Here is a 1,153,433-nt window from a genome sequence, read left to right on the forward strand (position 1 = left end):
TTCTTTTTCTGTGTGTTTAAAAGAAAACAAAAATTGTCAGCACAAATCCCATCTACAAAGACTCTGGAGGGTCCTGTGGAACAACAGCTGATGATGAACGTCAGTATTCCTCGTGGAGCACGGGCTTTTGGAATAAGCCCTTTCCTGAATACTGATGACCATACGCACATTAGCTGAGCTAGCTGTTATTATTACAAATTAGATGTGACTGAATTTCCATTACATATTCTCATTCCATCACGTAATTCAACCACTGGGTGGATTTTAATTATTGAACCAAGAAATGAATAATTGGAAAGGAAGACACCTAAGAAGAAATACCAATCCTTCTGCATTGTCTGACTAGTGAGGAACTATGAATTGTTTTGTGTTTTGTTTTTTTCCTTTTGATAGCTAAAAAGAAATATTCGTACAGCTACAGGATCTAGGGAAAAAGCAAGAAAACAGAGGAATGAAATACTCTGGATTGAGGGCCCATAGTAAATGTCCCATGGACCCCACGTTTCCTATAGTTGAATTCTAACTCCTATTATATGTAGTTTCAGTGCTCAATTATCCTGGTATACAGTTCTTCCTCTCCTCTAAGAGTATCTGATTTTTTTTCTTAATATATGATTTAAACAGCCTGTTTCATACGTTACTCTACATTGCCTCATCGTTTCTGAAGTTGGATATAAACTATAAATAATAAATGGTGAACTTGGCCTCAGTTTTGACTGACCTCGTGAGACTTTAAATGGGAGTCATAGAGACCCACAAATGTACATTTCAGTTATTTTGGCGCTGAGGAATAGTGGCCACAGTTCATAAATAAAGTAACAGAAATGATTCTATCTTGCACGGACTGCCAGGGAAGACAACAGGCAGATGTTCCCGTTGGCTCACGCTGGTCAGTAAGCTGGAGAAATCAGTGCGCTGTGCATCCCCAAGAGGCAGAAGCACAGACCGGCCTGTTAACACAGTGACAGTTCCAGCTGCACATCCAAGGACAGTCCTCACACTACTCTGTGGGAAAGACTGTGGTTTGCTTGCTGGTTTTTGCAGCTACCTTGCATCAATAAGAGTCATCTTCAGGGGTACTGAAGTGTCTCTCCTCAATTTATCAGAGTGCAAGACTCTCATAACTTCATAAACTGTGATATGAGCAAACTCAACTAAGCTATTTTGCTTGTGCTGTTGGAAGAGGGGAACCAGGACAAAGTAACTGGCCTGCATGCACAACGTGCTGGTAAGAGGATTTGAACCCATTTCTACACAGTCCTAATGGAGGTTTCCCTTTATTCAATGAAAGCAACTATTTCAAGGTGAAGACATGATTAATTTGTTTGATGTAACTAAGTAGTTGTAAACTGAGCATGGGTGCTGGAGACACAGTGGTGGACAACAGAGAAAAAATCCTCTGCTTTCACAAAGCTTATTGGTCCAGAGGGGAAGTAGACATTACGTTATATAATGTGTATGATGATAAGAGATACTTCAGATCCAGTACACGATGCTATGGAGGCACCCAATGATACCTAATCCAGTTGATCAACAAAGGTCTCCTGAAAGAAGTGGTGTTTAAGAGGAGACTGACAGACAAAGAGGTGTTATCCAATCAGGGAGGGAGAGGGGAAGGAGACTGTGTGGAATGCCTGAGAGGAGACAAAGCAAAACAGGAAGTCCTTATGGCTGGTTGGTGAGTGTTCCAGGGTGGGCAATAGCTAAACCAAGGATTTTCAAAGTAATCCTAGAGACAGTGGGAAAGGGAGGAAAACGGACTGTCCATGGGTAGGATTTGAGAGGCAGAGAGAGCCTTAGCATTAGCTAAACACCGTAGAGCATACATGGTTCAGCTTAGAGTCCCTCACCTCATCTTATCTAATAAGGTTAATAATACACATATTTATTTTCCTATAAGTAGGTCGGAGGAAAAAGAAGCCAGTGCTCTCCTTCAATTTATGTCAATATATGTCAATTAAATAGCTGCTGTATTCAATAACATATAACACCTTAGACTAGGTGTTAAATATTGAATATTCAACAAGCAAGTAAATCTGTAATGAGTGTCTGCTTACTCATTAAATTCTTAGAGTTGTGGTAATTGTAGGTCCTCTCCTACAGTAATCTGATGGGAAGATAGGACAAAACAAAATGAAACAACTGGGCCTGTCTACACACACATATTATGCAGACTGTTTAATGTTTCAATAAACAACCAAGTTGGTATCAGGATTATATCCACGGATAGGAAAATTTTTGGTTTATGTTGTTGTTGTTTTTTTAAAAATTCAGAACAAATTCCAATTTTATGCTACCCAATTACTTTTTGCTTAAAAATATGAGTGCATATCATCTGCCGGGCATTATTCCAGGGATACAGACTGAGGACACTGTTCCTAGCATCTGAGGAGCTTACAAACCAGTGGGAGCTATAGACATAGGAACAAATACATTATCGTTAGATGGGCTATAGAAAAGGAGCTAAAGTGATGTGGGCAACTTTGTAAACCCACTTAATTTGTGTTCTCACATTGCAAAAATGAGAGGAATGCTTTCTTGCACTTTTTTCTACTGACACAATTTGAAATAAAATGGTTGAAATCCAATTCATTCCTGTTTTCTTCTAAAATTTTCTAAACAGAACAAGATGTCTAATAAAATTATAAAAGTGATCAACCATTTCCTGTTTGGGGGATCTAATCTTTTGTTAGTCAATAAAGGAATAGATAGCACATTGTGCTCCAAAAATGAAACTATTTTAATTACAAGGAGACATATTCAGTGTGATTAGACAGTTTTCTACCAGCACAGATGAAAGAAAATAGCTAATGGACAAGGCCCTGGAAAACTTTGTAAGAATGTCCAGTTTACTTTCTTTTCTTTAAATAACTTACTTTTAAAAGTATTTGTATAGGTTTCTTCTTACGTGCTATACACCAGTTTTTATATCTCAACATAAAAAGTTTTCTGGTTGTATTTGAAACATGAAAAGGTATCCTAAGTCTACCATTCAAAAATGATTTCATTGATGTACTCATTCAACAAATACTGTGTGACTAATTGTGCCAGACTGAGGAGACGAAGTCTTTCTCTTAAGGAGTTTATAGCCTGGAAAATCTGAATGGAATAATTAATGGTGGTAGAAATGGTGGTTATTTTGCTTGGCCATTCTCACTACTACCTTTAATAAAAAAAAAACTTAAGGTTATATTTTATAAATATTTTCAAATATCCCTTTCATTTTCCTATTGGTATTGTATGAAAACATTTTTTTCTGAGTATCTTTCATTTAGTGTTTTGCCACAATGGCTCACATTGTGACTTATCAAAGAGATGTAATGCCAAGGTTCACCCTAGTTAATTCCTTATGTTTAAAAAAAAAAGAAAGAAGAAAGAGAGGGAGGGAAGAAGGGAGGGAGGGAAGCAAGGAGGGAAGAAAAGAAGGGAGGGAGGCAGGCAGGAAGGAAGGAAGGAAGGGTGGAAGGAAGGAAGGAAATGTTAATGAGCATAGCTACCTATGAAATTCCTTATAAATAATGTATAATAAGAAAAGGAAAAAAGCAAAAAGTTTTAGTAGCAGCAATTTAGGAGCACAGAAAGAAGGAAAAGTGAAATATAGATAGAATTGTACAACAAATCAGAATTATTTTTAACCAAAATCAGGAAAACAGAAGATTAATAATCCATCAATGTATTCTAAGGAACACCCTCAATTACATAAACTAAGGATTGAGAAAAACTTAAATTGGATATGCTATCAGAGGAAGTAACATTGCAATTCCTTAATTCAGCATTAAATAAAATCTCTGCCACCCAATGACCTTGTTAAGTCTACCTAGACTAGAACTATGTTTTGCTGAGAAATAGAGCAATTAAATAAATGGTTGCAAAGGAATATGTAATGTCTGATTTCATACGTCATTTACTGCTTAATAACAAAACAAATCAATCAAGGGAAGAAAATGTTCAAATCTATTGAATTTGAGGTTTTAGACTTTTTTGCTTCTCTAATTTTGAAATTTCAGCATGAGGAATCAGAATTTTTCACTACATTTCTCTCTTCTTCAGCCGCTGCAAGTTTATTGAAATCATTGCATTACATATGTAAAATTTAAAATGCAGATTGTTTTACTTTGTAGGTTTTCTTTAATGGTGATTGCACAGGTAGAAAGTGCTATGAATAAGAATTCACACCTGCATACAAGTAGGCATTCTTAAATACTGGACATCATTTAAGTATGCACTCTCATACTGTAGGATCAGTGAGTTAAAAGAGGAACTTGACCATTTAGAATTTCCATCACCTTGCATGTATTGATCACCCAGAGTTTGAGCATGAGTAGTTTTAATAATATCACAACCTCAGTCAGTATCACAACTCACAGCAGCTCCAGACTCGTCTTTAGCTTTCATTTGGAGCCTACTATCTATCACCCAGTTCAAAGCTTATTGGGTAGCTTTAACCAAGATTCAGTAAAGTCTCTTCTTACTTGCATAAATTTAAAGAATAATTGTTTCAAAGCATAAAATGCAAGAAAATTATAAATCAAAGCACTGAATACTAGAGTTTTGTGGGAGGAGTTTCATCAGATCACACACTCACATTTCCCAAGGAGACTAGTGGGGGTGCAATGTAGAGATCACTGTGTGTTCACCAAACTCCATTGTTTTTTCTTTCTAGACACACAGCTTTAGTACATTTCCCAGAGTCTCTTACTGGGGTCATGTGACTGAGTTCTGGCTAATGGAAATTATGCATACCACTTGTTGGGCTGGCCCCTAAATATCATTTTGCCCAAGCCTCCAGTTTCTATCTTTTCCTTTAACCATCAGATGCACAGAATTAGGAAAAGACAGATTTAGGGAACGGAAGAGAATCTCTGAAGGCGTTTTTCCCTCTCTTCCTCCCACTGACTTGCATTGGACTGTGACTTGAGTCCTATATTGTATTACACCCCTAAGTTTTGGAGTTGTTTATCACAGCAGCCATTAATACACGATGAATATTATAGCTGGTAACAGGAAATGGTGGGTAGGAGAATGAGAAAGCAAATATCCTTGCTTTATAGTTTGCCACTAATGCCATATTACTCTGTGTGGTATGAATACGACAACAGCAAAACTGCATGATGTAAGTGCAGGACATAACAAAAGGTTACCAAACCAATATGTTAAGGTTCAAAGTTGAGTATCGTGCTATCATTCAAATCTTCTTCAGAAAAGTTGTGCATATCTTGCCCTAAACATGTAGCTCCTAGCTGGCCCTTGGGAAACAATTGTTCATGTCTTCCACTCAACATTTCCCCCTTGGTTATCTAGACTTCATTATCCTGCATTCCTTTTCCAAGATGTTAAAATTGTTTTGTTTTTCATAAGTTGTTGATAACCATGTCTTTGAAATTAATGAATTTGCAAGGGGAGGAAGAGTGAATCAATTATTTCAGCATAGAAAAAGAAACCAGCTTTAAAAAATTATAATTTTGTTATCGTTAAAAATAAACATTTCCTTCTGATTCTTTTCCTACCAGATACTGCAATCTGTTACAATGCCATGGTACTCAAAACCAGAATAGGGTAATGCCACAATAGACAGATTGATGGATTGAAATAGTAGATCCAGGAGTATATTCCAGTATATATAAATATCACTCTTTTGTATACTATGTTTTTATATATATGTGGATACATTTCTGAGCCTCCTATTTGAGTGAACATCTGCTCCCTATATTGTGTTCTATTTCCCTTTCTTTTCTGTATTCTTTTTTTAAATTCCATAGTGTGAGAGCAAAGCCTCCAAAATGGCTCCCAATATCTCCCACCTCCTAGTAGTTCATACCCTGTGTAGTCTCCTCCCACTTTGTAGCAGGGTTGTGAGTAGTAGAACCCAGCAGAAGTAATGGTATGTCTGTCATTAGATTATAAGGCTGTGGTTTCCATCTAAGGCACTCATACTCTATCTTGAATCACTCGCTCTAGGGAAAGCAAGCTATCATGTGAGAGGACGCCAGCTGAGAGTCAGCTGCCAACAACCCTGTGAGTGAGCCTAGAAGTGGACCTTTCCACAGTTGAGCTTTCAGATGACTGCAGTTCAAATGACAACTGAGCCTGAACCACCCAGCTATGCCACTCCGAGAGTCCTAAATCTCAGAAAGCATGTGAGATAATAAATGTTTGTTGTTTTAAGCCGCTCTGCTAAGTTTTGGGGTAATTTGTTACATAATAGATAATTAAAATACATAGCATATAAATAAAAGCAATATGGATCAATGATTAGTAAATGAGATGGCTTGACAGGTTTTGACACTTCTATTTCATCTTAATTGTTTTCCTCAAAATTAATTCCTTTTAAAAGGAATTAAGGTAAAATAAGTTAAAAGTGGTTACTAACAGGACATTGGAAAAAGTAACAATTAGCTTTGGGAACTAAAGTGTAACCACAGCATTATTTTCTGTTTTATTAAAATCATTAAACAGTATTACAGTATTTGTTTCTATTAAAAAACATGATATTGGACTCTTAGGGAAAAAAAGCTACTTCAAATTAGTCTGAAAACTATCATTTCTTTCTAGTAACGTGTAATAATATAATAATTGCTTAGTAGAAGTTCCTAAGAGAATGACAGATTTTAAGATACATTTAAGCATAATATTATAAACAAATTCTTTTGCAGTACTTGAAGATAGTTCTTTTTTTTTCTTGTGAACACCCTCCTTTCTATTGTTAAGATTGTTTGTAATCTCTGCCATTATTCTTGGTATAAAAATTAAACTTCAATAGAGTACCTGTGTGAATTCTAACAATTTCTGAATTAGTGAAGCCCCAAGTAATGAAGGTTTATTATGTATAAGGGAACTGGAAAGGCTAAAATCTCAAATTATGAGTCAAAGCAATAATTCCAAGCAGCGCATGACCTTGGCAGAATCACACCACCAGTGTTCTCTGTGCTTTACTGAGTTTGGAATCCAGCTTTCGGTAACAAAGTGTTTCAATCTTGGCCATAATGGTAATTTCATTTACTCATTCATTTTCCCTCAACTAGAATGACTAAGGACAATTGATTTTCCTTAGTAGAAAAAGAATGAAAATGGATCTCCACTTTATAGCATTAAAAAAATAAAATCCTAGATGAATCAAGGAGGTACATATGAAAGGCAAAACTTGAAGAATTTTAGATGCAAATGTAGAGATTATTTTTATGACCCTGAAAGAATTTCTTCATCAAAACACAAAAATTGCCAATCACAAAGGATTAGAAAATTTGACTACATCGTGAACTCTGTCTTTCTCAAATATTATATTACTAAAAATATTTTTTGGGGAAAGCAATGTGATTTAAGAAGCTTCATTATTTTTGCTAATTTGGTACATTCCTTTGAAATACAATATCAGATGTGGCTCCAAAATCAATTTTTTGTATGTGTGGTTCTTGGTTTTAATGGCTGTCATAGGCTTATTTTTCTCATTCACATTTTTCTTATATTCTGACTTTTCTCAATTAATTTCTTTTTGTATTGTAGTATCTTTGTAAGTTACATCAGAACTAATAGAGTAGGATAATAAATAAATAAATAGAACAAACCCTTAGATTCAGTTTATAATCCCAACAAATAAGCAGTTGTAACTCAAGCCTTCAAAAAATTATGAAAATATGATAATAAACAATGGATAATTTATGGAGACTTTATGCAATAATGAATGCAACAATGGGTTAATCTTCTCCAACTAACTCAGTGCTGGAATATCTGAACATCCTACAATCTAAGAGACAGAATAGCTAATCTATCAGTGAGAGATAATATTTTCTACTCATCTAAGGATTCAATTTGTCAAATTATTTTATTAATTTCTATCCGATTGTGTCTTATATCGCATTTGCTCAGTTGGAAGAATAACTTACTCAGACTTCACCTGAGCTTCCTATAAGCTTTTTCAGAACACAAAGGAGGATGAGGAACTAGCTTTTGTTCTTCGCAATTCAAGTTCGTTATACGATGCCAAAGTTACAAAAGCTTTCATCAACAATTACTGACTACTTTCATTGTCGTCCCCAAGTGGGAGTTCTGAAAGACTGTTTTGAAATTCATTCAAGTAACAGATGAGAAAGCACAGTGCAACCTTCTGTACTAAACAAAGAAATAAGAGAAAAATATTCACTTCTATCAAAGGTGGGAGCCATAGAGCACCAAGGCAAACAAAACAGGCACAAGCCAGAAAGCCTGCCGGAAGCCAGGGAAGGAAGATCAAAATCAGGTTCTTTAGAGGTGAACGGTATAAAGAAAATACAGTGTTATTTGCAACAGAGTTTTTCTGAAAGGAAAACACACCTGAATAGACTATTATCCAGATACTTTTTCACTCACTGAGTTCCAGACAGTGGTTTAATTTATAAGGCTTCCAAGAGTAGCATGTACAACACTGAGCAGAAGAGTTCACAAAAATGTTCTGCCACTGTCACATTCAGGCCAACCCAAATCATCCACAGTCAATAAATTCCTAAAACCTAATTTATTGAAAAAGCATGAGTGCCTCAGATTTTTCCCATAAAAAAATATGGATGAGTTGGATTATGGATGAAGGTATACAAGACAAATTCCAAAGATTGCTTAATAATCAGTTATTGCCGTTAATTAATGTCATTTTAGCAGTTGAGAAAATCTAGCCCACGCCCACATCATTCTAGGCTTATTCATACCTCTCAGAGGCCTAAGTATTTTATATCAATATCACTCTATTACCAAAGCATAAAATAATTTACTTCTTTGACACCAAAAAAGTGAAATGTCTAATTAGAGAATGTATTCAAGATTTATGATGACACCTGACAGATAATATAAGAACTTCCTAAATTTAATGCACTATTATAAGTTGTACCAATTGATCATATTAGTGTAAATGTCACAGTAAGAGTCTGAACACCTGAATGTCATATTACTTTGGGTGAGGATAACATAATTGGTAAATAGGGTTCCCACGGTAATCATTATGGCAGTTCACAAATTCCAGGCTATTTCTCTTTCTCAATACATGGCAGAGTTGTTTTTCCCTGTATGCTTGGAATTAGGTGTGGCAAGTAATTTCTCCAGCTAGAGAAAGTGAAAGCTCAAAGAGCCGATGTCTCCTTCACCACATCCATTTTCCCTCTGGCTCTGTGACTGACAATATTTAAGATGGCAGTTGCTTGGTCAGTTAGGATCTCCCGAGGGTTTATTAAAAGGTAGACCCTTACTTCCAACCTTCAGTAGAAATATAGCATACGCAAGAAATAAGTAAAATATGTGCTTTCAGTCACTGAGATTTGGGGGTTTGTCACTGTGTTACAATTTAGCCTATTCTGTCACAATCCCATATACAAAAGTATACAAGACTAGATCTTTGGACATCATCATCAAGAATGAAATACAGCCAGGTTTTCAGCCTCAAATTGGTTTTGTTTTATCAAAAGAACCACCAGGAGTTGCTAGGAGAAAGATATCCCAAATTGTGTCAATTTACATGAATATGATAAAGACGTGGCTGGTAAAGTAGGGAGCTAGATGGTGCATATTATAATACACAATAGCTGGAAGAATGGCAGCCATGTCAGGCAGCCTATCGTGCATTCTTTTCCCTTTATTATAGCAAATGAATAGGAAAAATACAAGGAGGTTATTTGATAAAAATAATTTATTCTCATTACATTGCGGCTCTGATATATATCTTTCTGACCAGAAATGAGCCAGGGCAGCATATTGGGAGTCGTTTTATTTATTTTTAAAATTTAAATTATATTGTAGATATCACAGATTTATTTCAAGTTTATTATTACTTTAATTTTATGAGGAAAGGAATCTTTTTGATCTTGTTTAAAGCTATGTCCTCAGTACTTAGAATAGTGAGTAAAGTAGACCCAAAATATTTTTTGAGTGAATGAATCTATATTTTTGTTAGAAGTTTTCATCAACTGCAAGGTCAATGTTAGTTAACAGTCTCACGTGGCTCTTGCAAAACCCCAATACCATGTTAGACTGTAATAATTGAAGTATCAGATCTAGGACATGAAGAATATAATTCATTCTACTCTTCTTAGCTTACTGGAGTGTAATGTTAATTTAATTATAGTACCACATAGCAAGACAGACAGTAATAAATTCTATTGCAGTGTTTCCCTAACTCTTTTTTACACCATGGTGACCTCAGAAAATAATATTTGTAGGACACAAGTGGGTAAAAAAAAAAAAGCCTTGCTGGGCCATTCTTATGGCTGAGGGACTAAAATGCTGTCAAGAACTAAAATGTTTCTCTTAGAGAATCCTTTATTTCTAACATGAAATAAGAAACAACAGAGAGAGACTTTTTTTAACTCTAAAAAACTGCTGCAGTACACAGGAGAGAATATAAAACCGAATGTGGTGCTTTCTCTCACATACACACCAGGCCATGACACTCACAGAAAATGATAATAATTTGACTCACTTATAACAAACTGTTTGCAAAGCTCTGTTGTGTCAGGAGAAAAACAACTGGGATGGAAAGAGGGGACTGAAAGCTACAGTATTAATAATTATCCTACTCACAATTAATTTAGGACCTCCAATGTCAGATACTTTGCATATATTGAACTAATTAATCCATTTAACAACCAACCACATGGCATGGGTGTTATTTCTTCTACTTTTTCATTAAGGAAACTGGGGCTTAGAGACATTTAATGTTATATCTGGATCCATGTAAGTGGTATGGCAGAGCCAGGTTTTGAATCTAGAACTGAGCCCCAATCCCTTGTTCTTTTCTCTGTGAACAGGAAGACATGAAGGGCATATGTGTACACCGGTATAACTATCTTCAAATGTTAAAGGACCCTTATATGGTAGAGAGAGTGGAAATTTCTGGTGCTCCAAGAGGTCAGTCTAGTACCTATAAGTGGAATTGTGAAGGAAGACAGACTTTATTTTTGAATAAGGAAGAAATGATTATCTCACGAAGGCAGAATTTCCTACCCCAGATGGTATTTAGCAAGTGATTCCTCCTTGGGGAATTTTAGAAGAGGCTCCTGCTTGGATGATCTCTATTTACTTCCAACTTCAAGAGGATGATGTTAAGGTATATAAAAAACATGAGAAGAGTCTGTTAGAAATACTGTTTCCCTTACACAAATTTTTTAGAAGGGATTTGTGTTTTATACTAACTACATGTGGATGAAGAGCCCATTTCCAAGAGAGAAGGTTTAATAGTTCTCCAAAGAGTTTACAAATGCCTTCCTTAGAAGATTGCCCTGTTATTTTGGAGCTTTCAGGATCTGGTCAGAAATTCATTCATTCTGAAAAATCAAAATACAGTCTCAAACGTCCCCCAGCAGCAGGACTGGAATAGAACAAAGAGGATTTATTACTTTCCTTAATTCTTTCCAAAGAAGTGAATGGACATCAATTAACAAGAAATCTTTGAATCCAATGTTGTCCTACTTTGAGGAATGGCAGAAGTAATTCTTAATGTGATCTCGTTGGTGTATGCATGTCTAAGAGAAAACACTGTAGTTATTTTCAGATTTTCTCCTCTGGTTTACTGCTTTTTTTAGGGGGAATGAGATCCCTTTTATTTTCCCACCATTTCTTTCATAAACACACTTGCCTTCTCTGCTTTAGATGAGCAACTACTCATATAAATCAAGCATTCCCCAAGAATATTTTTGTCCTTGAGAGAGCACATGAGGACTAAAATAAAGCATGTGCCACTGACCAGTATAGAGAAATTGTAGAGCTAGGCAGTATTCCTGCTGCTGTATGCCACCATTATTTGCTTGGCCTCTGACCCTTATCTTTCTTCTCTTCACTTCCTTTCAGCAAGGCCAGTTGATGCCCCATTGAACCTCCAGTTTTATGAGGAGTCGGAGATAATTCTGGAACTGTAGCTCTTACTTCCTTGATTCTTCATTACCCAAACCAAAGGTTATTCAGAGATAAACCTAAACCATCCAAGGGAAGGAAATTCTAGATAGGGATGTGATCTTTTTATCACTTGCAAATGATCCCCCTTTTTCATGGCTAAAGGTATCTTTCGTTATAAGGAAGGAAGAGTGATTGAAGGCAGAAGGAAAGTCTAGTGGATCTGGAGTCCAGGTAATTTTATCATTAATAGCATTAATTATTTGTTAAATGAAGGTGAGCACATAAATATAAAAAAAAATTGTGGAAAGATGTCTACCTGGATAAAACATTTACATAATTTATCTCCCGTCCTATCCTTCCTAATATTTTTTAAAAGCCAGATACATAGATGATCAATAAAGGCTTGTTGAATGAAAAAAATGATATAGTATGATTGTGAGATAATGATGGTATAGATCATTGTAATTTCATAATCTTTGATATCCATATTTTGAGACAGCTGCTTGGTAGGTGAAACCATCTTAAAACTGACATCCTTTCAGTTCAGTAGATCCATTGGTAAAGACCTAAGACAGACTCAACATATACCTAATTTTGCTTCATAGGAATAGGGCCAGTGATAATTTCTTCTCTGATGAGCACAGAAAATAACATAATGTTTAAGGACATCTATTCGGGATTCAGACTGTTGGATTCCAGTTCCATTATTTACCAGCTTTATCACATTGAACAAGTTTTTTTATCTAGTTTCCCTCATCTATCAAATGGGGATAACTCATAGGACTATTGGGAGGATTAAATGGGATAAATCTTGCAAAGTACTTAGCATAGTACCTGACACATAGTAAGTATTAAATGAATATTAACCATTATTATTGCCATTAATATATCAGTCTATAAAATAAAAGGAAATATATACAGAGGGAAGTATAACACTAATAAATATAAAGGTAATTTGGTTGCCTTTTCTATCTCTGAACTAAACGGTTTGTTTGTTTTTTGAGATTTTTAGATGACTATATCTTATTTTTTTCTATTTGTATATGCTTCAATACTTAAAGGAAAATATATTATGAATACTATAACTCTACAGAAATACATACAAAATGGTTCATTGCTTTGTAAAATATCATCAAGTTGAAGACTATTAAATTTTTTTCTCCCTCAAAGTAATTTTTAGAAAGTGCAGTCACTATCTTTTATTCAGTACTAGAACCTCTGTTCTGAAGTCTGGAGACATGAAGCCATTGAAGTTTGTAAATGGATTGACAAGTGCTTCTAAGAAGCATGGGCAGAGATCAGAATATTATCCTGGAAGGTAAAGAAGAACACTATGTAGATAGAGTTGAAAATCTCTTTGTATTGAGCTGACGGTTCAGTACCTTAACACTAACAGTCTTCTACACACTAAAGTAATTCAAATTCAAGACAATCCCTGATGAATTAGCTCAATTAGCATGATGTGGGCTGAAGAGCAAGGGTATATACGTTCTCATCGAGAGAGCGCTGTCATTTTTTATTAGTTTTCAGACTCCTCAGTTAGATTTCTATGGGGGTGTTTTCTTTCTGTTTTTTTTTTTTTTTTTTTTAAACAACGTTTAAATTTAACTTCTTGTTCAACTTCCTTGCTACTTGTTTTTGTCTAGCATGATTTTTATGCCTTCAGGTGCATCTGCATTATTTATGGATCCATATGATTTTCTTCCTACATCTCCATGCTGTGTTTTAAGTGAAAACTTATAAAGGAATATTAAATAGGCTAAGAACAAAACCAAGGGATATACAATATAGTTATGTATGTGTACTGATAATGCCAACCATCAAGTATTACTGGACTCAGCTGAAAAAAAGAAATATAAGATATTCTGTAACTGCCTTCACCAGTTGCTCATTTTGTATCACCCCCAGGCAATATTATTTCCTACAAGACATCATTCAGCAATATAACGTTTTCTTGCCTCTCATCTCCCTAGCCCCCTGCTCCAAATATCAGGTAATTTTCCTAAATCATAATACTTTTTGTTAGCAGTATGGGGAACAGGACTAAATGAGTGTTGAATCATCTATTATGCCAGTGGATAAATTGCAAAGTGCCATTTCTCCAAATCAAATGCATTTGCAAATCAAACCCTGCAGTAGCAGCAAAAAGGCAGACATTGCTAGACGCATATTTTACATTCATTTTAAGTCACAAATCTTTCGAGTGCCTTTTAAGTCCACAGATACAATTATATATTTCTTTCCATGCTGTTCATAGAGAGTAGAAGAATTCGCCACACTTGCACTATTCTATCGGAACAATTCATATCCTTAACAGGCCTTTCTCAAAGACACATCTCGCCCTTAAACTTCTCCAAAAGCCATAAAACACATGCATTTTTCTGTGATGGCGAGACAGCTTTAGTCTAAAATACTCAACTTTGCATTTTCATCTTCAGAATCTCTTTGTAGGTAGTAAGCCCCTTTCTTGGTGTTCAGGTAAGCAAAAAAATGGAAATGGTGTTTCACGTCTAACTTGATCTTATGTATCTTTATAGTACCCAACACCTGTTTCTTTCTTCTATCCTCACAGTTGGCCATACAATTTTTGTGTTAAAAATTATACCTCATCCATCACAGTGTTAGAGATCAGAAAAAGTGCCTATCAGGGCTGTTGTGAAAGAAACCATCTGCTGACTTTCAATTGGCTTCGAAGACGGTGCAAATGAATACATTTTACTAGCTTGTAGCATGAAGTAAGTAAGACCTCCTGGCATTAAGTCAGCTATAACAAACAATAAGTGATTCTTTTTCCTCTAAGACCTAAACCTACTCCTATATTTCTAGTAGAATCTTTTATTTCTTTTTCTTTGGCAATGAAAGAAAACATGCTTTCCTGTAAAATGACCTCTAAAACAACTATACGGTAATGTGGTTAGAGTGGTGTGTTTGGAGTCTGAAAATCAGGAAGGTCTTGCTGTGTAATCTTTAACAATTATCTTATTCTCTTGATGTCCTATGAGTTGATCTCTCTTTCTATAAAATATACACTACCTTTTATCTACTACAGTAAGAATAGAAGAAAATCTTTGAGACTTATCAGCATAGTGTTTCTTCGTATAAGAACTATTTTCCTTTTTTTTTAAGGATCGGATCACAAGTTTATTTACTTTCAGATATCAGCTGTGTCATGGCTTCCTTTTTCAGTCCCTGCATATCCATGATTTCAGTTACTGACATCTTTCCATAGTATTTTTTGTCACCATATGAAAAAAAAGAATAGTTCCTGAAGAGCCACTGAAGGCCTTTATGTTGTTCTTTAATGTAATATCTCTCTTAAACAGTTTATTTGAATTTCTTTTTTAAATCGTTCATATTGGAAAGCATACTTTCTAAACTCTCCTCCAGTGATGATAAAATGGACTAGAGTTGATAAATGTTCCTATGTACAGATTTGCAAAACACTTATTGATCCACTGTGCTTTCATGTTAAAGAAAGAATTCAAACAGCTCTAAAAGAAGATCACTTCGGCTCCGGGGCTGAGAAACCCAGCCAGCTGCTGGGTAGTTGTGATATCAGAAGGACATCAAAACCTTCCCTCTGTGGATGACCGATTACATGCCCACGCTGGGACATCAACGTGAGGTGATGATCAGCGTGGGATTGATAGAACTCTGCAGGTCCTACGGGTCAGTCTGGCTAAAGTGTAACTTATTCTCACAGAAAGGCTGTCACAAGCCCCATAGGTCTGTGGCTTTACACTGTGGTCAGTGAGGCGTGCTTTTATTCCTCCAGAGGCAGACAAGAAGAGAAGAGAACTAAAAGTTGAGTGTATGCTGATCTCCCAGCTGCATCCTGATATATATTATATTATATATATATATAAATTATATATAAATAAATATATATATAAAATACAGTATTAAATATATATATTTAATATTATATATATATATATATATTTAATACTATGATGGGAATGAGTGACTCTGGACTATTGACAAAGACTAGTTTTGGCTTTTGACAACTGAGGCTCTCTGGTTAGATCCCATGAACCTCCACTTCAATCAGTAGAGATCAAAATGCTTCTGCAAATTCTCTGCATAGATTCAGTTTAAATCTGTCCAGATAAGGACCTCTGGATTTTATTTTCAAAGAAAGCACCAGAATGTAAAAGGTGATTATCAAGGGCTTTCTTTTCATAAGCTGCCTGCCAGGTATAGAAGCGTGGGATGAGCAGACACGGGCAGGAAAGTGGCTTGCTTCTGGGGCCATGGCCCCATTTTCCAAGATTTCTCAGCCTTTATGTTCCAGTTGTTTCATGGGCCATGAGGGTTGAGCTGGAAGCAGGTTTGGGCACATAAGTAATGTTGGGGAGCAGGATTTTTAGGTGGAATAAAGGGTGTTGTGGCTACTGAGGCAAATCCTCTTCCCTAGCAGAAAATTGCACATGTGAAAAATGTTGCTTTCTTCTCTTTTCAAGTCTTTAATGAAATTGCTTGTGGATTGACTGCAGGAGTTTCTTTGTTGTTGTTTTTGTTTTGTTTCTACAATTTTTGACCTTTAAAGCTCAGAGCTGGCCTCATCTGTTCAGCACTAAGAGATTATTCCCATTGTGGGGTGTGTGTGTGTGTGTGTGTGTGTGTAAAATGTTTTGCAACGAATGTATACCGTAGTTGACAGAAGTAATAGTCTCATTTTACATTTGTGTTAAGTCGCTTAATACTAACAATAAATGCAAAACAGGTGCTGAAAAAAGCCTAAAGCAATTAGAGCAGGGATGACACATCAATAGTTGTTATAATGACTTAACAATTAAGGGTTAGCTGAGCATCTTGTTGACCTCAGGAGACTGCTCAGCATCACCACCTTGCAAAAGTGCAACAATTAAGCTCCTTGCTTTGCTAGGTCCTTGTCCAGAACTGAAAACGCCCTTTGAATTCATGTCTCCTCATTCCCAGCCTGCTCATTTTACCAAATGACATGGTTATGTGACTCCGGTAAGTTTTGACTTGCCTTCTGTTAAGAGGTTTACTTTTATTTTCTATTAAACGCCCTTTGTTCCCAGCTGAAGGCATCAATGTATTTACACATTTTTGTAAATTATGCTCAAATCACATAGGTCTTTATTTCATGAAGTTATGTAGACTGTATCTACTGGAACCTTTTTTATCCTCAGCACTGAAATACTATTTTGGGAGAAATTAACAAAACAGACTCAAAATTAATTAAAAAATTCTTTCAAAGACTCAAGATGCCAAACTAATTTTTACCGATACCAATTTTTGGAAGAGAAGTTAAATTTTACTACTTCTTCCAAAAGCTAAAATTCCAGTTCACTTCTATTCTCTCCTTCCCACCTCTTAAAACGTTTGTCTTGGATATGATTTCAGTTCCACGTGTACTATTCCTGCTTTCATTTAAAGGTTATAATTACGTCTTTTGTTTGTTCCGATTGCAATTCATTCCTGGCACTGGATAAGAGCTAAGATTTTGCTTCTGCTGGTTCGTCCCATAATAAAAATGAAAGTAACAGTAGAATGATTACTAGCTTTTCTACTGTGAATTATAATACACATGACAAAACAAATTCACCTTAATATAAAATGGGACGTAGAATTTTATTTCATCAGTCACCTGTCAAACTAACCCACTTATAAATACTAAAATAATTTTTAATCTTTGCATTGTTTCTTTCCATTTTCATTCTCAAAAGTCATATCAAATTTCAAAAGACACACTCTTTCTTGGGTTTCTGTAAACTTTCACTTTAAAAAAAGCAATTAACAGGCTATGTGAAAGTATTGCTTCATTTCTCCCAGCCTAGTTTTTTAAGGTCAGAGTTACCACTCAATTCCGTATGTTTTACAACCAAGTGCTGGGAAAAATACCCTTCTTTCTGGTTACTCTAATATAATATCAAGTCATTTTCTTTATTATGGAGTACATTAGTCATTAGAAAAAATAAAACTGACCTCATAATTTTAGGCTTAACACAAGATTAGGTGTAGAGTAAATATCTAAAAAAATCCTTGGCCATCTGAAATATAACAAAAATCTTCTTAGATGAATCTTATTTATTACTAACTCCTCTGTAATTAGGCAACTCAGACCTAAAATCTGAGAAGATTTTAAGGTTATAAAATGGATCAGGAAATGGGAATAAAAGCCAGCTTTCAGACTCTTTGTTCTGTGCTTCATTAACCAGATGCAAAAGGGGGGATAGTCTTTATCTTCTAACAGACATGGTCTCTCCATTCAGCTTTTTTGGGATGGATCCGACAGACTTCACAGTTCTCTGCTTACTATGGAAGGCCCTTTGCAATATGACCTTTTCTCACTTATTTGAACTGATTTACTCATAAATGCCTCTACTTCCATCAAACTTTCTATGGCACACTGTGCTTATTCTTGCGTCTTTGCTTAGGCTCCGCCCTTTGCCCCACATAATGGGGTCTGAAATTCTGCTTCCCACTTGCAGCTTTCCTTCCTTGAGAGTTCACCTAGCATCAATCGCTCACTCCTCTGAACTCTGAAACTTATATCTGTACTATTTTATATTTTAATTTGTTTGTATATGATTTTACATTACATGCTCCTTATGAACCATATTTTATACTTTTATATCCACGACCAGCAGCACAAACCCAATGTTTGACCCTTCAATTAAATAAGGGTCAATGACCCTTATTTAATTGAAGGGTCAAACATTGTCAATGGACTCCTTTTGTTCCTCTGTCCATCACCCCAGTTCTGGGGATTTGAACTGGAGACTAAGGGCTATGGACTGAATGTTTGTCTCCGCCTGCCCTCAAATTCACATGTTGAAGCCTCAGTCCCCAATGTTGATGGTATTTGAAGGTGGGACCTTCAAATGGAAGGTAAATGGGTCATGAGGATTGAGCCCTCATGAATGGGATTAGTGCTCTTGTGAAAAATACAAGAGAGATGAGGTTTCTCTCCACCAGGTGAGGACACAGCACGAAGGTGGCTGTCTATAAATCAGGAAGAGGGCTCCCACCAGGAGCCTGACCACACTGGCACTCTGACCTCAGACTTCCCGCCTCCAGAAGTATGAGAAATAAATATCTGTTGTATAAGCCATCCCATCCATGGTATTTTTGCTATAGCAGCTCAAACTGACTAAGATACTAAGCAAATGAATCAGAGTACTGTCAGAGAACCAAAAACAGGCGGTTTAATAGAAATGATTTAACTGTTTACAAATGGGGAACTATTTACAAAGGTGTTGGAAGAGTGAAAAGGGCAAATAGCAAATGGTGAAGTCAGATATTAGTAATAACAAGAAGTTGCCAGCACCTCCGGGGCTAAAGAGACAAAAGGAGAAGGTGGTTTCACCAGCGTTTAGGAGCTGGGGCCACCAAGGGTAAGGCTGCCCTGGGGAACGTGGGACCCTGGAGGAGACATGACCACTGCCAGAAATACTGACCAAAGTAAGAAAAGAACGAGGGGCATACTCTGGCTTCTTCCCATCTCGCACGCTGCAAACTCCTTCCAGTGACTCTTACTGGCCAAACTAACCGAAGCCAATTGGCAAAAAGCCTGGGCAATGTGTTCTGCAGAAACCAACCCGCTGTGGTATAAAACAGAGGAGGGCAAGCAGATCAAAGGGATCTAAGAGCAAATAGACAATGGTAATACATTGATAGGCCACAACTGAACAAATTTAAAGCTGTTGGTGTGGTGAAACTACAAACAGCTCAAATAGCTCACAAGTAACTTGTTTCCAAAATCTTTCCTAAGACTACAATTTCTGAACGATCACAATTTACTATTAGGTTGGTGTAAAAGTAATTGCGGTTTTTGCAATTATTTTAACCTTTCAAACCGCAATTACTTTTGCACCAACCTAATATTTTAGACTTCTTACATCATAATTTATAATTCCTTTGATTTTATTATAAATTATGAAAGAAATGCCAAGTCTTCTTTTGATCTTTGGCCTGCTTTAAAAGGATTTCAACTATTCTGGCATCTGTCACCTCTGGAAAAGTAAATTGTAAAATGTATCTCCTAGCTTAACCTAGTCCTCTAAATGCTAGCTGCTCTCCCACTTACATATATTTAATACATTTTCCATCTGTTCTCATACCGAAAACTAATCTCATTCTTTTCTTAGCAGCAGACACATTTTCATTCGAAAGTAATGGGAATCCAACTCAAACTAGCTTAAGCAAAGTAAGAAATGTATTGGCTTAATATAATTGGGAAACCTAAATCTTGTATTTCAGCTGGATCCAGGAGTTTAAATGAGATCACTTAAATTTTGTCTGTCTGTCTGTCTGTCTCTCTCTGACAGCCTTCATGTGTGACATGCATAGAGTTCCAGGAAGAACTCCCATTGGTCTGCTTGGATCACATGCCCACCTAGAAAACCATTCGCTAAGGCTAAGTCTATGGTGGATTCTGATTGGCCAGACCTAGGTCAGAAAGTACCACTTGAAGTGGGGTTGAGGGTATGATCTTCCTTTCCCAAATCACATTACAGTTTGAGGAGGAGGTGTTTCCAAAGATAGGGATACTGACAAGATAAAAACATACATTCACTATACTCTACCTTTCTCCTACTACCAATTTCTTTAAAAATTTTTGGTTTTGCTGTTATAGATTTGCTATTATAATCATGAAAGTCATAAACCACTTGCTCCTTATCTTTTGCCTCCAGACCCAATCAATCATCAAATTCTATCACTTCTTCCTTGAAAATAATTCTATTATCTGTCATTTGCTTTTATTTTCACTGCCAGTACCTTATTTAGACCATATTCTCTCAACTGAGGCATATTGACAAAGTGGGGTTGATGATTCTTGTTGTACTGTGTTCTTCTGCACATTGTAGTATATTTACTGCACCCCTGGTCTCTACCCAATGGATCCCAGAAGCACTCACTATGTGTAAGAACCAAAAATGCCTATAGACATTGCAAATGTCTCCTGGGGGACAAAATAGCCTGTGGTTGAGAATTTTTGATTTAAACATTAGTTACATTACACTTGGACTATTGTGATAGTCTTTTAACTAGTGTTTCTACTCCCATTATGTATCCTTTTACTTTTGTTTCCATACAGTATTGCCACAATAGTATTATTAAAGCACCATATTAATTATAAAAATCCTTTAATAAAATTTCTGCCAGGTTTTCTTTACTGCCTACTAAATAATGACCAGATTCTTAATCTGACATCTACATGAAAACCCATAACCTGTTTCTACTCAGCTAAACATAAGGGAATGTTCTCCACTCGAACTAGACTACCTATTCTTCCCTGGCTTTGCTTGTATTTACCAAGCTGTTGGTTCTGCTGCTTTGTAGGCCATTAGTGTCATCTCTCGACTCAACCTATCAAACTCAAATGGCTATGCATCCTCTAAGGCCTACTTCCAGTGCCACCTTCCCTTCTTCTCTAAGAAGTTTTCCTTCTGTCTTCCTCCTCTGTCCCCAATATATCCCTATCCTTATCTGCTCTCATCTTTTACACGCTCTTATTACACTTGGCTCTTATCACCCATCTGACTCATAGCACATACATCTTACAATGTTATTGCTTATGTTGTTACTATCTTATCATTCCTACTGGAGGAAAGAGATTGAATATATGATGCTATCTTTGGCATCACCACTTAGATGTGTCTTCGGGTAAGTTATGCAGTTCCCTGTGGTTGTTCCCTGATCAGTTTAATGGAGATAGTCATGCCCTCCCTGCCTATCTCACTTGTTTTTTGAGACTAAAGTAAATAAGATGAATTCATCTCATAGAGATCCTACAAAGGAGAGCTCTTATTTGAATCCTTATAATATTCACTGTTACTTGCTATATAGATGGTCAGTATGCATTTAGGAATGGGTAGAGAAGTGAGAACAGAATCTGTACTCTGGAGAAGAATTATTTGTGGATGTGACTGGCATAGAGACCAACCCAGTATTTTGTACTTTCCCTTAGATATTAAGTTGATCACCATAATTATAAGGGTGGTAGAAAAAATGAAGCAGTCATGGGAATGTAAAATGGTACAGCCACATTGGAAAACAGACTGGTAGTTTCTCAAATAGTTAAGCAGAGATTTACCATAGGACCCAGGTATATACCCAAGAGCAATGAAATCATGTCAATACAAAACTCGTACATGAATGTTTAGAGAAGTATTATTCATCTTGGCCAAAATGTGGAAACAACCCAAATGCCTATCAGCTGATGAATGGGTAAACAAAATGTGGTATATCCTTTCAACAGAATATTTTTCTGCCATGGAAGGGGATGAAGCTCTGATACATACAACAGCATAGATAAACCTTGAAAACATTATGCCAAGTGAGAGAAGACAGTCACAATAGATCTCATGTTATATCATTCCATCTATGTAGAATGGCCTGAATAGCTAAATCCATATAGACAGAAAATAGGTTGGTGGTTGTTTAGGGCTAGGAAAGGGGAAAGACAGGGGACAAAGGAATGATAGGTAAAGGGTATGGTGTGTCTTGTTGAGGTGATAAAAATATTCCAAAAAAAAAAATTTCTACAGTTGACTGTGGTGATGTTTGCACATTAAATGTAAATATACTAAAAAACCCCACTCAGTTGTATATTTTAAATGGATGAGATGTATGGTGTATGGATTCTATTTCAATAAAGCTGTTATTAAAAAACATCAACAACAAACAAACAAAAAAACCCCTCTAAAACCAACCATCCAAAAAAGAAGGGTTCACAATCTACCAATGTCTGCCTGTTCAACTTCCTTGAATTAAAACAGGTAAGATAATCAAAGATTAAATGTTAAGCCTAGGATTGTGTTATGTGTGTCTTTGGTGTTAATCCTTTGTTTGCTCCCAATTCATTCTTATTCTCCTGGCAGAAATTGTGTTTTGCTTCTCTGCATCTGCCTTCTTATCTGATGCTGAACTTAGTGACTCATGGATCCATAGACTGCTATTAACTTGCCAATACTAATTCTCCATTTTTAACTTAGCTGTGTCAAGTTGTCAAAACAGGAAGTTTTACTATAAACAGTTATAGTTTGGAAACTATAGGAAACACTTGAATGGCATCCATTTTTGCTAATGCATTTAAGTTGTGGCTGAACAGTTAGTTATATAAAAGAAAGTTTTGCAGACCGTGACCTTTTGTTGTTGTCAGAGGTGTCTTGTCTTCTTGGCACTCTGAGACACATGCTAAGACCACAATGCATTGCTGAAGGGTTTTCATTTCTCTGTGTAATGCAGAGATTGTTCTATAGAAATGTAATTTCATTTTTTCTGCTCTGTTTCCTCTTTTAAGTATAACAAGAATTGTGAGCCTCCCAACCCTTTCCTGGAGGGTGGATGTTTTAACCTACAAGAGTCAATTATGCAGTTTGGCCTTACTACCTCTCTTGCAAATATCCTCTCTGAGTTCTCTGACATTCTGGGTTTCTGCCATGATGGCCTGTATTCCTGAGCACATCCAGTGACCCGATGCTTCTTTTTTCCGGTGCCAGAGAGAATGGGAACGCTCCTTTACTTTTCTTCTTGTTCCTTCGACCTTTTATCCTCTCCATAGGAAAATATCAGATGACATGGCATATTTAATATTTATTGAAACACAGTAATAGCAATAACTGAAAAATTAATATTAACATTTATTGAACACTTTGCTATTCATCATTCACTATGCTGGGTGCTTTAATGAATCTCAACAACTCTGTGAATATGTACTAATATTGTGCCTGTTTTATAGGTGACTCAACAAGTTTTTAAGAGGTGAAGCCGCTTGCCAGAGGTGACACGGTTAGTTAATAGTAGAGCTAGGATTTTAACCTAGGTAGTCTCACCAATGCTTTTAACCACTGCCAAGATTCAAGTTCTAAGGCGTTTGGAATTTTCTTTGTACCTTTGAAGGAAATGACCATATGAAGCAGGCTTTCACAACGTGAGTATCCACATGCTAGACAGTTTCTGTTTGTCCTCTAGACCTTCTCTCCATTTCTTCACTCTGCTTTGGGTATCCAGAAATTGACCTTGGCTCTCTTACCCTTTGGCCCCCAGGGGAGCATTAGCAGGGGACTGGAGGGAGGAAGGGGACAGTGGTCAGCTCCCTTCTGCCTTATCACCGCTCACTGGCTCAGTCCCACTACTCCAGGTGTCAAGCTCCTGTCAAATAGCTCTCTCCACTCAGCACTCTCTGTCTCCGGGGTCTGGTGACTATTCCTTCCTTTCACTTAGGGGTGGTAACACCTGCTGTACCATCGCCAGCACTAATCCCTTACGGTTTCTCTACACCCTGCCCACACCTTTGCAAATAGATCCTTTACAAAACAAACTCTCTTTGAATTTCCCTGTTATGAGTATGTCACTTGTTTCCTGCTAGGACCCTAACCGATCCAGTCTCTCTAGGCGTTTCCCCATGCCTGACCTGGTTCTACCTTCAGTTCCCACTCCACCTCACGTGGCCCTTGGGTGAACTCAGCTCCCTTCCACAGAAGGAGAATGTTCAACTCTGGCTCTTTCCTGAATCCTGCAGTGTCAACAAGTAGGCTTTGGGAGGGCAGTGGGCCTTGGGAGCAGGGGAGGTCCACAAGGTCCTCCAGTTCCAGTTCAGTCTCACCACCGGAGAAGTCTCGGGGCCTGCTGGTGCCTTATTAACTAATTACACCTTTCAACGACATACAGTAATTATTTTCTTAGAGACAACATGGCTTAACCTAATCTGAAGAAAAATAGTTCTTATTATCAGGACTGTGATCCAGACCTGCAGAAACAGTGGGTCTTCATTATTATGCCTAAAATCATCAAATTCAGATTCTTTTCTACTCTGCTTGGGGCTGAGAACAGAAACATGAACAGAAGCCTATAAGAGCTTTTAGTAACTCCCTGGAGAATGCTACCAACTGTGATAGAATTATTTTGATTCAGTGTTTGGAGATGGGGATATAGAGAGATGCTCACCAGCTCTTCCTCATTCATAAGTAAATTGAGATAAGCAATTTTGCTTCTTTGGAAATGTCTTTCTGCTTCACCTCCCTCCCCGTCCCTCAAATTCTGAACATAAGAGTAAATATAGAGTCCTAGGGAAGACCTTCGGAGATGTACCTAATTCAGTTTTTGGAGGATCAATAGATCTTCTTGAAGGAAGTTACAAGTATTGGCCTGAGATTTCTAGGTGGACGGAACAGTTTGTGCAAAGGCACAGAGGCAGGAAAAAGCATAAGAAATTTGAGGAACTGAACGCAGGACTGCATGATTCCCAGGGTTTATGCAGTTCAAACATCGTCAGATACCAAGGATGAGGGATCAGATATGGTGTCAGTCAGGCCACATGGGTTGTGTACAGCTGATATCTGTTCCGGTTCGTTAGTGCCCTTGTATAGGGTGACCAAACATCCCAGTTGCCCAGGACTGTCTCACTTTCAGCACTATAGGTCCTATATTCCAGGAAATCCTTTAGTTCCAAACAAACTGGGACAGGTGGTTACCCTATGCTGCTACAAAAGTTGTTAAATATTTTTGACATCACCCCTGCATTAATATATATGCACACACATACAGTGTATTCCGTATAGGTATTTGTGTCTTGGGGTCCTTGCTTTATAAGGATATGTCATTATTAGTACTCTCGCTCTTTTAGTTTGAGCAGGAGTTCTAACTCGATTACTGTTTTGTCATGTATCATCTAAGATGACCTCCTCTCCCCTTGACAGTCTAAAGTATTTTCCATACATGTCGTCTCTGAGGCATCCTGAACTTTCCTTTCCGGCTATCAGAATAAGTTTTCCTCAAGGATCTTTGAAGAACTCTCTTCTGAGTTTTCTGTTTAGAGGAAATTGTTTTTGAGCCTCAGAAGATGGCTGGCTGTATTAAAAGAAGCACTGGAATGTTTGAAGGCTGTTCCAGAAATTGTGAGTTCATTTTAGTTTTAATTTTAGCCTGTGAATTACGTATTTAATATAGACTAATTTGCAAGAATAGCTGATATCCCAGCTGACTTCTGTGGCAGGCAGAAGTGTTCTTCCGATCTGCTGTTCTCTGAGGCAAACAGCTGTGCTTTGAATCTGCTCAGCAGGCAGCTGCTAAGTGCTGTAGCCCTGACTGAACACTGTTCTGTTTCACTGCCACACCTGGAAACCCCGAATGTCGCTGGACGAGCCAAACTAGGGGATGCATACCACAGAAGAGTCTGTAATCGCTCTTTTCTATGTATACCTGAAATCATTTACAGACATCTGTAAATGATTTGCTGAACTATGAACGTCTCTGTTGAGTCAGAGGTATGAGATATGCCTGCTTCATGTAAAGACATATTCATGTTTGGAAAATTTTTTCTTTGTGATAGGCCAAAACATTCCTTTCTAAATCTATGAGGATTGGTAATTATCTTGCAGTGTCATCATCATCATCATCATCATTATTTTCATTTTGCTGGAAAATCAGCTTTGGAAACACAGCAGGATGAGCAACTTCCCAGGTTCATGTCCCAAGGAAAGTCTTTCACGCTCCACTCCCATCCCCAGAGTTGCATTTTCTATGCCTTAACTTTTGCCAAATCCATGCCAATAGCAAAAAGATAGGTTCCCTTTGCTCTGGCTCATTCTGCCTGCTAGGCATTAATTAGTTAATTCAACAAATATTTATTGAGCCCCTCGCATGTGTCAGACACTGGTGATGAGATCCCACCTCTGTTGTCTGATTGTTGGCGCAGTTTCAGACCAGCTTAGAAGGGATATTAGAGTAGGTACTGGTCAACCCTCACTACATATTTGTAAGTTTATCACAGTTTTCCAGTAGTTTGAGGAGAAGACTTATACAGTGTTTAGGATCATGAAGGAATCAGCTACTTTCTTTCCATGGAGCTGTATGCTTTGGAGGTTTGAAAGGGGTTTGGCAACCCTGTGGAATCCTGTGGTCATACTCTCTCAAGGCTGTCTTTTTTCTTTCATTACCACTGACTTTTACATATCTGTGGTTATGTCTTTCTGCCGTTCACTGTCTCAATATGAGCTCCTGGAGAGTGGGCTGTGATATATTAATTGTAGTATTCCCAACATTTGGTTTAGTATCAGGTGTAAGTGCCCAAAATTGATTGATAAATGATTTCATGAAGGAACGGTTCCAGAGAAGTAAGTGACTTGGTCAAGGTAAAAATTAGGGGCAGATCTAAGACCCAGATTTAGATTCCCTGCCTGGTAGAATCCAGTACTCTTTTCTATTTTATTATTTGTATTGAGCTTAGAAACTGAATACTCAGATAAGGCTGAGCTAGGGTGACAGCTTTCTCTGAAAGATATTGGAGGCGGGGGATAGAATGGGGGGTAAGGGGGTTGGAGGAGCAGGTAATAGATATAAAGTGAAAAAAAAAGCCACAACAAAAGGATGTATTTTAAACTATGAAGATTCCAGTTTAGAGACTAGGCTTGATGGTACCTAAGTTTCATCTCTTAAGAAATAGATACCTGGTTTCTCCTATATGCTAGATATTAGAGATAATTATATTGCTTTTAATTTTCTCATCATTTTCAGTAATTTCCAAGATGAGATATTTGATAAACTGTGACTTTCTATTAATTATCCATTAAGTAATTCTTTTTCTCTCCCCTTCTAATGAAAGCCTCTGATGCACGTTCTTGGGGTACTAACACTACCCCGTTTCCCCGAAAATAAGATCTACACGGACAATCAGCTCTAATGCATCTTTTGGAGCAAAAATTAATATAAGACCCGGTCTCATTTTACTATACTATAAGACCGGGTCAATATAATATAATATAATATAATATAATATAATATAATATAATATAATATAATATAGTATAATATAATATAATACCGGGTCTTATATTAATTTTTGCTCTGAAAGGCTCATTAGAGCTGATTGTCCAGCTAGGTCTTATTTTCGGGGAAATATGGTATTTGGAGCACAGCTGAAAATCCCTGATGTCATCCACTCAATCAGTCACTGATCAAGAAACTGAGACCCAGAGGTCACTGACAAAGAATGTGGGAAACAGAGCTCAAGAAGACCCTGGATTTGGTCACCAGCTAAGTTCTCTTTCTGTAAATCTTAAGATACTCCTTAAAGATAGTTACTGGGCAATTTCTGGATGCACCTCTTTAATAAGTAATTAAGACCACTTAAGCCCAGTAATGAGAAAACCCATAGGGTGAGAGGCCTGAGTCAGACTGGCAGACAGGCCCAGACAGACCAGCTGAATCACCGTGAATTATTTCCTTCTCATAAGGAAAGCAACTGACAAATCGAAGACTTAAGGGTGTGGTCAAATAAAATTTAAAAACAAATGCCTGGTATAATCTGGGAAAGAAGTAGGAAGAATTTTGAAAAAAGTCAATGTTCTAAATTTTTCTGATGAGAAATTTGGGAGAGGAGTCTTGTTATTCTGATGAAAAATTTCCTGTTTTGATGCCATTTTTATAGAAAAAAGGGTAAAATTGTAAAATTCTTAATAGAGGTTGTCTTGGGGGGAAGAATTATAAGGCAACTTTTGTTTATTATTTTTAATTTTTATGAATTCTTTTTTAATTAGTAAAATGATAAAATGCCTGAAAATGATAGCTTTATCTAATTTTTAATTTTACTTGAGACATTTTAAAAGTAATTAAAAGTTTATAAGCATTGTATTTAAGCAAACACTCCTTTGAGCATGTATTATGAGCATATAAACTCAGTATAGTGTGTGAAGGGGAGCTGTCAAAAACTGTGATGCATAAAAGAGGCATAAATATTGTGCTATGTAGGGAAGAATGTATGAATGTGCTATGTAAGAGTGTATGTAGGGAAGGAGTGGCAATGGACTTAGTGATGGCATCACACAAAAGGTGACGTTGGAGTAAATACTTGAAGCCTAAGGAGAATTTCCTCGAGAAGCAAACATGGAAGAGAGAACAGCATGAACTCCATGAAAATGAGATAGCACACAGTCCTTTTGGGACAGGATAATAGATTTGTGTGAATGAAGCACATTCATTCTCTTGAATGAAGAAAGGAGTGTTTGATGTAAAGAGCTTTGACTGTTAAGCTAAAAAGCTTGGTTGTTCTGTAAGTATTAGGAGGCCATACGAAGCTTTGTGATGAAGGAAGTGATGCAATTTTATTTACATGATTGAACGTGTAAAAAAAATTATATACTGGTTTGTAATAATTCCTCCTCCCCCACTTATTAACATTTTGTGACCATCTTTTCCATATCAATAAATAGAAATAAATATTGTTTTTAATTGTAATAGGTGTTTTAGAACCATGATTTACTTAACCAAATCCTATCGATGGATGTTTAAATTAGTTCAAATATTTAGATTTATAAATAACACTACTACAAGCACCATTTTAAATACACCTTTGTTTTCTGGTCTAATTATTTCTTTTGCACTCCTTTTTGAAAGTGTACTTTTTGCCAGTTCTTTATAAGGTTTCTAGTTTTTCTTTTATGTTTCAGAAATTTCTTCCCCTACTCCAACATTTTAATAATGTTCCTTTTTATTAATGTTTAATGTTGGATATTTTAATTTTATCTGTATAAATCTTCAAATCATATTAAATTTATTTTGGAACACAACATGTGTGGGGAATCTAACTTAATTAAAAAATAGTTTTCCAGCTATCTTGCTGATTATTAGAAAATTTGTTCTTCCAAAAAAAATCACTATAACTGATAAATGAATTCAGTAAAGGAGCAGAATACAAAATGAATATTCAGAAATTGGTTGTGTTTTTATACACCAATAATGAACTATCAGAAAGAGAAATTAAGAAAACAATACCATTTAGAATTACATCAAAAAAATACTTAGGAATAGTTTAACCAAGGAGAGGGAAATTGAAGAAGATACAAATAAGTGGAAGCATATACTGTGCTTATGGATAGAAGAATTAACATTGTTAAAATGTCCATGCTACCCAAAACAATTTACAGATTCTATGCCATTCCTATCAAAATTCCAATGGCATTTTTAATAGAACTAGAAAAACTAATCGTAAAATTTATGGAATCACAAAAGACCCCAAATAGCCAAAGCCATCTTGAGAAAGAAGAACAAAATCGGAGGTATCATACTACATGATATCAAATTATTCTGCAAGGCTTTACTAATCAAAACAGTACAGTACTGGCATGAAAATAGACACATAGATCAATGGAACAGAACAGAGAGCCCAGAAATAAACCCATGCTTACATGGTCAATGATCTATGACAAAGGAGGCATGAATAGACTATGAGGTAAAGACAGTCTCTTCAATAAATGGTGTTGGTAAAACTGGGCAGATAACATGCAAAAAATGAAACTAGACCACTTTCTTACACCATATACAAGAATAAATTTAAAATGGATTAAAGACTTAAATCATAAAACTCCTAGAAGACAACATAGGCAGTAAACTCTCTGACATTGCTCTCAGTAAAAATTTTTTTGGATATGTCTCCTCGGACAAGGGAAACAAAACAAGAAGTAAACAAATGAGACTGGATCAAACTAAAAAGTTTTGCAGAGCAAAGGAAACCATCAACAAAACAAAACAACAACCTACTGAATGGGAGAAGATATTCACCAATGATACTTTTGATAAGGGGTTAACATACAAAATATGTAAGTAACTCATACAACTTAACACCAAAAAGACAAACAATCCAATTAAAAAATGGGCAGAGGACCTGAATTGACATCAAAGAGGACATACAAATGACCAATAGATATATGAAAAGATGCTCAACATCACAAATCATCAGAGAAATGCAAATTAAAACCACAATGAGATATCACCTTACACCTGTCAGAACGGTACCGTCAATAAATTAACAAACAAGTGTTGGTGAGGATGTGGAGAAAAGGGAACCTTCGTGCACTGTTGGTGGGATTGCAAATTGGTGGGGAAAAATATGGAGGTTTATAAAAAAATTAAAAATAGAATTACTACATGACCCAGCAATTCCACTTCTGGCTATTTATCCAAAGAAGTCCAAAACACTAATTCGAAAAGATATACGCAGCCCTATGTTCATTGCAGCATTATTTGCAATAGCCAGGATATGAAAGCAATCTAAAAGGCCATTGATAGACGAATGGATCAAGAAGAGGTGGTATATATATAAAATGGAATATTATTTGGCCATAAAAAAGAATGAAATCTTACCATTTCTGACAAGATGTATGAACCTAGAGGGTATTTGCTGAGTGAAATAAGTCAAGACAGAGAAAGACAAATATCATATGATTTCACTTATATGTGGCATCTAAAAAACAAAAAAAATGAACAAAGAAAACAGAAACAAACTCATAGATCAGAGAACAAACTGATCGTTGACAGATATGAGGGGGGTTGGGTGGTTGGGTGAAAAAGATTAAGAGATTAAGATGTACAAATTGCCAATTATAAAACAGTCACAGGATGTAAAGTACAGCATAGGAATATAATCAATAATATTATAATAATTATGTATGGTGTCAGGTAGACTCATGGAGGAGGATCACTTTATAAGTTATATAAATGCCTAATTACTATTCTGAACAGCTGAAACTAATGTCATATTGAATGTCAACTGTAATTGAAAAATAAAAAAAAATAAAAATAATAAAAATAATAAAGAATCTGGTCTTAGAATACTTTTAAAATTACATACTAAATTCTCATATCAGTTTTAATATTAAATTGGACTTAATTTTTGTATGTAGTATTTATTGCATCCATCTACTCTGCATGCAGTACCCCAATGCTTTGATTTTTTGTAGCTTTACAATAGACAATACACAATAGGAAAATCTTCCCTATTCTAGCTAGTTGTAGGTAATGTCTTATATGTGCTATAATAATTCCCCTTTGTAAGTCTCAACTTTTAATAAAAATCATCACAATTAACAGCCTTTAAATGTGATTCTCTCAGGAATTTTGAGATTCAAGATGCCCATCTTTAAAGCAGGTGGTGCCAAAAGAAGGGAGCTACACATAGATTCAAAAGTGGGCAATCAAGTAAAGTGTGCAACATTTTGAGAAATTGAAGAAGACATTATTTTTACTTTGAAGGAAAGAGTGAATCCTGATGACTGTGAACATTGAAGACCCAAAGTTTATATATGTCATGTATCTTATCAATATATAAAATATGTGTGTTTATTTTTAATAAAGTGGTATCATGATATATTTACAATTTTATATTCTACTTCCTAAAAACTTAACATTATTTTAGAGGCATTCTCTCTAAAGATATATTTTTATCCTTTATAAACTTTCCTTTTATTGGTTGCATACTATTTCATCTGGTGGATGTCACAAGATATCACGATGCTTTGTAAAGTCGCAAGAGAATACTACATATTACCAACATTTCATAGAGGTCAACTACAGAGGAATAATTTGGAAGTATTAGAATAGTAGAAGGTGTCAGAAAAAAGATATTACTTTCTGTGCCTAGAAAATAGAGTGTTTGACTGAAATGGTTCGCTGATTCACCTGGCCTTTTGTAGAGTCCCTCTGGAGAATGATGTGTTTAAGTAGCTCTTACTAACTTATAGGTTCACCCTAATTACTTACCTTCTATACCTTGTGAGTATCAGCATGTTGTAAGTACTGCTTGATTCTTATTTTCCCTCTACTTCAGAAATTTTGGTGTTTCATTCAATTGTTAGGAATGGCCCAACACATATGACTCAGGAGACTAGGAGACATTTTCATCTTTATATCAATGTATATTTAAAACATTTAACTGTATGATTCTTGATGAAAGCATTATATTAAAAAAGTTGTCTCCATTCTCTAAAATGTCATTTTTCATCTTTTTTTTTTTTTTTAAGTTGGAAAGGATTTAAAAAATTAACATTACCACAGTATCGACAGGCTAAGTGGTCTGCATGATCTAGGATAAGAACACAGGTCTTCTGGCTTCTACTTGAATGATTCTTTTCTGTCAAATTCCCCTTTTGGGTAGTAAATCATCCTTGCATTCTTTGCATAAACCCCACGTATGTATGAACAGAAGGATGGATTTTATATGCTAATATTTCATTTATGATTTTTTATTTATGATATTTACAAGTAACATTGGCCTACATTTTTATTTGTGTTATGTTTTTCTAGCTTTTGTCTCAAAATTGACTACCAAGGTTTTCATATTTTTCTACACTCTAGGTTTAATGTGGTGAAGAAATGATCTGTTCTTTATTTGGTAGACTTGCCTTAGAAACATCCTAGCCCTTGGTATACTTTTAGGGATGTTTTGGTTTTATCGTTTACATTCTCGTATTGTTTTTGCTGTGTTAAAGTTTTCATCTGGTTTTGAGTTAGTTTTTTTCCCTCCTTACAAATCATAGATGTGATCTAGATCTGTAGATTATTGGAGTAATATTATACTTTAGCTTCTCTTATAATTAAAAAATAAATCTTGTCTATATGCGAGGCATGCTACATTCTAATTTCTAATGCTGTTTATTTTGTGTCTTTTATTTTCTTGTCAAAAGTTCGCTTATTTTTATTGGTCTTTCCAAAGTATTAGCAATTCTTCTGATTGCTGTATTAGCTTATTTTTATTAGTTTTATTAGTTTCTCTGCTTATTGAGTTTGGTGCTCCTCTCACGGTGTTAGTTTTCTTCAAGTGATTACAATTATTGTTTGAATCCCTGTTTGCCTACCTGTAGAGATTATGCTGTTTTTGTCAATAATGATTGCTGGGGAGAGGTGAAACGTTGCTGGAGAGAGGCAGCCACATATCCTTGGTGTGGGCCACTTATCTTTCCCATCGGTAACCACCTGGGGCCCAGTCCTGCTTCAAAAAAGTTTTAAATAACCCTCTCCATGCTTCCTATCCATTTAAAATTATTCTAAATCTTTCTGTCACTCTTGAGTGATTTTATACCCCCGGTTGCCTTCCAGAGCACAGTTTTCACATACTTCAAATTTTGAGTGAAGAAAGACAACCCTGATGCTCCCTGATGGTGGGGTGCCTAGTTTGGTACCTTAGTGTATATAAATATGTAGTATTTACATACAGAAGAATTTGGATAGCTAAACATCGTTTTAGAAATCTATGTTTCTACAAGAGTAAAAGGGCCCCAAATGCTGTGTATCAGTCACATTCTACCTCATTGCCTGAGACTGAATCATCGTCTGAAGCCAAACCAGTCACAGTTTTCCCATAGTAGCCACCGGTATCTGAGAAACCCAAACAGATGTGGGAGGCTAAATACATATTGCTTCCTTTTGTCTCATATCCTGTATCTCCTTTCTTGTTTGGAATTTATTTTCAGGCCCAGGGACATGAGTACATGCTAGTTTTCAATATTAAATGCTCATATCCACTTCATACTATGATTTTAGAGAATGACTTTAAATGCTTGAATGTATTTTGATGAATTACTTGTATTCATGTATCTAGATCATTAGGACAAAAAAAGATAACACACTATTAACTTGCATGGTTTATTTTAACCTTGAGGCTTCTCTCTTACCTTGTGAGCAAGACAGCCTTCCTTCCTCTGAGTCTCCTTAACTTAAATATTGAATATATTCTGAGGTTATCTTATTCTCACTACCTGTCACTGAGTGCTGAGCTCAAACACTGCCTATTTTAAGCTCTATTTTAATTTAAATCTGCAAGTAATTATTACCTCCTTCAATTTGAAATGCATATTTCTTTAAGTGCAAAAATCAAACTGAAGTGAATCAGCTTACATATAAATATAAACAACTTTAGAGTAAAGGAAATCTAAATTAACCAATCTTGTATGAGCTGTCACCTCAACATATTACACATATATTTAAGGCTGCAAACTTCCTTCTATAACCTAAGAACTAAAAATACTACCTGTGCACTTGGGGGTAAATTGTAACTGTCATAAGAACCATAATTTTGAACTTGATATTTGTGAGCATAAATCTCAGCTCTGTTTCCGCCATAACTTATACAGAAAAAATGTTTTGGAGGCTTCTTTGCATATTGTAATGATAACATTTGGCCTGACTCTGAGCCGTGCAATTTTTTTCAGTTATAGCTGTGTATGACAATGTCCGCTGACATAGGACACCAACTAGATGTAGCTGCCCTTCAGCATAAGCATTGTCTTACTGCAGTCTACACACACAGAGAAAGACAGACTGCATGGTCATTGCTGCATGAGAATTTCCTAGGTGAAAGAAATAAAGAAAGAAAAGGAATAACATCTTGGAGATCTTTGTGAACTATTTGTATAAAAATAGTATTTATCTTGAGAACAGATATGAGCATAAACAGTGATGGGTTGTTTTGTTTGGAGAATTGAGAGCATCTAGCTATGGCCCTAGAAAAGGAGTTCAATCTCTCAGAACACTGTGTCCTGACCTGTGAAGTGAAGGCAATGATACCTTTCCAGGTTTTTGTCAAGACTGATATCATATAGGTATGATGCTTGGCACACACTCGTGCATACCACATGTAGGTACTTCATAAAAAATGGTTAGTATTATTGAAGAAACTGAATCAAAACAGGAGAATAATGATTACAAAAGGAGTATAAGCCAAGTCTGGGCTGATCCCGAATGCGTGTTATAATAGACAATGCTCTAAAGAATGATTTTTAGGCAAAAATCACTTTATAAATATAACTGAGGAGGGAGAGAAGATGAATATTTATCTGAGCAATCACTTTGTGTTAAGCACTAAGTATATTTGCTCTCTACTGCTGCAAAACAAAGTACCACAAAACTCAGTGGCTTAAAACACACTCATTACCTCACAGTTTCTATGGGCTAGGAATCTGGGACAGCTTAGGTGGACCCTCTGCTTCAGGGTCTCTTACAGGCTGCAATCAAGGTGTAGGCCTGGGCTGGGGTTTCATCTGAAGACTCAACTAGGGAAGGATTTACTCCCAAGCTCACATGGTGGAAGAATTCAATTTCTTGTGGGTTGCTGGACTGGGGACCTCAGTTCCCAGTGGCTGTTGGCTGGGACTACCTTCAATTCCTTGCCACCTGGGCCTATCCCATATGGCAGCTTGCTTCCTAAACACATGCAAACCAACGAGGCAGTAGAGAAAGTCTGCTAGCAAGACAGAAGTCTTAGTTTTATGTAACCTAATCATAGGACTGACATCTATCACCTTTGTTGTACTTTATTGGTTAGAAGCAACTCACAGGTCCCAGCTATACTCAAGGGGAAAAGATTGCACAAGTTATGAATATCAGGAAGTGGGGATCCTTCGAGACCATCTTGGAGTCGGCCTACCATAGTAGCTAATATGGAAATAATAGAAATTATAATTATAGCAAAAATTAACATAGCACTATGTTTCATACACTTCTCTAAGCATTTATGTTTGCTATTCATTAACTTTCCCAACAATCTTATGAAGTAGAAGTTATTATTAACCCTGTTTTCCTAATGAGGACACTGAAGCACAGAATGGTTAAGTGATTTGCCTAAGGTTACACAGCTAGTAAGTGGTTGAGCTGGGGTTTGAACCTTGACATTCTAATTCCAGTGTCCTTATTCTTAACCATCATTCTACATTGCATATACTCTATAGTTTTATAACATGAAAATTATAGTTAGTAATTTATTGATAATATGGTAGATTTTAGTCTATTTCTTATTTTCTGTATTTAAAGGAGTTGTCCATTAGTAACCTGACATCAAATCAAACTGTTCTGAGTAGGTGCAATAATGTTTGTACAGCTTTGTCTGTGTTGGTTTCCTTCCCTTGTATTGGTAGCCAAGATGGGCACAGCAGAATTAGGGTAGCATTCCAGAGGGTAGTCTTTGAATGATTCAAGATTTAACTATGTTTCCATATTATTAGCTTTCTGAGGACCAAAAATGCTCAGAAGTATTTGCTGGGAACAGAAAAATATCCCTAAGATCCTAAGATGACATTAGAATTTTTGCTTTCAGAGTGGCACCCAAATAGTATTTGAATAAATCATTGGCTCTGGGTGAATGGATTTCAGTAACAGAGTTGAGCTGCATTTGTTTAGAGATAGATTGCTTTCGTCCCTATTAAAGCTTAGTTATAATCCTCTGAGTAGTATGATAAATTTGATGTACTTAAATTGACCTCTGCATACTATAAAGAGTCCCCTTAGTTTTCTTCCTGGTCTACTCACTTCTGTTACCTTAAGGCCTTCTGTTACCTTTCATGATTTTTGCTGTACAATTCTCTCCCTTACTAAATAAAATAGGATGCAGATATCTGCATGACTCCAATAGAGCATCTCTTCCTACTCAATTAAAAGTATGTGTGTCTATACAGAAGGGCATGGCAAAGTTATGATCCGCGTCGTCTAAATTGTACTGTTTCTTCCTGTAGGATACATGATTACTAGAATACAGCCGTTGCAATAATACTTTTCTATTTCCAGGTAATATGAATATCCACTGTACTTTTTCAAATGTATGGATAAGTTAGAATTGAATATACGTGACCAAAGATTCTACATATATATATATATATATATATATGAGGATATTGGTCATGAAGAAGAAAAACGAATTCATTAATTATTCTTGTTAAAGGCTTTAACAACTCTAGACCATTAATGACCATTAATAAGTAAAACAATGTACATTATACTCAAAATTTATACTCAGATATTTTATATAGCATACTACATACTTTTTGGGATGATGTTATGGACTCGATTGCGTCCCTCTAAAATTCATATGTTGAAGCCCCAATCCCCAAATTTGGAGATAGGGCCTTTAAGGAAATAATTAAGGTGAACTGAGGTCATCAGGCTGGGACCTTAATCCAATACGACTGGTGTCCTTATAAGAAGAGGAAGAGGCAACAGATTTCTCTCCAAAGGCACTCAGAGGAAAGGCCATGTGAGGGCATAGCAAGAAGGTGTTTGTCTGCAAAGCAGGAAGAGAGGTCTCACTTGAAACCACCCTGCTTGCACTTTGATCTTGGACCTGTAGGCTCTGGAACTGTGAGAAAATAAAATTTTGTTGTTTAAGCCCCCCAGCCTGTGATATTCTGTTATGGCAGCCCTTAACAGACTAATACAGATGTCTATCCAGTTAAACTCCCCATCACCTACAGCCTGTCCTCAGTGCCCCTTTCCTTCCAGCAAATGAGATCCTGACTAGGTCGGTAGCATGTGAGCCATGTAACGCTGCCCACTGAGCACAGCCATGTCCCAGCTGTTCTCGCTTGATCCACGCTTGTCCAACAGATTCACTCTTGTGGGAATTTGAAACAGGGACTCAGAAACTCTTACTAGTTTCAACAAGATGCCTTAACAGAGAAAGTATTCGAGGCCTGGGTTGTGGTGACCTTGTGCATACTGACCTAGAGAATCTAGGTTTCTTGGGAGAAAGAAAAGAATAAGGCAGATAGGCAGATGTGCAGAGAGAAGAAATGAGAATCTGAGAGAGTGGTCTCAGAGAGATAGAAGGGGCCACCTTGGCTATGGACTTTCTAGTTTTGCTTTTCAGTCAGTTGAGAGACCCTGCTCAAGCTTTGCACTTGGGTTCCATGAAATACCTCTGATTTGTTATAAAAATTCCTCTTTACTTCAGCTATCTCCAGGCAGCTTCTGTTTCTTGCAACCTAAGGATTTCTTAACAAGACATATGGAAACACGTATAATTAAGGCCTAAAGCATGAATTAAGTAGAACTCCCATAATAAACACAAAGTTAATTCATGAATTTGCTAAGCATCCTCCCTTGCTGTGGAAATAATGGGAATTTTATTCTTTTTTTTTGGGGGGGGGGGAATTTTATTCTTAACCCATGGCAGTTATAGGTCTCTGTTTAGTTCAGTTATTTTGATTTCTCGTTCATATTCTACATTATAAGATTTTCTGAGGAAGAGCCTGTCTATGACCTCTAACAAGGATAGGAAGAACATATTCCATTCATTCAGTTTTGAAATTATATTGAATATGTATGTTGGTGAAGTTCTGGACTGAATCTTGGGCAAACAAATTTGAATTAGACTGTATTTCTATCTTAAACATTTCATGTTAACTGGAGATAGACACAAAGCACCCAGGTATGGCCATGCAGAGTGTTCAATATCTAACTCCTACAGGCCCATTCATGACTATGAACAGTGCTCCCCGGGGTATGTAATACACACCATTCATAACCACATGTGGAGCTCTAAAACAGCTAAACGTTAGGCTATGTGAGTACTGCTATAAAATGTCTGAACAAGTCATGTGGGGCATAATTAATTCTGCCTGGGAAGGGAAGAAGAAAAGGAGGTCAGGGAAGGCTACTCTGGGGATGAGACATTTATCTGGTATTCAGATACCAGATAAACGGAGGATAAGGACATTACTAGTGCAGGGAATAACAACAATAAAGGCACAGTGGCATCCCCCCAAAAAAATGCATGGAGGTAATAGTGGAGTAAGGACTTTTGAAAATCGGCTTGTCCATAAAAGAAGTAAGAACATTGATAAAAAAAACTGCCATCAACTTTTTCGGGACTCTTGAAATTAATTAAAAGTTTGTAATAATCCAAGGAGTGTTTATTCAAGAAAAAATGACAGAATCTTAAATAAAAAGCAAGGTTTGTGACATCTTAACTTGCCCTAACCCTATCTCTATCTCCAAGGTCTGACATAGACTTGAAAACCAACAGCTTCACAAGTATGGTAGCTGTGAAAACCGCAACCTAGCAACCACTGGAGGGGAGAGAACAGCTTTGGAGCTCCCCCAAAGCCCCATCCTCAAAGAATTGTCACTACTTGGCTTGTCTGGCAGCTCAACAAAGAGCTCCATTCTCAAGGCTTGTTTTTATTTGATCTGACTCAGGGCTCTCTCTGTACGACAAGGCAACTATAGCTCACAGGCTAAAAAGCACTCAATAGAAACTGTCCCTGAGGAAGTCCAGATGTTGGTCTTACTATACAAATACCTTAAATCACTTGTTATAAATATGTTCAAAGAATATCCTTCATTTAGGATATCACAAATTATCATGAGAAACAAAATAGGTCAAATAAATTGATAAAATGAGTTTAAACATTTCCGTATTGCAGGATATGTCAGTACTTTTCTTATGCTGATAAATATAAGGATTATCCAACAGTGGTGTATGATAGGAATTTTCCAAACTCTTTTGACTGTAGAAACAAAATGTCAGAAAACACAGCTTATGTGAACAGTGATGATTCTTTACGCATAGATTAGGAAAGATAGGCCTAGACTATAATCTCCTGTAAGAGGGTAATTACTAAGGTATAAACACTGTCTTATCTAATCTGCATGTTGCTGGTACAATGTCCTGTGCATCCTACGTGCTCTGTGATTATTTACTGAAGGAATAAATATGAGAAGAAAAGTTAAAGGGAAAGAAACAAATGAGAGGAGTGGTAATAGCCACCAATCAGGATAAAGATTCCTGCCTACCAGCATCTCTTCTCCTTATCATTTTGGTTATTCCCACATCCCTGCACATGTGTTATTTGCCACACCCTTCCCACTCCAAGATCCAACCTGATCTTATCCCAACCCAGGGCTCAAAAAAGGACTTCCACGTTCATCATCACCCTTCACTATTTCTTGTCTTTTGCTGGTCCTTAAAGTCCAGATGAATTTGAAGGTTCTATTTAACTCTTAGCCAGGACCTGATGCAGTGACATCTCATTTCAGGTTTCCAGTACTTTGCCAATTCCTGGAATATCACCCCTAAGATGCTTGTTCCCCTCTACTTCTCTTCTCTCTGTGGTACATCAGATAAGAAGGAATTATTGTGATTGGGCAACTCAAGGTGTACCACAGAAAAACCTGTCTCAGCCTAATTTGGATAGATATTTCCAAGTAAGTTCCCTGGGTTATTCTGATATAGATAATATAATTTTCAAACACTTGTCCAATTGACCGTTGAACAATGTGGGGATTAAGGGCACCGACTTCCCATGCAATTGAAAATCCGTGTATAATTTTGACTCCACGGAAACTTTTCTAATAGCCTACTGTTGACCAAAAGACTTACTGATAACATATACAATCGATTAGCACATATTTTGTATGCTATATATGTTGTGTACTGTATTCTTACAATAAAGGAAACTAGAGAAAAGCAATGTTATTAAGAAAATCATAAGGAAGAGAAAATACATTTACTGAAAAAAATCTGCGTATAAGTGGACCTGTGTGGTTCAGAGCCATGTTGCTCAAGGGTCAACTGTACTTCCAAGCCAGGTTTCTTTGCTGCATCTCGTGACTCACCTCTACTCTGCACCCATCTTCCTTCCTCCTCTCTCCCATGCAGCAAAGGGCTAATAGAACAAGGGAGGGAACCTATTTTTTATATAAAATATTAATATGGGTAGGATGAGACTCAGTAATGGAAGACATCCTAGATAGACAAGGGCACCCACCCTAGTTCTAGAAACAATGCAATATTATCTGCTGAAGACTTCACCCAAGTGTAATCGCTGTCAAGGGGAGAGTGCTGAGGTTTTATAGACTGCAGTGAAAATAAAAGTTTAAGAAACAACACTTAAAAAGAAAAAATAAAGCCTTTGAAAGTTCAATAGTGGTGATGTAAATTAATCTTATGTAAATGTAGAAACTCACTAGGAGTTCTTTAGAGCTCTCTCATAAATGTGCATTTAAGCAACAATAGTCAATTTCGCAGGAAACATTTCCATAGCATATTTTGATGTGGACCTTTTCAAGAAAGCAATCAAAAATGTTTGTTCTGATAATGAACAATCAGACTGCAACTTGAAGACACTAGCAACTGAAAGGAAGCAGCTTGACCAAATATGAAGAAGGTAAAGAGAATTCCAATTGTTTGCTGTCACTGCCAGAGTATCTGGAACATTTTAAGAGCACTGTCAGGAGAGCTATTCTTGACTTTTAATTCAAGTTCTGAACATGTGCCCCTATCTTTTGGGCTACTTAATAGAAGCCTTGAAGGTCTAGATAGCTTTTAGAATAAGGTCACTAAAGAAGAGTGAAAACTGGTCACTGGATGATAGGCAGGGCAGCCAGCCCCTCCTATTAGTTAGTCGTGGCTACTGGCTGCTATTTGTTTGCTCTTCTGAGAAACAGGACAAAACTTATAAACTGCAGGAGCTAAAAAATACACCTCATAGAAAAATAAAGCATACAGAACATCTCAAAACTCAGTGCTAGGGAACGTGCCAAAAATATTGAGGCAACAATCACAACACAGTGAAGAGAGTAAGCAAGCACTGGGTAGGAAGGGTGGGGACAAAATAAAATAAAGCACGTCTGGGGAAAGAAGACAGGATGGCTAAAGAAAGACACAATGATCATGAATATGAATATGGACACATGCATATGCAATTTCTATTTCTGCAGTAAACATCAGTAAGGAGTGTATCACATCTGAAGGATGTGATGCTGCCAATGTCCATCATATTTGAATTTAAGATGATAACTATGCCCTCCTAAGCCTGTCTCCTTATATCTGCATAGGATTTTGGACTTGAAGGACTTACATTTGATTACCATAGGGTTGTTAGATTCAAAATGTTTACATTTCTTTTCTCAACACCAAATGAAACAACACAATTTATACCTTGTTTCTGCTAAGTCCCAAACTGTGAAGGGTCTAAGCTTTACTCTTCTTGAAAGACAACAAGTTAACCTGCCCCAGGTTTGTATACATGTGTATATACTGACAGAAGGATGCAAGACTCCTGGGTCAGAGAAAAAGACCATTCGTTATAGCAGAAACGTAGCCAGAGCAGCATTACCTATTGGTTCCCACGTGTCAGTCTCCACATGGTGATGTGACGAGGGTTAGATGCTATTTGTGCATGCACTGAGACTATATTACAGGAGAGGAATCCCCAAATTAGGAGACTCTAAAGGGAGCTGCTGGGACATCTTCTCATTCCTCCTCTCTGGGTGGAAAAGCCGATGTCGCTAGTGAGATCCATCTCTAAATCTCTCCAAATGATTACACTACCTATAGCTTCCAGGTTTTTCATTGTTTAAACTTGTCCTTCAGTCAAAAGGCTCAGGTCATGCAAGAATGCAAGAAATCCATGGGGAGTTATCTCCCAACAGTTTCAATCTCTTCAATTTAATTTTTACCTTTTTAGAAAAGTTGTCTTTTTCTTAACTTCTATCATTTTGGACAAATTCTTCTCTTTACATTTCTAGGTTTTCATATTTCTATTATACAGGAAAGTCTTCACCTCAAGACTGATTCCTTTTTGTGCTCTCCTTTGATTTCATTTTTACTTAATATTAAACATTATATGGGTTATGTATGATGTCATAGAAAAATTCAACCAGTATAAAAATATATAAAATCTCCTTCAAAATCCTATTGTCCAATGATATCTGGGTACATAAATCCATATATGGAGAGTATTTTATGTTAATAAGGTCATTAACTGCAGTTTTGAAATCTGTCTTTATGTCATTGTTTTCATGTTAATACATATTCATATCTGTAACTACAGTGTGCTTTTAATGCCTGAATTTAGCTTGCCATTGATTGATACAACACACTTTTTAAATGATAGTCAGAGCCAACCATGGAAGGGAAAGTTGGCCCCAGAAATTGCTTCTTCAGTTTAAAACTATTTTCTATTAGGTTGGTGCAAAAGTAATTGCAGTTTAAAAGGTTAAGAATAATTGCAAAAACGGCAATTACTTTTGCACCAACCTAATAATTATAGGTTATCTACCCTTCTTTAAGAGTGTGTTCAAACCAAGGCTCTTCTATAAAAACAATTTCTCCCAGGCCAACACAGGAGATCCTTCCTCTTTGTCAGGCTTAAACTAAGGATCTAAATTTCGCCAGGACTTTCCCTGCATCTCTCATCTTTGCTCCTCATGATGCAACATGGCTGCTCACAGCGCATGGTAACGTTTAACGGATCCTCCTGGCATATAACACAAACCCTTCCCTACATTGCTTCTGCATTTCTCTTAAGTCAGTAGGCAGCTAAGCTTCATCTCTCAAGGGCAGAACATTGTGCTTTGTGCATCATCTTTCTACCACTCACACCAGGCTTTATAATATGATTTATATAAGAGATACATCAACAGTGTTAGTGGTCTGAAGTGCTAATTGCCTTTCGTCTCTCTCTTTAACACTCTATAATATACTTGTTTCTTTAAACAATTGACTTTTCTTGCATATGACATTAAAACCCCAAAGTTTTCTCAAGTAACCCTTGAAGTTTCAGAGAACAAAGCGGTGAGGATAGAAACAAAGGAGTTCCACCCCATCTTAATTATAACACTTGCTACATATTGAATGTATTCCCCCAGAATTAATGTGTTGAAAACCTACTCCCCAGTGTGATGCTATTTTGAGGTGGGGTCTTTGGTACGTGATTGGGTCATGAGGGCAGAGCCCTTGTGCATGTATGGATGCCCTTATAAAAGAGGCCTAAGAGAGCTTCCCTGCCTCTTCCACCATGTGAGGTTACAGTGAGAAGATGCCATTTACGAGGAAGCTGGTTCCCCTCACTAGACACCAAATCCACAGCACTTTGATAATGGACTTTCCAGCCTCCAGAACTATGAAAAACAAGTTTCTGTGTCTATAGGTGTGCCAGTTCACGGTATTTTGTTACAGCAGCCTGAATGGAGTAAGACACCTTTCATTTTTAAGGTCTCATTACAAGTTGGATTCCCAGGAAAGCAGACTCTGAGATGAAGTTTAGTGGGTCGGATATTAATTAAGGAATGTTTTTAGTATCAATACATAAGAAAGGGAGAAGAGGAAGGAGAATCGGGTGGATGGAGAAGCAAGCTGTGATGCTGACCTAATGAGAGCTTCATTCAATCCCATTAAAAGCTCTGGAACTAGAATGGCGCTACAGGGTTATCCTGAGTTGTGTCAAGGTGGTTGGGCCTTTCTACCCCCTCATTGAACTATCATTAGATATGGGCTGTCCTGGGAACAGGTGTGACCTTGGGTAAGGCTCTCTTTCCAGCCTAGAAGGAGCAGTCCACTGAAGGCTGACAGCACTCCCAGAAGCTAAAGTTTCTTCACTGGTTGCCAGGGATCTGGGAAGTGCATCATGGGATCCACCACAGCTCCTTGAGAATTAGTTCTTTCAATACTTTGTCTGGAAACAATTCTATGCAGAGCTCCTTTTAAAGATCTTTTTTTTTTCTTTTCTTCTGACTAAACTTCAATCTATTTTTAGTTCCCAAGTCTACTATCACCCTTTATTCTCTTCTTTCATACTTAAAATGTGCACATAAAATGTCTTTAATCTTGCTTGATTTCTTTTCTTCTCTTATCAGTCTTGAATCTGTGGACAGAATTAACTCTTGGATGTTATCTTTTGATATTTTACTCCAGTATTTACCAGTATTTTATTTTGTTTCACTCCAGTATTTTATTTTGTTTTTTCTAGCCTGTAGTTGATGAATATCCTAGCAGTTGGGAATATTTATTTCACTCTTTAAAATCTTTGGCTTTGTGCTTTCTGTTGAGAGATTTCTATATATCATACTTTAATAGATTCCCTCGTTTTCTGACACATTGAAAGGACAGAGCCTCACTCCTTTAGATTATTTCTTTTATGTTTTCGATTTCTTTCAGTCCTGACAGGAATTGTCTTGTTTTTCATTGCTGAAACTCCCATTTCAGAAAGTTTAATAAAGAAATGAAATAGAATCCCCCACTCGAATATAGTATTTTGGGATTCAGACAAGTCTGAACCCATAGATTGGTCTACAGAAAGTTTATCTGCATGAAGTGAGATAGAGGCATTTTGCCCTGTGCCTTCTGGAAGGGGAGGAAAGGAATAAAGGGGATGGCAAGATTTGTGTCTTTGATTTGATACAGAAACCCACCCATGGATGAATCTTATAGAGAGGGGCTCCAAAGGGAAGCTAAGAGAGCTGTCATCACGAGAGGGCCACTGGAACCCAGGGCTACCAATGGCCCTGCTCTGGAGCGAAGGTGACAAATGTAAGCTAGTGGGAAGCAGGGACTCTCTCTGCTTCAAGAAACTCACTCCATCTCCTGGAGGACAACACAAGGTTGATTCAGCAGTTTGAAGATTTGCTTGAAGATTTGCCAGGCAACAGGAGGCCGCAACATTGGCATGGAAGCCTGGTGGCCAACTGGTGGTGAAGAACTCTTCACAGTAGAATATGTGATTTCAAGTTGTTCACTGTGTGCTTTCTATATGCCTCGCCTCTCTCCCTTCCAGTGACCCTTAGATCCATTGTCTTTACAAATACTTGATGAGTGAGGCTATTATTTATTTTACATTTCTTTGGTGGATATCAAGGAAGTAAGGGGTATATTGTACTTCTAGGTCATTGTAGTGCAGAATGGGCAATGCCTGAGAGCAGGAGCCAGAAACCAGAGCTGACCTTGACAACATAAGGCCCAAGGGAAACCACTGATGTACTGGGGAGGGATTGAATATCCACTGGGCATGAATGAGGGACCAAAATGATTATGTTTAAATTTCAAGGGGTAGGAGACCCTAGATGACTTCTGGGTTACACAGAAATCCCACTGTTGCTTTACATTCTGCTGGCAACTCTGTTGACCACACTTATGGGCTGAATTATGTCCTCCTAAAATTCATATGTTGAAGTCCTAACCCCCAGGGCCTCAGAATGACGTTATTTGGAAACAGGGTCATTGCAGATGAAATTGGTTAAATTAGGATTTGGTCATCCTGGAGTAGGGTGGTCCCCCAATCCAGTATGACTGGTTTCCTTATAAAAAGAGGAGATATGGACATACACACAGGGGGCATACACACAGGGAAAATGCCACATAAAGAGACACAGAGAGAAGCCAAGAAGAGAGGCCTGGAACAGATCCTTCCTTTGTCGCCCTCAGAAGGAACCAACCCTGTCGACACCTGGATCTCAGACTTCTAGCCTCCACAACTGTGACACAATACATTTCCATTGTTTAAGCCACTTGGTTTGTGGTCCTTTGTTAGGACAGCCCTAGCAAACTAATACAGTCACCTCACACTTTATCTTTTCATAATTGGTGTTATAATTTAAAAAAAAAAAGTTTAAAAAGTGTATCTTACGCTTCATAGTCTTCTCTCACCATTTTTCTACACATAAGTTCTATTTAAGTCGCCTTACCAGAAGTTTTGCTTTCTCCATGATTGTATGACATGGTTACAGCTCCTAGATTTCCTATGAACTTCCCCTTTTCTTTCCCACTGTCACTCCTTAGTCTCCACCTTTTTATTTTATCTAGTATTCTTATTTCTATCTTATAATTTACATCTTGTGGCATTCCTTTCTCCTCTTGATTAGTTTCAGCCACTGCAGACCTAGGATTCTTATTTTCTTTTTTTCTCTACAACTTCTCCAAATGTTTCCACCTCATGTCATTCCTCTTCTAGCAGTTGCAAAGCTATTTCTTTTGAAGCAAATATGTTTTGATTACTTTTCTTGGGTAAATATAGTGCTTCTTCATCCTTACCTATTTTATTTCTTTTCACCCTTCCACAACCTAAAGTCCAATTTAAAAATTGTAAATAGTTTACAAATCTTCTGGAAATCCCTTCTTAGAGCCTTCTTTCCTTGGACCCTTTTAATTTTCATTCTCACCATTGACTGTAACATAGTTATGCCTGAGTCCCTCCATCTACCTTTCCCCTTCCCTCTTTAATGACAAATTCTTCAGTATTTTGCATAGAGATATCTTCTTTTTGATCAAAGTTTCTCACAAATATATTCTTCCACTATTTTCCCCAATGAACCTAGTACAAACAAATAGGCAAACCCCAGTAAAACTGCATGTCTTTTGGGGGCAATCTCAGAGTTGTTTCCATTTTTCGCTTTTCACTGAATGTATAATGCTAATACAGACTGACTGTCAAGGAAGTCACACTGATGAGCCATAAATGCCACATAGAAAAAACAAAATATTTAGAGTGTATTCTTTTTCATTATGGTGCAATGACGTTAAAATAATACTACTAAGTTCATCCCCTAAATATTTACTTCAAGAGAAGCTCATGATGGCCTTTTTTCATCTTGAAGAATATTGAAACCACAGTAAAAAGAATAGCTTTAAAAACTTTTTAAAAAATTTTAGAGCTTATGTTTTATTTTAATGATCTTAAACGTTTTATGAAAATATTGCAGGCATCACAGTAAAAACCAAAAGCCTTAGGAGGCTATTAATAATTTAGTGTCTCGAGCTCATGTGGGAATGTTAATTCCACTTAAACCAAAGAAGAGTTAATTATGATTCACGATTAAGACCTTGTAACTGTGGAGATGCGGAAGTATGAATATATGCTGTCATATTCAGAGTAAGAATCAAATCCAAATAAATCAACTGAATAGACTGTGAATACGAGTCTCTGATGAATTTCCCTTGAAGGTCTTACTTTAAAAGTTAAACTCAGATGTAGACATTTCAAAAAAGTGGAATGTTGTTCAAATCTGCTTCTGAGATTATCTTGTTAGGTCTGTAATAGCTGTTTTAACTATCTTAGAGTTGAGCTAGTTAAACAAACAGTAAATTGAGTTTGCAGTTTTTTAAAGACGTGATTATGTCATTTCAGAGGCTTTTGACAGAGAGAAATGATAGAATTTTTTTTTTTTTTTTTTTTAGAAGCATGAGAGGAGGTGGTCTGGAGAGGTAGAAGCTAAGGCTTTGGGGTTGCCTTGGGGATGGGGTTCTTGTGGGAGGAGGAGGTTGTTTATTTGTTATACCCCACGTGTCTCTGGGATTAGAGACAGCGGAGGTGTCTCCCTTGATTTTCATTGCTATTTTTGCATAACTTCCACAGTCTTGTTTAAAATCATAGTTCATAGAAATTCATGTCTTTTGACTCTACCAGCCCCTCTTCTTTCTCATTATTGTGACCTCCCCATTACTCTTCACTCATTTATTAATGAGTTCTCCATTGGTGTAAAGTGATCTTCTCACCCCAATTCCTGGGACTATATATAAATATGTGACTCACTTCATACCTTGGCCCCAATTTTCTTGACTTCCTTTCTCCAATGACTTTCTCCTCTACTTTACCTCTACCCACTCCATGATCACATCCTGGAGCTGAAAATACCCAACGGTTCTCTACTTCTGAGTCACAAATCTGACATCCGTTTTGATTAAAGCCTCTTATCTTTCCAGATTTCTAGTTAAATTATTTGTACTATGACTATACTTCAAACTCATGTGGGCATCAGCTCTGTTGCCAGCTCTGGTTTCTCTCTGCTCATTCCCCTATTTTATATTTAATTTCTTTCATAGCTAATGTGGATTCTCTGATCCATCATTTCAGTGTATCTCTTTCTAAGATTCCAAAGTACCCCATACTTCTGTCTTTGTCATGTTCATCAGAGAAAACTTCAACCCTGGATGTCCATTTTCTCTGTTTTTATTCCCAGGTAGTTGAATAATGGTTGGAGAAAATCGTACAGTGGGGTGGATATTAACCACCACAAATTCATGTTTGGACAACTTCAATTGGTCTTTCAACATTATCTGGAAATCTATCAGCACTATTCTGATTAATTTGTTCATCCATTCCTTGCAATGACTATTTCAGACCAGTATTCTTCTCAAACTTCCAATTCTTGAATCCCCATCTCTTTTCTCATGCTCTGGGGTAACCTTAGCTTGTACTTTATAAAGAAAACAGAAACCATCAGAAGGAATGTTCTCAACTTCCTTCTCTCTTTCCTCCTTGCTAAGGTCAGTCCTTATACATGTGGTCAGGATCCCATCTTCTGCTGATTCAGAAAAACTATGTTTTCTGCAATCCATTCTCCCCTTTGTATCTTCAACGTTTCTTTCTTTAATCGATGTTCAACACTGAGGTATGTTTGTTTCATCCATTTAGATTTTTTATGAACCTCACCCAGTTTCACTTCTCTCTCCAGTTCTCATCTTTCCTTTACAGACAACTACTGGAAAGATTTGTTGTCTACAAATGCTCCATTTTTTCACCCCCTGACTCCTTAATCAACACACTTTGAAGTAATTTCTGTTATTTTGTAAAGGTGACTCTTTACCATCAAAAGTAACTTCATATCACTAACCCAGCAGACATATTTTAGTTCTCTGTGAGACCTGGCTTCTAGGAAGCCACTCTTCTGATTTTCCTTTTATTTATCTTCTTTGTCTCCCTTGCCTATCTTCCTCCCCAAAGCATCACTCCACATTCTCTTCCTAGGGAATCTCATCCGTTCTTATGTCTTCACCACTTATATTCCAATTCCACATCTTTATTCCATATCTCTCACCTATAGGATAAATATGCAACTTCCCAACCAATATATATATCTGATATCTCCAAAGCAGCTCAGATTCAACATTTCTAAGCTAAACACATTTCTTTGACCACCACACCAAGCCTAGTGGCATTGGGTTTTTCCTCTCTCAGTGAATATCATCACTCTCCATCCATTTATAGAAAGAAGCTCAAAATGAAGAGCTCATGCTTGACACCTCCATCCCCTTTATCATCTGTAACCCAATTTATGATGAGGTCTGTTAATTTCATGTCTATTATCATCCATCTCTACTGCCACCATCCTAAATGTAAGCTATCATTATCTCCCTCCTAAGCTATTTTGACAGCTCCCTAACAGTTTCCCGACGTCTACTTTTACTCCTGTCTAATCTCTTAGCCAAGTTACAGAAAATGTGATCTTTTAAAAACACACATTTATTGTTATTACTTTCCCACTAAGTATCCTCCAATGGCTCTCTACTGCTTTAAGGAAAAATCATTAACATGATCAAAATCATTAACATGATTGTTAAAGCCCTAATGGCATCTGGCACCTCTTCAGGCTCATCTCTATCACTTGTCCTCTTAGGCCCTCTGCTCCAGCCACAGTGACTTTTCTTCAGCTCCTCAGATTCACCACAATCCTCTACCTCAGGGCCTTTGCATGTCTATTTCTTGTTTCTTGTATAGTCTTCCCCCTAGAATGAGGCTCGTCCTCATTCTAGCCTCCATCACCAATAACTCATTGTTGTGGAAAATGTCTGAGAATAACCCTTTTATAGACTTGAAGGCTTTCATTCTCTACTACTGTGTTTCCCCAAAAATAAGACCTAGCCAGACAATCAGTTCTAATGTGTCTTTTGGAGCAAAAATTAATATAAGCCCGGGTATATAAAGACCCTGTCTTATAGTAAAATAAGACCGGGTCCTATATTAATTTTTGCTCCAAAAGACTCATTAGAGCTGATTGTCTGGCTAGGTCTTATTTTGGGGGAAACATGGTATAAAAAATGTTTTCTTCTTATGAAAAACAGATGGCACCCAAAGTGTCCATTGTCCACTGCTCTTCAGCAAGTTATATACCGAGATCTGGATTTCCTTCCGCAGAAGAGAAAATGTAATCCTGGCAGAATGTCTTGCTCAGAGACATTCTTCTGTTTCTGTACTTGTTTTGTTTTGTTTAGAGTTTATACTATCTTGCCTTTATAAGAGAAGGTAATAACAGAATCAAATGTCTTTTCCATGCCTCCCTTTGTACAATAGTCCACCAGCACTGCAGAGGTGCAGGACTTTGCAGTGATATCCAGAATCTTAAAAATGTTGGAAGAATCCCACCTTCAGATAGAGAGCTGAAGGCAGTGAGAGTAATGTTATTTTTGTTTGAGAGGGTATAAAGGGATAGCAAAACCCTTTTCACTGTTTTCTCTTTCTTAGGGCCTTGATATTTCTATCACCTTTTATTTAAAAAAAAAAAAAAAAAAAAAAAAAAAACATACCTAAACTGGTAGCCCTAAAAACAATTTCCTACTCATCTTCTGGCACTCAGGTAAAAGGGTATCTTAAAATTTTTTTCTTTGAAAAAAACCTTTCCTGAGTCTGTAGACTAGATCAGGTGCTCCATTAAATGCTTTCAAAGCATGTCTTAGTTTTACTTTTTATTAGGTTGGTGCAAAAGTAAAGTAATTGCAGTTTAAAAGGTTAAAAATAATTGCAAAACCCGCAATTTTTTGCACCAACCTAATAGTTATCCCGCTTGTAGCTATGAAATTGTGAGATTATTTGATTGATATCTGACGTCTCCATCAGCATGTTAGCTCCAAGAGGGCAGGAACTACAACTGCATGGCTCACCGCTGTACTTCCAGAAGCCTGAACAGTGTTGGCTTATTCTGGTTTTCTTGATAAATATTGGTTGAATGAATGAGTGAATGAATGTAAAAGTGGAAAGCGTCTTTTGTTCATTATTTATCTGTCCAGTTAGTAGTCTTAGAAATGTAGAATCATAATCTGAAAATCCTATTCTAATTTCTAGATAATAGCTGATTTATACTTAAATATTTTTTTATTCAAATTTTGGGGAAATCTTCCCAAAGAGAGAGAAAAATGTCATTAAAAAGGAGATCATTTCTTTGTGGCTATAAAGCATAATTATTAAAAGTTGTTCTTTATCCTTGATTCCCTTTATGTGATGTCTATGAGAAAAGCTGAGCTCTTTGCATATGTGAACGTGTGTGTGTATCTGTGTGTGTGTGTCTGTGTGTGTGTGTGTGTTTCATGCAGTCCTTTCCCGAGTCCAGCTGTAATACTGCCTGGGCTTGGTTCCTATGCTCGCTGTTCGCAAAACCTGTTGTTCTATGTCTTTTTTGTTTGTTTGTTTTTTCTCTTCTTGTGACACACATCCCCTGTATTTATAATGACTCACTTTCTCCTAGGTGCTGCTATTGCTTCCCAGAGGGTCATGGTTATTGCCACATGGCCGGATTTTGTGCTCCTAATGCTCCTTCTGTGGCTCTGTCTCCGCTCTTTGCATGACAAATGCCTGCTCAGCTGGCCTCCCCTGACAAAGTGGGCTGCCTTAAGCATGACAGCAGGACTCCTGAACAGGCTGCATTCCAGACTGCTGCTGACAATCTTGCCCTTCCATCTGCTTTACGGAGGACAAGTGCAAATGTAAACCTGACCTTGAATTCTTGAGTGGCATTTTGGGAGTAAACAAAATGATGAGGTGTTTTTGCAGTAAATTAACTCCCACCAATGCCACTCAGTGCACGCACGCTAACAGGCAATTTGTTTAATGAGCTTTTACATCATCCAGTCCAGCTTTGCACCTTTACCCCATTTATGCAGCACCCTGCACCCCATCTACATTGTGAAGACTTCACTTTGGCTAGTTTTAAACGGTGCCTTACGATCTGTTTCTGCCCATTATTCCATTATTCCCGGCTCTTTTCCTTTTTTTTTTTTTTTTTAAAATCTCACTTTAGCCCCTGAACTTGACACACCTGTGTTTGTTATTCTTGCATTAACAACTTGGATTCCCTTGTTTGGAGATTCTTTCTCTTGTTTGTGCTGCTTTCACCTGTGCTGGGTAATTCATTTCCTCAGTGACCTGCTTGGCTGTTGGAACCTCCTCTGCTGTACAGACTCCACTGACTGCTGACGCCACACAATCCCATCGACCAGGAGGATCCAGACAACGGTTGGGTCAAATCTGTCATATTATTTTCCCCAAGAAATTTGAAACAAAACTTTCCTGGGGGTTGATGTAGTTTGGGATGAATAAGTTTTGAGAACGAGTAAATTTGGGATGTTTGCTGTACAGTGAAAGACTTGGATCGATCATGTTATTTTTTAGAACAAGAAGTCCAATATTTCAAAGTAGAAAGTGCACAAACATTGTCATGCGGGGTGTCAGGCGGGGTCTCCGCTCCCGCTCCCCACATAAAAACGCAGGACATGGTGAGGCCAAAAAGGAACACCCATGGAGCCATAGGTAGGGGAGTCACATCTCTATACTCTCGCTGGCGGCTGGGTTGGAGACACAGGAAACAGGAGCAACACAATTCTCAACCCTCACTGTGCCGCTTGCAGACTCAGCCACCATCTTCTTGCTAGCTCCCCCTTTTTCTGCTAGCCCAGCCACGGCAGTTATATTCATGGCCAATGGCTCACTGGTTACAGCTGACGGCCAACTAGCCACAGCTGATGGCCATTTACTACCTGAGCCAGCACCTTTCTATGTGAGGCCGAGAGCCTGGAAACTGCTTTTTGGGGCTCTGTCCCCACAAACATTTACATGAAAACGTTAATTTTTAGAGAGATATTTTGTTGGTTATTTAAGTAGATTGGTAACACTGTATTTATATGACTGTGGGTGCTTGAACACTTATCTGAGACCTAGATGTTGAAGGTCCCAATGGAAGTAACCTCACCTACTATGACCTATTTGTTGCTGCTTCTGACCTGGTATAATTGCTACCCCTTTTCCCCTACTCCTGTTTAGATTAAGGTGTGTGAAGTGACAACTAGTCCCTTTATTTCATCCCTTAATACATCCTTCTCCCCACTTTCCTCCTCAACTACCATTCCTGTTATCATTAGGGTCTTCCGAAGTAGAGGTTGTTTTGTAACAAGCAGAATCTATACTTGATTGAGGCTATTTTGTTACACTGTAATATGTAAAATGTTCTCATGATTGTCCTAAAATGCCCTAATTCTCGTTTTAGGCTTAATAAGTAATCAGACTTGAGCTCCTCACTGTTTCAGCCAAGACATTAATCTCATGAATTGTTTGTCAAATTGCTCAGTTGCAGCCAGGTGAGACCAGGCTACTACTTTTCTTTCTCTGCTATAGGATTTTTAATTTATCATGTGAAATTAAGGAAGTACTCACTAAAAATATTAACCACGGAGCATTTAAATTTTACTGTGAACTACTACCACTTACAAATGCGTGGTGATAGATTTTCACAAAATTATAGATTACAATTAGTCCCCTCACCTTTAAATTCAGGGACAGTTTAGTTGTGCAAAACAAGGTGGCAGCTATCCAGAAGTCTTCGCCCATGGTCCTCTAGATGTAATTAACATTCAACTCTACCTTGAAACATCTTTTTGATTGTGTAACCATGAACATTTTGTGGCATTTTGTTTGAATTCAATGAGGTGAGAGCTACAGAAAAACCGCGACATTTTTACTCTTTAATAAATTCAGAAACTGCATATTTCGGGCTCCTCTGGTGAACTAATTAAATATTCAGTTATTTTAAAACTGGATCGTTGAAGGGAAAGTTGTGATTAAATAGTGCTTTCACTATAAGAGACACTCCAAAACTTCAGAGTAGAACATACTATGTAGGAGGACGTGTAACAAGCAGTCTCTCACCTTCGGGTTTCTGAGTTTCTCCAGATGTCTCCTGTGCTCTTTTTTCCCCCCTGGTAATTATATTCATGTTTGGGAAAAGATGATCTGGTGACGAAGATCTAGAGATTTAATCAGCACGATGACACTGTCAGAGTGGAGACTTTGCGGACGAGACTTCTAATCTGACTCTTCAAGATGGTGCTGTGTGATCTCTGTGGACAGCTTCCTTTCTCAAGGCTCTCGTTTACATCGGGGCAGTGACTCGTGAGAAGAAACAGAAAGAAACCTGGTAACCTATTAGACTAGACTAGTGACTTTTCTACACAAAGAATCTATGAAGAAAGTACTTGTATACAGAAATACTTAGAAGTTTCTCATTCTATATAGTATCATAGACCTGTATTATTTTCTCCAGGTAATTCATTAAAGAATGTGTGTGTGTGTGTGTGTGTGTGTGTGTGTGTGTGTGTTTCCATTAATTGGGTTTAAAATGCATAACTTGAGGCAACAGGATGCTAAGTGTATCCCCAATTAATGTATTTATTGAGTACGCTTATTTATGAAGTATGTAGACTCAAGGAAAACCTGTATTTTATTTCATTTCCTTCTCCAAACATATCGGCTCTTACCTAAGAATGTACTTTGACAACAATAATGACTTGGATTTTAGGGTATTTATTCTATGTCAGCCTCTGGACTGTTTCAAATCCTTGTCCCATTTCATCCGGACAAGCTCCTAAAACCCGTTTTACAACTGAGCTAACATGTTTGGCCTCATGAGAGTTCTCAGTGACTACTTTAATGAGGAGGAAGAGTTGTGAGCTTGACTTAGTACTCTGAACCCCAAGCTGGCACGAGCTAAAAGAAACTGGAGTGCTGTGCAACTGTAGTCCTAATCAGCCTAGCCTGAAGGGGTGATGTAGGTAAGGTCTTCCAATGGGAGGAACTCTGAGCTGCAGCAATTGGCTATCTATTAAGTCTGGAAAGGAAAATGGCTTTATGTAAGGTTTTACACATGTCACGATCGATGGATAATGGTTGGCTGATGTTGGGTTCCTGATACTCAGGGGTTTACTGAAGTCTTAGGCCCGGTATCCCACACAACTTTGCTTCTGACCGAGGACTCACGTGATGGTTAATTAACAAAGGCAATGGTCTCATGCTCAGTTATTTGTTGCTCTTTCCATGCTCCACATCATCCAGAAGTAGCTGGCTTTATTGAAAGGTCTATTGAGGGTTTACTGATGATGCCAGATAGGATATGGCATCTTGCAGGGTGCTCTCTGCAGCCCTTCAACTATATACTCTTGGACCAATTCATGGAGCTTTTCCCAGTTAGAATACATGGATCTTGGACCCAATGGAGAGAAATAATCACACCCAATGACCAATTCAACATTTTTGCTTCTCTTCCTATGACCCTGGGTGCTATTGGTTAGAGCCTTAAGTACTGAAACGATGAATGTGTCTGCTAGTAAACAAACTGGTTCAGCTGAATCATGAGAACAATTTTTAGAAACTGAGACTACCACCTGACCATGTTGATGTCCTGATGCCATTTGAATTGAAGGCTTTGGTGTTGACTGCTCCCGAGTATCAAAGTGAAAGTGGGCTGCTGCTATGACACTGAGGTGGTGTTCTGGGGTACTTCCTTCTTTTGCTACAGACAGAGGAAACATTGAATGGAGAGCTACTGCAATTCCATATGGGCAAGACCCCCAAGGACCCAGATCCCTCAGCAATAAAGATTTCGGGGACCTTACCAGGAAAAGAACCCTGAACAACAGGAGGAAGTAAAATTTTAGCTATGGCCTAATGACCAATTGTAGGTATAACAACATGGATTTTCTTCCTACATGTATTTCGTTGTGTGCTGTGAAACATACACATGTGTAACATCTCTTGCTCTCTGCCTCTCACTCTCTGAACTCAGAACGTGATAGTTTTGGGTTAGACAGCTGCTTACATGTTTCCTTTTTCCTTCCTCTCCTTTTTAATACTGCAGGGGTGGAGCTATTCATGTTGCAATTTGTCATTAGTTTCTGGATGCTGGGATGGGATTGTGATAGAACTCGAGGCTTAATGTCATTTAGAGAGCCTGAATTCAAGTTGGTGGGAGAACTGAACTGATGTCTTTCTTTGGGGAGAGGGTTTATAAATGTTTGACTATATAAAGGTAGTTGCATTTTGTTTGGTAAGAATTTGGGGGGGAACTTAATTAGAGGAAAAAGAATCCAGGCAAAGTTGGGCAGACAAACCAGTGAACTGGAGTAAACGTTTGCTCCTTTTTGGCTTCCCCGCATTTAAACCTGCTTTCTACTTTGGAGGAAATCCCTCACTGTCTAAATCTCTATGGGAGGCTGAGTCCTGCCTTCGGCTAAAGATGAAGAGCATCCGTTACTCCCTCTCTGCCCTCTGCAGGCACAGGACCTTGGCTTGCCCCATCAGATGCTCCCAGTGGAGAATTAGACTCTTAAGTGAAACAGAGATCTTCAATTCACCTCACAATGGCTAAGCACAGAGCGGATGAAGGCAGCATCCAGTTAAAAAATTCCTTTGCTGCTTAAAATTTCCAGTGTAATTCTTGCAGCCAAGAACACTGGCTGCTAGAGAGAGCTATGATTACCTCATCTTCAGCTGAGGGGGCCATTGAAAAGTTGTATTACGTGGCCTATCGTCACACAGTAAATATCAGAGCGGAAATCTGAACCCAGATCTGCTTGATGCCAAGCTTGTATCCTGAGACACGACTCTTGTTAGTTAGAGGACATATTACAAAGACTAGCGTAGTACAGTTTTTAGAGAATTACTTCGTTGATTAAGGACGCAAAAGATTCATGTGGTAGGTTGCCACCAATCATTGCTAGGAAAAATCCTGTCCTGTTGATAAACTGAAGATGTCAATGCCATTGCTTGCAACACACAACCATCACGGTAGTTTCTTGCTGGTAATGGTTCATCATTGTCTTTCTGATGAGTCTGGATTGGGTGGTGCTTCCTACCACTCCTCTGCTTCCCAGCGACCTGCCTCTTTCCCATGCATTCTGCTTTTACCTCATTTCCTCTAAAATGAGCTCCCTGTGTTGATTCCCACCGCAGACTTTTTCTTCTCCGAGGGAAATTTTAGGCAATTATTTTCTTCAAAAGATAGAATCCTGCTCTTTTATGAGGGGCTTTTCCAATCCAAAGGACTGGAAAAATTGGTCTGTGATGAAGCCTGACATTTGAAAGCCTCCTGAGAAGATGTCTCATGGTTACCCCTGGGGAGATGTTTCATTATCTGGCAGCTCTTTTCATCACAGACATTAAGTTGAAATTTCTCTTTCCTGAATTTCACCCCAATTTATTCCTTCTATTCAGCTCAGTAATGACTCTGACTGTTGTTTACACTCTGTGGACACTTTCAATGATAATCACGTCTTCTCTTAGTTGCTACTCAGCAGAGCTGAGCATTTTAGAATTCTTTAATCATTTCTTTTCATATGTCAGTCTCTTTGCTCTTGGAGTCAGGTTTGTGCTCTCCTCTTATCTTCCTTCAGTTTTAGCCCAATTGGAAGTATGATTAGCATATGGATTTTTTCTGCTCTGGTAAGGATTTTAGAAGTGTTTACAAAAAGAAGCTAGTAGGATTTTAGAAAACCTAAGGTCTAACCCACCAAATTCCACTATTGCATGGACCAATATCCTTCTTCAAAATCCCTTTTATAGTAAGTTTGATTCTGATAATGGGAATTTAATTGCAAGACTTTGATACAAAATTCAGATGGACTTTGTATTTTGTGCAGCTCTTTCCCTTAGGCTGTAAATCTCAAATGATAACCTAGAATCATAGTTCTCAGTTATCTTATTGTGCTCCACTTCAGGCAATGTTGCTTATCTTAAAATTGATTGTAGAATGCTTTAAATGTATCTGCAGTGGCTTATTGCTTCTTTAATAACCATCACTCTTCTGTAACAGGTATCTCTCTTGCCAGAGATAGGGTTTGTGATCCTGAAATGCCAATCGCCTCCGGGATCTAATGTTAATTTTTGCAGCTGTCGTGTTATCCAGCAGTGTCCTTTGTTTTGCTTTAAGGCAGTGGTACAGGAGTATTTATCAAGTATTACACAGTTTAACTGCCTATAAAGATTGGGCTCAGGATATTTACTTACTGGATTGGTAAAAATTGGCAGTTGAGGTAATAGTCTTCCCTTTACAATGGCTGGTACAGCTGGCATATTCCCTTCCAGGATGGAAAATATCAGTGAGCTTATACTTATCCTATGTCTCTTTTAAGAGAAATTCGAAGTAGTGAATAAAAAATGGAAGCCTGCTTAGTGTTGACAGAGTGATTGCCACCTAGTTATTTAACATTTGATAAGAATTTGAATCCGGCTTTATCAAGAACATTTGCCTGAGTAAACTTGATCCTTCACTGGTTTGCTTTTTTATCACCATAGTGGAACAGAATGACCGGCTTTGCATTGTATTTCCAAAAGGCTGTGCACAGTTTTCTCAGGACTTTCCTTGGGAAGAAACTTAACCTGCCTCTCTCTATCCCTCTACTCTACCATTAGAGCTCAGGTCCTAAGAAGTACAGAAGGGAAAGGCCTGTGACTAAATTCCTGAGGAACTCCCTAAGGCATGTGTTCTCAGTCTTTATGCTGTTGTGACACTGATGGATAGCCGTTAAATGTCCAATGTTTTCCCATATCAGAATCAAAAGTATCCTCAATTCTCAGAACTAACTGTAACTGTACCCTAGTCTCATGCTATTGAAAAAGCGTGAGAAATACCAGAGTACGGGTGAGAATGATGTTATTTTAGGAAAAAATTCAGATGCCTTCAAATCAATGAAAAATTTGGAAACTTTGGAGCTTTATCTGTTATTAATAAATTAATTACAACACATCTAGTAACTGATCAAGACACAAATAGACCCAACAAGGAGTTGAGAACTGCTGCCTTTCCTTTGTTCCCTTAGCAGGATTTCACTGGTGAAACAGCATTCTTTTATCAGCTGGCGGGGCCAGAGAGTAATACTTAGGAAAAGGAGAGAGACATGTTTTCCACTCCCAAGGACTTGTAATTCCTAGTTCCTCCCTATACTGAAGATAACTGGATATTTTTATTTTATAAAAGTTAAAGAGTTCCCAAGTACTCAATATCATCTTTTCTTTATCTTATTCTTTGAGAAATCCCCAGTCATCTACTAAAAACAATATTAAATGAGAGTAAGATTACTATGAAGAATGGTTTTCCTTTCAACATTATATCTGGCTGTAGTTTTGTAATCCGATAAGCAGATTTTCAGCCTGCTGGCAAGGTTTACAGTGTATTTGACTAGCCTTTCTGTGAATTCGATTATTTAAACAGCTTCATAGGAGAAAGCTTTGCCTTGAAGCTTTAGTATAGGTTTTTAAGAACTTGTATGATGAGTGTCTACCATTCACTCACTCAGTAAATGTTGGATGAATGAATGAATTGAAAACTGATAGAATTAATACATTGCCAGTCACTTATAATATCTACGACTGCCCTATAATTCATCATCTCATTTTTGTATGGTGTGTAGACAAAATTACCTTGTTGACTCTAACATTGATTATCAATGTTTACCCTTATCCCAATCATCCAAACAAGGGAAAATATATTCCATGTTCTCCAGATTAAATTCTTATAGCTTACCACAGTTCCCATTTTTACTTTATTTTTATTATAATATCACAGAATTTTCCTTCTGTAAGGGACTTCAGAGTACAGTACAATTTTGGTCATTTACCCCTGGTTACATAGCTAATTAGTAGCCAAGTTTAACTTCAATAAAATTAGGCTGGGTGACCTTAGGAATTAAAAACAAAAACAGCTTTGTTACATGTATGGTAAGCCTGGTTCTTCTTGTGCTGACTTAGAAGAATAAATGCAGTTAGTCAAATGCCTTAAAGAAGTTTAAGATAACTAACTCACATCAAGTAAAAACAGTGAGTATTAGGGATTACCACACCCATTGCATTTGCTTATTTTCCATCTGTGTGATTCAGCAGAATGAGCAAAATGGAGTAAAGCTTGTGGGTCAAGAACAGCCAGTAAACCTTCTGCAGTTACTTCTGAAGCCTTTAATGATTGTGTTGTAGCCCAATGTCTACCTTGGACTGGCCTCCTTCCTCAGTTTTATGCATTTCTTGTTGTTTAAATCGTTTTAGAAATCTGTGTCACTGCCTTGGAAAGCTTTCAAATCACTGATTCTGCTTACAACATACATACATGGCTTCCGTGTTTCTTCCTCTCCCTGAGCGCCTGGTGCCCCAGGGCTCCCCTGGAAAGTGTTATTATTCATTCCAGTAACAATGAAGATGGGACCTTTCTGCCTTAGTTTTACTGAGGTCTAAGCCAATAAAGTTAATATCTCCATCAAGGGATTCAATACAGTCGTGTGTCACTTAATGACCAGGATACGTTCTGAGAAATGCTTTGTTAAGTGACTTTGCCCTTTTGAGAACATCATAGAGGCACATACACAAACCTAGTAGGTGGTATGGCCTACTACACACTTAGGCTGTATGGTATAGCCTGCTGCTCCCACGGGACAAGCGTGTACAGCGCGTTACTGTACAAAACAACACAAGATTAAATCAAGCACAGAGAACATGATGAGCTCAAGAGACATGGTAAACACAAGATGGAGGAGGCTGCTGCCAGCATAGAAAACATACTGTTTTACAGCAAACTTTTTTTTAATAAGTAGAAAGAATGCACTCTAAAATAATGATAAAAAGTATTGTATAGTACAGATGGTCAACAAACATATAGAAAGATGCTCAACACCAGCAAACATCAGGGAAATGCAAATTCACAATGAGATATAACCTCACATCTGTCAGAATGGCTATCATCAATAAATCAACAAACAAGTGTTGGTGAGGATACGGAGAAAGGGAACCCTTGTGCCGTGGTGATGGTATTGAAAATTGGTGCAGCCACTACGGAAAACAGTACAGAGGTTCCTCAAAAAATTAAAAATAGAACTACCATGTGACTCAGCAATCCCACTTCTAGGTATTTATCTGAAGAAATCCAAAACACTGATTCGAAAAGATATATGCAGCCCTATGTTCACTGCAGCATTATTTACAATAGCCAAGATAAGGAAGCAACCTAAGTGTCTAACAATAGATAAATGGATAAAGAAGAGGTGGTACATATATACAGTGGAATATTACTCAGCTATAAAAAGGAATGAAATCTTGCCATTAGAGACAATATGGGCCAATCTAGAGGGTATTATGCTAAGTGAAATAAGTCGGACAGAGAAAGACAAACACCATATGATTTCACTTACATGCAGAATCTAAAAACAATCAATAAACAGACAAACTCATACAGAGAACAAATAGATGGTTGCTAGATGGGTGGGTGGTTGGAGGGTAGGTAAAAAGGTGAAAGGATTAAGATGTACAAATGGATAGTTACAGTTACGAGGATGTAAAGTACAGCATAGGCAATATAGTCAATAATATTGTAATAACTATGTATGGTCTCAGGTGGGTGTCAGGTGTCAGACTTATGAGGGTGATTACTTTGCAAGTTATATCAATTTCTAAGTTATATCAATTTCTATGTACTATGTTGTACACCTGAAACTAATATAATATTGTATGTCAACAGTAATTGAAAATATAAGATGAATAAAAAAATGTATAATGAATACATAAACCAGTAACATAGTTTATTGTCATTATCAAGTATGTACTGTACATAACTGGATGTGCTATACTTTTATACAGCTGGCAGTGCAGTAGGTTGTTTACACCAGCATCACCGCAAACATGTAAGTAATGCATTTGCCCTACAACCTTGTGAATTTTTCAGCTCCATTATAATCTTAATGGGACCATTCTCATATATGTAGTCCGTCATTGACTGAAACAACATTATCAGGCACATGACTGTATAACGTATCTATATTTACCACTTCCATCAATAAACAGAAACACCACCTATAATTGGTATACTTATCAGCTTGCATTGGATCTTTTTTTCTTTTCTCAGATTCCTTTCTCTAACGATTGACAATCCCCAGGGAATACCATTAATACCATTACCATATACTTTTAGAAAGGGGTAAAAACATCAGCAGGAGCTGGGAGAAGAGGAGGGGAGTGTCCCCGTGATCTGTGCTGCTTCCAATGGGGGAAATACACAAAGGAGAGTTAAAGATTGCTAGAGACTCATTGTACACAAGGATCTGTGCTCTTCTCTGGAGGCTTTTTTTGTTTGTTTTTTTTTGGTCCTCTGCCTAATGGTCTGTTTTGATTGTGCCTCATTTTCTTTTTCCTGGAGCAGCAATTATAAAACAACTCACCACCTCCATCAAAATTTCCAGTGAAATTTCTTATGCTTTAGAGTGTGAGCTTCCATTTATATTTCTTGTCTCCCTCTCTCAGTCTCTCTCATTCTCTTTCTTTCTCTCTGCTCTTCAGTTTCAAGGTTGAGTTATGGAAAATATTGAAAGTCGCACTGGGAAGTAGGCATTATTCCATCCATCCATCCATCCATCCATCCATCCATCCATCCATCCATCCATCCATCCAACAAAAACAAAAGCATCTAATATATGCACGCTTTAGATAAACTGACTTTGGTCTCCACAAATTCCTGGAATAGCATTTAGAAGCATTACATTTGTTTGTTTTTTATTTGTTTGTTTTGGCTTGGTTGGTTGGTTTGATTATAAACCAGATGATTTATTGTCTCCTTATTTTTGCTGGGGCTGCAATCTAGCTTGTCAGGAACAAGCCCTGTAGAAAATAGCTTCATTTCATAGCAGCCTTTTCCCAATTTCATTTGTCTCAGAATGCAGTAAAATTGCACAAACACAGCTCATCCCACATTCTGAAAATGGGACACATTTATCAGGTACGTCTGTTGGCATTATTACCACACTTCGATAGAAGAATTAGACCTGGTCCAATGCAAAACCAAGAAAGTAAATTAGCAATAAAAACTTAATGTCTTTTTCACTATTTTGTTTTATTGCTGAATTCCCTGACAGCAGCCTCCTTCCAAAATCCTCATTCATCAAGAAAACACAATTCTATTGGCAATCTACATAAAGCAAACTACAAAATAGCAGTTTCAATATTGTGGGAGGCATTTACTAATTCAATTGTTTTGTAAGTTCTACTTTTATTTTTAATTAAGTGTATGCAATCGAATATCGAAACAGAGGAGAAGACTATATTTCCTTTTTAAAGCGCCTTCTTATAAGATTCTTACTTACAGTCTCTAAATTAAGCTGGTTATTATTATGTTATTTTGATACCCTGATTTGATGAATAAAGACTTTAGGGCTATTTTCAAGCAGTGAATAGCCTAGATATTATAATCTGGCCATAACAATACACAAACAATTTTATTTTTGATAAAGCTTCATGCTCAAACTTAAAAATAGCAAATAGAACCACATAGCCTGCATAATTTTAAAGAACTTCCCAATAAGAGATTCTAAATACTGAAACCTAAATCCCCTTTGTGAACTCTGAAAGCATAAGAATTATTTTGAGCTAAGGCATTTGAGTACCTAAAATCCTTTATTTGCCTAAAAGCAGAGCCTCCCACAAGAACTCCACCTCTGGAAGAATTTTAATCTTTTCCTGGAGACAGAAGTCGGAACCACACCCGAACAGACATAGTCACAAACCATTATATCTCTCATCTATTCTCCTAAGGGCCCGTTTATGTTTCTTAAAGTCACTTGTTTTTCAGTAAACATTTTCTTCCCTGCTTCCCTTCTAAGAAGTCATTTATTCTTTCAGAAGTACCCCTCTCCATCCCCTATTTAGGTGGTACATAAGCCCCAAATTCTGACTGCCTCTTTGAATCACTTTCTTTAGGAACTCCTATGTATAAGTAAATAATTAAATCTGTTTTCTTTTTTCTCTCTTGCGTAACTGTCTTTCATCAGTTTAATTCACAGTTCCCCAAAACTCAACCTAAGAAGGTAGAGGAAAAGTTTTCTTTTTTTCCCTCCCCAACAATCCCTAAATGTTGGCTATGAGTTGTCTTAATATTTTGTCTTACCCATGAATCTTTTGTTAGTGTCTTTAAGAAGAAGATGACCACATATTCCAGTTTCCCCAGTTCTGTTTTTCATTTGTTTTTCCTCTGTAATTATTAATAACAACTAATTTCATTCTCAAAAATTATCTGGTTTGTACAATAAATTATATGGTCATCCTATCTAAAGAACACTTTGCTGAATTGTAAGCTGCTAGAGGGCAGACTTTCATTAAATGTAACACGTTTCATTTACATTTTGTTGCAAGTTACATGGCAATATTTTGTTCATTATCATATTTTATCACTACCACAATCCTTTGAGGAAGATTTGCCCAGTTAGAGATTTAGCAACACCAAAAGATATATGAAAAGAAGCTCAACTTCATTAGCTACAAGGGAAACACAAATCAAAACCACATTATCGACAAGACAAGAAATAATAAGTGTTGGAGAGGTTGTGCAGAAAAAGGAACTCTTATACACTGCCGGTGGGAATGTAAATTGGTATAACCACTATGGAAAACAGTATAAAGTTGCCTCAAAAACTTAAAAATAGAACTGCCATATGACTAAGCAATCCTTCTTCTGGGTATCCACCCCAAAAATCTGAAAACATTTATTCATAAAGCTATAACTACCCCTATGTTCATTCATGGCAGCCATGATATCCAAAGTGTCCTTCATTGGATTATTGGATAAAGAAGATGTGGTACATATAAACAATGGAGTTATCACTCAGCCATATGAAAAGAAGAAATACTGCCACTTTCGACAACAGGGATCCTAGAGTCTATTATGGTACGTGACTAAGTCAGATGGAAAAGGACAAGAACCATATGATTTCACTCACATGTGGGATGTAAAACAAAGAGCCAAAAATGAACAAACAAACAAACAAACAAAAAAATCTCACACAGACAACAGAACAGTATGGTGGTTACCAGAGGAGAACAGGGTAAAGGGAGACCCACGTGGGTCAAATACATGGTGACGGAAGGAGACTAAACTTTGGGTGGTGAGCACACAATGCAATACACAGATGGTGTATTATAAAATTATACACTTGAAACTCATATAATCTTATGAAACAATGTTACCCCAATACATTTAATTAAAAGAAAAAAGATTTAGCCTGCTTCAAATGGGAGAGAAGGGCTGTAGCTAAGGCAAGAATATGTTTTAGAAAACGAAAAAGACTATTTTTCCTAGCTATTTATACCTTTTGGTCTAATATGAAGCCTCACTGTTGTACGTATTCAACAAACATTTATCGAATTAAATTTTGAGAGAGCAGTGAGTTCTCAGAGAAAAGGACCAAACTGCTGACATTACCTGAAACAGTTTTTCCTAGTTAGGGATAAGAGACATAAAGAATGATGAACAATAATGAATGCCAACTATAATATTATATATATATATATATATATATATATATATATATATATATGTATACACTTACGAGAAGCGGAGTACAGCATTAGGAATAGAGACAGTGGAAATGTGATGGCTCTGTGCGATGTCAGAGGGGTAGTGGATGGGGGGAGGGGGGTTCACACAGTGTGAGGGATGTAAATGATAAACGTCTAAGTATTAAAAAAAAAAAAAGAATGATGTGAAGGAGCATTGAGGGTTTGGCTGTTCTAACATTTCTCTTTAACCCAGCAAGAAAGATGCTCTGACTTCCTCAAGTCACCAAAAAGATTACACTGATCCAAGGTTCTAACGTTTTTTTTTTGGCGGAAGTTTACTCAGGATTGATAGAAGTAGAGGAGAATTAAAAAAGAAATGAGAAGAGAAGAATAATTTCTTGAAGAGCCTTGCTGATGGCTTAGCATCGCAGCCAGTGGCTCGGCTCTGGTAGCACAGAGCACAAAGTGTGTTGCTGGTCTCCATGTGGACACATTCATCAGCATCTTAAGAAGCTGCCACCCTAGCTGCAGCTCATTTTTTCCTGTGGCTTGTCTCCTTGGCCATTTTAAACCATCACTGCCTCGACCCCACAGGCGCTGTTCTGGCAGCCAACTGATGTCTGAGGAATGTAGAAATAAGGCCATTAGCTCTCCTCCAGTTAAGTCTATTCCTGTCATTCACAAGAAGAGAAACTCACTCCCTGTCCTTGCTCAAGCAGAGGCTTTTATTATCCAGATGAATCGCCCCAGAGATAGTTTTATTTTAAACATTGCAGTGACTGCATAGTTACTTAATACTTCTTGGAGCACCCATTCTTTATAACTCCTTGTCTTCCTGCGGAAAGCGGGCTAGGAGGATGTGTGTGTACCAGTATCTGACCCTCACCATTTGCTAGCGGGTACATATTAATGAGAAGTGGCTCTTTGCTTCAAGAACAGCTTTTCTTTTGTGAGATTATTTCTTTGACAACTCAGTCTCTCTGACACTTCCCTACCGCTTCCTCTAGGACATTACAAAATTTATCTTAAGGAAAATAAAGCATGGCTGTTTCTCTTTCTCTCTCTCAACCTCACTCCTGCTGCTTCACAATCTCCTTTAGTCCCTTCTTTACTAGAGGAGCGGTGTTTAGGACTTCAATTCCTTGGTTCTGAGTAGTTTTAACAAGAACTGAATGTCCTGAAGATAGAAGTTTATCCTTTGGATTTGAGATGCAAGTCTCAATTTTGGCCCTAAGAAGAGTTTTTGTATCTATTTTTTCTCCCCACAAAACCTGAACCCATGTGGATTATTGGCACAAGATCACATTATAAATTCCTTAAAAAACAATTTGCTGGGTGATAGGAATTTGAATAGCAAGCATCAGTAGAGCGAAATGCCTTTCACATACACTTTCTTTCATGTACCCGTGTACACGAACACACTTAAAAAAACCCCAGAAAAATATTTGGATAAAAAATAAGTAATTTGGAGGATGTACTCTCTGTGCCCTTAGGGGCTGAAATGTAAGTAAACTATATATATTTATAAATATATATAAATATATATAAATGTAACTATATATATATGTATGTGTGTGTGTGTATATATATATATATATATATATATATATATATATATATTTATCCAATTAACTTTTATTTTGAAGACAGAGGATGAGGGAGAAATAACCTTTCAAAAAATGTTAGTATTTATTTTCAATGAAAAGGTTACAAATTCTGAGAGAACCACACTTCCAACATGGTAGAAATACTAAACTTTTCTTTACTTTCTGCAACAATTTCTAATGAAGTTACTGAACTGAGTTGTATATGGTGAGATACCGTTCCACTTAAAAGACTTTTAATTAAACTTGCAGCATTTTTCAAAGACTAGAGGAACCATAGCCCAGTTTGCACTATGTATTTGAAATGAGCTTAGCCAGGTATCTGCCACCAAAAAGTATTGTTGGTTTTCTTAAGACAGAAACTTGTTCTGGGTTAGGAGGGCTGATACACTGAAAAACAATGTTACGTAAATTATTTAATTACACTATGCCTTCCTTTGGTTTTTCATACGATTCTACACTAGCATGAAGTTCTCTAACAGCTGAGAGGAAGGAACAATAATAATTAAATTATTCATGTGAAGCTCCATGCCAGGCACTTAATGGTAGGGGCCTTGACCTATTCATTATCCTTTAATTGAGAAATGTCAGTGATTAAAAAGGTGTTTACTGATACCATTATACTGTCTGTTCTGGGTCTTCCAGCTCTGTGATTCGGATTTTAAAAGTTTTAAGAAAGGAACTTTCTTCTGGCCATAAATATTTATTGAACTAAGTTACATTCACTTGGATTTTGAGTGAGTTGGGGTTTTGTCATTTGCAGTACGTGGCTTCTAAATATAACAAATGGTTCCTAAACACATTCGACAACAACAAGACTATCTTTAAAAGGATATTTTCAAAATGGTGGAACTCACTATCGATCTAAGCCAAAGTGTGCATCCCTGGCCATTAGGATCAAGCATCCCCTAGAAACTTGTTAGAAATGTAAATTCTTGGGTCCCATCCCAGATTGAATGAATCAGAAACTGTGGTGTGGGAAGATGAGGGTGGCCCAGAGTTTTAATTATCTGTGTTTTAACTATCCCTCCAGGTGCGTAAATGCTAATGTTTAATAACCACTGGCCTAAGAAAAGCTAGAAGAGTTTTGAAACAGTATGTTCTTGGGTGTATTTCTCTCAATGTCAGTTGAGCTTTGGATTACAACGGACAACATTCTTTCAGACATCAGCAGTCCATATATGTGAGCAGGTTGACCATGTTAGAGAATTATCTTGGATTTACTAGTGGTAAGACATTCAGAATGGGGCAGAAAGCAATTTAGTCTCGCTTCTTATTGTAGAATTATCTGTATTTAGCAGCCTTACCCAGAAATTCGGATTTAATAGGCCTACTAATCTTCATGAACCCCTAGAAGAAACTGCCACAGAGAGAACTCACATCAGTGCATTTAGAGAGTCTCAAAAGCTAAGCGATGAACTAGGACAGAACAGAATGCAGAAGTAAGAATATTGAAAGATGTTCAATTTGGAGTCTTAGTGCAAAGTAAATGCAAAATCTTTGCTTGGTGGCTGTTTTTTCAACCCCCTGAGGGCTGAACCCATTAAGAATCACAAAGTGCACAATATTTGCTTTAGGATTCATCATCCAGAACTATGCACGCAGCTTTAGTGGATGACTTCTTTTCTTCAAAGTACCCTGGAAATCTCATTAAGAGGCATTAATCCTGAATTCAGTTTGGTGTTCTTACTTTAATAAGCTTGTGGGAAAACCAACAAAAACACACAAGTACAGAGAAGAGCAAACAGAATTAAGGGGTTACACAAAAAGGCCCCCGAGGAATGGTTGTTCACTCTTTTGAAGTCACACAATACATCTCATATTTGGTTTTGCTGTGGACCAATGACCCTCTAGTGAGGTATAAAGTACCATGGAGAGTGGACAGGGCCTCTAGAACTAAGCATCAGAAGACCTGAATTCTGCTGTTGACTTGTTGTATGACCTTGATCTGGCAAACCCCTTTACCCTGAATCCTTCAGTTTCTTCACAAGGATAGTAATACTATCTATCTCAGAGGTAGTTATAAGGATGGGATGAGGTAAATGTAAAATTGCTTTGAAAAACACAAGTAATAATGCAAATAGAATGTACGTTTGTCTGTTTATCATCTATCTATCTATCTATCTATCTATCTATCTATCTATCTATCTATCTATCTATCTATCATCTATCTATCTCCCTTACTATTGAGAATTAACATATTGCAAATCGTAAGGATATACAACTTTTAGCTTGAAAACGTATAAAGTGACTTAGTTGATTTCAAATAAATTTTTGAAATTGTGAAAAAACATTTAAATTAGAATTGTCTTAATTCAGCAAAAAGATTTAGGTGGGTATAAGAACTCTTATTAAAAAGGTTCCATGAAGCAATTTGTAAGAATCATGTGAATGCAATAGACAATCATCAACTATAAGTGCTTTTCATCTGGTACTGTTTGAAGGGAGGAGTTAGCTTAGCTGATTTCTTGTAGACAATTTTTAAAGTAAAGGCGATTTTAACTTTCCCTGGAGGAACTGTGAAGTTCACAGGCAGGTGGATTTTAGATAGAGCAAACACATACTTTGCTATCCAAAGTAGGACACTTTTAAGAGTAAAAAGTGACACTATTAATAATTAATTACACAGGACAGCAGTCATAAACCACGACTGTCCCTGGTAAACCAGGACCTGTCACTTATTTATAAACACCCTTCCCCAACGTGAGTAATACGTCAGAATAAAATCATCCACAAGTTTCTGAAATGTCCTGAGGCCTTTCTGTACTGAGGTGGTCACTTCACATCACTACTGTACTGAGCAAATGTGGGCAGTGGCAGACTGTGGAAACCCTGGCGTGTGGTGGCTATTGTGTGGTGAGCTGAAGGGGGAACCTCAAGCAGGAGGGACAGAAGAAATGCTCCCAGGTTTCTCTGAAGTGAAGTATCAGATACGTGCCTGAGCTGGTTTTCTAACTGAGAAGCTATAGTACCAGACATACCAGCCTGGTGGGTCAAGTGTAGAGACGAGTAGCTGTGAATAAAAGCTTCAGGCCAATGTCAAGTCTACCAAATAAAGTTGCAAACAGCTCCCAGTTCTGCAAGCAAAGGCCTCAGACATAAATCAAAGAACAATCTTCCAATGTCGGCAGTGTGGGAAAGACTGGCCACTTGTCACGCTTCAGCATTCTCGCCACAGTTTCACACGTGGAAAATAATTACAGTTAGTGGTGTCATCTGAGAGTTATGATGGCCAGGGTAGAACTTGTCGATGAGGTGAATGGAGAGGATTATGTGCACCCACGTCCAGAGACACAGTTTACCTCTCGCCATTTATATTTACTCCCAGAAGCAGAGGGAATCCCTAAAAAATATTTTCCCTTTGAGGTGTTCCTTCTCAGCATTTATATAAAAATGCCTTATTTCCTTATCTCCAGCACTTCTTTATGAAAGTGTATTACAGCCTTACATTCCTGCCAGGGTAAGAAGCCTGAAGACATTTTACGAAAGGGTTTGCCATGGATTAATCAAGGTTCACAGTAATCACATATTATTAGGATGGTTCTAAATTCTGACTAATATAACCTGGCAGCATTTGAAGGCCAGGGGAACTGCCCACGCCTGGGAAAGATTCTGTGACACGTAAGATGGGAGGTCAAAAGCAGGAGGTGTGTCATAGTGTTGCCCTCAATTCTGTTCCAGTTCTCAGCTGTGTGACGTCCCCGGCAAGGAATGTCAGACACTGGTGGGGTTGGACTTCCATTACTGGTCGGTCGGCTTCGTAATCAAAGTGTCATTGGTTCTTTCGATGCATCTGACACAAACTTTATAGTAGTGCCGCACTTTCCTTTATGCTACATATTTCCTTATGGAGACAGTTATAAAAGAATTGAAATAGAAGTTTTTCATGTGAGGGCAGGAAGCACAACATAGATATGTATATGTCCTTTATTTATTTTTTGGATTTTTAAAAAAACCATATAATTGTCTCTAAAGGAAGTGGTGTCAAGTGTTGGCATTGGTTTTATGTTTTGCAAGAACATGAACAGAAAGGGCCTAACAGTCTCTTTCATTGACTGTAAATCCATCTTCATTAGGTGTTATGCATTTATTGTATAAAGTTCTATGTTATCAATTCATAAAATAATCCTGCAACTTGCATTATTCACTGAGCCCTCTGACATAATGAATACATTTAAAAACACTCATGTGATCATAATGGTATTTTTAACTAAATAGCACTAGACATAGAAGCCGAAACATTGTTATTGTCGTGGTACTAATCCAGAACAAAGTATAAATTGCACAATTCGTTCACAACTGTTTGCAGCACAGTCTTTTCTCATTTTAAAAAATCAGCTATTTTCTGGGGCGACCAGTTAGCTCAGTTGGTTAGAATGTGGTGCTGGTAGCACCAGGGTTGCCAGTTCAATCCCCGCATGGGCCACTGTGAGCTGTGACCTTCTTTAAAAAAAAAAAAAAAAAATAGCTATTTTCTAACTTCTGGCAAACCCTGTCTTCTTATGGAGAAGTAGCAATTTCTGAAGTCAGACTAACTTTATGATATTTTTTCCTCCTATCCTGATAAGAGGGTTGGTCAATTTCTAAATCATGTTATTTCCAGAAAAGAGAATCTTTCTGAAAATCCTTCAGTCCTCTTTGCCAAATAAATACACCAACTTACGTAATTTCCTTGTTTGCAAAATGGTGATAGTGCTATTTCATGAAAGTCGGGTCGCAGCTTTCCGCGGTATGGGATTTGCCTCCTGAAATGTGCTTATTGGCAGTATCTTGCCCTTCTGCTTACGGGTAGATTCTCTAGGCTTCATTGTATTGTCTTTAGATGGTTCCCCTTTGCACACATTTAGCAACTGCTTTTCAGTTTCAAGTTTCAATTGGCTTTGATGTCTCAGGCTTCTCTGAAGTACTTTTGTTTGATTTTAATTTGTTATATTATATCCTTTTACTCAAAGGTGAGGTTAGATCCAAAAGACAAGCTCCTCTGAAGTCAGGAAGCCAATCTTTGTTGTCCCTGGGTGTTACATTAAAATGACGCTGTATTCAGGCTTTCTCAGAGGACAGTGCCAAACATGCTATGGCTAGCTGCCCAGGATTACGGCATCCTAACATATTGCAAATCCTGGCTTTCCAGGGTGCAGAACCCAAGGTGGGCTCTTTGGTGAGGGTATAAATAGCAGTCAACTGTTTAATGACAAATAGTGAATTTTTATAGGCTCATCTAATTCTAAAACGAGATTGCTCCCTGAACACTTGAGATAAAGCTTCACTCACCCTCTGAAATTGTTCCACATGCAGGTTAATTTCTCACTATTGATTTTCTCCACTATGCATCTTAAAAGCTTCAAAATCTCTTGACCTACACACACAAAAAATCTCTGACTGTCAGTTTAAAAAGAATAGTTTTTCAAAAGAATGCTTCAAAATCAGTCAAGATAACAAAGTAGCTCTTCCTCAACTATTAGCAGGGCAGTTCAACCAGACATTTTGATTAGATTTTGAAGAGAGCACAGAATCATGAACATTTACAAGAAGAGGTTTCATATATTAAAGCTTCTGAGTGTGAATGGGACCCTTGTAAGGCATCCCCAGAATTCTCATCTAGTGACTGAAATTTTCAAGTTAATCAGAGTAATAACCACAACCACCCTGGGAAACAGAGTGGGGCACCACAGAACAGGAGAAAAAACACTGGACTAGGGTCAGAAGACCCATCTGCCCTGCCAGAAATTATGACTGCTCTCTCTGAGCTTTTACTATTCATCTGTGAAAACAAAGGTATTGGATTCTAAGAGTCTTTCCAGTTCTAAAATTCAGTGTTTCTATATTCAAGATGATGTATAACTTTTTATTAACAGGAAAACCAAATTAAAACAATGAAAGCAAAATAAAAAACTGTCTACTTGAAAGAATTTGAGAAATGTATAGTAAGTATGATTCTTTCCTCTAGAGACCCCGCTTGTATATTTCTCTCCTATTCCCATTATTATTGAAAAGTGAAAAATTCCTTTAAGGATTAAATGTTTCTTTTAGTTTTTTAATCACTCCTTTCTTCACCCTTGAAATATGGTCCCATTTACAGAAAATGATGTCAGAAGCACTTTACTAATGGTAATTCCTTCTGTGCGCTTCCAAGTAAAACAAAAACATCATTAATATCAACAATATAAAACAAAAAAATCCGAAACCAAACAAATAAAACCACTTCTATGTCCCGAGGATTGATCAAACAGAATTGAAGTGAACCAAGACATTTTCACACGTCACTTGGAGTGTAGATTTATTTGGGTTTAAGAATCTCCTTAAACAAATTACATCAACCTCACTCCATTCTCTTCCTTAATAAAAATTATGACTGGACAAACATCAGACTTTTAAAATTCTAAAAATAATAGAAAAGTAAAAATAGATTTCCTACGGAAATCCCCCTCCTAAACCCTACACGGTTTTGCTGCTTCTGTGAAATCTTTCTCTTTGGAGTCACTTAGTAGCATAGTATTTTGTTCTTAAACTGGATTCATACAAGGGCACTGAATTAGAACTTCATCTGATTGATGGAGCATGAACTTTTAGGAACAATAAGTTACTTCTGCTCTAAAAGGAAAATGGCAGATGCAAGAATAGAAACACTGGAAGTCCATTTCATGGTTAATTTAAGTCTTACATTACATAGCACACCCTCATTTAAAAATAAAACAAGAAAACAGAATGGTATGAGCACTCTAAAATCATCTGCAGCACTTTTAAGGGTTAAACCTGCTTCACCCATTCTTAGAGAATGGCACCAAAGAGTACAGCTCACCCCTTCAGCGTGGCTAGGTCTACGCCTGCGGTATCCTCAGGTTGTCAGAGCAGTCATGCACTCTATTTCCACCCCCCTCCCACCCAAATGCTAGGATCCATTCATAGCTACTCACTACTGCAGGATTTGACCTGAGAAATGCTAGGATTTATTAACTCAGCAGTTGTTTTGAAAAGTCCCTAAGTAGTCTCTGCCCTTGGCCAGCAAGGGAACTGCTAGTCTCAAGTTCTCAGAAGCAGCTGGTGAGGTTCTCAGCCAAGTTCTTCAGATGCAGGAAGTTCTTCGAGACAACCTACTTTGACGTGGCATTTACAGATCTGTAAACCAGGCTTCCTGGATCGAGGAAATGTTATTCCTGACTCCTTTGACCCAGACGCTGACGAAAAGTTAACTTTTATAATCTGTAGGTAATCACACTTTCCTTTCTTCTTCTTTGTTTCTAGGAGCTGGCATGGTGGTTAAATTTTTCTAAAACAGTCATATTAATATGTTCAAAAATCCACTGCTGAGTCTCAGATAGAGGGTCACATCTGGCCATGAAAATCTTCTTCTCTGCAGGGTTGCAGTCCATGCAGCTGTTGCTCACAAGATGGAATAAGGTTCTGTCCTGGAGAGATCAGAAAGAAACGACTGACATAATATATGGTGAATGGTTAGAACCCCAGATATACAGAGGAAGTAAAGGATCCCTGCTAATTCTTCAGTGTAACCCACAGTGTGAAAAATAGACCATGTCCCAAATCAAACAATAGTGGGCTGAGTTGCACACGGAACCGCGTTTACTGGGATTCACTGGTGCTACGGAGGGCCTCTGAGCGGGTTCAGTCAGGAACAAAGAATTCATTCATTCATTGAGTTGTGTTTTTAAAAAGCAATCCATTCATTTCCTAGTCTGTGGCAGGCATTTTGCTATATGCTTGAGTTTTGAAGATAATAAACACGTGAGGTTGCTTGTCAAGTAGTTAATAATCTAGCTAGATTTGGGGAGAGGTATGTACATAAAAACAGTAATTTTGTCCATAAACAACAACAACATACACGACCAACCAGAAGAGGCATAATTTTCCCTATCCTGTACTGAGCCTGTCATGGGAAGGGGAAACACAAAAGAAACAGGAACCAAACAAGCTAGGTGCTCAGTTGCCCTAATCGGAAGAGGAATATCGGGCAGGGAATAAGTGACGCACAGGCAATATCTCCAAATACAAACTCAAATAAATTTGTTAGCCCTTGAAGTTTAATCTCTTCTCAACCCCTTTATTACAGGTCTTCCTGTGGTGCAATTCTCATGGCTGTCTGCAAAATGGAGGAGGCAGTGGTTTTTTTTTTATTTGGTTGTTTGTTTTACAGTTGCTAATACATGATAACAAGATAACAGCCCTGTGAAGGAAAGGTACTATCAGGGCACAAAGTGTAAGTGCTGAGGAAGCCCACTAGCTCAATAGGCTTTATTAACACAAACCCCTTTTTATTGCGCAAACGTGGAAAAGGAAGTTAACGCTAAGAGAGAATAGTCTTTCTTAACAAGTAATAAAACTTTGTCTCTTACAATGTCGATGCTAAAAAAAAAAAAAAAAAAAAGTGCCAGTAACGTGGAAAAACTTCCCCACATCACTGCTTCAATTTTAGGATCAAATAATGTTTCATTATTTACCTTAGGAAAGGTTTAGCAGTTCTGATTATTTAACTGAGGAATATTAGACTTACAATGCTTTTAGAATTTCTCAATCACCCTGTGTAAACATTTCTGGATTGCTCCTGGATGCTATGACTCCACCAACGAATATTTAATGTCTTTTCAGGACCCGGATGTTTGCAAAGTGAGGCACTGGGTGAAGGAAGGAAGAATAAAAAAGGGAGAAAGGCAGCTGCCTGCAGTTTAGTTTTTATGTTTCTCTTTTCAGTGTAAACACAGAGCTATGCCTGAATACAAAGGCTCCCTTTTCTGTTTTCTTTAACATTTCCTGAGTGTATCGTGGATTTTACTTTCCTTACACTGTGGCCACCTTCCCATTTTCTTCACCCCCAGCTTCACTCACTTGGCTGCTGTTTGACCGCAGTAGAAGCTCTGAGTAACTCTCTCCTTCTCTGGGTGGAGGGAGCACATTCTACCAGGGAGGAGAGTACCCTGCAGCTCACCGCACATCCTTCTCTCTTGGGCTCCATTCTTGCTGTCACAGATCCCTTTGCACAGCCACCACGGCTCCTTGGGCAGCAGTATCCCTCGCCCCCTTGCTCGAATCTTTCTCAGCATTGCTCTCGCTCAGTCTCCTACCCCCAACTGCTACCAGGTGAGCTGCGTGGGCCTAATGTATTTAGCCCAGTTTTTCACACAGCATTCTTAAGCTGTCAAATTCATAAAAATTCAACCTGACCTGCTAAATCCTAATTCACTCTGTTCCAGGTACGTGTACTTCTTTTCCCCCTTAACTATCTGTATTTCTTCCTATTGTTGCCTTTATCAATAGCTCAAGTGAGGACCTCCATATGTTCACAGTTTCTCCCTCAAAGCACATATTCCCATGAAAGCTAAAAAAACAAACCAAAAAAAAAAACAAAAATAAAACACCCAAAAACAAAAAACATAAACCAAACAAATGAGTAGAGCATGTTTCTATTCTCTTTCCTTCATCAGCTTGCATACCTCAGAGTGGATGCAAAAGCCAAACCAGATTTTCTGAACATTTAATTTTTCCGAACCTTATTTTCTGAACCACAAGGTGAGAATATTTTTCCAAATCTCAAATGGAACTCATGCTCCAAAAAACACAGGTATACTCATGGGGACGACCAGGAAGGATATGCAAACCCAGCACTACCCTGAAAAATCCAGAATGTGTTTTCTGTTATTGGGCTTCATGTTCTCATAAAAGTTGAAAAGTTGAATTCCCTAAATCTATGTCTGAGAAGTTTCATCAGTAAAATGAGGAATTGGATAAGATCAATCTCTAAGGCCTCTCCCACCCACAAAATTGAATGCATATTTTATTCCAAAGTTCACTTAAGACAGACAAATGACAGGACATTAAACTAGAAATTATCAACATATGCAGTGGACCAACAGATGGATTGTTTCCTGGTTACAGGCTGAGCTCTGCTCACCCTTGTCTTTGGAGTATCCAGTTGGTCCTAGAGATGAAGCTTCTGGAAGCATCTTCAGCTTTTTCCAGAGCACGCAGTTTCCACTTTTGACCTTGGGGGGCGGGGGCTACATAATTGCCATCTTTATGTTTCTATTCAGCTAAGCTTTGGATTACTAAGTGTCTTTACTGATGCTTTTCCCAGCTGAAATTAAGTCAGTGGCTCGAGTAATTGTTCGTGAATATGGTCTCTTGTTCTAAGACAGCTCTTTCCCCATCTATCCTTCAACTCCTGGGTCATAACAAGAAGTGACTGTAACAGAGCTGAATACCGCGTTTTCGTTGTAATAGACTTCTGAGTGCTTTGGCAAGTCTGCTGTTCCATAACAATACTCCTTAAAGGGTGCTTTTAACTGGACTGTTCTTTGTTCAGGCCTGAGGGAAGGCATAACATATGCTCTGGCTGTTCAAAATGTAACTGCAACACACTGCATCTCCTGTACTCCTCCCATCTTCTTCGACTGTTTCCTCCCTTGTTTTTTTTTCTGTTTTTGCCTAAGAAATTAGAAGTCCTTGAGCAGGAAATGAAAAAAATTCAGATTCAGGTTTGTGGAACTGGCCTTCATAATCAGATCAGGTCAAGTGACATGTTCTGTGCTGGCCAATCAGTCCATGTTGTGAAAAGCATGGGTGGGACTTTTCAAGTAGCTCACTGAAAAGGACACCTCTTTCAAGCAGGCCTGCAGTTTGATTGGCATCTGTGTGACACTTTGTGGCATTCACAGACGGCATTCAATTTTATTAGATTTCAGACTTCGGTAGGGTCCCAATTTTGAAAGAATGAGTATGTTGTAGAAAACATTCCACACTCTGTTCAGGGTAATAAAAGAACCAAACACCACAGGTGAAAAGACAATAAAATAGGTGGGTGAGTTCATAATGTATAGGAAGATGATTCTGAGACTAAAACTCCCACACTGGAAGGGGAGGCAATCTAGTGCTGAGTAAAGGGATGGGATTTTGTGCCACAAGGTATTTGGATCAAATTCCAGCCATGCCCTGTATTTGTTGTGTGACCTTGACCAGTTATTTAATTCTCCAAATCTTAGCTTCCTCATCTGTAAAATATAGACATAATATCTGCCTCACAAGTTTGTTGTGAGGATACGAGTTAATATGTGGAAAATCTCTGGCACAATGTCCTATACATAGTAAGTAACTAAGTTATAGTGATTCCACTACCCCTTTCTTTTCATTTATTTTTAGTCAGGAAACATCCCCAACTCTAAAAATCAGAATGCACTAACCATCTGGTTTGAGATGAGCTATTCAAGACCAAATTGCATTTTCTGAAATCCTGGCAAAATAGAATTTGCAAAAATTAGCACCTGACTCAACCAGTTATTCAATTTGATACACCAGTACCTTCTGTGTTAAGCAAAAGGGTTTGTGGAACAAAGGTCATTGATGGCTCTGGAATGAGCTCTTCTGTGTAATTTGTCTGGGGTTTGTGTAAGAGTTTAGCTCTTCTGCCTAAAATACAACATTATTCAGGTCAGTTGAGTTCAACAAACATTTATTAAGTGCTTTTTATTTTCTGGTATGCATTAGGAGATAGGCATAGAAAGATAGATGCATCCTCTGACCCAAGAAGTTGGGGAGACAAATAGGTAAACAAGAAATGTTTGAAGCAAAAAGTGTCAGTGAGATTGTAGATAGGGGGAGGGGGTGATAGGAAGAATTAGGGTATTTCAGATATACTGTGTTTCCCCGAAAATAAGACCTAGCCAGACAATCAGCTCTAATGCGTCTTTTGGAGCAAAAATTAATATAAGACCCGGTCTTATTTTATTATAAGTAAAATAAGACCGGGTCTTATATAAAATAAGACCGGGTCTTATATAATATAATATAATACAATACAATATAATATAGTATAATATAATATCGGGTTGTCTGGCTAGATCTTATTTTTGGGGAAACGGGGTAGAAGAACATGTGAAAAGAGAGAGAGGAAATAACATGTACATGTATACATTTAGTTTATTCAACAAAAAATTGATTTGGAACCTACAATTTATCAGGCATTGTTTTAGGTGGTTAGAATATATCAGTGAACTTAGTAAGACACAAAAAGAAAAAAAAAAGAAAAAAATCCCTGCCTTCTAGAGCTTGCATATTAGAGGGAGAGATGAAGGGTGGAGCTGTGGAGCATGGACAACAAATGATGAGAGTAAGAGGTAAAATATATAACCAGAGTGCGAATTTAAATAGGAAGGCAAAGGTAAACCTTATTGAGAAGGTGACATTTAGATAGTCTTGAAGAAAGTGAGAGAATTAGCCATGTAACTATATATGGCAAGAGGATTCCGGACAGAAGGAATGGCCAGTGCAAAGGCCCGAAGTAGGGATGCACGGTGGTGGGTGGGAGAAACAGCAAGGAGGCCAGGGTAAAGGAGAGTAGAAGGAGACAGTGTTACAGATAATGGAGGGCTGGATCACGTGCAGGTCATTTAGTATGACCTGCTGGAGCACAAGGAGCAAGGTGAACTGCAGACAACGATATGAAGAGACTGGGGTACAATGCTAAGGCTTGATTTTTCATGCAAGTGTTGGGAGGTGGTCACTGGAGAATTTAAAACTGGAGCCACAGGACTATGTTTTGCATGGATCGGGATAGTGCAGAGAGGATGATGGAGTGCGGGAGGGAAGGCATTGGACTATAGCCAAGATTGCTATTACAATCATCCAGATTTACGCTGAAGCAAAGCAATGGGGGATGAGTTGGGGGTGATCCAAAAAATGATCAGAGACATTTGAGAAGTAAATATATAGGGCATTCTGATGAATGGGATGTGGGGATTAAGGTAGAAGAAAGAAAATGGAGGACTGGAGAAAACACAGTGTTGAGACAAGGAATGCAGAAAAAGGAACAGGATTGGGGGTAGGGATGATAATGATTTCTGTTTGAGGTATAATGAGTTGGAGACATTGGTGGAACATCCAGGTTTCAATGCCCAGTAAACAGCTGGAGATAGACTGGACCTCAGGATATTTCCTCTGCGTAAAGTGGGGAGAATTGAGTTACTGCCTCTTATGGACTATTTATTTATTTCTGTGTAACACATTGAAAGAGAATGATTTTGTGAGTGAGGACTCCTTCATGGCCAATGTCTTTTGTGTCTAATATGGATATGACAGAAAAGGTTTGGAATTATGAGACTAATTTTTAATCCTAGTTTTATCTGGGACAATAAGTGATTTAAGTTTTCCATCTGCAAAATGAATGGGGTGGAGAGGAGAGTGTGATGAGATCAAGGATAAAAATATCTGCCTTCCCACATCTTAGTGTTGTGGAGAAGAACAAGGTTGATATATGAACGTCGTTCAAGTTCTGGGAGAAAGACAAATTAGGTAGGTTTTTTCTGCCTATTTTTATAGTTGTCATCTGGGAGAACGCAAATAACCCCTTGATAGGCGTAACAGGGACAAAGCAGTCTTACCATCTATCCTTTTCCATTTTTTCTTTGACAGGCAGAATTCCTCCCAGGAGGAGAAAATTGGTCTTCTTGCATCAGTGGCTAATTCGGCCAATCAGAAATAATGCTTGTTAATGCCCTGACAGAATCCCTTGGTGTGTGCGCTGAGGCAGTGCCAGCTCCAGCAGGCCTTCAGCGCCTCCTCGCACGGGCTTTTCTGGGCTACAGGGAAGTGATGTGCGTGAGGGTGTCCTCAATTCTCCTCAGAGCAGCCAGAATCATTTGAAAAATGTATTCTGATTTGTTAGATTTGTCCTGCTTCTTAAACCATTCAAAGATTTCCCAGTTTTTGAGCTAAATTCTTAGCCAGGCCACCAAGCTTTTATATAGTCTTGCTCCTCCCCCGGACCGATGTCTGGCCTTACAGTTCATCATTTTCCCCTCACACTCATACTTTTCAACTGGATTCTCTCTGTTCTTCCAAGAAAACCAAGATCTTACCTACCCCAGGGCCTTTTCACAAGCTGATCTCTATAGCTGGATTTCTTTCTCATCTTTTAGGTCTCCATTGTAAAGGTATTTTGTCAGATAAGGCTTGCCTACCTCTCTGACCTGGGTAGAGCTCAGTGTTTTTTGGTCTCATATTGTCCTGTACACTTTATTTATTTAATTATTTTGGTCTGCTTCCCCCACTAGACTGAAAGTTTCAAGAGTAGAGAAAACCCATCTATTCTGTTGCTTATTTCCATCAGTCCATAGCTTTTTATTTCCCCTCAGTAAACCTTTCAGGAGTCATGTGAACATAATAATATTATCATGTGAACATAATAATAGAAATATTGTTCTGTTCTGGGCATGACATCCCTCTCTAGGACTACCTGGAATATGTTAGGAGTGAGTGTCCAGTAGATTGAGGTAGATCCAAATTAAGTCATACGAAGAGCAGTGGCAGGAAATTGGGCCATTTAATTAGAAGAGAAAAGATCAGGCAAACATTGTTCAAATATTTGGGAACTGTCTTGAGCAAAATGGATTAAATTGAATCTATGTGGTACCAAAAGTCAGGCAAGAGCTTCCTGATCTTGGAACTGTCCAGCAATGAGTGGGTGGAACTGGGATAGCGTGATTGCCTCTGTATGACCGCAAGTCCAGGATTTTGTGGTGGGGCTTCATACCGTGTTTCCCTGAAAATAAGATCTAGCTGGACCATCAGCTCTAATGTGTCTTTTGGAGCAAAAATTAATGTAAGACCCAGTTTTATTTTACTACAATATAAGACCGGGTGTAATGTAATGTAATATAATATAATATAATATAATATAATATAATATAATATAATATAATATAATACCAGGTCTTACATTAATGTTTGCTCTAAAAGATGCATTATAGATGATTGTCCGGGTAGGTCTTATTTTCGGGGAGACAGGGTATATCAGAACGAAAGCTGAACTGCATGCCTTTTAATTAAAGTCTTTGTATACACTTTCCTCATTTTTGGTCCTAAATCAATAGATAACCAGAATGACTTAAAAATAACAACCTTGTGGCTTTCCATCTGGCATCTTTGTGGACCAGCAGGATTTTACCAGCACAAAGGCCAAAGTCTTGGCATATATCGGAAGTTACAATAAATATCCCATTGCAAGGCACATGCCAAGAATTCTACCTACTCACTGTTTGAGTTAATGTGACTGTGGCACGGATACCAGCTTAGCCTGAAAGGTACCTTCTTATCTGTATTTCTGGTTTGATGTCATTTTTAAGCCCTTTCTTATGGAAGTTAAACTATAAGAACACCCCAGAGACCAACTAAGAAAAGTAATGTAAACTTTTCACTTTTGGTCTTTGGGGATACATGGTTCTGAGAAAAGAGATGTGTTAAGTTTTATCCAGCACAGCTTGGGGTTCAGGAAGGAGGGGATCATATCAATAATTGAACCCAGGGGTTCTTTAAGCCATTTAAAAAGTGCTCATTTGGGAACTTCTGCATATTAGATATTAAGCAGACCATTTAGAAATTAAAAAACAAAACAAAAAACACGTTCCTGCCCTCATGTATTTAATATTTATAAGGAGAGACAGATGGGAACCAAAAAATGGTAGAGGAATATAAGCAGAGCGGAAAACTCCAGCTATTATAAAGCAGGAGGGAGAAGTAGGGTAAAGAAAGAAGGTAAAAATTAGAGCTGGGAAATGATTCTCCATCGGAACATTTTTGGAGGTTTCAAAAAATACCAATACTCAGGTCTCACCTTCTTGAGAGCCTTAGTCAGTCTGTCCTTTTGCCAATAGCACATTGCCTTAAGAAATGCACTTTTACATACCTTGGTACCTGGTGTTTTTTATACTGTTTGATACGTGTTCTTTTTCTTCTTTAACATTTTCTTGGCTATTCTAGGCTCTTTCATTTCCATATAAATTTCAGAAGCATTTTATCAGTTTCCACAAATAAACCTGCTGGAATTTGACTGGTTTTACATTAAGGGTATATACCCTTGTGGGACATGATATCTTCACAGTGGGTTTTATTATCCTTGAACAGGATAGATTCCTCTGTATTTTTTAAAATTCCTCTTTAGTGATGCTTTATAGTTTTCTGTGTAAAGTAAAGGTCTTGCACATCGGTTATGAAATTTATTCCTAGTTATTTGATGCTTTTCATGGTGGTTAAATGGAATCATTCTTGAATTTCATTCTGTTTTTTGTTGCTAGTATATAGAAAATTGATTTTCTTATGTTTATCTTGTATCCAGGACTGTGCTAAATGTACTTATAAATTTTCATAGTTTAGATGTGTAATCTTTTGGATTTTTAATATACCCACTATATCATTTGTGAATAGAGTGTTTTAGTTCTTCCTTTCCAACTCTTATACATTTTAATTTCTTTATCTTGCCTGATTGTTCTCGATAGGCTATCCTGTACAATGATGAACAAAAGTGATGATAGCAAACATCATATTTTATCCCAAGTCTCTAAAGGAAAGCTTTAACATTTCACCACTAAAAGTGACAGCTATTGTGGGTTTTTGGATAGCTCTTATTAGATTAAGTTAATTTATTTCTATAGTTTATCTTCTGTATGGCTAAGACTATTTAGTCAAATGGTAAAAACTTGAGAATTCATAAATAGACCCATGGATATAAGGCCCCTTGATTATAACTTCTTGCAAGTGGGAAAAAAATGGTCTTTTTAAATTAATGGTGATTGATCAATTGGATATAAATATGAGAAAGAATCAACCATTTCTTATATTGTACACATATTAATAAAAATATTTCATGGAATTATATACCAAAATGTAGACAATTAAACAATAAAGCTTCCAAAGATGACTTAGAAGTCTACCTTTGTGACTTTGGTGTGGGCAAAGACTTCCTAAGAGGGACACACAAAACACAAATCATATAGAATAGCTTTTCATCAAGCTACTCCACAAGACAGAAAAGGCAAGTCACTGACCAGAATAAGATATTTATAATACATATATTCAACAAAGCACTTCTCTCTCTCTGTCTCTGTCTCTCAGTCTCTCTCTGTCTCTCTGTCTCTCTCTCTCTCTCTGTCTCTCTCTGTCTCTCTCTCCATATATATATATATGGAAAATAGTATATTTTCCAAATATCTCCCCAAAATAGTAAGAAAAAGCCAGATAGCCCATGTTAAAGATGATCAAAAGACTTAACAGGTCTTTCAAAAAGGCAATATCCAAAACAGCTAACAAATGTGTGCTATCACTCTACAACCACAGAATGAAAAGAGGACAAAAAGAAACTGACAATGTCAAGTGTTGACAAGGATTGTGGAGCAACTAGACTCTCATATGTAATATCTGTACTTGGCCCATATAGCTCTTCAGGCCTCACCATTTCAGTGCATACTGGTCCAATTTCCTGCAGTTGGCCAGGGTACCTGTCTTCCTAAGGGCTTTCTCTGGTGTCAACAATAGTTCTGTCTGTAAGAGCAGCAGCCCATGGGTGTCAGAGAATACACTCTGCTCCTCTCAGGAGTAATTCTAACCAGAGTCCAATTGGAGTGGTGTGTAAATATCCCAAATCCCTTGCTTTCTGATGTGTGCTCTATAGAATTTCCAGAGATCGTTAGCAGGCTTGAGCTCTAGTTCCTAGATAATATACCCCTTATTGATGCCCATCCTTTCCCATTTCATTTCCTCACTTCCTACCGAGATTTTTTGGGGCCATCTCCCAAATAAACCAATTGTTCTCAATTCTCATTTCAGGGTATACATCTGGGGAAACCCAATAAAAATGTTTACTTAAAAGAAAATGACAGGGGCCAGCCTGGTGGCTCAGGCGGTTGGAGCTCCACGCTCCTAACTCTGAAGGCTGCCTGTTCGATTCCCACATGGGCCAGTGGGCTCTCAACCACAAGGTTGCCAGTTTAACTCCTCGAGTCCCGTAAGGGATGGTGGGCTGCACCCCTTGTAACTAGCAACGGCAACTAGACCTGGAGCTGAGCTGCGCCCTCCACAACTAAGACTGAAAGGAGAACAACTTGACTTGGAAAAAAAGTCCTGGACGTACACACTGTTCCCCAATAAAGTCCTGTTCCCCTTCCTCAATAAAATCTTTTTTTTTTTTAAAAAAGGAAAAGGACATAAGAGATAGCTCTGAATGTGTGTGTGTGTGTGTGTGTGTGTGTGTGTCCATAGCCAGAGTCTACATTACTTAGGATAGATTGCTGTAGTGATGTGGTGTATCACCACGACTAGGAATATAAAAAGTGCGTGTGTCACCCACGCGGATGTAAATGTAATCATGTGGTCAGAAACTGTGCTAGAAATTTTACATGGTTAATCTCACTTAATTATCCTCCTATTATGTTGATGAGGAAGGTGAAAATCATAGATGCAAAATAACTTATTCAAAAGCACATGCCAGTGTTAGGGTGAATCAGGATGTGTTAGGCCTGACAGACAACCATTACGTTGACCAGATTGTGAAGGGTCAGGCTAAGAATTGGGAGGCGGAAGCATTTCACTTTCTATTCAGTGGCCAACCAAGTAAAGTTGTAAAATACAATAATGCAATGATCAGGTTTTGTAGAAACTCCCTCTGACTTCAGGATGGAAGAAGGGTTAGAGGGGGGAAGGACGGAGGCAGGGCGACTCTTTAGGTAGCTATTGTAATAATTCAGGAGTAAGGTGGGAAGGGCTACAACCAAGGCGGGGGCTATAGAAATGGTAAAGAGTGGATGGATTTTTGAGGTATTGGCTAGGGGAGGGGACTGACAAGTCTTAGTGACCAATTAGATGTAGGGGTTGAAAAAGAGGGAAGACAGCTTCTTGTGTTGGAGGTTGGCTGGTGATTTAAATATTTTCACCCAGGTCGCTTCAATTCATTGTTCTTATAACAGGGGTCCCCCTGGTGGTAAAAGAAAACCGAGCATGGGATTCCTTATCCTGGGTACCTGCTATTGGGGACGGACTCACTTGTGCAACTGAACAGAGGTATAAGACCATAGCATAGGGATTCCTTCTTTTTTTGTGGTGTCAAAGACCCATATCTAAAAATAACTGAAAGTCATGGGATAGAGGTGGGGCAAGGGAAATGGTGAAGATGGTCAAAAGGGACAAACCTCCAGTTATGAGATGAATAAATTCTGGGGATGTAACATATGTCATGGTGATTATAGTTCATGGTACTCTTTTGTATACTTGAAAATTGCTGAGAATAAATCTTAAAAGTTCTTATCACACAATAAAACTGTAACTAGGTGAGGCAATAGATGTGTGGCAATCACACATCTATACTTATTGTGGCAATCATTTTGCAACATATACATTATATCAAATCATTGTTACACACCTTAAACACATACAATGTTGTATGTCAATTATATCTCAATAAAGCTGGAAAAAAACTTCCTGAATAAACAACAATAACTGAGAGTTGATGGCTGAGGATAGGTCAGGAAGTGGGGCCTAATGACAATCTTCACCCATTCAAGCAAGGTAGCTTCTGGCCACCTTCCATCTCCAAGAAATCTCCACCAAGTCAGAGGGTGGTTGGCTGCTATCTGTGGTGCTGAATCCAACAGGCATGGGGAACTCTCCCAATATTGATCCGATTTCTTAAGAAATGGCAGAGAAAAGAGTAGAGACTCTAAAGCCAGATGCATCTGAGCTTGAATGTTGGCTCTGCCACAAATCTGCTAGTATCAGTTCCTTCTGTGAATTACACCTGACAGCACCTAAGTTGTGAGGTTTGAGGGGATGTGTGTAAAGCACTAGCCCAGATGCCGCCTTAGCAGTTGGAGGCGATGATGATGATTACCTTAGGAGCTTAGGAGATGACCCACTAGGTCCTCTAAGCAATTAGTAGGGTCTTCAGGATCCTGTTGATTCATGAATATGTTAATAAAAGGGGGCGGGGGCTCCAAGGCCGACTCAAAATATTGCTCAACTACGTATCTGGAAGCCCCCAGAACGAAGTAGTGCATCTAAACAGACAAGGGGGCACCCCAGAGAGGCTTCTCTCTTTGTTCTTTCTCTCTTAATGCCGTGGGAACAGTCTTTGAAATAGACGAGGGAGGAATTTTCCAAAACAGGTATATTTGAATAAGCCTGAGTCATCGACTAAGATGAGATATTTCAGAAACTTTCCATTTTGAGCTTTTGGCATGTTCCTGATTATGTATAAATACCTTGCTTGTTATATAAATACACAGTGAATATAACCTTTTGCTAAGCCATGCAGGGCCGACAGCTACAAAAAGATCTGAGAAAAGAGCCACAGCACGATTACATCTAGTGGTTCCCTTTCATAGGTCCCTGAGGATCCTGCAAAGGTTTAAAGTGTTAAAGCTGTAAGTTACCTTTTGAAATCACCACAGCCGTTTTTTTTTTTTTCTTCTCCCCAGGAGCTCTGTGTGCACATATATTAGTTGGTCACATCCATCTGTAAGCTTTTGTAGGCTGACTAATGAAAACAGCCGTGTTTTCTGGGCTTAACTGCGCCTTATTGAGTGTTCAGTCTCTCATGCTATAAATGTACAGTAATGAGAAATGGTCTGTTCGTTAGGGACCACCAGCATAGTAGGCAAATGGAAAAGCAGGGATTTCATTGATGTGCCCAGAAAGGAACTTCTTAAAGGTCAGACTATAACCATAAAAAACACAACAAAACAACTTCCTTTTTGCACCACACACAGACTGAGACATATTGGGTACCAAACGGATTTGAGGAGATTAATCGACCTATTTCATAAGGAAACCGGCGAGGTTTCCCTATTGCAGTGACCTCCTATATTATATCCGGTGCCATCTTCTTCCTAGCTGTTTTTTATTTTAAATTGTTTTGTAGAAGGACAGAACGAGTGACATTTCACAATTTTTTTCCTGGACATATAACCACAATCTGCCGGATGTGGGGGGAGGGGGGTATAATGCTGTGAGTATAATTTTAGGTGCCCCCCTCTAAGGGTATCAGCACCAGTGGGCCCCTCCCATATTGATTCTCTGTAGATTCTTCCCTTTAACTTTCTGTAATTTCAGGGACACTGACTTTACTTCAGCCACAGGATAGGCAAAGCTCATGATTAAAATGATGGGTATGACATTTTCCTCACAGTCTGGGATAAAGCTGAATTATGCCAAAGTGTAAAAAGGCAAACAGCCCACCAATTTCACTCCTAGGTATCTGTCCGGAGAAATCCAAAACTCTAATTTGAAAAAATGTATGCACCCCTATGTTTATTGCAGCGCTATTCACAATAGCCAAGACATGGAAACAACCGAAATGCCCATCGGTAGACAACTGGATTAAGAAACTGTGGTACATTTATACAATGGAGTATTACTTGGCCATAAAGAAGAAAGAAATCTTACCATTTGCAGCGATATGGATGGACCTAGAGAACATTATGTTAAGTGAAATAAGTCACAGGGAGAAAGACAAATACCATATGATCTCACTTATATGTGGCATCTAAAGAATAGAGTACATGAACAGGCTAATCAGGAACAGTCTCAGAGATGCAGAGGAAACACTGCGAGTTGCTAGGTGGGAGGGGGTGGGGATGAGGGAGAAGGTGAGGGGTTAGAAAGCACAATCGGTAACCACAAGATCGCCACCAGGACACGCAAGTCAGTCTGGGGAATATAATCAATAATGTTGTCAAGATTTTGTAGGGAATCCGATGGACACTTGTCTTATTAGGGAGACCACTTCATGGACAGTGTAGATGCCTGACCACTGCACTGTACACCTGAAGCTGAAGCTGAAGAATAATGAATGTCAACTACAATTTCATATATATATATGTATATATATGTGTATATGTGTGTGTGTATATATATATATATATATATATATATATATATATATATTTACAAGAAGCGGAGTACAGCATTAGGAATAGAGACAGTGGAAATGTAACGGCTGTGTGCGATGTCAGAGGGGTAGTGGATGGGGGGAGGGGGGTTGTCACCGTGTGAGGGATATAAATGATAAACGTCTAACTATTACATTGTTTTGTACACCTGAAACTAATCAAAAAAAAAAAAAAAAAAAGCAAACAGAGGGCATCTTCTCTCTGGCTGAGAAGGCCCCGAGCAGTTCTACGAACCTGAGGGGCACAACGGAGCCTATGAAGTACTTGCTAATCGGCAGCCAATTAAAAACCAAAAAACTTCAAAAAAGAAGAAAAAAAAAGAAAGAAAAAAAACAACACAGCTGTATAGTATCCTAAAAAGTTAACACAAGACAACCTAATGAAAATATTTAAAAATAAAAATTTAATTGCTCTTCACCAAGCCAATAAAATGTGGTTGTATATTTGTTTTTGAACTATTTTTCCCCTATCTTTAAATGTTAACTTTATCATTCTTAAAACTTTTAAATTACCCAAATAAGTCTTCCTTTGCTATACTTGGGCAGGATTTTGGCCAAATTACAAATGGGTCACTTTCTATATAAGTGTTGCAACAATTACCGTGTTCTCCTGAAAATAAGACCTAGCCGGACAATCAGCTCTAATGCATCTTTTGGAGCAAAAATTAATATAAGACCCGGACTTATTTTGCTATAAGTCTTTACTATAAGACCATCTTTGCTGGTGGTCTCCAAGTGTATGAATCAAATGTGTATACATATGTCCACATAACAATTTACATCAAACAGTGTGTTTTAAAAGAAAACGTTGAGTTAGAAAATCTTGAGCCCAGCGGTGTGAGAATACCCGCAGTGAGCTGACTCTTACCTTCCGGTATCCCCAGAGCTGGTTTCCCTTCATGCCATGGCAGTCATAGAGAGTGACTGGGCTGTTGTGTGAGATTGCATCAAAGCAGAATTTTCGGGTGTGCAGCGGCTCACCAGGTCGAATATCTTCTCTCCATCCAAAAGTAAAGAGCTAACAAAGTGAATAGCAGAAAAGCTGCAGTGAGTTTAACTTGGAGAGATCCGAGAGCAGAGAGAGTTCTGCCTTTTAGCAATTTCAATGTGTTTTGTGATTTATAAGAAAGAACCATGTGTCAGCATAATAAAGGTGCTGAAAAAAGCATGTATCATAAAGTGCTTATAGCAGTGACAGCTGCACCTTTGGCCCAGGGTGCCAAAAATGCAAACAAGTTTCCAGTTAAGTACAAAATAACAGAGAGTAGTATGAAGGGTGGAGGGAGCAAAAAGGGAAAGTGGGAAGAAGAAACTCTTCAATGAAGCTCTTCACATTCTTCATTTAGATAAAATGTTACTGGATCAAATGCTACACAGTTAGCCTAAGTGAGCAGATGAGCTGAAAAAAGACCAGGAATTCAGCTGGATTGAAGCTAGCACCTTGAAAAATTTGATTTAAATAAAAGCTAAGCTTGATGAAGTAAAGAACAGGCAAATTAATTGCCTGGGGTTGGTAAGAGTAACTCTGCATGGCAATGTAAAAAATTTGGACTGTAACTCACAGTGAGAGATACAGTTTACACACACACACACACACACACACACACACACACACACACACACAAACTTCCTCTCTCTAAATTGAAACAAGTTTCATGAACTGATATTTATCCTTACTGCATTTAATAGACTCTGATATTCCATCCAAACTTTCCCTATTTTAGTCTAGTCTATCCTATCCATCCCATTCTATTATTTAAAAAATGCTATATATGATGCTCTAAATTGTACAATGTATTAAATTAAACACACACACACACACACACACACACACACACACACACACACACTCCTGCAAAGGAAGGGTATTTTCTTGAGTTTGACCTGGACAACCACTGGAGAGGTGCAATAGGAAAAATCCTTAAGTAGGAAAATAAACTAGATGAACCCTATGATTGCTTCCAATTCTAAAATTTCAGTAAGGTCATATAATTCTTACTATAGGATTTAGGGCACGTCTGTCTGTGTGAAGTCAAACTGAACTGCAAAATAAAGAGGTGTCAAGGAGCCCCTGTTGATACAAAAGCAAACACAATGCTGAACTGTATATAGATAATATACTCCGCCCCTCTACTGACCAGGCCCTCAGTATATTTCAGTTTTTAAGTACTACACAGGAAAGAAAATGTAGAGGACATGGTAAAATTCCAGGGATGGCTAAAAAAACACAAAACAAATAAATAAACAAACAAACAAAACAACCAAAAAAAAAAAAAACCCAACAACAACGAAACCAAAAATAATTAAATGGTGGGGAAACTGCAGAAAACTTGAAAGAACTGGGGTAAATGATCTAAAACAATAAGAAAGAAACGATCTAAATCAAATATATGAAAGTTGATTGAGTAATGGCCAGTGACTATATTCTGTTTCCCCAGAAGACAGGTCAAAAGAGAATGCTTTAAATAGAAGGACAAGAGATTTTAGGTTAGGTCAGTTATGAAGAACTGTGTAATCTCTTTTCCTAGCTTTTTTTTTTTTTTTTTTTAAATATGATTGGCCTGAAACATTTTTAGATTCATTCAAATCCTGGGCAGGGTAGTAACTTCTCACAGAAAAATGTTTATTCAACACATCTGATTTTGATCACTCCCTTCAATGCAGAACTCACTGAAATACCATGCTCCTGTTATCTTATAACTCTATCGTGCCCATGTCCCTCATCTTTTTTTCCATCTCTTCAACAGAGGTGATGCTCGGAGTTCTCCCTTGGTTCCACTGTCCTTGTACCTTCTCTAGTTGGTCTTTAACATGTTCAGTTCAACTCTTGACAATATACTGATAACTCATCATCCTTGTTCTGTCTAACTCTATGTAGGATTTCGCAACTGCATGTCCCATGGTCATCTCATATTCAACATACTCTAAATTCAATTGATTTTCTTACCTTCTAAGCCTGTTTCTACTATTTTTAGTCGATGTTCAGATCATTCAACTTGTCAACGTGGGTGTGTCTTTAATTCTTTTGTCTCCCTCACTCTCTTCATCTAATCAATTACCAAGTCTTGCCATTTTTGTCTTTTAAATATTGCTGGAAGTATTCCCTTCCTTTCTATTTCCACTACCATTGCTCGTAACATTTCTTCTCTGGACTACTAAAATGACCTCCTACTTAGTTTTTTCCCCACCTTCCTTTTTAAATTCCTTCCACTCTCTCCCTCCTCAGTATCCAGAGAAGTGTGTCTGAAATGCCTATTTGACTATGTTATCTCTCAACCTAAAAATCCCCCAATATTTTCACGTAACCCTTAGAGAATAAAATTCAAATTCCTTAACATATAATGAACCCTCCACAATCTTGCCTTTGCCATTTCTTCCCCAGCTGTGTGTCTTCCCTTGAGCTTAGGTTCCAGCAACAAGAAAACAGCTGCAGTCCCTTGCACTAATCAGGCTTTTCCCTTCTGTGACTTTGCTCATGGGTGTCCCCCTGGTTGGAAGGTCAACACTCACCAGCCAACCCAGTGAGTGCTCATCTTTCTTTAAGATTCAGTTCAGCTTTCCATTCACCCAGGCGGCCTTCCTCTTTGAACCCTTTACTTTTCCCCATGCCTTAATTTATTTCATCATGATTGTCCATTTACATTTCTGTATCTCTCGTGAGACAGTGAGATATTTAATGGCAGGAATCATATTTTTTTTAATCTTTGTGTTTCCAGCACCCAGAACAGTTCAGAATAAATGGCCAATAAAATTTCTACCAAATAAATGAACACTTGCCATCATTATATTAACAGAAAGTGTATTGAGATAACTGTCAAATGAATAAATTAGTCTTTTTAGTCCCTCAAATGAATTTGTGCTGTTTGTTCCTAATTACAACAATATCAACCATAATTATTATTTTTAAAACTTTCAACTTCAGTGATTCTAGGCTTAGTTACCTATTACTGGAAAAGAAATGTCCTGGCCTATAAGCTTGCCATTAGCACTGACTAAATCTTTATTTTATTCAAATATCAAATTTCCTTGGTACTATAAACAGTCCAACCAATGCAGAAACCAGTGGCCTTTACTGGTTTATCTATTTCTCTTTGTCTCTCTCTCTCTTTTTGTTTTTTATGCAGTAAGTCCTCACTTAATGCCATCGATAGGTTCTGTGACTTTAAGGAAAATGACATATAATGAAAGCAATTTTACCCTAGGCTAATTGACATAAACAAGAGTGAATTTTCTACAGCATCTCATCAATGTTATAATAAAACAACATTATTCGAGGACCTGCTGTTCTCTTACAAGGCCAGAGCTGAAAGGGACTGTAATTATTACCTAGCACATCTCTCATTATATGGTTGAGGAAAATCAGGCCTGCAGAGGTTAAATGGCAGAGGTTAGAGACAGTTTTTCTTACTTACTACTTTTTTATATTTTATTTAACTAACTTTTTAATAAATGGATCTCTTAGGTCCAAAAGAACACCTGTGCTATAGCAAACGTATGCAAATTTGTATCTTGGACAGATTTATTTATGCATTGTCACAATTGTATCTCAGGACAGCCTTAGGTGACTTTTATTTCTTGTTTCTAGGTTTGTTGTTATAGTACAACAATCATTCTTAGATTTGTGGACTGATTGTTAGCCTGTAGTCTTCAGTGTTTTATTTATTTATTTATTTATTTATTTATTTATTTATTTATTTATTTATTTATTCATTCATTCATTTATTTATTTATTATTATTAATCATCATCATCATCACCACCTGGTTATCACTTTCCTGCATCCCACGTGACGCATCTTTGGATTATATCAATGTTTATTCTTCTGCATCTACCATTAGCTAAAATTTTTCTCTCTTACATTTTTGAAATGCTTTCTGTTGCCATTTATCTTATCCTAATGGCCATGTCAAACCAATCAAGCATTGAGTGTTTCATTCATTAGGCACACTGTTGTGTGTGAAATCTTGTCAAAGCAGAAGCAAGCAGACATATGAAAGCATTGTCCTGTTTGCTTTGGGCGACGTTATTATGACATGCAGAGTTTGTCTCCTACCCCTGGGCTGTTCCTTACTGACAGAAGAATTTAGATTTCACTCAGGATTACTGGATGATAACTTGAATTTTTTCAACCTCAAATCACTCAGTTTTGGAATAAATTGATGTTAATTTCTCTATTTCCTTCTTTTAAGTTATACATCTAAACATAGATTCAGAATGATACGTAACTCATACTTTTTTGCTTTCATATTATCGCGATACAGTAGCCTGCATCTGTACTGTATTGTATGAATAAGCTCACTGGACTTGGTATTGCAAACGGACTTCTTATCTTAATCTTGCTACCTTGACTTGAGATGGAAAATATTTTTCTCTCTGTGGGTAGTGATATTTGATTTCACCGTTACATGGTTGGCAGAAATCTGAGATGGTGCACGTTCCTTCTTCCTATTTGCACCCATCAGTGTGCTCTATCCTGAGAGTGAGATTGTGTGTCCCAGAATCTGTCCTTTCACTACATGCAGTGACCTGCTTCTACCTCTTCACACATCTCCTCTCCAGGTCTCAGAAAGGGAACATTTGTCTGCTTCCTCAGGCAGTGCTTCCTCCCCAGGATGAGATCAGAGCCTGCTGCCTGGCCAAACAGCCACAGAGTGCTCCTCCTCTCCTCTCCTCTCCTCCCCTCCTTTTCCCTCCCCTCCCCTCCTCTCCCCTTCCCTCCGCTCTTTTCAACTCTCCTCCCCTTCCCTCTGCTCTCCTCTCCCTGGGACTCATAATGGTGGCTAGGGAGTATTCTTCCCAGACCTACAGTCTTACTACGGTCTAATTTTAGTTTTCTTTCTTGGTCCCTAAAGGAAACTGAAAGCCAGCACACAATGCTATAGTGATATCACACAGCTAAATAGATGGCTCTGGAAAGATGAATCACACTCTTGCTTCCTTCATAGAAGCTAAATTAGTCATCACTGGTGTTCTGTAACAAAAGACATTTTTTTTTTATAAAGGTGCTTCAATGGACTCTCATTTATTTCCCATATAACTATTGTGTTTATTCATTTGTGTTTTATTTTTGCCATTTTTATTTTAAAAGGGATCATTTCAACCCTAACAAGTGCCCCTTTGGTGCTCTTTGAATGCTTTCAAATCAAAAAGAATATCTATAATTTTCTTGTCGTAATATACTTCCTTTCTTATTCAGGAATTTAATCTAAATGTGGACGAATGAGTGCCAGTTCTTGTAAGTTACTGAGTAATATATTGAACGAAGCTTACAGCTAATTACTAGAAAACAAAGCAGCTTACAATGTTTTAACCTCCAAGTCAATACATTTATGGTGATGCATATTTCAAATATGATTCATTTTTCACCTCCCATCAACCTGTTTAATCTTCTGTAGCTCTGTTTTCAGAGTCTCTAGAGATTGGAAATCTTTAACGAGATTTATTAACTGGTCTCTTTAGTTCCTCTTAGGTAGTTGTCTGCTTGTCTAGTACTGCCCTCTGCTGACTATTTCTTGAATTACATGCCATAGATTTTTGCAGTTGTAGCCTGGGGGGTGGGGTGTGTGGGGGAAATGAACCAACAATTTTTAAAGTGTATATGCCATATAGTTGGTTTTATATATATCTATATAAATATATATACACGTATATATATATATACATATTTACACACACACATACATATTTTCAGTTGTCTAAATCTGCAGTCCAGAGCATATTTCATTCTAGAACATTCCAGAGGATAGAAATATTAAACTTGATTCAGGCATTCAGGTATGCATATTTCATATCAACCAGCTGGCTAGGTGCGTTTTCTGATTTGGCTGAATAGAGGTGGTCGAGAGGAATTTAGCCCTACAGACAAAGATGTTCCTTATAGTATGCTCTTTTTCTTTCTCTTTTTGAAAATATCCTTGTCCTCTCTAGATGCCAGTCTTCCTGATAGGCCTCTGAAGCCTTCTCTCTTGCTCTCAGGCTGAAGTCAGAATTGCTTCTTGGAGGTAACAGGCCAACACTATTTCTCACATCCCTGGTAACATCCCTTGGTGCTCATAGAAAGAGGTAGGAAGAGGAGGCAAGTCAGTTTTTACTGACATTTCATTCCTATCAGTAAATCTTGGAGTTGCAGTCTTCTTTAAAGCCCATCTGATAAGCGTGCACACACTGCAGGATGTAGTCCAGTGAACGATAAACAGTATTTGGTGTTTGGCAGCTGCTTTGGGCCTGACAGAGGTTTCTAATTTGGTATTAGTATACAGCGCTCTGTGGGAAGGAATTCTGAGAAGGCAGAAAGTACATTTACTCCGCACCTACTACATGGGCAAGATGTAATATCACAGGCATTACTTCTTCTCATAATAACCCTGTTTGTGAAATGGATACGACTATCCCTTTTAAAGATGGAGGAACTATGGCCTAGAAAGATTTAACAACTTCACTAGGATACACATGTTAAACTGGCTGAAATCCAGGTTGGCCTGATTGCAAGGCCCACGGTCCTCCTAGAACACCGCTAGTCTGTTGGGGGAGAGTATAAGGATCAGATTACCAGCAAGGTGGGGGGGGGGGGGCGGTGTTGGTTCCGCGATTGCGTTGGGAATTTGGCTCACTGCTGCTTTCCTAAATGTAGCTGCTCTCCACTGTGATGCAGGCTGGAGGCAGGAGAGGAAGGAACAGGTGTGAGGGACGTGCCACCATGCTGACTCTTCGCACACCTGAACACTGGAATATCCTAGGCTGGGGACAGTGGGTCTTTACTAGTTTAATAAATAAGATAGATGCCCGAGGAATATAGCGAACAGAACAGAACTAATGCCTTACTGGAAACTGCTTGTCTACTACTTGGTTTCCATAAGAGAGGCATTAAGGAGCATTCTGGGGAACAGAAAACACAGGCATCCGGATGTACTATCCTGAATTTGGAATATGTCCTTTTGCAGAGGGAGAGAGGGATGTAGGATGGGGGAAAAGGGGTTCAACGGTATCTGTAAATTTTATTTAAAAAAACCAATATATGGCAATAGCTGTAGGTAGTTGTTAAATTTGCATGACATGTACACAAGTGCCTGCTACACTATTTTTTATAGTTTCCTATTTGAAATATTTTATAATTAAAAATTAAAACACGGAAACAGGGCAAACTTGGTTCTACCCACTATCTCTTGTCTCTTACAGGTGACACAGTGTGAGGAAAGCCCTTACAAGGACTATCTAGTTTCAAAGCGGGTCAGGAATCACACCTCACTTCATAAATTGAGCTGCACTGAAATGTTTTTAAATCAAAAACAAGAAATTATTTTAACGTAGCCCATGAAATCCATGTTGGGGTATGATTCGCTCAAAGTTATCCTTCATGTGTAAGATTACAAACTACTACAACAACAAGAAATGTATGTAAAGTATTCAGCCAGAGGGGAAAAATAAGATTAGATAAAGTCACACAAACTTCTAGAATAAACAAAGAGTTTTTCATTAGAACCACGGAATTTAGTTGGAGGAGTTCCACAGCACTCTACAGGCTTTACATGGTTTGAAAACCATCATTCTGGGAAAGGAAATATAAGCTTAGGGTCACAATCACCATTCCTATTATCCTTTCTGTTATGGAAAGCACACTTTTATACATTATCTCAATGATCACAACTGCTCTGAGAAGAAACAGAAACAAAGAAGTTAAGTGCTTCACTTAACTGCAGAGCTGGTTGGTGACAGAAGCAGGACCTCACCGCAGGTCCCACATATCCCGTCTGACATTTGTTCCCACTGTGTCCCTCACACCTGCCTCAGCCCCCCAAACTCCCATGACTTCTGGGAGCTGACATACCTGTTCATGAGACCACGTCCTTTCAGAACCATCCTTGACGCAGATGTCCAGCCTTAGCTCGGTTCCTGTGGCTCCGTGCTTGCTGTCCACACAGAGATTGGCTGCCACATTTCGAATCTGTGGAAAGAAGAAAGGATGAGCTTGACGCTGTTTTTTATTTTACCCCTAGCTTCTGACAATGCTAGTACAGATTCTGTAGTTGTTTTTTTTTACATTACATGGTTATTGAACGTTGCCTTAAGTCCATGTGGAATTTATGGAGGAAAAAAACGACGAAGTAAATATAACATGGTTTGGTCTACGTGTAAAAGAACATGAGATGGCTGAACAGGGAAACTGCAGCCACAAAGGAATGAGTGAAATGCAACATTGGGAGCAGCATCAAGTTCATGACTTTTGTAAAACGGGAGATTTTTTTCCCTTTTCAGATAGTTCTTCACTTGGAATTAGTTACGGTCTTGCTGAAAAGCTTCTTCTGCCATTACCACATCTCTCCTGGGACAGAGATCTAACACAAGGCAGGTGATACAGGTGAAGTGTGCGAGGGGACTTTGTGAATCACCAAGTACTGCATGGCTCTGCACAGGATATGGGGACCTTATGGTTTAGTTTGTCTGGACGGTCTTGGTTTACGCCTGGATGATAAATTAAAAAGGTCACCCTGGAGTATTCGTAACATAGAAAAGTCAGCACTATTGGTGCAATACAATACCAAATCAAGATTCTCTGCGTAAACTCTGAACTTCGAAAAGTTGCAGAACGAGAAAAAAAATGACTGGTAATTTTTTTTTTTTTTACGATTATTATATTAACACTGATACAAGGAACTAAATAGTTAGGGGTGGGGAAAGGGTGGACTATGAAGAGTATCAACGGCAGAAACAGCAGCAGAAAGTTTGGACATAGGCGTGTCCCTTTGTTGAATCTCCCCCCCACCCCAATATCTCACCAATTCTCCTGCTAGCATCAGATCCCGTAGTAGAGCTGGATGTTGTTTATAGTTTGTTACTTAGGTGTATATGCTTAGATAAGCCCAATTGTCTCATCCTTTTTTTATGGCTTTATATAGCCCTGGATTATAAGAGTCCTTTTAGGTGCTGGTAAGAATAGATACAAGAACAGGATATACTCAGCTGCTCATTTCAGTCAAGGTTCTGTGGCCCAGAATGAGGGTCTGACCTGAGCTCATCCTCCTGGGGGTGGGGCAGTGAGGCGGAGAGAAGATGGTTAGGAAGTACACTGGGTAGCAGGACAGTGATGCTGGATGAGACGGGAGTGGAGGGAGCTAGCTCCCATTTCATTCACTTTAGGAGTAGAGGGTGACATGACATCACTCAGGAGGGAATCAACGTGGTGGGTACCAGTTTCCTTATTGAGGGAATTTGGCAACAGCTTGAGTTCATCTTGCACCATTAAACCTCTACTTTCAGGGTCTCTGACCCTGATGACAGGGAATGAAATAATGTAGGATACAGGGCAACAGTTCTTAACCTAGTTTGCCTTATAGACCTCTCCGAGAATCCAAGGCAAGCTGTGAACACTTTTTCAAAAACAAATGAAATGTAAGTAAATACATACTAGCACTTTTGCTTTCATTTTCCTAGAATGCATAGTTTGAACCCTGAATTAGGGAAAACGCTTGCCTCTCACCCACCCTTTGCAAACTAATTGCATTTCCCCTCAGTAGAGTGGGGGAAATCATGAACTTGGCTGGTGTTGAAGTGCCCTGGTTCACTCTCACTTTTTTTTTTTTTTTTTTTTTTTACCTTTTCTCCGCTTTCTTTAAACAAATACTAGGGAGGAACTTTACTATGGAATTTGGGGAGCCAACCTTCAAATGTGCCTTTTGTAAAATCAGTGCCTTGATGTGTGAAACAGTTTCTTTTGGTGAAACAGAAATACCTAGAAGGTCAAAAGTTTCATTTTGCTATCGCTGTCTTGAGCCTGGCACTTTCTGTAAAGCTCCTATTTGATCTCCTTATCTGAGTGCAGAGTGTTGATTTCTAAAGCTGTCTTTAACCTGAGAGCTGCCTGCAAGAACTCAGAGCAGGACTGTCTTTTCACTCGTGGGCCATTTAACTCACAGACACACTCTTCTTAGAGAATCAGTATCAGTATATGCCAAAGACCTCTTCAGGGCACTTTTGTTCCCTCTACTTGAGACTAGGAGCTCTGAATTACATTTAGGAAAAAAGCAGCTGCTTATAGGTTTATGGCTGCTTGGCCACAGAGAGCGACGTTTGTTCTCCTTTGTCAGCTGGCGTGGCGCTCACTCACCAGAGAGGCTCTGCTCTTGGAAAAGGAGGATGTGGGGAATAAAAGAACATACACAAGCCAGGGACACCGAGGGGCAAGTCTGCCAGATCTGCCTGTGATTCACACCAAAGCTTAGCAGAGAGCCTTGTTTTGTTTCTAAATGCTCGGAGTTTCGAAAGGGCTCTGGCAGGAATGGAGGAGACCCTATTTTTTAAACTCTTGAATTTTCTAAATTCTCACTCAAATGATATCTGGGTAGATCATGGGCTAAGCTGCTTTGGAAGCCAAATTTCAAGTTTCAAAGGCATAACTGTCTACATCTGTGTAAATTCCAGCAAACAATGGTGCCAGAGAGGAAATGCTGACAGTTCAAGAGCGGATAGAGCCTTGGATACAAGATTAATATCAGGCCATTCTCACATGCTTCTCGCTCCCTTTTCTATTTATTCCCACCTCTTCAGCACATATTCATATGCGCTCCTCTTGCTCACAAACACAACTCCATCATAATAAACAGGTAACTAAGATTCCAACAGAATATTTACTTACTCATTCGAATAAAGTTTAAAAAATATAGACAAGAAAATTTATAAATGATTTATTGTTTTTCAGCATGGGCTCAGTCTCTGGCCGTAGGTAGCAGAACCATTCACATACGTACACACACTCCAAATCTTGTACGTGGAATGCTGACTAGATCTATGACAGAACAGATCATTTTCATGCCTTATTCCTTTGATGCCCCAGCTTTAGGGTTTGACATCATTAAAACTGTCAAAGAATCCTGAGAGACACTGAACATGATGAGGAAGTAAGGTGGTGCTTGATGGGAAATGGGAGGGAAGAAGGAAAATAGGGGAAAAGGGAAGCAGGACGTGTGACAGGATTACAGAGATAATCTCCTTTTGGGTGAGGATTAGGAAAAGGTCTTGGAAGAGAGGAAAGGATTTCTTAGGTATGCAAGAGAAGTCAGGCTCAGTTTGAACGTTTTTTTCTTTCCTCACACACAGGTTTTACAAAAGGTACAAGAGGAGTGTGGTATAAAGGCCAAGGTGGCCAGTTGGTGTAGGGTAGGTAATTTAATGGGTTGTTAGGGAGACAAGCCTCAGTTTAACAAATGTGAGAGCATTGTTTGCTAACTCCCTCCATAGCCTTGGGGTCTTTTAAGTAAGAAGTAGTGGATCCATGATTAATTTAATAAATATTTATTAAGTGTCTCCTATGTCCCAGGCACTATGCTACATCCTGGGTATACAGTGAAAAATAAAAGAAGAATCGGTTCCCGTTTGGTCTAATGAGGACATTAGCGAACATACTTGATACTCCCAATTATTTCTGTCCATGAATCTTTAATGTGGCAAATGGAATCAAGATGCTCCCCTTTTACGGACTGTAGTTGATTTTAGAATGTAAATTCACATGCAGAGCTAGAAAGAAAGAAGACCCAAGTGTCATACGGAGAGAGAACTGAATAGAGACCAAGCAGGTCTGGATTCTGCTCATCAGGCACAAGCAAATTTCCCTTACATCTTAGCCATGCACTCCTTTCCAAGCTTAGCATATCTATTTATTAAAAAGTCAATATTTGAGGAGTGCTTCTGAATGAAAGGCACTTTGAGATGCCCTGATGGAGATTCAAAGACAAAGGAAAAACAGCCTCTGCTCTCAAGGAGCCCACAGTCTGACTGGGGAGACATCACTCAGAAGGCATTTCGTTAGATTACTAAACACTAAGTGAGGACTGAAGAGGAAATGATCAATTCTGAGCCAGACAGCTTGGAACACTTTGGAGAGCGGGTGACTTTGAAATGGGCTCTGGAGGACGAGTAGAATTGAATCTCGGGAGTGAAATGACAGAAGGACATGGTAGCCTTAGGAATCAGAAATGGACATAAATATGGAGATTTGAGAGGAGAAAGCCCTTTTTAGAGAATGGCTCACACTTGGTATGGCTTAGCATGAGGTTTGTAAAATGAGGACAATCATGCCTCAGAGGGTAGTTGTGAAGATTAAACTGATATATATATACAAAGCGCTTGCACAGTGTCTGGTACACTTTAGGTGGTCAGTCAATGTTAGCTACTATTTATTTGTTTACTTTTTCAGCTGAATCGACGATAATGGTCAATGGGGTAATGTCACTGTCAGATTAAATTTCTATTATACTACGAGATGTCCCATTGGCCCTTCAAATACAAAGAGACCACCACTGAGCAAGCCATGGCCTATCACTCCCGACCTATTTTTCTGTTGTGGATCACTTGTTAACCTTGATAGTGTCATAAGCAGCCTCCCAAGAACTCAGTCTGGCAAGTTGAGTGTCACCCTGGATACACCCATACTTCACCCCCATTGCTGTCCCAATCAATTAGCTGCCTCTGTTGATTCTAGACGTTAATACTGAATGTTCCATTCCTTTCCTCTCCTTTTCAGTCTCACAGGACTTCAACATCTCCTCATGGGCTTTAAAAAAATTTGTAGTAAAATATACGTAATATGATTTTTTCCATTTTTAAGTGTAAAAGTCAATGGCATTAAGGACATTCAACATTCTGCATAGCCATCACCACCATCTATTTCCATCACCCCAAATGGCAACTCTGTAACCAGTAAGCAATAACTTCCCCATTTCCCCCACTCCTGGTAACTTCTAGTCTACTGACTCTATGAATTTGTCTCGATACCTCAGATAAGTGGACCATGTTTGTCCTCTGTATCATTTATTTCACTTAGCATAATGTTTTCAAGGTTTATCTATATTGTACCATAAACCAGAGCTTCATTCCTTTTTAAGGTTGACTAATTCATTGCATGCAATATCTGTGTCACCTCTGCCTATATCTATCAATCGTATTTTGTTTATCCATTCATCCATCGATGGACACTTGGGTTGTTTCCACCTTTTGGCTATTGTGAATAATGATGCTGTGAGCATTGACATATATGAGTATATCTATTTGCATACTTGTTTTCAGTTCTCTCGGGTATTTAAGTACGAGTGGAATTGCTGGGTCATATGGTAATTCTATGTTTATCTTTTTGAGGAACTCCCATAATATTTTCCATAGTGACTATACCATGTTACACTCCCATCAGCAACGCACAGTAGTTCTAATTTTTCACGCCCTTGCATTGGCTTATTTTTTATTTTTAATAATACTCATCCTAGTGGATGTGAAGTGGTATCTCATCATGGTTTTGATTTACATTTCCCTAATGACTAATGATGTTGAACGCCTTTTCATGTATTTATTCGGCATTTGTATGTGTTCTATGGGAAAACTTCTATCGAGTTCTTTCCCCATTTTGAATTAAGGTATTTGATTTTTTGTTGTTGCTGAGTTGTAGGAATTCTTTATGTATTCTGGATATTAATCCCTTATCCGATCTTTGGTTTGCAAATATTCTCTCCTAATTTGTAGGTTGCCTTTTCACTCTGTTGATATTGTCTTGATGCACAAAAGTTTTCATTTTTAATCAAGTTCAATTTATCTGCATTTTCTTTTGTTGTCTATTTTTGGTGTCATATTAAGAAGCCATTGCCAAATCCAATGCCATGAAGATTTCCCCCTATGTTTTATTTTAAGAATTTTATAATTTTGGCCCATGTCTTTGATCCATTTTGAGTTAAAATTTATATATGGTATAAAATAAAGTTCCAACCTCATTCTTTTGCATGTGGATGTATTAGTTTGCTAGGGCTGCCATAATAAAATACCACAAATTAGGTGGCTTAAACAACAGAAACTTACTGTTTTGCAGTTCTAGTAGCTGAAATTCTGATATCGAGGTGTTGCCACAGTTAATTCCTTCTAAGGGCTGTGAGGGAGAATATGATTGTTACATGCCTTTCTCCTAGTTTCCAGTGGTTTGTGGCAACCTTTGGCATTTTTTTTTTGACTTGTAGATATATCACCCCAATTTCTGCCTTCACGTTCACAAAGCATTTTCCTTGTATATAAGTCTATGTCCAAATTTCCTCTTGTTTTTAAGGACACCAGTCATATTGGATTAGGGGCCTGCTCTACTCCAGTAATACCTCATCTTAACTAATTACATCCACTCCCTTTCCAAATAAGGTTACATTTTGAGGTACTGGGGATTAGGACTTCAACATATGAATTCTAGGGGGGGCATAATTCAACCCATTAACAGTGGATAGCCAGAACTTTCGAAGCACCATTTGTTGAATCATTTGTCCTTTCCCCATTGAGGGTTTCTTTTTGGGCTCTCTAATGTATTCCAGTGGTCTATGCGTCTGTCCTCATGTCAGTACTGCACTTTTCCCTTGAGCTTTATTGAGATATTGACATATATATGTGTAAATTTGAAGTGTACAACGTGATGATTTGATACACATATGTATTGTGAAATGATTATCCTAATAAGGGTAGTTAACACCTCCATATCGTCACATAATTACACATAATTATTGTTTTTTTGTGGTGATAACATCTAAGATTTACTGCCTTAATAGCTTTCAAGTATATAATACAGTACTGTTAATTATAGTTACCATGCTGTACATTAGCGCTCTAGAACTTATTTTATAGCTGGAAGTTTGGATCCTATGATTACCATCTCCCTGATAATGATCATTCTATTCTTTATTTCTATGAATTCAGCTTTTCTAGATTCCACACATAAGTGAGAGCATATAGTATTTGTCTGTCTCTGTCTGACTTATTATACTCAGCATCATGCCCTCAAGGCCCCTACATATTTTTGCAAAAGGCAAGATTTCCTTCTTTTTTTTAATGGCTGAATAGTAGTATTCTATTGTGTGTATATACCACATTTTCTTTATCCTATCATCCATCAGTGGATACTCAGATTGTTTTCCTATCTTAGTTATTGTGAATAATGCTGCAGTGAACATGGGGGTGCAGATATTTTTTTGAGATAATGATTCATTTCCTTTGGATATGTACCCAGAAGTGGGATTGCTTAATCATATCTGTATCACACTTTTTGGATTACTGTAGCTTTGTGTTAAGTTTTGAATTCAGGAAGTGTGAGTTCTCCAACTTTGGTCTTTTTCAAGATTGTTTTGGCTATTCAGGGGTCCTTCAGATTGCATAGGAATTTTAGAATGAGTTTTTCTATTGCTGCAAAAATGCCTTTGGAGTTTTGACAGAAATTGCATTGAGTCTATAGCTCTTTGGATAGTATTGACACAGTATTCTTGGGTAATTAACACTAGTGTCTTCAAATCCATGAACGGGGATGTCTTTCCATCTACCTAAATCTTTTAAAATTTCCTTCAGCAGTGTTTTGTAGTTTTTGATGTACAGCTCTTTTCTGTTATTGGTTAAATTTATTTTTATATTTACTTATTTTTGGTTGAGAAGTATAATATGAGGTTCGACAATTAAGTTCATGAACTCATCCTAGAAAAAGTGCTACATACGTCACTACTGAATATCACTATGGTCACCTTCCAAATCCTCCCCTCGGTAAGCTATAAACTGACACCAATGCCTAGTCCATCCTTCAAAGCAATTTTGGAATTCTCTTTCTGGAATGGCCATCAGAGCTGTTGTTGTATTACCCCTGATGTCCTGAATGTCATCAAAATGTCTTCCTTTCAATTTTCTTTATCTTTAGGGAAAGAAAGAAGTCACTGGGGGCCAGATCAGGTGAGTAGGGAGGGTGTTCCAATACAGTGATTTGTTTACTGGCTAAAAACCCTCACAGACAGTGCTGTGTGAGCTGGTGCATTGTCGTGATGCAAGAGCCATGAATTATTAGCAAAAAGTTCAGGTCATCTTACTTTTTCACACTTCCAAATAGTAAACTTGGTTAACTGTTTGTCCAGTTGGTACAAATTCATAATGAATAATCCCTCTGATATCAGAAAAAGGTTAGCAATATCGCTGCAACAAGTTCATGAACTTAATTGTCACACCTCGTGCATATAAGAACATAGATGCTGGAATTAGATTGCCTAGGTGTAGAGTTTGATTTTACCAGTTACTAGCTGTTTGACTTAGTTAGGCAAGTTACTTAACTTCTTTTTGTCTTAGAATTGTTTTCTTTTGTAAAATGAAGATAATAATACTTGCCTGATAAATTTGATGTGAGAATTAAATGAGATTATACATGTAAGGTGATTAGAGTCTGGCCCACATGAAGTACTCAATAAATGTTAGCTTTATAGCAGTACTAGTCGTGGTAGTATAGGAATGCAGTGAGAATTGAGACTGGGGAGGTAGATTGTGACCTTTTGGGAAGGGTCTTAAATATCAAGATAAAGAATTTAGAACTTGTTCTGTTGGTAGAGGGAATTATTAGAATTATTGAGAAGAAAACTTATTTTAGACAATAACTTCTGTTGTTAATAGGAAAGATGGATTGAGAGTTATGCAATTGTAAGTATGGGTACCAGTTCTAATTGAAAATCAGAACTTGAACTATGGTAGTGGTAGTGATAGAATATACCAAAGAATGTATTTTTTCAAAGGGAGACACATATTCCACGTGCATCTTTCAGATAGCACTTACAGGACTTGACAACAATTTGCATGTGGATAAATGAAGAAGACATGCTGAGTTTTAGGTGTCTTTGTGACATCCATAAATAGACATCCAGAAGTCTGAAGTATGGAAAAGAAGTCAGGGTAAGAAATGCAGATTTGGAAATTGTCTGCTGTGCCAATTATTAATATATTGCCTCTCAACTCCAAATCTTTCCCTTTTGCCTTGCTTTGTGATACTCAGGATGGACCTTGTAGATGTTTTTTCCTTGCTAACAGCTGCAATTTTAGACATTACCAATAGAGGGCGCCAGAAGGACACTGGAAAGGCAGAGAAAGAGGAAGGGTCTTTCCTTCTTTTGTGTGGGTGCTGGTTTTCCACGTGATAGTCAGCAAATGGGCGAACGGTGTCAAAGTAGCTCTCACCTAGTGGCCCTCACAGGGTAGCAGCCGCTGCTGTGTCCTGCGAGTTTCTTCACCACCAGCAGGCTGCATGTTTATAGGAGCCACATCATAGCAAATGAGGCCTGAATCTCCACCTTGGTGGGGAAGGTGGGGGTGGGCTCTTCTAAATTTCTAAGTTCCTGCCTTGCTCACATTCCCTCAGCCATAAAGGTGGTTACTGCTTGCTGAAGTTGCTGCTTCCGTACTCTTTAGAGTCCTTTTTAACCCTTTTACTAGTTAATAATTTTCTTTACATTAAAATTTCTCTCTTCAAATTATTGAGGTGATTTCTGTCTCCTGACGGGACCCTGATTGATGTGACCACACATGAGGAATAACTGAAGTCAAAGAAGGATATGCTATCACACAAGCAAAGAATATGAAGAAGATTGAGGATGGAATTCTGGGGAATGCTTTCTTTGAGAACTGGGCGAAGAAAGTAGCTAAGGAAAAAGAAAGGCAGAGTAAGAGGTAAATCAGAAAGAAGACAGAGAGAAGAATTTCAAGGATTGTATGTAGGTGTGTAAGGGGTCAACAGTGTTATATTCTACAGAGTGGCCAAGCAGGAGGAGGGCTGGAAGAGGCTGTTGGATCTGGTGGTTATGGAGTCACTGGTGGCTTTTTCAAGGACAATTTCTGTGGTGTAGTGAATGAAGGCAGAAGACAGAATGCCAAGGGGACTGAGGGACATTGGGGGTGAAACTTAGAGTCAGCAAATGGAAGCTTCCCTTTCAAGAAGCTTGACAGTGATGGGAAAAATAGGTACAGGGGAAAAGCAGAATGAAAGAGAAACAAAATTTTGGGGATGGGGATATTTGATGACACATTTATATGTAAGCCCCGCCCTACTTCATATAAGATTCAAAAATTTTGTTGAAGTGCTTTTACAAATTAAAAACAGTATATAAATACAAAACACTAAAACTGCTTTCATTTATCTCTCTTCCCCCTTTTTTACACACTTATTCTCTAATTTTAAAATGAAGGCTAACGTCTTTTTCTTGTACGAAGCATTAAGTTAAAAGGGGCCATACACACTGATTTGCCTGTTTTCTTAAAAAAATTATTTACTAGGACATGGAAACAACCAAAATGCCCATCGGTAGATGACTGGATTAAGAAACTGTGGTACACTTATACAATGGAGTATTACGCAGCCATAAAGAAGAAAGAAATCTTACCATTTGCAACAACATGGATGGACCTAGAGAACATTATGTTAAGCGAAATAAGTCAGACAGAGAAAGATAAGTACCACATGATCTCACTTATTTGCGGATTCTAAAGAAAAGAATAAGTGAATGAACTAATCAGAAACAGTTTTGGAGACAAAGAGGAAAAACTGAGGGTTGCTAGATGGGCGGGAGGGGTGGGTGGTGGGGGGGAGGGTGAGGGGATTGGAGGGCAGTTGGTGACCACAGGATGGCCACGGGTTTGAAAATTAATCTGGGGAACATAATTTGGTGGTTACCAGAGGGTAAGGGGGTTGGGAGGTGGGGGATGAGGGTGAGGGGGATCAAATGTATGGTGATGGAAGGGGAGCTGACTCTGGGTGGTGAACACACAGTGTGATTTATGGATGATGTGATACAGAATTGCACACCTGAAATCTATGTAATTTTACTAACAGTTGTCACCCCAATAAATTAAAAAATAAAATAAAATAAAAAAAAATTATTTAATTTTTCAGCTACAGTTGACACTCAATATTATTTTATATTAGTTTCAGATGTGCGCGTAGTGGTCAGACATTTATACAATGTAAGCAGTGATCCCCCAATTAGTCTAGTACACCCCTGGCACTATACATAGTTGTTGCAATGTGATTGACTGTTGCTTTCATTATCTTTACAGGACATTTCACTTTTTAAGGTGCTGCCTTATGGCCATCACACCATCTTTGTTGAACAGATCCATTCCATCTCTAATTGCTCCATGCTAGTGGTGCCCATGGCTACTGGTGGAGCCCAACTACTGCCTTTCCTTGAAATGATGCCCATAGAAATTTTCTTCCTATCTTATGCACATTTTCCTCTTCTGAATTTACCATAAGTGTAATTGCTTTGGCATCTTTCTTTTGCGTTGGGATTTACTACAACTTCTCATTTCAGAAGCCTGGCTTACATTATGCAAAAAAAAAAAAGAAAAAAAAAGAAAAAAAAAAGACAATTCGGATTTATGTGTGTTCTACTCCAAAATAGTCTTTTTCTAAAACTATGTCCTGCTACTTGAAGTTAGGCATTGTTTGAGTATTGTTTATGGAACACATCCTGCATCAGAATAAAAATTTTAAATTATCGATTATTTGCCAAAAACAATTTGATTTTCACAAACAGATGCACAGGAAGATTTGTGTAAATAAGCCGCCGTCTAATTGGGGTTAAGGTAAGCAACTGTTCTCTGATAGAAGAAAAAGAAATGAGAATACTTATTTCATACGAAACTGGGTGCTTTCACAACCATTATTTCACTTCTTAATTTGCAATATCGCCATGTTGTATGTATTCATTCACATTTGCAACTGGGGCTCTAGGAAAAGAAATAGTTTGTCCAAGATCATACAACCAAGAGATGGCAGAAAGGATATGTACCCATATCTCTGAGTCCTAGACCTTTGCTTTCTTCACCCTATTATGGTAATGTTTATAATTAATTCACCAGAAAAGTGCAATTTTGAGTGTTAAATCTGTGCCAAACGCTTTACTGAGATCAAAGGCATATATGGAGATTAAAGTCGGCTATGAATCCTTGGGTTCAGAGAAGAGGTGATCCTAGTCTAAAATTGGGTTGAACTATGATCTAGATAGAGAGGGTGAAGCAGGGTTAAAAATAAAACCACTTTAACGCCCAGAGAGCTTTGGGAAAGCCCGTGGCCAAACCAAGGGATGGAGAAGTGATGATCAAGTCATTGAGGTCCAAGACTGAAAGGGAATACCCTGTTTCCCCAAAAATAAAACCTAGCTGGACAATCAGCTCTAATGCATCTTTGAAGGAAGATTTTACAGTGAGAGTTCAAGAATATCTGCAGGGAAACTTGTCAAAAGATATTTGAAAGTCAGGAGAGGCATTTTAAGTCAGGAGTTAATACGTGTTTTCTAGTATTCTGTGGAAAGAAGGAATCTAAAGGAAGAGCTGTTGCCATTCTACTAATAATCCTAATTACACCTGCGTCGGGAGGATCAAGAGCAGGGAATGCTGCTTTGAAGGCAAATGCAAACCACCGGAGAAGCTGGCTTGTGGGCTCTGGAGGCAGCATGGCCCCGTTTCAGCTGCAAATTGTGGGAAGAAACCCCAGAGAGAACTGGAAGCCAGAAATGGTTGGTCATCACACCTCTTGCACCGTCACTCAGAAAATGGCATGGCGCCATCTGCTCAGATTGAGCCACATTGTGCTGGGCAAACAATGCATCTTTTACCTAATGTCTTGACATCTAAAATTCCTGTCATTTTTCTCCCGGAGTCCTGCTTTATGAATGCAAGCACTTCTCCTGATGGTTAGATTCACCTAGGAATTGCCAATAAATCTAAGATTTGCTCCAGTTCCAGTATAATCATGAAAAGTCACTTTCAACATTATCCTCGAAGCCAAGGTCAATAGCCCTAGGCATTAAAGATAAAGCAACTTTTTAGTATACTTGAAAAAACTACTCATACAACACAGTGTCTAGATGAAATAATTCTTCCTTTGAGTTCAGGCCAGGCCATTGAAATGTGGGAAGGTTTAAAAGCTTGTCTAATGTAGAGATGTTAAGCTCTTGTGTAAAGTTCAGGACCGTTAATTAATGAAGATCTGCGATCAAAATCACAGGGTTGATTCTGAGAAGGATGTGATCTTTTGACCCTGGACAGCATTGCAGCAAAATCCCTGAGACACATGAAAATTTATGGGCTTTTAAACTTCTCCAGAGAAGTGGTTTCTCTTGAACCCATTCTTGAGTTTAATAGCCATCCCGCTAAGGAAGGTCAGCAAATTGTCCTTATTTTCAAGTAAGGTAATTCAGGGTCTGAGTTCTTAATTGTAAATTTCATCACTGTAAAGCATAGTCAGCACATTAAAAAGAGGTGAATTGGTTTTTTTAAGGGGAAAAAAGTGGAAATGTCAACTTACATTTGGGACACTAAACTATAACGTAACATTTATAAAATATTTCATGGTCTAACTACTTCCCTGAAATAGTTCACTGTGGGCCTTAGGTTATGAAGCCACATTATTTCCATTTTGCAGTGGACAAAACAGACTAGTGGTAAAAAAGATTTCCACCCCCCCTTCTTACCTCTAGCCACAAAAATCAAAACAAATGGGGAACAGAAATAGTGAGTTTTGAAGGCCTAGCCTTACAACCCCGAGTCACACGGACTAGCACACCATCACTGTGTCTTGTAGCAAGGGGAATTCATGCAAAACAAATGAGGTAAACGGATTAATATTTCCTATAAAAAAGCAAATATATTCTTTCCAAACCAATGACAACAGAAATTCTATTCTGGGGTACCCTTGTATGCAAAATTAGTGAAGTAATCGCAAAATGCTTGAATGCTCTCTGGTCAGCTTTCTGAACAATAATCTCACATCTACGTCTAAGCATTTTACATAATTCCCTCCTCTGAAATTTCTTAACTGTGAATGACAAGCTCAATGGGCGGATAATTCTGAGGATGATCTGGTTGGAGTTTGGGAAGATTGTGATATGAATGGTAGATGGCAAAAGCCAAGAATTATCCTTTCTCTGGGAAAGAATAAGACTTTACGTCTCTTCGATGATAGAGCAGAACAGGACAAAAACCAAAACAAAGCAGGACGAAAGAGGTCTTAAAGAAAGTTGACATTAGTCTAGTTCTAGCTTAGTGAATGAGGGTACATGGTTAAACAGCCAATCCAGGCAAGTTCAAGTGAAAATTTGGCAGGTCCACCTTAGTGTCAGGTGACTTTGGGAGGCCAAAGGCTGGGTTTTGTTTCTGGCAGGGTCCTGTGGGCTTACCTCAAGTCACTGAGTCTTTCTTGGGGAGAAGCTGTGACTTAATCATTTCTGTAACTCCAGTACCTGGCGTAGTTTTTGGTATATAATGTATTTGTCAGCTAGGCCTGACAAGCAAAATACCCAGTAGACTGGGTGGCCTAAACAGCAGAAATTTATTTCTCAGTTCTGGAAGCTAGAAGTCCAAAATCAAGGTGCCAGCAGGTTTGGTTTCCTCTGTGACTCTCCTTGACTTGAAGATGGCACCTTCATCCCTGCATCCCCACATGGCCTTTTCTCCCTGCCTGCATGTACCTGGTGCCTCTTCCTTTTATTATAAGGACTCCAGTCCTATTAGGGTTCAACCTTTATGACCTCATTCAACTTTGCCTCCTTAAAGGCTTTATCTCCAAATTGTTGAAGGGTTAGGGCTTCAGTGTATGAATTTTGGGGAACATAATCCAGTCTATAACTATGGCACTTACTCAATAATTGCCTTTAAGTAAAGAAAAAGGTTCACCATTTTTCTAGTTACTCTGTTGCTGAATGAGAGAGGTCACAATGACAGCTATTTATTATTATTCTTGCAATTGATCTTAGGGTTTTACAAAGAAGCTTCACCAAACGTTGAATTTTTCAAATGATTTAGAAAGAATGTATCGCTACGCGGTTTTGTTGGATGTGTTTAATATCCACTATCTGTTACAACATCCATACCAGGCTTATGCAGGAGATTGCTAGAGTCTCAAAGCCACTTGCTTACGTTCATCTCTCAAATCCCTCACCCAAATCCTGACTCATCTCCTCTTATTGCTGGAATTAGATCATGGGCAAAGCTCTAGCAATGACTTTCTGAGTCACAGGTGGCCCTACACCTGCATGTGATACTTGCCTGGTTTAATATTGTGAGCCCGGTCTTAACTTTTTTCATTCCAGGTTGTCAGTATCATTTCATGTATGTGATTTTTAACTTCTTTTGGGTCACAGACTTCTTTTTGAAAATATGATGAAAGTTATGGACTCTCCCGAAAAATGTTCCTATATTGTACAGATGCAAAGTATTCTTGCTTTATATATCCGGTGGCTCATAAAGACTGTTTCGTGTGTTAATTATACATGTAGCTTTCTCTCCCTCTCCTCCAACACACAGACACATGGGAGCTGAGAATTTGCTCTTTGGAATATAGGATGTACCCATGGGCACGGGCAGACCAGAAAGTGGTTGTAGCTCTTGCTTAAAAAACAACAACTGAGAGATGTCGCATGCAAAAACAGTTCTTCTCTTGAACCTCTGCCTCTTGTATGATTTAGTAATGTGTTGCTTCCTCCATCCATTTGTAATGCAAATCAGGATGTCTGCATCAGTAAATAATAATCAACATTTTATGCAAACTGCCTGTGTCAGGCCCTATGCTCAGTGTTTTTTATGGATTATTTCATTTAATCTTCACAACAACTCTATGAGGTAGGTACTATCATATTCTTATTTTGCAATGAGAAAATCAAAGTGTATGAGTTTCCTGTAGCTGCTGTGACAAATTCCCACAAGCCTCGTGGCTTGAAACAAATGAAATGTATTTTCTCACAGTTTTGGAGGCCAGATGTCCAAAATCAAGGTGTTGGCTGGGCTGTGCTCCCTTTAAAGGCTTTAAGGGAGATTTTATTCCTTGCTTCTTCCAGCTTCTGGTGGATGTTGTCATTGTTTGGCTTTTGGCTACTCACTCCAATCTCTCACATGGCCTTCTCCTCATCTTTATCGGTCTCTTCTCTGTGTCTCTCTTATGAAGACACTTGTCATTGGATTTAGGATCCACCTAGTTAATCCAGGATGATCTCATCTTGAGGTTCTTAATTCCATCAGCAAAGACCCTTTTCCCAAATAAAGTCTCATTCACAGGCTCTGGGCATTAGGATATGGACATATTTCTTTTTGGCCGGCCATCATTCAACGTGCTACATGAGGTATATATAGGTTATATCAATAGTAAGTCAGTGGTGAACCTGGAATCCCAACATTTATGTTAGGGCCTTAAACGCCTGTGAAAACCTCACATTCGGTAACTGTAGACTTCAGAGCCTCCTCTTGGCTTATTCTCAGTCAGAGGGACAATGGTACTGGGTGCTAACTGCCCACTTGCTGAGAGGTCAGGGCCCAGTTCGGTATTAGTCTCAGTTCCAGAGGAACTATGAAACTTGACTCATACGAAAAAATAAAGAGGCTGAGTCCAGGACAATAGGGCCAAATATCGCTTCAGGTGTAGAGTGCCGACCTCTAGTGTCCCTCCTTGCATTCTAGGGTGAGATGCTCCATGGAAATCAAACCATGGGGACAGAAGAGAACGGGCTTGGGGGAGCCTTGGAAGCCTGCTGAGCTGTAGCTGGGACCTGCTTGGGCAGAAAGGCAGTGTTCCTATGGAAATATTTGGCTAAAATAGTATGCATGCTGAAAGAAATGAAAGAAGACATAAATAAATGGAAAGACATCCATGCTCATAGATTGGAAGACAATACTGTTAAGATATTAATACTATTTAAAGCAATCTATAGATTCAGTGCAATTCTTATAAAAGTCTCAATAATATTTTTTGGCAAAAATAAAGAAATCATTCTTAAATTCATATGGAATCTCAAGAGATCTGGAATAGCGAACACAATCTTGAAAAAACAAACAAACAAAAAAAGCAACACCGCTGGAGGAACACATCAGAACACATTTTCTGATTTCAAAACATACTATAATGGTACAGTAATCCAAACAGTTGGTCATAAAGACAGACATGGACCAATGGAATAGAATAGAGAGCACAGAAATCAACCCTCCCATATATGGTCAAATGATTTTCCACAAAGGTGGCAAGATCACTCATTGGGAGAAAAGAATCTTTTCGACAAATTGTTTTGGGAAAACTGGATGTCCATATGCAAAAGAATGAAATTAGACTTTTATCTTGCACCCAAACACAAAGCTTAACTCCAAATGGATCAAAGACCTGAATGTAAGACCTAAAACGACATGACACTTAGAAGAAAATATAGGAGAAAAGCTTCATGGCATTGGATTTGACAATGATTCTTGGATATGAAACTGAAAGCACAGGCAACAAAAGAAAAAAAATGATAAATCGGACTTCAATAAAATGAAAATCTTTTGTGTATCAAAGGAAACTATTGAGTGTAAAGTTACATAACGGGAGATAACATTTGCAAACCACATATCCCATAAAGGGGTTAATGTTCAGAATATATAGAGAGCTCCTAAAACTCCACAACAAAACAGCAAACAACCTAATTAAAAAATGGGTCAGAGATTTGAATAGACATTTCTCCAAAGAAGATACACAAATGGCCCATACGCACATGGAATGATGCTCACCATCACTTATCATTGGGGAAATGTTAATCAAAACCATATTGAGATACCCCTTTATGTCCGTTAGGATTATAATAAAACAAAACAGAAAACAACAAGTCTTGGTGAGGATGTAGAGAAATTGGTCGTTGTAAGCAGCAAACATTTTATTTTTATTTTCCCCTCTCTAATCCTGCTTTATGTGAAATTAACTACCTTCAAATACATCCTATCTTCTTTAAAAACTAAGATTGTGCATTGCTGGTGGGAATATAAAATGGTGTCGCTGCTGTAGAAAACAGTATGGCAGTGCCTAAAAACATTAACCAGAGTTATCATATCATTTAGCAGTCCCACTTTTGGGTATAGAAACAAAATAATTGATAGCAAAGACTTGAACAAATATTTGCATACCCATGTTCATAGCAACATTAGTCACTATAGCCAAAAATGTGGAAACAACCCAAATATCCATTAATGGATGAATGGATAAACCAAATGTGGTGTATATGTATAACAGAATATTATTCAGCCTTAAAATGGGATGAAATTCTGATACATGCTACAACATGGATGAACCTTGAAGACATGCTAAGTGAAATAAGCCAGCCCCCAAAGGACAAACATTGTATGATTCTACCTATATGAGGTACCTGGAACAGTTAAACTTGTAGAAACAGAAAATAGAATAGAGGTTACCAGAGGCTCGGGGGAGAGGGGAAAGGGGCCTCTACTGAATGGGTACAGAGTTTGGTCTTGGGGTGATGAATAGTTCTGGAAATGAACGTTGGTGACAGATATACAACAATGTGAGTATACTTAATGCCACTGAACTGTACACTTAAAAAGGGTTAAAAAGGTAAATTTTATGTTATGTTTTACCATAATTTAAAAAAATACAGTGATTATTTGATGGTGATTGGGGCAATTGCTTTTGCTTTCTGTAAATCCATGAAAGAGAAAAAGCTAAGTGGGTTTGGAGGGGACTGGCAGGTCATATAAGGAAGGACCTAATGTCTTTGTTTTTGGGTAGATATTAGAAAAGACATCTCCATAGAGCTTATGAGTGAATAAAATGTTCTCAATGTATTTAGAACTTATTATATCTCACATCAACAATGTATTTCATGCCATTTTACACATAAGGAAAAAGGGTTACAAAGATATACAGCATTACATGTTTTTCTATGATGGTACCTAAAATTGTTTTCGGAGAGACAATTGTCTGGAAATTCCCCCAAAGGACTGGGATTACTTCTCGGTGCAGGGATGGAAGTGAAGACCAGGTGCAAGTGGTTGTTGCAAGGGGCAAACATTTTATTTTTATTTTCCCCTCTCTAATCCTGCTTGATGTGAAATTAACTACCTTCAAATACATACTATCTTGTTTAAAAACTAAGATTGTTTTCTTTAATGTACAGCTCAAGTAGTCACAGCCAATCTTTCCAGTTGTATCACGAGTGTTTTGTAAGCAAGCTGGGCAGCTCAAAGGGTTCCTAAACGCATAGAAAATACTCCAATCAGCTAAAAAAGTCAAAGTCTGCTTTTAAATTTGTAAGCAATTTTATAATACATTTGGAGAGGGAGAGCTAGAAAGAGAGAGAAGAAAGGAGGATTTGAAAAATGGGAGACTCGTGAATTCCTCTGCTCAATGTAACCCAAGTGTAGGCTAGATACGGACTTGAACTCTTCAACCCCCATCATTTGCTCCTTCAGAATGTCGTGATTGAGTCTGACACTATTACAAGAAAGCATGTTGAAAACGTGTTGAAAACATGAAATATTCTATAAAGTTTACGAATCACAGTATGATTTCAAACGTTAATTTTATTTTACTGGTGAGACAGGAGAAAGTCCTCTAGACAACTAATAACCAGTGCTCCAACATTGAGAGAGAGAGAGAGAGAGAGAGAGAGAGAGAGAGAGAGAGAGAGAGAGAGAGAGAGAGAGAGAGAGAGAGAGAGAGAGATATTCAGGCAGTCAAAGAGGCACCATCTGCAGATATATTATATAGTATTATGTTATTCCACACCAGTTCTAGGATAGAGCTAATAAATATCCTAAATATAAAATCTGAGTAAAATATTGCACTTTTGAGGCATTATGCCATTCAAACATGATAGAATGTGATGATGTGTTTCAATACTCGTATAGTGATTTTAGCTTGAGGGTACCAGTAAAATGAAAATGCTGATGCTGTGCCTTAAACATTACCAAAATGTATGCTTGTGCTTTCTCTTTTCCTATTGTTATGTTCCCACATACTTTCAAAGGCAATGGATTTGAAAAAAGTATTTATTATGAACATTTCTATGCACAAAACACCCACCTTTGAAAACCATCAGCATTTTGTCATACTTTGTTCATCTATTCACGTCCCAGTCTCCTTTTCTTGCTGGAGAATTTTAAAGCAAACCCCCCACACACATCATGTCATTACTAAATAGTTTAGTAAGCATCTCTGAGAGAGAGAGAGAGAGAGAGAGAGAGAGAGAGAGAGAGAGAGAAGAGGAAATGAAACATTTTTTTTTCACATATTCACAAATCAGCAATATTACTTAGTATCATCTAATATGTAGCCCATATTCAAATGCCTTTGATTGTCTAAAAATGTTTCTTTTCAGTTAGTTCATTCTATTCAGAATCCAAACAAGTTTCATTTCATTGTGTTTGGTTGTTCAACTCCATAGAGCTTTGTGAATCTCTTGTAATCTAGAATAATTCCCCTTCTCCTCTTTCTGCCATGCATTTATTGAAGAAATTATGTCCTTAAATTCTAGATTTGGCTTGAGATGTTCTTTAATTTTTTTCCTTCTACTCCCTCAATTTACTGTGGACTGAAGCTAGACTTAAAGGTTTGATTAAATTTAGATTCAGTTTTTGTTGTTGTTGCCTTTTATTTTTTTCAAGATAATTTCAGGATGGTTCTGGGTTTTCCAGCTAGTCTAAAATGCCTTCACATTGTATCATATCAGAATGTCTGTATGACTCACTTTTAATGATGCTAAAACTGATTAGTGGGTTCAAGTGACAGTATAGATTGGTAATTTTATTGTTTTTCATCCCTATTTCATCTAATCATTTTACTACACAATGATGACCATTGCCTGAATCTGTTATTGCATTAGGGGTTGCAAAATGTTGATCTTTCTAATTCTACCTTTCTGTTTGAATTTATTACCTGAGAACCCGTGTAAAAAACTTTCAAGCACTAGGACTCTTTGGACACCCCGAAACATATATTATACAGAAAAGCAAGAAAAATGCTTGTTTTCCTTTAAAAGTCAGTTTTCAGAGTAATGATTTGGTGTCCTAACAATGGCCAGGGGTGTGCAGTGGTTTTTATTTTGTTTCTCTTTCTATATCCTCCCTGCCTTTTAAAGCATCATTATGCATTTACAGTGTTTGTATATTTAGTACCTTTTAATTAATTAGGTCATTTTTTTTGATGTTCATATTGTCCCATCTATGGCAAGTGGGAACCTCTTCTACCTGACTTCTGTGTCCTTTTGATATAACCCCAATCAGCCTCTGAAGCTTCTTTTTTTTCCTTTCTAGAGGAACACAGTGCCATTTTTTCAATATTTCCTGTCCCACAAGTGAAATCATCCATTTCTTCAAGGATCCTTAGTTCCATTTAGAGGAGAATCCTATTTAGAGACCACAATTGAGAATTAGATGTGCTCATGGAGATTGGATTGAAATTGTTTCTAGGCCTTTTCCTTGGATACAGCTAGAAAATTTGCATTTTTAGAAAGTGAGAAAAAAATTGAGTTTACACTGACATTTCCATTTGGAATTTAAGATTATAGAGTGTTTATTTTGTTGATTTTATATTTGGATCTCTTTTTATATATGCTGCAAACTATGCTTCTTTATAATGTTAACGTACTTTTTAATGTGTATACTTGAAAAGAAGGTACAATGAAAAAATGTTTCAGAGTTAAATAGATCTATTAGATCTACATTAGTGATGACATGGTTCAGACCGGTATATAGATCCTTATTAATTTTGGTCCATCTGTTATGTTTTGAACTGAGAGAGGTGTGTTAAGCGTTCCTATTATTGGTGTGTTTCTGTTGGTTTCTCCTGGAATTTCCAGCAGTTTCTACCTTATGAGTGTTGTTTTCCTATAGCTTGCAGTCTTTGGTCATTATAATTTCATTTTTGACTTTTTAAAAAAACTTTTTAGCTTTAAAAACAAAAGCCATTGTAGCTTGTTTCATATTAAAATCTCAACCCGTTTCCTTATTAATTTTAATTTGCCTAGTATATATCAGTACTTATTCTTTAATCCTTAATGTTTCTGTATCATTTTCATTCAGGTATGTCTCATGTACAGACGAGTTAGATTTGCTTAATTGGTCAATCTGAATTTTTTTTCTTTTAGATTGCTTTATATGTTTGACCTCAGCTCTGACATACCAATTTACTATGTATTTACTGCATCTAGAAAGTCATTCCCTATATGATCTGTTTTTTTCTCTGTAATCTTTGGTATTTAGTACGGTTGATATGTTTGTTCGACTGGTTACCTTTACACTAATATTGTATATAATATCTGAAGGTTCCCCCCCTTTTTTTTAAATGATGCTTAACTCTATTCTTCTCTAAGCAATATTGGTTAATTATAATCTTTTCCCTTTTTCTTCCCTCTCCTCCAGTGTCTAAATATAGGTGATATTTTTTTAATCCTAGTAAATGCCCATGGGACAATCAGTGAACTTATTCTGCTTTCCACTTTCTTTCTCTGTTTGTGAGTTGTATTATTTCTATACTGTCAGAGCACATAACATTTGCCTATTCTTTTATCTTTATAGCCAGTCTCTACCAGACCTCAGGCCATATTTCTCTAAACATTCTTGGTTTTCTGAGGCTCATTCTCTAGTAAGTATCTCAGAAAATCTCTTGAGAAAAGTAATCACTGAATTCTTAAATGTTTATATGTTTTTTGATGGCTTTCATACTTGCAGCATAGTTGGGATAGATATAAAATCTTTGGCTAATATTTTATTTTCTAGAGCATCTTTACAATCTGTTTCTACTGTCTTCTGGTACAAATATGCTTCAAAGTCTGACTCAGGTTTTTTTTTTTTTTTGCTTAGATGCATAAAATTGTTTTTCTTTATTTAAAAAATACAACTGTTTTACTAGAAATGTTTCAGTGTTGATGGTTCTCAGTTAAATTTTTTCAGATACAGCTCTTTAATATGCAGGTTCAAATCTTATTTGTGACTGTTGTCTGAATATAGTTTTACATATTTGTTGTCTTTCATTTTTGGGGGGACATTATTCTTTGGGAATTTATGTTAAATATCCTTTAAATCTCTGTTATTCCAATTCTTTGGTATAGTCCTTTTATCCCTTTTCTTTATTTCTGCTTTATTAATTTCACTATTCTTCCTTCTAGCCTCAGTTTCTCTTATTGTGCCTTCCATGTCTCCGTTTGCTTCTTTGTTCCTTTTAATTTAGCTTTTATTTCTGAAATAGTTTTTCTTTCTCTTCTTCTCTTTTCTTTCCATTTCTGAGTTTTTAGCTCTTTTTTTTCATATCATCATATTTCAAATCATTCTAGCCATCCCCTTTCTGAGTGAGCTGTTCTAATTCTGATTTATGATTCTTTACAACTTGGACTGTTTTAAAGATTCTTTAAGCTCATTTTCAAATTTCATGTTGCAGTTTTCATCTTCTTTGTGGTCACATTTGTACTGTTTTCATTATCTGTTGGAACTATTTGGTTCATTTTTATTATTATCCTTGTCGTATCTCTGTATGTGGTTTTACTGTGCTCCATTTTTATTTTTTATATATAAATTAAATAGTTTTCTTGGATGACTAGAGGAAAGTTCCTTGATACAGGTCTCTTCTCTGTTGTTCTGTGACGTATTAAAAAATATGGCCTCTTTATATAGCACTTCTCTGTCTCTCAGGGCTATGACTGATTTATAAAAGCTTCCTGCCTCTAACTCTGTGTGGTCTAGAGTTCTAAGGGTCTTTCTTTCCAAAGCCTTATTATTATCTTCAAATATGTTTGTTGTTCGGACTTTCTGGCCTCTATCTCAGACACCTCCTTCTCTGGTATTAGAAGCTTTTGTCTCCCTGGAATCTGCAGTGTTTCCTTTTGGATCCAACTATCAGCAGGTTTTTTCTTTTCTCCTTATTTTAGTGGAGGTGGGGGAAGGGAAAGGGAAAGAATGAGCCTCTGTCTTCCAAAGGAGTATTTTGGAGTGTTTCTGAGATACAAGCAGACTAAGCCTGCTTCAGCATAAATTCCCATGGCCTCGACCTATCTTTCTTTGTACTTATCCTCCACTTGAAGCCAGAGAGGAAGTCTTTGTATTTCACTGGTAATGTTCAGATTTGATTGCTTTAGTTCCTGTTCTGAAAAGGACTGGCTCCTGTTGGGGGTGAATATTTGTTAATTTCTGCATTGCGCCTTATAGAACTGTCAGCACTCTCCTTTTTCTTTTCTACTAACTCCTCATTTTTGCTGATCCCACATAAGACCTGCTGCTGTCAGCTGTTTGGGTTACATTGACCCATATTCTGGAGTTCTCAGGGATATCCATGTGGCGTGTTTTTGCTTTTGCTTTCCTATGTGTGTTACCTGGTTTTTAATGATTAAACAAAACCATTGCCACTGCCATGTTTTTAGCATTGGAAATCCCAGTGTATTTTTAAGCAAGAATATTCTAGAAAATTAAATTTTTATGTCTGGCATCACATCTTCTGTTTTTTTCATTATTTCCCAATAGAATGGCAGTATATGAATGTTAGGATCCAGAATAAAACTATTTGCTGCCAACCTGTATGCAATTCTGGCAAAAAAGCACAGGCAAAGAGCTTGATGTGTGTAATTGGTTCTGGGTGACTTGGGTCTGGGTGACTGAGAAAAACTCATTTGTCTTTCCTGTTTTAGAGACTGGTCAGGAAATTAAGGTCCTCCTGAGGTTTCCTTGCTACGTTAGTTTCTCTTTGTAATGGACCTAAAGGACACACCATCTTATTTAAAAATTGACCAACTCAAAGGTGTTATGTTGGCAGCAGACGCTCAACAGAAAGAGCTATGCATGTTGCCAGGGATATAAATGATAAATGTCTAACGATTACATTGTTCTGTACACCAGACACGAAGAAGAAGGAGAAGGAGAAGGAGAAGGAGAGGAGAAGGAGAAGGAGAAGGAGAAGGAGAAGGAGAAGGAGAAGGAGAAGGAGAAGAAGAAGAAGAAGAAGAAGAAACAAAACAAACAAAAAAACATTTTCACAAACTCCTGGATGTAAACTGTTCTACAAGAGGTCTTTCTTGGGCTCTTCGAAAGTGAACAAACAATGCAATACATAGATGATTATGAAATTGTACACTTGAAACCTATATAATTTTATTAACCAACATTACCCCAATAAATTTAATGAAAATGGAAAAAAAAAGGGAAAGACTGAAGGCCAGAGCTGGTTTAGCCAAATACCACTGGGTTATGGATTAGACAAAAACAGAATTTTAGAAATCTAAAATTAATACAGGCCAAAGTTAATTCCTGTATCTCTTAACACTGATAGGGAGGAATCTAATCAAGTACATAAAGAGATAATTGTGAGAAAATAAAATGTAGAAAAAAAATTTAGACATGGAGGCTCCAGGGGAGCACCTGGGTAGTCACTTGTTACCTCCCAAACCAAGACAGAGACAATTGCTTCCAGTTGCTCACAGAATGCAAGACTGACTGATGACCTTTAGGTTGCCAAAAACTTATTTCCTGTGAGTGTAAGGGACTGCTTACCTTTATTTACGCAGTGGAGTCACTGTACTTCCCAGAGTCTGGAACAGGGCCAGCCAAGACTTACTGCTAACAGAACAGCTCAGCACATTGCAAGGACACTTAAGGAATACTGGCTCTTGTTTTTAACTATTGTCTGCCCTTTAACAATTAAAACCAAATTCCAAGCTGAATAATGCATACTGGGATCAGTCTGGCTCACTTAGAATTGACTCTCAGTATTTTCTCACTTTTCTTCCAGGACCCAAGAATCTTTCAGACAAGAATTCTTGTCCTCCACAAACCTGTGGGTGGTCACTGGATTTGTAATGCAGTTTAGGGCAGTTGCCACAGCAAAGACAACTCTTAGCTCTCACAGAAGCAAGATGGGAACTGTTAAAGAATTGGTAAGGTAGAGGTATTCCTATGTCCATTACTGAAAAAATTATATTGAATTTTTTCCATCAATGACAACTCTCTGAAGCTGCAGATTGGAGATATGCTATGATAATTGAGGGATCCTCTAATTTTGTATCATTCTTGGAAGTAGAAAGGTACCAATTGCTATTGAAAATAAATTAAATATTAAGATGAATTCAGGATTAGGCTAATATACACTTAAAACTTCATTTACTTCTGTCACGTGAACCCAAAAGTGTATATACTTATGTGTGTAAACATATTTCAATATGAATACATATATGTTAAGGAAGAAAGAAATAAATAGAAAGAAAGAACAGAAAGTTTTGTTTGGCATATTTATATAAGAGAAGAAAAAAAAATCTGTTAGCTCTGAAACACCTTTGATTTCATTATGATTGGGCTCAAACTGCATGTTGAGAAGATGTCCCATGTGCTCAGCTGGGAATACGGAAGTAAAATTATGTTTATCATAAGACACTTATCTCAACTGTTAAAAACTCAGAAAGCATATAGTAAAATCTGAAAGGAAAATGTGATTTTTTTTTTAATGTGATCTTAAACGTTTTTCTCAACCTCGTTGTTGAGTTCCAGAGAGATGTATTACCATAGTGTATGGGCATTGCCTCTCCCAGAGAAAATAAATGACAAATCAAATCAATTCTAATACACTCAGAGAATGACAAATCATCTCTTAATGACTGCTTAATTTAAAGATCTGGTTTAGATATATAGTAGCAGTAGAATGGTAGGGACGGTCCCTACACAGTTGCCAGTGGGGTAGCAGGAAAATTTCACTTTGTAGCTTCCCCAGTTGCAAGACGAGATGGCAGGGGAAGGTGGGAAAGCTGGCCATGGCTCTCCCAAGACAATGTGACAGAAGCTCATTTGTTGTGCAGAAAACGCTGGCTTTTCCCTCTGTTTCTGTGTTACACAGAAACAGCACTTATACAGAATTTGTTTGAAAGAGACAACTTCACATATTCAGATGGTCTTTCGAATAGCCTACCTCCCAGTGTTGAACTTTCCTTCATGTAAACCGATACAGGGAAGTTTGCAAAGCCTGTGTACTGTGAGTACATTAGAAGAAATAAGAAGAAAGGAAGCAAATTAATAGAAGTCAAGAGAAGCCCAAAGCAGAGGAAGAGACGTGGAATTATTTAGGGCGCCTGTCTTTGTGAATGCTCCATAATTCAGGGTGACATTAATTTTGAGGAAGAAATTTAAAGAGCAGCTGAAGTAGTTTGGCATTGAGATGAATTTTTAAAATAAAGATTTTAAAAAAAGTTTTGCACAATCGCAAGATGACAAATGGAGGGGTCAAGATTGGCACATTGAGGACAGTAAGCAGACACTTCTTAAAAGAATTTATGATGCTGGTTGGAAAAGACACATTTGTCTATTTTACGTCTTTTGTTTGCTCTTACATGTGAAATTTGGGATTCTGCAGAACTCTTCTTTTTGGACGGTAAAGGAGTACTATAAATGACTAGCAAATTCATGAATTCTAAGGGGGGGGATAGGGTAAAAAGGAGAAAAATAATATTATATAGGAGACTCTGTTTCTTTCAAGATACACATTTATTTGTATCTTGACACAAAATAGACATTCCATGTGTGTATGATTTAAGAAGAGTTCTCCAATTTAAACCTGTTTTTACCCTACAGAACATAGGATTGTGGAAAAGTACACTGAATAGCACTTAGGCATGTCTGACTTATTACATGGCTCAAAATTCTATTTATTCTCTCTGGGCTCCATATCTTGCCACTCTATCTACGCCCCCTGTGCACAAGAGGAAGGAATGACTTCTGGAGTGTCTTTCTCTATCAGATGTGACTTTAATGGCTTCTTGCCTTTTAAATAGGGATCTGGAAGAGAGAGTTTGGCAACCGCCAGAACAGAAAATTCTCACTTTTAGAGTTTCTCCTTTTTCTCCTGAGGATGTCAGAAGAGAGTATTTCATATCTTGTTTGACTATGGACCATAGATCTGACAGTCCATCAGAATTGGTTACCCAAGATGCATTATTCAAACTGTCTTCCTGGCCAAACTTTCCAATGAGATGGAGTTTGTGGTATAGAGACTCTTTCCCCATGTGGTAAAGAGGAGTGAAAGCTCAGCATGCTCACTCTTTGGAGGCGTGTGGGCACAGCAATGGATGGTGAGGGGAACAACAGGGAGCTAGGATCCTCCACTTACTCATTCATTCAACAAATATTTACTGAGCACCTACTATATGCCAAACACTTTTTTCAGCTGCTGAAGAACAGAAGTAACTCCACAAATTAACAAAACCTCTGTCACGGAGCTTGCTTTCTAGTGACGGAGATAGATGAGAAACACAATAAAGAAACACATTACATAGCTTGTTATATAGTGATGGATGCTGAGGAGAAAAACAAAGCAGGGAAGGGGGACTGGGAGTGTGTAAGTAGGAGAGTGAGTGTGTTTGTGAATTGTTGCACACAAGAGATAGGAGGACCACAGAAGGCCTTACTAAGGATGATTTTTTTTTTTTTTTTTTTTTTTTTGAGTAAGGATCTGAAGGAAATGAGAGAAGGAGCCATAGAATTTCTGGGGCTGGAGGATTCTAAGTAGAAGGAACAGCAACTGCAGCCTGAGGGAGGATTGTGCCTGGCCAGTTTAAGAAACAGGAAATGAGACCAACGTGCCTAGAGAAGAGTAAGCCAAGGGGTGAATAGTAAGAGGTGACGTTGAAGGGGACGCAACAGGACTCAGATCATTTAGGGTATAGATAAGGACTCTGTTTTTACTATTGAAAGACTTTAAATGGAGGAGGGGCCTCATCTTCCATTTTAAGTGGATTATGTTGAGAATAAACTGAATGGGGGAAAGGCGGAGCAGAGAGATAAGTTAGGAGACAAGTACAATAATGCAGCTGAATCTGTCAGGGAAATGAGTAGCAGTTTATAGGCTGTTTAAGGTCTGCAACATATTCTTTACAAACTGGGTTCCACCTACCAGAGCCAAAAATTGCCTAAGCACTTTGCTTACCCAGAATCAGGCTGGCATAGAAAAGCAGGTGGAAAATTGTTTCAAGTACAAGTGTATAGAACAGTGAGTTACTCTGCTTTTTGGCACAAGTCTCCCATAAAGGATTCTTATGCTTATGTTCCTGGACGTTTGTGGTTCCTTCTTATAACTGCTTTAAACACACACACACACACACACACACACACACACACACACACACACACAGAGTCTGCATTTCCCCTTTCAATTTCTTACTAAAATAGCAATTGACATTTATTTAGGATCTTTGCCCATTCTAACAATTCAAGTTTATAGGAAATTAAACAGGCCTCTCATATGCTAGGTCGTATCTTGGAACAGAAAAGGGATTAGTAAAACTGGTGAAATCTGAATATAATCTGTAGTTTAGGTAATAATATTTTCCCAATGTTAATTACTTAGTTCAAAGGTGCTATAGTTACTGTGGCAAACATTCTATATCAACATTAGAAGTGGGGTGAAGGGTATACGTGACCTTTCTGCATTATCTTTGCAAATTTTCTGTACATTTAAAACTATTCCAAAGTGAAAATTTATTTTAAAAAGCCTTCTCAAAGTTAAAAATAAAAGCACAAGAATGAAAACTTTGAAAGAATTTTTTTTTGGAAAGAAAATGGTCCCCAGATATATTCTGCACATTTAGTAATTTGTGTCCACTATTAAGAAGTAAGTTGTTATTACTCCATATACAGAAGGTGCCAAAAAACTGTACACACATTTTAAGAAAGGAAAAAACTTTATTAAAATTGTAATACTCAATATATACTGACAACAAAGTCACGTTGGACTTCTGCAATGACAAGAAGTGCTCAAAGTGGATGCCATCAGCGTAATTTTAATATAGTTTTTTTTCTTTCTTAAAATGTGTAGGCATTTTTTTGGCACCCTCTGTATAAATAGTGAATAGCCTTTCTTTTTCATCATTTAATTTAGATCAAACTGCATTTCAAACACTTCACCGGCCTCCTGAATTACATGCATTGCATTCATTCTCAGGGATCTACTATGTCTGGGAAGTAGATATTTTTCAAAACAATTCACCTGTCCAAACTCTTGTCACTTGTTGATTTCCTTTCTTTCTGCCTTCCTCCAGTCTGTGTTTTCATTCTTACTCCGCACCACACCTCCACGGAACAAGTGCACTGGCCCTTGGCTCGCATCCCCATTTTCTTCTTTCCCTAAACCTAAATATGACCTTTCTTTGCTGTTCTGAAACATTGAGGGAAGAAATTTGTCATCATATTAAAAAAAAAAGTCTGATCTTCTCAATGTCTCATTAATTTTTTATCCCTTTCCCCCAACCTACTACCCCTCTGAAGCTGAATAATACTGAATGTCAACTATAATTTAACATATATATAGTCACAGGATGTGGAGCACAGCATAGGGAATAGAGTCAATGGAATTGTAACAGTTATATCAATGTCTGATTATTTAGACCAGGAATGACGAGTGTAAATGTTCCTACGGGTCAGGCAAGCCACATAAAAGATGTGAGGCAGTCAAGAGTCAAACACTCTGGAAGAGCCTACCTGGCCCTAACATGGTTCTTATTTAGATTATTTCTGGGAAGTTGTGTCTTTTCTAGAACCTCAATGAAACTCAAGTCTGTTTCCAAGCAAGGTGCTCTGTAAATACTGGTTAGAGTTTAGTCAAGTAATGTGGGAAAACGTGGCTAGTTGCAATTTGAAGTAGTAACCAGGTAGACATAAAAATCTGTGTTTCCACATAAGGTGGAGGAAATATTAATGAGATTTTAATCCAGCTGAGAATCATACGATGATACTGTGAAGTCCTAAAGAGTATTTCTTAGTTACTAAGGCAAGACTTCATTTAAATCATCATACAAAGATAGCAGACATAACCTTAATCAAAAAAGCTCTAGAAGGGAACTCACCTACCTGCTTATTGGGTAACAAATTCCTATGTCTTGTAATGCATTAGATTAAGAAAGTTCCTTCTGGAGTGTGCTTTAAATTCCCACTGCTGTAAATTAAGTCCATGGTGGAGAGCTAAAACTATTACCAGTAGACTACTATTATTAATATTCCAGGGAAGCTTTAACGAAATGTTTAAGATGTAAAGGGTTAGACCAAATTACTGACTTAAGAAGCCGGTATCAGGACCACGTGCACGTCCAAAAACCATTTGGATTTGGTGATGGCCTTGACTGTCTCCTTCAGGCCTGGGGTATCTGGCACAGATCAAGAAGGCCGTCTTTTTTGGATCTGCTCAGTAAAACGAGCAGTGCACATGGAACTTGCTGAACACGTTTTCTACAGGAGCTGGGACAGCTTACCCAAGAACGCTGCCTCCGTACCCTGACCTCTCCTACCACGTCCTGGAGTCACCTGTTTTCAGAGCTCTGCCAAGCCACAGACACTAACCAGACAAAGGCATGCCCTCCCCTACACCACAAAACCAAGGATGATGGTGACGAAGGTCCTTCACAATGTGAAACAGGCAACACCTGGCTTCGGAAAGCCCTGAGAACTGGGATGGCACCAGCATCCCGCCCAGCCTGCATGCCGCCCCTCGATAGCCTCCTGCTAAACGCAGATTAGATCGCTAGGATGCATCCACCCTATCCAATTTCAGTCCTTGCTTTAGCACAGTCTTTTCTACACAGAAAAGGCTGTAGTAACAGGATGGAATGGAACTAAACCAGCACAATAATCCTTTTTATGTCAAACGATGGATATTTAAATTTGGGAATGGGGGGCTATTCAGCTCTTCCCACTTTAGATCATGAAGTAAAATTATAAAGAAGCCGTTAGAGGGGGAACAGGTTAGTGCTTATGTAGGGAACTGATGTGGCTCCTATGTGTGCCACACTTCTGGGTATTATGGAAATGCATTTCCTCATCATTCTGCATAGCACACCCTGGTTAGGACAATGCCAAGTCCCTCTGTCCCCTTGTCCTTGCATATACAAACAGCAAGAAGGCTGCATGGAGGACACAGGGATTTTATCATGGACCTCAGGTCACCCGTATTTACCCAGTAGCATGACAGGTATTTTTCCTTCTCTTTAAGCTCTTACAGAAATTTCACTGAATCTCAAATAAAAAATATTTTCCAGCTATATTTAAAAAATCCATTTGGGGAGACAACAGTGGCCGGGAGTTCTGGGTGGGGCTACCAAAGCTGAGGGCTGAATGCTCACTCCTAGCAATTTCTAAAAAGCGGTTGAACATTCTCAATGTAGCCGAGAAGACTTAAGCTCATTTGCCTTGCCTGCTGGGTAAAGAAGTGGAAGGGTTTAGCAGTCTCTCCCACCTCCTGAAGCGGGGAGACATGGCCACACTCAAGTAAGAGCAGGGTTCATGCAACCTCTTCTCACCTCTCCCCAGGCAGCAGGTGGTGGCTCCACTGGAGGGTAGTACTTAGGCACGTCCCAGGCCACCGCAGCCATGAACCATTTGAAGTCCTTGCACTTGAGCTGTTTGCGTAACTCCTTCTGGGCAGAGATGTCCCCCGTGGAGAGGTGCCTGTACTCTGGGCGTCGCTGGTAAATATACTCGGCAAATTCATCCATCCAGGTCTCAGCCACCCGCTTCAGGTTCTGTGTCGCAGGAAAAAACAAGGTCATTTATTGGTCTATGCATTAAAAGGGTGATTTTAGTTGTACTAGAAATGGAAAAAAGGAAACAAAACCAGACAATCTCATGCAGCTCTGGTTGGTGGCTTATCAACTGTGCGAGTTTTCATAACTGCAAGGGGTGCGATATGATTAGCCCAAGGCTTTGCATGCATTTCTGCTTCTGCATGGGGGTCAGTTGCCAATTAGAGAATTAATTTATCAGAGCCAGTAAAAATTCAGTTTATAATTATATCAACTTTCTCATCTCTCCTGATTCATGATTATACATTCTTTATTGTTCACATAGAACTAAAAGAGTTGAAACTGGAGATAATGAAGTTCATCTTAGGTATCAAATTGCTTAAATCATTTCAAGAAACAGTTAGATATCTTGGAAAGAATGAGGATAAACAAGTTGATATTCTTTTTTCCCAATTATAGAGAGAACGCAGTGTTGCTATTAGGTTGGTGCAAAAGTAGTTGTGGTTCTTGCAATTATTTTTAACCTTTTAAACCGCAATTACTTTTGCACCAACCTAATAAATTCAAGACTTTGTATTTTAATGATACTTTATATGTGTGACATGGATACCAAATAGAATGTAGTTATTTTCTGCACAATGAAGCACGGTGAAGAGAAGCACCAAGTAGTCAGTCTTCTCTGCAGATGTTTCCATGGGGTGACAGAAGTGGAAGGTTGATGGTAGAGAAATAAGCACACTCCTTAGGGGCAGGAGAGTGTGTGGATTCAAGGTAGGAAGATCAGCCCTTTTGTCAGGGTAGAGATTGAGCAAGTAATTTATTCATTTTAGGCCTCAGATTCCTCACTGGAAGAAAGTACACACAGTAATCAGTACCTACATCATGGGAGTGGCGAAGTATTAAATAAAGTAACACCTGTCGAGTGCTTACGGTAGTACCTGGCACACAGTAGGTACTATAAATATTAGAGCTATTATTACTAGGAAGAACGCAGCATTGGAAATCGGAGAGCCTGGGGGTTGGGCTTGGCCACAGATGAACTGAATTGTCCTATGGTCTTTGAGAAGGGCTTCAGCTGAGGTGGGATGTTCTCTGACATCCCTTCAAGCTCTACGATGCTAAGTGGTACAGAGAGAGCTACTGCATTGTCTAAAAGATAGCAGTTCTGGTGCTCCCAGCTTGCAGCATAGTTTCATAGGCTGGTGTCCTGGACGTAGGCTCTGGTTCTCTTTGGTTTGTGTTCAAATTCCTCATTTTAAGTGGCCCAGTTGGTGTGAACATTGACCCTTTTTAGTTTCTCATTTGCATTTAGAAGATAAAATGAGCAGAATGGCTAGGAACGTTAAGAAGGTCCAGACATAATTTATCAGAGCCAGTAAAAACTAGTGATAGCTAGGAAAATTACTTTATCTTAAAAATTGCTACGGAATCCTAATTAAGGCCTGGGAGGTCTGAGGAATATCTTATTCCTACTGGGATTGGACATCTTTCTTGTTCTGTCCCACCACCTCCACCTCCAGCATCCCCTGATGGGCCTCTCCCCCATCTAACCTCCCCCCACCCAACGGATTCCGTGGTTAGTTATGGTTGATGGTGGGCACGAAGTAGGACTCCATGACAGTAGCAAGTTGCAGAAGAGAGACAGTACCACAAAGACTACTCTGCTTTCTTGGTGGCCTCTGTGTTTCTTTCTAAGATTCCTCACACTGAGCGTACAAGAATTATTCTCTGAGAAATTATTTTTTGCCATTGTTGTGTGGCCTAACATCTATCAGCATTGCCTTGCCTATAACACTTCCCACTCCTCCGTGACGATGAGAGTCAACGCTGTTTTGTAATATTCTAGCCCTTGCCACAGAATCTGAACTGCCTGGTTTGGGGAAAGAAAAGGAAAGATATAATGTTTTGGGGTTCCTGGCCTGTGATGTCACCAGGTGTGACAATTAAGTTTGCGAACTCATCCTAGAAAAAGTGCTACATTCCTCATTGCTGAATATCACTATGGTCACCTTTGAAGTCCTCCCCTTGGGAAGCGATGCACCGATGCCAGTGCCTAGTCCACCCTTCAAAGCACTTTGGACCTTCGTTTTTGAATCATAAATGAAATAAAAACTGTTATTCTGAGCACCTTCTATATATAAGACATTGAAAGTGTCCTCTATTTTTATGTCACCTTTCTGTGGTTTGTTGTGGATTATAACATGTTCCCCTATTCAACCCAAACTGGTACTGATCTCTCCTTTCTCTGTGTTGCCCAAATATTTATTAACACACTTAACACATTCAGTTTTCTACCAGAAGTCTTTGGAATTCAAGTCTTGTGTCCTCTGCCCTATCCAACACTAAATCTCTCCTTAATTCTAATAATCATCAGGTCTTTGAATTGATATTTTACGAGGAACATTAAATCACATTTCTACTTCAGTTTCAGAAGAACAGATTTCCAGCTCTGACTGATCATCTTTATTGTGCAGCATGAGGAAAATAGATGGCTCCATTATACCTGCTGGTTCATGAAACGGCATAAATCTATCCACTAATTATCTTTTTTTTTTTTTTGCCAGTAACATTTTAGATCCTACCATTTGATTATTTTAAAAATACCATCCTTACTCAGTTTCTCAGCATATTATTTGGGAGTCGATTGTTTCTTGGGCTACGAGGTGGTCCCAGCCCTGTGTATTATCTGGGTCAGCTCACCTCAGTAGTGTGTTTCCATTTCTTTGTGCAGGGTGTGATCATGACATGTGCACTGGCATGGCCCCAGGCCCCATGCGGTGCTTGTGTCAATATTAAGCTATTGTATTATGGTGGATTTAGTAATAGATTTCTCTTTCTTCAGATACCTTTTGTTTCCCCCTAGTGCTTCCCCCCTAGATACTGCTGACAGCAAAGCCAATCTTACACAGAAACAGTTTCTTATTTGTCACAGTCACTCCTCCAACGAGGAATCGCATCACTATCCCCTGACTTTAAAAATTCTGCTGTGATTTAAATGCATTTCTTTGCTCCTCTTTGAAGCTTAAGAGGACTTTAGTAGCTCCGGAGTCCCACCCCAAAGCCTTCTTATCATTGATACTGTGATAACGTCATCATGGATGCAACTCCAAAGAGAATCTGTTTAGGAGAGTCCCCACCTCACTGCCATTATTCAGCCTAGCATTACTCTGATCTGAAGGCTTCTTTGAAGTCACTGGGAAGCCTTGGCATAAGGAGAGGATGGCTAACCCAGTACTAAAAAGAGAGGCTCCTCTGACAATTTCCTCTCTTCTTCTTCAAGGCTGTGTGAGCTGTGTTTATAAGGGATCACCTGTTCTTGGCTGTTTTGATATAATTTAATTATATCTCTATTATATGTTTTGGATGTTTATGGTAGTGTTTCTGATAGTAGTTAATGTAGCCAAATTATTTAACCACACATCTTAAAAAATGCACATAAGCCTAATTTTAAAAACAGCTTTTTGAGGAATAATGCTACACAATAAACTGCTCATATTTAAAGTGTACAGTTAGGTAGATTTTGACACATGTATGTATTAGTGAAACCATCACCAAAATTAAAATAATCAACATATCCATCAGCCGTGTGCCTCTTTGACATCCCTTTCCACATCTCTTCTTTGGCACTTCTACGAACCTCAGGCAACCACTGATGTATTTTTTTTTTTTAATTTTTTTTTTATTAAGATTTTATTTTTTGGAGGAGTTTTAGGTTCACAGCAAAACTGAAGGGCAGGTATAGAGATTTTCCATCTACTCTTTGCCCTCACATATGCAGTCTCCCCCAGTATCAACATTTCCCACCAGAGCAGTGCCTTTGTTACAATTTATGAATCTACTTTAACATCATAATCACCCAAAGTTCACAGTTTACATTACGGTGAACTCTAGGTGTTGTATACTGATTTACTTTTTGTTACTATAATTCAGTTTGCACTTTCTAGAATTTGATATAAATAGAATCATAGAATATGTGCTCTTTTTGTCTGGCTTTTTTCACTCAGCGTAATCATTTTGAGGTTTATCCATGGACTTCCATGTATTCCTTTTTATTGTATTCCATACTATGGATATACCACAATTTATTGATCCATTTACCTCTTGATGGACATTTGGGTTGTTCCTAGTTAGGGGCTATTACGAATAAAACTGCTATGAACAGTCTCGTACAAGTCTTTGTACAGACATTTACTTTCATTTATTTGGATATACATCTCGAAATGGAGTGCTGGGTCAAATGCTAGCTAGGTAGTATAACTTTTAGTGAAACTGCTAAACTATTTTCCTAAGTGGTTGTATCATTTTACATTCCTGTTAACAGTGTATGAATATTCCAGCTATATTACAACCTGTCTCTCCAACACACAGCATGGTCAATCTTTTTCAGTTTTGCCATTTTTGCCATTATAAAAGTGTGTGGTGGTATCGTATGGCTTTAATTTACATGTTTCTAATAATTAATTATGTTAAGCAGCTTTTCACGTAATTATTTATTATATATCTATCTTCTTTAGTGAAGTATCTGTTTAAAAGTATTTTGCCCATTTAAAAAGGTATTATTGAATTTTAAGAATTCTTTATATATTCTGGATACAAGTCCTTTGTCAGAAGTGTGATTTGTAAATATTTTTTCCCAGTTCATGTCTTATCTTTTTATCCTCTTCACAATACTCATCGAAGAGCAGGAGGTCTTACTTTTGATGGAGTTCAATTTATCAGTTTTTTTCTCCAGGGGTAAGTGCTAATGGTGTCATATTTAAGAAGTCTTTGCCTAACCTCACAGTTTTTCTTCATGTTTTTGCCCTAGAAATGTTTGACCATATGCAAGAATTATTTCTGGACTCTTTATTCTCTTCCCTGATCCATTTGTTGCCAACATCTACGTACTATTTTGATTATTATAACTTTTTAATGTTTTGAAATCAAGTAATGTAAGTCCTCCAACTTTGTTCTTTATCAAAGTTGTTTTGGCTCTTCTAGGTCCTCTGCATTTCTAGATAAATTTTAAAAACAGTTTACTTAATTTTTTATTGTAGTAAAATATATACTAGCATAAAATTTGCCTTTTAACCACTTGTAAATGTACAGTTCAGTGGCGTTAAGAACATTCGCATACTCCCCACAACACAGTTCAGATTTCAGTTACTATGGCGTATTAACTGTGAGCAATTGCGTAAAGAACAAATGTTGCTGTTAGCTCTTTGGGCCACAAATCACTGTGTCGGTAACAGCTGCATAGCATGATCAATGACCAAGCCCATCACTGCTTTCAGTCTGTGGGTGATGGGTCATTGCACATCTGTTCTTCAGTTCACACTCAGGCAGCAAAGCACAGTTGTATTGCAACCTTGTTTCCCATAGATAAATCCACATGACATTTTACAGAAATGGATAACTGAAAAGAGAGAATTGACCAACAAAGATGGAAGAGCAGCAAAAAAACGATAAGTGATAATGCCGGAAGTGAAATTCAAATAGAATTTCTAGAAGAAATAACTGACCATGGAAATGTCAACATCGCAGGCATCTGAGAGACTGTAGATATGCAACCAGGGAACTTAGTGAGGGCACATTTATTGATGGAAACAAGGAACGTGCTTGTGATAAAGAGGAGGAAGATGGCTCCCTACACTGAAACTCCAGATGCATTAGACAATAACCCCCATGCCTCCTTCCCTCAGTCCCTAGCAACCCCATTCTACTTTCTGTCTGTATGAATTTGACGGTTCTAGATATCTCATATAAGTGGAATCATACAGTATTTGTCCTTTTGAACTGGCTTATTTCACTGAGTATAATGTCTTTAAGGTTCATCCATTTTGAACCATGTGTCAGTATTTCCTTTCTTTTTAAGGCTGAATAATACTTTAATTATATATATGTATATATATATATACACTCACACACACACACACACACATATATATATACACACATACACACACACACATATATATACACACACACATCTATATACACACCACATTTTGCTTATCCATTTAACTGTCAGGCAACACTTGGGTTGCTTCTAACATTTTGACTACTATTATAAACATGTGTGTACAACTATCTGTTTGAGTCTCTGTTTTCAATTATTTTTTGCATATACCCAGAAGTGAAATTTCTGTATTTTTAATTTTTTGAGGAACATCCATACTGTTTTCCATAGTGGCTGCATCGTTCAACACATCCACTATGCACAAGGGCTTCAATTTCTCTGTCCTTTCCAATATTCATCATTTTTTTTTAAATAGCCATTTTAATGGGTGTAAAGTGGCACTTCACGGTGGCTTTAGTTCGCATTCCCTGATGATTCATGAGATTGAGAATCTTTTCATGTGCTTATCGCCCATTTGTATATCTTCTTTGGAGACAAGTCTATTCAAGTCCTTTGGTGCATTTTAAAATCAGGTTCTTTCTTTCTTCCCTTCCCTCCCTCCCTCCCTCCCTCCCTCCCTCCCTCCCTCTCTCTCTCTCCTCCTCTCTCTCTCTCTCTCTCTCTCTCTTTCTTTCTTTTTTTACTTGTAGGAGTTCTTTAAATATTCTGGATATTAACCCCTTATCAGATATATGATTTGCAAATACTTTCTCCCGTTCTGTGAGTTGCCTTTTCACTCTGTTGATACCTGTTGATAGTATCCTTTGATGCACAAGCTCGTCTAATTTTTAAGCTTCAAATGGGCCACCTAAGGTAATCATGTCTCTTAAGATAAAATTAGGCAGAAGGTTGCTGCTGGAGGACTATTAAACGGAAACAGCTGTAGTACTTATCCATTGATACATTACAAATTACTCCACAATGGAGTGGCTTAAAACAATACTAAACATTTTTTTTTCAATCTTTCACAGTTTTTGTGTGTTGGCAATTTAGGAGTGATTTAGCTGGATAATCTGGTTTGTATTTCTCATGAGATTCAGTCAGATTTTGGCTGAGGATACAGTCATCTGAAGCCTTGAATGGGGATGAAAGATCTCCCAAGGTGGCTCACTCACATGTCTGGCAATTGGGGTTTGCTATTGTCAGGAGGACTCAGTCCTCCCCATATTGGCCTCTCTACAGGGCTGCTTGAGTGTCATTATGAACATGACACGCAGTGGTCAGCTTCCCCTAAAGCAAGCCATCTGAGAGATAAGGGTGGAGGCTGCAATACCTTTGTGACCTAGCCCAGCAGCAAAAATTAGGATGATAGGCCAAACTGAAAATATGCTTTCCGTTTTTTGTCTTGTTTTATTTTTTTCATCCTTAAGACTATATTTGGCTGGGAGTGAGGATGTGAAAATGATGGAATTCTCTTCAATGATTGGTTTCCTGAAATTCTGAGAAAGAGGAGGTGACCAGAAGCTGCTGGAATTGTTAAAGGCAATCCAATCTAAACAGAGGTCTCCTGTGTTCAAGTGAGGATGTATGGCCCACAAGTACGTAGGAGATCCTGTCTGAGTCTCTCCAGGACTCAGAGAAGTTCTGGCGCTTTGAGAATGGAAGCACTGGTTTCTCCAGAGACAGCTCCAGGAGCTATAATTAAAGGCTCTTAGTGTGAATGGTGCTGGCGGTGGTGGGGTTTCCCCAGTGGCTTCACAGGCACAAGCAGAAAAAGCAAATCATGGGTTGTGCAGAGTGGGTGCTGCAGCTGACTAATGGGTATGTGAGCACATGGGAGGAAGCTTTTTGTGGATGTCTGGAGATACCTGGGCGTGTATTTCTGGCAATCCAGCCAATGGTGGATCAGCTATCACAACTTGCGTCTAAGAGACAGTATGGTCTTATTTGTAGATTATGATTAATACATTTTTTTGTTTTTATAAATTACAACCAGCATTTTCTAACCTTCAGCCAAAGAGCATATCAATTTCTTTGTTCCCTCACAAGAACTTCAAGCATTCAAACAAACTGTGGTTGAACTAAATGGTGTTACACCACTTATCCCATTAGTTATTAATAGACCCAGTTTTATTTTCCCTCCTTTCAAAACAGGCAAAAACAAAAATCCATATTTTTTAATAGCTCAGGCAAGATCCTCAGGTTGAAATTACACCTGTTCAAAGTTTAGGCAATCTGGGAAAACTTATTTTTATAAATTCTTTTCAGAATTAGAGCAAAAGCATCTAAACACCCCAGAGGTGCCATTTGTTTTTTTTGACCATTTCCCGGTTTACAGAGTATCAATATCAAGTGGAACTGTTTTCTCTACCTTAAAGAACATCAAAAAGGAGCTATACTTGGGCTGAGTTGAAAATTGAACTCTTGCTAGGAACTAATAAAGTATTAGAAACAAGGGTGACTAGAATGGAAACGAAATAGCAGAGGCCTGGAGCACAGTGTCACTGTGCATTTACACATCTAATGGTAATACTGTGAATTCTCCAAAATGAGTCCCTCCTATCCAGGGGCTTCTGTGGCTTCATCATCCAATTGGGGTCCTGAAAGGCAGAGTTATAAAAGTGACCAGCACTCCTTCCTCTTGGAAGAGTTGAGTGTATGGTTATTGAGATTATGGCATGCTGAAATATTTTAATTTGCTTAAGTATCAGCAGCTTAATTTTGTAGCAGAAGGACCCTATTTTGCCTAAGCAAGCTTTCTCCTTTCCCAGGCTCCAGTGGGGTTGTGAGTGCTGGAAAATGCTCACTTCTAAAGGGGATAATGATAAAAACACAATTAAAATTCCCGATAGCCCACAGATAGAGCTCACCCCATAGTCTGTTGCCCAAAAGTGCTTTGAAAAAAGAAAGCTATACAAATGCTAAATAACACCATAAAGTGCCAAGGGGCTTTAGGTAGGGAAAAGGTAACCAAAAGCAGACTGGAAAAAGTACCCTAGGAAAGGAAAAATAAATCCCATTTTAATTTCATTAAGGATGGCAAAGTGAAAATAATGATTAATCATGGCAGCGAATAATAATCATGTAAATAAGTAGGATCATTATGTAAATATTATATTTACTCTAAAATCTTCCAACAGGCTTAACAAAAAAACTAATGTGAATTGTTGGTCCTCACTAGATAGAGGAGTGTTGAATACTATTTCCCTAATTTGGGAATTGCCTAACTCAATTACAGGCTCTGTTGTGCACACTAGAAAGCATCACATAATTGATTCGCAAGTCATAGCTGAGCTGGAACTTGGGAAAGCACTGTGGAATATTTGAAACAATTAAATTGAGCAAAAGGCTTTAATGTTGGGAAGAAGATAGCATCTGTGGGATTTTTGGGGAAAAAGAGCAAATAAATAGGAGGAAGCCAAACTGAAAGTTAGTTTTGAGAAGTTTTATGGGAAATTGCTGAGTTTTAAAGTGATGCTGTTGTCTTAACCTCACATATTTTTTTCCATGCTACTTCCAAATGGCAAGAGACTGTACTTGTCGGTGATATTATGTCTGGTATGAAAATTCTGTGCTTTACCTCCATATTGTTTAAAAATTGAAAACACAATGTGTGATGCTGTTATTTGTTAAAGACACAGATAAAACGTATATGGATACATATTTTAAAAAATTCTGATACCACTGGGTTAGAAATTAAGGGAGCAACTGGAAAGGAGCAAGCAGTGGGAAATTAATTTGGGTTTTGTGTTTTTTCATCTCTTCTCTCAAGGCCCTTGGTAGAGAGAATAGTTTTCCTTTGCTTTATTTTCCTCATATGCAAGAGAGACACAAAATGCCCAGTGTTCAAAAAAGGGACACGACTGAAGGGTGAGTATGAGTGCTCTGCCAGTGCTGTGTACCGAAACTCATCTCCAGTGTGGGGAATGTCCTTGGGAGAGGTGACATGCTATTACAAAGGGATGACTTTATCTAATAAGAAAAGCCCCATGTCATTGGCTTAGGATGTGTAGCATGCCCTGTGCATTTCTACCTGGCACATAGTAGGTGCCTGATAAATATCTTTTGAAGAATTTCTCCAGCCTGAGCCTTTGTTGAGGTTAGAGATGACCTTTACCTTCATCACATGCACTGGACTCATCGTATCTTAATGATTTATTAAATCATTATTGTCACATAATAAACATGATTGATTTTTAGGGAGGCTCTCATGAAGAATAAGAAAATATTATTAATGGGAGATGCTTGAATTTCTTAAATAAAAAGTTCCATCCAAATGGAAGATATTATATTTTAAAATACGGCCAAGAAGGAAGAGAAACACACACTTGACTGTAATATGTGAACCCTCTTTAGTTCTTGCCACAAATACTGGATAGCCTTATTGCCCTTGTAGGGGTTCAGCACAGGTCTCCCCAAGTGTGCCACTGTGGCATGTGAATTATTTTGAACTGAAGACAGTCGAGACACTGCAGTCTCAGAAGAAATTTTCCTCTCCCTTAAAGAATTTAAATTAGGGGCCTTGTCCATGATAAGAGTTATTACCAGAAACAGCTTTTTGTAACCTATGTATAGCAAACTTTTAATTACTGAATATCTGCTCTTCTTATCATCCTGCAATGATCTTCCTCCCTGTGAAGGCCCAAAGTGATCCTTAGCTCAGAATACTATATATACCTCATTTTCCCTTTCTGTCTCTGAACCTCTCATGATGTGGGGTTTCTGACTCTCACGTATGTGGGGTTTCTTACAGGCATATGCAATTAAATTCGGTTAATTTCTCTTGTTAATCATTGCCATGTAGATTTAATTATTAGTCCAGCCAAAAGAACCTTGAGGGTAGAGGAAAGTTTCTTCCTCCCCCAACAATACACTTTTGGTTATATTGTATGGAAGAATTAGAAATAGTTATTGTTTTCAGAGGAATTGCACCTGCACAAAAAGCCTAGCCATTTATGCTGGCTGAGTCTTTTGGGAAGAATCCATCATTTCCTGCTTTTTGGGAGAAAGCCCATGATAGGCTGCTATGTCCCTGAACTCAATGATAGTTTCAAATAAAGCATCTGAACTCTATAGTTTTAAGAGCAGTAGAAAGATGTGCTGGCTGCTATTGATGGCTAAGGTTGTTACTACAGCTCTTATTTGCCGGGCAGTTTTATAGGAGTAAACTGATTTACAGTCATCAGGGGAGAAAGGTCAATTTGTAGGATGTAGATTTTCCATTCATCACCATACTTGACAGTCTTGTTGGTGATTTTATTTTCCAATATCAAACTAGTCATTTTGGTCTTGTTAATGGTTTTCCTCAACCGATAGATTTTTTCTGACATAAAAAAGGGAGAGCTGTGTATCTCAGATATTGTGTTCTGTTTCTTTCAGCTACTTCAGACCGGGATAGCTGACACTATGGTGAACAGTGAGTAAGCACTCATTGATTACCGTGGGGTCGGCTGGTTTGACACTGAAATGCCCCTCTTCCCCTACTGCCTCCTCCCTTCCACACCTTCTTCCACACCCACCTATTCCAAGATTCTGAGATGAGCCATGGAGTCAGTAGGGCTGGATGCCCCCAGGGATATGACACTGGAAGAAAGGCACCTTGGTAAATATGTTAAGAAGTAATTTCACAGCTTATGGAGGCAAAGCAGCCATTCGCCCTTGGACCTCAGATTTAGCCTTCATGCCCATGAAGTATAATAACCATAGGAAATCTTCAAAGGTCACTGCCTTCTGCTAAGAAATGCTAAGTAAATAAATAAAATCAAAACCATTGGTAACTTGTATATAGCTTATAGTATAGCCTATAGGATCACTAAATATAATCTGTTACTACAGAACATATATCATGATACCTAGTAAACAATGCTATATGTTGTCTACGAGATATACTTCCTCTTCTGTTAAATCATAATCCCAATGATAACATTATAATCTACATAAAATAGTTTCTAAATAAATAAACTGTATAAGAGACAGATCTAATTCCATGGTGAGTTTATTTTTATTTAACCCTTCTCTCAAGCTCACGATGTTCAGATTGTTATATACAGATCGCTGGACTGTGTCTACTTTACTGTCATAGTTGGGGCCATTTGTTATGAGAAGTTAAGGTTTGTGTTTATCTTGTTCATCATTTATATTTCTGGGGCCTCGTACAGTGGCTTGATAAATGTTTTCTTCAGAAATGAAAATTAATTGGCAAATAAAATCTGTCAAAATCTGTTTTTGGTGGGCTTTCGGAATTTTAGACAGGAAGTCTGTGTGTGTCTCCCAGATCTGGCTCTCCCTGAACCCATGGAAACCCGTTACTTAGAAGCCACCTCATCTAAAACCAAGCTCAGCAACTTCCCCTTTCCCTTTCCTCACGTCCCTATTTTTGTTTTGATACTATTTTCTCAGACAATGGGATGAAATCCTCATAGTCACATTTGACCTCTTCCTCCTTGCGCAGTGTGGCAAATCAATAAAAAATAGTTTAAGAAATTTTCTTTACAAATGCTTCTTGCATTCAAAATGTTACTATCATTAGTCTTTCTCCCTTTTAGTATTTACTTGTTGGTTGATCTTTCCACTTTAGTCTTCTGTTTCAATCCTGGCACTTGCTATTCAAAAACCATGAGTACCTTGCTACAGTCTGTAGAAAAAGGTATACGCGCCTGGTCTACATACAGGGTCCTCCAGAATCGGCCTCCAAAGCCCAATCCTAGTTTAACTCCAGAGGTCTCAAACACAATCTTTTGTTACTCTCTGTGCCTGCTGCTTCCTACCTGGAACTTTGCTCATGCTGGAGCCCTGGCCATGACTGCCTCAGCTGCACCTGTTTATTCTAAGCCTTCCCATAAGGGCAGGAAGGTTCAGCCTTGGACAGACAGTCCTCGGTTCCCAATCCCAGCTCTACTCACTTGACACTTCACCTCTATCCCCTTTAATGTGAGTTACATTTTCAAGTATTATAGGCCATCCTGTGTAACTGGATTCTTATGGGGTTTGGTTTCTTTGGTTTTATAGCTCTTATCCTGAAACTTGGATAGTGGTTGCCATAAAACACATACAATTTTAAAAAAGAAAATGTTATCAATACTAAGGCAGTGGCAAAACACAGAAGGATACAATCCCCCGATTTATATTCTCTGTTGTCCCTTACAGACTTAGGGTGAGGGCTGGTTCCAGCTTTGTCTCCTGTGTAGTCCTCCCCTTAGGGGTAGGGAGGGCAGCTGTGCCCCACTAACAGTCTGCAAGGCTGTCCTCTGCTCATGAGACCCTCCTGGGAAACTCCCACGGGCCAGGTGGTTCCCATGGGAACTGCTGATGTGCTACATTCACTGGTGTGGTTAGCTGCGGTGTGACTGCTCTGCTCTTCTGTCATGTGCCTGCTGTTAGAACAACTGTCTGAGGTCCAAAGTCTTTGACTGTCCCCAAACAATGGCATTCACAGGGGAGACTGTGAGGTGCCAGCAATTGCTGCTGCTTTGGCTCATGTCACAACCTGTGGGAATGAAGGGTCTCCTGGGAGAGTCTTCTACCCATCTGTCACTCAGCCACCTCTGGCTGTGCAAAGTGTCACTCAGCAAAAGACACAGTACATCTTTTGCTGAGTAGCTGCTCATTCTTCTGTGACAAAGGACAGTCAGTTCCTTCCAAAAAAGGGATGAATGTCACTGCAGGCCAGGGAACTTTCTGGTCTCCCTACAACTCTAGAGATGAGCACCCTTTCTCGGAGGGACTGTTTGTTCCTGGTGATAAGATACCGCAGCTGTGCCCAGTGCTGACATTGAACCCTGAGCCAACTCAGTAAAATACCTAGTTTTATTTATGATAAGTGAATACTGTTAATTCCCAGAAGAAGCTGAATTGTAAGGCACTGTGTCTCAGATTTTTTACATTCTGTGGGAATTGACATAAAGATGCTAATATTTATTTTTGCCAAATAGGGAATTAATTTTGGGCAAAAATATGCTATTTTATATTGTCATAAATTGAAAAAAGTCTATAATCACTGCATTAAAAATATGTTATTAAATTGGATAGATTTAGCTTTGTGATTCTTATTTTTCTCAGTTCACTGAGGCTGGGTGAAAGCTGGGCTAGGAAGTGGCTCTGCTCACTGGTTATGAGTTTGGAAACCACTATTCTGTGAACTTTGTTCTTTTAATTGAGGTATCATTGAAGGTCCGCTTTTAATTCAACAGCTATGGTTTCCTTCCCCACCCCTTCCCTCTATCTATCCATATCTTTATAATATTAGTTTGGTGCAAAAGTAATTGTGGTTTAAAAAGTTAAAAACAACTGCAAAAACCGCAATTACTTTTGCACCAACCTAATACATTTGGACCAGTATTTATTGTCTTGTATTGTCCTCTAACGGTTTCATGTGTGATATCTTCACTCTTCCAATAAGACTGTTACTTCTAGGTAAATAGAAGGTACTGAATAACTAATTATTTTAATTTATTTCTAGAACACACTGGTATCTTGTTAAAAGGGCTGAAGGCTGTTCACGTGTGTGTATTTGCATGTTTTTGAATTGTGCTGGAATCCTCAATTTACATAGGTACATAAATGAAACGTGCACATTTTTGAAGAATTGAATGAGCTTTGTAAAATATGAAAACGAACCCTTCAAGTCAAGTCTCCATCTTTGCCTCCATCTCCTAGTGAGGCTGGAAAGATGAACTACCTATTTAGTAGACATGGCCCTGCATTTGAAGTGTCTTTAAAGTCTCTCATCATTTTTGATGATTTAATAATAAGGTATAGTATAGCTGGTAGTTGAGATTCTCCCACAAAATATCAGAATTGTTTTTCATTGTCATATACATTTTTATTTAAAAAATCATAAAATGTTCCATAGAGTGATAGTTGAGCTTCAATATTTATGACTTTCTGATTGCTTTAGCCATTTAGGAAAAAAAAAAGAGTTCTGAAGTAAAATTCAAGTGGAAAAGATTAAAAATCTGAATTATGGACTTTTTTTCATTTGAATGAATACTCACTTTTTGCTGGAAATTTTATGTGCCAGCCATAGTTTCCCTACATTTGACAGTTCTTAAAAAAATACTTAATTTCTTTCTCTAACATATATGAACAGTTTTATTATTTGAAAATAAACCCTTTTGGATCAGCACAACTTTTCCCCCCAAGCTTTATTCTACTTTTAACTACAAACCAAGAACACACACCATCCATCTTGCAAATGAATGATTCAGTTTGGGGCACAGGCTGGAGAACATATGAGTGAGTGAAAGGGATAAGTGACAGAACATTATTATCTTTGGGATATTTTTAACTGCTATGATTTATGATACCCACATGGCGGATTTGTGATACGTACTCAAAGCTCTTCAATCATTTACCTTTTTTGTGAATTCTTGTTGTTTTCCTGAATGAGTTCTCAGATTCATGTGTATTAAGTCTTCTGACTAACTCAAATCATATTTCCTTACCCAAGATGCAGTTCTTTAACTGCTTTATAATTTTGTAATTGGCTTCTTTTTTTCAAATAGTATATTTCTACAGCTACTTAATAGAGTATGTTTTTAAAGTCTGATTAATATTTTGAGAAGGGAATATGACTTTTTCCCTTTAAGTAGTACGCAATGTAACTTCTTTATTAACTCAAACTGGTATAAAAGAGATTATGGGTGCAGATAAAGAAAAATTAACTTTGTTGACAAATAATCTCAGAAAGGGAATAAAAGAAAGAAACCTATATCCTCCCAAAACACTCACCATAAGTAAGAAATTTATTATGTCATTAAAATGTTTAAGTTTTAGTAAGACCTTAAACCTATATACAGCATTGCCTGTCATAGTTTTTCCAGATTAATTCTTTCAACAAATATTTGTTGAGTATGTACCAAGCCTTGTTCTAGGTGCTGGGAGTATAGTACAGTAGTCCCCCTTATCTGTGGGGGTATGTGTTCTAAGACCCCCAGTTGATGCCTGAAATAATTGACGGCACCGAACCCTATATATACTTTGTTTTTCCTATACATACAGACACTTGATGGATTCTCTTTGGCATATCCGAATTACCAACATCACTTACTCTTGCACTTTGGGGCCATTATTAAGTAAACTAATGGCTACTTGAACACAAGCATTGTGATACCATGACAGTCGATCTGATAACCAAGACAGCTACTAAGTGACTAACCCAGGGTAGGGTGGTGAGGGTGGTGGAGGTGGGATGTGGGTGGAGGGTAGGGTTAGCATATAAGTGTGGACAAACTGGACAAACAAATGATTCACGTCCCCAGTGGCACAGAACAAGACAGCACAAGATTTTATCATGCTACTCAGAATGGCACACAATTTAAAACTTATGAATTGTTCATTGCTGGAATTTTCCATTTAATATTTTCAAACCATGGTTGACTGTGGGTAACTGAAACTTTGGAAAGTGAAACCCTGAATAAGGGGAGACTACTGTAGAATATAGCACAAAGAAAAAGCTCTGCCCTTGTGGAATTGATATTCTAATGAGTCCTGATAAACTAGTTTATATTTTAAGAAAGCTTGTTATGTGAGCTTATTGAGCTTTATATAAAAGACTCAAATAGTTATATATTGTAGACTAACTAGAAAGAGAACCAAAATGAGTAATTTAGGATTCGATTCCTAGTTTAGCGTTGTGCAAAGAAATGTGGTAAAACACCCTTTTTGTAGATTTGGCACCTGAGCAGTAGCAGGTACATATTGTGGTGAATAAAACTAATTCAGCTATGAAGAAAGTAACATGGCAGACAGAAATGATCAGGATTGTTTTAAGAAAGTATTGCGACTATGTCCTCCCAAACATGTATAAAAACATTCTAAAAGGCAGAAGAGAAAATCATCCTTGCATTTGATCTAAGAAAAAGGATTTATTTGAAACAATGTCTGCAAAAAAAATCTTGGACTTGGCCCAATTTTGGAGTTTTGAGGCTGGGGTAAAACTTTAGGCAGAGCTGGTCCTAGTTACAAATGAGAAGAAGGCAGAGTTTGGGCATCCACCTTCCCCTGTCTTCTATTTACCCCTTTCTCTATCTGACTTTGGGAGATCCTATCATATTCCATGTGGGAGGAAAGTACTGGACTTTCATTCCATAAGACCTGGGCCTCAACTCCTTATCTGCTGTTTATTCTTCTTGTGAGCAGGAACAAGTCACCTTGCTAAGCCTCAGTTTTCTTATTTACAAAATAAAGATAACAATACCAACCTCAGAAGGTAATGATGCCGATTAAACAGAATATATGAGGCAGTGCTTTGAAACAAGTACTAACAAGAATTAGCATAATAGTTAATACTTCCTTAAAGAATGGCAATAAAACTCTGAGAAACACAGAAAGAAACTTGCTACGTGCTAAAGCCTGCCAAATGGAATGGCAAGTGGGGAAGTTTTTATTCAGTTAGGTGTTTCTCTCAGACTGTGCCTTAAATTATACCATGCGTGAGGCTGTGTACTCTGCTACAGAAAGCCGTATCAAGCCCAACTATTCTGATCCCCAGTTACTCACTCTTGCCAGGCTGGTCCCAGATGGAACTTTATAAGGGACGTACTTCCTGTAGATATGACCAACTCTAGAACATGGGACATCGAACATTTCTCCTCCACACATCCAAACCTAAAGAGAGGAAATTTAAAAGGATGACAAAAAAGAACAGAAAATTTCATACAAAAAAGGAATTACTAGCAAGACTCAAAAAAAAAATCTTAATATCTCTTAAAGTTTCTAAATCAATAATTTCTATTTATTATAAATGGCTATCCAAGAAGAAAACCACATTTAAAAAAATCTAGATTCATAAAAGTATAGAACCGAAATACTAGGTTAATAAAATTGAATTTCCACAGACTATACGTTGGCATTATTTTTTATTTTAGTAGAATTTTTCCACAGCTACTACATTTAACTGAAACTTAATGCTCAGATATCTTATTTATATAGATATTTATTTTGATAGTCTTGTGAAATCCTTTGAAGAGTAACATTGGAATTTAAGCATCAATTTAAAAACTTAAAATATAAAAAATGGAATTTCTAAAATAGATGAATAAATTAAAAATCACAGATATATCCATACTTGAAGTTACATCTACATTCTTAAGTTTTCAGTAAAGCTCATTTGAAAAATCATTGTGGCAATTCTAATTGCCCCCACCCTTGATTTTTTTCTTATGTAGAGAAAATAATTGGTTAGTGATATGGATAAAAGAAATATTACACTAGAGTTATGCGTTAAAATGCTATACTTACAAAAACAAAAATCAATTGGTCATATTTTTTATCATGACTACCCCTTTAGATACACACTTAATCATGGTTTTATATAAGAGACTATTTACTCTAAAAGGATGAATTACCAAAACAAAAATTCAGGCTTCATATAGGCCAGATTTGTAGCTATTTTTATTACAAAAAAGATTAAAAGAGATACTACAATGGTTAGTTTTATATCAACTTGCCTGCACCATAGTGCCCAGATATTGGTCAAACATTATTCTGAATGTTTCTATAAGCATGTTTTTTTGAATGATGTTAACATTTAAATGGGTGGACTTTTCAGTAAAGCAGATAACACTCCATAATGGGAATGAACGTAATCAATTGAAGGCCTTAAAAGAACAAAGAATGACCTCCCCTAAGCAAGAAGGAATTCTACCAGCTGACTTTGGATTAAACTGCAGCTCTTCCCTGGGTCTTCAACCTGCCGGCCTACCTTACAGATTTTGGATTTACCAAGTCTTCTCAATTGTGTGAGCTGATTCAGTAAAACAAATCTTTCTCTTTTTGTATTTGCATATCCTACTGGCTCTGTTTCTCTGGAGAACCCTGACTAATACAAATACACAGTTTGTTTTAAAGTATAATATTAACAGAAAGAAAATGTTTATGTCTTAATTAACATTTGCTTCCAACTTCTTTCAGTAAGAGGAATGACACCCCATGTAATGCTGGTGGACAAATAGTGATTAGAGTGAATGGAAGTCCAAGGGGGAAAACAATTCACTTATTAAAACAATACTCACTTGTTCTAAATGAGTTCAGGACTACTCAAGGTATCAATTTCAACTTGATGGGATATTTATTAATGTTTTGGATCAAGACATCAGAAGTATGCGTGGGTGATACAAAGCTGGTAAGTGCAGTGAACAGTGAACATTCTAAACCATAGTACCCGCATCTAGAAAGATCTCGAGAGGCTGGAACTATATGAGATTAAATATAAAAAGGGTAAATACAAGGACTTGTCTCAGATCTAAAAGAATCAACTCTTCCAGAGAGGATGGGGTGGAAAAAGACTGAGTAACATAAAGCACACATCACCGGCAGAAGATTGACAATTTAGGGAGTAACGGGCCTTTTCTACCTGCCTGAAGCCTTATGCTAATTTCTGAGTAAATGCTTTATATTGTTTTCTACAGAGAATCACCAAAGTGGGAAAGGGACGCAAACTGTGTTTTAGGAGAAACAATGAAAAGAACTGCAGGTGGGTCATCTTAATAACATAAAACTCATAGATACCCTTTTCAAATATTTGAAGAACCTAATATTTGGAAGAGATGTTCTGTAGAACCTCAAGGAGATAGAGAGGATTAATAGGACAGAGCTATGAAGAGATTTCAGCTCGGGGGAAGGAAGAACTTTTTAATAGACAGAATGATTAAAGATGATTCAAGAGACTTCCTGCATCACTGTTGCTGAAATCTGTAGACAGTGACACTTTGGAGACAAGCACATAACTCTGGATGGACAGTTGACCTAGCTAATATTTCAAAGTAATTCTAATAACAAGAGTTAGCATTTATGAATGCTTACTATGTCCTTTTTCATTTCATGTGCACAACTCAATGGCAGACTGTACTTCTTCCCCAATAACACAGGTAAGAAATTGGCAGTCGAGTGGCTGAGTAACTTGCCCGAGGCCACATAACTGGCCACATCCAGAATAGAGATTTGAATCCTAGTAGTCTGACTCCTGTGCTCACCATTTTAATCAATGTGCCATTACAGTCAGCATACTTTGTCTGTAGTGGTCCACTTTAAAGCCACTCTACATCAGGCTTTACAAGTCATATGGTCTCTCCTGCACCTTTCCATAAGGAAATGGTGTGGCTGTATGTCACTAAAACATTACAAACACAGGCAGTGGACCATAGTTTGCTGGCCCCTATTCTTCAAGGTACCAAGTCCTTTCCATATTGAAAATCAGTGATTTTTAAGACAATATATGTGGGAGATTGTGTTTTCCAAAATTGGACGCCACAATATTTCCCATTGCCTATGTGCCTCGATTATGTGATCTTTGTACCCCACCATTGAGAGGTGGGTTTACATTCCTTCTGCTTGAATTCAGGTGGGCTTGTGGCTTCTTATACCAGGTGAGTACAAAACTCAGCAAACTCAGCAAAAGTGACTGAGTCTAGGTCATGAAAGGCAACGTAGCTTGCAACAACTGTCCTCCGGGACACTTGTTTTTGTAATTCTGAGTTGCCATGTAAGAAATCTAATTCCTTGAGGCGACCCACTGTGAGAAAGTCCGGGCCACAGGAGAGGCCATGTGTAGATGTTTGGGTCAATAATCTCAGTTGTTTGAATCCACAGGCAGAAATAATTGCCAGACATGTAAATGGAGATTTCTCTGAATGATTCCAGCTCCTAGCTGTTGAGTCACACCCAACTGAGACCCCATATGTCATTAAGCAGAAATGAGTCATCCCCTTTGTGGCTTCTCTAAATTTAGGACGTATGCAACCTATGAGCGTAATAGAATGGTTGTTTTATATTGCTAAGTTTTTCGGTGCTTTGTTACACAGTAATCATTTGGAACTACATATTTCCAAATCCATGATAAAAGTGAACTCCTAACACAGATAACCCAAACTGATGGATCACCCACCAATTTCATCTTATCTTATTGTGGGAGATATGGTTCTAGGACTCACCAATTTCCATGCTCAATTCTTGGGTTATAATTTATAGTAACCTTCCTGCCAGGTTATAATTTCCAGCTCCTTTGTACTTAGAGGGGGCTATATTTCTTGCCAGTAGAAGGTGAGCAGAAGTGAAGTGCATCACCTCTGGGCCAAAGTAATTAAGAGTGGACTTCCTTTGCTACCTTCTTCATGATTTCTTTCTTCCCTCAGCGCCTGACCGATTGCAGAAGATCCAGAGGAGGAGTCTGACACCCTGTAAGATGGTGGCCTCACTAAATAAATGGGGGGCCTGGGTCCCTGAAAAACCAGATGGAGTAGAGCACGCTCCTCTCCCAACCTGGGTCAAATTGTGACAGGAGCCATAGAGGAACTCTACTGATGTTATTAAGGTTTTGGGATTGTGACAGCAGTTGATCCTCTTTCATAATCTTTTTTTTCCTTTAAAAAACAATACCGTGGAGGTAATTATTTGAGAGATAATTTTCATTTATTATCTCTGCATTTTAAAGAAGTAAAACTTGAAATAATTCAACAACAGATGAAATGGTAGGCAATGGGAGGGCAGAGAATGTTAGATAGTCCTGTGTACAATCACATGTCAGTGCTGATTGGTCAAAGGTGAGCAAGTGTCGAGGCAAAGAAGCCTTCTTATCGCCTGCAGCTGAAGGACAGTGATTTGTTGATACAGGCATTTATTTTTCATGAAAAAGGTGACCATATTACGTTCCTTAGTTGGTGGAGGTGGCCAGTCTCTCCTGCAGGACTAGGGGATGGTGACAAATAAGGGCAAGGTATAGGGTCAAAGCCTGGGGCAATAACTTACATTTTCTGGTCTTAATCTATTTTTTTCCCCCCGGTTTATGTTGTCTGCTAGAATATTTAGAAAGTAGGCAGAAGTGGACTAAATATGTCTCATGAGAGATTTCCCCAGGGTGAGGATTGCCACAATGGAAAGTTAAATAAATCATCATTGCTTTCCTTTCTAAGATTTGACAAAATGACCTAACAGACACACAGAAATTTTAACTAATTCTTTTCAGAGGTTCACTCTAATACAGGCTTGAAGATCTCGGCATCAGTTTTCTATTGGTGTGTAACTAATTACCACAAACTTAATAGCTTTAAACAACACTCATTTATGATCTCATGGTTCTGTGGGTCAAAAGTTTATGCGAGATTAGCTGGATTCTCTGCCTAGAGCTCAGAGGCTAAAGCCTGGGTGGTGGCTGGGCTGCGCTCTTTTCTGGAGCCGCTGGGGAAAAAAATCTCCTTCTGGGCTCACTTAGATTGTTGGCAGAATTTAGTCCCTTGCAGTTGTAGGACTGGGGACCCCAACCCCCATTTTCTTGCTGGCTGATGACCAGACACTTAGAGCCCATTCTTAGCTCCTTGCGCTCTGAACTCTTTGCCTTAGCAATGATTAACCTCCCTCACATAGAATCCTTATTTACGCTTCAAATCTCTATGATTTTGTTACCAGCCAGAGAAAACTCTTTGCTTTTAAATGGCTCATGTGATTATGGTAGGCCCACCAGGATCACCACCCTATCTTAAAGAGGTACTAGTAACCTAATCATATTTGCTTAAAGAGGTACTAGTAACCTAATCATATTTGCTAAATCTCTTTTGCCCTGTAATGTAACATAATCATGGTAGTTAACCAAGGAGGAGGGTCATCTTAGAATTTTGCCTACCACCATCTCCAATGAATCAAAATTCATGTTTTCTATTCATAACCTACTCCTAATTCTTAAAATTATTCCCATCGGAAATTTTTCTTTATAGCCAAAGTCAAATTCAGGAACCTATGTCCAGATTTTTTAATGGTAAATTCAATTTTAATTCAAGAACTATGGAGTCCTAGGGTTTGTTTCTCTAAATTGCCACTGGGATCGCTTACAAACATAAATCTGACTATAGCATGCCCTGATTTAAAATCCTTCAGTGGTTTTCTCTATTGCTGTTAGGGTAAAGCTACAACTCCTCCCCAAAGTTTCCAAGGCCTTGTATTATCTGGCCTTTGCTTATGTGTCTGTCAATCACCGTCTCCTGTCCTAACCAACCCCCTCCACCCCCACCACCCCAGGCTATTTCTAATTTGTTAGGAAACACCAAATTTCCCTCCTCAGGGCTTGCTGCTATAAATTGTTCTCTCTAAAAGGAAATTCTCACCTCCCTCTTTCCCCCTTCCCTTCTTTCCTTTTTCCTATTTAATTTCTAGATTTCAGCTTCCCCATCATAACTGAGCCCCTAATTTTGCGTAGGACTCCTGTGTTATACTCCCTTCCCATTCCATGACTCTCACATAATTCATTAATTGAGTTAACAAATATGTAGTGAGCGCTTACTATATGCTAGGCACTGTTCACCATGATGGAGCTCTAACGTGCGAGCAATTTAAAGTTCTGAGCACATGGAGTTTTCTGTCAAGTGGAGACAGTACTTACGACAACTGTAATTAAGTGACTTACATGTGTGTTTGTGTAATGATTTTTTAAAAACTTTTTAAAAATTTATTTTAAGTGTGTTTTTCCAGAATCCATCTGCTCCAAGTAGTTGTTTCCATCTAGTTGTGGGGGGCACAGCTCACACTGGCCCATGCGGGGATTGAACCAGCAACCCTAGTGTTACAAGCATCATGCTCTGACCAACTGATCTCACCGGCCACCCTTGTAATGATTTGCTCAGGGTTTATCTCCCCTCACTAGGCTATAATTTCCATGACTATTTTATTCATTATTGTATTTCCAGCTACTTTTTAAGGGTTTAGCACATAATAGATATTCAATAAATGTTTGTTGAGCAGTTGAGTATGATCACCTCCTATTTCAATTATACTTATATTCCCACTTAGGTAAGGGTCCTATGGACTTTCTGATTTAGTGTTGCTTCTTAGAACCTCAGGACCAACTTGCTTTCACCATACCAGCACACCAAGTTAACGGTCCCTAATCATAGATTGTTCTTGTTTCTATACCACGGATATGACCACGCATGTCTATTTTTTTCAGTTTTCTAATGCCTATTTCAGTAGATGCATCCATATACTGACACACTAGAGAGGTATTTAGGTAACAGCATTCTTTAGGAAAGCACAATTGTTGTGGCATTTATCAAAGCCTATATTTTTTCTGAAAGATGTGGTTTATATTTTTAAAAGACATTTCCTTGTTAGTGTGATGTGATGATATTCTGAAAAAAAAAAAGAACTCTATGGCATTGCCATACTTAAGTATCCAATTCTTGGAGAAATGTTTTAGATTCACAAATAATGCATCTTCTTTTAACAATGTAAATATTTTAAAGCAACATTACTTTACCCATGAGTGAGCACAGAGCATTTTTTTCTTAATGTAGTTCAAATTGACTAAATAATTGAATGTTTGCCTTATTTTTTTTAAATCACTTTCAATATCAGCCGCAAATTAGAATTTAGACATAGAGAATGTGAAATTGAATGGAATCATATAATTATACCAGTCACACAGAATATGAAATTACTTTTAGTAAGAAATTGATTGTCAGGAGGATAATAAGGAAACACTACTATTAGGTATAAGATGAAGCGCAAAATACTGTATGGAAACGGTGATCTAAATGCTCTAAAAATATTTATTAATGCATTCAGTTCCAAAACCTGCTGCTTATCTCCTACTTATTTCCCTCTCCCTCCTTCTGCTCGAGCTATTCTGGCTTTTTTTCTATGCCTCCAACATGCCAGATATCCTCCCACTTTAGGGCGTTTGTACTGGCTGTGTCCTCCATGTGGGATTCTCTTCCAGACACATAGCTAACTCCCTCATCTCTTTCAAGTCTTAGCACCTAGTCCTTTTGCCCCAAACACACTCTCATCCTGCATTCCCAGTCCTCATTACCCTCCTTTGAAAAACTTCTCAACACAAGACAATCAACCACTTTACCATCTACTAGAAATTAAGATATTAATTGTTAACGTACAAGTCTTTGGTATGTATTAGGTTAGTGCAAAAGTAACTGTGGTTTAAAAGGTTAAAAATTGCAAAAACCACAAGAGCTTTTGCACCAACCTAATAGATATTGAAAAGGGCCATGTGGGTTATTAAGCTCCTTTTCTGGGCTAGATGTAATGAAAGCTGCACCTTTTGGCCTGACTTGATCTAAAAAGGTAACAATGTGAAGTTATACCCACACACCATGGCTTTGCTTTATTCTCAGAAACTTGGGTTTTCAGATTATTCTTTGAGATCAGGAGGAAAAAAGAAAAGTTTATTTTGACCTTTCCTGACTCCCTTTTCTATTTGTTGATCGGCACATAATAAAAGCAGAAATTGGGAAATGTATCAGCAGTTTTTAATGAGGATATGGTAGTTTCTAGTCTCAGGGCAAAGCTCTCTTTTCTTGAGCCATCTGCTTAGGATTTTTTCAAAGTAAGAAATGCTCTGTTATGTCAGTATAAAAAAAAATCATGCCCAAACTATTTTGCTGTTAATGAGCTTCAAGAGGTCTGGGTGAGGATAGCAGGGCTTCAGAGGGGACATTGTTCAGGCGTTAGCTACTCTTAAGATGCAGTGCTTATATTTGCAGCAACACTAAGCAGTCTTAACAACACTGATCTTAAAACAGTGATTAGAGTGAAGATGGGAACAGAAAACCCGATATATCACTTACTGGTTTATTCAAAACATTAAGTCTTGGAGAGGAAAGAATGGATTTGAACATTTTAAGAGTACCTCTTTAGGTAAAATATTATGGTTAAGGACATAATCCCTTATTTCCCTTAATTCATTCTTCCATAGCTTAGAAGCTACGTTAGAGGCAAAGCGTTTGCGTTTTTACCATTATTTCCATATGTCTCCAGATTTTGTGTCTAATTGCCTACATTTCTGGATTCCCCGTCTGCTAAAAATAAATACAAGTTCTTTAAAAACTTTAAAAAATTGGCTTTCTGTATTGGAACCACCACTTCCTTTATTTTAGGGAAATATCCAAACATGGGATTCTCCTTTGCCCCTGAGTTGGGCTGTCAATCATACCACCTCCTTAATGGCATGGGTGGAAACACGACTCAGGCTAGGCTACTGGGAGTCTTTCCTTGAGGTTTCATCAAATTGGAATTACCTCTTTGGTGGTGAAGCAGAAAATGAAAGCCTGAGAGCTTCGGTAGCCAGACTGAGGGGTAGAAGGAGAGTTTGTCAGAGGAATAAAGCTGAGAGAGGCAGGGGTGAGACATTCAGAGAAAAGGCCCTGTTTCCAAGCCTTCCAGAGGCTCATTCTCCTCCTTCACTTTTTCAGTTCTTTACAGCAGTATCCTGTCATATTTCCCTCCCCATCCTGTCATATTTCTCTAAGTTAGACAGAATTGGGTTTCTGTCTTCTATTAAGCCAAAGAATCCACATTAAAAAAAAACAACAACTCTCTTTTGAACAGCGAAGGTTTGAGTGTCTAGGAATGCCAAGGGTATACTTTGAAACAAGCACATCAGTCCAAAGCTGCTCAGATGAATAGCATTATAACAAAAACTTTAAAGAAGCAAAGGGTTTTCTAATCTTCAGCTGGTAGGCAATTAATTCTTCTAGCAATATTCCTTACGAAAAATTTCATTAAAAAAATGTGCGTGCTCTTAAAGGTTTGTAATGGCATTTACATGTCATTTTTTTTGTCTAGAGAAGTTGATATACTTCGTGATATGGAACAATGGGAAGGAATTGGACCAGGGTTTGAACTGGGCAGGGTTACTATTCTTTTCTGATCTCATTTTCATCTTCTGTAAAGTTGTAGTGATGTGTCCCCTTCATAAAGAGGTTGTAAAGACTAAGTTAAGTAATACACATAGCACCCTTATATGTGTAATCGGTGCTTAAGAATGGTGGTCAGATGATCTAGTCTTTCTTCTGGTATGACGGCGGCTCCATGGGACGGTTGCTGTGTTTCGACATATTGAGCTCTATGAGAGGGGTTAGGACATCTGACAACATGCGAGTTTGTGGACGTGTGTGTGTGAAGGGGGACGGGAGGCATTGTATTTTCACAGGTTGGGGAGAAGGAGGGAGTTATGTTGGCCATGTGTGTTGTAGGTTGTTGACCTTGATGTAGAGTATAAAAAGCAGTGCTGATACCTCCACAGTGAATGTGTGTATACACTCTGAGGCTTTCTACAATATTATCATTGGGATGTGGATGGAGGCTTGAGAATTGTAGGGAGAGTTTTTGGTTACTTTCTATACAAACATTTTTTGAGATGGGGTGGGGGCAAGCTGACTTGCTTTATATAGATTTATACACCAGAAGCATTAGAATGATTATAGAATATTTCATTTTTCTTGTTAGGAAAACATGACAAATATAAAAATTTGGAAAAAATCTCAATATTAGAAAAATATTTCAATAGGAAGTCAAATTGACCTTAACACAGGTATTGAATGTTGTGTAAATTTTTATATCTCGCTCCCTTTACAACTATCTATAAATGCTAAAATAAAATTAAACAGGGAATTAGGAAAATGTCGTCAGACATAAAGGAAGCAACAACTGGGAGGAATTCAGACTTGCCGCTAGGCTTATATTTAATGGACATAAAATTTAACTTGAAAATGCTCTGTTACACCTGAGGTACCTTTTGTTGGGTAATTGAAATGAATCTCAGACTGGCTGGTGAGACATTTAGCAGCTGTTTCTGTTTATCTTTGAGTTTCTGAATGAGTTTAATGTCATTTTAATATTTTCTTTGGAAGATCAATTCTGGGTATGTTGAATTAAAATGGTTATTTTATGTCACCTAGACTAAATATTGTAGGCAAAAAAACCCCATAGGAATAACTCCAGCTATTTCTTTGTGTAGCTGAAAGTATATAGTGTGCCATAAAAAGGCTTCTGTCACATTTTAGATATAAAATGCAACTACACTTTGAAGTACTTTGCAGGCTCAAAAGTAAGGAGAGGTTTCTAATATAGCTGTCTCATAAAAGCAACGAGAAGGCATATACAATATTTTAGAACCATCCTTGCCATAAAAAGGATTTCTAATGAGCACAGTTTATAAGGCTGAATTTATTTCGAACAAAACCCTTTGTACAAAGCATCATCATGATAGTTTAGAGAGAGATGGCTCAAGGGAAATAGAGGATACTTGTAAAATGAGATTGAGTTGTACCCTTCTAGGGAGGCAAATCGACTATGTTAGAGTATAAATTAAACACCCGATGAGGTTTTTGTATTTTCAGATAACTATGGAGAAAGTAGAAAATGGTTATTAATTAAAACTTGTTATTCTATTTATCTGTTTTGCCTATGAACTAGAAGCACTTTGTCTAGCAACCCCCACCCCAAATTTCATGTTACCACTTTCATTGTGATTGTGTTAAATTATGAGTATGCTTAAGGAGAATTATCTTCTTTATGAGTTTTCATGTGCTCGTGTCTTTTCATGTGTCCCTCAGTAGCATTATAATCATTCTTTATGAGGTCTAGGACATTTCTTAAATTTATTCCTAGCTGTTTTTTCCCCCTATTATTGTAAATGGTATTTTCCTTTGGGATTGTTATTTGTATATATAAAGGCTATTGCTTTCTATATATTTATACACACACACACACACACACACTTTACTCAGGCAATTTACTGAATTTCTTATCATTTATAGTAGTTTTTCAATTGGTTCCCCTGAATTGCTCAGGTAGGTATACGGTGATAATCTTTTTGCAATTATTGAAAAATGTCCTCCTCTTTCCAACTTTTCCATATCTTATATTACCTCTTGTCTAAACTGAATTGCCTACTATGCCCAGAATAATATTAAGTAATAATTTAATGGAATATTTCTTGAGTTTTCTCAATAGCTAGCTGATGGCTTTTGAGTGAGAGATATCCATTACACAAATATATATTAACATTTTAATCATGCCAAGTATTAAGTATTTTATTTGAAAGTGAATTGCAAAGTTTATCAAATGCCTTTATATTACCTATGGAGATGACTATAACTTTTTAAATTTACTATGAGGGTGAATTATGTTAATGTGTTATGTTACATGTCTCAATATTAAAACATATTCATGAAAGCTACACTTTTTTTGGTGTATTAATCTTTGAGTAGTTATTCTATTGTGTAACCTTTTATTATTTTTTAATGTATTTATAAGTAAAATATGTCTGTATTTAAAAAAAATCTTCTTGTGGTCAGAATTTGCTATTAATACTATGCTAGATTTAAACCTGATTTGAAAGATTTCCTTCTTTTCTGATATTACAGTTTTTGTAAAACTTTACAGTACGTCTTCTTTAAAGGTTTGCCAGAAACTGATCGGGGTTGATACTCTATTCTTTTGGGGGGGACAGCTTTTTGACAATTTTCTCTATTTCTTGTATGGTCATTGAGCAGCATGGTAGGCAGTATTCTGAGATGTCCCCCAAATTCGCATACCGTGGGGTACATGGCCGTGTACAATCTCTTCCCTTTGAATGTGGGAGAGGCTGAATATGATAGATTTCACATCTGTGATTAGGTGACATTATGTGACAAAGATGAAGGGATTTTGCAAATATAATTATGGTCTCAACTTAGTTGGATTTGAGTTATTCAAAAGGGAGACTATCCTGTAAAGGTCTAACTTAACAGGTGAGGTCTAACAAAGGTACCTGGCCCTTCCTGAAAGATGAGATATGAAGATTTGAAGGGTGAGAGAAATTCTGGTCTTGAAGAAGTAAGCTGCCATGTTGTGTGAGTGCCATGGAGAGGACCTCAGAATGGCTTTAGTTGCTGAAAGTGATCTCCAGACTACAGCCAGCAAGACAATGCAGGGTTCAGTCCCACGTCCACAAAGAAATGGGTTGTGTCAACAACCCGAGGCAACTTGGAAGCAGATCTTTCCCTGGTTGAGCTTCCAGGTAAGGACAGAGCTGCCTGAACATTTGATTTCGGCCCTATGAAATCCTTCTCAGAGGCCATGTTGAAAGACGCTAGACTTCTGACTCAGAGACTGTGTGAAAGTTTTGTGTTGTTTTAAGGCACTAAGTTTGTGGTAATATGTTATGTAACAGTAGAAAATGAATAGAGTCAGTTTAGATTTTTTTCTTTTTGGAGGTCAGTTTTATTATTTATATTTTGTTAAAAATCATCAATTTCACTTATAATCTTTAGTTGCGTAGAATTGAGCAGAGTAATTAATCTCTTATGATTATTTAATGTTTCTCTAAAAAATTCCTGTTTTTTTTCCCCTGTTATTGATTTGAATTTGTGTATTTGTGTTGTTTTAAATGGTAAGTCTACCATTTTTCTTATTAATTAATGTCTCCATATTTATTTATATCTCATTAATTATTTATTTTTGGTGGTAAAGAACCAGCTCTTACACTATCAGTTTTTGGTTTTCTAAATCATTAATTTCTATTTTTGTATTTATTAATCTTTTATCCTATTCCCTTAGGTTTATTTATTTTTCATTTGAAAACTGGATTTGGATGTTTAATTTGATTATTTTTATTCATTCTTTTTTGTTGATATAAAAACTTGAGAATCTACATTTAAAAAATTATTTAAGTATAGTTGGTATACAATCTCATACTGGTTACATTAGTTTCAAGTATACAATATAGTGATTTGATATTTTATACTTTACTGTACGATCATCACCCCACTAATTCTAGTAATCATTTGTCACCACGTAAACTTATCACAACATTATTGACTATATTCCCTTCCCCTTTTCAAGCATCCCCATCTGAATCTTCTTCTAAACACTGCTTTTGCTGTATATCTTAGGTTTCAATATATGTTATTTTAATTTTAATTTTCTTACTTGGGAACACTAACGAGTTCCTTACTTTCCATATCTTTTTACTCTATTACTTTTTAACTTTCTTCATGATAATTTCATTTTGTTCCTTTTTCTCAACCATATCCTCTATGTCCCTATATAGTTTTAGAATATCCCTTCTCCTTTGTGTTACTTTCAATATGACCATCATTAGTGATGGTTGTCTGTTTCTTTTCATTATATCCTCACTGCTGCTGCTTCTTTTTCATCCCTTTGTCTTGTCTTTTGATGTTTTGCCTAATCTCATGAAGTTTAGCATTTAATATTGTTTTATTGAGAGTCAATGACCTCATTAACATTTTCAAGAAATTTTATAAGCACGTACAGCAACATGATTTTGGTGACTTTTTTTTTTCCTGGTCCTTTCTTTTTTTTTCCTTCTGTATATTTTTATAGGCTACTTCATTTAAAAAAAATACTATTATTCACCTTTGAATAGGGTGATTTCTTCTTACCAATTGCAGTAGGTATTCTTTTATAACACAAAATTTGTGTGTGAGTGAATTAGTTTAGCCTTTATTTGTCTGCATCCATTTGGAATTGGCTGCTACAAGAGCTGCTCATAATATTGAGTATCTCTCCTCCGTTCTGCCTGGCTAACAGCTTGCTTCCGGCAGATATGGCTGATATGTCTAATATCTCTTTCAGAACTGTACCCAATCTCCCACTTGCTGCTTCTCTTGTGTGCCAAATTCAATCCAGGGAAGCTCTGGCAATCAGCAATCACACCTATTGCTATTGTTTCAAGCAAATGTTTGTTGGTTCCCATCCCACCTTAGGATGTGCCAATTACTTTGGAAAATGGAAAGCTGCTGACTTCAAAAGTGATTTGTAGCTGTGATTATTACATCTTCCCATGTCTCTGCTGTGACATCATTGCCTTTATTGCATACCATCACTTTCTTTATACACTTTCTTTTCACACTGAGGGTAAGATAGCTGATAATTTGTCAAGGATAAAGTTAGGTTTTCTTTGTTCCTGTTTCTTGTTTTCCTTTTTTGTTTGGAATGATCTCTAAGAGTAGATCTTTCTTTTCCATTTTAAAAGTGTGACTATATTGTAATTGTTTAACATTCAATTGTCCAACTGTAAGTATACTTAAAAATATTTTGATGGCCATGTACCATTTAGGAAACTTTAATTTTGTGGGCTTATTAATGTTTTAAAATTAAATTTATTGGGGGTAACTGGTTAATAATATTATATAAGTTTCAGGTGTATAATTTTACAGTATATCATCTGTGTATTCCATTGTGTGCTCATTAATTTAAATTTTCGAAGCACAAATAAATAAAATCCATGTTTGTTCTTGAGAAGATCCAAAATGAAGTTAAGCTTTAGAATATATGGTTTACTAAGCTATGACAATCTCAAATTGATGGCTATTTTCTTGTTTGATTAAGAACTGAATTTTCTATACTTAGTGATTAGTTCCTATTGTGTATATTCAATTCTTATTGAATAATCAGTGTATTTTCAAGACAGTAAGCATTACATTTTACATTAAATCATAAAAAGAGTTGAAAGCCTAATATTTAATAAAATCAGACAGAAAGACACTGCATTTCCTTTTTAAAGTGGTTTCAGAGAGTGACAGCAACCACTTTTTCACCAATGGCATAAAGTCTCCTATTTTTCCAGCTAGGAGAAATTAGGCTAATGGTTTTGAGAGCAAACTCGAATTCTAATTGTTGCTTTGATATTAACTAAGTAAAAGCCTGACTTTGCAATTATAAAATAGAAATTATATTTTTACCTTGCATTAGTGTTGAATGAGATAAGAAATTGAATTCAATGACCTATAAGAGCTAACTCATTATTTTTTCTTGTTAAGGGACCAAATAATAGTTATTACCACCAGAGGAAGAATAGAATAGCCAGAACTTTGGGATGCAGGTAGCTTCATGTAAAGATTTTATAAGTCATAAAAGGATAAAAAAATAAACAGATGCTGTCTATTAAAATCTCAGGCATATTTTAGTCCCTTTAAGATGTGTACGCTTATTTGTGTGTGGCTAGGTTATAACTTGAAATATTCATTTTGTTGTGCTCAACGTGTTTTCCATCTTCTATTTTTACTCCAGGAGCATTTTCTTCCCCACTCACATCACAGTAAAAGAAAAGATTCAAAGAAATCCCAGAGGCTTATTTTAGGACTGATTTTTTTTTCCCCTCACTTCAGAGACTACACAAGATTGGACCTGGGGGAAGGCAAACGTTGTAACAACTAAAAAGCAAGAGAGGGAAATGGTTTGGTACCGTTCCCCTTATCTCTTCCCAGAGTGGAATGACACTGGTCATTCAAATCCTGAGTACCTGGAAGGTTCCCTGGACACAGGTCAATGATTGGGGCACATGGGTAAGGATGAGGACCGCAGGGAGAGCCTTACCCTAGACCTGACCTGAACAAGTGGGAATTTGCCTCCTCACAAAGGTAGCAGTGCACCCACCTCTGAGATCTGCCTGTCTCTCATTACACTGCAAGTTTTTGACAGCAAGGACTGAATCACGGCTCAATCAATTTAATATTAGTATTAAAACATACGAAAGATGGGGCATGCTCTATTCCTTCTGTAAACATATTGAATGGTGTTCATATTAGGGTGAATCCATTCCAAATACAGGCTACGTTAAATATACCTGGAATCTTTGGCTCCCAATAGTTCAGTTACACGCTGGCTTCAAAGGCAGTGCATTTCTTCCCAAATGTGATTATACTGGTTTTAAAAGATTGCAATTATGTAATTTAATTAAATACCACTTAAAATGATGAAAAGAGAAAGAATTATTGTTCATGTCAAAACTAATTCCAGGAATTTTAAAAGACTGAGTTGTTGTTAAAAAAATTGCTGTCAAATTAGATGTAGATGAAGTAACAAGAAAAGATTGGATAAAATCCTAAAAAAATCAGAATGATTATATTACTGCATTAAGATAACTTCAAAGTATCTTTAGGTTCTCATTCTAACTTAAAAAGATCCAAAACTGGAACCCATAGAGAATGAAGTGTGGGCGTAGTTTATGCACCTCTACTTTTACTCTAGTCAGTGGACCCATGTGCAGAAGGAAAAGCTTTGGTCTCTCTTGCATTAGAAAACTGGTGAAGAAAAGTACATTTATATGTTTTACTTTAGAGGAAATTCTTAATGTAGATTTTCCCCCCTTTAATTGATGGGCGAAATACTCATCTCAATTATACCTAATCCTACGGGCTTCTTTTGCCTTTTTTCAGCAGAGTCTAGCTCGCACGGTACAGGGACTCATGCTGAAGGTTTCTGATTAATATTTGCAAAAGGATAAACAATTTCTCAGGAACAGAACAAAGTCTGACTGGTTATTTAAAATCTCTGCAATAAATAGGTACACAAAGGAAATATGACTTCCCATCTTCTGGGAAGGAAAGGAAGACAGTAGCTCAGGTGGTTGGCAGGGTAGATTCAGACAGTTAGGTAAGGCAGGTAATTGATGGAAAGTTTCATGGTTTATGATTCAGTCTGTTCATTTGATTTATGTGGTAATTGGGGGCAACTGTGAACTTTTAGGAGGAGAAAACAAAGCAACTCGGGTAACAAATGAATAAAATGTGGAGATAAGCTGAAAGAGGAAAAAGAAAAGAGGAAAGGAGGCTGGCAAAATAGCTATCATATATATCCAGAATATGGAAATAAAATATATTCCAGACAATACTGAGGATGAGTAACTGCAGCAAATTAATTCTCAGGCTGCGACTGGAGAGTAAGCTCCTCTATAGCGAGAATCTTCTCACATTTACCTTTAAATCTCAAGGGCTTAGCCCAGACTTGTCACATTGTAGTCAATAAATAAATGTCTGTGGAATGAATGAATGACAGATAAGGACCGAGAGATGGTGAGATGTAAGTTAAAGCTTCCTTAGATGTCTGAATCTTTAGCTCAATATATGGGAAGCACAAAGACACAAAACAAAGGTGATTGTGCAGTGTACTATAATCCATTTAAGAGTGGTTTTTGAAATAGGCTGTAAGGGGCTCCTACGTTTGATGGATTCACGCTAGGACATATGGTCCCCAAACTCATTTCACCTGGAGCTTCAAATGTTTCTGTGCAGCTTGGGTTAGTAATCAAGAGCTTTTCCTGGACTACAAATGGCCCAAGAAATATTGGATCAATGTGGGACTATGTTGATAAGTTTGGGCTCGAAAAGGCAGCCCAAACCAAAGTTAGTGCTCTTCTACCTGGAGCTAAACTTTATCTCCTGAGTCAGAATTGTGTGGAATAGAGTCAGTCAGTTGCTGGGCTTCATTCTAAACCTTGTGGTGCTTAATTAAAGCGTATTGCTCACTTTTATTTTCTCAGAAGGACAGATCTTTTGAAAAGGCTAACATTTGGACTTTTATCTTTGGGCAATGGATGTAAAAATGCACTTTGGAAAATCACACTCATTAATATTAATTTCAGTAACTTAAATGGTAAACAACATTTAAAGATATGGGTTATTTCTTTTATGCCACACTGTGCAGTCTGTCTTGGTTTCCTCTTTTTTTCCAGGTGCAAATCCAAATCGAGGACCTGGAACAATGCCTGGCATAAATTAGATGCTCAATAAAAGCTTGTTGAATGGCTGACTAAATTCTGCTTTCTCCACCCCAGCAGTTGGCTGACCTAGCAACATTTGAAGGACAGCTGGATAATTCTGGGCCACATAGGAGTTCAGATTCATATTAACACGTATTAAAGACTGGGCACAGAGCAGACAGATCATTTCTCTAGAGACATCCTTTCCTCAACTGACTTCTGAAAATTACACTGTGTTGGTTTTTATGTTAGGGCATGAAATCTACTCATGTAATGAGACATTAGCCAAAGGAAGGAAAGATATTTACAGATAAAAAGAATTGAGGACAAACATTACCAAACCAAAACATTGTTTAACTAAACATTGTTTAACTAACTTAGCCAAACATTGTTTGACTAAAAACCAAGCCCTAAACATAAAGCAGAGTTTTCTGGAAATATTTTCATTCAGTGATGGACTCTTGCCATTAACTTTAGTGAAACGATTCTTTGATTGACAAGTAAACAGCTAGCAAAGATGCCTGATAACGACCATAGACAGAAATCTTTTGAATTAGAGCATTTAAGCCCTAGACTTAAAACAATTTCTATATCATGGTGTGAAATAGACTAGTGAATTCTCAGTTATCCACACATATTTCCCAAACCTTAAGTGCCGACCAGTGCATATCTTACAGTGCTTTACATTGCAAACTTAATCACAATTTATGGAATATGTCGAAAAATACAGACATTTGACTTTTCTCTTTTATTTTCAATGGTATTATTTAATACCATTTAACTGAGATATGTGTGTACAATTCTTTTAATTCTTTTCACACAGAGAGAATTCTTGCCTCAATGCAAATTCTACCAAAGCCTGTTTAAGTTTGTCCCCCTCTTGTTACAAATACTAATAGGGAGGGACAGGAACCCCAAGGTCATCACACAATAGCGAGAAGAATGAAGGGATATATCAGAAATGGGACCCTGTAAGACATAACTGTCACCAAAGAATCTGTCATTCCAACCAAACAACCTAGGGCAATTTAGTCCTGAACTTCCAGTGCTGTTGCCATGGTTTCTAGACAAAGCTGACAGGTCTGCATTCCAATTATATCCTTCAGAATGACAGATAAGGAAAAAATTGGAAATGGGGCAATAAAATCTCAGGTCATGCAGAAGAGATGTGATACATATGAGTGACAGAGAAGTGAGAGATGTAAGTTTACGTTGGTCTAAAGAAATACTTTTGTGATTTAGAATGCAAATGTATATTCTGCAAACTCGCCAGACATTCAATAGCAATTTTATCCATCATCTAGTTCATTACTCAAAACCAGGCTTCTTCTGCTTAGTCGAAATTTTTTGAAATAATATTTTAAATTTAAAGAATTCATGAATTAAGAGAGTTGAGGAAAACAATCTCTTAAACTGTACAAGTAAAAAGTATCCCTTGAATGCTGATGATAGTACAAATATAGCAATGCCATTTTTATCTTTAATCTAAAGATAAAATAAAAATGTTTATCTTTAAAGGTAAAATAAAAATAAAATTGCTGCAGTCAAATGCAATATTTTGTTCTTCCAATTGAAGGTATTTCTGTAAACTTTGCACCCAGCTTTGGGTAATATCTGGCAATCAGTGGTATTTTGCCAGGGTCAGCGGAGAGTTTGCTACTTTGCTATTAGACTACCGTGCTTCCCCGAAAATAAGACCTCGCCAGACCATCAGCTCTAATGCGTCTTTTGGAGCAAAAATTAATGTAAGACCTGGTCTTATATTATACTAAAATAAAACTGGGTCTTATATTAATTTTTGCTCCAAAGACGCATTAGAGCTGATGGTCCAGCTAGGTTTTATTTTTGGGGAAACGGTATAATGAAGATACCTGCCTCTGTGCAATGAGAACAGCCATTAGGTAGAGATCAGTGAACTCTAGAATGCTGCTGGTAGATATGATTTGGGTGTCAGAGAATTTCATGTTTCTGCTTCTCTGCAATTAAGTAGAAATGGAGTGTTTTAGTCCCTAAGGGATAAACTGATGGCTGTCAGAGGGGAGGGTGGTTGGAGGGCTGGGTGGAAAAGGTGAAGAGATTAAGAAGTACCAATTGGTAGTTACAAAATACTCACGGGGATGTAAAGCACAGCATAGGGAATATAGTCTATAATGTTGTAATAACTGTGTACAGTGTCAGATGGGTAATAGACTTATCGGGGGGACCACTTCATAAATTACATAAGTATCTAACCACGATACTCTACACCTGAAACTAATACAAAATAATATTGAATATCAACTGTAATCGGAAAAAGACTTAAACACTTTTAAATCTAAAATCTTTTAAACTTTAAGTCTTAGTTTTTTCATATGTAAAATGGAATAATACCTCTTAGAGTTGTGATTTTAAATTACATAAAGCATATAAAGCACTTAGCTCAGCATCTGGCTCCTACCACTAGGTAAATGCAGTAGATGCTATTTTTATCATTATTACTTCTATTATTATTACTTTTTGCCATATATAATGTGACAAGTGTGCAGCTATAACAATAGGGACCCAAAAGACATTGGTAAATTCAAGGATTTTAAACCACGTATTTATAAAAAGGTTAAGAAAAAAAAAGTACCTCAGATGTGATATTAGATGTGTTTGAATGAGGGTGGAAAAAAAACACTAATTTAATAAATGGTATTTCAAGGATTACTGCCAGCATAGTGAGATGGAAAATTCTAGATGTCCTGAAGCCTGCAATCATGCCTCCTGAGTATCTCTTTGGGAATATTTATTTTATAATCCTCTGAGGATAACATACCATTTCTGTAACACATTGGCTATAGCTATTACAGTTCTATAAAAATCAGTTTTTATCATTTTCTTTTTATACATCAATTCAAAAAGTTTAGCTGGATTCTTAAGTTTGACTTTCATTATTCAGGATACATTTCCCCCCCCCTCAGCAACAATTGTTTTGATTTCATAATGGAAGCAATTAGGAAAAGCTGATATATTCAGTAAGAGATTTCTATATAATAAATCTTCAAGAATCAGTCTGTCTTCTATATAAGTAGTGACAATGATAAAGTAAAAAAAGAAAATAGATTTTTTTAAAAACAGCTTGGAGGTTTGGAGTACAATATTTTGTATTCCAGTTTATTTTGATTTTCTTATATGATCTTCACATGTTGTGGTAAACTTTTTTCATTTATAAATCCTGAAATTTCAGATTCTATTGTATACATACATATGATAAAGTACATAATTTTACTGCGTATTTACAGTCAAAGCAAGTAGAGACCTGGGGAATTTCAGATAAAAATGTTAAAATTTATGCTTATTTTGCAATTATATTAAAACTGCTTTAATTTGTCATTTATATTTTAAAATTACTCTTCTGTTATTGAAAATTTGGGATAACTGGTTATGTGAACTACCATTTCTAGAACAAATACAAAGGGAAAAAGCTCCTCTAAATTTGATTTCTTTCATCTAATTCTTCTATGCATATGTTTTAAGTGCTTCAGAAGGATCACACTTGTCAGTGGAGTAGTAGGTCTTGCTAGCACAGCAAGTTTCCTACTTGTAAAAGGGATTTTGAATTATTTCTTTTATGCATTTCTTTCATGGCATGGCTACGTCTCTCTGAAACATCAGAAGGAAGTAGCTTCTCTCATCCAAAAGCTGACTTTGGAGGTTGATATGTCTATTTTTGCTACCTCACAACACAGGTCACAAAATAAAATGATGACATTCTATCAGAATCATCAAAATTATGTAGACATAGTATGAAGAGGGTCTTGGTGGCTTACCTTAAAAGAGATTTCGTACTGTTCTCCTCCCCAGATTTCTAAACCTGGATCATAGCCACCTAACTCCCAAAACCATTTTCGGTCCACAGCAAAGAGACCTCCAGCCATAACAGGAGACCTGTGAAATAAATAAAATAATCTTTGAAGGACTGTGAACATCAGGGGCAATGACATTTTGATTGGGGGGAATAAAAAAGCAAATTCAAGATATTTTCAGTGGTCAACTGCATGGAGCTTTTTAGCTCCGGTTTTCTGTAACGGATGTAAGGTGATCATTGGGTCTCTAACTGCTCTTGGAGTCTCATGAGCTTTCAACTTTGCAGTTCAGGTTCTAATGCCACTAATGCCCTGTGGAGTCACATTTGCTACATATGTTTACCCTTAGAGAGAAATACATAACTATCAGTGACTGATGTATTGAGAAATAGCACTCAATTTTATGGCTTGTCCTCAAAGTGAAAGGGATCTTATTCTATCATATAAAAGTCTAGAAAACACTACTGTACACAATATCTTTGATTGAATCTCTCCGTACATATTCACCAAGCATTTACCATTTGTAGGTCATGTCCGTTTTATAGACTAGGGACAGTTAGAATACAATAACCTGAAATGTTGTGCATTTGGCCCAGAAGCATTTATTGTAGAATTTCAATTACTTTATGTAAATGGAATCTCACAAACATAATATTGAGTGAGCAAAGCCAGAGACAGAAGAGTATGTACATCTCTCTTGTTCAACACTATGCTTCTGAGATTTGTTCATATTGTGGCACATAGTTGTAGAAGGTTCATTCTCATAGCTGTATGGTATGCAACTGGGTAAATATCACAGTTTATTCATTGTACCATTGATGGGTTTTGAATAGTTTCCAGTTTGGAGCTAATAAGAATAGTGCTATCAAGAGTATTTTAGAACATGTTTTTTGATGAATCTGTGCACATATTTATATTGGTTATATGCCTGGAAGCAAAATTTCTGGCCTATAGAGAGGGAATATGTTCACTTTACATACTTATAATTTTCTGGCCTTCTCTTACTGGCTCCTGTAATTGGTAATAACTAAGACACTTTCCCTGTACTCTTTTTATTTTGTTGCACAAAACTTTGTGTAAATAATAAAAAAATATAAAAGACAAAAAAAAAAGAATACAATAACCAACGAGAACTAGTTATATGATTAACATACCAAAGTTGGAATTTAAACTAGGTCTTTTCACTTTAATTATATTATTCTTTTTAGGCTTTCTCTGCCTTTCTAAGAAACATTCCTTTGAGTTAAATGGTAATTCTTAAATATTTCACTTCTGCTAGGATACATTCTAGTCATCTTACTCTGTAATGGGATAATTTACGAGACGTGATCAAACAACACGGTTGATGTTTAAATAAAAAAAATTATTACAGTAAAAGACACATTGCCATTCATATCCTTGAAAATACTCCCCCTCGTTTTGAACACACTTATCCCACCGTTCTTGCCACTTTTTGAAGCAGTTCTGCAAGTCCTCTTTCGTGAGTGTCTTTAGTTGCACTGTCCTGGCTGCCTCCATGTCCTGGATCATTTTGACTTTGGGGAAGAGCCAGAAGTTGCACTGTGCCAGATCTGGTGAATAAGGTGGATGAGGACACACCGTAATGTTTTTATTTGTCAGAAATTGCCATACCAGAAGTGATGTGTGACACGGAGTATTGTCATGATGGAGGATGAAGTAAAGATAATCACGAAAGAGGACTTCCAGAACAGGACTTCCAGCAAGTGGCAAGGATGACTGGGCAAGTGTGTTTGAAGTGAGGAGGAGTATGTTGAGGGGGATTAATGGCAATGTGTCTTTTACTGTAATAAATTTTTTAAAATTTAAACATTCGCTGTATTTTTTGATCACCTCGAATAATCATTTTGCTGTTCAAAGGTAAATCCTGTTTGTTTTTGTTTTGTTTTTGTTTTTGTTTTCAGTGCTCACTATGTGCTGGGCCCTTGGCTAAGAGCTTTACCCTGGTCCCTTAATTAATAATCCTCGGAGCAGTGCTATGAATATTATCATCCTTACGTACTGCTTGAAGAAAAAGGCAGAGAGAGGTTAGTAACAGAGCCCAAGGTCGGAGCTAAGTGTGGGGTGGAGCCCAGGTGCTTTGATTTCAAAGCCTGTGAGCTCTTTACCACACTGCTTCTCTTTCAATGTTTTGGGGTGAAGAGAGACAACTACATAAATGTGGATATAAAACAATTAGAGAACACCTTTATGCAGATAAAGCAAATCTGTAAAGACACACAATGTGAGCATAATTTTTGTGACAGTTCTGAAAAGTGTTTTGAAACAAAGGATATTTATGAGGAAGAGTACAAGGCATGAAATGTTGAAGATACACATTTAAAAAATGTGTAAACATGTATGACACATCAATTTACAGACCAACTGAAGTCTTGGTCATGGTAAATTTTTATAAGGTATTTGAGCAAGATAAACATGAACTTGTTTTAAGTGTATTATATGTTCCAAAGACTTCACATGTTAAGATGGCACTGGCCTAATTACTTCAGTTTAAAAATATTTTTACTCTATGCAGATGGAAAGATTACAAGGCAGGAAAAGGGATTTATTTTCTCCCTTGGGAAATGAGCAGGATTCAAAAAAGTAATGTCAAGAATGTCATGCAATTTTTTATTTTGTTTGAAATAAAAATCCTAAAACCAGATGTACCTTACTTTATCCCTCTCTCCAGCAGCCTAATCTTTTCCCATTTTTCACACACTGGATTTCAGAGTGGAATTACAACTGTAGCTGGAACAAATTAGGACCATAGCATGTATTGGGTACAGCTCCCAGGGAACAAGTTACCACAGTGTAACCTTTGCTTCTGTAGGGTTTGGGCATTAAGTGGCCAGAAATGCTCAATCCTGTTTAATCTGAACCACAAGTAAAAAGAGCTTCACTTGTATACATATAGTCTCATTTGATTGTGTAAAATGTAAGACCAAAGTGCATCAAAATTTACACTGTGCAGAATGAATCTCAAAACTAGAATTAGAATGATCATAGATAGAGAATTAATACAGATACTGGGCAAGAGAAAGTCCTATATTGATTTTTTTTTATTGTAAGTAATTTGTTGGAAACACAGTATCTTGTTTTCTTAATGAGTTTCTAGAAAACAAACCATATAGTATATTTTAGGTTAATTTTAGACAAAACAAAATAAATTCAAATGGATCTTCTTTGCTTTCACTGATGTTTTCATTAAGACCCAGATAAATTAGCGTTTCCTATCTTGATTAGTGTGAATGACTGGTAAGAAACAAACCTTTGATTTAATTATGTATTTATTCTTATTTGTTCATTAATCTTTTAAGCAGCTTAATTGAGGTATAGTTGACATAGAATGAATTGCATATAAAGTGTACAGTTTGATAAGTTTTGACTTATGTATGTATACCCCTGGGCAGCCATCACCATATTCAGGAAAATGAACATATTCCTCTTTCCCCCAAGTTTCCTCATTGTAATCCTTCCCTCTTAACCCTCTCTTTGTTCCCTTTCTCTAGGCAACCACTGACCTGCTTTCTGTCATTATAGATGAGTTTGTATTTTCTAGAATGTGTTTAATAAATGGAATCATACAGTATGTACTCTTTTTTGGGTCTGGCTTCTTATATTCGGCACCATTGAGATTCACTGATGTTGTAGCATGTATTAATTAATAGTTCATTCTTATTGTTGCTGAGTAGTACTCTATGTGCATGAACATACCACACTTTGATTATCCATTCACCTACTGATGAACATTCATGTTATTTCCAGTTTTGGACTATTACAAATAAAGCTGTTATTAATTTTGTGTACTAATCTTTGTGTGGACATATGCTTTAATTTCTCCTGAGGAAACGCCCCGGAATGGAATGACTAGATCATATATGTTTAACCTTTTAAGTAACTGCCAAACTGTTTTCCAAAGTGTTTGTATCATTTTATATGCCCACCAGCAGTGTTTGAGTTCCAGTTGCTCCATATACTCACGAATAATTGCTATGGACAGTCTTTTGAAGTTTAGTATTATAATAGAAGTATAATGATATCTTCTTATGGTTGTATTTTGCATTTCCATAATGATTAATGCTGTTGAACATATTTGTGTCATTTTTCTTTTTTTTCCTTAGTCAGCCTGGCTGGAGATTTATCAATTTTATTAATCTGTTTAAAAAACTACCTTTTGGTTTCATTGATTTTATCTATTGGTTTTCTGTTGTATATTTCATTGATTTCTCTTTGGTCTGTATTATTTTAATTCATCTACTTACCTCGAATTTAATTTACTCTTCTTTTTCTAGTTACTTAAGGTGGAAGCTGAGATTATTGATGTGATACTTTTCTTTTTTTCTAATATAGGTATTTAGTACTATAAATCTCCCCTAAGCACTGCTTTAGCAGAATCTCACACACAAAAAATGGTATGTAGTATTCTCAGTTTCATTATGTTCAAAATAATTCTGAATTTCTCTCTTATTCTTGACCTATGGGTTATACAGAAGTGTATAATTTAGATTCCAAATATTTAGGGATGTTTTCGAGCTCTTTCTGTTATCGATTCTCATTTAATTCTATTGTGGTCAGAGAACATACTTTGTATGACTTGAATCCTTTTATAATTCACTTTTTAATGGCTCAGAATATGGTCTATCTTGGTAAATGTTCCATGAATATTAGAAAAGAATGTATTTTATTGCTGTTAAGTGAGTTGTCTATAAATATTTATTAGGTAAAGTTGGTTGATAGTGTTCAAGTTTTCTATACTCTTACTGATTTTCTGTCTCCTTGTTCTATCAATTACTGAGAGAGGGATATTGAAATCTATGACTGTAATTCTGGATTTATTTCTTCTTGTTGATCTATCAATTTTTTGCTTCATGTATTTTGTAGCTCTGTTAATAGGTACATAAATGTTTAGGATTTTTATTTGTTGTTGATGAACTGACCTCATTATCATTATGACTTTTTCTCATCTTTGGTAATATTCTTTTCTGGCATCTATTTTGTCTTGATATTAATATAGCCACTTTCACTTTCTTTAGATTTGTATTATCTAAATCTAGTATTTATAACTTTCTATATCTTTTTACTTTAGTTTTTAAACTATATGTATCTATATTTAAAGTGGTTTTCTTCTAGGCACCATAAAGTTGCATCTTGCTTTTTTACAAGCTCTGCTTTTGGGTTATTTGGAACACTTACTTTCAATATGGTTATTCATATGGCTAGGTTTAAATCTATCATCTTCTTTGTTGTCTATTTGTCCCATTCATTGTTTCGTTTTCCCTCTTTTTCTGTCTTCTTTTTGATTAACTAAATATTTTTCATGATTCCATTTAGTATCCTTTTTTTTGGCTTAACAGAAACTCCTTTTTTTGTTTTTCAGTGGTTGCTGTAGAGTTTATATCACACATCTTTATTTTTATCAGCTTACCTTCCAGTGATATTATACCACTGCCATGTATAAGAAATTTCTGATGTATGCATTCATTTCTCTTCCCCCAACATTTGTACTTTGCTGTCATACATTTTACTTTTGCATACATTATAAAAACATCATTATTTTTAAGTAGTCAATTATCTTTTTAAAAGACTTAAATAATTACATTTCATATATATGTAATTTTAGTATGCACACCATTTCTCTTTTCTTAATTCTTTTGTTTAGATCCAGATTTCCATCTAGTATTATTCTCCTTCTGCCTAAAGAACTTTCTTTACTATTTCTTGTAGTAGGAGTGCACCAGTGATCAGGTCTTCCATCTTTGCATATCTGAAAACATGATTTTTCATCTATACTTCTTAAAGATACTTTTGTTGCCTATTATTAAGTTAATAGCCTTTTCCTTCTTTCAATCCTCTAAAAATTTTGCCCCCTCTCTTCTCACTTGCATTGTTTCCCATGAAATATGTGTTGTGATTTTTATCTTTGCTTTTCTGTACATGAGTCTTTTTTCCTCTGGCTGCTTTTAAGATCCCTATATCATTTTGAATTTTATTGTGACATGACTTGGTATAGTTTCCTTGATATAGTTTCTTCTGCTTGGGCTTATTTGAGTTTTTTGGATCTGTAGGTACAGTTTTCATGAAATTGAACATTATTTTGACCATTATTTCTTCCAAGTCTTTCTGTCCCTACTTTTCTTGCATATCCTCCAGACACTCCAATTATACATTTTGTTCATTTTTAAAAATTCACTTTTTGTGTTTCATTTTGGATAGTTTCTATTGCTGTATCTTCAATTTCACTAATCTTATGTTTTGTAATATCTGATGAACTGATAATTCCATCTGATGGATTTTCATCTCATTATATTTTCACATTTAGGATTTTTATTTTGGTCATTTTTATATCTTACACGTCTACTTAACTTTCTGAACATATAGAATACTGTTATAATTAAAGTTTTAATGTTCTTGGCTGTTCATTCTTTTTTTTTATTTTTTAAATTTATTGGGGTGACAATTGTTAGTAAAATTACATAGATTTCAGGTGTGCAATTCTGCATCACATCATCTATAAATTACATTGCATGTTCACCACCCAGAGCCAGCTCTCCCTCCACCACCATATAGCTGATCCCCCTTACCCTCATCTCCCACCCCCCAACCCCCTTACCCTCTGGCAACCACTAAATTACGTTCCCCAGATTAATTTTCAAACCCCGTGGCCATCCTGTGGTCACCGACTGCCCTCCAATCCCCTCACCCTCACCCTCACCCCCCACCCCTCCCACCCATCTAGCAACCCTCAGTTTTTCCTCTTTGTCTTCAAAACTGTTTCTGATTAGTTCATTCACTTATTCTTTTCTTTAGATTCCGCAAATAAGTAAGATCATATGGTAGTTCATTCTTAGTTCTTAGTTTCAATTGATTGAATTAGCTACTTCTCTAGGCCATATATTGGTACTTCTTTGCATACTTGGCAATTTTTTCATTGGATTCTAGAACTTTTATATTTTTGGGTACTGGATATTTTAACATTCCTTTAAATAATTTTGAGCTCTGTTCTGGGATGCAGTTACATTACTTAGAAATAGTTTGACATTTTTGGTTTTGCTCTTAAGTTTTATTAGGGAGGACTGAAGCAGTGCTCAATCTGTTCACTACCCTTAAAATAAGATCCTTCTGTGTCTTCTACTCAATGTCTTGCAAATCATCGTGATTTTCAGTCTGAATGGTGGGAACAGATACTACTCTTAGTCTTGTATGCACTGTGTATACTGTTACTTCTAATTCTCTGGAGTGCTTCTTTTCCTAATCTTGGATAGTTTCTTTACACATGTGCTTTTATCAGTGCTTTGCTGAACACTCAAGGGGTACCCTCTGCAGAACTCTGGAGCTCTCTCTGTGTAGCTCTCTTCTTGTGGTGCTCTGCCTTTGAGATTCTAGCTGCCCGATTCTCCCAGACTCTCAGGTCCATATCGACTCAGGCTGGGCCACACCTGGGTTCCCCTTCCTAATACTACAACCTGGAAACTCTGTCAAGTCAGTAAGCTGGTGTGATTGTAGGCCTTACCTTATTATTTGCCACCTCTCAGGATCAATGTCCTTCATTGCCAGATGTTGAGTGTCTTGAAAACCACTGTTTCATGTATACAGAGGGTACCAAAAAAAATGCATCCACATTTTAAGAAAGGAAAAAAACTGTATTAAAATTATGCTGATGGTAACCACTTTGAGCACCTCTTGTAATTGCACAAGTCAAACATGACTTGTATTCGTCTTTTGTTATCTGTATATATCGAATATTACAATTTTAGTATAGTTTTTTCCTTTCTTAAAATGTGCATACATTTTTTTTGGCATCCTGTGTGTGTATATAAATACATCTGCATAAATATATATATATTTATCTGCATTATATATATATATTTGTTTGTTTGTTTTTCTTTCTTTTTCCCCCCTAGGTGGCAGGGTAAATCTGGCCCATACTATTCTCTCTTGTTTGGATATGGAAGTCCACAGATTTATCCATTAATTTTTATTTTAACATGTTTAAAAATATTTAATTACTTTTAATAGATAACACAGTCACATGTTTATAAAAAATTCCTGCTCCTCTCTTTATCCCTTGCCACCCTATTTCTCTCATCACACACAACCATTATTATGTCTTAGGCCTTCTAGAGATATTTTATGCACATACAAACAAATACAAATATAGCTTCCTTTTCTTCCTTCTCTGTACAAATGATTGTATGCTACATACAGTGTTCTTTACCTAATTTAAAAAAATTTACCTTATTTTTAAAAACTACCTATATTAGTGATCACACCATGTTGAAAAGAGCTTTTGTGTTCTATTTTTTTTAACATTCGCCCATTATTCCATTATGCATATCTATCTATCTATCTATCTATCTATCTATCTATCTATCTATCTATTATCTATCTATCTATCTATCTATCTATCTATCTATCTATCTATCTATCTATCTATTTATCTATCTGGCCGAACTTTAAATTATTTGCAATGTTTTGCTATTTCAAAATCCGTATAATAAATAACTTTGTACAGACATCATTTCCGCATGTATGCAGGTATACCTTTAGAATAAATTCCTAGAATTTGCCGTCCTGGTTTGTTGTAAGGAATAAATGTGTAAAAATTGATTTACTTTTCCACTTCTGGAAGTTAAAAGTTCATTGAAAATTGTGTCTTAACCTGAAGTTTTAGTTCATGTTTCATACCAGTCCAAGCGCAATGATTTAGGGCCAGATAAAATACGAGGAGAGTTAGATAAAAGTAGCAATACTACTGAGAATTTACAGATTATCCCAAAATATTAGTATGCTTCAGTCCACAGATAAGAATTTCCAAGGACATGTCATTATTAGGACAATATTTGGAGAGGAATTATTGAAAAGTTTCACAGGGTAAATGATTTTAAAAAGTGGAAAGAAAGGAGAGTCAAGGAGGGATTTGGGGCTAAGAAAGATGGTGTACCAAGGCCCTGAGTTGGGAAGGAGAACAGTAACAAGAAATGGAAGAAGGCCAGTCCTGTTGAAGCCAGAGCATAAGGGGAAGATGCTTGCAAAGTGCCCAGTGTCATGCCTATACAGAGTGGGTGCTAAAACTTCCTACTGGTACAGGAACTAGGAAATGTCAGTGTAACATAATAAATTATTGATAAATTAATCACGATTTGTTCTTTCCCTTTGATGGCCACCACCCTTCTCATTTCAAGCACAAAGCAAGCTGGGACATCAGTCTCAGTGATTTTTGTGGCTTGGCAAAAAGCTGCTGAAAGGCTAATGGATGCCACTGCTTTTATTTTTAAGGGTGCCTAAGCAGCCTGAAGAGATCATGTAAGATATCCCAGAGAGGGAACAGAGAGAAGAGAAGGTAGACTCCCCAACTAGAAGTTCTCGAATCCTGGAGTGATGGAGGTCCCCACCCTGAACTGTGGAGGTACCCTTGATAGCAAGATCTCGTGTGTAACACACAGGGAGGCTATACCCAACGCACTGGGACTCTTGGTCTTGACAAATTTTATTTTGCACGAAATTGGCAGAATTGCTGGATTTGAATCACCCAAGTGGCTTGGGCAGTAGGAGTCTTGGTGGCAACCACTGTGAATTGACAGCTATGATAAACAGCTTTGATAATTTGGCCTGAGTAAGATTCTAGAACCATTCCCCTCCCTGAGAAGAGGGAATTGCCATGAGAAGAGAGACTAAATTTCATACTACTTTGGTGAAGGGAACTCAGAGTTGGATTTAATTGGCTCCGAGGAAAATGTAATATTGTGAAATATCATGCACGACTGAGTTTATGGATGGAAATTCCTAATCCACCCTACAAATATGCTTTAACTACTGTGCAATGCTGCAACGAAGTCAAGAGAAGAAAGATGACTGTATTCCTCATATATTAAAGGCAAAGATGCTAATGGCAACATTATTTTCTCCTTAGAGGAAAAGAAGAACAACAATTTATTATTTACAGCATGTTCTTCTGCTTTCTGTTTTTCATTTCAAATATATTACTGATTACTTGACACTCCCTCCACTGTTCCCATTTTCCACAATGTCATTTGTTTATCTTCACATTCCTTTTCTCCCCCCAAAATATTCTTGCTGGTTCTGTTCCCCTGAGAGTGGTTAACACACTGTGGGCATATTTACTGCTGGCTCTGTGTCCATGAAAATTTCCACATATTAATGTACTTTATAAGTATTGCTCATAAGATCACAAATCAGGTTTTGAGTTTTGCTATTAAAAAACACCTGTCATCCTTGGGATACCTTGTAAAATTAACATAACCATGAAGCAACATGTTCCTATGCAAGATTCTTTATTCTTCAGGCCATAGAAATATAATTTCTCTAATACTTAATGGAAATCAATTTTCTATTTTATATTAAGTCTATTGTACAGGGTAATAAATATGCTTTCCTTTGTACTTATGGTAGACTAGTTTACTTTTCTACATTAATTTTTATATTCTAAACTTTGCTGACTTTAAATTCATGAGGCTATAATGTACAAGTGTACTAGAACCATTCTTTATTTGGCACCAGTGAAACACTCTTCATGTTCTCATTTGCAAATGCATTTTTCAAAGGGTGTAGTTGGTTGTCTTTGCTAAACAAAGATGTAGTTCTTAATGCTTGTAGTCTCACCCTGTGATTCCCACAACATTCTAAGGAGCTGCTGATCTTTCTAATATTCTCTGTTTCACATAAGGTTTAAAAAAAAAAACTTTCTCCATATTTTTGCCACTTTCTCACATTTTTAGACAAAAAGTGTTATTTCAAATTTTAATATATCTCATGTTCCTTGGGAGTTATAATATTAAAAAAATAATGCTGAAAGATAAATATACATAAAAATTTTATTTTTAAAATTTACTAACAATTAAAGCTTTGGTCTAGAAATCTAAAGGAAACTTCAATCTGGCCTCTTAGAAAATAATTTGGCTCTCAATTTCCATTCATTTTAGTGGTACAGAGAGAAATTTGGATATGTGGATTGCAATGTAAATTTGATCAGAAATGAAATGGCACAATTTCCCTCAGGACTCAATTAACCCAAGTCAATCAACATAGAGGTTAGCCACATAATTTTCAATTAAGTAACTGGAAATTTTCAGTTAGCCCATGACTGAACAATTACAGATAAAACATAATTATTTTCAACTAGAATTCAATTGTTGATTAAAATGATATTGCACATTAAAACATAGTTTTTTCCCTAACAATTTTGTTCTTTAAGTATTAAATCATGACTTAATTAGAATTTTGAAAAGAGCGGCTAAATAACTACTGATCTAAATGACACTTGTACCTTTTATCTTTAAAAATCACTTTATTTTTGCTATAATTTCCTTACTTTTTATTGTGTAATGAGAACTATAGAGATGAAAGAGGAATGTTACCCTTCTGTGATGCAAGGAGGCGGTCCCTTTTGGGGCCGAGAATGAAGGAGGTTCTGGGTTGGGAGAAAGCAGTCCTCTTTGGAAGGCCAAGATACAGAAGTGGAGGGACATTTTGATTCTAATCATAGAAAGCTATGCTTTCTCCTGACTCATCCACCTTGGGACTATGGATGTCTAATGGGAGAAATGGCTCTGGTAATGTGTAAATTGAGAAAACTTGTATCAGCAAAAGGGTCTTAGCACCCAGACCTATGCCTAGAGCTAGCAGAGCAGAGGAAGCCTCAGAGGCTTCCTCTCTCTGATCTCTGCTGTCTGAGGAAGTCCTACTGGACAAGTCACTGGGATCTATGCTTTAGCATCATTGTACTTCTTATGTCTTCTACTAGGCTACATCGGATTGTTGAACTTCTTCTTCTTCTTTTTTTTTTTTAAACAGTAGCAAGAGGCGGCAGCAGCAGGGAAGAAAGCAACAGAGATTTTTATGCTTTTCTTTCTGAGAGAAAATAGTTACTTGGACTGGTATCCTAGGAATGAGGGCTTTTTTGACTTACCAAGTAGAAGATAGACTCTAAAAGTAACACAGTGAATAAAATGAGGATCTCAGACTTGTTGAGTGGAAATATAAAATGGCATGTGGCCTTATGCTAGACTGTAACAATAATGGTCCCAGTGAGTCATAGCTTCCTACACCCATGCGCTTGTGTGGTACACTCCTACATTGACTTCCTTGCTCACATGACTTGATTTGGCTAATATCAACAAATGTGGTGCAAGCAGAGACCTGGTCCACTGACCCTTGCACTCTCTCCTCCGCCTTCTAGAAGCCTGCTACCATGTGAAGAAGCCTGCGCTAGCCTGTTGGAGGCACATGGTCCACCTGACAATTGGCACCAACCATTAGACACGTAAGTGAGACTATCGTAGATCATCTGGCTCCCACCAGGTGACTACTGCCACATGGGTGACCCCAAGCATAGGGTGTCCAACAGTCTTGTTTTGCTTGAGATTGACAAGTTTCTGGGGAGGGTGGATACTCAGTGCAAAAACTGGAAAGTCCCAAGCAAACCACAACGAGTTGTTCATCCCACGTAGGTGAGAACCATTCAGTGAAGATTAATCTAAATTTCTGATGCTCAGAATTGTGAGCCAACAAAATGCGTGCTGTTTTAAGCCACTAAATTCTGCAACGGTGTGTTAGGCGCCCACAGACAGCTGATAAGAGATCTCATTTTGAATTCCAACCTCTTGAAGAGGAAGTTTCAGCAATTCCATTATGCTCCTGGTAAGTGATAATAATCCTTGATAGAGACAGGATTTTAGGTAAGTTTCCTAAATTCTAAGGTTTGTCTGAGATAGGTTTATTTATTTTTTAGGATTATTTTAAAAAGATATCTCCACTAACACCTTAGGGTATATTGCAATGCAGAACTGGGTTTCAGAGCTGCTCAGAATAAAAGTGAAATCCTTTCCTTTAAAAAAAAAAAAGATCTTTCTGTTTTTCTAGCTTTATAAATGCAAATGTGAATGTTTAGAAAAGCATGGATAGGAAAAAAATGAGGGCTAGGTAAGCAGGTGGCCGAATTATGACTTTTCAGCTTTTTGGACACAATGAGGAGGAAAATAAAATTATAAATCACAGCACTAATTTTGTACTATTTTGTGCTATGATTTATACATTTGTTTTTAATTATAAACATAAACACATATAATATTGTATAATAGCTTGAAAGGTTCTATAACACTGAATGTGCTTTTTGCTGCTTACTTCATATTTAGCGTGGTAGCTTCCCCCTGCGAAAGGATATAAAACGTCAATGGTGGAAGAAATCTTGTGGATGTCAGTACAAATTATATGGGGGCATTAAACCAGACTATCGCCATAAAAATAGTGTGATGGCCTTGGTTTGATGTTCAATTAAGTTGGTGGTTCTGAAGTTTCTAAGAATACTGCTGCCTTCATAACTTCAGTGGTTGGCACTGATCTGACATGAGATGAAATAAAAAACTCTGGATGTCAAAAGCCTACATCAACAACTGTCTTAGTGGGTACAGGAGTAGAATGGATAAAACATACTAAATATTCTTCCAGGCTTATATTTTAGGCCACTCTTCTGTGGCCTAAAATTGTGTGTGTGTGTGTGTGTGTGTGTGTGTGTGTGTGTGTGTGTGTGTGTGTGTGTGTGTGTGTGTAGTTATGTATGTACAAGGGAGGACCTCCCAAGAATGGAGACCAGATTGATTGCTTCCAAAATACTTTTCCTCACCCCTACAATGAGTGGATAGATGGATTCACCACATGGATAGAGCCAATATTTCCTGGCAATCCTGCTTTTTCAATAGGTGATTGCTAAACAACATATTGGGAACACCCATACCCTACTCCTCAAAATGCAGAATACACCTAGACTCCCTCAGGGAAATCTCCTCAAAGGTGTCTGAGGACATAGAAAGTGTAAAAATGATGGCTCATTTTCTTAAGTCACTTCCTGTCCATTTCTCTCTTTGAGCAGTGTGAGGGATTGAAGTCTTGTCTCCAAGTATAGTTTTGGGTTTCTTTTTACATTCCAAAAATATGCCCCCAGTAGAATTATCCTGAAATTGCTATTGGATTTATTCATTCCTAAGTTCCAAATGGCCACAGATTTTAATGGCTTCATATTACACAACAGGATAATGAATGATCATGGCAATTGTTTCATTTATTAATCCTCTCTATATATGATCTAAACAGTATAAATTCCCCCTGCCTGAAGGGACACATGAGGTCACCTTAACACTAGGAATTAGATTATAGTTGTCTTTCTAAAAGTCTTTGGGTCCATCTGCCTTCAGTTTTTTGCCCACTAGATTTTTTCCCCAGTTCTCTGGGAGTCCCTGGGAATGTCAGCTGTGTCCTTAGAAGCAAGTCTGCGTATGCTTTTCTACTCTAGCCCGTTAAGACACCTGGCTATCGTGCCTGTCGCCAGCCGCCTCCATGAGAAAGCTGCTTCACTAGCCATGGTCGCGCTCTGCTGGTGCTTCCCTTAAATGAGCCTACCTGGGCAAGGTTACCCTGGGACCTTTGCCTTGTGCCATGTATCCTATTCTGTGCTTGAGCTCCAAAGCCTCGCTGCTCATGCTCAAAATTTCAGAATCTTTCACCAACAAAACTCTTTCTGTTTCTGAAATTAACCTTGCTCTCCATAAGCGGCCACCAACCAGTGTCTCAGGCCAGACAGGGGACAGATGCCAATCCATCACCTTGAGATGTTCTTTATTCCCTTTTTGCTCCTCGCTGCTTCCCAAACTCTTCTGCTAGGGTCTGAATGTTTGTATGCCCCACTCACAAAATTCATGTTGAAACCTACCCCTTAAGGTGATGGTGTTAGGAGGTGGGGCCCTTGGGAGGTGGCCTGAGAAAGCTCCCTTGCCCCCTCTACCATTTGAGGACACAGCAAGAAATCAGCAGTCTGCAACCCGGAAGAGTGTCTGTACCAGAATGTCACCATGCTAGCACCCTGGTCTGGGCCTTCCAGCTCCAGAACTGTGAGAAATAAAATTCTGTTGTTTCGAAGCCACTCAGTCTGTGGCATTTTGTCATAGCAGCCTACAGACGAAGACATCTTCCTTCCTTCTTTAGCTTAAAAAAATCTGTCGGCCCCTCACCTATTATACCACCAGCCCACCGGGACAGTCAGTCTCTGAATCGTTTGGGATCAGTAAAGGTACCTTGCTTCTAAGATCAGATTTCATAACATTATCAGGGTGGAGACTCCAAAGCTCTCCTGTTTCCCACATTATTTATCTTTCACCATGACATCCATCCCTTCCTGAAATCCATATTTTGACATGGAAGTATCCTCAGATCCTTACACAAGGTCCCTCGCCTAAATCCCTTGTCTCATTGCTGGTCTAGTCTGTCAGGCTCCCTGTTCCCTTATGTTCTGCCATCCACCCCCGGAATGATCCTCCCTCATTGTTCTCCCCTTCCCTCCTCCTGGCTCTTATCACTTCTGTCAACACTGACATCAAAAGGAACACAGTAATACTGCAAAATGGCAGAGCCAATCACTTATTTCATTAGTAATGGAGACTATTCAGAGCTAAAAAATCCCAACTGCGGAGGAGGGAGCCTTTCCTCTTGGATACAAATGTAGTTTTTCATTCAAGGGATAAATGTTAGTTATTAAAATCTAAGCCTGGATGAAATGGCAGGAAAGCTTGTTTTATACTTCATTTATTTAATAAATGTTTGTCAATTTCTCTTTATGAAAACATTACTCCCATATCTTAGTAAGGAATGCAGAATGTGCCTTTTCTCTTTGGCACTGATTGCAACCCAAAGGTAATTTTTGTCTTATTTCCTAGCAGTTTACATTAATCTAGAATTGACTGTAAGAGGCAGGGATTTTTAATACCTCTTATCAAAACTTTACCTTTTAATAAATTCACACTGTACACCCACTCCCTGCTCAATGACCTTAATTCCTTGAAAGCAAAACAGCAAAAGAAAACGGACTGAGGAAAAGAGGTGTTAAGCAAAGACTGTAACTACAACTTACAAAAAATCCAGATAAAAGAACCATCTTCTATTTCCTTTCAGGTCAAACTTATCCACAATGAGTCATCTAACTATACATGGCAGGCGAGAAAAAAGGAACACGCTTGCTGGGCTCTGTATCTGTTTCTAGCTCTGTCTCTCTCACATTCTACAGCAGTTTTCAAACAGGCTGACAAATTCTTAGACCCTCTGCCATTTGAGAGGTGGAGTCTATGTGCCTGACCTTGAATCTGGATGGGATTATGACTACTCCGATCCACAGAGTATGGCAGAATCGACACCCTGTGGCTTCCAAGGTGGTTTGTGAGAGACCACGTGGCTTTTATGTTGTTCATGGGAACATTTGATCTTGGATCTCTGAGCTTCCACATGAGAATCCAACCAACACTGCAGCCACCAGGGTAGGAGGAAGCACAGGTCACAAAGAGAAGCCACGTGGACATGCTTTGATCCCTTTCTTGCTTAAGCAAGTTTGAAATGTCCTTTGGTCTTGACAAATACTGTCTTCCCTAACTTCCCAGGTGATTTTTTTTTGGGGGGGTGGGGTGGGGGTGAGGGTGGGGGGTAGATCTTTAAAAAAATGCTCAATTTTTCAAATTAATAGTTTTTCAAAATAAGGAAAAATAAATTAATCCTTGGCACTGAACCTATGCCACATTAACTACTGCTCTGTACCAAGCCACTCTGAAACTGAGTGATGTCAAGCATACAACATTTGGGACATACTTATACTACAATGTTATTTGATGCTTATCTGAAATTTGAATTTAACCAAGCATTCTGTTTTGTATCTGGCAATCCTAGGATACAGAAAGATTCTGTCTTACAGATGTCAATACCAGGAAAGGAATTTGATTGGCTTTGCTTGGAGCAAGGATCTACACTTGGCATAGAATGAGATGAAATACAACCCACCTCTGTGGGTAGATTCAGGTTTATTACCAGAATCAGGAGGTATGGAAAAACTTTACCACAATCTATTATATACTCTCTAGTGTTTTACTCTTACCTTGAAAACAGGAAGAATAAAGGCACTTAGAACTGTGGGCTCTGGTAGCTTTTGGACTTACTGGCTAAATCCTTCATACTTCGAGAGGCTGAACATGATTATTTGTAATGTATTTTGTAGCATCCATTTCACAAGCTGTTGTCTTAGCCAGTTCAGACTGCTTTAATTAAGTACTACAGACAGAGTGGTTTATAAGCAACAGAAAATTATTTCTCATGTTACTGGAGGCTGGGAAATCTGAGATTATGGTGCCAGCATGTTTACGCTCTAGTAAGGACTTTCTTCTTGGTTGCAGACTGCCTCCCTCTAATTTCATCCTGACATGGCAGAAAGCAGGATAAAGAGCTCTCTGGGGACTGTTTTATAAGGGCACTTATCCCACTCACGAGGGCTCCATTCTCATGACTCAAATACCTCCCAAAGACACCACTTCCTAATGCCATCATATTAGGGGTTAATATTTCAACATACCCATTTTGGGGAGACATAATCATTCAGTCCATGTTGAGATTTGCTAGTTGTCTTTCATCAGCTACGTAACAACAGATGGCCAAGGAGTAAGTTGAAATAGTCCACTCCTTTGCCGTTCAGTGTAACAAACAATTATTGAGAACCTATGGTAAGGTGCTGAATGCAGGATCCAAGAATGAACAATAGCCATTCTGTCCCTGTGGTGCTTAGGGTTAGTGGGGAAGACAGACAGAATCAGCACACTGTGGTGTGGGAAGTGTATACAGCACTTTATGGTATCATCAGAGGGTTAAGGCCCTTAATGTGGGTGTGACAGTGAGATGGGCAGGGTTTAGCTAGGAAAGGGAAGAAGTGCACTGCAGGCAGGGAAAGAGAACAGACAAAAGTACATGGAGGAGAATAGCATGATGCATTCCTAGTGGGGTTTGGAGAGTGTGGTATCTGAGATATATGATGCTGTGTGCAAAGACAAGCATTTAGTTAGAGCTGGAGAATCGAGGGCAAGGCAAACTCTTATGGTGGGTGAGGGGAGAGAAGGTGGCAGGGACCAACATGCTAGGGTCTTGTGAACCACATTATGGAGCATGAATTTACTTTGGAACTTTCCATTCTTATTCTTTGCTGGGTCATGGAAACTGATGAAAGCTGTTTGTATTCTTTCTCTGAATAAATGCACATTCGCTCAAAATTCTGCATAAAGATTCAAGAGGGAATTACAGATATTTCTGGAAGGTCAAACCAGGGAGACTTATGAATCCCAGATTAATAATCTTATTAAATAACTGGGTACCGACAAAGAATGTTAACCAGAACAGTAATGCATTCAGGTTTCATTCAGGTTTTTGATAGAGCACTCTGATGGCAATGTAGAGACTAGATTTGAAGGTGACAACACTGAAGTGGAAACCAAGTTGGGGGTGACAGCTGTCCGGGTGAGAGATGATGAAGCACTTGTGCTAATGCTGTGGAAACAGTGATGGATGCAATCAATTTTTAAGAGGTAAAATTGGTAGGACTTAATGATTGGATTGCAATGGTGAGCAGGGGTGGGATGGGCCAACATCCAGTTATCACTAAAAGAGGAAGTGCAGGTTTAGAAGAAACATCAAAGATCAAGCTAACATTACAGTTTTGGATCAAGAAGTAAGATCTGACTACAAAGAAGTGAAGCTTGACTCTTAAACAGGCTCTGACAGCAACCAGGGAAAATAAGTTCTGAATGTTCTTCTTGTCGTCACTTAACTCTGGAATAATCTTCCGAGGCTAAACATGTGCAATTCTTTTTATGACTTATTTGGATGGCTATTTCTCTATTTTTTTTTTATCTTTAAGGAGTCACTACATTGTAGTCAATCTTTGCCTAATAAGGGCAAAGATATTTACAGTGAGGTTCAAGCACTTATTTAGAAATCACCCTTAAAGTGAATAATGCTTAAAATGATTGAGATGAACAGAAGTCAATTAGAATAAATTCTTACTAATATGTACTAATTGAAGGGAAGGTCAACCAAAATTCATTAAAAATCAGAAGTATGGGATACTATTTTCAGTCACATTTTTATCCTAAAAATAATCTGAAGGAAAAAAGTATATATTTTTTTCATCTATCACATAATTGCTTCCTATTTCTGCTCGGCAAATTTGCATGGAGGATACATGCAATCAAAACTCGACTTCCTAGGACCACTACCGACAAACGCCAATGTTGCTATGGCAGAAACAAAACACAGACTATCTCTATATCTTTTTGTTTAGAAAATATTGAATTTTATTAGCCACTTCTAACTTGCCATTGAGACACAACTGTATCACTTGCTTTGAGGTACAATTTTGAGCATCACTTTCCAAGTTTTAAATGCACAATATCATAGACACACATGCTGTCACACACACACAAATTGAGAGACACCAGAGACAGTAGATCCTACTGTTCCCTCTGCTGGGATAGGGACTATGAAAGTGAAGGCTGGAATGTACATATGTAAAGCCTACAACATGTCCTTCACTGATAAAATATGGAACAAGAAGGAAGGAAGGTGAATCAGCATAACCATGTCTAGAGAACCTCTGTGCCAGGTCCATGTCCTGTTTGGGAAGATGGAGACATAGGATGACGGGCTCCAGGAGGGTCCATAAACCTGTTCCTATATGGGCATGTCCATCACTGCCAGTGGAGTTTTGTGAAATAGGTAATTGCATGTTCAACTTATTGACAGGCCAGTTGGAATGTTCAGGAACCTGAGGGATACCAGATAAAGGTAATCATCTCCAGAGGAAGGGACAAAAGCTGGAAGTCAGAGAGATGAGTAGAAGAGATGTTTTAGCTGTAGTTATGGTCTGGTACAAGATACATAACTAGCTGTAGTTATGGTCTGGTACAATTAAGAATGAGGGTATGTAGGGAGGAACTCCACGGAGAGAGGCAAAAGTAATCTCTTCCTCCACTTTTTTTGGGGTATTTGTAGCTGTAGCATTCTAACTCTGAGAGCCAGCAAGTGAAACACTCTGGGCCTAAACAAAAAAATGTTTTAAAATTATTAGTAAGAATATTCAAATTCTTATAAAGTGTATCCTCAATTGTTCTTACGGCTTTTGCAATTTGATTTAATGGGCCCAGAGATTACCATACTTGTTCACGTGGAATTTATTCCCTGATCCTTTCTGAGTATTTTCTTGTTTTAATTTTGGGCACATTTCTCTATTAAGCCTAAGATGAGTTTATCATGTACCTATAATCAAGTTAAAGATTTATTGTCAGTAAACCAGTTATTTTAGTCATAGGCTGGTCTGAGTTGTTTAATTATCTCCACAACTAGAGCAGGACTTCATTGATTCTATAGCTCACACTGTCCTGTGACCTATTCTGCTACACATAAAATTTTGGGGGGAACAAACTTTTCATTTTGTATCAAACAACTGCCTATAAAACTATCCTCATAAAAGCTTTCAAAGAGTGAATGCATACAGGCCTAGGGCCAAATGAAGGGATATTACCTGAAATAGTCTAGTGCTATAAAATATACAAGGAATGGGTTCTTTGCCCTGATATAATAAAAATACTAAGAAGTTTTAAATCCTCCTATAACAAAAGCATGTACAATTATAGCAGTTATGGGACAATATTGATATTGGTCCAAGTAGTAGGGACCCCCTTTGATTGCTAGGGCTTTTATGTCCCTTAAATTTACCTGTGGTTCCCAGAGGAGAGGGACTCAGGCCATTGGGATTTGTCTTTTTAGACACCTGATTACGATGACGGGAAGATCACGTGGACCAGCATAATTCAGAACAGATACCAGAGTGTGGACTGAGGGATTACAGAAGGGAATTAGGAAATAAAAGAAGGTATGAGTAATCCACTTGGCTTCCTGAGTGGTCCACCTCTTGTCTATCTGGATGAGTCTGTCCAGAACCTAGGAGGGGATGACTAATACACTATGAAAATATTGATTGTGTATGGGTTGAATGCTCCATAACTCGGGCAGAGAGTAGTCAGCTTCACGGAACCGTACAGAATGAGAATGGAGGAGGACATTTAGAAAAGTCACAGCTCAGTGCGTGTTTTATATTCCATGAGTGAAAGGTGGTAGATTGATATTAGTTGGCATCTAAACAGATACACATGACAGAGTTTTTGCTCACATACAATTGAAACTTCGATACCACGGGCCATAACTTTGAACTCTGTTGAGACAGCATGGTAAGGAGCAAGCATAGAGTAATGGTTATGAGCATGGACTTGAGAGTCAGATTGCATGGGTTCAAAGCCTTTCTAGGTAACTCACGTCAGGCGAGTTAATTACTATCTCTGAATCAGTTTCCTTATCTGAAAAATGAGGCTGACATCAATACATATGTGAGAATGAGAGTTCATGTAAAGCTTGCAGAATTGTGCTTGCTGCACAATACGCTCTCAGTGAATACTGGCTATTGTTACAGGTTAACAGTTTGTGGGATAGGAGGATAGGTAAAATTTTCAGACCTCAGCGAACTAGCTCATGTGAAATAAATAATTTTTGTTTCTACTTAAATTCAAAAGCAGAATTTGGAGAATTCTGTAACTTTATATTTCTTCCTGAGGGGAGTGCTTTTCATAGATTTTTATTCATTTTAAGGAAGTGGCCACCACTGGATTAATCAAACTAGGCATAGCTGGTCTGTACTTAAAGTTCACCGACAGCCTTGCTTTGACTGACAGCGCCTCCTTCCTCACAGACGACCTGGGGCTCTTCCTCATGCCCAGAGCAACACTGCAATGATGGGCTTAAGCCGGTGGGATGTGGTCCTAAGCTCTAGCAATTTGTTTCAGTTACTTTTGTTTCTTACTGAAATGCTCACATTCTTCTTTCTGTTTTGGCATAAATTCATTAATCAGTTCAAGATGATTCAAAGCATTATATGAGGTCGGACAATTAGGTTCATGAACTTATCCTAGAAAAAGTGCTACATACCTCATTATTGAATATCACTATGGTCACCTTTGAAATACTCCCCTTGGGAAACTATACACTGAATGCCAGTGCCTAGTAAAATCTGTCAAAGCAATTTTGGAACTCTTTTTCAGGAATGGCCATCAGAGCTGTAGTCATATTACCCTTGATGTCCTGAATGTCATCCAAATATCTTCCTTTCAATATTTCCATTATCTTCAGGTAAAGAAAGAAGTCATTAGGGGCCAGATGAGGTGAGCAGGGAGGGTGTTCCAATACAGTGATTTGTCTACTGGCTAAAAACTCCCTCACAGACAGTGCTGTGTGAGCTGGTACATTGTTGTAATGCAAGAGCCATGAATTGTTGGCAAATAGTTCAGGTCGTCTAACTTTTCACTCAGTCTTTTCAGCACTTCCAAATAGTAAACTTGGCTAACTGTTTGTCCAGTTGGTAAAATTCATAATGAATAATCGCTCTGATATAAAAAAACATTAGCAACATTGTTACAACAAGTTCACTAACTTAATTGTCAGACCTCATATATGCTTACCATAGAAGGTGCATATTAAATTACAGGATAGTTCTTTAGATCAGTGTAGTTGCACTTAGCATATTTTCTGTGATGAGATAAATACCTAGCCTCACATTCTTCCAAGAACTCCAGCTCATTTTAGGAGATTTAATTCTATTCCATTCCATGTTGCTCCACTCCATTCTATTTCACTCATTCAGGAAACACTAAATTCATAGCACACCACAAAGGGTGAAGGTAATTAAAAGATAATCAAGGTGAGGTCTCTTCTCAAGAGAACTTTATAATGTAGTTTCAGATTTGGAATTTGCGTAGCAAATAGAAATTTTGAGAAGTGCATAAAGTAGGTATTTCAAGTCAGCGCATCAGTGGTCTTTACAATCGTAATGAAACAGTCCACATGATTTCAGTTCTTGAAGCCGCTGGCTCCCCAGGGGATCTCCTATTTCTGCTGCAACATGCATTCCCCCATCCCTACAAGTGGTCTGAAACAGCTCATAGCTGCTTTTCCTTGGCAAAATTCTCTTTAGCTGAAGGCAGTTGCTTTGTACAGAGAAGCCTGAGGAGTTATACCCTCTCCCCTGGGCTACACTCATGGTGGCCACTCATAGGCTGACATCGGATGGAAAAGCCCAACCCCCTTTCCTTCGGTGTGTGATTTATGCTCCAGACCCCTTGAGATCAGGCCCCACCCTTCTTGGATCTTTCTCTTTCCCTAGCCCTTTTCTCTATTCACTTGTAGGTCTTTCCTGAGGCAACTCCTGCTAGAAATGAAATGCACCCAAAATCCCTGTCTCAAGCTCCGCTTCCAGGAAACTCCCCTTAAATCAGTTTTCTTATTGTTTAGTTTAGGGATTTATGATAGGAGGCATTTATTTATAGTCACCATATTCAACTTCTTAAAGATTTTGTATTTTAAACTTGTGGCCAGAAATTATTTCCACTCAGAGAAAATTCATCCCTCCCCTTAAATGAAACCAATTTTCTCATCCACATCTTCTCATTTTTAAGACAGCTCTATGCCTTTTGGCATAGGATACCGTCAGATACACCAAAGAAATCAGTGGGCTCCATTTGGAGTCAGGTGCAGTATTTAATGTCCACACTGCCACGGAAATGCACAAAGTATGCCTACAAATTAACAAGTTGTCATGTAGCATGGCAACTGGATAGGTTATGATGTCCTAGAGATAATGGCCAGAGTAAAATTTAGAAGAAAGAGCTGTGTTTCTCAAGTTCACTTGCTCAGTGCCCTCAAGTCACAGGATTAAAAAAAAAGAACTCAGTATTTTGGATTTGTGTAATGCTCCATGGATGGTCAAGGCTTCTTCCTTGATCAGATTTCACCTGATGCTGTGATCAGTGAAGAAGTACAAAGTGTTGTTCTCATGCAGTACCTGGACCCACAAGTACCCAGCGCTGGGTACTTCAGCTAGAAGTTTCAGAGACAGGACTTGATGCAGGCTACCTGATTCCCAGCTTGGCGCTCTTTTTATATTCCATCAGTGAAACAGTGAGCCAAAAATCACACTTCCATCTTCCCTAGTAGTTCCTAGAATTGGAAGAGCTACCAAAGACCCACGGATGCATAGTGTTGAAGTAATATGTATGCACCTTAAAAGCAGGATTTCTGTTATAAAAAAGCATTTGACTGCCTAGATTCTCTCTTCTTGGGTCATTTTTATATGATATATTCATAGCTTTTTTTTTTTTATCTCCCTAAATGTTACAATCTTTTCTTCTCCCTAGCTTGCAAAGATGCTGAGATGAAGTGTCAAAAGGATCTCCCAAACGCTGTGACCTGCTTGGGGCGGCTTCTCTATTTCCACTGGGTGGTATTAGCTCTAAGAACCTGTGATTATTGTGCAATGTTGCTACGGAATTTCCCAGATTTGAATCATTTCTCTATTTATACATCCCTTCAAGGATTGTAAATTACAGGTACCAGGTCACCACTGGCTTCTAACTATTCACTTTGGGCTATAAATAGAACAGAAAACTGCCTGTAGCTCATTCTATTCACTGCTGTGTTCTGATAACATATATACAAAAAAGAGTCCCCAAATCCTTCCCTGGCCTTTGTAATATGACAGTTGTCAGACAACCCTGTGGGGGATTAAATGTACAGAGTATATGTGGAAGAAAGGGCACTATCCTTAATTCCCTAGGTACTCCAATTTCTAGGAAGTATTTGTTATCCTTAATTATGTGTTTCAGAAGTTATTTACTCTGTTATCACTCCAATTGTATGGTTCAGATAACCATACTCTGAGGGTCTTGTTACCTCCCTGTGTGGTCATAATGTTCTCTGTCCGCTGGAGCTGAAAAAGAGAAAGCTATTTATTTTGCTGGATGTCAGGGTCCACAGGTACACCTGTCTGTGCTGCAAAGATAGGGAAATTTGGCCACGTGATGGGGCCTGAGAGAGTCTAGAGAATTAAATCTTTGCTGACAGGCCTTAGTCATTAAGGGGATGAGGTGCTCAGAGGACACCCTACTCGCTTCTGTCCCTATCACACTTTACTGGTGAGGTGGGCTGGGAATTATATGGACAAATCAACAAAATCACAGAAGGAATGTTTAACTTAATGGCTGTTTAGGAAGGTCATTTCTTTTTCCTCATTCTGCTCACTGCTGCCGTGTTCCTGATGGCCTAATGCATAAGACAGGCTCTTCTCTTTGGTCTGGAGATCATCAGCCCTCTGCTATTTTCTAACTGTCTTCTGAGATATACCACCTCTGTACTCTAGAACTCATGAAGCCCAGGCATTCAACAAATGTTTACTTTGCTCCTACTAAGCTGTGTCAGAGACTGTGCCCTGTACTACAGGTGGTCACTCTCTTCTGTAACATGGGAGGCAGACATGCTCATTATAGGATATCTGTGAGGAGGGTGATGTTAGATCCCATTTGCCCTGCACAGTCCTGGTTTATGGCTATTGCCAACACTGGTTAGTAATAGCATCCACTTGTACTCTTAAGAGTGTCTTTAGTTGGACAATGAATTAAGGCATGTCAAATTAACTATACTGAGAAGATTCTGGAAATTCCATTTCTTCCAGAGAGCTATCTCAGACCCTTAAAGACAGGATGAGAGGGCCTTTCTGCATATTTCCATGAAGCTTGGAAACACGTCTGCTATTTGTCACAGCATTTGCTATTCCACTATAACCTGTAAGCTCCTTGAGGACAAGATGGACTGGGGGGTAGTAAGTAATAATACTGAGGAGTTTGGACTTTGTCAAGTAAGAACAATAATAACTCATTGATCAAACACCTAATCATATGTCAGTCACTAGGTTAAATTCTTTGACTGCTTTATCGCACTTTGTCCTCACAATTCCCCTAGGAGTTAGATACAGCCATTGTCCTCATTGACCACATGAGAAGACCCAGGCTACAGAGAGTTTACTGATATGATTGATGTCCCATGGCTAAATGTGGATTCAAACCAAGAGAATTTGACACCAAAGCCTAACATATTCTCTTCTTCCTTCTCTCTCCCTTTTTCTTCCTCTTTTTATCAGACATATAAATGCACACACACCATCCCAGAGTCAATGAGGAAACACTGAGGGGCTTAAAGCTGGAAAAAGACATGATCAGACTTCTATTTTAGGAAGACTACCTTGGTGGGAGTTTGGGAATGGACGTTTGGAGTTGGATACGGATCAGGGGCGCCCTGCTAGGATACTGGAACTGGCAGGAGGCTGTTCCAGGCATTCAGGTGGGAAGGATGTGAACCTGATCCAAGGCTGAAGCCATGGAGATTTTGCAGAGAGAATGGATCCAAGAGATTCTGGGGACATAAAATCAACAGAATTTGAAAGGGAGACTGAAAAGGTTGGTTTCACTTTCAAGCCTGTATCTTTGGAAGTCAGGTGATGTAATTTCCTAAAACTGGGAATCAGGTTTATAAACAGGTTAGATGAGGAGTTGAGTTTGGGGCCAGTTTGGGTTGAGTTGTCTGTGCAGTATCCATATAGATCGACTAAATAGGTTGTAAAATAGGCAGGACTGAGTCTCAAGAAAAAGACCTGGGATAGTGGTATAGATATAGGACTCAACAGCATGAAATCAGATGAAATGGTCCAGGATAGAGATAGAGAAAAGAGAACAGGATTCAGGACGTAAGAGTGTGTTGTAGAGGCTGCCATGACGGGGTCTAAGGAGAGAAGAGAGAGGCAGGAGGAAAATCAGGGTAAAATCATGTTACAAAAAACAAAGGAGGAGAGAGATCAATAAGGAGAGGATGAGTAAAGATAAAAGGTGGGAAGAAACCAATATAATCTAGCTTCCAAACATGGGAAAAATACAATCTGGTACTTATAAAGGTGGGCTAATGTATGTCTCACAGAATAATTAAACAGGTTTTCATGAGTATATTTGAAAATATTACAAAGCTAAATTGGTAGTTAAAGGCATCGGAATCGTAGTTGCTGTTCAGCTCACAGATCAAGTCTAATAGTATCTGACGACTAACATGTACCTTAATTTCAACCTAGTAGACCCATTGATTTAAAGTTTTTGCCTTTGGGAGGCAGAAAGACTTTGGCCAAAACTTCTGCAAATGTCATCCAAACTGGACGCCACTTTTGACTCTACTGAGTGAGATTTTGAATATTATCAGGAATATAGCTTGGCAGTGCTGTGCATCGGGGCTTTCCGAGCAAATAGCGTTTATCTTGGTGTCATAACCCCAGTTCATCTGGATGAAATAGTGCAGTGTTGGCATTTTCATGGAATGGGTCACTAGATCCAGATGAAGAAAAACTGAAGTTATTGTGCCCTCATGTACCAGTCCTTTTTCTATGACAGCAGTTTTGTCCTTGTCCTTGATATAAATATTTGAAACACTCAAGTCTAATGAATTTTCTGCTCTGCCTGGATATGTGCCCTTGGCAGCCCATGGCAAACTTGAAAAAATATTGTAAAGGTTATCAAAGGTTAATAGTTTCTCAATTTTCTTATTTGTAGGAAGATAACAAAACTCAAATCCTTTCAGGCAAGGAGATCCAATAATGTCACTATAATTACAACGGTGATACTATATGGGTATTGTCCCACTGATAATTTGCCTTTATATAACAGTTTTTAAAAAAATTTTTGTTGATACTAATCTCCTTCCAAAATTATTTGAAAAATTTTTAAATAAGGGGCAAAAATACAAATAGAGTTAAAGTAGAAATAGAACATCAAAGGAAAAAAGGAAATAAATATTTCATAAACCCAATCAAATTTATGTGATATGCCTTAACATCACATGTAGCTTTGAGATTTCTAATAGATTAAAATAAACTTTCTATTGAATATGTGAAAATATTAATATTTTCTCATTAGCCCTAAAAGTAAATAGATGACTTGGATGTATTTCACAGCTGAAAATGAAGTAGAGATATCACGATTTTTCTAAAGGAAATAGAACACTGTAATAGAAACAGAATGGACCCAAACAAAAGTTATATACATCGTACGTCACCTTCTAAATATGGACAGAGCATTCATATTTAATTTCACAAATTATTCTACTATTTCTCAAGTGGTTCTATTCCTTCCTTCTTCGTTTCTCCAACCCTGTAAGCCATTCCTTAGCTTATTAAGCGAGCTCCATTCTACTTGTTTATGATTCTGGCTGTTACGGTTTGAATGTTTGTGTCCCAACCCCCAAATTCGTACGTTGAAATCCTAACCTCTAAAAGAGGATGGCATTAGGGAGGGTTAAGTCATGAGGCTGAAACGTCATGAATGGGATTGGTACCTTATAGAAGAGGCTCCACAGCGATCCCCGCCCTTCCACTGTCCTCTGTGAGGACACAGAGAGGTGTTCTGGCTCTCACCAGAAGGCGACCATGTTGGCACCTTGACCTTGGACTTTCCAGCCTCCAGAACTGTGAGAATACATTTTCTACTGTTTCTAGGCTACCCAGTCTGTGGTGTTTTGTTACAGTAGACCGAACTGATTAAGACACTGGCTAAGAGAGGGCAGAGAGTATTGACAGAATAATATGGCTGGATCACTGTGTGTTTTTAGGGAGTGGGTAAGAGAGAGGCAAAGTGATAGAGTCAGAGAAGGAGTATTTCTAAGCCGGGAAGAGAGAGCTGGTTGATGGGATTGAAAAAAAGTTCAAAATCCATGGCACACATGCCACCAGGCTAACTCTTCCACGTAATCTTCACCTTGTCTCTCTTCTGACATAATTTGAACATGACATTGATCTCACCATGGTACTCATGGTTGGCTTACTCAAGGACTTACGAACTGTAACTAGAACCATCTAGTAAGTGAAAGTCACTGTTGAGTAGATGCTTTGAAATGAGCTTGAGCAACAGAAAACAGACACAAATAAACAAAAGCCAAGCCATGCGGTACCCTCATAGGGTGAAACTTGTCAAGAGTTCTAGGAACAGGTGAGTTTAGGCCTGTGCTACAGATGAGACATAAAGTATATTTCTCATCAGCTTCTCCTTAAATTTCATCTAACTCAGTGCATTTTAGTAAATTCTAGAATGTTTTCCCTGCTGAACGAAGTTTATAAATATTAGTGTATATGTCCTATCAATCATTTTGAAAAACACAGTCTCCATTTTTCATGGCAAAAGAAAATAACACTGAAGGTTTCTCTTCTACAAACTAAACCAAGCAATGCCTTAAGCTATACACAATTTTTCCTGACATCAATATTGCTGATGGGTAGAGTGACATTTCTATATGAAGAGGCCACATAGGGTTCTGTATTTTATTAAGCACTGCACTTATTAAGCAAAAACAGTCAAAATTATCAGTGAAAGATTATTTCCAAGTTGGTAAGTAACTTTTGCTAAATAACAGTGCAAAATTTCCATGCAGACTGCATGAATGGCAGAGTACAACATCAGTGATTCAAGCCTCTTAATATGATTTGATTTTAACTGCTATATTTTAATAACAATTATAGGCATCATTTATATATCTCCTTTCCTCACAAATATAATTTAGGAAAATCTTCCCTTACTTCATTTATAAACACTACAATAAAATAGAATTTGTTTCCTACGTAATATTTATTAGTTTTTCTAGTTACCATGGTACCTTTCTATAGAACATCTGGTTGTTTAATAAATACATTATGATATATTTCTACATGACATTTCCTTTTAAAACAAAGAACAAGTGTTCTAAATCACTGAGGCAGACTTTTTTTTTTTTGGTAAAAGGTTGGGGAAATTTAAACTAAGTAAATGTGCTTTTTTATTGTGAAATAAAGATTGACAAGGTCCAATTGTTGATCACTAATGGGTTTCATCATGATATATTTGAAAGCAATTAGATGCTAGTTTTTTGTCATTATTCTTTTACTAGATTTTCTTAAACACAAAAGCTGTCAAATTTCACAGCTCTTGAACAAGATTAAATACTAATGCTATATTACTTAGTATAATATGCTGCAGTTCATAAGCATCTGAGAAAGAAGTGGTCGCTGGCCTCAAATTGGTTACAACCTCACAAGCGAATAAGATACTGTGTACAAACAGAAATTTGTACAGAATCTATACAGAAGTGTCTAACACAACGTACATGCCATAAAGGACAGAATGAGCTCTATAATATTTAAACCCGGTCTATTTCAAATAGACCGGGTTTGTTATTATTCAAGATAATAACAAATTTTCATTATCTTTATTATTATGATTTTATCCATTCATGACATTCAATGACAATAAAAATAACTAACATTTATTAAATTATTCAAGCCTCAGGTACTGTTCTCATTGCCTTACATGCTTTATTTCATTTAATTCTCATAACAGCCCCAGGAGGAAAACAAAGCACAGAGTGCTTTTATAGGAAGGACTGGCAACCACATGCAGACCCGATCTGTTTTTGGAACCTCTGTTCTTAAGAGCTCTGCTACCCAAAGAAGACAAACCTAAAGTCATCACTGAAAGACCACCTACACAGATGCCCAACTCATTAAATTGTATACAGAAAATATGAGTTTTTTGCGTATCAATTATTCTTCAATAAAGCTGTTATAAAAACATTTTTTAAAAAGTAAAAAAAAATAATAATAAGAAGAAGAAGATGAAGGGTCACCTCGTCAGACTTGTTTAGATGTTTCGTTTTCATGTACCATTTTCTGAGGGGCTCAACAGTTATTTTAAGGCTAAAGCACCCAGGGGTTCCTTGATCTTACATTTGTCTGATAGAAAAGTGTTTCGATAACTTGGATAATTCAAGTACTTATGTGACTCCTTTTCTACCTCAAATATTCAGATTAGTTGTCAACACAACCCCAAACTCCTTCTACATTGTCTTAAACAGGCCATGAAGATGTTGCTTCTGTTAAGCCTATGTCACCATGTCTCCTGATTTCTCTCCTTGCATGTTACTTCAACTTTTTTTTTTTTATAGAAAAAAAATATATCATTAAACGCTACAAGTATTTCTTTCTCCTGCCATGTTGCGATGTGAAATAGCAGCAGGCAAAAAGTAGTTCCATAGATTGGTCTCTGCTGTCTCTTTAACCTTTATAGTCAGATCAGCCCAGTAGCTCAGCATAATTTATGTGTGGCTCAGGGGTGTATGAGAAACTAATTGGCTTACTGTAAGTGGACAAGATCTGGATAGCAAACTAAAAATAACAATAGCGAAGGTATTAGTACTGCTTCTTTTTGGAGCTCTGCATCATCGACGAATGTGTTGACCAGCTTTACCATGAAACATCTTTATTGAAGTATACGAAGAAAATACAGTTCAGGCTGCAGCACTGCCATTCACTATTGTTGGAGGATGTTAACTGAAAAAATTCTACACCGTCTTCTTCTGGATAGATTGCTGTCTATTGCTACACTGACTTTCCCTCTGCCACAGTTGCCCCAGATCAAATACTATCGGAATGGCTGTTGGAACCTAAGGGAAAGTAGAGAATAATGCCTTTATTGGTAAGCTTACTTTTTTATGCTGAAGGATGTGAAAGTAAATTACAGGGACCTTCCCATTTTATTCCTGAATATCTAGGTGTGCATTTTTGAAAAGGAAAAAAAAAATTCCTACCAAGTTAAAAAATAGCATTGCTATTCCTAAAAAAATTAGTAATAATTCCTTAATAGAATCTAATACTCTGTCCATATTCAAATACCAGTTATAATATCCTCTGAGTATTTCTCACCACATCATATGAGGAAACACATGTTATCTGACGGTCTTCACAAGATGTTTGACCTCTATATTGCAGAAGTGACAATGTGATCCCTTAATTGTAGTTATGTTCCCCTCTTATGATCAGAAGGGCAGCTGTGTAATGTTACTTTGGCACCATATGAACGACCAGTTTTCTATCAATCATTCACCTGATAGCTGAACACCAAATGAAAATCCTTGCTTGAATCAATACTTTCATTAAGGGTTTTCAAAAGGACTTTCTAAAGAGGACCCAGTCAATGCTTTCATCCACTGTCAATTAGTTGATTACAGTACCTTTCTCACTGGTCTTCCATGTTCTTCCCCACCCCTGCAATTTATTGTCCACATGGCAGCCAGAGGACCTCCCAGAATGTCAGTCAGATCATGTCACTTTTCTGTTCAAATCCTCCAGGGGCCTCTCGTGTCACTCACAGAAAGCCCACAGCCCTTACCCTGGTCTACAAGGTTCTTTATGTCATGGATGCCAGCTCACTCTCTGATTCCATCCGCACCCACCTCCCTTTGCTCCTCACTTCCTCTGCCCTAGCCACACTGGCCTCTATGTTGTTTGTAATCCAAACTTGTTCCAGCCAAAGTTCTCTTTTGAAATTGTTCTGCTCTCTGTTATTTGCATGGCTTGCTTCATCACTTCAGGTTTCTTCTCAAATGATATCATGTGAGAGAAAACTTCCTGACCACCCAATTGCAAATAGCTCCCCAACCCTTCCACCTATAGTCTCTATTTCCTTATTTTGCTCTCTGTCTCCTCAGAGCACTTACATCTTTGGCATGCTTTATTTACTTCTCTGGATGGCTCCCTACTGGAGTGTGAGCTCTGTGAGGGGGCAGACATGTTGCCTATTTTACATTTTCCTGTGTCCCCAGCTCTCAGCATAATGCCAAAGTTGGCATGCAATAAGTAGTTGCTGAATGAAGAAAAAGCCTGAAGAGTCAGTGAAAGTAGCCCTTTAAAATTGAGAAGAGTTGTTTCTTTTTCAGAGGAGTCACCTGGCCAAAAAGAATGTCACCTCTTTTTTCATCATGCTTTTTGCTGAGCCATTGGAAGATGTATTTTGGGAAATCCTATCTATATAATGCCCATAAAGTGCAACCCAAAGGATACTTCTCAAGGACACAGACTCTTGTCCCAGCTAGGGACTCTTCAGGAGGGAGCAGAAATTAAATGAATTCCATTCTTTCTATAGTTTCAAAGAATTGCCTGCAGAGTAATCAGGGACAATAGGTCACCAGTGATTAGCTTCCAGGTCCACTCAACCCAGCACTACCAAGGGCAAGGGAAACACAATGACTTCCTCAAAGTTAAGGTTTGCCTTATTAGGGATTATTTTTATACTTCTTAATAGGCTCATGAATAGAACTTAAATTCAGAGAATTGCTTTTACCCCATTCACTAAAGAATCACTGGATATTAAAAACCCTCTCTAAAAGCCTAGAAAACTATATTCCTAAACTCATACCTCCTTCCAAAAATTCAGGTCACTCTTCGGTATTGCAATTACATGACCTCAACAAAATTGTCTCAAAAAGAAAAGCAATGGGCTTTTACATAGTTTTTGGATAGTCTGAAAATGCCCATTCTCCCTTTAAGCTCTGTTACTCTGTCCCTTTTCTTCGGATAAATCCTTTCAAATTCCGATGCCTTCTATATACAAATATAGATAGATACACACAGATAGGTAGATAGATATAAAAACAGTAGCCTTTTCTCCAGTATCCCTCCAACATGTCCCACAGTGATCCTAATTTAAACAGATGGGGGACTTACCCTTTGGTAAGTGAATGAGACATATGGCTAATGATGTGGCTTGTGTTTGGCTGAAAAGCTGGGGATGAGACTATTTCCCTTTGATCAGACCATCAGTAATACTCTTATAGACAGTCCCCTCTTGTCTCCTTTAGACACACACTGACCCAATCCAGGCTTCAGGGGAAAGGGAATAAAAGGTAATTATAATATTTCATTTACTTCCCGCCTACGGGGATTAACATGGAAGTCCAATGCAATTACATGGTGACAGTGATGGAGACTGAAGCCAATGGGAACTGCCTGTCTCTGCTACATAAAGCAGGTCATCCAGTTACCTCCGGACAGCAATTTCCAGAAAATCCTGTAATTAGGTTGTGAAATGGTGGCAAATAAGATGAACCGAAGAGGCAGATGTGTGGCCCAAAGTAATTTGGTTTCTACGAAAATGTGCTGCAATCCACATCCTTCCTATTTATTAAAGCCCTATAATATACCATGTTATGCTATTATGGAGGGTAATGGGGAGTCAGGCACTTAACTGTAAGGAAATTAGATTCCCCTTTCCCTGCACCAGAGGCACAGTGACATTTTCTTGTAAAAGCTGTGAAAGTGGTTTCTCAAAAATAGACTCGACAAAAAAACACTGGACTCCACTTCACCATAAAGAATAAAAGAGCGAAAAGCTGATGAGGTCGGACACTTTATTGTCCCTCTGCAGTACCAGCTCTTAATTTGAAGCTGTTGTAAAGCCAGACAGGTAGAGGAGGAAAAACCATAGTCAGTGAACCTTCATGTTTTAGCAGTCTACAAAGAGAAAGAGATTGTTTTCCTATTGCTAGGAAGTGAACAACAGCAAATAAAAATGGTCCTGCCTTGCAATTATGGTCGTGACTTCTGGTGTTTGCTTGAATTCGCATTGTCTTTTCTTACCTCCTTTTAAGGCATGAATACAGAAGGAAAATTAAAAAAGGGAGAAGACTGGAAAATAAGCAACTATATAAATAATATGACATTTTGAATATTTTGAGAGTTTGTGAGGATGTCCGGTCTTTGTGTTAGGTTATACTAAAACAACTGGGTCCTTTGTTTTACCCTATTTTTATTTCCCATTTTGTCTGATCTATCTGGTGCTTTCAAGCTGGGTCCGATTTCAGATGTAAGTTGGTCTCATCACTCACCGAGTAAAGTAACTATGTCGGGAATCATCAAGTGGTCAGAAGAAGGATAAAGCGTAATCACTTATTTAAGAATCAGCGGGAAGGACAGAATACATTGATTAGACATTGACAATAAGTGAGGATAACATGCGACGAATGAAGCAGTTTTTGGTAAATGAAGCCAAGTACAGTGTTGTTTTAGAAATGATAGCTCTCAAATAGAGATTGAGAGAGATCAACTGTCCTTGGCAAGTGCCACCCAGAGATTCCTGCAGCGTCATTGGGAAGGGAATGCTTATCTGGACCTAGTCCCCACCAGACACCCAGACTGAAAACAAACTGACGCATCATAATTGCACAGCAGACAGTGGGAAGTTTGCTGCAAATCAAGAGCCAGGCCTCTCAAGGAAGAGAGCATTTTAGCAAGAACAAAGAAGCTTAATCACTCAAGCTGCAGAACACAGCATGAGACAGTGGCCTCAGGAAAGCAGAGATGCACGAAAATGAAATGGTACAGGTGGAAATTCAGGGAAGCTGGTAGAAACGACATTAATATGACTAGTGATACAATGCAGTCTTTTAAAAAGCAAATACCCCAGGGCTGAAAACCCTTGAGAGAAATTTATGATTACGTTCAGAGACTCTAGGAAGTTGTCTAAGATCAGATGGTAGGACTGAGAAACCAGAAGTGCCAATGAGATTTCATGACCTAGACTCCAGTTAGGACCAGGGACAGGTTACGGTTTCTTAAACTACAGTCATTTTTACAGTCTTTTCACAACTTTTGTCATACCCCTTATTATTTGAACTATTTATTATTTACTTATTCTTTTCATTAAATTTTAAACTTTAACTGAGCTTCATTCTAAGCAAAAATACCTTAAAATTACTATATTTTGTCTAACACGAATTTAAAAAATACAAAATATTAAAAATAACAAGTGAATATCTCTACCACTTAGACAATCTGAAGCTCTACCAGTGATACTCAAATCACCATTTGGAAAACCAGTCTCTGTGTGCGTTTTTCGTTTTTTTTTTTTTTTTTTTTTGAAAATTTGTAGAATCTTAGGTGGCTTTCCATTTGCATAATTATGCCCTCTTTAGATTGGCTCTTTTGCTTTTTGTTCACTTTTGTTCAAAATAAAACATAGTTTTGCTCAGATTGAGGGCATGGTTTCTTTGCAATCAATCTCTAGAAGAGAGCACAGTAAGACATCAATCTCCTTTGGCATAAAGGCAGACTAGGTTTGCTGAGGCACCTTTCCCATGTTAATTTAAGAAATATTATTTTACCACCTACTGTTGTAAGCTCTGTACTGGTGTTCTGAAAGATATAAATGGAAAACACAAAAGGAGCAGTTCCCATTCTCCAGGAACTTACAATCTCATTTTGGCTGCTCAGAGAGGCAATAAAACTAACTATAATTCAATACCAAAAAGATGGACAAGAAAGTGAAAAAGCAACAATGAGGAGAGAGAAGCTAATTCCAACTGGGAAGGTCTAGGAAATTTTCATAAGGGAAGAAGAAATTTAGTTTGGACTTGATCACTGGGGAGGTGGTTATAAGTGGTTATGGAATGGGAAGAGATAGCCTAGTTGAAAGGAGCAACTTGGGGGATCGGAAAATTTAGGGTATTCCGATGTGATGAGTATAGAATATAGAAGCAGTCTCTGTTAGGAGAGTACACAGTAAGTCATAATGATGTATTTAGAGGATACGTAAGGCTCCCCACGTCTTCTACTCTAATCACACTGCTGATTGAAATTTATTCATTTCAATATTTTGGGGTTCTATCCACTTAATAAAGAAATTTTTTATATTCACAATATTTATAATTATATTCTTGTGGGAGATACAAAGATGCAGAAAGTATTTTCTGTGTTTGAAGAGCTTAAAATTCATTCAGAGATACTCAGAGGAAACTTAGACAATCCAAGGGCCAGTTGACTGTGAAGATGAGTTTTCACAGGACGTTAGGTTAGGGTACCGGCTCAAGTGGATGGGAAGGCATCGTGGGAGCTGGGGAGACTTGTTCTTGGCTTAAAGAAAGGTAGGACCAGGAAATGCATTGAGGAAGAGGCAAAACTGTCTTACTCAAATATTCTGGGAATGTAAAAAATTCTGGGAAAAATGCGTATGGTATGCTTGAGTAAGAGAGTTTGACTTAAATATAAGTGAAGTGCATATATTTGGAAAGGAAAATTTGGCCCAGATTATGTAGGTTTTTAAATACTTGGCTAGCAATTCTGGCAAATACATTGTAAGAAGTCATTGGAATTTATTGAAAAAAGAATAAAACAAAAACATGAAAACATAGAGCTGGAGAGTATATTAGAGGATATTGAATCTTCTCCCCTCATTTTATGAAGAGGTTAAATTACTTTGCCACTGCTATATAGGACATTTAGCAGAGTTTGCTTGGGAAAACAGGTTTCCATAAATCAAAAAACATAAAAATTATATTAGGAATATGAATCTGTCATAAATTCTTTCTCATAATGTCCTTTCACAATACAAACAGATTATCTCAGTGGCAGAATGCAATAAGCTATTAGCACTATTTAGTTTATTTCTTTAGTTAGTCACCTTGTAAGGTCCTAATATTGGGCAATTAAGTGAGTGGTTGGGGGATAGTTAAAGCCTCCAAATACAAGTTGCTATCCTGGGAGATCAGATATTTACGACCACGTCAGATGTATCAAGATTTTCAGGAATTGGCAGGAGAGGCCTGGATACTCAGGAAGATTAGGAAATTCAAAAGAGGAGGTAGGGGTGAAATCCTACAGACAATTTTGCCATACTGTGTGGTGACAATATGGTTGTGGGATCAACCAGACTGGATTTTAATCCCTGGTTTATCACTTCCAAAATGTATAGCGATAGATACATTGACTTTTTTTCAAAGTCTACTGAGATTTCCCTTCAGTAAACTGGGAATGATTATGCCTAGCACAGGATCCCCTAGGGTGGCAGACAGAGTCTAAGGCTCCTATGCTTCTTGCTCCTGGTATTCACACCCTGTGTGATCCCCTACCCTTGAGTGAGGCAGGATCAGTGTTAGTCTTCTCAGGCAGCGGTAAAAAATGCCATAGACTGGGTGGCTTAAACAGTAGACATTAACTTCTCACAGTTCTGAAGGCTGGGAAGTCCAAGACCAAGGTGCTGGCAGATTTAGGTTCTGGTAAGGGCTCTCTTCCTGGCTTGTAGATAACCGCCTTCTCACGGTGTCCTCACAGGGCAGAGAGAGACTTTGGTTTCTCTTCCTCTTCTTATACGGATCCTAATGTTATCATGAAGGCTTCACCCTCACGACCTCATCTAAATTTAATTACTTCCCAAAGGCTCCACCTCCAAATACCACAGGATTGGGGGGTTAGGACTTCAACATATGCATTTTGGGGGGACATGAACAGTGCATAACACTTAGTAACTTGTTTCTGTTTTTTTCCTAATAAAGTACATATCAGTCTTTAATATCCCACCTAAACAAAAATTTCCTTGGGTCACCCCCTTTTTTCAGAGTAAAGGGGTCTTGAAACCCCAAACTTAGGAAACCACTGTAGTTTACCCTTAGCCCTATATGATCAGTTTCTGGCCCTGAGCTCATAAAGCACCAGTGTGATGGAATTACCCCAAGCTGCTATATCAGGCCTGGCTGCAATCGGCTTTCTGTCCGTTGTAGCCCAGGGAGCTGATTTGTGGTGACCTGTTGGACTTGGAGCTTTTAGCTTGTTTTCTTCTTCTTTTCCCCCCATTTTATTTTTTCCCTTCACTATTGTTTTCTTTGTCTCATTTATTTTCTTTTTTATTATTTTTTTCTGTTTTTCTTTAAAATTTTTAGTTAGTATTTTTAGTTAGTATTGTTAGTACAGTTAGTATATTTAGTCAGCGTAGTTAGTATAGTTATGGTTTATTAGCACAGCTGGAGAGCATAGTTAGTATCAGTGAGAGTAGTTAGCGAGTCACCATGTTATGTGACTTTACAGACATCCTTGTTGACCAGGAGCCCCACGGTGGCCATTACGAGCTCCAGGGAACCATCGGCAAGGGCATCTTTGCCAAGGTAGTGTTGGGCGAGCACATTCTCATGGAGACAAAGGTGGCTGTGAAAATCATCCACCAAGAGGTCTTCTACAGAACACACAGATCTCTCCGGCATGAAGTCCACTGCATGGCGGACTTGCACCATCCTAACATCGTCCAACTATTCCACGTGATCAGCACTGCAGAATCCCTCTTCCTAGTCATGGAGCTCGTGCCCGGAGGGTACATACTGGACTACCTTCATGACCACGGCCTCATGTTGGAGGACAAGGCCCGTGGTATCTTCCGGCAGCTGGTGTCAGCAGTGTACTACTGCCACGAGAAGGGCACTGCTCACAGGGACCTGAAGCCACAAAATATGCTGTTAGATCCTTAGGTGAACGCTAAACTTGCAGACTTTGGACTTGGCGCATCCTTCAATGTCCATCAATTCAGCACGTTTTGTGGCAGTCCCATGTATGCAGCCCCAGAACTGTTCCTGGGCCAAACATATGATGGTCATGCTGCGGACGTTGGGAGCCTGGGAGTGCTGCTGTACGAGATGCTCATGAACACTGTCCCTTTCAAGGCAAAGAACCGGGGAGAGCTGCAGCAGAAGGTAGTCAGAAGGCAGTATGTGGTGCCATCTTATCTATCCATTGACGTGGAAAACTTCCTCAAAAAAACTGCTAACCCTCAACCCTGAGCAGAGAGAAAATCTGAAGGACATCATGCCAGATCCTTGGCTAAACATGGGCCAAGAGGAAGAACTGACGCCTTATGTTGAGCCACCCAGTGGTGTCATAGATCCCTGGGTAATAGAAGAGATGGTGAATCTGGGCTTTCATTGGGAAGACATCCAGGACACATCGTCAGACAAAACATACAATAACATCATGCCACATACTGCATCTACACACACAAAAACCTGCTAGGTGCAATATTTATCTACAAAAACCAAAATTCCAGTATTGCACCATCAAGGGAAAGCCCTTCCATCCTCCTGAGTTCCAGAGCCACAGTTCCTCCCCAGCCCAGGAGGTTCAATCCGAGTAGTCCAGGCAGAGCAGCAGCCTATGGACCACGAGCCAGAGCAGAAGGCCCAAGAGTATGCAGGTCCTACAGCCATCCTGGAGTATAGCACCAGCACTTCTGAGTCCAGGACCACAACCACCCCATCCAGCATGGGATCCAAGACCACCACTCCTGAGCCCACCCGGGGGTCCAGAAATGCCACTCCAGAGCCCTCCACTCCCAAGCACAGCTCGGGCTCCAGGACCGCCACTCCCAAATACAGCCAGGCAGGGATCCAGGACCGCCACTCCTGAGCTCTCCACTCCCACGCACAGACCAGGCTCCAGGACTGCCATTCCTGAGCACAGACCAGGATCCAGGACCGCCACTCCCAAGCTCAGCCCTGGTTCCAGCACACCATCCTTAGCCAAGCCTCACATTGTCACCCTGGGGACTCTCTTGCCAGCCACAGCACCACCAGCAGCAGTGGAAACCCAGAAGAAATCAAGCAAGGCCGGCAGTAGGTGGCTAGGAGGTGCTTGAACTTTTTAAAGCTCTTCTGTTTGCCGCCCAAGAAGGGGTAAATCCCCTTTAGATTTTGGATGGCAAAGGCAGGGCTAGAACAAGATTCTGGGGAAGTCAAGCCCAGCTCCCTGCAATTTAGAGGCTGAACTCGATGAAGCTGAAGTCCAGGGAGTCCGACCATGTGGTAGGGGAGATCGGCTAGAGGCTGGATGCAAACTGTAGGTGGCAGCAGTACAAGAAATACACATGGTGTGTGCAACGAGCCGTGGGCGAGAGGACTTGGTCCAGCGGACAATGGAGGTGTGCAAAGTGCCATGGCGTTCTCTGCATGGGATTCACATCCAGGGTATCCGGTATCGCCATGGCATCTGGCATTGCCATAGTCTTCAGAAGCACCTCCTTGGAGGACGGCCTGGAGCTCCCTGGGAGACAAGACAAGGGACTACTGTCGCTGCAGGTCCACCGCTTCGGCTCCCAACTGTATGAAACTTCTGAAACTGGACTGTTTTTCCTGGGCCTCTTCTTCCCTCCCTGCTCTGTGGGGAGGGGATGGTTCTTATTAAAGTACTTCGTTTTCCAAACTTTTGTATAAATGTCTTGCTTCAAAAAGATGTATTGGGGACTCTTGTTTTTCATCCTCTAGTTTGAGTAGTGCGTAGTGATGCAATACTTGGACTTAATTGGCACAACTCTGCACTTTTGCATGTTGTACCCTCTTGGTCTTCTGTTCCTTTGAATCCTCAGCTCCCTTGTCCATTTCTCCTTTGTGACAGGATGGTGTCGCTTGCTCACATAGCACACAGGCTGCCTTCTTCCTGTGGATGCTCAAAATCAGTGACTTGTTTCTAAGAGAATACACAATTATGTGTACGCGATTACATGATTATGTTATGTAAGATAAGAACACCCATCTCGCTGGAATTTCTCTCCTGCTGGTATTGAAGAAGCAAGTGGCTAGGTTGGGGATTCCCAAGTGCCAAGAACTATGGGTGGACTTCAGCCAACATTCAGCAAAAACTGAAGCCCTCAGTACTGCCACAGCAAGGAACGGAATTATTCCAAAAACCCAAGTGAGCTTGCAAGTGGGTACTTTTCTAGCTGAGCCTCAGATAAGACAGCAACTTCGACCTATACCTTGATTACAGCCTTGTGAGATCATATTCAGGGAACCAGTGAAGCTATGTTTGGACTCCTGACCCAGAGAAACTATGAGATAATAAGTGTGTGTTGTTTTAAGCTGCTAAGTTTGTGGAAATACTGTTACATAGGAATAGATAAATATTGCACCTAGCAGAGTCCTTAACCTAAAGTAATGCTCAATAAGTGCTAACTTCCTCTTGTTACCCTTGTATATTTACAGTGACTCTTGAACAATGTACAGGTTAGGGGCACCAACTCCTCAAGCAGTTGAAAATTGTGTACCACTTAGTTGGCCTTCTGCACATGCAGATTTCCAACCTCGGATTGAAAACACAGCTGACCCTTGAACAACATGGGTTTGAACTGCGTAGGTCCACCTATATCTGAGTATAAGCATACATGGCTGTCTTCTCACTGTGCCCTCAAATGGCAGAGAGCAGAAAGCAAGAGCAAGCTCTCTCTCTCTTCTTATAAGGGCACTTAATCCCATTGACTCACAAGGACTTCACCATCATGATCTAATGACCTCCAAAGGCTCCATCTCCTAATACCCTAACATTAGTGATTAGGATTTCTACATTTGAATTTTGGGAGGACACAACATAAAATCCACAACAGTTACTTTAACTAATATGTTCTATATATGTAGCTTCAAGACAAGTCCTCAATCAGAAGGCAACGCCTAAGCACCTCCAAGATGGAAAACCTTGAAGTCGCCACACCCACCAGAGTTTGGACTAGCATTGTCCATGAACCTGAACATTGTTCAGATTGACTGTGATCTTGCTTTTGGCATCCTTCCCCTTGGAGATCTAAGTCCTCTTTGCCCCCTTGCTACCTGTTGAGTGCTGGCTAACCAGGCAGAATACCCAGAATCATGTCATCTGAACACTGTCTAGCGTTAAATATCAGGGTGACTTAGAACATATGATGCTGTGAACCCGACAGTTCTCCCCAAAGGGACCACATAAGTCCCTTTGGATACCAACGTGGGTGGGTGTGAATCACACCAGAGTGTGCTTTGCTCCTTCGAAAACTCAACTCAAACAGTTGGGCCCCCAACATGTGACTGATCCTGTAACTCAGTCATTGCCCAACTTCTTTTCATTTTCCCTGCATCCCCAACCATCTCACTGCTGTGGATCCAGTGTGCCTTGTGGCCACGCCTGTCCAAAGCAGGATAAATATGTGATCCTGGCCTCAAAGGAGGTTCAATTAGCCAACTGAAACACCCATCTTTATTTGTGAGTAATTGTGACACTACATTGTATGCATTGTAAGATTTTAAGAAAAATTATCACTACCCTATAGATTCTGGATTCCTTTGTTAATGACAAACAATACTTCTCCTGCTTTAGACTGGATGCTACAGAAGGTCTTTATGTTGACTTGAGTTCAACCCAAAGTTTCTGAGCCTCTAATTCAATCATATTTACCTGAGGTCAATTGTTATTGTCTCTTCTTGAAAACAATGCTAAAGGGCCGATAATCTTAAATATTCCTTAAACTACCCAAGATTTCAAGGCTAACTCACAGTTAGGTGACGTGAAGGCTCAGGGCACTTTTAGCCTCTGTCTGACACTCTATTCCTGTGAGCAGGAACTCCTACCCTTTATATAATTCTTTTCACCTTCTAAGCTTTAAGGAACTCCTTTTTTCATCAATCAAAATCCCCAAACACAAACGTATCAAGTAAGGTTAACCCAGTTTTTCTTCTGAAGGATGCTCTCACATAGTATGAAGAAGAAAAGCTTTCAGAGGCAGCACCTTTCCAGCGAGGAGTTAAATGACGTGTTTGCCAAACCCTGAAAGTTTCTAAACAACCTGAATTAGTATAAGGCTCCCTTCTTCCTCAACACATTTCAACCCATAACTGTATGCTGCACCTATTGTATTTTCTTTTTAAATTCAATGATTCCTTGTCAGTAATATAAATTAATGGCTTTAGTTTATATTAATGACAAGTCTCTGCTAATCAGCTCTAGATTTTGTATCCAGAGAAATTATTGTTTTACTATATTAAACCACAGCAACACAGAAAGTATCTTTTATTTGGGGGGACAAATATTACATATTATAAATATATCTGCCTTGTTCAATACATTTACTTTGTTAATGTTTCCTTAAAGTAAATTGTATACTATTCATATTGAATATATTTTAAGATAAATGGAAACCATTCATTTGTTCTTTCACCTATCTATTCTCTCATTCACTCATTCAACATTTTTTTTGAACTAGGAACTCTTGGGGCTACACAGTGAATAAGACAGAGTCTTTCTACAGAACTAATATTCAGTCTATTTAATTTTTTTCCTCCCATTTTAAAGGAGAATCTCTTACCTTGTTTCATTATTTTCTGAGGTGTACCTTCAATTGGGATTCTAAGAGCTACTTTCTTGTTCCATGTCCCTAGAATAAATGTAAGTCCTTCTCCAGGGTTTCTGCCCCTCAGCCCTCATCAAGTTTTCTTGGAAGAACAGTTTTATTTTCAAAAAGAGGACTGTAGTGAAAGAACTAAAATCTTGTCTTGCAGGTCAATAGTAAGATGACCACTACGAGCAGAGGGGACTGAAGCTCTTTGTGGCTTTCCTATTAGTCTCACTTTCTAGTGATTCCTCCTGTTAGTTGCTTTCAGGAGAGATGGCACCCAGCAATATGTCTTGGCAATGAATTCCCATTAGCTGTGGCTTCTGGAGCAGACTTTTCATGACCATTCCAATGCTGACGTTTCTCATTGGCAAATGCTCTCAATGGCACCTGGTAAAAGGAAAACCCCACGTCTGCTCCCGTCAGTGATGGCAACTGCTCTCAGTCTTTTGATAGCTTCTGCTGGTAGCAAACCATAGTGAGGGATTTCTACCAGCTGTTCCTATTGGCAGCTGGAGAAGAAGCCTTATTCTCTATTACTTCCAGGGGCTCTTATCTATCAGAAAGGACCAGACAAGTTCTCAGAATGGGCTATGCTCAATCTTCTGGATGACAGGCTTGAGAAAGTAACCCTTACAGTGTGCATTAGATGGTGTTACACTCTCCAACTAACTCTGTCCACTCCCTTGGTTGTGTCAAACTCCTTCATGACTCAAGATGAGTTCTAATACTTGCTAAGGGGACACAAGAAACCAGCAAAAAAATCCCTCTTCCCAGCAGTGTCTGAATCCAGGTACCTGGAACATTTCCCAATTCTGTTTATTCATTCACTTAATATTTTTCTTGAGTGTCTATTCTAAGAACCATTGGGGCTATAATAATATATTACCATAACAGTAAAATAACTCTCTTATAAAGTTTTCTAAGAGTGAAATATTCATGTATTATATTAAATATACTAATAGCCAAACAAAAATATAATTATAACTTGTAGTAAATGCAATATAAGGGAAGGGAAACACAGGGTGTTATGAAAGAAGGCAATGAGGGGTAGGGGGTTGAGGTAAGGCTGCCCTGGTGAAGTGACATTTAAAACAGATCTGAAAGGCCTGCAGACAAATCTGTTTTTAGGAACTGGCGCAATGCAAGAGGACTAGGTGTTCAGGGTCGTGTATACCAGACACAGGGCATGAGTGTTGAGATGACTTAACAATATCTCAAGAGAAGCCAAAAGGCTGTTGGATAGATCAACCTAATCCAAAGAAATCTAGTACAAAACAGAAATTTGGACTAAACTACAAATGTGGGATGTCATCTTTATATACGTGATAATTAAAGCCACTAGACATGCATAATAAAATTGCCTAAGGGGACAGTGAGGTGTCAGCAGATAGAGGGCCTCTCAAACTGAGCCTTAGTAGCTCTCACACTTAATGGCTGGTGAAGAAAGCTGGAAAATGTGCAAACCAAACCCAATTCTAATTTCCCTAAACGTACATTCTCCCTGGAAGCTTAAGAGATCTCCCGTGCTTTGTTGGGGAATTGATTTCCACAGATGTCCTCATATCTTTACAAAAAGTGAGGGAATATGAAATGCTATTTGTGTGAACATCAAGTTAATGTCCACCTACTTCATTAAACTGACAATTCAGTGAGGGCAATGTCTCCTTTGCTCACTAATTACTAATCCTTAGTATAGTGCCTGGTCCATATAGGAACTCAGTAAATATTTGCTGAAAAAGATCCATGCATCACAACCCCGAGAAACACTATAGCAATTCAAAGAGTTGAAGTGGGGTGAAGTGCCTCAGCAAAGGGAGGTACTTGGAATAATCACAATAATAGATACACACACATGCACACACACATACGCACACAGCAAATTAATCTTCTGTTCACAAGAAGTTGAACACCTGCAAAGTTTCTCATTGGTTCGTATATCTTTACTGTGTCTACCTGGGCTGGGAGAAATATTAAAATATGAATATTTCATCTTAAGAGAGCTCAATCATGGAATAGATGGTATTGCTAGATCCACAGAGGAAAAAGAAAGGCAAAACACACATCTGAGGCCAAGACAGTTGGCAAGAACTAAAATAAGCTTGACAGATTTATCTCAAATAAATTCCTCCAGAGAGATGCAACACCATGTTTACCCTTGAAATGACAAACCTCTGAGATAAAAATTTGCTTTCGGTTGCTATAGGTCAAGTGGCTGCTGTAAAGTTACAGGCAAAAGAACATGTAATCCCTTTGTTATTGCCTTTCCATGCTAATGAGTAAAAAGGTGATTGTGACTTATACTTGAGGAAATTTTTTCAGTGTGTAGTTATCAGAAACCTAAGCTAGGAGCAATATGAGAAGAGAGCGAGAGAGAAAGCAAAAAAAGGAACCAAAGAAGGAAAGAAGGAAGGAAAGAAGGAAAGAAAGAAGGAAGGAAGGAAAGAAAGAAGGAAAGAAGGAATTCAAAATACTGTAAAACTGAGAAAATATTACTATGATCATCATACTAAGGCAATGGTTATATAAGCAGCATTAAACACTTAAAAACTGATATAGTCAGAATTATATTTGTAATTGGATTTATCAGAAATATTGATTCAAATTTCTGATTTATCAATTATTGAATCCCCACAGTGTGCATGGCACTATAGGCAACTGCATTACGTGTTACTGACCTGTCAATTAGCAATGATGATAGTAATAATTTTAACTATTTCACTATAAATAAAAGATTCATTGCAGAGGTCCACTTATGCTACCAGATGAGTAATTTCACATGCTATCTGTTATTAAAGAAACAAACTGAAATCTACTATATGGGATAGCCTCATTTTTCTTTTCCATATGACAGAAAAATCCATTGCTGTTATTACTGAATAATACTCTTTGAGGCTTAAATTGACAGTTGTCCTAATTATTTTATGGGTTTCAGAATGTGAGCATTTATCCTGGAAATTATATAACAGAGGACAGATAATACACTGATTACGTTCCTAATCTCTGTTTGTTGTTCAGAACTCAAAAAATATTTTTCCATAGAATAACCATAATATGATCAGATTTGAGGTTGTTGAAACAGCACTATTATATTTTCTGACGTTCACATTCCCGTTGAAGTTTTAAGGTTTGTGTTAAGTAGGCTTCTGGGAACACGTTGACTATTTATAGTATTTTATTCTCTAGGAAAATGCATTCCAAATTTCAACTGGAGATGGCAAGAACACACTGTCTCCAGGGAGCAGCTCCTCCGCTATTGGTACCAGGGGCCCGGGCTCAGTTGGGAGGGACGTGAGGTAAGTTTGACCATTTATAACTGATAATCTTTAGATGCACAGCAGAAAAATACCCTTTGGGGAAATTACTCTCCAAGTTTTCTGTTTGAGGAAACAGAGAACCCTTTCCCCCTGGGAAACAGGGACTTTACACTTAGACTCTTACAGGGTCAGCAGCCTCATAACGGCTCCCAATGGTCCCTGACTCTTGGCAGCCATGTTGTTGTGTGATGCCTCCGCCGGAGTGATACCTGGATTCAGTCAATGGCTTAATGACTAGAATGTGGTAGAGGTAATGGAATGTCCCTTCTGAGTTTAGGTAAAAATAAAATTGTGGCATTTCTTTAGTGTACTTAGAAGTAAATCTGTAACTGTGGCCTACAGGACATTAAAAATAATAGCTTTGCTTTCTTTTTAAGAAAATTACTTGTAAAATTATAAAAGACAGACTTTCCACTACGGAAAACCTGAAAAATATAAAAACAAACAAAATACCAATTATTTGCAACCTCACCCTCCAAAGATACTTGTTTTTAACAACTTTGAGTATTTCTTTCTAATCTCTTTTCCTAGGTGCTTATTTTTTTGTTAAATTTGTCAAGAAATAATACCATGAATAACTTAAGATCATGTTAAAGACTGAATTTTCCATGAAAAAAATATTTCCATATTATTTTAAATTCTTAAAGGACATAAGAGATATACTCTGTTCCATCATTTAAACATATGAGTATCGTAATTTACTTATTTACCTATTTGTGAACATTTAGACCGTTCCAAAATTTTTACTCTTATAAACATATTTGTTCATAAATCTCTGTGCACATTTTTCATTAGGATAGAACCTGTATTGCTGAGCCAAAGAGTATGACCGTTTTGAAAACTTTTAGCACAAGTTTCCAAATTACTTTCTAGAATTATCAAAATATTCCACAAATTTACATTCCTACAGGTAATATATGACCTTGCCTGTCTCCCTTGCACGGAAAATTAACATAAAAACAAACCCTTTGCTAATTTGATGGTCAAAAAACCCTCATTGTTTTCACAAGTCATTTTTTAATAGGTTAGAGGTTCATTTCAGTCCCCTGAATGTCTCAATTAATGAGGTTTTATTGTAGCTACAAATAATAAGAGGCAGAAACATCAAACTAAAAGCTCGTGAAATTGTTAGCCACTACATTATTATCACTCAATGATTTCTGAAGGCAGAATGTAATCATATATTACTGCTAACAGTGTTCCTATTCAAAGCCAACATCAGAGAGGGTAACTTTGTCTCATTTTGTAAATCCCAAATTACAGCTTTTATCTGGAAACCCACTTCCTCCCCAGGCCTTCCCACCCTCAGTCCAACATACTTTTAAGTGTGGTAGGGAAGCTAGCTACATGAGAATAGCACGAAAATGAAGTGCTCCTGGAATCTACTTGAGATCTATTGGATTAATATCTAGGGCCCAGGAATTGGATTTATTTTTTTTACACAATTCTTACATGCATGTGAATAAAGTGAATTTTGTTTTTATTTTATCTTTGCTTCAAACTTTACTTTCTATGAATGAGGACATTACCTTTTGGTTTTGCTTTCATGCAAAACATAACTCTTCCCACAGGTTAATAAGTCTCTGGTGAATCCAATATAAACGGGCAAAAAGGAGATGCCTATGAAATGCTTACATAATTGACCTGTGGTAGCTAAGCGAGAACATCTCCACTTTTGGCATCTTTTTAATTTAAATAATTTGGTAAATTAACTTCTCATTGAAAACAAGGTCAGTTCTCATATATTTACACCCACGTAGCCACCGTGTTGCCTGAACAAAGAAAAGAGAACTTTTCATTTTAGATATTTTCAGGAAACAGATTTAGGATAACCTAGGAAAAGTTATTTTTAACTCAAAACCCTTACAGAACTAGATATATCACTATAATCCAGGTCAGAGACTCAAACACACACTAGCTTTGGAAGAAGATTGGAGTTTGAGTTCTAGGACTACAGCTTGCTAGCCGTAGGTGAGCAATAAGTGAAGGTCACTGAGCCTGACTTGACTTTTTCTTCTCTGAAATGGGGACATTAACAGCTGTCACACAACTTTACAAGCTTGTTGTGAGATCAGCTAAGATAATATCGGTATGATTTTGAGTCTCAGCCGCTCCAATGTCCAGCTAAGCTGCTGGCTTTCCCAGTCTTCCCACCGTGGAAATCATGACTATACCTGGCGGAAGGTCAAGTTGTACGTGGCTCAATGCGCCCAGTATGAATGAAGCAGATCTTATTTTGTAGCATTTAAGCCATCTCTTTTCTGTTGTATGTCTCTTCCAAATTCAGGCTCACAACCATTATATTTAAGTGGCTATTAAATTGCATCACTAGGAGGTACTTCAAGGAGATTATCATTTCTTTTGTGATGTATTCCACAATTTGTATTACTTTGGAGGTTTTGAAAAGCCAGGCTGCTGTCATTGTGGTTTCTTTGTTTTAACTCTCCAGAGAAAGCCAAATGACTGCAATTTTCACAACACCAGGTCATAGTAGAGAGCACTGGATTGAGTAAACCTGACTTTCACAAGAAAGGAAAAGTAAACATTTTATGGCTCTCAGCAGTCATGCTTTTCTTTCTTGTAGCACAGGAGGCTGTCAGCTGTCATGTTGAAAACAGAGTAAATGGACAACGAAGCTACACTTTGCAGGGTTTGTACATGTTCATTAGGGGTCGTTCATGGAAGGTCTTACAGCAGCTGTTACCCAAGCTACTTTCAAGTACCACAGCAGTGGGCTGGGATCCTGCAATTGCAGAAAAGGGTACTGTTGGAAAGAGACAGAAGGGAAGTGAGGAGAGTGGGAATTGAGACAAGGCAGACATTTTGGCGTACAATCAAGAACCTCCACTTATAATGGCATTTTTTTTCCCCTGGACCTTAACCTGCCCTTGGAGTGAAAAAACTAATAAAGTGAAAATGAAATGCCCTTGAGGGGACTGGGGGTGGAGGAGAGGGGTGTCAGCCACAGTGGACCTTTGACAAGGATTTCAGTCATTTATATTTGAACCCATTCCCAGAGGGTGAGTTTGCCTTTCACTGCTGGGAACAGTTGTCAGGCGACAAATAATAGAGACAAAGAGAGAGTGTATTTTCCGAGTCAAAGAGCGAGCCTGGCAGGAGTTGTTATTCTCTGTCCATTTGTTCCTGCTGCCAAAAAGCTGGTATTGCCCATTTATGGGACATTAGAGCTGTTCTTCCCTACAGCTCACTTTGGTTACAGTAAAATGATTCAGAAGTCTTTTATTTTTTTTCCCTTTTTTGGTCGGGAAGACTTTATAACCCTGTATTTCCCCCGGTGACTAATTCATGTAATTCCACTGTCATGAAAAAAATTACATAAAGGAAAACCTCTTACATCCCTCCACCCCCCCCAAGCTCCCTGATCTTAGTCACAGGAAAGATTTCTGCTTGCTGAATATAATCAATTATTCATGGACTAAAGGCCTCAGTCGTCTCTTAGAAATTAAATTTATCTTCAAAGAGCCGATTATGACATCATATTATTATACATTGTAAACTGGGATTTCCTAGCATTTACATCAAGACTCTACAAGTAGAATCAAATATGTAATGTGATTCACTCATAGCATGTGGGCTTAAAACTGAAGAGAATATGATCTCTCTTTATTTGGGTAGAAGCTCTTGTATCCTCTCAGGAGCACTCTAGGAACGTGGAGGATGAGTCTGTTCAAGTCATCTAGGGTTATAAAAGGAAGTCCCAGATTATAGTTTTAGTCGTGCCAATGGTCAGATGCTGCTTTCCACATTTTCGGGATTTCTGGAGAATGTCTAAGGTGGCACAATTAAAAATGATGGATCCTAATTATGGTGACTTTAATCCATTTTAGATTAAGTAGAGTTTATAGTTCCCAGATTAAGCATAGTTTAGAAAACTCTAAACATCTAAGCAAACTTTGAGATCATTTGTTTTAGAAACAGAAATACTACATTAAGAAGGTCTCTGCTCTTTGTGAACTCTGACTTCGGGTGAGTCACATAATCATTAGGACCGGTCCTCATATTGGTAATATGGGGATACCCAAGCCTGGTCCAACTCACAGAGATGTTATCACAGACACTTAAAGCAATAAAGGGCCTATACTGTGCTGGCATGTGGTGGGGGCTCATGAATGGTAGGTGTCATTTATTATCTAAAAGTGCTTCTAACGTGTAATTCCACTGTCATTACTAATGATCCTATGAAACTTAAGACACTAGAGAATTAGACAAATCGTACAGGATAATGGTTAAGGGATCATACTTTGGTCCTGTACTGCCTGGAAGTCATTTAGTAGGTGCATAACCTTGAGCTAGACATTTGACTTCCTTGTCATTCCCTTTGTTCATCAGTTGAAAGGGATTAACAGTAGCACTCATCCACAGAGTTACTGTGAGGATTAACTGAACTGATACCTGGAGAACTCTTGAAACCTTGTCTGGCATGGGGTAAATCCTAGGTCAATCTTTGTTATTATTATTACCATTATTGTTATTATTTTTCTATTTAATGAAGCAGTCTCTGCATAATTAAGTCTCTGCATAATTAAGGTAGCATATTTTTGAGGATCACATTCTAGTGCAAGAAAGCTAGGTCCATGGTTCATTTAAAAAATTCATTCAAGATGTGTTTGGGTTCTCCAGGAAGCAGATTCTGGCGGCATGTGTTTTTTAGGAAGTGTCCTTGGAATCAAACCTAGAGAAGGGAGGTGAAGGAAGCAGAATTGAATAAGTAGAGAGAGAATTGGTGCCTGGATGCCTGAAAGACAGCTGACCCCACGGGGAACATGGTGACGGGCATAAATGGCCACGCCTATACTCAGTCATTGGATGTGGGCCACTCTGGGAAGTGCACGGCTTGAGCAAGGGTGTTGAGGCAATCTCTGAAGGGAGGAAAGCTGAGGGTCATCCACCTACAGTTGTCTTAGCAGTTGGAGTAACAAGTCTTTCCTTGAAGGGGGATCTGGAAAGACTTCTTACATGTCGTTGTCTATTACAGAAATATTTATTTGCCAGGACTGAGACAGTTATATTCGTACTATTTTAAAACATCTGTATTTCTATGTAGTTTGCAATTCTGTACAAGTGATACTACTGCATTTATTGATATATTAAATCTATCTAAGTTTCTAGAGGGTAAGTTTTGTTGTGATTCATCTTCACCTTCCGAGTACCTAAAATAGTGCTCACTGCATAGTAGTTGCTCAATAAATGTTACAGTATAAATAAGCAAGGGAATGGATAAATGGTGAAGAGCAGAGAAACGACTGGTGGAACACAGAAGAGAATGGTAGGTTGTCTTAGCTTATATGAGAACTACTGCATGATGTAGGACAATTGGGGGTGCTGGTGGTAAATGTTCATCAGCCTTGATGCCTGAGCATAATGGCTTAAAATGGGTTCAACTGATGGATTTAAAAATAAGCTTGAAGAAGAACTTGAACTCAGTGTTTAGAGACTTTCCATATGATGAACATCTATCAGATTAATAATAAAGAAATGCCTTAAAATAGTCAATAAAGTTTTGGGGATAAAATATATTATTAACCATACTTTTACTCCTTCAGAAATAGGAACATTGTGGAAGATAAACAGAAATATTTGCTGTGATGCTTTTACATTTATTTTAGAGGTTGTATGTATAGCTCACTTATTGAGGATATGTTCATTTTTAGTGCGGAGAATATTAAAAAATCTGAAAATATTGTGAAGCATTTACCTCCAACTCTGGTACTTGAATTAGATTCATACCTAGAAAAGCTAAGACAACTAGTCTTCAGAAATTTGTCAGTATTTTGTATCTTTTGTTTAAATCATCTTGAAAATTGCAAATATTCATATAAAAAAATCTTTGTTTTTCAGATCTGAACCAAAAGGATCTTGTGCTACATATCAAGAACTTATCCTTTCTAATTTAAAAAAGGAAAGAGTAACTTTTATCTGGTTAGAAGATTTATATTTTATGATGTTTAGACCATTTTCTCTTTGCCTTAGTGGTGACTCAACAGTTTGAAACTGGTATTGTATTTTCGGGACTAGTTAAGCATGCTAAAACTTCCATTGATACATCAATTACATCTCCTATAAGGACTGGAGGTATACACATTTGCAGTCTAGAAACAACATGAACAATGATAAAAATCTTTCAGAACACAACATCTTCAAAAAATTGTACTGACATAGTTTTTAGAAAACAATTTTAAATAATATCTCAGACACTACACACACACACACACACACACACACACACCTCACTACCTTGTATGCTCCTATGACTCTACAATGGCTTACAGTTTGATCAAGACTCTTAAGAACATAAGAGAATTTTTATTTAAAGTATCCAGGTTCTTAGAAGGTCATAGTGATTATCAGACACCAAAGGCATAGTATTTTAGGATTCTATACTGTCACTGGCATTACATAAACTTAATATTATCTAAGATATAGATTAGCAACTTCAGGTAGTTCCTGATTCTTCAGTATTTATATCCTCCATGAAATATGAGGAACAATCACTCTGGCCGTGACTACGCTATACCCACTATCTTCAGCTCCATCCATGACCTTGGCTCCCTACTGAAGGGTGTGTGTTGCAGACTTTCCACCTCAGTGTGTTCACACCTTTTTATCAAAGCAAAGGATGAACTTTTATCTGCAATATTCTCATTATTAAGAACACTGTCATTATAACAATCTGCAATGCCTACTTCCAAATAAAAAAGCTAGTTACTCTTTTTCTAGCATGTATAATGGAACAAATTCTAAATTAGTTAAGCTTTCCCCCTGTATTGACAGATTCTCTAGTTGGATAATCTAATGTGACATTCTCCCCCCTACGCTCCCCCCAATTGATTTATTCCCTCTGGTGATGGGTTAATGTGATATCTATAAATTCCTCTAAATCCCAAATTTAATGATTACTTTTTATTATAATTAGGCTGGCAAAGAGTAATTTTCAAAAGTATAAATGCTTCTATTAGGGTCTTGGTATCTATAGAAGTCATTTATATATATCAGAGGAAAGCACTGTAAGTGGAGAGGAGTAAAATGTGAGAAAAAGTAAGAAATTTCCAAACAGTTGTGTCTATTTTCTGCATTTGAAACTGCCTCACTTCCCAGAAAATTGCACTTTTAAAAAATTGTATTTTATGCTCCTTACAAACCAGGGACTCTGGCTTTAAACAAAAGAAACCACTCTGTCTAACTTGAACAAAGAAGGAATTTTGTCAGAAGGACCTCAGGTGGCTCACAGAATTGTCCAAGTGTAGAAAACAGTAGGAAACATGAGAGTGAAATCGTGACCAAGACCCAGCTCTCCCACAGGAACAGTCTGCGAAGGACAGCTCCCCCCTCATGGACACCCCCAGGGACACACATGCTGGCCTCTGCCCACGTGGACACCTGATGCCATGTTGAGGATGTCTGACTCCACCCCCAGTGCTGCTGCCACTGTGAATAATCTTTATCTGTCCCTGAGTGCATAATCCATTCTTTCAAGATTCAAAATCCATGACTGACCTCAACTGGATCACAAGTCTGGGGAGTGGGAGGGGAGGAGGCAGACCTGAGGACTTGCTTCCCCTGTTCTGACTGGCCCCCTACTCCCCACTTTGAGGTTTCCAAATATAGGAAGTGTGCTTCCATGTTGCGCAAACATACACTGACAGATGTCTACTAGATGGAATCCCTATTTTGGAGCCATCCCTTTGAAAAGTGGATGCAGCAATAAAGTGCAGATGCACTGAGATACACTACCCTTGCACTCAGTTCTGGTGTCCACACTGGTTCTCAGAATTCGTTTAAAACTATAGGATCAAGAAATGAAACAGAATAGAGAACCCAGAAATAAAGCCATGCCTATATGGTCATTTAATCTACGACAATGGAAACAAGCATTTACATTGGGGTAAAGACAGTCTATTTAATAAATGGTGCTGGGAAACGTGGACAGACTCATGCAAAAAATGAAGCTGGGCCTCCTTACACCATATACAATACACCATATACACCACATACAAAATGGATTAAAGACTTAAATGTAAGATCTGAAACCATAAAACTCCTAGAAGAAAATATAGGAAGAAAATTTGCAGACACCACCCTTAGTAATATTATTACTGATATATCCCCTCAGGCAAGGGAAGTAAGAGAAAAAACAAACATATGGGATTATATCAAACTAAAAATTTTTTCACAGCTAAGGAAACCATCAATAAAACAAAAAGGCATCCTACTGAATGGGAGAAGATATTTGTCAATGATACATCTGATAAGGGGTTAATATCCAAAATTTATTAAAAACTCATTCAACTCAACACCAAAAAACAAACAACCCAATTAAAAAGTGGGCAGAGGACATGAAGAGACATTTCTCTAAAGAGGACATACAGATGGCAAACAGACATATGAAAAAATGCTTAACCTCACTAATCATTAGAGAAATGCAAATAAAAACTACAATGAGATACCATCTCTCTCCGGTCAGAATGGCTATCATCAGTAAATCAACAAACAACAAGTGCTGGAGAGGATGTGGAGAAAAGGGAACACCTGTGCACTGTTGGTGGGATTGCAGATTGGTGCAGCCACTATGGAAATCAGTATGGAGGTATCTCAAAAAACTGGAAATGCAACTACCTTATGACCCAGCAATTCCACTCTTAGGTATCTATCCAGCAAAATCCAAAACACTAATTCAAAAAAAAATTTATGCACCCCTATGTTTATTGCAGCACTGTTCATAATAGCTAAGACATGGAAACAAAAGAAATGTCCATTAGTGGATGACTGGATTAAGAAACTGTGGTACATTTATACAATGGAGTATTACGCAGCCATGAAGAAGAATGAAATCTTACTATTTGCAACGATGTGGACGGACCTAGAGAACATTATGCTAAGTAAAACAAGTCATATGGGGAAAGACAAATACCATATGATTTCACTTATATGTGCAATATAAAGAATGGAATAAATGAACAGGCTAATCAGAAACAGTTTCAGAGATATAAAGAAAAAACTGAGGGTTGCTAGATGGGATGGGGGTGGGGATGGGGGAGAGGGTGAGGGGATTAGAAAACGTAATCGTTAACCACAAGATGGCCACGGGGATACAATGGACAATTTGGGGAGTGTGATCACTAATGTAAAGATTTTGTAGGGTATCTGATGGATACTTGTTTTATTGGGGAGACTGCTTCATGGACGGTATAGGTGCCTGATCGCTATGGTGTGCACCTGAAACTGAAGCTGAATAGTGATGGGTGTCGACTGTGGTTTTCTATATCTATATCTATATCTATATCTATATCTATATCTATATCTACACATGGGATGTGGAGTGCAACTCAGGGAATGGGGTCAGTGGAATTGTGGTGGCTATGTGCAATGTCAGAGGGGTGGTAGATTGGGGAGAGGGGTTGTCACTTTGTGAGGGGTGTAAATGTCAAATTATTACATTGTTTTGTACACCTGAAACTAATAATAAAAAAAAAAAGGAGGGAAAGGTGAAGCTGAATAAGAGGTTCAAATCTCCAGGTATAAAACAAATAAGTCATAGGGATGCAATGTACAGCATGGGGAAATTGGTCAATAATATCATGATAGCATGGTACGGTGTCAGATGGGTGCTGGACTTACCATGGTGATCACTTCTTTAGGTGTGTAAATGTTGAATAACTATGGTGTACACCTGAAACTAATGTAGTACTGTATGTTACCTATATTTTAATAAAAATCTTTTATAAAAAAACAAAACAAAACAAAACTACAGGATTAAGAAGAGTGTTGAAAATGATAATAATTATAGATGGTGAAATCATCAGAGATTCTTGTTATTTTGAGTTAGTAAACCCCATGAAGATAGTTTTTAGCAATTGAGGATTGATTGTTCAATCAGTGAATTGTTTTTGCCTCATTTATTTTCCTCTGGCTGTCATCAATCCAGCAATTTTGCACTTAGAATTATCTTCATCATAGGGAGTTGGATTAGAACAGGAAGAAGAGTTAAATTCCACGATGAGTAAATGTTGCACCTTTTTATTGGCAGTACGAGTGAGCAAAAACATTGGTTCCAAGTTGAAAATATTTTCTGTTTCTTTCATTTTCCTTTTCTCAACTTATAGATTTACCACCCAGCAGATATTTGTGAAATGCCTTCTCAATGTATGTAAGGAAATATCCTTTGAGGTATTTTTCTTTTCCATCTAGCTACCCTTATTGTTGTATTGTTCATTTGTTTTCCTTCTCGTTCAAAGCATTTTTCTCACTTTGGTACTTTGGGTAAAATAGTATAGATTATCCAAGTCACAAATGACCTATAGGTAAAGCACCAATTTATGACTGGCTGTATATATTCAAGGCATTGAGTTTGCCATCATGGGGATAGAAAGATGATAAAATCTGATCCTGGACTATAAATATGATGATTCTATAAAGGGAACTGAAACAATTCTTTATAATAAACTCTGGACATAAACAAGAATTAGAGAGGTAGGGGCCCCAAACCTACCTACCTCATAATTCCACATACAGTTGGTCAGGCTGTACTCCTTGTCATTATTTTGCATATTGCCTTTGACGCATGTGCTCATTAATTGAGGCTGACATAAAATTTTATACTCTTCCTATGAAAATCAAATGTATAATAGATTAGAGGGTTTTTCCCTGTTTTGATCTTGGTCAAAGTCTTTTTCATAAGGGTAACTTTCCTAAGTAAAGTAATCAAGGCACATGATTTGATAATTGATGCACAGGGAAGTGTTTTAATGAATCATTGAAGCACTTGGCTCAGGTGTGAGTCTCCCAGGGACAGAATACAGAATCACTGCTTAGCAATTAGACCACCGATGTTTCTACCCAGTTGACCATAATTAAAATAATTTTATTCTTGGTTTGATATTGGGAATTAAAACTCACACCTCAGTTACCTGGGAAAAGGTTTTCAAGGCAAATGGCACGAGACATGAAAGTTTAAAAATGCCAACCTGCATTCTTCTTCTGAATACAGAATTCCTCAATCATTCATGTCTGATTAAAGTTGCATTTGACTAATTGATAATGACTTTTCAATTAGGTGAAAGCATATTTTATTTAGAAATGACATTTATTTACATTGATTTTTCTCCTCTTCAAGAGGTCTGGGTTTCTGTATCCAATTTGATCTAACTGCCAAACCTCATAGGAAGTCTTTTCAAGGGTAACTGACAGTCATTCCCGAAACACAGGCTGATATCATCAGGCTTTGGAGAAAGGCGCTACATAAAACTGCAGTGTTATTTTGAGGAATACACAGGAAACTCCCCCAGTACCCAGAAGGATATCTATGAAGACCTTTAAGGAGGCGTGAACAAGGGAAATGAAAGCTGACAGGCTCTGAGATCAGGCTCTTTTCTGGTTGTAATGTTCACATGTAAGGGAACATATATCACAAGTATTATCCATTGTGATGATTTCTCCTAGAAGTCATGAAGGGCCATGCTGAATGAAACGGGCAGATGAATGAGCTGGGGCAGCCTCCTACTATCTACCTGGTAGGGATTGGAATAGAGATCCTCTCTGGTTCTTTTGGGAGCTTGAGGAAGTAGATACAGCTGCTTCTGCCATTGGTCCTGCCAGGCAGGAGAGGTGATCCCGTTTCCCTGATGGAACAGTGGCCCCAATTGCCAAGGCACTCTCATCAGGTAGAATTGACCTTCATCAGCTGAGCTTTTGTGAATCAATAGGGCCTTCAGGGGTCCCTAGGTTTCGAGGGAACGAACTGGACATCTTGTCGGCTATATTTTTAGAACAGCAACCATGGGCATGAGCTTATGCAGGGGAGTAATGGTGCGTCCTGTCTATCTGACTTCTAACACAACTCTTGCCTCTGTCTTACTTTTTCCATTTCCAGAGCCACAGTCACAATTTGTCTCATTATTTACATTATTCACCACTTGACCAATCTAAGTGCATCGAGTTTCTTTCAACTCAACTATCCTGGACTCTATCTATACCCTGCTGGCTGAGTTATTTTCCTAACAACACAGATAGGATCATTACTGCTCAATAATATCCCATACTTTTATTTAAACAATAAAACACCGACTTTTTTAAGATTAGAGACAAACATACCCTATATGGATGCTACACGACATTTTTGGTTTTAACATTGACAACAACTCCCATGGAGCCAACACTCCAATCAAACTAGGTCCTTTGTCTTGGCCTGGACCTGCCACCATGGCTCTGCTCCTGATATTGCCTGTAGCTGGAACGGCTTCATCTTTCTCCTCCACCTTTCCACAAATATCCTAGTCCTCCAAATCAAACACCAACAACCCCCAGCTGGAGATTTCTAGCACCAGCTTATATAAAGTAGTTATTATCACAGATTATTTTGTGAGTAATCAATGCTTCACCCACTTGCTCACTGTACTATAAATTCCTTCACCAAGAGAAAAGCTTTTCATTGCATGAAGATGAAATACAGCATGGACAGTACATTGGTCAGTGTGAACTTGGTTAGGGTACAATCAGGAAACTGCTTTAGATGGGGAAACTCTCCCATCACTGCCTTCAAACACTTCTTGTCAGATTACCCTTCCCTGCCTCTTGGTGATATCTTGAGCAGGTCCCAGATCTTTAGCTAGATGAATTCAGCCAGAAGATCAGTTTCTTTTTCGGGTATTAAACAAATCTCATTCAATTGGAAGTAAAAACTTTTAATTTTTCATCCAACTCAAAGCTTCTTGCTCAACACAGGTCTCACTTGTGGTTCTGGAATAAGCCAAGAAGGTAGAGAGTGGGGTCTTTTCTTTTCATTCCTTTTGTTTCACCTTCTCTCTTCACTTTTCTTCTGGCTCCTCCGGGGCTGGAGAAGGAGGGATCAGAGGAAAGGGACCAGTGATTATTTCACTTAGCTGGTACTTTTTGTAGCTCTTCCTTGGTTGTTGCGTTTCTTTTGTCATGGTAAGTACCCGCTCTCCATCGTGTGGTGTGTGTGTGTGTGTGTGTATAGGGGAGGTTACCCACTAGGGCAGGGGTGCTTTTCTGACACCACTGATATATTCTCTGGCTGGCTGATCACTTGGGACTACCTCCCTTAACTCTTATTGTAGAAATGCAACCCGTCTCTTTCTTTCCTTGTCAGGCAGTTCTCCTGGATAGAGTGCTGCAAAGAAATCGCAGGCCTGGTTTTCTACCCACTTGGCCAATGAGGAATCTTCCTATTCTTGTCCTGAAAAATGGCAAAGGTAGCAAAAATACAGGCTTCTTCCTCAGATGCCCATCCCTATCTTGCTGTCGTGGGCTGCTCCCGCCATCCTCCAGCTTTTAGACTACTTGACAAAAGAGCAGACACTGGTCTGTACACTCTTCTCCAGCTGCACACTCCTAGGCCATGTGGTGCTCTCTTGGAAACTCTTATTGACAATCCAGAGGTGACTCAGAATGGGCAGATGCTTTTCTGTGACCCAGCAGGCTAAACAGAGAGTAAGATGCCTCTGTTTTTGTAATCCAGTTCCTCAGTGCCTTCAAGGGCTTTTTTTTTGGGGGGGGGTGTCTTTCATCTTAAATTCGGAATTGGGAAAGCAGACTCCTTCCCTCTCTCATAGCTGTTTAGCATCTCTCTGTAGAAAGAGTAAGTTCTTGCTACCTGTTGATAATAAAAAAGTCTCCAGTTTTGAGGCTTTAACCATAACTCCAAGGAAAAGTCCTTTGTAACATTCTGTTACTGTAGAATAGGATTAGTATTAGTTCTTCTTGAGGAGAGAGAATGATGACCTAAAGTCACGCTAGTTATAAATGATTGGTACCTGGTTGACTCAATCTTTCTGACTAATCTTAATAGGGCTCAAATGTGAGAAAATGAGGGGTCTGCAAAGATCAGGGAAGCAGGGGATGAAAGCCAGGGGGAAGAGGGCTGCCCAAAATGATCCTCAGTTTACGAAGGCAGATTTCATCTCCTCTGGTTTCCTTAGTGCACGCTACCTGGGCCAGTGCTGGTAACCAGAACAGATGCCTTCTCTAGTTTGTCTTCAATGTAAGGGCTCTCTGGAATCCACTGAGAGCAAATCTTCAGAAGGACAAATGGTTATCATTTCTCCCTTAAATTATAGTTTTCCCACAAACTGTCGATCTAAGGGTTCTAGAATATTAGGAAGAGAAAATATTGGGCAATTTAATTTAAAATTTTGACATTCTGAGGAACTTATATAAGCTGAGTGTTAGATATCCAGCTTAGGACCTGGTCCTGTGGCCACGCATACAGGTATTTATTATTGTGTCAACCCAGAAGAGCACTCCTGCCCAGTGGGTAACGTTCCCTACACACGCACACACACACACCACCCCCACACACATACACACACTTGCCCTGTGGTTCTGTGGGGCTGCCAATCCCAGCTTCTTTAACACTGGCAATGATTGGGGCACGGATTGCTGGGATCCAGGCTGAGACAAGTCAAATCTTTTGTAAGGCAGTGAGACAGGCACTACCTGCGGCCATGGTTCTTTCCTATCCAGCAACCTGGGAAGATGAAGCCACCAGGTGGGAGAAGCACACACCAGAAAGAGAAGTGAGTCCAAATGGTTTTCAAGGTTCACATCCAGCTGTTACAGAAGCGAGGCCCTTGCCCTTTCTGCAATGGGGTTATGTCAGCCCACGACATCCCCTTTTTTCGTAGGCAGGCCTGAATTGGGTTTTGGTCACTTGAAACGGAAGGGTCCTAAACCAAACACCCAGGATGCTGAGTTGGTTAGAAGGTGGCTTTGGGTGCAACCCATTTTCCTGGTTTTGAGCAATGTATTTTGCCTTCTGATTCTCCTGTTTGCTTTTTAGAATATTTGTTGAAAAGCATTTCCCATGAATGAAAAGAGCTTGGAGTTAGAAGTTCTGTGTGTAGATTCTGCTTCAAAATCTTGGTGACCAGGTGACTTTGAACAAGACACTGAAATACCTGTTTCCTCACATGTACAGTGGATGTTATAATACTTAAGGAGGCTTCCCACAGAATTGTTACTAAGATCAAATAGAAATTATATGTGAAATTACTTTGTAAATTGCTAATGTCAGGAATCATTATTAATAATAGCAACAGTGTTTTCAATACTATTTTGAAGTAAAATTATGGCATTTCATTTGGTAGTATCTGAAAAAAACATTTTGATGTCTTGGAGAAAATACCTAGAGAAACATACATATCTTATCTATACTTCCTGATATGCTAAGAAAGATTCAGTTGGCTAATTAAGCATCCAGGTTCCAGAAGGTAAAAGTTTCCTTTAGACATACATATTTTTAATATGAATTGGTTTAAATGAAAAAAAAATTAACATCAAATGCATAGTTCAGTGTTACCATATTAAAGGAATGGGAGTTTTCATGGAGGAGGAGAAAAGTGAACCTATACTGAAGTAACAGACATTTGATGAGGAGAGGCATAGGCTGGGTTCTTCGTAGAACACTTGGGGTTTCATGGCCAGGATATTGTTGGTTGTTTAGTAGAGAGGGAATGAAGGAAATAGGATGTGAGAGGTGAATAAGGAAGAGGAAGAGCCTCCTGAATATCTTGGTTAAGGGCTGGTCTTATCTTCTCTCCTTGAAGAGATCTAATAAGAGATGGTTTCTATGGAAACAAGGCCCCAGATAACCACTCACGTAGCCTTGGGAGCAGAACTGGTAGGATGGATGGATGTCAAGAACAGGTATTTCTCTAACCCTGGGCCTGAGTTATACACCTGCTGACGACTGGCCCAAAGGACTGGCCCCAGGTAAGTTCAGCTCAGCAAATGTAGCCTCTTTGGTGAGATAGTTTTGTGCGTGTACAGTCACACATCTTTGCAGCGCAGAGGAAATGGTGGTCATTTAAGATTTATCGCAGACACAGACCATTAAATCAGGGTTTGCTACTGGTAGAGATAATAAAAAAAATGTCAAACTACAAAGCCTTTAGTATCTTCAAAAGCATTAGGATGGTCCAATTTAAAATATTTTAGCATACTAGAAATACAGTGAATGCATACTGGTGGAACTACATTCTATGTTATTTAAAATACCAGTTAAGCTTTGTTGAAGACCTAGGAGTAACTTGCCACAATTCCCACACACAGTTTTCTCTGAAACAGGCAGATTTTAGCTTTACTGATTTTTATATTGCAGATAAATAATTATGTGTCTGAGAGTCACCCCACTGCGTGGAGAGCGGTGTCAGACAGACCTAAATGTGAAGTTGTTTTGCCACTTAATCGTGTGACCTTGAGCAAGTTCCCTAACTTCCAGGAGCTTTCATTTTCACATCAGTTAAATGAAGATACTAATTATTAGCTGGAGAATTGTGCACGGGTTAAAGTCAATGAAAGGAAAACATCTAGGGCAGTAAGTGGTAGTTAGAGGAGGCTCAATAAATGACAGAAGCCATTATTGTAATTATGATTAGTAATTTTTTGACCTTTGACTGGGGTTGTGGTTGTGGGTCCTCAAGTTTGGGAGACTGGATACACGGAACACCTTCTCTGATATGCGTATCATCCCTCAGAGGTGAACAGTTACTTGAAAGACAACTTCACAAGTCATTTAGACTATTTTTGTGCTCAAATTTGCACCTCAATTAAACAGCTTTAGGAAGTCAGCAACCGTCAAGGTCAATACTTTGTGTTTTACCAAGGAACAGCCCAAGGTCTAGAGAAGTAAAGTACGTTTCCAAGATTACAAATTGAGCAAGTGGCCAACCTGGGCTCTGGCATACTTAAAGCCTGGGATGACTCCCCTCGGCCCTTCACAACTGGTCAGAGCCCTGTACTCCACTCCTATCCATTTCCTGTCAGTGCTTTTACACAGTTTCTTTCCCATGGAAGTCATTTGTTTCCTTTCTTTCCCCGACGCTCTCCCACCATCTTTCTCTTTTTGCATTGATGGTTCAAAGTGTAGCCCAGGCCCCAACCACTCCAATTTTCTCTGCCTCAGTCCTTCTTGGCAGATTAATTCAGAGCAATCTGGGCAAGAATCCACCGTAGGATGAATTGCAGGTGTTTGTTTATGTCTGTCTTCATCAGCAGACAAGGAGAGAGAGAGAGACTGAGAGAGTGAGAGTGAGAGTGAGAGTGAGAGAGAGAGAGAGAGAGAGAGAGAGAGAGAGAACACAGACATGGCTTCCTTTATCTCTTATTGCTCTGGGTTCTAGATCAAAATGAATTAACTATAGCCTCCAGGCCTGCCCAGCAACTGCCTATATACTTATTATGGCAAATCAATGAACACAGGCCTTTTAATTCCCACTTTCATTTTCTACCTTTAGTGCTAGCCATTTATCTCCACACAACTCCCTAAAGTGCCCTTGAGAATCTCGGGAATCCATCTTTTTTCTGTCTCCACGTTCTTGCAGGAGAACTCCGCTAGACGTGAACTCAGAAAGATTTTGCCACTACATCAACTCATGTATAAATAATGACAATAGGATTGCTGCTTGATGATTTTACAATCAAGGCTTGTTTCATCTTTCTTTAATTTTGGACACTTTGGACATTTTTCCTGCAGCTATTTGACTTGTTTTGCCGTGTGCATTACCTATAAGAGTCAAACCCTCTGCAAAAACAAAGATTTTGACCTTTTGTCAATGCTTTCTTTTACACTAACTTACCTTTCCTTCCAGCAGGTGGTGGTATAATACAAACAATGGCCTGAGCAAACTCTTAGGCTCACTTAAGTATCACAGCAACAGGAGTCCCATTCTAGGTTAGATTTCTACAATAATTCTAAAATTGAAAGATAGGTCTTTCTAAAGATTTGATCTATCGGTCGTCTTTTCACTGCCTATCATTCGCATAGATTTCCTCAGGTAGGAAAATTTAGCCCTGGTTATGTAGGTATTCCTTTATACCTGGCACTTGAAAATATAAAACAAAAGAGGATCTTTAGGAAAATTCTCTTTAACTATTTTAGTATATGCATTAGTCTTAATAAATTTTTTGTTGCTATATTTAATTCACTACATTATGTTAGTTAAAGTATTTGGCTTATTGATGTGACCTCAGTTGGAAAGAAGTCGTCTTTCTGTGGAATTTATTTGAATGTATATACGTTCTAGATAACCTAAGTATAACATTAATAAATATGTATTTTCATTGGAGCATGTGTCTTTCAAAAAGTTATTTCAGCAGCACAGAATTTCAGTATATTTTATAGACTCAGAACAGTTACAGAATTAGATTTCTTTATTTTATCAGATTTTGTTTAGTTATCTATGACTTCTAGGGAATTTATAAAATTGGAAAAAAATATTAATCAAACCAAGATGAATAATATGTCAGAGGAGCCAAGAAATAGTTCTCCGATTGTGCCTAGTTACATTTTTGGATACCAAGAAGCAAAGATTAGAAACACATCAGCAAGTCAGAAATCTATTACTTAAAGGATATATCTGAAAGGATATAAATGATATTATTTATCATTCTCTGAAAAGACAAAGAGCAGAAAATTGCTCAGTTGTGATTTACAAACAGTTACTATTTATGGTATTCCAATTCACTTGTGTATAAATATGCACTTAAACATCTTCAGTGTATTTTCTCATTCTGGAGGCAAGAAAAATCCCTCCGTTGTGGATCCAGTCCCTGTGTCCCCTTTACTATCTAATAAATATTTTAACATCTATTTCCATTGTGCTGGACAGAAAGTAGGCAACAAACACCAGAGCCTGAGTAGAAATGAGGTCCCCAGGGATGAATGGAAGGACAGATCTAGCACAGGGTATCCCTGCAAATACTGACTCCTCACGCATTTCTTCATACAGTGAATACTTATTTCGTGCCTATTATCAGCAGTCACAATATGAAATGGGAAGGACACAGCCAGCCAGACAAGCAGACCCACTCCCTGTGGACATTCTTGTGGACCGAGCACTGTTTCTCTCTCTCTTCCCTGTTTGCTGCTTGTAATACGGCATTTAGATGGAAGGTGAATGTCTTACATTCTTATCTTGTAACTTTTCTCTCATGGGTTCCATCTCATACACGTGCAGAGGGAGGACAATGTGAAGATACACAGGAGAACACCACGTGAAGACAGAGGATTAGAGGGCCTCGTGTACAAGGCAAGGAACACAGGAGTCACAGAAGCTGGGGGAGGGGCTTGGCCCAACATAAGGCAGCTTCTTAGAATCAGTGGGTGGTTTGGTGTGGTTAGCTACACTGAGGGTATGAGATTAGGCCTCCCAGGTCCCCATAGCCTGCATATTTGTGGAGGAGAATCAGACGGTCTTGCACGTCTTAGGGGAGGACAAATCATAGGTAGATGGGAGTTAAAATCTAGAAGACCAGACAGGGATCAGGCTAGGGTGAAAGGACCTATCTCTGAGATTTGGACGGACCAAAGCTGTGGGTTAAGTTACAGCAAGAAACTGGGTCTCCAGGACGAGTACTTAGCAAAAACCTTAGAACTTAGAGTTGAGTCAGAGGGAGGGTGGCGATACCATCCCAAGAGGCCAGACAGAGACATGACAACTGCGGACCCTATAGCAAGGGGTCTAGTGAGAACACAGCCTCTTATTAAAGATCTGCTATATTCACTTCAAATCCAGTGAAAGCTAGCTGAGAAAGATAAAACGTCAGGTGACCCCTCTCCCTTATCATGACTCTCCCTAGTATCAAAAGGCCATCCTAGAGAGGAAGAAGACTGGAAGACATTTGAGCTGAGCAACTTGGAAAGGAAAACCGTCTTGATACGAAATTTGATTTTTGAATAGACTAACTTTGAATTGAGAACTGACTAAGAATTTACCTGTACGAGACCGAGTTCTGGATCAAAAGGAATTTAACTTGACGAGATCAAGGGCTCACTGCTGTCTAGTGTGACCTTGGACCCAGGAAAGAGGGTCTATGATCTGATCAACTTTGGATGTTCCCCGGCCCACAGGATGTGCAGGTCTTGGGGCTAAAGTGATGTGCCCCCTGAAGACTGCACACCTCTTGTAAACTGGCTCCTTGAGTTTGCATGAGTCCCCCCACGAATGATTCTGAGCCTGCTCCTAAGGCCTTCGGCATTCTCTTCTCTCATTCTCTCTTTCCTGGGGCTGGGGCTGAGGAGTGACCACAGGACAGCTATTTTTATGGATAGAGTAGGATATGTGGATTTCAGTGTCCACCTGCAGATGCCCACAGGCTGTTGAGGTGCCGACAGAACACGTGGGAAGAGACAGGGGCTCCAGGGGCTGACGTACTGCTGCACGCTGCCATCACAAGCTGTGGAACTTTCAGGAGAATTTCTACGTGCCAACCTGGCCTTCTAGGTTGATTTGAAAGGTAGATTTATGAAGGTAGGAGGATAGAATAAAATTCGCTAGTTTGCCAATTTGATTTATAACTTCTAAATGTTTAGACATAACCCACCTGGGCCTCCGTGTGCACTTTTGCCCTGGGCCCTGCACTTGTTGGAAGCAGCCCTGCTGCTCTCATGGAAACAGTACCCAGGGGCTCCGCTGGGTTCAGTTAGGAAGGAGGTTACATTTACGTGCAGTTGAGTCGTGACTATAGGTTTGAAGCCTGTAATGCATGGTAGAATTATTGTCTGTCAGATTTCTATTACTATAAAAACTAAAAATTTAACTTTTGGAGCAGTGCTAAGCAAAGGAAAAATACTTAGCAAGCGCGCTTTCTGTTTTAACTTTTTTATTTTTTGCCTTTGTACCTTTTTTCTCTTTTTTGTTAGTTTCAGGTGTACAAAGCAACTTAATAGCTAGACATTTACAACGCTCACAAAGCGATAACCCCCCTTCCTAGCTACTATCCTTCTGACATTGTAAATACTTTTACAATTCCATTGACTCTATTCTCTCTGCTGTACGCCACATCCCATGACTATATATATATTTAATTATAGTTCACATTCAATACCATGCTACTTCAGCTTCAGGTGTACACTGCAGTGGTCAGGCATCTACACCGTCCATGAAGTGATCCCCCTGATAAGTCCAGTACCCATCTGACACCCTACATAATCTTTACAACATTACTGATTATATTCCCCATACTGTATTTCATTCCCCATGACTATTTGGTGACTACTAATTTGTACTTTCTAATCCTTTCACCTTCCACTTTAACTTTTGAATGGGAAGGATAGGTTGTGGGAAATCCTGCCCGCTCCCACAGTGGCATTCTGTAAGCACAGACCCCAGTTTGATCGTGGTAGTCACAGCCTTTCCTCCCATGGTTGGCCTCTATTTACATGCTGTTCATACCTGCTTCCTCTTTTCTGGCTTATGATGCAATTCTTTCTTCCTTTCTCTCATGTATACTTCTAACGTCCTTCTTTACTCAATTTGTCCCTCTGGAAGCCCTGGGTAAGTGTTCTTCCCAGTCCAGTGCAGCTGGGAAAACTGTGGCTGTGTGAAGCTCCTGCCCTCTGGCCCTGCTCTGCGGATTCCATAAGCAGGATCTGGGCCCAGTTCACTCTCTTTGCTTTCCATTCTAGTTCCTACCGAAGGAAGAACAAGTCAAAATGTAGGAGGAAGACAATAAACATTTTGGTGTTGCCACAGAGTTCCATAACTAGAGAAGGTTGGAGTGAGAAGGTGCCACTGAGGTCACTTTTGGGTCAGAGGCTGCAGCCTGGAGACCCTGGGTCTCCACCGTTCAGCCAGCATGAGGCTGTCCATCCTGACAGATGGTCTGGGCCTTTGCCTTCCAGTGAATCAGGCCAAGTAATCTCCCTCCTTCAAGGGTTTATTTTGTCCAATTTTCACTGGCACTCTAAGAAACAAAAACAGACATTCTTAACATATTTCCAGATGGCTCTACCTCAAGAAATATTATATACATATATATACATATATATATACACATACATATATACACATATATATACATATACATATATATACATATATATATACACATACATATATATACACATACATATATATATATATATATTTCCTGCCATTAGACATAACCATTGCTTGATTATTTTTTTGAGGGAGGAAATTAGGGTCCTGTCTAAAATCAGCACCTCTGTGAATGTGGCCTCACTGTAGGTATTGTTCCTGGACCATGATGAATGGGATTAGTACCCTTATGAAAAAGGGACCATAGAGCTCCCTCACCCCTTCTGCCAGGTTGAGGACACAGCAAGAAGACAGCTCTCCATGAACCAAGACGTGCGCTCCCACCAGGCACCAAATCTGCCAGCACCACCTTGACCTTGGACTTCCTAGTCTCCACAACTGTGAGCACTAAATTTCTGTTGTTTATAAACCACCCAGTATATGGTATTTTGTTATAGCAGCCTGAACAGACTGAGGCATTCACCTACTTCCCTACGTGATCTGAAATGAGGCTCACCCATCTCAGAAGACATCAGCATAGACGCAATGCGAGGCTTTATCGCTTTCTCACTTCTAGTATTCATATGGGCGCACTTTCTTTAAAAAAATAATTTGAAGCAATTTACAAACAAAATTTACACAGTCGTGTGTCACTCAAAGACAGGGATATGTTCTGAGAGATGTGTCATTAGATGACTTTGTCCTTGTGTGAACTTCATAGAGGGCACTTCCACAAACTTAGATGGGATCGCCTCCTACACACACATAGGCGATATGGGATAGCCCATTGCTTTTAGGCTAAAACCTGTACAGCATGTTACTATACTGAATACTGTAGGCAATTGTAACACAATGATGCTAAGTATTTGTGTATCTAAATAGGAAACTGTATAGTAAAAATACATAAACCAGTAGTATAGTTGCTTATTGTCATTATGCAGTATTCTGTGCTGTGCATAACTGTATGTGCTATCTTTTTATATGATTAGCAGTGTTGTAGGTTTGTTTACACCAGCGTCACCACAAACATGTGAGTAATGTATTGTACTACACTCCAGTTGCTATGACGTCACTAAGCGGTAAGAATTTTTCAGCTCCATTATAATTTTATGGGACCATTATACACATGGCCCATCATCAACCAAAATGTTGTTATGTGGTACATGACTGTATATATACCACCATATATATAACAATAATGCAATAACCATCATCATAATTATAATTATTATAATAACTTTAAATACTAATATAATAATAATGATAATATATCAATCTCTGTGGCAGAGAAGTTCAGGATTAGACCCTTTCAGTGGCTTACTGTCCAGCCCTTTGAGTTCAGTTATAAACCTTTCTGTCCTCTGATTCTTTGCTCAAGTCCAGTACCATCTCAGCACCATCAGACCACTGCCAGCTGACTCCTGGATACAAACTCTAGTTGTCGTCATTTCTTCTAATATAAACGTTCAAGTCTTCATTGGAACACCCTATGTAAGGTTTAGTTTTCTTACCTGGACTTTCAGATCTGTACATGTTCTCCAGGCTTGTTTATGCTTATCTACCCTCCATGTCTAAACCATAATCTCCAACAGGCCCACTGGCCAATCGCAGTCCTGCCCTCATGCATAGCCTTTTGGGAAAGTCCCTCACAGCCCACTTCTCCCATTGGGTTCTCGTTGGTATCTGGAATCTATATAGATAATCCTAGATTCTTATAGCATCTTGGTGTTTGTTAGAAATGGACAAAACTGAAAGATCAATATCATTATCTTATTAAGAACTAGCCTTTTTGTTAAAGATGTTATCTCCTGAATTATGGTTTTAAATGTTTCTAGTTGTCATTCATAATGTAAATGATTCCAGGAATGCCTTCTGCTGCCAGATAGTTTTTCCTAAAAAACAATCCCTTTATCATCTCTCTTCCTTCTACATGCAGAATAGAGGCCTTCTGAAGTTTGGTCTCAACCACAATTTACTTTTTCTTCTTTATATTCTACCACTCCCCTTCAAGAATTTCGGCTGCATTTAAACTTGTCTGTGGTGAAAACTTACAAGTACTGTGCTTTGCAAATCCTGTGCCATAGCATTTTCCTTGGCTAGTATCCTTTTCTGAAAAACTGTCACCTCTTTTTCAAATAGAAAATGGTTGTGAAACCATTTCCTCTCATGAACTTATTTATTTTATCTAATCAATAAATATTTATTGAGTGCCTGTTACATGCAGGTAGTAGGAACCAGTGGTGCTATGCTGAATAAATTGAATAAAACAGTCCTTCCTGACCTCATGAAGTTTCCATTCTAATATCCCTGTTAGCAATGATTAGAGGGAAAATACAAAAGTTGTTGACTTGAGAAGGGAAATAAAGAAAATAGCAGAGCTGGAGCAGGTATTTTAGCAATGAACCTGAGGTAAGAAAACAAAGCTGAAGACATCCAGGCCTTGGGTCTATATTCCTCTCACCTGGGAGGGAAGGTGAACATTGGGTGAATGGCAGAAGGTTCTGTTAAATTCTGCCATGCTCCAGTATGATGCTATCATAGGTCGAGTAAATGTTGCTGAATCTTGGGTACTCGGAAGGGAAGCTGTGACAATGTTTACATGGGGTCACGGACATTTCCTCCTTAGCTAAATGCCAGCATAACTGATGAAAGAAGGCTGGGGAACTAAAAAGAGGAATCCGGATACAGTGTGATTATATAATAGAGCACAGAACCTCAAACAAACAGTCCAGACAAGGATTAGTGCTAGGTAGACTCATGTCATATCGCAGGGGTAGGGGAGGGACATAGCAAATAGTCATTGCACGTAAGAGAGAGAGATGGATGCAGAACACCTGTTTGGGAACTATAGCACAGTGGTTAATGGTGGAAAGAACAGATAAACTGACAACAAAAAGTTATCAATCCAAGTGTGTGAACTCCACAATTCTTCAATACATAGGAAGCCATTGCTAAGTCTGAAGTGATGCAGATTTATTGACAACTGTTGGATGGAACTGGAGGTCTAGAGGTGATTGGCTGATGTTGCCCAGGGTTGCCTGGGATGAAGAATTCAGTCTCTAGCCTGGCTATAGAGGAGCTAACTAACCTGGCAGTAGTGAAGCAAGACCAGGGATGAGAGTCGGAAGTCCAAAGTTCAGGAAGAGATGTCACCAAAGAAACAAAGATGGGGCTAGTTAGAACAAAATCATGGTAAGGGTGTTGTGGAGCTCCACTGGGACCACGGTCCTGAGTGGTGGGTAAACAGGGATAAAAGTCTGTCTCAGGATGGAAGACTACGTTTTACTTCCTTTCAAAATAACATAACATACCAGGTCTCCTGTGACGGAGTAACCCAGCAAAAACAAGAGGTTCAAAACACCAAACACATAGTCAGAAATCAGAAAGAGCATACCTAAAAGCCAAGACAACGTCAGGAACCCAGAGATATCAAGAGAGCAGGACAAAGGAAAGAAGAGCAGGGTGGCACCAGCAGAATAAGGGCAGTGCCCGTTAATTCAGAAATTAATTTTGCTGACATTATTCTTTAATGCTAAAAGAGGAGAAAGCAACAGGGATCATTTTTTTTTTTTTCCAGGCAAAGATCAATCCTACTGGCCAAGAAAGAAAAACAGTCATTTCTGGGGAGCAGCTTGCTTCTGACAAGGGAAAAGTATTCTCACAACCCCTTGGTGAAAATATTTTATCGGATAATAATTCCTTCAGATATTGAGGACTAGGGCAGTCAATGAGCCTGGTGAGCCAGAATTGGGGAGGAGTCTTCAAAGGAGAGAGATGGGTAACTAACAAGTTTGCTTTGGAACGTCTCTGTTTGCGTTGCAGTGTTTGAAAAAATCTTCCGTGTGGTTTCATTTGGGGCTTTTGAGGAAGGTTGATTTTATTCAATGTTTTGATTAGTTTTTAAGACCCTCAAGTCATTTCTGTTGTTCTCGCCCTCTGTAGATTAGGACACCAGTTAGAAATTTGACAGTATTTTTCTCTAAACAATTTGTCCTTTTGCAGTTGTCAAATATTGAATTAGATCTTGTTATAAACAGACGAGAAGCTGGCATTGTTGACATTTTCCTTCATTAGGAAGAAACTGAAAGCTGACATTTTCAACCTATCAGCTCTACTCATAAAAATACAGTATGGAGAATGAGGCAATCTGTTTCCTTTCTTGCTCTCACGTATTACAGACTCACTAATGAAACATTAATTGATAAAATGACTTCACTTAATAAGTGCCTAAGTTTTTCTTCAAAAGGGAGGAAAACTATTGATTGACTCTAGGATTTAAAGTCTCAATGAATGAAAGAAGGCATTGATTTGAATTTAATGAGATTATTGATTAAACCTAAGATTTGAAATCTGAATGAGTAAATAAATGAAGATGTTTATTTGATTCCTGATTCTTGCCTCTTATTAGTTAGTTGTTTTCTTTGGTTCTCACTTTATTTGCAAAACTGGAAAAATAACTATAGCTACTTTGCCCATGCCAAAGGATTATTACAAGGGATCAACTAGATAATGTAGTGAAGTGCTTTACATACTGTGAAGGGCTAGACAAATGTTGTGGAGCATACTACATAGCTTTAATGAAAAGGTTATTTGGTTAGATTAATTGGGGGGGACTTCTGGAATAATTTGAAGTTTAGGCAAGATCTGTGTTTGAGATTTTGGTGAGCTAAAGTCCTATTTCACTCCCTGGAATGCAACCCTAGACTAAATTGATGAATATACATATTTTGTAACCTAATCACCTCGAAAGTTTGAAACTATACTTTCAAAACCTTACTTGTAGAAAATTATCGGGTTGGAGGTTGAGATCAAGGCAGTTAATACTATAGAAGTTTTTTTGCATCAATTTGATTTTTTGAGGAAAAGAGGGCAAAGTTGGGAAGCAATTGCTTGAAGATCACAGTAAAATTTGTGAGAATGATGTAGCTTGAGAAGTAGAGTATGAACAAAATTCTCCTACCCTACCAACCTGATACTCCAGGCTTTAGAGATGGCCCAATAGGGGACAGCGAAGAAAGGGGAAGATGAGCAATACCTGATTCAATTCAGAGGTGAAAGGTAGAAGACCTCTAAAATTGCCCTTCTTTCTTTACATCCTACACTAAATTCATACGTAGTTTGATCAGTCTCGTTTTCCATGGGGAGTCAGTTTTATTCCTTGCTAATACTAATTAAATTCAGGATGACCAATATTAGGTGAAAACCCACATAGAAAAAGTTTTGAGTAAAGAGGCTATCTTTACTTTCAAATTCTGCTTAATCTAAGGTACAGCTCAGTCCCCACTGGAATTTATCCAAGTGGGATGTTAAAAGTTTGAATGTCAATTAATGCAATCAATAAGGTACTGACCAAAACTGGTCATTCATTCTAGGCATGAAGTCACTTGACCCTCAATCTGTTGTTCTCTTGTTTGCATAAATAAGGTGAAGCTTCTGTGCCTACCAAGGAGAAAGAGCCCTTCTTCCTACAAGCTAATTAGCCCAAGTCTGGGTTGATGGTCTTCTGAGCAGGGGAGCAGCTAGACCTCAGCCCCACTCACACCCTTCCCCCATGCACCCTTGTGCGAGCACTTTCTATCTGTATGAGGCAACCTTGGAATGACTTTGGTTGAACATGGAACATGTCTTGAGACAAGACTTGCTGCAAGAATTGATGAAGTGATACTTTGTGACATTTATTTACCAGTATTGCTACTGTGTTTTGCGACATTTATTTACCAGTATTGCTACTGTGTTTGGGGAGGAATTGTATTCTCTGAAAATACCTTTTTTTAAATTTGAACATGATTATTCTTTAAGTACCAGAAAATGTATCTCCTCTGAGTAGAAAGGGAGGTGGAGATTTCCCTGGAATAGTGGAATCCTTAGGTTAGGGTTCTTATTTCAGTTTCCTATATAAACTTTGAAAAATTGCTGAACCTCTTTGAGCCTCAATGACCTCATCTGTAAAACGTCAGACAGTTTTATTTATGTCATAGACTTAAGACAAAGATTAAATGAGTTAGCAAGGTATGTCAGTTTCCTAGCCCTGCCCTGACTCACAGGAGTAGACACTTAACAACTCTTAATTTTCTCCCCACAACCATGGTGGGGAAGAAGGAACGCAGCTCAGAATGGTGAGACAGCAACCCCAGATTCTGTAGGAACTGTTAAATTTATTAATTGTGTCACTTAGACTCTATGGTATGGATTTCCTCTGTAAAAACGAGAGGTCGAATTATCTCTAAAGTTTCTTCTAGATTGGTAAATGATTATGATTATTTGCACATATTTTTTCTGATTCAATTCAATTCTAACCTTAAATTTAGCACAACATTATAGTTGTTACTCAAGAGGCACGGACTTTCCCATGGCGTTGGCCATCGATATTGTCTCACACTCCTGTATAGAAAAAAGAGTCAGCAAGTTCCCAGGATCTCTCAGCTGTCTGTCCCTTGGAAGAACAAAGGAAGACACTATCAGTATATCTTTAGAAAGCGTTCTGTTTCCATGTAACAGTGACACAACTCTCTGTAACACAGAGGTCGAATTTTATCCATTTTGGCATGGGCTATGCTTCATATTTCTGGATTGCAGAATCACCCACAGGATTCTACATTTTGCTCTGAGACTCTCAGGGGATATTTGGTATTTGAAGTGCCAACCGTTACGTGCCTCGCAACAGGTCATGGCCATTGTTATCCAAGTCCTGGGATTTTTCTGGGCTCAGTAACTGGCATAGATGAGAAGTCACTTAATTCGAACTGATGTATCTGTGGAAAAAGGGGTTTCTGGGAAAATAAATTGATATTTGTAGCCTGTGAGGTTTTTCCCTCCAAGTACAGATATCCTTGTTTTAAAAATTTTGGAAATTGTTGGTATATATATAGGTGGAAAATAGAGAATGTCAGTCCTTGCTAATGATTACATACAAGAATTCTACCCGTGGTGATTAAAACTCTAAGTTTTGGAAGCCTTGGAGGAATTGTGGAGATCTATCTGAGGAAGGCTGACAGAGGCAAAGTAATGTCTCTATAATTCAAAGACAAGATATGGGGTGAATTCTGAAAAAATACAGTGAACCTGCAAAACTGAATGGACTGCTAATTGACTGGGAGTACTTAGCAAAAGGCAGCATGCTCTCTAGGAACCAGTGCAAATTCCCTAGCAATTAACTTTATTTTTATGGTTGAGAGACTCATATATCAGGGCCTGCATACCTGATATATAGTAGATGGACTATATTACACTATCCTTGTGAACAAACTGGGGAAACACAAATGAGCCTGTAGTAGTCAAGTGAATTTACATTTATCGAACAGTTATACCAACGAGCATCATCTTTCACAAGATTCTGGAGGAGCAGGAAGACGTGAAATAGACTTGGAAAAGGAAAAAGTTTCTTTTTGTTTCCCTCTAGGAAGGGATAGGTATGGTAGCTATTTTCAAATGTTTTAACAGTCTATCATCCAAGAGGAATTAGACATCCCTGGTGCCTCAAGCAGGACAATTTGGGGTTAAGGAGACAAATTTTTCTTAATACAAGGGAAAAGGTTTCTATTAATTAGTCTAATGGAATGAAAGATCTTTCGAGGTAGCAAATATTATTTCCCCAACAAGTTTAAGAAGAGGTTGGTCATCTGCTTTAGATATTGTCTACTGGTTGCTTGCATTAAAGGGAAGGTGGGCAAAGTAGTTTCTTCCGGTCCTTTCTACACTTGTAGATGCTGAGATAATGTTGGAGAAGTAAGTTAGTGGTCACAACACAAATGAACAAACATCTTTCCCTTTGTATCACAACTAAAGGAGCATATTATGTTTTGTCACACAGAACGGGCTTACATTCCTAAGTGCCTTGCATGAAAAATAAACCAGCAATGAGGAAACCTAAAAGTCACAAATAACAAGAATTTTCTAAAACCATTGTGATATAAGCCATCAGAAAAGGAGAATTTTTTTTTTTAAAGACAAGAACATTTCTCAAATATATCCAATCCAATCAGAACTGTGTCTGCCATATGATAATTAGAACTATGAATATTGCATTTTCTCTCATATTCCAACAGAAGTTTGTCTGAAAACTAGAGCACGGTGCAAATATAAGTAAATCTTTTCTTGGTGTTTAAAATTATCTATGAGCTTTCCTTTTTCCTCCTAATTAGATTGTTGAAGGTTTTGATTTCCAGTTTAGGAAGTTAGTAGATTTTGAACTCTTTTAATGAACTCTTTTAAGAAGTACAGTTTATATCATGACCCAGGATCATATATGCATTATAAATAAAATAAAATATTTGAGAAATAATACTTAAACATTAGCATAATATTCTAAAATTTTCCATTCAATTCATTAAAAATTAACTCCTGTTCATGCCCCACTAATTTCACATGCTTTGCAGGTTGAAACACACTACTGTAGTCAATAGTCACTGAAAAATCCAAATAATGGCAGAATAAATGAGAGAATTCAGGTCCTGTCACTTAGGACAATGTTTCCATATATAGTGCATGAAAAGTCTTGGGGTTTGCAATATATTTATACAGTACTCTTTAGTTTCTCTCTTTTAATATTTTCAGCCTCCTCCCCGTCTTCCCATACCCCTTGAGGCAGCCACTTGAAACATTAAATACTATGAGAGAGATATATAGATAGACTACATTTGTTCTGTATATCTTAACGTTTTACATCTAGAGAAGTAAGTTTTAGCCTAGAGCATATCTGTTTATGAGCACATTCAGGTGACTTCCGATAATGGAATTGCTGATACACTGCTCATAGCTGTCTGGGTAACCATTCTTTTATTATCAGGAAGGCAGATGCAGTTTTTAAGATTAAAGTGGACACCTCCTAGAAGCTACATTTATTACAAAAGGCTGAAGTGTCCACATTCATAGGAATCAAAGGGACTTAAAGCAGAAAAGCCGTAGAATTCAACAGACGAATGCAATTTTGGACAGGATAGCAACCACCTCAGTAGGTGACAGGAACGAGAGGTAATTTAATTCTGAAAAGTACCAACTCTGTCCCCTCTGGGGTTAAGCCAGGTGCCCTCTATTGTGATAGCTACAGCTTGGGTCTACCCGATAAAAATTCCAACCATCAGCACAGGGACACAGAATACTTTGATAAATTTCACCATTTGAGATTCCCTTGGTCGTGTTTTGAACCCATTTCTGCAGAAAAAAAGGAGCTCCGGAGCTCCACTCTGCTACTGCGGTGGAAGTAAAGTCCACTCAGAAGGGCATTATAACCAGTCACTATTACAGTATTTGAAAAGCCATCAAGGATAAATTTTAACCCTTAAAACATGACAACCTTGAAAACTAACAACTGGAGTGTGGCTATTCCACTGTCACCTGCCATCTAATGACAGTTCTGCCATGTTTAAAGGTATCACCCCCTCCCCACCATCCAACCCCCAACCTGGCTTTAAATCCCTCATGAGCCCCTTTGCCGGGAAGTCTGAAGAGTATCTCAGCTGGGCCCGCTTCCAGTGCTTACTAGAAACTCCTCCATTTCCATCACTAAAATTTGTCTAATAGTTTTGAATATCTTTGAAATACTGGCCAAAGGATTTGGAAGAGTAACAAAGTGACTTCGTTATTTCTTCTCGAAAACTCTCTAGCAATTTGAGAGTCTGAAGAGGCCTACCTTCAGAAATTCTGAACACGTAATGAGTGTACTTCATATTACAAAACAAACAAAACAATGATTTCTCTCCCTTTTTATCAGGCTAATGTCTTCTGACATCCCCTTCGCTTTCCCAAGAGTTTATCTTTATTGAGACTAGAACTGGAGAAAACATTTTCCTGACGTTTATCCGACGCTTACTGTAATTTAAAGTGCTAGTGTCGCCGAAGTGGTTTCGTACCTGAGAGCTTCTCTACTGCAAACTTTTACAGCCCATGTTATTAATGAAAAGACAATATTGATTGTAACACATTTTAAACAGACTCTTAGAGGGTTGCAAAGCCTCAATCACAGACATGTTTCCCGCACTAAGAAAAATATGTAAAGGTTTAAAATTATAAACATTTTAATGAGATCAGAAGAGCATATAGTATAGGGAATAGATAAAAGCATGCCTTGGGCAATCTCTGGGCTACCTTTTGGAAAAAGTTCAGGTGTTTAGCACTGCTTGTAATTTTTCTACAGTTTTGAGGTCTGGCCTTTCTCCGATACCTTGCATATTGTTGCCACCTGTTTTATCCCATTTTGTTGGAGATAACGTTTCTCACGGGTCCCCAGTTGACACCCTGGAATGAGTTACCTGCCCTCTGTCCCTTGGCCCCTCCCTCAGCTGCTACTCACTCAAAAGGGTCGCTGGGATCTGCCCTCTGGAGCTCTGGAGGGATGGGGATTCTTTTGTAGTACATTTCCCAGTCGAAGGCGCCTCGCATGGCATCCCCAGCTTGTGCCTCATACCCAAAGTGATTGTGGTCAATGACATCGATCATGGGGCACACGATGGTTCTGTGGTTTAGTGCAATTTGGTCTGAAAAATGAAAGCACAAAATAGGAAATGACATGCCTGCCTAGGTCATCTATCATCTTTCAGCAAAGAGAAGCCTACAGAGCCCTCCTAATGCATAACGCATGCAGCCTGGTTCCCTGTTGCCATCAGAGCACTTTGGGGAATCTCCGTTTGAATGCTGGCCTTAATGTGATGGGACAGTGATTAGGTACAATTAGTTTGTTGCATTTTCTTTTAGGAAAGTTATGTCCCAGAGAGACTTGCAGAAGTCCATTTAGCTCTACCTCTGTCACAATGTTGCTCTGACCTGTCCCCAATCTGTCATTCTACACAGTGCATCCAACATGCGTGGAGTATAAACAGTACCGCGTTCCTTCAAGCATACAGCTAGAGCCTGCTGAGAAAATATTGGCCTGCTTTCTGGAGGTTCAAAATGTAAATATTTAACTTCATGGCATTTTTAGCATCTAATCTTATAATGGCCATAATGGCTGTTGCCCCCTAAATGCTGACAGATCATACATAGAATTCTTGGCTCTTAGGCTCATCAGAGATTTTTGCCAAGTCCTATTTTGCTACTGTTCTTTGATACAGACTCTGTTTACCAAAGCTATACATTTTTATCTTCTCCTACCATATCTAAAACTATACTAGGGGGCCTGATACTACTTCTACTATGCTTGCTACTATTAATTTCTTGAGCAATTATTAAGTGATTTCAACTCATGCTATTTCTAATCCTCCTAGCAACCCTGTAAGGTGGCTATTATTATCATTCACAATTTACATATGAGGAAACTATGCTCAGAGAAGTTAAATAACTTGTCAGAGGTCACTCATCTTTTGAGAGCACGAACTAGGATGCACCTTCTGTTGAACGGTCCAACCCTAAAATCTGTGGTCTTTCCTGTTCACCACGGTGCTTCTCGTATGGCAGAAAGGTGTTACCTTCTTCAGTTTTAGCTCCTTCCTTCCTTTTTCATGTAGATATTATTATCATGTCATGTTAACAGCCCATTCAGGGAACTGGCATTTGCATAATTTGCTCACCGAGAATAGCTGCCTGTGAAGCTATTCTTCCCAAGAATATGCATTTAATCAAGATTTATTATAACAAACTAATATTGTCTCACAGGCAGAACTTTAAGTATGACTATTTGCTTTCTGGTTATTTGGAAGACCGGATGCGGCACATGGAAAAGAATACATTTAAATATCCTTGAAAAACCCCCATATTGTTTAGAAATAATGAGGTTTGGTTATTTCAGTATAATTATTTTGATGACACTGATAGGCAGGGTGTAGAAACCATAGAATCCTGTGGAAGGTCTTCCCTCCAGATCTATATGCCCCCTTCTTCCTTCCTTCCTTCCTTCCTTCCTTCCTTCCTTCCTTCCTTCCTTCCTTCCTTCCTTTCTTCCTTCCTTCTTGCTTTCTTGCTTTTCTTTCTCTCTTTCTCTCTTTCTCTCTCTCTCTCTCTCTCTTTCTCTCTCAATTCAAATTCAACAACTATTTATTGAGTAGAAACTATATGCCTGTCACTTTCTAGGTTTGGGGGATACTGCAATGACTAAAACCACAAAAATCCTTGTCTTTAGGTATGAAACAAAGATAATCAACATACATAGTAAGTAACTAAATTATATGTATGGTAGAAGGTGATAAATGTGATAGAAAGAAAGTAAAACAGGGTATGGGGAATGTGGACTACTGGCTGTGGAAAGGGTTGGAGTTTTAGATAATATGGCCCAGAGAGCCTGGGGGTCTCCTTACTCTTATTTCAGCTAATTAGTAGACAGACCCCAGCACTATTTCAAGTTAATCCGCAGTAAGAGCTCTATGAGCATCCATTTTCATCTGCGCATGCTTTATCTAAATGGTGTTTCCCCATAGATGTCTTTGAGGGAGAAAATCATCATTGCCGTGTCCAAAATATTTCTTCTATCACCTCTGCAGGTATTTTTGTGTTAAGGTTTCAGTGACTTTCTTCAATCAAATATAGAATCAGGTTGATTTACAAGTTTCTTGACCAACAAGGAGTCCCAAGGTGACCCAAAGAGAATAAGTCTGTTAAACTGTCAACTTTCCCTTCAAATTTCCTTTCGGCTCTTATCCAGCTGTACTAGCTTAGAATGAAAGCAGCATGACTAATTTTTCATCTAAGGTTTATGCCTACTTTTCAATTTCCAGGGATCAAACAAACAGACTCTTAATGGGAAATTGAAATTCAGGTATAATCCCAAGGTGAAAAATGAATGAAGAATCAGTGTGACTCCACCTATTTTTTCATTTTGGATGATGTGTCAAGGCACTGATAGAGGAAAATAAAAAAAGACAGTGATCCTGAGCTTGAATCATTTCTTATCCATCAGGCCTACAGGAAATGAAATGCTTTAATGAAAAAAGTAGGTTTCTTTCTCTCTCTCTTTTTTTTTTTTCTTGTTAGATAATATGAAAAATCACAGGCTCGGTAATTGGCATTTAGGGATTGCTTTGGTTCATAAATAAATTAGGCCTTTTGCTGACTTCCTTGAGTATTCAACACCGTATAGGTCAAATTCAGTTTGAGGGAATCTCTCTGCTGCAGATGAAACTCTAAATTGCTATGTCCTTGGACAAGGTACTTTTAATTAAAAGCTCAGAGGAGTCTTTGGCTGTAGGAGCACTGAAATATTCCTGCTGATGAGGATGGCTGGGCATTCGTCTGGACAGGAGTGTGTAGATAGGGGCGTTAGTTGCTGGCCGTTTCCTGTTCTTAATCCTATAGAGCTTCAGTTGATTTTCCTACCACATCTTTTACTAATGGCTCTTGGCTGGTTCTAGCTGAGATCCTACACAGTCGCCAACAGCCAATCTTTCTTTCTGAGGCAGCTATTGTGAAGACAGTTGTTACTGGCGTTAGCTCCAAGACCAGGGACATATTTACAATAAAAGTTGAATTAATGAAACCTGGAAAAATAGGCAGGAGTACAATATGTGCCCACCAGGAGTTTTTAGAAACATTTTTTCCCCCCAGGCTTACAATTTGTTCCTTACCCACTACTGGATTTTATATCTGACTTCACTGTGAAATTAAAAAAAAAGTTAAGCTCAAATTGAGCCACACATTTGTTCTCTACCTTGAACGACTTCCAATTTGTTCCTGTTTCTAACAGTTCAAGTGTAATGTGACAGAGTCTTTGTCCCTCCTCTAGCCTTATTGTAAGCACTCAAGGCATATCGTCTGGATAGCAATTCTGAGTGTTTGAGGGGGTTCTACTTAAATATGGGGTGTTATATATTTAGGGACATGGGCTGGTGCCTGCAGTGAAAAGGAGAACTGGTATTACAAATCCTACAAAATGTCAGGGCGCTTACAATTCAACCGTGTTCTGGGGCTGAATAATTTTCTTTCATCATCTCTTAATAATCCTGTAATAATTGTTAAACTGTGTGGGGTGTGCTATGTATGTGTGTGTGTGTGTGTGTGTGTGTGTGTGTGTGTGTTTTAATCTTACTGTAGGTATAGGTAGTATTTTTGAATACTTTTTTTCTTTCAGTGTTTACCCAGTGAATACAACCGCAAAAAGGATAACGTCTAAGGTAAATGAAAGCTTTTTAAACTTTAAGTTAGATTGCAGTTGGTATTATCTAAAATGTCAATTTTAATGCAGTTTTCTAGTTACCTGTTTGTCTTCAGCAGTGGTTAAGGTAGAATTCAAGGCTCCCACTGTAAAAATTGTAGAAAGCGTCTCTAGCCTTTGCGGATGGCAAACTAAACCACACACTCCCTAGGAAAGAGGACAGTCTCCCCAGGTGCACCTGGTTCCCAGGAGACCTCCATGAAGTTGTGTACTCACTAAGGAGGGGGGGCAGCCAGTTCACATTGACCTCGCAGTGGGAGTCCAGGAATGTCAGGACTTCTCCTCTCGCCATCGATGCCCCCAGGAGTCGGGTCCGGATGAGCCCTTCCCTCTTCTTGGTGCGAACAATCCTTACTTTGGAAAATCGGGCCATGTATTCCTCTAACTTATCCTTCAAGTGTTCTAGGAAGGGAGTAGAGAATGCACAGAAAGAACACAAAACATTAGGTGCAGTACAGTGACTCATGGGAGCTTCTGTAGAGACGGTTTGTGAATGATGAATCGGAGCTTGCCTCCATTTTTCTCCTCTCTTCATCTCCAGGGGAGATGCTAAGAAGATTTTATGCCTGGAGGGTTTTCGGCTTTACACTTTCCAAAACGCTGCCTACCCTGCACATACTGTCCTTTGTTTGAACACTGTAGAAGACACTGACACAACAGAGCTTTCCCACACTGTCACTGTTGGCCAGCGGCCACAATGCTGAGTCCTGGCCCGCACTTGCCAAGAAGGCTACACTGCCCCCCACGTTCCTGCTGGGCAAAGTCACATGAACATTCCAGCAGATGGGCTCTTTGTAATAAGAGGGCTTTCCAGCAAGCCTTCACTTAGTATTCTCTGTATTGAAAATAATGTATGTAAAACCACAAGAAAGAAACATCTCTTTCAAATTAACAAGAACTAAACAACTTTTTATTCCCTTACAAGGTAATAGTGAACTGGTAAGTGAGTTCTGCATCTGGCTTCTGATTTGAAGTGAAAAATTGCTGACTTGCTGTTAAAATTAGATATGGAAAGGGGAAGGCAGATGAGATACTACACAGTCAGTCATTTTGAACTGAGTAATTTATGATTAGAAACGAACAATTTGGGAATTTTTTTTTTTCCTAATCAAAAAAAAAACACAAAAACAACAGTGGGAACAAGATCAAATCAGATAACTTATTTATAGAATAAAATATTTCCTGATAAAAAGGCACCAACCTTTCAATTTTGTGTGTGTGCCAAATAAGTGTATTTGATGGCTTTCTGTGGGACATATACTCATATAATCAACATCTTCTGCTTTCATTCCTCTGTATCTAAGACATTAGGAGGGCTTTACTGGAGTTTCTAACAAGTACAGTCTAATATTTATAGAAACAGAATCTTAGTGCAGTCTGTTCTGTAGTTTTTATTTTCAAACTTTCTCTGCACATCTGCAATGTAGGCAATATTATTATTATCTCTGCCTATGATCTGTAGCAACAGGGATTCCTATCAGGAGCTATGATTCCCTTCCCTGCTTCTCAGTTTAAGAAGCTGTTAGAATTACTCTGCATTTGGAGTTTGTACATAAGGGTCTGGTTCTTGTTCTTATTGCTTCTTCTATTATTATTAGCTTAGTGTTTTAAAAAAAAAATCTCAATTTCCCTTTCTTTTCTCAAGTACCCCATAACGATGTTTTACAAATGGGTCAAATGAAAAAAAAATTCGCTTTCTCATTATCAGTATAAAAGAATACTGGTGGGATCTTTCATAGGAGTGTTTTAGCTCCAAATATGTTTCCCTCTATTTTGTTGTTCCTGTAATGAACAGGGATAGGGGAGATCAGACAATAGGAAGCGAAGATGACAGGATTTGGAGTCAGAACAGGACTGTGTGGAAGGTCTGCGACAGTGAAATATATGAGTAGGTCATGCCAAATCTCTAAGCCTGGATTTCTTTACCTATAAAATATAGAGAGTTTGGGTGGTTCTTTTTCCCTCTTAGAATGTGATAGAGGGTCAAGCTTTGGTTAGAGACTTGACAGTTCTCATTCAAGAAACATGTATTAAGTCAGTAATTGGAGACGCTAAGTCACTTATTTTATGAAGAGAAAACAACATTTCTACCATGAGACATGCCTTTGAAACCTAAACCTTAAAAATAATGAGTTTTTTATTTCTCGATGAGATTTTGAATAAATATTGCCTTGCAAATTTAAAGAAAAAAGGTTCAGACCAGCAATAAACACACACACACACACATGACTTTATAGCAGTATTGCAGAATCTCAACCACCAGGGTGAATCCACCTTGTCTCTCTCTGCTTTGAAACAAGTGTGCTGTGCAGGGGGTCTGCCTCCTGCCCCCTCCCCTTGGCTCGCATCTTCCCTGCTTTCTTCTGTGCAGGCTGCAAAGAAAGACTCCAAAGGACTATGCAGCACTGCACCATCTGTGAATAAGACTGCAGATTTACTATCTTGTCAGGGAAATAAAGCAGAGACCCCCATCCAGCTGCTCAAGCAAAGGCAATGACTAAGCGATGTGATCAATACCAGAGCTCTACACGTGCCAGTCTTGACAGGCCTGTGTTCTGTCAGGACCTCCCACAGTAATCAACATTTAAGAAATCTTTATAATCTCATTACTGTGATTTATTCAGGCACTGAAATCCCTCTGCATCAGTAATGTACAAACAAGTGTCTTTCTATAAGTTTATTTGCAAATCGGTTGTTTGGACCACAGAACATACTGCCGCATGAAAACAGTGTCGTGACAGTTCTTGGGGACTGAAAATAGATCAGGAACATTTGTTAAGCCCTCTAAATTAGTGCTCCCTGTCCCCTCCGCCCCCCCTCCCCCTACCCCCGGCCTTATTTAAACTTCATTGCTCTTTGTTTCAAAGGTACGACTAAGAGTACCATCTCATCAGTCTGGGCACATTGCTTCTTCCTCCCAGACCCCTAAGGACAAACGGGGCCTCTCTTGGGAGAGGAGAGGGGTAATTCTCCACAGCTGCGTACGAAGTGGCCGTTGATGACAGTCCCTTCCCAGGTATTCTACATTGAAAATCCAACGGCTGTTGATCACCTGAGAGCAGCGGTCCCAACTTTGGATTTAGATTTCCACACTTTTCAGTTTGTAGGATAGTTTCTGGAACTCAGAGGGGACTGTCTCCACCTGTTCCATTCCTTCTATGCACATTTTCTGATTCGGTGTATTTTTGTTTTATCAAAGCCCATTGGCATGTATTAATAGGATTGCAGGGTACGAATTCACAAAGCACAAGGAAAAGTTTGACCTCAAACCGAGTCCACTAAATGTTCAGATCAATTCCTCTAGTTGGAACTTGGTAGTAATAATAATTAGGCTGCTTTGCCTCAGAATAATGACCTAGCTGACTGCCCTTTTGAGGGGTCCATTCTCTTCTAGTAGTTCAATTGTAACATCTAATTACCCATAACTCACAGTGAAGACAGGTATCATCAGTCTAATTAGCAAACTAGACTCTCATACAAGGGAGTTACTGGGGAGGGTGGAGATGGCTTTCATTTAAACCATTTTGCATTTCTTTTGTATGAACAATTTTTAGATGCATTTTCTAAAAGAGTAAAATGATTTTAAACCTTATTTTATACTACTTTAACTCAAGCACAGTGTCTTTGAAGATCCCTTTTGAACTCATTTAATTTTAAAAAAATAACAAGAGAATTTGTGGTATTTTTATAAAACAGATTTCTTTAGTGACTATGAGACATTTGTGGAACCATTAAAATTTTTTAATGGTTTGTGGCCATACACTACTGGTGGATACATCACTGTTAAAATCCACTGGGGGGTACTCTGATGACCCCCAACTAAGGGAATATAACTTCAAACATGTCAGTTTTTGCCAGGGTTTCTTGTAACACTGTGAGGCAGTAAGGACATGGTAAGTTGTACTGACTAGTTGTACTCTAGTGAAATTTTGGTGCCTTGCTACTATGAATATTAAATTTAGCAGTTTTCTGAATGTATTTTCCTCTTTTTCTAGAGTTTTCCTTGATGCTCCATAAGTTATATGGAAAATGTCATTCATTAGTATAGTTAGTGTTTAGGGTAGCAACTAAAAAAATCACTATCAATGATTTGCACGGTCAAGAGTCAAGAATATGATTTCCAGACCTGTTGCTGACTGGCTGCGTGTCTTTGGGTGAGTCACTTCACACCAGTCAACCTCATTTTCCTCAGCTATAAGGTAAAGGAAATGTGACTGGTTGATCATACATATTCCTTCTAGTTCGTGATTCTATGACTTGTCTTGTGAGGTTTTACTTATAGAGTCCTAGTCCTATCTAGTACTTAGTTTTTCCTAAAGAGTATTCATTCTAATGGTTGGTATTTTGGTGTTTCTTTGGGCTGTTTCTCAATTTTGAAAGCAAAAGTCAAGCTAAAACATCTCACAGGCTTAGCCAAAAAGCAAACTCCAGGGTATTTTCTTTGGTCAATACAGCATCTGTCTAATCTCCTGTAGTTCACAGGCTATAAGACTGTCATTGATGTCAAAGTGATGATTTTGAAGCACTGCAAGTTCATCAAATATTTAAGTCTGTTCAATGAGTTATGCCTATTATGTCAGAAAAATATAGTGACCGAGTTTAGATCACTTTCTAGTCTACCTTTGATGAACTGTTTCCCAGGGGACAACTTAGTGACCATTAGTATGAGAGAGTATGGCTACAATGTCTCAAATGGAGGGTCCACCAAAGGCCAGGCAAGCAGGTACCCCAGCTCAGCAGCTGGAATTGAGGCCTAGTAACTTGTGGATCAGTTCTTTATATCTCCTTGGAATTCCCTAATCTACATTTTAAGGGGAGGTTACCAGGAGACACTATTGATCTGGTGATAGAGATTTCTATATTTAAGTACATATCTATGGAGATGAAATTTCTTTGATATTTACACTGTGATAGTGGCAGAATTGTAGTAGAATATGACATACAGAATTTGTGCTAGTTATTATAGGTGATGCCTAATTATGAGTTCTGAAATACAATGGATTATCAAAACACAGAAACATACATATCTTAAACTTTTCTGGTTAATCCCTATCCAACAAGAAAATATTATTAAGTGCAACTCAGAGTATGCTGGAAAAGTTGAGATTTTATCAGAGAGACAAGAAGTACTCCAAAACTAGAGAATATAAAATATTCTTCCATTTCTTGATCTACTTGGCGTATGTCATGTACATATTTTAACCCAAAGTGGTGAGGTTAAGGATAACTGTCTACATAGCAGGGCTGGTAAAGACTTTTCCTATATTTTTTTACACAGGGGAATACACAGATTGTAAGTCTCCAGTTGAACTCCAGAAAATTGTCAATTTCTTTATGTCCTGGTTGGCCACACTAAATCTGTCCCTTTTGATAGACATTTCCTATCATCTCCAGAGCACAAAAATTCAACGAAGAAAGCAAAAGAATTTCTGAAACCATATTCAATTCCTTTTATGATCTCAACTGGTTTTCTATTTCTTAAAATCCTGTATTTTATTCTTTTAATATGCAAGGCATCTAAAGCTATTTGGGAAATAGCTTAAATAAGTAATTTAAATAAATAGACACAATGTATTACAGCTAATATAAAAAATGAAAAGATATCACTCTTTTGCAACCCTTAATGAACTAATGGATCAAGCCATCAAGGGCTGCTAACATCACAAAAGGAGCAAGCATCATTCTATTATGTGTCTCCTGTTGAAAGAACTCATCATTGCTTATAAAGTATTCTTGCCCAAAGCGCTGAATCTGAATTTGATCATGCTTTTAGATCTAACTACCCATTTAAAGGAAGTAAAGGATTGAAGAATATGTTAAATGGCACATCAGGGAGATAATCAGCAAAATCCAGACTACAGTCAGGTCCCTTGGACAAATGGATTGATTTCTTTAACAAATAAATCAGAAGGAAAATGGAAAGAAATGGAAAGAGAATCCTAAAGATTAAAAGACACTTAAGAAATGTATTCGGGCGGCTGGATGGCTCAGTTGGTTAGAGTGAGAGCTCTCAACAACAAGGTTGCTGGTTCAATTCCTGTACGGGATGATGGGCTGTGTCCCCTGCAACTAAGATTGAAAATGGTGACTGGACTTGGAGCTGAGCTGCGCCCCCCACAACTTGATTGAAAGACAACAACTTGGAGTTGATGGGCCCTGGAAAAACACACTGTTCCCAAATATCCCCCCAAAAAAAAATTAAAAAAAAAAAGAAATGTATCAACCAGTAACAATGAGAGTACCTCATATAGATACTGGTACAAATATATAATTAAGAAAGAAAAAGGCAGCCTCTGAGATTTGGGAACTGGTCTGACGTTGACTGGGAGGCCATCTCTGGGAGTCCATCTTGTTCTCCTGTTGGGTGTAACCATTTCACAGGTCATCAGCATTCGACAAGGTCACTCTGAGACCATGATCAAGTGAGACAAAACAAGATCACTGTGAAACCCAAAACATACCATACCAAATATTCTCACTACAACTGAGTGACTGCTACTTTTACCAATTCTATTTTTATTCAGTTATGGAAAGGATTTGAGATATTTTTCCCCCCATGAGATTCCTTGACTTCATACAATCATGGCAGGAAAGGATTGGACACCATTCTTCATGGATCTTTTGCATTTATGCATGTTTTGTGAATGACTACCATTTGTTCCAGATTATCTTTTCAAAGATGTTTATACAGTGAACAGATGTGGAAAACAAAGATCATATCTCTCTCAGGAACAAAAGGCAGGTTTATTTATAAACTTCAAAAGGTAGACTCTGTATGCTTGCTGCCCATTATAAAAGATTTGAATTCAATAAGTTCAAGATTCCTTCCCTATAATACACCCCCTTGCTCATGCAGGCACCCATCTGGGCACATCAGCATTGTCCCCAGGAGACTTGGGGGCAAGGGAAACTAACACAGGGATTCTGATCTTCATGCTGCTTGCTGTGCTGTGAGTACTGAAGTTGATTGTCTCAGACCCAGGAATCTCATGTTGCAACAGTGCAAAAACTTCATTTTTTTAAAATGATTTTTTTTTTTCACTTTTCTTTCTCCTTGATTCAAACTGGCATTGTCTGTCCTACTAGCACCATGACTCTCTTGCTTCTTTTCTTTCCTTATCCTTCCATCTTTGCACATACTGCTTGACCATGCCCTTAATCATTAAGTCCTTAGGACATCTACCCATTTGGGTAGATTCTGGTCAGCGTCAGTCTTAAGAACAAAGTCTCAGGTCTGTTGCCCACAGAAACAGAGTTTCCCTGTTTCTTGACCTCAGTTGTGTTTCAGCTCCAGACCCATGAAGGCAGAACAACCTCACCAGCTGCATCTCCTTGAAACCAGACAGAACGACGCCATGACATCAGGGCCTGATGCAATGATCAACTGCTTCCTACCTTAACGCCAACCAATCAGCAGAGCCCAGGACCCCAACTCCCTTCGCTACCATGACTAATGATGTTTCCCCTCTATAACCTATCCCCTAGAGGCCATTGGGGAGCCAGGTCTTTGAAGGCTTTCTCACCTGTGTCTCTAGGCTTGGTGTCATTTCCTTAAATAAACTCTTACTTTCTTTGCTACAAACCCCTGTTCACATCATGTTTGGCTTTGATGTGCACAGGCAAATGATCCCCCTTTAGTTTTATAACAATGTCTTCTGCTTGCATCCATTAAACACTGCTGGAAAACTTGCTAACTTGCAAGTAGAGTAAAATCTCAGATTTTTAACATTTCTTTACAGAGAGGGGGGAAAAGTAACTGGTGAAGGACTCCTAAAAACTCCAAGGCAGTTTTGTCATTCTTCTGACCAGGGCATGGAGAGAAATCGAGGAGGAGCAGGTGCTGGTAATTAGAGATGCCAGACAATCCAATTCCTACCCCCAGCAGCCTAGATCTGGCTCAACTGAGCTCCACTTCATCACTTACTTATTTCTCCTTATTTTCTTCCCCAGTTAAATCTTTTTAGTACCTGAAAATATCTCTGTCAGCACACAAACATTCCATAGAGAGAAACAGTGAGCTATGCTTCCCTGGTGAATTCTGATAATGTTCTGTGATCAGCTCTTAGAACCACATTTGCCCTCATAGGAAATAGGGATGTGATAGATTTCAGGGTGGAGCTTTCTCTTGGCAAGTCAGGAAAGCCTGCAGATGCCTTGGGGTTGATGGGAAGCAGAGTTTGTCATCTCAAACATGCCTTTCAGAACAGTGATTATTTTAAGCCGGTTATTGTTAAGAAACAAAAGATTCAGAAAGAGCCTTTGACCCTCCCCCCTTATCTGCCTATTGGAATTCAGATGGAAAAATCTGTGTAAAGAAAGGAAGCTATCACCTTAGCATCATAATGTGAGCCAAGTGCAACAGGGAGAAAGCCAGCAACATCTGTTTTTAGAGTCCCCTCTGGGTCCCACTGTTTGTGGGTGACCCAGCAAGCATCTGTTTGCCAAATGTTTGCTCCTCCTCATGTACGTATGAATTGTCCAGTTTCCTTTAGGAGGCCCGGACTTCTGCATCTCTCTCCTTAGCTCAAGATGGTTCATTAAACTTATCTGCCCAATTTGTCCTCGGGTGCCATATTTTTAGGGAGCCCTCGTAGGTACATACATAATAAATTTGGTTATTCTCTCCTGTTAATCTGTCTCATGTCAATTTCATTATTAGTCCAGCTAGAAAAGTTAGAAGGGTAGAAAGAAAGTTATTTTTTCCTCCTCCACAGGGTCCCATCTCATTCTCTGACTCCATTCCATCATTTGAACAATTGAATAATGCATTTTTCAGAATAGATTTAAATGTATAATATGTTCAGATTAACACAAAAGATACAAAATGCCACAGCACCTTCTCATTTACCCAAAGCATGGTCCCCTTATGGAGTAGTAAACAGCCATAGGCTAGTGCCTAGCGTCACTCAGGGAAAGCTGCCTTCTCCCTGTTTAGCATTGTAAGTGAGTTTGAAGTCTCATATATCAACGTTTCTTTGTATGACACCTTATGAATAAAGGCCCAAAAAGTGAAAAAAATATATGTGCCACTATACATAAAAGAATTAAAACTTTTCCAGAAAAAAGCACAATGTGTAAGAGGAAGGGAGGGAAGGAGGGAGGGAGGGAGAGAGAGAGAGATATCCATAGTTAAAATATTTATTATCTTTTGTATTTATAGTATATATATTCTTAGCATGGATTTTGCTAGAGGACAAATAACAGATCACTTCATACAAAATATTCTGGCATTTTGGTAATAGCCTAAAAACTGCCTACACAAACGTATACGTATACTGTACAAATGCCTACACAAATGCAGCATATCTGTGATGAAACTGTTATTGTAGTTCATTTATGGCAAATTTTATTTGTACATTCTTTACTTGTTTCCATGTTGAGGTGATAATATATATTGATATTTAGTTATAACATAAATATTTGAATTCTGCTTTTCCTTTTGCATAGCATTTTCTTAAGAACTATTTAAAAATTGATTTTTTCCGATGTTCAAATATTTCTCAAATAATTTTATTTAGATTATATGATATTTTTGAAGCATTTTATAATTTTCAAGTCATAATTAAAGGACATCTGTGAATGAATAAAAGTAATCTGAATTTATAGTTTGTAATTATTCTGTTTACAGGAAACTAGAATGAGAGCTTTATATTTTCTCTAAGTCAGGCAATATAAAATTTACTGTAATTCAGAAAGTTTTTCTTTATATAATTTCTCCTTATGCTGTAATTTCTACCTCAATGAAGAAAAAAGATGTAAATGAAAACTGGGTAAAACTCAGAGGTCTTTTCTATGAAATGCTGTTGCTGAGTACTTTGCACTCACCAGAAATAGATCCATTTTAATACAATGGCAATATCTCTGTTTGTTAATACTTCAGTATTTTTATTGGATTTTAAACATTCTGTGTATTGCAAGGAATAGGCCATATAGTTTACAAGTTTCCAATTGCACCAGGTACATGATAATTCAGTCCAAATATTCAAATGCAAAATGCTTACCATCAGCATTACAAAAATAATTGGTTCAGCATTATATACTATTTTACCCTGAAAATATTTGAGAATTTTTCCAAAGATAGTGTTAGGTTTTAATCTATAAATATTAGAAAGTAGCTTAATTATAGAAAAAGCATTACCTATAATGCAGATAATACATTTAAATAAAAAACCCTATACAAAGAACATTTGAATCATCAGTGTTGACACAAGAGAACAAATCTCTAAGTTCACCTACATCACCTCTTCCTTTCTCCCATTCAGTTTTCTAAAAGTTGTGGTAAAATGCACATACCATAAAAATTACCATCTTAATTATTTTTCATTGTACGGTTCACTAGTGTTAATTATATTCATATTGTTATGCAATGAATCTCCAAAACTTTTTGATCTTGCAAATTGAAACTCTATACCCATTAAACAATAACTTCCCATTTTCCCTTCCCCTAGCCTGTAGAAACCACCATTCTACTTTTATTTCTATGAGTTGGACTACTTTAGGTACCTTATCTAGGTGAAATCACATAGTATTTGTCTTTTTATGAATGGCTTATTTTACTCAGCATAATGTTTTCAAGGATCACCCGTGTCATGGTATGTGTTAGAATTTCTTTGCTTTTTAGGGCTGAATAATATATTCCATTGCGCATATATATCACGTTTTGTTTATCCATGTTTCTTCCAACGAGCATTTGGGTTGTTTCTGTCTTTTGGCTATTGTGAATAATGTTGCTATGAATAAAGGTGCACAAATATCCCTTTGAGAACCTACTTTCAATTCTTTTGAATATATTTTTTGATATGATATGTATGTGTATGTGTGTGTGTATATATATATATATATATATATATATCCAGAAACGGAATTGCTAGGTCACATGGTAGTTCTATTTTTAATTGTTTATGAACCTCCATACTGTTTTCCACAGTGGCTGCACCATTTTGCATTCCCATCAACAGTGTGTAAGGGTTTTAAAGTCCTTGTGATTCTTTGTGTAAATGTATATTTAAACAAGTCACATTTTGGTTGAATGTAGAAGAAAACTCTAGGAAAGGTCTTGGGAACTAAAATGTCTTGAGAACTACAAAACAATTTTCCCTCAAGTGACTCTTCTTAATCTACTAAATACCACATATTCTATAAAGGAAGAAAAGTCTGAGTACTGACAATGATAAATACTTTCAATACAGAACACAGCAGCTTTCAAAGTAAGAAAATAGCACAGACACCAAAGTTTCAGAACTAAAATTGTTGAGGAAAAGCCACCAGAAGTTGTTTCATTTTCCTCCCTCCAATACAGACTAATCAAGAATACGTTATTTGAAAACATCCTAGCTTCCAGGCTAAATACATCTTGTGATTATAGAGTTAACCAACATCTGATTTACGTCTATCTGTGCATCTCCTGTCTACAAGCCTGGCCTCCTCTGACCTTAGGTGTGTGGCCTGTAGGGCACATAGCGTGACCAGCAGGCTTCTGCCCTGTCTTAGCCTGCCTTCTTCATTAGCAATGCTATCAGGGAGCTAAATGGCGCTTTGTAATTAATTATCTTAGTTAACGAATCCCCCCATTTTCCCCAATATATCTTTTAAATATCTTCTCTCACTCTTCCAAGAAAACCCATTCCTTACCTTTCAGAGTGGTTCCCTTCATCTCAAGGGTGTCAAAAATGAACACTGTATAAGACAATTTGTCTTGCCATGTGAGAGGCAACTTCTTTAAAAAATAAGTTTAACAAAGAAAAAAAAATCAAAAGAACCAGTATGTGAATGAGTTTACCCTCTGAAGTCCTTAAAGGTAAAAGTCCCATGCATCATATTTCACAGTTCTCTAGCTACTTCAATAACTTCTTAGTGTATTTTGCTGAACACCAGCTTATGTGATTTTTAAACTGATTGCTTTCGTATTCTAATATTAATGTTACTGTTACATATTGATTTTTTTTTTGTACCTGCACACACATTCATAACTTGGATAAGTAGCCTTTTGTGAGCTGGTTTGACTCCTAATGACCCTCTCTACAAATTGGGACAAAGAGCGAATTTTTCCCATAAAAATAATTCATAATTTTCTGTAGCTTGTTTTCCTAAGACAAAATCAAGATGAGAAATGAAAACTCTGGGCCTAACAATTATGAGGTAATGTGAGCCACATCAACAATATTATGAAAAATGTGCGGTCACAGCCTCCCAGTGAACCCAAATGCAGCATGTATCAAGTCAGCAAGTTACATGGAACCCACCTCTGAATTTACAGGATTCATAAATTCTTTTATACAATTAAAAAAAAAACACAACAATACTCAATGTGATAAAAAATCAAAGCTGGGATGCCTGAAAAAGAGAGAAATGGGTTTTTACCAGGAGAAAAAGCATAAAATTCGGGTAGAACAAAACCCAAAAATAAATACAAATAAACTCTAAAATGCCATACACCAGCACAGATATCAAAGGGGAGCAATTACTTCCCTGCCCTTTTGAAAGCACTTTCAATTCTGCATTTCTTTTCAGCTGGGAAAAAAAAAAACAAAAAAAAACCTTAGTGTAAATCACACATACTTGCTAAAAGCCATTTTGCTTTTCTTCCGGTTCTTCAAAAGTATTGACTGGAATGACTGGGTGGGACTGTTACATGGGTAGAGTTATAGGGACTGTAATCTCAAATTAGCATGTGTGTGAGTGATTGAATAATGTCACCGATAACTGCCAAAACAGCCAGAGAGACCTTTGGGGTTTGACAACTTCACAATAAATAAAGACAAATGGTAAAGAATTCCTCTAAATGGTTAGTGTGAGAAAAATGCTGTGTCAAAATTTCAATTTAGATGAGACCAGAACGAAATTAAATGTCTGGGAATTGGTCCTGTTCCCAAGGCTACGTAAACTCCCAGGTCCTAACAGTATTGTTGTACAGCTATATAGAAGGAGGCAGGTAGGAAATGGGCTGTCTGCCTTTGTTGAGGAAAATTGACCTGCTAAAGGTGTATCCTCTCAAGGAATTGCCCCATTTCTTGATAATGCTATTAAAGAATAGAAAGGAAAGGGACCATGTAAGATATTGTCTTGGTTTAATATGTAAAAAGAAAATATTAAGAGGACTAAAAATGTGTCTCATATTTTTGAATGAAAAGAACCAACAGAATAAGCAGTAAAATATGACGAAGTAATATATCGACATAATCATAATGATTATGTCTACATTTATTGAGTGCTTATAATATCTATTCTAAGATATATTTGCGTATTCATTTATTAGGTGCTCATTTTACCGGTGAGAAAAATGACGCTCATTTACAAATGAGAAAAATGTGGGTCAGAAAGGTTAAAAAATTTGCATAAGATCATACCATATAAGAGCACCTGGAATATTATAAGTACTCAATAAGTGTCAGGGATTATATGTCAGGAAGAAAAAAAAAGCTTGAACCTAAATGTATTTATCAAGAATCTTTTAAGTAAAAGGGAATTTAATATAAGGAATTAGGTGCTTATAGTAATAATACATAATTATTATAGACCTGAAACATTTAGGAAAGTGGAAAGAAGGGGAAAAAATCATTAAGTATTATCTCCAAGTTAATAAGCCAGAGAAAGATAAACACTGCGTAGTATCACTTATATGTGGAATCTAAAAACAAGTCCGATTTCTAGAAACAGATTAAAAAAGTGGTTGCCAGCATCTGGGGTGTGGAGGAAGCAGGGAGAGGTTGATAAAAGGGTACAAACTTTCAGCTATAAGATGAATAAGGTCTGACGATCTCACATATAACATGACTACAGTTGATAACACTATACTGTATAATTGAAATTTGATAAGAGAGTGGTATTTAAATGTTCTCACCCAACCATGCCCCCCACCAAAGGGCAAATATGTGAGGTGACAGATGTGTTAATTCACTTTATGGAGGGAATCCTTTCACAATGTATAAACATATCAAAACATCACGTTGTACACTTTAAATACCTTACAATTCTATGTCAATCATACTTCAATAAAACTGAAAAAAAGGTCAATCACTGCTCATATTTTCCTTTCTTTAACTTTTGTGCTTATATTTAGATCCTGGTTCATTTTAAATTTAACTTTGAAATTCTCCAGGTTATTTTCTTAAAGTATTATTTTAAATGTGCCATAATTTTTCCATATGGCTGATTTAGGTTGTTTACATGCTTACAGTTATTACTATTATAAATAACATATAATGAATATTTTGGTGAATAAGTGTTCTCCAAATCTATAATTTTCCTTAGGAGACATTCCAAGAGCTAAAACTAGTGTATCATAAGAGTGTTAGCCTGTTTAACTGAAAAGACTGTATAAATGAGTCTCCTTAGAAGAGACTGAGAATGCTGTCTTCACCCGCTATGGAAGACAAAGAATTTTGAGCGGGCAAGGGGACTTTAACGGCCATACAATCCATTCTCCTCTGTATTGAAAGAGAACTGAGGCCACCTCCCACACCACCAAATTGCCAAACCACTGGCACGTCTCTTCCTGTGCTCTCCCTTCTCTCCTGAAAACAGACTGAACTACGTGTGCACTCATATAAGGCTACCTTTTCATTTGTGCGCTTCCTTCCCTCTTTTCTCATCTACTCAATAACTGGCTCCTATAGGTAACCCATCTCTTCCCTGTATCCTCATTTTAGTCTTGCTACTGAGTCATTCTCTCTTCAAGCAAACACATTACAGTATCCCGTTTCTTAAGAGGCAAACTTTCTTTGACTCACTCCCTCCTCCAGGTTCTGTCCTGTTTATCTACTTCATTTCTTTTTTTCAGCAGGATTTTGTGAAGGAGTTGTTGGACTTGCAGTCTGCAGTTCATCTCCTCCCATTCTCTCTTGCATCCATGCCTTTAATTCATTCATTCAAGATGGCCTTAGGGATCTATACAAATAACATTGTACTAGACACCATGATCATTTACCCATGGAAACAGGCAGGAATTTTGTTTCAGAGGGATTCCTCTGCCAAGATTCAACTCTTGTTTAGACTGAGAGTAAAGGGATATGATTTGAAAACTAAATGTAGAGCTAGAGTAGGAAAGGACAAAGGGAGTTATTACTAAGGAAATGATTTTTAAGTTCACTGACAGAGAAGAGAAAATGAGTTCCGAGGCATACAGGTCTAATTGTGAGCACAAAGTACTGTTGTGGTCACCTGCAGGGTTAATTTTGACTAAGATTCATACTTTGCCAATATATCCAGGAAGGCAGGGGTCATAAATAAAGATATAGGTCCTGGAAAATGTCTAAAGTGGTGAAAACCCCTTGCTTGAGTAATTGAAAGCTAAACTGGACAGAGCACTATGAAATATAATTTGGCTCTCTTCTCCAGGGAATAGAGAAAATGATCTAATAGGTCTTTTCCATCTCTGCTTCCTGTGACCTCTGGCTGTTAACATCACTTTAACTCGTTATGTCAAAATGAATTGCCTATTTACCACTGAACTCTAGAAAGCATTTTTTTCTCCCTAGGTAAGACAACCACCTAGCATTTGCGAGGTTGTACGCATGAAATGAACATGCACTTCATTTCAACTTAATCAATGTGCCAAGGAGTCACTTTAAAATGGTATTACTATTTCCAGGAAATGTAGCTCACTTGCTGGGCACACGGCTCCCCTTCACTGTCAAGCCAGAGCTCTCCCAAATTTTAGAAGAAATTCCCAAGAGAATGTAAAATATATTTGCAAAATAAGAAGCAAAATGAAGTGATATAGGCTTTAAATTGCCAATAACCTCCATAGCAGAGTCATTTATTAGTACTGGAATCTGTGCAGGCTGGTTTTTTCTATGACAGTAAAAACTGAAAAACACTGATGTAGGATGACTGCATTTATATTCTACAGTATTGCATAAATTTCTCTTTCTTGGGCTGGCAGAAGGAATAGAAATTATTTATATATTTTACCAAGAAATAGTGTCTTTGGAGAGTATACAAGTTCTGACAATTAAGTTCGCGAACTCATCCTAGAAAAAGTGCTACATACCTCATTGCTGAATATCATTATGGTCACCTTCAAAGTATTCCCTTTTGGGAAGCTATGCACCGATGTCAACTCCTAGTCAAACCCGTCAAAGCAGTTTTGGAACTCTTTTTCTGGAATGGCCTTCAGAGCTGTCATCGTATTACCCTTGATGTCCAGAATGTTATCAAAATGTCTTCCTTTCAATATTTCCTTTATCTTCAGGTAAATAAAGAAGCCATTGGAGACCAGATCAGGTGAATAGGGAGGGTGTTCCAATACAGTTATTTGTTTACTGCCTAAAAAATCCCTCACAGACAGTGCCATGTGGTACATTCTCCTTGATGCAAGAGCCATGAATTGTTGGCGAAAAGTTCAGGTCGTCTTTTTCATGCAGCCCTTTCAGCACTTCCCAATAGTAAACTTGGTTAACTGTTTGTCCAGTTGGTACAAATTAATAATGAATAATCCCCCTCTGATATGAAAGAAGTTAGCAACATCGTTGCAACAAGTTCGCGAACTTAATTGTCTGACCTCGTATGTACGTATGTATGTATATATATTTTGTACATATATACACCTATATTAATATATATGGCTATATTTACACACACACACACACACACATTGATACATACATGCATACATGTATATATCACTTCCATCACTAAGAATAAATGAAAGGTGTTTCATTTGTAATTTACAAAAAAAAAATCATTATTTCCTGCACAGGCTTGATTAAATGAGGCAATAAATCATATGTCTAAAACATGCCAAGTATCTGCCAAAGCAAAAGTTGGCTCAGAAAGTGACAAGAAGAGAATTGTGGAGCAGTAGGCGTTTTATAGTCTGTCACTGACGTGACAAGTAATGATAAAAGGCAGCATTATGTCTTCTCTACTGCTAGTCCAGCCACACATTTCCTACTGTAATTCTTTTGTTTGGCCCTCTTCATCTTCATTTAAATGGGCTGCATATCCTTGACCTGCAACAAACATATATATTTTCCCTGCTAATGATGTGTCTCCCATGGTCCCAGGATTATTCTCACACCCGATGAAATTCATCTATGGAGGCCATAATCAGTCAGTGTGCTGCAAAAGGAACTGGACATGACGTTGATTTTTTCCTACTCTCTGTGGACAGCCAAACCCTGCATTGCTAGTATTTTACTAAGGCTTCACTCCCAGGAGAGATTTGTTTTCCTCCATTACTTTATTAAATCATTTAGCTTGTAAATCCTGCCTGTCTTTAAAAATCCGTGTTAGACCAAATCCCTGTTTTTGAATCTGAGACTATGCTCTCTACTTATTTCATTAAGATGAGATTAAACAAATTAAAATCTATTAAAAATTAATCAATAAAACTAAAAATTAACAAGTTTAGGTCTTTTCTGGAAATGCAGTGGCTCTCTTTGAACAAATCATGAACAAATAAAATATAATGCAAAAGTGGTGACAGGAAGTAATATAATGAATGTTGGGAAACAGGGTATAGGCTCCAGAGCTTTGTAGATTACAAACTCAGCAGGGATTATAATAAATTTTCAGATAGAAAGGTAATACCTCAAAATAGGGCTCATTTATTCACGGTATTCAGTATAGACAGTATAAAGGTTCTTCAGAAAGGAAGGACCCTGGACCTTGAATTGGGTAAGATTTATATAGATGAAGAGAAGAAACGGAAAGTGAAGTCTTAGGAATGAAGTAACAAAGAGGGAGGAAACTAGCAGTCCTGAATTGGTGCCTTATTGTAAAAGCAAAACAAAACAAAATCCCAAACAACTGATCAACAGTCAACCAAACAACAACATCTGCTTGGGTAGACCCTTACAGAATAAATGCTACACTTTAATAAAACAAAACAAACGAAAAAAAAACTAAGCTATGCAATTATGTGAATCCAAAGAAAACCAAAAACACGAAAACAAGCTGTGACGTCCATATTCTCTTCTTTTCCTTAGTGACTACAGTTTCGAATGCTTTCATTTTCATATTTTTTGGGGGGGGGGGCTAGGTAATACATGCACAGGTAAAGTATTTAATACAAAATGGTATATATTGAAAATTAAATCCCACCTCATACCGGTAGTACTCCATTTTTTTCCTTCCCAAAAATAACCCTTATTACTAGTTTCTTATCTATATTTCTAGGATATTTTAGGGATTTAGAATTATATATATATATATATATATATATATATATATATATATATATATGTGTGTATGTGTGTGTGTGTGTATTTTATGTATATTAGAAACTTATTTTTATATATCAGTATACTATATATAAATAAATTTATATGTAATTCATTTTATCAATTAAAAAATTCATTTATATATTATAACAAATGATACATATTATTTATCTACATAGTATAAAAATTCATTTATATATAATTCTATGTGCCTAAAATACCATTTATATACATATATAAATAAATTTCTACCATTATATAAATAAATTTCTACCATAATCTTTTAAAACCTAAGGGGATTTCTTTTGAAAATCTGGCATTATATTACACTACTAGTCATAGAAATACCCTTCATTTATTTATGCTCATTATATAAATAAATTTCTACCATAATCTTTTAAAACCTAAGGGGATTTCTTTTGAAAATCTGGCATTATATTACACTACTAGTCATAGAAATACCCTTCATTTATTTATGCTCATTTTGTACTAAGAAATACTTTCTATATTTTATTTTATTTTATTTTATTTTATTGACTATATGGTTCTTGTGAATTCTCACGAAATCTAACAAAAATCATCATTAAAAGAATCATGAAATGTCTTAAATGGTCTAATATCGTCAAGCTGTCCTGGGAGAGACACCATTAAAAAACCAAACCAGTCCATAGCTCCTGGAACTGTGTGCTATCTAGGCTCTGTGATCTTGGGACCAAAATCACACGGACAGGAACTTGTCATGGTTTCTAACCAAAATCAACTCTCTGTACAATGTCAAGGGTAGATACCAGTATAGCAGAATCCAAGGTGCCTTTTTATTTCTTTAAGTACAGAAGTAAATCGGAATGGGGAGAAAACAGGCAAGTCATGAAGTACTGAATTCAAATATATGTTCATGTTACATAAAATAACATATTTAGAAAGATATCTAGAAGTTAATAAAGGTGTTTTTTTTTCTGACAATGAGTTTAGAATAAACTTTAGGGTTACATTTAGGTACTAACTCTTTCTTTTCTTTTTTTGTTTTGACAAGAAACAAAGACTACTTAACCTAGTTCAAGCAAAAGATATCGTTCATGGAACCCCAAAGCAGGGAGGGTAGCTGGGCTGCCCTAACATTTATCTTTATTTTAAAGATTAGGAAACTAGGGATTATAGAAAATAAACAACTGGTCCAAGGTTTTAGGACTCTAGTTCATGTCAAATTCTGTATCTGTTCATTACACTGAGGCAGAATAAAACAATCAAAGGACAAAATATTGAAAGTAAATTTCCTTATTGTTTAAAACACTGTCCTTGGCTAAAGAGCATTGTATTTCTCCAACATACAATGAGCAGCACTTCTTAGATTCCTGCATTTTAATATAATGTCTCAAAGGGAATACAAAAGCAATTCTTTATCTTCTCTCTGCTCCACTTACCTCTGTTTAAAAACTGTTCTTGCCATATGGTATTTGTTGGTTTAGAATAATTGGTGACTGGCTTACTATATATATATATATTTGGTGGTTTACAGGTCTGTTACTCCTAACTAGTCTATGAGTACTTAGTATAACACCTGGTAATTGGAGTAAAATTAAACAGCAATTGCCCTTTCTACTTACGAGAGGCAAATCTTTTTTTTGTTGTTGTTGCTAGTTTAAAAAGCAATGATTTGTATTTCTAGTAGGTTCCTTGATAATTGGGCATTAGTTTTAAAAGTAGTCTATGGTGAGATTGTGGTAGGCACTGAATGCCAGGTTAAATAAGGAATTTGTCTAGTAGATATTAAGGAATCCGCAATGAGTTTTAAGCAACAGGCTACTTGTAGTATTACAAATAAAAGGTGATGAGAACTTAAATTATGATGGCAAGCATTTTGAAGGAAAAAACAAATGTAGTGAATCAGACAATTTTTGCAATTGCAACAAAAAGAATGAAATACCTAGAAATAAACTTAACAGAGGATGTAAGGAATCTATATACTGAAAACTATAAGACATTATTAAAAAAAATGAAAAAGACACAAATAAATGGAAAGATATTCTGTGTTCATGGATTAGAAGAATCAACATAGTTAAAATAGCCATATTACCCAAAGCAATATACAGATTTAAGGCAATCCCCATCAAAATCCAAACTGTGTTTTTTAAAGAAATAGAACAAAAAAATCATCAGATTTGTACGGAATCACAAATGACTGAGAATAGCCAAAGCAATCCTGAGAAAAAATAACAAGACTGGAGGTACAACACTCCCTGACTTCAATTTATACTACAAAGCGACAATAATCAAAACAGCATGGTATTGGCAGAAAAACAGACACACAGACCAATGTAGTAGAACTCAAAACCCAGAAATAAACTCACATAAATATGGACAGATAATTTTCGACAAAGGAGCCACAAACAAAGGAGCCACAATACAAGGGAGAAAAGGAAGACTCTTCAATACATGGTGCTGAGAAAATTGGAAAGCCACATGCAAAAGAATGAAACTAGACTGTCTGCTACCATATAACAAAATTAACTCAAAATGGATCAAAGACCTAAATTTAAGACCTGAAACAATAAATTGCATAGAAGAAAGCAATAGGTACTAAACTAGTGGAATGTGGGTTCAGAGAGGATTTTATGAATTTGACCTCAAAGGCAAGGGAAGCAAAAATAAATGAATGGGACTATATCAAACTATAAAGCTTCTGTACAGCAAAAGAAACCATCAACAAAACAATGAGGCAACCAACAGAATGGGAGAAGATATTTGCAAACAACGTATCTGGTAAGGGGCTAGTATTCGATATATATAAAGAACTTAAACAACTCAACAACAACAACAAAAACAAACAATCCAATTGAAAAATGGGCAGAGGACCTGAACAGACACATCTCCTAAGACGAAGACATACAAACGGCTAACAGATATACGAAAAGATACTCAACTTCACTAGCTATTAGGGAAATGCAAATCAAAACCACAATGAGATATCACCTCACACCTGTTAGAATGGCTATTATCAATAAGACAAATAATAAAAAGAGTTGGAGAGGCTGTGGAGAAAAAGGAACCCTCATAAACTGTTAGTGGGAATGTAAATTGGTATAGCCACTATGGAAAAAAGTATGGAGGCTCCTCTTAAAATTAAGAATAGAATTACCATAGAACCCAGCAATCCCTCAGCTGGGTATCTACCCATAATATCTGAAAACATTTATTTGTAAAGATATACGTACCCCTATGTTCATTGCAGCATTATGCACGGTGGCCAAAAGATGGAGAAAACGAATGTCCTTTGATAGATGATTAGATAAAGAAGATGTGGTACATATATACAATGGGATATTACTCAGCCTTAAGAAAACATGAAAAGCTGCCATTTGTGACAGCATGGATGGATATTGAGATTATCATGCTAAGTGAAACAAGTCAGACAGAAAAAGTTGAGAACCATATGATTTCACCCATGTGTAATATAAACTAAAAGCAACAGATGAACAAGATTAACAAACAGAAACACATAGATACAGTCAGCAGTGGTTATCAGAGGGTACGGGGCGGGGAGGAGGTAAAGGGGGTCAAACACATGGTGTCAGAAGGAGATTTAACTTTGGGTGGAGAATACACAATGCAACATATAGATGATATATTATAGAATTGTACACTTGAAACCTCTGTAATTTCACTAACCAATGTCACCCCAATAAATTTAATAATTTTTTTAAAAGAAAAAAAAATCATCATTTTTAGTAAAGATGAACAAGAAACTTGTCTATAATCATATAACTAGAAAGAGAACTGGGATTTTACTCCCATTTTCTTATCTAGGTATGTCAGAGTTAAATTGAAGAGTCTGAGATTGAAGAGTCCCCTTCTAGAATAAGGTCCTCATCCTTATTCTAAGGACTGACAATAGCTCCGTTCAGAGAAGAGTGCTCATTTCACTGCTGTAAGCTTGTGGTATCCTTCTGCACATGTCTGAGGCCAGGCCGGTCATTGTCTGGTATCAAAACAACTTGTACTTGTCAATTCCACTATGTTTCTCATTAATGTATAATATGTGGTTGCTGAACAATATTCATATACCCAAATATATTATATCTACCCTCTCTCCATCCCTCACCTACTTAATGCATGTATTTACCTGTTTTCTCCTACTCTTGAAAACTTCTCTTCCTTAGTCTTTCAATTGTACCCCCGTAGCCACTGCTCTGACATAAATACTTCTCTATCTTAACTTTATGAGAAACCTTTCTCTCCTCTTTCTTCCAGAAGAAACAACTTAAAATCACCCTTAAAGACTTCCTCTGAAGAAACCACTCACATATTTCACATTCCATATTTTTGGGGACCAAGAGGGGAGCACCCTGAGTGCTGGTTTCAGGTGGTCATTCTTCCAGTCGTATCTTCGATCAGGTTTCTACAACAGAATACCATTGATTGCGTGGCTTACACCACAGGAGTTTATTTCTCACAGTTCAGGAGGCTGAGCAGTTCAAGATCAAGGTCCTAGCCAATTCTGTTTGTGGTGAGGCTCTCTTCTTGGCTTGCAGACAGCCACCTTCTTGCTGTGTCGTCACATGATAGAGAGCTCTGGTCTCTCTTCCTCTTCTTATAAGGACACTAATCCCATAATGCTAGTCCCACACTTACAAACTAATATATACCTAATTACCTCCCAAAGGTCCAAATACCATCACATGGGAGTTTGGTCTTGAACATATGAATTTTGGGAGGATACAAACATTCAGTCATAATCAGTCATCAATTAAACCAACCCAAACAACTCATTGGCCATTGATACTTCGCTATACTACGCTCTATCTTTCTCTATCACTGTTATTTATCAGTTTACGGGTTACTCCCTCTTCTCAACTGAGAATATCGAGACCAGAATGATTTTAAAATCTGCATGGATCATTCATCTTACAAATTTGTCTTCCTGACTTCAGTAACACTGACTTTCATTATATTTCGGTCACCTATTCTCAGGACCACATCTTGTGTCTTGCCCTCACCTCACCCTAAATTACTCCATTACACAAGAATAATAATTCTAGTGTCTGAATCTCAGACCATAGTTTTCTATCATCTGTTTCTTGACCTTCTGCTTTTATCCCATTGTGTTCTCAATTATCTTTCAACACAACACAAATTTCTCCTGGTACTTACTCCTTTTCTATCCTGCATGAGTTTCATGGTTCAACACCCGAACCAGCGTCGTCAATCCCCTTGACCCCACATTTTCTCTACCTACTTCACCAGACTTTATCTCTGGATCATACTACTGTGTTTTGTCATTCCTAAACCCAGGTGGCAGAGTTCATGCTGAAGAAAATGTAATATCCGTGCTTGTGGGCACCACAACAAACTGCCTTCCTTCGATCTCAGCTGGGCCCTCAGAACCCAAAGTCAGACCTCTCTTGTTGGTGAGCTCCTTCTCTAATTTCCTTTGACAAATAACCTTCATTTGTCTCCTCAAGCTTTAATTCAGTTACTACTGTTCACTCTACCAGTCAAAGACTTTGACTCCTACTTTTCATGGAAGCTTAAAATTGATTTCAGCTTCTCAGTGGACTGTGAACTCCTTGAGGTCAGGAACTATGTTTTGTTTATTTTTATATCCTTAGCACCGTGCTTGGTATATGTTAGACACTCAATAAGTATTGAATGAATACATTTCCCTTTTCCCTGTGCACAAACTCATTGCCCTCTACACCCAAACTTATCTAGTCTCAGAGGATGCGTTTTTCTGTCTCCCGGGACCAACCTATTAGCCTATGCCTTCGACCTCCTCTCTTGTTGGCTTCTAGGAATCTTTTTCCATTAGTTAATACCTGTCTCTTAGGTATTCAAATTCTTCCTCTGTTGGCTCTTTCTTCATAGCTATAAATATTTTCAAGTCTGTAATACTAGAAAAGTAATAAAAATATTCCTTTAAAATCTGAATTTCTCTCTAGCTAATATAAAATGTTCTACTTCCCATCATTTCTAAAATATTGAAAGTATGATTCTTACTCCTTAAAGCACTGTGATCTGGCTTCAGCCGATACTTTGCTTGGAAACTATTACAGTGATCTCCAGTTGTCAAAGGAAGCATGCAATTTCAAGTTCTTGCCTCACTGAACTTTACCACTTCTTGTAAAACTTTTTGCTTGGCTTTTACGATTCTATGTTTTAAATCACTTCTCAGTTTCCAGACAGCCTCCTCTTCTGCTCTTCATCCTATAAATAGGTCTCCCGAGAGACCTATCCTTTGTCCTCTCTTCTCGCTCATCTCCCTGGTGATTCCAGCTTACCGCAAACTATAGCTACTGATTTAAGACTATGTATTTATTACATCACACTGCCCGTGAAGTAAGGTACAAATAGTAGGGAGTTTTGCTTTAAAGCAAAGACCAAATGGCCAGTAGTTTTGAGATCTATTTCAGGGTTTCTTAGTGTTTTTGGCATCTTGTGCTTGACAAGCCTTCGTTATCGGGGCCTGTTGTGAATGTTTAGCAAATCACTGGCCTTGGCTCACTAGATGCCAGTAGTACCCCCCGAGTTGTAAGAGCCAAAATTGTCTCCAGACGTTGCACATGTCTGCTGTAGGGCAAAATTACCCCTTGTTAAAAACCACTGATCTGTCTGAAAGTAGCTAATAATAATGAGAAAAAGAGGAACGATTAGTTAATTGTATTGTTAGGTTCCAGAAATGAGCTCTAATCTTAAACTAATCTGAGCATGTTGGGAATGAGATCATTATGTCTTGAAATTTGCACGTCTCTTTACCCTTACCACTCCCATTGACTTTACTGCTTAGCAGGGTAATTTGGCAAAGTTCCCTGGAAATGAATTGTTCTCCCTCATTGTTCTGTTCTTTTCTTTCCCTGGAATATTGGATGAACAGCACTCGCAGTGGTGGGAAATCTTAACAGCAGCCTGGAGTAGATAGATGGTCCTTGTGGAGGGAGAGGTGGGCATTGCTGATAGCTAACTGATCGTGAAAGAAGGAGAAAAAGAAAACTTTGCAGGGGAACAATTCAAACTGTTCCTAATTCACTTTTTGATAAATTACCGAAACTTGCAATGGCCTGGTCTCTTTACGCACATGAATTCAGCTCATATGAAGACAGAAATTACGCCAGTTAAATTTTGAAACTTCACTACTTTTCATTTATATCTTTTTAGATGACATGCAAGTTTAAGTCTTTCCCATATTAACAGACTGCAAATCCCATAAGAATATTCCCTTCTAGATCACTTTGGCCAAAGGATCTCTCTCTACCCGCTTTTAAGTTGCTTCTTGGTGAATCGGTCATTGAAAGTCGGGACATGGCTGTGACAGTTTTGGAAAGAACTGATGTCTTTATAAAAACCTGAGCACATGTAGACTGAAGAATTTGCTCATTTGGTTTGAGTAGACCAAAACAAAATAAAATGTAAAATGAGAAGCAAATATATACCTCAGCCAAATATTTATTACATTAAAAAAGCTTATAAATTAGATACAAGAAAATCCTTTCCCTTTCATGACATACTTAAGTAGATTTACCTGTTCCTAAAATAGAAGGGCAGAAAAACATTGTACTCATTAGACCACAAAGCGAATGGTGACAATTATATCCTACTTGAAATTTGACCAAAACTTCACATTTTGTAAACCTCTACGTAGAGCGCTGTAGATACAACCAAAAAGGACATACACGTTCTGGAGAAATTCTTTGAGCTTCCCACTTGTAAAGCATTTGTTTTCTGAGGTTTCCTAAAATAGCTCAGTTGTCATGACTGGCAGATAGCCAGCTGATTGGAAAGAATTAGAGTTCAGTTCCCGCCTCTGGTCCCCTCAACTCAGGAATGTCTCTAGTTTGCCCTATGTTGGAATCATTGTTTTTTTTTCTTCCTAGAGCATTCAGGGCACACAATTCTCCCCTTTCCATTCAACTATGAAACTGTTAACTGCGCAACAGTGGAACAAGGTTCCCCTTAAATGATTCTGACATTCTTCAGAAGCAAGACCATTGATCACCTTTAATCTTAATGGATTGGAACTAATTTCTGAAGACCTAAAGTTTCCTCAACTGGAAAGGAAATAAATTATAAGACACACCAACAAAAACCCACATACAGTAAACATAAGCTACAGAGACTAAAAGTCATGTCTTAACCAAACAGATGATCAGTGATGATTAATGCCTTCTGCACAAATCTCTCTCTGGAAAACTGTTTAGAAATTCTTTTTATGTAGCACTCACATGAATTCAACCTTAAAAAGACACCCTCTTTCCCATCACTCTAGGTTCCCTACTTTATTTTTCGTATTAATTCTTATGACCATCGGACATTATTCTGTAACTTCTTTACTTTCTATAAACTTTTAATTTTTTTTAACTTCTCAACTTTTTGTAATAACACGTAAACTGTAAACACATTGTACAGCTGTACAAAATATTTTTCTTTATATCCTTATTCTATAAGTTCTTTGCTATTTTTAAATGTATTATTATTATTTTTTTACTTTAAAAATGTTTTTTTGTTGTTGTTGAAAACTAATACACAAACACACACATTGGTCTAGGCAAGATCAGGATAATCATTATCACTGTCTGCCCCCTCCACGTCTTGTCCCAACGGAAGGTTTTCAGGGGCAGTAACACGCATGGACCTGCCGTCTCCTACAATAATACTGCCTTCTTCTGGAATTCCTCACAAAGGATCTGCCTGAGGCCCTTCTTGAGGAGGTGTCACTCTTTTCAGAAATATGTCCACGGTGGTTTGCTTGGTTTGTTTCTGTTTATCATCATAGATCTGCTTATACACAGATAATGCACCATGAGCATTTCTTTGCATTAATGAAAAGTTTTTGGTATTGGAGTCCATGTTTCAAATTTTTTAAGGAGCCTGTTGAGGTCTGCAAATGCTTCTGCTAAATCCTTTGGTGAATTTTCTCGGGGTTCTTTTTCTTTTTCTTCTCCTCCAATTTCCTTTTCTCTTGCTTCTTCCTTAGCTAAGTGTTTCTGTTCCAGTTCCAACTACTCCTCATTAGTCAACTCCTGAGGAACCACTTCTAGGAGCTCCTCAATGCCATTCTCATCCACACCAAGGTTCAAGTTGGTTGCCATCTCAACCACACACTTGTTGATTACTTCAACCTTCTCCTCCTTGGAAAATCCTTTGAAGTCATGGACAAACCTTTTGAGTGTCTTCTTCCAGATGCCATTCATACACTCCTTGGTGACATTACCCCAAGTCCAAGCAAGATTCTGGATGCAGTCACAGAAGTAAATCCCTCCAGAATTGCATCAGTGTCTTCTCAGTGTCTTCCCCAGTTGCATCAATAGCCTGGGCAAAGGTCCTCCTCAGGGAGGAGGCCTTAAAAGCTGCTATAACTCCTTGACCTGTTGGTTGGATCAAAGAGGTGATGTTTGGAGGGAGAAACACCACTACGATATAGGGATGAAGATCACCCATAAAAGGAGGATGTCCAGGAGAATTACCAACAATAAACAAAATCTTGAAAGGTATGTTATTCTCCAAACAGTACTTCTCCATTTCACTGGTACAGCAATTTAGGAGGGAATCTTAGAGGAGGTGGGTCACCCATGACTTCTTATTGCTCCTGTAGGACACTGGCGGTGTGTGCTTACTGATATGCTTGAAGGCCCTGCATTCTCACTGTGCCAGATCACAAAGGGTTTCCATGTATAGCCTGAAACATTGCCCCCAAGCAAGACTGTTACCCTGTCCTTAAAACCCTTAAACCTTGGGACAGCCGGATGGTTCAGTTGGTTAGAGCACGAGCTCTGAACAACAGGGTTGCAGGTTAGATTCCCACATAGGCCAGCGAGCTGTGCCCTCCATAACTAGATTGAAGACAACGAGCTGCCGCTGAGCTTCTGGAGGGGTGGCCAGATGGCTCAGTTGGTTAGAGTGCGAGCTCTCAACAACAAGGTTGCTGGTTCAACTCTTGTACAGAATCATGGGCTGCGCCCCCTGCAACTAAAGATTGAAAATGGCGACTGGACTTGGAGATGAGCTGCACCCCCACAACTAAATTGAAGGACTTGGAGCTGATGGGCCCTGGAGAAACACACTGTTCCCCAAGATTCCCCAATACAAAATTAAAAAAATAAAATAAAATAAAAAGACTTAAAACCTGGCATTGACTTGGTCTCTTTATGGATGATAGTCTTTTCAGGCATCCATTTCCAGAATACAGAGGTTTCATCTATATTGAATATTTGGTCTGGCAAGTAATTTTCCTCCACAGTCAGCTTATTTAGAGTTTCCAAAAATTCTTCAACTGCCTGCACATCAGCACTTTCAGACTCACCACTCACTTTCACAATATGTAATGGATAAAAATTCTTGAATGGTTTAAACCACCCAGATCTAGCCGTAAATTTAACATCTAGTCTGGTCCAGGCTTTTCTTTCAACATCGCAAGCACACTTTTTGCTTTGGCCATGATCTTCATATCTTCATGGTGCTGAGAAGGATATGCTTCTGTGTCTGGTCTTCCATCCAGGTCATTAGAAACTTCTCCATGTCTGGTATAGGCACTTCTTGAGTCTTTTTTAGTCTAGTAGATCCTTTAATAGCTTCTATCATTTTTCTCTTGCTCTTCAAGAACATAGCTGTGGTGGAGTGGGATATGCCTGACTGGAGAGCAATAACCATCAGTGGTTTTCCACCTTCATAGTACGTAGTCACCTTAATTTCATTTCCCGGTCAGTCACTCAATGTGGCCTCTTAATGGCACATTTGCAGTGGATTTTGTACACTTAGAGGCCATGACAAATCAACCAACAAGAGATTAAATCAAGCACAAGAGAAAATGATGCAATTAAGAGATGGCAGTAAACATGAGATGTATGACGCTGCTGCCAGCATAACATAGCATACTGTATTAAAGCAAACTTCTTTTTTTATAAATAGAAAGAGTACACTCTAAAATAACGATAAAAAGTACAGTATAGTAATGCATCAACCAGTAACATGGTCATTTATTATTATCAAGTATTTTGTACTGTACATAACTGTATGTGCTATACTTTTATATGACTGGCAGTACGGTAGGTTTGTTTACACCAGCATCACCACAAACATGAGTAACACATTGTGCTACGACACTAGGATTGCTATGGTGTCACTAGGCAATAGGAAATTTTCAGCTCCATTATAACCTTATGGGACCACCATCATATATACAGTCCATCATCGATCCATACGTCATTCTGTTGTGGATGACTATAATCAGAAATTGTAACAATATTTGTACGGTTTAATAAGTCAGTGATGAAAACAAATAAAAGGTGGGAAAACCTTATTATTTTTTTACTTGATGACCAAATATATACAACTTCAGCAAGTATAATTATACAACTATAATTATACCTAAGCTCTGCATGTTTCTCAGAGCGACTCAGCCAAGTACTTGCATGATAAGACAACTGACATTAAGGGCTGCCCTTAACTTTGTTTTAGTTTGGCTTGATGAAGTCATGGCTTTTTCATAAAAAAGTAGATGATATTTAAATTCACACACCTAAGAAGATATACAACTATGTTTTCCAAAGTATAACTGTACCATGTTGCAGGCCAAGTTCCTCTTTGTTGAAGGTCAGTGTTACCATTAATGCATTGCTAAGCACAAACATGGCGATCATTCTATGGTGCAACATTGCACAAGACAGGAGTCCTCCATGATCTCCACAGAGTGCCTGGATCTGCACCATATTCCGTCAGTCCACAGAATGTCTACCTGGGAACTAAGGATCCCTTCCTCCTTAAATCTAGGATTTCTTGGCCTTAAAACCAACACTTCAGGATGGACAGACGCTAGGGTGAATCCCCCCTCCCGCTCCAACAAGTTGCACTGTCTGGTGTTCACACCTTGTGCTACCTCCTCCCTCTGAATGTAGGCACAACCTGTGACTCACTCCTAACCCATAGACTATGGCAAAGGTGACGGACTGTCACCTGCATGATTAGGTTGCTTTACATGAGACCTCATCTTAGAAGAGTTGAGAGAGAGATACTCCTAGCTGCTTTGAAAATGTAACAACCATGTTGAGGATGCCCATATAGTCAATAAAATACTAACTATGTACAGTGATAGATGGTTACTAGATTTATTGTGGTGATCACCTTGTAAGGTATATAAATGTCTAATCACTCTGTTACACACCTAAAACTAATATATCAATCATAATTTAAAAATAAAGTAATAAATAAATTAAATTTACTTAATTTAGCCTGGCTCATCTCTTGACTGCTGACATGTGAGACCCTGAGCATAGGACCTAGCCAAACAGTGCCCTGATTTTTGCTCCATGGAAACTGTGACATAATCATTGTATGTTGTTTTCAGCTGCTCAGTGTATGGCAATTCATTATGCAGCCAGAGAAACTAACAAAAGATTTTTAAAATACTAAGTTAAAGACCTAAGTTTTTTTTTAATTTCAGAGATGGGGAATTATCCTGGTATTTTCACTACTCTGCTCCTGCTGTGTATTGAGGAAAAAGACACTCTGTACCGTGAAATAACCTGAGATTGGCTCATGTATGCCAAAAATAGGAACAGCAGCAGCTGTTGCCTGAGGCCTGGTAGTTTTTCTAATACTTACAGCTTAAAAGACAAGTGTCCAACGTTGTGCTGCATTGACTAGCTAAATAGGGTGAAACAGAAATTACTTGTTAGGTCCCAGTTAACATTCATTATGCAGACCTTTTTTTTTTTTTTTTGACCATCTGTTTTCTGCAGTTTGGCTCTCTATATGTTGTTGACAGGAATTTGACAGATTGATCTGAGAAAACCATTATGTTTGGTCAAGGGATATTTATAAGATGTTGTGGACTTGAGTGGACAGTAAGACAAATAAACGGACAACAGAGGAATAAAGAAGAAATGCAAGGCTAGAGGGATTTTATAGATTACTTATTGCCAAGGTGCCTGCAAATTCATTTGTGCTCTGTTGCACTTGTTTCTCATTATTTCCTCTGCTGCGTTTGGCTTTTACTAGATGAGTGATCCAAACTGTGAACCACTACTAGCGGTCGGACAGATTTAGGTTTATTTCCTTGCTGTCCCATCACTCTCCCTTTGAAGTTCTGTTTTCTCCTGTTATACATTGCATATATTTGCTATGCATGTTTATCATAGTGGATTGGGCTATAAATGGAAGGGAACGTTATGAAATCACAAGTCAAAGAGAAGTAAAAATAAAAATGTCTCCCTCCTCCCCCCAATATCTGGGAATACACTGCGTGGTCTTTATGGGCATGGGCAAATTGTATGCAAATATGTGATTCATCATAGTTATTTATCCCATTTTTCGAATTGCTCAAGGATTAGAAAATCAGAGAATGATTTGGGGAGTTTATAATAGTGTCTAAAACAATATTTAGACTTTTTTACAAACACGCCCTCTAGTTGTTCTCCCCTCTCGCCCCCCCATTATCTGTTTGACCTTAGATAGGGACATCACTACTGTAGGTCTGGTCTCAGTCTCATAATCTGTAAAGGCACTGGAAACCTACTGCTGTGAAGACGAATTGTGGTTCCGTTGTGATCATAATGCATAGCTCATAATTTTAGGTAGTTTGACACTAAAAGGAGAAAACAGATTCTCCACTGTGTCTGACCCACGGTAGGTGTTCAGTAAATTCATATAATAATTCCTTTCCTTTCCATTTATCTTGCTTTCTAGTGTAGTTTTCTATCTACTATTTCATAGGGAAGCAGTGAAAACTAGACATTATTTGAAAATAAGTTGGGACTTCCTAAGAAGGAAGGGAGATTTTTCTCACAAGTGAATAGTTACATTTAATATATCTGTTTACAAAGGGGCCTCTTTCTCAGTATTATAATGCATAATTACAACATTCAGACAATGATACCCACACAGGTCATTCCTGGACTGTGCCTTACACTGAATTCAGGTGGCCTTTGAATACACACATATGCCTTTATATCTTAGGTGGTGGCAATGACAGGATTGTTTATTGCTTTCCATTGTCCTGTTATTTATTGTCACAACAATAATAAGCATAGAGCCACTTTGTAATTATGTAGCAGAAGAGTGTAGGAAAAGGCACTGCATGAATACAAATTGGATTTCTCATATAAATTGTTTCCAACAGTAAGTGGCATTGGCCATTGATACATTCATTTTATTGCATTCTGAGTGCAGTACTGATTGTTAGTATCTAGACATCACTTATTTAATAGATACATCCTTTCTGTATTATGAGTCATTTACACAATTTTAACAAACTGCCAAGCACATTCAAATGTGCATTGAAAGATAGGTGGCCCAATGACACCTACCACATAACACAGAATTATTTATTCCACCTGCCATAAGAGTTATAGGAAGACAGAATAATAAAATGTAGTTCTTGTAATCTAGGGACATATGATTTAAGTCTGGAGGTGGAATAAGCCACATGTAGCCACAATGTGTTCATGATAAACAAGGGCTGAATTGCTGGTTGAGACTGTAAATTCTGTTTATGTTTAGAGGAGGTGAATTCATGGTTAAATAGAGCTGGAGTAACTGTTTCACAGAGAAGCAGAATTCTAAAGAATGTTTTTTTTTGTAAGCAGAATAAAGTGCCAATGTGCACAACATTTCTGAATGTGCCTTTTGACATTGCCATGGCATATCTAAATTCCTGGCAATTGGTAGCAGTGTAAGAATCTAGCAGCAATATAAAAATTTAGCGGGAAGGCAAATACGACCACACAAATTGGACAACTTCAATGTACTGCAGGAGAGTAAAAGTGAGCTGTTCCCTTCCATGCTGCTAGCTGCAAAGGAATGAAGTTGCTAGGCATACTTCCTTCGCTCACCACCAAGCTTAGTGCAGGTCTAGTTCAAAGTTTCAGAGACTGCCTTTCAGACACTATTCTCTGTAAAATGGCATCCCCCTTTTCTGCCCTACCACTTGATCAAGCCCTTGGCCTTGGTACTTCTTGTCTACCATATACTATTTCAGTGTTCTCCTAAGCCCTAATCATCACGACACACACACACACACACACACACACACACTTACATTATTGTCTATTTCCCCTACTGGGATATGAGGACACACATTTTTGTTTTCTTCACTGCTATTAAATACCCAGAGCCTAGAAGAGCACCTAGGACATAGTAAGTGCTCAGGAAGTATTTGTTTAGCGAATGAATAGAGCATGACATTAAGAATCACTGTATCAAACTGCAGAAAGGTCCTGTGCAAGAACGTGGTGATTTGTACATACTGACAACCCCTTTGTTCATGCTCTTTCACCTTGTAACATTGGGGAAGTCTGAACTTGCATAAGTGCCAGGCATACACAGTGTGTTGCCCGGACACTGCTAGCGTGATTATTGACAGGAGGGGGAGTTTCTGCCCATCTGGCCATGTAGATGGACCCAAATCATATTCAGGGTTTCGAGTCATGGCAGGGGGAAATATGGCAGGTTGTATATGACTGAAGTGAGATCTCTGGGCTCATTGCTACCTCATTCAAATATCCCTTTCTCATTAATCGAGACTAGGCAACCAATCAAGCGAAAAATCACATAGTTCTCTAACTGCGGCTGCCAGCACTGTGAAAAGGCAAAGTGTATTTTTTATTTTTTGAATGGTTACAATAGACAGACTCATAGCCCATCATGGGTTAAAGCTGCTGAAAAGCCCATCTGTAAAGAGCTACAATTACTAAGATTTACTGACAGCAATTGTGACAATAGAGAACGATTTTCTTAAAGCTAATTCAAACAATCTTTGGAGTGGTCATTTGTAGCAGCAAATAGTTTGCTGCTGCGGAAGATTTAAAGAGATTTTGTCTTTCCCCATGGTGGAGCTAAACCAAGCACATATTGAAGCTTATTTGGGAAAGGAAATGTGGGAGACACATATCTTATTAAAAGGCATTCAGTTCTCTGTTCTCAAACTAATGTGCCAGGCCATTACTTCCCTACATAATGAGAGAAACATCAGTGCATAATTAGGCGTCACCTATGACAGCACGAGCTGTTAATCAAACAATAATTTTAAGGGTTGTCAAGGAAGGATGGTTCAGGTTTATTCCTAGATAGTTTTTTAAAGTAGTACAAGCTGCTAGGTAGTGAAGCTCTGAAAAAAGAAACATCAAACCTGAAATAGCAGACTTTTTTCTTTTTAACTGAAATAAGATGCCTATTCATCCTTAGAGGTTGTCATTTCTATTCGGAATTGCCTTCAAGATTTTCTTTTGGGCTTCTCATTGCTGAAAGTATTTTAGTCTAATGAAAAAAGAAGTGAAGTGAGGAAGTTTGTTTTCGGTTAAATCTGGGTAACAATTTGGACAGGTACATTTCATCGTGTTATGTTTATCTCTCCCCTATCACAACCCTCATGCAGATTAATTGCATTGAAGTCATTGTTATACAATATTAAGATAGCTTGCAGATGGAAAAATTGTAATCAGCCTGTTAATTCAGTTTAAAAGCACATGAGTTTTGGCTAGTTTAATTATTCTGCAACTTACTGGCTTGAAATTATGAACACATACTGTAGCATGGAGACTTTTCCTTAGCTTTTCTAGATGCTTTAAAATTTTTATTCATATGTCACTGTGGATGGTTACAATATCTATTTCACCCATACCAACGAAGCACCACTCCCATGCAACCTCAGAACCTATCCTTTTAGTTCTCTGTCTCATTGTCTGTAAGAGCAGACCGTTACAGCTCAATTGAATTTTGAAGTCTCTCTGTGTTTGAAAGAAGCTCAGCTGGTCAGCTTGATATGGCCACTGAGATATCTGGGCTCCACAAATCCATCAGCTCCTTGGGCTGTGTACAACGGAGCTACAATACAGCTCACACCAGAGGACAGTTGGCTTCTTCCCCCAGTACAACTCTATTCCCCCAGGATGGCTAATGATCAATAGTCATATCTTCAAAGAATATGCCATTTGTCAGTAGGAAGACAGCTAAGGGGAGACTTGGGAGTACTAAATGGAGAAAAATAAGTTTTATTTCCATCAGGGAAGAGACTGGTAGGCAGTTCAGCCGACAAAACAAGAGAGGCTGAACTCAAAGTGCGTTGGGTAGGGAGGTTGGCGTGCACTGCTTTATAGTGACAACGGACCTGCTACAGGCACTGACCATAGCACCTTAAAAGCCACCTAGAAGTTGATTGCAGTCTGCAAACTGGCCATAAAGTGAAATGAAAGGATCACCATTTAAGGTATTTTTCAATGAAGGCAGATCTATGAAGGATGGGGTTTTGAAGAGGGAGTAAATATGAATTTCCAGCACGGTATGGATCTTAGCCCTTTAATTCAGATGACGAAAATTAAAGTTAAAATAAAACTCAATGAAAATGAAAACAATATCATGTCTGAATGACAGCTGTGATGGCCACAGGCGTGACATCCAGATCCGTCCATTTTCACACACACAAAAACTTCTAGGTAATTAATTTTATCATGTGATATAATGCTGTAATATTTGTGGGTTGACATGTGAGACTTCCCATCTCTCTTAGGACCACCGGATACAGCCGACATCAGATGAGGACATTTACCAAAGACTGAAACTGATCAGTTTAATAGAAAATGCCATGAAATGTGTATCTCAAACATTCCATGTCGCTGTATACAGACATTTGGCATTCTTGATTGATTTGTCTTTCTAAACATTTTTAAATCTTGGGAAGGATAGAAGAAACCAGCAATAGTAGCTGCCTTCAGAGAAGGCAACTGAGGGATTGAGAGACAGCAGAGGGAAAGAATCTTATTTTCACCATGTAAACCTTTGTACCTTTTGAAATTTGATTCATGGGCATGTATTATTTGTTCATGTGTATGTTTTAAAAACATATTTTCAAATTTCTATATATTCAAATATTGAAATTATATATTTAAAATAGGTAATTTATCACTGGTCACTACTTAATATTACTTCCTCTCTCAGGCCTGCATCTTTGCGATACACTTGCTTCTCTTGCCCCTAATAAATTCTAGCACCTAACATAAGGGTGAAATTATGTACTTCTAAAGACCCATTTTATCCACTATAGCCCTCTCTTATTTCTCCCTTATTTTTAACCCACCTTGCTTCAATCAATAGGTCACTTTAAAAAGAGACTCTTTTTACCTTTGTAATCTCTCATGAGAAATAGTGACAGGGGCAAACACTCATAGATACACTTTTATGCATAAACAGGTAATGACAGGCATATATTAAATATTGAATTTCCTTTTGAGAAAAGAATGATTTAGCCTCCTTAAGAAAGTCAGATAAAGGGGCGGCCGGATGGCTCAGTTGGTTAGAGCGAGAGCTCGCAACAGCAAGGTTGCCGGTTCAATTCTTGCATGGGATGGTGGGCTGCGCTCCCTGCAACTAAGATTGAAAACGGCGACTACACTTGGAGCTGAGCTGCGCCTTCCACAACTAGATTGAAAAATGATGTGGAGCTGACGGGCCCTAGAAAAACACACTGTTCCCCAATATTCCCAAAAATAATAATAAAAAACAATGTGGGAGTATGTTTTTTTTAAGTCAGATGAGAACTAATGTGGGACTGTGAATGACTCAGGGGAGAATCTAATGGGAAACGGATTGCAACCAGGCACCCCTGGAACTTTGCTGAAAAACCTCTTATGGCTACTTTATCTTTTTCATAGGACAGATGTTATCAACTCAATAGGTCTGTATAAAAGAGAAGAGTAAGTCCTTATGCTATAAGCACAGACACTTGAGATTGGGCTACATTATTTGTAGGATCTATTTCCTGCTCCTTCCCACTTTCCTTTATCCTCCTAACATTGTAAAAGAAAAAGAAAAAAAGAAAAACTATTTTCAGGAGGCTCAAAATCTGGGACTGGGTATACTTATCCCAATTTTCGTGGGTTAAAATTAGCCTTCGTACTAGTCCACTGGTTAAATTGTCACCAGGAAGAGTATAATACAGAAGGAAGCAAAAAAGCAATCTTCCAACTGTGGAAATTGAGGGAAAGTGTGTGTTTAATGAGAAAGAACAGCGGTACTTACCCATTATTGTGATTTCAGAGAAAAAAAGTACAGTGATGAGGCACAATGACTCTTTGAAGAGCTTGTTATGCATGAACTGGAAAAATGTCACAAGCATTTCCATGGACAGAGCCCAAGATCCAGGGTAATTGGCAGTTACAAATTAGTGGTGATCAGTTAAAGTATGCCTTACTGATGAGAAGCTATCTCATTTCAAACATCTCAAATCACTTGCATCACTCTTGAAACATAATCACCATCGCTATTCTGACTGGAGTTGCCATATCAGTCTTAGACCTCTCTGCACACCCATCCTAACAGTTGCGGATCTGCTGTTCACCCTCTGTCTCAATAAGACTTGAATTAGATACTAAATATAAAAGATGTCAGATGAGTGGGTTTAAAGAGATGATCAAATAAATGTAGAATTTTTCAGAGAACTAGAATTATTTGTCAATTTCTAGTTACCTAGGGGAAGAAATTCCTTACGGTGTTTTAATCTTTAATTTCTGTCCTCATTTGCGCTTCGTTAAAAGAGATTTGGGATTCCAGCATACAAGGTCAATATAAAGTTCTATTTTATTTTTATATATTAGCCGAAAAGATTGGAAAATAAGATAATGAAATTCTGTTTACAATAGCCTTGATACATCTGATGCTTAGGGATAAATTTAGTAAGAGATATGCATAACCTATACACTGAAAACTATAAAACACTGCTCAGAAAAACTAAAGAGGACTTAAATAAATGGAAAGGAACACTATATCCAAGGATTGTTAAGAATCAGTTATCCCCCAATTGATCTATAGATTCGATACAATCCCAATTAAAACCCTAATAGGCTTTAAAAAATAGAATGGGTGTTAGATTCCCACTACTACTGTAATAACTTACCACAAGCTTAATGGCTTAAATCAACAGTTTCTTATCTTATAGTTCTAGAGGCCAACCATTTGAAATGAGTCTAATAGGGTTAAAATCAGGGTGTTGTCAGGGTTAGTTCCTTCTAGAAGTGCCAGGGGGTATCCTGCTCCTTGCTTCACTGAACCACCTTCTGTTGGCTCCCAGATTTCCTTGATTTGTGGCCACATCGCTCCAGTCTCTGTCCCATGGCATATTACTTTTTCCTCTTCTGCAGTCAAATCTCCCTCTGCCTGCCTCTTATAAAAACACTTGTGATTATAATTATGGCCCACTTGGATAATCCATGATAATCTCCCCACTCAAGATCCCTAACTTAATCACATCTGCAAAGTCTCTTTTGCTATATAAAGTAACATTCCCAGGTTCCAGGGATTAGACGTGAAATACCTTCGAGGGCCATAATTCAGCCTATCATGGAAAATATAAACTCATTCTAAAATGTATATAGAAATGCAAAGAATCTAAAACAGAAAAGACAGTCTTGAGAAAGAAGAACCAAATTGGAGGATTTGTGCTACCCGGTCTCAAGACATACTACTATAAAGCTCCAGTAGTCAAGTCGGTGGTTTCGGGATAAGGATAGATGAAAGGATAGGCCAAAGAAACTACTGGGAAATAATACTTTCCCAAATTTCTCAGTGCTCCTGTATAAAGGCTTAGCTTCCTGAGCCATATTTGCTATAAAGTTAGAGAATGTTTGTTTTCAATTCTCCTAGAAACATTTTTACATACCATAAGAATTTGATCTGTCGCTTAAAGACAAAACAAAACAACGACCTTATCACCCCAAAAGCCAAATTTACATTCCTAGGCACCTAGATTAGCTCCAGGTAGGAGACTAGAGCATTATATTCCCAGGTATTTATATTTTAAATAATCCACATTTCTGCAAAAGTGGGGCTGAATTTTCTGATTTCATATAAATAAAAAGTGATTCTTTTTCAAAAAAAGAGGTCAAACTCCATCTCCTCATCTCTCAGCCTTTAGAATATTGATGATCAAACTTTAGTGTATTTAGGATTTACTCAGAGATTTATAAACTATAGAAATTCATACACAGTAGGTTCAGGAAGGGCCCAGAAATCTATCTTTTTAACAAACACTCCAAGAGTTCCTGAGGCAGGTAGGTCTAAGGGCCACTCTTTGATGAATATGGCCACAGAAAAATATAGATTCCCCAGAGAAGAGAACTATTCAAAGTACTTGGTGAAAGAGACAGGCAGTGATTAGAAGTCACCACAGAGGAAAACAAAGTCTTCCATGGAAGAATTAGCAATATGAGGAAAATCCAGTGGGACACAGAAAAGGCTTCAAAATGTACTAACATATTTCTAATACTAGTCTTACTGTTAAGACTCCCGATGAGGAGGACCTAGGGTCACTATCACAAGTTCATTGTTTTATCAGCTTTTCTGAGCTCCATTTAAAAAGTAGTTGCCATTTTATAAATACCATTAAGTGATTTCTTACTAATGACGAGAACTCTACTATTCTCTCTCTCTCTCTCTCTCTATCTATCTATCTATCTATCTATCTATATCTATCAATCATCTATCTATCTGTATTTTCTTATTTAATCCCCACAAAAGGGGTATATAATGTTTTACCTTCATTTTTTTAGATGAGGAAACTAAATAAATGGCAGAGCCACCACAATTTGAACTCAGGCTGTTTGACTCCATCTCCTGTGTTCTTAAACCCTGGTCCACATGACTACATATGACAATATTTACAGGAATAGTTGTATAAATAGAAATCTGGATGTATTAGATCTTAAGTGATTATTAGAAATAGATTTCTGTTATGCAGACTGAGCCTAACCAATAGGTAGTACCTTTTTTTTATGCAAAAATGAAGTGCATTTGGTAAGTGGTCTAATTTAGAGGTGCTCAGGGGACATTTAGTGAAGAAAATGGGTCAGAAGGCAACAAAGGTAACCTGAGGCTGTGTTGTAAATGGAGATGTTTGCACTCCATTTGGGGGGAGGGAGCGGTATTGGGAATTCTCGAATTTGTGACATAATACAAGGTTTGGGAAGACTAACTTGACCATGCTCGCTAATATAGGGTGGAATGCAAATGATCTGAAATTAGAGGTGAGGTGATCACTTTTGAGGAAAATACATCATTTTGGGAGAGAAATAATAAACTCAGATATTAGTAGGGTATACTGAAATTCTCAAAACCTTAGAGAAGATCTATTTCCTGTGGCCTTTATAGAAGCTTTTTCGCTTTGGTTTCAAATTACTGAACTTCGCAATTATGAAAACCATTTATTGTTGTTGTTTTCACTAGGCTATCATGGGCCAGTTTTTCACTTAGGTAAACAGAGTTCACGTCAGGTGATTATGCTATGAATTTGAAGAAATTTAGTATGTTTGGAAATAAATTGTGCACAATTTCGCAATTCAACTAATCTTTCAGGCCATGTTAATTTCTTTTGGAAATGTACATATCTGAGTTTTCAAAACTGCCTCTTTCTATGAATATATGAGCTTTTCCCTTTGGTCTGATATTATAGCTACGCTTTGCAGAACTTTATTGAAAATACAACAATGTCAGCAGAATAGTGTCCCATCTCTTCTGTCAATGCTAATATTATATACAGTCATGTGCTGCTTTATGAGGGGATACATTCTGGAAAATGGGTCGTTAGGCGATTTCGTCTTGTGGACAACATGGAGTGCAGTTACACAAACCTAGATGGCATAGCCTACTCTTGTAATTGTGTGTGCTATACTTCTACAGCAAGTGGAAGCGAGCAGCTTTATTTACACCAGCATCACCACAAACATATGCATTGTGCTGTGACCTTATGATGGCTGTGATGTCACTAGGCAATAGGAATTTATCAGGTCCATTATAACCATACTGGACTCACCTTCATATAGATGGTTCATTGCTGACTGACAGGTGCCTGCCTGACTGCACATGCGTAGAATCATTTTAGCGTCAGAACAGTGGAATTAAATTGTATCGTTAGAGAAGTGTCTGTGGCAAAGGAAAAATCTTAGTCTTGTTAGTTTGATGATACAATTTAATGCCCCAAATAGTCCTGTATGTTAGTAATTAGAACAAAATCAATGATTCTACTTAGCATATTTTGGAAACGACAGAGATTTTATTCATGGAAGTTATTAATATTTGCTACATCTTCATGGTGCCAGTACAAATGGCATTTTCAGTATAAAAGTCAATCGAACATTTATTTGCAATTAGAAAAATGAAAATTGACTATTTGGTCATTCTGCTTTTCTACTAACTGCTTGGTCCACATGTATCCTTAACTTGTTCTGATAGGATTAAATAATTTCTTAATTAATACACCAAATATAAGCAGTTCTTTAACAGATAGAACAGTCTGAACTTTTAAGTACACTTAGATTTTTATTTACTATTATTGATGATTAAAACAAAAAACCTCAACAATAAAAGAATTAGAGCAACAGTTATTGTTTATTGAGCAGGTACTATGCTATATCTTTTGTCTATAACAGCTCACTTATTTTATTATAATCTTATGAATATACCAGGGGTGCCAAAATAATGTGCACATGTGACTTGTATTCATTTTTCGTTATCAGTATATATTACTACAATTTTAATACAGTTTTTTCCTCTCTTAAAATGTGTCTACATTTTTTTGGCACCCTCTGTATTTTATGTAGGTAAGAAAACTGAGAGTCAAATCGGTTAAATGATTGTGTAATCAGTCACATAGTCTGTAAAAGAAAAATTGAGATTTGAATCTAAATTGGTCTAGCCCCAAGCTCAATGGCCCTTCTTCCTATAATACTGCTTCACATAATAGTAACATTGAACATATAATAAATATAATAAAATGCTCTTTTATTATAAGGAGTACAAAGACAGATTGTGGTATAAACCTTCTCTTTTTATGTGCAATATGAATCAGTATCATGTCAAGGACAAATGAAATATAATGTAAAACAGAAAGCAAAATGGAGGGTAAGCTCTCTCTTTTTTAAGCAAGTAACTCTCAGATCTCTATCTTGTATTCTGACATTTCTCTGAAGCTACTAGACATCTGTCCTTCAAGGGCTTTTCAGCTTCTCAAACGCAAAATGTCACCAACTGAACTCATTACTTTTTCTCTCATGTTTCTTTATTTCCTGATTCCTTTCTGCCAATGGCCCCATGATCATCAAGCTACACGGGTTTAAATACTGGTGGCATTTCTGAGTTCTTCTCCTCTCTTTCACCCTACATTTTTAAATTACCAGGTCCTATTGACTCTACTTTCAAAATGCCCCCTCTTCTCTGATATCACTGTTACTACTCTAGTTCAGGCTGCTTTTCTGAAATACCTTTTTACCTGAAACCAGCCCATTGCTGGCTCCACAGCAATGTTTCTGAATCACTGAAGGATTCCCAGTTATATTTGAATTTAATAGTTGCATGGGACCTATCTATAGTAAAAAAAAAAAAAAAATTACCTGAAATTCAAATTTACTGTGTGTCTTGTGTTTTTATTAGCAAATTCTGGCAACCCCATCATATTTCTGAATATAAACTCTTTAGTTAGCTATCCAATAATGGAGCCCAGCCACTGGCTCAGGTTTTATCCATCACTTCTATTCTTCCTGCAATCCATCCTCCCGTCAAATGATATTACTCACTGGTCCCATACATGAGTTCCCCTAGTGCTAAAGACTGAACGTTTGTGTCCCTCCCCAAATTTATACGGTGAAACCTAATGTGATGACATTTGGAAGCTGGGTCTCTGGGAGGTGATTAGGTCATGAGGGGGGAGCCCTCAGGAATGGAATTAGTGTCCTAATTCAGGAGACTTCAGAGAACCCCTCTGTCATGTGACAACACAGAGAGAAGATGGTCACCTATGAACGAGGAAGCCAGCTCTCACAAGACATCTAATCTTCCATCACCTTGATTTTGGAATTCCTGGCCTCCAGAAACGTGAGGAATAAATGTTTGTTGCTTAAGCAGCCCAGTCTATGGTATTTTTGTTATAGCAGCCCCAATGGACTAAGATACCTACCCTGTGACTTTGCTGAACTACTTGTTTTTGGCCCAACAAGAATTCTGCTCCTTGAAAGAGTCTATGATTCCTCTACGAAACCCATGGCTATTGATTTGTATTTTCCTTACTCTTACTTTGTCCATCCTAGTTTGCTTGATTGTAAGTTGTCTAGACACCTCTTCTCCCTAGTTAATTGTAAGTTTCTTATTTTTATATACCTCCAATTCTAACATTGTACTTTATATATATTACTCAGTATTGAATAAATCAATGAAATAGTAGGAGAGACCTTTAACTCTAAAAAGGAATTATCCTTTCTCATACATGCAATACCTATCTCCCTCCAGGAGAAAGAAAAATACCTAACAGGGCCACATCTGAAATGTATGGATACTACTCTACTTTATAGAGATTACATTATACACTGTTAAAATTAATCAGTTCTTGGGTATTCCCAAGGGGGAAAAAACCATAAAATTTCTTTCTTTTCTTTTTGGTGAAAATGTTATGTTTCCAGGTTTACTATAACTCTAAACTACCTTAGATAACTGAGGACAAATTTTGAAACACCAGGTTTTCTATTAATTAGGGAAAAAAAAGGTGACATAGCTATGGAGTAACAGAACCATGTGTAAGGACAAGTGGGAGCAGGGGAAGGGAGGTGTGCAGCTCAGACATCTGAGAAACTACTTGCAAGAATTGTTAAGAATTGGATGTTACAAGCATGGATTTTCATTTCTACAAAGCCTGCATTTTATACCTCTTCCTTGTGCACCTTGGTACATGTCTTACGGAAACATCTGGCCTCAGTGATATATGTTCATTCATTTTTCTATCAGTTTATATTGAGTATTCTGGTAAGCAATAGGTCCATTGCACTCTTATTTCAACAGACAAATTGCATCATTTTGGTTTTTTCTGAATTGACACAAATAATATGTTGAAAGACAGTCCAGTTTAGCTCTTTGTGCACAAGTGTTACATAGCTTCAAGATTCCTTAGCTCTGATTTATCAACTAATTTTCAAGAACATATATGCAAGCTGTACAGTGTTGGAAAAGCAATGACTAGGAACATAGTTCTGGGTTCTTTCAGCCTCAACAGTATGTAAATCATCAAGTAGAATACAAATGCCCCACCAGCAAAATAGTCAGAATGACATTCCCACCACTGCATATGGATGAAGGCATGGCCGATAAATTTCATCTCCAAATATCCTGTCTTGCTGCATTATTTATAGATTTTGAAAATGCAGGTTGACTCCTGCAGTGATAGTTGGCACAATTCTCTCCCTAGTAGGGTCTGTGAGCTATCACCTGATCCTTGAATGGAAAGCATTTATCCTTTCCTTGACAGCAAAATTGTTACTCTAGACAAGCAATGATTACATTAAAAAAATTTTGTTTGAGCCTTTACAACCACAGAAGTTGAAAGGACATTTGGAGATTTCCCTGCTTTGGCTGCCTTTATATAACTAGAAAAAATATTTAATATGTTTCTACATGGTCCCTTTTAGTTAGAATTGGAGCTTGGATTTTTAAGGCCTGTTGTGTTAGCTAAACATTTAAATAAGTATTCTCAATACTGTTTAGTTCAAGTTCTTCTTCCCTTAAGACTCCTTTCCTTTTTTATTCTGTTAGAGCTATTGAAACCATCCACAGAGACAGCAAACGTTAAGCAAATTTAATGTAAAGTACAGACTTTTTCAGGGAGCCACAAAAGGGAAAAGGGCTTTTTACAACATAGGCATAGAATGCATAAAATGCTTCAAATAAGGTGAAACACAGTTTTCAGAGGAGAAGGGATTGTCTATAAAAATATATAAATATTTCACCTGGGAATGAGTCCTTTCTTTTTCCCTCTTAAAACCTGAAAATTCCCTTACAAGAACTTCACATATTAAAATAAGCTCAGGGACTGAAAGAATATGCTCAAGCCAATGAAATATTTAATAAGCCATGTAAGGAACAGAAGCGGGAAGAGGAGAGCTGACAGACTAATAGGAAGAAAAACTGTCTTCTTTTTCTTCTTTTCAAAAATCTCCATCATTCCATCTGCCCAAGCTTTTTAATGAGCTTTTCTGTTTCCTCATTCTATGCGTTCCCATCTACCATCATGTTACATTTGAAACATGACTCTAAAATATGCCTTTGAAATGTGGTAGCTTTTCTCTTGTCCACAAAGTTATTTTCTATATTTTTGGGGTTTTATTTGTTTGTTTGCTTTCTGAGTAAACATGTATTTGTTGGGAAAGTCTGAGTTTGGTCTGAAGATCACCCTTATCCTCTTTACTGGACGTGATTTGGATGAGTATGGAAGGATGTCTAGAAACATCCCATGTTCTCAGCTGAATTGCATGTGGGAAGACTGAGCAGGTAAGACGGAAACAGGCATTTACTTGGTCAGCAGATTAATATTAATGTAAAGCTGTCAACATCCAATTCACCCAAAGGCTCTATTAGAAATACATAAAGTTTTATCATCCACCCATTTATCTGGTACAACTGCTATTTCACATTGTGATGAGATTTCATAATACTGAGCTAATTTTAGAGCTAGTAAATAAGCAAATAACTCGATTCCTTCATTGAATGTGGAATAATTTAATAAATGATATTGATGCAGAAACCGTAGCATTGTGTACTTGCTCAGTAAGTGTTTACTCATCTCAGTTGAATAAGCAGTCAATTCCATAAGAGCTATTTACTTAACAAGTATTCAGATGAGTAATAGGGTGTTTTAGTGTCATACAGCAATTTTCCTCCAAGAAATTCCATTCATTCAGATGCTGAAGGATAATATAAACATGGAATTGAATTTTTCTTTTCCAATGTACCACTTAAAAAAATGTCAAAGTCAAGCATGCTTTAGAAATATTTGTACAACTCATTCTGTATTTTGGGAACATTAATTTCTGTGAGTCACTATAGTTGATCTTTCTGCGTTCTCCATGTAATATAAATGCATTTCTATCTGTATTGCTGGCTTCATTTTCTTCATAACTGCCCCATTAACACATAATCCCGAATCAGAGTTTACTAATGTATGATATGCCATTGAAAACCCAGTTGCTGAACCCACAAATCAGCACTTAAGGGAACCATGGGGTAATGCATTCTTGGATTGCTACTATGCGTCTGTCCCAGGGAACGGGAACTTGTTCCCCAAGAATCATCTTGTTCTTGAATTTGTGTTCTTTAGTGAGTGAAAACTAAAAGCTGTCTTCATAAAGTTCTTCCTAAAATTCTCAATAACTCTTCTTTAGAACACAAACTCATTTCAAAATAATACATGCAGGTTTTGTTGAGTTACCTCCAGTAATCTATATAAGATAAATTATCTCCACATTTACTTTTTAAATATAATCTTATTACAAAGAGGGTACATATAAGATAATGTGGAAAATAGAAAGAGGGAAATAGCAGAAGAAAATCACATATGATTCTATCATCCAGAAAGAAGCAATATTGCTATTTTGACTTATTTCCTTCCAGGTAATATATACAGACAGTATACAAATGATACCTTTTTTACTCAAGAATGAATATTTATCCATTTTTTATAATGATTCTCCAAAAGAATCATTTTAAGAGCTATTTTATAGTATAAGACTATAGCATATTTATTTTACCATTCTTACATTTAATTTTTCAAATATATTTTTGTTATTAAAGGTAACTGCACAATGAACATCATACAACTGTTTTTAGTTGATTATTTTCTTCAGATGCCAGTATGATAATTATGCAGAAACACATTAAAAAACTCTCCCAACTTTGATAACTCCCCCAACTTTGATAACTCCCCCAACTTTGATATTTCCAAAAGGCTTTTCAAAAATGTTTTCACAATTGACTTTTTCACCTTGTCAAATAAATTATATTCCCTCAACGTTAGGAAAAAATATTATATCTTTTTTTGAAATTGCTTTTCTTTGATTATTAGCAACATTGAACATTCTTGATTTGTTTATTAGTCATTTCTATTTCTTTGTGCATTTTCTGTTGTAGCTTATACTTTGAAAATACTGAAATGCTGATCACAATTCTCAGGTCTTCATTTTAATTCTAGAGCTACACAAAAGCACTCATACATAGTATGTTTTGAAGAAAAATTAACCCTCTTATTTAAGAACAGCTATTTCTCTGATTCCAGAAGTCTGGTGAGATCACTGCTCTCATTAAAGGTATTTCTCAAATGCCCGTCAGTCTCACGTTAGTGCTAAACAAACTCAATAGCTGCCGTTCCTTCACTTTAGGCATTTAAGACAATGAATGTGAAAGCTTCAGAAAGATGTTTACAAGGTAATTATTTGTCAAATTTTCTGTAACTGATTGTTTTAAGAAACTTTAATAGAAAAACTGGAATTTGAAAATAAATTACAATGCAATAATTTTCAAACTGGTTCTCTTTATTCCAGTTTTTGACCTAAGACATTTAAAATATCTGAAAGAGTACAGGTCTTCCACTTCTTTGGTTAAATGATATAAAAACTATAGGACATTGAAGAAAGATTGAACAAGATACAAATAAATGGAAGGATATACCTTGCTCATGGATTGGAAGAATTAATACTGTTAAAATGTCCCTACTACTTTAAATAGTATACAGATTCAATGCAGTCCTTATTAAAATACCAATGGCATTCTTCTCAGAATTAGAATAACTAATCCTAAAATTTATATGGAACCATGAAAGACTCCAAGTAGCCAAAGAAATCTTGAAAAAGAACAAGTGGGAAGTATTATACTCCCTAATATCAAATTATACTACAATTCTACAATAACCAAAAGCGTATGGTACTGTAATAAATAAACAAATATATATATATATATATATATATATATATATATATATATATATATAGAGAGAGAGAGAGAGAGAGAGAGAGAGAGCGCCAAAAAAAGTACACACATTTTAAGAAAGGAAATAACTGTACTAAAATATTGTACTACTCAGTGTACTGATAACAAAAGATGAATACAAGTTACATATAACTTCTACAATTACAAGAGGTGCTCAAAGTGGTTACCATCAACATAATTTTAATGCAGTTTTTTTTTTCCTGTCTTAAAATGTGTATACACTTTTTTTTTGGCACTCTCTGTATATATATCAATGGAATGGAATAGAGAGCCCAGAAATAAATTCTTGCTTGTATGGTCAATTAAATCTATGACAAAGGAGGCAAAGATATAAAATGCGGTAAAGACAGTTTCTTCAACAAGTAGTGTTGGCAAAACTGGACAGATACACGCCAAAAAATAAAATTGGACAACTTTCTTACATCATACACAAAAATAAACTCAAAATGGATTAAAGACATAAATGAAACCATAAAAATCCTAGAAGAAAACATAGGCAATAAATTCTCTGACATTGTTCTTAGCAATATCTATTTGGATATCTCTCCTATAGCAAAGGAAACAAAAGTAAAAAACAAACAAATGAGTCTACATGAACTAAAGCGTTTTTGCATACCGAAGTAAACCATCAGCAAAATGAAAAGACAATCTACTAAATGGGAGAAGATATATGCCAGTGATACATTTGATACGGAGTTAATATCCAAAATTTAGAAAAAACTTATACAACTCAACACCAAAAAAAAAAAAAAAAAAACCTGAAAAACCACGAAACAATTAAAAAGTGAGCAGAGGATCTGAATAGACATTTCTCCCAAAATGACATACAGATGGGCAATAGACATAAGAAGAGATGCTTAATATCACTAATCATCAGGGAAATGCAAATTAAAATCACAATGAGATTTCACCTTATACCTGCCAGAATGACTAGTACTAATAAATCAACAAATAATAAGTGTTGGTGAGGATGTAGAGAAAAAGGAACACTCATACACTTTTGGTGGGATTGTAGATTAGTGTAGCCAGTATGGAAAACAGTATAGAGATTCCCCAAAAAATTAATAATCGAGCACCATATTATCCAGCAATTCCACTTCTGGGTATTTCTCCGAAGAAAACAAACACGAGTTTGAACAGATATATGAACCCCTATGTTCACTGCTGCATTGCCAGTAGTAGCCAGGATTTGGAAGTAACCCAGATGTCCATCAACGGATGAATTAGTAAAGAGGAGGTGGGATAGAGATATATACAATGCAATATTATTCAACACTAAAGAGAATGAAATCTTGCCATTTGTGACAACTTAGATGAAACTAGAAGGTATTATGCTAAGTGAAAATAAGTTAGACAGAGAAAGACAAATGTCATATGATGCCATTTATATGTGGAATTAAAAAAATAACTGAATAAACAAAACAGAAAGAGAACCCACAAATAAAGAGAACAAGCTGATGATTGCCATAGTGGAGGGCGTAGGGGGATAAAAAAATATTAAAACAAAACAAAAAATTGACAATGTGGAACTAATCTTTGGAATTGATCAACTATTATATGTGAGAGTAAAGATGACTTTCATTAAAAAAAGTGATTTGGGTTGTATAAGCATTGTGTTGGAGAGAGCTGTGTGTGTCTATTTTTCTCAAGTCAAGAGAAAGGGGCTTTATGGAGTCTACTTAAGAGACTAAACAGATGTTTGTGGTAGATTGGGAAGTGGAGACCTGGAGGGCTGGCATCTGACAGCCACTAGAGAAATCTAAAGGATGAGAGGTGGGTGCCATTTTAGACAAACAAGGTAAAGGAGATGTGACACTGCTTGGATCAATCTGAATGCCCAGAGTAAAACAAATAGAGTAAATAAATAAATGAGTGTCCAGTCTACTGGGGTATTCAGAAAAAGGGAATGTGCAAAGGTGATCACAATGTAATAAGTAAATACTGGGAGAGTACAGGTTGCAATTACCTTCATGGGAATTCTAGGGAGGGCTTCCTGGAGGAATGATGACTAAACTGGGATAGAGAATGTGGAAGAAAATTATTGTAAGTTAAAAAAATAATCTGAAAGAGATAAAAAATGAAATTGTTTCAAGGGCTCTTTTGATCATCAGTGAGAAAATGATTATTAAACAGACATTTTAATACAAGAAAACACCAGGTATAAATGAATAATCCAGATCCTAGGCTTGATATATTCTTTACTTCACATTCCTTGGTTACTTATAAATTTATATATCACCAATGCAATTGTTTTGGTTTTTCAGTTTTTTAAAAAAATCATGGCCCATATACATCTTTACTAGCTTTAGATTGTATGTCACTCATTTGTACTAACTTTTTCTTCTTCCATTGTATCACTCCTCTGTTTCCCAGTGTATTCAGAGCCCACTGCTGTGTGCTTGGTGAATGGTGACTGACTAATGAGCTACTCAAGGGAACCATTCTGATAATTCATTTTTTGGTAGCAATTATGTCACTGGCAGCTGTCAAATGGCAGACTTGCGAGTTTTTACTTAAGCAAAGAAGAAACATTAAATTGTGAAACTCTTCTAATGTGTTTTATTAAATATTTATCTTCCTTACCGGGAAAGTTTCTCAGGTTTGTATCGTTCAAATACTTGAGTGAAAGCATAAATAGATGATACATTTATTTTTTTGATTGAGTCTGCTTTTTGAAGGATAATTTTCATCCAACCTGGTTTTCTTCTGCTTTAAAGCTAACTGGTATTATCAGCAATACATATGATCATACAGTAGTGCTTCTATATAACTGCTCAATCATGAATAATGTCACAAGGCAAATTCAGAATGTCACGTTGAAGAAAATTCCATAATTAGAATCAACCCAAAAGAGAGCTAATATTGGGGAATGTAGGGGAGTGACAGTGATAAAGCAGATTACAAAAGGTGAAGAAGTAGGCTGGGAATATTCCAGTCTCATGCAGTTTCATATCACCATTTTTTTAAAAAAGTTTGACATAGTCATTTTTCTTTGGCATGGTTATTATTATTTTGGTCTCCCTTTACTGGCAATTATTTAACAGCTTTCCGAATAAAAGTTAAATGAAATGACATGAAGCCAGTTTCATTAATGGAAGAACATTTCTACAGCTCAGGCCTCTAAGAACTGAATATTCACATTTGTAAACTCCCTATATTTGACTTTTCTCTCACGAATTTCTTCAGCTGACTAAGCAGAAGCATCATTGATGCTCAAATAAACTTTTCTAGGCTATTAACAAGTAGATCCACAAAGTAAGAATGCTTCAATTTTGCTCTTCCATATGGCAAGCAGATTAAAAAAGTATATAAATTACTTGAGTGTAGGTAGGACTTTTTTTTTAATAAAAGAAAATAAGATCAGTAATTATTTATCCTCTCATTGATCTGCGACAGTTTACACTAGGTAGCCACGTGCTTGTGCTTAAAGATAGGCCACTTTATATTTGATGTACTACCTGGCTTGATCAGATGGAAGATCACAAAGTATTTTGTGAGAAATGGGAACAGTGGAGGAGCATACAGACATCAATATTACCCTTGAAAAAAGAAAGGTCTTCTCTTATGACCTTATCCCAAATAACACAGTCAACAATCTTCGGGATTCCAATTTTGAATTCTGAATATCGATTATGTTCATTTAATGGATGGTTCCCAAATGGGGTTTTATAATAAAATCCTCCTGCCTCAAGTGAAAGTGAATGTGTAGAACTGTCCTACAATCCCACCACAAGGCTTCCTTTCATTCACAGTCAAGGTGGATGACATAATTTTTGAGATTTATTAAGAGGTCTAACTATAGATTCCCCAACTTGTACCACCTATTAATAATTTTCCCTTTCTGAAAAGCACTTACGCTACAAATGGGAACAGGCTATAGAGGGGACAATGTTATTCTACAATCCTGCCTATTCTTAACTTGCTTAGCTGGGCCCGATCTGTTCTTCCCGAAGATTTTTACCTAAGTGCTTCTTTGCTCCTGCCATAAGCAGTGAACAGCCCACCCAGGGAATGGCTCCCCATTTCTCTTCTCTTTGGGCCACACCTTTTTTGAGCCTTATTTTCTTAAACTTATCTTTCTTGTCTTTTACATTGATTCCTGATGTGGGTCACTGCATGAAGGGAAGTGTCAAGCTTCCTTTGTTTTCTCACTTCTGTGGGCTCCTTTGACGCCACCATCCATCAGGGGTACCGGAAAAGCATGAGAGGTACCCTCTGCCCCTTCCCCATTCAGAACCACCATGGGGGTGGGGTGAGAAGGTCTGACTACTCCGGAGGAGGGAAGTCACAGCACCCAGCAGTGAGTAGAGCTGTGAGGCAGATCATCAGGGACCAGTGTCCTTGACCCTCTGCTTTGTTTGTCAAGTGAAGGCAGGTGGAAAGGAGCAGGCTGAGGTGAGTTATTCCAGGGGAAGTCATGGGGAAGCAGGGCAATAATGCTCTCAAGAGTAGAAAATAACTCTACTCAGCAGAAAGGGGTCATCACAGCAGAATCAGCATCTCAGGGATAAGGTGGGACGATAGGAACAAAAGAGCCAGAGGGACTTGTGTTGGAGTGGTTTTTGAGAAAAATTCTAAAGAATAATCACACTAATTATGACCATTAGGCTACCCCATGATGCAAGAATTTTACTTCTAGTTATATTTTAGGGAAATTCTCTCATTCATACACGAAAACACGTTCAAGAATTCTCGTAGCAGCCTAGTGTACAGAACAGAGTGGTTTTAGGTTCAGTATGATTTTCTTCTTGTTCTAGCCAAGGCTGGAAGCTGAGACCTACAAGGAATAAATGGCCCACAGTAGAGGTTCTGAAACCAACCAAAGTGGTTGGTTCAGTCACCTTGCTACAGGGTTGACTGAGGGATTCCAGTTCACATAACTGGCCCTTTTCCCTCTCCGTAATCATAAGAAAAGTCCTGAGAGGTGAGAAAGACTATGAATACTTCAGAGAGCTCAGGGTCTGTGAAGAAAACATTCATTTTCTACAATATCCCAAAAAAGTCACTCCCACAGTTTGTGGGGACCAAGAGAAGAGAAGCTGGCATTTCACTTCACAGCAGGATGTGCAAGGTTAGTGCATCAGGAAGAGATAGCACAGGGAACTGAGAGGCAGAGGAGATTCCCCAAATATCCTGCCTCCATGTGCCTAGGGCAGAAGACCTGAGAGGGCAGATAAAATTATTGACTACAGTCTCACCTGAGTAACAAGAGACATGATTTCCAGAAAAAGTCAATAAGACAACCAGCTTTGTATCAGGGAGAATATGTGATTGGATCTTGCAAAGAACCACCATGCCCATAGGAGCCACACAGTTTACATGGATTTAATAGGTAATAAGCCAAAGTGGTCTGTTACTTCCAATTGGAAGAATTTAACTGCTTCCATTTCATTGGCCAGAATAATCACTCGGCCATACCTCTCTTGAAGAGGGCAGGGAGTTTCATCTTCCAGGTACCCAGCAGCAATGAGAACTAACTGTTAGTAATCAGTGGTAATTTTTGACACATCTCCCTTATTACCTGCACAAATGGAATTTCTGGATAAATCTAGGCTAGAGGGGGAGTTCAGGGACATTTTGCTTTTACATTCTACCCCCTTCCTCTTCCTGTAGTTATAGGGCAAAATGATAGATAAGGGAGACAGATGAAGGTAAATTTCTACATTACTGACACTTAATTTTACTGCAGTGGGTTGAGCCTCCATGATTAATTGGTTATATGTATAATAGAAATTGGGAAAGGCCTCAATATCCATCAGAGAAGGAATAGATTAATAAGATGTACTGCAGGAGTTATAAAGCAATTAATTTTGATATATAGGAACATGGGTAAATCTCAATTGTGATATTGAATGAAAAAAACATTGTATAATACTAAGTACAGTGTAACATAATTCATGTAAAGTACAAACACATGTATAACACTATTCTATACTTTTCAGGGGTATACAGCTGTGTGTGTCTCTGTGTGTGTGTGCACAAGTACACACACACGCACGCAGAGATAGACCAGAAGTACGGACCACATTTATGACACTGATCAACTCTTGAGAGAGAAGGAGAGAAACAGAAGTTGTGGGTGAGAGAGAGCCAAATGATACTTCAAATTTATGTGTAATGTTTATTTATTTGTTAATCTAAAAATGTCTAAGTAAGCATGACATAATCTTTGCAATTGTCAACAATGAAGTGGAAAGATGTGCATTTGTTCAATTATGCTCTGTACTTTTCCCTACTTTTATGATTCATCGAAAATTATGAAAACCACAATGAGAAGACAAAAAATATACAAAGGAAGTATAATCTCAACACTTAGTTTCCGTTTGAGAAGGCAGATCAGTTATTTGTGTAGGACACATCACCAGAGTTAATATTTATGGAACGTTTCTCATATGCTATGTGATACGTTACCTGATATCATTTAATTAGTTCATGGATATCCTGATTTGCATGTAGTTTGCATAATTCTGAAAGATGATATTGAATTCTACTGACATTTCTACTTTTCAGGTGACTGGAGTTTAGAGGTTGTAGTTGGGGAGTTTAATGCTTCTGAGTTTAATGCTTCCTAGTTGTGCGACTTAAGGCAACTCTCATAATCACTTTGGGCCTCAGTTCCTCACCAATAAAACGGGGAAAATAACTTATCTGACCTTTCAGGGCTGTTGCCAAATCATATTGCTCACATAGAAACATTTTAAAACCTGGGTAACACCATAGTACATTAATTTCTGAATTTAAATTTTATTAATTAAAGAAAATAGATTGTTAAGGGAAAGAGTAGTGAAACAGGGAGCAAGGGATATGATTTTCTATTCCAGTGTAGCAATTGATTGCAAAGCCTCAAGGCCAATGAAAACGGAATTTTTGTTTGCTTCTCTCTGTATCTGAAGAGTAGCCCATCACAATATGCATTAGCTTTACACAGGGAAAAGGTGTGCCAACGCCTGACATATACCAGATGCTTAATCAGTAGAAGCACTATAATTATTATTTATTTACTTTTATATAGTTATAGGGTCAAGTAAAAGTTAATGGGAAAAGATGATGAAATTGGAACCGTTTCAGGATTTTAGCTAAGAAAACATCAGATAACACACAAAGTCTTGCACTCTAGAATTATTTCAAAAAAGATCAATTTAGCCTTCAAAGAATACTTTTGAAACATAGCTCTAAAACGAAAATTGGTGAGTTTTATAATGTACAATATCACATTATATCCAGATGAGAATGAATCTGTCTCAATATTTTGCAAATTAGTTTTAATGCAAAAGACTTTGAAACAGAGACGGCACTCTTATGTTTCAGTTCTAGAGAAAGTGTACACACATACCTTTCTTCCAAAGGATGCATTAATTCCTTAATAATCGTACACTCTCATAATTGAATTTTTATAATCTGCATAAAAGGAACTCCTGTGACAACTGTAGATCCTTCTTATTTCTTATACCTGCCATAGAAAACTACCAGTGCTTCAAGTAATACTCTTATGATTATTTTTTTTAATGTACATATTTACAGAAGCTTTAACAACTTGAAATGTATTAGAACTTTTAGTCAATCATGAACTTTTATTACTGTTTTTGCTTCAGTCTATTTCAAATGTCAATATTCCTTTCCATAACTTTGTAAACTCTGGAGTTAGGTGGATATGATAATTTCCCTCAGAAGCAATTGCATTTCTGAACTACCCATTGGTGACTGTCTTATTTTATTACCTCTCCATTTTTATACACAAATATGTGGCTTAGTCATAACTAATAAGTAAGAAAATAAATGCTTACATTGAGGATCTAAATTATGAGTCCTTTGGCTTTCTCACTGATGCAAAACTGAAGGGAGATTTATATATGCTGTATCACACACTAATTGATACTCAGAAGAATGAATTAAATATGCGTATCGCTAAGTGGTTTAAACTTACAAATGAGGATATTGAGGAAAATATAATGAAAATGGCTAATGCAAGCCACAGGCAGAATGTGTCACAGAGAAATTAACAGAAGATGGAGGATACCTAGTGAGAATAGAAGTTTACAGAAAACTCAGCTTAATTTAAATAAAGTTCCTAAGGTGATCTCCAGAAGCCTGCAAAGTTTAAGTTCATATTTAAAACCATAGATGCTTTTTATGTGGTATCTTTAAAATATCTCAGACGAATGAGTGGAATGAATCAAATAGCTCTATCAGGAATTTGAGGCCTATATTTTAAAAATAAGAAAAAATTCTAATTTTGTTATTTATTAAATCCAAAAGAAAAATGCCTCCAGGCTTCCACCTCTGTGCACCAGCAATGCACACACTACCTGAATGGTACTGATTCTTTAGGAGAGACCAAATCAGCAGGGGTTTCATCACTTTATCTGTTATTTATAATGCGTCGTCATTTTTACATTTCTTATAGAAATCCCAGTAATGTGTTTACTTCTCAAAAACTTGGGTTGAGTGAATGATATTCATCAACTGAACTTTTTTTTTTATTTAGACGTTTAACTAAAGTCATTGTTTTATAAATATTTATCTATCTGTCTATCTATCTATCACATCATCATTTATCCATCTCATATTTTCGAGTTTCCTAGTGGCTCCTGACAGTCCTCTACAACATTCTTTAATGATGTAGTAGAATCTGCACATGGGCAGTGTACTATGATTCAAAGTTAACCTGATGGAATAAAGACAGCATAAGAGTAAGTTAGGACAACTGGGGTTCAGTGCAATCTCAGCCACCATCAAGTGTCTTTCTGTAAAATGTTAGTGAACTATTAGTTTTTGTGTTCTGTGATGCCATAGAGGTTATACAGTAGAGCCTAGGGGCCACAAAAGATTTTCCTCTTTCTCTCCAATCCCTCCCCTTTCCCATTAAAAGCTTTTAGCTGTTTTCATATTTTGTGTGTGTGGGGGGTTAAGACTCCGTTAGCTTTTATTGTGACTACTATAGTGGAATCCACCATTCTACTCTAAATTGTGGAACATTTGGACAACCATTATTAGTTAGCTAAAGAATTCTAAATATAACAATCTTCAGAACCATTCATCTAGAAAAACTTAGCTTACTTTCGTATTTTAGAATTAAGATCAGAGATGCTGTTGGTAACTTATATAAATATTCATTTGGGCATCAAGATCAAAGATCTATTTTATATTCTCTCTCTCTCTCTCTCGTGTGTGTATGTAATAGAAAATGAAGATTTATACTTATTGATAATGACTGTGATCTCCAGAATATGGAGGGAGTTTGATAAAAAGCTCTACAACTGCAAAATATCTTCCCCAACTATTTACTGATCCCTTGAATTTTAGTATTAGAGTTTTATACCTTAATCTTAAGCTTAAATCTTTGTGTAATGAATATTATTTTGTTCCAATTTTTGGTATAATGTTCCAGTGTGCTCATATAATAAAAAGTCTTTCTAAATTCCATCCAAAGCTCTACTTTTCTCTCCTCGATTCTGTCTCTCTCGTTATTAGCACTGGAGAACAGTTCACTGTCATTTTCATAGTTTAGGAGGTTACTAAATCTTCCACAGTGTACTACTTTTCTGATTTAAACAAACATAGCTCTTTTTAAAAAATTATGGCTCAAACTAAATCCTGCAATATTTTTGTTCACCTTCTCTAGAAAACTGATCCAGAGTCTTTATTTTGATAAAAAAATTATGATATAATTGTGATTTATTCTGTAACAGACTCAATGTATTTTCAAAATAATCATCAAAGACTTTAGAAAGCACCAAACAGTGATAGCACTTTTTCTGTGTGTTTCAAATTAAGTTTGTACCTCAGAAAGTACAGATTTGAAATATCAATTCGTAAAAATATCAATACTTGTAAAATGTTGATACTCTAAGAACCCTAAGACTTTCCCAAGTGATGCTGTCAAAGAGTTATGTGAAAAATATTCATCACATAATTTTGCATAATTGAAAATACTTCAAAATAACCTAAGTATTCAGTGATAATGGAGTGAGTATAAATAAACACTGTATTCATATGCAGAATCAGTGATGAACTTATATTTAAAAAATTTTATTCCCTTTTATTATATTGGCAATATTCATAATAACAAAATTATAGAACATAGATGACACTCCGTTTAGAGTGTTCTTTGTCATCCTAATTTTGGGGAAAAACATATCTTCACAGGAAAAAACTGGAACAATATGTGCCCAAATATTAAAAATGTTTAATTTGTGGGTTAGAAAATTGCTAGTATTTTTTTCTTTTCATAGTTCATAAAAAATAAACTTTTCATTAAAAATGAGCCCGGATGGTTTTATATTAGAAAAATAATTACAAATAAATTATGCAATGTATGAAAATGAAAAAGAAATCTTCATAGTATTGAACACTGTAATTCTACTTCTAGGAATATTTCTGAATCAAATCACTCAAAATACAAAGAAATTACGTTCATAAAGCATTACATTAAACATTTTAAAAACATAACTGTGAAACTTACAAACAATTTAAATCCAAATTTAAAGAATGGTTAAGCAAGTTATGTTACATTCACTGAATGGACATTCTAGCCATTAAAAACAATGATTGCTAGGATCACATATCTGTGTGGGATAATATTTACTTTTTAATGTTAAGTAAATTTGCAGTGCAAAATTGAATGCACAGTACTTTGGGAAAAAATAAAGACTATTCTAAAATGTTAACCATATTGCTTTAGTATAATGAATATTTTTTTATTACTACTCTCTTTCTATTTTTTTATTATATTACTTGTAGAATAACATTCAGTTTTATCAAAAAAACCCACAAGAATTCAGGCTTCTTGTATGTCCTGATAATAAGTTGTTTACTCAATGAGACAGAGAATGATTAATATATATTAGATTTTTTAGCAAACATCTATTAAATCAGATTGCCAAATACTGATATATTATTTACAACATTCACAATAGGTTTTTTTGGCAAATTCTCACTTGTGGGCTTTTTTTTTTCAAGGTTGAGTTGATAAGGCTTACTTAACATAATGACTTATTCCTCTTAGGGCCACCACACAGTCCATTAATCTAATAATGCTGGTTTTCCACGTTGATTTTTTAATGAAAGGGTTCTTACAGGGTCATGAGAAGTACAAGCACGTATGACTTTCTCCTTTCCCAGGGAAAATCAGACAATAATTGAAACAGCTGAAGAGACACTTGTTAGCCAAGTCAATAGACATGCTGCCCAGACTACAGCTGCTGCTACTACCTGCTCTGGATGCTTTGTGCAGTGATTTGCAAAGACTAGAAATCACAGACAGCACATCAGAGGGCCAACCTTTGTATCTTATTACTGTGACCAATGGCTGTCATCTGAGTGGCATTGTGCTATGAAGTCTGAAAATGAGGGTCCAGCTATACTGTTTCCATGACTTCAAAAGGCTCAGGACTATCACTCCAGCCTGTGGCATCATCCCTCCCTAAAATTGTCACTGCCTTCTTCGTGGTTCACTCAGGATGCAAGGACTCTAAGGAATGCCTGACTGTGGATTCATTTTGTCCTTTTCAGGGTCTCATACAAGGACAGGGTAACATTAGTTATAGGTATCTTTAAGATCAATATTTTTTTAACTAGGATTTCTTTTCATAGAACAACTTAAGGCCATAATTACTCACTGCTTTACTATAAACAACTCTGAGCTTCAACTCCATTCGGTCTTTACGATAAAAACCTACACGTAAAATTACAATTCATTTTGTTTATGATTTTAAGACTCAAGTGTCAACAGCCTTTGAAAAGTAAGTTAGTAATGTTTTCTCACCCTCCCATTTCATTCTTAGTAAAGTACTGTGCTAATTACTTTTCTATCACTTGCACATGGTTAAAACGTAAAATCCTAGTATAAAATCGAGTAACAAAAACCAGTATGTGACAGCATGAGCTTTACAACCTATAGTCAATGTACCAGGTTATTTCTCAACAAAGCCCTTCATAAGGCAGGATGCTTCTAAAAAGCTAGGAAGCTTAAGTTCTGGCATCATAAATCACCATTTCAGATAGTTCCACTTAATGTTTTCCTTTATCACAACCCTCATAAAAGATTTGAAGTTGAAAGAGAATTCCTTTTTTTTGGAGGTAGACAGTGGTCTACTTAGGTAACATGTAAGCTCCAGACCCAACTAAGAGAATTTGTTGGAAGACCTTCCATTAAAAAAGAAAAAATAGCTAAAGGAAGTTCTCTTCTCTAAATAGGAAGGGAATGCTAATAGAAGGAATCTTGGAACACCATGAAAGAAGAAAGACAAAGGAAAGAGCAAAACATGGGAAAATACAATAGACTTTCTCTTTCTTATATATTTGAAAGTTGAAGAAAAAATTATAAGTGTACTGTGGTTCTCAAAGTGTATAAAGAAAATAATTAAGACAATACATTATAAATGGGAGAAGGTAAAGGAAAGTAAAAGGAGGAATTACAGATTTGCAAAAGTGAAGCAAAGAGCTCAGTAAAACTATCTTGTTGTGGAGGTGTGGTGGCAGTGTGCTTCCCTGTAGGAGTCCAGTGTTGATGAAAGTGTCAGTGTAGGAGTTAGTACCTCCGAGGAGGGTTACAATGTCTCCTGAAGGCCCTGCCAACGACTTCTGAACAATAATGTTGGCATTATTTGAGATGGCAGACTGCATGTCTGCATGCGGATTTATTTGGATTAGTAGTTGAGCAAAGAGGAGGTTGGATGATTCTGAAAAGAAAGAAGGGATTTTAATCAAATGGAAGACTTCATTTGGGAACCAAAAACCTTAATGAGTAATATCTTTGATGTTATTTGATCCACACATATCTTAGATATCTTGATACACATATTCCCCTGTATCTTTTGCAGCAAAATCTTGTGGGGAGTTATGTTATTGAGGCGTGAACTGAGATGTATACCATGTTTCCACGAAAATAAGACCTAACCGGAAAATAAGCCCTAGTATGATTTTTCAGGATGACATCCCCTGAACATAAGTCCTAATGTATCTTTTGGAGCAAAAATTAATATAAGACCCAGTCTTATTTTCGGCGAAACACAGTATGTGGAAGTATTATTTAATGGCTTTTTGTACTAGAAATCTGAAGGCCTAAGGCAGATTTAAAATACCAACTCTTGTAACTTTTTAAAGATCGTGAAATTATCAAATGCATGTGAATCAGGGAATACCACCTAAATTATTTTATAATCCAGACATAATTTTAGTAGATTGATCAATAGTAAAAGTAAAAGCTTTTCTTTTTTTTAAGGCTAGCAATAATTGTTTACGGGTATAGTTGAAAAAGATCCTATTCACAAAATGGCAAACATATACCAAGGAATAACCCTAAGTAAAAGGTTTTGGGTTGACATAAACTAAACCTCAGAAATATTATGGAAATTATAGAAGACATGAAAAAATATATCATGTTCATGTAGGAAAGATTAAATTATAATGTGCTAATTCTTCCTGAATTAAAAGCTATAAAGCCAACCAATATTTAATTGGGGAATTGGGTATTATCTCAGAACTCAGTAAAATAACTGATAATTTAATTTCAAAATATATACACTGAAGACTTTCTAAGGAAAGTTTTAAAAAGGGATTTGGCGGCAGGGGGAAGGGGCGAATAGAGACATGGGATTTGACTTCCCAGCCACTTAAAATGTAATAATTTGAAAACAATGTGGAATTTCGTAATTGTCAAAACCAAGTGCTCAGAAATACATCAGAGTATAAAAAGTTAATATTTAATTAAAAAAAGAATCACACATGAATAGGAAAAGGAATGGATTTTGTTTTTCTTAAATGGTATTGAGAAAATTGGTTAGTTGGAAAAAATTAAGCAAAAAAATTTTACCCCACATGATGCAACAAACTAAATTTCACAGGGTTTAAATATTCTAGCTGCTAAGTTATAATTAACATAAAAATTAGAGATATAGAGGATATTGTATGTTGATATAAACAATGATGCTCTAAGCATAAAAATAAGATGATCACAAAAGAAAACAATGATAGATATAATTAAATATTTAAAAACCCATCTGTGTCCATGAAAACCCATTATAAAGAAAATTAAAAGATTAAAAAAGTGGATAAGAACAGCAAAATATTAACTATTATAAACAAAAACTAATTAGAGAAATGTTTTATAAATTTAAAAAAGTAGCACCCTTATAAAAGCTGAGAAAAAGGCCATTTACCTCTTTACTTCTTCTTTACTATAAAAAGTGAATATATTCAATTAAAATATAAAAGTTTGGTGAACTTGATAAAGAAGAATATTTTAATGCTCATTTTAATTTTTATGCTTTGGTGCCTAATGAGTTTTAAAACATTACAACAACAATAATGATGGTAAAGAATGGACACAAAATGACATCACTGGAATAACAATCGTGGGGCAGGCATCAGACTATGCAATATCTCATTTAATGCTCAGTTCAAGTGTGGGTGGTAGATTTTGTTATATCCATTTCCTAAGAAAACCTGAGGCACTGAGAAATTGACCAATTTGCCTAATAACACATAGCAAGCAATAATAATAATGATGGATAACACTGATATGTTAGATGTATTACAGGTTTGTTATGCACTTGCTAACTGCTTTACATGTATTATTTCCCTTATTACTCAAGCAATGCTATTGGCAGATATTACTACTATCATCCTTATTTTATTAATGAGAAAACGAAGCTGAGAGAAGTATGTGGCCCACGGTTTTTGTAACATGATTGGTAAATGGCAGCAACAGGATTTAAACTCAGGAATGTCTTAGTCTTCAGAGCCCATGAACTTTCAACTCTGCCACACTTTCTCTATTTACCAACTTGGCTACTGATGATTTCCACATTGAAATCTCTCAGACACCTGCAGCTCACATGCCTAAAATTACATTTTTCATTTTCTCCTTTGGGTGGTCTTGGTGAAAGGCATGGTTATCTAATCAGGTGCTCAAGTAAGAAACCTCCTTCCTTTCTCATCTTTGTACCAACCCACGGCCATTAACTACTCCAATCAGTCATCTTTACTTTTGAATCTCCCTCCCAAATACTGGGGGTGCCAAAAAAATGTATACAAGTGGACACTTCGGTCAACATTGCTCAAGCAGTAGTTCGCCATAATCAGAAGTGTCTGGATGCTGATGGTAACCACTTTGAGCACCTCTTGTAATTGCAAAAGTCAAACATGACTTGTATTTATCTTTAGTTATCGGTATATATTATTACAATTTTAGTGTTTTTTTTTCCTTTCTTAAAATGTGTACACGTTTTTGGCACCCTCGGTATTTATTCCTCTCTTCCTATCATGACTCCCTCTGGCTTGGTTTAGGTCACAATAATGTCTCACCCAGCAATTTCTTGTTCAGGCTAACATGATTGACCCTAACTACTGTGTTTCCTTGAAAATAAGACCTACCCTGAAAATAAGTCCCAGTTAAGATCATTAGCCAGATGGACGCATTTAGCATGCTATGACCTTGTTCCAGAAGATGATAACATGACTGTATTTGAATAAATGTAGATTATGGCACATGAAAAAAATAAGACTTCCCCTAGAAATATGCCCTGATGCGTCTTTTGGAGCAAAAATTAATATAAGACCTGGTCTTATTTTCAGGGAAACACAGTAGCTTCTGTAACTCTTAACTTGTTAGGGAGATCCACCTCTAATCCATTCTTCACACAACTGGTAAGATGATTCTTTTTGTCCCAAAAATTTTATGGCTTTTCTGATTATAAAAATAATACAGATAAGATGTATTTAGAGATTTTGAAAAAATAACAATCACCTTTAGTCTCTACAATCCCATCTATTACAACCAACATTAACACTTTGGTGTGCTATATAGGTCTAATTTATGCATCTCTTGTTTGTTCATTGCCCTGTTCCCTATAGCAGCAAGCATACAACATAAACCTGTTCTTTAATTCCTGTCAAATCCTCAGACCACATCCTCCACCTCATTTGTTTTTCATTAATAGAGAAACTTGACCATCCACTACCTTTGCCTTCTAGTTTTTCTTCCCTTTCCTCTTTGTCCCTGCTATTGTTTCAGAGAATAAAAGATGTTCTCTCTTCTATTCAATGCTAATTCTTTTAATGTTCTAAATCTAACTTCCTCCCATATCTTTTCAAACCTAGTTATTTCAATAATTACTTCCAAGTATTTTTTAATCGTTGGTATGTAAACATGATTAATCATTCTACTACAATTAACTAACATGTTGTAACAATATTGAATGGCATAGGAAAGTGCTCTTGCTCTTTAATACATTTTATGTGAAACAGAAAGATGCAAAATTGTGTGAACATTATGATCTCAAATACACATACACACATTAAAAAGAAACAGACAAAACACTACCTTTCGTACTTTTGTTGAAATGGTACCTTTGAGATTAGCTTGTTGATATCAGTAGGGATGATGGCATTCTAAAATGGCCAAGGCCAAGCGACAGCCTTCACTACCAGAGATAGGTGGAGGCAATCACCATGAATGTAATTGTGACACCCAGAAATTTTGAGAAGTGACTAATCATCCTTAGGAATGAAATAAATGGGCAGCCTACTAACTTATCACTTTATTTATGTAGCAAAAAATTCTCTAAATCTGGTGGTCAAAATCCTGACTTGAGTCATCACAATGGAGAGTTTCAGTCTCTTACGTATTCTCAAGGCCTAAATCAGTACACGGACCTATAGCTCCTTGATTGAAGGGGATTCTAATTCCCCTTGAGAAAGAACTGTGCAACAATGCCACAAGTATATGTTGTAAGACTTCGAGTCTTCCATAAAATGGACTTGAAGGCATCTATTATAACGATAACACACTTAGGAGAGGAATGTACCAGACCTGTCATTGATATCTAGTAACCGGCTCTGAAGTGATCTTAATTTCTGAGGACCCAAAATGCCACTGTGGCCATCAATCAAAGTAGGTTCTTAGAAAGGTCAGAGGATAGATGGAATTTTAACCTAATTCTGTTTAACAGTCAGATGAGAGGTTTTACAGACATAAGCTTCTGAATGCGTAATTGGAATACATATAATCATCAACTGGCAGAATCTCCGCCTTGACTCTCAGACCTGTAAAATGAGGGTCATTACCACAGGAAAAACTAGGTGGAAGCCCGTAGAGCTTTCCTCCATTCTAGGGTAATAATCCAAAAACAATACTCTATCCCTTCTGGAACTACAGAGATGAGGGCCACGTTAAAGATTTGAAAGATGAAGGGTGGTGAATCCTATCATATCCCTACTTAACCTGTTTTACTTGTGCAGATGGATGTTGGAAAATGACCACAGATTATCATAGACTTAGTCATATGAACACAATCTCTGGCACCTGATATATAGTTATTTATTTAGCAACTATTTTCTTTTCTATATAAATTTTCAAGGACCTCCAGAAGCCGTATGCTTTCTCTTGATAAGGATGGTAATATATTGCCACTACCTTGCTCCCTGCTATAATTTACTTTTGACATACCTTGATCATCTTACTTTCATGCCTAATAGCACACTGCTTCAATACATTGATAACATCGTGATAGTTTTTTTTTTTGGATGGGCTACAACTTGGAAATTACTTTATATATCTTAGTGAAACACAAACAAGTAGGCCAGAGGTGGGAGATAAACTCTACAGAACTCAAGGTCATCCTCTTGGTAAGTTTCTGGGGAGAGTTCACTGATCTGTTTATGTAAAAGTATCTTCTTTACAGTGAAAAACAAGTTAAAACATCTTGTACACCTACCACTAAAAACAGGCATAACCCTTGGTGGGCCTTTGGATTTTTGGAGCAAAATATACCCTATTAGAATATGATGTTCCATCCTGGTTTTTCAGTAACTCATACAGCAGCCAGTTTTGAACAGAACCACAGTGGGGAACAAAAGACTGTGCAGCATGTCTAGACTATGGTATAAGCTGTTCTTTCTCTTTCACTTTGATCTCATGATCCATCAGAGCTAATGATATTCAAAGTGCCTGAGGCAAACAGGAATGCTGTGTAGGGTTTCCGGCAATCCTCAGCAGGAGAATTACAGCACACTCCTTGGGAGAAAGCCATACCCTTTTGTGCATATAACTATTTTACTTTGGAGAAAGAGCTCATGACTGGCTACCGAACCTAGTTAAAGACTGAATGTGGAAGGAACAGTGGGACACCAAATGACCATGGGACCTGAGTTGACCATCAGGAACTAGGAGTTATCTGACCCATCAAGCCATATGTTTGGCATGCATAGCTAATCAATTGTCAAGCAAAAGCAGGTCTACAAATTACAAGTAAGTTGCATAAAGTGGTGACCTGCAGCTCTTACTTGATCTTACCTAGACAAATATCTGAAGATGGTTCTGTGTAATATATATACTAACACTAACTAGAAGTAGACTAATATAACATTGAAGCCTAAACAAAATAATGTCCTAGAGAAATGGTGGTGAAGGAAAATCCTACCAATAAGCAGTCCTTGAGAAGTGTATTTTGTGGCTCACTGATCTTGACTGAAAAATGGTCAAAGGTGTAGGTATACACTAATTCATTGATAGTAGCTCATGGTGTGCCTGGATAATCAGGGACTTAGAAACACTAGAATGGAAGACTGGCAACACGTCTTCCATTCCAGGGAAAAGATATGTGGATAGATCTCTTAGAATGTGCATTTAACTTGAAACTTTATACATCCTGATTGAAAGTTCAGCAAAGGAAGCCCTCTATAATTCAGGAAATAGGGTGGTGCGCTTTTCCATTCCACGACAGAACGGATTTTTCCTCACTGACATACATGTGTATCCGGATTTTTCTTTCCTACAAAGCTTCTGCCTGCCCCATCATCCCTGTAGTTAATAGAATGCCTCAACCATTATCATGGAATTTTTCAAATATTCAAAGAATTTCTTTTATAGCAAAAGCAGCATGGCAATGGTAGAATGACCAACCATCCTGGTTTGCCTGAGACTATGTGGTTTTTGGTGCAGTGAGCCATCTGCTGTTAAAAATAGAACAGGCCTGGGATAGTTGGTCATCCTAGATGGACACAGGCCAATTACATTAATTAGGCTTATTTGTATCCCAAGCCGCAGAAGTAAAGGAACATCAAATGCCCTGATGAAACAAGAAGACTGATGAAAACTCATTTGTGGTGTATGTGGGTGACAACACTAAGAAAGAGTGGGGTTCTATATTAGCGAATGCAGTATAGGTAAGGAATCAACAAAATATATATGGGCTGCTTCTCACATAGCCATGGCCCTGAAATTAAGGTGTTTTAGTAGAAGTGGTTCCTCTCATTATTACCTGGTTGCCGATTTTTTACTTCTCTGTCCCTACCACTTTGGGCTGCGTTAGTACGGAGGTATTGGCTTCTAAGGGGGGGACTGTTTTAACCGGAAGACATGATGACGATTCTATTCAGTAAGAAACTGAGATTACACTTGGCAACTTTGATCTTCTTTTGCCCCAGATCTAGCAGGCAAAGAAGGGTTTCCTCTTCTGACTGGGGTACTTGATCCTGATCACCAAGAAAAATTGTATTCTTACCCTTTAGGAACTCAAGTTTAACACTGTAAGTTGTATTGCTGCCACATGCTGTGTGTAGGGAGTGCTATGTTTAAAACACAGAAGATTCTATGTAGTGCTTCATGGTACTTTGTCTTCAGTAATAAAATTTAATGGAAAACTAAACTAACAAAACGAAAAAAGCAGGTCCACCAAGGATTCTTACCCTTTAGGAGCTAAAGCTTACATCATCTTATTAGCTAAATTATCTTAACCAGCCAAACATAGGACAAAGAACATGAAAGAACTTACATATATGTATGTGTGTATATGTGTGCGTGTGTGTGTGTGTGTGTGTGTGTATCTCAATGGGTTTAGGACAAACTAGGAAATTACACACACACACACACACACACACACACACACAATTATAGGTTGGCTTTTAGATTCATTTTGCCAATAAAGGATATGAGAGTAAAATTGGAAGGCAGAAGAAAAGAAGAAGGCATTCTTTCTTCTCTTTGCTTGCTGTTTCTGTCAGGATTAACCCAGCAAGGATACTTTGTCCTAGCTACAATTGGTTCCAACCTCCAGCTTCTTCCAGTACTTCCTGAAGCAGCCTCAAAATGCCCCTCAGAGGTATCAGAAGCAGCCAGGAAGCATCTGCTGTCCAGAGTTCTGTGCACCAGCTCCACAGGGCCGCCTCATCAAGTTTTGAGATTCAGATAACCCTAAATGACTCCCATTTTTCCTCAGCACAAGGGGGAGGAAAAAAACCCACCAGCCTCTTGTAGCCATCATCTGTGTTACTTGAATGTTCTCTTTTTGTTTCTTACGTCCTCCAATGGTTATAAAAGTATTTTCTTATACAATATTCTTTCAGCTGAAATACCTAGTGTGGTTTCTGTTTTTCTGGCTGGTCCCTGACTAACACGGAAGTGAAGAAAATATCATGAGGGGAGAAGAGGGTATTAGTGAAAAAGAACTGTGTAGGTGTATTGGAGGAGCAGAACACAGGGTACATGAGTTGTCAGAGAGGAAATGGGGTCTGGATTTGTAGGGCTTAGAAGTCTCCATTAAAAACTTTGGCTTTTGTCATGAGTAAGCTAGGGAGGCTTTAGGATGTTATATCATTTGTGTAGCCTCTAAAATTTAAAATGTGTAGCCCTTCTCATCAGTGTTCTTTCTTTCTTTCTTTTTTTTTAATCACTTCTTGAACTGCTCTTTTTCAAAGTCTTTTCCTTTTTATTTCTAACTTTTCCCTCTTGTCTCCAACTTTTTTCCCATTGCAAGGCCTATTAAAGTATGCATTTTTTGTAGCTACAGCTATAGTCTGTAAGTTATTAGTGTTCTATTGTTTCTCAGCCGGATCTGAAGAATCTTCTGAGTATATTATAAAACCCTGTAAAATGAGAGATTTTTGTTCTGACTAGACCCTTGCTGAGACAGCAGATCTGAAATGCATTGCTCTTGGATTCTGAGTGCTATCGCTAAAGTTTTCAAGTTATGTTTTATTCTAAGCTTGGTACAAATAGAGTAGCTCTGGAAAATGTACCTAGAATTGTTCCAGTTTAGTAATTGGAATAAAATCATATCAATATCTTTAACTTTCTAGGACTTTTCTTTAAGGCTAAAAAATAAAACAAATCTACCCACCTGCCAAACAGACAAAACAGGAGATGACAATTATTACTCTGTATCAGCTTTCACCTTAACTTCCTGTACTATGATGGAACATTGAAAACCAAATGAGTCTGAACTTCTTATCCTGATGACAGGATGTAGGTCCTGTTGTTTCACAGTGAGTTCTAACCCATACAAAATGCACTGTGTGAAGGATAACAACTGATTAAAAAACAAATTTTACTAGAATTATTTTTATAAAAAGTATTTTTTTACAAAGCTTCATTTGAATTTCCAAATGACAGAAAATGTCAAGGAAAAGCGGTCATCTACAATCTCACTGATTTATTTAATATGTGCTACATTTCCTCCCAGAATGTGTTTAAAAATATGTTTCACATATAATCATGGATTCTGCATTAAAAAAATCATTTATATTAAGCAAAGTTAAGTAAGTCAGACAGAGAAAGACAAATACTATATGATTTGACTTATATGTGGAATCTAAAGAATAGAACAAATGAACAAACTAATCAGAAGCAGTCTCAGAGAGAGAGAGAAAAAACTGAAGGTTGCTAGGTGGGAGGGGGTGAGGGTGAGGGTGGAGGTTAGGGGATTAGAGAGCACAAATCGGTAACCACAATGTTGCCACGGGGATAGGAAAGTCAGTTTGGGGAATATAATCAATAATGTTGTAAAGATTTTGTAGGGTGTCAGATGGGCACTTGTCTTATTAGGGAGAGCACTTCATGAATGGTGTAGATGCCTGATCACTGCACTGTACACCTGAAGCTGAAGCTGAATAATGAATGTCAACTATAATTTAATACGTATACAGTCACAGGATGCGGAGTACGGCATAGGGAATAGAGTCAGGAATTGTAACAGCTACATACGATCTCAGAGGTGTAGTAGATTGGGGGAGGGGAGTTATTACTTTGTGAGGGGTATAGATGTCTAACCATTACATTGTTTTCTACACCTGAAACTAAAAAAAAGAAAAAAAAAAGAAAAAAAGAAATAGAACATTACTTGAATTCAGCAAAGGTTTTTAAAAAAGAGAGACAGACTTCTGAGGCACAACGATAATCATTTAGCATGATATCCCTACCTTAAATAGTTTTTGGAATGGAGTAAGTGAAGTGGAGTATAAAAAAATATATTAAGAACTGTTCATGTTTTAGTCGTTACATAATATGCCATAATTTATTAACAATCCTGTCATTGTTTGACATTTAAATTATTTCTATTCTTATTAATATAATGGTGTGACTAACATCTTCATGCATATGTTTTTGTTCAAAATTAAGACAGATTCCACCAAACTGAGTAGCTGGGTCAAAAAAAATATGAAAAAGTTAATAGCATATGACATACTTTGTCAGACTTCTTCCCTATGGGCCAATTAACACTGATACCAGCAAAATGAGATCACCAATTTCACTGCCTCCTTGACAGTATCGGAACTTATCTTTATAAAAACAAGATTTGTTTGTGCTAATTTGTTAAGTGAAAAAGCACTTCATTGTTTTAATTTGAATGTGTTTATTAATGAAGCTGAGCATGTTCTATGATTATTAATAGATTTATTTTCCAATTGTGAATAATTTCCCTTTCTTTAGATTTGGCAGCTCTTAAAAACATGGGACTAGAATCAGGTAGAGAGTACCTGTGTGGTTTCAACTATACAACCTTTTGCAGACTAATTTAGATGGAAGACACTCACGGATTACTACAAATTGTTTCTTAAAACAGCAGAGTGCAAGTTTTTCTGTGAGAATGTATGGAGCTTGGGTCAAAAGTCATGAATTGCAATGACACAGAATGGCATCTGAGAGACAAGAGCTTTACTATGAACAAAGAGAAGCATTCTTTGTGATTTAAAGACTTTTAACCTCCTATAATAAATACAGTTGTAATTTTCCATGGTTTATCAAGTTTTTAATCTGTATGTCTGTGGGATTTCTTTCTCCTTTGATAGAATCACTAATACTCATTTACTGGAAGCTTATCTCTTGGAGAATGATTTCAGCAAATGAAAGTTGATAGAGAGGCTAAAAAAATTATCTTTAATGAAGATGACCTGACATTTGATCATTGCTTGACATTTCAGTTAAGCTCAGAGAGGTAGGGACTATTACAGATAGAATAGAGACCTAGATAAGAAACATTTTGCGACACCTCTAAGTTCTTTTGTTTTTTTTTTCTTGATCACTTCTGTATCTCAAACTCCTAGAGCAGTACTTGGCATATACTAGGTTCTTGATAAATAGGTGTTAAATTGAATGAATCAAAATAACTTTCTACTATTTTTATCCCTGGGTGTCAAGAACTTTTTATTCTTCTCTTCATTACTCTACTTTGAGCATGTGTCCTTATCAGGCTATATCACATGATGATACGAGTATAATAATAAAAATAATATTATTAATATTAATCATCATCATCATCAAAGTTCTACAGTGTACCAGGCAGTGTTCCAAGGTCTTTCATGCATTTTACAATTTAAGCCTCACAATAATCTTATGATGTAGGTAAAATTATTATCCTTGTAGACATCTAAGCTCTATTGGAGTAAGCATTTGATCTCTGTTCACAACTGTATCGACATGCTTAGAATATTGTGTGACGCATAGTCAAAGTAAAATAAATATTAGTAGAATGAATGAATATTTTTTTCACTGATGAGGAAACTGATGTTTGTTATTCATCAACCAAATCTAGGCGTCTTTGAGGCAGAATACAAGATTTTTAACATTTGTCAAGAAGCTCTAAGCCCAGCCCTAGCCTTTCTATACCTAATCCTAAAGTTCGTGTAATTTTCAACATAATCTTTATCTAAAACTAGGGATATAATCTGTCAGAAGTTTTGGCTTAAGTAGGAAAGTGTTTGCTGTTTATAACCTTGATCATCTTTGATGCAGTGTGGCTTCAATTATATTAATAGCTCCTTCAGTTTACTGAGAATATCACTGTTGGATTTATATATGCAAAATGAATTTAGAGCTAAGTCTAGGAGTCATCATGTTTTACCTGGTGTGCTAAAGGAAATTCAGATTTCTGAAACTAGAAGATTGTGTGGAGCTTGTGATTCAGTAGAAACTAAAAAGTTCGTGGGTATAGTGAAGGGCCAAAGACTTAGAAACAGGGGTACTAAATGTTCAGTTGGAAGTTGCTTTTATTATCTGTAATGAAACACTTATTAATCCCCATAGATACGTCTTCTAGACATTCAAATAACTTGTTAAAAGGATTTTCTTAAAAACTGAGGATGGGAATGAGAGTTACATTAAGTTGTTCTCTGGTGTGGAGAAATAATCCATGACTCAAGCTAATTCAGCACCAACAAAAACTTGGAGACAGAGAAAAATACTTCAGGAAAACCTGACCATTTCTGGCTGTGGGAGGAGACTAGGACTTCCACAGGTGTGGAAGTTGGTTTGAATCAATTATTAAAGTGAGAGCATGAGGAGGCCATTACGCTGGGGTGGCTCTAATGCCTTGACAGACCGCATAAGCAAACCAAAACCTGAGCCAGAGTTAATGCACTCAAATTTGAGAACATGAAACTTAAGAACAACCAATCACCAACAGTTAACTAGGCTTTCCCAAATAAAACAAACTCTGAAGCTATAGCCAATTAAATAAATTCCTTGTTTTGCATCCATGTCTTCCCTATAAAAACCCCTCTCCTAGCTCCTGTTGAGAGCACTGCCTGAAAGGCACCCTGTTGACTGGCATGTGTCTTCAGCTTCTTGCCCTTGATCCTTTGCCCTTCTTCCTGCCTGAAATGTGATTGGGGTGCCTGCAGGCATGGCTACCATCTTGTAAGATGAAGAGGAAAGCCATTCAATAAAGATGGGGGATCAGGAAAGATGAAAGATTGGGGGTTTCTGATAGTCCTTGATTACTTACTAGTCCTGTACTTCATCACATCCAGATTTTATGTTACATGAAGAAAATGAACCCTATCTTATTTAAGCCACTGTTGGTTGGATTTTCTGCTATAGGTTTAAATAAATTCTAAATACCCCGAGTAATAGAGAATGGTGGCTTGAAATAAAGGAGTAATAATGTGGGATGGGGAAGACGGAGAAGAAGAATTTAAGTTGACAGTCATTTCTAAATAGGATTGAAAGTGATTTCAGAGGGTGGGGTGGATTTGAGCAATAGTGTGCCTGGTTGGGAGATCAGGCGGGGTGTCATTTACCATGGAGGACAGAGAGCAAATTGCTCCCAGATGACATATGATCTTAATCAGGTCTAATCTCCAGTGTTTCAAATGGCTGCTTGTCCTGGCATTTGGCTAGATCAGAGTTTTGTTGAGAAACTGTCTGAGGTACTTTTGTGGTTCAAGAAATATGACCCTTTTTCTGGAAGAAAAATTTATGTTAGGCTACTTCTTTTTCACACACACAACACACACACATTAAACCTGCCTAATACTTTACTCTTTGATAGCTTAAGTGAATGGATTTTTCTATTATCAATAATACATAATCCCGACACCTTGGACATGTACCAGGGAGCTGAAACTTAATTGACTGTTATTTAGCATCTGCCAAAAATGTGGTTGAGGCAATGGGCATTTAAGAGAAGCAGTCTATATAATCACATTAACCTATTCTTCGAGCCACTCTAAAAGTTCTCTCCTGATGTCAAGTTAAATAATCAGAAAGAAAATGTGCAAGAAACACATAAGCGTAGGTCCTACAATGAAATTCAATTTTATCCTATTAACATTTATCAAGAATTGATAAGGACCAACAAAAACAATGATCCCATGATTTACCGACTTCTGTGCTAAATATTTGACATAACTATTTACACAACAATATCTTAGGTTCAGTATCATAAGTTCCTATTACCAGATGAAGAGACTGAGGCTCATGATGTTAAATAATGTCCGCAAAGCCACACAGCTAGTTATTGTGGGAAACAGTATTCAAACTCAGGTCTTCTTAAAGGTCCTTCTTAAAAAAAAAAAAAAAAAAATTGTACCATAAGTATAGTCAAGAGAACAATGGCCACCCAAAGATGTCAACATTCTCATCCCCAGTATTGTGAATGTGTTAGTTTGCATGATTGAATTAAAGACATTGAGAAGAATAAATTATCCTGGATGATCTGGTGGGCCCAATCTAGTCACACAGGTCTTTAAAAGAGGACAAATCTTTCCGGTCTGTGAAGAGAGGGAAATACGACTATGGAATGACGGTCGTAGTGGTACAACTTTATTGGCTCTGAAGTTGAGGGAAGAGAGAGATGAGTTAAAGAATGTCGACAGCTTCTAAAAGTTGTAAGGGCAAAGAAAGGGACTCCTCTAGAGTCTCCAAAAAGCACATATCCCTGCTGATATCTCTTGATCTTAACCCAGTGAGATCCACTTCAGTCTTCTAACCTATGGAACCGAAAGGTAATACATTTGTACTGTTTTAAGCCACTAAGCTTGTGGTAATTTGTTATGGCAGCAATAGGAAACTAATGGACATGCTGACTTTCAATATGTTTGCTAAATTTCTCCTCACTTTCAGTTCTGGAAAAACCCTATATTCACTCAAATTGGCATGAGATTTATTCAAAGCACAATGATGTTTTCTTTTTACGTTGGCTGACCAGAAGGCCAGAACCAATTTTAGAGTTTAATTGTAGTTATGGTATAGGTAAAAAAAATTTTTTTCTGTTTTCTATATGGTTTCTGATCTCTTCTTAAGTCTTTTTTTCCTGTGTATATTTACACATGTATTTTATATAAATATGTTGGGGTGGGAGAGAGAGCGAGAGTGAGAGCAACAGCGAGAGTGAGAGCGAGAGCGAGAGCGAGAGCGAGAGCGAGAGCGAGAGAGAGAGAGAGAGAGAGAGAGAGAGAGAATGAGAATAAGACAGGTGTGAGGGGGGCAGAGGAGAGAGAGGAAGGATACCTACTCAAGTTGTGTGAAAATGGAGAGACGGTTTTAATACTGAGGTGTCTCAGTGGTACCAGGGGATGCATTTGAGCGACTGCTTTTAAAACTAGAGAAACACATCATTCTAAAGTTTTGTCCAACTTTATAAATGCTTTGCAAATGCTTATTCTAAGAAGTATTACTTGCTATTGCTATTTATTCGTGTGTACCTATCAGACCTGTTTATTTCTAGTCACATGCAAACTTCATTTCAGAAGTGAAGCCCCCTTTTTTGAGAGGGTTTCTATACTGTTAAACCTGGACTGTGGTACAGTGATGATACTGCCTTCAATTCTAGTGGGGAGACTGATGACAAAAATAAGAAAGTTAAACCATTTTAGACAAAGATTGCTAAAACAAATAAGATTTGGTTTGCACCTTTACTGGGTATACCAAAGATAGGCTGAACACATTGTCAGAAAGGAGGCACATCATTAATCAGAATTCTGTTCTTTCAGGATTGAGAGTGAATTAGGGAGACATGATTTCAAGAAAAGAAAAAGAGCCTTCTGCCACCTCCATTGCAATATTTGTGTTACTAAGCAACGAAATTCTCCTATTTAGCAAAGTCCTAATGACGCTGGCAGTACACTCTTAGAATAATACTTAATACAACTTCATTATCCCCACCAATATAACTGCGTGGCATATGCAGTGACTGATTAGGGATACAAGAAGTAGAGTGAGTGCTGTTTGGTGCACCTGCATCTAAAAGACCAAATAAAGTATTGATTTGGGTGAATCTAATGATAGTCATTTAGTGTGTTTATCTACTCACAGCATTCATTTGAGCTGACAAAGAATGGAGTACAACCCACTGTTAAATGTGCTCTAGAATTGTAAAGCCTTAATGATTCTGTCATGCCAGGTCACATAGAAACAAAAATTGTGACACTGGATGTTACCAAGTCTACTGACACCTAGCTGTGATCTTTCTCTATGGAAGATTTTGAGGAAAGCTGATGACTGAAATCACCGGATGGTTTTCCATACGTCTTTTGAAACTTATGAAAAACTCTTTTCTGCATCAATTTCTCTGTTACTTCTGCAGAAATCTAATTTTAATACATCAGAAAGTTTGTTTCTTCTATCCTGGTTTGTATGCCTGGAAGTTGCTTCAAAGGATACTAATATACCTTTGACGATATTCTCTTCCCCTTTTATAATATTTCCTCCCCCCTCCTCTTTACCCCTGACCTTTCTCCCAAGTACACGGTTTCCAGGGGTTTTCATTGTGGAGCAGATGTTAAAGGAACATGTGCTAAGAATCAAATCCATGTCATCTTAGGTCAAAATCTTTTCAAATGTTATTATGGTCTAGTAAGTGACATTTATGCCAGATCATTTTAAATTCACAAAGCAATTTGGATGTATCCTTCCATTTTTCAAACTATCTTACCATCCTCTTTATCCATCTCTATTACTGGATGATGCATTTTTTTATACTGACTGAGCATAGAGACATAATGGAGAAATAAGTAATATTCCCTTCTGCCATTTCTACGACATGCAACATTTAGAGCACATGCACTAGACAATTCTAATTCCATTAGATTTAAAATAAGATAAAATCCAAAGAGAAAAGGATGAAAAACAAGCAAACACATAACTTCTGTAGAGACGAGAGGTGGAACAAGTGGAGGTAATACTCTCATTGAGATTGGCCAGCAGTGAGAGGTAAAATCCTTGTCTGATACCAGTAAAGAGAGACACATTGAACTGGGACATTAAGACCCTTCCTGACTGTCTACACCCTCAATCAGTTTGACATAAAAATTAATATGGTCAGCCATATTTGTTTTGTTTATATTAATTTGCTGGAAGTTTCCACTCTCACAATTATGTTCCTGAGGGAAGAAACCTCCTGACAAATTCTGTTTCCTTATAATAATCACAAATTACATGAAATATATCTTGAATCTATGGCTTTGGCAAACTGCTCTCATCAAGCCACCCCAATTCCCTTCCGGAGTCAAGTATGCTATTCCAATTGTCCACCTGCATTTAGAAGTTGTGAGATACTCCTAACAGTTTGTTCTAGTAGTTATAAGGAAAGGAGAAAAGAAGGCAGGTTTGTTACTTATTTATTTATTTATTTATTTATTTATTTATTTATTTATTTATTTTTAACGTGTTCCTGACATTGGGCTAGGTGCACTGTGTACCTTGTTTCAATTACCTTCCACTTATGAAAATGTCATTTTCTCCACTTTACAAATGAGAACATTGAGGGTCAAAGAAATATTCTAATTGGTTCTAGGTCACTCAACTGAATAAAGAGCAGGGTACAGATTGAAAGTCAAGCTTTCTTGCTGCATTTTGAAAATTCTTGATGGGTCTGAGTTTCAGGCATCCCAGACAGATTTGATTCATTCTGAATATGTCTCCTTCCTATGAATGCAGAGAGGGCTATTTTGACTAGTAGTTTCTCTTCTAAATTGTGTTTGCCTGTAGTTTAAATATATATATATATTATTAATGTCTGTCTATCTATCTATCTATCTATCTATCTATCTATCTATCTATCTATCTATCTATCTATCTATCTAATTAAGCAATTACCCAAAAATTAACCACGGGTAACTCTTTTTGATGCCTTTTCAAGGAAAGAATTCTGCCCATTTGTCTATTATGATGTTATAATTTAACCTTAATACAAATTGGAGTGTGTTTTCACTGAGCTGCTAATTTTGAAACACTTTGCATATGTGATTGCCTTAATTGTGTAGAAATTCATCTTTTAAAGATTCTTATTCCTAAAAACTTAGAATCTGCAGCAACAATAAAAACATGATACTCCTCAAAATGATTATCTGATGCCTTAATCCTAATGACTGTGATTCTGGGGCATCACCCACTTTTACTCAGGGTATACCTGGCATGTTGACTTCAAAATCATATATATTCAGGAGTCCTTTCATATGTGATGGTTTTCCATATTTACAGATGAGTGTTTTAAAAGTTAAGGATTATTTGCTTTTTGTATGTTTGTTTCATTTTACAATTATGGTATAACAATATATAAACTAGCAAATGTGTATTGAGCGAAAAACATACAACTTAAGCAACTTTTCTTTAAGTCATGAACATCATAATGGAGAAGTAGCTTCTCAAGTATCTGCACAAAATGGCTGCAGTTATTCAGTTGCTAATAGGTTATAATCCTTCTTTCCAGCCAAAATTTGAATACATGTACATAAAACAAGTTATTCTACCACCTAGTTTTTAGTGGGTGGAAACATTCTTAATATTACACTCCAGCAATGTTGCTTATGTTTGTAAACTTGAAACTGTGGTTGTATACATTTAAAAGTTTTCACAACTGGTGACATTCAGTTCTTATTATGAAATGGTAAATCAATCCTTGGAACAAGAAACAAGTAACACATACACACACATGCGGAGACAGATACACCTCGTCTCTAGAGGAGACTTTACTGTGATTTATTTGTCCTAAGGCTTTTCTGCTTTTAGGTATATTCTTTGGGATTCATTAAGGCTTTTTAGAAAATGTATTTTTCAAGTCAGCAGGATATCATTTAGTAAATAACTAACGTTATGCCATTAGTTCTACTCAGTGCTTGGAAACGCTTTACTTTCTGAGGCGTCATTCCCATATCTGTGTGCTGCGTACGTTCCACAGTGGTGGTGGTAACTGCTGTAGTAGTAATCTGCTATATTGTCTTTCATTCAACAGTGATGTCCAACTGAATATTTAAACTACAAAATAGTTTTTTTATTTTTCTCCTAGCACCTCACCAATTGGTGTTCGTCTGGCATCTTTATTGATTCCGTACAACTTTCTAGTAGTGTTCATTTTGACCAACAAAATGAACAAAATGTATTGCATATGGATTGGCTTTAGCACATGGAACACGTAATGTTCAGTCTCTAGGAAGTGGCCTTTCGTTCAATTTAATGAGAATAAAATTTGAGTCAGGTGTAGTAAATAGAGCTTTCCTCATGCTGCCATGATTAACTAGGATATTTGAACGGCAAGCTCTTTCCAGCTTGGTGCTTTGTATTGGTATAAATCAGATGTTAATGTTATTGAATGGACCATTTCAGAAGATGGTTTCAAATGATAAAGTGTTTTGGATAAGGCTTTTTTTTGGTTATTGAATATCAAATAACACTGAACTTCTTGTAGCTTAGTGATACATTTTCACATAATGCGTCATTACTGTGTAATGCTGGTAGGATGCCATTTGTTGAGACCAAGGGATTTAATTATTAAAATATTAATATATGGAGACAGCCACAAAATTTTGCACTTAGTGTCCTTAAAATCATGATTTTATAATCAGTTATATTGACAGATATTTTTCAGGTATCTTTTAATATATGAAAATACATGGCATATGAGAAATAAAATAAACTCATTCATTTCATTCAACAAATTTATAAAATAATTATGGAAAACTCAGAAGATAATAAACTAAATTTCCTTAAATTGCCTTTTCCATACTGAAACTGACTAAAATGTGTGCACTTGCAAAATGCAAAAACCATGGAAAGATATTAAAATGGTACAAAGCAAATTATTTGAAAGAGCAGTAGCCATGGCAAAATGTAACTTCTGGTTTGGTAAGTCTAGATCTATTTGAAAGCTCTGTTCCTAGATATGATCCTGGAAAGAAAGTTAAGGTTGGGGAAGCATTTCTCTGAGGCCAGGGAAAGTGGCATTGCTGTGGGTCCAGGGAAATATCCCTGAAAAATCATGGGCCAGCTTGCAGAAGGAGCTAATGGGAATTTTGGCCTGAAGCATGGCTACCCAATGCCAGTCACCCAGGAGATAAGGGACTTATATCAGAGTGTAAATTAACATTAGGTCGATGCAAAAGTAATTGCGGTTTTTGGAATTATTTTTAACCTTTCACACCGCAATTACTTTTGCACCAACCTAATACATCATTTTTTTAATCAAGAAAGTCTTAGTATAAAAAATGTCAGCTGAACTGCTCTGTGACATAGTTGATTTACATTCTGGTGCGAGTTCTTTATCCTGTCATGGGCCTTGTTGTGGGGCCTGGCAGCTGGTCCATGAATCACACTTTGATTAGCACTTGCCTAGAGCAGGACTTCTTAATCTAGGCACTACTGACCTTTTGAACTGCCTAGTCTGAACTACTTTGTTGTGTGGGCTGTCTTGGGCAGGATGTGTGTAGGATGGTTACCAGCATTTTTTAGCCTCTACTTACTAGATGCCACTAGCATCTCCCCCAGTTAGTTGTAACAATCAGAAATGTCTCCAAACATCCAAAGATGGCCATTATCCGATAAGCAGAGCAGGCGACAAACTACCCCAGCTGTGAACCACTGGACTAGAATGTTTCTTAATTTCCATGGGATCTTTCTATTGGTACCATTCACAGCATCGGAATGCCCGCCAATGGATAAAGTACTGCGTACCAGGAATTATTGGGGACTTCTTATTTCAGTTTGCCATTAAATGATTCTTTATGAAGTAACATACTATTCTTAGTTTGTTTAGAGTGCCTCACAAAGTCACATGGAGTTCATCATATGTTTTCTACAGAGTTGTTCAAGGTCTCACACTGAGAGCAGAGCCTGATCGATACTGAAAATGGGTCTCACAGCCACACAGGACCATTAAATTATTGTTGCCATTATAAAAAGGAGCAAGAAAATTAAGTCCTGGTATTTAAACAGAACTGTTAATGAAAAATGCCTTTTTATAATAACATTAATTATGTACTAAAATGTTAGAAAAATATGTGCCTGACCAACTGGTCTCTGAATACAAAGGACATATATTTGGTTTCTTCTGGTTACATATAAATAATAGAAGTGATAACAATATTAATACAATAGTACTATTTCCTTACATTTGGAGAGTATGTTGTACTTCTCAAAACACTTTCACAGACCTTATTTCCTTTCATTCTTAGTTTGGTATCTTTCTTTGTCTGCTGTTTGCAGAACCTGGACTCTTTGTGCTGGCCATTCTCATTCTAATAGAAACAAAGATAAAGATCACAGAAATATAATAACATTGGTGCTTCTACACACACTCGGACTAATGTCGCTTTTCTCACTACCTTCATAAATAACAATGTGCAGATGAGTTTTTCTGAATTCTGCCTGATAAAAGAGCCAGTCTAAATCACAGCAGAACCTAAAAAGCTAAACTAAATAAAATTTAAAAATCTGGCTTCGAATAGTGAATCTACAATTCCTTTTTGGTTGAAATAATTAAATAATCTGCATAAGTCTGAAACTAGGTTTTAATGGATTTTACTGACCTGTTATACAGGGTTTGGTTAATTTTCCCCCTTTATTGGGTCAAATATCAGACTTGGAGTTGTTAGGTTGAGCTGTGGTAAAAAAAGGAATATTATTGGGAATTGGAAATATCACTGGCTCACCTAAATGTTCAGGTCTTTCAGATACAAAAAATTTATATTTGAATCACAGGTTTTTTTACCATGTTAAAATGCATGATGTGGAAACTCTTTACCAAAATGTGTTTTAAGATGGCATGGACCTCATATTCGGTCATTGCTATCAGTAGCCTTCCCACCCTTTCTCCCCATTTATCTTGCTTCTTCCTGATATTGAATTTCAAACCAATATCAGTAATTAAACCAGTAATTAAAAAAGGCCTCTGTATTGATTGAAAGATCCTGTCTGTAAACCACTGAACTGTAGCCAAATTAATCGAATCTGCATAGTTCCATTGGTTAGGCGGTTTTCCAAAAAAAGTTGATTTCGTCCTCGCTTAAATTGCCCAGTTCTGTATCCTCCCTACTTCATTTTGTTCATCCTATTTTCCATTTGAACACCTCTTCTTTTATTCCTTCTTTGATAAATTTAAAAAGTTATGTGTTAGATTAGAAACAAGGGTGGAAAAGAAATTCAGAATATAGCATTTCAAAAACCAGCCTAACACAGTGATTAATTAATACCTGAGTCAGCAAGTATTTCTGGTGTTTCATACTTTATGGAGCTGCATACTGTTTGACTTTTGTTGGGGTCATTTTTAATATAGCAGAGTCTGGTTTTGTTCCAGAACCTAATTCACACTGCCATGTGGCAGAGAGCAGATCGTTTGTTGCAACGTGTATCAGGCACTAGAATGGGGATTCCTCATGGCTGCCTGTGCTACTCCCCTGAGAAACAGAAAGGGGACAGCACCCTGCAAGAGCTCTGGGAGGGCTGCAGACTCAGAAAAGACATATAATGAATGCAGTATGTAGCGAGACCCAGTTGGAAAATACTCATTTCCAACCTTCCTCTATTTTATGTCTGTTTGACAATAAATGGCACTGCAGTGTAGTGAAACATGACACCGAACAATACTGGTGTTCAATAGGCTGGTGATCAGCTGCTTGTGTAATTAACTTTCTGGTTTTTCTTAAATGAGTATGTCTTAACACTCACCATGAAAAATTCCAGGCCTTTTTGGAAAGATTAATACAAAATATATTTCATCGGTTTTTAAAATTCAGTTTTGGATTTCAAAGTTCATGTTTTTTGCATGTTGACTAAAACCTTACATGTTAACCTTCATTATCATTTATGTCCAAGTGACACCATTTGTTGCAGAAAAGAGGGAGGAAAAAGTACTAAACATATATTCAGAGACTACTGTGAACAAGGCATGGCCCAAATGCGCTATATGGATTATTTTGTTCACAGAGGGGCAGCAGATTGCAGTGGGCAGGCAGAGTTCTCATTGTCAATCATCCATGTGAATGGCACTCTCTGAAGTTATAAGGTACTCAGCCTGCACGGCCAAATGTGGCTGCCTGTATTCCGTCCTTCCCTGTACTGTCAGGAAGGTATTATGATCATTTTGATTCTTATTTTGTAGATGAGGCTAAGATCAGTGAAGTTACTTGCTTAAGAGCTAATAGTTAACAGAACCTGAATTAGCAAACAGGTGTGTGTGTGTGTGTGTGTGTGTGTGTGTGTGTGTGTGTGTTCAAAATCTCGGGTGTACCTGACACCATTCTATCTCCCTTTATTCCTTCAATTAGACAAAAGATTACTAGTGACTCTTGAATGCCCAACCCAGAGCTAAGTACTGAGGGAAATATGTGGTTGCCCTTTGACCTATGGGAACTCAGAATCTTAGCAAAGAGATCAAATTTACACAATGGCCAGTTTACGTGACAAAAGACAGCCTTTATTTTTAACCAGTTGACCTCACACATGGCCCTAAGACCAAATGATGTCTTCTCATTCAGAAATACTGCATCGTCCATACCGAGGTCGAAGAGAAAGCCAAGCAGAGCTTTTTTCTCTGTGGGGCTGAGTGAAGAGGTAGGTGAAGCACACAAGCTAGATCTAAATAAAAGAACCAAGACAGAGAGAGGAAGATGGCAGAAGGAAGGTGAAAGGAGAGGAGAAAAGGTAAGGGTGATTTTAACAAAACATGGTCTCTGCCCTTCAGTCTGTCTTCTGGAGCAGCTCTCTGTACTCAGACTTGAGTCTAACTGGAAAGAGATGTGCAGTTTAAAAAGCTGACACAGTTTGCATCAGTAAAAGTGAGAGATCAGGAGAGGTTTAACTCACACAATGACAGTGGGGTTGGAATGGATTTGAGATCCATTTATAAGGATCATGTCAGGCCTTGGTGACTGATTAGAGATAATGGGTTTAGGCAGAATCCCTGGTTTCTGGCTTGAGGCAATTTTATGATTTGGTGAGCATATTTGTATATTACTTTCCTATCTGTAAGAAGGAGATGAGATGGTTAATTTTATGTGTCAACTTGGCTGGGTCACAGAACCCAGATAAGTGGTTAAACATTATTCTGGATGTTTCCGTGAGGGTGTCTTTTGAATGAAATTAACATTTAAATTTGAGGATTCTGAGTAAACCAGATTGCCCTCAATAATGTGGGTGGGCCTCATGCAATCAGTTGAAGTCATGAATAGAATGAAAGACTGATCTCCCCTAGCAAGAGGGAATTCTGCCAGCAGACAGCCTTCAGACTTGAACTGCATTGTCAGCTTTTCTCTGGGTCTCCAGCCTGCCAACCTTCCCTACAGATTTTGGACTTGTCAGCCTCCATAATCATGTAAGCCAATTCCTTAAAATAAATCTCTCCACACACACACACACACACACACACACACACACACACACACACACACATATCCTATTGCTTCTGTTTTTCTGAAGAAGACTGACAAATACAGGAGATAATATTAAATTTCTTATTAAATTACCTATGGGGAAAAGAAAGCTATAACTAAAATGTGCATATAGCAGTTAAGACATTTTCAAATACGAGTTCTTATATTTGAGTAAGGACGGACACACTGCACACCTCCCAAGACACAAGTGTACTACGTACTCTGACGATCCCAGGCAAACCTACAAGTCAAACAAATATTCGACAGTCATTTTATAGAGAAATTGAGCCAGAGACTATATGCCGTGCTTTAGGTCTTGGTGCCAGAAAACAGAACTGGGATTCATACTCAGGTATGTGCAGCTTTAAAATCTGCTTTTAACATTTTACCTCAGTAGCTTTTCTTTCAAAGTTTTGCTATTTATAACTTTTAAAACAATGTTGGTGGCACTTATGTAATGCTTACAGGGTTCCAGGCACTGTTCTAAAAGCCATATATATATATATATATATATATATATATATATATATATATATATATATTAACTCATTTAATCCCAACAGCCATCCTATTTTACCAATAGAACAGACACAGAAGATATATGAGATACAGCTTACAGGCTAACTTGTTTTATCATTTACTTCTAAGTGGGGCTATTTTATGAAGGTAGGATGCAGAAAAGGAACTCATATTTCTTTGGAGACCACTAGAAGCTTCACTCTTTCCACTAAGCTGTTTTTCTTTCTTCTTTTAATATGAAAAGTGGTATTCAAGATGTACAGTTCGAAAGAATGGAAAATCAATAATCTGGCATTAATTATCAAATCTACTTAGCTTTTGAAAACAACTTATAATACATCTGTTCATAAATTATTTTGTTATAGTTTTACTTAAAACATGTTTTTTTCTTACTGTACAAATAATACATATCCAACCGCTGTTAAGATTCTGCTTTATATACTTCTAGTTACAGACCCACCCAAACACGCACACACCCACACAGACATCTTCATGGAAAAATACTGATGAACCTAATGGTCAATATTAGTCCTCATCTTAATGGACAGAGTGGATGTCTTTCTCCTCTTGAGACACTGTTCTCTTGCCTTCCAGATCATCACATGCTTTGGTTTTCCATCTGCTTTCCCTACTGCTCCTGCTTATGTTCCATGCTTCCTCTTCATCAACGTGACCTCCAAGTGCAGGGCTGACAAGGGCTCAGTCTTGGACTCCTACCTTGTCCACTCATTCTTCAGTGAATTTATCCGGGCTAATGGCCTTAAATACCATTTAAACATTGATATTGCATAAATCCCTACCTCAGACTTTTCCCTTGAAGTGCAACATCACATTTACATAGTCATATCCACTCAGAAATCTAATAACCATGCCAAAATTTGGACATTAACATGTTCAAAATAAGCCCCCTTCGAAACCTGCTTGTCCTGGAAGTAGCGATTCCACTGTTCCTGTTGCTCAGCTCCAAACCCTTGGAATCATCCTTGGCCCTATCCTTTTCTATTAGTGTACATCCAAGTTTTCCTCCCTTCATTTTGTATTCAACCCAGAAGTCAGATTGATCTCTTTAAAATGCAAGACCACTGAGTGAGGGCCACATCTCAGTTGAAAATCTTTTCAGGGCTCCCCATCTTATCCAGAGTCAAAGGAAAATTCCTTTACAAGGGCTCCAAATCTCCAAAGATCTGAATATCCTGCTTTCTCCTCATTCATTCAGCTCTAGCCTCCAAGCTGTGTGTGGAACCCCTCAGGAAACTCTCACAAAGGCATTCGTGCATGCTGTTCCATGCACCTGCAATGCTTTCCCCTAGATCATAGAACTCACTCTCTCACAGCCACACAATAATTAGGTCTTTCATTAAATGGCAGGTAAGTATTTTCTGATTACCCATTTTAAATTCAATCACCTTCCCCCTACCACATGTAATTTATGTCTTTTCTTTGACTTATTTTTTTCCTATCTCACTTACCAAATTTGACATACACTTATTTGAAACATTTGTTTATTAATGAGAGTTTCTGTCTTTATAGATTGCAAGTTCAATGAACACAGATATTTTAGTCTGCTCCTCCCATTGTGCTCTATTTATGCCCTGTACCTCTAAGAATGTCTAAAATATAATGGAAACTTAATAAGTGTTGGTTGAACGCTCAATGATTATTGAATATTTAACATAATTGGAATTGTGCTATATAGGTAGATTTTTCTAAATCTTGCTTTTCTTATAGAATTAACATGAGGAAATTAGATATTTCCTCATATCAATGAATAAACTTTGGGAAAAGAATTTTATTTTACAAAAAATGAAAACTTTATCAAAAAGTGTATTATATCAACTGGGCCCAATACATATGCCATGATCCAAACTGCAACCAGTCTTTTCCTAGAAGCATGTTACAAAAACAAAATACCCCCTTTAGCAGAAAAATGTGAATCAGATTTTATAAATTTAGAATCAAAGCAGAAGGAGAAATTTGGCTAATTTTAAGTCATCAAGGTAAAATAGCTTGAAGCTTCCATATCCACTCTAGAGGTATTTTCTTGAGTGTCAAAAGACCATTTCACTGTTGACACTGAGTGGGAAAACATGATTTGTCATATGTCCACGGTATCCCATCATATCTAAGACATAATGTATTTTAATTTCCTTTTTTTCTGAGGCATGTGGTGGTTTGTAACTTTTTACTATTATGAATAAAACTCTGATGAAAATCCTTATGCTTATTTTTTAGCACATCTCTGATTTCCTCATGATAAACGAATAGATGCAAAACAAAATGTAAGAACATTTGTGAGACTGTTCATACATTTTGCCAAATTGCTTTCCCAAAAAATTACTCTAATTTTCACTCCCAGGAGGAGAATTAGAGTGCTCCTTTCCCTCAGACCCTGCCAACAACAGGAATTATCTGAGAAAACCAATTATTACCAAATTTATGGGTGATAATATATCTGGTAAAGTAACTTACATGCTAATTGTTATTGAAGTTTAATGTTTTCCACTTGTTTATTAGTCATTTAAAATTTTCATTTGTGAATGGCCAGCTTTTCCTTTACCTCTTAGTGTTTATCATTTTTATTCAGATATGAAAGGTCCTTTAATAACAAGTATACAAGTACTTTGCTTGTCACATATGGTGTACCATTTCTTTTCTGGTCAGTATCACTAATTTTTTCCCCTTTCTTAAGCTGACATCAAATTATACTACAAGGCTACAGTAATCAAAACAGCATGGTACTGGCATAAAAACAGACACATAGATCAATTGAACAGAATAGAGAGTCCAGAAATAAATCCATGCCTATATGGCCATTTAATCTACAACAATGGAAGCAAGAATGTACGGTGGGGTAAAGACAGTCTATTCAATAAATGGTGCTGGGAAACCTGGACAGACACATGCAAAAAAATGAAGCTGGACCACCTCCTTACACCATATACAAAAATAAAGTCAAAATGGCTTAAAGGCATAAATGAAAGATCTGAAACCATAAAATTTCTAGAAGAAAATATAGGAAGAAACTTCACAGCCATTACCCGGAGTAAGATTTTTACTGATAGATCTCCTCGCGCAAGGGAAGTAAGAGAAAAAATAAACATGTGGGATTACATCAAACTAAAAAGTTTTTTCACAGCAAAGGAAACCATCAATAATACAAAAAGGGACCCTACTGAATGGGAAAAGATATTTGCCAATGATATATCTGATAAGGGGTTAATATCACAAATTTATAAAAAACTCACTCAACTCAACTCCAAAAAAACAAACGACCCAATTAAAAAATGGGCAGAGGACTTGAAGAGACATTTTTCTAAAAAGGACATACAGATGGCAAACAGACATATAAAAAAATGCTCAAACTCACTAATCATTAGAGAAATGCAAATAAAAACCACAAGGAGATACCACCTCACCCCAGTCAAAATGGCTATCATCAATAAATCAACAAACAACAAGTGTTGGCGTGGATGTGGAGAAAAGGGAACCCTTGTGCACTGTTGGTGGGATTGCAGACTGGTCACTTTTCTGACCTCCCACTTTATTCTTATTTCTCAATAAGACTGGGACTCTGTACTGTGAATACCAGGTGAGAACAGGAGCCAAGAATGCAGGAAGGGGAAACAACTGCAGGCGACCATCACCTCTTCTGACTAGGGCGAAGGACCATGCATGAGGGCATGGAAACACCCAGCATAACGCATGAAAGGAAGGAATAAGAAACATATAGAAGCCTATAAAATAGAAGAAGATAGGAAAAATTATATTCAAAAGCATGCCTTTCGGAAGAGCTCAGCATTTTTTTCTTGCAGAAGAAATGCCTTAAAAATCCACTTTGGGTGGAAAGCAAGACCTGTAAGGCACACTCAGTAACCAAAGATGGTCCCTAACTTTCCCTGCAGAGTAAAGATTTAAAAAGTTTGAAAGAGAACGGGCTTTGAAGAATGAGAAGTCGGATGTAGATTTTCGAGAAAAATGGTACCTGCTTTGTGCTTTTCAACAGAAGCTATAAAATCATGCTATGCTCAGAGTCTGAAGTTTTCAATGAAACCAGTGAAGAAATTTTGACTAAAAGCTTAAAGGAAGCTTCAAGGTTGATGAAGGAAATTGACCACAAGTTTAAAAAATAATAATGGCTAAGATCACATGTCTCACTATGTATGTAGTCAGTACTGCTCCAGGTCCTTGACATATAGTAAACTCCTTTATTCCCAAAACCTCCCTATGAGTGGGTATTATTACTCTTCTGATTTTCCAGAGAAGGAAACCTGAGGCAGAGTCAGCTTAAGTCATTTTCCAAAGTCATTCAGCTAGTAAGTGGCAGAATCAGAATTTGAACTCAGGTTGTTTGTTTGGTTTTAGAGTTGCTCTTAACCACAAACTCTACAGAATCATTGCTTAGACAGCAGTAGGGAAAGTAGGGAAATGCCCATTTGTCACCTAGACTATGACCATTATACACACTTCTACCGGAAAACACATTTTTTTTTTTTTATTGTGGGAAGATTTATGTTATTTATCAAATGCAAGCCCACTGACAAAGATTTGCTTCTTGGCCAAACTTCAGTTAGGTTTCTCTGAGCACTCTGCTCAATTAGGCCATCACCTTGGCCCCTCCCCCGTCCTTACTGGACCTACTTAGCCAATTTTTAACAAAGATCCTGCTACATCAGTTTATTGAGATTATCCCCAGTTTTGATATCTGATTACCCTGGTTACGTAGGTCTGACAATAATCCGCTCCCTGTGATGTCTCTTTTTAGTAATGTTCCATCCATTAACTCCCTCACTCAGCTCATTATCTGTAGACCCCCAGCTGTGTGCTTACCGTTGCACCCAGTCTTTCCCTTTTGGCATAGCATGGACACCTACAGCAACACTCCTGAATAAAGTCTTCCATACTCTTTTAACAAGTGTCAAGATAACTTTTGTCTTGAACACCAGTTAACTAAAATGTTTTGTGAATGGCTACTGTCATTGGTTCATTCGGAATACATTCCTTAAGCAACTCATTCCTCTTGGTTTGAACCCACGTGAGTTATTTCAGCTATGCCTTGACAAGTAAGTGTGCTGAATGTGATTTAATCTCTGTCTTTTCTAGGTAGTGAGGAAAAGCAGCACATCAGTGCCAGGCCTGTCAAAGTGATTTCAAGAGGTATGCCAACAGAGTCTAGTGACTACTGACTTGCAGTAGTTTGCTGCTGTTGGAATAAACACTCCATGCTTCCTCGGCAGGAACTTCTGAGTAGGTTTTAAAAGTTGGGGAAATTTTTGAAGAATTTTTACCAACTGAAGAAACTAGAAAGATTTTTGATTTCAGGCATGTGAGCAAATTCAGTGTTGGGGCAGGGAAAGAGAAAGGGGATTAAGAATATCTGATTCTATCTTACTTTACTCATAGCGCTTCATTTTGGTTCCCCATTTAGCATTAGATATTGCCAGGGAAACGCTTTGTTGTTTTAGTATTGCCCAATTATGACCCCAGGTGTTAGGTTATACTTTATGGTATAAATATGTCTTGCTTGGAGTTAGTGGTATACAAAAATTCAAATAATAATTGACTTAACTGAATATTACTATTACTAACAAGAACAATTCTTTTTAAGTTATTTGTCGCATGTTCTGATTTGAATTTATTTACATTATCTTTGTTTCAATAATCAACTAAAATAAATATTATCACCTGACTTTTACAGATGATAAAACAAACTCAGAGAGGTTAAGCAACATTTTAAATGTCACACAGCTAGTGATCCAAACCTAGTATTTAAATCCAAGTATGTCTCTTCTGAACTTGTATACAGGGTTATCACCCTTAATGCATTACCACCTGTTGAGCTCTTACTATAAGCCACTTTCCAAAAAGCTTTAAATTCATTAACTCATTTAATTAACAATAAAATGTCTATGAAAAAGGAAGGGCAGTCAAAATTTACAAAACAACAGAATATATATATTTTTAATAAACTGAAGCATCTTTGAATTTTATTTTTAAAAATTCCTATTGTCTCAATGTGGAACCATATGGAAAACAATTCTATGCTCTTGAAAAGATTATGTACCAAAGTGCAGCATGGTGCTTTTGAAGCTTGAAACCACCTAGAAGCTAGTGATACCCATATCTTCAGCTCAGACCTCTCTCCTCAATCCCAGATTCATATGTTTTACTTAACTTCTACATCTGTATTTTTAATAGAGATCACGGGCTCAACATGTCAAAACTAACCTTTCTGTGTTCCCTCAAAAAGCTGCTTCATACCTAGATTTCCCCGACTGATGGTACACGCTTCTTTGACCAGTGCAGGTTCCAAATTGGGGAGTCAACCTTGACTCATATTTTTATCTCATATCCTACATTCAACCCATCAGGAAATGCTATTGCTCTCACTGTGCCATGGGCAGTCTCAAAGATGGCCCTCACTGATCCCTGCTATCTGGTATTCATGACCTTGTGTAATTAATCTCTGCCCTGAGTATAAACTGGAATTACCAACTTGTTTCTAATGAATTGAATATGGCAGTAGTGACAGAATGTTCCTTCTGAGGTCAGGTTACAAAGACTGGGGCTTCCATGTTGAGTGTTTTGGTTCACAGACAGTGGCGGAGGACGGCTGCCATGCTGTGAAGCAGGTCTGTGGAGCAGCATGCGAATGAGCTTGGAAGGGGGCCACCTGAGGCCTGTCAGCAGCCACGTAGATGACCTCAGAGTTTGATCTAGGGATGGTTGCAGCTTTTGCTCACACCTTGATAGTAATCTTGTGAGAGACCCTGAGCCAGAAGCACCAAGCTAGGGTGCTCCAAGATTCCTAACCCTCAGAAACTGTGAGATAATAAATGTTTGTTGTTTCTAGACCCTCAGTTTTCAGGTTATTTGTTAACACAACAATAGATAACAATACAACCTTCAAAATATACCCAGAATCAGACCACTTTTTATCATTTCCATGAATACTACTCAGCTTCACGAGCTCTTGCTTTATTAATGCAATAGCCTTTATAACAGGTCTTACTGCTTCTTGTCACTTCATTGTCCTCAATATACAATCCTAACACCTCTACTCAGAACGCTTCAATGACTCCTCATTTCAATCAGAGTAAAAGCCCTATGAACCCTTCCAAGATCTGGTCCCCAGTTACACTTCCTGCCTCATTTCTAACTCCGCTCCCCCTTGAACCCTCTGCTCCAACCACTCTGACCTCATTGCTCTCCTGAACAGACATCAGGCATGTTTGGACTTTAGGGTCTTTGCACTACCAGGTCCCTGTGCTTGGAACACTCTTCACATCTCCTTTCAAAACAGCCTCCTTTCATCTCCTTCGAATGTTTCCTCATTTCTTACCTTATCAATAAGGACGACTCCATTTAAAATTGAAGCCGTTATCAACCTCCATATCTGCTTTCTCTTCTCTAATTATTTAAGCACTAACAACTTATTGTCTGATACTATATATCTATTATGATTGTTACTTATAATAATTCTACCCTATTGCCACATTAGAATGTAAGCTCTATGAGTATGAGGACATGGATCTCTGTTTTGTTCACTGATACAGCTAGAGTATAGAACAGTGTCTAGTATATTATAGATCCTTAATTCATATTTGTTGCCTAAATTAACCAATGTATCTGGCATGCTAGAAGATAATTTACATGCCTCTATTCTAACTGGAATGTAAGGTATTAATAACAAATGCTAACCTTGGTCCCACTTCCATTATCATGAATACCTAGGATCTCAGGGATTTTCTGGCTCAAAAGCAGCGAAGACCCAGATGGCTCAAAGGCAAATAATTGAGAGAAAGGAGAGGAAACATATTTTAAAAGGTAATGACTGTGATATTTCAAGAAAATCATGTATCCACAGATCTGGGGAGCATGATGCATTTCAAAGAACAAATAAAAAGAAATCCATGCCCAGACACACAGCAGTGCAATTGCAGATGCCAAAGCCAAAAGATTTTAAAATAGAGAGAATAACAAATCACAAGTAAAAATAAAAACAAAAGACATTAGAATGAAAGGATCTTCACAACAACCACCTTAGAAGCCAGAAGATGGTGGAATGATATCCCTAAAATATTGATTGAAAATAAATGTCAGACTACAATGTATATCTGCAAAACAACCTTTCAAAGATGACATTAAGAAATTTTATAGGAAAAAAAGGAAGATAAAAACCTAATGGATTATATGACATAGAGACCTGCTCTAATTTATGAAGTAGAAAGATGATCCCCAAAAGGTAATTTCTTATGCAAGGAGAAATGGTAAGTAAGTAATACAATATGGAAAATATAAAATCTAAATCTAAACAAAAAGGTCTCTGAAATAATGAATAGTGGGCATTTTAAAAAGACAGAGCTGAAATATTGCACAAAAGCAGTATGTAAGTTGAAGAGTGATTAAAACTAAAGTTGTCTGAAGATTTTGTTTTCCTTGAGAGATCAAAATGTTTAATTTAGACTTTATTAACTTAAATATAATGTTGATATGTCACAGATAACCACTAAAGGAACAAAAACAAATGTGTAAATTCAAAACAGTAGCAAGAAAAAATCGGAAAAAATAAACACACAGACAACTTACAAAAGGCTGAAAAAGAGAAAATAAGAAATGGAGACAAAGCTGGACAAATGGAACAAAATAGTATGTTGGAATGCACAAGTTTAAATATACCAATAATCACAATAAGCGCAAATAGGCTAACCTTACCCTTTAGAGTATAGAAATCCTCAGATCATATCTAAAAATTAGCCAGATGCTGCCTGTAGAAGATATACTTAAAGTACAGGCACAGAATAATTGAAAATAAAGGATAGAATAAGATACATTAATCAAATACACTCTTCCACTCCCACAAAAGGTACTGGTATCTTTAAATTACTATTAGCCAAAGTTTAAGATGACAAGCAGTCACTGCCTAATGATAAAAGTTTCAACTTACCATGAAGATTTTAAATATGTTCACACCTAATGAAATAACTTCAAACATATAAAAATAGGTATTTAATAAAAGTATAGGGAGAAATTTTCAACAATGCTATCATAGAGAGAAATTTCAATCTTATCAGTTATTGATAAATGAACCAGAGAAAAAATTAACAAAGTTTGAGCAGCAGAGCTGGGCAGTTGCTTCTGATAAATAAATACAGAACTTATTTTTGTATATTTGATTTTTATATATTTGTTGAACAAATAGAGACGATGTATCTTCTTAATTAAAAAAGCAAACTGATACCATACTAGTGTATAAATCAAGGTTTAATACATTTGAAAGAATAGGGTCATATGCATCCCATTGTATGATTTCAAGAGCAATTAAGCTAAAAGTTACTATAATTCAATCAATAAATCTTTATAAATTTAGAAACCAAAAAAATTCATTTTAAAATAAGTCATCGGTCAAAGAAGAAATCATAATGGAAATTTGAAAGACATACCTAAAGAAAATGAAAACATTACATATAAAACTTTTGGGATCAGCAAAAGTGGAACTTCAGTGGAAATTTATTGTTTTAAATGATTATATTAGAAAAGAACAAAAACTGAAAATCATTGAGCAAAATTCTGAACTCCCAGTTCTTAAAAGAAATAAAAATAAACCCAAAGAAAGAGAATCATAGATAAATAATAATGAAAGAAAATAGACCGGCTCAGCAATGTCAGACATTGGTTTCTAAATGAATAAGAAAATATACAAACCTTAGGTGAGATAGATTGTTAGTGAGAGAGAGGGGGTGCGGGGGGGGGGGGTTGGGGGGAAGAAGGAAAGGAGGGAGAGGAGGAGGAAAAGGAGGGGAAAGAGAGACAGAGAGAGAGAGATTGAGAAAGAGAGAAAGTTGTCTACTTTCAGGATGTGGACCAATTCTTAGAGAAAGAATAACTTTTCATAACTGGCTCAGGAAGGGAGACAGTCCTTATACCATATTTCCCCTAAAATAAGACTGGGTCTTATATAATATAATATAATATAATATAATATAATATAATATAATATAATACAATATAATATATATTGGGTCTTATATTACATAATATGATATAAAGAAAATGAAAACAAATCAGCAAAACAGGTCTTATAATATAATATAAACCCGTTTTTATATTAATTTTTGCTCCAAAAGACGCATTAGAGCTGATGGTCCAGCTAGGTCTTATTTTCGGGGAAACTTGATAGTTCTGCAACTATTTAAAAATGTCTCCTGTAAATAAAAGATCTTTCCTAGGTGATTTTATGAGTGAGTTCTACTACATTTTTAAAGATCAAATCATTAGAATCTTACAATCTCATAGTTCAGAGAGATGAGATTAAAAAAACATTAAAAATATATTTTAATCATTAACATATGTGCAAATTTCTTATACAAAATATTTACAATCCAAATCTAAAAGTGTATGAAAAAGATAATGCATTATGACCAAAATGAGTTTTGTCCCAAGAATGTAAGTATAGGTTAAATTTTAAATTCTACCATTTTCCTATTACCACATTAATTAAAACACTAAAAATCGTATGATCATCTCAATAGATGCAGAAAAAGCATGTAATTAAATTCAATACTCATTTGTCATAAAAAGGAAGCTTGTAATATACACCAATTTTCTTAACCTGGTAATGTTTACAAACATTATTCTAAATGGAAAATTGTAAGAAGCACTCCTTTTAAAATTCAGGACAAGACAAAGATACCTACTTTCACTGATTTATTGCTTTTGACATTGTCTTATATTCTACTCAGTGTAATATTCTAGTCCATGCAATAAAAATGAAGTGTAAGACGTCAAAAAGAGGAAATAAAACTGTATTTCTTTGAAAATGATTTGGTTGTAGACATAAAACATCCAAGACTATACAGACAAATAACTAGGACTGTGGGGATTTAGCAAGATTGTTAACCATACAGAAGTCTATTGCATGTCTACACTCAAGTAACAGACATTTAGAAAAAACAGTCTAACGAAAAGACACCATTTATAATGGTAACACAAACTACAAAATGTCATAGGACTAAATCTAACAGATGTTTTGCAGGGGCCTCTACAAAGAAAAATGTGAACATTAAGAAGCATATTAAAAATGACTTTAAGGAGAGGAAGGACAGAATAGGATGAGATGGAATGAGGAGACATGAGAGAGAGGATGTTTACGAGTAAGAAAATTAAATAATTGCATAAATGTTGAGCCTCTTGAAAATGATCTATAGATTCAATACAATTTCAATAAAAGTTCCAATAGGCTGTGTGTTTGTGTGTTAGATTTAAAAAGCTGATTCTAATATTGACATGAAAGAATTGAAAACCTACAGTAGCTAAGACAAACTTGTAGTTTGTGACTTACAGAAGTAGTGGATGGGAGATCTGAATTAGGAGACTTTTCTGACTGCTTCATCACCTCATTAGTTATCATATTGTTATCCAGAAACAGAAATAAATAAATTGTCCTACGTATTCAAAATACATCTGCTCAGTTTGAATTTTTCTGTCTGATATTAAGGATACATTTTACATTTTGTTTATATGAATTTGTTTATTTTTCTACCTCAGGTTTATAGTATGATGTTAATAATAATATTTAATTCACAATACACTGTTAACATTGGTTTCTGCATAGGTTCCATTTATTCCTTCTTTATACAACAAAAAAGGAACACCTGTGAATCCATCACCCAATCCAAGAATCAGACCCTGATTAATGTACAATATTCAAATAACAAATGCAGTGAACCCATTTTAAAGTATACTTTTTATAGTGAATATCTGTTATTATTTCTTGCTAATGTTCCTTTTCCATTCATCTGGGAAAAAGACCTGGCAATAGTTTTCCTCTGTAGACCTTCCATTCCTCACGGTCCTAATCAGGTTGTCAGCTATGGATTGCCACCAGCCTCTACCATAGCCAAGGGGTGAACTTTAACTCAAGTACAGCCAATCATATTTTCTTGTCCAGGAATTTGAACTTGGGAAGCGTCATCGAAGGACAGAAGGCCATCCTGATAACAGGACTCCAAAGATACTGCCCACCATTTCTTGTTAATGAGATGTGACTTGGTTCCTGCCTTCTGAAGGCCTGCATGCTTTACTCTTTCTTAGGTTCTGTGAGAAACTGAATATCCTTTGAAGAAATCAGGTTCTTTTCCTTAAGTTACTTGGAATCAATTTCAGTTGTCTGCTACCAAGAATTATAGCAACTTCTCCCTTTATTGAACTTAAGTGTTTACGTGACTAATGATTAGGCTTCATGGATATGTGAATACCTGAAATCTAAGTTTGGGTACATCAAGCTTGGCCACTGTTCTGTGACACAACACCCCACCAAGGAAAACTCTACACCACTGAAAAGTCAATTTCTCCAACCTGAATCAATAAATACGTCTTTAAACTTTTTCAAAAATTTATCAATAAGATGAAAGATGTGAGAAAAAGACACCCATGGTGTCTCTAAAAGAAAATAAAATCTATTTACAAAAGCCTTATTGGTAAATTTCTATTTCTTAGGTAAAGATTTTGAGACATGTTCCATGAGGCCTCGGGCTTTCTGAGCTACATATGTAACATTTTTTTCCTTCTTATGGCAAACAGATGGGATTAACAGCCTGTTACGTTGTCTGATAAAATGAAGCATGGTTTCCCTGTTTCCGTAGATAGACTGCCTGTCTGCAGCAAGGGAGGAGATCATATCATATCTGAAATTTATATTGAAAAAATGCTATGTTTAGATATCATTCTTATTTGTTTTGTATGTCTTTGTAAATCAATAGGGACAAAACCTGCTCTTGAAAAGGGTGACAAGTATGACTAGGTGTCATCAGTGCTAGCAATTTTTGCAGGGAACAAATGATAAGTAAGGGAGAGATTAGAATACCTCCTTGCCTCTTCCTTTGGGAACGGCCACATGGTTGCCCCCTTAGAAGTTTGACTGTGGAAAGCAGGCCTACCTTCTACCCTCATCACCAGATAAACCACATCAGGTCTGGAGTTCCACCCTGACTAGACAATTGAGGAATCCTACCTTCAGTGGATCCTACCTTCAGTGCATTTAGATTATTTAGATAAATAAATGATCACTCTCCAATATCCATCCAAATGTACACCTTTGGTCATTATCCATTGAACCAGTTACAAATTCTCTTATGCATAGTCTTCAGGTTGATTTTAAGGATATTATTAAATATTTGTCTTGTCAATCTAGAAATACCTATTGCATTTTTGTAATAATTGTAGGCATATTTAAAGAATAAAACAAGTTACTTAGAACTAAATAAAGTGAGACCATGTTGACACCTCTTGGTTACTAATTTTCTTTCAATATGGTTAAAAATCATCATTTTAATAACATGTATTGACATCAATAATGACTTATGTTCGGTAGGTTTTTTAGGATTTCACGTATTTATCTTCCACTTCCAGAATTCCTTCCATTTTCAATAAATCCTGTTGGCTAGATTAACTGAAGTTCCTTGTTATCAATTGTAAATTTGCTCAGTAATCTTCTATGCAGTTTGTTTCAAAAGCCTTGAACTTATGTAAAATGTCTTGCATGCTTGCATTCTATTGCAGGCCTCAACTGCTTCTTATCAGCATTTGGTTTAACTTTTTCAGAAAAAAACAACAAAACACTTTACTGAGAAAAAAGAAAAGAAAAAGTACTTTTTTTTCTCTTTGTAAATACATCGATATTTTACCAGCAGCCCAAAGCACTAAGCTTATCTCGCAGAACATAATTAAAGATGCCCTTTGACGTGTTCATGCAAACCTGTTGCCATAGAACTGGAGCTGTGAACTCTCTCATGATTACAATATCTGCTCATATTTCTCCTTTGAATTAGTGAGGATTTGAAAATGTGGCATTTCAACCCTTCACATAAGAAGACCCTTATATGAGCAGCTTCCTTTGAGCCTGTTTTTATTGTGGATTTATTTCTAGGACAAACTTGCTGCTTTTGTCTTCCTTTTTGAAGACGCTTAGAGAAGCTAATTCATAAGATGAGCTCATTTCTCTTTCTGAACCACATAGCTGTGGAAGTCACCACGATGGACTGGACTTTCTGTGTACATATGTATATGTGTGTATGATATATGAAGTGAGCTTTAATTCTGTGCTTAGTCAAATTATATATATACACATATACATATACAAGTTTCTAAGAATAGTGGTCAAAAAAATTTACTTTATGATCGCTCTTCCCGAGTCATGTTTGTCACCCCAGGAAACTATGAAGAGAGACTGCACCACGTTCATCCTGTTATATGTCTGAATATTTGCTATTTTAAGTAAGTTTTAATAATCTGATGTATTTATATTTGTGTCATGCTTCTCCTAATTATTTTACAAGTATTGCTTTCCATTCCTGGCTTTATCACTTGTCTGTGTAGACAAACTGAAGTGATACATGAGTCCTTTACATTTTAACAAAACCCTTTATCCAAAGACTGTCATTTCCTTCATCATCTACTTTTCCCCCTATCTAGTTCTTTCTTGTGTTTTGAATGGTGACTTTGATTTTTTTTAAAAAAACTTTATAATTATTACGTAGGCTTCTATTATACACTTCAACTGTCTTACTTTGAATCAACATATGCAACTGCTTTCTAGTAAAACACATACTTTTTATTTAGCATTTTTATTTATTTAGAGATCCGTGTCTCTGCTTCTTGGAATCTACCAGATTTAACACGATATCGGTTTTATTTAGAGGTTAGAAATGGCAGGTAGTTCTTTGAATACAGTGGTTCATTTGGGTAGTCAGGGGTTTGGGAGGTCAAAATTATCCTCCTAACAATACTCAAATGTTAGTTGTTTTTGCCCTCTCATTCTCTCATTAGTGTTCAGTAGTGACTTCTAAAGGCTAGATGACATGTGATGATGCTATGACGCCAACAGTTAATGGAATGTGTGCTTGGCTTCTTCTGTTTATAAACGTACTTCTAAACTTTTCAGTTTGGTAAATTTTAATAGATGTTACCCACATAATCAAAAGCTCTTTGGTTCCTTAGACATTTTTAAGGGTGTGAAGGGATCCTGAGACCAAAGAGTTTGAGGAACTCTATTATAAACTGTTTTTAAAATATTTAATATAAAAGTAATTATAAAATTAAGAACACGGTCTTATTCCAAGAACATGGAATAAAACTGGTCTAAATGAATAGATAATGGTTAGAGTCCTAAATGTACATATGTATGTATACAATGGTTAGATCCTCAGAAATTCTGAGAAGGGATGATATTATTTTTACTATCTTATTTATACAGTTCACTATGAAACAAGGCATTTGGAAAATAATAATTTCCTTGATAATCACTTAACCAAAAAGGTAAGAGTCACATGTCTGATGATTTAGTGTCCTGATATAAATATTTTTGAAGAATCATTGTTTTGTATATTAAGGTAATTAGATATAGATCTACTTTTAAATTGTGTACTCCAGAGGAAGCAAAAGAAAAGTATAATTATTGAATATATAATATGGCAAATCAGTCATGTAACATAAAGTCATTTTTTTCTAGTTACTATGAGAATAATTATTGACAAATATTACCTCTCATTTTTCTTTTACATACAAATTAAAATGCATTTACAGAAGTGGAGCTTTTCTCTCAATCTGTTGTGTGAAAAGCAGTCAGGAGGGAGAACTGACTCTGGGTGGTAAACACACAATGTAATATCTAGATGATGTATTACAGAATTGTACAACTGAAATTTACATAACTTTACTAACCACTGTCACCTCAATAAATTTTAATTAAAAAAAAAAGCAGTGAGGAAAAAAACAAAAAACCAGGAATGCCTAAAGGTAGATGATGTCTGTGTCTCTTTTAGACAAATTCAATTTTAAATTCAAATATTTAAAATGATACGAAACAACAAAAGGGAAACATTTTTAAACAATTTGTAAATGTAGGATACAAAAAATTAAGGATGACTAGTCCAACTGTTGACAGCGATTTGTAAAGAGAAAAATTAAAGCCTCAAATAGTCTTGTCAAGTCTTACACCATGAAATATAGGAAGACATCTTCATTAGTGACTGGGGAAACATTCGGCAATTGGAAATTTAGAGGTATAATTAGGAAAGTTACACAGAGTTTTCTCAGTATTGATTGAATCACACATATTATTATTGACCAACGAACAACAAATGAATGATACATTATTTAGATGACAAAGGAGTGTTAATGTCCAGGAAAGGAAACTTTTAAAAATTTAATGACTGGGGAAAATTGTCCAAGATTTCAATTCTTTGAAGGAAAAAGTATTGATAATAAAAATAAATTAGAAAGAAAATACACTCTATCAGATATGAAAAAAATGGATAAAAAGGAGAAGAATCTTTGGGGAATAAAAAATAAACCTCTGACAAAGAGGAATAAAAGGAAACCTCACAATGAAGCTGTGAGATGGTCATATCTGTTAGTACATAAATGACATATTTATGCCATTGCTCAAAATTATTCTCCTTTCCATTTGCTCTCAAGATCTACAGTAGGAAGAGTAAAGTAACTTAAAGTATCATGACAGACAGAATAGCATCAGGGAAAGAAAAGAGTCTGTGGTTAGCAAGTCATTAACCCAAAAAAGATAAATCTTGGAATTTATGAGATAATGACTAATCTAGACTTAAGAATGAATGAGTGACACAAAGATACCTTACATCCACTTCTGTCATTGTTTACTTATCTTTCTTGGTTGTTTTTTGCTTCAGTAAAGTTAATTGTTGGATCTTTCGTTTGTCTAGTGTTTTGCTATGTTAAGCCTTTGACCTCCTCTTTTGTCCATATCTACCTTATAAAAGTAGAAGTGAAAGGGGATTGGCATTTATAAGGCTTCATCTGTGCCCCATGAACTTTAGGCACTTTATATGATATCACTTAATCTTCACAAAACTTTGTGAGGTACACAGAATTATCTTTATTTCCCAGATAATGAATCGCAAGCATGATTTGCCAAAGATTATACAGCTAGTGAATGACGAAGCTCAGTGAATATTCTTTCCACTACACCATAATGATATCAAAAGTAATTGATAATCATAATTATGAATACAGGACATGCTGGAATCATCAAAGAAAGAATACATATTAATATCCAGTGTGTAATATTAGTTTAGTTTCAAAGGAGTAGAAATAACTCTTTCCTTAATAATTAACCTACTTGATTTATTTTATCACTGGAGATAGAATACAAAATGCTCAAGGGTACATAAGGAAGCACCTTCTTTTGGTGGGTTTCTCCCTCTAGGAAAGAACTTCGGACCAACTGTACAGGTTTCAGCTACGGAGGAAATACTTATTTTCCTTGTGTTGTTCCAGTCTCTGCTTAGAGCTGTGGTGCCCTCTGGCTCCCTCTAGGCTGCCGGTTCCATAGATGGCTGGCTTTTCATGCCCTATTCTCAATACGGAGAAGTCTGTTATAGGAATAGCACAGTTACTTTACAGATTGGTCTTCTCTGACTCCTCAAAAACACCACTACTTCTCAGCCCTCAGCACGCAGCCCAGTTTTGTTAAAAGGAATTTTGTTCCCCTAGGAATTGTTAAACAATATACCTGTGTCACACTTATTTTAAATAGTGGATTTCAAATGAGACATCTCTGCCATGGTGATTTGCATAAATGGACAGTCAGTGCATTCATTGTAAGTTGATAAAAAGTATTTCCATTCCACACCATAGAGGGGTTGTCATTCAAGGCAACAGCTAACCTGGTGCACAGGAGTATCAGCTTTAAGACATGCAGATTTCCAGTACAAGAATTCAGTTTTTTAATGACTCCCCTAAGCTTCCAATGCAGAGGATGAGCCTGATTTGGATAATCCCTGGAGGAAATGAAAAACTTCCCTCATGGTTGAGCACTGAGTGCAGAAGAAGTAGGTGATTTGAGGCTGGAAAGCTGGGAAAGAGCAGACTGGGAGTGCCTCCTAACAAGGTAAAGATTTTATGCTTGATCCAGGAGTCAGTGGGGAGGCATTGATTTGTGCTATAAAAAGATCATCACAGAATAGAGAGCCCAGAAATAAACCCATGAATGCTCGTATATTGTCAATTAAGTTATGACAAAGGAGTCAAGAATGTACCATGGGGAATGGATAGTCTCTTCAATAAATGGTGTTGGGGAAACTGAATAGCCACATGCAAGAATGAAACTGGAAAACTATCTACACCATTACACAGAAATTAACTCAAATGGATGAAATATGTGAATGTAAGACCTGAAACCATACAATTGAAAAAAATATAGGTGGTCAGCTCTCTGACGTCAGTCTTGGTGATGATTTTTTGGATTTGACACCAAAGAAAAGACACCAAAAGCAAAAATAAATAAATGGGATTACATGAAAACTAAAAAGCTTCTCACAACAAAGGAAACCATCAACAAATGAAATGGCAATTTACTGAATGGGAGAGAATGTCTGCAAATTGTATATATACATGATACGGGGTTAATATGAAGCTCTGTAACGAACTCATAAAACTCAATCCCATAAAACCAAACAATCCAATTAAAAAATGGGCAGAGGATTCAAACAGACATTTTTCCAAAGAGGACATACAGGTGGGCCAACAGGTAAATGAAAGGCACTAACATCACTATTTATTAGGGAAATACAAATCGAAACCACAGTGCATTAGCACCGCACACCTGTTAGAAGGGCTATTATTAAAAGACAAGAAATAACAAGGTTGGCAAGGATGTGCAGAGAAGGGAATACGTGTGTACTGGTGGTGGGAATAAACATTTGTACAGCCATATGGAAAACAGTGTGGAGGGTCTTCAAAAAATAAAAATGGAACTACAGTATGATCTAGCAATTCCATTTCTGGTATATCTGAAGGAAACAAAAACACTAACTCAGAAAGATGATATGCACCCCCATGTTCACTACAGCATTATTTACAATAGCCAAGACATGTGAAAGCAACCTGAGTGCCCATTGGTGGAAGAATGGATAAAGAAAATGCAGTATGTTTATACAATAGAAAATGTTATTCAGTCATAAAAGAAGGAAATTTTGCCATTTGCAACAACTTGGATGGGTCTTGAGGGCACTATGTTAAATAACGAAATAGTCATACAGAGGAAGACAAATACCGTTTTATCTTATTTATATGTGGAATCTAAAAAAAACCAAAAAAGAAAACTCAGCTCAGAGATACAGAGAACAGATTGGTAGTTACCACAGGTGGGGGTTAGGGATTAGGCAAAATGGGTAAATGTGGTCAAAGGGTACAAACTTCAAGTTACAAAGAAGGAAGCCATAGGGATGTAATGTACAGTATAGTGACTATAGTTAATAATACTGTATTATACATTTTAAGTTCGCTAAGAGAGATCTTAAAATTTCTCATCACAAGAACCTTTTTTTTTAAGTATGGTGACAGATGTTCACTAGACTCTTGGTAGATCATATATATATATCATATATATATATATATATATATAATATATTCATCACATTCTGGAGAGTGGCCTTCAGATGAAGGCCACTCTCCAGAATGTGGCGAATATACCGATGGGGGAAACAGTAGAGTCAGAGAGCCAGCTAAGAGGTGACTGTTTTGGTTCAGATGAAGAGAATGATGGTCTCCTTGATTGGCACTGTGCCAGTGGGATGGATGATTGTGGTAAATAAAGGGATTAGTGAGATATTAGGTTGGTGCAAAAGTAATTGCAGTTTTTGCAATTTTTAACCTTTTAAACCACAATTACTTGTGCACTAAACTAATATTTGAAAGACAGACAGAATCTAATGACTTATTAGATAAATGGGATGAGGGAATGGAAGGAATATGCTTCATTCCCAAATCCTAACAGATAACATAATTTATAACTTATTAAAAATTTCAGGACTGAAAAAATTTTACAGGTATTGTAAGTTAGGTAGATAGTGCTAGAACTTAGCACTTCAAAATAGAGAAGTGAGGAATGGGTTCTATTTTTAATTAACTAGAAAGACATTCTGCAATTTTATGCATACTATAACCTCATTTAGCGTTGCTAGCTCTTACTGATCGTTATTTCTAAGCTTAATCTCTCATTAAACAATTTTGGTTTATTGAATTTCCTCCTGTTCTTATTGTACACAGAGTGGTTAGTTAGCATCCTTTCTTTACATGCGTTATTCTGGGTCTCCACTATGATCCATTCAGACTCCCAATGACTCCAAAGGTTACACTGTGGAAGACTATAGATGCTGCTTTGAACATGTTGCTTGTGAAGTTTTAGGGTTAGGTCCCAGACAATTCTAACTTTCACTTAACAATTTATTTGCAACTTTCTCATTATTGAAATCTTTCATATTCTGGATTGTTTTCATATAACATAATAATAAGAGAAGGAAGGGGTTTATTAGGCTTTCTGCTTCTCAGAAAAAGTGAATAAAGATCATAAAAAGGTAATGCATAAAGAACTACTTAATGTTAAAATTTTAAAAAAATTTTCAACTTCATACCTTATAACAAAAGGAATTCAAGTTTTAAAATGACATGATTTCCCACACAAAATAATTTAAAAATAACAATATCTGATTCCAGCAAAAGTGCTATAAAATGGACACATTTATGATATCAGTATAAATTGGTATAAGTGTTATGGAAAGTAATTTGTTAATATGCATCAAGAGACTCTAAAATGAACTTCTACTTTTACCCAATAATTCCATCTACCTAAAGAAATAATCCAAAAATATTTAATAACATATTTAACTTCAGAGTTAGTTATAATTGCAAAAATCTAGAAATAGTCAAAAATGTCCAAAATGAAAAATATTTGATGTAAGAATTGAAAATGCAGAATCAAGTTATAGAATATGAATTAAGATATGAATTAAGATATAAACATTAATATAGGGAGTATTAACAGTGATTAGTTAGAGGTTAAAGTAGCTGTTTTTTTCTCCCTCTTCTCTGTACATTTCTGTATATTCCATGTAATAGGCAATAAATACATGCTACTTTTATTTCTAAAAGAGTGCTTGTAAAAATAGTTAAGTCATGTAATTTTGGATTTTGAAGGAAAAGGTTTATACACACACACACACACAAACACACACATTGCAAACTTAATTGTCATACCACGTATAATTTTTTTTGATAACATATAGATGTCAGTCTTTATCTAAAGTTACTTATTTTTAAATTATATTAAATGGAGTGAACCTGGTGATTTTGCTTGTCTTGCTCAACATCCATTCTAATTCTCTTCCCTTCTGGTTTCTACATTACAGAGGATAGAAGACTAACATTATATTTTTAGAGTTCCTTACAGCTATGGTACATATATGTGACCGAGGTGCCTCCATCAGATACATCTGCTGAGATGGAGAAGAGGAAGTGTTGGCCTTCAGCAGTGAGATATCTGGATTGTCTGAATCAACTCCAGTGGCACTTCAGACATCACAAGTACTGAGCCATTAGCAGTGACAGTAGCAGTGTTTTTACTGGAAGAGTCCTGTGCTATTGAAGCAGAGTATCTCATGGCACTCTGAAGCGTCTAAGTCACCTACCATTTAAAAACAAATTTCTTTAAAATAGCTAGACACAGATCTTGTTGCTTTCAACAAAGACTTGATCCGATACTTAATCAGGGCCATGCTGGCAAATACTACCAGGTCTGCTAGATCACTGTAGAGGACTTGTTTCCTACCACAGTAAATGGCACTTGTCTGACAGTTCCTTGTGGCTTCCTTAACCTTATTTATTCATCTTCTTTTCTTTCTATTCACCCTATGCACCCTCTGTCCAGACATCCATGTGTTTTCCTTATTTGTTGAGCGTTCTCTTTGTATTCCATTTTCTGTGCCTTTGTTCATTTTATCTCTGGCTTGGGAATACCCTTGCCTCTGCCCTCCTTATTGCAACTGTCCCTCAAGGCTCAGCTATAATCTTGCGCTTCTTCACGGAAACCTTCCTGACTCTATCAATGCTCACTGATTATCCAGCCTCTGAATGTTCTTAGCCCTTTATTCAACCAAAATGTTTACTTCCTAATGTTGACTAGTTTTGTATTGCAGGTTAATTATTGAGTATGACTACAGTCTAATGTCTCTTGGAGCACTGTATTTCTACAATAGTCTCTATACAATACGTCTCTTAGAGTTCTCATACACACCAAGGATAGTGCCAGGCCCTCTTCAATAAGTACATTATAATAAATGTCAATGATTCACTCATTTACTTAAAGAACATTCCAGTAGAAATTATGTTAGCCAGAAGTTTGGGGAATGCTATGGTCTGGTTTATTAAATTTTCAGTTTAAGAAATATGTGAGAATCCTTTCTCTACTTTCATTGGGAAAAGTTCTCTAAAGTACATTTGTTTTGTTTCCTGCCTAAGGAAGTGCATGGCGGTTGTATGTGGCCCTGGAATCTACTCTCAAGCCTCCTCAGTAAAGCCTTCCAGGATGTTTGCAACTGGACACGATTTTACTCTGAGTTCTCATAGTACTTTATGACCATCAGATGAATACTGATTTGCTTTTTTCTTGTGGTACATCTATGAGGCACATTTAAACCTATCAATTTATCAATTATAAATTGTCTTGATGCAGAAATGGCTTCTCCTTTTTTAACTTTTCTATTCCTCACTGGGCCTGGCATGGAGTCACGAACATAGAAGGGATTAAAATGCTAGTTAAATAAACTGAGACTCAAAGAAGACAAAACGTCATCGTTTTGAATATCGGGATCAGAGATTTTTTTAAAGAGGGTATAGAATCTGTGGTTAAATTTGTCATATCACCAAAACAAATCAACAGGAAGTTAAATTTTTACATTAAGATTTCAGTATAAGCTTATTTAAAATGATTTGATATACTTCCTTAGAAAAATGAGATTAAATTAAATCCATTTAATTGAGGGATTTTTTTTTACCTTACTGAGATTTTTACCATATTATTTTTTAAACTTCCTCCATGACAAAAAGTCATTATTATTTTAATGTCTAATATTTTTTCACTGTTAATTCTTAGTTTGAACTCCTTTAAGATTATTCAGAGTTATACTTTATATCTTTGAAGACCATTTATAGAATATATTTTTCTCAGATCTCGGTACCTTAAAACCTTTGTATCCTTTGCATACCAAATTGGATTGTTTTTAAAACCATGAGCTTTGGTTAATGGATGTGTTGTCTACATAAATTTTCATCTATTTTTCTTTGATATTAAAAATATTACAAAGAAAATGTGAATTTTAAGCAGCATAGTATATATTTCTTGGGATGGTTTCATACTCCTCACTCTTTTTTCCAGGACACCAAGAAATACTTGGTGTGATGTACACGATAAAGAATGAAAAGACAGGACAAGAACCATTAGCAGAAGAGTGAATGGCTGTGTTACCAATGAGCACGTGCTCCAATGCAAAAGTACAAGGAATTAGAAGATCGTGCCCCTTGGCAGTATGTGAAATGTGAATAATAATGTCAGTCTCCCATATCACAAATCTATGACTGAAAATTAAGAGACACGAAATACTTAAAAATGTTAAAGTACCCTATGAAGAAAGCAATTTGACATTTAAAATTTTACTTTTCAAAATGTTTTCACAGATGCACCTTTAACTGATAAGACGATCCTTTGAGGTAGCTACAGTAAGCTGTGTAATTTTGATTTTATTGATGTGGAGCAAGTTATATGGCTCATCCAAATTTTCTTGGAAACAGCAATTCAAAGAATAGAAAAGTATTTTAACTCCTTAGCTAATTTTCTTTCCACTATTTACACAGTCTCTCCTTTTCGTACTAAAAATAATTCTATTAGTAATAAACATAAATAGTTCAGAGTACGTGGGCCATCACTACATCCTGTCCCCAGCTCATTGCAGAGTAAGTAAAACAAAGAGTACTGAGTAGCAGAGGTGAGGATGTATTAATATAATCTCTAGGCAGTGGTATACTGGTTTTTTAGAAAATAAAGCACTCTGATTTGTCTTGTGTGCCAATTTCCATGGTGTGAATACTCCCACCAGGGCTGATTCAAGCTATATTGTGAGCAGGGAGGTGAGAAGAGATAAGATGCTTGCACAGAGAACTGATGCTCGCACAGAAAATCAGGTTTGCATTTGTGGGTACAAAGGTAGATACACAGAACACAGGCACATAGGAGTAAGTATAAAAAGAGAAGATGTCTTTTAGGAAGGGAGCAGCTTGGGGACCTCATTAACATCATGGGTACTCTCAAAAGACGGAAAGTTCCTCACCTAGATCCACATAGTGCACCAATCTTCCACTGGAGAGTGCATTTTACACAGTAAATGTGTGGGAGAGAACCCTGCACACATCTGTGCAGCAGTGGTGCCTGACATCTGGGACATAGACCTAAATGGCAGAAACCTCTTACTAGAAGTACTTTTTTCTCCCCCACCCTAGTTTTATGGATGTATAATTAACACATACAATTGCATACATTTAAAGTGTACACCACAATCAAGTTAATTAACATATCCACAGCTCACAAAGGATTTTTTTTTGTGTGTGAGAATGCTTAAGATTTAATCTTTTACCAAATTTCAAATATACAACACAGTATGACTAACAATAGTGACCATGCTGTACATTAGATCTTCAGAATTTATTCATCTTATAACTAAGAGTTCATACTCTTTGATCATCATTTGTCCCTAAGTCTCCCACCTCCCAGCCCCTGGCAACCACCACTCTACTCTTCAAGTAGAATGAGTTTCTATGAGTTTGACTTGACTTTTTTTCTTTTCTTTCTTTCTTTTTTTGTTTTTAGATTCCATATATAAATTATACCAAACAGTATTTGTCTATCTCTGTTTGGCTTATTTCACTTAACCCTCAATGTTTATGCATGTTGTCACAAATGGTAGGATTTCCTTCTTCTTTATGGATGAATAATATTTCACTGTATATATACACACCATATCTTCTTTGTCCACCCATTCGTGTGGACACTTAAGTTGTTTCCATATCTTGGCTATTGTGAATAATACTGCAGTGAACATAGGGACGCAGATATTCCCAGAAGAGGAATTGCTGGCTTATATGTTCGTTCTATTTTTATTTTTTGAGGAATCTCCATAGTGTTTTCTATTGTGGCTCTACCGATTTATATTCTTACCAATAGTACACAAGGGTACCCTTCTTTTCTCCACACCCTCGTTAGTACTTTTCTCTTGTTTTCTTGATAAAAGCCATAGTGTAAGATAATATCTCATAGAAGTGCATATTCATTTAGCAGGGTATATTTATTGAAGAATTAGATATAATCTCTCCATAAACATTATGGGCAGAATATTTAGGACAGGGAAATTTCTGGGTTGCTAGAAGGCGAACTTCCAATTCTATGAGAGGAGAACCAAGCCACACAAATGATGGTGATTTCTTCCTCTTTTCAAATAGAGAGTCTGAGTTTTTGTAATGGTTTTGTAATGAGTGCTGTAATGGTTATAAACATGGGTTCTTTACGGAGTGCAGTCTTTTCAGTCAGCACTGCCACTTGCTACACACATCACCTTGCTCAGGTAGAGTGGAATAAGACCTACCGCTCAAGGCCCCTGTGAGGATAAGGCTGCCTATGAAACATTTAGCAGTATCCATCACAACTAAGAGTACAGTACCTCATTCATACTAAGTCTAAGAATTTTAATAAGAAATTCTAAGATATATTTCTTCTCAATTCATGGTAGATGTTGAAAATCAATTCATTTTTCAAAAACTTGCATTTATTTTAAGTGTGATTTTCCAGGACCTATCAGCTCCAAGTCAAGTAGTTGTTTCAATCTACTTGTGGAAGACGCAGCTCACACTGGCCCATGTGGGTATCGAACCCTGGTGTTACGAGCATTGTGCTCTGACCAACTGAGCTAACCGGCTGCCCCGAAAATCAATTCAATTTACTTCCATAGTTTCTGGTTTCTCACTTTAGATTGCAGAAAGAAGTCTATTGCCAAATTCATTAAAATAGAAGCATTCCAGACTTGGACAAAGTAACAGAATTACATGTGCTACCTAGTTATTAATAATTAACCACAAATCTAAACTTATTAGTTATTCCTTAGATAGTTAGCCAAATGGATTATTTATGGGGTCTTTCCCCTTTGATGGACTACAGCTGTCATATTAATTTTTAATCAAACAGTGAAATTTTGTAAGTGATTTTTAAAGCCAGGGGAATAAAAAGAGGAAGATCTCTAGGAAACAATATTACAATGTATTCTATTTCTAGGAACACATTTACCGTTTCTATAGCATATATCAGAATGATTTAAAGAAGAGGACGCCACATACCTAGTTTCTCTAAGTAAACTTAGAGCTTATTTATGGCTGTAATTCCTACATTTTCTGCTTTCAAAGAAGCCAAGAATTGAATTTTTATGATCCTGACACTGTCTCACAATTTTTGTTTTCCTCAGGGTTTTTGCCCAGCCTAAAGGAGAAAATGAGAACAGCCATTCTTCATAATGTACCAAGTGCTAAAAAACAATTTCCCCCAAATACAGTAAAAAAAAACGATCTTAGCATTAAAATGTATAAAATGGAGGGATCATGAAAGGAAAAGCTCAGCATGGTAGCTTCAAGGAACTATTAACAGGGTTAACTCTTATTCACCCACTTTTACATGAAAGCACCCAGTCATGCTCACACATAAAGCATCTCATTAGCAAATAAATTGCAGACAGAAATTTCAAGTACAAGTGCTCAGGAGTTGAGTATTACTCTGTGTTTGTTTGTTTTTCCTTTCGTAGACCAAAAACACAATCTATGAAATACAGATCCTTCAACAAAGTTTCTGTTTTAGCAGATTCTATGACTTGACAGGAAAAAAGATCACATTTACGCATTGAATGAGAATGAGCAAAATGGACTTTAAGTATAGAGTTTGCCATTTATTTACTGGCTTCATGACTTTGGATTAGGTATCAGAGTTTTCAGAACCATAGCCTCTTAACCTGGAAATGAGGATTGTGACGTTACCTGCACTACAGAGTTGTAAGAACCAAATGATACTGTGACAACATGAAGTTCTTGTAAGGAATTGTTATGTTTTTATTATGTGTGTGAGACTGAATTTGAAACAAAACACAAAAGAACATTTTCTTGACTACAGAAGGGTGAGGCCCAGAAATAAACAAAATACAGATGATTTAAAGCACACTGGGGGGAAAAAAAATATATATATATATATATATATATATATATATATATATATATATATATACACACACACACACATTTATATATATGACTGGATCCTTTAAAGAAAAAACTCATTCCTATAGGAGCATAGAAACTCAACAGGACAGCACAAAGCAATGGATCCTATTCCTATATTTTGGAGTAGGCATGATTCAATCACTCAATCCTTTGATACATAAGGTTTTTAAAGCTAAAAAGGATATATATATACACACACACACATATACATATATATATATATATATTACTGTTTACCTCTAATTTTCTCAAGTTTCCTCTATAGAAATTTGCATGTACAGACAGTCTATTAAAATAATCATATAGGTAACTTGCATTCTTGGCTTCACATCTCACAAATTTGTTGTCAGAATCTCATCTTCGTGGGCATATTCCCTTGGAGAAAAAAGACAGTACCGCAGAACGAAGCTGCGGAGCAGACCAGAGGCCCTCCTCTCACACTGTAATGTGCGTATGAATCCCGTGGGGGTCCTGGCTGAAACGGAGATGCTGACTCTGTCAGTCTGGGGTGGGAGCTGAGGTTCGGCTCAGGTGGTGCTGATGCTAAAGGACCATGTCAGAGGAGGGAGGGACTGCCGAGGATGGGATGCTCTGTGGTCCCTCCCTCCTAAACGGGCGAGAAGACAGGTGCTGTGCTGCAGAGGCTGGGAGGTGGTAGATTTGGCAGTGAGCACATGAGAACACAAACACAGTGAACTTCCCTAAGTTCCCTGAGTGAGGAGGACGGATCTGCTCACTGAAAATCTCCACGGGCTTATTTTTTCAGCAGAGAGGCCTAGTTTTTTGAGTATTGACCAAGCACCTAACATGGATTTTGAGTGAGATTACTTCCAAGGAATCTCTTTGGTGAAACCGAAGCAAGGATGCTATGTTTAATACCTAACTCTGACAGATGGCAAGGAGCACCTGGAGCCTCGGAGGGGATAGGCTATCTGTTGACTGCCTGCATCTCAAAGTGACCTAGAGACAAGGGATGAAGAAAATATGATGCCAGCAATAGACTCCCCAACTCCCAACCCGCTTTGCTCTAACATGCTATGAAAGCAGCTGCTGGGTCAGTTTTTTTAAAAAAGGTGCCCAGGTATGTTATAGAAAGGATTCGTTTTTATTTAGTTGTAGGCTCAAAAAGAGGATTTATTGAGCCTAGTATTTTAAAATATAGAGCAGGGGCAGGGGGAAGATGGGCGGACAGGAAGCAAATAGAAGAATTCGTTTGAGAATGTAAAAGAAAGTGAATGAGAAGAAAGATGTTTAATTAGTCCCTTTGTCAGGACAGTGAAACATTCTGTACAGTGCCATTGAGAGTCTTTATATTTTGGTTACTCGGGTTAACTATTCCTGCTTAGTCTTTTCTTTGTATCTTTGGATATCATACTATCATTAATAGACACTACTATAAGCATGAGTGAACAGGTAAATGGATAAAGAGACTGAGATGAGACTAAATTTTCCATAGATCTGTCCTGAGAGCCATATTGGCTCAGCCTATAATTTTTAGCAATTAAGACACCTATATAATTGAGTAGAAATGGCCATGAAAAATAAGTGAGCAAATGCCACAGATTAGTCAAACGTTAAACTAATGAACAAGATTTACTAAATGGCTTGCTTTGGCATTTTATTACTCAGATTAAAAAAAAAAATACACCTACAGTAGTCTTGTTGAATATTTTGTTTCCATTCTGCCCTTCCACATTTCTCCCCTTTCCTGCCTACTTGTGGTAATTTTCCACAATATTTTCACTTACATATCTGAACCTTTTGAGAACTCGATTATTAGATTGCTTACTATGTTCAAGAAAATATCTTAAGTTCTTATAGGAGCTGAAAATTTAGTCAGGGAGATGTAATACAGGTAACTACGATATTGATGGATACGTATCATGAGTGTAATAATTTGCTGTTTGAACAAAAATGAATGAATGTCCGCCTAGAATGAGCCAGAAGTCAGTATTCTACATACGATTTGTTCATGTTTTATCTCTCGAGTTAGGTTATGGATTCTATCTTTTTGTCCACCAAATGTTGGACAAAATCACTGGTACAGTAACAGTAAATGAAGAAAATGGGTAGAGATAGGAAATATGGAGTTTAAAGCATAAGATCATTTCAGGTGGAGACAGCAGCGTGAGCGAAGGCATGGAAGGTGGACAATGAGATGTGTGTGGGTGGTAAAAAGTCGTTCACTGTGACTGAAGCTTAGAACATTCCTAAGAGACTGACAAAGCAGGCTGGAGACTGTTTCTGGAAAGCCTGAATGTTAGTGAAAGAAATTCAGACATATTTGGTAGATTCCTCTAACGTTACATGAACTGGATTTGCAAAGTTGGGGGCTGGGCAGCATGATTTCTATTTCTGGAAGACCAGTGAAGCCATGATTAGAGAACAAGCCATCCTCTAATGGTCACAAGAATGGCCTCGGTGTCATACCTACAGCTTACAGTGCTACCACAAGTGAAACCAAACCCTGCTTCCACCTATTTGTTTGAAAAAATAAAGAATAATCCTCTCTGTTAACTGGTAATTGTTTTCGTAAAAAATCACCCAATCTGGATGTGGTCAGTTTTCACTAACTGCTTCATTCCATTCAATTTATGTGCCACTGGCTCAGCAGCTAACTAGATTCTTAACAAACACAATTGTAGTGTGACATTTTCCCTTTTTATTTCTGACTGTAATGTCTTTGGTTGAAAGCTGTTATGTATGTACTGTGTATATACGGCCAACTGACCAAAAAAAAAAAAAAAAAAAAAGAAAGAGAGAGAGAGACCTGTATTTTTTCCAGTAAGGCTGTGAGATTACTTTTTTTTATGGATTTCCAACAAAAATGAATACACATCCTTTTTTCAAGTTTTTAGTTAAAAGACTTAAAAAGAATGACTGTACACACTTGGGCAGCTTGATTTAGATAAGTAAAATAGTCATACTGGATACAAACATTTCCAATTACCCAAAGTATTTTAATACTGCCTTCCTTTGTCATGATGAATCATTTTTTATTATCAAGGAAAACACATGCATATAAAAGTGGATAGATTTCTCTGCCTGGCAGTGTGTATAAGACCATAGATTATTATGATCCAAGAAATAAAAATATCCCTTTGAAGACAATGCCTCAGCCTCTTACTTGAAGTTGTGTTTCTTTGGCTCTGAGCATATGTGGCTGGATTAGGTCTCTATCTTTGGCCAGAATGTCTGGACACACCCCCCCCCCCCCCAAATTTCTAGTGGGAGCTGAGCAAAGCAGAGGAATAAGCATAGGAAATAGGTTCACACCCTTCTTTCACACTTTGGAAAATCAATTTTCTCTTTGAACCTTATTTTCCTCATCTGTATAATGGGTTACAAACGCTTATCATATAGGTAGGTATGTTATAAGAAAGATGATATAATGAATCTAAATCTCATTGTATGGGAGGGATTCAGATTTGTTTTTTTTTTCTAAATTCCTTCTCTTCAGGCAGGATACCAAACTGAAATATCTATTTGCAAAACTTCATGGAATTGATCAGATTAAAATTTTAATTGTCACAATCACAAAACCATCAGTAAAGGCCTTTCCAAGTGTGGCAAAAGTGCTGCCCCAGCTCACTCATTGCACAGGTTGGCATAGCTGCTTCTACTAGCTTTTTCTGGATATATTGGTCCAAAATAGGATAGCTATATTAAGCAAATAAAAACATGGCACAATATTTGGAACATCTTATACTAAAGAATTCCTTATCTAAAATTCAAATTTAACTGGGTATCCTGCATTTTATCTGAAAAGTCTAGCCCAAATTCCTTTACAAAATTTTTACTAGATACATTACCATTTCTGAGCTTATCCTGGATTTCACTATTCTATATAGTGTCACCTTGATTTTACGTATACTAAATTCCACTAGTTTATTGTACATATCACTTTCTATTAAGGATTTGTTCCATAAAATAATTTAATGAAATAAACGCCATCTTCTTAAGAAATGCGAATGTTACCATTCTTATAAAACTGCACCTAAGTGATTAAAATAAGACCTCAATTTGTTTTTTTATTATCTTAAATAATAAAACAGAAAAAAATCTATCAGTCAGTATTCTACATACGATTTGTTCATGTTTTATCTCTCGAGTTAGGTTATGGATTCTATCTTTTTGTCCACCAAATGTTGGTTGTCACAGTATTGTGTCTCTTCCCTTTGCCCTCTATGTCCCCTTTCTCACACAAACTTTATTTTGTGTCTCCTGAGAGTTTTAATTTTGTAAAAGTGAATGGTTTATCCCTTCTTTTCCCTCCAGGATATAAACACGTTCCATTTAGGAAATACAGTATGCTGCAGAGTTGCCTGGGTCCAGAGTTACTCTGAGGTAAGTTAGGGATAGTGAATCTGAAAGACACAGGGAGACTCATTAGGTGGGTGTTCCAGAGTTATTCTCCCTCTGAGGCAGCTGTGGCCTAATGTAAAGAACACTGAACTTGTCATCTACATCTTTACATTCAGGTTCTTGTCCTGAAACCTAATAGCTATGTATTCTTGCAATAATGACTTGGCACTCTGAATTTCACTCTTCTCCGCCATGATAGAGTAATAATAACCTATCCACAAAAATTGTTCTAAGGAATACAATAATATTCATGAAAATGATTTATAAACCATAAAGAGTTTTACCAATATGATATTAATTTTACTATATTAAATTATAACTACTTATTTATAGAACATTGTTCAGAACTTACCATCTAGATACATATACTTTCATATATATACTTTGTACTAAATGTCATTTGCCTTAAGATATTGGTTTTGTATGTTCTTCACTATTTTGTTTTTAATTCATCTTGAATAAAGTAATCTAAAACATATGTCATACAAATTCTTTTTTCCCTCTATTAAATCAATAAAACCTGATTTTCAGAAGAAAGTGAAGGTAAGAATATTATGAAGAATCCCAGAGACTTCAAGAGCACTGTTTACTCTTTTAGCAGAAAAGAGAACAAACCAAGCTTTCGTTATTCACCAGGCATTAACAATTGATTAATAATTCTGCTGGATTACCTGCCATTAGTTTCACTTCCATCATATAGCTACACTGGCGGAAGGCGTCCATTCAGAACCTGGAGAAAGGGCACCCACGGGTCTATTCAATCAGAAGAAAGACGCTGCTGAGATGGGAGTGAGGCTAAAGTTCCTGTCAATAAGATGGAAACTTTTTGTGTGTCTACATGCCCGGGCCTCTTTCATTCTATTTGTGACTCTGTTGTGAAGCAGCCTAGCCATGGCTGATTATAATTCTGCAGTGAAATGCATTTACTCATCTCAAATCTTTGTCTCAACTGATTACCGTTTTGTAACCTTTGCATTCTACAGGGAATCATGCATTTCAATCCATGCTAGACATAAAATATCTGTTTTGACAGTCTTTGATTGTACTTAAATAGCACAGATTTTAAGTAATCAAAGAGGGCTTATATTATAAAGTTTGAGGTCTCAGAAGTGCTTTTTTGTCAATAAGGATTAGAAGGGGGAGATTTTTTAAAAACAGAATCATGGAATTATAGAACAAGATCTCATGGAGATCATCTAGACTCAAGGATTCATTTTAAAGATGGCAAAAAGGAAATGCAGAGACAATAAAAGAGGCTAAGGTGACTTCCCTAAATTTACACAGTTGGTTAAAAATCCAACAAATTTTTCTGTCTACTACAACTTTTAATGCTTTTAATTTCCTTTCCTCCCTTCCCTTCCTTCCTTCCTTCTTACTACTATTTATATTCTTATTATTTTATCTTATTAGCTTAATAAAGTATAGGTTTGGGGTCAGATTACCTGTGTTTGAATTTGGGCTCTGTCACTTATTACCAGTTGAATCTTAGGTAAGCTGTGTAGTTGTTCTATGATACAGTTTTTTTTTTCATCTATAAAATATAGGTAATAATACTGTTCATTTCACAGGGCTATTGAAGATTAAAATATATGTATACTCTTTCCTGAGTCTGGCTCAAAAATATTTGCCATGATTGTTATTAATCCAATTTAATTAGTGCAGATTTTAAGAATTAAATTAATAAAATTAAAGTATGCTACTTGATTCTTTAATCCCACATATTATTAAAATTTAAAAGTCAACACATAGTTATAATGGGAAAAACAGAATTAGATAAAAATTACCAGAATTCAGCTCTAAAGATCCTTGTAAGCGGTGAAAATGAGAAAAGAAAGTAATCATAAGTACTTAAGTGCTAGAGAAAACCTTGGGAAAGACTCAAATCATTGGGACAAGATACAAAGCCATGCATAGTTTTTCAAAAGAACTGCTATATAATACTCAAATAGATTTGAATCCTGCATCTGTCACTTAAAAATTGTGTAATCTTGGGCGAATTCCTTAACCCTCTGTGTTGGTGTTCTTTGTCCTTTCAGCTTTATTGAGGTATAATTGACAAATAAAAATTGCATATATTTAAGGTGTAAAACATGATAATTTGATATACTGTGTTTCCCCGAAAATAAGACCTAACCAGACCATCAGCTCTAATGCGTCTGTTGGACTAAAATTAATATAAGACCCGGTCTTATATTATATTATGTTAGATAAGACCGGGTCTTATAGTAAAATAAGACCGGGTCTTATACTAATTTTTGCTCCAAAAGATGCATTAGAGCTGATTGTCCAGCGAGGTCTTATTTTTTGGGAAACACGGTGTGTATACATTGAAAAATAATTGCCATAATCAAGCTAATGCACACATCCATCACCTCTTGTAGTTACTGTATTTTGTTTTTGGTGGTGAGAACACTTAAGATCTACTCTCAACAAATTTCAAATATATAATATCAGATTACTAACTATTCTGTGTTGACTGTCTTGTCTACACCACATAGGATAGCTTTCAAGATTAAGACAACGTACATAAACGATGCACAGTAGATAGTAAAGATGATGACAATAAAAGGTCGAGCAATAGAGGTAGAATAATTAATAGTGGTAACCAGGTCGGCAGCTAATAGAACAGAAAAAATGATGTACTCACAGAGATAGTATCTAGAAAAATATATAATCCTTTGGAAGCACTAGGTGCAATAGGCCCGCCCTGCCCACATTTTGGACCAGGGACTGGCAAACTTTAGCCTGTGGGCCAAATCCTGTCCCTATGACCCACACAGTTAGAATGGTTTGTATGTTTTTCAGTGATTAAAAAAAATCAGAAGATAAATGATATTTCATGATCTGTAAAAACTGTATGAAATTCAAATTTTAGTACCCATAACTAAAGTTTAATTGGAACGCAGCCATGCTCATTAATTTCACATTGTTCACGGCTGCATTTATGTTCCAACGGCAGAGTTGAGTAGTTGCAGTGGAGTGTATTTGGTCCACAAAGCCACAATATTTACTATGTGGGCTAAAACTAAATGTTTTCCTGGAAACATTTGCTGACCCTGGTTTTAGATGATTAAATTGAGAGAGAATGTATTCCATCAGACTCAGAACCAGAGACTGCTCTCAGACATTAACTCATTTTACTTGCAAGTAGAGGTTATCACAGATGAACACATAAGGAGAGAGGAGAGCGTTTCCAACACCCACAAATACACTGAAGCGGATCAAGAAAAAGTTCAGGATAGCTGTTTATGCCAATGGCTGCTCCCACTGTATGAACAAGAGAATGATGGAATAAAAGCAGTCATTATGAAAGAATGGAGATTCTTTTTAAAAAAAGGCTAACGAATGGGCAAAAGAGGACATGTTTTTGCTCAGAAAGGAAATATTCTTCTGTCTTCATTATATCCTATAGTTTAGGCTATTCTAGATCCTCTATCCTAGAGGTTGGACCACCCTGGAAAACAATCAGCTCACAGCCAGTGCCAAATTGCCCTGTAGTTGTGAAACAGGCCAACTTTGGAAACTCTGCCTGAGGTCCTAGCATTATGATTAAAAATGTCTATGTGTGGACTTGGTTGCCCTAAATTTTAAAAATGCAGGTGAATTAGAGACAAAACATACCACATCACTCTTTTCCATATATCCTCTTCTATATTAGTTCCCCAAATGCTATTTGAACTTTCCCTTAATACATTTGTTCCAGCTGTTTCCTCAATCAGATTGTTTATTGTTGGCTGTAGAAATATTTTCCAGCCCTCAAAACCCTATCAATTTCCTCCTTTTCGAGAACTTTCTCCCTGTACTGCTAGTTAGAATCATTCCCCCCCTTTTCTGTCTTTTCACAGTTCTTAGATATACTTCTGTTTCGCTCCTCATTCTATTTTTCCTGTTCCAATTGCTTCTGTGCATGAGTGTAACCATTACTGGACCATAAACTCCTCAAGGACAGGCCCATGAACTCCTGCTTGCTGCCTACATCATTAATCCCAGTATTTTCAACATGCTGGAGGCACAGTGAATTGTTCACTATTAGACGTTGTTAAGGGCGCTTCTCCCCTGTCCCCTTTCACCGTTCTCCAAGGTGGAGATGTCTTTTCTAAAAAAGTGGCAGGGAAAGTAATGAGTGCTATTAAAAATCAACTTGTGTTGAACTGGGTCAGAGGTCAACATAATCACATCTCCTCATCTTAAAATATTATTCAATTAATCCTAAATAATTCTTAATATTATAAAGTGTAATTAGCACACACTGAACTAGTTATTAAACATGAATGCAGAAAACGTTTCTCTTCTGAATAGTTGATCAGTTTTTTAGAGAGGCAAAGTTGGAAACTTTTTTTTGGTCAGTTATTTGTGAGAAAAATCAGGTTTTTCAGGGATAGAAGACTTAATTAGCGAGAGCAGGTGGTGAGCCCCAAGAAAGTAACAAGTTGATCCTGTGAGCCTAACCAAAGCTTCTACAGATTATTTCAGGTCTTTCATCTACTCTGAAGGAGAACAAGAACAGGACTGTTTATGAAAGCAAAAACATTGCATTTGGCATCATCAATAGTACCTTTTAAATCTCATCTCTTTAGACTCAGAAACCTTCAAGGGTCGCCAAATTGCCTGATATCTTTTAGCTTTGAATGAAGGGTCACATTTGAGAGCCTAGTTTTGATGCAAGCAGCTGTTGATGACTAATTTTTAAGCAGTTTCTCCGATAGAATCACTCAGGAGACATCAGAAAGCAACAAAAGTTCTCAAAAAGAAATGTGTGTTGGATGTGTGAAATGAAGGAGGCAGCCATCTCATCCTGTCTGTTTCAGTCTGAGGGGCGCCCATCAATTTTATGAGTCATGTGGAGAACAGTGCCTGTTAGGATAATATATGAATGACCCATCTTTTTAAGGGCATACTTTCTGTTTTATATAATAAAGCAGGACCAAGCAGGAAATTACTTGCTCAGTTTGCCCGCGACCAAATTATCGTAGGATTTTGTTCCCTGGGAGATGGCAACGTAATCCCAGAGAGTGGTACCCAATTGGCTCTGTGAAAAAATGCAGTCATAGACACTTGTATTTTAACATCTTTAGAGCAACAAATATTTATTACTTTGACCATTCTGTGTTGTTCCATGAATATTTTTCCTAGAGGTACAGGAGTGAGAAGTCATTTCTCCTGTTCTTAAAAGAAGTATATAATTTAAGATAAGACTGGAATAAAGTCTTTCAACAGTCTTTCCAATTGGAAAAGAACTAAAGTTGACTATTTCCTTTTTAGTCTCTCTCCACATTTTTATAAAACGTCCTTCTTTCTTTTGTTAATTACTTGATTATAAAGTCTTTTCAAAAATCAAATAGTTTACATGGCTAAGTAGTCAAAGTTTAATTTAAAAGCATCAGACCATGTCATAATTTTAACTTAAAATGAACCTCCTGGGCTAAGCAAATCATACTTTTTTTCTAGGTCACAAACTATCACATATTTTCATATTTAAAAATATTAGTTCAGGCAACGTCTAAAATTATTTCATTTTTCTCTCTTTCTCATAGCTAAGCATCCAACTTTAGATTTTAAACTTTAACTGTTCTTAAGGAATCCAATTCGAGGATGCTCTTTCTACTTTCTAAATGTACGTGCCTCAAGGGTTCAGAGATGATATGAAGCACTAAATGTTGAGGAACTAGGACTGAAGGGCACAGTGACTCTATTCATATTTGTCTCTGCCCAGTGCTGAGCACAGTGCCTTGTACATAATGAAAATTCAGTAAATATTTGTTGAATAAAAAAATGAAGTATTTGAAGCATATGCCTTTTATTAGTTGTGTGGCCTTAGGCCACACACTTAACCTCTTTGGACTTCAGTTTTGATTTATATTTTTAATCGGTAAAATGATGACGTTTGAATTACATGGTCTATTAAATTCCTCTAAGTTCCAACATTCTGTAATTCCATAATAACTTTACTTGGCCATAACAAAAAGAAATGACTGCTGAAGTGGCAAAAACAAACAAACACCTCAACTAGAAAGTTTCTTCTTTAACTGTTATATCTAGGACCCCCAAGCAGCAATACAGAGGGTGCCAAAAATATATATATATACACACATTTTAAGAAAGAAAAACTGTCTTAAAATTGTAATACTCAATATATACTGATAACAAAAGATGAATACAAGTCACGTTTGACTTTTGCAATTACAAGAGGTGCTCAAAGTGGTTACCATCAGCATCCAGACACTTCCGATTATGGCAAATTACTGCTTGAGCAACGTTGACTAAAGTGTCCACTTGTATACAGTTTTTTGGCACCCCAGGTATATACCCTCCTGGGCTTTGGCAGGCCACCACTCTAGTTAGCCCTCTGTTCATTTACTTACAGGAAATTCATTTATTGATATATCTTGAGGTAGATTATTTTTGGTAATTTTTGAGAAGAACATTTTGGTTAAAGAGGAAATGTACTATCTTGGTAGATATGACAATTTTTGTGTGATTTAGTCTTAAATAACAGGCAAGAAATGAGTGGACCTTTCCAACATAATTTTTTATGGCTGCTAAATTATCCTGAGCTAAATTTAACATAAAATTGGCTGCACGCTTCAGATGCCTAAAATTACTCATCAATAATACTAACATTATTAACGATTTTTTTTTTGCCTTCCTTGTCATCAGCTAAAGGTATAAAATAAATCTTAGCACATTTCACCTTCACATGGATATTTTGACATTAATTAAAATAATATAAGTGAAGCATAATAAGAATAAAAATAAAAACTGTTATTCTTTTTAGTTCTTACTCTCTGCCATGCTAGACATGGAAGAGATATTACTTGTAATTCCTGTGACAACCCTGAGTGACTGGAAAAATTTTCTCCTCATTTATTATAAAACTTGGAGTTTTTGAGAGCTTTGTCCATTCATCGTCATGAAATCTGTACATTCTAGAGTCATGATTTGAACCAGTTCTGTCTGTAGGGCTCCAAACTCCATACACATTACAACATTATTAAAATGAAAATATTTTGGGTTTTAATTATTTTCAGGAACTGGAGTATTTGGGAGATGGCTGACAGAAACTTGGCCTGCTTCAGATAGCTCCTTGGACAACCGGAATATCATCTTGTTTAGGTCTGATAACTGAAGGGTCAGAATTGTTGACATCCTTCACAGAGGCTAAAGCAGGCAGTTTAAATTACAAATTTTGTTTGACATTTCTATCCTTCTTAATTATTTCACTACAGTAAAAAGAAAGCTCAGCTCACTGCCTTCAGCCACATTTATGAAACAATGGAGCTTAAATAGAGGAAAGACATCAGTGACCACAAATTTTATCCTCCATGTCATGAAACATAACTGTCACACACAATCGACACATAGCTGGGTGCTAATAGTGTCGAGTTAATACCAGATAATCCAGTACCCCAAATGACAGCCTTTGAAATTAATATCGCAAAACGTCGTAACCTTCACCATCTATATTATAGAACTAAAGTTATATGATAAAAATGGTTTCCTCCCTCCAAAATATTTTAGTGTTAAATGTCACCACTTTCTGGGTTCAACAGTTCTCAAATTCAGTACTGCAGTCCTATGTTGGTTGAGCTTCAACCTTCTCAGCTGCTCTGAACTTAATCAGTGTGGTCTGCTCTTCAGAACCTCTCATGTTGGAAACATTACTGCTCTGCTTCCCACATCTTATTTTTACTTCTCTTTGAATCATGGGATGAACCCCTTCAAGTGGGTCCGTATGCAAGAAATGAGACAGTCTTTGAGTGGGAGCTTTTATCTGTTACTTTAGATGGGGAGTTAAATACCGAAAGAGAGAAAAGAGGCTTTTATGGCTGAGAGAGGCCAATAGATTGTGAAGCTAATTTGAAGTACTGCTGCTGATTAGGAATAAAATAAGTCAAGCAGGAGAGAAATGCTCTTTTCATTATGTACAGGGCTCTGCCAAAGAGTGAGTATACCCAGAGTCTCCTTATAATAATTATGAAAGGACTGTGACTTTGCTCTTAGATTTTAAATTAAACCTCTTCACGGCCTAAATCCATCTTGGCTGCTTGATCTTTCTCTTTCCAGGACTCTCAGTTATGACACTCACAGATTATGTGGCTTCTCTCTTCAGTGTTCTGAAAACTCTTTGAGACTTCAGTGTTATGAGTCTTTCTCATTAGCGAGTTAGCGAAACATGTAAGATTTATATAACCTTTACCATTTTAAATTTAGTTCTTGGATTCTTGTGAACTGTCATTTTCAATTCATTATTTTAAATAGAATTCATTCAGTTGCATTTCTTTCAAATTCCTAGTAGCGGATATTAGTACAGGAATACCTCAGAGATATTACGGGTTCAATTCCAGACTACGGCAATCAAGAAAGTATGGCAATAAAGCGAGTCCAATAGTAACCGTTTTGTTGGTGGACAGTCTTGCCTTCAATTTGTAAAAAGCACAACATCTGTGAAGCACAATAAAGAGAAGTGCAAGAAAACAAGGTATGGCTGTACTGTGAAACATCATCAATGACATAATACTCAAGAGCAATACTTTTTTTCCTCATATTACTACCCTCCCCCCATGCCCCTCATTTCTAGATAGTGAATTGAGCTCATAAACTCATCCTAACTGTCTAAATTCCATTTTACCGATCAAAGACACATTAGGGCAAAATAATCTATAGTTAAGTCTTGGGCAAGAAGGAAGGCTCTCATTAACAAATCCCAATCTTTGAGGTATTTCTGTTTCAAATGAAATAGTTGTGACTTCATGGGGGAAATGCTGGTGGGAGGTTCTCACCACATAATTTAACACTGGCAAAGAGGGGGTTTCCTAAGAAGAGAAAGTGCTTCCTGAGGGAGTTGTGGAAATCCTCCAGGTGATAAACAGGAGGATTGAGACTAAAGGTCTAGAGTGGGTACCTGGCGGATTAGGTCAAAATGAGAATTTGCATATTCTTGCCAATGTCTTACATAGAGCAGTTCTCCTGCAAAAATTCCTACCCCTGGTTATTCAATCAAAGTCTAATGAAGATCCTGCTGTGAAGGGATTTTTCAGATGGAATTAGTGTTACTAAATCAACTGACCTAGAAATAGGGAGGTTATACTAGAAGATTTGGTTAGGCCCAACAAAATCATGTGTTTCTTAAAAGCAGAAGAGTCAGTGCTCAGGGATAGAAAGAATTAACATCTTTAAAGTGTTCACACTACTCGAAGCAATCTATACATTCAATGCAATTTTTATCAAAATACCAATGGCATTTTTTAAAGAACTAGAAAAAATAATTCTAAAATTTGTATGGAAACACAAAAGACCCAAAATTGCCAAAGAAATCTTGAGGAAGAAGAACAAAGTTGGAGGTATCATGCTATCTGACACCAAACTATACTACAAGACTATAGTAATCAAAACAGCATGGTACTGGCATAAAACCAAAGACATAAATCAATGGAACAGAATAGAGAACCCAGAAATAAACTTACACTTATATGATCAACTAATCTATGAGGAAGGAGGCAAGAATATATTAAACAATGGGGTAAAGACAGTCTCTTCAATAAATGGTGTTGGGAAAACTGGACAGATATATGCAAAAAAAAATGAAACGACCACTTTCTTACACTATATACAAGAATAAACAAAAACGGATTAAAGACTTAAGTGTAAGACCTGAAATCACAAAACTCCTAGAAGAAAACATAGGCAGTAAACTCTCTGACATTGCTCTTAGTAATATGTTTTTTGGATATATCTCTTTTGGAAAGGGAAACAAAAGAAAAAAATAAACAAATAAGACTACATGAAACGAAAAAGTTTTTGCACAGTAAACAATTCAAAAATTGAAAACACAACCTACTGAATGGGAGAAAATAGTCACCAATGATATATTCAATAAAGGATTGATATCCAAATATATACAGAACTCACACAACACCGTCCCTCTCCCCCCAAAAAAGACAAAAACCAAATTATCTGATTAAAAAAATGAGCAGAGGACCTGTATAGACATCTCTCCAAAGAAGACTATGAATGGCCAATAAACATATGAAAAAAAGCTCAATGTCACTAATCATCAAAGAAATGCAAATTAAAACTACAATGAGATATTATCTCATACCTGTCAGAATGGCTATTGTCAATAAAACAACAAACAAGTGTTGGTGAGGATATGCAGTGTACTCTTGTGTACTCTTGGTGGGATTACAAATTGGTGTAGCCACTATGGAAAACAGTATAGAGGTTCCTCAAAAAATTAAAAATAGAACTACCATATGACCCAGAAATCCTATTTATCTGAAGAAATCCAAAACACTAATTTGAAAAGATGTGTGCATCCCTATGTTTATTGCAGCATTATTTACAACAGCAAAGATATGGAACCAAACCAAGTGTCCATCGATGGATGATTGGATAAAGAAGTGGTGGTACATATATAAAATGGAATATTACTGAAATAAAAAAAGAATGAAATCTTACCATTTTCAACAACATGGATGGACCTAGAGGGTATCATGCTAAGTGCAATAAGTCAGACAGAGAAAGACAAATACCATATGATTTCACTTATATGGGGAATTGACAAAAATAAATGAACAAATAAAACAGGAACAAACTCATAGATACAGAGAACAAACTGATGGTTGCCAGAGGGGAGAGGGACTGGGAACTGGATGAAAAAGGTGAAGGGATTAGGAAGTACAAATTAGTGGTTACAAAATAGACATGGGGATGTGAATTGCAGCATAGAAATGAAGTTAATAATATTTTAATAACTATGTATAGTGCCAGATGGGTACTAGACTAATTGGGGGAATCACTTTGTAAGTTATATAAAACTCTAACCACTATGCTGTATACCTGAATCTAATATAATGTTGAATGTTAACTGTAATTGAAAAATTAAAAAAAAAAACATTTAAGAAATTTAAATTTCGACAAGCAAGGTTTCAGAACAAATTGTTCATTCACCATGTACTTTTTACTAAAACAAAATTCTTGATGTATTGCAGTAAAACAACAAATGCATCGGAAAAAGGGCTCAAGAGGAGGAAGCAGAGGTGAACAATAAACACATATAATTTACAGTCAAGTCCAATTTTGTACATGCACATTTAATATGTAAATAATGACTTCTAAAATTAAAGGTCCTAATGTAAAATAAAATAAAAATCTGGTTATAAAATTCCACTTACTAAAATAAAAATCAACAAAACCTGAGTATGTGGGAAGGGGGCAGTGGTTAGAAATTTGTACTTACTTATGATCTTACTTATATGTGGAATCTAGAGAACTGAATAATTGAGGGAAGTACATAGAAATAGTCTCAGAGATATAGAGGAAAAACTGATGGTTGCTAGATGGGAGGAGGATGGGGATGAGGGAGAAGGAGAAAGGATTAGAAAGCACATACTGGTAACTACAATATTGCCCCGGGGATATGAAAGACACTTTGGGGAATATAATCAATAATGTAAAGATTTTGTAGGGTGTCAGATGGGCACATGTCGTATTAGGGAGACCACTTCATGGACGGTGTAGATCCTTGACCACTGCTCTGTACACTGGCAGCTGAAGCTGAATAATATTGTATGTCAACTATAATTCAATACATATATATAGTCACAGGATGTGGAGCGCAGCATAAGGAACAGAGTCAATGGAATTGTAATAGATACATACGATCTATTGTATCTATTGTAAGAGGGGCAACAGATTGGGGAGGAGATTTATCACTTGTGAGGGCTGAAATGTCTATTACATTGTTTTGTACATCTGAAACCAATTAAAAAAATTTGTACTTAAATTCTTATCATAGCCTGGGAAATGAAGGGCAGTAAGTAGTATTTAATTCTTTATGCTGATAGGTAAAATGTAAATTCAAATGTTTGTGAAAAATATGAGGAAAACTATTAGTAGAATAGAAACAGAAATTTTCAAATCACATGAAAATGATATTCATTCATTCATTCATTCATTCATTCATTCATACAATAAATAGTTATTGAGTACACTACATTGCATGTGGTATATCTTATGGTAAGCAAAGGAGGCATGGTACCTGCCCTAAAGGAGGTTACTGTCTAGTATGTGTGAAGGCATGAACTATTAGTTGATTTTCATTATCCTTGGCTGCATTTATTATACTACTAATAAGATAAACATGAGCTCAGAAAAGAATTGGCCTGTTGGCAGAAAGGAAGAGAATCACGAGAGTCTAAATTTGGGGGATTCTCAGGATGCAATCCTACCCATTACAAGATGAAGTTGTGAAGGTCTTTGAGGTGATACTTTTGAAACAAGTATGAAATCAAGGGCATGGCTGTCACACCCACCCACCATCAAAATCTTTGACTCAGAGCAAGGACCCAGCTAAAGGTGTGGTACCCATATCCTTTCAACTGGTCAGAATGCCTTTCCCACTTAAAGTGGATATTCCAACATATCCCAGGGATGTCCTGAGAGAATAAGACAAGAGACTTAGGGTGTGAGAAAACAAAAGTAGCCAATAGAAATATGTTGAGAAAAGGAATGTGGATGTTGAAAGAAGTCAACTAAATTTTGGGGATATTTGTCAAATAGATCACCAAGAGGAACTGAAAGGATTAGTGATTGAGACTTCAAAGCAAATAATTGTAGCAGGCAGTGGACATATCCTGTTCTTCAAATTGAAGTCAAGGAGAACATTACCAATGAAAGAACCTCTGAGGATGGAGCCAAGGATTTTGGAAAACAATGGACAAGGCTATGAGAATCATAGCCTAATAAAGAAACCTTCTCTGCCCCCCAGGTAGGGAACCGCACAACAACTGCCTTGTGGGAATGACAGAATTGCTATAATCAAGTGTCTGCTGTGTATATGGTATTCTTCCCCGTTTTGAATCTGAATCTTTTTCGAATTATTCTGGTTGTGTTCCACAATCACATTTTGAGTGTGGGTGTACTAGGGTGAAAGATGGGAAGATAAGAAACCTTTTAGTTCATGGATTTCTGGATGAAAACAAGCCATATCTAAACCTTATATGGAAACTACCACATTCTCTGACATAGTGCATCACCTGGAGATGCTGAGCTCAGAGCTGATCCTCTGACTGGTGGGACTTCTGGGTTATCTTCCTCAGGGAGAGGGTGAGTATATGTCCTACATAGGGAAAGGAAGGGGATCAAATATTTGGTGAATGGAAGGGTGACTGTGGTAGGTATTAATGCTGTTCACCGAATATTTCCAATTCTCCATCCTTTTAGGCTGGTGGTAGGTTGCGTTTGTTGGCCCCCTGAAGTTACTTCAGTCATACTGCCTTTCTTTTAGTTCTCCTACTGTGCTCTCTTCTCCTCATTGCAAGGCTTCTGCTTATGCTGAATATAGTACCCAGAGTCATCCCATTAAAATGTAATTCAGATCACATGCTCCTATAAAACACAAACCTCTTCACAGACCTGAAAGCTCTGGGATCTGGGATCTGACTGCCTCTCCAGCCTCATCTTTTATCACTCTCTCCTTCATGTCCATTGCTGGGCTCCACAGGGCCTGCTTCTTTGGCTTCTTCATGCCAAGCCTATTCCTGCCTGAAGGGCACTGAGCTTCCATTTGCCTTGAGACGCTTGTCTAGATGTTCAAGAGCCTGGTTCTTTCTCTTCGTCCAGATATCAGGTCATGTATCAGCTCTTTGGAGAGGGAAGCTATCCCTGACCTGACCACTCCATCTGAAACAGCCCTCCCACGCTTTTCTAGTCTCACCGCCCATTTTATTCTCTTCATAGCACATTTCCCCATCTGAAATTATATTTTACTAGATTGCTTTCCCATCTTTCTCCCCACAAAGAGAAGATCCTGCAGGGAGTTATCTGGCTAATTTCATCACTGAATCCCCAGAGCCTGGATCAGTGCCAGACATCTTGTAGAAACTCAATAAGTATTAGTTGAATGAATCAATCGATGATCCACTATATCAGCTAGGCAGAAACACATCACCAGGGTATCAGGAACTTAGTACGACAAAGTTGATGACTCATTTAAACTACATGCTCATTCCAGGTGAGTTAAAGGTTCTATTCTAAGTTCAGGGCTGTCTGAGAAACCAACAACTACACACTGACAATGAATCATGACACACAGGGAAAAAAAAAAAAAAAAAGGATGGCCAACTACACCACGGTTCTTAAAAATTCCACCCCAAAATGAAACTGGTCCATCCTGATCATATTTCACTAGCCAGAGCACGTCACTTGGCCAGATCGAACTTCGTAGCGTACAGGGAAGGAAGGTCCTACAAGGTGCTTCAGAAGAGACTCAGAAATGTTCAGTAATTAGCCGTTATGACTACCACATAGGAAAGAATATTGTTACCTCTGTCTTTGAGGGCTCTCCCCCTTCCTTCAGATCTCAGCTGGAATGGTCTATCCACAGTAAAGCAGTTTTCTTTATCCCTTAAGCCAGTTGCTTCTCAAACTTAATGCAAGTATGACACACCTGGGGGGTGTATTACAATGCAGGTCTTGGTGGGGCCTGAGATCCTGCATTTCTAACTGGCTCCCAGGTGGTGCTATCGCTGCTGGTTTATAGACTGCACTCTCAGTAGCCAGGTTTCAGACTACTCTGGATTTTTGTGTTACACTCTCAAATCACCAGGCATCCTTCTTTATCGCATTTATCTCAGCTTGTGATGAGACCTTCATTTGCACGATTATTTCAACAACAATCTATTTCTCCCCCATGAGCTCCAGGAAATCAGGGTGTATACCGCTGTTTTTCACTACTGCCTCCCTTTGATGAACGTGCTCAATAAATATTATCTGGATTAACACATTGCTAAATTCCTAGATTTCTAAGGATTATTCAGATTTCTAGGTAAATCCCAGAAGCCCTGGAACTTTGCTGGAGCCCTGAAATCAATATGAACTCTTTGGAAGGTACTATGGCGTGGACTTTTGTGTCCCCCCCCCCCACACCCCCAAACTCCTATGTTGAAACCTAATGCCCAATGTAATGGTGTTAGGAGGTAGGGCCATTGGGAGGTCATGAGATCATGAGGGCAAAACTCTCATGAATGAGAGTAACGCCCTTATGAAAGAGGCTCCACAACTCCTTTGCTGCTTCCACCATGTCAGGACGTGGTGAGACACTGGCAGTCTGCACCTCGGAAGAGAGACTTCATGCTGGCACCCTGATCTTGGACTTCCAGTCTCCACAACTGTGAGAAATGAATTCCTGTGGTTTATAAGCCACTCAGTCTGCGGTATTTTGTTACAGTATCTCAAATGGACTAAGGCAGAAGGGACACATTTGGCTATGGGTACTCCATTGATCCCAACCTATATGACCATATGTTAGTGTATACTATATGAATTCTTCCTTTTACAACTTGGGCACTAAAATTTCACAATGTCAGCTAAGAATATTTGGTTAAAGCAGATATTGGTTTATGAATGCAGCTAGGTTGTCACCTTTTATATTCCTGAAGTTCATCCGGTTATTTTCAGTGTAGTCTCTTTACTCACTATATAAGTCAAGGTTCTCCAGAAAAATGAAACCACGAGGATCTCTCTCTCTCTCTCTCTCTCTCTCTCTCTCTCTCTCTTCTCTGTCTCTCATTTCCTCTCTCTCTCCCTCCCTCACTCCCTCTCTTTCTCTCTCTGCCTGTATCTATAACTATATCTCTATCTATCTATATCAGATTTATTTTAAGGAACTGGCTCATACAGTTGTGGAGGCTTGGTGACACAAAATCTGATTGGGAAGGTTGGGAGGCTAGAGATTCAGGAAAGAGTTGCAGTTGGAATCCATACGCTGTCTGCTGTCAGGATTCCTTCTGGCTTGCGGGGGAGGTCAGTCTTTGTTCAACTGAGGCCTTCACATGATTGCATGAGGCCCACCCCCATTATGGAGGGCAATCTGCTTTACTCAAAGTCCACCAATTTAAATGTTAATCTCCTTCTAAAAAACACCTTCAGAGAAATTTCCAGAATGTTTGACAAAATGTCTGGGCACTGGGACCCAGCCAAGTTGACACATAAAATTAACCATCAGACTAACCTTTCACATACTTAAGAATGATTCAAATCTCCCTAGTAACAATAACTACTTAATAAACCAGTTATGATATCTCTAAAGTAGGTCAGTTTAGTACTCATTTGCAATTTGAGTTCATTTTAGCAGTTATTAGGATTTATGTTTAACAGCCAGCGCCAGCTCAGAGAGAAGAGGATAACTTAATTACCTTCTCATTTTAAGTAATATTCATATTTCTTCCTTCCTCTGTAGCTCCTTTTGATTTTCTGCTATAATTTATAGCATTATAATTAGGAGTTCTGATGATATACTTGAGCAAAGTGTGTGTTTATGGATAAGTGGGCCATTAATAGACCAGGAACTTTGGGTCCTGTCTGTTTCCTTCACATGACTTTGAAAGGTACAGATGCTCAGCTTTTAATACATGAATGACAAGCAGCTGCTTTAACGCAGTCACTGTTACCCAGAACTGAAAAGGCCAGTCAGCTGAGCAAAGCATTTGAAAATAAGGACAAGGGCAATCTGAATTTCCTCACTGAGGACACTTTTCCGTCTGGCTTGGCATTTCACTTTCTTGACGTATACTTCTCAGGTGACAGCTGTGAAGAGAAATGCTAATGAGCATATAAGGGCAGTAAAGTGGATGCCTTCCCCCTCTTGAGGAAAATGAAACAGATGCCTATGTCTTCTTAGGCTTCGGTTTTCTGACCTCATTGAAGCTATTGTCTAGTATTAAATCTGGAGAATGCTCTAATGCGTCTTACTGTCCTCTGGCACCCAGGGTGAGAGCGTCCTGTCTATGCTATAGAAGATGAGAAACAGGGATGATTCTTAAAATTCACAAAAATTATAGCTCTGCTTTTTTCAGATTTACACCAACATTGTGATCTTGGTTGAGTCAATTAAACATGTGTTTGTCTCCCTTTCTAAAAAGTAACATATTGCTGCCCACTCCTAAATATATTGAAAGGCAGGAAGAAAAAGAAGGTTGAGGCTCAGGTGGCTTAAGATGGAATAGCCCAGATGAAGTTCATGGGCTTCGTGTTTGTAGCAGTCGGGGTTCAACCAGAGAAGCAGAGCCAGTATGAGATCATTGCTCTATCCCTATCTCTATTTCTAAAAAAAAGATGTGTTATAATGAATTGGCTTATGCAATTGTGGGTGTCTCACCAAAAACGTCCAAAATCTGTAGGGCAGGCCACCAGAAAATGTAGGCTCTAGAAAGCTTGGGGATGAGCCAAAGCTGTTATTCACAGGTGAAATTTGTTCTTCTTCAAGGAAGCCTCAGTTCTGCTACGCAGGCCTTTCAACCGATTGCATCAGTCTTACCAGATTATCTAGGATAATCACCCTTAAAGTCAGTTTATTATGGACTTGAATCACATCTATAAAATATTCACAGCAATATCTTAGATTAGTATTTGATTGAATTACTGAGAACTGTAGCCTAATCAAGTTGACACTTCAAAAAAAAAAAAATCAGTGTGCAAAAAGCCTGACACTTTTTATTGTCTATGAAATTCATGCTTTGGTGCCCCTTCCTTCGTAAAATGAGAAAATTATAGTGTCTACCTCATTGGATTTTTGTGTGGATGAGGTAGGTCTAAATGATCCAGTACATGTATACAACTCATAATAGAATCTAGCTCTCAATAAATATTTGGCATCATAATTATTTGTTAAATAGTTTATACTTTTCCAAACATCAATTTTTTAAGCTTGAGTTTTGGGATTTTTTTTCTTTTTTTTTTTTAGATGACAACCTGAAGTAGAGAGAATGTAAATGATTTATAACCAATATGTCTACTCTACGTAGTGCAACCAGGGTTAGAAACCTTGCTTGTCCTATTCTGGTGCTTTTTAGGGCTGAGATGGCTGTATCGCCATCAGTGTTTCTGTCATTATCAACATAGGTTTTTCAGAACATTAAATCATTTATACATAGAACAAAATAAACAATTGTTAGTTACCTATGTTACAAAACCCAAGGTGTTGCTGGAGTCACCCTATCTTTTTAGATTTAAATACAATTTGATTCAAACACCCATCAGTCTGTGGTGGAGAACGCAGTGTCCCTCCCAATATCATCGGGGTTCTTCTGGGGAGACCACTTCTTACTGGCATTTCTGGCTTTGACTTCTCCCTTGTTGTACCCCCTTTCCGTGTCCACATTTGAAATGCAGGCCCCTTTCCCTGATGCCCACCAAAGCATTTCTGAGCCTAGCTGACTTTGTTGAATGGTAATGAAGTGGCTGCCTTCGTAGGTAGTGAAGTGGTAGCCACATTTTCCCTGCACCCTACTTCCCACAGAAATTAACCTGGCATTCTTCTGTCAGACTCTCCCTTTTCACATGTGGCTTTGACTTTCCTTCTCCTCCGCTGTTCACCTCTCTTGTTGCTAGTCCACACCCCCATATTCCAGTTAACATTTTTGTAAGGTTGTGGCCATGTCTTTGAGCGAGGTGAGAGTTGGGCGCTAGGAGTGTGTTCACTCCCTCTCCATCCAACAACACTCCACATTGTCTAATGCTGTCTTTTCTAAGGAAGAAACAGTTTTCTTTCTCTAGGAACTTAAAAAAAACCCCAAAAACCTCCTATTCTAATTATAAAGAAACCAAGAGATTAGTTTTCAGACAATGCCTGTATTAAGGTATGAATGTTTCCACTATGCCTTCCAAAAGAAAACAGAAGAAAATAAAAACCAAACAACTCACAAAGATTGATTGATAAAAAATAGCGAACAGCTATGGGCTTATTTTACTTCATGCTTCAACCCTTCACTGACCTTTGGAAGATGAATTTCTTCTACGCTGTGTAACTGCTGTTCTGTGGAATCATCATTAATTATCAGGAACCACAAACAAAACCCACCATGATAGATTATCTGCAGGCCACAGCATAATTACTGACTCTAATCATGGATGGCTCTGGCATAGAGGTGCCAGATATCAGAACAGTAAGTTTTTTGTGTATAGTCCAAGAAAATATCATAAAGAAGAGAAAGACCACTAGTACTAATAACTAGTGGAGCTCAGTGGCTTGTCAGCATGTGTTTTTGACTAATGGTTAATAAATTCATACTAAAATCATCAATAGTCACAACCTTTCTTTTCTCCTCCCTCTCCTCCTTTTCTTCTTCCTCCTTTTTCTCTTGTTTAATCAAAGGAGGTTATTACAATTTTTTCATATAACAAACCTTGAAGCTAAATTCTTTACCCTGTGCTCATAACAACAGAAAAAAATAATGTTCCTTCCATTTAACTCAATAAAATTGTAGTATGGGTATTTCTGCTCTTATAAGCAATTCACACTGAGCAAATACATTTTCTTCTCTTGCTAAAGAGCACAAAGCACACCTGCTCAAGTTTTCAAAAGGCAAACTATCTGCATGTCTCACATATATGCTATTTGTTAGAAGTAAAGTAAAACTTTAAGGAATGCTTAGGTCCCCAGGATTGACCTTAAGAGATCTGTTTAAGAAAACTAATAGTTCATTGATCACTTCAGTAGCCTACCTGTACAAAGCAGCTTAATAAAGTAGTAAGATATTTGTCTTCCTTTTAGAGAGAGAATGTCCTTCCATTGAATACAAGGATGCAGAGCGATCCTTTGGAAACTGGTAGGTTATATCTAGGAAAGGGATGTCCATGAATGTCATCTGATCTCTGAATAAATAGCTCATTTATTTCACTGGCGTTGTTGGTGTGGATACTGTTTACTCAGTTTCCATGAAAAGATTCAGTGAAATTCCACAGTATAGTTTTAACAGTGTGTGGACTGTCATGTATGTTTTTGACTAATGGATAACAAATTTACAGTAAAATTGGCAATAATTATAAGCTTTCTTTTTTTTTTCTTTTTCTTCTTCCTTCTTCTTTCCCTCTTTTTAAATAAAATAACTTAAATAGTTTCACATCTAATAAAATTTGGAAGCAAATACTCTACCGGGCATGAGAAAAATGTAGATGATGATACACTTATAGTACAAAAGCGTTATTGTGGGAATGAAGTGTTCAGAAAATGTGCGTTGAAAAATAGGATTTTCAAGATATGTTTTGGGGATCAAATTTGTTTCCAAGGAAATATCACTCTAAAATTATAATGCAGTTTTGACATAATTGGGATACTGTCCTTGAAGCCACCTCTCTTCATAGGGAGAAGATAAAACATGTTTTGGGGCAGATGACACTATTTATTTCTTTATTAATTTTTTTCTTTTAAATTTTGAGACAGTTATACCTTCACATGAAGGTGACACTAGATTTTCAGTGTTAGCTCTGCCCTTCATGTGTAATCTTGAAAAAGCTACCTATTCTAAGTCTCATTTATAAAATCAGGATAACAAATATGCTTAATCAAAGGATGGATGTGAGGATTAAGGATAACAGAAAGTGCTATTACAGTGCTTGGAATAGTAAATACTAATAAATGCTCACTCTTAATCTGATGAGAACAGCTTAAAGTAAAAAGGGTCATTGGATTTGATGGCTGTGAAGATGACTCTTAATAAGTACAAAGTAGACACATTGTTAAAAAGACACGAATTGTCTTAAAGACAAATGAGCATGCATGCGTATACACACACACACACACACACCAACAATCACCACTCTGAAACCTGTCAGCATATTTGAAACTAGCTAAGGGTTTTTGAAGCTTAACGAAAAGACATTTATTTCATAATAGTAAATAAAAACAAATCAAAATATGATTTTCTTCCAATTTCTATTTTTAAATAAAATCAAATATAAAAACCTATGATCTGACATACACCTCTTATAGATCTGCATTGACAATCATGCCATTATGAAAGCATATGCTTTTAAACTTAAGACTGCCCGACTTCACATTGTGCCCCTACTAGGTGTTTTACTTGGGCAAATTGCTTAACCTCTCCATGCCTCATTTTCTTCATCTGTAAAATGGGCATAATTATAGTATCTACTGTACAGAATTGTTATGAGGATTAAATGGTTACTAACTATAAAGCTTTTGCAACAGCAAAACACTCACCAAGTGTTGTCCTGATTATTAGCTATAATTCTAAGTTACTTTTGCTTTGCTATCATAGGCCAAAGAAGAAAGACAAGTTGTGATTTTTATTACCTATTTTCCTTTAGAAACAAAGTGATTGAAGGGTTTGCTTGTTTTCCTAAAGTAAATGACAGCACTGCCTGACATAGTTGGCTGATCACCAGAGTTAAGACCATAGTGACAGCTCACATTTGTGGGAAGTTCAGCATGCAGTTTAGAATATTTTATTGCCATATTGCCCATGGAATTTTTAAAGTTGAAGATGGATGACACTAGAGACTCTGCAAGGGAAACTTATCATATAATTCAATATTAGTAGAAAAAATTTTGTATCAATGAAATTTGACATAAATAAGGAAAAAATACTCTAGTAAGATAGCATCTAAAGGAAAAATTAAATGAGCAGTTGGGACTTCATGGGAAGGATTAGTGAACTGAAGTTCAGGTTTGCCAGCCCAAGAAATAGAAATCAATGTTTTCTGGGGGACGCAGGGGAAAGGGGCTTGTTTTCTGCAAGAAAATGATGGTTCATTTGAAAACAAGTGCTTAAACCTGAAAATTAAACATAAAAACTACTGTGTGAACCAGAAGAGGGCAGAGATTAAGCAATCTGAGCCTCCCCTTTTAAAAATGCGTATATATTTTTGAGTTATGTTGGTTTGACCCTTATAATCTATACTGAGTAAAGTCCACTCAACTGAAGGTTATTTTCCATGGTCAATTTGAAAATATTTTCAAAGAAAATTGTTTAATGATGACTAGAGCCATTAAGAATATAAGGATCTGATGCGTGTGTTGCGGGGGTGGGGAGAGGCGTATGCATGGGGACATGTCCCCTAAACGTACATAAACTTATGTCAGGACAATTATGCATATTAAGAATATTTGCTAAGGGTCAGCTCTGTGATCGAAAACAAGTGCTGTGGATACAATGACAAAGAATGCACAATCTAATCCTCAAAAAGCATACAGTTTAGTGAGGAAACAAGTAGTGAACAATTACACAGTTTGACAACCTTTCTTGACAATCATAAACCCCAATTATACTCCATATCATGACATTATCAAAATGTTTTATTCAGGACCGCAGAAATGAAGTAGAAGATGGAAGAGGGTAAGAGAAGAGCAACATTCTTTTCGTAAAGGGGGAGAGCGAGGTAATTGGTTTAATTTTTCTTATAGGAAATAGGAGTGTAGAATGTTGAAGACCATAAAATGGGAGGAAAAGGGGTGTAAGACCATAAAGGAAAATGAGGAAGAAGAGATATAAAAAAAAAATAATAGGAAAGTGCACATGTTAGCAAACAAATGGCAAGATTAAGTGAAGAAAGTAGTGGCAGGTGGTCAACAACATAAAATTTAGAGCAAGCGGGAGATCACGAGAGATGAGAAGAGAAAAAGTCATTAGATCTTATAGGAAAGAAGTAAATTCTGATTTTGGATAAGCAGATAGTTTCAGCAGAATCTTAAAACCAGATGAAAGCTGTCAGGGATTAAGACGAGACTGCATAGGCATAGGATTTGGGAGAATGGGTACAGACCAAGTATTTGACAATCTTAGTAATTGGAAGAGAAAGAAGTCATAAAGTTAAAAGGAATGGGAACTGAATCAAGAAAAAAACATGTGATGAAGGAACTGGAAACCTTTTCATATGTGGAAGAGGAACAGATCCTATCTGTTGAATGGAATTGACAGTAGTACTGACCATAACTCTGGAGTGAAATTCCAGAATAAAAGGAAGAAAGGTGAGTTAAAAATCCATATTAGAGATAGGAGACAACACTGACCCAGAGATTAAAAGGATAGATGTAAAGACATGTTGAAAGCCATGGAAATCTAATGATGTCTCTCTTCTCATTTAAACCCATGTTGTGGGTATACAGTCCAACACTCTTAAGCAAATGTACAGAATTTCTTGCCTCATCTGGTGCATGCCTGTGTCCACAGACTCTTCTTGCAGCTCTATCCCTCTTGCTTCTTATGCTATAAACACAATGACTCTCTGAATATATGCGCTAATTTTTCCCAGAAATGTTTCTGTTCCTTTGGCTCTAACTAATGCAACACATCCTCCAGGTCTCAGCAAAAAAATCCCACTATAAGAGCCTTAACCCAGAACCCCTGGGTAGGTTCCTCTATCTTACCATTACTAGTACCCTGTTCTTTTTTGAGGACTAGTTTTGGAATTATAATTGACCTCCACACCTCTGAAAAAGTTTGGGGATTACGATTGACCATTGTAAAATGCATATGGCTGGTTACAGATGGACTCTGGTAACAAAAAGAAAAACAATCCTCATTGTGAGCTCACTGATCTTTCTTAAACATAACCTAGATGATTTTCCCAATAGTCCTGTGAAATATACAGAAATGTTCTAAATTCTGCATTTCATGGATTCTAAGTCTCATGATATATTCACATCTTTGTTTTACAGTTGCTCTGGGTCTGGACTGAAACTGAGTTCTTCTAGAGAGAATTTGCACTATTTTTGCCACTCCCCACTGAGACCTCCGTGTCTCTGAGGTCTTTGGAGCCATAACGTTAATGTGAAGTCAAAGTTGCAAGTCTGTGAGTAATCTTTGTGGTTCAAATTCTCAGGGAAAATTTATTTCCTCCCTCTGTACAGTGACAATATTTAGACATGTAAATTTAATTTTATACCTTTCTGGGGCATAGCTTTCCTTCTCATTAATTTTACACTTTGGTTTCCACCTTTACCTGGGAAGATTTCCTACTAGATTCACCAAATTTAATTTTTTTAATTTGTATATAAGATAGTAATGTGTCACAATCAGTGGAAATGTGCAGTCTATGGTATGTTAGATGTGATGAATTAAGGCAGTTTCTTTTTTCTTCTTGTTTACAAAGGCTACCTGTAGGTTATTAGCTAACCTATTAGTCAGCAAAAAGAGTTTTTCTTTATTTCTTTACCAGGGAAAAAAATTACTTTTTGAGTGCCTACTCTATGCCAAGCACTGTTCCAAACACTGGGGATTGATAAGTGAACAAAGTCACAGATGCCTGTCCTCGTGGAGTTTAATTCTAGTTCCTAAGCAATATTGTGAAACTTGAAGTTTTTTGACTTGCAATACAATTGTATTTGCCTCACTAATTCCCATTGTGAACTAATTAATTCCTATTTCAATATGACTTCTCTTTTGTAGAATTCAGTGCAAGTATAATTAAGTAAAAATTTGGTAATTTTTTTTATGTCTTTCCTCCCTATAAACTCCATGGGTTCAGGTAATGCCTTCCGTGTTTGATCTTGTACTCCCTGCACCTAAAGCAGGGCTGACACCTGGTCAGCAGGCAATAAACATGGATGAATGAGTGCAGTGTATTTGCTAGAACATTTGCCTAAAAATTAGCTAAGTTCCATAATTAGGTAAATGTCTTCATCAATTTTTATACTCAAAGGTGTCATATAGCAAACTTGAAACTCTAATTTTTTCCTTTTTCATGAAAAAGTACTTAACTCACATCAGAGTTCACATCAAGAATTACAATGCCATACTTTCTTCTACGCTGTAGTTTTAAAGGAACCTTTCCAGTGTAATATATTCAATTCTTTAGATGCTATCAAAACTTACTTGCTTAATGTAGCTCATTTCATGTTATTTTACATTTTGGTTTTCATTTCTTGTTTCTTCGCTTCATTTTCTTCTTTGGCAATACTGTTATCCAAAGCCAACTCTTTTCATTCTATTCTAAATGTCCATTATTGTCTGCAACGTTAGGAGACATCTCTTTCTATTCTCTCCACATTCTAGGAATGTATAATATTTAGATTTATTTTCTATGGCACCCTGGTGGAGTTGAGCTAGCTTCTGAAGGCTTACAATGATTAAATTTTTATTTGCTCTGTTGAGGTTTTAGTTTTCGAACTTTCTGTTTATCCTGACCTATTCTTGTTTGATAGATGTAATGACCTCCTCGATCTCATTAAAGATAAGTAGAAATTCCCTCTTACTTTCTACTACATTAAGAAAATATTTTTTTGAGGAATAAGATTTTCTTTTAGGCTCTTATATATCTTTTTCTTCTTTTAAACTGTTGGGGTTCTTTTGGTTTTGTCTTTTATAGTGACACTGTGGCTTCTTGCTATTTGTTCATATATTAATTTTAGTTGATATTTATACAAACCTCAGGGAACTGCTGAATAAAGTAGCCCAAACGGTCATTTTGAAAGCTGAGCACCTTCTTGGGCCCTGGTGTGGGGGCAGGCTGAAGGGAGAAGCCATTCCCAACTGTTCTTCCTGGTCTGAACACCAGCTGGATATACCAAACAGATTCAGGGATGGAAACCAAGAAGATCAAGCCGCTTTTTTTTTGGGTGAAAATTGTTTGCAGGCAAGTTTGAGATACAATCATGGGAATTTTGAGATTTCTATTATAAACTTTCTTTTTTTCTTTTTCCTGCTGAATTGCTCTTGTAGAAGATACTTAATAAAACACAAATGCTCTAGAAATGTTGTGACTTCTCTGACATCTCTGAGGCCAAATAACATAAGGTATGCCCAAATGTTTGGTACTAAATAAGACCTGTACCTAGTAAAGCACTTTAACTAAATGCCTTTAATTTATAAAATTAAAAAAATATATATAATATACCCAAATATAAGGTCACCCTGATACTAAAACAATCCTATTTTGTCAAATAAATGTTTTGTTAACTTGAAAACATGAATTTTTAGCAATAAATGTGAAATAATCACAATTATTCAGTATTTAATTCACTTATTATATACACATGTATATATCACTTAGTATATAAAATATTACTTTAGAAGAATTGCTTTATTTCTGGTTAACCAAAAACTATTTCATAGAAATTCCTCATACACACATTCAACTTCAGTTTATCATCTCTAAGAGCCATTTGTGAGTTTTCTCATCATAAAATATAACACATCATCCCTGGAAAATTAACTCAGCCATCTTTTTAATTAAGACAGTTTTCTTTGTAAAATTCATTCTGTGAATGTCTATTTGTTTCCTCAACATAATCAGTTAGTACGACACTTTGAATGTTGTCTTTAAAGGTTTTATTTGCAACAGCATTCAACAGTTGAACTTGAGAGGCTGTGTACCCAGACAATAATGACTATAATCCATGTGAAATGTCTTTGCCCTCTGCCTTTTACTTTTTAAAACAAATTTCTTTAGGGGACATCTGAGAATCCCAAACTGCCATTGACTGAGGTTGTTTCAGGGTAATGTGCTTCTCCTGTTTGCTCAAAATAAATTAAATTGAGAATGTGACTTGTAAATAAAAATATTTGTGGGGACTGGAATACAAGTTAACTCCTGTTAAGTTTTAGGGGGGAAAATATCACCTTATATTAAAGTACAGGGTAAGAATAAATTTAGCTGGTATGCCTCAAAAATGGGTGCCAAATTACTCTTAGAAAATTGTCAGGCATTCAGTTAGAACTTGAAGGTACATTTGTAATCTCCTCCAGCCATCTGAATTAAGTATGGCTATCAAATGCAAATCTGATTTTTCAGATGTGAGATGAAGGGTAAGGTCGAGCCCCAATAACTGACACGAGGTTAATGATGTTGGTGGAAGGTCAGGCAGAGGACACAGAAAAGAATGACCTAATCCAATGTCAATTATTTACGACATCACATCCTCAAATGGGCAAGAGAAAAGGTGCCGAATGCAAATATCAGCAAAATATAGCAGGGATGTTAGCTGGAAAAGGAGAGGGATGTTTGTGTGCTATGTATTGTCAACGCCTACAGCTCTGCCCACCATGACAATGAATCAGCATGCACCTTGCTATTCGTTGAATGAGTAAGGCTTTCTCTACGACTTGATTCTTTTGGAGTTAAAATGGCTTTGAAGCTTAGTTCTAAAGTCGTTCTAATCTAATCTTAATTTTAAAATTGTTTTGCAACCTTTTTTTGAATCCTAGTCCAAGTTTTATGAGCATGTGATCTTGGGCAAGCTAAACTTTAATTTTCTCGTGTAGAAAACAGAAATTCTAATGATTCATATTCTTAGAGGATTTTGTTGAAAGTAAATTATATAGCCTACATAAATGAAATATAACTGTTAATACCATCAGAATAAGCGGTTCCTGTGTTCCCAGGAAAAGACTGCTCTTTGGATATACGACCAAGTAAACACCAGAAACATTGTTAAACCCATCCTCAATGACAAATCACCACCAGTTTTCATAACTAAACTTCTGAAACTCAGCCAATCAGTGACAGCCTTATGCTTTTAAATGTCAGTCAATTAACAGCAACTAATAACTCAGTAACTGGGCTCCTACAAGTCCGTGAGTCAGCCATTCTAACTCTAGTAACCCACCTACACAGATTCATTAGGTCCACCCATCCCTAGACACAACCCATTTCTAAAAATCCACCAATTTCAGAGCAGCATACTTCCCCAAATCCAGTAAGATGAGCTCTCTGCTTTGCTCATAGAGTCCATCTTACATAGTTCTCCCTCCCGTGGCAAGGAATAAAGTCAGCTTTTATTGTTTGTTTCAGATATTGAACAGTGGGTGCTGCCTTGGCAAATGTCTGACGTAGGAAAAACATTCAATAAATTTAATAATACTGTTGCTGCTATTGCTTCCACAGTTAACTACTATTAACAATGGCATTAATGTTCCACAGTGCATTGAGATTGCCCTGTCCTCCACAGTAGTTAGGACATAGTACTTTAAAAAAGGATTAGGAAGAAAGGGTTTGGGAGTTAATATCAGTCAATTTGGAAAACCTTTGTTATGTAACCCAGAACTGTGGTGAGTGAAGGGATACTCAGCATTATTAGTTTTCAAGAAATGCATTCAAAGTTATATAACTAGGAGTACTACAAAGCTCTAGGCAGACCCAACAGGGGTTCTTGAGAAATTAATCTGTAAAATATGGGAAATGACTAACTATCAACCAAATAGGAGAGTGAGCCTCAGCCTGGAATGGAAGACCCCACCACTCTTATGCTGGGGTAGAGAAAGTTTTATATACATCCACTCCGACCCTGCCCTAACCTACCCCACTCCACAACAATGGAGTAAAGAAGAATATTAAAATTCAAGCAACTTTTACTGTGCACTTTTATTCCAGGTGACATAGTAAATGAAGACTCCTGAGTCACTTTGTAATCAAAACTGAGATTTATCTCTAATCTGCTTCCTTTGTATTACCTTTTAGGGAGCATATTGAAAAGCCAGGTATAATTTCCACATTTGCTTTATCTTGTGAAGACCTCACCAGATCCTATTCTTCTAAAGCCCTCCTGAAACTTTAGATCTGAGTGAAAGGAGGTGGGGGTGGACGTAATTGACAAGAATTAACTAACCCTGAAGGCCTAGAGTCTTTCCTGAGGATACCTTGTGTTGTGGTTAAACAAGGATTAAGAACTTTCTTCCACCTGGGAAACCCACAGGGTGGGTTTAGAACTCCGACTTCAACTCTACATATAACTGTGCTATTAAGAGATTACTCAAAATTCTGATTTGCATTGTCATCCTAACTGCCAAAGGGACAAATTAACTTGAATTAATTTAAATAAATGCTTACAAAGAATCATTCTTCCTTGTAATTTTCCAATGTCAAGATTTGTATTGACTAGAAAAATTCTTTTTTTAGAAATATAAAATGGCAATTTAAATTCCTAAATATTAATAGCATGCTGTTAAACAATATGATTGATTGAAGCTATCCACATAGTATTTCACAACTTTATTTGAAGAGCTACTTTAGGAATTTCTTTTTATTCTAAAAAATAGTTGTTCTGATACTTGAAAGTCTATATAAAGAACATTTGTAAAACAAAATTATTTTATTACAAGCGTGTTAATGTATGTTTAGTAAAATCAACTATAATATGAATTAAATACTGTATTATATAAAATTATGTATAAAGAAGAATAGGTAGTGCTTATTACAAAACAAGGACCAGATATAAGGACAATATATAAACATCAATTGTACTTCCATATAGTAGCAACAAACAAATAGAGAATAAAACAAACACCATTCACCATACTGTTAAAATATAATTCAAGACCTAGGAATAAATCTACAAAAGTTGTGAAGCCCTCTACACTCATAACTATAAAACAGTACTGAGAAAAAGTAAAGAAGACATAAATATGTTCATAGATTGAAGCAGCACACTATGTTCATAAAGTGGAAAAGTCAATATTGTTAAAACGCCAATTATCCCCAAAACTATCTATAGATTTAACACAACGGCAATCAAAATCCCAATCTTTTTCTATTTTGTGGAAATTGAAAAGCTGATTTTAAAATTTATATAGTAATATAAAATACTTAGAATGCCCAGGATGATCTTGAAGAATGAGAACAAAGTTGGAGAGCTTACACTACAAAATATAAAGACTTTGTATAAAGATATAGTAATTAAGCCAGTGTGGTACTGGAGCAAAGAAATATCATTCTAATGGATTCCAATCAAACAGATTAGAGTCCAAAACTACTCCACACATATACAGTCACCAAATTTTCAAAATCAGGTACTACTGCAACTCAGTGGGGGAAAAAAATAACCTTCTCATTAAATGACCTTGGATCAATTATGTTTTTTATAAAAAAAAAATGAACCTTGATTTCTACTTTTTATTCACACACAAACATTGTTTATGGACCACAGTCCTACATCAGTGTTAAAGACAAAACAATAAAGCTCCTAGATAAAAACATGAGATAATATCTTCGTGATCTTTGGTTAATATATTTTTTTTCTTAAGGAGACACAGCAGAAACCCATTAAATAAAAGATGAATACATTGGCCTTTATGAATATTAACACCTTCAATTTATCAAAAGACTCTATTAAGAGAATGAAAAGGAAAGTCACAGACTGGGAGAAGATACTTGTAATACACACATCAAACATAGGATAGGACTTGTACCTAGAATTTATACAGCACTCTCACAAATCAATGAGTAAAAAAACGAGACAAGCCAGTTAAAAATAGTCTAAGACTTGAACAGACATATTACACCCTAAGACCCAAATATCCAGTAAACATATGAAAAGTTGTTTGACACCATTAGTCATCATGAAATGCAAATGAGAATGTGATACTAGCATACGTCTACCACTATGGCTATTGTGGAGTCACGGAAACACTCATACATTGTTGGTGGGAGTATAATTGACAAAGATTCTTTGAATAACTGGCAGTATCTTGTAAAGCTAAATGTATTCCTACCATATGACCTAGCAATTCCTAGAAATGGTTACAACAAAAGGCATATACAAGAATATTCTTGGGCGGCCGGTTGACTCGGTCGGAGCGTGAGCTCTCAACAACGAGGCTGCTGGTTCAATTCTCCTGTGGGATGGTGGGCTGCGCCCCCTGCAACTAAAGATTGAGGACGACAACTGGACTTGGAGCTGGGCTGCGCCCTCCACAACTAGATTGAAGGACAGCAACTTGGAGCTGATGGGCCCTGTAGAAGTGCACTATTCCCCAATATTCCCCACTAAAATAGAAAAAATAAAAAAGAATATTCTTTGCAACTTTACTTAAACATCTATCAATAGTGGAACTGACAAGTATATTGTGGTATATTTATCTATTATAATATTATAACATATTATAATAATATAATATAACAACATAATATATTAACATATTATAATATTAAAAAGCAACAAAAAGAACTACTGCTCCATGCAATACATGGATAACTCTCACAGACACAAAAGACTATGATTCTTTTTATTTGAAGTTAAAGAACAAGAAAAACTAAATTATAGTAAGATATGTTGTAACCTCTTGGAGGGTATTACCTGGAAATGCCAAGAGAAAGCTTTCTGGGGTGCTGGATATTGTTATATCTTGATCTAGATGGTGTTATCGTGTGTGTGTGTGTGTGTGTGTGTGTGTGTGTGTGTGTGTAAAAATTCATCAAGCTGAATAAATATGTGTGCTTTACTGTACACATGCTATAACCCAATTTCAAAACCACTCAAACACACAGAAATCAAACCGATATGATAGCACTACACATACTCCAGAAAAACTAAAATGAAGAACACAGAAAATACTAAGAGTTGAAGAAAGTAAGGAACAATTGGAAGTGTCTTATATTGCGGGGAGGAGTATAAATTGGAACAACCACTTTGGGAAACCATTTGGTAATATTTACTAAGACGGAATGTAAACATACCTTATGACCAGCAATAACTACTTAAAGACATGTCTTCAAGAGAAATGTTCACCAAATGACATATACAAGACTGTTTACAGCAACACTATCTGTTGTAGTTAGAAACTAGAAACAACTTAAATGACCATCAACAGTATAAAAATAAACCACGGTATATCCATAGAGTGGGTTATTACAGCCCAAAGAGAATGAATGAACTATAATTATACACAATGATGGGAATAAATATTACAAAGAATGTTAAACAAAAAATGTCAGATACTAAAGAGTATACACTGTATAATTACATTTATAAAAAACTCAAAAACACAGACAAAACTAATCTATGGGATTAGAAGTCAGGAGAGTGGTTATTGTTGGAAGTAGGGGAGGCAGTAGGGGAGCTAGACAAGCACTTTAGGGAAACAACTGGTATGCTGGCAATATTCTGCTTCTTGTTCTGGGTGAGAGTTACATGAATATATTCATTTTGTGAAAATTCACCAAGTAGTAAATATACAATGTATGCACTTTTTTGTATGTATGTATTCTTCAACTAAAAAAATTTACTTGAAAAAGGCAAGGTCTCCTAAGGTACCACATCGTATTTAAATTCTGTTCTGATTTTAACTTGATTAATGCAACAGATGTGTCCCTATAATTAATTAAATCATAGTTGCAATCAAAGTCATTTCCTTATTGATTTATGTGATCATTTTCAAGGTACTTTATCTTTATGTCCCATTGACCTTCAATTGACAGAGACCTCAAACACTTCAGTTTGCATGACTGTTCCTCCCCATTTCTGCATCACGAGACTCCCACTGAATACATAATAATGCATCAGCAGTAATTTGTGCTTTAAAGAGGACCTTTTTAAAAATCTTTAACCAAATTTATCTGCTGGGTTAAGTTGGATTTTTATATATCTATTTTTCTAAGCAAGATCTACAGAATCATAAAATGAAATTTTGCTTGTTGGTGTAGACAATAGAAATGATATAATTTACCTTTGTATTAAGAAATAAATAATCTGAGATTCAAGAAAATAAATGACATGCATGAGGTTTGTTATTCATTTATTCACTTGCTCAAATATTTAAATGTTTATTGAGCACCTACATAGTCCCAGACTGCGTGAGGCACTTCGGATATATCACTGAAGAACATGAATAAAGATCTCTGCACTTTGGAACTTACATTCTGATTTGGAAGACAAACAATAAAGAATAAATAGAACTAATAAATAAATTTATGTCATATGCTAGGTGGTAACTAATGCCATGAACAATGGAAAGGTCCAGGTTGAAGGTGGCAGGTTAGGATTGGCAGAGCTCCGGAGTACTATTATGTAGAATTGTTAGTGAAGGTCATATTAATATGATGATATTTAAGCTAAGCAGGAAATCAGGGAACCAGCCATGCTGAGATTCTGAAAGAAGAGCCTTCTAGACTGAGAGAGTACCCATTGCAAAGGCACTAAAGCAGGGGCATGAATGGTGTCTTGCAGGATATTTGACCCTGCCAAAGGGTCCTTGATATTTGGTCCTGTCCAATACATCCCTGGAAATATTTGGTCCACACAAAAAAGATCCTTATCTAGGCTATCAAAGCAAGAAGGTTTATTATTGGCAGTACGGGCTCTGACAATTAAGTTCGTGAACTCATCCTAGAAGAAGTGCTACACACCTCATTGCTGAATATCACTATGGTCACCTTTGAAGTACTCCCCTTGGGAAGCTATATACCAAACACCAGTGCCTAGTCCACTCTTCAAAGCAACTTTGGAACTCTTTCTAGAATGGCTATCAGAGCTGTCGTCATATTACCCTTGATGTCCTGAATGTCATCAAAATGTCTTCGTTTCAATATTTCCTTTATCTTTGGGTAAAGAAAGAAGTCATTGGGGGCCAGATCAAGTGAGTAGGGAGGTGTTCCAATACAGTGATTTGTTTAGTGGCTAAAAATTCCCTCACAGACAGTGCTGTGGGAGCTGGTGCATTGTCGTGATGCGAGAGCCATGAATTGTTGGCGAAAAGCTCAGGTCGTCTAACTTTTTCACTCAGCATTTTCAGCACTTCCAAATAGTAAACTTGGTTAACTGTTTGTCCAGTTGGTATAAATTCATAATTCATAATCCCTCTGATATCAAAAAAGGTTAGCAACATCATTGCAACAAGTTCGCGAACTTAACTGTCAGAACTCCTATAACCAGAACACAATTATTGGACTAATAAAACATGATATTATTTTTTATATATTAATTCTGTAAATCAAAAGTACAAGTAAAGGTTATGGGTTATTTAATCCCCGGGTGTTTTCTAAGTGTAGACATTTTTAACAGTACCAATATCAAGGACCGTTTGAATGGGCCAAAAATCCTCATGGACATTTTTGATAGGACCAAATTTCAAATATGACACTGTGTTGTAGACCAAGTGTCTCCAGAGGCACTTTGGACAGGACCAAACTTCAAAAACTTGACAAAATAAATTGTCAGTAGTCTTCAAAAGTGTTAGGTTCATAAAATTCAAAGAACAAATGAGGAACTGTCCCAAATTAGAAGAGACACGACAACTAAATGCATTATGGGATCCTGGATTAAATTCCAGTCAAAAAATAATATTAGTGAGATATTTTGGTAAGATATGAATAAGGTCTACAGGTTAGTTAATAGTACTGTATCAGTCTTAACAGTAGTCTCACTCTTAATTTCCTGCTTTGGACTAATTGTACTCTGGTTGTGTAAGATGTTAACATTTGAGGAAGCTAAGTGAAGAATGCATGGGAACTGTTTTGACCATTTTTGTAACTTTTTACAAGTCTGAAATTATTTCAAAATCAAAAGCTAAAATCCTTGTTGAGGTAAAAGGGGGAGTATGCTGGAAATGGGCTGGTCGTCAGAGTAGAACGCAAGCAGTAGTGAGTTGCTCATGAAGCTTATCAAGCCTGACTCCAGGGCCCCTCACTTCCAGCAGTTTATCTCCTTCCTGGGAGTGGATCCAACGATATGTTCATAGGGACATATGCTTTTGCAGTATTTGCAAACATAAACTATTTTGGCCATCATTAGTTAAGACCCCTGTCTACTAACCTAATTTCCTCTCTGCCACACTTACCCTTTAGTTGGATGCCAGCGGAGTAGCCACAGGCATATCTAAGATCTGACCAAGCGTCACTGAGTCAAGGATACACTGAGTTTGGGTTTAGCAATTTTATACATGCGCGTGTGTAGCTTTCAATCACTTCTGAGTACAGCTAAGTTATTGCTAAAAGGGCTATGGAAGCTACTACAAGGAAAACAAGGGAGAACCATGTTATGCTACAGCGAGAAAGTAAAGGGAATATGCAGAGATTAATTTGAGGATATAAAGTGTTTTGCTGATGATGGACTCTGAGGAACACAGTGGAAGTTTCAGGAGTTGGGAGATGGGTGATATGAAGAATGAAGTAACGTATGCATAGGGTCCTACAGGGCCTTGAAAGAAAGGGAAATTGGGTGATTTGGGAGTCCTCGAGGCGAATGTGAAATGATTACATATATATGCATATTATACACATATGTCAGTAAATATAAGTGTATATATACGTATGTAAGTATATGTACTTACATACGTATATATATACAAGTATATATAAATATAAGTATATATATATATAAATATATATATATACATATATAGCAGTATATATAGCCAAAAAACTGTACACACATTTTAAGAAAGGAAAAAATATATTAAAATTGTAATACTCAATATATACTGATAACAAAAGATGACTACAAGTCACATTTGACTTCTGCAATTACAAGAGGTGCTCAAAGTGGTTACCATCAGTGTAACTTTAGTACATTTTTTTCCTTTCTTAAAATGTGTATACATTATTTTGGCATCCTGTGTGTGTGTGTGTGTGTGTGTGTGTGTGTGTGTGTGTGAGTGTGTGTGTATTTCTGACTGACACTGGACTCCGGAAACTCTTGTAGATTCTTAAGTGATAAAAGCACTAGGAGCATGTAACACAGAGCTTCTAAATCTCCTGGAATTACCTGGGTAATAGGAATGTTTTTTGTTCTGTGACCAGAAAGAAGAAACTATGATTAAAAGCTTGGAATTTTCAACCGCATCCCCCATTCTCTAGACAGGGGAGAGGGGCTGAAAACAGAGTTAATAATTGATCATGCCTACATGAGGGAACCTCCATAAAATCCTGAAGTATGGGGTTCAGAGAGCTTCCAGGTTGGTGAGAGTATACACGTTTCAGGAGGGTGATGCATCCCAATTCCATGGGGACAGAAGCTACTAAACTGGCAAATGTAAGTTAAGTGTTTCTCCGAGTTCTGTGAACTGATCTAACAATCACATCCAAAGGGGAGGAGGTCATGGGAACCTGGGACTTGTTGCCAAGTTGGATAGAAGTTGTGGGTAAGCTGGGGACCTACTACCTGCAATTGGCATCTGAAGTGAAGGACAGTCTTGTGGGGCTGAGCCCATAACCTGTGGTATCTACTGCTATGTCCAGGTAGTATCAGAATTGAGTTAAACTGCAAGACACCCCGCTGGTATTGCAGAAATAATTGGTGTGGCATCCCTTCCCCCTGTCCCAGACACAGCTGGTATCAGAAGTGTTGAGCATACGGTAATAGTGTGACAGGCAAGGAGAAACACGGGAGAAAGAACTGAGCTTTTTCTTGCACGATGACATAAACAGGGATAAAGCGACAATTGGATTATTTCCAGTGGATTTAGGGAGTGTTTTTAGTGACAGAGCCAGATGTAGAACTTAAGCCTTCTGATTAAACAGTAAATCATGTTGCTTCTTGATCTACCCTTGAGATTAATGTGTATTCAGTCCATGGGGATGTTTAATTATGTTAAATGATTTTATTGTTTCACCACGCTTTGTGGAATTTATGGTTTTGTCTTTAATTTGACAGGCCATCTTATTGACTACTTGGGACAAATGAACACTTATACTTTCATTAATAAAGTAGAAATTGCTTAAGGATAATCAATGTGATTAATATTTTTGACTGGTGATGAAGTTACATTCACATTAATGCAAAGTAAACACACCAATTCTGCCTGATTTCATAAATCGTTTTCATTTGATAAATCCTAACAGTTACAGGACATGAATGGTTGAACTGTCTAGTTTAATGCTTCTCTATTTCTGTCTAAAGCATTCCATGGTCATTTAGAAATGCTTTAGCTCTATAGATAATGTCTTAAATAAATTTCTCATAGCATTTCATGGTATTTTGAAACATCTTAATTGTGTGATCCTTATTTGACATCATTCTATTATTTAAACAAAAGTTTACATCCTTTATTATTACCAAAATTTACTAAATCCACAGGTTGCCATTTAGGAAGTTAATAACAAGAAAGGTTTAAGAATATTTAATATTTAATAATATTTAATTAAAGAATGAATTGGCAATTGATGGGGAGAATGAGTCTTTTTAAGAACATTTCAGAATGATTGCATGCTCGGTTTTTTTGGTGTTAGGAACCAATGATTGCTTGAAAATATCGTATTTCACTAGGGCAAGTACCCCTGACTGATCTGAAGAAAATCATACTCCTCACACTAATTTCTGATCATGTAATGAAGTGTACCAGAGTTGGAAAAAGTTAAAATCTTGAAGCCCCTATTAAGAAGAAGAAAAAAGGCTTATGTTCTTTATAAATATCTTTCAGAATAAGGAGAAGTTGTATTGTATTCCACCCCCAAGAAAGTCTATTAGATGAACACATTTTTTACCAGGAGCATTTGGCTAAAAAGTATGTTAGTTTCCTCTTGCTGTTGCAACTAATTACCACAAATTTAGTGGCTTTAAGCAACACAGATTTATTTTCTTACAGTTCCGGAAGTCAGAAATGCAAAGTGGGTTGGCTGGGCTGTGTTCCTTCTGGAGGCTGTAGGGTAGAATCCATTTTGTTGCCTTTTCCAGGTCTTAGAGGTGTTCCACATTACTCTGGTACCTGCTTCCACTGTCACATTGCCTCTTACCTCCCTCTTACAAGGACTGTTGTGATTACGGGTCCTACCTAAGCAATCCATTGTCTCATCTTAAGATCCTTCCATACATCACACCTGTAAAGTCCCTTTTGCCATGTAAGGTAATAAATTCACAGGCTCCATTGATTAGGACATGAATATCTTAGGAAGGGGGCATTATTCAGTCTCTCACAAGTTTTAAAAAATTCCTATTTTCAATGATTTCTGGGATAAAATAGTATACAGTTATCAACAATTGTTGACAGGTCATTATTTAGATTTTTCTCTTTGATGTCAGACGTGATAATGATCCGTTACTTCCAACAATAGGGTGGTATCTGCAGTAGTGAACTTAATTTTGTGCTAAGATGATATCTTTGACTTCTATATTAGAGCAAATGAATGGGTGATGAGTTTATAATTCTAGGATTCCTTACTCCAAAGCATGAAAAGGGTTGAGTACCGAGTGAATGTTGTACCAGATAAAGACAGTGCTTAAAATGTGGGCTGAAAAATTCCTTCAAGAAATGTGAAATCCATGGTTTTCACACTAATACTGCTGTGAGAGCTATAGGTTTCTATATATATTCAAAATCATTATCTAATTATATAGTATATCTACCATATTCTGTTCTGAGTGCTACATTTTACATGGGACATTTACAAAATGAAGAGGCATTCAGGGAGGAGGGTGGCAGAAAAGTGAATTACTTAAGCCATATGAATGATCGAAGGATATTTTCATGTATAGAAAATTATTGAATAATTATTAATGAGGAAGAGATGATAGTTCTTTTCAAATATTTGAAATTTAAAAAGGTGTAGTGAAAGGGGAGACAGATTAATGGGTCAAAGGAAAAGTGAGGTAGATCTTGCCTTTATTAAATAAACACCAAAAATTAAAGCTCAGATTTGTCTTTAGATTGATATGAGTTTGAATTGTAGTAATAATTCTTAAAGTTACCTTTAAGTTCCAGAAATTTAAACTGAGACAATTCAAGATAATTCTTATTTGGTGTAAATCTTAAATAAACAGGTTGCAATGTATTTTAAAAATATTCTGAAACACTGAGAACTGTACCGACTGATTTATATCACATCTATCAAAAAGGACATTTAACCCAAACATCCAAAATACTTCTTTGAGATAGGCAGATAAATAAAAGGTTAGAAATGAAAAGGCTTTAAATGTATTCTAAAGTGTGGTTCAGATTTCCTACTGCTTCCCAAAAATTGAGGCAGGCATTTTACAATTAATTAAAAATTACAATTATGACTTCCAGGAGTATGCATCCTAAAATAAAGACAAAAATGCTTATAATGCTCTTGTACAAATCAAACTGATATAGACCATTAAATCTGTTAGCCATTTCTTAACGATGTCTATGGAGAAGTTAGCTCTTTAAATGCAACATGTCTAGTGGGCAGAGATTTTCCTTTAGTGCCTTTTGTATATACCTCTGTTACTGCATTGCATTTATGAATAATAACTTGTTTAGATTTCCATTATATTCACTATCCTATAAACTGTTCTCTTTATCCACATTCCCTTACATAACGATTGGTACAAAGCAGGATTCAAGAAATAGTGATTATGTTACGGTAATAAATATAGTTAAACAGACAAACTTGAGTTGACTTTATGTAGAATAAATAGTGTTTTCACAGAGGATGTTGAGACTGCACCTCTCCTCCACCCCCAATAGACCGTCTACTATGTGCAATTAGAATTTCATTCCTTAGGTCAGAAATGAAAACTTGGAATGCTTGTGGTGACCTGGCTAAGAAACAAGGAGAAATGAAACTGGACGACACCAAGGAGCACAAACGCTGCCCACTGACACTAAGCTCCAGCCAACTGTTGCCATGAGGGACAATGTAACCGGTTATTCTGGGTTTTCAACTAACAATGGAAACCTGGATTTTTACATGAAAATTTCCAATTTTTAAATATTGGCTACTGTGTGAGCCACAAAAAAAAACAACAACAACAACAAAAAAAAACAAACAAAAAAAAAAACGTGTCTTCAAGCCATGTTTCACTTCTAAGGAGCCTATCTGTCACCTCTGCTTTTAAGTCTTGAAGACATTTTTTTTATAGGCTAGAGGGAAGACATTCCAGATGAGACACATAGAGCGAATAAAGGCAGCACAATGATGTCCCAAGTACAAACAGCAGGTGTATTTTTTTTTTTTTAATGGAGAGGTCATATTGGAAAGAACTGGAGGTGAATTGGAGAGTAGTTGGTAGCCAGGATAACACATGCTGTGCTAGATAGGTTTAGGACTAGCTTGCCTGAGAAAAGAACTGGAATTGAACTAACACACATGGAAGGGTGGTGACGCTGTTTGGCTTGACCAAGAAAAAGATGATAAGAATAGGGAAAGGAAAAAGGGATGATAGGAAGGACAGCTGTACACTGAGAACATAACGATGGGCAGGAGGTGGCTTTGGAGAGACTGGCCCTGGGAGTCAGAAGGGAACCGGCAAGCACTCAGCTCTCTGCCCAGCTCGCATGTGGGTCATGGCAACAGCGGACTTTACCATCAGACTCTAGGAAAGGGCCTCGGGGACAGGCTGTTGATCTGGGGCATGTTATGAAACCCACGACAGTCATGGAGGTAAATTCAAGGGCAATTTTTCAGCAAAACTGATCCCATCTAAGCAGGCATTAAGTATGAGGAAACGAATCGGAGAATAACTGCTAGAACTAGTATAAAGAATTCAAAAAATAAAATTGGTCACAAGGAAAATGTCACAAGCCCTGTCACCAGAGTAGCCACAAAATTGTACAGTGGAAATACCAGCAAAATGAGTAAATGCCAGGATGGTGGGTGACAATCGAGGCTCCTTCCATCCCCCAACCAAGAGGAGAATTGGCTGAGACTACAGGTTTGGGTACGATGACCCCAGAAGTTTCTACTGAATGGCTACTCTGGGCTGGACAATGAGAAGGCAATTAAACATTTCTATTTCCTATGAAATGCCAAAATACAACAGACTTTTATATACACTGATGGTGACAATGTTTGAACTGGGCCACCAGTTTTGGAACTCCAGTACGGTTAGTTCATAAGAGATACAGGCATAAGAGACACAGCTGGAGACACAACCACACATTTTTGGGTCAATGTATGATAGTTAGTGCAGCAACAGGTTATTGAAATATCCTTTGTTCATAGAAACTAAAGTCAGGTCTATAATGTTAAGTTTATAGCATAATAATATTATCTTTTATCAACCATCTGACCGTAGGATAGTTTATTAACACTCTCCATATTTGTGCAACTTTTATATAATTCACCTTCACCACCCATAGAACATATGTTTATGAAAAATAAATCAGCAAATTAACAAAGCAATAGCTCACAAACATTATAGCAATGGTAGGACATTACTGCTGAATGTTATATGTGTATACAGCTGTCACTGAGGTCTCCTGCTCATGATAATGTCACTATAAGAATGCTGCTGTCATTTTGGTTGTTGAAGCAATTTTCCTTTGAGAAATTTCAGCTGCTAAATGCAGCTAGTCAGCCATATTGAAGGCTACTCGTTGAACTATTTCAATAGAAGAGTTAGGAAAATAAATTTTGCACATTTTTCTTCCAACATTTTACAATCTAGATTTTCCTGGAAATCACACACTATGTAACTTTTATGTCTGTCACTATAAAAATACCATTTGAATATTGTTCTTCCTTACGGTGGTTGTGACTATAGTATACAAACAAACAAACAAACTAAGAACAGCCATCATCTTGAGGGTATTATACAGCTTTTAAAAACTCGTTACCTATGAGATATGCTTTGTATGCCTTGATCTTAAAATACAGGACCAAATTGAACAAAGAAAACTGTACAGAATTATTTATGCATTCATTCTTCATTCATTCATTTATTTATTAAAAAAATAGGAAATGCCTAAAGTATAGGATATTTACTCAATGCAATACTAAAAAGATAATGAATAATTATTAAGAGTTTGTAATAATAACATAAAAATTACACTGAAAAAAGCACAAATGTTAGGATAATGATAACTAAACAACACTATGGAGATGGTATACAGTAAAAGGCTACTAATGTTTGCATCAGAGTAGGAAAAGGAACAATGGATAATTAGAATCAGAAAGGGATAATGGATAATTCCTTTCCTTTTGCTCTAAAAATAATGTCTGTTAATTTTTAAATCATAAGAAAGAATTAAAAACCACTGTAGATACTTTGGAAATTATATAAATATACAAAGAAGAAAAGAATGACCTTAAACCCAGATAAAACCATTCTTATAATGTGGAATTCTTCCTTCCAGTTCTGTTTTGCTTTTTTCAGTTTGTTCACAGGTGTGATTGTGGGTGTGCCCCAAAATAATAACACTGGATTCCAGAGCATGTATGCTTACATAGCCATTTTTTAGTGCACTGATACACTTTTGTGTCACTAAATACTATGAAAACTTGAATGTTAATGGCTACATAATTCCAAGGGTACAATTATATTAATGCCCTATATTTGTTGATACTTAAAACCTTCAAAATATTGATTTAGATTTATGTTGGAAGTCAATTATAAATCCAGCTATATTTGGCTTCATGACTGTGATGAAATTTTCAGTATTTTTTAAAAAGATGTATTTCCTTCTCAAATTACCTACACTTGCCACATGCAGACCCACACTTGACTTGTATGGCGCAATAACAAAAACAGATTCCACTAGAGACTAAGTAGGGAATATTGAAAGCAAATCACACTTGTTTTGTTTCACAAAAATATCATTATACACACATCAGTTTTAGAAGAATTTTCCTGGAATTTTACCTTGATGATTGAATGATTAGTGATTAAATGGATATGGTTTGTTCTTAGCAGACCATTAGGACTGTTAACATTCAGAAAAAAAAAAGAAAGTAGTTAAACAATGACATCAATGCTTAGAGAAACGTAAGGTCTGATATTAGTATAATGGAAAATTTTGTCTTTTCAAATATCTTCAAAACATGAGAAGATTACTACACATTCAAAGAGTCAAAACAAGCCCTTTTGATAGATGATTAGATAAAGAAGATGTGGTATATATATACAATGGAATACTATTCCACAATAAGAAACGATGAAATACTTCCATTTGCAGCTACAAGGATGGATCTTGAAATTGTTATGCTAAGCGAAATAGGTCAGAAAAAGTTGAGAAACACACGATTTCACTCATATGAGGGATATAAAACTGAAAGCAACAAATAAACAAGACAAACAAAAAAGCAAAAACTCATAGACACAGACAACAGTTTAGTGATTACCAGAGGGTAAAGGGGGTCAAATATACGGTGATGGAAGGAGAATTCACTTTGGGTGGTGAACACACAATACAATATATAGATGATGTGTTGTAGAATCGCACACTTGAAACAATTTTATTAACCAATGTCACCCCAATTAATTTAATTTTTAAAAAAGGGGGAAAAAAAAGTACTTCAAGAGAAAGTATAAGGTTATTAAAAAAGTCAAAATCTCTGTTTTATTGAAATCATTACTTTTTAGATGCCTAAAGAATTTTGTTTTCCAATGGTTGACGTTACATGTACATAGTGACTATATGCAAATATTGTATTTTCATACAAGTTATATGTAGATTGTACCTATATACATTATTGCAATCTGTACCTTTTAGTTTTCTAATTAATTTTGTTTGGTTGGTCAAACAAAACACATTAATTCTGTTGGTCAATGTTTTTTAGATACTCTATTCAAATATCAATTATAATTTCTATGTTATATATGTATATATGCATTATAAATCTATATTTCCACACACATTTGCACAGGAATATCTTGTTTCTCTATAATTAGATGTTTCTATATAATTAGAAACCTGTCTTACTGAGTTGGGAAAATAAAGGAAAAGTGATTAAAGGAAATACTTTTCAAAATAAGAGCTACATGAATGCATAAAAATACACTTAAAAAAAAAAAGATGAAGATTGGATGGCTGTCTTAAATACAGATTGCCATGAAAATAATGGTTACTACACAGGCTCAGAGGTAGAACTGTTGTGAAGCCAGGCTTCCCCCGCCCCCCCACCCACACCCCCCCACCCCCAGTTTCTGTGGCAGAGTGATTGGCAGAGACGCAGGTGCATTATCAGCTTAATGATACTGTCTCAGAGCAACAGATGGATATAATTATGATTTCTAGTAGAAAAAGTACTCTAGAGATTATCTGTTATGGGAAGATAAAAGGAATATTTATGTTCTTACACAACCCGACCTTGGTTTTGAATTTTAGATTTCTTAGATATGTTAAAATAAAGCAGAGACCAGGCCTCAAAATCCTCCAGGCAATGAAACCGTTTAAACCATATAAACAAACTAAATTGAGCTCGTTTCATGAACATAAGTGAAACTGAGGTTATTTCTTATAAATGCCTCTGATAGTTATAAATAGAACTTAAATTATCTTCCTAAACTAATACAAGATAATCACTTTTAACCAATCCTCACCATCTGGAAACCCCTACTGGAATAACCAATCATTGTAAAGATGAGACAACTCTCTCATTTTCATTTTATAAGCCAGCCTGTAACATCATCCTTTGAACTTCATACCAGTTTTGGGTCTGAAAGCTCCCTGTTCACGTATGGTTTGTTTCTTAGTGAATAAAATTTTCCTATTAAGTGAAGCTCTCTGAATTTCTGTTTTGATAGGTATTTTCACTGGAAAACTCCAGTATCACTTTGGTTCTTTGGCCTCTGGTCCCAGGCTTTGATTTTTATTTTACTTTGTTCGGTCTTTTTAGCTGTCAAACTTTCTCTTTTTTCAGATGTGCTGAATACGTACAGAAGACTGAAAATGTGTAAACTGGATTGAGACAAATTGAGGATGTATGCAGATTAAAAAAAGAAAAACAACTTCCTATTTGGTTGGAAATTTCAGTGACAAAAAAAGTTATGATTTAGGATGATGACTCAATGACAGTAACCTACTTAAAAAAGTTAATGCAGAAAACCATGTGTTATTATAAAGATAGGATGGTCAGGGAAGGAGGTTTTTCAATTTATTGCTAACAGTCCCTGAGGGGAGTCATTTTAAATGATCCTCTAATGTGGCAAGTGTATTTTTAATGATTTTCTCATCCTGATTCCATGAAACAGAAGTCACAGAGTTTCATAATAAATACAGGCTGAGCTAAAATTTGATTTCCCAGGTGCACAGCATTTTATTTAATAGGAAGTATTTTATATGATTATCAAAATTCCCACTGCTCCTGCTTCACTTATATCTACAACTATGGGGAATAGAAAGAATCTCTTAACTGATATGATAATCCATCACAGCATTGATTGTCTATAACCAGCAGAGACTTTAATGGTAAAATGCCCCAAGTTTAATATTGATAACTGTTGAATTTTAAATTTTGTACTTTTTAATCACAGACAAAAATGTAATTAGCAACTTTAATTAGATAAAAAGTTAATAAAAGTTGGTTATCACACAGATGGTAAAGTCTCAAAATACATTTTACTTTAATATTCTTTTATTAATACTCTTTCTTTTAAGAGTATTAATAATAATTTGATAATCTAGTATCTAAATTCAGTTCAGATGCTTACATTAGAAATTCTGTGTTTTCAGAGTCACAAAACTAATAAAATCTGTTCATTTTTTTAGTGCTAAATAATGCTCACCCACAAATGGTAACTCTATTCTTTTGGGGATCTTCAGAAATCCTTCAAATTTGACTCTTACAAAAAAGTAAATGAGTTATTTTTCCCCTGTACCAAATAATTTGATTCTCGTGGCGCACTACAAGTTAAAACAGAAGAAAACAAAATACACTCTCACATACAGCTATACTAACAGTGTTTCTGTATGTGAAGCAATGATTTTGGCGGTGGGTGAGTGGGGGTTTGTGTTTGTTTGGGGGGGGACTGGATAGATCACAAGGGCCATGGTTGCCATGGTGTGGATACGAATCTTTGTGTCTTATGTGAAGTTAGGGTAAATATCTTTTGATGCTCTAGGTCAGTGATACCAGAAAACTGGATTAAATAAAGGATTTTTTGTTTGTTTGTTTTAATGGAAGAATTTAACAAACCCTTTGATTTTTGCTAAAAATTCTCAAGAAAGTTTTTTTTCCCTGCCTAGGAAGTTTACGTGGCAGTGAACTTCCTTAAAAACTTTCTTAAAAATAAAGATTTGAAAGGTTCCAAAGCCTCAATTTGGAAGCACTAACTACAGCCAAGAAAACATTAATGGTGAAACACTGAATAAAGGTCTTCACAGAGAGTACTGATAATACACATATTGACGAGTAGATAACCTTTGCCTTGCCAGCAGCTATGGCGACCATCAACTGTCCCATAAGAAAGCATCAGTTTGGTTCAAGAAAGGTTCCCAGCAAGGAATCCAGCTTTTGTTATGCCTTAACAAAACATGGTTTGCATATACTTGACATGGTTTGTATAAACTTAACATGGTTTGCATATACTTGAAACAGAGGAAGCACCCAAGTTTAATGATTCTAAATGATTTTCCTAGGGAAGTTAGAGTGTTTTCAAAATTTTCATTAAATGGTCGGCAGTCTGAAGACAGACTCAGGGTCTTGCTCAGCATGTTATATTTATAGTAAAGTTAGTACGGTTTCTGGACCATATCAGGTACCACACAATCATTTTTGAAGGAATAAATGGACAGTTGACAGCCACATTAAAATTCATGTGAAAAATGAGGACTTTAGAGTTTTATGTTAGAAATTGCTGACATGTATAACAAGTCAGCATAAATCCAGATAAGATTTGATAATCGCCTATATGAAATCCAGATATCTTTCAGCAAGTTTGTATCTATCTTAGAACACACACACTCTCAATGACAACCAGATAACCCCCCCCCAAAATTTGCTTTATTACTAACTTCATTTTACACATATTTACAGAGTATTTTAAGAACGTAAGTTCTACCTTGCCACTCCATTGCTTAAAATACTTCAATGGTTTCACCATCATTAGAATAAAATCTAGATTCCCGCCCTGATTTACAGAAGTCAGACCTCCCCCTACTCTCCCCCCCTCCGCCCCCCGGGCCATCTACTTCTCCAACCTCATAGCTATGCCTCTCTGCCACCCCCCAGCTACACTGGCCTCTACAGTTTCCAGCAACATGTGAGCTATATTCTAACATAGGACCTTTGCCCGGCTTTTGTGTAACTTTGTTTCCTGCATGGAATGCTTTTCCTTTTGATCTCAACATGGTTGGTCCATTCTTGTCCTTCGGTTCTGATTATTCCAAAGCGACATTCACTTGGTAAAATATTACACTATTTAAATCTCAGCATAGAACTTATCCCTCTCTATTTTTTTGTTGGTTTGCTTTGTTTATGGACTTGCTGTTGCTCTTCCTCACCAATGGCATATAAGTTCCATGAAACACAAGATCTTGTCTCTGCTTTATCTTTGGCTCTCAAAATGGGGCCTCATGTATATTAGATAAGTAAATAAATATTTTTGAATGAATGAATGAATGAATTAGATTGAAGGAGATTTGCAAAATGCAGTATAAAAACGGAGGAATGAGTTAGGAAGTGTTTGATTGAGAAACAACCACACAATGCATCAGAATAAATCAGAATATAATTAGGAAACTATTTTATGGCAAAAATAATAATTACATTAATATTTCTTTGGTATTATAAAATTTTAATTGTGTTTTCCAACATGAAAGGTTAAATGCAAAAATACACATGAAAGATTCCTGGTGTTGATATAATTTTAATAATAAATCAAATAAATAAATCATAAGAAAGTGGTTAAAAGGTCAGCATAGTTAAAGAAAAGTATCAAAGCTTGTACTCTGTGGATTTTGGATCCAAAGTGGGTTAGATGCTCTCTCCTAGGAATTTGATACTAGAATTCCTAGTAGTAATTATCCTACAACCCCCACCCCGTCCCCGCCCACCCTGTACACAGGTTACTAAAAAACTGTAGAACATCTTTTGCTGGGTGAATGGAAAGGAGAAAAAGCTGGTCTATCCTGACAAAAAAAAAAAAAATAAAGAAGTTGCACCCTGAGAGACAGAAATGAGAAATTATAAGACTCTATACAAAAAAGATGTCTTTCCTTACAGCATTTATATTATATATAGTTTCTTTGCTTTCGATTATGCGTCTCATGGTTTGGGTCCAAGAACAAAACCCTGAATGTTATATTTTATGTATGTATGTATGTTTATTGATTTATTCATGCTTAAGCTAAAAGAGTTTATATTCTTAGAAGCAAAGGGATGCTGATTAACAGTGGTACATGCAAATTCCTAAGATGGAAATCACATTATAGATTACATTGGCTAATTTCTCTGGTTATATAGTACCCCCTGCCCTGAATTTGGAAATTTTGACATTATCTTAAACTCTATAGAATTCATGATTAATTACAAAAGGATATAATTTTGCAATATATAGATGAAAGAACAATACATGCAAAAAAATAACATGAATAAAACATCTCATGAATAAAATTAAAAAAATAATAATAAAGTTAGAATTATATGCAAGATTGACAACATTAAAGACTGGCCCAAGCTGGATCTAGGCATACTCTGAAACAATGGAAATCTTGCCTTGCAGACTCACACCCAGTTCAAACGCAACGACAGAAAAATAACAAGGATTTACCTGAATGAACAAGCCTGGAGGACATATTGTCTTTCATTCTGGCCATGGTAAAATGCCAGCCAAGAACTAAATTTATTGCAAGGAGTTGGAAAATTAGTTGGGTTTTCCCATAGGAAAAGGAATTTAAAAAGCTCAAAAAAATCATATTAATTGAACAGATTACAAAATATGACCTTAAATTTGTTCTTTCTAGCAGTTACACTATATCATTCTGCATCCTGTTTGACAGCTTTAACATGAAAATTCATATCATTTGATAAAACATTGCTTCTAGGTGATTTCTATTTCCACTTACCTCTTTGGTCTTTTTTTTCTCCTCTCCTTCCTTCCCTTCCCCTCCACCCCCTCTTTCTTTCTCCTTCTGGTCTTTCTTCTAAGTTTTTATTTTTATTAAAATCATATATACATGTAGCTAAACTATATATACATGTAGTTGAAAGAGGAAATAGTTTTATAAGACTGGCTATGAAAAACATCATTCAGAGCCTCTGCATTCCCTTTCCCCTGAAGCTATTCTTTTGAACTCTTTTAGTTGATCTTTTGGTACTTATCTCCACAGCTCAATATAACCTGCTTGTGTTGTTACTTCTTGATTTTTCAGTTTTGTGTATTGATTTCTGACTATGAAGGATAAGGATTTAGCTTTTAACCTTCTTGTGTGTCCTCCCCAACTCCACACATTTCTCATTCCATCATGTTTTTAAATTAAGTTGCAGCATATTTTTAGTTTACAGCCTGTAGTGTTTGTATAATCATCACGTTGTAAATTGAGTCTTATAGTAATCTAAGATCACTTTTCTTCTCTTCCAAAACTTTTTGTTGTTTTCTTAATAATTAAGTCCCGGGGTTCACTCTCCTTTATATACTTCTGGGGAGACAGAGATGTCTTGGTGATGATCTGCAGCTTGTGAATTATTTAGATCTGGGTGAGTTGAATGAATGGATGGAAGGGAAGGACTCAAGGGAAAATGAAAACAAAATCTCCAAGCTGAAACTATATGCAGGCTGGATGAATGAGACTGTATATTCAAACATGTTCTGCCTATTATAAGTTGAGGACAGAGAAATGAAACAGATAATTTTGCCATCTTGGCTTTAGAAAGTCCATTCCCTGATCTACATTAACAAAATTCTTAATAATGAAAAACCAGAGAAAGAAAATGGACAGATCATTTGCTGGAGGGTGGAGTTTCTCAGAACGCTGCCCAAATAGCTGAACACAAAATAGTGTAAAGAATTTATTATTCAGAAATAAACCAAACTGCATTTCTGCATTTTCCACTCTCCTAGATTTTCTCAATCTATGCATTCATAACCACATTTCTTCTTCAAGAGCTTTATTCAACAAATGGAAAGCCCAACCTCTCAGTCAGTTCATGAGTAACCCTCTCCTGACAGAGGGTATCATAACAAGGCTAGATCAGAAGAGTGTTTTCCACCTGAAGCTCTGTCTCCACAAATATTACACATGAAGCTGAATGGCGAGAAAGTCTTACAAAAACTCTGAAAGGGGTCAGAGCTTGATTCAGAGACCTCAAGTAGAGGACCTAGTCTTTAGATAAAGGAAATAAGGACGGTGGACAATGTCCTGGACTAGGCATGGATATTTGCTGCTGACTTCAATATGCAAACACCTCAGGATGTGTGTGGAATTTTAGTTTACAGGGCCCTAAATGGAAGAAACCCCAATTCCAGCATTCAAGTCTTTAATCTGGTCCTATTATGTAACTTCTGAGGAAAAGTTAGGTGGAGAGAAAATTTTTTAGCTTCTGTAACAACCTTTAAAGTAATATTAAAGTTTATTTGTTCAATGAATAAAATCAACAATATAATTCTCTTTCTTCAGTGCTTGGAAGATGTATATGTGCATAGGGGTGAATCTGTGCCCTTTGTTAGCATAAACAATACTTCCAGATTTATTACTTACTAAATAAAGCAGTATAACCATAAAATTTACAATGTAAGCTATCAAGAGCAAAACAAAACAGAATGAAGTAACAGAAACATTTTTTAAAAATTGGAAGAGTGCTGTATAGGGTGATCTATTCAAAACAATCTCCTTTTTATTTTATTCTTTTTTAAGAACATTTAAGATGTACTCTCTTAGCAACTTTCAAATATGCAATACAGTAATAATAACTATAGTTGTCATGCTGTACATTATATCCCCATGACTTATTTTACAACTGGAAGTTTGTACCTTCTGTCCCCCTTCACCCATTTTGCCCACTCCCAACTCCCTGCTTCTGGCAATTTCTTGTATCTATGAACTCGTCTTTTAATTTTATTTATTTATTTTTGATTCTACATATAAGTGAGATAATAGGATATTTATTTGTCATTCTCTATATGACTTATTTCACTTAGCATAATGTTCCAAATTCTATCCAGATCACAAATGGCAAGATTTCATTTTTATCTCTGGCTGAATAATAATATTCTATTGTATATGTATACAACATTTTCTTTATTCATTCGTCCATTGATGGACACTTAGGTTGTCTCCATGTCTTGATTATTGTAAATAATGCTGCAGGGTATATGGTAGTGCATATATCTTCACCCTTAAAATATACTATAGGTGTCTCTAAGTGTTTAAATGAATTTCTTCTACTTATATTTGACAGAAACAAGAAAGATTCATATGAATGAATCACTCCACATTGTAAAAAACAAAAACAAAACACAAAACCCTATTCATATTTGGATTTTCCTTTCTTTTCCATAATTATCTCCATGTGTTGCACATACATTCTTTTATTGTGGTAGTTCATTTTAGCAAAGTTGACATGAAATATGACCAGTTCTGGTAACTTTTCTTCAGTAAATGTAGACTAAACACTTGAAGGATATTATAGTGCTTTTGGGAGGGTGAGAGGGGGAAGTAGACCCAAGGTAATGACATGTCATTATGAACGAAAAGGTAACTTTGGAGAAGTATGTGAAATGTTTCCAACTATGGTTCAGATATGTCTTTTGGAAAGTAGTAATTATTGCCTACATACGGGAGAAAGGTTACTTTGCTGTTTCAGTGACATAGACAAGTGAAGAAAACATTTCCTTTGACATATGCATTTCATAGTATTAATAAACAAAAAAAAAAGAAAGGTGAAACTCACATAGTTCATCTTATCCAAAGTGTGTGTGTGTGTATGTGTCTCTCTCTCTCTGTCTACACACACACCCACCCACACCCACACACACCCACACACACACTGGATATTGTGAGGTTATTTGACAAATCAAATCTCAAACTTCACTTCAGGGATCAAATAACCACACATTTAGAAAACAAAGCTGACAGAAAATACCCGAAGCAACCTCAAAAAGGTCATGCCTCAATAACTAGTTTAAGGTTTTTGAGATATTATACTGTTGCCTTAGACTTAGTTCTGAAAACATATTTTGAAAGAATATGACAAATTTCTAAATCAGTGATTCTTGCCAGAGATGTGAAGGTATATCACAAAAATATAAAATTGGTTTATTGGTCTGAAAAATGTGGCTAAGAGAGAGGAAATCAATATTAACTACAAGAGTCATATTATTGGGGGGAGGGGGCAGAAACCCTCACTTTTGTACTTTTAGAAAGAATGATTAGATTGACAGAAAAGACATTTATTTGTGCAAATAAGGACCAGGATGAACAGGGAAGCCTTTCAAGATAGTATTGTGTGTGGACTCATGTTGCCTTACAGCTGCCAAACGGTTTGCTCCCCTGCGCTCTTCCCCGGATTTCACCAGGGAGGGCCCCAGCAAACGGAGACCTGATGGAATCATACTGGTCCCTCCCAATCAATGGATGGTGACGCCATCCCCTGGGGTTATGCGGGTGTGAAGGCAAAGTACAAACTGGAGCACAATGGGGACTTTCAGGAAGACAGCTGGCAGGCACGTAAAGCACAGATCTTGAGATTAACAAGCTTTACCTCCTGAATGGTTAACTAATAAAAGCTATGTGTTGGCCCTATGGCGGGTTGGGGGGCTCAGTCCTTGAGGCCTGAGTCCCTTGGCCCCGCTTGCACTCTATTCTTGGCTACTGTCTTTCCTAACCCTGCGCCGCCCTTCTTGATTCCCACAGCTCTTGTCATACAGGACGCGACAGACTCATGCATATTTTCATCAAGGATTCGTAAATGGATCAATGTGCTGCTCATCAAGGCATAAAGGCTAGATAGAGGGTGCCGGGCATGGAGGGATCTTTGCCTACTGAATGGGCTGTCCTGATTTGGCCCAATTCATGTCTATCTCTAAGTTCTCCTACAATTTTTAATATCTTGAAATAATGACTGTTCTCCTAACCTTGCTTTTCCTTGGCTCCTTATTTGAGAGAGAGAGAGAGAGAGAGAGAGAGAGAGAGAGAGAGAGAGAGAGAGAGAGAGAGAGAAAGAGAGAGAGAGAGACAGACACACACACTTACTGGGCCATTCAAAGATGAATCAATTGGTGATTCTGATGTTATTAAATAACATGGACCAATATGGAGCTTCTCTTAGGTGGGAGAATATGGGGAAAAATACAATGTATAGATTCAAATGACAACAGTTCGAAGAATCTCATACCTAATAGTGTTAAATGATATCCAGGTGTTCCAGAGGACCCATTCACCATGATTTTCACTGTCCTATAGAGGGAATTCTGAGGCATTTTTTCTTAACTAAATTTATTATCAAAGAAAAACATTAATGAGTGGTTCCAGGACATTCACAGGGCCATGTCACGAAGCAGTGGAACATTAGTGAAAAGAATGTAGCTGGTTTTTATGGAGGCAAACTCTGCCTTGATTCTTTGGCACATTTTCTTTAGAATCACCTTACGTCTCCATCAGATATATGGCATTACCAATCCTTTACCTGTCATATCACAGGAGAAATTATAAAATTTTCAAAGCTCTCACATCAATGAAGGAACCTGCTGTCAGCTCCACATGATCAGCCCTGGGGCACCAACTGCTCCAAGGCCAAATCTTTTGCTACCAGGACTGAATGGATCAATATCTCCTATAGTCGCAACCCTTTCTTACTCCACTACTGTGGCAAGGGAAAGCAGAAAGTAGACTGCACAACTTAGAGAGAGAATAAATTAAAATTCGGTTCAAACACCTTATAACAATAAAGAATGTTTGTTTATTCTTTTATTATTCTGTTTATCCATTTGCCTGGCTTTATTTGCTGTGTATATGCCTTATTTGGGGATCTTTGGAGAAGGAATGTCAGATGCAAGACATGGTTCCAGGTGGAAGAATGAATAATTTATCCTAGAGGTACATGTGGGAACAATTAATTGAAGCCATAGACATCCTAACACTATGGTAGCAGTGAAGGGGTAGTTATGCAAAGATGGAATTCTGAACTTATTTTGGTATTTTGTGTTTGCTTGATTGCTTGTTTGTTGTTAAAAGATGCCTTAGTGTTTGGTTGATCTCCTGAAACTTGTACCCACTTTGGAGTTTTTTATATATATATATTATATTATAATTACAATATATTATATATTATATATATATTCCACTATGTATATATAAAATATTTTATATATATAATGTTATATATATATATATTTTGACTGTCTATTATGTTTTGGGTCCCAAAATAGTGTCTGTGGGAAATCAAGGATGATTTACACCTTGGCTTTAAGTTCTACTGTGTGTAGTAGCCTCATTTGCTGATTTCTTTCATTCTTGAGATGCTCTATTATAAAAGACCTTATTTTTAAAGATATGCATAATTAGTTTTTCACATTTCTTTATCAAGGACAGAATTCATACACATATGAATACATGCATACACCCAAATGCCATATAATTACATACACACATATCTATCTATCTATCTATCTATCTATCTATCTATCTATCTATCTATCTACCTACCTACTTAACTACCTACGCAGGAGAATCCAATCCAGAAGCTAAACATATCTCAGTTTTTGACTGTTAGCTCACCACAAAGAATAAGAAAAAATTTACCTTCCCCTCCACTAAAAAGCCAAGAGCTTTGTAACCTGGAGGCCTGGTTACTCTTTACCTGTGAATAAATATTAAGACGTCTCTTCACTGAAATACTAGACTCTTGGAGAGGAAAGTGGATTTTATGGCAGGGGGTGGGTTTCTTGAAAAGCTGTGTCCTGCTCCATGAAAAGATACTTGTGAGGAGCCAGGCCACTGGGGGATGTGGTGCCTGGTTGTCAAGGAACTGGACTCCATGAACCTCTGTTTGAGGTGCACAAAGAAGCGTCATGACCATGTTTGACTTAGAACACAGATGTCATGAGTTTAGGGATACCCGCCTTCAAATGAATACCCAGGTTTTGACAAGGACAAGTAAAAACGAGAAACATATTGGACTAAAGACCAGAGTATTCTTTCTCATTTTCTCTAGATTTTGTTATTTTCCAGAGTTGATATAATTCAAAGAGCGGTAGAGAAAGGACAATTTGCAAAAAGATGGAGACTAGGTTTCCTGTAACAATTTTGTTACTTGAGAGTTGAGCTAAATCTAATTGAATTGGAAAAATAAATTTGATTCTTCTTATACCAAAGTATCATGAAACAAATGTGTACCAATTAGACAAACATATATACATGTGATAGAAATGGCTCAAGCTCTATGTAGAATGTCAGCAACATTATGAGTAAGTCAGTCAGGATTAAGGACAAAGAAAAACAAATGGATGTTATTAAAAAAAACACAAAACAAACTTCTACTCGGTTACAACAAAGAGGATTGAGTATCACGTTAAATAAGGAACATTTTCTCAACTGCCCTTAATTAAATGAGATCTATTGTGCTCTGTCTTATGAGGCTCATGTTCAAATTTCGAGATCTTTCTAAAAGGCCAAAAGTATATGTTACCAGTTATGGACAGAGGATGGTAGCAGAGAGCTCTTTTTACATTTAAAGTTTGATACACATTAAACAGAAAATTCAGGCACTTCATATTTCTTAAGCTGTTTCTGATACATAAACTTCTCTTCCATAATTACATATTTCAAGTATTTATTTATTTTTTTAAAAGAAATGAAGGCAAGAGGGTCAAGTGTCAGACAGTGGTATTTGTATGGCTGTATTAAAGGATCAGAAATTGTCTGATTTTACTAAACTATGAATAACTGTCTTACTTTTGGGAAACAGATTATTTTAAATCCTCGAATCTAGTTAAAAAGCCTGTAAAAATGAATTTGAATGTAAGTGGTTAACTGGTTTTGCAATAGAGATTATAAGTCAGACTCATGTTATATATTGTATTTTCAATCCTACTCAAGGGATTCACAACTATCACCAGACATGTGAGAGTTATAGACTGGATTTATAGTATACATATTCTTGCCATACATCACAAAACTAATTGTAAAGTAGACTGTAATAGAGCGAAGCTCATTCCTTTCATTTTGAGGAGAACTTAATAGACAGAAAACATCTTCAGTTTACAAAATTAGCTTAATTTGTGCAAGGCAATAAACTTAAAGGAGTAAGCAGGCCTGTGGGTATTTTTTTTTTTTTTTAAACTATGGTCTCATTTTGGCAAGTACAGCAAAATCTTTTCTTGGTGTGTTGCTCCAGCCCTTTGTTCATGAAAGCATTAAGAGGAGAGCGATTTACTAGAGAAGAGAGGTGAAAATGTATTTTGAAACAGCAAAAGAGGTTAATTTTTAATGAAAGAGTAAAATACAGTGTGAAAAAAGCACATCCCTAGTAACAGAGAAGAATTTTCGTCACTGTGAGGTATTAACCAGGTAGTTTTTGTTTTCAGGTGATCTGGTTTATTAACAGCTGTTTGGGGGTCTTTGCTTTGCCTAGACTAACAAGTTCAGCAGGTGTGCAGACACCCTAGCCACAGAGGTCATATGCCGTGTGGTTGAAAGGCATCCAAACAGGGAGGTTAAAAGGCTCTTCCGGTGTCATCTCAGTGAGAACACATTGTGGCATCGATAAAACTTGCCTAAGGAATGCACTTCCCATTTGCAATTTACAAAGCATATATTCCCTCTGGAATAAACTTTTTTTTTTTGGTTTTAAATTTCTGCTCACGGTTGACCTCACCTGTTTTGTTTAACCAAAACCATTAATCAAACATATCCCAGAGGTGGCTAATGATCTTTCAGAATTCTAATAGAAGCAGAGAGTCAAGGACAGTACAAATTGATCCACATCACCACCTTATTAGGTTTACAATGCTGGCAGTGCTTCCCTCATCTTTTAAGACTAACAGCCTATCTGGTAAGCAGAGGTCTGCTGTTTTAACAATAAGGATTTTATGTACCTGTCTGCAGCTTCAATAAAATTGGCTCTTTGTTTCCTAGAGAGAAGTATGATACAAATCTTTTGTGAATAGGTTATCATCAAATTTTTCTTTCTAATATTTGAAAATGCTTAGACACATCAAACTATACAACGCATTTATATCAGTGTGAAAAAGACATTTTCTGAGAGACCTCAGTTATTAAAAATTCATGTCTCTTTTCCATATTTTTTATATGTCAATTATTAGCTAAAACACAGGAATCAGAGAAAAAAGAAGAAACTATAAACAATTAGAATTGACTGGTGAATATCTGAACTGCTCGGATGAACCACTGGCCTTGGTTCAAGCTTTGTAGTGTGTATTTGGAGCCTTAGAAACTAGCTCTTCAATAATTAAAAAGAGGTATTACAATACAGAAGGATAATTTTTCCTATAGAAGACTTTATTCAGTCTTCTGTAGTCTACATATCATTCCATGAAATAGTAAAATAAATAAATAGTTACACAATATATTAGAGAGAGAGAGAAGGAAGGAGGGAGGGAGGGAGGGAGAGAGAGAGAGAATGAATTTGAATGGAATGAACGAATGTGTGCGCTCCGGAAAGAGAAAAAGTTCAATGGTCTTACAAAGAAGGCCACTTAGGATTCTGCCCAGTATGGGAAATCTATTTTCAGTTTAAACATAATCAAAGGGTAATTTTAGGGAGAACTCATATATTTCTTGCAGTTGCAATAAAATTCCTTCTGAAAGAGTCCAGCTCAATGGAGAATAAACTGATAAACTTACTTCAGGGACAAATTGGCCTCGGGATGGATCCCAGTTTTCCGTGAGAAGAGTGAAGTTACTGTTGTAAAGTTAAGTATCAGAAAAAGAAGAATGGGGCCAACATGAAGCTTATTTCTGTCCAGGGGCAACATCTTGCCATTTTCAGTAATAATGGTTAAGTATTTTAAAAATAGCACACTCCCAAACTCAAGGATGGCATAGTAACTAAATTCTAAAAACATGTTTTTCTCAAAATATTAATCATGGGTTTTGCCTTTTCCCCCTACATTTGTGTGATCTTATTAAAATGTAAATTAGACTGTGTCTCAGGCTTCCCTTCGAAATGCTCTTCGGAGGCTTTCCATGACATCTAGAATAAAATCCAAGACTCTTCCTGTATTTTTTAAGGCACTGCAGAACCTGGCCCTTGACTGTCTCTCTCATATGTCTTGTCACCCCTGCTTCCAAGTGTTTGCACTTGTTCTTCTTTCTGATAAGACCTCCCTGTCCTCTACACTTCATATGGTTAGTACCTCCTCATTCTCCCAGTCTCTGATTTATAAAGGCCTTCGTCGTTATTGTATCCAAAGCATGCTTTCCTGTTATGCTTTGTCTGCGCCTCTGGGGAATTTCCTTTGCAGAAATTATCCAACTTTGAAATAATTTCATTTTACTTGTCTTCCCACTCCCCTCCATATGTATGTCTGTCTCTTATCCAGGAAAATAAGCCTTATATACATAGGGCCTCATCTGCCTTTTAAGTTGATTTCAGAGTCTAGCACAGCGCCTGGCACGTGAGGAAGATCAATGAATATTCGTTGGCTGGCACAAGGGCTGTGTTCTAGAGATCACTAGAGGTGGGACTGCAGCTTCTTCAGCGGCTGGGGGAGAGGGGCAGCGTTAGACAGCGGAAGGCAGGGTAGTGTTTATAGGTAAGAACTCTGGAGCCTCGGCCCTTCCTCTAGTGAAGCTCTGCTCTTTTTCATTTTATATATTGGGATTCTTTGCCATATTTCAACTCATCAAAGAATTTTGGAGCTTTAAAATCTTTGAAAGCTACTGAAATAGATCAAGAACCCCCTTTTGCAGTTGATTAGGACCTCATGACAACTATCACTTTATTATAGGTACACCCATGACGAAGGGAAAAACTGAAAAAGCATAATTAAATTTTATTACAAATTTTACATCAGGAGTCTCCTGCATCACTGTAAAATACTCTTCATGTTGGCTACACAATAGTCATTGCAAGTCATTAGTCATATGGCTGAAAAGATGAGGTCATTCTTTTCCCAGATTCCTTTGCAGGTAGGGATGACAATAGACCTAGGTCTGCCCAACGTAACTCAATAGTAGGTTTGCAGGAAGACTTCTGGGGCAGTTTTGCTCTCCTGATTTAACAGATACAAACCCTTTCTTGTGACTTTAATGTTCTTCTGGTGCTCAGTGCTCTGGCTTTATATGCTCCATGACCATCCTGTACGTCTTATTTCTATACTTCATGTATGTGAGATAAATGCAATTTTTCTGAAGTCACTGTTAATCAGACCCTTTGCATCCTGATACAAATTCACACACACACAATCTCTATTTCCCCAACAACACTATGCATTTGGTATGTCTTTTTTCAATCTACTGATAAACTGAAGCTCCAAAGAATTAAAAGAATTTTGATGACCCCACCCCCAACTTTCTTCACCTTTCCATAACATAACCGTCTTTGGTGAGAGCCTATTATTTATGGTCCAGGCATTTGATATACATTCTGGGTCAGGCAGGCTTTATCCTTTCGTTTGTTAAAACTGGTAATAAGACTGAGCCTTAACGACATTTTGCAATTTTACCAAAATCTTTCTGTTGGTAAAAGAAGAAGTCAAGGCTTGAATTCCTATTGATCTGATACCTAAACACACATATTTTGCATCTAATTTTACATTCCTCATCGGACAGGAGTAAAAACACAAGCACTGGTATAAAATCTATCTTCCTACAGTGTTTGTGAGCAACGAGAAGCTCCATCTCCACCACATAAACAGTTAAAAAGTTTCCAGGGAGGATAAGATGGTAAGAGACCTTCAGAAGATAAGCAGAGAGGGATTAAAGAACAGGTACATGAACAGGTTGTTAATATTCCAAATACTTCTTTGCTTTTCCCTCTTATTTTTCTTTGGGTGATCAGAAATAAAGCTTCAAAGGTCATATATAGGGTAGTGTTTCTCATGTCCAAATCTCTAGCTATGATTTATCTCCACAGCTACAGACCCATACATTTCAATGATTACTTGATACTTTCACCAGAGCAGCCACTGCTTTCTGAAACTCACTGTACACAAATTTGCATTCTACTTAAATCTGCTTCTCTACTGATGTTTCCCAAAGGAATAAATAGCATCATAATCATACCGTTGCCCAAGCTAAAGTCTTCTTCCAACCCCTAAGAATGAACAGTTCTATCAAAAATATCTTGTGAAACTGGATTCTCCTCTTTAATCAACATTATTGCCAGTTAGTTCAGACCCTTGTCATCTGTCACCATTCTTAACTAGTGTCAATAGCCGCTCTTTTCCATATGTATGTTCCAGTCACTCTGTTTACTCTCCGCACTCTTCTGAGTTATTTTTCTAGAATCTCTAAAACTATCATTTCGTACCTTAAAAATTATGTTCATTTCCTATCCTTTGTATGTTCAAACTTTTATTACAGCTCATAGAACCTATCGCAAGCTGGCCTTTCCCAGTCTCATTACCTGAATTCTGTTTCCCCTTTAGAGCTGATGCTCTAGCCACACTAAACCTCATGCCTTTTCCTGCGCCCACTCTCCGCTTTCAACACCTCTGCCCTTTGTACATGTTATTTTCTCGGCCTGGAATGTCCTGCTTTCCCTTTTCTATCTGGAGACCTCCTAGGAGTCCGTAATATGAAGTTCAAATGACTCCTCCCAAACCGTTCAGAGTTTTTATTGCATTTTGTTATCTTTTGTTACTTATCCATTTACCTTCCTTTGTCTATCTCCCTCATTAGCCTGAGTCTCTTGAAGATGGTTTCCTTGTCTTCTGTGTTACCCATGCAAAATAACTATCCCCATGAATAGTACAAGTCAGATACTCAATCAAGATTTGTCAAGTATTAAGTGAGAATATTTGTGATGATGCGTGTTTAAGGAGACACCATAGAAAGCCTTCTTAAAGGCATAATGTGGACACACTTTCCCTGTATTTTAGTGACACATTTTGCAAACCCATGTTCAAGTTCACCATGGATGGAACCAGAAAGGCAACTGCTAAAGCTCAGTTGAGATTTACAGATACTGAGGTTATGGTCAATAGCTTTGCCATAGTCCATTTTTTTTCTATAAAATGCTTTTATCCAATTTTTCAGATTCATCCATGGCACTTTCTATTGTTTGATTTTTTTTTTAAATGCCCTCAGTTGAGCTTTTACAGTTACAACGTGTAACTTTGTGCTTGCTCACTGTCACCGAGTTTCCTGAAGAGAATTACTTGGAAGCAAAGAGAGGAGAGAGCTCCTGCTCTGTGGTCACCCTGGGAGTATTCCAGAAAGAGCAAAACCTGCTTGCTTCTTAGAAACTGCGAGTGAAGATTAACGTAGGAGGTCTACAGTGAAAATGCTATTTTAACTTGAAAAGATCTCAACAACCATAGCTATAGCTATTCATTCACATGGGTACTGAAGCTTTTAAGGACTCACAAATCCTAAAGATGAGGAAAAGATTCTAAGTCATTAACCTAGAGTCTAGGAAAAAGAAAGAATATCTTCACTACAAAATGACAAAGAACTATTTGTCTGGAAAACTGCTCTTATTTTCAAAGGAAGAGTACATACAGATGATAGCTCATCATATTTAATTTTATTATCTCTAAATTCAAAATATAAGTATTATGCAATAAAAGGACTTCCAGTTTCAAAGGCCCTAGAGATCAGTCTTTCACTCAGAACATAATTTTCCTTTATGCATCTTTGGCAAATGGCAATTATACATCTGCTTAAAATCTTCTAAGATTGTGGAGTTTATTCTGTGAGCCTATTCAAGTCTATTTCCTTCTAATTAGTATTTAATTTTTGAATAGTAAGCCTAAATATTCCTCTTGATACTTCCACATAATTTTTTTCTAATTTCTTTTGTTTTATGTGTGTATATATGTATAAATGTAAATATGTATGTTTATTTATGTATGTGTATATTTTATATTTATATATAATGCATACACACACATACACACACACACACACACACACACACACACACACACCACACGCTTAACACCAGTCTGCTCTTTTTTCTACAGCCCTTAAGATTTTGGAAGAAATTTATCCTATCTTCCATTAATCTTCTCTTCTCTCATTTACACACCTTTTATTCCAAAGCAGCATGAGGAATGATAAAAATCATATTATGGTAATCTTCCCTGACAAAGCATGATGTTACTAATTCGCCACTCATCAGGGTCAGAATTTTGCTTTTATTTATAACACTAATGAAGCACTTATCTTGACCATCTACAACATCTGCTTATTCCTTCAAAGAACGGCATGTATTTATAAAATTTTCAGTTATTATGGGATGCTTTCTGTTCCTGCAGAACAGAGAAAACTGAGCTGATGCAAAATAGTTGAAGCCTGCCTCTTTCCTTCATTCACATTCCTGGTGTGTTCTAACAGGCGGTCTGAATCATCCTGATGGGCACTAATTAGAAAGAGGCGAATAATGAGTAATCCCCCAAAGGTTTACCCTGTTCAGTGCAGAATCAACACTGATACGTATAAATCAGATAAATGTTAAAAATTAGGCTTTCGCAGTAAAATGACAAAGGAGGAAAGGTTCAATATGACTAGGGTAGAGGAAGACAAAAGTCCTATAAATACCATCATTTTGGGTTTTTTGTTTTTTAATACTATAAATTATTATTATTATTCTTTTGCTCCTAAAGTGAAGATTCCGTCGTGGTAATTTTAAATGTGTTTTTGTTATTGTTTGTTTATTTATTTGTTATTTGACAGAGGTCTTCTTAATGATGGCCAATATTGTCTCAAAAGAAATGATTGCTTGTAAAAGTGATGATTACTAGTTTGGACAAATGCACTCTGTCAGCAGCCTTAGTACACAAGGTCAAGCAGGGACATGGATCGTTTTAAGGAAAAATTTCCAGATCTTCAAATTCTATATGGACTTACTTTCTAAAATCAATCTGCTTAGGAATGTACTGTAGTTTCAGGTTGCTTCCATTTTGCAAGTGCCCTTCTCCTACTTACAAACAAAAACAAACAAACAAAACAAAAAGAAAAGGCATGCTTCTCAGCCCTCCCTAATCTTACTGTGGTACATTATCCTGGAATAGAGAAAAACTATGGTACACCAGAAAAAAGAAAAAAAAAAGGAACAATTGGAAATACGGGTAAAGTGAATGATGTTAGTTACTTGGTAATATATTTTTGTTGTAGGTAATCGAATAAACAATAAGGCTTATAAGCAAAATAACTTTTATAAAAATATTAGATTCAAAGTATAAGTTCAAGGATCAGAAATAGCATAAGATTTCTAACTGGTCAGAATTTGTTCATATGTTGTTTTTTCTAAATGGATGGTAGCTATCAAATTATATTATTTAAAACTATTTAAGCCAATTATGAAATGATAGGTACAAACTTAGAAATATTTGCACAGCAAATAAACGCTGGGAGGTGTAGAAGGCAGAATGTGTTCTTAATTATTCACTTCTGTTGTTCTCACAATTGGAATCGTCAAGCTGGCATTGGGCTCTGCAAACTGGTCTTCTGGTTATTTATGGGCATACTCAGGAGCCTGGCATGTGCTAATGCTGATACTAATGGTGTATTTCTAATGGCAGTTATTTTGCGGATCCTCGTTACGGTTTGCCATTGTATCTGAGCCATTTGGCATTTGAGAAGCAAGAAATAATTATGGAAGATAGAGAGAGGTCACCTGTTTCAAAGTGCTAAAGAAAAAGATAGGTTTTCTTAGTTGATTTTTTAAGAAAAAATTGTCCACAGTCAATATGTTTAGACCATACATTTTAGGGCTTTGCTGGGTTTTCAGATACTGCCATTTAGCCAAGGCAGATGGTCTGTTTATAAAAATGAAGCTGCTTTTTTTTTTTTTTGGTTGTTTAAATTATATGTTCTGTAGCCAGAGATCATTTTTTTTTCATGCAATTAGGCCAGGGAATTTGCCTTATGTTCTTAAATACCAAAGGTGATGGTGTCACAACAGATTCAATTATTTGACAATGCAAGAAAATGCAATGGAGGGAGATCATCTGAAGCAGCAAAATTTTCTCCAACGTTTACAATTGAAATGTGACCCAAATATTCCACCTTAAAAAAAAATAAAAAGGCAGAGGCATTCAAACTAGGACTTTCTTTGCCTGGGGCTTTTTAAAATTTTGTGGAAGAAGGGATATAGAAAAATAAAGAGTAATCAGATGCTTTTTGTGTGACTTAATTAACGTCCCTGTGCTGAAACAATCTCACTGACATTGCTGGTGTCTTCTGAATATATGCTGGAAGTTTTCAAAGCCCTCTGCTAATGCTATATTGACAACAAATTAAACTTGACTGAATGTGGACGTTTTCTTATTGTGAGGTCTCTACGGAGATGGAATGATAGTCGCTGGTCTATTTAGACTATCAAATCCTACCTGACTAGAATTTCACTTCTTAGCAAACTCGAACTCTAGCATTTACTGTAATTGCTACATCGTTTTCCCCAAAGCAAAATAATGTACGCTTCTTTTTACATCTGGCAAAGCAGAAATAACTATTATTTAGTGGCACAAAAGATGCTGAGCCTGAAGCATTTCCTAATGTATTTCTCAAGAGGTTAGTAAGAAACAAGACAAATAGCTATCTATATTAACCCAAGTATAGAGACAACAAGGATTTTAATTAGTAAGAGTATATCACAGGCTTCGGTATAGTAATTTGATATAATGTAATTTGTGATATTGAATGAAAAGTAATCATGTTACAATAAAGACAATGAAATAAGGGTGTACAGAAAACTGAGGCAGCATCACACCCAATCGAGTATACTGTAAGTTCATTAGTTCTGTGGCTCTAGCCCATGAGAATGCATGTTAATATGGGAATATCTGAGGACACTGATTATGTCTGGCAATATTTGGGTAGTTACTATTCTCATTTATATTGTTAAATAATAGGATTTACTTAACTGATTAATTTTTGGAGTTTTTACATAAGGTTAAAAGAGGGTAATTTTTACAAATTATAAATTTCCCTCAAATTGCTGTATTTGTTTTATGAAAGAGCCGTTTCAGTGTTCATTTCCCTGATTTACTGACAAATTATATATTCAAATTTCTCCACATATAAAATTATTCAAATGAAAAATGTCTGCATAAGTTTGAATAATGATATGTTCTATACATGCTCACTTGCTTTTCCCCAAACCTACAAACATACGCACACACATGCACATACATTGTGTGTGTGTGTGTGTGTGTGTGTGTGTGTGTGTGTGTGTAATGTTGGCATTTTGATGGAATGTAGAAAAAATAATTTACTGTTGAAATTAATCATCACTAAAGACATTAATAAGTTTTGTTTTGTCATCTTCCTTTTATTTATTCAATTAATTAAGCTAAATATATACTCTAAATATAACAATATGTAATAATTTTTTCACATTAACTATGTTTTTTCTCTATTGGTTTGGACTAGAAGAATGTATACGTGGGAAGTATGTAGGTAAAATTTTTTATTGTGGTTTCTTTTAACACTAGATTGGTTCAGTGACTCCTCTTCTCATGCCAGAGTATAAATCAATGGTGTAAGGCTAAGGTACCCAAAGATTGCAGGTAGAGGAAACAGTAGGCATAGTTTATAATGACTCAAGTCTCTCAAAATTCTCACTTAAAATGTATGAAAATAGGTATTTCTAACACTATATTTTAAAAGTACTCTCCTTAGAATATTTTTTTCACCCAAATTGTTCAAAAAGAGTATTTCCCCAGTGACATAAACTATATAGGCATGCTTTGTTTTACACTGTAAGTAAAACAAATTTATACCTAATTTTTCTAACCTGGATTTATACCTAATTTTTTAAAACTTGGGTAATATTAAAACATGACACAAAAGGTTGTTTTTAAAAATAATCATGTTTTGAGATCCTCTGTCAAACAAATTGTTCTGTAATATGTAAGAAGATACATTAAACAGAGTAGGAAAAAACAGTGGAAAGACACAATTGAAATCTATAAAATTCTGAAATATATATATATAAACATATATATCATATTTATTTAATAATATTAAAATATAACTATGATTTAACACTTTACACTTGAAAAACAAGTTTTGAGCTAAAGGAAAGGATTACAATGTTGAATTTCCCAGGCCCTAGGGAAGTACTGCTATAAAAATGACAGACAATGTATAAATACTTTATCACAGAAAACTTAAAATAAATGGAAATATAGATATGATTATTGATATGAAATAAAACATGATTTCTGACATTAAAGGCTTAAAGTTTTTTCATGGAGAAAAATCATGTGTTCTACCAAATACCCTTTTGTGACATAGTAGAAGGTGTATTTGCCTATCCCAGAATGGCATTTCTTCAGTTTCCTCTAATGACATACGGAGGGTGCCCAAAAAATGTATACAAGTGGACACTGGTCAGTGTTGCTCAAGTAGTAGTTCGCCGTAATCAGAAGTGTCTGGACGGTGATGGTAACCACTGTGAGCACCTCTTGTAATTGCACAAGTAAAATGTGACTTGTATTCATCTTTTGTTATCAGTATATATTGAGTATTACAATTTTAATACAGTTTTTCTTTCTTAAAATGTGTATACATTTTTTTTGGCACCCTCTATATATCACAAGGGTGGTGGAATAAGGCAAGGAATACTTAGTAGTCAGTGTGTCTGCCTTTTGATCGAAAATATAATATCCAACAAGATCCCGTGATATATTATTATTCAGGTATACTATATAATACCCACGTTGAAATCTGACCAATAGAGTGTTCAGTGAAGAAAGAATGTTCTCCTTCTATATTTGTCATAGGTAAAATTTAGGCAGCATCATTGATAATTTTAATATTTCCATTGAATATTTTATATATTTAGTCAGCTGGAAGGTGCAGAAAATATACTCAATTAAAGAAACTATTGGCCTAAGAGCTAATAAATGTGTATGTTTTCTGAGGAAAAAAAAAGCATTTAATAATAGAGAACCATCTGTGTTGATGATGTTGAAGTTGACATATTTAGAAAATAATATAAGATGACAAACAAGATTAGGAAGAAACAAAAGCATAAAATTCTATTGCATATTATGTTTGAAATGTCTGTAAATAATCTAAATGGAGATAATGGGGATATCCAGCAGGCCATTTCAAAGATCAAAGAGAAAAGAAAAGCCTTTTCTTCTACTTTGCTTTTTAGAATATAAACACCCTACGAGTGGGGGTTGTCTTTTTTCCAATGTAATACCATTTATCATATAACCCAGGGGCAAGTACTTAATGAGTATTATTTTAATTAGAATTGAATTAGACTCAAGATGTTCATATTTCAATTCCCCAGATAAAAAAGCTGGCCATAAAAATGAAAAATGCTTCTGGAACAATTTGTCATTCATTTATTTTATGGAAGGAAATGCATAGGAAATTGGCCATACATGCTTGTTTTGTATTAATCATAAAGAAATATCAAAATGTCAAACTCGATAGCAAACAAGTTCCTCTGGATGTTTTAGCCACTTCAGAATAGGTCAAAACTGGTGTGAGGGAATCTCCGGAGATAGATATAAATAGACATAGACATATCCGGAGATAGATATAAATCTGTCTGTCTGTCTGTCTGTCTGCCTGCCTGCCTGTCTATGATCTATCTATCTATATTTTTTTAGAATAGGTTTGGGTTCATAGCAAAATTGAACATAAACTACAGAGAGTTCCCACAAAAATATATTTTAAATATCTTTTTACTATTTACAAAACTAAGTGCCCCTGACTGGTTTGTAGAAGGGAGGGAGGTGGTCGTGACAGGGCGCTGGGAACATGACGATTTCTTTCTACTGCTAGGAAGAAATTAACATTTCTATTAGTGTGCTATGGACAGGAGCTATTATTCTAATTTCACAGAGTATTAAACAGATAAATAAAATAGCTTATTCCCCCAAAGCCCCGCCCCCCCGCCCAACAAGCAGAAAAGAGTAGTTTGGGGGTCAAATTGAGAAGAAGTGGGGTTGTGATAGAGAGGTAGGGATTGCCTGCAGAGACTCTGGTTTCCATTGGCCTGTGGGCCATGCTTCATGATCCCCAGTGAAATCTTCCATGAGGCTGAATTTTGGGAAAGAACTGAAGCCAAAGCAACAGAGACCAAACATGTTGAAGAGAGTGAATATAAGAGATATTCCATATACAAGGAGAAAACAAAAAAAGGAAACATCAAAAATTGAGATCTACAGTGCCAACAGGGAGCCTGGGATGATATTCTGAGCCTGAATATTTCTCTGAACTGAAAGAATGGTGGCAATAGCATTTTATGGTGACCTCTCTGAAAGGCCAACAAGGACTTTACTCTGGAATGTAAAAGCAAAGTCACAGGGAAAAGAGAACGCATCAGCAGCAAAGTTGGAGATAAAAGAAGGAAGGAATCCAGAGCTAGCCTTGCCATTTCTGATCCTGTCTCTCCCTTGCTCACAAAATTCCCATGGTTCCTCAGTGTCTTCAGGCTGAAACCTAATTCCTTGACATGATTATCGAGGCGCCTGATGACTGATTCCAATATATCTTCCAGCATGAATATCCTGCTATCCACTTTACGTGATTCCGCACCCCATTTATTTGCCGAGCAAACTGTATTGCTTAAAATTCCCTAATCCATCTCTGAGCTTTTCTGTGTCTTCTCTGTCTGAACTGTCCTTCCTCCCATCTTCACTTGTCAAATAAACCTTCTCCACGAACAATCTCAAATGTTACTTTGTCCTGGAAACATCCTCCTCCAGCCTAAAATCCTTTCAGAAACATTTCTCTACAACCATAGTATTTTTTTGGACCTTGACGGTCTTGTATTATAATTATCTGTATGTGTCTTATACCCCTCTCCACCTAGATTACAATTTTCTTGACAACTGGAGACAAACCCTCTTTATTTTCGAATCCTGGACCCTTGTTTAAAACAGCACCTTATACATGACTAGTTATTGAATACAGGCTCTTGACATTAGCTCAGGCTGCTTTTCAACCTGTGAGATGGAAATTAAAGTATTTTAACTGTTTATTATAAAATGGCTCTCCTGAAATTACAAAATTTAAAATTATAAATTTAAATTATAAAATTTCAATTAAATTATAAAATTTAAATTATAAAATCTCCTGAAATTATAAAATTTCAGTGCTCCTAAGGATAGCAAAGGAGCTTGTTAAAATTAAGAATCCTTGGTCCTTTCCCCTAAAATTCAGATTTAGTATATCAAGTGTGGGGCCCAGGAATACAAAGTCAGCCAAGCCCATCAGCGGTGTGTGGTGTAATTGGGGACCACACTTAGAGAAGGAAGCAGTGAGCAACCTCACCTGGACATCACATAAGGCTAAGTAGCCTCCAAAGATTTTTGATCCTCCTGTGCAGTACAGGGTTTTCTAGGAAATGGTTGTTCAGCCAGAGAACACATTTCCCAGCCCTCTTGCACCTACACCTACATAGGGCCATGTGACTACTACCCAAGAGCAAAATAAGAGTGAGGTGCCTTGTGTCATTTCCAAGCTAGAGAGTTAAGAAACGGTATATTATGAAGGTGATGGAGTCACAAGATGGAAGCAGCATCGGTTCCAATAAGCAAGATATTTGTCACTGAGAAGTGTGTTTTCTGCCAACTAGGAAAACTTGTTCGAGACTTTTTCTATGAATTAGAAACAAACTTACAGCAGCTTAACCATTATATATGTGTGGATTTTTAAACAATGGTAAATAGCATTACTTTAAATAGTGTACTAATTTTTCAAGAACTAAAAGGGAAGTATTTGAACAAAAGGGGTTAGAGTTTGATGGTCTTGCTCTAGTAGGCAGGGAGAACAATACTTTTAATCAAAATCTGTGAAATAATAATATTTAAGGGTTTCTGAGAAAACCTACCAATGGGGACATACCTGGGTGAGTTTCAATGCTAGTTAGTAACTTCTAATGAAGGCATACCATCACAACATTTTATTTACAAACTTGGCAGTGTTTACCTTCTGAATTGTATTAACAATTTACAGAAAGTTCTATTAGTGTAACTCTTTATGAAATCATGAAATGAGAATAACTTCCTAAGAGGAAAGTGAACTTTAATTTCTCAAAGTTAAATAAACAAACAAAGAATGAGACTAAATTCGGGCATAACACTTCTATAGCAGAGGTGTACCTGCACTTTGGTACTCCATGAGTGGCAAGAGAAACTACTTTTTCTGAAGTGTTTCATCTCTTAAGTCTGTTAGCGGTTCCTATAAGCCAGGGGTGTCCAAACTTTTGCCAACATTTTTCACCAAGGGCCATATTCAGTAAAATACACAAATAGCCGGGCCACTCACTCGAGGTGAAGTACGTATTGCTCACCTGGTTTATTTAAGTAAACTAAATATATTTTTGGAATTTGCTGTGGGCCAATAAAAAAATGGATCGCGGGCCGCAGTTGGCCCGCAGGCTGCAGTTTGGACAGCCCTTCTATAAGCCAAGGCATTCTAGAGTTGTGATAGCTGACTGTTTTCAAAATACTGTGCTACTTTGAAGCTCCTCTCTTTCCTCAAATTCATGAAGAATTTTATAACAGTCATAACAAACAAGAGACCACAGATTACCCCATCCACACACTGTTGAATCAAAAATCATTTATAATATTATTGGATTCTACAGGAGCTATTATCACTCCCTTTTGTCGGAAAAGTGTTGAATTTTTCCAAGCAGAAATAAGTCTTGTAGCTCTTCATTTGCATTTCAGAAGCCTCATTTCCAGGCATTTACTCTTTGTAAGTAAACAGATGGATTTTAAATATTAAAAACCCATTTGGTATGACTGAAAACTTAACCGCCTACATTCCCCCATTACAGAATCTTTGGGTGTGAAATTGAAAAGTAAATTATACTATGTTCACTCTAAACAGAGTTCATTTAGAGCTTTGTCTTTGTTAAATTGAGGGGGAGATTTACGTCTTCATGGACAGACTGCAAAAGGAACTGCTGGAAGGCTGGATACCGACCTTAAGCTATCAAGAGGTCACTGCAGTGGATTTCCAAAAGTGTAAGTTTGGGTATATTTGAGATAGCGCCTTTCTTTCAAATACCCAATGGATATACCACCGATAAGGAAATGATAAGAATATGGAAGAAAGAAGAGTGGGATTCACTCTCATGACGTCCCCCAGATATACTTATCCATCTATAGTGTGTCTGCTAAAGTTTCACCCTGTTGCCATTTCAACAAAAAGTTTGTTCAGAAGCTTTTGATGGGAAGTCAGTCAATACTGATGTTTTATCACTTCATTAAAAAGAGGTGCATGGACAACAGGGTCATAGTATTTCCCTCATAAACCAACTGTTATGTCACCTAATGGAGGTGAGTGACTTGAGGTGGAGGAGAATAAGCAGCAGGAATTGAGGCAGGTTTTAAACAAAATGTCTGTTTATGCAAAGATGCATTAATAAGTAACAGGAAAAACAGGTGCCATGGACTCCTGAGTCCCCTTCCTCTGCTGCCATTTGGCTTAGAAAAGCAGATTTGATTGCTCTATTAGTCTGCACACATTTCATCTAGAGTTACGCAGGGTAAAAAATTGGTCCATTATGTGTATTCTCAGAAGTAGTAAATTTTCCGAAAGAGACAGTACAATTAGAGAGAAAGAGAGAGAGAGAAAGCACGAACACACAGAAAGTCATTCAGAGTTAATAAAACAGAACAGAAAACATAATGTTTCACAAAGATATTCATTTAAATGATCAGCAAATTATTTGGAAAAATAGTAGAGAGGTGTAGGAAAATGTTCTGGATTGCAAACCACCAGAATCAAGAGTGGCGTGCATTTAATTTTTAAAGCTGTAGAGTTTAGACTCATGAGTAAACAGCTGCTTTCCCAGTGATATCCAGCATTGCTTTCTGGGAGATACAAGCACAGACGATGACATTAGATCCATTGGTGGCTGGTTCAGTTATTTAACCTCTCTGCAATGAAGCCTGCTTTCCTCTAAAAAAAATAAATTGTTGTGATATTGTTGTGCAGCATGTATTTAAGAAGTACTGGGAAGTCAATCAATGCCCAACATGTCTTTCCCAAACATATACCAATAAAACATTTCATATTCAAAAGAAAATTTTAAACTAGAAGCATCAAGTTCTTCAGTTTTTAAGAAATTATAAGATGTACATATACCTGCAACTGAAAAATATCTATTTCTAAGGTGTATCTACTTTCTGAGACTAAGATCGTAAATAATGTTAGCTTGTCTAGTCTCGACAATTAGGAAAAAAGGAGCCATTTTTTTTCTCAAGTTAGTAGGACGTCACTATTCTATATTGTATGCCTAAATATAAGGCAAACAAGGTGATTTCTCTACTTTCCCAAACTATGGTTCTATAATGATGATTTTTCTTAAAATAGGCCACGTAGAATGTACAACTTTTGCAAATTAGATAAAAGAGCCAAATGTCTAGATACAATATTTAGTTAACTAATTTAGATATAAATAATACATATTTAAATCGTGCACACAAAGTATTATATTTGCTTAGAAATAATGGATGTTTTTCCACATCCATATTTCAATAAAAAATTTAGAGGTCACTGCACCCTCTACATTACTGCCTTCATTATGATTAGAGCTATTTCTAGAGTTCTCTAATAGTTTTCTAGAGCAGGTCATCACAAATGTGTTTGACATACAGCACTTTTAGGATTCATATATGACGGTATTGCTGGAAATTATATTCCCATATATTTGGAAAATAGTTTCTTCCAGTTATTGGTAGCATTTATTCATGGCTTGTACATTATAACCACTTACTGAGTTGTTTTCTAGAGAGATCTCTGGGAAGATTGTTACAAAGACCTCCAACCTGAAAATAACTGTTTAGTGTTTACTGTTAGGTGACCACTTTTAGGCATCCATAACTAGCTGTGTTTGTGAGGTTCTTTTAATATGTCTCTGACACATAATATTTTCTTTTTAAAATGAATGTACTTGAAAGAGTGTGCTGTAATATTAGACCCTTGGTGAGAACTAGATTACACATCAACTTCCTTTTTTGGGATGGAGGGACAAAAGCTTTACATTTGGACATATAGGGCATCAGGGAACTTTAAAATTTGTTTTCTTCCTCCCATAAGTATTTTCACTATGCTAGGCTGGCTTTTTGCTAAAATTTATTAACATCAACCCTATCTTTAGTTTCTTTATCTATTCACTTAAACATTCAGGACACATTTTTTTGAGGATGTACTAGGTGTGACATGAACAAAACCTCAAGTGCCTCACAATCTGCAAGGAAACAGAGGATTAAGTAATGATAATTTCATTAAAAAAAAATGCCACAGCTAGCCACAGGCTGGGGGTGATTGGGAATACAATGTAGTTTGTGTGTGCATACATGCACGCGCACACACACACACACACACATACATGTATGCTCTTGCACAACTAGGATGGGTGGTGGTGTTTCACAAAAAGCTTCTTGGAGAAGACTTTGCTAGTGCCACACCTCAAAAAATAAATAAGAAATTGTGGGCTGGAGCAAAGCTGTCATGGAAGGTGCTGAGGCAAGGGGAAGGACAGGCTCCTTAGAAATGTAAGCGATATTTTATGATTGAATGTAGGGTGCATATTGAGAGTAGGGTGCATATTTTATGATTGAGTGTAGGGTGGTAATGAGAAGTTAAATTGGAAAGGTTGATGGGATCGAGAGACTTGCTTATGAGTTGAAGTAGTTTTGATGATATTCTGATGGGAAAGTGAGCCATCACTTTCTGTGATAGGATAAAACAGTGACATAATCAGATGTATGTTGAACAAACGGCCCTCTGGCAATATCGTGAAGAAAAGATAGGGAGGGAATGAAACCAGAGACAAGAGATCATCTCATAGATGAGGAACCTAATGTGGCTTTTAGTAATAGTGACCGAGTCTATTTTATTACCCTTAGTAGGGACATTTAAGCTTGGTTTCCCATCTGGCCTCTGTACAGCTTGGAGCAAGGCCCAGAATCTGAGGGTTCCTTCATATCTGTTAGTGTTCTTTCTTATGAGAACTGGGGACTGTGTTGCTTTTTCATTTTTTTTACAATTTTCTTAGAACACAGCTATTTCCACATATGCACACACACACATACATTATTCTCATTCTTTTCCCTTACTTCTAAGCCTATGGATATTGCAATAATTTTATTCGCATAAGAAATAACCTTGTAGCTTATCCAAATCAGTACATTTCTCTGCCGTACCTTATATTGTAAAATGACTTTGTTAATTTCCATACAAAATGTGATGAAGTCTGATTTCCAAATTAGAAGGTCAAGTTTGGAGCAAGGAATCAGGAGACATTTGTAGGCCAACATTTGTTCTCCCCAAAGTGGAAGTCCATTTATACCACAGAAGAGCAAATCAGCATTCCTGTTCAAGTGCTGTCTGTTATGAGACTCATAAAACATTCTGCAGTACAGCAAACACTATCAATACGCTTTCAAAACAATGATTAAACTTAATAATGCATTTTTCTTGTCTAGGCTATGAATTTAGAATGAATTTAACAGTTTTAAGATTCTTTTGCACCAATCTGACTGGTTTATTCACCATTTCTGACACCTAGATCCTAAATTTTTATGTCTCACTCCCCCTCACCCTGAATTTCTTCTTAGAAGTTCTTCAAAGGATCCCTGTAATGATTTCAGCCTGAAATGCCCTATTTATTTGAACTGCCAGAGCAGCTAATGTTTGTAAATATTCATTTGGCAATAAATCATAAACTATCTTGTGACACATTTTCTATTTTAATTTTGAATTTTTGGGATCCAAAAATAATAGCAACCACTATCACTTCTGTAGGATTTACAGTTTACAACTATTTCATGTAAGTTATGATCCATAAAATATCCTGCAAAATAAAAAAAGAAAGTGGGGTTCTCTCTCCTTTATAGAGCACAAAAAGGAGACATTTATTCATTTGTTCATTCAACAACTGGCACTTGCAATCTAAAGAATATGAAAATGTATTTTATTTGCTCAAGGAACTCAAAGTCTAGTTGGAGAGACAGATGGTGAAGAATTTAAGTTCCTCACAGAAAATATAATAGATCAGAAATAAGAACACCAAGCCTTAGCCTACCTCCTCTCCACCAGACTTCATCAGAATTGTCTTTTGTCTCGTTTGTCAATTATATCCATATTGGTCAATTCAACAATGCTTTTTAAGTACGTATCTTGCTGAGTTCCTAGCAGTACTGGAAACAGCGTATTTTTGTGTTATCACATTCTCTTGTTGAAATCAGTACTGCTCAGGTTATTCTGCAGCATCTGCCTTCCTACCCAACCACTAAATGTTAGGGTTCCTCAGAATTCACTGTACAGCCCTCTTCTCATTTTACTCCACGTTCTTTACCTGAACAACCCCCTTCACTTTCATGACTCGATTAGCATCTCGATGATGATAATTCTCAAACCTCTATTCACAGCCCAAATATACGTTCTGAGCTCCTGAAACAGAAAGCTAATCACAGACTTCACTTAGATATTTTTCTGCACCTCAACCCCAACTTGTTCAAAACTAAATTCATTTTTTATACTCCCAAACCAGCTCCACTTCAGTGTCCCTTATTTTAATAAAAGCTGCACATCAACCCATTATTAAAAACCTGAAAGCTGGCAGTCATTCTTGACAACTATATCCATTTAATCGCAGCAAATTTAATTTCTTAATATCCCTTAAGTCAATCCCCTTCTCTCCCAATGGAGCCATGACCCATCACGATCACGTTCTAATTCTTTGTAACTTATCTTTTTCCACCTTTGTCTGGTCTCAACAACTAGAGAAATCTCTGAAAAAAATAGAAAGCAGATATGCCATTGCCCTGTTTAGAGTCCCCATGGTTGCTCATTGCCTATTCTAGTCAATGTAACATGATTCCCAGTTTTTTGAGATCTTCCTGTGAACTCTATAACTTTACCTTTAATCTTTTTTTAAAAAACTCTATGCTCTGATCTAACAAATTTCTTTTTAAACATTCTTTCTCACATATGCAACTTTTCCCACATCCTACCGTTTCCTTGGACACGTGCCTTTCCACCTTTTTATGTAACTAGCCCCAGAACCTCATTTTGCTTCCTTTGGGAAGTCTTTTCCAATGCTCTACACAAGCTGAAATTTCTTTATGGTGCTTCCACAGAGCCTTTATATTCCATTGTAGTGTTAATATTTTATTGCATTTACTTATTTTTCTATATTCTCCATCAGTTCTGTTTGTATTTTTATAGGTAATGTCTTCACCTATATCCTAATTCTTTATACAAACTAGATCTTCAACAAGTATTTGTTAAATTAAAAAATGAGTGAATGTTGTTAAAGTTATTAAAATTTACTAAAATTGTTATAAGAAAGCAGATAAGAAGAAGAATTTCTCTTGTAGATAATGAAAGTTTTCCAGAAAAAAATGCACCTAGAAACAGATAAAAATGAAACCTATTGTTTCAAAGCTAGATGAAAGGAATGAACAAAACGATAGAAGATGTGGAAGAACAACATAGATCAGAATTATAAGACTCATAAGTGAGATCACCAGTAAAACGGTAGATGTGAAAAGAAAGGTAGCAGTACTCTGGGAAGAATTAGATATTAAAAGCAAAAACAAAAACAAAACTTCTTTCAGACACAAAGACTAAATTTGAAAGAAAACAGAATGAATAAACAAAATGGAATGTTTCCTTTACATTTTTCTATGGGTTGGTCTCTCTGGCTTATGTTCTGGGTAATTTCTTCCACTTTACTCTGCTATTTGCTTGTTAACTGGATTTTTAATTTCTTCAACCTTTCTTTAAATTCATTAATCTTTTTCTTAAAGTTGTTTTGCTTCTTTTTCAAATATATCTTGTCAATTTCGATAGTTTCTTGTTACTATTTTAGTCTCTCAATTCTGACGTTACTTCTTTAAACTTACCAAATAATTATTTTATGTGCTCAATCTTAGAATCATATCTGGCGTCTTTGTGGGGCTGATTGGCATTTTGTTGTTTCCATTGATTTTATCATGTGGCTTGTTTTCTGCATGTGTTGTATTGTGAGGCCAAGTTCCTTGGAAATAGATCTGTCAGATATCTTTGACGCATTTTTCTAAATTGCACTCATGAAGGTATAACTATGTTAAGTTCTGCCAGATTCTTAGGTGTCCTATCAATCTGGGACCATTTTCATCTTGATTTATTTGACTTGGGGCTTTTCAGGCCATATGTGTCTATGGATTTGGGTTAGGAATTCTCAGAGGATATGGCTGATTTTTTTCTACTCCTCCCACAGCTGAAGTAAAGGTAGAAAATCTACTATTTTTATGAGACTACTTCCTTCCTTCCTTCCTACTCTAATCACTGAAGTCAGGGCTACTTGAGGATCCTGGAATTGTGAAGCATCTCCAATTTCTAGTTGCTCCTGGCTATAGCAATTAATAACTTAATGACACTTTAATACCCATATTCTATGTCAGTAAATGTCAAGTGAGGTGCTATTTCCAAGTTTGGGAGTATCTGGAATCCGGCGGGGTCATTTTTGATTGTTTAATGACTAGAGTGCTGTTAGTACTTAATCTGGCGTGCGTGCGTGTGTGTGTGTGTGTGTGTGTGTGTGTGTGTGTGTGTAGGGGGGGCGGGGGGCCTGAAGCAAACAATAGCCTTGGGGGAACATTGCTCTCTAGTCTTCTAGAGTCTAGATAAGACCCTCAAAATTGGCAAATGCCCTGGGGCAAACTCTGCTTCCAGAACAAGTCTTACTATATGGAAGTCTTACTTTAGTTAATCAGCTATGATTTGAAAAAAATACATGTACGTATTCTTCAGTATTTTATGTATTTTATACCAACAGAGGTTTTTCTGAATGTTTAGTCTGTCACCAGATATGGGGATGGGGTGGGGGAAAACTTGTTAAGTTGAACAAATTTTGACTACATAGTGAGGTTACATTATGTAAAATAGCGTAGTGTGAAGTTAACACTCACATGTGTTAGTTGCCTCTAAACTGGAAATATCAGCAAAACTTCCTGATGTCAGTGGATACACGTAGAATTCTGTGTCTACTGCACAGCACATAATTTGCTGATGTTAAAATATTTTGTGCTGAATAAAGGTTCTATTTTTTAATTATTGTCTCTTAAAAAATGTAAGTGTTAATTTTTATAAAGTCAGATTGTCACCACTCAAGTCAGCTGATTATCTAAAGCCGGATGTAAATCCACTCAGCTGGAACCTCCCAAAAGAATGTTAATATGTGTTTGTGTCATTTTCCTGTTAGTCAAGGAGATACCTTTAGTCACATTGTTTCAAAACCTCACTTGTCATTTGTTGTAAATAAGAGTACAGGCTCATAGAAATTTGAGTTTCTTTGTGATTAATATAACAGCTATATCCATAGGCAGACACACAGGGCTCACCCACTATATATACTAAGTATATTAACATAAAAATAGACTGGTTTATAATAGAATTTACTTAACACTTTCAGCTGAAAACTTGATTTTTGAGTAATTTTGTGAAGCCACAGAGTGTCAGAGGAAAACTGACCATCAAATTGATCAATAAATAAACTCTTGTTCAGGATAAATGAGTAAGTCACATAGCAGTATTTCTCATATAAACACCGCCCAAGTACCCAGTCTATCGCAAAACTTGAGGAGACGGGTTTGAGGCAATACCTGGAAGCATTCTTCCTCTTTAGAAATCTGTTTGTTTGGTAATTAGCAAAGAGCAAATGAATTAAACATATTAGTATTTAAACATATATTGGCTTTTAATACCATATCATAAGCTGATTTTGAAGACGAGAAGCCTAGGCTAAAGAACACTTCTTCTGTGGGTTTTCTTACATTCTTTAATAGAAAGATTCCCTGCCTCAATCAGCCTGGCAAATTTGAGTGAAATGTGGTAAAAAGAGCTGATAATTTAGCAAGAGCAGGGAAATTTTTACTTTCATAAATGAACAGGCACAAGCAATAAAGCCATCTTTAGCTTTTGTGAGAAATTGTCCTTTTTTTTCTTATAAGAGACAAAATAAGCCATTCTATGACTTCAGACAACAATTTTACTACATATAGTATTGATTAATGGGCAGAGAATTTCCTACACGCGTATTGTCAGTCTCAGTTTTACTATCACAGGCTCTTCTGGAAGTTTGTGTTCAAAGGGATATTATACTTTGGAAAGTGTAAAGCTCATAAAATTGCAAGGCATTGTTATGTCCATCATTATTATATCTATTCTACTTTCTCTTCTCCTGAGGCTCTAAGAAAGCAGTGTATTTTTTGTGTGACCTGCTAGGCTTGCATATCAGTGGTTATGATCATTATCATTCTTTTTTGGGGAGCGGAGAGGGGGCTGTATGTATTGATCTTGACATTTTCTGATCCTCATATACTTCAAATGATCTGGAAGAATTTGAAATCACCAAGAGGAGTTGGAGATTATTGGGTGCCTGGGCCTTTCACAGGGTCTTTCTGTGAATTGCCATGATCACAGATGGCAGAGGCAGCTTGCCTGTGCTGGGGTCACACTGGAAGCAACTGGTACCATCTAGTGAAACATTCTTTAGGGGACTGTGGAAAGAGCCCCCAGAGAAAACTGCCGCAAGAGACTAACTTAACAGACCAAAACAAAATGATCTGACATAGCACACAGTAGAAAACAAGAGAAAGGCATTAGCTATTACAAAACTAAACTGTTGAAAGGAATGATTTGGGGATCTCTTAGCTTAAGAGAAAGCGTTCATATATTTTACAGTTATACTATGTAGATCAATTTTATGAAAATATAAATAAATGAGTGTACAAGGGATTGCAATGTTGGACATGGAAGAAGAAACATATGAAGGGAACAAACTAATAAATAAGTAGTTTCATATATTTTGAGCTTTGTGTCCCTATCACTAAATTTTATGATCTCTTAATTTAGTCTTTGAAACCTAGTTTTCAAACTTCTTTACGGGGAAAGCCATCCAAAATCATTTTCATGACGGCGCCAGTTCTATATTTGTTTGGGCAGAGATTTTAAAACATTCATTAAAAAGTTCTCTAAGGTGACCCAGGAGTATGAGTTTGTCCAAATTGCCCAGCAGTTTGGAAAGCTGCTTTGGGGCCCAGGGAAGTAAGGGTTCCTTAGTACAGTGGACTCCACTTGTCCTGTCTTCCTTTCCAGCCAGTGACTAGAGGTGGAGACTGATTGACAGGGCCAACTCCAGGGACTGAGAGACAGTGATACACTGTTCTCCATTTTGCTCAAGGTATGCTCTCAAATCCTCCACTTCACCTGTGTATCCCCACAGCAGGGACCTTCTGACCTGCAAAACCCATAGTGACAACCAACCACTTTCAATTTCTATGTGAAAAACATTTCTTCTCGTTGTGTTGGTGGTCATCTTGTACTTTTCCTCAAAATCTTCTGGGACAATAGTTTTCTCATTAAGGTTTTTCTTAGTGATGATCTTTATAGTAGAAACCATTTACTAAGTCTAGAATGTATCAAGTAGTCTCCTTAGGGCCTTATGTGCACTGTGTCATCTCACCCCCTTAACAATTCTAGGAAGCAGATACATCTTACAGACAAGAAGACTAGGACTCCGATAAGCATGGGAATCTATTCATAATCATAGAACTTAATAAATGGCAAAAGTCAGGATTCTACTCAGGCTTTCCTGACTGTGAGTTCTTGCCACCATTCTATTCATGAGCGTCCATGTTCAAACAACCCTGAGATCCAAACTCACTGTATCTTTATGAAATGTAAGATTCTGGGTAAATTACATGAATCTTGGAGTAATTCTTTCCTCACTATACTAAGGACATTTTATGAGGCAGAATATCATACCATATATGAAATGCCTACACGGCGACTAGAAGGCACTTACTAAAAGGAAATGCCCCTTTGTGGATGAGTGCCTAACTCTGTCTCCTCAGGTTCCCCATCCTTTCTTGTTCCGAGCACTTCATTCTACGATCAGCATGGATCAGGGTTACTTGAGTGGGTAATGCCCACAACATGCAACTGATACCTTCTTTAACATAGTTAAAGGTTTAGTGACCTAAAAAGAATTTGAGGCAGCATCAAATAAAATGAAAGGAATGCTTAGTGAAGTACACATAGAAAATAAAGGCATTGAGCAGAGGAAGTTAGATGCTAATCATATATAAATCTACAGGTATTTTAAAATAGTTAAAAATGCTTATCATGAGGGATAACACAGCTGTGAGAACATCAAATTGACACCAAGCTTCCTGGTGTTGTAGCTCCTTTACCATTTAGGATTGAAAAATATGACCAACTGAATGAATGAAAGCATTTGTTCTGATTATCTTAATCAACTAAAAGAAACCAGAAAAAAGAACATTTGGTCTACTGAGAACGTTTTGCTCTGAATCTAAGCTTGTGCATGGCGGGTATGGATTATCTAAAGCAACTGTATACAGCGATCAAATTCAACGAATCATAGCTGAACTTTTCCCTTTGTGGTAGCAACTGATCAATCAAAAGTACATTGTGTCTAGGGCAATCTTTTACCTGGAAGCGTTATACTAAGGCTCTAATGGTTTTAGGATAATCGAAAAATATCACAGAGGTCAACACAAATGATACAGAATAAAACTTTGAAAAGGGAGAACAAGAGTCAAGTGAATAAATTCTTGAAAAAAAGAATACTCAGCAGGTAACGTGAGAATCTTCCATATACATCACTCTTCAGCCTTAGCAATAACAACATAAAGGAAGAAGTTTATTCAACTTGTCAGAAGGTGGTAAAAAAAATAGTGAAAAACTGATGTTAAAGAAAATGTTCTGATGGAAAGTTTCTCCAAAACACTAGATGGATGAATAAAGTAACTGGAATACCCAATACTCTGTTACCCATACTTACGAGCAGGCAATTAAACCAGGTTTTAAACTACTATAACATAAAGGTGAGTAAAAGTATAATACTGGATGGCAGTAGAAAAATTTCTACAAAAATGTTCTATTTTAGTTTTCATATTCATTTAGCTAGTTAATTTCTTTTTGGTGTTTGAAATATTAACGGCAAATTGACTTCCAGAGTTACTAAACCAAAAAGCCATGAAATGTCCTGAAAAATATATGGCTACAAATTACCTAAAGTACATAAAATTGGTATCACTTGACAATATATTACAATTTAAAAAACTTAAAAATGCATTTCTGCAAGGTATCAATTCTAGGTATCAAGTGTTTTTTATAATCTAGATGTAAGAGCGTAAGATCATAAAGCTATCATTATAAAAGGGAGAATAATTAACAAAGTAACTGACCAGTGCTTTTTTCAAATCTTTGAAAACAGGAGCACTTAACATAAATAAGTAAAAATATTGGATTTGAATAGAACTACCACTAAAGGACACTGTATGGCATTTTTCACAGAACTAGAACAAATAATCCTAAAATTTACATGGAACCATAAAAGACCCCGAATAGCCACGGCAATCTTGAGAAATAAGAACAAAGTGGGAGGTATCACACTACCTGACATCAAATCATACTATAAGCCTATAGTAATCAAAACATCATGGTTTAGGCATAAAAACAGACACACACATCAATGGAAAAGAATAGACAGCCCAGAAATAAATCTATGCCTATGTGGTCATTTAATCTATGACAATGGAAGCAAGAATTTACACTGGAGTAAAGGCAGTCTATTTAATAAATGGTGCTGGGAAAACTAGACAGATACATGCAAAAAATGCAACTGGACCCCATTGTTATGCCATACATAAAAATAAATTCAAAATGGATTAAAGACTTAAATGTACATGTAAGACCTGAAACCATAAACCTCCTAGAAAAAAATATAGGAAGTAAATTCGCAGACATTACCCTTAGTAATATTTTTAATGACATATACACTCAGGCAAGGGAAGTAAAGGAAAAAATAAACATGTGGGAACTACAACAAATTTTTTTCACAGAAAAGGAAACCCTCAATCAAACAACAATAAAAAAAAAATCCTACTGAATGGGAGAAGATATTTGCCAATGATATATCTGATAAGGGGCTAATATCCAAAATTTATAAAAAACTCATAGAACTCAAATACCAAAAAAAACCCCAAATGACCCAATTGAAAAATGGGCAGAGGACATACAGATGGCCAACGGATATAAGAAAAACTGCTCAACATCACTAATCATTAGAGTAATGCAAATTAAAACTACAATGAGATACCACCTCACTCCTGTCAGAATGGCTAGCATCAATAAATCAACAAAGAACAAGTAATGGCAAGGATGTGGAGAAAAGGGATCCCCTGTGCACTTTTCTTGGGATTGCAGATTGGTACAGTCACTATGGAAAACATTATGGAGGTTCCTCAAAAAATTGAAAATGGATCTACCTTATGACCCAACAATTCCACTGCTGGGTATCTATCCAAATGAATCCAAAAACTAATTCAAAAAAATATATGCACCCCTATGTTCATTGCAATGCTATTCACAAGATATGGAAACCACTGAAATGCCCATCAATAGATGATTGGATAAACAAACTATGGTACATTCATACAATGGTGTATTACTCGACCATAAAAAAGAATGAAATCTTACTATTTGCAACAACATGGATGGACCTAAAGAATATTATGCTAAGTGAAATAAGTCAGACGGAAATAGACAAATACCATATGATCTCACTCACATGTGGTATCTAAAGAACAGAATAAACAAGCAAACAAAACAGAAATAGACTCGGAGATATAGGGAAAAAAACTGATGGTTGCTAGAAGGGAGAGGGGTGGGGATGGGGAAGAAGGTGAAGGGATTAGAAAGTACAAATTAGTGGTCCCAATATAGTCATGGGAATATGAAATAAAGCATTGGGAATATAATCGATAATGTAAAGACAGTGTAGGGTGCCAGATGGATACTGGACTTACCAGGGGGATCACTTCCTAGACTGTGTAGATGTCTGACCACTGAGTTATACAACTGAAGCTGAAGTAGAATAATCCTGAATGTTAGATATATAAATATATATATATTCATTCACAGGATGTAAATTACAGCATAGAGAATATAGTCAATGGTATTGCAACAGTTATATACAATGTCAGATGGGTAGTAGATTGGGGAGTGGTTATCACTTTGTGAGGGGTGTAAATGCCTAACTATTACGTTGCTTTGTACACTTGAAAGTAATAAAAAAAATAAACTGTACTTCCTAATTCTGTGTGTGTGTGTGTGTGTGTGTGTGTGTGTGTGTGTTGTGTGTGTATATAGGTTTAGCATTTTAAACCAGGGAGTCTAGTTGTAGTCTGTAGATTAATTGAACAATAATCAAAACAGACAACCATTATTTAACAGAGTTTACAGACCTAGAAAGCTTTGTCTTCTCAGATTTAAGTCATTATGTAATTGATAATGACATATACTTGCTGAAGGAACACATGAATGGTTAAGAGACATTAAAAATAGGTCATCCTACAAAAGAATACTCAGTCCTTTGCCCAAGTCTTTTGCTCTTGCTTAATTTAACTAAGGTAACATGCTCCTGAAAACACAAAATTCATTTCCAATTGTCACATTTCATGTCAGCATTTTATGAATCTAGGTGTGTATTAGAAAAGAAAACTGGTTTTCTGAAACAGTGAAATAAAACAGAATATAGTGCTGAGACCACAGATGCCAGTGACTTTTGTGAAGACTCCTATCAGCAACACTGCATTACCTTAAAACAAATTTTTATAAGTACAACAAATTAAATGATATAAGGAACATCACACATATAATACATCACAAGACTATAACTCAACAAAATCTGAAATGCTGAGTCATTGTTTTCAATAGCAGTTTCCAATATTGTCTTTCAGAGGTAGGGTGGCAAGACATGCTAGTGCTTAAAGAGTTAGAATAGAGAAATACCCAGCTGGAAATTCATTTCAGAAAACTATAAAATTAAAATCCACAAATCAAATTTTGACAATGGTGGCAATGCTACAGACTAAATATTAGGAAATAAAATAATCATTGATGGTTTTTTTTATATTTTAAAACACATCCAGATTTCATAACAGGATGGGACACTCTCATAGCAGCAGGGAGGCAGAGAAAATTTGTGGAAGGCTCACGGGTATGGTGTCAGATAGATTTGTTTTCAAATATCTCTGTCTCTTGCTAGTCAGGTAATGAAGGACAGTTTTCTTAACTTCTCTTAGCTGGTTATCTTCATCTGTACATATAGGGCTGTACCATACAACCAGAAAGGATTGTTGGTAGTGGATATGAATTATCTATATGGAATATATGCATGGGTTAAATTCCCTTAATAATATTTGGACTTTTCAGTACGATTATGAAATACTTGACAAATAATATAACAATAAGGATGAGGCATTATTATTGATAGAATAATGGTTGCAAGAAAAAATCATTAAAATGGATAAATACTTGAAAATAAAGGTTATGCTGAATATAATTACAACTTCAAAAATATTTTTGGAGGTAATTAACAATAATATATACAACACATATGTTAATAATAAGCATATCATGAATGAGAGTTGTATTGGCAAGGCTAGGAACCCACTGATGACTTTTTCCTCCCCACCTCTCACTCTGCACTTTTCATAAGTGATGTCTGGGTATATACAGTAGTGATGGGCCCATGCTCCAAATATCCTCTCCTCTCATAAATACAACTGATTGGAGAGCACAGGAGCCTTTCTAGTCAAGTGTGCGTGTGTGCGCGTGTGTGCGTACGCACGCGTTGCTCATGCATCTGCAAGAATATACGTTATTTTTTGGAAAACGTAATTACAAAGTAGTAAAGAATAAATATGATATGGATAGTTTTGCATATTTTGGATAAAGTGCAAAGGAAGTAGATGTGTTGACCAGTTTCCCTGGTATTCCTCTATAACTTATATCTACTGGGTCTAACCCTAAGAATGAAACTTGAGCCTGTGGACTCTAAGTTAATTTATTTCTTTTTATTAAAAGCTCCTTAAGTTTTGTTGTTGTTTGTTTGCTTTTCTTCCTCCTTCATAATTCTCCCCAATCTTATTATTGCATATTTTATTGGTTTATTAAAGGATCTCCCTTTTGTCTGTTATAAATTTCCTAATAAATGGAGAGTGCTGGTTATCTAATCTCTATCTCTAGATATCTTTTTTAAAAATTATAGTTGACATACAATATTATATTAGTTCCAGGTGTACAACATAGAGTACAACATTTATAAACCTACAATGTTATCACCATGGTAAGTCTAGTTACCTTATTTCTATTTTTAAAGGACAGAGTTACAGAGGCACAAAGACAGACAGAGGCAGAGTGACAGAGAAAGACAGAGAGAGGGAGAGACTTACAGTCTAATAATCACTACTGCATAAACTCTCTTGTGACATTTTTTCAATCACAGACTCTTGGCCAGTCAACTTTTCAGGCTTTGAAGCTAGGACTGCATTTACAAAACTGATTTAAAATTAACTTAACAAAATTGATGTATTCGTTTTGTTTTGCCTTTTTTTGTTTGTTTGTTTTACTTTAGCAATTGCTTCACAGGTTCTTAGATTCTTACAAACATGTTTCTCAGTCAAACTATTTGAGTTACAATCTGAGATCACCAAAACATGAAATATAAATCAAATTGAAAAAGGAAACAATTATGATATTTTAAAAGGGAACAGCAGTTTTCCAGAGCTAATTCCTGTTATGAATGTGAAATCCTGCACAGTGACTTTGAGAGGGTGTGTTAATGGTGGGAAAGTATGAAGAAACATACATTTCAACGAATAAGAGGCTGTGTCTATTACTCTAGTCACTTAAACAATTTCAGAAACATTAATTGGAATATTAATATCATTTAAACTAATGTTGGTTTACCCACATCAGGTATTACTGACAGAGGTCCTGAAATTGAGGTTGTTTTAACAGTGCTAAATAATGAGCTGAATAAAAGATTTTACATTCTTGAAAATATAATGCATATAGAGACAACCCTCAGGCATTCCTGAGTACTGCGGTTATCCACTTAAGATTTTCTGTCCTGAACTTTCTGCAGTTACCTGAGACTCTATCAGGTCGGTACCCTGAAGAAGAATAGATGAAGACTAAGTATAGTGGGAAGATAAGCTAATGTTTCTTGCACGTTGTGATACCACTTAATTTTTTAGCATAATAAATTACCAGATAATTCTCTTAAATGTCACAATTGCCTCAAGCCCTATAAGAGTGAGAAATTTGGCAATAATCTCTCTACAGTTGTTAGAAATATGAATTTCTTTCTTCAAATACCTAATTGAATGTTTAAGAGAATTAGTTACTCTTCAGCTTTTTGATAAGAAGGAAATCCAAACTTTCATTAAGCTCTAATGACCTTTATAAACTTTCTTGGGGAAAAATGAATCCTGACCTTAGCAACTAGCAAAACAATTAGAACATGGTTATTTTTCTGTTATTCCACTAGATCAACATTAAGGCATACCGTGTTTCCTCAAAAAGATGACCTAGCTGGACAATCAGTTCTAATGCGTTTTTTGTAGCAAAAATTAATATAAGACCTGGCATTATATTATATTATTATTATATTATACCCAGTCTTATAGTAAAATAAGACTGGGTATAATATAGTAAAATAAGACTGGGTCTTATATTAATTTTTGGTCCAAAAGATGCATTAGAGCTGATTGTCCACCTAGGTCTTATTTGCGGGGAAACACGGTAGTAGTTTGATCAATGTGCATTCATGCAGTATAGAGAAAAGGCCACATTTGCATGGAAATTCAATTTATAATTGTTTTTATTTTTTATTGATTCTTAGTGAATTGAATCTAAAAGGAACCACTGTGAAAAAAGAGAAGCAAACTTGGCAAATAATGTATCTGGGTAAATACTTCCAGTATTTTAATGGTAATTACACTCTATTCTAGATAGTGATATTTTGGGATAAAAAGAAAACATCAGGATTTAACTTCAATAATTCTAGGATATTTAGTAAATAAAATCAAAAGAATTTGTATGTTAGAAACTGTTTTACTCTTTATCAAGGGCTACCATGAAGCCCAATTAGAATGATTCAATTTAAGAAATATAAATCTTAATACATTCATAGGGGAAAAGCAACAGGTACTTTCCTTTTGGTAAAGATTTTTGATAATATAATTAAATTCTTACCTATTAATGAAGTATGGTAACATGTAAAATAACACATGAGTTTTTCAGATGGAATACTGGGAAAACCTGAAACAACAGCATGTACAAGGGACCAGAAGCACAGAAACTAAGAGATCATTTCGAAAACAGGGACTGGTTTGATATGGTTAGAACTTAGTTTATGCAGAGGCAGGAGAATTCAAGAGGTGATGGGAAAGGCTTTGAGCATCTCACGTAAGGGACATTCTCAGACCTGTTTACCCAGAAAACCAAAGCCTATTTTCAGGGGTAAGTGGGAGCATGTGTAGCAGAGGTTCAGCCTGAGAGGTGTGGGGTCAGACTGGAGTTTCAGACACATCAACCTACTTGCTGTGTGTCCCTGGGTAAGTCATGTACCTACTGTGGATCTTAGTTCCTTATCTGTAAAATGTGACTAATAATAGTCCTTTCCTCATCGTGTTTCAGCATTAACTAAACATAGTAATCCATGTAAGGCTCTTAGCACATATTCTGAGCACGTAATGTACTAGCCATTATTATTATTATTATTAGTATTAGTATTAGTATTAGTATTAGTATTATCATCATCATCATCACCATCATCATTTTTCAGAAATATCACTTGGAAGGGACGAGATATCAGGAAGGCTACATGGTGGATGTGGGTAGACACTGTGATCTCGAGTTCATATCTGAGATTGTACAGAAAGCACAGGTGGTGGCAGTCAGACAAATGACAGAGAAGAGAGATGACAGACTTGACAGCATCAGGGGATCTAATGACTTGTTCCAGGTTACAGTAATAATTGTCACGATCATCATTTCAATCCAGGGAGATATGGGTGTCCGCCAATTGCAAGACGTGGTCAGTATTTTGTCGAACAGGATTCATAGAAATTTTGCCCATATGAGGGAAGAGCAAATTCAGGAGGAGCAGGAGGGGCGCCTGTCGGGCGAGCCATACAAAGCAGGAAGAGACAATAAGAAAACCAGGGACTGCAAACATATGGCTGCGAAAATAGTGTCTGTGGGCCGAATAGAATGCCTGGCACACTGCTCTGAAGAAACAGACGATGACAACACTTTATTAGAAACCACAGGGAACTGCCACATACTTTCCCATATTGTTCTGACTTATTTAAAGGAGGCCATCCTCAGTTATCAAGGATAAAGGAAGGGTGTGCTTTTTTGTCTTCAGTCCAACAATAATAATGGTTTCACCTCTCTCCCCAATTATGTTGAATTTCTTGAACTGAATGCAAAGCTTTTAAGACTAAGAGATGTGAATACTAAGATAACTGTTTAAGACTTATTCCTTTTGACCAGCTTAATAGCACCCCTGCCTCCTACTTATGCATATTTTTAAAACCTGAACTGGGAACATCTAGGCACATTAGATCATAACATGCTTCCCTTTGGAAACCTTACAGTCAGACTCCAAGATCATAAGACACAGCTATTCTAGTTTTTTTGCACTTTGGATATATATGGGCTATCTTCCTATCAGCCTTTTCGGCAGGGTCAGGAGCAAATGCTGAAGGAATGGCAGGGACAAGAGCAACGCAGCAACAGCTAATGCCAAGGGACCAGAATAATGATTAAGTCACAGGCAGTAGCACTTTGCTACCCTTAATGGGTAAGTGTTCAGAGCTTGTGAGGTGAGGGAGACAAAACTCCCAAAACTTATAAAATCAATTAAATGAGAAAAAAAATGAAAGACAAATTTCTTACAGCGATGACAAGATTCAAACCCAGAAGATGTTAGCGTGGATGAGGTCTGTAAAGAGAGTGGCACAGATTCCCAGTTCAATCAGCCAAAATGGGAGGGAGAGAGAGAGGAAGAAATAAGCCGATGGCACTTTGTCATCGCCAAATCGCCTTATGTTGGCAAAGTTACTGGGTTTTAAGAGCATCATTTTTAAAGAGGATTTTCTATTTTCCTCCATGGTTTTGATTATGATATGAATGAAAATTTTAAATAGTTTCATTTCAGTATGGTCACATGACTTCCCACCAAAACTCTTTTCACATTGTTTTAAACAATTCCCTTTGATGTGGTTCCCCCTGCATATATGAAGGTGAGATTTAAAAGAGCTCCTTGAACCTTGCCCTTTCTACTCAGAAACGGCCATCAAGGATGTTCTCAACTTCATGAGAACCCACCAGAGAAACCCCTATTTGATTTGATACAAAAAATACTTGTCCCATACAATTGGTTTGTTTTTGTCTTTGGTTACTAAGAAGCTTACAATTGTCCTGGTTTCCCTTTCCAGGTTTGCTGTTGTAACACTGGCAAACTTAGGACTTACTGGTGGTAGCAAGCGTGAAGATGGTAAATGGAGTACACATTTCAACTGGCCCCACTCTGCTTTTCTTTCTTCTTTCATTCAACTTTTAATTTATACTCACTTGCTTATATTAACTATCTTCATCATTTGCCTTCATATCCTTCTGGAAAAAGTGGTGGTAAATTAAATAAAACTTTAGAAAATAAATTCAGAGTTATCTGTATTTCTTCCTAAGTAATAAGAAATTAAGAAATCTTATTCACATATAAGAAATCTTTTCCCACCAGAAATACTTTATAGATGAACTGGAAGATTGTGCTTGATAAGCTATTTCTATTTCTACGTTTTTCTCTCCTCACCATGATTGGACTATGTATAAGGCAAAAATCAATCACTCAGAAATATAATTCTGATGTTTTCTTTGAGAATGAGATTAATTCCTTATTTTAGTATTAATTACTTGTACAGATTATCAACAGAACCCAACATAAAGGAAACAGAGAACTGTACAATTTTTTTAAAGAATAAAAAGGTAATTAATCCTTTGACATGGAAAGGTGATACAACAGTGTAGTCTAATAATAGAAAATAAAACTTAATGAGGCAGAGTTAAGCACCAGAGAATTTCAATATTGCCAGAGAATAACAAATAGATTACAATATTAAGAACAGGATTACAATTACAAAGCTAATGTATTTGTAAATATTAAGGAAATCTGAAATCGAGTGTGTCTGTAAAGCTTTTTTCAGCCCTCTTATCATTTGAAAAATGTAGATTGCTTTCCATTTTTAAAGCATCAAATGGTTGGGGATGAGGTAAATTAAATTAAGGGACCATATTCATAGAAAAGTTCTTCTATAAATATCTTCAATGATATTCCATTGTCCTCATCTGTTAATGACATACCTAGAACTCTAATCATAAATTTAGAATTATATTTTCTTCAAAAGCATCAAGAATGTAGGTCTGAATGTTAATAGTGATCATTGGCAATACACAGAGATACCATGAGACTAAAACTAAGAAATCTGTTTTAAATACGTACTTTCGAAACTTTAATACTATCTTTCTGGAGCATAAAATGCATTGAGCACTATCATGTTACAGAAAGTAAGACAAAGAATAATAGTAAAAGAAAATTATAAAGACTTCACAAACAACAAGAATATCTTGAAGAGTATGTTCGCTATAATATTTCTCAAAATGTGGGAAGCATAAATTTCAGTTAAATCTAAACATTCAAGACTTTTAATATTTACAAGTAACCATAAAAAGGTTTTATGGTAGACCGGTCATATTTCTCTCAGTGACTTATTTGTTAACCTAAAGACTGTGATTTTAATTTTCTAGCCATTGGCAATTGTAGATTACATTTTCATTTTGGAAAAACCTTTCAAGAGTTACTTCTCTATTACTTCAACATTCGGTAAGTCAAGAAATTTATGAATTCCTTTATCATTTTTGATAGCCAATTCCTCCTTCTCATCTGCCACTGCCTTAGTTTAGATTCTCATCATCACTTCCTGGGTGATCTTAAGAACGTCCAGGAAATATCCCAGTTTCCAGTATTGTAGCATAAAAATCTGTTTCCACCTAAACTCTGAAGTGGTCAGTTGATCATTTTAGACTCCTCGTATCATGCACCAGTAGGCAATAACAGGGATTACTTGTGGCTTATGTTCATTGATCCTGGTTATCAAGGGGAAAATATGTTTTTCTGCCATACAATGGAGCAAGGAAGAGTATGTCTGGAAACCAAAATGTCCTTTGCAGTGTCTCTGAGAACTGTCACAACTAATAGCGGAAGTATTGAAGACTTGAGCAAACTAATTCATTTAGGACAACGGAGAGCTTGGACCCCTTAGAAATAAAGGCTTGGGTCACCTCACAAAACTATGAAATCCAATCTGCTGAAGCGCCAGCTGTGGAAAAGGAAACCCAAAATGGACAGTGGGAGAAAGAAGTTATAAATATATCAACTGTAGCCTCATGATCAGAGAAATAAAGGTAGGATCAACCTTGCATGATTTTTCCCAATTCTCTTTTTTATTCTTTCTCCTTCCATTTCTCTTTAATATAGATAGTGGTAGTGATAGCAAACTCTGTGATTTACTCCAAAGTTCGCAGTACTTCAAAACATGTTTGTGAACGAAGCTGAAGAGAAATGAAGATGGCTTTGACATGGAGTCAGTGAATGATCAGTGATTACAAATCACCAGACATTGTTTGGGGGAGCTGCAAGAATGACTTGCAGGCAAGATTTACGTCTTATATCAGAGGAAAGACTGGGACAAGAGGTTGTCCAGAGCTTAGTGCATCTCCTAATAGGCTATTCAGGACCAAATGGCCCAGACCCTTGACAAATGTGTTCTGATGCTTTGGGAAATAACACTACAACCCTGCACTGAAAAATCCCTCCTAAACCTAGAGGGTAAGCTGGCCCTTGCGTGTGGAGACTAATGGAGAACTAGATGGAAAGGTGGCCTGCTAAGGAACTTTAAGGTCAGGATGGGGCTTGCGAGCTCTGAACTTAATAACATCTAATAGCCTTGTAAGTCAGTCTGTCATTTGGGAACCTTCAATAAATTCTTGTTGAATGTTGCAGCCTGTTCTCCGTGGCACTATTATGAATTAAGAAGGAAAGCTTGTCTCACGTTGGAGCTGGAGGCCAAATTGAGGCCGAGAGCGGTGATTGCCAGCAGAGGAAAGCACTTTCCAAGTTGAGTGATGATTTCGCTGATTGGCAGTAGTGGCTGCTACTAGGAGACAAGGGGAGGTGGCAGGAAGGGAAATGTATAAGGAATTCTCTTAGCAAGCATGCATGAGAGGGTACCCTGAGAGAGAGCAGGGATATTTTGATATCAGAAACAAATCAGGGCTAGATCAGGGATATTTTGTCAGGGGATCAAGCTTACTGGGTACTTGAGCACAGTAACTAATGGCAACAAGTGCTGTAGTGACAAGCCTGGGGAGGCAGCACATTTTGGCTTCGCATTAGTTCTCCTATTTAATTCTTACAAAGATTCAGAGAGGTAATAATTATCATACTGAAGATCAGGAAATTGAGGTTTGCAAGAGGTGATTTCCCCTAAGTCACAAAGCTCTGAAGTAGTAGAGTCAAGACTTGAATCACAGTTTGCTTGACCTCGATGCTAGGGAATCTTACCAATTCAGATCATTTAACACTTATATTTCTCATTACCATTCATATTGGTAATTGGGCACTTGAGACCATTGCAGACAGTCTGTTAATTAAAAAAAAATACGTTAACACATTGGTTCTCAAAGTTTGCTGTACACTGAATTTCCTGGGGAGATAGAAAAATAGTGATGCCTGGGTCTCACCCCAAGAGATTTTGATTTAATTGGTATGGTGTGCAGCTTGGACAGTGAAATTTTAAAAGCCTTCCCAGGTGATTCTACAATGTGACAAGTTTTCAGAACCAATACATTAACATGATAAAGGAAACAGTAAGAGCATTTCTCTTCTAGCAATTTTTTCTGACCTAGTATCATGGACACAACCTGGAGAGGTAGTCCAAACTGGCTAGAAGAATGAGCATGGTCTTATTGAAATGATCTCTTACTAATAATTAAAAAATGATCTGATGAAATAGTATTTGAGACATGGTAGGTGCTGCACAAGAAATGTTGGCTGAAGGCGGCCGTGTTGGAGCATAGTGCTCATAACATCAAGGTTGCCAGTTGGATTCCTACGTGGGCCAGTGAACTGAGCCCTCCACAACTAGATTAAAAACAACAACCTGACTTGGAGCTGAGCTGCGCCCTCCACAACTAGATCAAATAAAACCAAAAACCAAAAAACAAAAAGACTTGACTTGGAGCTGATGGGTCCTGGAAAAACACACTATTCCCCAATACGCCCCAATTAATTAAAAAAAAAAATGTTGGTTGAGCAAATTAATCAATGGTGGAAGAAAGTCTCTAACATGTGTTCCTTAATGGATTAATAAAAATGAACCAACTGAGAGAACAGGGGGTCCAGAGAGGACTCCAGATTCAGGAATCAGTGGGCACATTTTTCACCTCATGTGCTTAAATTTTCTCATCTGTAAAATGGAAGTTATAATAGTATTACCTCCTGATGAGATAATAGATAGTATTTACTTCATAAAATTATTGTGTGAATTAGAGGTAAGGCTTTCAAAGAGAGTGAGGAGCATAGTAAGCATCATATAGGTGCTTATTTCTATTGTTTACATTGGAAATGTTTTGGCACCTTTGTTGCCATAAGAATTTAAAATTCAAAAGGATTTTAAAATTTCCTATTTTATTTCTGCTACTTATTTTATTACCACTTGATTCTATCATGTACAATGATATCCATTAAAAATCTTGTTAAACACAGAAACATTTAATAAAGTTATTGTCTACATTACCCACTTTGAAACATTGGAATCTGAAATACTGAATGACAAATTTTATGATCACAAAACATCAACAGATGAGTTTCTGAACAAGACATTTTTCTCACCTCATGGTCTAAATTACAATCTCCCTTGCTTTATAAGCATATATATATATCAACAGAAGGGCTTTCCCACTGATGAAGTATCATGAAATGTTGATACATTTATTCAATCAAAAAGTGTGAAATGCTGCAAAAACATTGCAAAACCACTTTATACGCAAAGAATACAAAACAAGCTTTAAGGAAAATAAGCTGAAACTATGAATATTTTCTTTTCTTCCAGTAATTGTATTGGAGAAAAAATGAAACAAAACAAAAACAAAGAAAACAATAAAAAATTAACTCTGACTCCAATTATCAAGGGATGTCTGAAAAGATTCTGTGAATGAATTCTATACACATAGAACGCCTAAATGGAGATTTAAAGGTCCTTAGCGCTGGTTCTCCTCTTCAACTCACAGCCTCCTGGAAATGTTACCCATCGAAACTGTGGTTCTTTTAAAGCAAGACTTTCAGTGTCTGAATTACATCTTCAGGATGTCACAGACATTAGTTCAGAATCTGAAATTTTAATGACTGCAATTTTACATCCCTTATCCTAATGAATACAAAGTTTTGCTGATACCAGGTTGCAAGTTGAATATTAATTGCAAATTAGAAAATAAGGATTTGCTGATTGTGCATGAGTCTGGAATTCATAATCGTCTACTTTGTCATGCTTGAATATCAAAATTTATTTCTTATGGGAAACAAAATATATTTTTGAGTAATAAACTGGTATCAATTAATATAATATTACATGGGATCATTTTAGAAATAAGAAATTCCTACCATTGCCATTATTGATATGCTCACTAAAATTCAGCATGACTAAATTTGGGTGGAATTTTAAAAATCAGATCACATGTAACAATTGTTTTTAACTACTTTTTAAAAATTCCTAACGTTAAAATATCTCAAAGCATTTTCAATGAATAGGAGCCATTAGCATCCATAACAAATAGATACAATAAAGACCTCTAACTTCCTAGAAAATGCAAAAAGTTTATTACTATTTTTAAAGTATAGGCTATAAAGATTCAAAGGAACGCTCTTCGTGGTCACTGATATACTATGGGACCTGATGGTAATATTGGCGAAATTATAGTCCATCTAGATTGTGTTGTCCTCATGAGAAGAATGAAAATATTTCAGGATGGTAACTTCTGAAAAATGTTGGATGTTGGTAGAGCAACAGAATTTATCTACCTATTTATCCATTTGAAAATTTAGCACGGTCAACCCCATGCAAGTAAGAGGCCTCCCCAGAACTGTACAGCTTACTTATTACCCATATCCTCAAACTGCCTAAAATCCCTTCTCCTCCTCATCATTACTGTTATTATAATCTTAAGGAATTCTATGTGATTTGCTTAGTTCTAGAACTGCAAGCAAATTGTTTGAGATTACTCCGTGACAGAAGCATTGAACAGACAAAATAGTACTACAGGATGGAATTCAGAAACATTTCCAACTTGCTTCCCGATTCTAAATCTTAGTATAATAGGGTAAACAAATGTATGTAATAATTTTGATCAAACTATATTTTTGGCCGTTGAGATACGGCATTATAACTTGTATTTTCCATTTATTTTTATATTCAAGTATAATTTACATAGAGTGAGATCCCTGATTTTATGTATAGAGGTTGATGAGTTTTGACAAATAGATTCCATTATTTAACCCACACCTTTTTCAAAATATAGAAGATTTTTTTTATTCTGGAAAGTTCCTTCTTTCCATTTCTTAATCACTCATTCCTCAGACTTGTTCCACAAAAGCTATTTTCTTTCCTCATAGTTTAGTTCTAGCCTGTTACGAGTTTTTATGTAGACAATTGCTTAGCACAATGTCTATAAGATACATCCATGTTATTTTGTGTTTCAGTATCCTCTCTTTCTCATGGTCTAGTAGTATTGCGTTATGTAAACATACCATGATTTCTTTATCTAGTCTTGTGTTGATGGACATTTGGGTTGTTTCTATTTTGGGGTTTTTATGATTAAAGTTGCTAAAAGCATTCTAGTGCAAGTTTTTCTGCTTTAGTGGAAATGTGTTTATTTGTTTTGATATATATCTAGAAGTGGATTTTCTGGGTCAAAGGGTAGATATATACCTAACATTCTTTTAAGAAAAAGCTATATTCTTTTTTTCAATGTAGTTATACCATTTTACACTCCCACCAGCAATGTGGGAGATTGCTAGTTGGTTGAAATCACTGTCAAAAATCAATATTGCAAATATTTTCAATTTTGGCTGTTCTAGCGTACATGTAGCAGTACGCCATTATCATTTTAATTTGCGATTTCATGACTATTAATGGTATTACACAATTTTTCGTATGTATATTGACTATTTGTATATTTTCCTCATGAAGTTTCTATTCAAGTCTTTGGTCAATTATTCTTATTACTCCTCAAATTTTTTTTTTATTCTTTTATTATTGAGTTGAAGGGATTCTTTACACATTTATTATAAAAGTCTTTAGTCTGATATAGGTGTTGCAAACATTTTCTCCCTCTCTGTGCCTTGCATATTCATTTTCTTAATGGCACCTTCTAATGAATAGGCATCTTTAATTTTGATGAAACCCAGCTTATCAATTTTTTCACTCTAGTTTTTCTATATTATGTCTAAGATATACTGGCCAACTCCAAGGTGTTCTATGCTTTCTTCTAAAAGATTTATAGTTTCACCTTATGAGAAAACTACTATAATTATTTTCACTTGGCAGACAGAGAAACTGAGCCATATTCTGGTGAAACCACTTGCCTAAAGAAGAACATTATTTGAACCGAGACTGAATGTAATTTTTATTTAGCACTACTAGCTAGGCTCCCACTGATTTTGCCAGAGCAGGGGAAATGTAACCAAAGGATCACATTCTTTTTGACTTACGAATATTTTTTCAAGGAGCATCTATCATTGTTTCATTGAACATTTATGTCCTATAAAGAACAATTTCAGAAATTCATGCCCAATATATATTGACTGAATTAAATTTCTATACTAGAAAAAGAAATTTAACATTCCACTTCCTAATAGTCTTGTTCAGTGGCTTACTATTTTGGAATGTGCTAGGATGTTCCATAGAATTTACACATTTCTGTGTGTTCCCAGATACAAGAAGAGTTCATTGTCTCTTAATTGTTCAGATTCTCTCCTTAAATCATCTTTATATCTAGTTATCAGCAACGTGGTTTTTCCTATCTCCTCCAGATCTGACAGGCATTACTAAGCCCCAAAGGTGGTGCTTATTGCTGTGAGTACAATACAGAAAACATTCTAGGAGCAAGAGTTGACATTATGTGTCAATGCTCTGCTCCTCAGGCCTTTTGGACTGAAGGGTTGCCATATAAAAATATAGAATAGTCAATTTTAATGGAATTTCAGGTAAACAAATAATTTTTAGTATAAGTACGTTCCATGCAATTTTGGAACATATTTATATTAAAAAAGTGTTGTTTATTTGAAATTCGAATTTAACTGGGTGTCTTGTACATTTATTTGTCAAATTGGGCAACCTTAGTTAGAGAGCTAGCTATGTGCCTCGTGTATGGAGAGAGAGCCTTCCTTTAATAACTTAAGACTTCTGTGTCTTTAGTAAGGGAGTGCTATGGCATTCAGATATTGCCTCTGCTAGAGGGTGATTGTCAGAGGTATAAATTCCATAACCCATAAAAAAGAATTTCTACCTAGGAGAATAACAGTGCATTCATACAAATGTTTAAAGATGTTCTAAGGATATTTTGCACTTAAGTCTACTAGGAATGGTGCCCTATTACACTATATTATTATTATACATACCAGGAACAATGGAATGGAAGATGAAAATAACAAATGTCCTCTACATTAGTGCACATTTAAGTTTCAAATCATGGGATGAAATTTAACTAAATGCCAGAAGGTATGCTAACATAATGTTGAGTTTGCAAATTTAAATACACAAAAGCAAGGCAATCTAGACACTAAAAGTTCCTTAGGAACATTAACTCACCCACATCATGCATGGTGCATAATAAAGTTAACATTTAGCAACCAGAAATGCTGTTCATTGCACAAAATATGTGCAATTCAAGATCATAAACATTTTCCATACTTTAAACTTATTTCAAAGGTTCAATATTATCATTACACTAATGGAGAATTATTCAGTCTTAGAGTTTAAACTTCTTTTGAAACATATTTATTTATCTCAGAGTCTTTCATTAAGGTCATAATCAACTTGCATTTTTTTTTTTCAGTAACACAGAAAAAAATCAGTTTTACATTTAGAAAATGTTTAGTATGGTATAAATCTTCAATTTGCACTTTCTAAAATTATTTCAAACTTGCTCTCTATGTAGTTATTCTGAAAAAATACATCATTATTTATTATTCTAGCATAATTTCTGATATTTTAATAAATTTTAATGAAAACTGGGGAGGCCTCATAGCATGGTGACCCTGGCTATGTCATTTACCATGTGACACAGGCAAGTTATTTCATCTCCCTGTGCCTGAATTTTTTCATTTGTAGAATTGAGATAATAATACTTTAAGGAAGAAAGTACTTGATTCATAGGAGGGCCCTAATAATTAAATCAGTTAATACCTGTAAAAATCTTAGAAATGCATGGCACATGGGAAAGAGTTAGCTAAAAATTCTTAGTGTTCACAGATATCAAGATTCCAGATGTATACATAGGTACAAGGAGATTTTATATTATCTTTATTAGACTTCTACAATGAGACTAGAACACTTGAATCAATTTTAGTCAGTCCATAATATTTTAGCCTTTAAGGGCTTCTTTTAAGTTTATGGATTTTAAAAAAAATCTATTATGAGTTCTGCTTTTGACTAACACATATACGCAAGAGTTGTTCAAACTTATTAGTAATCATTGAAATAAAAATCGATAAAATGGTATTTTACTGGACACCTGCAAAAATAACTAAACTGAATAAAACTAGCAATGTCAAGTGCTGGTGAGAGTCTGCAGCACATGGAATTATCAAACATTGCTAGTGTGAATGTAAATTGCTACCACCATTTGGAACAACTATTTGGCAACTGTTACCTACTAAATTTGACACATGCATATCCTACAATTTAGCAATTCCAGAAATTCATGTGCTTGAGCACCAAAAGAAATTACAGGGTGATCATAGCAGCAGTATTCGTAATAGCTAAGAATTGGAAACTACCCAAATTTCTATCAACGGTAGAACAAATTGGACAGATTGTGGTATAGTCATACAATGGATTACTCTAGAGCAATGAGAATGAAGGCATTATAGCTGCACTCAACAACTGGGATGATTCTTACAAACAATATTTAGTACAAGATGTAAGAAAAGAGCATACACAGTATGCTTCCAATTATATACAGCTAAATATCAGGAACTTTGGCCAGTGGTGTTACAGTTGAAAATTATTCTTTCTTTTGGGGAGGAGGAAGTTAGGATTCTGAGGAGCTACTGCTGTTCTCTTTACCTGGGTTCTGGCTACCACTTGACATTTCATTGAGATGAATCCTTATGATTTAGCCACTCTTCTATGTGTGTGTATATATATACACACACACACACACATATATATATATACATATATATATATGCCTCAGTCAAAATAAAATTAAAATAAAAACTCATCAAATAATTTTAATTTGAGAAGTTAAAATAAATTTTATAATTTGTATTGCCAATTTTATTTCCCAAGAGGATACCTTTAGAAACCAATATCCACATAGAAAGGAAAAAAATAAAAAGCCCAATCTACACCCTTACTATATCAATTTGCCAAAATAGTACATTAAAATTGGGAAAAATATGTGCAGTGCTTTGATGAGAAATGTACTAATGTGGTAAACCTAATTTTAAATAGTTTCCAGTTTTAGAATTATCCAAGGGTCAATAAGAATAGAGACTTGAAAATTAGAATTGGGAAGTGATAGACTTGGGAACGTGCTTGTTGGAGGCAATGGCAACAGGAATAAGGGCAAAGCAGAGATAAGATGCTGAGCTCAAGCTGGTGCTTTGGCAAATAAAACTAAGGCAAAAACAAAATTTCTAAGGATATCTGAAAGATGTGTTGCAAAGTCTTCAGCACTATGTGTGTTCTATTTAATATTACATTGTGTAGTCAGGAAAATACAAGATAAGCATTTCATTAGTGTTAGTGATAAATCATAATTATTGGATTTCTGTAGTTCAGAGTGCAGTTAGGAAATGTACGAACATGATATTAATAACATGAATTCAGATTTTGAGTCAAGTTTAATCCTTCATTTTAAGGGGAAAGAGTCTCTCCTTAAGAAAATACAGAGTTCATTTAATAAAAGAAGAATCTACATATTTTAGGATCCCAAGAGACTTTTGTGAACAACTCAGCTAAAATGCGTCAGAAGCAGATAAGAGCGCTCATCTATATCACTAGAAATAATTCACCATAGTTGAGGGATCCCAAGGCTGGCTTTGCCTACAAAGGTCCAGAGAGTGCAGGCTGTATTTTCATTGAGGTTGCTCAAACCATTCTAAGAAGCTTAACATATTCCCATGGCCCAGGAACAAGAAGCAAATTAATTCACACCCAAAACAAAATATTAGTTTGAACCACATTAAACTTCTATTTTTATAGATCAAAAAGTCAAATATTGGCAATTTCATACGGTTTAACTTGATATAGGTACATACAAACGCAAACATAAAATAATTGTTGACACATTTTCCATACAGATAATGGCAGTCCACCCTCTGAGGATTGCTCTGATGATAAACAACACGTAAGTGTGCAAAACCTACTTGCCCCATCTACTTTGCCACTGTTGTGTATTTAATCTAACCAAAGATAACAAAACTTTAAGGAAGAAAGTTTCTTAATGATTTAAGGGCATCCAAAAGTTACAATGATATTTCTCTTATGACACTTATGATTGTTAACTCTGGGAAAAACAATATACTACAGGCTTTTTTATTATTATTAAAGTTTACTGGGGTGACAATTGTTAGTAAAGTTACATAGATTTCAGGTGTACAATTCTGTCATACATCATCTATATATCACATTGTGTGTTCACCACCCAGAGTCAGTTCACCTTCTATTACCAAGTATTTGAGGCTTTTTTATTTAACTTGAAAATTTACTTTTAATATGAACCCTGACACATATGTTTTTAAAAAAGGCCAGCTTGATACATTTAGAAATACAACTCATACATGAGCTAATACACAGAGAGGGTGGACATATTTTGATTCTGCAAACTTGTTTTGTCATTCAATATTTATCATTAAATAAGCAAACAAACATGAAATTTGGGATTCATTATTCCCAGTTATAGAAACATCACTGCCTCCTGGAATAAAGGTTGTGAAATAGAAACCTTTATTTTCTATTAGAAAATTTTCAGTATTGACTTTTCTTTTGAAAAACTATTTAAAGAATGATATTTCTAGCTTAGCAGAATAAAATACATTTGCTTTGTCAATTCCAAAGCCATTGTTCTTTTAATAACAAGAATCTTCGGCTACAGAAATTAATTATTTAGCTATAAAAATTTTGAATAATAATTTTAGATATATACAAAAAAGATTCCTTGAATCTCTAGCTCAAGAAATTACATTTGGTTAAATATGCATGAAATATATAACTGGGCATTTGTGACCAATTCCATTAAATGAGCTGTGACTTTACTGGGGGGAAAAAAAAAAGGCAAGACACGTCTATTGGGTTCCCGAGGGCTAAATTAGTCAATGGAAATTTATTCCTACTAGAATATCCTAACGGAAAATAGCTAAGCTAAATTAGTAAAATTCATGCTGGTGCACAATTCATTTATTCAATAATCATTTATCTCTTTAGAAAAATACTTGTATTGTGAGATAATTTAATATAGGTTATAAGACTTCCTTATTTGAGTTTTCATTTCTATTATACTTCTCATTTATCAGCTTAGCTTATTTAAACTCTTCTTACACATCTGAATTTCTCCTAACATTGCTGCATGAGTTGATTACCTTAAATCATGCACAAGCAGCTATGTTGTTCACCTTGTAGATATAACATCATGAGTATCATAGCATGGCTATTTGAAAATACTCAGCTCTGTGGCTTTTTTGTATACGGTAGTATGTATGAAGGGCTGGGGAAAAGAGCTTGTACAATGAGTTCAGCAGAAGCTGGCTTCTGTTTGTACTATATTCTCTCAAACAATGGCATTCCCACTATGGAATTACTGTTACAGAGTGAGAGTGTCACTATATCCCATGAGGTCATCACAGTCATGGGCAAAAATGGAAACATCCTCCATGCTTGTTTTTCTTGAATTTGGCATTTAATTTTAAGTCATATTTATGTTGTGAAAAAAACACATTTGAAATTTAAAGATCAAATGAACAGAAAGAAAAATTCCTTGATCTTAAAATTTTAATTTTGTTTCAGGATATAATTTCCTTCTTTGAAACAAAATAGATTAAAATAGTTAAACCTATATATTAGTGAAACAATCAAAGATTCTACTTTTATTAAGGTGACTTTTCGGGAGACTTTTAAAAAAACACAATAAAAATATATTACTCTGAAATGATATAAAAATGTTTACATCTACCGAATAAATAGGGTAGGTTCAATTTATATTGACTTAAAAACAGAATTAGATGTCTATTATAAAAAACCAGACCTGTATTATTAGATATAATTATATCCATATTAAAAAATGAAACGAAATGCATTTATAATCTCTATAAAATTATAAAAAGTATTAGGAAAAAATTTGGAGAAAAGAAAGTTTTATAATATTAAGTAGAGAAAGTCTTCTTAAGCAAGAACTAGAAACCAGAATCCATAAATCTTCACTACTCAAAGTGTGCACTATAGACCAGCGGTACACACATCTCCTGGGAGCTTATTAGAAATATTGAGTCTCAGGCTTTTGTGCTTTAATAAAATCCCCAAGTGATTTGCATGTAGAATAAGCAGTTCTTCCCAACTCTGTCTGCACCTTAGCATCACCTGGGGGGCTATGCTCCAATGTCACCCCAACAAATCGAACCTGAATCTGTGTGTGTGGGGAGGCCCGTGCTGCAGTCTTTTCATACAGGCTCCTCCATGATCCTAACCTGTAGCATGAACTGAGAAGCATTGCACTTGAGAAAAACACGAGCTCTTTGATGCGTGAACAAAGTTAAAAAGGTGAAGGTACATTCAGAGAAAATATTTGTAATGTATATATATTTAATAGCAAAGAGCCAATTTTTGTAAAAAGGGATGTTTTAAATTAATGTTGAAAAGACTCACAACCCAAGAACATAACCAAGCACTGACCGTGGTCTGAACCTTCAAGAAGAGTAAATACAAATCCCTAAAAAACTTGTAACAGATGCTCACCCTCATGAGAAAGCTGTAACTAAACAATAATGACGTACTATATCCTACCTATGTGACTGGGCTAAAATGAAAGGAACTGATGACATCCTTTGTTGGGAAGGGTGTGAGAAAGTGGGAACTCTTGCAATATCGATGGAAGTATAATTAGTATTTCCCTTTTGGAAGGCAAATGGATAATACCTATAAAATTTTAAATGTACAGAAAATTTTAGCCACAGTTTTACCTCTTGGAATCTTTACTATAAGGAACATTCACACAATCGAACAAATATATATGTGTCGGTGATGTGGAAAAATTCGAGGCAAACGACATGTTCATTACTGCTTGAATGTTAATTATGGCAGAACTTTACTATGGGAAACTATTCACCAGTGAACAGAATGTGGTTTAAGTCTATGTTACTGACACAGAAAGATATTTCTGATAAATCATTGCGTTAAAAGAGCAATTTATAAATGTCTTCTCTTTTATTAGTGCTTTTTTTTTTTTTTTTTTTTTTTTAAGGATGTCATCTGGAAACAGAAAGAAAGCCAGAAGACTCTTGAAATTGCTATCTCCAAGGTGGAAGGCAGAAGGGCGGGGCAGAGCACATTCACTGTGGTGATTCTTTTTTCTAGTCTGCCTGCAATATTTTTGTACTTAAAAATACATAGGCAATAGAGCTTAAAAAGTTAACTACTCAGAATTAGTCTGTGTACATTACTGCAAAGGGAACATATTGCAAGTAAAAAGAAAACAAGCAAAATTTTGTCATTTTTCTTTGTTTGGGTTGTAGTGGGCAGTGAAAAACCTAACCTATACAACTATGTAGACTTCTAGCGTTTCCTTCAGAAATTAGACTAATAGATTTAAATACTTTACAATTTTAGATACTTCATAATTCATCTTACATTAATGGCAACGAAGAAAGAAAGTTTAAGTGGCATGCCTAAGAACAAGTGAAATTAGGTCACAAGGCATATATTAGCTGATAGAATGTCTCCTGAGAGAGACTGAGGCCAGCAAGTTCAAACTGCATTGTGGTGTGATGTGTAAGAGCATTAGGAAAATCGAGGATACAAAAATCATGTACGGAACCATCTTTATGCACTTGCCAGCCCTGCCATCTACTACGCACAACACCCGCTTTACTACTAATAGTACGAAACTGAAAACATCAGTTGTTACCAGGGACTGGGGCATTGGGAAAAGGAAAAGGAATTTGCCGCCCAAAGGGAGGCAAAGAGAAACTTTCGGATATGATGAAAACATTCTATATCTTGATTTTGATGATGATTACATGATTATGAGCACATGTCAAAATTTATAGAACTATATACCTGAAAAGAGGGAATTATATTTCAATAAAATCGGTTTTAAAATAAAATGCAGCACCGGTAATAAAGAAAACAAAACATCTACCGAGGAGTCCAATATCTACTTAGTAAGTTCAAATAACCTGAGACTAGAACATTAAAAATCTATATTATAATGCTGTATTTTAAAAACAGCCTGTATAAATCCCCATCACCTTTAACATTTATTGGAGAAAAATAATGTGTGTGTGTGTGTATGAGAAGATGCAGAGATCTTTAGACTACCTATTGTTCACAGACATGGCATTCTTTGATACTAGTTCCTGAAAACACGCTGCAAACTCAATGAACCTAAACAAGAATATGAATAGTATATATTGTGTTGTTTTTAAAATTTGCTCTTCTGTGTTAGCTGGGCTGTAGGAACTTTGAGTGGGATGTTATAAATATGAAGGCAGTCACTGGATTTTGATTTTTACAGAGACTGAAATTGCATTTTATTGGATAATGAAGTCTCAAGTATAACTAAAATGTAATTTAAACTTTAGATTACTCCAATGTTTATGTAACTGAAATTAAACCACATACCATGTACCAGAGACTTTAGCTTAAAACCACTTGTTAACAGTGATGATGCATGTTCCTATGAAAATCTTATTAATATAATTGTCCTGCCTTTCATTCTTTAAAGTAAACAAGTGGATTCTTCTTCCAATAGTAACATTTCAATACGTAAGTGTGCAGTGACCTCCCTCAATAACCACACGTCACCACAAGTGACAAAGGTGTGTATGCGCAGATGTTATGGTTATCTTTTACACAATTTAATGCTAAAATCAAAGAGCTTCATAAAGGATAAAAATATTTCCCCAGGGAAGCAGTAAGGTAGAGGCATAATTCTTTTGTGTCTTCATTATGTAGACATATTCAAAACCAAAACCAAAACCAAAATCACACTCACACACACACACACACATACACACACACACACACATTCATACAAACTTAGCTTATAGAGCTTCTTCAATATTCTTTAGATTTAACTTTATTTGGGAGTCTTCACATTCTAAATAGATTAATGTAACAGCCAATTTTTTTTTACCGCTGTTCTCTAGGGCAGACATACAAGGTCATTGTTTCCAAGGCAATAGGACGAGCCCCAGCCCAAGTGGCTGTTAAACCTGTGTAACCTGCACTACACAGGAGCTCTTCACTGCTAGAGCATCAAACCAATTTCAGAAGCAAGGCCACTTGAGAATGACAGATTAGCTTCTGGGAAGGTTGACTTAGCACAGTGGGGAGCTAGCTTAAACAGTAAGAGGCAGAGTAGAAATATAGATTCCCTGAATGAAAAGTTATTTTTCTATCAGCGTTGTGAAGGAGAGAAAAATCTACAGGGTCGCAGCCATTAGCACTTGCAATTTTTATAGCTCAGTTTAATAAAAAGTGTCGTACAGCGATCAGATCACATCATTAGTTCTAGAGAAAAAGACAGGAGAAATATAAGTGAGATGGTCTTCAGGATGAAATAAGAAATTATGTAAAGATATCTGATTTACTCATAAACTTTTCCCATGGTGTTGCAAGCATACAAAAAGAAATCAATAAATCAGTGCATATATTATATATGTATATAATGAATACCTCTGATTGACTTCATAATTAAAATGTACTCCCTCGCCAAGCATTTATTCTTTAGGGAGGTACCTGTGACCTACAGAGAACAGCAGTTTTTTGAAGAGCAAACTGGATTTGTTCAAGAAAAATATGCTGAAAATGGATGAACATCCAAAGGGGCGGCATCTCTTTTCAGGCATAATGAAGAGAGCACTGCCGCAAGCGTCAGCATCTACTGGGCTGAATTTGAGTCTCAGTTGAATCAATACGGATATTGCATTACAGTTTTGGTGCTATCATGATGGCATTATGGTCAGAGAGGCACCCACAAAGCCTGCATCCCAACTGCCACTGATAGCTGCAAGCTCTCCGAGGCAACTGAAACCAAATGGGAAATGTTACAAAGTTGGCAAGAGCCAAATAAACCATCCATGTTCACTAATGGATGGTTTTCCTGTAAAAGTTGAGTTGATACCTAGAGTAGTCAAATTCATAGACAGGAAATAGAATGGTGTTTGCCAGGAACTGGGGGTAGGGGAAGTGCCGAGTTACTATTTAACGGGTACAGAGATTCAGTTTTGAAAGATTAAAAAAAAAAAAAAAAGAGTTCTAGAGATTGATGTGGTGGTGATTGCAGAAAAATGTGAACATACTTAATCCCTCAGAAGTACATTTAAAAACGGTTAGGATGGTAAATTTTATGTCATGTGTATTTTACCATCATTAAAAAAAAACATAGCTAAAACAAAGTTGCATTGAAAAGTATATAAGGCCCTGTGTCTGAAGCCTCTTACTTGAACACAATTGAATTTAAGGGACTCAGTTTTACAAAACAAATTTTGTTGAATTTAGGTATGTGTGAAAGGAATGGAAAAGAAAGAGATCTGACTGGGATTTGCTCCTAGAAGGCAGTCCTTGCCCAGGGTTACTTATGATGTGGACCCAGAAGGACCCAGAAAGCAAGAAGAGGAAACAATTATGGGTACTCCAGGGATCTTCAGGAGGAAGACATTTTATTGTTGCTTTGCCAGCACTGTATTCCTCCAACTAGCATAGTTGCTGGAACATTGTCCAACCTCAACAAAAATTTGTGAAATAAATGAATCAGTTGGTCCTCTAGTAAAACACAGCTCTGTTAATGGCCTGTGACATTCCAAATTTGATGGCATTTAAAATTCTCCTTGTCCTGAATGGTGACGGGGGACTAAGTTATTCAATTTCTGTGAAACTCAGTTTCATCATTCATAAAATGCACGGTCTTCTGCCTCCAGCTCTCAAGGTTGTGACATTATATACGCTTGTGTATGTATTTATATATACACATACATTTAAAACACTTAAATAATATCTTAGTAGATTGTATATACTTAATAAACAGTACTATTATTTGTTCATTTTTATTATAGTATGTTTAGTTTAAACAAGCATGATATAGATCTTATCTAATTCTTTGGTTAGCTTGTTATAAAAAAGCTTTGTCCTTCTGCCATCAATATATAATCTACAGGTAAATTCCTGAGACACAATCAGTTTCGGAACAAAGCTTTACTTATGAGCCTGTCAGAGTTAATACAAGTTGGTACATACATTGATTCACTGATTTCTTTATTCATCCATCTACCATCCTTTTATCAAAGGCCTACTGTGTGCTGGGCACACTGCTAGGATCTGAGAAAATCCTGCTTTCCAGGTATTTAAATTGACAGAAAAAAACACAAAAGCAAATGATTTGGTGAAAGGCAACTATTTAAGCTCTGGAAAAAGGAAAAAGGCAAAGTTTTGAAATGCTTCCCATTCCATGCTTGTTTTGGAACTCATTGCACAGGCCGCAGAAATCCACATAAAGTTTTGAGCTGGGACATAACAGAACTACAGTGATTAATCAGGAAGATAATTCATTTCCAAGTGGAAGCTGAATTGGAGGGAGGAGAGGTTGAGTGAGTTTAATTTCGATCTTCTGGCACAACAGTTAGCAACGCTGGGATTCACTTACTTTCTCACACCCACATATTTTCACCTCTCTCCTTTACCACTCTTATGAATAGTGAGGTAAATTACAAAGTGGTGAACATAAGACTATTTGCTATCTTTGAGCACTCTGAATGGTTGCAGCTATGTCACATGACCTAGTTGTGCCCCAACTGTACATTTAGCAAAAGCTATGTTGCCCATTTAGCACATTTCTTAGAACAAAAATTATTGTAAGTCACATTTCCAATCTGCAAGAATTTTAAAAATTATGCACTGGGGGAGTATTGAAGATGGAAATATAAGCTTATTAAGTATATTTTGTATGTATCTTGTAGTAGAGCATGCAGACACGCATAAATCTCTAGTCTCTCACTGTGACACTATATTTAATGATGTAAGTGTTGGAAAAAACATGGAATACTTTTCCACAAGTATAATTCATGATTCAGTAAGCACAATCAAAATCTCTGGGAAAAAAAAAAATCTAGAATCCCTTGTGTAGTACAAAACAGATGGCTAGATTTCACAGGTCTCTATGTACATGTGATTGGGAATTGATTTCTTCACACATACAATTCAACAGTTATGTCTTACTTCCTTACGTACTGTACATATGGCCGAGTTGAAATATTTGAAGACTCATTAAGATCTATTCATGTTAGGAAAGCAAAAGTGTCCCCACTTTATTGAAAATACCAGCACATTTATAAAATGACAAGAATTCTCTAGGTAAAAAAGAAATGTACTTTCCATTAATCCTTTTATTCTTAAAAAAGGGAGATAATACATATGCCTGGGAGAAGAAAAGGATGTAAATTGTTTCTTTAAAAGTGTCTTTATTCACCAATCAACTCTTCTTACCCCAGGCACAGCCCCCATTGTGCAGATCAACAGGTGAGATTGAATGAGGACTGTAGCAGTTGGTATAGACATGTATATTTATAATGAGTGGGGAGTCTGGATTGGGAGACTGAAAGAAGATAAAGATAACACGTGAAAACTGGAACCCAAATCAGAGCTGAACCCTAATAGAAGCCTGAATTCAGTAGTATATGGAAGCAAAACATGAAGACATTACATTGAGTTAGAACCGAATTCTGTGATCAAGAAAACTGGAGAGGGCAGAAAGGGCAAGAGGCAAGGAAACACGGAAATAGATCTCAATCTGGTTTCAGGAAACTTTCCATACATGTCTGTGGAGTAAGAAAGTAACACTGAGCTTCCTCTAGCTACCAGAGAAGATGGCAACAGTGGAAGCAGCACACTGGAGCTAAGAAAGCTTCTTGAGTTGAACTCCTGGCTCCATCTCTTGGGCATGTCTTTACTTCTCTGAATATTTGCATCATAATGGAAATTAAAAGATTACCAGAAGGAAGGGAGGTTTACATTTTTCACAGGGTTGCTGTGAGAATCCAATAAATTTATACGCACTAGCACTTTGGGACATGTATATAGCACTTTACTAGTGAAAATTAATAGTATTATCCAGATAATGAACTATCCTAATCTTCAACATCTTCAATAATAACTTTTTGACAGAATAGCAAAGCAGGTACCATCCTCAGGTATAACTTCTCCATTTCCAGTATTAGCAATACTGATAGTGAAAGAGCACGTACAAATGAAAAAACAAAACCAAAAACATAATTCTCCCTTTGAAGATAAAGGAGGAGACTACCCCTTCCCTACCCCGAGTCTCACTTTCCTTAGAGCACTTACTTTAGAAAACTTCTAAGTTCCTTCTCTGACTCTTGGAAATGTATCTAAATCTTTTAGAAAGCTAAATAAGACTCTTGTTAGCTTTAAAACCCAAGAATGTCTTGGTTAAGGACCTGGGAAGGAGATCTTTAAAATGAAATAACCAGAAAGAGAGGGCCACTAACTCGCATTGTCTGAAGTAGGGTGGGAGCCTAACTGATGGATGCCCCACTACGGCCTATGAGAAAGATACAAAAGGGTGATTTATACTTTGCAAAAAGCCAGTTATCTAACATTGATGGTCACCTCAATTACCATGTAAATTTATGATAAACTGTGTGTGACAAATTATGTAGTCAAGCCCTCTTGAAAACTAGTTATCGTTTATCCTGAGAACATGTATAAAATGGGTTGCATCTCTTTGACTATATAAAAGGGTGGGGTTTCCTTCTGTCTTAGAATCTCAAGAATTGCCTATGATACACATCACATTCTGGTTAAATGGTTATTCAGTAACAAAAATGTTTATTTACCTTCTGTTCTTTTGGAGAGGTTTTCTGGTTTGGGAGAATCTATCCAAGTGTGCGCATGTATGTATGTATGTATGTATCTATATCTGGGAACTTTGAGCAAAAATGGATGACATTAACTACCTGTATAAAAAATTATTCCACTGTCACTTCAAAATCAACCTCAAGAGGTGTTCCTACCTCTCTCTCATCCCTTGCTTCATATTGTTCTCCTGGGAAAGTGGCATCTTCTGCTCATTATAATTTGAAATCCTGTGGTTCACCTTTCCTCGTTCCTCTTTTCTGATGTCTAAACATAGCCAGTGCTAAGATTTGAATCATTTTCCCTGGATTATTAAGGTCTGTGGCTTTCTTTTTCTTTTTCTCTTCATTTCTATTGTTGCCACTCTGATCTTGGTGGTCAATAATTTGTACCTCCTGCAACAGTCTTCTTATTGGTTTCCTTGGCTTTATCCCGTGCAGCTCCACACTAGTTCATACGGTATTTCCTAACCAATTGTTTGGCTGACGCATTCTGCAAATATTGTATGAAATGTGCAGTGGAACCCTAATGCTTATTTGTGATCACTTTGGGGCTTGTCAAAGTCTTCTGTTATCCTGATTCCACTAGATTTATTATATGATCTGATTTCCATTAATCTCTAAGATGCAACATCCTAAATCTATTCAGACTATCTATTTATTATTTTTTTCTTTTTTAGAACTCTCCAATAAATATTGTTTATTACTAATCTCAAATCTTATATAGCAACCCACAATAAAATCCTATGAAAATCCACAATGTATCACCAATATATTGAATTGTAACCTTACTGATTAGTCAAAATATAAACATTTTGTAGGGATCGACTTTAATGAAACCTCTCGTATGAAGTGATTCATGAATGTTGAAGCTTTCCAAGATGTTCTATGAAGTACTTCATGAGCTACTCCTTTCGTAACCTTTCCTACGTTTGGTTTAAGATGATGCATTAGGATACAATGACACCTTTAAAAATGAATGCACTGAAATGTATGTATCTTATTGTAAATATATTGTCTTCTCTAAAATAGTTCAGGTAACTGGACTTTAATGATGTGGCTAATGTTCAAACAGTTATTCTTTTTAATATTGTCAGAGATAAAAAATCATCTCGAGAAGGGATTGGATTTTCGGCTCCAATGAAAACTAATTCATAGTTAAGTCTGCAAAAAATAGATGATCAACTTGGGTAATGCAATTTCTCAGTGAAAACCAAAGTGTGGCTCTGAAGCAATGAGTTTATCTATTTGTGTTTTTTTTTGTTTTACCAAAAATTTTTGGCTACTTTTAGAAAGGAATTCTGACTTCCAGATTCGCCGGAATAAGTGAACTGTGTTTTCATATTACTCATTTGAAGGTGACTCTTCCTCATCGCCTGGGTTTGTAGTGCATTTTGGGAGTGACTGGGCAGGGATGAACCTCTTTCCACCCCAGATCCAGGTACTGAGTGCATCCTGGTGTGGAGGCTTCAGTCTTTGGGAGTCATTCATCCACCAGTTTCTGGTGCTGAGCCGTGGGAAGGGGTAAAGACTGGCTGGACTTGCTCCCACCCTCTGGATCACTCTCTGGGTTCACTAGCTGAGAGCTGGTGAGGGAGTCAGGTGGGAGGATTCCTCAGCCAGAGGGTGGCAAGCGCCCAGCTGTGGGGTAGGGGTCCTAGGACCTGGAGGATCTGTGCTTGTTTAGAAAAGTATCCCCACACCTGAGGGATATAAATAGCAAATAAAAAAATAAAATAAAAAAACAAACAAAAAAAAAGACCAAAAACAAACAAACAAAAAAACACCATTACAGGTAGAGAGAGGCTGTGGAAGTTTTGTATTTTAATTTTAAACAGTGTCTTACGGACATCTTTTCTCTGGCTGTTTGAACAAGGAGCCCTACTTTTTTGTTTTGCACTGGCTGGGGCAAATGAGATAGCTGGTTCGCTTCTAGTCATTACTTCTCAGTAGTTTTCCAAGAATCCTTTTGTTGTTGCTGTTTGCTTGCTTTTTTCATTCCATTTGGACTGAATTCTAACCTGGCTGCTCTTATTCTTGGCTCTCAATTAAGCAACCAATAACTGATGGCAACATTTAAAAAAATTATGTAGAAGAGAAACAATACAAAATTAGAAAAAAATGAAAAACAAAATGATAGTGAAGAAAAATATTCTGCAATGAGTGAATAGACTAAAATTGAGATTGTCACTTACGACGGTTTGCTTACACTGTATTAGTTGTCAAGACTATTTGAGAATGACCTCTGAGAAGGGAACAAATAAACAGGTTGCTTAATGATAATAAAGATGTTTATGTACAGACTAGACAGAATGTTCTAGTAGGTAGAATGATCCTTAAATCTCTAGGAAGAAAAACTATATTGTAGAGATTTTAAGGATCCATTTATATGGACAATGTTAAAGAACTCTATAATATATAATATTAACTAAGAGAAAAGTATATAGTCACAGATTCTCATAAGACAAATTAAATACCAGCTGTCAAACTGAAGTCACACATAGCTCCAGCTTTTAGGCAATTCTCTATTCATTTGATAATTTTAGTGAAATAAAATAAGAATGCAATTTAATTTATCTGGTAACATTTTAAAAGAGTAAATTAAAAAAAATTAAAAATCGATAAGGTTATTTATCCTTATAGATGATTGACTCTTCAGAAATCCTGAAGTGACTATAGTTTCAGTAGTTGCAAGTTTCCTTTAGCAAGGAGGGTTCTGAGATAATTTGTAGTTTTCTAGCCAGCTAAGAAAGATGTCACATGGCTCTTTAAGCTCTACACCTGCTAATGAAAGCTTGGAGAAAATTCTAGTTTTTAATTCCTTACAGCACTCTTTTAGCTGTTTTGAGACAGCAGGGTAGATTGCTCTAAGCCTTTTCATTTACTCTTGTACGACCCACTTTTTGCTGCATGCAATATAGCTCCACACTGATCTAAAGAACACATTAGCCACAGACAATTGCCGTAAGTAGTTTTCCTGGGAACCATTTAGAGCTCTCACTGAAATATAATGAACTTTCTAAAAACCTATCAAGGTCAGATACCATTCCTGGGTTGTTCCAGTATTTCAACTCTACTGATGGTTTTTGGTGTCGTCTAATTACAAACCAGTTCAAATGGTTAATGGAGACAAACCAAGAGCTTCCTGTATCTAAAGTTGTGATAACATTTTTTTTCTCATTATGAAACTTGCATTGATTCTTGTTTATATCACACAGCAAGTATGATGACAGATGTCTAACCTTTTTATGAACATTGTTTACATTCAGAATAACTTCAGTAAGTTTTCTAAAGCACTATTTGCCTTTGAAAAGCTAAACATTGTCATGACAATTAAAATATTTTTATGAAACCACTGGTATTATTTCTATTCATATATAGGAAAGCTATCAAAAATTTTCTTATGCTCTGATATCATTTACTCACAAAAATGAAAATAAATAATGAATATTCAGAGTACAAGATTATTATCACCAAGAAGCTCCTGAATCTTTATAATTAAAATAACTTAAAAGTGCCTTAAATATTATTTAATTTTCTGACAACTCCCTGAGGGAGCACTGATGTCCTTACAAGAAACTGTGATGCAGAGAGGTAAAATAATTAGTTAAAGAATGCAGGGATAACAAGTGGTAGGGAAGGATATAAAACTTGTTTGTCTTATTAAAAACTAAGAAAATAGATTAATTAGATCAATTAAAATGAATAAAAGATGACATTTGAATGCTACACATGGAATCAAAATGCTTTAGGACCAGAGAGAGTAGACAGATAATTTTTCTCTTTAGTACCTACATTGAATATTTTGCTATAAAGAGAGAATTTCATATGTAGGTGACCTGAAGAGGGCTGGGACTTTGAACATGAATTTTTGGGAGGAGGCATATCTTGGACCGGGTGCCTTCGCCTGGGAGGTTGTTTTTTAATTCTGGAATATCAATTAGGACAGGGATAGGGGACAGTCCTCGAGGCTGGCTGCTTAGAATTTGCATAAAACTCTAGGCTTATGGAAGAATTTTAAGTGGGAAATCCAGACTTCGTTCTAGCTTCTCAAACCCAGTAGCTTGAGGTATAAAATAAACTAGGGATTGTAATTTTGCATTTATGCTGTCTCTTCTTCCTGACACAATACGCATACCGTGTTTCCCCGCAAATAAGACCTAGCCGATCCATCAGCTTTAATGTGTCTTTGGAGCAAAAATTAATATGTCTGTCTTATTTTAATATAAGACCGGGTATAATATAATATAACATAACATAATACCAGGTCTTATTTTAATATAAGACTAGGTATAATATAATATAAAACATAATACGACTGGGTCTTATAGTAATTTTTGCTCCGAAAGACGCATTAGAGCTGATGGTCTGGCTAGGTCTTATTTTCGGGAAAACACAGTAGGAGGGAGAGGAGGGAGGGAGGTGAAGGAGAGAATGAGAGAGGAAAAGAGGGAGGGAGGGAGGGAGGGAGGGAAAGAGGAGAGGGAGGGGGGATTGAGACAGAAGTTTTTCATCTCTTATGATATAGGTGTATATTTTAGGAAGCTAATTACTTAAATTGGAGTGTATATTCTTCAAGAAAAATGCTGTCAAAACATTCTATGGTATCTCTCTTTCTCTCACATACACACACACACACCCTTTAAAAACTAACCAATAAACATCACGTAGATTAGAAAGAAAAATAAGAATATTATCAGTAGGCCTTATATTATGTTAGCTCATGAAACTACTAAATAATAATTATTATTATTTATATAAGAATTATATTATTATTTAGTAGTTTCCTGAGCTAATGTAGAATAGGAAAAAACTTAATATTTATCAACCAATCAACACAGAAAAGGTTATTAAAAATATCTAAACTATACCAGTAGAATGCAATACCAGGAATATTTAAAATCATTCAATTTAGAAGAACTGTTGTTTTGGATTACTGATATTTCCAGGTAGAATATAATTTCATATTTCCATTTCTGCCCTCAGTGTTTGGCACATAGTAGGCACTTAAGAAATACTTGTTGAATTAAGTACCAGTTATCTACATTAATATCCTAATGTAATATCGTTGAAAGGCGATTGGGCTTAAAATTTTAAATATTTTTCAAATCCTGCCTCTACTCTTTGCTATACATGAAACTTTGGGCAAACACTTAAAATCTCTGAGGCATAATTTTCCCATTTACAAACTGAAAACAAAAGAATATTTAGAATGCAGGGTTCTTGTGATGATTAAATCGTATTATATAATGTACGAGTGTGAAAGTGCCTAGCATAGTTCATGAACCATAACAGAATTTGTATAAATCCTTATAAAGAAGGACACGGCAAACTCACAAAACAATAAAATGCTGTTTGAGTAAGAGTGAAAAAAAATCTTAAATTTCAAAATCATTTTCTATTCTAGAAACATTTTAGATTGATTGTTTAGCAAATTCTTAAAATTAAAAATATGGCGTGATTACCTTTTCTTCCTAGCTATCCTGGTATATTTTTATACTGTGTCATCTTTTTGACTTCCCTACATTGTCAAAGCAGCAACTATAAGATGAATCCTGGAAATAAGAGCAAGTTCAAATTCAACTTTCTCAAAGTGTTGCTCTGTAAGTCAAAGATCAGGAAGTGTTTTTGTTCTTTTTGAACAGTGAAATTAAAAGATTTCTAGTAACGAAGGACAAGATTTCTGAATATTGCAGCTGATTGAATACTTTGAAGTTGCAGAGTTAGGTACCATCTTTAAATTATTTAGATAATATGGGCAAGTGTAATTTAAATTAACATTGAGAACTAAACAATCATATATAATTATAGAGAAAAGTGGTAAATCTTAGTAACTAAAAGTTTGATTTTTTTTTTTTCCATTAACTGGACCTCTATGAATATTGAGGTCCAAGCTAAACTGTTGATGGCAGAAATATCAATCCTGCCACCTAATGGGAGGCCATATTTAATTTGTGGAACATAATGAAACTATTATCTCAGCCTCCTTGGAAAAGCCTGCAACTTGGTTAAACACACTGAAAAGTTAGAAGTGAAATTGGATGGAAGCAGTAAACTCTGTTTCGGGTTTGCCACAGAATCATAACTTCTTAAATCAGATAGGTACATGCACTGATCTTATGTGTCCAAGACCAAAGTATGACAATGAGCTCTTAAAAGCAAGAAAGCTCTTAAAAGCAACATGAAACCTGATTATATGCAAAGCAGTTTAAAACATGCCTTGACAAGAGAACACTGCATAAGCAAGCAACCTCTGTTATGGGAAGGTGTAAGGGCTACTTCACAGAGTATATTGAGAATCACCATGGAGGTGTCATCATTTACTTGGCTAAGCAAGATACTATAATCTTCTCCTAGGACCTATCCACATATCTTTTATGGTCAACTAGCTGTCTTTCAAGCTTTTTCAAGTCAATTATGTAAACATAATTTACAAGAATTTTAAGCAGCTCAGTTACTGTGCTGGTGTCAATTGACATATTCTCCTCTTTTCCCTGTAACCTAGATTAGTGTCCATAATCAGCCATTCCATCAGATGAAAGAAAAGACTCTTCTTGGGATCAGAATTCTAAATGAGACGGGTTGCCAGTAAAATCTACTTTAGATGCAAAAGTACCCCTGTTAAGATCTTATTATGATTCTTCCCTTTACCTCATACACAAAGAAATTACTTTAAAATTACTTGATTTACCTTGCATGTCGTTCTTATGATGCTGTAATTCAGATTTGTAGTTATATTGTATGTAATTACACAGTAGCAAAAAGGGTTAGACAGCCTGTAAAACTTTCGTGAAATCACTAAAATAATAAAATCTTACTCTACTAGCGACCGTACCCGTCCAGGAGCCATCATTATCAACGTAATGTAGAACTGGCTCTGCTCCCTGGTGACATTTCACTGTAAAAGTGAAGCTAAATATCTTTCTTTGTCAGGGCAGCTTATAAAAATCACAGCTAGTGCATATGGATAAGGCAGTGGTGTGTGTGGCGGGGTTGATGATTCTTGCTGAGAGGAGAATGGGGATTAAAAGAAGAAAGCAAAAGGTGGTGTGGAAACTAATTTCCTTAAACATGATAAAAAGCAGGCAGAGCAAAGAGTCTAATAATAAGACTCTGGACAAAAGCATCACATTAAATTTTGCTCAATTTTCACACTGGCCACAGCTCTTATCTCTCTACATGATGGCATGAACTTTGGTTAAAAACTTCTTGTGAAAGCCAAAAGATAGATTTAAAACAACAATTTAAAGGAATATTGAGTAATCTAGAATTTTTACATAGTCTTACACAGTTCACATAGTATTTTTATGTGAATATATAGATGTTATATATAAATCTGAAGTGGAAGATTTAAAAAATCATAATGGTTAAAAGGGAGAATCCTGCAGTTGACTGCCAGGTCTTGGCTCCAGCTCCAATATTTATACCTATGACCTTCAGGATATTTTTAAACTTACCTGAGTCTCAATTTCTTCAATAAAGCTTTATTTGTAAGAAGGGTCTATTAAAATTTTTATCTCATGAATTTTTAGTGAAGAGAAAGAAGACCCAATAATAAGTGATTTGAACCTGTACATGAGTTGGTGAGTTCATCAGAATTTTACTTAGAAATAAAAGTAAATACAATGTTTCTTACAACTCAGAGATTGTGGCACAATTGATACCTTTTATATAAATAAAAAATACAAACGGATACTTCCTATTTATTTAAGACCAAATTACAACTTACTATTAAAAGTAAGGAGTTACTGAGCAGCCAGTTTCTGCCAGGCAGAGAATTATCACTAAATCACACACAACAGACCATCAAGGCAATACTTCTACTCACTCTTGTACTAGAGCTCCTACGCAGTGCAATCAATTTAAAAAAAAATAAATGAAATGTATAAAAACTTGAAAAAAATGACTAAAACATTATTTTAATTATTAATAGATAGAATGATTATTTAAGCAGAAAATCTCAAACAATCCACAGATTAATTATTAAAATAATTAGAAGTAATATACTGGATACAAGTTTAATAGATAAAAATCAATTTCCTGCTTGTATTTTAGAGACAGATTAAGAAATTAAAATAATTTAAAACCACCCTATTTATAATAGCATAAAATCCATCAAAAGAAGTGTAAGAACTCTACACTCAAAAATTTAAAAATAAAGAAGATATAAACATAGATGAATACTATGTTTATTGATTGGGAGATTCAGTATTATAAAGATATTAAGTCTCCCAGAATAGAATTTGTAGAACTTGACAAGCTGATCCTAAAATATTTGTGGACATACAAATGGTCCATTTATAGCTAAGATACTCTTTGAGAATGAAAAGTAAAAGAAGAGAGGACTTGCTCTACCAAATAACATTTATTATAAAGCTATTAATACAATAATTAAAACAGTGTTGCCACTGATACAGGCAAATGTAACAATGAAATAGAATAAAGAATTTAGAAACAAACAATTGATTTATGTAACTGGAAAGCAGTGGGGGGAAACAGCTTTTTATATTCATATTTTTTAAAATGGCACTGGCTTCCTACTTCATACCATACCCAAATGTCAATCGCAGGTAGATTGCAGATCTAAACGTGAAATGGCAAAACAAAAAAGCATATAAAGCAGAAGCATATGAAATTATTCTCTTGATATCAAGGTAGGAAAACATTATTAAGTGGGACAAATAAAACAATACTAGCCATACAGGAAAAGACAGTTATTTAACTACATTGAAATTAATTTTTTTTTTACCAAAATTTTAGTAAAAAAATTTTAATAGAGTGCCAAGAGAAGACAAAGGGTGGGAGGAGGAGATATTTGCACCATATATAATTAACAAAGGAACATATCCAGAACATATAATGAATTCCTACAAAGCAATGTGCACATCAGAAATGTGTATAAGCTCGTACCAAGAGATCTGTACAGTATGTTTGTAGCAACACTATTAATAATGTTCCCAAACTGGGATATACACAAATGTCTATCAACAGAAAAACAAATAAATTGTCATGTATTCATACAGTGGGATGTTATGGAGTCATAAGAACGAATGAAATACAGCCACTCAGAAAAACAAAGGTAAATCTCACAAACACATGCAGAGCAAAAGTATCCACATAGAGTAGGCTACTGACTGTGTAATTTCCTTTATATAAAGCTTTAAAAAGGTAAAACTAAATTATAGATTATAGGCATGTATGCTTAGGTGGTAAAATTATAAATAAAATTAAGGATGTAATTACCATAGAACTCAGGCTGCCCTCGGGGAGAGTAAGGGTTAACAATTTGAAGCAGCCATGAGTGGGCTTCCGAGGTGCTAACAATGTCTTCTTTCTTGACATGGATGATGTTTAGAGTTATTTTTATGATAAATCCTGGAATACTACGAATTTTCTTTACACACTGTTCTGTAAGTATATTTTGCAATAACTGAAAAAAGAAAGAAAGAAAGAAAAAGGCAAAAAGACAAGTTATAGACCCCAGTAAGAGGGCAAAGAAAAGAGAGGGGGTATGCTGTGAACTGAACTGCAACACCCCCGTCCGTTCATTACGTTGAAGTCCTAACTTCCAAACACCAAATACGATGGTATTTGCAGACAGGGCCTTTGGGAGTTAATGAGGTTGGGAGGGAGGGGTGCTTATGACAGGATTAGTGCCCTGATGAGAAAAGACACCAGACAGCTTGCTGCCCCTCTCTCTGGGCCATGTGAGGATACAGTGAGAAAGAGGCAATCTGCAGGCCAGGAAGAGAGCTCTCGCCAGAAAGTGAACCCTGTAAGAGCTCTGATCTCCGACTTTCTAGCCTCTGGAATGTGAGAAACCAGTTTCTGTTATTTTAGCCACCCAATCTATGGTATTTTGTTATGGCAGCTCGAGCTGACTAATATAGACTATAGAGAAGATAATTGCAATACTTAGAACTTACAAAAGGCTTGAATCCAAATATATAACTTTTACAAAATCAACAAGAAAACAAACAAAGAAAAGAGATAAAACAATGGGTACTAAAGAGGCACTTCACAAAAGGGAATATACAAGTGGCCAATGAATGTGTAGAATAGCTCTCAAGTTGATTTTAAATCATGGAAATATAAATTACAGCTACAATGTTGTAGCACTGTACACTGATTAGAATAGCTAAAATAAAAAAAAAGTATTGACAAGGATGGAGAACAATAGAACCACTAATAAACTCTAATAAACTACTAGTGGGCATGTAAATAGCTTCAAACACTTTTTAAATTGATTTGACATTATTTCCTGACCTTATTTCCTATTTTATGACACTGCAATTCCAATTTATATATATATATAACACAAACTTATTTACAAACTTGTTTATATATATATAAAACAAACTTATTTACATGTGAATGAAGAGACAAGCACAAGATTATTTTCAACAGCATTATTTATAATTATCCCCAAACAACCTACATACCTATTACTATTAACATAGTAATAGTCCTGACCTTTAAGATTTGTGTGGTCTGGAGCAAGAATACAAATGGAGGCAACATATACGTCACTTTTTAAAAAAATTAAAAGCTAAAAATTTTAAAAGCTAAAATCAAGATAAACTGTATTCATTTTTCCATTGCTGTGGAACAAATTACCACAGAATTAGGGACTTAAAATAACAGGTCACAGTTATGTAGGTCAGAAGTCTGGAATGCTGTGGCTGGATTCTCTTCTGATCTAGGTCTAAATGGCCTGAAAACAAGATGTTGGCTGGGATGATGTTTCTCATGGTGGGATTAGGGTTTTGAAAATTCACTGGTTGTTTGCAAAATATATTTCCTTGCATTTAGAAGACTGAGGTCCTGTTTCTTTGCTGATTGGCAGGAGGGGCTGTTTTCTCTAGATAGAGGTCACCATTGTCCTTACCACATAGTTCTCTCCATTTTCTAGATGTTTCAAACTCTACTTGTGTTTTGAATCTCTGACTTTTTTTCCTGAGACAAGCCAGAGAAAAATCTGCTTTTAAAGGCTTATGTGATTAGATCAGGCCCACCTAGTTTATTTCCCAGTCTTAAGGTCAACCATGCCACGTAACATATACTAGTTTCAGCAGTAAAATCCCGCAAGAGGGGAGGGGAATACTGGAGGCATCTCAGAATTCTTCCTACCACAGTCTGCCCTGTGGCTCCCAAAGATTCATGTACCTTCCAAATGCAATATCTATTCCTTACCTCCCCGAAATCCCAAAGCTTTCATCCTATTGCAGAACCAGTTCAAGTCCCAAATCTCATGAGCTTAAAATTCTAAAATCTCATTATTTAAATCATCTAAACCAGAAGTGGATGAGGTGCCTGGGTATAATCTACTGTATTAACTCCTGGGACACAATTACCCCTCAGATTGGGACCTATAACACTAAAGACCTAACTTGTATTACCTCTCAGCCTACAATGGTGAGTCTGGAATAGTTAAAAGGGAGTGGGGGGGGGGGGAAGATAAAAGGTAAAATGACTCATTGGTTCCAAACCAATGTAGCCTGGTCAACCAGTTTTAAAATGCAGCCTCGTAAGGTCTAGCCATGGTTCTCTGAGTAGGTTTCAAGGCCTGGGAATAATTCTCTGCGTTTGAAGGTTTGCCATCTTGTCTCTACTCTTAGGCTCCCAATTCTATCCTCTGAGTCATGCTTCCACTTCCATGAAGGGGAGCCCATGTTTGCAGCTGAGTAGTTTGATTAATCTGCTTCTTGCTAATACTTTCTCTACCCTTTTAAGTTCATCAGTGTTTCTACTAATATAACATTCTTCAGAACTTTGTGTACCCTACATGAATGTCACTGGTTTTTGGTCCTTTGGCAAAGCCACATCTCCAGATATTTTAAAGAGAAATCCTTCTCTATCTTTGGCTTCTGCTGAGATATCTGAGGAGCAAGGACCTTAAGCATCCTAAGAAGATGCCCTCCAGTTTCTGTGACTAGATCTGTGAGACACACCCTTAATCTCTTGAAAGAACAGTACATATGACTGACTACGCTGATCTTTTGATGTTTCTCAAGTTTTAGCAAAAGGTCTTACAGCCATAACCTCAGCTTTTTCTCTATGTCATACTTTCAGAATCAATCTCATAGTTTCTATGTCTTTTCCCATCATCCCATCAAGCTGGATTTTCCCACACCACCAAGTCTCCTTACATGGTTAATAGTGCTATAACCTAAATATGGGAGTAAAATCCATCATACTCACAGTCCCAAGGATTACCTCAGGCATGTACATGAGGGGGTATTTTAGAATTCTAATTACCAAATAAAGGGTTAAAAAATATAGTCTGTCCTTTTACTTTGGTCCTACTGTCTCTATACAGCTTGAGGAGAGCCAGGGCCATGTAAAATACAGAGCAGATCAGGCACCATTCTTTTCAGGTCTATGGATGCTGAACTGTAGAATGCATGAATACATTGTCATATGTTCATTCGGGAATATTATACAATAAAAATCAATGGAATAAAGTATAGCATAGATTTCACAAACATCATGTTGAACTAAAATAATATAAATCCTATCTACGTGAATTCAGAAAGAGAACATATATGCCTCGGTGATAAAATTATAAATAAAAGTAAGAATTTATTATAAACATTAGGATAATAGTTCCCTTGGGAAGTGGGGAGAGAAGGGCTGGTTACTGGGAACAGAAGAGAGAGTGATTCAGGATGCTTTAATGTTTGATTTCTTGACCTAGGTAGTAGTTACATGAACATTTGGTTTGTGGTAAATTATTTAGCTGAACACAGAACAAAACTTCTATATTGTTCTGTAAGTGTATTATATGTCTTAAGAAGAGAGGTTAAATAATATAATGAGTTAAAAGAATACCTTGTAAATAAAAAACGATTTGGTAATGAATCCACACAGAATTAAAACTCTCATTCTTATAATTAAATTGATTAGAGTAAAACACTCTTTATATCTGGTAACCAGACAATGGAGAAAAAAGACCTCTACAGATGGTAAAAAATTAATGGAATGCTAGTTTTAAGTTATTCTGATAAAATTAAATTTGTGTTTTTAATTATTACTTTTATTATGAAAATTAATTCATACGTAATTTTCTTAGTGTTTCTATAAAGAGCTTTCTTTTTCTAAATATATTAGATACAGTTTTAACCATCTTTCTTGATGCATTTAATCAAAATTTCAACGGAGGCATAGAGAATTGAATTTTTTCTCCACTGAAAGTCTGTTTTATTTTAAAAGGAAGCACTCTGTATGTTTTATCCAACTGCATATGTGACTGATCTGAATTAAAGTAACATTTACAAATCAGTCTCTGGGACACTACATTTGAGTCCTTTTGGGGAGGTATTAATGAAATGAAGTGCCAGTTTTAAAACCAAGTTACATAGCACATGATATAATTGTCCTCCTATAAAATGCTAATGAATAAGATCAGATAGAAAGAATTTCAGTGGAACCTTTTATCTTCTATTACGTTGACTGCTTCATATAATTTAATTTCACTTTATTTCAGTTCCACATAAAATGAAGAATTCCATTGTCTGCCTAGCTGCCATTTCTCTTGATATTTGAAATATATTTAATTATACAAGGTCACATCTGAAGAGATAAAACCCTTTGGAGAGAATATAAATGAACTTCCCACTATCGGATCACTTATGAATTCTTTATTACCCTAGAATTACATGATATTATCCTAAAGTGACATGAAATGTCTTAGTTCTTGTCTTGCACATTCCTGGAATGTAGCTGGAATATTAAAGAAAACTAATGGTTCTGAGATGTGGCTGTTCCAAAGAGTATCCTTTCTGTTACTCAGGTTTTGTACTTGGCAGGTCACACCAGTAAGAGCAGTAAGAATAGCTGGTTACTGTTAGAGACTGAAGTTATGGATTTTCTTTTATGATGAAGTACTAGAAATGATGGCAAATTGTAACAGCTGTTTGCAATGTGTTAGAGATGACAAAGCTCTGTTTATGGTAGAATGTCTTATACCAACTGGTAATTAAAAGAATTTATCTATCACTCAAGTGCTGAAAGGCTATTTGCAGATTAATCTTTCTTTGAAGATTGCAGTTATGGCACTATACAACAAAACAGAAGCTCTCTCAAAGCTTAGTATTCCATTTTAAATAGTGAATGATTAATAAAATGTGCAATCTATTTATGCTCTAGTCTATGCCATGGTTATACAATCTTATTCCAGATATTATAATCTGTATTTCTGTATCCTTAGAAAGCATTTATCTTGAAATTATATGGAATGTGAGAAATCACACTCTTACAAATATGAAGGAAACAGCTTTCAATGTTTCCTCTAAACTCTCACAACTTTTACCTTTTTACATGTTTGAGGAAAACATATCCATTTTCTGCTAAAAAATTTTCGATACAACTTTCACTCAAAGTGACATTTTGGATGGTACCATGTTTCCCCGAAAATAAGACCTAGCCAGACAATCAGCTCTAATGCATCTTTTGGAGCAAAAATTAATATAAGACCCAGTCTTATTTTACTATAAGATTGGGTCTTATATAATATACGACCAGGTATAATATAATATATAATATAATATACTACAATATAATACTAATATAATATAAAATACTGAGTCTTATATTAATTTTTGCTCCAAAAGACGCATTAGAGCTGATTGTCCAGCTAGATCTTCTTTTCAGGGAAACACGGTATTAGTGCTTGGACTTCAATGTCCTTAAAGCTGTTTTCTCTTTAATAACAGAATTTTCCTTAGTCATTACTTGCCCATTCTAATGCAAGTTTTTGTTGCCTCTAGCATTTAATTAAAGCTGCCTCTTGGTGTTTTTCAGTTCAGAATATCATTTTGTTGTTGTTGTTAAAGGTATTGATAAAGAATGCCTGTGTAGATATTGATGAATTCACTTTTGAGACATTTTGTGAATTCCACAGTAGTGCACAATGTCTTTTTTCTAAAAATCTGTACTAATGTCACACATTAAAAATCACGATGTACCAACCAGAAGTGCAAGTGTTCTCACACAAAACTAACATAGTATAGTTTGCGCATGTTCATAAAGTTGTCTGTAATTTGGGTTTACAGAATTCTAATCAGAAATTTTGACTCATCTGCCATAGATTTAAGGTTTATTCATCTGTCAATAATGTGAAACAATGGCATTCCACGGTCTTGTGTAAGTATGCTGTTTCCTTTAGGTGTATTTTTTGCTCTTTGTGGAATATTTCATTTCTTATGAAATACTAAATGATTTATATAAACTATGAATGTAAAAAAATACAGTTCCCCAGTGAAATTCAGGTACTCTAAAATAAACCCTTTGGGCTTCATTATCTCCACCCTACCACCTCCACAACCACCACCATTTTTTATGCTGTATATATGACTGAAATGCAGTGGGTATTTTTGCAGAAGAATGGCTATCATTATTTTTTTTCTTTTAATTGGCTCTACTGACTGCCATTTTGTAAGGGATACTAAAATAGTGTTTTATCTTTCACTAGTTCTTAAGAATTCTTGGTCCAGTATTGTTAATATCATTGGGAAATTATTTAAGAAGAAACATTTTATGGTAAAACAATTGCTTGAGAAAAATAAAACAGGAACCAAAGTCAGGATGAGCAGAATTGAAGTAAATAACTTTACGTGTTATGATGAGCTAAGTGGATTAGTTTGCTATAATTTGATTATTTAAATGAAGCAATATGTGGACCATGTCCCTGTTAAATATTTAATAGGATATTCTGCTTCCATGGACTTTACTTGAATGCTAGTGGCCAACTCATTTTTCCTACGGTTAATATAGCAAGTAAATAAGAACTTTAATAAATAGCCATTCTTAGGGCAGTTTTAGCAGCTTTTGATGAACTCTTCCCACCAAAGTTCTTTAATGCCACATCATGACAATATGATTCAGGAACCTTTTTGCTCTGTCAACTTTTTATTGAACAGGCTCCCATCTTTGTGATCCAGGCAGCCATTGTTAGATCTTGGTTCCTTGTGTCTAGGTAGACATTTTGAGCTTTCAAATGTTATCTAGAATTTCTGTTCTATTTAGTTTGCTATTACCTCATGAATATTTACAAGCTTTCTCCATTAAATGCTTTCCTCTAAGAAGATTAATCTTGGGTATGGACTGAAAGAGCAGAAAGGCCATGCAGCCCCTGACCTGACAGGACCCCCTGCTGTGGTCTGGAGCAAGTGAGTTAACCTCTGCCTGAGTTCCAGTTTGTAACATATGACATTAACACGCAACTGACCCCAAAATATATGGAGCTTTTCTGGAACATTGTGTAAGTGCTCACTAATTGTTTATGTCTTTATTAAAGGTAGTCTTTCCTTATTAAACTGACTTGATTTCTGGGAAGTCATAGTGCTTAAAATCTCAGGACTTCCCTTGCTTTCATATACGAAACGTGGCCCACATTAATGGGGCTTCAGGGTAGAGAGTTTGTCTTGATCTGAAGCTCGTGCTTCCAATCTGTTTCTTCATCCCTTGAATAAGAAGTCAACTGTATGAGCTAAAGTGTCCTCATTTATGACTTTAAAGTTGTGATTTGAGAAATCATTTTTTTAAAATCAATGTCCACTTAATTACAATTTTATGTTGGAGTAAACCAAACATAGACGTAACTCAAATTGTAAAGAGATGGTTCAGGAAAACTGTCAGAACACTGGAATAAATGACCTGTTCGCTTCACTTCCCAGTAGTTTTTGAATCTTTAAGGCAACCATAATGTAATGTTAAGATATTGAAAGGCACATCTCAATAAAAAAGGTTTAGTAACAGTCAAGTTGGAGCTGTCAAGAATTGTTGGATTCTTTGAATTTAACATAAAGACCACATTACTAGGGATTTATATAAAGTTACAAGTTAGGATACTAATAGTTTAACCAATTCAATAGTGTAAATAGTTGGAAGGGGCATATGTATGTGGTCTGTTTACAAAGTGTTCACTATATTGTGCAACTGACTTAAACACACGTGCTTATGCATTATTCCCATAAAATAAATATATTTTAACCAGTAGAATTATTTGTAGTAAGAAACGTATGGCTTATTAACCATTTGAAAATGAAGGCATTTTTATATTATTTACTGTGTTGGATTTCCAAAAGTGTCATTTTAGAAGACAAATATGAATGTAAGAAAAATTTGCAGCAAAATAGGCATCACAGTTCTTAGCAGAATGATTTACTTATGAGTGGATTTTTTTTTTCCATGAAAACCTGCCTCTTCTATGCTGAAAAATTTCAGGCACATAGTTTTGAAAACCTATCCATCATGAATTGATTATGGAACTGAATTCCAAAAATGTGTGTTAGTCAATATGTTTCCATTAAGTTACAATACCTTATATAATCCCGCAATTCTCATCTTCAGTTATTTTCTAGTCTTTCAGTTAATATTAATTTATAAGTAGTTGCTTGAAAAACCTAAAACTAATAATCCTGAAAGTCAAAAAGAAAACTGGGTATATTATCCAATATATTCATCTACATATGGATATATTTCTCTTTGCAACCCATGGAATTAATAAATTATCTGTGATAATTAGAAACTAAAGAGAAGAAATAAAACATGTTTATATAATATTATAGAATATAAATTTCGTCAAAGAGTTTAAAATAATTACTTTCGTAAATATAGTTGTAAGCCAATTCAACTTTAAGACAAGCAGTTTACTTGAACTAGTACAGATGTTTTTAAAATCAGAATGAAACACGATTCATTCTCTAAGACCTGTAACTCCTGATGAAAGCATATGTATATACCTGTATCTATATCTATATCTATCTATCTATATTTCTATACATGCTATATAGAAATATGCATATGCTATATTACAGCTTTTGGTAGTGGAGGAACTTTTCATAAATTATGCTAACATTTTCTTATCAAAATTAATACTAGAACTTATATCTTCCTATGCTATGAGTTTGTCTTCATAAACCAGAAAGGTGATAACTTAGAACATGACACTTATTTCTTCCTTTGGTATTCTATGCAGAAAATATCTAAAAATAATTACTAAACAGTGATTCTTCAGTTTCAAAGCTAAATGAAGATTTTAGGAAAGCAACTTACAATGTGCCCTGAGATTCTTTGAATAAACCTGAAATGCTGATATAACTACTTAATAGTCACTGAGCCCAGTTGAAAATTTGTTCTGTTTCATGGGAAGACATGAAATAGGTACCTAACAGCATTGACACTCCTCACCACACTTCATGGAGAAAAAATAATAGCATGAAAGATGGTGGCAGGTATGACAAATTGAATAATGTATTAGAAAGTTTTACAAACTTTGCTGTGTATCTGAATTGCCAAAGGAAGTCCAGACCTACTAAATCAGATTCTATAGGTAGGGTCAGGGGGCAAAGGATCTGGCCACTGTATTTTTAACAAAGCCATCAGGTGATGTTATAAGATACATATAATTAAGATTACAAATCAGGGAGTGAACTCACCATGCAATTTCAGGAATTATAGAAAACTACCACCAAACTTTTACTATTCATTAATTTACTTTTCATTGAATCCAATCAATATGTTTTCATACTTACTCATTTACTGCTCCATTGCAGACTTAGGATTTTGTATTTTCTACTATAACTCCTTCTTACAAGGATCAATCCATAAAAGAATCAGCAGCTAACATTTACTGCTCAGAAGTCATCAGATATAATTACCATGCTGGTGAGAATTTGGGAAGATTGATTGAAAAAAAAGTTTTATTTTTCAGTTTAGATACTAACTTTTAAGAGGTCATTGTGAATTTACATTATACTTTCAAACGACAGTTTCAAATTGAAAATAAATCACACATGCTTTGAGAATTCTTTTTGATATCTAAATAATCATAGAATTACAATACTGGAAGGAATCATAGAATCAAAAACTATTATATTACCAGGAGGAAACTGAAGCCCAGCTAGGTTATTTTCCCAAAGTCTCACAGCTAGCAGTGGCAGAGACGGACTTTAGACCTTAGTTTCTTTTCTATGAGGTGAGCAATATTGCTACTATGCTGAGGTATCATTTTTTTCATTAGATATATTATCTAAAATAATGTTCTTGATCATCAAATACAACAAAAATTAGTAATAAAATTCAAAAGGAAAATATAACTTACATCCAGAAATGCAAAACACAGAAATTTACTCTTAGCCAATTTCTCACAGATTCATTTATGTTGTAAAATATGCTATTCCTAGAGTAAATTCTATGGCCTTTATATAAAATTGTCTAGGCTAAATGCTTCAAAGCACATGCTGGAAGTAGGCAGAATAATAATTGTTTAAGAAGGAATTGAGAGTACAGAATACTTGGATTTCAAACTTTTGCTTTCTACATTTCCACCTAAATTCTCCTATTAGAGACAAAATCAGACTTTAAAAATGCAGGCACAATGGGAGAGATCAACCACCACAAAAATTATATACTGATTCAAATTTCAATGAGTTGTTATCACCACAAAGATATACGACACTCTAGTCCAGTTATGTTCTATGCAATTCTTAGGAATGTTTCAGTTGCCAGAGTGTTAACATAAGGCACAGTCACCTCTGCAAGCCCAACTTAAACAGAAAGTGTATGTCACCACAATTTGAATTAGATGTAGGACCTTCTTTAAGTATTTTTCCCTTAGATTGGAAACGCCAGGTGTTACTACTCAAAATATGATTTGCAGACCAGGAACCCTGGCATCACATGAAAGCTCATCAGAAATGCAGAACCACAAGTACCAGTTCAGACCCACTGAATCAGAACCTTCATTTTAATAAGATCCCTACAGCTGATGAGTCTGCACATTGACATTTGAAAAACAAAGTATTAGGGGCATTTCCCACCATCCCTCTTCCACTTTTAGGATCTGAAGCCACTTTTCTGTCTAGAACTAAATCGTGTAGCAAGTGCCAAATAAACCACCCAGGAGACCATATCCACCGGAGGACATGTGGGTACGGGGTCTGGGGATACAAGAATCAAAGGATGTGATGGAGGGAAGAAAGAATAAAAGGGAGGGTTTGGAGGCCTCACATAAGTATACAATTATATTTATTGAACTGGAAAGTCTGCTGTTAACCAGCTGACTGTAAAACTGGTTTTGATGCTGATTATGCTTCTTCCTCACTTCAATGATAAGGAGTGTAGAGCTGGAGTAACGCCTTCCCAACTGTACAAATTTCTCTCCAAGCAACCATTCTGCCTCTTGACCAACAGTCCCTGCAACTTTTCTTTATGTTTCTTTTTTTCTGGCTTCTCCACCGATTTGAATTATTATTATCTCTTCTTTGCCTTTTCTTGGTTTCTGGCTCTAACTCTTAACATGTAAGCATGCCCAACCTGTTATATTGTAAAAACCTGTCAGGTCTCAATTTTGATTGCTCTCCTTCCAGTCAGCTGTGTTTCTTAAGAGTTGTCTGAACCCCATGTCTTCATTTGGCATTCATTTTCATGCTAGCTAGCGACTGGATGCCTTCATGAGTGGTGCTGGGGAGGGTATACAGAGAGTGTGTGAGAATTGGTTAATTGTGTCACTATCATGTTGTCAAAAGAAAGTGTCATTTAGAATATGGAAAATTGGGTTTGCATCCTGACCTTATTAATCATAATCTTGGGTATACTGTCTAATTTATTTAAATCTCAGTTCTTACTCCTATATAGCAAGGCTGAAAATATCTTCATGGAGAAATATAACTTTAAAGGCAATATATTTCAAGAGATTGTATGGTACAGAAAAAAAAAGGTGGTCAATACATTTTTTTTGCTCAATTCCTTTGTAAAACTATTATTGCCTTGCTATATACAAAGTATAGTGCTTGGTTCTGTGCGATAAAAGATAATTTAAATATTTTCCTGTTAAAGAGCTGTGCTAGGAATAGATACCAGGTGCGTAGGTTTAAAAAAAAAATACAGAGAGACCTAAATTCTAACTGGGAAGAATTTTGGAGGAAGAAAGAAATTTTGAATTGATCCACATAGTAAACTGAGTCTTAAAATAAGAGCAAGTATTATATTTGTCAAGAGGATTGAGGTTGGATGGGTAGGATATGAGGGAACAGGCTTTGCTCTGAGAGACTGCATTTCAATCGAGAACTCACTGACGAAAAAGCTATTAAGACCCTCAACACAGATTCTAAGATTAATAATTGCATTCCTGGCAGGACTTCCGTGAAGCTTTCTAAAAAGGGAATATTACTTATCAAAATGCACCATAGAAACCTCTGTCATTTCATCTAAACTTGCTGATAAGCCCCCTCTGAGAAGGGGTCGTGGACTTATTTCAGAAAGTTTTCTCTAAGGTCAGTTAAGGTTGTGAATAATCTCTAGCCATATATCACATATATCACATTTTTCTCACTTAAGATTGGTACCAAGTAAGTGCTGAAAATATTGGTCATCCAGTTATAAGTTCAGGAAAAGAATATGTAACCTTTGCAAAGGAAAACTCAGTTGTACAAAGTAATCGTCCTTTCAAGAAAAAGTACTTTTTCTCTTGGGAGATACATCTTTCTCTGACACAAAAACTAATATCATCTAGTGATTTTCCTTAGCCTGGCTTACAAGTTGGTATTTTTTTTTTTTTAGTTTTTAAAAAGTTTTAAAGATATTCTTTCTGTTAAGGGCAGTAACCCATCGAAACTCTCAAATTCTAATTTACATTTGAGTTGGTAGGAAACAAAAAATATTTCTTGGTAAAATACTGACGTTTTAATAACCCAAGACATTCTTAAGATATTTTGATATCTTTGGAAATTTACCAGGTTCTAAGCCAAAGAAAGGGAATCAAATAATCATTAGCTATGAGTATCTTTGATATTCTCTAAGTAATATATTTGGTATTCTCTTAAATATTCTGATGTTTATTAGCTCCTACTAATAAGTCCAAAATTATAATCATAATAGGAAGTTAGATAAAAGCCTAAAAGTTGAACATTAAAAATTCATGTTTCAAATCATAATATTTCAAAACTAAAATGTATCATGACATTTGAAAATATAAAAGCAATATACTGAAAAATAATGGATCACCAGCATATAGGGAGGGAATAGAGAGAGAGAGATTAAATTATACTAGATTTAGAGAAGTAGGGTTTTAGAGTAAAGGCTGGCAAGCTGTATCTCTATGTAACAAGTTTTCAAAGAGGTAGTGAACCATGCATGGCTTTATAAGGGATTCCTAAAACATTTGACTCCACTAAAAAAAAAAAAAAAGTTCTCAGCTAACTTAATTAAGTAGTAAGATGAGAACAATGCCCCCGTTTCAAATGTATTATAGTAAATACCAAATTTTAAAACATTGGAGACTGATACCACATTAACATTGTGCTACCTTGCCTTGTTTTTAAGCCTACTCTCTTCAGCAATCTCTCATTCTCCGTGGCAATTTCAAAGGTAAGACACCCTTTTTGAACATTGAATCCAATTATTCCTCTGTGTATTCTGCTTCACAACAGCTTACCTTTCTCCTTTACTGACAAAATAAAGGCCCATAATAAACTCTGCAAATATGAATCCACCTTCTTCTTATATCTGTGCCCAAGATTCCTCCTCCAACTTAAAGCCAATCTACTCCCCATGCTCAGGAACACATCTTCTCTTGCTTTATTGGGATCCTGCTCCATGCTTTCTCTCCCACTCTTTCCTGTGTTTTTAACCTTGTCTTTTCTCCTAGGTCTTTCCCCATAGCAGTTTAGGCTCCTCGGGTCTGTCCAATCTGTAACGAGGAATCAAAACCTCCCTTGACTCTATAGTCTCCTCTAGTTATTTCACATTTCCTTTTTACAGAAAACATCTCAAATATAATACATCATTTGCTTTTCCCCTCACTTTCTATTTAGAAGTCAACCCAATACAATATGGCTTCTGCGTTCACCACTTCACTGAAACTGCATTCCGATCATTGGATCCAATGGAACATTGCAGGGTCCATGGATTTGGTGTTCTGGAAGCAGGTTACAATTAGTTGACCGTTCTTCAGAACATAGTTTCCTCTTGCCTTCTGTGAATTCTTATGCTTTTAGTTGTTCCCTTATCCCTATTTCCATTCCCCTTCAATTTTCTTTGCCTTCTTTTTTGACATTATAACACCCCTTCAATGTTGGTTTGTCTCATAGCTCTGTATAGTTTATCTCTCTGCTCCACATATTCTTATAATACGATCTCATCCATTCTCACGGCTTTAATAAATGACCAGATGTTAACTAAAGTTGCCATGTCCCATGTAATTACCCATACTGATCACCAGTCCCTTGTAGGAGACTGTCTACTGAACTAATTAAAATGGATGTTTTCATGAGACTTTAAGCTATATATGTACCAAATGAAAAAACACACACAACTCTTCAGACTAGTTTTAATAATAATCCATACTCTCAGAAAATGGCATAATTATTTGCTCAGTATCTTAGTTGAAAACCAAGAGTTTCTGATTCCTCTCTTTCCATCATATATTCCAACCAATCGATCACCATGTCCTGTCAATTCTACTTCCAAAACATTACAAAAATCTGCTCATTTTTCTTCTGCCCCACTGCTACTATCCAGTCCAGGCTCTTTTTAGTTATTTCCTTAATTACTATAGCAGCCTTCGAATAAATTGACCATTGTTTTTGCCCATTGAAAACAAATTGTCATGCTACTGCCAAATCATTCTATAAAACCTTGTTATCTTCCAAGGTCCCATAAGATAAAAATTTCAAATCTTTAAAATGGCTTATAAAGCTTGAATAATCTGACCTTACTTGTATTGACAGCATCGGGCTTTCTTTCACACCATTCAACTCTCCTGATTCTTTATCGTAGTCACACTGAAAACTACACTGTACTCTTCTTTCTGGGCAATTCCTTGACTCAAGCAGTATCTTCATACAGGCTGTTTCCTTGCTTCGAATTTCTCTCATCTCCCACATTTCTTTGACTGAATGACTCTTTCAAGCATGGAACCTAACATCTTCATTACTGTATCACTACCACTTTGCACATGCATAATGCACTGTTTTCAAACACGATTTCGTGAAATGAACTGAATTAGATTCCAGTTACTGGGACAAAGCTTCTTCCCTTCCACCATGACTTTTAGTTTGTTAAATAAGACTAGAGCCCACATATTTCATATGGAACACTTAGAATAACCCAAGTAGTATGTATTTTATATATTATTTAATTTAATCATCTCAACAACTCTGGTATTATCACCTCCATTTTAGAACTGGGGATACCAATTACAGAACTACTGAGTAATTTTTCCAAGGCTGTACAGCTAATAAGATACAGATCAGGAATGGAAAACAAAGTGTTTTTTTTCCCCTCCCCCAAAGGCTTAACTCTGAACATTAAATTATAAGCATAAATTTGAATTTTTTTGAATTTGAAAATTTCTTCCCCAAATCCTTTCAAGTGTATTGAGAAATTAACTGAAAAGTTTCTTTAAATTGTCAGCATTTTTGTTGTTGTTGTTGTTTACAAATTAGTGACATTTAAGACTATTGTGTATCAGGATTTATCCCTCTCTGAGTAGGTAAAGCCAAAATAAAATACATAAATTATTTCTGATAGAAGCTTGAGTTATAATCTGTAATTTCTGCTTTTTTTTCTTCAGAAAAATTTCATTAGTATTATCAATTGCCTTTATAAGTTAGTAATAGAAATATGCACTTATATTATTTATAAAAATCACTATCACATTAATGTATTTTATATGTTAGGGTTCCATATAAAATAGGGTTCTGCTGGTTAAAAAGATTAATTTGTTATTAGCCTAATCTTCACCATTATGGAATAAATTGTGTAAGGAAATAGCCAGGATGTTAACTTAATAACTAAATAGATCGTGTCTGTGTTTTCCCATTGTTATATTCCTAGATCCGGACAAGTGTCGGGCATATTATAAACACTTCATGGATGTTTGTAAAATAAATGAATGAATGAAAATTCAGCCCTCTATAAAAAAGTAAATCCTTCTTCAAATTGAGTAAGAATACTCTAACATCGAAACACTTGCTCTAACACGATATCCATCCTTCAATTCCCATATTCCTTTTGAGGGGCACCAATGTCATCACTATGTAACCTCAGTGATTCCTTTCGATACTGCAAGTGTTGATATAGAAACTTTTTCTTAACAATTTTAAGACAGTTGAAATAGGAATGGGATTCCTTTTTAATTAAAGTTTATTGGGGTGACAATGGATCTTGAGATTATTATCCTAAGGGAAATAAGCCAGACAGGAATGGGATATGTTTTTAAAAAGTCTTTAAAGCAGGGAATATTAACAGAAAAATAAATTCAGTGTTTATAAGACAAACTTTATTCTTCCATCTTTCAAGCTTCAGCCTTAGTTATCTCTTAGTTTGCATGTGTCTATTTTATACCTACTGCTCAGGAGTCTATGTCTGGAGATCAACCTTCCTGATAAAATTTCCTACTCATGAGAGCAGTCAGATGTTCTTTCCTCCTAGCCTTCTTCCAGAGTTCCCAGTTCCAGCCTCAGAAACTTTTGTTACTCAAATTAGCAATACCAGAGATATACCAACACATCAGGTGAGTTTGCCATATCTACACACTGGAGTGTCGATTCACTCTACAGGTAACAACACAAAAATAATCATCTCAGTGACACAACAAATAATGCCAGGCCGGAAGAAGGCATTTTTCATGACAAAATGCTTTGTATATGTGTGTGAATATGTTGGTGTTTTCGTGGTGAAATGGTTGGTCTTTCTACCTTGAGAAGACTGCCTGTTGTAATTCCCAGTTTTTAAGAATTTGTCCCTAAAAGTGAGTACTACAAATTCATTTTTTTTTTGCATTAGAAGTGCTCATTACGGTTAAAATTAGTGTTTTATTTTAGTTCTTTTTGCAAGATGCTCATTTTGCTTTTTCTAAACTCTCTTAGGAATTGTTAAAATATTTTGAGTATGATAAGTTTTTGAGTCATTTTCTTTAGTGATTCACATTGAAATATTTACAGAGAAAATTATATGCTGTCTGGGATATGTGTAAAAATAATATGAGGAGTGCATAAGAATACAGATGACGCTATAAACCAATTTGTTGAAGTTGAGTGATGGATATATTGGGGAATCTTTCTATTTTGGTACATGTTTAAAATTTTCCATAATAAAGTAGGTAACATCAGACGCTCTCTTGGCAAGTCATGGACTTTTCCTCTGTCTGCTTCTTGTGGTCATTGTATTTGTTCTCACATCAGAGAGACTGTTAAGGAAACCTGAGGTGATTTTCCTTGTCCTATGTCCAGCTTTGGGAACTGAATATTAGTGAGGATTTCAGTGTTAGGACATTAGATCAAATTTGTTCCAGGATCTTATTTACGGAGTGTCAATTCCTTTTTTCAGTATTAAAACAATGATCTATAAATTTGTAACTCTCTTTATAAAAAAGCAATATCTAATTTTTGACAACTCCAAATTGAGTAAGATAGAACTTGGATAGGCAAAACTAGCTAGTCTGTTTTAGTCCTGGGCTAATTTAGCCCCTTACTCCAAATTATTATTATTATTTTTTTTTTTTAGAAACTACCACTGGTCATTAATAATTATTTTCATTTTTAGACATCAATATTTACCTCCCCCCTTTCTTTTTACTCATTAAATAAATCATTAAAAATAAGCAAGGAATAAATGGAGGGGCAGACCATGGATAATTCATATATTTTACTTCAGAGTCTCAATTGAAGGCAACCAGTCTTTTTGTTGTTTAATTAAGTACAATTAAATTATGATAATTCTTATTAAATAATAATAATTTGATTATTAATGGAAGAACAGTAAACTACTCTAGGAATTAAGAGATCTGAGTTTCACATTGTTCGTGCCAATGTTAATATTTTTCCCGTTTTCTCACACGTAAAATGTGACAACAGTAGCTGAGTTAACTTCACAAGGAAATGTTTTTAATAGCATAAGGTTTCAAGCTACATGGGACCCAGGACAACCCCTGCCTTGCTCACTGTTGTATGCCTAGCCTTTATTTCAGTGCTTGGCATATGAAAGACGTATGTACTTCATAAATATTTATGGAAGAATAAGTGAATCAATGTGCTACTGAAGTTTTCAGAAGGTATATTTCAGGCTTCTTACTAACTTTTTGTACAATCTAACTCTTCCAGAAAACACGCACAAGGTATGTTTGTAAGTTTCACAGAAGACATTGAACTGCCCAGGACTGGTACAGATTCTTAGGTCTGCTTCTCTCCCTTGGTTTCCTTAGTAGTAAAATGACAATAATAATGTCATGCCACAGAGTATCATTAAAAGTATGAGAGACAATGCATTTGAATATCTAATTGTCACTTAGAGGGACAATTCCCCCATGTACACAGTGTTGCTGTTAGTTTTGTAGTTATTAGACAAAAACATGATCATAGCAGTGGGGTAGAGTAGAATGAACACCTGAATCTAATTCCTTCCCTGTGAATAGTTGGTCATGGACAAATTCATGAAGTTCTCCAGGCCCCCAGAACCTAACATGGAATATGAAGAGTCTGAAATAGACAATCTACAAGACACTCTAAGACACATTAGGGCTTTAACATGCAGCAAATGTCTTCTATTCATTTAATATGATAAATTCGTACATGTACCATTTTCAGGTGTGAATTGAGAGATCTCCTTTCACATTCTTTTTCTTTCAGACTCAGGTAAAGGAAGGAGCTCATCGTGTTCTTCCCTCCACCCCCATTTATCATGCTTTTGCATTTCAACCTTACAACCAACTACATATGTAAACACAAAAGACTTTAGTTCAAATTTCAAATTATTTCATCTTTAGTTCAACTCAAATAGACGATTTCTTTTTGATGTTGCTTCAGTCTCTCTCAGTGGGAAGTCATGGAGTTTATATATTATTCATCCATTTAAAAACGCTGAGGCAAGACCCCTGTGGAGAGTGTTCAGTAATTGGTCTCCAGATGCTGCTGATACGAGGCACTCTAAAAGTCCTTAAACATCCCAAGAACACAATTCCATCTGCTTCACTAGTTGCATATGTTAGAAGCAATAGCAGATTGCTTACCCACATTTGTACGCCTTTCCTCAGTATCTAATTATTTTGTATCTAATATGCAGCATGGTGAAATATATGTAAATGAATAGAATAACATCTTGCAAAACTGGTAATTACTGTATTATTTAATGAAAGTACAGTACAACCAAATGTTCCAACCACAAAATCAGTGGGTGTTAACAATAAATGGCCAATGGTTTTAATTCTTCTCTGCAAAATATACTCCTGGTTGAGTAGCAAGTACTTAGAGTATATACATGTGACTGCATTGAAATAGATATTCATTAAATTTAGTTCAATGTTATACATTAAAAAAGTAATTCTGGGAACTTTACTAAAATGAATAAGCAAGAATATACAAATTAACTGATAATGAAACTCATCTGTAATCAAAAGTGCTTGCCAATAACAAAATAACTTCTGAATCAGTACAAAATGAAGCATGGACAAATTTCTTTTTTATTGTGCACAGTCATATTTAATGCTCTGCTTATATGTGCACACACATATACATATTTATAACTATGCAGGCTTATGTATCCATATGTGTGTGTCCATGTGCATGTATCCATACATAATACATATATATTATAATAAAACATATATATTTATTTACACACAAACTTAAATCAGTTTCAAATGAAGTAAATACCCCTCCTCTAAAATTCTAGTCTGTTTTCCTCAGATGTTATTTATACTTACTCTTTGTATATGTGTTTGTTAGTGTGTGTTTATTTGTTTTTATGTATCTGGTGTATGTATATATGTACCTATATATGAATATTACAAAGGCACAATGGTAATTTCAATTGCTGTTGGAAATTGTATTATCAAGGTGGGGCAATTGGATGATGTTTTGCTCTCGATAAATTGGCTATAACAAGATGTGCTTAGGTGGAAATGTGAAATGGAAAAGTTACACATAGCATTTCACATTTCATTTTAAGCTCTTCACAGCCATTTCTAATTGTGTTTTCTTAAGTAGAGAGATGGGATAGATGGGGCATTAGGGATATTCAGAAATGCCATCCTTGCTAGACCACGTCCTGAACTTACAATGTTGTGAAACAGAATGCTGCCCTTTCCTCTATCCACAGAACTAGAAACCACCTATGCCAAGACTGCATTTGGAAGACATAAGACACAATTCCTTGGCATCTGACTTATGGAGTGCTTACCCACTCTGGTGGTTCTAAAATGTTTTTGTGGGCTTTATGTCCCCTTCTCTTGAAGTCTGGATAGGTTGTGCCTACTCCAGGCAATAGAGTACAAGGAAGAGATGTTATTTGACGTAGGAGACAAATTAAGACGATGTAGCTTTTTATGATATCCTTGGACACTTACCTTTGGATTCCTGAGCTTCCATGTAAGATGTCTGTCTATCTTGTAGACAGGGTAAAACTAAGTCCCAGGATAAGCCACACTACATGCTCTAGCCAAAAGCCAATAACTATCTCATATGAATGAAGATGTCTGCAAAGGCATTCAGACCCCAGCTCTCTAATTACCCCTAGCCACCATCTTCCTAAATGAGGTCCCAGCCATCACGTAACAGAGAAAAGTCAACCTTACTGAGCTCTGTCTGACTTCCTGATCCACAGAATCCATGAGTATAATAAAATACATTTTGAGGAGGTTTGTTTTGCAGCAGTAGTAATTAGAAGATATACTAGTCTTTGCTGTAATGAAACTTCTTTTTTCCAAGTCTGTAATAAGGTAAAATGAGTTCCTTTGATAAGACAATTCCTGCTATAGGCTAGTGAGGTAGGTACAACGAAGAAACCCCCAGATCCCTCCACAATTTCATACTCTGTCTTGCTCTGTAGACTTAGATTCCAAATGTGCATTTTCATAACTCTGAGGATACAATAGTTTGCATCATTTTTCACAACAGTAATTAAAGATGAGAACTTGAGACTAACCAGGGGGAATGCCTCTACATGGCAGTCTTATACTATTTGTTTTCTGTTGTGTTTTTCAAATAATTCTACGGTAATACCTAATTCTCCTGAACCTTAGGATGCAGACCTCTCAGTGATGTAGAGCTCCAACATGAACATCTTCCAGGTAACTGTGGACTTACAGATAGTTATTATATGGTTCCCTGTTTCAATATCCTAATATATGTCTATTACTAAGTTAATTCCTTATGCATTAGTGAATAAGCTGTCAAAAAGTGAGTCATCAAATTAAAAAACAAAAGCATAGTGAAGATCTCAATTTTTTATCTTCTACTATTTTCTTTTGCATTTATTTTCAAGCTTTTAATTTTTGGCTATTATAATTGGATTATTCTATCTACTTATAACATTTTGTTTGAAAATTTATTTCTCACTCAGATTGAGCTTCTCCGGAATCCAATTAGACTTTGCCTGCTCATCAATATGGATATCAGGTGCATTAAATTATATATATATAGATACATATATATAGTATTATACAAATTTTATGATCTTAATTATTTGTAGAAAAAGGTGATTTATACAGCTTGTCAATCTCATGAAAAATTTGTATTTAAACATTGCTTTATATAGTTTGAAACAAGTCTTTCTTACTCTACTGTGGTATTCTGTTCATCCATGAGCATATTTATTTTCAGAAAGTTTGAACTATATGACAAAATGTTGTGCAGATGATTTTGATAGGAAAAATTGGGGCATTTGTTTTTTATGCACTGGAACATCTCAGCAGGTCCTCAGCAAGAAAGCAGAGGCTACTATTAAAGGAAAGATTGTGCGTAACAGAGGACATATGGGGAGAATACATAAGCTGTTTTGAATACAAAATCAGTCTAGTCAACAGTAAAAGAAATGCAGGCTTGTCTACAAGATCATTATAATAGTGACCTAAGCTGAAACCAGAGGCAATCTAATAGTCTCCTGTCGAATGACACTGTCTAGCAAGACTAGCATCTGTGAACATTGCTAATGCCCTGTTCATCCTTTTTCTGAAGACAACAAAATTGGAAGTGGTTTTAAAGAACTTGAAAATCACTGTGCTAGGTGATATGAGCATAACTTTTCCATTTCATATTTATAACCAAGCATACCTTATTCAGTCGTTTCCTCATGTCTCAACTCTCCAAGAGATTTAATAAATTAACTGAGGGCCAAGGAGATACCCCGTTAATTCTTCCTTGACTTTTTCACCCCTCTATCCTTAGCTTCCTTGCTTTTATCTTATCGAACATTTCCTTATACACACCGGCCTGCACAAATATAATAAAGTGATTCTCGATATAAGCCATTTTCCCCCTTGCTGCTAGGGGCCTTCTCTTTATTCTCTATAAAGAAAAGTGAAAACCTACAAGGAAATATATTAAAATATTCCAGTCTCCTTTACTAGACTGGAATCTCCAGAGCACACAGTATGCACTTATCAATTTACCCTGAGCAGCTAAGATGCTTCCTGGCACTTAATAATTGATGCAAAATATTTGTTTAAAAACTGAGAACTCTTGGTTTCTTGTTCAGAATATAAAGATCGTGAAGTCACCACTCCAGCCTAATAATAAGTAAAGAGCTATCCAGACTGAAAAATAAACAACTCTTCTTGTATCCATAAGAGACAGAAGCGCACTAGGCAAACAGCTGCCCACAAGATAGGGCCATTGGCAAATTCAGGGAGTCACTGCTTCTGGAAGCAGTGACTCATGAGTGGAAACTGCCACAAGAACCAGTACTGGGGCAGGAAAACCACAACTGTCACTGGCGAATTGCAAGAGCCTTGGTGTGGGTAGCTCAGAATAAAAACTCCAGGGGGACTTCGCCTGCAAAATACTGTGTGATTTACCTCCAGGAGCCCGACCAGGTTTTCACAGTAAATATCTGAGAAAAATCCCCTCCAGCTTGCACCAGTAGGAAGGGGAAAGGAATCATTTCAAAATATAGTAGAGCACTCTGTTCTTCTTAACAAAGCCTGCCCTCAGGAAATCAGTTAACCAGAGCCTCACCGACTGGGGGTATTATCAGAGCCTAACTGACATGGAGGAAGGGACATATCCACTCCAGCCCACCTTAGTTAGCCATTTTGTCGCAGCCAAAGAGGGAAAAAAAAACTGAGAACCTGTTGAGAAGTTTAGAGTCCATTGGCACAGGTTCACTAAAAGACTGAGACCTAATCACAGGACCACAGAACACTTCCACTCCCCCTACACCTCACTGCCATATTACTAAAGGCCTATTAAAAGCAGTTCGTTTTATTCAGCTCATCATGTCCAGCTATCAGGAGAAAATTGCCAGCTATACCAAATGGCAGAAAACAAAGGACATAGAGCAAACATCAAAACCAGACATGGAAGGGATGCTGGGACTTCAGAAATGGAATTTAAAACATCTATGTTTAATATGCTAAGGAGTCTAATGGATAAAGTAGACAGCCTGCAAATACAGAAGGGAGATGCAAGCTCAGAAATGGAAATCCTAAGAAAGAACCAAAAAGAAATGCTAGAGATAAAATACATTGGAACAGAAATGAAGAACACCTTAGATAGGCTTACTATTTGATTAGACCTGGCTGAGGAAAGAATCCCTGAGCTTAAGGGTATTTCAACCCAAACCTGAAAAACTGAAAAGCAAAGAAAATAAAGACTGAAGAACAAAGCAGAATATTTAAGGACTATGGAATGACTACAAAAAGGTGTAACATATGCATAATGGGAACATCAGAAGGAGAAGAAAGAAAGAAAGGAGAAGAAATATTTGAAACAATAGTGACTGAGAATTTCCCCAAATTAATGTCAGAGACCAAACCATAGATTCAGGAAGCTCAGAGAACATCCAGCAAGATAAATGGAAAAAAAAAATCACCTAGGCATATAATTTCCAAATTATAGAAAATCAAAGATTAAAAAAAAAAAATCTGAAAGAAGCCAGAGGTGGTTGGGAGAAATTATCTTACCTCTAAGAGAACAAAAAATTACATCCAACTTCTCAGAATCCAGACAAGCAAAAAGAGAGTGAAATGGAATATTTCAAATGTTGAGAGTAAACTTTTTAAAAGATACCTTTTTTAAAAAAAAATTCACAAACTCTGAATTTAGTTTTAAAGAAAATTTCACAGAAATCTCAAAAGGATTTACCTTGCTTATTCAAATATGTAAAAATGGAATATGCAGGGAGAGATCATTATCCTCACTTTCAAATGCACCCAGGAGTGAACCTGCAGCCAGTCAGTGCTGCAGGAATAGCTTTAATAAGCTCCAAGTGCATCAGTCCCTTCACACTGCTCATCAGCTAGCCAGGGCAACTCCAGATGGTCACCAACCCAGAAGTCTGTACCTTGTGAAATTGGCCTCAAAAGTGAAGAATAAATAAAGTCTTTCTCAGGTGAACAAAAAATGAGAAAATCTGTTGCCAGTAGACGTGCTTTGCAAGAAACGCTTAAAGAAATTTTTTAGGGAGAAGGAAAATAATATAGGTCGGAAACTTGGATCGACATAAAGAAAGGAAGCGCACTGAAGAAGGAAAAAGTGAAGGTAAAAATAAAAAACATTTTGTCTTTGTTATTCTTAATTGATCCAACAGATAATTTATTCAAAATAATGACAATATATATTTATTGTGTATAATATCATATGTACAAGTGAAATGAATGACAGCTATGACACACGGGATAAGATGGCGGAATCAAGATTATTTTCTTATTATAAGGTACTCACACTACCTGTGAAATTGTATAGTATTATTTGAAAGTGAACTTGATTTTATTGCAAATGTATATTGCAAACTTCGGGCAACCATTAACAAAAGTAAAAAAAAAAAGTATAAAACACTAAAAAAGGAGGGAAAATGGAATAATGAAAAATGCTTAATTAAAACCACAAAGGCATAAAAAGAATGGAAACAAAAACAGAAACAAACAATAAGGGCAACTAACAGAAAATAGTAACGAATATTTGTCCAACTATATCAATAATTAATTGGAAATCAATGCTCTAAATGCATCAATTAAGGACAGAGTGTATCAAAGTGGATCAGAAAACAAGACCCCAGTATATGTTGTCTACAAGAAACTCACTTTAAGTATTAAGATGCATATAGATTAAAAGTAAATGGTGGAGGAAAATATACCATGCTAACTTTAATCAAAAGAAAACAGGAATAGCTGCATTAATTTCAGAAGGAGTAGACTTAAAAGGAAGTAAACAGAGATAAAGAAGGGCATTAGATAGTGGTAAAGGGGGCAATTCTCAAAGAAGACATACAATTTTATTGTATATATGCCTAAAAACAGAGTGTCAAATGATGTGAGACCATTATCTCTCACGAACGTAGATGCAAAAATTCTCAATAAAGTATTAGCAAATCAAATCAAACAATGCATGCGAAGAATAATACCTCACTACCAAGTGGGATTTATCCCAGGTATGTGAGGCTGGTTCAAGATTTGAAAATTAGTGTTACCCATCACATCAACAGACTAAAAATGAAAAATCACATGATCATAATAATTGGTACAGAGAAAGCATTTGACAAATTCAGCACCTATTCATCATAAGAAGCTCTCAGTCAAGATGTCAGTTTTTGCCAACTTGATCTACAGATTCAATGAAATCTCACTCAAAATTCCTGCTAGGTGTCTGTGTGTGTGTGTGTGTGTGTTGACAAAGTGATTCTATGGAGGGGCAACAGATCCCAATAGCCAACTCAATATTGAAGGAGAAGAACAAAGTTGGATGACTGACACTACCTGACAAAAACTTATAATAAGATTATAGTAATTGAGACAGAGTGGTAGTGGTGAAAGAAGAGACAAATAGATCAATGGGACTGAATAGAGTGCCCAGCAATGGACCCCATATATATAATCAACATTCTTTGACAAAGGAACAAATGCAACACAACAGAACAAAGATAGTCTTTTCAATAAATGGTGCTGGAACAAGTGAACATCCACACGCAAAGAAAAAAGGAATCTAGACACAGACCTTATACCCTTCACAAAAATTAACTCAAAATGGATCAGAGACCTAAATGCAAAATATGGAACTACAAAATTTCTGGAATATAACATAGGAGAAAATCTATATGACCTTGGGTATGGCAATAATTTTTTACATACAACACCAAAGGCAAGATCAATAAAAAATAATTCATAAATTAAAATTCATTACAATAAAGAACTTCTGCTCTGTGAAAGACAAAGAAAATGAAAAGACAAGCCACAGCCTGGGAGAAAATATTTACAAAAGACACACCTGATAAAGGACTATTATTCAAAATATACAAAGAGCTCAGCAATAAGAAACTCAGCAATAAGAAGCTCAGCAATAAGAAAACTAACAACTTGATTTAAAAATGGGTTAAGGACATGAACCAACACTTCACCAAAAAAGATTTTAAAAAATGGTAAATAAGAATATAAAACTGTGCTCTACATTGTATGTCATCAGGGGAACACAAATTAAAACAACAATGGGATACCATTGCATATCTATTACAATGTCCAAAATGTGGGACACTGACAACAAGGAGTGCTGGTAAGGTTGTGGAGCAACAGGAACTCTCATTTGTTACTGGTGGGAATGCAAAATGGTACAGCCACTTTGGAAGACAGGTTGGTGGTTCCTAAAAAAGTAAACATACTCTTACCATATAATCCAGCAATTATGCTCCTCGCTAATTACCCAAAGGAATTGAAAACACATCTACATAAAAACCTGTACGTGAATGTTTACAGCAGCTTTACTTATTATTGTCAAAACTTGGAAGCAACCAATACGTCCTTCAGTAGTTGAATGGATAAACTATGGTAAATCCCAACAATGGAATTTTATTCATCACTAAAAACAGATGAGGTACCAAGCTATGAAAAGACATGAAAGGACCTCAAATACATATTAGTAAGTAGATTATTAGTAATCTACTAAAAAATTAGTAAGATACATTATTAGTAAGTAGAAAGAAGCCAATCTGAAAAGGTTATATACTGTATGATTCCAACTAAATGACATCTGAAAAAGATAAAACTATGGAGACAGTAAAAATATCCACAGTTGCCAGGTGTTGGTGTATGTGCGGGGATGAATAGGCAGAGCGCAGAGGATTTTTAGGGCAATGAAAATACTCTGTGTGATACCATAATGACGTATACATGTCATTATTCCTTTTTCTAAATCTATAGAATGTACAAAACCAAGAGTGAACTCTAAGGTAAAATATGGACTTTGTGTGATTATGATGTGTCAATATAGGTTCATCCATTTTAACGAACACACCACTGTGGTGGGGATGTTGATAATGGAGGTGGCTGCGTATATGAGTATGTATGTGTAGAGTATATATTGGACATCTTTATACCTTTCTATTATTATTATATTATTGTTTTTGTGAAACCTAAACAACTTTTAAAAAATCTTAAATAGAAATAAACCTTAATCAACGGTGAATATAAGATAGAGACATTGCAAAGCCATCCACAGATGTTTTTCCGTGCTCCTCTGATGGGAATTATCCCACTGTGGCAAAACAGACAAGCCAGAGCATGGCTTCTATGAGAACTCCTTTACTGCTTTAAAACATTACTTTCATTATTTAAAAAAAATTGGAAACAATTCTAACATAACAATAAATAATAGCAGTATACAGTTTAAGGATATAAAATAAACAAAATGCTAGTAGCAAACAATAATGTCCCAGCACACACCCATTTACCAGTTCTCATTTTTTTGGTATATATTTTTCCATGAATGTCAACTCATTTATAGCACAGATTTGTTATACTGTTTTTGGTGGTTCATTTTTCACAGACCTAGCAAGTACATAATAAATATTTGATCAATTAATAAAAAACTAACTTGCAATGAAGGAATAATTCAAAATATAAATCTCTGACTATATCAATAGCTGTAACACTTTATTGATTAAAAATACATGTTACCTTGAGACAGCATGCACATACATATACGTGTAAAATATATATATATAAAACAGATGTTTTATAAAACAATACCTAGTCGCATTATGTAAGATGCACTCAGGTATGTTTTTATTCTACTCTGTTCTATTATTACATTTTTAAAATTCTGATCATGAATCTCAGAGTTGATTCATGGGTCGTGACCCACAATTTGAAAAACATTGCTCTAGATAACCAAAAACACTAGTTGGTGAACAAATAGAGTAAACATGAAGTACAGACTACAAAAAATAAAAAAAAAAGGCGGAGTCAACATAATAACATGAAGTTACCTTCATGGTTTTATATTAAAAAATGCCAATTTTTCCTTTTGTGTATGTGCTGTACAAAATTTTGGTTGCTACTAGGGCCATCATTTAGCATGCCATTTGTCCTAATAAGAAAAATACTGATAAAATAAAATCAATTCCTTAATATTTCCTTCCTGATTATGCCACTTCACATTAAAAAGGCAAATTCTTTTATAAATAACTCCAATTATATCACTGCAACTTTTATATGGCACAAGTTGTAAAGCATAATTATACTTTTCCTTTCCTACAAAACAAGTTTATATTGAGTTCCATTTATAGTTCTGTCACTAACTAAAAATGTCTTCAGAGAAAAACTTCATGGCTGTTTCCTTTTATGTAAACTGAGAAAATAATTCCTATTATTTTTTATAAAGAGACAACATGTAATCATTAACAACTCTTTAGAGAAAGCTTTACTAGAAATATTCACTTCTTTATATGGTGTACTTAATAAGGGGCTATTGCTATTGACATTTCAACAATCCATTCTAAGCAATATAAAATCAATTCTGAGTCACCTTCTCACCAGTGTCAATTATTCAGCAAGTCTGCAAAAAACATTAAATAATAATCAGAAGCACCACCCATGTTTCCAACCAGCACTTCCTGTCAGTAGCACATTATTAATCATTCCCTAAATACACTTCCTGTGACACTAGTACCTTTATTATAATTCCAAACAGGTGGTAGTTATCTCAGAAAAAAAAAAAAAAAACAATCACAACCAAATAATAATAAAGGCATTTTCCTAAAATCTAGTCATATATTTTATAATAACGAATGGCCAGCATTTGCAGAACCAATGTGCAAAGTACTATGAGTATTTCTAATCTTGTGCAAGGTTATCTAAATTCTTCCATGCAGTACATCACAAATCAACCACGACTAATGATAAAGCTAAGCAATATGAAAAGGGAATTTGTTACAAAACAAGGAGTGTATTCTCCTTCTTCTATACTCTGAATATACTTTCTCAGGGTTGTCCCTGCACCATTTTTCATTTGTCTTTTTTTGTTGTTGCTATTCCTGAGAGACCACCTTCATAACTAGGGTTTGATCCTTCTCTTCTATTAAGATGTATACAAAATATATATCTCTGCTCTGTGAGCTCTAAACTCACATTCCTCGTTCTACCTTAGGTACAGCTAGTTAGAGATAGTGCTGCCATGTAAATTCTTTATATACCAATCTATTTTCACCCATTCTTCTAGCCTCAAAACTGTCTTTTCTTCTAACTTCTCCATTTCACTGAATGCCCACCCTCCTCTTCCAACTAGACGTTTTAGATTGTAGTCATACCACTCCCTTTTGCCTCCCTTCACCCATGCTTTCAAATATTAAATAAGTATTTCTTAACATCTCTTCCATCCCTTTTCAGTCACTGTTTATCCTATTGAAGACCTTCAATAATTTAATAATTAAACCCTGATATGATTTTTCAGTACTTCTCTTATCCTTCTAAGACTTTTCAGCTGTAATTGGTCGAGACTCTGCGACCAGTGAATTTTGGAAAATGAATTTTTCTATCAGGGACCTCAAAATGTTGTTGTTGAAAAGATTGTGAATGAATATTAATTGTCTACTGAATTGCAAAAGCCAATGCACAGACCCACTGAAGATGGATTTTATACCCCTGCCCAGTCTGACTTCCTGTTATTCTCCCAAATATAGTCCGTAGTCAAACTACACACCTGTCTTTTATTGACAATTCTTTTACCCTATCCTGAATCTTTTTATAATGTTCCTTTTCCTGTAATCCAATCCTCTTCATAAAATTTGACTCCTCCTTCAAAGATCCATCTCAGATACTATCTTTCCCATGAAGCCTCTCTTCATCCCTTCCCCTGATCTCTGCCTCTTCTGACCCCGCCGTATTGGTCTGTAAAATAAATCCCCAAATTCTGAGACAATATTTAAATAGGTAGAGCATATATTGGACATCTTTATACCTTCCACATAAAATTTTAAGCAATCTTCCACATAAAATTTTAAATGAAATATTACCAAAGTGATTTCCGTGCCCAATATATGTTGGGGGTACCCAAAAAAATGTATACAAGTGGTCACTGTGGTAAACATTGCACAAACAGTAGTTTGCAGTAATCAGAAGTGTTTGGATGCTGATGGTAACCACTTTGAGCACCTCTTGTAATTGCAGAAGTCAAACATGACTTGTATTTATCTTTTGTTGTCAGTATATACTGAGCATTACAATTCTAATACAGTTTTCCTGTCTTAAAATGTGTGTATAGTTTTTTGGCACCCTCTGTATATGTATATATGGACATATATAATATTTGCCCTTTGCTACCCTCTTTTAAATGCTCTACATATATGGTTAACTATTTTGATCCCTACTATTGTGTGAGATAGTACTGATATTACCATTTTACAAAAGAAGAAACTTTGTAATAGCGTTTGTAAATAAAAATCTAAATTATCCCTTCAAGCCTTTTTTAAATGAATTGATTTTTAAATGCCTTAATTCAGTCCACAAGCATTTCCTGAGCACTTACTTGTTGCAGGGTACTTGTAAACACTGAGGATACAGGATGAATAAGACAGACAACATCCCTCACAGGAGTTACATTTTAATAGGAAGATGAACAATAAAGGCATTGTCAAAGACAGACGTTAGGTTCCAGCAAAATGTCAAACTGCCATATGTTCTGGGGTCATTCAAACCATCACAAATGAAAAAAATTGTATCTTAAAGATCAAAGATCTAGTGTGTGCGATTTGCGGTATTTTTCTTTACTTTGTAGTATAGGCTTATTTACTTGCTTTATTCTCCTGGTAGTAGATTGAGTACATTTATGACCTTTTGCATACTCTCCTTGTGTCATTGCTCCTTTCAGTGTGACACTGCATCTCCTCCCTTCAAGAGGTAGAGCCTATTTCACCATCCTTGAATCTGGCCTGCACTTGTGACGTGGTCTGGCCAGTAGAATGTGGCAGGAATATCAATGCGCCAGTTCAGAGTCCAGGTCCAAGAAGCACCGTGTGCTTAAATTCTGTTTCCTACACCCCATCCTAGGTTAGCCAGCTGGAGGACAAAGATCAAGTGGAGAAAAGTCTAGATACTGAGCCAAGGCGAACCCAGACTGCAGCTAGCCATTTTCCCAAAACATGTGATAGGATCAGCCACACCAGCAAACTGCCTGCCTCACCCACATCTGACCACAGACACATGAGTGAGGCCAGAAATGCTGTCCAGCTGAACAAAAGACAATAATACATGCTTAAGCCACAGATTTTGGCATGAGTATTACACAGTAACTGCTAATTGATACTCCCTATAAAATCACCAGACACTATAAGACAGGGTTTCTATTTCACTCATCCTTGTTTATCTGGGTAATCGCTGGCACATTGTGTTTTATGTGATAGTTACTTAAATAAGTTCCGTTGATTTTAGCCATTAAAGGATTTGACCACGTGTCCAATAAGATAAGAACAGCTTTTAAAAGAACAATACTTTTAAGTCTAAATGAAGTCAGAATTTACATGAGGTGGTCGTAAGAATGAAATAAGGAAATGAGCGGCAGTCTGGCTAGAATGGTCAAACAGGTAATAGAAATGAAGAGCGCTTTTGTAAGACTGTCCCCACTCCTCTTGTTTTTTAATACTTTTTTTAGAGCACTTTTAGGTTCACAGAAAATAAAAGGAAGATACAGAGATTTCCAATATATCCCCCGCACCCACACAAGTGCAGCCTCTCCCATTATCAACATTCCTACCATGGGGGTGCATTTGTTACACTGGATGAACCTACTCTGACACATCATCATCACCTGGAGCCCATATTTACATTGGGGTCACTCTTGGTGGTGTACATTCTGTGAGTTTGGACAAATGTATAATGACATGTATCCACCATGACAGTATCCTATAGCACAGTTCCACTGCCCTAAAATTCCTCTGTGCTCCACCTATTCCCTCCCCCACCTCCACCTTAACACCTGTCAACCACTCATCTTTGCACTGCTTCCAAGGTTTTACCTTTTCCAGAATGTTCTTAGTTGGAAATCATATAGTACGTAGCTTTTTCATGTTGACTTCTATGCTTTTCTTTATAACATGTGTCTTTGGCAGAATACTCAGTGAATCAACATTTTTAAGTAATTGTATCAAACTGTCAGGAGCTTGATATCTATAACATAATCCTGTGTTATTTGTAAAAAAAAAAAAAAAGACATAAAAACAACTCCAATACGATTCATATTTTTAGCTGTATTTTGTCAAAGTGGGTCATACAAGTAAACACACATAAAGTGAAGGAAGCTGGTTCTAGGCACATCTGCTTCTATCGCATGGATTCCACAGGTGAGGGCATCCTGCTGCAAAGACCATACAGTTACTCAACAGGCAGTGCTCGCCTCCAGGTCACTATGTTACGGACTAGCATGTGGAACACAACAATGCAAAGACAACAGAGCTCAGAGCTTGTTTCCAATAAGACCAGGGATTCTTTCCTTTTTCCTACTGGATATTTTATTTCTAGAATAGGAAACTTTGAGGGGAAAAGTCACCCCTGATTAGCCGATGCTGGTGAAAGAGACCAATGCATTCTCCCTCTATATACCTTTGCTTTTTAGAGATACTAAGTTTACAACAATCCACCAAATTTAAGTTAATAACAGTTCACTCTCTTGTTTCGCTATGAAGTGAACGACAAAGTGTGAATTTCGGTGTCCCTGAGGTCTGTTGCTCTTTGCAGGCAGAGGAAGGGGAGGGGGAGCAGGGACACTGATCACCCAGTTTAGTTTTTCACCACCTTTTGTTTTACATTGTCTTGCTTCTGAGTGAATCTCTATTGTCACATCAGGAGAATAATCAAATACAACTACACAGAAGTTACCCCCTAAAATTTTCTTTCTTATATTACTCTACAGTTGATTTTCTTTTAACTTCTACAGACAGGAAGTCTCTCAATGCCAACCTCCTACTTTACCTGTTATAGTATTCTTAGGAGTGTTCTCTCTCTCTCTCTTAAGATTTTCTATTTTAGTTTATGTTTTTAAATTGATTTTTTTCAATTACAGTAGACATACAATATTGTCTTAGCTTCAGGTGTACAACATAGTGATTAGCCAGCTACATAACTTACAAAGTGATCACCATGGTATGTCTAGTACCCATCTGGCACCATACACAGCTATTATAACATTACTGACTATATTCCCTATGCTGTACATTCCATTGCTGTGACTAATTTTACAACTGGCAGTTTGTAATTTTTAATCCCCTTCACCTACTCCCCCATCCCCTATCCCTTGCCACCCGGAAACTATCAGTTTGTTCTCTGCATGAGTTTGTGTTTTGTTTTGTTTGTTTACTGCGGTTTCTTTTTTTTTTACATTCCACATTGTCTTTCTCTGAGATTTTCCATTGAGAGTATGATGCTAAGCGAAATAAGTCAGACAGAAAAAGCAGAGAACCATGTGATTTCACTGATATGTGGTATATAAACCAAAAACAACAAAAGAACAAGACAAACAAATGAGTAACAAAAACTCATAGACATAGACAATAGTTTAATAGTTACCAGAGGGTAGCAGGGTTGGGGGGTGGGAGATGAGGGTAAAGGGGATCAAATATATGGTGATGGAAGGAGAACTGACTCTGGGTGGTGAACACACAATGGGATTTATAGATGATGTGATACAGAATTGTACACCTGAAATCTATGTAATTTTACTAACAATTGTCACCCCAATAAATTTAGAAAAAAAAATTCTCTTAAACCATATTTTCTTCACATACTTCAAAAGAGTAAAACAACACTATTTTCTAAATATTATACAATTCAGTCATTTTACCAGTTGGAACAAACATTCTACATTGTTAATCAAATTGTACAGTGATATCTTTCTGTTTCTTTCTAATTGGAAAACCTAAGAACACATTTTCTACATGGGTGGACATCTCAAATACCTATCCAGTTTTTACCTCTAAGGTGCCAAATTCATGGTAAATTGTTGAACGCTCCATGAAAGACAGACAGGACACACAGTATCTGGTTTGTCATGTGACGATGACCAGGTTGTTTATAGGGTGACAGAGAAAGTCTACCCAATAAGGTATTTTAGAAACAGTATATCAGTGAAGATAGGAAAGTTTCTCCTTAATATACCAGACAGCTTCAAGCCTTAAGCTGTCAATCATATATTTATATTTAATATATATGTATATATTATATTGAATCCCCAATTCAACTGCATGTCAAAGGAACTACCACTGCTGTAAGAGCTGCTGCCATCAATTTTGATACTGCAATTACATTTTTAATTCAATAAAAAAAATCATCATAGTGTCTGGGTGCAAATAAACTGCAAAGAACAAACCGCCATGGGAGATATTTTCTTACAAAACACTCATCATGGAATAAACCTAAGGATCAACTGCACACATTACTGAGAGGTCATTAATTAAAACTGCTCTGGATGAATCCTTTGATAGAAATATGATGTTATTTCATTGTCTAGAGTCCTCTCAATTTTGATTTTCACTAATGACTGGTTGTGCTCTAAACTTATACAGAATCTGAAATTCTAAGTTCAGCATTAAATGAAATTCAAGCAAATTCCACAAACGAAGTGATTAAGGAGAATAAATACATATATTTGTTTCTAACTTGAAAATGCAAAAAAAAAGCAAGTTTTAGTCACCATATTTTACAATCCTTTGGAAAAATACCTGCCTGATTGGCTTTTTCAATGTTCAATATTGCACCTGTCAATTGGTGTTTGTTTGTTTGTTTGCTGTTGTTGCCAAGCCTTTCTCTGACTGAATTGCTCTGAGAAATTAAAACAATCTCCAATAAAGATTGGAGGGAATCATGAGATACTTTCAATTACTTGAACATATCTTAAATAATTTACCATGATTTGTTATAACATATAAAACAGGTGAAACTTTTTTCTTGGAAAGGAAAAAAACATAGAAAAGTGGCCTGGAAGTTATTTCCTAAATAAAAACACTGTCTGAAAATACATTAAGGACAAATAAGCAATTTTGTAGGTGTGCAGAGAGATGTGACACATTCTTTCTATTAATAAATCACAACAGTTTGATTTAACTGTTCCTCTTTTTGCCCTTCACCAACTCTAGAATGAAGGAAATCAATAAATAAGATTACATTCAGCACCTTATACGATTTTTCACCAGTTGGGGGCACAGCTATCCAATTATGGTTTGAGATTTGCTGAACATTTATTACCATTTTTTCCAATTTATTCAGAGGAAACTTTTGGAGGCTCATTTGGTAGAAGCGATCTGTAGTGTATTAATGTAAATCAGTATTGATTGTGCTATGTGATTCACTAAGGAATACAGTGCACAGTACAGAATAGCTACCTTTTTATTTTTCATTTCATGATAGACAAATGACCTAATGGAGAAAATGTCATTCATTTCATGAAAACCAAGAGAACTATTTAAGACAAGAACTATTTATGAAAAAACACAATTGCTATCGTCCTTTTTCAGTAATTATTTTCATCTGGATGTTGTAAAAATCTAGGTAAGTATATACTATGGAAATGCTAATATTTCCTATAGGACTCTTTACTTCTATATTTGAAGAAAAATAGCATCTTAATATCATCAATAATATTCAGGAATACACACATTACTGATCATAGTTCCTTCATTCAACTAATGTTTTCTGTGCATTTAGAAGATGCCAGGATCTGGGCATATACTGAGATATACCAATGGGTAAAACAGTCCAAGAACATTGCCCTTGCAGATCTTACATTGTAGCATAGGAAGACGGGGGAAAAAAAAAAAAGAACTTAATAGATACTTAAATTGTATAGTGCATTAAATTGTTATGACAAAAATGAAACATGGAGTAAAAAATCAGGGGTTGAGGTCATGGTCAATGAGGCAGCTTATAGTATTAAGCGGGGTGTCCAGTGAAGGCCTTACTGAGTTAGTGAGATCTGAGTGAAGATTTGAGGGATGTGTGGGAGCATTCTGGATGGAGGAAAGAGCCAAAGGAAAGCTCTACATTGTATGGAAGACTCGTTCAAGGAATAGCAAGTAAGCCAGTATGCAGAAACAGAGTCCATGGAGGGTGGAGGAGACAATGGCAGATGAGCTGAGAGAATGGACGAATTTGTAGGGCATTTTGGAGATTTGGGCTTTTACTCTGAGTCAAAGGGAAAACCACGGCAGGGCTGTGTGTAGAGCAGTGGCATGATCTGACTTATTTACATAAAAGGATCACTCTACTGTGTTTTGAATAGACTCTAAAGCAACAGCAGTAGAAGCAGTTAATGTATGAACCTAGAGTTTAGAAGAGAAGTTGAGAATGGGGATATTGATTTGGGAGTATTCTGCAAATGTATGAAACTGGATGAGATCAGGAAGAGAGTAGACAGAGAAGAGAAAAAACCAAGCTTGAGTCCTGAGGCACTCCAACATGAAGAGGTACAGAACAGGAGCAAGTAAGTACCGTATTTCCCTGAAAATAAGACTGGGTCTTATATTAATTTTTGCTCCAAAAGACACGTGAGGGCGTATTTTTAGGGGATATCTTATTTTTTCATGTACAGCAATCTACATTTATTCAAATACAGTCATGTCATCTTCTTCTGAAACATCGTCATAATGGACTAATGCATCCGGCTGGCTGACGATCTTAACCGGGGCTTATTTTGGGGGTAGGTCTTATTTTTGGGGGAAACACGGTAGCAAGAGACCAAGATTCAGTGAATGACAGAGGAGAAAACTAAGACGGTTTGATACTTTGGCAACCCTGTGAAGTATACCTTGGAGATTCTTTTCGACTGTATGTGTCATGACTGTGACAATTGGTCAAGTTGGATGAGTAACGAGAAGTGATCACCGGCTTGAATACCATGGAGGCCACTGGTGGTCCTGATGGAGAAGTTTTAGTGGAGTGGTGAGACATCAGTAGTTTTAAGAAATAGTAGGAGAGGTAGCTTTAAGAAGAAGAATCCAAATCAGTGGATGCGTGTATAATACACTATAACATATAACTCGAGCCACTTATCTGCAAAAGGGAAAAAAGAGATGGAGCAGCAGCTGGCACAAAATGTGGCATAAAAAGCAGTTTGTTTGCTGTTTTGAAATATGGGAAAAATAACAGCATCCTTATAACCTGAGAGAACAAGTAGAGAGCAAACCAACGACGATGCAAGGAGAAGAAGAGAAATGTCACAGTCATGTCTGGGTAGGCACGATGGCAGGAGACCTAGTAGGTAAACTTGAAATAATAGCATCCATAGCTTATATATGGAACAGATGGGGCAGATGTTGTGACATGCAGTGGTGAGAGGCAGTGGCTGAATGTAAAACGGGGATAGATAATGAGGACTTAGAAATTACATACTTTCATTTATGTGGACAATTCAGAATAATCCAAGAGCTGTATTTGTTTACCATATCATTAATTTGATGTCTGTCACTTATTCAATCATGACCTTTATCAAAAACTCTAACTACCTGTGTTACTTTGCCAGGGCTGCAAAACAAAGTACCACAAAAACAGGTGGCTTCAAACAATGGAAATTTACTCTCACACAGGTCTGAAGGCTAGAAGTCCAAACTCAAGGTGTTGGCAAGGCCATGTCCCCTCGAAGGACTCAAGGATTCTTCCTTGCCCCTTTCGGCTTCTGGTAGGCCCAGGCACTCCTTGGTTTTGGGTAGCACAGATCTAATCTCTGCCTCTGTCTTCACAGGGTCATCTGCCTTCTCTGCCTGTGTCCACATTTCCCTTTTGGTCTAAGGACACTCCACATATTAGAATAAGGTCCCACCGTACTCCAGTATGACCTCATCTTAGCTAATTACATCTGCAATGACTCTATTTCCAAATAAAGTCACATTTAGAAGTATGAGGGAGGATGGTTAAGACTTCAAAACATTTTTTTGAGGGTCACTATTAAACCCATAACACAATCTAAGCAGTTTTCTCTTCTATAAAAACTGCAAAACACTACCTGTCTCACAGGGTTTTAACAGGAATTAAATGTGTAGTGTACTGATTAAGAGTTCAGGTTCAGAAGTGAAAATCTCTCCATTGCTTTCAGAGTAGCTTCGGGAAATTAGTGAACTTCAAGCCTTGGTTTTCCATCTACAAAATGGAAATAGAAAGAGCTCCCACTACATAGGGCCAGCATGAGAATCACATCAGATAAATTGCATAAAATATTTAGAGACTCATGTGACCCTTGGTCCTGAGTCTGGCACACAGTGCTACCATGTTTCCCTGAAAATAAGACCTATCTAGACAATCAGCTCTAATGTGTCTTTTGGAGCAAAAATTAATATAAGACCGGTCTTATTTTACTATAAGACCTGATCTTGTATAATACAATACCCAGTCAAATATAATAATTATAATACCCGGTCTTATATTAATTTTTGCTCCAAAAGATGCATTAGAGCTGATTGTCTGGCTAGGTCTTATTTTTGGGGAGACATGGTAGCTGGTGTTGGAGAATTGCTTGGTGTGGGAAAAGCCCCTCCGTGCATTGTAACTAGAGGCAGAATCTGAATAACTGACATTTGACATAGTTGTCATTTGAAGAATTGAGACAAGGTGTCTTCACAACCTATGACTTTGAATATTTAGAGTCTGCTAAAAATAAGCAGGTAGTTAGATGGACTGGCCCTGAATTCTTCACTTGTACTTCTACATTTCCCTAAAAGTATGAACGATACATTGGCTGGTTAGGGAGAGAGAAAAGGAAAAATTAGGGTTACTGAACTGAGTAAATGAGTGATGTGAAAATTAAATGAGGCAAGTGAAATTTAGGCTATTTTCATCATTTTTGAAAACTGCATGAATGCACTTAAAGACAGACCATAATAAACAGTGAGCTATTACAAATACTTAGATTCTGAGCACAGTACACAAAACTTTATCATTATATATCAAGTTAATTCTTCTTGAATCACCATTAGTTAACTTTTTAGAGTTTCAATAAGTACTTGAAATAATATACAGAAAGGAAGAAATGGTTTAGACATGCAAGTCATTCAACTATGACTGTAAGGTATAATTTGCAGAGCATCACATGGTTGTTGGGGAAAGAACTGTCATAAAGAAAAAAAAGAAAAGGAAGAGCTATGGTTGAAAAGAATTGGAGAAACACAGAAGGGGAGATAACATTTTAAAGAAAAAAGTAATGTGACTTAGAAGAGCACTGGAATCACAGTAGCATCCATGAATTCCACAATGAAACAGAGAAAATGTTACAACATGAACTGATGAAGTAAAAAAGAACTAAGTATCTATGGCAGGGGGAAATGTTATCTTTACAGCACAGATAAGAACTCTATTTGAATTTCAATAAAATGCTAACATTGAAGCAAGGCAGAAGGTCAAAAAGGAACTCTAGATTTGGGACCGGAGACCGAGGTTCTAGTCAGGCCTTAGCCAGGGGAGACATAAAATATATTGCTCACCCTGCCTGCAGCAGCAGTGTTCAAGGGGCCTTCTGCTATACCATGATTTCACTCTTTAGTTGCTGGATCCAGGTATCTGAGTAGAAACTATGAGAACCTGCTTGCAACGTGGAGTTGGAGACCCTCCGGAGACTAGAGGCAGCAGCTATGGTTATTTACTAGCTGCCTCTGAAGTATATGACTAACAGGTATGTCCAAAGTGGTCCCTACCATCTCAATTGCAGCAGAGCTATGAACTAGCTAGGTGAAATTTGCAAAACTGGGAGCCCTGACTAGATGATTCCACTGGCCCTTTTCAGCACTAATATTCGATGAGTCTGCGTATGTGTGTGCAGGCATGTGCAGAAGAATGTATGTATGTTATATCTCATTTGTGGACAGGTGTTGATTTTCAGATTGACCTGAATTGGGAAATCAGTAGTTGCAATGAAGGAGAAGAATTTTTTAGTATGATTAATTGTTAAGAAGCAGAATGACTTCGTTTTTCTTTTCACAAGTAGGAAGGCTCTTCCAAAAGCACGAAGGCATGATTCTCAATATCCAAATGGCTCAAAATCCAAATACCTGGTGTTGTGCTATTTATCAAAAGTTAAAGCAATACGTTGGCACTACTAATAGTCTATTCTCACCAATTTTCAGTACTCTGATTGATTTTGAAAGTCCCCTGTGCTTTAAACATTATTTGTCTGTTTTTGAGTAGACAGTGCTACGGTGTGCTCAGTATTTAGGGCAGATAATAGAAAACATCCAACATGTAAGGGGAGAACAAGGCTTCTCTTCCTACATGTACACATTCCATTAGTTTTTCAGTGGCTATTAAACCCTCCTAAGTAAAGCATACTAGTTAAGAGTGAGCTCTAGAATCTGTGGTCCTGAGTATAGACATTTTTAAATCCCATAGCTTCTTTTCCTCTCTCTGACGTGGGGACAATGATACCACCTCTCTCATAGGGTTATCAGAATGACTGAATTAAACATTCCACACAATATATTTAGCATATTGCCTGGCACCTAGTAAATGTTTACTAAATGTGAGCTCTTGTTTTGATGTTTTGGGCACTGTGTTCCACTTAGGTCTCTCTGAGGTCCTGCGCGGCTTTCCATTTCTTTAAGTAGAGCAATCTCATATGTCATCATTATTGCCTGCCATTTTTTTTTTTTTTAAACAGACACCATTATCCAGTATTTTGCAGCTGTGCTGCACTTCTTAAAGGTGAGCTTGAAGAAGTCTGACACTAGCAGTCAACTTAACTCTTCTCATCCTCTCGCTGGTGCACAGGTAGCCTGTGGTCATCAATCTGCCATTCATATCACGCCGGTGAAATTAAAACCAAGGGATTGAATTAGGTTATATCTGTTGTTGTTATAAAAATGATTTTGGGAGAAAGAAAAGTAGAATATATGATCAGCACTTAAATTTAAGCAAGCTTAGAGAATCATCAAATATATTCTGTCTGTCCTTAAAGAGAAATGGGGACTTGTTTGCAATCATCATGAAATCAATGCACATATGAACTGAAATTTCCAATATTTCTTCACTATCACGCTGTGGCGATGTTTGTCACGGCAGTGATTCTGCCGGACTTCTAAGGCTGTCTACCATTGTATCCAGCATACGCCCCACTACTTCCCACCATATGCCTTCCATTTAAATTAGTCCAGTATCGTGATCATTTCCTTTAATGTTCCTAAGCATATTCCTGTCCTTATTTCCCCAGACGCTTCTTCCATACACTAAACCCATTCCATTTTTAAGTGTGTCCTGTCCTCGTTCAGGAGAGGGTCAGAGGTGAACACTACTGATCTGAAGACCAAAGGCTAACCTTTGGTCAGTCCCCTGCCTTTCGTAGGCTGAAGAGTCTTACAAAAAAAAAGTATTTTCTTCAGTACTTCCTAAAATGATGCACAGGCTAGTCTTTGCCAGGAATGTTCATTGCCTGCTGACTCCCACCAGCAGCAGAGTAATACTGTATCAGTTCTTTGAGCTCAGACAATGCAATAAAATAAAATAAGCACACTGATATGTAGAAATAAAGTCAACTAAGTAACAGAAAGGACTAAAGGGGTCTAAGCTATCAACTTCAAGGCACACTTGGGACCTGAGACTAGAATTCTCGGGAGAGGGAGCAGAGCAGTGGTGTCTCTGAGCTCAGAGAAGGGACTTACACTTCTGTAGACGGGACATCAGGCAGTGGATGCCAGTGTCTCTGAGGGGGGGGGCAGTGAATCTGATTCTGCGAGTGCTGGAAAAATTACAAACTGGATTCAATTGCTGCTATGGGAGGAAACTGTTGCCAACGGAAGTGTTGCTGTGATGACCTCTCTGTAGGCTCCACATGACACTGAGTGGGCTCCAACTTTTGGCAACCCTGTGAAAGAGTGACGTGCACAGTGTCCTGTCCTCGACAGACTGACTCAGCTCCTGGAGACTTATGCCTACAGTTTTCATGGAGTCAATCCATCTCATATTTGATCTTCCTCTTTGCCTGCTGATTTCTGTTTTTCCCAGCATTGTCTGTCTTTTCTGAACCCCGACTTCTCTTGATGTTCCTGAAATAGGACAGCTTCAGTTTGATCACGTTTAGGGAGCCATCCTCTTCTTCCTCCTGAGGCTTCCCATTTCCTCTACTGCCTCCTACTGGCAGAGCCAAACATGGAGTCAATTGCAAAGAAGAATAGGTGTATAGACTCCTAACTCCAGCATCTCAAAGCCAGCTTAGAACAGAGAGGCATCAATTCGGTAATTGGCACGGCTACCAAGACCTTTCAAGGCCTAATTCCAGTCTCACCTCCTCAGGGAATTTTCCCTGACAATGCCTGCTCCAGTGTTTTTCTCCTAAGTCTAATTCCTTTTGTGCTTTTTGTTTGTCTTTCATCCTACATTTTATGGGCACTGTGATGTTTCCACATTATATCATGAAATGTAGAACTACCATAGGAAGATACATTTGTATAAAAAATATATATATATATGTATACATATATGTATAATAGATTTATTTTATTTCTTAGTTAACTGATGATTTCATGATCATGATCACATAATGATCTTGTGCCTACCATGTGACTATAATTCCCTTGTGGGTAAGACAATTTATATTCACTTCATCTGTAATGAATAGATTATATAATAATACTAGTCATAAAGTAGGTGTCTGAAAAATATTTGAATTATTATTTTTCCAGACCATGTACTTGTATTTCTCATAGTCCAACAAACTACAGCCCCCTTTAGATGCCCCTTTATTTTTAAATTACCCAGATATTCTTGACGTGCAGAAACAAATAGAACTTTGGATGAGTATCTCATTGATAGTTTGGAAAAATGACTCAACAGAATTCACAGTAAGGTATATTTCAACAATTTGTCTTAAATCACAGTATTAGAAAATCTAAGACTTTTATCTGTTGAAAAATATTCAGAAAATGTAATATTGTGAAAGACTGATTGCAAAGATGGCTTCAATTATTCATATCAAATTTGTATTTTAAAGGCCATGGATAAAGTTGATTTACCCATCCTTTCAGTGTGGGCTGCTTTTATGAGTTACTTTGGCTAAAAGAATATTGTGGAAGTAACAATGTGCCACTACCAGCAAATGCCTCAAGATATCATGTGTGCTTTTCTATGCTTCTCTTTCTTTCCCTCCTCCCTCCCTCTCTCTGAGGTCCTGCGCGGCTTTCCATTTCTCTGTTTCTGTCTCTCTGAAACCTGCTGGAAGATGAGTGAGTCTTTGTGGGAAAGCCAAGGTGCCCCAATTGACAGCCAGTCAAGCTGCAGAAACAGTCTCTTAGGAAACCCTCAGTTGCATTGGGCAGTCCAGGCAAGTCCAAGAAAACCATTCTTTGAGCTCTGCCCAAATTACTGACTAGCAGAATCATGTGCTAAACAAATGGTGATGTTTTCAACTACTAAATTTTGAGATTGTTATGCAATAGTTAATTGATACAGTCATGCTAGTGGTTTTAGAATAATTTGTAGGATTACATTCAGTCCAACTGTAGCCTGAAATCTGCTGGTTTTAATTATCTTTGCCCTTTACCTTTTATATTGTGAACTTTTCTTCTTCTTAGCTTAGAAATGTTTATTATTCCAGTGTATTTCTTCCAAGTTTTCATGTCCTAAGAGTCCATTGTATTCTTTAATAAGATATTTTAGCGACAGGGCAGTCCAGCTGAGTTCTGGATACTCTCCCAGACAATTAATAGCACAAAGTGAAAGTCATTAACCTAAAATCAACTACAGTATTACTGTGGAACACTGGTGCAATTTGAACAAACTAAAATGTAAATGTAAATTTCCTAAGATTCAAGGCCTTTTGGAGGAGGTCTATAAACATACTGAGATGGGAAAAAGAAAAGCAACAAGATAATAGATGTATAGTATAAGACACTGACTCACAGGAAAATTTTAAGGGAAAATTACCTTAGATAATGTTATTTGGATTTCCTACTGGCTTTGTTAACTTTTTAAGAACAGTGCATAGTCCAATCTGAGATCCTGTTATGTGAAAGAAGCTTTATTTCTGTACCAACTGATGAATCAGTGATACTTATGAGTATAGGCTTAATTTAGCAATAGCATTTTTCTTTTCTTCTTCTTTTTTTAACTTCTGAAGGAATGTAAAATGGAAAGCAAAGGCCAATGTTTTTCATGAAATAAACCTACGTTTATTTCTAATCTTTGTATTCAACAAACCTCAATTAACAGTGTGCTGTACTTATCAGTTCCTCGCTGCAAATCATGAGATGTAAGACTATAAAAAAGAAAATTAAAAATGCAGTATTTCATTTTTCAGATATTGACTTTTCCAGGAATTAAAACTTTATCACTAATATAACAGTTGGTTTAAATTACTAATGGAAGTTCATAGAATCATGTTATGAACTACAACTATCCCTTCACTTTTATATATTTTCAAAAAAAAATTCTAAGTTAACTTATTTATTTATCTCAAAGTAAATGCTTTTAAGGATGTAATGTCTTGATTTTGTTTCAGTTATGGATTAATTCTGGGCATTTTTTTGGTGAGATTATCCTGAACTGCAAAGGAACTAGTAAAGGAACAGTATTCATTTCATTGTTCTTTCAAAATGTTACTAAAAGTTGTTAAAGATGTGTTTTATGACACAGTCTCATTGTGGTAAAAATGCGAAAAGTTGTTAAAGATGTGTTTTATGACACAGTCTCATTGTGGTAAAAATGCGTTCGATGATTTTAATTCTTGTTACAGAAACATTTCAAGAAGACACTTGAAGGATCAGGACCATTTTTGAAAAGACTGACTTGTAAAATGGCAAATCAATCTGAACAAAATTAGGAAATATAATTTTGAAAAAAAGCAACAAAGTATTTTACAAAATTATACTGAGAGCTATTATGCATTACTAAATGCAATTACTGGATATTTTATACAAAATATTGATGATTCAGAAAAACTTATTTTTTACTGAAGGTTGTTTGATAAACTGAATACTTATGGTTTTCTTAAACTTAGGACAAAAAAAGTATATAACAGATAACAGGTGCGTAAGATTATTTTGCATATGAAATGCTAAGTTTTAATTAGAAACATATGTCAAGTACTTGGATGGCACCATTGGACTTTATTACTTTTAATTGTTTCTTTACATGTAGGCCAGGGTTCCTATATAATTCTGCTAGAGAAAGGCATCAAGTGTAGAAAAGATTTTTTAAAATATCACAATTGATTAAATGCCAGATGCTATTGTTTTTAGTGCAACATTCCCATTGTGTGGAGATGTTGAGATGGCCATCCACCACTGAAACACTGTCAGCATGCTCAATGCAAGACAACAAGATGTCAAGAATGACACTAATAATGAATTCAAGCCATAGAACCTTGGTAGAGGAAATTAAAACAAGTATTGTTTTTCTTAATTATAATATTTCTAAATGTATACTTGGCAACTTAGTAAGTTGTCAAGTCTAACCACAGTAGGGCTGGAGAGCCTTTAAAAATAAAATAAATAAAAAAGAAAATAGCATGATAAGATTTGCCTGAGGATCATCGTGTTAACAACCATGAAATAATCATCCATAGATTGCTTGCATATTAAAATGTTATCTCTTCAGGGAAGCTTTTCCTAATTTTGTTGACTAAATTAGGGTCTTCCAGTTAAACATTCTAACAGCACCCTGTAATTCTCCTTCATAGCCCTTGCCACTGAATAGTTAATTGTATAATTATTTATTCAGTGTGTGCCTCCGCTCATTAGAGGGAGAACTCTGTGCGATCAGGGAACACATCTGCCTGCTGTGTCCCTATAACCGAGTACACGGCATGGCATAGAGTAGGTGAACAAATGAAGAGATGAATGAAGTAGGGACATACATTGATAAAGCACAGTGGATTTCTTGCTTTATTCAAAGTGTATTCCACTTTTTCTTACGCTGTCTACATACCAACTTAGGCATTATATTTACAAATAACCCCGTCACATTCTTTAAAATGTCTGACTACTAGCCTTCCTTCAGGTTTTCCACAGGTATTTATTTTTCCTTTCTCCTCCTGAGTATGTTAATTTTTTTAGTGTAGTTTTATATTACCTTGGAAAGAGGTTTGATTTTTTTTTCCCCTCTATTTTATTTTATTTTCTCCCTCCTGCTCTAGAAACAGCAATCAGTTATAGTTTACCTATTCTATTTCAATCAATAACTGTACTTACAATCCTTTTAAGCTTTTCTGTTTTTTTTTAACAGCTCTCATTATTTATCTCCTTGCATAGAAGGTAGAAAACAAACCATAAGAAAAATAAACTAACTGTAACTACATAAGGTTTTAGATTTCTTGAGCTGATAGAGCAGGATAGTGTAACAAGATTGTTGTGTACGGTCAGTCCTAAAACTTTCTAAATGTGACACAGGCAATGTTACTCACTCTTCACAAACCAGGTCCATTATGCTCCCCAAACCTTCCTGGATTGCTCTTGTTTAAGGTGATTTCCTTACCTGGAGTAGCCTAATTCAAAATTTCTGCCTCCTGGAATTTCACCCACTACTTAAGGCTGACAAAAACGACTCAACTTTTCCTTCTTTCCCCTTCACATTTTATATACAACTCCAATTCATTCACCTGGTCACCAAATATTTCTTGAAAATTAGTTTCCAGATACTGGATAGAATTTTAGTGATATGGTAGTGAACAAGGTAAGAGTCCAGTACACATGCAGCTTGCCCCCTAGAGACCGCATGATCCATTAAACATTATGTTATTTTCAAAATGCTCCTGTACTGATGGACCTGCATGGGGAAACATCATTCGTCTGGCACACTGGCTAAACCATAAAAGCTCTACTAAAGTTGACATTGCAGTTTGGCTAATTGTTTAGAATCCTCAGAGTGAAAAAAGACATTTGGAGAATCAGATATAGGAGAGGAGCTTTCGGTCCTTGGAGATTGCGTTCTGCCTCTACAGGTAGACAGTGATCTGAGAATCAGTAATCAGCTCACCCAAGGCAGCTGTAAACAGTACCAGCCCTTTTGGCCTAGAGTTTGGTTTCACCCTTCTACCTTGGAATAGTGCCCATGAAGTCTGGCAAATAAGCTAGGTAGTCATTCTCACCTTCTTAGGCAAATACTGAACGTATTTTATGTGGAGACTTCTCATTGGTTCTCTCTTAACAAGTTACGAAAGCCATAGAAAAGTACTAGCTTCTCTTCAGGAGAACTAAGGGAAGGGATTTTTATCCTTTTTTTTTTGGGGGGGGGCCGCAGTAAAATACTGTGCCCTTTGAAACAAAGCGGTGAGAGGAGCTGCGTCCATACCAGAGAGAAGTAGAAACTCAGATGAAGATAAGGATACTTAGTAAGTTGCCAAGTCTAACCACAGTAGGGCTGGAGAGCCGTGTGGGGAAGCCTGCTTCCAGACAGGACCTGGGACTCTGTGAACTAGACTGAGGAACTGAGTATTCAGGGTGATAGAAAGGTCTCAAGCGCTGGTGTGACTCTGACCACTGTTGGTGTCACAAATTGGAGTGGTGGTGTGGTGGGATTTTGCAACGGCAAGTCTATTCAGTATTGGACACTTGGTCACCAGATGGGTCTGACAGACCCATCCACAAAGAGTAGAACCCCGTCCAGTGGGCTAGAAGCACAGGGGATAAAATTCAGTTTCAGAGAAAAGGTCTGGCAAGAGCCCGCTAGGATATAAAGGCCTCTGACAAAACACCTAACACATTGTGGAATTAAATCCAGGGTGACATTTAGGTTTTGAACTGGACCAATTTAAGAAACTGAGATATGAGAACCCTAGAGAACCATGTATCCCAGATTTGGTTGGATTTGGTATTTAGGGGAAAGACCTTCTTCCTCAGATAGGACTGAAGTTCGTGATATATTTTCTGGCTGAATTGTGTTCAAGCAGAAAACCAGAGCAGGATTAAGTCTGGAGGTAGGAGATTATCAGCATATGTAGATATGGAGATTAAAAAAAATGGGGGCAGTTTTCCTAATGTTCCCAATTTATAATAATATCTCCCTTTTCTGTCTCCCTGCAGCCCCTTGTTTCCTTATGGAATATATATCATTGGGCCTTAAATAGAATTTTATATTTGTCTTTTCTCCCATTATAACACTATACAGAGGGTGCCAAAAAATTAATACACATTTTAAGAAAGGAAAACTGTATTAAAATTGTAATACTCAATATATACCAATAACAAAAGATGAATACAAGTCACGTTTGACTTCTGCAATTACAAGAGGTGCTCAAAGTGGTTACCATCAGCGTCCAGACACTTCTGATGACGGTGAACTACTGTTTGAGCAACGCTGACCAAAGTGTCCACTTGTATACATTTTTTTTGGCACCCCTGGTATATGTGCAAGACGCAGACCCAAGTTGGTGTGGTACAGAGCTGCATTTAAGAAGTTCTTTGTAATGAAAGTAAATGAAGTAACCTACATCACTCAATGAAATAGATTAAGTTCTTGGTAGTATTTTTACCATATTTTTTTCAACTGAAACTGAATTTGGACACTCTTATTTATTTTACAAATTGGACATGTTTTCAGGAATGGAGCTAGCAGTATATGTCATGTTTCTTATTGTCGTTTAGTACTCCAGACTCATTTGCCTTTCTCCTAAGGGAGCTGATTTGGGGGAAAAAAAAAAAAAGGTAAATACATTCAGGATCTTTGCCAGAACAAAAAATAAAAGGAAATCATTTTATTAAGTCCTTAATCTTGGTGTATCATTCTGTAACCTTCCTTTTCCAAAGCTGAAAACTTTTCAAATTTTAATCATGACCTTTTGTACAGCTCATGACAAATTTTATATAGAGAAAAGTAGTCAAGCAAGGAGATTAAGTAGACTGCAAATACTCACTGTTGATCAGAGTTGCACGTGTATCTCTTCTCCTTTCCTCTTAAGTCAACTGTAGGCTTATCTTTTAAAACTCATTTAATTTGCCATAACTCTCAGTAAATCAGCTTTAACTCAGATGGCTTCGAGGAGAGTCAGTTGTGTGATTTAGTGTTAAAATAGTCTATTTCAAGCACAGCAATTCATTAATGAAAAGTCCAGTTTTCCCCATACATTTTTTTGAATTCTCTGCCTTCTTTCTAGAGTAGTTACATGTTTCTCAATTAAAGATAGGTCTTTATTAGGTAGATTAGCATTCATAGGAGGTAGTGATTGGATAGTTGAATAGTGCTAATGGCCCCATACCTCACATTTCATAATCATCTAATTTCTAAGAGAAAGGTAGGTGTCAATACCTTTATTAATATTCTTTTTTCTAGAAATTTTGGGCTTATGAACAAAGACAATAGATTACACATTTACCTATATAAATTCTTAGAGATGATATTTGTACTGACTTGTCAGGAATTATTTTATATCAGTAGCTCTATTGTATGTAAAACAGATTATTTTCTCGCTAGGACTTATTTAAATAAAGCCTGTTATTATATTTTAAACACAAGTTCATTTATTCACAGAAATGTACAAACTCATCTATTTTTGAAGGCTCATGAGCAGCTTTAACTGAGTGTCCTAAGTATAAGGAATGATTTTATTTTACTGGCAGAAGGTATTCATCCAAAGATTGTCCTTGGTAACACAGATCCTCAACATTTTTTGTTAGGGAGCTTATAAAATATACAGTTCAGACTTTACATCATAGCCTACAGAGCACTGAGATCCAGAGAGTTGGTAATATATCCCTGGAACATAGCTCAGTAAGGCCAGAGCTGAGACGAAGACTTGGATATGCAATCGATCTGGTCTTTTTATTTATTTTTATTTTTTTTCACTTTCACATTAAAAATACATGTCTTTGCTTATTTAACTATACATATAGATTTATCTTTCCTAATGATAGAGTTTTCAACCTCCCTCTTCCTCTGCAATCTCGGTCTGTTTAGTGTAGTTGCTACAGCACTGGGTTCAAATTATTAGGTTGAGGCAAAAGTAATTGCGGTTTTTGCAATTATTTTTAACCTTTTAAACCTCAATTACTTTTGCACCAACCTAACATATTTATGGACAGTCATAGCAGCAAATCATTCATTCATGGAACATGTTTGCAGGTTTAGTTCTGGAGTTCACTGAACCCAAAAGGCTTATGCTTGTATATTTTTAAGTTGATTACTGATTACTTTTTTTCAAGGTATATAATAATTATATCAACATTACATATATGATGTATATTACATCACATATATATGACATGATATAGAGAGAAATGATATACATTGATATCATGTCCTCTGTTTGACTACTTCCCCTGATACAGTGCTGGAGGAGTCCTGACACATCTAGTACAAGCTAAGGACATCAGCTTTCCAACCTCTTCCTCCTCACTACTCTGCTTCTTGAGTCAGTCCTTACTGTTTCTTACCAATCTGTAGATTCTCTGTCCAGGACTCATCTTTTACAGAATTTTCTATCCATTCAGAGAACTAAGGATCTTTGGAATAAAGGTTAAATAGGTCTTTGCAGTCTACTATAAGAGCCAGGAACTATTATAAATAATTTGATATTTAAACATTTGGTTTGAATCAGTGATTGCTCTGGGAAAGTTGCAGTCAGATTCTTAGTCAAATTCTTCCCCACATCGCTCAGTAACATTCAAAATGTAAGCAACAAATTAAGTTAGCAAATTGTGTCTATCATACTTATAGGAGCATAAGAGCTCTGTGTACTTTTCCCAGAAGATAATATTTAAATAACACACAAAGTGGAACAGGCGATGCTGGCTAAATCGCCATGAGAACTCTTTCTAGGCATTATGCTTGCTTGCTGATTAATATATACCAGTAGAGAATAGTGACCTGACTTTACAATCTTCTTCAAACCTTCACTAGGTTCTTACTGTATGCCAAGCAGAATCTTGGCACTAGGAACGCTGCAGTGAACGGGGTCGCTTATATCCAGAATGCACGTGATTACAGGGAAAGACAGATGATAAGCACATAAATAAATATAGAAAGTATTTTCAGGAATTAATAAATCCTACGTAAAAGAGAAAAAAGGTTAACACAAAGAGAATGAGTGCAGTCTATCTTAGCTGGAAAAAGCCTCTCTGAGAAAATAACATTTGAAGTGGGACTGGAGCTATGTAAAAAGAAGGCAGGCATGAGGATAGCTCAGGGAAGAGTATGCCAGGTAAAATGATTGGAAGCTTTTCAGTCTCTGAGGTAAGGATGAGCTCGGTGGGTCCAAAAGATAAAAAGGAGGCTGACCTGGCAGGTACTGTTACTAGAATGGAGACGGGTGGAATGAGGCTGGAGAGGAAGGCAAGGAACTCCCAGGCAATGGCCAGTCTTTGCACTTTAATCTGATCACAACGGGAAGCTACTGGAGTTACAGGCAGGGCTGACATGATCTGATGTGTGCATTGGACATATCACTGGGCTCCTGCATGCAGGAATGAAATGCAGGGGGCTGAAAATAGAGTAAAATAGAACAAAGGAGTTAAATTGTGCAGGTATTATAGTAATTGAGTGAAATATGGAAGTGGCTTGTAGATGATGAAAAATGAAGAGGCTTACAAAGGGTGAAAGGGATAAAATGAAATCAAGAATTACTCTTAATTATTCAATCTCAGCAGTTGGATGGGGATTGGTACCATTTAATTGACTGAGGAACATTTGGGTAGAAGGAGTAGATTTAGAAATGATTTAGTCTTGGCTATAGTAGGTTTCAGTGCTTACCAGACAGTCAAGTTGAGATATTGATGAGGCAGATATGTGTGTGTGTGTGTGTGTGTGTGTGTGTGTGTGTGTTTGATATATATATATATATATATATATATATATATATATATATATATATATATATATACACACACACACACATACATACACATACATGCCTGAAATGTAGGAGACTATTCCAGAATCGAAGACATTAGTTCAAGAGTCATCAGGGTATGTATAGTAGTTAAAATTCTGAGTAAGGATGACATTACCGAAGAAAGGAAGACTAAAGAATAAAAAATAAGAGAAGGCAAAATCCGTAGCCACAAATTTTAGAGGTTTGATAGGAGAGAAGGAAGGAGATTAAAACAAAACAAAACAAAACAAAACAAAACAAACAAAAAAACAGTGAGGCCAGAGGAAAAACCAGGAGACTGGAATTTCATGGAAACTTGAGGGGAAAAAAAAGTTTCCGACATTTAGGAATGAGTCAAACATGTCAAGTAGTGTAGAAATTCAAGTATATCAAGGATGAAAAACTGGCCAATGACTTTGGCAAGATATAGGTCATAGGTGGCCTTGATGGAGGTACTTCAGTTAGGGTGATGAGCGTGGGAACTTGCTTGGAGTTGGACTGATGGGAGGTGAAAAGTGTAATTAGCTAGTATTGATAACTTTTTCAGGAAATTTTGCTGTGAAAGTGATCTCTATGTTTTAATATAGTGGTATTTGTCGTGGTACTTAAGTATTATTTAATTAGATGGTATTAAGACATGTTTAGTGTATGGATGGGATGACCTGGCAGAAAGAAAGAAGTATTTGTGGTGGAAGAACAATCCTCTAAGGACCTGCTCCCAAAAGGAAAAGGAGCAACATCCTGAGCACAAGTGGAAGGATGGGCAGGCCATTCTTCCATCATTATAAGAAAGAAGACCAAATGTGAACACAAATGCACCCCAGGTTGTGGTAGTAATGGTGGAAAGATGATGTGGTACGCCCCTGATTTTATTAATTTTCTGCACGAAAAGAAAAGTTAATAAGTTGAGAGGCGAAGGGTTAAGAGAACAAAATCTAGAGATTTAAGGAAGAAGAGAAAGTATGACATAATCTCATTAAGAGGGCAAGTGAATTTGTTAGTTAAATGAGATCAGTTTTCCAGGCATTGATAAGTTAATAGAATTATGACTAGGTGTTGTCCTTCCTAACCATTTCTGTCCTGAAAAAGGAAATATTATACAAACAGTCAAAAAGTTCCACTTTTAACTGGGTGCTGGTGTACCTTCATCATTTCATGGTGAGTTGTAGACAAACCCCTTCATCTCTGCTCCCCCAAACCAAATGAATTATGCCTGCTCAGATGGCTCTTAGACGTCACAGAGTTTCAGAATAATTTTATATTTAGAGAAGGCTAAAAAGGAGCATAAATAATATGTAAACTTTCTGTAACATTCCATGGGTAGACAATAGAGAAAACAGTAGGACCTGTGGTCCTTGATGTCCTGGAATGTGTGTCTGGTTCTTATTTTAAGTTAAAACATGCCTAGTTTAGAAACATGAGTCACCCGTGATGGGACAGTGTCCTGTGTAAGTTGAACACTGTGCAAGTTGACTAAAGATGATAGAACGAAGACATTAAAGCCTAGATTACTATCTAAAGAAGTCTCGGCTGGGTTAACTTCTGAAGACAGTCTTAGAGCTGCTTCAGAGGCTGAATACTACACTCCAAGGGAAGTATGCAGCAAAATGATTGCCGAGAAGCAGTGCTTTCAATGTCCTCATGGACAAAGCACAGACCATGTTTACGGTATGGGCTGCTGAATGTAACACATGAAATTTTCTGGGCTTTGTCACTCACAGCATTACACAGAACTGCCAGAGCCATCTTTTGTAGATGCCAAACCAGGGATCTCTGTCTGAACTGAAGAATCGACAACACTGGCCATCACTGACCCTAGGTAATAATATAACAACTATGCTTATGCCTGTACCAGGAGTAACAAGGCAGTGATTCAAGTAAATTATTCTATCATCCATGTTTTAGAAAAATTAAAAAAAATCAATCCTACTTTTAAAACCGAATATTGACATCGGGTAGTATTTATTTAAAGTATCATTTATAATAACACCACTTTAAGTTAATATGTTTTAAATTCAAAATAAGGAACCTGCAATTTGAACCTAAGTCTAAGCTTGTCTTTAACATAAAATGCATTTATTTCTAAAAATCTTGAATTATTTATTTACCCCTAGCCCTGGTAATAAAATAGTATGTGCACTTTACGTGACGTTTAGGCTCTGGCCCACATTAAGCAGTATAAACTTTCCCTGGTTCTTATCAAGAAAAATCTATAAAATTATTTATAAGGCCTTCTGAATTCAAGAAAGCACGATGTATAGGACCATTTTCGTTGAACTCTTGACACTGGCCATAAATGCATTAGTATCTCCCATTTACTTCATAAAACTATCATTTACATTTATATTATGCTTTAAAAAATATTTGTTATGATACATGGGCTTCTTCCCTGCCAGCTTTAGGCCAGGTACACCAACACTAATTTTTTTTATACATATTGCTCTTTCACCCCTTCTCTAACTGGGGGGAAATGTAAAATGTAGACCTACTGCAGATGCCAAATATAGCAGCTACTTAAGAAGTCGAATTAAACTTATAAACACAAATCACTTTAAATTGCAAAGCTGTACATCCCCAAAGAGAGACACTTGCTTCAGTTCAGCAGCTTAGAGCACGGCAGAAGTGGGAGACTGATACTTAAAGCAATAATTCTGATGGGGGCCAAAGTAGGGGCAGCAGAGGAAGGCAGGACAGAAAGAACATTTCTGTGAAATCGAGTCTCACATGTGGCCTCTTCTGGAAAACCTTTTCTTGCTCTTTGCAACTCGTATTTGACCTTTGTCACATAGGTTCATTTCCATACTGCTATTACAGCACATTCAATATTATGTTGGCATAATTTATTCACATTTCTTTCTCTTTCTCAGAACTATAAGCTCCTCCAAGTTTAAGACAACGTCGGTCCCATTTATCTTTTTGTTTCCAAGACCTAGTGTAGGTAACAGTACATAGTGTATACTCAATAAGTGTGGAATGAGTGAATTAAAAATGCTACATCCGGCAAGATGATCTTGTTGAAAAAAATAACAGCAGGTAGGCTGAAGATATATTTACTTCTTTGGGATAATTTTAGAGATTATGCATGTGAAATACACATAAGTACGTACAAATTTAAATGTTTATTGTACTATAACTCCTGTTGTTTTTAGGATAGTATGTATCATACTGTATTACAATTTTGACTTATTTAATGTCTTCTACATCGAATATGAGGGTAGGGATAATGTCTTATTTAATTTTATATCCTAATGTCAAGTTCACTTGACATATGACAGGTACTCAATACACTTGTGCTGATTTAGTGAACACAGTAAAATAACAATACTAGTCTGCACTTAGCCTTCTTTCTCTTTTTAAATATCTGTTTCATATCTTTAGTAACAAAAAGTATTCACCATCTTCTCCATGGTAAGCAAAGGATGAAGAGACAAAACATGCCTATGCTTTCAAATAATTTACAATTCACTAAAGAAAAAATAAGAATAATCTAGTTATATTTAGCTCTCGGCAAAAATTATCATTTTATAAAGGCAGAGGAGAAGAAAGCAGGGGCATCTAAAAAAAAAAAAATCTCTCAACCACAAGCCTTTTAGGAAAGTAAAGGTATTTATTTCATAAATGCAATCTTTCTAGATAGACAGAGGGCCCATAGAAATATAAAGCAAGTCAGCCTTTCAGTTTTATCTATTCAATTGATCTTTTCTCCTACAAAGATGGCTTTCTGCTGAGTGCGCGTGTGTGCGTGTGTGCATGTGTGTGTGTGTATGTGTGTGTGTGTGTGTGTGTGTTGTGACTATGTTTTCTTAAAAGAACATTTTACTTCTTTGGCAAGTGTGAAACATAATATGGTTGAATGTATTTAGGCTTAGAATGTACTATTTTGAATAAATAATGTGATAACATTTCTTCTCGTTTGCAGTTTTTCTTTTATTTTAATTCTTGGGTTGCTAAACTTAAAGTCAGTAGGCAAGATAATCGTTTAGACTAGTTAGAAATAGAAACCTTCTTTTAATGGGTTAGACTTAGACATAAATGAGCCATTAAAATAAGCTCTAACTACGGTTTTTGCTACTTCAGTGGAGAGGAACCAGGGAATAGGAGATTCTGACTTTTAATATCTCAAGTGGGACAAAAATTTCTGTGAGGGAATTGTGCCGTGGTTATAGTCTGGGGCTTCTTTGGTTTGTCTACTGCTCATTTGGGTGATGTTTTATGACTGACTCAACTTGCTGCCTTTTTCTTAATTTGGTAGCGCAATGGCAGAGTTACAACCAAGGCTTAATTTTCAACCACATCCATCTTGAGGTCAGAATTGAGGACATCATGAGTATCCTGCCTAGGAACCAAGGACGACGGTTAAGAAGATGGATTGTTGGTGCCCTTACCTCATTTATTGTCCTAAGACTCTCCTAATAAATATGTTCAGAGTGTAAGTGCATGGAAGCTATTCTATTAAAGATGCAATTTGCTGATGTGAGTGGATTAGGGAGGATTGGGGTGAAGGGTTTATTCTGACTAATTTCTCTAGCTAGCTGAAAAACTACAGGGACAGCTTCTTATAGTAGTATTTTCTGTCTCATACCTCTTCAACATGATTTTTCTCTATGGCTTTTCTTCTAGAACATACAATTAATACCATTGCGCAGCAACTTTGCAAAGAATGTTACAGCCATAGGTAATGGATGTTCTTAGTCTTCTTCCCCGAAACAGCAAGGTCTAAAGCCTAAATATATTTCTATTGTACAGCATATGGTTTGCAATGTTGCAAATCACATGCTGTAAAATAGATTTCTCAGCTTCAAAACAGACTTTCCAGCTCCAGAACAACCAATTTACAAAGTCATTTGCACTTCTTCAAGTTTCTAGACAGTGTGTCAGGGCCACAGCCACTGTCTTACCTTAGATAATTATTGGTAGCAAGAGAGTTGGACACAAGGGAATCACAAAGGAGCACAATAAACAGAGTACGTTTTATACTGATGTCAACATTTGGGCTGACAAATGGTGTTTTCTCCAGTTTGCCTTCTCAGGGAATGTAGATTGTTAGATCACTTAAAGAATAAAAGATTGTGTGAACTGAGAAGTCATAAACCTAAACAATCAATCATTTAGCATTCCACAAATTACATTCAAGCACTCATATAAAGTGTGTTAGTCTTAAAGATGTTCATTTATATAAAATAGTTTTCACGCTCCCTCACCATCTCCACTACCACTTCCTAATTTAGTGATTGTCTCTTACTGTTTCTTGCCCCAACTACTGAACCAGGCCTTCTAACTGGCTTTGTCCCTCTAAAACCTGCTTTCCACATAACTGCCAAAATGATCTATTGATTCAAAATGGAAAAAAAAAATGATTAGAGACCTAAATTTAAAACCTGAAACTGTAAAAATCTTAGAAGAAAACATAGAGATAAGCTTATTTACATTGGTCTTGGCAATGATTTTTTTTTTTTTACTTGACATCAAATGTAAGGGAACAAAAGCAAAAATAAAAATATGAGAACTACATCAAACTAAGAGGCTTCTGTACTACAAATGAAACCATCAACAAAATGAAAAGGCAGCCTATGAAATGGGATAATATGCTTGCAAATTATATATCTGATAAGGGGTTATTATTGAAAATACGCGTTAAAAATATGGGCAGAGACACTGAATAGACATATTTCCAAGAAGGTGTCCAACAGGTACATGAAAAGGTGTCCAATACAACTAATCATTAGAGAAATGCAAATTTAAACCACAATGAGATATCACTTCACACTTGTTGGAATGGCTATCGTGAATAAGTCAACAGGTAAGTGTTGGCTAGGATGTGGAGAAAAGGGAACCCTGGCGCATGCACTGTTGGTGAGAATGTAAATTGCTGCAGCCACTATGGAAAACAGTGTGGGGTGTTTCAAAAAATTAAAAATATAACTACCATATGATCCAACAATCCTACTTCTTGGTATATATCCAAAGGAAGTGAAAAGACGATCTCAAAGTGATATATGCACTCCTGCGTTCTTTGCAGCATTATTCACAATACTCAAGATATGGAAACGATCTAAGTGTCCATCAATGGATGAATGGATAAAAAAGATATTACATACATACGTACATATGTACATACATATATACGTACATACGATGAAATATTAGTCAGCCACGATAAAGGAAAATATCCATTTCCATTTGTGACAACAGGATAGAACTTAAGGGCATCATGCTACATGAACAAGCCACAGAGAAAGAAAAATACTGCATACACACTATCACTTGTATATTTAATTAATATATATGAAATAATACTGGAGATTTTTTTCTTTTCATATTTCACAATATTTTAAAGTTTTCTACATTGATCATAGTACTACTTTACAACCAGAAACACACACACACACACATTATTTTTTTGAAGTAAAATAAATTTGAAATTTAAAAGTCATCAGTGGATAAAAAGTTAATCTAATGGGGATACTATTGGGGCTGAATATGTTCTAAAATTGACTGTGGTGATAGCTGCATATTATCTTTGAATATACTAAAAACCTCTGAATTGCATGCTTTAAATGGGTGAATTTCACATATGTGAATTATATCTCAATAAACCTATTTTTAAAATATTACAAAAAAGTTAATCTTAAATAGGAGTTGACCTTTTCTATAATTTTAAAAAATGTCCTCTATCATGCACTATTAGAAAACTCAATAGTTGACATGGCTCCTTTGTCAGAGCCTTTGTATTTGATTTTTTCCTTCTCATTAAAAATAGGTAGGGTACTATGAAATTCCGTCAACCGAAGTAACAATTTTTCTGGTTTTTAATATAAGAAACCACATCACATTGATATTTGTATCCCAAGTACCCACCATAGTGTTTGATTTATGGAAAACAGTCTTGAAATGTATCTAGACTGAATGAAAGGACTGATTTTTCTGGCTATCATTTACTCTCAAGCAGGCAGGGCATCTACAGAGGTGTGACATGACTAGAGTGCAATATATAATGGTGAGATGGAACATTTTCAACTTTTATGTTGTCCTCTCTTGCTGAGTTGCTAAAGGTCACACAAAGTAAGGAATCTTTTGAGTAGCCTAAATAATCATTGAACATTGTTTATAAATTTTAAGTACAAATGTTATTGTATTGTAAAAAGTTACTGTAAACACTAAATTAGTGATACTGAACCATTGACTCTAGGGCAAATCCAAGGTTAAGTCCTGTGAACCTCTGGTCACAACATTTCTATCAACTGATCAATACATAACCTTGTTTTATGTGTGTTTCTGTTTAAAGGTACCTTATATATGTAATATATATATTTCTTACAAACAATCAATTATATGTAGTATTTCTTTATAATAAAACACTTGCTGAGAAGAATTGACCATTTTCCTGCCCCTGACTTTCAGTTTCACATGATGCATTTTTTTTTCAATCGGTTGTTGTCTGATCAATCTCCAAATTTAACCACTTTCCCACCTTCTCCATAGCGTCCTCTTACACTATAGGTGTTAATTTAGGACTTTCTGAGGCAGCTTCATACATATCAATGAATTTCCTCTTCCATTTTCTGGATGTATACATTGTTCATCTACTAACACTGGATTGACAGCCAACAGTAAACACCTAACTGAAGGAAGCTGATCGAACACCTACATGTATTTTCTCTGGGAGGCACAGCACAGCCTTCTTATGCTTTGGAACTCTAGGCAGCACTTCACCACGATGTGTGAGGGCCCCTGAAAACTACAAAATCACCAGCCCAATGAAGAAAAATGGAGAAAAGTGGCACTAAATAGACCAAAGGGAGGATACTTGCTTATGGGGTGACAAGGGAAGGCAGAACAGCCTTGTTGGACCTCAGGAATGAGAAGGGTGATTCATCCTTTCACAGCTCTGCACATATGCACATTCGCATCAAATATGATGCAAAAATCACCCTGAGTATTGATTTTTGGGTTTACAAATAAATTTTAGTGAGTTAATGAATTCATAAATATAGAATCCACAAATAATGAAAATCAACTGTATATTTTCTTGATTTATGTTAACGTCAAAATAAATAGCTTACAGTGTTTTTCTATTGTGTCCTTGTTCATGTTTCTTATCCACGAAAATGGAAGCTCAAAGTATTACTAATAATGGTAGCTACTGTTCACTATGTGCCATTATGCCAAGCTACTGAGATTTATTATCTAATTTATTCCATACAGAAAATGTTATGAGATTATGATAATTTCACCCTCATTTCACAGGTGATAAAGGAGACTCAAAGAGGTTATGGACTTTACTCAAAAGTACATAGTGAGAAATGGTCAATCTGCATTAGAAAACAGGTTAATTGTCTCCGAGTAAGCATTTTCTCTATTTTTACGTTTTACAAGGTTCTATTTAAAATATTGGATATGAAGAAAAGTGTCTATAACGGAGAAAAGGCAAGCAATTCTTCACCTACCATTTTAACTGAAATAACATTAAGTCTTTGTATCTCTGGGTTGTTAAAATATGACAAGCTGATATTACTAGGTCAGTGCAAAAGTAATTGCAGTTTTTGCGATTGTTTTTAGCCTTTTAAACCGCATTACTTTTGCACCAACCTAATAAACTCATTCAGAAAAATGTACTAGCTAAAATTGTACTCTGACAATTTTGAACACAAATGATGAGCAGGTACTAGCTGTCCAGGATATTAAAATATATTTTAAGGCTAATTAATTAAAACAATGTGTCATTGATTCATGAATGATATCCCAGTTTAGAAATTAACCAATGTACATGGAGATAATGGTAAAGTTATTATTTCTAATAAGTAGAGAAGAAAATGAATAAATGATATAGGCCTAGTTGGGTAGCCATTTGAAAAAAAAATTGGATTCAACATCAGAACCTACATAAAAATAAATCAGGATGGAACAGATACTTAATTGTTAATAAATAAACCATAAAATATGAGAAGAAAACTTGTAACAATTTTTAGATCTTAGAATGGGAAGTCACTTGCAAATATGACTCAAAACCCTAAAACTATTAAATATGTTAATAAATTCAACTAAAAAAAATAAAAATTCATGCATTAACATAAATCAAATGAGAAATGGATAAAAATATTTATAATTCATAGCATACACAGCCCTAATTTTAATACAAAAACCAATATCAATCAGTAAAAATAGAGATCAATAACATACATTTTTAAAGAATATGGATACTTTAAATTAATTGACTCCTAACAAAATTGTATCAGTCAAGACTCATATGAAGGAAAATACAACTATGAAGAAAAATGAGTTGGTACTTTTAAAAAATCTGTCTTGGTAAAGACCTAATTTTGATAAAAAGCTTATTGAAGAGCTTGTATTGCTGGTGGGTCTAAACACTGACTTTTCTAGGTGCCAAATATATAGCATAAACAAAAGAAACTGCACTACTCATCTTCTTGAATTTAGTATCTAAAGGATCTGGAAACTAAAAAGATCAGTATGCTTGATATACTGCATATTTGATAGTCATAAGTATTAGATTGGTGCAAAAGTAGTTGTGGTTTAAAAGGTTAAAAAAAAAATTGCAAAAACTGCAATTACTTTTGCACCAACCTAATACAATGGAGAAAAATAAAGTTAGAAAAGAGAGTATTGAATGCTAAGAGGCAGTGTTACATTTTAAAATAGGTGGTAACACAGGCTTTACCTTAATGGTAACATTTAATAAAAGCCCTGAAAGGGAAGAAGGAGAAAGCCAGATGGATAACAGAATAGGATTGAAGCAGAGGAAACAGTAAGTGCAAATGCCCTGGGAAGTTTATTTGGCATATTAAGGTGATATCAAAGAGGCTGGTGTAGCTAGTGTTGAGTGAATATAGAGAAGATTATTAGGAGATACTGTCAGAAAGATACAGGAGCAGACAGTTGTAATTTAAAATGACTTTGCAAAGAAGAGAAAATGTATTAGGGCATTGAGAAATGACTTACTCTACTTTTTATTTTAAAATGATCACTTTGGTCATAGAGAGTGAAGAACAAATCAGCAGGGTCAGGCAGCAAGCTGTTATAATAGTAATCCATGTGAGAGAGGACCAGGGCTTAGTCCAGGGAGAGTGTGGTGGAGGTGGAGAATAGTTGTCCAATCTCAGATACATTTTGAAAATAAAGCTGACAGAGTTCCTGACAAATCAAATACGGATTTAAAAGTAAGAGAAATACCTCACCAAAGAAGATATACGGATAGCAAAAAAATATGTGAAAAGATGCTTAACATCATATATCATTGGGGAATTGCAAATTAAAACTAAGAGGTAACTACACACGTATTATTAGAATGGCCAAAATCCAAAGCCGTGACAACACCAAGGGCCAGAGAGGATGTGGAACAACAGGAGCTCTCATTCATTGCTGGTGGGAATGCAAAATGGTACAGCCACCTTGGAAGAGACTTTGGCTGTTTGTTATAAAACTAAACATAGTTTTACCTTCGGAGCCTGCAATTGGGTTCCTTGATATATACCAAAGGAGTTAAAAACTCATGTCCGCACAAAAACATGCACGTGGATATTTTTACCAACTTATTCATGATTGCCAAAATATGGAAACAACCAAGATGCCCTTGGGTAGATTAGGGGAATATTTATAATAACGGGAGAGAGGACAGGTTTGCAGATACAAATGGTCTTGAGAGGTTAAAGGAAGGGTTTGGCCTCAGAAACATGGATATTCATAGCAGAGAAGGTAAAGTATATGGACACAGATGTTGGATGGTGGGTAGATGTGAGAGAATGCAGAAATCCTTTACTGATTCCCTTAATTTCCTCAGTGGATTAAGAAGCAAGTGTATGACTTGAAAGTAAGTATAGGGAAAGTACAGCAGTATGAAGAGAGAAGAGAAGGTATAAAGTAGCAGTAAAGGAAAACAAGATAGTGATTGCCTAATGCCAGGCAACGCTCATGTCCCATTTGAGGTTAGTGATCATGAATTTAAAATGAGACTTGTCAACATGGTTGTTTTTCCCCAGATACATGTAGCTGCACTGACGGAAGTGGAGAGTAAACAAAAGTTGGATTTAATGAGTGCTAGGGTTTTATCAAGGGAATGTATTATTGATTGAGAGAAGGATATAGTAGTTGTTGAGAATGTCTAAGAACAAAAACATTTAATGATGGTGATGGTTCAAAGAATTTGAACAGGGAAATGTGGGACTGGGGACATAGTCAGGGTAAGGATTATGAAAAAGTATTAGGATCAATAAATTCTAGGTTTTAACATAGCCCAAGTATTATTGGAATCAGTGAACTATATAGTAAGTGACCTGGAAAATAGGAGTTGGATGGTTGAAAGTGAGGTTATATGCGATTTGCAGTTACAGATAATGGCGAGGTCTATACTAAGAGTATGGCCAAATGAGTGAGAGGCTGAGGGACAGTAGAGGTCAAGGTCTCCTGGAGGGCAGAGGTCAGGGAACTTAGAGACCAGGACATTAAAGGAAGTTTAAAAGACCATTCTTGCAGATATCGACATTATCAGAAAATCTGACATTGTCAGTAAATCATAAGCTAAAAATCTCCCAGGAAAGAAACAAGTGATTTTAGGGCCAAAGAAGACCAAAATAGGTAAGGATAGTAGGAAATCCTTTGGTAACATTCAATGCTGAGGGCTTTCATGCAGTAAAGGAGGGGGAACTACCTGGAAGCAGTGTCTCCTGGGTATGGTCGCTAAGGTCGTTCTTTTATCAAAGATTGGTTGGGGGAGGTAGGAAGGGAAACAAGATATGCGGCACCATCCTTTCTGTCTTTTGCACACCTACCATACCTAACGGCACTTGACTCTATCAGACGGAAAACAAACTATAGTGCTTAATGAGCATATTACCATTTCTCAAGAGTATATATCTGTGAGGGTGACATTTTTCTCTTTAATTCCAAATATAGATACGATGTGTCAACACCAAGTAAAATGAACAGAATGACTTATCGCAAACTATGGAACAAAAACGATACATAACTCCAATTCAGATCATTTAAACTGAATCACATACAACAGGTTACGCATACAATGCAGTATTTAGATACATAACTTATTAAACCAATAGAACACGAAGTAATGTATTTAGCTATACATTTCCAAGCCTTTCTTATTGAGAAACTGGCTAAGGAATATTTGTCTGCTAGTCTAATCTTTCTCTCCCTTCCTCATCTAGGTTCTTCTAATTCTCCTCCGGGTCTCCCTACTTTTTTTCCTTCTGCCTAGTTGTTATGCTGGGTAGAGAGGGATTAGTGATGCTTGGTGAAGGGAAACTGCTGACTACATCTAAAAATTGTAGAAGTATTATAAACTGCCATCAGAAAATGAAACATGCTGAAGAAAACTTGAGTAATTTCCCACTCCAAGCCTCAAACTTCACTGAAGCATCAACGGGAACCTTTTTCTTTGTGGATCAACGGCATAGACCTTGATTTAATTATTGCTATGGCATTATACAGTAAAAGAGAAGTAACTGCTAGAAAGAACATAGAAAATAAGTTTCTACTTGATCCTTTGTTCCAAAGGATGGAGAAACCATATACAGAAAAGCAGGGACCATTGTCAAATGCCAGACAAACTCAATGGCGAATTGTCCAGAAATCAAAAGAGCAGGATTGAACTGTATAAACTGCACTCAAATGTCTGGGATAGTGTCTGAGTATATCTAGTATAATGTCAGGAATATTCTTATTCTCAGTATATCTATGTCCCATATTTTTTTCCCCTTACACACAACATTGTCATGGCATCGTGGTCAGTCCACGATCATTCTCTTACGAAGTCATCTTGGCAGCAGAAAAAAGTGCAGGGGTGTGTACTGCCGGTCACACCCCCCATGTAAAATGGGAAGAGACATTTACATTTTATTTACATCCTGTCATGCATTTGTTATTTTATTTTAATGTAAAAGATTCAAAATTGCCTCTTTTGGTTTAACTCCCAACTTTGCTTCTTATCTCTGTCTCTTCCCATGAAGTTTTAAGTTATTCATGATTCCCCTCTCAGTTTGAAGGACCCTGATCAGAGTTTTTAGAAAAATATCACCATATTCAAAAATGAAAAATTGGGCTTTAAAAATATTTTTCAGCTGTTATGGCTAAAATAGCCATAAATTATTTTTTTTTTTCAAACGAATTTTTGGGAGGAGATAGTTTTTAAGGAAATCATAGCCTCTATTGTGAATTTCAAACTTAAAAACGTTATTAAAATTAAAATATTTTTAATAAAAGAGTCTTTGGGGCTTGAAAAAATGTGGGTTTTCTTTTGTGCCTGTGCATGGGATTTTATTTTTTCTAATTTGATGTATCATGATGTTTTTACATGTTATTAGTTATATTTCTGCTCAATTTGCAACTCGTCTTTAGCTCTTTGTGCACAAAAAAGTGGTGCCACAATTAGTCATTGATATTTTATTACTTACATTTTAGCTTATTCTATCTCTCTCTGTGAATCTTTGTAAGCTGATTTTCCTCATTTTTGGAGCAAAGCAAACATAATTTAAATATCGACTAATCTAGATTCCTGGTTATTATGGGAAAAAAAATCTTTAGAGATTATTATTTACAGGCGAGGAAATTGAGGCCAGACCCATTAGTTGACTCACCTAAGGGGCGAATACTTGTTAGGAAGAGCCAACACATGAACCCAGATTTTCAGACTTTAATTTTACCATGTTTCTTTAACCACAGTCAAATATGTAATTGTCAGTTTCTGCTTTGTAGAAATTTTCAAAATGTAATTTCCATCATGCAATGGAAATATACTGAGTTGCATTATTCAGCACATATGCCTGAGATTCAAATTAAATGTACACACTAAAATTAAATGACATTATTTAAACATTTACATAGGTAGAACTAAAGCTCCATGCTTTAGAAGATTCCCAGAAATCTCCTAGTCTTTTGAGGTAAGAAAAGTATATGAATGTACTTTCTTGTGTTATTGGAAAAACATCTGCTTATAGAAGCAAACTGAATATGGAATTGGGAAATCAATGAAAAATTAACAGTACAGAAACAGGATACCTGTAGATACCTGTAAAGACACAATCTAAGTGATCAAAGCAGCTCCGGGTCTTGGAAATGGGTGTGGCGGGTAGGGATCTGGAGGTTGGGTAGTATAGGAAAGAAATAATAACCAATTATATTTTGAAAGTTTAAGTAATTCTTGACGTTTTGTATGAGCAGTATGTCGATAATGTAAGAACATGAAGTGACAGAGGTCAGGAATCTAGAAAAAGACTAGAGCCCAAAGGAAGAAGTATTCCAAAATGTTTAACAAATTGGAATCAAGAAAATGTATTTTTATTTGAAAAAAATAAAAAAAAGATTTTTAACCAGGGTCTTAGTAACAAGCTAATATCTTATGCCTGAATTTTGTGCATATTTTCCGTTGAGAGATGAGGCTTTCATTGGATAGTCAAGTGGGTCTTTGAAACAAACAAAGAACTGCTACATTAGAAAAAATAATTCTTCTATTAAGGTAGGAGATTGGTTCATGAAAAAGTAACAGAAGGAGACACAAACAGAAATGACCAAGTTTCTAGGCAATATATCCTAGGTTTTTAGCTTTGTTATACACTTCACATAGAAAGCCAATCATGCAAAAGTTAGATTTACACAATGTTTTCCTATTGATGGATTACATGGGCTATTTTTATTCATGAAAATACAATCAGTGGTGGCAAAAAAAGATATGCTTATAAGGTATGGAATGAGACCTTTAAAGAGGAATATAAGACAAGCTTATGAATTTTTAGAAAACAATTATCTTGTTTTCACAGAAGTATTTAATTTTAGTGAAATAACGCAATGAGAAAAAAATTAAATGTGGAAGGAGACTCATTTCTAAATTAAATGTTTCATGTCTCAAGTGGCATCAGCTGCTCTTTAGACCACATTTATATTAATATAATGATCTCTACTTTTAAAGGTTTGTTACCTTAATCAAAATATTCATTACAGGGAAAAATGTTCATTCAAAGTTAAATCTTGCATGTACTTTTTACATATTTAAGTCCAACATGAATGATTTTTTTCATTTATACCAATAAAAGCTATCAGTAAAAAAAAATTAAACTGCGCTTGATATATATAAATGTCCTTGCTTTTAGTTAAAATTTCAGACTTTTCACTTAATTTACAAGTATGCATTCTTAGATACATACGGAGTGAAAAATTGAGTACAATAGTGATTGTTAGTTTCTCTCTTCTAAAAACACATTAAAAGAAAATCTTATTGCACTATTTTTATTATATACTACACACAACAGATACACATGTCTAGATGTTAAGAAAATTCTTTGTATAGTCCATATGAGTCAGTTTTGATGATTGGTACTCTGACAATTTAGAAGTCTAATTGTCTTTTCCTGATTTCAAATGCACTGAAGACAGAAGTGTGACGAGGAAATAATTACGATCATTTCTTCACTTATTTCCAAGTGGTATTATCTGAGATTTTATTCTAACATCTGAAAATCTTTTAAAACAAAAATTCCTTGAGCTTTTATGGAATCATGTTCCCATATATTTGCAGGGTTTCATACCAACTGTGATTTAGGTGAGTGTGGCAAAGACAAAAGCTCTCACAAAATATTTACTCTATAAGTGTCCCTTTAACAAAGTATCTTTTATGTTTGGGCCTAATAACCAGTTCTGGGCAATAAGCCACGAGCATCTAACCCAGAAGCCACATGGCATCACAAGATGGTGGAGCCTCCTCCAGACTGGGTCTCGGAGGACCATGTGGAGTCGACTTTCTCACTGGGCTGTGTGGGACAGGTAACATCAAGAGGAAATAAACTGACTCTTCTCTACACTGTACTCCACATCCCGTGACTATATAACTATATATGTGTGTGTGTGTGTGTATATATATATATATATATATAATTTTTATATACATATAATTTATATATATATTTAATATATATATTACATGTAAATTTAATATATTACATATATAATTTATATATACATATATTTATATACATATATATTTAATTTAATTATAGTTGACATTCAATATTATTCAGCTTCATCTTCAGGTGTACAGCATAGAGTCAATGACTGTAACAGCTATATATGATGTCAGATGGGTAGTAGATTGGGAGGGCGTTATAACTTTGTGAGGAGTATAAGTATAATACATGTCTAAGTATTACACTGTTTTGTACACCTGAAACTAATAAAATAAAATAAAGGAAATGAATTTCTAGTGTTATATGTTAGTGAAATTTGAGGGCTAGTGTGTAATTGGTACTGGAACCAGTTATAGAAATAAAGTGATAACAAAATTCCTGAACAACATTGTGTTGTTGTCTTAACTGCTGGGTCATGACTGTGAATAAATTGCTTTCGTATTCTGAGAAGTTGGTGAGCTATGTGATCCAATAGCAAATATTTGGTCCAAATGTTGTTGGTAATAACTTTGAAAGTGGAATGTTCACTTTGTGGGGAAGAAGCTAGAAACAGAATCTTAGTAGCATATAAAAGTTGTTACTGATGATGTTTTTCCAGGTATTATAAGAAGGAATCAGACAGTCAACAAGCCTACAGGAAAAGAAACAGATCAGAATATTGGGATGTGCAAAGTTGGAGAAGGGATAGATTTTAAATGGCTTCAATGGACAAAGACCCAATAAAACCTTTACATTTAAAATATCTCAAGTAAGAGGTCAGTTTTAACGTTGGGAAACAAAATTAAAATAAAAACAAATAAACAAAAACCCCAAAACCACCACAACAGAACCTCTCCAGTGATTCAAATGCCTCAGGGCAAAATCAGATTATAGGTAATTCCTTCCTCCCTGAGAGCTTCCCCGTTGCTTCGGTAAATGAGAGTCCAATTTGAAGTAACAAAGAAATAAAGATTTAAGGACTTCTAAGAAAGGACTTTGGTTGTGGTTACTGGCAATTGGATTGATCTAAAATCACATGAATGGGAAGTTTACTGAATTTCTGACTAATTTGTTTTGCAAAGAAACCAAGGAACAGATCCAAAAAGATAGTGAATGTCCCAAATCTCCCATGGGCCAACCCAACTCAGGGCTGAGAACTCCAATACCAACTTCCTGTGTGATCAAGGAACAAATTAAAATATGGAGACTCACCCAGCATGCGGAGACAGGGACCATGAGAAATATGGGGTATAGGACTTCATCCCAGAGGGTAAAATCAGGGCTGAATTCAAATTTTTCACCACTTCAGAGAAGGGGATCTCCACAATGTCTAGTCAGTAGAATTTCAATATTTGTACAGATCAGTGACTAATCTCTCTCATTATTCCACTTTCTAGTTAAGAGCACTGTACTTATTCAGTTATCCTGTCATATCCACTATCATATATATTGTGTGTGTGCTTGTGTGTGTGTATTTCAGTGGGGTTAGATAATTTGTCTTTTTTAATTCTTAGTACTCTCCACGAAGAGTAGCAATATCTAAACCTAATGGAAAAATGACAATACACTAAACAAAGATCTTCAACTTTAAGCTAGGCATGGTGGCTGGGTATTTCTTTAAGACATGTTCTTTGGGGAGATATTGAGATCTTTCCCTGTGTGGGAGAATAGAGTTGATATTTATTACATAAAGGGTAGACTATGACAGAAATAGAAGTGCTCACCAAATATTCTTTGGTTTTTGCTATAGTCTCCAGCTTACCATGAGGATAGCCTATGAGGGGAAATACATTTTTTAGAGACTTAAGACTTCAGCAAGCATAATGTAAAAGAAAACATTTTCTCTATTTCTCTCTCCTGAATTCTTGCTTTATTATTCATAGACATTCTGTTATGTCTTGGAATATGAATGTAAGGGGGAAGGAAGATAATTTTCCTATTCCAAGCTCCTTTCTGCAATTACACCAGTCTACTTTCTCAAGCTGCGCAAAGAAGATGGATCTCATGGTAGGTGTGCCTAAATCACATATGAAACCTGCATGGGAATTAAGTCAGGCAATGTTTTCTTCTTTTTAGTTATGGGATTCAATTTCTTGTAGCGTCCTAGTTTTTATAAAGCTATCACATTTTCCAAATAGTTTAATGTGCTGCCTGCATTTGAAAATAAACTGACAGATCAATCTTGTGTATAAAATACAACAGAAAACCCTCACCAAGTTATGTTTTATTCTATATTGAAAGAAAATCTATAATAAATATTTAGCATCCCCAGGTCAAAATCTTTTATTACATGGAACATATTAAGCTTAAAGGTTTAAATCATTTTATATCAAGTATGCATACTTACACACATATAAATTGGAAATATATACAATTTGGGAAATGTATTGACATGTCATAGATTAAAGTGATTCTGTATGCAATGTAGGCAAGACAGCATCATCCCTTTTTATAAGTGAGAAAGTTGAGGTCTAGAAATTTTACATGACTTTCTAAGTTTAAAGAGCTAATAAATGACAAAGACATTATTCAATCTAAATATTATGAGGACTAGTTTGGGTGCTTTTATTATATCACTGCATCTTACTTTGTGGTCAGGAAAGAAAGCAGAAATTTAGATGAATTTAGACAGAGAATTGAAATTATAAATAACAAACATTTTAAACCACCCTATAAATTAACTAATATTTTTGTAAGATAAAGAACTTTCCTGTGATTCAGTGTCTAAGCAAACAATTTTGTAAAGTTCCTTCACAACTCAGGAAACTTAAGGAGATAAAGTATCTTTTGCACAAGAGATAGGAAAAAAAAAGACTTACTGTATGTATTGTTAGACAGTTGTGGAAAGATTAGGAAATAAAGATAAATAGAGAGGGGATATTTAAAAAATACCAGTGAATTTTTTCTGATGTGTCTAACAAACTAATAGCAATTTAAGGCATGTAATTTATTAAGCACTGGAAACACAGAGCACTTTTTCTTTTTATGTAATCTATATAATCTCTATAGAAATGGGATAGAAATGTTATTCCGGTTTCACAGATAGCTGGAAAAAAAACTAACACAACAAAGATAAATGACTCTCTTGAATGTTAGGTAGAACTACTAGCACATGAATTTCCGGTAACAGCAAAAGCCCCAATTCCTATCCCTAATTTCAGTTCTTGCTGCCACATGGAAATACACTTGGCTGTAACACAGCTCCATCTGCATCTCTTTTCATTTTTTTTTCCTGAAAGCTACCAGGGGATATTTGTTATCATGGCATATGCTAAGAACAATTGCTCTCAAGTGTTACACATTGCTAGACCCAATTTTTATGTTAAGTTAGAACTGCCTCCCGGGAAATCTTGTAATATTAGGTGCCAGCATGCACATGCAATTCAAAATCAAGATGCTGCAATCAGAGGTGCAGCTACATATGTTGTATCTACTTGGGGTAGATATTCATAGTTGCCTACCGAATATCTTTTTTCCTCCTTTTCTTTACTGTGACAGAACTTATTCTTATTTGGGATGGCATAAATCCAGCCCTGGAGGATGAGCTCATGTGTAAGTCTGTCGGGATTTCCCTGCTCTTTGCTTTGCCAGCCTGCCTCAGCTCTGAACAGATACGTGACTCAGTCCTGGCTAATGAGACCAAAGTGGAAGACAGTTGAGGTTGGGGATAGAGAAACTTCTGAAAAACATTTTTTCCCCCTGATAAAAAGATTACAAATGACAGACACTGCTGCTTTCTTCTCCGTCTTCCTGCAGTGAATGTGACTATTTCCATAGATTTAAGGGCCATTTTGAGAACTTGGAACAACCAGCATTAGGCGAACGCCAAAAAAATCTAGAGATATCGGCTTAACCTTTTTGGTCCACATACCTTCTGATTGTTATATGAACAAAAATACATGAGGTTGGATTTTCTGTTACTTGCTGTCAAAAACAATCTTCGCTGATATTTTTTCCAAATGATGTCTCTAAGAATCATGAAGTCATAACACAGGTGACTTAGAGAATTCACAAGTGATAAAGAATTTTCTGCCTAATGCTGAAGATTTAAACTCTTGTACATAGACTTGTGTTATGTTATTACAATTAATTTTACATTGCACCCCATATGTGATTTCATTCTGGGAAAGGAAAGTATAGCTATTAAAATATCTTACAGCTATGCAGTAGAAAACTACTGCAATGCTCTTTAACTAAGAGTCTGTGAATATCTGGGATATTCTACAAACATATTCTTAGAGTTTATTATGTCATCATTTCCTAATGCGTATTTTTGTAGGAATTTAAAATGTATAGTATTCTGAATCGTTTCAATGGCTTCTTTATAATGGAATACATTTCAGAGCGTGCACTTGTATTTCTTTTTATAATTAAGACATATCCAGTGATGGTTTAAAATGATAACATGTAACTTTTGATGTGTTAGCAAACATGTCTGGTTGCCTTCAAATTAGCATGTCTTAATGTATGTTTAAAATGGCATGTTTCTGCTTTGTTCACATTTAATTTACTTTAACTTCTTACAAATAAAAAAATTCTTATTTGAATACACTTCTTAATTAAAAGATAATTTCATGAAATGAGTGACACAGACCATGCAATATGGCACCAGGAACTGTCTCAAAATTGCATGTGAAATCTTTCCGAGTGCTCAGATGCTATCTTGGTAGCTACTAACTTTGTTACATTTCATTAAAAATACAGATAACAGAGATAATGATACATGTTCACCAAGTCCACTATTAATCTGCAATTAGTTTGGGTCCTATAACTGAGCTCTATGGATGTGGGCAAAGAAACATATGCCATTTCCAAACCTGACCCACCAAAATACATTTTCCCTTCTCTTTCTCCGTTCTCTGTCTTCCACTAGTCTTCCCTTGTTGACATTTGGTGCCTCAAAAGCCACAAGATGGTGGCATCACTAGATGTGAGTAGCTTGAATCCATGAGCCACCACTTGGGGCACAGCTTCCATGGAGCTGCCCAACCAGGAATGTATCAGCAATGAACATGATGTGAGTGAGGAAGAAACTCTATGTGAATCCACTGAGATTGGAAGTTGATTTTTAAAATAACGACTGTATTAGGTATCTATTGCTACATAAGAAATTATCCCAAAATTTAGAAATTCAAAACAACAAATATTTATTATCCCCTGTGTCAATAATCTGAGCCTGATTTAGCTGGGTATTTCTGGCTCACAGTCTTTCATGGGGTTGGAATTAAAGTGCCATTTGGGGATGCACTCATCAGAAGCTTACCTAGCGGTAAAAGGATCCACTTCCAAACCCAATTATATTCCTATTGGGCCTCACCAAGTGTGTTTCAACATAGCGATACGCCCAGCATGAAAGCTGAATTCTCCCAGAGCAAAAGATGGGGCGGGGGGTGGGAAGAGGAGAGAGAGAGAGCCGGCAGTCATGATGGAAGCCACAATCTTTGTAATTTTATCTTTGCAGTAACACATAATAACTTCTGCTTTATACTATTGGTCATACAGACCAATCCTGGTATAATGGGGTGGGACAGAATACAAGGGTATGAATTCCAAGAGACATGGATTATTGCAGACCATTTTGGAGGCTGGCTATGCCATTGATATTAAATACCCTGATTAATATGTCAAAAACAGAAAAAAGAAAAGCCTAAGGTTTCCATGGAACAAAGACGTTTAGCTGATTTTCTATTATAATCATGTAAGAAAATATTGTAATGATTTGTCATATTTGTCTCAGTTAATTTTTAGTAGAATTAGTATCTCAAAATTTAACTTTAAATAAAACTTAAAATGTCATATGACTTTAAGGCAATCTATGAAACTTGATCATAACTTCAGAATAACTCAGACTCAACTGACATTTATTAAGTGTCTACTACAGATGTAAATTGAATATTTTTATAAACAATTTGGCATGTAAATTATATGTTCAGATCTCAATAAATCTCGATTACAATGCTGGCACACCCATCTATGCAGACTAAAAAGGAGATGCAGTGCTAGTCTGCTGTCCTTACCCTGCCCTTTCTCTTAATTTGTCCAGGCGTATCTGGCGGAGCCAGTCAGGCTGACTTTTGCCTCATGTCACTGAAACTATAATCAAATGCTCAGGTAAGAGATTTCTCCCCACTGACATTTAAAGTATTGCTCATTTGGATACACCCTCCGAGTACATCATCCATGAGGGAATTGTGGAAGGGCTCTGCTCATAACCACTGTCCAGACGGAAGCATCTTTCCAGAGAAGATGCCCACATTTTCCATTTCTGTGTTTTATCACTTGGGCTCCATGGTAACGATGGCCTGGCCTCCAAAGGCAATGGCTCCTTAGATTCACTCACACTGTTGCAACTTTGCAGAATCAGTAAGCATTATTTACGTCCGACACAACATGCGTGGGCTATGCTTTCTGTTGTTTCTGCTAATAATGATTCTGGTACAACAAGCCCTGCTCCTTCCCCAGTGGTGCTTTGAGGTCAGAGTCACACTTACCGTGATCAGGATTAACCAAGAGAACACCATGCACAAGTGGGCCTGATATCTCAATATTTCACTTCTCAGAATACAAAGTTTCATCCTGGAAAGCCAATCAGGTTTTGGTGTTGTAAGGCTCATAGACACAAATCTGAGCTTTTTCTGATTGTTTTTCCTCTGCAGACAGCACAAGGAGTCACTTCATTCCTCATTTCTTGTTCTGCAGTCAAAATGATTATTTGAGGTATTTGCTGCCTTACCATGTCCCTAGATCTTCGTTGAGTTACTCGGTCTATACTAACAGATTGAATATGAGGGTTGTCAGTCTTACAACTCCTGTAAGTACATGATTTTCATAGAAGAGACTCAATTTTGTCTATCCACCCTGAAAAGGTATTACAAGGTTATATAATTACATATGTCTGTGTATTTTTATTGAAAAAGAATTCATATATTCTCAGACTCCCTCAGACAATACTACACAGAACTTGCATTCACAGTGTTCTTTCACATAACCAGTCGGGCAGATGGTTAGTTCTTTCACTTCCTCCGTGTTTTACTAAAAAGCTCATTTTTCTGTGAGGTCTTCCCTGATCTCACAATCTAAAATATATTTCAAAGTCTCCATTCCTTGTTTTTCTTTTTCTTTTTTTTTTTTACAATGTCACCATGTAATATGCCCTATTTTCTTTATCTAACTTGTTCAATTTCTATTTCCTTCCCAGAATAAAAGCTCCAGTAGAGCAGGATTGTTGTCTGCTTTTTTTATTACTATATCCCCAGAAAGCAAGTAGCCTCTAGTAGGCATTCAGTAACTATATGTTGAATGAATAGAAGAATGCCGTATTTCAGGGCTTCTCAATTCATGTCCTACAGCCACTGGGTGTCCCAGGGAGGTTGCAGGTGAGCCACAATCTCGTCCCTTTAGTCCTTGGGAAAACTGTAGTCTCTATCTGGAAAAAAAAGCCTTCTCTGTATATTACAGTGTGATGCACATATTTTTTTTCCATATGTGCTATAATGCAAAAAAAAAAAGTTAGGACGCACTGGTAAATACTTTAGCTTTTTCTGTCATCATCTACTTTCAAACCTCTACACTTGTATAGAATATATGAAAGACAATTTCAAAGCCTTTTGCAGGTGGGCGAATTTAGTCAGGATTATCATTATGCAAGGGCAAATAAATGACTCATTTGGAGTTTATTTTGAAGGTCCAAACTAGATCCCGACTGCATACTAATGCAGTAATTGCATTAGCAGCTTTCTCTGATATTTATAAACTATTCAAACTCTGCATTAGTGGTTTATGACATCAGCAATACCAGCTGATTTAATCATGGATCTTTCTTCTTTAGAAAAGAGTCATGTATCATTCTCCATAATAAGAGCATACCCCAGAGTGCCTGTATAAATCTCCACCAATTCCTTCCTACATTAAAATTCCTGTGGTCCTAATGTAACTACTTCATCAGCAGATACACATTCATGTTTGCTGACTAAACATATTCATAGTCACATAGTAAAGATGAATAATTAAATTTCAAAAAAAAGAATTAAAATAAGCTTTCCTTTAATTTTAGGAAATTTTAGGATGGCATAGTTCATATAATCAGGAATTATTTTGTGAATTCATACAATCTATGACCTTTCAAAACCCAGCATCTCTGCAAATGTGGCTCTCCTTGTTTAAAATAAAAAGCCATTCTTTAGTTTATTTAGTTCCATAATAAATGGGATGGCTGCTGTGCCATTATATTACAATAAAGATATTTTATTTCCTATAGACTTTGTTGGTATGAGGGGTAGGAGGGAAAATCAGTGCATCACAACATCATAAAACAATGAAGACAATAAAGTAAGACATGAAAGAGCCAATAAAAAAACCCATACAATTAACTGATAATGCTTGCATTTTCATACATACAAAAGTAAAAACACGATGCCTTTCTCTGTTTCTTTTTGTTGCTGTTCTTGTTTTTTGACATCACTTTAGGGGACCAAACAAAAAAAGTAAAATTTGTAATAATTTTTCATTAGGAAATTATTTCATTGACTAACTTTGCAGACAATAAGAGATGGTCCATCCAGACCTGAAGGCAGCTAGCTAATTAGTAAGTAGTATTTTCTATATAATGCCAATGTCACGAACTAAATCTCCCTACTACACACAGTGCTATTGTGTCACTTGCCTCATCTAGAAATGTATATTTTAAGAGATATTTTTAATAGCAATAACCAAGGATTTATTTGTGACTGTTTTATTTCCCAAACTTATTTCTATTTGGGTACCGAATGGAAAAAAAAAATAACATAATAGAGTTAGAGAGATTAATTGCAGAAAAATATGCATATGCTTAACATTATTGAATTGTACACTTAAAAATGGTTAAGATATTCATTTATGTATTTTCTCTTTTTTCTTTAGTGAGTCTAGCCAGAGGTTTGTCAATCTGATTAATCTTTTCAAAGAACCAGCTCTTTGTTGCATTAATTTTTTTCTACTGTCTTTTTGTTTCTATTTTATTTAAATCTGCTCTAATTTTTATTATTGCCTTACTTCTGCTGACTTTGGGTTTCCTTTGTTCTTTTTTTTTTAGTTCTTTATGATATAATGTGAGGTTGTTTATTTGGGATTTTTCTTATTTCTTGAGATAGGCCTATAATGGTATAAATTTTGTTGTTAATACTGCATCCCAATAATTTTGATGCAATGTATTTTTATTCTCATTTGTTTCTATGTATTTTTTGATCTCTCCTTTTATTTCTTCTTTGACCCACTCATTCTTTACTAGCATGTTATTTAATCTCCACATATTTGTGGTTTTTCCTGCTTTCTTTTTGCAGTTGATTTCCAACTTCAAAGCACTATTGTTGGAGAATATGCTTGGTATGATTTCAATCTTTTTAAATTCGCTGAGGCTAGTTTTGTGTCCCAGCATATGGTTTATCCATGAGAATTGTTTGTGTGCAATAGGGAAGAATGTATAGTCTGGTATTCTAGGATGTAAAACTTTGCAAATGTCAATTATGTCCATTTGGTCTAATATGTCATGTAAGGCTGGTATTTCTTATTGATTTTCTATTTGGATGATCTATCGATGGCTGTCAATGGGGTATTTAGGTCCCCTACTATAATTGTGCTTTTTGTCAGTTTCTACCATTAATCAGATACTACAGAAATACAAAGGATCATAGCAGAATACAATGAAGGACTATATGCCACCAAATTCAATAACCTAGAAAAAGTGGGAAAGTTTTTAGAAATATAAAACCTTCCTAGACTGAATCATGAAGAACTGGAAAATCTAAGTAAACAGTGAGAAAATCAATAGTAAGGAAACTGAAACAACCGTCTAAAACCGTCCCCAAAAGCAAATGTCCAGGACCAGATGGCTTGACTAGTTAATTCTACCAAACATTCAAAGATGATTTAATATCTTCCTTTCAATATTTTCAATTTAATACCTTTAAAAATTGAAGAAGAGGCAATACTTCCAAACTCATTTTATGAGACCAACATTACCCTGATATCAAAACCTGATAAAGATAACACACAAAAAAGAAAACTACAGACTGACATCTCTGATGAATACAGATGCTAAAATCCTAAACAAAATACTAGTAAATTGAATACAACAATACATTAAAAAGATTATACATCACAATCAAGTGGGGTTCATTCCAGGGGCAACATACACAATATAAACAACATATGTAGGATAGTTCAACATCCACAGACTGATCAATGTGATATACCATATAAAGAAAATAAAGGATAAAATTCATACCATCATATCAGTAGATGCAGAAATAGCATTTGACAAATTACAACTTCCATTTATGATTAAAACACTTAATAAAATGGGTATAGAAGGAAAGTAATTCAACATAATAAAGGTCATATACAACAAACCCTCAGCTAATGTCATACTTAATGGTGAAAAACTGAAAACTTTTCCTCTAAGATCAGGAACAAGACAGGGATGCCCATCTCATCACTGTTATTCAACATAGTAGTGCAAGTCCTAACTGGGACAATCAGGGAAGAGAAAGAAAGAAAAGTCATCCAAACTGGGAATAAAGGAGTTAAATAGTTACTTTTTGCAGATGACATCATTCTTTATGTAGAAAACTCTAAAGACTGCAAAGAAACTGTAAGAAACAATAAACAAATACAGTAAAGCTGCAGGATACAAAGTCAATGTACAATAATCCATTTCATTCCTATAAACTAACAATTAAATTTCAGAAAACTGAAAAACCCCACAATTCCTTTTCAAATTGCAGCAACAACAAAAAATAAAATACCTAGAAATAAATTTAACAAAGGATGTGAATAACTTATACACTGAACTATCAGACATTATTTTAAAACTACCAGGTATTATTAAACTAAATTAAAGACACCAAGAAATAGAAAGATATTTCATGCTTGTGGATTGGAAGAATCAACACAGGTGAAATGACCATATCACCAAAAGCAATATACAGATTTAATGCAATCCCCATCAAAATTCTACTGGCATTTTTTAAAGACATAGAACAACAACAACAACAAAATCATCAGATTTGCATGGAATCACAAAAGACCCCAAATAGCCAAAGCAATCCTGAGAAAAAAGAACAAGGCTGTAGGCATCATACACCCTGACTTCAAATTATAATATAGTGACAATTATCAAAATAACATGCATTGGCAGAAAAATAAACACACAGACCAATGGAATAGAATTGAGAACCCAGAAATAAACCCAAACATACATGGGCAGATAATTTTTGACAATGGAATCAGCAACATGCAATGGAGAAAGAAAGCAAATAAATGGTGATGGGAAAATTGGAAAGCCAGGTGCAAAAGAATGAAACTAGACGTCTATCTGTCACCAGATATAAAAATTAGATCAAAATGGATCAAAAACCTAACCAGGGGCCGGGCCGGTGGCTCAGGTGGTTAGAGCTCCATGCTCCTAACTCCGAAGGCTGCCGGTTCGATTCCCACATGGGCCAGTGGGCTCTCAACCACAAGGTTGCCAGTTTGATTCCTCGACTCCCTCAAGGGATGGTGGGCAGCAGTGCCCCCTGCAACTAAGATTGAACACGGCACCTTGAGCTGAGCTGCCGCTGAGCTCCCGGATGGCTCAGTTGGTTGGAGTGTGTCCTCTCAGCCACAAGGTTACCGGTTCAACTCCCGCAAGGGATGGTGGGCTGTGCCCCCTGCAACTAGCAACGGCAACTGGACCTGGAGCTGAGCTGCGCCCTCCACAACTAAGACTGAAAGAACAACAACTTGAAGCTGAACGGCACCCTCCACAACTAAGATTGAAAGGACAACAACTTGACCTGGAAAAACAGGCCTGGAAGTACACACTGTTCCCCAATAAAGTCCTGTTCCCCTTCCCCAATAAAATCTTTATTAAAAACAAAAAACAAAAAACAAAAAAACCTAAACAGAAGAACTGAAAAAATAAACTGCATAGAAGACAGCATAGATACGATGCTATGTTATATATATTTTACCACAATTGAAAAAATAAATACGATTTATAGGTAAAATTAGTAATATTTAATAAATAAAAACTACAAAGATGTTGCTACTCAAAATATAAAATTAATGAAGAAAAATTTTACTTTTGAAACTTATAGCAATTTGTTTTTTTAAATAGTAATAGTTTCTTTATTTTACCAAAATTGGGTCATATTATATATACCTGTTTGTAACTTACTTTTTTACTTAACATGCTTTCACATCCTTCTTTTTTTTAATTAAACTTATAGAGGTGACATTGGTTAATAAAATTATATGTTTCAAGTGTATAATTCTATAATATATCATTTGTATTATGCATTGTGTGTTTACTACCCCAAGTCAATTCTCTAGGGTGACTTAGGATGACCACCCTAAATCACTATATGTTTGACCCCTTTACCCTCTTCTACCTCTCCCTACCTCCTAACCTCTGGTAACCACCAAACTGTTGTCTGTGTCCATGAGTTTTTCTTTGTCTGTCTTGCTCATCTGTTGCTTTCAGTTTTAGATCCCACATAAGTATGTATGAAATCTATGGTTCTTGATGTATTCCCTCTGACTTATTTCACTCATGGTGCTGGGAAAATTGGAAAGTCACATGCAAAAGAACGCAGCTGGACAGTTATTAGTCACCATACACAAAAATTAACTCAAATGGATCAAAGACCTAAATATAAGACCTGAAACAATAAGATACATAAGTACTAAGAAGAAAGCATAGGTACTAAACTTACGGACTTTGGTCTTAGAGAAGATTTTATAAATTTGGCCTCAAAGGCAAGGGAAGTAAAAGTAAAAAAGAAAGAAAGAAGGAAGGAAGGAAGGAAGGAAGGAAGGAAGGAAGGAAGGAAGGAAGGAAGGAAGGAAGGAAGGAAAGAAAAGGACTATATCAAACGAAAAAAATAGCAAAATAAACCATCAACAAAACAATGAGGCAACCAATCGAATGGGAGAATATATATCTGCAAACAATATATTTTGGCTAATATCCAAAATATATAAAGAACTCATACATTTCAACAACAAAAGAACAAACAATCCATGTAAGCAATGGGCGGGGACCTGAACAGACACTTCTCACAAGTAAACATACAAAAGGCCAGCAGATATATGAGAAGATGCTCAACTTCACTAGTTATTAGAAAAATGCAAATCAAAACAACCATGAGATACCACCTCACACATTTTAGAATGGCTATTATCTACAAGACAAGTAATAACAAGTGTTGGAGCGGTCTTAGGGAAAAAGGAATCTTTATACTCTGCTGGTGGAATGTAAATTGGTATAGCCACTGTGGAAAACAGTATGGAGGCTCTTCAGAAATTTAAGAATAAAATTACCATATGACCCAGCCATCCCTCTTCTGGGTATTTATACCCCACAGCCTCCCCCCCCCCACCAAAAAAAAATTGGAAACATTTATTTGTTAAGATTTTTCTACTTTTTACTTTATAGTAACTTTTCCTCACTAAAATATTCTCATTAATATATAATCTATAAAGTCCTCAATTTTGATATTCAAAGAGACCAAGCTATTCAAATTCAGAATTGCATGCCTTGTAACTGTAAGTTCATTAGAGTAATATCAAATACTAACTCATATATAAATACTGAGGCTAATAATATATAAAATCCAAATACTGTTTGATGTAAGTAGCATGCAAGTGTGTCCGGAAAAATAGACATTTGATGAGCAAGTGGAATAATTATTTCTATTTATTTTACGTTCTTTGAGGCATATATTGATAATGGGAACATTATAAAACCTATTACTTTGTGTTAACTGTTGACTATTGTGCTTAACAGTAACCATGTATAACACTTGTTTTTTAATTGGTGTATGTCAGTTAGGATCTAAATTGCCATTTAGCTACATCAAGCATTGGCTTAGTCTTCAACTGAAAGACATTATTTTATTTGGCGATAATTACTGACAATTTTAGTTGATAATTATATATGTTAAGGGTATTTATAATCGTTATTTTCAGGCATTATTTTCTTTTCAATAAAGATAACAGGATTTAAAGATTCCTTCTCATAAAAATATTCAATGTATTTTTAAATTAGAAAAAAAGCTTAATAATATTGGGGAACAGAGCATAGAGCATAGTAAGTGATTTATAATGTTTGTTATTACTATAAATGCAATGTTTGGTCCCTGAAGATTCTCATTAGTGAAGATAAACTGCTGGATTAGAGAAATTTTCAGTGTGGACCTTATATTAATCATACACTAACAGAGCTGAGAAAATATGGGCTAAAGACAACGAATAGATAATAATAGCCAGCAGGCCACTTGAACAACAGTTTCTATCACGTCATCCCACCAATGGTTGTCACCAAAGCAATACAGAGAGATATTTCCTCACCTACTACTACCATAAATTTAATTCAACAAAGGATTGGCATTTGCCTCAAGTATTTTATGGTTTCAGGTTAAACAACATAGGTGCATTCTGTTAAAATGAGAAGAAAAGCAGAGGGAAGGAAAAATCGGATGTGTGTACATGTACAAGTACTTTTATTTTGAAAACATGATGTCTACTATATTTTTATGCATTTTATATTTATAAATCACACATTTGTAAATATATGACGTTTCCACTTGCATACACAACTATACATAATTTTGACTGGGACTCATTCAAATCACAAACACAGGCCTTTTCCATTCTCTACATAGCCATATTATGCCATACGCTGCACCTGTATTTATATAAGTACAGATATAGAAATAATAGACTAAGTGTACTATCATTCCTATTTCAGATAAAAATTCATAAAGAAGACAATGACGGCACTCAAGTGGATTCTGAATACACAGTTCTAATGGCATACATTTCCACTATTTACACAGAATATTTTATGATAGACTTTCAAGTTCATGATTCAGTAAAAATAAGGGACGCCAAGAACCATTCTCAAGGTTCTAAATCCCCAATGTTGTGACAAAAAAAAAAAAAAAAAGAAAAGGAAAAAAAAGGCTAAAATTTATGTGTTAGCAGCAAGAAGTCGTATTCCCTACCTTGGCTTCCTACATATTTTCCACAGTTTGAGTAATCCTTTTTAAAATGTTTAGCAAAATAATATATTTGCAAATTATTGTTCATAGAATAAAGACTTAATTTTTTATTCTACATAGTAATCTTGAGGGGGAAAAATCACATTTTCATGCTACCTGCTGCTGGTAAATTATAGGGTAGTATGGCTATTGTGTAAATTATAGGGTAGCATAGCTATTGTGTTAGAATTTAGCTAAACACTCAATTCCATTTTCTCTTGGTCTCCTGAGACTCATTCTACATAGAAAAATGCAGTATATGTTTTAATGATGGATATGATTACTTGAGACTCTTAATAAAGTCAAGTATCATCATTCAGCCCACAAAGTCAATGGACCTTATGTCTGAATCATCAAATAAAGCAAATATTCATTTTATGTTTTGTTGTGTAGACATAATCCAAAAGTGAATTCATTATACAGTGGTTGATTCTTTTCCCCAATGTGAAGTTCAATATATTACAAAGAGTTATTCAAATAGATTCTAAACAATCAAAACAGTGAAGCATTGATATATGAAATGACACTAATGCCCATGAAAGAAATGCTACATTTGCACATAGTAGACATTAATACAAGTTTGTGACATTGTTGCCATAGAATCTGTCATATGCCTGAATAATTTTGCATCTTTATGAATTTTTAATCACTTAGTTCAGCTTACTTCATTGCTGTGATTTTTGAATCAACATTGTTTTCTATGGGGACCAAAGCATTAATCATTGGTCTGCTGTCACTGACTTGGTTTTCCTTCTCATAGCCTAAATTGGAATATCGATCTTATAAAGCTCACATTGGATAATATTATAAGTAATCATAACCATGAAAATTAAAAGGCTGACTAGAAGCATGACGATAGAGCCATAATAAAGTGTGCTTATGAATACAATAGGGCCTACAACTGTAGAATCAAATTGTGTGTGTTTCAGATGACTCTGAAAAATCTTGAAACCTCTGCATATGTTGCTGTAATGGACATGCGATGAACAAAATTTACACACACAAATTATAAAAAAAGTGACCCATCTAAAGTGACTTTCAGAAAAGATAATTATAAATATCAGACGATTCTGTAATTAGCTATTAGGAAGGGATAGAGGACAAAGTAAACTGGGATGTTTATACACATAAACAGACACAAAAGCTATTTGATATTTGGATCTCATAAACTCTTGAAAACATGAACTTTTAAAATTTAAAAAAAATGTGAAAAATACTTTTTTGATATACAATTTTAAATGTATTGATGTTTACTGGAGTAATAACTCCAGACGTAAAATTGCATAGGGGCCACAAATACGACAAACTGAGCTTAGTAAGCTAAGAGTAGTAGAGTGTCAGACAGCAAATGAGTAGTTCTAGGTCTGCTCTGCCATTAGTTGGTTACAAGAACTGGGGCAACAAACGTTTCTTCCTTGTGCCTCGGTTTCATCATTTATAATAACTTTCTAAGGTTTCTGAGCTAAAAATTAAAAAGCAAAAACAAACAAATAAAAAAACACACAAAAAAACCCCGTTTTACAATTAGGACTTAGAAATAGTGGATGGGAAACTGGTATTTACTCAGTTTTATTATTTTTTCTCTTGAAGACAATATTTTTTGTGTTGCTAGTGAACTAAAAGTCTTTAGTTCCCAGGTTGAATGGGAAAATGAGCATGATTTAAGTTTGTATAACAAAGATCATTTGTATATATGCTTTACCTAAATTCTCTAATTAGAATGCATACACATTTTTTTTTCTTTTTTACAATTTACCTACTAAATTCTATTTCTGACTTAATCTTTCAGTTCTTTAAAAAACATGTATTCTTATTAAGGTACTCATATCAACTAGATGACATTTAAATTGCATTTATTTATGCTTTTCTTCATTAAGATAAAAGAATAAAAGAATAAAAATGTTTGGAGACCAGGTCAGATTTGGATTGGTTGAGGATTTTAGATATAGTGACTGAAAATCCGAAAACACTGATTTAGCAAATACACGTGGCTGTGCTTTAAAAATTTACAAATATAATGTTCCTTGTACACACAGTGCTATCATCTTTGGAAGGGGGGGATTATCCATGAATGTCACACTAAAAATTCCTGGAGTTATCTACTGAACTGTTAGTGATTCTAGAAAAGTCTGCAACTTCAAGCTCCATTTTAGAACAAGAACAGAAAAATAAAACTTTGTGATAATCAATGAAATCAATAAAAGGGAGAGATGAAGGAGCTGGTTGGGGTATTCAAAAGGTGAAGTTCTTTTGAGATTGTGGAAATGGCATAATGTCCATCTTAAGACCAATCCATTCAATGGAACAAGTCAATTTTATAAAATCCAGGTGTATGGGAAGGGGTTGTTTCAAAATACAAAGTTTAGGTATTTCCATCTTAATTAGAAGAAAAAAAAACACTTCTAGACACACGGATGCAAGATCTATAGTGCTGATGGTTGTTTTATTCACCTTGCAAGAGCTTCATTTACTTGCATTACACACACACACACACACACACACAGACACACATAATATCTAAAGGTAACAATTCCATTTGGATGATGAAATGTCAGAATTCACTTGTCAAGAAAGGCCTAGTACCTGAAAACGCTTCGTGTTAAATGATGTTTGAGGTTTCCAGGGCACACCTGGTATAATGAGGCACACATTAAGCCTGACATGAAGGCTTTCCAAACCATTTTGGTTTGCTCTAAAAATGTCTTTTAGTTCTTTTTAAATATTTGCCAAAACCTAAATCAAACACCATTTCCTTTGTAATTATATGTTGAAGGATGTAATCATTGCAGCCCTCTGAAATTGAAAGACCAGTAGCCCTGCTTTGGGCACATTTCCACCATTGCTTTTGTTAATGTACTAATGAGCCATTGTCACAATGGAGCCAACCTGGCATTAACACTTACAATAAATTTGCTGCAAGAACACTGCTGTTTGCAATTAGCTCTTCATTACACAATCAGGCTGATTTAGAGAAACTCTCATATGATTTGCCTGGCCAATGAAGCAATATAATTACACCTCACTTGAAATCAACAAATTACACTGCTGTTTGCAATTGGCTATATTATGTACTATTAGTGCCCGGGCAATTGCAGGCCTATTGCTTCCTTTAACACTTAAGTAAAGTAAGTCTAATTAAAGCACTGAATATTTTGTATATGGAAGATCAGCTGCATAATGGTCACCATTTTTATAATTAAAGAGAGAACCCAAGACTTATGTTCAAAATATTTTATATTAAACTCAAGCCTTGGCTATTTAAAGGTTCTTGTGCTAGAAATCAGAAACTAAAAACATAACAGGATGAATTGAAACATTTCTTTTTGATCCAAAATATTTCCTACCCAGGGTACCTGAGAACTGAGTAAGATTCAAATTAGGTTAAAGCAGGGTAATGAATTATCCATTCAGTTTGTTTCTCAGCACTAGATATTTAGTATCTGTCAGCTATAATGGCTTGCATTAGATCCTTCTTTTCATTAGGTTTTTACCTCTGCAGCACTCTACCCACTAGTTGTAGTAATCATTGTGAGAAGTAGTTGGCAGAAGTTTTAGAGAAGGGTTGACAGATTTAGCAAATAAAAATACAAGACACAGTTAAATTTGGGCAACCTATATTTTATCTAAAGCTTATTTTAGTATATATAGGATATGTTTCTCTATGTTAAACTCATAAACATAAATTGTGTGTGTGTGTGTGTGTTCGTGTGTGTGTTCGTGTGTGTGTGACATCCAAAATAATGAATTCCCCTAAAGATAATAGATTAAGAATATAATTGTCAGTCAGTCAATGAGTTTGGGTTAGAATTGTGCCTCTTCATTAATAGCATACACTTCTTTAATTAAAAGATTATCAACCTCAATTCTATATTCTAAAGAGATGACGTTTAAGATGAGTATTGGTGATGTCAGTATTATAGTGGAGTGAGAAGACCCTTTGTATCTACCCCTTAAATCTATAGTTACATATCTATAACCCAACAATAGTTCCTCTGCTCAACACACTGGCACACCTAACAGATCCACACATAGGTCCATCTGAAAGTTGCACCTACTGGAACACATAAGGGAGGCAGGACGGAAGAAGCATGGGGACAGTGCCCATAGATGTGGATCCCAGCCATTACTGCTGAGTCCACAGCCCCAACTAATACAGAAGCAGTGTAGGAGTCAGGGTATAGTCCCCTCAATATGGACCAGCAAAGGGGAAGAGGGAAAGCAGCCGCATCAGCACCCAAGAATCTAGCTTCCTCTGCCTACTGCAGAGTCTGGTGGCAGCAGCAGAGATGGGTTTATGGCTCTTGCACAGAGGCCCCAGCCCTAGGAAACCAGGTAATAATGCAGAGGAACTGGGAACCTGGTTCCCCACCATCTGCCACATCACCCCCACCACAGTGAAGGTGTTCTGAGACTCAGGTGATACAGAAACAGCAAGGACACTCACTACCCTAGTCACCCAGCAAGGACACTCACCACCTCAGTCACCGCTGTAGCCCCAATTTCTAACTATCCTACAAAGCTACAGTAATAAAAAAAAATGATACTGACAGAAAAGCAGTCACACAGACCAATAGAATAGAACTGAGAGCCCAGAGCTAAACCTACACGTATATGGGTGACTAATTTATGACAAAGGAACCAAAAAACATACAAGGGAGAAAGGAAAGTCTCTTCAATAAATTGTGTTGGGAAACTGGACAGCCATATCCAAAAGACTGAAACTAGACCACTATCTTGCACCATACACAAAAATTAACTCAGAATATATTAAAGAGCTGAATGTAAGAACTGAAACAATAACATTCATAGAAGAAAAAGAAAACAGGCACAAAGCTTCTGGACATTGGTCTCAGTGGTGTTTTGTGAATTTGACATCAAACACAAGGGAAATAAAAGCAAAAATAAACAAATGGGATTACATCAAACAAAAAATCTCCACAGCAAAGGAAAGCTTCAACAAAACAAAAAAGCAAATGAATAGGAGAAGATATTTTCAAATAATACTTCTAATAAGGGGTTAATTTCCAAAATACATTTAAAAAATTCATACAAGTTAATGACAAAAAAAAAAAAAAAAGACCCAGTTTTTTTAAAAAACAGAACAGGATCTGAGTAGACATTTTTCTAAGGAAGACTACAAATGATCAATAAGCATATGAAACAATGTTCAACATCACTAATTATTAGGGAAATGAAAATCAAAACCACAATGAGAAATCATCTCACACCTGCTGAGATGGTTATTATTAAAAAAAAAAAAACAAGACATACCAAGTGTTGGAAAGGATGTGGAGAAAAGGGAAACCTTCTACCCTGTTGCTGGGATCGTAAATTGGTGCAGCCACAATGGAAAGCAGTATGGAGGTTTATTTAAAAATTAAGAATAGACTACCACATAATCCATCAATTCTTTTTTTGGGCATTTATTTGAAGAATATGAAAACACTAATTAATAAAGATAAATGCACCCCTATGTTCATTGCAGCATTATTTACAATAGCCAAGGAATGGAAATATCCTAGGTGGTCATAGATAAATGAATGGATAAAGAAGACATGGTGTGTGTGCATGTCTATATATACAATGGAATACTACTCAGCCATAAAAGCTATGAAATATTATCATGTGTGACAAATGGATGGATCTTGAAGGTACTATGCTAAGAGAAATAAGTCAGATGGAAGAGGACAAAAACAATATGATTTCACTCATGTGCGGAATATAAAACAAAAAATTAACAAATGAACTAACCGAACAAAAGGAAAAGAAATTCATAGATACATACATCAGAGTGGTGGTTACCTGAGGGGATTGGGGTGGGGGGAGGACAAATCGGTAAAGGAGGTAAAATATATGGTAATGGAACTAAACTAGATATTTGGTGGTGAGCATGCTATAGAGTATACAGACATCAAATTATAATATCTACAGCTATCAAATTCTAATACTGTATACCTGAAATTTATATAATGTTATTAACTAATGTTACCTCAATAATTTAACTGGATAACAAAAAGAGTATTAAGAATAATTTTGAATAAATCAATAAAATAAAAAGGATTCAGCAACTAAACATTTTTACAGTAGACTGATAGAGTCTTCTATGGTGGAATTAATACACCTATTCAAAGGCCGACTGCGTTAGAACTTAATGTAGACTCCTCTTTCTATAAATGCATATAGATTTTTAAAAGAGTACTATGTGTGCGAATCTGTGTGTCTAATTAATCTATCTTTTATTTACTAAGAAATGGTGTGTATTTGCACGCATGAAACTCAGTTCTACTGTAATTTCATCAAATTTAGTTGTTTTAAGACAATTGTTGGTGAAAGTTAGGAAAAGGCTGCTATATCCTTGCCAAGTCATGAACTAATTGTTGTTTTTTTTAATTGTGTTTGGGGAGGTAGTTTATGAAATATTTAAAACTCCTTCAATGTGTTCAATGAGCTCGATTCATGGTGCATATAACCCAATATATCTGTGTTCTCACCCATCTATTGCCTGCCTATTGCCTGCACTGTTCTTCATTCACAAGGGTGCAACTGTGAATAAGGTGAATGGTTTCTACGGCCACTGAATGGTTCCCTTTTCCTAACTGTCACCAACAATTGTCTTAAAACAACTAGATTTCATGAAACTACAGAAGAACTGAGTATCATGAGTGCAAATATACACCATTTCTTAGTAAGTAAAAAATAGATTAATTAGACACACAGATGCACATACATACCACTGTTTAAAAAATCTATATGTTTCAGAATTGGGGATCATGCAGAGCTGGACAGGAGACCCCGTTCTATTATTTTCTGATGCCCTTTCCTTTGAAGTGATGCAGAAGTTTGAAAGTCCATTCAGATCATCAGCCCACCCTGAGATGTGCTGGTTCTGAAATATGCTCCATAATCAGACTCTGTGAAATGAGTAATGCCACAGCTTTATAATTTTTATTTTGAAGCGTATTGCATTATGTGATTCTTTTTTACAAATTATTTAAAGACGTTGACCTTAGAGAGCTAGTTCCAATAAAAGAAGTATCTAAGTTTAAATGTTAGAGAACTAGGCTGTAGTACAAAGTATAATGACCCGATATATTTTTTAAGGTCTGCTGATCTGAGGTTATTTTTCTATGTCGTAAAAATTATGGCCATGTACTTCAAATTTGTCAATCTTTCCCCTCAACTTTTGCATTTCAGAAGAGTATTAACAACAATTATTTCTTAGTGGATATCTTTCAATTATTTTTTAAAGGGAATTTATTTTTATCTTCAAATTATAAAAAATTATAAAACTGAAGTCTAATAAGTTGTTCATTTGAACATTGTCATATCTAATCAAATGACCAGATGGTTCAGTGTTAGTGAAAGTGTTTTTTTTGCTTTATGAAAGCTTTTGTGTCCATTTGTATTCTCACAATGTTATGGAGAAGTAATATTTTTTCATAAAGTTTATCAAGAAATTTTTTTATAACAATTAAAAGGAGCTGTCTTGTTGAAATCCTCTTTATCTCTGGTGGCATATTACTTTCTAATGCAATAGTAGTGTTTTATTGAAGAAGCTTGGTAACAGGTGAAAAAATGGAATACTTCTCTTTAAAAATCATATATTTTACTTTCCAACAATAGCTGTTAACTGCTTTAGATTTTAAATTATGCTGTAAGTGTCTTTCAATAGTGGATACTACATTACTGAAAGGTAGCAATACTACCGATCTCATTGAGAGATTTTCCATATTATCTTTGAAAATGACAAGTTTATAAATCATTCTGTAGAGAATGCTGATTCTCCCAGTTGAACATAGATTCGATTTCAAGAATATAAGGAAAAATCATTCTAGTAGTCACAGGGACAACATCACAGCGTTCAGTACATTGTACTAAACCAGGTAAACAACACAGAACAAAGTCTGAAGCTCCCTGAATAGAGAAAAAAAAAAGAGAGAAAAGAAAAAGTGTTATCCTTCCCATGGATGCACAGACTGCAATGAAATGGCACATTTTATGAAAATATTTCATGTGAAATAGCAGTGTCATTGAAAGTATTTTTATTAAATTAGGTAAGAATATGGTGAACAGAGATTTTGGTGCTTGGGAATTCTTTTGTTTGGGGGTTGAGGGAGTGCAGATCTGTGTTTGTCAATAAGAATCAGTATCTCTCTATTTCCAGGGAAGGTGTACTGATAATACTAAATAGCTTAAATATATTCTTAACTAGACTTTACCTTCACAACTAAATAAAAATTTCAGCTGCATATCATTTCTCTTTCTGTGGGTCTGTTTCTTAAATTTATGTGTCATAGCCACAGTATGATTTAATTCGGACATAAATGTAATGAAACAACTTGCAAGAAGCACAGTTTCCATGTCAAAGTGTTAAGAGACTATGTGTATACTTAAATAAGCAGGTAATAAATTTATAGGAAGACTGTGAAAGATAAAATTGACTTCAAAGTTATTTTTGAAATGGACAGAAAGCAAAAACGAGAAATAAGCTATTTTTTTCTAATTTAAAAACATTTGCAGTGAATGGGAAATTTTACACACTGAGAATTAATGCTTTGGTGGATTAAAAAGAAACACGGTTTAGTTCCTATAGAGATGGTCATCACAAAACCAACACTTTGGAGGGTCGATTCTGAATGCCACATGGAATGTTGAACTTTGTTTTATTTTTCCCTTTTTTGGAATTAAAGTTAGCTTTACAAAATAAAATAAATACACATTTCCATTCACTAATCATGGATTTCAAGCAGCAAACTATACAAATGCCAAAATTATGTCTAAGAAGAGAAGGCTAAAACTGTATGTGATCGTCATACATTCGCCATGTGTGTGCCCACACGCACACGTTGGTGGGTGTCCAGCTTTCCTATGTCATATGCAATTCATTGTTCATGTGATAGAAATAACATAAATGATAGAATATGAGAGTTAAATGGAATACAGCAACTAAAATATGAACTTTGCAAAAAGACAAGAAAATGACCACCAGCAGAATGCATCTTTGTGTATGTTTCTAACAAAAAGATTGGGTTTGCTTTCTATCTTCTTTATTTGTGCTATATGACTTTGTCCCAAGTTGTCTCATTCATCATTGATAGCAAAATGTTTTGCACTTTCGTTTCACTTCACAAAAAAGAATAGCTCTCTTGTGAAATGTATATCTGTCACTCTTACTGAACAGAAATGCACAGTCAAGAATGTTGATAGACACAGAACAGCTAAGAGACTTGTGGAAGGATTATTTGAAGGTGCGCTAATTGGGCAAGCAAGTGAAGGAAGGAAGGGAGCAGAGTGAACACGCGTGGGCCCGCGGCGGGGTCTCAGCCGGCAGCTGCGGCGACAGCAGCGAAAACCATGGTGGCATCCGCAGTTCCGGGCACGCACGGGATCCCATGGCAGAACGGAGAGCACAGAGACCAGGAGGGCCAACATTAAGAGGCACAAGATTCAACATATCGATAGGCCAACTCCAGACCAAACCAGAGTACTACTGGGTTTGACCTACAAGTCACACACCCAGAGGGAATTCTCTACAGGCACAAGAGCCCACAGAGGCCAAACCACATTTAAGTGGTCAACCCTCAGGCAGCAGAACACCCTCCGGTGGGCAGAGCCAAGTCTCACAACTAGTCAGCCTAGGAGTTAACCCCACCTACTCACAAGCGAAAAGCAATTAAAGATCTTCTTTAACAGGACAATATACACAACACAAGAGTCACCTTTGGAGCATAGGCAGAGGAGAAGAACAAAATAGTGCAAGTCAAATATAAAGGACACATACTACATTAGATAACCCAGCAAGAACTAAGAACTCTAGGGGATCTACCTAACATCGAAGCAAACACAGAGAGTCAGCCAGATGGGGAAAGAAAGAAACATGTCCCAAATAAAAGAACAGAAGAAACCTCCAGAAATGGAACCAAATTCAGAGACAGAGTTCATATGATAAGAACTGATGATAAGAATGTTTAAGGAGCTTAGAGACGACATAAAGATGGATAGAGAAATCATAGTGAACAACCAGTTAGAAATAAAGAACACAATTACTGAAATAAAGAACTCACTTGAAGGAATTAACAGCAGGTAAGATGAAGCAGAGGATTGAATCAGTGACTTAGAAGACAAGGTAGCAGAGATCACCCAAACGGAACAACAGAAAGAAAAAAGAATAAAAAACAATGAGGATGGCTTAAGAGACCTCTGGGATAACATCAAGCGCAACAACATGCGCATCATAGGAATACCAGAAGGTGAAGAGAGGAAGCAAGGGATTGAGAACATATTTGAAGTAATAATGTCCGAAAACTTCCCTAACCTGATGAAGGAAACCAACATACAAGCCCAAGAAGTGCAGAGAGTTCCAACCAGGATAAACCCAAACAGGTCCACACCAAGACACATTATAGTTAAAATGGCAAAGCTTAAAGACAAAGAGAGAATCCCAAAAGCAGCAACAGAAAGACAGAGGGTTACATACAAGGGAACTCCCATAAGACTATCAAATGACTTTTCTACAGAAACATTGAAGGCCAGGAGGGAGTGGCAGGAGATACTCAAAGTGATGGAAAACAAAGGCCTACAACCTAGATTGCTTTATCCAGCAAGGCTATCATTTGAAGTTGATGGAGAAATAAAGAGCTTTCTAGAAAAGAATAAGCTAAAGGAGTTTATCACCACCAAGCCAGCATTGCAAGAAATACTAAAAGGACTTCTGTAAATAGAAGAAAGATCAAAACAACCTAACTACAAATTTAAAAATGGCAATAACTATGTACCTATCAATAATCACTTTAAATGTAAATGGATTAAATGCTCCAATCAAGAGACATAGGGTGGCTGACTGGATAAGAAAGCAAGACCCTTGTACATGCTGTATACAAGAGACTCACCTCAGAACAAAAGACACACACAGGCTGAAAGTGAAGGGTTGGAGTAAGATATTTCATGCAAATGGAAATGAGAAAAAAGCTGGAGTTGCAATACTTATATCTGACAAAATAAACTTTAAAATGAAGAACATATTAAAAGATAAAGATGGGCACTATATAATAATAAAGGGATCGATCCGACAAGAGGACATAACCCTAGTAGACATCTATGCACCCAACATAGGAGCACCTAAATATATAAAACAGGTACTGACTGACATAAAGACAGAGATCAACAGTAACACTATCATAGTAGGGGACTTCAACACACCTCTGACAACAAAGGACAGGTCTTCCAGACAGAAAATCAATATGGAAACAACAGCCTTAAATGATACATTGGACCACTTGGATTTAATCGATATTTTCAGAACATTTCACCCCAATGCTGCAAAATACACCTTTTTCTCAAGCGCACATGGAACATTTTCCAAGATAGACCATATGTTAGGCCACAAAACAAGTCTTGATAAATTTAAGAAAATTGAAATCATACCAATTGTCTTCTCTGATCACAATGCTATGAAATTAGAAATGAACTACAGGAAAAAAACTGGAAGACACACCAATTCATGGAGGCTGAATAACTTATTACTAAATAATGAATGGATCAAGCAGGAGATCAAGGAAGAAATCAAAAGATATCTCGAGACAAACGAAAATGAAAACACGACGACCCAAAATCTATGGGATGCCGCGAAAGCAGTCCTAAGAGGGAAATTCATAGCTTTGCAGGCCTACCTAAAGAAACAAGAAACATCACTAATCAACAGTTTATCTTCACACTTAAGGGATCTGGAAAAAGAACAGCAAAATAAGCCCAAAGGGAGCACAAGGAAGGAGATAATAAAGATCAGAGCGGAAATAAATGAAATAGAAACCAGAAAAACAATACAAAAGAGCAATGAATCCAAGAGTTGGTTCTTAGAGAAGATAAACAAAATTGACAAACCTTTAGCCAGACTCATTAAAAAAAAGAGAGAGAAAACCCAAATTAATAAAATCAGAAATGAAAGAGGAGAAGTGACAACGGACACCGCAGAAATACAAAAAGCTTTAAGAAATTACTATGAGCAACTATATGCCAACAAATTTGACAATCTGGAAGAAATGGACAATTTTCTAGAGGCGTACAACCTTCCAAGGCTAACTCAAGAAGAAACAGAAAACCTGAATAGTCTGATTACCACCAGGGAAATTGAATCAGTAATCAACAATCTCCCAACAAACAAAAGCCCTGGACCGGATGGCTTTACAGGTGAATTTTACAAAACGTTCAAAAAAGAATTATCACCTATTCTCCTCAAGCTCTTCCAAAAAATCCAGAAGGAGGGAAGACTCCCAAACACTTTTTACGAAGCCACTATCACCCTGATCCCAAAATCAGACAAAGACACCACAAAAAAAGAAAACTACAGGCCGATATCTCTAATGAACATAGATGCAAAAATCCTCAACAAAATATTAGTGAACAGAATTCAGCAATACATTAAAAAGATCATACACCATGATCAAGTGGGATTCATCCCTGGTATGCAAGGGTGGTTCAACATCCGCAAATCAATTAATGTGATACACCACATTAACAAAATGAAAAATAAAAATCACATGATCATATCAATAGATGCAGAAAAAGTATTTGATAAAATCCAACAGCCATTTATGATAAAAACCCTTAGAAAGTGGGAATAGAAGGATCATTTCTCAACATAATAAAGGCCATATATGACAAACCCACAGCTAACATCATACTCAATGGGGAAAAGCTAAAACCATTCCCCCTAAGATCAGGAACGAGGCAAAGTTGCCCACTATCTCTGCTTCTATTCAACATAGTGCTGGAAGTTCTAGCCACAGCAATCAGACAAGAAAAAGAAATAAAAGGCATCCAAATTGATAAGGAGGAAGTAAAATTATCATTATATGCAGATGATATGATACTATATAGAGAGAACCCTAAAGACTCCACCAAGAAGCTATTAGAGCTGATAGATGAATTTAGTAAAGTAGCAAGATACAAAATTAATATTCAGAAATCAGTTGCATTTGTATATACCAATAATAAAACATCAGAAGGAGAAATTAAAAAAACAATCCCATTTACAATTGCTCCAAAGTCTATAAAATACCTGGGAATAAATTTAACCAAAGAAGTAAAAGACCTGTACTCAGAAAATTATAAGACACTGAAGAAAGGAATGAAAGAAGACATAAATAGATGGAAACACATATCATGTTCATGGATAGGAAGAATTAATATAGTTAAAATGTCCATACTGCCTAAGGCAATATACATATTCAACACAATTCCTATCAAACTACCAACGACGTTTTTCACAGAAATAGAACATATAATCCTAAAATTTATATGGGACCATAAAAGACCCCGTATAGCCTCAGCAATCTTGAGAAATAAGAACAAAGTGGGAGGTATAACAATACCTGACTTCAAATTATACTACAAGGCTACAGTAATCAAAACAGCATGGTACTGGCATAAAAACAGACACATAGATCAATGGAACAGAATAGAGAGTCCAGAAATAAATCCATGCCTATATGGCCATTTAATCTACGACAATGGAAGCAAGAATGTACGATGGGGTAAAGACAGTCTATTCAATAAATGGTGCTGGGAAACCTGGACAGACACATGCAAAAAAATGAAGCTGGACCACCTCCTTACACCATATACAAAAATAAATTCAAAATGGCTTAAACACTTAAATGTAAGATCTGAAACCATAAAATACCTAGAAGAAAATATAGGAAGAAACTTCACAGACATTACCCGGAGGAAGATTTTTACTGATATATCCCCTCGCGCGAGGGAAGTAAGAGAAAAAATAAACATGTGGGATTATATCAAACTAAAAACTTTTTTCACAGCAAAGGAAACCATCAATAAAACAAAAAGGGATCCTACTGAATGGGAAAAGATATTTGCCAATGATATATCTGATAAGGAATTAATATCACAAATCTATAAAAAACTCACTCAACTCAACTCCAAAAAAACAAACGACCCAATTAAAAAATGGACAGAGGACTTGAAGAGACATTTTTCTGAAAAGGACATACAGATGGCAAACAGACATATGAAGAAATGCTCAACCTCACTAACCATCAGAGAAATGCAAGTAAAATCCACAATGAGATACCACCTCACCCCAGTCAAAATGGCTATCATCAATAAATCTACAAACAACAAGTGCTGGCGCGGATGTGGAGAAAAGGGAACGCTTGTGCACTGTTGGTGGGATTGCAGATTGGTGCAGCCACTATGGAAAACAGTATGGAGGTATCTCAAAAATCTGAAAATGGAACTACCCTAAGATCCAGTAATTCCACTCCTAGGTATCTATCCGGAGAAACCCAAAACTCCAATTCAAAAATCTTTATGCACTCCTATGTTTATTGCAGCACTATACACAATAGCTAAGACATGGAAACAACTGAAAAGCCCATCGGTAGATGACTGGATTAAGAAAATGTGGTACATTTATACAATGGAGTATTACGCAGCCATAAAGAAGAAAGAACTCTTACCATTTGCAACAACATGGATGGACCTAAAGAACATTATGTTAAGTTAAATAAGTCAGACAGAGAAAGACAAATACAATATGATCTCACTTATATGTGGAATCTAAAGAAAAGAATAAGTGAATGAACTAATCTGAAACAGTTTTGGAGACATACAGGAAAAACTGAGGGTTGCAAGATGGGAGGAGGGTGGGGATAAGGGGGAAGGTCAGGGGATTGGAAAACAGTCAGTAACCACAAGATGGCCACGGGGTTTTGAAAATTAATCTGGGGAACGTAATTTAGTGGTTACTAGAGGGTAAGGGGGTTGGGGGGTGGGAGATGAGGGTAAGGGGGATCAAATATATGGTGATGGAAGGAGAACTGACTCTGGGTGGTGAACACACAATGTAATTTATGGATGATGTGATACAGAATTGTACACCTGAAGTCTATGTAATTTTACTAACAATTGTCACCCCAATAAATTAAAAAATAATAATAATAAAAAGCAGTAGCTGCTTTAAGAGAAACTGCCAAAAAAAAAAAGAGAAAAAAAAAAAGAAAAAGAATGTTGATAGTAGAGTGGATATGTCTAGTAGACATGCCCTCCAAAGGCCTGACTTCACAGGGCCATTCCTTCAGAGGTAAACACTGGCAGAGTCTCTCGTGCTACTGTTTCATGTAATCTCTCTACTCCACCCTTCTTTCCCAACACTAATCTGGGCCTTGCTATCTTCTCATCTCTGCATCTTTGTTTATGCTGCTGCTCCCATGTAGGGCCTGCCACACAGGCTGCACCTTCTAAATGTGACACCGCCCCCAAGGAGATGTTACAAGTTCTAGGTGCCCCACAAAGTCTTTCACTTCCTCAACTGAGTTTCTAGAGCCTCCCGTGGTTTTTACAGTCTGCCTTTATGTATTTTTAAAATATGTCCTATTGTTGGGTTTTGCTCATCCATAAGACGACCTGTATCTATGGCCCCTACTTAACATTCTATAATGCTGGAGAGTCATCATTTACCAATATCTTCTGACGATTTCCTAGATCTTTGTTCATATTGATAAAATTATGGTAGCAAATCTATTTTGTAAAATAAAAATGGACTTGAATTCACTCTCCTGAGAGGTTACGGATAGTATATTAATGTAAATATTTTGGAGTAAGTCCCAGAGAAACTTTAACTGAACGTTGAGTTTTACTTAACACTTACTAATTCTACCAATACTTGCAAAAGTACCACAACATACATATTTGTTAGACTCAAAGGACACACACAAAAAGCAAGTAGGTGATAATTGAGGACTTGAAATTTTAATGAACACAACTGATTTTTTCTAAAGTTTTAAAGGCCACAGATCTAAGGATTTTAAGAACTAGAGATACTGTTTTGAGATATTGTTTAGACCTTCATAATTTTCAGAAAAAGAAAATAGCTGAACTTTTTAACTGGTTTATTCTTATAAATCTGACAACAAATGGTATAGGCATAAATAAGAGAAGCAAAATTTTTGATAACTGTATGCAGATAAAAGCAAATTTACGTGGTCAAAGAATAAAATTTTAATTTAAAAAGTTTTATGTCAATAGTTTTTTGGGTTTTTTTTTTTAAAGCAAGTGGAATAAAATTAAAGTCTTCATTTAAGTATCATGCTTTGATTTTTCAGTTAGTCTAGAATATTTTATTGGTGAATGAGAAAAAGTCATTGATTTAGCCCCAAAATTTTACTCTTCCGCAAAGTAAATAAAGTAGGATAGTTCATATAGTAAAGAGACACACATCTAGATTTCCTTCTACATGAAGTAGTAGACAAAATATATATATATATATATATATATATATATATATATATATATACACACACATATATACACACACACACATATATACACATACATATATACACATATATGTAGATCTGAAAATGATTTATTGGGTCTCTGAGTTGCTAACATGAATATATACTATTAGTGGCTTCTGACAATTTATGAAATTATGGAAAGAAAATATGATTCCTGAGAATGAAGTTACAGGAATGAATATTCAGCTATACTAAAAGCACACATCATGAAAATCAAAGTGTTGCCTGCATGTGCTTTTATTCTGCCTGCACTTGAAATTATTTTCTCAATAAAAATATACAGATTAATGCAAAAATTTTATAAAACAGAGGCTAGCGAAAAATAAAACCCATGTAATCCTTTGACCAGAGTTAAACACTATTAATTTTTTACAACATATACTTGTAATTACACATATAATAGATATATAATATATAAAATACAAAAATAATACGTTTTCTTATTTACTATACATATATCAACTATGAATATATCAACATGCAGCTATTTTATTGCTAAAATTGATTTCTTTAATATGTGATGGTATAAATAATTACCCCATATGAACTCCACATGCAAAACAATATCTGCTTCAAATTCTCAATATTCAGTAGGTCGATTAACCATATGTTCTGGTCATTTAAAAAGTAGTGGTAACAAAATACATACATTTTTAATAATTGGTATTTGTTTTCAAAAAACAGTGAGGAAGCTATCATCATGAAACAATGTACTCGTAAAACTTGAATTTTCTTATGGTACTTTTAGTATTGCTTATTTTGAATAGGTGGAATATCATAATCTCTTTAGTACTTAAGTTTCTAAATAGGTCAATTTGGCTTGTCCATCAATTAAAAAAAAAAAAAAAGCTGGCAATAGCAGGGGAATACTATAAGAACCTCAAGACCAATATTTATGAAACCAAGCACACACTACATACATATTAACATAATTGCATTTCTATGCCATTTCATATACTTCTCAAAAATCTTTTTAGGGATTGAAAGCACTTGTTGAATTGATGTACCATGGTTTATTTAACCAATCCCTTCGTGTTGGGAGTTCAGGTTGTTTTCAATTGTCATTATTATAGTAAACACCAATATACTTTTTTATGGTTTACTTTATTACAATAAAGAATACAGAATCTTTGCGTTACTATGGTCAGTGCTTTCATCTCCACACATAAAAATCATGTAATAAACAGACTGCTAAAGGCTAATCTCATTTTGAAATGGACAGTGCCAGCCTCTAACGGATCAAATCTAATAATGCTTCTTACACATTGGATGAGGATGCTCTGAATGGAATATGATAAAAGATAGCTCTCAACTCATCTGCCATCTTTCATAAATGTCATTTAAATATTTAGTCATTTTATTAATAAAGTATCAATACCCCTGAGATCTTGTATATTTAACAACTCATTTTAACTCTAGTCAATCAGGGTCACTTCTTAAGGAGACACTGACTAATTATTTTTAATAAGCATAACTCCTTTTGACCCTGTTCTATTATCATAATTTAAGAATTTTTAATTATTTTCCTAAATCTCTCTCCATAAAAAATGAAATGATACCAGCTAAACTTGTTTTTCACGTGGAATTATTTTGTCATCATGGTATCAGTATGTGGTAAAAAAAATTCACAAAGTATATACTGCTTTAGAAATAGAATAAACAATTGGCTAATTGTTTACATGCAGTTCGGGGAGATGACAGAGTTAGATAATGAAGATTACACCGAAGGACAGAACAATCTAAAAGTAATATTAAAGAAAGACAGCTTATACTATACTGACTACAATCATATTTGGAGAATAAAAGACAGGACAAGAAATACTTAGTTTTAGAACAGTTAATCCATTTTTATTCCAACTACAAATGTAGAGCTCATGTGGGGCCAATCATTTATATGGTTATATGCGTACAATTACTCAAAACTTCCTTGAACTTGTAAGAAATTGGCGTGTGTCTCCCAGTGTTATAAAGATTATGCACCTGAACATTACCATTACAGGGGAAAATAGTACTTTCTAAATCATGCCCTCAAATTCCAGTAATGCTTTTACTGTCTTAACCCCTTCATGGATGTCAAGGAGATTAACTAGTTTTTATTATTACATCTAATAGGAACTCTCATGTGAAGGAATTAACACTAATACACAAAAGTGGGCTCATATGCGCTATGGTCTGAATGTGTCCTCCCCAAATCCATACGCTCAAAGGTAGTGATACCGTGCTTCCCTGAAAATAAGACCTAACTGGAAAACAAGCCCTAGCATGATTTTTCAGGATGACTTCCCCTGAATATAAGCCTTAATGCGTCTTTTGGAGCAAAACTTAGTGTAAGTCCTGGTCTTATTTTCAGGGAAACACGGTATAAGGAAGTGGGGCCTTTGGGAAGTGATTAGGACCCAAAGGGCAGTGCCCTAATGAATGCGATTACTGCTCTTATATAAAAGAAAAAAAAGGCCTCAGAGAGTTAGCTTGTCACTTCTGCCTGAGAGGATACAATAAATCTGTAACCTGGAAAAGGGCCCCCACTCAACCATGCTGGCGCTCTGATCTCGGACTTCTCAGCCTCCATGACTCTGAGAAATTTCTGTAGTTTATAAGCCATTCAGTTTCTGTTTTTGTTGTTGTTGTAGCAGCCCAAATAGATGAGGAAATATGTAAATACAAAGAATTCTAAAGTGTTCATATTAACTATCACAAAGTTACGAATACAATAATTTTTAATGATCACACACATCTATAGAATCTGTCTCTCACATACATTGATTCCATCTCAAATTTTATATCTTCATGCCTACCATTTTTTTTTACTTTAATTATTAGTTACAGTAAAATAGATATCATGACAGAAAAAAACAGAGCATTAAAAATATTATATTGAAAGATGAATGGTGCATTATTTTTAAATTAATAAAGACCATTTCTAAATTTCAAAGGATGGATTTTGTATTACTAATTCTGAATGTAAGCTGACAAAATTCACTAAATTACATATTTAACTACTGTATTATAAAACAGTCAAGGTTAAGATATTCTTTTAATTGAAACACACTGACAATTATATAAAAATATACTAGTATTCATGAAATTCTATGAATCCTTTATATTTTTTCATTTAAGCCCTGATGATATGTTCCCACTGAAAAACCTCAGATTTCCTAGAAGTTGGCACTATAATTTTGTTGAAAGAGAGCTGCGATTATAGTTAAAATTATCATAAACATAATTATTCAGGTGAGTGGTTTTACTGAGAATTAGTTTTAAGACAGGAAAGAATTATCACTGGGTTTGGGTTCTGAATGGTAACCATCGCTTATTTTCAGAAAACCCTCACCTGGTTTGTAGTTCTATAAAAACGTAAGAGTCTATAGCTGTTCTCCGGGATTGATGGTCATGAAAAACAGTATAAACTCAAAAATACTAAATCAAGAACAGTAGGATATAGAGGCTTGGGACTAGATAAAAGAAAACAGTAATTGTAGTTACGCAGGCTTTATACTGGAAGAAGGTGGATTTCCTAGAAAGATGAAGTAAGCACTTAGAAAAGATGCTTGGTAATAGCCTGAATGAAGGAGGATTAGGGTGAGGGAGGAAGGGAAGGCTGACAACAAAGTATTTTATAGGTAACACAAAATAAAACACACATATTCAAGACACACAAGTTTTGGTTATTAGGGCAGGAGTCTTTTCTGAGGTTGGTAAAGGTGGGCATGCTTGTTTCCTCCAGCCTTTTAGGATGGTGAGAGGAACACTAGGACAATTTAACCACTTTCTCCTTCTGTAAGGGTAGTCTAGTCTCTACAGCTGGTTTACTTATGAGTAAAGTCAGAAAACAAAGCAGTTAATTCCCACAATTTAGAGACTCATTCACACCTAGGGGAAGCAGTTGCAGTTTGTGTATCAACAATTAATGATGTAGGCTGATTTGAAGATGAATTAATGATGAAATCTTTAAAAACAAACAAACAAGGAAACTGCTATCTATCCGTCTTTAAATCTATTATCGCCTCATATCAGTTACTATCTTGGGTGGTTGAGAGGGGCAGATATTATTTATTTTATTATTTATTAACTACATTAAGGCGTCTTGCTGATCCTGCCACAGGAAACATGATATGCACGATCATTACTGTTTTCAAGTCTGATATGCCAGAATATATTTCCATCTAAAGAACTGAAATTAAAATAAAAAACACAAAAGATAAACAAGTTATAAACTTCTCTTCTGTTCATCATTATTAAATAAAATCAAGTTTCTTTCAGTCTGTCACATTATTTATAAATCTCCATAAAAACAATACTGCCGACAATTTTTTAAAGGTCCAATGCATCTTAATATTGTAACTATTGTACTAAATTTTGCATTATGGAAACACAAGGACTTTTGAATCTAACTATTGACTAAGGGATGGTGGTGATGGCCTCTTTAGACATACATTAACTATCACGTCATTTATAAATACAGAATGCTTCCAAAGAGAGTAAAAGCCTGTTAATATTTCTTTTGAGAAGATTCTAATGTCAGTTGCTCTGTAGTATAAATAATGTGAATAATACAAATTAAAATTATTTAAAGGAGAGAGGAAATGGCTGTGTATCCTAATACCTTCTTATGTATTAAAAGAAATTTTAAACATAGATGATCAGTACAACTTAAAATATACGTATTAATAGATGTAATTTCAATGTGGGAGGCACTGCATGAGCAGCCTAAACAGAGCAAATGCACTCTACTAAAATCATTTTCTATAGAAGGACTCTCTGTAGGAATACCTCAGTGTATTTGTCTGGAAAGCTGTCCTTAGTGTGCTTAGAATGGAATGTAACTGGTTCCAACTTCTTTCTTTCCCAAGTGATCAAAGGAGAACATAGATTGTGGAACAACTGCTAATTTCCATATACATTGACTTTAAAAAAAATTGAGAACACATGTATGTATTTATGTCACATGAACTCTATGGCTCTGACATTGTTCTATGTGAATAAAAAATAATTTTTATAGTTATAATTCACTTTCAAAATTTTCCTTTGAAAATAATTTTCAGCAAAAAGAAAAATATGGAAAATGAAGGTCTAATGTTAACTGATTACAGGGTTAATATAAAAGCATGGCAAAAATTCAGCAAATTTGGAAATTTTTATATTACTTCTAAAAATCAGATTACTTATAGACTTATTTTTTATTGTATTAATTATTAATAACCAACCATCTTTAATCTCTTTAATTTGACACTTTTCATAGAAATTTCTGTATAATTTCTTTAGTAAACAGACTTTATAATAAAAGAAATGAGAATAATGTATACTTATTTATCAAATTCTTTATACCTACAATGTGGGCAACTGAATTAAAATTATGGTAGAAATTAAAGATAAAAATAATGTAAAATCCCCATCATTTTTTGAGTTCTCTGTAGGAAACTGAATAAATTGCAATAACAGATAGCTTGAATAGTTAAGTACATTCCAGGAGTGAAAAATCAAGTCCCCTAGAAAGGAGTTAAATAAAGCCAGGTTGGTCTGGTATTCATTATCTTATTTAATTGAGTATAATGGTATCACTGACGGGGCTATCACAGGGAAATCTTGTAGTAGACAACATATATATTATTTTTGTACCCCAAATATATTTTCGTATGAAATATAAGGATTTTTGCATATTAGAAATTTCAATACGATAAAGATGGCATTTTTAAAAACAGACACTATGCTTAATCATTCAGTATATCTTTAATGAACAATGATGTTCCCTGAACTTAATCCCTTACTCAGAGTTGTTGGGGTCTCTCTGGTATCTCTTCATTTTGTTTAGTGACAAATTTGACCTGATAGCTATAAGAGCAACTTAGCTCTTACTTTTCCATGTGGCTGGCAATACAGAACTACAAATGTGGAACAATGTGAGAGCAGGTGTTTACAAATTCTGTTTGCCAGACAAATTCCCATTGTATGCCAGTAGCCCCTTAGTTTTCCACAGAAACACAATTTTATTAAAATTTGAGGGACAGGATGGCTCCTATTCACCTAGTCTGTAAGTTAGTCTTTTTAACATTAAATAATTCAATGTGTTTAAAATGTTTAAATTAAATAGACTTATTTTGTTACAATTAACCACTATTCCTCTCCATTTCTCCATTACAGTTTTTTACCTTATTATGTGGATTTTGTCTTTTCATTAAACAAGCAAAAATTCATAGACACAGACAGCAGTTTAGTAGTTACCAGAAGGTAAAGGGGTTGGGGAAAGGTAGAAGAGGGTAAAGGAAGTCAAATATATGGTGATGGAAGGAGAACTGACTCTGGTTGGTGAGCACACAATGTAATATATAGATGATATATTATAGAATTGCACATTTAAAACATATAATTTTATTAACTAATATCACCCCAATAAATTTTTAAAAATGTCAATTTTTCTGGTTTACATGTCCTATTTGTAATCAAAGCTCCTAGGAGCCTCAGTGTAAACTATTGAGGCATTTCCTGTTTCTCTGTGTTAAATTAACACAACTAATAACCTTTTTAGTTTATGCCTTTCCCTTGAACAAAGTACTACTTTTTAAGTCGTTATTAGTTATATTTATTATTTTCCACAAATACTGTTTTTGTTCTGGTAACCCCATTTTAAACAGTCTGTAGTTGCTCTATTTCACAGATAATCCATGAAAATCTGAAAGTATTTCAGTATTTTAAAAGTATGTTAAAAGCATCATTTGGAAATAGATTTTTTAGAGTTAGAAAATAAATTAAGTTTTCAAGGCATAAGATTGCAGTTCAAAAAATACTTCATGCTATTTTCTTTTGGTTAAAATATATAGTAAATTTTGTTATGCTAAAGCAAATTTAACTAATAAGGAAAATAAAATCTAAACAGTAAAAAAAGCTTTCATCAGCAGTTTCTAGCATTCAAACACAATACAAAGGTTAGAAAGTATATAATTAGACACTTCCAAGCAATCCGTCATACAATGTGAATTTGTCACAAATTTAAGTTCAAATGGTGAAATGGGAACATAGAAAGCAATACTTTAAGGAAAACTGATGTTTCAATTTTTAAAATCATGAACTACAGGGCTGTTCCTTTTCGTAATACCTTAGTTTTTAATGCCCTTCAACAATCCTTTCCTCAATTAACTTTATCAGTTAGTATGGTAAATTATAAGGCATAAAAATAGCTATGTATCCAGCATGCAGCTTGTCAAATCCTGTTATTTAAGCAATATGTATTTTAAATAAAACAAATAAAACTTCACAGATTAAACTGAAAATTGCCATATAACTCCATCATATTAACTACACCTTCCCTCCGTCAGAAGTACCCAAAAGACTGTGGTTGGATTTCAGCATTATCTTATGAGTTATATATGTCTATTCATTTTGGACAGAAGTTATTAGTTTTCTACTTTATTTTTATTTATATTTCCTATTTAATTTATAACATTTTAATAAATATGCATACTCTTCATTTTTGCAATAAATCTTGGGAGAGTATGTCTATTAATTAGTCTCTGAAAGGGAACAATTATTGTTTTGCTAAAACGTATTATGTACTTTTTTATTATCTTAAAGAGGTCTACTCTTATTTTAATTATATGGTTTGTGCTCTTTCTTTTTTTTCTGTTGTTATTTTTAAACATTTTGGATTGGACACAGGTAATTAATTTTATCCCAACTGAGAAAGTTTTAAATATTTCTTCCTTATTTTTATTATTAATAGTATTAGGTTACTATTTAGACATATTAAAAGGCCAATAAATTAGGTACAGTATCTTATCCCATATTACCCTGAAGATTTCATATGAACACAAAATGTAGGTCACGGATCCTGAAATCATGTCTAATATAATCATACGTTTCTGAATTTTGAATTAGGAGGATGATTAAACAGTCGTTAAACCATTAGGGATTAGGATAAAGGAAAGAAAGTTCACAAAGAAAAAAATGTACGTATGTTGCAAAATCTTTGTGGTTGCTTATTTTTAAATAGCTAACTCTAGAGATAATGATTTCTTTTTATTGGCTGGTGTGCCACTTGTATATGATACAATTGATTTTTTTCCCCCTAGAGCAAGCAGCTAACCCTGTATCAGTATTTGTAAGCTAATTAGATGTCCTATATGAGATGCAAGTGATTTCCTCACAAATTATTTTAGTCAACATAATGGTCACATTACTAGGACAAGAGCACCTCTTCTAATAGGCAGAATATGAATTCAAAAAGTACTCAGATGGGAACTATATAAACTAATATAACAAATTGGAGTTCAGGCTGAAGCAGATAAAATGCTAAGGCCAAATTCCATTAAACTAGACCAGCTTCCATTTGGCAGGATTGCCTTTTGAATATGGAATGTCTTGCACGTTGAAGTAATTACTTTATAAAGAGGTTACTCTCGATTAATACTTTACATACAACTTTCCTAACAAATGTCTTTATTCTTTCACAAGAAGTCTTTCTGTTGCTCATATGTTTATATTAACTTACACCTGTACCTTATATTATAAAGAATCACCAAAATGGAGCGCTATCACTTTTGAAGTGAAACAAGAATTGATTCAAATACCCAAGACACCACCACAGTACGCTCTTTCATTTCAATCAGGTAAAAAAAAGGAAGTAAAAGGCATTGAGAGTGAGAGAGAAGTAAAATAGTCTCTAACCGCAGATGATATGTTCTTATATATAGAAAATCCTTATAAATCCACACATAAAATGAGAGGTAACATTCAATTTCAACAAGGTTGCAGTATATGTCAATACATAAAATAAATTGTATATCTGTACGCTAGCAAGGAGCAATCTGAAAGAGAAATTAAAAAAAAATTCCATTTACACTACAAATCATTGTCGAAGAAATGAAAGAAATCTAATTTAATGAGATGATACCCTATGTTAATGGATCAGAAGACTTAGTGCTATTTAGGTAGCAATACCTTCCAATTTTATCTACTGATTCAATAAAATCCCTATGAAAAATTCAGCTTTTTTTCCCCTAGAAATTTACACGCTGATGTTAAACTATATATAAGAATGTAATGGACCCAGAATAGCCAAACTAATAATTAAAAAGATCAAAGTTGGAAGATTCACACTTCCTAATGTCAAAATTTACTACAAAACTATAGTAATCTATATACTGTGTAACGCATAAAAACAAACAAATAGAACAATGACATTCATGGTCATTTGATTTTAGACATGGATGACCACACAAGTCAATGAGGAAATAATAGTCTTTTCAACAAATTATGCTGGGGCACCTGGGTATCCACATGCAAATAAGGAATCTTCCTACCTCACACAGTATGCAAAAAAGTAATACAAATGAATCAAAACTTAAATGAAAAAAACTAAATTATGAAACTTTTAGAACATAGGAGTAAATTCTATAATCTCTGTTAGGCAATGGGTTTTTAAATATGACACAAAACGCACCAGAAAAAAAGATAAACCGAATTCCTTCAAATTTAAAAACTTTGTGTTTCAAAGGATACATCAATAGAGTGAAAAATCAATCTGCACAATGGGAGAATATACTTGTAAATCATATATTTGATATGATACATTCAGAATCTGTTAAGATCCATTACATCGCAACAACAAAAAGACCAAATTAAAAAAAAATGGGCGTAGGAATTGAGTATATAACACTCCAAAGCAGACAGACAGAAGGCCAACAAGCACATGAAAAGATGCTCGACGTTATTATTCATCAGTAAAATGCAAATCGAAACCTCAATAAGAAACTAGCTTACACACAGCAAAATGACAATAAAACACACACATTAACAGTTGTAATTGTGGAGAAATGGAAATCCTCACCAATTATTGATAGATTGAAAAGTGATGCAGCCATAGATCAATTTTGTAGTTCCTCAAAATATTAAACATACAAATGGCTCAGCAGTTTAACTCCTAAGTATATACCCAACAGTAATGAAAACATACCTTCTCATCATAACTTGTACAAGAATGTTTATAGTTGAATATTTGATAATAGTCAAAAAGTAGAAAACAATCCAAATGTCTATCCACTGATGAATCGATATATATAATGTGATATATCTATACAATGGAATATTAATGCATAAAAAGAAATGAATTATTGATACATGCTACAACATGGATGAAACTCAAAAATGTATGATAAAAGAAGCCACTTACAAAACAAAAACAAACACATATTGTATCGTTCTATTTATATAAAATGTCAGAATACAAAGGGGCAGAAGGCAGATTAGTGGTTACCAGAAGCTGGGGGTAGGGAGGAATGGAGAGTGGCTGCTACTGGGCACAGGTTTTCTTCTTGGGGTGATGAAAACATTCTAAAATTGGATAGTGACGACCATCGCACAACTCTGAATATTACAAAATCAGAGACTGTATACTTTAACATGGTCAATTTTATAGTATATCAATTATATATTAACAGAAGTTTCATTAAAAGCAGGAAACAGTTTTAAAGAAAAGTACCAATTATATTTTATCCAAAGCACAGTCTCAGCTTCTTTGTCCAAAATGCTTCAAGAAAATGACAAATAATTTACAAAAAAACAAGAAACAATCCTTATGTGAATATTTAGAGGTTTACAAGCATACCACATTTCATTGTGCTTTGCTTTATTGCACTTCACAGATGTTGAGTGTTTTACAAATTATAGGTTTGTAGCAACCCTGCATAGAGCAAATCTGTTGGCGCCATTTTCCAACAGCATTTGCTCACTTTGTATCTTTCTATCATGTTTTGGTACTTCTCATAATATTTCAAGCTTTTATCAGTATTATTACATTTGTCAGGGTGATCTGTGATCAGTGTTCTTTGATATCAGTATTGCAATTGTTTTGAGGCACAATGAACTGTGTCCATATAAAGTGGCCGACTTAATCGACAGGTGTTGGGTATGTTCTGACGGCTTCACTGACATCTGTTTCCTCAGGCCTCCCTAATTCCTGCAACACAATAATATTAAAATTGGGCCAATTAATTACCCTACAGTGGTCTCTAAGAGTTCACATGAAAAAAAGAGTTGCACATCTCTCACTTTATATTGAAGGCTAGAAATTATTAAGCTTAGCGAGGAAGGCATGTTAAAAGACAGGACAGGCCGAAAGCTAGGCGTCTCACACCAGTTAGCCAAGTTGTGAATACAAAGGAAAACTTCTCAAAAGAAATTAAAAGTGCTACTCCAGTGAACACATGCATGATAAGAAAGTGAAACAGCCTTATTATTGACATGGAGAAAGTTGTAGTGGTAAGGGTAGGCGATCAAACCAGCCACAAACTTCTCTTAAGCCACAGCTAATCCAGAGAAAGCCTTCAACTCTATGAAGGCTGAGTGGTGAGGAAGCTGCAGAAGAAAAGTTTGAAGCTAGTGGAGGCTGGTGACTGGGGTTTAAGGAAAGAAGTCATCTCCATAACATAAAAGTGCGAGGTGAAGCAGCAAGTGCTGATGTAGAAGCAGCACGTTATCCAGAAGATTTAGCTAAGATAATAATGAAGGTGCTGCACAGATTTTCAACAGATTTTCAGTGTAGAAGAAATAGCCATGTGATGGAAGAAGATGTCGTCTAGGACTTACATAGCTAGAGGAGAAGTCAACGCCTGGCTTCAAAGCTTCAAAGGACAGGCTGACTGTCTCGTTAGGGCTAATGCAGCTGGTGACTTTAAGCTGAAGCCAGTGCTCATTTACCATTGCAAAAATCCCAGGGCCCTTAAGAACTCTGCTGAATCTACTCTGACTGTGCTCTATAAAGGGAACAACAAAGCCTGGCTGACAGCACATCTGTTTATAATATGGTTTACTAAATATTTTAAGCCCCCTGTTGAGAACTATTGCTCAGAGAAAAAAAAAAAGATTCCTTTCAAAATATTATTGCTCATTAACAATGCACCTGGTCACTCAAAAGCTCTGATGGAGATGGACAATGAGTTTCATGTTGTTTTCATGTCTGCTAACGCAACATCCATTCTGTTGCCCATGAATCAAGGAATAATTTTGATTTCCAAGTCTTGTTATATAAGAAATATATTTTGTGAGGCTATAGCTAACATAGATAGTGATTCTTCTGGTGTATCTGGGCAAAGTAAATTAAAAACTTCTGGAAAGGATTCATCATTCACCATTAAGAACATTTTTGACTCCTGAGAAGAGCACGAAATGTCAACATTAACAGGAGTCTAGAAGAAGTTGATTCCAGTTTTCATGGATGATTTTGAGACGTTTAAGACTTCAGTGAAGGAAGTAACTGCAGATATGGTAGAAACAGCAAGAGAACAAGAATTAGAAGTGGAGCCTGACAATGTGACTAACTTGCTGTAACCTCAGGATCAAACTTGAATGGATGAGGAACTTCTTATGATGGATGAGCAAAGCAAGTGGTTTCTTGAGATGGAATTTACTCCTGGTAAAGATGCTGTGAAAATTGTTGAAAGGACAGCAAAGAGTTTAGAATATTACATAAACTTAGTTGATAAAGCAGTGGCAGAGCTTCAGACGACTGACTCCAATTTTGAAAGAAATTCATCTATGGGTAAAATGCTATCTAAGAATACTGCATGCTACAGAGAAATCATTCATGAAAGGAAGAGTCAATCAGTGTAGCAGTTGTCTTATTTTTAAAAAATTGTCACAGCCACCCTAACTTTCAGATACTACCACCCTGATCAATCAGCAACCACCAACATTGAGGCCAGACCCTCCACCAGCAAAAATATTATGACTCACTGAAGGCTCAAGATGATGGTTAGTGTTTCTTATTAATATTTTTAAATTATGGTATGTACATTGATTTTTAATTATAATGCTATTGCATACTTAATACAATATAAATATAACTTTTATTTGCACTGGGAAACCAAAATATTCATGCGACTCACTTAATTGTGATATTCACTTTATTGCAGTGGTCTGGACCAAAATCCGCAATATCTCTGAGGCATACCTATATTCAACTTCACTTTATATTACTGTTTATATTAGAATGCTTTCAGTAAATTGTATGAAGGTATAAAGTTGGCCTAACAGAGGGCAGTTAAATAAAATCTAGAATTCAAATTGTGACAGGAGCACAACCTGTTAAAATAATGTTCACATTTGCTGGATTATCTCATAAATTTAACTGTTACAAAAATGAATTAATTTTCACACAAAACAAAATTTATTCTCATTAACATTCTATATCAGACAAGAAAAGGAATAAACAATTTCACAAGTTGCAAATCAACAAAGAAACTGAAATTGCTTTAAGATAAGATGTTCTAAGTGTTTTCATAGTAAAAAACAAAGTAACGAAAAACTGGAATGTGACCATATTTAGACTGTCACTTCTCTTTAATTGTAAATTATATTTTTTACAGATTCTAATTACATTTTTAAAACTTTAAGGAAATAGCATTTCTTTGTTCTGAAATCCCATTAAAATAGAATACTTATGTTAACTGTTCCAGATTAGTAGAAAAAAACAAAAACATTGACATTCTCTTAAGTATATATTTTTGCACACTACAAAAAAAAAAAAAAGAAGTGAAAAAAGAATATATAAACTAAAAGTAACATTCTACCAGGATAACATTGTGTAGTTGAATATTGAAAGGGTTCAGGTGAAAATCATCAAAAAAAGGGCAACATAAAATATTTAATAAAATGATCTTTTATAATCATAGTATGCAAATAAAAGGTAAACATTAATGTCATCTAGTTCATACTGCAGTCTCTCAGAGACATATTTTTCAAAAACTTGGCTAATATATACACTTCATAAAATCAATGTATATGTAGTGTACTTTCTTCACTTTGCATGTGATAAAGTACATAATTTATGTTATTAAGCATTAGGAGCCTGTGTCCAAAGAAAAACTTCTAGGGTAGCTACTATAAATTATGATAGTTTTTATGTATTTGAATATAAATAAGAAATATCAACAAAACCAAATATGTTTTATAATTTATTTCAAAAGGTGTTAAGTTGAATTCCATCAAATTACTGGTATTTCAATAATTGCCTGTTTATTTTTATATACTGTTAAAAAGAATACACCATTGGTGCTATTTAATTAATTAACATTTATTTGGTGCCAAATGTTTACAAACTAAACAGGTGATCTTTCCTCCTTTTTGCAATGCTCAGAGCTGGTAGCATTATTATATTTATTTTTGAGGATAAAATACAAGTAGAAGTTGAGTTAAGGTCTCTTTCTGATTCTATAATACTTTGCTGCTTCTAAGCATTAGTTATCTATTCCTAAGAATTGGATTTGAGCTCTGGAACCACAAAGTATTTCACATGCTAAATAAAGAATTATTTGATGATCATAAAGTCAATACTAGAGCTTTATATCAGAATATATAACATATAACTCAGGTGGCTCTTTTGGTTAAGGGTGACTGAAAAAGTTCTTCAGAATCACAATACTTAACATTATCCCTGCTCTTCTAGAAAAGCTTTGTAATCATCATTACAAAACCATTTCTAGACCTGTTTCTATGGAAGGGAAGTAGTACCTGAAGGTTGCATAGGTTATTTAATACTTATTTGGCAAAACCAAAGCAAGTCTTCCTGGTAATATTATACCCATGCAACTTATAGACATATTTTTCTGGTATTTTTTTTCAAAGTTTTATAATACAAGATGAAAGCATTTCTCAGGCATATTTTGAACTATTATTTTATGTCCTAAGATAATACTAAAAAAAGAAAAACTAGAATTTTATCATTTTGTAGAACATTAATGGTGTTGACAAAAAGGGTTAAAAGTTCAGAGTTCTGTAAATTTACATTAACCTTTTGAGATGTACTAATGAGACATATACATGTTTAAATTTGTTAATTTAAATTTCTTAGGAAGAAATATATGCATTAAGATTTATATAGTACAAGCTAAACTATTAATTCAAGGAAACTTTGTCCTGTTCATGTGTAGAAGTGTGAAACGGAACATCTGTCTGCATTATTAATATGTCCATTAGAATAAAAGATTTAGCACAACCCCTTCCCTAATTTCTTGCACATAAGTCAGAACATTGGGATATTTTTTTAAAAAACTAGAACTGAATGAAATTAAGTTGTACTTAATGACACATAAGACCAGCATTCTTTTACATAATTTAAAACAATCTTCCATATTGATAACATGCAGACATACAAGTAGGAACAAGCTTATACTTTTATCTGTATCACCTCCAGAAAATCTGTCTATCTGGTGCCTTATGGGGAAATTCATTATTTGGTAAATTTACCAAGTCTAGTGTATGGATTGAGGTGTGCAATTTCTGAAACCCAATCTATCAGCAGATTTCAGCAACGGTTCAATTTGATCATTATAAGGGTAAGCACATAGAAATGAAAACACATTCTCTATAAGCAGTCCTTCTCATCCTTACAGTAAGGCCAGTATGGGAAGAAAATAACAAGCCTGTTTGTTACTCAACAAACGGAAACAAATACCAGAAGGATCAAAACACTAGATATCTATTTGAGTTGAACTCCTCTCTCCAGCCTTTATTTTTTCTTTTGCAATGAGGAAAAAAAAAAAAAAAGGAAAAGAAAAGAGGCACATCTCTGGTTGCGGTTGGATCTCACAGGTTTGGGGACTATTATGACTCTTTTGAGTGGCTTTGCTCCTCTCTATTGGAATGCACAAAGCGTTAATTTTAAAGCTTAAATCTCAGAAACTAATTCTAAAATTCCTGAGTGGAAGCCTTTCTGTAGTGAGAGTGTACTTGAGGAGAACTTTCATATGTCTTCAATTCATCTATATACAGTAATCAATCAGTTAGCATCTGCAGCTGGCAAAGTGGTAATCATTTTTTTTTTTCAAATCCTAAGAAAAGCAGAAAGAGTATTAAATGTCTTATAAAAGCGCTAATATAAAAATATGTCATTTATGTCAATATGGCAATTATACATATAATTATATATTCACATCCCTAAATTTAATTAATGTAAATGGTTATAACTGAATTTGTAGTTTGTATGTATGCATGAATTTGCCAGATTTAGGGAAAAAATAGCTTCATTTGAATTTTACCTGAAATTCAAATCACACTGATATTTTATATGTCAACCAGATCTATACAAAACCCTTAACAGAAAAAAAAATTATATATATGTGTATGTGTGTGTGTGTGTATATATATATATATGTATATGTTTTCTATATAACCTTAAGCAATATGGATATAAGTTTCTATATAACTTTAAGAAATATGGATATAAAATGTGACTTTTAGTAATAAAAAGTGGGCAAGAAAACATTAGAAAGTTTTCTACAAGCCACAATAATCACCAAAACACATGCTGTCAAATTACTTATTTAGAATGCTCCACAAGCCTGTTTCAAATTGAAATGAATGCAGATGAATGTCTGCTTTTTTCACAGTGAAATAAGGCTTAGTTTTTTGACAGGGCTTGGACATAACAAAGCTCTTAATTGTCTTCAATTACACTCCATGTATAAAGGTGGGTCAGCCTAGCTTTTTAAGCTCTTAAAATTTCTGATTTTTGTCAGGGTTACCAAAATAATAAGACTCCATGAACTTTTGTCCTTACTTAAAAGTTAAAACTTGGAGGAATGCACTACATACATTATGATTTTTAAAAAGCGTTCTGATAGTAGGTTTGGATGTGAGCTCACAAATTTATGCAGAAAAAGAAACCTGAGGAAGAGCAAGAAAATGATTGAAACTGAGATGTGCTGCAACTGTGGGTGCTAAAGAATTATGCTCTGTGATTTCAGAAATGCAGGCAGTTTTTTCATTTATGATTTATTAATTTAATAGATATTAATTAAGTATCTACTTCTTTATTCTAGGCATTGGGATCTATTAGTAACAAAAATAGGCAACTATGTCTGCCCTCATGGAGCTGGTAGTCTAATGTGGAAAAAAAATAGTCCATACATAGCCTTCTTTAATTTGAATAAAAATTGTTTTGAGAGAAAAATTTCCTATGTTTCTTTTCATATGTATGAATTATTATTTATATATGTTTTGTTTTTCCTATATATAAATTTATCTTACCCTGTCCATTATTTAAGCATTCTTATTGTATACTTTTAGTTCCATTTTGATTAGGAATAATCAGGTAGAAAACATATTCCTCTACACACTTTTTATTTAAAATTCTGAATCACTGTGTATAACATTGGATCAAACGTATTCAATAAATATTTCTTTTCTCATCGCCTGCCATCCTGGTGCTGAGATTCAGTGTTAAAGGAACAAATGCTATCTTTTCCTTTTTTTAACTATTAATAGATTCATGCTTTTGGGATTAAAAATTCCTAGCTATCAAAGAGTTTTCCAACCACAGTATTTTGTATTTAACATAAAACTCTTCTGACATTGATCATGGAGAAATTCTGACCGTAATTTAATTACTTCTACCATATTCTGATTTCTTGAAATTCTCTTTTCCTGGAAAAATCGAATACCATGCTTAATATAATTAATACCATACCTTATATTACTTACAACCTCTCTCAAGTGGGGATAACCTAATAGATCATGAGCTTGTAACATTTGGAAATAATTGTTGCAAAGAAGCATAGTTTGTTCCTGGAAGTTCCATTATCTCTGACATATGTCATTACAGTACAGTGCCAAAGTTTTCTATTTTGTGGAATCTCTCATCTACTTTAATTAATTAAAGGAACTGAAGCAACAAACTCTAATAGCTAAAACCTATTTTTATACATTTAATTTTGAATAAGTGAATGCTTTCTATTTCCAGTATGAATAAATGAGTATTTATACAGATTGGTTCAACTCACAATAATTTTATGACCATATCTCAGAATTGGAAAATGTCCCCTTCCTCAAAAAGCTCATTAGCTGCTAGTGAGGAGAGATAAACTCATATTCAAGTCATGTGGAGATTGACTCAGAGTATTAGGGTAGTAAATAAAAAATAATTCCAAAGGTAGTAGTGAACAATTTTTATAGGTTTTTATGGGTCAACTACTGTCTAAGCACTTTATACATATTCATTTTAATACTTATAACCACCCTGTGGAATGGGTATTATTAATTTCCCCAATTTTACTGTTGGGGAAACAGAGTCATGAGATTTGTAGTTGTTATTGTTGTTTGTTTTAAAGTAATTTTTTCAAAGCTTCACAGTTCGTAAGTGGTATAACCTGACATGGGAGGGTTTCAAGGAAAGTGGGCTGAGGGTATTATTAGTTTCAAAGATTAGTTAGAATAAGGGGTACAGAAAAAAAAAGCGTTATGGAGGTAAGTTTCAGGTAGCGAACACAAGATTTAAAGAAACACAGGATTGAGTTCTGGTCAAGATGGCAGAGTAGGTAAGTAAGACAAACAAGTGAATTAAGTGAATTGAAGCTACTGTAGAATGGAATTTCAAGAAGGGATAACTTAAAATGTATTCGGGAGGTAAATTTGGCAGGATTTGTTCATTAACTGGATGTGAGACATGAGGAAAAAAATAGAAATCACAGGGATGATTCTCGTGTATCTAGTTTGAATGGATGACGATGTCACCCAAGTGGGAGGAAGAAATAGTTAAAGTTGAGAAAGTTTAGACACGCTAAGTTTGAAAATATATGTGAGTCATTTAAGCCCAGAAGTCCAGGAGATTGTTGAATGTTCGGGTCAGACGCAAGAACAGAGTATAATTGTACAGAAAGTAGAAACTGAACACGCAAAGATCGTGCACACAATCCTCTGACCTGTGCTGGTGAGAATTAGCAATGTTCAAGGGGGATGGAGAGAAAAGGAAGTCTGGAAAAGCCAGGGGAAAGATGACTGCAAAATCATGCCTTGGATAAGAAGGAGTGCTGCAGGGAATGTCAAATGAAACAGAGAGGTCAGATAGAAAATTGTTATTACATAATTTAAGTAAATACATTTATTTTTATTTCCTAAATAAAATTATCTATTTAATGAAAATAGATAAATCAAGTTATGAGTTATTTACTTAAAAGATTCGATTAATTATTAAATCTTCCTATAAAGAGCTCACTGGATTCTGTAATACTTGGCATTACAGTTTTTAACGGTAGTCTCTCACACGTTCAGGATGAACTTAATGAAATCACAGGGATGCCAGGGGTCTCTGAAGACAGTTTCCTTGCTCTTTGTAAAGCTCTACGGATCTTCCTACCTTGGTGCGGTGGCTATTCAAAGGCACTAGTCTTTAAAGAAAGAAATGATTATTTGTTTAACGATATTTTATAACCTGTAAAGTATAGATATTAATCTATACTCCAAGTTGTTGGAGATAGAATTAGAGGTCATCTAGTTCAATTCCAGCTTTTTATATCAAGAACAATAGTGCCCTAAATTTATAGAGTTCTTACTTTGTACCCAGCCCAGTTCTAAATGCTTTACGTGTAAAAACCCAATTTCCCACACACGTGTATGGCACACGTGAGATAAATAACGTGTCCACGGTAATAAAGCCAGCAAAGGTAAAGCCAGGATTCAAACCTAGGATGACACCCAAACTCACGGCAAATGAGGAAAGGTAGAGTCACTTGCTGATGTATGTACTTGATTATTAGAGTGGAGAGTCATCCAGAGTCCCTTTCTCAAACATCTTGCCCCATTTCCTGCCCCTTTGACTCACTCTTGATAAAATAATAGAATTAATCACATTTGCAGATGGTGGAATGGAAATGAGGAGACCATGCTGATATTATTCATCGTGCATTGTCTTGGCAAAAGCTTATCCTGGTTTCAATTTATAGGCCAAGTATAGAACCATAATCCATAAGCACTCTCTAAATCCTAGCAGGTATGAAGCCCAGCATCAATGTGAGGGACACTGGCAAGGTTTTCACTGTGCACCTTGGGCTTCAGCTCCCTTGCAGATCTTCCCTGATCCTCAAATAGAAAGTGGCTTAAAGAGTTTGAAAAGATTATTTGCTGCATCTGTTTCTCGTGATGCCTTATAATTTCTCTCACCAGAAAAGAGCCTTTACCATACTAAATCATCAGAAAGATTCTCAACCTACAGCACTGAAGCTTTGGAGTTTATCACACACTATGAACTATTTTGCAGTATAGACTACAAGAGTGTTTCCTAAAATCAGCAAAATAGATTACCTTTCTGAATTCTGAAATAGGTAAAACAAATTTTAGCTATATTAAGTGGCCAATATTTCTAAAACTTGAAACATATGTTCAGCATGACACATGCATTCGCTGTAGTATTTTACACACTACCGTTAATCACCATGTGTCAATACATTAAACCATGGAGTATGTTACTGTCTTTCAATTACAGGGAAAGAGGGAGGAAGAGAATTAGTGAACAAGCTGAAGAAAACGAATGCAAGCTTCTCTATAGGGCTCGAAAGTGATTGTCTCTGGCCTGCAAGAGGTTTTAATCCATATGGGTATCTCGAGCTGCATTATTTCACACATTAGACGTGCCTTTGGGATGACAATCCAATATAACAGAGTTGTATCATCAATGAAAGTATCCTTTCAAATTCTACCTACTAGTAATATCTTACACTTTATACCAAGAGTAGTTCAATCACGAACAAAGCAGTTCAAACCACAAACCTTTTGGAATAGGTTATTCAGTCAAGAGCAATAGCCTTTCTCTGAATTTAGCCTGTTTTTCCTGTCTTAAGTGGAGTGGACTCCAGGATTCCTCTATGTTTGATGATTTGATGCTGGGACTCAATCATCAGTTCCTTGATCATCAGTGAATACAGACTTACTGGAACTCTGCAATAATACTATTCATTTAGGAGGACCAAGTCGTCTGTACCCTAACAAGCAAAAGAGTGGGCAGAGTCCCCTTTACACTTATTTTTACTTACTATACAGAATTACAAGATGCTTTTCAAATCTGTCATGCCGCTATAGAAAATGTAGTTTCCTAGATACCATATTGCTAACATCAAGGTAGTCACCATTAAGTAGACCTCATTTATTGGTACCTCACACCAGCTGTGAGAAAGTATTTCCATAAAAAAAGAAAATATAAACGTAAGACTGTATAGAACATTTATGAGCTTTTAGTTTTCAGCCATTTAAGCTTTAAATTTAGCCATTTAAGCTTATTGCCTGCTGCTTAGAAGTAGCAGATATTTACATGTAGACCTGGATCTTGGGAATTACATCTTCCTGACTCTTTGCCCATCAGTATGACTTCTCCTTTTGATTCATAAACCCTTTTGCAATGAGAGACCTGGTTTTAGAAGAAGACCGCGTCACCTATGGTCTCAGGTAAGTCATCGGGATTGCTATGCCATTTGGCTTTCTTCAGGGCTTCAGACTGATGTACAGGGATCTTGAGTAAGGAAAACCTATGTGACGATAGCCAGCAGAAGCAGGATGTTTAGGGATGCCCAGTAGCCTGCCGTACCACTGAGAGTCATCTTGCTAGGTCATGTTTTGGACTCAGCCTGGCTTCCATTTCAGTAGAGGTATCTGTACCCATGCATGTCTTCTTTTTCATAGAGAAGTGTAAGAAAGTGGGTTCATCAGTAGGTGCACCTATGAGCTCTTTGGTGCCATGCAATCTGGGGTAATCTCAGATGTTTATAGGCGTGACCCTGGAAAGTCATGTACCCTATACCAGGGATCTAAGGGCCAGTTTGTTACATTGGGTCTTATTAAAGTCACTCGGAGTGGGATAAGAAGCCCTGGTTCTATGGGAATCTGGGCTTGTAAGTCATACCTCCCTCTGAGAGAATGTTTTACTAAAATTTAACAAACCGGTGCTGACTCATAGTACTTAATGTTTCTCTCTTACTTACTTAGAATACGTTGATGAGATTACTTAAAATTTTTTCCATAGACTAAAAACAAGCTCACTGAACTCTGAACTTTGGAACGTGAAATTTGTCTTTTTGTATATATAGACACTGTTTATCTAACTTCAGTTTTGAGTAGTTATCGCCTTCATCATCCTTTCATGAAGATTATTTATGGTTAAAAGATGAATTTTGCAATTTCTCTGAGCATGTTGCAATGGTTTAGACTTCCAAGCAGCTTGTGCATATACATTCCATATAAAGTTCTTCATCTGGGTTTTAGGAGAAAAGGCAGAAAAAATGGAAAAATAAAGGATATTGTATCTAATTAGTAGCCAATGCAATGATGGATGTTGGCCCAGCTACTCCCCCCTTTTTTCCCAGCCCAGCTTCTCTCTGTCTCAGAATGACTCTCATCTTCTGGGGACTTTTTGCACCTAAGTGGCCCTGGACAATCTCAAAAATGTCTTGGTTTCTGTGAAATAAAGCAGCCTTGTTAGGCTCTCTAACTTGGGAATGATACATCCAGAATTAAAATAGAATCAGATGACCTACAAGTGGCTAGCCTAAATTCCATTCGCTTACTTCAAAAAATTCTACTTTACATCAGCCTGTGAAACTACATGAAACATAGATAACTATGTTTTATGACCCATTTTATTATTTTGTGAGCCTTTCAAAATGTTAGAAACCCTGTTTTCACCAGGAGGAAGGCTCCGATTGGCCCCCTGTAGTGTTAGAAGGCCATTACGGACACTGGAATTTGTGTGTTTAAGTCATTATAATTCTCATGAATCCTCTATTCCAATACTCGAGTGTACACAGTGAAATGATGGTTTCTATTATGATCCGGACCCTAAGGCAAAAAAATGGTTAATAAATTAGATCCAATTATCTAGAGTGTCTATATAATTGTAGTACAGTTTTATTCAATTCAAGATTGTTATCAGAATGGTTCCAGTTTCTCAGAATTAGACGTCTGAGAAAAGTACAGAGGAGAGGAACCCTGAATACCTAAGCATAAAAACTGTACCTTTTAATTTAATTTAATAATTACGTAGCATGTAAAATTGACCTAGTGTGTGACCTCTAGGAGTTGCCTTTCTGAGTCTCCTTTGACTCATCTATAAAATGTTACAAATGTACCATGTCACCTAGAAATTCTTTCATCACAAAGAAGATATTATCAGTCTACGGTGGAATTGTTACTCAGTTGACATAAAACATTTAATTCTTATTAGGAGAATGTTTGTTCAAATATGTTGCAGAAACATGGAAGCATTTGATATTTAAAACTTGTCAGTTTATTAAAATTCTCGACTGATGAAAGAATGATAATTTTCTAAGTAAGGGTTATCATTCAGGAGGAAAAAGGAGGACATATTTATGTGGTTTTTTTTGCATTGTGTCAGTACATTCATTTTTTTTTTAATTAAAAGCAGATGGATATTTAGACATCAAAAAGTGCTGCTTGAAATACTGAACACTGTATTATTAATGCTCACCAGCTGAGGTTTGCTGACAAGAGGGATAATCATAAAACATAACCTTTTATTTCATCAGAGAAAGTTATGCCTGCCCGAGATCTGAAGCCCAACATTCATAAAACCGTTTCGTACAAGTGACACCTACTCAAAACAGCTGTCTGCAAGGAAAATAAATGGAATTTAATCTGCCATAAAATAAATTGCACAATTTATTTTTCTTGAGGAAGTCGTGCCTTTGTGGAATTGGTGAACTGTAACAGTTTTGCTTTGAAAAGAAACATCTCCTTCTATGCCAACCCCATATTAATTCAACCATGTGGGATTTTCCTTCAGAGAAAGCAACTGGGAAGCCCGATGGACTTACCCACCACCTGCTGATGGGAGTTACTGTTCTCTATCTTTAAAAGGACAGATTTAAAATAGGAGCCCTAAATCATTGTTCTAGCCAAAGACAAATAGGTTTGAAGATGCATGTTAAGAAGAAATACATGAAATTGTCACACAGTCCTATGAAAAATGACAGTTTTGCATGCTTCAAACTAACATTTAAGCAGAGAACAGAACTGCAAAAGAGCAAAATGCTTGTTAGAAAAATGACAATTAGATGAGATTTATCATCTCTTCAAAATGAAAATATTAAGGGAAAAAACCTTAAAAGCAACTCATTGGGCAAATATAAATAATTTAACCCCCATTTGACCAACTATTCTACATGGGAGTTTTTAAACGACATTTCATAATAGAGGTATGGTATGTTTTAATTTGTTGATTTCATTCATTTAAGTACACCAAATATTTTTAAATGACAATGGAAAAGAAAGCAACAATAAAATCTTCCAACTCTCAAATTTGTTGTAATATTGTATGTGATAGCTAACATATGGTTCAACTAGACAACGGAACTTAGATCGTGCCTCTTCATTCTATTACACATTTTCCAAAATACTTATTTTTATCTTCAAAATTAGCTTGGAAGCATTTCATTCTGATGGCTACATTCTCTTGAACTACATACAGATGGTACCTCGGTTTTCAAACCGAGGCCTCCGGTTCTGGCACTCAGTGGAAGCCGTGTGACATGTTGGACTTCTGAGTCGTGTTCGAAAACTGAAGCATTTACTTCCGGGTTTACGACATTCATAAATCAAAATGTTCATCAATGGAGACGTTCGAAAACCGAGGTACCACTGTACTCACATTCTACACTAGAACATTTTAAAAGAGTTTTGTTAAAAGTAACAACATTTTTGTTATGGAAGTTTCAACAAACGTATGGTTGTAAATTAAATATAAATCCTACTGAATCTTAACTAAAACTGAAATTAATTTCATCAACTTTAGATATATTCTTACTTTCTTTACAAGACAGAAGAACATACATTCCATAAGAATCTTTGGCAGTTCTCTGAACCTACCAGGGCCAGAACGATAAAGGCTAATTCATAAAACAATTATTAAAATACATATACCTCTAGAGTATGTCAAGACCCTTTATACTAATCTATAAAATAAGCACATACTTAAAATAGGTTTCTACTGAACTAAATAAAGCATTCTAGTAGTAATCATGAGGATTGTAAATGTATGTGTAATCCTCCTGAACTCCTGAAAGCTGGAGTTTACACTCCAGTAACACTCCTCAAAACTGGAGAGATTAGTCACATTACCACTGCGGAGGAAAAAGGATGTAACAGATACTACTCCAAACATTAAGGCAAAGGGAAGGCTCACCAAAGATACCTAACTCTCTAGACTTTTGCCAGATAAATCCTTTTGTTTAAGTAGACACATACATCAATGTGATATCAAAATTTAATTTAAAAATAAAGGGACAGAAATCCTTTCTCCTTCTGAGACAGATTCTACTCGAAACATACTCTCCTACTGATTATTAATACTCACACTTTATAAATGCAAAGAGCCTTTTATGAGTTAATTTTGGAACTTCTAAAACTTACTCCTGTAAGTAGTAGGCTCTTTTTCCTCTGACCCTGAGAACACATTATTGTTTTAAATTCATATTTAGGACCCTAGGAAACAGTGCCACTCATTGCTCAGACTCCCTGTCAACCTTAAATGTTAAAACTAATGAGTAAAGCACAACTATTTTATTAAAACTATCTGTTTGACCATTATGCAACCTCATATAGAAATTTATCTTCAGAAAAATTGAACGTTTTTCATTCTTTAGCAGGCGATGCGGAATTTCTAAATAGAAAAATACGCAGTTGTCCTTTACAACATTTACTTAGTTTCTACTACTCATTAGTATTTAGTATTATCTTTTGATTTTAAAATACAAGTATCCTTACAATTTAAAATAGGAATAGTAAGTCTAAACAATTCCAAGATTCATTCATCGTGACTAGCTCTCAATAAATTGCTTGTCTCGTAGTCTAGTGGAGTATCTGATGGAATACAAGCACTAAAACACTTTTGTTGATTTCATCTCAGAATCTTTACATGCACTTTAGTGTTAGTATTTTATCATATAAAAATGCACTACCATTCTTCATCTATTTTACAACCTTTTCACACTGATGATATCTTCCAACTTTGAACAGTTATAAAACATGTGCTGATTTGTCTGCTTACGGAAACTTTCCTTAATGTATACTTGGAGACTATTTGAGTAAAACAGAACCTGAAATTCAAGACTCAGGTTCATTTGTGAATTGATTTAAAAGATTCCTGCTATTATAAAGACTTATAAACATTCAATCATGTGAAGAATCTAAGATTTTTATGCGTAATATAGATCTTTAAAGAAACTGTTTTATATATATATATATATATATATGTGTATATATATATATATCTTTATACACACACACACACACACACACACATATTTCTCTTCCTCAACCTGGCATAAAAAATATTGAATGATTCCAAAGCAAAATAGATCTATAAAATGTTGAAAGGCATTTGTATAACAAAGAAGGAAAATTGGCAGGGAGGAAGTAATGGCAGTAACCTGACATTAAACATTTAGTGCTACAGAATGAGTTCATAAGAAGGCAGAGCAGATGCCTACACATTTGTGAAAAGGTGAAAATCTATCAAAGAAATGTAATAATAAATGTAAAATAATACATAAAATATTGTACTGATAATAGTATAGAAAGTGGCTCCCAACCTTTCCTTGAGAGACTTATAAATACAATGTCAATTATACACAAGAAAAACAAATAGAAAAAGATTATTTCATAATAATGTGTACAAGAAACAGAAGTTTTTTGAAGTTATGCTTTCTATACATCCATATTGCTCACTTAAGCCTCAACCCCGATTTTGAAACGCATGACAGCTATTCTGAAAATGAGTTCCACAAAAATTACACATAGAGCTTGTTAAAATAATGATTTTTAATATATTTGGATGGGCTTGAGAGTCTGCATTTCTAATAAGTTGCAGTGTGACGCGGATGCTGCTGGGCTGCGGACCACAGTTTAGGCAGCACCGGTCTGTGCCATCTGCAGAGAAGTGAACTGGATTGTTTGCAAGTTTCTGCGTTTGCTAGACTAGGAGGACAGTTTCAATCTCTGCTTTTCCCTCTAACTAGTATAATACATACCAGGGATGGCAGAGAAAAGGAGAGAGGGAGAGAGGGAGGAAAGGAGGGAGGGAGAGAGGGAAGGGAAGAGGGAGAAGGGGAGGGGAGAAGGGGAGGGGGGAAGGGGGGGAAAGGAAGAGGGAGAGGGGGGGAGGGAGGGAGGGAGAGAGGAGAGAGAGAGAGAGAGAGAGAGAGAGAGAGAGAGAGAGAGAGAGAGAGAGAGAACCCAGTGCACAGTACTACCTCCAACTGGCATTTAGGGGCGTGTGTTAGCAACTCTCCCGTGGCTAGCCTCAATTTGAACTTGCATTCATCAAAGCATACAGAGTTTAGAGAATTGTCAGGTTCAAATATATCCTATCTCTGAGGTTAAGCTCCAGCTTATTTCACACATTTCAACATTTTCCATGTGGATGCTGTTAAGGTTGCCTGGAGTTTGGAGATAAGCCCAGGATTAGTCCTGCTTTAAAGTCATCATGAAGCCTTGTTATAGGCCTCAAGTTAAGTTGTTAAATGTATTTCTGAGAGCTTATTGAAAAAAAAAATATAATCACATTCACTAACTTTGGTAAGCTTCAGATCGCAAAAACATAGTGCTGTTGTTGAAAACTTACCTGCAGGCCTGTACCTTCCTGTTTTTGCAGACAGTAGGCTTATGTGCTGAGGCTAAAACAACATTCTGTTTAGCAAGCTTGCTTGAGGAAGAATATCTAAACTGAGAACTGCTAGATGGGATTATTCACTTTCTTCTTCTTTTTTTTTTTAAGCATTTTGATAACTAGGTCAAAGCTATTCAAGCAGATTTTTAAAAAATCGCTTTACAATATTTATAATTATTCAATAATCACAAATTATTTTAGTATTTTTTCTCTCTATTGCTATGAAACCAACTTCTACAGAATTTTCCTATCACTATAATACTCACATTTTTGGAACTATGAATTCCAAGTGATATTAACCTTGTGTTATTAACATGGGTAATATGTTAGTTTTCTATCATCATCATTATTATTATTATTATTATTATTATTATATCATCATCGCATGTATAGCTGTTCTATTGACCTGAAGGACATAAAATACAAGGCAGTAATATTTGATTAAGTCTTGTCAAAATTGTATTGCCCTTCACCAAAGGACATTGCAGAATATCCAAAGGAAATATAGTGCAAAGATCTTAAGATGCATACTGAAAAGACTTGGTATTGAAATATATTTCTGAAAATAAAAATAAAGTGTAATGTTTCAGAAATAATTTCCTAAAGGAAGCTAAAATAAAACCCTGTATATTTTTTTACTTTAAAATTTGTCTAGCCTATTTGATTTTTAAAGAATTGCTACAGGCTTATGATTTCTGGGTTGTCCAAAAGAGTGTAAGTATACTTTAAAATATGATGTACAGTAGCTTTTAATACCATGGCTATAGGTAATAATAAAACAAAAAGGGGGCTAAAAAAAACCTCCTCTGTTTTAGAGGCCCTGTAAACAAGAGATGACTTGCCCTAGCTTTCTTCTCTTGGAGTTGTTAGAATAATCTTGAAAGGTATTTTGATAAACACTCATGTACTACCACTCATGTAATTTAGGTGGCCAACATGCTACATTCATCCTCCTTTTGATGAAATTCTAGATTTAATTTTTCTTCAATATATGTAGTAAATTACCTGTTTGATGGTAAAGTTAGAGATTTAAAAAATGTTAACGCAGTCCTGATTTTCCAACATGTTGTGAATTACCACAATTTGGCTTTGCATGACCTGACTTCTGTTGCTTCTGTAGATAGGTAGATAGGTTGATTGATTCATCCTTGTAGACTAGATTTCATTAGATTGAGAACATCTCAGTATGGAGATCATTTATATTACAATAGTAGAGGAGTATTGGATGAATAGAAATCAGCAGTGGAGAGCAATTACTCTCTTGTGTGATGCACAATTCACTCAACCATTCAAGACAGCTCTCCATCCTAACCCTTCAATGAGGAGCTACTTAGATAACTAAGGAGTTACTTATCCACGTTTATATTTAAAAAAAAAAAATCTGAGACATAGGGAAATTAATTTACCCAGTGTCAGACAGTTCATAATTGGCATTGGGATTCTAACCTGTGTTTATAATTTTAATTTTCTGTATTTATAATTTCTGTATTTATAATTATCATTATAATTTTCTGTATTTCCCACTATTCAGAAAGGAGGATTGATACCTCTAAGGTCCACATAAATCATAAGATTTTATCAGATGAGATTTTGTAACCGTGACAAAGATTCAGAAGAAGAATCTTTCCTATTCCATGCAAACTTTAGAATTACAATGTATTCTAAAAGATAATAGAAGTATTTTATCCCTTATTCTTTTCAAAGTTTAATTTCACACATATCAACATGTTAATACAAAGAAAAGCAATATTCAAAAAAATTATCCTTTCAAAAATTTAATGATAAGTAATACTTTCAACTTGAGAGTTCATAAGAATAAACTAAGATTTACCAAAGCACTGAAAAAATTAGTATTCTTAAGAATATCCGATAGGAAAGTCAAAATCACTATAATTATCCCAAACAATCATTTCCCTGTTGTCCAACTTTACTGACACTGATTACATTAACAGTCTTCTGAAACACGCTTAATTCTCAAGTAACATAAGCAAAAGGATAGTCCATCAGAGTTACTACTGGACCAAAAAATGACAGTGATTTGAAGTCAAGACAAATGTAGATGCCACCATTTTCTCCTTTAGACTTTCTATCAAAAAATACCTCTGAGAAATATTCAGCACAAAATGTTTACAAACCACAATTTTCTGCTACCCAGTGTTTCCTACTATATTATACTCAGTTCAAAATTCTGCTATAATAAGTAATTTACCAAGACAGAGTTAATTATGTAGAAAATTCTCCACAGATACACTGTTTGATTTCTCTCGGTACCAGTCAACCAAAAAAGACCATTTATTTGGTGATATGTAGCCTGAGATCTTGATTCTCTTTTTCATTCATTTACTTAAAAGAAAAGTTTTAGCTTTAATACGTTAAATACCTATTTTCAGTCTGAGGTAAAAATTACTTTGGAATGAGTAGCCACAAGTAGGATAAAAAAGAAATCAATATATTATATAAGTTAATGTTTAAATAATAAATTTCAATTTTAGATACTGGCTTATATTCTTAGGTAGTATTGAATGCACATCTTTCTAAGTAATGCAAGGCAAGGCAAAAACTGCTTTGAAATCAACTTAAATCACCAAGTTTGCAGTTTGCTATTTTAATGGAATGGTGGTAGACAACCTTACTTTTGTCAGATAAACTTCAACATATATTAATATTAGGCAAACCCTGAATCAACATTTGAAGTGAATCTTTGAAGACTAGAACTCAAAGAAATCTCAAAACTAACACACAAAGCAGTTTTACTTTTACAGGATTTTTGAATACTATGAAGGAAATTACATTTTTGCTGCAAATGAAATTTCCAAAACTTCAATTAACCCATATGATTTCAAGAAGTATTCTTTTGTGAGGTATAAGAATAATATACAATCAAACTATTTTACTGCCATTCTTTCTTACAGATATACAGCATTGTTCAGCAGAGCTCCATCATGCAAAGAAATACAAGGTAGAAAATTATATTCCAAAATAGATGAATATCATTAGAAAAGGTTTCCTCCTCCCCATTCACAGCAGGCAAGAAAGACGAACTTTACTTTCCCTGCAGTATTAACAATTCCCACATCTAGATCGGATGTAATTAATGAAGTCCTAACCTCAGGAAACTTGCAGTAATTTTACTCTGCTGTTTTATAAAACCAATTGTGTTTATCAGAAGGCTAAAATATTACAACTTATGTCAAATTTTCTAATACACTGTTACAATGGATTTTTTTTTTGTTCCTGTTCACATATGATAAAATAGTTAGAATTGCCAAGTAAAAATATTTATTTGTGGTACTTATAATTTCTAGTATTTATGAAGCAGCATGAGCACAGCCTGGAGAATGTATCATATTTGTAAATCACAGAGTAGATACCTTTCAGAAACCGATTTTACAGTTCTACCAGAATATTTCACCACTCCTATGCACTTATATTTTGCAGTGTTTGTCGCGAATCTGAAAGTAGAATTTGAGGCATGTTGCCAAAACCTAATTTACAATAGGAATGTAATGACATTTCTTAGAGTTCCTCAAATGACACCAACAACTTCTCAGTTTCTTTTGCATTGGCCGACATTTCACGAAATCACAACATAGACAAAAACCTCATAATCACCTTTAGATAAAATGAGAAACAAACGTCACAATAACTTACCTGTTTTTAAGCCTGCAGTGATTATGTAGGTGATAACAGAATCAGATAAAATATTATTAACTGTATCTTACCTCTATCGCTGAAGTCATCTACTAGAATGATTTCTGCTATCAGACTCTCCGGGGTTCGGTTAATTATACTGTGTATGGTCCGCAGGAGTGAAGTCCAACCTTCATTATGAAATGGGATAATGATGCTGGTGTTTGGCAGTGTTTCCAGGTACATCTTGTGCTTACAACTGGAGATGGTGCAGGAAGAAAAAAGCTAGGTCAAATGCAAAACTGTAGTATATCTTATATTGCTATCTACACATTATGTTATCAGACAAATGTAAAAACAAGACTTTGTCTAATACTTTCCTAACCAGAGCTTGTATATCATAATAGTTACTCTACTCATTCATATAATTCATTAATAATTCTCTTTCACACTCACTCTTGATTGTTTATCCACCTTTGTATCGAGAGCTCAAAAACTAGGGAAGTATTATATTGAAAAGTTGTATTCTCGTTAACTTCAAAATTTCCTATTGTTATCTAGTAGCAATAATGATACATTTTATGCATTAAAATTGTTTCCACTGAGCACAAGTTCTTAAGGTTTAGAAGGACTTCCTGGAAAGTTCTGGAAATTTAAATTCTTTAACAATTATGCCTAATAAGTTTTGGTTGTGGTATGTTTCAATAGCTGGGTAGCATAAGCCTCTAGGGGGAAAAGACAGTCTTAAATTGAAATAAATGACGATTTAATGTTAAATAATCATATACTGATACAACCACATAATAAGGTTACATTAAGATCCAAACTAAGACATCACATTCCTAATGGAAATTATAAAAATAAATCTCATGTTGTTTTTCTTATCATGAAACAATCTAAGATGCCAAAAGAAGTAGGATTTAATTTTAGGCACAGTTAAAAGCAATTTAATACATGCAATTGCTATTTTTGCATATTTGTAATTTACTTAATTAATTTATAAGCCACATGAGGGCAGAAACCTTTTCTCAAATCTCATTTCATTTCTAGCTCAGCATTGGGCATAGTTGCCCAAGGTTTATTAAGGCAGATGAATTCATTTAAGTTTGTAAAATCTTTTAGTTACTTCAAAACTAAAACAGGGTAAAATTTGAATCAATGATCAAATTCTGTGATTTTCCTGATATAAATATCCTGAAAACAAAAAGAGTGGAAATCTAGAAACAGACAGAATTTGTACTTAAATGCAGGAACATCTAATGCTTCACCTTTTGCCAGGACCTGGGCTACTATTTAGTCTAGATGAGGCAACAAACCATAGCATGATATTGAAATATGCACAGATTTTACCAAGATGTATAGAATTGTATCAGAATATTCAAAACATTACTTAAAATGTTTTTTTTTCCAGTTAGTCATTTCAAGACTTCATTTTACTATGATCTCAATAGGATATATTAAATATTGCTGTGGATCTAAAACAAGAGATCGTGCTTTATAACCTAGGAAACTATAACAATATAATTAAAGCCAAAAAACAATAACTATCTTAGAATATGAAATAACATTAAATATTTTAGACAAGTAATTTAAACATACAAATATAAGCATTTTCTTTTTTATTCTGTCCATTTATTAATTTAATCGCATTTATTATTTGTAACAATATTTATAAAACAAGTAGAATTTGATGTTTTCAAGTACAATGAGACAAATCGGATAAAGCATCAAAATATTACCATGAAATGGGCATGAAACGCTAGAAAAAAACCTTAAGTTCATTTTAGGATAACATAAAATGGTAAAATGATAATAATATCATATGAAACAGATCTGTCAGTGTTTTCCATGGGAGTGTAGTGAGATGGATGCTTTCACATATAACACACAAATCTGGGAAGTAATTTAGCACACCTGTCATAATTATGTGGGGACATCCATTCTTCTCAACAAAGCCAAAGGCCCAAGATAATTGTGCCTCCCTATAATAATTTTAGGGTAATTGCACCAACTTCTGCAAACCGTAATACCTCATAATGTTCTTGGAAATGTAACTGATATCCCCAAGAAGGCAAATTATTTTTTAAACATTAAGACATGGTACATATTCACTTGCATATTAATTAAATAAGAACTGCATTCAGAGTAATACCCTAGAAGTAATCAGGTTTAGGACTTCAACGTGATACTTAACAGCTCTGTACAATCCATTCAGAAAGAAGCAGAAACAAAAGAATGTAAGACTGATCATATGGAAATAAGGCTTTCCTTTTTAAAAATGTTTTCAATAATTTCTATAGTATATGTAAATTTAAATGACCCACATGAGATATAAAAGCATCCCTTCTACTCATTCATTCACTCAAGTCAAGAACAGGTGGAGAATAAACAGTGTTACTGTGGAGTCAGCCTCTCTTTTTCCATATTATCTTGCAGAGTTTCCTAGCAAGATTGAAACTCATTTGCCCAACAAGGATAAGCATCTTGACAATGCACCTCTACTCGTACTTTTCCTTCCTTGTCTTACTTCTTCACCTGCCTCCCCAGGAACTTTCTGTGATTCCTCCTCAAAACTACTGCAGTCAAATTTTTGTCTCAGGGTCTGCTTTTAGGGGTATCTGATCTTACACATAGGCACATAAATTATACTTCCCTTAGCAAGAACAGTCTTTTGAATACAAAGAAATGATCAAAATTCTTTAAGACACATTATTACTTTTGATGAGTTATGAAGCTTGCAGTTTGTTATTCCTGGACATATTTTTAAATAATTTTATTAAATTGTCACATATAATTTATTCTTTTAACTTTTTAATTATCATTGATGCTGTGTTCAGTCTTCTCTATGCCTATGAATGAACAGGACTTTATGTATATACATAGAAAATAGCCTTATTCTAATTAGTAGACAATAGATAGTAAAATTACCTTCTTTACATAAATGTATTTTATTTAGTTTTTTCAATTAGACCACATTGAAAACTTACTAATATCTTGTACTGATAATTTGTTCTCAAATATTGAAAAATCACTTTATACATCAAACTACTTAAGTTCAGATGATGGCTTGGCCACTAACTACTTGTGTGACAATGGCAAATTATTTAATTTCTGTATGACTAGTTCTCTCATGTGGGGTACTGTAGGGGAAAACTTTTTCTTTTTTCATAATGTTAATAAGAATTAAATTAGGTAATCCATGCTAAGACTTAGTACAATATTGCTTCTGATAATAGCAATAGCATTATATTATTATTGTTATTGCTATTATGTTGTTGTTTTGTTATTATTTTACCTGTCAAACCCTCTGTGGAAGGAGGTAGAGAGCTAGGAGAGACAGGAACTGCATGAGGGAAAGTCAGGGACACTTAGGATACAATGATGAATGAACTACCGTTTCTTCCCTTAAGGACTCACACAGACCAGTGGACAGATACCTAAAATGACTAGACTCAAATGAGACAAGTGACATAATAGATGGCGCAGACACAATGAGAGCCTGAAGGAAGTATGACTAACTTTGTCTGAAAGAATTACGGAAGTCTTTATAGATGAGTCTGTATGCTGAGAACAGATCATGTAGGACCTTGAAAGTGATTCTAAGGAGTTTGGACGTTCGCATGCAGTCAACGTGAAGGATTTCACATACTGCTAATGATGAAAAAGACAGGACCATGTTTACATTATTCCTCTGGCAGCAGGGCAGAGGTTGCACTGAAGACAGCAGAAGCTACACAGGCAGAAAGAATAGAGATTGTAATAGTACTGGCAAAAAAATAATAAGGGTGCTGATCATATTTTTACTCTAAGGAAAACTGGGCTTTTTGTGACCGTGTTTAATCTGATAGAATTATATTTAGTCATTTTAGTCTTAACCTGCTCCAAAGAATACTGAATCCGCTCTCAAACTCAGAAATTGGATTCAGGAAGTTGTGGTCCACATGACTGACTCTCAGGAATACTAGAAATACCGAAGCATATGCGGGGCTTTATTAAGAATCTGCAACTTGTGTATTTTAGGTTTAACCTCAAGCCAAGTTGAGAATGCAAATTTGTTAAATATGAGGACAATGTAGCAATATGGAACTGTGTTGAAAAATAAGTAAAATGAAACAATTTATATGTTTATGGTTACAGATCTGTAGGAAAATGAGAAAGAGAAAATAGGGACACATTAAAACGTTTGCTGCATTGTTTACAGAAATATGAATGAAAATGCCTGTAATTATTGCATTTCATATTGCTGGATTATTTTTCAAAAAAGCATTTGCATAAAATTACTTAGAGCTTAGGAATGGCTCAGAGATGAGGACATCTCTTTGTTAAGTAACAATTTATCTAAATACATGAGAAAAAGTTCTTCAAATTTTAAATGAACCAGAGAGACAAAATAAATAGCTTACATTCTTAAAGAAAGTTACTTGAGAGAAATGACAAATGGTCAAGGCATTTTAAAAGTTGAAAAAAAGAGAGAAAAGGGGAAAAAAAGCCTGTAAACATTCTGCTAAAATAATAATGAAAATAAACTTCAATAGGACATTTCCCACACTCTTCTATATTTTCCCAAAACAGTACACACACATTTTCTGATATTCTCCACTGACATTTGCTAAACTGAGAGATTTAAAAATATATCTAGTTTAAAAGCATTGTTTATTTTAAATACACTTTAATTGTCATTCCTTTCATAGTTATATTATCTTTATGATGTCATTAGTTTCACAAAAGGTAAGTGCTTCTTTTAACTAGGAATAGGCAAAAAAATAAATTTTATAGATATATAAGTACCAGACTTATTTGTGATATATTTTTGTCTAAAAGAGGTATTTTATTATTCATGCCACAACGTCGACATTTATACTGTAGAAATTTAAGTAAACCTGCATTTGAGGTTCTTAAGACCTTCACATTCTTCTTACCTTCACCTAAACATTCTTTCTCACTCTAAGGCTGAAAATTAGTTTTAAATACAATGTCAAAACCTACATTTTAAATATTAAAACTCTTGGATTGCAAGATTTGAGTAAAATGTTATAGTAAAATATACTTTAATCCTTAGGTCATTCTGTTAGCTTATCTAATACATGGCTTTATTTTTTGTTTTACTGAGTTTTTTTCTATCTACGTATATTAAGTATATCAGTTAGGATGTTACATTGTGTTCACAAACAATGCCAATGGCTCAAAAGAATGAATATTCTCTTTTTTGATTCTCTTACTTGTTCATCACTGGTTGGCAGGAGGGTCTCTGTTCATTGTACTCTGCAAACAGTCAACGGTTTGACCATTCAATCACTCTGCCAGAGGTAAATGAGAACACTGATGTGTCTCAAGCAGGTAATTAATTGGTCTGTCTGTAAACTGACATATTGCTTTTTGCTTATAACTCATTGGTCAGAATTAGCCACCCAGGAAGTGCTATCCTATATGACCAAGAAGAAATATCATCAGAAATATTTGGCAAACAACACTAGTGAACACAGCCATTTTAGTCGTCTGCCTTCTTCCAAATTAAAAACAAACAAACAAAAAAAGGAAGCTTCCCGTTAGACTACGTTTAAAGAAAAAAATAAAATTAAAAAGATTCCATTTCTTCAGACAAAAATTATAATATTGAAAGTTCCACATCTATAGAAGTTCATTTTTTTTATAAAGAGAGCAATTCATCAAGAGGACATAACAAAATATTTACGCTCTTAATAACAGTTTCCAAATATATGAAGCAAAAGTTGATAGGACTGCAAGGAAATAAAGATAATTCCACAACTATAGTAAGAAATTTACTCTTCGAATTTATTTTGTTCCTTTTTCCAGTTTCTTAAGGTAAAGGTTTAGATTATTGATTTGAGGCTTATTTTTCTTTAAAGCATTGGATAAATTAGAATTATTTCATCCTATAAATTGCTTGAAATATATCAAAAACTTTAAATACTTGTCTTGATTTTTGTTCATTTCAAAATACTTTTGAATTTCCCTTGATACCTCCTTTTGACACATTGATTATGTGAAAATATATTTTTAATTTCTAAGTGTTTGGGGGGATTGTCTTGTTATTGTTCTATTAATTATTAATTTAATTGTATTATGGGTCAGAGGATACTTTGTAAGATTTTGATCTTTTAAAATTTGTTATATTTGTTTTATAACTCAGGATATGGTCTGTCTCATTGAATGTTTCATGCACACTTGAGAAAAATATGTATTCTGCTGTTGTTGGGTGGAGTGTTTTGTGTTTGTTCTGTTTTTTTCCCTTATGTTTCTCCTTTTCTTAAGTCTTTGGGTTTTTTATACATTTTTTAGTATTGCATTTCAATGTATCCATTTTGATTTTTACCATATATTTGCATAATATTTTAGTGTTTGCTTTAAGGATTACAAAATAATTTTTCCAGTGTATTTATAATTCATATTGTACTGCTTTACTTATAATATAGAATTCTTATTACTAGATAGGTCCCTTTCTACTCATTCTTTTATGCTACAGTTATCTTATATATCTATGTACATCGAAAAGCACATCAGAAAACATATTTTTGTTTTCAACTGTCAAAATATGTTTTAAGGAAGTCAAGAACTCAGCATTATTTCAGTGCTATTTTGCATTCTCATGTCAATCCCTCTTCCACCCATTGCTATTCATTTTTTAGCACTCTCAGTAGCTGGGCTAACATCTGTCTAGGTTTTATAGCTGAGCTCAATGGGATGAGAGTGGCATGTGTTTATTTTATCTTACCCAGAAACCAGAATGCTGTCAGCAGGCTTTTAATTACAAATGTAATATATTTTGTAGCTCTAGGGATATTCAGATTTTCTGCTTCATTGTGTGAGTGTCAGATTTTCAAGAAAAAATTATATTTTGTTTCAGTGTCAAATTTTTGGCATGATGATATTTATAATATTTCTTTATTATGATTTAAATATGTGTTTGAAGTTTAATGATATTCACTCTTCCATATTGCTAATGGTCATTAGTGGTTTCTCTGTTGTTTTTTCTTAGAAATACTTGCTGGGGATTTAGGAATTTTATTAATCCAAATAAAGTACTAAATTTTGATTTTATAACATTTTTCTCTTTTTGACTAACCTGATAATTTTTATTGCTTAATTTAAAAATTTAAAGCTATACATTTACCTATAGGACTGCTTTGTATGTAAAGCATAGAAACAAGTTTTGGGATGTATTTTCATTACACTTGAAATATTTTCTAATTTTTTTACTTTAACATTTGACCTGTGGGTTATTCATAACTGTTATTTAATTTATAAATATTTACAGCCTTTCTGTATATATTATTTTTATTGATTTCTCATTTAATTCAAGTTTGATCAGAGAACATACTCAGTATTAATTCAATCAACTGAAATTTATTGAGTTGTTTATGTACTAGCATATGGTCTATTTGGGTAAATATTCCATGTACGATTGAAAAAAAGTTTATTATGCAATTATTGAATGTAGTATTCAATAAATGTAAATAAACACAGATTAAGCCAATTTATTAATAATTTTGTTTAAATCACCTATACCTCAATTAATTTTTTTTGTTCCTCTTTAATCAATTACTGAGAGAGGACTGTTAAAATCTCCAAAAGCTATATTTATTTAAAGTCATTTTTTGAAAAATTAAAATTTAAGCTCAGTATTTATAGTCACCATGTTGAGAGGCCTCAAAATTAAGTCAATCCATGTCTTACTTCTTCCATTTAAGGTAATATCAAGAAAAGAAACACTTCCATATGAAAAAAAAAATACATGTGTATATAAACATGTATTTGTTTTTTCTTTTTTTCAGGAGGGCGCAGCTCACAATGGCCCATGTGGGGATCAAGCCGGCAACCTTGGTGTTATCAGCACCATGTTCTAACCAACTGAGCTAATCAGCCACCCCTAAAATATATTCTTAGTATTTGTAAATAGATTTGTTCAAGTAATATTAACATCCGCAACAATATTACTCACCATACATTTGTTGATGAAATAATCTAAAGAATGGAGTGATAGTATACTTTCAAAGATTTCTTAATTATATTAACTTGTTTCAGATTATGAGAAATATATACACACACAACTCTCATGTGAAACAGGGAAAACATGAAAATTGGCACATATATATGTTAAAATGTCACTGCATAATAATGATGATAATAAACAGGCAGGGAGTTATATTTTGAGCTTGCATTAGAGCCCACATTCTAAATAGTTATGATTTTATGCCATTTTGTAATAATTACGATAATTCTCAGAAATGGTGACAGAGTGCCAATTCAGTTCCGGTCAGTTTTGTTCAGGTCTATGTGGGAGGAAAACCAATTCAAAATACTACGATTTGCTTGACTTTACGGCTAAAATGGTATTTTGGGGTACATTTTGACCACGTTTTGATACATTTACAAGTGCCAGTGTCAGCACCTTGAACACGCCCCCCATTCATTGTTAATTAGTTAAGTAATGAATTTTTGCCTTTTGGTCTATCACAAACCTTATATGATAGCTTTACTAATAGATGACAGTTCAGTTAATGGAATTCTGCGAAGTCTATTTTAGAAAGATTGCCTAAACAAGCGAATCATAATAGCTAAGTATATTATAGTTAGTGAACCAAAAAATAAATTTTTATCTTCTCAAGGGAACCATTAATGTTCAGAAAGGGGAGAACATTTCTTTATTGTCTTTTAACTTTTTGTCATGGTATGATTTCTTACAAAACCATTTTGGTTCAGCTAAAGTTCTCCTGGCCCCGTTCTTAATAGCTGCAGAATAAAATGTCAACTTGGCATCTGGCTAGTGACAAGCATACTCTAGAGCCTATCTGTATAAGTCATTTCCAAGCACCGATTTACATAGTAATTGTTTTAATGTCAGCGTATTCAATTTTCAATGGCTGGTTTTAGTCACTCTGTTTTTCTGTTCTAATCTTGCCATGTCAGTTGGGTTTGATAAATCAGGGATAACTGGTAATTTATTTTGCTTTGACAGGCCTGAAAAATTAGTTTCAACTGCTGAGTATATGTGAGTGTGTTTGAGTGTGCATCCCTGTGTGCCGGGCAGGAGGGATTGAAGGTAATCACAATTTATTTAGTCACCTAGTAAACAGGAACTTATTGATACATTTTTATATGCAATATTTCATCTGGTAATATGATTAACACTTTAATGTCATATGATATTTTATGTCTGTACTACAGAACAATAGTGTATTGTGTTTATGCAGCTGTGTGTTCATTGTGGCATTATGGCAGAAACGTGGTGAACACAGGGGGTAGAGAAAAAGAGGAGGCCGAGATGGGCAGGGATCAGAATATAAATGGAGGTTAGTGTTGGTGTTTTCTGACTATTATTTTTAGTGCAACAGTGAGTCTTTTAAGTATTTTAGGTGGCTGGGGTCATACAATGATCTGCTTTAGTTCTTAAGGCTTACTATTGTTCGCTCTGTAGAATGGATTGCACAGAGGCAAGAAAGGCTTACTATTGTTCACTCTGTAGAATGGATTGCACAGAGGCAAGAGGAAGTGTGTGAAGTCTACTTATGAGGTTATTCTAAAATTCTAATTAAGAGATGATAATGGACATAGTTGAGATTAAGGCAAGTGCATGCATTCGAGACACATTTTGGCACATTTTAGAGATAAAATTAGTAATAGGCAAGGAGAGAGATCTTAGAAACACACTAATATACTAATGTCCATAGTAGTTTCCATAAGCTAGCTCTCAAAAAACTATGAATGGTATTCACTTGAACAACAGCTTTGAAAGATGATTTCCTACCTGTCGTTCGTGATTATTCATTCCTCCTCCAATCTACTGCTTATGATTTAACTGTTTTCTTTTTTCAGTCAAATTTAGACATACCCTAGGCTAGAACAGGTTTTTTTGATGTTTCCCATCTCCCTCTGTGGCAGTATTCACTCCTAATTGGAGTGCACGACAGTCATTTGCTTCAAAATTCACTCGAAAAGTTGGTGAAAGAAGATACTTCATCAACTTCACAAGTAAATCACAATAGTAACATGAAAGGAAGCTAGTGCCTCCCAAATTTCTATATACTGTCTGAAATTGAGAGATAAAATAACTTTATCCAGGCACATTTTTGGATGGTTAAATTCAAATAGTTCTGTGAATGTGTCCTAGCATTCAACAGCAAGAGTCAAAACAGTTAAATAACATTTTCTATTTCACATAAAATTAAAATAAATATCATTCTAAATATCTCATTAATTCATAGTTAAAAGAAATTGGACACATATAACTGTTTTTCCTCAAATTCAAAATTGACTCAAAAATTTAATTGATTTTATAATTTAAAATTTAGAATTACAGTTCACTGGATTTCCTTATATTTTGTATCTTCATGATATAATTGGGAAAAAAGGAAGGAAATCAGAAAGATTATTACAAGGAAAAGAAATAACTGAATAGGCCAGGCTGCAGATGATTTGGTAAACCTGGTCTCAACTTTAATAATCTTAATTAAGAATAGAATTACCATACGACCCAGCAATCCCTCACCTGGGTATCTACCCAAAAAATCTGAAAACATTTATCTGTAAAGATATATGTGCTGCAATGTTCACTGCAGCTTTATTTGTGGTGGCCAACACATGGAAACAACCAAAGTGTCCTTCGATAGATGATTAGATAAAGAAGATGTGGTATATATACACAACGGAATACTATTCTGCCATAGGAAAAGATGAAATAGTGCCATTTGCGACAACATGGATGGATCTTGAGATTATTATACTAAGTGAAATAAGTCAGGCAGAAAAAGTTGAGAACCATATGATTTCACTGATATGTGTCATACAAAACTGAAAACAACAAAAGAACAAGACGAACAAAAGAAACAAACACTCATAGACACAGACAATACCCTGTTTCCCTGAAAATAAAACCTAGCTGAACAATCAGCTCTAATGCGTCTTTTGGAGCAAAACATAATATAAGGCCCAGTCTTATATTATATAAGACTCAGTCTTATAGTAAAATAAGTCCAGGTTATATATTAATTTTTGCTCCAAAAGATGCATTAGAGCTGATTGTTGGGCTAGGTCTTATTTTTGGGGAAACATGGTAGTTTAGTGGTTACGAGGGTAAAGGGGGAGGGAGGTGGTAGATGAGGGTAAAAGGGATCAAATATATGGTGATGAAAAGGAGAACTGACTCTGGGTGATGAACACACGATGTGATATATAGATGATGTAGTACAGAAGTGTACACCTGAAACCTATGTAACTTTTCTAACAATTGTCACCCCAATAAACTTTATTTACAAAAAAATAATAATCTTAATAAACGATGAGAAATGAAGAAAGTTAGCCTCCTTGCTTTGAAGTGGGTTAATAAAAAAAATTCAAAATGACATTTTGACTTGTTCAGCACTTTAGTGCAGGTCATGAAACTCTACTTGTTTAGAATTATTATTCAACATAATTTCCAGATGGCAGGATTGTTTCGATTCTAACGCATTGAAAATTTAAAAATTTACTCAAAAGTCTGTGTATGTTGAGAAATTGCCTCTTCTTCTCATACTCATATACAAAGTAGATGCTATACCTACTCACACAGCGAAGAGACTCCTTTCCTCTCAATAGACTTCCCTATGTAGGGGCATAGTCATTATTAGATTAACATTCCTAGCGTCTTGCCACCTTCACATACACACAATTGATGAGATTGAGTTACAGAGCTTATCATACTTGGCTGAGTTCCTCCTTCATTTTTCTTCTTTGGAATCTGCTTGCCTGCAGAGATCAGACACCTAACTCTGCCCTCCATACCTTGTTATACATTCTGGAGGTCAGCCTTACAAATTACACTTGGCCTGCACCTGAACCATGCCCACCAACATATTATCTAACCAATAATAACAGTGATATTTTAATTCCAAACCATTTCCTGGACAATCCCTCATTTGGTTCTGAAATTATTCAGGGAGCAGTTGACCGACGAACAACACCGGTTTCAACTGTGCAGGTCCACTTATATGCAGATTCTTTCAATAAATACATACAGTATTATAAATGTATTTTCTCTTCCTTATGATTTTCTTAATAACATTTTTTTCCTCTAGCTTACTTTATTGTAAGGATACAGTATGTAATACATGTAACATACAAAATATATGTCAATTGACTATTTATGTTATCTGCAAGTTTTCCAGTAAACTTCCAGTAGGCTATTAGTAGTTAAGTTTTGGGCAAGTCAAAAGTTATAAGTGGATTTTGACTGCACAGAGGGTCAGCGCCCTAACCCCTCCTTGTTAGGGTCAACAGTATTAGTCTAACATAACTAACATTACCGAAATCAATCGTGTAATCCAAGAGGATGTAAAAATTATCTTATATTTCCTCGAGAATTGAGATATCACAGAAATTGCTCTGAACACTCAATATCTTATTTATTGTAAAAGTCGCAAAGCTAAAACGATCCTCATCTTGGAAATATAAGTGAAATGCAAATGAAAAGTTAGATTTTTTTTAAAAAGCCACAATTCAGAGTAGAACTATTTTAATTCAAAAATATCCCACCTACTCAGCCACCTTTAAATTGCATCTAAATTAATGTGCATGTGCCAGTTTTTACCTGTATAAACATGTATTCCTTTATAACAGCAAAAAAACAAGAACCTCATATTTATAATGCATTTACCTGAATTCTCTGTGACGCCTACCTCAGCTCTCCTACACACGACACTGTTGTGTCCTAATCTCAAGCATTTCTTCTTTTAATAGATGTAATTTCATCTTACACACATTTATACTGTTTTTAAGAGTATGTGTGGTAACCACTGATTAATTTATTCATAGCTAGGGAGTAATAATCAAATATACTTCAATCTTATCTTGCTAACAATATATTCATGCATAAGCTTATCAATTTCTTTTCTATGCAGGCCATCCATCCTTCATGGTTTTCTGTTTTCCTAGTTTACATGTTTTTTGAATTCTAAATATGTTTCATATTTCTCATGTTGAACTGGAGGTCAAAATAAGATATTTTATAGCCTACAAACATGTGGCATCCCAGATGGCTGACTGAATACAAAGAAAATGCACAATCAGTATAAAGGTGGGAGAAAATTGAAGTGTGGTGAAATGAAGTCAGCCAGATATCCATTGACTGGACATTTGTCATATGGAAGCTCTCATAGTAAAATTCTTATCAGTAGTGAATTAAACAAAATATAAAAATAATATGTTCTAAGGACAGCTCTCAGGTTGAGCCCAGGTACTACAGATATAGGCATACTTAGGTAATAACTAAAGACAGGAGTATTTAAAATACATAGACATGTTTTCAAAAAAAATGCAAAAGTCAACCAAAAGTGTAGGGCTATGACTATGGAAGAAGAGGTTGAAAATTTGACAATACTGAAGCATAGATGGTAAGAAAAACTACAATGCAATTTACAAGATTGGGAGATGCAAAAAAATGTTTGGAAAAATACCAAAAAAATTTAAAACATAAATGAAAAGCTTAGAATTTATTATTAGGATGTATGTAAGAATTATCAAATTATTGCTCATATGCCAATTGACTTTCCTTCATCTATGGCTCCTACTTTATGGAAATCTATTACTGATTCAATGAAATAATAAAGCCCAAAGAAAGGCAGTGCACTTTTAAGCTATTGAAGTAAAGGCAAGTTAAAAAAGGGCTTTCTGAATTGGGAGTTCTGAAAATTCTTCACAGTGTACTAGCACATAAGCATATTAAAACACCTAGAACCATTGGTTTGTTGTGTTTTTTTTTTTTTTTTTAAGTAAATGTGAAGATAAGAATAGATAGAGAGTACTTGCAAGTCATGCAAATTTTGCATTCTCTTCCACAGATTTCATCAATATACATAAGCTATGGTCAATTATCTGTATTCAATTGATTATCTGTATTCAATTATCTGTAGTTCAATTGATAATACTGGAATGTGTCAAGTTTCTTTTATAATTTTAAGTATCACTTACACAAAGCTGCACACTCTTGTAATTATCTATGCCTGCATTTTCATAAGCACAGATGAAGTCAAAAACATAGGACTTTAAACAGTGGGATCTCAGATCTTTGTAAGACTTTCTTTGGCTCTTGGTTTCCTACCAGTAGGACCTTGACAAAATCAGAGGCAACATTGGATCTCTCTGTATCACTGAGAGTCAGATACTGGACTAACCAGGGTAAAGTATTATTCTGGTAGTCTCATACTTAACATTTTGCTGTCATCCATCTCCAACCCTCTCTTAAGGTTTTTTTCTTTTTCAGTAGCATTCTATTAGGTGGCTATCTGTCCTAGTAGATAACCAGCCTCAGTAAAAATGAATGTATTTAGCCATATTTTAGCCACCGTTTTTCTTCCCTAACATTCAAAATAATGGCTTCTGACACTGTAAACTCAGTAACTCTAATAAAAATTTCAAAGTATTTTTCTTCCCATTCTTAAATTTTCTTTTCCATTATTGCCTAAGAATATCCTTCCTGAAAAGGTGGTGGTTATGCTAAAAAAACAGTCTCTAAGAAGAATGGGAATAACAGCCTTCTTTTGACTTCAGTGATTTTCTCCACTGTTTCCATCTGCAATTCTTTCCACTTGAATACACATTAAAAGATTGGAAATGTGAGGGTGGGAGAGTAGGTGGGAGGAAATTATTCTCTGAGCACATTTATTATGCCAACAATGCAATTTAATGCATCTTTGATGGTGTGCAATTAAGTATTAAGATGTCTCATAACTAGAAATGTTCTTGGTCAGTGGGAATTACTGTAGATAATTTCAGGTAACCTGGGAACAATTTGGCTAGCTACAAGGCCTAGACCAACACATAAAGCATGCAGTTTAGGGAAAAATTGATTTGTTCTTCATATTAATCCTCTGCTTAACTATACTGGGAAATGCAAATTTACCTAAAACTTGAAAAAGAAACCAGTAATTCTTTCATATTTAAAAATAAATTTACAAAGACACAATAGGGAAACTAAAAACGGTCCCAAAACCATAATTTACTGATTTTTTCTAAAAGGTTATTTTTACACAAAATTAAGACTTTTATTTACTGTATATTATTGGTTTAATTTAGATCCCTACATTTACTAGTTGGCCTTATTTTATTTTCTCTGATTTTCTTTCTCTCATACCAGTGTGTCCAAAGGAAGAGTAAGGGGGAGGGGTAAGTATATTAGTATAGTTGGATAGATTTCTCCAATATGCATGGCAATTCTACAACTACAAATTCTGGTCACATTCTATGTTCTTGGCATACTTTTGAAATCGTATATGCTAACAAAAACCCATGACAGACTGGAAAAAAAAGTACATTAAGCAATGTTATGAGTAAATAGGGATGAACAGAGAGAAGAGGGTTTTCAGGTAACTAAATACGATATAATTCTTGGTTCCATTTATACTATAATATTCAGCTATGATTCAGTTAAAACTGCACTCACTGCCCACTGACAAGCAATTCATGAAGTGACAGAAAACTGAGCAACCCCCATTACCACTGGATTATTGATGCATTAATTTTAGGTATTCTTCAAGGAAGATGTAACTACAATAGCACTGAATATGGCTGGTGTGAAAATGAAGTTGAGAAAAAGCATAAATATATATAGACCTTCTGACAGCACTAATCACCTGAGAAAATGTTTCTTCATAATTTACATGATCAAATATAAAAGTGTGGATATAATCTTAAAGCATTTCATTTTAAATGGAAATAATAGTCAATTCAGTAATAAAAATGTGTATTAAGGTTTAGAGAGTCCATAGTCATTCTTTTGGAATATTGAAAGTTATTCCATGTTAAATCAAACATTTAAAATCATAAAATATAAAAGTCTTTCATAAAATGATTTGGGCAAAATTTTTAGTTATATATCTCACTGTGATACACATTAAACATAATAAAACAAAACAGACAAACAAAAGAAAGTCACTCTGCACATGGTGCTTGTAGATACTCACTTAGCATGGCGAATATCTGGCAGGGACCTCTCCAGAGCAATATTGTTGCTGACAAAAATGTTGAAACCATTTTCCCTGTAAGCTGAGTCATCGTGGTCTTCTTCAGTGAGGGGATAAGGTTTCCCATGTTCACCTTTCCCTAGCAGGAGAAAACAAAATGGGATTATCATCTGTACAAAAACTGTTCCATCTTCTAAAACAGATAATAAGACTCAAAATTTGTGTATATCTTTAGTCACCTGTTAGTGTACTCCACAGAAGGCTCTAGTAATAAGGTTGTATTATATCATATTATTTTATTTAGAAAAAAGAAATATACTCATGATAAAAAAAACAAACAACTGAGAAATAAAGTGTAATCTCACTTTCCAGAGAACCACTGCTAAGATTTTAAGTATATTTTCTCCAAAATTTGTACACAGATTCTAATATATTCACTCCTTTATGATTTGATTTTTTCCCACATAATTGTATTAAAAAGCCATCTTTTCATTTTTCGATGGTTGATATTATTTCATTATATCTCAGTTTACACCATTCCACTGAGATATACTTTTAAGTTATTTCTAAATTTCCCGAATATAAACAATGTTAAAATGAATATCGGTGCTTCTATATTCCTAATTATGCATTTTTGGAAAAGGGAGGATAATTCATACAAATAGCTAGAATGTCTTTAGAGTAAGTTTATCATGGTTTTCACACATCCTCAGAAGCATTAGATAATATTATAAAATTTACTGGTGAAATATATATTATTCATACTTTAATTTGCCTCCTCTTGATTACTAATGAAATTAACTTCATATACATTTATCACTGTATTTCTTACATTGCAAAATGATTGTTCAGTTTCCAAAAACAATTTGTATGTTTTAAAAAATATACTGTTAATTTTTTGTTAATCACGTACGTTGTACACAGTTTCTGTTTATTTCATTTAAATCGAATTTAAGACTTCTACAGTACTTTCCAGTGCTGCATGCAAGAAGCTTGTCACTCCATCCTAACAAGTAAGAAGCTGAACACACTGAAACAGCCAACTCCACTTGAATCTGCCAGAGAGCAGAGAATACAGGGCAAACTGTTGCCTGCAAGCCTGGAGAGACAAAGGAGAACACGGGGAGTCAAGGCTTACCAAAGCAGGGGCTCAGGAGGGGAAACTGCTTGGGACCCGGTGCTGGGATGGAAAAACCTGACTTGTAATTGGCGAGTTGCTGGAGGCTCAGTGCCGAGAAGTGAGAGTTAAAAACTCCAAAAGGAGGGACCCAGTCATAGGGAGGTTCCAATAATTCTGAGATTTACCTCCAGAAGCTCAACCAGTTTCCCAGAGTAAACACCGAAGAAAAATGCCCCCGTGCCTTCCAGTAAGGGAAGGAGAAAGGAAGCCATTTTGAAATACCCGAGAGCACAGTGTTCCTCTTATAAGGTCTGTCCTCAGGAGAAGCTAGTTAACCAGAACTTCACCTGCTGAGATGTGATCAGAGCCTAATTGGGCTGGGAGAAGGGAAATACCCAGCTCCCGCCCACTCTAGCCATCCTATCCAACCAAGAAGGGAGAAAAAAACAACAACACCTGAGAAAGTGTTGTGAAGTTTGCAGTCCTGAGGCATAGGCTCACTAAAAGGCTGGGAACCTAATCATAAGCGTATAGACCACTTGCCCTTCCCTCATATCTCGTTATCACATTATAAAAGGCCTACTTACAGCAATTTCTTTTACCAAGCACATCATGTCCAACTAGCAAGAAAAACTTACAAGGCATACCAAAGAACAAAAAACATGATCTGAAGAAACAGAGCAGGCACCAGAACCAGATATGGCAGGGAGGTTGGAATCATCAGAATGGGGACTTAAAACAACTATGATTAATATGCTAAGGACTCAATAGAAAAATAAATAGCATGCAAGAACAAATGGGCAATGTAAGCAGAGTGACGGAAATTCTGTGAAAGACCAACAACAGAAATGCTAGTGATAAAAACATTGCAACAGAAATGAAGAATGCCTTTGATGGCCTTACTAGATTGGACACAGCTGTGGAATTAACCTGGGAGCTTGAGAGTATACTAATTGATACCTCCCAAACCAAGAAGCAATCAGAACAAACACTGAAAAAAGTTTAACAGTATATATAAGGACTGCAGGATAACCACAGAAGGTGTAACGTACACATAATGGGAATAACAGAACGGGAAGAAAGAGAGAAAGGAACAGAAGAAAAATTGGAAACGATAACTGAGAAAAATTCAACAAAATTTTAAAACTATAAAAACTGATAAGTTAATTTGTCAAGTTTGTTACTAATGAAGGTTAATATATAATCAACTCTCTATGTATTAAGAACAAATTTGAAATACAATATTTAAAATAATTTTTAAAATAATATGAAAATATAAAATATTTAGGAATAAATCTAATGAAATATGTACAAGGCTGCTTTGCATATTAAAATATAAACATTGCTGAGAGAAATTAATGAAGAATTAAAAAACTCAAGTGATATATCATGATCTTGGATTGAAAAAATATGATGTCAATTCTCCATGAATTGATAATTAATCTATAATGCAATCCAAATTAAAATCCCAGGAGTTTTTGCTTGTGGGTAGTGTTTGTCTGTATGTAGGTGTGCGGTCCGGAGGGATAGGGGTGGGAGGATCAGTGAGATTAAGGAGCTGAAAAAAATATATAAAGTACTTAGAATGCCAATCACAGTATTAAAAAAAAAGAACATAGTTGGAGAAAATTAAAACTATACACATTTGGCTGTAGAACAAACCAGAACTAATTTGGTTACATAAAAACAATAATGCAATCATGTAGTAATAATAACCAGTCATTGTTGATAATGATATAGTCTTCATTTGCTGATTATGGAAACTTCATTTTTAAAAGAACAATTCCTAGTATGTCTAACATCTAGAGATATGGGTAATTTTCATATTTAAAAAATTATGCTTTTCTTGACTTAGCTTTAAGGAGTTAACAAGAAGCATTTATATTCATTCTGAACACAGCTCTTTAAAGTGGAGATAACATAAATCTATGTGCACAAATTGATGCTGTTGATAAAAATTTGCTATGAAAGAAACTAAGAATTAACTACGCTTAAAATAGACCCATTTGCATAGAAATCCGTGTTCTACCATTTTTCAGCTTTCAGTATGGACATGTGAAAAGTTTTTATTTTTCAATTGTTTAGATAATTAGCTCTTAATTATCATAAAAATGTTCATTATCTGCAGATAATGCAGGAGAAATCATGTTAAGAAATATTTCACTTCAACATTCCAATCATTTGAAAGCTTATTTAGCTTTAGTCATCATTGGTGCATCTGGGTTCTACTTACATAGACAAAATTTTTTCAGTCATTAAGAACTTATGATAAAACACATTTGTAAAGTCTTGTTCAAAAGCTATTGTAATTTATATATTATAGGATTTCTACATTTTCTCTGTCCCCCTCATATCCTCACTTCTTCCTAAGGGGAAATTCTTGACTTAATTCCACATAGTGCAGTCTCCAGACAGTTACAACTTTTTTTTTTTTTTTTAATGTACTCAAACTAAATTGAACATTACCGTCAAATGTGTCTGACTTGGTCTGTTAGCATCTTCTCTTGTGTAAAAATCATAAAACGTCAAAGTGTCAGGGATTAGACATTTTACCACTTCTAAAAAATGAGGCAATGTCGTCGTAAAGTATTACATGTCTCCATGGATGCAGGTAGAGAAGTTGAGATAAAAACTATGAAAGAAAGTATTAGGTCTGTGCAAAAGTAATTGCGGTTTAAAAGGTTAAAAATAATTGCAAAAACTGTAATACTTTTGCACCAATTTAATAGAAAGAATATAAAAAAGATACTTGTAAAGGGGCAACATAGAATAAAAGTAGCAAAAGAAGAATAGATTAGAAAACTACAAATGAAAAGACAAGATTGGGGGTATACTCTTTAATAAATTTACTCCTTTCAATAAAGGAATCAAAGTATGATTAATGAAATAATTTTATAATCTGGTATTAGTAACATTGTATATAGTTTGAGAAGACAACTAAAATTACACTTCATGGTATGATGAGGCAACTATTGAGGCTGGGATCCTAAACAAGTTCAAGAAAACATATTTTAGTTAAATATTAAGAGGAACACTGAAATTATCCTGGTTTTTAAACTGAGTGACAAATATATGTATATATCAGATTTAAAATAGTTTTTATGTAACAATCACCCCCTTACTGTATTTTGATTATGCCTTATAAGAACAATGCCATTTATGGTAAAATTTTACATGATGCTGAGGGATAAGTGAATTATTTTTCAACAGATTATAAAGAAAGGTAGATGCGTGAGAAAAGATGAAGGAATGAAAAATATGTTATTTCATATAGTCATTAAAGAATAAAAACACCACAAACATCACCTTCTCTTTCAGGGTCAGGATGGTTGGTGGGGGTGGGGGAGTTGGAGCATGAAGGACTTTGAATATCAAATAGAAAAAGAAGCAACTCATGAAAGTCCTATACTAAGAACTATATATAATATATAATTCTTCTTTGAAATATCATTGGATTTATATTTCTTTTTTCTTTTTGTTTGGATTTACATTTCTATGGAACTAGAAAAGACATTCAACCTGCTCACTGAAGTATAAATGTCTCCCTTATGTCTGTAGTAATGGAATGAAAAATGATCAGTGATCCATGTCTCATAAACTTCCAGTTTTTCCAACAAACTTGACATACAGAAAGGGTAGAAACTTGAATGATGCAAATAATCCTCTAGTAAAGTTTTTGAGTGACGAGATTTTAATGGAATGTAGAAGTGCATTAGGTTTATAGCAAGTTCTTAAAGCCTAAGTTTAAATTTGTTATTGTCAGAAATGTCTATATTTTAAATTAACCAATCAACATCTTTGTCTCCATACTACAATTTTCTACTATTTTCATGTATTTTTTTAATGTTTTCTTCATTTCATGACGTATTTATTAACTACATCTAGGTAGCTAGCTGTGTTACTTACAAGGGGAATAAACAGTTCTTGTCATGCCAGTACACTTCCTGGAATGTGATCTGGTCAGGCTTAGTCCTAATTCCATGCCTCACTCAAGGAATTTTCATTGATTGACTCACCCTGGAAGTGACAACTGAAGATTAGTTTTCAAGAAATTGTAGATTCCATTACTACAAACATGGAGAAAGCATATCTATGCAAGTTTGGCATATGCTTTGGGAAACCCAGCGTCATTCTTTTCCTAAATTGTTTTCACACGATCTCCCAGCAAATTTGCCTTTAATTGCCTCTTTTTTTCTGCATAAGGAACAGACTTGTGTTCTGATGGCAGAGGGTTGGGTTTTTAAGAATTTTCTTCTAACTATTACATATATATGTATAGAAACTATATATATAATATATATGCATAGAAACTATACATATATATGTGTGTATATATATACACACACACACACATATATATATATATACATTTTCCCTGAATAATCATAAACTAGCCACATCTTTCAAAATTTTCATTTTTTTCTCTTTCTTCTATAAAGTTTATATGAACGTACGTCAGTACCAGAGTAAACCTAAAAGGTATAATGATTTTTAAGGAGCATTGTGCCCATTAGAAACTATACACAGTATTTTTTTGTGAAAATCAGAGAGCTGATCACAATTATATTAATCAGGGTTTGCATTTATACAAGTGAATTCCAACACATAATTCTAAGAACCACTAGTCTAAGATTTTACAGTTTGCTTTAAATAAGTTATAATAGGTTTATAAATGTTAATTGTGATTATTTTAATATAATTATGTTTTTAATATATTCCTTGAATTGTTTACTGTAATTTCTTCCCCTGACATAACCATTGATTTTGGCAGATTGTTTTTTAGGCTTTTGTATATTACAACTTTGGATGGGATTGGCAGAAGAGAAATATACGTACATGAAATTCATGTTTTGGGGTGAGATAAGAATGATATGGCCTGAAAACTTATACATTCATAATTATTTAGTTCTCATTAATGACCCCTTTTCTTTTGGCTCTGTGGAAAATTACAACGTACTTCTTACAGATAAATATTTCAAGGTACAAAATTCCGATTGAATTTGCAAATTTGGAGAAGTAAAACTAAATATTAGGAGATTTACAAAGAGAGCTAACTTGTCTGTAATAATCTAGCTCATTCAGATATTGTTCCTTTGGCATCATTTAACAATTATTGTGTGAAGAATAGTTTTTTTTTTAAATCTTTAATTATTATAAACACAATATTGACTTGAGATGAAGAACAAAGAATCCATTTATAATATACAAAAAGTATTGAAAGACTTGGTTTTCTGTTTCTATTCTTCTGCTTATAAAGTGCATTATCATGTCAGACTTTCTCTTAAGAAATGGCAATGAGTTCATATCTAAAATGGAAAATTAATGTCTTAGGGCTATTGTTAGATGTATATGAGAAAATATATAACAAATCTAAGAGCAGTAAAGGTTTCTTGATACAAACAAGATATGATATTCTTATGGATGTCAGTTTTCTCTATTAGTATCAGCTGAAAAGCTGTTTTGAATAATTCGATAAACTTCCATTACCCCATTTGTTGTAGGGGAAGGGGACGTGGATGTGGTTGGCATTATACTAGTTTCGGCTTTATCACCTGTAACTACTAAGCAGCGTGGCTTTCCTTGTCCGCCTCCTCGTCCTTCTTTTCACCTTCTCCATCTCTCTCTCTCTTGTTCTCGTTTGTTTCTTTCTTACCGGTTTTGGTTGTTGTTTTTTTTGTCTGTTTCTGTCTTACCTTTAAAAGTTAACTAATTCACAATGTTTATTAAGGATACCAAGTTCCCCTTCTCCCTTCTCTGTGCCACAGTACTCACTTTCAACTAAACTGGCTGATACATACACACAACGTGCATTGTTGCTGTATTTTAGTCTTTAATTTTTAGTTTTAGTCATTACTACAGTTTCTACTGCATCTGATGAGTATTAAGGCTCTTTCCTCCCTTTACTCTTACCACCTGTGCACATTTCATCTCCCCATCCTATTATATAGTTTTACAAATTCTGATTAGAAGTAATTCTTTGGAGTCGTGCCTATATAAATATGGTTCTGAGCATATGACTATGTGTGCTATTCAGAGTTGAGTTATATACTGCATTGTAATTTTATGTAGTCTTCATGTTTCACCATGGAGCTAATATTCATCATTATTTTTGTTCTCTAAGTTTTGTAAGAACTTTAATAATAATTCAACAATAATTCAACCACAAAACTCCTCATCAGTTGTTTATACATTTTCTTTCAAAACTTTGAAGTACTGCCTCTTCTATTACTTTTATACTCTTCAGTAATGCTTTCCAGGAGCCATTTGCCTTCATTCTGGATGGGTTGCTCTCTATATCTGGTGAATAGCTTTCACCTTAGGTCTTACCTAACAAACATCTTGGCCTCAGCCCTGTGTGCAATCTACTGTTTTGTGTGTGCTGTAATCTAACCCTCTCTTATTTTACTAGTTATTCACATTGCAAAACATCTTTCATGGGCTAACTAACAAAATTAGTGTGGATTGGAAACCATTATGTCTCTAAACATCCTTATTTTACCCTTATATTTTTCTGACAGGATATAGAATTCTAGATTGCCAATAGTTTTCCTTCAGCATTTTGAAGATTCTATTTTTTATTATCTTGTCTTATGTATTGTAGTGTTACTGCTTTGCAGTTTGAAGCCATTGTGATTCCTCCTTCTTTGTTGGGGACCTTTGTTTTTCTCCTTCCTGGAATATTTTAGGATCTTTCCTTCATCCCTGAAGCCTTAAAATTTCACATTTTGTAATGATTGTGGGTCCTTTATGCTGGGGATTAGGTAGTACTTTTCAATTTGAAACTAATATTCTTCAAATTTAAGACAATTTATTGAATTTATTCATTGTCTTTTCTCTATTCTCTTTTGAGATTTCCTATAACCTTCATTGTGGACCTCTTAAATTGGTCATATAATTTTTGAAAATAATTTTATGTCCTATCTCTTTTTCATTTGTGCTACTACTTAGGGGACTTCAGTTGTTTCTTGGTAATTTGTAAGAGTTTTCCACACCTGTTTGTGTATTCCTTTATTTTCAATAATTTTTCCCCCGACTGTTCCTTTAAAAGCATTATGATCTTTTATGAATGCGATATATCCTCTGATTTCTCTAAGGATGCTATATCAGCTATGGATTACTCAACGAAGCAGACACTGTTGGGATATCTGTCTGTCTTTATATCTATCTGTCTGTATGTCTGTCTATCCATCTATATATCTATCTCCATCTATCTATCTATCTATCTACCATCTATCTATCTATTGTCTATCTATCATTGATCTATCATCTATCTATTACAGATGTGCATTTATAAATCAGGACAACAGTCAAAAACTGGAAACTTCCTATGAAAGATGGCAAAATATAGCATGAGAGCAAAAACTCTCTCTCCCTATTATTTAAAGATATTAAAACATTTTAAAACTGTAACAAAATTCACCACCAACAATCACATGAATAAATTAAGGAAAAAAGCCAAGAGGCGGGGGAACCACAATGCTCGTATCAATACAAATGAAGTCATGTACCTCACAAGGACATTTCAGACAACAACTGACAGCATATATGACAGTGGTCCTTAAGATTATAATGGAACTGAAATTTTCTATTGCCTAGTAAAGTCATAGCCACTGTAATGCCACAGAACAACCCATTACTAACGTGGTTATGGTGATGCTAGTGCAAAAGAACTTAATGTGCCGCCAGTCATATAATAATATAGCACGTACAATTATGTACGGAGCATAATACTTGATGATGACAATACATTACTGATTTATGCATTCGCTATATGATACTTCTTGTTATATTAGAGTGTACTCTTTCTACTTCATAAAAACGTTGCTGTAGAACTGTATGCTGTGTTATACTGGTAGCAGTTTCGTAGTGTTTACCTCATACTATGTTTACCAAGTCTTTTGATTGCATCATTTTCTCTTGTGTTTGATTTAATCCCATGCTGTTTTATACAGTAACATGCTGTATAGGCTTGTAGCCTAGGAGCAACAGGCTATGTATACCATACACAGGTATGTAACAAGCTATACCATCTAGGTTCTTGTAAGTGCCCTCTATGATGTTCTCACAAAGACAAAATCATCTAAGGACACACATCTTAGAACATATCCCTCTTGTTAAGTAGCACATGACTGTATTTAATCATTACAATACCTCTGTAAATTAGGTATGCTAACTCCTTGTTTTTGGAACAGGAAACTGAGGCTCAAAGACAGTAAGGCTTGTCAGGGACGTCTGTTGCCAGCTATCTGGAGCGCCGGCTGTGGATTGTGAGGCCAAGATTAGAACTCAGATCGCAAGACTGCTGGAATTGATCATTGCCACATCATAACTGCATTATATGAATGAAAATAGCAATTTGGACTTGGACGACAAATATTTATGTCCTGGATTTCACATCAAAATTTCCTCCTCATTTCAGTTTCAATCATTTGATTAAATGGAATGTTGATAAAAAAAAAAAAAAATCGTCCTGAGAAGCTGTAAAATTCAGGTTGGTTCTTCCACATTTCCACCCTCAGTTTCTTCATTTACAAAGACAAGAGGTGTGGTTAAATAGTTCTAGTCTAACTAATATTCTACACTATTTTTTTTTTACTAAATCACCACACATCACCAGACATTTAATTGACAAATATCTCAAGTTTGAGTACTTTGCAATAATAATTTCTTGAAGCAATTATCAATAATCTCAAAGGAAAAACTATACGACTTAGTCATATAGCCAATCTATTAGAAGAATTGGGGGTTCATTGTGAAACCAGGCAATAAGATAATTAGGGGCAATCTGAGGGCACAGTGAGATTCAATATATACTTGTCACCTAACTAAAATATAAAATATAACAAAAAATAAGGAAGTGAGAATAAACTAGATTAAAATGTATTAGGTTCTTTAACACAATTTGCCACCAAAAGACTCATAGTTCTTGTTTTTGTTATCAAAATCTACATTGATAAAGAAAATACAGTTCTATCTCATACTGAGTTAACGATGACACTACTGTATGATCCAAATACAAATTAATAGTTTCCTCATAAAAGTTACAATTCATTGTGTTTAAATTAAAATTGTCTCCATTCCTCAATCTCAGAGGAACTCATTACATTTACTCTCTGCAGTTAACGCAAACTGATCCCAAAGCAGAGATGAAAGAAAATGAAGTCCCTAGACCTACAGTTGCAATAGTTTCCTTGCCCAAATAAAGTCAATATAATAATTATGGATACTCCATTATAAAGAGCCAAATGGGGGGAAAAAAGTGACAAACTAAGCTGAATCCTAGGAAAGGAAACCAATGCATTAGAGAATAATTTAGATAAGAAGGCAAGGGCTTACAAGTAATAAATTATAAAATCACTCTGTATTAACTACACACGTAATAACTGAGAAGTATGAAGAAGAGATTCAGTTTCTTGACAAAAGTAGTTTAAGCATCTGTGAGTGGAGAGATTTTTTTATCTTCTAGGAGAGTTGGTGAACCGTATTCCTATTCACTTACTGAGATTTTAGTTGTGCAGAGATTAGAAATATCCAAGATCATGGTTTTCTGTTTTATCTCACTAAATCACTCATGGCCAACCTAGATTGTCTTTGTTGCACAGGCCTCTTTGAGAGTGAAACTTTGCCAGGGTTGTGCCAGCCTATAGGAGCTGTAGCTTCTCAGGTCATTTTAAATCAGTTTTGAGGATGTCAAAAGAATAGGTTTCTGGAGACGTCAATCAGTTCCATAATTCACACATACGTTCTTGCTAAAACAAGTATTGTCATGAAGAAACGATACATTATGAGAAAAAAAAAATCTTTTTAAAAATGTCAGTTAGAAAAGTAAAAAGGGATAATTACCAGATATTGTGAAATAACAAAATAATAATTAAAACACTACGGTATTTTCAAATGTGAGGAGGAAATGATCCTTAAAAGAGAAACTCATTGTAGAAGGTCACTAGGAGTGTAGTTGGGAGATGGGTAAAGAACAATGATGAGGAGTCGGCCACAACACCACTGCTAAGGAGAGAAGGAGTATATCAAAAGGACACAGGAAAACTTAGAGGACAAAAGTCTTAGCTTTTCTTTATAACGCATCTTATCCTTTTATCAATCTAATTTTGATTTTTCAATTTTATTTTATTTATTTTTTTTAAGGTGTGTATTACTGATAGATTTTATTTAAAAATAATTGTTAGCCAATAACTTTGCTATGCAGATACAAGTACAGTGGAGATGAGTAAATCAGTAATAATACTGATAATTGTTGATTGAATACTTGCTGTATCCTAGTCACTTTTGTGAGTATCTCACATACAGTATTTCTCTTATTTCTCACCACAGCCCTATGAATTGAGTAAGTATTAACTTCATTTTTAAAGACTGGAAAGAGGTTCAAAAAAGTTAAGTAACTTTCCCAAGGAATCCAAAACAATGAAACCATGCACATATACAAGATTTAATTTTTTTAAAGCGTGTTATACATGGCAGTACTTTTACACAAATGTGATACTTTAAACATTCATAAAGGGTAACCACAGGGCCATTACAGGATAGCTATAGTTTCTGCTTTCTAGAAGTTTTTAAGTAAATACATATGCAAAGTTATCCCCCTAGTGGTGGTGAACAGAATAAAGAAAAGGAAATGCAAAGAGCTGAAATGGGCATTTTAATTATGGCTGATATAACCCCTGGATTTTTATAACTTGACCAATTAATGTTTGAATGACCAACAATTTTTACGTGAGTTCTATGTCTAATTTAGCTAATCCTCGAGTTACAGTTTGCTGTCAAAGAATACCAGTCTCAAAGAATGTCCTGACCAAAAGTTTTCATAAATCCATTCATTCAACAAATATTACATACCTCTCATGTGCTAGAAGCTGTATTCAGACATGGAAAACAGACATAAAAACAGACATGGTTCCAGAAATGGAAAGTAAGGTGTTCAGATATTACAGAATTTTCTAAGTAAATAATTCTTCCCACTTATGAAAAATTGAATATTTTATCTTTGGGTGATTTACTACTTCTATTTTTTTTAAAAAAATCACAATTAATTTAGTATTTCTTTACTTTAGCCAGAAAAAAGTTTTTTTTCTTTAAAAAAACTGCAGTTCTCTCAAACTTCATTATTATATCTACATCAGGAAACAGCAGAATAATCCAGCATCTAGTACTTCTCCTTTTTTCTCACTCAGTTGTGAGGTCATTTCTGGGCCCTGAGAGCAAATCCACTTGCTCTTTGAAGACTGCACCAGAGAGTTTTACCGTGCCTGCAGGGCTTAGAAAAGCTGATCCTTCTGGTTTTGATAGTTTCTCATTCCCCAAGCAAGGTTCCATAAGCTTCCACAAATTTCTCAAGCTCAAAACTTATTCCCACTACAAGGACATTCCACAGTGGCAGTGTGCCTTCCTTCCATCTGCAGGTACACACTCAGAGACCCTTTTAGGTTTATTTAAGAGCAGTCAGCACTCTAACTCTCCCAGGAAAAAAACTTAATCTCAGCACAATTAGTAGAATAACTAGATAGTGAAGGTTTTAAAAGTACTTTTTCCCCTTTTACTGTAGTAGTTATTTCTTAGGTTAATAAGACATCCTTGTAACAGCTATTTTTGGTGACAATTTTGTTGTAACATAATATGTGTATGCATCTATAGCTATAGGTAATTATATGTAAAACTATCTTATATTGTAGATCTCCTCAGGCAAAGAGTCAGGTGTTTGCTTAGTAAGAGTGGTTTTAATTAACGGTTCAAATTAGAAGTTTGGAAGCCCACGGACTGTGGAAATGCACTCCACATGAGGCCTGTTAGCTGTGTTTGGTAGCCCTGATTTCATGGGCTAGAAGCCAGGGAGAGCTGAGGCAGAGTTCTGGAATCTGTCAGGTTTTCATCCAAAGAGCCAGATGGCAATTATTCCTCTGCCATTTTGTACTCAGAAAATGTAAGCTCTTCTAATTCAAAATAACAGAGAGAAAAATGGAGTGTTCTCTAAACAGCATCACGTCATCCTCTTTTAAGAATATTCATTCTGAAGTAAAAGGACTGAGCAAGAAAGCGAGATAAGCTTTATCTAAAGGCAATGGTAGGGATTAAGGAAAGGCTACCCCACATCTGGTTCACTGAGCCCCCAAGGGGACCGGCCTGATGGCCAAGGCTCTGTTACTCAGAGAATGTCTCCTGGATAAAATCAGTGAAGAAGAAAAACCAGCAGGGGACCGATGTCACCTCTACCTCTGCAGGCTCTGACACACCCTGATGCCTGGCTGTGGGAACAGAGCCCCAAAAAGCAGTTTCCAGGCTCTCAGCCTCACATAGAAAGGTGCTGGCTCAGGTAGTAAATGGCTGTCGACTCTGATCAAATGGCCATCAGCTGTGGCTAGTTGGCCGTCAGCTGTAACCAGTGAGCCATTGGCCACTAATATAACTGCTGTGCCTACGCTAGCAGCAAATGGGGGCTAGCAAGAAGGTGGTGGCTGAGCTAGCAAGCGGCGCAGTGAGGGTTGAGAATTGTGTTGCTCCTGTTTCCTGTGTCTCCAACCCAGCCGCCAGTGAGAGTATAGTGGTGTGACTCCCCTACCTATGGCTCCGTGGGTGTTCCTTTTTGGCCTCACCATATCCTGCGTTCTTGTGTGGGGAGCGGGACCAGAGATCCCACCGGACGCCCCGCACGACACTGGCCCCTCCAACTTGCAGTTGTATTTGGGGTGTGAGTGTTTGGTGATGCCGCTAAGGATTGCCAAGGCCAGTCACCAAGCCCTTATGCCTTCAGGCACATGACACATCTCCCTTGTCTTCATACCACTCTGTGGTTCCTCTCCCCTGACTGAAAACTACCTCCCCTGCCCTTCCAGATTTTTCTTCTCATTGGATCTCACACATCATCCTTGACGGAAGTGCCTATATCCTCATTCGCTTCACAGCACCCTCACAGAAAACCTGTTTATCCCCTGAATGTGCAGCTGTATTGATAGCTCTCTGAGGCACATGCTGATTTTCCTTTCCTCCTCTACAAGTCTCTGGTCAGAAGTGAATTTTCACACCCCTTGTACAATCTGCTCCGACCCACACACTTTGGCTGTAAAACCATACTCTTGTGCTTATTGCTGTCATCTTTTTGAGCTCATCTTTAGTTCCTCACTATTCGATAGATATTTTAGCACACAATATATAGCTAGTCGCCCAGCCTGCTGTAGTCTTACCTGTAGACCTTTGTGATTTCATTTTCCTCATGGATAGCTCATCAATGTACTGTTCTTTCCGTGTGACCTTTTTTGATCTCAGTCATCAGCTCGTGGTCACATATCAGCATTGCCGTTATCTAAAACTAATCCACCACTGATCACCACTAGGATAAAATCTCCTATGCTTCTGGTTTGCTCATTTACTTACTTCCCCTATACCTGCACTTGCACCCCATTAAAATCCTCACTGCACTGACACTCCTCCTTTCTTCCTATTCATTATCTTCCTCCTGTTTTCACTTTACTCTCTCCACCCTTCCAAACTATAAACATAATACTATAAAAGGAGCCACTTCAAAATGGAGTTGGAGCTGCCATCCCAAAGGAACTGACTTGCACGTCTTACTCCTCAAACCGTTGGAATGTTAAAACTGGGCAAAATAGCATTTAGGCTGGGCCTACACCAGCTTTGTATTCCAAACAACTGTTTCCAAAGCTAACAAGGAAGGAGATATTCTGACTACCTGACTAAAAATTAAAGACATTGTTTAGAATTAATATCGCTGTGTTACCTTACTCACTTCTATCGAAATTCTTTCCTTATTTTATTGACACACATAGAAATAAGGTGGCCTTATTCATGTAATTATTCCCCCTTCATTTTCTCATAAATACCCCCTGCCTTCACCTCCTAGTGGGAACAGTATTTGGGTTTCTGCCTGAATCAGTGCTTCCAGAACAGCTTACTTTTGGATCTCAAATAAATGCTTGTTGTCTTTCACTTTGTCCTTTTATTTTTATGTTAAGAAAACCAATACTTGACTCTTCTCCTTCCATTTCTTCCCCTTATACTCACACCTTAACACGCTATCTGGCTTGTACTTTCTATACCCACTGAGTCCGTTTTCACCAATGTTATGAACAGTTATCCCAGAGCTCTTCATGTGATGGATTTATTTGAATTTTAATCTTGCTTCGACTCTTGACCCTATTTGGATCTATCTATCTTTCTTTTTCTTCCTTCCTTTCTTCCTTCCTTCCTTCCTTCTTTCTTTTCTTTTTTCTTAAAACTGTCTCTCCCTGAGCTTTCGTAGAAATCAAACTCTCTTGGCTTTCTTCCTTTTCCTCCCACCATGCTTTCTTTTTATCCTTTTAGGCTCATTCTTCTCTACCCAAATATTGTAATTTCTTCAGTTTCTGTCCTAAACATTTATTCTTCTCTTCTCTTCCTACATTGTCTTTCTATGTGACCTGTTCACATTTATGCCTTTAATTATGATCTGTCACCTTATGGCAATCAAATACATTTCTCTTGCTCTGATTTCTCTCCTCAAATTCAAAGCCTACTTAGCATCTCTGCTTGTATGTCTCATCAATACTTTATATTGAATATTTGTAAACTTAACTTCCTTGTTGCAAATATTTTCCCACTTGAATTACTGTTATAGCATCTTAAATGGCCATCCTGAAGCCAAACTCCCCTTCCCCCAACCACTAACCTCTTCCTTTCTCCATTCTCCATTCCCCATTTAGTTATTGTTTCAAAATACTGCTCTGATTTTGTCAAATCCTTTATAGAATCCCTTTAATGACATTTCTCCAAAAATCCTTATGATGAAATCTGAATTCCTTAACTTGATGTATAAGACTGTTGAAGATTTGCTCTATTGGACTTCTTTTAATTCTTGGGAAGGTCCATGAACTGTGTGTGTTGGCCTTTAAATATATGCTTTCCTCCGCCTGGAACACTATCCCTTCATCCTGTATCCAATATCCCATATCTGGTTGACTCCTACAATTAAGTTCGCACAATTAAATTCACAAACTCATCCTAGAAAAAATACTTCATACCTCATTGCTGAATATCACTATGGTCACCTTCAAAGTACTCCCCTTGGGAAGCTATGCACTGATGCCAGGGCCTAGTTCACCCTTCAAAGCAATTTTGGAACTCTTTTTCTGGAATGGCCATCAGAGCTGTCGTCATATTACCCTTGATGCCCTGAATGTCATCAAAATGTCTTCCTTTATCTTCAGGTAAAGAGAGAAGTCATTGAGGGCCAGATCAGGTGAGTAGGGAGGGTGTTCCAATACAGTGATTTGTTTACTGGCTAAAAACTCCCTCACAGACAATGCCATGTGAGCTGGTGCATTGTCGTGATGCAAGAGCCATGAATTGTTGACGAAAAGCTCAGGTTGTCTACTTTTTTCATGCAGCCTTTTCAGCATTTCCAAATAGTAAACTTGGTTAACTGTTTGTCCAGTTAGTACAAATTCATAATGAATCATCCCTCTGATACCAAAAAAAGTTTAGCAACATCTTTGCAACTAGCTCGCGAATTTAAATGTCTGACTTCGTATGCTTCAATTCTCAGTTTAAATTATTTTCCTCAAGTAATCACAATGTGTCTCCTCTCCTAGTGTCATCACACATGTGTGAGAGCATCTTCACCACACTACGTGCATTAAACCTGACTAATAGTAAATATTCAGTAGAAATGTTGAATAAATGAATGAATGGATCTATTTATAAAGATAACAGAAATCAAAGGCATTTCTTTAGCTAATTTGTAAGACTAAGTCAAATATTAGCTCATTTATTTACTTTTAACTTTTCTTCAAAATAGAAGACGTGCTCATAGAACTCATCCACACTGATAATCCCAGGTGAATAGCCACGTGTGAGAGCCTTTTCAGCATATTGTCCCTGGGTTACAAACTAGCAAGAAAACTAAAACTAGTTAGAAAAATATATGCTAATCTCAAAACAGATACTGATTGAGGAAAAAAATCAATCCACAAAAGTGATACAGTAAAAGACATCAGATTTTGATTTAGAAAGCCAAGGTTCTAATGGTTTTAACTCATAACATGACACATTTATAACCAATGTAGGTTTCTTTTTTTTTTCTTTTTTTTTTTTGACAAACTCATTCGTGAGATGTTAATTTGTTATCTGTCCTTTGTATTTTTCCATGCAGGCACACAGTCCCTTTGAATTCGCCTTAGGGACCTTAACAAATTTAAAAGCAATGTCTGCCAATGTGTTTGCAACTTAAAGCTTCAGGCCAGGGAAGAAAGTAAAATCTATTGTGGAGTAAGAGGGAGAGAAATCAGTGTCTCTGATCACAGCTAGAGGAAAAGGGAACAGATTTCCACAGCGATAAGGAAGAGATGTCCAATGCATGTCAAGGAAATTACAAAGGTTCAGAGGCCACAGAGGCAAGGTGAATTTAGGGAGGCTCCCTGAGGAAGCAGGAGCTCCCACCTTGCCAAATAGCTCTTAATTAGCATAGCAGAGAATCTTCTGAGTCTATTAGATTTGAGAGACTTAAAAGATCCTGTTGGTTTGAAAGAAGGGCATAATCATCAGGAGAATGGACAGCAGAACAGAGGGGTTCTGTAGAATACTTGACTCTACAGAAGATAGCAGACTTTTGCTAGATGTTCCATTGTGCTTAAGAGAGGAGGGGCCAGTACCTGTGACCGAATTTTCTTTCAGTCTGGTGGGATGGGGATTAGGTGTTTATTTCATTAATTTTAGATAAGAATATATATTTAATTCATGCCTGAATCTGTAAAATAATGTTCAAACCTTATATACATTTTTTCCACTTTATTACCCATAAATTCAGAATATGAAAAAACTTCTCTAAATTCCCTTCTAAACTTGTAAGCATTACAGGTATGGAGGAAAGAATTTTTCAGTAAGACATCCCATCAACAAACGTAAGGTAGTATTATGAACAAAACTTTTACTTTTACCTTCACAATTTCTGAAATATGGTGGGGCATTTATAGCAGATTAATTTCACAAATATGAATCTTAGCTTATTGCATTTTCACCTCAATTATAGTTAGAAATAAAGCCTAATGCCTTCTTTTTAATGAAGGACCCTAGTGGATTGATGACTAACATTTTTATAGTAAATTTAGTATTTCAAGTTTCACCTTCAATCATATATACATATGTATATATATATGTATTCATATATACTGTATATATGTATATATATGTATTAATATTGATTCAGGGTATAAAAGAGCTAAGAAAAAAGGCTTGGTTACATTTTAGTTTAAAAATTAATTTATTTAAATTATCCACTAACTTAAAAATCAGTATTTTCTCACATTTTAATCAACATAAGTTGCAAAAAGGAAGTATAGACATTCTCTTAAAACAGATGAATGGTTTGAAATATTGTAATCAAATGTATAATACGTGAAAAGCTAACGTTACTTCTGTGATAATTAATTTGGAAGTTGCAATCCAAATTATTTATATGCAATACTTTGCCAGTGTTTGTAATGCATTTCTATTATAAATATAGCATTATATTCAGTCTGTTCAGTTTTTAGTGTTAATAACTAATCAGTATTACATTGATCTGCCATGTTATCATGACTGAATGTGTTTGTATACAGTAAATAGAATGCAAGATATATTTTTTAAAAAGCATTAAAACATGGCTTTGTGCTAGTCTCTATTTTCATTTAAATCACTAATGTTGGATCTTTTTATTTAGAAAAGTGAGATAATGAGCAGTGTACATTTCCCAGATAGACTATGAAGGCAATTCTACTCATAAAGACAGTAACATAAAGGTCACTCTTATAATTAACTATTATTTTCAGATACTGCATACTGCTTACTTTCTAAGAAATTAGCACATTTTACATAAAACATTATTAGTGCATGGAATTTTTTTCTTGAGATATTTAATTAAAGAACAAATTAATTCAAAATTCAAAGTAAAAGCTTTACTACTGGTATTGTACGCTGTGATTTGTTCTAACATCCTTACCTTTCTTCTACAATACATTTCCTCAGGAGGTAATTACGAATTCAGAAAAGCCTTCTGTGTCTTATCCATGCTTTTATGGAGAAGTGGAAATGGAATAGAAAATGGAATTCCCATCTCTAAACTCTTAGCAGTCTTGAAGTACAGGGAGATATTGCATTATCTACTTAAACAAACTGTTCTCTCCTTGACATGCCCTTTCATTGAACCAGATCCCAATCCATCAAAGTAGAAAGACAAAAGTTAAGAGCTAAATGGTGCATTAAATTTCTTTCCATCTTACTAAGTGGACAAACCAGACCACGCTCCTAATAGCTCAACCTCAGAAAGTAGAAGACAACTTTATTCCTCCTGTTTTTTCACAACTTCTGGCCCCCAAATAACCCATCATTAATTTGATTATGACTCCAAAATACATTTTGAATCTATCTACGTCTTTCCAGTTCCATTACCATCATCCCAATCCTCTTACTTGATCCTAACTACTCACAAATTGTAAGAAATGGTATACACATACATACACACAATCTGTTGAACAACAAAAGCTGTATAATACTCTCCATTGGTGGTAAGAAGGCATACCATAGAAAACAAAACAAAATGTAAGGTATTGCACACTTTTTAATTTTGTATATTGATGAAGTCAAATAAGAATGTAAGAATGTAGGAGACTTCCTCTGTTTTATTGAAGCATTTACAATCTGTTTTCATGACTAATATTTTGAAGTTCAAGGACTACTTTCAAAATACTTTGAATATTTGCTTTTAATTTAAAATCATAAAAATGTAACTATAATAAGGTTGTTTTAATATATAATCTGTAAATGTGATATAGTAAAAAAAAACTTGAATATTATATTACTAAAATGTATGTCAAGCCAAGGTCTGTGTTTAAAGAAAAACCCTAAAGAAAAAGATTACTTTAGAAGTTGTTTGACATAATTAAAGTTAGTGTGATACCGGGGAATAAAATGCCTACAATGAATTTCAGTGATAAAATAACACACTTTAGGGGCAGTTTCAAACTATTGTTTATTCAAGGGACTAAAAATACCATACATAAAGAAGACTGTGCTTAGTTCTTGATGTTTTATCTAGCATCTGGTGAAAAAACAATTCTCATATTAACTGTTTTCTGAACAGACTAACATTGATCATACAATATTTCAATCTGTGATGCAAGCAAGTACATGTTACATTCACTTTCTAAATGATAGCTTTAAAAAATTTATACATGGTATCAAGTAAAATAATCATTTGAAGCCTAGAACTCCAGGTGATTCACAGGTCTGGATGTGAATCTCTAGGATCAAAGAACTGATAACTAAAAACTATTTATCTCCCCCACACAATATTTACTCTATAATAAAAAGAGACAAGAGTCAATGCACATGTGCATTTGAAAAAGCAAAAAAAAAAAAAAAAAGGAGACCCCATAAAGTTACCATAAAGTTACATATATGTCTGTAGCTATTGGGAAATAACATCGAACCAACCTTGCAAATGTGCCCTCATCTTTGAACTCTCTCTTTTATTTTACATTTCTATTTGCAAATCAACAAGTGCCCCCTGAACTCAGTTCATGTTTACCACACAACCAACTGGAGCCAACACACAAACCCTCAAAATCTTACAAAATAGCTTTATTCCAAGTTACCCAAATGTTATAAAATATTTTCCTCTTCAGACCAAATATCATCCACTGTCCTATTTCCAGTATCAGATTCCTCAGAACCTATCCCTACCAAACCACTAAGCTAACACTTTCCCCTTGCCTCCTTTTTTTTTCAATTTACTTTTGGGAGGGAGGGTTGTTCAGAATTCTATAGGAAAAGAGAAATCACTTTAAGAGTTTCAGGCAAGAAAGGACTTAATATAGAGTACAAATTGTTTATAAAGCCTCTGGAAATAATAAAAAAGAAAAGAAAACAAAAAACCTTGAGGAACTCATAAAAACACCATTGATGATCTCTGTTTCCTGCAGCACCAAAATCCATAAATGGCAGGGGAATGCACAGGAGCTATCATAAAAACTCACATCTGCCCTCTTCTGAAGCTCTTATGCCTCCCTGGAAATGCTGGGTAGACAATGCTTCTGGTTCTCTTCTGCCTTCTGGGTCTGGCAAAAGTCTTTTCTTTTGATGGAATCTAAAACAGATCTCTGTGGGCAAGCATATTTGGGAAAAATAGATGTCAGGCTTTCAATCCCAATACAGGGAAGAACTGAGGAGGTCAGAGATGGAGCTAAGTACCGACAGAAGGTATGAGCACACGGTCAAAGCATAGGCGATCAGAATAACTGGATTTCTTAAAAGTAACACTGGAAGTAAAAGAAAATACTAAAAATGACAATATGTCTAACGTTTAAATGGAAGATTCTATGTATTTCAGGTACAGTTCCTGCATTTTCTAATTTATTTAACCGAGCATTGTCTTCAGAATGTATTTTGCATTAAAAAAATTGTGGAAAAATACGCAACATAAAATTTACCACCTTAACCACTTTTATGTGTACAGTTCAGTGGTGTTAATTTCAGTCACAATGTTGTACAACTAAATTCCAAAACTTTTTTCATCTTGCAAAACAAACTCGATTCCCCTTAATAAGTTCCCATCTTTATTTCCCCCTGGCCTCCAGCAACCAACATTCTACTTTGTTTATATGAATCTATTACTCTAGATACCCTATATAAATGGAATCCTAAAATATTTGATTTTTTGTGACTACTCTATTTCACTTAGCATAATGTCCTCAGGTTCATGCATGCTGTAGCATGTGACAGGATTTCATTTATTTTTAAGGCTGAATAATATTCCATTGTATGTATATACCATACTTTACCTGTTTATCTATGGATAAATGTCTGCAGACATTTGTGTTACTTTTTCCTCTTGGTTACTGTGAAAAATGCTATTAAAAACATGAGTGTACAAATATCTCTTTGGGACCTTCCTTTCAATTCTTTTGGATATATACCCAGAGGTGGAATTGCTGGACAATGTGGTAATTCTATTTTTAATTATTTGATGCACAGAAGTTTCTGATTTTATGTAATCCAACTTACTAATTTTACTTTTATTGCCTGTGCTTTTGGTGTAATATCCAAGGAATCATTTTCAAACCCAATGCCATGAAGCTTTCCCCATATGTTTTGTTTTAATATTTTAATAGTTTTAAGTCTTACATTTCAGTCTTTTTATATATTCTTTTATACAAAAGAATGATACAATATCATTCTTCTGCATGTGGATATACAGTTTTCCCAACATCATCTGTTGAAAAGAGTGTCTTTTCTCCTCTGAATAATCTTTGTACCCCGTCAAAAATAATTTGATCATATATATAAGGATTTATATCTGGGCTCTGTATACTATTCCATTAGCCTACATATCTGTCTTTATGCCAGTACCACACTGATTTGATTACTATAGCTTTGTGATAAGTTTTGAAGTCAGCAAGTATGAAACTTCCAATTTTATTTTTTTAAGATTGTTTGGCTATTCAGATTAGACTGTTTTTAACACAGAATTCTACTCTCAAGCAGTCAAAGACAAGGATAAAACTATTTTTAGACAAAACTTCAAAAATGTACCTCTCCTATGCTCATTCTCAGGAAGATACTGGAAGAGTTCCCTAAGCAAAATGTGGGGGTAAACTCAAAAGTGTAAGACAGGAGCCAAAGAACCACTGATCTAACAGAGGGCAAAGGCAAAGGAAATTCCTAGGATGATAATGAAGAAGGAGACCGAGAATGATCTAGCAGGTTTGAAGCATAATCAGATCATATTGGAAATGCACAATAGGACACTCTAGTAAGGAAAAAAACAAAACAAAACAAAACAGAACACAACTAGATTATCAGGATAGGTCTGTTGAAGTTATTTTGATGGACAATTTACAGTTATTTAAAAGGGTATGTGAAGACTTAGAGAATCAAAGAAAATGAAATAAATGAAAAACAAAATATTTATTAATCTAGGTCAAACACAAAGTTTCACAAGACAGGAAATATTACCTTATTAAACCACTTGGCTCAGCTTAAACAATTCAATCATTATAACAATGATGAAACTTGTGATAAAAATAGAAAATAGAAAGATAGGAAGTGAGAACATAAAAGATAAAAATCTGATCTGCAATAATAGAAAGTTAATTGATGATAACATAAATCAAAGAATCAAGAGACAGCAGTGCTCACTGGTTATTTTTTAAAAAAAATAATGGAGACAAATTTCAGCAGAAATAAACAGTTGAGAGTGTTGCATCTGGAAAATTGAGAAGGGGAGAAAGTGGTATTGAGTTCTATTTTAATGCTAACTATTTGTTACTATTTTCATATTTTAATTATGTACTTGTAGAAAAAGTTTAAAATAGTCTAGATTGTATTTCTGTATTTAAAAGCTAAAATTAATGAAGACTGATCAAAGTAGCATGTGCAAGTAGGGTTTAGCAAATCCACTACACTTATGGGTAGAATTCTATTTTTCCATATTCAGAAAATAAGACAGTTTACTAAGGAAACAAACCAAATACCATACTGACTTTGCTGTAGGCAGGTGCAGCCATACAGAGCAACCATTAACATTTGTCAGGGTGGAGAATTATGCAAAAGAGACTTGGCTGAATTAGTTGTTGGTAATATTGTGAGACCAAAAAAAAAAAAAAAAACAACAAAAAAAACCAATTCTCAATTTTTGACATTCTTTTCCCCTGCATGGCTGAATTATTGAAAACAAGTGGTGCTCACTTGTCAACTCCAGATCATTCCATCGTTTATATGTTTTTCATTTATTGGTTATTTTTTCTCCCTAATGTTCAGGGTAAAAGAAATCAGGGAAAAATGTTTCTTGGGGCTGCCAAGTTTAACTAAGATTGAACTTACTTCCATAGCAACAGACCATGATCAGGACAGTTCCTGGGCACAGGTAACAACGGCTTCAACCCATTAAATGGGAACATGCAGACAGGATTTCACATACACTTTTTCACTGTTACAGAATATTTGTGTTTATTTTGCCATGTTTTCTTTTCAATTTTCAAGAATATGAATGCATGTTCTTCTTCCAATATTTATATTCCTCACTGAGGGTAAATTATTTCCTTTTTCAGTTTATGTAAATGCCCTGAAGATTAATTTAAGCAATCATTATAGTGAAAATAAAAAGTTACGTATAACCACATACATTCATTCTTTCATATCAATTGTTGTTTGGTCATCTTAAAGGTCTTACTAATGTTTAGTATATTTGTTGGCAAGTTGCTATTTATAAACAGTCTTATTTTTAATTTCTATGTCCACATATAGAAATTGGGAGAAAAAAAGAAATTTAAATGCACTAAATATTTTAGCTCAAAATCTTTATCAGATTCTTAAGGGGTAGGAGAGTGGAAATCTCAACTCCTATGAAATAAAACAAGTAATATCCACTGTTTATTGAACAACTACTATGTACCATAAGCTATTATGTAGGTTAATTTAAAATGTTCACAATATGTGACTATTCCAATTTTAAGAGAAATAAATTGGAAACTTCTGACTCAGTTGGAGAGAGAGAGCAAGAGAGTGTAAGAGAGGGAGAGAGAGGGAGGATGAGGGGGAGAGAGAGAGAGAAGAGAGAGAAAGAGAGAGAGGTGAGGTATGGACAGATTGAGATCTTATACTGTCTTTACTATATTTGGATATAGATTACTAAAATAATTACAGAAATAGAAAGTAAAAACAATTTAAAAATTGCCATAAAAATCGAAATAACAAAGTAACCTTCAAAATTATTTTTCTACTTATCGTCATAATATTTATACCTATTTTAGAAAACAGGAAATAATTGATAATAGGCAAACTAGTACTTAATGTATATTAGCGTATTTTAATAAATATTTCAGTTACAATGTTTTACAGATATTTTACTTAGGCATAATGTAATAAGAATGATTTAACTGACTTATAAGTATTCTCTACTCCTTAAATCAATTTTGAAGATGCTGAACTACGAGGAGAGTGAATTTGCCATATAAACCACAACTTTGGCTGCTTCCAAGAAATAAATCCCAAAGAATTTAGAACCATTGTGACTGTAACTTGAAGCATTGATTTCCTCAGGCAAATTTCCCAACTGTTTTTGCAAAAAGCAGTCAAACAAGCTATACACATGCATAAGCAGTAAGCAGTCTTCTTCCAGCTACGTGTATCTATCCCCTCAGCAGCCTTCCTCTCAGGTTGAGGTAACATGGTTCGCCCCACCCCATCACTGTCCTGTTCAGGCTTCAGAACCCATACTGTTCTGCTCACAGTCACAGGTCTCTGTGGTTCTTAATCCAATTGCAAAGTAAAGTTATCTGGGGAACATTTAAAATCCTATCAGCGCTTGGTCTCCACTCAGAAATTCTGCTTTAGCTGCTCTGGACTGGAAGCTAAACACCATTTCTCACTGTTATTTTTTACATTCTTCTAAATGACCTCAAAATATGGCCATGATAGAGAAACATTAGCAGAAGAGAAAAATTTAAGGTAGGGAATGATATACAAGGATGTGTAAGTTTTAGCTTACTTTAGAAATTAAACTCCCTCCTACTCCAATTTCAAGCACTAAGGTCCTTTAATATTCTCTGGTCTGGAGATGAAAAGATAAATATACCAACTTTTGATTAACTGATATAGTATTTATTATTTATAAACTCTATAAGAAGGCAAAGTTTCTTATTTTATTCTAAAAGATAAAGATCTGCTTTTGTATCCTACTACAGTGATTATTATGAAGTCTATGTATTTATATCTTTTTTTCAAGGTTTGGGGAAAAAAATTTGGAGCATCTTTCTTTAGAAAAATTTCTATAGAGTCTGAATTCCAGACAACATGTCATAAAATTTCTGATTTATGACATAAAGAACTTTCTGTTTTAGGTCTTAGATCAGTTGAGTATGACAAGACAATCTGAAGACGAATTTTTGAACTATGTAAAAGCAGTACTCACTGTCTGTACATGGTAAATCTTTGATAAATATTTTTTTATTGATGTACTAATCTGACAAACTAATTTTAATGCTTACTCTATTCTTTCCTTTTCTACCATCTGCTCTCAGGTAAATTTGAAATCTTGTAGCTCATTTGGAGTCTCAGACACAATAATTCCTTCTCCTTTAACTGGTTATTAGGAAAATACAAAACAAACAAACAAAGAAATGGAGCATTGTTTGTCAAGTTTCCTGTCTACTGTGTAATCTTATTTTTGCAAAACCTCTGTCATTTGCTTTCTTGTTTAACTGATGATAAGTAAGTATAGAAACACTGTTCTTTCTTGAAATCCATCCTATGTCACCATCGTCTTTTTAATTATTAAAATTATAGAAGCAACTGAAACAACTCTTAAGACCAGCAGTATACATACGCATACTAGCATCCTAAGGGAACTGTTTGCTTATTTGTTGTTTGTTTATTGGCTCAGTAAAAGTGGTATATCCCTGTTTTCATCAAACAATAAACAGGAATTATCAGTAACAACAGTATCAGCTTTTTGGTGTTAGTCTGCTTCCGCCCTGTATCTGGATGTTATCTGATATCAGGGTTATAGCATCCGTTTCCCTTTTCTGATAGCACTGTAGAAATTTGGCAATGGAACCAGGAAAACAACGCGGAGTTTTCAGGAAAAAAAAATGCTGGGTATATTATACACCTGTATATTAAAAAATGTACAGTTGAAATCTATGTTATAGAAATCCTAAGGGACAAAATTCAGGGAACTGAGAAGCAGACTGGTAGGCTTCTGCTGTTGTCAGTATGGTGGTTGAGGGGAAGGTAATATGTGGATGACTTTTAAACAGCAGATGATACCGAGGGCTTAAGAAGTGGAAGCGAAAATGAAAATTCCTGTATGCAATTGAGATCTATATAGAGTCAAAACTTTTGAGAAAGAGTGAAGAGGAAGAAAAACTCTTCCCATGTCCCAAGAGAATGATAAGAATGTTTCTTGATTTTAGTAGTCTTGAATATGGTTGCATAAAATTGTCTCCCCTAAGATTGTTTATTCCCAGGTCTTCTCTGTTTCTCTCTTAGCTGGATGAACATTTATATAATGTGAGCAATTAATATAAAAAGTCTGGGGCCATTGTTTCTCCATGGCTACCCTGCAGAAGCAGAAGTAAACTTTGTCTGGAAGGAATATATTCTCAGCCCAATTTTCATAGGATTCCCACAGATGAAGCCCCACCAAATGAAAGCTCACAACCAAAAATTACAAACAACATAAAGAAACATTTCATCACGAGTAGAGGCAGTGCACATGTGTGCATTAGCACACACACATACACACACATAAAAGGATTAGATTTCTAAGAAATTCAGTTAAGAGAATTCTTCAACAGAGACGGTCTAAAAAAAATTTAAAATTATTAGAGTCATCTAACTAAGGAATTTAAATGTGAGAAAGAAGAAACACAGTATATAAACACGAGTAATGGATATTTGGGAAAAACTAGAACTTCTAGAAATAGAAATTCTCATTGAAATTTGAATTTAAGCAGGTGAATTAAAAAATACATTTCAAACAGCTTAAAATTCTATTTATAAACCAAGATATATGTAAATTGGAATGCCCGGAGAAGGGAACGAATGGGAGCTATTCGAAGTGATGATAAATGAGGGTTTTCCACATTGATGGAAAATATAATCCTCAGATTCAGGAACACTAGCTCAAGAAGAATAGATAATTAATTCAGAGCTAAAATGATTTTAGGGTTTTAACTCTAAAGCTCCTTGAAGGTAGAAACTGTCTTATTCCAAATCAAATACTGAGGATGTTGCACAAGCCCTGGATCTGGTTAGGTGATCAGTAAATATTTGCAGAGCAAATGAATATATGAATGGAGGATAAATAAACGATAGGAATATATTTCACATTAGGCATAATCTTATTAGGAAATCAAGTGTATACATACTTAAATGGTCTCAGATAAGTTCTAATTTACACTTTTCTAATTTCCGAATTAGTACACAGTAATGCCTAGAAGAGAAGACTTTCTGCTAGGCTATGTATTTCAGGTTGAATGAGAGATATTTTGTTTTATCTTCTTTTTTTTTTCCCCATGCCCCCATACCAAACCTCAAACATCTTACAAATGAACACTATTAAGTATCAAGGATTTCTGCCTTAATGCCAATCATACATTACCAAAATCATTTGATTGATTTCTGTGAAACGACTCAATAAAACAATAGGGAAAAACAAGGCTTTGAAAGATCACTCAAAACCTGTGGAATTTTGTAACCAGGGCACCAACAAAAGAATAACATCCCCAATAAAAATACTGCCACAGTAAAAGCACCACTACCATGTGCACCCAGAAGCAGTCAATTCCTAGGTGACTTAAATCCTGGAACTCACACTTCCTCCTTCAAGATTTATATGCTTAGAGACATCACTATAATAAAGGCCAAATTTATGAAAACGTAAAATCTGAGTAAGAGCATAGACGTTTTTCCTCACTCGTTTTTTAAGGTTGGAGGAAGGGGACACAGTGATGAATTTGCAGCTGCTTCATCTGCATTCTCTCTGACAGTAAACAGAGTGCAAAGTGCAGCAATTCTGGATGCCACTAAGCAAACCACTTCCTGAAATAAAGGTGGGTATTTCTTTAGGATATTGTCTATTAATTAAAGACTTCAGATATTGGCAAGGCTTTCTCTTTAATTTTGAGAAAGCTTGCCCTGATCAATTAAAGTATTAATCTTCTGGTGGGGGAAATGTGAATAAACTGACAACTTCTGTATTATGCTGACATCATTTCCCTCTTTACTAACTGCAAGTGAGCTAATTTGTGTTAAGAAAAACAAAACTTTGAAATTTGGCAGCACAGCAAAATAAAGTATGCTTGAAAATGTTTCCTCAACCTCAGCATGAAAACAGCTACTTTTCTCCTGGAAATAGAGAGGTGAATGAGGGAAATAAAGGACAACTTTCATTCTAGTGTGGGTAAAGAAATGATCAATCTAATCAATCTATTACTTAATGCCCACTAGAAAAGTATCAGGTGGCAACAAGCCCTCTGCAGAGAATTACTGTGACAGTGACATTTTGGCTGCAAGCTGAATGACAAGATGTAGCCAGATGGGAAGATTGAGGGGAAATATTCTGGGTGAAAACACCTAGTGAAAAGACCAAAAGCTGGGGAAAAACATGGAGTTTGAGGAAGTCAAACAGGTCTGTGTGGCTAGAATTCAGTACCACAGAGTGGGAAGAAGGAATGATAACACAGGAGATCAGAGAGGAGACAGGGCCAGATTTTGATGGACCTTTATAAACCAGGCTAAGAAGTGTGGGTTTTATACACATTTATATCAATTACATGCTAATTGAAAGGATTTAAGTGGGGGAAATTACACCGTTTAATTTCTGGTTTAAAAATATCTCTGGGTACTGTGGGGATAATGGATTGCAGAGGAAAGAGTGAAATATATGAATCCAGTTAGGCAGTTATTCTAGAAATTCAGATGAACAATGATGGAAGTTTGGACTAGAGAGGTTGTTTGAACTAGAGACCAAGGGAAATGAATAGATTCCTAAGTAGAGGTATAGATGAGCCACTGCTGATGGATTGAATTTGCAGGAAAAACAGTAAGAGTGAAATCAAGAGTAATTTAGATTTAGGCTTGAGAACTCAGGGAGACGATGGTGCTTTTTACTGAAATGAGAGACTTTGTCATTTTGTGAAATAATATTTAGTAAAATGGGCAAATTTGTCATGGTATATTGTTAAGTGTAAACACTTCGTAAATCAATATGTACTTTATAATCTCAATGCAGTTGTAAAAGTATTCCACGTTTATGCAAATGCTTGGAAGTGGAAGAATATTCACTAAAATTATTTGTATTAACAAAATGCATACAAGTAGCAGATGCTGACATATTAAATAAATGGATATTGTATATTCTCTCTTCACCCTTTTCTTATTTGCCTACCCAATTTCCCATTTTCTTCATTTTCTTTTTAATTTAAAATAGACAGTATAGTCATAATTTCAATTATAAAAGCAAAACATAGTTGTTGCAGAATACCTGAAAAAAATATCAAAGCACGACAAGTAAAATAAAAATTACCACTAACCCCATAGTCACGTAGCTGTACTCATATGTATGAGTACATGTATACGGATGCATTTAATCAGAGTAGATATGAGATCCTGATTTGCACCAAGTTCACAGGTAGAAAGAGAAGGATAAAATATAAAGAGACCTTGATCATTAGAGATATTTAGAAGTAGCTAATTTGTTTAGTGAAATAAAGGCCTAAGTAATGGTCTACTTTGAGGTCAATAGTATTAGTTTCCCATTGTTAAAAACAGCATATATTTGAAAATATTTACTTTCTGTCTTTAATATATTAGCAAACCACTATTTTCTTTAGCTCTTTCAACTAAGTGAACAGGCTCCACTAATGATTCTTCCGTTTACTGCAGTACAGTGATTTAAAAAATAAGTGGTAATGAAACCATCTTCATGTACCTACAAACTAAATCATAATAACTCTTAATGAGTTGCAGTACTGGAAGGCTGCCAAGTCAGTGAGGAAGACATTAAGCAATTCTCTATAACGCTTTTGTCAGAGATAGCATAATTGTCTATTTGCAGAAAAATTGTGATTCAAATACAGACTGAGGAAAATGTATCTTACAATCTCTTGCGACATGAACCAATTGCTTAAAATATAAAATTATCTCTTTAAGGACCTACGATCCTATAGCTGTTTGGGGATGTCTTATATAAACAAATTGAACACAGTTCTATTATGCTGAATATCTGTAAACAACTTTAGTCATAATATATCTTAACAAATTTTATTAAATGACTAACTTCCCGTAACCAGTTGAGAATATGGACACATGAACAAAAGTATAGTTAATATAAAACCTCATCTAAACAGGAAAAAGTTCAAAATGGAAGTATATGTAAGAAAATATCTTAAATGATAATTAAGCCATTTGATTAATTTAAGACAAGTCAGATTTATATGAAGTTGATAATACTGATCTCTTCTCTTATTGGAATTGATAACAGTGGACTCTGAAATATACGATTGTTTAAAAATGAACTAATAGAACAAATGAGTTTTAAACACTTTATACCATGGTTATTCCTATTCTGACTTCTTTATTATTCTTCCACTCTATAAGAAGGTATAAAATATTGTTCACATGAAACATTGTTTTATACTTCATGGGAGGGGTGGGAATGTTTATTGGGTGATTGAAAGCAAGCATTTCTAGGTCGTGTGTGTGTGCGTGTGTGTGTGTGTGTGTGTGTGTGTGTGTGTGTGTGTAAACTTCTAAAAGCTGAGAGAAGAAAAAGTTATCTGTCCCAGGACACAGCAAGAACAGAGAACCAGACAAAGAAACACTAGTTTTGTATCATTAGAATTGCAAATGCAGAGGTGAGTTAAAAGAAAGCTTCACTGTTTACTCATATTAAATTAATCATACACAATATGTTGAAAACATGAGATCTCAGAGAAAGTAATTACTATAATATAAGACACGGTCTAATATACTATACTATAATATAATATAATATAATATAATATAATATAATACTGGGTCTTATATTAATTTTTGCTCCAAAAGACACATTAGAAATGATTGTCTGGCTAGGTCTTATTTCCGGGGAAACACGGTATACAATAATATAGATTATATCTATATAATATAAACCTATATTATATAGATGTATAATGATAATAAGATAGATAGATTGATAGATAGATATAGATAATTCCATCTCTTCTAATTTCTAGGGTTATAGATGAAGACTTTAGTGCCAGACTGATTCTTTTTCCTTTACAGAGGGTGCCAAAAAATGTATACACCTTTTAAGAAAGGAAAGAACTGTATTTAAATTGTAATACTCGATATACACCAATACCAAAGATAAATACAAGTCATGTGTATACACTGTTTTGGCACCCCCAGTATATAACTTATTTCTGGCAGGAGTCTTGAGAAAGATTATCCTTACCCTAAATTCTGAAGTTTTACTAATATCTGTTTAGGTATGACTTGTTTCATTTATGTTTCCTGTCATGCTTACAATATTTGGACTGAAATATTTTAGGTTCATGCCTTTTTCATTTAACATTGTTTAATTATTATCTCTTTCTCGTTTGTTTAAATTCATGCATCTGTTCATAGTTTTAACCTTTCTTCCCATAATTTCTGTATCTTAATTTCGGTCCTGTTTTGACATACTTTTACATTTAATCTTCCTGTTCACTAATCTGTGTCTTAAAAACATCTCTGCTCCTTGTATATTTGCATTAAATATTTTAATTTGAACATCACAGTTTTAGTTCCAAATAGCCCTTCTATGACTTAATTGATCCCCTATAAGTGCTTTCTTGCTGTAGGTGTTGCAGTTGTTTGGGGGCTGTCTTCTGTCCCCCCTTTATTTAACTAAATTTTAACTCTGCTGTTGAAATGTCTCTCTTGTGCTCCTTTTTCTGGCTGTTAGCCCCCTTAGGTGGCTATTATACTCCGTTTTAATCTTGTTTTTTCTGTCTCTCAAAATCCACGTTCACCTGCCATAACTTGTGGGCCTCATCCAATCAGTTGAAGGCCTTACTAGAACAAAGGTGACGTCTGTCAAGAAAGAAGGGATTCTTTCAGTGGACTGTCTTTGGACTCAAACTGCAACTTTTTCCTGAGTCTCAGTACGCCAGACTTCCTCATCAGATTTTGGACTCACCAGGTTCCTACAATCACATGAGTCAAATCCTTAAAATTGTTTCTCTCTCTCTCTCTCTCTCTCTCTCTCTCTCTCTCTCTCTCTCTCTCTCTCTCTCTCACACACACACACACACACACACCTGTTGGTTCTGTTTCTCTGGAGAATCCTAATACATACAAGCCTTGATCACATCTTCCTAGTCTCAACATCTCTTTATTTCAGGAGAGGCACTTATTATTTAAAATAATCAGAAGAACATAAAAATTGGCTATATTACACAGTACACTCCAAGTGTCTGCTATGTTTATTGATCCCTGTGAATAATGAACAAAAGTGTTTCGTAAGACTCGCGGTATATATACCAAGTTCCTTATTTTACATTGACCACAGGTTTTCAACTAGAATCACCAGATTCTGAACCAAATAGAATCACCTAACGCCAACCTGCCCTTGCTGTATTTGAGGAAGCATCACAGCAATGACCTAAACTGGTGAGTGTTCTGACCAGTCACATTCTCACTTGTAGGGCATTTTAGCCTGGAGATACAATGATAGAGTTAGTCATTATGTGTTTCCCCGAAAATAAGACCTAGCCAGACAATCAGCTCTAATGTGTCTTTTGGAGCAAAAATTAATATAAGACCCGGTATTATATTATGTATCTGGTCTTATAGTAAAATAAGACCAGGTATCATATTATATTACTATATTATATTATATTAATTATATCATTTTATATTATATTATATTATAGTATAGTCTATTATAGACCCTTATATTATAGTAAAATAAAACTGGGTCTTATATTAATTTTTGCTCCAAAAGATGCATTAAAGCTGATTGTCAGGCTAGGTCTTATTTTCCAGGAAACACGGTAGAGAAAGGGAGAACAGAAGCAGTTGAAGCCAAGTGACACGCAAAAGAGAGAGCTCTATGCTAGGCAGGGAAAAAAAAAAGTTTCTCAGGGCTTGATCCTAGCTGTGCATCTATAGGACGCTGGGAAGCCACTAATACTACCTTGTTACCTGCTCAACTTTCACATCTCCTAGAGTCCAGAAAGATTGCTTATGAAAGTATTTTCTGCTTTTCAGCGCTTTTACATTTATCATTTTAAAAATTTCCATTAGCTTACTGAAGGAATCTGTGTGCCCATTCCTTTCAATATGAAAGAACATCACTATATTTAAAGTAAATATTTAATTATTACATAATATTATTAAAAATACTATACTTAAACATTATTTAGAACTATTTAAAGGCACCTTTAAACAGTGCAGAAACCTTACGGGAAATGTACATTTCATTTTTAAAAAGTATTGCATCATTTTTTGTCAAATATATTTTGTTCATTGTTAAAAAAAATTGAAAAGTCTCTTTCATAAAGAGAGGTAGTAGCATTGCTCTTTTTTTAGTAGTTAAAAAAAAATTCCATGCCATTGTTTTTGAACTTGAAAAATCATTCTGCAAGTATTAGTTTACTTATACTTTTACAATATTATAATTTTATTCAAAATAAGTTAAATACAATTTAAAATGCTTTAGAATGTTAACTAGGCGTTTGTGCATGCCGGATTAATGTAAGGATATATTTGAAAGGAAAATAGGAAGAATCAGGTAACTTATATTTATATTTATAGCTACATCTCTGTCTACTGAGGTGGGGTGGAGAGTGCCAGCTCGAGTCTGGTTGTACCGAGTGGTGAGATTTAAGCCATCCGATGAACCATCTTAGAGGTATCTGCTGGTATAAATTCCCATTGCTGAGGCTTTCCACAGATCTGCATTGTTCCTGGGCAAACAGTGGATTAGGGGAAACAAGTGTGTAGAACACTCAGTTAGTGGCTATCTGATATTCGTCCGTGGTCTGATTTTAGAAACATTGCTGAGCTCTTTTGACAGAAGAACTGACTGAAGGAGCTGTTTGTATAAGGACCTCTCAAAGAGCAGAGTGTAAACTGCAATTGAGTTGTACTAGTACCTAGATGACAACGTGCGATACAGTACAGGAGAGAGGGCATTCTTCCCACCCACTTCCATAGGGAACCATCAGGTAGAGGGCCATGAAACGGATAATACTGTAGGGACAGCAGGATAATGCCTTAGGGTCAGTGGGATAATGCCTTAGGACATGATGATGTGCTGCTTTGGGAGCTCTGGAGATAGGATCTTAGCGTTGGTGGCAGTGAGATGCTGAAGTAGCTCTCGACCATCAGTTGTCAATGCAGTGGACAGAGTAAAAGAATAGGGACATTAGTGTTTGGTAAATTTGCAGATGTCCAAGAACCTCAGAAATATGGTGAGATTTTATAGAGAAGAGACTAGGATGTCTGTATACAGGAGAGAACAGAAGTCAGAAAGGTTGAGCCATCACTATTAATATGGTGTCCGTTATACACACTGATGGATGAGGCACAGGGCAATCCAGGTTATATGTGTTATAAGTGGCAAATAGTCAAAGAAAAGTCAATAAAGAGATAAGAATAAGCAGTGTATAAAAACAGGTGGTTCCAGAATTCAGTGGAGTTATGGTATTAATTTGAACATATATATGTGTGTGCATGCACATAAAATCACTTGACATATATACGTATATATATGTATATATACATATATATATATATATGTATATATACATATATATATAAACTTTCCGTAGTTGTGATTATCATCAAAATTTTTCTAGCTCTGGATGTCACAGATTTTGTATATATATATACACAAAGATTTTGTATATATATATACACATATATATATACGTATATATGTGTATATATATAAATCACAAAAACAATATCACACATGTATACGTATAGAATCACTGTTCTAAAATTGTTTATTTTAAAACACTATTAAAGTATTTTATAGGGTTTTGTGAGAAACACTGAGGCAATATGCAAAAAAAAATCATTGTACTAAAGTCACTATTCATATAGAAAGAAGGAAATGAGAGAAAGTATGGCATAAAGAATTATATAAGATTTGTAGTGAAAAAAATATACTAGGTCTTTGTCATAAGTATGAAAGTGGCTTTCCAAATTTGGATAATACATTTAAAAATTTTAATGTCTTTGTTCTGGTTATAAAAATACTTGCAATACATATGTCAGAGGGTTATAAAATATTTTGTCAAGTTCTATAAAATATTTCTGTTATTATAAAACACAAGACCTAAAAATAACTATAAATCTAATAATGTATTTGTTTATAAGACATTTGTTATAATTTCAAAAGTTATTCCTTAATGATTGTTATTCCTAAACAGATAAAATAATTTTATATGCATGAGTGGATTATATATATATCCCAATTAATGAATACTACTAAATTCTATTAGGTTGTTATCTAGGTCAATGTCTATTAAGTTAATTTAGTCATTCTAGTTCAATAATGAATTTGCATCCCTAAGGCTCAGTTGGTCACCATGGAAATTATTAGATACCTGATAATATTAATTCCCTTGTGCTCTTCGTGTTAGTAAACCAAACGCTGTAATAAACTAAATTATTTATATATTTAATCTTGTTTTTCAATTGTTATAATATCTATGTTTTACAAATGATGCACGCTCCTTATACTATTTTTGGGTGGAAATACTTTCTTTGAAAATTAAACAAGCGACGTTAAGCTTCTAGTATTCCTGAGTACCATTTATGCCATGTTTCTATGAGTACAATGTGTCAGAAGGCACAGTTGGTTTCATCTGGCACGAAGGCTATTCAAACACCACTGCGACTCACTCAAAAAGGGTCAAGTCAAACGGGCATTTATGGTTCTAAAGTTAGTGTCCAGAAAGTGCTGCCATCAATGTCTAGTTCTGGCACATTTCCTTCCTCAGGGGGTACAGACATACATTTCCTCTATTGTACTCATTAGGTAATGGAGCCAAGATGACCCAGAACCTATTACTGATAAATTTGTGCCAGGATCCTGGATATGAATTTTGAAGGAAGTTCAAATAATCATTTAAATTTTATGCATTCTGCCTAAAATACCATGCTGCAATGATAATTGGGCTCAAATGAAGTAGTGTCGCCTAAATCATGGTGGACACTCAGTCATCCCTACATTAGCAGGTGGTAAAAACTTCGTTAACATCATAATGGTGACATCAGAGTCCCAAGTTATCAAAAATGTATTCTCTATTTTCAGTTCTCCTACTCTTCTTTCCAAAATTTACATGTGCTGTGCAAGTACATAAACTGTGCAAACCTAAATGCAAGGATGGCTTTAACTCTAGCTAAAAAGTAAGGCCACAGCAAAAATAGCAAATCTAACTTCGTGGAGTTTCAAAATCAGAGCTACTATTAGCAGAATGATTGCCATTGATGTTAGACTATAAATATTAGATACAGCAGCTATTAGAGTTTTCTGCGTGGCAAGCTGTTAGAAAATACAGATTTATACTTCAAGCTTGCTGAAAAAAATCTCTGCAGAAAAGGGTTTAAAACTGGGACAGAATAAAATTGGGTGCAAGACTTCAGGAAAATAAATGGCAGGCATAAAGTCAATTTAACCTTAGTCTACTTGATCCATTTAGGTTCAAATCCTTTGCTTTACTAGATGATTGTCATCTTTTTTCGTCTTGGTTCTTATCAGATATCATTTTGTTCAGCAGAACATTTTCCTATTTATTTCCATGATCAAGAGTTATCTATTCATAGGACTCCTCCCAAATCTGTGACATCCAGAGCTAGAAAAATTTTGATGATAATCACAACTACGGAAAGTTTCAGAGCAGATGTTCACAAAATGTTCGTCTTATAATAATGAATCCTGAAGTAAAGACAGATAGCCCTACTTGAAGTACAAGTGAATATGAACCGCCCCCATCCCCCACTCCGCCCAAACACAGTGAAAAATTTTGGGAGAGTTAGTATCAACTGTCTAGATTTGAAGGCATGAGAAACATTATGACGGGTGGCTCAAGATATGTCATATAGACATAGGGATCAGGGTTATGTGACAATACAAATAACCATTATTGAGCATATACTACAGCCCAGATTAGTTATTTAATTTATGTAACACTTAAAATAACTCTCTGTGATAGGTGCTATCATTAAACCACATTTTACTACTTAGAAAAATAAGGCTAATTAATCTCATGCACACTTGTCCATGGGAAGTGGATATTTTTAAGAGAGGTATTGCAAGTTTTGCAACAAATAGTAAATTGAATTATTTTAAAATTAATTGATCTTATTTTTTAATACAAACTGATTTAATTTCATAAATCTCCTGAGATATTTCTACCCTTCTATTTTCATATTATAATATTGAAGGGATTATTCCCTGGAAATAGCCATTCATTTCAGTTTCAGCCTAATTTGTTTTATTATTAAACAATAAATGATACATCGCCACAGAATGCTCATAATCTTTTCACTTCCATTTTACATTTTCATTATTATACAATGATTGTCAAAGGAAATATTTCATTAAAAGTTAATTTTAATCTAATGAATAATAATGAATGTTATTTGGCAATACTTCCCAAAGTTGACCACATCCAACAAATTTATTATAAAATTTATGGCGAGCATACCATAGATGTATAAATTGTATGGAAGTATTAACAATAAACAATGTTCTTTGTTGGGAGTAATGAAAAAAATGCTAGATACTGTTTTTAAGACATGAGGTATCAATAAAAGGGACCGGGGCCATTGTAGTACTAGCAAAATTATCATTTTTCACTTTCTGAAAGCAAAGTAGTTATAGTCCCTCCCTAATGGAACACATTTTGTTTCCCATTCTGTTTGGTCAGCAATCTTGTTCAATTATGTAGAATAAAGACATTTAAGAGCAAAATGGGTCCCTGATCAGCATTAAATTGAGCTGCTGTTTAAGGAATTTAGGAAAGCCTACTGTTGGGAAAGCCTACTCCTAACTCTCAAATAGTATTTTAATTCACACCCTTTAGATGTTTTGCTATAGAGAATCACAGAAGTTATTCTGAACTCTTAGTAAGCGAGATCATGGGCCTAGGAAGTAATCTCAGAAGAGAAAAAGAGCAACCACGTTGTCAGGTTTTCACAATATTTTTCTAATACTCCGGTATCATTATTCAAGAGCACAATTCAAATGATTCAAGACGATGTTGTGACTTAGAGCCCTTGGGCAAGTGATTACATTTCAGGGAATCAGAAAAGTGTAACTCATTAAATAAATACAGATGTGAATAAATATAGACAGAAGGATAATCGCTATAAAAGCTAAGTAGGGTGAAGAGAGAGAGAGAGCAAATGAAAGGGACTATATCTATATCCAATAATGTGGTAATTGACAAGCACATCCAAGCAGGTGATATATGGTTTGGGACTTTAATTAAGGGGAAAGTGGGTTATGAAGATATGGATTACAGGTATTCCAGGCAGCAGGGACAGCTAGAGAAAAGACCTGGGACCTGTTTAGCACGCTTGAGGGGAAACAAAGAGGACAATGTGGCCCGTGGAGAGACTGCGCATCAGTCAGTAGGAGATGAGGACAGAGACATGTGTCACGAGTTAATCTTGTTGGATCGCATAATCATGGAATGGACATGGATTTAATTTTTAACACAATGGCCAGACTTTGTAGAATTTTGAGCACAGGAGTGAAGTGATCTGATTTTTCATTTTTAGAAGATCACACCGGCTGCTTTTGAAGAGCTGACTTTGGGGCAAGGGGATCAGTTAGGAGGCTACTGAAATTCTTTAGGCAAGAAAGATGAATAGTTTGGATCCAAATGGCCATGGTGTCATTAACAGTGAACGTTCTCCAATGATGCTGCATGCTTTTCACGAGCCTTTGTAGTTCATTTTTGTCTATGGTTTTCTTCCAGACTTTGGAGCAGTGTTTGAAATATAGTGGCATTTAAAATATTTACTGAATGAGTGGATATATAAATGAATAAAATGGTACGACTCAATAAAAACTGTAGATATACAAACTTATGAGTAGATTAACTAAGATGAATGGAAGTGGTGAAAAGTTAGGTAAAATTTCATAGGATTCCTGAGGCATATAATGGAATGCATGAATTGATCATAATTATATGAGGTATAATTACAAAGAACATCAAATACAAGAGTTAAAACAGCTCTTTTTCATGTTGAGTTTACTCATATTGAAATCTAAATCCAGTGATAAAACCCAGTGGAAATCTGAGTTAGAATAAAAGGAAGGCCTGGACAAGAAAAAATTTCAAAACAAAAATACGTGCTTCCTAGAAATAGAGATCGGTGGTCTTAATGATTTCATAAATCACACGTGCATGTGTGCACAGGAGACACACTCTGGACCACTCTTGATGGATGACATAAAAGTATGATTTTACCACTCAGAAAGGATTTTATGAGAATTAGGGAACAGCACGTGTTAAGAAACAGCTATCTCAATGAACGGCATTTTCTTCTTAACAACCCTGCAAAAGTTATTACATCCATAGTTCAGGGAAATGCCATAGGCAGAGTTTATCTTTATTTCAGAAATATATTAGTATTTAAAAAAAATTTATATAGAAAAATGTCAGCTGGATAGGTCTTTAGCTGCTTGCTGTAACAATTATACCCAGTGTATACCGAATAGTAGATAATATCAATTTATATATTGATATTATATAATGTCTATCACATTATATCCAATAAATCCATTATTTCAGTTCTTTCCATTAAAAAATTTATAAATAATTTGAATAATGATTACCAATTTTGAGATAGAGTGCAACCCAAACCATTAAAGGCTGAAACCTAGTATCAATAAATTCTCAAATGACATGAAACTGATTAAATAAAATGTAATGGGATCATACATAGAAAAAAATGCCTAAAATATGATTGGGTTAGTAACAAGTCATGAGGAAGAGAAATCAGAGAATTAACTGGGTGAAAAGAAAAGCTTATCTCATGTCAGGTTATACATTTATCCTTGAAAATTTGGTTTACTTCTTTCACGAAGTCTTCCTGACCCTGAAATGCTATGTTGAATACGCTTCTTTTGCAGCTACATTGGTTTGTTTAATCCCCAAAGAAGTGTAAGATTATGAAATAATAAAAACTCTGATTTTCTTTGAATATTAGAATTATTCTAACAAATTAAAAGGGTTCTTATAATTTCCTCTAACTGTAAGGGCACAGATGTACCAGAAAACAAATAAACACCCTGATGTTACACCCAAGGTCTTAAAGTCTACTTTCAATTGATCTGTTTCAATTTATCTAATTCAAGAAATCCCCATTTCCTCAAAGATGGAACCAATTATCTTCTTTTCTACATTGCTCACCTGCCCCCTTTCCACCTACTACCACTTACTTATTTTAAAAGTTATTTAAGATACCTGATACTTCAAAATTACCAAATATGCCACAAAGATATAATTGCCAGAAAAAATAAACTATCAAGATTAATAAACACACTAACAAAGACATTTAATAAAACACATGCTATTTTTTATGATAATATACATTTATAAAGATTATTGTGATTTCATTACAAGGTATAGTTTCTGGATTTTTATATTTTTAAGATAATTTCATGTTAAGAAATCCAGATATTTCAAAACATAACTAAAAATTAATATAACTAAAAAATAATGTAACTAAAAATTAACAAATAAATATGAACATTGGACCACAGAGCAGTGTGATATACTTAAAGTGGTACTTTGAGGGGATTTTGAGTCCTGAATGTTTATTCTATAGTAGAAATGGCTGAAATTAAGGTGCTATGAATCAATTTTTAAATTTAGAAAATAATAGTGAAAGTCTAAGAAAAGACTTAAAAATATAAAACTAAATCGATGACAAAAAAAATACAATAGAGAAGAACCTCGTCAAAAATTGGGTTTTCGAATATTAATAAAATTGACAAATTTCTGTTGTAGTAGATTAAGAAAAAATTTTAAAAAGACACAAAAGATATCTGAAAAAATTACAAAATTTAAGCATTATAGACATCAAGAAATCTTTAAGACGACATTATGAATGAATGTTTTAATAAATTATGAGTATTTTAACTCAGTAGTTAAAAATCTTTGCCCCAAGAAAAATGTAGGTCCAGACAGTACACCCACAATGTTTTCATAATTATTAATAAATAAATAATTGTAATATACAACAAGTAATTACAAAGTGTAGAAAATAGAAAGTATTGCTGAAGTCATTTTATGAAGCTGTCATTACATGGTCACCAAAATTTGACAAAGAATCTATGAGGAAAAAATAAAAATCAGGCCAATATTTACTCATTAATAAATATTCAAATATGCCAAATAAAATATTAGCAAACCAAATCCAGTAATAAATAAAAAGACAGGTTAGGTCCAGAACTGCAAGTTTGATTTCCATCAGAAAATCAATAGGTAAAATTTACTCAAATAACAGATTAATGAAAATTTACCTTATCTATTTCAACAGAGGCAAAAAACAAAAAACCTTTAATAACATTCACTTAGGTTAAAAAAACACAAAACTCAGACTCAACAAACCAGATCCAGAGGCTTAGCAAACAAAATACAGTGTATTTTCATTAACTAGATAAATTTTTAACACAAGTGTCTAATTTGCTATTGTCAGACTCAAAATAAGTCAAGAGTAGCCACCAATTCCCACTGTTCAAGATTGCACTGGAGTTCCTAGCAAGTGCAATATCAGAGCAAAAAAACCCTGAAATTATAAGGTCTGAAGGGAAGAAAAAAAAATTTAAAACACTGTCATTACTGTGGGTCTTACAATGATATCACAATGTATATACCACAACGTATTACCTACATTTAAATCCAAAATAACATAGAGGTAAATGATATAATGCATAGGAGAGTTTAGAAAGTTTTCTAAATTCAAATTAATATTAAAAATTTTTAACATCTCTATATACAGCTAAAAAATGAAATTTCAATAAAACCAATAACATGTACAACATCAACATTAGTTTTCCAGGAATAACACTGAAAATGTCAAGGAATAAAATTACAAACACATACCTAGTAATCATGAATAAGTGGCAAATAAATGCAATGTTTACCATGGAATGGATAATTTAATTTTGAAACAAAAGTCAATTATTCCCTAATTTATTAATACAATACAATCCTAAAATTCCAATTATTTTGTATATCTGTCTGTGTATGTGTAATGTGAAATTTGACAGGCTGAATTGAAAATTTTAAAGAAAGGCATAATGTTAAGAATGGCAATATATGCTCAAGGAGAAAGAACAAAGAAAATAGAATCAACGTTACCAGATATCAATAATTGTTATAAAGATATAGTACAGAAGATGTTATGGTATAAGCTCAGAGATTTTTATTCACAGAACAGAATTGAGAATACAGAAAGCGAACACACAAATATGAAAACTTGATGTATAATAGAGTCAGCACTGCTGAGCGATAGAGGAAAAATAAATTTTCCAATAAATGGTGCTGGGGATTGGTTATCTGAATGGATTAAAACAAAATAAATACTGGATTCCTACCTCACATCAGATGAAAGTGAAGACCAGTTGGATTTAAAACCTAAATGTAAAAGGTAAAATACTCTAGCTTTTAAAGAATGATATAGGATATCAGTATAACCTATTTTTTTTAAAAAAATAATTTCCAAATTTGACTGCATCAAAATTAAAAACTTCTATTCATTAAGCAATATGTAAAGATATTTTTTAATAAATTAGTCTACAAAATGTGGCATAAGATATATTCATCGTATATAACCACTAAAGGATATCATCTATAACAAATCAAGAGCACTCTGTGGATCAATAAGGAAGAGAAATAAATTCAAAAATTAAAAATAGAAATAGGCATTTTACCCAAAAGAAGGCACAGATAGCCCATAAGCATTTTTAAAAACAACCTATCAACTACATTAGAAATTAGGAATGCAAATATAAGTGATGAGCGATGATATCATTTGACTAAATTGGGGGAAACTAAAAAGTAAGACAATTATCAAGTGTTTACACGATATAGAGCAGTGGAAATTCCATCCATTATTGACTGGAGTGAAATCAGTATATTAACTTTGGAAAACACTTTGTCATGGACTACATCACATAGCTGAAATGTGCCTTCATTACATAGGCATACAAAATCTACTATTAAATATGTACTCTAAGAAAATATTTTCTCTATCTCAGAGCCATGCACAAGAATACTTGTAACAATATTATATATAACAACTCCAACCTAGGAACTCCTCAAATGTCCATGAAGAGGAGAATGTTGAAGAAAATTAACCAACAGTAAAAATGAATCAAATTGTACACAATAGCATGCATGAATCTCAAAAGTAATTTTGAGTGAAAGAAGAAAATCATGCAGTATGATTCAATTTGCAGATAAAGTCCAAACAGGCAAAATGCAACCATATTTGTTTATAGCTAAATATATAAGTGGTAAAAAAAACAAAAAAAAAAACAAAAACAAAAACAAACAAACAAAACTAATACTGAGAAAAGTAAAAGCAAACACATACTTCAAGACTTGGAGGGTACAGAACAGCACGAAGGATCCTTTTCCTTGGCTTGGATATTGAGAACAGAGAGGATTATTTTATTTTGACTCTGTAGCTGCATGTGTGTTTACTCCTTTTATTTATAATTCATATTTAAAAAATGATAAATTATAGACTATTGCATTTGTCATATATCTTCCAGTGAACCATATAACATACTAGCATTTAAAAGCTAATTGGAAATTTAATTTTGAAAAAAAGTCAATTTTCCCTAATTTATTAATACAATACATTAAAAAGAAAATTTGTATTTTAGAAAACTTGTTATATAACCAATTTTCTTTGAGGTCACTTTCCCTTGGCCCAAGTGAAGATGAGGATATAAAAGACATGTCCATCCAGGAGGCAGGAAGGGTAGTGTGATGTTTTGGATTTTGTATCCAAAACTCATCAGTACAAGCAAAGGGTAGGTGTACCAATCAAGTGAAAGTAACTTCAATGAATTAAACAGTGACAGTTATCATTAGTTGCGTTTATAGTATGTCCAAATAGTTGGCCAGTTACTTAAGGTATTTTTTCTTTAATCCTTACAGCAATTATGCAAAGTAGAATATCAGAAAGATAAGTTGATTGCCACTAACCCAGGTCATGTAAGGAAAAGCTAGAATAAGATCCAAGGTGTGCCTCTCTCCCACATGTGCCCCGTCATTGCTTCATATTGCCCCAATATTATTATTTGATGTCCAACAGCAGAGTGGAAGGAGCATAAGACCTGACTTTTAATCTAGCTCTGCAAATTATTAGCTGCTTGACTTTGGATACAATTTAATAAATCAATTCTTAAGGATTTTACTTTATTTTAGTTTTTTTTAACATATTAGGGATATGATAATAAAATGCATCAATTAGAGTCATTATGAGGTTTAAATGAAACACGTATGTAAAACACTAGTACAAAGCATCTATGGCCAAAATTTTTAGCTCATTTTATTACTTTTATGAATACTTGGCAGCTTTAGTTAGATTACATAAACATCTCCAAAAAATGTCAGCATCCTGTGGTTAGAAACAGAAACAGATTATTATAGGGCTGATCCAGCAAATACAGAAAAAAGATAAGAAGACTCTAAAAGTGAGGAAGCTGGTAAGTTCCTCACTTTCATGACAGTTCATGGGGACATGGCCAAGGTGGAAAGACAATGAAATCTGGAGGAGAATGACTCTCTGAGGGATAGAGAACATCCTTAGGGAGAGCAGCTTTAATGAAATCTCCATGATTTGCAGAAAAGGAATGAAGAAAATGAAAGAGACTAGAATTAGATCAATCACACCTGACTCAGAGCTCAGACTATTTCACAGCCCAGAGCAATTTCCTAACTATTTAAACACCCTCCTTCCAGTTCACCGACAGGTGAGGGATGAGGAAGGTTGACCAGGAGGACCTCACATTGTGGCTTCTCATAGCGCTGCTGTGGATTTCAACCTGGAATGCAGTGTCTCAGGGCTGCTCAGATGTCTTTACCAAACAACTGTTTCTCTATTTCTGTGACATCCTCACTATGACAAATAAAAAAGAAAAAGGAAAAAGAAAAAAGAAAAAAGAAGAAAGAAACAGAGCTACTTTGCAATGAATAATATGGACCTTATTATTATACGTTACTCACTTTGATTCAACTTCTACATATGTACCCCTTCTGAATCCGTGTCTCCAGCAACCTAATTTTTCAGTATTTCTAGAAAAAGTTGCTTTTTCTTGTTAATTTTTTCAGAAGTAAATGTTTCCTCTATCTCACCCAAGACTAAAATTCTGCTACACACATACAGATCTACTTGACTATATTGAATTGCTTGTCTGTTTGTTCTAGTATTGCCAACCTCAGGTCCCTGGCACCTGTCATCCACTAACCTGTTGCATACCTGCCAATGTCAAGAATGTGGTGGCCCCTTTAATACATAGTATTGCCAGTTAAACATATCTCTGCCTTAATGAGTGAATCCAATTCAAGATCTCTGTCTACCAAATCAAGTCTCACTGATAAGTCCCAAGATATCTCCAGGAATTATCAAAAAGCAGTTTGGAAATACAAAGTACTATGGATTTCTAAAACGTTAACGACCGCTTCGCCCGCTAATATTGTAAGGCTATTATTATGTGTCTTCTCTCTGAAGTTGAAAATGTTTTAGCTCTGTCCCGTGTTGACCTCCAATAAATATCCCCATGAGACATACCTTACTGTGTGCAGAAGAAAGGCTAATTAGAGATCTTTTAAGTGACAAATGAGACACTACAGTAAGTAAAGTAGCACTTTGGGCTTACACTGAACTCCATACCTGAGCGCATTGCCCTCTTCTGAATGCTTTCATAGTCATGCCAGTCTTTTCTTCTCAAACCATCTGTCCATGCATAGAATTGCCCATCTCCACCAGGGCCAGTGGAAATGTCCTGTGGAAAAGGAAAGTATTCAGAGCATTAAAAGGAGGTATTCCTTTTCATGGTAGGTAAACACAGCCGGGGCACATAACAGGCAATCAAAGAATATCTGTTGAATAAGTGATTCTTTCCAAGTATACTGAAAAGAAAGCTATTGCTAGTGACCAGATTAATAACACATTTTAAAATCTTTGTTCAGCTTTTAAAATAAGAGCATGTGACATCCTCAAGCCCTACGATTTCCTATTTTATTTCATCTAGAAACGGTAATAATTCAGTGTTCATCACCTCCTTGAGCATAAAAGTCTAGCTGTTTCCACTTGCCCAAAGTGTAAATATTAGTAATGTCACCAATTTTAGTATTAAATTGAATTAATTTTGTTTGTGACTTGTACAGTTTCATTAATTTTGATCAAATATATTTGAATGGGCCTGATAATAACATTAGTAACCATTCATTGAATGCTCACTATGTGCCAGGTACTATGTTAAAAACTCTGTATATAGAAGATTGTTCAATCTTTATGATAGTCTTTGGTTGTAAATCTCCATTCTTCTATCAATTAAACTAAGGCCCAGACAACTAAAATAACTTGAATTAAACCACAGTGGCAAAATCAGGACTTGGACCCAGTTTGTTGAGGTCAAACTTGTGGTCTTGAAAACTAGTAAATGTGTCTTCTTATCTAGGTTTATGTACCTGGTTATGCTTATAGTTGAAACTATTCCCCATTCAACAACTGTAGTCACAACATATGTTTCATGATCTGGTAACACCCAATATGCTCAACATCGACTTGAAAATTATTTCTGTGTACATTGCCTGAACATACTCTTTTTTTATGACATTTATTTTGGTAATAGGAAAAAAATACTTTAAATAAAAATTTTTACAATCTTAATAGTCAAGAAAATGTTAAATAAATGTTTTCATTTCCTTTTAGTTGGTTCATATTTGGAAATAAATAATACATCTACAGAATATGATAAAGAAACATTTTCTAGTTTCAATTTAGGTAAAAACAAAAAGATGAATAATTTCAGCAAAGTAAATTTTATTCTATGAGCCTTTTCCGAGGCAAATGAAGTGTCTTATTATTAGGTTGAAACAGTACAACTATTGTGCTTGAGAAATACTTATCACCGTCACTCTATATGCATGGCTTTTAAAGGATCCCTTACACTAGAAAAAGAATCATGTATTTTTTTCCTAATTGACACTGATTTTATAATTAGAAATTTTACCAAACTCAGCTATGAATCTTGAATTTTAAATAACTTTAAAACAGAAAACCCATGTTTTGTCTCAGCCATGCATTTATAATGATAAGTACTGAGCAGTAATGAAATCTCTTACATTGATTAGGTAATACCAGTTTGTAAATATAATTTTCAGATTAAAATCGGCAATTTTAAAATAAGTTTGACATGAAACATGGAGATACTGTTGTGTAAACTCCAAACAATCAGCCTCTCTCTGGTTACCTATTGGTTCACAAACTGACCACTGGACGTGCACAAAGGGCAGGGAAAACGAAAGAAAGATGCAGAATACTCCAGATTGGTAGGTGGCAGGTTTAATAAGCAAGGGAACTTACATACAAGCTTGTCTTGGTTTACTGCTGGACAAATAGATCTCCACACACCCACCCAGAATTTTAAAAGTTTATATAGGAGGCCTAAACTGGTTCCAGTCATGTATTCAGTCTATATGGTCCAAAACCACCTTTCTCGCTCAAGATGAGGTCCTTGAAAACACGTCCCTAGTGTGGGAATAGTGGACGAGGCATACATTCAAAGTCAAGGGGAAGGAATGAGAGCCTCTGATTGACCCGGGTCCAGCTCATGGTACAAACCAGAGGTCACGTCCTCTTGATGACTTCCTCTACCACTCCACCCCTGAACTGGCCCTTACAATGCTCCACAACCTCTCTTCATCATTGTGTCTTGAGTGGTCAACGTGGGGTTTTATTAGCACGGGATGTGGCTTGTTTGGCGACTATCTGGATGCACCGGAGGCAGAGGTCTCAAGCAACAATTTAGGCACGTGCAAGAGAAACACAGATTAGACAATGATTCCAAAAATAAGCTACAGTTCTTTCTACCAAGAGTCCCATGATCCGAACCATTGATTTACAAAGTTCCCTAGGCTCGGGGTCAGATCACTCAGGGCATTTACTTGTGTCTTCATGTGATTTAATAATGATGACTCATAGGTATGAACACAAAACATTCCTCTTAAGATAATGGCACAGGTGCTTCCTTGTGAGGCAGTAATCATGCCCACAGGACATTACATTTTGAAGACATGAGAGACATGTCAGTGTTCAGTAATGACAGGTTTTGCTGGTATCATTCAGGCTTGCTGGGTGAACTTATGAAGGCTTCTGTATGTGCTATGATGTCTTCCAGTTGATATGGGTGACAAAGATGGAGGCCAAATGATGCATTGATGGAAAACAGAATATGCCCACTTGGTCTTGAGGAAAGAGAAGTTGGCAGCTTTAGGAACGTGGACCTGGTTGTGCATATCATCCAGGATGGCTGGGGAGCCATATCATGAACTGTCAGGTGTGAGGAGATGGGCTGTAGGCAGGAAATGCCAGACCAGGACTCCCATGATCTCCCCTCTTTCCATGGTGCGTGTTCCATTTTAGGTAAAGAGGCATTTTAATAGGTCCGGTTTTCAGCAGAGAAATGCAATCCCAGTGGAGTTTGAGTACTTCTCTCTCTCACCCAGGGGTGTCAAGTAACTCACCCATTTCCTGTGGGAGATCCCATTGCAAATTCCAGTAGATAATGTATTTCCTAGGCACAATGGGACTTGGTGTTCTCAGAAGCATAACACGTTGATCCACAGTGAGAGTCAGAGCTCTCTTCTGCAACTTCCATATCTTTCTGGTGTTGGGTATGGGGTAGGGTTCCCAGTCTGGCATTTGGGGCAACATGCCCTACTGGCTAATCATTTAAATGTATTTCAGCCTGGAATAGTACTTGGGTCTAGCTGATCAAGGCATTTTACCTCAGTAATTTAATCTGCTGCTTTAAGATTCACTTTTCTTTTCTATCAAACCTTCCTGCTGCTTGCAGGTTATAGTGGAGATGGGACCGCCATTCAATGTCATGCTCTTTTGCCCAGTTTTTCACATCATGACCTTTGCAACGTGACCCTCAATCACTGTCTATTTGACGAGGAATCCATACACGACACTTAGCTTCTCTAACCTCCTAATGGTGGCAGCCTGGTTTGCATGATGGCAGGGAAAGCTTGTGTTAAGCCAGATACAGTGTCCTCACAAACCAAGGCATATTCAGAACACTCAATCAGAGAGAGGGGCCAATACAATCATTTGCCAATCCCTTACCTGTTGGGAACTTTGGTGCATGGCCCCACATACCTTTGGCAGTTGCCTTAAGTGTTGTTTAGAACACACAAGACATACTGTTAATGCATTAACATCATCACTGTATTTCAAGGGCCATCGAGCATCCTTGGAAATATGTCATCCCATCCGGACACTACAGTGGTCAATATTCCTATGCATCCAATCTTCTGTATCTACTGAAGGGTCCATTGCTAAGGCTCATACTTGATCTAAGACATCAGCTTTCTGATTGCCAGGGGCTGTCAGTGTCCTGTGAGACTAGAATCAGAAGATAGTGAGGACTGCCTCAGATTCTTACAGGCAAACTCAAATGTCTTTCCATATACCCTGACCCAACAAGGGCTAATTCAAAATCATCTACCTCTCAGCTTCCCATTGATCAAGCGAGAGAGTCAATACCTTTAGAACAGTCCAACTGTCAGTGCAAAGGGTGAAAGTCCAGGGCTCATGAGTGATTACCAGCCGAACCACTTTGAGTTCAATCCATTGGCTGCTGCAGTTCATTCCCATTTGTATTCAGTGTTGGGCTGAATAGTAGCAATTGCAGTCCATGTGGGCGGGTTGCCCCACTAAACCCATCTTAGTTTGAAACAGTACAACTATTGTTCTTATAAAAATTATCTATCAGTCCATCTTTATATCTTATAAATGATCCATTTGTTTTAGAAGAATGGAAATGAAGCTAATATCAGAGAGAAATTCCCCTACTCCCACTCTACAGGCTGCAGGGGCTCCCAGGCTATAGGGGCAGGGCAGACAGGCACCAAGGGTGGTAGGGGCACATGGCACAGGTTTGTACTGATGTTCAGGTGTTAAAGCTTTCCATAGTACAACCAACACAGACTTGGGTTGCTAGTCTCTTTTTTCAGGTGGGGTCCTGGCAACAATGAGGTTAAACCACAGTTGCTTCTGGGTTATTTTTCCCGGACACTTTATATCAATAAGCACATCAGGGTATATTCTGTTATCATGAACCTTTCCTGGATTGGGGGCTGCCCTGCTGGCTGGGGTTGTTGTTGCTGTGCTTTTGCTTTCCTTTGTATTTGGGGTCAGGCAGCACGGGGCTTTCAGTTCACTATACTGTCAATCACCACATCCTCCTCTTTACTCTGCTCACTTCCCCAGGGATTTTACCTCTTAGAATCCCAACCAGGCTTTGTCACACGTGCTTAGACTTTTATCAGTGGCAACTTGCACCCTCCTGGAAACCTCCTAAAGTCTCCAACTTATTATCCTGCTTTCCCATTTTACTGACAGGTCACTCCAGATTGGTAGGTGATACTTTAAATAAGCAAGGGAATGCACTTACCAGGCTTGCTTTGAGGAGCTGAGAGACAAGCAGATCTCTCCACTGGCCCACCATCTTAAATTTATATAGAGGGCTTAACTGGGCTCAGTCATATTCTCTCCAGGCTACATACTTGAACAGCTCCTAGTGTGGAAATGATAGATGGGCTGTACATTCCAGCGACCAGTTAGGGAGTGAGGAGCCTTTGATTCCCTGAGTCCAGCTCACAGGTCAACCAGGGGTGATGTCCTTTCAGTGACCTCCTCCACCATTGCCAGACACATTCTATTTCCCTTATTTTGATGTATTTAGAGAATTCTTAGAAATTGGTAATACGTAGAAGATTGAATGTGAGTGAATCTTTGCTTTTTCCAGAAATCCTATGAAAATTATAATAAAGCATCAGATGAACCAAGAAAGATAGTTGAACTGATACAAACTTTTATAGATGGGTGAGAATTACTGGGAAGGAAGCATACTTTTTTATACCATTGAACTTTGAAAATAGTAAAAAAAAAAAAAAGAAAAAAAGGAGTCATCAGATAATTCTGAGGGCAGGGTTAAAGGTAAAAACAAAAACAAAAAGACTGACATTTTTATATGGGGCAGTTAGATCTCCTGGATTCTCTACTCAATTCCAATCACCAGGTGATTTCTGTGGTTTATCCACTGTGCTCCCCTTCCACAGAGTTCAAAATGAGAGAAGTGTGCTTTCAGGTACTGGAAACAATTGAAATTAATGATGCCAAGCTGTAGTAAAAATCAGGGTTCCATTTGAGTCTATACAACCAAATATTATGAACCAAAGCTATCTTACCTCAGGATCACAAAAAGCTGCTAGCCCACATTACACCTCTTACATCTTAGACAAAAGATAGCTAATTCCTAGCTGAAGAATGGAAATTCAATAAGAAAGATACAAGTACTGGCTCCCAGGTATACACACTCAGTAACTACAAGGCAAGTCCACCTCTACCCATAAAACATCAGAGTAGTATTTTTACTATTTCACTCATAAGATATAATCAAGTACCTAAGGATTACCAGACATTTGAGAGAACTTTCAACATAAAATTCAGAGGCCAAAATAAACAAAAGTTACAAAACTTTAAAGGAAACAGAAGCAATGTAAGGCTCAGAGGAAAACTTCCCCCAAGCTTCTGGTCAAGATGGCAGAGTAGGTAAATGCAGTGCTCTTCCAGGACCGCATCCAAATTACAGCTAACCTACAGAAGAACCATCATTGAGAATCTCCTGAAGTACAACTGAACAGAAGTCCTACAATTAAAGACATACATAAGAAGCCACATTGAGTCTTGTAGGAGGGATGGAGACACGGAATGGGCTAGTCCTAAACCTGCGTATGGCAGATAAAAATCAGGAGGGATATCCCGGCCGTGGAGGTCCCTCTTGACGAGCAAGGGGTCCCAACCCCACACTAGGCTCCCCAGCCCAGTGTGCCAGTGCTGGAAAAAGAAGTCCCCATAACTTCTGGCTGTACAAACAACGAGATATTGTGGCTGAGTGAGATGAGGGCAGTTGCAACTCAGGCGCTCCTCTTAAAGGGCCTGCACACAGACTTACTTGCTGATGGACTCACTTGCTCTGAGCTCCAGCACTGGGGCAGCAGCTTGAAAGATGCCCAGGGACGTACTGGGAGGAATTGAATTGTCTGGCTTCACAACGAGGGTTGGAGGGGCAGCTTCCTCCCAGACAGAAGTGCTGGCTACAGCCATTGGTCCTTTGGTAAGCACTCCCTCCATGCAGCTTGCAAATGCAGGTGGGTGCCATATATGAGTCTCCATCAACTTGGCTAATACTGTTTGCCCCATTCTGGTGCTTCCCTGAGACCCCATCCCACCTAACTTGCATGCCTACCTTGGCTGCTTCCAGTGGCTTTTCCATACAAATGGTTTGTATTGGCTCATACTGCAGACTTTCCTAAAACCTCTCAAAGCTTCAAAAATGGCAAAAAAGCAGCAACTGGCCTTAGTGTGCCCTGTATCTCTTGCTTAGCAGCCCCAAGCCCAGAACGAGCAGCAGCTGGTCTCAGTTTGCAGCTTAGCATCTCCCAGGCATCTCCAAGCCCAGCACAAGTGGCAACCATCTCAAGATCACTGTAGCTCATACCAAGTGGCTCTGGGCAGGGCACAGGCAGTGGCTGGACTGGGCCGGCACCAGAGCCTCTCCAAAAAGGCTCCAGAACCAACACCTCCAGTGGCCTGCTGTTGAATTCAAAAATACATATACATCCATATATTCATTGTAATATTATTTACAATAGCTGAGATATGGAAGCAACCTAAGTGTCCATCAATAGATAAATGGATAAAGAAGAAGTGGTATGTATATACAATGCAATATTATTCAGCCATAAAAAAAGAATAAATTTTGTCATCTGCAATATCATGGATGGACCTAGAGGGTATTACGCTAATTGAATAAGTCAGACAGAGAAAGACAACTACCATAGGTTTTCACTTATATGTGGAATCTAAAAAGCAAAATAACAAACAAACAAAACAGAAACAAACTCACAGAGAACATGTTGATGGCTGCCAGGTGGGTGGGAGGTTGGGGGGATGGGTGAAAATGGGACAGGGATTAAGAAGCATAAATTGATAGTTATAAAATAGTCATGGGCATGCAAACTATAGCATAAGGAACTGTGGGGACAGAGCCAGGAGTGCAGTTTCCAGGCTCTCGCCCTCACATGAAAAGGTTCTCACTCGGGTAGTAGATGGCTATCAACTGTGATTGGATGGCCATCAACTGTGACTAGTTGGCTGTCAGCTGTAACCAGTGAGCCATTGGCCACTAATATAACTGCTGTGGCTCTGCTAGCAGAAAATGGGAGCTAGCAAGAAGATGGTGGCTAAGCTAGCAATGTGGTGGTGTAGTGGAGTGGTGGAGTGTGGATTACGGATTGCAGAGAAGCGGACGATGGGTTGCGGATAGTGTGGCTCCTGCTTCCTGTGTCTCCAACTCAGCCACCAGTGAGAATATGGCAGTATGACTCCCCTACCTATGGCTCCATGGGTGTTCCTTTTTGGCCTCACCATATCCTGTGTTCTTATGCGGGGAGCGTGACCAGAGACCCTGCATGATGCCCTGCATAACAGGAATATAGTCAATAATATTGTAATGACTACGTATGCTGTCAGATGAGTACTAGATTTATCGGGGAATTCATTTTGTAAGTTGTGTAAGTGTCAAATTACTATGTTGGACAACTGAAACTAAAGTAATATTGTATGTCAACTGTAATTTAAAAAAAAACAAAAACAAAAAAAACTTAAATAAAAAATCTTCCTCCCCCCCCAAAAAATATCTAAATTTAATTTCATTAAAGAACTTTAAGAAAAATGGTCCTCCATAGAAACAGAAATTTTTTTAAAAAAGGAACAGCTCTTGGAAAACAAAAGTAAGATAGCAGGCATCGAATAATTAAGACAAAATGAAGGTCAAAGGAACCCTATTAAGAAACAGGAAAAAAAGATAACAAAAGAAGAAGAAATAAGAGCGTCAGAGGCAAATGGTATATCATTGAAGGGAGGTAGCAAAAGGGCAGCCAGCTTAGAGATCATCCAGCCCTGAACATACAAGGGGGATGAAAAGCAGCTCCAGAAAGTATATCTTTGTGAATAAAAAACAACACACACACACAAAAAAAACCAAGTAGAGAAACAAAGTTACTTTTTGTTTATTAAAAAAAAATGTTGAAAGGAGAGTTAACAGTTCTTCCAAAAAGATTGGGATGAATTACTGCTGCATATATAAAAATTAAGGAAATGAAAACTGGGACAATTTATAAGAGGAAAAAACAATGTACAAGACAGAAAGTGTAATTATAGCACACTATTTGATTCAGATATGAATACTCTTACCTAAATATTGGTTTGAAAAAAATTGGTGCTATAACTATACTGGAGGTTGAGGGAAAGAGTAAAATAATATTCTTAAACACATGTTTTATACAATAGGAAAAACAACAGATAAAACCAAAATGGAAAACAAAAAAGTCAGAGAACAGTAATATACACATGGTATCTACAAATATAGAAACCTATAAGAGAATAAGAGTGAAAAAATTGACATGGTTGTGCCAGGGTATTAGAAACTGTAAGTAGGAGAAAGTGTGCCAGGTGATTGCTGTTTACTGCCTGAAACAGTTAAAGCAGACCATCTGAGACCGCACTTTAATAAAGGCTATCTGAGGATTTGCTACACTAATACCTCTTACCTATTTCGGGGCTACTCACAAATGAGCAGCCCCACCATCACCTGGAAACTAGTTAGAAATACAATTCCCCAGTCCTAACTCATACCGGTTAAATCAGAAACTTTGAGAGAAGAGAGACACAGAAATCTGTTTTCAAAAGTTCTCCTGGTAACTCTGAGGCTTACTAAAGTTTGAGAACCACTAATTCATGACTAGCAAATTGACACTATTATTACATTAAGAAAACATGTCAGACTCATTCACAAAGAATGCGCCACGACCTACTGAAGAATTTTTTTCACATTGAGGACTGATGACCAAAATGAAGAGGAGATGTGTTTGCGTCCTTTTCACCTGCCAAAGAGGTGGGTGAATAAACCTAAATGACTCCCAGTCCATTTGTATAGAACTACCTTGGTTCTGAAAGCTTAACCATCCAGTAAATGGCCCATCAGTATTCTGACCTTTCATTTCACATGAGCAATCTCCGGTGTCCAGATCCATTTGCTTCTCTTCTGGGTTATATCATGTGCCCTCTGTATGATTACAGTAGTACAGATCTATTATCTATGACCTTGTAAAATAAATGTAAAGAGTATTGTACCTTCATGAGGCATATATTTCAGATCCATCATTAAGTGGGCCATTTATTTGTGAGCACCCTTTCTATTTTTCACCTTATAGACTTTTTATTCATTGTAATGTCACTACAAATAATCAACTTGAAAAAATATCAGGGATGGTAGAGACAGAATCCATTAAGTAGAAATCATATGTAATAGCTAAAACTGAATCTCAGAGCCTATTAAAAAATAATATACTTGAGAATGGGTCATGAGAAAAAGTTTCCAAGGGTAAAACATTACTCATAGACAATGTGTTTACTAGAGGTAGCAAACGCATACAACTTCTGGGGTCAGAGATGTGACAAAAATGGGTGAGAAATTAGGGTGTACCACTCTAGGAAGTGATGCATTCTTGTGAGACCTGACCACTGTTACTAACTTTTAAATAATGGTAAAAAACCTCCCAGGGACTATCAGTCTGGAAACCCCAGGTGAATAAAAATACATGCCCCTGCTTCTAAATTAGAGCAGTTTTATTACAATATTTAGCACAGATGCTGATGACGTTGAAAACACACATTTGTGAATATCAAGAAAAAATTATATTCTAAAACCAATCTTGGGTTTTAAAAATTAATAACCAATGGATTTTAATTCTCACAATCAACCGTATGCCTACCGCTATACTAGTTCCTTGGAAGACAATGTGATGCAGTGGAAGTACTCCGGAGCCAGGGCCAGCAGACATAAATTAAAACTTTAAACCACATGCCGGAAATCTGCATTTTCTTTAAGTGGCAAACGAGAATTTGAACTGAGTCAGTCTGCCTCTAAATCTTATGAATTACTTAAAATAAACAAACGTGGAAACTTTTTATTATTCTCTGATTATTCATTTATTCAAACACTATCAGTTAACTCATGTATGAAATTAGGGAAACAATAATACCTACCTTACCCACCTCACAAGGATTTTAAGTAGGAAATCTGATAAAGTACTCGTATGTGAAAGCCCTTGGCTTATTGTAAAGCAATATATAAATGCCAGGTGTTTTCACCATCTCTGCTATTTTTATATGTATTTGAGTCACTTCCATTGTCCTTGAAAAGTTATAACATAGTCGCAGAGACAAAACTTACGTATATTAAACAAAAAAATAAATCATGTGGGCCAAACTCTATGATAGTGGATGTTAATAGGATATAGTGATGGGTGTAGATTCTTATATTGGGTGTAATTAAGTTTCTTATATGTTGAAGCCACTTGGGAGATATTCTAAGCAAATATAACACTACTGAAAATAATATAATAGATGACGTGGACGGAAAAAGTAAGATAACTAACATATATCCTTATATAATTTTATCCTCATAAGAGCTGGATAATGAACGAGAGTTCAGAAACGGTAAGGTCACATAACTAATAAAGTCTTCAAGACCAAATAACTAATAAATTTTATTGGCAAACTACAATTTGAACTGAGTCAGTCTGCCTTTAAATCTTATGAATTACTTAAAATAAACAAACGTGGAAACCTTTTATTATTCTCTGATTATTCATTTATTTAAACACTATAAAGTTATTTTTTAAATGTTAGGGAATAAAGAGATAAGGTGAAGCCAAAAAATAAAAATTCATACACAGGACTTTCTTTAGATTCTATCCATTGAGCAATAAGGAGTCATTAAAGCTCTCAAACTGGAAACTAATGTATTAAATGTTATGTACAAATTAGTTTTGTTGTTGCTCTAACATCCTTTTTCTTTCTAAGTTTGAATGGAACTACAGAGCATGCAATGGGCCTAGAAAAATATACAGAGAAGGTTCTGCATTTTCCTATATTTCTAAAACATACTGATAAGCTAGTGTCAGAACATAAAATCCCATTTTTTAGTGAATAGAACTGTCTTGTTCTTTACATTCTGTATAAATTCTCAGTTATGACATTGTTAATGAAACAAAATAACCTTTGAGCTGGTAGGGATCATTTAAATCTACAGTCCATCCTCTTGACTTTGTCTGAAATAGGGTTAAGAACACACAATGTGATATACAGATGATGTAATACAGAATTGTACACCTGAAACCTATGTAACTTTACTAACCATTGTCACCCCAATAAACTTAAAAAAAAAAAAAAAAAAAAAGAACTCAGATGAATGAAGCAGGCATGAGTCCTATTAAGTTCAGCTCTTATTTTAAGATCTTAAAATTTTCTTAACAGAATCTGGGTTGCTATATAGAATACCTTGATTTTAAAATTTTAAACACATTCAAATATTTATAAAACATACCGTAGGATCTTGTCTTTGGAATATGAAGGCTGCAGTCGCCGTTCCTAAACCAATGGCCAGGTTTATGCCACAAACTTAATCATGATCTCAGTCAGTGTGCCTCAGAAATTGATGGTATTGTCTTTTATCTGGTGTAAACTTGACAGGGATTACCCAAACCCTGAGCTTATATATTTATCCTTTGTATTTGTGTTAGTATCTCAACTCCTGAGAGCATAGAATAATTCTTCATGTGTCATTTTGATGAACCTCACATATATATCTACAGGGTGGCTGGGCAGATTGTTACAACTAGTTATCACTAGTTACAAACAGTGAGGCGGTACTGGTGAGGAGATCTGCAAAAGTGAGAAAGTCAGATGAAGACTTGGTTCTGGTAAATAAATAAATAGCTCCCTGCATTTCATTTTGAGCATAAAAAAGACAAAACAATTTAATGGCTTGATGCTCAGAATCCCAGACAAAAGATCATGTGTTCCTGAGGATACAGGTACGTTGACCACACACTTCCAGGATGAAATTTTGTCATATAGCAATGGTTAGTTTTATTATACATATTTCTCTATGGGGCGGATTTGCACGCAAAAAAAGGCTGCTATCATACTCATGTTATAATAATACCATTTTATTTTAAATGACTATGTTCATGCCATACAAAAAGAACACACAATTTGAGACATCTCTTGCTTTCTGCTCCAATCTTTCTGAAATTATTTAAACATCATTTGTTTGCATAGACAAAGGTGACATGACCTTCATTTTATGATTTCTGGCATGTTTGTGAAAGATTTCTGAAAATGTCTCCCTGTTTAGATCAGACACACGTCTGGGTGGCTGAAAAAGAAAGGGAAAATAAAATATTGTTTTAACTTTTTCTTTTCTGTATTGTTACTTCATAAATTTCATTAACATGATAACCAGAATTATTGTTAATAAAGAGAACTTCTGTTAGGAAGGAACCAGAGAGATCACTAGCAAACTCTTGTGAATAAAGGACATCCTTAAGAGTAATTTTTTTAGTTAAATACAATTAACTGACAGTGCCTGGTAAAAACATCCCTGATATTAAATAGGGTTAAGAACTCAGCATGAGCCACGATCCAGCTGACATACTATATTCCCATTTAAGCATATGAAGTAGGATAGTTGTGTGACTAACTCTCAAAATTACTATAATTTCTACTTTCTTCTGAGAAACATGGTAACTCAGCAGGAAAGCCCTCCACATTTTTGATTGCTATGCAGCAGCATACCTTGTAGAAATATTCAGATCAGCACGTTAGAAAAATGACAAATTTTCTAAGACGTATTCCCATTTCAAAGTATTCTCTCTGTGATTCATTCCTAAAGGAAAAGATAGAAAACAATAAAGACAACTTAGTATAGAAGTGGACAGCATTTCTGTGAAAATTTAAAAGAAAAGAAAGATCATGTCAAAAAAACATATTATATTAACCTTCAAGAATCACCTGGCCCCCTGGAGATGGAGCATCCATACTCTTGCAGTTTTCTGGAGGTATTAAGATTGGGTTTCCTGACCCCCTGAAATTTTCTTCAGAAGGACATCATATGGTGCCTCTAGAATTCCACCCTATCAATTCTTCAAGGAAAAACATAGCATCCTCAGTTGTTCTCCAGAATCAGTATTATCTTAAAATGCGACTATTTTCTTATTAATCTGATCTCACTGTGCTAAGTCTAATGGGAAACATATAACACAGCAAGATGAAATGAGGATTAGAGAGAAAAAGCAAAGATCTTTTGTCAGAAGTGTGATAGTGACAAAGAAAACAAATTGAGTGTCGGTTCTTTCTCCAGGTTGTATGTCACCCAGGTGCTTTTATGTATCTACTAACAAAATAAACACTAGAATAGCCCTAGACCCAGAAGTACAACTGAGAATATAGAATTAGTTGATCATTAAGACATGATTAGACTATAGCATGGCTCAGTCATTGGTTTCGAACTCCTAAAATATCACTGTATAAGCATATGCTCAGTTTGCCTGTACTTACTATCATTGTCACAATAACTACAATTATCATTGCAGCAGCCATATGCATACAAATGTAGATGAGACCTCAACATCACCTTCAATGAGACTTTTCTAGTTTTAGTACTGTTAGAATTTTAAATGGCTTTTATAGTGATAATTTTACATTTTTATTTGAAGGAAATTGTGCTAAACAGTGAAGACAATTGAATATGCAAACTTCATATTTGAAAGGCTCAAACAACATGTTTTTATACTGCTTGTCTTAATAGCTGAATTTGTGTTGCAAGCTAATTCAATCTTCAGGAAAATGTAGTAAAAAGGTTAACAGTCATTGTAAGTCATCAAAAATTTAACAAATATTTATCTTCAGGAGTATCACAATTTAAGTAAATTCATGTAAAATGGATCATTGGCAAGTCAGTTGCTTAGAGATAGAGAGTAGAGGATATTTATACCATGTTTCCCTTCTACTATCAATATTTTGATGTTCTTATACTTTTATTCAATCCACCATCCAACTGATCTGCCAACAAGTATTTATTGAATGCCTGCTCTGACACTGGAAATATACTTAACAGCCAGACAAAATTGCAACTCTCTGGGACCTTATATTCTTATAAAAAGAGACACTCAGTCATTGAACCAATATTAATTGAGCATCTAATATGTGCCTGACATTGTTCTAGGTACTTATCAGTGATTGATGCAGAAGATTCATGCCCTTGAGGAGCTTACATAGCTTACATTCTAGAAATGTGATATCAAAAATGCACAATAAACAAGTAAACTATAAACATTACCTTCAATTAGGTCTTTTTACATTAATTTAAGTATTATGGTGGGAAAAAGTGAGGCAGAGGTGAGTTGAGTCTGGAACACACTAAATTTAAAGTTCCTAAGACTTAGTAGGTAGAAAGAGTACCTAGTAGGTAATTGGATTTATCGGGTGAATGAAAATACCATTCCCACTGGACAATTTCACTTACAAAAATTACTTACATTTTGAGTATTTTATCTCACTATAGAGACCTGTTTTTATATTTGGATGAGCAAACATCTTTTCAGGCAGGAGTGTCAATGTTTTTGAATATCCAAACCAGGTTGCTTTTAAAGATATTGATTACCTAGCATAAACATAATTTGTTTACAGTGTTTGTGGGGAGGAGGTTAATCTCCACTTCTTTAAATACCAAATGATAAAATGTCAAGACTTGACAAGTGGAAGAGAAAGCACTTAAAGTGTAAATCTTAAAAGGGTCTCGGACCATGACTTTCACAGCTAATTATTTTAAATACCAGGAAAGATGTTTTCCAACCTCTTAATTTAGAGTATTTTGTTCAACAAATTGTAGACATGAAAGACAATAGATCATTATGTTTTCCTGGTATCTACTCTGTACTTTGAAAATAATTTACTTACTGGAAAGCAACTTTGGTTATTATAATTAGAGCTTACAGTTAAAAAAGTTTTTAAAAATTAGAACTAAGTTTAAAACAACCTATTTTATAAAATATAGATATGAGATTGAATAGCATATTATTGTTGAAAAAGATTCTGTATTTGTTTATGATACAAAACAAAAATCTACGTAGTATTTATCATTTCTGTGTGAATGATGTCAACTGCACAACAACGCAATTTATTCTACTTTACTGACTTTGGTGTATGGAAAACTATAAGTGAAGGAGATATTTTATATTAATAATAAGTAGGGATGCCAAGGAGTAAAAATACAACAAAATATTTTACTTTTATAATCAGGGTTACTCTTTTATCTATGTGCTTTAACAACAGATGTACAGACATATTGTATAATCTGAGATACTATTTCTGATTGCTTAGTGACCTAATCTATACATTTCACTTGGGCTAAACTCTAACATATGTCTTTCTACTGTCCCAGATATCTGAAATAGATAGGTAATTTCTGATTCTTTAGGGAAGCAAAAAATTAGTGGTTACGAGTACACATTTCAATGTTTCCCTTTCTTAATGTATAAAATGGGAATAATAAAACTTACATCATATACTTTTAAGATGAGGATAAGATTTACTTGTAAAACATCCATTATACTACATAGCACACAGTGACTGTGCATCAATATATATTCAACTGATTGAGAATTTAACTGTATTTTCATGTTTAATATAGCTTAACAATAATAGGTTTTTAAGCTAATACTTTGTCAAACACAATAAACTATTACAGGATAACAATTCGTAAAAATTGGCAACCCTATGTACCTGGGAAAATAGATCACTTCATTTAGTCTTGAACATTCTGGCTTTCCAACTGTTATAGATATTCAGACTTTTCAAATATTTTCTAATATAACGACTCTAGAAATGCATTGTAAAAAAAAAAAAAAATGACCATAAACAATTTCTGTTTTCAGGTCATCTGTAAAAAGTTCGACAGTTGTCAGTCTTGCCTTTACAACAAAAATAAAGCTGAACACGCTGAAAAATCTATCACTTTTCTTGGATCCATCAGAGAACTGAGTGAGGTTGCATGGGGAACCATCACCCAGAAATCTAGAGAGACAGGGAAATCCAGAGTCATAGCTAAGTTCTCTTTACTTGGAGCAAAAGTTGCAAGAGCCATAAACAGGCAATAATTAAGTGTGAATCATGATGAATTGATGTAAGCTAAGGAGGGACTAGACTGAAAATCAGAAACTGCTGGGGCTGCAGTCCTAGGAAATCTCCATCATTTCCTGGGTTTTACCTCCAGGAACCATAGTAGATCATCATGGTGAAGACCGAAGAAGATGCCCCTCCTGGTTCTTCTGTCAGGGGGAGAGGAAAATAAACTGTAAAACATGCCTGCAGTATTCTCCATAACAAATGACGGCTCTCCAGAAGAAAGACTTTACCAGGCCTTATCCAACTCCGGGAAAGGGTATCTCCCTGAGGATTCCAGTCTACTCCAGTTTTCCGGGATCACCTAAGGGGGCAGGAGGAACCTAAGAAACCCTTGTGAAGGTCATATTCCAGGAAAAGGCCCAGAAAAAGACTGGGATTTAATCTTAATAATAGCACACTTCCCCTCCCCCATACTTTATCCTAACAGAACCAGGGCACAAATATAACAGTGCATTAGAATTGAAAGACACAGGTTCTATCTGGAGAGTTCTTAGAGAAGCCCCAAAACAGAAAGGAGACCAAGACAGGAACACTACAGATACTTGAGGTTTCTGGCATGTACAGCTACGGTAAACATTAAACATGGCTCAGTTCCTACCAGATTATCACAAACCTTAGAGTCAAGGCCTATTTATCAGTTCTTATTACCTAATACAGCATGTCTGGCTTTCATCAACAACAAAAAAATTGCAAGGCATGCTGAAATGTAAAACAAAAATAACAAGAACAAAAACATTTCACCACAGTCTGAAGTGACAAAGCAAACAGAGCAATATTCAGATGTAACATAGATTTTGGAATGTACACACAGTAAATTTAAAATAACTATAATGATCATCCTTAGGATTCCAATGGAAAAACTAGACAATATACCAAAATATATGAGAAATGTAAACAAACCTTGAAGCTCTGAGAAAGAATCAATGCTAGAAATCAAATAGACTACTAGAACTGACAATTGTTTTTGAACATCATCAATAGAGAGGACAGGGTCAAAAAAGAAGAGTCAGTAAGCCTAAAGATATACCAATAGAAACTTCCCAAAATGAAATTCAGAGAAAAATAATTTTAAATAAAAGAACATCCAAGAACTATCGGAGAAGAAATATTTGAATTAACAACTACTGACAATTTTCCAAAATTAATGACAGACACCAAATCAAAGATCCAAGATGCAAAGAGAATAATAAGCAGGACAAATAGCAAAAACAAAACAAAACAACCTTCTACACCTAGGCATATCACATTCAAACTTCAGAAAACCAAAGATAAAGAAAAACTCTTGAAAGAAGCCAGAGCAAGAGTGACTGTTAAGGGTTGACACCCAATTCCAATGTGTAGGAGTCTTTCCCCATATCATCAAGCAATTATCTTACACAAGTTGGGTGTCTTACAATTCAATTCAATTCTGACATTATCTACCTGGAGATATCATAAGATTCCACAGGTTAAAAGCTCAGTCTTACAAGACTGCCATTCCCTTCAGATGCCAGTTGCAAGCTCAGATGTTTGGCACTGACTGGCTATAAACCAGTGGAGGTTCCCACAACCACCTCTTTAGGTTTGATTAATTTGCTTGAGTGGCTCACAGAACTCAGGAAACCTCTTTCTTTACTCACTAGGTAACACATTTATTACAAAAGATATTACAGTATTTAATAAAACAGCAAGATGAAGAGATATATAGGGTGGAGTCCCAAACAAAGGAGCTTCTATTTCTGTGGACTTTGGGAAGCCCAGCATAGTGTCAGGTGGGAACATTCTGGTTCACTACCCTGGAAGCTCTAAGAATTTATGGAGGCTTCATTGCATACGGAAGTGTGACTGATTAAATCTTTCGCCATTAGTGATTGATTCAATGTCCAACCCCTTTCCCTTCTTGGTAAATCAGGGAATGAGACTGAAATTTCCAACCTTCTATTCATGATTGGTTTCCCAGGCATCCAGCCCCTATCTTTAGAGGATTTCTAGAAGTCATCTCACTAACATAAGCTCAGTGGTTAAAGCGGGCTAGTTAAAAATAACAAGACACCCATTTTACCTTTATGGCTTTGAAATGATTTTAGGAACTGAGGACAGGGGACCACCTTTTATAACAACAGATGTTCCTATTTCTCTTATTACTAAGGAAGTCCCAAGGGGTTTGGGAGCTAGAAGCCAGGAACTGATGATGAACCAATGGATGAAAACCAAATATATACCAGATACATATTTTTTGGTCTTCTGAATGACCAAACATGTTTCTTATAAACCACAATATCATTATGGTGACTGGCAACATCTTACCTATAGAGGAACAAGGATATGACTTTCAGAGGACTGTTGGTCAGAAACCATTGTTAAAAAAAAAGAAAAGAAAAGAAAGCAAGAAAAAGAAAGAAAAGAAAAGAAATAACAGGCCAAAATGGAGTCCCCAACCAAAACTTAATAACTAACCGTGAAAGGGAAAATCACAGGGCCAGAATGGCATCAGTTGTGCTAAAGCCCATGATATCAAACCTAGATCTAATATCTGACCTAATTACTGTTTCAACCTCTCCCCAAATCATACTCTTAATCAACCAGTTTGGAATTTTCTGGTTAACACCAATGATACCTCATTGGTATCTATCATGTCCTCCCACTCCATCCCCCATAAAAAGCAGAGACAATCTGCATGATAAAAACTCTTACCCTTCCTTCCCCCTCCAAAAGAAGTTGTCTTGATCTAAAATAATCCTTTTCTTTTGTTAATAATTTACCCCTCCCTTCTTCCTATAAAAAAACTTCCATTTTGCACAGCCCCTCAGGGACTCCACCTAGTTTCTAGATGGGATGCTGCTTTATTCATGAATTGTTTAATAAAGTCAATTATATCTTTAAATTTACTCTGTTTAATTTTGTTTTTAACATCATGAAAGTAAGAAGGGAGTGGAGTGAAATGCTAAAAGTGTTGAAAGAAAAGAAGTCCACCAAAATATAATTTAATATCCAGTGGAATTACTTTTCAGAAATAAAGGAGAAATAATAACATTTCCAGACAAACAAAAACAGGGAATTCATTGCCAGCACAACTGCCAAGCAAGACATATTAAAAGAAGTTCTTCAGAGAGAAGGAAAATTATATAGTTCAGAAACTTGGTTTTACATTCCAGGAAAGGAAGTTCATCAATAGGAATAAATAAGGATAAAAAAACTATTTTTTTTCAAAATTGATCTAAAATACAATGGTTTGTTTATAAATACAATGGTTTGTAAATAATAGTAATGTATTGGCTGAGTATAGCATATAGATAAACAAAATAAATAAGAGCAATATCATAAAAGAGGGAAGAATTGGGAATAGTCTGTTATAAGGATCCCATAGTACATACAAGGCAGTGTACTGTCATTTAAAGGTGGACATGAATTAAAGATTAATAATGCAAACTGTAGGACAACTAATACAAATGTAAAAAGAAGCAGAATTCATATCTAAGAGAAGAAACAAGTGAAATCATATAAAATAATACATTAAAACTATAGAAGGGTAGAAAGAGAAGGGGAAAAAAGAAACAACTGCAACAGATAGAAAACAGTTACAAACCCAGTAAACATTTCTATAATCACTTTAAATATGAATGGCCTGAATACACCAATTAAATGACAGAGGTTGTTAGAGTAGGAAATCTCTGTACCTTCCTGTCACTTTTGCTGTGAACCTAAAACTACCCTAAAAGAATAAGTCCTATGAATAAATGAATGAATGAATGAATGAATAAGTAAACCAACCAACCACTTAAACAAACAAAAATCAACAACAAATACCCACAATGATGGAGATAATATAAAAAGGACACGAGAACCAAGTCAAAGAGCTCCCCCAAAGCCAAAGCTGGAACAATTCTAACAAAATAGAGAAGATTATATTAGATTATTACACAATTCATTAAGTAAATGTTCAGGAGACCATACTAACATAAATAAATAATTGAATAAGTAAATAACTGGAAAGAGACAAAATTACATATAAAAGAATTTCAAATAATTTATGTAGCCATCCCACCCTTCAGTAGGTGGAACATAACTCTCCATCACTCAGTATTGGTATTGGTACAGTGACTTTGTTCCAAAGAATACAGTATGCAGGGGGGGCCGGGGTGGCACTGGAGGTAAGAATTTTACAAAGGAGAAGCCTGACAAATAAGGTAAGGTCTTAGCCAGATGATCAAGGTCAACATCAAGACTGATAAGCCATGGTGCTATTATGTACCCTTGATATGAGGTCATGAAAAGAGCACTTTACCATGGTGGTTTTCCTCCCTCAAATCTATAACGCCAGTCTATTCATGAGAGAAACAGCAGACCGATCTCAATAGAAGGGCATTTTGCAAAATACCTAACCAGTACTCCTCAAATTTGTCAAGGTATCAATAACAAGAGATGTATGAGAAATTGTCACAGCTAGTGGAGCCGAAGGAGACCTGATGACTAAAGGTAATGTCGTATTCTAGAACACACGCTGGAATAGCAAGAAGGCATTAGGTAAAAATTAAGGAGATACTAATACAGTATGGACTTCAGTTAACAATGCATCAATACTGCTTCATTAATTGTAACAAATGAATCCTGCTAATGTAAGATGTGAATAATAGGAGAACCTGTGTTCTGGGTTGGTGAGAACTCTCTGTACTCTCTTGGCAATATTTCTGCAAATGTAAAACTGTTATAAAAATAGAGTTTCTTAAAAAATGACCATAGTTTCTTTAGCAATAATTTTGGTGTTTTAATGATATTTATACTTTTTAATATTATTACATCTATCCATATGCTGAGGTGCATACTTGTCTTTTCAATTCACAGCAGTGTTGTCACATTTTTTATTCTTTACTATGATGTATATTCATATAATTAATAACTGTGAGGTAAATAATGGGGAATGAGGGCCCTCATTTTCTCTGTGTAGTGCTAGTTTGCATTTAGATGATGATAAAACTATTCATTTTAATTATTTTTTATTTACTTACTTGTGTTGATATCATTTAAAATTCTAATGCACCAAGGAGCCTTTTGCCAGGTTGACCGGGAAACATAAATCCATTCAACAAAATGAATTTGTGGAAGGGCAAATATAAATTTCAATGAAATGAAAATTAAACAAGCTGTAACTTCTATTTATTAAACCTGTGAATGTAAATGAATCAGTCTTACTAATGTAATTCCTTATTTTGATCTTGTTATTATGCCTATAAAAAAAGAGAGTGAAGTATATTTATTTCATGGAGTTACAATTATGGTCATATGCTAAAAGATTGAAGGGTGATGTCAGTTTGTCCTTGTCTGTACATACTTGTTATAAATCAATAGCATTAAATAGCAATGTAGCATTAAAATGAATAGAAACATTATTTTTTAAGTGTTTGTTTTTCTAGGAGTACTCCATTTCTTTGACCAATGATCTTGGGTCCTCCTTCCTTAGAAAGATAGTCAGAATGCATAGTTTTTCAAATAGAGTCTCTTAAATTATATCACACTGATGCTTTTGGAAGGATGGAATAAGATCAATCTCTTAATAGATTAATGTACCACATGTACACACTGAGCTTGTGATGGATAATTTCCAGAAAGCTGGAAACATCTCTGTTAACATTGTGAGAAATTGCTTAGATCAGAATTTGTCTCTGCCATTTTGCTGAATGTAAGATTCTGAGGTTCTTTGTGAATTTTGAGACATGCATAAGAGAATGAAATCACTTCAGAAACTTGAGCAAATAGTCTTTGTAATTAGACATCCTTGTAACACAGCCTTTTAAGAGAATATTGTAGAATCTCCTCCCCACCAAAACAATACAGAAAAAAAGAATTTGAGAATTTCTGTAGTCTAACCTTCCTCATGTATTTTGAGCAATTACTTCTGCTTGCAAAACCCTTTCCTTTTGTATCCTCCTATAATTTTCATCCAATGTTAAAAATAATAAATCAGTTCTTCATATAACAATGCTTAAATTATTTGAATGTAATGGTTCTTCAGTTCCTCATTCAAACTCGGTTATTAGAGACTTTTATCAGCCTTCTCAGTCTCCCTGTGTTAACAACCATCCTCACCTATCATGTGCAGATAGAGTTTAACCAAACCAGGAAAAGACAATTTTACTTTCTGGAAGCAATATGTCTATCAAAGCAGTCACCCAAAACACTCTATACTCTCATCTACAATATCTGTTTCGTTTTTAAATATATAATTCTGTTTTGTTGTCTTATAGATGACATAATTCACAAAGCCTTCCAGCTTTGTGGAGTACAAACAATATACCATCAACATTTTCATCATGTTCTTCAGAAAAATACCAAACGGTGCAAATATGAGAAGACCCTTCAGCAGATTTGGCTCTATTGAAATTCAGACATGACTTGTTTAGTGATACTTTTGTAATGTTTCCAGGTTCACAATGAAATGGTTTTGTTTCATTTAGTTATACTTTAGGAACTCAGTATTTTAGTAATGCATTAATTATATATCCATTTTTTTGCATTCTAAAAATTCTAGTTCTGCTAGTAATTCTACGTTTCATAGTTAGAATAATAATTGATTTACCAAATTAATTAAAAGTGAAAAGAAAGGAAAATAATACAAAGGAATGTTTTTAATAACCTTAAACTTACTGGGGAAAGAAGTATCATAATGAGATCAGAATCCTATGACAACTTGACTTCCAACATGCCAGGTCAGGGGTCCCACTTTGTAGTGCTCTTGAGTTCACTGCATGACCTCCAAAAGGTATTAGTAGGGATTCAATAAAGAACTAAACTGTCATAATTCAACTGTGTAATTATAGCCTCCCACTTATACTTGGTTTCTCACTGGTTTCTTTCATTCACTTAAGCAGTGATTGTCCCCTTTGATAATTGGAGAAAGCTCTTAACAAGCATAGCAAGAAGGAACGATTCTATAAATAATATGTAATGAATATGTATTCTAAAACACAGTGCATTTTAAAAGAAAACACGATAGTTTAGGAAAAGTCATCAGAAAAGTAATGTGTATCATGCATTTACCATGTGCCCAGCCCTATTACAAGGGCTTTACATTAATTTATTTCATCTTTAAAAACTCTGTTAGAGAGAACGTGACTATTATCCTCTTTTTTTATTTGAGAAACTGATGCACAGATAATTCAAGTAAGTGTTCAAGGTTACACAGCTACTAACAGGCAGAGCTTGAGTTTATATACTGCTAGTCTGGTTCCAGAGCCTGGTTTTAATGACTACATAACACAGCTTCTTGGAAACAGGTGTTGTGTTGGTTCTGGCCATAGGTTTATTTAGGAAAGGGAAGCGTAGGCTTAACCTCCTCAGAAAAGGCTGTCCAAACTGGGATTCAAATTTAGCATTTCAAAACAGAACTCTGGCAGCTTTTTCCACTTGCTGGAATCAGTTTCTTCTTGCTTTTTCAGCAAAGGGCACTGCCCTCCCTCCAGGGCCTTCACTGTCTCTCCTGACAATGATAAAGCCATCCCCACTTGGTTTCCCAGTGTTCCCTCTCATCCTTCTATAATCTATTCTCCACAAAGATCCAAAGTAGTCTTTTTAAAACATAACTCAAGTCATGCACTTTTTACTTAAAACCACTTAGTGAATTAATTCATTACACTTAGAATGAAATCCAACGTGCTTACCAAAGTTTAGGAGACCTTATGTGATTTGCCTTTGCCCACCCCTATGACCTAACTTTGGAGGACTCTACCACTTATCAAAGTGTGTTTTGTCTTCTCTGACATATATTCTGTTCCACACACATACAACGTTCCTCCTAGTTTCAGGAATCTTTGGATCTGCTATCCCTCTGCCTGGAATGTTCCTGTCCCAAATGTTCACATGCCTGGCTCTTTCTCATAATTCAGGTCTCATTTCAAATGTCACTTATTCAAAAATGCCTACCTACAACCTGTCTTCTCTAGAGTAGCCTCCCTCAATTACTATCTGTCATATCACTCTTTATCTATCGCCTGTCACTAGTTGAAATAGCTCATCTTCCTGGTATTAACAAGGTATGAACAATGCAAATTACTGATAGAGTTATAAAGGTAACATATACATCCACTCAGCAAGGATTGCTGTGAACATGTATCATAAGGGAATATGTTTTATCGTTAAATACCTTGAGCATCTGGGGAACACCTAATTTTGTTTTTTCCTCATTGTGTCCTCCTTTCATTATATTCTGTGAGCTCCTACTATCTCTCTTCCCCACATCATTTGGATAGTTTTTTTCTCAGATTATCATTGTTGACAAGCTGAACAACTGTAACTGTCCTTGTGGAGGCCTAGAGTATTTTAAGGACTTGTCCAGGCAGAATTAGAATGTACCTCTGCTGAGACCCAGTTCGCAAGATAAAAGGAGGCTTAAATGTTCTCTTATTAGAAATTCAGTTCAATTTTTTTTCTCTTTATGTAAGAAGTCTCCAGATGCTTTTTTCTTGTTCTGGAAATACCACTTATAGCCCTATATATGTAGATGGGAAACAAAAGTACATTTTCAGCTATCTTATACGTTTAATCCATTAATGGTAGACATGGTGGAGGTGCAAAAGCAGTGAGATGTAGAGCTGCTGAGAGCTCCCAAGGAGGTGTGAAGAGATCTCTGGAACAAAGATGGCCATGAAAAGAACAAACATATCAGAAGCAGAGTTCTTTGGTAATATTGCCTAAGCCCTTCAGATGTACTTCTGAATTTGGGAGTAGGACTGAAAGTAGGAAGAGATAAGAAACAAAGAATGAGAGTGTTCCCTTTGTCAGAATGATCCTCTGACCCAGCTTCCATATCTTCAATCTCACAATACTGCGTAAATTACCAAGATGTCACTCTGTGAGTTGGGTTAGTCCCCGCCCTCCTTTGAGTCACCTAAGACATCAAAAGGCCATAACTATCCCCCAAAAGTGGGTTCTAGCACAAGCCTCAGTTTATGTAAAATTCATGTTTGTTTCCATGTTACTATGTATCACATTAGTAGCTAAAGCCCTCATCTGGTAACTTTACTATGTCTGCTATTATGTAATTTTCCTGATTAATGTTTCACATCCTCATTTTTTTAATTGACTTTATCATTTATGCATTCACTTCTCCATTCATTAAGCATGTATAATATGCTATGCTTTATATTTTTTACTGAAGATACAAGAATTAATATAATTTGTGAGCTTAAGGAGCTCAATTCTAATGTCGGAGAAGGCATTAAGTCAGCAACGTAGAGTATCTAGGGATTCTTAACTAGCTGGATGTGTGATTTCGGGGTTGGGAAAGAACGTATCTTAATTTTTGGAGAACTGAAAATTATCATTGCCATCAAGAATAAATGTAAGCCATAAACTACAGAATTAGTAGAACTTGAAACTTCTTCATTAATAGAAATTGCAAATATTTTTATTTCACACTACAGTTGATGGAGCTATGTTGAAATATTCCTTGCTCATCTCTTCTTTCAATTACAGTAGTTACTAAACACATCAGTAGATCTTGGTATTTAATAAGTTAGTAAAGGAGCACAATAATTACTACATCACAAAGTTGATTTTTAAAAATATTTCGATAACTGGATTTTAACTCGTTTGTTTCCCTTTGTAATTTTCTGTATCTTATGTTATACATTTAAAAACATTATTCTCAAAAGGGTCCAGAAGTTTTACCAGATCACCATATCTCTGTCTAAGAACCCCTGGTCTAAGGTGACAATATAATATACCATCCCAACTAAGGAACTTTTTAAAATGAGGGGACAGTAATAATTATATGCTTAATAATAATTATCAATTAACAGTATAAATGTTAATAATTATAGACTAGCTGAGACTACTCAGATATTTTTGGAGTTTACCTAGTTCATGTCAAAATAAGCAATAATAATAATATTAATAAAAACATGGTTACCAACGAATAAACATGAACAATCAGAAATAGTCATACATGTGAACTGAAGGAGACCACTATGTAATCTCTGCATGGAGCCTACTGTGTGTCCATCCCCTGAGATTTGTCAGGTTGGATCAATGTGTTAATATGTATTTAATTGTAAACCAAAGAATCTTTACCATGCCCTGAACAGTGTAAAAAACCAACCTCCAGTAATTACAATGGTGCAATTAAAAAAAAAAAAAGGATTAGTATATAAACATACATTTTTTTGTATTTTTTTATTTTGATCCTTTTTAGATCTATATTTCAGGACAGGCATATCATACATTATATAGAAAACAAACCAGTAAACTTCACAATTTGTAAACTCTTATTACATAAAGTTTTATGTAATTTTTGATAGAGAGAGGCATATATTGCAGAATTAATTTAAAAAAAAAAGAAAAGAAATCTCTGTCAAGGTGCTAAATAATTTAAAAAGTTTCCCAGAGAAAAGAGTACATACTTTTTGAATCACAGGTGTGGGGGTCAAATGCCAACAATGCCACATATTAGCTGTAAGGTCTTGGGAAAAAATTGTACTTGATTCCTTCCTGCCTACCCCAGAAAGCAGCAAAGGAAAGACAACCAAAGAAACAAAAACTCATAGACACAGACAATAGGTTAGTGGTTACCAGAGGGTAAGGAGGGACGGGAGGCAGTAGAAGAGGGTAAAGGGGATCAAATATATGGTGATAGAAGGAGAACTGACTCTGGGTGGCGAACACACAATGTGTGATGTATAGATGATGTATTACAGAATTGTACACCTGAAGCCTATGTAATTTTACCCACCATTGTCACCCCAATAAATTTTAATTAAAACAATAAAAAATAAATAAAAATGGAGGAATGGCTGTGAGGATTAAATTACAAAGTGTAGAATAATTCCTTAGAATTCTGTCCAATTTTTATAAGATTGATATCCCATTACAAGGGTTTATGATAATTATTCTTAATTTCACTAATATTTAAAAACACACACACACAATTATTTCTTGGTTCTTGCTCAAAACCTTAGAGTTTGCTTCATTTTTATCTCCTCTGCAAAATTTATGAAGCACTTATGCCTCTTCCTTGACAAAGCTTTCAGAATCTTCCCTTTTTGTGCATTTCCCCAACAATGACTCAAGCATAAGTGTTCATATCTCACAAATTATTGCAAACAGTTCCCAGTGTATCTTCTCCCACGACATTATCTCTAACATAGCTACATATCCACATCTTGGTATTTTTATTATATCATTTAAAAAAAGGTATTGTCCCTATTCTTTATCACAAATTGATGTTATTCAAATCTTAACACCAATTTTACTTATTTCTCATCTAGCCAAACTTATAAATTTTAATGTTGAAAGACTATATTGCCAAACTCTGCACAGAGCTTTTTTCTGTTTGTATTCCCTACCATTTATAATTTAATTCCATTTAAACATATCATTTTCCTCTCAGCCCAGTTCTGATTTTGCTGTCTATGAAAACTAAAGTCTTTTCCAATTGGCGTATTCAAATCACTTTCATGCAAAAAACACCAGTTTTTATGCAAACATTTTTACAAGATACGTGTGTATGGTTGATGATATTATGTAATACTTAATATTTGTGATATATGCATCAAGAAAATGGGTTGATTTGGCTAAATAAGCCCCCTTAGGTTCTATTGGCACTGATTTTGTGCAATTCAAGGACATGGCCACTAGATGGTAATCAGAGACCACATTGACTTCACAATTAAATTATCTAGATACCTATTTCAGAGATAATGCACCACATGAAGCTATCGTTCAATCTTTTTACCCCCAATAATATTTATCTATATATGTATTTATCATCTATGTCTAAATCATATAAATACTTAAACATATCAATATCTAGATATCTATCTATCTAAACACATGTATTTGGATATTATAAAATACTTAAACTTATTTTAATAACAATATGATTATTATATTATTTCAAAAGCATAAAGGGATAATAAATTGTGTTCAAATATTCCTATTTTCCGTTCTTTTATTTACTTATTTACCCAAAGAAATACAATTCAAAAGACATTTAATACTCAGGGAACTAATTTCTGGCTTTTTCTGTTAGAAATCATTTGCCTTAATCTTGGGGTGCAACCTCAAATTGATCTGCAGACCCAGGAAAATCCATACAATTACAAAGACTCTGGCAAATTTTTAACCACTGGTCTTGTTGCCAGTGATGCTTTGAGGAATTGCAAGTATCAGAAACATGAAACCTTTAAGAAAGCTTAAGATATTTACCTTGCATAAGAGATGGTATTTCTCACTTAATGCCTCACTCTGTCTCCTGGTTCAAACTAAATTAAGGTATTCTCCCATGTGATAGTTCCTATGCTTTTAAATTGTGGAAAGGGAAGCTAGACACCAAAGAGCTAGTTTGGTTCCATGAAGTGTGCTAATTTTTCCTCCACTAATTTTTTTCTAACACCCTGTCTTTTTTAAATTAAATTTATTGGGGTGACAATGGTTAGTAAAATTACATAGGTTTTAAGTGTACAATCTTGGACTACATCATCTATATATCACACTACCCAGAGTCAGTTCTCCTTCCATCGCCATGTATTTGACAACCTCTCTTTTTCTGGCTAAGGTTCAATTGTCACCAAGGGAGAACTGGCCACTCCACTCCTATCTGTTCTCGCGGAAGAGTGCTGGCTGACAGTCAAAAAAACAGTCTGAAATAGTGGCTTATTACCACTGCTTTTTGATAATTGACAATATAATTTGAACAATTAATGTCATAATGTCTTTTCACTGCAATCGTCATTTCATGAACATTATTTTATTGCTCAACTAGTTTTCAAATTCCATGATGGGCATTCTATCTTCCAGCTCATGTAGCAACTAGCTGAATGTATAACAGAGGTCATATGAGTCTGGTTTAATAAGAAGAATATCAGTAGAGACTTTTAAAAGCGCCAACCAATTATTCTCAAGAATTTTTCAGAAATGAAGTAAACCATTAGGAGATAATTTTGCCCATCTAGTTTCAAAGAAAAATATCTTAGTTTCTCATATTCTCCAGAATTGACAGAAAGTTTTTTCTTTTTATTTTCAAGTATTTTTTTTTTGGATAAATAATAGAATGGGATTTAAAGCAGACAATTTTTAGCTTCTTTCATAAAGTATGCTATTGTTTCACATCAATAAAGCTTGTTTCCTATTTGTTAAGAAAAAAAAAATTATCATTTCATAAGTATACTCTGCGTAGCCAGCATTGTGGCAAGCCCTTTATATGTAATACTATATTTAAACAATAACACTTTAGAATTGGAATTATAATTACAGATTATCAGCTTTTAAGTGTTCTCTCTTCAGCAACAATTCTAATGGTACTGTTGATATCATTCTTCTATCACAAAAACAAACAAACAAACATACAAACAAACAAATAAAATAAGAACAATCACTTAAATACTTTGGTAGACTGCAAAAACAAAACACAAATAAGTTAGATGTTATCATCAGTTATATTTGTATTTATGTGTCTATTCAGATATAGTTCTCGGAATTAAAATGATGTTATTTAGTACATATGCCCAAAATCATTATGGTGCCATCTGCATCAATGCACAATTTCAAATGGCATAAGATTATGAAGGACATAATGGATTATGTAAGACATTATAAAATAGTTTGTGGTATCACTGGTGTTTTACATTCTACATCTTGCTTTTTATATTGATGACATTTGCATTTATTGAAAGAATCAGTTCCAAATATCCAAAAAGCACCATTTATAATTTATAAACATATATATGTAACTAAATTTCTTTAATGCAAGTGAAATCAATGTCCAGTCATGAGCAGTAGTTCTAAACTCTAAAGATAATTAGAGTCTTTTATCAACATAGGGAAAATGTTCAAATTTGGGGGAGATTCTGTTATGTTCATTGCAACACATATTAGTAAAACATCAATATTGTTGAATACAATTAGGGCAGGCATTCAAATAAGCCCCTACTGCATCTAGAATATATTGAACTGACAGTTTCATTCCAATTACTGATACTTTTGAAGACATTAACTGTATGGATAAATAGCTAGTGATTACACTTCCCCAAATCTTTTACAGCCTGTCAGAATTTCAAAGTTGCTTTAGTTCTCAATATTTTTTATTCCTCATATGTAAAAGGAGAGGGTTTGAACTGGTGCTTTTAAAGGTCTTTTTAGATTCCTAAAAATTCACTATCATCTGAGTACTGAAAGAGGAATCCATTTGGAGGCATATGGCTAGTTCCCTTAGAAGTTGAAGGAATAGGCTTTCCGAGTATATCAACATAGCCTAAAAATACTGTTTTATTTCAGAGTGCATTAGGACTTTCCTACTATTTTAAACAAGCAAAAACACAACCACAAAAGTCTTTTTCTCTAAAAGTAAATATGACCTATTTTCTAAGAGTTTTTTAAAGTCATTATCAACTCTCTTGCAGAACTCTCACAATTATATTTCTTCAGCCTTTAATTTTCTTTAAATATAAGACATTGTATTTTACTCAATGTCCATTGTGTGTCAATCACTAGATAGCCACAATGAATAAAACATCATAGTTTTATTGAAGACATGACCCTTTTACCAAGGGGCTCACAACTTACTCAGGGAGACAGATTTTTTCACAACTAATTATAGTATCATGTTTCTCTGAAAATAAGACCTAGCCGAACCATCAGGTCTAATGCGTCTTTTGGAGCAAAAATTAAGATAAGACTTGGTCTTATTTTAATATAAGACTGGGTCTTAATATAATATAATATAATATAATATAATATAATATAATATAATATAATATAATATAATACAATACAATACAATACAATACAATACAATATAATATAATATAATATAATATAATATAACACCGGGTCTTATCTTAATTTTTGCTCCAAAAGTTGTATTAGAGCTGATGGGCCGGGTAGGTCTTATTTTCAGGGAAACACGGTACAAGTCAAATGATGAGAGGCTTATCAAACATGGGAACTCAAAAATGTAAGGGAAAATAGTTTTGACTGAAAGTGATCAGGAAAAAAATCACAAGGGAATTTGATTATATATTTGATCTGAGCATGGGGAATAATGCTTGCTAAAATTTATTGAGACTGTGTCTAATAATCCACTAAGAATTTTTGTACACTGTACTATGTTCATTAATTCCTATAAAATACTATTAATATAATTCTTATTTTACCTATCTGATAATGAAAAACAAACGAACAAAAGATATTGTGGAAATAAACATGGCAAGAAAAAATAGGTTTGTTCATTTACTCAACAAATATTTACCATATATTTATTGTAGGCTAGTTCCATTTCTAGGGGCTGAGGAGCAAATGGTGAGTATCATATTTTGCTCTCCAGGAGGCTGATATGGGTGTGGCATGCATATGAAATATTTAGTTGGTATTGTGAGAAGGAATCAAAGAAGGGTAGAGTACTTTTCAGTAGAAAAAACAAGGGTATCCTGGAGGAAGTGATGCCTAAGGACCTGAAATATGATTAGGAGTTGATTACAGGAAGAAGAAAGAGAAATAGTAGAAGCTTCAAGAAAGAAAGTGTTGTATATTTTGGGAAATAAAGTAGTGTAGTTTGGGTGGTACCTGTATTACATTAGTACAGTATGGATTTGATGCTGGAACAGGCAAGTAGGCAGTGGATTTTAAAGCATCTTGTCAGAAGGATGACCTTAGTTTGCCCAGAACAGTCCTAACCATAATTGTTAATTATAATTGTTAATTGTTAATAATTGTTAATAGCACCTTTTGTCCCAACATAATTACTTCATGGGACCCTTTTTAACTCAAAAATTTCCTGCTGGACAATAAATTATATGTATAGGAGGGTCTACCTTTCTGTGAGGGCAATGGAATTCATATAAGGTCTTTAAACTGAGGATTGGCGTGATCAGATTCATACTTTAGAAAAGTCACTATCTGCCAAATAGAGAATTTGGAGAGAACTCACATGGCAGAGTTGGCTAGCCCCCAAATCTTGTGCCCATCTCTAAAGTGCAGAATTTTTGTTAGAAAGCAGGTACTAGTTAAGGACTACATTTTCAAAGTTCCTATGCATGTAATCTCCCCTTGTTCCTTTCCCCCCCAATTCTGATGGCCCTCCATCAATGTCCAGGACAACTTCCAAAAATGCTTTGAAGATGTACCAGCGTTTGCCAGCTTAGCTTACTGGATGAGTCCATGAAACAAAGAGCACACACCTCCATGTCTCACTGGATTTTATACAATCGAAGTGAACTATATAGATGAACAACCAGTCAACTTCTATTTTGTTAAGGCCTGAAGATTTCAGTGTATATATAATAGCAACTAGCGCTATTCTAATTTAGTATACTAATGGCAACTGGGCAATGTATCAGGCTATTGCAATATTTCAGGTAAGAGGTAATCCTGGCCTCATAACTGAAGAAAAGGTGAAGAGTTCCAGTACAAATAGGTATCAGGTTTTCCCCTAAGATATTTTTAGTGTGAGAACCTGAGTAAATGAAGAAAAATTACTAATTTAGAGAATGGGAAAAGGAAATAATTTGAGAAAAGGAAACATACTGAGTTTAATTTAAAATGAGTTTGAACTTAATTGGATAGCCAAATAAAATGTCTAACAGGCATCTGTAAATTACGGTTTACAGAATGAAAGACAGAGGGAGAAGAGGAAGGGAAATAACTTCCATTTCAGGCATTTTATGTACTGATTCTTTCTTTTTCTTTTTCACTTCATTCTTACAAATTACATGCATGCCAACATATGGTCTCTCTTTCAAGGACAATTAGAGACTGATCTATCTTATGAACACATGGTAGATTTGTTATTCGTGGATCCAAGACTAAGGGACTTTAGCTTTTTGAAATTTATATTTAATTGAGAATGCTAACATATCTATGGAGTTAGGATTTGTACTGAGGGCATTGCAAAAATACGAAATGATTGCTCTTTGTATTTATTTTTATTGAAGTATAATTGACACATAACCTTACTTTGGTTTCAGGTGTACAATATTATGATTTGATACTTGTATACTTTGTGAAATTATCACCACAATAAGTCTCGTTATCATCTCTCACCACACAAAGTTACAAATATTGTTTTTCTTGTGATGAGAACTTTTAAGACCTATTCTCTTAACAATTTTCAAATACACACTACAATATTATTAACTATAGTCACCATTTTGTACATTACATCCCCATAACTTATTTTATAACTGGAAGTTTGTACCTCTTGATCCCCTTCACCCATTATGCCCACCAAGAGACATTAAAGGATTTGTAGAATACTCCTTTATCCTATAATCATTCTGGCAATAGTAGAGTAACTGGGTAGAGAGGGGCTAGTTTAGGAGCTCAGTGATAAAGGACTTAATTAAGACACTGAGAACAGAAACAAAGGAACACATTGACGAGATTTAGAAGACAGTATCAATAGGAAACACTGCAAGGTTGCAAGATGGTTGTACTTTTGTACCCACGATTGTCTCCACAGACTAGAGTGACACACAGCAATCCAGGTTGAAATGCTGTTGGTTAAATAGTCCATTTAAAAGCAGGAGGGGAATTTCATAATGATGTCTGCTTTGTAACTCATAGTTAGGAGTTTGCAGCTGCATGGATTGGCCATCCATACCAATTTAAATTTGAGTTTTCAGTTACTTTCTTTGGTATTCCTGAGCAGTAATGTATAGTTAAATTTTAAAATTCTGATTTTAACAAATTCAGTCCATTATTGAATATGGGATTACTAATTGCTAAAGCACTTGGTTATATTTTCGTGCCACATATTAATGTGTAATTTAAAAACTTAATTACTAGTCTTTCTGAAAGTGTTTTTACGTGCGTATGTGTGTGTGTTTTAATTAACTTTTAAACAATCATTAGTCTTTATATGTTATATTTACTCTATTATTTTTAGTATTACTTATCTCTATGTGTTACAGAATGATGCCTTTTGACATGTTTTAATTTTTCCTTGGTCTTTCTACAGAGTTCATAAAGTATATGTACCAGCTCTCTTACCAAAACATTTAAGCAAAGGAGTATGTATGTCTCTTGATGTGGCTACTTACTTACGATGACCTCCCCTGCTGCTTTCATGCTGTCCATAGTGTTTTCAACAAACAATGCTAACCCTTTTCTACTCTGCAGGTTCTGTGGTGTTGATCAAGCTGAGTGATTGATAATGTCTGCAATCTGTACTCTTTTCATTGACATATTGCCCAAAGTTTAGGATTTCTTCTCCTACAGTTTCTTCAATGAATGTTGTAAGGCCCTTGAGTTTCTTTTCCTTTCCCTTAAAAAATCCATTACTTGGTTGCTTATAAAGCTACTTATATGTATATTTAATAAAAGCATGGCTTTTAAGACAGGCCCTTGTGGACTCACTTTACTCCATCGATTGTGAAGTTGATTTTGCCAAACAAAAACCTGGGTTGATAGAAATTCAGTAAGTAGATAAAGAAAGTGTGTTAGTGCAACAGACCTTTAAAGTAGGTTTGCTTTCTTAGCATGATTTTACAAGCCATTTGTTTTCTTATTGTGCTATATATAACATAGTCTAAGTAGAAGAGTCTAACAATTAAAATTTCAGAGCTAAGGAGTTGAAAAGCTTGGATTTGAATCACAACTTGGCCACTTACCCGCTGTCTAACTACTTGCAAGGTGCTTGAGTCTGTTTTTAGGTTCCTTATCTATATATTAGGTTTTTATTTCTTTTTTTAATGTTATAGACTTGTATATAAATCTGTGCAATTCTTAGAACTATATGTAGCACATGATAAGCATCAATAAACGTTAACTAACACTATTATTTCCTTTTTGATTTAGCTACTTAACTATTGAGAATGTTAAATTTTGTGATTTGCACAGTTTGACATTGCTTTGACTAAATGAGTAGTTCAGCCTTCAGAGACATAATTGTATTACAATAAGTTAAATTTTTGTATGTTTCTAGTTTATACTGTTTACTTCTTTCTTCAACTTAAAACTGAGAAGCAGTTTTCCACTTAGTTTTAAATATCTATTTGTATTTAGTGGCTCTGCTATTTTCAAGAATTTAATTTTAAGGTAAATGGTAAAACTAACTTTATAATATAGTAAACACTCTTCTACTCCATTGCCTAGAGGTCAATTAAATTATGATTTTTAGAATTTACCTCCCAAAGCATTAGGTCCATTGGAACAAGTGATTTAGGATGTATGAAGCAGTCCAATGATCTTGCTTCAAGGATGTGTTTAGATGATTTGACTAGTGATTATTCCAAACTTCCTTTGAGGTTTACATTTAGTTACATAGGGGGTCTGAAATATATCCAAAATCAGAAATAACAAAGAAAAATCCATAAACTGAGAAATAATAAAATTCATCCTGATCGTACTAAGGCTCTGAAAATGACAAATTCATTTTGCCTTTGTATTCCATCAACACACTGATGCCATTATATAAAATATTAATTATGGGTTACCTCTATTAAAAAGAAGAAAGTACCAAAATCAATCAATCCTTTCCTTCCTTCCTTCCTTCCTTCCTTCCTTCCTTCCTTCCTTCCTTCCTTCCTTCCTTCCTTCCTTCCTTCCTTCCTTCCTTTTCTTTTAATATTTATCAAACCCTTAGTGCACGGTACACACTTAATACAGATAGTAATAAGACATGAACTAGATCTCGTAGTGATAAATATTCCAGTTAGAGAGGTAGACGAAAATATGCATTTAGTACAATGCAACCCATAATACATTTGAGCTATCTACAAAGAACAATAAAGACATATAGAAGAGGCACAGAAAAAGACAGAGGAGACTTAACTCGAATGATTAATTTTAAGTTATTATGGGTGGTTTCTGAGAGATGATTCTTGAACTAAATTTAAAAAGAGAAAGACATCTGAAAGGAAGTGAAAATAAACAGAAGGCCAAGGTGGGGTTGAGAGATTTAAGAGGTATTTAATCGGTAAAGATGGAAATATGGACATGTCTATATGTAATCTATATGGTTATGGTGTCTATATGGTTATATAAATATTTAATTGCCACTAAACTTAGTACAAAAAGGACTATATAAAAATCCTTTTGATGATGCAATTTATAATTGATTCCATTCAAGTAAGTTTTGTATAATATCATATTTCAGAGATTTCTAATAGTCTAACTTTAAGCAGATTAACTGTATAATATGTAAATAGGAATTTTTCAGATCATTATGCTTTGAAAGTGGTGACTGGTTTCAGGAATTTAAAAAATCTGTACATTGTCTATCAAAGTCTTTGTATATAGAAACCAGTTAACACCGATTTTTTTTGAGTTTAATTCTTGAAGCTGTGTTTTATTTTGTCATTTCATTAAGAAGTGATGGTAACTCAGAGGAAATCTAAGTTTATAAAATAAGTGATGATTCATAGATAAAATAATATTTAACATGTACTATAACTTATTTAATAAGTACAATTCGTAGTATTCTACTCTTTTAAAATTTGCAAACACATATTTTCAATTTAATAAACATTTTCTGAAAATTTATTATTTGCTTGGCTCAGTACCTAGAAATGGCGATACATTAACATTTACCAATTATTGTATATCTGTCTCTTTTAAATCAGAAATTGATAAAAATACCCATTATTTACTAATTGAATAAATATTTATTGTACAGCTGTATGTATTAGGTATTTATGAAAACAGAGCTGACTTAATGCTGAATAATACAGACATAACCTTCAGAGACATGTGGCTCATGACCTCTGGAGATAGATATAAGTAAATGAATGTCACGTGTGGCAAATCCGAAATTTCAGATGTTAAGAAAACTTTCCTGGGAGCAGGAGTGGGGGTGATGTCTATACCGAGAGCTGAAAATTGAGTTTAGCAGTCTTAGTGGGAATTTTTGAAAGAGTGTGATAAACAACGGGGATAGTTTACGTCAAGGCCAAAGATGTGAAAGAACACCATACATTTGGGAACATAAAGTCCTGCATTTCCGTATGACTAACGTGTAGATGATGGGTGGCAAGAGATGTGACTGAGGAGGTCAGGATGGGCCCTTCTGATGGGTTAAGGAGTTGAGGTTCTATGGCACAGGAAGTGGTCCAATGCCTTAAACAAAGAATTAAAGATTCTCTTTGTCCTCTGTGGAGTCCTACGGCTACTACTTGCAGAACAATTGCCAGAGGGGCAATAATAGAGGATAGTACAATATTTGATGACATCAACTGAAAAGGTGATGGGAGACAAAAGCAGTTACTTACAATGAAAACTGAGGGAAGTGGAAACTTGAAAGCAGAATTAGGGAATAGAATGGAGGACGCAGGTGATTGACTGTGCTGTTGCAGGGAATAGGAAAGGCTGTGTTCCTGCCCGCCAAACAATCTTTCTTCATGGAATGGAACAAGTTATTGCTTCACAACGCAAACATAATCATGCTCCCAGATTTCTGAAAGTGCATAAACAAAGCTTCTAATTGCTTTGGGGAATCAGACAAAAATGCCTAATGTGGCCTATGCAGCCTGTGTGGCCAGGCTGCCATATACTACTACACACCCCTGTTCCTCTGTGTCTCAACATTAACACGCCGTCTTTGTCCTATGTACTGTCCCTATTTACTTCTGTCATTAGTTTCTTCTTCAAATAAACCTTCATCTGTCTGCTAAGTTAACTTATATTCCTCTAATATTCAGTGTTCTTCCTCATTGATGATATCTCTTAAATTCCTGATAGGTCAAATACCCCTAATATAGTTGAAAACATTTATTCTCTTCCTTGTAATGTACATTTGATATCCACTGTCCCCATTAGATGGAGTTCCATGGGAACAGGCACCATAGTTAACTTTACTCGCCATTGAATAAATCTTCAGCATACAGTAACGATGAGGGCTCCATTAATATTTTTAAATGAATTAATGGATGATTAGTAAAGCTACTAAAGAATAACATTGGTGAGAAATTGAAAGAGCCTTTGTCATCTTTTTTTTTTTTTTTTTAACCAGGAAATGTGGCTATAATGGGGAATATAGAGAAAGGGAGGAAACAGGAATAAATATGAGGTTGAGCGTTTTTCTTTTTCTTTTTTTTTTAAATTAAATTTATTAGGGTGACAGTAGTTAGTAAAATTACATAGGCGTCAAGTGTACAATTCTATAATACATAATCTATATATCACATTGCATGCTCACCACCCAGAGTCAGTTCTCCTGCCATCACCATATGTTTGACCCCTTTCACCTTCTTCTACCATCTTCCCTCCCCCTTTCCCCTCTGGTAACCACTAAACTATTGCCTGTGTCCATGAGTTTTTATTTCTTTGTTTATCTTGTTCCTTTGTTGCTTTCAGTTTTATATCCCACATATGAGTGAAGTCATACGGTCCTCGACTTTTTCTGCCTGACTTATTTCCCTTAGCATAATAATCTCAAGATCCATCCATTTTGTTGCAAATGGCAGTATTTCATCTTTTCTTATGGCAGAGTAGTATTCCATCGTGTATATAGCTGAGATTCAACATGTTTAAATGATGAGGATGAGGCCTGAGGGTATAGTGTATACAACACACAGACACACACACACACACACACACACACACACACACACACACACACACACAGACGTGACTCTTCTTTAGGAAATGTTGCCAAACAACGTCTCCAAGCCTTTTCTTACTTGTATCCTTTAAAAATAGTAGATTTATTTTAATCATTTTTGAATTGACTACAAATGGTCCTAAACTCTATATGCATAACATCTTTTCACTGTGCTGTCTTTCTCAACTTTTCAATGTAATGGTTTGTTGCTCTTCAGATAATAGTTTGAAAAATCATACAAGCTGTTGGAATATTTGCATAGTAATTATATTCTGAATAGCAGCTTGGATTTTCTATTTCCATCTGCTTCAACTTAGTAAGTATAAGCGGTATTATTATTATTATCATTATTATCATTGAATTATCTGAATTCCAAATTAGGAAACACACACACCACACATAATCTTTAGACAGATAAAAATAACTTTGCTAAAAGGAAATTTTTGTTTTATATAATAAAGTACTCTGAATTTAATTCCCTTCTCTATTTTAAAAGGGCAAGTTTATTCAAGTGTAAATAATATGCTCATGTCTGTGACTAATGAAACCATTTAAAAATAATAAATTAGTCTGCAAATCTTTTAGCATGTATTCTTTTTAACATTTTGTCCTTCAGTCTCCTTGAACAATGAAGGTTACTCCTCCTCTGCTTATAACCAGCATCTATTTCTAAGAATAGGAAGGGCTTCACTAATCTGAAACTCCTCCATTTGTTACAGGACTACAATCCACAATAGAAGGAATGAGGGTTTTTGAGAACCTAAGGCAGATTTAATAAAATATAAGCAACTGGTCTCTTAGATTCATAGCATTTGTTGGTATTCTAGGGGGTCTGTACACTCTTCCATTATCCATTATATGGTACAATTGATGCTTATTATTCATTAGATTTTAATGGAACTGCACAGAGATTTTAGGTAATTATTTGTTCGTCTATGGCTTAGATTAATTCGGGGAAGCTTCCTTTGTGCATCGTTGCCTCTTCTCTCTCTAAGATATCCATAAAAGATCTGTCCATCATATTAATCTTTCATAAGGATAAGTGTGTAAATGACTTTTCCCAAGTGAGTAAAATTATAAAATATTTTCAAATGAGTAAACCCTCAGCCATCCCGAAAATGTGGCTAACAAGAGGACTTTGATGCAGTTTGGGCACTAATACTGTCAACTTGAATCCATGCATTTCCTGGGATTTAAGGATAGACCTATGAAGATTAAAACATGCTTTACGAAAGCATAAGCATAGCAGCTTCTAACTTGCTAAGGTCATGTGCACCACTTGTATCCTGTCTTGTGTTGCTCACTACACTCCAGGGATATTGTTTTCTACAGTTTCTTCAAAAGGACAAGGTTGCAAACACTCTTTCCCTCACCAGAGCTCGTGCCTGCTGCTGTCTCACCTCTGCCGTGAATGGTCTGTTCACCACTCCCCACCTAAGTGAGTCCTGTTTACCCCTAAAATATCTGCTTAGCCACTATTTGCTCAGAGAGGACTTCCCAGATTTTGGAACCTAAATTAGAGCTCCATGGATACTATCTCATCACACCCTGTAATTTGCCTTCAGATCACTTAAATCATCTTACATATTTATTAGCATTACTAGGTGCAAATAGTGTTCAGTGTCTCTCCTTATTTCCCCTTAAGCTCCAAAAGGGTCTTGTCTCTTGTTCTCCACTGTATCCCCATTGCTGAAGACTCTGCTTGTGTCTTGGTGATTGCTCAACACACATTCACTGAATAAATACATGATCAAATATGAGGACACATGCTTTTCATGGTAGAAAATTCTGTACATGATGGAAAAATATATAGTGACCCTGCCTTTTGCATATATTTCCCTTTTCTTATTTAATTTTGGAAAGCATTAAAGAAAATTCTTTCTTCTTCTTTTGGAAATCATGAAGTAATTTGTGAATATAAGGTTTCATGTTGCATTGATGTCTGGAATGTGTATGCTATAATTTTTTAAGCCGCAATTCCTGACTCATAATAGGCACTTGCAAATACTTCCCCAATGAATGCTCAATGATTTAAGTTGTATCACTATGAATACAGTTTCAGAAACCAGCACTTATCTCACTGATCAAGCAGAAAAAATAGAAGCTTTATGTTCTGAAGTGTGAATTGGTGTAAGCCATTGGCCCTTCTCTATCCCAACTGTACAGTGGGGGAGTAAAACATAGAATCAGTGTGGTGGAATGAATGACGGTGGAAGAAAAGTACTGGAAGTATTTTATCTTGGTGATAATAAACATATGAGCTTCATATTGAAAAATTCCACCAATGTAACTAGGCAAAACAGAACAAACATAAGTCTTTAACACTCATAAGAGTACTTAAAAAGTAAGATTTGTCACTCAAGTTAAATAAATTGCATAAAAGTATTTAGTGATTCACCATTCACATTAGTGCCACAATTATCAAAGGCCATCTGTGATATTCATTATCCTTAGTGAACGTGTCAAAAATGAACTTCTGGCCTCAAAACTGTGCCTGAGCAAGACAGATAAAGGTTATCATCATCATCATTATTATTATTATTATTATTATTATTATTATTATTATTATTATTTTCATTTAAAATTGTCCCTGTAAAAGTTAAAGGGAACAGACACTGCAAACCTTTGATAGCAACTCTCTTGTCAAAAGCAGAACTTCTTATGACACAAGTGTTCCAAATGTCCTTAAATCAGGAATTTAAATCTTTTCAAATATAACTGGTGTGTATGGAAAAATCTGTCTCAATACAAATGAAGTTGAGTCATTTTGATTAATTGTATTGAAAGAGCAGTTGGATAATTAAATATTTATTTTTTGTAAAAAGTTCATTTTAAGCACTAGTTCTTTAGTGGAACTGACTAAAGTTTTAATATAAGGTTAAAGTTTCAATATAATTTGGAAATATATGTCCTTTCATGTAGATTAAAAAACATGCTCCAAAGCACCCTTTCTAACAATTAAACATTTACTCTGAAAGATGTTGAAATCTTATGTTTCACATTGGACTTTTACCCTTTAGGAGAATGATATAAACATGCGAATAAAAATATACGGATATCATGAAACTTTTACTTTTTGCTGAAAGGTTATAAATTGAAACTAGAATCAGTGACAAAACATTTTGCGTGACAAATGCTATAACACCCAGCTATATTTGACTTGTAAAAAAAATTACATGTTAAAACAAGTTATAAGATATATGCGTATGCTAGTGAATATTCTACTTGGTGGTAATATGCCAATGTTTTAAAATAATTATCAAACTTTTAATTTTTTTTATTGAGATAAATTTTACGTAACATAAAAAAAAACATTTTAAACCATTCAGTGGCATTTTGTGCATTCACAATGTCATAGAAACACCACCTCTATCTAGTTCCAAAACATTGTTATGACCTCCCAAAAGCAAACCTGTACACGTTAAGATTGTACTCTCTATGCCCCACCCCACCACCCACCAGCCTCTGGCAACCACCAATCTGCATTCTCACTCTGTGCATTTACTTATTCTGAATATTAGATATACACAGAATATACATGTGACCTTTTGTGCTGCCTTCTTTCACTGAGCATATTGTCCTAGAGGTTTATCCACATTGTGGCATGTTGCAGTACACATCACTTTTTACGTTTGAATAAGATTTCATATATTTTATATATATATATATATATATATATATATATATATATATATATATATATATATAGTCAGTTGGGGCTACTGTCATTAATGTTGCTATGGACATGGTGTACATGTAATTATTTGAGTACTCATTTTCAGTTATTTTGGGTATACACCTAGGAGTGGAATTGCTGGGTTGGATGGTACCTCCAAGTTTAACTTTTTAAAGTGTTTTTGATGAACAGTTGAACTTCTTCTATAGTGACTGAAACATAATACATTCCCAACAGCAATGTGCAAGAATTCAAATTTCTCCACATCTTTGCTAACACTTGTTATTTTCCATTAAAAAATTATACCCATTCTTGTAGATGTAAAATGACACCTCATTATGGTTTTGATTTGCATTTCCCTAATGAGCCTCTTTCCATAACTTTTTTTGGAGAATTGTACCAATTTTTAATTGTTCTAAAATTTCTCAGTATAGTCTTCTGTTGCCTTAGCATCAGGCAGTAATTTTAATTCTCTAATAGGCCTTCACTTAGAGCATCTTATGCCATTCAAAAAAGAATATAAGAGAAACAAATTGATAGCTTTGCATCTTAACTTTACCTTGTTAAAAATTCAGACAGAATCTTTTCTTCTTTCTGGGAAATTACAATGTTTGTCATGAGCTACTTAGCATTTGTGCAGATAAGATATTTCTGTAACTATGTGGCCAATATGTTAACAGTTCCCCGCAATGCTATGTTATTTTATTCAAATAGTAAATTTAAATGTCAGGTGCTCTATTAATTTTCAACACTCCCAAAAAATCCTCTGGTGCTAAACTAAAGCCAGTTGGTAGTGAAAAAAATAAATGGAAGACATGAGTCAGCAATTATTTCAATTAATTTACTAAAATTGTGAAATTCATTAAGTAGACATATTTAAAATTTACTTAAAAAGCACAAAACTAATTATTCTAACTTATGCACTAGTATAAATCTAGTTATAAAAACTGATTTATCAACAAGGGTAGATAGCATCTGCTGCCAATGGTGTGAGTTAAGGAGGATTTTATTGTTTTGTGTGTGTGTGTGTGTGTATGTGTGTGTGTGTGTGACTGCAAAAATCTTAAAAATTAATAGGGGATTAATTTAACAAAATGAGATATAAACACAACATGTGATATGTACTGCCGATACTAAAACAAGAAAATTGAGTGTTGAGGTATAATAATCAACGGATTTCCTTAAAATAGGTTTTACTAACTGGCTTAGGTTACACTGAGGAGCATTCTTTTTGGGACTTTGTCTCACCAGCCATGTCACTGTGGCAGTAAAAAAAAAAAAGCCTTAATTTCCATGTTTTCTTATATAAAATCTTTCTTGATGCCAACATTATTTGTGGGTGAAACTCTCCTAATATTTGATATGTGTTTCCAGATTCTAAACGATTCTTCTCCCATCTATTGAACGATAGAACTCTAGTCTGAGAATTGACTCCATGCTTGGGGCTGCTTCCTCTAATGGTAGTGCAGTCTTATTCCTGGCAATTGGTTTGGGAACAACACGCAACCCAACTTGTCTAATTTCCTGGGAGAAGAAGTTTGCTAGACATCTTTCTAGAATCTGAAAAGAACTGTGAAAGGCCTAAGATTTTACTCTACTTACAATATAAAAGTTAGCCTGCCACAGGTTTTCTTTTGTTTGTTTGTTTGTTTCGTTTTGTTTTGCTTTTTTTAGATGTTGCCAGAAGACATGGAGACCCCCTAGGCCAGAGACAGAGGGATTTATTACTCATGAACCAGCAGACAGCATAAGCTTCATGTTCATATCTGTTCCTCTTGCACCCTAAGCCCGAGGGAGGATGTGGAGTTGGGCTTAGCCGAATGCCACACACACAGTGGGTCTGAGTCACAGCTAGAAATGCTGATTTTAGGAAATCCCTAATCTTATAAAGGGGCCACAAGCAATCCTGCACCGTCTTTGCCCTGGTGGGAACTCTTGCATCTTTGTTATTCTGGTCAGGAGACAAATCACCCCTCTGCTCAGAAAGACACAATGTCTATCCACCAAGGCTGTTAGCTGTAAAAACAACATTGAAAAATAATCTTCAACGACAACAACAAAATAACTGTTAATGCCTTTTCTCAGAAAATGTGCAACCACATGAGAGACTCACAGAGAATTTTCTTTCAACAGATATTTGCTTGTCACTATTGAGAGGTATGGACAGTCTCACACTGCCATGGGATTTTATCAAGGCTCACGCAGCCCTGAAGGCTTCTGGAAGTCGTCTTCCAACCATGAGGGAAACCAGAATGAAGTAGATGCTGTGGATCACAGAAGAAGAGGATGGAAATGAGTGGAGTCCTTGTTTACTCTGCGGAACCGTGAATCCACCAACCCAGAAGCCTAACTTTCATTTGTACCCCAACTATGTAAGTAATAAATTACATATTATTTAAACCCATTTGAGTTACACACGCCAAAAAAGCATCCTCAATGATAGGTTCTGACAGCTAAATTTAGTTGTTTCCTCTCAGCATTTCCCTGGGGATATCTTATATGCACAAATAATACTTTAGGAATGGTTCTGAAAACGACAGGGGTATGGAGAGACTATGATATTATTCATTATTTTTTATGCCTTCTGCTTTCTTTTAAAGTTTGATTTTAAAAAAAGATAGATAAAATAGGAAAGAAATAAGTTGGCGACTTTCTAAAGCTAGCCTAGTTTTGTTTGATAAATATTCACTGATGGAATAAAAATAAGTTTTAGAATATCCTGATAGACATTTTGGCTGTCAGAAAACAAACTAAAACAAATACGTATTAAATTAATATTACATCTTAAAGAACTAGGTTTTATAACAAATCAGATTGTTATCTATCAATAAGAATCAATAAAATGAACCACTCTTTTATTGTAAATACTTAGGAAGCTGGATATCAACCTCCGAAAGGCCATGAGCATATTTTTCTGAATTGTATATTGTTCTATTTAATCTTCTTACAGAACACATGGTACTAAAAGAATGAGAAAAGGCCTAATGATATGATTAGCTTTATAAATTAATGATGGATACATTTTTGTGTAAATCTAATATACAAATTTGTAGTTTGTCACAGTACAAATTTTGGTATTTAAAATAAAAGCATTTCAAAAATATACCTATACAAATCGCTAGATATCATAGTTTTGTGTGACTTGCTTTTCCTTACGTTTCTCACCATGAAGTTGGTTGATCTAGACTACTGAATAGGTATTTTCTTAGGGGACAGAGCATTCTGTCTATACAACCATCCCTGTTATCACTTCAGGTGTTTTACCATTGGGAACTATTCAAGTGATCTATTTTTTGAATATTGACCAGTCTCTGTGGATGAATTAAAACTCAGTCTTTGGTCTTATATATCTGAGAGAGATTGCACTCTGTCTGAACCTTACCAAATTACTAGATTCCTGTGGGGCTTAGCCTGAAGCAGGCCACATTGCTCTATACCAGACTGTTGTCTACCACACGGTTTCTAAAGGCTTCCCAGCTCAAGAAATTGCAAGTCCACGTGATACAGTCGTTCTCTGGATACATCTGAAGGAAACAGAATTCAAATAGCAAGCGTTTATTTAATGCCTATGATGCATCCGTCAGGCACTCCTCAAAGAATTGTTATCTTTAATCCTTCTAACAACTTTGTAAGTTAAGTCCTGCTTTTCTCATTAATAGATGAGGAAACCGAGGCTCAGAGCCAAATACCATAAAGCTAATAAATCACAGTGCCAGGTTAAGCCTTTTTGCTCCAAAGCCTATTTACTTTCCGTTATACCAACTAATACCTCAATAGAAATCAATTTTTAAAATTTCAGCATCATTTCAAGATCATTTCAGTACTAATGTAGTAATTTGTATCATTTAGTGACATACTAATGATGATTTTGAAGGGCACTCTGAAGCTCTCCCAAATGAACTATGATAGTCATATGATAGAAACATTTTCTTCATAATTAGTATACAGCCTACTTTGTGTGTGTGTGTGTGTGTGTGTGTGTGTGTGTGTGGTGTATACATACATATTTCACTATTAGCTTTGGGATTTATGTAAATATAAAATATTTATATCTAGTTGAGAATATAAAATTATATCTATTTTGACTATTTCTATAGTCAGTGGAGCTAGTAGATAAAATAAGTGAACAGTAATCAAATGTGTCATTCAAATAAGAAATACAAGTAACCATTCTCATCTGTTCAAATAATGTGCTGTCTGTGTGCAAGCAGACACATCGAATAGCTGTCCATTTGGGGGACTAAAATATTTATGTAAAAAAAATATGAAAAGATTTTCAACATCACTAATCATTAGAGAAACACAAATAAAAACCACAATGAGATATCACCTCACTCCAGTTAGAATGGCTATCATCGAGGCAAATAAAAACAAGAGTTGGAGAGGCTGTGGAGAAAAAGGAACACTTAAACACTGTTGGTGGGAATGCAGATTGGTGCAGCCACTATGGAAGGCAGTGTGCAGGTTCCTCACAAAATTAAGACTAGAATTACCATATGACCCAGCAACCCCTCTCCTGGGTATCTACCCCAAAAATCTGAAAACATTTATCTGTAAAGATATATGTGCTCTGATGTTCATGCAGCTGAATTTACAATGGCCAAGACATGGAAACAACCAAAGTATCCTTCGATAGATGATTGGATAAAGAAGATATGGTATATATACACAATGGAATACTATTCTGCCATAAGAAAAGACGAAATAGTGCCATTTACGGTAACATGGATGGATTTTGAGATTAAAATGCTAAGCGAAATAAGTCAGACAGAAAAAGTAGAGAAACATATGATTTCACTGATATGTGGTATATAAAATTGAAATCAACAAACAAACAAGACAAACAAACAAGCAAAGGAATCATCGACACAGACAACAGCTTAGTGGTTATCAGAGGCTGACGGGGAGAGGGGAAGTTAGTAGTGGTTAAAGGGGTCAAATACCTGGTGATGGAAGGAGATTTGACTTTGGGTGGTGAACACACAATGAAACATAAATCTGATGTATTACAGAATTGTATATTTGAAACCTACATAATTTTATTAACAATAGTCATATCAATAAAATTATAAAAAAATCTAATATTATTCCTATATTAACATTACAGTCTTTGTATATTCCCTTAGTTTTCTTTTTATACCCTTACATAACTTATTTATCTGTCATTTTACTATGTTCTAGTAATAAATAAGAACACAATAAAAACGTAATGTAGAAAAGGAAAGAAGAAAAAAATACATAAGAAAACATGATCGATAAGCTGTATGGAGAGTATTAAGTGAGAAGCAGATAGTAAAAGGAAGAAAATATTCAACTGGACTTCCCAATAGTATAAAAATGACTACATTGTTTTATCTTCTCTTCTTTTAACTATTTAAGTTCTTTACTTATTTTTCAAATAATCCATCAACCAAGTTAACGGGTTATAAATATTTTTCTTTTTCATTGTCTAATAAATACGCTGAATACACTCTTGTATATCCTTTCTAGTTTGCTGCATGCTATATTAATTCCTTTGAATTTCATAGCTGCTACTTTAAAACAAAAGTCAATCCATCATTTATTCATATTGATTTCTATATCATCTGTAATTATTCAACTATATCGAGTTTTATCTAACCCATAATTTTTTAATCCTAAACTGTATGTCTGAGAGAAACAAATGGAGACAGAGAAACAAAGCAGTACATAAAGTTAAAAAAAATATATAGTACATTAAAAGATTCTGGTTACAACAATATAAAATTGGCAGACAGAAAATGCATGCAAGAGGTAGAAAACAAGGACATACCCATTTATGATCTATAATCACTGAAAAAATACTTTGAAAACTGTTCTGAATTGCTCAAAACCTTTAATGAATTTTTATTGCACACAGCATAGGGCCAAAATTCTTAGCATTATGGTAATGTCCTATACACCTGGACACAATCTCTCCCCCACGGTCCAGCCAAAATGGAAGACTTATAACCTAAACATGACCTTCATTTTTAAAAATTTTAACTCATCATTCATTCTGTCCTTTTCCTTTCCCTTATCTCCACCTAATAATTACATAAATACCTTATGTGCTTCCTCAAATCTACTTTGTCCCAGTTTTGACTCTTTTTCTATTACTCTGCATATCAATGCCAGTTTGCATTCTGTCAGGATTTGTGCGTCTTTCTGCATCGCCTGTCCATATCTGCTGTGCCTCTTTCTCCAGATATGTTTCCTAGAGTGCAAGAACTCTCCTGCCTTATACTTAGCCCCCTTAGTACAGGCAATTAGAGACCCATGATGTTTTAAGAAACTTAGTTGTTTTATAATTATAAAATATATCTATGGAATCTTCTTCCAATGAAATGCAAAGTAGTAATGCTTTGTGTAATGTTATTCCTTTCTTTCTTTCACTATTTATTAAATTGGCAGGACAATCCCACCAATAAACTCAATTTCCCGTTTTCTGTAGCTGATACAGAAGATGTATATATCACTCTGTGTTTCTATTTCAACTAGTTTTGAAAAGTGAAGGGAGGGCAAAACACAGAATGCCCAGTGAAGCCAGAATCATGCAATGCATATCAAGGATTTTCACAACTTTTAAAACAACTTCCCCTCCCCCAAATCTATACTTTCATGAGAATGGCCCATTTCAGTAAGTGACATTTCATAAATTGTTCAAGCAAGGAAATTGGTTTAAATACTTATCCTCTCCTTTCCTCACCTCACAGATTCTTCACAAAAACCTCACAGTAACTTCTGATTATTGTAATTCCAAATATGTCTTGAATCCATCCACTTTTATCCATCTCCACTGCTGCAATCAGAATTCAAGCTACCATTATCTCTCAGTGGATAACTATGTAGCCTCTTAACTGTATAGCCTCTCAGTTGTCATTCCTAAAATCTTTCAATCCATTTTTCATATATCAACTAGAGCAAATTTTTTTTTAAAGAAAAAGAAATGACCCCGTTACTTCCCTCCTAAAAATCCTTTAGCAACTTGCACTTGAAATAAAATCCAAACACAAGGCCTGCCCATCTTTCCACCCACTGGACTCTTATTTTCTGTGTTCTGGACACACAGACTGTTTATAGTAGCTAGTGTGGATCAAGCTTTTTTTTTTTCATATTGCTTCTCCTGCTTCACATACATAAACTGGCTTTTAACAGAAGAAAGTTTTCACTAATATCCAAAGTTCATACCTGAAATTCTACATGCCAGATTGTTATCCCCAAACAATATTTTAAAATCAAATTTTCACTTTCTAGTGCCTGTGGGTATGATTTATGATATACAAAGATACAGTTTTACCTACTTTTAAAAACATCCAAAAAAAGTTAAACAAAATAGGAAGACAAGATAATTGTAAAACATAACTAAGTTTCGGGTTGTTGTATCTGACAAAATGTCCCTCTCATATTTTGCCCTGTGATGAGACCTTCACGGTCAATGTGAAAGGTAAGAGTCATGAACCTCATCTCAACCATCACCATTACCATCATCAGCATCAACATGACTGTAATCATAGTTAATATCATCTGCACATGGATAGTCAGACCCAAAGGTCCTTAGGTCAATCAATGTATAAAGGGAACAGATCAATGATTTAAAGGAATTTTAGCAAGACCACCTTGATATGTGAAACTTTTGGGCTCTTTGTACGAGTATGTCTTTAAGTGGTACTTTGGATCTTTTCATCGATTTGACCAAAATAAAAATGGGGCACAAAGGCTTAAAACTAATTAATATTGACTCATACATTGCAGGTACCTTTCAGATAACAGCTAACAGAGTTTTCATTAAATATGAAAAAAACATAGTTCACGAAATAGAATGTGGTATTTACTGGAAAAGCACCATGAAACACAGAATCATTGGATTTGGCCTCAAAAATATTTCTTGTTTCTTTCATATAATATCCCATGACAGCAACTGGAAAATCTCACTTAAAGAAAAGTGTGATCTTTGCTCCATTTAAAGGCGATATACATTTATTAGTAGATTGTGATTTCCACATCGGGTAATACTTTCATCACCAAATTAAATCCTTTATATTTTACATGTATTTTATAATGATTCATCACAATTATCCCTTTGCTCTAAGCAGGTAAGCATTAAGTCTTAAGAAATTTTGTTTTAACAAGACTTCTTTTGGTTGAGATGTGCTATGCATGGCACAATATCCTTGAGAATAATCGTATCATCTTCTAAACTGTTTCTTATGTGTTTGGACACTCAGAAGTTTTATGGGCTTGGTTTAGCCTCACTCAGGACCATCTTAACTAATGGGTCTGTCTCTAAAAGTGGTGCTTAATCAAGCTTGCACATAGAATCATCTAAGTTTTTTTTTTCTTTTTTCTTTTTATAGTATCACCGCATTACTCACGAATTCTGATTTTTTATATCTGGAGTGTGACATACACTGGGGGATTTTAAAAGCTTTTCAAGTAACATATAGTCAGGTAACAAAAGCCAGGATTGAGAACAAATGTGATTCTTTGAAAATTAATTTTAGAGCCAAGAAAACTGAAGCTTAAAAAATAAAGGAATAAAAAATAATAAATAAATAAAGAAAGAAAGAAGGAAAACAAGAAAAGAAAATTGAAAAGGTGATATGAGTTGAAATATCTTTTCTTGGGACATAAACTGTTTGTTGGTTGAAGTCATGTCTTGAACCTAGTAGAACTGATTCTTACATCAATATTCTTTTCACAATGGTGTGTTACTTCCTCAAATATTGGTGAAACATGGAAATGAATGTAATGTACCTCTAATAAAACATAACAGAAGTATATATATATCATAAATTGAGGTAATTCATCTTATTTGTATTAGAATATTTAAAAAACGTAAATTTTATTCATATAGTGTACAGATCCAGATTGAAATAACTCACCATGTAGGTGACAAAGAGATCTAAATAAAAAATTGTTTTGCAAAACCTCACAGATTAAGGAAGATCAATGTCAAATGTTGCTTTGTAGGAAGTGGAGACCTGGTAATAATTTGACTACACTGAGATAGACGTACATACTTGGTTTAGGTCAAATTATTCGACCTACCTTTTTTATTCATCCTCATTCTTTTAGTCACCAGGTTTCTATTGCTCTATCTATTTGATCATATTATGTTATTTTAAAATGTCCCATATAATTTTTAAGTAATTTCCACCTTTTATCTCAGTCCTCTACTCTCATGAGTAAGCCAGGAAATACATAATATTTGTGTGTTTTGAATATTCTATAGAAAGATCATTTTCAATATTCTATGATAACAAGAGACTATGTACTTAATTTTGTGTATTCAATTCTAGTTGATTTATTAATCATAATAGAATTTATTTTTGTTTTCATGCTGTGGAGTTTATTTGTGTATATATGATATTTGTCTTATTTCTCCTTTTCTGAAGCTTTACATTGTTCTCGGGTCCCACTGATCTACCTGCAGATGTAGCAGTTTCTTTCTATGATCCAACTCACAGATCATTCTTTAGAAGCAGCATGTGTTCCTTTTCAATAAGAAAATTAGTAGAATATATCTGTGTTGACACTATTTTTCTTAACCTAGTGATTATTTTCTGAAGGCATTCAGAAAAATTAGTATTGTTAGAAAAATGATGTTTCAATCTCTTTTTATTATTTTATACCCATTAATATTTAAATTTTTTCTTTTAGATATGAATGTCACATTGAGTAACCTTGGCATGTATCCAGGCAACAGAATTCCACTTTCAATTCATAATGCATTTATCATAAAATAATAAAACAAAGCAGCAATTCTATACTTAAATGATGTTTGTAAAGAAAATATATTTGTAATTTTAACTTGTCATGTGGGTCATTCTCTCACTCTTTGAATTACAAAGTGACTGTCTTCTCCCAAAGAAACTGAGAAGTCTATTGAGAGTAGTTATGCTGTAGTGGGAATAAAATAGGACTTAGAATTAAAAACGAAAACAAAAACAAAAATGTTTGTTTCTGTGTCTGTTTTACTTTCTATGAACTGTATGGTGATAGACAACTTTCTACATTTTTCAGCTTCAGTTTTGCTTGCATAAAGTTGTAGGAGCTATTCCTTAGCCACATGTCCGTTATCTCATAATATCATCATGGCTTGCTGGGGGGGATCAATTGAGAAAAAGTATATAAAATAGTATATTTTGTGACCAGCAAGATGCAATGCAAATGAAGTATAAAATAAAGATGACACAATCAATCAACAGATTAGCGCGCACACACACACACACGGTGCCAAAAAAAGTATACACATTTTTCTGAAAAGAAAAAAACTATTAGTTGTAATACTCAATATATACCAATAACAAAAGATGAAAAAAAGTCATGTTTGACTTTGGCAATTACAAGAGGTGCTCAAAGTCGTTGCCATCAGTGTCCAGACACTTCTGATTACGGTGAACTACTGCTTGTGGAACAGTGACCAAAGTACCCACTCATACACATTTTTTGGGATACATATATATTTGTTTTGGTATATATATATATATATATATATACACACAAATATATACACATATATATACACATATATATATTCCTCAAATATTGGTGAAACACTATATATATATAGTGTTTCCCCGAAAACAATGTTTTTTTTGGAGGAAAAATTAATATAAGACCCAGACTTATATTATAGTAAAATATATTGTTTTCTTAATTTCTCCTTCTGATATTTTGTTATTGGTGTATACAAATGCAACTGATTTCTGAATATTAATTTTGTATCCTGCTACTTTACTAAATTCATTTACCAGTTCTAATAGTTTTTTGGTGGATCTTTAGGGTTCTTTCTATATAGTATCATGTCATCTGCATATAATGACAATTTTACTTCCTCCTTACCTATTTGGATACCTTTTATTTCTTTTTCTTGTCTGATTGCTGTGGCTAGAACTTCCAGATCTATGTTGACTAAAAGTGGAGAAACCTTGCCTTGTTCCTGATCTTAAGAGGAATGGTTTTAGCTTTTCCCCATTGAGCATGATGTTAGCTGTGGATTTACCATATATGGCCTTTATTATGTTGAAATATGGTCCCTCTATCCTACTTTCTTAAGAACTCTTATCTTAAATGGATGCTGGATTTTGTCAAGTGCTTTTTCTGCATCTATTGATATGATAATGTAATTTTTATTTTTCATTTTGTTAATGTGGTGTATCACATTAATTGATTTGTGGATATTAAACCAACCTTGCATACCAGGAATGAATCCCATCTGATCATGGTGTATGATCTTTTTAATGTATTGCTGAATTCTGTTTGCTAATATTTTGTGGAGGATTTCTGCATCTATGTTCATTAGGGATATTGGCCTGTAGTTTTCTTTTTTTGTAATGTTTTTGGGGATCAGGGTGATAGTGGCCTCGTAAAAAGTGTTTGGGAGCCTTCCCTCCTTCTGGATTTTTTGGAATAGTTTGAGGAGAAGAGGTGATGATTCTTTTTTGAATGTTTTGTAAAATTCACCTGTAAAGCCATCTGGCTTTTGTTTGTTGGGAGCTTGTTGATCCAATTTCCTTGGCAGTAATCAGTCCATTCAGGTTTTCCATTTCTTCCTGAATTAGCCTTGGAAGGTTGCATGGTTCTAGAAAATTGTTCATTTCTTCCAGAATGTCTAATTTGCAGGCATATAGTTGCTCATGGTAATTTCTTAATTTTTTTTTTGTATTGCTGTGGTATCTGTTGTCACTTTTCCTCTTTCAGTTCTGATTTTATTAATTTGGGTCCTTTTTTATTATTTATTTATTTATTTGTTTGTTTGTTTGTTTTTGATGAGTCTGGCTAAAGGTTTGTCGTGTTTGTTTACCTTCTAGAAATCAGTTCTTGGATTCATTGATATTTTGTATTGTTTTTTTTTTGGTCTCTATTTCATTTATTTCCATTCTGATCTTTATTATCTCCTTCCTTGTACTCTCTTTGGGCTTATTCTCCTGTTCTTTTTCCAGAGCCCTTAAGAGTAAGGATAAACTGTTGATTTGTGATTTTTCTTGTTTCTTTAGGTAGGCCTGCGTTGCTATGAATTTCCCGCTCAGGACTGCTTTTGCTGCATCCCATAGATTTTGGGTCACTGTGTTTTCATCTTCACTTGTCTTGAGATATCTTTTGATTTCTTCCTTGATCTCATTGTTGACTCATTCATTATTTAGTAACATGTGATTCAGCCTCCATGTATTTGTCTGTCTTCCAGTTTTTTTCCTGTAGTTCATTTCTAAGTTCATAGCACTGTGGTCAGAGAAGACAATTGGTATGATTTTCTTAAATTTATCCAGACTTGTTTTGTGGCCTAACTTGTGGTCTATCTTGGAAAATTTTCCATGTGCACTTGAGAAGAACGTGTATTCTGCAGCTTTGGGGTGAAATGCTCTGAAAATATTGAGTAAATCCAACTGGTCCAATGTGTCATTTAAGGCCGTGGTTTCCATATTTATTTTCCATCTGGAAGACGTGTCCCTTGTTGTCAGAGGTGTGTTGAAGTCTCCTACTATGGTAGTGTTACTGTTGATCTCTGTCTTTATGTCAGTCAATATCGGTTTTATATATTTAGGTGCTTCTATGTTGGGTGCATAGATGTTTACTAGGGTTATGTCTTTTGTTGGATCAATCCCTTTATTATTATGTAGTGCCCTTTTTTGTCTTTTAATATATTCTTCATTTTAAAGTCTATTTTGCCAGATATAAGTATTGCAACTCCAGCTTTTTTGTCATTTCCATTTGCATGAAGTATCTTACTCCAACCCTTCACTTTCAGCCTGTGTATTACTTTTGATCTGAGGTGAGTCTCTTTTATATAGGCTATGCAAGGGTCTTATTTTCTTATCCACTCAGCCAGCCTATGTCTTTTGATTAGAGCATTTAATCCATTTACATTTAACTTGGTTATTGATAGGTATGTAGTTATTGCCATTTTTTTTTTATTTGTAGTTAGATTGTTTACATCTTTCTGATGTTTACAGAAGCCCTTTTAATATTTCCTGCAATGCTGGCTCGGTGGTAATAAATTCCTTTAGCTTATTCTTTTCTGGGAAGCTCTTTACCTTTCCTTCAATTTTAAGTGATAGCCTTGCCTGATAAAACAGCCTATATTGTAGGCCTTTGCTTTTCATCACTTTGAATACTTCCTGCCACTACCTTCTGGCCTGCAAAGTTTCTGTAGAAAAGTCATTTGATAGTCTTACAGGAGTTCCTTTGTATGTAATCCACTTTCTTTCTCTTGTTGATTTTAGGATTCTCTCTTTGTCTTTAACGTTTGCCATTCTAACTATAACGTGCCTTGGGTTGGACCTGTTTGGGTTCATCCTGGTTGGAACTCTCTGCACTTCCTGGGCTTGTATGCCGGTTTCCTTCACCAGGTTAGAGAAGTTTTCGGTCATTATTACTTCAAATATGGTCTCGATCCCTTGCTTCCTCTCTTAACCTTCTGGAATTCCTATGATGCACATGTTGTTGCACTTGATGTTATCCCAGAGGTGTCTTAAACCATTTTCATTGTTTTTTATTCTTTTTTCTTTTTGTTGTTCCACTTGGGTAATCTCCACTAACTTGTCTTCTAAGTTGCTGAATCAATCCTCTGCCTCATTTAACCTACTGGTAATTCCTTCAAGTGTGTTGTTTACTTCAGTTATTGTATTCTTTAGTCCCAACCGGTTGTTCATTATGATTTCTCTATCCTTCTTTATGTCATCACTAAGCTCCTTAAACATTCTTATCATCAGAGTTCTGAACTCTGTCTCTGATAGGTTGATTATCTCTATTTCATTTGGTTCCAATTCTGGAGGTTTCTTCTGTTCTTTTATTTGGGACATGTTTCTTTGTTTCCCCATTCTGTCCGAGTCTCTGTGTTTGCTTCGATGTATTAGGTAGATCCCCTAGGGTTCGTGGTTTTTGCTGGGTGATCTTGTGTAGTATGTGTCCTTTATATTTGACTTGCACCGCTTCCCTATTCTGTGCGTGTGCTTCAAAGATGACCCTTATGTTGTGTATATTGTCCTGTTAAAGTTGAGCTTTATTTGCTTTTGGCTTGTCAGTAGGTGGGATTGACTCCTAGGCTGACTAGTTGTGAGACTTGGCTATGCCCACAGTGGATGATCTGGTGCATGTGGGTTGACCACGCAGCGCCAGTCTTGGCTTAAGCCCACCAAATAATCTCCAGGTGGTTCTCTGCTATACAAAGAGTCCTCTGCATCTTGTGCAGGCAGCACCAGCCATCTGGTGTCCAGAGTGACCCTGGCATTGCAGTTCTAGATGAGTGGGGCTATGGGGTGTGGATGGTAGTTTTTACAAAGTCAGTGCAGTTTCTGCTCTCACCTTCACATACGTGCTCTGAAAGCACCACAGCCAGCCACTAAGTTGTGGGTTTCTTCCCTGTACCCAGGTATCCTAAGTCTTAGGGAACTTCATCTGTCCAGGTTGTGGAGGGCACAAGGTTTCTGAAAGGCTGAAAGCCCAGAGCGTCCTCTGTCACCTGCTGTTGACCTCTGTGTGTTTCTCTGCAGTTGTAATTGCACTGCCTTAGGCAGGCCAGAAAAGGTGGGGGCTGGGGATGGAGGAGTCTTCTGTTTCCCAGCCCAGCAGTGTCACACTCTTCCCAGCGTCTTCCCTAGGTCACAGCTGCAAACCAGTTCTTCCCAGATCCTCAGCGCTTCCACTCCTCTGTAATCTGACACTACTCCTCAGTTCAGGGGCCAGCTTGAGTCTCTGGAAGGGTTGGAGTAGGATTGGGAGAGTGGGGGGAAGGGCAAGGTATGGTGCTTACTTCTTTTGTCTGACCTGGGGCCAAGCTGGAGGTCTGAGCTGAGGTTACTGCCTCAAAGGCTGGATATGCTGCTCTCTGGGCAGGAGAGATCAGCTGTGGGATGCAGAGAAAGAGCTGACCTGTTGGCTGTTGTGATCTCTGTTCTGTCCTGGGGCCCCTTGTGTCTCCGCAGCCTCGGATGCAGACCATGTCTCTTAGAAACAGTTTTGATTAAATTTCTGAAGAGGTAATTTTAGAATCAGGAAAAACTAAATGGGTAGATTGCTTAATTAACTTCATTTTTACTGTTCATTGCATCTCATAGCTCCAGGTGGTCTTTTTTTTTGTTAGAGACAGAAATTCAAAAGCAATGATGGTGAGAGAAAATATCTTTGCACTTCTAAGAGCAGTGACTTATTCCCATTTGAAAAGTTATTCCTTGGCCGTGTATTTTTCATCTTGTTTTGTGCCCCAAAATTCCTTGTTCATCCTTCATCGTCACCGGATCCTGCCATAAACTTCCATTTCTTGAAGTTCCTTACTCTGAAATGAGTCATGTTAAATCCTTGAAGTGAATTCAATGAGTGAAATTTTCTCTAATAATTGATATTAATAGACCAGGTAAACATATGTGATTTTAATAACTAAAGAAAAAAATTACTCCTATATTTCCTAATTTATACCCTATATATTTTTATAGGTGTGTATATGTATGTGTGAGTGTGTGTGTGTGTGTGTGTGTGTGTGTAGAGTTTGCCATTAATCAAACATCTGAGGAATTTCTTAAATGAAAAATTTCCATCGAGGCTTACATTTCTGAATTTATAGCTATAGATGGCTCTCAACATATGCATGTTAACTTGGATGATTCTGCTTGATTGGTTTATAAAGTTTAGAGTAAAAGAACCCATTCCTTTATATAACGTACATATATTAAATAAATGTCTGTATTTCTTATAAATTTGCAAACAACTAATATGTTAGGCAAAATGATGAGAACTTGCAGTGAAAAAAATAACTTTTGATTACTTTGAAGCAAGCCATTTCTAAGAATAGGAATTGCATTTTAAGCTTTTTAAGTACCACTTGCTTATTTTATTAGAACTTTCGGTAACATAGATTGCTTTTATTTATCTACTCTATACACAGTAAAATTGCATACTTTGATAAACTGAGGTATCTATGTTTAAATGGTAAGTCATAGGGATAATGGGAAGAACACCAAGATAAAATAAGTAAACCAGAGTTTTTTATGCATTTCTAAAATGAGGCACTCAGAATGTAAAAATCTAGTAAATTTTAATCAGCTTAATTACATTTAAAACTAGAGAGGAAAGAATAATTTCTCAATTGGATGTATAAGGCATTTCTCAAAGTTTATATAATGTTGTATATTAATTTGCTACAGCTGTAACTAAATCATCCTGCAATTCATATAACAGCTGCAATGTTAGTAAAGACCTTGTGCAGATAGCTCTCCAGGGCAGGGCCAGATATGGACATACAATTTTCATCAGGACAGTCCTACAGGAAATGATTTCTGTGGCTCTATGCTGATTGCAGACATGTCTTCTAAATGGCTCAACTACTTTATTCTCCATGGTCACTCACTGAAATATTGTATAGAATATTGTATTCGACATGGATTACTTGTAATGTGTTCTCAGCTATAGAATTTTATCAGGTGCTGGAAGAATTAAAAAAACAGCCTTGATTATTCAACATAGCCCAATAATTTATTTTTGACATCTTAATTTTTACTAATTTTTTGAAGGATTGTCAGAAGTATGAAAAGCCAATGGATGTACTTGGCTACTGTTTAGCCACTGCTTTTTAGTATCTTAAATGAAAAGAAAAAGAGCCAGAATATTCTCAAAATGAGAACGTAATCTTGAAAATATCTATGGCCACAAGGTCTTTTCAAACTTATCTCCGGGCCTTCAGATGTTATTAGAAATGTGCTTTTTTTTTTTTTTCCCTTTTTTTCTTTGTAGCTATTTCCCCCTTTCTTTCTCTTACCTAGTGAATACCCATGTTTGGAAGTTTCTCAGTGACACTCTTAGAAAACTGACACACGTTTATTTTATGAATGAGTGACTAAATAAACAAGTAAATAAATAATCTCTTCTTTTTAAACTGCTTCTTTGAGAAATATATCCTGATGCAATGTTACTCTAATACCTTCTTTTTACTAATCTCCTAGAGGTTTCTGTGAGGACTCATAGCACTGCTGCCACCTCTTTACTGCTAATTCCATAGGTAACATTGATGTACCTATGTCGAACCCCTTGGTCCCTCAGTTTGTTACCTCCTTCAGCAAAGACCTCTCTCACTGTCCTATCAATGAATCTTTACCACCAACAATGCCTTATAATCACCCTCTCTTTCTTTCTCCCCTTGTTAAAATGGAAGAAACACTCCTCTTTAGCACAAAAGCCTGGCTTTCATGTAGTTTCTGAATCTTCCTTTGTCAGAAATTCAGGCAAGTCTCTCCATTAATTATTGATTCTTTCTCTCACATTTAAATATATCTGCTTATACCAGATCCACCCCACTAGTCTAGTCCAAGGAGGTGAATGATGGTTTCATTCTAGACTATGCTCTGCTAGCCAGCATTGCTCCCTGGCAGAGGACTGTGACCTCCTGGACATGGACCTTCTTCTAGCTGCACAAAGGTACTCCATGGACTAATGCTGGCCCTTATTGGTAACCAACAAATGATGGCTGAAATAAAGAATTACTACTTATGGCAACTTAAAAAAATAACTGCATTAGAGCAAATCAAATTTATTTTTTGTAACAATTACTCTAATTTTTGGTGGAATATAAGCAAATAATTTCAGTTGCATCCACACAAATTTGTTTATATGCCTGAAAGTTTTTCTTCTTAATTGTAAAAATGTTAATAATGATATACAAAACTAATTCCTTTGTCCGACTTAGAGAAAATTTTGTTTCGTAGCCTTTGCAGAAAAACAACTTTCATTTAAAAAAAACAAAACCATAAAATGATTAATTGCCCATTTGACATATTATGTCATCTACTCAAGTTATCTACTTGGCACAAATTGGACTTCATAAATTCTATTACATACATGGTCCCTGTTTAACTTTGCTAGTTGGTCTGGGTATTCATCTCATAAAAAGCTGTTCATGATCATGAGAATAAGAGAAACTGAGTGGAACAGTGACTGTAAATTCAAAATACAACTCATGACATACCCCTCACTACCAGATTGGCAGCACTATCACACTTAAATGAAAGGACAGTAATACATCATCACTTAATCTAGCATAAACCTATGGCATTGGATTGAGAAGTAAACGTTTGTTAGTTTATTTTTTCTTTTTATGATGTGAATAACGTCCCAGCCTACAGAAAAAAAGTACAAAAGTATAATGCAGGAAAATGGGCACAAAAAGAGAGTGTCTGATTATCTAAACTTATATTTTAAAAATATGGTTTTTATTTTGTTAGAATTTTCTTAAAAAAAAAAAAAAAACACAGCCAAACTTTTTCACAATAAAAAAATCATGCCCAATAGGGTAGTCTGGGATCGAGAGGGGGCATAAGGGGAACTGATCTTTATTTTCAGGCTCACAAATTGATGGGAAGTGCTGCATTATAGAGATATCAAAATATTTGATAGTTACTGTCTTAGCAACAGATTTTTAATTGCCTAGGAAAGTGAACCCAGAGAGGTCCATCTGCTGGTTCTGATTACTTTCTCCATAGAATCAAACACCTGAGGTGAATCAAATCTGGTCAATAGCATATTGAGGTCAATTTTCAACAAACTTCAGTTTTTTCCTGGATGAAGCTGAGGTTGCCACAGATGATCAAGATCATTCCTCCATCTGTTTCTGGTGAAAGTTTGCTGTTCACTGTGGTTGGGACACAACATGAATCATTTACAAGCAAAAGATCATGATGCAAAGGCCACAATATGCTCAATTAATTTAATATACCTGAGGAGAAGTGCTAGCAAACATAGTTTTCTATCTGGTAGCATGTTGATGCAAGAATTTAATTATATAAAACATTTAAAATTTCAGGAGATTTTCAGAAGATGTTTTGCAAAGGCTGAAAAAATTATAATGATAAATCCAACTTAGAAAACTATAGGGGTCATTTTTTTTTTAATGATGAAATAAATGTAGGCTTATCCCCAAAGAAAAATCTATCGTATTTTGCAAATATTGTTCATAGTAACAAAAATATTTTGCAACCAAAAGCTTTTCATGATAATGGCACTTAAAGTCTATGGGAATGGACATAATATGTCCAATTGATTACAAGGGAACAGATATCTTGAAAATTGACTTTTCTAATCTTGGATGCATGAATAGATTAATACCACCGTTCAGTGCTAATCTTAGTAATGAGCACGCTGTGACATTAAATAAGATATATTTAGCCATTAATGTAGGCTGCTCCACAAACAGAAGACATAGCTTCAGGAACTCATAAGGAAAGAGAACTCATAAGGATAGGGTGCAAGAAAGAGAATATGTATGTAGAAAAACTGGAAAGAGCTCGAGATTACAGTTCCGAATGCATTCTATTCTACAATGTCACTAATAGAAAATGTTGAATTTCTAGTTACTGCTAAATCTTAGGTAGGCAGTGTTACATCTTCTTCCGAGGTTCAGTATAGTCTTCTATCTTGCTGTATGCATATTACCTGCAGACAAGCAGTGGAGGTAACCCTCTCCTTGTATACTTCCAAATTGAAACGTAGCTGTGCTAATGTTCAAATGATACTACTTGGGATTCCACAATACAATGTATGAAGTCATTTGCATTGAAATTTGGCTTCCCTCTGCTTTAGTATCTTGACACTTTAGCTGTCAACTAGATTCTTAACTCCTTAGAAAAATGTTTAGTGTTTGTCTTCTATAGAATATCTGATATTACTTTAAACATAACATAAGATTTCAAGAAAAGTTTGTTAATTTACTGATAAAGAGGACCTAGATGGACTGTGCAAAGTTGTGAAGGAATAGAGGAGACATTGGCTGGAACTTAGCATTATAGAAAACTTGAGAGCTTGTCCAGTCCCAGATGAAGAGAATGATTTTTAATGCTACCTGGGAGAATTTCTATGTCCTCTTTTCTAAATAACATCCTTCCCTATTTAGATCAAATGATGCTTTCTTCACACATAATACTTCAATGACTAGTTGAGGTGGATGTAGTATTTCTTCTCTCTCCCACCTGGCACCTCTTTCCTCCCCTGTTTCTCTCCTCCCTGCCCAGAGTGTCTTTTTAATTTTGTTTCAATCATGACATTAAAAGGTCATGGCTCCTCAACTTGATTGTATTTTTCTAAAAGATAAAATAATTGCAGACCTCTCATTTCCACTTTTATTTTATAGTTAGTGACGAACTGAGTGAGGTTATATAGAGATAAAGAAAGTTATAATTATTATCATATATGTGTGTGTGTATACATACACACATATGTATGTACGTATATATGCATATATAACATATATAATATGTATACATGTATATAATATATATTTTTAAGGTCAATTGAAATATCTCTATGTGTAGGAGGACATGACACTTGATCTAAATGTTCTACAGTTTTCTAGAGAAAACCTAGTGAAGAATCAAATCAGAATTAAACAGGAAATGTTTAAATACATAATTTTAAATGATGGTTTTTTTCCAGCTATATCAAAGACAAAACAGTCTTTTGATTATCATGCTAAGAGAAATAAATCAGGCAGAAAAAGTCGAGTACAATATGATTTCACCCATATGTGGGATATACAACTGAAAGCAACAAACAAACAAGACAAACAAACAAAAGCTCATAGACATAGTTTAGTGGTTACCAGAGGGTAATGAAGGAGGGGGTAGGTAGAAGAGAGTAAAGGGGGTCAAATATATGGTGATGGAAGGAGAACTGACTCTGGATGGTGAACTCACAATGCCATACATAGATGACGTATTATAGAATTGTACACTTGAAAACTATATAAAAATTTATATAACATGTTACCCCAATAAATTTAACAAAAAAATTAACAAAAATTAAAAAAAGAAACCTCTAAATGTTAACTTTCTTAAAATATATGCTCATTTGTCTATTTGGGACTTGTTATTTCATTTTGAAAGTGTATTAGATAAACACAAAAAGAGAATGCAGAGGAAAAAAAAGTTAAAAATTGAGAGATGTGGTTAGGATCTATTTACATTGCAGAGTAGAAAATTCAACATAATATGTGAATAATAAAAAGGTCTCAATAATCTAAACTCTCTGATGTAACAGGCCATATTAACTTCCTTGTCTGTCAGAATTCCGTAACAAATAAACATAGCTTTGAATATTGTTTACAGACAAAAATACACTTATAAATCCATGCCACAAATAATCCTAATGTTGGCCAACATTTAATTTTAATGCAACTAGTTTGTATTTTTAAGAAGTAGTCATTAAAAATCTGATAGAAAATATTTGTAAATATAGATGATCATGTATTCAGAATCATATCTAACATTTACTGACTTACAGAGAGAACTAATTAAAAAAATTCTTCTTCAAAATGTTCCAGTTTTGGACGAGACCGTTGAATATATATGGCACTTTATAGTATATGCCTGGTGAAAGGTACCTACAAAGCTCTGTCCTTTTTGTTTTATAAGTAGAAGCATACCCACTCATTATCAGTATAGAACATATGAGAGGAAGCAGACTCATTTCATGTACCATGTCTTTAAGGCCCAGTGAAAAATAAAGTTCCCTTTAGAGAAAGAAAACATCCCAACAAACAAGCAAGCTATCATTCAAAAGATAGTATGAAAATGCAGCAAGGGTCAGTTCCCTTTATAAGGTTCATTTTAGCTGTGGTAAGTGAATACATCACTTAATATCAGTAATTTTTCATGTAAAATGAGTAGGACTTCTTAACACACAAGAAGCAGTGAATGGAATTTCTTAATGGTAATAAAGTACTTTGGGGGAAAAAAAAGAAAATGCTACTTAAGTGCTCAGTGCTAGATAATAATGAAATAATCTCCTAACATTAGGTTAATTCTGCCTCAGAATGTCCATTTAAATGTTAGTTGGCAGCCCCAGCCTCCTTTTGGCAATGTTTCCTTGGAGGGTCAAGAGGCCTGGTGGTGGAGTATTGTACTTTGATGAATCTGCAAGCATTGTTTGATGATTATGTTTAATTCCTAGGTCATGCAGTATTCTCAGGAGCTTTTTTTTGTGTGTGTGTGTGTGTCAGCATTTGCTACATCTGAATTCAGTTACTGTGAATGCGGGACCATATGTTTTATGTTCTGCAAGAATATTAAATCCACAAATATATCAACCTCTCCTGTCTATGAGAACAACATGTAAAGGACAAACAATGTACAACACCCTGATGAACCAGCATAGCGATTCATGTCAAATTAATAGCACACGTGTCAGTTTGAGTTAAACTTTCGTAACACATTTTACACAAAATGATTGGAAAATTAGCATTTTAGTAATGGTTATTCTTCAGTGAAAGAACGCTAACTTTATTTTTCTTTGGTAACTAAAAAAAAAACCAAAAAACAAAAATACCCAAAAAACCCAAGACGTTATAAACAGTATCTTCAAACAAGAAAAGATACCTACAATGTAAATTCAAATTCAAATTGTTAATACATAGGCCATCATTGGCTTTGTAATATAGTTTCCTCTAGTTTTTCATTTTTGAATAAAGTTTTGATTCATTTCCAATAATTTCCTTTGAGCACAGGGATATGACTTTATAATTTATGTAAACGCTCAGGAGAAGCCTTCTTAAAAGTGATGAGGTGAAATAGTAAAGTCTTTTTTTACTATTGGCTTCCCCTCTTGTTTGCAAAACCTCAGCAAATGTCACAGTTCTGTATTCTTTAAAGTGTTCAGATCAAGCTTCCATACAGTGATAGAAATTGTCAGCACAGTGTTTATGGGCTGGGGTTGAGGAGAAGGGCCTGAGCTCGAGTTAGAAATTGGTAACCATTCAGTTTCATATACAACTTTAACAATCCATTTTTCTGTGGTCAAATGATCTTGTTTTACAACATTTCACTCACTATAATGTATCCATTCTTTTATCCCCACTCCCTGATAATCCTTATTTGCTGCTTCTCCATGACACTTTAGTATGTTAAAGACTGGCACTTTCTGCAATATCTTTCCTGAATGATTTTTCCTTAGTTACTGATTCCCATGTAAATGAAAGTGAACTCAAAATATGTCAAATGTCGTCTCATTCATGAATGCAGGTGTCTACAAAATTGCCATTTATGTATGCCTGTGGGCAACAACAGCTATGAAATCACTAGAGGACGTCTGGAAAGAGCTCAATAAATGTACATGAACTGTATGGTAATCATTTTATTATTTTAACACTGAAAAGAAGTCTTTGACTCATATTGCCTGTCCAACAAAAACTACGGAAAAGTAATTATTCAATAAAAAACAGAAAGAAAGAGCTTCTAAGTATAAGAGACAGCCTCACAGCCCCCGCCCCCTTTAAATGTTCTCTAGACCTTGTTACAGAATGCAGTGAAAACCAGCAGCCTCAGGACTACCTGGGAGCTTGTTAGAGACACAGGAGCGCAGGCTCCGCCCAGTCAGATCGAATCAGAATTTGCTTTTAACAAGATCCCAAGGTAATTCATAAGGACTTTCAAGTTTGAAAACATTGCCCTAGAAGTACAAGCCACACTCCCTGATTTTTTGAAAAGACTCTTTCAAAGACTCTTTAATGGCTGCAAATCTCTGTTTCAGTTTTCTTCCAAAACTGTTTTGCAACACTGCGAAAATGTGCCGCATGATGTTGATAACTAATCCTGAAAGACCTATAATGATGCAAATATTTATGTACAAATCTATCTGTCCATTTTATTATCTTGGACAGATCGTTAGAAAAATATTTTTATGTTTTATGGCATGAATTGTAAACCTGTGGTCTAAAAATGGTTTAAAAATAATTTAAAGGCTATGGGAATTTCTTTTATCCCAACAGAATGGAGAATTAACTTTTTAAAATTGTTTATCTATCTATCTATCTATCTATCTATCTATCTATCTATCTATCTATCTATCTATCTATCTATCTATCTACCTACCTACCTACCTATCCATCTATCTATCTCATTGGTGTTAATTTGCTTTTCTTTACTAGTGAGTTTAAGCTTTTAAAAACAAACTTACTAGGTATTTAAATTCTCTCTTTTGTGATTTATCTCTTCATTTCTCTCTGTTGTTCCCTCGTGCGGTCTTAAAATTTTTCATCGTCTTTGTGTTTTCAATCCCTATCTTCTCTGTATGTAGGATGCTAACAAGATGCCGAAATCTTGTCTGTCACAGTCACCAATAATCCATGCTCATTTGAGGGACCTTTGTGTAATAAAGTAAATGTGTTCTTTAGGTAGTTGTACAATTGACAAGTTATTTTAATGTCATGTGTGAAATAGTATATTGAGAATGACTAAATATAAATACTGACTCAGACTTTATTCATTTTATAACATAGCTTAAGTATATACAACAACTGCACATTCTTTTCTGAGCTGTCTTTTTCTTAGTTATAATACAACATGGTTCTACATTTGACTCCAAGAAATTATTTTAAAATTATAAGAAAAGAGGCAAAAGATCCAGAACAGCCAATACAATACTGAAGCAAAGAACAATGTTGGAAGGCTGACACTACCTGACTTTAAGATTTAATATGAAGCTACAGTAATCAAGACAGGGTTATATGGTGAGAGAACAAATGAATAGATTTAATGGAACAAAACAGAGAGCCCAGAAACAGACCCACATAACTGTAGTCAACTAATCTGTGACAAAGGAGCAAAAATAGTACAATAGAACACAGAGACTTTTCAACATATGGTGCTGGAACAACTGGATATCACATGCAAAAAAAAGAATCTAGATGCAAACCTTGCACCTTTCAAAAAAAAAAATGGATCACAGACTGAAACATAAAATGCTATGAAACTCCTAGAAGATATCATAGGAAAAAACTTATATAAACTTGAGGAACGCAATGACTTTTTAGATATAACACCAAAGGCAGATTTCATGAAGAAATAATTGATAAGCTGGACTTCACTAAAATTAAAAACTGCTGGTCTGAGAACGATAATGCCAAGAGAATGAGAGGATGAACCACAGACTGGGATAAAATATTTGCAAAAGACACGTCTGAAAAGGATTGTTCTCCAAAATTAAAGAATTCTTAAAATCCAACAGCAAGAAAACAAACAAATTAAATAAAATGGACCAAAAAGATCTTGACAGACATCTCAGCAAAGAAAATATACAAATGGCAAATGAGCATATGAAAATGTGCTTCACACATCATATGTCATCAGGTCAGGGAAATGTAAATTAAAACAAAAATGAGGTACCACAACACACCTATGAGAATTCCCCAAATCCAGGACACTGATAACAGCACATGCTGACAAGGACGTGGAGGAACAGGAGCTCTCATTCATGGCTGGTGGGAATGCAAAACGGTGTAGCCACCTTGGAAGACAGTTGGCCAGTTTCTCCCAAAATGTTTGCCAGTTTCTCCCCAAATTAAATACAATCTGATTATATGATCCAGCAATCACAATCCTTGGTATTTATCCAAAATAGTGGATTCGTACAAAAACCTGCACAAAATATTCATAGCAGCTTTACTCATAATTGCCAGAACTTGGAAGCAATAAGATGTCCTTAAATAGGTGAATGGATAAACTGTGGTACATCCAGACAATGGAATATTATTCAGCACTAGAAAAACAAATGAGCTATCAAGCTATGAAAAGACATGGAGAAAACTTGAATGCATATTACTAAGTGAAAGAAGTCCATCTGAAAAGGCTACATACTGTACGATTCTAATTGTATGGCGTTCTGGAGAAAGCAAAACTATGGAAATGGTACAAAGTTCAGTGACTGCCAAGGGTTGGGGTATGTAGAAAGGATGGAGAAAGGGGCAGAGCACAGAGGATTTTTAGGTCAGTGAAAGCAATCTATATGCTACTATGCTCATGGATCAGTATCATCATACATTTGCCCAAATCCAGATTGAACTGTAATGCAACCTATGGACTTTGGGTGAATATGATGTGTAGATGTAGCTTCATCTATTGCAAGAAATGTACACTCTGGTGGGCGGTGCTGATAATCGGGGAGCCTGTGCATGTGGGAGGGGAGAAGGGGGCACATGGGAAATCTCAGTACCTCCTCCTCTGTTTTGCTATGATCCTAAAACTGTTGTAAAAATGTAAACTCTTCATTTAAAATATTCATAGGCAAATAGGATTAAACTATTTTCTTCCGATTATGACATATCTTTTTGTTACAAAGCACACCTTCCCTGACACTTTTATCTCTCGTGCCCATGGCTCAGCTTCACTGTGCTCCACTGTGCCCTTTCACTCACTGTGCTTTATCCACTTATCTAATGTTTTAATGCTTTGCATAAGCCAACAGTTTTATTGCATTCCCAGATAGTTACAGATTATTTTCTTTACCTGGGAAATCTTTGCTTTACTCTTTCCTGACTAAAGGGGACTTGACACAAATGAACACTTTCTCAAAGAGGCTTTCCCTGCCCCTGCTGAAAATCTAAAGTGCCCCTCCGCTATCAATCTTTCCATGAAACTCATATCTTTTTTGTCATTATGCTTATCAGAATTTGTGTTGAAAATTATTTTACACTATGGTGGTAAGTCAATCTCTGGTTTACTTATTACTGATTAAAGAACCCATGACTGAGAGAATGCGGTAGCAACTACACATGTGTACCACAATTATAACTTTATAAAAATAATAATGTTTGCAGCAGACATAGTGTATGTTCGTTGGCACCCCCTTTCTTCAAGAGAAGTATCGACTGATTTATACAGGGACTGAGGAAAAAATCCCAAAGGGATCATTCAAGGGAGCTGACTAGTTGGAATTTACACATGTGAAGACATGTTCGTGGATCTGCATGGGTGAGGGCTACAGGCAAAAAAAGATTCTGACATGATAATCTAATCACAGGACTGAGGTCTGAGAGCCTTATTCAAGAAATAGTTCTGTTTATAATGTATGGCAGTTACTTGTACAGCCCAACCACTCTCATAGTATCAATATTTGAGAAAAAATAATTGTATGCATTTTTTTTTAAATTGAGGTATAACTGATATATATCATATTAGATTCAGGTGTACAACAAATGGCTCAATATTTATATATACTGTGAAATAAACACCCCAATAAGTCTAGTTGCCATCATCAACATAGAAAGTTACAGATTTTTTTTTCTCTTTTGATGAGAATTTTCAACATTGCCTCTCTTAGCAACTTAATGGTGTGAAATCTCACGGTCCACAAGTATAATAGGGACAGTTATATTTTTTCAGATTAATGGAAGTGAATACTGAGTTCTTAAAGGAGGAAAAGAACCACTTGCAGGTGACCTAGGAGGTCTGAAAATTAAGTTCGTGAACTTGTTGCAATGATGTTGCTATTTTTTTTTTATGTCAGAGGGATTATTTATTATGAATTTGTACCAACTGGACAAACAGTTAACCAAGTTTACTATTTGGAAATGCTGAAAAGGCTGCGTGAAAAAGTTAGATGACCTGATCTTTACACCAACAATTCATGGCACTTGCATCACAAAAATGCACCAGCTCACACGGCACTGTCTGTGAGGGAGTTTTTAGCCAGTAAACAAATCACTGTGTTGGAGCACTGCCCCCCACTCACCTGATCTGGCACTCAATTTCTTTCTTTACCTGAAGACAAAGAAAATATTGAAAGGAAGACATTTTGATGACATTTGGGACATCAAGTGTAATACGACGACAGCTCTGATGGCCATTCCAGAAAAAAGTTCCAAAATTGTTTTGCAGGATGGACTAGGTTATGGCATCGGTGCATAGCTTCCGAAGGGGAGTACTTCAAAGGTGATCCTAGTGATACTCAGCAATGAGGTATGTAACACTTTTTCTAGGATGAGTTCACGAACATAATTGTCTGACCTCATATGTAAGCAGCATCCTGTGGCATGATGCAGAGGTGATTCATTCCATGAGCAGTTTTAAGACAGGTATCTGAGACGCTATAGAGTGAAACAGCAGCAGAAGGAATAGGGGCAATAGAAGTGGTGGTCTGAAGCATGTCCTTGTGACTTGGAAAAAAGGTAGGACTTGGCAGTGGCAGCAGCTGCAAAATTACACAACCGAAGGTAAGTGGTGACAGTGCAAAAGAGCAGGTATGAGAAAAGTACACTGGACTGATTTGTAAATGCAGTGGCATGCCTCTGAAGGAGCTCTATGAAACCAGAGGAGAGAAGAGACCATCAGAGAGGGAAAAGGTTCATCCCAGAGATCATGTGTGGGATATCATGACTATGGAAAGTCATGTGTAGCCAGCGTACCACTCCTTTTGCATTTATTTCTAACCACCCACAGACTGAATCATCCGGGGCAAATGTGGGTTAGTGCACACAAATTAGATGATACTTAAGAAGAAAATAATTGGTTGGTTATGTGGATGATCCCACATAAAATAAACAGATATTGTAGGCATATGGGTGTATTTATGTATTTATTTTGTTAATAATTTCTTTTAAAATATGTACTTTTCACAATAACATATAATTTTGTTTGGATCCAGTGCAGTTTTAAAATGTAGAATAGCATGGGCTAATGTTTTTTAGTTTTTTCTCAACTAGTTCTATTACATATGTATGTACTGGGATGAGGGGTATGATAGATACATGGGGGTGAAGATTTGACCATCATTGGACAGGGCTTGACTGTAGAGACACCATTGAGCTAATCAGCAATCACATTATGACTACATAAGCAGAAAAATGTTTTTAAAAAGTCTGTTATAACAAACTCTAGCAGGCTGTGTACCATGACCTTCTAGATAATTACTAAAAAGTGGTGATAAGAAATTAAAGAATCAGTAAAGCACCTTGGTAGATGGAAGAATCAAGATTTTATAACAAATAGTCAGCATGACCTTATTTCTGTGAGAGAAAAGTTCTTTGAAATGCAGGAGTTCCTTGTGTTCCCAGATAAGGCATTCAGATGATGACAATCTATAGGCTTAGACACTTAGGAATGGTGAAAAGGACAAGGACAGATGTATCATTTAGGACAGATGAGATGTAACATGTATAGGACACATATAAAAATATCTAAGTAGTTGACAGACTAGTAAGGTTTGTAAAATTCTTAGGAACCAAGATTTGCTGTGAGGAATGTCTGCCACATGCTTTCATTTATTCAGCACCATTTTCAGATTGCCAAACAACTTTTCTTACTAAACTGAAGTTGCTTAATTGTGGTTAAGATTAAATTTTTGATTTACATTAATTTCTTAATCTGATTTCATCCACAGTTTAAGATTCTGTGAGAAATATCATCTGTCAATTTGAAGACTGTTTTGAAAACAGATGGAACAAAAAGACATCATGGTTCTCTAAAGTTTAATACCAAAGTGTCTTTAAAATGAACAAGTAGAGAATACCTTCCTACATGCTAGCACATTAAGGAATTTCTCAATAGAAACATTAAATATATTATATTTTAAGAAACAGAGTGCAGTTAATCATGATAAGAAAATTAATACCTTTCAAAGACAATATAAATTGTCAGCATGGTTTACACTTTAATGTAATCATATTGTTTTCAAGATATAGCTTGTCCTACTGTATTATACTCTAAAGAGAGTAAATTATGCTTTTAGTTAATAATGTGTTCATTATGGAACACACACACACACACACACACACACACACACACACACACATACATAAATTCCTGATTTTTATAATAAAGACCAAAATTTGACCTTCAGCCAGTAGATGGAGAAGTCGATCTTACAGTAGATTCACAGCGCTATTAAAAGTCTCTGTAAGTTGCAGGAGCATAGACTAAAATTGCTGCTGATTCAGGTACTTGGGGATTGTTTTCGTGGTTATTTCCTGGCTGCTCTGCAAAAACCGCTCTTCTAGTTACTCTCTGGCATCGCCCAAGGGATGGGTATTGTTTCTTAAAGACTATACTGCACAATTCTTATGTGCTTTCTTTACAGGCACATTTTTTTTTTATACTGCCTATTCCATTTTCAAAGAAGCTGGGAATGTTTCTTTTCTTCATAAATTATTGCTGAAAGTTTGTGTAGTACATCTTTTTAGGAACCACAAAATGTTTCTGAGTAAAGGCACTGAATGATGGAATCAGCATCTCTCAGAGCAGGATGTAAATGCAAGTTCCTCGTAGTGCAAACGGGCTTTCTGAAAAAGGAGACACGGTACATATTTCGGCATGCTTTAGACATTATGCACACTCGTATCCACCAGGGATGAGGTCATAAAGAAATGAGTCAATGAGCAAATTATCTCGAACAAATTCTAAGGCCAAACTCACAGTCATTTGTTCTGCACATTGACAGTTTTTCTATATCTTAAAATATATTGAGAATCCTGAAAATTTTGTATAACTGGATGTTAAGGTGTTTTTCTTTATGCTGACATTTTGCTGGTAAAAATCTTTATGTTTACACAGTCAAATATGTATAATGAAGCAATATATTCAGAAGATATTCAGAAGAGGGGGCTAATGTTTTAATAAAATTGATAACAAGTAATTACTAAGAGCAAAATGGAAATATAGGACATGAGTACTATAATGAAATTATTTTCTGTAAGCCAACTGACAATTTGAAAATACATGTCCTCTACTAGAGATGTCGAAATAGCTTTTATCTGTAACTTTGTTTTGACAGTTCATTTCAACAACTCCCATTCTCTAAAAATGCATGCTTAATTTTTGCTATGTATAAATGTGTTAAAAGTCCATATAAGCAAAACAAAAGATCATTTTTGTGGAGATGAGTTGTGGCTAATATGTGCTCATCTATAAAAATATAGGTCCTTTTTTTACTTTATACAACTTGTTTGAATCTCAAATTATTTTAATACATTGTTTATACTATTTAGTTTAATAAATATTTATTGAAAGCCTACAGTTTTCCTTCAGTGAAGAAGAAAGACACACTACGTATCTGCTCTCAAAGAACTTACATTTTTGTGGATAAAGCAGATAACACCAAAAAAAAAAATATATATATACACACACACACACACACACACACAAACAGATCATTACAGATTGCAATAGGAAATATATACAAATAAATGGACAGCTATTCAAAGAAAGTGAATGTGGTAATCTCTGAACATAAGAGTGATTTATGGATGATTTTTTGTTGTTCTTGGTTTTTTTTTTCTTTTGCTTTTTTTTTCTTTCCTATGGTGCACACTTCTGAAACTGACATATTTTAAAAGTTTTATGTTGAAAAAGTCATACCCATGTGTAAAGAAAAGCAGAAGGATTGACTAAGTTGGAGTAGTTAAAAGGACAGTATTATTTCCCTTGGACCTGGACTACTGCTCATTATTAGGATCTTAGAAATAAAATGTTTTAGCACAAAGGCAATCATGATAAATGCTCATAACTTTCTTTGTGATTCTCAATGGACAGTGGTAAAATGTAGCCTTTTAAGGAATAGTTGAGACTATATGAGAAGATAGAGGAGTTAGATTCAGAAACACTCGTCACATGGTTTTAAAAATAAGTATTCCTATAAGACCTAGATCTACTAAAGAAATGCCTGATAAAATATTAGAGCCATTTAAAACAGATTGGAAATTATATACGTAGTTCTTATAGTAAATGGGAATTTCACTGCATAGACTCTGCATAATAGGTTAACTATGCATACATTTGTAAAACATAAAACAATTTAGGAATTGTCTAAGATGGGAAACAACAGTACAAAGGAAAGACCATTAAATTAAAATTAGAAAAGATACAATTCTAGTCCTGTCTGACTTTTTCAGTGAAGCCATATGACAGATCATTTAACTTCGTGGAACTTCATTATATTCCTCTACTAATGGAGAGGCTTGAATAAGATGACCTTTAGTTCCCTTCCATGTGAAATTCTATGATAGGATTTTATCCTGTACATATATCAGACTGGGAAAAGCATTTCAATTTTTTCTTGAATTTTTAAATACAATTTTAATTCCCTAGGTTTTTAAAGCTTGCCGATTAAAATGGAGATAACCTAGTACATATCCTTTTATTTTATGGACGAGGATACTGGAGCTCAGAAACATTAGGTAACTCAACCCAGATTTCAGAGTTACATAGTGATAGCGACTAAACTTGAACTTAGATTTAGTGAAAGTTTTCAAATTTGCTAGAATTCCATGAGAGAGGCTACTAAATCAAGGTTCACTGTTTTATTTTATTTCTTTCTGTTTATAATTAATTTCATATTAAGATAAAGGACTTCTAGGAACCAATTACTTTAGAAATCTTATATTGCAAATAATATTAAACAACAAGATTCTCCTAATGACTCTGTGAGAAGTGCAACTCCTGATATTTGAAGGAGAAACCTTCCATCGTCTGGATCCTGTCCCCCTAAAGTCATAGAAGGAATCTTAGTGGTCCTATTCATGATGGATTATGTATATGCATATAGAGAAAAAAAGGAACTAATAGTACTTGCTGGGGGTCAGCCAGAGCTGCTTTAGTGATGCCATAAAACATGGAACTAGAAAAAATAAACAAAACAGATAAAATCACAGGTCCTCTGGAAAGGGCAAAGTATAAACTACTACAAGTAGTATAAATCCCCAACCTTAGGCATATTGGAAACCTAAGGACAACAACCTATGTAAAGATAAGGTAATAAAAATGATATACCAATCGAGGAAATGAATCACTATGAGGATAATATGTTAAGTCTAAATAAGTATTGAGTACAAAAATAAGATGACTCATGGTAAGCAAAACAAAGGGGAACTAAAATACTAGATCAGAACCTCATGAGTCTGACCTCATCAGGTTAGCCGGTAACAGCAACAGTCAAAGTGCTCATGGTCTTGCATTGTTTGGAGGGATAAACACACTTATTACTTTAGAGTTTTTATAGACACTTTGTAAAACTATAATTGTAAGCATTACAATGATAGAAATAGGATATTTGAATTCTAAGTTCAAATAGTGCACAAAGGTAAAAGGAAAACTCCAAACTACAACAGGCATAGATGAAAAAAAAAAAAGAAACAATGGGGAAAAGTCTAATAAGAAAATTAATGAAGATATGTCAAGAGGAAAATAAATTGAATTAAAAGCTTAAATACCATTTGAAAGTCCAAATATTTAAATATGAAAAAATTAAAATATTTTTTCATATGTCCACTTTAAAAGAAATAGACTGATTAACAGATTTCTAGTCAAAACATTAAATCCATGGACTGTTTATATGAGGCATACTTAAATTAACATTACTTAAAAAATTGAGGGTAAAAGGAAGAAAAATAAATATGCCAGGGTAATATTCACAGTCACTAACCGACTATGTAAGTAGATATAGGGCACTCACTAAAAGCTCCCTGAACACAGAGACTTGGAGTTTTTTTGGGGGAGAGGGGAATAATAATGGTTAATAAAGGTACCTAGGTTTCAAGTGTACAATTCTGTAATACATCATCTATATATCACATTGTGTGTTCACCACCCAGAGTCCAGTTCTCCTTCCATCACCATATATTTGATCCTGTTTACCCTCTTGCTATTTTTCCAGTACCCAACATACAGTAAAGAGCCAACAAATATTTGTTGACTAAATCAAGATATATATTAGTACTAAATATATAAATATCTGGATTGGATTTGTACTGTATATACTGAATGCATGAAAATAGTTGTCTCTGAGAAGATAGAACAGAAGAAAAAGAAAACCCATAACATTCAATGGCTTTTATTTGAATAAATATCCCCGTCTAATTATCTTAGATATTCCACTTCTTGTCCATTCAAATAATTATTATCAAGAGTGTTAAAAATATGCACTCATGATTAACTTCTTATTTTGTTCTTTAATGGCTTAGAATTGAAATTCCAAAAATGTGAGCAGAACTAGTTTTTCAAAAGTATACTCATTTGTATGAGTCAGGCAAAGGATGTTTGGGAAATCATATCCTGAAAATAGTTCGCCAAACAAGTTATCTTCAAGGGAGTTGTAATTCTAGTATAGTTTAGCATCACACTGTGTAATTCAGATTCAAATTGAACAGAAGAAATTTGAAATTTATGTTCCATGGGCCAGTGACCACAGATGCGGCACAGAGCTATGCTAGAAAAGCTGATGAAACATTGGACGTTTTATAATTAGACTGTGGTTGTAACATGCTGATTGCAATCAAGTGCAATATGGTGGAGGAAGTAGTGACTTTTATGTTTATTAAATCCTTTATCATATACTGTGACACGCATGTAGACCTTTGCAAGATCAGAAAGTCTGAATGTTTAAGGATTGCACAGGACTTTAAATTATGCTGCATGAAATGAACTCAATATGACCACATGCTCAATTTGTTCCTAATCACTTAAAATACTTTGTAGTTTGTATTTATATATTTAATTTAAATAATCATTGTCTTTTAAACTGCAGATAAAGGGACTATTTCTTATTGCAATATTCTTTTTTATAATTTAGCATATGAACAGTAAAAGCAATGAGATACTGTTAGGTATAGAAAAATACCCCTCACTCTAGTTTTCCTGAGGAATAAATCTCGGAGGTATGTCACTAGAAATCATAAAATAAATAAAAAATATTTTTTCCATTTACACTGATTCTTTTCAGCATACCAATAAGTTTTCCTTCTAACAGCTTTGCTTTGTTTATCCTGCCTTTACTTCAGGAAGGTGTGTGTGTGTGTGTGTGTGTGTGTGTGTGTGTGTGTGTCCTCAGTCCTGACAGTCACCGTTTTTTCTCAGCTATCAGATAGAAGTGTTAAGTAACAAGTTATTACTTCCTTGCTATGAACGTTCTGTCCCAAAGTCTCAATTCACACATCTTGTATTCACTTGGCTTAGTTTAAGTCATATTTTTCATTCTTCATTTTTTATTCTTCAAATTCTACTGACTTCTGATTAACTCTGAGACTGAATTCTGCCAGATTCTTTTGTTGTCTTTTTATACTAGAATACCCCTTTTCTTAGCTTAACTATTTTTTAATTGACAATGAGCTTAAAATATTGACGTTAAGATGATTCTCATTTAAATAGAGATTTATTTTACTTATATTTACTTGTTTTAAATTATGAAATATTACATGCTTAAAATAATCGAGCTTATTACAATCAAGTATGAATCAAAGCAAGATTTTCACTGTATTTGTACTAATACCATCTGACAAGTGACAGATTGGGCACACAGAATGTATATCACGTTTTACTGAAAATGTTATTTTTGTATTTTGACTGCCTTCCCTACCAGATTGAGAGATACTTGAAAGAAACAGGTTGTGTATACATTAGTTCTGTTTCCAAGCCGATAATACAGTGCTTGCTTCAAATTGTTGGAAAAATCTGAGAACCAGAATGGGTACTTTTGCTGACACTTAAACACTTAGCACACAGACAGACACATTGGAAATGCATTTCTGCTCTTTCTGGTGTTTCTATCCATATCCTGCCGTAGCAGTAACGCATCAAAGGAACACTCTATCAGATCATTTTTCTTTGGTTCCTAAAGCTAATTTATTTACACAAAGGGAAAAGATTAATCAAATTAAAGTTATGAATAAGTTTGTAATAAGTGATACATAATTGATGCAGAAGCCAGAAGCACTTTTACTCTGTACCTTCATCCTTTCATAACTTGAAAAGGAGGTGACTAGATCACTTTTATACTTTTGATAAAGACATAGAATATTTAAAAGTTACTTTTCAATGTTAGCCCCTTTTCTTTTAATACTGAGGGTCAGTGACCCTTGATAGAAAACAAACTAACCAAATTTCTACCCCATGTTTCTTGCCAAATAAATGTCTGCCTGTTCAGATTTTCATCTCTGGTCTTTGTTCTTGATTACTTCTTGTTCTTATTCATTAAATATTCAGTCTACTCAATGAATGTAAAATTTGAGGGCAGGCTCTTGACACAGTGATAGAGTTAGTGAAACTAGCATAGTGATTGAGAGCATAAATTCTTGAGGCAGCTTTTTTGGACTTGAATCCTGAACTTGGCACTTACTAATTGTGACCTTGAGAAACTTACTTAACTTCTCTTAGGTCCAGGATTCCTACCTGTAAAATGGAGAAAATAGTGGCACCAATGTCATAGGATTGAGTGATGGTTAATTAGTTGATATTTACAATGTTCTTAGAATAATGGCTGGTACAGAGTAAATGCTACATAAATGTTTGTTTTAAAAATAAATAAGACTTTTGTACACTGGTAGAGTTCCTGGTATTATCTTCAAGATTGATTTAACATCATTTCTGGGTGTCTTAACAAACACCATACAAGACCAGTGCTCTAACTCCTGAGCTGGGGGAGGAGTGTTGTCACTGTGTGAGGGACATAAATGATACATGTCTAACTATTACATTGTTTTATGCACCTGAAACTAATAAAAAAAAGTTATTAAAAAATCAAATATTTAATAAAAACAAACAAACACCACATATCTGTTCTCCAGAGTACAATATTTTATAAATTCATTTTGGCTTAATGTTGCCTGAAGGTAAAACTTAACCTTGTTCATGACTTCTTTTCCTATAATATGTAGCTGTTGAAAGGCTAGGTAATTTTAAGTTTAGAAACATTCAGGGATGAAAAAATATAATAACTTTCATGACATTACTCAAGTATGGAAGTATTCAGGGGTGAAAAAAACGTAATGACTTTCCTGATAGTACTCTTATTGTGAGTTAGCAAATTGGGACAGGCTCATTGGGATTGTTGAGCATAGAAATTTGTGCTACACACCCTCAGAACACACATGATAGCGCTAACACCCTTCTCTCTGAGTTTGCAATTTCAGCAGAGTATATAATACAAGTAATAAAAAATACTGTTTTAGCAATATTATTAAGTACTTGTTGAACATCTCATATATATTCATGAAACATACACACTTTCAGAAAATTCAACAGAAAAGGCTAGAATTATCATAATAAAGAAATGTAATGTTTCTGAGTAATCAGAATGGAAACAAAATGGCTTTAAAATGACTTTTGAATAAATGAATGAAAACATATTTGGGGAGAGAACAGGGTAGTTGGTTTGCAAGAAGTTAAAAATCTAATTCTAAAGGAACAGAATTGGGTCCTATGAAGGAATATACTTATTAAAATTTTCTCCTTTGCCTGTAAAGTATGATATGTCCTTCCTGGCCTGCTGGAAGAGAACAGTGGTGGAAGTGGTGCAGATTGTTTAGCTTTCAGCTTATAGCCTTGACAATTTCACATTTAAGCAATTATATTCTCGAAAAGAGGATTTGATTTTGGGTTGTGATTATATAACCATAGCTGAGGTTATATGCAGATACATAGTCTACGAGGCAAAATGGCAAAAGTATGTTGCCCCTCAGTTGCGAGATATCATGCCATCTCTGCCCTGATTTAAGCTTTGGTTTTTCAACAATTTTGTTGAAATGCTGGAATTCTTAAACAGTCAAGTGTTTGACTGTATATATATATATATATATATATATATATATATATATATATACCCACACACATACATACACACACACACATATACGTATATATGTGTGTGTGTGTGTGTGTATATATATATATATATATATATATATATATATATATGTATGTTTTTTGTTTTTTTTTAAAGGAGGGTGCAGTAGCTCACAGTGGCCCATATGGGGATCGAACCAGCAACCCTGGTGCCACGAGCACCACGCTCTTACCAACTGAGGTAACTGGCCACACCCCACATATATATTTTAAGAGATTTACATTTTAAATGCATCTGTTTGAAGTTTTTATGTTTTTGTTTCTTTGGTCATTAAGCAATTAAAAAAAGTCATGTATTTTAAATATCCTTTCCCTTTAAAAGTTATATACTTCAAAGTCTTCCAAGATATCAGCGGTGAACAATTATAAAATTCAAATTACCATGGCCTAACTCTGAACTGGCTTTGGGCCTTCTTCATGCCGAGTCTCTTTTTCATCTTCTGCTGGGTCAGCTATGGCAGCCATGAAGACTCTAAACACCAAGGCTGCATTGGTGGTCAACATCAACGTGGCCCCGTGGCTTGAGACATGCTGAGGACCAACCTGGGGCCTCAGGGCAACTTGAAGGTGTTTGTTTCTGGTGCTAGAAACATCAAACTTACTAAAGATGGCAATGTGCTGCTTCAGGAAATGAAAATTTAACACCCAACAGCCTTCTTCAGAGACAAAGTGGTAACAGCCCAGGGTGACATAACTGTTGATGGTACTATTTCTAATGTCCTAATCACTGGAGAGCTGCTGAAACAGTTGGGTCTCTGCATTTCTGAAAGTTGTTATCCCAGAATAACAACAGAAGGATTTGAAGTTGAAAAAGAAAGTTCACTTCAGTTTTTGGAACAAGTCAACGAAAGCAAAGAGCTAGACAAGGAAACACTCATAGATTTGGTCAGGACATGTCTGCGTACTAAAGTTCATGCTGAACTTGCTGATGTCTTAACAGAGGCTGTAGTTAATTCCATTTTGGCCATTAAAAAAATTAAGATGGACCTATTGACCTCTTCATGGTTGAAATCATGAGAATGAAACATAAATCTGAAACCAATGCAAGCTTAATCAGAGGTCTTGTTTGGGATCATGGGGGACAGCATCCTGATATGAAAAAAAGAGGAGAAGATGCATACATGTTCACATGGAATGTGTCATTAGAATATGAAACAAAACAAAAAAACAACAACAACAAAAAAACCATCAGAATGAATTCTGGCTTTTTTTTGTTGTTGTTTTTTGTTTTGTTTTTTATTTTAACAGCGTGAAGAAGAGAGAAATATGGAAAGGCTGACACTCACTTGAGGTAGGGTAACTTGATGACTTAAATCCTGATTGCTTGGGACATGCAAAACTTGTCTATGAGTACGCAATGGGAGAAGAAAAGTTCACCTTTATTGAGAAATGGAACAATACTCGCTCTGTCACCTTATTGTTCAAAGGACCAAATTAGCACACTCTCACTCAAACCAAAGATGCGCTCAGCGATGTCTTGAGGGCTGTTAAAAACATTGCCAATGATGGCGTGTAGTTCCAGGTGCTGATGCAGTGGAAACGGCAGTGGCAGAAGCCCTGATTAAATATAAGCCCAGTGTAAAGGGCAGGGCCCAACTTGGAGATCGAGCCTTTGCTGATGCATTGCTCATTATTCCCACGGTTCTTGCTCAGAACTCTGGTTTTGACCTTCAGGAAACACTAGTTCAAGTTCAAGTAGAATATTCAAATTCAGGTCAATTTGTGGGTGAGCCAATGGCAGCACCATAGGCAATAGATAATTATTGTGCAAAGAAACACCTTCTTCACTCCTGCACTGTGATAGCCACCAACATTCTCCCGGTCGATGAGATCATGTGAGCTGGAATGTCTTCTCTGAAAGCTTGAACTGAGTTTCCCTTGTATCATCTGAATCAGGAAGACTACAGAGTGATCCTGTAGAGCTATGGGATTTTTAATCCAAGCTTCAAATGATTTTTAAAGGAATTTTCTTTTCCCATACCATAAAGGAGAGAACACTGGCACTTATTCAAATTCCAAAGTCTGAAATTATAATTACAGCATTTTTTAATTGCACTTGTGTACACACATAAAGCAAGTTGTTTTCACCCAATGAACAGGATTTTTTTGTTGCAGCTTCAGTGATAAAAATGTGTGTTAGAAATGCATGTCTCTACCTTTCTAAATATTCTTTGAAAAACAAATTTTAATGGTTTAATAATTTCTTCTAATGATGTATCTTAATTTATCCAATACTTCCCTATTGTTAATCATTTGAGTTTAAAATATTTATGCTAATATAAATAACACTTACGTAACTTAAGGTTTTGAAATTCCTGTGAGTAAAACTGTTGGATAATTCTGTTGGATTTTTCATGCTTTTGAAGTAACTTTGCTTGAAATGCTCCCCAGGGAAGTTAAGTGGTAGTGGGCGGAAAGATGGGTGAACTAGAGGCAAAGGAGTTGAAAGAGCTACAAGTATAAAGTGACAAAAATAGAAATAGAGAAGAATGAGGTAGAAAGATAGCTGAATCCACGGTAACTAAAGGCTATGTGAGATAAGAGATTTTTCAGATGGACCATATTTTCACACCTCTGAACCTTTGCTTATGCTGAAATATCTATCCCATAACCCCCAGTGTCATCTTTTTCTCACTCAAATTTTTCTCCCCTTTGTGTTTCCACAAAATTGCTTTTATATAGTTGGTATATCTCTGCAGGTGAAATTGTGTTGCTAAGCTTTGTGTTTTGAGGGCTTGGCAATTGCGTACAGTGAGTGTTCAATAAATGTTAACTTGAAACAACAACAAAAAATTACCACGGCCTATAAGATCCTATATGATCTGGCCCCTAATTTATTATGTGCCTTTCTCTACCTGCCCAAGAAGTTATAGTCTTTTTCAATTCCCAGAACGCATCAAAGCTAGTTTCTATTCCCTCTGTCAATGATGTATTCCATCGAATTTATTGTTGATATTATTTATTGTTCATATGATTATTTTAGTAAAGAAATAACTAATTTTTAAAATTTTATTAAACAAAATTGGAGGCAACATAGAAATTAAGTATAAAATAACCAAGTAACTAGGAAGAAAGATATCAGATAATTTAAAATACAGAAAATCAATCATTAATACAGTTGAATACCAAATTTGACTCTGAGATATCAGGCAAAAAAAAAACAAAAAAGGAAAATTAAGACAAGCAATAGATGGATAAAACTTAATAAAACAAAAAGGAAACCAACTGAATTAAAAAGGGAGTAATATAATGATACGTGCCACCCAAAATGTCAAGTATGATAAAGGCATTCAGTGATGAATTTGAATATTTCTGTGGGTCTACATAATTCACAATAATCTGTAGAGTAGATCATTAAGCTTCATTTTATAAATCAAATATAAAGAAAACTAATTTGGAAAAGTCATAACTTTTCCAACCAATCATAATTCAGTTCATTTGGGAGGCTTCAGAATGGCTTGTGCTGCTAAAGCAGATATTTTCAAATGCATTTAGAACCTATTTCATTGACATAACATTGCAAAATATATAATCATCTTTATCAGGACTATGCAGCAGCTCACATGCTCATAGCAACAACCCCCAATTTTTTTCCAGTTGCCAAGGATTTTAGTAATCACTACTCTGTGAGAATGCAGCTGGCTTACTATTTGGTAGCCTAAAGAAAAACAGTTCAAGCCTTTGCACATCACTGGGTTTCCTATTCTGTGGCATAGTGAGTTCAAAAAACACATTCCTTCATGACTTGCACCTGCCTCTTTGCTCTTGCAATGGCACAAAGTTATCATCAATCTAAACAGCCAGCAGATTCTCATCCATCTAGAGGGAAAATATCAGACAAAGTTCAAATACCTAAAAACATAGTTAATCCTTTGTGCATTCTTACCTATCCTTCAGCTGTTTGCCTGTAATTTTTAAAAAGAAATTTCAATTTTTTTTTACCAACATAGAAATTGTATGTCTTGCGGTCTGTAGATCCTTTCCCATTAGATCTATTAAATTTTACTCTTTTGATTTCTTCTCTAAATATAGGTCATGGTATGGCTCTGGCAAAACCCCTGCAGAGAAATTTTCAATCATTTTCCCTGTTAAATGACAAGAGTAAGAAATCATTAACACATTTGAATTGTATACACCTTTACGAGATTAAATTTACAGGGAATATCATTGATGACATATTTAAATAAAAATTCTTCTGCATTTATTTAGAGAGTAAAGTGTACTACATAGATTCAAAATGGAATTTTAAAATACTAAATGCATTTCTTCTCCTAGAGTCAGAATCTTTCTTGTACAAAATTATAAAGAAGAAAATATAACTTCAATCAACATTGACATGTGAATTGTTACTTCCAAGTTCAATTATTTAGGCATGTAAGCCTCTAGCTACAAGCACTCTGTGAGTGAGAGCTCTAAATGGATCAAATGAAGACTTCTGCTAACCATCCATCTTAAAATTCCATATCCATTAAAGTAGAGTCAAGTGGGATTTAGAGAACTCTAAAAAGAAAGTAAAGATAATTTCATGGCTAATGGAGAAAGTTGGAATAAAGCAGATTTCTTTTTTCAAGAACTGATTATTTATATTTAATTGCTTTAGGGTTTTGTTATTTCACATACTAAACATTGTGGTTTGACCCTATTTCTTTTTATAATTGGTATTTTTAATAAATGTTTTATTGAGTGGAAATGAACATAACCATTATAAAATGATTTTAAACATTCCAAAATCAGTTACCTTGTACCATCTATATATAACAAACTGTACATAATTATATTCAGGTATTTCATATGATCATAAGTCCCTCCAAAATTATGAAATAACTTAATACACAAAATGAATTAAATTAACTTCTTCAATATTTAAACAGATGTATTACTATGAAATCTGATGCCAAGATACTGGAAAAATTTTGAAACAAACACGTTAGTATTTTTCTCATCTTTAGACCACATCAAGGGGAAAAACAAGTATCAAATTATGAATATTGGGTGTGGAGAGATCACTGAGACTATAAAGACTGTACTGCAGTTTTTGAGTACAATCTTTATTGTACTCATTGAATATATATTGTACTTATTGAATATATATGAGGAAACTAATGCCCAGGAGTTTTCTTTTTTAATTGGAGGCATATAGACAATACATAATTTATATGTGAAAATAAAAGAAGAAAGAAGACAAATCACCTACTTTTCTTCTTTTTTTTAATGGGATTTTTCAAGTAATCTAGATTTGAAGCGAATATACAAAGCCTCCATTTCCAATCTGGATTGTCAACTTTTTTCAAATTAAGCAATTCAAAGTAATATTGAATCTCTTGACTTTCATGATGTAAGATTTGTTTGAATTATAAAAAGAACAAGCTAAACTATGATGTTTATTTTCCACTCACAGTGTCAATGAAATATCCTTTCATGAAACTTCTGCAAGAGTCTGAGTATGTATAATAGGAACTTAAATGCCTTCCTAATTAAAAACACATAATAGCCGTTGTGAAGCCCTCACTCCTCTGAGGTCGCTTCATCATGTTTAAAATAGGAATTGGCAGGTCTTTATTTTACAAATTTGTGAGGAATAACAGAATTAATGACTTAAACTTATATAATTAAAGGTGGTTTGCAACCTCTCTCTCTGTTTCTCTCTCTCTCTCTTTCTCATTCATCATTCACACATAAACAAACACATATTCAGAGTACATGTATTTTAGATGTGAGAGAGAGGACACAATGAATAGGAAGTATTTCTTTCTAACTGTTTTCCTTTAAACATAAAAAGTTTACAGTTTAAAAATTATATATGCATTTGTTAATTCTATAGAATCTCACCCAAGAATTAAAAAAAACATCCCAAACATTAAAATGCCTTAGTCATTTTCACTGGACAATTTTCTATATACTTAATTATTAAATTAACTATTCATACTGACTTTTATGTGGTCCAATTCCTGCAAATTCAGGGTAACTCTTACATGCCATACAGTTGGCTTCCTGACCTACAATTATATTAACTACCTATCCTTCCTTATACAACTTATCATACTTTTGATGCTACACCAAAAACTTTGAGGAGATACACAAAACTGTGTTGATCGATTTTCAGAGCTATTTAACTCACACCCTAATTTATCAGTCTAGTCTTAATGACTAAAACCTCTCTCTCTCTTTTTTTTTTTGGTGTGTGTGTGCAATTAAAATATGTACATGTACCATTTATATAATCTTCTCAATAAGGGAGACACTATTTATATCCCCATTTCAGATATAAGAACACTAAAGCTTAGAAAAGTTAGGTTCATCTTAGAAGGTCATAAAGAAAATGCCAGAATTAGAAATTTGACTCTAGAGCCCTTTTTGTTTTATTATTAAATTGCTTACATGAGCAGGTCAATAGATTCATTCTACTGAAAGGATAATATTTGTAGCCTATTTTCATATATTTTCCCACACTGCTCCTAAAAATGCCATCTCTTATTGACTGATCGTACAAATCCTTCATAAAGTCTTTGCCAGTTGAGGTTTATTCTCTTTTTTCTGAAGCTCTTTGGTACTGTGGTTATCAAGCTGACCTATGCACTTCTAAGGAGGATAAAAAAGATGATTCATTGGTATTCCATTGTGTATATATACATCTTCTTTATCCAATATGAAATAGTGCCATTTGCGACAACATGGATGGATCTTGAGATTATTAAGCTAAGCAAAATGAGTCAGACAGTATTTGTCTTTCTGTGTTCAGCTTATTTCACTTAGCAAAAGGACCTCCAGATTCATCAATGTTGTTACAAATAAGTCAGACAGAAAAAGTAGAGAACCGTATGATTTCACTGATATGTGGGAAATAAAACTGAAAAGAACAAAGGAACAAGACAAACAAATAATGAAACAAAAACTCATAGACACAGACAATAGTTTAGTGGTTACCAGAGGGTAAAGAGGGAGAGGGGGTGACAAATGAGAGTAAAAGGGATGAAATATATGGTGATGGGAGGAGAACTGACTCTGGGTGGTGAACACACAATGTGATATATAGATGATGTATTACAGAATTGTACACCTGAAGCCTATGTAACTTTATTAACCATTGTCACCTCAATAAATTTTAATTAGATTTTTTTAATTAAAAAAGATGATTTATTGGGAAAATAAAATGAAATATTTAAAAGTCTAATTACAATCATTTATCTTTCATCCTTTTAAATTCGTTTTTTAAAATAAGCATGATTAGTCCAATACTACATAGATATGCTATGTAAATATAAATTGATATATTGGAGAGGCATGGTTCAATGTGTTATTATTCAGTGTATTTGACCAAAAAGTTTGCAGATCACTGACCAATATCATTAACAAATTTTCTCACATAGTGACTTTTATTGTATTTTTATTATCCATGCAAATTATTTGTTCCTTGAGGATAGAAATTATGTTTTAAATTACCTGTATCACTGAAATGACCTTATGTGTGTGCTCCCATTGTCAGAGAAAAACCTTGATATATGCAGAATTTATTTCACAAAGCATTTACATAAAATAGCGAAATAATTGCAAGTCAACTGAAACACTGAAGGATGTTAGCTATAAATTAGTGGGAATATGCTGATTTCAATTAGTAGAGGAGAATTTATTTGATTTCAGCTTAAAAGCAAAGATTACATGACAGCTTTTTTTTTTTTTTTTTTTTTTTTTTTTTTTTTTTTTTTTTTTTTAAGTACAGAGTTTCTTTCAGAACTTCTGGATGTACTATATCAGGATCTTGAAGATTAATCTAGTCAAGCATCCTGGGCTGGAGACTCTGTGGATTTCAAGGAACCTCAGTCTTCTGCACTATTAATTTATTTGATTTTCAAGAATACATAATAGCCTAGAAGATTTGTTATTCAGATTATTGAGTAGCTTAAAAATAAAAACTAATATATTAAAATAAGTGCAGTTTAAAATATTTATTTTAATTGTTTTAAAAGCTCCCCAATATCTGTATTTGCTTGCCAGAATGCTGGTACTTAGAATAACTATCTCAGCAGAACGACTGGTGAGAAACAGTGTTTGGTAAATTTAGAGAAGTCTGCAGAGGTCACATCATAGATGACCTCACTCATTAGTAAGGAAATGTGCACACACCTGGACTACATTTCCCAGCTTCCTTAGTGATTTGGTGTGGCCATGTAACTGCGTTCAGAACAAGGGATGTGAGCAAACATGATTCTCCAACATGTTATTGTGTTATTTTCCCCCATCCCTTGATCACATAGAGGTGAGTTGAAGGTGCAGAGGAGGGAGGAACGAGACTCAAGATGAAAGAAATCTTTGTCCTGTTTCATGCTTTGAGGAGAGCTGAGTAGGAATACCTATGCTGCACTATTGCATGAGAGGAAATAAATTTAACTACTTTAAATCACTGAAATATGGGAGCTATTTGTTATAGCAGTTAGTCTATTTTGACTAATATGGTTGTTGAATCTCCATTTCTAATCATTCTGACTCCAATACTCTGAATTACAACTTATCTTGAATATGTCACATATTTCAAATTCAGCATGTCCAAAATTTAGTTCATCATCACTCCCAAATCCCCTTTCCAATCATGTTTCTTGTTTGATAAGGTACCATTTTGCCACCATTTTGTTTAGTATTAAGGGTGAAATCATTCTACAATCTTCTATTTTCCTTATGTTCTTTATTCAATAGTTCATCAATACCAATAAACCATAAATTTTTTAATCCAGTTTATTTTATCAGTGTTCACTGCCACTATCTTAATCCATGGCCTCATAATTATTTACAGAAGGATAACACACAGTTTCCTAATTTAAATCTCATTCTTCATTTTACCAATTTTCCGAAGACTTGTCAAAATATTCTTAAAAACAACACAGGATATATCACTTCCTTCTTCAAAATTGTTGACTGTTTCTGTATTTCCTTTTAGAAAAATATGAATTCATTAGTAGGGACTAAGATCATTTATGCTGTGTTATTTGAGATTTTTTCCAAATATATTACTGTCTACATCTCGATAGCATGGTTATGTTGTAGTTTCTCTTATATGTCATGCCTTTCTGTATTCCTGTAACTTTGAACATATTCATTCTATGAACTAAAATAGCTTCCTCTCCCTGAAATAGCCTTGGTAAGAAGTGCTGGTCATGTAAAATTTAGTTAAGATATCACTTTTGCTGTAAAAATCTTTCACATGCTTGTCCTAACCCCATACAAACCAAGCTGGAATAGGTGTGATGTTTTTACATTTGCTGATCATCCATTGTATGTTAATCAAAACCTCCACAATGGAATACTACTCTGCCATAAGAAAAGATGAAATATTGGCATTTGCAACATGGATGGATATTGAGATTATTACAATAAGGGGAAGAAGTCAGGCAGAAAAAGTCAAGAACCATATGACTTCACTGATACATGGGATATAAAACTGAAGGCAAGAAAGGAACGAGACAAACAAATAAAGACACAAAAACTCCTAGACATGGGCAATAGTTTAGTGGTTACCAGAGGGTAAGGGAGGAGAGGGGATAGTAGAAGAACATAAAAGGGGTCAAATATATGGTGATGGAAGGAGAACTGAGTCTGAGTGGTGAACACACAATGTGATATATAGATGATGTATTACAGAATTGTACATTTGAAACCTTTGTAATTTTACTAGCCTTTATCACCTGGATAAATTTTAATTAAAAAAAAAAGAAAAATTTAAGAGGGTATACCTCAGATATTTGTTTACCCATCTCTTTATTTTCCACTAGACAGAAGAACACTTGACATTGGGCTATGCTTTAAACCAATATTCTTCACTCAATGTAGACATTTAATAAAAGTGTTAAAATGAATGAACAATGAATAATCTACCTATTACTACCAAATATCAATAATCTAATTTTCTATGTATATGGAACAATTTGAAATATGCAACTGCATAAACTGTTTTATACTTATTTACTTATAACCACTTCTGGCGATCCTCTCATCGCAGATCATGGCCAAGTTCAGCTACATACTTAAAGGAGAGAATTGGAGTTCAGGCTGATTTATACATTGTATGTGTTGCTGTGCTAAACTAATAATTTAGTGGATGGCCCAGATTTGCTGAAGATTTAAGTGAATATGCACACTAATGATCTCCCTGCTATTTTTTTGCTTAGTTCATTAGTCACTTGAAAGTGCATTTCTCAAGTAAGTCATTCATTTGTAATTTTCAGTGGGAAATTATATAAGTAGTTCCTACCATGCATAAGCACAATTGGATGAATTAAACTGTACATTAAATAGATACTGATATATATGTATATATACATATTCATAAATAAAGGCAGGGAAAGTTCCAGTTTCTATATTTAGTTCTGCTGAATGATTTCTGAACCAAGATGAGGAATTAAAAAGATATTTAAAGGGTCATATGGTAATATTGCATGAGTGATAGATTTATAAATCTAAGAGTGGGCTTTTCTTTTTACATCTCAAGTAGGAACAGCTTTTTAGAGGTTCAGCTGTTTTACCAGCTGCATTCATAGCAACACCGACAGGTTAAAATAAGATTACCTGAAGAATATAGCTTGTATCTAGTAAAACACCCATGCAGCTTTTTGGCTTTGTTTATAAGACAAATTCAACAGGAAATAATCATGTATATTTCAGCAATTCATATAGGAGAAAGGAAAAACATGCTATAAGCATACACATGCACACATATGTGTACACACACACACACACACACACACATACACAAACCCTATAAATCCAAGGTTTCTGAAATTACAAAAAATAAACCTGCTGGGGGGAAATGACATAGAGCCTAAATTGACAATGATGAAGTTTAAAGTACATTTGATTTCAGGGTTTAACTGCTATTGGGAGAGATGGTTATTTGGTGGTAGAAACAAAATGCAGTTTTGCTCACATTGGAAATTAAATATTCATAGGTTCGAAATGTATGAAAAGTAAAGATATTAATGAATTGGTTGTTTTTTAAACTGTATCACCTCACCGATATGAGGAAAAATTAAGTCATAGTCAAGGAAATGAAATATGAACATTTAGCAATGCACAGACTATCAGGAATAAAGCAAATCCTGGATATCTCAACATTTCAAATAATGAAGAAACTGCTTGTATTTTTCCATAACCAGATGGACAAGTTAATCTTGCATGCATTATGATCAAAATAAAATATCTGTTCCAAGTATGGGGACAGAGTCCCAGAGAGCAGTTTCCAGGTTCTCAGCCTCACGTGGAAAGGTGCTGGCTCAGGTAGTAGATGGCCATCAGCTGTGGCTAATTGGCCGTCAGCTGTAACCAGTGAGCCAATTAGCCACTGATATAACTGCCGTGGCTGCGCTGGTTGGAGAGAGTCAAGTCAGTTGGTCGGTTGGTCGGCAGGCAGAGAAGCGGACAACAGGTTGCAAGTCGTGTGACTCCAGCCTCCAGTGAGACTGTAGTGGTATGACGCCCCTATCTATGGCTCTGTGGGTGTTCCTTTTTGGCCTGGCCATATCCTGCGTTCTTATGCGGGGAGCGGGACCAGAGACCGTGCAGGCCACCCCGCACAATAAATGGTGGAGCGAGCAGGGTCTCCCGCATGACACAAGAATTCTGGGTTATTCCTGTAAAAGCATCGTTCGTTTCCCTTTTCTACCTATTTCAAAGAAAATTTTAAGTACTTACTCAATACTCTCAAGAATAATGTATATTATTTTCTAAGATGTTTGAAAGAAAATTTTAAAGAAATTTTCAAAGAAAATTTCTATTTCAAAGAAAATTTTAAGTACTTACTCAATACTCTCAAGAATAATGTATATTATTTTCTAAGATGTTTGCTTCACAAAACAGGAGAACTATGCCACTGATTCTTTGGCATGAGATAAAGAGTACCTATCTATCAATCATAACACCTGCTGTTGACATTACCTGGGCACTCTGGACTAAAGGAAACATAAATTATTTTTATCTTTATTAAACTGACTGCGGTGACACCAGTTAGTAAAATTACATAGGTTTCAAGTCACAATGTGTCATATATATGGTGGATTATAGGAAAAACATGGATGTAAGCTTCCAGTGTGTACAATGAACCGTGCAGCAGTCGATGCTCTTTAGAGGCTTCAGAAGTACACACATTCTCCTCCCAGGGCATTTATCATTTATTCTGAAGACAACACAATAAGATAAAATAAAATAAAATAATCGACAACTATGTACCTACAGAGCCAATGTGACACAGATGAAATCCAAGGGTCTGTGGTAAAAATAAAGGAGACTCGTCAACTTTAATAGTCAGGAAAATTTTGAAGGGCAGAAGAAAGGAACACAAAGAGTCTCCCAGTATGAATAAAAACAGGGAAAAGAGATCACTTAGAGATGAAGAGAACTGTCTAGACTTAGGAGGGCAGTGCAAATAAAGTGGATATGTAGTCATCTTTCCCCCCCCCCCAGTATTACGGAGATACAATTGACGTACAATATCATGTATATTTAAGATGTACAACTGGCTGATTTGCTACACTTATATATTGACTTTTTTAGATTTCACATATAAGTGATGTCATGCAGTATTCATCTTTCTCTATCTGACTGATTTCACAAGCATAATCCCCTCAAAATACATTCATATTTTTGCAAACAGCAGGGTTTCCTTATTTTTCATGGCTGAATAATATTCCATTGCATATAAAAACCATATATATATGTATATATATATTTTAATTAAAGTTTATTGGGCTGACAATTGTTAGTAATGTTACATAGATTTCAGGTGTACAGTTCTGTAATATATCATCTATATATCACATTGTGGGTTCATCACCTAGAGTAAACAATATTTTCTTTAACCACACATCTATTGATGGAAACTTAAGTTGTTTCCATATCTTGGCTATTGTAAATAATGTTGCAATGAACATGGGTGTATAGATATATTTTTGAGACCCTGTTTTCCTTTGCTTTAAATATATATATATATATATATCCCTTTATTCCACATACTCACCAACACTTGCCTCTTATCGTTTTGATGATAGCCATTCTAACAGGTGTGAGGTGATATATCTCATTGTGGTTTTTATTTGGATTTACATGATTAGTGATGTTGAGCACCTTTTCATGTATACAGTGATCATAATAAATAAAAGTGGCCTATGATGAGCTGCTTAATGCTATTTGATAGGAAACTTATGAGACCAATGATTAACTGTACCAAATGATGGCATAACTGAAGATGGGATTCTAATAAAAGATTGTACAATTTAACTATTAAAGCAATTGGAAGATAAGACTTACTGATAACTTAAGGATATCTGGAATAAGGGAATACTTGCACTCACTGAGTGCTTACGATGTGTCAGACACCAGGTTAGCGTTTGATTCTGAGAAGCATTACAAGGGAAGAGCTAGCAGAATTGGAAGCTGTGGCAAAGCAGATATCCAAAAGTGAAGGTGGATATAGTACAACTGATAAAATAAGGCCCAACAGATCGATGTGTTGTCATTCTGGTGGCCTGGTGAGAAATGAAGTCAGATATGGAAAGACTAAAAACGAAAGTTGAAACCCTGAATGTGGATGTACTATCTCAGATAGACAGCAAGAGCTTAAAAAATGTAACATCAGGATTCTGTAAAATTTATTTTGGATCTATTTATCTCAAATTTGAGCAGAATAAGCACCTTTTCCTACTTTGAAAACCAGAATAATAAACTAAACTAAAAACAAAAACAAAAGCACACTGCAATGTGCTAAAAAAATTAAAAAAGACTGAAAAAAGTTCTGCTGTAATATAAAAATATATTAGGAAAGACATAGCAAAATGGGAGGAAAGTATTTAAACAAAATGAATCATAAGCAATTACTAGTTTTTCTATTTTAGAGTCTGCATCTTTCCCGTCAATCAGTTGAATCTTTTACTATACTAGACACTATTCTTAGCAGAAAAGAAAGGATTCTTGTTAGTTTTAGTATAATGCCACCGTATTTAGGCATTTTTCTTAAAATTAAATCTTCTTTGACAACAGTCTAAGACTATTTTTTAAAAAATGTTTCTATAGTGAAATAGAACATTTAATAAAATCAACAAAAACAAACAGAAAAAAAAAACAACAACTGCTCATCTCCAAGACCCCAAGACAAAATAAGCAGTGCAGTGTTAACATAAAATATTAAATACAGCATGCTCATGGAAGGGAGTAGATATATAAATAGTACATAGCCATATAAAGACAGTATTAAAATCTTCACATATGCTACATTTATGCCAAATACATAATAAAATATCTGTTTATGGAGTTCAATGTCTTGAATTGGTTTCTAAACTTAATTATATTATCTTCCAATTTTGGAATGATTTGTTTTAGACAAAGATAACTAAATGCATTAATTTCATATTTTAAATTTCTCTCCTTTAAAACTGCAGTCATTTCTATAATGGTGTTAATAATGGCATGTGACTAAATTTATTTTAAAACAGACAGCTTCTAAGAAGATATAGCACATTTTACATTAATATTGCCAATCATTGGGCTCAGACAACAGCTTGTTAATTTTTTAAGTTAACTTTTAAAATATTTTCTAAGTCACTTTTGAGTATTTTAGAACTTAATTATTGAGAAGAAATGTCTTACAATCAAAAACCAATGCATCATGTATCTTGATTCTATGTCATTTCTTTATACATATATATGATATTACTTATTGTTTTTAAACTATATATTTTATTGATGAAACCATTATGAAAAAAATAAGAATATTTAGTTATCTTTGTGAAGATTAACTGGGAAAATGAGAAATGATTCTTGGCCTAAATACGATAATGTATTAAAATTAAATGATAGATGTAAGAATTCCATATATACATACATACATATATACATATGTGTACACATACATATACACACATGTACATACATATATGTGTATGTGTATGTATATCATATTTGAAATATTAGATTATATCCATATCTGGCCATATTTTTTTATAGTTGAGTTTTTATTTTTGACAGCGCTGTTTAGGCACATGTTCATAGAGTCAAATAGTCATACCGGCAGAAATATAAGTTTCCTCCATCATCTCCATGCGTACAGGTACCCACATTCAAGTCTCTTAGAGCTATAAATAATGTGTTCGTAAGCCTGCTTCTTGATATTTATTTGTTTCCTATTGTAGGCATTACCCATTAGCTCCCCCACTTTGAACCATGAGGTTTTCGCTGTCTCAGACCACCTCTTCTCCACCCCCATCATACATATATCCTTCCTGTCTCCCACTGTTGGGTTAGGTCAATAACAGGTATTGACCTTAGGACACTGTAAACACTGTTCACAGCTGAGCCACTGAAGACTCTATGAGCCCTTTGTCTTTCCTGCCCAATTTCTTGTTTGCCCTTGTGTTAGTAATTCTCTTTTTCCATTTTTGAGTTCTCTAGATATTTAGTCACTAATTGTACCTTAGTTGTATAAATTGCCTCACAGGAAAACTGAGGGACATCAGGTAGTCCATCAGGGTCATTCATCCTCATGCCCCACCCTCTAAGGGAGACTCTGACCTGCTCCCACCTGGCCTGTTTGCTTCGCCACGGCTGATGGCCTGGGGTCTCCTGCCAGGGTTTTTTAGTTAATGTCCTTCACTTTGGGGTTTTCTCTTCTACAAAATGTACTGATTATGGCTATTAGCATTATGTATTAAACTGAAGACACATTGTGCTTTCTGAGCTTCAACATAAATCTCATTTATTATCAGCCATTATCATTTCAAATATAGCTTCTTCCCAATTCTCACCATTGTCTCCTCATGAAAACTATTTTAAATGCATATTGGAATATACAATGTTTATTCTTTAACCTCACTTTCACATTTTACATTTTTTATCCGACTAAACTTCAAGCTAAGTAATGTCCTTAGATTTATCTTTCAATTTATTAACTTTCTTTTCAGCAAGTTCGTAAAACATGTCTTGCTTTTTAATTTCTAATAACATTATTTTTATTTTTTTTTACCATTTTTATTATTATTATTATTTTTTAATTTATTGGGGTGACGACTGTTAGTAAAATTACATAGATTTCAGGTGTACAATTCTGTATCGCATCATCTATAAATTACATTGTGTGTTCACCACCCAGAGTCAGTTCTCCTTCCATCACCATATATTTGATCCCCCTTACCCTTATCTCCCATCCCCCACCCCCCTTACCCTCTGGTAACCACTAAATTACGTTCCCCAGATTAATTTTCAAAACCCCGTGGCCATCTTGTGGTTACTGATTCACATTATTTTTTTAATTTTTGGATTTTTAATTTCTCAGATATAACTGATGATATACAATTTTATTTTTAAGTCTATAATTATCTGAAATATTTATTTTATATTTTATGTCAGATTATTATCTAAAAATCTTGAGGTTCCTTTCTTTTACATATTGTTTCTGCTGATTTTATTTCATGCAGAATTATTTTCTCATATGATTTCATTATTTTGAGGTCAATAAGAATGACTAGTTATGAGGATACATCTGATGCTATTAAGGACATTTCTCTCCATATTGGTTTTATATTTGTTTCTGTTAATCACACCAAGAACAAATTTTAACTTCATGTTTACAGCTTGGCAGGTTGGCTGGATCTTTTTTAGTTGGGGGTAGTTGGATCTTTTTCTGGTTCAAATTTGAACTCCAGTCCTATGTGGGGTGCAGACCTGTGGTGATAAATACTCAGGAAAGATGATTTTTTATTTTATTTTTTTACTCTCTCCCAGAATTAAGTAAAAAAACAAAAACAAAACAAAACAAACACAAAAGACAACAACAACAGAACAAAAGCTTCTTTGTTGTTTCACTTTACTAGTAAGAAGTATTTTGTTTTCATAGTCCATCCTTTGACTGAAATTATAGCCTTGCAAGGATGTCAAGTAACTAACTGTTGATGCCCATTTCGAGCTTCACATGTGAGGAACTCCAAAACCTACATCTATAATGCCATGGCTAGGACTCTAGAAAGCACCTCTCTCCTTTGCCAACAGACTTCTCATTTGGCTCTGCCAAGATGGGAAGTTAGAGGGAAACTGCAAGACTAGAGGAAGAAATGTCTTCTCTCTCCTCTTTGCCTACTATTTTTGATTTGGCATCTTGTTCTTTGTTGTTGTTGTTTGTTTGTTTGTTTGTTTTCTTGGTGTCCTGTTACTAGTAACAAATTCTTCTTTTCCCTATCAGAAGCAGTTGTTCAAGTAGCAGCAGTTGATTAGACTTTGCCATTTTTTCTGCATTGTCACGTCCTCTTAGCAACACCTGCATGAGAAAGTAAGCTTTCTCTTGCCAGAGGTGTGACTCCCTATGCCCAGGTTCTTCTGCTGAGCTGGGAGACAATAACACCAACTTTTGCAGAGCTCAGTGTCCTAGCTCTACAGGATCCCTCTGTCAGGATTCTGTCGTAATCATTCCAACATTTTCCCTTTGTTCTACCACCACTTGGTTTGGTAGCTGCCCTCTGTAGTTTCTACCTTTATGATACCTTAATGTTCTCTTTTTACTTTTTCAATGCTTTCATACCTTAACATTTTTTTAATACTAAATTATTTTTGTTAAAGTAACTGTGGTTTCTGCCTCTTGACTGGGTTTTTCCTGCTACACTCCCTAAAGAAAAGGATCCATCAATACGGATGACTCAAGGACAAGGATACTTTTTTGGACCAAATGTTATGAGCATTTTATTTTAATATACAGCTCATATCTTTGAAAGTATTCTTTTCTTCTCAAGTAAGACAGGCCTGGGGCAATTTCACATGGGAAAAACTTTTTTTTTAGATGTTATGATTGAACTGAAGGTCAAACTACTAAAGGCTTAGAGAGAGGCCTAGAATTTCTCCCCTATAGCTTGGTTTCCTTTGTCTAAAACCCTTCACCATAATCAGAGCACTAAAATACTGAGAGCTAAAGTACAATGCAGGCTCATGAGAAAAGGTGCTAAATTGTTCATTGGCCTATGTTGTAATAGACAACTTAGTCCCGCCTATGGGTGAAGCAAAGGGATCTCCAATGTAGTTAGACTTATTTTACTAGGGTACTATTGGTCACGATTTGGAAAAACCTTCTAGCAGGAAAAGATGCCTAATCCCCTCTGGGGATCCTAAAAGGTGGTAACTCTGACAAGGAAGGTTTCAAGATCCTGTGCTCTGTCTGTTAATCTTTTTCCACTGGAAACTCAATTCACATTTTGTTACCTTGTTAATGCACTTATGTGTTAGGTTGAATACTGGCCCTCAAAGATGTCCATGTCCTAGACTGTGGATATGTTACCTTACATGGTAAAATGAAGTTAAAAACATGATTAAGTTGAGGATCTTGATTTGGGAATATTATCCTGGATTATCTAGGTGGAGCCAATATATTTATAAAAGATCCTTATAAGAGAAACATGGATGGAAGTAGGAGGCTAAAAGATAATGTGTTGTGGGGCTCTGATTCAAGGAATGAGAATAGCCTCTCGAGTCAGGAAAAGGCAAGGGACAGATTCTCTCCTAGAATCTCCAGAAGGAACTACAACTGCTGACACATTTCAGACTCTGACCTCTAGAACTGTAAAACAACAAATCTGTGTTGTTTGAAGCTACTACATTTCTGTTTATTCGTTACAGCAGTAATAGGAAATTAATACATCTTAAAATGCTTTTGAAAACTGTGGACTCATTAGATGCTATTATGACTCTACTATACCTTATATAATTAAGATTCTAACGTCTAGAATTGAAAAACAAAACAAATCAATTCAGCAGAAACCTTTATCAAATTGTCTTAGTGATGCTGATTTCTGACTGTGTATACTATATATTAAATTTAACATATATTACTCTACTTGATCTTCATTAGAAGTGTGTAAAGGAGGTAAGGAAGATACTACAGTTCTTATTTGTAGCAACAGAAACAGAGATGCATAATGTTGCATTCCCATAGCTGAATTCAGATATAGAATCAGAAAAAAAAATCAAATTGTTGGGTTCCACTCCGGATCTACTGAATCAGAATCTCTAGCAGATTTTTACACACACTGAAGTTTGAGAAGTGCTAGTCTAGAGCAGAGGTTGACAAACTTCAGCCTGCAGGTTGATTTGTAAATAAAGTTATTGGAACACAGCTATGCTCTTTTCTTTATGTATTGTCTATGAGTGCTTTGGTTACAGTGACAGAGTTGAGTAGATGCAACAGAGACTTTATGATCTGCAAAACCTAAAATATTTATTCTCTAACCTTTGCAACAATAATTTGCTGGTCTCCAGCTAAAATACAATACAGTCTAAAACTGGATACTAAATAGAAGATTCTGTTTTTTCAGGATGTCATGACAAGTGGCCAAGAAAATGTTTATATAAAAAACTAACTATTAGCCAACTATTTGTTTCTAAATATGTCCTGCTCTTCTGTATTTCTGAATGTACTGGAGCACATTCCATGAAAACCCACTGGAATTCAGAATTAGAACTTGATAATAACCAAGTAATGAGACCATTTAGTTTTCTAAAATGTGTTAGAATAAAATTGTATTTCTGTTACTATGATTAGTGCACTGAAATAAATCTGAAGTGCAATGTTAGGATGAGATAAAGCTTTTTAATAGAGAAAAATACAGCTTTTATAGTTTTAAACTGATATGAGTCACAAATGCCCAATAAAAATGACCCCACACATTATTCTAGCCCTTTTACGAATACATTGCAAATTACATTTTCTCAAGCATTATCAAGAAATGCAATAGTTTAATGTTGAAATCAGTATTCACATACTATTTATACAACTCACACTGTTCTCTCATAACCCAATTCTTATTAAGGCCATGTACCTAGCATGAAAATGACTTTATTGTGAATAGGAGATTTGATGGGATCATTACTAAAAAAGACTTTTATCGATGTACCTCACACAGAAAGGAAATTGCCATTTAAGGAAGAGGCAAAAAGTTTGAAGTAAAGCTAAAAACATTGTGTGTTGCTCATTTCAGAAACAGGCTTCATTTAGAAAAGGAAAAAAAAAATATCACTGCTTACTGAAAGTTTACAATCAAGGAAAACAACTTTCCTTCCTCACCACTCTCACCTTTCTTAAAGTACTTTTTGCAGCTAGTTTTATCTTGGTTTTTATTTCCTTCCCAGATTTTCTCTAATAAGCTAAGACTTCATATTTGTAATTGTTACGTAGACTTATTTCAATTTTATCCAAGTTTTGACAAAGCCTTGAGGAAAGCACTTTATTAGGCCTATTTTAGCTTTATATTATGCAAAAAATGAAGTCGATAGAAATAATTTGGGATAAAAAGATGAACCTACACGTATCCATCACCCAACCTCAAGTATTATCCATTTATGTGTCATCTATACCTCTATCCCAAATTACTGCTATAATTACTCTACTTACAGTTCTTTTTTTCTTTAGGTAAAATAACATATTTTAATGCACAAAACTTAGCCTTACAATTCTGACAAATGGATATACCCAGATAACTCTTATCATGACAGAACAGTTCCTTCTCACCAGAATGTTCCCATACCTCCGTTCCAGTCAATTTACACCATTCCCTGCCCCACCCCTACCTAATCCTCCAGAGGCAACTATTGTTCTGATTTATTTTTTTTTAAATTTAAATGAGTTTTGTCTGTTTAAAACTTTCTTAATTAATGGAAGCATACAATGTGATCTTTTCTATGTCTGGTTTCTTTCTTTTGTCCTGCCAGAGAAGTGAGATTCATCCATGCAATACATCCAATTAATGCATTTTTATGCTAAGGAGTATTCTAGTGCATGAATATGCTGCAGTTTGTTTTTTCCATTCTCCTGTTGATCGACACATGAGTTCTTTCAGAATATAATTTCGAAACCAAAAATATATGTTGATTACATTCACGAATTATTCTGGAAAGTTGGCAAAATAAACAACACTAATAGAATACATTTATGACAGTCTGAAATAAAATTTATTATAAAATTAATCTAGATTGCTAAGGTTCCTCAGCTTACTAGACTCCTCTCTGGTACAGGAAAAGTAATAATTCTATGCCACAGGCAAGTTACGAGGATTAAGTGAGTTAATACCTATACAGTTCTTCGGAGAGTACCATTGCCAGGGTAGTGACTGCAAATTACCAGGCCTCCATCCCTCATTATTTGAAATTTTCAATGTCAGGAGCGACATGAAAGGCAATGCATACATTTGCTAAAGACATCTTAACTCCCAATATTGGACAAATACAGATTTTCCCTTTCCAACCATAAGAAAAAAATAACAAAATTATGAGAAATACTGAAACAGACAATATGGAAAAATCAGGCACTCATAAGCAGAAAAAGAATGTATGGAAAACAAGGCACTCATAAACAGAAAAAGAATGTAATCTCACACTCCCCTTACTGTACCCTAAAAGAGGCTTATTGCAAGGAACCTCCCCACACAATTCCCTTCCTCATGACGAAGGTTGGAGCTTAAAAAAATCTCTAATTTGTTTGATGAAGGCAATAAATTAAACATTTCATTTTTGAGAAAGAAATCAATTTAAAATCATAAAAGAAATGGTTTTATATCAGTGTTGTCCAATAGAAATATAATGTGAGCCACATATATGATTTTAAACTTTCTTGTTATCACATAAAAAAGGTAAAAAGCAACAAGAGAAATTAATTTAATTGTATATGTAATCCAATATGTACTCAGTATTATCATTACAAAATATATGTTAAAAATTACTATCTTACTATTTATTTTTTGTACGGTCTTCAAAATCCAATGTGTATGTTATACTTAGAGCACAGCACAATTTGGAATAGCCAGGCATGAAGTGCTCCATAACAACATGTGGCTACGCGACCAGTGGCTGCCATATTGGACAATGCAGTTTTAAATTAAAAAAAGACAAAAACTATTTAATATGAAAAACTCATAAATAATTATTTGTCATTTCTGTATTTGTCATGCTCAAAAATGTCTTCCCTAGTTTAAAAACATTCATTTTCTTCTTTAGTGATTTTGTTTATTTTTTAATATTATTAAAAATTGTACATTATTTATATAAAATATGTGTTTTGTGTATTTTATACTTACTGTTTTATATTATATTAGAATGCTATTTTGAATCATTTTGTTATATTTCATATATATTTTTACTGTTTATATATTTATGTTTACTGTTACATTAAATCTTTATTACAACTGTCGTATATTTGGAGTAAGGTATTAAACGGAGATGATTATTGATCAGGTTTTGAATCCCTTGTCCCTGATCTTTTGTTGATTAAATTCATCATTTCTCCACTAATTGAAAATTACTGGAACATTTTATATTCATTAGACTATTTTCTAGCCATTGTATTCTGCTGCATTGGCATATCTTTCCACTTTGGTGCCCCGATTTACCTATTTTAATTTTTGCATCTTTATAAATTGATGTCTCCCTTAGAGTGCTCGACAAATACTCCATTTATGTGTTGATTGCAGGAAAAAATTATGGTAATGCTCCTTTTCATGTTCTTGAGATATATTTCAATACTATGTCTTATTGTTGGTGGGATAATCATAGTCAATTAAAATCTCCAACTTTTCAAACATGGACTGTAGGTTTGTCAAGTTTCCTTAAGTTGTAAGATTAAATACATATATATATATATATATATATATGTATATATATATGGACAATATGTTCTTTGATATTAAATTATCTTCTGTAAAACATTAGTACAAGTACAGTTATTAAATTCACAAACAAGTTGGTGGGAGTTCTTTTCTGGGGGGAAAACTGGTGAGAATGAGCCACGGTGATCAAGAGAAGCATGTCCTCAGTAAGCTGAAAAATCACAGAAATTTTGAGACAGCCCCTCAACTCAAATATACCATGAAATTGAGTGATCCAAACAAAGTTAATCCAAATCTCCAGCAGGCAAGTTCCATCTAATATCTAAGGTATATATTGGTTATGTAATAAAAAGAATCATATATCTAAACATCGAAGCAGCAATGCTCATTATTTCTTTAAACTTCTTAGAGAATTATCTAACCATTAAGTATTCATATTCTTTTTAAAACAAATGCTAGTAGTTAAATTATCCATCTCTGTGTCTTTACAGTGATGAAGAATAACTGACATTTTTCTTCTAATACCCAAAGGCTCTAGGCTCTTTTTGTTTCCAATAACTGTGCCTCAATAATTAGGAGACTGGGTAGCTGTCAGATTATAGGTAAAAAAAATAAAAATAAAAAAGTTAGCCAATTGACAGTAGAAAAAGTTACATTCAAGTAGCTTATATCTCAACACACAGGTACTTGTTTATTTAAACAAAACAAAACAAAACAAAAAATCCACTTTGTGCTAAAGCAATTGAAAAAGAGAGAGCTCTAAAAAGTCCTATCAGTTTGGCCCATTTACTTGTCTGAAGTGAGCTTTAAATGTCAATCCATTTCATGAAGAGTTCAGGAATAAATACGTAGACCATTATGTCTTTGCAAGAGGTTTCATATGGCAAACTGTTAGATTTGAACCTGTATACATATCTCTTTGATTTCTATTGAAATATCTAATTCAAAGCAGCATTCACAGTGCTGGAAATAAATATCAAATGTTGAAGAAGAAAAATAACAGACATTTCTGAATTCAGTTTCCCATGTCCATCTTAACATTTTATACAGTCATTGTACTGTCTATATAAAAAGAGGTAAAAATGAAATGTTTGATATTTAAGCACTCTTTTTCTCTAGTACTATATTTTCTTCTTTTTTTTCCTCAAAATACCCCTCCTGCACCCACTTCAAACACACTTATGCCATCGTTCTTTCTACTTTAGGATATATTTTCTTCTTGATGCAACCTGTGTCTATACCGCACAAAATGCTCATACGGTTATTATTTCATATATGATTTTCTTCAAGTACATATGTTTTGTGCTACTGAGTAACATGCAAGTAAATAAGATAAATGCCACTCGCAAATATATTTACCAAAGACAAAAATGATCTTTGGATGTTTAGAAACAATGCAGTTTGAGAGAGGAAATTATCTAAGGATAAATGTCTCATCAAGAATCAAAAGTAAGTTCCAGAAAAACATTAGGTAACATACTCAACAAGATTAAATAAAATCTTACATATATAATGCTGCAGCATAAATTCATTAAGTGAGAAAAATGAGATCAGAATGTAAGACTAGTGAAAAAAACATATGCTTGCTGAATCTAAAAACATGCTTGGATGAACTGTATAGGAGATCCATTTATACACAGGTGAAACAAAAGACAATCCCAAGAATGCTAAGAGCTTTAAAAACAAATCACTCTCATATACATATAGACTATAGGTGAAAGATGAATCAAAATAATTAGAAATTGTAAGTAAGTAATGTAATCAAAGATAAACAGTGAGCAGAAACCCTAAAATATGAAATCTCCTCCCAAAATATCTTATCGTAGGTATAAAAATTGAATTTCAAAATTATTGAAGTAAAATTTCCAAATTTATAGTGAATATTTTAGTAATATGAATTTAAATCTCAAATAATAAATTGTAGTAAAAATTAGAGCAAGATAAGAGAAAATGCTAATTCCTCAATATTAAACATAAAAATAAAATTTTTATTAAATTTAATTCATGCTTGCTCTATTATTTCATGTTTAATAAAATTTCAAAATGCATAAAAGCTAAAAATCCATGATAAATTTAAAAAACACACTATTTTTATTTCTAGAGACACATATTTTACTTAATCATGTGGTTTTGACATGAACATATGAGGTCTGACAATTAAGTTCGTGAACTTGTTGCAACGAAGCTGCTAAACTTTTTCGATATCAGAGGGATTATTCATTATGAGTTTGAACCAACTGGACAGTTAACCAAGTTTGCAATCTGGAAGTGCTGAAAAGGCTGCGTGGAAAAGTTAGAAGACCTGAACTTTTTGCTAACAATTCATGGCTCCTGCATCACGACAATGCACCAGCTCACAGGGCTCTATCTGTGAGGAAGTTTTATCCAGTAAACAAAGAACTGTATTGGAACACCCTCTGTACTCACCTGATCTGGCCTACCGTGACTTATTTCTTTACTCGAAGACAAAGGATATATGGAAAGGAAGACATTTTGATGACATTCAGGACATTAAGGATAACACCGTATGACAACAGCTCAGATCCCCAATCCGGAAAAAGAGTTCCAAAATTGCTTTCAAGGATGGACTAAGCGCCGGCATTGGTGCGTAACTTCCCAAGGGGAGTACTTCAAAGGTGACCATAGTGATATTCAGCAATGAGATATGTAGCACTTTTTCTAGGATGGGTTCAGGAACTTAATTGTCTAACCTCGTAGAGGCTGCTTGTATCATTTCTTCTTTTGGCAGTGTAACTTTTTGACTAGACTGGTTGGCCTGCTTTGTTTTATTACCAAAAAGTGAATGAAAGTTCTTACAGATATGTTTCTATGAATATAAAAACTTGACACAACACAACTTATTTTACTCCAGAATTCTCCAAAGTAGTTTTCCTTGGAAATTTCTTTGGCCACTGAATCAAAATTCATTGAGTGAGCATCAAATGAAGCTGATTCCCTGTGAGAAGAGGGTTCTTCAAGCTTCCAAATGGGATTCCCAACCACAATGGAGGAAACACAGTCCATGGATTCATCCTGCCCATGGTTAAGTGAGATTATTACTCCTATCAACAATTTTTAAAAAGTGTATCATTGAAACCGTCAAGGCTAGAAAATAATTTGTTAGTCCATTTCATTTTCTCTTGGGTGGTTTTGGACCAGAGAGTTATGAGTTGTGTCATAATGAACAGCAGTCCTGATGTTTTTCTTTAGGAGTTATAGGTGTCCATATATTCAGAGATTCAGATGAAGCAGCCCAATTTGCAAACTTTTCTGGAAAGCAATCATTTCTGTAGATCTACAGCAATCAGCAAGAACAAGCATAATCTCTTTTTATGAAACATCAAGTTTAGGATAGAAGCGTTTGGTGATCTGGATTCAATTCTGTACAATCAAAGGTTAAATTTAAACCACTGTTTTATAAATAACTGACAGCTCTGGTAGGGTTGGATTGCTCCTGCTGCTCTCTAGGAAGATTTTTGGCAGAAAATACTTGTTGACTCATGTAGCACATCCGGAAATAGTTTTTTTTTTTTTTTTGATTTTTTAAAAAAAAAATGCTAGTGACTGAGTAAATGTTGTGAAAGTATTATCATTACTTTCTCCAGACAATTTTACTAACATGAATGTTAGTAACATGAATCTTCTATAATGCATTTTGATACATCAATTATGACAGCTCTATTAATGGCCTCTAGTAATTTTCCAACTATTTTTTTATTCTCTTGACTCAACATGATCAACTGTTGAGCACAATTTATTTCTTTAGTAGATTGTTCAAAACAGAGAAAAGAAAATCTTACATTTTTATTCTTAGTCTAGTCCTGTCCAACACTGAATGAATCATACCAAGTTGCTTTAAAAAAGGCTTATGTTATTAACAGTCTGGTATTCCAAAAAGTAACCAAAAAAGGGAAAACAGGAAGAACCTCCTGAAAGTCCTACATTTCAAAACAAACCACGGAAAAGAGGAAACATTCTGTTCTGCATTTTCAAAGTCAGGGACATCTAACAAATTGATGATCAAAGTGGAACCCCCATTTTTCTCTTCATTTGACCAGTTCTTTTTTTTTTCGGGAGACTTTAATGAAAGTAAAAACTTTTAAAAAAATTTATTAAATTAACAAATTTATGAGTTTCATTTTTCTTTGAACCCTTGTGTTGACTTCACTTGGTCTCACCCCGTGAAGCCAATGGATTGACTTCAGTGATGCTCTTTGGGAACTCAGGCGTTTGGCACAGGCCTCCAGGTCTCAGCTGCCTCAAGACCATTCCAACCAACCAGTAAATTGAGTCTTTATTATTTTGGTTCCCAGGCATTTGATTTATTTCAATCTCACAGTCATTTGAATTGTTTCTGTCCAGAGCTCCTTAGTCTTCACTACCGAGAAGTACTTACTGAGAAGTTGACATCTGTCTCTCTTAAGTGGTTTGTCTGCAAGATTACAAAAAATTTGAGTGACAAAGGTACACACTACTTCAGAATTAGATGACTAGACTGGTGTTCACAAGGTTTTAGCCACGTTTCTGCTGAATAGTTTACAAGTGTCATATACTATGCTGTGGTATTATCTTGATTCATCTGTTGAAGACATCTTCATATTGATTTCTTTGTGTCTGTTCTTTCTCGTGCAACTCTGGTGACTACCAATCTAGGACCATTCCTTGCCTCTTCCCTAAATCCTGTCATTACACAGATAGTACTTTTGATCATAATACTTATTGTATTTGGCCAAGTGAAATGCTTTCATTCAAAAATAACCCAAATTTATGTTGGTCTGTAATCTACATTTTTAATTAATTATTTATCTATTTATTTTTTATTTTTTATTAAATTTATTGGGGTGACATTGGTTAGTAAAATTATATACATTTCAAGTGTACGATTCTATAAACATCATCTATCTATTTGCATTGTGTGCTCACCACCCAGAGTCAGTTCTTCTTCCATCACCACATACGAGTATTTGACCCCCTTTGCCCTCTTCTATCACCCCCTTCTTTAGAGGTATCTCTTTGTTTTCACTTGGAGGTTTCAACAACCTGCTTCAATTGTAATGCCCCAAGACTTCATAGAATTTTATTTTATTTTTATTAGTGTTTAATATTGACTTAAAACAAATAAATTTCCAGGAGGTTCAGCCTTCATCTAGTACATAGCTAATTTGCTATTATAGTCACTAGATTTAGTTAATTCTCAAGAGGATTTTATAGCTCTCTTGACATGATAATTACAATAGGACATAAAACCCCAAAGAAGACAACATTTTGCAAGGAAAAAATCCTTTATCTAGGGAATTGATTACCATCTGATGTATGGATACATTTATTACATGGGTTTAAAAGATTCAGAAATACCTAATACCTAATTACAAAGTGATAGCTACTTCACTGGATGCTGGTACAGCAGAATTTTGTAGGTAACCTCTATGTAAAATTACTAAATTCTCAATTCCAGAACCCCTCCCCTGGAAACTTGAAGAAGATTTAAAAATTCTGATCCTTAATCTTGCCTTTCAGAAGACCCCTACTTTAGGCATATCAAATCATGCCAAGCTTTATTTTCACTGATGAATAAAAACCAGGAAGTGAGCTTGGATACCGTCTCAGAAAACAAGAAACATTGCTAACTACTGCTAACCTCAGCACTTCTCTGGCATCCTTTGCTAAGTCACTTTCTCACATATAGAAAATGTAAAGTCTTCCTTTTTAAATATTGCAAAATAAATATTTATTTATTATTTTATTTATATGTATTTATTTACATCGTTTTTATTTATATCAATTTATTTACTTATTATTGAATCTGTATTCTGTTAATGGTATCAACATTGATATCAATTTTAACACATTATTCACCATCCATCCTCACAAAGCTTATTTTCTTTCGATTATAAATAGAATGTTTATAATGGAAAATTTTGTAAATGCAGAACTATAAAATAAGAAAAACACTGCAAATTTTCTTATGAACATATATGTTCAACAACTAGATAGACCAAGAAATGTCATTCCAAGTTTGAAAAGTATGTAAATCCTCATTATTGCCAATTGTTTTCCAAAGTATCAGTATCAAGTTACATTTTAAAAAGTAGTTCCACTTTATTTTCAAAACCTTACCAAGTTTTTAAAATTTTTGCAAGTGATACTTATTTAGGTTTATGAAATACCAAATATTTTTAAAAATCTTTTGCTCACTCTTTTTTCTTTGTGTATTTTTGAGTCATGAAAATTTAATTATACATTGCTTATTTCAACATGGGTGTATAATTTGTAAAATGTATGTTTTCGTTGTCTCAAGCAAATCTTATTTCATATTTTATCTTCAATGAGATTTTCTCATAGTTGACAGTTGACAACTTTAATTCAGCACTTTTGAGGGATTATTTCATTATATAGTCAAGGATTTATTGTTTACTAATTTAAAAAAATGGATGTCTGTTAATATTTGGTAGATAATCTATCTTTTCTCTCTAAAAGCTTTTAACATTTTCTCATTTTCACTGATGTTATGTAATTTTACTCTGCGGTGCCAATACAAGACTGCTTTTATTTATACTTTTTGGGACATAGTGCTTTTTCTAAATCTGAGATTTTGTTAGTTTCTTTAAGTAAAAACAATTATTCTACCTTATATCTTAAAATATTTTCTTACTCTCATTTGAAATATTGTCTTCTTAAATGAGCACCTCTTTTATTCCTTTTCATTTTTAACTTCTAATTTATACTTTCCATGCCTTTATCTCTTTATTTTATGCTGTCTCCCAAGTCACTGGTATTATCCACTGTATTCAGTCTAATGTGGAACACTTCATATATAGATAGATAGATAGATAGATAGATAGATAGATAGATAGATAGATATAGATATAGATATAAGTGTGTGTGTATATATATATATATTTTCTTTTAATTACAAAGACCGCATTCTTGTTTCTAGAATTCCTTTTTGATTCTATTCATAATTTGGTTATTCTGTTTTATAATGTCTGAATCTTACCATTCAGTTTCTTTTCCTTCATTTTTCCCTGAAAACATTCAATCTCATTTAATGGGAAGTCTATTTTTTTGTAGGTTTGTTTGTTTGCATTTTTCTGTTATATAATTAATGGTAATATATAACTTATTTGTTGTATTTGTTGATTCTGTCTGAAGGCATTTTGTTTACATATCAGCTTTGTAATTTTAAAATATCTACAGTAGAAGCTGTGATATATGGAATTCATCAGTTATAGAGGGTGATTTTGTATTTATATTTATCAGGGTTCTTTGGTTTTTACTATTTTGGGTCTATAAATATTAAATTTTCACCTTGGGTTTCCTACATTTCAAGGTACTATACATTTGCACACACAGGTTAAGCATTCTGATTTCTCACAGGGTTTTTCCACTCACTAGCAAGACTGTCAGCCCACTTTTGTGATTAATATCTGTCAACATTTATAGAATATAGGGAGGCTTTCAAAACAGATAAGATTGGGAATCATAGACATAAAATTCAGATAACAACAGAAGAGTACACTCAGATAAAGGTAAAGATTATTGAAATTCTATCTATTTGAAATTGTTTGAATAGTACATATATGAAACAAGGCCATAGACATCTGAGTTGATTTTTTTTTTGTAACATGCTTTTGAGGAATACACACACACACACACACACACATTTATATATATAATTAAAATAATTAAAATTTATTGGGGTGACAATGGTTAGTAAAATTACATAAGTTTCAGGTGTACAATTCCGTAACACATCATCTATATATCCCATTGTGCGTTCACCAGAGTCAGTTCTTCCATCACCATATATTTGATCCCTTTTTTTCTCATCTACCACCCCCCTCCCCCCTTACCCTCTGGTAACCATTATTGTCTGTGCCAATGAGTTTTTTGTTTCTTTGTTTTTCTTATTTCTTTGAGTTTTTTATCCCACATATGAGTGAAATCATGTGGTTCTCAACATTTTCTGATTTATTTCACTTAGAAGGATAATCTCAAAATCCATCCAAGTTGTCACAAATAGCACTATTTCATCGTTTCTTATGGCAGAGTAGTAATTCCATAGTGGGCATACAGATGGCCAATGGACATATGAAAAGATGCTCAACATCACTAATTAACAGAGATATGTAAATAACCACAACGAGATATCACCTCACACTGGTTAGAATGGCTATCAGTAACAAGACAAATAATAACGTGTTGGAGAGGCTGTGGAGAAAAAGCAACCCTCATACACTACTGGTAGGAATGTAGAGTGGAGCATGTCTTTTTTGACAATCACGCTGCTTGCTATTTTTTGCTTCCCTATGACTAAATCCTAATGTACTGCTGTGTCTCCTAGTCTCCAATTTAATACAACCTTGTTTCCTTCTGGATTTCCAGCTCCTCTACTTCTGATTTATCCCTTAATCTTTCACAAGCAATTTTTGTTCTTCAATTTAGGTCCTTTCTTAAATTAACTACTGGTTTTACTTTTCTGGTTTGGTAAGCTTTCATATTACATATTACAGCCTTCATATTTTCAATATTACATTCAAGCTTTCATATTTTCATATTACAGCCTGGATTAATAAACATTCTCAGGGACTTAATCCACCAATGGCTCTGGTTGAATTTTCAAAAACGTGTCCGTTTCTTGTTCTACCCCACAAACATACGCTTTTGGATAACTGGGGAGTATGGAGGTCCGAGGAAGGATAGACTAAGGCAATCTGGGTTGCAATGTCAGCCAGGGATCTTTCTGGAAATGGCCACCAAAGTCAGCCCAGGAAAACTCTGGATACTGCTGCCCTGCGGAAAGGAGAGTCCTTTTCCTCTTCCACAGGCATCAAAAAGCTGTTGCTAATCCCACAGACTGTAGAAGAAATCTAAACCTATATGAAGGGTATCTGAATCCTGCTGGTTCTCAAGCTGGGGACAGAATTGTACACAGTTCTCTAGTTGGCTGCAAGAACAAGTAGAGTTGTCTGTAGGTACATTGTGTGTATATTCCAAAAGCTAAACTAGGACTTCTTCAGGGCAATGGCTAAGAAAACTGGAAAAAAGTCACTGGGTGAATGTAGACCTTTCCGTAACTATAAAATATATCCATAGTTCCATTACGATAACATTAATGGTAACAGTCTTATGATTCATGAATGCCTTTGGAGGTGCACAGAAACTTATAGTCACCCATCTTCTTTAACACATGCATAATTAATTCAAATCAGCTTGCAGAGTAACAGGATATATAATCTTCCTCATCATGTAACAGCAGTAGCTTCTTCCTGAGGAGTCCAGCTTCTCGTTAAACCTTTGTGTGATGTTTTCAAGCCCGACCATAGGCAAAGCCTTTACCTAGCAGGCCTCACAGAGGAAAGGCGCTCTCCCAACACCAAACACAGCACCCTAGTGCTCTGCACTGTATAGTCTCTAAGACGAGTGTGGTCGAGGGATCAGCTGCCCCTGCTCGGCTGTGCTCTTACGTGTAGGAATGAGCTAGCTGCATTCCTAGCTCAGATGTCTTCATTCCTTGGTCACTTTATCTGAGGCCTTGGGTAGAATTTTCTTCGAGTGCGCCTGCTGAGGCTTCCCTATTGAAGGGAGGTGAGGAAAATCTTAAAGACACTTTTCTGCACTCTGACTCAAAGCTCAGTACTTTTGTTTTCCCTTGCTTTTTTTTTTTTTTTAGATTTTTAATTAAATAAAATATTATATTACAATACTGGCATACAATATTATATTCGTTTCAGGTGTACATCATAGTTATTCAACAGTACCCACCTAGCTCTATACAGTGTTATTACCACATTATTGATTTTATTCCCTATGCTAAAGAAGTGATCACCATAAGACCAGCAACCATCTGACACTGTACCATGCTATCACAATATAATTGACGTTTTTCCCCCTACTCAGTACTTTTCTACTCCGAACCTTGCTCCCTTTCCCTTCTCTTGGCCCTCAGTTGCATAAAACCACTGGGACCTTTTGTTTTGGGGTTCCTTAACACTGAGATGACCCCCATGTCTGCAATGATCAGTGAGACCCTTGACCAAAACATCTTTCAATGGAGGAAAATTGAACAGGGAGAGTAAGTGGTTTCTCCAGTTTTATAGCATCTTGAATAGTCTATCATCATTATCACTTATTGTCTTCACTGTTTCATTCATTTCAGCTCTTATTGCTTTAATTGACTACTCTCAAACCCAGCAGCTCAGTTTTGTCCACATCTCAGCTGTGTCACTAGCTCAGGCTCCGGACTCTTCCATGATGCTCTAATGAGGTTTAGGAGTAATTCTCAACTGTGCCTATTAGGCAGCTGCTCTCAGTAAAACACCTGACATCATCCTTACTTAATCTGAAATGTCATGCCAGATGTTCTTCAGAATTAAGATGGACAATCAGAGTTAACGTCATTCAAGACTCACCACTCTTGGCCAAAGAGACCAGCTAAACAGTTTTCCTTTTATTTGAACTATTCTCATGTATAAAGTCATATCAATTCGATTTTTCATGTCTGGACTATTTTACTTTAAAATTGTTGTTATCTGAAGATGAAATAAGAGAATTAATGAGCTTCTGTGCTTTGAGAAGCTTCTAGTGAAAACCTATTCTAGCTATTTTTTTAATACATTTAATTACAATGAATTCAGTAAATCCCCAATGGGATACATATTCCCCAAGACCATCTAAAAACTCTTCCTTAATTATTTTGAAAACCACCGCCTACAGCGAAAATTGTCACAAAGAACATATTCCATTAATAGTTTTCAGAGCCAGGATTTTTTTTTCCTACTTCTGAAAGATAAATAATTAAATGTTTCTTTTAATTAAACACCAAAACTCAGAAACAAGGATTTCTTCAATAGTGCCTATTCTGTTTAATTAGATTTTTCATTTTAACCACAGTTTTGATTTTTGTGTCTTTTTACAACTTCACTGTAAAATATTTTTTAAAAATTAAGCAGGGTATAAAAAACAAACAATCATGTAGTAATTTACTGATAGTTAATCATTAGTTAAGAAATACTTACTGGTTTGATTTAAAATAAAAAAATGATATTCAAAGAACCACTGCAAATTAAAACAAAGTTTGTTTCTAAATAATGCCTACATGATTATAAATGAGAGGAAAAATAAATGTTTTTATTAATTGATACACCCTTATTGATTAGATTCAAATGTCATATCCACTGTTGAGCTTGGGAAAGTATAGATGGTTTTTTATAAAGGTAGAAGATAACACTAGTAAGCATTTATTTTCTGTACTTCCTTATAAATCTATCTTTTCCTAGACAGTATTCAAATCTCCTGGTTGAAAATTAGAATATTGAAATAGGAATGCAAACTAAGGACAAGCGAGCTTTAGTTTTAGACTTCTTAACAAATGTTTGGTAATCAAAAAAAGAGGGCCATGAAAAAAGCTGGATTTATATAGTGTACTCCATAGCTATAGAATGGAAAGTGCACAGAGAGTGACTGACTTACACAAGCTGGATTCCTGGAGTCTAGATGAAGGTAACCTGAGTTAGAGTTGGGAGAAAGGAAAATGAGGCATTTCCTTGGAGTAGAAGGGGAAGAATATGAAGAGGAGGGGATGCGATCTGGAAGCACCACTGTGAGGAGGTGGTTTAACCACGAGAGATTGCAGAGCATTAATTCAGAAGTCAGGCCAGGAGGTAAAGGCCATCTCTTCCTTGACAACGAGTGTGTCAATGTGTTTTTACTGAGATGCTGGCTTTGATCTTTGCAGCAAAACCTGGCTGCTTATCTCCTATGGATTGTCCAGCTTAAGGACAATCACTTGTACACTGAGATTTTAATGAGTCCCTTCAAAGTGCCCTGAATTTCCACCCACCTACTCCACTCTTATAAGCTAGCACTCTTAAAAGTTCCAAGAAAAAGAAGATGGGTCTTTGACTTACTGAGATGGGGGTCATATAGAAAGAAAAATCCAGGCCTTATTTTTAAAGATGACTTGGAAATAATAAAGCTTACTTTTCTTACACATGATGTTTAACCTTCTCACACTATCTCCTTATTTGTAAAATGGAGATAATGGCAACCTCAAAGATTATTGAGAGGATTTCAATTATGTAAATCCCATTATGCTATGACTGGAACACAACATAGATTCAATTGACTATAGCTAATAATTACTTTTGTTTAACAGAATAGAACTTTGCATATGGCTTTATTGTTTTCATTTTGGTATAATGATTATGTTTTTAATTTTAAAATTATTCATCATTAAAAATAGTTATTAAAACTATTATATATTCATGTGATCTGTATTTTATCTCTCCAGTTTTCTTTTTAACATTATCTTTCAGCTTATTGCATTCATCTTGGAAAATATTAAGTTCAGAGATTGAGGGGCTCATCTAAAAAGAAGAGACAGATGAATTTATGTTCTCACAAAATTTAATAAACATAGGTACTAAACTTTGGATCTTGGACTTAGAGAGGATTTTAGAAATTTGACCTCAAAGTCAGGGGAAATAAAAGCAAAAATAAGTGAACTGAACTGTATCAAACTAAAATGTCTCTGCACAACAAAAAAACCCAACAACAAAAGAAAGAGGCAACCAACTGAATGGGGGAAAATATTTGCAAACAACATCTCTGATAAAGGGCTGATGTCCAAAATATGTAGTCATACAACTCAACAAGAAAAAAAAAAATTCAGTTAAAAATTGGGCAGAGGGCCTGAGAGACATTTCTCCTAAGAAAACATACAAATGGCCAACAGACATATGAAAAGTTAGTCACTAGCTAGTAGGGAAATGCGAATCAAAAGTACAATGAGATACTACTTCACACCTATTAGAATGGCTATTATCAACAAGACAAGTAATAATAAGTGTTGGAGAGGCTGTAGAGAAAAAGGAACCCTCATACACTGGTGGAATGTAAACTGGTACAGCCACTATGGAAAACAGTATGGGAATTCTTCAAAAAATTAAGAATAGAGGTACCATATGACCCAGCAAGCTCTCTTTTGGGTATCCACCTGAAAAATTTTGAAATCACGTATTTGTAACGATATATGTACCCCTATGTTCATTTCAGCATTATTCATGGTGGCCAGACATGGAAACAACCAAAGTATCCTTCAAAATATGACTGGATAAAGATGAGGTCTGACAATTAAGTTTGAGAAGTCATCCTAGAAAAAGTGCTACGTACACGGGTCTGCCAATTGAGTTCATGAACTTGTTGCAATGATAGTGCTAACTTTTATTGATATCAGAGGGATTATCCATTATGAATTTGTACCAACGGGACTAACAGTTAACCAAGTTTACTATTTGGAAGTGCTGAAAACGCTGCATGAAAAAGTTAGACGACCTGAACTTCGATGGCTCTTTCATGGCGACAATGCACCAGCTCACACGGTACTGTCTGTGAGGGAGTTTTTAGCCAGTAAACAAATAACTGTACTGGGACACCCTCCCTACTCACCTGATCTGGCCCCCGATGATTTCTTTCTTCACCTGAAGATGAAGGAAATATTGAAAGGAAGATATTTTGATGACATTCAGGACATCCAGGGTAATATGACTACAGCTCTGTTGGCCATTCCAGAAAAAGTTCCAAAATTGCTTTGAAGGGTAGACTAGGCACTGGCATCGGTGCATAGCTTCCCAAGGGGAGTACTTCGAGGGTGACCGTAGTGATATTCAGCAGTGAGGTATGTAGCACTTTTTCTAGGATGAGTTCACGAACATAATTGTCAGATATCTATCTATCTATCTATCTATCTATCTATCTATCTATCTATCTATCTATCTATCTATCTATCTATCTACCTATCATCTATATTAAAACTATATAAAAGCTGAATTAAAATTATGGTGATGGTAACCACTTTGAGCACCTCTTGTAATTGCAGAAATCAAATGTGACTTGTATTCATCTTTTGTTACCGGTATATATTGAGTATTACAAATTCAATACAGTTTTTTCCTTTCTTAAAATGTGTATACTTTTTTTTTTTTGGCACTGTGTGTGTGTGTGTGTGTGTGTGTGCGCGCACGCGCGCGCATTATTTTGCCTATGTTCTTCACAATGGGAGCATGCTATATATCTTTTTCTGTACCATGCTTTCTTTCATTTAGTAATTCTAATTCATTTCAAAAAGAAACATAATGTTCCATTTTGCATATGTGTCACAGTTTACTTCACTTTTGAGAGAGACATCTGGGTTGTTTCTAGTATTTACGATTAGAAACAATGCTACAGTACAAACATTACAATAACTTTGAATACAAGTCATTTCCCACAAGTAAAGGCAGGGGGATTGAAATGCAGTAGGAGAGGGAAGAGGGCCACTGTTGTGGCCATTTTAGGGAAATATGGCAGGCAACACTGGAACATTTAATACAACAAGGAATACTCCAGTTATAAATATTTAAGAAGTTAAGTTTTGGGATATTATTTTAAGTTAAATAAGTAGCCGTAAGCTGCATAATTTTTACAAATTTAGAAGTGGATAGTAAAGGGCAATCGGGTAGTATGAGTGGTACGGGAGTAGGAGTTAATTAGTTCTGAGTTTTTCATAGTGGGGAGTCAACAGGGATGTCAATTTGATATATCACTACACAGAAAAAAATGCACATTCATTAGAATAATGGAGATCATTGTCAGAAGAGCTGAAAATATGCAAAGTGGCCAGTTACTTCTGTGGGTTATGTTTAGATTATAAATCATGACTCATCACTTGTTTGCATTTTAATCTCAACTGTGTGTGTGTGTGTGTGTGTGTGTGTGTGTGTGTGTGTGTTTTAGAGCATGAAGAAATATATTTAAAATTAAATTTTATCATTAAAATAATTATTTCAATGATATAATTTTATTATATTTTATAGAATTTTATTAAATTTGTCATTATTAAGCTATTTTAGAATTAAGTTTAGAACCAAAATATTTAAAGCTATTCAACAAAGATGGCTTGTGTGGGAATAAAATTGAACCATGTAAATAATTCTTGAAAATAGTTATCTTTTGAACACAGGGAAGTAAGCCTTAGAGAAGTGACTGAAAAACTAATGTTTCAGACGAGATGTTCCTCTTAACATGTTAAATGTAAACATAGTGCAAACTAGATCTTCAACTATAATAATATTACTCATTAAAATATCATAGGGTTAATTTCTCCCAGTTTAATTATACTTAATGTGCACAGTTTATCAGAAAGGTTAATAAATGGTTATCTCTACTATTTGACCTTACTGAATCCCTCAGGGCAATTCATTCAAGCAGTGATGCCAGTAGAGAGAATATTAATGCTTTTCTCCATCAGAACTGATTGTATGCTGGTTGATGTAACCAAAGGAAAACTATGTGGCAGAGTGAGTAATAACTAGCAGAGAGTAACTGAGTTGGGGACAAAGGCTGCAGTGTTTGCAGAGGATGCATTAAGTTATTCTAAAATTATTTGTTAAGGGCTCCAGGGTGCAAAGCACTAATCTGGATATTTGAGTGTGAGGTCAGTCAGTCAGGCTAGAGAAATCATGACATGAAAACTGTGACAAAGTACAAAATTCAGGAATTACAAAGCTGAAAGAAACTCTAGAAGATGTTTTAGACTATTTTATTTTGGAAGGAACTGAACTTCATCCAAAAATATAATATTTTCTTGTTTCAAATAAAGAATGCATTTATTTAGAAATATATTTAGATTAAAAATAATTTTAATATATACTTAAAAATATATTTTATGCAAAATAAAATACTTTTACTTTAAAAATATTATTAATCTAGGTTTCTCCATTAAACTAGTAGCAACTTCACTCCCAATGCATGACTCTGTTAGTGTTCCTCTCATGTTCCCACTTGTATGTATATATATACCAGGAATGTCAAAAAATGTATACAAATGGACACTTTGGTCAACGTTGCTCAGCAGTAATTCACTGTAATCAGAAGTGTCTGGATGCTGATGGTAAACACTTTGAGCACCTCTTGTAGTTGCAGAAGTCAAACGTGATTTGTATTCATCTTTTATTATAATTTTAATACAGTTTTCCTTTCTTAAAATGTGTATACATTTTTAGGTACCTTCTGTATATATTTATGTATATATATGTTCATATATCTGTCATATACATATATATATATAAACTTTATTGAGGTATAATTGACATGTAAAATATGTACATATTTAATGTACACAACTATACAACTCAATGAGTTTGGAGATAAGTACACACACTAAAAAACTGCTATTAAGGTAATGGACACCCAACATCTCCCAAAGTTTCCTTTTGCCCCATTTATTATTATTAATGATTATTAGTTTTGTGTGTGTGTGTGTGTGCGCGCGCTAAGAACACTTAACAGAAGTTTTACCCTCTTGGCAAATCTTAAGTATACAAATACAGTATTGTTACCTATGGGCACTATGCTGTATAGTAGATCTCTAGCATTTATTTATCTTGTATAACAAAAACTTCATACCTTTGACCATCACCTCTCATTTCTCCCTCCTTTCATTCCCTGGCAATCACTATTCTACTTTCTGCTTCTATGAGTTTGATTATTTTAGATTCCATATATAAGTGAGATGATACAGTTTTGTAATTTCTGTGTCTGGCTTATTTCACTTGGCATAATATCCTGCAGATCTATCCATGTTGTTGCATATTGCAGAATTTTTTTTCTTTTTAAAGGCTGAATAGTATTTCATGGTATGTATATATCACTTTTTTTTAATGCATTCATTTGTCAACAGACATTTGGATTATTTCCATATCTTGGCTATAGTCAGTAATGTTGCAATGAATATTGAGGAGCAGGTATCTCTTTGATTCTGATTTCCCTTCTTTCCATTACATAATTTTTAATCACATAATCAAATTTTTGGGTTCTCATATGGTTTCCTGACTGTTTATTTTGCTCCAAAATGTTTTGCTCCAAAATGTTTTGGGGTGATTATGTTACCTCGTTATTTTTCCCTTTCCTTTAAAACTCTGCCAATTTATGTCTTTATTGCATGTGCCCCTCAAATTTTCTTTGTTCAGGAGCTTTGACTACTCATGGTTATTTTCAGTAACTGGGTGTGCCAAAATTAAGTATTCCCATAATTTTTACTGAATCGCACTTTGCATTCTTCACTGACTACTATGTATTTATATTTTTTCAGTTTTAATGATGTAGATATATTTTTTATTTGCTTATGATCTTTTATTAAATTTTTCTATAAAAAAGATACACTAAATTTTTGTGATGATAGCATCTCATGTGCTTCATGATTTTAATAAAACTCAATACTTCCTGATATCTTAATGAGATTTAAATGACCAATTCTCAAATTACTGAATTGTATTTTCAGGAAGGATCCTGAAAGATATTTACATGCGTATTATTAATACTTAATCAAGGCTGGTTGAATTTAACTTTCTAGTTATTAATGGGTATTTCATATCAGTAAATTAATTACTGGCCTTCTATTTAAATTTTTGTGTAATCTCTCAATATTATAATATGTAAAACTTGACATTTTCATAAATAATGAGATCCCATGAAGACATTTTAGAAATACACGCTAAAATCTTTTTATGAGCTTTGCTTAAATAGAACATAAATGAATAATAGGAAAATATGAATATAAAATGTGTAACAATGTTTTGAGTCGTTTGTGGACTGGTTTATAAGAAGCATGCTTTTTGTCTCATTTGTCTTGCAATTACTCTTGGTGACAGTACAGATATGGTGATTTCCTGTGGTACTCAATTTTCCTCAAATGTTATTTGACATCTAAGTTAAATGTGCTATTTACTTTTCTTAATAAATTTGTATCTTCCTTTTGTTTCATTTGTACTCTGGGCAAGACGATTCAGTACAGCTATTACCATTATTGCATTGAAAGAACGTCATTATCACATCAGTGTTATGAAGGTTGGCATATGAAATGAAAGCAGGAGTGCCACATCTTTACCCTCCTGATGGGCTTAGATGCAGAAGGCATGCTATTTTCTAATTATGTAGATTGTGTTCTGTGAAAAGAGATGCTGAATAGGACGAGCAGCAATAAAGTGGCATTAGCTATCAATGTTTAATATGCAGCACAGGCTAATTTAGCAAATAAAAGCCACCAGAGAAACATACATTCACAATGATGAAGACTTTCTTGGGCATCTAGGTCAATTCCCCAAATGGTGGTGCTATTAGGGGAAAAACACACAACCTGGGCCATGTTGAATACAAAGGTTCATTTTCACTCACAGGAATTTTTTGTCCTCTACTAAACATGCCCCTTTGCAAAGCGCCTACACAGTTAAGCCAAACTCAATGATCTGTGTAAACAGACCTAACAGCTTTACACAGCATACTATAATTCAAATATCTTAGAAATTTAAGAATATAAAATGTATTTTTGAAGTATACATTAATCACTAAGATAACAGTTTAGGAATAGTTAACTTGCTTGGTCCTGTGACTTACATACTGTTCTATACATTTTTTTTGTTTTTAACACAGAGAGTATTCTTTCTTCTCTGTTTCTCTCTCCCCCACCTCCCTGCTACATTTCTGACAATGTATTAGACTAAAAAGGAGATGTGAGGGTTGTTTCGACTGTTGTGAAAGCTATAGGCAAACTTTACCAGACATTTTTTTTTTCTTAAGATATGTTAGACTTAAAACAAAACAAAAAACTTAGTAAAGAAAGGAAATGTAAATAACTTATTGAGAAAGCATATTCTATAGCATTCAACTAAAGAGGAAAAATCAGAATTTAGATGGACAGGCAGCTATCAAATTATTTGACATGCATATTTAAAGCTCATATAAGATAAACAAAAATAAAAAGTACAAAATTTTCTAAACATAAATATGATAGAAATCAATATGGTGTTTGAAAAACAAGTGTTGTCACATAATACTCCTAAAAAACAAAAACTAATTTGAAATGTTTATAACTGATATTAATAGTAAAAAATAAGATAGCATTCAGAATTGTCTGTAATTTGAATATAATTATTCTATAATATGAGAAAATGTTTTAAGAGTAGTGTATGATTAGATAATAACCATCAAAAATGGAAAAAAAAGTTCTCAAGTTACATAGAATATTTGAAAAGTTACCATTTATGTAAACTAAAACTCCTCTCACATTCTCCCACTTGAGAAACAGTCTCCCTGATATACTTGAGCATTGGAATAGCTTATCCTTTGGTGCACTTGACACAATCACAATTGTAGTCTTTGCAATTTGAAAATGTCATTTGCTTAATTTAAGCCTTGTTTTCTCTGCTGCACTGTATATTTTATGAGTATGGACAGTGTCTGTATTTTTCAGGAAACTACCCCCATAGTGCATAGATGCCTGACTTAAATTTTCCAAACCTACATCTCACCATAGTTACATGACTGTGTGTAAGTAAACTTTAAAAAAAAAAATCAACGAAACAAAAAACACTTTCTATCTCTTAAAGTATGAAAATGGCAATGCCCACAGGGTAAAGGAGCCAACTGTTTGGTTTATTTTGTTTCATTAGTTTCCCCCCTAAACACAAGATTTTATGCATTGATAGATTAATGAAATCCACTTTTGATGGAGATCTAACATATTTGGTTGCAATAGTCAATGATACCTGGTTTTTGAATGGTAAATTGGGTTATAGAATTTGGAATAAACATTCTTAAAGAAGGTTAACTGTTTTGGTTAAAATGTAATATATAATTACCTGCCAACAAGCATCTTACTTGAAGAAAAAACATAATATTTTAAGTTTGATTCCCAAAGTGTGTATAGTATTTTAGGGTTTGAAACACTGATGCATCATTATATTTAGTCATAATAAACTATGAGTTAGACATTACTATCCCGGTTCTATAGGTGAAGGAGTAGAGGCTAGGAGAAGTAGAGCCTTGCTCACTTAAGAAATGAAAACTTGAGACTCTGAGTCTGATCTTTTGATGTCAAGATCAATTCTGTTTTAATTATACCAAAATTATACCCAAACTGCATCCTTACCATAAGGCAACTGCTCCAACTAACAGTCTCTACCTGTCCTCAGTTGTTACTGGATAAACAAAGAGCTCATCCTCAGCTAAATTTTACAACTCTTTAAAAGCCCCTTGTAGTTTAGAGCTATGGTGCTTCTCACCGATCTGTAGTCCTGCTGCTCAGGCAATAGATTATTGTACTTAAGTTTTAGTTCCTTAATTAATTACTGCTGCTTCAGACAGGCTAGTCAATGGCAGAATCAATCAAAATTCCTTGACCTTTGTGTATTTCCCCAAGTGAAACTCTAGAGAGAGAGAAGTAGCTATAGTTACCTCTTTTTACCTGACGAACCATGAATGTTTTACAGGCAATCAAAATCATAGTGCCAGCTGTTACCTCCAGAAGGCATCCTACCCTCCCATATGAAAAAGAAACCCGAATATTGCTTCTCTTTCACCATCTTGATTTTTTAGCAGTATTCCAGCTATAGTGTTTTTTAAGAAATCAGTAAATATTTATTCAGTATCTGCTATGAGCCTGGTAACTATTTTCAGCACTGTGGCTATGTTAATAAATCAGAAAAATAGATTCATTGTCTTAAGGAGCTTGCATCTTTTTTTTCCCTAATTAAAGTTTTTGGGGTGACATCTATTAGGAAAGTTACATAGGTTTCAGGTGTACAATTCTATAATACATCACCTATATATCATATTGTGTGTTCACCACCCAGAGTCAGTTCTCCTTCCATCACCATATATTTGATCCCCTTTACCCTCATCTACCACTCCTCTCCTCCCTTACCCTCTAAATCATTGCAGTTTAATTTACGGTGGCCAAGACATGGAAACAAACAAACTGTCCTTCAATAGATAATTAAATAAAGAAGATGTGGTACATATACGCGATGGAATGCTATTATGTTATAAGAAAAGAGGAAATAGTACCATTTACAACAACATGGATGGATCTTGAGATTCTGCTAAGTGAAATAAGTCAGACGAAAAAAGTCAAGAACTTTATGATTTCACTGATATGTGGTATATAAAACTAAAAACAACAAAAGAACAAGACAAACAGATGAAGAACCAAAAACATAGACATAGGAGCTTACATCTTAATGGAGAAATTGTTCCAAGGGCTTGTAAGTGTTATGATGAAGACATAATAGGACAATGTGGTAGAGATTGTCTATGAATCTCTCATAGCTAGAAAAGTCCTCTTTGGAAAGACAATATTTGAATGTAGATCTCAAGAAAAGTAGCTTTATGAAAAGTTGGAGAAAGAGGGCTTCCAGGAGGAAAAATAGCAAGTACCACAGAAGTCATTAGTCATGCTGGAGAATTAAATTTAGTGCCAAACAGGAGAGAGGAGGACCTATGATGTCTAAGAGTTAGGCAGGAATAAGATCATATAGGGTCATAGGCCACAGGAAGAATCGTATTTTATCATGTGAAAAGGGAAGGAGAGGAGTGATGCTACTTTACACTTTCAGGAAGAAAATAAAATCCTTGAAGCTGTGTGAAAGGTGGACCATATAGGGGAAAATGAGAATTGCAGATCAGTTAGGAGGCTATTGGTAGGCAAGACACTGTAGTGGTTAGATTACCATTTTGGTGGCAGAAGTGTTGAGATTTGTTTAGATATGAAATATATTTTGGAGATAAAGCTGATAGTACTGACTGAGAGACTGAATATGGGATGCGAAAAAAGACAAATAATGGCTCCTGGGTATTGGACTGCCCAACTGAGTGAATGCAAGCATAAGTTTTTGGGATGTGGCTATGGATTGAACTGTGTCCCTCCCCACCCCAAACTCACATGTCGAAGCCCTAACCCCAATGTTATGGTATTTGGACATCGGGCTAATCACCCACATTAATTTGAAGTCCCAGTGGGGCTTCAGTGGGACCTTTGGGAGATAATTAGGCCTAGATGAGGTCATGAGATTGGGGTCCTCATGATGGGATTAGTGCCCTAATAAAAAGAGGAAGAAAGAGAGAAATCACTCTTTCTCTCCACATACACTCAGGGAAAGCCGTGTGAGCTCACAGCAAGAAGAAGGCAGTCTGCAAGCCATGGTGACAGCTCTCACCAGAACTCGACCACGCTGGCACCCTGATCTCAGACTTCTCTCCAGAACTGAGAGAAGATAAGTTTCTATTGTTTAAGCCACCCAGTCTGCGGTATTTGTTATGGCAGACCAAGCTGACTAAGATAGAGGTGTAAGGATTGGGGGTAGGCAGTACAGTGTGATATGGCTCTTACTAGTTAGTTCTACGGTGTCCTTAGACGTTTGAGATGCTTTGCAGATATCAAAGTGGAGATGTGGTGTATCAGGTATATTTTGCAAATATGTAGTTCAGGGGGAGGTGTTATTTGAAGACATAATTTTAAGAGTCATCAGTGTATAGAATGCATGTGAAGTTGTGAAACTAGGTAAATCAGTAGGAAAATAATTTAGAGAAAGGAGAAGAGAAGGGAGGAGTGGAGAGGAGAGGAGAGGAGAAAAGAGGAAAGGAGCGGAGAAGAGAGGCAAAGAGAAGAGAGGAGAGGAGAAAAAGGAAAATCTGAGGACAAATCCTTAGTCGCTATGAAATTCAGAGATTTAGTACAAGATGGAACACAAAAGAAACTGAGAAGTAGTGACTTGTTGGATATTGATGAGACCAGCCAAGGGAGGTATCATAGAAATCCAGGAGAAAAATAACTTTGTATGGCTGAGGGAATGGTGGGAACCTTCATTCTGTCGCAATAGTGATTCAGATTGTCTGAGCAAACCATCTGCAGCAACAATCCAAAAGGCTGATTAAAAGGAAAGAAAAAGAACAAATAAACTAATAGGCAGATGGAAACTGAATATACTTACGGACAATGACCAGGCTATATGTAAAACAGAACTTAGAGCCACAACCTGCAGTAGCCAGTCCAGGAAGCCCTTTTCTACAATAACCAGCCCAGGAAGCAAGCCTGCTTTGTAAGTCAGATTTGAAGGAAGTAAGTCAGACTGCCATCTCTAGTAACAATCCAAGAGGTCAAACTGTAACTTCTATAACAAGCATCCCCCAATACCCAGGACTTGATTAAAAGATGACAGCTTCCCTAATTTTTGTCCCTGCTTCCAACTTAGTACCAACCAGAGAAAGTAAATACAGTAAGTCCTCATTTAACATTGTTGACAGGTTCTGTGACTTTAAGTGAAACAGCATGTAACAAAATTAATTTTACCATTGGCTAATTGATATAAACAAGAGTGAAGTTCCTACAGCATTTCATCAATGTTGTAATGAACCAAACTGAATGAAACAATGTTATTGAAGGACCTGCTGTATGCACCTCTGACCAATAGGATGCCCCGCTTCTAGCTAGCCTGCCTCCAGCATCCTTGTGCCAACCAGGGTGGGCCTGGAACCTTCCCCTTTTGCACTATAAAACTCTCCCAGTCCTCCGTCTGCCTTTGAGTCTTTACCAAAATGCAACTGATGGTAGCTGTTTCCCTTGCGAGCTCTAACTAAACAGCTTTTGCTTGTTCTCATTTGGCTATTCTTCATTTATTTCCATACAGAGAAACACTATGTTAAATGCACTGATAGGCTGACCAAAAATAAGGAATACAAACAAAGGAACCAAATGAGATAAGTAAACACCAAAAGGACTCTCTACCTACAGGAAATTACCATCCCTGATGACCTTGGGCTTTATTTTCTGTGACATCATGGGGTCGAGGGAAGAGGAGGCAAGCTAAGTTTCAGGAGGCATAGGAATCCTAATAGGATGCTGCTTTAACAGAGATGGTACACTTCATCATTAATGTATAATTGAACTATAATTAAACTTACCATCCAGAACACAGGGGGGAAAAAAAAAGTCTGTCTTTGGAGATGACAGAGGTGACCAAGCTCCGCTCCTGATCCATCCGTGTTCCTCCCACGTGTTCCTTTGTACCAAGTCCACCTATATATCGTTGTCTTCATGCCCCTGCTGCTTAGAGTCTTTTTCACTGCACTCTTCACCCTCATTAGGCAGTTTTTACCTCTTTACATCTGATTCTCTTCATTTCTAATGCAGTTGTTTTCAAAATGTATGACATGAACAGGACAATCTGTGATTACGTAATTTTCTATGATTCTGGGATCAATACAACTAACCTAGTGTCTTTTATACAGATCTTCACATGTACTTGGATGTAATACAATATTCTACAGTCACTAAGACAAAGCATAAATCGAACTTATTTTCCCATCAAATATTTTTGTAAGAACAGTATCACAGGACAGGTATTTTGAGTAATAAACTTTGAAATGTACATTTTGTACTTTCTAGAAGACAGTGAATTAATAGAGATTGTATTTATCATTGAATAAAATTCCACTACTTAGTTCTCTTCTTTACTGAACCATCTTTCTTTCATCTCTCATCTTGTTTTAACCTCTGTCTTCTATTCCCCTTTCCAACAAGTAGCCCACACATTTCCAAATCTAAGATGTCAGTAAGTCACTATGATCAACAGTATGATCTGAAAACAAAATTGCTATCTCATCTCTTCGTTCCAGTCACAAAGCCTAGCTTCCGTTTTTTTGTGATACCCACTCCTAGAATAATAAGACTGTGCACTTGCTATGTCCCCATCCAGGAACACTCTTCCTTGGGTGAGCCTGTATTCGGCATCTTCAAGCCTTTGTTTCCACATCACCATTTCTAAGAAGGTGGAGAAACCCCCCACTGAGAATATAATTTTCCTCTCATCTCGCTAGTATTTCCTTACTGAGCTTTTCCTTCACAAGGCTAACCATCATATAATGATGTGTACTTGTTTATTTCCTTATTGTCTTTCCCGCCACACACAAGAATGCGTGCTCAGGAAAGCAGGTCTGTTTTCTTGTCTGTTCATGTTATATTCCAGCACCCAGAATTGGGTCTGGCACTGAGCAGGTTTTGGACTAATATTTGTGGAATGAGTAAATCAGTCAAGGCAAATAATTAAATCTTCTACGTGGGATATTGTGGATGAGGTGTCCTAGATATGGCACCAAGTGTGGCTTACTTGTTCCTGCTGAAGGTACACATTTGTTGACAGATAGTATATATAGGTAAATTAAAGAGGACTATGTATGTATATGCTGTGTATATTTATGATTAATTGTTGATTTATGATTATTGTTAATTCTGAAGAATCTCTTTCATGCTGAAAAGTGGCTGAATGGATTGTAGTGCCTTAATTAACTGTGATTTTAAGAATTCTTCTTGGACACTGATGGGATGTAGACGACAATCATCATTTCTACTGACCTAGCTTATTAACTATGTAACAAGCAATTTGCATATTCAGGATATAAGTTCAACTATCTAGTAATAATATCGGAGGTGGGGTGGGGGGGATTTCTCCTTATAGTAAAGCATCTTCTTCAGTCTCCAGCTGGAAAGCAGAATTTCTGTAGCATCTCTTTAGGAGACCCATTAGCCCATCTGTGTGTGCTGGCATAAATAAAAGTCTGTGGATGGCAACTGAACCAAAGCTGACGTTCGTGCACGAGGAGGCTAGGGAGCCCTTGTCTCTGGTTTGTACTGCCAAGTGGGATGAATAAACAAAGTCAGAACGAGAATGCAGGTGCCAAAATGCTTATGCAGCTCACTAGAAGGTGCTCCTCATAAAATATCCATGATAGAGAATAAGTTAGAAAACTTAAATGAGGCCTGTGTGTTCCATGGCAAAGCAATTTCATTCACTTTTTTCACAAAATAATCTTTACTAACTGCTGGGACACAAGGTGAGCTAGATGAGCAAAACTACAGCTCCCATGAAGATTTTATTCTAAAGGGAGGGGAAATGTTATTAAACATATTTGTGTTGTATATAATAATAAGGGAAAAAGAATAAGACGGAGTGATGGGATAAAGAGTGACTAGAGGAGCTAGTGAGAATTAGGTGGGGAAGTCCTTTCCCAGGAAGGAATGGATGATCACAGGACTTGAAAGACACAAAGACACAGTCTTATCTAGAGAGGGAGCAGCTAGTTCAGAAGCCAACATGCAGAGACCAGTTTATCATGTTCTATATAACAACAGAAAGACTACGTAGCAGTTTAGTACGAGGGATGACAATTAAGTTTGTGAACTTGTTGCAATGATGTTGCTAACCTTTTTTGATATCAGAGGCATATTTCGTTATGAATTTGTACCAGCTGGACAAACAGGTAACCAAGTTTACTATTTGGAAGTGCTGAAATGGCTGCGTGAAAAAGTTAGAAGACCTGAACTTTTGGCCAACAATTCATGGCTCTTGCATCATCACAAATGCATCAGCTCACACGGCACTGTCTGTGAGGAAGTTTTTAGCCAGTAAACAAATAACCATATTGGGACACCCTCCCTACTCACCTGATCTGGCCCCCAATGACTTCTTTCTTCACCCAAAGATAAAGGAAACATTGAAAGGAAGATATTTTGATGACATTCAGGACATCAAGAATAAAACAACGACAGCTCTGATAACCATTCCAGAAGAAGAGTTCCAAAATTGCTTGAAAGGTAGACTAGGCTTTGGCATCAGTGTACAACTTCCCAAGGGGAGTACTTCGAAGGTGACTGTAGTGATATTCAGCAATGATGTATGTAGCACTTTTTCTATGGTGAGTTTGCAAACTTAATTGTCTGACCTCATATATTCTATAAGGAGGTGCTAGAACATGAATTAGAGAGGGAAGACATTATGCATTCACAGAGAGTAGGCAGGAAGTAGATCATGGAGCAAAGTAAATGTTTAGATTTTGTTCTGAGAGTGACAAAATATGCTGGGAGTACCTGAAGCGGAAAAACCACTGTAGTCAGTTAAGGAGCTACTGGAGAAGACTGAACAATAGAGATAGATGAGCCATGGTGGTGACACTAGAGAGAGCAACCAGTATACACTTTGAGAATATTTCTGTGGTGTTAGTGAGACTTAAAGTTATTTATTTAGGTAAGAGATATCTGCAAGGTAAACATTAAAAATGACTCCTATATTTTTTACCTCAACAACTTTGGTAGGGACAACAGCAAGGGTGGGACAGATATTAAGGGTGGACCAACAAAAGAGACTGAAAGGAGTAGTTGTGTATGCAAACATTACTTCCTTGTTTTATTCTGCCTTTTAAAGGCAGAATAAACTAGAGATGGAAATAGTCTAAGATGTAGGCTCTAACTGATGAAATGGAAACGAAAGGGAATACTTACAAAAGCAACATCCTTAACCAGACAAAGGTGGGATAAGAACCATGGCATGAGTGGAAGGATTAGCTATTGACAAATTGTTAGGTGGTTCATCCACTGTTATGGGAAGGAAGGCAGGGGTATAGGCACATATATATTTGCAAGTATAGATCTGGTAGGGAGAAGGCCAAGGGATTTTTATCCAATTGCTTCTCTTCTCTGTGAAGTATGAGGCGGGCCATGAGCTGAGAATGTAAGTAAAGGTTAGGGATGGAGTAATGGTTAAAATTTCTGAGAGGGCAAGTAAATGGAAGAAAGCAAAAGCAGTGAAATGATTATTGAGAAAGAAACCAAGAGGCAATGTAGAGTAGGGTCATGAGGCAATGCAAAGGGCCCAAATGTTATATTCTGTCAAAATGATCAGTGTGATCTTCAGGGGCTATGGGGTGATAATAACTACAGGTCATTCCAGAGAACTGAGGCTCTGCCACTCTACAGAGAACCAGAACGGATCAGCTCACTTATCACTAAAGTTCAGAACAGCTCTTGACTGATCCTGTGGCCAAGCAGGAGCTGCTCCACAGTAGGATAAATTCTTCTAAGACTGAATCAGGAAGAAACAAATTCTAAACAGACTGATTACTGGAAACAAAATCGAATTAGTGATGAAAAAACTCCCAACAAACAAAAGTCCAGGACCAGATGGTTCACAGGTGAATTCTACCAAACGTTCAAAGAAGAATTAATACCTATCCTTCTCAAACTATTCAAAAAAATTGAAGAAGAAGGAAAGCTTCCAAACTCATTTTACGAAGCCAACATTACCCTGATACGAAAGACAACTCAAAAAAAGAAAATTACAGGTCAATATCCCTGATGGACATAGATGTAATATATTACATATCTTGAAAAAGAGAGATTTTCCCCATGGTCAAGGACAAAAGGTCAGATACGGATGTTGTTGGGATCACTTTGAGGTTAGGGGAATGGTATATACTATTTGATTTTGTCCTGGATTGTTAAATTAATCACTGTGGTAAGAAGTGATTAATTTAAACCTTATTTGGTTTCCAACCATGTCTCAAAGTTGGAGAGAGAGGTGATATCAATCCCACCCAGACTACACAGCAGTAAACAAATAGCTCCATGTTATAATTTCCCACTTGTGTTTAAGTCATAACGATACTATTTTACTCAACTCTCACTCAACTCTGAACATCTCACCCATTTTAGGTCAGAAAATTGCTCTTGGTATTTATAAACACATTCCACAGCATCATTGACCGCACGTACCCATGACCCTAAAGTATAAAACAGAAAAGATTAATGTACAGACTATCAAAATTGTTCCCACTGCTAATGACCTAGAATACACTTTAGAAAACCAATTTGTCTCAAAGGTCTAAAATGTCTGACCTCAAATTTACACTAATCAGTCATTAACTGTAATGGTTCAGGTCAAAGATGGCTCAGACATGAAGGCTGAAGGCACCAGAAGCTAAATAATCATAATTTTGACATGGCTGTCACTGTCTTTAAACAATTGAGAGGGGTGGAAATCTGACTGTAGGCAATACAATTAGCATAAGATGTTCTGCAATGGTTTGACTGCAATGACTACAAAATTTTATACAGCTAATATTTGAGTCAAGAGTTAGTGTTTAGCATTTGATATTAACAAGGATCCTGGAATAGATTCAAATCAAGAATATATGTTTCAAAGAGGATTGAGTTCATTTGGAGAGAACAAATCCTGATACAATGGAGAAAATGAAATAATACTATAGGAAACGGATTTAGATGGTTGACCACTCATTCAACATGAATATGCATTGTGATACTTCAGACAAAAGACGAATAGGGACTGATATTTGGATGCACAATACAGGTATTACATAAAGAATAAAGGAGACTATTTTTTTTTCAGAAAAGCATTATGGCATGCAGTTCTCAGCCACATAGTTAAAAAAAAAAAAAAGTTTTCCTATTCTGACGAGTCCAAAGAAAGACAATAAAAATGATATAAAGTTTAGACAACCAGACCTGTAAGTAGGGCTAACAAACCTGCACTCAAGACTCCCAGGAGAAACACTGAGTGGCCATTGGAACTGTGTGTAGTCCTCTAAAGAACACACTCGAATGAGGGCAAGGGACCAGCTTTAAGTAGCTATTTTGGGTCAGTAAACAATTGTCTATAATGACAAAGCAGGAAGAATGTCCTATATATTTGGAACACAGGGATTTGCAAATTGATTTATTGAGAGTCATGTATGTTTAGAAAATAAAACAAGCAAAACCAAATAGAAAAGGTGTGATTGTAAGAAAAGCTGGAAATAACTCCGTTTTAGGAGGACAATCTGTAACATCTCATAAGCATTTTAAATATGGACATTTTTAAATGAGAGAGAAAAAAGAAATTAGACATAACCTTGGTTAATTATGGTTTCCTTTAATCTCCTAAATCTGCAGAAACCTACTAGATTGAAACAGTAAATACAAGGTTGTATTGAGACACACTTTGCCTTTGGACTTCTGGACAGCTAATTTAGGAACGTGAAGGGAAGTGCTGTGTTTGTTCCCTCATCCACAGATATTCAGCTACCTTGTCCTTCCCCTGCAGAGAGCTCCCTAGGGGCAATGTGCTAAGCTGCATATAAGGACTTCACAGCAGTGTGAAGCAAGATGAAATTTTGGCTGCTGAAGAACTTCTTCAACTTATTCTGGTGCCAACAACTATTAGGCAGGAGTTTGGTATTACACAGCTCCTAGTAATCGAAAGCACTTTACAAGGCACCCTGCCAGGATCCATACAGACAGGGGGAAAAATAACTTTTATTCGACTTATTAAATTTCGCATTGCTTCTTCCCAGTAGCAAAGGAAGCAGAAGGGAGATAGACTGATGAATTATGATCCCAGTCAGGGAGGGGTTATTCATGGTCTCTGTGATAGCAGGACTTGGCAGGAGAGGGAGAAGCCCAGAAGAGGCTTCTGTTTTTCCCACTCTCTGTACATTTCTCCACCACCTCATGACACACAGTTCAAAGGGCCAAGTAATTTCAGTCACATGAAAAATGTGGCTATCTCCTAGAAATGCATCTTTAAAATGTGTGGCCTGTTTTGTTGAAATGTATTTTGGAATGCTAACTTTGGATGTGGCCACAATAGGCTATTTATTGCTTTGAAAATTTATTGATGGTCTTTGATTCACAGTCAATTTTCTTTCATGACATTTCTTTATTTTTCAGAGATATGACTTTCTAACAAGGGAGAAAACAAACTTGTGTGTTTGGGGCCTGGTGGGGTACAGGTAAGGCAGTAAGAAACAATGGCTATACAATAATATAAATGTGACCATAACTTAACCTACTTGGTAACAAATGAATCTTGGTTGGTGAGTCAGTATTTTTTAAGGGTTTAGGAGTTAGGCTTTATAGAGAAACAGACATAAGTTTGATTTGTGTTTGGGCCAATTATTGGTGTGCGACATTAAACAAACTATTATATTTTTCTCAGTGTTCTCACCTGCAAAATGGGGATATAAATATCAACTTCAAAAGTTGATAATGTGTATGAAACAACAGGGTCAAAGCATTTAGAGTGCAATGTTCGGCACGTGGGAAGTCCTCAAGAAATGATAACTACAATTTATGTTATTATTATTATTATTATTATTATTATTTACAATTAAGACTGTTCAAGGCACACGCCTCAGGAATCTGGAAGATTGCTAATTCCAGTGCTTTAAGGGGTCTAAAATAAATCATTTTATCTTCTTAAAACCATAGTGTAGGTTTGTGAGAGAAGTTAAACGACATTTAAGTAACAGAAAAACCCCAAAGTTATGCACATGAGTGGAAAATTAAATTCTAAAGTATTAAAAATTAAATTACTAAGAGAAATACACTTTTGAACTTTCTGTGAAGTCTCCAATGCCTTTTCTCAAGATTTATAGGCTACAAAGCAGACTTTTTCAGATGACATGATAAAAAATAACCATTCTCCTTTATTTGACAACAGAACTGACCTGCACCATCTGAGCAAATGGGGCTGCCCAGCAAGCCACCCTCAATGCAACACACAGGCTGGGAACCTTCCCAGGGGAGCCCTTCTTCTCACCAGCCAACTGCCTCCTGTGCCTAAGGAGAATGGCGGAACTTCTTATAAATAAAACGTTTAAAAAATTGTTAACTTACATTGAGAGAGAGGGAGAGAGAGAAAAAGAGAGGAAGAGACAGAGAAAGAGAGAGAGAGAGGAAAAGGTCTGATAAGTTTTTAAAGTATTAAAAATAGCCCTTTAAAAAATAAAGCATTTTGTCTAGTTGTATAAATTTGTGAAAAAATTGATTTCAAATACTTCTTGGTCTCAGTTAATTATCGGTCCCCAGCATATTCATATACATGTGCATTTCCCTTATGGCTAACTTGGACCATTCATTTTTGTCCCCACATTTGTACCAAATGCTTCAAATGAAGTCTGTGTATAGTGATTTGCATTTGTCTTTCTCCTTAGAGCTCAAGTGATACCGTGCTAATTTTTATTTACGTAACAGAATAACTTATGCAAAAATTAACCTGAAGACCTTGAAAATGTTTGCAAAATAAGTATTTCCTGACATGTCAGTAACTCATCCTGAGGCTCTGCAGAAAACTGTGTTTCTACAAAGTCAAACTAAATGGCATACCATGTAGTGTGAATACCTGATGTTTTAAATGTCTGCCTGAAATGGTAGCAAATGCATTGGAGGGCTTTGCATATATAGAAAACTACCTCAACTCTGTACATCAATGTATTTATATGACTTTCTCCAAAAGACAATTAGATAAACACATTCGGATTCCAAAATATTACATAACTTCTGTTTCTTTTAAAATTTGTTTGTCATCCTAGAAAAACATAATTTTCAATTCTTTATGCAGGTTCAGATAATACAGGGCCATCACTGATAAATCAGATGCGGAACATGTTAGAACTTTTTCAGGAAATCAGGAACCCCTCTAGGAGGCAGGTCCCAGAAAGTCTCCCCGCTCCTAGAAGCCAGCTGGGAGAGGCGGGCTTCAACCAGCGCTATACCTGCTGCCTCTCCTCTGACTGCAGGTGAAGAGGGTTAACGGTAGAGCAATGAGTAAATCTGCAGGAGCAACTCCCTCCTTTCTCCAAAGGATTCCTTCTCCAAGGACAGCTGACCTCCCCCCTAGGCCAGCTAGAAATCAGGCACAAGTTTTGCTAGAGAGAGATAACTCTTTTCAAGATTTCAGGTTCTTGATCCTGTCTCAATTGCAAGCAATGATGCACTGACACCTGTGGCCTCTCTCTGAAGACTCAGTAGCAGTAGAAGTCTGTACACAACTCTATAGGATACGTGAGATAGTTTGGTGGCAGGGACACAAAAACAGTGGCTTAAAAGGGAAAAAGAATAAAAAAGAAATACTTCAGTCACCATCTTCTAAATGTTTTCTTTTCCGGACTTAGAAAATATAGTCAAAGAATACAGGAGGAATAAAGTGGCCCCAAGAAATCTAAGGGGAGGGAGTGATACAAGATTGCCATTTGATTATTAAACTACAAAGAAGCAACTGCTTAATCAGGGGAAAACGTAAGTGATTTTCAATAAACAGAATAACAATAAGGCAGTGGTAGCTGTGTGAAAGGAGTAAAGCTACTTACTGTGACTGGAAAATTATACAAAAAAGAAAAAAATCAAAACCAAAACTTTAGAGAATAAACTAGAGGAAGAGACTAGAATAAATAAGGTTACGTAAAACACATGCAAGTGTATACACACACAAACATATACGCATACATACAAATCCAGTTCTATCTGTAAGAAAAAGAAATAATTCGAAAATAAAATACAACCCAGATAACTACAAAACTTTACTAAAATGAAAGAAAAGTTGACTAAAAGGAGACAAGTATTCTTTTGCTGGGTGAGAAGCATGACTAAATATGTCAAATGTCAGAGTTAGAAAGAAAACTTGCCTGGACTCTAGACGTCAACCTTTATTTTGTTTAAATATTTATAAATATATAGTATTTATTTATCTTCCTCAGATTTAACCTATTCTAGGATATTATTTGTTTTTGTTTTTGTTTTTTGTATATACATATGCACTTTATTTTTGAAGCTCATCCTTTGAAATTATGTTAATTTTTGTTTGGCCCATACATACATTTTATTTATTATAAAGCTTTAGAGAATTTCAAAGGTAAAATTTAAAGAAGATCTTGCCTCTGTTACCTATCCCCATGGAAAATGTCCCATGCATATGCTTGAGTACTTGGACATGGGCGCGCGTGCACACACACACAGTCTATTATTTCTACTCTGACTGAAGTATATAAACCATTTTGTTAGCAGCTACAGAGCTCTCCCCCAGTAGTTCAGAGACTATTTTGATATTAATATAATGCTTGGCTTGTAGTGGGGTAAATGTGGAAGTACTTTAAAACCCTTTGTTTCTATGCCAAGAACCCATGTTCTTGTCTTTTTCAGCAGTCCACTCAGAAAATGAATGCCAAGCAGCTTTGAGCTATCCATGCCAACACCACAGGCACTAAATGAAGCAGCTTTCAAGAGAGTAGCTACCTCCAGCCTCACCTTAGTGATTTTCCGTTTGAATCAACATTTATATGTTCTGGATGTCTGCGTGCAGAGTATTTGTTAACTAGAGGGAAATGATTGGAGATAGCATCCATTTGGTCTGTTGATCACCTGTATTAATGTGTTAAAATACTCCATCTCTGATTTCAAAAACATCTTCAAAAAGCTTTCAACATAAAATATGACTCGGAAATTGCCAGATTCACATCACTGAAATTTGGTTTTCAGATTCTCATTCCAGGTGCAAATTTATTTTGGTTGCTCATGAAATGGTAATTAGACTTGAGCTGATTTATCTTAAAAATTAGCCTTAGTTTTATTTATTTTTATTATTTTATTTTTTTCCCATTGACATTGCAATGCACTGAGAATCATGAATCTTGAACATTATTTTATAAATTTTGTGAAGTTTCTTTCATTGTGCTTTCTGGTACCCATTCTCCTTTTCCTAATATTCAGGCTATCAACAATAGCTAGATGTAAGCATTGTTTTTAAGGGAAAAGGAAAGTATAGCTAGACTTAGAGGAAAAAAGGGAGATGAAAATGAGTGTGTAAGTATATGCATGTGTGAACATGTGTGTGTTAGCAGAGACAATTACATGAGTGAACTTTATGAGAAAAACGATTTTCTGAATACCAAAAGTTTGCCTAAATATTAAGTTAAAACCCTGCAGGAAGCTAGGTTGAATACAGTCTAAGTGTAAGGGGATAGAAAAGCTAACCTTGCCTACTCTGGATGAAAGGGATCACGGAGAGATGGCAGTGAAGGGGGGACCCTGACTCTATTGAGTTCTCATCAAGCATGCACGATACAAACTGCCCTGTTTTGTCCCAGTCATGTCCGCTGCTGTGCACTTTTTCTGAGATATCTGGTAAACCAGTGCATGCACTGCCTGACACCTGGACCCCTCAGGTTGGCTAGCTCTGTCTCTGAACTTCTGTTCCCTCTGATTGGGGTAGACAACGCATCTGAAATTTATGGTTACTACTAAGGATATTGAGGTATGCATTCATCTTTAAGGATGTACCCAAGCCCATTTCTAAAGAAGCTTGCAGTGTCCCTTAACATTTCCCAGGAAAACGAGGCACATATCCCACATCCTCGCTACTTCGGAGCTCTACACAATCTAAAATCTTGAATACTCAGTTTCCATGACTGGGACCTGGGTTGAGGTTAGGGGTCCACTAAAGCAGTGCTTTTCAAAATATATATGGTAACTCAGTTTAAAATGCTTTTAAATGTCTGAGTAGTCACAGATGGATACATATATAAAATAAAAATGAGTGATTAGTAACACAAAATTAATGGACAGTTTACATCTCATGGATCCCTACAGAAGGGTCAGGATCACTACGGTCACCTATCTATAATGCTCTTAAGGGAGATGCTGGATTCGTGTGCCCAAAGCTCGTGGAGTCTTACCAGAGTTTGGGAAAGTGACTTCCATCTGCACCCCTCTGCCTGAGGCTTTTCTCTGCTCTGCCAGTTCCTCTATTAGATAGCTAACCCACCCTTTGCCTTTATTGCCCAGTGGTTTTGATCAAAGGTGGATTATAGTTAATGCATCATAAACACTCCCAACCTATGTTTCAGGAGAAAACATAAGAGGTGCATGGTTACAAATTCCCAGAATTCCCAAGGAGGAATAAATCCATCACACATAGTAGTGACTTACTGGAAAACCACACTTTATTGCATATCTTTCCTTCCCTGTGTTACTTCCTCACTGCTCTCCCAGTATTCCCTTTGTTCCTTTTTCAGATAAACATTTGAGCTTGGATCGTCATCTCAGGGGCTGATTCTGAGGAAACAAATTCTAAGATATCAATACTAAAGGTGAACCTTCCCTCCAGCAGTATGAAGGAAAGTAAGAGTCAGGAGAAGCTCTACTTTTGACTGAAAATTTACTCAACAGAGCATGTTTCATTAATTGGAAACACCTATGCTATCTTGATTTGAAAGGTTATATTTTTCACTATTGAAAGGTAAACATGATCTTGACAGCCTGAGTAAAATAACATTGAATCTTTCCACCCATGAGTTATGTAGCTGGTACCAACATTCTATGATTGTAGGGGTTGTTACTAATAAATTAAGCTTTATATTTAATAATTTAAATAAGAATATGCAAGGGAGACAAATAAAAAAGGAAAATGTAAAGGCACTGATGATTGCTATTATGTATAAGGTAAAAAGGATAATCTAATAGCACATCAGAAGGAGTTCAATGAAGATAAGAAATGGGCAAAATCTCTCCTCTGCTTCACCTCTTTCTTCAGTAATCTCCCTCCAGTCAAGTGTATGCAGGGAAAGAAACCAAAACGAAAAAAAAAGTTAACCGAAGATAAATTCTTATCAATTCTTTGTTAAAAAAAGAAAATCATGTTTTATAAAGTCCCTGTATTTTAAAAATCAAATTAGTTCTACAAAGACGTATATAATTTATGATGAGACACAAAGAGTGAAATAACCTAAAAGCACTCCAGCATTTGCAGAAAGATAGAAATGATGAGTTCTCCAAAATAATCATTGCAAAACCCACTATTTTTTTTGTCCACAAGGAACACTCCCATCTCTTTAAGATACAAATTATGCTACTGCTCGAGCTGGTACAACTCTAGAGCTGGTGGAAACAACTCTATCAGTCTTCCTATTATAAACTATAATTCTAGGCTTTATAGCTTGGCTCTTTCAAAGCAAAGTATGTTGGGCAGAGACTAAGCATACAAATTGCCAGCCAAATTACATTAAATCTGGTTGAGCTGTCCTTTTTTGGAGAATGCAAATTGGAACATTCTGCTGGGCATGCAGTTACGGCTTGGCAGGGGCCTACAAGAATGCCTTCTGGTGCTGGGACCAAAAAAAAAAAAAAAAAAAAAAAGAAGTTTTTTTAAGTGGCAAATTTTGAAACAGATTGGTTGTTATTTCAAAAAGTATAAATCTTTAGTTACAGTTAAGAAGGATTTTAGTTCATGAAAAAAAAATATATATATATATATATTTAACCCAAGGTAACATGATACACATAATACATTTAGTCCAGTCTTATGGGAAAATGTCCACTTGATGTCCTTGTAATTAGAGCACTGGAAGGAGTGGCTGACTTGTGGTAGTGGCTGTGATTACTGTCTTCTGTGGTAACTGAGGGAAAATGGCTTTGCTTAGCAGACACCGTGTACCTAAAAGATCTGCTTATAATTTTGCTTCAGAGATGTAGGGATAGAATAAAGAATTCAAGTTGAAAGAGTTCTGGGTATATCGGCATGTTGAAGTTTTGTCCTTTGGTTATCGTATATCTACAAATCCCTTTTAAAATGTTCATGGACGTTGATCTCTTTCGTTTCTTCTGCACTGTAGCATCAGCATAGTAATGGGATATGATAATAACAGATACTATTCTAAGGTAGTAGTCAGTAGACACAAGGACACTGGTCAGCTGATGACTCAGTCTTTCCAAAATTCCATTAAAACTTGCCAGTCCTTCATTCATTCAAGAACATTTATTTTCGTTAGTATGCCAGGAACTGTGGAAATAAGAGAAAGATGAACAAGGTTCCTACCTCTGCGGAGCTGATAAAAGTTTGAAATCATATTAGCAACACTTCTATTGTGTTGTCAGACAGCTTCAGGGACCTGAAGTACAATTTTAGAAAGTACAAATTGGTGCACTCAGGTGGAAAAATGTTTTACTCATCCTTGCCTCACTTTCAAATTTTATTGTAATACTATATATGTAATATACTTTTTCTAAAATGAACATTTCACCTTTTTTACACAACCTTTATGTGTTAATAACTGTAGAAACTTTCATTCTGAAGTTGACTATGGATTCTTTACTCTTTGATGTTTGTTGATGAGTATACTATTTACTCAACTATAAAACTACCCTAACTTTGTCCTTCCTTTAATATCATATTTGGGAATTCATGATAAACTTGTTTATCCATCTGCTAATAATGATGTCGGCTACTAAAAATCAATAAACATGAAAAAGTGACAACCTTTAAATAATGTTCTTTTATAGAACCACAGAGAGTTTTGATATCATTTACTCTGCAACTCAGATTCCGACTTTATTTTACTTTACTTTTTCTAATCACTAACTTTTTTTTCCCCATCAGGTGGAAAACGAAAAGGAAAGTGAGGTAAAATTCAACTAATGAGTCATTTTGACTCATTCGTTGTTTGGCCAGTGGTGTGCAGTCTGCTATTTCTGATATAATAAATGTTTATGGTACTTCTTAATGAATGCCCTGGGCTCCAGGTTTTGTCTGTGTACTCCAGTGCCATATATCTTTAGTGAGAAAGAGATGGTGTTGTCTTTTTAAACTAATAGAAAGTAAAGCTGAATGGGCAAATTAGATTCGAGAGCAGCTGCCTCAATGCAGCTTTCCTAGAGAATCAATATAGGACTGCAGGGAGCCTGTCACGGCAAGAGTGGAAGCTGTGGAGTCAGTCAATTAAAGCAAAGGGAGTAAGCAGAAGGATTTGAAGGAAAACAGGTTTCAGTTTTAGGTTGGTTAAGGTCATTGTTCCAAGCTACAATAATTTTCCCCTTTAATCTGCAAGAACTAAATAGGAATTTTCTGAAAAAAAAGTCTAGTCATGTAGCACCGCATCACCTACCTACCCCAGGGGACATGTCTCAGATTGACAAGATTAACAAGGGCATGTGTGTGAAAATAAATGTATAACAGAAAATAGGAGGTTCAGGTAAGAAAACAAAATAAAACAAAAACAAAAACAAAAAACCCTCAACATGGCATCTTTTTGAAAAAGAATTCTAAAAAATGAACGAAAAATCTAGAAAATATGCCTCTCTAAAGCAGATTCATCACTGTAAATAACTGTAGGTAAACTTTCCCCTGAAGCCCCTTTTTTCACTTGTTCTGTTATCCATTGTGGGAGGTTGTATGATGTACAGAGGCTCAATTCATGACTGAGTCCTGGGTTCCACAAAGTATTCTCCTTTGAAACTTTTTTTACTGTTTGTAAGTAAAATATGTGTTTTGAACTAAGAGTTTTCCATTGCCACACTAAGAAAACATGGGAATAAAACCTGAGTGCAGATGTCAGGGACCTCACATGCAGCATGCCCTCCACAGATCGGTACATGGATCTGTATGTACAAAAACAATACTTCCTCAAGTTTAAAAGTACATCTTACACAGAGAGCACATTTCATAATTAAAATGAAAAAATATTCTTATTACACAGGAATAAGGATGCCCCATTATAGCTATTACTATATATTATTCAGAAAAAGCTCTGTGAGATTCAAACATTGATTAATTCCCTCCTTCTTGATACATTCTCTTCTCAAGATCCCAGGATTCCTACCAGCTGGTCATTTGAGGTTCCTACTCCACTCCTCAGTAATTATAGTTATTACTATTATTTCTCTTGCTAAGGCTCAGTCTTGCTTGTGCCTTTGCCTTTTTTCTACACATACACTCTTATAGAAAGATCTTATTCAGTCTCAAGCTTTTTAGTATCATAGGTATGTTAATAGCTCTCAAACTAATATCTCTAGTGTTTGTTTCCCCTTGAGTTCTAGGTTTTTTCCAAATGTAAATTACCATCTTTATTTACATGTCTAAAGGGAAATCAAAATTGATATAAATTAACATATAAAGATTCTCTTGATCACATCACCTCAGCAAACAAACAGGAAATAAAGGAACAAAAACAAACACACATGAACACAACTCCCAACCAAACCAACAGACTCGAATTTGCTCATTTCCTCAACTAAGGAAATGGATACATTTTTCTGCCCAGAAGAGAGTACTATTTTGAATTCACTCTAGTTAGTTGTCACTCTCCTACCTCCAATATCTAATCCATTAACAATTATACCTCCAAAAATCATCTAACTCTTTCTACTTTCAAACTTCATTGACGTAACCCAAATTAAAACTCTTTTCATCTCTCATTTGGGTTCTACAATAGTCATTTAAATGGTGTTACTGTTTAAATTCTTGTTTCTTACAATCCATTTTCCTCACAGTGGACAGAATTCTCATTATATTTAGATTATATACTGTACACAAGATCCCCTCATCCTGTCTTTAATTTTAATATGAATTATCTATTGCCTTTGAATAAAATCCAACCTCCTCCACTGCACTCTACAAAGCCTGGCCTGATCAGGGTCCCTGCGTGCTGGGCCAAACCAAAATTTACTCAGCTCTAGTTCTATAGCCCTTCATTATATTTCCAAAAAAAAATTCCAAACCTTTTAGTAATGTCTTTATGAGGCTGGACCTTTCTTTCAGGCTGAGCTTAAATATTTTTAAAGGGAGAATGCTTAAGTAAATCAAGGTATATACAAGTAATAAAATATAATGTGGTTATACAAACACTAAGTTTAAAGTTAATGAAATTTATAATATTTACAATTAAATTAAAAGCTTACATCCATCATTATATTAATACCACAAATATATCAGATTTTATCAATAAATATGTGTAACATATCCAGAAGGATATGACAAAAACTTTCAGTGGTTACTTTCTATTTGGGGACGAGATAACAAGGAGTACCAATTTCCTTTTTATATTTTATAATATTTCAAATTCCCTTCAATTATGAATATTCAGAATGCTGCTAGACTTGAAGTTTATTTTTTAAATTGCATCGTCTTTAAAATTTAATGTAAATTTCTAAATAACCTGTATTTGATGTAGTAAGGGCCTATTAATATGGAAGCCTTTTCCTGTTGAGAAAAATGTCAAATATCAATGCACTTGCCTGACTGAACAGCAGCTTTATATCTTGTATAATATCTGTTTTTATATAAAAACTGAAGTATGATGTGTTTGGAAAACACTTAATACTATGTTGCAATAGAAAATTATTTTTATTCACGTGCTTTGACATTCTGAAATAACCTTAAAAATGCCAGAATCTGGCTTATAATTTTGATATTGTTTCCAAATTAAATCAGGAAAAACCCCAAATACTTTAATCTTAGGGAGAATACATATTGGCTTTTAATCTATAAATTCTCAAACACTGCAATTAACAAGTATATTCACATAAAATGTGAATCAAGTCTGTGGATTATTTATTACATTAGAATGAAATTCAAAACCATCTGCTCTACTTCACAAAGTATCTGTATGATTTTGAAAACAACATATTAAGTGAAGGTAAAATGTAGGCTAATTAGTATATTAATGTAAACAACAAAAATATAAAGTTGTCTAGAAATAAAATGGTCATATTTAAGTGACAGTTACTGATATACAGCAGAACTTAATGGGCAGCTATATTTGATAGGGAATTTAAATTTTTTTATTCAATAAACACTGATGTGCAATCACTGGGTGATATTATATTATGTAGAGGAAGTAACTGAAACAGTAACTTGATAGATCTTGGTACTTCATCTATGTGCAAGCTACATCTAATTCTTTAGCTCAAATAGTTTTTCAAAGCCCTGCAAACAAAGTTCACTGGATATGACTTATTTGAACTTATCAAAATTTCAAAGGCAAGTATTTGAGTTTAGAATTATTTAAACTCTATTACAAAAGATTAATAACTAAAGAGTCTAAAGAATCAATTACCTTTAAAAAAAGCCAAACTTAATCTCATCTATTTTACAGAGTTATACAATTGTGATACTTCTCGGCATTTACAAGGATAAAATTAGAAGAAAAATATGTTGGAATGTTAGAACAATATTCCTAAAACTTTGGGTATTAATGAATAGTTAAGTCAATTAAATTAATTAAATTAATGATACAAAGCAAAGATGTAAGGCAATTTCAAAATAAATGACTTGGTGTAATTTTTATATTTTACCTAAGGTCCTCAAGTCTGCAGAGTTTTCTTTATGTGAAAAGCACACATTTGAAGATAAAATTTATGTTATCAGGGTAAGTTAGACTTCTGTTGTTAATGATTTGCACTATGTGCTTGAACTGTTAACACCAAACATAAAAGTAAATGATGGTCCAAATATTTCAGTTTGACTTTAGTGTCATAGATTATTTTAATGACTGACCAACTGACGTTAAACATTTTTAACACATAGTGGCTTTACACTAATAGCAAATGGACAGAAGGGACTTAGACAATAAAGTGATTATAATATTGTAGAACGGTGGAGTTGGACGAGACTTAGAACTGATCTATTCTTACTTTTTAATTTTGTGCATGAGGGAACCCAGTATTTTGGTCAAGATCCTAGCGCTACCTGGAAAGCTCAACTTACATCTTCATCCTTTCTTCCCCTTACACTAGTACAAAGAATCTGACTCTGTTTTCAACTAGATGAACAAACCTTTTCCAAACTTGCTCCTCATGTTTATAAAAACTACCTACACTTCCCTAATTTATATGCATATCATAAAACTGTAACCTAAAACAAAAACAGAACACAAAATGAAATGAGGCCTCCTGTTAATCATGGATGAAAAGCCATACTGTTCAAAGTTGAAGACATCTTTGTATTTCAAGATTTTCTTTAGTGTGATTTGTGAGACTCTTTCATACAAAGAGCACATAGAAAACACTTTGCCTTATGGTATAACTCATAAAACCCCTATTCCCAGAACATTGCCTGGAATATTTAGGTAATAAACAAATGTTTGCTGTAGCTTCTTAGCTTCTAATCCCATAAATAAAACCTTTGAAAGAAACTATATATGATATATATTATATAATATATATATCATACATCATATATAATATATACCATATATACACATATAGTATTAATATATGTATATATATCATATATATAAACTATATATGATATATGATAGGTTATATATATTTATATAGATCCATATGTACAGACATGTAAATGTATGTGTGTATAATATATTATACACACATATATTGTTTTTTATATGTTATTGTGGTTTATAATAAGAAATACATATTTAGTCTTCGTCCATGTTTTGATCACAGAGCTCCTAAAATCCTTGGCATTTCCTAAGAGATGAGAGGGATAAAGTTGTCTTTCATTATGCTAACTTTTAGGTAACTTTTAGAAGGCACCTAATGATGGTGTGCTGGTTGCCAGGGGATTTGATTACAGCTTTGGAAAGAGCTGGAGGTCAAATTAATCACCAACAGCCAATAATTGAATCAATCATGCCAATGTAAAGAAGTCTCTATAAATCCCAAAAGGAGAGTATTCATAGAGCACTGGTGACTTACGGAGAGTTGGGGAGAGTGCCACACTTGAGAGAGCATGGACGCTCCTGGCCCTTTCCCCATACTTTGCTTATTATATATAATAAGCTTCCATGTTATATCCTGAGTTGTATACTTTTATAACAAACTGGTAATCTGCTTTATAAACTGGTTTCCTGAGTTTTGTGAGTCACTCTAGCAAATTAATCAAACTCAAGTAGGGGGTCTTTGGAACCTCTGATTTATAGCCAGCTAATGGGAAGTACAGGTAACAATTTGAGCTTGTGACTGGCATACAAGCAGAGGTGAGGGGGTGTGGGGGTTTGGGGGTTACAGTCTTGTAGAACTCAACCATTAACCTGTGGGATCTGACACAATATCCAGGTAGGGAGTGTCAGAATTGAGTTGAATTGTAAGACATCCAGTTGATGTCTGGAGAAATGCTTGATGGTGGTGCCAAAGCTGCCCTGTTAAAACTGGAATTTGTAGGGCAGAACACAAAAGAATACACACACACACACACACACACACACACACACACACACACAGTCATAAGCATATAGACTGCTGGGAAATAGAATTCTTTAATAAAGTCTGGCCTTTACTAATATTGTGAGTTTGCATCATATTTCACCAGCTTTTTGTTTGATTTTTGTCTCTCCTTTCATTACTGGCTTCTGGTTCTGACCCTTTATGCCACAGTCTTAAATAATACAAATGGTTATAATAACATGAAAAAGGATTCCATTATAAATGTGTAGGTTTCATGAAGAAGATAATGATTTAAAAAAATCAATTTTAAGAGATTTAAATTTAACCAAAGAGCATTCTCTTGAGGAAGAAATGTTTCTACGAAAGACTAACTGATTACTAACTCAGAGTATGTACAGAGGAGAACAGGATATAGAAGTCCCATGATGAGAAAGGACATAGAGTGTTTTCAAAATAGGCTAAAGTCATGTGTGGCTGAAGTGTGACAAAAACAATGATGGTGGCACATCATCAATCTGGAAAGGTGGGCAAGGCCAGATAATGGAGAGTCCTGTAGACCACGTTTGTGATTTTCAATGTTTTCCTACTAAATTCATTGAATAGTTTTAAGCCCTGCAGTTATTACCAAATTTTTATTTTTAGAAGATTACTCTGATGTAATCTTTTGGGTGAATGGTTGGAGCAGTACAAAAGTGGATTCAGTGAGCACATGTATATACAGCACAATGAGTTAGGAGACTATTAGAATAACAGAGAGAAAGAGATGATGATGATGATTTAAGAAAGATGGTAGCAGTAGAGGAAGAAGACAAGTGGGGAACAAGTGAGCTATTTTGTACTTACAAGGAGCAAATTCTTTAGATAATGAAAAAAGAAGCAAAAAGATGAATTTAAGGTTTTTATTTATGGAAATAAGTAGATGGAGTGTACCATTTACCAAGATAAGGAACACAGGAAAGGGAGCAGGGTTTTCAGGGAATACGAAAAGTTTGCATGCATGAGTTTGAAATGTTATAAAAAACTTAAGAGGGGATGCTTAGTAAGCAATTGGGTAGATATTTATCTCCAGGCCTCTTAAGACAAGCCTGGGCTGAAAATAATATTATGGAGTTCTATTATGGAGTTCTAGGCTTATTATTTTATGTGTCATATACAGTTTTCAAACATTAGGGTTATTGTATCATTAATAATAATGGTATGACAGATATTATCATTTTCTGTATTACAAAAGAAGGTTTCAATGGTTTAAATAGATCTCCCAACATCACATATTAAGTTGGTGGCTGAGTCTCCTAAGATCATAACTTCAGTTATCTACTGCTGCAAAACAAACTACCCACAATGTTTAGTGGCTTAAAGCAAACTTTGTTATTATTATAAATCATTATTTTGGGGTCAAGAATTTGAACAAGACACACTGGAGAAAATGTATCTTTTCGTACAGTTTCCAGGGTGTCAGCTGGGATGAACTGAATGGCTGGAAGTTGGAGCAGCTGGAACTTAGTTGATTATCTCTTGCTCCCTCCACACAGCCTTTCCAAGCAGCTTTTCCAAAAGCCTAACCTTGGCTTCTGTACAGTAGGTGCTTCATCATAGCTAAACTTCTTGCCTGGAGCTCAGGGCCTGAAGAGGCAAAATGCATCAACTGCTAATCCTCTCCTAACCTACATCTGGCAATGGCATAGCCTCCTTCCTACCACCTTTTGTTGGTCATAACATTCAAAGACCAGACCCAATTCAAGGGGAGAGGACAAAACCTCACTTATCAATGGGAAGAGAGTTAATGTATTTGTAGCCATCTTTAATTCACCTCACCTACAACTGAAACAATAATTACTCTATGCTACAACCAATTTCTATAAAGTACACCTGCAGCAAAGTGACAGACATGTAGCAGGTGATCAAGAAGTTTTTGTTGAATGAAAAATGCTAATGTAGGGATTATAGTTCTGTTAATCATGAAACAAAAATGCCTTTGGGTCATTTTAGATGCTCCATCATTTTGAATAAAGGTACTAAGGTATTTAGGATGCCATCAAAGAACAGTGTTTTTGAATTCCCCTAGTAGTAGGTTACAAATGTCTGTGGATTATTCAAGCTGAGGTTTACAATGAAAGGTGTTTCATATTTTGCTTGAAGCCTATAATTTTGGACATGTCCTCTTGCAGACATTCTCATTGACTGAATGTATCAGAGTAGTCTGCAGAGCTTTTCCTCAATGTAATTGATAGGTTGTTGCTCAATGAATCTTAAGAAACTCAGCAATAACATGACTTCAAAGAAAAGGTCAAACTCTGCCTTTGGCAAAGAGAAAACTCCACGTAGAGAATAACACCTTTCTAAGTTAACCAACTCCTCTGCTCTTGTGATCTACAGTGTTCTGATTCATAGGAATGAACAAACCCAATCCAAAGTGTTCTCAACTAGTACAATCACCGATGTTATGTAAAATGATGAAATGGCTTTGATTAGCAATCAGAAATATCAAACAATCAGATATGGGGCTTTAATTTTCCTTTTATCTCTCAGAACTTTTAAGAATAATATTTTACACTGTTTAAGTTCCTTATAAATGATTTTACAAAGGATAAATATTGAATTGGCAGAGTATGAATACAACTCAGCCAATTAAGAAAAAAATGTAGGTATTGTATTATCACTGACTTATAGAATTATGCAGGTTCCAGATGCAAGTCATCAATAGACCTACAACTTACTAAAAGAGATTAATAGTATAGTTATTCTAATGTATTAAGTAATAAATGGACAGTGAGGAAGTAATACATGTGAAAAGAGTGTAGGCATTGTAGTGGGATCCTGGCTCTTCCAGTTTCTTGCCATGTCACATGGGCAAGTCACTCATACTCTCTGGGTCTCAGTTTTGTCAGCGGTAAATTAAAAATCTTGTCACTCATATTAAAGAGTTACTGTAAGGATTAACCCAAGTTATGAATTCAAATAGTAAATTGCAATAACTAGCAATTGTTTTTATAATTATTAATTATTGTTGATCTCAAAGTAGCAGCTAAACTGGAAAGAAAATAGCTTTCCTCATTTATTTTGAAGTATGTGAAAGAGAGAGTTAGGGTATTAGGTGATTAAAAAATGAGAAAAATAAAAGACTATGTGAAAAAAATTTTTCCAAGGAAATGCCTTTACTATTAACGTAAAAATATTTTTACATCTGAAAGTTATTCATTACTTTATATAAAATGCCTTTCATGAGCAAGATTCTGTAAATGTAATGATTCTTAATGCCCTATTTTCTCACTTTACATTTATTCCCACTTCCAATGTGCTATTTCTATAGAAAACAAAACATCCCTGGGATCTTGAGAGGTGTTGTCTGTGTGCTTATTTTACTTTGCTCATAATAATAGCTAAATTACTATTTCATAGACCTATTTATCCAAAGACTATTATTTTTGTTGGCTCGTTAATCAAATCTATATAGTTTGCAAATATTTCTATCACTTAAAATCCAAACCAGGATTTCTTTTGTAGCCCTGAGATTGCCCTTCGCACAGCAAGACTATCACCTAAATTAATTATCTCAATAAAATTACTTTGGAACACAATATGTTAAAATTAGAGAGAACCTAGTCATTTTTATAGAATGAGTTCTTCTAAGCTTTATCTTCTTATGGGTACAGCCAATTCCATATTTACTTTAATTAAAAAAAAAAAATGTCCTCACCTGCTAAAGCAAATCTTCCCTCCCCATGCATTTCCCTTCCCTTCCCTTCTGCATTTTAATCTGTGAGTCGCCAGGGGCTATTCTTCCTTCCCTGATCTCATTTGTCTCTATTAAAATACTTTCTTGGCTTCACTGTTACCTACTGTCTTTTGTCCGCTTCTGCCTCCACTGCATGACACTCTCATCACAGTACCTGCCAGAGAAGCGACTTGGTGCAGGAGACTCCCCATTGTGGCAGTTGCTACATGTACCCAAAGCTTCTGGAAAAATACACAAATACATAACCCAGTTTTCTACCCTCACCATTTGTGTTCTGGACACCAAACAGTGCTATTTGTTCCATATTTCTAAGACTTCCACATGAAAAAGCTTCCCAGCTTCTGCCATTTTCTTTCTCTTCCTAGGTCATAAAAACTAAGATCCGGAGGTTTTAAAATATAAAAAACAGATAATATTCTGTCCACCCTAATGAAAATTTCTTTGAGTTAGGTAACAAAACTCTCTGTACTCCTCTTGGAAACTGACTTCTGGTAGACATAACAAGCAGTTTACATATGTGTGAAGTATTTTGAAATCTTGCTTGGACTTGTTATGATCTAGCCATAAAAGATTTTTCCTCCAAAAGTATAGATGTCTAAAAGTAGAATATCATTTACTTTCTTAATTAAAAATCAATGATTACTGTAAACTCTACGTATTTTTTTGCTTCTGTCTTAAAAGTTGAATCAAATATAATTACCCCTATGGCAAGTCCACTGAAGAGCTATCTTTGGAAAAGAAGAATATTAACAGTTAAGATTAATATTGGTACTTTGTACATAAAAATGACAGAAAAATTGTTTCTAAATCAAACAAAATTACAGCTTTGTGCTTGCTGATTCTTGTTGTAAAATACCAAACTAAAAAGATGATTATCACTGTAGTGGTATATTGTCTAAGTTAAATGAAAAAGATTGAATACCTATAAAAATCAACTATCTCCTTATTGTACGCATAACCTTACAAAAATTATTACTCTAAATAATTACATGATTTTATTTTATTTGTACAAAATAAAGCCTATCAACCATTTTATGAAAGTATTTATAAAGCTAGAAAAGAGGAAAGGTGAAGAGAATACCAGTGTAATATACTTATCTCTGTTTGCATGTCTTTCATTATAAACAGCAAGCATCATGTATTTAACAAAATAATAAAAACATTGAATTTCATGCCTAAAATGTCTCTCTCTCTCTCACTCTCTCTCTCTTTCTCTCTCTCTCTCTTTCTATATATATATATATATATATATATACACACATATATATATATGTATATATATGTACATAATAACATTTTATTAGAAATGTGTATTATACTAAATTTATGTTTTCCTAAATTGGATCAGTTATATATTTATAGGATTTATTAATTCAAATATTTATTCAGAATCATCTATGGGTCAGATAATGGTGTCCAGCTGAGTGTTAGAAATAAAATATGCTACAGGATTACTTATAAGGGGTACTTTTAATAAAACTTTAGGTTTTCAAACAAACCTTCCTACAAAACTATTACCTACAAGAGATCATACGATTAGTAGTTTGTCAAACAAAAAGGAATTCCAGGGAGAGAAAACAATGTATACCAATGTTTTGGGACCAGAAAAAAATGTGAACTAAGAGTGAAGCACAGAGTATGAGAATAGGAATGGTTAGATATGAGGCTTGACATGTAAGGATATAGAAAAAGAGAGGCTCCTGCTTTTGGTAAGGAGAAAATAAGCTATTATTGAGAGACAGAAAAACATAAAATCTGTCCAAAGTGCAAGAACAACAATCAACAACAACAACAGAAACTGTTTGGTACTGTAGAGTGATCAAAGAGATGGCCCTGGGTGAGTTTTCTTTTACCAAACGTCTGTCCTAAAGGCAGACTCTTGTCTGCACCACGTGGGGGAGTGAGACACTGATAGAAAACCAGTCAGTCTGTCCAGAAGAACCAGAGAACAGAGCAACTACAGGCTTGCTCTGGGCAATTATAGCCACTAGAAGTTGAGGGGGCATTGCCAGAAGAAGAGAGTCAGAGAGCAGAACCTTCAAATTCTGTATATAAACTCTGCCATTCAAGAAATACAGTTTGACGTTTAAGCCCAACTAGATTAACTGTCAGCTAAAACAGGGAAACAAATCCACATTCTTGGAGAATATAACAGCATCTACAACGTAACATTTACAATATCCATGATAAAATACTTTTTAAAAAGTTGATGTATGAAGAACAAAGGAAATATGATCCGTATTCAGTAGAAAGGGTATTAATGGATCATTCAGTATTAATGGATCCTGACTATGAGATGCGTCAGACGTTAAAATGAACAGAAAAGAATTATAAAGCAGTTTTAATACCAAGTTCAATGATATTAAGAATATATGTTTGTAGTGAATAAAAATAAAAACTATCTCAGTAGAGAAATACCTTGACTCAGACAGTAGCAGTGTCAATAGTCTCTGGTCAGCTATTTCTTCTATAACTCAATTTTATGTTCCATTTAAATTTCACTTAAGTATTAACCTTTCTATTTCTTTATTGCACTTTTATCTTTCTTGACCAATTTTCATTTGATTATCCTTTTTTTTCGTAAAATATCACATGGATTAATCACTGGGAGACACAGAAGCGACACAACTACAGGCTTTGCTGTTTGTGTGTGAACTAAATAACAAATGCACAGTGAACAACCAACAACCTTTGAAAGGGATGATGTGATTGGTCACTGATCATGATGCATATCTATTATTTATGTAGTGATCTGTGGGCTAAAGAGCTACCAGCAAAGTTTGTACTTCATATAATTACTCACAGTTAATACGTGGAGGTAGCTGAAATTTGAATGGTATTGTTGAGGATTTGGTATTATTTAACTAAATTACGGTAAATGAAATACATGTATATAAGAACCATGCAAAGCAAGGACTGCTTGAAAATATTTAACTGAAAGATAGACGATATAAATACTCTTTAAGAAACTGACCTTGGGTTGGAGAAAAGATGAGATATTTAATCGAGAAGAAAAAAAGTGCTTAAAATAAAACCCTGGAGAATACCAACATTAAGGATTACATAAAAAGATAAGTCTAAAAGAGACTGGAAATAAAAAGCCAGGAAAAGTGTAAGTGTGTGTTAGAAAAGAAAGGAAGAAAGGAAGGAAGGAAAGGAAAGAGAGAGAGAGAAAGAGGGAGGGAGGGAGGGAGGGAGAGGGAGAGGGAGAGGGAGAGGGAGAGGGAGAGAGAGAGAGAGAGAGAGAGAGAGAGAGAGAGAGAGAGAGAGAGAGAGAGAGAGAGAGAGAGAGAGAGAAAGAAAAGGAAGGAAAGAGAAAGTATTTCCAGGGAGATAGTCAGAATTTGCAAATAAAGCTAATATGAGGTGTAAGAGAACGACGTGATTATGTGTAGAATTAAAAAAAAAAAACAGTGAATTCACTGGTGTCTTTATGATTACTTTCAAAAAGTAAACTAACGTCGAGAAATGAGTGGAAGGGAAAGTGGATACAGCAATGTAGCTCATAATTTCAAGATGTTGAGAGGTTTGTTTGGTATCTCTGCATAGTCTACCCCATCCTAAACGATATAAGAGTTTGAAAATCTAGAACAGGAAAAAATATAACTACAACTGTTATGATTTTGAGGCACTGGGGTGATGTAGCACTCAGAGCACAGGCAGAATTCTTGTTTTACAGCATAACAGTAGGTAAGAGGAAAACAGAAATGTGGAACACACTTTTCATGTTCTCATGTGATCTTGCTGAAGGAGTCCCAGTCTCTTTATTCCTAGTTTCCCTGTGAAGTGACAGGCGTGGGTATCCACAGGAAGTGATGGGAAGAGCATTATGTATTTTTTGGAAAGAATGTCCAAATAGATACTATGGAGAATGAGCAAAAGAGCTGAGCTTCAGGATAATTTCTGTTAGTTACACTCTGAGTTTGGGTTATTTTTTTAACCAGCCTAAACAATCGATATATAAATACAGAGACGATCAACTGTTATATTGATCCACGTTAAGTCATAGTGGGTATAGTCAAAAAAGACGAAGGTAGTCTGAAGTCCATTTTCTCCAAAAACTTAAAAATTAACAATTTAGGCATTTGTATTTTTATACATATATATTCAAGAGTCAAATATAAGAAATTTACAGTGCTCTAAATCTCTGATTTGAATTCAAGCCACCATTCCGGCTGCTGCCTCTATTGCTTCTATTGCCTGTTGGAATGCGGGTAACTTAGAGAAGGAAGAAAAAAATGAGTAAAGAAAGAAAAGAGAGAGACGTAATTTCAAGAATTCATATTGTCCTAAGGAAAACTTTGAGTGCTGAAAGAGTAAAATCACAGAAAATATATTATTTCAAGGCTAAATTCAACAAAGTAAAGGTACAAGTTAGTACGAATGTTCCTTGTATGAAGAAAGAACAGAAACTATACCAGGAGGAATGTGATCTGGTTCTCATTGTAATTAAAATTCTGACAGTGTAGGGTTATGTTGGAGCTCAAGCTGTGGGGCAAAGACTCTTGTCTCCTAATCATGGTTTCACCACTTCCTAGAAGTGAAATATGGTAAAAGTTACTTAATCTGTTCCATCTACAAAAGAGGCTAACAATAGTACCTAAATTAAGCTAATATATCTATATATAACATATCTATATATTAATTATATATATTAATGTATTAATTAAGCATAGACACACACTTACACACACACACACAAACACACACACAGTACTTGGAAGAGTTCCTGGCATGTAATGAGTATTCAATAACTTTTAAACATTATTGGCAATCCAATGGTGATTATGCTATAGATTCTCCCAACTCATGAGAATTATAAAGGATGCAATGAGATAACATAGATAACAAATTCTTATAAAGTTGATGAGTTTGTTTATAATTCATTCAATGTATTATTAATATGTGACATGTAAAAATTTCATAGATCTTTTAAGATTAATAGCAATGGACTCTACTTCATGGGTAAATTTCAATTTTATTTTTATTTCTAGTGTGTAAAATGCTAACAAGAGCCTCAAAAACCAGAATCTAAGTGCTTGGGGCTAAAGAAAAATACTATAATTTTTTTTTGTCTCATATACTGAGCTACTTAATATGTTTTTGAATTACATACAAAAAAAAGAAATATAAATTCTTCACATAAATGTGTGACTTATGCTGTGATGACTTGTGCTTTACAGAACTTTTAGGATATTTACTGGGCTATGCTCTTCAAAATAGCTCAATTATTATGTCTGGAGTTAACAAAATTTTCTGGAAGTATATATCCAAATGAGAGTTGAAAATGTTTACTGTTACATAAAGGATTTTATATCTATATAATTTTCATAACAGACAGCTATGCAAAGAATACCTTTAAAATAGAATGCATATGTGAATAACTACGATTTTATATGTGTGCTGAAAATCGTAAGTCAGATTCTTTTCTGATGAAGCCATTTCTCTAGTTGACAACTGTCAAAGCCATCTCAAAAACCCATGAATATTAAAGCACTGTTCCCTGGCACATTTGGCATTTTGAAGTCAGGCAAATAGAACTCATGAAATATGAAAGGAGTGCTCCATGTCGCTTTGTAGAAAGTGTTGCCATTAAGATGATGTATGAGGAAATTCACACCTTCATCTGCTGGGTGTGCTCAACTGTATTTTCAATCAACAGTATTACTTTGCTTTGATGGTGTTACCATTGGATTATATTCTCCTTTTCCTTGGTTTTAGGAGCTCCCAAAGCTAAGATTAAGTGGAAAATTGTAAATTATTTGCATGAAGAATGCATGTTTTAAACATAAGTGCATTGCTTTACTAGTTGTATTACAACAATTAATAGAGTCTAAAGTCTTTCTATTTTAGCTACTACCGGTAGTACCAGGTCAGAAATGCTCACGGGCACGACATCCACTGCTCAGTTTTATTCTTATATTACTGCTTTGTGGAATTCAAGTTTATTTAGAAAATTGTGATGTGTTTCTTTCATAGTCTAGCCTAAGAAATGTTGCCCTGCCTACATTTTTACATGCTTAGTGATATGGATTCTTCTATTAACTTTAAAACTATACCCTTTTCTTGACTTAAGAATTTTTATTTTGGAATAATGTGGACCGATACAACATTTTACTTTACCTACTCTCTACTATTTTGAAACATAAGGATGAAAAGCATTCACACTCATTCTAAAGAAAAAAAAAACAGATATAAATTTACCACAGACATACTAAAAGTCTTAAAAATTAATTTTTTGTTAGACTGGAAATTAAATATATCAATATATAATATATACTCTATAACATATATATATATATATATATATATATATATATATATATATATAACTATGAAATATAGATAGCCAATTAGTGTGATAGTTTAGGAATTGTACATATTTCAATGATAAAGATATTTTGCATCAAATTTTCTATAGAGATTTATTCTGCAACTCTATACATTTAGAAGTATGAAGTCTTAAAATTACTTTTCCTTTAATTCAGTACATGTTCTTGACGCTTGTGCCTCAAAAGATACCTAAGGCATTATACTCATAATTATAGAATCCACATCTTCTGTAACTATTTTTTGATCATGTTCTATAGGATCACTACCACCCTTTTTGGCATAATTAATCATGCATAAAGTTATGACTTTTTCTGAACGTAATATTTTATTGTAATTTTACATACACAATTTCTTAAAATAAAAGTGATTTAGTAAACTTTTGCTTGCTTGTAAATCCACGAGTTTGTGAACTCATACTGGTTGGACAAATATAAGATGGTTTTAAAAGAACTGCACATATAAAATCAAGGAGTCCTACTTTCAAAAGAAAATTAAGTTCAATATATAACCAAAGGGCACTGTTGAAAATTCTCATGTATGTGTTGAGATTTCATGCTTCTTCTAATTTCTAAGGTGTGTACATACACACACACACACACACACACACACACCCCCACACACAGAGAGGCAGAAAATCTCTCTTAGGGAAGAATAGGTACCCAGATCTATTCCTGAATTATAGTTTATTTGCCTGCTCCTATGATCTATACAAAAAAACATATGAAAAGGAAATCGTGCCGGTGGTCGATTTTTCCAGTTGTCTTACAGCCCAGAGAGTTTAGGAGATTAAACAGTACTCTGAGAGCCATGCCCTCTCCTGAACAGAGGCTAGTTTAGGAGCAAGTCAGGGATGTGGCATTATTTGATATTTTGTATAAAAGTATTACTATATATATATATATATACACACACACACACACACATATATATATAAATACATATATATACACATATATATATATATTACACCATATATAGGTATATGGGTATATATATATATATATATACATACATACATATATATATCCATATATATATATCCATACCCATGTATATGTATATATGTATACATATATATATCCATATCCATATCCATATATACATATATATATATTAAACCATACATATGTATATGGATATATGTATTCATATATATATCCATATATATATCCATATATATATACATCCATATATATAGATATAGATACGGAAATTAAATGGTTTTTAGAAAGAACTGTGCCTTGATAGGACAATAAAACATCTTCCTTTGGCCCTGACAAGTAATTGGAGACACTGCTTTGAGCAGCAGTATTAAGATCATGCTGAAAAAATAATTCGGGATGGTCCAACAGACAATCTAGTACGTTTACTAGATAGAGTTGGCAGGCTTAAGCTGGTAGTAGTAAACTCAGGGAGTTCTTAAGAGGTAGGCAGAAAATAATTCCAGGAGTCTCCAAGTAGCTCATTAGTCTCCCTTGGAGGACTTACCTTGGCCTATTGAAAGGGTCAGCGAACATTTTTTTGTAAAGGGCCAAATAATACAGTCCCTGTTGCAACTACTCAACTCTGCCTTGTGGCTGGAAGAAGTCATAGAAAACACATAAATAAATAAGTGTGGCTGGATAACAGTAAAACTTTTTAATGAAAAATTCAAATTTCTTATAATGTTCTGTTGTCATTTACCATCAAATCTTTAAAATTTTGTTCAACTATATAAAAGTGTGAAAATCATTCATGAATCATCCAAAAACAAATTGCAGGCCATACTTTGCAATCCCTGAGCAAATGAGGACAAGTTTTCCTGGGAAGTAATAGCTTCTTAGAGTTTCCTAATTTACATAGTAGGTGACTTGGTCTGCTTTGGGAATTCAGACATTTTACTTATTTGGTTATTGGGTACATGAGCTACAGAAACTCTGAACTATAACCTATGTTCTGTATTTATATAGACTGTACCTTCTAAACTGTGGGAAAAATTTAAAGTATTTATATTTATAGAATTTCTTGATGCCATTATGGAACTCAATCATTTTGACAAGTGTTCTCTTGAAGGTCGCATATAATGGATATTAATTTTAGAAATATATGTATATATATTTGTATATTTGTATTTGTATTTATATCAGACAACTGTGCTTTTTGGTATGTAAATGTAATGACGTTGTTTGGAATGACTTTAGTTCTAAAAGAGACAAAATAAGCCATTAGAAGATAATAGTAATTTTATAGATTACAAGATTATACAGTAAAAGAGGATAGGAGCAACTCTTATACTCGCTAGAGAGAAGCTTAACTTTTAATATTTAGGTAGCCACTTTACAGAGGTCCAAGAGTTAATATCTAGTTAGTAGCAGGTAAACAATTTTGATACACTATAACAAAGCATTTTTCCATTCTTTGATTTTCTCAATCAGATTTTTAAAAGAAAATTGGAGGACAATTCAAGCTCTGAGAGAAATTTTGGTGATTAAATGGTGATAAAAGCCAATAGTAAAATTAAAAGTAACAAAACAAAAAACACAAAGCCAACCCTTTCTGCCAGAGGCAGACATTGGTTTATCCTCAATTGATACCATGAATATCATAACTTCATCTATTTCTAAAAAATCAAATATGACACTTTCAAAAGTTGTGATATGAGGATGAAACAGTAATGATTAGTCAACATTGTAATACACTATATGCATTAAAAAATAGCCTGCTGTTTATATTCACAGAAGACTGAGGGCAGACTTTTGGATTTTAAGTTCAGAAAATTTTGTTTCTTAGATATATTTACGTAGGGAAATTTTGTATGCAACAACATAGATAAATATTAAATATACACTTAGTACTCACACTTCACTCCAGTTACATTACAGTCAATGATATGTGTTCATCAGAGCTTGTGTATTAATTTCAAAATTGGTCCTTCAGTATTATGCAATGAAATATAATGGTTCTTTCTTTATCTTCCCTCCAATAAGAAAACTGACATAACTTTAATGATTCTTAATTTATTATGAATAACACTCACATCACAGATCTCCTGATACATTGATATATTGATAATTATGACATCTAATTTATCTCTTTAAAATTATAAATAAAAAGTTTGTACTTAATTTTAATTCACCAAATTGACTTTTCTTCAGGCCATTTCTGTTTAGGCTAATATAATATACAAAACTATATGACCCAAAGTGCTTTCTTCTATATTTATTTTAAATACTTCACTTGTTAAATAAGGTAGTTTATACTCACTCAATTTTGTCTGTTTGCTAAGTATTTTGCTCATTTATAGGCTTTTGTGATGATAAAATCTTTCTCTTATGGGTGATTTCATTTGAGTAAGGAATAAAGTTAATTTAGGTACTCCATTGGAAAAAGATGGTGCTTCTACAGCCTGGAAAGATGAGATGTACTGTAATATTAAATGATTTAGTTCTGTATTTTGGCATCAAGAAGCCATCTTCAGGTAAAATAAGTCTTCAAGTTATTATATCCAATATAAACATCCATCTGTGGTACTTTATATATGAATTATTTCTCTGAAAAGAACTGAAATTAAGATTTCAACTTGCTTGAATAGAATCTCATTTCCTTAACATACAGCAGGAACTGTATTTCAAGGAAATAAGGTTCATTTTCATATTGAGACAGAAGACTTGAATGCCAAAATACATGGCTGTCCACTGAATGGCAGAGATGACTTCGACTAACTCAGTGTGTTAAGATTTTATCTTTCTAGCCAGAAAGCAGTGACAAAGGCCTTCATTAATTTTCAACATTACATTCTTAAAATTTTACATGTATGGTATATTTTTGCCCAGCACTATCAATAAACTTTTCAGAACACACTTTGCATGTTTAATCTAAAACCTTTCCAATGTGTACTCCATTTGAAGTTTCTTTTTAATTCTTTCTTCTAAGCACTTTTAAAGATGGTGTAAATTTGTTCAGAGACCATACTGGTCTTTGGTGTAAAGAAAGACTAAACTAGTTTCACATGATTTTCGTTTCGCATTTCTCAGATATTTCAAGCACAGAGTACTACATGTGAATCCTCTCCTATTAGATGAGATTCCTCAATTTGTCACGTTGATGCATGCTTAGAAAAGATAGATGAATGAGTCATAAAGGTAAATCAGCCCTTTACCTGATGAGTTTGGGTATGATTATAGCTCTTGCCTCCATGAGGACTGGCAACCGAATGGGGAACATAAATCTGAGTTTGCTCTAATAGGTCTTCTCACAAACGTTACTTTAACAAAGTGATCCTTTGTTTGCCATCAACAAGAAATTTTCAGCCTGCCAGTGTTTATGTAAACTTCATTTCCATGTGGTATAAAGATAAAACACATTACAGTGCACACACACACACACACACACACACACACACACACACAAAGACCTGTTCTGATTCCGCATAAATCAAGGTTTCATAGCCCAATAAAGAGGTGATATACTGAACCAATATTTAGCAGTCAGATTATTAAATTCTTATTGCTCAACTACCATATCGATGTCAAGTCGACAGGAAATGAAAACACAAAATTTTAAACTCCGTGTTAAAAATAACTTAAAAAAAAAACACACCATATATGCTGGCTGGGCCTCAATCATTTTCATTTCTTTATGATAAAATAGTCTATAAATATTTTCACATCCCTCTATCTTTTAATATTTCCCTTTAAAAAGCCAATGGTGGCTCCAGGCAGTCATCTACCATGATTAATGACAGAAGCAGTGGCCTTTGTGTTACAACGTCGTACTGCTACTAGGAGTTTTCAAGGTCACTATTTCCTTCTGAAAAGTTCAAAGTAAGTTAAATATTCATAAAACATGACCTGATTTTATGATAGGTGCCATACTTGTTGTTTTATGACAGCCCGTTTTAATGAAAAGAAATGCTAAGAAATTTTCCTTCTAAGTATTTGACATTCTATTCAACAGGGAATGCTACTGAAAAGCTTTTTATAATGGAGGAAAATAAAACATATTCTTTAGGAGAGCCTTATTATAGAGAGATTATTTCCTTTATTATTTGCTAAAGTCAGAAGTCTCTTAACTTATCAAATGATAGTCTATTGGTATCTGATGTGCTAATAAAAATCAAGCTATGAAGCACTGAGGGTTACTTTAATTGAATGCTTTAGTTGTCATCCCAAATTAATGGAGCACATTTATTGGAAAGATTCATTGTGGACAGAGAATATATTGTTCTCAGACTTTACTTACTTAGTAGCAATTTGATGGATACCAAGGGATGGGCCTGGGTGGGAGAAATTCTACCAAAGCTAAAATTTGTTAATTTTAGACAGGAAGGAAAGAAAAAAGGAAGGAAGGGAAGGAGGGATGGAGAAAGGGAGGGAAGGAGATAGCATCTCTGTGCTTTTCTTCATATCTATACTGATGTTTTCCCTCTATTTATTTGGTTCTATAGCATACATTTAATGTATTAATTGCAGTTTTTGCAATTATGTTTAACCTTTTAAACTGCAATTACTTTTGCACCAAACTAATACTTACAAATATTTCTAACTGCAATTATCTTTTCCAACATAAAAGCTCACTACACAATTTTGTGGTAAAATGCTATCCCAAATAATATAAAAGTAATGGGTACTAGTTACCTAGCATTTGACTAAAATTCAATTAAAGCAAATAGAATTTTATTTAAACATCATATAAGCAAAGTATTTTTCTTTTGTCATATAGTGAAATTTGAGATGTGTTTTATCTCTGTATCTAATTCCTCTTTAATTGACAATATCTCTTTTAATAGGCAAAATTTGTGAGTTTGTTCATCATGTAATCTTCTAGCTCTGTCAAACTATTACTATTCTATAAAGAATAACTTAAATATGACTAGAAATTTTACTTGTTAAATTAAGAGACAAGCCTTTTAAATTCCTTCAATCCAACAGAAATATATGTGTGTACTGAACAATATAAGCATAAGAAAGATGAACAAATTATGGACCCTTTCCTTCAAGGAAATTATGTTTGGTATGTATGTATGTAAACAATTAGAGGATAAGAAAGTATCCTCTCATGTTACAATGAAATGCAACATACGAGGTCTGACAATTAAGTTCGCAAACTAATTGCAACCTTTTTTGATATCAGAGGGATTATTCATTATGAATTTGTACCAACTGGACAGACAGCTAATCAAGTTTACTATTTGGAAGTGCTGAAAAGGCTGCATGAAAAAATTAGACAACCTGAGCTTTTCGTCAACAATTCATGGCTCTTGCATCACGACAATGCACCAGCTCACACAGCACTGTCTGTGAGGGAGTTTTTAGCCAGTAAACAAATAACTGTTCTGGAACACCCTCCCTACTCACCTCATCTGGCCCCCAATGACTGCTTTCTGTATCCAAAAAGAAAGGAAATACAGAAAGGGAGATATTTTGATGACATTCAGGACATCAAGGGTAATACGACGACAGCAATGATGGCCATTCCAGTAAAAGAGTTCCAAAATTGCTTTGAAGGGTGGACTAGGCAGTGGCATTGGTACATAGCTTCCCAAGAGGAGTACTTCGAAAGTGACCCTAGTGATATTCAGCAATGAGGTACGTAGTACTTTTTCTAGGGAGAGTTTGTGAGCTTAACTGTCTGACCTCGTAGTTTAATGGAAGCATAGAGGAAGAATACAAAACAAATGTTTAAAGAAACAAAGAATTCATGCATACATTGACATTTATTACTGGCACAAAAATCTAAGCACACTGGAATAGGGTATTCAGAATAGTGAGAAAATGATACACATATTAGGGGCTGAAGTTCAACTATATTTTTCATGAGTAGATTATACTAGTAAAAGGCTAAAAGAGTTTCTTAGAAACACAAATGCCTTAAAATTGTCACCACCATTGTAAAGGAGTTGATGTTTATGATTTTATCCAATTGGAAGTCATCAAAGGGTTTCAGCAGAGAGTGCTGGAAGCATAGATGAATGATATGCAAATTCCATGGGTTCACATGTTTCACCAAGGAGACAGGGTAGGGACATATAACTTATCAAAATGTAAAGAATGGCCAAAATTGTATTTAAAACATATCTGCCACATATGAAACTCAACACATTTTATATCAAGCACATGTATGAACATGATTTTACCTGCCAAAAAAAACATTGATTGCTACAGGTGAATTTTAAAAACTTATAGCTAGGTTGTAGTAAAGAGCAGAGAAATGTATTGAATGAGTGAATGAGACATCTAAAGACTAAGACATGAAACAGTAGAAACAGGAAAGGTAACTGATAATTTGTTTCATATTTATAATAAGAAATCTAAACATTGGTAAAAGATCGGGAAATTGGGTTTTAGGTTTGATTTTTTTAGTTCTTTTTGTTTTGCTTAAGAAAAGATACCTAACATATGTGAATTTCTTACTTTTTCCCCTTGATAATTACATAGCAATTGTAGAGAAAGTAAATATGAGCATTGGTAAAAAGAATTTTGAGCTATTTATAGAAGAAGCATTATCTTATGTTATACTGTAATAACATTCAACAATTATCAACCAAAAATATAAATATATATTTCATAAAATGTATTCGAAGGCATTAGTGATGGTAGAGGCATATTGTCTTTTTTCATATTTATTACCTCCAGCTTATGTGAAAGTAGGAAGTTAGAGACACAAGGTAAACTATTTATTGAGTGCTTATTATGTGCCAGTCACACTTTACATACATCTCTTCGTTTAAACTGTAAAATAATTGAAGCAAATCCATGAGATTCATTCAAAAATACTTTTTATTTTCTAATGTTTATTTTTTGTGTGTGTGCATGAGCTTTCATTGCTTTTGGTGGACCAATGAGCAGGCTAGATATGGTCCTTATTTCATGAAGCTTACATTCCAGTTTGGAAAATAGATATTACATAAATAATAAACTATATCTCAAGTATGTTATGGGTTGAGAGAGTCCTAATCCACAGCAGGGTCCACACATCCTAAAGGAAGTAGTATTCCAGCTGAGATATGAAAGTCGAGTGGGAATAAGTTTGGCAAAAGGGCATAAGAAGAAAAGTAGGGAAAGAGAATTTGAGCATAGAGGTAAAGAGATTAGAAACAAACAAACAAACACAGCATGCTCAAACCTGAAGAAGAGAATGAAAGAAGCCATGGTTCCTGGAACATAGCATCCAAGGTAAAGAATGGCTGAGATTAAAGCTAAAGAGGTAGGGTGGGGAGAAATCATGGGGATATTATCTGTGCCATATCAAAAGTTATGGAGATTAACAAGATTGGCCATCATTTTAAAAAGTTGACTCTAGATGTAGCGTAGAAATTGAGTGGATGAGAATAAGAATGGATGACAGGAGACAATTTCAGAGGCTATAAAATAATCTACAAAAAAAAAAGATTAGCTTTTTTCCAGAGGGTGTTGGTAGTAGAATTAGAATAAATTTGTGGATGTAGCTCTTAAATAAATTCACTTATTGATTAGATTACAAAATAAAAAACAAAGGATAAAAGCATGACATTCAAGTTTTTGGCTTGAAAAATGTTGGGTATTGACAGTTCACACTAAAATGTGAAAGACTAGGAAAGAACTCAATTTCAGGCTTTGGTGAGAAGATGGGAGATAATGAGTTTGTTTTATATATATTGAGTTAGTTGTGACAGTAAACATTTATCATAGAGTTTTCACAAGCCAATTATATACAGGAGTCTGGTGCTCAAGGGAAAGAATGAGGAAGGAAATAAAAATTTATAGTTATAACATAGATGGTTATTCCAACCAATAGGTTAGGTAATATCTTTTAAAGAAAGTGTGTTGTCAGAGTAGAGGAGAAAGGGAAAAATATAGTTCTTGTTTTGGAACATTTACATTTGAGGTATGGGTAGAGGAAGAAGAATGGATGAATAGACAATGGTAGAATTAAACAAGGAACTGTGAGTTTATAGAAGAAAGAGTTCATATAGGAGGGAGTGGATACTATTTGTCAATGCTGCCAGGTGATTAAGCAAATTAAAAAGTGAAAATTCCATTATAACTAGAAACTTTAGGGACAGCGGTAAGAATAGTTTCAGTAGAACTTTGGAGGCAGAAAAAGTAGAATAGTTTTAAGAGTCAGTGACAGATAAGGAAGTCTGGTGAAACTTTGGCGGTAAAGGAAAGAAGAGATATACCAGGTCTAGGAAAGTTTTGTGTTTGTTTTCTGATTGACTGGTTGGCTAGTTGGTTATTGGTTGGTTTTTAAATTGGAGGAGAAATGACCAAGTTTAATTATTCTTTGGGGCTTTATTGTTTTAAGTGATCCAGAGAAATTATCCTCAAATAAGATAAGGGATACCTCTTCAATTGCACCAGAAGAGAAGGGTAGTAAAAAGAAAGGAAGATTTGAAAAAAGTGTACGTTGTTGCATTTGGTAGCAGGAAGTTGAATGACTTTATATGAAAAGATGCTTTATTCTCTGTTCGGTAAAAAAATTGTCTAAAATCAGTGAATGAACATAGAGGGAGTCAATGGTTTAAAAAGTTTAGAGCAGATTTAGACTAGACTTATGGAAAATGGGTGAATGAAGTGGCTCACTGGGTGGTTGGTCTTGCTAATAAACCTGATTAAGGTTTCTGGTTATGAATGTATTGGGGCGTCAGGTTGTCTGATTTTGCTAGCAGTACTCAGCAACCTGAGATTAGGCATGGAGTGGGGTGCAGACTCCGGGACTGACAAAGGACTGGAGTTTTGTTTTTTGTCCCCAAACAGGGCTTCACAAAAACAGTCAGACAAGGCACTGTAGGATATTGACAAGATATCAGATGATATGATGAACCATGAAATCTAAGGAAAATAGGTATGAAGATGAAGACAGGAGAGATCAATGATGGGGAAAATATAGAGGCATAGCGGTGACCAGCAGTCAAAAGAAGACAAAATATTGATGGACTGGTATTACTGAAACTGATGAATGGATGGTTGGAGTCAGAAAGTGGGCTGGCCACATGTGTGATTTCTAGTGACATAGTTTTGGGAGAAGAAAAGGTATGGGCCTGCAAGTGCTTGACTGATGTGGAAGGGAGTAATAACGGGGAAGTCAAAGATCTTCACGCAATGCAAGCTGTTGAAAAGGCTGATGTAGAGAAAGGCACTAGTCCATTAGCTAAAATTGTCAATTACTGTGAGGAACTGCTTTGAAATACCATGAGAGATGGCAGTCGAGAAGGGAGATAAATGGCACCACATTCAAATGGCAAAAATCTCCTTAATTAAAAACAAAAAAAAAGAAAAAAAGATTACAGGAGAGCAGAGGAACGTTGATCCAATGCAGGAGGGAGTGAAGCATACAGAAACCTGCACCTGCCCAGGCCAAAAGCTCAGTATTGTAGGGTAAGAGGCCTCTTCATGGGGTGGGTAAACCTCAGGAGAGTTTTCAGTTGCTCTCCAAAAGTACTGGTGCATTGCACTGAAGAAATGGAAAACTTGGAAGTGTTCATTTGTTACAGAATAGGAACCCCTAAGGATACAAGTGGATGGCATTACAGAGAAGATTAAGGTATAAGATTGCCAAAGAAGGTACAAAATACGAGGAGTGGGGATTTCAAGCTAGAAAAACTGTGGTGGGGAGATGGTGAGATGGACAGCACAGCCTGGAAGATGAGGTACAGTTGAGCCACTCGGAATTCAGATAGAATGACAGGGGAGCTCTCCAATCATAACAGGTGGTGGGATGTTATATTTCTCTCATGGTCATGGTGTGCAGGTGGCAGCAAATATGTTTTCATTACATCTTGTGTCTACAGCAGAAGACAAATGAGCATGTCCCTGGTGGCCATGGTGGGTGTCAGAGAGCTGCCACCTTTGTGGCTCTAAATGGGTGGCAGTTTTACAGTTTAGGGACCTGGGAATTACAGAGTTTATATAACGTGATCAAAGTAACAGAGCTATGGGTAAGGCTCTTTTTATCTTTGTTCCCCACCTGCCATGGTGTGTCAGTGTAAAGAGGCTGAATTCAAAGCCATTCCATTATTTTTTAAAAGATTACTTAGCAAGCTCTCACTTCACAAACAAATGAGCATATATCATCTTTCCTACTCTGTCGCACTGTGGAAAATTCATTTCCCCTTTGAAATACAATATAAATTCACCTCTCTTCTTGAGGTTTTGTCTGCTCCCAAAGTAAGATTTAACGTTCTTCTTATATTTTTAGAATTATTTTCTTATGTTTCTATTGTAGAATCCTATGTATTTTACTCATTTTAATGAACTAAAAGCTAATTCTAATAAAGATATCACGTATTATAGGGAAAAAAACATTGCTTTATTTATTTATTTATTTTTCTGTTTTTTCCTTTTTCTTTCTTTCTTTCTTTCTTTCTTTCTTTTTTTTTTCCCCCATGTGAACAGTCGTTATAGGGAAGAAGATATATAGGAAAATGATTTTACCATCTGTAAAGTTTCCCAGACTTCAACAATGATATGATTTGTAAAACAAAAGTTCCCTATAATCTATGTTAACCACAAAATAGTAGGTCTGCATTCACTCATAGATTCAAATTTATCCTCTGATGAGTATAATGCCTGTTCTCAAAGATTATTGAAATAAGAAGCAAGTTAACCTTTTCAATGGTATTTGCATTTGAAAGAAGAGAAAACATTTAACTTAAAAAAAGTTAAGAGACTTTCAGGACACATCTACCCTTACACATTTCCTGGTCTACCTGTTCTGTATTACTACATTTTAGTTTTTTCAACTTAGCATATAAAGACCTCCAAAACCTAGTCCCAAACTACTTGCTTCCTCCACAAACTTCAATTTCTAGACCAATCCTTAGGTTTTCCTTTCAAGAGAGCACTTAATTTTGTATAATAGTTTGGAGTCAGAAAGTTCTGGTTCAGAGTCTTGAATACTCAATTATTTGCAAGTAAGACCTTGTCAAGTTCGAGGAGACTATTTCTACCTCTATCTGGAGATAATAATAGTAAATATCCTGTATATTTTTTATATGGATTAAAATACCTTATTGTGTTATTTATTCAACAAATACTGAGTTCTGATGAGGTATTAGGCTCTGGATTGCAATTTCTCTATTAGTCAGTGTTTCCATAATTTTTTTTCACACCGTGTTTCCCTGGAAATAAGATCTAGCCAGGCAATCAGCTATAATGCGTCTTTTGGAGTAAAAATTAATATAAGACCCTGTCTTACTTTATTGTAAGACCAGGTCTATAATATAATATAATATAATATAATACCAGGTCTTATATTAATTTTTGCTCCAAAAGACTCATTAGAGCTGATTGTCTGGCTAGGTTTTATTTTTGGGGAAACAGGGCAATATGGGAAAGTTTTGTCCCCATCTCATAAGAACCATTTCAAATCTTAGTTCCTTTCTGAAAAACAGCTCTCGTAACCTTTGTTAAATTATTTTTGAACTCTTAGAAGGTGTTATCTGTGTCAATAGTTTTCATTAAGTATTTGCCTGAATTGCTAAGTATCAGTACACATGCATGAGTCTCATCTCTAATTATAATATTAACTACGTAGTAGAAGGTATTGACAGCGTATTCCTTTCCTTGTATACCATGCCCTTAGACTTGTAGAGAGTAGGTGCTAGTAAGGGTTTGTTGAAAAATAGATTAGTTATTTGATTTGGAATATCTTGAAAGAAAGTGTACTTTTTTGGTATTTTAAAAATTGCATTACAAGACAGTCTGTTCTTATGCACAAGAAAGTCAGAAATAATCCGTTCCATTTAGCAAATGGATTTTACCAGGCTCTGTTTTATCTTATATATTAATTGCAAATATAACAGAATTTGAACATAACTCCTGAAAGATATAAAGGCTCTGTCCCTTCCATTTTCCTCTATTCTCTTCACTTTAGAGTGGAGGTAATCAAAGGTACTGCCTAATGTGGCTTTCCTCTAACCTATTTCAGGAAGTTTATCTATAGCTATTTATAGTCCCAGTGGTGTTTGGAGTTAGGAAAAAAAGAAAACAAAACAAAAAACCTATGTTTTAATGAACATTTTTTTTAGAAAATACAACAAATGTACTTATAGCACTCATTGACTAGCTTTAGCTGTCTCAAATGGCAGCTGGTGCTTTTATTACTGTATAAAATATCTGACTGCTCTTGTAATAAAGAAGCTAAAGATCCCACTGCTCTCTTCCTAGGCAAAAGGGAGCAATAAAAGTGCCATTTAGTAAACTCTATACTTTCTAGTTAATAAAATACACCATGTAAAAAGTGAAAGAATCAGAGTTGATTTGGTCTTCAGAGTCTCCTAAAAAAAAAACAGAAAAACTGTATTCTCTCCCTAATTGTTTGATTGTTCTATAGGCCTTCCAGCATAGAAAACGAGTCATCCATAACTCTCATCTTTAACACAGCAAAATGCATTTTGCTATGAATTAGAGTAATATCCACACTGGCTTGTGTATTTGCTCAGGCTATAGTAGGTCTTGAATTGTGAAATACCTGAGTCAATGGTATAATTATTTAACTTCCTATTTGGGTTCTGGAGAATATGTATCAAAAACTCACCAAGATTTGGAAAATAAACCACATATTTACCTGCCCAGGCTTAAACAAATCATGATAAAGCAAAATAAATCAGAAGCAAAAAAATCAGCAGTAATTTAATGAATGTAAAAACAATTTAATATAAAATACCACAAAACCACACTTGTTCCGTCATCATCTATTTGAATTCATGATAACTTACATAGGGCTTAAAGTGAAGTTTCTTTGCACTCCCTTTAAGAAAAGGGTTTCCTAAGTAAATGAGAAGCATAATCAAAGATAGGGATTTGTGTAACAGACATATGTCAAAGTGTCAATTTTCACAAAACAAATGCAAATTACCAGAGATGGACACAGAGGGGGCACCATTTAAAAATCTTTGTTACCTAATTCGCATGCCAGGACTTGGAGTTAGTGTTTCCCTGAAGGTAAGACCTAGCAGGACAATCAGCTCTAATACATCTTTCGGAGCAAAAATTAATATAAGGTCCAGTCTTATTTTACTATAAGACCGGGTCTATAATATAATATAATATAATATAATATAATATAATATAATATAATATAATAAATATTATATATTTTTTGCTCCAAAAGACGCATTAGAGTTGATGTCCGGCTAGGTCTTATTTTTGGGGAAACAGGGTACCTGTTCAGCACCAGGCCAGGCTTGAAGCAACATCCCATAAGCCATTTGAGCTACACCAAAGTAGTCATAAGAGCCGGTCTTCTGGGATCAGACTGCCTGGATGCTAATCACAACTCCGCCCTCACAAGCCCAGTAAAGATGGACAATTTCCTTAATCCATCTGTAAAATGGGAATAGTAATAGAACCTACCCATACATTTGAATGCTGATTAAAGAAAACAAGGGATCAATATGTGTAACCGAGTTTACAAATGCTTGGTATTTAGGGGATAAATATATATCCCTTAATATACCATATAGACAGATAGATAGATAGATAGATAGACAGATACAGATATAGATATATAGATATATATAGATATACTAATATACATAAACACATATAATATATAAACACATATATGTCTCTCTATATATTTATTACTATATTTTAGCCATTCAAAGTTTCTAATATTAAAAAAAACACTATATATGCACATACACACAAACATACACGTGTGTATGTTATTTAAATATGTATATAAATATATGTATATATGTATTTTTCTATTAGGATCTTTAAATAAATGGCTAAAGTATATTAATAATTCAATATGTTTTCTATATATTTAAATAATTCTGTCTTTCCATTACTGAAAAAGTCACAATATTTTACCATATTTGCCTATCTTTTACTTTCTCCCATGTGGTGCCTGACATCATTTGGATTGAAAGGGAAACTAAGAAGTGATCACGTAGATACAGGCTTGTGCTTCCTAACACAAACGAACTGATGAAAAGCAGCAAAAAATAGTAGGATATACAATGCCAAAATTGTAGACTCATAAATACTTTAAGCGATATACATGATTGAATTAACACATCAAATACATATTTGTGGCATTTAATATTCTAGTGAAGACAGAAAATCCAGAAATATGCTCAATTCTTCCTCCCTCCTTTCTTTCCCTTCCTTCTTTCTTTTGCCTGTAGATAGTTAACCATATTATCAATCTTTATGTAACTTTCTGTTTAGTTTTTAAATTCCCCACTTTCCTAGCTCTACTACCATTCAGCCACACAGCGACCACTGTCTTCTAAGGGATGGATGTCGATTTTCAAGGTTGGAGGTTGAAGCCACTGACTGAATTGTTTTGCATAAGAATATAGAAGATATCCCAAAACTGATAGAAGGATGGACTGAAAAACTAGGAGTCGAGGCCTTTTGAGCCTCAGAAGTAAGACAGTGAGAGGAGAGAGGGCTGGAAAAGGTCCCTGCCTGTGCCTTATGGGGAAAAGAGACTCTATAGGGGACGATGGTTATTAGTTTGCTCTTGGTGGCTTGATGTAAATCTTCTCCCACTGATGTAAAATCTGAATCTACATGGCTCACTAATATTTTTGCAGTGAATAGCTAATTTTTTTGAAAATGAAAAGAGGTGCTGAATTGAGGTTAAATCAGTTCATAATAGCTGTTGCTTGCACGCTAATGGGCAAACACATACAGATAATTTGAAACCATGGAACTATTTTAAAATTATTCAGGAAATATGCACATGTTTCAGTTTACATTTTAAATAGCTTGGATTTCAATACAAAATTTAAACCATGTTTGTCGGTATTGTGTGTGTGTGTGTGTGTGTGTGTGTGTGGGTGTGTGTCCGCGCACGCACTGTGTGAAAGATATTAGGATGCAGTCATCTAGAGTATATTCTAAATTACCAACTTAAAATATAATGTGATTCTTCTTAGTAGAAAAAATAAAGATCAGTCACAAAATATAATTATTCTGTTTTATAAAGCATAATTTTATAACTACATGGAAAATAATGATTAAAAAAGGTCTAGACACAGCAAAAAGAAAAAAAAAGAAATCTTAGCTCAGGTATAAGGAAATGGCAGGAGTCCACAGTTCTAGCATTTTGAAAAGATGAAAAGAAGCTAATAAAAAGATCACAGAGTTACAATTTGACCTTATTTTATTAAAAAAGCTGTTATCTCTGATCCACCTGGAAAGGGGGGTGGTATTTAATTTGAGGACAGAAAAGGGGAGATGTTCTAAAATGATGAAAGGAATGCCGATGCTTTTGCCAGATGGACTGTGTGTTCATTAATAATATTTAATAGTCTACATTTAAATGCCTAAAATAGAGGTTTTATAAGGTCAATGCTTCGCTGAAATTTTAATTCAATAATTAGCTTAAATTCTAAACTGGGCATTAAAATGATGATCTTGTTTAAACAGAATAACTGAGGGCATTGGGTGATTTTTAATTGGATGGTTAATTGATTTTCTCTTTAATTTTTATGAATGATTGATTATAGTACATTTAATTGCGATGGATGTTAATTCCATGTACTGAAATTCATTTGCTTTCTACTCTATTTTCCTATTTACTTTCATCACTGCTGATAGTTTTTATAATATTATATTACTCAGTTGTGTTAATCCTGATTAACAGTTGCTTCATCTAAACTAAACATGTTTCTTCATATGTCAGTTACACTTTATGATCTTCTTGAAGACCATATAGCTTTTAATAGATATTAACAAATTTCATACACAAAATGTTTTTGATTATTCTTGTTACCAAAGAAAAATATAGTCTTCATGAATATTATGGAACTAGTGTAATGCAAATCGTAATAGCTAGTATCAATGAGTTAGTTACATGTTCTCAGGCTTTCTTTATGGGGTGCTCTTATCTTCAGCCAAACAGACACAAAATATGATTGTGTTTAAGGAAGTGAAAATAACCATAGTGGCGATTTATTTATCTTCCATCATTGAAAAATGAAAGGTTTTCCTTAATAAAGTTTTTGCACATAGATGGCTTTTCAAGAAAACTGAATTTTATGCTTTTAAATACTAACTTTAAAGTTTATAACTGGTTTCCTAGATATTTAAATAACACATTTCATCTACTTGCTTGCCCTTTTAACCAAGGAATACTGAACATAATTTAAACTTTTCTTGATGACTGAGGGTCAAAAAAATGAATGCAAATGATTTTAACCTCCTCCAATTAAATGACCTCAGAGGCTAGAAAGTCTTAGATTGTTTATGCTGTGATGAACTTGGCTATAAAGCTAAAAACCTTATGAGCAATGGCTACACCATAGCTGAAGAACTGGAGAGTCAGCCTTTTCTCTCCAGGGGCTTTAGTTTTTAATTCAATTGTTGCAGCAAGTTTTCATTGTGGAAGTCATTAAAGCTCTAGGCACATCAGAGGAGTGGGCATTTGCATGTAGGGAAAACACTTCTCATCCTTCTTAAAGTAGTAGAGGCTTACAAAGCCCTGGCCAGAGCCGAAAATTATAAGCAATACTCAGAGAAGGTTTGTATTCCAGGAGGGCATTCTTTATAGAAGCTTTCAAACTGAATGAATTAAAAAAATAGGAAGAGATAAAGCATGACTAGGAGACAAGCTGATGTTAAATACAAATTGTTGCAGAAAGCTTCTGGGTCTTTAAGCAATTGCAGCCAGAAGGACTAGATTCTCTCTGCAATTAAAATACAAGGTCTGATAATAGAAACTTAATAGGATTTGTGAAAGCAAATCAGTACATTTCAGAGATGTGGGTCCTGTGGCAGATAGAACCATGATAATGAAAGAAAGGTGCATCAGATAATTGTGGGCCCTTCAATAGTCATGTAGGCAAAGGCTTTCACTAATTTCCTAGTAAAGAGGAATGCAAACGAAACACTAGAGATATAATTTATGTTTTTCTGTTTCTTATAATTCATCCCTCTATATAATAATCGCATATAGCAATCCTATAGATTACATTTCCTGAAAGAATACAGATCTCACTGATTTTCTTATTGTGGTTTCTCAGGTTAGAACATGTTCCCTGCTTGGGAATTTAAAAAATACTATCAGACATGTATGTGGGTGTGTATATGTGTGTGCACATTTCATAGTAAATGTGATATGTCATGGGGTATATTACGAGAGGGTGTGTGCTTGTATGAGGTGTAATCAAATAATAGGGTGGATGTTTAAATAAAAAAAAATACAGTAAAAGACACATTGACATTAATCCCCTTCAAAATCCTTCCCCTTGCTTTGAACACACTTATCCCATCATTCTTGCCACTTTCTGAAGCAGTTCTGGAAGTCCTCTTTCATGAGTGTCTTTAGTTGTGCTGTCGTGGCTGCTTTGATGTCCTGAATAGATTCAAAACATTTACCTTTCATGGTCATTTTGACTTTGGGGAAGAGCCAGAAGTTGCACGGTGCCAGATCCAGTGAATAAGGTGGATGAAGACATGCCATAATGTTTATATTTCACAGAAATTGTCGTACCAGTAGCGATGTGTGACATGGAGTGTTGTCATGATGAAGGATGATTTATGGCACACTTTAAAAACACACCTTCTCTCAACCGTAGCTCACTCCTGACTGAATGCACTGGACAAGTTGAAACTTGTCCCACACTGTTACTAAGGTTCAATGTGCCTCTTCCTGTATTGAAGATCCCTGCCTTTCCATTGAATGGCACTTGGCAGCAGCATTTACTGTATTGTTTGATCACAACAGAAAGGCACCATGTCACACATTGCTTCTGGTATGGCAATTTCTGTCAAATAAAGACATTATGATGTGTCCTTATCCACCTTATTCACCAAATCTGGCACCGTGCAACTTCTGGCTCTACGCGAAAGTCAAAATGACCATGAAAGGTAAGCATTTTGAATCAATTCAGGACATCAAGGCAGCCATAACAGCACAACTAGACACTCACAAAAGAGGGCTTCCAGAGCTGCTTCAGAAAGTGGCAAGAACAATGGGATAAGTGTGTTTGAAGCAAGGCGAAGTATTTTGAGAGGGATTAATGGCAATGTATCTTTTATTGTAATATTTTTTTAATTTAAACATTCACTGTACATTTTGATCAAACCTTGTACATTTGTTAGTAAATGCTATCTTGTTCATTCTATAGTGTTGAACTACTATAGCTTCAGTTGATCTCAACTTACTAATTTCCTCTTTTTAATATCCTTATTTAAAAATGTTCCTTGAAGAGATTTTCAGGAAAACTATTTCTTAAAGTATTTCTTACAGAAACAACTCCATCTTAAATAGCAAATTAAAAGTACCATTTGTGGTTAAAATAATTACTTTACAATACAAGAATTAATCTTCAGACAAATGTCTGTTTCATAGGTAAAGAAATCTTTCTTCTTCATTAAATTTCTTTATTAAACAATTTTCTAAGACTTTGCCATCTACACTAGCCTTCAAGAATCTCTCTTCTTCATCAAACCCCAGTTTCTTTCTACATCCCACCTAAAAGGTGATCATTTCTCCTCATCCTGGCAATCTGCATTTCTGTGTTTAATTACTTACTGGCTCAATGTCTGATATGGTTTATTTCAACTTTAAAATATTCCTCTTATGCAATCTATGCCAAAAGCAGATGTACCATATAACTAGGCATACTGTCTTGGGAGAACAATTATGAGAACTTATGCAAAAAATGTGTCTTATTACAAATATAAATTAGCTATCTAGAAACGAATTAAATATAGGGTTCTAAACTTCTGTTCTGTTTTATTATTGTTAGTTTTTCCAAGAAATTACTAAGTGAATTTGATAAAGAGATTTAACTTAAATACACACACACACACACACACACACACAGAATGATTTCTTAAAACAAAACAAAACAAAAACAAAAACAAACATAAAAACTATGTAATTTTATTATCCATTTTCACTCTAGTAAATTTTAATTAAAAAAACAAAAAAGACAAAGTCTGCTTTAACATTGTTTTAGTAATTTCCTATTGGACATAAGAACTTCTTTTCATATATCCACAAATGGTTTGAAATACTTTATTACTCCTAATGTTTTAACTAGATATTTTTACTCTAATCTCCCTTTAGGACATTAGAGCATATTTTTATGTTTATGCATCTGTTCTGCTTTATTTAATTTTCCCACTCATTTTCTTACGTGTGTTGAATTTCATGAAACATATTTCTGACATTTTTTTTGCTTCAATAGTATAAGTAATTAGTACAATTCAGCAGATCAAATAATTAAATACAAGGTGCTTCATCCAATATATCGAACATAGGTGATTGTAGAGGCAGAATTTGAGAGGATCCAGGAAAGTAGAAACAGGGCAATTTAAAATTCCTCAAGAAATAACAATGCCAACAACTAACAGGTTTTTAGAATTCACATCCTTTTAATGATATTTAATAATATTCACCATATTTATTCTACTAGCCCTGGAATAAGTTCCTCAAGACAAAACAATTTATTAAAACTTGCTTGATGTTCTCTGGTCACTTGCAGAAGGCACACTCAAATACCAAACATTCATCAAAGATAGTTTTCTAAATTCAGTACTGGAGTATTTACCTGTAGAAGGGCTTATGTGCATTGTTTTGGTTTGTATTTTTCTTTCAGTGCAAGTACGATACCTATGACACTGAAATTAGTAAACTGCTTAGACCTTCTCTTGGTTAGAATTAAATAACCTTAACAAGATGGAAATTGAATAAATCCCTTAAGTCCAGAAATGGAAAAATAGCTAAAGATACCATGAATGAGGATATTAACTGAGGACATATGTAAGCATTTTAGAACCGAATTCATCTTTCAAAGAGGAGATGAAATAAAATCACCCAACTGGAAAAATCTTAAAGAATTATCTGACATAGAAAATTGGATTAAAGATTGAGTGAGCATTATTTTGGTGACATTGAGAGCTTCTGAATATATGAAGGCTTACGAAATAAAACTGCCCTTGACTAAAACTGAGAAATTATTAAAAGTCTATGAATACTACCATTAGAGAACATAATTAGAAAGAAGATGTGAGGGATGGCATTATGGCTTACAGCACACGTGAAATGGACAAAAATTACATTAAAAAATTTATGAAAGAATCCAAATTATCATTGTATTATAACTGCACTTTGAAGTTTATTTAATCGCATGATTTTAACCCTTTTTAGAAGATCCTAGACATGTAGATATAGAGCTTTCTGAAGAAATAAAACCTTGACATGTGTGTAATGATTCAATTATGTTAGAAATTTTCAATATTAGTATCAGTTAAGAGAGTTTTCAAACAGATAAGAAAAAGTGCTAAATTGTGTGTATTCTTTATTCAAACACCAATACATCAATCCTAATAACAAGGTGAAAGTTGCTCGAAGTCACCAGAAAATCAAAAGCTGTGGAAGAAACAATAAGCAAACCTTTGAAGAGAGGGGAGAAATAGCCCTGTTATTACCTTGCCTTCTTCTTGCCCTTTTCTCTTCCCTTTCTTGCCTAAGAAACAGTAATTGATGAACTAGCCAAAAATGATACAGATTTTAAGACATCGTTAATTCCGTTATCTCTAGCTTAACGTGACCCTCAATTGCCAGCCTCTGCCTAGTTTATAGTATAAATTTATCAGGCAGGTTGTTATGTTTGCCATCAGAATTGCCCATGGAAGAACCAATTACTCCTATCATGTGCTCCGTAGGAGCTCTATCTCCCAGCACAGATGTGACGTCAAACAAAGCATGGCATTTTCTAGGATTATTTTAGGGAGGGGCGCATGACTCAATCAGGATCAAAGACACTTTTTTTCTGGGACATTGGAGAAATGATTCTTTTCCTAACCGGCTTGGAACCCAAGAGTATGTAGGCTCTCCTAAAATGGTAGTTTTGACTGAGACTCCAGGGCAAAATAGATTAGTAAACTATAACATTTAGTGGAACTTGAATATAGTAAGCATTCCAAGTTCTTAACTAACTCTTAGCACCCTTAACTTCTTGATAATATAAGAAGGTCTATTTGTGGAAGTTTGCAGGATGATTTTTGATGAGGTTTTCCTTATACAGTTCTCTGAGCAGTACACCATCCCAGAGAGAGAAAAAAGTGTCCATTAGAGGAAGAGTCTAAGCTAGAAGCTTATAGGTCCAGAAAGCAAGCACTCTCTTAAAACCGAACTAGTCAAGTAGAGACTGAAATTCATGTCCTCTCTAATATCTTTATTTTGAACCTATCTTCCTTTAACTTCATCATGGAAAAGAACCTGTCTAATTATCTGAGAAGGAGGTCATTCAGATGACAGAAACCAAATATTAACTGGTAATGACAGTATTTGTATTTCTTCATCAATTATCCTGATATCTAGTCTACTTCGAATTTTTCAGTACTGAGAGAAGTGCTTAAATTATTTTGAGATAGGATTTCCTCAATTTTACACTCAACGGATCCTAATTGGATATCATTTGGGTGATAACTTCTTTCTCCTTAATGTCAAACACTTATATTTATAAAAATGACATATTTTGGAAAGATTTCAGATTTCTCAATTCTCTTTTGCTGTGCAGATTTCCTATAATACCAAATATTACAATAAATACAATTATGACTATGTACTATTACAACTACTATTACTACTACTAGTATGACTACTATGATTTCTATTAATGATCAGAATGATGAAATACAACAGACAGCAATCTCTGTTATACCATTTGCTTCCCAACAATTCCCAGCCTTCTGGGGGTAAAGTAGGGATAAGTAATCAGTTCTGGATAGTTCTTAGCTGTGGTGGGGTATGCCCCTTTCATGTTGAGGTGGTGAAATTTTCCTGTCCAATTTCCAAGCTTCTCTGCCAAACTACACAATAGAGGAAACCATGTGTTCTAGGAAATGCAGCTATGAGGTGCTGGCTTCTTAATTAGTCTGAATCTCTTATTGACTCTGCAAAGCAGAGCTCCTTTCTAACCTATTTTAGACGTGTTTAGACGTAAGCCACTAGATATTTGTGGATTTTTTTTTTCCTTACCAGACCATAGCCTAGCTTACAATAACAGAAACTGTTAATGCTCACATCGTCTCATTGTATCCTGTAGTTCATCTGCAGATATTTCCCTCATATACAAGCAACTTCCAACTTTTCTCAGCTTCCCCAAGCCTTGAGGCTGCAGGGAGTTGGAAGTGGTGGTGCTCGGCTCACACCGTAAAGTCAGGGGAACTGATGCAACTCTTAACTTGCAAAGAATGAACATTGATGGATAAACATCCCAGATCCTCACTGTTTGGTGAGACGATGTGAGCTGTTGTTCTACAGTCCTCAGGGGGTCTCCCACTGGATTGACCCTGTGGCCCACAGTGGTAACTCACACACTGACCTCCCTTTACTGGCTTCCCTTTCTCTGCTGTCTTAATTCCTCTCTCCTTCACCTTGCTTTCTGGAAATGAGATCCTACATAAAGTACTGGTGACAAATCTTTATCTCAAGGTTCTCTCTTGGGAGAACCCAAACTAAGAACCATTTTAATTAACAAAGATGTAAAACAGCTAGGGACAAGGCTGGCATTCAAAAGAGCAGGTCTATCTTACTCAATTCCTGATTAAGATTCCAAAATTAATCAATACAACATCTGGTTGCTTTTTATTAATTTATTGATACAGTGCATCTATTAATATACATTATCCACTTTTAATAGTGGGGGTTTAGTGTATTAATTTTATTAGTAGTTTAAATATACTTTACAACCATATTGACATAATACATGGAAATCTCTGTGAGAGGTTTTGTGAGAACGCCTGAAACCATGGGCATAAATAGATCCCATCTTGACTCAAAAGTCTATGATTTGTTCACATACACTGAAGAAGAATAAGTACCCCAGAGAGTCAAAAAGAGTGTAATCTACTATGGGATACGAGCTTTTAAACCTCACAGGAAGGTCAATGGAATCCTGAAGTCCAGACCAGGGGACAAGACGGGGAAAGACGTTGCTTATCTCTGAGGTCACATCCAAGAGCGATGCTTGCAGAACCCAAGGAAGCAGCAAGGTGATGGACTGAGGGAAAATGAACAACCTATGCTTAAAAGAAAGCCTTGGAGATCTACCTTTGAGGATTTGCCAAGTTTGGTGAAAGCATGAATGAATGTATGGGGGGTGTTTCATGAGGAGGCTGAGAGTTTAATAGAATTTGTTTTTCCGTTTGTATCTAGAATATGAGTTTCAGAAGACAAAATGGAAGAAGTAAGATCAAAGGACAGAGGTGGGTGGTCTTGTGCAAAAGGTGAATATAAAGTCTGGAGAGGTCTGATATTGGAAGTTGACCAAGACAATACGGAGACAGACACAAGAGTTACAGTACTAAGAGGTCCTTGAGAATGCTACACACTTGTGACTACAAATAAGAACAAAAACAAAACCAAAAGGCATTGCCAACCTTACAACTCTCCCTAAGTTTCTTCTGGGTATAGGAGTTAGTGGCAAAATAGTTGAAGGTCTAGTAAGCTCCGATTGCCCTGCTGGGCAGCTGAGACAGCAGGACAAGAGCCTAAAAGGGAGCCAGAAATCACAGTAATTGGGTGGGTAGAAGCTGAACACTTTTTTTTTTTTTTTTTTTTACCAGACCCAGTGCAAGGCTTTTGCTGAGTCTGTTCCTTTGTGTAATACATGGGCATTCTTTGGGCAAATTCAGTTTACCTGTGAACAGAAAGATTCAGACCAAGAAGAACTCATTTTCCATACTGCCAGACCGAATTAATCATAATTGTCAAATTAGATCTCTTTTTTATATATCATTAAGAGTTCAACAAAACTGCTGTCCTATTCTATGGCTCTGTAACAAATATATTGAAGCTTCTGAGAGTTCAGGTAAAATCACTGATTATTGGACTATCTTCCTGTTTTCTGTTTTCTGTTTTCTTCCCAAGGTCAAAAGCACTCATTGTTCTAAACTCATTGCTCTAAATATTCACACTCTGAAAATACTGACACTATCATAGGTGCAAGACCATCATAATCCAAATAATTCCCCCAAAGAAAGCTTTTTCTTTCTCATATTTCATAAACAAATAAGCCGATTGTTTACATTATGATGAAAATACAAATCTATTACATATTAAGAATTTCAATGTTAAAAGGTCTATTTCTAAATGGAGAACTTTGAGGAGATAGTCAACTGCAGAAAAAAAGAGCTGTAACTTTTGCTTCAAACTACAAAAAACATTTGCGAAAATAATAAACAGTTTATAGCACAGTTAAAGAAGACTGAAACATTGTTTATGAATAATTTTCAGTTTTCTGAGAATCTGTCATGTTTTCTTCAGACATGTAATAACCTGTAAAGTAAAAAATAAAGCTAATATATATATATGGTCATCAATGCTTCTTGATTTATAACACTAGCAGAGAAATAAACATTTTAGATATTTTCAAGACACTGGAAATAAAATTAAACTCTCATTGTTCTCAGTTAAAATGCAACACTATACCCAATAAACAAACACTCCATGTCCAGGGAGCTGCTATTTAACGAAATTATTTTCATGTAGTTTAAAGACATTATAGTCAGTGGACCATAATCTAATATGGACAGCGGAACAAATATTAGTCCTTCAGTGTCAGTCTCTTCACCTTCTCCATCAATAATAGCACACATTTAATGCAAAAAACTGCTTTGCTATTCTCTCTGTGTAAAATCGTCTTCATTTAAGTCTTCTTGTGCTCAAATATAAACTGAGTTACTTTTCCTTTTCATAGGCAAGTATAGGGTCACCTACGCCACTTCTCCACCACTAATGTTTTCACAAATTTGCGGGAATGAAGATGGCTGGATCTTAGAGCTGATCACTCATGAACTCCTCCTTTCTTTTCCCAGTAAATAATTCATCCTGAATCTGGTTAACTTGATTGACGGACATGAACGTTGCTTCAGGAATAGGAATGTGACTGAAGTCAGACAAATGTAATCTCAAGATGTTTCCTAAGGGTTTCTAGGACAAATTGCCTCCTTTCAAAGAGAAAGCCTTAGGGAAGTACACTTTCTTTTTCCTCTGGACTTTATCACTTCAGATAAATGAGGCTGTGGCTAAGCTGTTTTAGGAGGAGGCCCTAGGAGAAAGGCTGCGTGGAGTATAACAGGGCAGATTTGACAGAATCAGGGTCAGTCAGGCCCTCTGGATTAAGCCTATAACCTCCCTAATAACCATTCTTCCAGTTTTGTGAACCTGTACACAGCTTTGCTTTAAAAAGTTTGTAAGACTTTTGTTTGCTTCCGTATTTGTTTTTCTAACTTGTGGTTAAAATTATCTTCAGCGGAGATAGTGGTTTTGATTGCACACTTTAGCATTACCTCCAAATAATTCATTATAAATAATATTTCAATAATAAAATAGAGAAACATAAGTTTGCTACTGGACTGTTAGGAGCTGACTTATGTCACCTCAAAATTCGTATGTTGAAGTCCTAACCCATAGAACCTCAGAATGAGGTTATATTTGGAGATTCAGTCTTTAAAGGGGAAATTGAGTTTAAATGAGGCATTTAGTGGGGGCCCGAATCCAATCTGACTGGAGTTCTTTAAGTACAGAAGATCGGGACACACAGAAAGAAACAGGGACACGTGTATATACAGGGACAATGACGTGAAGAGGCAGCAAGAAGGCAGATGTCTGCTAGCCACGGAGAGAGATTCCAGAGGAAACTAACCTTCCCAGCACCTTGATTTCTGATTTACCAAGTCTCCACAATTATGTGAAGCCATTCCTTAAAATAAATCTCTCTCTCTTTCTGAATACATTTATATATATATATATATATATATATATATATATATATATATATTTCCTCTGTCTATCAGCCTATTTATCTATCTATCCATCCATCCATCCATCCATCCATCCATCCATCCAGCCACACATACATATACACACATCCTATTTCTGCGACAAATTTTCCAGTTGGTTATACAAACTAAATAACACTTATTTCTAGATGTATCTGAGCAGGAACTGAAATTAAGATCATATAACCAGGAATCACTGAAATCTACCATTTTTATAATTCATTTTGTTTTGTTTTAAATTCAGTCATTCACAGGCAGCATGTGAAAGACCTCCATTTAATTTCTTTAATCTTTCTCAAGAGGTTAAAGAGACATGGGGAAAGATCCCATGTTACGCTATGATGTCGCCAGTCTCCTCTTTATTTCCTTCTCAAGAAAACACTGTTAATGATATATTAACATAATGCAAACTTCATATCAAAATAATACAATCCACTGATTTTGCTTCATATTCCTGTGGGAGTTAATGTCAGTATGGACATTACATTCTCCTAACTTTTTCTCACTAAAGGTCCTGTCTTGCGGTAATGATTAATAGCCTAGAAAAATGGCTCTAATCTACCACAGTCTTTCTCTCTTTTTCTCTTTCCCTCTGTCCCTACCTCCCTCTTTGTCCCTCCTTCCCCTTCCACCTCCTCTCCCTCCCTCCATTCCTCCTCTCTCCCTCTCTCCCTCTCTCCCTCCCTCTGTCTCTCTATCCTATGCTCTTTCCTTAAGGTGCTGATTTGGGTTAATATTTTCTTCTTGAAAGAAAATATGTTTCTCTTCATGAGGTCATTTTGATAGGTGATATTTGCTGAGTTCCACAAATTGTGAAGATAGATTCCATGAAAGGGTAAAGCAGGGGCGTATGGAAGTCAGGAAGCTTCCTCCTCTTCAGGGCTCCCTGAAGCAGGTCACCCAACTATGGTTCCCTCTGCAGAGCAGCATTTCTCTAAAAGCATCAGCACGCATGCTCAAATATGCTTTCTAAAGGACACACTTAAATGAGTAAGAGGAGACCCATTCAGCCTCCCTTATTCGCAGAGGTAATCAAGAGTCATCTGCAGATAAATACAACTCTGTTTCTGTTACCCTTCCCCACCCTAGCCCTGGGACAGCCCAATGACTGGAGTTAACAAGAGCCAGCAAGGAATGATGCTTTGTGATGCTTCTGTCTAGCCAGAGACAAGTTTCTAAAATCAAGCTGGAGTTCTATAAACTGAACTAATAATCCTTACAGAGAACTATATCCAGATGTTCATTAAACACAAAACTATGACATCGACATTAAATAATAGAATAATAAAATACATTGTTAATAATACTAATAGCAACTATAATATCTCTTAACATTCTTTCCTTGCACTTACACCTAAAGTTTTGTTTTTAATTATAATTTCAGTCCCTCTACGAGGAAACTATTATAAACATATCACACATATTAATAAGATGGAGCAGTAGTTGAGTGAAGGCGCTGACATAACGTAGGTCCGAAATGTGTTAGGAATCTGGGTTCTAGAATAATGGCCTATGAACTATCACACTGATACAAAGCAAAGTAGATCAAGGGCAAACAACATTGTTATTGCCCTTTAAAACGCAGAAGAGATCTACTGTTTTTCAAATGCACAGCAGATAATATTAATAGTATATGTTTTTAGAAATTGTCTCCACTTCACAAAATTTTTCATATGTCAAATATAGCGTAACATTAAATGATAAATATCTTGATACTTTCTAATAGAGATGTGTATCACTATTGCAGAGAAACACCCACTTTATGGTAAAAGTACTGATTCAAGTACATGGGCTGTTAATTTTCTGTTTATGTAAGCAAGCCGGGCAGGGTGACAGCAGAAATGAGCTTGTAGGAGGCCATTTAAAGGACCCAAATGAAATGAATCTTAATAGAAAATAAAAATTTCATACCCCAAATGAGGGTAATATGCCTTTATTGGTGTATTAAGTTTTTCTCTGTAAGATAAAACTAAAACAAACCAATAAAAAAGAAAAAAAAAACAACTTATGGTTATAGGGCTATGTTTTCAATTCTTTTCAACATCATTAAAGATATTTGAAAAAATAGAATGTGTAGTATATGATACATAACTTTTCTAAATTGGTATCTTACTACTTTAAGTGAGTTCATCAGCTTCCATTTATCTATCTCCATTTTCTTCGGATGTCAAGAGTAATAGAACGTTATTCAATGTTAAGACATTTAAAATAAATATGAAATTGAAATTCCTTCATAATCACACCTGCCAAACAAAACTTCTCTAAAATCTACATATTCCTATAGTTCTCCATTCATATACTAATATATATGCTTTCTGAAAATGAGAGGCTGCACATACTATTTTTCCACTGATTTTTGCCACATATTGTAATATATTAGATATTTTTCTACATCAGAATATATAAAATATATATTGCATTTTATTACATTGAAGTGATATGTCCATGGTTTATGTGACTAATTCTCTACAGAATAACTTATTTTAGGTTTTCTTCTTTTTGGGTAAAATAAACAATGTTGCACTGAACCTAATTAGACATCGTCTTTTTCTCAATGGTAGATAGGTTTTTAATTCCCAGAAGTGGAAATGCCAGATTTAAAAAAAAAAAAAATTTAAACCTTCACCTTGCAAAATTTCCATCCAGAAGTGGTAAAAATTATAATGGTCCTCAAATCTAGTCAGTGTCTCTTCTCAGTTGATATTCTGCTACTCTCTTTAATTATATACATTTTGATCCCTATAAACAAGATGCCACATAATACTTCCTGATTAGATTGCTATCAGCACATGTAGAAATGAGTATTTTGCCATACTCTTGACAAAAATGGATATTATCAGTTTTGGAGAAAACAAAAACAAAAACATTTCCTTATTTATCTATCTATCTATCTATTTATTTATTTAGTTTTGAATCTGAATTTTCTGGAGAGTTAATTTATTCTTATATCCTTTTGGCTATTTATAATTTTTAATTAAATGATTGTTTAACTTGTCACCTTCTTATATTAGGTTATTATTTTGAAAATATTTTTTCCAAGTATATTTTCAGTTTCATTGCTGGTGTTACTTTTCCCCATTGCAATTTTGTTCACTCTGATTCTACCTAAATCTAATTCTAATTTTAATTCTAATTCTAATTTATTGGCTTGTACCTATATATTTTACCTCTCCTTCCACTCTTGAATTCTTTGGTTTGAATTAATCAACATTATTACTGATTTAGAGGTTGCTATCTCCTTTTCCTCCTTTTTTGGTCGCAATTGCAACAAAAACAAAAGAGTATTTAAAAAAATATGCGTGTGGACTTCCCAATGTATTAGAATGCAGCCCTAACCTAACCAGTGAATGCATAGGACACCCTCACTGCTCAGGAATAAACAGCCACTTAAATATTTATCTGGCCAATGAGTTTTGAGTGGATTTGACTTGATTTGTGTCATTTCTAAGCAGGCTCATTTACTTGCCAAGTAATACCTTTCAGAGCTCTCTGCTCCAGCATTTAGCAATATTTGAGCGGCCACTGCAGCACTCTGGGTGTGGTTTAGAACCCCTGCTGGGTTGTAGTTATGTGTGACCTAGGAAGTCCTTGTCTATCCTGATTGACGCAGATAATTCCAATCATCGTAACTTTTTATATCTATTTCGAAAAATAAAGGACTATACACTTTTCATCTCCATTTAAATCCATAGACAAGTTCAATGAGATAGCAGCATAAAGGGACAAAGAAATAGTTTGTTTTCCTTTGTGATCTTGTGACCTCACTAGCATCACCCAACCTCTCTACAAAAATTATACAATTTTCCCATCTACTGTAACACTATTTTAATTTATTTAACACTATGTTTTTTAGTCTTCTTTTCCCTATTGCTCCATATAAATATGTATATATATATAGCACATATATAATTATATTTTATCTAATTATGTAAAATTATATATATATATACATATTTATATTATAATTTCTTCAAGTTTTCCATTCTGTCATCACTTCCTTTCAACCTTCTTTCATTTCTAACCCAAACAATCTTTCCTATTTTCTAAACCTCTACCTTAAATTAATTGTTCTATTATTCAGAAATGGATGCTCAATTATCCATGTGGATAGATAAGACAAAAACTGCATGGAGAGAATTAGTTTATTATTATCAAGTTATTCTCCTGCTTCTTAGGTTCCCATTGACAGTAGAATACATTCCCCACTCCTAGTGATTCCTTAGCATTACACAGTTCCGCTGCAGTTAATCCACTCATTCCATTGCCTGGCAGTTCTGTTTGGAAGTTCTCCATACAGTTGAACTAAAATTTGCACTCCCAGCATTGTCAGCATGTTCTAATTCCATCTCCGGACTCACAGAATGGGTCAATTACTTTATTATATGATAAACCTTTACTTATTGGGAGAAGAACTTTGTTTTTCATACGCTGACACCACACACAGCTATTCTCCATATATATATACCTATTTTGACTTTCATCATTCCATATATCTATTCCAGGGTTTGAATCCTGCCTTATATGCCTCCTCAAGTGACAATTAAATTTTCTGTATTGGGGGTGGTGGAGATACATACACACACACACACACACACACACACACACACATACACAATGCACTACTAATCTTTTAAGGATAATTCAGAGGAGATGTGGAATCTAAAGAATCTGTAAATGGGTCAGAACACTACAAGGTAGCAAAGAAGTGACTAAGTAATTTAGCACTTGGAAGGACAATGGCATGTGAGAAACCAGCTGAAAATTGAAAGAAACGAGTGTCTGAAGATACAGCATGGGACAGTAAGTCAGCCATTTTTTTTAATACACCCCTAAACATACAGATATTCACCAACATAGTCTATTATGAAAGGTCATTTATATTTATATAAATGAATTTCAACTAGTAGTCTATGAAACTTAAGGCTACTAAACAATACACTTTCTAGTTTCTAAAAAAATGGGTTTTCTTAAAAATATGATGGAAACTCCCTTAGGAAACAGTTACTTGCAGCAAGATTTTGTTTGGAAAATAGTGTTGTCCTCTCAAAAATTATTTTAGTATCTTAAAGAAGCACATCTCTGCATTACAAACTGACTCAGAATTCTACTTCTCCCTCTAACAACTGTGAGTTGTAGCAGCCCAAAGACAGAATAAGAGGTTCTTCTAAAAGGGGCAACACGATTACAAGCATAGGTATTCAAATATAGTACCCATTATCTGTTCTGCACTAGTTCCTAAAGAAGTTTATTGAGTTGGGACTTAACAGGAAAGTGACTTTCATTCATATAGTGTACACTGCACGGGCAACATGAAGATAACTAACTGAATTGCCTCTGTAACTTGGGACTGAATAAATCTTAATCTATGCCTAGTCAAAAAAAAAAAATCTACTCGAGATTATGGAACACAATTTAGGATGAATAATACGTTTTTAAAAAGCCAACATTATGGATCAAGTTCTTTTGTTAGCAGGCTGAATTGAAGCCTTTTAGGATTATTTCAGGAACATGCATGCAGATTGAAACAGCATCAATTTAATTGGTAACCAATTCACTGCTTTCCATTAGGTAGATGTCCCAGTCATGGATTGTAATGAGAATTACATTTGCTTTCAGAGGCAGGAATATCTGATCGAAAAAGCTATAATGGGAAAAGTATAATTATTGCCTACAGAAAGGAATTACTTTGTCATAATTGTTGATTTTTCACACTTCCTCAACTACTGAAGAGGTAGCCTTCTACTAGTTGATAAGAAATGTGTATTTTTTTGGATAGTATTTTTCTTTGCCAGTTACATAGTTACTTATTGATATAACATTGCACCGTTATGTTCTTGTTTTTTAATTCCCTCATATATTAACACCCTCATATATTAACTAAAATATAAATTATAGTATAAAGTTTTGTTCAAATTTGAAACATCAATAAAAAACATAAGAAACCAAAAATCCAAATTTTGGTCCAGAAGTACAAGATTACAAATCACTATGTTTGATATAACTGTAGATACATGGAATACTTTTTTAAGTGCCAACTTAATATATATGTGTATATGTGTGTGTGTGTGTGTGTGTGTGTGTGTGTGTGTGTGTGTGTGTATGTATTTCTGTCAAAATTGATCTAACTGCATGTGGCCCCAGTGAAAGCTTGGGACTTGCGCAACTGCTTATTAAGCATGTTTTGAAAACAGAAGTTCATGTTCACTTGTGACACCAGCTGTGTGGTAGAGACAAATAAGATGCCACACTAAACTGTCAAATCAGGTGTGACTGTTTTAAAGAATTAACCTTAGCATGCTCATTAAAGCTAAGCATATGTCTTCAAATTCTTCATTTCTTCTAAGACCATCACATTTTTTTCCCTTGAAATCTTGAGCTACATATAAGATAACTAGTTAATTAGTTTGATCAGCTAAAGTTCAGCCAGGAAAATAGAACCCATGAAAGGTCCTTTAAACAGGGAATTTAATAGGTGATCACCAGCAGATGAGGGATGGTGAAAACAACTCAGAGATTATTAGGAAGCCACTAGTACAAAAGCAGAGTCAATCTTAACAGAGCCTGGCCATTTCCCAGTGGAACCAAATAGAAACCGGGAACACAGAGGCAGAGGGTCTAAAATCAGAGAGAAGACACAGCTGCTGACGAAGATGCTGCCTGACATACATCGAGATAAGGAGAAATACTCTAGCCTTTAACTTGCTCCTTCTTTCCAATCTCTCATCTATGCCTTTGAATGGCCAAAACTAGCCATGAGGCAATTGGCTGCAGATCATGGGAAAGACTAGTTTCTCAGGATACAGAGTCCTGCAGAGGAAGGGCCAAGAATGAATCTGATAGCATATAGGCAAATGGCCAGCACAACAGGAAGGTTCACATACACTAGTAAAGAAAAATAGAACGGATTTTTACTGTTAGGTAGATATTTTACTTGTCTCCCTAAACGAGACAGTATTGTATCTATGTCAGAAACTATATCTATCTATCTATCTATCTATCTATCTATCTATCTATCTATCTATCTATATTCACTCATTGTTTGGCAACTCATAAAACATCATCAAAAGTTTTAATATATCATTAGCTAAAGTTACTGAAAATTAATTCTTGTCTCTATATCTTGCTATCTACCAATTTAGGTCATGTCTGTAAATATTTGACTGTCAAAGGGGTAATATAAAGCAATAAGCCCAAACAACACATATTGATTTATTCATTTAAAAATAATTAGGTGAAAATCTTAAATGGATTTTAGATATTTAGCAGATAATATATAGGTAAATAGTTATTTTTTTAAAACACTCATGAAACTTTCTGAAAAACAAATCCTCCAGGGTATTTATGAAACTAGAATATTTAAAAGGAAAATAAACTATTTATCTCTTATAATACTAATGTGTTAATTGTAAATCACTAAGGTTATGCATGAAATATTTTGTTGTTTAAAATACTAGTAAGGGGGGAGGAGGGTAGATGAGTGTAAACGGGATCAAATATATGGTAATGGAAGGAGAACTGACTTTGGGTGGTGAACACACAATGTGATATATAGATGATGTATAACAGAATTGTACACTTGAGACTTATATAACTTTACTAACTAACCATTGCCACCCCAATAAACTTTAATTTAAAAAATCTATCTATCTATCTATCTATCTATCTATCTATCTATCTATCTATTTATCTATCTATCAGGTGGTATAGAAATTCAATTATCTTCCCATTATTTTTATTTAAATTAAAAACAGAAATTAAATATCAGTTTCTCACCTCATTTAATAAGTTGTTTTAAAGCATCAAATTTTGGGAATTATTTCTACATTCCATTACATTAATTCTACACTAAGTACTTTAAACCTCCCATGACACTATAATCTCACAGATACCTTGAATGAACAATTTCTGACTTATTGTAAATGAATTGTAAAACTGATGAATTTTCAGTTTAGAAAATTAATCTTCCTGGTGTTATCTTATCTGAATGAAGAGTAATCCATGATTCATTTACCTAGGTGAGTCATGGAACTGTATACATTTCATTGTAAATGTCAGGGGGAAAAAAAGAGAAAAATCATAGTTCTTTATCCTTGATGTTAAGCAATAATCACAGCTATTGCGTTTGCTATAATAATTTGATAGCCAGAAGTAAATATTTCCTTTTTTTTTAATTAAAGTTTATTGGGGTGACAATTGTTAGTAAAGTTACATAGATTTCAGGTGTACAATTCTGTAATACATCATCTATAAATCCCATTGTGTGTTCACCACCCAGAGTCAGTTCTCCTTCCATCGCCACATATTTGATCCCCTTTACCCTCATCTCCCACCCCCCACCCCCCTTACCCTCTGGTAACCACTAAACTATTGTTTGTGTCTATGAGTTTTTGTTTCTCATTTGTTTATCTTGTTCTTTTGTTGTTTTTGGTTTATATACCACATATCTGAAATCATATGGTTCTCTGCTTTTTCAACTATTTTAATTTGTTTCACATTACATATTATAACCTTTGGCTTACAGCTGATGTAAATATTTTCAACATTGTAAATCATATAAACCATAATAGACAAAAAAAAAACCTTCTGTTTATTTTTGATAACTTTACTCAAAACAAATAACTCATTTCTGAATGTCATATGGCAAAAAGTCAATTAATATGTAACAAAAGAAAAGTTTCAGCATATTCATTAATCTTACCATTGTTGTAAATATTTCTGTTTTCAGGTGTTGATGTTTATTGTATGACTTATGCAAAAATTTGAAAGGCAAATGTTGAAGCCTATCTCAGTTGTCCTTGATTCCCTGGAGGGCTGTCGTGGGGACTATGGGCAGAGGCCCTTCAATGAGCTCATCTGGAAGAAGCAGGGAAGTTTTTTTTAAGAGTTATTATTTACTTTTTGAATGACGATCATTTTATGACCTTCCTGAACTTAAATTTTAATTTAAGAAATTAGTCAAAATAAGAGTGGGAGGAAAAATTTGCAAATTAAAAATGTTTGATTAGACAGATATGCTCATCATCACAATTCTCACAATTCTAAATATGAGGACATATATAGTTTAAAAAAATCCGGGATGGAAATTGAAAGCGGTGTATAAAACCACTAGAGATTAGGAGTAGTTTTCAGTTCTCAAAAGACTGACTGTAAGATTACATTGTTCCTTTGTAGTTTATATATCTTCTCTTAGGTAGGAGATGATGATGTTGATGATGATGATTTTATATACTGCAATTTCACAGTGATGAAAATATCAATGGGTTTCCTTTTATTTATCCTACGTGGAGCCTTTTGTACACTTTACCCTGAAGACCACAGAGTGACTTCAGTTACAGAAAAATTCAGACCCATTATCAATTTTGGATTGCTTTATTTCTCCATCTCCTCTTTAATTTTGTTCTTGATATCATTTTCAATATGTTAATGTCTCTCATGGATCTTAACTTCTTTTTCATAGTATATCTCTGCAGGCTGCTTTCTGAGCAAGTATCTTAATGCTATCTTAACCTTAGCTATCTGTTAAGTATTTTCTTTTCCTCTTTACCAATTGAATGGCTTTTTAACATTTTTCTACTTTTAGTAATCCTTTGTGTTCTTTTCCCTACACCAGTAACTGTTTATGTTTCATAATGACCATTACTTTTTGTTTTCCGTGGTTATAACTATTTTATCCATTTTCCAAAAATAAACACACTTATTTAAAAAAGCACTATTTTTTAAAAATTTTGCTTGAGATAACAAGCCGACTAATTATCTACTTGCCACATGTTTTGCACTTGAGTTTTGCAGACTCTTCTTGGTAAGGACATTTCCCTGTCATTGTCCCTCTCTCTTTAACACTCCCTATCTAGATGTTCTATAGGTTCTTCCAACTAACTGTGTTTTTACCTCAGGTGCAAAACTTAGTATTTATCCAGGCAGATTGAGGATTCTAACAGTGATTTTAGGAACACAGTTGATCTTGCTACTCGCCAAAGGGAGGCTTGTCTCAGAGCCTGACCTCAAGGCTCTTTTGTCCCTGTTTTGCTGTAGCTTCCCACTCCAGGGATACCATCCCCACTGGTAAGGTGGTGACCTTTACAATCTCCTTTCAGGTCAGGGAAACTCCGCCTCAGCCTTTATTTTCTAGCAGTAAACCTGACTTCGGTATCCAAATGGACAGAAATTATTTCTAGATTCTGATATTCTTAAATACTGAACCCTAGGTACCTGAAACTTCCTTTTCCCCAGAATTCAGTAGGCCCTCACTTTCAACTCTAATTGCTGACTTGTGTTTTTATCCAATTTCTGGCCTTTAGAGATATCGATGTTATTTTGGGCTGTGCTGTGTCAATATTATTTGTTCTTTTATATTTTGTCAATCATGTGTGTTGAAAGAGGAAGGTGGCAAAGTAATTATCCTCAAAGTATGGAATAATAAAACTTTCTATACCAAAGTCTTGAAGATTAAACAGTGGGAAAATATTGAACGTAAGGTAAATGTTTTTATACAATTTTAAAGATGTTAGTGATGATTTAAACAAACCACCAATGTTTCTGTGGGTGGCCATGGTACAGTGCCTGTTGACCTAAGTATATATAATTCAAATATTCTGACATTTGAATCATATGTAAACCTTGTGATGTTCTTATAATTATCTCCATTTTATAGCTGAGAAAAACTAGGCAAAGTAAGCTTAAGTGACCTGCCTGAAGTCAAAAACTGAAAAGTGACAGAGCAGAAACCTGAAAATTTACTTGATCCTAAAACTGACACATTTTATATTATACCATTCCATCTCCCTGTTAATTAAGAACTTAAAGATGTGTATTATAACTACATTTTGATTTAAAGATTCTTTATTTTGATTTCATGTGTTCCAGATGTTTTGAGCCAGAAATTACCCACCATTCTGTAACATGAAGTAGCTGGGAAATACTTTTGGTTTTATGTGGTTTTTTTTTTTTTTTTTATAATGTCTATCTATGCTACAGATATCATACAGATGTCATGATTATCAAAATCAAGTTACAATTAGTTATCCTTCATTGCCAGAATGACCCTGGGGACTTCACAGTTGTTGTTTTTTTTCTTTATTGTTGTAGCTGTTGGTTTTTTTGTTTGTTTTGTTTTGTTTTGGATTCCTGGCTTGTAATATTTTAGAAAAAACTGTAATTAACAGTTTTTCGAGTTTGGCTAGAACTCAACTGTGAACCCATCTAAATGCTCATGAAACTTGTTTCCTTCTCTTCCATGCACAGGTAAAGTACTCTAATCAGCTCCTAACATGAAGATGTGACCCTATTTTATACTTAGAATGTGCCCTGAACCGACGGATTACTACTGAGGCAGTTCAGAATTGATGTGTCTTCCCCATACATTCTCTTCCTGCTCCCTGACTGCTTGATGATATCTGGGCCACAGAATGAATGGAGTCTGAATCTTTGAGCCAATTCTTGGAGGAGAGCCACAAAAGAAACTGTCAACTAAAACACCACTGCGTTTACTTAGATGGAAGTAAAGTTTTTAACTATTGAGATTTGTAGGGATGCTGCAGCAGCAAATATTAATAATTAGCATATATGACTAATCACATATTGCTAGCATATTTTCATATGATAAATACGTAATCATTTTTCAATGTTTTAATTATCTCTTTAAGTTTAAACGCGTATTTTTCTATGAAAATAATCCATTTCCTGTAGGTTTTCTAATTTGATGCCACAGATTTGCCAGTATAATATAGCTTGCCAACCCTAATAAATACATCCAAAACATAAAACAATAGAATAATCTGTCTTTTGAATATAGATTAAAAGAAGCATTAGAATCTAGAAATATATCATAAGAGCTATATTCAATGGCCAAGCTGAGTTTATTCCAGAAATTCAAAAGTAGTTTAATATCAGAAAATTTACCAACACGCAATAGATGAATGAATATGACTCATGATAAAATTGCAACTTTTTACCTCTTATGGGCTGATTTATGTGCCCTCAAAATTCATATGCTGAAGTCCTAACTTCAGTACCTCAGAATGTGACAGCATTTGGAGATAGGGTCTTTAAAGAGGTAATTCAGTTAAAATAAGGTTATTAGGGTGGGCCCTAATCCACCCTAAGGACTGGTATTCTTACAAGAAACGAAAACTAGGACACACAGATGGACACACGCACACACACAAGACTATGTAAAGATACAGGGTGAAGATGACCATCTACAAACCATGGAGAGAATTAGAAAACAACCCTGCTGATACCTTGATCTTGAACTTCTAACCTCCACAATTGTGAGGAAACAGATTTCTGTTTTTTAAGAAATCCAGTCTGTAGCATTCTGTTATGGCAGCCTGAGCAAACTAATATACTCCCCTTTCTCTCTTTAATATTTATGCATTCAGAGTAATAATTCCATTAAAAATTGGGCACATAATTAACTTCTCTGTTCTTTCTTGAGTAATAAATTGTTCGACAATTACTTTAGTCACAACACAAAGTCTGGATTAAGTAATAAATCCAACATATTAATCAACCTGCTTCAACTGCCATTTGAAGTAAAGAGTTTCCCTCCCTCTTTTGAATACCTACAGTCATAATTGTCAGCTGCCTTAATTATGGATAGGAAATGCAAATAGCTTCTGTTCTCTCTCCATTCACTGATTTCTTTAGTTTCTAGCTGTGATTTTGAACATTATGGGAAGAGTGGTAAGGTGACAGAGTACTTCTGACTTGGTTGGGTAGATTTCATGCTCTTCGGGTCTGGGAGAAGGTTAAAAGTGATTTTTTTTTCCTTCTAAGTATTTTCTTGTGTTCTTTTGAGATTTTTGTTCCTGGGAACCTTTCACCTACAACTTTCATGTTATGGATGAAACATTTCATTTCCTAAGCTCTTGATTCATGTATGGTCCACATCACAAAGACTTGTGCTGTTGAAGTCTTTCCTAAACAACCCACATCTACTTCAGAGAAAATACCCACACATCTCATGTCCCTAAAAAACCCTGAGGGTACAGACTTATCCCAGTATAGTCACCACATCCTGCTACCAAAACCGTGTGCAGTACAGTAAGTTTGACAAATACTGCATGTTAAATACTCTTCGTGTGAACATCGCCAATGTTTGTTAGTAGATTAAAAGGGTTAAGTAGACCCAATATATGGAAATGTATTTAATATTTAAACATCTACCCCAAATGCATTTCTGCACAGGAACCATTATATGCTCATCCTTTATTAATGTCCTATAGGAGTCGTATTCAATGATGTAGCACAGAGAGTTATTGATCCCTGAATATTCATGTACTCTTCAATTTACAATCCCAGTTTGCCATTAGGTAGGGACAGTTTAGTTACTAGTTAGGTGATTAGTCTTGGTGAAATGGCTATGAGCAGATGTGATGTGGGTCACCTCTAAGCTAAGTCATTTAATATTGAATACACAAACTTTCCTTTACTTATCCTAGAAACAGTGGAACAAGGAGGAAAAATGGTAGAGTCAGAATAAAGAAACACCCTGGATCTTTGGTCATTGCTTGGAAATGGTTTTGTGGGAATAAGAAATTAATTTTTATTTACAAAAACTGAGATTTTTGATTCCAGCAAAATCTAGCCTTACCTGATCAATACATAATTTAGGGAAATATATTGGTTTATAAAATTTACTTTACTGCATATGCTCTGGCGTTTTTTTTTACATCGGCTGTGGACAGCCCATAAATGAGAATTATGTAATGATACTAATTTTCTATTAAGTCTATTTTATAGGTGTTGCTACTTGTCTATACTCCAAATAAATTTTGTACACAGTAAACTAACATCTCATTAACTTCCTTCAGTCTGCGAAGAACTCAAGATTTTTAGAATTTGAATTGTTTTCCAAAAATACCTGAGGCATTGTAATTATAGTTACTAATACTTGCTTTCTATTGTTAGATTTTCCATATTTCAAAATGGAAGAGTGTCAAATACATCACCTAAAATAGAGTAAATCCTCTTTGAAAAGTTATCTTTCATTCACTGAAGCTGCCAATTGCTGTCGTCATCTTTTCAGGTCAGGCCCTTGCCCTTTTATCCTCCCAGAATACCCTCCTTTTTCTTTTCTTATATGTCCTTCAAGTTCTAATCCAATGAAAAGGTAACCCCAGTTCAGCCCACTCACTTTAATACATTGTCAGGGTAAAAATTCAAAATATTTTCTTATACACTACTTATATAATTATTTTGAATAGTTTCATTTATGTATGTCTTCTCTTCCCTAAAAGAAAGAGCACCAACTTTTATTTCTTTTTGTAGGTCTCTCAGTAATAGGCTCAGAGATGAGTATATAGTGGTCCTGTAATTACAGTCTCTTATTATAAGTATAGTATAGTATGGTACAGTATAGTACAGTATAGTATAGTATAGTATAGTATAGTATAATTCCTGAGGACGAATTCTGCAGTCAGATTCCTGGGGTGTTATTCCCAGCCCCACCATCTATCAGGGGTATGACTCCTAGAAAATTATTCACTGAGCCTCGTCACCCCAAGAAGAAACTAATAATACCTATAATGAAGGTTTACTGAGAAGAATAGATGGAGCAATATAAGCACAATACGTAGTACAATGTTTATCACCCATGGTTGTTACTATCACTGTTTGTTACAGGAAGAATCAGTGAGTCTATTGGCATTTCCCACTTAGTATTGCATTTCCATAGAACATAAACAAGCTAACTGGTCACTAAGAAAATGTCAGGGGTAATAATGCACTCCTGTGATATTATACAGTTTACAAAAAATACACACAGCAACTTTGCAAAAGAGACTATTGCAATTTTCAAAGTGTCACTAAAGAAGCATTATTGTGGAAATTGCTGTTAAAGATATAATATTTTGCAGAATCATTTTGCTACTTAAATTGGTAAATAATGATTATTGCAAAAATTATGTTTTCATTCTTTACTTAATATATTAGAAAATTAAATATATGAGTATACACACACACACATACATACACACACATAGTGCCAAAAAATGTATACACATTTTAAGAAAAAAAAAGTATTAAAATTATGCTGATGGTAACCACTGTGAGCACCTCTTATAATTGCAGAAGTCAAATGTGACTTGTGCTCATCTTTTGTTATTAATACATATTGAGTATTACAATTTTAAGACAATTTTTTCCTTTCTTAAAATGTGTACGTATTTTTTGGCACCGTGTGTGTGTGTGTGTGTGTGTGTGTGTGTGTGTATCTCTAACACACTTAATGAAAATATTTTAGTACTTAGATTACTTAAATGTATATGTAAATCATTTCCTATAATTGGGTATTAATGCATTGTTTAATTTTATCAGTAAAATTTAAAGACATGTTAATAATTTTGTGTTTAAAAAACTTTTTTGTCAAAACATAAAAATTAAATTCAGAAATAACCAGCATGTGCCCAACATATGGCAAATTATTCTTTATATGCCTCTCATTTATAAACAACTTTATCACTACCTGGGAATGTATTTTTCACTTTTGTGTTTATGCTACAGTGAATTAGGGGAAATGACAAGGGATCTGTTGCAGTAATATGGTAATTAAGGCTGGAACAGATGTCAGCATTAATAAGTTACTCAAATGGAGTGTATGTAATAAATGGTAGCCTTCAGCTGCTATGGCGGGTCTGGTTTCATTGGTATCTGGAAATGGTTCAATTCCTCATAAGGCACAAACAAGAAAGTTTAAATAAATCAACTGAAAAATTTATCAACTACTATTTTTGCAAGTCAAAACTTCGTAGGCATTGACGACTTTAAGGATGCATGGAATAATTAAAACAAAAAAGATGCGGTCACAAAAACAAAATGTCTCATGTTAAGAATGACTTTAAAATCTAAAACAGAATTTGCTTATCAATCCTGTATTATCCTGTATTATCAATACAGGATTATCCTGTATTATCCTGTATTATCAATACAGGATAAGACTCATCGATTCTCATTTCAGTTTAATAAATGAGATAATATTTGTAAAGCATTTACACATCATAAGCACATCATATGTGCTTATTGTAAGCACTACCTGACACATCATAAGCACTATACTCATACTTTCTATAACAGTAATAGGAATTTATATTTGTAATACATAATTTATACCATAAATGAAATATATATATATATATACACATATATATATATTATTTATTGAATATCTATTATTAGTTAAAGCAAAGGCCCTGAAAACATTTAACACTGTTCTCCCTTAAGTTCTATTATGGGTCGCATTGTGTCCCTCCCTTGAAAGATATGCTGAACTTCTAATCCCTGGTTCCTGTGAGTGTGACCATATTGAAAAATATGGTGGGCCCTAGTACAATATGACTTGTATCCTTATAAGAAGAAGAAAATGTGGACACAGACACAAACGGGAGATTGCCATTTAAAGACGGAGGCCGGAATTGGAGACAGGCTGCCACAAACCAAGGAAGCTCTTGGCCTACCAGCAGCTGAAAGTGGCAAGGATAGATCCTCCCCTAAAAGAATGGGCCTGCCAACATTTTGATTTTAGACTTGTGGCTTTCAGAACTGTGAGACAATAAGTTTTTATGGTTTTAATCCTTCCAGCGTGTGGTACTTTGTTATGGCAGCCCGAGAAAACTAATACACATCCTCCTTCTCTTGCCTCAAAAAGAAGCCATGTTAAGGAATATGTAAGACTTAACACAAAGTAGTATACAATTACAACCTTAGAAACCCTAAATCTTATATTCCTCCCACGTTCAACTTCCTTTCTCCTGCTGAAAATATGAAATGGGCTAGCCTCATGAAAAGTGTGTGTGGGAGGGGTGGTAGGAGAAAAGAAAATGAATTAAGAATAACAATTGTTGAAAACAGAATATACTTTAATATTTGTATAAATAGCTTCATATTTTTATTAGATTACAACATTATATTTCATTAATTTACAGTGTATTTCATTATTTTGGTAACATCCCTTTTAAAAGCAGGATTCAATAATGTTATTTTTCTGTTGTGTAATTCAGAGAAATTCTAACCTTCAGAAAGCCTTTGTAGAATATTACTTCAATAAAATATAATTCGCCTTCCTTGCATGAAAAAAAGATAGTCTAGAATTACACGACTTGGAGTGTTTTTGGAACAGTTTATAGTAATGTTCAGCCAGACATTCCTAATCTTATTGATAATTTTGCAGGTATGAAGTTAATTATATAAACACATACTGCAAGTAAGTTTAAGTACAAGTACATACAAATCTAAACCACTAAAACATTTTCCATCTACTGTGTTGCTTTTTAAAATCTCAAGTTTGAAATAAATACATTTTTAAATATATGTTTATACAACTAGGTATAATTTGTAATCATACTATTCCATACACTTCAATGGGCCTTGGGTTCTTTTCCCTGACCAAACAAGCTAATAATAACCTGACTGTCTAAAAGATAACGTAACACAAACTAATGAGCATAGTGCTTACTAAAGGGATTGATAACAGTACTAACAAGTTAAAGGAATGATTTAATAATGAACTTTAATCATATAGCTGCCGTTTATTAAATTGTTACATCATCAGAAGAAAGGAGGGTAAAATATATTAGTAATGTTAAATATTAGAAAACTAAATACACATACGGGGTCTGACAATTAAGTTTTCGAACTTGTTGCAACCTGTTGCTCACCATGTTTTGATATCAGAGGGATTATTCATTATGAATTTATACCAACTGCACAATAGTTAACCAAGTTTACTATTTGGAAGTGCTGAAAAGACTGCGTGAAAAACTTAGACAAAAATGACCTGAACTTTTCACCAACAATCATGGCTCTTGCATCATGACTAGGCACCGGCTCACACGGCACTGTCTGTGAGGGAGTTTTTACCTAGTAAACAAATAACCATTGGAACACCCTCCCTACTCACCTGATCTGGCCCCCAATGACTTCTTTCTCTACCCAAAGATAAAGGAAATATTGAAAGGAAGCCATTTTGATGACATTCAGGTCATCAAAGGTAATAGGAGGAGAGCTCTGATGGCCATTCCAAAAAAAGAGTTCCAAAATTACTTTGAAGGGTAGACTGAGCACTGGCATCGGTATAATTTGTAATCATACTATTCAAGGGGAGTACTTCAAAGGTGACCATAGTTACACTCAGCAATGAGGTACATAGCATGTTTTCCAGGATGACTTTGCGAACTTAATTGTCATGCCTTGTTTGTCTTAGTTATGTGAATATTCAAGTATATTCAGAGATCACTGATAGCCCTTTAAAACTCTGTGATGTCATCACTAAAGCACACAGCATTTGTTTCTGATAGCTGATTAAGGAGAATTTTTCACAAAATGCTTTCCCAGCCTCAAATATGAGAATCCTGCTGGACAAGATCAACTTCAAATTTACACTAGAAATTATTCCAATTTATAATTTCTCTGTTGTTATAGGATGTTCAAATCTCCTGGCCATTGTGAGGGCTGATTTGCAGCCATTCCATGGGAATAGGGGATATGTTGGGTTAAACAAAATGTCCTTCTCTCAATTTATATCTATATCTAAGTTGAAAATTATTAATGTCCACTGATTCTTTAAAGGCATTGGGGATTCTTATGATATATAATCCATGCTTGTCTCCATTTAACTTTACAAGTTTGAAGCATATGTCCAGCAGTATGAATATTTATAAGGCAAAGACTATGCTAGTCTATAATAAGCCAGATTTTTAAATAGTGATCCTTGAAAATATAGTAGTATTTTTATAATAAAATATTCTCAGTAAGCCGTACCAAATGAAGAGTAAAGACACAAAACAAGAATTTCAGTGTAGAATTACTAAAGAAATGGCTCTTCAATAATTATGTACAAACAAACTGATAAAAAACTTCCCATGCCATTTATGAGGAAAACTAAAATGAGCATTGATTAGTTGATTAACTAATTAGCAAAGGGCATGTATAATGGTCTATAGACATATGGTGATAAAATCATTGCTATTATCTTTGTGGAATCAAGTCCACTTCATTCACTATTATACCCTATGTTATATTATATCCTAGTGTTATATCCTAGAACCCAGAAGTGACAGGGTATAAGATATGCACTCTGGAAGTACAGTAGAGGAACAACTGCTCTAAAGAGTCTTACAGAAGAATTAAGAGAGTGATTTTTAATGTGAGACTGGAGGTTTGTATAGAAAAGTGTTAGAGCAGAAGAATATAGCATGAAGACTATTTCAGGAACAGGCAAAGGGATAGTACCTGTGAAGGTGGAACACAATGGACAGAAGTCTGACCAGAGCCCAGAGTTCAGACTTCAGTGACCGAGAGAGGAGACTGACAAGACATGTATCTGGAAAAAACAAAGCAGTTCCTGATCATGTGAGGCTTTCTAAAAACCATGATGAGAATTGCACACTTCAGCTTCAGAGGAAGGGGTGCTACAGTGAGTTGGATAGTGTCCTCCAAAATTCATGTCCTCCTGGAACTCTGGGATGTGGCCTTATTTAGAGATAGAGTCTTGGCAGATATAATTAAGGTACAGAATGAGATGAGTACATATTAGATTCATCTCAGATGGACCCTAAATTTAGTGAGAGTATCCTTACAAGAGATAGAAAAGAACACAAAGAAACACAGAGAAGATGTTGTGAAGATGGAGGCAGAGACTGGAGTGATGTGGCTATAAGCCAAGGAAACCAAGGATTGTTGGCAGTCTCCAGAAACTACGAAAGAACCATAGGGCGATTTCTCCCTTACAACCTCCAGAAGAAACTGGCCTGGCCAAATCCTCGATGTTGGTTAGCATCCATAACTAGAGAGAATCACTTACTGTTGTTTTAAGCCACCAAGTCTGTAGTAGTCTGTCATGGAAGCACTAGAAAATTAATACAGATGCCACTGAAATATTTTGAGCAGGGGAGTTCTGCCCTTTAAAAATATTAATACGGTTAGAATTGTGGAAAGTTGACAGGAACACAATAAGTAGAAGAAATTGCTATATTAACCCTTCCTATAACTTATAATAAAGATTAAAATCAGAAGCAGAGTGAGACAATGGAACAGAATTATTCCCCTAGGAGGAAACAGGAAATGTGTGGAGACACTCTTGGTTGTCATAGAGACTAGGAGATGCTTCAGGCCTGTACTGCCTAGGTTTCAGGATGTCACCATCCTAAAATTTGTTGAGATAGTCTATGCAAATAAAAGTTGTTCCATTTATAATCTCAAGAGTACCTACAATGAGAAATAGTGAAAAAAAATTAGAATCAAGTACTGTATACTTGTTTCAAGTACTTAAACATCTCATTTAGCTATTGGCATCATGTGTTTATGTTATATTTTTTGCTACTTTTAATAGGGGAAAAAAAGCAAATACTGATTTTAGATGACATGAGCAAGAAGTATCATGTTAGAAGTAATTCTTTCATATATTTAAAATTTGTTTGTTTACATATTATGAAAGAAATGCACTAAAAATGTAAATAGTCATACTCATATTACCAAATCATAACAAATTAGTGTCTAACAGTGATTTAGACATGAAATGAAAAGAATAATAATTAGACAACATTTCAAATAACTATGACTATTTTTTCAACATATTTTCTCTAGAGATGATATTTCAAATAGAAGAAATGTATCTGAGAAAAAAAATACACTTAAGGAAAAAAAACTACAATCAGAATCACAAAGCTGTTATTCTGGATGTGAAGGGCCAATGATTTAAAGACTCAGCTGGGAAAATAGATTATATATAAACTGAAAGATTAAGGATTCTTTTTAATGGAAGGCCATGATCCATCATTTACTGCAAAGCCCAAACAAGAAACAAGTACACCTGTTGACATTCAACAAGCATTCAATATGCCCAAGAGCACACACTTGTTTATAATCTAGTAGCATTTAATCAAGCTGAAAACACATGTTACAATATGGTGTCAGTTATCTAAACTTTCCAGTGTTTGAAAGAGAAATGAGAAAATATAAGTGGGTAGGATGTGGTGATTGTTAAAATATACTTAGAGCCTGTCAGCTTTTGGTACAATTATTAATAGTTGTTTCTCATAGTCTTAGTTTTTTTTGTTTGTTTTTCTCCCACTAGCAAATTATTGCTATAACATCTATTTTCATGGAGCTATTTGAGGTATCTTAGGATAGGCTATTGTTTTAAAATCTCTTAAACTTTCAAGAGTAATTTTTCAAGATTGATTTTTGAGGGGAAGCTTACAGTAGTCCTGACCAAAAAGAAAAATTGAAAGCATTCTTATTTGGCTTTATACATTTAAATTCTACCACTTAGGTTTGCTGTTTAGACCACTGGTATCATTCATAAAAAGTAAAAGTTATGGTGAATAAATATTTTCCCTCTGTATCTCTGATTTATTTCTGCATTATCTTCCCTTAATTTATTTTAGACAAATACAAACTTATTTCCTTTTAGATAGGCAAGATGAGATTTATGAGATAATCAACCAGCTTTTCCTAGATGCAATTCAAATGGCACTATCCCTTTGACCCTCCTTTGGAGTAGCAGGGCCTTGTTAATTGATTCCCGATTCTAAAATATATTTATTACTTCACATTCACTACTCGGTTAGGAAGATGCTGCCTAGTCCCTCATCCTATATTTATTTTTGACACTAATGATAAAAATGCAAGGTTAGCTCCCCCACTCCATTCAGTTCAATTATATTCAACAAATACTTATTGCGCAGTTATTATTAGAGGTGCCTGATGAAGGTACAACACCACCAGCAACAAAAGGAAGACGCAGATCCTTCCTCAAGATTACACTGAATGCAGAATAATAACTATTGCAGGTTGGGCTCTCCGGGAAGCAGACTCGGACACAGATTTCGCTCAAGAAGTTTATTGACGAGAAAGAGAAAACAAGTAGGATTATGATGCAGTCACAAGAACACAGCGCTCAAACCAGTGGGGAAGTCTGAAGCTGGTATGGCTTTCAGAGTTGTCCCAGTTTTGAGCTGAGTCTTAGTGCCCCTTCACTGGTCAGTCATTTGGCATGGGTTGCCTCTGGGAAGGAGGCACACTCTTGGGCAAGGAAACGGCATGCCCAAGGGCAACTGGCAGAACAGAAACAAGCAGAGGGCTGTCTGCTGACACCATCTCCAACAGCTCCGAGAATAAGCCACTCCTTCCTGAAAGGGGATCTGGGGGACACCCCATGGCCACCATTACAGCAACTGTTCACCTTTATAGAAGTTAGAGTATTCATGAAAGACAATAGGAGTGAAAAAAAGACAATATGGTTATAGACTGGAAATAGCAGATGAAAGGCCATGGTGATAGGAAAACGAGGTATGTTCAGGGAATAAAAAATAAAATTAAAAAGTCAGGTTGGCACCACATGATGAAAAGGTTTCAATTTCTTGGTGAGAATCCATACTTGATGGGACACAAAGGAAGACTGAACTCTATAACGAAAGTCTTTAAATTCCTTCATGAAAGTCTATACTTAATTTAAAAACACTGGAGAGTTTTGATAGACATATGGTAAAATGGGTAATGTTCTTTATAAATATGAATCTGATAGAAGTATACTGCATGAACTGTGGGGAATGGAAAAATGATAATTTCAAGAACGGTTAGGATCTGAAATATTACTTTACTTGCAAATTTGCAAGTTATTCTATCACAGTTTCTCAGACACTGGCAGAGGATGTAAAACTCCTAGATCAGAGAGAAAAAAAAAATCCACAAAACTTTTATTTTTCACAGCAATAGCAATAGACAGTACTATTATTTATGGCTGTTCCCCGAACCCAAATTCTCACTGGGCGATACAAAAAGAGCCAAGTGACACCAGGCACTGTAGTGAATTACATTACAAGAGGGGAAACCCAAGTTTAGGAAACCTGAGTCTTTTATAATGGGCTAAGCCTGCCTGCCTTTGCCATGGATGGAGACGTTTTATTTATTATAGTGGAACAAGACACCCAAGATATTTCTATCTTCCTAGGCTAGCCGCTACAAAACATCTTTGTAAAGATTGTCCAGAACAAGGGCATTCAGTGCCTCTGCTCTCAAGATGTGCAGAAATACAAGAAATTCATAGAGAGTTTCCTCCTGACAGAGAAATACTGTTGAATTTCCTCCCTATATAGAAATACTGTTGAATGAAGATTTTTATGTCTTTCTGTCAATACAGGTTCTTGAGTGTCATCGGTGCTAAAGTTGGCTCATCAAGATGGAAATAGATCCCATTTAAGTAGGAAATGATTTACAGTAATTTACAGTTAGGTTGGCACTACTCCTTTGGATTAACTGAAGTGATATCATTGATTGTTTTACTTTCCATACACAAGTAAATAATTAGTTTCAAAATGACTTTACATTATAAAGTTAACTGTGTATATAAACAATTTATCCCATTCATGCCATTTTTTCGAACTTATTTTCCTTTTCGAATTAAGCAAATTGCACTATTTAAATCAATACATAAACTGTTCTTTATACTCGGAAAGTGTAAATGAAAAAGGTTCAGACATTTTCTATAATCTCAGTGTAAATATACAGACTATGTAAGTTATCATTTGATTAAAAAAAAATACAGAACAAAAGTTCTAGGACCTGTATCTACTTATTCCAGCTACATGACTAATTGTGTTGTTGACCATATTGGACATTTTTATCATGATAATAGGAGAGTTCTATTCTCTTTGATACCTGTTATCGGTCCCAAATTTAATACACTATGGTCCTATGAATCAGGTCACTAAAGGTGATACACATCCTCAATTGTATCTCCCGATTTTGTTTTATCTTAATAATTTCTCTGTTGAAAATGGAAGAAAAAGCTACAGCCAGCTTAATGTATCCATACCCTAGGTTCTCTCATCACTCATAATACCTCAATACAACATGCTCCCATTTTTCTGAGATGATCTATTGTTTCCAGGTTCTAAAAAAAAATCCTGCTGTTACACAACATTGCCTTTTTCAATTTTAGAATATGAAAAAGCAGTCATTCCCCGAGTTTTCAAAATGTAGTATAGTTTTCTTTGTTTTCAAACAGAAATGTTTCTCTTAAATTTGCTCATTGAATAGCTATTCTATTTTCCCTCCCCATAGTCCCCCAGTTTTAAAAAAAAAAGTGAAACTTGGTTCTAATTTTCTTTCTTTGGTGTTTATAGGCAGTGTTGTAATGAGTAACCAAATTCAAAAATAGAAGATACAGATAAGAAGGCTGTGACAACTGAAGAAAGACACCTACATAAAATCTGGTACTGCAGGTCTCCTATATATACAAAATAATCAACTCCTGTGTTATTTAGTCCTGCCTGTCATAAGGAGGGTAACAACAGATAAGAGAACAAGGGAAAAGATAAGCAAACTACTTTATTTGCTTTCTGTTCTTTTTACAACTGTAATTAAGAAAAACATGAAATAGTAAGGTGTTCAAAAGTGAACTTTGTTAAGGCAGCCTACTGAATGAGAGAAGATAATTGTGAATGATACACCTGATAAGGGGTTAATATCCAAAATTTATAAAACACTCATTCAGCTCAACACCAAAAAAACAAGCAACCCAATTAAAAAATGGGCAGAGGACATGAAGAGACATTTCTCTAAAGAGAACATACAGATGGCGAACAGACATATGAAAAAATGCTCAACCTCACTGATCATTAGAGAAATGCAAATAAAAACTACAATGAGATAACTCCTCACTCCAGTCAGAATGGCTATCATCAATAAATCAACAAACAACAAGCGCTGGAGGGGATGTAGAGAAAAAGGAACCCTGGTACACTGCTGGTGGGATGGCACACTGGTGCAGCCACTGTGGAAATCAGTATGGAGGTATCTCAAAAAACTGGAAATGGAACTACCTTATGACCCAGCAATTCCACTCTTAGGTATCTATCCAGAGAAATCCAAGACGTTACTTCAAAAAAATATATGCAACACTATGTTTAGTGCAGTGCTATTTACAATAGCCCAAACTTGGAAACAACCGAAATATCCACTGGTAAATGACTGTATTAAGAAACTAAGGTAGATTTATACAATGGAGTTTTACTCGGCTGTAAAGAATACAATCTTACCATTTGCAAGATATGGATGGACCTAGAGAACATTACGCTAAGTGAAATAAGTCAGTCAGAGAAAGACAAATACCATATAATCTCACTTGTATGTGGAATCTAAAGAATTGAATAAAAGAGCAAATAGTCTGCTAGATAGTTTCCTAGATAGAGAGGAAAAACTGACGGTTGGTAGAAGGGAGGCGGGTGGGGATGAAGAAGAAGGGGAAGGGATTAGACAGCATAAATTAGTAACTACAATGTTGCCATGGGGATATGAAAGACAGTGTGGGGAATATAATCAATAATATTGTAAAGATGTTGTAGGGTGTCAGATGGGGAACATGTCTTATTAGAGAGACCACTTCATGGATGGTGGAGATGCTTGACCACTGCACTGGACAACTGAAGCCGAGATTGAAAAATATTGTACGTCAACTATAATAGATACAGTCACGGGATATGGAGTATAGCATAGGGCATAGAGTCGATGGAATAGTAATAGATACATATGATTTTAGAGGGCAATAGATTGGGGGAAGGGGTTATCACTTTGTGAGGGGTGTAATGTCGAACTATTGCATTGTTTTGTACACTTGAAACTAATAATTTTTGTATTATACTGTTTTTTCTTGTTTTTGGTAGGGAAAATGTTTTTATTTTACTTCAGGAAAACAGGTGGCTCATTTCCACTTAAAGGCTGACCATCATCACTGGGGCATCGCTTTTATTCAGGAAGCCATTTTGACCTCACATTGCCAATTGTTCTGAGAGCTTTAATGATGACCATATATAGATATATAAAGAAAGCATTCTAAAAGGAGACACCCTCAGTTTTCATAAAAATATTAATTCTGAGAAGTTATGTGCATTACAGTGGGTATAACGCTAATGGAACACTAAACAACACAATATATTTTAGAATTATTTTACAGAACACTTATTTTAAAATACCATCTCTAATTACTGATAAATCTCTAGGACGATGAGATCTTTTACATTCCATGGCTCAGGCTTAGTATGTTACCTTTGCGTATTCACATTAGGTAAGAAGTTCCCAACTGCATTATAATTTCAGACCCCATCTAATTGGTTATAATTAATATGCCATTAACTATAAAGGTTGATCTTGAAATTCTTTATTCCAAATATAATATTTTCTATTTATTAAGTTAAAAAATAATCTCATATTCATCCTAATTATTGTATATTTCTTAGGCTAAGGCATATTTTACAATATTTGTTTTCCAAAATTATTTTAGAAACTATAGATGCAAGAAGAGGTTACAAATTTCTCTAATGAAAGAACAAAAAGACTTTAGTATGAAATATGTTAGTATTTCCTTTAATTAGAATATTATCCAGTTAGTAAAATGTTGAAGATAATGAATTTTCTTTCAAAAACTGAATGTAAAACTACAATATATCTTTGAATCAAAGAATTATAGAAAATGGGATATAGAACTACCGTAAAAAACTGAAATTTATCAATGTATCATATTTTCACCCTTGTTCCTAGAATTTATATTTCCATGAAACAGTAGGTTAATTACACTACATGAGAGTAGTTGAAATGGGAATAATGCAAGATATAGTATTAGAATACATCAAAAATATTTTCATTTAGCCATTTACAGTGAACAATGACCCTTGAAACTATGTAACATTGATCACTCCAACAATATTCTAGATCTCACATTATTTTCAATGTTTTGTTGATTGCTATATGTAGATATAGCACTATTTATTTCCTTATTTTTAAAGTATATTTTTTGATACAGGTTATAAAAACCAAGAAAATATTTCCCATGTTAAGAAAATAAAAATACTGTCAATATGCGTTTTTCCCAGTCTGAAAGCATTAGTTTGGTTTTCATATGATCTAGTCCATGACTTTAATACAAATAAAGTCCCCCCTATATTTGTTTAACTGCTTGTATCTTTCACTGTGGGGTTATCAACATTATGCTCACAATCAAACTTTGATATATGTGCATATTGCATAAAATATTGTATTACCAAATCAGACTTACACGAACCAGAGATCTTAGCGAGTTTCAGGCTTTATTAATAATTTCAAGGATCCTGGTAATCCCTAGGGATGGGTGAAGCAGAGAGAGGTCCAGAGTCTCCAACATATCTCTGTATTTCCATTCTTGCAGCATTAGGATGTACTTTAGTCCAAATTAACATGTGGGATCTCCAAGAGATGTATGAATCATATCACTTATACAGGAAGTGCTTTTTTGATCATAAAACATCAACGTTTTATACTCAGATAGTTTCATTGTTTACATGATCTTTTGTCAACAGACTGCTGGTTTGATTATCATAAATAATCTAATACAACTAAGTCCATACAGTTAAAAGGATATCATAGGGAAGAAGTCCCATTAGGAAACCCTTTTTTTCCCCCAAATATGTTAGTATGCTTATAAGAATATTTGAAAAGGACACTACTTTCTTTCCTAAGGACTGTAGCCCTGCTGTTTAACCATTGATTTTCCATGGGTCGAAGGTCACTTCAACCTCAACTGATAAAGAAAAAGAATAAGGCTGACAGAGGTTGATACATTGGCATAATCTCAGTTATTTGTAGAATCTAAAATAATAAAACTCATAGAAATATATTGTACAATGGTGGTTACCAGAGACTCAGGGGAATGAAAAATAGAGAGATGTTGGTCAAGGGATAGAAAGATTCTGACACCCTGTAAGATGAATAACTTCTGGAGATCTAAGGCACAACAGTGTGACAATCGTTACTATTGTATATATGTTTGAAATTTGCTAAGAGAGACCTTAAATGTCTCACCACACAAAGAGAAAAGAAAAAATAATAGCAACAATGTGAGGTGATTATATGTCAATTAGCTTGGTTATGGTGAATATTTCACAATGTATATGTATATCAAATCACCAAGTTGTATATCCTAAATATACACCGTTTTGAATTGTCCACTATATCTCAATGAAGCTGGGGGCGGGAGACAAATTTATGTTATAAGTCGTAAAAAATTTAATAGAAATGCAGAGATATATTGATAATCAGACAATAGTTTTCTGGTTAGACTTGTGGACATAAAAAAAAGTAAATGCACATTACTCCACCTGTTTAATCAAGATGACTCTCCTCATGTTTCTACTACTTTTTTTCATCATTGTCACCAGCAAGGTTGGCTTTTAATAAATTTTAGTTACTAAAATACAAAGCACAGTTTTTATCAGGGACAAAGGTGAGTAATGTTTGGTTGGGCTTTCAAGTTTTCCAGCCTGGAGTACAGAAGTTTTTATAGGTATAAACTATAGGTAGGTAGGTAGGTAGGTAGGTAGGTAGGTAGGTCAGTAAGTAGGTAGGTAGATAGATGGACAGACAGATAGACAGACAGTAACTTTTTTGACCAAAATTTCTTATGGAAAAACCCTGAACGTACAATTAATAGTGCATTTCATCATTCATTTATTAATTCAACTCATGTTTCCTAATTTCCTAAATATATGTCACTACAATAGGGCCTAGGGCTATGGAGATTAAAGGGCAGATCTCATCCAGTTTGTAAAGTCATTATTTACTTCGAAGTCTTTCCTGAGGAAACTACTTTGGCGGCGATCTGAAGGACGGGCAGGAGTTACATATGTGTCCATAATGAAGTAGGAGACGGAGCATGCCAGGCAGTGGAAACATCATTTTCAAGGACCTAAGGAGAGCGGGATGATTAAAGCAGAGAGGGTGCTGAAGAGACAGGTAAGAGGTGAAGCTTGTTAAGTTTTACCTCTTAGAGGGTTTTAAAGCCATGATGATGGTACTGGATTTTTATCCTAACATCAATGTAAAAGTATTAGAAAGTTTTAAGTGTGAGATCTAAACGGACATAATTGATGGTGTGGTATGTGAGTGGATTGTAGGCTATCAAGAAACGTAACTTCAATTGTCCATGCAAAAGATTATAACTGTTTCACAGAGAGAGATGGGAAAAGATTTCAAGATTTATTTGGAAGACATAACTGAAATAAGATTAGACGATTGACAGGTTACGAAGAATGTGAAAGAAGATGTCAGAGATGATGTATATGGTAGTTTTTAGTCACAAGAAATAGAGACCTAATCTGGCTGACTTAAGCAGAAAATGGAATGTCAAATTATGATGAGAAGCTAACAGAATCAGTCAGAGATCTGCGAAACATGGCTCAGCCATTGCCCGGTTTGAAACAGCATCCCGACCCAGAACTATTTTTGTAAAGAATGACCAGCAGTAGGCTCTGGATGTAGGCACAGCCATAAGACTGCAGCTGCTTATGAAAATGTTTGCTGCTCCAACTTTTATCATTGCCATCTATTACTGACAATGCTTCTTTGCTCCTTATGAAAAACTCACTGTGTGTTCAAGCCCAAGTTAAAATGCCTACAATTTAGCTGCAAGGGAAGCTAGAAAAGTGAATACCTGGTTTTGTTAAATTCAGAGGAAGATGGAATTTATTTTCCATCAAAGAGAAATTCTTTGCAAACATTGGAAAGAATTAAAACGCTGCACAGCACCCACTACTGCCCACCCTTTGACCCCGCGCAAAAAGCTTTCCACAATTTTTGTGTTCAGAATCAAAACAGAGATGTATATGGTGTACTAATATTGAACAATGGAGCAATCAACTATTATGATAAAATTTCTAAAAGCTGGAGACAAAGAGAAAATCTTTAAACAAGAAGGTAAAAGACATGCTACATTTATTGGTGCATAAATAAGACTATCAAGTTGATGTCTCATAAAAATGATGGACATCCGAGAATGGCGTTGAATTTTGAAAGAAAACAATGGCCAAATAAGCTTCTATACCCACATAAAGAACCTTCAAAGTTTGCAATATATTAAGATATTATAAATGCCAGTAAATTTAATAGGAATTAAACAGAAAAATTTGTTAAAAAAGAACACCAAACTGAGAGCAAAAGAATTAGAAACCTGAAAACTTCTACCTATTAAAATATTTATTCTATTATTACATACCATTAACATACATATATCCTCACACACAATCCTTTCAAGCCCAAATAATTTTGTGCTCAATTCCTCCAAATACTTCAGGAAAAAATTAATCTCAAATAGTCTTTCAGAGAATAGGACAAAAAAGAACACGCTATAGCATACTTTAAGAAGTCACCAAACCTTGACAAAAACATTAAATGAGAAAGAACGTACTGTTTTCTATCACGACCACACATTCATAAATCCCACCAAATAATACCAAATTGAATGTACTGATACATACATCAAAGGATACTTAATAGCCAATAGTATTTATTCCAGGAATGCAATGTTGATTTAACACTCAAAAATCAATCAATATATTTTGCCATATTAACAGAAAAGAAAGAAGGAAAAAACCATGATCATGTTGTTAAATGCAGAAAAATCATTTAATTAGAAAATTCAGTAATGAAAAACTATCAGTAGACTAAATTATGAAAAAGATAAGAATAAATGGAGATTTGCTCAGTGTGCTACTATATTGATGTGCTTAATTTTTGAGGGTTTCATATCTTTACTAGTGCATACTTTTTAGGAGCTCTCAGTTGCTGAGAATTATTTGTGAAAATCTCCCATTTTATTGCTGGATTTATCAATTTCTCCTCATAATTATGTCAATGCTGACTTAACATAATTAGTAGCATTTTATTATATTGCATGTTGCATGACATACATTAGAATACTTATATATTCCCAACTAATTATTGAGTAAATTTTACTATAGTAATGCTTTTGTGATATCTGTTAAACATTAATATTTACAGCATTATTCTTTCAGTTGTTATTTGCTTAGTACCTCTTTTTATTCTCTCTTCTTTTAAGCTTTCTATTTCCTGTGCTTTAGGCTATCCTTAATAAGCAGCATAGACCTGTTATTTTGTAAATCTAATATTGCAATCTGTCTCTTAAAAGAAAGTTTATTTCTAGTACACTCAAAAGGTAGATTGATACTTTTGGATGAGTTGTTAAAATTTTATTTTATGCTTTCCATTTATCTTGCTTTTTCTAGGTTTTTTCTTTTTATTCTTTCTTGATGTCTTTTAGATGTTTCTTCATTTCTTTCCATTTTATTCCCTCCTATAAGTTTGAAAATATATACATTCTTTCCATCATTTAATATGTGTCTTAGAAATGTTAACATGCACAATCATCTATTTCAGCAACTCTAACGTGCTTAATATATTATCTTCTTAGAACGATTTGACTTTGATTAACTACCCTTTTATGTTTAATATTTTAATTCCTCATTAACCCATGATGTACATATCATTGTTGATTTACACAGTTGATATTTTCTTTTTGAACACATGTTCACCAATTTCTTTGGTCACCACTCTTCCTTATGATTCAGACCTTCCTTTTTCTATTTCCATAAGTATATTTATAAATTTTAACACTGAAGTTCTCTTATTTCTCTTGAGGTATTTTTTTAAAATGAATTTATGTGGAATTTGTACTTCAAAGATATTTTTATAAGTACACAATTATAAGTTGACAGTTGTTAATAAAGTTATGATGAAGATAACATTCCAAAAATTTTAGCTTCTCATCTTTAATTATATGAAATCAGCTCTCAGTTTAATTGTTGCTTCTTTGCAAATTATTTTCTCTACAGCTGTTCTTCAGATCCTTGCTATTTTGTTCTGTCACTCTGATGGTCACTGTGAGTTTCACTTTATTTTTCCAATTTGCAATTATTCTGAATCTGTGGATTCTTGTCTTTCATCATTGATCTCTTTTAATGTTGTCTCTCTTTGACCCTCCTTTCTGCTTTTTTCCAGTTTATACTGTGTTTTCTCTCTTTACCTCTTAGTCTCTTTCCCATGTATTCTACCTCTTTATCTCTCCATAATTCAGGTAATTTCTTCAGATTCTATGTGATTTTACTCAATCTCTCTTCAGCAGTTTTATATCAGGTATTTGACCCATTTATTGTGTTATTCATTCATTGTTATATGTTTTCCTGACGTTTTTACAGAATATTTTTACTTACCTTTGATTTTCACCCCCCTTTTTTTTTTATTTCATAGGTGTATCAGCCTACTTATTTTGTACTTTGTATCTGAGAATTCCAATATCTGGGATTTTTTTCATTCTCAGTTTAACTCCTGCTCCCCACCCTCACACTCCTCTCCTGCACTATGCTTTTCATTCTCATATATTTTATTATTTTTTCCATTGTTAATCATAATCAAAGAAGCATATCTGTTGGAAATCTCTGAGGCCTGCATTCTAGTTGCTTTGCTACAGAAAGGATTTGTTTTCATTTGTTCTCTTGTCCGGTAAACCAAGAACACTAAGAATATAAATTTCTAAACAGCATTTTTGGACCACTCAATCAAGAACAAACGTAAGAACACGCCATACTCCTTGTTATATCTATATAAGATTTGTTGTCTTCTTAATTTGTCTTAAAGTTGAATTGATGATATAGCCCTTTGGCAAAACTCTTCTACCATGTTGGTCAGAGCCTGGCCACTCTTCAATGTCTCTTGCTTTCTCCAAGGCCATCAGAATGAAAAAAATCAAAATGAAGTGCACCAAGGATTAGGAGAAAACTCCACTTGTGCCTGTGCTCATTGAGTCACTTTTTTCTTGTTTAGTTTACATGTCAAATATATATTTTTTAATTTTATTGGGGAATATTGGGGAACAATGTGTTTCTTGAGGGCCCATCAGCTTCAAGTTGTTGTCTTTCAATCTAGTTGTGGAGGGCACAGCTCAGATCCAAGTCCAGTCGCTGTTTTCAATCTTTAGTTGCAGGGGCCGCAGTCCACCATCCCACGTGGGAATTGAACTGGCAACCTTGTTGTTGAGAGCTCCCGCTCTAACCAACTGAGCCATCCGACCTTCCCCAGGTCACTTTTCTAGATACTTGCTCTCACTTCCTTTTTGGACTGTGGAGATTTTTTTTTTTTTAATACTGTTTGCCACCTAAGACACATACTACTAACATATAATTTAGTATTTTTATTTATTTCAAAGTAAATGATTTAGTAGTCTGCATTATAGTTGGAAAAAAACACGATCCATACTGTTCCGAAACTGTTCTTCTCATATATGGCATATGTGAAATGCAAGAAAATAATTTGCTGGGGATCATTTGCTAAAGTAAATTGTATTGAGATATTGTATATTTTTCAGAAAATGTGTTAACATTTTATATAACTAGTTCAAAAATAATCAAAGGGAAATGACCATTCATGGAAAAGAAAATATTTAGAATATTCAAGGTGAGAGAGCAAGTATATTATTAGGTTAATATCATTTTAGCTTAAATGATGCAAATTGATAAGAGCAAATTATATTTCAATATATTTTATATTCTATAGATATATGTGGCAAATATATATACAAAATGTATACACATTTTAAGAAAGAAAAAAACTGTATTAAAATTGTAATACTCAATATATGCCAATAACAAAAGATGAATACAAATCAAGTGTATACGTTTTCTGGCACCCCCAGTACATACTTGTATTCATCTTTTGTTATTGGTATATATTGAGTATTACAATTTTAATATAGTTTTTTCCTTTCTTAAAATGTGTATACTCATTAAAATGTATACATCAGCATTTTCTTTCCTTTTTATTTATTATCCAAATAATATTTCATTGTATGGATAATACCATATTTTGTTTTTCTTTCATCTATTTATGAACATTTAGGTTTTTCTTTTTCTTTTTTTGGCTATTGTGGTGAATAGCCAAAAAGATCTCTTTAAAAAATCTCTTTAAAAACAGAGAAAATCTCAAGAGATAAGAAAAGTATACATCTGTTATATATACCTATAAAATGCTGACACTAGTAATGATGTATTTTATAGAGACTGCATGGAAATGAATACATGGATTGGTAGACACTGATATTCAACTTTGATTTTATTTGCAACTTGGGAGTCATATCAAGTTTGTATATTTCACAATACTTTTCACTACATTGCTGTTCCTCTTTTCAGCTTTATCTAGAAACTATTAATCTTCTTCTCTTATATTTTATTTTAAAATCTTTGATAAAAAATAAAGATTCTAAACAGATCAGAATACCACACAAGTAGCTGTTATTGGATATATGAATGCTTGAGTGCACACCCAAGAGTAATCTTTAATATAAATTCTTAGCCAATTATATTACCAGCATCTGTTTCAATGATGCTTTTTGATATAAACTTTAAAATCTAAATATCAACACAGTAAGTGTCGGGAGAGTTGGTTGTAAAGGGGAATTTTTATGTTCTTTGAACATTCTGTTCAAATAAACACTTATTTGAGTTTAGCTACTTACTGAAATTTAATAGTCTGCATAATAAAGCTCATTCCAGTCATCTTTTCAAGAGGTATTTACCTAAGTATTCCTTGTGATTCGGTGAACAATGTCCTGCCTCTAACATTTTCTAACTCTTCTTGTATTTCTGATTGAAAGAGAATTTTGAACAGGCTGTAGTGAAAAACAAAACAATACAAAACCACTCTAAGAGAATAGACACCAGGTACTTAACTGACATAATGATTGATCAATTAGTTTTAGCAAAAGACAAATGAATAGATACAGGTGAGATTGTAATATTCTGAATATCCTTGGCTAAATTCCATTTGAGGGTTAAAACTGATTGCAACTTAAACCTTAGTTAAGAGATGGATAAAGGATAGTTAGAAACCTATATGATAATGTATTTTCCTTCTTACACTCAAAAGAAAACTTAAATGTAAGTCTCCTACCTGTCTAAGAAAGATTAGAAATGTATTTTATGACATGTATTGAATCAATAAATATATTTAATAGCATCTCAAGGTCACAAGCTTTTGACCAAGACAGTATTAAAAAATAACAGATTTTTTTTTCTTGAAAATACCATTAGAAATCACCTTGTCCAACATTCTCATTTTATTGTGAAGGATACAGAGACTCATACCAAGTGTACTGCTGAAGATCAACTATGAAAAATTAATCTCATTCAAGACTTTTTGATTTTGAGGTTCTGAAATAGATCTCTTTCTCCTCATAATTTTTAGCAAATACCTTAATTATAGAAGGGATTTGATATTTTTGTTGAATAAGTTTCTTCTAATTCCAACATAGTACTTTATCTGAATGTTTTCGCTAAATATTAGAAAGCTAAAATTAAGAATGAGGTACAATGACAAATCATAAATATCTGTGGATATCTTCCATGTTGTAAATCAAAAAAGTATGCATTCTTGAAGAGATGATTTATTTTCTGTTTAGTTATAACATTTTTCATAATTATAAAATGCATATTTTTACTTATCATTTGATTGCCAGTATCATTGCCTGTAAATTATATGGAGACTCCAGAAAGTACTTCCATTTTGCTAATTTGAGTCCTATTATGATTCATTTTATATGTGATTTTATAATTTCTAGAAAGATTTTGTTAAATTATGGAATTGGAGAAGAAAGCTGATTTATATAACAGGTCGACACAAAGAAGAAAATATTGTACCACCTTTACAATTTAGTGATTACAAAAATGACAATGTGTTATAAAAACATTATCCTGATGAACAGATCCTAGTTTCTTAACTATAAGTTTGTCAAAAATAAACTCTACCAGTAGGAAAGAAACCAATTGAAATCCTGAGGAAAAAAAAAAAATCATATGCTTGGATTTGAACTTTAAGTAAAATATTGATTCAGAAATGATTCGCTTCTGTGTCTTTTAGCATTTGGATTACTTTTCTGAGAAAGCAGAAAGAACATAAGAGATTGAAAGCAAGACGATTCAGATGAACTCAAGAAGAGAGTCATTACATCATTACAGAGGATACCCAAAAGGTCCTTTTATAGTTACGTAGCTTGGGGGAAAAAAAAAAAGAATTAGTTGATCTGATACATCTTCATTTAGGTTGCCCACTATAACTGAAAGAAACAGATGTAGACAGCTATGTATCAGAAATCACTGAGTAATAGTAAGACTATATTAATTCCTAGTGTTGTTAAACTTTGCTGTATTAACATTGTAGAAGAATTTCATCAACTAGGAAGCAAACTTCCAATTCTGACTTGGTAATCTTAGACATAAATAAACTCATGTAAAACCAGCCCCTATTTCTGTACAGGGAAAGTTACCAATGATAGGATTTGATGAAGCCTCACCTATCAGGGAAGGGCTATCTCTCCTGAATCATGCTTACAGATGAGTTCTGATGCCTGACAGGTAGTACATCCTATTTTATTGTTGTACTTGAGAATAGTTTATATCTTTTCCAGTGAAGAAACCTACACTAGGGGACATTATCGAAGTAAACAACTCTTTAATGAATGAATGTAATGCCACTGCCTTTTTTTTTTTCCTCCTGAGTATTTCTGCGGGAGAATACTAGATGATAAAACAATGCACTTACCTCCTTAAGAGCAAGTGTGGAAGAAATGAAGTGATGGACAACTCAATTTTATATATATATATATATATATATATATATATATACACACACACGTGTATATATATATATATATATATATATATATATATATATATATATATGACTGCACATCAGTAAACAACTCTCTGCTTTCCCAACCTAGGCATTCAATATTTCTTCAGTCACATATGGATATTGGTTTTGAGGGCTGGACCTTCCCATGGACTGAGCATCACATCTGTGACTTATTCTGTCCTAAGAATCCTGAAGCAAATCAAGGTCAAATGTCTGGACCATACTTCCCAAACAGCCAACACCATGGACACTTGTGGCCACTGATCCATTCATAATCAAGTGTAAGATTCTATATCCTGTCTGGGTTATAATTCCTATGATGGATGCATGTAGAAAACTCTCAGTTTCCCAAAAAGCTTGCACACTGGCTTTTAGATATAGCCTATATTGTCCATCTCTTGTAAAAGTATCTTTTAGGGGAAAACAAAAAAACAAAAATCCTATCCTCATACTACTAATTTAGAGCCATTTGGTAGATGGTTGATGAGCAGACATAAGAGTGTAATACTTCAGAGGATGCAGTGTTTTTCAAGCAAGGCATTTTAGCCCACAAATTCTGTTTTTATTTTTTAAATCATTATTGTATCAGAATTAGTCACATTGATAGTAATTACGAAAAAAAAGACTATCATGTAAAAAATGAAGACTAAGGTAGAACAGGGATTCTGAGGATAACGACAAAAATGGAAAAAAAAATGACTACATAGCATACAATGGACTACATGCCATTCAAATTTCTGACAGCAAGCTTCCTATTATGCATGTATTGTTCCTCCTCCTCTCATTTTCTCTGTCTTTACAGTCCTACAGCTTATTTAAAATTTTCTGTTATATTGCTATGGGTGCGCTAAAATTGCTGTAGCATAAAGAAATAAAATGACACTAAAGGGTTCAAATATTCCCTGAATAGCTTTGAGCATGAGAGTTAATAACTTATATTAGAATACAGGCCTTACATAATCGGTAATGTGTATGTTTAAATGTACATTAATTTTATTTTTCTAACTCAATTCAATAGATGTCTTCTTCCCATAGCCTCGCTCTTCTTCCCTGCTTAAACTGCCTCCTTTTTCTAAATGTTTATGAAATACTGTCTATGTAAAAGTAACAGAATTTTCACACAATTTTCTTAGGGACTCACCAATAAAACCACATGTATCTCTTTGTGGATTTTTGTTTAGGATGGTGTACAGTGGGGAAAAAAAAAAAAAGGTCTGCTAGCTTGAAGCAAAAATGTCAATGAATTCTTTGAAGTGAGTTAAGAGCCATAAAAGTAGGTAGGGAAGCTATTGAATCAAGTTATTTTTTTTTTGTTAAAGTTAAAGAAACCTGCCAATCTACAATAGAAGAAGCCTGGCCACCTGAAGTATCGATGGAATGAAGAACTTTGTCAGAGCTGTCACAGAGACTCAAACCATGGTGACTGTACAGTTTGCATTCACCCTAAAATATAAAGACTGCTTAGCTTTGAAGTGCTCCCTTATTGTCAAAGTTATAAAAGAATTTTTTTCACTATATATCTGGCATCTTACAGAAAATTGAAACTCACTAGGCATAAAAGGGTAAGTATATCATATATCAAGGGAAGAAAGTTTGGAGAGGATTGGCTTTATTGCAAGGTTAATGGCTTCCTAGTATTACATAAGCTAAACTTTGAAAGACAGAATGCAAGGTTAATGGCTTCCTAGTATTACATAAGCTAAACTTTGAAAGACAGAATGAAGATTACATAGTAATTGTGGGGAAACAAAAATGCAGTCCCTGTTTGGCCAAGAGTTCTACACTGAACTATTTCAACAAAGAGCCATACTTCATTCACAATACAGATAGATGTCTGGGCACGCCAGTTCCACTTAACCATCCTTGACAATTGTGGCCAAATTCATATTGGTTTGTTGGTTTATATACAGATGCACCTATTATTAAATCTCTTACTACAATAAAGTAAATATGGATTGCAAATTATCCTGAAATGACTAAATTATTAAGACTTGATATTTACTCCAGATTTTTAATGTTTCTCCTTTTTAGTTTTCTGCTGTCATCAATTACAAATAATTTCCTTGATTGTTTAGTTTATTCTAAAAAAAAATTATATTCTGTAAGATAACACATTTTTTGAATTTTAAAGTTTCTTTTTTGTTTTTGTTACATTTATTGGGGTGGCATTACAATCAAACTAAAATGATAGCAACAAAAACAAAGAAACAATGGAGACACTGAGCTACCATAAAACAAAAGATAAAATGCCTATAGGAAATCCTCATATATCAATAATCACCCTAAATGTAAATGGACTGAACTCACCAATAAACAGGTATGGTGTAGCGGATTGAATAAAAAAACAAATCCCAAATATATGCTGCCTTCCAGAGATACATCTCAACTGCAAGGACAAATACAGACTCAAAGTGAAAAGGTGGAAAACAATATTGCAAGCAAATGACATCCAGAGAAATATAAAATTATATTCTACTTAACTGATATAAATTTCTTAAACTGTATAAATGTTTTAGTTTCATGCAGTTGCACTACGGCTATTAGACTGGTTTCCTCTCTACTGTCTTAATATTCTGTCTAGTCCTACCAGACGACCTTTACTTTTACCTGTATAAATTTTCTAGAGCTTGTTAATGTCAATACTGCTTTGCCTCTGAAGATTAAATTTATAATAGTCAACCTAATTGCCTACTATGTTCCTGATTCATTTATTTGTATTATTCATTCAACAACCTCTATATCTACTGAGGTAATGTGAGGCTCCAGAGATGAGTCAGATACGGATACTGCTCCTAATGCCACCTTGTTATTTCCATCTCCTCTCCATATCTATCTTTGTTTTGACTATCAGTAGTTTGAAGAAATACCTTAAATGTTTTTCCTTTTCTGAGGATACTATTTGATCTGTTTCCTCTAGGTTTTTAAATAGTTAATAACGAGATACGTTTATCAAACATACTCTATGTGACTAGTCATAGTGCTTTTCATGAAATGTCTCAATCTGTTATCATAACAAACATAAGATAGGTTGAATCTGCCCTATCTTACAGAGAAATCAACAATAATTTAAACAAGTACAATGACTGGTCTGAGACCACACACGGTAAAAAAGCAAAACCGGGACACATACATGTGGTTGTCCAACTCTGAAAGTCACAGCTTCCTTACTGCATGTATACCTAACTCTTTATTATCTGTTCCTATATTCATCTTATTACTAGTAAATATGTCCTTACATTGCCCTATTGTTTCATGCATGTAAATTTGCATGCCGTTTCATACATGTAAATTTTTATCCTCTTCAGGTTTATACCACATTCAGATTCTTAGTACTTATCTGTACGCTATATAACCTAGCTTAGATCTTGATAAATGATGTTTTCCATTAAATATTCATATTTTCATTAATTATGCAGTTTTCTTTTAAAAAGAAAATAATAATAATTCTAAATCTATACAGTATGTAGTCCATTCATTTTCTTCTTTTATATCAATAATTTAGTAGTGTAGCAATTAAACACAGTTTTATGATGTTGGGCCTTAAAAAGCAACAAAAAATAGGTATTTAATAAATTAATGAGATTGATAATAGACTCTGTTGATGTTTTACAGGATGCATTCAGTAGCATTGTAACAAATTTCTAAGTATAATCATATTTAAACAATCAAAATCATGAATTCAGACATTTTACTAGCATACATAGAAACGAGTAATAAAAGTGGAAATGGTACTCCTCTAATACGCAAGAATAGCAGTTATTTTCTAATGGAACAATTCTTTCATTACAGAAATGAAAGTTACTGATGGCTCATCTAAAACAAAACCAACATATTAATTAGAACTTAGCAAAATAATCAATGTAAGAATCAATAGTTAATGCCAACATCGAATTGCCATTTATTCTATAGATCTGATTATGAGTGAATTTTATAAAATCAAGCAAGTCAATTAGACACTCTAGAACTTCTCTTGTTCAACTGGAATTATGGGGATGGACTGAATTCTTATTAACCCTTTCAGTTCTATGTATCTGGTTCCCTGAGGGCAGAGGATAAAAGTTCATTGCTTAAGATTACATTACTAGATTATCAAATTTGTCTGGAATTCATTGATTTGGTAGATTTTTACTGTGACTAAGAGATTGAGGTCAATGTCCAATTAAGGTATCCCTCCCCATACTATGGTGAAATAGCAGCCTTCTGTGGGAATGATTTATTTACCTTGTTAATCAGTCAACTTTCTTTAGGAACATAAAGATGTAAATCCTTGATTAAAAACGTTATCAACTCACATTTTAGTTGCTAATCTGCAGCCTACATATCCATAAGCCATGGATTTTCAAAGGTATTATGATTTTCATTTCTTCCTCCACTTTAATTACAAAGAATGATAGCCCTCCTCTTCCCACATAAGAAACTCCACCGGTTCCTTTCACTGCGATCGGCATTACATAATAATAGTTGTGCTATTCATTTCATCATCATTTCCCAGTTCCTGAATGTAAGCACTGGTCTTAAAGAAGGAGTGTGCCTTAGCTTCAGCTTAGTCACAAATTCAGTTCTCACTTTTGAAATTAAATTATAATGCAATGTACAGGTTGTATTTATTCAACATTGCTTTTAATTTACACCTACACAGAGGCTTTCTTCTGCAAATTCCAAAGCAATATTCTTACGGTATCATCCTGGATAAAAATCTGAACTGGTGCTTCCTAGACTTCTCATGCAAGCAATACGATAAGATCATTTCATGGGTGGTGGGGCATTGCCCAGTAATGCGGCAAGAAAATGCCAAACAGGTGTGATGGGTGGTGTTGGAGTGCTGTAGAAAATCTGGATCAAGTGTCAGCTCTACAAAGTAATAAGGCAGAGACTACAGAAACCCCAAATTCAGCACCCAGTGCCAGAGGTGTGGCTTAAGAGGAACCTGAGATATTTCACACTTATACTGCTTTGGACTGGTGACTAAAGAGGAATGACTAAACAGGCATTAGAAAATTTCTAAAGCATTGACCTTCACTGGTTATTAAAAGAAAATATGCAGGCTTCAAAAACTTAAACAAGTGAGCAAAAACAACAAAACAACCTTTTCACATTATCTTTGACGCATTTTGAATTTTCCATCTAAAACGTATCCTTTGTAAGATGTGGATCATTTCTTTTGATGCCCAAAGGGGGAAAAATAATCTGCATTGTTTTTAATCAATCAATTAGTCTCAAGTAGTTATTCTTATGTATAGTAATAAATAATTAGGCGAAACATTCATTTATGCCTCCAAGTAAACAATATCATTCTTTCCACAAAAAGGCTATTATGACCTGAACTTGTTGGAAATCCAGAACAAGTAATAACTAGGTTTGTAGACACATGGTGCATGGCGGAACAGTGAGAAAAATACAAATATATGAAAGGAAACCTGTCAGTTATCCATGGAAATGAATCTATTTTAAAGACTCAGAAACTTATTGTTTAATAATTACAGAGCCTTTTTATCATTAAAGGTGCAGATTAAGTATTTTCCTATAATCATGAGGAAATAACAAAACAAATAAACAAAAACACTAAAATTGGGACCCTTCCTACTTGTCATTGGAAAGAAGCAGAACTTGCTTTTCATAAGTATATACATCCATTCTTTGTTTGACCAAATTATCCTGGGAAACTTTTTGATCAAAGGTTATAACACTCTTTCACAGAAGAGCTGATTCTCTAATTCTAATTTATTGATTTGGTCGTAGCTGACGAAAGTGATGGATGAGACTAAGTAAGAGATCTAAGATTTTGATTTTCTAAAAAACAGTAATTTTCATAATAAGGGATTATATACGTAAGAGGAAGAGTAATTTTTGTGTACACACATGCACCAACCAGACTTCTGTAATTGCATACTCTTTGCAGTCAAAGCTATATGATTTTTCCAGAAATCAATAGTTCATGAAGTCAGTAAGTCCTTCTTTATAACTTTTATTCATTAAGTAATTTTTTAAAAAAGAAATAAGAATCTCTGTCGTATAGAAGTACGAAACTAGAAAATAGGTGAGCAGGAAACTTTTGCATTTAGCTCTAAAATATTATGAAAAAATGGTAATAGTGAATCTTATAAAAAATTCAATGTCATTTTATTGTACTCATTTTAAACAGTGAATTGCTTTCCCTAAAGCCAGATTCTTACCCCAGAAATTAAGGTAAATTTTAATAATTCAGTAAATGCTCTTTGAGGTAAGGTTACCCAGGGCCCTTCTTAGATGTGACTATGAAATATAATGGAGAGGAGGAAATCCTTCCCACCCAGCAGTAGCTGAAGCAGCAGAACTTTCCCTCCACAGCTAAGACAGTGAGTCTAGAAGGTGTTACTGATTGTTTGATAGTCTTCTCAGGTACTTACACTGTGAAGTGTGATCATGCAGGGTCAACTCCAATGTTTCATCTGGCATCGCTAGAGACATGGTGTTAGGCCTGGAGTGATACCTACTCTAGGATGCTACTGTAGTAGCTCCTATTCTTTTTCTCGGCAGTGCTAGCAAATTAGAAACTCGATATTTATTTTTTATTCATCACTGAAATATGCTTTTTTTCTCAAGTGCAAAAGTGAAGAAACATAAGATCACTGAAAACTGCTTCTGCAGACGAATCAATTAAATGCATGTCCTGCTGTGATATATTTTGGTTTTACAATGACTACGATACGTTTTTAAATATTTTCTGTCATTTTTATATAATTGTTCTGGGTTTCCAACTAGTTCAAGTGATAATAGCCCTTTTATGGAAAGGATGGTATTTTTTTCTTGCAGGCATGAATGAATGTTTCACGTAGTGATTTATTACTATACATGAGAATAATTTCTTGAGACTAATTGATTTGTATTAAAAACAATGTAGATTTTTTTTTCTTTGGGCGTAAAAGAAAATGATCCACATCTTAGAAAAATGTTCTTTGCCTCATAAAAGTCAAGTTTATACAAATTTTGCATGTTTTAATTATAACAACCTCAGAGGAAAAAACAAATCAACTGTTAAAGCAGAAAAAAACAAAAATTTAGCATCTAGGACACCTACAATTAAGTCAGTGAACCAATGCTTTCCATTTTGAACAGATGTTCCACACCTTTTCCAAGTATTGAACAGGTTTTCGTACCCACTTGGTCTATTTATATCACGCTTGGCTTGTCTTCAAACTTCTATTAAATGGCAGTTTTTGAATGAAAAGGGACATTTGATTATGCCAACATCATGAGCCACATTACTGCACACATCGCTTTACTCATCAAAAAGCTCCAAACTAATCTAGGAGACTGGTATTTAAACCTGGAGATCATAAGCAATTTCTGCCTGACTTTTTTTATGCACTGATGCTAGATTATCCACAGATAGAACAATTCCTGAGGATTCGCTGTGGCAAATCCTACTTTTATATTACTTCTATCCCTTCATTTATTCTGTGACATGAAGCTCACATTTGGCATGGATATTATCATGTCCTACTTCTGAACTAGGTATTGGCAAAAAAAGAAAAACAAAAATAAAACAACAAACACAATAACGAACAATCCTCACTTTTCATTTACCAAAACAATAAAGCACTAACACTGTTAGTCACAAAATTTATCTACACATCTGCCCAGGAATTTTTAAGCTAGCAGATCACAAATCCTATGGAGGCATGCTTATTCAGGATCCCATTTATGTTTCTCTCCAAAATATTGAAGCATAAGACAAAATATCATCAAATATAAAGAATCAGATGTTTCATCATTCAACCCTGTAAGCATCATTTTATTATTTCATTTGAAAAAACACCGAAGATTCTATTGATAAGCCACAAATTGTCTGTTTACACTAGCACTTTGGTTTTCTCTGTCAATTCTCCTCTTCATCATTAATAGTATATGCATGACTTGTCAGTAGTGCCATGCTTGGCCAATTCTAGACACCTACTCACATGGTTTAATGTGATAACACAACATTTAAAAGACTGTGTTTAAAAATACCTACTCTTTTTTTGGCCTCACTAATATTTTGACGATAAAAGTTGGAGTTACAAATATAACCTGGAACCCCTCCCTCAGCACTTTGCACATCACTGCTCAAGCAATGTATTGTATTTACGATTGGTATCTTACAACCTGAAGAAAAGAGACATGGAGCTTCTGTCCCATGCAAGGGAGAACATGATAGCGATTTCTGTTGACTATTGGGAGACCAAAAAATGCTGCAGGGCTTATGAGGGTTTGTCAGAATTTGGGACCATGGAGATATTGTGGACATTTTTGGGAGAGAAATTATGGTGGAGAAAACATGGGGAAAAATATGCTGAATTTCAATGTGACAATTTTGCACAATTTCCACCAGGCAGTTTGAAAGAGTAATTGGTTATGATGCATAGGCAAAAGAAATTAAAAAATAACATAAGCTGGTATCATAGTCTTCTGTCTTTTAAGAGCTCTTAAATGAACGCTTTTGTTGGTGAAAATCTAAAAGAAGGGTCTTTATACTCAGTCCCTTCCTGGTTTCACCAAAGAAAAGTAATGTATCACTGGTCTCCATGCTTTTGTGAATGTGCATTCAGTGTTCTAGTTTATTTTAGAGTCCTTTCTAGAGAGCCTCTAAGTATTTACATACATTTTTAGACATTTCAATGATGAGTCACAGATCAGAGCAATGCTGTCATCTCACTTTCATCCACTTTGACCTCCAACAGGCATTCAAGACACTGGAGTCATACCATGTCTGAAATGAGATGTCCTACTATGTTTATCTCAATGCGCTCTACCTTCAGAATATATAGAAATAAACTGGAGAGATTGTTAAAGTATAGATTTTTGTGATCAGATAAAAATTTAGCAAATTTTAATTTGAGCAATAGCTCAGGAATGTACATTTTTAAAAGCTCCCTGGTGATTATAAAATTAGAAAATCCCTACTTTAAAGAGCTAAAATATATAGTCTATAAATAATCTTTGAGGTGTTTCAAAATTGCATGACTAAAAGAATATTAACTGAATCTTTCAAATGTAATTAGCTGTCTAATTTTGAGTAACTGTTAGTGAAAACTGTCTCTAAAAATCATAAAGTCTATGTCGAGGAATAAGATGGAGAGACAAGATACTAAATCTGAGGTTTACACATCACGTGGCTGATATTGGCCGACCAGAGTCAATATTTGCGACTAGAAAAAAAATTATCTGAATTAATATAAAATAATATAAAATAAAAATTATCTGAACTAATATAAAGTAATCTGAATAAAAAATAACTAGAAAAAATCTGAACTATATATTTTTATATATATATATTCATGGGATGTAAAGTGTAGCATAGGGAACATAGTCAATTGTATTGTAATAGCCATGTACGATATCAGATGGGTAGAAGACTTGTTGGGGTTATCACTTTGTGAGAGCTGTAAATGTCTAATCATTATGTTGTTTTGTACATCTGAAACTTAAAATAAAAAATCGTCTGCAAAATACTCCAGGTAAAGTTTGCACTTAATCTCCAATTACCATTATTTGTTAACTATTCTAGTTGAGTAAGCTAATGTACAGTGCAAATTGTTTCATTTTGTAAGATTTTATGCAAAATAAAATAGTCTCCATTAACCCCTAATAAACTCAATATCTAGCACAGTGCCTAATGTGTTGTATACATGCCATTAATAACAATGATTTGATTATAACTATTCGCCACTTATAGACACTTGACTGATTTCAATATTTATTTTCCACAGAAAATAAACATGTTTATATTTCTGTCAGGAATTCTAATAATGAAAAATGTTTCATAAAAATAAGTTTATTGTAGGGATCAAAATCTAAAAGTAGTGACAGTACCCAGATCATGTTGACAAAATTAGCATTATACTTCTTGAAAAATAGGAACATTCTTATTGATACTTAAATGTAGGTTACTATATTAAGAGCAGGGAATCTTTTAAAATCAAATAAGTGGATATCTTTAACAACAGAACGGGATGAAAACGAACATGGATGGATGATCTAAGGATTTTCCCCCCATTATACTTATTATGCAATTTTCCATTTTTGTCACTCATAAACATACATATCACTCATAAGCATATTCTTCTTAATGATTTAATACAGCGTATACATCACCCATGGGGAGAATTGCTCAAGTGCAGGTTCTAATTCATAGGTCTATGATGGAGCCTGAGATTTCTGAATTTCCAGCAAACTTACAGGTGATGCTGACGCTGCTGCTCTGCAGACCGCGTTTGGAGGATTTAATAAACTCGGAAAAGGTGTTAATATGGACCCTGGGAATGTGGATACAAATGACAGATCTCTGGTGATCTAACTGTACAATGTGATGTGGTTTATTCCCCCACTCTGGATATCTCTGCCCTTAGCTGTGAAACAAAGGGGTTGGCATATGTCACCAAGGTTTCTTGCAGTTCGAAACTTAGACGTGTATAACATTCTATTCCATTTTCCTATCATTTACTTGTCTCATTTCCCTTTAGTCATTTAAAATAACGTACATAGAGGAAATAGGAAACTCTACCAAGAACTCTGGAAGGACTTTCTCTCTATAAAGTCCTTTGCTCATTCCTTGAAGAGCTACGCGGAGACCCCTGCTGTCTAGACAAGACACCTCAGCCGCCAGCTGCTTCCAACCTGGCTTCAAATGGCTTTAGTCTCAGAGAGGTGCTCAGCAGGCCCATGGCTTTCAGCTTCCCTGTGCAGCTGTTCACAGTTGATAATGAACAAAGTCAATGCTCTCTCTTCTTTTTTTATTTTTTCACAATACCCGGTTTCTACCAAACACGAGTCACTGCTGACTGTGGAAAACAGGTATGTGCCCTGTTATGTATTGCGTCTTCATTTGCAAAGATTTAAAATAGCTAAGAATGAAAACATGACTAAATTAATGAACCTCAAAAAAAAAATGGTATAGTAACTTTGACAAACAATAGTGACTCCAAAGAATAAAACTTAAATGCCATAAAAAGTACTATATTAGTATTTCCATATACTATTTATATAAGAAAGTAGATGTAGTTTTCACACATACAGCCACACTTCTCCTAAATGTTATTTAGAGTCACCCACACAATAGTATCTTTAATTGTACTGCAGTGTCCTCCATGAACTATTTCTATGTTGCATTCTTCTGTAATAAGCTTATGTAGTGAAAAACAAGTCTTTATATTATTATGAGCAATCTACAAAAAGCATTCTCATGTGATGCAACAAGATATCTTTTAACAAATACATTCAATAAAAAAAAATCTGCCAGCAATCATTTTCCATTTAATAATAATGTTGATAAGTTTGACAATAACAACATAGACTATTAAAATAGAGCTTTTTGAAAAATAATTTGTTAGCTAATAACATACAACTGTGAATTGAATATTTCGGTTTCATTCACTATGTCCTTTCTCAGGTTCATTCACTGGGTGCACACTTATTCTTAATACTTGTTCCTATATACACTGAACAGATGGTAGCTACAATATGTTGTACACAGTAGGGAAGGTAATCAGGGACAGATGAAGCACAATTCTTCTCCTCGTCCACCCCCTTTCCATTATTTTATTATGTCCAGTTGAGTTTCAAATTGGAGTAACTGCAAACAAAATATCAAAATATCTGACAGGTTTTTTTCATCTAAAACAATGAGGAATGTAATAATCCTAATCCTAGTATATATATATATATGTATTAATAATTAATAATACTAATATATATGTATATGTGTGTGTATATATATGTATACACATATACATGTACATGTATATATGTATGTATATGTATATGTATATACATATAAATATATAAATATATGTGTATATATATACATATGTGTGTATATATAAATATATATATATACACATATACATATTTGAAATTTCAGTCATTATCAATTACATATTTTAAAATATTTTTAAAATCAGCATTATAACACCAGTAAATAGGACTGTGATTACTATATGAAATAGCTATAACTTCACGTGTAAATCCAAATTATCAGTAAATCCAGCGTAGGATTGTCAACAAGAATATCCTAGAATGCCTTCCTACATGACTGCAGTCAAGGGTATTCAGTCAAACTCTGCTGGGCTAGACCCAGACTAAGAATGAAGACCGGCAGGATGTCCAGTCACTCTTAGATGACAAGATGTAATTGAATAACCACCTGCAAATAGGACTGACACAATTCTGCGTGAACACAGTCTACTAGCAATTCAGACAGACTGACATTGCTGAGGGCATCCTGGGAAGAAATAAGAGCTAGCAGACCACTGTGATGTGCCCTTCTTAAGAGACCTTTGCACTGAATACACAAGCAAAAACATCACCACAAGAAATATGGACAAGCATTGAGGAGAAAAGCTTCCCCCGACCAAGTGAAAGGCTGGCATAAGGCCGAGTTTCACATATGTGTGTGTATTTCATACCTCCCTTTTTGCTGTGAAAGGATCTAGTTCATATACACTATAGGTCAAAGATATGCATACAATTATTTATAAATGGAAAGAACAAAAGCCAGGGAAGTTTGTGCTACAAATCTTTCCAGAGAAGACAGACGGATTCACATTTCAAATTGGTTAACATTTCATTTTTTTCATATTTCATAAACTGCTTTTATGTCCTTATTTCATTGGGGGCACATATTGACCCATATTCCTGTAGGGGCTGCATTATTTATAGATAAGAAAAATGAGGCTAAAACCTCATGACCATAACTTAAATTTGGATCATCTGCTAACACCATATTATACTGTGTCTCTATAGTATACTGATGCAAGAGGAGAGATACTTGTCTGCAATTTACTACAAAAAACAGGCAGAAGGAGACTAAATGCTAAAATGAGACAGATGCCTCTTTTGAGAGAAATAGAGTTTCAGCCATCGGCTTGGATTTAGGGGTTTCAAAAGTATGTGTGTGTGGAAAAATGGGAAGGGTCAGCAAAAACAACAATGTATTTCCCCTGCCCAAGGAAGCTAATGGAGAAGGTGCAGTTGAAATTAATAGATATACGTTAAAGACCAAACTCTGAAACTATAGTGAGCAACCACACACTGCTTATTGGAAAATGTTATCTATCAAAGATTTCTCCCTCTATTATAATAAAGCACTTTCATTCATGATTCCTGGCTAGTATGATGTTGCTGATGATTCCATCCAATAAGTGATATTAGAAAATAGAGAGGTCTGTGCAGACAAAACCATTTGGTAAAATAAATAACCAGTGACAAAGTAAAGGAAGCTGTTTGGACCTCTGCTGGTATTTTGTTAAATGCATGGAAGTTCTTCCATGCATATTTCTATAAGTGGTAGTATCACTTTCTTGTAAAGATGGAGTAAATGGCCTTCATGGAAGAGGTGTGGCATGTGTGTTGGATTTTTAAGATTGACAGAATTTGAATAACTGCAAGGGAAGTAAAATGGCAAAAGCTATTCCAATGAGATAACAGATTTGAATGAAGGTACAGAGATTAAAATGTGAAAGATATGTTTCTGGAAGAGTAAGTAGACAAGGTTGAATACGGAGAAGAAATGAGCTCTGGGGAATAAATGGGAACAAGACAGCCAGGAAATACTACTCCAGAGAGGGGGTTTTAATGATCTGCAAAAGAAGAATAAAGATATCACAGAGAAATGACTCGTCTAGATACTATAGATTATTTGGTGCAGCCAAAACATGCAGAAATACAAGTAATTATCTGTGGAGTTGAGATTGGTGAAAATAGTGAATAAGAGTTATTATGTCCCTTAAGATAAACTTGATATCAAATACACAGAGAATTCTTAATAGTTAAACTATTTTCTAACATTTTAAGTATAAAATGACAAATGATGTATTCTGTGACAGTGAATTTTTTTGAAAGATGGCATAGAAGACTATGAATTGTGGAGTACATTAATGATGTATTTTCTCAAAGATATAATTTTTCATATTATTTTCTCTTTTATAAATTAAATATAAAAGTAGAAAGTTAAAAAGATACAGAGAAGCTAATTGGCATACATACGCACATGCACATCAAATCACTTATTCTTGACAGACTTCCTCTCTTAAAATTTTCCAGCCATTTCCTAATTTTATTTCCTAGATTGAAACCCAGCAATCATTGTTAAGACCACTCTGCTTGTGTCCTAGCCTGCAGGCTCTGGGGCCAGACTATAGTGCTTCCACTGCATTCAAGTGACTCCGTTGTTACTTGTTAAGTGACCAGTGCAAATTTTTAAACTCTCTGACCTCAATGTTTCCATTTCTTAAAAGGAAATATAATAATAATAGTGACTATATTATCGGATCATTGTAAAAATTCAATGAGTTAATATATAAATTAGTCAGAACTCTACCAGGGATAGACTAAATGCTTATTTAATATTTATTATTTTATAGATATCAATTGTGATTCCGTTCTCTAATAACAATTAATTTTATAGAACCTAAGAGTAGATTTCTTCATCCTTTCAGTCATCTAACAAATGTTGATTGAGTGGTTACTCAAGCAGGTACTGTTCTAGATATTGGTACTATTACCATACAGTAAAAACAGTCAATGAGTAGTAATTACTCCAAAATAAAGAAAAATATGTAATAAAATGATAGAGAATGATATAAGGTGTTCTAATTTATATATGGTAGTAAGGAGACACGAATAAAGACCTACATATGACAGTGGCATTTGAGCTGAAACCTGAATGACATGAGAGAGACAACGAGGCTAAGATCAGTTAGGGAGAGGGGATAATATTCCAAGCAAAGGGAATCCCTAAGAAGGAATGTGAATTTCCTATTCTTCCAGAAAGAAGAACAATGTGGCTGGAGCAGAAGGAGCAAGAAGGCAAAAGGAAGAGTGGCAGAAAATGAGAACAGAGAGATGGTTAAGGCTAAGTTATTCACAATCTAATGAAATAGGTAAGGACTTAGGTGAAGTGTATGACAGGCATGAGAGAAAAGATGAATAATTTATGATACCTAAACATTTACTCTAATTATGATATATGCAAAATATATCACACAGCGATAAAATGTTATTGAAAAACATAATCATTCGTGAACTCAATTTTGTAGACAGGGGAAATTTCTTTATAAATTCAAAACAGTTCCAACCTAAATACACAATTGTTATTAAACTAAAACTGGGCAAGTTGTCCCCCACCCCCTTTTTTAAAGTAGGAAATTAAATAGCCAAGAAAATCTCAAATAACAGAAAAAACATTGAAAGAGGCATCTCATCAGATAGACCACCTTATTACAAACTTACAAGTCTTATAACATCAGGGTATTTATTTAATGAAACAGAATGGAAATACTACATACTTTTCCTGTTTCATGGAAATCCTATTTCATGGAAAATTTTCACAATTTTATAATTGTGCTAAAACAGTTGGCTATTCCTTATGATATAAAAAAAAAAGATGGTTCCCTAACATTCAATAGAATAAACAGTTATAGTCATATAAGTTAAAATCTACAACTTCAAAAGAAGGAAAAATTGGGAAAGAAGAATTCAAATTGTCACTTTTTACAGATGACTAGATTCTTTATATAAAAAATCCTAAAGACTTCACACACAGACACACACACACACAAATAGAAACAACAATCAAATGCATTCAAGTTGCAGGATACAAGATCAAAGTACAAAAACCCATTGTGTTCCCATATACTCACAATGAAATTTCAGAAAACAAATGAAAAAAGCAATACCTTTAGCAATTGCAAGAAAAATAACAAAATACCTAGGAACAAATTTATCAAAGGATGTGAAGGATCTATCCACTGAAAACTACAAGACCTTATTAGAAAAAATTGGAGAAGACACAAAGAAATGGAAAGATATTCTGTGGTCATGGCCTGGAAGAATCAAAAATTAAAATGGCCATATTACCCAAAACAATATACAAATTTAATGCAACTTCCATCAAAATCTCAATAGCATTTTATAAATAAATGCAACAAAAAAATAATCAGATTTGTATGGAACCATCAAAGACCCAAAATAGCCCAAGCAATCCTAAGAAAAAAAGAATAATGCTAGTGGTATCACATTCTCTGACTTCAAATTATACTACAGAATGACAATAATCAAAACAGCATGGCATTGGTAGAAAAACAGACACACAGACCAATGGAATAGAACTTAGAGCCGAGAAATAAACAAACAAACAAACATATATATAAAGGAGCCAAAACATACAATGGAATAATAATAATAATAATAATAATAATAATAATAATAATAATAATAAAACACTCTTAAATAAATGGTACTGGGAAAATTGGAATGCTGCATGAAAAAGAATGAAACTAGACTGCTATTTGCCATTTTACAATAAAACTAATAAAATGGATCAAATACCTAAATAGATCAAATACCTAAATGGATGAAAGAACAGAAACAATGAAATATTGAAAATATATACAGAACTCACACAACTCAACAACAAAAAAAACCCCACACAATCAATTTAAAAAAAAAAAAAAAGAGCAGAAGACCTGAACAGACACTTCTCCCAAAAAAAACATACAAATGGCCAACAGATATACAAAAAGATGTTCAATTTCAATAGTTATTGGGGGAATGTAAATCAAAACCACAATGAGAACGACCTCACACCTGTTAGAAAGGCTATTATTATAAACAAGACACGCAATAACAAGGGTGGAAAAGATTGTGGAGAAAAAGGAACCCTCATTCACTACGGGTGGGAATATAAACTGGTACAGCCACTATGGAAAACAGTATGAAGTTTCCTCAAAAAATTAAGAATAGTGTTAGCAGCATACAGCCTATCAAGCCCTCTTCTGGGTATCTACTCCAAAAATTTGAAAACATTTATTCTTAAAGATATTATGTACTCCTATGTTCAAAGCAGCACTATTCACGGTGGCCAAGACATAGAAACAACCAAAGTGTCCTTCAACAGATGATTGGATAAAGAGACACATCTACATATACACAATGGGATACAGCTCAGCCATAAGAAAGATAACATACTGCCATTCCTGACAACATGGATGGATCTTGAGAATATTACGCTAAGTGAATTATGTCACATGGAAAAAGTCAAGAATCATGATTTCACTTATATGTGGAATATAAAACTGAAAGCAACACACAGAAAAGACAAACAAAAACTCATACACACAGACAACCATATAGTGGTTACCATAGGGAAAGGGTGGGATGGGAGGAGGGAGATGAGGGTAAAGGGGGTCAAATACATTGTTTTGAAAGGAGAATTGATTTTCAGTGATGATCACACAACGCAATATATATGTGATATATTATAGAATTATACACTTGAAATCTATATAATTTTATGTCACCCCAGTAAATTTAATAAAATTTTTAAAAAAGGAAATATTGGGAAAACTTCTAATAATACCAGTGAAGCAAATTCTTAAAGGGAATAAAAAAACTTTATAAACAATTTTTTTAAAAAAACACACAAAAAGGAGATACTATGTGTAAAACCTATCCCCAACAAAGTGTTAGTGTGCAAAAACAAAAATAAGTCTTGCAAATTGGGAAGAAAAATCATACATCTCAACAGAAATATAAGCAAAGAATACAGGCATGAGATTCACAGAGTAAGAAATAAAAAGGGTCAGAATACACATCAAAAGACACTTCGTCTCATCAGTCATCAGGTAAAAGTAAAGTACGATACTAATGAGATGCTATTTCACATTTATAACATGGTAAAACTTTTATAAGTCTGATAATAACAAGTGTTAGTGAAGATGTGGGAGACAAGAACTCATTTATATTCTTGAAGCTTAGATTAAATGTTACGAATTTCCAGCAAACTTGAAGATGTGTATATTCTACAAGCTAGAAATTCCATAACTAGTAATTTATCTACAAAAATTCTAACACAGGTACACAGAAGACATGTACAAAGACACATTAGTAAATTAGAAGAAAAAATAATTTTTCTGCAGCTAATGAATAAATGTGGAATAAAGATAAAATGGTACTCTGAATCAGTACCATGAATATATATATATATATATATATATATATATATATATATATATATAAAACTTTTGTGGATCCTGATTATATATTCTATATTGTATTATATCCTGATTATATATTATATATATGTATATATGAAATGAAGAATTGCGTTGCATTACAAAATAACAAGTGCATCATCACACTATTTATCATTGTAAAATAGATAATGTATTCTTTATGGTGATTAAATAAATGAAGAATAAAAATATAAAAATAATTAGGTAAGGAGGAGATCCATGATGGTGGAGTAGATAAACACTGTGCCTTCATCCTTCCATGAAAACATTAAAATTACATTTAAATTATAGAACAATCAACTAGGAGAATCATCTGAAATATAGCCAAAGAGAAGTCCTGTACCTAAAATATAAAAAAGAAATCACATTGAGACTGGTAGGAGGGGCGGAGACAAGGAATTGGCCCCATACCTCCATGTGCTGGTTGAGATTCAGCAGGGTAATCTTGGCCACAGAGATTCCCCCAAAGGAGTGAGGGACCCCAGGCCCACACCAGGCTCTCTAGCCTAGAGTACTGGTGACTAGAATAGGAGCCTCCCAAAAATCTGGCTATGAAAAACAGTGGGTATTCTGACCATCTGGGTGGAGCAGAGGCTGTGGGAAAACCAGATGTCCTCTTAAAGGACATCTCACTCACTTGCAGGCAAACAGTCTGGACTCTGGTGGGGGGATGATGACATGGATGGTGTCAGAGCAGGGGGGGCACGGGCAACTGAGGTATGTGACTCTGGGACAAGGGCTGGAGGACAGTCACCATTTCCTCTCTAAGGGGGTCTACTCCTGTGCAGCCAGCAGGTGGGCACCATCATTCCTGTGTTGAGTCCTCCCCTCCTTGGACAAATCTCAATGTGATTGGTCTGGTGAGTCTGATGGGATCCTGCCCCACCCAAAAGCCCCAACAGGAAGCACTTTCTCAAAGAGCAGTCAGCCTCTACCTGCATTTCACTCTTTCTTGGAAAACTACTGGAGTCCAGAGTTGCACAGGCCCCAGGTGGGCGGCGACTGGCCTCAGTGTGCTCTGAGACTTGCTGAGTCACTCCAGGCTCAGCACTGGCACCAAACTAAAATTTACACTAACCTGGTAACAAAAACTCTTCCTTCTCTAGTGACAACCTGAGACCCTACCTAAGCCAACTTACGTACTGCATGAGGCTCTGCCAGCATCTGAACCTTAAGGGAGCTGGTAGGGCAGCAGGCCTCAGGGTGTCCTGGCTTTCTGGGGAGCTACCCCAGGCCCAGTACTAGTGGTAGACATCACCTGCTCACAGCATGGCCTCTCCCACATGCCACCAGGATTAGCACAGGCAGCAAACAACTGTGGATTACTTTGTAGTTTCTACCAGGTAGCCCCTGACTGGTTACAGGCAGTAGGTGACCTGGGACTGTATCAGAGCCCCTCCCAAGAGGTCCCAGAACCAACACACTTGGAGATTGACTTCAGACCATAGCAGAACACCACTAATTAGTCCCACAAGCAGCACAAAGGGCAGTCTCAACAGGCACCAGAGCCAGCTGGGGCTAACCCTACTCAGTGGGTTAAGCCCCCCACATAGCAGCCTAAAAGCTGTGGACATGGCCAAATCACCCAACAGCCAGTCAGCCTGATGGTCAATCTCACCCACTGACGGGCCAATAGCAATCGAGGTTCAACTATACAATAGGAGGGCACACACAACCCATACAAAGGACCACATAGGGCACCTGGAACAGGTGACCAGGGAGACTATGCTAGGGCACCTACTACATTTTTGGCCAGGGCACCCCTGGCCAAGACTAGAAGGTACAGTAGATCTAAAAAATAATAATAATAATAACAACAACAACAACAACAACAAAACAAAACACAGAGAGTCAGCCAAAATGAGGAAACGAAGAAATACATTGCAAATGAAACAACAGGAGACAACTCCAGAAAAAAGAACTAAACAAAAATGGAGGCAAGTAACCTACCAGAGAGAGTTCAAAACAATGGTTATAAGGATTGCTCAAGGAGCTTAGTGAGAACTTCAACAGAGAGACAGCAAGCATAAAAAAGGACATAGGAACCATAAGAAAACAACCAGTAAGAAGTGGAGAATACAATAACTGAAATGAAGAATGCACTAGAAGGAATCACCAGTAGACTAGATGAAGTAGAGGATCGAATCAGCAATTTCGAAGACAAGGTAGTAGAAAACACCCAATGGAAAGAGCAAAAAAAAAAAAAAAAAATAAGAAAAAAAATGAGGCTAGTTTGAGACCTCTGGGACAACGTCAAGTGTAACAACATTCGCGTCATAGGGGTACTGGAGAGAGAAAAAACAAAGCATGGGATTGAGAACCTATTTGAAAAAATAATGACTGAAAACTTTTCTAACTTCGTGAAGGAAATAGACATGCAAATCCAGGAAGTACAGAGAGTGTCAAATGAACCCAAACAGGCCCACACCAAGACACATTGTAATTAAAATGGCAAAAGTTAAAGACAAAGAGAGAATCCTAAAAGCAGCAATAAAAAGCAACTAGTAACTTATAAGGGAGCTCCGATAAGACTGTTTTCTCAGCAGACATTTTGCAGGCCGGAAGGGATTGGCACAGAATATTGAATGTGATGAAAAGCAAGGACCTACAGTCAAGACGTGATGAAAAGCAAGGACCTACAGTCAAGACTACACTATCCAGCAAGGCTATTATTTAAAATCGAAGGACAGATAAAGAGCTCTCCCAAAAAAAGCTAAAGGAGTTAATCACCATCAAACCATTATTACAAGGAATGTTGGAGGGCCTCCTTCAAGATGGAAACAAACAAACAAAATATCAAAATTATGAATAATAAAATGGCAATAGCTACATATCTATCAACTATTACTTTCAATGTAAATGGATTAAATGCTCCAATCCAAAGACATAGGAGAGTTGAATGGATAAAAAAAACAAAACCTTTACATATGAAGCCTATAAGAGACTCAATTCAGAGTGACAGACACACACAGACTGAAGAAACAGGGATGGAAAAAGATATTTCATGAAAATGAAAAAAAAACAAACAAAACATTCTGGGTAGTGATACTTATAACAGACAAAATAGACTTTAAAACAAAGGCTACAAGATGAGACAAGGAAGGACCAGAAATCCCACTTTAGGATATTAATCCCAAGAAATCCAAAATGCTACTTCAAAGGGACATGTGCATGCATATGTCCATTGCAGCATTGTTTACAAAGGCCAAGATAGGTTGATGAAGAAAAATAAAAAAGACAAAGAGGAGGTGGTACATGGATACAATGGAATATTGCTCAGCCATGGAAGGGAATGGGTTCTTGCCATTTGCAGCGCATGGATGAGTTGACCGGGAGGGTACTGTGTAAGTGGAGTGCCAGGCAGAAAAGACGGATGCAATATGATTTCACTTATATGTGGAATCTAAAGAACAAAATTCACAAACAAAACAGAAACAAACTCATATATACAGAAAACCTTTTGATGGTTGCCAGATGCGAGGGGGGTTGGGGGTGTGGGTGAAAAAAGGGGAAGGGTTTAAGAAGTACAAATTGGTTGATACAAAGTAATGATGGAAATGCAGGACATGGAATAAGGAATATAGTCAATATTATTGTAATAACTGTGTATGGTGTCAGATTGGTAGTAGATTTGTTGGGGTGATAGATGGAAGGGGATGGGGTGCAGGGGGGAAAAGGTGAAGGGATTAAGAAGGACAAATTGGTAGTTACAAAACTGTCATGGGGATATAAAGTAAAGCATCAGGGATATTATTAATGATACTGTAGTAACTATGTATAGTGACGGGAGAGTTCCAGACTAGTCAGGGGGATCACTTCTTAAGTGTTATAAATGTCTAACCCCTATGCTGTACACCTGAAATTAATATAAAATGATACTGAATGTCAACTGAAATTGAAAAATCAAAAAGGGGGTTTATTGCTGAAGGGGAATAAGAGGTCCAAATTTCCAGGTATAAAACAAGTAAGTCATGGGGATGTAATGTACAACATGGGGAATATAGTCAATAACACTGTGAAAGTGTGGTACGGTTTCCAATGGTTGCTGGATTTATCATGGCGATCACTTCTTTAGGTATATAAATGTTGAATAACTTTTAGGTATATAAATGTTGAATAACTATGGTGTACACCTGAGACTAATATAATATTGTATGTTTGCTTTATTTTTGATACAAAATCTTAAAAAAATAATTAGGCATGGTATGTGGCAATTTTAGCATAAACATTAACTTTAAAGAGCAAGGGATAGAAAAGGGATGGGGTGTTAAGATGCGTATAGGTTTTATTTCTTTCAATAAAGAAATTATGTGAAGTAAATAAAGCATAATGTTGACATCTGTTTAATCTTACTTATGGGCACATATGTGCCAGTGATGTTATCTTTTGTAAAATTTCAGATGCTCCATAATTAAAACTTTACACTGTATGTTAAAGAAAGCAACTTTAAGTACATAAATGCTGGAAGTGGTTTACAAAAAAGCCATATCAAAAGTTCTTTTACACTCTATAGAAAATATTTAAGTAAAGTAGCCAAGAATTTTCTTCTATAGTTACCTATACCGGTGCAAAGAAAACCAAGATGCTTCTTCCACATTAATTTTAATATGTGTATCTTCTGTTGACAATTAAAATTTCAAGTTAAGCAAGTTGCCACAAAAGAGATTTTCCCCAACCTTAATCACAGAAGACAATCTTAAAACTCAGCTATAGTAACATAAATTGGGATTTAGAAAACATAGCAAATGGTACGATTTCACTCGTCTTTATAGCTGAGTAATACTCCATTGTATAAATGTACCACAGGTTCTTAATCCAGTCATCTACCGATGGGCATTTTGGTTGTTTCCATGTCTTGGCTATTGTGAATTGTGCCGCAATAAACACAGAGGTGCATACATTTTCTTGAATTAGTGTTTTGGATTTCTCTGGATAGTTACCTAGGAGTGCTCCCTTACATGCAGAATCTAAAGAATAGAATAAATGAACAAACTATTCAGAAACAGTCTCAGAGACATAGAGGAAAACCTGAGGGTTGCAAGATGGGAGGGGGGTGGGGATAAGGGGGAAGGTGAGGGGATTAGAAAGCACAGTCGGTAACCCCAAGATGGCCACGGGGAGACAAAAGACAGTCTGGGGAATATAATCAATAATGTTGTAAAGATTTTGTAGGGTATCCAATGGGCACTTGTCTTATTAGGGAGACCACCTCAGGGATGGTATAGATGCCTGATCACTGCACTGTACACCTAGAGCTGAAGCTGAACAATAATGAATGTCAACTATAACATAATGTATATATGGTCACAGGATGTGGAGTACAGCATAAGGAATAGGGACATTGGAACTGAAACTGCTGTGTGTAATGTCAGAGGGCTAGTAGATCGGGGGAGGGGAGGATTACCACTTTGCGAGGGGTATAAATGTCTAACTATTACATTGTTTTGTATATCTGAAACCACTAATAAAAAATGAAAACATAACAAATAAAAGAAGTATTCTTATTCTAAGGCTTCTTCTTCAATTCACCTTAGATACAAGCCAGACACCTGGAGAGGGCTTAGACACTTTGTTTTTCCTAAATTCCCAATGCTATGAGCCACCACACTGATTTCTTGTTATTGTTCTCTAACGGTTGTTCTACTCTCTTCCTCTTCTGCCATTTCCACTGCCGTTATCCTAAGTCAGGATATTATCTGTGACAGTCTCACTGAACTATATTCCTAAGTGGTCATATTGTCTCTAATTTTCAAAAAGAAATCACTTTTCATAATTTAGTCACTCTTCTAGTTAAAAAGCAAATCTAAGGGCCACGTCATATCCCCCAGCACAGTCCTTCCCCGCCTTCCAGCTCTTCAGCCCTGTTGAAGTTCTTGGACCTCAGTGCCCGGTCCCTAGCTTCCTTCTCAGCACTCCTCACCATTCGCTTGGAGCTCTGTGACATACTCTTCTTTCTGCATCAACGTTTTTGTTCCCACCATTTTGTCCCCTTCACTCATATGTCTTTCATTTCTTCTATGAAACTTTCCCTAAACCCGTAGTCTGGGCCCATGGAGCTCTTTCCAAATTCTAAGATACAATAAATACATACAAGTGGCCCCATGATTCCTACCTCCTGGTGTTCACACTTTAGGGTAATCCTCTCCCCTGTGTGTGGTTCAACCTGTGACTGTTGCTAACCAATAAAATACGGCACAAGTGATGAGAGGATGCTCCTGTAATTACATTTTATCATACAAGATTTTGTATTGATGGCAGGTTCACTTTATCTCCCATTACTAGCTCTGATGAAGCAAGCTGCCGTGAAGTAAGTGGGCATCGTGGAGCAGCCCACTTAACAAGAAACTCTGGGTATCCTCTAGATCCTGAGGGCTGTCTCCAGCAAGAAACTGACACCCTCAGTCCTATGACCACAAGGAAACAAATTCTGCACAACCTGAGGACACTGGGAAGTGAATCTTCTCCAGCTGAACCTCTGAGAAGACTGCAACCTCAGCCACCGCCTGGAATACAGCCTGGTGAAACCCGAAGCAGAAAAGCTAGAGAATCAGTTCCCAGATTTCCAACGTAGAGATACAATAAAATAACACAGTTGTACGTACACACACATATAGTAGTAGACACCATTTAAGCTACTAAATGTGTGCTGATTTGTTGCTGTTGAAAAATAAACAGGCATATTAAAATGTTTAAGAGTTTATTTGACAAAAATTGAATCCAATTGGATAGCGCCAAACCAGGAGCAAGAGAAAGACATATAGAGAGAAGGTGTAGAAGCAAAGAAAGGAAATCGATTGGCTACAGCTTAAAGCCTAGTTGGCTGTTTGTGATTGGTTGTCTTTAGGTTTTGATTTCATAATCTTGAGTCATTTATTTACAGGCTTAGAATTTGGTTTGCTTATGTAGTTCCATAGCATTAGAGCCATCTCCGTCTAACAGCCTCCTTGTTTAAATTAATTTAACATTACACAGCCATGGATAACTAATATAATACTATGTGATGTGGAATTTATAATTTTGCCTGTCTCTCTGGCTAACTAAACCCATAAACTAGTTGAGATGTATCCCTAGGACAGTCCTGGCACATAGTAGGTTTGTAACTAATGCTCACTGACTTAAAAAAAAAAAAAGTTAATTTCATGTAAAAGTTGAAATACTAATCACTAAAGCAACATTTCAGTCTTTGAGTGCTTTTTAATTTATTCAGGAGATGGAAAGGGAAGGAAAGATTGTTTTAGGTCTTCCAGATATCTAATTTGTGAGCTACTAAATTTCAGTGAAATCTCTGGAAAGTTTCTCCTCTATTTTTCATAACAATCTACTCAAGTCTCTCTTTGCAATGCATATATGAATCTTTGATATTTTCTTCTATCTCTATGAATATATTTTGGTGACTGCAACAACTAGATTTTTAGTCTTTCTAGCACCAGTTCTTTAGTACACAGTACATATTTTGAATTAAATGATGCTAGGGGAATTAAAAAAAAAAAATATATATATATATATATATATATATATATATATATATATATATATATATTAGAGAAAGAGAGAGAGAGAGAGAGAGAGAGAGAGAGAGAGAGAGAGAGAGAGAAAGCTGATTATATTTCCGGCTCTCTAACTGCCCCAAAGGATTTTGAGTTTCTGGCTTTTTGGCGATGCAAAACCATCTTGACTTTGGCATGTTCTCACGATTCCTGGATTACTTCAAAATCCTCAGTCACGGTGGAGTACATCGATAAAATCACCAAAGGATGTTCCCTGCAAATTTACTAGAAATTGTGCTCTAAAACATATGGAACCATAAGGACTCTGGTCCCATACAGTCCCATTTATTAAGAATGTATATCATTCTCAGTCTTCAAATTTCTTCCCTGACACAAGCCTTTTTTAGCATCCGTGCTACTTAACCTTTTTTCTACTTCTAGTGAAATACTTGTAAAATTCATATGAATTAGCATGAGGAGTAAAGACAAAAAAAAATGAATAAAGTATTAACTAATCACCCTTTATATGAAGCAGGCAATATGTTTAATTTTTTTCCTCTCTTTAGAAAACATATTCTTAGATGTTATATATAATATGGCACATACCCTTTCGTTTTATAATTACAGCAAGATTTCCTACATATTAACAGGCAGAATTGGGAAAGGGGGGTGATCAGAATTTCTTGGTGGTCTTCTTATAAACTGAAGTAAGCATGGGATTATCTTGACTTTATTCGATTCTTAACTTCAACTTGATTAAGGCACACTGAAAAATATAGCACCATCTCAGCCAATTTGTTATAAACTTGAAAGCACGGTCTTGACATCTTTACACTGAAAATAAGTGGATTGGAAGTACTACAAATTGATGGTAATGCTGTAAAGGCCATATTTTTTCCAAAATAAGTATAGTTAAAAGTATCAACAATTTACTGGTGAAAAAAACTTAATTCTTAAAGCATGCCTGCATTAAGAATAAAAGAAAACATTTTGCAGAGATTTCGTTTAAAACAACCCACTACCATTCACTTGTAACTGTAGCAAGACAACTCTCATTAACAAGGAAGCTAATTTCTGAAGGCATAACACTGAAATTAAAACAAGGAAGGAGTATGTCAGGTGACTCAACTATAATTAAAACAAATGTCATTATAACTTATTCATAACAAGCAATAAAAACTTAAGTTCCAAATCCCTAACTCAATCAACCAATATCAGAACTTGAGTGGAAGCAGATCTCTCCCAATCACTTGCCTCCACCATAGAGACAATTTAATTGAACAACAATGAATATCCATAGAAGATAATTGTAAAGTTTTTGTTTTCAGAGAGGATTTTGTCTCAAAACATTCTTTTTCCAAGCTACATCACTGAAAATTATAAAACAAACAAACAAACAAACAAACAAACAAAAAACCCCTCTCTAATTGCACCAGAAGTCCCAAGGCCCCTGAGGGGACATCATTTCCACAGTTTTAGATAAGAAGATATTGTGCAACAATAAATTAAGAGACAAGTACAAACACAGTTAATGAAATTTGATATAATCAGTATAAAAATCTTTTTTTCAAAGCTAAATTTTGGGAAGATGGCGGAGACACTAAGAACTTCATGCAAGTAGCTTATTAATGTTGCTGTTGGAAGCCACCAGGTTAGCATGGCACAGATAAAGAAGCAGCTGAACAGGTGAAATGTGCAGCACCTGGGTGATGCTTTATGTCTGCATGTAGCAGACGTGCCTTTCTTGAAGCTCCATATTGTTCAGCTTTTGAGTTTAAGCCTACCCTGTTTTCCAAACCATTATTAACTGATCTTGACCTTCCATTCATCCTAGTACATCAGGATTGGTATTATACTTGCTGCCCCAGGAACAGAATCTGCTACACCTAAATGACAGAGGCAATATTCTGTTCTTCCCAAACAACTTTCTGGGTATATAGCTAAATTCCATTTACCAGTGGTCCCCTAAGCTCTATGATTGAATAGGGTGCAGGAGAAGTGATATACACTACTCCTAGGTCTGATGCCTTAAACATCTTTAGCAATCTCCCATACTCTGCCTTGCTTTCCATTTCTAAGCTGGATATTGAAGACCATGATCCCCTGGGCATCATGTTTGCAGGCGGCAGAGCATCTCTTAGCCTGAGTCCTACAATAACCGTATGGAGCACGGCACTGCCACCCTCAGCCACACTTACTGGACTGTAAGAAACAAAAAACATATTGGATCAGGATGCTGAGTTTTGAGAGGAGAGTGCTACAGCCATGGACACAAGCTGTGCATTTCTACCGGCTTCTAATTGGAACAGCTTTTAAGTTGCATAGGCCGCATGACAAAAGTTCTCTCTAAGCTCCTGAACATAAACCACTACTTATCTGAATCAAGGGCTTCTCTACTCCAAACTAGCTGACCAAGGCCCTACTCTCATGTCCAAAACTTCCTAGGTCATACTCCACTAGAGGACATTCTTTCAAAATAGACCCCAACTTTAATATAGAAACCCCTACCTAGAGATTCCTGTTATTTTCCTTGCAGTGGGTAAATGATGGCCTCAAAAAAGATATGCCCATGTCTTAATCCCCAGGTTTTGTGATATGACCTTGCAGGGCAAAAGAGTAAAAGTTACTTTATATGGCAAGCAATGTGATTAATTTAAGGATCTTGATGGGAGGAACTTATCCTGAATTTTCCAGGTGGGTTCTACATGCAATCACATGTATCCTTATAAGACACGGACAGAGGGAGTTTTGGAACACAGGGACATATGGAAAAGAGACACACAGAGAAGAGGGAGAGTTAATGTGAACTTGGAGGCAGAGAGTGGACTGATGGGACCACGTGCCAAGAAACACCGTTGGCCCCAGAAGCAGGAAGAAGCCAGGGATGGATTCACCAGCAAAACCTTCAGTATTAGCTTGGCTAATACCTCGATTTCAGACTTGTGGCCAACAGAGTTGGGAGAGAATACATTTGGCTTGTTTTAAGCCATCCATTTTGTGGTCATTTGTTATAGCGGCCATAGGAAACTAATGCAGAGTGTCCAGCCAACAAAGCAGACTCCAAAAGACAGACATCACTCAGTGTCTAGCTATGTTCTACTGAACACTGTGATTTTGGAATTTTTAAGATCCAAGTCTCTTGTGAAGCCAAGAGAAAACTTTTCACATTACACCGTGTTACCATACTCTGGCGCTACAAACATGAACACTACTCAATTATGCTTCTCCAGAACTCAAGAGTCAAAGAGGGAGACAGCATATGCATAAAAGATTATAGCACAATGTGATGTGCACTCAAAACTTGAGAGTATTCATTTAAATACTCTAACTATTTGATCACTCCACTTGGAGCACCCAGACTTCGCTGTTCTTCTCTGAATGTGCTAAGCACACTCCCACCTCAGAGATTTTGCGTTTGCCATGCAGTTGGCTCCCCTATCTACTGAAGTGTTTGCACAAAGGTCGCCATCTAAGCCAGCCTTTCTTGGATCACCCTATTTGAATCTGCACTTGTCCCTTCCTGGCCCTTTGAAAGTTTTTATCTCTCTTCACTGCTTTACTATTATTTTTATTGCACTCATTATCACATTACAAACTTTTTGTATATGTAACCCATTTATGTGTTTATTTCCGATATTCTCCAGAGGCAAGTGCAGGGACCATTTTACCTCTTTTGTCAACTATTACATCCCCAGCACCCGTAACCATTCCTGGTGGAAAGTATTCAGTAAGTAAGAATTATTTTCAACTAATGCTTTCGTTATGTCTAATGAAAAGTATTCCTAGTTAAATGAACTCCTCCAAGTATTGGGTAGATTCACATTACCTCATTGTACTATACTATTTCTGAGATATGATAAACTAGATAAGCATTGCTTAAAATGAATTGGAGTAAGTTAATCTTTAAATTATCACTATTTTGTGGAAATTTAATATAAGCAAAAAAAAAAAAAAAAAAAAAAAACGTAAAAAACATAATAGAAGACACAATATTGCCCTAGCAGTTTAAAGTAGAAGAGTTGCAAATGGCTACTGAGTTATAATGTGTAATCAGCTTTATAAAAATGTCAAGGTCAACAGAAACACTGCTCAGTAGTTACAGTATTAAGGGGAAATTCAGCCTTTCTTATGGTCTACAATATTGTAACAGGAATATTTTACTGACATGGTGCCATAGTACATTCTTTAGACCTGTAAGTCAACTCTTACTCTAGCTACTAGCCAAGAAAAATAATTACTATGAAGCACTGATCCATGAATGGGGAAAAAAAGAAAACAAAGCAAAACAAAACACCTGCTTCAAAGTTTCTTTCATCACCCTCATTTTTAAACTTGGTGTTTCTCTGTATCCACGTGTTCATTGACCTATATTTTCTCTACATCCCTTTCTGTCTTCTCTCACTATAAATACTTGTTATGTTCATGTAATTTATTGTCTTTATGTACTCTAGGTATTAAAGATTTTTAAACAATAAAATACATAATTTGAGGTTTCAGAGTAAGTTAATACATAGGATTATGTGCTCTGAGGAGTTAAACGATTAAAAAAAACACTGGATATGGTTTTCATACTCTTCTACAGTATCATTTCTCTTATTAATTATAATAAAAGGGATAATATCTAACAGCATTTTTAAAAAGAGCTCTATATTTAATAATAAGATATAATTGGCAGCTAATAAAAATAAATTTCAAATGAAGAAAATAAGTCGTAAAGTCACACAACCAATGTTCAAAGAACTGAACTCTTTAATCTATTCACATAGTCCCTGTCTGAGCACAGTAGGAGGTGTCGTTAGGCTCCTAGCTCCCCACCCCCGAAATTATTCTGGAGTGATCCAAGAAAGAGAATTCAGAAGCAAAAAAATTAACATTAATAATTAAACATATAACTCAACTAATGTATTATTCTAAAAGGAACAATGTGGAAAAAATAGACTTAAGAAAGAATGTCATTATTTCATGAATCCCTTAGCCACCACATTTAGGGATAAGTATTTTGTTAGCTTTAGTTTGTGCATCTGGCATTTTTAAAAGGTAAAATACATTGGTCTCAAGTTCTAGTAGCAATGATTCACTTTCTGGGGTTTATTACATAGGATAAATTATTTTCCCAAATATACACAGAAGAATTACTAAAAATTAATAGCAATAGAGGGTGTTGATGATAGATTATTGTAGAACAGTAATTTATCAAAAAGTTAGGAAGAATTGAACTTAAAGTGCATATTATTATTATTATTATTATCGCTCATAGTAGCAGTAAGGGAAGGGCAACATACTGATTCAACTATCTTTTATTTAGGAATAGTGATTTCTTAAACTAGTCATTAAGACTTATTGGCCCAGCCCCAGGAGAGGGAATAAGGGAAAAACAAGTGTGGATAAATATGCCACATCTAATTAAATTTCACATCACACACACACACACACACACACACACACACACACATACACACACACACAGTGAAACTGTAATTTAAGTCATTACTAAGTAAATGGCATGGATGGTAAATGTTATCACATTAAAAACCTTTACAAAACTATACAATTATGCAGAATTTTAATCCAACTTACTTTCTGAAGGAAAACCAACATAACGGTCTTTTTTACTTTGCTTTAATTTCTCCCATGTGTTTTCTAAACAAATAAAGAGCTTTGAAAATTCAGGGAGGTTTATATTTCAAGAGAGTAGAAATGGGCCAGTACAGTTTTTGTTTCTGTTTATAATGAAGGATTCCACTAGATGAATTAGTTAAAGCAATCAAAATATCCCAGGAAAACAGCTGTGTCAAGTGGCATTTGAAAGCCCCTGTGAAATCGAGAGCACCTATCAATTTCATAAAATTAGAAATTTAAGGAATAATTGGCAATAAAGGATCATTTTAAGAATATTTGGCAATCAGTGGATGAATTTCATAGCTTAAAGTTGTTCAGGCTCGAAGTTGCCACAGTTTTTCCCTAGAATATGACTGAGACTGTGATCATCTTTTGACACATTTTATTAAGCAGGGTAATGATGTCACATAGGGCATAGTACATTCGTTCTATGTAGTCCCAGTGTATGCGTGATTGTGTGCTGACATAAAATGTAAACAGAGGGGTGCAAGGATGTGTAGATATGATAAAAAAGACGGATAGGGGTGTGTGTGTGTGTGTGTGTGTGTGTGCGTAAAATGATTAATAAACTTAATGTTTTTATCCTAAAAGAAAATAAATAACATGGTGAACAAATAATCACTAAGTATTTATTTTACAGCTCTGGTATTGATCAAATTACATATTTTTTTTCTGTTCCAATAGAAATATAGGCTTTGGTTATTGATTTATTGTTTATTAATTTCAAACTAATGTCAATTTGTGTATAAAGAGATTTACCAAAAATATACATACAAGTACAAAAGTATGACTCCTATTACTTTTCACACCAGATATCTTATTTCAAATGAATATAAAATGTTAGATACATATCAGTTACGACATTTTAGACATAATACAGATTAAAATACACAATATCTCCAAATTATTGTGTAAGACACATTTTGCAATGGGCATATATTACAACTGAAAACGTCAAATGGAAACACTGGTTCATGTTGGTTTTTTTTTTTTTTTTCATGTTGGTTTTTATTTGGAGATTTATTCAAGGTTATCTGTATTTCATAGTAATAAACTTGTAATGACATGAATATAGGTATTTTTCATATGTGTATGTCTTATACCTATTCATAAGTGGGTGTTATTTTTATAAGAATCATTTATTGCAAAATGTATCAGAAAATTAGATTATACTTAAATATCAAAAAATGAGTTTCATTTTAATTCTCCACAACATTGAGTTTTGGAAAAGGAGCTTGAGTCTCTGTTAGTATGTATCTATATACAAAAAATTGTATCAATTATTAAGGAATTATACATTCATTCTTATTTGTTTTTATTTTTATTATTGTGTTCTAGAATGAGTGAACAATATTGTGAAGTGCATTTTGAATAGTTATCTAGTTAATCACATGATTTATTGAATATTTATCAAATACATCATGATATTTTTTTAAGTTTGTTGCATTCCTGGAATAAATCTCCTTGGTTACATTGTTATAATCTTTTGCTTTATTGCTGAATTAATGCTACTAAGACTTACTTACTACTTTTACACTTGTTAGGTTGGTACCACATGCACAACACAACACAGTTGCTTGCAGCCATTTCCTGAACACTCTTTCGAGTTATTACAGACAAGAGCAGAAGAGTGAGGGAACGGCCTCTGCTGTGTTCAACTGAAGGCTACCCCTCTGCTAACCTCCACCGGGAGGAGTCAGTGTGTGTGTGTGTGTGTGTGTGTGTGTGTGAGAGAGAGAGAGAGAGAGAGAGAGAGAGAGAGACAAAGAGAGAGAGAGAGAGAGAGAGAGAGAGAGAGAGAAGGAGAGAGAGAGAGAGAGAGATACTGTGATTTTCTTTTGGGGGATGACTTTCACCCATGTTCCATTCAGGTAATGTAGATGAGGCTGAACCCCTCTTTTCAGGTGTGCTTGCTTGTAACCCTCTAACAAGGAAGTTCTCAGAGTATGGTACCTTATCCCAACTTCTGCATCCTCTGAGAATTGTTTCAAAAGCAAATGATTAGGCCCCAGTCTACTAGTGGTAGTAAAGCTTGGTTATATGTCTTCTACCAAGTCATCCTGGTGATTCTGATGCATGCTGAATGTTTGAGTGATTATTTTAGAAATGGTCATGTGTCACAAGTCGATCCTTGAGAGTCAGCCCTGAAACTTCTGAAGGAAGTGATGGGAAAAGGCACTCTTTGTTCTCAGAATGTGGCTGTGCTACAAACGCTGGAAGTTGACATCCTAAGCTGCTAAGTGGGCATCTTGTCTTCAATTAAGAAGAAAGTACTTGTGAATAAAACCAAACAGAGGAAATCAGAGCTGAAGGAAGGTGAAGGGGCCAGATTTTTATAATAATATTTAAGCATCTGATTTCACTTAGTCTCTGAAGAATTACCACAGTTCTTTTACATTACAAAGGCTTTTTGTTTCTTAAGCCCTTTTGAGTTGGACTCCTGGCAGTCAACACATCATAATACCGCATCCTTTGAAAATACAAATCTGTTTCATTTTTATGCTACCCACTGTAAATTTTATTTTTCCTGTGGGCCCAATTTAGGGCTTATGAAGCTGGAAATTAGAGAAACAAGACTACTGTCTGAGAATTGTTATACTGCATTAGCACACACAAGAAATATAGGCGAACTCTTCTTAAATGGACTATTGAATCCAGGCCGTGCGCACTTCACTGTGACTTGGCAGAAGTTTAAAAATATGAGAAGAAATAACATATCACCAAGAAAAGATTTCAATGCCTGTGGCAGTACAGGAAAAGGTGCCACAGCAGCAAATATTGACAGGTCTTAGGCGAGTACTCTCTGAAAAGAAGAAAATTTGTACAAAGTGTCAGTGGTGCATTCAGGTGGCAGGTATGTCTCTATTATGAGTATTGGTATAGCTGACTGAATATAATGTCATTAATGTATTGAAACCATGCAATAAATCCCACTCGCTTTGACTATTTCTGTATGTAAGCATATATGAAGCATTCTATTTATAATTTAGCTGCCCAAGAGTCAAATTGATAAACACACTATTTATATATGAAAGAAAAAGTTGCAGGATTTCCAGATTCCCATTAATTTTCAAATGCAGAAATCACGAGTCTGCTCCAGGTAGAAAGCTGACTAGTGGAGGGGATGATTAGTATTATTTTACAAGAGAAATTTCAAAACAAAGTAAGTAGTAGCTCATAATTGTATATTTGCATTACTAGACTCACATGAAATAGTAACTCTTCCCAAGCTAATAAATGGCCCTCAGAAAATAAGGGACTCATCTAATTCACAGTGTTTCATTGATATCAGTGTTCTAGTCAAAGCCTTAATTACATCTGAATTAAGGTCTTATCATGGAGCCTTCGTTATATCTGGAAGTTCCATTATAGTCCTTGGCAAAAGAGCAGACTGTTAAGTCAGTGAGGAGCTAGTTGCCTGCAAAGTTCTCCTTCTTTAACTATTTTTGGTTAGCTTCTAGATTTACAGAAGTTGGTGGGTGGGAGAGGAATATAGCCATGTCTAGAGTAAGAGAAAAACATTATAGTTTATTGTAATATGTATAGAATTTGCAACTATGTTATTCACATAATTTCTCTTAGGAATTTTTCTGAGGAGCGAACTGTGATAGACTTCATCTTGTAGATTCAGTTCAGAAATGCAAATCACAAAAGTGGAAAGACCCCAAATGCTCCGTTGAAATTTTCTTGTAGAGGGGCCAGTGTTCTAATTTGTCTCATCTCCTACGTTACTCATGTGTCTTCCTCATCACTACTAGTCTGATATCCCTAAACACTTCTTGGGTATTTGGTAAGAAAGAATACTTTCTTCCATTCGTTCACCCAAGTTTTGTCCAAGGGTTCTTTTGGAGATTTGAAAGGCTTAGTTGTAGAGGGAATATTGAGGGAGTCTCTGGGTCAGTAAATAGGTATCTTTATACCAAGAAAGTGAGAAACTGAATTGTTAACCCAGAACATATAGAGGGTGCCAAAAAAATGTATTCATAGTTTAAAAAAGAAAATTGTATTAAAATTAATACTCAACCTATACCAATAACAAAAGATGAATACACATCACATTTGACTTCTGCAATTACAAGAGGTGCTCAAAGTGGTTACCATAAGTGTCTAGCCACTTTTACGGTGAACTACTGCTTGAGCAACATTGACCCAAGTGTTCACTTATATACATTTTTTTGGCACCTCCCATATTATGATTTCCTGAAAATTGAAAAAAAAAATAAACTGTTTTCCCTACCGTTCAACTAAAGAGTGTAGAAATAAAAATATTCTCAAAACATATATGTACAAGTGTTGAATAGATTAACTTTCTTATAGCTGACTTGGGGTAAGTTCTAAGGCTAAACTATTACAGGGGGTCAATAGTATAAAACACAGCAAAAATTTAATAAGATAAAAGTCAGAGTACAAATCAAGCTCAAGTCTTAAAACTCCTATGTTCTTAATATTTTCATCATTCAAGGAGAATGATTGATTCAATGCATTTTCAACAGTTTAGATGAAAGAATACATAAGCCTTTGAAGTTACTATCCTGCAAAAATAGCATTTCCAAAAACGAGGCTAAGAGAGCTTCTTCCCTGTCATGAGAAGCAGTGTTATTATAATAGAAAAATGTGACAGATTCTATATAAAGTAGAGAAAATAAAAAACATGAACCTGTAAATTGTGTTTTATTTTAAAATCTCCATTGATAACGTTTTCAAGTATTTTAGACCCCTAAACTTATTAATTTGCTAATCTATAAGCAACAAACAATCCTTTTTCAGAAAATGGAATGATCTCAAATGTAAAATACAAATGAAAAATTCTTCAGAGATTGCTTAATGCATATATATATATATATATATATATATATATATATATATATATATGGTCCGGTTTAGCTTGTTTTTGTTTTTTTAAATCTGTAATCTTCTAAAGAGAAGGAAATATTCATTTCCTTTATATATCTATTTTTCTCTAATTCACTATTTTATTCATCAATTATAATAGATGCATCTGGTTTCAGAAATCAAGAAGTTTACAAATATAAAAATTATGTGAAAACTCAGAAGTGCCAGTGCCTTGGGAAAGAGCAGAAACTGGGGTTTTTAGCACCTATTTTCAACAAGCCATTGCAAAGGATGCTTTCTCATCTGTGGAATCTCAATGATGAAAAAATTAACTTGTTACTTTTTATGACACAAAATTAGTAAACAATAAAATGCTATATGTAAATGTATTTTGTTCTGAAAATACTTGATTCACTTTAACACAGTCTTGTGGCACAGGTGCAGAAGTACTAAAATAATTCATCCAGAGAAAGAAAGGGGAATGGTTATAAACTGTAAATAGCCCTGAGTATTAAACAAGTAATATAGTTCTCACTGAAGTATTTATTTATAAATTGGTAAAAGACAAAAGATAAAGAGCATTTTGTTTAGAACCACTAACCCTCTCTTTAGTATTCTCAATACCATGTAGTCAGAGAAGGTATAGAACATTCTGAGGCCCCACTCTACCTCTGTACACAGATGGATTCAGGATCAATAATCCAAAGAAGACATATATGGGATGAGAGTCATCTAAAGGGGTGAACTATAAACAGTTACGTATACTCGTACATGTATGTATTTATTTACTTGATAAGCTATGCCTAATTGGAAATTCTAGTTAAAACCAGCAAGAATAAAGCTAGTCTCTTGCCTTCCAATGTTCAAAGATCACATAAAATTATGCTAAGCCATTAAATAATTACAGTAATGAGTAAGGAGATACGTGAACATAAAGTTTAGTGGAAAATTCATTTCAAAACAATTAAATTACAAAGTATGCCCCACGTTCTTTAATTTTTTGATCTTTAAAAGTGTGTATTTATATGCTATCAATGTAATTTTTCCAGCAAGTAAGTTACAAACATAAATATCCAGAGAAATAGATAGATAAATATATACATATAGACATTCATTGCACAAAAGCATTAAATATAGGGGGGAAAAAAAAGTAAGGATGCCCAGACTTCAGATTATAGGTTTAAAATTAAAGGTACTATCAGATCATGTAAAATTACTCTAATGTCTTGGGTGAAAACTTTTGGGTGAATCTCTAAAAGCACAATTGTAGCTTTTATTATAAATTTCACTTTTCTAGCAGTTAGTGTACTAAGTGTTATTTTGTTCATAAATATGAAAGTTTCCTTTTTTATTACCAAATAATTATTCAATATCTTCAGTTTACATTGCAAATGCTATTAAAGTAGTTTTTCCTTCTTTCTTTTTTTAATTGAGACTAGTTATTTGACACTGACTATTCCACTCCACAGGTAGAATATAACTTTTTTCTTTTTTTTTTTTCCCAAGAGGCAGGCATTTAAGATGAAATTATCAGAAAATCTCAGAGAGATTTTTTTTTTTATATACAACAACTATCACTGACTAACCACAATAAGTGGTCTTTTTACTATTATGTCTACCTCTATTTACTTATGTCTCATGTGTACTACCATTAACGTCTTCAGGTCTATGGTGTTTTGATGATTTTACTAGTGTTTGATTTATTCTGTTTTTTTTTATTATTATTATTTGCTTTACATTTTACACACTTTATAAGAGTACCAAAGGGAATAAACTTGAATTTAATACTCTAAATCACTCTATGGGCTTTAATATGTACATTTCCATTTCCATTTTGAGCTGTTCAAAAAAGCTGAGCCATTTAATCAGCAATGTGATTTCTGAATATTGAAAAGAAATTTCTGATGAAGAGGACATGTCACATCATTAGCTTTTTTAATGTGCTCAAACCATACTTTTACAAACAAAGTATGCATTGTTTAATTAGCTGAACTATATAAACTGGATATGTAGAATTTTCATTAGCACATAAAATCTCTAAAAAGATATTGCTCCAGTGATAGTTACACCAAGATGTTTGTGAAAAGTAAAGTTCATCTATGTCTCTTGCTATTGTTTATATTTTTCCTCGGTTCTTTTAATATTGTGAAGTTTTTACTCTTTATTTTCATTGGTAAGAACCAATGTAGAATTATATTACAAATGGTTTGCTTTAGACATTTCTAAAGAATCAGTTATAAGAATCAAAATTGTTCTGTGTGGCCTTTGTTGTTAATTATATCACCATTGATTAGTTAGAATGTCTAAATACATTTGTAAAAGCAGGGGAGCTTGGTTGTAGGAGGCAATATTGTAAACATATTTTTGCATTGAAGTCCATTGTCATATCTGTATGATATTTTCACTAGCTGAACTCTGAAAATAATTATAATACACATTTACAAGACGTTTCCTGCTATCTGTGCAGTCCAAATCAGGCCCTGCCATTAGTGCTTCCTTTTAGTATATGGGGTTGGATCCTCTGGAGAGCTACCCTGGCCTTTCTCTTTTTTGTCCAGCTGAGTACAGTTTCAGTTCCATTTAAGAAAATGTCTGATTTTTCAATGGTTACTTTAATCTACTTCTGAACTTTACCTTACGCCTGTTAATGGCTTCTGATCAGAAGAATAGGGAAATGCGTATGAGTCATGAATGCAAGTCAAATATCACCTCTAACTTTACTAAAGAAAATATTTTACAACCTTTCAAATGAAAAGAAATGGAAAAAAGTCACACTCTTATTGCAAGAAAAGTAACAAAAATGAATTTGACAAATGCTGTTTTACTTTTAATTCCAGAAGAAACATAATTCAGAATACATGTAGGACCTCAGTCTATTAATATTAAACATCTGTTTTAGTAACTTGGCAAAAAAAAAAAGTTACTGATCACCCTATTAATAAACATTATATGATGAGTTTTTATTTTTCGTAGTTTCATGAAAAAGACATACTTGAATCTAATATTTTTAAGATTAAGGAGAAGGATTCAAAGTAGAATTAATCTCATCAACAAACAGATTTATCAAGAAACTATTCTTTGGTGATTGATAAGAATAAATTAAATTAAAATGCCCCACTCCTTTTCTTACTTACCAACAATTTAAATATCGAAGAATAAAACATTTTGAAGTATATGGATTTTTATATCAATAGTCAGAGTTATCTTTACAAAGCCAGAAAACTACCCAAATTAAAATGCTTCAAAAATCAATTTTTGTATTATAAGAACAACTCTTTAAGATGCTCTATGGAAAGTAAAATACAATACGATTTAAATGAGGTGTTTATTTATCATTCTATACCATAACATGGGAGTCTGGTTGTGAGAGATAATATTGTTAACATATTTTTCATTATAACTCATTGTCATATCTGTAAGACACTTCCACTTAACTGAACTGTGAAACTAATTATAATATACATTTACAAGACTGTTTTCCTGCTATCTTTACATTCTATACCACAACAAAATGTCATATACATAGATCTTGTTATACTGAGGACAGGAAAGACTTTCAGATGCCTCTCAACTCTCCTTATCCCCTTTCCTCCCATGACATTCGTGGATGTCAAAATAATTTTGTGGACTGGAATCAGCACACACAGCAAACTCAATGCTCTGAACTTATTTTTTTTCTCCTTTTTCTTTTTTTTTTCCCATTAAAATTTTCCTTCAGGGGTCTAATTTATTCAGGATGAAGACTGAAGGGAATCTGAGTTCCTGATGATCCAGTAAGACAGTGGATGTTTACTTCCTCTCATGATCAATGGCATTTTATCAAATTGGCATTGATCATTCAATGATAGAATTAGAGTAACTATGATGATTTCATAGAATTATTAGGGACTCAACTTGCACCTTTACTCTCTGAGCATGCCTAGAATATATTATGAAGTATTTGTTAAGGGACATTGTGACTCTAGATCTCAAGAAATGGCTAAGTGAAAATTTTGAATGACTAAAATTGTTTATAGCCCTATGGAAGAGAATCACAGGATAATTTTAGTACAAACTCTGCCCTATAAAAAACTAAAATGACATATAAATATTAGAATAGATGAATATAAGATAGATGGCGATATAAGAAATATAAGAAATATAAGAAATATAAGAATAGATGGGGACCTGATGATTAAAGAAAAAAAAGTTAAATCATTCTAGTAAAACATGATATAATACTATTTAAAGGGCTGTAAATAATTAAAAGATCAACTAGAATTTTGGATTGTTACCCCCCAAAATGTATAAATATGACCTCGGTGTTTAAATCATTTTTCATTGTTTGCAAGCTCCAGCCTTATTAGTTCACTCAAAACATATAAAATGGTGAATGGTAAAAAATGGTAAAACACACACACACACACACACACACACACACACTCACACACACACACACACACAGGTATTTGTTTTCTGTATTGTTTTGTTTAGAATGTAAACTGTCATTTTAAACTTGGATCTTCACCATTTAACTTTGCAAGGTTCTTCATGCTAATGTGTGTTCATGTGACCACTGAACAAATGCTTCTGACGATTAAAAAGACAGGGAGACATAATCCCAAATTTTAAAACCCATAAATTAACACTGTGAGAATAAAGATAAAATAGTTATACCTTATATATATATATTCTTTTGTCTTTTTTTTTTTAGCATCATCATATTTTTTCTTTCAAATTATTTGTCTGCATTTTACTTTACCATTTATGGCAGACTTCCTCCTGTGGCATAAAACCTACTTGCAAAACACACTGAAAAAATCTGTGCAAATGGGTTAACAGTAAGCACAACTCAGACTATTGAAAAGAAGAAGATAAAAATGGTAAAAGAAGAGAAGGAAAAGAAAGAAGAAAATGCCTTAACCAAAAAAAATAAAAAAATAAAAATAAATTAAAAAAGTGGTATATAAATTACCAAAAGTTTAGGCTAGCCAATTATTTCTAGGGAAGACTGATATTTTTAAAGGAAAAGAACTATTGATTTATAATAAAGATTCCAGAAGACATTTATTCATGTATTTATATTTCTTGGTTTTCTACTCATATGTTAAAAGTTCATAATTATTGTCAATACTCCAAAAATCAAAGCCATTGCCAATATTTCAAAATCATAATTAGAGAAAACGTTCAAACACTTTGTCTTTGATATTTTAACTATTCTTTTCATCTGCAGCAAACAGTAGTATCCTTTGATACTAAATACTTACAAGATAATGATATGACTTACAATATAATCAACACTCATTAAAGATTTAACAAATTGAACATATTTTAATATAATACATAGTGTTATAAATGCACACATGTTAAGACCCTTCTGAAGAGATTTGTATCTAATTACTTGTTTTCCCACTGTTTTCCATTTCAAAATGTCTAATGCAAACCTTAAAGGCAAGTATTTGTAAAATAATATTGACAAGCTTTCTATTCATCGATTTTCCTTCTGCCCTCAGTTGCATTAGGCCTTTGGGAGTGCTAAGTGCTTAACAATAATTTATTTACTATGTTTTATAATATCATGTGGAAGACCTTAGCAAGTAAACTCATTATTTTTACTTTTTATATTGAATGAAATTGTGAAAATGAAAGATGATTTTTCATAGGTCCTATTTCAAGGTAAAAGACAGCATCAAATTATAGAATATTTTATCACAAGTCCCTGTTACTGATTTTCTATCTTTTCTAAAACTGAGTCATCTATCATTTAAACAAGATGCAGTGGTTTCAAAGTATGATTCCTATCCCTTATAAACTTCTTCAAAACATGATCATAGTCATCATGAATGCATAAAGTAATTCAAGACTTTTGGCAAAATTCTGGTCCTTAGTTTTTAACCTCTCACTCTCCAGCAGACAAGGATATCTTTAAGTTTTTAACTATTTCCACTTCAGTTAGAATGATAAGAGCTTCCTTTTGATCGCATTAGACTGCTTGCTAACATTGGATTCCACGAACAGCTTTAATGACTGTAATGCAGAATGACAGAAGATAGTTCACCTTCCTGAATACTCTCTCTTTCCTACTCTGGGAAAAGACATAATTCAGATATTATTGAGAAATGATTCAGGATATCTGCTAACTACCAAAGAAGAGAGACTTGACATAACAAAATGGGAATTATGTTTGGGAAGAAAATAATAATATTGCCCCACACAAAATTTTACAGTCTTCAATAAACTAATTACTCTGGGGGAAAAAAGAAAATCCAGATGAAGAACTGGATTTTGAAAATAAAAGGGAGCAAACCTAAAACATGCTGACAAGCTCATCATTCTGATAGATCACTAAGACTGTATAAGATTGTATAGAACATTTAGAGAGATATATCAGTATATGGCCAGTTCAATTCTATTTAATTTTGAGGACATATGCTGAACTTCAGGGGGCAATGTTATAGGCAGCAAAAAAATACATAACTCAAGCCAGAGACATCTTAGCTGGAGATCAAATTTCCATGCTTTAAGAAGTTAGCTGAAGCCTTAGGAAGAATGAGTTATGTGAGGTAACAAATGAGGAGAATGGTAGGCAAAGTGCTAACAGAGCCCCTTCTTATTCAGGGGCTAAAAAAGTGACAGATGTGGGAGGGCACATTATCACAGAGCATGAGAAGTGGAGAAAAACAGACACACAGACCAATGGAATAGAACTGAGAACCCAGAAATAAACCCAGATATATATGGACAGATACTTTTCAACAAAGGAGCTGAAAACATACAGTAGAGAAGAGAAAGCTTCTTCAATAAATGGTGCCGGTGGAAATTTGAAAGCCACGTGCAAAACATTGAAACTAGACTTCTGTCACCATATATCAGAATTAACTCCAAATGGATCACAGACCTACATATAACACCTGCAACAATAATTGCATAGAAAAAAGCATAGGTACTAAACCTATGGACCTTGGGTTCAGAGAGGATTTTATGAATTTGACCTCAAAGGCAAAGGAAGTAAAAGCAAAAATAAATGAATGGAACTATATTAAACTAAACAGCTTCTGCACAACAAAAGAAACCATCAACAAAACAATGAGGCAACCAAGAGAATGGGAGAAGATATTTGCAAACAATATATCCGGTAAGGGGCTAATATCCAAACTATATGAAGAACTTGTATAACTCAACAACAAAAACAACAACAACAATAATCCAATTAAAAAATGGGCAGCGGACCTGAACAGATCCTTCTCCCAAGAAGACATACAAACAGCCAACAGATATATGAAAAAATTCTCAACTTCACTAGCTATTAGGGAAATGCAAATCAAAACCACAATGAGATATCACCTCACACCTGCTAGAAGTGCTATTATCAACAAAACAAATAATAACAAGTGTTGGGGAGGTTGTGGAGGAAAAGTAACCATCATACACTGCTGGTGGGAATATAAATTGGTAGAGCTCCTCTCCACCATCATTGGTCAAGTTTGGAGCTCCAGAGATCTGAAATCATCTGCTTTTTCTGTGCTTTCCCACTCCAGGACTTGAAAAAATTCAGAAGAGATGTACATCATCTGATCCCGAGATACCTCTTGCTGTCCTCTATTTTCCAGGAATAACTGCCCTGATTATATAGCAGAGAAGTGGGAGAGAAAGAAGGCAAAACATTTCTGTAATGAACTTTAGTTTCAGTGGTCTCTTTGCTGGTTTCACGGCTTTTCTGGCCAGCTTCTCAGGGTACAGATGATCATTAGTGGTAGGAGTCCAGTTGCTGGCCCTGGAGAAGTACATGTCCATTCTACAGAATTCCATAATGGGGGCCAACGATTCCCAGCTCCTTGATATGAAGGGTAGTGCAATCACTTTCCTTAGCTCTTGCCTCCTGTTCTTGCACCGTAGAGTATCTTATCTACAGGATTTCACTGCATCTCTCTTCCTCCCAGTGTTTCTAAATATAGGCTGCCAGATGAGTTGGGATTTGCTGGTTTAAGCAGGATTAATACTGCTACTTTTTAGTAGGCCCAGAACCATCACTACTTCTCCAAATCTTTGCTGTTCTCTTGGCCTGACTTTAAGCCATGATTGCCAATCTTATCACAGTTCTGCACCCTGTAATGATAATGTCCCAGAATTCCTCTAGCTTTCCTTTGCCTTTTTTCGGTTTTGCTGATCTATTTCAGACATTTTGTACTCTGAAATCCTACTCCATTATTTTGCTTTCCTTGTTATTAAATTCAGTTCTTTTCCATTGTCTCCTTAATCAAGTCCATATTTATTGAAACATTCAAATCTTTTAATCATTAGTCCTTTTTTGAATCATATAATTAATGAACTTCTTACGGGATAATCTAACTCGGGTATTTTTCCTATATTTTGATATAGTATATAGTATATAGTATAGGAGTATATAGTGTAGGATATATACTCCTACACTTTTTGTAATTTCTAAACTAATTTCAGTCTCAAATGATTATTTTCTTGTATTACTCAAAGATGTATTTACATTTAATAATAATCTAATTATTTTCATATATAGGTCCTGTATCTTTAACCAGATTATGACATTCTTAAAAAATGAATATGTTTTCTGATGTTTTAGAATAGCACCAAGTCTGACACTTGAGAAATGAATTTCAATATGTGAAAATTTTAGCATAGATTATACATCATGAATAAATTGCTGACCACAGACAACACATTTCAAATTAAATTCAGATGACAAACTGAAATCTTTTTCTATTATAGAATTTTGTTGTACTGACTATGACATGATGTATTTGACTAGAGGATGAAAATACTCATTTCATTCAGTAATTACTGTTATGATGATACTGTACTCCATAACCCTCATTAAGCCTGATAAGATTATAGAAATATGTAACATATTCAGAATATGAGTCCAAGAATTAAGTGGTCCTCTGGTCTTCCTAAGCTTCCATGGTACAAGAGCAGGCATTGACTCATCATTTGATGAAAATGTAAGAAGGAAGTGGCGTGTGGAAGAAAAGTTTTATAATGAGGGATAATAAGAGAAATTGTTGAAGCAATTCTATGGGAAATAAATTCATTTAAAATAACTATCTTAATGAAGATGATACAATAAATGAAACACTTTTTAGCATGAATTGTCCATAGTTTTATAATGGGTTTCTTTTAAGGAGGTCCAGATATTAATATTAGCAGATGTCATTTTAGTAAGAGAGCTCTCACATTTAAATTCCTACATTTAATGTTTCCTTTTTATTCTGTATGTTAGACATAAATATGTGATTTAACGATATGAATGCAGACTGATGTGCTAATTTATAAATGGTGAATGTCAGAAAAAACGTGTCTGAGTTATATTTTCTCATAATGGAATTTATAATATAAATTTTGCCATCTATTTTCATACCCACAGTACCAGACTGTGATTCAGCAAATAACGGATTTTCTTGCTGCTAGGAAAATGGCAAGAACTCTGACATATCCACTTTTATTAGTTTTCTAATTTTATTTCCAGACCCACAGCTTATTTGATAGAAAGTAGGGTTTCTGGTTCACTGATATAGGAAAAGCTCTGTAAATACACAGAGTCATAACGTAACCAAAAGATTAAAAAAAGTTTGAGCAAGGACAGAAATATTTTCTGAAATGCTTCTGGTGTTTAGGAGTATCTAACTTTGGAAGCTTTTACCTATTGCTGTTGGGTAATACAAAGAGTAACTTTGCACTGCTAATTATATTTGGATTCAGTAACCTGGCACCTTTGATAAGAATTCATTGATCTTGCAAGTTTTTAAAATATTTTTCTCTTGTTCTTTTGCTCTCAGTTTCTTGATTTCTGCTTTTGTTTTTAATATTTTCATCCTTATGCTTAATTTGTGCTTCATTTGCTCTTCTTTTTCTGATTTCTTAAGACGGAAAATTAGATTTGTACCTTTTAATTAGGGTCTTAGTAAATTCATATCTAATATAATTTTGTTGTAGTTAGATCTAGGTCTATTTTTTACTATTTGTTTTATATTTGTCTCCATTTTTGACTTTTGTTTCTCCTTTCTTGCCTATTTTTTTATTTGTATAAATCTTAGAATTGAAATTTAATTTTTCTATTGGCTTTTACTTTGCATTGCTTTGTGTTAAATTTCTATTGGTTATTCCAGACATTATAGAATACACAAATTTTCAGTCTACTTAGAATTTATGTACTATCACTTCATATAAAATATATAAACCTTGGCACCATATAGGCCAATTCATCCCCCACCATCCTCGAGGCTAGAGTTGTTCATATATTACATATATATGTGTCATGAAGTCATATATTACATATATATGTATATTACATATACATGTGTTATAAATTATCACAAGATAATGATTATAGCTTTGGTTTAAACAAAATATCCATTATAAAGAAATTAAGAAAGAATAAAATAAATAAATTGAAATAGGCTTGTATAATCACCCAGATATTTACCATTTTAAGTACACTTCATTCTTTTCAGAGGATCCCAATGTCCCTAGCTATATGAGTCTTAATATTTGTCCTGCTTGGAATTTGCTGAGCATCTTACTGCTTTAACAACAACAACAACAAATATATATATATATATATATATATATATATATATATATATATATGTATATATATATACACACACACATACATATATGTAATATATATATATATATATAAATAATATATATACATATGTATGTTTTTTTTTTCTTTTTCCTTCAGCTTGAACAATTTCTATTGATTTGTCTTCAAGTGCACTGAATCTTTTCTCTGTTGTCTCTGTCTGGATGTTAAATCCATCCAGTGATTAAAAAAGTAAGATCATTATTGTATTTTTTTAAATCTAGATTCTTTTGGTTTTTTTCATCATTTCTATTTCTTTCCTGATATTTCTCATCTTTTCATTAAATAATATTTTATATTACATTATTGAGTATAGTTATAATGGCTATTTTAAATTCCTTTTTACTAATCCCAGCATCTATGTCATTTCAGGGATGGTCTCATTTGCTTTCATTTTCTTTTGAGAATATATTCCACATTCCTGGTTCTCTTTAAATCAGGCAAGACGGCATTTTATAATAGGCATCATACATATCAAGCTGTGGAGACTAGGCTGTCTTCTTCATGAATGGTTTGTTGTTTGTTTTGTTTTGCTTTACTTAGTCACAAATCACATACTCTTTCTTGGACGGCACTTTTAATCCAAGTACAATATCCGCCTTCACTAACCTGCTTTGAGTCTGATCTATGTATACATGATTCAGGGGTCTGTCAGAGACACTGGCAGATAAAATATGGGGATACGTCTCTAGGTATTTCCCTCTCTAGATTCCTCCTTTTCCCAAAAACAACAGTTGCCTTGACTCAGTACTCTGTTTCCCCATACCAGAAAATCTGTGACTTTTTTCCACAAGAGATTCTGCCACTCTATGCATGCCAAAGGAACCATCTTCCGAGCTGGAAAGAGTGAAAACTAATAGCACTTCCCTTTTCTGTACATGGACTACTCACAAGAACTTGCCTATGCCCTTCACTTTCCAGTAGCTGCTTTGAATTAATATGCCAGGTTGTACGGTTATTAACTGTAAAGAGGCTCAGCTGGAGCTTACTCAGCTATAACCAGAATCTTCAAATTCATTACTTTTTTTAAATAATTAAACTTAAGTCAAATATGGCCATGCTTAGTCTAAGCATTTCACCAGATTTGCAGTGTTGCGGGTCACTTTCTCCTCCACAATTTTATTTTCTCTATTCATACTTTTGTGCTCTTTATCCAGTCACATGATCTGTCTGGAATATTCTATGTCTTGTATAATGGGCTGTCAATTTATATACTCTACTTTATTCCTGAAATTTCCATAAAAAAATAACCTTTTACAGATTCACCCTAAATAAGAAAATAAATCCCTTGGAACTCTTTCAGATCATGGTCTGGCAATGTTCTCCTTTGCATTTACTTGAATAAAATTTAATAAATTGTTCAATTCAATGTATACACAAAGTTACTTTTAGGTAATCCAGTACCAACTTTGTCACTTGAATCAATGAGCTTTAGTTTCTTCATATTTAAATGAGGTATTTGGGTATGAGGATCTCTACAGTTACTTCTTCATTTTAATTTCACACGATACCAAAAATAAGAACAAACAATTTTCTCTGCCTATCAAAATTAGCCTGATTACTAAAAGGGATGCTGTTCCATTGCTCTACATAATCTAAAAATTAATTATTAATCTTAATGTTAGAAATGTGCACCAGCTACCTGTCACCTCATTCATACATGGGGAATGAACACCTTCCTGACTAAGATCTCTGTCTAGCTCTACACAGCTGTTTATCAATTTCTCTACAGCGACACTAAATCAAGTGGCAGCACATGGTAATGTAAATCACAGTCTAATTTAGTTGTCACTGTGTTGTGACACTTAGTTAAAAATGCTTTTTAATTGTGACTATAAATTATACATGAACAATTCTTAGTGACAGTCTTAATATACATTGGATTATTTCACCCAAAGGGGAATAGCAAGTATCATCAACATGAAGCAAGTGTACATCTGAATCTTTTAAAATAGCGATTTGGGAAAGATAATGATGATGATATGTTCCGGTTAAGTTTCAACCCAAAATTCTGTGGGTGCAACGGGAGGGAGAGGGAGAAAGGGAAGGGGAAGGGAAGGGAGTAGAGAAAGAGAGGCAGAGACAGAGACAGAAATAGAGTTAGAGATGGAGACAGATAGATATATAGATAGAGATATACTATGTAGATAGGTAACTCTGGAAATTTCTGGACTATGAATGGTAGGACTTGAATGAGTTACAAAAACAGCATTTTCTTTTTGCTTTCCAACACTATGGCCCCCAAACATGAGCTGAGGTTTCTGTTTTCTTAAGTTTAGCAGCCTGTAGAAATGAGCTACTTAATCTTGGCAGGGTATCTTAGTATTCGAAAAATAGTAAGTGGACTAAGAAGAAAAGTGACTTTTATAAGTAGCATTTGGACTTACGATTTCTTCAATATTCCGAAGTCTACGTTTCCTCATTTTTAAAGCACTGGACTTCAATTAACTGGATCCCAACTGGTCATGGCATGACTATTATTCTATACTATCACATAATGAAAAACATAATTTATATTGGAATGCATATTTAACATGGAATTTTCTATATCTAAGCAACATATTAATTACATGATAAAAAATTATCCTACCTTTATTCTGACCTACTTCCTTCCTCTGGAAACACAACATATATTCTATTACACATTTTCGTGATTCACTAGTACTGTTATACATTTTACTGGAAAAGATAGATTTGAGTTTCAATCTAGGCTTTAAAACACTTGCCTCAAATTTTTCTCTTCTAAAATTGGAGAAGTAAGGTCCACGTCACATAATTGTTTTGAGGTTCTAATGGAACAACTTTTCCAAGTGGATAGTACATTAGTTGCATGTTATAATATTCAGCAAGTGTTAGTACCCCCTTCAGCAGAAATTTCTATCCTTTATGGATATGGATACATTCTTGAAGGAAGGGGCCTGCTCCCCATATTTTAAGTAGTTCTCAGATGCCCTAAAGATCTGCCAAAGAAACCCTAGACGAAAGAGCCCTGACCTGAGACTCCACAACCACATTCCTAGGTAATGTTCTGAAATTCAGAAAGAATTAAGGGATACAGAGCTGAAAAGGATGAAACAAGGAGTATACCCTCATTTTAGTAGTAATATTAAAACAAATAAAGGTGTAATCACTGGCCAGTTCAAAAAGAGAACACACATTACTGACTGTATAAATCTAAGAGAATGAGAAAAAAGTGGGGGTGGCCTGGATGACTAAGGAAGACAGGAAATCATAAGCTAGGCTACATCTTCTAACAAGGGATAGTGCAACTGATATGACACCAGCCGGGAGTATGAGCAACACATCCTCACGAACACATACTGATTGGCTGACCAAACATGTATCAATGCATTTATTGATCATCTGCTGTGTCATGCACTCTCTTGGACTGCCAAGAAACACAAATGAATTATGGTCAATCCTTGTTTCAGAGAAGTTAATGTGGAAGCATTCCTCCAAAGGGGAGCTATGCATTCTATTCAGTTAGAGCGGTTCATGATAATACACATCATTGATATGCAGGATTATCTATCCTCCAACATTTGAAACTGTATCGACAAATGCTAATTACAGACCCCCTTTCATTTAGTTGCTATATTTTGCCTACGGCTTGCTAATGTTTTTGTAGTAAAACATCCTGCTGGTGATTTGTGAGAATTTTTTCATGGTGATGAATTTGCACCAACCTCGTAGAGTTTCCAATCAGGGATTTACCGAAGATGTTAAGATAGAGGGTCAAGCAAAAATAAATATAAAATATGATATTTTATGTCACCAAGATCTCTAACCCTAGAATTATATAAAGGTTTTTTGTTTGCTTTTACATAAGTAATCTCTCTCTCCAGAAATATCATGGCTTCTATGTGTTAGAAGGCTTTTCAAGGAATGGAAATGAGTTGTTGAATCAGGTAGCTCCATAGAGTAACTAGAAGTGACAACTGTCTCATATTATGTACTAATGATTTGGAGAATCTATTTAGGCACAATAATGTATGCTATAGCATAGGAAAGAAAGGGTCAAGTTACCAGGACCTGGTTGTCTAGAAGGGGCACAGTCTCCAACTACTACATAGCCCATCACTAAAAATCCACTCTTGTTCGGGTGGTCAAAAAAAAATACAAATGGTGCATAACTGCCATTTCTACTTTATAGTGTCTATAAATTTACGCACGTATGGACATTCAAGAAATAATGACAGATATTACTATAAGTAAATTTTTCCTACATTTAGAATTAAATAAGATTTTGAAGCAATTTAATATAGCTAATAAATCATGGTATGTGAAGTAAAACAAATTTTGTTTCTGTCTAAGCATTGTAACTTAGATTCTGATTGGGAGAAAATATCTCAACATCAGTAAGCATCAATTTCTCTATTTATAAATTGGGAGAGTAATTCCTACCTCATTTATTTACTTAGTTTTTAAAATTCATTGAACAATACTGCCTAGAATTGTCATGTGCTATCTGGGTTTCTGAGAACTGAGCAATGAACAAGATGGGCATGGTCTTTCATGGAACATACAGTCATTATGGGTTGTAAGGATTAAAAGTTGTCATGTTTATTAATCGTTTCTAAGATGTGGCCAATAAACATTACAACACAAAATGAACACAGATGACCTAGTCATATCTCTGCATTGAAAACTGCATTGAAACAAGGCGCAATAGGACACTACATACATGACTGGATTTTTTTTTTTTTTATGACAATAACATAGAAACAATGATTCCCTTAAACTAACCTTTTTTCCTTTCTGCTTGTTTTCCAAACATACAGGTGAAGATTAACACAATCACATGCAGATCACAAAAATGCTTGATGAAGTCCATCCTTTTCTCCAGATTCATTAACGCTGAGTAACAAGTACGAGCATTAAACATGGCAGAGAGATGAAAGAACCCAGACTCGAAGAACCATCTACCCTGAAGGTGGTTGCCTTGGCTACCTCTAGATATGTGCCTCCAGTGGTTGGAACGAAATGTTTCTAGTACTCAGGTTAGAGGAAAAATGTGCTAGCTCCACAATGCCTTCACTCTCCAAAGTAGAAAAAATAAATTAGATCAGAAGCAGCATGAATCTTTGACAAAAATGTTCCTATAACATTAGAGCTGAGGGTGGAAGTAGGTTGCTTTAAATCAGTAAATCACTTTTTGATGACAATTGACAACAGGATAACTATATATAGGCCTCAGGTATGGGGAGGGCTTCAGGAAGAGGAGTAGTCGGCTAGAAGGACATGGAGAAGTGAAACCAGAATTTTATAGTAATGATGACAAATGAAGTTACTTAGCAGCAAAAAGAACACAATAAGGAGTGGGGCTAGTAGAAAACAAAATAAAACTGTGTTTCACTACCTTTAATAAATTGCATTAGTAGTGTTAAAAGCACAGGCCCAAAATGGAGTCACTTATGCTAAGTCCTACATCACCAAATGAAGACTCAATTATAGTTTTGGGTCTCCCAGAAATGAAATCTTAAATCAGTCAATCAGGAATCACCTTACCAGCAGCACTAGTTAGGGTATCTGCCTAACAAATTGTAAAAAACAACCAATTTTTTTGTCAAGTATAACTTCCTTGCTCCTGCTCCATTCTGCCTATAAAAATCTTTCATTTTATATAACTCCTTGGAGCTCCTTTCTGTCTGCTAGATTGGATGATGCCTGATTCAAATTAATTTTTGCTCTAATAAACTCTTAAAAAAATAATGTGCCTCAGTTTGTCTTTTAGCAATAGAGATTGGCATAATTTGTGACCTCAACCTCTAATATCTCTAGAATCTGGCATTACCTAGGTTAACAGAGTTTAACTATATATTATTTTTGCTCAATGTTAAGTTCTTATGACAAATGATATTACAGTTATAACTAATAATACAAAGTAATCATAAAAGTACAAATTAGAAGTAACTACTGAGTCGAAAGAACAATTATAATGGTTACTACCATAAAATAACCGCAAGGTCTTCTTTAAAATTTATTTTAATAGCAGCATCGGGTTATCATACGACAATTTTCCCCATGCTTATTTTCATTCATCAGTCATTATATCTCATACCTTTAGAAGAGAGTTAGCATGTAGCTTTATTTCTTTTATAACAGAAAAAAGGGAAATGCAGAGCATACATGTCATTTGCCTAAAGCATTAGGAACTAAATTGTATGAAATCATATCGTTAATCTGTTGATAATGTCAAGTTATTTGAGTATCACAAATATTGTTCTTTAGAATTAAGAAAAAAATAATATTTTTATTTTCACCTAGAGCTGGCATAACTAAAGAGAAGAGAATTAAAACAAATATAGGGTTTCTGTGAACACTATATGGCTTTGTGGGCCCTGAATATTATGCTATGTAGATATACCTAAAGGCTGGAAAAATCACACCTAGGTTATTAAGAGTGATTGTCTCTAAAAAGGGACATGGAACTGGAACTGGACGAGGGGCAGATGTACACAGAGGCTTTAACTTTTGCTTCAGAATAGTTCTGCCTTTCTATAGTTTTTAAATAACAATCACACATTACTTTTGAAACTAATTTTAAATGAATCAGAAACTTTCTCCTGGACTTTCCACTGGCATTAACAGTTGGGTGCTATATGCTAGCTGTCAAAATATTGGAAAGCATTGAGTACATTTCTCCTGCGTTGCCAAGTATGGTAGAATATTTGCAAAACATACCGGATGTGAGTAACAGAAAATGACTTGAGTTTTACATCACACCTGTTCACTACAACTGCTCTGCTACAAACTTGCATGATGATAACTTATTCAAAATCATTACTGGCAACACAAGAGGGATTTTCCCCCACATTGTTAATATGTCAAAGTTGCATTACTACTAGAAGCAAGTTTGTCATTTCTTTCTTCATTGTGACTCACTTTTTTCCTCACCATTTTAGACATCCAAATATAGTGACAGCAGAACCTAAATTATTATAATAAGTTGATCTCAGAATAATGAGATTCTTCAAAATGATGGACATGCAGACATGGTCATGTAGTAATCTACAAATAATCTTGAAAAAAAATTCAATGGGATGATTTTCTTGAAGACTTAGTCTACACTGATTTTATATATATCATTATCTATATGAAAGTTCATAACCCCCCAGGTTCTTTGCTACTCTTTTGAATTTGTATAATTAATATAAGCATACAATTTCCTGGAAAATGATGCAAATCCAAAGATAGAAAATTGATTATTCTACAGCTTGGTCAATAAGGCACTGAAGCAATGCCTACTACAACTTGTCTTTCAGGCCAGAGAGCTTTCATTTATTTTTAGATTGACTTCATGATCTCAAACACTTTCCTGACCTCAAATTGTTTTACTGAGAATCCATCATTAATTTCTTAGCTATAAAAAATTCATACCTCCTATCATATAAATCAAAGTCTCTCTAATTTTTTTCCCACCATGTTTCTTAGGTTGCTTTTTAACTGAGTAGTTTACTGACATCTATTAATATTTAACACCTGCTGTATTCAAAAGACCCAATTAAGTTTGTACCTCCTTTATTTTGGATCACACAAAGTACTAAGGCTTTGAAGTATATAGATCAAGAAGAAACTTCTTTGTTTTATACTTCAGACTACACAACTTATTTCTTGGCAAATAACTACATAATAAATCACAGAATTTGGTCTAAAGAATAAAGCACTGGCATATTTTAGCTCAAATAAACTCCTTGCCAAAAGGGTAAAAAAAAAAAAAAAAATCTGTGGTCATTTTCATAGATATGCATGAACTTCTTTGGTAGGTATTCAGTTTGTATTGACAAGTTTTGTTTCTTTTTGTGACTATCTGGCATCTGTTTTCTTTTTTCAAAGGAAGGGCTGGATGGTTTTGTTTATTTGTTTGTTTGTTTTTTAGTACACTGCATCAATCCTCTTTACTCAGCTTTGTTTACTAGATTTAGGCAAGGCTTCAATGGTTTTAGTTGGGCAATGATTGGATTATTCCAATTGACACTTTCCATCCACTGGTCCCACCTTAGTGATCATTGATAGATTCCAAGAGGGGACAATCAACACAACAGTTTTTGAAGGCTGAGATGTTTGCCAAGCTTGCAAGGGAGAGCTGAGTTGAGGAGTCTCTTTCTCTTCATTAGGTTGTGTACAAATATAACTATTGAAATTACTGCAACCATTATTTGACAATAACGGGTTCCCAGGCTACTATGGAGTTGGAAAGAGACACAGCTCTTTGGATATGAATCAGTGAATGAAGACACCAAAAGCTGTCACTGTCAATGGACTTTATATCAGTGAATAATTCCCACATCACACTATATTTTCTTATACTTTTCTTTTTTAACTTTGAAGTTTACTTCGAGTAGAAGCAAAGATTATTAAAGAAACATCTTAATATAATAATAGAAGTACACAGGAAAAAACATTGATAAATTCTCACTGAGGTTAAGATTCAAAGGCTGTAATTGTAAGAAAGTCATTGCAATATAGTCACCAAGCATTATATTGACAAAAACAACCTGGAACAGATATTGATCTGACAAATAAATTTGTATTAATTTAGAAAGTAGACTAGTTAATGAAAATAAATCTCAACTTTCAATCCTATAGAGAATATTAGTAAATCTATACCCCATGAAATACACGTCATTCACCAATCTACCACTTACGGGTATAGTCACCACCTTATTTGTGACTAAGCAAAAAGTAGTTATGAGTAGTTACGTCTTTCTTGAGTAAAATCTCTAGTGAGAAGAACAAATAACTTTGAATAAAAGCTATATATGATATTCTTCTTTCAAATGTCCTTTGTTGCATGATAAAAATAAATTATTTATAATTCAGGATATACCAAAATCACTAGAAGACGCCTCTAAAAAAGTGGTATTTGAAACAACTTTACTAAAAACTTGTTCAGGACAATATTTTTCGCAATTCATAGGTAATCTGAGCATCTTAAATTTTGGAAATGCATTACATTTATAACATAGGGTGATAGTGAGATGGGCACTGTAAGGCTTGGCTATTTGGCAGATCATGTGCATGCAGCTATTGAGGCCTAGAAAGACAAGGGCAGAATTTGTTTTGGTGAAGAGACCAAATTGTCAATAAATGTGATGGAGTATGTTAATCCATCATAAGAATTGTTAGAAAATACCGATGCCTAAAATAAGAGAGGCTGCAGTAATAGAGTTATGTGGAATGTCCTAGGGGCAATCTAAGAAAATGCATCAATATCATTGCCAGTCATCCAAAGCTTCCACCCCAGTAATTGATTTGTCCCTTTGTGTCTTTTTTTTTTAATTGCCTTCTCCAATATGTTATCAAACTCTGACTTTCACCCCAAACTTTCCAAAGGAGCTTCTGCAACATACAGTCCAAAAATCTCATACTTTCCACAAAGAGTTCTCCCTTGTCAATTTAGTCATCTCTCTACTGCCAACAAAATCTTTCTAATCTGTCAGATTATGTGTTTTCACCACCCGATATTTGTAATTATTGCATTGCCTGTGGCATCAACTGAAAAATTTTTTCCTCCGTGATTTTATGCCAACCTAGTTGCCAGTTCCATCTCCACCAATTCTCATCTCAAATTTTACGTTTCAAGCATGCTGAACTAGCTCTATCCACACACAGCTTTTATTGTTTGCCTGTATTATTATGTTTCCACCACCCCATACTCCATCATCTCTAGTTCAATGAAAACAGTCTACCTGAGAAATTTGTATTCATCTCTTAATTTTAAGCAAATGATATTGATATGTCTCTTAGAAAACCACCCCAATATTTTTTGACAAGCTAGTTTTAGGTATTCCTTCTTCTATCTTCTGATTTCATTTTGTGTACGCCTCGGTTTTCTACTGATTGTTTTCTTGTTTCTTTCTTTACTAAATGATAAAGTCCATCAAAGAGAGAAACTCATGTTTTTCATCTGTATATTCTTAGGTTCTTGAATTTTGCCTAGAATGTAATAGATGCTAAATGACTATTTTTCCTACTTCCTTGACTTAATGAAACTTTGGTATTCTTTGAGGAAATGACATCCCTATGACTTTCCTGTCACCTATAATGACATCTGCATTCTCCTACATTTCTCCTAGGATATTCCACACAATTCCTTTAGGAAAAAAAAATGGTATTTTTTTTAAACAATCCTGAGATGGATTATTTCACCACATTTATGGACAATTTGGGTCTCTTCACCAAAACATCTGCTCTACTAATTCTAGAACTCAAATGCTATATAAAGATGATATATGTCAAGTAGCCTAGCTTACAGTGCTCATATCACCCCATATTATAGATGTAACATATTTCCAAAATACAAAGATGCTCAAATTACCTATACATTTCCATAAGTAATACAAAACCTTTTTTGATTTATAAACTTAAACGCATTGAATTTTATATAATCAATATAGGTTTTAGAAAATTCATACATTTTCTCAATTCTTTATCTGTAGTTAGTTTTACATGATGCCATACTGAAAAGATAAACTAACTAGTTTGACATTATTATAGCAAATGTGACTAAATTGACTTGTTATTTTAATGTAATGGTACCACAGATAAAAAAGTATATATGCCATACCCAGAAATTTTTAGGTAATGCATTTGTTTGAATTTGTTTTTTTTCAAAAATTTCTTTGTTCATTATAAATTTAATTATTCAGTCTGTTTATTTTCACTTTTTAGAAGTTTCTTATTTTCTACCTTAAAATGTAACTACTTTATGTGCTTAAAAAGGAAATAGTTAAATGAAAGGACATTTACAATTCTTTCTTGTTCTGATAGCCTATTATTCCACTTGCCCACATATCTATATAATGGTCCCACTATAGAAGTAAATTCATGTCCACAGACGTGAACCTGAAATCTACAAATACGTCATCAGCATTCCAGAAATTTACTAAGGACTACTCAGAAATATATAAGACAGTATCAAAGTCAGCAACACAAATGTAAAGATATCTACAATTTTAATCTGGGAAAAAAATAAGAAAACTCCCTGAAAAATATCCATGAGAAAATTAGATCAGTGAGCATTTTAAGCCAAAGAAGAGTTCCCAAAATGAAATATAAATATATATATGTGTGTGTGTGTGTGTGTATAAATTCTATACAAAAAAAGTTTTCCTACTCTCACATATTGGTCTGTATGAAATACATATCAACAAAGTGTAATGGCGAAATAGAGGATCTAGTGAAGGGCAAGTGGCATGATACCAACATGCAGACAAAGGAAAATATAAGAACTCAAAGAGGTAAGATTAACAACCATAGCTGAAACAGTGATTCATATCTATACTGGCATTCCATTATTTGGTTAGGACACCCCATGTTGAGCCACACAGGCAAAGAGACGGGTCCTCTAATCTACACCTTATTTTTAAACAAAATAACACACTCTTGCACAAATAAATTCTTCTATTTATAAGTACATGCAGCTGCCTTTTATCATTAACAAACTGTTTCCTTAGCTACCTTAGATGACTGGAAAGGTTCTGCAATTGTATATGTAAATTATTTCTTCAAACCAAATAATTTGTCTATACTACTTACACACTACATTACCTTGGGTATGTCACTTAACTTTTCTGCACCTCAGTTTACTCTTCTCCAAAATGAGAATAATATAGAATATTATCTACTACATCAGATTGTTTTTTAAAATCAAGTAAACTAATGCATGTGAAGAACTTAAAAGAATGCCTGCAATGTAGTTAGTTTTAAATACTAGCTTTTGATCATTCTACCTATTCAAGAATTTTGAATGAGGGAGTAAGATTTTTCTGTGCGTCAGAAAGAATATTTTCATCATGGAATATAAAAAGGCTTAGTGAACAGAAAGAAAAAGGACATAAATATTTGGTAAGTTAGGAGGTTACTTTGGTCTCACAGAGAAAATTTCACTTGAAAGGGAAGGAGGAATCCATCTGTCAAAGAAACAACTGCAAATAAAACCAACTGCAACTCATCAAGAGAGAAAGTTGTCTGTGAAATATGTTACCATAACTGATTGTAATAATACTGATTGTAAATGAAAATAGATTCAGAAATGTTTGGACATTTTTGTGAGAGACTGAACACTGATGGCTATTAAGACTGATATATATATATATATATATATATATATAATATACAGTATTCATAACAAAATACCTGACAAATAAATAAACAAATTCATTCACAATAGCATCAAAAACAATAAAATAGTTAGGGACAAATTTAGCCAAGGACAGGAAAGAGCTGTACAATGAAAACTATAAGACTTTGAGGAAAGAAACTGAAGAACAAACAAATGGAAAGATATTCTGTATTCATGGATCCAAAATAATTAATATTGTTAAAATGTCCATATTCCCCAAAGCCATTTACAAATTCACTATAACTCCTATCAAAATTCCAATGGAATTTTTCATGAAAATAGAAAAAAAAAATCCTAAAATGTGTATAAAACCACAAAAGAGACCAAATAGTCAAAGAAATCCAGAAAAACAGCAAAGCTAGAGGCATCATACTTCCTGATTTCAAAGTATACTACAGAGATATAGTAATACAACCAGTGTAACTAGCATAAAAACAGACATACAGACCAATGGAACAGAATCAAGTGCCCAGAAATAAACCCCCACATATGAAATAGAACTAATACCTAACAGTGAAGCCATGGATACTCAATAAAGCAGAGTCTCTTTAATAAATGGTGTTGGGAAAACTGGAATACCACATGCATAAGAAATAAATTGGACCCTATCTCATACAATGCACAAAAATTAACTCAAAATAGATTAAAGAGTTAAGCATAAGACCTGTAACCATAAATCCCCTGGAAGACAACATAGAGAAAAAGCTCCTTGAAATTGATCTTGGCAACACTTTTTGTATTTGACACCAAGGCAAGAGCAACAAGAGCAAAATCAACAAACAGGAATTAATCAAAATAAAAGCTCCTGCACTGGGGAAAAAAAATCAATTAACAAAATGAGAAGACAGCCTGATGCATGGGAAAAAAATATTTGCAAATATATATAAATAATTCCTATAACTCAATAACAACAACAAAAACAAACAATCCAATTAAAAATAACAAACGGGGGACTTGAAGAGACATTTTTTCCAAAGAAGACATACAAATGTCCAACAGGTACATGAAAAGGTGCTCAACATCACTAATCACCAGGGAAATTCAAATCAAAATGACAATGACATATCACCTTACACCTGTTAGAATGGCTATTAGCAAAAAGACAAGAGATAACAGCGTTGGTGAGGATGTAGAGAAAAGCGAACTGTGTGCTGTTGGTGGCAGCGTAAATTGGTAGAGCCACTCTGGAAAAGAGTAAGGAGGTTCCTCAACAAATTGAAATTAGAACTATCCTGTGATCCAATAATTCCACTGGTGGTGTGTGGGTCAGGCAAACCCTGAAATAAATAAAGCAGGCTGGCTAGTGAGTGGGAAAAGGACTAGCAGGCACTCCCATGAGCTGAAAAAACTCAAGTTCCCTCAAAGGCATTAAAAAGTATTTTGAAAGTTTTTCAAGACAGCTTTGAAAGTTTTGAAAGTGCAAGGCAGCTTAAAGAAAACACATCTGGGGTTAAACTCGACCTGTGGGACTGACAGTAGGCATACTACCTTAGGACTGTTTCCAAAACTAATACTTCTGCAAATTGGCAAAAGCCATTATCAATTTACTCTAAGATTGACTCCATAGACCATTCCTTGAAACTCCTTCGACAATCAACAGACTATCTGAAACAATTTCATTTCCCATAGCCTCTCCCATCCATATAGTAGTCCTAGTTTGTTTAGTAGTCCTACTTTGGTTAAAAAATGAGTGTGAGGACAGACTAAGTACACTATAAATAATCAAAATGGGAGGACACGAGGATGCAAAAAAGAGGGAAATTTGTGGTCAAAATTCTATATTCATAGAATTTGAATATATAGAAATAACATTACATTTATTTATTGGGGATCAGCAAAAGCACCCAAGGAAATAATGTTTAACATCATTTAAGGAAATAATGTTAAATATTATTTCCAATAAAAGAGAAAAAGTCAAAGGGAAAAACAAACAAACAAACAAAAACCCAACAGATGGTATCAAGAGAACAAGACGGTAAAACAAAGACATTAGGGAAAGTAATTCTCAAAGATCACATTTATGTTGTTAGGGATTTGTTATCCAGAGGAAGAAAGCATTTGCATTTATTAGTCTTTGCTCCACATATGGACCTCATGAATGTGAGTATATATATATAATAGTAAATAAACACTGATTTTTGGCCTTACTTTAGATTCCTTTCAGCTACTCACTTCTAGGATGAAACCATGAAGTTTTTGCCTCACAAAAGGAGAAATGGGAACAAAAGCGACCAAGGGTAAATTTGCCAACATTAAACTCACTTTCTTGAATTTCTAGTAAGAGAGAAGCCTGGAAAGAGAGGCATTGTTCATAAAGGAAAAATACTTTCTAAATTCCTTAAGCATCCACTTGATACATGTACAGCTCAACCTACTAGCTCATAGAACATTTTCCACAGGGTTTGGACCTTCCTCCTAAATACATAGATAGCTCAACTTTGATGGATGCCCAAGGGAAAGGAGGAGGATGTGCAGGAGGTAGAGACGGAATCTTAGTCCCCACCAAGGAATTGGGGTGGGAAAACAAGGAGTTAGACAGGAGGAGTCATGAGTATTGATTTCTTTCAAACTCACTTTGTAATTTGTGGGGTGTGTATGTGTGTGTGTGTGTTTAGACCAGTTATACTTTTAATTTGCTTTTAAGAGTAATTCATATATTTTGTTTTTATTGTTAATTGCTCCACCTGATTTTGAAGGCTTGTCATTACCTGGTACTACCAACGCTGCTGTTTTCACCAAAAAAAATGTTCAGTCTTGTACTTTTTTTTTTTATACTTTTTTTTTATTTATTAAATTTATTGGGCTGATACCGGTTAGTAAATCATATAAGTTTCAATGTACAATTCTATAATACATCATCTATATATTGCATTGTGAAGGGGGTCCGATATATGGTGATGGAAGAAAAACTGATTTTGGATGGCGATCATTCTTGTATCTTTGATTTCATTCAACTTTCTAGACTGTGATTTCTTCTTTTTGCCATCTACCCTAATTAAACAGTCTTTAATACATGACTTTCACTTTAGTATATTTACCAATTTTGCTCTGATCAATAAAATCCCCATTGACCTCCCTTTCTTCTGGAGTAATAGGGTTTAGTGTATAAACCACAGTCTAAGGATGTACTGCTTTGTGTTATTTGCAATTGCTGTTTGTTATTTACCTCCCTAAATTAATTGCAAACTCTTCAAGTACAGAAATCATAAGCTTATACCTTTGGGTTATTAACCTGATTAACCTAAGGAAAAGCATTCAATCAGTGAAATATTATGAATATAACTTATTAAATTCCTTGACCTTATTAGTAAGGAATTTTTATCATTATGAAAATAAGGAATGGCTACCCGTTCATCAATATACACAATAACAATGACATTCTTTGATCACTGAAAATACAAAACTTAATATTTTAAATTGTACAAAAACTTCAGAATAAGAAACTATATTCCTTCTGTTTATAATTATGGTCTATGTCAATTGTTTGGAGACAGTGTTAATGACATCAATGTGCTGGATTCTGTCTCCTTATGGGCAGATTCCTTTGCAGAGAGAACTATGCCACCTCAAAGACCGCTAGTCTGCAAGGTTGATGGCATTGGTCAGGAGGGAAACTGAAAGAATATAGTTTGTTTCAAACTGTAAACAATAAAGATATTTGAAAGTTATTACCTGCTCAGTTTATACACATACAGCGGTATTTTGGCTTATTCATATCACTTACTTGACAGGAAAAAATAAGAACAAGAGCCTTAATTTTTGCTTAGAACAGGGTACTTCTGACAATCTGATCCATATGGTCATACACGTACATAGTAATGACACTGTGAAATTTGACACAGGCACTTTGAACTACTGTTTTTCTATTTTTAGGTAATAAATAGCTATTACTTTCTCCTTAGGGTAAAAGAAGCTCTCTCCATTTTTTTTTTATTAGTTATTTCTTATGTTACCCTTGCATTTGTCTTTATCTGGGTTCTGTAAATAACCTGTTCTGTAGGGACTGGCCTTTCATTTCTGCTTTGCCCTTTCCAATTCTCCTTTCATGTGAATCTCTTCTCACTCTATATTTTGTTGTCTTCCTTGTATTGCTATTTTGTGCCTGCTTCAGCATAATTGTAAATTTTAACACACAGTGTTCTTGCTGCTCCAATTAACTGGCTCACCTGCCCTTTAGGTGACCTATTCTCAGGTCTCCTGTGTGAATTAACACCCCTTCCTCTCAAATGTTTCTTAACATATAATGATACAGTGGGAACAGAGTAAAGAGTCCCACACATCCAATTCCTAAGATGTGAACATGGGTATATGATAATCCTTCTCTGGCTTCCGTCACCTCATGCATGACAGTTTCCGGGAACAACAACAAACAAAAGTCTATGATTTATGTTACGTCACAGTAGGCAATGCCTACTTAGAGGAGGCGTCTGGTTATTTATACAAAAGTAACCTTGTTTTAGTACAGTAATAAACAGGGTACAACAAAGAGGGGAGACAGCAGGCTGAATACTGGAGGTTCACAGTCAGAAACACAAATCCAACGATCTGAGGTAATCAAGGCAAATGTTAATGAGAGGAACCCTTCAGATCTGAACTAAATGAAGCAGCCAATCCTTTCCATTGTATGATTTTTGCCCTAGATATATGACATCCACAATTTCTGAGGGTGGCTTGGAAAGTGTTACTGATTCCTTTCTATGACAGCAAATTCCTAACAAATGGGCCACTGTATGGAGAGAGCTCAACAGTTTTTGCTAATTATTACTATGGGATAAATAAGAAATCAGGATACGTTATATTTTTTTAGGATGAAATAACACTTGCCATAAACAAAATACTTGACAAAATATTTGTCTGAAAATAATATGCTTTGCCACGCTAAGTTGAGATGTCTGGTAAAATGCATTATTGTCTCCTGAGCTGTCAAAGCTTGTGTGCTTAGGTTTCATTATGCATTGATATTAACTGAAATAGATGAAATTTTTAAATTTCCTGAGAAATCCTGAGATTGAAGCCACCCTTTAGGACAGATAACTTTCCCACACTGCCTCATCAAGTTGTGGGTTCCATGATAACAGCAGGCACAGTTTATTAAATTATAGATATTAGGACATTATTAAGTGTTGAAAAAATAAATATTTTGTTTCATTTATTGATGCATTTTCTAATTATGTTCTAGTGTGCTATAATTACTAGTTCATATTCCATCTCTAATTTATAGTTTAATGGACATATTTATAATATAATTATAATTATAACTATAATTATAATTATATAACATAATTACAACATAATTATGCTCAAGGCTATTTTCTTATTCATTTGCGTTGTTATGCCATTACTAATTTTGTTTTTTTAGAGGTAGCTATATAGGATATACAGATAACCTATACAAAGATTTTGTACAAAACAGCAGTTATGACAAGCAGAACCTGGTTTTATACCCCAGTGCTACTTCTGAGAAGCTCTGAGATCTTGGGTAAACAACTTTTTTTTTTTAACTTCAGTTTTTTTCATAAGAAAATTAGGATAATACATACCTATTTCAAAGCATCATTGTGAGAACTAAATGTGATAAATACATCCAAGCTCTTGGCTTAGTGCACGCACATAATAATTCTCAACAACTATGAGATTTGTTAATCACTCCCTGTCCTGCAATTCTCTTCATGAGCCATTAACCATTTCTTTATGTATTGGAATCAACACTTTAGTGGAATAAAAACATATATATAAGTAAGCAGAGACATAAACTAGAGAACATTCTGTTCCTATATTGATAAAGGTATCTTGCAATGTAAAAATCTATTATAATATATATTTGAATGAGATTTTCTTATGTTATTGGCATAAAAAGATGACACTATTTAAGACAGAGGTTTTTATGTTCAAAGAACTTCAAATTCTGAAATTTGATAACAGTATAAAAAAGAAGCAATGGAACATGTAAAGACAGGGTAGAAATTGCAGACTGCCTCTGAAGTTCTATAATTGTTAGCATCCTTACATAAATTAAAAAATAACAAAACTATTAAAATAGAGGTAGCTAAATACAATACAGCCGTATTATACAATGCTACAAGGTAACCATCTATTCCAGTTTATTCAGGATACCTGAGTTTAGGCCTGTCGCCCCATCTTATCTTAAGTACCATCCCCTTTCACTATCAAAAATGTCCTGGTTTAAATGATGAATTATATGGTCACTTACCCAGGCATAACATAGCTTGAAATTATAACAATAGCAGACACATGTGATTGACATTATATATTTAGCCTATATTATACTTGTTAGTCCTACAAACAGCAGTTAAGAAATTTAAATAGTTCTCCTGTATGTCACTGCTTCACATATAAAGTAGTTTAATGTGATGGGTATCATACAGATGCAAGAAAGATAAAGCCAATGGATTTGAGCATTTCATTTTGAAATGAAGACAGATGTCTCATTTTGCTTGTTTATCTTGTCTTACAATGTCTAATTTGCAGTAGTCTATTAGCACATTTCCAACATCAAAAAGTTATATGCAAAATTAGCTTAGTGTTTAATCATTATTTTGTTCTCATTTAAAATTAGTTCTGCCTGATTCATTATCTTTTGATTTTATGAAATGGAAAAAACGGCCGGCCTGGTGGCTCAGGTGGTTGGAGCACCAGGCTCCTAATACTGAGGTCGCAGGTTCGATTCCCACATGGGCCAGTGAGCTGCACCCTCTACAGCTAAGATTGTGAACAACAGCTCTCCCTGGAGCTGAGCTGCAGTGAACTGCCCTGGGCTGTTGAATGCTGCCATGGGCTACCATGTGCTGCCATGAGCGGCTGGTGGTCAGCTTGAGTGGCCAGCAGCCTTCATGAGTGGCCACAGCGGGCATGAGCAGCCGTGGGCTGCTGTAAGTGGCCGACCAACTACAGGTGACCGACCGCCTAAGCTGGGGGGGGGAGCTCAAGGCTCCTAATACCAGTATGGGCCAGCGAGCTGTGTCCTACACAACGAGACTGAGAAACAATGGCCTGAATGGGGGTGGGAGGGGAGAGGTGGAAGAAAGCGGAAAAATAAATAAATAAATAAATAAATAAATAAATAAATAAATAAATAGAAAAAAGAGGGCAAGCAGTTCCGTTTGTACAGATGCATCACCACTAACAACATAGTACTTAAAAGACAGCTAAACTTACTAAGATTTAGTGGGTTATCCTGATTATTTCATTTGAATCATACATTATGTAATTTCAAGAGTCTCTGCTTCTACCCTATGAAAGAAGATGAAAAAGAAAAGCAAAACAAATCAAGTTTTAACTCTTCCACAATTCTGAACCTAGAGAGTGTGCAGTGCTGGGGCTGCCTGCTACAGTTGTTCGCTTTCTATAAAGGCCTGTCACAAACTGATTCATGCTTGACACACTCTGAACTTCACTTAACATTATGTGGTAGTTGATATATGGTATAAAATGAAGTATGTTCTGCTGTCCCCAAGTCAATATTCTGCAGTCGTCCATTTCTTCCAATAACATTGATGACAGTGCGGCTTCTGTGTTTAGAAGAAAGGCTGAAAGGACCAATTGTACTTTTGTGTTGATTATCAAAGAATGATGTTATTTGTAGTCACACTTAGAGAAGTTCCCTGAGAATCTTGCATCTGCAAGCAGTCCAAGGATCCCTGGGATAAATGATGAAGGAAACAGAAATGAATGATAAGTAACCTCTATAAACACTGGCATTAACGTTTTGAAACTGGAGAAATAGAGGTAGCTCCATATCAAGGTGGCAACTACATTGTGAGCAAATAAAGAATCTCATAGACACACACAACAGTTTCATGGTTACCAAGGGGTAAGGGGGGAGGAGAGGTGATCGAAGAGGATAAATGGGGTGAAATATATGGTGATGGAAGGAGAACTGACTCTGGGTGGTGAACACACAATGCAATAGATAGATGATGTAATATAGAATTGTTCACTTGAAACATATGTAATTTTACCAACCATTATCACCCCAATAAGATATATATATATATATACATATATATATACATACATATATATACATATATACATACATATATACGTATATATACGTATACATATATATGTATACGTATATATACATATATACATATATATACCTATATACATATATATATATACACATACATATATATATACACACACACACATACATGTTTATACACACACACATATTTATATGTACATAGTGGGAGTGCAAAAAAATGTGTACAAGTGGACACTTTGGTCAACGTTGCTCGAGCAATAGTTCGCCGTAATCACAAGTGTCTAAATGCTGATGGTAACCACTTTGAGCACCTCTTGTAATTGCAGAATTCAAACGTGACTTGTATTCATCTTTTGTTATTGGTATATAATAAGTATTGCAATTTTAATCATTTTTTACTTTTAAAAAATGTGTATACATTTTATTGCATTTTTTGGCACTGTGTGTGTGTGAATCTCAGCTTAATGAGGGCAGTGGGACTGGGTGGCTCAATGGGACTCAGGGAACTACAGGTATCAGAACAACCAGAAAAAAACAATCAAATGGGATGTGAGACTAGAGTACTGAGAAAATAATATGAAACGGAAGAGACTGGGGGCTACCATGGATGATCTTCTAATTTGGCTGAAACTTGGAATCCAATCAAATTGTCATCATCACCCAAGCTCTTTGTTGCCTCCAAAGGTCTTGGGGCCTGAGGAAATAAGTGATTCCCAAAAGTAATCCTCTACATGCTGAACTAATTGCTTATTGATACCGGATGTTAACAACGACAGTTCTTATTTATAGCTCAGAAAATGCAGACTGGTTTGCATTAAATTACATAATTTTAACAAAAATTATTACCTGAGTGGACTCTGTGAGGGCAATTATCTTTTCAGTAATAAATGGCTTTGCCCAAGGTTTCAGTTAAGCCTTCAGTGTCCATGTGACTTTCTTGGGGTTTGCTTGTTTTTATATTTTATTAATTTTTTTGTTGACACATTACTTCAGCTACTAAGACTAATCAAACATTTTTCCAATAAGCAGAAATGTGTGATAATGCTAAAATGATCATTAAAGTATCATTAAAGTTAATTCAGACTAATATAGATGAGATTTATTATTCACCTTTCATTTAAATTTATAGTATTTACTTAGATAATTGTAATAGGTTTGTATAATTCTGTATTTTATTTTGCTTCCATGTAGCTTCCATGCAGCTCTGGAAATAACCCATACCTTATTATTCACTAAGAATTTTTACAAAATTGGTTTTGAGACATATTTCTGCAACAATAAACTGACAGAGTAAATCAAAAAATCAAAAGCTGTTTTACAGCACAGGATTCATCATGAACAAACATCAGTGCTATGTCTACTTTTAAAATGATTACTAGAGAATCGCAGGCCTGGCTAAGAAGCCCTTTATTAATCTGAAAACCGATATCTATCATCTATACCTATCATTCTATAATAAAATTAGTATTATGTTCTTTTCGTATTAAAAATACTGAAACATAACTTGAAACTATTTTTCTACTCTTAATTTGTCGCAATACCTGAGCTCTTTTGGATAATTCATTGTTGCCATGGTTTCCGACCTGAGTTTTTGTACATTACCTAATCATCTTTATTAAAAAAAAGAAAAAAAAGAAAGAAAAAGTTATCCATATCTAAAGGGTCAAATTAAAGACGACCTTCTTCATACAACCCTTCTTTATCCTATAGGAGACATGATTTTCCTTCTTTTGACTCCACCTAATACTTTACTTGTACCTCTTCTGGTATCTTACACATTTGGTCTTTGGATTATATTAGATTCAAGCTTGGATTCAAATCATGTTCCACGCTGGACAGCTGTATGAAACTAAAAAGTTCATTTAAACTCTCTGGGTGTTTTTTTTGTTTGTTTGTTACCTATAAAATAACTAAAAAAAATAAGTACATAAAATACCTTCATCAGGGCTATTTTCAGGATTTGGGAGAAAATCTCCTTGGGACACTGCAGATATTTCAAAAATTACGCTTGCTCATTTCTCTTACTCCAATCTCATAAAAGGTGGTATGCTGTTTGAGGTTAGGGACTGTTAGTGTTTTATTTCCTGAGGTCTTAATTCAAGGCCTTTATATAGTGACAGATTGCTTAAAATTTATTTTTTGTTTGCTTCCATAGAAGTCATCAATTATTTTGATTCTTGGTTCCTTTTCTTCCAATGGAAGAAGAATGCAGTGATTTCTGTTGCACCTCACTGTTCTAACTACTTCACATCGTTATACCAGGAGTCACTGTGACATTATATGACCCCACCTCCCAGCACAGTTGATGGACCAGGAATGAATTCCTAGTCCAATCCTGGCCAATGAAAGTTTTTCCCTGGCATGATTTTTCCCTATGCGATTTTTAAAACAGAAAATGAAAATGAGAATGAGAGTTCTTAATTTGTTTTTGATGAAAACTGTGGAAAGTTAGGGTCAAAAGCTGGTGTCACTATACCTCGTTATTTGAACTTATTTATCATATACTGGAATAGTCTTGCATTTTCTTAACTTCTTTCCCCAAAAAAATAATCATGTTTAGTGGGACTAGTTTTCACACTTTTATCACATTCAGAACCTGAATCTGTGATATAAACTTAGCAGTGATTTAGCAGACAATTACTTCCTTTAGAGAGAAACTGTTAAGTTTGATCATAAGAATAAGAATTATGACGAATACTTATAAAATCTTATATTTTCACAGGTATCAATAAAACTTAACACACTGTAGATATTTAGGTGCTTTATCCTAAAAATAGAATACTCTTGTCTATTATTTAATACATGCACTTTGTCCTACAAGGAATTTTCACTTTGGAAGACTTAGTTAGACTTACAAATTTAATAATTTATTTAAACTAATGATGAATATCATGTTAAGTGTTACATTTAATAATCTGTTAAAGTCTTTACAGAAACTTTAGAACTAATGTAATAAAGTATTTTGGAATGGAATTAGAGAAAAATGTAACATATTACCAAGAATGTAATAAGAACATATCAAAAAGTAGACCAAAAAGTTTGAAGGCAAAAATAGAGGAAAGTCTCATTTATTGTAAACAAAATGGAGGCAATTACCAAGAATACATGAATTGAGGCTAATTTTCAGAAATTCTAAATCCTTAATTTTGTTTATAAAAATACTATTCTTCTAGTCTCTCTTTATAAAATAATAGAAAACCATATGGTTTTCTAAAAGTTGAACACAGAGGTCTACAATAAATTCCAAAAAGGCAATTGACATTGATCATAAAAAGATATATTTATTGATTAGTTGTTTTGCAGTCAGATTAAAAAAAAAAAGAATTCTCCATATCCATCATGACTTTTCATTCTAATGCCTTATAACCATTACAGGAATGATATTACATTCAATTTTCAAATAATTGGTGTTCCACTGAACAAGTCTTCCCTAAACTAAATCTATACCTAGATACCTAGGTTTCCTCATTACAAAATTCTTTGAAATCACAATTTTTAAAGTAAAATATCTGTTCATTCGATGACACATCACTCCATATTTCTATTGTAAAATATATTTCTGGTGTTTACAATACGTATTTTTGACTATGTCACTCACTTTAAAGTGCTCACTTACAATCAATAGATTTTAATTTAAAATCCAGTCATATTGGTCCTAAGAAAAACTCAGATAATTTCTAGGTTAACAGAACTAAATGACTCTCATACATTTAAGACCTTTTAGGTTATCATATTTGGTTAATTGACTAAATTCATATCAGTGACAAAATATAATTTAACAAATGCTTAAAAAAATTCAGTATTACTTCCAAAAATCAAGATATTTGAAATTGTATTATTACATAATGTGACATTCCTTATAAATCCTTTTAATAAGCCATGGTTTCAATATATTGTCATTTGCATTCAGAAATCCTTGGTCTGGTGTATTAATCTCATTTCTTAAGTAAAATGTTAATTTCTGCCTACTTATATTCTCAAATATGATCATTAAAATACATTTTTCAGTTTCTCAAAAAATAAATTTTATATACTCTGAATTTAAATAAATTAAAATGTATTTGGAATATTTCAGACTTTGGATATACTTTATTAATAAGTACTCAATCAGATGTTCATTTCACATTGAAATTTTGTTTTTCTAAGCATCTGCAAAGTCTCATCCCTAATCAATAGTGTGGTAACAAAGAATGAGAAATTAAGCCCAAAGAAGTCACCCTCATTTATATTATCTTCTTCAATAATTCCACATATAGACATGCCAATAATGGAATCTGGCATTTCAAAAAACTACCTCTCATTTGTCTAAAAATTCTAATTTGTCTCTGTAGACCTGTGACTGTTACATAAATCACCATAGTTAAGCATTGGTGAATTGCAATGGGAAAAGAGAAGGTTGAAATAGTAGTTGTACCACTTTCTTGCTGAGAAATTGTTGACAAGTTTCTTTACCCTCCCACAGTAAACGAATATAAAAATTATATGGGTATGATTTTTAAAGTATTGAATGAGAAGCAATGTCACCCTGTGATCCCTGATGGAAAGAAAACTGAGGAGGTGAACACCATCTTTATCCTGGCTTTGTGTCTGGAAACACTCTCCAGAAAAATGTGACATTGATCTGTGCTCAATATTGCAGAGCTGAAGGGGCTTAGATGGGGATTTGAATGAACACAAAAGAATGGAATTTGGAGAGGACAGGTGTTGCTCATAAGTCTTCACGGGGATTCCATGCAATGAGAAATGAACTGAATATGTGCAGAAGGATACTTTTTGAAGCCTACTACAGGCTTATGGCTACAAGCTGAAAGCGCAATGGAGAAGGTACCAAAAATATTGTCAGTGAAAGACATTGGAGTTCTGGCTCAGCAGATTGGAGAGACCTCACTGGGTCATGTCAGACACTCACTTGAAATGTCAGAAAGGCTCACACTTTATGAAATAGGACTACATCCTGAATTAAGGACCACATCCTAGAGCAAAGAACAAAACCGATCTAGATCCATCCTAATGATAATAAAACTGAGCATCACAGAAACAATAGCATCTACCCACAATTTACCCAATGGGCAGAAGAAAATATGATATTATATACTTCCTTAGAAAATATGATACTACTAAGGAAGACAATATAAGAAATTGTTGGTACATGTCATCCCCAATGATCAGCATGCATAAAACAAAACAAAAAAAAAAAACACAAAAAGACAAAAACTGTTAAACATGCAAAGATGCAGATTCAATACAAGAGCTAATGAATGTTAAAGTAGAACTTCTTTTTTTTCCTGGTAGTCATTTTCTCCTTGGTACAACAATTATTTGAAAGTCTAGAGGAATGATGATTAAAGCCAGGTGGCAAGGGTGCTTAAACCAAAGCAATGACAACATATATTACAGTCCTTGATTCCAGTTCCTATTCTTTTACAGGATATTTCTTCTGTAGACTACAAAAGCCTAATTTTCTCAAGTGTTTAGTAGATGGAATAGTGGAAATCACAAAGCTGTAAAATCAGATAGGACTTGGATTGAATTCCAGCTAGAAATACTTACTAGCCATGTGGTGTGGGGAAGTTAAATTAGCTGACTGATTCTCATCTTCTTCATGGGTTTAATATTGTTTTTTATTGAGGGAAAAAATATATAGATATAGATATATAGATAGATATGGTAATGCTTGAATAGGGCTTGATACATTCTATGGGCCTGATAAGTGGTAAAACATTGTTACTGTGGATTATATTATTTTTATTAAATTTATTGGGGTGACACTTGCTAGTAAAATTATATAGGTTTCAAGTGTAGAATTCTTTAATACATCATTTATATGTTGCACATGTGTTCACTACCCAGAGTCAGTTCTCCTTCCATAGCCATATATTTGATCCCCTTTTCCTTCTTCTACCACCCCCCTCCCGACTCTGGATTATTTAATCAAATAATGGTGTTATCAAGTGGACAGGGAAGGGTAACTCAGGAGGCCTGATTTGTTTAAGTCTTGCTGATTTCAAAGAAAGGCCCTCTTCAGTTCCTTGGGTATAACCTTAGAGTCCTGGGAATGTTATACCAAGTAAGAGTGTTTTTGTATGTGAGGCTTTGGGTCATGCTGTACCAATTTCAAGAGATACATGTACCCTAACGATGTGATGTCTGGTGAATGCCTGTTTTGGCAGGGGGTGAGGAAGCAGAGGATGGCAGTAGAGGGGTAGCCATGGGAGCTGGAGTCTGAGTAGCTAAAGTCAGTCATGCAGTCACTGTATGATCCCTAATTGTGGACACCAAGACTCAGCAAGTCTTGACTCAAGTAAGTGATGACACTTCACATGTGTTGTCACACACCACTGCTGGGAGAATTAAGTGAGCCACTGTGAAATTCCACTGAGAGGGGACACTTAGAAGCTTGTACCTGGTTTTTCTTAGATGTTGCCACATGTGCTTTTTCCCTGGGCTGCTCTGTATCCTTTTGTTGTAATAAATTGTTACCTTTAGTATCACAGCTTTTTCTGAGTCTCATGAATCCTTCTAGTGACTCATCAAGCCTAAGGGTAGTCTTGGAGAATCCACAACACAGCATGTTTCTATGCCTTCTAGGAAGGACAAAAAGGAACATTCCTCAAGATAGTTCATGCTAGCCATGGATGGATATTGTTCTGATGAATTCTGCAGGCCCATATACGTAGTACGGGAAGTACATGGACATTTTATGAAAATTTTAAATGTTATGTTTTCATTTAGATTATCATACAAATAATAATATAAGCATATTATAGACAACTTGGATGACCACTGTATAATCAAATACCACCCCAGAGTATTAATCTGTGTTTGCATTTATGCTACCATCTGTGTTTGCATTTATGCTACCATCATAATAGTTACATAGTACTATTATAATCCTAAAGGATGGATAAGAAAAGTGAGCCACGTACAGATACACCTGTGTTGAAGACCGTTTGATAATGGGGTTACTCTAAAAATGAAGATTCTTGAGAAGAACTGAATTATGAAATATCAATATGTACATGGACAAATAATAAAGCTTATAGATAGTATTTACTACACATATGTGAAGATGCCATTTCTGCAAATTTTAGTTTTATACTTAACATTATTTATATTTTATTATTTGAATATTATTGATATGTTGTTTGGTATTAACTTCATGTATTCCTTTAATTTCATAGTTGCATAAAAACGTATAAAGAATTTATACTGAGTTTAATGTTTGCATACATGTAAACAATATATTATCAGTTTCAGTCAATATTTGGAATCTCTAAGAATTTATTTTGTGCTTCTAAAGAGAGATGCATCTTCCCAAGTTTAAGAAACTTGAGATGAGAAATATGTTTATGTTTGGGAATTATGAAGGAAATAGTATGAGAAAAACATTTAATTTTTAAGTAAAGATATGAGTAATTTTTTGGCAGCAAATAATGCATAGAATTGGTTTTACGTTGCTAGGAGTCCTGGAGCAATTTTTAAAAATTCTATAGGTCTCAAATCCTTCACCTGAAAAATGTGTATATTAACACATACTTTTTAGGATTGCTGTGTAGGATTTGTCAGAAAATTTATGTAGAAAGAATGATCACAATGCTTGTGATCTACAAAGCAGCTAGTAATTTTTGTTCCCTTATTTCTTCTTCTTCCTGACAGACCCTAGTATTTTGGGAATTTTCTACTATAAAAATCAGTTCAACTTTCAATAGAAAAAATATTCAAAACTCCTCTATTAGTGGTTCCTAGATTTAACATTATATGAAAACTAATTATTGATAACATGATAAAATATTTTATTTTAGTGAAAACAACTGTATACTATAAATGGTCAAATAACTTAGTCTGTCGAATTCATACATTTATATAAGATTTTGCAATGTACGATTTAGGAGGAAAAATATATATATATATATATATATAGCTTTCTCTTGCCTAGAATTGAACACTAAATCACAACAAAACAAAAATTGCAGTATTTCTCATAGTTGAAAGAGAACATGGAAATGCCATAAATGACTATGTTACCCACTTTTTTCTGCTTACGTAACTGATCTAAGCATTGCTGTCTTTCAGTGACTGTTATTGACGAGTTCTTAACCAGATGAGACATAGTAGTTCATTAATTTCTGATACGATGCAGTATAAATGGGGTTTTCCATGCCCCATCCCCTTCCAAAACAACATGTATTAGAAGATTCCCCTGCTTCATCTCAAATTAAATGTGGTGACGGTAAAGGATCTCATTTGCAATTGACTTTATCCTTAGATTACAGATGAACAAAACTGCCTTATCATCAATTCACAAAATAATAGCCTCACCAAATCTTGCCTGTCTACTTCACTACACCTTACAAAAAAGACAATTTTTCTCTTTATGTCTATAACCATGTCATTAATCATTTATTTTTTCTCTCCTTTTGATGATATTTATGTTTTGGGACTCACCAGTGTATTAGCTCAACACTAGCTTCTCCTATGTTAAACCTTAACATCACTAAGATTGTTCTCTGCCTATTGTTGAATCTTATCAGCCCACTCCTTATGGCTTTCCTGTTACTCAGAGCCAAGATTCTCTCTGTTCAGTCTACTTCCATCACATCCCAAACATTTGCTCTTACCCTGCATTCTTAAGAACAACCCTCCCACTATTCTGCCCTATAAAAATTCCTGCTAATCATTCATTCCACAGCAAACATCAGTGAGGTAATATCCCTCACTGGAATGTATCTGAACATTCTTTTTAAATAAAATACTGAGAAATCAAGAAGAGGATAGAATTGAAAAAGAAAAAAAAAGATAAGTATTAGTGTCCATTATAAAATTGGGGTTTTGGTAAAGCATCCTTTGCTGATTATAATCAAGATACTTTTTTTTTCACTTTCTTATACACATGCTTACACACACATGACTATGTTATTATATACTCACATTCAACCAGGAGCTTTATAATATGCAATATACTTCTACTTATTTTCATGCATGAATTTATTAACTAAACAGCAAGTGTCTATGTTTGTATGCATATGTCATATACTCACTAGAAGGTAAAATCCATGAGTCCAGGACTTGTATCCATTTAATCCCCACTGTAACCCTAGATGATATATATACTAGGCACTCAATATTTATTGGGGGAAAAAAAGAGAGAATGACGATATTGAAAAAGAACAAATCAGTTAATGTTGTTAACACTAACAACCTTCAAGATTTACTATAAAGTTACAGTAATCAAAACATGGTGTATTAACAAAAGAATAGACAAATCCACCAACAGAATAGAAGAGAAATTCCTGAAATATACCCACACCAGCAGGGTCAACTGATCTCTGACAAAGGAGCAAAGGAAATCAAATAGAGAAAGGATAAGAATACTCTTTTCAACAAATGGTACTCGAACAAATGAGCAAACATCCTGATGCAAAAAATGAAAAAAAAAAATAAATAAATAAATCTAGACACACATCTCACACATTTCACAAACATTAAGTAAAAATGGATTATAGACCTAAATATAAAATGCAAAACAATAAAGCTCCTATAAATGACATAAGAGATAATCTAGGTGACTGGGTTTGGTAATGACGTTTTAGATACAACACCAAAAGCATGACCCATGAAAGAAAAAAAAAATCTTAAGTTGGACATTATTAAAGTTAAAAACTTCTGCTCTGTGAAAGACACTGTAAAAGGAACAAAAAGAGAAGCCAAAGACAGGGAGAAAATATTTACAAAACACATATCTGATAAGGGGCTAGTATCTAAAATATTTAAAGAATGTTGAAAACTCAAAAAAGAAAACAACTCAATTAAAAAAAAAAGAGACAAAAGATCTGAACAGACACTTCACCAAAAACATTTACAGATGGCAAATTCATGGGAAAGACGTTCAACATCATATGTCATTAGAGAATTGCAAATTAAAACAACAAAATACCACTACACACATACTAGAATGACTAAAATTCAAAACACTGACAACAACAAATTCTGGCAAAGATGTGGAGCAACAGCAATTCTCATCCATTGCTTGTAGGAACATTAAATGGTATAGCCACTCTGAGCGAGAGTTTGGAAGTTCCCTAAAAAACTGAATATACTCTTATGGTATGCCCCAGCCATCACACTTCATGGCACTTCCCCATATGAGTTGAAAATTTACATCCACACAAAAACCTGCACAGGGATATTTATAGCAGCTTTCTTCATAATTGCCAAAACCTGCAAGCGGCCAAGATGCCGTACAGTATATAGTATGAATACAAAAACTGTGGTACATCCATTAAATTGATTATTATTCTGCAACAAAAAGGAATGAGCTATCAAGTCACTATGGAGGAAACTTAAACTCATATTGCTAAGTGAAAGAAGGTAATCTGAAAAGACTACATACATCCTGCATGACAGCAACTATATAACATTCTAGAAAAGGTGAACTGTGGAGACAGCACAAAGATCGGTTGTTGCCTGGAGTCAGAGGGGAGGGAAGAAAGGATAGATAAGTAGAGTACAGTGGGTTTTTAGGGTAGTGAAACTATTCTGTATGACGCCGTACAAGTAGATACGTGTTATTATGCATTTATCAAAACCCGTAGAATGTACAACAAAAGAGTGAACCCGGATGTAAAATATGGACTTTAGTTAATAATAATGCATCAATATTGGCTCAGTAGTAATAAAAAAAATGCATAATACAAATGCAAGATGCTAATAATGGGGGGGAGGGTAGGGGTGGAGATATAGAAACTCACTGTACTTTCCACTCAGATTTTCTGTAACCTAAAACTGCTAAAAAAATAAAGTGTATTGATGCTCTTTTGGGAGGGGAGGGAGAAAATATTTTGTAGACTTCCTGAAATAGTTTTACCAGCTCTGTTTTTGTTTTAGTACAGGAGAGAGAAAGGGAAAAGAGGTCTGATAGGAAAACTCATACCCAGTTTGAAGACCTCTCTCTGAGACTTCCTCTAACCTATCTTCTTTTACATCATGTTTCATTCATTTATTCAACACTTCATAGGTGACGAATGTGGTATGCCTTCAGAGGAGTACTCCAGAAGGAGAATCTGGTCCAGAAGCAGAAACTGGAGTGGGGGGCAGTCTTCTTCAGGAAAGGAGTGAGGGGAGCAGGACAGGGTAGGGGAAGAAGCAAAGCCAGGAGGTGGTCTTAATTAAAGGAGAGCTCAAATCTGTTCCCACAGAAAGCTGGATGTCGCCACCCATGTATCACTCACTACCTACAGCATCTACAAAGACAGGCAACAGTGTAAGGGGTCCATAAACAAATTGATTCTCATGATTAAATTAATTTTGTGAACGCTGATAAATAGAAAGTGATGACTGAAATGCAGGCATTTCTCCTGTTCAAAACGCAACTTCTTATCTAAACGTGGACTCTGGTATCCTCATTTCCCATGGCATCAACTTCAAAATAGCTGCCACTTATATGCAAAAGAGGGGCATGGGCTGCTTTAAATAAAAACCCAGGACCCAAACAAAAGAAAGCAGATCATAGTGATAAAATGAGACTAGTGAAAGTGATGCAGAATGAACAACTGAAAGAGAAGCAGGTGTTTTATTGACGAAATCTAACTTGTAACTTGAGTTTGGATTCTGTATGCATATAATTCCAAAAATTTCAATACCCATGCAGTTCCAATTGCAATCCCAGTGTTGTATACTAGCAACTTTGCTTATTTTTAGAACCAAAAATATTTTAAGGTTCATTTGGAAGAGTAAGTGACAAAAATAACCAGGAAAAGCATAAAAAGAATATTGAACAGTCACTTGCCTTATTAGTTATCAAAATACTTTATAAAACCACTGTAAACAAATAAATATGCTATCAATATAAAATTAGAAAAATATATCAGTGGAACTTAGTAAAGAATTCAGAAACAGATTCTAGGACTTACGATAATTAAATACACTATACGGATGATATTTCAACTGAGTAATAAAAGAATGGCTTATTTAATGTGTGGTCTAACACAACTTGCTAATCATTTGGAAGAATACAAATTAGAATCCCATTTGCCAATATATGAAAATATATTAAAGACTTAATGTAAAATAAACTAAAATCTTCAAATATGAAAAAATAGATATTTCTAATGTATTACTATTTAATATTTTGAAAAGGTCTTTATTTTTGTATGCCTACTGCAAGATAATCAATGTCATACACTGATTTTGCATTTCAGCACCAATTTACTTCGAAAAACAAAACAAAAACTATTGAATGAAATCCTCTGCTTACTTTTCCCCCAAATACACTTTCAAATGAATCCAAAAAAATACAGTCAAGAGTGACTACTCACAATTTTTAACTTTGAAGGTGATGCTTGATATGTTACGCTCCTTAGAAATATTTATTTATACAGAAATTAAAACAGTAGTCTTGATCAAACTTTTTTTTTAATCAAATGCAATGGTCTTACTGATGCTTAAAAAGATGAATGAACCTTGGTCAGTCTTGCTTTGTCATGCATCAGTTCACATATATTATTAATTAAAAGAGCAAGTGCATCAATAGGCCCAAAACGTATAGTTATTATTTTCTCTGTTGATTCTAAAGAAATGTGTCCAAAATGAAGAATAGGACAGCAGCTTCTAATAGAGATAATTCAGCTCACTCACACTAAACTTCAGAGCTCTCTGAAAGTATTATTGCTTTCCTCACCTTGCACTCTAAGTTAAAAGAGATTGGTTGGCTCTAAAAATAAACATAATATATACCTGTCTCTCAAGCATTGTCAAAAGCAATATGGAGAGACTGATGAGGGTTCTTCTACAGAGTTTTAATGGACATTCTTTTTGCTCGATTTAGTCTTAGTATCATTTATTTTGAAAGCAGTCGGTCACATCTTTCTGCTAGGATGACAGTCTTCTGAATGATTCTGCCAAAATATAGAATGATAAGGAATAACCACAATTCAAAGCTGGAAGCCAGTTATGAGCTAAGTTTGTAGTCAGCTAAAAACATGAGATAAAAAAGTGAAGTACAGTATGAATTTAGTTCTATAATTTAAAATGGTTATTAGCTTAAGGATCAAAGAAAAAGAGTAGATAAATAAAAATGCTCTAACTTTTATATTCAAATTTGTTCCCATCTTTTACTTCAATTTTCAGGCAAATCTTGTGAATTATACACTATCAGAAATGCCTTGAGCCTTTATTAAAAGGCTAGCATTGCTTGCAAACAGAAATGTGAAATTAAAGTTCTGTGATATACGCATTCTACTGCATTGCACTGTTTGAGAATAACATCCAGTAACCATCAAGGTGGCTAAGAAACTTAGAACGAACCCATGAATAGCTCCTGGAATGGTTTCTGGCACTCAATACTACTGAAAAAACATAATTATTATTTTTACTCTCTCTGTATAAGTTTACCTATTTCAAATTAAATTGATATATGTAAAATTATGTTTTGGTGACATTTTATGGTATTTACAATTTTCTCAAGAATGGCTTCCAAGATTTTCCTTGCCTCTATTTTAAATGTAAATGACTTAAAGCAGTTTAAAGATGAAATTGGAATGCCATGCAAATGGAAACCATTTACCCTCTCTGTGAAAGAACAAAGAATCATTCCTCAGTATCTCAGCTCTCATGCTCTATTTAAGCAAGCCCCATTATTACCTATTTCTTGTTCTGTCATGGACACTTATCTATAGCAAATGGTCCCACCTCTTTTCATATTGTTCTCATTTCATTACCTCATGATTTGATTTTATCAAAAAATAAAACTAAATCATCTTAATTTTAAATCACAAATAAAAATGTCATTGCAATCCAAAACAGTTTTGTTGGTGAGCATATTTAATTAATTAGTCAATGCTATACTGAGCATGTAAATTTATTCACATATTCAGTCTACATTACATACTAACTTATTAAAGCCAACTGATATTCTACTCAGCATTTACTGTATTTTATAATTTTATTTGAGTGTAACATTGGTTGCCGCCCCATAATATCAGTGGAATAATAAGAAAACTTTGAAAAGGTGAGATATTTTTTTGCTGTCACAAATTGTTCCTAGAGATCCAATATTAGAGAAATAAGAAACTAAATTCACAAAGAAAAATGGTGATTCCTTTTTAAAAAATCTTTATTAAATTTATTGGGATGACATTGGTTACTAAAATTATACAAGTTGCAAGTGTTAATTTCTATAATGCATCTTCCATATATGGCATTATGTGTTCATCACACAGATTCAGTTCTCTTTTCATCACCATATATTTGACCCCCTTTACCCCTCTCCCCCCTTACATTCTGGTAACCACTAAACTGCTGTCTGCGTTTATGATTTTTTGTTGTTGTTGTTTGTTTTGTTCATTTGTACTTCAAGAAAAATGGTGATTCTTGAAGTGCAAAGATGCCATTAGTGGCTCTTGAATGAGTACAGCTGAGTTAATTTTTGAAAATGAATGATTATTCATTATACAAGTTTCTGAGGCTTTGTTCTGAGTGATCTACACAGTCTCTAAACATATGTGTAAGGCGGGAGCTATAAAACTGCCTATGGAAATCTAGCTTACTGAAAAGTACCTGCCACTGCTTGCAAAAAATAATATACTTTGAAGCAACTGCCATTAATCTCTTCACAAAAAGATTGGAAATTATATCTTAACATCCTAATTTTAGGTCAGCATTGAATTTCTACGTGCCGGGAACAATGCCAGGAGCCAGGGGAAATATCAACAGTCATGCAGTCAATCAGTGGATGCTTTAATGTTTATGTAATACGTGCATGAGAGCTCAGGGGAGGTACGGGACTTTCCACCCCCCCAACTTTATTAAGGTATAATTGATAAACAAAAATTGTATAATTTAATTCATAATGGATAACTAAAACTCTGTACCCTTTGAACAACATATTCCCATTTCTCCCACCTACCAGCCCCCAGGCAACCACCATGTTATTCCCTGCTTATATGAGTTTGAATTTTTTTAATTTCACATATAAGTGAGATCAGACAGTATTCCCCTTTCTGTGTTTGGCTTATTTCACTTAGCATAAGGACCTTCAAATTCATCAACGTTATTACAAGTATGTCAGACAGAAAAAGTAGAGAACCATATTATTTCACTGATATGTGGTATATAAAACTGAAAACAACAAAGAACAAGACAAACAGAGAATTAAAAACTCCTAGACACAGACAATAGTTTAGTGGTTACCAAAAGGTAAGGGGGAGGGGGGTGGGAGATGAGAGTAAAGGGGATCAAATATATGGTGATGGAAGGAGAACTGACTCTGGGTGGTGAACAAACAATGTGATATATAGATGATGTATTACAGAATTGTACACCTGAAACCTATGTAACTACACTAACCATTGTCACCTCAATAAACTTAAATTTTTAAAAAAGAAAGATTAATGGATAAGAAAATTAATATATATATATATATATATACATACATATATGTGTGTGTGTGTGTGTGTGTGTGTATATATATATATGAATATTAGTTACCTTTAAAAAGGAAGGGAATCCTGCCATTTGCAAGAACACTGGCACCTGAGATTAAGAAAGGTGTCCTCAGAGATATAGAGGAAAAACTGAGGGTTGCTAGGTGGGAGAGAGGGTGGGGATGAGGGAGAAGGTGAGGGGATTAGAAAGCACAATCAGTAACCACAAGGTGGCCACGGGGATACAGAAGTCAGTTTGGGGAATATAATCGATAATGGTGTAAAGATTTTATAGGGCATCCGATGGACACTTGTCGTATTAGGGAGACCACTTCAGGTGGTGTAGATGCCTGATCACTGCTCTGTACACCTGAAGCTGAAGCTGAAGCTGAGTAATAATGAATATCAACTATAATTGTATGTATACATTCACAAGAAGAGGAGTACAGTAGTAGGAATAGAGAGTGTAAATGTAACGGTTGTATGCGATGTCAGAGGGGTAGATTGAGGGAGGGGGTTATCACTTTGTGAGGGGTATAAATGACAAATGTCTAACTATTACAGTGTTTTGTACACCTGACACTAATAAAAAAATTAAAATAAATAAATAAAATAAAATACCTAAAAAAAAAAGTTTCCTGCCTGTTATTGCTTGAATCTACTTTTGAAATCTACTTTTGTTGGACTGAATGCTACACTTTACAGTTTTTTTTCAAACCATGAGTTATATTTATATCTTAAACAAATAAAACAAAAATATGTATTTTCTTAATTAAAAAAAAAAAAAGTAAGAAAGAAAGGTGGCCTGCAGGGGATGAGCTCTGAGCTGGCCCCTGAAGAATATGCAGAAACTAACCCAGTGAAGAAGGAAGAAAAAAAGCACTAAATACCTTTACATACTTTGAAGGTTATACTTATCTTAGAAGTTATGTTATTCACATTTGTATCCCAATATTGATATTTATTAATTAATGACTGTGTTTCCATACAAGAAAAGTGACATTAACCCAAATAATTAATCCACACACATACTAACAGAAAGTAAGAAAAGCATGACACATAGTTAATTCTCATCCTTTGAGGAAGTAATGTTCTGTCAAGTTCCCACAGATGCTGAATTAGCCATACTGAACTGTTCCTGCCTAGGAACAGGAGTCTTAAGTGACTTGTCATAAGCCACTCCACTAACAGGCACTAGAATTGGGATTTAAACCCAACACCTGGCCCTAGAGCAGGAACTTTTTGCCCTGCAATGCACTGCTCCCATCCTTTTGGTCATCTCTGCATAAGAGCTGAAATAAGAAAATAGAGTGCCACTTTGTTCCACTTCAGCTGGGAACGTATGACTCAGGTAACTCAACGTTTATTCCACTTTGCACACTTTTTTTCCACTTTTTTGGTCCACTTTTGTCATCTGAAAATGACCGTGAAAACCCTGCAATTTTATTGATTGGGGGATTACAAATAAATTTTAGCGAGTACGTGAATTACCAAATATGGTATCCACAAATAATAAAGATCAACTGTGATATCAAAGATCAAGCTACATTGAAATGATGAAAAATCAGGAAATTATCAAAGATAAATAACAAGCCATTGAAAGATTTCAGAACATCATATTTATCATAAAACAAATGGGAAAAGTATTATGAAGTGTATCAAACAGTATATTGGAAAGTGAGGAAAGGAAAACTAAAAGTGTACTAACACCTTCTCTACAGACAATGACAGTGTGCTTCTGTGGAAATACTAGGCAAAATAATATTACCACGATTGAGCAGGTATGATACTAAGCGTTTACACAATTTACTGGGGATGGATTAAACACTGGGATACTCTGCCTGTATTAATTAGGAGCTGTTGTCACAAATAAACCTCATATGCTACTTGTTTAATATATACAAGAATGTTTTCTTATTAACATAACAGTTTGAAGCAGGTGTTCTGCTTGATAGATGGATTCCCTTTTACAACAATTCAGAGACTTGGGCCCTTCCATCCTGTGCTACTACCATCCCTTGGGACCTTCTGGTCCTCTCTAGCCCACTGGCTGAAGAGAAAAATAGGTTTCAGAGAGCATATCTACTTCCTAAAAACTCTGGCCAGGAATTATATATGTAATTTATACTCACTTTCCACTAGGAAGAACCAATTCAGGACCACATATAAATTCAAGGGAGTTGAAAAATGAATTGCCAGTTACAGCGGCCACTTCCAATACCAGCATGATAATATGGAAAATTAAGTATCAATTTTGAATTTAACATTGACATTAGAATAGACATGAAAATATTATCTAATATAAATCCATAGTCAATATACTTAACAACATTTTCATTTTTTCTTCTGGTCAGGAATCCCAATCCAAGATTATACCTAGTTATCATATTCCTATAGTCACTTTTAATCTAGAAGTCATTAGTTTGTCTCTGCCAGATTTTTTCTCAAAATAGAGAAACTAGCAAATGTTTTGTCTCCTAGATGCAAATTACCCAATCAAACAGGATAATTTGGGATGGAAAAATGAAAACAATTAAGATACATCATTTCCCTACATAATTGGAAGTATATCAAAATACCTCCATCTTATTTAATAGTTATTGCTAGGGAAATTAATATATTAATACACGAGTTACTATTAATAACCAGTTACTAAGTATGCTGGTAAGTAATTTCACCATTTGGATATTGAAGGTCTTCAAGCATTATTCACAGAATGAAGAACAGAAGATTAATGTCTACAGCTTGGAGACAAGAAAACCTGTAGATATGCAGGTTACACTATTTCATGCTGATTGTAATGAAGCAAAGAAAGGCAGTGGACTGAAGAGATCTCAATCAACTGAAAACAAGAAACTGCAAAGACAATCCTTGGCACAGCAACTGTTTCAGACTAAATTGCTTGTTATCTTTACAAAGCAACCTTCCTGGTGCCATTTATTTATATGTTTCCTATTATCCTGAGTGTGATTCTCAGTGTTATATCACTTCTTGGGGAATCATTTTTCCTAAACAATAATCAGTACTTCCACCAACTGTACATTGTCACAGCCCCACATCCAGCACCCCCAAGTACAAAGTGCACTGGCTGACATCTACTGCTCCATTTCTATAATCTGTTGTATCAATGAATTGCCTCAAGACAGTAGCCTAAATAATCTAAAGCTCCTCCAAACCTCATATCTGAAAACAAAGACTATAACAAAAACTAACAATTTAAAGGGAAATATGAAATTCAAAATACTGCAAAGAGTTCTATCATCTATTCAAAAACTTGGCAGGTGCTGTCAAAACAGCCAGTAAAGCAATATCAGTGCCTGTATTAATGAATACAAAAGTGGCAATAAAGGGGAATCGTGTTTATCTTGGATAAACATACACCTCAGATATAAACAGCAAAGGGTAGCAGAGTTAACCAAAATATGAAGATGAGGGTAAAATGAACATTTTTTAAATTAAACAATGGTAACCTTGTTCTTCATCCTCCAAGTTGAGGACTGACTCCAACCATTTTAACCAGCAAATGAGTTAGAGAAAGAGTGATGATATTCCACCCCCAGAATTTAAGAGGTAACATTAATACATATTAATGGCCTTAAAGTTACTCCATCCTTTGAACACCTGAAATTTCATTGTCTCATTGAACAAGAACATGTGGGGTAGTGTAAGAGCATCTGTGCAAATACAAAGTTTGCTTTTATTATATATATTTTGAATTTAGCATTTTTCAATATTAAAATCTAGAAGAAACTTAGAGAAAGGTGGTTTTTTTCCCACTTCTCCCAAATGTACAATTTCTAGATAAATATTGACTGACGACTGTCGCCTTAATCACTAAGTAACAACATGGATGGATACTGAGATTATTATGCTAAGTGAAATAAATCAGACAGAAAAAGTTGAGAACCACATGACTTCACGCATATATGAGATATAAAACCGAAAGCAACAAAGGAACAAGACAAACAAATAAAGAAACAAAAACTCATAGACACAGACAACAGTTTAGTGGTTACCAGAGGGTAAGGAGGGATGGTAGAAGAGGGTAAAAGGGATCAAATATATGGTGATGGAAGGAGAACTGACTCTGGGTGGTAAACATATAATGCAATATATAGATGATGTATTATAGAATCGTACACTTGAAGCCTATGTAGTTTTCTTGACCATTGTCCCCCCAATAAATTTTAATTAAAAAGAAGGAAAAAATAAAATCAGCACTAACTCTATTGTTCATTTTCAAAGGATGAAAAAGGATTCTGATAACCAATCAGCATCTTCTTTAGAATGTGCACTATAAATTAAAAAAAAAATCTAAATTTTTGTTAGCTTGTCTTAATAAATTTTCACACATATCTTCATCCTCTGCCAACAAAATATATTGCACACACACAAACATACACACACACCATACATAGGACCTAGCCTCTCTAGATAGCTTAATGCCACAAAAATACAAAGTTTACTTATGAGTGATTATAAACACAAAGTTCTAAGATCTGAGTGAGCTATGAAAAAAAATTATAAAAGCTTCTGCTAGGAATGTCACAACTGGTGCTATTTATAAATTTTGTATAGAAATATATATTGAAATAACACACAGATTTTACATGTGATCTTAACCATTATGCATTAGATATGATAAACTAACATTTCATGAAATAGTACGTTATTTTAATTTGTTCAGACATTTACTATTACTTATGTCATGATTTGCATTATCTTTAAAGCGATATCTAGTTTCATACAGTATTTCTTAAGTTCTGCCAAATTCCTCAATGATGAAACTTTGTGGTAAAAAACAAAAAATAGCAGTATGTTCATCAATTGGTTACAATCTCTCTTCAATCAAGACTATGTCATGATCTATATAACAACCAGAAATTAGTGTAAAAATTTGTGGGTTTATTATTTGCCCATGCATTTTCTTTTTCACAGTCATGCTCATATTTTTTTATATTCTTGTTTTAATTCACTTACATTTTTTGAGATATCACTTTTGCAGTGTATTTTACATTAAGTTCTTTTCCATTGAGAAGTATTGTTTTTTAAAGTTTTTAATCCTTTTTATCCAATCTTAGATCAGTTTGAGACTTCATGTAATTTTTTGCTAGCACTATTAATCAAAAAAACACACAATTCTATTAAATATGTTAGGCTAGTAAAAATTCAAAATTAAGTGTCTTCCCAAAACATCATCATTCATTCTTTATAGCTTATAGTTACTATTCCTTATATGTGTCTGAGTGTGGTTGTTAAATGAAGTTTGATAAGTGTTTCATTAAAATGTTGAATTTTGGGACACATCAAAAAATGTATCTAAGATCTGAATTGTTTCAAATATTAGGCTGCATCTTCTAGTATTAAATTCAAACTGTGCATCGCGATTGGCACGAAGAACATATCTGTATTGGGCTAAAAACATGGCTTGTACATACTTTTGTTTATCAACATATTAGGACCATTTTAACAAAGGTGTCTAATAATAATTTTTAACTAATAATTTCTAATAATTATTCTCTAATAATTTTTTAACTAATGCATGAAAATGAAAGCTGATATTTTTTTTAGTGATTCAGTTAAGCCAATGCTATTTTTATAAAACAATGAAAATAGTCATCAATTTCAACTTTTTTGTTTTCTATGATATTTCAGTAATACATACATTAAATTTACTTGTTCAGCATAACTTTTGTCACTGACACAAATTGAACTGAATATTTACTTTGATAATTTTATTTTATGTTCTTTCCTCACTTTATCAACTACTAATTAATAATCCCGTGTTTAATTCCTGATCCTGTTTCATTGTTTTTTAGCTTTCTCATATGTTCAGACTATTGAAATGAACAAGATCTGGAGAAGAAAACAACTTTTCTTTATAACTGATATATGGTAGGGGAGCCAGCCAGCAAAGAAACTGCTTTCAAACATTCAACAGAGAAGGAATCTTATAGGAGTTTAGTGGTCTAAGCCAATCTGAGCACAAGTAGCAAAGGTTCTTGAAAGAGAATCTGCCAAGTTTCAAGCATTCTAGCAGGGAAGATTTCACTAAAACAAAATATAGTTTGCTGTGAGCATGAACAAAAAGGTCCTTGCATTTTTTTTGAGAAAAGTTCTGATACTTATTTCTCAGTAACTCTTTTTTTTCCCATTTTTATTAAATTTATTAGGTGGCATTAGTTAGTACAATTATGTAGGTTTCAAGTGTACGATTCTATAATACATCATCTGTCTGTTGCATTGTATGTTCACCACCCAAAGCCAGTTCTCCTTCCATCACCATATATCTGACTCCGTTATCCTCTTCTACTGTTTTATGTCAAGAACACACAGACTTTTCCAGTTGAGGTCAATGGGGGGTAGGAGGAAATGTTATGATAAAAGAAGAATTCGAGATCAGAAATATACAGTTTTTTGTTAGGACATGAATTGCAATATGATGAGAAACAAGAAAACATATCCTTGGCTAAATACCTCTGGAAAATTATAGTTTGACAGCCAAAGATCTGTTGCATTCATGAGAAGATTAATTCATGATTTAAAAAAATTCACAGAGAATATTTGAGGAGTTAATTTGTTTTTTCTCTAAGTGCTCTTCTATTCATCAGGTTTCCCCACACTTCTCAGCAGTGTGTATTGCCAAGGTCAGTACCGTGTTTCCCCAACAGTAAGACTTAGCCGGACAATCAGCTCTAATGAGTCTTTTGGAGCAAAAATTATATAAGACCCATATATATATAATTTTATAATATAAATTAATATAATTTATATTATATTATATTAAATACCTCGTATTGTATTATATTACATTATTTTATATTATATTATAGACCCAGTCTTATAGTAACTAAGTAACTAAGTAACTAAGACTGGGTCTTACATGAATTTTTGTTCCAAAAGACGCATAGAGCTGATTGTCCGGCTAGGTCTTATTTTTGGGGAAACACGGTAGTACAAACCACACGATGTCCCTGCCTTCCAATCATGGCCTCTTGTTGGAAATACATGTGGGGAAGGTTTTCACTAAAGCTTGAATGGTGAGAGCAACAAGACTGGATGTATAGTGCTATAAATATGGCTGTGCCAGAGCCAGATGCTGGGTTCCAAGTGATAAAGTGCCTATGGGTTCTCTAATGCACTTATTTTTACGTGTGTCATTGTGAGATACACAGCCCTTAAGTAGGGAGCCTAGGTTTGATGGTCTCCTGGTTATACTTTTCAAATCCTTACCATTAACGGTTAAGATAAAGTCACTTAATCATAGTGAAAAATTAGATATTGCCTATAATAAGGTCAAGATTGTAAACAGTTACTTCTCTCTTAATAAAATTTGTTTGTAACTCTTATGGAATATATTTTAAACCAGCCAGCCAGTTACTTTGTGTGCTGTGTGGTTAAACAAGAGAGTAAAAGCTTATTGCCATCAAAATAAATATCCCTGGCTGGCACTACTTCAGTAATTTACCTAGCCTAAGGTCATTCTAAAGCAGTTTAAATGCGTCATTAATCCACAATCCTCTAAAATACTTAAATAAATTACAATGGAGTAGGATGAGCCTGAAGAGAGAGAAAAACTGTCAAGATATGATACATTTAAATGAAGCCAAAAAAAGTCTCTAAGGATCATGAATAAATTATTACTAAAATGAAAGGCGTAATAAAAAGCCTAAAGGACATGGTACATTCAGCTTTATTTGGTCCAGAAAGATTAAGAAAATGAATCTTGGATTTCACCCTTCTGCTTGTGCATTTTCATTAATTTCGTTTTAACACTGGTAATTCAAAATTTTCATGTTCATTTTTGTTACATCCTTTTTCTTATTTCAATCCTTTTTATTCCTTTGATTTCTGTCCTTTTATTACTAGCAATCTGTAGTAAACATCAATCATAACTGTGAATGTGTATGTGTGTGTATGTATGTGTGTGTGTGTACGTGTATGAGTGCGTGTATGTGTGTTGGAAGTGAGGGGCACAAGTGTGGCTAACATGATCAAAGCTGCTATACATGTAGAAATTAAGAAAAATACAGCAAATTGGAGGTATACATTTATAAAATATAACTTCGCTCAACAAGAACTTTATATTTCCTTAAATAAACAGACAACCCCGAAATATCTTATAATATCTTGCCTGCCAGATAAATTCTTGACCAATCAGTTAGGCAGTTTAAAAAAATCAGAAATTGTGGAATCATATGCAAACTTATGAACAATCTTAAATATGCATTAAGGTATGAATTCTGAGGAAGCAGAATTTAACAGGACTAGAAAAATGCAGACCTGAAAGCTCTTTTCCTTCCTTGTTCCCTACACGATAACGCCATGACTGGCAGCCTTGTTCCTTTGTTACATGTGCCTCCCCACATCCCGAAATCTGGAACTTTCCTATTAACTATGTTATCTGAATTACTACATTAAAAAAATATGTACTTTATCTTTTTTTAAAATTTTTTAATTAAAGTGCATTGGGGTGACAATTGACTCTGGGTGGTGAACACACAATGTGATATATAGATGATGTATTCCAGAATTGTACACCTGAAACCTATGTAACTTTACTAACAATTGTACTTTATTTCTTATGTTCAAGGCTCATCACTTACATGATAGATCGTGGCCGGGCTAATGCAGGCTAGAATACTCAATACAGAGCAGGGAAACTCAAGCTGGGGAAAAAACAATGACTTTAGGTGACAGAGAATGGACCCTGGGGTATTGATGCAGCTCCGCCCAGCACAGCAGTGAGTCAGACATACAAAAGCAGAAAGTTGAATGGTAGTTGCTTGGGGCCAGTGGGAGAGGAGATGGGGAGTTGTTTTTCAAGGGGTTTAAAATTTCAGTTTTGTAAGATGATCTGCTGTACAATATGGTGCCTATAGTTAATGATGCTCTATTGTGCAATTAAAAATTTAAGAGGCTTAAATCTCACGTTAAGTGTTGTTACAATAATGATAATAGCAACAATAACAGCAATAATAATAATGCAACTGGGCCTGTTCTTTCTTTACTCCTGTCTCCTAGCATATTCCTTACTTTTGACCACCGAATTCTGAGATTCCCTGTAAAGAACTAGGGATCAAGGATATGTGTCCATTGTATGTATAGTTCATGTTTACCCTTTATAGTGATAACCTACCAACCTGGACCACCACTTTGTTGCCTAGCCTAACTTCTTTATACCTTATGAAAAATATGTGCACGAGATATCCACCCCTGTAACTAGTGTTAAAAACTCTTATTTTGAATAGATATTCATAAGTGTATATATTCATATAAGTTTGCCACAAGGTAAAACGGTAGGATATATTTAACTTAATAGCCATTTGTATAATATTTATAATGTACATGGCCCTGGGGGGGAAGGGAAAAGGGGAAGACAACAATGATATATTAATTTTTAAATGCCTTTATAGATTATTCAGCAGAAAACTATTGAAATAAAGACACGAACAATAAATTTGATACTTCTTAACCCACAACATAAACAAAGAAATGAGAAAAGAGTACAGGAACAAACTATAGAAAAACTCTAATCAAGAATGTTATATGAAATTAGCCCAGCATTTATTTTGGAACTTCAAAGAAGAAAAATGTTCTAGTCTCCGAGTAATTTCTCAGATATGATTTGATGGGAGAGTTGGGTGAACATTTCTAAATGGGGAATGTAGTATATAATTAACAAATATCCAATGGACATTTTTTTTCTTTACATTATTTTCAAACAATCTTAAACTTCAGAATAGTTGCAAGTACTTTATTTTCCCCCGAACTATTTGATAATATGTTTTGGGCATGGCATCCCATCACCCTGAATATTGACATTCTTCTACATATTCACTATACAATCATCAAAATCAAGATACTGATATTGATTCATTATCATCACTTAAACTTAACATCGCATCAAATTTCACCAACTGTCCCCAAAATATCTTTTATAAATAAATGATCTAGTCTCAAAACTATGCATTGCCATTTATTTGTCATGTTTCTTTACCTCTTTCAGTCTGAATTAGGTCCTAGACTTTTCTTGATTTTTATGATGTTGACTCTTACAAAGACTGTAGGCCAATTATTTTATATGTCAATTTGGATTTCTCTGCTGGTTCATATGATTCAGTTCAGCTTATGCAACTCTGGCAGTAATACCAAAAATATATTCCATTTATACTTATATTTTGAAATATGAGTTCACATTGATACCTCCAGGTTCAACCTAACATCTCAGGGTTCATTTTAGTTTTTTAACCCCTTTCACATCAACTTAACTTAGCTTCCCTTTCCTTAATAGGCTTACTTATTTGATTTGTTTGCTTTTATTTAAATATTCTTCCATCACAGCCCCTACCCACCACTCCTATGAAAATGCCTCCATCACCTGACCAAGATCCTGACACACCAAGCCAGATGGTCTAAAGCATGGATGTCCCCCTCACTTGCTTGGGCTCTGACATCTGCTGCTGGCAGAACTAGGAAGACACCCATTCCACCCTGCTTGGACTACAACAGCCTGTACTGGGCCACAACCCATACCAGGCAGGACACACCCCTCTTACAGATCTAACACCTTGTGCCAAGCTTCTACCACTTGTAAGTGTGGGCATCCGTCTCACCCTGGGAGGGCTCTAAAATCCCACTTTGCACACTGCTTGCTGCTCCCATCCACCTCAGTGTGGATGCCTACCACCCCAGGCCCTGCCAAGGCCTCTAGAGCTAAAGTGTTTCGGAAGGGGAAGGGGAAAGAAAGGAAGGGAGAGCTTCTTAGGATTTCAAAAAAGTAAATAATGAACATGTTTTATTTTTATTATGATTTAGCATCAATAAATTCTAAAGGTCATATATTAAATAAGAGTCCCAGAATGATGTGATCTAAGTGTGTCCCTTCCAGGCTGCATAATAAAGAATTTAGTTGGCTTTTGTGCCCTGTGCCTGGGATGCAGCCTCTAAATCTTTGGACTTTTCAACGTGTTATTCATGGTAAGCCTTGCCTGTTTATGTTAGCTAGGTGACTCCTGGGGCCATTAGTTTAAACTAAGGAGATGACTCAGGTTGGGTACTGGTCACACCAGAGAAAACAACCATGTGTTTAAAGGCTTTGAGACGCACGATATTAGCCTGACATTTGGGGGGTGGGGTGGGTAGAGGGGGTAGAAATTGAGTTCAATCTCATGATCTTGGCCTGGTGATCAATGATTCAACCAATAATTCCTATGCAATGGAAAGTCAATGAAACCTCTGGCCACCAAGCTTGGGTGAGCTTCTTTAGTTGGTAATACTCTGTACAGTATTGGTCCAGTAGGATAATGTATGCTGACTCCATGGGGAGAAGACAACAAGAGCTTCATTTCAGGGAATCTCCCAGACACTGAACTATGTGTCTCTCCTTCTGCTAGTTTTGATTTGTACTCTTTGGCTATTATAAAACTGTAATCATAAGTATAAGTCTTTCCTGAGTTCCTTGAAAGATTCTACTAAATTGGCTATTATAAAACTGTAATCATAAGTATAAGTCTTTCCTGAGTTCCTTGAAACATTCTACTAAATTATCAAAACTTATGGGGTAGCAGGAACCCCTGAATTTCTATTAGCTGGTTAGAAGTGAGGTGGCCTGGGGACCTCTGCTCTTGCAGCTGCAGATATCTGAAGTGAGAGCAGTTTTGTGAAAGACTGTGCCCTCAATTTCTGAAGTCTGGCCTATGTCTGGGTAGTTGGTATGAGAAGTTATTCAACTGTAATTTGAATAAACTTCATAGAATTTGATGAACATATGTAGCTTTCTTCCCCCTTAGAATATGTTTATCTTACAAGATTTATCTAAGTAGACTATTTGAAAATAGAGGGTTAACAAACAAATTAAAAAAAAAATCTGCTATACTGATATATTCACATCTTACGTGAATATACATAGACTATAGTAGATTGGGAAATCCATGAGGAAGCATTAAATATGTATGTCTTTTTGTTCAAATTTCTTAACATTGCCTTGTTTATGTATCAATTAGCTTTACAGATTAAAGAGATATGGCACAAATCTATGACTTCTTACAAACTCAATTGAAAGCCATTTGGAGAATAATAAGGTTTGCAAGTGTCTTTTGGGAACAGAGCTCAATACATGTTTAGGGATTGCCTGTATATGACATATGGAGTTGTCTTATAGCTTTAGGGCAATAATTTTCAACCCTGGGTACAATTTAGAATGATCTTGGGTGTTAAAGAAAAAAAAAATGCCACTGACAGCAACCAACTTCTAGATACTCTACATTGATTGATCTCAGTGAGGCCCCGGACACTGCTGTTCCTTAAAATGTTCCCTAAGGGATTGTGATACACAAACAGGATTGAGTGGCATTTCTCTACAGAACACTTTCTATAATTGGTATTTTATAAACATTACTATAACAAAATTATCCTCTTTAAGGCTCACATACCATTGCAGCCTATCTGTTGACTAGAGATTGAATGCTAAATGCATTAGTTTATTTTGGAGGCACCAGATTCATTCCTTAAGTATATGAATAATCTGGAGAAAAGAAGTAGAAAAGTGAAAAGAACCTGGTAGTCAGACCTGTAAAACGATATAAAGATTCGGGATAACATAGACCTAATAAGAGGATGAACAGAACAAAACAGAAGGATGAAGAGTTGATGATCTGAAGATTATCAAAAAATGTCTTTTGAAAAGTTCATAAAAATCAGAAAGATTTTATACTGTAATCAAGCAATTATGACACAATTATCCCTGGTTTTCATTTCAATTCAAATTATCTATGGAACATCAATAACATATTTTATATGGAATTTTTATTCAATAAAATACTGAATTAGTTACTTTTATTACAGGATAAAAAAGTCCTGTTTATTTTCTGGCTGATGCATTACATTGGCACTGTATTTATGTTGAAGATAACATTTACCTGAATCTCAAATTTTATTCAATGGCTATAAGAGAGATTCTTTATTAATATATAAATATACATGTACACATATATACACATATAAATCATACCACTATGGTTAAATATTTAAAGAATTATAAGAGATCTTTGAAATCTCTTAGCTCTGTAATATTATTTTTATATGAAAGTACATAGTATAATTTTTGAAGTTACCATTTTATTCTTTGAATAACATAGATAGAAAACCATGGAAAATTAAATAGAGAATGTGCTCGTAACCTCATAAATCCTTTCAAATTTACTAATACCTAAGTAACGCATTTATCATTTTTCTTTTTTGTTTTCCAAACTCTACACATAGAATAAAGATGCTAAGAGGAACATGCAAAGTCTTCTCTAAGTGGTAAATCTAGGTGATATCAATAAGTGGTAAAACTAGGTGTTGCCTTTAGTTCTGATGACTCTCATTCTCTTTGTTAACTATGATTTGAATATTGCAGCTTGTGGCTGAATGTCCTCTCTACAAGGTTGTTCATTTTAAATAACTCTACTGCCACACTCTACTGGAAAATAAAAACAAACAAACAAAACACTCCCTTCCCCAGGCTCATCATTTTCCTCTATAGACACCAGCCCTGGATTACTCAAACATGTCCATCTTATTCCTCTTGCCCTTAGCCTCTCTCGCCAGTGCCAAGTGCCAATAACAAAGGAGACCTTTCCATGGTTCTCTAGGAACAAATCTTGAAAGGGTATATGTGCACTTTCCCACCACTGGTATTTCCTCCCTGTTCCTAAAATCTAACTAACCATCACGTACCGTAAATGTATGTAAAATCTAAAATCTATTAACCACTACTTATCACATGTTCTCAACATGTGGGGGTTAATTTAATCAACTGAAATAAATCTTTTTTTTTTTTATTTTTCAAATACAGCAGCTTCACAATTCATGACATTTCAAGTGTCATAAAAATGATAATAGTTTAGAAATTCCTCAAAATAACTAAAAATAGATATATCATTAGATCCAGCAATTCCACTTCTGGGTATTTATCCAAAGAAAATGAGAACACTAATTTGAAAAGACACATGCAACCCTATGTTCCTTGCAGCGTTATTTAAAATAGCCAAGATAGATTTACAGTCAAAATGACAAAGTAGGTAAATGACATGCTCACTTCCTGTAGAGCATATAAAATGTATTATATATGTTGGACTGAGGTTTGCAAAACAAGTTGTTTACTAGTAGGAACAGGACTATGGTTGCACATGTGTAAGACTGTTAAGAGTGAAGTGAAAAACATGTTCTTGTGTGAAACTGAGCATAACAAAATTGAGTGATAAACATGTTCACCAAAACAAACTTCTGGTTATCACCTAAGATGTAAACAAGTCCAAGGAAAAGAGGATAAAAGCAGAATTCCAGAGCAGTGCCATGAGTGGTCTGACTGAGCAGTCCGGCTAAGACCCTCTGCGAGGCTCTGAGCGACACATTCCAGAACGATCCTCCCAGACGTTCCTCTGGATGATCGACAGAGCCCTTTGTGAGGTGCAAGCTGAGATATCGGGACTCTCTGAAGTTCTTTCTTGCAAGGCCAGCTTGCCTCAGACCCGACATGGGACCAGTCATCTCTCATGCATCAGGGACCTTCTCCACCTCAATTGACTATGGGACTTGGTTCGTTATTAAACTCTATTCTATTCTGTATAACCTACTGTGCTTACTAAAGCATTGATCTCTGGAGGGACATTGGTTCCCAAATAAAGATGTTTACTCACTCTATCTGAACCTGTGTGTCAGGACTTTGTTCCCCACTAGCATCACGAGTACCACGCAGGGACCTAGGGCCCTGCCAGGGGTTAATGTCCCCTTCACTTTCAGGAATAGACTGAAATGTGGTGACTGCCCTTCTAGGCCCTCGCAACACCTCCTCTCAGGACCACATCAATTACATTTAAACTGCAGAACAACCATCTTTGAGAAACACCTGAAGCCCAAGTGAACTGAAGCCCCACAACTAGGAACACGCAGAAGAAACCACCTTGAGATTACCGTGTTTCCCCGAAAGTAAGACCTAGCCAGACAATCAGTTCTAATGTGTCTTTTGGAGCAAAAATTAATATAAGACCTGGTCATATTTTACTATAAGATCCGGTCTTACATAATATAATATAGTATAAGACCGGGTCTTATATTAATTTCTGCCCCAAATGACGCATTAGAGCTGATTGTCCAGCTAGGTCTTATTTTCGGGGAAACACAGGAGTCGGAGGAGAAGAGACATGGAATGGCCTGGTCCCACACCCACGTGTGGTCATTAAAAATCAGGAGGGGTATTTTGGCTGTAAAAGTCCACCCAGAGAAGCGATGGGTCCCAGCCCCACACCAGGCTCTCAAATCCCCTAACTTCTAGCTGTGAAAAACAGCAGAGAATGTGGCTGAGTGAGATGGACAGTGACTGGGGTCCCAGGCCCTTCCCAGGCACATGGACTTAATCACTGACAAAATCACCCTCTCTGAGCTCCAGCACTGGGGCAGCTGTTGAAAAGGCACCAGGGGCGGGTTGGGGGTTGGGGGAGGGGACTGAGTTGTCTAACTTTAGGATGAGAGCTGGAGGGGCAGCTTTCTCCTAGTATGAGGAACTGGTGGAAGCCATTGTTTCTTTGTTGAGCCCTCCCCTTTCCTGCATGAAGACACAGGTAGATGCCATATCTGAGTCTTCATCAAACTGGCTATGGCTTTTTGTCTGCCCCCCCTCCCCCAGCGATTCCCTGAGACCATGAACCACTCAATTCCAGGCACACCCAAGCTGCTTCCATTTGCTTTTCCTTACAAACAACCTGTCTTAGCGCATGCTGTGGACTTTTGTAAAATCTCTCAAAGGTTCACAACACCAAAGAAGCAGCATCTGGCTTCAGTGTGCCCCATACTTCCAGCTGAGCAGCTCTAAGACCAGCACTAGCCACAGCTGGCCTTGGTTTGCAGATTGGCATCTTGAGGCACCTCCATGCCCAGTGCCTGTGGCAGCCCTCAGGAGATTGCTTTGTGGCTCATACCAGGTGGTCCCGGGCAGGGCACAGGCTGCAGCTATATTTGGCCTTCAGTGGGACCCCTCCCAGTAGGCCCCAGGGCTGGCATGCCCAGTGACAAGCTTTGTACCAAGCTGGAGCATCCTCCAGCCTTCTCCAAGGATGACGTACCCAAAGGGCACAATGGGCTGGCACAGTGCCCTGCTAAAGTGGACCCTGCTCTGTAGGGTCAGCTCTCACACAATAGCTCTTCCACTGTAGTCAGTCCTCCATACAATCAGCCTGAGTATTAGTCCCTCCTATTGAGATGCAAAGAGCCTCAAGGCTCAACTAAAACAGGGGGTCATCCACAACTCACACAAAGGACATAAACAGAGCACCCGGCTTTGGTGACCTGGAAGACTGCACCACTGGGTCCCACAGGACACCTACTACATAAGGCCACTCTACTAAGACGGGGAGGCACAGCAGCCCTACATAGAAACCAACACCAGGTGCAGCCAAAATGGGAAGGCAAAGAAAAATGCCCAAATAAAAGAACAGAAGAAAGCTCCAGAAAAAGAACTAAACAAAATGGAGACCAGCAATGTACCAGACACAGAGTTCCAAACACTGTTTATCAGGATGCTCAATGATCTCAGGGAGAACTTCAACAAAGAGATAGGGAACAAAAAAAATGGAGAAAGAAAACATTAAAAAAAAAAAAAAAGAACAGTCAGAAATAAAGAATAAAATAACTGAAATGAAGAATACATTAGAGGGAATCAACAATCTATTAGATGAAGGTCAAAGAAGCAACTAAAAAAATAAGGTAACAGAAAACACCCAATCAGAATAGAAAAAAAAAAATGAGAGTAATTTAAGGGACCCCTCTGGGACAACATCAAGTGTACAAATATTCACATCACAGGGTACCAGAACTAGGAGAGACAACAAGGAATTGAAAACCTATTTGAAGAAATAATGACTGAAAACTTCCTTAACTTTCCTTAACCTTCCTTAACCTGGTGAAAACTTCCTTAACTTTCCTTAACCTGGTGAAGGAAATAGACATACAAGTCCAGGAAGCACCGAGAGTCCCAAACAAGATGAACACAAAGGGGCCCACACCAAGACACATCATAATTAAAGACAAAGAAAAGATCTTAAAAGCAGCAAGAGAAAAGCAGTTAGTTGCCTACAAGGGAGCCCCCATAAGGCTATCAGCTGATTTCCCAACAAAAGCTTTGCACGCCAGAAGGGATTCACAGGAATATTCAAAATGATGAAAAGTAACTACAACCAAGATTATTCTACACAGCAATGCTATTATTTAGAATTGAAGGACAGATAAAGAGCTTCCCAGACAAGAAAAAGCTAGAGGAGTTCATCACGAGTATTACAAGGAATCATAGAGGCACTTCTTTAAGACAAATAATAATAATAATAATAATAATAATAATAAAATATGAATAATAAAATTACAATAACTACATATCTATAATCAATTACTAAAATGTAAATGGAATAAATACTCCAATCAAAATATAGGGTGGCCGAATGGATAAAAAAACAAGACCATTACATATGATTCCTATCAGAGACTAACTTCAGATTGAAAGGCACGTGCAGACTGAAAGTAAATGGATGGGAAAAAGATATTTCATGAAAATGGAAACAGACAAACAAACACCAAACACAAAAGGTGAGGTATCAATACTTTTATCAGAGAAACAGACTTTAAAACAAAGGCCATAACAAGAGATGAAAAAGGACCCAGTAATCCCACTTTTGGGTATTTATCCGAAGAAACCCAAAACACTCCTTCAAAGGGACAAATGCATCCATACTTGTATGTTCATTGCAGCATTGGAAGGTATTTTGCTGAGTGGAGTAAGACAGAGAAAGACAGATGCAATTGAATTTTGCTTATACGTGGAATCTAAAGAACAAACCAAAAAAAAAAAAACTCATAGATACAGAGAACATTTTGATCGTTGCCAAATAGGAGGGGTTTGGGGGTGAATGAAAAATGGAAAGAGATTAAGAAGTACAAATTGGTTGTTACAAAGTAGTCATGAGAATGTAAGGTATACCATAAGAAATATGGTCAATAATATTGCAATAACTATGTATGGTGTCAGATGGGAACTAGATTTATCAGGGTGAAAAAATGCTGAAACCACTACAGGCACACTTGGGAGATATTTTGAAAGGAATCTTTTTTTCTTTTTTCCCCTGAGCAACAGATCTCAAAAGTGGGCTGAAAATATTCAGTAAACCATGTTGTAAACAGATGTCATCCAGCCATTGTTGTTCCCTTTATAGAGCACAGACAGAGTAGATTCAGCAGAGTTCCTAAGGGCCCTGGGATTTTTGCAATGGTAAATGAGCACTGGCTTCAACTTAAAGTCACCAGCTGCATTAGCCCTAACGAGACAGTCAGCCTGTCCTTCGAAGCTTTGAAGCCAGGCGTTGACTTCTCCTCTAGCTATGTAAGTCCTAGACGACATCTTCTTCCATCACATGGCTGTTTCTTCTACACTGAAAATGTGTTGCTTGGTGCAGCACCTTCGTTATTTTCTTAGCTAGACCTTCTGGATAACGTGCTGCTTCTACATCAGCACTTGCTGCTTCACCTCGCACTTTTATGTTATGGAGATGACTTCTTTCCTTAAACCCCAGTCACCAGCCTCCACTAGCTTCAAACTTTTCTTCTGCAGCTTCCTCACCACTCAGCCTTCATAGAATTGAAGTGAGTTAGGGCCTTTCTCTGGATTAGCTCTGGTTTAAGAGTAGATTGTGGCTGTTTACTCTATGACCCACACCACAAAAGTTTTCTTCGTATCTACAATAAGGCTGTTTCACATTCTTATCGTTCCTGTGTTCAGAGGAGTAGCACTTTTAATTTCTTCCAAGAACTTTTGCTTTGCATTCACAACTTGGTTAACTATTTGGTGCAAGAGGGATAGCTTTCGGCCTGTCTTGTCTTTTGACATGCCTTCCTCACTAAGCTTAATCATTTCTAGCTTTTGATTTAAATTGAGAGACGTGCAACTCTTCCTTTCACTTGAACTGTTAGGGCTATCGTAGGGTTATCAATTGTCCTGATTTCAATGTTGTTGTGTCTCAAGGGATTGGGAGGCCTGAGGAGATGAAGAGAGATATGAAAATGGCCGGTTGGTGGAACATTAAGAACACACATATTTATCAATTAACTTTACCATCTTATATGGATGCGGCTTGTGGCACCCCAAAGTAATTACAATAGTAACATCAAAGATCAGTGATCACAGATCACCATAACAAGTATAATAACAATGAAAAAGTTTGAAATATTGCAAGGATTCCCAAAATGTGACTCAGAAATAGGAAGTAAGCAAATGCTGTTTGAAAAACTGTGTCCATAGACTCCTCAATACAGGGACACCAAAAAACTTCATTTTACAAAAAGTGCAGTATCTGTGAAGCACAGTACAGCAGAATGCAATAAAGTTTGGTATGCCTGTATTAGAAAAGAAAATGACCACAATTTGCGAATAGTTAAGATTTTAGTTGTTTATGACAGAATAGAATTATTTTCCTCTCATTCTATTTTGTTCTTAATAATAGCAATGTCAACAAATCCTGGCTAAATGTAATGTATATTTAAAAATTAAAATTAGAATAAGATACTTGATAACTCTAACAATCCAATTACCGATAACATTTATTACTAGCAATAAATACTTTTAATAAATAGAACATAAACATGAAATATATCAGTCACCAGTCAATATTCAATGTGCCTCCATCATATGCTGTGATAGAGAATTTATGCTGTACTTCACATTCATACAAAAAGGAAAGCTGTATTTAATATTACACGCTAGATTTCATATACTATTTTGTGCACTTACCTATTCCTAATATTGCTCAGTATACCACTATTCAGGCTATATAAAATAGGCTTGAAGGGAGAATCACCAAAATCAGATTTGGAGAATCCCATGAAATTTTATATTGATTAAAGTGAGCATTTAGGATGACTTCACAAACTGGAAAGTGGTCCCTAAACCTGTAACTTCAGGATGTGTACTGAAATGACATTAAATGATGTTAAACATTTTGCTTTACTAATGGTAGGACTTAGAAGCTTATTGCATGTTCATGCTTGTCTAGAAATACACATATATCAGCCTCAAATACTCACCATCAGCCAGTAGAGAGACATACTTATCTTTTATGTTTTAACTTTATGACTCTTTCACCCAGGACTATAGTAAAAAAGAATAAAATCATTCTCATTCACTGCCCCTAAGTGATGTTTTTGATAGTCATAGTTCAGTATTTTATATTTACTCAAACCTAATAAACCAAGGAACAAAATGACATTTGCTAAAATGAAAAATGAAATATTTAATACTTTCTCACAATGCACTCATATATCTCCAATCCTGAGAAGGGCAAAATTTATATATATATATACACATATATATATACACACATATATATGTGTATATATATATATATATATATATACACATATATATACACACATATATATGTGTATATATATATATATACACACACATATATATACTGAACTATGACACATATATATATGTATATATATGTATGTGTGTATATATATATGTGTGTGTGTGTATATATATATATATATATATATATAATACACACACACAGATACAGAAGGTGCCAAAAAAATTAAAAAAATATACACACACACCCACACACATTTTAGGAAAAGACAGAACTGTAATAAAATGGTAATACTCAATATACACCAATAACAAAAGCTGAATACAAGTCACATTTGACTTCTGCAATTACAAGAGTTGCTCAAAGTGGTTACCATCACTGTAATTTTAATACCTTTTTTTCCTTTCTTAAAATGTGTATATATATTTTTTGCACCCTCTGTGTGTGTGTGTGTGTGTGTGTGTGTATAAACAACACTATCTGAAACCAGTCATGAATAAAAAAATTACAAAGCAGATATGGAAAATACAAGAAATGAAATGTATTGATTTGTTAGTGTAAATTAACAGGGTTATTCTACCCAACTTAAAGATTGGGTTGCAAAAACTAATAAAAAGAATGAGAAGCTCTCATAAACATACAAACTACTATTTTGTATTTAAAAAGGGCAAATATCTGTGGCAAATATCTGATTGTTCTACTTGAAGTATTTTTAAAATGCATTCTTTAAAGATTTCATTAGAATCATTTCATTGCATCAGTAAAAGTATTTTCTATGTGAAATATCACAGAAAGTTTATGTATATTTATATATATGTGTGTATATATATATACACACACAAATATACAAATATATATATATATATATATATATATATATATATGTCAATGAAAGATAGAGAACTGATAAATCATTCAGAGTAAATATATTACCATAAGATCACTAATAAAGATGGAATGTGTCTGAAATAATTAGAAATGCATAACTGGAGATACTCAAATCAATGATATAAACATCATATAAAGTGTTATAAATAGGAAAAATGCCTTTAGTGTTCAAGTCGGACAAGTTGCTTAAACATGTATGCACATATCCCAAGAAGACATACAAACAGCCAACAGATGAAAAAATGAAAAAAATGCTCAACCTCACTAGCTATTAAGGAAATGCAAATCAAAACCACAATGAGATATCACCTCACACCTGTTAGAATGGCTTTTATCAACAAGACAAATAATAAGTGTGGGAGATGCTGTGGAAAAAAAGGAACCCTCATACACTGTTGGTGGGAATGCAGATTGGTGCAGCCACTATGGAAGGCAGTGTGGAGATTCCTCAAAAAATTAAGACAAGAATTACATTATGACCCAACAATTCCTCTCCGGGTATCTACCCCAAAATTCTGAAAACATTTATCCATAAAGATATGTATGCTCCAATGTTCATTGCAGCTTTATTTACGGTGGCCAAGACATGGGCACAAGCAAAGTGTCCTTCCATAGATGATTAGATAGCAAGATGTGGTATATATACACAATGGAATACTATTCTGCCATAAGAAAATATGAAATACTGCCATTTGCAACAACATGGATGGACCTTGAGATTATTATGCTAAATGAAATAAGTCAGACAAAAAACGTCTGAGAACCATATGATTTCATTCATATGTGGGATATAAAACTGAAAGCAACAAAGGAACAAGAAAAACAAACAAAGAAATAAAATCTTAGAGACACAGACAACAGTTTAGTGGTTACCAGAGTGTAAGGGGTGAGGGGGAATGGTAGAAGAGGATAAAAAGGGTCAAATATATGGTGATGGAAGGATAAATGACTGGGTGGTGAGCACGCAACGTGATGTATAGATGGCATAGAATTTTAAACTTGAAATGTATGTAATTTTACTAACCATTGTCACCCATATAAATTTAATTTAAAAAATGTATTCATATGGCTTCTCATAATGATTAACATAATATCCATGGACACATTTTTGTTAGGTGACAGAACCTAGAAAGTTACATTTTAGCATCTAAATATTATGTCAAAAGTCAATGTGTAATAATAGAGTATATTATTTTTGTCTATGTATAAGAACATTTTTCAAATGGCGTTTCAACTAATAGATGTCATTCTGCTGATAATATTAAGAGAAAAGACCTGATTTAAATAACTCCCTGTACTACTACTGCACATCTTTTTAAAGCTGAATACTGCCAATAAACGTTTTATCAAAAAGCATGTTAATAAACTACTGAGATGAACACAAAAGCAACTTTAATGAAAGAATATGAAAATTAGGTGACTAGTAGACGGAAATATCAGAATGAAAAGTTCAAAACTCCAAAGCTGACCACAATACTAGTACAAACAAGGGGAAGTGTAATTAATGTGCTTGAAGTAATTTAGCATGATGAAGAATGTGGAACCATCTCATCAAACACAATGCTATTTAATTATCCGAACACTAAGACATTTTCCCCCAAGACACTGAATTAAATATGCCTCTACCAAATAAAGCTTGTTATATCTTTTCAGGCTCTTGTAATTTTTTCCTAATCTCTTTCATAAGTTTTACCCTTGAATTTCTTCCCTCTCTCTCCCTTTTTTAAAATCCCTGCTACACAACTGCGAATTAAAATGAACACAGGTAAATCAAGGTAGACTTTTTCAAAAGGAGAGGAGCTGTTTAAACGAGGACTTGTGCCAGAGAACGAAACTAATAGGCGTCTTAAGGCCTGAAGCATTCAAATTAAAATAAACCCCTTGAAATATACCAATCTATATCTCCAAAATGACTTATTTTATGAATTGTGCTGTTTAGTGCTCCCTTGTAGGTTGTATTAATTAAGTCAACTACAAGCTTTTAAATAAATTAGTAAAGTTTGAAAAATAATCCTCTACTAAATTACCGCGGTAGCTACTTGAATGTGAACATACACTGTGCCTAGACATTATACTAGCAAAACTTTCACTACCGGTATAGCCAACATTAGAGAAAGAGTAGATTCAAACATTATATTTTGTTGTTTATCTTATTGGCTTGTTTGAACATGATTATCTTCATTAAAGTTACTGGAGTCATACATTTCTTCAACAGCATACTCAGATGCCTACATGTTTGATGAAATCTCATTGCGATTTTCAGTATCAGGATCAGTCAGGTCTTGCATAATAATAGCATATGTACTCAGAACAAGATTGACAGAATAAACACATATTAATGGAAACTTAACTCATGAATATGACAATAGTTTACTTTTTTATGTGAGTGAAACAATAGTTTACATTTTTATATTCACAGTTGTTTGATAATACATACATGATACTTAAACATATATGCTGGGTTATGCATACCGTTATTTCTTTGTATAGGTATAGCACAGCTCAGATAAGTTCGATGCATAGAAAATGACTCATAATTATCACTCTTTATTCTTTCAAGAAATAGCTGTTGAATGCCTAATTTGTGGTCAGGTGGTGCTAGGCCCTGGAATTAAACAGTATAAAAAGAAAGACATTTCCTAACTGTTATTAACTTCCTGGGGCTGCCAGAACAAAATTACCGCACACTAGGTAGCTTAAAACAACAGCGATTTATTCTCTCAGAGCTCTGGAGGACAGAAATCCAAAACTGCACTACCCCTGGAGGCTCTAGGAGGGAATCCTTCCTTGTCTCTTCCAGCTTCTGGTGACTATTGGCCTTCCTTGGCTTTCTTGGCTTGTGGTGACATCACCCTAATCTCTGCCTCCATCTTCACATTTCCTTTGCTTCTGTATGTGTCTGGCTTCTGGCTGCATCACTCCAATCTCTGCCTCCATCTTCACACTTTATCTCCTTCTTCTGTCCATCAAATCTCCTTTAATAAGGACTCTTGTCATTGGATTTAGGGCCCAGCAGGATAAACCAGAATTGTCTCTGCATTTCAAGATCCTTAAATTAATTACATCTATAACAGCCTCTTTTTTCCAAATAAGGTAACATTCTCAAGTTCAAAGTGTTAATTAATACATGGACACATCTTCTGCGGCGCCATTATTTGACCTATTACTAAGTTTAAGAAACTTATTAAATAATTCAAATAAACTACCTAAACAGGTAGTTAATATATAGATGGATAAATTCTGTAAAATTAGGAAATACTTAGGTAAGGCACCAAACCCAAGCACTGAAGATCAGGGAAAGTCTCCCAGAGAGAGAGTTTGAAGGAAAGCAAAAACTATCCAGGGAAAAACGAGGATAAAATATATGAAATTCCTGGAGGAGAAAGAACATGATATTCTCTGGAACCTAAAAGAAGTACAAAGTGGTTGGAGCTTAAGGAGTCTTGGCAGTGAAGTAGTGAGCTCATCGAGGTGAGCTTACTATAGTCAAGCTGTATTAGACAAATTTGAACTTCAATCAAAGGTCTGGGAGCACAGTGTGAGGCATATAAATGATAAATGTCTAAATATTACTTTGTTTTGTGCACCTGAAACTAATAATAAATAAATAAATAAATAAATAAATAAATAAATAAATAAAGGTCTGGGAGACCCATGGATAGATTTATAAATGACAGTGGTCTGATCAGCAAAGCACTTTGAATAACCAACTCTGGCTGCTGTTGGGTGGATTTTAGGACAAGGCTTGAGGCAGGAATATCAAGTTGAGGGTTTCTTGCATAGTCCAGTGAAGTGTTTATGCTGGTCTCAGCCAGGCTAGTGGGGCGATGGGGATAAAGAGATGTGGATGAATTCAAGAGAGATGTTTTAGGAAGACTCACTAGTGGTTAGCAATCGATTGAATTTGAGAGTAAAGATAATGAAGGTACCAATTATAACAAACACCTGAATGGATGATGGTGTACTTCATTTAGACAAGAGACAAAAGGAGGGCAGGGGTAGGGAGTGGAAGAAATTATGAGGGTCTGAGTGAGATGCCCCCACGGAGAGTGCAGAACAAGAGATAATTATGCAGACCCTGAAGAATATAACATTTTAAGGAAAAGGACAGGGGTAGGAGTCTGTAAAGGACATTGGTAAATATGTTTGTGTATAGGTGGTAGTTAGATGGGCAATGGGGATAGGAAATCTTACATGGGAGTTTTCACAGTTTGAATCACTCTAAGTTTTCCTATTCAGCCTTATTTCCTGTTTTCCAAACCTCTTCTCTCCTCAAGTCTTCCAACCTACCACTTCTTCTCAGATGAAGACTGTTTCAGGTAAGATAAAATGTTTAGTTAAACTCTATCAATATGACTAAGAGACGTGCTTTTGGAATGAACTGCCAAACGATTTCTGGTGACAATGGTGAAAGATGTTAACACAGATTAGAAAAGTTGGATTCAGTCTGAGAAGTGAAAAGTCAAGAATTGGATGTGTCGTGTTTGGTTATTAAGAGATGGAGAGAGATAGGGCAGCAGCTAAAGGGCTGTGGCACTGAGGGACATTGTTTGTTTTTCAGTTTTTGCTTTTTTTTTTTTTATTTTTTTTTTTTTTTGCTTTGCTCTTGCTCCCTGCACCCTTCCAACAGTGGGTTTAAATACTGATGTGTAGGATGGATCAGAGAGGAAAAGGCAGAAAATAAATGAATGAGAAGAAAAACTATTTCGATATGTGAAATTCCTAAAAAAAAAAAAGTTGTGCTCCATAGTAGAGCTAGATGTTCCATATTTATCCTAAAACTAGGGTTATTTTCTCATATAGCAGGAGGCAAGTAGAGAACTGGGAAACAAGTGCAGGTACTTTTTCTGATTTTATAGCATGAAGTCTTTGCTCCCCCAATATGAAAATTCTATACTCTCAGTGCAGAATGAGGTCAGGCTACCTGATGAACATGATAACAGAGGTGGTGACAAGGGAGATTTGAGGAGAGGCGAGAAGGTTGGAAAAAGCAGCTTTGGAAAACACAGACGAGAGCTACATAGGAAAGTGTAGAGTGATTCTTTACTGGTAGTTTTGGCTTCACTATGCAAGTTTTCACTTATAACTTACAAAAAAATTGTTTCTCTTGAGGTGACAAAACTAAGCAGTATTTAGTTTCCAATTGCATAGTTTAAAATAAGGTGTCAGCTCCCAGTATTACAAACAAAACAATAGCAACAAAGACCAACAGCAGAAATCTTGAGTGTGTGTGTGTGTGTGTATGTGTGTGTGTGTGTGTGTATAAAATCATACACATTTCAATCATTGGAAATGCATTTAGGTTCCACAGAATATTTTTTTATAATGCAAAAGACTCAAGTTTTTAAAATGTTTCAAGTCTTTCATGAATTCTTAGGGCCAATAATAATTGATCAAATCAATCCCTATGTGAAATTTTTCTTCAATGAAAAAAATGCTCAACTTCACTAACTACATATTAGGGAAAAACAAATCAAAACCACAATGGATACAGCCTCACACCTGTCAGAATGGCTATTATCAACAAGACAAGTAATAACAAATGTGGAGAGGTTGTAGAGAGAAAGGAACCCTCATACACTGCTGGTAGGAATGTCAATTGGTACAGCTACTATGGAAAACAACATGGAGGTTCCTCAAAAAATTAAGACTAGAATTACCATGCAATCCAGCAATTCCTCTTCTGGGTATCTACCCAAAAAATATAAAAACATTTATCTGTAAAGATATATGTACCCTTATGTTCATTGCAGCATTACTCACAGTGGCCAAGACAGGTAAAGAACCAATGTGTCCTTTAATAGATGAATGGATGAAGAAGATGTGGTATATACACATAATGGAATAGTATTCAGCCATAAGAAAAGGCGAAATACTGCAATTTGCCACAATGATGGATCTTGAGATTATTATGCTAAATGAAATAAATCAGACAGGAAAAGTCGAGAACCATATGATTTAACTCATATGTGGGATGTAAAACTGAAAGCAACAAATGAACCAAACAAGCGAAAATTCATATACACAGACAACAGTTTAGTGTTTACCAGAGGGTAAGAGGAGAGGGGTGTTGGGAAAAGGGGGTCAAATATATGGTGATAGAAGCTCTGACTCTGGGTGGTGACCACACAATGCAATATAGTATAGATAATGTATTACAGAAATGTACACTTGAATCCTATACAATTTTACTAACCAATATCATCCTGATAAGTAATATATATATATATATGTATATATATATATATATATATATGCATATATTTCAAAGGGAAGAGGGAGGAGAAAAGGCTGTGAGCAGGAAAAATCATGCAAGAGAGGTTAAAATGATTCAGTGGCTTGTATTTCTACCCTTTGTTGAATATTATCCCCTTGACCTTTCTGATATTTACTGTTCCCTCTGCATTCCATACAGTATTTAGAACTCAACATCTTTGCCTCAGAATGCTGAGAATCTTGCAGAAAATATAATTTCCTTCCATATGTGAAAGAAAAGTTGAAAGTTTCTACAGAAGTTAAGTGGAGGAACAATCCCACCTCATAGTTGTTAATCTGACAGCTTTATGTCAGGCTATCTAAAAATGATAAAATTCACTCAGCTAGGGAATGAAAACATTTTCATCTTCCCTTGCCACCTAGTTTTATACAATTTTCCATTCCTCTGCCTTTCAAGCCAGTTCTTTTCTTGGAAGCACGAGAAGAGGAAGTGAGATAGCTCTTCCTTCGTCAAGTTACTCTACTCTGATCTCTAGCAGCATCAGTCTTGATTTTTCCAATTCTCCCTTACTGTCAGAAGCAACCAGAACAAAAAATTAAAATTCAAGTTATATAAAATAGTAAAATAAAATATTCAACCCTGAAGACATTTTTAGATAATCTTCTTTGGAAGTTTATACTGATTTAATGAAACAATTTAAAAGATGTATTTTCTCCCTTGAGGGCAAAATACACATTGAGAAATCAACACTGTGTGGAGAGAACAGCACAGGAAATATGGGGGAAAGCTCATCACAATACTATTAGTGGCTGAGTGCATGTGCTATAGGAAGAACTAAATTCTGTGCTGAAATCTATTTTGCTTCTGATACGCAGGACTGTAGGAGCTCTTGGTTCAAGTTACAAAAACTTAAAATAACTACTATATTATTTTCAGATGGGCTATTACAAGCACAAAGTGAAAAAATAATTTAAAGGTGCTGCAAATGTTTTTTTGAAAAGTTTTTAAAAATGCAAACAAATACCTATATATACAGCCTCATGGTGGGTCTATGAATAAAACGGTATAGAAACATACACTCCTGTATATACAGTCTCAAGTCCCTAGAATTTTAACAGATAACAGTAAGTAGCACTTTAAAATTATATTCTATGTACAATCCAGTTTTCCAACCATTTTATGCACATTACCTTATTCAACCATTATATCAACTCAACCAAGTAGGCACTGTTTTTATACCCATTTTAGAAATGGGAAATCTGAGGCATAGAGAAGATAAGTTACTTGCCCAAGATCACACAGCAAGCAATAGAACTGGAACTAAAACTAGGCAGCCTGGGTCAGTATCCACACCCTTAACCACTGTGCTTATTTTCTTTTAGAGTTGAGTTAATGTCATTTCTTGTGTTACTATGGTCTAGGATACTTCCAACGTAGTTTATTATATGGCAAGTTATATATAGTCCAACACTTTATTGGTAGAATAATCACTGAATGATCTTGAAGAGTTTTGAAAAAAAAAACAAACAAAACCAAACCTCTGCTTTTGCAACACAGGTCAGTAATATTATATATACCATGGATTGCCTGTAACTATTTAATAACAGCGTGAGGTGGTGTCTGGGACATGGTCAGAAATAATAAATACATGCTACCTTAAGTTTATTATTAATATATTTTATTACTACTTTTATTCTTATTGTTTTATAATAATGATTTCATTACTTTTATTATTCATATAGTACCTTGAAATTCTTGGCAACTTAATACTGCTCTATTCTTAGCCTTGTAATAAATAATTGCTTAGCCCCCATAACCATTATCTATACTTAATCAATTTGTTTTCCCTTTGTTTTGTGTATCTGGTCATTATCTGAATGTATTTTGACAGGTACATTGTTGTCTTATCAATAAGGTGGACACATGGTTTCTTGACATCTCCATTCAGTAATACAGACTTCAATCCTCATTATAGGCTTATACATACTATAAAAAACATGTAATTAACTATCATTTACCTACATATTATGTCCATAATATATCTACATTGTTTCACACTTTATAGAACATTTCACAAAAGCTTAATTATCTCTCCAAATTATAATAGTAATACAATTGCATAGGGAAAATCTCACACCTCTCTGCCAGGAGGCACTCAATCTACTAAAATGCAGGCTCTAAATTTACCTTTTAGATCCTAACAATCTATTCTACTTCTCTCTTTCTGCTTCCCATACACACACACACACACACACACACACACACACACACACACACACACACCCCTATCTTCATTGTCGTTAGGGACCAGACCCCCATTCTCTCAGTGCATCAGCCTTCTTCTGGCTTCTGTCTCCTACGAACCAGGACCCTACATTCAGATGTTTATGTTAATGCCGACCCCACCAATACCTCTTATCTGTCTTAAAATTAAAAAAAATTTCAGTCATATATTTAGTCTCTCCATTTCACCTTTTACAATTTTGTTTACACTTCTACAACTCTGTGTAACTACAATCAAGAGAGTATCTGGGACTAGTTACCAAACCCAATGACCCTTTGAAAGTCTTCACTTGCTTTCAACTATGTGGCTGTGAGCACTGCTCATCATTTTCTCTTTTTCTGAATCCAGAGTGCGTTGGCTCATTTGTTGCCTCAGTGACTTACTTAACTGTGAATTGAGTTATGAAGAAGAATCCATCTCAATGAATTGTTGGAGGATTAAGTCAGTAAATGTACAGGAAATTCTTAGGGCCACACAAATATCACACAATAACTGATGCTTTCTCTACCTCTTCCAAACTCTAAGTAATTAGGGCATACATTTCTTATAAAACAATTTAATCCACCCCCATGAGCATCTACATGCCTTTTCTTAATTAATAGATTGTAAAATAATTGAAAACAGATTTATCTCTTCATCACTTATTTGCCTCAGGGTGTAGCACAGATGTGTGCACATATTTAATAAATATCTATTTTATTAATAATAAACAAATTGATAGTAGTATGTTTTATATGTTTTATTATATCTTTATTAGGGTCACACAACATTAAGCTTATTTACTACCTTTAATGAATGTTCTAAAAACTGAGAAAAAGGTAGCAATGCTATTTGTTAAGCTTCCCTTTTAATTAAATATTTACTATGTACCAAGCAATTTACATACATTAATCCAATTAGTTCTCTCTGCTACCCTTTTATGAGGTAATACCTGTGTTCACATATGAAAAATTGAGGTTCAAAGATGTTAAGTGACTGCCCAAGATGATGTATTTCAGTAAGTGTTGAGACCACCATACAAACTTGACGTATCTGCCCTTCCCTCAGCCTAATCCCAACCCTGTCTAATTTTGATTCGATGCAGCTCAATATTCACCCCCTAGAAGAATGAAAGAATGAATCCCTGTCTCATGGCTCCTGAGACTACATCATATTCTTCTGTTTCTAAATGCTGATGATACACATAGAAAATTCTACTTTGCAGTGCTTGTGTCTTTGTTTAATGAATATCTTTTTCTATCTCCAATTCACTAGTCAGAAAATTAAGAATGGGCGCAATGCGATATAGTTATTCTGTATCCCCCAACGCTACTGAAGGGAGTAGTAATTATATAAAGTAGCTTCATGATTTTGATAGTTTCTGCTGTGCTTTTTAACTTTTTTCTTCAGAATAATCCAATCCCTCCCATGACAAAGATTTTACCAACGACAAAAATAGTTCTCAAATGCTTGCTTGTAACTAACGTAGACAAAATAAATGCCAACATGTGAATCATGGGCTTTATCTGAAACAGGAAATTTGATGGTCACTAAAAAGAAATATTGCTGTCTTTTGAAAAAAATTCTTCCATTAAAAACTTCAACGTTTGAATAACTTAGAATGCAGCATACCATTTTAAAATTATTTTTACAATAAGTGATTATATGAAAAATAAAACTAAGAACCTGTCAAGGTTTAGACCAAAAATTAAAAAACAAAAGTCCTTTTATTTTCTAGACCCTATTTTTTTGTTTATTCGACAATCTTCCTGCCCAGATTTGACACATCAATGGCAATCCTGTATCACATTCATTGTTCTGCTGTGCTGTCCTGACATTGTCTTGCCAAGAGAAGTCATCTGTAAACATTTACTAAACAAATACCAATCATTGTTAAAAGCAATGATTGCTTATAACTACTTCTACCAACAATAGTCACATCCATTGCCCCTTATTATATGCTGTTCAACATACAAAGCATTTAGTCCTAAGTATAACACTACAAAAAAGGTACTATCGTCTCCATTTGTCTTAAGAGAAAACTGATCTGGGGAAGATCGATGACTTGCTAAAAAAGTGTTACAAAGTGTTAAGTGCTGGAACCAGAATTTGAACCCTGATCATTTGATTCCAGAGCCTATGCCCATACATACTCAAGAGCACAAGACAGCATGGAAATTCTGATATACCTCCTCAAATTAAGTTCAATTGCATTCTTTCGCTGGAGAGACAACCCGAAACAAGGGGAAAAAAAGCCCAACTCACTCAAACTTGGGTGGCAGCTCTGACAATTTGGTTATTTTTAATAGGATAAAACATTTCAAAATGATTTATAATAAAACTCTGTCTCTGGCTTTTCAGACTTCAAGTCCTGAAATAACATTCCATGAGTATTTGAGTACTTGAAATAAATTCAAAATTAACTTTCTCAGCCCTCATTACTACTCCTTTTATTTTTTTTATTAGTTTTAGGTGTACAAAACAGTGTAATAGTCAGACATTTACACTCGTCACACACTGATATCCCCCCCAATTTACTACCCATCTGACGTCTTATATAGTGTTACAATTTCACTGGCTATGTTTCCTATGCTGTACTCCACATCCTGTGATTACATATATCCACACACATGGTTTTATATGTGTGTGTATATATATATATATATATATATATATATATATATATATATATACACACAAAATTATAGTTGACATTCAATATTATTCAACTTTAACTTCACGTTTATAGCACAGTGATCAGGCATCCACACAGTCTATGAAGTGGTCTCCCTACTCCTTGCAACAGAGAACTGATAGCCACCTGCTGATAATATATAGAAACCACAAGTGTATCAATTATACAAGATCTGACAAGTAGGTTTGCAAACTTTTTGCAACTATGTTGCTAACCTTTTTTGATATCAGAAGGATTATTCATTATGAATTTGTACCAACTGGACAAACAGTTAACCAAGTTTACTATTTGGAAGTGCTGAAAAGGCTGCATGAAAAAGTTAGACGACCTGAAGTTTTCTCCAACAATTCATGGCTCTTGCATCACAACAATGCACCAGCTCACACGGCACTGTCTGTGAGGGAGTTTTCAGCCAGTAAACATATAACTGTATTGGAGCATCCTCCCTACTCACTTGATATGCCCCCCCAATGACTTCTTTCTTTACCTGAAGATAAAGGAAGTATTGAAAGGAAGACATTTTGATAACATTCAAGAAATCAAGGGTAATATGACAACAGCTCTGATAGCCATTCCAGAAAAAGAGTTCCAAAATTGCTTGGCCTAGGCACTGGCATTGGTGCTTAGCTTCCCAAGGGGAGTACTTCGAAGGTGACATCATTCAGCAATGAGGTATGTAGCACTTTTCTTAGGAAGAGTTCACAAATTTAGTTGTCTGATCTCGTATTAGCAGATAACAAGGACTTGCCCTATTTATAATCTGCACAAATCTAGCAGGCTAAATCTTTATTGCAATTCTCACACTTGCTAAATATATGTAACTATTTCTATAGACAGATGCATTTTCTTTATCGCTCTCTCTACTTTCCTAGAAGTATATTAATAACAATTAAATAATGCTTCAAACTCAATTGATTAACAACTTTTTATGGATTGAAAGCAATGGAACAAGCAAGAAATTGCAAAGAATACACACACACACACACACACACACGGTGCCAAAAATAATGTATACACATTTTAAGAAATAAAAAAAAAAAACCAGCATTTAAATTATGCTGATGTTAACCACTTTGAGCACCTCTTGTCTCTTGTAATTTCAGAAGTCAAATGTGATTTGTATTTGTATTCATCTTTTGTTATCAGTATATATTGAGTATTGCAATTTTAATACAGGTTTTTCCTTTCTTAAAATGTATATACATTTTTGGCATTGTGTGTGTGTGTGTGTGTGTGTGTGTGTGTGTGTGTGTGTGTATTAAAACAGTTGGGTGATTTGTTTTTTCCTTATAAGTAAAACCATGTGTGTGGATGTATCTATGTGTATATGTGTGTTGCTAAATAAATATGTGAAATGAATTTAATTTGAGAGTACTGCTAATCCAGTCCACTTTTCCTTTATACCACACTGGAAGTATAGAAGTTGGGGAAAACATTCCTGTGATTTACCTTTAACTCAAAATATACCTTTATTTTTTCACTTCCTTTCTAACCCCTGAGTTGGAGTTTGGTATAGTAACACAAAGCAGCATATTAGTGAGGGATAGCGATGGTAAGTGTGTCTCAAATGTTTGTGGGTGATCTGTGCCTTCACTTCAATCTTTAAATAAATCCAGTATATAGATATATTTTTGTGTGTGTGCCTGTCTAAATACATATTCTCAGTGGAAAATGTGGTTTTCGTTTGTTCTTTTTTGTTGTTCACTCAAGCATTACAACTACATTTTGAGATCATTTAGGAATTGTTAGTTTTACGGTGTGACAGATAGAGGTCATAAGGAGAGCAAGTTATCCAGTTTATGAATGCGTGTCTTTATCTTTACCGTCACCTTCAGATCCCCTTATTTCTTTGCACATTTGCACCTTTGATTCTGTAAAGATACTTTTGTAAACACATATGTAAATATGAAGGAAAGGGAAGAAAAACGTGCTCATGTCAGATGGTATTAAGAGTCTGAAGTACCCAGGACTGACCTCTTCATCGTAAGCAAGACAAGCAAGTTAGAAAAGACAGTTACTGCGAGATGGAACATCTCCAAACCTGACTTTATGTGCTACTCACATTGCATAACACCTCTTCCTTATTTTAACGATCCCCTCCTTTAAGGTAATTCTTGATGTACCTTAGCTGGCTTTCATCTCCCTATAAGCATTACAAGTGAAAAACTTCCCTAAAGTTTGTCACGGCTACTCCTGACAAAACTTAAACTCACCGAACAAAACTCAATTCTCTTCCCTATACCACATAAACTGTCCACATTGTTCTCACCCTTTTCCCCTATATATGCCAACAATGATTTGGTTTCTTTTATAGAGAAAATGCATAGGAGGTTAATCAATTCAGTACAGTTTGTCCAACTCAGCAATAAGCAGGAGAAAAACAACTATGTCATTTTTTTACCAGATTGTGAATGGAAGGCAGTGTTTCACACTGTCTCCCATGGGGCAAGGTGGTGAACTCATCATGTTTCGATCTACTAGGTCACAGCAAATAATTAAGACACTTGTTACAGTTGTCTGTGTGGTGTGATCCTGTAACAAGTCAGAATGGATTTTCCATAAATTTAAAAAAAGGTCCTTAAAGCTCTAATTTAAAATCTACATCTTTGCTAATTAAGGACAGTATGGCTCAAATTAATGCATCATTTCACCTCTAATATGTGGTAATGTACCATCCTGAGTGCAGGAGAGAAATCCTTTGTATTTCACTCCTGTCCTTAGCTACTCCAGTATCTAAGGTGTTTGCTGCCAAAGGAACACAGACACACTCTATAGCTTTAGTGAATATCGTAACAAAGGGAAGCGTGTTTGCACACACTGGGTACCAATTATCTGACATTTTCCCATCATAAAACAAGTTTGAAATACTACATGAAAAAAACGTTCTTAGCCAAAAGGAAGAATCCTCCCAAAGTGTGGAGCTGACTAACATTAGAGAGTTGGCCAAAGATGTAGAGGATGTCTTTCAGGACAGATTTTTTTTTTTTTTTTTAATCTATGGAGGTTAAGTCTCACATCTGCCACATACAGCTTACATGTGGAGCTGACTAAAAACAAAATATCACCTCAGAATATTTTCCATATCCAAGACGTGATCTCAGGACTTTATGTACGTTCTTATGTGGCAAGCATGATTAGCCCTATTCTATAAACAGAAATTCTGAAGTACACAGAAATAGATTCTAGAATTTAAAAGTGACTTGAGTGTCTAGTTTTTGTTTGTTTTGTTTAATGTGGTAAAAAAATGAGGCCAAACGTAAGTTTCTAATATCATTCAGAATAATTCTGAAATTGCCTTTTTTACAAATCTGAGATTTTGATCCTAGTTTTTAGTGCAAAAATTTCAAAAACCTCTTCATATCCTGAATATTCTTGAATTATTTCTACAACTCATATTGTTTACAACTTAGTTGCTAATCAATTTTAAAGCTACTTTTTAAAATACTCTCTCTAATGCATTTAAGAAAAGTGTTTTAGAGTAGTTTTTATTTACTTATACTTGTATATATTAATATTAAAGTCATTTTGCACTAAAACATTGCTTTGTTTTAATTATCATCCTAATTCACAGCTTAATTAAGATCTAAATATATAACTTGAATTCAAATGCAGCTGAATAGCAGAGTAGCTATTCAATCTTTTAAATAAATGAAGTTAAGAATTACTAGACAATAATCACACAGTAATCATCCTCAGCTACATATCATATTCCTTATCAATACATTCTTTTTCTAATATAAGTATATATTACTAAACAGCATAAAGGAGATAATTATATCATCCCAATAGTAACAAAAAGTGACAAAATTAATTCAACTGAAAATAATGTATGACAGTTATGAATGATCATTTAATAATATCTAAAAAATAACTATAAAATATTTTTAAATGTTTATAAAACCGTAAAAAAATCTCAAAAGCTTAATATTTATTTCAGTAACTTGATTCCAATTTTGCAGAGCTCAAACAATTAAATATTTCTTTTTTTATTATTGCACGATCAAAACTATTTTTTTCAATCCTCTTTGGATGTGCCATGTTTCCCCGAAAATAAGACTTAGCCAGACAATCAGCTTTAATGTGTCTTTAGGAGCAAAAATTAATATAAGACCTGGTATCATATCATATGATACCTGGTATCATAAGACCTGGTATCATATCATATCATATCATATCATATCATATCATATCATATCATACCCGGTCTTATAGTAAAATAAGACTGGGTCTTATATTAATTTTTGCTCCAAAAGACGTATTAGAGCTGATTGTATGGCTAGGTCTTATTTTCGGGGAAATACGGTATAAGGGAAAAGAAAACAAAAATTTTCAGATAAAGAATTTGGGAATTTTTAATTCATATTTTTTCTTTTCTTTATTATAGATGGAACAAATGTTTAAATATCATGGGACTTATAATGCAAAATGACAAATACAAACAATTTGTAATAGTATAGAAGACATGGGAAATGTATACAATATTAAACCACAAAAATTAATACACTCAGTTTTGATCATTGTTTTCTGCTTTGTCTCCCTTTAATTTATCTAAGATTATATAATAAACACTATTTATACTGAATAGTATATAACTATGAGTGGTATGCTCTGATAAAATACAAACTAAGAGTATTTAAAAAGTATTAGCCATTCTATGATTTTGAATTTCCAAAAAATTAAAGTATTTCCCTGAAACCAAGAAGAATTTCCCTGAAATTCAAGTACTAAAAACAGTGAAGGTTTTTAACTCTGGTGACCACTGCCATGCCACACTTAAAACCAGAACTGCTAGTTTACACATCTGCTGTAAAAATAGACCACTCATTTGGGTACGTGACTTGTTTTGAATAGCTTCAGTACTTATTGCTGTCAATGCCTCAATCAGCACATAATCCTTAACCTCAGCATTTTACAACTTGGTGATAAATATAGTAAAAGATGGATTTTGAAGAATATTTAGCAATTCATCAAGAAAATGTCTCTTTAAAATAAATTGCTAAATTTATAGAACACATTACCAAATAGTCAAATTATATGCTTCAATAGAAAACCTTTGTATTCAGCTGACTTACTAACATTGGAATATAGATACATTAGCAAAATATTACATCACAGTAATAAGCACGTTTAATTCATCACTGCAAGTCACTTTTTATTTGGTCAAGAGAACATACATCCTATATACACATATATATGTATATATAGATATACAGATATGACTTTATTTACTTAACTGATATTTGTATAACACTGTCAACATATCCTAATTTTCTTTCCAATTATATTTAATAATGGAAAAAAACAACAAAATCTTATCTTTTCCTATTTTACAATGAATTCTTTCAGTCAATGATTAATTTCTACCCTTTTAACTTTATTTAGTATCTATAAGAAAGCATTAATTTTAAAACCAGTATTTAGACTAAAAAATACTAAGGACATGATTCATTGACATTCATTTTATGACATATTACTACTAACTTTTCTTTATTCTTGGTATCAAAACTATTACAAAGAATTAGTAAAGTGGAATGTCACAAGATGTTTATCAATCTAGCTATTTACTCAACAGCACACGAAACTTTGAGAAACAGCTCCTTCTCTTGCCATTTCATGCCTTTCATACCCATTAATTTATTACCTGGTATTAAGTATCATTTACTACAAAAGAACCAGAAACAAGGGAACAATTTTTTGAGATTATAATGACAAGTTAAGAGAGTTGATTTGCCATATTTTATATTTTTATGACTTTAGAAATACAAATTTCTCATTAAGGGTCAAAATCAATAGAGCCTGTGTGAAACTTGTAAATATCTCATTAATAAGATTAATTAGCATTTAAGGTTAGCTAGGCCAGCAAATATTCCAGGTGGTTACTGTTAATTGAATTAGCAAAATTCAAAAAAAAATCATTCTGTTTTCATTATTTTATCAATATTGGAATGGAAATTTTACATAACAATGTATTAAATACTAATGTTAATAAAACCTCATTTCATATCCAGGGTTGGAGAAATAAGCAATCTAAATAGGAAAAAAGTTTCATATCTACACTGCCCCTCTACTTTTCTTCATTGGAATGACAAAAATGGAATATACTTTGAATCAAACTTACATCCCTATTAGAATGAATGACAGAGATCAACAACTAAATGAAAATATGTCAGCATTTTCCCTCAAAATTCCAATCCATCAAAAATCCATAAGCATCTTGTTATCATTAAAGTTTGGCAACTGGTAATGATTACATGTCATAATGAAAAAGCAGATTACTTACATATATTTCACAACTAACCACGCACTGTGCAAAAAGACATTTAACTTTGTTAAGTATAAGAACAATATTTAATTACCATTACTATATATTGTTGTTGTCCACAAATGGACTAATGAAACACTTTCTATGTGTGGAAGGTACATGGTGTTCATGGGTGATGACCCTTGAAATTAAGAATATTAATATTCCGCGGTGATGCACAGGACTAACTGAAAAAGTGTTATATCAATACCATGAGGAAAGCTACATTCTATTATTAAAAGTTTAATTACAGAAGCTGTTTTATTCATTAATAAACAAGGAAGTCAACAACATTGAATTTCATCAACGTTTTGTGAAGGCTGTTTTGCATTATTGCTCACCAAGAAAGATAGTTATTTTGATCCATGTTAAGTCATGAGCGATGCACGTACTAATGGATTGCATACTAAATAAAAAGAAAACACACCATACTACAGGGTGTTTTGGCTATGGAGGAAAGCTTTTAGCAACAAACTGTTATCACCAGACTGTGAAACTAAATGGACACGCTTAATAACTTTGCCTGTACACCCCACCACCCCACCTTAGCAACAGGGGAGAAGAAACGGAGACTTTTAAGTTTCCACAGGGTAAAGAGCTGTTGCTAAGCAAAAATAACGACTAAAAATATAGAAAATTGTAGCTTGTTTTTTGATAGCTACTTCACAACTTTAATGATTTAATTGGCCCAATTCAATATACACACCCACACCAGATAAAAGGGAAAAACAAATCTCTGTCAGAAACTTGTACCCACTCCCACATGCCACAAATGAGCAGTTACCTTTTATCCACCTCAAGCCAAAAGCAATTTAAAGACCAATTGTGAAAATTTATCTTTTCTTCTTGACCCCTCTTATCCTCCTTTAGTATTTTTTAAATATATTTCACAATGTCATTGACTAGGAGCTTAAAACAACGACTTGTTTAAACCCCAAAATCTCTAGTGTATTGTAATACCAGCCCTATAAAGACTCGTGGGGGAGGGACCCAAACCTATCCCCATATGCTTCCTTGTGTCCCCGCGGGTCGCATGCCTTACCAGTTCTGTGATCTTTCTCTGCGTGGTACTTACCTGCTGCTCCCCTGGCTCCGGAGATTTCACCAGGTGCTTATCCTTGTACAGAGACCAGAGACCGATGTTGGGCAGGAATATTAAAGCCACCGTGAATAACAAAGTCATCTGCAGAAATCTCTTCTGTTTCCTCTTCATTGCAAATGACAACACAGAAGAAAAGTTAACGGAGATGGTTCCCTGACAGCTTCTTGTGTTTAATGCAAAAGTCCTTTCCTTTCCCCTGCGAAGCACCAGAAATTGAGGAGCAGCTAAAAACTTTTGTTGCCTGCTCAGCACCAATCTGCACGATTCAGAGGGAGTTGGGCATCTGCAGAACAAACGCACAGTTACTTTCCCCTCAGAAAACTATGACGAAGGCATTATCTATTGGCTTAGAAGTAAATGACTTGAGGGAGGAAATCATTAAGCCTATCGACCTCCGTTAATATAAAGCAATGGAGTAAATATGATTATTTCATAGACTAATCATAAGTTACGCAAAGTCGATAGCATGCTATTTAAGAAAACGGGAGTTTGGGTGTTTTTCCCCCTTAAGATAGAGCGCTGGGTTGGGGAGGAGCGGGTAAGTAGCTAGAACTGCGTGGGAGGCAGCGGCTCAGCCCCAGCAAGTGTCAGGAAGTGTAAGCTTTTGACATTGGAAAGTCACCTTACTCGTCTTCCCTCCACATCTCCTGCTGTGCTCCCCTTGGGATAACCCACCTGAACTCAAGTTCAACTCGCTCCGAGGGCAGCGTGCTGGTGGGCTCCAGGGGATGCAGAGACACGGGATCCAGGGAGAACTCCTGGTTGGATAGAGGTCCACCAAGTCCTAGATGCTCAGGCGCTGTCTCAGTGCTCCTCGGCGGGCAGAGGCTCGGTGACCTGGGAACCTCGGGGGAAGGAGGCTACAGATGTCAGCGGAGTTCAGCCAGGAGGTGGAGGCGCGGACCTTTCTCCTGCGCAGCCCTCGGAACCTGATCCTCCGCGAAATGAGAGCTCTGCCCATCAATCTTTTCCCTTCCTTTGGTGACGCTCTCATGCTCTGCTGTTCATGTTACCATTCTTTTCCCGCAACTGAACGAACCCAGAGAAACGTCACCAGCACCTAAACGGCACTGTCTTCAATTTCCCCTCCGGGGAAAGGGACGGAGGATGGCTAAACGGAGTCTGAGCTGGGATTGCAGTGAGTGAGGGTGTGGGGAGGGTGAGCAGACCGCAAAGATGCGACTTGCTCGTCCCCAGCCGCCCACTCCTCTCTTGGTCGCCTGCCTTCTGCCAAGACAACGCTGGTGTCGACCACGTGCGGGAGCCCGGGAGGGGAGGGCGGGCCACCTGGAGGGGGTGGGCAGTTCTTCCCAGCTTCCAGATCCTATATAAACAAACCTTGGGCGAGGAAGAAGAGGAGGCGAAGACGACGCTGGAGTAGGACTTGAAGCTCCCAGCCTACGCGGATACTCTCTTTTTCTGCTAGGGCTTTTTGGGGCAACTTCGGACCGGCAGAGATACCAGCGCCCCTGCTCATCTCACCCAAAGGGCGCCAGGCCAGAGATTCCGGAAGAAAAGTCGCCGGCTGCTTGCGGATCCGCTCCGGATTCCTCCATGGTGCGGGCCGGAGCGGGCGAGCCGGTGTGCAGCGGCGACAGCAGGCGGCGGCGGAGAGCCCAGGCAGGTCCCGCCGAAAGGGGATTCCCTGAGCCGCCTGCCCGCCGCCCAGGCCAGGTACGTGGTGAGAAAGGCGGACGAAGCGGATCCCAAAGCGAGGCAGCGCTGAGGCTCAGGGTTCTCAGGCAGCAGCTTCCAAAGTGACACCGTGGAGACCCTGGGCGGCTATACTTGGGTCTGCAAACACCCGGGGCCCAGGGTTAAGACTTGACAGTGCCACTTCACTACCCGCCCCCCCAACCACGATCGTCCACACCCGGCTCTCCTTATCACTGAAAGGGCTACCTGTCCCCCTGACCTCCCACACTCCTCCCAGGACACCCGGAAACGTGGGGATCCAGATGAGTCTGGCAGAAGGGAGTCTTCCCTCTCCCCAACATACAGATGCACCAACGTCTCTGACAGCACACGCACGAACCTGTGGCAGCCTCTCCAAGAGACCTGCGCGCCTAGCACCATGCACTGGGTCCTCTCGGAATCTGGGAGCTCATAACTCCGGAAGGAATGGGGAGTTAGATGAGGCGACAGACATGCGTGCAGTGCCCGCCGAATCAGCCTGTGCAGAACCAAAAAGAAACGCCATGGTCATCTCTTTGTTACAACCTACATGTGATGCCCACATGCTTGCGACGGACGGGACTGTGGGCTCCAGCATGGTATTTTCTCTTCCTGCCTCCCTCTCCATTTTTCTCCCTCCTTCCTTGTCTCCTCCCCCTCCCTCTGACTCCCACTTCTACTCTCTCTCTCTCTCCGTGTCTCACTTGAAAAAGACACAGATTTGAGTGAGCAGAGGTATGCCTTCAACTCCTCACATTATAATTTTTAAAGGTATTTAAACATTATATATTGACTGTGCGACTGCATGAATAAAGCTTTGTGCGGAAATATTTGTTTGTGAATCACTTGCATTTCAAAAAAGTATATAAACACATTTGATAAATGTTTGTGAATGTATCCTTTATGTAAAGACCAATTGCCTATAAATTTTACACAAGTGCAACTTCAGAATCTAGAGAGCAAGGGGCATGATGCCTCAGCATGTGTACACACACACACACACACACACACACACACACACACAGCCTTTTGTACTCTGAATTTTTTAACCACCTTTTTCTCTCTTAGCAAGTGCAGTTCCTAAACATAGAAATATGGATTCTGGGAAACTACACACCCAAGAGAGAGTTTGCTGGGAGGACTGTCTGGTCCTCAGTGATAGGTTTTTGGAGCTTTGTTTAAATACATTCAATATTTTCTCTTACAGTCATTCACACTTCAAAAGTAAAAGAACTCAAAAGTGCATGTGGAAGTGAAAAAATTAAAAAAAGAATCCTTCACATTTTAAATAATAAGTTCTCCCTACCTTAGAAAAATAAAGTCCTAGATCACAAATGGACATATTATCTTTCTACTAACTACATCCAGGATTCGGATTGAATTGTGCTTCATTATTGTTACATCAGTAAATAATCTTTCAATGACATGCAGTCCCACCATATTGTTCGTTACAGTGGATGGATATAGTAACTGTTACCTCCCACACCAAGTACATGCAGGATACATGGTAGACAGTGGATGAAGAAAAATATGTTCATCCCTGCTTTTACAGTGTAGTTGCAGATAATCACTTTTGTATTTTTCTAGCTGTTCAATTTATTTATTTGATTGAGATCGTAATTTTCCTTCAATCCGGCCTTCTTTCCACATTTACATTTCCAACAGATAACAATACTTCTAACTAAATTGATATTTTACAAAACAAAAACAAAAACAAAAACAACCTCTATATGACTGTTAATGCCTTTGTTGGGATAATCCAAATTAAAGGAATACACACACACATACACACACACAAACACACACACACACACACACAGATTAAATTGGTTATGAATATTGGTTTAATCAAAATCATTATATCTTTAAAATTTATCTGATATCCAAAGCCCCCTTCTTATCTCCTTTTGCTCCTCCATTTTGTTATGATTCAATGGGCAACCTCAGGTAATGAGTCCCATGTGCCTAGCAATGTGTTAATAGCAATGTGTTAGTAGGGACACAGAAAGAAAATAGAGCAACACTTGTGACTTTGAATAACTACAGTCTGGTTGAAATTCAATTTAAAGGCAAAAGGAATAAAATACAAAAACTCAGCTATTTGTACTAACCTTTAACTAAGCCAAGCCTAAATGCTACCTTGAAAGAAGCAGAAGGATATTCCTTTAGTTATCACTCTGCTTCAAAATTTCATGACTTAAAACAACTATTTGTCTCTTATAATTCTATGTATTTGAATGGGCTCTGCATGGTGGTTCTGCTTCAGGTGATGTAGGCTGGGACCTGGGGGTTCAACATGACTGGGACAAGATGGCTCCCTCACGTGTTGGCAGTTGGCGCTGACTGTCAGCTGGAATATCATATGGGGCACCCAGTTGGAGCCCCTCAGGTCTCCTTCACATAGCCCCTCCACATGGCCTGAGCTTCTCCCCGCATGATGGTTGGGATCCAACAGGGAACTTCCCAAGAATCAGTGTTCTAAGAGGGAGAAAACAAAAATGGCCAAGTTCTTTTAAAGGCCCAGAGTAAGTACAGACTCAGTTCTGCAATAGTCACAGGACTAGCCCAGATTTGAGGGTTGGGGGTCAGAGTAGGGGGATATAATTGGCATATCAATGTAAGATTTGAGGAAGAATGTGTGACCATCTTTAATCCACTATGGATATTTAAAGGCATATAGGTAGGAATTCATACACATGGCTTAACCATATTAGACAGGTGCATAATGGGGAATAATGGGGAAAGGATTTCAAAGGTTGAGTCAAATTATTTAATTACTACAAAGACAATGAATAGATTTTGTTTTAGTTTAAAAATAGGTTTATTACTTCATTTTCCAGTTATAAGATAAATAATTACTAGCAATATAGTGTAGAACAGGATGACTATAGTTGACAATGTTGTTTAATATGTAGACAATGTTGTTTAATATGTAGACAATGCTGTTTAATATGTTTAATATTGTTAACAGCCTACATTCTAAGAGTTCTCGTTACAAGGAGAATTCTTTTTCTTCACTTTCTGTTGTATGTATGAGATGATGGATGTTAACTAAAGCTATTGTAGTAATCATTGTAAAATATAGGTAAATCAAACTATCATGCTGTACACCTTAAACTTACGCAGTGATGGATGTTAATTATTTCTCAATACAACTGGAAAACAGGTTAATATTTTTTAAAAACTGATAACATGATTTGAAATTAATTTGAAAGAAAAACATTTACTCATGATTTTTCCACATTATCAAATATTTTAAAATTTACTAGTTTAAAACTTTACATATGAAAATATAATACAAGGAGAAAGCCATGTTTCATAAACCAAAGACACAGGCATGAGATCATAAAGATAATGTGTCTAGAAGTGGAGATATATTCCATTCTTCTTTTATGCAATAATGATGTCTGGAATATGAAAAATCATGAAAGATTTCACTCTAAATAAACTACTAAAATACTTTGTTATTAGCCTACCTTTGGCTAAGTTATCTTAGTTTAAAAATTAAAAAAAAAATGATTCTGCAATGAATACTGGGAGGTGAATACATTATATAGCAATTTTAATACAATTAAATTTAAATTATACAATTCACTTCCGTGTAATTAAATAAAGACACATATTACAGAGATTTTTCTTTCTTTTTTTTTTCCTGGCGTTTTAGTGGTTGCCATGACACAACAGGGAGAAATAAGAGTCAACTAAAACATTAAAAGGTGATTATTATTCAGTCTCTATCGTTGCTGAAATTACTCACCAAAAAGCCCCAAATCTATATATATATACATGTGTATGTATGTGTGTATATATATATATACACACATATATATATATACATATATATACATATATACATATACATATATATGTATATATGTATATATATGTATATATATATATGTATATATATATATATCTCACACACACACAAACATACACAAGTGTTGTTGGGCAGAGGAGAAGATGAAAATTCTTGCAGAATTTTCAGCACCATAAGGGAGTTAAAAGGTGTTTGCAATTAAATGTGGCAAAAATTGAAAAGTGGCAAATGCTAAAAGAAAAAGAAGGGAATTTCTTCTTGGACTAAATATTTTCTAACTGGACAAGTTCTTTATGTTGTTTAAACGCTTGGTAATCAAATTTACCTCTAGATTTGTTTGTTCCTATACTAATAGAATATACCACAATTTCAATATATTTTTCTTTCCCTATATATTTAGCTATAAGATGTTTATGTAGCACTTACTATATGCCAGGCAGTTATATTAACCTTTGTTAAGCATTAATTTTTAAATAATCCAATTATATAGGTTCTATTATTATCTCCACTTAATAAGCTTAGAAAAATAAGGCAAGGAGACGGTAAGATTTTTGCCTAAATAAATGCTACTAAGTTAGGGCAGGAATTAAAACCAGGCATTTGCTCCAGGTTCCAGACTACAGTAATCCAAAGAAGACTGCATTTTGTATTAGGGCAACAGCAGTGGAGGCGATGAAAAGTAGTTAGATTCAGAATATTCTATATTCTATAAAACTGCCCTGAAGAGTTGTTGGGATGAATGTGGGGTGTAAGAGAAAGAGAGAGCCCAAGATACTCCAAGTTTATGGTCTAAGCTCTTGCAAGACTGGATCTGTCTTTTACTGAGATAGGAAGGCCTTAGCAAAAATAGGCTTGAGGGGAAAGATAAGTGTTTAGTTAGACTTACTCTACTGATATCTTTAATGGTGGAAATGATGAATAAGTATTTGGATATAAGACTTTGGGTTTTGACAAGCATGGAAGGGTGTGGAATCTAAGTTGGAGGAATGGATACATATAGAATTCCTTAGAGTATTTAAAGTCATCAAATGCTAGGAGACTACTAAAGGAATGAGGGCAGATTAGATAACAACAAGCAAACCTGCTCCAACAATAAGATCTTGGGGAGATGACAGCAAAAGGCCTTGAGAGATGGGGGTCAGTGTGGTATAAAGAAAACCAGGACAGTCAAATGAAGAACCTATCTCCAGAGAAGGGAATGATGGATTCCATTCAATAAAATCGATAGGTCAAAAAGAATTGAGTTGGAAAATCACCCATGGATTTAACAATTGTACAATTCCTTTACCCCATTGGGAAGTAGGAGAGGTAGCAGCATCAAGTACAGCCAAAAGTAGTACTGTCGACACTAGAAAAGATGATCTTTACAGAAAATCTGATAATAAAGTTTTAATTAACATAATTATGTTAAGCACTTAACCACCAAAGCAGGGGATACATTTAATTGTGTGCTATACAAGCGTATTTACCTCTGAAAGGAATTATCAAAAGAAAATAAAGATTCTGAACATTACTAGTATGAGAATTTATATTATTTTGTTCCTTACTGCAAAACTAAGACACGATGGATTTTAAACTCACTGCATGTAATCCACTCAAACTTCTAATAAGAACACTAAAACAAGACCACAAAGTCATTAGCTTAGACATTCCTGACTTCTAAACCTTTCTGATTAACTTGAGGGTTGATAGTTAACTACTTATTAATGCGCTCAACAAATTTTATTGCAGGATTACTCTTCCCCAAACCTGTGCTGGATCGTTTCCTATTATCCAAACATATCCAGGCCTAGCAAGAATTCAGGCATCCAATATTTCTCCTCCTTAACTTCTGGAAGTCTTTGAAGATCTAATTTAAACACACACACACACACACACACACACACACACACAATTTCTATCACCATGAATATGTAGCAAAATTTTTAATGACCCCTTCCCATGGATAGATATATGTAATTATCATGGGTGTGGGAGGGGAGGAGGAGAGAGAAAGAGAGAGAGAGAGAAACTAACTAGAGAGAAATGTAAATTGACATGCACTGCATCTTAATTCCTTTATATATTTTATAAAATCATCAATGTATATCATTAAGAAATTCTATTCAGCAACCACTTTTCACATTTTCCCTATTCATTATGTGATTCTGTCTGAACATTTCAGTTCGGATTTTATTTATCTATCATCTATCAAAAAAAGAATGAACCTTCAAAGTGAAAGAGGGTGCATGTCATTTAGGTCTGATATGCTTATGAATTACATCAGGATTCTGGCATCCTGAATTATTGGTAATTGCACCAGTTGGGATATGTAATTTCAACTCCAGACAAGTAAATATACATTTTGAGATCTCCCTTTGAGAGGCTCTAAGAGATATTTTAGTGATAATGAAAAGAGCAAAGAGGACAAGGAAAGTCTTGTGCTTAAACCCCTTTGCATTATTCACCATCAGTTAAATGTCTGAAAAGACACTGAAGAATCCTGAGTGTTATTTTATAAAACTGTGAAATGGGAAAGTTATACCTATTCCGTTTCAAGGATTGTTGTGATGATTAAAACAGATATCACATAGATAAAGGTATTTCCTGATATGTGAAGATGTTTTCCAATATAAAGTTTTAGTTATAAAGGCAGAACAGAATCAAAATAAACACACAGATAATGGGATCTCATTGAACAGTTAATCCCTTATGGTGAAATTTCTCTTTCCTTAGTAAATCACAGGGGAATTGCATTTAATTAGTCAGTCTACAGCTCAAATTAGAGAGGGACCCTCCCTGACTTTTGCTGTAGGCTAAACTTCACAGTTCTTGATCAACACATGGGACTTTTTAGTACACTGCTAAGTAGTTACTGATTAAAGTTTTAATAATAATAACATTATGTACTATTACTAATATAATTTATCATTAGTTATGCTATCAATAATCCTGTTTGGGAAGTGCTTTTATGTATCTGGAACATTATTCAGCATATTTGACATTTATTATTTAATTCAATACTTACAAAACCTTTGTTTCATTGCTATTGTTAGTAAAAATTATCCTCATTTTAAAGATAAGGTAAACCAAAGCTTAGAAAGATAAAGGAACTTGGAAAAATGCCACTCAGCTAATATATGACAGAGTTGGGAATTGAACAAGTGTTTCTCTCCTACTAACATCTGAGCTCACTGTATTAAAGCAAATATATAAGAATTTTGCTGAAATTCATTAAATGAAAAATAGATACAATCCTGATTACATTTAAAATCCTAGGTTATATTCTTTTTAAAATAATATTTGATTTCTATAATAGGGTGAGGTGAGCTTTCAAATAAACACTTTCCTATCCTCTAATGAAAACATCAAAAACAGTTTCAGGAGAGAAATTCTGAAATCATATTGCACAAGTCTCATAAATGTACCACAAATTTTTTTGTTGATGAAGGTCTGAAGAACCATTGTGGTTTTTTTTTTGTTTTTTTTTTTGGTCTGGGACATCATTAGAAATTGCTTGCAATATTTAAAAGACTGGGTTTGTCTGTTTCAATTCACGAAAGGTGAAAACAGCAGCATTCTGTCATAACACTGCTGAAGCGGGGGCTGCAAATAGATATTAAAAACTACTCACTGTATACCAAGACATGCCCTCCTCTTGTATCTTGTCAGTAGGAGAACCCAGCAAATTAAAATAAGAACATTTTTTCATTAACCAGTTTTTCACTATTACCTAAACTTTAAAAAAGTTTTACTTATGATCCCCCTTTTATCTCATGTCGATGAACTGAAATATATATTTTAAAATAGCAAAGATATACTATATATGCCTAAATACAAACACATCTGCATATTAACTGTGAAAGTCCAAAGTCTCTTTGGTACTTGAAAATATATTTCCCAGACGGAGGATACTTCTCTATCATAATAATCCAAGGAAACAACACAAAGAAAATATCCCTCATATACTGTAAATGCTCAATATAGTTTTTGAATGAATGAACATATAAATGAATATCTGAACATCATTATTGCATATAGAGGACCTACTAGACTTCTATAATCTCAGTGTTGGAAGCATCCTTGAAAATCACTTACACAGAATATTATTCCTTAGCTGGTACCATAACTACATGGTAAAAGAAGTTGTCAAACTCTTATTAAAAGACTTGTGATAGCAGGGAATGCTCTACCTCCCAAGTACCCGTTCCATCCTTGTACAACTCAGCTACAGACTGAAAGAAAATCCATTTCCCTGTTCCACGGACTGAAATAAAATCCATCTCCCTGTATATTGGTCCTGGTTCTATGCCTAGTGTCCACCCAGTATCAGTCCAATGTTGCCATGCCTTTTCCACATGACATTTCAGTGACTGATGATGTTCTGTTTAGTAAAGATCATCCATATAGACTATGCTATTTATTTGATAATATTTTCAGTATCTTTGAATTTAGTTTGACACAAAATTAATTAGCTTATTTTTAATACTATATCAAAATAATTTTTCTCAAGCAGACAAATATGTCCTCAGGTATATTATATACGGCCATATATCTGGTGATACATTTTTCTATCTTCATCACAAAAAAAGGAGCAGAAGTTCACATTTACATGAGGAGCAGAATAGTATACATTTATTTTCTTGCTTCAGGGCTAAGTCTCCTGTGCTCTGTGATAATATAGTCCAAAGCAAACTGTCCAGATTCCCTCAGTACATTATACTGGTGCACCTGACTATGGCAGCAACATCATACTAATTCATATGGATGAGCAAGTGGCTAGTTCATTGAAGGCATTTACTGTGTTTCCCTGAAAATAAGACCTAGCCAGACAATCAGCAATAATGCGTCTTTTTGGAACAAAAATTAATATAAGACCCAGTCTTATAGTAAAATAAAACTGGGTCTTATATAATGTAATATAAGACTGAGTCTTATATTAATTTTTGCTCCAAAAGATGCATTAATGGTGATTGTCCTGTCTTATTTTCGGGGAAACACGATAACACATATGCACTTCAGAAGGTAGGAGAAAAAAGTCCTGCAAAGATTCAAGGGCCCACCATAAGAGTTAGATTTCTAAGGATTCAATATTCTGAGAATGGCGGGATATAGAGCTAATTATTATATCTCACACACGCAAAGTAAACAGCAAATTATTAGATCTCATATCTTGTATCACTAAAAAGAAAGCACAACGTCTAGTAGGCTTCCCCAGATTCCACAGATAGTAAATCTCACTTGAGAACATTAGCCCAACCATTACTGACTAACACGGGAGGTTGCCAGCTTTGAATGGGCCCCAGAGCAGGAACAGGCTGAGCAGCAGGTCTGGGTACCGATGCAAGCAGTCCTGCCATTCAGGCCACAGGACGTAGTGGGCGCTACAGTATAAGAAGTATCCTTGATAGGAAAAATGATGTCTGATATTCATGACAAGCCCTGACAAAAGAATCACAACATAGCCTGTATGCTTCTGGAGCAAAATCCTCCATGCAATCTGAAGCAGAAAAGAATATTCCTCTAAAAAAAAAAAAGAAAAAGAAAAAAAGAAGAAATCCTGGTGGGTCACAGGTCCTGGGTAAAGGCAGCACTTGAAAAATAGAACAGTAAGTCACCATGGTGACAGCATCCTGATGTAATCTGGATTTTGTGACACCCACCACATCATAAGATGAGGTGATTTTGGCGAACTCCATCAAATTGTGTATATGCTACATCTGGGATTGGGCATGAGCAAGCTCAGGGCCAAGGACACAAGTAAACTACACAAACATGTGGCCAAGGCATCCATGTCACCCACCATTGTTGTGCTGACACCTTCAAACCTATGGCTGCACCTATCTGATAGAGGAGGAAAAGCCCAAGTTTGATTTCTGGAAGGGCCAGTTTGGAACGTGGGTGACAGACAAAATTGGACTGCTGTTGCTCAACTCTGGGACAATTCTAAAAACTCAGCAGTGAAAAGAAATACTCTCAATCAGTATAACTTCAGGCAGTGCAACTGGTCATCCAATTTGTGTGGGAAGAAGTGTAGCCTGAGCTAAGAATACATATACAGACAGACACATCATCAGTAGAAAATGGCTTGACTGTGAGGGGCCTACATGGAGAAGTATTGGAAGATAAGGAACAAGATGCTCTAGAGAAGAAACACATGGATGGACTAATAAGAGTAAAACAAATTGTGAATATATTTGTAAAGTATAGCAATGCCCATCAGAAAACATTCACTGTGGAATTGACACTATCACCTAGCAGACAAATAGATCTGACTAGTCGACATCAGCTGGAGATTGTCTTTGGTTATCCCAGTGTTAGCACCACGGGCTAACTTAGTGGAGTACATATACATAGTTGTATGGAATTTATGCATGAGCTTCCTGCAGTAATGTGAATTAGCTGCCGTCACTGTCAAATGTCCAATCTATCAGCAACAAGGACTTAGAAATACATTAATTATACTGGACTCCTTCCACCTTGGAAGGAGTAGCAGTTAATTTTGACTGGAATCAATCCAAGTATAGGTTTGCCTTTCTTGCCTTTAACTCCTCAAACTGTACCACCATCTGAGGCTTGCAGAGGAACCTTCACTAAATATTTAGTCAATTAACACCTTATCCCACATAACATCCTACTGGTCCTAAAGATCCACTTTAAACAGAAGGCCAGTGGTGATGGCCACATGAACACGGGATCCTCCAAGCCTGTTACCTTCCACCATGCTGTATAGAAGCTACCAGCCTAGCAGAGCAATGGAGTGACTTTTTAGAGACAAATTTGAGGAGCACCACCTGGAGATGATCCACTGTGAGGATTGGATACAATTACTAAAATCATTAGACTGCATGGGTCTGGCAAACAAGTGGTGGAAGTAGGAGTGGCCCCGTTGAGGAATTTCTGATTCTTATCCCCACACCTCCAGTTTCCGCAAGTCTAGAAGTCCTGGTTCTCAGAAGGAAACACTTCCATCAGAGCATACGTGAAAGTCCGACTAACTTTTCAGCTGCTGTTGTGACCCAGTCACTTTGTAGTTTTGGGGCCAAGGAACCAGTGGTCAAGGAAATAATTAACTACTCTTTAAGTAACTGACCCTGATCATCAGAAGCAGGGGGAATACTTCTGGCACTTTGATAATTCAGAGGGACATTTCCTTATACTCCTTCGTCCAGTCATGACTGTGAATAACAAGAGCACGTGTCGCAGCCTGAGAAGAGCATCTTGACCAGGGCTCAGCCCCCTTAAGGATGAGGTCTAGATAACTCCTCCAAGAGAGACACCTAGATTAGCAGGGGTGCAGGCCAAGGATGAGGGAAGTCTGGAATAGGTAGTGAAGGAGGGAGGTAGCAAATGCTAAGTTATGGGCTCAAGACTACCAGCAGTATCATGGGGCTTAGTTTGTCCCACTCTTTCCTCTTCCATGTTCCCCCAGGAAGAGGGACCAAAAAGAACAATGAGTGAGTTATTTGCAGATGGATGAACCCACTATTTGAAGCAATACGTACACTGGTGAGCTGTGGTGTGCCTGCCGGATCCCATATTAGACAGAAACTCTGCAACTGTCAGGAGTGTTGGCTACTGGTGGCATAAAACTAAATCCCTCTCTAGGAATTGCCTTTGGCTAGGGGAAGCTGTCTCCTGTACGGTTATGCACCCCATCCATATTCCTGGGATGCAGCCTACAACCAATGGTTGAATGTTGGAAGAGTACAAAATCTTAGTTCCCTTAACTTAATAGAGATAATTCTGAAGGACAGTAACAGTTACAGAGCTGTTCACAAGATCAGTTGAAATCTTTCTTGCATCTTCATCAGATTTCAACTTCACCCTCTGCCTAAGCCTCCTTCCCTTACCCCTTACCAATGACGTTCCTATAACTCTCCCTATTAAACCTTCTGTACGCAGGATGCAGTGACTAAATCTGCATTTAATTATGATATATTCTCAACTCAGATTGTGCAGAATCATTTGTTTTGTACTCATCTCCTATATTCCACAGCAACTATGGTATTTTCTTCAGATTACAAGCATTTATTAAGTAGTAGTATAAAACTGCTTTGAAGACATTTTCTAAAAATGACTTAAGGACTTTTTATGGTCCCTGTTTAATTAACATTGATAACATACTTTATAGAAAGGATTACTTGGGGAAGGATAAAAACAATTTATTCAACAGCTATAATGACTGCTTTTAATGCCAAAACATTGAAATAAAATCCCCTTAATATTAAGTCTATAGTATTAAAACCTCATATTACCATTAAATCAGCAGTTGAATAATTGGCCTTTTCCCAATGTTCATTTGGATAATCTGGCAAAAAAGTGAGCCAGGAAAGGACAGTCTTCGCAGTTAAAAGTATGCAGTCCAGATCACAATAAGTTCTGTTTCACAGTACAAGTAACATCAAATATAAAAATAATTATATTCTTACTCTCTTATTTTAGGTTGCCTTTTAACTTGACTTTTTGCTAGGTAAGATCTACCTTGTCAAGATAATGGTCCACTGCCTGTCATTCACCTATCATGTTTAGAGGGTGGACTTAAGAAAACTGACAGTTTCCATGAATAACAATCACGCATCCAAAGACGTCTTGAGAAAAGGGCATTTTATTGATGTAAAAGAGACAAGAGCTTTTTACCTTTTCCCCTTACCTTGCCCTCCTCAAGGAAGATGTAATATAGATGAGACGATGTTCACCTTCAACTACCTTCCTCACTCTCAGAGGATATCAGATCAGACCAGAGATACATGAGTCTGTGTGAATATTTTCTTGGATAGATTTTAGATTTTACTATTTCCTCAAAAAAATTCCAAACATTCCTTAAATAACAAAAATATATGTACTTGTATATAGCAATAATGTCTTATAATTATTATTTATTGACCACATCTTCATGCTCAGATTCCCTAAAAGAGCTATATATTAATTTCAAAATACTCTATATCAAGGTAAAAGTCTATTTATAAAATCCTACTCCATTCCCCAAGTCTCTTAAGGTCAGTTAAGACCCCTACATGTTATGTGATAGATTGATAAGTGACCATTTTATTCAAATAGCTAAAGATATCTATTTTAACCAAAATAACCTTTCATAACTGAAATAATCTTTCATTAATTTCATATAATTGTAAGGCTTCTACTTTGTGTAAACCAACTTGTTAGGCAATGTGGATACAGCTATAAACAAAACAGAATTATATGGATCATATATTCTAGTATGGTGAGAGAGAAAATGATATAATCTATATTAAACTACATACTCAGAGTAGAAAGTGACTAGTACAGCAGAGAAAAAATACAGAAGGTAACAAGATATTAGAGTGCTAGGGCATTCCATTCAGAAATCGAGTGGCTAGGCAAGACCTCACTGAGAAGAAGACAACTAGGTAGTCTTGGAAGGCGGAGAGATAATCAGTAATACACGTAGGGTAAAGCCTTTCAAGCAAAGGGAACAGTAAATGCAAATGCCTTGAGGTAGGATGCTACCTGATATTTTATCTAGGAATAATATTTTAATTACTTTTCCTATAGATGAGCTATGTCTTCTTTTTCCCACAAATACTTTATATTTAATTATTTTCAGTTAAATAGTAATTTAGGTAGGAAGTTGAATAATTGACAATTGTTTTCTCTATTGGCAAAAGCAATTTCTCTCTACAGATACATTTATATACATGTAAATATTTATTCATTTATATAGTTATATATTTATATATTTATACTGGGGGTGCCAAAAAATGTATACATGTGACTTGTATTAATCTTTTGGTATCGGTATATATTATTACAACTTTAATAGTTTTTTTTTCCATTCTTAAAATGTGTATGCATATTTTTCGTACTCTCTCTACACACATATGTATGTATACCTGTATATGAATACCTGAAAAATATTGTATAAAATACATTTTCTTGATATTCTTCCAAAAGTGATGAATAGCAGAGACTTCTGTATGTGTGGTAAAAAAAATATATCATAATAATGACAGAACCTTATACATTTTAAAAGAGCTTGCTATGTGCCAGGCACTCCTCTAAATGATTTACACATATTTACACAGTTCATTTTTATAACTACCCTCTTGCCCTCATTTTGAGGATTAGGAAATGGAGTTATAGGAAAATTAAGTAACTTGTACTACATGCTGCAGGAAGTTACACACAACCAGTAATTCAGACAGCTGGGAAAATAGTGCTATACATTGTCCATTTGTCTGAGTAATGAACATAATTCTTTCAAATTCTAAACTATTGTGCCTAAGTAGACACATCCATATGTGTTGCACTTGAGATTATTGAGAAAATAGGTTCTGCTCTGTTGGAACCATTCTTAAATCCTCTCTGTATGTTCTACAAGTCCCCATTTCTACCCCTGTTGTAGACATTACTAATCAATTAATCTTGCCAGGTGATTCTTAAAACCATTCTCAGATTATTTTCCATACAGCTCTCCAGGTAAGCTGGACTATAGACTGGAGTTGGAAGTAATTATGGAACCTATTTGCCTGCAAGTAGACAATATTACGCCATCTAAAAGCATCAAAGATGGAATTGACACATGTATTGGTATATTTTGGAGAATTCCTACGTTGGCATATGGAGTACAACTTACCTCATGAAAACTGAAAATGAGGATATCAAGAGGCTATTGAATAATAAATTATGAGATGGTGAGAAATTGAGGTAAGATGTTATAGTAGGAATGGAAAAGGGGCCAGATAAAGGATACATTGTAGAGGAGGAGTTGAGATTTGATAACAACTGGGTATTTTGTAGGGAAAGAAATTGAGTAAAAATTGTCCTTGCCTTATCCTTTCAGCTTACCCTCGGCTTTGGACCCACAGTATACACGTTACACACTGCAGTTCAATCAATTTCATCCTTAGGCAGAAGGGGCTGTTAGCAACGTAGGCAGAGAAGAGATTAAATAATTTTTTTAAAAAAAATCATTCCTATACTACAATCACTACTTAGAATAGGAAATTAAATTCCTATTGTCTAAGTAGGAAAATCTTTTGCATTTTATTTTAGAATATGTCATTACGGACAAGTATTTTTCAGAGAGAGTGATGCAGTGCCAGTATCAGAAATTCATAAAGCATGCAAAAAAAAAAATGTAAACAAGCAAGTCAGTCTATAGATACCTTTCTTCTCTGGCTAAATAAATACACAATAAATAAATAAATAAATAAATAAATAAATCCTGAAGTTAACAACAAAAAACAATTCTTTAAATAATATTAAATCAATATTCTCAACTAATAATTTTGTATAACATAATTAAATATATGTAAGCTTTATATTCAACTATTAATGCACTGGAGCCATCATTTGTCCAGCACATAATAAATAAGCTATGAGGCATATATCTAGAAAAAGAGAAAAACATACTAAGTCATATTTATCCATATTTTAATAATTCCAGAAACTATTCATGGAGACAAATGTTGAATTCAAGTTTAATAAAATCAGTTGAGCTCAGTTGAATTGAATATGCTAAGTGGCACCATGTTTTCTGATTTCCCAAATTGAAACTTGGTGCCATTTCAGAACGAAAAGGGCAGTGTGAAAGCTGTCACTTGGAAATTATACGTGGAATTTTTATGTTTATTTTTAAACACAAATAATTTCAGACTTACAAAATACAAATAAAATAACCCTATACACACTTGTCTTGCCACCATCTACATTAGTGAGTTATCAATATTGTAAAAGCCTTGTATCTTATGTGCTGTTTCTGAAGTTGCAGGATGCCACCAATGAACATACTTTTTTGAAATTGGCACTGCCCATGAATCATTAAGACATGTTTGTTGCAACTATAATTATACAAATATTTACAAGTCTGCCCTTATATTATGCAAATGCCCAGTGCCGAATTACATATTAACAAGAGCTATATGGAAACAATGCTCATATTGATTAAAATACTATGGATGTAAACAATGCATCTGATTATTTATTTAGCTAACACATTTTGCACATGGTGAATGTTTCAAGGGGTTGACGATAATAATGCTAATAATGTTGGTGATCATTGCTTGCTTTGATGAATAATTAAGTCTTGCTTCTCTCATTTAAATTCAATAATATTTATTGAGTGCCTTTTTGAGTCACATACTGATAGATGCGGCACAATACAAATCATAATAAGAATAGTGACAATAATCTCAATCTGCATTCATTTTAACTCTGTGTTCCACTGTGCTAGGAACTATACTAAGATTTTACATATATTCGCTCACTTAATTTTAAACAAAACACTGTTTACAGATGAGGCAGATGTCACATAGTTTGCTCAAAGTCACAGAGCTAGAAAGCACAAAAGCCAAGAATCAAACATCAGTTAAATAGCTACATAAACAGGCCACCATTCATTTCTTTATAGGAAGTCTCAGTAAAATGTATACAAAAAAATAATAAGATAGGCAGATAATTAGTAGCAGCATGCATAAAATATGAACATATATCTTCTGGGATGAAGCAGCCGATTTTCAGGAAGGACCTGGCAGCACCTTCCTTATACGTACATTTGCCCATGTCACAGCATTTAAGAAAAAGGTAGAGATTCCTTTCTAGGTGTTTGGGAAAGAAGATAGGGAGCAGTTTTGATTGAAGGGATTATAAAATGTGGTTGATATTTTATAGAAGGCCCACGGGGTAACCATGTGCACTTATAGATGGGCAGTAGAGAACAAGTATAAACCATGAAGGGAGAAGCTGGAGAGAAAGTGAAGGAAAGTCTGAACTAAGTTAGAAAAGATGCAAGAGGAATTGAGGAGGCAGATAGGAGAAATATCTGGAGCTTAGAATGGATGGGAATATATGACCAGTTGAAAACATGGCAGATTAAGAAGAGAGAAGAGGCACGAATTACATAACTGAGCACATTTGTATACTTAACTAAAGAAGAACCTAGAGCAGAAACAGGTTTTTGGAGGGAAAGTCATTTAGCATGAAGAGTCCCCATAGTTTACTGACTCTCAGTTTTGGCTCTTATGACATTGATCAAGATTTAACCTGTTCTGAACATTATTATTATTATTATTATTATTATTATTATTATTATTATTATTAAACACCTAAACGATGTCATTATATATTAATTGACGTTTTACATTCTGAGTCTTCTCAGATATAGAATACTATTTCTTTTCTTGAATTGTATGAATACAGAGAGCTGATGGACTTTCTATATGTGATGTCAGAATTCAGAATAAAGAGTAAAAAATAAAATCTTGTAATTACCTATTTTTCTAGTTTGTTGGGTCCTAATATTTGAATAATGTGCAATACCTTGATGACTGAATTTTCCAATTTTTTTAAAGTTAAATAGTACTTAAATTACATATGAAGTTAATTAGTAAGTGTATGTGATGTTAACCATAGTACTGTTACAACTGTCTTAATAAGTCACTATGAATCAGTAAATTGGACTTAAAGAGTACAAACTTTTAGTTATAAGGTGAATACATTGTGGAGACATAAGGTACAGCATGGTGACTACAGTTCACAATAATGTACTATATACTTGAAATTCACTAAGAGAGTAGATCTCAAGTGTTCTCACCACACATACAAACACACACTCACACACACACACACACACACACAAATACAATAGTAACTATGTGGAGTAATGGATATGTTAATTCGATTGATTGTGGTAATCTTTTCATAATGTGTACATAGACCAAAGCATCATGTTGTGTGCCCTAAATATATACAATTTTCATTTGGTAATCATTCCTCAATAAAATGCAGAGGAAAAAAAAGCACTGTGGTTTACTCTTAAGAAGTGGGTTGATTTGTTTGAAAGCTGCTTCTATACAAGCAATACAGAACATTTACCCACCTGAAAAATAGTGCAGATTAAAAAAATAATTTATATTCAGAAGAATGATTAGCTAAAAGATTTTTTTTGGAAGCCAAAATTTATATAATCAGGAATTCCTGTCTGTTCATCTTTAATCATCAACATTTAGGTGCTTATCATCATAAATGGATAAATGTAAGAATACTCAATCTAGTTAAAAAGTTAATAGTAATTTTTTTATTTCACTGTCATCAAAGAATATTCATATTGTTAATTTTGCAGATAATCAGAAAGTTATTATATAAAGTTTTTATATAACTTGCATTAAAAAATAAGGGTGCTTTATGTAGTTCACTATTAATATTTAGATTCAATGGCTTTCAACTGCATTGTTCCTTGGGAGGCGTATGTAAAAGAAATATTTTGGGGTAGATTAAAAACTACCTAAGTGCAGAATAATTATTTGAAAATTCAATGATTTTTTTTTAATAGAAGTGAATTTATAGAAATGTGTTTTTCAACACCTTTTTAAAAATCCAATATTAAAACAAAGATATAGCTCTCAGTATTATTCTGCCAATCTGTCTCTCCTTTTCTCCTATGTCTATTTTTGCAATAAAAATCTAAAGACTAACCTCAAAATATCATGCCTTTTGAAGATATGCATGCTTATATTTATTTGCCTATTATATTACGAATATTATGCTACATATGTAGTGGGGAGGAAAATTTATATATTAGGCAGTTCTTTCTGATTGGATTCCTATTACATAAGACATGATTCTAAAGCTTGCAGTTGCTTGTCTCAGCTCCCTGGTGGAGCCAAAAGCATGATATTCACATTTTCCCTTGGACTGAAAGCATATAAATCTTGACAACATGCACTTAATTTTAATAGTTAATATTTCATAAAATATGTTTACAAATAATAGATTTCTTCTGCAAATGTATTATTAATGGAGTGACAATATAAAGGTTCACAATTTGATTTCACCATTTGGTTACTTTGTTAATATCATCAGCTGTATTACTATGATGCTACAAAGTATGTAGATTGGGAAACAAAGGAAATCAAAGAAAAACATACTCATGGAAAATGTTTTCATACATGTTTATATCACATTTCTTGTAAAAAACAAAAAAGAGGAAAACATAGTTAGTAGCAACATTTTAAAGACAGGCTGTAAAACCTGTACAAAAGATATCTCTAAAGAAAGAAGGGACTTGCAATTTAATATTTTCTTTCAAGAGTTACTAGGCATTTTTAAAGTGAAAGAAAGTTGCTGAATCTGGCATTCACTGATTAGTAATACTTTGCATTTAAATGGGATCTTTCACATAGAAAGTGCTTTTCAAGTATAAACTAATTAAGTCCTAAAATACTACAGGGAGACCGATCAATTCACTTCAGGGACAGAGAAACTGAGGCTGGATGGTTAAACAGCATTTTTTTTTCCCACCAGCCAGGGAATTTTACATCAAAATAGAAAAGATAATTGAGAATTAGTGGATGCCGTGTTTTAAAATCTGCCTTTGGATATTGTTTCAAAGTCAGGAAAAAAGAAAATGTAATGTACTCTTGCTATGATTTTTTTTCATATTTTGGGACTATTTCGCCCTATGATATTGGATAGTTTAACAAGAAGGGATGATTCTGAGTGCCTCTCAATGTGTGTCACTGTGATTTGTCCAAAAGCCTAACTGTGTGGGTTTGTACCTGATTCCTAGGGATAAGATACGATGCAAGTAAAATCTGCAAGACAATTTCCTGTGTAAAATATTCATGAGAGTTGGAATATTAGGATTTACAACTGTGTTATCAAAGAAACAATGTTTCACAAAAATACAAGAAAGCAAGCAATTGATATGATACAACTTTGGGTGAAAAAATGTGCAGAGCAGGACAAGCACGGCAGTGGTGGACACATGTACATGTTGTGGTATTCTGATATGATTGATCTCTTGACCATACATAAAATAAGGCTAGACCTTTGTAAATAGAGTATGAGTTATTCCCTGAAGAAGTGAAAGTTTGGAGTTTTGGCATATGTTAAACTGAGCACCAGTCATGGTGCAAGAAAGATCTTGCTTCTCTCTGATCACCCTTTTCTCAAATACGGTTGCTAGGATAACAGCTGATGGAGTCTGGGCTCTTACAGTGATAATACAGACAATGGAAAGATGGCAGGAAGGAGACGAGCCTGGGGACTCTGATGTTATTTGAATCAGATTTCCTAGTTTTATGTTACCTTCTGTATTTTTATCCATGTATACTTTGTTATCTCTTTCCCACTAGTTATTGCTGAAATGATTCATCACTATCCATCAGTATCATGGAAAACTAATGAGATAATCATATCTTTACCTTTGAGTATTGAAGGAAGAGATTAGCCATTAGAGTGGTTACAACAGAAATCTGTAAATGTCCAAAGGAGCCTCCTTCTTCCCCAGGGAGGCTTTGGGTTATTATCCATTATTATTCGTAGATACCACATTTGATTTTCATCAAGGAAAAGCGTATAGTCCTCTGACAGAGCAATTTCAGAGGCTGGATGATCTCAAGAGCTTGGTTTAAAAGTACAATGATGGAAGGGACAATGATGTATGCTGTAAATAGCTATATTAGGGTTTTGAATGAACGTTTCATGTAAATGTGTTTTTCTGTCCATACAAACACAGAATGCACGCACTATCGAGTTTATCTGACAGAATTCAATCCAGGTATACAGTGGACAGGCTGAGAAGTAAGATCTCTGCCTCATGGATGGAATGATTCAGTCAAATCTCGAATAACACAGCTGCATGAACACTAATCAATTCTCCAAAAAATTAGACAATGGGATTACTTTAGTCTCAAACATCTAAATCCATGTAGAGAAAACTAATGTCTTCAGAAGAGGAAGAGCTCAGATATCTAAGGTACGATTCAAAATACTCATTGATACTTGAATGTCAGACACACTGCACTGAATGACTTCAGTGATCTTTGCTTGATTCTTGTGCTTGTGTCAGTTGTCTATTCCCACGGGTCCCTCCCTAACCTAAAAACTGAGCCCTCCCTCACCCAAATCATTTTACTCTTCTCTCAACTTTATCCATGCTTGAAACACCATTCCTGAGAGTACTGGTGGTTCATGCAAAACTGTGACTGTGAATGGTAATAGGTACAATTTTAATTACTGAGGTTCCATGTGCTCTACGGGTGTGACTGTAGCAAGTGCCTTGTTTGTCATGTCATTTTTATGACAGTGTGTGCTGGTTGCCATCATTTGTACCTACATTGTAAATATAATGCAGTTCTTGAGGCAGCACAGAAATTTGTTACATTACACAAACCACAAACATAGGACAATATTAGGGTTGCTTAATTCAAACAGAAGATTTTAAGAATACATTAAATTATTTCTGAAGGAAAAAAGAAAAAAACTGTCTCCATTCAAATTATTAGTTGTGTGGGAATTAAAGAAAAGATGAAGGACAATGAAGATTACTTAATCAGCCAATAATATCTTTGCAATGAAAGAACCATTACTGTGTATAGAGATAAGCTTTCTAACATCCACTGCACTGTGCAAAGTATTGGTCATGAAATATTAACTTAGGAAGCATAGGTATGTGGACTCAAAGATTTATCAATTTTAAAGACATTTACTTCTGTCAAAATTGCTTACGGCACAATCTTATTTTCACACCCAAGACTAAATGATTATATGCAGCTATATATAAAGTTCATACTTAGTGATCTGAATGAATAAAGCAACTCATAATCATTATTAAATTTTCTGTATGTGAATTTATGTCAGAGTTTGGAACATATAAACTTCTCTCACTTAGAGTGCATTAAGGTCAGTAAGAGCAAAGAGAAATTGATTATTCCTTTTTATACAATTTTTCCATTATCTTATGTTTACAATCATTACAGGAAAAGATATTCAAAGATGTTTCTGTACATAAAAATGAAAAAAAAAACAGAGAAAGAGGGTTTCAGGTGAAGAAAACTTAATTATCATGCAACTTGCTATAAACATATTTGATAATTTATGAAAAATCCTTATTAATTTGATTGCTTTTAAATTTTAGTACTCATTATGAACATCAATAGGGAATCTATTGTATTCCAATGATAAACTTAATTGTGGTAGAATGTGATAATATATGGAAACCACATTAAAAATACTAACTACATAAATGAAAAATGAAATAATGTTACAATGGTTTAAGCTAACATTTAATGTGCATACATACTGAAACAGACAGAAAACGTAGAAACTCAAACAAAAGCAAAACAAACACAAATAGCACTATAACCATTTTTTTTCAATACACTGGTTTTTCTAATCTGTTCTTGAAATTATTCAGTTTAGCATTCAACTACATATATTACTAGGATATAAACACACAAAAAATCAGATTCTAACTCTGTTGTATGATTGAGAACCAGTTTGATCCAACTTTGGAGGCATAGAGCACTGCTCTTGGATCATCTAATGGAAACATCAAGGAGTATGTGATGGGTATGATTCTTAGCTAAATGGTATTAGAAGAATCACTCTGACTGCAAAGTTATACAGTTAAACTTAGGGAGAAATATTAACTTTGGGGTATATTTTCCTTTTCAGATTTGGTTATTTTCAGATTTGGTCTCTAAATTTTGTGTTACAGATTCTGTTACATCACTGAAACATGACTGTAACTGTATTATTGCTTTGGACAACACTGAAGTATTTAGCCTAGTCCCAAATCTAAATAATTTATAACTTGGGGGGGGGGAATTACCACGTGGAATAAATATTGAATTACACACACACACACACGTACTCAACATGGTACTAATATCTAAGACACCATTTTGTCAGACAGATATTAGAATTATAATGGTATCTAAGGCTTAAAATAAATAATGGGAAAGAGCCACTCTTAAATGAAAGTTGGTAGCTATAAGTATCAGCAATGTCCTAACACGGTCGTTGCTGATTCTTGGAGTAACTGATTAGGGTATACTCTAGGCCAGGTACTGTGCTAAAACTCACTAGTCTCTTGGATACTGAACTTTAAAATATGATGTTAACTAAGAAGTATCAAAGGAGAAACTTATAGATGGGAACTGGAATTTTTAGTATACATCATAAAGATTGTGAAGCAAGATTTGAAAGTAGGTCAGAATGTACTCCAGAGGTTTGCCAATCACTGATAAAAGCCCATCAGAAACAAAGCATTAACTTCTTACTACAACGGTTTTCGACAACTCTCGGGAGTTAGCCCACACTGCACCGATGAAAAGCACAGTTCTCCACAGGACTGCCCTCATTTCAGAGCCAGTTGCAGGTTCAGAGGTCCCCAGCCCCCCGTCACTGATGAGCAGCTGATTACATATTCAGGGGTTCGCACTACCCCCTCATGTTCAGTAAGTTTCTGGAATGACTTACAGAACTCAGGACAGCACTATACTTACAAAGACAGTTGTATTATAAGCAAAATATATAAATCAGAAGCAGCCAAAGGGAGAGACACATAAGGAGATGTCTGGGATGATCCCAAAGAAAAAGTTTCCATTGTTTTCTTGCAATGGATTCAAAATGCTTTATCTCCTGATTCCTTGATGTTGGACAACATAGAGTACTATCAGTGGGGGCGGCCGGGGGTGCGTGGAGGAACTCACCTAAGCTTTGGTGCCCATAGTTTTTATCGGGGCTTATTTATCATGCAGGCACGACAGATTAGACTATTGACAATGTGACTCAATATCCAGCGTCTCTCTCACCCTTGGTGTTCTGGCTAATGTCACCATCACATGGCTGAAATCCTCAACCTTTTAATCACCAGGTTGGTCTTTCTGGCTTGCCCAGCCTTTATTGTGAGCTATCTCGTTAGCATAAAGTATGTAGGTACCTAGCCTGAGTCACCTGTTGGTATATACTACCAAGTGTGGTTATAGCGGGGGGTGGGGAGCACCATGAACAGCAACCTGCCTGTCACTTAGAAAATACCAAGATTTTGGAAGATTACCCCTAGTTTTTTAAACCAGGTTAGCCTTTACAATTCAGTTAAAGACAGACTATTTGTGTTCTTTTGCTGTTTGGAGCAAGGCTCCAGTTCTTTCTATCAACAGTGTTACTAATGTAAGAGTAGGAGAAACCAGTTCCAATAATTTGTTTGCATGGAATGATTTAGAGGACACCACAGGGCTGGGAAAAGAATGAGGTGAGTGATGCCATGGCTTCGGTTGCAAAATTTTACAAGGTGCCAAAAAGTCATCAAAATAAATCATATTCAATGTGATATTTTAAAACAAAAATTCATGCAAAGAAATCTGTAATGAAGAAATATCAACATTTTTAAATAAAGGCAGTTTTGGCATTACTGTTTTTTTGTTTTGTTTGTTGGTTTTCTTTTTCCTCTGGCACCAATATGGTTTGTCATGGTAATGGGACTCTGGTTACTTAGGAAATATGCAGGTGACCAAAACAGTGAATCCAGACTTTCTAGATCACGTAGGACAGTAAATGATGCCAGATTCCATCAGATAAGACAAGATTCCTAACGCCTGTGTTGTCTTGTCTTGGCCATGATGGGCCCAAGATGTGGGCAGGTGAGTCAGTGGGCTCAGGTCCTCGTACTACAGGTCAAATTAGTGAAGGTAGGCTTTTCTAAGAGGAGAGCTGTATTTTCTAAGAAGGTGGATAGCAAACCTATAGAATGGTCTCTCTCTAGCTTCTGAGAAGAGCTCTTGGTGATTAAGCCTTATATGACAGACCCACCAATTCCCTTCACTGTCCAGAATTTCTCCTCATTTATAATATTTTTCCATGAACTTTCCTGTCTTTTCTTCTTTCTCTCCTCTTTTATTGGTGTTTAACTGTTCCTCACTTCTTCCCCCTAGTCCATGTGTCCCCTACTGTTTTATTTATTATCAATATTGTTACAATTCTTCTGGTTCAGTATATATTTATCTCTTCAATTCTGCCTCTCTTATCCCTCCTTTTTCTCTGCTTGTGTTTCTCATTCTCCCTATCTCCCTTAATTTCTATTCTCTTCTCCTACTCAGTTATACATTTTTGCTTTTTGGTACAAAATTATTAATGTAAGCAAATATATAGTATATATGGAAATGTTTGCTATATCTTTCCTGCTGTACATTAAAAGCATGGATAAAGTATCACTCTCAATGTATCCATTTCTTCTCAAAGAGTAGAAATAAAAAAAAAGTGTCTTAGAATTGGAAAAAGAAAAATTAATATATATGTATACATATGTATATGTATATATATGTATACACATATATAAAATTCTTAAAAAAAAGATTACCACTGGAATTGCTTTTATATACGCAACTAACTTTTGGTATCTTTCTCTCTTTACTAGTTCTAATTGGTATCAATCTTCCCTGATATTGTGGTCTGTTTAAACAATTATCACCAAACAAAAATTGATATTCACTATGGTAAAAGACAATGGCCTCATATCCCCAAAATTGAGATTACCTTGCCTCCCTCCCTCCACAGGTTTCTCTTATAAAAAGTAGGCATATACTGACTCTGGGTGGTGAATATACAATGCAACATATAGATGATGCATTACAGAAATGTACACTTGAAACCCATGTAACTTTACTAACCATTGTCACCCCAATAAACTTTAATTAAAAAAAGGAGGCATATGCTAAGAACTAATCAAAATGAGATAACTTACTCGTTAAAAATGCAATTAAAAAACAGCTCTGTTAACAATGTCATATCTGAGATATTACAAGAATAATTTTGAAAATGAAGTCTTGCAAAACATATTTTTAGCCTATGAAACACTGTAAAAAAACAAATCTAATCTCATACATTTCCTCCACTGTGCAATATGCATAAGCTTACCGAAATATTTGATTATTCTGAAAGTATTGTATGGAGGTAGATTTTATGTGAGGTGACACTGCAAACTGCAAATAATAAAGGCAGAATAGATCAAGACAGAAGCCTTCCATAAATTTATCTTGTTTAGATAATACACTGACATGCTAAAAGTTCCAGACTAAGAGGATAATTCTAATTAGTTAAAATAATTACTGACTTAATTTAGAGATACAGACAATCTTGCTTCTGCTCTGTACTGCGCCAACCGAAACTCCTGCCAGTTGGAACTGTATCCTCTCTTTGTACTATTATAATACACACAAATTTCTGTTAACATGGTGTCATGCAAAGTGAGGGCTGCCTTTACAATCAATATAATGTTCTGGAGAAATAGAGGTTTTTAAACACAGTTTTAACAAAAAATATTTGTATATTTATTATTTTCCCTCAAAGACCACAGAGTTTTGTAATATTTTTTCAATTTAGTAAAAAAATGTTTTAACTCTGACTTCTAGTGGATAAAGAATGAACTATGTTTGAGTTACTGAATTCAAGCCCGAGTTCCTTTAGTAATTATTACTTCATTACTCTTTAGTATATATACTTGGTCAAAGTGTTATCTACTGGGCTTTCTACTTTACCAAACAAGTAAGAATGTTTTGTCTTAGAATATTAAAACTCCAAAGCAAAACAAAGCTAGTCTTCATTTATACTGGAAGTATGTGTTTGATAATAAATGGATACTTCCAAAATAATTTTAAAGTTTATTTTCTGAAGGCACATTTCCTTCTATATGGTAAATAAACCCAAACGGCAATAAATGGAATATCTGACTATATTTTTACTGTTTGCACTAAATAACTTTTTTCTTCACAAGAAAGCTTAGGTATCCAAACTCTCATTGAGTGAACGTTGACTGATCCAAGGTAATAAATCTAAGAGTTTTAGACTTATGAAATATCCCTGACTTTTTAATGGTAAGAATATAAATGAAACATTTTCATTGTAAGTTAGACCAAATTTCAAACATTATAAATTCATTTACAGCTTTTTGTAGCTACTCCTTGTCAGGTTTGAAAATCAATTCATTTAAACAATTAAAGGTTATTATTTCTGTGTTTACATAAAAACAAAATCAACAACAATAAATATTTACTCCAATAAGGATAAATTATAATTTAACTACCTTTACAATTTAACAGAGACACTTCCGAATGTCTAAGTATTTAAAAATTATATGCAAATTAGTGTTATTATATTATTTAATAGAATGAAATTTTAGGAAACTTAACCTCACTTTTAGTTAATAATAGATACAGTATAAAGAGGCTATTAAACCGCAATTTTTAATTTGGGTAGTCTTACTAAGCACACTCATAGATAATGTCAATGGTACATTTAACATAAGTACAGAAAACAGAAGGAGGATATATAGAAAAGAAATCATCCAATAGCTTTTTACTTCTTTCCAAAGACTGCATATGTTATTTTTGATAAAAACATACTGAACATGAATTTAATTAAAGTCTTCTGAAGAGAACAAATAAAAGAAACCAACAAACTTAGGGGAAAAAAAACGGAAACAAATACAAAAAAAATGGCCATTCTATATATACTTATATGTTTCATTTACTAATAACGCAACATAAAAATACTCAAATATTTTGGTTCAAGAATTGGTCAGGAGTGTAATAGTGAACAGAGAAGAACAAAGGAGGCCACTGTGAACACAGCCAATAATACAATCTCAAAAGTATGGTTGACGGTTCTAAGTGATCAATCTTTGGTTTCCTGCAGAGATAATGTAGATCTTAACTAATTAGTATTTGCAAAGCATTTAGCAATCTTTATTTAAAATGCTCAAACAAGTGCAGGAATATAACATTATACCTGCTCCAAACATTTTTCAACAGATGAGGTATGCTGCCCTTGGTTTTGCTGATCCTTGTATCACTGTCTGATTATCAGTCTCTGCTTTTATGTCTACAGCTGGTCTACTCTCTTCTCTATTCTGGAGCTGCTGTAGAGTGCCAGAGTGCTCTGTTTGTTAATAATGTGTTTCAGATTAAATTCATTTATTGAAATTTTGTCTGTCACAATCATTTATTTTAAAATTAAATGATGAGATAAAGTTCTGATTTGATATTAGTAGTACATATGAGTAGAATTAGAAAGTATTTGGAAAGGCAAGTTTTTCCAAGCAATGTCAAAAGTAAGGATAAATAATCTACGATAAAATAAAGAAATACCTAATAAAATTAAAACAGAAATATGGATACTCTATTACCGTGATGGAATTAAATAGGTAAGGATTGTAAAGATCTCAATATGTTTGCTCCCTGGTTACATCAGTCCTTACTGACACAAGGCTAGTAAGATAACGCATAGCATTTCCAAATTTTCTGTATCAGTGGTCCTCAAACTGGAATACTAATTTTTCTGATGGTACAGAAAAAGATATTCAGGGGAAGGACAGGAAAAATTTAAAGAGAATCAATTTATAAATTCTCACCTTCTATCTGTGCTATATTCTAAAACAGACTTTTAAAATTTGTCATTGACTCTTCCAGTTTACAAAAGAAAGGCACATCCTTATAGATCACAAATGTGACTCCTCTGCATTGCTCTACAGTATGAGCATCTCAAGGGCACAAAAGAAAGTGGAGCCTTTCTTAGAAATTAATCAACACATCATAAGCCCATAGATTCCTAAGATTCCTTTTATTGCACATATTTCTGTGAAGGATAATGTATCCTCTTAGAATGTACTATTTTGGCTCACACTGGGATAACCTGATTTATGTGTATAGAGAATGATATCAGCTGAAGACTGGAGTATTTTTTAATCACTTCTCACTGGAGCAATGACATAGACTCTACAGGGAAAATTATAGCTCACTTGGGTTACTATTTCAATTCACTTTAGGTTCAAATGAAATCTGATTACTTCTGGAAGTTATTAAAATGTTTGCCCAGTTTATAAATTTACAGAAAATTTCTTTATAACATTGTTATTTCCAGGCAGTAGCGTTTTACCATCATATAAAAACAGAGATTAAAAGTTAGTTGGCTGCTCAGTGAAGTTATCATTTTAATCATGTAATGCCTAAAGCTAATAGAGATGCCTGCTTATAATGAATGAGTGTGTTTATGGATCATGCAAGCACTTCTTTCACCAGGGGCATAGTGAAGTAGAACAGTGCCAACAGTTTACCATTTAATGGGTAATAACTGATTTAGCCTTCAGATACAATGACAGCTACTTCCAAATATCTGCTATGATTTCCAACAGATACGTTCATTTCTACTACAGATATAGCAGAGTAATTTTAAAAAGTCAAAAATGCTTCAAAAAAGAAAGCACCAATGACATCTAAATTGCATACTTATATAATATTGAAATGAATGTTACTGTAATTCAAACTGGGTTCTTCAAACTGTGCTTTGGCCTTTTAGTATGCCTTGTCAAAGTTCTTGATTGTTGGGCAATGATGTACTGGGTAAAAGGAAGTGATGTAAATATGCCTTTAGGGATGTGCTGGTGAGGTGTGGCGGGAGGGGAAGCATCCTATAGTCCTATGATTAGGTCTCATTCTTTTCCTGTTCCTGGGCCTCTGGACTGTGAACTTCACATGTGCTTCTTGTTCCCCATCCCCTCTTAAGTGAGACAGAATGACTACAGTGTGCTGGAGTTCGTTATTTCCCTTCCTCTTGGTAGAAGACTAGAGCCAGCAGTGTTGGTTATTTCCCTTCCCCTAGGTCTTCTATATTTTGATAAACTCCAACTAGTTAGATTCTGGTTAAATAGTTTCACCTAACAGCAGAACCTAAGAACAGAATACTCTGGTGTATTTCAGAAGGGTTCCTTTTCTCCTCCCCCTGCTGGAAGTACAGGGGATTATTCTCCTATATTCACTGTGAGACTCTGGTACAACTTCTTGGGATTAAAACACACAAAAGTGCGGGGGCCCTTGAACAACTGATTCCCCCTGGAGTTTTTAACTCTTAGACTTGTCCATACTAATCATCTAGCGGTTTGTTGATTACAGTGCAGATTTTCCTACTTTGGTACTGTTTCCCACCGAGGTTTCTGCTCAGGTCGGTTGTAAGTATCTATATTCACCTGTTTGTCTTCCCAAGTTGGGGGTCAGCTGTTTGCTCTTTTAACTCACTTTTAGGATTGTAAGAAGAGTTGTTGATTTTTCAGTTCGTTCAGCATTTTACTTGTGAGAATGTAGAGGCAATTTCCAAGCCCCTTACATGCTGCACCGAAAACTGGAAATCTACATATCTTTTAAAAAGAATTCAATTATAATATTCATTCTGTTTTGAACTCTCCTTATCACTCAATAATATATTTTAAACTGGTGAAATGGATTTTGTCCATTTAGACAAGTTCATAGATACTACTGCATAAATCACTTGTTCAAAACTTAATGGATAGCAATGTCATTTAATACCTAAAATATGATGTTTTTATTAATAATCAGTGAAATTATATAAGTGAAAAGGGAGGGTGTGATTTTCAGAATGTCTTTCAAATCATTACTGGAGGATACCCAAAATAGTCCTGAGGCCTGATAGAGATTTCTGATGCACATTTGTTATTAGGACCTAGAGATATATCTGTAGACAAAAATAAGATAATCAATTTCATTTCCAGGTGTGTGTGTGTATCTGAGTAAAAGTACAAAGAAATGGCATAATGGGCTTAATAAAATTAATTCTCTTTTGCAAACACAAATCTACAACATGATACAAGTAATACCAACCTCAGAATTATTTATCTTAACTTCTGATGCTTTTACATCCTGTGTGAATCAGTCACTCTACCAGAACTTTTTGAGATATTGTTTTTAGAGTTCAACATACATCCTTTGTCCATATTTCAAGAGGTAAGGCAGCCCTTTTCCTTTAATCAAAATGTATCATAGTGATGTCAAGGCTTGCTTTTCTTAACATTTATCATCAAGATCCTTACAGCTGATTCTCAGAGCATAGAATAGACCAAAAAGAGACTGTAAACAAATATAGACATATTTTTTAAAATACTTGAAATTACCTTAAGTTTTTAAAGTTTGTTTTGGGGCACAATGAAGGAGTGAGTTAAAAACAAAACAAAACACACACATTTATTTATTTGCCATTTCTTCACAGCTAGGTACTAGTCTCTCCCCACTTCTTCCCTCTTTAATTATTTCTAATAGTCCTCCTTAGTCTGCTTTTATATCCAGAGGTTATCACTAGTATTGCTCAATCTCCACAGAAAACAGAAAGAAGGAAAAATAGAGAAAACAAACCACAATCTTCTTTAGTTCATGGAGGGAGTAGAAAAGTTAGAAACACTCAATCATTACTACTTAGGATGTAGAAAATAGCAGAATGCATATTTTAAGCTGCTAGAAATACAGAGCAAAACAATATGTAGTTAGTTTTTTTTGTGGTCTTATGATCACTTTTCTGAGATTAGAATATGCTTTGCATATTTTAATTATGGGTATTCCGTTAATAATATTGTCTATTTTCTGCAAACACAATGAACAATTTTATGACCCTGCTCTTGTATCCTTTTTTTAAAAAATTAGATGCTTACAATGTGGCAAATATCCATCAATCATTGTGAAATAAAATTTCACTTTAATCTGAAAGGAGAAAGATACTAGAAGATTTCATATAATAGATAAACTAGTCTGTCACACTTTTAAACAAAAAGAAAGTAAATGCATACCTATCCTGTTTTATTGATGCCTAGAGAATATTTTGAAATGAAAACTATAAGCTTTGTTCCATATCAAGGCTTTATTTAACACCCTTGAATTGAGCTTCTTTTATGTAGTAGGCATCCTTAAAAACGCATTCTATTCAAAAAAGAATTGGATATTTTCTTTACAAGGAGCACACAATTCAGTGCATGCAAAATGATTTGAAAAAGAAAACAACAAAGATAATTTATTTTGGGGCATCGTTTTAGCTTTTATCATCTGGTATCATTCTTTAGAAAATAATTTTTAATCATGTATCTGATCAGAATTCCAACAGAAATGTGATTCATGGGTAGTTAGGTAATAATGCCTTGCATTTTTAGATGCTATTGAGGCTCTATGTCCTGTTGATAACAAATATCACAAAGAGAAATGGCCTCCAGGGTTATGAACAATGAGAGTGTGGATTTCAGACCAGTAACAGGCATTTTCAGCGACACAGTCCTTTATTACTTTATTTGTATGTGGATAATTAATTTTGATCATCTTTTCATGATAACCATTTCAAAGCAGTATTTACCAATGTCACTTTCTTACACTATGCCTTCTCATGATACATCTTGAGGGCAATAGAAATGTTTTAGGTCCATTCATTCCAAAGGCAATGGTCACACTGTTTGCATTATAATATCTTTGTATGCTTTCTTTGCTTCCAAGCCTCTTTTTTCCCAGTCTCATGTCTATTCTGTGAAGACTCACTATCTTTAAATAAATTTATCATTCTTAATTGGAATCAGCTTCTGTTGCTGGTAATCAAAGAGCCCTAATTAATGTAAGGTAATTAGGAGACCAGATATTTTTAAAAGAAAAGACATCCTGAAAACAATATATGAGTCCATGAAAATTACTGTTTGAGATGAAAATATTTTAAGAAATCAGATAATCTATTCCTATGGCTAAGAGTTGGATAACTGAAAGAGAAAAGGCAAGGGAAAAAAAAGACCACACAGAATGCACTGTCACTAATAATAAACACCTTATTTCTAGAAAGAAAAAAAAAACAAAACTCTAAATACTATACCCATTTTTAGATCAAAAAAATATCTTTCTAAGTATGTAGTTTTAATTACACAAGAAAAAAGATGAACAGATTCACACTGTAAAATATCTAACAATATAAAATATAATGTAAATCTAAAAGCCTGATGTCATTATGTCAATGGCTTCCTTTTCTTCCTCCCTGATTCAAAATAAACAAGTATTTTAGGATTTCACTGGGCTGTGATCCACATCAATATCAAATTAGTAATAATAGAACTCACATGCTCACTTCTGAGGAACTGTTCTAGCTTCAGCTTACATAGCACCGGTCTTTTCCTTAAGCACCTGTCGTGCAGGAGATCCTGTTCACAGCGCCATTTGTTGTGCGGGGTGGCCTGCGGGGTCTCTGGTCCCACTCCCCACATAAGAACGCAGGATATGACTAGGCCAAAGAGGAACACCCACGGAGCCATAGGTAGGGGAGTCATACCACTATAGTCTCACTGGCGGCTGGGTTTACACGACGTGCGACCTGCTGTCCGCTTTGCTACCAACCGACTGACTCTCCTCCACTCTCCTCCACTCTCCTTCAGTCTCCTCCTCTCTCCTTGACTTCCCTCCGTAGTTGTGGCAGTTATATTAGTGGCCAATGGCTCAATGGTTACAGCTGACCGCCAACCAGCCACAGCTGATGGCTATCTACTACCTGAGCCAGCACCTTTCCACATGAGGCCAAGAGCCTGGAAACTGCTTTCTGGGGCTCTGTCCCCACAGCACCATAACGACTGCTATCAGTAAATTATAAATGCCAGAACACCAGCACACAGCAAACCCTTGTCTCTTGAAACACCAATACATCTATCTGGAATCATCATGAGAAAGCACTTGGAAAATAAACCTGTGCTATATTTCTGATCACATCAAGTAGCCCACCACATCATGTTTCCTTTTTCCTATTAAGTTTTAGAGGAACACCTTATGGAGGAATACCTATTTAGCAGGTAGAGGCTTGCAGTTGGGTGTCACATCTCAAGCATCTAATGACCTAGTCTACTAGGGACCATAATGCACACCTACCATCTATATGAAGAAATAAGGACCCCTGTGTCTATACGAAGTTACAGAATATGAAAATTTCAACTAGAAAATGCTCACATGTATAAAGTTCTCCGTCTCTTTAACATAGCCCCAAGTGTGAGTAATGTATTTTGAATTTAAAATAAATTTGTAAATATATTTGCCATTTTGAGAATACATAAAAAAATGAGAATCATTTTTATATTTCCTTTCCATTTTCTATACATTTCAAGGCATCCAGAGATAATCCTTCTAAACTACAAAGTAATTACTTACCCAGCATGTTTGTTTTACTGTTCTTTCCCAATAAACACTTTTGCATTTTCTATCCCACCTAGCAGTACACTTATTTTGCAAATCACCTTCACATTTACCTTTCAAAATCTCTGGAATCCGTTTAAAGAATTTGATCATTTTTTTAAGGTCAGGCCTCCACTTTTTGTTCAGTTTTCCCCCATCCCCTCATATACAGACATATAAAATAAATAAGATTAAATACATATTTTTCCATAAAATACAAATTCATTTGCTAGTCCTCTCACTTAATATTAGGCTACGGATAAAACATTTTAAATATAACATAAACTATAATCAGAACAAAACCCTAGACTGAAATTTGACAGTCTGGAATTTAATCAACAGCCACACATGACTTTCTAAATTACAGTTCTTAACTAATGGTTATTGGCTAAAAAATAAAATGTGGAAAAACACCGTAGCTATAGTTATGTTAAAGTTCTCTTTTCAAGATTATTCACACTTATAAATGGGTTTATGACATTTTACTTATTGTTATGGCCACTTGATTTTGGGATAGTATATGAATTATTATTTATTTTTATCATGTGCTGCTAAAAGGATTTGGTCTCCAAGTGAAATTAGATGATATAGTTTTCAACTTTTGAAAATGGGCCTTTTATTATAATTGGTATGTAGGAGAAAAGTCATGGTAATTATAAATAATAAATTGTTAAGAAGCACATCACCCACATATAGAGAAAACTACATTAGACATGTTGGGAAAGAACCTTCTCTGACTCTCTTAAGATTCTCCATGTCCTCTGACTACTTCAAAGTCTCTCTCTGCACAACCGCACACAAACACACATGAACTTCCTTTTTTTTTTTTTTTTCCCAGTTTTTATCTCTCTCCCATGATTATTTTTTTTCACCTGGTTAAGATTTGGACAGTTTTCATGACAAAAGATAGATATGAATTATTAGTAAAATACATTACATATGTATGTAAATGATATATATGTTTCCATATGCCTACTGGGGATAAATGATTATAAATACATGTCTTGAATTATTTACTGTTTTAAGCAAATTTTTAAAACAGAAACAGAAAAACACAATATAACTAAAAATACGTAACTTCTGTTACAGCAGAGTAAAATAAAATGTATTCATCCCCATCTTGTTGTTATAACTTAATTTTACCTTACATAGTTTGTAGTGTTCATTGTAGAACAAAATACTGTCTTAGATTGTGAAGAAACAGTTCAGAAAATTAACAACAAAGACCTTGAATTCAATCATCAGTTGTGATGTGTACTATTTTTTTCTCATTACAAATTACTGTATTTTAACTTTAATTAGCTGTTTTGAATTAATTTGACCATAAAGAAAATTGAATGAAAAACGGCCTCAATCAATGCAAATGCTTTAGTATCCAAAAACAAGAGTAATGTGTGATGCTATCAGACGATTCAGATGATTCTGAAAACATAGATTCTAAATTCTACTTGTGCTCATAAAAAAGCTGTGCATAGATAACTAGCAAGCTACGTAAAACTACATATAAGTACATAAACTACATCACTATATAAAACCATCAAAGCCTTTGTTTTATTTATCTGTAGGATGACAGAATACAGTAGTATTCCTTTATCCACTGAGGATAGCTCTAAGACCCCAGTATATGCCTGAAACTGCTAATGATATCGAACCCCATATATAAGATGTTTTTCCTCTAGATGCATACCTATAATATAGTTTAATTTATAAATTAGGCATAATAACAGACTATCACCAATAACTAATATTAAAACAGAACAGTTATAATAATGCACTGTAATAAAAGTTATATGAATATGCTCTCTCTCAAAATATCGTCTCGGACTGTACTCACCCTTCTTGTGATGCATGGGTGAAACCAATCCATAAATAAGATGGCTGTCATTCATGCTTTCGGATTATGTTTCCAGAATATGGGCAGATAACTTGTTTTCTTTTTGAGAGGGCCTGGGTTCACAGTTCTTGCACACATTTCGTCGCTTTATCATATGCCCTGCAATATTACCACAGAGTACTAATCTGTCCTTTCACGTTTCATGCCCTGGTTCCTCCTTTGCACTTTTATGAATGTAGGTTTTATTGGTCATCTTCTTCCAGAAGAGCCTGGTTTCATTGCAATTGAAAACTGGTTTGGGGTGGTATAACCCTTCTCCTTAATCAACTTCACCTGTGCTGGGAATGCGGCAGCAACTTCTTCACTGGCAGAAACAGCTTCTCCAGGATTTTTCCTATTTTTCAGTCCAAACCAATTCCTCAGTCTGTGTAACTGTCCATTATTTACAGTAAACGATTTGGTCTCACTCACTTAAGGAGATCCCTTGTTGAAGTCTTCTGATGCTCAATGCTTTCCGGGGCAGCACGTTGCCGTTAACTACAACACATTTTCAGGTCCCATCTTCCTCTCACAAATTTAACACTTTTTCCATCTTAACTAAGTACTTATCACATACTGTGGCCGTAACTTCCGCAGTTTGAGGTGCACATTCTTTTTCCTTCTTCACAATTTCACAGATAGAAAATTTGATTTTAACGTCGATCTTAGCAACCTCAGCATATGATTTTTTTCCCCTTTCTTTCCTTATTAAGTAGAGAATGTTCACCTTTTCACTTTGAGGTGAACTTTGAGGTAGCACTTTGAGGTATCCTATTGCCAGCATCACTACTCTTGCGACTAACTGCTGGGGGGTCCGGGAGCGTCTATGGCGAGGCGTTGCTCCGTGAAGGGATGATTCACATCTGGGTCGGGACTTAGCAGGACTCGCGAGATTTCATCATGCTATTGAGAAGGGCATGGAAAGCAAAACTGTGAATAAGGGGGGGGAACAACTGTGTGAGTAGATGATTAAAGGGCCTTTACATTTCTGTTTATAAGAAAAGCAACTTAAAACAAACTTCATTGTCAAATCTTAAATATATATATAATTTCATATCTAGAAATAATGTTTGGAATTGCCTTCCATTCTTATTTCTTAAATAGTTTTAAGCTAATTGTAGTCTTATGAGAATCAGCCAGTTTATTATTTTTTTTATTAGTTTCAGGTCAGTTTATTCATTTTTAATTCTTCTTTTAAAAAATATAATTTCTCTTATCTGTATTTTCATTAGCATTCAGCCAACTAAAAAATGTAGTCATTAATTAATACAGTCATACCATGGATTATTATTATAATAGCAGAAGTTAAAATACCTTTTTATAAAGATGTTGATTATGATATTCATGGTAATTGTTATCATAATGCTGATAGAATCTTCAAGACAGTTTCTCATGTAAACTGATTTCAGAGAAGGGAGGGGAGATGGACTATATTTTAAAAGTTACCACCCAAAAGGGTTAAAAGTAAGAAAGTTGTGATCCCTAAAGGAAAAAAAAAAAAAGGCTGAGCTATGTGGAAAATTAATTTGCCTTGACTAGCTTATTCAGTGATGCTGCCAGATTAATGAAGTATTTTCTGCCATTCTTAACTACCAAACTCATTTATACTGATGGAGAGCCGTAACTCCAATTATCCTTTGCACAACTCCTCTGCATTCTTAGGAAGATAGAGTTCCTCCTATGAGTTGAAAAATAAAAAATAAGCAAAATTTCCATTTATAGAGTATCTACATATAAAACTATATAGAAGTTTATATCCATGTTCACTTCCTACTTCTTTCCAACTAGTTTAGTTTTACATTCATGTGTGAAATTTCTAATTTATTTCTTCTAAAGAGATTTTTAGCCAATTCGAAAGGCAAATTACTATAGAGCTTACAAAAGTGCATTTAAATAAATATTGTATTTTACACTGAAAATAAAGAGATTTTTATTGCTTAGTTCCTTATATTTACTTTTCTACCATTGAAATTCCCTTATTACATTGAATGCATAATAATCAATTTGGGTACATATTCATCTCAAAAAAACGATTTCAGGTTTGTTGTGTTTGTTGTGTGTGTGTGTGTGTGTGTGTGTGTGTGTGTGAGATGATATAATGAAATTAATCTTGCATTTGTAAGCATAATCTGTTATAACATTTTAAAATATTTTAAAAATAAATTATATTATAATACATAGGAATCAACATATGTACATGAAAATCATTTCTTAAAGGATGACTGTAGATATCATACAAATACAAATTACATGTAAAAGGTTATCCTTGTTTTTCTAACAATTTAATGGAAGTAATATCTAGAGGTGTACCAGATATAGGGTTTCATTCTTTAACAAAACCTGAAAAGTTCCACAACTACAAAATAATTTTCATTATTCAAAGAAAAAATGTTTTGTTTCCAAAATGTCCTCTTGAAAGTAAGACAGAAGAATTGACTAAAAAGAGAAATGGTGCATGGTAAAGATTTGAATTTAGTGTAGTTAATTTTAAGAGCCACCGCATCTCCACTTTGGATTTCATCTTTTTGTAGTTTCTCCCTGGTTGATGCTATGGGCTTGGTTAACAAGGGCTGCTATGAACAGGGATCAATGTAAGGTTCTTCACAGTGGATTTGTCAGTGGACAAGAGATTAACACCAGGGTTTCTAAGTAATGACTCTGGCTCATTAGGAGGGAGACAACACACCTAACCTCACTGGCCCTTGGGACTTCGCCACTCCCAGACTATCTCTGCATCATAAGGACAGTGACTATGGTGGCTGTCAAGCTCCAAGCCAAGTTGGGAAAATGCCTCTAGCTGATTGATACCGAGGACTCTATTAAGTACTGTTTTTCTGAAATAGCTAACTGCTTGCATCACGAACCATGCCTCTATTAAAATCCTTGCAAAACCATAAGTTTCCTGACTATTTGGCAGCTCTAGACCACATTTCACCTTTCTGGCAAGCCAAATGAGGTATTCTGAACCATACTAGGCACAATGAGGCACTTTCTCACATCATCTCTAGCTTGACCTGCCTAAACCCCATGGTAAAGGACCTCTCAGTGCTGTGTTTGCTGTTCAATATACTACATCACAACTTTTACTTTCCACCCAGTGAATCCATAACAGACCCTGCTCCCTTTGTTATTCCCACCACCAGCCCCTCAGCACCTCCTCCATACCCGAAAAGTCCATCTCCATTCCTCTGCACAACTTATCCATAAGCCCTTCCTTGTTATAACCCTGCACCATGCCACAACCAAGTGGGCCAGCTCTGATATGACAAATATACTCATACAAACCTCCAAGGTAGCAATCCAGGACTTGCGAGTAAAATGATGTTGGATCTATCATCACTGTGGGCCCAGACACATGTTGCTATCTATCCTGTAACTATCTCTAGTGATCTGTCCCATGTGCTAATTCCCTCCAAAAAAAACCATGAGTCTCGTTTAGGTTGGACCAAATCCCTAATCTAGACCCCAAACAGGGCATCCTGTGGGTAGGCATCAAAATAGCTTACCCCCTGTGTAATACTTCCTAATGGCTACCAAGTACACCTGAATACAAGGGCTGGATCTCTTTGTATATCACTGCCACTTAATGATGAATAATGCCTCATTCAGATTCTACTGTAGACGTGATTCAAGGAATAGAGCTGGTCCACTTGACACTGCTTAAGCTACAGGCTATTTAAAAAGATGACCCCTATTGGTGCAACATTGTTACCTTTAAGGTTTCAGCCACCCTTTCCCCTCCCAGCACTTCTCTGCTAATGATGTCCAGATCGAGCACCAATAGAGTGATTTTTATCCCTATCCTGTTGGGACTGGCTATATCACCACTGGACTGTCAGGAGAAGGAAGAGGTGTTGCCACTCTAGCCCAACAAGATCAGGATATATTATTGTATGTACATTAACAACGCTGGACAGAAGCAGGCTACCCTCTAGAAGATCTCTCAAGATATACAGGTCATGCATAATATAAATAAAATATTTCAACAAATTTCCGTATTCCCCAAGGACCCTGATTTATTTTCATGTCTCTTGGCACCTAGTGGCAGTGGCTGAGAACTGGATTCCTAACAGTAGCAAGTCTATTCATCATAGGCTTCATCACTGTTGCCTTGGTTAAATACGCTTTACGGTGGTTTCAGGAAACAATACCTATACCAATTATTTGGACAATTTTTAGTTTTTGTGCTAGCCTCATCCTTTAATAGAGTTGTTATGAACATTTTTCTTCCTGATATGTATAAGATGGATGGCATCCATATATTCATTCATATGGATCACATATTCATGGGTATATCTGGGTTATGTAAAATTCTTGAGCTTTCATATGTTCCTCAAAATAACATATCAGAATGATAGTGGGAGAGAAGACAATTTTGTTGTTATTGTTTTGTTTTTTAATAAAGTTAGCATATTTCATTGTAACAAAAATCCTTATAATTTTTCCACAGTCAAAGTGAGATTCCATTAGATGAATTAATTCTGTAGTTCAAATAATCTGAATGTAGTTCTCTCATCAGAGTTTCTAATTTTTATTCCCATATGCTCCATGTTTATTCTTTAGATGTATGCTAAAGTAGGAAAAATTCAGGTAGGCAATAAAATAGCGTGGAATGGGTCGTCAATCACTGTAGATATAAAACTAGAGTGGAAAAGATACTAGAACATTGAAAATTATGTTATGAAATATTTGAAACAAAGAATAGACAACAACAACATAGACTACAACTCTGTAACAAGTACAGTCACAAGAGCTCCCATCAGTATCATTATAAGATATTACGGAAAAGATTCTGTAGGTATTGTATTGAGGAAGATGAAGGATATGAGAAAGCAACTGAAATGACTGTGAGAACACATTGCTAATTTAAAGTGATATCAGACTATTTGATACCTTTTAAACAGCAGGATATTTTTATAACATATTAGCTATTTAGCTTTCGCAGTGCGAAAATGCAGCTCACAACAGTTTAAGGTTTGCTGTTTTTCAATTGCTGTTATTTGTTCTTATTCTTAACACTTTTCTCTTGCTTGGGTCACTTATACACAATTTGGAAAAATCACACCCACATACAAAAGAGTCATCCCTATTTCTCCATCTCCAGATGTTACATACTTGTGACTCATATCTACAACTATAATGACCAAAAATAAGGGAGAAGTTTTAAAAGAACATAGGTGTAAGCTTTTCTATTTCTCACAAACAAGTTTGTGAGAATCTGGCATGTTTTCCCACATTGCAAAATGTAACTTTTTTTTTTTTTAAGTGAAAAACAAGTATATCACACTACACGTTTACATTTGTTGAAAATAAACTCTTCTTGTTACCAAAGAAAATCTCTTTGAAGTTCTGGAAACAAAAATAACATCAAATTACAACTTAGCGTTTTTATTTAACATGACTTAGATAAAAGAAGTTAAAGCTTTTGGCTTTGAACAGAGTATAATCAGAAAAAAAATGAACGAATCTCTTATTATCTTTAAAACAATTTTTCTTATCTCAGATTAATAATTTCATTTTCTGACTCAATTCAGAGGAGCAAGTACCCTTGGAGCTCTGCCTCCTACGGGCCACCTAAGTAGCAAACGTCTGCCTACTGGAACTGAATATGACTGGCATTGCTTAGGTGACAATTCACTTTTCAGATGAGGCTTGAGGTAAAAGGCAGTTTGTTTTCTTCTCTTCACCTCAATGCGCTGTACACAGGCATATATACACAGAGCAATCACAAAAGAAGAAATATTTATTGAACGAAAGAAGAAATGAGACTTACTTTCTCTTCATTATCTGTCATATAGAGTTGATCCTTGAACAACTCGAGGGGTAGGTACTATGATCCCACTCCCTGTTGAAAACCTGTGTATAACTTTTGACTCCCCCAAAACTTAACTAGACACATCCAGAGAGTTGACCAGTTGCCGATTGGGAGAGAGTAAAGTCTAGGATGCTAGGGATGCAAGGGAGAAGTCAGTGCTCAAACCATTCCATACCCACTTTAAGCCACTTTCAATTCTTAGTCTCATGCTCTTCCCCTGTTTCCCATGGTATGTATGCACTGACTCTTGAACATATCAGTGGAATTTTAGGGAAATTTGGTTAGCTTTTAATTGGCATTCTCCTCCCAGGCATCATAAGTTTCTATTTCTTCTACTCTGCTAAATAAGCTAATACTCCTCCTTTGAATTAATATCTTTGAAAGAGTTTAGCATACTCATTTTCCAGACTAATTGTCTCACCACTTTCAGCCTTGGAAGAATCCCGTGTGGATATGATTGCATCTAGAATTGTTTCATAGTTTTTTGTTTATTGAGACACAAGGTGATTTCAAAAGGGAAATGAGAAACTGGCCACCTCAGTAAAATCCTTGAATGACACTAATCCGGAAATGGGTATACCGTCAGAGAACAAATAAAACTGTATAGAAATGCAATTTACCTTTAATGCTCCACTACTCATCAAACATTTCTCCCCCCTGTTAAAAGCATTTTAATTTATCACGTACTCTTAGCTATTACTAGATTGAAGGAGGAGGATAACTACGTATAACAGTAATTTACAGTTTAAGCAGCATTTCATGCCCCAGGATTCTGACTTCCTGTTTCCTATGGCCGTGTTTCCCAAATGTAAGAGTCAAACAAAATAAAACAAATGACAACTAGAAGCGAAAAAAAAATGACACATCCTCTTTTAGAACACATTAGGTATGTTCTTTCCTGCTAACTAACAACAGGTGGATTAGTCTGATAAATGAGTCCCTTTTTCTAATATTTGATAGTGAATTATCTTTCTTCAGGAAAACAAACAAAACATTAAATTGGGTGAAATATCTGTACAAACCATAAGTCCATTAAAAATATAAAGTCCATTAAACAGGTATATTTAACATAACAAGTCAACAAATGAACACAGATTTTAACAACTTTTTAAGTGTAACTATTAATGATGAAAATATTATGGTAAAGTGATGCACTATCAGTAAATAGCCCTAACAAAATTAATTTTTGTTTATACAGATTTTAGGAAAACAACTGATAATTTAAATTAATAGCCCTTTAAAAATTCTTAATGCTTTAAAGGGTTATTAATTTAAATTAATAACTGACCCATCTCTCTTTCTTCTAAGACTCTTATAGTAATGATCGGAAATGAAGACAAATATAAAGATTTTCAAATATTCTTTGAGGCATTACTTATAATTAGAGCAACCTAAATATGAAGTGATGAGATTAAACATGGTAAATCTATAAAATGAAATATTACATAGCAATCAATTATGCTTAAGAAAGTGGAAATAAGCAGAACACATTTGTATATAAAATTTCTAGCAAATTGATTAACATAGATATGTTTCATGTTTAAATTGTATGTTATATATTTTCTCAATTAATCTTAATCTCTCATAATATAAATACCTTTCAAAAAGGGAGAAAAGACTTGTAGGATAAATACAAAACTATTACCTCTGAGGATGGGTGGAATGCTAAAGAATGACATTTCATATTGTATATACTATGTATGTACTGATTTATTTGGTTGTTTATTATTGTGGTAAGAAAACAACATGACATCTATCCTCCTAACAGAATTTTAAGAACACAAGACACTATTGTTAACTACAGGCAGAAAGTTGTATTTATCTATTTTATATAACTGAGACTTTATACCTGCAGAATAATAACTCCCCTTTGCTCCCTCGCAGTCCCTAGAAACTACCATTCTACCCTCTGTTTCTATGAGTTTGATCTCTTAGATACCTAATATAATTGTAACTGTGCAGTATTTGTCCTTCTGTGGCTGGCTTATTCCACTTAGCATAATATACTCCAGGTTCATTCATGTTGTCATATATGGAAGGATATCCCTCATTTTTCACACTAAATAACATTTCATGGTATGTGTACATACCACATTTTCTTTATCCATTCACCTATTGATAGATATTTAGGTGTTTGCCAGATCTTGGCTATTCTTATAATGCTGCAATGAACACAGAAGTGCATATACCTGTTTAAGATCCTTGTTTCAATTCCTTTGTGATATATATATCTAGAAATGGGATTGGTGGATCATATGGTAATTATATTTTTCATTTTGTGTGTGGAATCACCATACTGCTTTCCAAAGTGGCTGAACCATTTTCACATCCCCACCAACAAGGTACAAAGATTCCAATTTTTCCAAATCCTTGCCTATATCTACATTTAAAAATATATAACAATAATGGCCACACTAACAGGTGTGAGGTGACATCTCATTATGATTTTGATTTACATATAATTTGGTCATTTGTATGTCTTAGGATAAATGTCTATTCAAGCCCTTTGCCCATTTTTTTAATTAAGTTATTTATTTGCTATAGAGTTTAGGAATTTCTGATATATTTTGAATATCAATCACTTATCAGATATATAGTTTGCAAATGTTTTCTCCCATTCTGTAGGTTGCTTTTCACTCTGTTAATTGTTTCCTTTGCTGTGCAGTAGCTTTTCAGTTTGATATAGTTCCACTTGTCTACTTTTGCTTTTCTTGCTTGTGCTTTTGATATCTAGAAACCATTGCCAAGCTCAATGTCTTGATGCTTTCCACTGTTTTCTTCATGGAATTTTACAATTCCAAGTTATACAGTTAAAACTTGAATCCACTTTGAGTTGATTTGTGTGGATGGTATGAGGGAAGGATTTTATTCATTTAAATGTGGATATCATTTTCCAGCATCATTTGCTGAAGAGACTGTTCTTCCCCCATTGTTGATTCTTAGCACAATTGTCGAAAGTCACCTGACCATAAATGCATTGGTGTGTTTCTGGGTTTTCCATTCTGTTCCACAATATTTATTTGTCTGTTTTTATGTCACTACCATACCATTTTAATTACTATAGCTTTGTATTGTATTTTGAAATCAGGATATGCCTCTTTGGTTCTCCTTTCTCAAGGCTATTTGGCTATTCGGTGTCTTTTGTGGTTCTATACAAATTTTAGAATTTTTTTTCTTTCTATTTCTGTAAAAAATGGAATCTTGACCCCAATCTCTTCCTCCTGCCCCAAGGCCGCTTGGGAGAGGGGCTGACAGTTAAAATTAAATTGCTCCCCTTATCTGTCTCGGTGCTACTGATCTCAATTTTGTTCTTGTCTGGGGTACTGCAAATTCTTAACTGGATTACAGACCTCTCATAAAGGTATTTTATTATTAAGCTATTATTAAATCTGTGTTTCAATGGGGTGATGAGGGCTAGAACTTTCATTCTGCCATCTTGCTGACATCACTCTCTTTACTGATAGATTTATAATGAGAATGCATTTATATATTGCTCATGTAATTAATTTTTTAAATACAAAAATGCCATAGATTTTGTAAAGACAATGCAAAATTTCTTCTTCACTTGTCTGATTCAAGTATATTTTACGTGAGTATTTTTCATGTATGTTACACATTTTGTACAACTTAATATTTTGAAGCTAGGTTAAATATAATCATCCTATTAATGAAAGATCATTTATTTCTACTTTCAAAGAAGCCTTCCTATGATTACTGAATATTCTATTAATTAAAGGAACTTAATTCCCTGAGGTCTGGAGTAAAGCCAGAGATAGAAAGAAATGATTACATTAATCTTATGTTTGGAAAGATTCAAAAGACAAACCATGAATATAAAATGTTTAATCTCCATGAACCTCACACTACTATTAATAGAGAGAAGCAAGGACATGGATAGATAATTTTAAAAGATTGGATTATTTCTGGGGGAAAAAATCATGTACTTAAAATAATTTTTTTTTATTAATTTATTTTTAATTTATTGGGGTGACAATTGTTAGTAAAATTACATAGATTTCAGGTGTGCAATTCTGTATCACATCATCCATAAATCACACTGTGTGTTCACCACCCAGAGTCAGCTCCCCTTCCATCACCATACATTTGATCCCCCTCATCCTCATCCCCCACCCCCCAACCCCTTTACCTTCTGGTAACCACCAAATTACGTTCCCCAGATTAATTTTCAAGCCCGTGGCCATCCTATGGTCACCGATTGCCCTCCAATAATTTTTTGATGAATATACTGGCATATCTGATTAACTGATTGATTAAATTTCAGAACTTCTAAAGTCAGTGTCATGTGCATGAAGAATTGAAACTCACATTCCTTGTTTACCCATCTCCTCTAATACAACTGAAACACTCTCTCCAGAAGTTCAGTTATGTTTCAAACTTAAATTACTACAATCCATTTAATCCATTATTCCAATTAGTCTCCAATTCATTTATCTCATGTTCAATACCAAACTCCTATCGTTCTATCTTGAATCACTATTTCTGTCTTAAGGACATCTCACTGACTCCTCTATTTGTGCTTATTCCTCTGTAGTCTTCTATATACATTTCAGTTTTTAATCATGTTAAAATCAATGGGCCATAACCTGAAGTTACTTTCTGCCAAGACCTTGAAAACTCAACTAGAACCAGTCCTGGACAAGTTTGACTCTCCACCATCTCAATGTTTGTACCTTGGTTGCTGATCCAAGTGGAGAAAATGACTCAAAAGGGCAGAATGATTAACCCTTAACTCTCAATCACTAATATCCACAGGTCTTAATGCTCAGTCTTGACATTGACTGTTTCTTAATTCAACCCCACATCCACATCCTGAAGTAACTACTTCTAACATTCTTGACTTATGCATAACTATGAGCCTCTCACACTTCATGCTTATACCTCTATCTTATATGTTACAGAGACAGTAGATATGATCAAATCAAGCTACTTTAATTTCCTTTTCAAATCAGCAAGATTTCCTACATTTGTAACTTTCTCTGTACCCCTCTTTTAAATTAAAGTTCATTGGGGTGACAACAGTTAGTAAAGTTACATAAGTTTCAGGTGTACAATTCTGTATTACATCATCTGTATATCACATTGTGTGTTCACCACCCAGGATCAGTTCTCCTTCCATCACCATATATTTGATCCCTTTTACCCTCATCTATCACCCCCCCTCCGCCCTTATCCTCTGGTAACCACTAAACTACTGTCTGTGTCTATGAGTTTTTGTTTCTTCATTTGTTTTTCTTGTTCCTTTACTGTTTTCAGTTTTATATACCACATATCGGTGAAATCATATGGTTCTTGACTTTTTCCACTTAGCATAATAATCTCAAGATAACATTCACATTGCTGCAAATGGCAGTATGTCATATTTTCTTATGGCAGAATAGTATTCCACTATATATATATACCACATCTTCTTTATCGAGTCATTTGTTAAAGGACACTTTGGTTGTTTCCATGTCTTGGCCACAGTAAATAAAGCTGCAATGAATATAGAAGCACATATATCTTTACGGATAAATCTTTTCAGATTTTTTTGGGTAGATACACAGGAGAGGGATTGCTGGGTCACATGGTACCCCCCACACATTTTTTTAAAATAGGAGAATCCTCCTTTGCAATGATCAGCCTTGTCACTTGTGCTCATTATGCTATGGATACAACCTCTCACCTTTCTCAAAAAACTTACTCCTAAACCTCTTGTCTTCTGGCTCTTCCAGAAGTCCCAATTTTGCTCTGAGCTATAAGTCCCCCACCTGCTATATAACTTTCTCTCTCCACTCCTCGGCACCAAACACCAAAAGGAAAAAAAAAATGATAGCTACAATTGTCTTTAGTCACCTCTAAATCTGTTGGTTTTCTCAATCCACTTCAAGAAAGGATTCAACTCCCAATAGTCTAATTGGAGATTCTGCTCCTGCTCTGTTTATCACGGACTCTACGACACTAATAGACATTCTCTGTCCTTATCCTGCTTGATCTCCCAGCAGGATTTGCACAGCATTTCCACCTTCTTTTTCTATAAACTATTCTTCCCCAAGTTCCCTTAATTTTCTCCTTTATTCTCTTTTTTTACCTTTTCTGGTCATTCCATCTCTGTAGTCTCTGCTGGCTTAACCAATTTCAGATGAGTATTTATGGCTTTTCAAGGACTTTGTTCAGTATTCTGTCATCTCTTTTCTTGCCTCATTTTCACCCAAGGTTTACTCATGCACTACATAGATAACTAAATAGAATATTATATAGATATAATACATAATATTAAACACATATATTCCTCTTGAATTCATGTGTCCTCTCCACTGAGTTTCAAATCCATACATCCAATTTTCTCTTCAATAACTCCTCTTAGAAGCTGAATATTCAGAAGCATAACTCAGCATTCTACAAATTTCCTTTAGCTCAGGAAATGGTATCAACATTTAGAACTGTCCTTATACCCAGATAAGCTGGGGCTCTCTCTGAACCTGACTCCTGAGGTTGCCCCACCCTTTTGATCATCTTCTTCAAGTCTTTTAAAGTCCCTCACCGGAGCCCAGGACTGTCTCTTCTCAGCAGTGTCATTTGAACAGGATGCCCCAAACCTGAACCTTGGCCCTTATAATGCATGAATCCCGGTGGCCTTAAGGCCCCATCTTAAAATTTTTAAAGCTCTCTTCTGTTGCCAAGTCTTGGTTCCCATTTCTCCCCTTCAGGACACTCGCCAATGCTTCCAGCTCCCACACACGACCAGATGCCATAAAGAACAAAGTTCCAGGAGGACAGCCATGCGAATAGAACATTCTTGCTGGCTTTCACAGGATCATATGGGTTGCCAGAATGGTACTGACATACTGATTTGAGGTGATTTTCATGTTAGATACCAGCCTGAGCACAAGGCTCTGGATACCCATGCTCTGTCACCTACTCTTGAGCTTAAGTCATTGGATGTAGACCCATTGTTGGTTCTCACCTGTCAGTGATTTACTGTAGTGCTGCCTCTGCTCTACAATACCCCAAAGTGGCTAGCGTGGTGGTAGGCACCCTTTACCTTTTGCACTCTCAGCTGCCCAAGGGCAGGTGGTTACCCTACCCCTCTGCAGGCTCCCTGGTATGGGTCAGACAGTCCTTAGGGGATTTATCTCCTCTGAGAAATTTGCCACAGTTTGCTGCAGTACCAGCTGACTTTTCTGTGTGCTAAAGATCCTCCTCCTGTTTCACTCATACAAGTGCTGGATAAAAGATGGACATTCTTTGCAAAAATGGCATTGCTTTCCCTACTCTGCCAATAGATCGTCACCTATCATCCTGACTGCAGGTGGTGCATACATGGCCAAGGTGAGAGCATCATGGGAATAGATCACATCATAGGAGAACCAATAACTCTGTTATTCAAATCAACTATATTTTGTGTATCAAGCCAAGTTATTTTAAAATTTTATCTAAATGTAAATCATCACATTATAATTTACAATTGAAAATAGTATTAATTTTAATATTTTAAAAATCATATGAACTAGATTGTTAAAGATGAAACTAATTACTTTTCTTAATCTATTATTGAATACCATAAAACATATATTTTCTCTGATTTTCCAAAAATAAGCAAGCTAAATCTAAAATATATAAATCAGGTTGACTTACTTGAATTTTGTTTAATCAGTAAAATAAGTGAAAACACCAAGTTGATATATGTACAAATAATAATCACTGAAAGGAAATTTAGAGATAATTTTATTTAATCAGGTGCACCAATTCAGGAACCTCTTTCAATCTTTGGTGCACTTGATTGAAACACTGGTCTCTATTGACAGACCTCAGGGACTGGGGATTTGATTTCTCAGTACATAGCCCGGAAATCATGGCCTCTTTGACACTTTCTGTTTGGTATTACCAAGCACTGCTGTCACTAGAATACATTCTTTGAGGGCAACAGCCATATCTTATTTATCTTTTCTACACAGCAGATAGCATAGCTGCTGGTTCATTATAAGTTCTTACTTATTCAATAAAAATTTTGAGTACTTATATCTTATGTGCTACACATCGGGAATACAGCTGTGAATAAGACAGACATTATATAGTCTCATAAAGTGTATAACAATTAGATAATCTGCTAGTTAAGAGGGGCATTGATAAATATTTAAAAGTGGTCTGTAACAAAGGAGAAGCACAGTGAGGTCCTATCTGAGCCAATCATAGGCAACTTGCTTGGTTGGGAAACTATACTTAAATTGAGCCCTGATAGATGCATAGAGGCTGCTTAGGTCAAAAAGAGGAAAGACCGTTCCAAATATTGGGAGTATCTTGTGCAATACTAGGAAACAGGAAAAAGCATGACACATTCAAGAAAGCACTCTTCTCTCTTTTCCATCTAGCAATTAATATCTGTTTATTCCTGACATCTGTCATTACCCAAATTTTCATGCAATATTATTCCAAAGTAGAGTTATGTTTCATTTGTAATACTTACCACAGTTACACTTTTACTTCGGTATATGTGATGATTATGTTTGAAAACTGTTTTATTCCTTATATTCCAGTCTCCATAGTGGTGAAAAGAGGGTCTATGTTTATTCACCACCATAGCTCCCATATTTAGTATAGTGACATATAATAACTTCTAGTTAATATTGTTTAGATGAGAAAAGGATATAAGGGAAGCAGAGGTGTAAAGTTATATGGTGTGAGGCTGGAGAGATGGGGCATATCCAGATCATGCAAGTACCCTAAAAGTTTCACAGACTTTCTCCTGTGTTACAAGATAAAAGAATACTGAAAACCATAATTGAAGAGAAACAGCAACTACTGAAAGAACAAGGGCTAGAATTCAACTCAGCTTCTTCCTCTTGCAACTTTTCAATTTTCTCATTACTCTTACTCTGCTTCCTAATTTTAATTCACATTTTACTAAGTCTAGGGAATTTTTAAAGCTTCTAGAAAAACACTATGTCAACTTAAATTTGAGTTGCTATAAAACTGTAATGGTTCTGACCCTTTTATTTCACCTCTCAAAAAATAAAGAAAAATAAAAATCTAGTGTAATGAAATGACACTTTACTTAGTATAGATTTTTATCTCATTTACTTTTATGGCAAATTTTTTAAACCTGCTAAAGTTTATAGAGCAATTAAACTATGTTCTCAGTCAGGAAAAACAAAAACACATACACATAAAACAGCAATAAGGTAAGTAGTTAATTCCAGATACTAGGCTCATTTTTACTACTACTTACTCAAGTTGAATGAATATTTGTTTTGTAAAATAAAAAGTAGGTCCTGCTGCAAAGGAAAATTTGTTTTTGTTTCTCAATGACATGTTGATGTTTTTGTGATATCAGAGAATCACTGTGCAGCGTAATCAGATCAATCAATAAATTAAATTAATTGCAGATTTAAATAGTTTTCTGTTGCTCTTCATTTGAATTGCTACTGATTTTGCAGCATAGAATACTGATTTGAATTCAATGAACACACTGATATTGACATGATCTTTGAATGATAATGTAGTTCTATCTAAGAAATCCAGTCAAATATTGAACCTATTGAAATTGATTTTCTTTTGGAATGTACTTGAGAAAATCTTCAAAGGATATTAAGTGGATAAAACTATTTGAAAATTGTTCCAGTCCATCAGATAAATATGAAATATGGACTTTATAAATATAAGCATAGACATTAATATGAAACCTGCACATTTTCAATGACTTTTATAAAAGAACTCAGCAACATTGCATAAATTGTAAATTTAAAATATGCATTTGTTTACAGAAATAGATAAATCAAGGTTAAAATTATAATCTACATAAACATTCAGATCTCCTGGAAAATCAGGAGATTAATATTCATAATATTATTATGAATGTTATTTGGAAACATATTTTCAAAATGTGTGTTTAAGGCTGGAGGAGAGAAAAACAGTAAAGTTTTCTATTTACAAAAAGGACAAATAAGAACTTTACAAATAAGAACTTATTTTTTTGATCCTTCTGTCCAAAATAATTCAATTTTATACATGAAGTACATGAACAGAGTGTAAAGTTGCTTTGATGATTAAAAGCCACTATTATAGTTACTATAATAATGATACAATAACATCTGATAAAGGTTAAGTGTATCCTCTATCAAACAAGTGGCACTGGAAAAATACCTAATATAATTATATTAATATTTTTGAAAGAAATTTATTCAGAAGATGGAAGGAAAATTATTGTGTGATACTCTTGTAAAACTTATAATCTTATTTTTAAAGATATTTCTATTATTATTATAATAAAGTAAAATATTTATAGAGTTTAATAAGTATGAAAGTTACAAATGAAAAATATTTTTCTTTGAAAATCTCACTTGTGACTACCAGCCTCACTCTCAGAGCTATCTATACCTGGATATTCCCATTTATATTCCTATGGATAGTTGACTCCATAATTATAAATAAGATGTTATACATATAGTCTTTGATTTACCAACTTGCAATATTTATTTGTTCTCTGCTGTAAAAGAAAATAAATCATCTCAATGTCTTCACCTTCCTTTGTCTGTTTCCAACATTTGTTTATAAAGTCTTCTATTAATTTCCTTTTTTATACTTTAATTTCCAGATATAAATCACTGTTTCTGTTCACTGACTTCTTTAGGAGAAAAACAAACAAACAAACAAACAAACAAAACACTTCACATGTGCCTTCTCTCCATCCACTCCTAATAGTTGGCATCAACTCTCAAAGTTTTAAATTGTCAACGTCTGTAGCAATACCAGAATTTTTCGTACTTTGTCTAGTTGGTGATTAGCGATACCTTTAAAATGAAAATTTATAATTATGCTTAGGTAAATATTATTCTTTGCAGAATCATTTAGTATAATTATACCGATATAGAATGAAATGTAATAATGGGATTTAGTCCTCCAAATTGAAAAAGTATTCAAAAAGAGGGAGACTAGCAGTTCAAGTAATAATGGTAAGAACCCTGGAAGGACTTGGAAAGAAATCCCAAGATTTTCACTGGCAGTATCCCTATCTTGATTAAGTTGTGCTTTTTAATAGTGCACTATTTCTTTTGTCAGTGTGAAAGAATAAAGAGAATTAGGAAAAAAAAATCACTTTTAAAAAACAACAATTTGTATTATAAAGACATTATCCAAATCTGTGCAAAGTGTAATCTACTATTTAAAACCAATTTGAAGACTCTAAGGAATTCACAATATGTCAGGATGAAACAGCCTTCTCTTAAATGGTTATCATATTCTAAAGAAAAGTTATTCACTTTTCCAAAGGCTATCCCGTGATTTACAGCAATTTTGTTCTCTGGAAACCAGCTTTCTGCATCACACACCCAATGTGATACTGCACCTTGCTGTAGGTTTGCACTCATGTTCCTCCTATACATTCATTGCATTTGTTTATACAATGAAAAGGAGAAATTTCCCTTATAATTAAATATGAGTATGTTAAGGTATTTTATAAATCATCCTTAATATTTTAAGGTAATGTATCGTGTCATAAATTACCTTATACTTAGCATTTACCTTGAAATAAATTTAAGCCAACAGTAGCTTCAATTTCCTTTGAAATCTTTCATTCTATTTGAATGGAACAGTTATAAGTATATAACTTTTCCTATACTAAAGAACATCCTCTTCCATTGGTTAAATCAAAGTGTTAAATATGAGGACAGTGGAACACAAATCAATATCTCTTGCTTTCTCAGATTAAGGTAACTATAATAGTACAATACTACTGTCTGTGGGTTCTCAAATCACAAATCCTATGTGGACCTTATAAGCAGCATATTAACACACATGCATTCAACTTGGGCCTTTGGTTTACCAACAACATTCGGGGAGAATCTGGGTAATATAACCTAGACATGACAGTTTCAGACGTAATATGACATGGTAGAGAACATAAAATATAGGGGGAAATTAGGGGTTGAAAGAAAAAATAAAAACACCATTGATAAAAGCTACACTTTTTACACCTAATAATTAAAATAATTAGTTTTTGTTATAGCATATCTCACTTGAAAAAGCCAAAGGAAAAAAATGTTAACAAAAGCACACACAGCTTATTCAATTACTCTTAATTTATGCAATTAACCTTGCTCAGTAAAAGAAAAACAAGACATTTTTTAGTTCATATTGGATCTTTTTTGTTTGAATGTGTAAGGTTTCAATGAGAACCCAGTGTTCAAATTCAATTGTGTTCTGAATTAATCATGTGCATAGTATGAATGTTCAGCTAAAAGTGACTAATAACCTGACCCAAAATGATTAGTAGCACTTATCTATTTTCGTATTTATACATTTATGCATCTATATGTCTATACATTTACAGTCCTACCTATATATTTATATAATTTATCTATATATCCATCTATTTATCTCTCTAAATCTGTGTGTGTATGTATGTATTTATATTTATCAGGTCTATCACTATGCTAATATGTCTACAGCTTCATCTCTATCTCTAGCTCTTTACAGTAGCTTATTTGCCCCAAGACATAATTACTTGGGAACATATTTAGGTCAAAATAATGATAATAAAACAAATATCTATTTTTTTTCTGGTTCTAACTGTACCCAACCTGCAAGAACTTCAGCTTTCTCTAATTTCTCTCAATTAGTTCTGGTAGCCCTCAGGGAGTATATTATATTTACACAAGAATGCACATGTGATGATAGTTTGTGATTTTGTTCCAGAACTATAGAGAAATATCTTTTATTGCTGGCGGCACTTCAAAGTGGCCAACTAAACCACTTAGAAATAAATGCTCTCGTGCATTCTTATTTTTCCACTCTGCATATAGTATATTTAAACCATTGTGCGATCACTCTGTCTTTTGTAGAATTTATAGTTGGCTTGTAGAATCCTAAATATGAAACGGATGTTCTGTTTCCCATATAAGGAACTAATTAATGTATAAAGCATTCAGCCTAGTGATGTTTTTGCCATGCCTTAAGTACATTTTATACATAAACTTTATTGAGGCATAATTTGCATTTAATAAAATACTCCCATCTTAAATGAGTTTGGGCAGCTATATAAATCCACATGCATTCGTCTGCTAGGGCTGCCATAAGAAAATACCACAGACTAGGTGGCTTAAATAATAGATATTTCTCACAGATCTGGAGGCTAGAAGTCCAAGACAAATGTGTCAATAGGTTTGGTTTCTCCCGAGGTCTCCTTCCCTTGTTCGCAGATGGCCATCTTCTCTCTGTGTCCTCACTAGCCCTTTCCCTGCACATATGTTTCCCTAGAGTCCCTTCATCTTATAAGGACACCGGTCCTACTGGATTAGGGCCCCATACTTATGACCTTATTTAACTGTAATTACTGCTTTAAATACCCTATATCCAAATACAGACACATTGGGAGTTATGGTTACAATACATGAATTTGGGAGAACACAATTCAGTCCATAACCATATAATGACCATAACAATGCAAAGAACAGTTCTGTCAACCTTGTAAGCTTTCTTACTCAGATTTGCATTTATTTCCACCGAACCACCGATCCAACCATAGCCCCAGATTATTGCTACAATTTCTAGAATTTTATATGAAAGAATCACTGAGTCTATAAACTTTTGGTCTGTTTTCTTTAGCTTAGTATTCATCTATGTTTTTGAGATTCATCCATGTTTTTGCTTGTATTAGTAATGTACTGCTTTTGGTGGCTGAGTAATATTCTAATGTATGTATATACGACAATTTGTTTATCTATTGGCCTTTGATAAATATTTGGGAAGTTTCCAGATTTTTACTAATACGAATAAAATGACTACGGGTAACTATGTATAAGTCTTTGTGTAGACATAGGTTTTCATGTCTCTTGCATACATACCTAGGATTTGTGGAACATATGGTTAATATATGTTTAATGTACTGTTCATGTATTAGGTTGGTGCAAAAGTAATTGTAGTTCAAAAGGTTAAAAATAATTGCAAAAATCGTAATTACTTTTGCGCCAACTTAACACATTGCATATATGATTAATACATGCTTGAAATTCATATATATATATATACATATATATATATATGTATATATATATATATATATGCCTGTTAAAATGTTTTTCAAAACAGTTATACTATTTTGCCAATTTAAAAAAAACTATCATTTTCTCATAAAATTTATTTGGCACATTTGTTAAAAATCAATTGGCCATATATGTTTTATTTATGGCTTTTTTATTTTAGAGTGATCTATATATCTATTTTTATGCCAATACTAGAAGGCTAAATGATTCATGTTTTTCATAGTACATCTTTTGGGATGTGAAGTTTTCTACATCTTTTTTTCTTTACTCAGAAATATTTTGACTATTCTAGATCATTTTTATTACTATGGAAAAGCTAGTTTCAGACTGCCCATTTCTATTTTAAAAGCCTAATGACAATTTTGATTTGAATTGTGTTAAATATACAGATGAATTTGGGGAAAATTTGTATCTAAAGAACACTTGGTCTTCCAATCCAGAAAAAGGAGAGGGAAAGTTTAATACCCTTATCAGATAATTATGGCTGTGTTTCCTTGATACTACACCAAAACTAGGCAAGTGGTAGTTACTTAAAAGTTGAATTGCAATGTGTAATTTGAGAACATAAATTAACTTGTTATACCCTGTTACATTAAAACTCATTGATCTATTTTGTATTTTAAACATATATATAAATACACACACATATATGATATTCATTAAATGATATTATCGGGAGACAATTTGCAAAAGACATCTTGCACTCACATATACCATGAGGAGTATGCAAAATTTTTAAGGCTGTGACATCAAATTCTTTCATAAAAGCTATTTCTCAGGATCGTTTATGCAGGTGGAAATAGAGAGGTGAGGTAATATATAATAGGAATGTATTACATGGTATTGCATAGTATCACATAACATTCAGGGATTCACATAATATTCATAATATCATAGTAGATTCCATAAGCTCAGGGGTCTTTTTCTGTGGTGGACTCAGTGCATGGGCAGGCTCCCTCTTACTCATCCTGTGGGATTTGGGGCACAAGAAACAAGTGTAACTATGCTGATGCTCCTACTACTGTTTTTCTGTGATAGAGTTTATTGTGTCTGAACAAGTAGTCTCATATCTTCTGTCAATATCCATGTAATGTACAAGGCTAACTAATTATACAGTTATTTTATTAGGAAATCTCCTGTATCTAGCTCTCCTTTGCATTGTCAAACTTACTAAAATAGAGTAACATCCAAATATTGCTGGCAATGAGGATTGTCACAACCTTCTGCTAGGGGCAGGAGTACGGTACCTCAGGCTGATCAGTAGAAAGAAACAGCTGGGAAAATAAATAGTCCTCCATTTTTTTACCTTCTATTAAGGAGGAACCGGGGATATAGTTATAAGACAAGTATCATGAGGTAGACATAGAGAGACCTGCCCAGGCTTATACTACTGAAATAAAGAAAACACAGAATGTAATTTATAGATGATGTGATACAGAATTGTACACCTGAAACCTATGTAATTTACTAACAATTGTCACCCCAATAAATTAAAAAAAAAAAAGAAATTGAAAAAAAAAAGAAAACATTCTAAATGATTTTCTATAAATTTGCTCAATTACAAGGCATCTTAACCTGGGATCGGTGGACTCAGAAGAAGTATATGGATGAGCTTATGGGCTATGAATCTCTGAAACTAAATATAAAATTGTTTGATGTTCCTTTTTCTTATTGAATACAATCCATAAATTTTATGAGATTAGAAACGGGATCCATGATCCCAAGAAGATTCAATAGGCCAGTAGCAATTGACTCTTTATATAAAACCCAAAATAATTTGAGCACTTTTGTGGATATACTTCAAAATTGCTTAATCTCATCGAAGAGTATTGTCTTAACATGTAAAAAACAAAGATATACACAGACATATAAAAAAAATCATCTTCTTATATTTCAGTTTCATTCTCATAAATCAATGGTATGGTAACACAATTTCTGTCCTTAATCTAGTAATTTTAAAGGGTGGTGGGATATCAGAAAGATTAAGTAGTTTGTTTAAGTCTGATTTGCTGCAAGCACATAGACAAACCTCACTAAAAGACTGTTACTTTCAACTTCGTTGTTGTTGTTAAAGCAGGCTTTTCCAAATGATCATAGCCCTAAAAATGGCTGAAGTTGGAGTCAGAGCACCACAGTACATGGCAGTTTCTAGGAGATGGATTGCTTCAAGGACATTTATATAACTGTTCCCCAAACTATTTGATGACCTCTGCATGACAGCAGTACAGATGCAAGGACGAAGTAATTTTAAAACTTGCAAGCAGGAAAAAAAATACTGGCATGGTAAAGAGTCTTAGAGTCTTTATTCTTTATCCTATCCATGTAGTCATATCTCTATATTCACCATTCTAAATTTCTCATTTTTTATTAAATTTATTATCTAACATTCTGTGCTTTTGTCCCAATGTCACCTGATTAAGGCACATTTCTAATATTCCAACATTGACTTAATTTTGATGAATAATGGTTAGTCACACATTGATTGCATCTCTGGTCGTTATAAGGGACTTAAAGGTTGAACATTGAAAGGGCTGAGAACAATGGAATATTATTCAGCTTTAAAAAAGAAGAAAATCCTTCCATTTGCAACAGCATAGATGAACCTGGAAGATATGCTAAGTAAAATAAGCCAGACACAGAACGAAAAATATTGCATGATTTTACTTATGTGTGCTATATAAAAAAGATGAACTCATCCTAACAGAAAGAAGAATGATGGTCAGTAGAGACTGTGGGGTGGGGGAAAATGAGATCAAAGGGTGTAGACTTTCAGTTATAAGATGAATAAATGATGGAAACTAAACGTACAGCACAGTGACTACAGGCAATAATGATGTATTGTATGCCTAAAAGTTATTGCTAAGAGAATAGATCTCAAGTGTTCTCACCACACACACACACACACACACACACACACACACACACACATAATAACTATGTGAAGTGATAGATATGTTAATTAACTTGGTTGTGGTAATCATTTTGCAATGTTTACACATATGAAACCATCACATTGTGCACCTTAAGTGCATACAATTTTTATTTGTCAATCATAACTCAATAAAGCTGAAAATGCTAGCACTTTCTTTCATGAATATTTTTTAAAATAAAAAATGAAAAGGGCTGAGATAAATTGTACTGGATAGTAAAGAGTAGGAAGAGGAAATAAGCTTGCATCTTCAAGTGTGTTTATACTAAGATACATAAACAGAAGTTTATATTGAAAATCATTTGAAATGTCTAAGTTGATTTTTAAGATAAAAATACTGCACAGATTTCCATATGTTTCAAAAGAAATTTCTCTGTAGATGTTTTAATATTTTGAGGAAAATATCCCAACTATGTTTTCATCAAGATTGTGAAGTGCCAATTTTTGGTCACTTCCCTCACAGTTCGTGACTGAGCTCTGCGGAAGTTATTTGGATCCTATCCAATTTAGTTTGTGTATCCGGTTGGCAGACCCTTTGCTCTCTGGATTTATAGTGCTAATGCAATTGAACAAAGAATTAGCCCCTGTGCAAAGCAGAAGCCTAGTCAGAAGCTTTTAAGTGAGAAATGAGAAAGCCATGTGAAATCGTTGTAGAGAGAGAACAATTAAGTGCCTGCTGCCATATGTGCTGTCATGGCAACCTCTCACCCAAGGTGTACTTATTACTATTTTGAGAAGCAGGAATTTCCCTTGGGGGATTTTAACACCCCAAACGGCCTGTGAAAGAGGGCCTTTAATTTTAATCCACGTGTTTTATAATTCCTGTACTAAAATGTTTTATGTCGTTTTGTTTGATTTTGTTTTGTCAGGTGTGATTTTTTTTTTAAATTTAGAATAATTCAAAAAGTGCTTGTTCCCATGTACTACACTCAGAACTTCCATCATTATTCTTTCTAAACCCACTGGACTCTAATTTTTTTTCTAGGTATTAAAGAAAATTTCCCCAACATATCAATAAATTATCTAATATTATTTTATAGATTAAAACTGCCATCACATGCATAATACATTTATTCACCAAATTAGCTGGCATGGGTATGAATCTGACAGAATATGTCACGTTGACCCAAGTTAAGCATCTCAATGTTAAATTAGAATTGTGCACATTGAAAGTGACATCTTCTTGGCAGTTTCATCAGAATCCCCATTAAAATACCTATAAAGATGTCAAATGTTAAAAATTAATAATGATATAGAAAACTAAGATTTAGGGAAAAGAAAAATACAAAAAACAAAAAAACACTAGCACCAGAAGTGTGAGGAACTTCCATTAATTTAAAGTTGATGAAATAGAATTAGAGAGAACCATCTGGAAATCACCATGCTATGGTCATTCCTGGAAATTGATAAACACAGCTTAGGAAGGTCCACTTGAATGACAGCAAAACAAATGTTAGCCTCCACCTATCTACCCCACCCAACCCCAATCAGTGATTTAAAAAAAAAAAAAAAAAAAAAGTTCCTCTAGGCATTTTTAGAATTAACCTGCTATTCATCATTTGACAAAGTTATTTCCTTCCAAGCGCCAGGTATTGCAGGAATAAATTCTGTTTAGAAAAAATAAAAATAAAAAGCGTTTTTGCAATACATTCAGGGGCATGCAGCAACTACAAATTAACTGACACAAGTACTACTGAGATAGTAAAAGTTTTGTGTGCAGTGCATTATATGGATTAGAGATTTTCACGTACACTGATGCTATGAGTAAAAGAAATAAAAATGGTTAAGATGTTCTTATTTCAGGACTGTGGAATAAACTAGTTGAAAGATTGTTTTTCATTGGGATTGGCTAGGAGCTGGGAACTTCAGGCAGTATTTTAGATAAAGATCTAAACATACAATTATATTAGTCTCTAAGCTGACAGGGTAGGAACTGACATGATGTATTTATGCTAAATTTGGCAAATATTAAGATTTTAGAGGAAAGTAGATTTTAAAATGTATGTATATTTGCAAATTATGCCATAATAAAAGTCACCATCTAACTACATTTAGTTATTCCGGTTAATATAATTTTGTTTGATTCTAAAATTCTTCCCGATGTTTATTTGTATTTATCTGTATTTTGAAATATTACAAATAAGTTGCTCTTGAATGAATTCTAGCTCCCTTACTCTAGAAGTAAGGGAACTCTAGCTCTCTTTGTAAGGGAGCTAGAATTCCCTTACTTCTTAGATCTATGATCTTGAAAGCATTTATTTTATTTAATAGACATTTAATAAAGCTAGCTATATGTCTAGATTTAGCAGTATTAACTGAGGTAATCTTCGTAACAACCATTTGAAATGTTTTTCTCTTTACTTATGGAGAAACTGAGATACAGAGATTTAGAAACCTTACTCAAGGTCACACAGCTGCTGAAAGGTGGAGCCTGGTTCCATCTCCAGGCTCTTTGCCATATCACTACACTGCCTCTGACATCTGTTATACTGACCTGTCCCATAGAGATCATGTGGGGATTGAAAGAGCAAACTTCATGACTTCTTAGGAATATATCTGGTACACTGCTGATTTGCAATAAATACTAGCTTTAAAAATGAGCATGTTATAAAATAAGAACTAACATAAAATTAAAAAGTCAGTTTAATATTCCATAAGTTATAGATCAAATTTATAAAAGCATCTGCAGCAAAATAATTGAATGAGATATACCACAATATGTGCAGTAGGACTTTAGATGATATAAATGGGTATGCATGTGTGTGCATGCAATTTGTTTTCCTTCTCGATCTGTAACAAGTTAAACAGTGAGATCTTGACTATGAAATAAAAGTGGCCAGTGAAAAATGCACTTAACACTCAGTCTCTGTATGTACTTCTCTGTGTTTAATTAATTACTAACTTAAGAATTATTGTTTAAAACATGTAAAATAACAAAAAAAATGTTGAAACTCCTGCTCTGTTTAATTATTTATTTTCTTATTTGTAAAACAGCAGACTTGAGGGTCTTTGCTGAACATGCAAGAAATAGAAAAAATGGATGGATGGATGGATGGATGGATGGATGGATGGATGGATGGATTGATAAGCTTGAATTATAAATTGTCAAGTTCTGTGCCATGTCTTAAGGAACACTGATATAACCTGAAAGACTATCAAAAGCAAATTGTATTTCTAAAAATATAAAATTATTTCATAAGATTGATACTTAAAGGAAGGGGAGTTAATTTGGAAAAAATAAATATCTTCAAGGGCCTAATGACTATTTTTAATTCTGTGTGAATATTCATGGACTATTCATGCAAAAGGATGATTTTTTAGGACGTTTCTAAAAGAAGTCAATCACATAGAAGGTAGGAACAGTAAGAATCTATGCATTACTAGAAAGATATTTGAGTTCCTGATCAATGGGGATTTCGCATTCGTTAATGAATGACTTCTTGTCAGGAATATGGTAGAACAGAGTAAAACAACTGCCAGATATCTGTGATGGGATAACATTAAATTCCTTTAAATGTTGTCATTCTCTGGTTCTGTGAGTAAATGGAGGGTGTTAGAAAGCATATTCTGGTGACTCATAGATTCAGTGGTTGTGTTATTTGGCTTCATTATTATCCTTCACTACTGTAGTTCGGCAGGGATTCCAATAACACATAGCGGCCAATTTTTCTAAAACCTTAAATATGGAATACAATTTAGGGATTATCTAAGCTAACCAATATCTTTATTTTAATTATTTAAATTTCTGTCAGGGTAGCCTGAACTGATGCTTAGGAAAGGTAAATTTTATTGCTCAAGGTAGATCAGTTAGTGGCCAAGTCATGATTGGAAAACACATGTTCTATTTTGTGGCTGTTACTTTTATTCTGCTCTGCTTCTGGCTAAAAGTGAGCCATTTTACTGACTATATTCATGACACCTTCTTGTGACACCTAGAAGTGTAAAAGCGATCTTGGGACCTTGAAAGGTGACAGCCTAAGAGAAGAAGCCAACAATTTCAGGTGTCAGAGTAAAATAAGGGAAGGATGTACAACCTCCTTAATATTACAAAAACAGATTTAACTGACCCTGAAGCCTCTCTACATCTGACCTACTTACTTTATCAAATAGGAAACAGCATAATGTTAAATCACTTTTAGAGGGATTTGCTTTAACCTAAAACCATCCTGATGCAGAAATAGAAAGAAAAAAACAAAACAGGAAAATAGGATATCAGATCTTGGATGGCATATTAAAATGTTCTGCATATTTAGGTTTTATGCTATGTAATAGAGAACGAATAGGTCTTAAGAAGGTGAGTGAAAAGGTATATTTACATTTTATTTGTTGCTCCACTCTAGTGAAACCTAAAGGACTGCCTGTAGGGTTAGGAGGTCACTGTCATAGACAGGATGTGAAATGACGAAAGCATTGCATAATAGGGATGAAAAGTGGAGAATAATTAGCAACACATGTAAGACATAAAATCAGTAGTACATAGTTTAATAAATATCTTATGAGACAAAGCCTCAAGTATTATTCAAACTTCTGGTTCGGACAGTGAAACAGGATTGGAAGTAGAATAATAGATGGAGTTAGTGATACAAAATATTTTAGGGATCCATGAGGACGGTCATTCTGCATTTGCTTAGTTTAAGATATCCTTGGAAAAATACATATTGGGTTATCATGTTGCCATTTAAATAGATAAATCTGAAACTCATGTGGGAAAACTAGCTATGGGAGTAGTCAGCTGAGAAGTGTAAGCGTGTAGATAATGGGCAAAACAATGGTTCTGGATGTGATTACTCCAGAGAAATAGTACGGAAGGAAAAGAAGAGTGGATTGAAAACCTGTTGTTGGGGGCAAGAGGAAGAATCTCCCCACTGCCGATGTTTCCTTTCCCATAGGGGGAGTTCATCGAGCCTAGCCTCTTTCCTCTTTCTGTTTTCTAAATCCTTCCTCCATCAAATATGTGCCTTTGAAAGGAGAAATGAGCATGCGTATTTTAAATATCTTGGTCACTTTCATTCTTCCCTTTGAGTGCTAGCTTATCTTCAGAGAACACAGAACACTGTTCTGTGCCTGGGATGACAGAGCCCTGACTCTGCAGGGGGCATGTATCAACCAAAGCTTCATCCTTCATTACCCACATTAACAGAACTAATTAAACAAATATTTTTTAAAAAGTTCATTTTTTAAAAAATTCTTATATCTGCCTATATTTTTTGCAATATTTTTTTTTGTTCTGTTTTGTTTTGGTTTTGGTTTTGTCATAATTTACAGAATTTAGAGAAGTGTTATTTATTGGGTTCCTGCATCCTCCCAACAAATACCAACTTACTGTGTTTCCCCCAAAATAAGACCAGGTGATATATAAATTTTTGCTTCAAAAGATGCATTAGGGCTTATGTTCAGGGGATGTCATCCTGAAAAATCATGCTAGGGCTTATTTTCTGGTTAGATCTTATTTTAGGCAGAAGATGCAGGCCCCAAGAAGCTGACCAGAAAATTATTGTTACAAGTGCGAGAGCTAGAGGATCCTCTATTGTAATAGCAGAGTCTCTGGGAATTGGGAAGCAAGGGAACATAGAAAATCCTTTGTCTCCTTAATCTCTGACACATCATCTACTAGGGAGGTCATGTCCCCCAATTAAGAGGTGACCTTTTCAGAACTCACATGTTATGGCAATGGGTATATTTCCTTAAAACAAAAAACTATTGGTTTCCTATTTGGCATATACAGAATTCTGCTTAGTTTCTGCAAATTTCTCAAGCAGGAATTTATTAATTTTATATGACTCTGCTTGGACAAATATGTCTTAATTGATTTAATAAAAGCTCATGCATTCTATATAGCAGGTGGGGTTCTAGGTATTATTGAATTGTAGATGCTCCTTCATTCCAGTTTCATAAGATACATGAATCGCAGGTAGCTACTCAATGACTTACATCTAGTCTTTCTATGAGATCAATAAAGACTCTGTTACAAGCTGTACTCCCAGGTGAAAAGAGAATGAGCTAGTAATTGACATCTTATATTGGATAGTCACAAGCTTAAGACAGTTATTTTCTCTTTCTGAAAGTATTATATGTTTACTGTAGAAAAAGGTTAGGGTCCCATAATAGACCTGAAATTACAGTTCACTTTATCTTAATATAATCATCTAAATAACACTGTGCATACCCAAAGGTTAGTTTGGATACCTTTTCCCTTTGGGGGTTAAGGCATGGGTATCTAACTTTTTCTTTCCCCCTGAAAGTAAGGACAATTTGTTTTAATTAAAGAAATCCTATTTCAGACCATGTTTATTTCAGCAACAGTACAGTCCAGGGAGAAACACAAGATATCCACACTAACCCTGAACCCTAGAATCTCTGAAATGTCTAGACTCTCTCTTTTCAAGATGAGCTAATGCAACATAATACTGAGGAAAAAAATATGCCGAAGTTACCCTGTTCTGGAAAAAACATATTGATTAGTTTATCCCCGTATTAATAGCTCTCTCTTCAAGATTATAGAACTTCATTACCTTCTAGATTCTATTATTACAGAAAATAGGGTTTTGCTTCTCTCAGAAAAGATATATTTATTTCTTTATAGGTAGATCGAGAAATAGTAGAACGGAATTCTCAAGACTGTCAAATATTTCAGATAGGTCAAGTAAGATTGAATTTAGCAAAACAATTTTCAGTGATGAGCTTGTTCTGGTGCATTGGTAGGGACAAAAAGCTCATTTTAAATTTGCTGATGAGAGAAGAAAATAATTTGGGACACTGAGTGTAGAAAATTACTTTAAGTAATTTTGCTGTTAAGTGAAGTTAAAAGAAGTACTAGCTGGAGGGAAATAATAAGTCAAGGTATTTTGTTTTTAAGTAATTGAGATATTGGTATATGATAAGAACAATCAAGAAGAGAGGAAGAAGTTGCTAAGACAAAAGTGAATGTGGAACTTTTGAGGCAACATAACTGAGGACATGGACATGGATGGGACCTAGTTCATAAATGAAGAGGTAGGCCACTTCTGTCTATGAAGATGGAGACAGTTCATCCACAATAACAAAGAGAAAGACGAAGTAGATGGGCACAGATGGAAATAAGGTGGACCTATGTGTTGCTGAGAGCATCTGAAAATTATCTTTTTATTTTCTCAATAAAACAAGAGAACAGCTCATCAGCTGACAGTGAGGAAGGGAGACAGGGGTGCTAATCATTTAAGGAGAGACAAAACATGAAAAGACATCTAGGAAAGTGGGGAAGTAATACCCTGTTTCCCCGAAAATAAGACCTAGCCGGACCATCAGCTCTAATGCGTCTTTTGGAGCAAAAATTAATATAAGACCTGGTCTTATTTTACTATAATATAAAACCGGGTCTTATAATAAAATGTAATAAGACTGGGTATAATATAATATAATATAATATATAATACCAGGTCTTATATTAATTTTTGCTCCAAAAGAAGCATTAGAGCTGATTGGCTGGCTAGGTCTTATTTTCAGGGAAACACCATACAATTAAAGGAACAAAGTGGGATTGCCAAGCAGCATGAAGAGCCTAATTAAGTAAGTAATTATGAAGTTGAAATGAGACCACTCAGTTTCATTTTGTTTTTTTTTTTTTGTTTTGTTTGTTTTCTTCAGCTACTTGAAGCAATACAAGTGAGTGATTGAGTAGCTGGGCAATTGGAGCCCCCCAAGATGAGGTGTATGTCAGCTAATATGAAAAAGGGTGAGAGAAGTCCAGGAGTAGTTATGTATGCAAAGGAGTGATAAAAATGGTATGTGAAAATTAAACTGGCATAGGGAGAGAAAATGGAATGAGAGACAAATGCTTGGGAGGTTTAATATACCATAAGATCTAAGCAATTGAAGACATTTTGGAATTATGGTCAAAAGATACGAAGTGGAAGGCAGAGAGCAGGATACTTGAAATGGAGTAGGATGTGGTTTTTGGTAATGACATGATTCCAGAATGAATTTGAAAGTGGGTTAAAGGTTGGTGAGTTAGTGAGTTAGGAAGAAGCTATATTAAAGAAAATATATAAAAGTTGCTCAAAGGCTATAATAGTGAAATGATCATCACAACTTCATTGTAGTTCTGACAAAATGGCCTGGGGCCATTTGTGTCTTGGTTTCAAATGATACAAACGCCTACCTCAAAGATTCATTTTCAGTTCATAGGGACAATTATTTCAAGTTATAATGCCTAGATATTAGGATTACCTCCAAAGTAACCTTAAACAACTATTTTCCTCCAACAATTACAAAGGGAGATCTGGCTTACCTTTTTAATAAAAATTTCTGAACAGAGGATTTAAAATTATGCAGCTATAATACACATATTTCAAACTCTCCTTATAATTTCAGTCACAATTTACTCCCTAAATCGTATCTACTTTTAGCTACTATAATGTATAAATGAGATGAAATTATCTTTTCTGTATCCTAAAAAGTGGTATTTCTGTCTTTATAGATACTGAAGCCTGAAGAAGATGGTGCCAAAAATAAAACTGAAGATCAATTTCACTCATAAATATCTATGTAGTAATCTTAAATAAAATATTATCAAATAGAAGCCAAGAGCAGATTTAAAAATAATGCATCATACTGTGTGGAATTTATTTCAGAAATGCAATAATGCTTCAATATTAAGACATATTTTAATATAATTTATTATGTTAATTGTCCTAATTTAATGGGATTTATTATTAATACTGCATGCTGGAAAGGCAATTGGCATAATTTAATACACATTCATAGCAAAACCACTCAAGTAAATGGATAATGGATAATTCCATCATATGATTAATTTGTGTGTTTCTCAACATAAAAGCTAAAAGTATATTTAATGAGGCATCCTCACTAAATTTTGTAAACTAAAATGTTCTCTGCTAAACCAGTATTTGAGACTGTACCGGAGGCATTACTTACTGAGTCTGAAATTTGATTTTATACCACTTAAAAGCTAATAAATTATTCTGCTACCTCATGTATTTTCTCAGGTTCCTCATATACTGAGAATCCCATCAAGTCTGACTTCAACATTGATATACCCTTCAATCATTGTCCTCTTACAACTTGTACCGGATCATCAATCTGCACGTTAGTGCTTCTCCTCTGCTCAGGTTCTGAGTCCTTGCCAGATGGCCCTCTCATACAGACATCCTTTCTCCCTTGCCTGGACTCTGATAACCAATTCTGACCATCTTACCTTCATGCAACCAGGTGCAGATACTCAACTTGCTGTGACCCATTAAACAACTTTGTGACCCAAGTCTTCAGGAAGAGAAGATAAATAAATAGGGAGGAGTCAGGGCCAGAAGGAAAGAGGTAGAAGAGGAATAATTTGCAATATCAAAAATCAATGTGGGAAAAACCTGCACTGTGGTGTCTTCTACATACATAGACATCGATTTTATTGATTTTAAAAAAATTACAATTGTCAAATCCTACCGGACATGATTTTAGGATTTTGCTCAAGCAGTGGCTTCAGAAATCGATTGCAATACAGGTGTCATGACAATTACCCTACTACAGGAATACTTCTTGGGATATTATTGCCAAAGTAGTCATGCTAATCATTGATAGACAAAGGTTTATAAAGTGTCCTTCATTTTCTGTTATTTCACCTTCTCTTTCTCAGACTTCTTGAAACTTTAAAAAATGTTCTGCTTCCCCCATCTCACACACCAAAGACTGTACTTAGGTCTAATTTACTTTTAAAAGTGATCTAACATATAAAACTGGTGTTAACTGTTTTTATTGAAGTATCGATGTATTGATTCAACAATTTCAAGGCTAAGGGTAAACTAGCCTAAGGAATTCCTAAACCTCCAGTAAATGTATCCATTATATTGAGCATGAAGTAAGACTCTGCTGATTCTATAGGTATAGCTATTTGAGAGAAATTTAAGAAAATCAATCTTGAGAAAAACAAGTAAATCACTTCACTTTCTTAGAAGTGTGCAAATAGATATTGAAGAACTCTTCAAGACACATTAGTTTTCTACTTAGAAAGTGAGCTCATTGTTTGCAAATGTGGGTGTTGTATTCTTGCAGCAACACAACTTTTCCAGTGATATGGTGTACTGCGCATAGGAAAAGTTAAAATATTTGTCTATAGCTTATTCAGGTGAGTAAATCTAAGCTGCATTGCAAATAATTTAGCATTGTTGTCAGACAAATTTCCACCCCGGAACTTTGAAGAAGTATTTGAAAGGTATTATAGAAAAACAAAACAAAACACAATGAAGGGATACTTTGTAAATTAATGTTTAAGGCACATGTTAAATTGGGCCAGAGATTAACCACTTGGCTTTTTAATAATTGTATGCTTACACTTGATCCATTTGATGTATCATTTTGATGTTTTCATTCCTTATTCTATGAAATTTGAAGTAAACTTTTTAAAATAAAATATTTAGTAAACATATATATCAACATCCCTTTCAAACTTGTTTGAGAGCTGGATTGAGTTAAATGAAACTAGTCTTCTATGAACACTTCTTACCTGCCTCATAAGGTTGAATATACAGAGGGTGCCAAAAAAAAATGTACACACATTTTAAGAAAGGAAAAAACTGTATTCAAATTGTAAAACTCAATACATACCAGTAACAAAAGATGAATACAAGTCATATGTACACTTTTTTTGGCACCCACAGTATATACACTTAAAACAGTGCTGGGGCACAACCTGACCCTTATCAGCATTATCTATTATTATCTTCATTGTCAAAACAGTTAATTACTACATTTAATTTTATTTCATTCCTTGGACAAATACACATATCCTAACTGCCTGTCCCAGTAGCTTATAGCAAAGCTGTCCTACTCTCTGGGTTCCTAGAAGTATCCTATTCAGAATGAATTCTCAAAACTTGAAAGTATAAACAATGTAGAAAGACAAAGATGGTAATTAAGAAAGATGTTGACATTCAAAGATTTGGATAGTAAATAAAGCCAATATGCATAGGTGTAGCTCTTTTCACATTTATCCCCTTTGGTGTTTTCTGAGACTCCTGGATCTGTGGTTTGATGTGTGTCATTAATTGGGGGAAATTCTCAGTCATCATTGTTTCAAATACTTATCTGATAAAATGCAAAACTATTCAACTCCTAAAGATAACAGAAGAAAACCTGGATGACCTTGGATATTGTGATGTGTTAAGAGTCACAATAAGCAAACACAATCCAAGAATCCAAGAGATAAAAAATTGATAAGCTGGACTTCATCGAAATTAAAAACTTCAGCTATGTGAAAGACAATGTCAAGAGAATGAGAAAACAAGTCACAGAGTGAGAGAAAATATTTGCTAAAGTCATACCTGATGAAGGACTGTTATCCAAAATATAAGAACTCTTAAAACTCAAGAATAAAAAAACAATTAAAAAAAACAACCTGATTAAAAAGTGGGCCCAAGACCTTAACAGACACCTCACCAAAGAAGACATACAGATGGCAAATAGCATATGAAAAGAGGATCTACATCCGATGTCATCAGGGAAATGCAAATTTAAACAAGATGCCACTCGACATCTATAAGAATGGCCAAAGTACCAACACTGACAACATAAAATGCTGGTGAAGATACGGAGCAACAAAAACACTCATTCATTGATGGTAGGAAACAAAATAGTGCAGACACTTTAGAAGACAGTTTGGTGGCTTCTTACAAAATTAAGCATATTTTTACTATGCAATCTGGTAATCACACTCCTTGGTATTCATGCAAAGGAGGTGGACATTTATGTTCATACATACCTGCACATGGATGTTTATACTGGGTTTATTCATAATTGCCAAAATGTGGAAGCAACTACAATGCCCTTCAATAGATGAATGGATATATCACTAAATACTACTACTGCTACTACTACTACTAATAATAATAATAATAATACATAGATAAATAAACTGTCATCCATCCATTTAATGAAATATTATTCAGAGCTAAAAGACAACGAGCTATCAATCTATGAATAGACCTGGAGGAAATTTAAATGCATATTACTAAGTGAAAGAAGTCAGCTGGAAAAGGCTACGCATACTGTATGATTCCAACTATATGTTATTCTGGAAAAGGCAAAACTATGCAGACAAAAAGATCAGTGAATGTCTGTTGAGGGAGGGATGATGTGTAGGCAGAGCACAGAGGATTTTTAGGGCAGTGAAAATACTCTGCAAAATTTAATAATGACAGATATACATTTGTCCAAACCCACAGGACATAAGGTAACTATGGACTTTGGGTGATGATGACATGTCATGTAGGTTCATCCCAGGTAAAAATGAACCATTCTGATTGGGGATGTTGATGATGGTGGCGGCTATGCCTGTGGGGTGGGGCGCAGAGGGATATCAGAAACGTCTACACCTTTCTCTCAGTTTTGCTGTGAACTGAAAACTGCTGTAAAGAATTTCCATCTCCCTGCTTGCCTTGCCCACATGTACTCACATGCTATTTACTTTACTCATTAGATCCCTCAGAATATTGATCACATTTGTTTTAATTCCAGGTCTGGCAATTCCAATTTCCTTGCCATAACTGAGTCTGGTTCTGATTTCTGAAAGAATGCTCTTTCTCTTCAAACTGTTCTTTGTCATTAGTCTTAATTTTTTTTCCTGATAAATGAGCATGACGTAATATGTAATAGGAAGTGGTGTAAATAAGCCGTTAGTAATTTGTTGGTAAGGTGTCAGGGGAGGGGAAACACTGCATATTCCGATGATTACATCTAAATTCTTAGTGACCCTGTGTGTCTAGACTTGAACTTCCACAGAATTTCTCATCACCCGCTGCTCCCCATCATGTGAGACAGGATAACTAGTGTGGGTTGGAATTGGGTGTTTCCCTCTGCCCAAGTGGCAGGGTAGAGGGTGCTGGAGTTGGGTATTTTCCATCCCTCAGGCCAGTTAGGCTCTGTTAAAACTTCAGCAGGTTAGGCTCTGGTTAAGTAGTTTCTTGAAAGCAGCAAAGGAACAAGGCAAATAAATAAAAAACCAAAAAATTAGACACAGACAACAGCTTAGTGGTTACCAGAGGTTAAGGGGGCTGGGATAGAAGAGGGAAAAGGGGATCAAATATATGGTGATGGAAAGAGAACTGACTCTGGGTGGTGAACACACAATGTGATATATAGATGATGTATTACGGAACTGTACACTTGAAACCTATGTAATTTTAATAATTATTGTCACCCCAATAAATTTAATAATTGATAAAAAGAGTACTCCAGAGTATTCCATGATGGTTCCTACTCTCCTCCCCCTGACAAAAGCATGAGATTTTTCTCCTACATTTACTGTTTGAACCTCATATGCTTCGTATGGTAAAAGTCACAAAAGTGTGAGGCCCAGCCCTCAAAATATCCTCCTGAAGTGTTCTGTCAAACTTGTCTACACTGAGCCTCCAGCAATTTATCAATTATAGTCCAGGTATCCCTACCCCACAATTGGGTCCCTCCAAGGTTTCAGTTTATTGGGTTTCTGCTTCCTTAAGTTGTGATTTTTCCATATTCACTTGTTTGTCTCTTCTTTTTTTTGGGGGGGTGGGGGTGGGGAGCAGCAGTTGGCCCTATGACCTTAGTTCTCTTGGAGATCTAAGAAGAGTTGTTGATTTTTCAGTGTGTGTAGCTTTGTAGTTGTAAGGATGAGTGGTGACTTCCTGCTTCTTATAGATGGACACAAACCATGCTAATATTTTCCTGAGAAAAAAACCAACACCGAAGTGATGTATTCTTCCACCCTCCCTCTTTGTTTTCCTCCTTCTCTTTCTTCTCCATATCATTTTGGTCCTACCTCAAGAAATTCTTGTCATGTCTCATTTTATCTCAAGAAATATTTTCCTTGGGATAAAGCTGAGGTAAAGATTTCTTTAAAATCGAGCCAGGCTTCAGGAAGGCCCTAGGAGAGAGGCATATTAATCTTCAGATTCATGTCCATATGAGGCCGGATGAGAATCATTTCAAAACTAAGAGCAAATAGCTTCCTGAATAACAACTTTCAGGGACATGTGAAAGATACCCAGAGGCTAAAAACTAAAGGACAAAGACATTTAAATATAACCTAAATTAGCTCTTATATATGCATTTTGTTTGGATCCTTTTATATAGAAAAGGTAGAAGTTGTCCTAGGTAATTCTGAAGCCCTCTTCCCACTTTGGAATCCTACAATTATGTGATCATAGGCACACACTGGAATTTTCACTACTTCTTAGCAATGAAGACAGTAAATTTTATTATGAAGCAGAACATTAATGTATTTATTACAATTAGGCCATAATTTTTTAAAGAATCATCTTTCTCTTTGTAAAAAGTTATAGATTGGGTAATGAAAGAATAAAATATTAACTTTTAAGAAGTCTTAATTGAAGGAGAACTGACTCTGGGTGGTGAACACACATGTGATATATAGATGATGTGATATATAGAATTGTATACATGACTATGTAACTAACCATTATCATCCCAATAAACTTTAATTTAAAAAGAGAAAAGAAGAAGAAGAAGTCTTAGTACTGATCTATCCTGCTAACTTTAAATCAGAAGTTTTTGAATAATTTTGATAAGGATATTTCAAAGTAGGCATTTAAAAAGGAAGTGTGCTTGTCTTAATGAAGTTAAACATTATTCCATTTTCCATCATACTGAGATGATTAAAATCATAGGGCAATGACATCAAACGTAAATTAGTTTTGATTATTTTAGACGCAACAATTACTAATTGAAAACTCTAAGGGAAAATTGTAACTTTAGTTCCCAGTTGAATTTAATTCTGTATTTGTCTTGTATATCCAAATAGAGAGCTCTTAGTTTTAGCTAAGCAATTGTATGGAGGAAATAAACACTCAAAGTCAAGATGAAGAAAACAATGAAAAATCCATTGGTATTTAGGTAGTCATTTGTTCAGTTATTAAATAATTTAATTTTTTGTAGTTTTAAGTTCATAGCAAAATTAAGAGGAAGATACAGAAACAGAAATTGCCCACGTCCCGCCTGTCCTCACGCACGTATAACTTCCTCCCTTGCCAATATCCCCACCAGTGTGGGAAATTTGTTACAATTGATGAACCTACATTGACACATCATAATCATGCAAAGTCCATAGTTTATGGTTCACTCTTGGTATCGTATGTTCTATGTGTTTGGATATATGTATACCAGCATTTAGCTATCATTATACTGGGGTAGTATCATATAGAGTACTCTGACTACTCTGCCCTAAAGATCCTCTGTTCTCCACCGATTCATATCTCCTCTCACCCACACAACCCCTGTGAACCACTGATGTTTTTACTGTTTCCATAGTTTTGTCTTTTCCAGAATGTTATTTAGTTGGAAACATATAGTGTGTAGTCTTTTTAGATTGGTTTCTTTTACATGGTGATATGCATTTAAGTTTCCCCAACATCTTTTCATGACTTGATAACTCATTTCATTTTAGTGCTAAATAATACTCCATTGTTGAAATCTACCAGCGTGTATTTGTCCACTTGTCTACTGAAGCACATTTTGATTGCTTCAAAGTTTTGGCAATTATGAATAAAACTATAAATATCCATGTGCAGATTTGTTTTGTGTTCTTTTTTATAACGATCATAAATTTCCAACTCCTTTGGTGAAATACCAAGGAGTACCACTGAGGGATTTTTATGGTAAGAATATGTTCAGTTTTGTAAGAAGCCGTCAAACTGTTTTCCAAAGTGGGTGTGCTATTTTGCATTCTCACCGGGCATGAGTGAGAGTTCCTGTTGTTCTACATCCTCACCAGCATTTGATTTTGTCATTGTTGTAGATTTTGGCCATTCTAATAGGTGGGTACTGGCATTTCATTGGTTTTTTAATTTGCATTTTCCTGATGACATAGAATGTGGAGCATCTTTTCCTATGCTATTTGCTATCTGTGTCTTTGGTGAGGTGTCTGTTAAGGTTTGGCCCCATTTATTAATCAAGAAAATAGATTATGAGCCGGAGTATTATAACTCTTATTCCAAGCTTCACAGAGAAGGGGTTTCTAAGCCCAGCATTGATCAGGTATTTATCTATGTTCCAACCAACAATGATGGAAGATGGAATAATGTTTTGCATTCACAACATTTAAAAGCTACTTACATAAACTACAAGATCATGATGAGCCAGAAGGAACAAAGCTAAGGCCTGCACTGTAATGCTTAAGTATTTAAAGTCGGTAGTTTCCAAATATTGATACATAAGTACATGTGACTTATAAAAACACAAAGTGATTTTACTGATATAGACAAACTAAGGGATTATAAAGACTTGGGCAATAGACTATATAGTATGAATATAAATGGCCAGAGAACAAACTGATGGTTGCCAGAGGGTGGGGGGATGGATGGAAAGGTGAAGGGGGATAAGAGGTACAAATTTCCAATTATAAAATAAATATCATGGAAATGTAATGTACACCACAGGGGATATAATCAGTAATATTGTAATAACTTTGTATGGTGACAAATGGTTACTAGACTTACTGTGGTGATCACATTGTGATATTTATATATATATGTGATATTTATATATATAAATGTCAAATCACTATGTTATATACACCTGCAACTAATATAACATTGAATATTATTGTATAATATATTGTATGTCAACTGTAATTTAATGAACAATAAACTATAAATAAATAAATGGCTGTCATTCCTGAGTTATGGCTGGTTTATATTAACAATTTTCTGTTATTTTTATCTCATATTACTTTTTTTCAATTCTTAATTTTTATTTAAACTATAATCCTTTGGCAAATTTATCCAAAGAATATTTAATATATGAAAAATTTAAAATTACAAACTAACAGACAGGATAGGGAGAAGTCAAACATCTGTGATAGGCCTTTTCAATGTCCAATAACTCCTTTCATAATCAACAAAACTCATAGGAATAACACTAGACTGAGATATTCAAAGACTGTTGAGATCTTATCAAAACAAGAGTCTTTCCACTGCTGTTACAGCTTTTCAGAGGAGTCTGTCCTGAAGTTAACATTGGCTGTCCTTTTGAAATATGCTACTACAGTTGAGGTTAAAATGTGCCTCCACAGTTCACTTTTACAATGTTTTTCAGTAACCTATGCTAAAATGTTTACGTAAAACTACTCAAAATTCAGATAGATCCTATGGTAAAAGAATTAATATTATAATATTCAATGATATTCCATTATTAATCATGGTACTTTGGTATTCCAGTGGGAAGATTTCTGAGTATAAATAATAGAACAGATAGATATTAACTTTGCTTCATTCCAGCAAAAAATATTTAACACCAGGAGGCTTCAAAATTAATAGTGAATTGTTGAATTATTCATAAAATAATCCCTAAAGAGAAACAAAGACAATAATGTGTTACAGGTACTTGTTGATATGAGTCAATCAAAAAGTTTACAGCACACACACACACACACACACACAGAGAAAGAGACAGAGATAGAGAGATGTTGGCAAAGAGACAGAGAGACAGAGAGAGACAGAAAGACAGAAAGAAAAATGAAAATCTCTAGTATAATAGTGAAGGATGTGGGTTATGAAACTGAAAGCAACAAAGGAATGAGACAAACTGTTGTCAACAAACAAACACAGACAATTGTTTAGTGTTTACCAGAGCACAGGGCACAGAAGAGGGTAAAGGGAGTCAAATGTATAATGATGGAAGGAGGTTTGATTTCGGGTGGTGAACACACAATGTGATATACAGAGGATTTATTATAGGATGGCACACTTGAAACCTATACAGTTTTATTAACCAGTGTCACCCAAATAAATTTAATTTAAAAAAGTCACCTGATAATGAATATTAAGAAAGAAAGAAAGAAAGAAAGAAAGAAAGAAAGAAAGAAAGAAAGAAAGAAAGAAAGATAGAAAGAAAGAAAGAAAGAAAGAAAGGGGAAGAGAGGGAAAGAAAAGGGAAGGGAGGGGATGGTAGGGGACTGGAAGGGAGGGAAGAGAAGGGAAGAGAAGGGAAGAGAAGAGAAGAGGACAGAAAAGAAAAGAAAAGAAAAGAAAAGAAAAGAAAAGAAAAGTAAAGAAAAGAAAAGAAAAGAAGAGAAAAGAAAAGAAAAGAAAAGAAAAAAGAAAAGGAAAGGAAAAGAAAAAGAAATAAAAAAGAGCGTGTCATGATTCTGATCATTCGGCAAGTCTCCACACCCTGGGAAGGTATTTGGTGGTGGATGCTCACCTGTCTTCCAGATCATTTGTGAACAAGATGGTGTTAGGATACCTAATGACAACAAGCTGCGTGAGCACCTATTCATGCTGATCTGCACGCTGTTTGTACTGGTGTATGTAAACTGCAATTCAAACTGAGAAGTCACATTAATTTTGCTTGTAAATATATGCAAGCTGTTACTTAGATAACTGCTACATTCACATTCATGCACATATTTAGGCTTCTAACAACATACACATGCTCACTAGCCACTTGCCATACTGCAACAACAGAAAAAGTTTATTTAAAGCCAACATTCAATGTAACAAAGCATTCATTATATTAATTATAAGTTGACTTATTTTAAAGGATAATGTCACAGGTTCATGACAAATTTTTTTGGTGTCTTTGAACATGATGAATATCAGTTTGGTGGGTTTATTTCTTATAGTGTATTTTTCTGTTTTTTCTGAAAAGTTCTGAAAAATAAGATGGGAAAGTCCTCTCCCTTTTTATTTTCTGGAATACTTTAGTAAAATTGAAATTCTAGTTCTTAAATATTTCTTCGAATACTAGTGAAGCTATCTGGGTGTATCATTTCTTTATTGTTAGATTTATAATAATACTGTTTTTTAAATAAATAGGTATATTTTATTTACTTCTTTTTAGTTAGCTTTGCAATTTGTGCCATTTAAGAATTTTTCATTTCGTTTAAGTAATTCAGTTTATGGGGATACAATTGTTTACAATATTCCTGTATTGTCCTTTAAGAGTCTTTAACATACAGTAATGTTCACTATTTTATTCTTGATATTGGTAAATTGTGTTTCTCTCTCTCTCTCTCTCTCTCTCTCTATATATATATATAGATAGATAGATAGATAGATAGATAGATAGATAGAATTGATTGATTGATTGTTAGATATAGATATATATGTGCATTTACATATTTGTGTATGTGTGTGTATAGATATACATATCTATACATATCTATACACACATAAATATATATATAAGTGACTATATATATATATATATATATATATATATATATATATAGTCACTTAATTTTTCAGGTTAAAGACCTAATTGATTTTCTGCGAGAAATATGTCATAGTTCAAGTAAAAGATAATTTCATTTAACATGTAAGTTTTATAAGGTTAAATGGTTAACTACAGTTTATAATTTGCTTCTTTATATTATCAATAAATATAAGGAAAGGATCTTTTATCTAAGAAAGTACACATAGTTGCATAATTTTATCTGAAATTAATTTTGTGTTTATTTGACTCTTGTTTTAAATTCTACTTCCGAGGTCATTAGAATAACAACAATCTTTGAAATTTTCTTCCTTGAATTTCTAGCTGATATTGTACTTTGAGCTTATAAGAACTTTTATTGAACAATGTATTAACTATCTTTCTATATCTAAAATATATCAAGAGTTGGAGTTCATAGCTCTGATTTTTGCAGTTGTAACAGAATACTGGACTCATATCGACTGTGTTGGCACAGAATAAGTACGGCATTAGGACGTTATTTGTCAGATACAATGATGAATATGCCCAACTACTGAGTTGAAACTAAGTATTATGAAAAAATGTTGGCAATGCACATTGCCATCCCTCCTTTATAACTCCTTTATACATATTAAATGGAGGTCACAGGTCAGGGTGTAAGCAACGTAATCCTGATTCAACCAGAAAGAAAGAAAGACATGTCACCACAATATAGGTTTAGTCACTTACACAATCAATCTTAATTTTATCTTAGTAGTTTAGAGTGTTCCATTTTAAAAACAACTTAAAAACTGGAAAGAAATAATAAATATAACTTCCTCCTTTCACCAAAAGTCTGTGTTTTACTTTAACTCTTCACCATTCTAGTCAGTATATTATTTAGAATATTTTTTTCTTTCACTGAAATTTAGTACAATATATAGAGTTTAAATAATGTTAAACAACTTCAAACCTCTTTGTAAGATATTTTATTTCAAATTGTGATGTAGGTGGCCTGAGTTGTTTAGTGACTGTCTAATCTCTTCTAAAGGAAATAGACTGGATTTTTAGTTGACTAAGCCTCGAGACGCATTCATGATGCATAGGGTGTTTCCTGAAGAACTTTGTGAATTATCTTACTTTTATTTCATCTTGAAAAAATCATTCTTTCAGGAGGCTGTTTGGGGGCCCTATGATCCTGATTCTCTCCGTCATAAATCAATTTTCAGTAGCACTATTGGGAAACCTTTGAGCATATGATGTTCCCCAATGTGTAGAATACCTTCTCAGAAAAGAAAATTAATTGAGAAATATCCTACATGCTGTCACAGTTTCACTGCTTAATAAGATGAGCCCCTCTCTCTGGAGAATCAGCAGCTTTCTGACATTCCCTAGCTTTAGTTTACCTGAGTTAAATATATTGCTAGAAATGAAGCATAGCAATTTCATCAGGAAAATTACTTCTCAAATAAAGAAATCTATTGCATTACATGTTGTTTTTGCTCTGTGCTACTTGATTTATATATAACACTAACACAATATATACCACGTTTGTGCTTAAGCAGTGTTAGTTGATCTTTATAAGAAATCAAATTACATGAAGCTTAGAGGTTCCTGGGAATATGACTTTTCCATGGAATGGATTTTTACTGTCCATATTACAAATTGAGTGATAGGTTTTTCAATTAAATTAAAATTTCCAACAGAGGATATGGACTGTGCACCTGACATTCAGCTATGTATGGATATAAAACCTGCTTTATTTTAGTCATGGTGGCATTTTTCTTTGACAGAAAAAAAAAAAGAAAAAGAAAAACAAAAAGGTTGATTCTTTCCTGTCAGGGTAAAAAGTACATATAAATAGCCTGGAAACTTAGGTTTTTGTCTACTTATTTATTCTTTTTATAGCCTGACTTAAGTTATTGTTATCACAGTCATTGGTTCAAAATCACTTTCTCAGGGCTTCCCTTCTCTTTTCAACTTTGTTTATTCTCCTCTTCTTCCAGGTCTTAAATTTCATTGCACTGGCTTGCTGGGCTTTCCTCACATAGTAAAATAAGTGATGGTGGGAAGATTATGCTTGTATGAGGGAGAACCTGCTGGTGGAGGTGGTGTCAGTCACTTCCTCTGTACGAGACAAGCACTTGTGTAGGTGCTGATATTAGCGGCAGGTAACTCTTGGCTACTACTCTCTCTTCCTAGAACATTTAGGATCTCGGTCCTCAGCTGGGCTCCCTAGCAGCCTGCTGGTACCAGCTACCATACAAACACAGTATTACTTCAACTCCTTTACCCCAGAAGAGGACAAATACACAACTGTATAATAATCCTTAGGATCACTGGACAATCTTTTGGAAGTTGGCTCTTGCTCAGCTATTGTTTGTAAGCTATGCTTTAACAATGGTGGACCCAGGAATCCTTGTCTCAACAACCTAATCTCAAGAGAAACTGGGTGAAGCTCTGAACTCCTCTAATTTTCTCTACCATCCTTCTATGTCTCTATCACTACTGTACATATATATATATATATATATATATATATATATATATATATATATATATACAGAGGGTGCCAAAAATGTATACACATTTTAAGAAGGGAAAGAACTGTATTAAAATTGTAATATGTACCTATAACAAAAGATGAATACAAGTCACGTTTTACTTCTGTAGTTACAAGAGGTGCTCAAAGTGGTTACCAGCAGTGTAATTTTAATACAGTTCCTTTTGTGTTAAAATGCATACACACACACACACACATACACACACACACACACACACACCAGAGGTGCCAAAAAAGTGTATACACATTTTAAGAGATGTTATCTATGCATTACTTTTCAAAGTTGAATTGAATTATGGTAGCAATGTGTAGTATGACGTTGGCTCAAAAGATGGCATTAATCAAATGAATGCTAGCATCACCATGAGACAGACAAGACAGCCAAAGAAAATGGCAGAAGCAAGGTTGTTGTTCTTGGAGCACAAGGCCATTTTGAAGTAGTATTTGAAATACAAGAACACTGTGGAAGTACAAGGGCAATCGAGGCATGAATATCCAACAGAACCTCCAACATGCCCAACAATCGCACGCATTTGTGCTACGCTTGAGATGCGTGGTGCTGTGTGTGACATGCACAAGGGAAGAACTGAGAGGCCTCACACAGCAATGACTCCTGCTGCTTCTGCTGTGGTGTTGGAACAGTTTACATGCTTGCCACAGAAGTCTACCAAACATTGATTGCCGTAATCAGAAATGTCTGGACACTCATGGCAACCACTTTGAGCACCTCTAGTTGCAGAAGTCAAATGTGACTTGTATTCATCTTTTGTTATCAGTATATATTGACTATTACAATTTTAATATGTTTTTTTATCCTTTCTTAAAATGTGTATACCTTCTTTTGGCACAGTGTGTGTGTTTGTGTGGGTGTGTGTGTGTGGGGAGGTGACCTAGCCGGACAATCAGCTCTAATGGTCTTTTGGAGCAAAAATTAATATGAGACCTGGTATTATATATTATATATTATATTATATTATACCCGGTCTTATTTTACTTATTTTACTCTAAGACTGGGTCTTATATTAATTTTTGCTCCAAAAGATGCATTAGAGCTGATTGTCAGGTTAGGTCTTATTTTGGGGGAAACACGGTATATATGAAAGAGACTGAATATTTCATTAGTATATGGGAATTATTTTTTTAGCAGAATGGAATACTAAACACAACTTGATATAAATAAAACATTTTAATGCATTACTGTTCTCAAAAAAATAAATAAAATAATCCAAACCACACACACTACCCTCTCAAAAAAAAGTAGATGGGGCTATGAGCATGGAGATATTGGCTGAGAGAAGTGAGCAAACTGGGAGACCATAGTAGTCTGAGGGCAGAAGCCTTTATCAGCATTGTCAGCAGCTCTTCAGCAGCCAGGTGGAAAAATGTAAACTGTCCCAATTTCACTGCAGTAACACTGCAGAAAGACTATGAGATAATACTATGAGATTAAGAGCTATAGAAGACATAGACATACAATGAATTTATGTTACACATATTCAATGGGATTTCGAGAAGAAAACAGCATAATGAAGACGGGAGTGTATTGGAAGAGATAATGGTAGAAAACATTCCAGACCTACAAAACAAATGGAACCACAGATAGAGGAAGGTCCTCACCCCCTGCTGTGCACTCAAGTTAGTCATCACACACTAATGTAGATGTACCGGGAAGAGATTTTGCAGGTGTAATTAAAGTTCCAATTCAGTTGACCTTAAATTAAAGAGATAATCCTGAATGAGTTTATGCTAACTAGGTAATCACAAAAGAGGGATTGAGTTTTTCCTGGAAACAGATTTGAAAAGTGAGAGGACTCTGATGAGAAGATTCTCCACTGTTGGCTTTGATGACAGAGGGGGACCTAACTCCAGGAATGTGGGGGACCTCGAGTATCTGAATCAGCCCCCAGATAACAACCAGCAAGGAAATGCGTACCTCAGACTTAAAACTTAAAGGAACAGAATTATGTCAACATCCTAAAGCAGGTTGAGGGAAAAAAAATTCTTCCACAGTTTTCATATAGGAACCGAGCCTGAGTGACATCTTGACTTCAGTTTAGTGAGACCTTGATCAGTGAAGCAAGTCATGCAGTGCCTAGACTTCTGACCTACTGAAACTGTGAAATAATACATTTGTGTTGTTTTAAGATACTAAGTTTGTGGAGATTTGCTATGCATGAATAGAAAATGAATATATTGTACCGGTTTACATTATAGGGTAACTGTAAAATATTAGAGATACAGAAACTACCTTAAAAGCTGGCAAAGAGGAAAGAAAAACCATCATCTGTAGGTAACACTGATGTCAGACTTCTATTATCAATAAATGGAAGCCTGAAGAGAGTAAATGACATCGTCAAATTGCTGACAGAAAATAATTTGCAAGCTAGAATTGTATACATAAAACAACTTTCTTACAAAAAAGTAAATAAGAGAAGCAAATATATTCAGTTAAATTCAAACCAAAGAGCATGTTAACTAAACAAATAAACAAAAACTTTCCATGATACTGTAAAAAGCACGATCATGGTCAAATAAGGGAATGCATTTCAGTCCTACTCCACCATATTTGAGTGACTCTGGTTCTTTCTGAGTCTTTGATTTTTTAAATTTTTTTTTTTAACGGTATGAAGTGGATGAGTTAATGGTACAAGTCTGCCTGTTAGCCATAGAATACAAGAACAAAGTGAGAAAATAATATTAAAAATAAAGATTAAAAATATAAACCCTGAGAATGAGATAAGGATATAAACTTCTTGAAGAGGACTGAGTTGTTTTACAGCCACAAAAATTTAAAAAAAGCATAATACTCTTTTCTTTTCTGGTTCTGCACCATTCTATAAAATCCCAAGGACAATGTAATCATCAGATTCATTACACAGTTGACACCTGAAAAACATGGGATTGACAAGCATGGGCACACTATATGCAATTTTTTTCCAATAAATACATATAGTACTGTGAATATATTTTCTTACAGTGTTCTTACCAACATTTTCTTTGTTCTACCTTACTTTATTGTAAGGATATAGTAAGAATATTGTAAGAATAAAATACATATAACGTACAAAATATGTGTTAATTATTGTTTCTGTCCTCCGTAAGTTTTCTGGTCAACAATAACTTGCAGTAGTTAAGTTTTGGGGGAGTCAAAAGTTATATGCATACTTTCCACTGTATGGTGGGTTCTGTGTCCCTAATCCCCACGATGTTCAATGGTCAACTCTAATGTTCCAAATAAGAATGTATTTGCTACACATGTAATACAATGAAAGAGAAACGATAGCCTGTATTCATTTGTTTCTATCCATTACTTTTCTTCAGAATCAGAAATGTTAGCTATTTCACGTCAATTTTACTAATTTAAAACATGTATTTTAAGTAATACTAAATATAACATTTATTAAATGTCTTCATTCCAGAAGCATACTTTTAAGTTCTCATTTTTGGGGACGGAATGCCTAACTCTAACTCATTACCATGATTGTGGTAGAATCATGAACATGTGGACTTCTTCAGTAAAATACATATTCTCTAAAGAGATATTTTTTAAGTATGTACATTTCTCACTTTAGATTCAGAGTGAAGTCAGAGTTTATTCATTCATTCATTCATTCATTCATTCACTCACTTTTATTTATCCTTTAGGTTTCACTGACAGTATAACACCACAGAGGGCAGTCTGGATGCAAACAATAAGAGAAGTGCTACCTGTAGAGACTTTGGGATCAATGATAACAGAGAATAAGGTTTATCTGTTCTTATTACTCCTATGAGTCAATTCTTAACAACAATGTCAGTTTTAAAATACTTGTCCCTTCCTGGGCAGGCCACTCTCACTCTCACCTGACCCCACCCTCCACCCTGCATTGCACTGTGCATGGACGAAAGCGATGATACCACAGTGCATTTAGACCTGGCAGTTCTCTTGTTTTTTCAGTTTTATGTCAACAAAACTGCAGCAGATTAAAATGTGCAATAAAATATAAGTAAATTAGAAGTAAAATTATGATGTAATTATTTACATGGTGAATAAATAAAAGCATACTTTTTTTAGAAAAATATTCTAGGCCTAAAAAGAAAATTATAGTTAATGCCCTATTGAATAAAACAGTCTACCAGTGATGATGGTTTCTTATATTAAGTGTGCTGTAAAATAGCTAAATATTCAGATAACTCAAAATCCGTATTATTCATTTGCTGTTCTCTTTTTATGTTTGCCATGAATACTTCATTTCAAAAATGCAAATACATGCATTGCCATTTTACCATTCTGCAAATAGCTGTTTATATTTTCTAGCTATTTGGAATATTTCCAAGAACCTTTATTATCTTAGACTTTCAGAATATTTTGAAAGCTGGAACAAGCCCCTGAAAGCCTAGGGCATCTAGGCCTTGTCTAAAAAGGAATTCCAAGATGAAGAATTTGCATGGATATTTTAAATTAATTACCATATAAAATGTAATTAAAAAACACCACTTATCATTTGAATAGAAGTTGGCAGATAATATGCATGTAGCCTTTATACAGCTTCTCTCAACTAGAAAAGGGAATTCCAGAGGCTAATGTCAGAAACTATGAGCACTTTTGAATTGACTATTTCTAAATACCCGGTGGATTCTTTAGTGGTTAACTTAACAGAAACAGACTTTGTAACTTATCATAATCTATTGTTGGTTTAGATTGATACCTGTCTTATTAAATTCTGTGCACAAAAGTCATTTTATAGTTGTTATATTAAAAAAAAAATCAACTGTACCTAGTCAAAGATTGATATGGGCATATCATGACTTCAATCTAAACCAGAGAAAATTCTTTATTTTAAGGTCACTGTAATGATTTCTGTGACATCAAGCTATTTTAGTAGAAAAGGAAAAGTAGAAAAGCCAGCTATTTATTTTTCATGTGTCACCTCATGGCTCAAATTTCTAATTCAATATATCGTTTTCTTCCTTAAATTCTCCCTATCTTTGCAATGTTTATTTTTAAAATATTTATCCAGTTTACATTTCCTTTTGTTTTTTTTCCCTTCGTATATGTTGTGTGTTTGTGTGTATGTGTGTGTGTTTTATTCTTATATGAGTTCCTTATCTCTTTTCTTGGGATGTTGGTAAATCAGAAAATAGACTAGGATGAATGAATCTTAGACAAGTTGTTTAATTACATTATTTTTTGTAGAAATGTGCCATAAATGGTCAAATGACATGAAAACAAGTTCAAGATCTTTAGATGTCAGAAGGAAATCTTATTTTTAATAACTTAAAAAGGTTGGAATATATTAATTTATATAATGATGTGTGTGTGTGTGTGTGTGTGTGTGTGTGTGTATATATATTTTTTTTTGATAGATGAGGGTAAACGGGTTCAAATACGTGGTAATGGAAGGACAACTGACTCTGGGTGGTGAGCACACAATGTGATATATAGATAATGTATTACAGAATTATGCACTTGAAACCTTGAAACCTATGTGACTTTTACTAACCATTGTCACCTCAATAAACTTTAATTTAAAAAAATCATATTTTTAATTAAGAACTATAATTGACTTTTTTTTCAAGCAGCCTATTCTGTTTTGTTGTTGTTGTTGTTGTGTTTCAGTATTTTTTTAATAGATTTTATTATTTTAGAGAAGTTCTAGATTCAGAGCAAAATTGAGAGGAAGGTATATACATTTCCCATGTAGTGCTGCTACGACACGAGCATACACTTCCCCATTCACAGCATCCTCTACCAGAGTGGTACACTTTTTCTAATGAACGAAGCTACAATGAGACATTGTATTCACCCAAAGTCCATAGTTTTCACCATAATTCACTTTTGATGCTGTGCATGCTACGGGCTTAGACAAATGGATAATGACACGCAACCGTCACTACAGTATCATACAAAGTATTTTCATTTCCCCCCAAATTTTCTGTGCTCTGTCTAGTCATCCCATTCCCCTCCCCTGGCAACTGATGCTCTTTGACGGTGGCCATAGTTTTGCCTTTTCCAGAGTGTCATATAGTTGGAATCATACATTAAACAGCTTTTTCAGATTGGCTTATTTTGCTTAGTAATATGAATTTAAGCTTCCTCCATGTTTTTTTTTTTACTGTTTCTTGCAGTCACACATTTTGTTTTTAATTAGTTTCAGGTGTACAAAACAACACACTAGGTAGAGATTTACACCCCTCCATGTTTTTTTATGGCTTGACAGCTCATTTCTTTGTGGTTCTGAAGAGTATTTCATTGTCCTGTGAATGAAAAGAGGGCCATGCAATAAACCTGACAAACTGGGGGTAGGGGGGCATATGGCAGGCCTGACGAGCTCAGTGACCAAAAGTAACCACACAGGACAGTCTGATTACAAATTTCTAAAAGCCCACAGCTTCCTTATCAAAGTACTTTAAGTGAGCTCTGTCCATTTTTCTTATGCATCTACGATAGCATATCTTTGAAATGTCGGAGTAATTTTCTTACCCTTCAAAAGCACAACAGCTGGCACCAGAGCACAACATCACCAGAGCATGAGATCGCAGAACCCTTCATTGTTATCTTATTCTAGGCGTACCATCTATATGTGCTGTAAATATTAACTATCCTGTACCCACCAATGCAAAAGAAGCATGTGTTTCTCCATTTTTCCTTTTTTCCAATCTTAGAAATTTCCCCACTATGCTTTCTCCCATCTCCTTAATCTACCACCAATATATTTCATATACCTTCCTTAAGTCTTCTATTTTGATTCTAATGTGTAAAATCAGCTGCAAAACTTCCATTCTCTGGAGGATTTGAGAGCTTGCTCCCCAGCATAATGTCATCAATTTGGCTCAAGAAAAACCCATAAAAATTTTCCATAGGTTTGGACGCTTCTTGTGTCAACAATCTGAATGTACCACTGTTTATTTATCCAGTCACCAACTGAAGGACATATCGATGGTTTCCAAGTTTGGGCAATTATGAATAAATCTGATGGAAACATCCCTGTGAAGGTTTCTGTATGGACATGAGTTTTTAACTGCTTCAGGTAAATACCAAGGAGCACAGTTGCTAAATCATGTGGTAATAGTATGTTTACTTTTGTAAGAAAGGACCACATTTTCTACCAAAGTGGTTGTACCATTTTGTATTCCTACAAATGAGAGTTCCTGTTGCTCCACATCTTCACTAGCATTTCGTTTTGACAGTGTTGTATATTTTGGTCATTCTGATAGGTTTATGGTGGCATTTTGATGTTTTAGTTTGCGTTTCCCTTAGGACATAGGAGATGAACCAGCTTTTTCATATGTTTATTTGCCATCTGTATATTTTATTTGGTGAGATGCCTGTTAAGATCTCTGGACCATTTATTAATCAGGTTTTTTGTATTCTTATATTCTTATTGTTGAATTTTAAGAGTTCTTTATTTATTATGAATAACAGTCCTTTATCAGATGAATTTTTCACAAATAGTTTTTCCCAGTCTGTGGCATATCTTTTCATTCTCTTGGGAATGTCTCTTGTGTACACACACACACACACACACACACACACACACACACACAAATAATAATAATTTTAATGAAGTACTGCTTATCACTTATTTCTTTCATGGATTGTACCCTTGGCCTTGTAGATAGAAGGTCATCACCATAACCAAGATCATCTAGATTTTCTCCTATGTTATATTCTTGGATTTTTGTAATTTTGCATTTTACATTTAAGTTTGTGATCCAATATTTTTTTTTTTGAGTTAAATTTTGTAAAGGATATGAGGGCTGTATCTAGACTTTTTCTTCTCTTTTTCTTTTTCTTTTTTTTTTCTGCATGAAAATGTCCAGTTATTCCAGCAACATTTGTTAAAAAGACTATCTTTGCTCCATTGTATCTCCTTTGCTCCTATGTCAAAGATCATTTAACCATATTACTGTAGGTCTATTTCTGGGTTCTCTAGTCTGTACCATAGATCTATTGGTCTATTCTTTCATCACTACTACACTGTCTTGATTGCTGTAGCTTTACAGTAAGTCTCAAAGTCAGGCACTGTAAGTCCTCTACTTGGCTCTTCTTCAATATTTTGTTGACTATTATCTCTACACATCAACTGTAGAATCAGTTTGTTGATATCCACAGAATAACTTGCTAAGATTTTGACTGGTATTGCAGTGAATCTATAGATAAAGTTGGAAAGAATCAACATCTTGAAAATGTTGAGTCTTCCTATTGATGAACATGGAGTATCTTTCCATTGTTTAGTTCTTTGATTTCATTCATCAGGATTTTGTATTTTTCCTCATATAGAAGGTGTCCATACTTTGTTAAATTTATAACTAAGCATTTCATTTTGGGTGAATGCTAATGTAAATTGCACCATGTTTTAAAATTTCAAATTCCATTTGTTTATTGCTGGTAAATAGGGAAGGGGATGACTTTTGTGTATAACTAAATCACAAAATGCCATCGCTGGTTTACAAAGAGCCAGAGAAGTAAATGCTGCAGACACTCAAAGAAATCTGTCTCTGCTATGACAACAAGTTCTGGAGAGGCATCCTTGGATATCTCCTCCCAAGCTACTTTCCTGTAATACTTAGTTATTGGCTCTCTTATTTCTGTACTGAGCAAGTACCATCAGCAGGGGAACTTGGAGTCCCTCTTGCCTTAAATACCCTATTTCACCCACTCTGCTTCTGGCTCTGTGCCACTCATCCTCCCAACCTGGACCCCACCTGCCTTGGAACCTAGCCTCTAATAGTTGGTTTGAATGAACATCTCTTGCAGCTCACCCAGTCGTAGAGGATTCTCTTACCATTATGTCATTTCTATTCCCAGCAACCTTGAAAGGCGGAGATCACTTCCCACTTTGTACCAATATCGAAATGGAGGCTCACAGCAGATTTTCTTCTTTCTTTATTCTCATACTAGACTTAACATACCTTTAGGATCACCTATAGCATTTTAATGCAATCATTTGTTTATCTGTCAATGATCCCCAATCTACTGGGTGGGAACATAGGCAAATGTGCATCAAAATGATTTGTTTCTAGTTTCTCACCATTAAAGATGATGTTAGCTGTAGGTTTTTGTAGATATTCTTTATCAAATTGAATAAGTTCCCCTCTACCTTGATTTACTGATTTCATTGCTTCTTAATCAAAGAAAAAAACATGGATATACTCAGAAGTATTCTTACAATATACAATTATTAAAATAAATATTACAAATAAAAAACATCAACAATAAATATTTATTTCTCATTATACACATCGGGTTTTTTCTTTCGATTCTAACCATTTTATTGCACAGTAGTGAGTGCAGAGGTATGTAGTTTGATACATACAATAAATGCTGTTTGTCTGTCTTAGTTTCCCAGCAGAGTCCTCTGTCGCTTATTAGTCTCATGCTTGTAATTATAAGCGTTACTATATGCCATGTCCACTTTTTGCCTCTCATAATGTTTCATTCTTATTTGTGTTTCTGCAATTTTGAGAAGGGTTTGAAAATGGTTATCATTTAATATCATTTTCTTATTCAAGTAGTACAACAAGCCTAGACTTGTTTTGAACCCTCATAAAGGACAATGTAAATAAAAGTACATTACATAGCTAATTAGACATTCAAGTTTTAAATTTGAATTTCTATTTTTGTTCTAAAGTTTCAGTTTTACATTAAGACCTAAAAATAAGATTATCAAGTAATTATTTCTATATACTTTCCACATGTTAAATAGATTTCTGCAGAAATATTATTTTAAAAAGCATTGCAACACATGATGAAGATTAAACTCCTGTTTAATCAATGAGTGCCATTATAGGCAATGAACAATAAAATTTGACAGTTTAGTGGGATGTATAGCTTTCAAATGATATCCTCCATATGTAGTGTAGCATTCAAACTAGCCTGTGAGGTACAATATGATCTCAGGGAATCATACTTTCTGGCTTGTTAAATCATTCTAAGTTAATTTTGTATTGGGCTAAAATTAGAGGAAGCTAACTATTTCAGAATTGCAATAGTCAGACATCTGTAAAACGTAAAAATTTATTTTAAAGTCTTGATAAGTATAAATGTATGTTTCCCTAGTTGTGGAAAATGGCAAGACAGCATTTGTTGGAGGACTACAATTACTACACCCTATGCTACATAGATATTCTCTTGCATTATCTAACTTAATTTAACCAGCACCTTTTGGCAAGAAAAAAATTATCTCTCATATTTACAAATGATGTTAATGAGGTAAGCATTAAAAATATGCCATCCCTACCTTATTATTTGCTGTAGTACTATATATGGAAGTCAAATGCATTTATCACAAGGCTCCATTGCCCCCTTTGATGATTATTTACATATTTTGTTGCCTGTTGGACGATGTAATATTTTTATAATTGACCTAATTTTTAAAGATGCATAATGGAACAAACATTGTAGTACCTGGGAAATTGGCAGGTTAGCCTTCAATAGGTTGTGAAGTCTTTCGCATATGAAAACGTCCTACACATAGTTTGGATTATATGAATGAATATAAATGATTGATCACACCCTATTATTTTCTGTCTTTTAAAATTAAAATAAAAACAAATAAAATGACAATAAAGTCACTAAAAGTTATAAAATTATGGTAAACAAAACAGGAGAAGGATCACATGTCAAATTTTAATTTAATTGGACAATAGTAATTGGACATAGAGTAGTAAATGATGCACCAGGCAGTGGAAAAGGTAGTCAGGGATGTTTCTCAGTCATCATGCACCTTAGAGAAAAAGCTAATTTTATCTGCAGAAAACCAGAGTGTGTGAGCACTCAAGGATGCCAACCAAGCATGACGAAGGGGAACAGGAATAAAATACGGAGCTAAATCCAAAGGAACTAACTGAAATTTTTCCTACAAAGAGTTTGCTTTCCTATCTCTCAGATTCACAGCCTGCATGGTATTCCAGGATTAACCCCCGAGCAAGATAATTTAGAGTTCATCCTTGGAGAAAATGAAGTTTTCAAGGAAAAGTGATACGAGTGCTGGCATTAGTCCTTCCCTCTTTAACCCTTGCTCCTGGATCTACCCATTAAATCAAAGATGAACAAGAAACAGGTACACTTGCATACTTAGGGCTGCCCATCAGCTTTTTACGTCTTCATGCTTACATATGAATGGAGAACAAAATGTCTCTTAACACTCAATTTATCGCCATGAAAAACTGCTCCAAAACACAGATAATTAAAGTGACAAAAAAGAATGGAGAACAAAAATAAATGAATGAAGACATTCTAGTTTGTACGCTCAGAAAAATTTAAGAGACACTGCATCCATAAAAAAAAAAATAAAGAATTAATTAGGGAATAAATCAAAGATTTAGAAAATCATAAATAAACTTCCAAAATAAAATAAAATAAAAAATTGCAAGGAGTTTGGAAAACATAATCAAGGAAAGCTCTCCAAAAGTTAAATAAATGTCAGAGAAACCAGAAGTTATAAAAGATAAAAGATATACAGTATCTTTATACAATGCTATCTACCTGAATAAAAGGCTTCGAGAGAGATAAAAAGACAGAAAATTACCCACCCTTTCTACTACCAAAAAGCAATACATTTCTCAAAAGTTGCAGTTCATAAGAGTCCACTGAGTATCTGGTAAACAAATGAAAAATAAAACCAGCAAAGCATGTGACTGAAAAATTTGAAAAAGCTCACCCTAAAGGAAAGAAACTAAAACTTTCAGAGAAGAAAAATAATTTAGAAAGTCTAACAGTAGAATTAAGAAATGCAAGGATGTGTAAAATCTGTACCTTCCACAACTTTTTGGAAATTATCCAAACATGCTTTGTTACAAACATTACAAACATGGGAGAAAACTCCCCCCCCACACCAAAAAAAAAAAAAAAAAAAAAAGAAAGAAAGAAAAGAAAACAGGATATGGAAAAGAGTTTAACCTAATAAGAAGCTTGTCTAAAGCAACACAGGCTAATTGAGACTCAGAGCTGGGCTTTAAACCTGACAGCTGGCTCTGGAACCTTCACTCTGGAACCTTACAGAAACAGCCAGCAGTTACCTGTGCCAGGCACTGCGTGAAGAGCTCTCATCTGTCATTAACCTGATCATCTTCACAGAAACACTGGGGGCAGGTATGATCATCACCCAATTGTTGTTGAGGAAACTGAGGCCCAGGGAACTTAAGCAGTCTTTGAAAGTTCACACAGGTAAATAAATGGCAGAGCTGGAACCTAAACCCTGGCCGGTGGCACTGGAGCCTGGGCCCCTTGATCTCGACCTCTTAGGTGTTTGTAAGTTTGGCAGAATTTGGTCTGAGGCAAGCTTTCACGGTGGTTCAGATAATTTGGAATGGAAAGTCTCTCTCTCTCTCTCTCTCTCTCTCTCTCTCGTTTTTTTTTTTTTTTTTCTGTCAAACCTCAAAGTTTGATGGTAAGGGTGTTGCATTGTGCAGGACACACAGGAGAAAGACAATAGTATTTTATGGTTAGCTCAAGACGACTGATACTGTTACTCAGGTGAAACAGAAGATTGACCTCATAATTTATTTAAAAGTAAGCACGGAAGTGAAGAGAAGAAAAGATAAGTGTGTGAATGGAAATAGTAAGAAAGAGTGTGCAAACTATTGGCAGATAGACTATAAAAGGTATTTCGAGTGTGCCCTCTCTAGAGATATTTAGAAAAGAGTATATACAAGCTGGGTGAGCAGTGATGGGACACCTTTCTATGACAGGACTGCTAGTCTTTCCTTTTTCATCCACATTGATGTAGACACACGCTAAGTATCTTACTGTGTTTTTCAAAGTTTCAAACACTAAGTGTTATATCTATTAACAAGTAGAATTTTGATGATGGTGGATAGGTAATTCGGTAATTCTTTTCTCTCTCTCTCTCTCTCTCTCTCATACACATACACACATTCTGAGAAAACCTGAAAAGCTGCCATATATATATATATATATATATATATATATATAAATTTCTGTGTGTGTATATATATACATATATATACACACATACATACATATTACAATCTACCAGAAAGTATCAAAGAGCTAACAAGGCAGTGACGAATTATGGAACAAGATCCAGAACGTGTGCTTTGCACTCATAAACAATGAGTGCATAAACAATATTAATATGTAGCTTAATAAGTTACCTGGAGTTGGAAACTACATTTATTTTCTACTTAAATTCAACAATATTCACTTTTTACCCTTTTAGGGTTTTCATTTTCCCCATTTTATGTAGCAAGTGCATAAGTTGTTGATTTCCACTAATTCTCTATATAATTTTAAAAGCTTTTCCTAAAATTGAGAGAGACTCAATTGATTAGAAAATTATTTAGTCACATTCAAGAGGTTTCCATTTGCTTTCTTTAAATATATCCACTGTAATAATGTGCCCTCCTTAGATTTGCATATTAGACAATCTTGAATCATAGGAAGATTTATTCAAAATCAAAGAAGAAATGAAAAAGAAAATATATTGTACACTTCAGTGATCTCCATCTATTTTCGGAGAACCACTTTCACTTTTATTTTGAGAAATACAGCCACCGACGTGCTCCTGGACATCAGGCTCAGGGGCACTTGGGCCAGATCATCGGTTCATGTGTGGACAATCTTCCAGATGAGGCAATCAGAATCTTTCCCAGTTTGGATCCTAGTAAGATTACAACTCAACATTTTTGCTATTTTTAAACAACAGAATGTAAAGATGTGCATTTTTGACTGCTATATTTTGATTTGTGGCTTGGAAACAAAGCTGGGTGGCTGCATGAAAAAATGAGACAAATGCTCAGAAAGAAGTGGAATAGGAAAAAGGAGAGAATTCAGATAGTGACTGACTCCTTGATTCCAATTTTTCTAACTAGTCCTTGGGGCTTTGATTATGCAAGGTATTTTGCTATGTCATCAATATCTGTGCTTTATTTTAAGCTAAATTCATTTGGATTATATGTGCGCAGTCCTGACAGAAAGTGATGTATTTCAAAATTTTAGACAACACAGCACTATCCCACTATATCCTAGATCTTAACCATAGGCAGCATTTAATACTATAGATGTTTTTCTATAATGAAAGTTCTTCAGAATGGACAGTTTTCCCACTAAGCCTCACAAGTACAACATGGCATATTAAGATTAATTAGTTTAGAAGAGGAAATTAACGAACCTCTATACTTAATAATATTATTAATATTTCCCTTTAGTATCTTTGTATAGCAAGCACATGCTAACTTGTATTCTCTTTCTTTAGTCACAGGTCGTTTTGTTATATTTAAAGAAATGAGCAAAATATCCACAATTCCATAAAATAATGAAAATTAGACATGATGTTTCAGTCCCTGACTATTGGCTTCAAATGTTCCAAATTACAAAACTGATTTACCAAACTTGAGATGAAATGTCAAAGGGATATGACCAATTATCTATGACATTTCATTTGTAGTTAAGGCTATAAATTGTTCATGATGAAGTCTTGAAAGGATACTTAAATGTCAAATATTAGAGTTCTGAGTTCTATATTAACTTCTACTTTTGTTATCTTTCCACCATTTAACATTATCAAAATACATTTGACTCTTTACACTTTTAATTCATTTTTGGATATAAAACAGAGAAGAGAATAGTCCATGTGGTCATAATTGACCAAAAATAGTTAAAATGAATATATTATTTGATAACATTGACCATAATTTAAGTCTTCCAATCCCACTGTCGAGGAAAATATGAAGTGATCAACTAAATTTCAAAATATATAATGAAAAGAATTGTAGATTTATATTGTTAATCACAGGTGAATTGGAATCTGACTTTTTCACTTGTGACTGTAATTTTAAGCATTCATCATGGAAGTCTGACATTTCACTTGATATCAGATAAAATGTGGTAAAATTAATTGCTACTCACATATTAAATATCTTTGACAATTATCATCTGATGTGTGTCCCAAATTGGCATGTCTTGCTAGTTTTGGACAATTAAAAGTTATTCTTCTTTTAAGAGTCGTGCTGTTAAGAATATCCTAAGTTAAAGTATAGGGAGGTTTATAATGTTCTAGAATGAAAGTCTCAGTTTTGACACCTTGCTAAGTTTACTGTAAACATTTAATTAGAAATCAATCAGAATCCTACTGTGGAGAGTATTAAACAAAAGGATTTGCTAGTATATATGGGATAATAAAGAATATGGGAATATAATATATGTTAAAGGGACATTTCAATTCAGTGGTTAAGATTGTTTTTCAAGTTAACAAGGTTTGCGTAATCGACTTTCCACCTGAAAAACAAATAAAGCTTATTTTACCAACTATAGAGGATGATTTCCAAATGAATCATGTTACAAATATAAAAAAATAAAATATGAGAAGAATCCTCAGAATTTAGTAGTCATTTTTAAGCAAGACAGGAAAACCAGAAGTTTTAAAGAGGTAGAATGACCAACGAAACAGCATAAATATTAGAAATTTTAGCATGTTAAAGTCCATTCCAAGTAAAGTCAAAAATCAAATGATAGATGACAGAAAGTATTTGATTCACATGTTAGAGGTAAGAGAAGCATGGAATCACCAGGATAAAAAGAAACCCTTCAAATTAAAATGAATGCATCCAATAAGAAAAGATAAAGAAAAACCTGGAAAATTCTTACTGCCATGAAACAGAAGCTATAAGCTTCAATTTCAAAATTAACATCTAAAGTGTCCAATATTTTTAAAATGCAGGTATAAAATGTAGACAGGCATATATATGTCTTAGAAGACTTTGTAATTTTCTTAAAGGTCTCAGATTTCACTATCTTTTTTTTTTCTCTCTCTCATCTTTTTTTTTTTTTTTTTCTCCTCATTCTCAGCTATCTACTTCAGCATTGGAAATTCCCTTGTTGAAGCAGCAAAGCAGACTATTAACTGACCTATGTTAATTCTTTTACAATTTCTCATTCAACTAAAGAACAAATTATGCTTTTTTTGTATTCAATTATATAGTCAACAGAAACTGAGGTGATTTATTTTAAATATCAACATGAGTCTGCATTATAATAGTTCACACAACAGTAAATTATTATTTTTAATCAAGTAGCAAACTATTGGAACTAAAGTATCTGCTAGAAATTCGAATTTATGAAAGCCTGTATCATTGTCCTTCTGGAGATTCTCATACATGTGGCCAAATCAGAAACACCTTTCTCCTAGGAGGAACTGTGTCAAATACAAGGGAACTTTTAGCTTTCCCTTATCTCTATTTCCTTAATTTCTTCTTCCAGGTCTGCTCCACTCTGAGTGACGGATGGGGGTCAAAGAGCTTGTTTACGCTTCACTGCCACAACCACACAGCCCCACACACACATTTACCATTTTCCTCGGAATTAGACTGCACTTTCTAATTGACTTTTTCTAAATTCTGTTTATGGACATGCTATTTAATATATTTGCAAATCTTTAAATAAGTAGTTCGGCACATTTTTTATCTTGAATATCTTTGGGTGATTTAGTAGTGGATTAGCAATTTTTAAAACATGTAGCAAGTTTCTCTAAATTAAGAATTTACATGGCTTTATAGAAATCCTTGTAATTTGAAAAAATATATATAAAAGTGTCTTAAAAATATATTGACAACACCTTGCTGTAGGAAAAGTGCAAAAGATGCATTAGTAGTTTTTGTTACTTTCTTAAATTTCTTTTGAAATGTCATTATCAGTTCTACTTCGTGAAGTTTTTTTTAATTTTTATTTTTTTAACAATATTCCAAAAGTATCATCAATCACATTAACGACTTTTAACATATACCTTGAATCTGGCCTAAGATTCTCTGGCCCTTTTAATTGCTTATATTTCTTATACCTACGTCTATCTCCTTCTTTTTGTTTCTGCTTAAAAAAAAAATGTTCTGTTATTTCTGAGGCATTTGTAAAACATTGGATAGGATTCCAATGTTATTGATGTCAGGGACAAAAAAAAAAAAGGAAGGAAGGAAGGAAGGAAGGGAGGGAGGGAGGGAGGGAGGGAGGAGAAAGGAAAGAAGGGAGGGAGGAAGGAAAGAAAGAAAGAAAGAGAAAGAAAGAAAGGAAGGAAGGAAGGAAGGAAGGAAGAAAGGAAGGAAGGAAGGAAGGAAGGAAGAAAGAAAGAAAGAAAGGAAGAAAGGAAGAAAGGAAGAAAGAAAGAAGAAATACTTCAGGGGGTAGATAAGACCAATGCTGAATTATTATTTATTTATTTTTTTTATTAGTTTCAGGTGTACCAAGCAACATAACAGACATTTAAACCTCTCATAAAGTGATAATCCACTGCCCAAGCTACTACTCCTCCGACGTCTTAGATAGCTGTTACAATACCATTGGCTATCTTCCCTATGTTGTACTCCACATCCCATGACTACGTATTTAGTTATAGTTGACATTCGATATTATTCTACTTCAGTTTCAGGTGTATAGCGCACTGTGAGTCAGGCATCTATCCACACAGTCTATGAAGTGATCCCCCTGATAAATCCTGTGCCCATCTGGCACCTTACATGATCTTTACAACATTATTGATTATATTCCCCATACTGTATTAACTACAAATTTATATTTCTTAACCCCTTCACCTTTTTCACCCTGTCCCCACATCTGGCACCATATCTAGTTATTACATATCATTGACCACATTCCTTATGCTATGCCCTACATCCCCATAACTACTGTATAACAACCAATTTGTTCTTCTTAATCCCTTCCCTGTTCACCCGTCCTTAACACCCCCCAGCCCCCATCTTAAAGAAGCCCGTCTAAGATTCCTTGTAATACTGGTTTGGTGGTGATGAATTCCTTCCTCTTTTTCTTGTCTGGTAAGCTCTGATGCTGAATCATTTTACTTTACAACTTTAATGATGTTTCTTGATCCAATCAAATAGGCATATATTTTTCAATAGTAAAACAATCCTTATACCCTCCAAACACACATATGCACTTTATATTTCTATAAGATTTTTTTAAATCATTGGTGGAAATTTGTGTGATTTTTATCTATTTCCAAATTTCATGATATGCTTCAGGAAAGGTGATTAACATAGTTTCAGATATATTTGCTTCTGTCCCTTTCTTATTCAGTCAATAAAAGTATTCATTACTTCTCTTTAGTGAAAAGCACAAGGAGGGATGGGTTACAGAAAGGGGTTGTTGACATGCTGACCCAAAACAAGGCTGTATAGACTGTGAAACCTGAAGAGCAGTGTAAACATGAAGTATTTGAATAAGGCTGATGGGTTTGAAAGGGGTAGGGTATATAAGCAAGATTAGTGCTAAAGGGAAGCTAAAGAAAGTTTGACATTATAAAAGTAAAGCAGTTTCATGAGCCAAAGTATGCTCTGCATCTTAGAAGGTAAATGAGAGATGATATTCCAGAAAAAGGCCCTTCACACAGACCAAAGGACCAGAACATTCATTTTTAACTTTGCAGCTCCAGCAGGTTCATAAAGAGGAAAAATAGGCAAATTTATTCACCGTTTTATCTTCTGATATCTTTATCTTCTTAATTCCCTGAAGAAGTATTTCTGACCATAGCGTGGGCATGTTGTGAAAGAATTACTCATTAAGTCCTAATCAGCTATTAACATCTTAATGTGGGTATATGTTTAGAGCTAAATTCCCAAAGGGTTTTAGGGAAAGGCTAAGCATCGGTCTGTATCATCATATGAGTTGGTCTGGAACAATTTCAGATACGTTTCTAAGATTCTTTGAGCCTGATCAGCCATAGGTCAATTTTCTCACTCACTTTCCTCTATAGAAGAGGTAAAATTAGGCAGCTGTAACTTTCTGGTCCAGAAGGAGACAAATGAACCTTTTTTTATTTTAAACCATTTCCCTAGGACATCTTTTTTAATGTAGCTAGATCAAACTAACAAGCAGTGAAATTTTAAATGCTTTCATGCACATCAACTGCTCTGTGGTCACTGGGGTCTTCTCTACATTAGTTTGAATACATTAATCTGCTTTAGTTCTCGCCTGGTGCAGCTGAAATCCCACTCTCACGTCAGTGTACTCTTACATTTTATTAGTAGGGCAGTGTACATGCAAAGGCATGCAGCTGTCCTATTCAATTCACAGTTAAAAATGACTCTCAGCCATTTAAAGTTTTGGATGTTTTGAGAAGATAACACTTTCTAAAACAACACTTGTTTGATTATTTGTAAACACGTTGAACAGACATCAAGAGAAGGGATGAGTTTAGTTTCCTGTATCCAAATTTATAGCTCGGAAAGGAATTTATAATCTTTAAAGAGGAAAGTTTTCATCTAAAGTAGGTCAGACGTAATTCATATGTGCTCATGTAAAGTTCATAGGAAAATATTTCTCTGAGTTTTTTACAAATTAAAAAGATAGTGTGAAAATTAATACAGAGTATATTGTGTTTTTAACTTCCTTAAATGTGTTAGTTCTTTATTACAAGCAGTAAATACATGTACAAATTTGAACTAACAAATTTAATTCCAGCTGACTTTATAGTGTTTATATTTGAAAGATTATAGGTTAAATTGAATCTAAGCAACATTTTAACATCCTGTCAATCATATCTACCTTTAATTTAACACCTCAGAGTAATTTGACATTGAGAAGTAAGAAAATTGATTGTATAGTTGAGTCAATAAATTTTAATTATTTTTATCTTGAGCAATTGTTAACACCAAGTGAAGTATAAACTACCTTGGGAAGGCATTTTTCATTTTTTCATATAACTCTGCCAGTTTACTAAGGACTCCAAATCTGTACCATGTGATAGTCATTTTCCAGCTCTCCCTAATTAAGTTAGTGGCTTTTGACAGGTAGAGCAAATAGTGCTATACTGAAAAGCAACTGCTTTGGTGTGGGGGAAAAGAAAAATCCATAAAAAGAAAACTAGATTGCACCAAAGCATCAATAAAAACCAATAAATGCAAAACATAAGGAATTTCAGAATGCACAATTAAATATGATTGTCATGTTCCCCATAAAATTTTTCTGAATAGGATAAGGTTTCTGATGTAGAGGAGGAAATGAGTCCTCAAGTAAGCTCGGCGCCTTGTATTAATATTTTGAAACAACTTATTTTATAGAGGATAGATTATAGAATTGTACACTTGAAACCTATATAATTTAACTAACCAATGTCACCCCCATAAAATAAATAAACAAATAAATAAAATACAGATTTAGAAAACTACGCAAATAAATGTTAAGTTTCATTCGTGACCAAAAGTAAAACACCCTTTTTATAACCCCTTTCTGTCACAGGCACACAGATTAAGAAATAAAACTGTGAGAGCAATTTCACTCTTCCATGTAGACATCCTAAATCATAAATCCCTCCTTCTCACAAAAGTAAACACCATCTCCATTTTTACAGTAGTCACTTCTTGAGTTTCTTTATACTTTTACCAAAGGTACATCTCCATATGACTAGTTTAGAGTTGTCCTTTTATAAAATTTAATATATCTTTCAAGTTAGCTACAACTTATTTTCCATGTATATAAAATGAGATAGATATACTGATTTAGAAAGGATTTAATTAGGTTACCAGATACTAAAAACCCCAAATAATGACGGCTTATGCAAATATTTATTTGTCATACAAGGAGTTGAAGATAAATATCATAGACTCCTTTGATCTTACCACTTTCCCTTCCTAGATGTGTCACATTACAGTCCAAGATGGCTGCTCAATCTCTGGCAATTGCGTCTGCAATCCATGTAACTGGACTTTATAAGGACAAAGAGCATGCCTTCCCCCTTAGAAAGAATCTCCACACACTTCTGTTTACAGTTTACTGCTTAAAACTTAGTGGTGTTTGCGCATTTAATTGCAAATCAATATGTGTAGTGTAATTTGCATTCAGGGAGACTATACATGATTATAAAAATTGGGAATTCTATTACACAGAGCTACTAGAATTCTCTAAGGCTCACTGCACCTTCTGCAACATACACACCATTTCTCCCATATAGGGAACCCCTCCATGAAAAGAACAAACCAAAAATGTTATCAAGTAACTACATCCAGCTGAACTTAAGTAAGTCTAATGGATTTAGAGTCCTGTTCTTCAGGTCTAGAGAAGTTGTCTGCAACGAAATATCAATATACCATGTTCAAGTAAGGATAAGAAATCAGTGGGGAAATTTTTTTTTTCCATTCATAGAGGAAAGAATGAAAACTACATAGCTTTCACCAGTCAAGAACTGTTATGAAATATGCAGAGACAGGAAAAGTGAGGGACACTTTCCTGGTGATCATGTTTTTGTGTTTCTCCACCTGCACGACTCTCTGGGTGAAAATCGCTTGTCTGACATCACTGCTGGATTTACATTTTTGAATTTTCTTCTTCCAAATTTTCAGTGACCACATAACAGATGGGCACTGAAAAATAAGCCCTTATTGGAGGTTCCGCATTTTTTAGAGGTCAGTGCCTTCTTGTGCATTCATGGGGTCCCAGAAATTATTTTAAAACATTGAGTGACCAGAGTTTCATTAAAAAATAATTCCCTCATGAGCTTAGTAGGCTTCCAATCTATTTCCTTCTGTTAAATTTCATTTCTGTGTGAACACATACAAAGACCTAAAGTGCATTTATTTTTATTTTTATTTTAAGTTGGAGAACTCTTGTTTCACTTACAAGGCTGCTCTAGACCATTTTTCTCTCTCAACTTAGTGGCCACTGCTTTGTGGTTATCATAATGGATTTCAGATGAATCACTTAATCCAATTTCAAACATTAATGTTATTATATAGAGATTCCTGGGATTAAATTTGGGGGTGAGCAGTGGGAATGGAGTAATATTTTTGAAAACCTTATGCATAGACTACCTTAGATGAATGGTGGCTACTCATTTTCCTAATTGGATTTAAGCAAGAGACAGATCTGATATTGGTTCATATATGACTATCGAGTCGGCGTGCTGAGGTTTTGATATAATTATAATTGGGGATAATTTCAATGGAGATGCTAAATCTATGTTTCTTATCATCTTCTGTATATACTTTTGGTGACCATTCAAGAAGCAAACTAAGAAATGTTTTTCATCAATTACAAAATACAAAGAGAAAGAAATGTCGTCTCCCTAATGTACAAGACGACACAGGTCTCATCTAGTTTTCTAAGGGTAACTTAGAAACTGATAAATTAAGTTAGTTATTATAAAAAATGTCATTTGTCATAGGAAATATTGAAAATAAAATATAATACAAACTTCCTATTGCTTCCAAAAAATTAAGCATACAACACAAAAATCCGAAGACGTATTTTTCTCCTAGCTCAAGTTTTAGAATTAGAAGTTGTAGAAATATAGATCTTAGCTCATTAACTGATACACTATTTCTCCATAATTGTAATCCTAGGAAAATTGCCTCAAATTTTATAAGCCGTGTGTTGATGTTATGTTTCTCTCAAGCTGGGACCTGATAATTCTGTCACATAACTAAATGTATTTTGTGTAATAAAGTAATGGAGAATATGTTTTAATAATGATAACTATTTAAAGTTTCTTTCTACAGGTACACAATACAATGCAAAATGATTACTTAAAGTAGTACCTTAGGTCCATTTTCTTTAAAGTAATTTAAAAGTTTTTTAAAGCTCTATACTTGCCTCTCTCATAATTCTAGATAGATGGCACTCATTCACACACCTTCTAAACTTTAGAACAGTTTTATTTGAAAGGGACTCAGGTTTCGATCCCTTGGCTAGCACTTAACCAAAAATACAAACAACTTTGATTTTAATTTAATTTGGAGAGGTAATGATCAAGGGGAAAAAAGATATTGAATTTTAAATAAGTAGAACACACACACGCGTGCGCGCACACACAGATACGCACACCCAACAGATGATTAAGGTCTCCTATGTAGTCTGAAAGAATTACAGTGGCCTGGAATGACCAGGGTGACTAGATGACAAAAGCAAGTATGAAGGCAAAAGGGAGGTATATTTGTATTTAATACAATGAAGGACTCAAACAGCAAATACATACAAATGTTATGTTTTTCCATCTGAATAGCAAAAACAACAACAACAACAACAAAAAAAAAAAAACAACTAAAGAAAGCCAAAATGAAACCAATTATATCAACCCTATAATGTAGAATTATACTATATTATAATTTGGATATATATTTTGCAGTGCTTATCTTATAGCCATATTGTTTTACATACATACATTAAGACTATATATTTAGTAGTGTGTATTTTTTTATAATTGCTTTCTCTTATAACATTTAGCATGTTATTTTAATAGCTATCATTTAAGTATTGACTATTATGACTTGGGCAGGTAGCTTATCCCATTCAACTATTCTCCTACTATTATTATAAATTTAGTGTATATGTAAAGCTGCTCTAAGGAGGAAACTGGTAACTAAGGCAAGATAGAAAAGAACACTATTTCCTATAACAGTTTATAAAGTATGTAGGAGTTACAGGGCAGGTAGGAAGTGCTGCCCCACAAAGCTGTCTGTGGACACAAGTTCTTCTTATCTTGTTGCTCAGCCATCCCTAATGGATTTGTACTTATCTACATGATTGGAGCTAGATCCATTCTATAACGGAAAAACATGGGAGTAGAAGAAAGACAAGTGTAGGGCATGACATTTCCATCTAAACAAGTAACTCTCCCCTCTGATTGACATTCCCTTTGTAAGATCTTAGTAAAAGTTACATTTACTTATGTAGGTGACTGGGGAATCTTGTCTCTAGCTTTCATGTTATGGAAAAACTAAAGCTATCATTATGGATGAAGAAATGACAAAATTTGGGGGGACATCAATTCATTCTCTGCCATACTCTGTATCCCCATCATCAAATTATCTGTGCACACTCTTTTCTCACATAAAATACATGTAAACCCTCTCCATTGGCAAAAACTCATTGCCCCATCTATTAAGTTCATATAGCTCAGACTTCAGTATCTCTGGTTCATGAACATGCTCTCCATCAAGTCCAGATTGGGCCCCGATGACCTGGGTTACCATTAACAAAAAGACAAGATATCTGCTCATCATACACACACAGTAGGTGAAATGGCATGCACGAAAAGGAAAACTGCAATAATAATTTCCATATATTAAAGGGAAGAACAAAAGATACACAGTATGAGAGCGGCTGAAACATTTGATCAAACAATGAAGAAAGGATTTCCTGTCACGATGGCAGAGTAGGTAAACACTGTGTTTATTCTCCTCTCAGGACCACATCAATTACAACTAAACTACAGACCAACCATCACTGAGAATCACCTGAAGTCTAACTGAACCAAAGCCCTACTACTAGGGGCATACAGAAGAAGCTACCTTGAGATTGGTAGAAGGGGCAGAGACAGAACAGGCTGGTTCCACACCTGCATGTAGCCATTAAAAATCAGGAGGGATATTTCGGCTGTAGAGGTATCCCACTGAAGGAACAAGGGGTCGCAGCCCTATACCCAATTCCCCAGCCCAGGATTCCAGTGCCAGGGACTTCTGGTTGTGAAAACCAGTGTAGTTTGTGGCTGAGTGAGACAGAGGATGGCTGGAGTCCCAGGCACTTCTCTTAAAGGGACTGCACATGGACTTACTCACTAACATACAAATACTCCTTCACTCTGAGCTCCAGCACTGGAGCAGCAGCTCAAAAACGTCATACAGAAGGAACTGAATATTCTTGCTGCAGGATGAGGACTGGAGGGGCAGCATTCTCTTGGACAGAGATACTGGCAAAATACACTGTTTCTTTGTTGAGCTCTCCTCCTCTTTGCATGCAGACCCAGGCAGAGGCTATATTTGAGTCTCCATCAAATTGGCTATCACCTTCCATCTGCCCCACCCTAGAAATTCCCAGAGACACCCCCCCCCCTTCCAACTTTTTGAAACACCAAAGCCGCTTGCAGTGGCTTTTCTGTACAAACAGCCTATCTTGGCTCATGCTGAGGACTTTCATAAAATTTCTCAAAGGCTCACAAAACCCAAACAAATGGCATCTGACTTTGGCATTTCCCATACCTCTGGCTGATAAGCCCTAAGCCTGGCACTAGTGACAGCAAGACCTGGGTTCAAGCTGGGCCTCTCAAGCACCTCTAAGCCCAGTGCAGGCAGTGGCCATCTGTGAATTGCTTTGAAGCTCATACCAGGTGGCCTTGTGAACAGCACAGGCTGTGGCCATATTTGACCTGCAGTGGGTTCACTCCCAGGAGGCCCCAGAGCTGACACACCAGTTGGCCATAGCCAGATTCAGACCAAGCTGGAGCATCACCCAGCCACCTCCTAGGACAATACATCCAAAGGGCAGACTGGGAAGGCACCAGAGCCCTGCTGAAGCAAATCCTGCTCTGTAGGGTCAGCCTCTCCACAACAGCTCCTCCACTGTAGTCATAGCCAGTTTTCACAATCAATTAGCTGAAGGGTCAATCCGTCCCATTGATGTGCAAATAGCAACCAAGGATCAACTATAACAGGAGGGCACACACAACCCACACAAGGGACAGTCCTGGAGCACCCAGCTCTGGTGACCAAGGAGACTGTACCACTGGATACCACAGGACACCTACTACATAAGACCATTCTACTAAGTCTGGAGGCACAGCAGCTCTACCTAATACATAGAAACAAACACAGAGAGGCAGCCAAAATGGGGAAACAAAGAAACATATCATAAATAAAACAACAGAACAAAGCTCCAGAGAAAGAACTAAAGAAAATGGAGACACGACACAGAATTTCAAACACTGGTTATTAAAATGTTCAATGATCTCAGAGAGAACTTCAACAGATAGGAAACAAAAATGGAGATAGAAAACATAAAAAAAAATGAACCAAAATATGAATAAAATGGTGATAACTATATATCTATATCAACAATTATTTTCTATGTAAATGGATTAAATGTTATAATCAAAACATAGAGTGGCTGTATGGATAAGAAAACAAGGCATTTACTTATGCTTCTTACAAGAGAGTCACTTCAGATCAAACGACACACAGAGACTTAAAGGGAAAACGATATTTCATAAAAAATTGGGGAAAAAAATGGCTGGGGTAGAAATACTTATACCAGACAAAATAGACTCTAAAAAACAAAAGCTATAACAAGAGTCAAAGAAGGACCTAGTGACCTCACTTTTGGGTATATATCCAAAGAAACCCAAAATACTCCTTTGAGGTTGTGTGTGCATCCATATTTTCATTGAGGCATTGTTTACAATGGCCAAGATTTGCAGGCAGTCGGGTGTCTGTTGATGGATTAATGGATAAAGAGGAAGTTGTACATATACACAATGGAATATTGCTCAGCCATGGATGGGAATGGGTTTTCAGTGGCTTGGATGGACCTGGAGGGTATTGTGCTTAGTGGAGTATGTCAGACAGAGAAAGACAGATGCCATGTGATTTCACTTAGATGTGGAATCTAAAGACCAAAAATAAAAAACAAATAAACAAATCAAAACAGAAATAAATTCACAGATACAGAGAACATTTTGATGGTTGCCAGTTGGGGTGTGGATTGGGGGTGCATGAGTAAGGAGAGGAGATTAAGAAGTACAATTGTTTGTTACATAGTAGTCACAGGGATGTAGGGTATAGCATAAGGAATATGGAATATAGTTAATAATATTGTAATAACTATGTATGGTATTAGATGGGTACTAGATTTTTCTGGGTGATAAATGGGAAGGGGTTTGAGGGACAGGGTGAAAAAGGTGAAGGAATTAAGAAGTACAAACTGGTAGTTACAAGATCACCATGGAGATGTAAAGTATCCACCAAGAGAATATAGTCAATAATATGGTAATAACTATGCATAGTGCCAGGTGGCTACTAGACTAGTCAGGGCAATCACTTCAATTATATAAATGTCTAACCACTATGCTTTGCACCTGAAATTAATATAAAATGATATTGAGTATCAAAATAAATAAATAAATTTAAATAAAATGAAATAAGTTCCTTGGTTATACCTTTTCAAAATCCCTGGTTCTTCTCTTTGGATATAACTTGTTCATTTTATCTATGGCCCAAACTTTATCCACTTGTTGATTTTTTTTATGGAGCAATTTCTCTCATGGACATATCTGAAATGTGTGACTTTGATATCTGCCCTTTCCGGCTTGCATGTTTTGCAAACAGGTAGTGTGTGTTTGAGATCCAGGTAGTCTAGCCATTTGGTTTCTTTGATAATGTTTTTAATGCTTATTTTTCCATAGGAGCCTAAATTCGCCATGATTTTTTCTACTCATTTTCTCAAATTTTCTGATTCTGTTTTCTTTCACAACTTCTGTCTTCATCTATTTTTATCTCTTCTAGTTTACTAGCGGTAACTTTGAGGCCACCTAAAACCACAGGCCTGACTAAGAATATAACAACTGAATCTGATCTTTTTTGGTTCACACATCATCTATACACCCACACTGCATGGCCCTGTTTTTCAAAGCTGGCAGAGGTCCTCATTCCCAGGAATTTGATGAGAGAAAAAGCAATAAGTAATTTCTTTTTTAGGTATGTAATGTGGAATATGTGAACATTGTTTCTGCTCATATTCTCTTAAAGAGAACTTACCCATACAGCAAATCTATTTGAAAAGGGAGCTGAAAAACTTTAGTCTCTATTTGGGTAGGCTTGTGCCCAGCAAAAACTGAATTATGATAAGGGAAGAACAGATTTAGGGGAATAATAGGTAACGTCTCACAGTTGACATCTATTTCTTATTTCATTTATCAATAATACTATACTATATACATTTATGCAATTAGTTTACAATAGATTAGAATAATTGACATGTTTAAAACAAAGCAGAAAAACATTTTGACATTTTTAATGTATATTTTAAAATTACATTTTAACGTTTTTTTCAATTATCTTTGGCTTGGAAGTGTTTCAGTTTTATTGTAACCTTGAACAAAATAATACCTGTAAATGATAAAACACTGCTTTTCATTAATAAATTAATTTGCGTGTACTAGATTACTGCTTGAACCTATACATTTATCATGCTTGTTTATTGGTTGACTACAATATGTTATTATACTTCTTATAGATTTGTATGAGATATTCATATAGGATAGTAATTTTTATCAGTTTTCAATTGCCCATATGTTATTGTTTATATATTTTTTCCAATTGTCAAATTTGTCAGTCTTTCTTTACATCTATTCAATCAAGTCTAAATCAAAAAAAAAAGTTTTTCCCTTCTTAAGCTGTACTGATAATACCAAAGTCTGCTACATTATATATTCTGCTTTGAAAGATTTATTGGATGAAAACCTAAATAGGTATTACCTACAAATTATCAGTCAGTTACTACAATATGATTAATTTAACACATATTTGCCCAAAGAAGCATAGCACCTACTGTTTTATATTTAATTATCCAGGTAAGAGTTGAGATCTCTTTAGGCATCAGGTTGAATCTTAGCATATTGCCCATCCTCAGCTTCTACACAACTATCTTCTAAATGTGTGTAGGTACTAAAAAAGCTCCACTTTAGATACAAATTTGGAAAGCAGAATTATGTACACCGCTTTGAGTAAAAGTCCTAGCACTGGTAAGCTTTCCACAAATCCACTAGGGAGATTCTAAGATCTGTGATTATAATACAATGGAGTTAAAAGTTAGCCAACTTCTAAAATCTTGTCAGGATTTCAAACACAAAACTTATTAACACAATATATATTTACTACATAATGTAAGAAAATATAAAAAACAAGTCATGGCAATATCTTGTAGAATGTCGCTTCAAAAAGATTGCTTACTAACTATATGATATTGGATATGTCAATGTCTAATGGTTTGTTTACTTACCTTCAAAAGTGGATAGATAATAAGAGCAAGTTCATCTTATGCTTCATGTAAGGGCTAAATAAATTAATATTTGCAATCTTCTGTAAACTTTATCTGGAATTTGTGTGAGTTTAAAAAATTCAGGCTTCACAGGAATTGGTTTCTAAATCCCAGTCCTAACACCCAACCGATGTGTAATTTTGGAAATCACTTAAACTATCTATAATTAACATTTATGAAAATATTATCCCAGAATACCACCTTCATTCAGCCATGAATATTTATTACGGAAATATCAGACTCCAGACATTGTTTTAGGCACTACGAGCTCAACAGACAATCTGCCTTCTTGCTAACTTTGATGGCATATTAGAAAGTGATAAGTGTTTCAAAATATTAATAATAATAACAATAATGCGATAAGAAAGTAAAGAATGCAAGGAATTGGGATGTTGTGTACAATTTTAGATTTTAGGGTCAGAGAAAGTCTCCATAAGAAGGTGTAATTTGAGTTGAGAGAGAGCGCTATTAGGTTGGTGCAAAAGTAATTGCAGTTTAACAGGTCAAAAATAATGGCAAAAACCATAATTACGTTTGCACCAACCTAATACATGGTTACAAGGCAAAGAAAGAACAGGTGTGAAGACCCTGACATGCCTGACTTGTTTGAAAAAGGGCAACAAGAGAAGAATGTTGCCAAAGAGATAATAAGGAAGGAGGAAATACAAAGTCAGATTGGAGAAAAGACCTGGTTTTAATTCTTGGGGGTGGCATGGCATTAAAGCAGGGGTGTCCAAACTTTTTTCAACGTTTTTCACCAAGGGCCATATGCGATAAAATACACAAACAGCCGGGCCACTCACTCGAGGTGAAGTACATATTGCGTCACCTGGTTTATTTAAGTAAACTAAATATATTTTTAGAATTTGCTTTGGGCCAATTAAAAATGGATTGCGGGCCGCAGTTGGCCCGCGGGCCGCAGTTTGGACACCCCTGCATTAAAGAGTTCTGAGCAGAAAGTTTATATAATCTGACATGTTTTTAATCACTGGCTGCATGAGATAAGATGGTAAGCCAACAAATGTGTGAGCAGAGAGAAATTTTGACATTAACTCAATTGAGGAATAATTGTGATTTAATATGGGCTGATTGGTGCGGTTTCTCTTAGTCCAGCCTGTTACAGGTATGGAGGCTGCCATGTTCTTAAACCTCACCTCACCTCTGCCAACCTAGACATGGTAAATTGATCCAGGAGCTGGCCATTCAACTCAGGTCAGAGCCGTCTGAGGGCTTTACTAATTAAAAATAAATAAACAAATAAATAAATAATAAACAAATAAATAAAAAGTAGCAGAAAAATATGTTGATAGTTCTCTCGTGACGAGAGCTTCAGAATGGTGGCATATGCAATTTATAGTTTGTTACTTACATGGACTTCACAATAGCGAAGAAGAAAGTTGATAATGAAGCCTGCATTTTCTTTTCTAGTATAAATGACCTTTTCTAGTTCAATGTGAAGCCTATTTTCTTTGACAAAGGACCTTTAGGTTGTTCTATGCTTATCTTGAAGATTCCAAAATCTAAAAACCAGAGGAAAAATAGCATCGTTCTAGTCCTTTCTTCTTCCCTCGTCACCCATATTCCAGGACAAAGGAGATTTACTTATCCGGAGACTTTCGCACTTGCAGAGACAGGGTCTGTTAACCTAGGTGCGTTGCTTATTCATAGCCTATGTTGTAAATTTGGCTCAGGAAGTAGTGACCAGATGACTTAATTCCATGGCATGAATTGTACAATTCCTTAATGTACTTTGTTATAGTTGTAATATAATTTAATGTACCAATGTAGATGTTTCCTATCCTTATGTTTTATGGCACTTCAATGAGTAATGGGGTCTCTACTTATTCTACTACTGTACCAGATGTTGACAGGGGAGAGCTGTATAATATTCGAGAAGAATATTACTCAATAAGAGTAGGTGAAATTCCTGTGACAGTAGGAACTAAAGAAATTCTAGATCAGCACGTGGCAGGGACATTAAGGTAAAGATTAATACATGAGATGAGTGGGTAAAATACCATTTTTTTCAGAATATGTCAAGATAAAGTCAATGCTTTGCTCATAAGCTGTTTAAGAATATTTTGTACTCAATATGCACAACACATAAATTTATTATTTAGGTAGATAATGAAGAAAACCTGAGCATTCTTGATGTCTATCCTTGAGACTCTAACGGGATTTGCTATATACTTATTTTAGGAGGTTAAGTGTACCAGTAAGCTTTACAATAGCCCTTACTGCAAATGGGACATGATATTAATGGGAATTTAGGTTTTTAAAAAGAATTTTCTTTTCTACTAAATGGACTTTGACAATTTTTAAGCACGTTCCTTTTTATTTTTACCACTGTGCATTAGTTTACTTTATCAGACCCAGTTTGATTGGCTCAGAAAACATTATTTAATTGCTAAGACACTTTTCGAATGTCATTGGCACTTCCATAATATTCTGGCCTCGTTTTTAAACCAAAATGTGTGCGTGTGTGTGTGTGTGTGTTTAATTCCCTTCTATCTGATTCTTTTCATTCTTGAATGGATATAGCTAAAAAAAGGAGTTATAGAAAATAATTTTCTCATATTTTTAAGATCAAATCATATCATAACCCTTAAATGTGTGAAGCAGGATTATCTGTTCTGTCAATGATAAGAAAGAGCATACTAGTCATAATGTCTTTCTTCATTATAAAGATATAGATGGGAAATCTCAAGAATAGAAAGAGAAAAAAGAAGTTCTCTCAAACGTATTTCTCAGAACTAAAAAGGCTAAAGACATCATCTTATAAATTAAATTTCAAACTCCTTAGTGTCAGAGATCTTATTATTTCCACATATCTGTTAAGTACCATGACTTCTCAAAAGAAATAAATTATGCTGTAATAATGGTAAAACATTTCTTAATGTCAGAATGTGTTTTCAAGAGATAAATAAAATTAATCTTTCTTCTTTGTTGATAAGTTGACATAACCTTTCATGGTAACCCTAGAAAATGTTTTGTTTTAGAATTACTTTGCAAATAATTAGTTAAATGTCAACAAATTAATTCAGGAAGAGAGGTTCATTTCCAATATAATTTTGTGAAGGGATATCAGGTTAGATAAAAGATGAGAATATTGGAGGATTGTATAGAGGGATAGAGACATGTTGAACGGAAGAAGAAAGATACATATGTCATTTTGGCCAATATCCTAAATACTTCCTTCTTTATTTTTTGTCTCTAAAAAGACAAATAACACATATAAAGTACCGATCCTTTGAGACATTTTCTATCTGCTTTGGCAAATTTAAACCTATTAATTCTATAGCAATGTACCAAAAGTCTTATCATCACTTCTCATTAATTGACGATGATTTTATCTCTGTGTTATTGTTTCTCCTCAATCTATATCCAGCCACAAACCTGGTTGACCTAAAAGTCACATTCTTTTTTTTTTTCTGATAATTATTTGTAATGACATCTATCGCCATAGCCATTTCATAGCCATATCCTAAGCTTGACTTCTAAACCTTTCAAATCTAGTATTTCCCCCTCTTATCTTCAAAATTCTCAATGTGCTCCCTTTAAGTTTGAACACTGCAGTGTGTCTGTATACGCACAGGCACACACACATCCCTCTTTTAGAGCACCCATCCTTTACAAACTATCACCTGTGGTTCAACATTCTGACACTGATTCTATTCTGCCTCAATCTGCCAACATGGGATAGATAGAGACCAAAAAAGCCAAAAACCAAAACCCACAAACAGATTAAAAACTACCAATATGGTATCCACTTCACTGCCTGTGTTAAGTAAGAGAAGGTGAGACTTAGTCCCAAATTTACTCTCATTATGTTATAGTAGTAGTCATTCATAGTACCTCCCATGGAGGTTTAAAACATGATGACAACTCATCAATCTCCAAGAAGGTCTTGTTCGAGCTTCCCCCATCTCCCAACTAGCATAATAGAATGGCACTCGGTGCATTGCATTTTGAGGATGATGGGCTTTGAATTTGTGTTTCCCTCTGTCCTCAAAACTGTCCCATCCTTTGGCAAGAGAGAATGCTCCTACAGCCTGATTCTGGAAAAGCACTGTAGCTGCCAGAATGGAGGGTACCTGAGAATATTTAGTTAAAATATTCCTAAATATGAAGCATTATTTAAAATAGCCAAGACATGGAACCAACCTAAGTGTCCATCAACAGATATATGAATAAAGAAAATGTGGATTTTATGCTGCATTAAAAAGGAAGGAAATCCTGCCATTTGCAACAACTTGGATGGACCTGAGGGCATTATGCTAAGTACAATAAGTCAGACAGAGATAGGAAAATACTGTATGACCTCAAACAGTATTTGGAATTAAAAAAAAAGAAAAACAAAAGGAGCTCATTCATACAGAAAACAAATTGGTAGTTGCCAGAGGTGGGAAGTAGGGGGTGGGCAAAATGAGTGAAGGGGTCTAAAGTTACAGATTTCTAGTTATAAGATAAATAGGTCCCAGGATGTAATGTACAGCATGGTGACTAAAGCTAACAATATTGTATTGTATACTTGAAAGTTAGTAAGAGACAGATCTTAAAAGTTCTCATCACAAGAAAAAAAAATTATAACTGTGTTATGATGGATGTTTACTAAACTTATGGCAGTAATCGTGTGTGTGTGTGTGTGTGTGTGTGTTTAATCATTATACTGTACACCTAAAATTAATACAATATTATATGTCAATTATATCTAAATAAAAAATACTTCTGCACATTCTTTCTAATGGAATCTCTCCTCAATTTGGGCCTAAGTTCCTGAATACATGACTAGATTGATTTTCTCTGATAGAATGCTATCTTCCAGCCTGTCTTTACTATATCTAAAGGAATAGATACTTTTATCATTGTTTTAATCATGAATAAATTTGAGCCTGTAGGAAATCAATTGGCTTTTTAAAGTTGAAAATCAAATTAAATCTGTCTGACTATATATAACTTCTATGGTTTTTCAGTTATGGTACAACAATGTAAGCAGGATTTAAAGAAAGGAAAATTGGAAAGAAAATGACCACAGAGGAAAAAGATTAACATTTCAGTTTTCTTCATTTTCTTTTTGCCAACATGTATAAATTTTTAAGGTATATTAACTGATATAGGGGATAGTATGATATTTCCCCCAAAACATGTTGCTCATCAATTCTGTTCATAGTACCACGTTTGTACAGGATATAAGTACATCATGATAAGCATATAAAACACTTGTGAAAAGGAGATATATTCAGTTAAATATTTTGGAAATAGCAATCTAGAATTTTCTCCAACAGATCAATCTATTAATAGACAATATTTTATCTCATGCCGCTGACAACTTTTTGGTAAAAATTGCTGACTATATAAAGTGTCACTTGCATTTTTATAAAAAAAAAAAAGCACTTTAACAAGGAAAAAGTACACTTCTTTAAGTGCATGAAACCAACATTTTCCAGAAAGAGGTCTGAAATATTTCTTAACAATGTGAAATATGTCCTCTCCTTAAAAAATAAGGATTTCAAGTTTTTACAGCTCATATGTAATTAATTCTCAAACATTTTAATAGCTAGTACAATTATTTAAAAAACTCTAGCAATATTTTGAAAAATTCTATATCAGAACATAAAGAATTTGAAATGATGTTAAGACTGATATTATTCAAATAACAATAAGTAATTCATTATTATAGTTATTTTTAATCATAGTAATTCAAATTTGCAAAATAAATTATTGCGATTATGATAATAATAATAAAAGGCAATTTTTTCCAACAAGGTCACTATTTGAAATTTAGTTACAATAATATGGTTATTAATTTAGGAAATTAGTTTTCAAAAGTGTTATAAATTGTATAAATGTTTTTACTTTAATCTTTCTTCGTAATTCTTTGAAGAAGTATATACTCACCTAGAAGAGGCAAAGGTATCCAATTCAGTTTTGAAATTGATAATATTTCTTTACAGAATGTGTGAATATGTATATGTTTATTTTGACTTTAAATATGGATTTACTTATTTTTTTTCCATGTAAAGAATTAACCAAGACCTAACTTGGAAAGCTGTGCTGCTTCAAAAGTTCCTATTGACATGTCCTGATCTAATGTTCACCTTTAGCTTTATGTTTTGCTACGTTTAGGAACTTAGTTGTAGGGATCCTTAAGCTTTTCCAGTCATTTCCAGCCTGCATACCAAACATACCAGCCTAAATTCAGGACTTAATGAGTCCCCTTACTCCAGATAGCAATCGGCTCAGCTGCTACTTCTGCTGGGAGAGCCCAAACCACCTGAGAGAGAAAAATTCACAGGCTCAGTTATCCTTTCTGAAGCCTTAATCATTTCAAAGGAGCTTACTGTTAATTTTTTGGATTCAAAAACTCCATGCTATACATTCTGTAAGATCATTTTTTAAAAGAGATGATAATATCAATTAAAAGTAACTCAGTAGGTCCGGCCCGGTGTCTCAGATGGTTGGAGCTCCGTGCTCCTAACTCCAAAGGCTGCTGGCTTGATTTCCACATGGGCCAGTGGGCTCTTAGCCACAAGGTTGCCTGTTCAACTCCTCCAGTCCCACAAGTGATGGTGGGCTCCGCCCCCTGCAACTAAGATGGAACACGTCACCCTGAGCTGAGCTCTGCTGAGCTCCCTGATGGCTCAGTTGGTTGGAGCATGTCCTCTCAACCACAAGGTTGCCGGTTGGACTCCCGCAAGGGATGGTGGGCTGCACCCCCTGCAACTAGAAACAGCAACTGGACCTGGAGCTGAGCTGCACCCTCCACAACTAAGATTGAAAGGACAACAACTTGATTTGGAAAAAAGTCCTGGAAGTACACTGTTCCCTTTCCCCAATAAAAGTCCTGTTACCCTAAAAAAATAAAAATGAAAAAAAAATAAATAAAATTGTGTACTACAGCAGATTTAAAAAAAAAAATTACTCAGTAGCTGAAGAGCAAGTTGATGATAGTTCTCAGAGACACATAATCATAATGCTATGCCTGGAAATATTACATGGAAATATCAATGACATGCTAATCATCTTCACACATGTTAAAATAAGGTATAGATAAAAATGCTATGCTAGATCAAATTTCTGTTAATTGAAATAAAATTTACAGTAACATTTCCCATAAAAGCTTAGTGTTAAATTGCCAAATATACATAATTTCCTTTAAAACTACTTATTAATTTTTTCAACAGTATTGTAAATTATATTCCAATGTGCTCATATTTAAGTGCATGTCGGTTTTAACATAATCCAAAAATTTGATACACATAGTAAAACATAGTTTTGATATTTTTTCACATGTCCTAAGGGGGAAACAATCTCTTTCAGGCTTTAGTTTTCATGTGTTATAGATGGTGATAACGAAAAGAAACAAGCAGATTGTCAATGACAATAATTTATAACTTTTCAAATGTTCTTAATAATCCTGAAAATCTTTTAAGACTTCAGATTGATCCATAGAACGATCTATAGCATCATAGTGTAATCTAGTTAGAATAAACAACATGGAGAGTAATTTTATGTCTTTCTCAACTTTGCCATTATTGATTTCTTTCTTTTTAGGTGATGAGTCTACCTTTCACTAGATGGTCTTCCGCCTTTTGATCATTTTAGTTTTTCTATTTGATGGTCTCATGGAATTTAATATATTCATGGGCATTTTTTTTTTGTCATCAGTTCTACAATATTGTAAGATTATCCATGGTGTATGGTGGATATTTGGTTGATTCAAAATACCTTGTAACCTTATAATTTCTACATGTAATTTCATACTTCTAGTAACCAAAGTATATGTTTATAATCAAATCAATTTTGATGTTGATGTTCGGCTAAAACCAACTGTTTTGTTGTTGTTGTTGTTTTTTGTTTGTTTGTTTTTTTCTTGCCGACCTTAGAACAGCTCTCTACCCCCTGTAATTACAACTCGGGTGGTATGCATTTTACCACAGAAAAGCAGTTCAGTCGAGCAGATTGAATTTCAAGGTAAAGAAAACCGCCTAGGCTCATACTTACTGGCTGATTTAATTTGAGCTGATCCTAATCTTTTCATATTTCAGTTACTTATTACTACAGGAAAGATGATAATATTAATAAGGAAACTAATAATAAGGAAACTTTTAAGGGATATGTTTCTTCTTTAAAACAATGCCTAGATACAATTATTGGCCTTCTTTTAATTTTTTTAACAGTAGTTAAAGGGAAAAAATATTGCAATAATCACATAAATATTTCAAAAATTCATTTATATAACCTTTCCACTTCCTATAAGGTTATATTTTTTTTCAATGAAGCACTGTTGTTGTTTCTTTTTTTTAAATCCATACAGATTAGTAGCATTGGCAATATACCAATCATCTGACTATACCATCATTACACATTTGGACAAAGATATTAACTATTTTAGTTTTTATTTGATTTTCAGTCTCATAAATGATACTCAAAACGAGAGGAGACTTGTCCTTCTAGACAACTGCCACAGAATCCCCTGTTTTTATTTGTTGCTGCTGTTTGTGTGTTTATTTTATTTTCATATTATACCATACTCGATCTGCTGATATTCTGATATGGATAAGCTCCACCATTCTCATGATTCATAGTCTTAGACAAAGGGATAGTATTTGTCAGCACAGTAGCGCAGAAAACTTTTAACCACATCTGCCCTACTCAACACCATACAAAAGCCATGCATCTCCCTCGCCACAATATACAGTACAAGAACAGAGCCCACTGGCTGAGCCATGACATCTATCCCAACCCAGCAGTAAAGAAGTGGTGGTCATTTCTGTGTTGCCTGTGAGCATAGTCCCGTCCCCCTTCTCTGCCTGCAGCAATGAGGTGGCGGTTCTCCTGTGGTGTCACTGGAGTGATTCCTACACCAGCCATTAATTCCTACACCAGCCATTAAAAAACTATGAAAAGTGATACTCAGTAACACTATATACAAAAATAAAATAATAAAACACATTCAAGTAACTTACAGAGAGACAGAAAAGATTCAGAAGCAAAGGGAAGAAACAAAAAGCAAATAGTTAAATGGCAGACTTAAGTTGCAATATATTAATAATTACTAGATATTATAATTAATAATTAAGAATTGATTATAAATAGTCTAAGCACGACAATAAAAAGACAGATTAGCTTAAATGAGTAAAAACCATGATTTAATTATATGAAGAAACGGACTTCAGGTTGGTTAATGGTAAAAGGCAAAAACAAAAGAAAACAAAAAAAAAAGCTATATCATGTAAAAAGTGAGTGATTATATAAATTTTGGATAAGATATACATCAGAGTAAATAAGATTACAGAGACAAAGAAGGACATTTTATATTGATAAAAGGCTCAAGTCACCAGGAAGAAATAACAATCTTAAATACTATGCACCAAATTATAGCACTGTAAAGTACACAAAGCAAAAACTGACAGACTAGAAAGGAGAAAAAGACAAATCCACAGGTATAGTTAGGGACTTCAGCACACTTTATTTAGTAATTAATAAAACAACTAGAATAAAATTCAACAAGGATATAGAAAAACTAAATATATATACATAATATATAAGCCTAATGGATTCTAAATAAAATTTACAAAATACTCCACTGAACAGAAGGATAATATACATTCTTTGCAAGACTGCATGGGACATTCACCAAGATAGACCATACAATGAGTCATGATATAAACCTCAACAAGTTTACAATAATTGAAACCATACCAATGTTCTTTCTAACCATAAAGGATTGAAACTGAAAATAACAGAAAAAATAATGTAAAAATCTTCTGACTTTTGAATATTAAACAACACACTTATAAGTATTCATGAGTCAAAAATAAAGTCTCAAGTGATAATAAAATATGTACATATTGAGCTGAATGCTTAATATGATATGAAAGTACACATATCAATATCTGTGGGAGTGAGGGAAGCAAATGTTACAATGAAGTCCGTGACACTAAATGCTTATATTAGAAAAGAAGCAAGGTCTCAACTCAATAACACAAGCTTCCACCTTAATAAACTAGGAAAAGAACCAAATAAATCAAAACCAAGAGGAATAAAAAATAAATAGAGTAGAAATCAGTGAAATTAAAAACACAAAATCAATGGAGAAAATAAAAATAACTGGCTTTTGAATAGAGTAATAAAATGATACAGATAAAGAAAAAAGAGAAAATAAATGAATTACCACTATCCAAATGACAGGGCTATTATTGTATAATGTAGACATTGTAAGGATAATAAGGTGATATTAGAAACAACTAGAGACAAAATTTGATTACATAGCTGAAATCAAACAACTTTTGAAAACCATGAACTACAATAACTCATCCAAGATAAAATAGATAATTTGAATTATCATGAATTCATTAAAATAATTGAAATAGTAAGTAAACCATTCCATAAAAGAAACCTCCAGTATCAGATGGTTTCATTTGTGAATTCTACCAAATATTTATAGAAAACTTAGCACCAATTCTACAAAATTTATTCAAGGAATTAAGAAAAGAGAGTATACTTCTCAAGCCATTTTATGAAGCCAGCATTACCCTGATACCAAAACCAGACAAATACAGTAACAAAAAATAACAAAAGTAAAAGAAAACTACGGACCTGTGCTCTTCATGACCATTACTTCAAAGATCGTCAGAAAAATGCAATTGTCCATTGAACAACCCAGACTTAAACTGCACCAGTCAAATTATATATGAATTTTTTTTCAATAATTACAGGGGTCTCTTCATAGCCACTTATCTGGGGATTCAACCAACCAGGACAGAAAACAGTGTTTTCGCACTCCCAACCGCTATTTCCCGCCTGAGGATTCCCACCTGGAATGGAAAATACTATTATCTATCAGTGGTTAGCTGAATCTGTGGAAGCGAGGGACTAACCACATAGTCAAAAATTATGTAAAGATTTTTAGAACTTTCAGGGGATGAAACTCTCAAATCCTGTGTTGTTCAAGGGTCCACCATATTAGGAAAACAATTCCAGCATTATACAAAAAAATAAAAATACATCAATGCTATGTGGACTTTATTCCCAGAATGCAAAGCTTGCTGAATATCTAAAAATAAATCAATATATTCCACTGCAGCAACAGTTTAAGGAAAAAATCAATAATCATAGAAATTAATATAGAAAAAGCATTTGATAAAATTTGACACCTGTTCATGATAAAAACTCTCAGAAAGCTAAATGCAAAATCCGCAATTTAATTCAATGAAGTATAGCATTTTCAACAAGTTGTGTTGGAATAATTGAAATTAAAAGGAAAAATAAAACCAAAATCAACTAAAAATGCTTTGAAGAAAAAATTGAGCCTTATACAAAAATTGAGTTAAAAATAATACAGATCTGAATGGAAAATATAAAACTATAAAATTTTAAAAAAACATAGGAGAAAATCTTTGTGATTTATCAATTTTCGGAATAAGCATTAAAGAGGCATTTCCCTTCTGAAGTTTTCCTAACATTATAACACACCACAAGATATTCACCTGCTCTAAATTTCTGGTTCTTAAAGAATACCTAGGTTTTGTTTCCATGGCAATTCTATATGTCTTATGGCAACATCTCTGTTTTAAAAACTTGTTCTCTATAACATGGGTGGTATTGTTGTTGCTGTGTGTATATATTTCTCTGTATGTCTCTGTGTGTGTGTGTGTGTGTGTGTGTGTGTGTGTGTTTGCCTACGTGTGGATTTTGTGTGTTGATGTTGAACAGAGGGAATAGAAACCAGAAGACTGAGGGTGAGTAACCCAAAGAAGAGCTTTATGTGTTTACTTTTCACTTTCAGAAATATCCATTTATGGAATATTATTACTGTCTTTTTTATTATTAAAAATTATGCTTTACTTTTTTTAAGTCATAATCTTCCTGGTAAGAAAAAAAACAGTCTCTTCCAGACTTGAAAATGTCTGCAGTGTAACACTGTGCAAACACAGGACAATTGCACCACAAGGAAGTTAGCCTTCTTGAGTTAAGCAACTTACCATCCTGAGAAGCTCAGTACCTGTGGAACTACATTTACGGAATAACAAATGTCCCTTACATTCTCAGTCATAGAAATTCAAATTTAAACATTAAAGACAAGGTGTCTTGGACAATATCACCAAATAACATTGCAAATATATGTTTTTTTGAAGAGAATATTTGTACCTAAAAGGACTAATACTTTAAGTAGTCCCATGGCTGGTATTTTCTTCCTATTGCATTCTTTAACAGGGAACAAAAACAAATAGGTAGATTAGATAGACAGACAGACAGACTAAAAATAGACATAATATATAAAAAACTTTATATATATTTTAGTGTATGTGTGTGTGTGTGTATATGTGTGTGTGTGTGTATATATATATATATATATACACACATACATACATATATATACGAAGGGACTGGGAGAAGGAGAGGGAGAGAGGGAGGGGGGCGAGAGAGAGAACTTTTATTGTTGCCACTGAGCTTTCAGCAGAACGTAGCTTTAGCTTTATAAGCACAAAAGCAGAGAGGGAACTACTCTGAATGATTCTTAGATAGTTATTATACAGAATGTCAGGTCAGTGCAAATAAGGAAAAGCTTGGCTAGTTTTAACCTCGAAAGCTATAAAATATGTCGAATGGATGCCTCTCAAGTGTGCGATAAAAATGCATCTTCACTGCCGCTAGCAATATTGTCCCTGACCTCAGAGCATTATTGAAGAGAGACCCATTGAATGCTTTAATTTCCACATAAACTGCTGATCATGATGGTTCAGACATGCCAGATGGCAGCGGGAGTGATAAATGATGTTGATGCCTCAGGAGAAATGAACTACTAAAATTATATTATATTCAGCTGGGATTTTAAAACATGCGATATAATTAAAATTGTTTTTCCATAGCAAAATGTTACACTTCCTTATTTAATAGAGTGTTAGTTAAGGAGACTAATGTGTGCATTTGTTTTGCCGAAGGTATTCTTTCTTGTTCCTAGATATCACTCCAGAGGAAGTGTTCAGTACAAAGGGAGGATTTCCTCTGTAAACTCTGGAGCAAGCCTGTCAGACTCTGCAGTTGGGAGCAGAGGAGCGAAGATCCAGGAAATGCTGGTGTATTGTCAGTTTCATTGAAATGTAATAGAAAGACAAATTATAATGAAACCATTTAATAGATCAAGACACAGTCTTTGAAAAACGCTGAGCTAATTTTTCCTTGGCAGGACTATGAGATCACCATGTTGACATTAATTCAGGATCTGGTTGCTGCTGTGAAAAATTCTATCAAACAAGTAGATACTCATGTTTAAATGAATGAAATAATGCACTTTGTATGTGTACTTTTATTTAGATGGAGGCATTTATTTGAAAACTTACTGTTGTTAGGGTTGCCATTGTATCTGTGTTCCCGATCGGGGAATGATTAGAGAATTGACTTTACTTCTTTCTCTAAACCCCTTTTCAACCCACTCTTCTATCCCAATTACAAATAAAAATGACTATGTATTATCTAAACGCATGTGGTTTCCTCTTAGGATTATGTGAGTAAAGTCTGGCAAATCAGTAGCAGGCAGTTTGGAAAACAATTTCTGTTAGGTCAGCTATGGACATGGTCAAAGCGGCCAGGAGCCAAAAATACCCCTCTGTCAAGTCAGACCCCTCCCCGCATGACAGAGACTGAGGCCCCTGGAGTTTCCCAGAAAAGGCATCAGACCGCTGGTGCCATAAGCAACTCGGGACACAGCCACTCGCACCGATCTCCGCTGGGAGGGCCTGCTCATCTGCCACCTCACTCAGCCAACCCCCACCCCAAAAACTGCACATATGCCTCCCTCCCTCTACCCTGGGCACGACTTCGCTGGCCTCTGGGACCAGTGAACCTCGCCGGGGAGTGCAGAATAAAGCACTCACTTTCCTCAACCTGCCTGACTAGCCTCATTATCTCCCCGCAAGCCTTACAATTTCTTCTTAGATGTATAAAAACAGTGGAGCAAATGCTGACTGTATAATTTTCATGGCACAGTGCAAAAGGAAAATGCAGGTCCCTTGTTCAAAAAGTAGAAAAAAATGTATATATAGATATAGATAGAAATAGATATAGGTATAGATATAGATATATAGGTATAGATATATAGATACAGATGCTATAGATACATGACATTAAACGAAATACAACTTTTTCCTGTCTTCTGTGATCTCTCTCTGACGTGGCTTTAAAAAAAAAAGTGATTTAACGTTGCCTCCCTTGGGCATAGGGCTACTCACAGGGCGAGTGTAGGCCCTCGCAGATACAATGGGCAGGGAGCGCTGGCATGTGGCTCACCAACTGCCAGGAACGCCCTCCTGCTAGCCTCCAGACTTGGATGATCCTGTCCTGAGGGCAGGGAGGTCACAGGCTTTTCCCCCTTTCCTCTGGTCCATTGCCCAACCCATAAAGGCCAGGCCACCCTCAGGGATTGCAGCCTCCCATCTCGAAGTACTCAGTACTGAGCTTACACTGAGCAAGACGGTCGCCCCTGCCAATTTGCCCACTGAATGCTCCTTGGCGCTGCAAGCCTGTGGGTGGGGACAACCACTGCCTTCTGCCACCCTGAGCCACTGTGGGGCCCCTGTATCCAAGCGTGCTCCTCTCACACCTTTGCTTAGATTCCCCGGTAAGGACAGAGGGCGACAGCAGTTTTGAGCAAGGTCAGGTGAAGGGGCCAACTTGGGCGGAAAGATGGATAGGACAAGGGTGAGTGGGCATCGGAAAACCCTTCGCAGGGAGGAGGCAGTGAGGCAAATTGAGGGAAACATCCCAGCCCTGAGTTAGTGTTCTGTCATTCCATCCAACTTCATTAACCAAAAAAAAGGAAAAAAATAAGATAAAATTATCAAAATTTCCAAGGTGATGATGAACTCTGAGCATTAAAACTTCAAGCTGGTGGCTCTTCTAGCTTGGGACCCTGTGCGACTGCCAGGTCGGTTGTCCATATGGTACTGTGGGTACTTCCTGAATTTGAGCAGAGTAATGGCTCATGTGAATTTACCAGATTCAAAACATTATACCGTGAACCCTAATTTCATAACTGTCAAACTTTCAATTTACTAACAAGATTTCAGAGTTTAAGGTACAATTTTTATATTTTCACTGTACTCAACAAAGTTAAAATTTCAGGCTATTTGGAAAAATTACATCCATCCACATGGCAGATATTAATAGCCGAGACCCTACAACTCAGACAATTTTGGGGGATGGCCATATAATAATTAGCATTTAATCGCTACTAAATATCAAAGCTCACATTCAGACATAACACTGTGGTTTGATTCTACTTAGGTAATTAACAAGATTTCCTGAGTATGTGAACACACCCCCACCCCCCCAAAAAAATGAACACAACACTGAGCAAACACAGTTAATGAATTATCTAAAGAATGACAAAGGCTTCAGTTTATTCAGTCTGGAAGTCTCTGTTCATCTGGCTGTGACTGAACCTTAATACGTATCCTAAGATCTGTAAATCTTACTTCAAATTAAGATTCCCTCCCGCCATGATCTTCACCTCCAGTTCACTGCTGCCCAGATGGTATAAATCATGTGAATGACCAATGCAGTGTAACTGCAATGCAACTGTTATCTGAAATGCAAACTACTGAGTCCTAAGAAATGTCACTTAATCCTTGGAAATATCATTTTACAATTATTGAGAAAACAGTTAATTATTCAATCCCTTCATCTGGAGACCAGTTTACCTGAAGATTTGATAAACCCCAGCAAGAGTAAAGAAGAGGATTTTGACTTTTAACGCATATGGTGTCATGCTTCTGTGGGTGTTTTGTTCCTGGCAGATCATAGCTCATTTTGTTTGTTAAATGTAAAATAGTTCCTAAACTAAGCTAAACTAAAATAGTTAAAGAATAAAATAAAATAGTTCCTAAACTAAATAATAATGTGAAGAAATTCTTTACTTTGATAGGAAATTTTAATTCAGAACTAGACATTCAGTGAACCAGCAAACTGCTCATCTTTTATTGATCGTCTCAATTACCATCTAGTTGAATTAAGAGCTCTAGGAAGTGTTTTTGGAACCATTAAGAGACTTTGGTATGATCACTCACTTATTCTGCTTCAGGAAAACATTACCCCTATTAAAGAAAAAAAAATACTTCTATGCTTGAAGCTGCAGAGACTATTAAAATATAGGTAATACATTTACAATAGTTGCAAAGGATAACCAATGCTAATAGACTTTTAAGTTTATCAGAAGTCCCTGGCAGCAATTTTTTAAAATTTATAAATAGATTCTTATTAATGAAAACAAAAGATGTCTAAAATTGGTCTTTTCATGTCGTAGGCATGAAAGAATAATAACGAGAATTTGGTTTTTCATTGAGCAATTTTATCTTTAAATTACATATATCACCTATGTTATAGTGTTCAAATGCCATGGCCTTAGCAATTTTGTTTTTTTTAGACATAGGCTAATGTCCACTACAGACTACATAAGACAGTGACTAATATATTAATAATTAATGACTAATATAGCTTTTCTATTTAGTTTGTTAATGTACTATGTTTTATTGACTTTTTAATGTTAAATCAATCTTTAAATCCTTGGTCAAAAAATAGTATCTTTCTATGCATTGCTAAATATTTTGCTAATGTTTAGTTTAGGCTTTTTGCATCAATGTATATGAACATTATATGCAATTTCTTGTAATGTTCTTGTCAGGTTTTATAATTATAAGATAAAATATTCTGAGATTTGTTTCCTCTTATTAATGATATGAAATGATTAGTGTAAACCCTAAATTAGTTCTTCCTGAAATATTTAGAAGTATTTAGTAATAAATATTTTTAGTGAAGCAAAAAGCCTTACGAACCTGGAGTCTTGTTTGTGGAAATGTTTTTATTTATGAATTTAATTCCTTTATCAGCCAGTGAAGTACTCATTTTTTCCACTTTTTCTTTTATCAGTTTTAATAAGTTCTCATTTTTAAGAAAGTAGCTCACTTTGTTTACATTTTCAAATTTAAATCTTTATTTTTTTATATACAAGGTCGGACAATTATGTTCGCGAACTTGTTGCAAAGATGTTGCTAACGTTTTTTGATATCGGAGGGATTATTCACTATGAATTTGTACAAACATATTGGACAAACAGTTGACCGAGTTTACTATTTGGAAGTGCTAAAAAGGCTATTTGAAAAAGTTAAATGATCTAAACTTTTGGCTAACAATTCATGGCTCTTGTATCACGACAATGCACCAGCTACATGACACTGTCTGTGAGGGAGTTTTTAGACAATACACAAATCAATGTATTGGAACACCCTCCCTACTCACCTGACCTGGCTCCCAATGACTTTTATCTTTACTTGAAGATAAAGGAAGAAATTTTGATGACATTCAGGACATCAAGGGTCATATGACGACAGCTCTGATAGCTATTCCAGAAAAAGTTCCAAAATTGCTTGGAAGGGTGGACTAGGCACTGGCTGGTGCATAGCTTCCCGGGGGAATACTTCAAAGGTGACCATAGTGATATTCAGCAAAGAGATGTGTAGCACTTTTTTTTTTAATTTAGGTTTCTTGGGGTGACAATGGTTAGTGTAGTTACATAGGTTTCAGGTATACAATTCTGTAATACATCATCTATATATCACATTGTGTGTTCACCACCCAGAGTCAATTCTCCCTCCATCACCATATATTTGATCCCTTTTACCTTCATCTACTACCCACCCTGAGTTTGCAAATGTAATTGTCAGACCTCGTATGTTGAGTTTTTAAGATGTCTAATTTTTATTTCTAATTAAAATAAATTGTACCTCTCTCTTGCTTTCTCTCTGTTTGGTTAGTATTTCCAGGAGTTTATTCATTTTATTACTCTTTTAAATAATTAACATGAATTCATTTTGATTTTCTCCAATACAAAATGAAGTTAAATGACATTAACTTTTGCTCCTTTCCCAATTTCTTCCCTGCTCTTATTTTCGTTCTTCCCTGCTCCTAGGCTTAAAGTTGTGTTCTTTTTTTAAGTTCTTGATTTTCAAAGCTTTGATTTTTAAGTCTTTATTCTTTTTAAGATACACATTCAAAAATACAAATATTACTCTGAGCAAAGCTGTCATACCTATTGTTTGGTTTCTTGTTTGTTTGTTTTCTCTCAAGATTTGCTCATCGTGATGTTTCTAGATCTGTTTTGTATGTATCCTGCTTTATATTTATCCTGCTCAGAGTTCATACTGTTTCCTGATTTAGTGATTTAAAATATTTCAGTAGTTTTGACAGTATATTGACTATCATCATTTAACATATTTCTTCTGGTTAATTTTCTATCATTTCTTCTCCTGGAGTTCTAGTTAAATAAATTCAAGAACTTTTCATTATGTCCCATAACTTTCTGTCTTTTTTTCCTGGTGATTCTAAAACATTTATATTGTCTTATTTTCAATTTTTCTAAACCTCCATCTATAACATTAAGCACATCTACTGAGTTTTAAATTTAAGCTATTGTATATTGCAGTCTGAACATTTATAGTCGATTGTCTATTTTTATAGATTTTTAATTCTCTGCTGTAATTCTCCATTTTGCCTCCTGTGGCTACAGGAAATAGTTCCTTTAAGGCTGCCAAACATACAGACTTTCTTAGCTTCTACCCATACCTGGATTTGGGAATTCAAGCCTTTAAATTTATTTCAATGTTTTATTCTTTGAGTACTTTTTCCAGGGTAAACAGAGGCAGACATTTTAATACCTGTTGTTGCTATAGTAATTGAAAGCCACAGGCAAGTATCTTTCTAATGTTTTATCATCAATGAGCATGTCATTCCACAATAGTATAGGTTATGATTTAAGAAAACATGATGCCATTTCATGTAATGAATTACTAACATACCATTTCTGCTTTGCAAGGAAGCAATCTTTGAGTTCATCAACTATATTATAAACTCAATGCCAGAATCTCAATCTGAGGAGTTGATTCCTGGGTTTACTCCCATTTCCAATTAGTTAAGCTTAACAGGACACAAATGGCCCACTTAAAGGGTTTAATTGAAGAGAGTTTGATAAATGAAATGTTTTTAGAGGTGTGGGCAGGGTTAAGAACATAAACAAATAAAGATTGAATACCAAGGTCAAGCAATAGTGAAAAACAATGAAAAACCACTAGGACTGAAGGGACCAGTGAAAGCTATAATTAGAGATGGGTAGGTGAAATGAGGAGGAGAGAAAAAATATTGTCAGGATTATGTCAGTGATAAAGAAGGGATAGAGGGCTCAACTGTAAGAAATGCCCTGATTTCTTTCTTCTCTCATTTTAGGTTTTCCAGTTCCTCCCACTGGATAAGCTTAACAGAAAGCTGGAGATCAACGAAATCTGAGGGATGCAGTTCTCCTGGGACACAAAGCAGGACAGAAAAGGAGCGATCTACTTGGGCAAATGAAGAATAACCAGAGTATACACCAAAGTAAAAAAGATAAGGAATTACTGTATTCTTAACCACATCGTGACTTTTATCACTGCTAGTGAAAATTAGTTCAGATATTGCTCAACAGGTATCAAGATTATTTTTCACACTTGTATTTCATTTTCTTCATCTTGTCCATCTCCACTTTTCCCCCCACTATCATTTATGCATGCTTATTTTTATTCCATTGTACGCATGTGAGTGAAACAACAAATTATTTCAAGTATTTCACGTTTACACCTGCTTCTGGACTATTTTCTTCCTTTATTTATGCTAGCTCTTTTGAAAGCATCATGTATATTGGTGTGGTACATATTTTACTAAATATTCATTTCTGAAATTTCTAGCGCTATGATTACAAATACTTTAGGTTACTTAGATTTAAATAAATGAAAATGACGTAAAACTAAGAGTTCATTTCCTCAGTGACACTAGCTGTTAATTCAATCCCTGAAGAACTACATGTGCCTAAGGCTATTATTGTGGATATAGTCTATTTCCATCTTCACAGAAAGTTCTATTGGAGAGCTGTCCTAGAATATAATGTTGGCCCTTCCATTGTACTAGAGTTCCCCTTTTTAAAGTCATTAATGATTCCCATATTAATAAGCCCATAGATAACTACTGTAATTCAAATATTTATTTGTTAGCCTCTACAATATTTGACAATCTAGAGTATTAACTCCTTAAAACTTTTCTCTCTTCCCCCTTACCACCATACTCTTTTGGTTTTCCTGATATTATCCAGATATGCCTCAGAATTATTCCAAATTCTCAGTGTTCCCTGATATTTATTCTCTAATCTTTACCATTGTAAGTGCATAATATTAGAGGAAACAAGGAGAGCTTGTTTGTTTGTAATGCTGCTATTACTTTTGTGTTGAAGACCAAAACAACCTCAAAAATCATATCCCGGCTTCATATGTTTTCTCTTCCTGTTTGTTATTCACACTGTCCCTGTTATAATCTTTCCACTGGAATTCACAATGACATACAAAATGATCTCACAATATGTCACCTCTCTATCTTTCTAACCTTATCACTTACGCTTCCTCCAAAGTCACTCAGCCCTTCAACTATAAGGGGATACTTAAAAGTTCCTCAAACACATGCAGTTTTTTCCTCTCCTTGTTTGAAATGGTTTATGCAGATATTTATCTACTTGCTTGAAACACTTTACACAAGTTTCCCAACTTCATGCCCCAGTTCACCTCACAAATGTTTAATTATAATCCAAGTTTCAGGTTAAGGTTACTGAAATGAATAAGTGATTTTAAAATAAAATAATCTACCTGATTATCAGCATGGCTTATATTTATCATGTGTTTCTTTTGTTAACATATGTGATATGTGTCTGGCTTTGCTAGAGGCAAAACTGGAAGAGGCAAAATTAAATAATGTAAAGCACCCATATACAACATGATATAAAGCCTACTGCTCATTTAGGCATACAGACAATTTCACCAAAATGCATTTTGGCTAACGGCAGTGTTAGCTTCCATGGTATACAAACTATTCCCATCAGTCACCACGAAGATAATTGTTAAACGGCTGCCTTGGGATATGTAGAGATATCCTAGTTAATGACTTAATACTTAGAGATTTCAAGGCCATAAAC

General features: G+C 35.4%; 1 protein-coding gene and 1 pseudogene across 1 annotated transcript; one reads left to right on the plus strand and one right to left on the minus strand.

Moving 5' to 3' along the window:
• Positions 1–74,094: 74,094 nt before the first annotated feature.
• On the minus strand, positions 74,095–634,319 carry GALNTL6 (polypeptide N-acetylgalactosaminyltransferase like 6). Its single transcript, XM_033135418.1, has 10 exons — positions 634,150–634,319; positions 618,289–618,455; positions 252,495–252,680; positions 248,493–248,676; positions 169,535–169,652; positions 147,974–148,081; positions 130,435–130,656; positions 98,400–98,516; positions 90,445–90,594; positions 74,095–75,267 (listed from the first exon to the last, which is right to left on the minus strand). The coding sequence occupies exons 1-10, from the start codon at positions 634,317–634,319 to the stop codon at positions 75,100–75,102; spliced, it is 1,590 nt and encodes a 529-aa protein (XP_032991309.1). The 3' UTR covers positions 74,095–75,099.
• A 126,889-nt stretch (positions 634,320–761,208) lies between these two features.
• Positions 761,209–762,620, plus strand: LOC117038436 (T-complex protein 1 subunit zeta-like; annotated as a pseudogene).
• Positions 762,621–1,153,433: the final 390,813 nt, after the last annotated feature.

This window comes from Rhinolophus ferrumequinum, chromosome 18, assembly GCF_004115265.2.
Source record: "Rhinolophus ferrumequinum isolate MPI-CBG mRhiFer1 chromosome 18, mRhiFer1_v1.p, whole genome shotgun sequence".
Classification (NCBI taxonomy): Eukaryota; Metazoa; Chordata; class Mammalia; order Chiroptera; family Rhinolophidae; genus Rhinolophus; species Rhinolophus ferrumequinum.

Excerpts from the sequence above, each read along its gene's own strand:
- GALNTL6 (XM_033135418.1), bottom strand. The coding sequence starts at position 634,319 with ATGATAATCCCATTTTGTTTTCTCCTGCTAGGGAAAGGTGAACATGGG. Across the intron at positions 248,677-252,494 it reads CTGGCTGCCCCCCCTCCTTA|ACCAAATTGCACTAAACCAC; the intron begins GTGAGTACACAA and ends TTCATTTTTCAG. Across the intron at positions 130,657-147,973 it reads CTGGGACCAGCCTGGCAAGA|AACCTGAAGCGGGTGGCTGA; the intron begins GTGAGTAACTGG and ends CCTGCGACACAG.